The 923,045-nt window shown below is 37.7% G+C and overlaps 57 protein-coding genes, 9 long non-coding RNA genes and 1 other non-coding gene across 159 annotated transcripts; 37 read left to right on the plus strand and 30 right to left on the minus strand.

The window, feature by feature from the left end:
• Positions 1-2,118: 2,118 nt before the first annotated feature.
• On the plus strand, positions 2,119-36,753 carry LOC139770209 (uncharacterized). 3 transcript variants are annotated; one of them, XM_071701970.1, is made up of 7 exons: positions 2,119-2,282; positions 12,183-12,411; positions 16,384-16,451; positions 30,041-30,251; positions 32,324-32,631; positions 33,229-33,601; positions 33,830-36,753. In XM_071701970.1, exons 4-7 carry the CDS (start codon positions 30,057-30,059, stop codon positions 34,004-34,006), a joined length of 1,053 nt encoding a protein of 350 aa, XP_071558071.1. In that variant the 5' UTR covers positions 2,119-2,282; positions 12,183-12,411; positions 16,384-16,451; positions 30,041-30,056; the 3' UTR covers positions 34,007-36,753. The 3 variants fall into 3 exon arrangements, with proteins under 3 accessions (XP_071558071.1, XP_071558070.1, XP_071558072.1); XM_071701969.1 differs by lacking the exons at positions 2,119-2,282; positions 12,183-12,411 and having other exon boundaries at positions 14,717-16,451; XM_071701971.1 differs by lacking the exons at positions 2,119-2,282; positions 12,183-12,411 and having other exon boundaries at positions 14,736-16,451; positions 33,229-33,565.
• Positions 36,754-38,908: 2,155 nt separating this feature from the next.
• Positions 38,909-41,666, minus strand: LOC139770211 (uncharacterized). Its single transcript, XM_071701972.1, has one exon. It carries the CDS (start codon positions 41,557-41,559, stop codon positions 40,348-40,350), a length of 1,212 nt encoding a protein of 403 aa, XP_071558073.1. The 5' UTR covers positions 41,560-41,666; the 3' UTR covers positions 38,909-40,347.
• Positions 41,667-43,181: 1,515 nt separating this feature from the next.
• Positions 43,182-49,274, plus strand: Hen1 (Hen1 methyltransferase). Its single transcript, XM_071701973.1, has 5 exons — positions 43,182-43,541; positions 43,906-44,153; positions 44,239-44,421; positions 44,499-47,587; positions 47,666-49,274. Exons 1-5 carry the CDS (start codon positions 43,263-43,265, stop codon positions 47,770-47,772), a joined length of 3,906 nt encoding a protein of 1,301 aa, XP_071558074.1. The 5' UTR covers positions 43,182-43,262; the 3' UTR covers positions 47,773-49,274.
• Positions 49,275-49,378: 104 nt separating this feature from the next.
• On the minus strand, positions 49,379-60,947 carry Gapcena (GTPase activating protein and centrosome-associated). 4 transcript variants are annotated; one of them, XM_071701976.1, is made up of 17 exons: positions 59,842-60,941; positions 59,459-59,637; positions 59,138-59,312; positions 58,852-59,050; positions 58,539-58,722; positions 57,575-58,294; positions 57,324-57,492; positions 56,997-57,238; positions 56,724-56,912; positions 56,466-56,591; positions 56,199-56,384; positions 55,885-56,059; positions 52,473-52,663; positions 52,334-52,393; positions 52,065-52,256; positions 51,749-51,986; positions 49,379-51,378 (listed from the first exon to the last, which is right to left on the minus strand). In XM_071701976.1, exons 2-16 carry the CDS (start codon positions 59,627-59,629, stop codon positions 51,753-51,755), a joined length of 3,213 nt encoding a protein of 1,070 aa, XP_071558077.1. In that variant the 5' UTR covers positions 59,630-59,637; positions 59,842-60,941; the 3' UTR covers positions 49,379-51,378; positions 51,749-51,752. The 4 variants fall into 4 exon arrangements, with proteins under 4 accessions (XP_071558077.1, XP_071558075.1, XP_071558078.1 ...); XM_071701974.1 differs by having other exon boundaries at positions 59,942-60,940; XM_071701977.1 differs by lacking the exon at positions 59,842-60,941 and having other exon boundaries at positions 57,575-57,850; positions 57,932-58,294; positions 59,459-59,654.
• Positions 60,948-63,381: 2,434 nt separating this feature from the next.
• Positions 63,382-129,153, plus strand: LOC139770214 (uncharacterized). 3 transcript variants are annotated; one of them, XM_071701981.1, is made up of 11 exons: positions 63,382-63,798; positions 68,149-68,935; positions 117,247-117,367; positions 117,890-118,080; positions 118,455-118,660; positions 118,867-119,086; positions 119,930-120,007; positions 120,089-120,772; positions 122,211-122,363; positions 124,973-125,178; positions 125,379-129,153. In XM_071701981.1, the coding sequence occupies exons 2-11, from the start codon at positions 68,790-68,792 to the stop codon at positions 125,498-125,500; spliced, it is 2,127 nt and encodes a 708-aa protein (XP_071558082.1). In that variant the 5' UTR covers positions 63,382-63,798; positions 68,149-68,789; the 3' UTR covers positions 125,501-129,153. The 3 variants fall into 3 exon arrangements, with proteins under 3 accessions (XP_071558082.1, XP_071558080.1, XP_071558081.1); XM_071701979.1 differs by lacking the exon at positions 122,211-122,363 and having other exon boundaries at positions 63,387-63,798; XM_071701980.1 differs by lacking the exons at positions 119,930-120,007; positions 122,211-122,363 and having other exon boundaries at positions 63,389-63,798.
• Positions 129,154-138,577: 9,424 nt separating this feature from the next.
• LOC139770216 (nose resistant to fluoxetine protein 6) lies at positions 138,578-145,382 on the plus strand. The gene is made up of 13 exons (XM_071701982.1): positions 138,578-139,204; positions 141,070-141,314; positions 141,829-142,022; positions 142,162-142,262; positions 142,619-142,843; positions 142,943-143,156; positions 143,359-143,524; positions 143,631-143,710; positions 143,804-143,899; positions 143,972-144,101; positions 144,584-144,758; positions 144,959-145,101; positions 145,177-145,382. The coding sequence occupies exons 1-13, from the start codon at positions 138,988-138,990 to the stop codon at positions 145,309-145,311; spliced, it is 2,121 nt and encodes a 706-aa protein (XP_071558083.1). The 5' UTR covers positions 138,578-138,987; the 3' UTR covers positions 145,312-145,382.
• A 152-nt stretch (positions 145,383-145,534) lies between these two features.
• On the minus strand, positions 145,535-149,946 carry Mtm (phosphatidylinositol-3-phosphate phosphatase). Of its 3 annotated transcripts, none has more exons than XM_071701983.1 (10): positions 149,839-149,946; positions 148,793-149,024; positions 148,596-148,697; positions 147,820-148,272; positions 147,273-147,720; positions 147,033-147,208; positions 146,533-146,640; positions 146,208-146,392; positions 145,933-146,137; positions 145,535-145,848 (listed from the first exon to the last, which is right to left on the minus strand). In XM_071701983.1, exons 2-10 carry the CDS (start codon positions 148,916-148,918, stop codon positions 145,696-145,698), a joined length of 1,956 nt encoding a protein of 651 aa, XP_071558084.1. In that variant the 5' UTR covers positions 148,919-149,024; positions 149,839-149,946; the 3' UTR covers positions 145,535-145,695. The 3 variants fall into 3 exon arrangements, with proteins under 3 accessions (XP_071558084.1, XP_071558085.1, XP_071558086.1); XM_071701984.1 differs by lacking the exon at positions 149,839-149,946 and adding an exon at positions 149,679-149,831; XM_071701985.1 differs by lacking the exon at positions 148,596-148,697.
• An 826-nt stretch (positions 149,947-150,772) lies between these two features.
• Raf (Raf oncogene) lies at positions 150,773-160,524 on the minus strand. 6 transcript variants are annotated; one of them, XM_071701987.1, is made up of 6 exons: positions 160,391-160,505; positions 159,893-160,164; positions 158,573-158,684; positions 158,247-158,383; positions 156,179-157,675; positions 150,773-155,986 (listed from the first exon to the last, which is right to left on the minus strand). In XM_071701987.1, exon 6 carries the CDS (start codon positions 155,678-155,680, stop codon positions 153,110-153,112), a length of 2,571 nt encoding a protein of 856 aa, XP_071558088.1. In that variant the 5' UTR covers positions 155,681-155,986; positions 156,179-157,675; positions 158,247-158,383; positions 158,573-158,684; positions 159,893-160,164; positions 160,391-160,505; the 3' UTR covers positions 150,773-153,109. The 6 variants fall into 6 exon arrangements, with proteins under 6 accessions (XP_071558088.1, XP_071558087.1, XP_071558090.1 ...); XM_071701986.1 differs by having other exon boundaries at positions 158,573-158,687; XM_071701989.1 differs by lacking the exon at positions 159,893-160,164 and having other exon boundaries at positions 158,573-158,687; positions 160,391-160,524.
• LOC139770220 (uncharacterized) lies at positions 160,215-162,173 on the plus strand. 2 transcript variants are annotated; one of them, XR_011717695.1, is made up of 3 exons: positions 160,215-160,290; positions 160,412-160,620; positions 161,869-162,173. It is a non-coding gene; the product is annotated as an uncharacterized lncRNA (long non-coding RNA). The 2 variants fall into 2 exon arrangements; XR_011717696.1 differs by having other exon boundaries at positions 161,884-162,173.
• Positions 162,174-168,589: 6,416 nt separating this feature from the next.
• Positions 168,590-171,059, plus strand: LOC139770236 ((3R)-3-hydroxyacyl-CoA dehydrogenase). Its single transcript, XM_071702045.1, has 4 exons — positions 168,590-168,740; positions 169,588-169,704; positions 169,932-170,307; positions 170,389-171,059. The coding sequence occupies exons 1-4, from the start codon at positions 168,701-168,703 to the stop codon at positions 170,603-170,605; spliced, it is 750 nt and encodes a 249-aa protein (XP_071558146.1). The 5' UTR covers positions 168,590-168,700; the 3' UTR covers positions 170,606-171,059.
• A 701-nt stretch (positions 171,060-171,760) lies between these two features.
• Positions 171,761-191,292, plus strand: LOC139770223 (nose resistant to fluoxetine protein 6). Its single transcript, XM_071702001.1, has 10 exons — positions 171,761-174,351; positions 185,895-186,190; positions 186,746-186,921; positions 187,177-187,334; positions 188,237-188,332; positions 188,815-189,374; positions 189,646-189,951; positions 190,131-190,305; positions 190,407-190,549; positions 190,626-191,292. The coding sequence occupies exons 1-10, from the start codon at positions 174,036-174,038 to the stop codon at positions 190,752-190,754; spliced, it is 2,355 nt and encodes a 784-aa protein (XP_071558102.1). The 5' UTR covers positions 171,761-174,035; the 3' UTR covers positions 190,755-191,292.
• LOC139770228 (26S proteasome non-ATPase regulatory subunit 5) lies at positions 190,599-194,003 on the minus strand. The gene is made up of 2 exons (XM_071702024.1): positions 193,822-194,003; positions 190,599-192,707 (listed from the first exon to the last, which is right to left on the minus strand). Exons 1-2 carry the CDS (start codon positions 194,001-194,003, stop codon positions 191,378-191,380), a joined length of 1,512 nt encoding a protein of 503 aa, XP_071558125.1. The 3' UTR covers positions 190,599-191,377.
• Positions 194,004-194,233: 230 nt separating this feature from the next.
• On the plus strand, positions 194,234-196,955 carry LOC139770233 (LETM1 domain-containing protein 1). 4 transcript variants are annotated; one of them, XM_071702035.1, is made up of 5 exons: positions 194,234-194,370; positions 194,482-194,714; positions 194,830-195,710; positions 195,808-195,957; positions 196,327-196,955. In XM_071702035.1, exons 3-5 carry the CDS (start codon positions 194,979-194,981, stop codon positions 196,504-196,506), a joined length of 1,062 nt encoding a protein of 353 aa, XP_071558136.1. In that variant the 5' UTR covers positions 194,234-194,370; positions 194,482-194,714; positions 194,830-194,978; the 3' UTR covers positions 196,507-196,955. The 4 variants fall into 4 exon arrangements, with proteins under 4 accessions (XP_071558136.1, XP_071558135.1, XP_071558137.1 ...); XM_071702034.1 differs by lacking the exon at positions 194,234-194,370 and having other exon boundaries at positions 194,443-194,714; XM_071702036.1 differs by lacking the exon at positions 194,234-194,370 and having other exon boundaries at positions 194,443-194,714; positions 195,808-195,970; positions 196,327-196,484.
• Positions 196,956-198,118: 1,163 nt separating this feature from the next.
• Zc3h3 (uncharacterized) lies at positions 198,119-202,820 on the minus strand. 2 transcript variants are annotated; one of them, XM_071702007.1, is made up of 8 exons: positions 202,551-202,820; positions 201,062-201,596; positions 200,693-200,977; positions 200,532-200,620; positions 200,273-200,429; positions 200,017-200,175; positions 198,980-199,175; positions 198,119-198,584 (listed from the first exon to the last, which is right to left on the minus strand). In XM_071702007.1, the coding sequence occupies exons 1-8, from the start codon at positions 202,621-202,623 to the stop codon at positions 198,159-198,161; spliced, it is 1,920 nt and encodes a 639-aa protein (XP_071558108.1). In that variant the 5' UTR covers positions 202,624-202,820; the 3' UTR covers positions 198,119-198,158. The 2 variants fall into 2 exon arrangements, with proteins under 2 accessions (XP_071558108.1, XP_071558107.1); XM_071702006.1 differs by having other exon boundaries at positions 200,693-201,596.
• A 372-nt stretch (positions 202,821-203,192) lies between these two features.
• Positions 203,193-206,438, plus strand: LOC139770231 (uncharacterized). The gene is made up of 4 exons (XM_071702030.1): positions 203,193-203,892; positions 204,267-204,330; positions 204,542-204,764; positions 204,907-206,438. Exons 1-4 carry the CDS (start codon positions 203,536-203,538, stop codon positions 205,343-205,345), a joined length of 1,083 nt encoding a protein of 360 aa, XP_071558131.1. The 5' UTR covers positions 203,193-203,535; the 3' UTR covers positions 205,346-206,438.
• Positions 206,439-206,882: 444 nt separating this feature from the next.
• Smo (smoothened, frizzled class receptor) lies at positions 206,883-212,650 on the plus strand. Of its 6 annotated transcripts, none has more exons than XM_071701995.1 (8): positions 206,883-207,390; positions 207,663-207,983; positions 208,430-208,870; positions 208,952-209,124; positions 209,195-209,532; positions 209,709-209,910; positions 210,090-210,260; positions 210,332-212,650. In XM_071701995.1, exons 2-8 carry the CDS (start codon positions 207,663-207,665, stop codon positions 211,602-211,604), a joined length of 2,919 nt encoding a protein of 972 aa, XP_071558096.1. In that variant the 5' UTR covers positions 206,883-207,390; the 3' UTR covers positions 211,605-212,650. The 6 variants fall into 6 exon arrangements, with proteins under 6 accessions (XP_071558096.1, XP_071558097.1, XP_071558099.1 ...); XM_071701996.1 differs by having other exon boundaries at positions 210,356-212,650; XM_071701998.1 differs by lacking the exon at positions 206,883-207,390 and adding an exon at positions 208,085-208,180 and having other exon boundaries at positions 207,777-207,912.
• LOC139770235 (androgen-induced gene 1 protein) lies at positions 211,867-232,913 on the minus strand. 4 transcript variants are annotated; one of them, XM_071702043.1, is made up of 6 exons: positions 232,536-232,913; positions 229,219-229,389; positions 215,608-215,745; positions 214,473-214,690; positions 214,017-214,168; positions 211,867-213,349 (listed from the first exon to the last, which is right to left on the minus strand). In XM_071702043.1, the coding sequence occupies exons 2-6, from the start codon at positions 229,375-229,377 to the stop codon at positions 213,297-213,299; spliced, it is 720 nt and encodes a 239-aa protein (XP_071558144.1). In that variant the 5' UTR covers positions 229,378-229,389; positions 232,536-232,913; the 3' UTR covers positions 211,867-213,296. The 4 variants fall into 4 exon arrangements, with proteins under 4 accessions (XP_071558144.1, XP_071558145.1, XP_071558142.1 ...); XM_071702044.1 differs by lacking the exons at positions 229,219-229,389; positions 232,536-232,913 and adding exons at positions 219,221-219,402; positions 225,567-226,306; XM_071702041.1 differs by lacking the exons at positions 229,219-229,389; positions 232,536-232,913 and adding exons at positions 219,221-219,402; positions 222,026-222,050.
• Positions 232,914-238,379: 5,466 nt separating this feature from the next.
• Positions 238,380-251,171, plus strand: LOC139770229 (clavesin-2). 4 transcript variants are annotated; one of them, XM_071702026.1, is made up of 6 exons: positions 238,380-238,668; positions 245,979-246,169; positions 246,924-247,128; positions 247,522-247,645; positions 248,305-248,517; positions 248,942-251,171. In XM_071702026.1, the coding sequence occupies exons 2-6, from the start codon at positions 246,013-246,015 to the stop codon at positions 249,626-249,628; spliced, it is 1,386 nt and encodes a 461-aa protein (XP_071558127.1). In that variant the 5' UTR covers positions 238,380-238,668; positions 245,979-246,012; the 3' UTR covers positions 249,629-251,171. The 4 variants fall into 4 exon arrangements, with proteins under 4 accessions (XP_071558127.1, XP_071558128.1, XP_071558126.1 ...); XM_071702027.1 differs by having other exon boundaries at positions 238,380-238,630; XM_071702025.1 differs by having other exon boundaries at positions 238,381-238,782.
• Positions 251,088-276,123, minus strand: LOC139770227 (fatty-acid amide hydrolase 2-B). Of its 7 annotated transcripts, XM_071702020.1 has the most exons (11): positions 275,878-276,123; positions 275,254-275,297; positions 256,480-256,687; positions 255,899-256,102; positions 255,547-255,752; positions 254,821-254,963; positions 254,568-254,746; positions 254,031-254,420; positions 253,712-253,894; positions 252,279-253,628; positions 251,088-252,180 (listed from the first exon to the last, which is right to left on the minus strand). In XM_071702020.1, exons 3-10 carry the CDS (start codon positions 256,681-256,683, stop codon positions 253,530-253,532), a joined length of 1,608 nt encoding a protein of 535 aa, XP_071558121.1. In that variant the 5' UTR covers positions 256,684-256,687; positions 275,254-275,297; positions 275,878-276,123; the 3' UTR covers positions 251,088-252,180; positions 252,279-253,529. The 7 variants fall into 7 exon arrangements, with proteins under 7 accessions (XP_071558121.1, XP_071558122.1, XP_071558119.1 ...); XM_071702021.1 differs by lacking the exons at positions 275,254-275,297; positions 275,878-276,123 and adding an exon at positions 264,112-264,236; XM_071702018.1 differs by lacking the exons at positions 275,254-275,297; positions 275,878-276,123 and adding an exon at positions 261,457-261,819.
• Positions 262,724-273,354, plus strand: LOC139770226 (cytochrome b5 reductase 4). 9 transcript variants are annotated; one of them, XM_071702009.1, is made up of 11 exons: positions 262,724-262,852; positions 265,876-266,222; positions 269,022-269,192; positions 269,506-269,606; positions 269,703-269,868; positions 270,268-270,524; positions 270,611-270,833; positions 271,017-271,311; positions 271,519-271,605; positions 271,900-272,058; positions 272,224-273,354. In XM_071702009.1, the coding sequence occupies exons 2-11, from the start codon at positions 265,973-265,975 to the stop codon at positions 272,276-272,278; spliced, it is 1,764 nt and encodes a 587-aa protein (XP_071558110.1). In that variant the 5' UTR covers positions 262,724-262,852; positions 265,876-265,972; the 3' UTR covers positions 272,279-273,354. The 9 variants fall into 9 exon arrangements, with proteins under 9 accessions (XP_071558110.1, XP_071558109.1, XP_071558111.1 ...); XM_071702008.1 differs by having other exon boundaries at positions 262,744-263,048; XM_071702010.1 differs by lacking the exon at positions 262,724-262,852 and adding an exon at positions 264,165-264,257.
• Positions 276,109-354,154, plus strand: LOC139770224 (uncharacterized). Of its 4 annotated transcripts, XM_071702002.1 has the most exons (13): positions 276,109-276,212; positions 277,533-277,793; positions 278,246-278,285; positions 320,125-320,587; positions 321,205-321,370; positions 324,330-324,440; positions 324,903-325,076; positions 339,694-339,862; positions 340,677-340,841; positions 345,898-346,180; positions 346,713-346,887; positions 347,472-347,678; positions 349,326-354,154. In XM_071702002.1, the coding sequence occupies exons 4-13, from the start codon at positions 320,417-320,419 to the stop codon at positions 349,769-349,771; spliced, it is 2,067 nt and encodes a 688-aa protein (XP_071558103.1). In that variant the 5' UTR covers positions 276,109-276,212; positions 277,533-277,793; positions 278,246-278,285; positions 320,125-320,416; the 3' UTR covers positions 349,772-354,154. The 4 variants fall into 4 exon arrangements, with proteins under 4 accessions (XP_071558103.1, XP_071558105.1, XP_071558104.1 ...); XM_071702004.1 differs by lacking the exons at positions 276,109-276,212; positions 277,533-277,793; positions 278,246-278,285 and adding exons at positions 284,132-284,730; positions 290,018-290,158; XM_071702003.1 differs by lacking the exons at positions 276,109-276,212; positions 277,533-277,793; positions 278,246-278,285 and adding an exon at positions 284,132-284,730.
• Positions 354,155-354,503: 349 nt separating this feature from the next.
• On the minus strand, positions 354,504-368,072 carry LOC139770232 (beta-1,3-galactosyltransferase 5). Of its 3 annotated transcripts, none has more exons than XM_071702033.1 (3): positions 367,954-368,072; positions 358,094-358,690; positions 354,504-357,758 (listed from the first exon to the last, which is right to left on the minus strand). In XM_071702033.1, exons 2-3 carry the CDS (start codon positions 358,650-358,652, stop codon positions 357,244-357,246), a joined length of 1,074 nt encoding a protein of 357 aa, XP_071558134.1. In that variant the 5' UTR covers positions 358,653-358,690; positions 367,954-368,072; the 3' UTR covers positions 354,504-357,243. The 3 variants fall into 3 exon arrangements, with proteins under 3 accessions (XP_071558134.1, XP_071558133.1, XP_071558132.1); XM_071702032.1 differs by having other exon boundaries at positions 367,908-368,062; XM_071702031.1 differs by having other exon boundaries at positions 367,433-368,062.
• A 1,587-nt stretch (positions 368,073-369,659) lies between these two features.
• Positions 369,660-374,403, plus strand: Sirt6 (sirtuin 6). Its single transcript, XM_071702029.1, has 7 exons — positions 369,660-370,055; positions 370,271-370,398; positions 370,891-371,009; positions 371,116-371,239; positions 371,477-371,650; positions 371,906-372,029; positions 372,112-374,403. The coding sequence occupies exons 1-7, from the start codon at positions 369,990-369,992 to the stop codon at positions 372,586-372,588; spliced, it is 1,212 nt and encodes a 403-aa protein (XP_071558130.1). The 5' UTR covers positions 369,660-369,989; the 3' UTR covers positions 372,589-374,403.
• A 1,888-nt stretch (positions 374,404-376,291) lies between these two features.
• Positions 376,292-380,159, plus strand: LOC139770234 (uncharacterized). Of its 3 annotated transcripts, none has more exons than XM_071702040.1 (3): positions 376,292-376,526; positions 378,413-378,609; positions 378,983-380,159. In XM_071702040.1, exon 3 carries the CDS (start codon positions 379,039-379,041, stop codon positions 379,894-379,896), a length of 858 nt encoding a protein of 285 aa, XP_071558141.1. In that variant the 5' UTR covers positions 376,292-376,526; positions 378,413-378,609; positions 378,983-379,038; the 3' UTR covers positions 379,897-380,159. The 3 variants fall into 3 exon arrangements, with proteins under 3 accessions (XP_071558141.1, XP_071558140.1, XP_071558139.1); XM_071702039.1 differs by having other exon boundaries at positions 378,428-378,609; XM_071702038.1 differs by lacking the exon at positions 378,413-378,609 and having other exon boundaries at positions 376,293-376,526.
• On the minus strand, positions 377,140-484,127 carry LOC139770237 (uncharacterized). The gene is made up of 4 exons (XR_011717697.1): positions 483,820-484,127; positions 482,386-482,468; positions 480,471-480,606; positions 377,140-377,261 (listed from the first exon to the last, which is right to left on the minus strand). It is a non-coding gene; the product is annotated as an uncharacterized lncRNA (long non-coding RNA).
• LOC139770221 (uncharacterized) lies at positions 380,698-447,545 on the minus strand. Of its 2 annotated transcripts, XM_071701993.1 has the most exons (5): positions 447,415-447,545; positions 432,318-432,395; positions 389,144-389,223; positions 384,411-388,874; positions 380,698-384,201 (listed from the first exon to the last, which is right to left on the minus strand). In XM_071701993.1, exons 2-5 carry the CDS (start codon positions 432,376-432,378, stop codon positions 383,605-383,607), a joined length of 5,202 nt encoding a protein of 1,733 aa, XP_071558094.1. In that variant the 5' UTR covers positions 432,379-432,395; positions 447,415-447,545; the 3' UTR covers positions 380,698-383,604. The 2 variants fall into 2 exon arrangements, with proteins under 2 accessions (XP_071558094.1, XP_071558095.1); XM_071701994.1 differs by lacking the exons at positions 432,318-432,395; positions 447,415-447,545 and adding an exon at positions 400,334-401,300.
• Positions 484,128-486,608: 2,481 nt separating the features above from the next.
• On the plus strand, positions 486,609-491,373 carry L(1)g0007 (ATP-dependent RNA helicase l(1)G0007). The gene is made up of 4 exons (XM_071702046.1): positions 486,609-486,825; positions 486,998-488,643; positions 488,758-488,901; positions 488,979-491,373. The coding sequence occupies exons 2-4, from the start codon at positions 487,060-487,062 to the stop codon at positions 490,647-490,649; spliced, it is 3,399 nt and encodes a 1,132-aa protein (XP_071558147.1). The 5' UTR covers positions 486,609-486,825; positions 486,998-487,059; the 3' UTR covers positions 490,650-491,373.
• Psidin (phagocyte signaling impaired) lies at positions 491,262-496,171 on the minus strand. The gene is made up of 10 exons (XM_071702047.1): positions 495,826-496,171; positions 495,462-495,686; positions 495,110-495,363; positions 494,761-494,984; positions 494,347-494,653; positions 493,847-494,151; positions 493,470-493,728; positions 493,136-493,381; positions 492,426-493,040; positions 491,262-492,267 (listed from the first exon to the last, which is right to left on the minus strand). The coding sequence occupies exons 1-10, from the start codon at positions 495,884-495,886 to the stop codon at positions 492,046-492,048; spliced, it is 2,718 nt and encodes a 905-aa protein (XP_071558148.1). The 5' UTR covers positions 495,887-496,171; the 3' UTR covers positions 491,262-492,045.
• A 188-nt stretch (positions 496,172-496,359) lies between these two features.
• LOC139770240 (replication protein A 32 kDa subunit) lies at positions 496,360-498,520 on the plus strand. The gene is made up of 3 exons (XM_071702048.1): positions 496,360-496,376; positions 497,039-497,502; positions 497,873-498,520. Coding segments are annotated over exons 1-3 (948 nt in total). The 5' UTR covers positions 496,360-496,374; the 3' UTR covers positions 498,355-498,520.
• A 587-nt stretch (positions 498,521-499,107) lies between these two features.
• Positions 499,108-501,171, plus strand: LOC139770241 (uncharacterized). Its single transcript, XM_071702049.1, has 6 exons — positions 499,108-499,781; positions 499,952-500,010; positions 500,100-500,225; positions 500,319-500,480; positions 500,561-500,746; positions 500,825-501,171. The coding sequence occupies exons 1-6, from the start codon at positions 499,574-499,576 to the stop codon at positions 500,966-500,968; spliced, it is 885 nt and encodes a 294-aa protein (XP_071558150.1). The 5' UTR covers positions 499,108-499,573; the 3' UTR covers positions 500,969-501,171.
• Positions 501,155-502,247, minus strand: Rps23 (ribosomal protein S23). Its single transcript, XM_071702050.1, has 3 exons — positions 502,114-502,247; positions 501,574-501,733; positions 501,155-501,489 (listed from the first exon to the last, which is right to left on the minus strand). The coding sequence occupies exons 1-3, from the start codon at positions 502,115-502,117 to the stop codon at positions 501,222-501,224; spliced, it is 432 nt and encodes a 143-aa protein (XP_071558151.1). The 5' UTR covers positions 502,118-502,247; the 3' UTR covers positions 501,155-501,221.
• A 609-nt stretch (positions 502,248-502,856) lies between these two features.
• On the minus strand, positions 502,857-504,099 carry LOC139770203 (uncharacterized). The gene is made up of 2 exons (XR_011717685.1): positions 503,664-504,099; positions 502,857-503,078 (listed from the first exon to the last, which is right to left on the minus strand). It is a non-coding gene; the product is annotated as an uncharacterized lncRNA (long non-coding RNA).
• Positions 504,100-505,208: 1,109 nt separating this feature from the next.
• On the plus strand, positions 505,209-509,127 carry Daxx (Daxx-like protein). 3 transcript variants are annotated; one of them, XM_071702065.1, is made up of 5 exons: positions 505,209-505,392; positions 505,687-505,828; positions 506,006-507,173; positions 507,288-507,959; positions 508,065-509,127. In XM_071702065.1, the coding sequence occupies exons 2-5, from the start codon at positions 505,775-505,777 to the stop codon at positions 508,910-508,912; spliced, it is 2,742 nt and encodes a 913-aa protein (XP_071558166.1). In that variant the 5' UTR covers positions 505,209-505,392; positions 505,687-505,774; the 3' UTR covers positions 508,913-509,127. The 3 variants fall into 3 exon arrangements, with proteins under 3 accessions (XP_071558166.1, XP_071558167.1, XP_071558168.1); XM_071702066.1 differs by having other exon boundaries at positions 505,381-505,489; XM_071702067.1 differs by lacking the exon at positions 505,209-505,392 and adding an exon at positions 505,397-505,457.
• Positions 505,979-512,138, minus strand: Kfase (kynurenine formamidase). The gene is made up of 9 exons (XM_071702071.1): positions 511,990-512,138; positions 511,817-511,907; positions 511,369-511,470; positions 510,420-510,554; positions 510,090-510,168; positions 509,787-509,978; positions 509,547-509,682; positions 508,673-509,348; positions 505,979-506,116 (listed from the first exon to the last, which is right to left on the minus strand). Exons 1-8 carry the CDS (start codon positions 512,002-512,004, stop codon positions 509,202-509,204), a joined length of 897 nt encoding a protein of 298 aa, XP_071558172.1. The 5' UTR covers positions 512,005-512,138; the 3' UTR covers positions 505,979-506,116; positions 508,673-509,201.
• Positions 512,139-515,978: 3,840 nt separating this feature from the next.
• Positions 515,979-522,913, plus strand: LOC139770249 (uncharacterized). The gene is made up of 8 exons (XM_071702068.1): positions 515,979-516,193; positions 516,568-517,475; positions 517,902-518,096; positions 518,303-518,919; positions 519,137-519,261; positions 520,584-520,921; positions 521,024-521,238; positions 521,573-522,913. The coding sequence occupies exons 2-8, from the start codon at positions 516,725-516,727 to the stop codon at positions 521,702-521,704; spliced, it is 2,373 nt and encodes a 790-aa protein (XP_071558169.1). The 5' UTR covers positions 515,979-516,193; positions 516,568-516,724; the 3' UTR covers positions 521,705-522,913.
• Positions 522,914-525,884: 2,971 nt separating this feature from the next.
• Positions 525,885-686,830, minus strand: LOC139770253 (uncharacterized). Of its 3 annotated transcripts, XR_011717698.1 has the most exons (6): positions 686,545-686,830; positions 652,570-652,750; positions 615,172-619,587; positions 614,999-615,039; positions 528,774-528,971; positions 525,885-528,379 (listed from the first exon to the last, which is right to left on the minus strand). XR_011717698.1 is itself a non-coding variant. In XM_071702073.1 (5 exons), the coding sequence occupies exons 3-5, from the start codon at positions 615,242-615,244 to the stop codon at positions 542,002-542,004; spliced, it is 375 nt and encodes a 124-aa protein (XP_071558174.1). In that variant the 5' UTR covers positions 615,245-615,259; positions 617,738-619,587; positions 652,570-652,654; the 3' UTR covers positions 540,036-542,001. The 3 variants fall into 3 exon arrangements, 2 of the variants coding, with proteins under 2 accessions (XP_071558174.1, XP_071558173.1); XM_071702073.1 differs by lacking the exons at positions 525,885-528,379; positions 528,774-528,971; positions 686,545-686,830 and adding an exon at positions 540,036-542,262 and having other exon boundaries at positions 615,172-615,259; positions 617,738-619,587; positions 652,570-652,654; XM_071702072.1 differs by lacking the exons at positions 525,885-528,379; positions 528,774-528,971; positions 686,545-686,830 and adding an exon at positions 540,036-542,262 and having other exon boundaries at positions 652,570-652,654.
• Positions 526,496-526,568, minus strand: Trnar-acg (transfer RNA arginine (anticodon ACG)). The gene has a single exon. It is a non-coding gene; the product is annotated as a tRNA-Arg (tRNA).
• Positions 530,472-538,680, plus strand: Inx2 (innexin 2). The gene has a single exon (XM_071702070.1). The coding sequence runs from the start codon at positions 531,257-531,259 to the stop codon at positions 532,331-532,333; it is 1,077 nt and encodes a 358-aa protein (XP_071558171.1). The 5' UTR covers positions 530,472-531,256; the 3' UTR covers positions 532,334-538,680.
• Inx7 (innexin 7) lies at positions 544,749-549,825 on the plus strand. Its single transcript, XM_071702051.1, has 7 exons — positions 544,749-545,098; positions 545,533-545,623; positions 545,738-545,810; positions 546,091-546,268; positions 546,712-547,049; positions 547,535-547,725; positions 548,334-549,825. Exons 1-7 carry the CDS (start codon positions 545,005-545,007, stop codon positions 548,617-548,619), a joined length of 1,251 nt encoding a protein of 416 aa, XP_071558152.1. The 5' UTR covers positions 544,749-545,004; the 3' UTR covers positions 548,620-549,825.
• On the plus strand, positions 557,500-566,780 carry Ogre (optic ganglion reduced). The gene is made up of 4 exons (XM_071702052.1): positions 557,500-559,293; positions 562,307-562,414; positions 563,010-563,165; positions 563,895-566,780. Exons 1-4 carry the CDS (start codon positions 559,045-559,047, stop codon positions 564,471-564,473), a joined length of 1,092 nt encoding a protein of 363 aa, XP_071558153.1. The 5' UTR covers positions 557,500-559,044; the 3' UTR covers positions 564,474-566,780.
• LOC139770250 (innexin shaking-B-like) lies at positions 571,177-593,844 on the plus strand. Its single transcript, XM_071702069.1, has 6 exons — positions 571,177-571,958; positions 579,085-580,550; positions 588,380-588,599; positions 589,794-590,083; positions 590,354-590,607; positions 591,531-593,844. Exons 2-5 carry the CDS (start codon positions 580,188-580,190, stop codon positions 590,600-590,602), a joined length of 1,122 nt encoding a protein of 373 aa, XP_071558170.1. The 5' UTR covers positions 571,177-571,958; positions 579,085-580,187; the 3' UTR covers positions 590,603-590,607; positions 591,531-593,844.
• On the plus strand, positions 584,490-585,047 carry LOC139770343 (innexin shaking-B-like). The gene has a single exon (XM_071702252.1). It carries the CDS (start codon positions 584,490-584,492, stop codon positions 585,045-585,047), a length of 558 nt encoding a protein of 185 aa, XP_071558353.1.
• Pot (zona pellucida domain protein papillote) lies at positions 598,411-628,265 on the plus strand. 4 transcript variants are annotated; one of them, XM_071702061.1, is made up of 6 exons: positions 598,411-598,566; positions 610,505-610,598; positions 620,134-620,470; positions 620,850-621,006; positions 621,784-622,153; positions 622,503-628,265. In XM_071702061.1, exons 3-6 carry the CDS (start codon positions 620,134-620,136, stop codon positions 624,627-624,629), a joined length of 2,991 nt encoding a protein of 996 aa, XP_071558162.1. In that variant the 5' UTR covers positions 598,411-598,566; positions 610,505-610,598; the 3' UTR covers positions 624,630-628,265. The 4 variants fall into 4 exon arrangements, with proteins under 4 accessions (XP_071558162.1, XP_071558163.1, XP_071558164.1 ...); XM_071702062.1 differs by having other exon boundaries at positions 610,510-610,598; XM_071702063.1 differs by lacking the exon at positions 610,505-610,598.
• Positions 629,291-660,542, plus strand: LOC139770245 (GTPase-activating Rap/Ran-GAP domain-like protein 3). 3 transcript variants are annotated; one of them, XM_071702054.1, is made up of 18 exons: positions 629,291-629,537; positions 631,364-632,833; positions 651,396-651,462; positions 652,396-652,479; positions 652,647-652,728; positions 653,135-653,253; positions 653,694-653,758; positions 653,823-653,889; positions 653,976-654,078; positions 654,192-654,290; positions 654,683-654,895; positions 655,500-655,771; positions 656,061-656,346; positions 656,787-657,247; positions 657,403-657,739; positions 658,160-658,246; positions 658,414-658,677; positions 658,809-660,542. In XM_071702054.1, the coding sequence occupies exons 2-18, from the start codon at positions 632,628-632,630 to the stop codon at positions 659,066-659,068; spliced, it is 3,072 nt and encodes a 1,023-aa protein (XP_071558155.1). In that variant the 5' UTR covers positions 629,291-629,537; positions 631,364-632,627; the 3' UTR covers positions 659,069-660,542. The 3 variants fall into 3 exon arrangements, with proteins under 3 accessions (XP_071558155.1, XP_071558156.1, XP_071558154.1); XM_071702055.1 differs by lacking the exons at positions 629,291-629,537; positions 631,364-632,833 and adding an exon at positions 645,814-646,089; XM_071702053.1 differs by lacking the exons at positions 629,291-629,537; positions 631,364-632,833 and adding an exon at positions 648,862-649,824.
• Positions 661,428-685,720, plus strand: Hr39 (uncharacterized). 4 transcript variants are annotated; one of them, XM_071702056.1, is made up of 7 exons: positions 661,428-662,455; positions 677,188-677,689; positions 678,058-678,482; positions 678,968-679,312; positions 679,415-681,040; positions 681,322-681,612; positions 681,690-685,720. In XM_071702056.1, exons 2-6 carry the CDS (start codon positions 677,347-677,349, stop codon positions 681,586-681,588), a joined length of 3,006 nt encoding a protein of 1,001 aa, XP_071558157.1. In that variant the 5' UTR covers positions 661,428-662,455; positions 677,188-677,346; the 3' UTR covers positions 681,589-681,612; positions 681,690-685,720. The 4 variants fall into 4 exon arrangements, with proteins under 4 accessions (XP_071558157.1, XP_071558160.1, XP_071558158.1 ...); XM_071702059.1 differs by lacking the exon at positions 661,428-662,455 and adding an exon at positions 665,702-667,870; XM_071702057.1 differs by lacking the exon at positions 661,428-662,455 and adding an exon at positions 674,432-674,810.
• An 87-nt stretch (positions 686,831-686,917) lies between the features above and the next one.
• Positions 686,918-693,914, plus strand: Kri (uracil phosphoribosyltransferase krishah). Its single transcript, XM_071702080.1, has 7 exons — positions 686,918-687,824; positions 688,424-688,466; positions 689,033-689,182; positions 689,262-689,406; positions 689,503-689,633; positions 689,745-689,808; positions 693,216-693,914. Exons 1-7 carry the CDS (start codon positions 687,697-687,699, stop codon positions 693,266-693,268), a joined length of 714 nt encoding a protein of 237 aa, XP_071558181.1. The 5' UTR covers positions 686,918-687,696; the 3' UTR covers positions 693,269-693,914.
• A 179-nt stretch (positions 693,915-694,093) lies between these two features.
• LOC139770257 (SH3 domain-binding glutamic acid-rich protein homolog) lies at positions 694,094-698,156 on the minus strand. 3 transcript variants are annotated; one of them, XR_011717699.1, is made up of 6 exons: positions 697,647-698,141; positions 696,648-696,830; positions 696,342-696,491; positions 695,908-695,948; positions 695,501-695,784; positions 694,094-695,399 (listed from the first exon to the last, which is right to left on the minus strand). XR_011717699.1 is itself a non-coding variant. In XM_071702082.1 (5 exons), the coding sequence occupies exons 2-5, from the start codon at positions 696,804-696,806 to the stop codon at positions 695,616-695,618; spliced, it is 519 nt and encodes a 172-aa protein (XP_071558183.1). In that variant the 5' UTR covers positions 696,807-696,830; positions 698,023-698,156; the 3' UTR covers positions 694,094-695,615. The 3 variants fall into 3 exon arrangements, 2 of the variants coding, with proteins under 2 accessions (XP_071558183.1, XP_071558182.1); XM_071702082.1 differs by having other exon boundaries at positions 694,094-695,784; positions 698,023-698,156; XM_071702081.1 differs by having other exon boundaries at positions 694,094-695,784.
• Positions 698,157-699,669: 1,513 nt separating this feature from the next.
• On the plus strand, positions 699,670-700,620 carry LOC139770258 (ribosomal protein L37A). Its single transcript, XM_071702083.1, has 3 exons — positions 699,670-699,801; positions 700,073-700,201; positions 700,444-700,620. The coding sequence occupies exons 1-3, from the start codon at positions 699,685-699,687 to the stop codon at positions 700,588-700,590; spliced, it is 393 nt and encodes a 130-aa protein (XP_071558184.1). The 5' UTR covers positions 699,670-699,684; the 3' UTR covers positions 700,591-700,620.
• Positions 700,621-700,916: 296 nt separating this feature from the next.
• Pgant5 (polypeptide N-acetylgalactosaminyltransferase 5) lies at positions 700,917-723,716 on the minus strand. 4 transcript variants are annotated; one of them, XM_071702077.1, is made up of 8 exons: positions 723,497-723,716; positions 708,239-709,046; positions 707,688-708,006; positions 706,869-707,046; positions 704,838-705,018; positions 703,697-703,935; positions 703,456-703,590; positions 700,917-703,302 (listed from the first exon to the last, which is right to left on the minus strand). In XM_071702077.1, the coding sequence occupies exons 2-8, from the start codon at positions 708,858-708,860 to the stop codon at positions 703,153-703,155; spliced, it is 1,824 nt and encodes a 607-aa protein (XP_071558178.1). In that variant the 5' UTR covers positions 708,861-709,046; positions 723,497-723,716; the 3' UTR covers positions 700,917-703,152. The 4 variants fall into 4 exon arrangements, with proteins under 4 accessions (XP_071558178.1, XP_071558175.1, XP_071558176.1 ...); XM_071702074.1 differs by lacking the exon at positions 704,838-705,018 and adding an exon at positions 706,235-706,415 and having other exon boundaries at positions 723,497-723,710; XM_071702075.1 differs by lacking the exons at positions 704,838-705,018; positions 723,497-723,716 and adding exons at positions 706,235-706,415; positions 722,805-723,287.
• A 630-nt stretch (positions 723,717-724,346) lies between these two features.
• Btbvii (BTB-protein-VII) lies at positions 724,347-736,411 on the plus strand. Of its 2 annotated transcripts, XM_071702078.1 has the most exons (6): positions 724,347-724,922; positions 725,652-725,999; positions 726,084-726,437; positions 726,583-726,712; positions 732,318-732,913; positions 733,309-736,411. In XM_071702078.1, the coding sequence occupies exons 2-6, from the start codon at positions 725,688-725,690 to the stop codon at positions 733,573-733,575; spliced, it is 1,659 nt and encodes a 552-aa protein (XP_071558179.1). In that variant the 5' UTR covers positions 724,347-724,922; positions 725,652-725,687; the 3' UTR covers positions 733,576-736,411. The 2 variants fall into 2 exon arrangements, with proteins under 2 accessions (XP_071558179.1, XP_071558180.1); XM_071702079.1 differs by lacking the exons at positions 732,318-732,913; positions 733,309-736,411 and adding an exon at positions 728,770-731,868 and having other exon boundaries at positions 724,350-724,922.
• A 21,509-nt stretch (positions 736,412-757,920) lies between these two features.
• Positions 757,921-765,836, plus strand: Lmx1a (LIM homeobox transcription factor 1 alpha). 2 transcript variants are annotated; one of them, XM_071702086.1, is made up of 5 exons: positions 757,922-758,933; positions 759,897-760,319; positions 762,763-763,068; positions 763,460-763,558; positions 765,123-765,836. In XM_071702086.1, exons 1-5 carry the CDS (start codon positions 758,816-758,818, stop codon positions 765,377-765,379), a joined length of 1,203 nt encoding a protein of 400 aa, XP_071558187.1. In that variant the 5' UTR covers positions 757,922-758,815; the 3' UTR covers positions 765,380-765,836. The 2 variants fall into 2 exon arrangements, with proteins under 2 accessions (XP_071558188.1, XP_071558187.1); XM_071702087.1 differs by lacking the exon at positions 763,460-763,558 and having other exon boundaries at positions 757,921-758,933.
• Positions 765,837-768,849: 3,013 nt separating this feature from the next.
• Positions 768,850-781,306, minus strand: LOC139770259 (proton-coupled amino acid transporter-like protein acs). 2 transcript variants are annotated; one of them, XM_071702085.1, is made up of 10 exons: positions 781,034-781,306; positions 775,055-775,128; positions 773,693-773,787; positions 773,336-773,488; positions 772,438-772,710; positions 771,684-771,768; positions 771,226-771,498; positions 770,730-770,908; positions 770,290-770,459; positions 768,850-770,035 (listed from the first exon to the last, which is right to left on the minus strand). In XM_071702085.1, the coding sequence occupies exons 3-10, from the start codon at positions 773,752-773,754 to the stop codon at positions 769,791-769,793; spliced, it is 1,440 nt and encodes a 479-aa protein (XP_071558186.1). In that variant the 5' UTR covers positions 773,755-773,787; positions 775,055-775,128; positions 781,034-781,306; the 3' UTR covers positions 768,850-769,790. The 2 variants fall into 2 exon arrangements, with proteins under 2 accessions (XP_071558186.1, XP_071558185.1); XM_071702084.1 differs by lacking the exon at positions 781,034-781,306 and adding an exon at positions 777,986-778,764.
• Positions 781,307-782,833: 1,527 nt separating this feature from the next.
• On the minus strand, positions 782,834-805,131 carry LOC139770262 (proton-coupled amino acid transporter-like protein acs). Of its 2 annotated transcripts, none has more exons than XM_071702088.1 (8): positions 804,802-805,131; positions 793,970-794,019; positions 793,565-793,690; positions 791,932-792,204; positions 791,578-791,662; positions 784,604-784,873; positions 783,954-784,305; positions 782,834-783,559 (listed from the first exon to the last, which is right to left on the minus strand). In XM_071702088.1, the coding sequence occupies exons 1-8, from the start codon at positions 804,835-804,837 to the stop codon at positions 783,315-783,317; spliced, it is 1,437 nt and encodes a 478-aa protein (XP_071558189.1). In that variant the 5' UTR covers positions 804,838-805,131; the 3' UTR covers positions 782,834-783,314. The 2 variants fall into 2 exon arrangements, with proteins under 2 accessions (XP_071558189.1, XP_071558190.1); XM_071702089.1 differs by lacking the exon at positions 804,802-805,131 and adding an exon at positions 795,168-795,336.
• Positions 805,132-809,105: 3,974 nt separating this feature from the next.
• Positions 809,106-816,412, minus strand: Garnet (adaptor-related protein complex 3, delta 1 subunit-like garnet). The gene is made up of 14 exons (XM_071702090.1): positions 816,083-816,412; positions 815,833-815,928; positions 815,562-815,690; positions 814,853-815,263; positions 814,245-814,318; positions 813,573-814,016; positions 813,273-813,500; positions 813,029-813,191; positions 812,672-812,854; positions 812,099-812,513; positions 811,750-812,018; positions 811,078-811,641; positions 810,571-810,996; positions 809,106-810,384 (listed from the first exon to the last, which is right to left on the minus strand). The coding sequence occupies exons 1-14, from the start codon at positions 816,176-816,178 to the stop codon at positions 810,292-810,294; spliced, it is 3,591 nt and encodes a 1,196-aa protein (XP_071558191.1). The 5' UTR covers positions 816,179-816,412; the 3' UTR covers positions 809,106-810,291.
• A 601-nt stretch (positions 816,413-817,013) lies between these two features.
• LOC139770266 (uncharacterized) lies at positions 817,014-821,133 on the plus strand. 3 transcript variants are annotated; one of them, XM_071702098.1, is made up of 7 exons: positions 817,014-817,306; positions 817,673-817,728; positions 817,797-817,914; positions 818,107-818,184; positions 818,355-818,432; positions 818,529-818,935; positions 819,264-819,703. In XM_071702098.1, exons 3-7 carry the CDS (start codon positions 817,869-817,871, stop codon positions 819,291-819,293), a joined length of 639 nt encoding a protein of 212 aa, XP_071558199.1. In that variant the 5' UTR covers positions 817,014-817,306; positions 817,673-817,728; positions 817,797-817,868; the 3' UTR covers positions 819,294-819,703. The 3 variants fall into 3 exon arrangements, with proteins under 3 accessions (XP_071558199.1, XP_071558198.1, XP_071558197.1); XM_071702097.1 differs by lacking the exon at positions 819,264-819,703 and adding an exon at positions 820,479-821,133 and having other exon boundaries at positions 817,673-817,914; XM_071702096.1 differs by having other exon boundaries at positions 817,673-817,914.
• Positions 820,219-825,807, plus strand: LOC139770264 (uncharacterized). 3 transcript variants are annotated; one of them, XM_071702091.1, is made up of 3 exons: positions 820,219-820,433; positions 821,590-821,938; positions 822,031-825,807. In XM_071702091.1, the coding sequence occupies exons 2-3, from the start codon at positions 821,630-821,632 to the stop codon at positions 824,014-824,016; spliced, it is 2,295 nt and encodes a 764-aa protein (XP_071558192.1). In that variant the 5' UTR covers positions 820,219-820,433; positions 821,590-821,629; the 3' UTR covers positions 824,017-825,807. The 3 variants fall into 3 exon arrangements, with proteins under 3 accessions (XP_071558192.1, XP_071558195.1, XP_071558194.1); XM_071702094.1 differs by lacking the exon at positions 820,219-820,433 and adding an exon at positions 821,140-821,499; XM_071702093.1 differs by lacking the exon at positions 820,219-820,433 and having other exon boundaries at positions 821,140-821,938.
• Positions 825,808-826,794: 987 nt separating this feature from the next.
• On the minus strand, positions 826,795-829,396 carry LOC139770265 (uncharacterized). Its single transcript, XM_071702095.1, has 6 exons — positions 829,193-829,396; positions 828,865-828,904; positions 827,699-828,752; positions 827,426-827,617; positions 827,168-827,355; positions 826,795-827,027 (listed from the first exon to the last, which is right to left on the minus strand). Exons 3-6 carry the CDS (start codon positions 828,740-828,742, stop codon positions 826,859-826,861), a joined length of 1,593 nt encoding a protein of 530 aa, XP_071558196.1. The 5' UTR covers positions 828,743-828,752; positions 828,865-828,904; positions 829,193-829,396; the 3' UTR covers positions 826,795-826,858.
• Positions 829,397-830,705: 1,309 nt separating this feature from the next.
• Borcs7 (BLOC-1 related complex subunit 7) lies at positions 830,706-832,277 on the plus strand. 3 transcript variants are annotated; one of them, XM_071702103.1, is made up of 4 exons: positions 830,706-830,858; positions 830,971-831,041; positions 831,104-831,350; positions 831,447-832,277. In XM_071702103.1, the coding sequence occupies exons 3-4, from the start codon at positions 831,213-831,215 to the stop codon at positions 831,624-831,626; spliced, it is 318 nt and encodes a 105-aa protein (XP_071558204.1). In that variant the 5' UTR covers positions 830,706-830,858; positions 830,971-831,041; positions 831,104-831,212; the 3' UTR covers positions 831,627-832,277. The 3 variants fall into 3 exon arrangements, with proteins under 3 accessions (XP_071558204.1, XP_071558203.1, XP_071558201.1); XM_071702102.1 differs by having other exon boundaries at positions 830,707-830,858; positions 830,971-831,036; XM_071702100.1 differs by lacking the exon at positions 830,706-830,858 and having other exon boundaries at positions 830,865-831,036.
• Positions 832,278-832,443: 166 nt separating this feature from the next.
• On the minus strand, positions 832,444-834,364 carry LOC139770267 (ubiquitin thioesterase otubain-like). Its single transcript, XM_071702099.1, has 5 exons — positions 834,166-834,364; positions 834,045-834,097; positions 833,384-833,683; positions 832,995-833,195; positions 832,444-832,914 (listed from the first exon to the last, which is right to left on the minus strand). The coding sequence occupies exons 1-5, from the start codon at positions 834,206-834,208 to the stop codon at positions 832,717-832,719; spliced, it is 795 nt and encodes a 264-aa protein (XP_071558200.1). The 5' UTR covers positions 834,209-834,364; the 3' UTR covers positions 832,444-832,716.
• A 473-nt stretch (positions 834,365-834,837) lies between these two features.
• Positions 834,838-845,282, plus strand: LOC139770271 (uncharacterized). The gene is made up of 4 exons (XR_011717700.1): positions 834,838-835,009; positions 835,439-835,528; positions 835,965-836,030; positions 844,790-845,282. It is a non-coding gene; the product is annotated as an uncharacterized lncRNA (long non-coding RNA).
• On the minus strand, positions 836,045-849,147 carry LOC139770269 (uncharacterized). Of its 13 annotated transcripts, none has more exons than XM_071702106.1 (12): positions 848,992-849,145; positions 846,686-846,740; positions 845,966-846,319; positions 842,772-843,125; positions 842,073-842,405; positions 841,611-841,949; positions 840,919-841,251; positions 840,222-840,554; positions 839,530-839,856; positions 839,068-839,406; positions 838,370-838,702; positions 836,045-837,409 (listed from the first exon to the last, which is right to left on the minus strand). In XM_071702106.1, exons 1-12 carry the CDS (start codon positions 849,002-849,004, stop codon positions 837,406-837,408), a joined length of 3,117 nt encoding a protein of 1,038 aa, XP_071558207.1. In that variant the 5' UTR covers positions 849,005-849,145; the 3' UTR covers positions 836,045-837,405. The 13 variants fall into 13 exon arrangements, with proteins under 13 accessions (XP_071558207.1, XP_071558206.1, XP_071558205.1 ...); XM_071702105.1 differs by having other exon boundaries at positions 836,045-837,554; XM_071702104.1 differs by having other exon boundaries at positions 836,045-838,702.
• Positions 849,148-851,773: 2,626 nt separating this feature from the next.
• Positions 851,774-868,780, minus strand: LOC139770272 (uncharacterized). The gene is made up of 17 exons (XM_071702118.1): positions 868,683-868,780; positions 865,536-865,883; positions 863,999-864,331; positions 859,374-859,502; positions 859,107-859,232; positions 858,839-858,961; positions 858,576-858,701; positions 857,536-857,880; positions 856,831-857,169; positions 856,119-856,460; positions 855,415-855,756; positions 854,714-855,052; positions 853,196-853,324; positions 852,935-853,054; positions 852,379-852,498; positions 852,098-852,244; positions 851,774-851,946 (listed from the first exon to the last, which is right to left on the minus strand). The coding sequence occupies exons 2-17, from the start codon at positions 865,871-865,873 to the stop codon at positions 851,775-851,777; spliced, it is 3,570 nt and encodes a 1,189-aa protein (XP_071558219.1). The 5' UTR covers positions 865,874-865,883; positions 868,683-868,780; the 3' UTR covers position 851,774.
• Positions 868,781-901,197: 32,417 nt separating this feature from the next.
• On the plus strand, positions 901,198-920,261 carry LOC139770275 (uncharacterized). Of its 2 annotated transcripts, XR_011717704.1 has the most exons (4): positions 901,198-901,682; positions 902,833-902,908; positions 907,029-907,926; positions 919,179-920,261. It is a non-coding gene; the product is annotated as an uncharacterized lncRNA (long non-coding RNA). The 2 variants fall into 2 exon arrangements; XR_011717703.1 differs by lacking the exon at positions 902,833-902,908.
• Positions 901,708-902,480, minus strand: LOC139770274 (uncharacterized). Its single transcript, XR_011717702.1, has 2 exons — positions 901,985-902,480; positions 901,708-901,861 (listed from the first exon to the last, which is right to left on the minus strand). It is a non-coding gene; the product is annotated as an uncharacterized lncRNA (long non-coding RNA).
• On the minus strand, positions 908,548-910,204 carry LOC139770273 (uncharacterized). Its single transcript, XR_011717701.1, has 3 exons — positions 909,949-910,204; positions 908,880-909,140; positions 908,548-908,757 (listed from the first exon to the last, which is right to left on the minus strand). It is a non-coding gene; the product is annotated as an uncharacterized lncRNA (long non-coding RNA).
• Positions 911,797-912,401, minus strand: LOC139770204 (uncharacterized). Its single transcript, XR_011717686.1, has 2 exons — positions 912,047-912,401; positions 911,797-911,904 (listed from the first exon to the last, which is right to left on the minus strand). It is a non-coding gene; the product is annotated as an uncharacterized lncRNA (long non-coding RNA).
• Positions 915,615-916,473, minus strand: LOC139770205 (uncharacterized). The gene is made up of 2 exons (XR_011717687.1): positions 916,116-916,473; positions 915,615-915,730 (listed from the first exon to the last, which is right to left on the minus strand). It is a non-coding gene; the product is annotated as an uncharacterized lncRNA (long non-coding RNA).
• Positions 920,262-923,045: the final 2,784 nt, after the last annotated feature.

The following is a 923,045-nucleotide window of genomic DNA, read 5'->3' on the forward strand; positions in this document are numbered from 1 at the left end:
TTCTCATATTTGTAACTTATTGGCTAAAAGTTAAGTTTTATTTAAACGTTTTGCTTTTTTAAATCACATTTCTTTATATTTATATCATTTTATAATTAATTTATATGTCGTATTAATAATTTTTTATGTAAATACGTTTCTTCTATAAGAATGTAATTTATTAAATCTAACATTTGTGTTGAAAGAGAGACAACAAAGCCTTTCTTTTATTAAAACTTTTATATACCTTTCTGTTATCGTATAATGTTATCATAGTACAAATATAAGTGCTTCTATCAGCGCAGGGAGCCACTACGGCCAGCTATGGAAAGAAAACATTAATATCATAGATCTAAGAAATGAACAATATTGCATAAAGGATCGATCGTATCACGATATGTTGGGCATTTTGAATTTATTTAAATACGTACATATCAGTCCGTTACTTTTGAAATAATGTAGAAGCTAATTCATAGAAAACCACATAATTTTATCGCTGCGATACATATTCCCGGATTTATGTCAATTAAAAGATAATGTGAGCAAGAGAGAGAGAATGCCAAAAGTTGGATCAATTAAAGCACTGAGGATTTAGCTGGCAGTTCAAGAAGGAAATTCCGACAAAATGACTTTTACAGAGCGGAAGGTCGAATTACCGGGTCTGAATTATTTTACACTCGCCTCGTAATTGGCTTTCAGTTGGAATCGCGCGACATTATATCCACGTTTCGCCGACATTTCTGTCGTCGCGTCGTCGTACCGACGGATATCTCTTGGACCGTATATTTCCTCTGTTTTCTTCGAAATCCATCAGCCCGCAGTATTTCACGATTTCGGGGCGGACGAAAATGGATGGAAAAATTGTCGGCTACCCCGGGTAAAATCACGGGGTTGCATCTGCACTTCGTCTCGCCTTTCGTGCCGTCCCGGTAACAATAACAACGCACTGACGATAATGTATTGCGTTATCCCGGGTGATTATTTTCACTCGCGAACAAATTTTCGTGCACTCCCACGGTATTATGAAAAATTGTCACATTATTTTATCCTTGTTCTACGCGTAAATTATGTCGTGTAGAACCTGTTATCGCGTGAACAAACGCTTGCAAAAATTAATTAAATTGTTCGAACTTTAGCTTTGTTACGTTTCGTTTGTATTAATTTTGTACTGACTTTTACACTTTGTCTGTGCCTTAAAAAACAAAAATATATAAAGTGTAAAGTTATATACCGTACATCAAAGTGTTTACAGTATTAGTAGTATTTACAAAATTTGCCAAATATATTTTTATTTTTTTTTATACATTTCCAAACGGCCGACAGTATACGAAATAAGTTTTTGTTCCGATTTTCGTTCCTACAAAGGCAGCATCGCGCGCATCGACTTTGCGAAAAAATCAAGCCGAACTAAAAACATTGATGATATCATAATTTTAAATTTTACTCGCTCCGCAGAAGAATATTTCGATCATACGCGTATTGCGCGAATCGAAAACATTATCGAGTTACTCAAACCCCGTCGCGAGTCGTATTTAATTACATTCGTACGGGCAAAAATGTTAATTAAACGCAAACTTTCCCGCCCCCGTGGCGAGGAAACGTAATTAAAATTTCGTCGACAAATCTCGCCGACGTGATTCGCGAAATATTTCCGCGCGGATCGGAATCGCCCCTCGCCCTCCCGTGCAGGGAGTCGCGATTTCCGCGGATTTTTTTCCAAGTTCCTCCCCGGTTGGGTTTTCAATATTTTCCCCGTTGCGAGCGCGGAGGGCGGAGCTTCCGCGTCGCGCGACGACGACGACGGCGGCGTCTCGGGCGATCTGCATTTCGAATCGACGCGCGTCCTACCTCGGATGCGATCGTAAAGGGGCAGCGTCAAGTTTTTCCGCGGTGAAATTGGGGACGCATCTGCGGCGCGCGTCTCGTCCGCGATGTTTCCCGCTTCTGACGCCCGCTCCGCTCGCGCACATCAACGCGGTATTCGCGCGCGAAAACACACACACCCAGCCCAAGTATATACGTACACGTCAACAGGATACACAGCGCGGATATACAGACACACATACGCACATATACGTACACACGCGCGCGTACACGTTGACGCGGTGCACGTTGCAGCGCCGCGTATTCCGCTGCCGCAGTTGCATTGCGAACGTCTGTGAAGGCGCACGCGAAGACGCGTCCGTCTGACGCGTGATCTCTCGGTACGTGGGTGGCTGGACTATATTTAAGCACTAAACGATCCCGAGATTTATGCGCGAATATACAGGGTGCTCGGTAAAAAGTGTGCAAACGGTGACAAGGTGATATCTTTGTATTGAATTTGCTCCTTTATTCGGAGTTAGTTTGTTCTCTCAGAAAGAGAGAAAATAATTGTTCAAGAGATGCAACTCCATTTTGCAATTTTTTAATTCTTTTTTTTTGTTACTAAATATTTCCTCGATTGATCTACTAGTCGAAAGAGAGTACTTTTGTTCATTTAATTTTTATTTATATAATTTATTATATTGATATAAGAATCCATTCGCGCTGTTGGTGCAAATTTTTTCGATCTTTATATAAATTCTCTTTCCGAAAATGTTGATTCCATGGTCGTCGAAGGATGTAATCTTATTACAATTTTATGCGTGTTGTGGAACACCTGGTATATCAATATCTTGGAACGACCAATACTGCAGCAAATACAAGGAAGCAAATGTTGTGCGCGTAGATATAGATATCGTTTCGGAACAAGCTGTAACTAAACGATGTCATTTGTTTTTTCGTTCCAAGATATTATTTATTGATAAAAGTCTGTGTCCGCGATTCCGAATTGCACATCTCTCGACTTGTTAGATCTTTTAATCATACGACAGAAACTGTTGTCCCGGTGAAACATACAGTTACATATTTAGAGCTCGAAATGTGACCGTACGAAAATTTTATTCTTGTTGGAACACGCCGGTAAAATTAAACAGCCATGTCGAAGCGCGAAATTCGCTAATCTGATCCAGCAGCTCTTCTTTATCTGCATAAAATATTTACGACACATTACTTTAATATCCTACTAAAATCCTGAGCTTGACAACCATTTTTAGCAGTAAATAAAACAAAGCATCAATTGCTCGCGTTTGTTAATTATGAATTTAAAAACAATGAGTTGTTATTACAATATAATGCGCAAATATATAACCTTATATAAGTTAAAAAATAAAGCATCTGTTTATTAGACACTGTCTAATAGCTTAATGGAAACGTGATTTTGAAAAAGACGCTCACTATATGCCTGATCTAAAATTTTGATAGTTCGAGTTCGCGTTATCATTTTTGTTAATACCAGAGAATTTTTAACGGTTTTAATAAAACCATATCGATGTCAATATTTCGTGGTAAAAATTTACGTTATGTTGTTGCGACGAATTTAATTCTACTTCTCCGCTATACAGAAATTGGGTACTGATACTATCGCGCGTATCATAATTAATCCCAAGTGCATGAATTTAATGATAATTTTGTGGTTATACAATATGATTAGACTCGAGTAAATTGGACGAATTTCACACGTACCTACGGTTCGATATAATTGGCACGATAGTATTGTTATCGCGTCTCTTCCGCGACAGATAGCGAGCGTTGATTTTCGGTTATTTTACATAAAGACATATTCTGTTCGAGATAACGATAATAATTCAACTACCGTCCCGGCGCGCTGCAAATTAAGTCACGATGAGAGACTTGGATTACCCAACTTCGCGAACGTGAGAATCCCCTTATGTCCTCCGTTCTCTTTCTGATATTAACAAAAACGATAACGCGAACTCGAACTATCAAAGTTTTAGATCAGGCACAATGAATGTCTTCTTCAAGATTCATTATGCTATTAGACGGTGTCTAATATCGAATAAACAGATATACGTGACGCTTTATTTTTTAACTTATAACAACACGATGTAAAATATAATAATAATAATAATATTCGAGATATGTTTTACACGATTTTTATAATATAATCGTGTGCAGATTGTTTCTCCCTCAAAAACATTTGCCTTTTCGAAATAGAGAAATTCTGGCAAAATGTAACGCGTAAACTGTTAGTTGAAAATTAGCGAGTATGACTTAAGTGGAGATTAGTGTATTAAACAAGTAATATCACATTCCAACAATATTTAATGCCAAGTTAATTCCTACTAATTCCTCGATCTTGTACACTATAATTCCCCAGCGGTTTATCCCTCGGAACAAATGTTCGTTTTGTGTTGGCTCGTGCTTGTTGCAGGGAAGAGAGAAAGAGATAGACGCATACATATATCTTCTAAATTTACCGGTAGTTAAGGTTACACAAATTTTATTTAAAGTACTAGGCGAATAAAATTGAGATATTATATTATCTTCCAATTCAACTTTATAAATAAACATAAATAAATTCAAGAGCAATTTATTCTAAATTACTAGGCACACATGTTTAGTGTACATTAAGTGTAATAATATGCACTTTTTCGTTCAATTATATGTTTCACGTTGTCTGACGTTGAACGGAAAAAAGAACTTAATTTAAAGGCCCATTTTTATAATATTTTTTACGCACGCTCGTAAATTATGTAATTTACAAGCGAACGCTGAAGTTGTGCTTGTAGCAAAATTCCGAAGATTATGTTAATGGTCCTCGACAAAACACAAAATTACATCTAATAATACTTTTACTTTTATACGTTTACGGAGGAAGGATAATGGGATAGCGTGCGGTTGTGCGATCGAATTAAGTCAAATTACGGGAAACACGGGTTCGACGCGGATAGCAATTTCGTATTATAATATAAAAATATAATGATTATCGGTTTGGCAGGGCTTTGTAATACACAAAAAATACAGAGTGCTGTCGAAGCGATGACCTCGACAATTTAATTTAATCTGATCGCGTAGATGCTATCTCATCGCATCCATTAAGAACTTTGCAGTCTCCCGCCGGAGTCCTCTCTCTCCTCGGAGTATTCACAATTATTTCACAAAGATTTTCCTGTCTGAAAAGGAAGCGGAAGACGGGTAGAGACAGTACCGCGAAAACGGGATCGGCGAACGCGCGCGCGTTCGTGAATCTTGTATTAAACTAATTCTTAAACCTCAAAGAATCAGAAGCCCGGCGCGCCGCGCCGGCTCTCGCCAGCTTGATATTCCCTCGTCATTCGAGAGCCCTTTTTTTTGGTCTCTTTGTCGAGACCGGGGTCTAAATCTGCTTTACGAAGTTTCGTAATGTCGCTCGGCGGGAGAAGAACTTTCGTGTATCAAGCGTGCAAGCCGCAACCTTTTGCCCTTCTGACCTCGGATTTCCGCAGCGCATCGGGAAAGCTCCGCGTTAGCCGAAATCAGTCCCCAACGTTTGTTAGCACTCGGAACTTCGTGCGGATGCAGATTGCGTCATTTCATCCCGGAGAGAAAGATCGAGGTCCGGAATCGCGCTGCTTATTAAACTTTGAAACTGCACGAAACTCGGCGCGAAAAAATTAGCGGAGGGAGAAAGATTCTTCTGTTTTCTCGTCTCGATCTCGAAACAGATCGGTCCCACCTTTCTCGTTGAACGATTCCAATTATCGTAGTTCGGATACGCCGAACGGATTAAATATTTAATAATCTCATGGAATATTTCGGATTAACCAGATCGGATCGCGTTGCACGGGGTGAGAGGAGCGAGAGAGTGTGTGGAATACCAATTCGGCTTTGCATGCGTATTTTTGTAGAATTTCCGCGCGCCGCGAGGCGTCTTCGTAAATAAACACGAGAAGGAACGACTCGAGACGGTGTCGATCGCAGTCGATGTTGCTCCGTTCGACTTCTCGGCGAGGTACTCTCTTATGACGGTCACGTGCGCCCTCGCTTTGTTCCTTCGAGAGGGTCCCGACAAGGCACCCGTTCGAGACGAGACGTCCTTCGGGATAGTTGAAGAGAGAAGACAGAGAGACACAGAGAGAGAGAGAGAGAGAGAGAGAGGGAGGGGGAGGGAGAGCGGCTTTTGCACGTTCTATGATGGCATGGAGCAAGTGGCCACGGCCACAGAGGCACCGTCGATATTGCGAGTTAAAACGCCGGATCACGAATAGCCGGGGCGAATTTAATCGCGGATCGCGCGCTCTTCAATTAGCACGCTTAATCGTGACCGCCCGCGCTCTCGCGCTTTGTGGCACGCGGCAACGGAAAACTCGCGCGGAATCCATTGCGTGTACGCGGCCACCATCGGCAGACATGTCGGCACCGCTGCATGCCGTCCACCGCTCATCGTTCACTGCCGCGCGCGAGAAAGCCGGCGGCGGCCTCGCAATTAGCGCGCGGTTTCACGCCTAGAGATGAATGTCCGCGATGTATTGACGTAACGGGAACATCGACACTTTCCAATCGACGAGAAAGTAACATGTAGTGGCACTTCGTGCCAAGAATGGACAATCGATCTGGAGATTTAGAATTTGCACGGCTCGATATTGTTCTACCGGACGTTCGGTATATTACTGTCCGTTAAGCAAATAGATTGTTATTAAAGGTGCTGCCTTCGCGTCTGGGGATATGCTTAGTATAGCCATACTATCGGAATATTGATATTCAGTGTTGTTAACGACCGCTTCGATATTATCGGAGCATCAAAAGTATCGCTCGAGGCAGAAACCGCAGAAGGCAGAAGCATATAACACAAATCGTACCAACGAGATTGACTCTACGATTCAATATCGACATTAATGTTTAGAAGAGAGAATGCAATCCTTGATATTGAAAGTAAAATTGTAAAATGTAATATGTATGAATCCCTTATGTCCCTTGGTATCGATTGTATTTCAATATTCGTATCGCCTATTAAAATGCCAAAAATTCAAGATACTTGATATTAATAAAAATTTTTAGAATCTTGTAACAAAGTAAAGCGAATTAATTAATTCGTTGCCGCGATATTAAGGTGCATTGAGTTAAGAGATTTTTTTTCGCGGGAATGCGAAAAGCACATGGAGAGAAAAGTAGCTTGGAATAGTTAATATAGTTATTATTCTTAGTAACTGACGGCTAAAATCTTGAGTATTCCGAAGCGAGAAGCTGAGTCACGGAGGGTAAAACCGGAGGCTTATGTGCCCACCGCGTCGTTCTCCCGTTCTTAGCCGTGTTTCGGGATTTCGGGAAAGTCTCATTAAAATTTACTGTTGTTTAAATTTCTCGCCGTCTCGACTATTTCTTCCTGGGGGCAAGTGAAAAGGGCTGGCTCGCCTCGGCGTTACTTTCGACGTTACCCTCGATGACGCAAATAGTTCGCAATATCTCGCGATGCATTCGCCATGGCGTCACGTATGCGCGTTCAGGCGTCCGCGATTCATTTCGCTCGCGCCGCGCCGGGTGGATATTTCTTCAGTTCGTCAGACGTAATCCTGCCGCGCTCTCGTTTTCCTCTCCGTAAGAATTTTCAAGTTTCAGCCGCGCTACGTGCTTCTTGTAACAATCATGCGATGCAGCTGTATGCGTAGCGCAGGGCCTCCTTGTTCGCTTCGCACGCGTGATTCATTGTTCCCCGAGTGCGAGCGTGAGATTTGTAAAGGGGTGCGTTATATTTTGCATAAAAGTGCACGAAATTATTCAATGTCGGGATACCGCCACGCATCTCCCGATCCCGCGAATCCGAGTTGCCGCGAAAAATGTTTCATTTGCATATCCCTTGTTAGCTCTCTTGATAACGCATGACGGAAAAAAATCTTTCCTTCCTACACACGATCTTCATGACCCTGCGAGATTGCCAGATTGCTATATGAGTTTCACTACATTTCTGTTTATGTATTATGGTTTTATTAACTGTTAACAATAACCATAAGGAAACTCTAAAAAGTTTTTGATATTTATTGACGAAATTTATTACGTTTTGATATTTATTACGGAAAGGAATTTATCGATAAGACGGATTTTTCTTCTTATTTTATGTTTAAAAAAAATTAAAGTTGTTAACCAAGGAACGAAAGAAAAATGATTTCCTTTTCTAATTTCTCTTTCTAATTTTTCTGATTCTCTTTTACAAGTATTGATTTAAAAAAATCTTAATAAATAGAAAATAATCACATACATATTTCAAAATTTTCATCGTATTTGTTTCAATAAATGTCTACTTCATTCAAAGCCTTATAATTTTAAAACGGTATTTAACCTGACGGAACGGTATTTAACTTGACGGAACGGTATTTCATGCGCCTGTAAATTGTCTGCGTTTCTCGAAGTAATTGTAAAAAACTCTTCGATCTTTTAGTCATGAAGGTTCAGTCGAAAACCCATGCGATCGTTACGCATTGTTGATCGTACACGCGTAAGGGAATTGCACGCATTGAACGAGAGCGGGAGAGATAACCGTAATTGCCACTTATGCCGCCGCAAGAAAGTATACGGTCCTTTGTTCTCATTCCGACGTCGCTTCCGCAGAATCACCCCGCCAAGCCGCTTTTACAAGCTTTACAGATTCGAATTTCCGACCCACAAAGGAACGTTTTACCGACGCATTTAACCTATTTCTGGGCGAGACGGTATTTCCAACATTCAAGCTTTTCTGAGCCGCACTGTCGACTGTCTTATCCGAGTGCGGTTTTATGCTCTTGTGCTAACGAGATAAATGTTCAAAAGCGCGAACGCGAACGCTCGAGGCGAATGCAATCCCTCGAAAGAATAAAAAATAAAAAAAATATCGCGTACATCGTGCGTGCAGTATTTGACGTCGCTTTCATCGCTTCGCCCTTTTTCTCTTTGAAAACATCCAATTTTCACTCGTAAATTCGAGAATTGAATTTCCGACGAAAAACCGCTCGGTCCTAATTATGAATTATAACGCTCGTATGGCTCGCTCGACGAATCATTGTTTTTAATATTCGTGCGGTACACACATCGAGGGATGTACCGTGCCGGCCCGTACCATCGTATACGTATATACACATCCATAATTAATTCGTCAATAATATCTCATTCGACCGCGCGCACACACGCGCCTCCGGTATTGCTACATTTTGCCGCAACGTGTTCCCCGCCACGTTCCAAAAACGCAGAAACTGCGTTCGGTACTGGAACAAAAACGCTCAAGTTCTTATCTCGTCGCAGCGGAGAATTATTCCATTTGTACACGTCCGGTTGATTACGACTTTGTCAGCCGTGATTTATAACGCTTGAAAAATTCCTTTATAATGGAACAATAGCTTTTCGCGAGACGAACGAATCGGACGTCTTCGATTTGGACAATTAGAAATCCATACGTGTTCTTTTCGCGACCTCGGAGTATATAGTTCGAACGACGCTGTATATATATAGATACTATATAAAGACCTTGTGAAAGTCGGTTATATTCCGTAGCAGAAGTAACAGAAATCTTTTATTCGGGATTTATTCCTCAGATTTATTCCTCGAAGGAACGCGATCTTATTCGCCGCTCGAGTGTACGCGGCGGACACACGTAACAATGTTTCGTAAGCGCCTCGCTGCGCATTCGCCGCTTCATACCGGATGTTACGGAAGTGGAAATCCCATACATCCTGGACTCGCGGATCGCGATTCCTCGGCGACGCGCAATTGAATCGTACTTTATGCACTCGCTCCTTGTTCCGCGTCGCTCGCCTCGTAAAATTAATCGCCCTCCGTACCTACGGCGGCTCGCTGCGCTTTTTACGATATTCACGGAGGAAAATAGGAAAGCAACACAACAATGATTGCGCGCGGCGACGTGGGAAAAAGAGAAGGTGAATAAAATACTGTTTCCAGACGATAAGGATAAAAATGGACCCGACCGCTCGTGGTACAACAGAGATTAATTACCAGATCCTGAAAGCTTTTACCGAGGAACGTTGAGGTTGCGTAATGAAGGAATCAGGGTGTATTTCCATCAGGCTTGTTTAATTCTCAAGAATATAAATGACTTTGATGCGCGAATAATGAGGTACAAAATACAGCACGCTCGGAGTAAAGAAGACTATAAGTTTAACGAAGGGTATTATCGTCATCCTCGTTGCCAAAATTTTCTCGAGTAAAACTTCAGCAAAATGGACAACGAGAAATATTAATATTTAATTATAATATTCTTAAAGTTTCGTTCATGATGAATCTTTGTTTTGCGATCTCTTTGTAATGCGAAAACGATTTCTTGATATATTTTCATTCGGACAGATTGATTCCGGATACTAACAAAGAACCTCTCTTTTCAATTAAGATTGAAGGTGAATTAAATTACACGATAATAGCTATGTTTATAACCTTTTAAACGAATATTTGTTCAATTGATTGCCACGTTTATTTCACGTGATACTGAAAACGTGAAAATTTGTGTGAGGTCTGTCTATCTGTTTCTGTATAGCGTATAAAATCGTACTTTTAATCCGTGATATACAACGCTTTAGATTAGATTAATCCGCCGCGATCGCTATTAACATTTCGGAGTGTTTATAACGCCCGAACGAACCGTGATAATCCGCCGGGTGAGCCATGTATGTAAAGTTGTAAAACGTACTCGCCCTCGTTATCGCCCGGCGATACGAATCACCCGTTCCGGCGCGGCGTGGCCGCAAAACTCTCTTTCGCTTCCGTTCCGATTTCGTTGGGCGCGAGATCGCAAGATCGTGTACATTATCCTCACGCGCACGTAGTGCCGCTAGGAATGGGATCGAGTCAATTAAAATTACTTACGAGGTCGCGAGCTCGTTGCCCCAAAGTGACGTTTCGCGACTTGAGTCGTTATCGCATCTAACTTTTCGAATATCTACTTACCTCCTGCAGAGGAAATGACGTTACTTTTTTAATTTTTCGCGTCGAATCGCGGTACGACATCAAGAGCTACTTTTTCTAGATCAGTTTTCGTACCGCTTATTGTGCCGAGATCCTCTCGCCGCGCCTCTATAATTCGTATATAATTAAAATTGATTTTATAATTGTGACTTTTTCCGTAAGAAACGCGGCGTGTTTCGCGCGCCTCGTCAAAACTGCCTGCGAAGGGCTTGAGCCCATCTCTACTGTCCGATCGCAATTGCGCGCGCGCATAAGTACACATATCTACGTTCACCAGCACGATGGCACGTGCTCGGTGAACTCCAGAAGCATACCGCCACCGCGGTCCGCGCGAATTCCGCTCGCAGTTGCATTTCGCGCGTCGGTGCAAGCGGGCGCCCACGCTCGCCCACGCTCGCCCGAGTTATTGTTATAAGTTATAACCCGGCCTACCGTTCCCTGCGCTCGCCGTTTGTCTTGGCGTTGTCGAATTTACGGCCGGGGCGCGCGTCAGCGTTAAAAATTACTCGCGCGTTCGCCTTGCTCGGAGAGTGGTATGAATGCAATTTCGAAAATTCTGTTAAACTCGACGTCAATAATCGTTTGCATCTTATTGAGCGCCGTACTTGAAAGTCGTACCTGGAACATCGCTTTCTCGGACAAAATAAGCTGCTCGGCTTCTTTCTAAAAGAAAAAAACCTGAAAAATATCGAGCACAGATTTACACAGTACCATTTTATATTTTTGTTAGCGTATTTTTATTATTTTTATTTTTTAATATACAATATAATCTGAGAAATTTAGTGAAATGGTACTTCCAAATTGTTACGTATGAGTATCATATATATATTATTTAAAAGTTTCTTTTGCAAAAGAATCTTCTTCAACTAGGCTGCGTGTATAAATTCTTGATATTACGTATCTTCGACACGTCTTTTTTGATGAATCATTAATATTGTTCAAATGGAAAAAAAACTTGAGAAACAAGGTAAGATATATTAAGTCAATGTTTGTGCAAGGAACATCCATTTTTCCTTTCTACAGAAAGATTTGCTGGTAGACTTTTGCGTGTATGCATTTTTTTCCCCCGAGTCGGCGCACCCTCCCTAGAGATATCACGTGCGCGATAGAGACTAGAGACGTGAGAGATAGTGGAGAAAAGAATAAATTCTTCTAAGCACACAGAGAGTGCTTGCGAATTTTTCTATCTCGTAACGGGAGTTTGCAGTATGGCCTGAATCCATTCATATTAACGTGCCATATATATGCTAACGCGTTATAAATATTCAAAATGTGTCCATAATACAATACGGCAAATACAGTGCGGGGAAGGTATAATACTTTGGCAAGTCCACAGTGCGTGCTAATCATGGTTGTCAGTAACGAAATATAAATTTAAATCCGGAAAGCTGCTGAGATTGGCGATTTTCGGCGTCCATTTCCCTTTGTTACCCCCAATCGATTTGTTATGCAAATTATAGCGATCGAATCATGAGAAGGATGTACAAGTTTCGGAAGACTGTCACAGACTATCCTTATAAAACATGCATTATGAGTGGAGCGATCGATGATACTATGAATGTTGCAAACGGGACAAAAGTGCTTTTGATCGATACGTGAATTATTTCCACGTGTCTTCGGGAGACCTTCCACGGCGGAAAGTTTCGGAAACGTCGAGCAAGAGTGAACGGCACCGTCGCAGAATGCAGAGCAGATGAGTACACTTTTGATAGATTAGTATATACGAATTAGCGATTCTAAGCACTAATAACGGAATCTTTTGAAAATGTAACGCGCGATACGGGGTTGACTCGTACGCTTGCTTTCGGATATAAAAAGATGTTTGTTCGCGAAATCATTAGTACGGAGAAGGAATGGCAACAGAGAGGAAAATGGTTATGACGAACAGCTTGTTGCATATAACTCTCTGAATCTGGTAAACTGACGCGTTCTGTTTTTATTTGATATTAATCTTCGAATTGTTTTTCGATGTTGAATGTCAACTCGCTCGTTGAAGCTATTGAAATATTTTGAGAAAACAGGAACCGCTGCACAAACAGTTTGAAAATTTATTTCTAAATAGGTATAAAGTAATAAAATTAGTGAGAGAGATTTATGAAATTACGCAGCAAATTATTCATCATGATTCGTTGATATCCCTTTTTGTTGATACTCCTCTCGTGGTTGCATTAAGTAGTGTTGTATAATGATGATCTTATTGCATATATATAATACAAAGTGCATGTGTATTACGAATAACTGCATTACGCGTTACATTTTTGAAAGATATAATGAAGATATTTACCTTGGTTATTATTAAAATAGATTCCCAATATTTATAATTTGGCACAGCTGCGTAGCTGTATAAATTAACAAATTAACTCTTTGACGATCGACGGTTAACGCGGACATTTTCGCTAATTTGTGAGTGGTGTTTTGGTGAATAGTCTACGCTGTACATTTCCCTTTTCGCTATTATAAATAAAATTATGCAGAAAGTGGTAAATGTGTGGATGTAAGTTAATAATATTAGTAAGTCTCAAATTTGTGCAATTATTATTTGATCTTTTGTTCTTTATAAGCAAATTATAAAATTCTGTAAAAAGGCATAAATTTTTTTATCATTAAAATGGTTAATATATAAAAAAATATATTAAGTACAAAATTGCGATACAGGAATTGACGTAAAGATATTATAGGATAAAGTAAATTGTTTTTGTATATTTAAAAATGAACTATACTAAAGAGGCTTGCACTGAATCAAATTTAAAGAATAATATAAAGTAATCACACAATTAATATATACAAACAGTTATAATTTAAGTTATAATTTTTTGTATATATTGTGCGCGTTTGCATATGTGTGATAGAAATTTTATCAGATGAAACGAATATCGCGCCTTTTTCTGAAAAAAATTTACTAAAGAGATCGTTCGCCTCGATATTTTTCGCTTTAATTTCCAGTATTCTCACCTCTCATGAAATCTCAGTAGGTAATTATAATTTTAGCGTGCTGATTATTATCATTTTTTTTATTCCGCTTCGTTAGTCGCTAATTAACCGTTGTCCCGGCATGCAAAATAGCATCACAATACATTCCACGATCTCGCCGCGGTACGAATATGCATCTCATGCCACGCCTGTTTTATGACGCGCGGACGCCGCAACAAAAGAGAGTGTAAATGAGAACTTACAAGTGACGGTGGGCTGATTTATTGCCGAATTGACTATTCATTTTCTTCACCTCCGGCGTGAGAAGTCACGCGGTCATTAGCCCGCGCCCGGTGCAGAAACCCCGTCGTTTGAATTAAGAGAATGAGAGAGGAAAAAAAAGAACAGAAAGGTTGCTCCCGTCGGTCGTCAAAGAGTCAGCGGCGGATTCGTAATCTAGAGAGATCTGTGAAGTCCGATCCAGCTGGACTCCTCTCTTATTCAAGCCGTATTTGAATTGTACTTGGAACGGAGCTTGAAAAAATCCCGGGACAAAATTAACTAAGCAGACCTAAATGTTGGTGATTCTTCTTATGAGATGAGATGTCTTATCTTGTATGCATGAGAAAGAAAGTTGCTCCTTAAAACAGTAAAAAACTGTACGACCTCTTCTTCGCGATTTACTCATATTGTTCGAGGACTAATGGATGTTACAGAACTTATTATCGAAATGTAGACGTAGCCAGGAAAAGAAGAAGTACAAGATATATTTGCATTTAGCTACCTAACTTCATAATTTTACGATTTATTACTAATATGTAGATAAAGAATAAAATAAAATGTCGCATATTTATATGTATATTTCGGATATTTCTGTGACATCCTGTTTTATTTAGTTTATTATATGCCGTCTAGATTAATCTTTGATTAATTTATTGTCAGACTTAATATTCCCTTATCAAAAATTTGATTTTTTAATATTATTTAATTTAAAATTAAATATTCTTGTATTTTTGAATTAAAATTTTGTGAAAGTTCAAAGTGCACTTGAAATTAAATAAAGAATATAGGTTTTTATTTATAACTTAAACATTAATAAAATTTTTATTCTTATAATATATATTATAAATCGAAAAAGAGATTAGAACTCCAAAAATAATTTTTAGAGATCGAAATATCCCGCATATACATATTTACTTACAATAATAAATTAAAAAATTATACCGCTTATTATATAAATATAAAAAACCTTTTTAACATGAAATTATTTTCAGTATATTAATAACGTAAAATCCTGGCGATTTAATTTCAAACTCAATTCCTGGCTACGTTTCTCTCGATTGCCAAAATTATCGTTTCGATTATAATGATCCTCCGATACACGATTTTGGCTTCATACAAAAATTACGTATGAAACATAATTTAATCTGATAAATTAAATTTGAATACAGAAGCAAGCCGATATTTGTGTGTATGTGTAAAAAGCTTGCGACACGAAAATTTCTACTGGTGATTAACTTGAGAGTGTATCAGAGGGTTAAAGAAGTGTATCTCTTGCCGAATTCCTCTCGACGAACACCGACGCGCGCGACCCAAGGGGAGCACAAAGCAACCGTCGAGCACGAAAAACGGGTTCCAGGAATGAGAGAGAACGGCCGTACAAAAGGGATTAATTGGCACTAGGCCGTGGATACGGATCATCGTGTACGCGCCGCGAGTGTCGCGGTTGCTCGCTCGCGCGCGAGCAGCGGCGGCGCGAGTCATCGATTGACGACCGTAAAAGCGAACGGCACTTGGCACGGGAATCTCTCGATGTTTAATTCTCGTTATCCGTCCTTTCATCTACTCCCGTTTCATGCCTCGCTCCTGTCTCTTTGCTTTTCATTTCTGCGGCAGCGATCGCATTAACTGCCGTTCAGCGGTGGATTTAAGCTTAAACCCGTGAGGCGTACAACGATGGCATCATCCGATTAAGACAGCGCACCTATCTTTCTCGATCACAACGTGAAAAAAGATAGAAGGAAAAAAACTCTGAAATAACCGAAAACAAATTTGAAAACGGTTAAATCAAAACGCGAACCTTATTTTGACGAAAACACGATGCATTATTCACTCGAATTGTTCTTGTGATAATTTAGAACGTTTATTTTGACGACATATTGGAATATTTAAGCGATACATTTTAACGAACTTTATGCGCTTCTTCTTAAATAAAATCTGTTGCTTTAATTTTGTATGTGACGAGTAAATCGAATCCGAGTGATTATTCGAAGACTTGTTACAAGCGGACGTCATTAGAGTTTCGAATTCGAGGGTGCGTAAATGGGTGCATAAATCCGCTGCTGATTTTTTTATCCTGTCCTCGCGATTGTGTGTAATATTGCTCGTGCACACACTGTCACGCGCGGACGCATAATCCAAGAACCCCGGGGTCCTTCGCCGCGACAAATTTTCTCTCCCCGTTGAATCGCGCGCGACCGTCTTGGAGGAGAGATATTCGGCGGAGAGATATGCTTGCATCACGGCGCGCCCTTTGTGAGAACGAAAGATCGTCCCGATCGTCGACGTACCCTCCCGCCGCGCGCCGCGCCGCGGAGAGCGACGTGAGGTCGAGGCCGACGCGCTCTGATAATAAATGATGTTTTATCTGTCGTGCGGATGCCCGGCGGATATAGCATAGCCCGACGGAGGGAGGGAAGAGGAGGGAGAGAATTGTAATGCGACGAGGCGTCAATCTGCTTTTTCGTTCGCGCAGGGTGCGACAAATCATGTCGAGGCCGCACCGCACCGTCTCGCCGCTAACACGAGTACAGAGGAAGGTAAATCCCCGCGGTATCCTCGCGCGAATCGTTTTACGCATTCGCATATATGTGTATATATATATATATATATATATATATATATATATATATATACACGGTGCTTCAAAAAGGTGTTAACACTTATATGGAAGTAACTTTTTTAGTGAGAAAGAACTGATAACGCACAAGATATCATAGTAATAAATGATTTTGTCTTCGAAGAGTCTCCACTTGTTCATTAACATTGTCAATACATTCTTGGAGTCTTCTCCAGGTGGTCTCCAGTGCCCTGAGGCACTTCCATATAAGTATTAATATTTTTATGAAGCTCCCTGTAAGGGATGCTTCACTGCCCATGGATGGAATCTTTGTGTTGTCATTCGGATTAGATGCTTCTACGAAAATCTCCTCCGACACCATATTTTTTTCACGCCTGTTACATTTTTGGGCGTCAAATAGCTTGATAAGCTAGCCGTGGATCAAGAAGTAATCGAAAGTAAAGTCTACTTGAAATTTAGTAAACAATAAGATTGTCTATCTATTCGAACCGTGAAGATTGATAAGATTTTGAACAACGATTTATCGGCTATAATGAGTCGTTAATACCTTGGTGTTCCTGTTAAAGAGAAAATGACCCCACACATTGATCAAAGATTCCATAAATATAGCTTGTGTGCAACACATCCGTCTGATAATATTGCTGTATCATATTATGATCACGATATATAGCAGGGTCGGATAAATGGGCTCGTAGATTGAGTCGGATTAGAGATGAAAGCAGAGAAAGTTCAACGATCGGGTGGAAGTAACGGTCTTCTGTCGACCAGATTTAATACACGAACAAATTAATAAATAAATTATGAAAAGGACTCGACGGACATAAGATTTTGATCTAAAATCCGATTTAATCTTGTTGTGCAAAGCAAACAAAAATAATACAAATGCGAATCTACCAAAAAACATATGCGTTTCGGTATTATTAATAGCATTTATCAAATAGCACAATGAAAATATCACTGCTTGTGTGGCAGAGGAGATACCTATTTTTCCGAGATATATATAGTCGACGTCGAATGGTCGAGTGGAATGTCCTTTTTGCTATCGTTGAGCGATATCGACAAGCGATCCTCTCGGAACTTACGAGCACTCAGCTCAATAAAAACGCGAGCCATTCTCTTTTGTTTTTTGTTTTTTTTTTTCGGGGGAGGATATAACACCAGTGGACGATGTTTTTCCCCATCTCCCGTCGCTGCTGTTAATTCGCCAATCGCTGAAAGCGAGCATCATAATTTCCGTTACCGTGCGCTCCGCCCGAAGCGATATTTCTTCCGCGTTTCCTTTGTCCGCTGTGGCGCGTGCGACAAAGGACGCGATAATTGCAAAGCCCTGTACGCGGTACGACCGATCGTTTTCGCGTGTGTTTCGCGAATAAACGACAATACGCGGAGTTGCGGTGGATATTGTGTTGCGAGCGCCGCTTAATTTCTGCGGCAACGTGAACGACTGGCGCGCTCTTATTTTCCAGGTTGAATGCGGCGAGTTTAATTCCCGATCGGTGGGGAAAAATGGTGTCTGCCTTACGCGCTATCTACGCGGCGTTTCCGTTACCGCGAGTCATAGTCATAGGTGAAGTTTGGTTTCAGGTATTCGAAGTCACTCGGACCCTTAAATCTTACTTATTTATTCGAAGATTGGTAAGATATAAATTAAGAACGAGAGGTTTGTAGAATAATCCTCGCTCAATGTAAAATTGTCCATAAAATATTCGTACATCGTTAAGATATCAGTTGTTTTTTGCTGGATCTCGATGTTTCAAGTTTCAACAAGTAGCTAATTTTCCGCCCTTTCAAATTTGTCGTTCTTGCCGGACTTGTTGCCAGACGTTGCGGGACATACGAATCCGATTCAGCAAACTGGCAAGAAGTTACACATCAGATATGATTACGGATCTAGAACCGCAAATTAAACACTGATTAGTTCAGCGATAGAGTTGCGCCCCGCTAGCAAATGCTCGCACAACGGTCACGTGTTCCCCTACAACTAGTTACACCAACTCTCCTGGTTAGTTAACTCTTCTTGCTGTTCGGAGCAATCGCAAGGGATATTGTCGGTGGCGCGAGATAAGGCGATTACAGTATAGAAGGATCTAAAGAACCAAGTGTCGCCATTGAAGGGAGGAAGAACATAGTTAGAGAGCGCGGGCAGTTGTTGCGAGTTTACTTGTTTGTTTGCTCGAAACTGTACTTCCTCTGTAAGCAAGCGCGGTATCTCCGGAATAAATAAACAAAAATACCAGCCGGCTAATGGAAATATCTGATTCTTTCACGATTTTATCGAAGCTCCCGGTGTACGGGACGTTTTGTAGGAAGTTCAGGTTCCGTTGCATTCAAGAGCCTGATCTTTAATTGAAGTATCCGATTCTCGGTTATTTCGTGCGCGAAGCGCGAGAGCTCAACGCGGGCGGGCTTCGCGCTATTAATTAACCGAGATCACGATCGGTATCGCGAAATACAGCGGGGCTTTATTCCGACGAGTCAATTCATTCGCATGTTTGTCTTTGTGTATAATTAATTCTTCCTCGTGTGCATTGGTTTTTTACTTCTTTTCTGCCTTCTCCTGCCCCCCCTCTCTCCTGTTTATAAGAGGACTGACCGGCAACACACGCGAACGAGCAATTTGCGCGTTAGGCCGCGCCTCTATCGCGTTCTGCCTAATAACCCGTTAATATGCCCCTCGCAATCAGGCATCGGTCCATATTAAACGTACTGCGAGCCATCGAAATGACTCGGTAAATTATCCACAGGGCCCTTGCTCGCGCCGCCGGCCGGCAATTCGCGCACCCTGCTAATTACGACGAGCGTGCACGCACGGGACGATTAATTAGACAAATTAATTTAGTAAACTGTTAAGAGCGATCGCGCGACGATCTAACTGATCGGCACGTTGCGGGAAATATCATCTACCAATATCATATATCATAACACATTAATTGATGAAACCGGTATTAAGTTCTGCGAATTGACAAATATGTTTGTCAATCGATTATTGTGGAAGCGAGAGAGCGCGATAGCAATAAACGATAACAGCGAGACAGGATCGCATGACTTCTTTTCTTTTTGCCGAAATCAAATTAATATTCGTATTTTAATAATTCGATAATGCCTATTTATTTTATTATTTGGAAACAGCGGGGGGGGGGGGCGACGTCACGTTTATCCCGGTATCACAATGATCTTGACTAACTCTACACCGAAAGTGTATGTATATGTATATAACCGGAGGTCGATATTATGACAAGGTATTATTGATTTCTGTTGATTGTACACAAGCAGACTATAATTGGCCGAGACTCGAACACAGCCTAAATGGCAAGCCGAAATGTATTACCGCATCGTAATGAAAATTGGCCGTTGCGTGGATCGCAACGTGTGGTCACCTTCGATAGGATCACGGGATTTGTTAACAATGTTCTGGTATTGTCCTGCAAATTACTGTCCCTGCTAATACCTCGTTGATTCGTTCGCCGACCAAGTTGACAGAGCGCAAATTAATTTTTCTTAATTATTTTTCGAAAATTAGGCCTCTCTCTCTTTCTCGCTCTTAAGGAAATAAACTAATTGTGTAACATATTTTGTAATTGTGTGTAAACATATCTTTCGTCAGTTCATCTTCAACTTGACTTTTCAGTGAAAATACTGACTACAATAAGTGAGTAAAAGTAAAATGCTTGATATCCATTTGTTCGATCAGTTAGGATAGGATATAAATTTTGTCTCGTGAAATCATATATGTAAAAAAAGACGCTGCAGTAAAGTAAATAAATTTTCTTACAGTAAGTAAAGGTATAATTTTGTTTTCCCGATATATATATATCGGAATGTAATTTGCGCCAGCATTTCGCGTTAGGTCTCACAGATCCGTTTACACAGGTTTTCAACCTGTGGCATCGCGACTAGTTTGAAGAAATTGCGAACAGTAGCACGATGTTTTTTACGTTGCTTTTTCGAGGCTCGACGCATGTATTCGCCTACGTGGTGTACGTGTGTACGTGTGGCGAAACAATGGACAACGCGCGCCGTAGGCCGTAGGCCGTACCGGCGAAAAGCCAATCGCACCGGTCCCATTGTTTCAGTCCGCGTTCGCAGGTACGAAGCAGGTATACATATGCTGCTGTTCGATCGCCTGGTATTTGTAAAAGGGTTAACATCGGGTTAGGGCGGACCCGCCAATTGTTTGTCCACTCATTTAACGGTTGGGAAGGCTTGGGGCGCGAAACCAGACGAGACGTGACTGCTCGTAAAGGTGACGCAGGTGAATAAGCCACGCACACAGCAGGAACCGGATATGAGCCCGATCCCGGTCGCCACGCGCGATAAGTCAAGACGTCGCGGTGGCCACGCTCTTCTTTTGTGTCCGTCGTCATAGCGACGGTGTGCTTAGGCTGCATTTGTACAGAATACATTTATAAAATTACGATTTATTTGAATTTCGTTGATTATAGATAGCGATATTGTCTGTATTAACATAAAATATTACATGTTTTGCAATACCTATGAATAAGCATATATACATATCTATAGATTATAGCGAAAGTTATAATCTTCGGTGTTTATATCACTCGACAAGAGGGGCAGAGCGACGATGGAATAAATTCAATCGAACGCTATCAGAATCGCGGTTATAGGCAAAGTTCGCAGGTTGCTCAACTTTCTCCCAATTTCCCCGGAGCTTTCCGGATGCTTTATAGCTCTTACAATTTTGCAAGCTTACGGCACAAGCCACAAGCAGCCCCGCTTCTTTCTCCGCGATTTGCGCGTTTGATGCGAAAAGCGCCGATCGTCAATTCCGTATCTAAATCAAGAGCGTCTCATTCGATCGTTCGTTAGAGCCCGCATAGTGCAAATGCACCTTTACAGTTACGTGGACAGTGTCTACATAGACCAGACAGCACCGTAAGTGGACCGTACTCGTCGTTTCCGGCGGGCGGATTCGTTAAAGCTAAAATGCATTTCGGTGCGCCGCGCAGGGAGTGACCACATTTCTACCTTTTACGAGGTTTATCCTTTATACCAGATTTCCACCCTTTAATCTTACGGGACGTGTCAGCCGAATGCTGAGGCCTTTATCCGGTGTCTTGTCCATACACGGTACCTATGAAGGAAGGACGTTCATCTTTTAGCTACGATCTCTTTGATAAATTATCAAAAGTGGTTTAATTCTTGGCGGAATGAAAGACCATTTACATTCATTGATTTTCCATCCATTTTGTTTATATTAATCCAATAATTTCAGATATTATTATGGTATTCGGAACGATGGAATAATATACAAATACAGGAAGGAGTAATTCTTGAGAATCTGGGATCTTGGGATGAGGTTTTCGACATTTTTGATGAACAAATTTGATGAGCTTATTTTTAGACAGATTTTTACACAGACTTTGTTTTATTTATCATTTCTTTTGATATCGCAATATGCAGTTTTATTTCTAATATCGATTTTTAAGAAGGATGCCTTCTGTTCTTCGTGGCTTGTTGCCTTACGATATTTACTCTCATAGTTGACTTACTGGTAATATTGGTGAATTGGCTCTCACAAGTTATTGATATTTACTCTCGGTAATGAGCACGCGGTACTGGTTTAACCACAACCGTGAAGTAACCGTCTCTTTAACGTTGTAACGTTGTTTGAACTTCAATCTCATTATTGAGGTGATTTTATTTTGGATCTTGCACATTTCTTCGTTACCTCAATGTCTGTTGCAAACAGCACGTTATTTCCCTGGAGTCATCCGATTTAAGTCATTCAGTGGTATTGTTTAAAAAGAAGTCAACTAAGTTCTTATTTTTTTAAATGTGCAAAAAATGTCCGTAAAAAGACTTTCTTAGAAAAATAAGAATATGCCTGATCGCAGTGATATTCTAATAACTAGTAAAAATTAATAATATTCTGATTAATACTTTGATGTCACCGGAGTTGATGCCGATAAAACGTACAATACAACTTTTTACACGGTTCGTGCGAGTTTTGATCGAGTCACGGGGAAAAGTACAATTGCGGATATTATTGTCGCGGAATGATTCATAGGCGGGCAGAGACAGTGACGTATGGCTGACTTTGCGCGAAGACAAATTTACATCCTGTCCCGCGCGTATGGTCATCATGCAACGTGTCTTGCAATACAGGCATATCTGTCCTATAAAATCTCTTAACGGTCGCAGGCGTATTCGGCAGATGCTATCGTTTCCGGACGATAGGGCGGTCGGAATTACGCCAATTTTGGGCAGACCAACGCGGCGACGCCATATATCGGGACGACAGCTGCTTATTTTCACAACACACGCGCGGAGAGAGAGAGAGAGAGAGAGAGAGAGAGAGAGAGAGAGAGGGGGGGGGCGAGCGGTTCCTGGCAGAAATTATATTTCACCCTTGAGAAATTGCGGTTTACGTTGCCGATGCGCGAGGTTACGGTTTTTGGCTTCGCCAATGTCTCCGCCGCCGTCGTTCCCCGTTCCACTTCGCGTAATGCAGTGGAAGTCGGTGCGCGTACTTCATCGGCGTTATTACGGCTTAAATTTTTCCGCGTTTCTAACGAGAGCAGAATACATTCTGAAGAACCGTAACGAATGATATTACGCTCTAATCCCTTCTACAGTGGAGAAACTCTTCCCTTGCACGGAGGGATATTTCTGAAAGCCATTTTACTGCTGCGATTGTAATGACTTTGGTTATTTATTTCCTCCCAGTTATTATAAGAGAAAGAGAAATTAAGATCAACGTTATTACAGTTAAAAAAGAAATTTGTACGATGCAAAATTGTCCGGAAATACTTTGATCTTCTAAAGCTGATATTTTACGAACGTAATATTGAAGATTAAAATTTTTTTATCTACTTGCACTCTTATAAAGTCTCGGTGATACTTTGTATTTCTTAATGAGTTAATGATAGAATATAAAACCGGGGGATATCCCGCACCTACATACATATACACATGTAGACATGTAGAATGCAATGTCCACCTGTGTGGCGCATGCCAAATGTAAATTACATAGCTGTTTATCTAAGAGATAAACGAGATAAACGTCAAGAATTTTATGGCTAAGGCCGAGCGCCCTAAACGCTACTTACAGTTTCGAGGCATGCCAAGCTGCCATATGCTCTCCTCGCCTCCACCATCACCACCTGTCATTCTAATAAATTTTACCGCTGTGTAACGTCGTCGGCCACGTTATTGGCAGATAGCCCCGGTTATGAATCGTAGCAATTCACGAAGGTCTCTTTGTCAAACTTCCTCGTTCCCTGCGCAAATTCAATTTTCCCTGATCGCAAGTATGAATTACAGGTCTGCAACGTATTACTGCGAGATCGCTGGCGTGCTGAATTATTACATAGATTTATTAAGAGTACATCAGCTGGAGCTCGAATTTTCCCAGTTCCATAAAACCGTCTCGCACGCGAACTATCGCGATACTTGGAACTTTTCCTACGTATGAGCAGGAAGATGCATGAACGAGGAAATGCTCCGAACTAGATATAAAACGAATTCCTCCCCTGTTCTAGTTTTCAATCTTTCAACCGTTCAACCGTTCAAAATAATATTTGGATAAATTTCCATACAATAGCCTGTCACGCACAGGATATCGCGCATCGATTACGCGTTCGAATCACAATAATTGATTTCCTTTGGTAATTCGTAACTAAAAAATCATCGATCCGTGTCCTCTTGGGTACAGTTTTTCCGAGTTACTCAAGCGGAAATATATACTTGCAAAAGACAAAAGAATCTAATTAGAGATATGCACTTCGTATAGCGTATAATTTTACATATTCTTTTCTGCAGCCCGACATTTACGTATTACATAAATATACATGAATAAATCGACGTTATACTTTATGTTGGGGACATTTCGTTGGTATGAATTCACATTGCAAACACAGCGAGGTTATTTTAAGAGATAATTTTAACGAGTTACTCAACGTCGACGCAAAACGAGAGAGCTCGAGAATAACGTACGATATCCGATATCCACGAAAGTTTACAATTCCGCAAAAGGAAAATCTAGCTTGATGTCACGTATTCGATAACACGGGTTATGCCGCTCCAATGTTTACCAAATCTCGATGGTAGTTAATGGCTATTGAGCATAAAAGTCCTCGTCTCCAAAGAACTAAGCTATCTCAACGAAGATTACCAGGTTGGAGAGATAAATCACCACAGAATCCCGCAAACCCGAGAGAGGTATTACTAGAGACGAGTCGGTATTACTTGAATGGAATATAACTTAATTAGCGTACTAATCCCCATTTAAACTCATTACTTGGTCGACGGTTTATTTCGCAAGCTTTCCGAAAGTTTTCTCTCTTGCGACACGGAAAAGTACTTCCGCGAATGCGAATGCAGTAATGTAAAAGACGTTTAAGATATTTGGTCTGTTAATTTAGTAATATATACATTATATAATGTTTTTGTCAGGAAAAATATCTAGGATATTTTTGGTCGATAGTTTATCCATTGACTGGATCTTACTGAATTGATGATGCAGGTACATCGTCCGATGACATAACGTAACATTATCAAAAACATCCGTTATAGCTTTAACAGAGTAATATAATCGAAGATAGCGGTCTTCGAACCTGCATCTGCTACTCGTGTCTGCAAATACTCGAGTCAGAATTAATTTAGCAATCCGCTATATACGCTATTTACGTTCAATATATTATGGTGCAAACAACATGCACCTGTTCTTCGATTTACAAAAATTCACGTAGCATGAAATTAAGTAATAATTATATCATAATCAGGAAAGTAAATCAATTATAAAATATCATACTTAGGGAAGTAAGTGTAACTTTAAAAGTAAATTAAAGTAAATTAAAAAAGAGATTGTAATGTGCATTTTATACCACTAATTAAATAACGATGGCAATTACAGTACACATAACGGAACCAATTTTATTGAATGTACTCCAACAAAATGTAATCATTATATAATTTTTTACAAATAAACATGTAATTTTACGCTACTTGAAAACACGAATTGCAACTGCAAACGCAGCGCATTACGTTAATTTTTAAACGCAAATATTATTAAAAATTAGATTAATACAGACGATTCATTGTGCAGATTATTCAAGAGAGATTAATTTACTTTTCCATATACATGTTTCATATTATTTACATATATTTGTCCCTTGATATTTTTTTCTGAATAATTTAATCTTCATCGCACTTTACACTCGTTTTGCATTCGTCTCTTAAGTGAGTGGTCTGTGTTTAAAGATCGATTTTACTTATTGTTGATCCGCCCGATCGATTGCGGGCACGCCTGTTCGGCAATTCGACAGCGACCTAAGCGGCAATATGCGGTTTCACGACACTCGCACTCTCCGCGTTTGATGCCATCTGACTGTAATTCCTGTCGAGCATTATCCGCGCTCCCGGAGCGTCCGGTATTTCTGCGGTGCGTCTGCGTGTACACACGCGTCGCTGTAGAACGCGCCGTGCGTGCGTGTGGATTCGCGCGCGCGCGCGCAATATCCACCTGGCACCGCACACACAATCGGTATGCGTGTGTATTACGCGCGCGTGTATATATGCATGCATCGATACATACCTGGTATACCTACGTATACGCGAAATACCGCATGCGGAATATTTACCGGGATCCACCTCAGATGTTTGGACCCGTCAGGGCGACGCGCGTATCGCGAGACCTGCCCCGCACAATGGCCAACTCGAATTAATCCTCCGAGGAGGAGCGAAGCGTGACGGGTTTCTCTCATATTCGTCACTTCGTCAGTGACAGAGATCGCGGTTGATACTTGATGGGAACGAGCGCTTACTCCGTTTCGTTTATTCGTGCCATTGCCGCTTAAAGGAAACATACGCTTTGATTCCACCTTTTGTGTTGCGCATTATCCGGAGATATTACAATTTGTGTCTGATGATGAGCTTTTCCGGCAGTCCCTTTTAATTACGAGTTTAATTAAAGGCCACGATTCCTCGTTATTGTTCATTGTAATAACGAGATACGTATAATAATAAGATAGAAGAGATAAAAAAAGCACCACACATCTGACAGGAATAAAAAGAGTTAAGATATTTCCTGAAGCAATGCTTTTTAAAAGGAAGATTACTATTTAAATTTAAATTTTAACAATATGTTTCAATAGTAATTACTCAATTATATATTGTTCTGACATTTATTAGAGAAACTGCAATAACATTCTCTTGCAGCTAATTGCCACGAAATTGCCATATCACGCTGTTGAGAGCTGAATAGTCCAAAGACAATCAATATAGAGTCATTAATTAACGAATGCAAAGTACAAGATAAAACGTTAAGCGATATTCATAGCTTTTCAAACATCATCATTTTTATACGTTAATGAATAATTCTCAACTATCCGTAATAAAATAACAGCCGTCAGTAAATAATTCCGACGTCAATAAATTTTGCAAAAACAATCCTAATATTTCGTAATTATAGGAATAATAATCGACATTCAATCGCTGCATTTTAATAACGAGCATCCGACTACGCGAGTGAATAATAATAAATAATAATTGATAATTAAATTCTACGTATTAATATCTCGTAACACGTCCCGAGTAATAACCGCGATAATATATCCGTATAGCTCGTGTCGATCGCAATATCTCGCAGCCCTCGGTTATCCTTTAGGTTGCCGCCCGCGCGGATATTGCGTTTTGCTATTTTATTATTTCAGTATTTTTACCCCGCGACGGAAACGCATTTATATCGCAGCGGTGGTTTCGCTCTCGGGGTTACCTGGCGGAAACGTACACCTTTCCTATCGTACGCACCGCGGGGGGTTTCGATCCCCGGCTCTCTCACGCAGGTTACCCCGCGATCGATGCCCTCCGAGAGAGGGAAAACGTCAAATTCACGGCGCGGCATGACTCAGCCGGACGACTCATGCATAATTTATCCGGGCTTAATTAGTTAAAGGCCTGATAAAGGGAGAGAAGGGGGCGGGAGGAGAGATAGAGAGGAAGAGAGAGAAAAAGAAAGAATCGGAAAAGTGCTTTCCGCAAATACGCGCGTCGTCACCGTTAAGTAGATTCCATTTAAATTTGTAAATGATTTAGTCTCTCTCCGCTCATTATGCAGATTACGCGCGTTAACAGAGTTCTCCGTCTTCCCCGATTTCTCTCCGTTCGATCGGAATGAATGCGTAACGACCGGGAGTGACTTTAACAAGGAAACTCTCGCAGCTGTCTCTCTTTGAGTTCGCGGAGCTCCAGGTGTGTCGTGGAGTAGCTCGCGACGAGAAACGCAAGCACTTTCTTCTTCGTGTACCTACTATAATACGGACTCAGAGGTTGTGGAACTAAGGACGAAACTATATAATTGAGACGGAAGCTTTTCACGTTAAAAGCGCTTTGTAATATTGTGCGTTTAGATTTTTTCAAGTAAATTTAAATTGTAAGAAAACCTTTTAATGTTTCAGAACTATTCGAGTTTTTAATTTATATCTGTATTCATGAATGAAAAATTTCGAGTTAATTTTAGGAAAAGAGCTGTTTTAGTTACAAGGACAATTTAAAAATCGTATATTTATCATTACGTTTAAGAAAAACAATTGAAAGAGAAACAGTTTTGTAAGATTATGTACCACTTTAACTCTACTTCTGAAAGTTGTATTCGCGGCGGCAAGAGTTTTCGACGAGTACAATGGAGAATCACGCCTGCATTTATGTATATTCGCTGCAGAATTTTACGAGAGGCGTTTTCCTAAGGTCCTCGAACGCGCACGCGGCCCAAAACTCCCAAAAGAGGTCCGTTAACCGTCGATGGAATCTGTCTTACATTCGCCTCGCGCGTGTCTCTAGCCGTGCAGCCGAGTTGCTTTTGATCGGAGGCGCGCTTTACGTTTCTCGGAGAACGACACGACGGGCTCGTATGTATACCAGCCGCGTCGTGCATTCGGTCGATCTTGTGCGCAGAATTGTGGCAGGTATATATACAGCGTTTGATGTACGGCGCGATGTAAATTTCTAAATAGAGATCGATATCAGCCCCGCTCGTGTGGCACAGACCGTTTTTATAGCGTTCACTCGCGAGAGCCAAAGGCGGCGCTAAAGTTTCCCGGTGCGAGCGCAACTTCGATTTTTAGAGATGACGTTCCATTCCGCGAATGTGTACCAGTTCTCTCGCGTAACAGCTGTAACGTATACGTAATTCGGCTGGATATTTTTTATTTACGGACGCCAACGGATCCGACCGCGCCGCGATAAGTCACACATGTGCGTCGCCACCAATTGGATAAAGGTGAAATGAGCATAGAATAAATGTGTTTGACGGTGTGTAAAAATTATACGAAGCAACCCAGGTAAAAATAAAAAAATATGTATGTCGAAGAAGCTAGTTGCGCGAAATTGGGTCCGCCGTAAATCCGATAAGGGACATTGTCTCGCCACAAAGGCATTTTTATATTTCATTGTACGCTGTACGTAGAAGAAGAAATAATAACACTCGCGGCATATATCATTCACGCATATCGCCTTCGTATCAGTTTGATTGTCAAGCTTTGTTAAACCGGAGCTGTATCGTTCCCATGATCGCTGATTTATTTGCCGATCGCGTTTCTTGGTATTAGGATCAGTTACCGCGCGCATGACCACGCGCTATGGCTCGTGTCGAGTTTCATATAGTTGTATATAGCCGGATGATTCATTACCGTGCCGATGAGAAAATGAAGGTGAGCGGCGCGCGAACGCGAGAGATATTCAAGTAGATCTTAAATCGTGCAGGTTCGTTTTCGAGCGTCGCCTTTTTTCTACGGAGAAAACGAGCTTCCCGAGCTTTTCTCTTTGACTAGATTCCAATTAAACGGTACGGTTTCAAGTGTCTTCAGAATTAACGCATATAAAACGTTAACATCCTTAATGATGGGAATATGTTTCCAAATATTAATTATTAAGTTTAATTTAGGCTGCGGTCCACTTGACACTACAAATGCTTCGAAGCATTCCTCTTCTCTTTTCTTTCAATGAAGAAAGAAGGAGAAGAAGAACGCTCCAAAGCATTTGTAGCGTCAAGTGGACCGCAGCCTAATACTTAGAGGAAAGTCCCCTATTATGAGATAGGGATCCTAATATGAGATGGCGGGTTTTTTTACATGGTGGGATCAACAGATGGGGCCTATATAGGGCCTTTTAGCTTAAAATATCTCATATTAGGATCCTGTCTCATAATAGGGGACTTTCCTCTATTAATAACGCTAATTGTGTAAGATAGGATTAAAAAAAGAAAGACAACACGGTAGAAACTGTACGCCAAAAATATAAGTTAATATAATATATAATAAAGAAAATAAATGACTTATAAGTACAGAAGGTGATCCTAATAAGTAGACACACACACACACACACATAACACAATTTGTTTTAATCGCATTTTTCCATGATTCCTCTATTGTCGTTCATATTGAAAGGGATCGCTTGAGCGGTAATTTACTCGAAGGCGACATTCCAAATAATTTTAATTTTTTTTTCAACATCCTAAAATAATGTGCCGAAAGAGATTGTCAGGCAGGTGTGGAACGACGAGTCGCTCATCGCGCAACTTTCTATTTGCAGCTTCGACGAGACGTCGATGGACAGCTGCATATTGGCTACCATCGACGAGAGCCGCCGAGTCAGTGACTTGTCGGGCGAGTCGATGAAGGACAGTAACGAGGTGGAAGTGACGTCATTGGAGGAAGCCAAGTCGGTCATAGCGGCACTCAGAGCGAGACAGCGGGCACAAGCCCACCAAATGCTCGCCTGGCGGAGGACCCTTAAATTGCAGGTAAGTTTCAATTACCGGGAAGGATTTCTACATGCAAAGGCAATCCCACTTCGCCGTTACGTCTTCGATAAGGAAATCAGTCGGGAGAACGGCGGAGAACGATCGATCAAAGCTATTACCTCTGAAAACCATAAAAAACACGCTCGGCCCACGAACCGATGTTACCGGACAGTGAAATATTAGATACACGGTGATCTCCATTTAGAACGGGTACATATTTTTGCCGCTTTGCCAAGTGAACGAGTGAACGTTTTAAATAAACGTTATACTCGCGCCTCTACATCGCCAGACCATGTATCTACAATTGTACACTGTATTTTAATTGGGATATCCATTAAATTAAAATCGGGCATGCGAATCGATTGAAAAAAGAATAGAGTTTCATCAAATAGCTCGTTAATCGAAAGCTTAATCGAAGCTCAGCTTTTGTCAGAAACATCTTTTATTTTTCGTACTTGATCTCCACGATTAAATCTTTCTGAATGGTATTGTTGAAGGTCAGAAATTCTAAACTCTTTTCATCCGGTCGAGATATTCTTTGGCCTTAAGCACTTTATACCCGTTAGATTCGTCATGATGCTAATGGGAGAGACAAATTCTAGCGGGTGAGCGAAACGGCATTGCTGCCACGAGTCATTGCCGTGCATTTCCGGGATAAGCCGGGGGCGTCTCGTGACATCCTACAATTTCGCGTCTGACTTCGCGTGACTACGAACGATTCTCGGTTTGCGAGGTAGATGCGAGAAAAAAAAGAGCTCTCCCACTAAATTCGCCGGCAATCTGCGGGGGGATAATTGCTGCGAAATGACCTTTTTCTCTGGCTATTCGGCCAGCGCCGGGTAAAATACCGGCGGGATGGCCGATTGCGAGTAACAACTTTTCCGTATATACTTTTGTCGAATTCAAACAGGAAATATGAACCCAAAAATACACACCTTCCGGCACATCCCGAAAACACACGCCATGGGTCTCCCGGAGACTCATGTAACTTTGAAAGGCTGGTAATTCTGGTTCAGATTGATATTTTCGGACTTGTTTTTTTTTTATTTATTTTAAAGCTCTGATATTTACGAATACGCCTGAATAGGTTTTAATACCGAAAGTTTTATTTTTTATTTTATTCCATTTTGTCAAGTTATGAAGTTAAAACTAAATTAGTAAATGTCAAAAATAGAAAAATTGAAAAAAATTCAATTTTCATTTTTCATTTAATTATTTGGCTAAAATCTCAGTTATATACAACGACAGGATGAATTAATATCACATCATGTGAAACAAATAAACAACCAAAAAGAGATATCGAGAATATTTCTTTTATATTCTTTTATCCAAAGAAATGCCTTCCTATACTTTCCTTTCCAATGTAGAATTTGTCCCTTGAGGCGTTAACCGGTCGTTCACATCGTGACTCGCGTCTATCGGCGAAAACGTTTTAATTATTTTCCGTGTCCGTCCTCGAAGTGCGTGACACGCAACGGCGATAGCACCTGGCCGTCTTGCGGTTTATGTTGTACACAATAGCGAGAGTAATGGACTCATCCCCTCTACGCGGGAGGCAGGAAGGAAGAGACGTGAGCAATGCTCATGCAAAGCGGTCAGCCGGATACGTACGGCATGTATAACGTGCACCGTTGTGCAAACACGCAGTTACACGCATGTATCGACGCGTGCAGAGGCGGAACGCAAGTACCTCACCGCTCGCATATATCGGTAACGCGTTCCGCGTAAAGCCAGTAGACTCGAGAGATGCAAATAATAATGAGATTTGCTCAAATACGCCCGAACCGATGTCCGATTAAAAGAGAACAAAAGAATACAATCTAACACCGCACGTCCCATTCGAACGGTGTATTTCGGTCGGGATGGAAAACCGGGGAAATTAATTAGCGGCGCTAAGCAAATATTAATAATAACGGCAGCGAGAGAGATCGCTTGCTAATTAATTACTTAATATCCGAAGTAAATGGCAAATACGCCGCCGCTCCGCGCCGGTCGCCCAGTTTATTGCATGCGCGAATTAATATGGGAGATTGACGCGACCGACCGTTCAATGTCACCGTGACGTTTCGCAGGAGGACCTGGTGGCCCGACTGACGCGTGAGAAGGCCGAGCAGCTGCGGACGTTGTCGTCGCAGCTTCTGCTGTTCGAGTCTAGGCTCTGCAGGAAGCAGAAGGAGATCGAGGCCAGTCTGAGTCAGCGAGAATCCATTATTCTACGACAACAAAGGGTGATCCGGCAGTTGCAGAGCAGATTGGCGGAGAGGAGCACGAGCACCAGGGATTCGCCGCCCTGCGACGCCCTGGACAGACTGGACAGTCTTGGGGACAGCGACAGCGCTGTGGTGCTCGAGGAAACCGCGGACGATCCTGCCCCACCGAGGTGAGCATTTCGGAAATAGATTCACATTACCTGTCGCCGACGACACGAAGAGAGCTTCTATGAAGCACCTATGCAAAGATAGCGGGACGTGAGAATTAAGAACGAAATCCAAGTGTAAAGACAAAAGTGCAAAATAGGACTAAAAATACTGAAAGATATAATTTTAATCTCTTTCAGAAAAATCTAAAAGTTTCCAATAAGCAATTGTGATCAGTATAATTTGCTTATATTTTGGAATGCATATAATGTTAAAAATAATAATTTATGCCAGCGTGCTACCTTACTAGAATATGTTCAAAATTGCTGTGATAAAGTTGCAACGTATTTTAAGACTGCTTTAATCTATATTGTTATTCATGGCAGAGATCGGATTACAATAAAATTACAAAATTCTATTTGTAATTTTATATGTAACACAAAAAAGTTTAAAGAGAATTAAAATATACATCTACATAAAATACACATCGAGATATTGATAAATTGATTTGTATATTAGAAAATACATAAAGTTATAAATAAGATCTTGTTCTCCCAAATTCTTTCACAAATGATAGGTCGTCTACGGTCGATTCTGTACATTCTAATTCTACTCCACAGGTTTCGTTCTAATATTACTGACATAACTGTGATCCGTTCTGTGTCCGACGCGGTGGAACCGTCGAACAAGTATTCGTCGATGCGTCGGTGCAACGGTTTCCTCAGAAGACCGGAGATCCTGGAAACCGTATATTCCGTGGAGGAAGACGGTGACAGCGAGAATAATCAGGATCCATCGGAATCGACAGAGAACTCAGAGTACGAAGACAGGAGGACGAAAAACTTGGGCAACGGGAAAGGCAGGCTTCAGGATCTCTACGGTAGTTTCGAGAGGCTGGCTCAAGACACGGATTCCCCGCCCAGCGAAAGACCCAGAGACGAAAGCCAGCAGGCGCAGGTAAAAGGAGGCGAAATCTCGAAATCTTATTGGCGTGTAAGAAAATTTGATTTGCTAGGAAATATTTGTGAAATACTCGAATTGAAACGTTCGAATGAAGAAACATAACGCAAAATTTACTTCAACTTAGAAAACGCAATGCAAATTTGCACTTTGATTTAAGATATACTCCGTATTTGAATTTTTCTTGCGTTTAGCTGTAAAGTCCATGCTAACGTACGTATAAATTGATTTTTCCCTAAGGAATCCTATTTGTGCTTTCAGGTGACGTACAACAGGGTAATGAGCAATCACAGATCCGTGACGAAGCCAAAAGATGTGAAGTACAAGAGGATAAATAAGGCAAAATCGAAAAGTCTCGAAGAACTCAGAGGACGTCTTAGAAATTGGGTCGAGAAAGGGAATAAAATAGCTATATCGTTGGATCAGTCATATGCTTGAGCTTACTACCCCCCCGTATATGAAAGTATATAAATTATTATTTTATGAATGATTATAATGACCGTTGTTAAACGTGTAACGCCCGAAATTATAATTCTACTTGTAAGATTAAGGAATGGACTTTTATCTTTAGTCGCTACGGTATTTAATTGAAATATCATTGCTCCATGTGATATTTACTGTAGTATTTTTTTCATATTAATTATGCACCTAGGTCAAAGATAAATGATTCGAGACTTGTGATATGATTTTATTATATACAAAAGCGCGTAGTTAGGAAGAATTTATTATCTGGCAAAGAAACCACTAATCTTTAAGTATCATGATAAAATTAACATTAAAATAATTTCTATCTGGTTTTTTCTTATAATAAATTCTATAGTATATTATTATGATTAAATATTTATCAACAGCATTCTTACATCATTTTTTTGAATCCAAAAAGTAATATAAAAGATTTAAGGCATTATCAGATACATTGATATATTAAGAACATAAAAAGTAAATAATTTACTAGAATTTGAAACAGTTAGATTTGAGATTCAATTTTGTTATGGTACTTAAAGGTTAACATAACTTGAAACGTGACATACGTCCGTGGATTGTGCATGAACTTTCAAGAAAACATTTTCGATTTTTTCTTTCGTTAATAGCAAACCCCTAACTTATGTTGCTACGTTCTAAATACGTACAAGAGAAATTTCAGAAGGCCTAAATATTAAAAAATAAATTACAAATATATATAATTAAGTAAACATCTTTGAGCAACAGGAAAGTTCACTATTAACAAAAAAAATGTTAATTATGACGCACATTTCTCTGCACATACCACCCGATTACATCAAAACAAGGTATTTTTTTTACTATTGAATGCTATTTATTATAATTACATCCTCAGTTCAGAATGATATATTACGTCACATTTTGCTACAAACAATTTAGAATTAAATCTCTCTATATTTAAAAAAATTTATTTAGAAATTATTATCGAGATTTCTCCATTAAACAGGGTTGAAATGCAAACAATCAAATTTAATCAAAACTCTTGATTTAAGATGATTATGAAACTAGCCGTGTTTATCTTATAAATAAATATTAAACAAAGGCATGTACTGAGAATGAATTTTTAAAAGTTTTTTTTTAAACTAAAAGGCTTTTTTAAAAATTACATAAATTATATACAAATTATACATCTAAAAAGAAGACACATACTATATGTATAAATGCTCTTGTTAATCCACTCAAATAGATGTTATTATTTGTGCCTATCCTTCTATATAAACAAATATTGAGGGCATTGTATTCTGAATATATACGTATATATAAACTTCTATCTTGATGTTTACTTGAAGTCTTAAGAACCTGAAGAAAAATGATAATCAAATAATGTGAAGCAAAGCATTGGGTACTTTAATGAAATTTTTTTACACAAAAATTGAAATTTAATGCTTCGCATTGATCCAAAAAGCATATATTTTAATTAGAGTTAAAACGCAATTGCTTAACTGTTGAGAACTCTTATACATAATTATATTGTCCTATTTTGAACTATTTTCAATAAATGCTATTTGAAAAGGTTTTAAAACCTACAATTTAAAAGCACTACAAATTTCTTGTGTCCCTATACACATTAAACCAAAATTTTATAAAATTTAGATATATTTCATTGTATATATAAAGTTGTAAAGCGATATGTACTTTTATATTGAATGTAAACTCTGACATACCGTGACTATACACGCTGTGTATAGCAGCGTAAAGAAAACATGTCTTCGTAATCGCACTGTTTATAACAATATTGTTACATGCACGCGCATATTTTACCGTTCTTCTCATAAAATAGGAAAGTACGCTCGAAGAACATTGTTTTTGGTACAAACAGCTTGTGACGCAAGCGTAATTTCTCTCCATTTTGGATGCATTTATTCGTTCACTTCATTCATCGTACTTTCGAGCAGACGGGTATAAGAAAGCTACCGACAATCCATATTTTTGCAAGATTAGAGAGAGAGAGAGAGAGAGAGAGAGAGAGAGAGAGAGAGAGAGAGAGAGAGAGAGAGAGAGAGAGAGAGAGAGAGAGAGAAAGGAACAAGCAAATGCCTCTGGCAGTATCTTTGTAAATAATTGGAAACATGGACGTAACGTTCTTAAAGATGTATAAATTCTACGATACTTATATATAAATATATATTATGTAGATAGATCTATATTATATATTGAAATAATAAATTGTAATACTATTATATTTTGAATTTAATGTTCCTGTGGACTGAGCAACAGTCACCGAGAGATCTCGTGCATAATATATTTGCACGCGCTTATAAATGCATATGCATATAAAAATATGAAGATATATAAATAAATAACTGAATAAAGTGTATATATACATATATATATACACATATATACATATATATATATATATATATATATATATATATATGTCGAGATAGTGTAATATGATGAGTCTACTTAGAATGATGCGAAAGAATAAAGTCTTTAAGGTGCATAAGCAAACCGTGTGAAACTAAAATGAGTCACATCGGCTAACTACCATCTGAGTATACACGTGCAATGGCGCTCGAATACAAAAAAAAAGGTCAATAATTATTTTAATTTATGTAAACTCGCATAACGTGTATGCTGTATCGCTTTACTAGGAAACGAGTAGACTGCTATCGATATCCTGTCACGCAATTATTTTAATTATTATTAAATTCCAAATAAATTATGTCGATGGAAACACGCCGGACAGCGTATTTATTGTCATTCCTATCTCTTCCAATTGTTTCCCGTTATTTGTTGATAATTGAATGTTATATATTACGTGATTTAAATCTGAAACCAGTAGCAATTAAAATGCCATCGAAGATCTGTGGCCCCTGTATGATTTATTTCATAACAATCGGCCCACTTGATAACAAATGTAATCTTTACCTAAGAAAGAGGGGGCTGTAGGTATTTAATAGCATACTTTTATTTTTTATACATATACATTGCTTATTTTTTGCAACAATGACATAACTAAAAAAAAACAAAGTTTTCCAGAAAATATAAGTTTGAATATTTTAAATTATTAAAATTTTTGCAATATTACTTTCAAATGTGATTTTAATATAGTATAATAACTGATTGTAGAGGAATACAAAAGTATCTAGCTATACGTTAGCTCTTTATTTAATTAATTGATTAAATATATTGAATTCTCACCGTTCTTTTACAAACAATTAAAAAGTGACAATTTTTTAGGTCCAGTTCCATAAACGTCGGTTAAATTTTAACCTTAGGTTAACTCACTCTTCGTCTCTTTCTAATGTCCATTTCTACCAATGTTAGATTAACTTTAATCTCGGTTTAACTTACTTTCTATCTTTTTCTAACTCCTAGAACTAGGAAAAGATGAAAGGCAAGTTAAACCAAGATTAAAATTAACCTGCGTTGATAGAAATGGACATAAGGGAGACATTAGAAAGAGACAAAGAATGAGTTAATCTAAGATTAAAAGTTAACCGACGTTTGTGGAACTGGGCCTTAGTTACCTATGTCATTGTTGTAACAAATAAGCGACATGTATACATTTTTATTTGGATATATAAAAAACCAACCACAGGCACACATGTGTATATTGCTTAAAGAAAAAATATAATATTATCGCACTGGCGATTCAAGAATATTTTAATAAGAATGTAAAAAAAATGATATCCTTTTTGTACGTACCTGACGAGATGATCATGCGTCACTCGTTGTTTTTCTTATATTTAGGTGAGAGAATAACGGTGTAAAGTACACTCAAACAGGATTTCGTTCGATTCGGTCGGACAGTTTGTCAATATTAAAATCGCGATACTGGCCTACCGTACGCGATGTTCGATACACCACGACGAATATCTATCGCTTTACAAGAGCCACTCGAGATAATTTCTCACAAGATTCGTTTCTAAACGCGGCAGTAATTGCGAACAATACGGAGCGACTCGCATCCGAGTTTGCCATGGTACATTCCGCGAAGAACCGCCTGATTTGTGCGAAATCTATCGAAACGCGACGTTGCGATTCTCGAACTATCGAAATCTTCAATGTGGCGCGAATAACCCAGTTACTTGAATTAATTTTATTTAAAAAATTAAGATATATATATATATAGATATACACACACATACACACACACACCCAACATATATCAATCGTAGTAACATCTATATACGTATTTATTAATAATTAGAAAATTTAATAACAATTAAGTTTTTAAAACTTTAAAAATAACCGGGAATTTAAAAATAAACGGGAAACAGGTAAGTAAAAATAGAAAGTAAGAATGTGCTTTGTAAATTATTGTAAGTTAAAACGTACATGTACATGTTATTCTTTCATATTAAATAATGCAAAAAACGATAAGAGAGCGTTAACGATGGTAATTAATGGCTTTTCAAATTATTGTAACGGCAGTATATTCATCTAAAAAATAATTGACGATACATTTCCACTGTTAGAATGTTTAATTTATTTTATGGTCGAAAGATAACGAACTACGAACGTTCTCAGTACAATTTTTTTAACGCCATAAATTCTAGCTACACTGAGAAAAAAATATTTAAATCCAAAAAAATATTTATTTAGATGGCTGCCAATAGCTTATTTACTTAATATAATACACATATATTTATTTAGAATTAGATATTTTTACTTAATTTAAATAAAAATATCTAATTCTAAATAAATATGTGTATAATTATATATTAAGTAAATAAGCTATTGATAGCCATCTAAATAAATATTTTTTTGTATCTAAATATATTTTTTTCTCAATGTATAAAAGTAATTCTTCTTCAGTGACACCCGATATCTTCTCGATGGTGTGTGTAAAATAAAAATTGTATTTCTGTTATAGATTTCTCCAAAATCTTATATTGCCCATAATTTTATTGCCCATTTTCTTAATCTTGTACATTATTGCTTATTTTAAGTAAAGTAAAGTAAGTAAATTAACTTTTCGAAAGAAGGAAATGCAAGAACATTTCCATAAAAAGCATACACTATAGCATATGTTATAGAACATTATCGTTGAACAAGTCCATTTCGTTATCAAGGAAGCATACAATTTGCACTAAAATGTATATATAAACAAGACGCACAATTTAGTATAATTATAGTAGATAAATATAGTAGATTATAAGAAGTCGTGACATATTACGATATATTGTGGCTTTTGTAATATATGTAATATATAATATTATGTGTCGCGAAAGATAGAATTCTGCTGCAATTCTTTCATCAGCAGTACAAACTGACTTTAAACGAGTGTTGATAAGTGCTGAAGATATACAACATATAGAGTAAATTCTAGTTAAAGTAAAATAAAGTCATCATTACATATTAACATCTACTTAAATATGTAAATATATAAAACGCTTATAAGACAATCCACTATATATATATATATATATATATATATAAGCTCAGCTTTAAAGTATTGTAAATTCTAATGGAACAAGGTATAATCAATGATTTATAAATAAGTTCCGTTTTACTTAACAAATTGAATTTTTATATTTAAAAAACAATGTAATATTGTTAGTACTGATTCGTAAATAATACACTCTTAACTACTTGCAACAAATAAAATTATTAGATATAAATAATTAGAAACGACCAAAACCCATGATCGAAAAAAGTCTTGACGATTAATCTGACCAAAACCAATGGTCGAATTGTCACGACATTAGCCAAACGTTGTCAAATATAAAAATAGAGTCTTTCTCGTTTATAAATAATTAGGTAGTGGATAATATGGGTTTCTCAGAAGAAGTGATTTCGTAATTATGTATAGCGCAACTTATTTATAAAATCAACTCAATATACGTATATATAAATTGATGTTATATAATATTTTCAAGATATTTTCACGGTCAATTTTAATTATTATTAAAAAATTATATATATATATATATATATAAGTATTTATTATTTAATTTTTTAAAACATTAAGATATAAGAATTTTTAACCATAATATATGATGTTAACTATAATATCGCGCAATATTAATATTCAAAACTGAGTGTAATTTACATATACATTGTTTACATCTAATTAGTCCCGCAATTCTGTAGTCGTAGTTAGAATATTACGCAACTATATGTAGAAATAACAGTGATAGATGCAATAATATCTATAAAATGAATTCTGTACTTTTAGTAGTTATGAATCTATGGGATTACACACTCTTAAAGAGCTTTTGACATATATTTCATTATTATTAATCAATTATTATATTTTATACATTATTAATCAATTTATTATTAATCAATGATTATATTTTATTCATCCGAATTATCTCACGTGACTACAAAACGTGTTTCAGGCAGCCAAGATCTCTCAGATGCAGCAATGCCTCAGCTAGTATTTTGGATACTTCGTTTCCGCCAGAGTATTTCTGCTTTTTTGCACTTTCCAAAGGGCCCAAATCTATTATTTCTCGTACTAGTACTTCTGGGCTGAGATATCCTAATAATACTGGTAAAAAGATACACATGAGAATGAAACCGAAGAGAGCACCCCTCCTAAAATCGTCCAACAAAGCGTTATATGAGTATCTCTCAATGTCCTGAATGCCAACGTCCAACAGATACTCCTTCAGCGCGTCATGATAGGCCCGCATGATCTCGGAAAATTTGTCTTTCCTCACTTCATTCGAACAACACATGAAGATATATGTGGAAAGATCGACAACGGGCGTCGAGTACATGATTAGCGCGAAATCGATCAGCATCGTGCGATATTGCCCATCGTCTTCTGTCTTGAAGAGAATGTTGCTCACCGTAAAATCGCCGTGACATAACGTAGCCAAAGGTTCAAGCGGTTGGACTGTCTTTATCATCACTTCATCGAACGAGTTCGAGAGTAAGGTTTCCATCTTATCGCAGAAAATCGCATCGCCCTGCAGACTGCGAAGATATTCCACCGCTCGTAACGGTTGGATGTTGCTATAGGCCTCGTAGAGATTCTCCACCCTTTTTTCGTATCTAACTGTTTCAATTCGTGCCACGATGTCGAAGAACTTTTCCCGCTGCAGCTCTTTCATGGCGTACCCTTTGCCATGAAACCGTCCCAACTCGCGCATCGCCGCCAATGTGTATTCCAATGGGGGGTCGTGCAATAAATACGGACAAGAAAAATATCCCCGTTTGTTGACATTCTCCAGGGCGATTACCGAATCGATGGGCGGTCGTTTCTCGGCGTACAAGCATCTCGCGTAGATTTCGTCCGGTCGGATGTACATTTGATAGAACAGGATCTCGTTGTGAAATTGACGGTCGATTTTAGCAATCTGGCCCAAGCCCAGCATGGGTCTCTTCAGGATCATAGACAATTCCTCGTTCTGTCCGTTTGTCTTGTTCTCAAACTGCAGGCTTATACGATACAAGTTGGACATAATACTAATGCTGCCAAATTCGAATATCTCGTACCGAACTTTGTCGACGTCCAGTCCAAGATTCTCGATAATTCTCGGCATCACCTCGCTGATCCATCTTTGGAAATCTTCGACGTGAGACATTTTACTTGAATACGCGAATTCGTGTTCGAGTAAAATAAAATACACGCGAATTACTGCTCGAGGTGAGTTTATCTTTCCTCGACAATTTTAACGATACTAGTAATAGGGACCTCCCGTAAAGACCATCACTATAGCTAATTTCGTTTTGCGCAAATTAGACATGCGAATTGTGAAGAGTGGGAGACCGACATTTGTATATCGCAATACTGGAAAAATAGTCAAACCATCTTGTTGTTTGCATGAATACAAGGCTGAGTAATATTGCTTTGCTATCAGCTGATGGCCGTGCCTGATAATAATTGGCCTATTCAAAATACCGCACGTAACAGAAGAAAGTTACGAATAAGTTAAGCTTTTGAAATCGAAATCGAAAATGCAGATTATTTACGCTACTTACGCTATCTTTAAAACTAGCGCAATAATTTCTCGAAATGTGATATTTTCACATTTTATCATATAAATTACATATCATAAATGACACGAAAAAAATACATTAAAAATATACGTGAATTATTTTTATTTTAAGTATTTACTGGAATATAAATACCAAATACCAGCAATACATAACAATATTCATGAGAAAGATATATACAAATGTATGCGACACAGTCGTTCTCCATTGATCTGCATAAACAAGTACATCATCAAAGATTCAATCATTTAAGCATATTTTTATTTTATTTTTGGAAGTTTGTTGAAATAGTTTATCTGATTCCTAATTTTATACAAGCGCACGTGTTTTCGTTTTACGTTCAAAAAATAAATAATTATTTTCTCGTATTGTTTTTTTTTCCAACATTTTTCATACATTCGTTCATCTAAAACAGCTGAGATATGAAAACTTCCTGCGAACATTTTTTCAAAGGAAAATTTTCTGCACTGTCCATAAGGGAATTAATGAAGGTATTAGAACGTGGCGTATAAATAACGAATTGTACCAAACTGGTGAAATAGATAGAACGGTCCGAATAAAAACAAAACCAACATAAGCGAAGAGCAGAATGACAATAAGTACATCTTAATTAAACAGCAAACCGATAGAAGAAAAAAAGTATATCTGCAGGTACATAGTCCGAAATTGACAATGAGATGGGAAGATGAAATTAGAGAGGGTGAAGAAAGAAAATCGGAGAACAAAACAATGGCAACAAAACAAAAAAAAAAGATAAGTGGCGAAAAAAGTCGAGAAAAACTATGATCTGATTCGAATTGTAACGTTCATGACAATGATGATAACAGTTCTATAACTACAACAAATCGTTTATACAAATTTTATTTATGCAATATCTATATATACCTAATACCCCCCTATATCAGATTCGAATAATATTTTTTGCAATTTTCTTTGCAACAAATATTTACTTATTTATATGTCGGCCGCAAAAACGCAACAGGCTAATAAAGCCGACTGCTGTCGATCCATAAATTACAACACATATCTGATAGAAAATTTCCTCTCCCATTTCTTCCCCCGCGCGAGAAAAGCCTGACAAGTCCCCTCGCATACATACGCGACTGAATCCTAAGCAAGCCGTCTGCTAGCGCTCGCCTCACTGCGCATGTACCGGAATCTTCCGATATCGAAGAGAAGCCGCTGCGCGGGCTGCGCGCGCCATGCGCGCTGCGCCGTGTCGGTTGGTAAGTACACAGAGCGGTATGCGTTTGCGAAGCGGTGTTGTAAGGAGTCGCAGAATTTTACGAATATGGTCGGCCTACTGTTCCACGTGCTCTACTTGCTGGGCAAATGCATATACGACAGGTATCGCGTCAGAAGAACGACGCTCTTGCCTGATATCGCGACCGAGGATGAATTGTTCGAGCAACGCGACGACACGCTCGACCCGTTCGACGATGTTCCGGAATGGGAAGTCACGTCCTGGTGGACACACAAGACAATAAACAACTTCTGTCCACCGGCGTACGTACAGAGATACTGTGCGGTGACGGATGTCCTCAACGGATACAAAGGAAAGCTGAATAAGGTATTGACACTTATATATTTTGTTGCAACAATAAGCCTGTTCTTTTTAGCTGAGCTTGCACGGTCCATCTTGCCTCTCTTTCTTTTCACGTTGGAGAGAAAAAAAGAAAAGATGAAACCGTGTAAGAAGTTGAACTAAAAAGAACAGGCCTAATGTAAATATACACATAGATGTTCTTACAATAACACTATTTGTGGAGTCGTTATTGTAAGGAGAGATTACGAGACAGATCACTATACATCTCTAAATGTCTTGATGTTTATTTTAGATATCATTTGATAAACAAAATATAAAATTGTTAGTCTCGGTGCATTAATTCCCATAGTCTCGTACATATAATTGTATTTTTAAATTGTTTCCACAGGTCGTTGACTTTGGATGCGCAGAGCTAGGTTTCCTGCATTACTTGAAAGCTATACCAGAAGTTCAACAGATACTCTGCGTGGACGTGGACAGGGAAATTTTGGAAACATACCAAAGCAAAGCAGCGCCATTGATCACAGAAATGCTGTCCTGCCGAGAAAGGAAGCTTACGATAGAGATTTGTGAAGGCAGTGTAACACACAATGACGTAAAGTTGAAGCATGCAAATGCTGTAATTTGCATCGAATTGTATGTTCTTATATTGCATGAACATTACTATATAAAAGCTATTCACTTATCTCTTATTTTAGAAAAATATTTTTTTAAATTCTAGGATTGAGCATCTATATCCAGATACACTATTGAATCTCCCTTTTAATATTTTTGGTTATATCAAGCCAGAAGTAGCAATAATAACAACCCCAAATGCGGAATTTAATGTAGTATTTCCACGTTTGTCAGGCTACAGACATCCAGATCATAAGTTTGAGTGGACCAGGAAACAGTTTCAAGACTGGTGAGTTGTGTATAAAGCTTGAAAACTTACCTCAATTAATTTTTACCAATTTTATCATTAATTTACATTGTTAACAGGGCACAAAATATTGTGGTAAGGTATCCATATTATAGCGTGACATTTCACGGAATTTGTAATGGACCTGAAGGCACTGAAGAATTAGGTGCGTTGACACAAATGGCAGTGTTTCATCGAATTTTGCCAAGAGATCAATCAATAATAGAAATTCTAACACCAGACGAATATGTTCAATTAAATGGACAACAGGGATTATTTAAAACAGTAGCTGAATATAATTATCATATGGGATCTGACAGTCGTTCAGATGAGCAAAAAATATTAGATGACGCGATATATTATATTCATTATTTATCCTATGACTTATATAATGAAGAATCACCCAGAAACTATGAAATATATTTAGACCGTATACTGTTCTTCATGACTAAGTATACCCTCTCGAGAGAAACACTGAGGTCGATTCTAACAGATGCAGGTTGGAGCGTTGTAGATCGAGAAAATGGACCGGTAGTACTCAATCCTTCCGAGCCTTCTTCTGATGATGAAATGTTGGACGAGTATTATGAGGAGAGTGATAATGACGAACAGACCGACGAATATGAAGATTCAAGCACCGAGGAACCTCATATTACAAATCAGGGAAACGTATGGGATTATGTAACTGAATCACCCATAAATGAAATGCCTGCAGATGCAAATGAAGAATATTTATCCCAACAAAATCCACATAATGAAAGTTTGCATGAAGAATTTAATGCTACAAATGAGATACCAGATGCAAATGAATATTTATCTGAACAAAATCCACGTATTGATATTTGGCATGAAGAATCCAATTTTACAGATGAAGAAAGATGGAACTATAGAACTAATCCACGCATAAATGATATATCTGCGGATGAAAATGAAGAGCATTTATCTGAACGAATTCTGCATCCTGATAGTTGGCGTGACAGTCCCGATTTTACGGATGAGGAGGGGTGGGATTATCAATCTGGCCCACTTACAAATGAGATACATGAGGATGCAAATGAAGAATATTCGTCTGCGGAAAATCCTCATATTGAAAATTGGCACGAGGAACCCAGCATTATCATACCTGAAAATTATTCTATTAACCAAGAGAACACTTATTTATTTGATGGCGAAAATTCTTTAGTAGAAGAAGCTCAACCGGCAGAAGAACCATGTGCAACTTACGACGATATCAAACGTTTAGAAGTTAGAAATACTGCAGAATCTTTAGTATATACTGAACGAGAACTTCCAAGTGACTCAATTCCTTTAACTTTAAATGAGGTAGAAGAATTAGAAGAAGCTCGAGTAACTGCTTCTGCTATGTCAGCAGAGCTCATCAGTTTGCAATTAGAAAATTCAATTGACAGTATTATAATAGAACCAACTGTATTACAAAATGACCAGATAAATCTAAGAACTACACAAGAAATTGCTTCAATGTTAAACTTTCAGTCGCATATGCCCGTTTCGCGTTCATCGACTTCGCCAGCGTCGCTTTGCTTCGGTTCTGAAATGGACAACTCTTTACAAGATTTTAGTGCATATAATCAAAACCAATCGTCAATCAACAACCAATGTTTATTAAACAGTACTTTTTGTCAATCTGAAATAGCTGAAGCAGCTGTGAGTACAGAAGAATCTACTGTAAAAGATATACCTTGTTTTAAGGAAAGTTTTTCAGAGAAAGATACACAAGGAAGCGAACTAAACTTTTTATCACATACACCTTCAAATTATTATAATTATGATGTTGAACAAGGGAGAGACATTTCAGATAAAAATCAAATTTGTGAAGACAGTGATCTGGCAGATGTGATGTCATCAGATGCTTGTAGTAGCAATTTTAATAATCAACCAAAATACACAAGTTCACCTCGTACAAAAATATCCGCTACTGGCATTGTTAGTAAAAGTTACAAACACAAAAAACTAATGCCTGCAATGAATAGTAATGTTTTATTGGGCACAATAGAAAAAATTGAGGAAGCTATATCGGATAGTACTAATAGTAGTTTATTAGAATCTAGTCAGAAATCTAATAATAGAGTCACAGAAACAATTAACGTAACTTCTTCAAGCAGTGATGTAATGAGTACTTCAAAATACGACATAGACTTTTCTGCTAGTAATAGCACACGACAAAAATTGTGTTTAGAAAATAAGAAATTTAGTGGTGTTGATAGCTCTATCTCCACAGAATTAATGCTAGATACTAATCACGAAATCACGGAAAATGACATAATCAATCATGAGTCTGATGTTGTGGATGATATACAAAATATAGATGCACATCACGTCTTATCACTAGGCAATGAGAATGTTAATCACAAAGACGAAAGTGTATATTGTACATTAGCAAAAACAGATCATACTGATCCAAAAGCACACTTAGAAAATATGACTAGTGATCTTGCAGAGTCAAGTATGAGGAAAAAGGGTTTAAATCCGCCTAGAGAATTAGTAAGTTCCAATTCCAAGTCACATAGTGTTAACAAATGCTCTTCATCTGATTGTGCCAAAGAAACTAGCGTTTTAAAAAACGATAGGTTTTTACCTTGTAAAAGTAGTGAGGAGAATACAAGTAATGTTCACTTCACATCACTGAAAAGTGAAGAGATTGTTGGTATAAGTAAAGCTGCATCAAATATTGCTGGATTAGCGAATAATGTTGAAGCTAAACCATCTTCTCCGCTTGAGACGCCTCCGAACAGTTGGTCTCCCGAAATCATGGATTCCGGCTATCCAAATTCAGCTTCCGCGCAAGATATAACACCGGAATATGATTTATCTAGCATAGCTCAGGATCAGATACCAGATTCTGAATCGCCGAGCGTTGCGGAAGCGCCGAGACTCGGTGTCTTGGAACCGATTGAGGTGGAAAATGGCGATCTGGCAAATAACAATAGAGACGACGAAGGTAACAATATGATGGCTGTGGATGCTAACGATATCGAAAACTTACAACCGCTGATTGATGTATTGGAGAATGATCTCGAGAATGAAAACGATATTTACGTAATGCAGAACGGTTTTCCCATATGGTTACTAAGAATATTGGATATGGCAAATCCGCTTGATTTTGACATGCAAGCTCGACAAAATCTGCGAATTCCTGACGAAGTTGCAGGTAACTGTACCTCTATATCTCTAGACTTATCCGCATAATATTTTAAAGATAATATATTTATAATATTTATATTTCTAGATGATGCTAACTATGTAGTTCACGATGAAGGTTTTGATAGTTCTTCAGAGAGTGAGAGTGATATAGCTTACAATGAAATGGAAAATGATAATGGACATGGTAAATAGATTTTTTTTAATGAGAGAGAGAGAGAGAGAGAGAGAGAGAGAGAGAGAGAGAGAGAATGAGAAAGAGAGAATGAGGAGGTAAAGCATGATGATATGATTGCAGCATTACAGTATTATCTTACATATCATTCTTCTTGCTCCTAACAAAGTTTGCAGTGTAGGCTTGAAAAGTAATAATCTTGAGAAATATTCTTGTTTGCATTTTAGACATAAAATATTGTATCTTAAAATACTTAAAATACTTTAATTTTTTATTTATTTATTTAAATCATATGGATAAATAACTACCTCTTTCTATATATTTTTGACATAAATATGATTGAAATGAATGTGTGTGAAATATTATTAAATATTTCAAGCCTATGCAATGTTTTATGTAAAATAAGACATCTAGATAAATAAATAGATAAAAATTAAATTATTAAGTATGATATAATATTTACTTTAATTTTATGTATTGAATGTATAATTCATGATATTTCCATTTTCCATCTCTCATTTCAATGACTGCAAAAATTTTTCAAATTCCAGTTTTGTACCATAAAAGTATATTGAAATTTAATGAATGCCTTTCTCCATTTATTTTGAATATGAAATATTCTTGTTATTCAAAGGTTGTGTTCCGATATTTACTGTCAATACTGAAGATGTATAGTGTATGTGACGTAAATTAGAGATTTTCAGTACTGACAGTGAATATCGGAAAGCAGCCAAATTATCATGATATTAATCTTAACATTTTATACATATATACATATACATACATGTATACATACATACATGTATGTACATGGAGGGGTAAAAGCCATAGTGTACAAGTCAAATTTTTTTAAAATATTAACATGCCTTTTTTTAGATAGGATTAACTCGTGTGCATAGATGCAATCTATACAATATACAGGGTGTCCCCAAATTAAATGTCAAAACTTCGGGAGTGTGTAAGGGATCGATAAACTAAGGAAAAAAATCCTTTAGAAATTTGTTTATTTTTGCTTCGTTTTGGAGAAAATCGCAAGAAAACAATTTTTATTTTTTGCAATTTGTATATTGTATAGATTGCATCTATGCACGCGAGTCAATATTTTAAAAAATTTTACTTACACTACTATGGCTTTTATCCCTCCACATGTGTATATATATAATATATAATCATTATACTTATATATATTTAATACATACATTCACATATCGACTTACATATGTAGTTGCATATATTTTCTTACAATTTTATGATTTGTTCATTAATTGTTAGCTATTTTCAATATCGTATTTTAGCTCTTAATGTGATTTATGAAAATGTATTAATATGTTAAGTTTTGACAGAGCGTAACGTATCATCTATGTGATATCTGGTAGATAAATAGCAAACGTGATAATGTTAAATTAATTTTTGTAATTCTTTGATAATTTCGTTAAAACTACCTATCTAAGACTGAAACTGCACAGTTAAGTTCGCAGTGATGCAAAAACTTTGGACAAATAAAATCGATATAAAATTTGAACAGATGTAATATTCTCAATATATTTTATCCTAATACAGATAAACATGTACACATTATATGGCATAAAAGTTATGAGCTTCTTAATATTAAATATTTTACATGGAAACGTGATATCTTTCTTTATTTCAGTGGAATGAAATTACAGGGTATACAATGGTTTATACGTAGTTAGCCTAAGACTTTACTTGATTCTGTTAGTTAGACGATTTCGACTGTTGGTTTTAATATTTACAGAAATAAAGTCTTCCATTTTCCAATACAAGCGGTTATTCGCTAGAGCATAAGTCAAACGTGACCATAAACTTTGCTTGAAATCGTGTACATATTACTCTTTAATAATTTTAATAAATTGAATTTAATAAAGAAATGAAATAAAAAACATGTATCGATTCTTTCAATAAATTTCATCATCACAACTTAATAGCACAAGTATGCTTGTAACTTCATATATGGATGTAACTTCATATATGGAGAGGTAAAAACCACAGTGGTGTAAGTCAAATTTTTTAAAATGTTTGACTTACATCACTGTGGTTTTTACCCCTCCATATATATATGTAATTGTAATATATACATATATTTATTTATATAGATTTACAAGGAAGAATTAAAAGATCACAACTATTATGCGAAAAACATTAAAACTGCATATATATATATATGTATATACATATATGTATATATATATATATATGCAGTTTTAATGTTTTTCGCATAATAGTTGTGATCTTTTAATTCTTCCTTGTAAATCTATATAAATAAATATAGCATACATATATAAGTAAATGGCACGACTTACGAAGCTAAGTTTGACAGTCAAGAATGTGCTACAAGTATATAGCAAATTTATTGTTGAAACACTTATAATACTAGACAAAATTACACATCAATGGAATTGCATTTTTAAGTAGTGCCTTAATGCCATGATCTATGGCTTTTTAGTAACGTTTGTCTTACTACAAATTTTATCAAAACAAAGTGCAAATTGTGTAACTAAACGGGATTAGGTATAAATATCTCCTTACACCTACCGTGTAATTTACACAATCTATTCTACTACATTTTTATGATTAATGTCTCATGGTGTAAAAGGAAATTAAAATATACAGTTCGCGTGTTTATCGGTGACAAAAGTACATATAAAACTAAGATAGTGAAAGCTTTTGATATCAAACCTAACGCTATATGTGGGTTAGTAGAATTATTGGAATATTGTGTCAGTAGAATTGTCAAAACTATACATACGTATATAATTATCAATTACGCCAGTTGAATTGAAATTATTGCAGAGTAGCGGACTTAATAATAAAGACACGTGGAAGAAAACGCATTCATACTATTTTGGAATGTTACGTTAGTCCAGATAAAATTAGATAATAGAAAATCAATCAATAGAAAAGTAAACGAAAATTATGAGTATAATTGCCTCTGTTACAATGTAAATTCTGATTTCTCCGTAATCGCGCGTTTGTCCAGCAGAATTGTAATGACTATTGTTACTCGAAAATTACTGTATGTACAGATAGAAGTCTCTATAGCATTTTCTCCCTTTCATACTTAGACTAGTTTCATACAAAACGCGGCATATGTACTTACTTTTATTTCCTATTATTGTAAATAATTTATCGTATTTGCGAACGTAACAATCTATTTTCCGATAGATTGTTTATCGTTAGTAACCCGCGTGGTATTACGTAAATTTTTATATCAAGCACAGCATTGCGTTTACGCTGCGTATATATTGTATACGCCGAATGAAAGGAAGAAAAAGAAATTAACATAAAAAATAGCGTTAACATAAGCGTTTATACTTGTGGTGTCGAAAAAAAAAGAAAAAAAATCACAAAAACAAATCTACTTTTAACAAATGTAACAGGATCATAATGAAGATTTTCAATGTAATATCAGCTGTCATGTAAATAAGGCTGCCTGATCAAAAGCACTTAATGTGCGATACGAATGGGGAGTGTGACGAAGAATACATCGAGTTAACAGATCAAATCGTACATTATATGTAACTACGAACATATATCATGTTTACACATTCGTGCCCGGCACATGACTCCGAGATGTACGTATTCTCCTCCTCCTAATGGCATTCTGCCTGCATAGCGAAAACATGAAAATAATATGATAGAATATCGAATATTGGGATGTCATTAATATGTACGCACAGAAAGGGTATTAAAGTCATATCACAAAAATAAGCTGCAACAGATTGCATAAACCAGTGTCACCACATAGTCACACGGATATAAAAAGTTCTTATCTTTACTTTAAAAAATATTTGAAATATTTTACTCGTCAAGGGAATATCTCCGTCGAATATTTTTTAAAGCAGAGATAAGAACCTTTTATATCTACACAGCTATGTAGCATCTACTATATATAATCTGTTGCATCCTACTTCTGTATTCATTTCATTATAAAAGATGTGCTATTTTTTTTTAGGAAGTATTGTGTTTTGTACTTACTGCATCACACAACTTCCTTGAGACTGTCCCGCGTTTCACGGCTACGAGAATGTATCAGATGGTGCAGATCGCCCCCAGGTGCGCTGTCGCGTCTCAGATCTCTCAGCGCGGTTGGAGTCATTGCTTCCCTCTTGTTCGCCGCTTCCTTTATGCTAGATAAGGTTTTGCTGAGCCACGGCCAACTGTTCCGCGCGGCTTGCAGCTCAGAAGCGGTGGCATGCAACTGATGCGTCAGATCCTGCCAAACGATTCGCGTTACATTCTGTGCTTCGATCTTCAGACGGTCAGCTATGCAAAATGTGTCCCTGTTGCTCACCTGATTCCGGCACTCGGCCTCGACGTGTGCCAATTTCGTCTGCGCCAACTCCAATTCCAATTCGCGCACCCTTTCCTGCACCCTGTGAAGCATGGGATCTATTCGGTTCTCCAAAGGATGTGCGATATCCGCCAGTATGTTCGACGAATCCATTATACACGTCCTACATTTCTCGCATTTTGAAACCTTCGCCTGAAACATATCGTTGTCGGAGTCCGTGCTCGATAAAGAGTGTAAACACTAGCGAAATTAAACCTGAGATAACACACCCGTAGCTCGCTCAACGTTGTCTTCGCAGCATTGTAATCGTCCTCCAAACGTTGACAGATCTACAAACGTGTAAATATTCTTGCAGCTCTCTATAATATTTGGAACTGAACCATCTACAATATAATATCTTGTAAATACCTGTTTGTATTCGGCTATAATGACATTGCTTCTGCGGCTTTCAGCGTCTGCTCGAGCTACCTCACGCTGTAGCATCTCCTTAATCTGCAGGAGTTCTGCCTCCAATCTTTGCTTCTCCTCTTCATTTCTGGCCACTGTACCGCGTAGTTGCTCCACCTCGTTACTGTATTCGTCAGCATTTTCCTGTGCTTCTGTGACACGAGAAGCAAACAATTCTTATTTAGGCAAATTTAAGAGTTTATTGTACAGATTATATTTATTACGTTGTGTCGGGACTTTTTTAAATGTTTAATCTCTCTCTCTCTCTCTCTTGTATAATTATAAATTAATAATTACAAATTCCTAAAATCCCTAAAATTCACAATTGCATAATAGTATGCAATGTAGTCATTACAAAAGATATTTTTTAATTCACTTTTATTTTGTTGTATAAATCATATTTTTTTGCTATAAGAATTTTATATATTTTTATTTCGTTAGACGTGCTTGAATGTCCCGCGTATATCATAAAAGTATTATTAAAATAATAAACTATATGTATTTCCTCCAAAAATTTAATAACAGTTGCAACAAAAAGTAATTTCTGAGCATTGCACACTTAGATATTATATAAAGTACACCTCTCTTACTCTTCATTAGTTCTTTCGTTGCGTGGCTCATACTTGCACCACTGATACGTTAAAAGCAGATGGTCCGAGCATAACTGACAGATACAGATATCTTGTTAACACGCGAGCGAGCGGTTTTGCTATATACTGCTGTAGGAAATATACTACGGCCAAATTTAAACCGCTGATATAGCTGATATTGGATATCTTTATCTCGCTTGATATATCTTGTTGAGTGACAACAATATTGATAGCCGAAATTTCCATGAATATTTCGCACCTTTATCACATTTTGGAACATCGTAAAAAATATATACTTGACTGACGAAATATTTTTATAAAGTTGCCTGACTTTATTCTTTGTGCATATCCAGTTAAAAAAAATCAGGACTATTGTGAATCATATTTTAATATATAATAATATAATAATTGGTACACACTATATAGTATCATATCATTAACTGTGTTAGGTTTAACTTTGTACAAATGACATATTGCATTTTCAGTATACGCAAATGTGAAAGCTCCTATCTAATATGATTAGTCAGTCTATAGTCATGTTATTGCTTATCAGCTTACGCATACTTCAACGACCTATGATATATAGGATTATTTAAATAATAGCTTTGTAAAAATATTTTTACACGTTACTCGGATCCGTAGACCCAATTTATTAAATCTAATCTAGATCTAATCTCTAGATTAGATAATTTCCTAGTACATATTTTATATTTTAAGTTATTTCACTTTTGTTTTTTTTTTGTTAATCATAATCGTTTAGCTTAGCATTTTTGCATTTATATTGCGCCACTACACTACTTCTATAGATAGGAAGTAATTAGTATAGTACAAACAAATGCTGATAATTTCGCTTGATGCGTCATGCATACCCAAATATAGCAAGAAAAACAAAAAATATGAAGGTAGGAAGTGCAAATGTTTACTAGATATTCATTAGGAGCAGGATATTAACGGATAAAAAAGGTAATTCACAAAACTAAAAGTACTCTGAGATGATTTATTTTTCAGTAAGCAATAATAAATAATATATAAATAAAAGGCAATACAGGAGGTCGTATATATAAGCGCTACAGCCGATAAGCATGGATTTTAATAACAAATGTCATCATCTTTTCCAATGTGATATAATTAAAAAATAAATAATACTTTACAAAGTTAAACTTACAATAAAGGTTTGATAACATGAAACAGAACATCCTCGTCTATAACACACGGTATTAATATACTATATGTTCACAGCACGCATTGAGACATGTATAGCCATTGTAACACAACAGCGCAAAAAGAATACAACATAACAATTCTATAATTTTTGATATGAGTATTTTGTATTGTGGAAGTTATATTTTGATTAGTTACTCATCAGTTCGTTGCCCAATCAATGGGACAAAAAAAAATAATACATTATTAAGTGTCTTTAATATCCTCTTATTCAAGAGTTTCACACTTTACTCGTACGTATTTAAATAAATCTCATAATTGTAGGGGTTCTATAATAAAACATCAATTGATAATAATAATAAATCTATTAATCTGTCAATATATCTTTAAGTCTCTAAAAATTCAACAAAATTATTGTTAATATCATTGATAATTAACCATTAATATAATATCATTAATAACTAATCACTGAACAATACATTCAAGCAGTATTATAAACTGAGAGCTATTTGCAACGAAAAAATGAAACCAAACAGATTTATACGTGTGATAATGATATAATTACTTGCATACAATATAAATTAGGGTTACCAAAATAGAATTTTATATTGAAAGGTAATTAGATGTAAGCGGTTTTCACACATTAGTCCTATTACATCCTAGCAATTTTAAAATAAGTCTTTGTATCTTCCAAGGAAAATATTCCATGTTTTCTCTTCTCTTTTAAAACTGCGTTCTGTTCAACAAATTTCTTATGTTAACAATAATCTCTCTCGGTGATGTACTTTCGCCAAGTGGCAAATACTCAGATTTGGAAACAAGAAAATATACAGGCAAGCAAAACCACCACCTGACCATAAAGTAATTATACAATGTCCATTTCATATTTCTAAATCACCTAAATATAGAGAGCTGTGTGTGTAAAGTTTATTATAAAATTTTTACAAATACATTTATTAATAAGAAAGTTATATACTGAGTACTTGATGCAGTGAATGCTATGAGACTAGAAACATTTTATACATACTTTGGCTCAGAAAGTATGAAGTTCTATCTCGTATGTATTTATTGTCGAATTTATATGTATAAACGTTAAATATACACGCGCGAGCATATTGTCCTACGTACAGATTGGATACATTTTATATTTAATTAATATATCTATAATATTAAATTATTTTTTGATAGATTTAATTTACTATATTTCTAGTACTATCGTGTTATCAAAACATAGCAATATACATTTATATGTATTTTAATTAGATTGTATTTGATTTTAGAAAAATTCTATTCTAAGTACTACAAAAAAATATTTATAGGTTCTATTGGCACAGCCTAAGAACTCGTTGTATTTTATATGTAGTTTTATTAGCAATAGCTCTTGCCAAGAATCTTTGACTCTTTAGTTTTTAATATGGCATGTCTATAAATATAAAGGTTCGTATGTGCCTAAAGCTTCTATCCACACTGAAAACAAATTCACAACCAACAGGCAATGATTGCTGAACTATACACGAAATGTACATGCATGTACAGCACAGTGTAGTGTTCCCTAATGAATTGATGGAACATTGTGTTTAAAGGTGAACAGAGAAGTATTCAAACGTAGAATATAAAGTTACCTTTCAACGTCATAAATTCTGCTTCATATTTCTTCAATTTCTTCAATGTCACTGAACAAGCTAACTTCATAACATAGCGTGCAACTTCTTCGTTTCGACAACGTTTTGGTAAATGTACCCGGAAGTATTTTAATATGCTCTCAAAATCTAGTTGTAATAATTCTTTTTTACAAAGCTGAAAAGTAAAATTATTTATAGAATAAATGTAAAGAATCATATCAATTAAATCGATAAAATAGTAAAAAAAATATATCGATGAAATATATTTTGTTGGTACATATTATAAACTTTTTAACTTGCTTACAATAACTTACCATTAACAAAGCGAGGGCGACTTGGAATAACGTGTCGAGTCCTTGTAAAAGAAATACATCCAAGATATGAAAGACAAGATATAATGGAAATCTAGCAGTAAATAGAGTTAGAAACCATTGTGCGGCGAACATGTGCGTTTCTACACCGCGATCACAGAAATGCTTATAAAGTTCCGGCAATTGATCCTAAAAGCAAATTGTAGAAAATATAGCATAATTCATTGTCATATGAACGTGACATTATCATATAGATTAGCCACAACTCACTTCTATTAAACGATTTAATTGATAAAATCGCATGTAAAGGTTGTCAAATCTATCCTTGTATAAATCTCGAAGACCATAGTCGTACATTAATTTGACCAGAACACAAAACGCTTGCTCTTCGGGCATCTAGAAGAAATACTCAAGTTTGTTTTTGTCGATAAATACTTTACAAACTGTTATAAAATGTATCATCTGTGAAGAACCCTATCACCAGTTCTACAAAATTAGTTTCTATAAAACTGTACAACAATTACTTACGTGCAGTAACAGACTAGCAACTAAGAAACTGAGGCCCTGACAATATCCAACCTCTTCATCGTGAACAGCATATGCTTTACTTATTCTGTATAAAGAGTCTTGCCCTAAACCACCTGTTTCTTTAAAGAAGTCATGGGCTGGAAATGTTCTATTGATATCCCTTAAAATTACGCTCTCGCAGCTGCTCTCCTGTGTATCATCAAAATTCATGTTATATCTCAGAGAAAAAACATTAACCATTTTTTATTGTATAAAATTATATCAAGTACTCACTTTCGTGATTAACATTCTGTATTTGTCCATCATCTCTTGCGAATTGTCACAATTGCTCAGACGTTGCCAAACTTCGCCGCGTAAAGCTTCAGGAATTCCTTGTTTTGTCAGTTTTATAAGAAGTTTCGGACGTTGCTCGTTAACTTGCCAACTATCTAAAACTTCAGCCCAGCTGGCCAATTCATCCGCCGAGCAGTCCTTCGAAACTTCGCCTGTACCACTTAACATAGGTTCATCACCGTCTATATGCAGAAATTGAGACATTAACAAACATATTTCATGTTAGTAAAATAGCGAGCCAACTCCTTTTAGAATTTAGTTTATTACCTGAATCTATTTCTTCTTTAGGTGTCAGTGTATCGATGCTAGTTAAAGAGGGAGATCTAATTAAAGATGCCAGATTCAGAGCCAGATTTAATCTGTTTCTATCTAATTCACCAGATGTTTCTATGCTTTGTACTTCATAATGTACCTCTGTACCATCCCCAGAAATTACCTGTAAAAAAAAATAACATGTAATATAAGCTGATAAATATTTGTGAAACATAATGTCTTATAAGAATATCAGGACAGCTCACCTCTTTGGAATTAAGATAAAACTGTTGCACGAGATTCCTTTTATTAAAGTACCAAAATCTCTCGTTTTGTGGAAACACTTTAACTGACGTTTCTATCACAAATCTTACTGGTTCTCGAATATCTCTAATAACGAGATCAACGGCAACGGTCATGAATATTTTACCCTCTCTAGGAGTTTCTATATTAAGAGTTTCCAAAGCGGGATCTGCAGGATCCCAACGTCCACAAATATTATAGCACTGTTTATCTTGCATTATTGGTCCAGTATTAACTTGCTGTAAAATTGTTGTAATATTGCGAACATCTGAGCTGATTATAGACATAAAATTAACTTGCTGGTGTGAATCTCTCTTTACCATCTCGAGTAGTCGCATATCACTGTGTTTAACATTTCGCCCAGGGCTAACAAGAACTCCGAAACATCTCTCGACTTCAAGCGTAATACCACCTTCTTTACTGGACACTTGCTGGATACTCAAACAAACTTGTTTTGCCACATTGCTTCGTAATTTAAAACAATTTCTATCCTTGGGGACTGTACTAAAACCACCTTTTCCATCTTCTTCTTTTATTTCCATAGTGACTTCAAAGATAAATACTCTAGAATTAACTTTTTCACCAGGATTGAAACCGTTAAAGTCACTGCCCGTTAAAGAACTTGTCATTGAACGTGGTATTCTATGGAACGCTTTTGAAAAGCAGGCTGACACTTGTCCAACCTACATAAAATAATTACAGATTAAGATACACATTATTTTGTACATACATATATATAATCATTATATATAAAAAATGTATACAAAAAAATGACTACATGTTATATTTATGTCTTATACATGTTACGTTTCTATCACAAACATACTAAAGTGAAATTATGATTTGTAAATATAGAATATAATACTACAGCCATATTTTTAAATGTATTTACATATATATGATAATCAATAATATATAAAAACGTACCGCTTCTGGTATATCGCAGCGGAAAACATGACATTGGTAAATGGCAGATTCTAAAGTATCCCCGTGTGACCATGTAAAAGCAAAACATGCTGCACATAAACCAGCACTCTCACCACGTGCATAAAATAGAATACGTTGGACTTCATAACGCGCGATAGCTTGTTGTGTTCCAGCATCGTATAGACTAAAGAGAATTATGTGGTATATATTATTTCATCATATAATATATATATATATATATATAGTCTTTTTGTGTATAGATTTAAATTTAGATTGGACACAGATTAAATTGGATACAGATTAGATTACTCACACAACTGAACCTTGCGAACTACTCGGCACCGAGACAGAAATCTTTATTCCTAAATTCAAGGATTGCTCTGCGTTTAATATATTCATATTACGTTGGATTTCGCATTCTGATTTTGGCGCATTTATGGCAGCTGCTCCCAAATACGTAACACCATTGAAAATAGTGCATTCTTGTTGAACGTGTGACAATGTATTCAATTCTGGATCACAGAAATGTACTTTTAGATCTAAAGTCCATCACATTCGTATTGCTTATTATTGTTTACAGACACGTTAGCGTAACTTACCTTCTTCAAGATAATCTTCGGGCTTCATAATGTCCTGCTTCTCCGATGTGACAATACAAGAACTAACGTCGTAAAATTTACTGTGGCCCACTTTCTTCATCTTCTCTTGGTTCTGTTGGCTAGCACCCGTCACTTTAAATTCACTTCCTTCCATTTTTGAGTCCTCTGTTAAAATCTGCGTTTGTCACACAAAGCAGATATAGACACATTACTCTATGGCATTTATCAGTTATGAATCTAGATTAAAGGGGATCCCCTCTAGATTAAAGCTTATCTATTAAGATTAGGGGGCGTCACGATAAGTTCGATAAATGTACAGACCTCACGGAGATTATTTTGCAGGTCCTCCAGATTACCGTTATTGGCGATTTTTAGCATGGGTGGTTCTAAGAGGGCTTGCTGCTGCTTGCTAGTACCTTTTTCATTTACAAATTCATATTCATCGCTTGTCGCCACTGATTCCATCGACTTTACACTCATACTATCCTCCATAACTAGGTCTGTAACATTGATATTCATTGAGCAATGTTTTACAATTATAGTATCAATTTTTAAAAGCACACAGCAGGTTTTCTTTGAGACCTCTCACTCGTACGTTAAGACTGTTTACTGCTTTTTGGAAAATTGTTCAATATTTTGTACATCTTCAACAAATAAATAAAATATACTCTTGTATTTTATTGAAATAAGTTTCAATTAGATACCATATGCAGTTATCTACACGAAGGGCAACCTCGTATCTTTGGAAAAATCCCATGTGATATTTACAAACATCATTCTAAAAGACCGACAGTGAACACGTACAAGACTACAACTTCTTCTTCTCAAGAACACAAGCGACTCGTGTGCGTTCTCAGCGTAGCAAAGTGTTATCTTTGATCCAGTATCCCTGGAAGCAGGGTCTCCCAGACGACACGGCTGATACCGAGGGAGGAATCTCTAGTCTCCTCCTGCTGCCCCGCAGTCTGACTCAGCCGCGACACCCTCGTGCTCCGTCGGCGCGACCCATTAGAACAAAACGGTCCGTTCGCCTGTGGCCAAATCCGAAGGAAGCCAGCGGAGCGCGTGCGAGGTTCGCGTCGACGGCGGCGGCATCACCGTCGTGCGACGCATCCGCCCGTGATCTCTCTCTCCCTCTCTCTCTCTCTCTCTCTCTCTCTCTAATTGTCCTGGTGTATTATTTCAGGTGATGACGGATCTCGCGTATCCGCCCTAGTCGCTGAGCTTATCCCGAGATAAGACGACGATTCCTGGGGCCCGTTCTCGAGCCACTCGCGACGACGATCGCCCTCCGCGGCGTGGATCCTCCTCCTTCTCGACCCCGGCGTGGATCTTCGTGGCCTACGACTCGACACTCGACACACCGTCGAACTCCCCGCAGTCCCCGCGGCACCTCGCTTCCTCACAAGTCTCGCGTTCCTCTCCGGCTCCGGCGCGTGTCGCCGCGCCCGGACCTCGCGCCTCGCTTCGCCGATACTCTCAACTCTCCGCACGCGTTTCCTCGCGGCCGCGACGGACATTTACATGGCTCTCCCGTAGCGAGCGGCGCGCCTGACAGAAACGACGACGACGATGGGGTCGGCCATTCGCGAGTACATACCCACGGCCCAGAAGTCTCTGGTCTCGCCACCGATTCCCCGATACCGCGAGACGAGAAACCGCGTCGATACTTTTCTCTCGATGCAGCGGGCGGTATTTCGCGAATAGATAGATAGATCAGAATACTCGACGACGAGAACTACTGTATTCCGATTGACTGTACTCTCCGAGACTTGAAAGTATCGATATCACGCTCCGGGCATTTCGGCATCGATACTCGCTCGTGTAGAGACGTTGTATCGATTCAGTACTATATATGTAGTAAGGCGCGTACATAGCCCTTTTCGGTTTCTTGAAAAATCAGAGAAAAGTCAGTTCAGCGGTAGATTCGAACGTACTGTGACAGATTGGCATGGCCTGTTCGCATTAAGCTCACATTTTGTCAAGAGAACCTGTCGGTATAATCTGACAGCAGATTTTTGCTGTATGATCTGAAGAAAAGGTTGAAGACATTTTAAATCTCTCATCTTTATTTACACAAGAGGAATTTAAAAAAAGAAAATAAATGACAGCAGATTACCGGTAGAAACTTAGTAGGATCTGTTATCTTATAATTATTTAAATAATTACGAAATAGTAGATTCTGCTCGGTTTCTGCAGTCAATCTGTCGTCATATTTTGTCAGTAGATTCTATTATATTTCTACCAACAAGATTTGTAGTAGACATGCGAAATTTTTGTTAGCAACTGTTATTATCAGGAAGAAATACTTTCCTGTATCTCGAAAGCTATGTTACTTTTAATATTGGAATCGTATCAGTTTCAAATTCCGTAAACGTGTCGTCTCGTTACTACAGAATTTTCAAATTTAAATTTCTAAATGCATCGAATGACGTCATTGAGTTGTTTTCTCATCGATATGTGCGTTTTCGCGGCTAAATATCTGACAATTAAAGATTTCTTCGATGTACTGCAACATGTCAATTATTCATCTATAAATATTCTGATATTTCTGATATATTCTGGTTTTTTTGCATTATGATTTCTCTTACATTATTTTTATTATTATAAATTATTATTGAATTCTGCAAAAACGGCACAGTTTTTAATATTATTAACTACACAATCCTTTTCATGTCTGTGTAGTTCGAAATAGTGAATGAGATTAAAGTTGACAAATGGTCATCCAAGAATTTTCAAAAGTGACAATAATACATATTGTCGATTACGAAAAATTGAATGGACAAGTTCTATAGAGAATTGATATAATACTTAAACACGGTTTTCAACATCAAGATCGTTATCATGCTATGAGAATCAAGACAAATAAAAGATTAATAATTTTTATCTTTATGAGCGCAGGCATTGAGAAAAACGTTGTTACGGAAGAGAAGAAATTCCTTAATGAGAAAAATGAGTTAAAAAGTTGAAAGGTAAAAAAATTGTGTACGCGCGTTTATCCTGTGTTTTATAAATATAAGAGCGCATAAAAAATATAAATAAAGCAATAAACATTATTTATTGATTAAATATGTTTTTTGGCGCGGTACAAAATATTTAAGAAATGCTTCAAGAATAATTCGCAATCTGTCGTACATTTTTGAAAATTAACTTTCTTTTAGGGATATCCAGCGATGAGTCATAATACACGAACATTATTTTCGCGATATAATCTCTGTTCTAATCTTTAAAACACATCTTTTTATGTAGGCTTGACTCACCTTATCGAAGACGGAAAATGAATCTGTCCATCTTTTCAAAGAATAAAAAGAATGAAAGAAAAATAAAACATTAAGAAACATGTCTATAAATAATATCATATTGTATTTCTTGTTTGTACTTCTTATCTCTATTTGTATATTACGTCTCGGCTTTATAGTATATGATACAAATACACGGCGTTGTAAACTGGCAATAATATATGACGTCATGCGAACTAATAACCAATTAAATACCCTCATGACAGATAACGTTAACGATTCTCGGAAGATGGCGCAAAGATACAGTTTGATTTAACAGAGATTTCAAGTTGAATTTTGGAATTTAAATTGAGTGAGTTTCAGGAAAATCATTATCAAAGAATATTTTGAAATAGTAGATCATCTTTTTAATCAAACTAAGGCTGCGGTCAACTTGACGCTACAAATGCTTCGAAGCATTCCTCTTCTCCTTTCTTTCAACGAAGAAAGAAAGAGAAGAAGAACGCTTCAAAGTATTTGTAGCGTCAAGTTGACCGTAGCCTAAATACTACTAACTTTCGAGAGTTGATAATAAAGCGAATATACTGATGAAACATTTCTTGTTTATTAAGTTTCGATTACTTAAGCGATAGAGAGAGAGGTTCGCGTTCTTCAATTAAATTAAAGCTACCTTAAGAAATTGAAAAGAATCTTTGCTTAACGAAATTTTATTTTAAGATTTAGCATATAGCGGGTATGGCAACACATATATGTGAAATATTATAAATGTAAAACTTACTGACATAATTGGTCAAAAGTTCATAAAAGTATTATAATTACGTATATTTTATAAATATATAATACTTATAGAATTAATATATAAATTACATGTGCATATACATTCTACAAATATACAATATTAATAAATTAACGTACATATTCAATATGTATTTTAATATATGTATTTAATATATTTTACACTTTCCATTGATCTTTCGAAAAGTTGTGAATAATTTTCTCACGGGCGTACGATGGCGCCCCTTCCTGCCCGAGCTTTGCACTTTACTGGGGGGGCCGCGTTCGTCGCGCACGCGCGAAACTTGGCCCGTATCACGATTCGCAAACACCGAGTGCAGCAGTGCAGTTCGGCTCAGTTCGTAGAGTTGAGCCAGACGAGCTCCCGGTCAGCTCCGTTACGTCGGGCGTGAGGCGAAGCGGTTGCAGCCTCCTCGTTCACGAGACTCTCGTATCTTTCGCGTCGAGGACCCTGCCACCGTCGTCACCCGTCACCGTCGCCGTCGCCACGATAGTTTGCGATCGTAGTGGTTAGTCGACGTCGCGAGAGCCCGCACAGAGAGACGCCTGTAATCATGAAAAGTGTGAGAGTGCGTGAAATCGGCTAGCGTACAAACTGCAAGGAGGGAGCGTATGTACGAAGACACGGTAAGTAACCGTCCGTCAATTTCTCGAGAAACGCGCGTTCGTATCTGAACCCGACCCTCGTCGATGATCTCTCTCGCGATAAGGTTCCCCCCGTGATTCGAGATAAAACTCGGAGCAAAAAGAGAGAAAGAAAGGAGGTGAAAACGGAGCGTCGGGACGTCGAGCCGTCGACGCGCGCCGCGAGAAAGAGAGAGAGATAGAGAGAGAGAGAGAGAGAGAGAGAGAGAGAGAGAGGTTATAAAACCGTCGCATCTCCGACGTCGAGGTTCTCTCGTCCGAGGATTCGTTCGACGTTCCGCCGCGCGATTCGCGCGCGCGAGAGAGCGCATCCGCGGAGTCGAGGACGTCGAGGCTCCGGATCGGAGAGCGCTCCGAGGATCGATTCCCCGTGGCGGCGCGCGGGCGGCGCGGGTGCCGCTGGCTCGAGAGGTTATGAAGTCGACGCGGAGCGAACTTCAGGTCGTCGGCGTTCTGCGTTCGGCCCCCTCTCCCCCCTCCCCCGCTACTTACCGAACTTACCGAACGCGGTCGCTTTCACCGTTCGCGGTTCGCGTCCGCGCCTCGACCTGAAGTCGGCTGAAAGTCACGCGTCGTCGGTTCGGCGCGCGGCCCCGATCCCCGATCTCCCCGCGTTCAAAAGCGAGGATCAGTTTTGATTTGGTTCTGAATTCGGCGGTCCCGTCGCAGGATGACACAATCCTGCCGTACGAATTGACGCGATCCGGCGGCATTCCGGCGCGCAAACGGAGTGTCCCGCGTCCCGCGACATCCTATCGGAGGCGACTGGTCGATCTGTCAACGATCTGACTGACGCGACGCGACGCGACGGTCGAGCGATAAGATGTGTGTACGGCTAGGCTACGGACGTCGGGCGCGCGTTTCTTATCGTCGCTACTCTCGCTCCGCGCTACTTTAACAATTGTCGCGTGCGCGCGCGATGCGCGCAGCCGAGCCGTGAACGCGATACACGGAGATCGTCTCTGGGAGATCGTGGATTTCGGGGGCGCGTTTTAGGTTATGTCGGGCATCCGTCGATTCGTAGGTAACGCGAGGAACCTACGAATTACGCGTGGTTTAAATGAGTACGTATATTTAAATAATATAATGTAAAAGGATATATTTTATTATATGTATTACATGAACGCATTATATGTATTTAAATAATGTAAACATTAATTTAAAAAATATGTGCGTATGTGTATGTGTATGTATATAAAAATTTTATTTCTTGCTTATATATCTAATATAAATATTAATTCGGTATTTTCCTTTCCTCCATATACACGTAAATACACTCGACACACGCACACGAAATTAATGTTTACAGTAAATGAGAAACGAAATTTGTTTTTTTTTTTTTGCATTACTCGTAGTAATTCGTAATAATGTAAGCGAAGAAAGTTTATATAAATCAGAGTAATCCGTTCTTTGATTTATTACTTGGACATGGAGAGATTAATCCTGTAGGGATTAGTGTCTAGAAGGATTAGTGTCTAAGGAGTAGGGAGATTATATACTTCTCGATTGTTCTTATCGTGATTCGTCCTCGTCCAAAAGCCGGACGAGTTAAGGGAGGAGCGAGATTGCCGAGTGGATATCGATGTCAATGACGCTCAATGACCGGATAATCCATCATCAATGAATATCCCCTTAATTTTTAAAGATAATGGAGCATAGAAGCTGCTGCTTGTAATCGAAAATTGACGGGGTATTTCGAAGGCAATTTCTGAATGGAGATTTTGATTATCGAAATGAAATCAATTTTTTTATTTTGACAAACAACGGTAGATATTATAATCTATAAGATATCTTATTTAAAAATAACAAGAGTTATGATAAAAATTTAGAATTTTTGAATATATAGAGGAAAGTCCCCTATTATGGGATAGGATCCTAATATGGGATATTATGTGATAAAATCTCATAATATGTCTCTGTGGAACCTATTAGTTTAGCAGAAACCTCGCTCTCTATCTCATATTAGGATACTATCCCATAATAGGGGACTTTCCTCTACTACTATAAATATATATTAAATCAATTCTAATTAGTTTGATTTGTGTTAGTCAAAAGACCAGCACCTCTCAAATAGCTTTTATTATTTCCTGGAGTTATCTAAGAATCTTCGAATCTTTAATTAGTTTCGATTTGATCGTTCTTAAGTAAAATTCTCATTAAAAACTATTTTTAAGAAATATTTTTTAAATTCAAAATTTAAATCTATTTTCGTTAGTCCTACTGCTTAAATAAAATGCTAAACAAAGATTTCTTAATTTTTAGATATCTAAATTAACGAACTTTTGCTTATTCGCGCCTTTGAAACTTAATACGTGAAAAGTACTTTATTATTAACTCAGTTATACTACAATAATATTTTAACAACCTGATAAAAAAGAAATAAATTTATTGCAAAACTTGTACTCCACGGAAAGTGCGAAGACTTGGATGAGAACATTTAAATTATATTACTTCTTATATCTATATTTCCACACGCGCGCGATTTATACATATATTTATACATATATTAGATGTCATCTGGAGAATCCGAGTTCTTATAATTATATTTCATAAATGTACATTATAAATTTATTAAAAGATGCATTTGCTCCTCCATCATAAATTTTGAGATGAGATGAGAAGCCTGTTGAAACGCGTTGAAAGCATTAAATTTTCCTGCTGCGTCAAGCGGCTTTCTCAAACATTTTTATCGCTCTCCGCTGGTCTTCATAATTCTCGCGTGGTTCCCCCTTCTTCGGTAGCTTAAATTCCCCGTCTCATACAGATTGGACTGTGCTTTTTCGACCGGTGCCGGTTGTTGTAGCTGTGTTTGTAATCTCGGCCCGCATCAGCCGTTGGCGCGTCACGTGAACGCGTCGTGCTCACCCAGTTCGCATCCTGAAACTCGATTCCAGGAAGGAACGCGCTTCGTTCGCATTTTTTAGCGTAATTAGCATTTTCGGAACGTACGTCCCTCTAATTATTCGTCGTGCAGTTTGCATCATTTCTCTTTCACGAGATATATCTTGCCGCGCGACAAATTTTGTCGCGATTTGCAAATTATTAAATCACTCGGCAACGCAAAGAAACGGCAATGAAACGTTGCCTGCCTCGACTGAATAAAGTATTTGCGACGTAGCTTTCATGATCGTCTACTAAATGGCAGAAATGTGCAATGTATATTAAATACTATTACACTAGATAGCATTTTAATCTTTCTCTTTATCTTATCCGGGTTACCAATAATCTCTATAATTTGAGGAAAATGTTTATATATAATATTTTCCGTTCCATTAATGAACCGCAATGTACCTACATGAAAAAACACGATATACGCATTATTTGAAAACCTATATTGGCAACACGAAACGTATACACGAAATATTGACGGACTTAAGATTTTATCTTGGCGTCATCCACAAACTTGAAAGATAATTATTCGGACGATTTCTGCTTCCGTCGCAAGTGTACACATAGATAATATTTTTCTGACTTGTTTATTTGATTCTATAATCGCGTAATCAATTGTGCTATCTTTAAAGTCATTGTCGCTGGAATCTCAAAGTGTTTAATGGATATTTTACTTATATACGTATATTTATTTGATCTTGAAATTACACAAGTTTAGAATATATTGTGATATTAAAGTATGAATATTGCCTTTTAAATTTATAGTGTACAAATTCGTTGCCACATCCTATGCGTATTGATAACACATTAAAATGCAAGCGTGCATATCTATATTTGTTTATATGAATGGATTCTCTGATATTAATTTTATATTTTACACTTCGAATGTAATATCGGGCACAGTAAATTTTAATATTGATTGTAAATAAACAGGACCAATTTGTCTATTAATTAATATATCTAATCAATATCTTATATGTAATTTATATGAGCGTTTGAATCACGTATAATCTAGAAAAACAAGTATTGTTTTTGTTACACGGTGTTATTTATTATCGTCGTTTATTACAATTTATTACAATTTTATTGTTATTAGTTTATATATTTAGTGCCCCCCACACACAGAACATTTATAATTCCAAGTCCGATAAAAGAATTTCCAATCATTATTATTGTTGGAATACTAAATAGACTCAGCACGCACAGTTTTACCGGTTTGAATAATAGTTTGAATAGACATCGGTGAGGGTTAATTACGCTCCGAAATCGCTGCATTTTTACCGAAATTTATCGTGCGCATTATGTTCGCATCGTTCGTTCTTTTTTTCGTGCAACAAGTGAGCCGACATTTTCTTTTCCGCCACAAGTAAACCGGTTACTTTTCCCCCCTATTTTCGTCATGTATGTGTTCGCACAAACAAAGCGTTGAATTTTTGCTTGCAGTTCCAGACGACGAAAATGGCGAGCAAGTGCGCCAGCTGCATTTCTTCCTCGTGAATCTCGTCGCGACGTCGACGAACGTGGGAACGACGAGCGGCGTCGATGAAGCATCCGCGGGAACGACACGAGGCCGTCATCCGCCACGTCGCACTCGTTCCTAAGACGCTCCTCTTCCGGGAGAGAATTCCCGGCGGCGGAAATCGCGCGACATAATTCTCCTTTCCCGTCGTGGTCCATCCATAAGTGCTCGCGGACGTACGGAAAGCAATCTCGATCGCGCGATCCGAGAAACTGAAAAACTCCGGGCAGTCGGCGCTTCGTTATCTCTTCCGCTCTATATTTTCCGTAATTTAACGTCGGGAATGACTTTCCCGCGCGCGCGCGCGCACGAAACGTCAGTGAGACCGATGGTGCGTAAAACCGCGAAGTGATAGTCGAAGAGACGCGAACGACCGGTTTCAGGAAGTCGCGCGAAATCGGCCGGGATCACCCGCGATCGTTGAATCGAAGTCAAGGACGCAGATCAGTATCGCCGGAGGGGGTCCGCAGACTCGAGCAGTCTCCGCTTGCCGCCAGGAACTTGCTCGAGGACTCGCGCGTTACACGCAACAGGATTCAAAGTGCGGTGTCCCGGCCTCAGTGAGATGGCCTTCATGATGAAGAAGAAAAAGTACAAATTCTCGGTGGAAGTCAACCTCGAGGAGCTCACGGCGGTGCCATTCGTCAGTGCCGTGCTTTTCGCCAAGTTAAGACTCCTGGATGGCGGTTCTTTCGTCGATCATTCCACCAGGTGAGTGTTACATTTCCTAGATACCGTATGCCACATGAATGGCGGCTGGTTAAATAAAATGAAAAGTCTCCCGAGAATTAGAATTGAGTTGAAGCAACGAAATGTCGTTTTATATATTTATCTGATCGACCATACATGAATTATAGGTTCTAATTTTGTGTTCTATCCGCGATATATGTTATAAAATGGTTATAATAATTGAGTAGGATTTTAAGTAAAATTAATTAATCGTTAACGTGTCGATTTAACATTACTCTTTTATTTTAAGACACTGAACGCACCGTATGAACTCCGAACATATACACGTTTAACGTATTTCCATGTACGAAGTAATTTATTGTCTAATGTCTTATACGGAGTAATATACAGTTTTCGATATATTGACGTATAAATGCGAAATAATACGTTATTTGAATAATAACGTTGCTTTAACATTTCGCGAATGTTGAGCATTATTAATTTATCGTAATTAGGTAGTATTTATAATGCGTGATGTTTAGCATTTAACATTTAATTATTTATATCAACGAGCGTTAATCTAGCGAAACTTTGTTTCCCGTCTGTAATGTTGCGGCAAACAGCGTTAACGTTTTATTGTGAAAAACTGTTATGACGATTATCAAGATTTATATCATCGTCCATAGAACTCGAGACTTTCCAGAAATAGATCCTCGACGGAAATAAAGACTTCAACTATGCCCGGCGCGGTGAACTTTGCATTTTTGCGCTATATAATAATAACATACGTCACGTTTCTATGCACTGGGGAATGCAGTTCTCGGTACACGCTTATTTCACCTCGTTATCCGGCATTGTACGAGTTCCGTTAACTTTCTGATTTTTTATTAATATCGATTAGTTTCTCTCGTTGCTCGAATAAATGAATTGGCTTTGTCGATTTCAGCGCAGATACACAGAATTCCGTATTATTCTGAAAAAGTGACAAACGTGTAAAAAATTTACTTCACGACGTTATGATCCGGAAACGTAATGTATTCCAAATGTTCCAGTTGAGAGAACGCGTATATATAATGTCGACGTAACATCTCGGCATAACAAGTTTTCGTGGGCTAGTCCCGGCTAGTCCCGCAAAATTAAAATTTCCAAACTTTTGTACATTCTCTTTTAAAAATTACGTATTTTCGAGTATAATTATATTTCGAAATAGGAAAAACACGCGCAATTAACTTCTTTTCTAATCTCAGGATTTTTTATTATACGCTCTACGTTGCCTCCAAAGGCTACTCATCATTTCTCAGCAATCGAAAGAAAGGTGCGGCTATTCAAGCTGAAAATTTTATTCTCGGCGATGACGCGGAAACGCGCACGTTAAGATTCTCTTATGGCGAGACGCCGCAAGACGCCTGTATGGAATTTGCGAGCGTATAATGGCCCGCCGTAGTCCAGAGACCTATATTTAGCATGGCGCGCAGTTTGCTTTTTCTGATGAACCATTAAAACTTCGTTGAACTAAGCGGAAGCTCGTTCGGCTTTAGGTAGTCTCCAACTCGAAGAGTTGTTCAAGCTTTAGGATGCTTAAGCACGGTCTTATGAGGCTAGAGAACATATGCTGGTAAAACGGATATACATTTACATAGTTACAAGAAACGTGTGTATGATAAACGCATGTATTGTCTGAATTGTCATGAACATATGGTGTTGCGACCGAGGTTTCGGCAGAATATCTTGAAAAGGTGTTATTGACTTTTTCAGAAATCTGCAATGGTACATACTGACTCTAAATATCAGACAATACCGGACTATCGATAGCGCGGTTGACTAATCAAAATGATGACAAACCTCGCAAAATAATCAGAAATAGTTTGAAAAATAATGAAAGTTCTATACTTACGTCACGAATTTTTATTACATGATTATACGATCAGTTGTATATTAGTAATCATAATAGCGATTTGAAATAACACATTCACTCGATAAACGTGCGCCGAGGTACAGCATAAGCGTTTCCTCGTGATGTAATTTATGTTGATAATGTTGTAATTGTATATGACAATACAGTAAAGTTACGTAAATCCGGTACATTTCGATTTGTCAAAACAGACGTGCGTTAGATAAATAGCCGGACGTTTTGCTACCGTCAAAATAATCTGCGGCATGTTCGAAAACGTTAATTTATACGTTCTACAGTTTATATTTACACGATTTGCACTAACACATTCTCTGCGATTTACCTGACGCCAGCACGCTTCGCGTGACTGTTTATCGCGTCGTTAATTCAAATACTTTCTGCTACTATGTTCGCCTCTTGCTGCTTGCTTATTAAACGCGCATGAGCATAAAGAGTTCTCAGAACAATGTGCTCGCTCTTGCACATGGCCGAACTCTCTTTCTCTATTAATAACCACGAACGTTTCTGGAGTAAAACTCCATTCGATTTGATCGCGATCCAATCCACTTGCAATCGATAGTACACGTCGAAGAGGAATATACTCGTTTTGCGCGGCAATATAAAATCCTACGTCCTAAATAGGATCGCGGATTACAAACGTTTTTTTGTGGACCGTGGTACACGGCTCATCTCGTAAAAAGAACTGGGAAATCTGGGACACTCAGCGCATGCCATACGATTAAAACTTTCCGAGTTAAATTCGTGAATACGTACGTACACAGAGTTTTTTTTATCTATATAAAAGCACACCCTTCCAGTTTTAACCGTTGTCTTTAACTTTCCTGTGTGCATTCAAAGTGTGAAATTAACGGGTTTACAATGACGATTAGCATGCCCCCTGCTTTTTCGTGGAACTCGCGACGTCGAATACAACAAATCGAAAACTGGAGTCCAAAGAGAGCCCGCGCTGTTTAACAAAACGAGCCATTGTCTCGCTAGCGAGAGAACTGACACACTGCGATGTTTGTATCCCGTGCATTATGCGCGGTGTCGTGCTTTCTTCTCTCTTTCTCTCTCTCTCTCCCCCTCCTCTCTCTTTCTCTCTCTCTGTCTCTCTCTCTTTAAGTAGAATAATTTTCTATCTGTGTGTGCAAGTGCGTGCGGCATAAATTCCACCATCATTTGTGTAAGCGTTTCTGCTTAACGACGCATTTCACCGCGCATGAAGAATAATGGTGAAACGTGAAGTATATATTTTTTCTCAGAAGTAAGATATTCCGAAGTGTTATTTCTCGCGTGCTACGTTTTCCAAATTTTGAACGATATTCTTGCTAGAAAGCAAATATAAAAGAATAATCTAAAAGATATCTAGAAAGAAATGGATGCGCATTGCTATATTTTTTTGCAGAGGTATTATTCCTTCGTTTTCGAATTTATTTTTCCGTTTCCGAATATTCATTTCATTTCTTCGCTGTGTGATATATTTTTCCTGTTCGTATAGTAGAATAACGAAGTCGATAAAACCAGTCGCGCAAAAATGACCCGATCGACTCTATGACGTATACCGGTCGCATCCGCGTGAAACCGCTTTTTAAAACCGCTTCTTTTATTTCGGATATCGGCGTGCTCGTCGAGACACGAGAACGGCATTATTGCACCTGCAGAATACAGCTTCCATGAAAGGACTTCATTCGTACTCCATTAATATCGACTTCTCAAAAAAAGAGTTCCGTTGCACGAAAATAGCATCGTGCTCATTAATGTCTAGTCGCTTTCTGTTTCATCTAAATATATATATATTTTTTTTTTTAGAAACACTATATATATATATAGTCTTTCTTGAATTCTCCGTTTCTAATTTCTTCTCCACGTTAATTAAGCCGCTAATGAACTGCGAACTCATATCCACGAAGTGAAAGAAATGTTAACACGTGTTAAACCCAATTGGAATTATTCATTGTCACAATGTGTGTGTGTGTGTGTGTGTATTTGCAACATATAAATATATTTATTGGATTTTAAAAAAAGTTGGGTATCTATTCAATTATATAGATAATAAACTTTATTTATTGTGTCTTTATCATTAACATAGACGTATATAATAGACCGAGTAATCCCATTGGAGTGCATGCTTCTGGCAAGATCTGAAGGACCAGATATGCTTGCTGAGATGCTTTCCTTTTATAATCGTTGGTGCCACAAACGTGTCTCAGCAAGCATATCTTCTGTCCTTCAGATCTTGCCAGAAGCTTCCCAATGGGAATGCTCAGTCTATTATATACGTCTATATGTGTCTGAATAATAACAATTTAATATCGGAAGATATTTAAGTAGATATCAAAGAGTAACATTTTAATTGTAAATACGGTGTTTTAATTAAGCATATATGTAAAATTGTGGTTTTTGTCATTTATGAGAAAAGCAGGAGCTGTATATGCATCAGAACAATTACACAATGCGGAATTTTATACATATAAAACAGATTTGCACGATTGGTCGAATAAGCTTTTCGTTAATCAATTATTAAAATTTATATGTATCTATATAATTTTAGAGTAATTAATTAACGAAAACCTTATTCAATCAATCCTGCAAATCTATTTCGCTTGTGCTCTTAATGGATGTAACAATTTGCAAGTTAAGTAGATTTGTCGATTATTTGTGCGTCATTAATTCCCGTTGGTATTTCCAATACGTTTAGAAAACTTTAATTTAGTTTAATCCTACTGTACGACTTTCTGAACGATTTCTCCTATCGAGTGCTCGCGCAATTTCAAAGTTTTTCTTGTGCCGACAATGGTATCGCAACACTTTTACAGAGATAATTCAAAATTGAAGGACATATTGAGGATTTACAGCACTTAGGAGCTTTCTCTGCTTACTTTCAGGTTTCCTAAATTGTCTTGCATTCTGAAAGTAATTCAGATTTAGGACATAATAATAATTTCTATTTGCGATGCGTATAGGCACTTTCTTAAATCTGTTAAATTTGTTTTTGATCTTAATTAAAGCATTATTAAAGAAAACACAAATTATACACACAAGGATGCGGTAGGGGTATTTTTATTGCCCCTTCATATTTTTATATAATTCTATATAGAGCGACTAAGTTTTTACAGAAAAACATAGTTAAAAAAGGCAAAGCAAGGTCGTGACAAGGCTTCTGATAATTCTAATACCAATCCATTAGTACGCCTATATCGATTAGCTATAATAAGTATATGCCGGTATACTGCGCATATAAGATAAATGCATCGTCTCTATGCGCTTCTCAAGGAAAAAAAATTCTCAATTAACGTGAATAGCCTATAGATATGTTTCTTCGATGCAGTCCAGAAGTACCCGCCAACCTGAAAGTGTATAATAGGAGCGTGGTAATGAAAATTTTGATTAATCGCGCAAGTATACGAAAGCAATTACTCAGCTACATTTTTTATAAAGATCTCTGATAATCAAAAATAAAGTGAAAAATGATTTGTCGACGAGTTGTGTTAATCACACGGATATTATCGTATCAGCTGTGGTTTAATAATTGAATTATTGAACATCACCGTGCTTGCTTTGCAGGATGTTCATTTAGTTGCTAATTAATTGCATGTCGCACTTCACTGCATTTTCAGTCGTAACAAAGAATTACATAGTACAATACCGCATTGACCCACATTTCCGCCGCACATTTAACACGCTAAATATGACTGTTATGAGTCTTATATATAGGTGTCCCACAGTGTTGTTGACGCTCCGTTCAACAACCACAATTTTAGAATTAATTTTTCTGATTGTATGCAAAACCGAAGGTATGCATTACTGCACGGGGGTTTTATTTAACTATAAGCTGCACGGAGGATGCGAATGAAATCCTATTATCTCGTGAGTGTTCGAGAAGATTTCAACTTCAATTAATTTTAATTCGCGCTTTAACTATCGGAAATATTTAAGTTTGACAATTAAAAGTTTTGGCGAAAGGTAACGTTATATCAGATTCCCGTTAATGAAATATCGACCGTGAACATCTTAAGATATGAATGAAGGGAATGGAGCCTCCAGATATTTTGTACAAGCACATTGAATATAAATACAAATTCTCAGAAGTTGATAGGCATAGTTGGCACGATCGAGATACGGTTAGAACATAGATGCTGCTTTTGCTTTCATTTCTTAAACCTGAGTCATAATTTATGAAAAGAGTGATTTATTAGCTCATCTAAAATTAATAGACGATACTACGGAAATTTAGACCACGACACAGGACAAATTGAAACGATAATTCTGAAAATACACGCTTAAAACTGTATTGCGAAACAAATAACGCTCGTAATAGAGCGAAGTTGAAGAAGTTAATATACGTCATTTATTAATTAGGACACCTAATAAATAGCATCAGTGTTAAATATCTGAAAGCAAATTGTACGTTTCATAGCCAGAGTAATAGTCGACTGAATAATAGTCAGCTCAGCGAAACCGGCAGCAATTAATTGACATTTGAAATCAAAACGACGAGTACAGAGTGGCGAGAGAAACGAGGACAAAGGTGGGGTCGATGCTGCGTTAGAACTCCATATTGTACTTAAGACAGTCTGTGCGATGAGGGCGTTCGCGTGTTAATACAAAGCTAGTAATTCATTGCGGGCTTTGTGCCGCGTTCCGTCGGACCGCCGCACGCGCTTATAACGGAAAACTGAATTCAACGAGAATTCGTCGGCGAAAACTAGTTTCTCCCGGTTTTTTCGGCTCGCCAACTATGCAAGAACTCGGCTCGTTCGCCAAAATGATTTATACGTCGCGAAAAAATGTATTCAACCAAAATAAATTTTTCTATTTCGTAGTTGCTGCATAGCTATTTACGCATTTTGCTGTAACAAAGGGAAATTTCATTCGGTTTCATTCTGGCACGAGAATTATTCTGGAATGAAGTTTTTTGTAAAGATGGACAAAAGTGATAAATAATTTTTTAAATACTAAAATAATGCTCGTAAGTAATAGCTACTATTTAACGTGCTTGGATTTATTCCTTTGCGTTCGTAAAATAAGATGATATCGAAGAAAATTGACAAGTAGAATAATATAATATATCGTAAATCCGTATAATAAAATAATACATTTAAATTACAAAAAAGAATACTTGTTCATACATTTTGCGACAATAAAGGGTTTTATTTCAAGGGTTTTACTTCGCGGAATAAAAGTTCAATCTGAATAACATCTGTACAAAATAAATGGTGCTGAACTGTACCTTAGACAGAATCTTAGACCGAGCTTTATAATCGGATCAAGATAATCGCTTCAAGTTAGTAATAACTGCCTTGTCCGTCGTCCTTAACTTCCGCCGGCTGCGTCACTCTGAACCATGACCTTCCGCGAAATCGTATCTCAGACCCACTATTCGGCTAACCTCGGGACGAAAATCCCACGCGACGATGCGGCGAATCTCCAAATTTACGGTCGACAAGAAATCGATAACGGTGGAACTGAGACAACGGAAAGCGACAATGGGAAATTAATAGACGCGTTAGTGAGAAATTCTTCTAGCGTCTCGAGTCCACCTTTCTGTTTCCAACAGAAATGAAAAAAAAAAAGGAATAGCATCTATAATTTTGAACTTGTCCTATTGCACAAGAACATATTCGTATAGAGAGCTCTGAATATTTCTTTACTTTATCCGCTGATCCAGATAGTTGGCCGGAGATAATATTTCCTCTTTTTTTTCTCTTTCTCTCTTCTAATTACTTTCTTTAGAAGTTTAAATTGAATTCAAGTTTTACGTAGAATAACGAGAAAAAAATACGAAAAGTATCTTCATGCGCTTACAATCATTTCTTCGCGAAATGGATACTGACATCAAGTAAAATTTAAAGTGGAAATCAAATTACTTCCTACGTAATTACAAGCGTATTTAAATACGAATCTCGTACCAACGGTGTAAAAGACCTTCCGTTCTGAAATTTGATTATGATCGTGGAATAAAGATGCGGGAGATTAAACTTATAAATCTCCAAGGTGAGAACATTTCACCTATCTCCCACGACCGTAAGCGGCCGTAAACGAAATATAAAATCGGTTTGGGTTTTTACGATCGTGTCCAACGAGGATTTCGATTCCCGTGGACCATTTATACTTGGAGAGCCGCGAGGAGATTTACGAGCGACGCACGGACGATGGGCAGGGAAAAAGGAAGGAGAAAATTAGGAGGAGGATGGCATGCGATGATAATGGACAATGTCCTGTCGTATACGGTGTCCCTGCGTGGAAGTGATCGACCGGCCGCGCTCGAGGACCTGACATCACTTCATACGTGATGATGAGGAAACGCCCGATTACAACGCTGCTCCGGCAGCCGCGGCGCGGCGGGCGTTACATTAATATTTCTGCGTGTACCAACGCGGATGATTATGTTGATGCACGCACGCGCGCGGAGATAGACGGGATATATCGTGTTCCCGTGTGCGCATATTTGCCGAAGGGACGGGAATTGAAAGGGTCATATAAAGGGATCGACCGTGCCGCTGATGCCTCGTGTCTGACACGTTGTAACACGTATCAATTGATCAGTTTACAACGTGTCACCCGATATTTGTAACCGTTCCGATATAGTTTATCTCGGTAGATAGTACAGCCACAGATTACATACATATATATTTTTACCGTTTCACGGAAAAAAAAGATTAGCTACTATAGCTAAAATAGTCGTAATATATGGATAACTAACATTTTTTGTAACGAGAGTAACATTTTTTGTAACGAGAACAAAAGGTTTTGCTACTATTGCTAAAGTATAGCTCTCGCTGCAAAAAATATAGCTCTTGCTGCAAAAAATATTAGTTATCCATATTTTACGACCAAATTTAGCTAAATTTTTTTCCGTGTTATAATTAAAGAAACAATTTCCTGAATTTTGACGCATTTCATCCACACAGATACATAAAAATAAACGTAATTTTTGTTTTATATTTTGTAATTTATCATTTATAGCAAGGAGAACAATAAATTTCTTTCGTAAAAAATTTGAAAGTTTGTAGCGCTTTTGTGAGGTTTCTAATTTTTTCACGCTGCTCTAAACATTTTCCATATTAATATTTTCTATGTTATCGTGAGTTGGCAGAATCTACAAACGTGATACATATTTACGCCGATATTCTACATGCATTAAAGATATGAGGCAGTCGCGACACAGTTTGCCCTATCATCCGTTGTGAGCGAAACGCGTGCGAACACGTTTGTGTGTGATTGTTAATTATGCGGCGTAAGAGTATTTAATAACAATTACATTTCGGATCTGATATGCCACCGTATCCTTGCTTTGAGAATTCAGCAAATAGATGCTTTCGTGTTTCTCCCTTAGTTTAGTTACGCTTGATAATGGATATTTGATGGTCGACGCGTAATTGAAGGATTTTCCAGGAATATCCAGAACGCAAAATCGATTTTACATGATGCTTTAGCAAAACGCCCGACGCAGCTTGAAGATAATATTATAATATCTATTATATTAAATAATATACTTTCTCTTCTTAATGCATAATTGAATAAAATTGAAGTATTATGGAAAAAGGTTTTCGTCAACAATGTTACGCGCAGATTTCGTCTATGATAATTTATTGCATTTCTTCTATCACAAATATTTGTTTCATTTAAAAGTACATAATATGTAGCGATTACATATTCTCAAGGATACTTACCTACCTTCAATTGTATAATACTGGTAATATCAACAACCGTGCTATTCATTTACACGAAACGGTGCTGCGGCGGGATCGATTGTTATGCGGCTACACTAAGGGAAAAATATTGTAGAATCAACAAAACAATTTTGTTGATTTTTCAATTTATTGATCCAATTATTTATTTTATTGAATTAAGTACACGTCTATTATTTGAACAAAATGAAATAATTGAATTCTGAAAATGGTATCATACAAAATCATTTCTTTTAAGTTAATGATCAATTTTGTTAACTCAATAAAATAATTTTGTTGAACCAAAAACATTAACGTTTTTAAAAATAGTAAATTTATTCAAAGAAATATTTAGTTAATGTTATATTATGTATAATTGATAGTATAAAATATTTAGTTAAAAAGAACAAATTAATATAGTCAACAAACAAAATAGTCAAAAGAACAAAAAAAACAAAATATTTTGTACAAATATTTTGTTAAGCCAATCAAATCATCTGCTTGGCAACATACAATCTTCCGGTTTTATTAAATCAACAAAATTTTTTTTGAAAAAAATAATTATTTCTCTCAGTGTACCGATACGCAACCAAGGAAAAGCGAAAGTATCGACTGGTCATCATTTGAATTGGATCCCACTCGGCGTAAGATAAATGAGCGTACAAAGTTATCAGGTAGAAGCCGCTCGTTACAAGGATCATCTTGGCTCCTCAATTATCGAGTGTGCATAATGTGCGCGCCGTAATGCACCGTGCTCCATTAGTTGCGAGAAATTGCGAGAAATTGCGAGATTGTATCACTACTCTGTACTCTGACTTATAAAGCCCCTTGCACAATGCCAGGCAATAGGAACAGGGAATAGAAATCAGAAATCATGTATAAATGCAGAATAAACAGTGACACAGGCAATAGGCACAGAGTTTCCGTCACGTTGGAAATTCTGTGCCTATTGCCTGTTGCCAACCAATCATAGCATTCGAATTTTTTAGGTTGTAATTAACGATTTTTTGGTTATTTCCTGTTCCTATTGCCTGTTGCCTGGCATTGTGCAAGGGGCTTAACTCTCGGCGCGGCATCGATTTAATTATCATTATCGTGCACGGTGTTGACGATACGCAATGTTTAATGTTTGTAATTGTAATAAGAGGACGACGACATATCATTCGAACGACGATGATAGAACTTAGAAATAATTAGGCAGAAAATTCAGGCATAGTTTTTGCAGCTCGAATGAGAATGGAGCAATCATATAAAACGTTCTCAACTGGAAAAACGAGCTGGATGTCAAAAAACAATTATCATTTTATTTGCATTTAATTTTAGTGAGTGATCTCTTCTCTTTTCATTGAATGCGAGAAACAGCTCTTATTTTCCGCGCTATGACGTGGATTATTTCTTCGTTCTACTTTCTGCGAAACGACATTGCTGATACTACACTGAGAAAAAAATTTATTAAGATAATAAATCACTCATTAGTTTCTATGTTACAACCTATTAAATCAAATAAATCTTTTTTTGAATAACAAAAGTGCTTGATTTAATAAATCACTTTATGTATTTTAAAAAATATGTCTTTGAATTTAAAACCATCTTTTTAATCATAATAAATATTTCTTAGAATTAAATCAACCACATTCAAAAAAATGTATTTTTTTGTGTTTAATAAATTTTTTTCTCAGTGTAGGTTTAAGGTGCTGAATTAATTCCAGGTGGAGAATCGCTCAAATTTCTTCGCCGTGATACATGTCGATCGCACACTTCGCACGACCTCGCGAAACGAGTGTTTTCCGTGCGCTCCTCGAATGCATTCCTCGAACACACTCGCTTGATCACTTGCAGTGGTTTTCGCCTGCGCAAACTGGCAAGTAGTAACGGTAATTCATAAGTGGGCCGGCTCTCGTCCTCGTGAGCAGGGCCACCACTCCATTCTGCGTTCTCGTCGCGGTCACTTGATCGTAATAATCGTAATGCCCGATGCTGCAACGTGTCGCCATTCACACGCGTATCGTCGCTACCAGGAAGTCACGCGCCGTGCACGTACACGCAGAAATGGGAACTTTTTCCGCGTGTGGGCGCCTCACGCGCGCGTCTCGATCGTCCTTACTTCCGGCGGGACGTCTGCCGAAGTCTTTCATGTTCGTAGAACGGGCTATCTTGTCCGTGATAAATGGAAAGCTCAGTATCCTTTACGGTGGAACGTTCGCGCAGAATGTTGATAACTTGAACAGGAACTTTGCACTCGCAGGGAATGAGTCCTCGCTGATTACTTTCATGAATTTGACCTACGGCTTCTGGAAAATTAGTGCGATTTTCTGAGGAATAATTTTCGGAGTTCTTTGTTTCTCAAACACGAAGTTATGTATAATTTCACATCTAAATATTTCATTGCTTAACGAATAGACAAATGCATAAAAGAAATTAACAACGGCATAGCTTAATAGTCTTAATACATAATATAATGTATAGAATACACCGAACTACAGGGCGACGTTTTAATTAATTAAAGTTTTTTAAATAATAATTATGTCAATGCAACTAACTTGATTACAACGGTAATTTTCATACGATAAAAATTGCAGATAAGCATTAAATGATGAAGGCAACTTAGTACACGTACGTATAATGCTTCGCTGAAAAAGCAAAGGTTGCAAGTGTGCTTGAAGTTTTACTTCACGCTTGTCAGGTGAAGACCGGAGAAGATCGAAGAGAAGAACACGTTCGGCCACTTCCCATTGATTGATATCGTTCGAAGAAGTGGCGATCACGTTCGATTTCTCTCGTTTTCACCAGGCCGTTTTTCACCGTCGGATCTTCCGAGTTAATCCGACAGAAAACCCGAAACACGTTTACGCATTCGACAATCGATTCGAGTATTTCGGTATCAGAAATCCCGTATTAGCGAGAGCGTGAAACGTCCAGAGAAATCCGCGCTATATGTAACAGTACAAAAATTGACCGATAACGTTGAATCGTCCACTTTCGTTGCATCAATAACAATATAATATAGAATTATAATTAAATAACAATAATGCATAAATGAGTTAATGTAGTGTTTTACACAATTTTAGAGCTTAAATAGCTTTAGAATTTCTGATACTTCCTACACTTCAAACACTTGCAGTTTTACTTTTATTTTAAAGCTCAATAACTTTGATAATCTTTTTCCCTTCGTATACCGATATTCGCTTCACGAATCTTTTCGAGCTTTTCGAGCTTTAGACATTACCGCAATGTGCTTCGCTCGGAAGTTCGATGGTTGAGGCATTAGGTGCTCGTACATCCCGATTCATTTTGCGCCAGTGCCAAATAAAAACACATTTCTCCAGAAAACGTCCACTTTTGTTTTTTTTTTAACCCACGAACTGTACAATTCAATTCGGATGTACAGGGGAAATCCGCGATTAACGGGAATAAATCGCTCTTTCGACTGTCCCACGTTCCCTTTCGCGATTTTTCGTCAGTCGCGTTTTAACGACTTTGTCGAGCGTGAAAAACTTCGTTTTCAGCGTGGTAAAATTTTTTATTCTTTCCGCTCCATATCTTCGTTCCCTTCGTTCGTGTCTCGATCTTTCATCTAAATCGTTCCCGATTTCTGTCTTCGTCTCGCGCTTTGTCACTTTCCGTGAGGAATGACAGACGGACCGCCGGAAGCAAAGTCGTTTCTTTCTTCCACGCGACTTCCTGCCCGATTGAATATTCCCAGCCACCGCGATCGTTTACCTTTGAAAATTGTGACTGTGACGCGGAAGTAGAGCAGACGTCAATTTTCACAGCGGTTATTTCATTGGCTGTGTATCACATTCGCTATAGCAATTGTTGAGGCATTTCCCATCAGGAGATTGTTTACCACTAGATTACATTTGTTTAATGAAAAGACGTAGTAAGTATTTTAAAATCTGATAGAAGATGAGAGAGATAGTACAATTGAAATGCAGCAATTAATAAATTTATACAAAATCTGTATTATACAAAAGTTCCTACAGTGTATTTAATTTTTTACTCTTTTTGATATCAGTGAGAATTTTTCTGGCGAATATTGAGCTATTAATTTATTTTGCATAATTACTCGAGATAGAGCATATTATATAGAATTATCTTCACACACATGTAGCTTAACATCTGTCTTATATTTTACTGAAAACGCTACGCAAATAATCATTTCAATTGAGAAGTTAAATGTATTTGCAGTTTGATTGAGGTATCTTCAATGCGTGCTCTTCACTGAAGGAGTACCACGCTCCTCTGTGAATATTCATTAGATCATCTAGGACGCATCCTTCGATATCGTGGTTAACCCCAAAGCTTCTATTATCTCACGAAGATTTGCATCGATGACTTGCAACGCGCGCGAACGGGTTTGTAATATCGAACTTTCGAAACTTTATAGTGGTTCAGTGGGCAGTTCAGAGAACTGGGTGGGCGTAACACGAGCAGACGTTTTCGGAATCTGGAATTTCCCAGGACCTTGATCTCCATTCGAGTCCTCGTGAATTCCTGAAAGCTGCTTGCGATGCACATATATACACTCAACCTAAAGGTTATTACTTGTCTAACTGACGACAGCAGAAAGTGGAAGTCGTTTCTTTGTCCATTTCCCACTGAAGCGAAAGTTTCTGGAAAAATCGAATTTTGTTTGGGACTTTTCGAGGACCGAAATAGAAAGTTTGCGATCGAGTGGCGAAAAAGCAACCCAGTTTCCCGAAAAAGTCGCGCGTTTGACATTTCTATTTCCTTTCGCGCGAGATATAGTCGCGCCTCTCTCGAACGGTATTACTCTGTAAGGGTGAGACCATTATCTTTTTTCTGCTGAACTTCGCTGAAGCTTCGATTTGAAACGCAATCGTGCTCGAGCGAGCGACGAAGAGACGACCTCCATTTTCCAGCATTATTAGCCGGAGAATAAAACAAAAAGCTCGAAGACGAGGAGGACAAGAAGATAGTCCATGATAGTTTACCATAGCGCCAGTGGTGTATTAAAGCCTGCCAGGTTCCTCTGCCAAAGCCAAACGATAATCCGGATTGCCGGCATCGATTGCATGAGCGTTCCCCGGCGTTTCCGCCTCCTATTGACCTTGAATGCCTACGCAAATCTGCTGAACACAGTCTCTCTCTCTTTCTCTCTCTTTTTCTCTTTCACTTCAAGATAAATGGCCGGCATGGAAACAAATCGCGAAAAGTGAGAACTGTTCGCTGGAATTAATTAGGATAGATGTGATAAATGCCTAGTCCCCATAAAATATGCATTGAAGCTACACTTGTTTCCACGGTTCTGAAAAATAACGTGTAAAATTATATCCTTTTTTTTTAAACAAAGAATACGTCAATTTATTTTAATTAAATTTCAATAAGTCTCGAATGTTTCGCCACTTTCTATAATCTCTTTTAATCGATGCGTAAACGATCATATGTCAGCTTCTGTGTTAAGTTTCTTTGATTTTGAAAGGTCTACAACCTAGCCAACATTGGCGAGTAAAACGGCAGTTAACACCTAAAGAACGGAAGTAAAGCTGGAAGAATATGTGTGTACAATTAGGGTAATGGTCTAGAGTCTAGTTCGTTTTTAATAGCATTTTATTATCGCGTTTTGTATAATTGTACAATTAATACTTTGTGATTTGTCTTTTTAGAAATGTAAAAAAGACAATATCTATTCAACGGTATACAATTTGTTGGTATGTGTGTGTAAGAACTATTATCTAGTAAATTATAAAACATTTGGATAAATGTACTGTGTGTTCGCAATTGCTGAAACATTCAATTGTCGTCGGTTCGAAGTAATTAAAACAAATATCTCTATATCTGTTGAATATTACATCATATATGTAACTGATTTAAGTTATAGAACTATATCTTATATTTATTATTATTAAGATATTAATATTGTCGATTATGTCAGAGATTGCTATACACAATACTATTAGGAACATTGTGTTTCCATAAAAAAATATCAAGTTTCTATCATATACACAAATAATGTAAATTTAAGTATAATCTTCTAATCTCCCTTTTCCCTTCCTCCCCACACGGAAAAAAAGACTTGGTTGAGATAAGAGAAAAAATGGTCGCCTCGACCAAGTCTTGGTCGAGGCGACCATTTTTTCTCTTATCTCAACCAAGTCTTTTTTTCCATGCATTGTAATAAATTGAAGTAAATAGAAATCTGCCTTATTCAATCGGACTGGATCTTTCGTACCTAATAATATTTTTGCGTGAATTTATATACATTTTTCCGGTCAATAAATTACGCGCCATAATAATATTAGACAAAAAAATACAGCCCGACCGAATAAGGCACATTTCTATTTACTTGTGGTATTCACACATTGGTCAATTTTCACTTATTATTACTTAAATTGAACTTCGCGATTTTTAACATCGATTGAGTGGTTGATTCGCCCCTGACCCCCTGACCCCCTAACCCTTCCACCTTGAGACTGTCGCGTAAGCTACAAATCATACTTTTTATTCATCTAAATCGGAAACTGCACTTGTGTGAACTCGACCTGATCTTAACCGCGTGTTTTATATTGCGGCAAAAAGGCGCAATATAATTCCCGCCGGCGAAATTACGGTTCTCTCGAGGTCGCACTGAATTTCATTTGCAGCGGTTGTTTTTTTAACTTTATTGCTTCTTAACTGCAGTCGCTTCGGTGATTTCGCTTAAATTTAGCGGAGATCCGGAGAGAAGAAATGTTCTTTATATGTGGACGAATTATGCCGACAAGCACCATAGATTTCGTTTAGTATTGATTAACCGAACTTGGCTAGCCTTTCTTCAGATTATCTTGAAACGCCGATATATTCCATCGAAAAGCATAAAGCTTTGATACAAGTACAATGAAAGACGTGCGGGGGAAGAAAATCCCGTGATGATACAATAGTTTGTGGATTAAAACGAGTATTCTGTATAGACACATAATCATAGTTTATAATATATAATAAAGTTAGAACTATGCGAACAATTTTAATAACGAGAAGTCCACTCAATATCGAGAATATACATTATAGGAAAAAGTAGAAATGTTATAAAATTTGTAAACAAGGAATCATATTATAACTCGAAATTGTAAAATGGTTCTTTTATTCCTTGAATTACATTTTACATATTGTATCAAAGTGTATCGGATATCTACAAGCAGGAATCTACAAGTAGGAAAAATTGCGAAAAAGCATCTTTGATATCATCTCTAACGTCGTATTATCGAATCGAAAAATGTCATTTAAATAATACTCTAGTTTCTAGTATCGGAGCAACATCAGCGAGCCAGTTGTTGAAACATATGTATTCTTCAATACAACGTTTATTCAACCTTGGCCGATACTTCCATCCAGACGCAGCCTTGAGATACTGCTGGCAGCACGTGCAATATGAATTCTCGTTGAGAATTCGCATTGTAACAAAAACTCGTCGATAAAGCTCACTTATAAAGTTTCAATCATATATAAACTCGAGAGAAAATCGCGATTACGGAGTTTTATCGCACGGCTCTGCAATCGTTATCGTTCTTTGTAAGAAAGATCGTGCTCTCAGAATCGTCGCGTAAGTGACGTAAAAGTGAAAACAGCTGTTAATATGAAAGCGATAAAGTATTACCGGTTTAATAGCCGATCGTTAATGGGTGGGATATAAATGTGGGATATGGGTGGGTTTTAAATAATTTGCATTATATAATTAATGTAACATGCATAAATCATATGCACGGATTATTAAATGTAGAAACATGCGTGTAGCAAAATTTGAAATTGTTAGAATCTATTCAATTTTTGTTCAGAAATTGTGACTATCTCAATGTATTTCGTAAAAATTTCTTTTTGCAAAATTGGGATTGCGTGTATAATAATGATAAATTGTTGCAAACATATTGCAGCGACGTAAATTATTGATTTTTTTATATAACAATAACGCTCGCACTTCGGTTAAAAAATGATGTTGATGCTCGGTTTCACAAACCGTGTTAAAATCGACATTGAGCCACATTTACATTTTGTCAAAGCAAGTGGCGTTTCGCAATTAATCTTGCGCCATCTCCAAAATATAAAAGAAAACAGCCTATTTATATTTTATATCCTTTTCCATCCGCGCATCTCTCTTTATTAATTCCGGAGCGTCTAGTTTATTCCGTTCGTCGGTTGCGGGAAAGTGGCGATTTTTGTCGTGCCGAAGTGTAAAGGCCGTGACACATAGAAAAACTGAAGCAGTAAGCAAATTGACCAATCACAGTCAAGAATTCTCGAAAACTTAAGATATAGCTATTAGTCAATTTGCTTATACTGCTTAAGGGCCATATGGCACACAAAAAAACTTAAGCAGTAAAACATTAGCAGTAAGAAAATCAGCCAATCACAGTCACGAACTTAAGGCATAACGTAAGCGGTATAGCAAACCCAAACTGTTGATTTTCTTACTGTTAATGTTTTACTGCTTACTTAAGCTTCTATGTGCCAAGGCCTAAGTCTTACTGCTTAATTTTTTCTGTGTGTCACGGCCCTAAGGCGGGTGGCATATTGCCTTCTTCGAGAGCTACCAGCATTGTTTAGCCGACAGTCTCGAGCGACTTATTGATTACCCGGCCGTATACGTACGCAGACGCGCGTATGCACGCAACGCATGTGTGCACGCTTAAGCTCCATCTCCCGCCTTCACGTGCTTTGTCGCGTATGTACGCGCGCATACACGACATCGCGATATGATCGTTTTCGACGCATCTGGCGGTCGATAATCGACTACGCGTGATAATTATTGCGAAGGCTTTTGTAAAAGGGCAATTTTAATTACTACTTTTGTACACTACCGCTCAAAAGTATTTGCCACCCCAGAAAAAATACAAAAAATTCTAGTTTTTTGCAGCAAACTTAATTTAAAGTAGAGATTATTACATGGCATGTATTCATTTTTACCTTATACAAAACTGATGTTATGTTGTTATCCTTTAATCCCTTACTTCCTAATTTCATGTAATTATTTTGCGTATACGGAAAATCTCAAATAATGTTATTTTCTTGTCAAATTATTATTTAATATTGTTTAAATAAACATGTAACTATCTACGCAATAAAGACATGTAGCAAATTATTGATCTTTTTATTAAAATTTTATTAATATATAAATTTATCTCTGATCTTTCTTTAAGGTGGCAAATACTTTTGAGTGGTAATGTACATCTATCTGAATTTTGTGCAAATTACGCGGAATATAGTTATCTTGGACATTACGTAAATTACTATATTCTCTTTCTTATTTAATATATTTCATTATATTTCGATAGCTATTTAAATGTATCCTGTTTTTGATATTCCATTTTATGACTATAAGTAATCATATATGTTTTATTTTGCGTATTCTTTAATAGTATGTTCGTATCTCCTCGTGCTTGAGAGACTTTTCTTCTAACTTGGGCTACGATTCAACAAGTATTCATGATACGCGAGTCAAACTCGCCGACTCGTGGTGTGTTAACAATGTTTTCCTTATCTTCGGGCTCTTTTGATGCCACGGGAGCGTAACGGCTGGTAAATGTCAGTCGTATGGCGACACGACCGCTTCATCGGATGTGAAACATGTGCTCGCCTTCCCTTCCACCGTCTTAGCCGCGTAATATTTATCATGGACCGCCCACCCGTGGTATTCCCCGTTTCTTTCCCCATGGGAACATCTCTATGGTTTTTGCGCGACGACAAAGAGGACTTTCACACGAAAGTGTTTTGCTTGCATCGAGGAAAGCGTCGGCTTGACGAATAGTTCCTAGAATTTTTAACGAGCTTTCACAGCGTTGCAGTTGGTGTGATCAAATAACAAGAAGTTTTACATGTGAAGCATGGTTTATTATAATTTTAAAGCAATTTTTAATGATACCTATGCGCGTGAAAATTTTATAAAAAAGGCGATTTATAATTGCGTCAGAAGCATGTTACTAATCAGTGCCAGTTTCAATCAACATTTTGATTTCATCAATATCTTAGTTGAAATTTTTATTTTCTTGTTTCTTGTATACTTTTATTTTCTATTTTGTTTGTATTAAACGAAACTTTTTCTCATAAATGAGGAAATGAAAGGAATATTTTATCTTATAATATTGGCTCGTGAATTTTGTAAGCGCGGTTAGAAATTACGCTAACTAGACTATTGTCGTTGAGAATCTTTTGGGTATGTGTAAAAAACGGAAACCTTTTCGCGCCTGCACTTGTTGCACTTTGCTGTCAACGTCACAACGACGAGTCACGCTACCAATGCGTGGACGAGCGTCTGTGCGTCAATTTATTGATTCCGCGATGATCCCTAACGTGCGGCAAAACATGACAGTGAAAGCTCCGTACAGCGAATATTAGATTACCGTTCATTATCGTAATGTACGCTGCCACGAGAAAAATAATTAACAGAAAAAAGAAAATTACCAATTACCATACGACGCGCTTTCTAAAAGTTGTCTTTTGTTAGTAAATGTGCATAACGCAGGTGTAGTTAACGAAACGTCTATTTAAGGAAAAGTATAATTATTTTAACGTAAGAATTATTTTAACGTGCTCTTTAAACAATTAATTGTTGTTTGATTATTTCACCTTTCCTTGATGCGGTCCTGATCGTCATTATCTTGTGTTTCTTGATACGTAAGATCTCTACTCAGCATTTTATGTTATAACAGACTTGAAAATTAGTATGCATTATTTTTCCATTCGATAGAGCGTGCACTAGAGTCACGCATAGTGATATATAATTACAAACAGCAAAGTACATTGTACGTAATATTATGAACTCAATAACGAAGTTGATCTTTCAGCTCCAACCAAAGCCATTCTTCAGACTAACAGTAATTTATAAGCTCATACTTTGGATTAAACTCAGAGAATCTCAGATTATTATGCAAAGACGATTTACATTAGAGATATAAACACAGTTTGAACAACATTAATACACTTTTACCAGTTACTTAAACAAATATCAAATAGAAGAAAAGATATAATTTTTTTCTAATTTATCTAATTTTGTGTATTAACTTTAGTTCTATATATGTTTTATTCGGAGTCTGTCGGTACAAATCCACGTTTATGATAAGAAATAAAATTATTTTTCCTGCATCTGTAAGAGAAAATAGTAGGATGTCTTGCTTATCTTGTGATCCTACGATTATGTTCAATCCCAGTAAATCCCGAGATCAATCCCTGCTTATCTATAATGTTGGCAAATCGTGCAATGCCAGATCGTGGTACACCGCTTCTGAGAAGGAGCGTTTTCCATGATACGAGCGAAAAATAAAATTAATCCATAAAGATAACCAGCAGTAAATGGCGCACTGTCAAGATTCCGAGCTCTCTTGCTTTTACGCTGCTACGGAAATGTCAGATTAAATTCAACGAGCACATTTGTGTTTATTTAATCCCTTTGCGACGATTTATTTTAATAATTTATAATTGTACTTTTCATAAGAGCATACTTATAAAATAAAATCATGAAATATTTTATCAATTTGTTTATTTTATGGAACACGTAATAACCCGTTTAACGTGAAAGGATTAAATGGCTAATCGCCACGTTTATTTATTAAAAGCGTTCGCAAGAATATAGTACGACCAACGCGAATACTACGTGAATATTAATGGACTAATAAAAAAAAGGCCAATAGAAATTGAAATTTTTGCCGTTGTTGTGACTGCGTGGTATTCGAACAATTAATTATTTTTCGAAACAATTTTGTTGCTCGCAAACTATTCGAAGTTTTCCTTTGACATGGTCAGAATTATGCGCGCGAGAAACATGTTCGTCGCTGTTACTATTCTACAACATATATACACTGAAAGTTAACTCACTCACTCATTCGCGAATTATAAATGTAAAGCGCGTGTTAATTTAAAATGTCAAAATTTGCATACTCACAAATATTCTGTCTATTAAGATTATTTTGTTGTGAAAACAGGACATTCCGATCGAAGTGTGAGACGATTCGAAGTGTGCAAAAAAAGTGTTGAAATATTTTAAATGTGTCTCCCATCCGTTTCTTTCATCTGTAATTATGTAAGCCTCTGAGGAAAGTATCTCGATAATTGGCCGCGTGATGCAGATCCCGTCGAGTCGAGTCTCGTTCTGATCGACCTTTCGTAATAATCCGTTACACGGACCCGCCGCGCCGTCATAATCAGGCGAATTCGAGAACGAGTTCTTCTTTTTTTTCCTCGCCTTCTTTTTTCACGCAACTGCGCGGCCTTTCGCTCGTTCTCGCGATAAAAATACGAGTCGTGAGGTCGACGCGCAAATGTTATACACTTCCTGCACACGAGATATCATAAGACACGTGTTTATTATCGTTCATTTTACGCTTGTCAGTGGCGCGAGATTTATTTCGTGAATCCATCAGAACTGAAATATCCGAAGAGTCTCGGAGACTCGGGAGAAGGCGTTGACTGTCGTAGTTTTTTTTTTATCCGATTACTTCAGTCGACAAGAGCGCAGGAACTATAACAGGCAGCAGGTCGATGCTATAGACGCGTGCAAATTGTCACTATGTCTAATCGACACGGTCTAACAGGGGAACGACGATTGTCGGAGCGTTACGTAGGGTATACTTTTCTACATATGTATAGAGAAGAGCATATCTATCGATATTACGTTATTACATCCATCGTGTTACATCGTCGTTTAGGTCTCGCCTCTCGTACATTACATAAATTATGGTCGGATTAGCTAATTGGTCGTCGGATAGGAAACTGGGACAATTTGATATCACTGAATTCTCTGGAGGGAAGGAAAGTCCCAAAGACATTCAGCATTTTTCCATGAAATTCGATGTGCTAAAATATAGCTGTTATATTTATCGCAACATTTTTCAAAAAGGAGAAATAAAATTTCAGAGAATGTATCGTAATAAAGACATGATTTATCTATCTTAATGTATGCTAATTGCTATGTTGCGCTGTGTACAGTATTTTACGAATGGCTGGAAACATGAAATGGTCTTGTGGTCATTTTTTTCCAGTCGTTCTTTCCGTTCGTTAAGGGGATCCTATAGTGGAGGCTGAACTTCCTCGACGTCGGTAATGTCAACATTTCTAATTGCGAAAACATTCGCTTTATATAAAAATTCTACAATGTATTGTTACAAAAAGACTGTGGCGTGGACAGCGGATTATATCCAAAAATACGATACCGTTGTCAGAATTAGGTTTAGACTCTAAACAAAAAATTTATCTGTGACAAAGCATATCGCGCGGCGGATAGCGGCGCTGCATTGCTAGTGCACGTTTGCAATAATGCTTTGTCACAGATAACTTTTTTGTTTAGAGTCTAAACCTAATTCTGACAACGGTATCGTATTTTTGGATGTAATCCGCTGTCCACGCCACAGTCTTTTTGTAACAATACATTGTAGAATTTTTATATAAAGCGAATGTTTTCGCAAGTTGACGCCAAAACAAATGTCGGTATTACAGACGGCTTTAGGATCAACCTTAACGTCAATCGTCATTTGGACAGTTCAAAGTCCAGTATCTCACAGCGCTGTGCAATTTACGTGAATATCATGATTATGCATTTCACATGGCACTTGACACCTGCGCGGAGTTTCTCTTCCTCCCATAATTAGCGTAAAGCCAAGCGAGAAAGGCCGGCGCGAATGCACGGCCGTGCTCGCGATGTCACGCTTTTACAAATTGGCCTCACTTTTCCCGCGCATAACTCACTATTAATTCAACCAAACAAAAACACTTGGAAACGGTACAAATTGGTTAAGTATAGCTAAACAACGGTGCACATTTCTCGCTTTTTAATTAGCGCGGATTTGATTTCACCGCGTCGCCGTGCGCGGTCTTCCTGACGAAGAAAAACCGCAAACTGCGATATTAATTATCACAGCGTGTTTTTCACTCCCCGCGTTACTTAAAGTCTCATTTCACGCACTTTGCAATACCTAATTTCCGTTTAAACGTTTGAACTGCAAATATCCTCCGCAATGACGTCCATCGTTTAACCATTTTTACACGGAAACATTATTTTATTAATGATCGTGGGGAAATGAGATATTTTCTTATGCGCTTTGACCTTTGTTGTCTCATCGCTTTTACGTTTCGCAGAAGTAAAATTAATATACAATCTTATTAAAGCAACACATTATATCCGCTCGGACTTTGTTTTATTTATGCGATTCTGTAAGTTAGAAAGCTTTGTCTTTTTTTTTCTTTTTTGAGACGTTGCATCATTGAGATGACAGAGCACCGTGTACCGTTTCTTTTCCGTGACAATCAAATGCGCGACACGTTTCGTATACGACCTGAGTTGTAATAAATCGCATTTAAAGGCTCCTTGCACGTGTCATTTATTCACGAGGAATGACGACCGCGATTAATAGCTACTGACACAGTAGCATGCATGTGGGCTGTTCTCCGACGATATTTTTACAACGGACGTTTATTCGAGATTTTTCATACAATGAGAAACGGTGTTTTTGCAGCGCGGAAGCTTGTCGCGAGTTTAACGTTGCAATTTTTCGCGCTGGGAGCGTACTGCACACTGTTGGAAAATTTTTGTAGTTTTGTTAAAAAAAGGTCCTTGTTAAAATTTTTGTGTAAAATAATCAACACATACATGTCTAGATTTAACATATACCTGCTATGTTAATTGAACTTAACCAATTTAAAATGTAAAATTATTAAAATAATTTAAAAAATATGTTAAATTAACAAAATTTGAACGTATTTATTAAATGTGTTAAAATTTACAGAAAAAGAATGTTGATTTTACTCTATAACAGAGGTGGGAATAAAAATTTGCAGAAAAAGAGTGTTGATTTTATTTTACAATCTTAACTTCAACATAAAAGTTATGTTAATTGTACACATAATTAACCTCAAATTACGATCAGAATTACATTTCCTTTCTGTTGAAATATTTTAACATAGTATCGGTGTTACCATTTAACACATCCATATTATGTTAAATTAACACAAAAATTTTAGTCGACCGTTTGGGACATGTGATTTATGTTATATTTAACACCAAATTCTCCAACAGTGCAGGGAGTATAAGCTGCGCAGTATATTTCTTTTTTCTTCGGCGCTATAATCATACAATTGATATTCATGATCGATTATAGCGTTCTACCGACCGACATGACTACACTCCCGTGAAGCATGAATCCGGGAGCGATATCGACGAAATCTTCACACATCAAGTGGAAGATTTTGATTGCATGGGTATGCGTAAAACGGAATCGTGTGTCAACTGTTACATGACGCCATAAGACGCCACGTTCTATCAATTTCAGACACTTGATCTGAAAAGATTTATGTGTGGAATTTCATGTCAGCCTTAAGGGCAGCTTAAAGTAAAATTAGATAGTTATGCATAGATAAAGATTATACCGAGGATTTGTAATTCGCGCGAAAATTATTAGATTTATAACTCGAAAGTTATTTCTTAAATAATATCAGATCATTATCTCGATTCTCCGGATTTCAATTAAAGGAGAGAAAATCCCGAGTCCTTTGAATAATTTATCGTTAAAATCAAATCAGAGGATCCAGAATTCTGTATGTGAATTGTACTTGCATATAATTTAATTGTGGGTTTCACTCAAACAGAAAATTCGATTAGCATGATACGTAAACTGTTTGCGAAGTGTTAATGTCTTTCGCAGTGGCCGTGCTCTGTCGATTTGCAACGCGTTATTCGTATTCCTTCGTTACAGCGGATGAACTGAACATCGGGGGGACGTAATCCGTCGATAAACCGATTTTGAATTGGTAATTAACATTATGGCATGCGAGTGATGATTATGTAACGTATTTTGATTCGGTAGACGAAGAGCGTCACTTGTGAATTGCACGTTCCTATAAATAGAATTTATATTTAGTACGTCGGTTGAATCTTCAAATGACTCTAACCTTGGATACTTTTTTTAAAATTACGATAAAATATCGGACAATTCTCAAAAATGCCTCTTGAAGAATATATAATTAAATATTAAATAAATGCTCGATTATGCGAGTTTGATACTTGTTTTTACACCACAAAAACTGTTCCTTGTCCGTTCCACACCAATCATACCTATATCTTTCAAAGTTTATTAAATATACAGAATTATCCAAAAACCTTATTATAATAAATTTCACGGAAATGTTTATACTCAGAAATAATTTTTCTTTATATTATTCTTATTTATCTCTGGTATGTGTTAATATATTCGTTCAGGAGAGAATTTGTAAAACATTCTGTATGTATAAGCTTGGAAGATCTGCAATTCATCTGCTCACGTAATCGTTTTTGTTTGCTTTGCAAAATTACATATACACTTCTTATGAAACAGAGACCACACACAATAATAATATTTTACGGTGCTGCGGTGCAAGCAAAGTTCTTCTGTCATTATCAGAGCTCGAACGACGTAATGATATCGTGTTCGGCGGATGTAATTAGGAATGTAATGTAGTCTACGTTCCTGCGATATGTGTCCAGTTTATATGTAATTATCTTAACGACTTAACTACGATCAACTTCTCAATAATTAAGATTTTCTATGCAGACGTTGATTTCGTCTTTTTCGAAAAGAGTTATGTCCTGTATTATTACCAAAGCACACAAACATTAAGTAAATAGTAGCGGTGATTAACGTGGTGGTCTCCGCACATCTCTCGTATGGCGAATGTCAAATATATTCTCTACGATTGGATTAAGCTAGAGCGAAATTGAATCGACGGATTCCTCCTGGTTGTCGTTTACCGGGCGCATGTCGTCGAATACTGCTTTTACAAACGTCTCTCGTGCACGCAATATCGCAATGTAAATCGAATACGATGTAATTTCGACCGTCGACTTATTGATTCAGTGTTATATTCGCCACGCAATCACGTGCGCAATCGTTATAAACTCTTTGATAAGCATTAATGTTTTATCCAACATTTTTTTACCGAACTACTTCAATGATAATTTCATGACGTTTGCTGCATTTAGCATCAAAGGGAATTTACTGAACGTTTCTTGGAAGCGTTACGGCGAAACTAATACATAAAATTATATGTAATATAATTTTCGTATAAATTAAAATAGCGTTAAAACTGCGATTGAAATTCGGAATCGAGGATTGGAAATTGCTCGTTTGTTTTTCACAAGATTATTAATTAATAATATCTTGTGTTTTTAAAATTATTTAGAATGGACATAAACTGGCACTTGTAATACGAAAATTACATTTTTTTTGCATTAGCTATAATTTTGATTTGTTAATGGTAAAATTGTTTGCCTGTAGCGTTTACTTAATTTTAGCACGACTGTCGCAAGCATTCATTATGATGAATGCGGCGACTGTAATCGAATCATATTCGTGTCCGGCTACATGTGTAGCGAATATTGGTACTTTTAATTATTATACAGAGAGAGATTGCTTTTACACTCGCTACTCTAGGTATTATATATATAGTAATATCACGACGATTCAAAGGAAGCTTTTTCGACTTCCTCAGCCAATCAGTAAATGGAATCGTGACTACTTTCGAGGGAAATTTTCCGTTGACTTTCCCGAAGGCAGTTTCACCTTCTAAAAGAGTTTCTGTGTCTGTCGTAGTTTTCAAATCCAGGCACGTAATTTTCGCCCGTGGAATTTGTTCCAAAATAAAAATCTCTTTGAGAAAAATAGCGAAGTTAATTTATGATCTTCCAGAAAATTTTGTCTTAATGGAGAATATATAAGCTACATCAAAGCATATAGGTTTACACGCGCAACAATAAAAAAAAACATCTCAGTATATATACACATGAAAGATATGCGAGAAAAGTTGGAAACAGTATTTTTTCCTGATAACATCACCGTCCAAAAAGCGCGTGTCCTTTCCTTTCATTAGCGACCATAATGGTGGCAGTCGTCCAAATTGGCCGTTAGTCGTGCTGCTCCGTTTTAACCATGAAAGTTATACATCTAGCAGCGAGCGACTTAAACTCGATTGTCGATCATAAAATTTTGCCGATAAGCGCGCCGGACCGGTAAAGCATAATCATTTTAGCCGTATCTGTGATACCTACTCTCTCGATGCGATATACGTAATATAGAAGTCATTTAAATTACTTCTATGGCGTCAAAATGTTTATCAGGAAATTCGAGACTGGCGATGTAATTTAGAACTGTAATTTGACCTGGATGTTTATGCTAGTTACGCTTGCATATAGTTTAAGCTTGCGTTCGTGAAAGCGTGCTCGAATTTCGGTGAATTTTGCGATGAAGTTACGACCATCAATTAAATGTTCCTTAAAGTAAACTAATATTAAATCCTTCTTTGGGAATGTTTTTAGTTACGCGATTATACAGAAAATTACAAAGTTCTATTGGAATCTTTAACTGTGTGATATCGTGGTCTTTATTTTTTATACCTAAACTTTTTTATAACAATATTTATGATGTATAATGTATTTTGTGTATTTTATATCTTTATAATAATTTAAATACATTAAAAATTGACATATTACAGAACCGTAATAAATTAAGTATATCGCGTGCAGATCAAAACTTGGTTCTTTCTTTAAAAAATTTGCGTGTTAATATCGGGGACAAGATGTAGAAATATTTCTTTAGATTAGAAGGTAGAAGGTCAAAGTGATTCTTGCACACACGGGACCGAAAGTATCAAACTAGTCTTTCAGCCTTGGTTCGAACATGTCAAGAGACGTTTTGGCATTGATCCCAAAATCAGCTTCTGATTTGTATTGCTTTCACGCGGCACGACGCCACTGTTACTTTGCCGTAATTTATACGCGTTGTCATCAATTTCAATGTTCGACAGACGTCAGAACGGGTATTTGTGGGCCTTCATTCAATTCGCGATAACACGATAAGCCATAAATTGACGAAACGAAATCGATGATTTACGTTTTTCGGTGGATGAAGAATAGAAAATTGATCTATCGTTCGACATTTATTGTTTTTAGCGTCGAGCAAATGCCTGTAAATATTTGCCACTATGATGTTGATAAAAATGCAATATATGTGATTCGGTGATTAACGCTACTTTCTCTCGCAATAGCAAGATCGATTCCCGCAGTTGAAGTTACACTGCCATTAAAAATTCTTTATAATCCATGCCTGTAATTACATTACGTAAACGTCTATGCTGAAGAAGAAGTGTTTCACGCAGCAGCGGTAACCCGATTATACGCAATATAATTGCGAATAATTCTTTTTAAATTAGAAAGCTTTTCAGTCGCAGTGAAAGTGTGGCACTATTTCGCATACAGAGTGTTTGAAAAAATTCTAGTGATTAAAGAAACATAGTACAAAAATTATGGAACATCGACGATTATAACCCAATTACCGATTTAGTTTTTGTTGTACATCTTGTTTGGCATTTATATAAAATGCGAGATATCTAAAAAGAGCATGTACATATAGAGAAAGGTATAACGATCTAATGTCTTGCGACAAATGTTATTTGTCTGCATGCTACTTTAAGATACACTAATTATGTTGTACAGATAGTAAAAGATGGTTACTCGAGGATTAAGTAGTGTGAGAATCAGTTTAACCTCCGACACGATTGTTCGGTGAGAGTGCACACAGCAACAAAGTCTCACACGATCGATGATCAATTGTCATTTGATTTTCACGTTAATCATACGCAACTGTCGCAGGACTGTTAATTGTTAGTCAGGATTATTAATTGTTGCTTGCGAATTATCGCGAATCGAATGGAATAATTCTGTTGTGAGTCGGAGCAGGGGCAGGTAAATTACGTCATAATTTACCTGCCCCGATTCGCAACGGAATTATTCCATTCTCGAGAAACCACTTATAATATTGTCTACATCATGCATGGTTTCGTGATAAAACAAAAAATTGCGCGTGTAAAAACAGAACAATTAATTGCGAAAGATTGTTGTTAGCAATAAAGAGTGCAGATATCATCTCTTTTTTTGATAACTTATCGCTTTATCTTATCGATTATTACTTGATGTGATCTAACTAAACGATTCTTCGGAACAGTGTGTTTTTTGTTATGTTCAAAGGTTACTTATGATATTCTGAGTTCTTAGTACTGTCATGTTTGTCACTGTCTTTGGCTATTATTAAATGCAAGATTCTACGCAAAGATTATTATTTTACTTTTTTTCAGACAAGTGGGCTATCTTTAAGAAAGTCTTTGAGATAAGTTTACTCATTCGATATATTTATGTTTATTGCTATTTGCGTTAATTAGCATCTTTTATATGTATAATTTAATGTTTAAATTATAAAACAATTGAAAAAGATTTGATTACATATTTTTGGTATAAAATTGTTTTATTACAGCTTACATTTTGCATAATTTTCAATTAATATGCTAACAAATACTTTATTATAATTAATATCTATTAATTAAAAATTGATTAAAATATAAAAAGTTAATTTTTAATTTTATAAAAATAAAATAAAATATGTTTTCAACTATTTTTGCATAAAATTGTCTACCACTTTTAAACATGTACGTGTTTTAAACATAATCACCAACATATGGTCATAGAAATCTATACATATGCCTCGTGTACACACTTAAATATTAAGGGGTGAAATGTAAGCCAATACCTTGAGTTAAATGACATTTTATTATTTTTAACTACTATATGTGAAATGTATTATTTTAACACAAAACATTATTATTTTAATTCCATTGATTTAGTTAAATTAATGATATATTGAGTAGAAACAGTGGCGACTTATATAGGAATGATTAAAAATGACTCAAATTGAGTACCTATATCCTATATATATAGTTTGTAAAGGGATATTTCCTTCGAAGCGGCGGTTTGCGCCTTCGCTCACGAACGCTAGGAAGTTAATTAGCATTTAATTTTAGCACGGCGATCGCATGTGTTAATTCGCCACCACTGCTACCGGAAGTGGTACCGAGAACACGCGTTTGCTTTTTTTTTATGACCCTTCCATAGACTTTGTAACGGTCGATTTCCCTTCGCGTGTGGCTCGATTGAACACGTCGCAATGATCGCTCACATATATTATTGGGGTCATAAGTTCTCGAACAGTCCAAAGCTTAATCTTTTTTATTCAAATCGTTTATATTTTCGCGAACGCCACGCGAATTTATTCGATAGGCAGGTAAATGTACGCGCGCATACATGTGCATGTAATACGCATGCAGTGCACAACGGTAGCTCTATAAGGTCTCTCAATATGTTCCTTGCTGAGGAAATACGAAAACTCCAATGCGACGCCGCGAGGAAACTTGAAGCAAGCAAAAAACTTCCAGACGTTATTTGATAATGCAGAATTTCTCGAATCTCTGCTGCATTATCAGTATAATAATTATTTATACTTAGTACTTAAATAAGTAACTATTTCATGAATAATGAGGAAAGTAATTGATAGCCTATATTACAATTTTAAATTTAATCAAATTTATGTTACCGATTAGCAAGGCTAATTTTAGCTAATATTAGTAATATTTGCTATAATATTATTTATTTATATTATGTACATATTATACACGTATAAAATAAAATGTTGCTTCTTGTTAATGAGAATAACTGTGTAGAATTCTATAAATCTCTATCAATTTAGTGCAAAAATTATCTTAGAGCCTACATAAAGTACTAAGCATAAAGCAAGATTGAAGACGAGAGTTTTAAATGCTTTAATAACCTGTTAAAAATTTGTGATTAGCAAATATCTTAAGTAAAAGTATATATTTATTACTGGATGATAAATAAAGTTCCACGCGGCACTGAATAGCAATTTACTTTAATATATAGCAATAAATTATTAGCTCTTTTGACGCAAATGATGACAGAAGAATAATGGGGATAATCGCGCACATCGATCGAAACTTTGCCTTAATTATCGACAAGTCATTCAAGTCCTGTGTTCTCCGCGTTAAAAGGCTTCCCCTTCACATTAAAATTCGTGCAATCATGTTTTCTCGAGCGCTTTACCTTTCGCTGTTCGCTTACCTTTCCGTACGAAATTGAATAGAGTGAACGAGACAGGCCCGATTTCAATTTCGTTATCATTCAATTCGCATCCAGAATCGTAAATAGAATAAAATGCTTTATAAGTATTGCAAATCTGGTTTTTATTTTTATGGAAAACAGTATATTTCATCAAATAGAAGAATTTTTTTATTTCATTAGAGAGTGACAGGGTCTTTAGCATTATTCAGATATCAATAGTGTTTTTAATCTAGCTATGCTGGAATATATTTACGTTCTCGTAGTAATCTAGCATTTTTAAAAGATTATAAAAAGAGATTGAAAATTATATATTTAGATTGAAATGTGTTATAAAAAAGCTATTTTTCGAAAATACTATTTTATTTTTACAGAAGTCAAATAATTATTGCATATTAATAACAGTATAATGAGGTTACTATTATTATTATTATTAGCATATTGTTATCTGTAATATGACGTTAGGAAATCGAGTTGATTTTACGGTTAAGAACGGTGAAACATTTCTCCGGCTGAGTTGGCTGAATTCTTGTTCTTGTACAGTAAGTTTCGCCTCGAGCATGAATTTTTAATCGGAGTGCAACCTGATTAATCGTGATCAACTGACTCAAAATAAGATAAAGGAAACTGGTCGCACCGGATTAACGCGATGGCGAGCGGCTGTGGATATTGCGCACTTTGCGAACGTTCGATTCGGACAACAACTTTGCTGGACATTTTCGACCCGTTATTGCATAATCATCGTTGCTTTTTAATGAAATGCTGTAAGTTAGCTTTTTATCGTTAGGCCTTTCTCCATTGGCCTTTCTCTTTTTCTCTTTCTCGCGTCTAGCAGAAAACCGTGTATTTAAACGCACCCGTTACGCCTTAAAACGGCAATTTGCTTCCTCCTGAAGCAATGCTTGCGAATTTGATGTTTACGTCGAAATTGCGTGCAGGAATTCGGTCGCAAATGAAGTTTTGCTTCACCGAGTGAATATTCACCACCGCAGAAAGCGTGAATTCTCGCGCATGTGTCTGCAATATTATTTGCTTACATTATCGCGATAACACGAGCGAAGTGTAAATAATTTGGCGCTGTCGTAATTTCACCTGTCCATTGACATAATTGTTACATTTCATTATAATGGAGATTAAGCGCGTTTTGAAAATGTTCGAAATATTTGAAACAAAAATTATATTGAAAATTTCTGCGTTTTATTGGTTTTTTGCTATTGATCTATCTTACAGATAGCTCATGGAGTCGTGAAATAGTAAGTGCCCGATTAGAATCTACTTTTACCTGCTCAAACAAGGGTCGATAGTAAATACGATTCTATATCGCGCATGTGTGCACATACTCGCCGCTTTACGAGCAGATATTTGCGTACAGAGGGTTGTGCTCGCTTATTTCCGTTCTTGAATTTTAGCTACGGAATTCTAGAGCGAGAGCCGCGTTGTTTATCGCACACAAAGAATTCCTCGAAGACACACACGATACGTGCCCCGGGATTAACGACGTAATTTGCCGGATTATGGATGTCAAACAATATATCGGTTTTAATACCGACGGATAAGTGCTTTGAAATTGAAAAGTTTCGCAAATAGATAAGAATCGATAGCACGATCTTGTTACTCAGAATCAGTTAATTTCGAGTGAGTATATTATCTCGGCAGATTACTCATGCTTCTTAAGATGGCAGTAAGTTTCAAGAATATATGACAAAAAAAGGAATTCTCAAATGAGATAGCTAACGGGAGATTTTATACGTGTTAACGAGAAATCGATTCCAAACTGATCGATGCATTAATAAGATAATTCCGAAATATCCTTCGTGCACGATATGTATTAGGTAAAGTAAAATCACGGATTCACTCGGTGGGAAGTCGCGATTACGTGTTAACGCCATTACGCGATCGTTATAACGTACGCGTTAAACGTGTCGATTGCGTCCACGATTGGCATCATCGCCAGCAACGAATTTCCCGATCAGTCTCGATCGTTCCAGCAGCGCTCGCCTTGACACGGGCACGTGCGCATTCTCGGGCGTGTACGCCAGCGGCTTATGCGGAATGGCATAATGATGACAGTCACAAACGATGCAAGGCTGCGAAAATTCACGGCCAATCGCCGTGTCTCCCCCGATGAATCTCGAATCTTTGCGCCTCTCGGTGATCTTCTGCCGTAGTTTCTCCGCGCGCGAGGTGTGCATCACCGAGAATAAACCACGCTTATTATTAGCTTACATCACCGATTGCGAACCGTCGTTCCTCCTTCGCATAATGCTCTCGCCGTTTTTTTTTCCTCTCTTTTCTCAAACGAGCCTTGCAGCTGACAAGCGCAAACAAGGCTCGCAAGCTCGCGACGTCTGTACAAACAATTAGCTGCCGCCATGTCGCAAGCATGTCGCGAAATACGACAGAAGTCGTTCCTTTGTGGTGAAAAAAATCTATTGGAATTTACACAATTCTAAAATAGACTGCTATAAACTTCTGTCGACAAGAAAATTCACTTCATAAAGATCTACTATATTAAAGAGAGATTATATTTATATTCAGGATATTAAAAGAAAAGAATGTAGCATTTTTAGTATAATATACGAGGCACGCTCGATCATTTAAATTGTCAAAACATATCTGATTGTCCTTGATGTTGAAAAAAATGTATAGTATAGATATTGAGTGTCAAAAGATAGGATTTCAAAATAAAGACAAAAAATTATGTGTATATATTTATTATTTTCATTATTTTGACATTTAACTGGTGATCAATCGACGGCCATTTATTTTTGAATAGTACATTAATAATTATGTAATATTATAAAATCAAAATTGTGCATATGCGTTGGGAACGCGAGATCATCGCGAACGGACGTTTCACTTCAGACCAGAATGAATCAGGACAACAGTTTTATTGGGTTTGCTTGTCTGATGCAATATCACATACCGCGGCATTAGATCTCATTAATGCAGCGACAATTTCTCGCCGCGGAGTAGCGGATTAAGATTCGATGCACAGTCTGGCCGAGGCGAGGAGAGAAAAGTGAGAAACTCAACTGGTGAATTCCCGATGCGTTACGGTGGCTCGTTTACAGTTACATGCATTATTCTACAGAACGGTTTTCTTTAGAACGTTCGTTGCCCGTCGATCAAGTTACATCGCGACTCGGAGACGAGATGGAGGATAATGCGATACGATCGAAAGACATACTTTCTTTCGGAAAGAGGGGTCTACGATACTTTATTCATGAATTCGAATATCGCTCGTCTATTCGCTCGCTTAGTATTTGTTAATTATTTCCGAGGAAAGTCAAAGTCGACCATCGCTTCGCGTCGCCTGCAGATTCCAGAGAGAGCTAACAAATTTCGACGAGCTCGAAATACCTCGCGCGGCTGCAGTAGTTCCGCCTCGGCAACGCGTAACTACGCTTAATAGTTTTACTACCGTGAAAACAAGCCGCTATTTATCTTTAAACGCCTCCTGATACCGTTCGACGTCCGGTATAACGGAGATCATCGTAACAGATTCCGCGACAGAATAGTCAGTAGTGACGATCGATGCGCATCTTCCCGTCGTTCGCTGCGATTCCTATACATTTAAGGAGAGATTTCTCGGATATTGACATGAGGGAAAAAGCAGCGGTTTAGCAGATCACCGCGGAGTCAATGAAATTGCTTTGTACGACATGTGATTTGTAAATTTCCGTTTTTCGTTCTCAAGAAGAATTGTTTACTTCTAAATATAACGCAGCCGACTATTATTTCGTTTCTGTCATTATGTGATGCGATCACATTCTTAAAACATGGGCGGGGCGACATCGTAAGTGTTATAGCACTACGATTATTGTGAACGTCTAAACGGGATATTTTTGGTACTTTAACGTACGTTGTACATCAATGTCGTATAAGTTCTCCGTAAACGGTATTCTCGGCGATTCATGTGCAAGGTGAAACCAAATATAGCTAGTCAACTTGACGTTGAAGAATCTGACGATCGATTTGTCTGCGGGCCGATTAGAGCGTTCTATTACGAGTTAGCTCAGACTTTATTATCGTTTACATTTCTAACTTTCGAATACATTCGCGAATAAATAGATATGTCTGAATAAAATGTCAATCGTGAAATGACACACGATACAATTAATGCAGCAGAAAGAAAATTCTTTGACTCGCTCGTACAGAAAGCTTAGGAAAAGTGGACGATAACTTTGTATCGCCCTATAAGGAACGTATCGCGCAAATACCTGCAGCTTACGTTATTTATGCGAGTAGTCAGCGAGCAGTCCATCAGGTTTTCCGTCCAAATTTAGCTCGATAAAGCGCCGAAAGGTCAAGCGTATGGAGAACAGCGCATTCAAATAATTCCATACTTGTAATTTTATTCAGTTCTTTATCTGAAAATTAAATTTTTCTAAAAGTTTCTGCTAAGTATATCATTTTCATAATGACCTTTTATTTTTCCCGAATTGGTAATTTATCGTCGTGAACAGTTAGAATGACTTCTGCCAAAAATGTAACTTACCATTCCAACGACAACTTAAGACAATAATTAACGAAAATCATGCGCGCGCAATAAATATCGATATCGTTCTCGTCTTGAGGGCTCGATCTCCTGCTTATGCACAAGCCGCATTGCAAAACCGCAAACGACACACGATCTCGACAGCCTTGAAACAGCCTTGCCCACGGCTAATGCATCTGTTGCAGTCACATTCGTATTTCTCCAGGCCCATACCGGGTGTGCCGAGGGTGAGAGTGAGGTGGATGAGGAGAACGTGCTCGATATGGCTTGATACTCTACTCGCGTTACATTTTATGGATGTGATCTCGACTGGCGCGATTAATCAATTGCGCCTGCAGTAACACGTAATGACGATTATCGTTCTGACACATGGCAATTACAGGTCAATTGACACGGAGAAAGTCATATTTATATTAATATTTCTTGGATAAAAACGATTACTATAGATATTATTCGAGGAATAGCATAAATCTTAATTGTATTATTAATATTAATTATGGCTCTCGGAGTTATATATATCGCAAAATGTCTGACGATAAAACTCTTACAATTTTGATCTCTTTGGCAGTCCTTATCGAAACCGTTATTAACGCTTCAAAAACGTCGAAATTTGATATTTCAGTCGATCGACAGTTTGTGTTTAGAGAATCGTTATGACCTGATAAGTTTTATACTTTATTCATGCCAAATGAATTGAATTAAAAATTAATTAATTGTCTCGAGCATAAATAACATCGATATTGCGCGTCGGCTTTAAACACCTTTAATTCTCTTCATACATATTCATATCAAGATGACGGCCTAATTTTTACGTTACGTAACTCGTTACTATCTTTCTACAATATTAACGACGGTTTCGGTCGACCTTCGGAATGACTGAGCATGTGTGAGTTATATGTTCGTCGCGCTGTTTAAAGGCCAACCGTCAAATGGAAATAATAGGCGGGAGAAAAGCGAAAACGCGTATTTTTATTACTTATGTATAAATCGTGACTAAACTATTTGTACCGAATTTTTAATTAACACAAATGATATTACAATATGACGCTACAAATACAAGTTACAAATTTTCCTCTTACAGCACGCATTTCAGGATGAGAGGTAATCGTCATCCACAAATGTTTTCGATGAAATAATCTTCCGCTTTTAATTGTGCCTTTCTTTTTTTATATCCCCTGTTTCTTTCATGCGTATATATATTTTCGATGAGAAGTTGAGAGAGAAGCTCTTATAATGTTGATATTAATATAATCGAATTAATTGGATATGGATATGCGCGCACGTATTTGTCATAACTATGTTATCGACTTGTTTGCTTATATATCCGAAACTACCGATTGCAATACAAGCGTCGAATGTATTAAGCTTCATTATGCACATCGTCGCGTGTTTCGTGCTCGCGTACGAATTTGATCGTGCAAAGGTTAGATCGAAATGAGGCTCATATATAGCAAGCTTAATAGAGCTTTATGGATAACGCCTAATCGCAATGTGGACTAAGTACAGCGAACTTCCGAGTTTGTTATCTGAAGAATTAACTCGGTCCCGCGCGTTTCTACAATTCTGTGAGAGTTCACGACTTTGTAAAAGTGTCGCACGTAACTCAACTTGGATTCCACTTCATGAATTTTGGCTGCATTTCAGCTGCATTTTCGAAAGAAATTCTTATTTGTGCAGTTATGTTTCATGTATGTTTAATTCTACCTGTGATCATAAACTCTGAAGAGAGAAAAAGCTAATGCGATTGCTGTGGTTTCGGGGTATTAACGAATACTTAATTAACGAGAAGAGACTCATTTTATATCATTTTACATTTGAAAATTAAACATGAATATCTAAAATATTTTAATATTTAAAGATAGTAATTACTATCTTTAAACTAGTGTTTAAACTAGTTTCTGTTAAATTTTACTGTCATTGAAAGATATAATATTAATTATTGTTCGATCAAGTGCTTTCAATTGAACTTGATCGAACAATAATTAATATTATATCTTTCAATGACAGTAAAATTTAACAGAAACTAGTTTAAACACAATTGTTTCAATATTATTTCGACATTAACTTTCGAAAGTACATCTTATAGTACCTACATGAAAAGAGTCGCGGAAGGATCAAGAACTACGAAATTACTATTCTTATTAATGGATAAAATGAGTAATACAGAGCAGTCTCTGAGAATTCCAAAACTTAAAGTTAGTTTCGTATCTCTGGCGAGCAGTCTCATTTGAAATTTCATGGCGTGTAATATTTGGATTTGAGACCAGTTGGGGAAAGTCCTTGCGCCACTATATTACCAATTCTAAAATACGCACAGCATGTAGTCGACAGCGTTTTCGCCTTTTTGGAGTCGAGTCTGCATTACGCCAAGCGCTGACATATTTGGAGCAGCGAAACGAGAGAGACTCGCTTAAACTGGCAAGACCACACACTGCAGTGGTGATCCTTCATTCGATATAGCCGATTTTGTCCTGCGCTCCCTTTTTCTCCAATCCTTTCTGGACTCTCTCGCCGGATAATAGATTTCGACAAAACCATACGTTATCACTTTACTAAGGAAGATAACCTGGGGTGCAAAGCAAAGAAAAATAGCCAATTATTTTTGTTTTTATATGGTTTCCTTCACACGATCGATTTTATCACATAAGTCGTTCACGTCAGTGTCAACCCCCTTCCCCCGCCATTTAATATTTACGTAACTGAATAATCGATTCTGCTGAAGTAATTTACGTTTCTGTCCTCTTGATTTAGTAAAAACGCCCACAAATTATTCAAAATCGATTATTCAAGCGCGTATATAGATAGAACTTGAAAGATATATCTCGGCGCAGATACGCGCTTATCGGCCGCAAAATCCGGAAGCTGCACACAGCACGATACACTAATCACGATAATTTCGTCGTTACATATATATCAAACGTGTCTCGATACAAATTCTGCGCTGTAGTCCATAACATCGTGTAGGAACGCACTAAATCGTGCCGAACAATATATCTGGCTAATAGAAATCAGCGAACGTAATAGGATGACCGACCTGTTGACACCCGACTATAATACCAAGCGTATCGCGCGGTTGCCTTAGGTAGAATCAACGATCAAATTACTCGACGGAGAGAAGCTGAATTAAATGCTCGCCCGCATCGGCTCGCAGGTCGGATAATTCATTTTGATGCTCCCGATTGCTCCTCTGGCCTCCGAACGAAATCCAATGACGCGTGGAACCGGAGATAATTAAACGGTACACGCGCAACGAGATAAAGCCGCCTTTTAATGATTGCTGCTGCGCAAATAATCATTCTTGTCTTTCTCTTTTTGCGTAAAGCGTTAATTTGCAATTTAAAGCCACCTCCTCGTCTCGCGAAGCGATTATACGCAGCTCGTCATGCAGGTTTCTCACAAGGATTCCTCGACGGTCTTGAATTACTTAAATCAACGGCGGACTTATTACGAAGATTAAATCGATCTTGCTTCGTGAAAAGAAATTTGCCACGATACAAGTGTAAAAAGGTTTTGTTAAAAGATTTGGTCATTATTCATCTCAAGTTTTGTTATATATTAACTTTTTCTCGCAAGTAAAAACGGATTGACCACGGAAATAGTAACAAAATCTATTTTTATTTATTCGTGTATTTTATGAAGTTAATATAATATCTGATGTATGTGTACAAACGTATAGATGTGTATAGGAATAATCATGCGTAATTTTCATATTTTCAACAAAATTAGAGATAAAACTTGAGGATTTTTTATTATTCGTGGATTAACTATGTCACGAAGGTACAAATACGTACACCGGATTTCTGCTGAATGTAAAACTTAAGGTCACGACTTCCGACCTATCGTAGCAACGCAAACGCGACACGCAATCGCTTCATTAGCAACGCTTCCTGTAGTTCCTGTGTCACAATTACTTCGACGAATAGACGTTTATATGGTTTATATCGATCAATCAATAAATCTTTTATCGTGCAAAGAAACGCGCGTTTTTGTTATGTGCCTGTTGCTACGAGAGACGGCACCCTAAAATCTATAATAGCACCCTGCGTAAACATAACGAGGGTGATAATAAGATTCTATAGAAACTCGGCGAACGTAAATATACTTCCGTGATAGATTGCGCTTTGAATTAATTTACTAAAGGCCGCATTACATTTGAAATTCTACGATTTATACTCTTCTTTGTAGAATAATAATTTCAAAACGCAAGTATAAGAAGGTCAATGAGAGATATTAAAATTAATACGTGATATTGAAAATGCTATTTGGAAGTTAGGAACTATCTGTATGCAAAATGTAAACTGAAACTCGGAAATTGAATTATCATTCGCAGCCTCGAGAGTTCACGTTACACAAGAAAATTAGCTCTCAATTATGAAGCATACCGAAATCTTTTAATTTTTAATATTATCTGCAGTCTAATAATTGTAATTGTCCGTAAGTTATAATTGGTTCTTAATCGTAAAACTTTTTTAATTTACGTTCCTCAACAAGAAACTTGCGATCGCTATATTATATGAGTATATATACTAACAGAAACAACTTGACAATGAAATAATAGGTTGTGGTCACAAAGGAATTCGCAATTTGAGGGGAAATCTGGTCGCTAAATTCCGCGACGCGATGTCGCATTTCGGTACCAAAAATCTGCGTAGGTGGTAAGGACATGCGTTTGAGACCGGTGTCCGGACGCGTTGTTCCGCGGTTCTTCGCGATAATTGGCTCCGTGGTGTTCGCTCCGATGAAACTTTGGCAAACGCAAAAGCGAATTCGACGCCGCGCGCCGTTGGCGCCCGCGTTGCCGCTCAAGTATTGACTGGTGCTTATCGTCATCTCGTTACACGCCCCCTCCCCCTCTCGTTCCACGAGCTGTCGGTAACGGCAACATCCGCGTTATGTCCAGCTAATGAAATTTTCTATCGAGATAATTGATAATGAGCGCCGCGAGCCCGGACGCGTCGCTCTTCCAGAGGATATCCGCGAATATCGGTTTCAAACTCGATCGTTGAACACATGGAAAAAAAAGAGACTATATCAAAGTAGATGGAGAATTCACGGGATTCAGGATCACAGCGAAACTTAATCAAATCGCCAATTTCGTAAGCGCTGAGATGCGCTTTATGTTTTATTATTAATATAATTAGTTGTCGCGGTATCTTACATGGCAGTCCGATTACTTACATTTAATCTATGAGTAGGTGCTAGATCTGATAGCTATAATCAGACACAAATGACCGCTGTAAAAGCAGATAAAGAAAACGCATATCGATCATAACAACATATTTTTTTTACTATTATTTTATTATGCGATAAGGAAGTTTTATGATGAGGAAATATAAAGAGATAATAACATTTGTAATTAAATATATATCCTGTAATGAATATGTCATTTTTCTTTAAAAATTCTTATTCTATCTATTTTATTACGTTTTATTTCACTCGATCATAAATCTGAAACGTTTTATTCTCATAAGGAATTTTTTAATTTTCTTTTATAAACGCATCCTTATTGCTTAACGAGATGTACGAAAATAAAGAAAACGCGACATTATTCAATATATACGCGGATCCCCGTACCTCGTTGAAAGCACACTGCGATGAGTTCGCGATATATTTTTCTAGGACACGCTCGCGAACAGGTGCTTCCAATTGCGATTTTTCGCTAACGTCACCCTTAACGCGCGAGTATATACGGGCGATAAGCTCCGCGGAGATGAATTTTCGCATTTTACATCCGTGACAGGTGGGAAGAAGCATCAGGCGGGTCTTTGAAATAATTTTACGGGCATCGAACCGGCGCGGAGGTTTCACAATGCGAATAAAGCGGCGCGACTGCTCTTCATCCGCGGGCGTTTCCTCCTCGATTCCTCGCACTCCGCAATCGGCGATGAAATTATTGGTCGCCATTCAGAATTCGTTTCATTAAGCAGTATTTTCTGACGCTGCAATGCGCGATCCATTTGCGGCGCCAGGACGCTGCGCCATCCCTCCGCCGCATTCCCGCCCATGAATACCGGAATTCAATGGGAAGTTACATGGAGAAACCCGCCTGGTGTTCTAGCTTTACTTTCGCCCACAAATGTCGGGCGCATTTACGTCATACCTCCTGCTCGTCTATATGTTCGAGACAAAAACGAGTGTTCATTTCGCAATTCATTACGGACGCTCATTCGTTCTCGTTTGTGTTTCCGAAACATTCCTTAACCAATTGATATGGAACGGAGGTTCTCAAAGGCGCTACACGTTGCGTAAAATTATTTTGTAATTTTGAATTAAGTATAATAACATGTTTTACTCACATAAAAAAAAAGATTTTCAGCTACCGCATAATTTTGCATAACATACAAAACGTACTCTATAATCGTATAATATCGTATAATATAATCGTACAAAACGTACTCTCTCCTAAGATGACTGAGCTGTGCGTTATAATTAACGAAAGAATCAAAAACTAAATTATAAGAGTAAATTATCGATATTAATTTTAGTAATCCCATTTTTATAGTATGTTCCAATTCTTATTATATTACATTTTTTTATGAACGTACTGTGCAGGAATTTAATCAAACATTCCGTTCATATATTTATTACATTTACATCCAACCGCTCATCCGAGTGAAGTTGATAAATCCGCGAATCGTCGTCGTTGTCACGGCGTTGTGTCGGCCGACATGACGAGTGACACTGTTAAGCCTCTGGAAATGAAAAACATTACGGAATTATGAACAGAGGGGGATCTTGCAGACGTACAATGCTCCCCCCGAGAAGTCCTGGCGGCTACGAATCCTCTTTTCATTCGCGGTGAGGACAATGCACCTACGCGAGGCTCAACGGGAGCGAGAGGGAAGTGAAATCCGTTATATCGCAGGCCGGTGAATATTTCCCTATTTTGTAATCCAACGTCTCGATAGCTCGTCACGTTCGTTCGTGAGTGTCTCGAAGAAGATCGCGACGTCTTCGAGATGTCGTCCCTTCCCTCTTTGACACGGTCTCACTGCGAACGACGTTGCATAAGAGAGTGCGACAGTTTCATTCAAATGCAGATTGCGACTCGGTCACCGCATTGGGCTACGAAGATATAGGAGGTTGCAACAGCATCGCACCATCGTGCACAGCATGTCGGTTAATGAATGAATAGCTACTATTTGGCACCTTTGAAAAGAGAGAGGATGATTTATTCGAAACGAGGATTTATTATACAGTATGTACGGTGTCATAAAACCATATAAACCACTACACTGAGAGAAATGTTGAAGAAAGTTTTGTTGAAACAACCAAAATTTTGTTACTGTAACAAAATTTTGGTTAATTTTGGTTGTTTCAACAAAACATTTCTCTCAGTGTAGTAAATCGCTACTTCGTAAACAAGAGTAATGTTAACAAGCTTTGGGACATCCGGACATGTTTATCAGACGCGACTCTATACAACACGGATGATTCTTGATCGGATCGGTAGTTTTTTTTTTAGGGGGGAGGAGGCATACACTGTAAAATGCCATGTGTTACTATGATAAAAATCAGCGCGGAGCAAACTGGATTATACGCGAAGCGCGTATCGAGATAAGTCGACTTGCCGGCGAAATAAATTCGTTGGGATTTTCTACGTGAGCGATGAAAGCTATACGTGGAATAAATTTTTGTCGAATTTGCAGACTCTCGGAGAAGTATTGCAAAACCGATTTCCGCTTCCACGTGCACGAGATTTTATCATCGAGCGTGGCAAAAAAAATGGAGATTTCGTCATAGCATGCGTTCCCTATCGCATCGTCGCGATCTCACGTCTCTTATCAATGGAGCAACGATATCGCTATTATCCCGTAATGACGTTTGATACCGCGCGACCGGTTCTCTTAACCCACTGTCCTAATTCAGGCTCGGCTATCTAGTCGTTTTCCTGCGCGTGGCATCGTTAATTTTTTTTCAGGATCGTTATAACTTTCCACACGACGTATTGTTCCCCGCTTTCCTTTTAATGAGAAATGCTAAACGGCAGGATGAACAATAATTATTACACAATATCGAGCTAGTAATTCTTCATTTTATGTACCTTCAGAAACATGAATAGGCACGATTATTTCATATTTCAGAGAGTTGCATCAATATTTTAACAGAGATTTTATTTGTATTAGTTTGATCGTCAGAAATTAAACAGAGAAAATTGAGAGAATGATTAAAAAATTAAAGGGAAAAAAGAGATTGACGGGAAATTTGCTAAAAAATGTATAAGTTAATCTGGAGTATTTTGTGTACAGGGTTTACAAAGCCATCGCATGTTTTCATGAGGTCGCATGTTGAGGTGAAAGAAATATGAATATTAATAACATTTATATTTTGTGCATCTAAAACATATAAACTATTTTACATTTATTTTTATTTATTCTCTTTTCAAACCCTTAATTCTTATGGCGAGTGTAGAGAAACGTGATGTATTTATTTTAATTTGTCACGTCAAAGGAATGAAATTCAATGCTATTAGAAAAATTTGCCAGTAAAAATTTCACAAATCCAAAATATTTTAAAATTTGCAGGGACATCGACGTAAAAGCACACGTAAAAGACAATTATTAAATTTTTTCCTTATTTTCTTTTCGATTTTAATTTTTCGTAATTTATAAAGAATTGCATTTATATATTTTATTACATTTTATTACATTTAATACATTTGTTCAAAAATTTACCTTTTTTGTCAAGATACGCAGCTTCATACCATGTATAATAATTAGCCTTATATATAGATTTTATATATAGATAAGGTTTATCTACTTGATTAGATATAAGTTACATTTTCCAGGTGTCTAAGCGAACATTGTATAACTAAAAGAAATAACTTTGCCATTGGAAGAACGATAATTTGAGAAAATAAAATATATTTCTTCTTTCTTGTAAAATTATACATAAAATTAAACACTTTGTAATATATACTTTTACACATATTTAATATAATTTATATTGTATAAGGCATAAGCATTCGCATTGCAATCGACCACGCTCAAGACCGACCACGATCACGTGCAAGCAAATGCGTTTCTACGAACGTGTATAAACTTCTTAACTTATCAAAATCAGCTTATCAAAATACGTCATTGCGTTTGATGTGTCGCGTTGCCTATTATTTTTTTTGTCTCATTATACACAAATGCTTCAGGTCGAGTTGCTTGACTAACGTTATGAAAAATGAAGGTTTGCTCTTTTCTGTCACCTCCCCCGCTATTTTTTAAGTCGCGATTTCTATCAGTAGTATCTTCCCCGCTCATATTTCACGTTTCACGAAATTCATTTATCACGAAGTAGATCTGCGTTTTAATGGACCTTTCGTTCCGATAAAAACCATCGGCCGACATTTAAAATTAATGTCGCATACTCTTTAGGTAGTATTACAAGGGCCAACGTGCTAAACCGCTTAATGTTGTGGGCCCCGTAGGCATCCTATCCCCGTTATCATTTATCGTGCGAAGCGCTATATACCCATTACTGTTTTATCCTTAAAATATTTGTCTGTTTTTTCTTGAACATTTTACTCTTACCGTAAGGTACATTCCGTTTTTCTCAATTCACCATTAAAGCACATTTGTGATAATAAATTTCTATTGAAATTTCAAGGAAAAAAAAACGCAAAGACGTGTCATGTGCAATGGTACTATCTCTGTTTAAAATCTTTTCCGATCTGAAAATCGCGATATTGTAAAATAAAGTGTACTGTCACACGCGCGCTCGCGCGCGCGCCTGTAAAACGATCGTTTGACGTCAGTCACGAAGATATTTTTAGCTTTCTGTTATAGCGACTGTTTTAGAAAAAGAGAGAAAAAAAAGAAAATGCCGTTTTTTCTTCTCGGAATGGTGTTATGCGTGCTGCATCCCCCCCCCCCCATCCCGCGATTATTTGTACATTTTCGTCGCTCCGAGCGGTATTCCGTTTCCTTTCGTTTCCTTCTCATTATCGCCTACCGCTATCGATATTCCGGCTCCCTGGCACGATAAGAGGGGTTGCCGATGATATTTACGATAAGTCGGTTCTTCGGGGTTACGTGGGCGCTGTAGAGTGGTGGGCGTTGTGCACAGAGTTTATTTTAAACCCATGTCATCACGCATTATTCGGTACACCATGAGTCAATATCGACCTCCGCTTTGATCGCTTTTTACGCTCGCTTATTTAAGATATCAATGAGACGAGTAGAGAGAGAAGGTATATCGAAGAAAAAAAAGGAAGAGGGAGGATAAAATATAGCAAGGGTACGTGTCGCATTGAGTGAAACTCATTACTCAGAGGTACAAAAATTCGCGGTTTGGAAAAGAAGAGCGATTTCTCATATAGTCTTATTGATGCTATATGAATCCGAATTCGCAAGCAAAAATGTTCTATGTCAGGTTTTTGAGAAAAAATGAGGTCAAAATGCGTTTTTTTTTTAACCATCTTTATCGCACCAAAACCTATAAGAAATCACTTTTCTTTTTTAGCAAAAAAGTTAAAATTGTTATAATGTATTATAATTGTGTTATAATGTAAATGTGTTATAATTAGTTTCACGATTAAGTTTCGCAAAAGTTTTCAGAACTCTGCTGTACATGATTGTATAACTATCGTAATTGTAAAAGTAGTTATGCGTCTATATCCTTCAGGTTGGAGGTTGTGCGTGGGGCTGACAACTCAACCGCAGAAAAATTCATTGTGAAAAATTGAGGAGGCCCGGATCCGATTTGGATCGTAATAACCATTAATATAGCCATTAATTCTTTTTTATGTGTCTATAATTGTGGTTATTATGGCACGATTTTATTTTTCGATAACGGTTTATCGCAATTGTCTGTATGTTCGGTGACAGGCTCATAAAAAAAATATATTACGCAAGGTCAGAAATAATAGAATGCTATTTGCCGCTCAGGTCTGAATCGGTAATAATATATAAACATTGAGTATATCACAATAAATGGAAATTATTCGCGTATCAACGGTGTGCAATCCGAGTTTTTACGTCATCGAGTGCGTAATTAGCCGCGAGCGTCACGTCAGTTACATCAATATGTACTAACATCAATTATGATTTTATTTGCAAAGCCAAGTAAAATCGATAATAATAACGTTGCTTGCCGCATGACGTACTACGAGTCTCGTTATAGCCGCGGATGAAATTAGTTGACGAAATTCGGACAGCGTCGGACAGTCGATGGGACCAGTTGGTCGTTGAAATCGCTAAATCGATCCGTGCGCCGCGCCGCGCCGAGCCGTCCCTTCGGCGAATCCCGATATGTTCGCCGATGCGTGCGGGAGCGTGCTCCGGAAGTGCTCTTACCGGAAGTGATACTCGTTGGTTAATCAGCACGCGTTTCATTAACAAGATACGCATGTCGGTCAAGGGCCTCGACGCGGGAGACGCCCGCGTCATTTCGGGTCATGATTCATTGGTGTCCTCGCGTTCCCAGCGGAGCTGAAACGCTGATTCCGCGCGGCATTATGCATACGCGCCAATTTGCCTTCATTTGCATATTAGACGAGAACGACGTGTCTTCCCGGGAAGTTTTCTATCTCTATCTCTCTCTCTTCGTACTACTGTGGCATGCACACCAGGCGCAAAATACTTTACCGCACAGAAAATTGCTTGAACTCTTGGGAAATTCAAAGCGTTATTAAAAATGATAACGCGAGAGTCGTCCAGATGATTTACATATTTTTAACGATAACTTTTTTTTTTCTTCTATCGCAATCCCCGGCGAAGCACGGACGTTTTAGAAGAATCTTCAGCTCTTGGAGTTTTCGAACGTTACTTTGCATTTTTCTTAAGTACACGGAATGTCCCGGAATGCATTTTCCTCGAGTATATATACGAGCTGTTCTATAGAACGCATTTTCTCTCAGTCGTGGTTCTTCTTCCGCGAATGCGAAATTTATTTTTCCCCAGTGACGCTTTATTGATAAAATATTAAATTACCAGGAATTTTTAATGACGATAATTAAAATAGTTGACCGAATTGAACTCATTTTGTCAGGGAGAATAAGAAGGAATTATATTTCTATAAGTCAATTTAAAACAACGATTTCAAGATAATAAAAATTCATTTTAAGATCTATCGAGATGCCGAAAATTAAGAGGTATAGATGATTGTGTGGCCAGGATTGTGACAATTGTATTGGAAAACGATTATTGAAAATTATTGTTATAATTCACGTGCAATTTTTGAGATCGCGTAAAACTTGAAGAAATTTGAATATCCATGTAAATTAGTAGAGTGTGTATTACTGTACATAAATGAAAGTACCTACTTGTTAGAGAAAGGAAGAGAAAGAGAAAGAAAGAGGGAGCAATTAGTACACTTTTCGGTAACAATGAAAGCAACACGCGGTAAGACATTAATCTCCCATTTCAAAACCACTTCTTTCCATTTTTGCAGGGAGGAGGTGCAGGAGCACACGGTGAGATGGAACGCAAAGTTCGAATTTTTATGCAAGATGAGCGCCAACGCGTCCACGGGCGTGCTCGATCCGTGCATTTTAAGGATATCTGTGAGAAAGGTGAGAGCAAACTTTACTTTCCGTTTGAGGCGCGAACATCGTCGGGGCTGGGAACGGAACGAAAAAAAAGGAAGACGGAGAGATTTTTCTCAACTCTTGTTTTCACGAACGTTTTACTCTTCATTCACACTCCCATGCTTGCGAAATATCGCAAAGCAAGAATCGACTATAAAATAAATGTCTTTATCTTACTCATTTATTTTTTATTTTATCTAAAATCAGTAAAATAAAGTAATGATGAAAGATATATAAAAGTTATATTCTTTGTCATAAATATTTGCTAACTTTATTCAAAGAATGTCTGAATAATTTTTTTACTTAATTAATTCGAATAAATGCGAATGAATGTGAATCTCGCTAATTGGAAGTGTCCGGTTCCGGAATATTTAAACAGTGAAACTTTTTTATTATCTACTAATTTTGATCACGTTCTTGAAAATACATTATTGAACGCGAACGTAATTAGATAAGCAGTTAATTTTAAATGCCACGTGTTCTCATAAACTTTTTTTTGCGCGACAGGAGTTGAAAGGAGGCAGGTCCTTCCAGAAACTGGGCTTTACCGATCTAAATCTGGCCGAATTCGCGGGAGCTGGCCTCTGCCGAAGAAGGTGCCTCTTGGAGGGCTATGATGCGCGACACCGTCAGGATAATTCCATGCTGCGTGTGGCCATAAAAATGAACATGCTCTCCGGAGATATTCTATTTAAAGTGTAAGACATTCTTACCTGTCTATCTGAAGCAGCGGTTTATCTTGAATTTTTGAACGCTTTACGTGATAGTAGATATCTTAGATTTTTGGATTTGTTACGTTACAGAATACGTATATTTTTTTAAATAAACGATTACATTCAACGATTACAAATTAAATTGCTAATCCAACATTTAAGTAGCGCCTTAATGAAAAGAAATTCTTTCTGGCGTATCTTCTATTTCTGATTTTTTCCATTTTTTTTTACTACGTGAAAGTCTTATATTGAACCGCTTTAATTACATTTCCGCCGTACGACAATTGTGTCTGCGTTTGATCGGAAGAACGTCTCGTGGAATCCTTTTGATTAACGGATTAATCGATTATTTGCCCCAGCCCTTCCCCGTCGTTGAAGCAGACGCAGCTGGCGGTGCCCGGGGTGCAAGGTGTACCTGGCGTTACCGGTGATGAGGTAACGTCATCTGAGAGATGCACGAATCGGGAGGATTATGTGTCTACCGGTTCGCTAGCGGGAAGTATAGCAAGCGCCAGCAGTGGTTTCGGCAGTCTTCCCAAGAAGAGGCCCGCACTCTTCACTTCCGGTAATTCGCTCATTTTCTATGTCATGTCTGATATGTAAAGTATTCGTAATTCATAAACAAGATTTTGCGCTTTGATTAATAAAAAAGAAGCGCATGTACATAGCTATGTGCGAAGCGCCGATGATGATACAGTCCTGAAATTATCAGGAATATAAATTCTGAGAGGAGGCAAAGAAAAGTTATTTTAATGAATTGTATGTGATTAGAACTTCTCAGCGGAACGGAAACATACGACCCGATGACTCTCAGCGAGATCGTACCGTCGGCGGTCCCGGTGGAGGCTCTAGTAGAGGCGCACACGGAATCCGGGCACTCGCGCAACAGCAGTAATACCAGTCAACTTAGCAAAGGCTCCGGCTACGGTTCTTTAAATTCGCACAGCCAGCACAGCAGACAGAGTAGTAGCGGTGATAGCGGTCACATTAGGTAAGACTTATCACGCATCTCGACGATCCTACGCGTTTACTTTGAACTTTCGAAATCTTGGTATTATCTGATGTATGAAAGCGATACTCAGGAAGGTTTATATCTCGAAAAATATTTTTAAATTGAGCGTAATCAACGAGGACGTCCAGAGTTCTTTTAACTCTTATTGACAAAGCCGACTTAAATCTTTCATATTGCATTATTTTCTACATCCAATTAATTAATCGAAATGGAAAGCTGAATTTTTTTTAATTGTTAATTATGCGATATTCTGGGAAGATTATCGATACTCGGTTTAGCGCACTTTCCTTCTAATCTACTTGTAAATTGCCTGATTTTATTGTTCTATAATAAATAACAGCAACGAGTATGAGTTGAAAACCGTGAAGGTCTAAAAGATTGCACAGCAGAATATGACTGTTCATTGCAACGACTGGAAACGATTAATAATGCGTGAACGATAAAAAAAATATATTTCATCCATAATTTTACTTTACTACAACAAGCTAACGATTTCTTTTTTTAAAATGCAAGACATTTAGCTTTATTAACAAGATACCTGAGCTATAGTTATCTACACTATATCTTGCTTTAAATATTACTCTTGCCTGTATCTTGACTCGAGAAAGATATTCTATCTTCGACCTTTAACGATATCAACCTTCTATACGCTATGTAATCGATAAAACTTGCTCGTTGAGCAAGCTCATGCAAACTTTCGAATAACTAACTGCTTTATTTTTAAATTAATAACATGAATAGAATAATATATGGCGATGAATGACAGATGACTAACAAGAGAGCGAATCAATAACGCGAGAAAATCTTCTCTTTTTGCTCCAGCCTCAAGCGAACTCTTCATTCTCAATTTCTCGACCATAACTACGAGACTCTGGACTCTCTATCTTTTTTTTACTTTACGTATGTCTTTCTTTCTTTATCTTTATGTACATGAGTTTATGATTTTTGCATGCTTGTACATTTGTGTTGTGATCTTTATAGGTCACCCTCCTGGCCGGTATGGGCACCACGAATTCCCAACTCCTCCCAAAACCTGTCCACACAACCGATCGCCTGTCGACCCGACGACTGTATCGAACCTCTGTCATTCCCGTCGTCCCTGGCCTCCAGAGCTCGATTCTGGTCGGCATCGAGTCCTCTCTCCTCGCGTAGTGGTCCGACAGATGTGGAAAACCCGATGAGAGTCGATGTTATCGCGTCCGTCGCGAAGAACATTTATTCAGTCGGAAAGCAACAGCAGCCACTTTGCGGAATCGGGAACGGTTTCTTGAATGACAGCGACTCGCGCAATTGTCGCGATGATGCAAACGCAGACATCCGGGTGGCGCCCGGTATTTTCAGGGTGCCAGACGTGCCGCGACACTCGCGCAAGAATTATGAGAGGAACAGCTTCGAGGCGCATAACGAACGTAACGCGATGATGAGCTCGATCGCCAAGGAGAGTAACGGGCAGCAGGGTAACGTCTTCCCGATCGCGAAGCCGAGAATTAGTGCCGCGGGTTGGCGCGGTATGTCGAAGACCTGCGACTGCATCGAGAAGGGCAAGACAAGCCCGGTGTTACGGCTGATCGATCAGGCTAGAGCCGTCTCCTCTCCCGATCCTCTCCATAGGCCTGACAATCAAAGAGCCCCGCTACGTCCCACGACGACAGCTCAAACCCTCAGGTAGGTTTCATTCATCAGCGAGTTTTCAGTTTCGCGATTCTTTTCGGAGATCTCGAGAGTGTTCTTTTTCCCCTCTCTTCCCTCTGGTTTCCCTGGTTTCTTTGTCTGGTCGTGTTTCCCGTTTCAAAATCTTCGAAACAATTCTACGTATCCTAATATCTGGCTTTATCTTGATTAATACCCTCTTCGCAAGAACGCGGGAATGTTGGGAGAAAATATCTAGAAAAGAGATATTTCCGTGAATATTTACGATAATGCGTTTGATTAGCAGACGGTGCGTTACATTTTACCCTTGCGTTAAATGGTCTTTATTCGAAGGTGAGGTCATCTCACTTACAAATCGTTAATAACGCCTATATGTCCGGCATGCCAGAGCAATTGGTGATTCCGTCCTGACAAACCAGCAAATGTTCGAAGGAGCAATTCCCCCAGCGTTTCTCTTCCTTGTACAACACATCGTGTTTTCTACACTGAGAAAGTTAAAAACATATTCCAGTCAAGTTACATTCACCAATCTTTATATCAACCACTTAATTCATTTTATGTATTTATATTTTTCTTGATATTATCTTTTATTTTGATGTAATTTTTCATTTACGTTTATTTAGAGAGTAGAGCGATGCTTGCGACGAAATAAATAATGATAACCCAATAGAGAAGTCCGCGTGTTTGAAGCTCATCTGTGCGTAATCGATTCGCTTAAATCTACCGCAAAAAATTAACGATACATCGTACATGATCGATCATACTTGTAATATAAGAATGTAAGAAATATGTATCAAATTGTATCGGCATGCATTTCATTCAATGAAAATTGATGAATTTTTGAACGAATTTAAATTTAACAATGCGCTATTGCTTAATTATCTTTCATATCTTACTTTTATCATACGAGTGCAATAACTCATGTTTCATTAACCATGATAATTATGCTCGGCCATTTATCATCTCTGTGCCTTTGATGTGAGCTAATTAAATATATATGCTACGTATTACGTGGCAGTTCCAAGTAAGGAAAGTTATCTAATATCGCAGTAAGGGGATGTGTGTCTCGTTAAAAATTGTTATTGTCATGAGATATACAATCTGTTCTCACATTTTTTTGTAATAAAATAAATGTTTGAGTTTTGATCTCTCTAGAAGTCTTATAATTTTCTCAATTTGTTACAAAGATAAATAACAAAGAGTTAAAACTGCATTTTAACGAATAAATATAACGCATTGCAACATGCAATATGTTAAGCATTAAACAAGTGCAATGTAACTCGTAATCAGGATTAGAAGCAATATCACTGTTATTAATCCAAATAATTAAATAATTATTCTAGCTTAAAAGTTAAAAGCTGATTGTGTCTGTATGCAAATAAATGGAATCGGGGTATGTAGTGTTATGCGGTAGCTATGCTTCCAGTCTGGATGGCTTTGTGAATCCTTGCAGGGGTATTGGCGGAGGCCACCGGAAGTTGCTGGACGGGGCGGGGGGCAAGCTGGCTACGGTCGCCACCAGTCCAGCGGACTCTGAGGAGTCCTCGTTAGGGGTACCGGAAGTCGCGCCACCGAGCTCGCAGCATCGAAACAGCATTACCCCACCGTCAGTCCATGCTTTCATCTTACGTATACCTTTCCTTCATGCATACGTCTTTACTTTCCACTATTGCAAAAACACAACGGCTTCTAGTCTTTAAATGAAGAATGCTTTTAACACGTGTGCTAGCATACAAGCATTATTTAATCCTGAGCAGGCAATGTTTAGCTTGATGCATGCAAACATAATTTCTTGCTGTCTCCTCTATGTAGCTTCCAATTACAGTTTATGCAATTCACTATTAATATTAATTCTCGCACGATATATCAGAGCTAGACCGAATCATTAATCGATGATTATTTATTATAACGAAACTGGAAACAGATTAAATATTATTTACAAACAAATGAGCTTGAATTTCAAATTAATCATTTATAGCAATTGTTTTATACTGATGTAAGTCCAATCTCTCTCTTTGGATCACGCATATAAATTGTCCAGTGTACAGAACGTGTTTCATCTCTCTGATGATAACCGGTAAAACATTCCATCAATATAAAGGAAATAGAAATCCATTATTTATTTTAATCGCAGAATGAAAGTGTAATAAAGTTTTGAACTGGTCTGTCAGAAATTTCCGAGAACGAGCGGGCCTTAATGAGGCTTAAGTGCTCTCCAAGTTTGCTCCTACTCGCTACGAATGAATGAGCTACGAACGAAATCTAATTTCATCGCGCTTAAAACGAGACGACTTACATTTCACTGAGGTCAGGCGTTGATCATCGTCTGACGATAAGAACCGACAGCCTAGGCGCGCACTGATTGCCTAAGCGCCTTGGCGTTGATGTCTGTCGTTCAAATTTACCTACATTTTCCGGAAATTGGTGCATCCAAACCAATGATCCGGCAGGAATGACGATTCGTTCTAACGTTCTGCAGCAACCTTATGAACTTTTTGCTTCCTCGCTCGTCACGCAATTAATCCGCAAGAATTCACATCTGCACAGCTTGTCGTACCTAAAACGCATGTTTCTCGTAAAAGACACAATTCTCACACAAAAATTCACTCAATGATATTTTCTTGCACCACATTCATTTAGCATGTTAAGTTATCAGAAATGATAGCTTAGTTGTCATTAATTTCTATATATCTATCATTAGTTTACTTATATACATTACTATATGCTTCATGCTCATGTGAAGTATTTTATTGCTAAACAAATATTAAATCTTGATGACAGATTCTCTCTCTCTCTCTCTCTCTCTCTCTCTCTCTTTCTCTCTCTTTCTCTCTCTTACGTCAGATTAGTTAAGTCAGATTACAGATAGAAATGCAAGTGGCATTATCCTTCAATAAAATTTAAATTGATTTTTTGCTTTTGGAATTTTCACTTAATTTTTGAAAATATTTCAATCTTCATAATTAAAAAATTGTATCAAATTACTTTATTGTTTTATTGACCTTGACGCTTCTTTTAATATTTATAATATTTATTTCTTTAAGTAATTTAAATTACATTATTTAAATTATTAGTAACATATTATTAATGTAATAATCATTACATATTTTGTTTTTCATTCTTAGATAATTTGCTATACAGCAATCTCCATTTGTTAAGAAAATTATTTTATTAACTTTATCTCGTCTATTTTAATTAACACAATATATATTTATGGTAGTTACTTTTCTTTCTGCAATTTTTCTCTTTCTCATCTATTTACTCGCTTAATTAAGCGTTCCTTCAACTTCCACGCGTATTTAATTATCTCAGCCACTACCCGCACGAGAAGCCGTCTCCCTTGTACATTAAATTGACTGTTAGTATCCTCACTCGTAGAAGACGCATTTATTTCTTTGTACGTTTATCGGACACTCACGTTTCAACATAATGTTTTCTTTACTTTAAGTGAGTGCGTTACACGTACTCGATGAACTTTCACCTCAAGAATCAAACAGATACGAACACATCGGCATAGAATCCATTGTTTGGGAACAACACTTCTCTTAATTTTAGAAGAAACTTAAATTACACGATTATTTAATTACGTATACCCGACACATACTTATTGCTTGTAGAGATAACTGCGACACTACTCTGCGGAGAAATCAGCGCAATATGGAATTGAAGTATTAGATAGACTCTTTGTATCTTTGTTAGGGATGTATTATTTCGCTGCCCGGAACTTATTTGTTTCAACTCAGATTGAATAAATAAGTTCAGAATGTAACGTCCGTTGCATTCTGAGAAAAGAACGATTGATCAAATTTTGCTTTCGCGAGCAAAACGTAATTGATCATTTATTTCATTAAACAAGGCATGCAATAAGTTGTAATTATTATCTATCGTGTTAGCGAGTAATTGCAAAACATGTTAATATGTCGTGATGGAAGATTTAGACCTCTTCCTCGATTAGTCATAAATTTTTCATAATGTACATGGTCAATGAATCGAGGGGTAAATTTAATTCTTATAAAACATGTATTAGGTTCGTCCGCAACGTTATATTTATATCCGCATTGTTTAATTTTTCATAGTCTGATTTCGCCGAACAGAGTAACGTTAATAGTTTATTCCTGCTTTTTTATGACCCAGTGCTCAGTTTAATATGTTAAAGTTAAAACGTGTAGCAATATGCGATAAAAATGAAGGTAAAATGTACATTGCTCTTCGCAGAAATCCTTCCGGCGGCTCAGGTCTCAGCGAAACTGGATCCCTGGACCGTGCTAAGGCTGCGCTGGAGCGTAGAAAAAAAGCAGAAGATGGTGCCGGTAATCCTGTCCTCTGTAGAGTTGAAGTTACCAGGCCGAATCCTGATTCTCTTATCGACGAGCTGCTTAAAGCAACAAATTTAGAGCAGACAGATCTTGAAAGTTCCGAGAGTACGTTTTCCTTCTAATTTATTATATCAATTAAAAAATGGCGGTTACAGAAAATAGAGTGGAGTTTTTTTGCGCCTTTGGTTTAATTTTTTTTTCTTAATTTTCTACGCTAGAAAGTAAGGATAGTCGTAAATTGATATTTCAGCGTAGTTAAACTTTCAAAAACAAAATAAAATTACATTAAAATTTGCGTTTTGCAGCAACTGGTCTTCAACTCTTCATCGGGAAAGACGGTACGACTGCGCTTGGTAGTCACGAGGTGAAGAGCCAGATGCCTGCCGGTGTGTTCAAGCAAGTGGTAATGGAAGAGAACAATAGGTAACACGAAGCCATCACCACGAGGCGGCAGTACGCAAGACAGGCCAGTGCCACGTTCTCGTTGGCTCTGGTGCCTGAACTCGTCTACGAGGCCTACGAGCCTCGGTAGTCACAAGAGATGACGATAACGATGGACGAGGGAATCGTCGACTCGGGAGGAGCAGCCAAACGCGACACGAAGTCGCACATCCTCACTAGATCTCTTCTAGACTATAGCTCTCCTCCGTACAAAAAGAAATGTGCGCTTCGGCGATCTCGGTAGTCGAACTAATATCCGTCGAAGCAGTACGTTCGAGTCGATTACTTTGTGTGAAATCCATTGTCCGGATTCGCAGGACCGAGGCTGAGATACTAATCATCCCATAAGTGCGCATTGAAACGTGAATAATCGAACAGCCGTGTGCAACTCACGTGATTGTTAATCGCGTCTCGGTGTTCGTCTGACCGAGATAATTTTCATACATGGGTTTTGCATTTTCCAAAATCCTGTCCAGCGAACGAAATTTATATACAGCATTGCTGTTCACGACGAACAATCTACAACCTCGGCTACGTGCAAAGCACAATTTAAAGATGATGTTAAATAAACGAATACACGTTTTCGAAACTATTCAAAAAGACAAATATACATATTTTCTTCCTGATAAATGAAGCACAATGATTCCCGTCGAGCGTGCTTTGCTTGGAAGGGGAGTGTTAGTCAATAAAGTTTTAACCGAGAGGGAATACAGAGCCGTAGTAAGGGAGTATAGTTACAGAAAAATGACAGGCGAAACACGGTCAAGGTCCGACGAAACTTCGCAATGGGAAGTAACATCGAGCAAAACTTAAGCGCCAACTTTATTTATCTACTTATAGCAATATGACGACGATATCTTGCTAACGTGAACTGTAAAGTACACTGTAAAGCGACTCGAAGTTAGCGTGAAAAGAAATATCAAATTCAGGCAGTATATATCGTGATTATATCCTTGTATGAAAGTATTCTTGACAGCATTTCTGACAATATTAGCCGAACGAAGGATGTTTTCCCAGGATGGCTTGAAGCGATTTCCAGGAGGCATCTCGGGAAATTACATTCTACTGATATTCTCGCTTTTAAATTGTAGTTTTACCATTCTGCATATTAACAGTTTATTTTTGCTTTATATTATAGCATATATTTTTTTACCATTTCTGATTATTTTCTGCTGCGCTATTTCATCGTCTGCAAAATCCTCATAATTAATCTAAAAGTGTGTTTAATATGCTGAAGATGAGATCAGCTGAAATATACGAATCGGTCAGTTAGACAGAAAGAGAGAGAACGATATAAATTAATAATTTCAAACATTGCGGAATGTGTTTGTGGAACTATAAAAGCGTAGATCTATACTTTGTATGAATATATTATTGTTTTTAAATAACTTTGCCTTGAAAATGGCACAGTTTTGATACTTCCTGAGTAATTCCGATTCTTGAACTGTAACTTCTGAACTAGCCGATTCACTTTTTTTTAAATGGAAATAAAGTTGAAGATATTTTTCTGTATGATATAAATGTTTCACGACTGAACATATATGTATAAGACGTATTATTATTTTATATTATCAAGCTCGACGAAGAATGGATCACCGTTTCGTCGAACCTTCTCCAAAGGCCCGGTGAACTTGACGCGACCGGCTATCCGGTAGTAATCTGTGTATATAGCTGTAGTAATTGTTACGTAGATAGATCGCTGGTGTTGTATAAACATTCTCTCCGTACTCGAATAATCTGTAATTGCTAGTGTACATTACGCTGATGTATCAAAAAGTATGCGAATGCGCGCGTGTACTTGCGTATGTGTATATGCGTCCGTGTGTGTACGTGGGTGCGTGTGTGTCCCTGTTTGAAGGTTTTTCGTATGCCTGTCAGACGGAAGAAGAGGTCGTTAATGTGTGTGCTAGGTATGCCTGAATCGTTGCAGAGGGTAGTGAGTACTTCCAGCGTCCGTGAGGCCCGTTTCGGAAATTAATCTGAACGTTTCGGTCCTCGTGGCTCGTCGCAGAAAGATAAGATAACAGAGTATGAAGTTGATAAAATCGCAAATGCACAAACGCTTCTTCAAAGCGCTCTCCGAAGTAATTCGCCGGTTTAATTTATCGTACCGATCTTGAATCGCGTCTGCGAGCGACTTCCCCACGAGAAGTTCTAAAGTGTTTCCTCCGTTGGGTGCCGCTCTCTCAAGATCGGGTTCGTTAATTATGCTAAACCGGGAAGACTGTAAAAGCGGTGATGATAATTGCCGACGCTTCGGCGGCAGATTCGTATATCCGATCGTGAATCGCAGGTTTCATAATAAGCAGCCGTCGCGCTGTACGTTTTTCTTATAAATAGATCGATACGTTCCTTCCATTGTTGCGTTTCCTCTTCATTTTTATGTACGTACATTTTTCCTTCTTCTAGATCATACCCGAGTGCTTCGATACCACTCTCGATTTTATACGACTACGACCGTATCGTGTCACTCGAACGAGTTCCGTCGCGAAAACGACTTCCGGATTAACTGTCAACCACTATGATGAGATCGAGCCCATTCCTATAAGTCGCATGTTTTGTAAAATAACAGAAAGATTGCTCAATATACGCATAGTATTTATCCTAAAACAGGATTTTCAAGGGATTTGTAGGGAACTTGTTGGGGTTCGGTAATTATAATTGGACAAAAGTAAATTTAAACACTTGAAAGTTTAACACTGTAATTATTAAAAAAAAAAAGAAAATATATAGTTTTTTAATTAATTTAAATTATTAATTTATTATCTCAATTATGTTAATATTTCTTTCATTTATTTATATATTAATATATATATTATCTGTAACTTTTACAATACTTTCGTATTTGTTATGAGAACAGGTAACAGAAATAATTGGAGTGTAATTATAATCGTCAATCCGTTGAAAGTGAAAGATACATAGTGCCATTTATTATCAAAAGAAAAACTGAACTCATCATAGTCATATTATTCGTTTTCAATCACAGTGGTTGCGAGTTAAAACGTAAGTCGATCTGCTAGCTTTCCCGTGAATGCGCGCGAGAGCTATTTTTTCATTCAGACGTGCCGCCCGCGTACAGCTCTTTTATTTATAAAATAAATACGCGCGCGATGACCAGGAGGTGCGATCTCCGTAGCGGAGCGTGTCGCGTTCGCCGATTGACAATTAGTTAATTTATTGAACGGAGTTTCTCGCGAAGGGGCGACTTTACGCGCGAGTATTCCTCCCGAGTAAGACACCAACGTTTCTTTCTTCCCTTTTTTTTTAAATGTTTCAAGACAGAGGATAGGTGCGAAAAGTCGGACTCCGCTCGTTCGCCGAGTCTTCCTTCGCAAGAAGCCGCACGGTCGCGGACCGTCGTTCGTTTCATTCGCTCGGCAGATATTAATGTTGTGATATTTTACGATACCGTAACAATAAATACCGTTATTACCTGTATTATTATCATCGAGATGTATTGTAAGCAAAAAAATACTTTATCTTTATTTCGGGGCGGGAAGGCGGCCGCCACACAAGTCCGCGGGTCGCGCGCGTGGCCGCCTTCCTTGATTCGCAATTGTTGACATTTCGCGTCTAATTATTACTTTTGTGAAACGAATACGAAACTTCCATGTGCTGATAATAACATTCTGAAAACCACACGAATGTCTCGTTCATTGAATCCTCCTTTCCACAATAATATTTTTGTAGGAATTAGAAGAGCGCAATGGCGCATCCCACTTGTGTTTTTGGCTTATGGTAGAAATTTTATTAAAGTATTGATACAAATATATGGCATATTTTTAATAGTATATATAAACGGTAAAGATTTTTTCTGTTAATATCGATAAAGTACATTTACGCAAAATTGACAGTAATTAACAGTAAATATTGAATTTTTTCATTGATTTTTTGGAACGAGTTTTTGGGTAGTACTTATATCTCGATCACACTTCTGCTAATAATTTTTACGGCTAACGTTTTTTTACTGTCTAATTATTTTTAATGCACAATTAACACTGCGTAATCTTTATTAAAAGATCGTTATGAATTAAACAACTAGAGGGATGCATACATTCAACGAACTCGTAAAACTTAATATTATCAATGCATTAATGTCTGGTTTATTTATTTTACTAGCACATTTTAGCACTTTATTTTTACGCAATGGAATATACAGTAATTACAAGAAATTAAATAGTTAAGAATAGAAAAAGCAATGCGGAATTGGGAAAGCAATGTAATTAAGACAAGGGAAAGAAATAATTTTGGAAGAAAGTTAAATCTTTTATTTCCAAATTACTTAACAACTAAAAAAAAAATATTTATTTGTATTTTTCATAATACTACATTTACCAAGAAATTTCTAAATATTTATTTTTAGATACATTATGTGCAAAGTATATGCTAAGAAACCATCAATATCCCAGGTAACAGAGTGACATCAAATGACGTATTAATAATGTCTTAATACGTCATTAAAACGTCTTTAGACGTCATCCTGCTACCTGGGATAAGACTACATAAAGGAATTAATATATAATATATGTAATGTTATATTATATCTATATATATTTATAGATATAAACTGTAGTAATATTTATTTCGTAATTGTAATAATTAGGTAGCCATATGACTACAATGGCGAGATAATTAAAAATAGTTAAGAAGGAAAACTTAAAGTTAAGAATAAAAGAAGCACATTCAAAGGGAATTAAAAATAGAGGAGATATATAAACGTTGAAAACAGAAGAAATAAAAAGATTCAAAATACGAAAAATGACGTTTTCAATTGTATTTTCTACACGCAACATTTCTATTGACATTCATAACATTTGGCGTTCTGATTGAATTGAATTCTATCCCTATTTTTCTCCGACTTCTCTTTTCCAGTCTCCATCCATATTTTAATGGTGCATACATCAGCTTTCACAAGTGCCTCGGCATGGAGTCCTTATGTTACAAATGACTTTTATACGCACTCAAACGGATATATGTCTATAAGCATATAGGAAAGTCTCTCAACGTCGTATCCACTTGAGAAAGCTTATCGTGAAATTTCACGAGTATCTGCATTTTACAAATCGTAATTTTCTCACGTATAAAGGATATACACTTTATCATGTATAAAATCCTGTGTGACGCTGAACATCATACAATAGATGTACGTATTGATGTTCCTGATACGTGTGATAAGTCACACGTTCTTTCTGTACACACATCTTTTTGTGAAAGATAGCATATTGCGAAATCAAATATCATACGCGGGAAGAACGTGGCGTATCATCGTGACAGAGGTAAAGAAAAATTCAACCTGATTTTTTTCTACGTGACAAAGTGTGACCTGTGTATTTTGTAAGGCGCCTTTGAGTCGATCATCATTTCTACACCAGAATCAGTAACTCGACAAATTACGTACGAAATACGAGGTTGAAGTGAAATAAAACAAAATTGATTTGTCTCGTGAAATATTCTTATTTTCGTTATTTCGCTTCGTGAAAAGACGGGGAAATTGTTTGATTTTCACTGATTTGTCCACTTAAAGTGTTGCGACATGCTTCTAACGCGTACGCAATTTACGTAACTTATTCAAACACGAAAGAAAAGGTAAACCAGAAAAAGGAGTAGTTATGCTATACTACCACATGGTTCTACCATAAGAACGGAGCAACTCTTGTCTTAAATATCTTTAATAACGTAACAACTACAGTTATTATCGGTTAAAGGCTGGGAAAAATTTTTGAACTTTGAGGCAATGTTTTTATTTTTCCATCTGTACGGATGAGTTAAAACGAAAAAGAAATATATTCGCTTCCTTGGCGAAATTGACGTCGTTATATGCCATTTAAACGATACGCAATCAGCGTATGGTATCAATCAGGATAACAGTGTGCAACTGCAGAAGGGAGGCATCACGCTTTCTCTGTATCTGGACGCGGATCTACGCGTTGACGTAATCCACATTCGTGAGAGATACCGATATGCAAGCAGGTGTCAGCCTTTGCATGGCAATTAATCGCAGATTTTCGAGATCATTTCCAGGTGAAATGTCTAGTACAAAAATGTTGAAGCTGTGAGTTTTTAATCGAGAAGGGTTTAAAATTGTTCAATTAAATTGTCCGAAATTTGTCTAGATACGGTATATTGTATAATAGTGAAGGTATATTTTTAAACGTCAATCATATTTTTCATTGAACTTTATAAATAGCTTTTTAATATTATTGTATTTATATTATTAATTAATCATACGGTTGGACAACTCGATAATAATGTTAATAAAAGTCATGAAGCAGAATAATAGTCGTGAGTATTGAAATATGATGAATCATCGAACCTGACATATATCAAACCTGCCACATGAAGTATGATAAATGAATGACGATTCTCACCTTTACTACTATATGATATCAGATATAAGATATAATATATCATATATACCTACTCTTGAGTGCGAATTTTGGACAATTTGACTGGTCAACTTTAAATAATTTTTATTTAAAAATTATTCTAGTTTTAGTATTCAGAATTTTATCTTAAAATGACCTCAAGAGTCTGACGTTAACTGCTGTCAGGCGAAGTCTGGGACATCCTGTACACGCATTATTTTATGCACTGTCATACGAGCGCTTTCACGGTACAATTCGTCGCAATTCATCCTGGTACGGATACGAAAATAGACGTTATTCGGTTATCTTAAAGGTAACAAATGCGAATTCGGGTGGCGTTTTTGACGAGAGGCATTTGCTGTAAAAACGTGTGATTTACAAAGTGTATAAGGGCGGTTTATTAAACGAGAATTATTAGATGTCGCCCATGTATGTGCGGATTTAGAAATGATATCGCTTATATTTGCTATAACAATGACATAACTCAAAAAGCAAAGTTTTCCAGATAAGTTCAAATGTTTTAAATCATTAAAATTTTGTAATATATTATTTATAAATGCGATTTTGATGTAATAACTGATTGTAGAGGAGTAAAAGTATCTACATATTAGCTTTTTATTCAGAATTCTCTTTTTTGCAAACGACTTAAAAATGATCTTTCTCAAATTACGTCGTTTGTTTAAGAACTTGAAATACGTCGAAATTTCAGCTCTAAACTCGATTGGTCACAAATCCATCTCCTCAACTTCGTAGTTTCCTTAAGGGTTGGTTTCTCAAATCAATATGATAATTAGTTGAAATTTATGGAGAATATTCGTCGATGGAAATCTGTCGTCCTGGTCGTCCATGCCAAAGTTGAAGATAATTGTCTGGATGGTTGTCGAGAGTAATTAATTATTGAAGTTATACTCTTATCTCTCTCTTATACACGGGTGACATAGCAAAAATGTTACGACACCTGTAATGTAACTCTCGAAAGAATATTAAAAATCACAGGAATTTAATGAAAATAGGTGCAAATAATTCTTTACATATTTAGGAAGGACTTTTACGAAGACTGAAATGATTTGCCTACAGTTATTAAGAAATTAAACAGCATATTGTTACATTTCAACGTTATTTTGATTTTAATTGGTATTATATAGGTAAACAACTTTATTTAAAACCTTAAGAAACAGCTAATTAAATGCATTCCACGCATTTATTTGCTAAAACTCGGTTATTTTACGCGACGAAAACACACCTATAGGCAACCTGACGGCAACCAACCGCCTTAACTTAATTTCTCAAATTTAAAAAACAAGTAAAGGATCTCTGTTTGAATTTTGACGGTAGTCAGAGAAGAAGATCTAAGATGGTGACAGATCTTTAACACATATATTGGCCATTATTGTATATCTTTAACTAGCATAGTATACTAAAAAAATATGACGATTATATTACAGTATATCTGAAAAATGTTAGAAAATGAAACAATTGTTTAAAGGTATCCTGTATATCATAGCATCTATTTGTTACGCCTGTATGGAATGTTAATAACGCGTTAAGATAATATAATCATTAAAGTAATATTTCTTAAATGTATATTTCATACTTAATTTTATTTCATAAATACTATCACATTTATTCCTATGAGTCGTTTTCATTTATTATGCTATTATGATTTTAACATAATTATAGAGGTAGGATGTGTAAATTATTACCGTTCCATCCAAATATAGCTTTTATACTATTATTTATTGTATCGATACATTAAGCTGTTTATAAAAAAGTAAAAAGTATTTTAAGATACTTGTATCGTTTCCAGAATATTATTAATTTGCCAATTCAATAAAAATTTAATTTGTTATTGCTAATTTTGTGAATAATTAAATAATAAACAATAAAAATTCTTTTGCCGATCCCTGCTTAACACTACAAAATGCGTGATATCAGTAAAAAATTAACTTTTTCAAAAAAGGTAAAAAAAGGCGCCAAGTACACAATGTATTTTGTAAATTTTTTAAATTCAAAAATCCAATCTAAGTGGTAGCTTTATTTTTCTTTAACAAAAATATGTCACAAAATTATGTTACGTAGCTCAACCTAAGTGATATGTATAAATCCAAAAATCTAATTTAAGTGGTAGTAGCTTTAATTTCTCCTTAACAAAATTATTATATCACAAAATTATGTTAGTTAACTCAACCCAAGTGACATATGTATTTCAAAAAAAAGATGTGAAATCTTTAAATTGCGCCAATTGCAAAAAGAATATATATATTGCTTTGAAAAATAATTGAAAAACTATTTAAGAGGTAATAGTACAAAATAAAAATATTTAATTAAAATAAATAAAATTTTCTTGTAAAAAAACTTGTCGCTGCTAGATTTCGAAATTTAAACATTAAAATTTAAACATTAGTACTAAAATTTTTGATTGTATAAAGAAACAATAAATATAATTAGGGAAGAATGTGACGGGAGTAAAAAAGCAGCGCCAAGTCTTTTTACAAGAAAAATTTATTTAATTTAATTAAATATATTTATTTATTTTAATTATGTATTACTAACACAAATATATATTACAAATATTCTTTATGAAATAATCAATCAAAACTTTTTAAGTTACGCAAAATCCATGCAGAGGCGTATTCAGGGGTTGGTGAAACTGAGCGCAGGTCCATTAACTAATCAACTTGCAACGTTTCTCTTGCGAATGAATTCAAGAATCGCACCCCTGGTGAAAATAAAAATCGGAGCGCAAGTCAAATATAAAAGGAGAATAATAAAAGCGTAAACGGAACTTTTAGGAAATATAAATTGAAACGCCTCTTAGATGACAAGTTTTAATAGGCAAACTTAAAGTTACTTTGTATATGTATATGTATATGTATATAGAGACGTGTGTGAGTGGAGCATATAAACGAGTATTATGTATCCTATTAATTACGTCAGTGCTCTTATTTCAATTTTTTGCATTTCACTTTGCCTGATTAATCTTTAACAACTCAATAAGATCAACTCAATAAATCAGGCTCTTCAAAACTCCCACAAATATTCTAAGATATTTTTGGTAATAGCATTAAACACACACGTTAACTTTATCATTATATATATATATATAGGGGAGACCGGGGCTAAGCCGACACTATTTTTTCAAAGGCAATTTTTAATATTTAATTAAAATTTTTAGGCAAATTCAATGGTACATATTTAAAGAGTTTCTTCAGGTACAAAATTGATTCAGGAAGTTTTGCTGTACGTCGCTTTGTTTTGCCGCCAGGAAAGGAAAAGTGACGCGAAGACAAATTTTCGAATTGAAAAATGCCGGGGCAAACTCGACACCCCGCCGGGGCAAACTCAACACTTTGTCTGATCGACACAATTTGATCTGGAACTTATTTTTTACTGTCTGAAAATGAAAATACATTGTTTATTGTGTATTTAAAAAGTACAAAAATTCGGGATAAAGTAGCTAGAACAATCATTTAAAATAATGAGAACAAAAATTGTTGAACTTTCAATTATCTTCATCTAAACTCATGTCTGAAAAACAATTAATGCAGGTAAACTCGCGATCGGACGTGCGCATACATTTGTCATGAGCCATACGGCTGCATGACAAGCATCGTTTGTTACTGGGAGCCGACGAAACGGCGTGGTGTTGACTTTGCCCCGGACGTCGTTTTTCACTTTTGTCACTTCAAAAACATGAAAATTTTGAAAATATGCAAAAACGATTATCGGATTCATATAGAGCATCAAATTTCCCATCAAAATCACTTACCGGTAGATTCGCAAGAGTAAAGCTCGATGAAAGAGTAGACATTTTCGAGAGATCAGAAAAATTACTTTTCACTATCAAAAACGCTTATGTCGCGTTAAAAATTACACTATAACTCAGAATGTTACCAAATTCCGTTGATAATACTGGCACATAAAGACGCATTTACAGTAGGAAAGGCAAGTTTCTACGATAGATTTAAATTGGCAAAAAGCCTAGTGTCAAGTTTGCCCCGTTGTCGGCTTAGCCCCGGTCTCCCCTATATTTAATGTTTATTTAAAATGTACTATTTTCTAATTTGGCCGGATCTATTTATACATATAAATCATATAACATGTCGTTATCGTATTATGTATTACATATTATGTATAAACCAGTTAGCCACATGCTTCATTACGTATCTGTCAGTGAACTTCTCAATGTCATGATAGCTTATATGAATAGCGATAAGCAATGGCATTTTATATGAATAACGTAACATCGCACATATAAGTGAGTGCATTTATTATTTCTTTTGCTCTTTATATTCTTGTATTCTGTTAATCTTTAATCTCGGTTAATTTTTAATTGGATGGTATAATATAGTTCCTGATGTAACATAAGTTTATTTGTTTTATTTGCATCTTTAGTTGTTGGTTGTATTTCTTGTTGTATATGCCCTTATGGAAAAATACACTCAACTTTTGGTGTTAACCGTTAAAAAAACACCATAGAAAAACCCTTAAAGTTGGGTGTACTTTTTCATAAGGGTGTACTCCAGTTTTTGGTTCTTTTCCTCTCCAATGTCTGAATACATATTCTATTTGTTTTTAGATGCAGAAAGTGCTACTAAATATGAGTAAAAGACAGATTTATAAGTAGCAAAAGTATTTCGACTAAAATTATATAGATTCAATATAAATTATTCTTGGATCATTTGAAAATAATAATGAGCTTATAGCGAAAGCCAAAGTACAGATAGAGACATAATTAATTAAATTGTTTTCGACAGAAATCAATATGAAAATATTATTAATTTATCCTCAGCATTTCAGTGTCCATTTCTGTCGATTATAAAAAATGAGGTTTAAAATTTTACGTAAGTATATATAAATATTTTGCGAATGTAAGTGAATCTCCTAAAAGATAATTATGAGGAGCAGATATACAAATAAAAGTAAAGTGTCAGAGTGCAAGTAATTGAAAGTCTCGGAAAATTGAGATTTTCTAATTAGAATCTCTAATTCATTCTAAATTGTCTCTCAGGTAATTCCAGGAAGTAATTACGATAATAAGCATGCAAGCGAAAGAAGGCAATTACTCACATCCCGAAACTTTTTTCTTTTCTTGCTTATATATTCGTCATGATTATCTCGCAGGGGATTATTTGAAGAATAACTTACAATTGGATTGAATTTCAAATTAGAAATTGTCATTTTTTCGAAAATTTCTCGGTTCAATTGTTCCTGTCTGAATACTTATTTCCCACATGCTCATAATAATTAATTATCTCCTGGAGAATTTATTTCGGAATAACTTAGATTAGATTTCAAATTGGAGATTGCTATTTTCTGCAAATTTTATCATTCAATTGTTCGCGATCAATATTTTCTTCACCTGTATGCTTATTGTATTAGGTTGGTGCAAAAATAATGTTGGTTTTTAACTTTTAACTTAAATGCACATATCTCAACTCAGGATAAACTTAATCAGTCGAAATAACAACTTTTAAAATCTATACATTTTTGCCTACGAGATACAAGTTTATTTATTCCAGTAATATAAAATATATGGCTGCAGGCCGTTCTCGACTCTCTTTATCTTCAAGGGTCTTATCTTCATAGGCTCTAATCTTTGTTACGAAATTTTTTGGACCAACGTTGCACCATGCATTCGTTGACAGTTCCTTCGCCAAATGCGGCGTTGATAATTCGAATCGTTTCTGCTGTTTTACGGCCTAGCTTGAACTCGTATAAAAAAATTACTCGAATTTGCTTATTTTCCATCTCTGTTTCAGTAGTCTAAATTGCCCACAAATTGGCATCAATAATATAATCAGGGTTATGAATAAACAGAGCAAAGTTTGCGCTTTGACATGGCGTGTAACATGAATATGGTTAAATAAAACCTTTATCAAAAAGTACAGTGCTAAAATTCAAAATTACAAAAACCAACATTATTCTTGCGCCAACCTATTAATTATCTCTTGAGGAAGTTATTCCGGTTAGAGTAATTTTGATAAAATCCCATTAAAATTACAGATTGTCGTTTATTCTCATGAGCCAAAGAAAAAGGACATAAAAATGTCAAGAAAAAATTAATAATTACCAAAAAGATTTCTAAAAGAAATGGTTTAATTATGCATTCTATCTGTGACATTTTTCGGGTTTACAAAATTTCTTTAAAGGTAAACTGAAATACGATATTATGCGCGCTACATGCGCGCAGTTCACTTCTGTTTTAAATGTCACATTTTCCTAATATATTCCAGGTCTCTATGTTCTTAGATAAATTGTCAATCTAATCATTCTTTTTTTCAGTTTTTAAAATATCAGATACGCTTTTGTTTATTTCTATTCTTGACATATTGACAGTTTAATAACTAAATCCTGGATGAAAAATAAAAGAGAATTTATTTTTTGTGTTTTTCAACTGCGGCATTTACTACTTAACTGGTGGAAAAATTTGTAATTTGTCTGTTTGAAAATTCAAACAGACAGGTCAAAACAGAAGAAGAAAATACAATTTTAAAGATAATTTCTAATTTCGCACAGAGACTATATAAAAATTTATAAATTCACATTTTATTGCCTTCTTATAAGATTATTTTCTTATACGATTTTCTATACGTTATATTCATCGGATGCCAGCATACTCAATGATCAAATGTACACAATAACGTGGTGGGGCTCCGTAACGACATCGAAAAAGTTGACGGGGAGGACGTTTCGCTTTCCACTGCAAATCCACGTTAACTTCTCCCTATATAGACCAGTCTGGTCGCGGTCGTCGAATCTGGCTGACCAATATTAATCTCCACTGTACAAATCAAAAAATATCCGCTGACAAAACTTTAACGTTTGCGCGGACGAAGTTAATAAACAGAGCTTTCTTTAATACGATTCGTCGGGCTAAACGTGGCCCCTTTATTTCTGCGAAGAAAATAATCCTATTCTGCGAAGAGAATAATCCTAGATCTGCACTTTAACGAAATTTGTTACATGAGCAAAACCCAGTTTCACTCTGTCGTATCTCTGAAATTGATTTCACGATTGGTATCGGTATTCGCCACATGTACAATTTAGAATAAACGAGGAAACAAAAGTGACTGTGACTGTCGAGTGTTAATATAAAACATGAATTATGTCGCGTCAGCGACTTTTTTGTTTCTACATCTGCAATTTCGCCGTGTTATTCTGCGTATCTGCACAATTTCACGGATCTAACGAAAACGGTATCCATTTACTGCCCGCTTATGCTATCGCCACGAGAGCCGGTCTTCTCGGTTCGGCGACATGTGGGATAGAACTACGAGATTTTCAAAACGCTGTCGATCAACGAATACTATGGGGCTTGAAGAGTGAGTAAAATCCATTCTTAATCATAATCGTACCGATAAATCGAATGCAAAGTCTGGAAAGCTAAAATAATCTTTCGCGTTTGTTTTATATTGAATTGTTTCTTTGCGTGTTGTTGAACTGCGTGACTGAGTTAAGATTCTGTGGCTCTTTCTTCGTTTGTAAAATAATAGAGAGATTAAAGTAATTAAATCGTAAAATTAATTTTTCTCGATGTTTATAAAACTGCACCTATAAATAAAGGTATCTATAATAATAGTCAAATTATTTCAGTGTTTTATATCTATAAAGCTTTTGATTTAATCCTCAGAGACTTCATAATTAAAGATTTCGTAAATCAAGCAATAAATTCAATTGATCGAGTTCATCGACTTAAAAGGATGGGCTCAGCAAAAAGATGATCCACTTCCGGGATGATTTTAAACGGGTTTTTAAATTATCATTTAGATAGTTTCACCAACGTCAATTAACTGTAACCTTCGATTAAACTCACTCTTCGTCTCTTTCCAGAGATTAGAAAGAGATAGTTAGAAAGAGATGAAGAGTTTGATTGAAACTGGGCCTTAGGCCAGTATTCATAGTCAGTTCTTATATTTAAGACCGTCTTAAGTACAATATTAAGATGTCATTAAATTATCACAGAGCCGTATTAGCATCTTAAAATATTACTTAAGACGGTCTTGAAATAATATCCGACTATGAATATCGGCCTTAGAATCGATATAAAAACGTACGTTTTATGTCGACCTTTTTGCGCTGTCATTCTTCAGCTTCCTTAAAATGCAGCCTTAAAATATGACGCAATAAGGTAGATCGTTTATTATTAAAATTACAAGCTTGAAAAGTGGCGCTTATTACATCACTCGTCTAATGTTCTTTTTTCTCTCGATTAAAGAACAAGCTGTCCGGGGCGTGTGAGCTGCATTCCGAACGTAATTCGTTTATGCACACATTATGCAACATTATTACCGCCGCGATTGTGTCGTATACGCGTAACTTTCGTTTAGAGTTTAGAACACTTAACCGAATCAACTTTCTTCCGTGTTACACAAGGAACAAGTTTCTCAGCCGCATATGTGCAAGGGAAAAGCGTCTGTTACGCGGTCAACATCGCACGATTTTCTCTCATTTCATTTCGAGGATCTTGTATCTCGCGGATTCTAGCACGCTCCGCGTATCGCGGTGTGCCTGTAACGTTATAGAGAACACACGTTATAGCTGTACGTCATACAGAGTATGTACACTCTCTTAGGTACACAACGTATCCAATACACATCTTTGTGCGTGGCTCGAGTTCCGAATATTTTTCAATGCTATCATGTTTATTTATAACAGAAGCGATTTGAATGAAAGTTAATACAAACAAATCACGAAACATTGATAAGAATGTCATTCTTCGTAATTAGTATTACTTTAATTAACAAAAATATTTCATAATTAAAGGATTTTGTAAATTATATACGGTATATAATTGATGTATCCTTATGTAGAATTGTGAATTGACCAAGTAAAATAATTCTTTAATTTCAAGCAATAAATTCAATTACGATATCTCATTGTTCTTAATAGTTTTCCTTTCGTGAAGTGCATAATAATAATGCGCAGAATAACACATCGGGATTATATAATTATGTTACGTAATAATAATTGAAACTACAATAAAGCAAATCGCAACATGATTAAATTAAGGAGTTAAAAAACATGGAGAAATCTGAACAAAATATCTAAAAGTTGTCTTTCGCAATTATCTCGATCCTGCCTTCAGCAATTAATGAAAGTCTCAGTGATTAACCAAGATTGAATGAGAAATGCTATTCAATATTTTTGCGTGAATAACAATTTAATTGTGTATTTTTATCTTCTCAAGCATTGGATTCTAGCGGCGGCCCGAAATCGGGTTTCTTTTATGGAAATAATTTTTGGCTGGGCAGTCGTACTCAATGCATCGATATAATAAACAGGACTCCCTTCGAGATCGCAAAGCGGCTTATATTAAATGACACGCGCTATCGCGATCCACGAGATGAAATCCCTCCTTTCGAATTGAATTACTTCGTTGCTCATCTCAGGCACAACAGTACTCTTCAATACCACGTTGGTTTAAAAAACGAAGTAAGTTCTTCCGTGAGATTAATTACTTAGAATATATCGCGTCTCAAATCACCGTAGACTTTTTAATTTTCATTTTAAGTCAAGTTCTGCAGCAATAATATATGTTAACCGATCCTAAATCGCACATTTTTTGCATCTTTCTATATTTCTTGCATATTACAATCTAGATAAATCTTATTGCTTTAAAATTAATGCGAGGAAATTAAAATTATTTTGTTGCTAACGTTATTAAAAACATTATTGGGCCTAAACACGTTAAACGCAACTTGTTAGTAATATATATGGCATATAATAAATTATTAAAGAAGAAAGTTACAATAAAATTGGCATACGCATGCAAAATAGACTTTTTCGAGCACGTGTGTGATCTTTTTTGACGAAATTTCGCTGATGGACAAATATTCAAATTTTTTAACGTAAAATTATACAAAATATGCAAATATTAACGATCGTTGGCATATTGTGTCTGATATTAAGATATATTAAAATATGCTACATAGCAGGTTGTTTTTAGGATCTCATTACACTCGGCCTCTGCTTACCCGCGTCCTGCTCCGTGAATAATGTAAGCTACATTTTGGAAACAATATTTCGTGACAGACTTCTCTTAATCAATGATCTTTATTCCGTGGATCTCAGCCTGATCCAGGTAAAAGACTTGAAGGACGATTATCAATGGCTACTGAGTGGTGGGATGCTTTTCATATGGTACGTCAAAAAACGCAAAAAACAATCAAAATTAACATTATAGTTAAAGCAATCATATACGTAAAATTTTCATGTACCTTCCGAAGCCTGAGAAAGCAATGGAAAGAGATACTTGCATATATTAATTTTATGGTTTCAGTGTTGTTTTAGTGCTTACCTTTACCATGATGATAAGCGGCACAATATACGATATATTCATATATCAAAAATATTTAAAAACAAAGAGTAAAATTGCCGTTAGTAAGTATATTGTCTAAAGCTTCTTAAGCATCTTCGACAGTAGACTATAGCGTTGATATAGTCTACTGTCGAAGTATATCGACGTGTATTGTGATCTTTCACCGTATTCCAAAAGAAATAATTTCATGCTCTGCGCATTGAAATTATTTAACTAATTTGGAGTAAATATTATTTTAATAAAATTCCACAAAAAGATATTTTTCCCTCCCTTATCTCTTATTATGTATTATTCATTCCTATGTGTTTTAGGAACAAATATTTAATTTATTTTTCAATATTTAATTTTCTCTGTCGACAAGTATCTTTCGTGATTTTTACGTCAATGTAGATGCTAAAGATCCTGAGTTGTGATTTAGGAAAAAACGCGGCCGAGGAGATGGAAATGACAGATTCGTCGGATCCACGTGAGAAAAATAGAATCGGGAACGTACTAATGTGTTTCTCTATTTACACAAATACGAAAACAATATTTCGCACGGAATTGGACGCCGACACGATACCCGTTATTCATGGTTTAAAGTTTCTGAGCATGATTTGGATAATCATAGCCCACACCATACTTTACACGACGGAATATTTCGGTAAGTGGCTCGAAACACAAAAATTTTAGAATTAATTATTTACGTAATACTGACGTAACTATAAATTTGCATGCACATAATATCGTTTCATGTACGTAGACAATAAAGTGTGGATTTTGAGATTCGCTGAGGGTATCCCGATTCAAGTGATAAGCAACGCGACCATATCGGTCGATACCTATTTTTTGTTAAGCGGGCTTTTATTGGCCTACTCATATCTGAAGAATAAAACGGACAAAGAACAAAATAAGCCGATTAATTGGAGGGAGAAGTTAAAGGAGTTCTTTCACGGCGTAATGAGAAGATTTATCCGGTACGTTTCTCCGTTATCTTGATTCGCGCGGACAATGAACAAAGACGACGCTGTCAGTTAGCGCGACAGCATCACTGGTACAGTAATGAGCGGAATAAGAGAATAAGATTTAAAAAATTCAATTCAACGGCAAGCTAGACAATAGTGTGTGTGAATGCCCTTTTCACGTTTATTAAAGTTAATTCTAAAAATTCGTTTTAAGATTGACACCGCCTTACATGATGATGATAGGAATATTGCAATTGAACACGGCTTGGTACGACAAGACCTCGCAATTCTACATTGAGGAGAGACCGCACGAAATTTGCCCGAAATATTGGTGGAGGAATCTCTTATACATAAATAATCTGTTTGGTCATAATTCGATGGTACGAACGTCAATTTAATTACGCAATATCAATTTGACACGCTCGAAAACGTGTGAAAGATTCCTTATCCCGAGAATTACCTATTGAAATTTCTATTTCCTCGTAGTGCATGACCTGGAGTTGGTACCTAGCCAGCGATATGCAATTCTTTACAATCGGTCTGGCGCTCTTAATTCTGTCGACTGTGTAAGTTAAACGATCATTGAGACGAACGGAATGTTACACAATTCTCGCGCATATATCTGAAAAAATAAATGATAAGCTACGAATTTTTTTCAGATATTTTTATACGGCTGTTGCTTTGTTAAGTGCACTTCTAATAGGCTCGATTACGATAAGCGGCTATCTCTCATACATTTATGAATATGTCCCGACGTAAGTTACAACGTCATCTTATTGATCGTGAGATTAATTAGATAAATGAGCGTCCTTTTTGTGTTATTACAGCTTGGACGAACAGTACAGACTTATAGATGTCTTATACTATCCACCATGGATCCGAATTGGTCCTTATATTATTGGAATGATCACTGGTTACATTATAACAAGACTAAACAAAAAAATAGCCTTGACAAGGGTAGAGTATTACTTGTACTTTTAGATAAGAGAATTGGATAAAAACGTAAGCAATCGTTGGAGCAATGAAATACGTAGACTACTGTGTAATATTTAGAGATGTCAATTAAAAATTGTCATTTCTAATTATTTCAAACGTGGATTTAAAATGTCTATCATAAATTAACAATGCTAGAATAATTTCTAAAAAAAATAGCTTCGTTAAAAATAACCGATTTACTTAATCACACACCTATATCTGCAAGTAAGGTTTTATTTGCTTGTTATTACTTAATAATTCTGTCAAAAAAGTTTTTACTATTTGTGTGTATACTAATTGATCACTTGTAAGTTAAAATACTAGATATTTCGCGTTTTACAATTTAACACGGCCACAATGAAAAATCACAAGTAATAGGAAACCATGTAAATGTATAAAAGAATTATTTAACTCAAATTCAAATTATTTTTAATGTGCTATAACATTTTAAATATAAATTTCAGAACGCTTTAATTGTATACTGGAGCCTCGGTAGCGTTTGTAACATTTTCGTATTATTCGGCCTTTACAAGCGACAGATATCCGTTCTGTCTACTGCTATTTACGTTGCATTAAGCAGAACAGTTTGGGCTATAGGAATAGCATGGATTGTAATAGTGTGCTCTACTAAGCACGGAGGTTAGTTAATTTATAGAATAATATATAGATAAATATTATATCATATCAACGTAAATAAAATGTAATACACTATTCGTAACTTACATTCTATTTAATCTCTTTTTAAAAGTATTTTTGTAATAGCAAAACAAATAAAAATAATGTTATATTTTAGAAGAAAAGAAATTATTCTTGTTATCAAACGCTTGACTTTATTGCAGGCATCGTTAAGGAACTATTAACATGCAAAATCTGGATTCCTCTTAGCAGACTCACGTACTGTGCTTACCTTTTAAATCCTTTTATCATAGGTTCGATTCGCTTGCATAATGAAACATCCGCTCATTTAGAGCTTCTGTCCATGGTAAGTACACGAACATTCAAAAACTCCGACATCGACCGAAAAAAATACGCTTATTGTCACATTTTTCGTTTTTAGAGCGCCATGGTCACGGGACACCTGATGATTAGTTACATCTGTGCTTATGTATTGTCCTTAATGGCAGAATCACCGTATATCTTACTAATGCGGTCGAAAAAATATAAAGGACATAAGATAATTTCGCACACGTGATTGCGATGAAAACACTGCAATATTGTAATTGTTATTAAAACCGAATGAAATAAAATCGATTTTTGCTTTTATATTCTTTTATGTTCTTTTATATTCTTTTATATACCATTTGTGCGAAACCGTATTCGATTTTGATGAAATTTGGAGATAAGCTGGATATAATTTGCGATAAATTATGCGGAAGGAATGTTTCATGTGCGGTTAATTCATTGAAACGCAAGAATGCGCACGAATCTAGATTCGTTTTTATCAAGTGGGCATATTATACATAGCATCCACCAGCAGAATTCAGTCAAAATATCTTGTATCTGGCTCGAAAGAGTAGATCAAGAGTTTACAGCTCATTTACAAAACTACAAATTATCAGACGATCAAAGTTCCCCGCTATATATGAACTGGGGAATGTATTCTGGGTGGCGCCGGCGAGGTAACGGATCGATTCGCACGTGAGGCCTGTTCGCGTCTACCTTCCTCCAGCTGCTTTTCAAGCTGCTCTTTCAAGACTAGAAGCTCCCTTGTTCTTTGATAAACAGGATCCTTGAAGCAGACAAAAACAGGTATTTCGACGAAAATACTCATAAACTATTTAACGTGACAATCTTATTAGATATTTTCACATACCTGTTGCCGCATACTGGGGTTCCATCTACAATACAGACTTTTCCACGGTTTGATGTACCGCATACTAGCAACTGGCATTAGGATGAGTTGATAGTTTGTACCGGACCGGTAAAGAGGATTGAGATAAAGAGGTAATTGACTATTGGTATACGACCAGAGGGAGACTGTTCTTTGCTTCACTTGCTCCTGCACTCTCTCGCGTTCGCTGTAAATGTTATTATATAATAACTCGTGTACACAGAAATGTAAACCAAATTGCCCATACAAATAAGTACCTGCTGAACAAGAACGTTCCAAATCTGCAAGAGTAAAGATGATCGAGAATAGTAATTAAAAAATGTTCGTTGAATTCGAAAGCATTAGGGAATTGCCGCATTATTTGCCAAACGCAATCGATAAATTGTAAAAATACCGGCGATCTATCTGCATCGCTGTGGTGTTCATCACCGTGGCCTATCCTCTAAAAAAAAAACTATTTTTAATTATAACGAATATAACAATAATATAAAAGAAAAATTTGATTGTATATCGTAACGGTCTTATTTCTCTTATTATTAATAATACAAAACATCGTAGAAACTTAAAGAAAATTTGATGTACCTGTTGAAATTTATGTCCGAAGCTAAGCCACTCTTTTTCTACTAGAACCTCAAATCCCTTGACTGTTCTATAGTACGGATCTAACATTAACATTGCGAGAGCTGTAAGCTAAAAAAGACAATAACGATGTATACATGTAAGAAATATTGTAATGTTTCCTCTTTCGGTCCGTATATACTTGTCGGTACTGTACCGGTCAAAATCGATCAATACAGATGATTTGTATCGTTACAATTTATTGAATTTTCCCAGCTGGAATGTTCGTTAAGAAAATGTATTTTTAAGAATAAATTTTAAAATTTGAATGTTAAAAATATATTTATTTATATAATTTTATAAAAAGTTTTAGAGAGTAAAGATAAATTTTTAATCTAAATACGCAATAAAAAATATATTTTTCATTCAATCCATTCTCAAAAACACATTTCTTTGTCAAAACAATCAGGATAGAAAATCTTCTTAATAATAAAATTAATCAATTAGAATTAAGTGCCATTTACCTGTGCTGTTCGGTCCCAACCGTCGGAACAGTGAACTAGAACTGAAGTCTTGTGATTTTCGACTTTGTCCACAATTCTTACAGCCCCAGCGAGAACACATTTGATATGCTTAAGCCACATCGTTGATTCTATGCCTGATAGCCAGCGAGCCTCGTCAATTGTAGGGAAACATAATTCTGAAACAAAGTATATATAGACTAAAAGAAAACTTTATATTAGTAAATACCACAAATTCGATACCTTTTAACTTCCTGAGACTTTCTCTCATAACATGTATATTGTGAATATCGAGAAAGACCAATTCCGCATTCTGATAAGCGTCTTCGCTTTCGTATCCACCACCTTTCGCTTTGTTCGCTATCGCGTTTGGCATCGGCCGCGCGTCCATAATAAAAAGTTTATGACTTTGTGCGTTAGCGTCCATTATCAGCTGGACATACCTCTCATCCTCGCGACTTCGTTTGCCTCCGACGCCTACTAACGGCTGAGCGCAACGAGTTATCGTCGCTTGGCTTTCAGGATGAATCCAGGAGAGGACCGGAAGTCTGCCTCTACTCCTAAAAGATGCGGACGCTTGAAGATCCTCGTCGATCGCTGCGGCAGGTACCGCCCAGACAGCTGGATAACTGTCGCATAACGAATATGTGTCATTGATTTTGGATATTTTCCACATATCGTTATTTACACCCTGAAAATTAACGAAAAGCCAAATCAAGTTTTAAACAAGTCTAAATAATGTTTCTTAAAGTACTTTTGAGTTTTAAAATATGTTTCTTGAGATACATACCATTCTCTTTAATTCTGCAATAGGTTCGTAAACGTTCCAACCATTTTCAGAAAAGGTTTCAGAGTATTCAAAGGCAAAGAGAGGTAACTTGTGAGATAATGGAAAAGAATACTGTTGTAGTTTTTCGAATACGTCTCGTCTGGAATGGTTCTCCTGCTTATGAGCAAATCTGAGATTCCTCATATCCTTACAAAACACCTCGATTCCATAGGAATTTTCTCCTCTGCTCGACGCGCCGCCGACTTTTTCAATCCGACTAACGACCCCCAACGGCACTTCAACAATGTAAGGTGTTTCTCGATCTATACTACGAAAATGAAGCTTGTAGTTCGTAACACTAAGGATCCCTCTGGCAGGTCCCGAGTAAGGACACAAATAGGTAACTTCGTGCGCAATGCCTTGCACCCGTTCTCCATTCAGCAGCGGTGGTCCCGTATCTCCTCCAGACAAATTCTAATCAAAATAGCAGTATAAATGACAGTATAAATAACCAGTAAAAATATTGTGTAATGATGAATTTTGTGATAAAAAGAAAGTTTTCCTGTTTTCTACAACTTCAACAGAATAAACGGCAACAGCAGTAAATGTGTTGCAAAAGTAAAAGTGAAATAATAGGAAAATGTTTTACACAACAGAGAAATACATGGTATTTCAACAAAAATGCATATTTTAATATTCATTGACTATCATTGAATATTTGTACCAACGAAAAGTGTCACAATTGTGTGTAAACAAAAATAAAAACTGCTATGCTTAAGCATTTGCTACAAACTCACTTTTACTTGATTATCTTTTTTAGCCTCTAGAGCAGAGACTATGTTATTATCTGTTGAAGTGGAGCTTGAAGAAAAACTTTTTGAAGCTTTTTCCCAACTCTCCTAAAGAAATTTATAGATTTACTCAAGATATTCAATGTACAGTAATATGCTGGGTTATCAATCATAATCTTAATAAAATAAGCTCTGCTTCATACCGATTCCTGACCCATTTTCGAGTTAAGCGAACTGCTCTTGCTGTCTGAGTTGAGAGAATCTGAACTGGCATTCTTCGAATTGGTTTGTTCTGCACCTAGGAGTTCTGCACTGCCTCTCTTTTCCATACTTGTATTAAAGACAGTCCCAAATTTCTTTACTTTCGTTGGGACATTCTTATTTTCAGCTTCATTTGCTATTATCTATGATCGTATGAATATAAACCATCTGCATCTGTACACAAACAATTATAATGTAAGATATGTGACAATTAATTTAAAAAGTTCGTAAATAGTTAATGATGTTTAAACCGACACTTAATCTCAAAGACTTTGAGTTAATATATCAAAATATTGGGTTGATTCATAAATAAGTTCCATTTTCAACAACTTAACAAACTAAATTTGTATCAAAAACATTACAATAAATTGTAACGTTATATATTCTTGCCTTTTATTACTATTTATTTTATTGCAATAGATAAAATAATTAGATTACTGTGAGTAATACTACTAGTTTCTCAGGCTTGGTGATTCAGTAATTATCTACAGCGGAATTGATTTATGAGTTCAACTCGATAACGTGTTCTCTGAATATTAAATCAGACAGGGCATCTGCATATATTTCTAAATATATTTAATAATAAATATTGCCCGAATATGCTTCGGATACTAAACCATGCCAAAGCACACAAGAAATATATGTATAAACAGTGTAATATTCAAATGCTTTAGTTATGCGCTCTCGACTTCGGTCTCTGTAACATAACCTCACGAAGTTCGCAGCGCTCGCGATAACATAAGCATGAAATAATCCGAATTAATAAGCCAACGACCGGATTCTCGGAGCGCGATGTAAACATCGCACATACTTTCACAGAAAACTTACGACGAGAAAAGAATTTAAGAGTAGGATACGACCGGAATTGTGCCATGGAAGCGAATCATGCCGTGCCACGCCCAGAGACGCACAGTTGGCTTTATTATCCTCGGGGACATGCAAAAATTCCAGCCGCATCGAGGCTCGTGTCGACGCGCCGGATACGAACCTGTTTTCACTTTGTATTTATGCAACGTATCCCGTGGCGTTCGCTCCTGTCAGTGCAACATACTTTTGACAGACGCGGCCATCTTGCACGCGATCGTCGACAGGTGACGCCACGCTCCTCTCCTCGGCTCCACGTGCCATCGTGCACCTGTTCCAGGAGGATGGCTTACCGCCATGAAGAACGTTTTGAAAACTCCTCCATATGTCAGTTCGACCTCCTTCTCTCGATTCTTCATACTTACCGCCAAACGTCTTGTTAACACTTTTTGAGTGCCAAGACTGCCAAGCTGATTTCGGCATTTAACTTAATAAAAGTGTAATATATATTATTTTAATATTTTATTGCTTTTTTAAATGTTTTAATAAAAGCGATGTTATTATAATTTCTTTTCTGTCTTAAATATTTATTCGTTAGTAAAATTATTCTTAATTAGGTAAATAAGACCGTCACTCACAAACGGATGATGCAGATATGGGTGACATATATATGGTACTCCAAAGTGTTAAAGCAGGATTTGGGAAAAAAAATCTTTCAGGAATGTGTATCTAGAGACTTTCTAAAAATCTAATATTGTATTATTCAAAATATACTCCTATTAAAATTCTCATTATTGTTATTTTTATGAAATTAGATTTCCTATAATAAAAATTATTAAAGATTTTACACCACGTTTGTATGTTTTATCATATAAATATAAAACTGAATTATAACTGATTTTAAAACTAAAAAAATACAAAAGTTATATTCTAACACAAATATATAAAATAAGAAAAATGTCGAACAATAATGACGAGTTGATGAAGAAAATCTCAACTAAAATTATATAAAAATTTATATAACACATAATATTTACTGATCCAACGAAGTTAGATGAGGCGTAAGGTCTAAGGAAAACCGAAGCTGGAATCGCTGTAGAGAAATAATTTCACATTCATTATACAAATAATACAGAGTAATGTATTTTATATTTTTTTACATATATGTGTATACATTCATACATCCATACATATACATGAATAAGGGAAGGTAAAATAACTTTCTAAGAGAAAAAAAGGCTACTAACGAGATTTAACAACTGAACCTATTTTACCCAGTAGTCTTACCGTCCAAGCTTACTCCACCTTGACCTACGTATCATTTTGTTCTTTTTTTTATGTATACACGTATATAAATAAATATATTTCTTACTTTTTATCTTCGTTTATAACGTATATACATATATATATATATTTATATAAAAATATATTTTTTAAATCCATTTTTATGTTTTCATTCTTTTCTAGTGGAATGAGAGAAATTTTAAATATGACACAGCGACATTTTCCAATGCTAACTAACAATTACATTGTATTTCAGACCGATCCTAAATTCATGCTATCTCGCGTATTACAAATTTGCATTAAAAATTTTTACATTTTACATCGTAAAGATTCAAATGCTGTTGTAATACATGAAAGCATATTTGTTTGAAATATTATTTAACATCGATTAAATGTAGATTGACACATTATAAAAGTCCACATATAAGTCCATACACACATACCCATCCAGTCGACACAGAGCAGATCAGTTATATTACATCTATGTTATAATTTCGCATTTATTTACATTGTTGAGTCGAAATTATAACATATATAATGTAACTGATGCTCTGTGTCGACTGGACAATATCTATTTTCTTTTCTCGTTGTTATGTTTGAATAATGAAACCTATAGGTTTAAACTGGTGACGCGATATTTGAGTTAAATTTAGAGACGCAAGGTTTATGATAAAAATTCCATAAAAAGTTTTACGAAATACATATAATTAATCATCTTATTAAATTTTAATACATACATTCTAATACACTTGCTACTCACAACAAATATAGGTATCTTAGGCCATTCATATTCGGAAAGCAGAACAGAACACCGGCCGGAACACTAATCGTTGTACTAATATTACCAGATCAAACTGCTCTGCTTGCCAATGAATATGTATACTACACACCTTAAGAAATGAAAGAAGAATGAAATGTGAGTATATATTTGAGATAAAATGAAAGTAGATATAAAAATCACTTTGGCCCTTGGAAAAATATCTCGTAGATAAGTTAACGGCCAACACGACTTAAATGTCGTTTCTTTCTTGTAACTTACAGTTTTACATTATTCCTAAGCAGAGATCTAGATCGAAATATTTCAATTCGATTACTATATAATTTTATATATGTCAAAAATGGCACGTCTCTCTATTTACTTGTGGTATTCATATATTGGTCAAGTTTCACTTATTATTGATATAAATGTTTATACAGCCGTTTTTGGATAAATTAAATAACACCAACTCGATTTTCAATTTATCGAAAACTAATATAGGACGAACCAGTAATTTAATTAAAAGATACCGAACATTGAATAACAAATTTGGAAATAATCAGAATCCATGAATGTTTATAAGTTTTATGAATAAATTCAGCAAAAAATAACAATTTATAAATATGGTAATTGATTTAAGATGCGGTTCGATCCAGATCCCTGTTCATAAAGCTTATAAAATCAATAGACGCTACATCACATATTATATACAGATACATAACATATACTCCTTTTTTACAAAGATTATTTCTTTACGGACTTTTTCTCTTAAAAAATGCGTTTATTAGCAAACTGTGTTACTAAACCTATAAGAACAGACTGCGCGTTTCAATGGGTGCATTCAGCGGAAAAAGCAGCTCATAGTAAGCGCTCAATGATTCTTTAATATTAGTTCTTGCCTTTGGTTCCTCGTTGGATCTATACGTATGAACCAATCATATTAGAGAATCACTGAGCGCTCACTAAGCTGCTTTTTGCACTGAATGCACCCATTCACATATACCTTCTGTAGAAAGAGAAAGGAATCTCTGATAAGCTTACCTTCTCTTTCTAACTCTGAGATAGTGAGATTGAACTGTATTTACACTGAGTTTCTCCCTTTCCTAATCGACCTATCAGTAAAGGAGAAGGCGCAGTAGGACTCGCACTATTGGAGCAAAAAGTTACCCTTCTCTGATAGTGAGTTTAAATTGCACTCGTGATAAGAACTTCTCTCTTTCCCCTAGCGGTCGACCAATCGCTGAAGGGACCGAGACTAGGTAAAGGGAAAAGCTTGGTGCATGTGCAGTTCCGCTCATTACATATTAACTCGATATTTTTGTTCCCCACTGTAAACATATTATTTACGATTAAGGTAAGAAACATGTCACAATTCTTGTTCCAATTCTAGCTAGTCCACTGTTTGTTGTCAATCTTAAAAGTCATTGAAGACATATTCAACACTAGCGCTAGCATTTGTATTTGCATTAATGTTAACGTCATCGTCTTCGTAATCGTCAGCGTCAGACGTGAGAAAGTCTTGAACATCATCAGCTCTCTCAATATAAGTATCTGCCAACTCGTTGGTCTTACTTGGTAAGGAAGTTGTTCTTCTTATCTTCGGTGTAATTTTGAAAGCAGCATACGTTCGCCTCAAGATGCAGGGAAACAACGGTCGTTTATCTCTCTCAAACGCAATGCACTGTATTAAAAGGTCTTTGAGTTTTTTAGGTGTATCGGAACGCAGTTTAGTCAAATTGGGTGACAAGCAGCCACGTCCTACGTTATATATAATATATTGTATCTGGGACCCTATCCCGACATACGGTATGTCACGGGCAAATAATTCATACATCACTATACCAAATGAATAAACATCACTTTGAAAACTATAGGGATTTTCATTCTCTCTCATTCTCAGGACTTCAGGAGCCATCCAAGGAATGGAACCAGCTAGCTGTTTTTCGTGATCCTTTATATCCTTTTCTTTCTTTTTAACCTCTTTAGTGTTGTCGTCGTCATTATGATCGTCGTCGTCGACGTCGTCATTTGTGTCCGGCTGTTTCTTATTACTTCTCATCACTGCGAGTCCAAAGTCACCGATCTTCACATGAAGCCCATTGTGAAAAAATATATTGCGACTCTTCAAATCTCGATGAAGGATGTTTCGCGCATGTAAATAGTCCATACCTTCTGACGTTTGTCTGCAAATAATTACAATTGTAATCATCTCAATTGGGTCTTCTTCCACGTGCAAGCGCTGGTACAGAGATTGTCCCTCGCACAATTGTGTAATAATCGCAAGATAAGGCTTGCAAATACAACCCATAAATGACAATATACGTTGATGCCGAACTTTACGTAAAACATTCACTTCATTTCTAAACATTTCTATCTGCTCCTGTGTGGGGACCTTAATTTTAAGTTTTTTTATTGCTACAGGTCCATGCCAGTCAGCCTTATAAACTGTTCCATAAGATCCCTCCCCAATTTCATCCTCGAACGAAACATCTTCAGCCATAACTTTCCAATCTCTTACAGAATCTTGGCTGAAGATACTATCTTCCTCGGAATCATTGGATCCTGCATCATCGACACATGGATTATCTTGATTAGTTGATTTCTTCTTGTGTTTTCTCTGTCGGCCGTATCTTCCATATTTTGCATTTCGCTTATTTATTATGATTTGGGTGCTCTTATCCACTTTAAAAACATTCGATTTAGCCGAAGTTCCTATTCTGGAAATTTCGACGAACTGATTGATACCAGAAGATGTAGAGCATTCCGAGTTTTGTCTCCTATATTTCCGAGAGACTGAAGGTACGGGTACTGGTCTCGCACGAACTTGGACAATTCCTGTAGTTGGATTATTAGCTAATAATCTTTCATAATAAGCTTTTCGCCTTTTTACATGTTCACAGAGTCTAGACGCATAAGTTACACATTTTGTATGAAATTTTCTATTGCACGCTTTGCAATACAATCCATAGAGGACACCTTTTTCACAAAAATGACAGTAACCTAATAAAAATGTATTACCCACGAAATCATGTGATAAGAAAACTGGAACAGGAATTTGTTCTAAAGTTTCCACAAATACTTCATTGCATTGCAAAGTTGAAATATCCGTATCCCAAGAAATAATACATGTTATCCGATGTCTAATGTAAGCTGCACAGTCTTCCAGAATTAATTGCCGACGTTGCATAGGTTTGGCCACTGCTTGCCTTAAAGTAAGTCCTTTCGTTATTTTTACAGTGGTATGTTGATTGTTTGGGAGGTGTACCAGTAGTATAGTAGAAATTTTTTTAGTTTCTTCACCCGTCTTTTTTAATTTTTTCAATTTCTCCATTTCCAGTATTTTTTCTTGTTTATCTTCAAGTTCCATTTCTTTGCATTGTAATTCGTGTAGTTTATCCGTTCCTTCCATATATTCCTGTAGATACTCTTTCTCTGGAAATGGTTTATCATCTATAACAGATAACCAGCGTTTGACAGCAGTTGCACAACAAGACATAACTTTTCCTATGTTATCTATCTCAAATTTCAAGGATTTTTTTTGTAGAAGAAGAGATTGATACGAAGTCGAATGGCTTGCCGTTGATGTTGATGTCGATGGAACTGCTAGCTCTGATGGAGTTGCTGGCTCTACGATCGACTGTCTACTATCGGCTCTACTGTCATCGTGTCCATTGAGTTTGATCATCTCATCCTCTTGGACAGCATCTTGGATTTCTTTGTGCAACAGATGGCTTGCGGCTGACGTTGATGCGACTGTCATCTGTAAGATTTCCAATTCTTCGAAGTCGTCAGAATCGGTCATGGTAGTCGCATCTTGGACTACCGTCCAAGTAAGTTCGGGCTCTCTGCGCCACATTTTTAATTTAAATGACGAAGCTCTCGATGTTGATGCAGCCACCTCTGCAATTTCTAGACTGTCATCAAATTTATAAGGCTCCATCATCTTATTTTCATCTTGGGTAGCATTCTGGGTCTTTGCTGCCATACGTTGAGGCACCTTAGCGGATACATTCGTGCAAAACCTGACTGAGAATTGTCTGTTTGGGGAGAACTTTCTATTTTCATTGTCGTTATCTTGAAAGCACCCACACACTCCTCTTAAGAGAGCTCTAAATGCCTCTATTTTGCTCACAGTAGTTCTTTAACTAATCTTCTAATTTCCCACTTTCTTTTCTGTTCTTGTTTGCCCGCACTTTGCTTTTCACTGTACAGTTGTCGTCTCGCCACGCATATGTTGCCACTCTTCTTTGATGTACTTCCTGTCATAGGTTGCACGTGCTGTGTCGAATTTCTGTAATCACATAACGATATGCGACATGTAGTTACATTCTTTTGTTGACCAAAATATTTGTCATCTACAAGTTTAACTGTTTTCTTTTGCAACCTTCAACCACATTACATGATATAATATTGATTTATATAATATATAAATAAAATAAAAAATAAAAAATAAAACGCACATATGCAACCCCTTTTTTCTTACCCTTTATCTTTCGCTTGAAACTCGTCGGCGGATCTGATTGGATTGCGTGTGTGTGAAGCAAACTGATTTGTAAAAGCTTCAAAACCAAACTGTGGCAGGAACGAGAAATACGCAGATTTTAAAGGTCAGTGGTGCGCCGGTGCTGCTGGCGACCTTCGCAATATGATCCCCCCCCTCCTACTTGTCACCTTGACCTCTTCACGTGCCCACACTTCTTCTCCCCTTTCCCCTTCGCCCTTCCATTCCACCTTCTCCCTTTGTTGTCCAAAATATCGTAATTGACACGAGAATTAGCGAAAAACACAATAATCACTCGAGAATCGCCAATGCAAGAATTTCCGCCAGCGAATGTCAACCATCCCGATCGATCGGACGATATATGGCTCCATTTGTACGAAGTCCACGGAATATCCGAGATGAGCGCAGCGGAACGCGTTAAAAGTTCATGTACCAGTAATCAACGATTAGTCCCCAGCACAGCCCCGACTGTTGTTCCTTCGCAGGTTTAACGCTTCGCCGTGCATCTTGACGCGCACCCGATCGATGAAGCGTTTAAATTTAGATCTTGTTACGTCGTCATAGCATTTCATGACTTTTGGCTGTCGGCCGCGCTTGATAAAGAGAATTGGCGGTATCGTTGCCACTGCCGATTATCCCGACCACCCATTCGATCGGCAACGATTCGAGCACTAAACCGCACTGCAAATTCAAGTTCACGAGCAGGTTCAAGTTTAATTTTTCCGTAAACACACTTGCCCGTTCACGTAGCGCGTTCTCTGACGTCACTAGAAGTACGCTTTGACGTCAGAGGCTTGTGGCACTATCGCCGAGGCAACGGAAGGTCGCTCCTCCATTGGCTGAACTACATATACCTCCCACCCCGAATGCGTATACCCAGGGCTGACAATTGAAGAATACTCGAGAACCAGAGTCAATGTACCCGACAAACAAAATCAATATAAGTTATTATTATCATTCTATCATAATTTTCACAAATTCTTTTACTACGATTGTATTTTGTTTATAACTATTTCAGTTTTACATTCATTCTTTGTACATTGACCCAGCATCTTTGTATTTCCAATCTGTTATTATAAACTACCAAATACTTAAGTCTCGAATTCTTCAAAATGCATTACGAAGCAATTGATAACCCCGATATAATATACAAGCGGTAGCTCGATGTGACTTGCACATGATTTAACATCACAAGTGATCCGAAAGGATTCGACGAAATTTTTGGATCATCTCCTTTCAGCGATACCGTATTCGAGACCGTGGCCGAATTAACACACCGCACAGTGTTGAAAATCTTTCGGAGAGTGAGTTAATCCGAGCAATCGAAAGGGAATTTTGAAAGTGTTGCAAATCGTCTCCTTTTCATATGGTCAACAGCTATAGAACTTCCATTGAATTTTCGCTAATTTTTATTAAAACATTGCCCTTCGAAGATATCAGAAAACAAGGCTCCAGCGTTGGCGTTTGATCAGCCTTACTCTAAAACAAAGAGATCCACAATTACTTTCAATAATTGAACACCGCACTGCCAAACATCAAGTATCAGTGCCAATAGATGAGTCACAACAGATTAAGGGGAGAGTTTACATAGTAATTGAAAATAACATTTGCGAATTTATTTCAGGCAAAGAAATGGAGTTCTTCGTTTAGATGTTATTTACGACTATATTTGAAATATAGAAAATTAAAAATTGTAACATAAAATTCATTAAAACTATAGAAGTTTTCTGTCATTGAAGACAGGATCGAAAATTTCGAATGCCTAGCATTTTGCCAAGATTCCGTAACTTCTAAAGAAGCAATTTCTTACATTTCTAGTTTAGCCATATATATCTTATATTTTTTTTATAAGTTTTGTATTACAAATTAACTTTTTATATCTCAAATATAGCAGTAAATAACATCTGAACGGAGAATTGTATCCATTTATTTCTTTCTCTGAAATAAATTCTCATTTTTGCCTTTAATTTGACTTAATTTGACGTCTTCATATTCAAACTTCCTGCCCTACTTTAATTCTAATAAATTTCAATATATAAATTCTTCTCACCTTTCGGTACAAGCACTCTAAACTTTGGTTTGCTCAATTACAGAGCAAATTTATGTCACATCGGATCCACTCCGATGAAATAAAATACAATTTGGTTATTCGGCCTTCAAACGAATAGATCATGTTGGAAATTCTACCTGAAAAAGATACTCAATTTAGAAAAATGTATTAATTAACCGATTCACTAATTTTGAAAAAAAAAAAGACTGACAACTTTTAGCCGAAATTGAATTAAATGAGAAGTCAACAAAATTATTTGCGAAGCTAAATTATTTTCTGACAGTACAATCTTTGACAATATTTTGCATTCAATTCGGTTTCAATACCTATAGAGTTTAATCTACTCTCGCCGCAGTAGATAATTTTCTTTAGCGATGCTTGCCAAATTTATGGATAAAATGACTAAATATGATAGCGGTCTCCAAATTACTGCTACAACTTCTAAAAAAAAAAACAATCAAATCTTTCGTCAAGCGTGCGAGATATAACGACTATAAAATTAAAAAGAAAATACGATAAATCAAGAAAGATCTCATTTCATATATATTTCTTTGCAGAAATAGATAATATATTACTTCAATAGAAACGATTTGTTTTTACCACAAGAAATTTAATTTCAAGACTCGGAAATATACACTAATATATTCATTTGATGTGTTTTTATGTAAAAACAAAAGTTTAGAAAACAAAATAAAATCCGTGATAAAACACAAAGTGATAAAAGTATCAAGAGACACGGTAGTGTCTCGCGCCAAGTACACGCGGAGCGAAACCGCACCGTGACTCTTTTACGCGAACGCACGAGTTGCGAGCACCCGAGATTTTTAGATCTCAATAACGAGCGAACGGTGCTAAATACGTGCTAGGATAGAAATGGCACGCAAAATATGACATATAATATACAATTTAGCTGAATTTCTCGCACAGTTCATCTTTTCTCTTTTTCTCTCCAATGTGAAAAAGGAAAAGAGGGAAGATGAACCGTGCAAGTAGTTCAGCTAAAACGAGCAGGCCTCTAATTGCTTCGAGTGAAAAGTTGGAGGAAACCCATGTATTGGTTCCATGTGGAACTGTACAATGATAGATCATAGATCTTGTTTCGCTATGACCAGTACTTCCAATGCAAATGAACTTATTACCGTATACATTCCACATGGGTTTTCAACTTTCCACGCGAAGCAACGTTCATCTCACATCACTCAATGGTTGCAGTGCGAAATGAGATGTAGCATTGTACGATTCCACATGGGGTTTCCAATTTTTCATGCAAAGCGAGGTCCATCCTATTATTCCCTGCTTTTTGTGCTCAACCACATTATTATGTTATATACATTTTGTATTTCGTGCACTATTTCTATTTTAACGCACAATGGTTAGCACATGCTCATATCATATGACAGATGTATCCTAACCTTAAAATATCTCAAACATTTTAGCATTCTAATTCCTGAGTTACAAGCGATGATTTTTGTTTTTTTAATCTTCATTATTATATATAAAAACGCAATCAAATAAGTGTACTTTTTACCAAAATCTTAGATGAATTCCCCAAACTAAATATTTATCTATTTTATACGTAGAGCAAGATTTAAAGAATTAAAAGAATGTGCATTAAAAAGTGATATTTATACAGGAAATCTCTGTACCTATTACCGCTGAGATATATATAGACGCCGGTATTCATACTTCGCTCTTATACTCAAGATCGTCTTAAATGAGATTAAATGAGATCTTGAGACGCTGTATCACGCTGTATTTACGTGTACATACATATACGTATGTTGCACCACATACATGCATATATACAGCAGAAAAGTTGCAGTCATTTCATCGATTGAATGGAGCGAATGGAGCGTATTTCAGCGTATACGCTTGTGGCTTGTGCGCAGACTAGTTTTTTGATATGAGATTTCCTAACCTAAAAGAATGTCACTCTTAATGCATTATAACTTTTTTACGTTTTTTCGAGCAATTCTTTCACTTTTCAAACCTTGTTTTGCACACAAAACACTATCGATTGATTATATTTTCATCAAAATCTGAGGTGAGAGGGTGAGATTTAAACTAAATGTTTATACCAAATTTTCTAATCTTGCTTCTATTGTTTCTACAATCAAAGCACATGTGAAATATCATATTCTTACCGAAGGCTTTCTATTCCACAGATATTCATTCAGTGTTGTGGGATCGAAACGATCGAACAATAAATTGGAATAAATTCTTCAGAACAAGAGTGGTATGTGGTATACGCAAATATACGTAATACGCATGTCATATGATTCGTATCTTGGCCGGAAATAAACGTCTTTTTAAAGAATCTCTATATGAAATCGTTTGTATTTCGTATGAAGACTTTTGAAGTGCAATTGAAAAGGTTTGTGAGTCATTCGTTTAATTGTAATTAATTATTTATTATTACACTTATGCATTTAGCCGAAATAGATAAATTAATAAAAGTTTTTATATGGGGCCGGTATTCATAGTCGGTTCTTATTTCAAGACCGTCTTAAGTAATGTCTTAAGCCGTGATCAGACTACGGATTGAGATTGAAATTGGATTGAAATTTGACCAATTAGAGCAAAGTTTACTAAACTTGAAGTTAGTTTTCTTTATTCTGATTGTTTAAATTTCAATCCAATCTCAATCCCAATCCGTAGTCTGATCACGGCTTTAAGATGCTAATACGGCTCTGTGATTGGTTCATGACGTCTTAAGATTGTACTTAGGCCCGGTCTACAATGGATGTTGTAAGTCGTGAGTCGTAAGAATTGACCAATCACAGTCTATTATTCTTCTTGCGGTCGAAGAATAATTAACTGTGATTGGCCAATTCTTACGACTTACGACCTACAACATCCATTGTAGACCGGGCCTTAAGATGGTCTTAGGATGGATTTGGGAATTGGGATTTGGGATTTGGGAATTGAGAATTGAGAATTGAGAATTGAGAATTGGGAATTGAGAATTGAGAATTGGGAATTGGGAATTGGGAATTGAGAATTGAGAATTGAGAATTGAGAATTGGGAATTGAGATTTGGGATTTGGGAATTGGGATTTGGGATTTGGGAATTGAGAATTGAGAATTGGGAATTGGGAATTGAGAATTGAGAATTGAGAATTGAGAATTGGGAATTGGGAATTGAGAATTGAGAATTGAGAATTGAGAATTGGGATTTGGGATTTGAGAATTGGGAATTGGGATTTGGGATTTGGGAATTGAGATTTGGGATTTGAGAATTGGGAATTGGGATTTGGGATTTGGGAATTGAGATTTGGGATTTGGGAATTGAGAATTGAGAATTGAGAATTGAGAATTGAGAATTGAGAATTGAGAATTGGGAATTGAGAATTTAGAATTTAGAATTTAGAATTAGAATTTAGAATTTAGAATTTAGAATTTAGAATTTAGAATTTAGAATTTAAAATTTGGAATTTAAAATTTGGAATTTGGAATTTGGAATTTGGAATTTGGAATTTGGAATTTAGAATTTAGAATTTAGAATTTAGAATTTAGAATTTAGAATTTAGAATTTAGAATTTAGAATTTAGAATTTAGAATTGAGAATGGAGAGTTTAGAATTACTGAGTAGTTTAATTTATGGAATCATGTTACTTTACAGATTAAATTATTTAAGGAGGAGGACTGATGGATGGCCGATGGATTAAACGCACCCCGGAGGATGGCTGGTGGATGACCGATGGATTAAACGAAAGCCGGAGTATGGCTGGTGGATGGCCGATGGATTAAACGCACGCCGGAGGATGGCCGGTGGATTAAACGCACGCCAGAGGATGGCTGGTGGATGGCCGATGGATTATACGCACGCCGGAGGATGGCCGGTGGATTAAACGCACGCCGGAGAATGGCTGGTGGATGGCCGATGGATTAAACGCACGCCGGAGGATGGCCGGTGGATTAAACGCACGCCGGAGGATGGCCGGTGGATTAAACGCACGCCGGAGGATGGCTGGTGGATTAAACGCACGCCGGAGGATGGCTGGTGAATGGCCGATGGATTAAACGCTCGCCGGAGGATGGCCGGTGGATTAAACGCACGCCGGAGGATGGCTGGTGGATGGCCGATGGATTAAACGCACGCCGGAGGATGGCCGGTGGATTAAACGCACGCCGGAGGATGGCTGGTGGATGGCCGATGGATTAAACGCACGCCGGAGGATGGCCGGTGGATTAAACGCACGCCAGAGGATGGCTGGTGGATGGCCGATGGATTATACGCACGCCGGAGGATGGCCGGTGGATTAAACGCACGCCGGAGAATGGCTGGTGGATGGCCGATGGATTCAACGCACGCCGGAGGATGGCCGGTGGATTAAACGCACGCCGGAGAATGGCTGGTGGATGGCCGATCGATTAAACGCACGCCGGTGGATTGATGGTGGATTAAACGCACGCCGGAGGATGGCTGGTGAATGGCCGATGGATTAAACGCTCGCCGGAGGATGGCCGATGGATTAAACGCACGCCGGAGGATGGTTGGTGGATGGCCGATGGATTATACGCACGCCGGAGGATGGCCGGTGGATTAAACGCACGCCGGAGGATGGCTGGTGGATGGCCGATGGATTAAACGCACGCCGGAGGATGGCCGGTGGATTAAACGCACGCCGGAGGATGGCCGGTGGATTAAACGCACGCCGGTGGATGGCTGGTGGATTAAACGCACGCCGGAGGATGGCTGGTGAATGGCCGATGGATTAAACGCTCGCCGGAGGATGGCCGGTGAATTAAACGCACGCCGGAGGATGGCTGGTGGATGGCCGATGGATTAAACGCACGCCGGAGGATGGCCGGTGGATTAAACGCACGCCGGAGGATGGCTGGTGGATGGCCGATGGATTCAACGCACGCCGGAGGATGGCCGGTGGATGGCCGATGGATTAAACGCACGCCGGAGGATGGCTGGTGAATGGCCGATGGATTAAACGCTCGCCGGAGGATGGTCTGTGAATTAAACGCACGTCGGAGGATGGCTGGTGGATGGCCGATGGATTATACGCACGCCGGAGGATGGCCGGTGGATTAAACGCACGCCGGAGGATGGCTGGTGGATGGCCGATGGATTAAACGCACGCCGGAGGATGGCCGGTGGATTAAACGCACGCCGGAGGATGGCTGGTGGATGGCCGATGGATTCAACGCACGCCGGAGGATGGCCGGTGGATTAAACGCACGCCGGAGGATGGCTGGTGGATGGCCGATGGATTAAACGCTCGGCGGAGGATGGCCGGTGGATTAAACGCACGCCGGAGGATGGCTGGTGGATGGCCGATGGATTAAACGCACGCCGGAGGATGGCCGGTGGATTGAACGCACGCCGGAGGATGGCTGGTGGATGGCCGATGGATTAAACGCTCGCCGGAGGATGGCCGGTGGATTAAACGCACGCCGGAGAATGGCTGGTGGATGGCCGATGGATTCAACGCACGCCGGAGGATGGCCGGTGGATTAAACGCACGCCGGAGGATGGCTGGTGGATGGCCGATGGATTAAACGCACGCCGGAGGAAGGCCGGTGGATTAAACGCACGCCGGAGGATGGCTGGTGGATTAAACGCACGCCGGAGGATGGCTGGTGGATTGAACGCACGCCGGAGGATGGCTGGTGGATGGCCGATGGATTGAACGCACGCCGGAGGATGGCTGGTGGATGGCTGATGGATTAAACGCACGCCGGAGGATGGCTGGTGGATGGCCGATGGATTAAACGCACGCCGGAGTATGGCTGGTGGATGGCCGATGGATTAAACGAACGCCGGAGGATGGCTGGTGGATGGCCGATGGATTATACGCACGCCGGAGGATGGCCGGTGGATTAAACGCACGCCGGAGAATGGCTGGTGGATGGCCGATGGATTAAACGCACGCCGGAGGATGGCCGGTGGATTAAACGCACGCCGGAGAATGGCTGGTGGATGGCCGATGGATTAAACGCACGCCGGAGGATGGCTGGTGGATGGCCGATGGATTAAACGCACGCCGGAGGATGGCTGGTGGATGGCCGATGGATTAAACGCACGCCGGAGGATGGCCGGTGGATTAAACGCACGCCGGAGGATGGCTGGTGGATGGCCGATGGATTATACGCACGCCGGAGGATGGCCGGTGGATTAAACGCACGCCGGAGGATGGCTGGTGGATGGCCGATGGATTAAACGCACGCCGGAGGATGGCCGGTGGATTAAACGCACGCCGGAGGATGGCCGGTGGATTAAACGCACGCCGGTGGATGGCTGGTGGATTAAACGCACGCCGGAGGATGGCTGGTGAATGGCCGATGGATTAAACGCTCGCCGGAGGATGGCCGGTGAATTAAACGCACGCCGAAGGATGGCTGGTGGATGGCCGATGGATTAAACGCACGCCGGAGGATGGCCGGTGGATTAAACGCACGCCGGAGGATGGCTGGTGGATGGCCGATGGATTCAACGCACGCCGGAGGATGGCCGGTGGATTAAACGCACGCCGGTGGATGGCTGGTGGATTAAACGCACGCCGGAGGATGGCTGGTGAATGGCCGATGGATTAAACGCTCGCCGGAGGATGGTCGGTGAATTAAACGCACGTCGGAGGATGGCTGGTGGATGGCCGATGGATTATACGCACGCCGGAGGATGGCCGGTGGATTAAACGCACGCCGGAGAATGGCTGGTGGATGGCCGATGGATTATACGCACGCCGGAGGATGGCTGGTGGATGGCCGATGGATTAAACGCACGCCGGAGGATGGCCGGTGGATTAAACGCACGCCGGAGGATGGCTGGTGGATGGCCGGTGGATTAAACGCACGCCGGAGGATGGCCGGTGGATTGAACGCACGCCGGAGGATGGCTGGTGGATGGCCGGTGGATTAAACGCACGCCGGAGGATGGCCGGTGGATTGAACGCACGCCGGAGGATGGCTGGTGGATGGCCGATGGATTAAACGCTCGCCGGAGGATGGCCGGTGGATTAAACGCACGCCAGAGGATGGCTGGTGGATGGCCGATGGATTAAACGCACGCCGGAGGATGGCTGATGGATGGCCGATGGATTAAACGCACGCCGGAGGATGGCCGGTGGATTGAACGCACGCCGGAGGATGGCTGGTGGATGGCCGATGGATTAAACGCACGCCGGAGGATGGCTGGTGGATGGCCGATGGATTATACGCACGCCGGAGGATGGCCGGTGGATTAAACGCACGCCGGAGAATGGCTGGTGGATGGCCGATGGATTAAACGCACGCCGGAGGATGGCCGGTGGATTAAACGCACGCCGGAGGATGGCCGGTGGATTAAACGCACGCCGGAGGATGGCTGGTGGATGGCCGATGGATTAAACGCACGCCGGAGGATGGCTGGTGGATGGCCGATGGATTAAACGCACGCCGGAGGATGGCCGGTGGATTAAACGCACGCCGGAGGATGGCTGGTGGATTAAACGCACGCCGGAGGATGGCTGGTGAATGGCCGATGGATTAAACGCACGCCGGAGGATGGCCGGTGGATTAAACGCACGCCGGAGGATGGCTGGTGGATTAAACGCACGCCGGAGGATGGCTGGTGAATGGCCGATGGATTAAACGCACGCCGGAGGATGGCTGGTGGATGGCCGATGGATTAAACGCACGCCGGAGGATGGCCGATGGATTAAACGCACGCCGGAGGATGGCCGGTGGATTGAACGCACGCCGGAGGATGGCTGGTGGATGGCCGATGGATTAAACGCACGCCGGAGGATGGCTGATGGATGGCCGATGGATTAAACGCACGCCGGAGGATGGCCGGTGGATTGAACGCACGCCGGAGGATGGCTGGTGGATGGCCGATGGATTAAACGCACGCCGGAGGATGGCTGATGGACGGCCGATGGATTAAACGCACGCCGGAGGATGGCCGGTGGATTGAACGCACGCCGGAGGATGGCTGGTGGATGGCCGATGGATTAAACGCTCGCCGGAGGATGGCCGGTGGATTAAACGCACGCCAGAGGATGGCTGGTGGATGGCCGATGGATTAAACGCACGCCGGAGGATGGCTGGTGGATGGCCGATGGATTAAACGCACGCCGGAGGATGGCTGATGGACGGCCGATGGATTAAACGCACGCCGGAGGATGGCCGGTGGATTGAACGCACGCCGGGGGATGGCTGGTGGATGGCCGATGGATTAAACGCTCGCCGGAAAATGGCCGGTGGATTAAACGCACACCAGAGGATGGCTGGTGGATGGCCGATGGATTAAACGCACGCCGGAGGATGGCCGGTGGATTAAACGCACGCCGGAGGATGGCTGGTGGATGGCCGATGGATTAAACGCACGCCGGAGGATGGCTGATGGATGGCCGATGGATTAAACGCACGCCGGAGGATGGCCGGTGGATTGAACGCACGCCAGAGGATGGCTGGTGGATGGCCGATGGATTAAACGCACGCCGGAAGATGGCTGGTGGATGGCCGATGGATTAAACGCACGCCGGAGGATGGCTGGTGGATGGCCGATGGATTAAACGCACGCCGGAGGATGGCCGGTGGATTGAACGCACGCCGGAGGATGGTTGGTGGATGGCCGATGGATTAAACGCACGCCGGAGGATGGCCGGTGGATTAAACGCACGCCAGAGGATGGCTGGTGGATGGCCGATGGATTAAACGCACGCCGGAGGATGGCTGGTGGATGGCCGATGGATTAAACGCACGCCGGAGGATGGCTGGTGGATGGCCGATGGATTAAACGCACGCCGGAGGATGGCCGGTGGATTGAACGCACGCCGGGGGATGGCTGGTGGATGGCCGATGGATTAAACGCTCGCCGGAGGATGGCCGGTGGATTAAACGCACACCGGAGGATGGCTGGTGGATGGCCGATGGATTAAACGCTCGCCGGAGGATGGCCGGTGGATTAAACGCACGCCAGAGGATGGCTGGTGGATGGCCGATGGATTAAACGCACGCCGGAGGATGGCTGATGGATGGCCGATGGATTAAACGCACGCCGGAGGATGGCCGGTGGATTGAACGCACGCCGGAGGATGGCTGGTGGATGGCCGATGGATTAAACGCACGCCGGAGGATGGCTGATGGGCGGCCGATGGATTAAACGCACGCCGGAGGATGGCTGATGGACGGCCGATGGATTAAACGCACGCCGGAGGATGGCTGGTGGATTGAACGCACGCCGGAGGATGGTTGGTGGATGGCCGATTGATTAAACGCTCGCCGGAGGATGGTCGGTGGATTAAACGCACGCCAGACGATGGCTGGTGGATGGCCGATGGATTAAACGCACGCCGGAGGATGGCTGGTGGATGGCCGATGGATTAAACGCACGCCGGAGGATGGCTGATGGACGGCCGATGGATTAAACGCACGCCGGAGGATGGCCGGTGGATTGAACGCACGCCGGGGGATGGCTGGTGGATGGCCGATGGATTAAACGCTCGCCGGAAAATGGCCGGTGGATTAAACGCACACCAGAGGATGGCTGGTGGATGGCCGATGGATTAAACGCTCGCCGGAGGATGGCCGGTGGATTAAACACACGCCAGACGATGGCTGGTGGATGGCCGATGGATTAAACGCACGCCAGAGGATGGCTGGTGGATGGCCGATGGATTAAACGCACGCCGGAGGATGGCTGATGGACGGCCGATGGATTAAACGCACGCCGGAAAATGGCCGGTGGATTAAACGCACGCCGGAGGATGGCTGGTGGATGGCCGATGGATTAAACGCTCGCCGGAGGATGGCCGGTACGGGGGGAAATCTGTTTCTTTTAGCTGCACTGGCTGAACTGGTGCAAGTGGTGCACCGCATAGCGGCGCACCCCAGCTAGCAAAAGCTTCCGAAAGACGTTTTAAAAACGTCCAAAAGACGTCTTAAAAGACGTCCAAAGTCCTTTAGGCCCGTATTCATAATCAGATCTTATTTCAAGACCGTCTTAAGTAATATCTTAAGATGCTAATACGGCTCTGTGATTGGTTAATGACATCTTAAGATTGTACTTAAGATGGTCTTAAATATAAGAACCGACTATGAATACCGGCCTTAGACGTCTTTTAAACGTTTTTAAGTAAAGCTCTATTTTAATGCGGGGTCTACAATGCGAGTCGCAAGTCATAAGTCGCAAGAAATTGACCATTCACAGTCGACTTTAGGGCTTAAAACGCCTATTGACCCTATTGTGGACCGGAAGCCCCCGAATTTCGAGCAGCAAAAATTTGCGCCGGAAGTGAACCAAATATTTCTAGGAAATTACTAAACTGCTGCTCACTGCTGCTGTATTTCACTCCCCATGAAAACCTACCTTAAGATTGAACCATGAATACCGCCTTAAGTCTTTTTTTCTTTTCTTCGATTATTGGCTTTATCACTTGTTGATGTAATGCTACTTCATACTCGGACAGTGTTGATCGTTTGGTTACGTTAATTTTTTCAATCGCAGCTATTACGATATGTCGAAACTCATAGCTGGAAAATTAGCATTAGTTACTGGTTCGTAACAGTTCTTTTTTATAGGTCGATAACTTTATTATTAGGAGCTTTTTTTGATACTTACTTAGACTTATAATTTAATTAATTAAATTACCAAACTTTAGATTATAACAGTTTTCCCTAAATAACTATTCGGTTTAAATTTTATTATATTATATTATATAAAAATGTAATTGTCAGTGCTGAGCAACTGTTACATAGCAAGAATTACATTATACAAATACATAGATTGCATTTTTCAAGCGATTGTTAATGCTGAGCAACCATTACGTAGCAAGAATTAGATACAAATACATATATCGCTTGACAGATTCGAAAAATGCTCAGCACTAACAATTATATTTTTATATTATATAATATATTCTTGAGTATTTATATATTGATAACGTGCCGTATCGAACCCGGTTTGGGAGTACCACCAGACCACCTAACGAAAAGAATTGATAACATATGTTAATAGCGTTTTTTCTTGGCTGCACTAGTGGGCGATAGTGCAGCCAAAAAAAAACGCTATAAGTGTTTAGGTTCCATGCTTTATATTTTGATGAAACTCTATTTATCTGATGTCTTTTCGTGTAAAAACGAAAGTTTGAAAAACAAAAATCAGCACTTGTCACAGTAAGACCAGTAATTAAGCGTTGAAAATGACGTATTTAGAGGTTAGAATATCTGTTTACCGATGATGAGATATATGAGCATGCGCTGTGTTAAGATTTACGATAGAAATAGCGCGCAAAATATAATATGTAATATATAATTATAACGTAATTTATGTGTTGATGACATTATAAGTAGATGTAATCTTGAAATCTGTGGCACAATCTTGACTTTCTCAATCACGTTATAGGTGCTGGAAGCGGTATCGGAAGAGAAGTATGTCGAGTTTTTGCCCGAGAAGGTGCTAACGTTGTCGCAACCGATCAAAATGTTAAAACTGCTGCGGAAACTGTAGCCACTTTGGAAGGTCCATATGATTCTATTAATTAATTAATATCTTTATCCAAGATTGAAATCAATATATCAGAATTATTATTATTGCATTTGTAACACTAAAATCTTAATTAAGTAAAATTATATCAATTTTATTTTACAATCCCCAGCAATTCTATTAATTCTATTTTACTCTATTTTACTCTATAACTATTTATTACATTATTGATTCAATATTTATTAGTACGCTCACTATTACAGGTGCTGGACATGTTGCATTGAACGTTGAGGTCACTGATCAAAAGAGTATCGAGACAGCATTTGACCATGTCTTAAAGAAATTTTCAAGACCACCTACCATCATTGTTAATTCAGCGGGCATTGCGCGGGATAACTTTTTAGTGAAACTCAGCAACAGTAACTTTGACGATGTAATCAATGTCAATTTAAAAGGTACTTTTCTAGTTATGCAAACTGCTGTTAAAGCAATGATAGCGGCAAATGCAACCAAAAACTCCTCGATTATCAACATCAGTTCAATTATTGGTAAACTTGGGAATATTGGGCAAAGCAACTACAGTGCGTCAAAAGCTGGAGTGATAGCTATGACAAAGAGCGCTTCCATGGAGTTGGGACAGTATGTATTAGATATATATATCGATTATTTTATTTATAATATTTCTTAACACACAAGATAAATATATTATATTTTCTACAGATTTGGGATTCGGGTGAACGTAGTACTGCCTGGTTTTATAGATACTCCTATCATTATAACTGTACCTGATAAAGTTAAAGAATTATTGATGAAAAGAATACCGTTGCAAAGAATTGGAAAGCCACAAGAAGTGGCAGAAGTTATTGCATTTTTAGCTTCTGATAAGAGTTCGTATGTAAATGGAGCATCTATTGAAGTTACTGGGGGACTGCATTAAGTTTTATGAATTTTATTCACTATGAACTCGATTAATAATATAATAACATAACTCAGGAACAACCAGAAATCAATATAAAATGTTAGCAAATGTCACGAAACGAGATGTTGGCACAAAAGTGACTTAAAATGTGCGAGAGTGTTATTTTATATCTGACTGGCACATTTATACAGGAATATGCTTTTACTTTTATAGTCAAAGAGAATATGCTCTTCTTTTCCTTAACTAACTTCGCTAATATTGATTAGGCACATAGCCTGCAGAATATAAATATTACATGGGTAGGATAAAACACAGTGATATAACAATGCTCGTGCATATTAAGCATAGACACGTATTGATATACAGGATGTTCCGTCATGAAACCAACAAATATTACCAGCATGTTCGGATGATCATTGTAGACAAATAGATGTTCCATGACGGAACATCTTGTGTATATATATATATATTTTTAAAGAAATATATAACATAAATGCAGTATATCAAAGAAAAGTCTGTCAGACAAAAGAGAAAACCGATTAAGACGGTCGATGTCTTCCTTTCATAGGTGCACAGACTTGCATCATCTTTAAAACTTATTCTTGAAATTGTTCTATTGAGAAAATGAAATGTAACATTCCATCGGTCGCAGTATCTGTGAGATACAGTTTCTAACTTTGAGATAGCACTGTAGCCAAACAATAAGCAGTTGAATATGGTAATAGTTTAATTAGAATATGGTAGTATCTGAAAGATACATACGATCACATTGGCATAACTTTTCCAACTGCGACCGATAGAGTGTTAAGTCAGTATAATATTACAGATTGAAACTTTCTCTATTTGCGATGGAAAACTATTTCACTAACGAAAATCATAAAAATTATACTGATCATGCTTATACTCATATTATATATATCATCTTAATATATTAAATATAAATTTTTTATATTGTAAGTATATATTTTTATCATATTAAAAGTATACATTTTTTTAGTATATTAAATGTATAAATAAAATATTTGTTTACGAAAAAGTTATACTTGTTAATATTTTAAAGAAATTGTATGAATAGCATACTATATTAAGAATGTTAAATATGCAACGTGTTTCTCAAAGATTATAAATGAAACGTAACGGAAACAGACTGTATAAATAATCTCTTTTTATAAAGCGTGTATAAAGTATTCCGAATCGTATCGCTTGAACAAGCAAATTATCCATTACAATACACATAGTTTAATTTCTTTATCTTTCAATGTGTATCCTTGCGTAGAAAACGCAATAGACTACTGTTATTTTCTCTTCTTCATAAATAATGCTAAACGTTTTCTACATTTATGTAACATATTTGTAAATTGAAATATTTATGAAGTAGAAAGCATTCTAGAATTTTGTCATAGACATTAAGTATGCAAAGTTATTTTTGGAAATTGCTTCAGCAAAAAGATGATCGAACATCTAAATACCCTGTACTAATGTTGCTTTAAATGCCTAAAAGGGAACAACGATTTTTTTTTTCACAACACTGAATTTGCTTTTCTTTTATTTTGCTTTTACGACATTACGAGCGACGAGCAGGCTATCATCAAAGAGCCCCGTAAGAGAAAAAAGAAGTTTCGGCATGACTGAACAGCCAATAACAGTTTGTCAAAGAATTAGTAAGATAGAAAGAGAAGACGTTCTCTAATAGTATGAAATTTCACGGTGAAACTTCTAGGTTCCGTCGTTAATCCGACACGAAGTCATGCGAAGCGACGCTGAAAGTTTTGCAATTCATAATCCGAAACAGCTGCATCTTGTTCTCCGTTTAGATTATTTTAGCGCCAGCTACTTTATTGCTAATTGAAACAAACAGAGAAACAGTTCTTGTGAATCAATTCTTAATTGTTAATTAAAAATATCTTCGGGCGATTAATTTAATAAATAGATATAATTTCTTATCACTTTTTTTTTGTCTTGGAATAATGCCGCATCGTATTGTCTAAGCACGTTGAAATAATTAAATTTTTGTTCTCCGCTGTTACGTGTATCACTTACGTTTATCAAAAAGAAGCAGCTTTTATATCCGTCGAGATATTTTAATCTAAACTGATATGCGATACTAATTTCATAAATTTGTCGAACTAAAGAACGACGTTTCTTTTACCGGCTAATGCTATACGTGAGACCGGAATTATAGTTGTGTTTGTTGTGCAACGCTGCTCTTACGCTTAAACGTATAGCATTGATGCGCAATTTCCAGAAATTTCATTAATACACATGTATAATTCTCGAATATCATAAACGACAGACATATAAACTTATGAATGCAGAATTAATTCCTTTCAAAGCGAATGTTTCAAAATATAAGATGGTTGATTTTTAAGTGTTCGATTTTTACATGAGATTGTATAAGAAATAAAGTATCTTGTTCTGTCGGAAATTTTGGTTGAGCTCCGCCTTCAGCATTTCAACGATTATAGATTTAAATTGAATTCCACACGTCTCAAGATCATAAAATTATGAATTTCAATTGTGGATTCTTTAATTAATCAGAGACGTCGTTCTTTTTAACGAGGATTCGTACACAAAAGCGGCTTACGCTATTCAATTATTCCGAGAATAAGTGAAATTAGTCTGAATTGAACTAAGAAAAGTCTCCTCTTTCGTTAAATGACTAGAACGCACGCGAGCACGTGTCGATGAGCTCGACGTCGCGTCGCCTGAATCGCCTCGCGCGCACCGACACCGACCGCTCTAAAGGTTTTCGATTTTCACTCCGCAGGGAGACACGCCCCACCATCATCTTCATTATAATACCGCGAGAACATTTCAGAACCGTTGGTCGGACCACAACACCGACTCGTACGATACAGTTGATTCGTGGTCATCCAGCAGGATAGAAGGATCTATCTGAACAACGCGCATAGCCGATCATCTTCGCCGTGTTCATTATTCTTCCCCTTCTTCCTGAGGGCGGATGCGACAACATCCACGTCTCGAAGTTAATATGAGTTTGAAAAAGTCGCATTATCAGGATTCTCCGACAGGCAACTCAGAAATAGAGATGCAAATATCCATATAACATCGTACCGTTAAAATAACGGTGAATCGACGAATAACGTGATCAACGTGAGGATCCAATCATCTAAATGCTGAAGCAAATACGCAAGTTCACGACAAATTAATGACATTTCTAGCAATGTCACGAGCATCTTGACAGGGAATCGCTGTTTCATTTGCGCAAAGATCCGCCGAAGTATTTTGTGAGTTTTTTTTTTGTCAGCGAATCAAGAGGAATCGACCGTCAGAAAAAGAGAAAATTCTCTCGCTGACCCTGATAAATCGACCCCCAAAGATCTGTCCAAACCGTCGACTATGTGGATCCAGTGAATCTCGTTGAAATCTTCCGTAAACGCTAAATACATCGTGATAAATCTTTTCTGTGAACATTTATGAGATAAACATGCGGCGCACAATGCATCTGCCGTTCGTAATTCTACTCATATTTTCCGCGATCTGCGTACACGCCGAAGAGATATCTACCGACATCCTGAGCAACGTCACAGAGGAACCGATTCTCCGAGTACGAAGCTTGCCAACGACGATTAATGTGGTCGAAAGAAATTGGACCAGCCTGTCGGACATGCTGGATGTTTTTAGTGCGCGTAATTTAGTCAAGAATTGGGTCGAAGGGAAATACCCCGTCGGAGTACAATGCGGCAAAGACATTACGATGTACGTCGATGCTCTGAAGAATGAAGAATTGTGGGCTCTTAAAAGTAAGCTCAATTCCTCCATTTGTTTATTATTATTTTATCGTTCAATTAATTAATTTTATTGTGATTATTTAAGTCCCAATTTAAAATTTTTAAAAGCTGATTAGTGCATCTCCTTCTTGTAAGTGAGAAAAAAACATCTTTTTTTTTAAATAAATTAAGATTCCTGTAAAAATTGAGTCTCAGCGTATAAACAGTAAATATTACATATTTCAAGTGTTACCGTGCATAACGAAGTTTTGTATTTATAAACGCAATGACATCAGAAAGAAATAAACAAAATAATATTAAAATAATTTACAAAGATAATTTTTATAATTTATTTATAATACATAATAATTTATTCAAGGTGTATACATGCATGTATAACACATAAATAATATATAATATTATATATATTATTATAATAAATATAATAATATATATTATATAAATAAACTTATATTTTTATATTATATATTTATTGTTTATATTATTTAAATATATATTAACAGTAGATTAACGTCACTTAATCTTGTCTTTCTTATATGTAAATCTTTGTGAAATTGTGTCTATATATGTATCTTTTATAAGTTCGTAAAACTTTATTACTTTTATAGAAAGTTTACGAGATACTACTTATAGCGACATTAGCAACTAATAAACATATTCATGATGAATCGTAATTCTTTTTAAAAATTCTTCAGAATTTTTCAGAATTTTGAGAAACTTATATACAATTCTCTCTCTTTCTCTCTCTGATAAAATTTTTGCCGATTGATTTAATGCAGTTTATTTATGGTAATTGTAAAAATATTGTCGATAACTTCTCTAATTATTTCCATTATATTTTTTAAATCAATAGTTTGTGAAATTATTAATTAACGTAAATTATATTTATGGATTTATCGAATTATTAGCTCTTTGATAAATTGTATTAATGTTTAAATTGTAATGTATACGCTACCTTGAAACAGTTGTACTTGGATTGTACTTTGCTCTAATGCTTCGAACGAAATGGAACGAAGAGGATGACCTTCATCCCTTTTTTACTGCAGGAAAAACAGGATTCTCTTCGTTCCTGAAACAAGTTGTCTGCGCAAGAAGTTGTTTCTAATGCATCTTCATTGCAACTAACTTCGTCAACAATGAAATATACATACATTGAAGAAGTTAATAGATATATACATTAACGTTCCATTCACGTAGATCCTTGTTCTTTGTCTTCTTGAATTATTATGAATTACTACAATTTGAATTACAAGCTTGTATTTTATAATTTAACGCAATCGATGCCCCACGATGCGTTACGTAATTGTTATATCCATTTTTGCGTCATAGAAAGTATTTAATAACACCTACATTATTACTTTACGTATTATAATAAATTACGTTACGCTAGGCGTAAGACGTTTAATTTTTGATCTGATTACATCGCGATCTGTGTCTCGTATCGAACGGTTTTGTACCACGTGTATATGTAACTTCCTATGCATCACAACTTTCTCCCGCATGCAGCTTTCTACGTTACATTGCGCTGCAGATAATCGTGCTAAATCATTCGGCGAGAGATGCGAGTTATTCGAATCCCTTCCAGTTGCATCACGCGCGACTGTGGGAGCGAAAAGTGCTTTTTAGCGGCGTAGGTCTCGAAATTGTCCGCCGTTTATTGTAATGATAGAGTCTCCGATTTTAATTTTGCGGGTTCCTAATTTGAGAGCTCCGTCGTCGCGCGTGGACCACGAGCGCGACGAAGTTACCAAATTACGGCGCGCTTCGTAACTTTCCCCGGGTAAATATCGATTTCGGGTTTCCTGAAAAATTTACCGTTAAGATTTTTTTTTAAGCCGGTAGCTCTCGAGCTCCGAGAAGCGCTCCGTTCTCGGCGCTGTCCGGTCCGCATCGCGTCGCGTCGCGTCGGAAGAAATGGGACACGCCGACGACGTCACGTTGCGACGAACCAGCCACAGGAACATTCTCACTAAACAACGTCTGCTTTCCGGTTTCCTTCCCGGTCTGCCTACTTTCGTCGCGAGGTTTCACTTTTAGCGACACAAGAAAGAGCCGATCAAACGTGTCGGCTCTTCACGTGAAACAGTCGACGCGACTCCGTTTAGCGAGTCACGCCTTCTCGACGCTTCACTTTCCTCGAGCAATTCGGTATTTTTCGCAAGCTCGCCGAACGCGCGTTGCCTTGCAGATCGCAATTGTGGTTTTTTTTTGCAAACGAAAAAGTCTTAAGAATATCTTACTCGATTCCATCGCTCGATTTTTTATTTTGATCTGATCTACTCGAATATCAGTATCAGTAAATGTTTTTCTAGAACAAAGGATGCGTATATATATTAATTATGTATTTTCTTATAGCAATATTATTTTCTATAAAAAAACACTATTGAAAGAACGTCCTTTATATTTTTCAATAGTCCAAAATTTGATCGTAGATTGTAACAAAATTTAAGAAGAAATTTTCAGGCGTTTAAAAACTAGCATGATTGAAATAGTATTAAAATAAGTTTCAAAAAAATGGTTTAAATATTGCGGAATTTTCTTGATATGCGAAACCTACGATCAGTTGTTACGTGTTTTTCTTCAAGTTGTTATGCCATCTGAAAGTATTGCGGCGAAAGTCAAAAGGCGATAGTTCGATTAGGAATCACATACATACGAGTATTTATTAATTACAAGTTTAATCTTGTATATGCATTACAAACAGTAAAATAAAATTTGCAGATATACCAAAAATAATGCCAAGTATTTTTAGAAATTGCAATATATTTTAATGTAAATATTATTCAGGTCAAATAGAATGGTTGATGTCGATAAATATTGAGATATATTCAAATATTCAATTAAATTTAAATATTTGCCTATCACGAATATATTAAAATGTCAGTATATTCGAATGATGCAAATGAGATGCTTTAATTGAATTTTCATGAGCTTTTACATGAAGTTTATATTTATCTAAAAGAAATCGTCTATTCTATATTTAAGGCAAGACACATATTATATCGCTAATTGCACGTGATTATTTTGGCATTGTTAAATGTGCACTTGAAACTTTATCTAGATTTAGATTATTCAATCTAAATAAATTTGTCTTCTGTCTCTGGAATTTCTTCACGGACAAGGAACTTAAGAGGAATTTAAACCTGCCATCTGTCGTTCAGGTAGAGGTCTTAAGTGGGTCAGGGTTTACCTTCTCGCGTTTCGTTCTCGTGATAACGAAATACCAACGATTTTAGGGAAAGTTATTGCAAAAGTCGACGAGTCGCGAAAATAAAACAAAATAGAGAATAGAAGTATTTTGCGCAGATCGCGCATACCGCACACCGCAGAACGCACGATTTTTGCAAATTAGCACATGAGCTTCAATCGATGCGCTCTCTTTCTCTTTCGGTGATCGTCGACGATCATATCGTGTTTATGAAAGAAAATTCAACGAAGAACGCGAACAAACACAAATAAACGAATTTCATTGAGCGTGGATGACGCTGCGAATACGAGGCCCAAATTTACATCGATGAATGACATTTAATTATCTCTTTGGTATATATCGGAAGAAAAGAGTTCATTACGCTCGCTCATATTCATCGCGATCGTTTACCCGTTCGTCCTTGCCAGCTTGGTCTGAGTCCACCTTGAAGCAACGCTCCTCGACCGGAAAGCATTCTCCTTAACCGGCCGCTACTTTCACCCTCCGCAACCTGTATCACCGTTGCGGTATTCGCGAATTTCGCGAACTTCGTGCGCGAGGAAAGGTGAAAGGCGCCGTTGTACCGAGAGAACATTGTCGAAGGAAAGCATTATCGTCACGATGCAGCGATGCCTGAAGGGCCATTTGTCCCGAACGTCATCGCTCTTTCGACGTACAAACGTGTTATTTCCTCGCGCGTCGGCCGCGCTATTCTATTGTATACCTGGAAAATGTCACTTCCTAGTTTCTATACCATTACGAATCAAAATCTGTTGACAAATAATGCACGTTATTATACGAAAAACGAGATGCTGAGACAAAAATGTCCATGAAAATGCTTGATGTAGTAAAACCTAAGTATTTTATTTTTAAAGTACATCAAATTTGTGTAATGACAAAGGAAAAAGTATAAAATTTTATTTTATGGTAGAGTAATATTTATTAACAGAAAAGTATATGTATTTGTTTCGCCAATAATTAATAAACGAGAAAGACTCTATTTTTATATTCGACAACGTTTGGCTAATGTCGTGACAATTCGACCATTGATTTTGGTCAGATTAATCGTCAAGACTTTTTCGACCATGGATTTTGGTCGTTTCTAAAATGATTAATCTTTGATACTTACATATAAGCATCTCATTTTTATTAAATTAAATTATTAAATTTATTGCGAAAAATATTACCTCAGCCAGTAATATTTATTAAGTTTTTTGTACTCCTTAAAATGTACATTTTATATTATCATTGATTTATCATCGAGTTACACACATCTTGTTTATTCGTGGAGACAAAAATATCCGTGAAGATGCTTGTGTAGTATATGTGTGTATACATACACATGTGTATACTTCGTTTATTAATTATTGGCGAAACAAATACATATACTTCTCTGTTAATAAATATTACTCTACCATAAAATAAAATTTTGTAAATACAAAAACTTGAAATACTTAGAAAACAAAATATAAAGCCCAAGTAATATAATTTTTTAGAGTACTTCAAGTTTTTATAATTATTAGAACATTTTTTTTATTTTATTCTATATACAATAATATACAATATTAAGCTTTGCAATTTTTAAAATAGGTATATAATTTTATTTGCGGAGACAAAAATGTTCGTAAAAATGTAAAATCCAAGTATTTTGTTTTCTAAGTATTTCAAGTTTTTGTATTTACAAAATTTTATTTTATGCCGAAGTAATATACCTATATTAAGCTTTGGATTCCATAAAATGTATAATTTATTATCGTTGAATTATTGCATTGTTTATTGGTTTGTACAAATTGTGAAATATGTATATTGTGAAATATACTTTAAAGGATTTTTGTTGGAAGATTTTGAATATCGCATAAAGCTTGATAGAGTAAACACTTTCTTGATTTGATTATTCGATTATTGGCCTCGATGGAGGCTAAAAATTATAATATGGCAAGAAGAAAGTTAACAGTCGTCAGATCTTGATTATTCCACACGGTTTTGCTGAAATATCTAAAAATTTAGCTAGATACAGATCTGCAGAAAATAATTTTGTTGCACCATCAAAATAATTATGTAGAACACTCAAACTGATTGCTAAAATGTCAAAATTTTTTACAGCATTATCATCATACTTCTGCGACCTACTATAACTATTTCGATGATGCAACAAAATTATTTTCAGATTTGTATAGCCAGTTAAATTTTTAGATATTCAGCAAAACCACTCTTTCCGCGTGTGCACGTGTCCTTGAAAGGCGCCGATCACAAGATCCATCCAAGTTACGTAAAATGATCTCTCTAAGTGATTAGATAAACGAAATTATACACGCCGAGTGTATATATGCAAGTATATACACGTTTTACAATCGAGTTGCAAAGACGGAGATCCCACTCGAGCGATTAGAAAGTGGCGAGCCCAAATCGGCATTGCAATTATCGAAATTATACTATTTGAAAAGGGGAAGAATTACATGACAGCAGTGACGGTGGCTGGGGATGAAATCGTGAGCTTTCGCTTTCGCGGAAATGCGTTTCTATATTACGGGCCAGACGACCTGTTCCCCGTAACATCCTATTTATTTGACCGTCGTGGTTACGCACAAGTATTCGTAAAATCTATCACATGCGATGACTCGCATTCTTCGACGCGAATATTACATTTACAGTTAAATGGAGCGCATTTTAATGGCCCAAAATTATATATAAAACTATAAGGATACTTGGTCAACTACACTCTAGTTAAAAGTTTTTGGAAACATAATTGACATTTTGGTTTCCAAAGCTAGAACTGGAAAGAACAACGGAGAAAATTAATTTATCATCCGCGAATTATCCTTCAAATATACAAACTTGTTCCCGTTATTCTAGTATGCGTGCTGGTTAAAGCTGATGAAGTAATTTCTGTGTGTTACAATATTACGCTATGTGTATATAGGCAAGACATTAATCACGGATCTACAGCCGACAGTGATTGACGGTAAAATTAAGTGAAATTAGCTGCTACCAGTCGAACGATACCGATCTCAATAATGTCGTTAAACGGGACAGTTGTCCGTACCTCCCGCGTAGTTTATCGCAGTCTTATTTTATTTCACACGTCCACGGTAGCAATTTACATCACCTTTGTAGCAATTATTGGAAAATACGATTGAAAAAAGGGGGCAAAAACGAGGGGGAAACCGGTAAAAGTTTGTTTTTCTAATTTCAGTAATTTCTCGTGAAAAAGTATAATTTATTTAATTAGAGGGCACGTAAATGTTGCGTGATAGGCTGCATGCTGATAATTACGCATTACGAAGAAATTAAGTCATCGCATAACTGGATGTTGATTAAATTGGATAATATATACTTAACTTTTAAACAGTGTAATCTTTTAAATACATTAGGTATGTAGATGTAAAGTGATATAACTGCATATTATATCACTTTAGCCTTATTATGCCTTATTAAGCGATACGTTAGCTCACATTATAAATAATGTAAAGCCTTTTTACATTATTTATATAATGGCTTTATTAACCATAGAGCTTTGAAGAAAGATGAAATACATTCTACACGTAAAAACTTATCAAAATTTCTATGCCGTTTACTCATTCCTCCGATATAAAGGAAAATTTTTAGGTTTTCTCGGTATCCTAATTTTTCAAAAAAATAATTCTATGCGTTTGATCGAACTGCCCAATTGACAACAAACAGAAGAGTCAATCGTTATGCGATCGATTGTTTTACCAACGACAATTGTGGGTTCACTTTGAAATGTACTAATCTATTGTTGCGATAGAACAACTATAAATGACAGCTGAGGCATTGTGCATTAGAAACGGATCGCGTTTCACTTTCATGTGTCGAGATTATTACATTTCTGCGTATGTCAGAAAAAGAAAGTTACCGCATCTCTTCGGCGCGCATGTTTTACAATCCGCGTCTCCGCTTTTATCGCGCTCGCGAATGCCAAATCCAATATCCCGCTGTGTAAAAACAATCGTAAAAGATAAAGTTATGCGACTAAAGAGGGAGAAACCATTTACTCTATTTTCTCTTCTGCAAATTTTTCTCTCGTATTTTTGTCTAATTTCTAATTAATAATACAAACGAAATGTCTTCTATGTAGCTCTCGATGAGCTTACCAAAATTTCAACACGTTACAAGATAAACTAGGAGTTTGTTTCTTATTTAAAAAGACACGAGAATTAATGAAACTTTATTTTTAATAGTTGACGGTAATGTCAAAAAAACGTTGATCTTATTGAATATTTTTGCATCATACATTTTGTCCTAGATTTCACCAATATTCCTATTAAGAATTAATATGCTCGAATAAGAACAGTCAGTTTCATCTTGTGACTTGTAATTAGAAGGAGAACATTACCATAAACCATTAAACTAGTTTCTAAAATGTCGCCTATGGCCATTTAAAATCTGTTGCAATATTCCGTACGAATAGCTATAAAAAAATTTATTTGGCACTCACCGTGAGAATGACTCGTTACGCAAGTAGTTATAATTATGTCTAAGGAGAAGAAGCAGGAGAGGGTATATTCTCTATGGAAAGGTCAAGAAGATTTTAAATTATCGAAATAGACGAATTTTTACTCAAAATTAAAATTCCAGATGCCTGTAATATCCTTCTGAATTTCGATCAAATAGAATGGAAACACTTTCACCAGAACGTTGCATGAAACAAAGAACTTGCGTGCTTTCTTTTCAAATTAGCAATCAAGGACGCCTACTTGAAATCCTTAGCGCAACCTCTGTCAATATAAAAATGTAATCCAATGTCAAACGGTGTTAATATTAATTGCCAATGCCGATAGAGATTACAACATTTATCATACCAATCAGATATGCAAACGCGTTTCTCCTTCTGAATCACTTTCTCCGTTACATATAGTTATGACAAACACACAAACACACACACACACACACCATCGAAAGATAAAAGTTTGCAATAACTAAGACGCATCAGAAAATGCAGAAAAGCTAAATATATTTCGGTTGAGTAAAATGTTTTACATACGTTTTTTATACTTAATATTAAATATGATTCTTAATTAAATATTATTATTACCGACTATTACTAAATGATTACCAAACTACTATTGTTATTAATTATTATAATTATTGTAAAGTTTAAATAAAAATGTGTATACAATTGAACATTCTATGCATTCCAACAACAAGTTTGTCGGTCGCGATTATATCACTTAACTTATAATGATTCTAGAGGCATCATCGTTTGAATTGAATTCTTGTACCCGAAATAATTTCTGTTGCCACATTCACGAACGTTAACTGGTATACGAACTTATGTCACAACCAAGCACGACTTTGATTTCTTATTACGCAATTACCTATTAATAGTATCAGTGGTGATATATTGCAAAAATATGAAATATTGTAGCCTTTTAAATTCGGAGAACGATAAATTGTGCAATGAGAGAATTCTGACTTTTAAAATATCTCCTAAAATTCTGCTTCAGAGAAACATGTAGGGCAGAAAGTGCAATGTCATTATCTTCGCACGTTCACTTTCTTTTGCAGCTTTCAATGCTCGAGCGTCGACACATATATTGCATTTACTGTGTAAATGGTTGGCCTTTTCCTTCCTGTTTATGAAACTTACTGTAAGCCCATCAATAAACTCGAATGATTAACGATTATCTGAAACTCTCAGCGAGATATAATTAAAGTAAATATCATTTAGTAATTCGAGAATTCATTGTATTCGTGAATATATTAATATTGAGAATTTAAAACAATTAGTCAAGATATTGTTGTGAAGCACACATGGAATGGTAAATTGTAATAAGTAAACATATTATAATATTTTCAAGACCATAAGACTAATTCTTCTAGTTTTTAGATATCATAATGTCGAATTTGTATCTTGCCTGATATTTTATAAGTTTCGTTTTACAAATCGTTCGTTTTACAATTATTACAGCAATTCGTAGATATTGCGATTATTCATATTCATTATCCGCTGCACGGACAATGAATAAAATATAAAATAGCATTACCATGATTTTCTCCAAGATTTTATAAGATCAAATGATTCAAATGTAACATTGCACATTTATGTTTTGTACGGAAATAAATCGAACTGCAAGGCGAGCCTGAGCTTGACTTTAGAATGTTCCGCAATGAAACTGAACCACGATGCAAAATTATTGTCATGCTAAGGACAATATGAATCCGCATTGTGTCACGATCAAACGATAAGTAGTGAATGTTAATGATCGGTAAGTGAAAGCTTACACAGTAAAAAATTTTGTGTCAATGGAAGTCCACTCTCAATTTTGTGTTAAAATAACTCATTTATCGTGTTATTTTTGACATTTAGAAATGTTATAAATGTCGATATAACATTTCTAAATGTCAAAAATAACACGATAAATGAGTTATTTTAACACAAAATTGAGAGTGGACTTCCATTGACACAAAATTTTTTACTGTGTATATATTGAAATCGAAGATTGAAAGAGATATGAAATCTTCCCAATTTCCCTTTTATTTTCACTATTTCTTTGTTTTCTTTCATAAGAATTTAAAGTTTTTTATTGTAAAATTATACACAACTTTAGTAAAGATAAATATTTCCTAGCAAATTTTTTTCTGAAGAATGGCAGGCATTGTAGAATATATGACTATAAAATTAAAACCTAGCCTGCTAATTGTAAAATGGAAACGTTTAAAGAAAAATTATTAATTCTCATCTTATTAATTTTTACACTTTTTAAAAAAATTGTGTAATTATTGTTCCAATTAATAAAAATAAATTGTTTTCTTAAATTAATATTGAAGCTTTATACTAGTAGTACTTTAATTGTACCAATCTATAGAATAGGAGAGAGAAGAAATTATATTATAATATTATAAATAAAATTAAAAAGATACACACGTACACACAATACCCAATTTCCGATATCACAAGCCTCATATCGTTCTTAAAAAAAAAAAAGTAATTTTATAAATAGCACTCCTCGGGGAAACAAAAAAGTACAATCAATGAACTATAAGGTTGTTTTAAATTGAAAATAATTTCTTAGTTGTCTTTTTATTGTTCGTCATTCTTCTTTTATCATTATAAATAATTAAAATTATTTCTCGTTACTCAGTCCTTGCGGCAAACGAGATTCGAAAGAGCCAATTACCAAAACATGACATTACACTGTGTTACATCGTAAAATTTTACCGAGCCGAAAGCCGGGAAGTGAGAGACGAGACAAAATACTGATAGGTATCCGGAACGACTCTCGCGGACGCGAAAAACACGACACGATGACGCCGACCGCAGCTGCAGCCGCAAGCATGCAGCCCCGCGAAGTGACGTAATGGGATCGCGATCGAGCCGAGACCTATGTAATACAAACTCGTAAATCCGCCGCAGTACCGACGGTTAGATAATATCTTTTACTTCCTGAATAGAAAGTACATATGCTTCGTTGAAGCCACTCCGTCCGAACGTAAGCCTCCGCCGTCTTCGCGCCTTCCCGATGACGATCGCGCCGAGTTGCGTTACGTTGTCCACGATAAGTAAAACAAGGATACTTCGTTGCATCACTCGCGAAAAAAAGCTCGCGTGTGCTCACGGACGATTACGCAGCCCGGTTATTTAATCAGGTAGAAATTACGCACCCGGTATTTAAAGTAATTAAGATTACTAATTTCATATTAGATAATAACCGGCCAATGGTGCTGGCTAATTTATGAACGATGTTACGTGCCGCAGCATTCCGTCACGGTGTATTGCTTATTATTTATATATCGTATCATCGGTATCATCTATAGCGCAATGTTTCCTTCTTACAACTTTCACGCGCCGCGCAACTTTCATCTCGGGACTTGAAGATTTCTAATGCTCCGAAAGCCTTTCCAAAAATCTTTCTCTATTGGCAAATAGTTAGTCCCTATAAAACATACGACTTCCGCCTTGTTGTACAGTAGCTTTAAAAGTTTCCTGAGTCTTTCTTTCCTTTCCTTTCCTCAATCGGAAAAACATTGCCGATGCAATGCGCAATAAAACTTTTAATCCAAACTGACTCTTCATCCTTGCGTCCGTTGATCCTTTTGATCAACTTTGGCCTTTTCTAACATCTTTCCTCGGAGAAAACGTAATAAAAATTTTTTGTTACAAACATTTTTATTAGTGCGATTTGCTATTTATAGTTATGTTGTTTTAGAAGTTCCGTCATTCTCGATAAGCGAGGACCTATTTTTTAAAAGCTTTTAATTCTTATCCATTGCAATATATAATATATAATTTACTTAAATTTAAAGCAAAAAAAATTTCTAAGTTTTTTTTAAATTTAAAATATAAGATATATGTTACAATCTAACATTGTTACACATTCGCTGATGATGAATTCCTTCTTTTTTTCAGTTGACGATGCATCCGGTAGATTCACCAACGGATTTTTCTGGGGTAATTCTTATTTTACGGGGTCAGCCACCGAATGCGATTATATCGGAAAGAACCCATCGCACCATTCGTATTCAAAACAACACGTAAAAGATTCCAAAGTTACTACATTCGAAGAAATTCATACGGAGTCACGAAAAAAAATCAATACGGGTATTAGCGGAACCAGCGTTTGGACTCAAACGGACTCCGTCGAAATGCCTTTTCAATTGGGATTCTATATGCTAAAACTTTCTATAAATGTATCTTATACACCAGTAAGTATCATCGATATGCAAATTTATATGTATAACTGAATGAAAACATCTTGAACATTCTCTATTTTAATTTATTTTATATTTATTTTCTATTTCGTAAATATATATGAAGAAAATTTATGAAATACCATCGCTTACATAAAATTATTATATTAAGAAGTATAAATAATATATTAACAATATTGAACATTGAATAAAGAAATGTAAAAATAATTATCTACTCTGGTCTAAATATGAGATACAAAAAATTCCCTTCTTTATAAATGTAAAGTTTTCATAGAAACTTAGCAAAAAAAAGGAGACGATATTATAAAAAGAATATTTTTCATAACTAAATGTCTTCATAACTGTTTTTAAATATATCAAAGTCGAAGTCTTATTGTAAATATAACATGCATTTGCTTTTCGCCAAATTCTCTTTATTGTTTATTTTTAAGGAAGGATCTCGTCTCAGAGAATTTTGCGCTTTTGAAAAAAAAAAAATTTTTTTATATTGCATATTATTTTACGCAAAGTTTTGAATGCAACAACCTACAAACATTATTCTTGCTTCAGACAAGACTGATTCACCTGGGCGTTTGCCTGCCGTTCTCATGCACCGCCTCCGACGTCGTCGTGATCGGGAAACTCGCCGCAAGCGAATTTGCAGCAAAGCATTCAACGATTGAAAAAGTCAGAGATCAGCATAACTCATATGACATGTACACAGATCCGATTTTCTGGGTTTTATCGTAAGTATAAAATTGTATAATATACGAAAAAAGACGCTTGACTACTTGCAAAGTGCACTTGCCTATTTGATTATCACGAAAGACGAATCATATTTTGCAAAAACAAAAAGAACTTATAAATATATATTTATATATACATATATTGTTTTTATTAATATTGTTATGTATTCGAAGACTACAATTAATATCTTTTTAGTTACTAATTAAATATGCACAAGCGAGCAGACGTAAAAACCAGAATTCAATATGTTTCAGCGGTGTCAGCGTGGTGGTCTTGATACTGATGATTCTCGGTACCGGGTATGAATATCATCTGTCGAGAAAGCTAGTCCGCAAGAGAAATGCAATCTACGATTTGGAAAAGCATGGGAAACTTGATCATCTCACTAATGGTGATCGCAAGGTCATAAATGGTAAAGGAGTCAATGTTCATGCCCAAGAATTTTTTGATCGTTTGTTAATCTGCTATCATTTGTGTCACATGAAGCGAGATAATGTCAATATATTAAAACAATGGAGATTTATTTTCTATTATTTATAAAGAAATATTGTAGATTGTTTATGCAGTTTTTTATGCATAGGTCTTTTAATCTACTTAAAATTGAATTTTTTTAGTGAAAATTTGTTTTCAGTTGAGAAAATGTGTTTAAGTAACCGTTTTTATCTTTAGTTTTTGAGGTATTAAAAATATTGAACATTTCTTTATAACTCTTTATAAATTTTCAACTAAAATTTCTTTAAAGCACTATGCATTTAAAATTGAATAAGGTTTGTTATTAATATACACGTGCATGGAGTTTAGTTCATATAATATGGAAATATTATTAGTAGTATATCGATATCTTTATTAAAGAAAAATCTATTCCCGAAAAGAAATATATATAAGGAATCATACATAGGTAGAAAAAAGTGTGAGAAATCTCTAAGACATCGTGTAAACTGAAAATTGCGCAAAAATGACGGAAATAAGAATCAAGTTTGACGAATTAAATAAGACGAATAAATTATAAGACGAAACGTAAAACGTAGTCTTGCTTTCAGCAATATAATAACTGTTTTGTACTGAGGAAGAAAGTTACTGCTAATTCACTGTCATGGTACTAACTCGTACTGTAATAACTCTGAAAAATGCTGTAATTTTAAAAAGCGACTAACGTAGCGATGAGCATCTCGTACGTAAAAAATACAGACTAATATAATGCACGACTATCACTTACAGACTATCAAGACAAGACAAGGACGGTAAAAAAGTAGTCACACGATTTATTATTGTATTCCGCAGCTGTTCAAGGTAAGGTCTACCTTCCTGTTCCAGTGGCAGATTCTAGTAGCAACGGCATGCAGTCGATTAACAATAACAACAGTCTCGAGAATGATTTGCGAGCGTCTACCAAAGAGGAGCAACAGCTTAGTACGTTAAATTTTTATGTATTACTCGTTAAGTATCCCTGAAGTGAAAATATCATCCCCGTAAAAAACAGACAAATTATAAATTGAATCGCAAGAGATATCTAGTTTGCGAACATAAATATTTAACAATTATTCTGTATAAAAATAAACGAAATTAGATTTTCCTCTGTTCCCTATTTTTAACGTATTGACTGAATTTAATATAGAGATTAACTTAAAGTAAAAATGTAAAAATGATTATTTATAATATATCCATATTCTATTATTCTCTTTTCTAATTCCCGATTATAAAAATTAAGTGATTGTCATAATCTCATATAAAAATTAAATGATTAGACCAAAGCAGAAAGAGTAGAATGGAAATTAATTATAAGATCATTTCTCTCCTGATTAGATTAGAATTATATGACTACTGAAGTAGACTCTTATGTTCTTTTTTTAATTAATATATTCGCGATACAATAAACCTTTCAATTTTTGCAGGTACCTTCGAGGAACTTCTGCTTTCTTTCTCCGTTCCCGCTAATTTGAGGGTCATCTGCGATCGTAACGTGGGCAGAGACACAATCAGCACCGTGCACGGGCTTAGAGCGATATCGATGGCCTGGATCATCCTCGGGCACACCTGCATTATCGTTTTTAAATACTCGGACAACATGGAATATCGCAAAGTGGTGGAGAAGCGATTCCTCTTCCAGACCATCACGAACGGAGCTTTCAGCGTCGATACATTTTTCTTCATGGGCGGTTTGCTCGTGGCCTTTCTATATTTTAGAACCAACGCCAAGGGAGACCTGAAGAGACTCACGCAGGGCACGCGAGGCTTTGCCGCAGGCACCTTAAAATTCATCGGGCTTCTTATGTATCGATTTTGTAGGCTCACCACGCCGTATATGTTCGTACTAGGTGTAGTCGAGATCTCGATGAAGCATTTCTATACGAATTCCGTTTTCGAGCCTCCCACGGCAGATCATTATAATTGTCCCAATTATTGGTGGAGGAATTTACTCTATATCAATACGTGGTTTCCCGTCGACCAAATGGTGCGTATTATTTTATTTGTATACATTCCCTATAATAGGATTCATAATCTTCAAAACTTTTCGAATGTTGGTTCCACAATAATTAATTTTTTTTTTGTAATATAAAATATAATGCAATATTTTATAAAAATAATTATAAAGTACAAATTTCATGCTATTAATCTTTCTAATTCCAATTTAATCTCCTCTTAATTCGCCCCCTTTTGGAGATTTTCAAATTTTATTCTATTTCCATCAAACGAAGAGGTAAACTTACACCATGATATTGCAGTGTATGCTTTGGAGTTGGTACTTAGCGGACGATACGCAGTTCTATATCGTGGGCGGAGTGATTCTGATACTGGCTACAAATCACTTCAAAATCGCAGCTTTCGCGTTAGTCACTCTGTTAGTAAGCTCATGGGTAACCACCGGCTACATCGCCCTAGTTAATAATCACATGCCGAGCCTGGACGATCCGTTGGCCCTCTTCGACAAGATCTACGACAAGCCGTGGACGAGATTGGGCCCTTATCTGATCGGCATGACCGTCGGCTACTTTCTCTTCAAGACTGATTGCAAAGTAAAAATGTCTAAGGTACGATCAATATCAAGAAAAATTCAACTATCTCAAAAAAAACTTAACGTTTGAAAGATTGGAACGTCTCTTAGAAGTTGTCTCTTTATGTCGTCTTCGAACATTCCTCTTTGATAAAAAAATTAAATTGTTAGTTTCTATTACTCAGAAAAAGATTTTAAACGTTATCTCATTTCTAGACTACCGTCGTCGTGGGGTGGCTCTTGTCCTCTGCGTGTCTCTTGAGTTTGCTTTATGGTTTATACGAGGCGGAACTTACACCCGTTACCGCAGCGGCGTATTCATCCTTGAGCCACAGTGCGTGGGCACTAGGTCTAGCGTGGATCGTAATAGCGTGTAGTACTGGCTACGGTGGTAAGAAATACATATGCATTGATAAATTATTAGATTAATTGTAATAAACATTAGACTAATCAATTGGACTACACTGGGCTATTAAACCGGTACTGTTTCAGGATATGTAAATAAGATTCTATCGTGGCCGCTCTTATACCCGTTCAGCAGAGTGACTTACTGCTCTTATCTAGTTCATCCGCTTGTGATTCGTCTAACCGCTATGAATCTAGACTCTCCGTTTCATCTAGGGAAGGATGTAATGGTAAGTTTTATGGCCGAAGAGAGAAGAACTTTAATTAACTAACAGCGGATTGTCACAAAACACTTTATTTTTTCAGATGATAACATTTCTGGGGCAGCTAGTGCTGTCGTACGCGTTGTCGTTTGTAGTGTCAGTCGCCTTTGAAGCGCCGGTGGTCAGTATGCTGAAGATTGTCTCACCGAAAAAGCGAAAACGCATACAATAGAGATTAAAGTATATTTAACGCACATCATACACCCGTACAATTATTTATACGATCTTATTTACACGTTATGTATAAATTTCGTAAAGATCTGCGAAGATTAATGATAAAATATCGCGAACATTACTACATATATGTATGTATTTTAATACCATTTATTTGATTTGTTTCGAATATAACGTAACAATGTAGATTTTTTTGTGTATCGTTAGATATAAAATAAATTATTTCTCTTTGTATATAAATTCCAATATCAATAATGTTTCGTTAATGAAGAGAACTGCTCCGAAAGAGACTGCGTTCCGATATTCACTGTCAGTACTGAAAATGTATAGTGTACGTTACGTAAACTATAGATTTTCAGTACTTGCAGTGAATATCGGAACGCAGCCTAAGTACTTCAATAACGTACTTCAATAACGTTGGCTTATTTGTACTAAATGCGAGAACAAAGATCAACCTTCTGTGGTAAAAGCAGTGGTAATCAATATCTTCTTTTTTACGAATAAAAGAAAAAATAAATATTTATTTCTATCTCTCACTGAAGTTGTTTATGTTATCATGTTATGCGTAACATAATCTTTAACATTAATATTAAATATTAATGTGAAAAATTATTCTCCCCTTTACGAAGCACCCTCTATCGCGACTTCCGTATTAACCTCGACAAAGTATGGGCCTTCGTGAACGAACCGCTTGAATTTCTGGATAGTATCAGCGTCGAATATATCTCGCTCCGCTTGAGACAAACGTTTCACGACTTCGTATTTTGCATTTTTACACTCTTTGAACGATTCGATATTTCTGTCTAATAGGAACTCTACTAAACCAGGATACACGGATATGTATTCTTGTCCCCATACTTGTGAACTAATAACGGCCAGCACCTCCAAACCGGCCTGTCTGATATCAGCGAACGGTTGTCTGCATATCTCCACGATCATACCCAACGGATCGTCGCACAGCGAATCAAACCACAGCTTCGTTAGGGATAAAATTCTGTTGTCCTGGTCGGCTCTCTTGACCTCGAGTATAAGGGCGAGATTATTCAAGCCGCGAATTCTCAGAGGAGTGGGCATTTTCTGTACTATCTCGGCGATTTTCTTAAGAGCGCTCGGCATCGCATCTCCCAGGGCTTGCAACGCGTACTTGCCTTCAATGCTCGCGGACACAAAACCCAAGGTATCCAACGCAGGACCCAGAATATTCTGATCCCCGCTGTCTATCACGTCGAAAAGCGCGGAGATTATCATGGGATATCTGGAGAATAACTCGTTGGGCCAGTGACGCGCGACGTTACCGAAGAACTTCATCAATCCGGGGATCAAAAGATTCGACAAGGGATTCTCGTCGACCTGTGCTATTTTCTGAACTAGCTTGTTCAGAACGTCCTGTTGCTCCAGGTAACTTAGACCCTCCTCGAACATGGCCAATTGAGTTAATATCTCCAAGGCATTCAATTGAAGCAGTATATCCTCGTTCTCCAGTATGTTGATTAAACTGTTCAAAAAGCCCGATTCGGCCGATACCTCCAGAGCCTCTTGAGACGTTTTGGCAATGTCCACAATTACTTCGTAAACGCGAAAGCTAATGGTATCGTTCTGCAACAGCCGGGCGAACGTTCTCAGGAGCTCGCCCTTATACAGAATGCGCAGGCCATTTGGATTTTCTCCAATCTTCTTCACTATGCTCATCGCGCATTCGGCGACATTCAAGTCGTTATCGCCGATTCTGTTTATAATTGAAATCAGAAGGGTGGTGTCTGCGAGCAACTGAAATATCTTTTGCGGATGCAAGGCCGTACGCAGAAATTCACCCAGCCCAAGCAATCTCACGCAAGTATGTGGATTGGTTATTAAAGCGGATACTTGGACTAAATATTTCTGATAGATTTCCCCAGGTTCCAGTATGCTGAACAAAATTGTCAGAATATCGCATATCTGCTCTACGACTTCTCTGTAAAAAAAAAGAAAAGCGGTATTCTTTTCGTTCTTGGTAGCAAATTTCAGAAGCATTATATTGCATAATTAATACAAAAAGCAAAGTTTTGCACTATATTCTATGAGTAAAAGCAGTCGCATCTTAAATTAGTTTGAATAATCATAAAATAAGAATTTCAAAATGTTATACGGATAGGACTATTGTTGTTTACACATACAACGTAACAATCGAGAAGTTGCTGAAGCTAAATAAATATTATTTTCTACTAAACAGATAGAAATGAATTGAGAATGCTATTCTGTGAAAAAAAACCCATCATTTTTATCAGTCTAACAGAGAAAGATTATTCATCTTTCATTCGTATCCATTTACTACAAAATAATGACTATTTAATTTCAGCAACTTTTTGATTGTCACAATGTAGATACTTAACGTGTATTGATATTGAAATAACGTTCTACAGTTAAATGGAAATAAATAATTAAAGCTTACATGAACTACAAATCGCAGATTATACACTACACTGTTCATGAAAAAGCAGAATACTAAGAAAGAATCGAGTTATGTTCTTGATTTTTATAAGATACGTTTATTAGACATTGCTAAAGAAATGATGTAATTTCATTGTCAATGGTGTAGATTTATTGGATATTGGCCAATTGGAACGTCTTTTAACTTGCGCTCCCCTTTATTCTGTTTTTCAACAAAGCAGGAGTTAGTGGAAGATACAATCCAGAGGGAGCCACGCTTTATTAGAAAATTTTTTACTTAACTATATTTATGACAACGAAATTGTAATCATTTCTCCAGTAATGTCTAATAAACATGTCCTATGAAAAGAGTGTAACTCGACTTTCTCTTGGTGTTCTGTTTTTTTTTTCTATAAACAATATATATGTATATGTGTATGCATGAATTATTGTCTATAAAAATCGCAAAAATCAAACGCTCATTATTGAACAATTCTGGTGAAACTATATTTATGACAATGAAATTGTAATCATTTCTTCAGTAATGTCCAATAAACATGTCCTGTGAAAAGAGCCTAACTCGACTTTCTCTTTTTTTTTGCATGAATTATCGTCCATGAAAATCGCGAAAATCTCGCTTGTCATCAACGTCATCGTACCTGTCGTTCGAGGTTAGCTGCGAATAGAACGGCCCGTAGTCCAAGGTACGGGCGACCTGCTCGGCGTCCCGGTTATTCAAGGCGCCGAATTTAATCTTGATGTCCGTGAGAACGTCCTTCTTGTCCTCGACATTGTTCAATTCGCACAGACGCAGGATTTTCGCTTGATACCAGTCAGTCATGGTCGGCTCATTGACAGCAGACAGCTCCGCTTTCTCGGCAATCCTCGCCAGCACCAGCTTAACCAGCTATCCGAACTATTTGCAGCGGCAGCGCTAATGAAGTCCCATTTCAGATTTAGGGACACGTTCGAGAAAATGCGACGACGTTTAAGTACACCTTCACGCTTCTTCTTCAGTAAACTGATTGGCAGTATTGGCACAGGTCGTTAATTGTCGACACTATAGGCAAAGCAGTCACGACTGTCACGAGTCACATGCGCGATGGCCGCGAGAACGCCCGTTTTTTTAACACAAATCTTCTATTAATTACGATGCGCGATAGATATAAATAGCATACAGGTTTATTTTTTGCAGTTGAACTTTTTGTGTATGTGTGTACTTTTTATATTCCCTCTTTCTCTTTCCGAAAATAAAGCATGCAATTATTTGCGAGTGCAGAAGGTACGAAAAAATACAGAGTTTATTTTGTTCTTCGTAGCTGAACTTTTTGCACTTTTCATCCTCCCTCTTTCTCTCTCCGATGTTATCTACTTCATTTCGAGTGTAGAAGGTACAAAATAGTGCAGTTGCAAAGAGCAGACCTTAATAAATGTGTCATGTGGTATCAGGTATCATGTGTGTACAGCCAGAAATATAAATATAAATTAATTACAACATTCTGGGCAACGTGAGCAGCCAGCAAGAGTAATTGAAAGAAATAACAATATATCGGTAATTAAATACTAAAAATACAGTGTTGAATATATCGAGCTAGAAAGGACACGCACATATTACGTACGTATTATAATCGTATTATACCACTATAACGTATTATACATTTTTTTAGTGGATTGCAATAAATCAAAGTTTATTAATATGAAGGAGTTTCAACAATTTTCCTGGAGTTAAGAATCTTCAAGAACGGAAAGAGGGTTGTTCAGGTTAACTGATTCCATGGAAGTCCGTTCATCTTTCTAGTAAAGAATCGATCTTAAAATGTACAAGATAATATCTAGGACGTTCGTACGCGAGGGCGTGAACACGTTCGAGCCCTTAAAACGGATCCCGATGCAACGGGGTTTTGGGAAAGCAGAGGAGAGGACGGAGAAGTCGGGCAAAGTGGCCAACCTTAAACGGTACTGGTTCGACAGGTACATAAATTACATCAAGAACTACGAGCGCACGCTGGAGCAGAAGTTCCCGCGCACGATGCAGGTGTACCGCGTGTTCAGCGTCGGTAGCCGTGACGTGTACACGGACTTGAAAAGGTTCGTCATCGCGATAAAGAAGCAAGGATCGAACGGCGTAGATAGCTTGACGCGGGAGGAGCTGCAGCTGATGCACACGATGCCCAGGGATCTGCGAAAGCTCTCGCCGTTGTTCCTGCTCTCGGCCGTTCCGTTTACGAATTACATTATTTTTCCCCTAGCCCTGTACTTCCCGCGCTATTTACTGACGTCGCACTACTGGACGCTGCAGCAGAAGCTAGAATTCATGCTGTCCGAACACAAGGCCAGGCTAAGGCACAACAGGCCATTGTTGAGATGCATGCAGGCAGAACTCAAGAGTATCAAGACTATCAAGGATCAGGCGCTCAGGATTAAGTGGCGAGACGCTATAGCTTGCTTAGGAAGCGGCACGCATCCGACCACCAAGAATATCATAGCTTGTTCCAAGCTCTTTTCAGGCCCGCCGTATTCCCTCAGTAATCTCAAGAGGAAACACCTGGTAAGCTCACAAGTTGGTGCTTTCGTTGCTTCTGGACATGAATTTGTTCTCCTCTGAAAGCTCGTCATAATATAGATGTACTTGCTATGCTTTCCAGAAAGAGCTATTGGCAATACACGGTATGCCACTGTGGAGACCTTTCAAGAGGAAAAGATTGACGGAAAGGGGTATGTTAATATTACGAATGGATCGCGCTATCGTACGAGAGGGAGGAGTAAAAGAAATGTCTAATGAAGCGATGCGATGGGTAGATACCTTTTGTTAGTTTCATGCTTTCAGGGCATTATAAGATATGTACATTTTTAGAATAGATTTTATGAAAGAATTTAATTACATTTAGTCTTTCATTTCTCTCATTGTAACTTATACAAAAGAAAAGACACATCTTCATTACTTTTATAATGTAATTTCTATTTTGTTTCTTTTGTCTTGAAAGAGTTTTATACATATATACATATATACAATATATAACATGTATACTTGTACAGTATACAAAAGATATTAGCTATAAAAGATTGTATAAAAAATATTAGCATAAAAGATAGTATAAAAGATATTAGCATAAAAGAAAGTATAGAAGATATTAGCATTATTTTATTATTAATTTATTTTTCAGGCATTATCTTTTAGAGGCCTAAATCCTGCAAACATGTCTATAGAAAATATGAGAAGCTGGCTTGAGCAGTGGTTAATAGTATCAGCATCTGTTGACCAAAATAATATATCCTTGTTATTACATAGCCCTATTTTATTAGCTTATAACCATTCGACAAATTGGATTCTTATATATAATTGAAATATTGACAAGAAGTGTGTTCTAGGATTTTTCAGTTTTTGCAAAATATTTTATTTTAATAATATCCGTTTTCACGATAGAGTTTGCTTCAGGATTCTTAGTCAAATTAGCATCTAATTTTTTATCATAAATTTTATATTGTTAGTTATTAACAAATTAATCTTAATTAATTCACTGTTTTTTCGTTTGTGGACATAAGTAAACATTTATTTATATTATGCATACAAGTTCCTTATAGATTTATTTCTTGTATACGTATATAAATTATTACTTTATATTAAGAGACATTTAATACAAGAAATAAAAGCACCAATTTAAGCTTTCCCATTTTTTATGAAGACTATGAAGTTTTGTTTGTTGCTAACTGTACAAAAATGATGTTTAACATAGTAAATGTTATTTTTAACGTAAAGTTTATGCTAAAGAAATATACAAATTATTTGCATCTATATTTTTATTTATTTAAATATACACCAAATATACAAATTTTATAATTATATGTACACATAAAACGTAAATGTATGTCATGTATGTGCATGTATATATATGCGCGTGTAATTACATATTTTATTTGTATAAGACTGTATAAAATGTAATTCTAGTTTATGTACAATTGAATGTTATAACATAATTTTCATTATTTCCCGAATGAGGGAAAATAAGGGTCAATCTAGTCTAAAAAATGATGAAATGAGAGGATCAGTAAAATTTTGATAAAAAAATTCGCAGGCAGATCTATGTTAACTCTCCTTCAAAAGAGTTAGCAAATTAATTAACCGACCATCGCTTTTTCTGTTCACTGTTCAGTTCATCAAATGATGAGTCAAGCAAATCTCAACTCGATATCAGATATTACTGATATTAGTAAGTAATATGGATCACCAGATAATTTAAAATAATTTATGACGACCATCAACGATTTGTGTGTCGCTCTTCTTTAAAAATCCGAGTATTGACATGTATTGCGCTAGCCATTGTCTTTTCATACTTCTTCTCATTAAGTTACTTAAATACTTCGTGAATCATAAAATATAGAATCAAATTATTCTCATTCCTACTAGCTGAAAGTTTGTAAGGTTTGATTTCACATAGAATGGAAATGGCTCAAAGATTTCACATAAGATTATACACAAATACATGATAAAATTATCACAAACTTTTGTTTATCACAAATAATTCATTAGAAAAGAAAGTTTGTAAATAATTTTTTATTATATTTTTGTAATATATATCTACACAATAATATAAATTAATATTAGTATATTTATAATATATCCGAGATAATCGATTGTTGGGGTATATCTTAGGTACACCCAGATACCTAGAATTAGTACTTGATATATCACAACATATCGAGTACTCATATTACATATGAAAATTACTTATTTATAATAGAATGTAATAGTATAATATTTCATTATAAAATACAAAACTATAATAAATTTACTTTAATTTAGTTCTTTTAAATATACTATAAGAAAAATTTATATAATTTTATAGCGAATACATAATAATCATTAAAAATGAGATCTCCCAACATATATATGTCTTAAGTGAAATAATTGCATTGATTTAATTTAATGTTCACGATCTCGTAAATTAACTTAAAAAATTATTTAGTAAAAATTTTTATTAATTAATGTATATACAAATTAAAGATGATTAATAGGGATATAACCAATAGAAACTTTCCTTTTTACATTATTACGATCATAAACCGTTGTCTCTAATTCACGTTTATTTTCTTTGGCTAAGGTTTTATCTTGCTTACTTTCATTTATTTGAATTTGTTCTAAAGGATCGACAATTGGAATTCCTTTCTTTTTCTCAAGTTCTTCAGATAAACCACCAGTTATTTCGTAATATCTTAATCTGCCCTCCGAGTTTGAGATCTCGGAATTATCCTCTGTGGCAAGTGCGGCACGATATTTTTGCGTATCATGCGTCTTGCTCAAATATTTGGCGCTTTTTTCGGAATTAGAGGAATGCGATTTATGAGGATAAGGACAACACTCACCTTTGCTGCAATTCCCCGACTTGTTAAATTCAGGACAAAGATACTCGTGACGCCGTTGGCACTATAGGAGAACAAATCAGTACTCTACATTTTACAAAATATTATTGCGAACTGCCATGACATTTGGCTGTTATAATTAAAAGGTCATCTTAAACTTATAATTAAAAGATCATCCTAATCTTATTAAAGCATCTTTTTTTCCTCCTATTACGTAATTTATGTCAATTTATCAATCTAATTTTTTATTTAGTTCTGCCATAAAAATTTATGTCTCATACGACAGTATAATTGATCACTTGTGACCCGCGAGCCGAGATCTTCTCTTAATAAAAGGAATTTGCATTATAACGAATTGTTTGTTGCACGTAAATAAATAGATTAAATAGTAAATAGATTAAATGTGAATAATCTATCATATAGGTAGTAATCAGTTAAAATAGAAGAGAATGCAATTACCTTATTTCCCTTAGCACAATATCCTTGTAAAAAATCTATGCAGATTGAAGTGTTCGAAGACACTTTAACATGAAGATAAGGACAGGCATCTCTTGTACAACAGCCATCGAGGAAGTACTTGCATGTAGGCATCTTCTCGGGTCCAACGTCGTGAGATAAAGAGCATTTCTTTAAGAAACACTTTCCTTGCAGGAAACTGGATATATTTGAAAAAATTACACGATTTTTAACATTCGCTGTTCTGAACCATGCCTTATCAGAAATAAAAAATATGTTATAATTTTTTTTACACTGTTATACTATATACAGATTATATACTATATAATTATAATATATACAGATTTATTTTAATATAATTAATTAGATGATTTGTGAAGAAATAAACACTAAAGAGATTGTTTTGGAAAAAGAACCGATAACTGCAACTATAAAGATATGAAGGAACGTTAGAGCTTGTCAATTCAGAGCATTTCAAAGTTATTAGAACAACAATTTCATCTAGACAGAGATTGCTAATGGTAATACACATTTGAGGAAAGACTGTAAGGTTATTTAAGTTATAGGAAGACTCGAACTTGTCTTTGAGAGCAAGGACTCACATTAATCAGACACATTTCATTGTTAATGAAATTTTAAACAATTTAATAATTATAACATATTTAAATCAAAATAGGACTTATATAAATGTTCTGAAAACATCTTGACCTCAGCTACAAAATATATAATAAAAATTGATTGAGAAGATTGATGAGATTTCTAATTAAGAAAAATTAACTAATTATAAGTTGATCTTAACATGACAATTTTATAAGCAATTCAAGATTGCCACATTATTTCTCCCTAAAAGTTATACAATTTTTGGAAACAATTTTTTTAATTTTCGAAAAATATTTCGAAAGTTATCTCAAAAAATTATCTGGTTAGATTAAAATAAACATAAAATAAGCTTAATTTTGTTTAATAAATATCTGGATTATACACATAAACTATGACCATTAATATAATTATATAACCCAATGTTTCAAGTATTAACTTACTTTTTGCAGAGTGACACCTGCTTTTTATCATGCCGTTTGGCACATTTCCCATTTTCATAATTTGGGCAAGATCCAAATCGTTGATAAATCAAACAAGGTTGGTTATTCTTATGCATTTTATTTCGTAGGATTCGTATGCTTCTTTGTTTTGCTTTGTTGCTAAAAACAAACCAAGAGGTTTGTATCAAAACTCAATAACAATGAATCTTTAGTTCGTACATAGCTTTAGATTTTATATATATATATGTTACTGTACCTGATACTATTTTTATAAGTAGCTTTCGGAGATACATTGAAAGAAAATCTTGTTTTGGTATTAATGTTCGTTTCTGATGAATTTAAAGTTTCTTTGCCCATTCGTTGTTTCTTATTATTAATAAGTTTATCATTCTTTCCATTGACTGATCGTTTTCCTGAATTTCCATAGTAAAATTAATAGAATGTATATACTTACAAATTATAAAACTACGTACACCTAATACTAATAAAATAAAATCACACCACAATACACGTACGTTTCAATACAGAGCTCCTCCGGATTAATTTATTTTTGGAAGCTCTATAAACAATCCCACCAATAGTAACAAGTTTCTTCGCGTCATGTCTGTAATATAAACTTTTCTTTTCAAGTGATTAATTTTATAACTTATTAGATATAAATGTACATGTTACTTACATAACCTTAACCATTTCTGAAAGACCGGTTCCTTTAGCTTTTGATATATTTAACGCGGTTCTGTCTATTTTATACTTGGTCACTTTTGATTTATTATTAGATTTATTGATATTTGATTTTGATAAATTAGATATCATACTTGTAGATTGTAACGTATTGTTTATTGATGGTTTTACTTTCATGGTTTTCTGTGACACAGTCTCAAGCTTCTTATCTCTTAATACTGCATATTTTGATGGAGAAGTTTTTAACGTGCTTTTTGTAGTAGATACTCTCACGAGCTTTCTACGCGACAAAAGTATAATGCTAGAATTACTAGTCTTCCTTGGCGAGCTCTTTCGATTATCGATATTTTTTACAAACTTCAACCTTGAACAAACAGGTCGTTCTGTTGTAACGGATTCTCTAGAATTTGTCGACTTTTCTTTGGAGGAAGACAATTTCTTCAATAATGTTGGATTAACGTATATAGATCTCTTGACATTCGTTTGCTCAGTACTGTTATCTACTTTTGTTTGTGTTGTACTCGTGTTTGTTTGTGTTGTACTCGTGCTTATATTATTTTGGAGGTTTTGATTTGAATTAGAAATATCGTGCATCATTTTTGGATTAATATGTATCAAAGGCTTAGCCTGGATATTCGGATTGATATGTACCGTTGGCTTTTGCGGTTTAAAGTTTGGATTAACGTGAACGTTTGTGGCGAGCAATCTCGAGTTTACATGTACGTTTTCAGTTGAACTCTCAGGTAACATTTTAGAATTTAAAGAAGAATTGCAAACCAGACTATTCGAATCCGACTGAACTTTTGGCTTTACAAATTTGAATTTTCTGTTTGGACAATTAACTTTATCACCCGACTGCAAAATTATTTGTGTCTTTCGTCTGTATTGCTCTATCTGACCTGCAATTATATATAAGATAGTTAATCTCGTGTAATAATTCCATATTGTCAGAGCAAAAAAAAGGATCGTTTTATCTTAACGATAAAACAAAACTTTTTAAAATAATTTTATAAGAATTTTAACCGTGTGCAGAATAAAATTTGTAATAAAGACCAAGAAACTTTGAAAATTTATTTGCTTAATCTTAATGAGACAGCTTATTGTGGTAAATGTTCAGAACAAGTACACTCTTATTGAGATCTGAAATATAAAGAATATTTTGAACTAATTTAAGGAAATATATACAAAATACAGAAACATCACATTACCATCACTGTTATGTAAACGTTTCATCAAGCTGTTACGTTATTTAGCAGACTTCCACTGTCAACAAATTGATTTACCTTCACTGTTACCAGTGTTACCTTTCGTTGTCATTGCTATTTTAGCACAGTCTGTTCTCGAGAGCTGTTTGAAACTAAAATTGTATTTTTTGTATACTAAAACATTTTCTAGATTATAAATTTTGCACAGTGCTGCTATTTGCATAATTTTGTCGCATTTGAATGCAGAAATACAACAAAGTCTGTTACATCGCTGAACATGGTGGCAGAACGATTGCAGTAACCAAGTAGAATCTGCCATTTTATAAACATTTAAATAACGTATTCCACTCAAATAATTCCGATAAAATGACAGATCGCTCTAGTTGGTTTTTGCTGGCAATCTGCTGTCAGATTACATCGGTAGGCTCACGCCGACAGAACGCGAACACGGGTTAATGCCAATCTGCCGCAATATTTTGCTCGAATCCACTGACAAACCGCCAGCATATTGCTAACATCTTGCTTAGGAAGCGTACTCACGCCGAAGTCCGAAGTCCGAGCGGATTAAACTACATATTTACTCTTGGTCTTTATTCCAGATAGACGGACGATCAGGATACTCTTATACCCAGAAAGTCGCGAACTTACTTTTCAAATAATGAATCTCGTTCAGTATGTTGACGTTGTTGACTTCCGTACTTGCGGACGATGGGACTCCCATTTTCAGAATTTCAACGGACGGGCTATAAGAGGTACTACCGCGACGTCTGTTCTTCTTGAAATGAGATCGTGTCCTTGCAATCCCTCCTTCTTCTCCCTTCACTTCTTCTTCTCCTTTATTGGATGTTGGATGTCACAGATCTTTCGGACCTTTCAAACAGCTTCGATCAGATCTTCGACTGACTCATTCGAGAAAGCGGCAACGTCGTAAAGCAGCTGACCTAAAGCTCGTATCAGACTACGCGATTGGAGATTGGTCGAACTGCGAGTTAGAGGTTAGATTTCGACCAATCGGAACACAAGACGGACTGAAATTAGAAAGGCTGGTTTAAATTCGGGCCGCTTCCGCGTTATCCGCTTCATGGGACGCCAGCCTAAGAAATTGACCAATGACAGTCGAATGTGAGAAAAATAATCGACTGTGATTGGTGAACTTCACTGAACTTCTTGCACAGTTTATCTTTTCTCTTTTTCTCTTTAACGTGAAAAGAAAAAGATGAACCGTGCAAGAAAGTTCAGGTAAAACGAACAGGCCGAATAATGATCGTTCCCATTCGCGGGCGTTCGTGAAACCATCCATCGGGACATTTGGTACTGATTGGTACTGATGACGCGAAGGACAGCGAAGGCCGAAGAAACGACGCGAACGGCGAAAGCCGAAATAGCGAAGGGAAAAGAAAGCCTGGTAGCCCGAGGCAGCGACGCGCAGCGTATACCAGCGTATACTTTAGATATCTACCAATATCTACTCTTGAAAGAGATAGCGAGAGGTGACGCAAGAGAGAGAGGGTAGTCGAAAAAGCTGTCGGAGGACCGTCAGGAGTAGATCGAAAAGTCCGATTGTTCGTCACGCTCGTCCGTGGTACGCAAGTCGATTTCTGATAAAATCTTCGTGGGATACGTGATCATACCGATGAGCGACATTTTTTTAAACACATGGGGGCCAGAGGTGATGCTGCCCGAGCAGATCGCCTCCCGTGCTAGTGTTGCGTGCTCTAATGTAAACATGACGTCGATAGATTCGGGAGTGGAGACCGGGAACGATTCGAATGACAGCTCGACCGCTCAGCAAGAGAGCCAGCAACTCCGGCAAGGCTTCGGCCAGGTCATGCTCAGCAGCACCATGTCAGCTGACGATTCCAGCGAATTTCCAATATTGAACACTTGCGAGGAATGGTCCGATTTCATACGTCAGCGCAGCTCGTCCGAAGTCCTTTCTATGATATTGCTGAAGAAGGAGGCAGTAGTCGAAGCCAACATTGCCAGAAAGGTATCCACAAATCATTGCTGCACACTGGTAAACAGCTGCGAGTCGCAGGACAACGCGAGAATTTGTCCAAAAGATTCTGTCGAGTAGAAATGCAAAGTGAAAATAAGAGATAACAAAATAGGATTGTTTAATGAAACGCTTCAAATCATTATTAATAGATCTGTTCTTTATTGTGTTGCACTAAAAGTTTCTTTCTCTCTCAAACTCCAAACATATATTCATTTCAAGCACAATGAGTGTACACTATAAAGAAGCAACTATAAAAAACAGACCTAATACAGATTTTCACAGTACAGTTTTCTGTTAAATATAGCTGTTAAAAATAATATGATAACTAAAAATGTTGAATTAAAAGGATATTATTGTTATCTCAGAAACAAACGCTACAGGAGAAGATAGAGGAGAAGAATAAGGAGTTATTGAGACGCCACCCTCGTAGTGAGTACCTCTACAAATTTTGATTTATTCACCATTTGGCCATTTTGTATCTTTATTTTATTTTGATTTTTAAAAGAAATAACCATTTCTTTTTGTCGCATTACTTTTTTTAGATCTTTTCAAACAGTTTTTTTTTATTATAGCCAAATGTTATATAAATAATTTCTTAATTTTTATTTATATAATAATAATAATAATTTTAATGTCATAGTTACTCTCCACTACCGTAAGTTAAACGAACCTATCTACCGGCGCAAAGGCATGACTCATCCCTCTCCCTTGTTTGAATGTCGAAATGAACGTATTCACCAAAGGATGTGGACGGCTGCTTTCACAAATAATATTACTCTGATGAAGAGGCTTTTGGACTTTGACGTATCACCTAATCATCAGGATGAACATGGGCGAACTCCTCTTCATATTTCAGCTTGCAGGTAATTTATATCTTGATATATATTATAATGCTTCATGTAATCATGTATATATATGTATATATATACATATATCTTCCTTAAGGCATTTACAGTAATAGTTCAAAATCAAGTTACCGTTCAAACTTTATGTTCTTTGTCACAGGGGTTATACAGAAATGGTGCGTTTATTATTGAAAAAGGGTGCAGACCCAAATCAGCGTGACTGTATTGGAAACACGCCGCTGCATCTAGCTACGGTTAACAACAAATTGTCGGTAGTGATGCTACTCTTAACAGCTGGTACTGACGTTCTCGCATTAGACTCGTATGGCTACAATCCACTGCAATTAGCGAAAACGAGATTAAGGATGTTACAACGAAACAGTAACAATGAGGATATGCTTAAGGTCAAGGAGGAGATGCATAATATAATTAATATGTTAATGGCGTATCTGCAAAAACAGGAGAATATGCGAGAACAGGATATAGAAACATTGAGCAATTTTTGCTCGCGTCTTTCCTTATCTAATACCTCGGATCAGGTTCAGGATGACGTTAAAAGTTTACTGGCAAATATAAATGCTCTCAGTATAACTGGTTAATTATGATGAATGAGATACGTCATTGTAATATTATGCATTTTGTCTGCAAATTTAATAGACACATTTTTTATTAAAAATTAAAAAATGTGTCTATGTATGTTATGTTTTTTGTGTGTCCATCCAAATAATTATACTGCAATTTATTTGTAAATGTAATCTATACCGCAAAGAATTATTTTTTTATCGTGATACATTTTTTATAAAAAATCATTTTAGTTATTGCTAAAACCTGTTTTATTTTTATGTATATTCTAGAAACTTAAAATACGTGAAACTACACATGAGATATTTAGACTTCTTTTTCTCTCGTTTTCTGCAGATTTAATATCCTTAAATTATCACGTACAATTAATAGAGTGGGAAAAATTATTATACAGCATGTATTTTTGTATAATTGTATTTTGCAATTGCTTTTATACAAGATTAAGTCAGAAAATTAAAAAAATATTAGAAATTATTCGTAACCTCAAACATTTAAAAAAGTACGCTAATATTACACTTAATACTTCTCGATTGAAAATTCATTGATCTTTGAACACATGACAAATAATTCTAGCAAGAGAGAAAGAGAGAGAGAAAGAAATTTTTAAAATAATAAGATTGAATTTTTTAATTGTAAAGACTAGAAGTATAGCTGTACATAGAATTGTCCTGTGCAATAAATATTGGATAACATTTCTTTATGTACTTGTGAAGGACAAATTAATAACACAATTTGAATGATATGTATCTATAGTTATGCAGGGTATTTACGAAATACCACTCATTTTTTACTATGGGTTTGTATAAACTTTTTTCTTTATTTTGATGTGAGGAATACGCCTTAAAAGTTTGTCCAAGTATTTCGTAAACACCCTGTATAGTTAAGACTTCCAATATAAAGCATGGAAATAAAATTTTTGCGATAGACTAAATGAAGAAGAAAATAATAAACAAAGTTTCGCTCATTTTTTTGTATATCTGTAGTCGCTGATAGTCTTTGTAGGAAAATGTAAATAGTTTTCATAATCATTTTACAAATACATTCTTAGTAACGTAATTTTGTTAAATGTAAGAAAATAAAAGAGATATAAATAAAACGCCTCTACGCATATTAGAATTTTTTATCATATATTTATATATAAATCCGACAATAACTTGGATGTTTTAATATTAAGTAATTCATAGAAATCAAGAAAAAAAATTTAATTAAATTTGTATATTAACAACTTTGCCAAAATATAAAACGATTATGTATACAACAAATGTTACACTTTTAGTCATTGTTAATATAAAAATTTCATTAAATCATTACCTTTATATACATATATAAATACAATTTTATGTTTATATTATATATAAAATATTTGTATATGTATTCTCTCTCAAGAAAATACAACTTACTGTATAATGTATATATAAATTTAAAATCTAACAATTTTAGCACTGCATTTTTAATACTTACATGACTCCGAAATATAAATCGAGCGACGCGCGGGAAAGGCTCGTTGTTAGTGTCTGAGCAGAATAGCTGACTTATAATTTCAAGACAGTGTTTTATGCTTTAAATCTTTGTTTTTAGCAACGCACAATACTGTCTTGTGTCTCAAGTCTTAAACGAGTGTACAAAGTGTCAACATTGTAAGACTTGAGACACAAGACAGTATTGTGCGTTGCTAAAAACAAAGATTTAAAGCATAAAACACTCTTAAAATTATAAGTCAGCTATTCTGCTCAGGCCCTTACCGTCTCGGCGTATTTCGGCCTTGATTTCCGCGCGTGTGTAGCGATGACGCCGGGTAGTGGTGCTGCCATCGGTGAGCAATGCACGTGGCCGACTGTGGTGTGCGTTCAAACTTGAGAAAGTGAGGGAGAGGCTGGGGCTGGAAGGCGCGCCGTGGGTGGTCCGCCGACCGGGAACGCGACGCGTTGTGTGGTCCGGCTGGTTCGTGAATCGTGCGCTTCGACTTCGAGTAGTGGCTGTCGCGTAGAAGATGCGAGACGCAGACCTTGCCTACAATTAGACGGTTAGCCGGGATCGATCCGTGAAGCCCGACCGCACGAAGGTACGCGTCCTCTGACCGCTAATCCCATTGTTTATTTCGCGCTCTTGTCCCCACGTGACATTTCGTCTTAAAAAATCAATTAATTGATCGATGGAACCTCGTGGAAGAGACGTCGCATACTTGTAAAAGCGAGAGAAATGGAGTTTCTTTTGTCTTCTCTCGGAGATGTGGGAGAAGGACTCGCTTCTCTGCTTTTTTGCTTACGTTAAAATATACGTTTTCTGAAATTGATTCCCTCCTGATTGTGACAAACTTTTGTTCTCCACTCGCAGATGATACTTTTGCTGATCCTCTGTTGCTTGTTGCTTCGCAACGGCTCGCCCTTGGAACTGGAGCATGGATTCACAGCTAACGACAATGGTGAAAACGGTACGTGGAAGGATGTGGATTTGAGCCGGCACAACAGAATCAAGGATCCCAATTATCTGTTGGAGAGATATCCCATAGGCGAATTGTCGCCGGATATCTCGGCCTGCCGCAGACCCGCCAAATGTCTTCCGCTGTCTAGAAATACTTGTATGGGTACGAAATTACCTTACACTTTTACCACGTTGGACCTCATACCAGAGCGTGTAACTCAAGACATTGTTGAGGTAGATAAGATTATTATTTATGTATTCTTTGCATCAGTAATGTGTTCTTTTTTTTTCCTTTCTGATAAAACGTGACTTTTGCGAAAATTTACGCATGCAAGTTAGAAACTTAGCGTTGTGAAGCTTTCTAAGGAATAAACCTACTTTGCATCTATATAAACCAGGAAGTTTAAGTCTCAAGATTTGCATTGTCTCAGGTATCTCATTTCTTACTATGCATGGGCTAACCTTTCTATGGTGTGGAGCATTAAGATATAAGGATAAATATATTTTGTTATGCCAGCTATACTTAAATAGATTTTTATTTTAGCTTTTAACATTCTTAATAGCAAGTTGTTTATAATATGTTATATTAGATATTATAATGCTTTTTTTCTATAATACATTAGAATAATACGTTAGAATTAGAGAATACATTATATTGTTCTATATGCATCCTCTTTCAGGAAAGACTGTACTTGTTGCAAGCTTTGAAACATGTGCCAAAATGCTGGGCAGTCGTTCAGCCATTTTTATGCTCAATATTCATGCCGAAATGCATTAATGATACAGTCGAATTGCCGTCTCAAGAGATGTGCAAGATGGTATCGGGACCCTGCAGGATGCTGATGAATAACACGATATGGCCGAATTTTGCAAAGTGTGACAATACGAAATTGTTTCCGCGTCTGTGCCAGAATGACATTAGGGAATTGAAATTCAATATCTCGGGCAAATGTTTGAAACCTCTTGTACCTACTGACAATGCTCTTTCGATTTTTGACGGAGTGGAGGGCTGTGGAACGCCATGTTATGACCCGTTATACACGTCTGATGAACACGATCAAATACATCTGTTCATAAGATGGGCTGCAGGAATCTGCTGCTTTTTCAATTTAGTCACCATTGTAAGTTGGCGTGGAAAAGTTATTTATAAATGATATATATCATGACATCAATTATATAAAAAAATTATGTACATTTTCCAGGTAACATTTTTGATAGATTGGAGAAGCGCAAACAAATATCCAGCTTTGGTGATATTTTACATAAATAGTTGCTTTATGGTATCTTGCATTGGCTGGCTGGTTCAATTCACTCCTGGCAGTAGAGATGTAATTATATGCCGCAAAGACGGAACGTTAAGAACGAGAGAACCAAGGTACGTTTCATGAATACATAGTATTCTAATGATCTTTATGTTGATCTGATTTCATAAAATATTCTTACAGCGGTGAAAATCTATCTTGCGTCGTTGTTTTCGTCTTAGTATATTACTCACTAATGGCAGCTGTGGTATGGTTCGTTATATTGACGTACGCTTGGCACATGAGCTTTCGAGCACTTGGCACGATACAAGACCGGATAGACAAAAAGAGTGCTTACTTTCATCTAATCGCTTGGTGCATACCACTCGTTTTGACGGTCGCAATCATGGCGTTAGGCCGAATTGACGGCAACAGCATGACGGGAATTTGCTTCGTGGGTTACGCCGATCATGCGCCGAAGATTTTTGTACTCTGTCCCGTATTACTTGGCGTGCTAATAGGAGGATACTTTTTATGCAGAGGTAGATTTATTGTTCCTTATCATTTATATATTTGTATCGATATATGATATTAAAGTTTTTACATATTTTTCCATGCTTTCTATATTAATCTAAATTGTGAGTATTAATCTATTATTGTATAACGTATCGAAAAATTATTCTTGCATCTGCGATATATAATTTTGCACGTATTTTAGGGCTTTACACGCTTATTCGCTTAAAAATAAGCAGTCAAGAAATTATATCTGAAAGAGCAAGTTCAAAGATAAAACAAACCATTGTCAGAATGGGGCTCTTTTCTATAGCTACTTTTGCAGCTGTTGTTGTAACGTTTTATTGTCACATTTATGAAATTCAGAACTCGCAGCAGTGGCAACAAAGCTTCAGGAGTTATATGACGTAAGGAGACTTCAATATATGCAATATTACAGTCCGTGTATATTCAAAATACGTATTTTACATAATAGGAAATTCTCTATAAATATATCTGAACTATAATCTATTAGACAGATACTTTTTATATAATCCTGTATTATTTAAATGTAATGTAAGTGTAATGTAATTGAATTTGTTTAAAGATGCATGATTACGACAAAGTATGCAGACGTATCTGAATGTAAAATGGATATGAGGCCTAGCACGGGTAAACTGCAACTGCATTTGCTCGCGTTATTTTCTACCGGCATACTCATGTCCTCGTGGATTTGGACTAGCTCGACGATCAATACATGGTGCAGATTTCTGAGAAGGTAAATTTCAATACACCCTAGATACTTACTGTGTTGACTTGCCATTGTCGCCATAATGCGATTCTGAGTAGTATGTGTTTCCTCCTCGTTTGCAGGATCTTCAATCGCGAGTCTGAGGAGCCTCCTATAAGACTGAGCAAGCACAAGCTTATCGCGCATTTATTCGCGAACCGGAAGACATTTAATAAGGCCGGTCGTTTGTCCATAAGTTTTCACAACACTCACGCGGATCCGGTTGGACTAAACTTCGATCTCAATTCCGCGGCGTCGCAAGATTTCAGCACCACTTGGGCGGCCGCTTTGCCGAAATTGGTAACGCGAAGGGGTGCGCTAGTCGGCGGAACTACAGGATCTGTGTCTAGTAATAGACGAAATTCGGTGGATTCTGAGTTCAGTTACAGTTTCCGATGCGTTTCTATGGAATCCAGACGAAATTCTCTGGACTCGCAGATATCCGTGCAGATCGCACAGGTGAAGACGACACGAAAGGTCGCAAGCCGGTCGCGCGGTCGTCGTGGAAAGAGCAGAAGAGACTTTGGGAAATCCCGATCAGCCAAAATCGATCCGCTCTCTAGGAGAGGCAGCACTACTTCTCAAGACAGTCAACTAATGACTCAAGTTCCAATGCCCAATATGGGCAGAAGACTAGGAAACGCTGGATTGGATGAGCGAGCCTTGAAAATTATCGACACTAAAAACACGGGCATGCTATTGCCTTTTTTGATGAGAGGGCAAAGCGGCAGCGACGAAAATTTAAGTAGCGAAGAGAAGATACATCAAGATATGGCTGATAAGGACATCGACCTGGAAGTAGGCAATATGGAGAAGGAAGATGAACAGGACAGTGACAGTGAGGGCAGTCAATCAGACGATGAATTAAAAATGTTAGATCCAGACAACGCACACGAGCGTAATAAGAATAAAGAGTGTAGCAGTAAGAACTGTAAGACTTATAATCATGAAAGTGGTAGAAGAAGTCGCGAGGGCGGTCATAGGGGCAAGTACGTTCTGCAGGACGAAGCTATCTTGAAACATCTGCTTCAAGAGGCTAACGATATTAAAGCGAAGAATGAAAACGAGAAGAAAGAGGCGTATAGGAAAGCTGTGATGAGCGATATGGATTCTAGTCTCACCTCGTGTTATCCAGAGTTAACGAGATTGCTGCAAGGCGACGGACAGACCAGTGCTAGGGAAATGGCGACGCAGACTTCGCTGCCGCTCGATATACTGGAGATGGAAGAATTAAAGCAGAGTATCGACGAGATAATTAACAGCAGACATTGTAGTTCCAAGGGGACTCAAATATCGCCGCAATTGAAAAAAAGTAAGAATATCACGACGTAAGACTGAGAACTTTTTTTGCTCTTTTAAATATACTGAGAAATGCGCGTGTAAGAAAGTATGTGCTGGATAGGTATAATTTATCGAAATAGTAAAAATAGTTACATATCGTTGATCGGACTATGTCCTTTCTTCTCTTATCGTTTCTATCGCCATAGTATTCGGAACAAAAATAAAATCAAGTAATAACTTTTATTGGTTGTTTTTGTAAATATCATACGATGGAATAACGAAAGCTGGGTTAATAATGCCGCTTGAGAAGATCTGTAGGTACAACACAAAATATGTATAAATATATTTTTCCACATTTATTATTATCGCTAAAATAGTAATTAAATTTTAATACGGTATCCATAACTGTTGTGTGTCGCGTGTGTATGTGTATGACAACTCGCATCGAGTCCTAGGTAATTAATTTTTAATTTGTGATGACACTAGAATCTTAAATATATTACGTTGTACATATTTTCCCGTAAAAGTGGATACTATTGCATTTCTAATATCGTATGTCTTCCAATGTTTGTAAGAATGTATCGAACATTCTGTGACAGTAAGATATTCTGTGTATGTGTGTGTGCGCGAGTATGTTCATACATCTATTTTTTTAACAAAAGTGGCTGAATAAAACTCGTTTTACAATTCTCTCTATTACTGATCTATAAATTAATGGTTACTTTGCAAACAAAAAGATCCATTTAATATTTACTCATTTAATGTAATTGTAATTTGAAGCACATTCATAGAATGCAAAACAATGAATATTCTTGATTTTTTAACTAATAAATAATTTACTTTTGCAACAGCCACATTTTATAGTCAAAAAAGTAGATCGGATTACTTTTATATATACATATATATATAAAAGTAAGCGATATATATATTAGATATATATATTGCTAGATATATATATTACTAATACATGAGTCGAATATTTGCGGCTAGTACAAATGTTTCTATTGGAAAGTACTAATTGTAAGCTGTGTCTCTTTGTATCATTACATTTTATACATGTTTTGTAATAATTATTAATATATTTATGGAGTACTCTATTTTACGTATCGCATTTTTTCCATATTTGTTACATTAGCCTAATTATTCTCTCAATATTTTTAAACGTCTCTAAAATTTCACTATTACAATATGTATACGCGGAATACGAAAATGTATATTACTTTCTCTCCCAACGTGTTAAAGTTCATTGATTGCATTTAAAATATCTTTCTTGTCCGAGAAAAATCAGAGATAAAATTATCGTCATTTATATTTTTACTGTAGCATATCGAACCATTAGCGAGACACATTCTATAAATAATGTATAATTCTTATTGACGTGACGTACACGTTCCAATTTAAGCTTTAATATTCTGGCAGGAAACAGATATCAAGAGTCTATCTATGGAACATATTTAATAAAACTTCTAGGAAAATATATGTTACGGCAATCAATATCAATTCTTAGGCCATACGTATCATTAAATTACTCGCTGAATTAAACTGTACCAATATAATCATACATAGATAATCATATGTTTTCGTTTCAACGTCGGAGTCAAAATCTTCTTTCCGTAAACGTAATAGGTTTCGCCAAGGCACTTCTCACTCGTAGCAAGAAAATGTCCTCGGCACGTTATCCCCGGATGATCGGTATATTACGATCGTGTACATTTAAGATTCCCTCTCGTCCGTCCGCCGTTTCTACGTTTTCATATCCGGCTCCACGCTCTCCGTTACCGCTACGTATTTTTTTCCTACACTCGATCACACAAATATATCTGGACTTTAGTTCGGGCAAATTGTCATGTACGCTACATCGTACATCTATATGCATATATTACACACGTATTCTACGTGCATCGTATGTTATAATTATGACTTTATTGGTAAAAACAATAATATGATAGGTCGTTCCCTACGAAAGTACAAAAATAACTATTATCGCGGGTAAGGGATGGGTGAGGGATTGATATGACGCATCATTTTGTTCGCTCGGCGCATGAAGAAAAAGAAAATGAGAGAAAGAAACGGCTATGGCTATACCCACGGATTAGTCTCCCTTGGTCCGTGATCGCGTAGAAATGCGTTGCACCTTTTGCATGCTACTCCTGCTCGTCCGTGTTACTTATCTCCACCGCGCCGGGTTAACGATCACGCCGATCCTCCTCACTGTTATATACCCTAAACTGCGCCTCGCATGCACATACACAGCACTAACATTCTAAATGACATTTACTTTCTGATAAATGATACATCGCGCATGCTGTAACGGAGGATGGTAGAAAAGATCCATTTTTTTTTTGTTTTATTCACCAACACCGCAGGCGGCAGGCAGATGCGGTTTTTATCACCCGTTAGGAACGCTTGGGCGAGGCTACTTGGATTTGGCGTGAGATTTTTTATGCTTTGTGTATTCGTTACCCCAGATGATGTTGTTCAGCATCTCCCCGACGAAGTATAGGATCGTGCAGAACGTCAGCAGCACGGCGAAGAACACGATCCGTAGCGGCGGCGTCAACACGTCCATCACGGGGTACACCCAGACGCCGCTTTTAAAGTAGATTACGTGTATCCTGAAATTTTGAAAGACACCGTGTAATGTTCTATGCACTTGATGTACCAAGAGTGAGATGCTTATATATATAGTTTCTTTCTTCTTCGTGTTATCAAGAGTTTCTCCACACAACTTTCTTCTGGAGTGGATTAGAATCTCCAGAACTCCTATCGTCGACAGATACAAAATTACAGCGTTGAAATACTTTCCCATCCTCTTTGTAAACTTGCATTATGTAAAGTTGTCGACACACTTACTCCTCGTAACGTCTTATTATTACGACAAAGAAGAGCGGATACACGCAAATCCGTTTCTTCACTCACCAAACTAAGTACGTGAGCATGAAACCAGTAAGTATTCCGAGGCTGCGAGATCGCTTGGGATATTGTCGTGGCGCGACGATCATTTCTAACACGGTCGTCACCATGATCATCGTGTGCATCAAATGGTTCAGCCACCATGGAAAGTATGGGTCCAGCGCTTTCGGCAACACCAGCTCACGGTCCACGAACATCAACGCCCAGAAAGTCACGCCGACGAACTGCAAGGCAACAAAATCGACATTAAGTTTCAACGCGATTCAAGTTTCTATACTATTCTATATTATTTACGAATCTTCGCAACGAGCAATACTTGTGTAGAAACTGAGAATTAAATATTTCCTCTTTGAACAAATATCGCTTAATTTCAAATATTTCAGCATGTATTTTAAGTTAATGCAATCGTTTAATTTTTTTCAAGTAAAAAAATACAGATTTTATTTAAATTACTATTCGGTGTACTACAGAAATGGAAAGTATTGCAGGTACTTTAAGTTCTGTCTGATAAGAATTTTTTATTGGTAAGAAGCTTCGAAGATAAAAAGACATTAAGACCACAATTCTATTCTATTTCATGAACTTTAGGCAAAAAAAACCGTGAAGAAATGTTTAAACTTGTAAAAAACTGGAATGTCTCACAGTGCACTAAAAAAAAAAAATAATTATGTAGAAAATAAACATTTGTATGTAATTTTTATTGTATCTCTCCTTTCATTTTTGAAATAGAAATTTTGATGTAACTTTATCGGCCCCTATTTATCCTTCTTTATTTAAGCAATGTTTTTCGTTGGGCTTGAGCGCAAGACACGTGTCGCTTTCGTGCAAACGCATTCGTGGGACAGAATTAGGAAAACATGTATTTAAGAAAGAAAAAACTCGCTTTACTAAAATGTATACATGCTAAATTAACTTGTACGTTAATATATTTAAATTGCGAATGTGACACACTGTACGGTTCGCAGAAGCGAAATCGATTCTTCTTTTGTCGTTCATTCGGCCCCGTTTCGAGAATATTCTTCTTCTCTCATTACTCCGGAGAATTAAACTCATAAGGATTGTATTTAAGGAAGTATCTGAACTACTGATATTTTTTCTTTTGCTCAATTTGAGGCGAATGCAAATTAATTATACTACTCACCATAGCAACGGGAAACCCGAGACTCGCATGTAAATGATCCTTCAGCTTCCGCATGAAGGGCGGCTTCTTGGGGTTTACGGCGTTCGTGCCGATTAGATCGTTTAGAAGACATATCAAAAAGAATATCGCTTGCAGAATCTAGAACACAGGTGACATTTCAAGGTGCTTTAATTAACAAGCCAATAAGTATTTTTAGTGTCGCAGTAATTATAAATATCGCTTAAAGTTAATTGCGATTTAACTAATATTATCGCTGCGTACTCCCACTCAGGACTGCTTTATAATTAATGTATTAATAATAAATAATAAATAATATATATTAATAATAAATAATTGTTATAATATATAATAACTAGTATAATTATATTATGTATTATTATATAATGATATACGTTAATAATAAATGTATATTAATAATAAACTTGTTAATAATTCCGAGTTGAGACTTCAGAGAGAATTGACTAAATAACGTGGGCTTTAAACAAAAATTTATATAGCGAGCGATTTTTTTACTTGTATTTTATTTGCTACTTAAAATAATTTAATCTAAAAAATATATGTATAATATAATCATATATTTCATTATTTGACGTTTCTCTTGTTTTCTTCATCGTACAGGTAAACTTGGGGACTTTCTGCGTATCGCCGTTCCCAGCGTAAATTATTATTTACATAGTTTAACGTTTGAATACCATTCCATCGATTAGATAAAGACATTGTTAAACACAAGCGGTAAAATTGCCTAATGAATGGCTTACGCATTTATTGTACATGCTGCACATGTACGTTAAAGAAATTTTGAATGACAAGATTAGCAAGTATCGAAAACTGAATATTTTATTTCGAACATCAATATACATTCGAAAATATATCTACAATATAATCATATAGATTCGAATATTAAACGGCAAGTTTTACTTCTAGAACAAAAAAAAGTTTTAAAAGCATATCGTGTTTTGTGTATTTAAATGTTTTTCAGCTTGTCATTTAAATTTCTTTTAAGCCACAAAAATCGAACTCTTTCGATTGTCAATTTACAATATTCATATAACGCACGATGATCAAATATGTTATGCACCTTTTAATGGTCAACGTAATATTTTGTATAATCGATATTATGTAAAGTTACATAATACTGTATAATCGATCAATATTATCCGTAGATTATCGCACGACACATACGATTTCGTTTGGACACCTAGATCTAATATTGACGTTTCAAGACCAAGTATTTATCCATCAAAACGCTTGTTCTACACCGTCCGTATAAGCTTATCACGTGTCAATCGAGTGATGATGCATGTCACGTGCAAGTCACCACGAGCGACACTTCGACGCGATGACAGAGCAAGAGGAAGTGACCTAATTAGCTGCGCTGCTCTCGATATCAAGATTAATTACCTAATCATCTAGACTGAGGTTCTTTGAGTACAAAAATAAAAACTTACCAAAAGGGCTATTTTAATCGTTAAAAATTAATAATAAACTATGTTTGAAAGTTTTTATCGCTACCGCGATAGTGATTTTCTGCTTATTCGATAATTAAAAAGTGGACGAATGAAACTCAGGCTAATTTAGAAATCTTGAATCTTAGATCGGAAGTCGATGCTCTTAGTTTTGTTAGATGAAACGATTAGTTCGAGTTAAACGAACATTTCAGCGATAATTAACGATTGACGCTGCATGCGCACAAGCAGTCTTGCGTGACACGTGCCTCCGTTTCGCTGCATAATATGAAGTGGTGGCAGTGGTGCTTAAACAATTGAATTTTGCTCTTTACGAGCGGTTTGATGGCGGCAATTCAAGCGTGAAATGGTCGAGTGTGTGTCACCGTTCGACGATAAGTGACAAAATGTTCGAACGTACTTAATCTCGTCGAATGTAGAGTCACGCTTTTGGCTCAACGGGACAAACTGAGTGGAACGGAGAGGACTTACGCTCGTCTCTAACAAGCGTATTTTTTTGATTCACTCGCGAGATAAATGTCAATTGAAAAATAAACAACTCCAATGTAATCGTATTGAATGTGTTGCGTTCATTCATCCAGACGTGGCATACACTTACAACTTTCTTTACTATATACCGTAGATTTTTTTTATAAAATACGATAAGCGACACAGTTGCGTAGCTCTTCAAATTAAAGTAACGTTTTTATTACAATAAGAATGACAATCTGTTTTGGCTATTATTTTGCAATAGAATAATAGACACAGAATAAAATGATTTAAATATTATTTTTAAAAACCGTCATTTTTATTAGCCCGTAATGCAAAAATAATATACACTTATAAAACATATAAAAATTAGCATCATGAAAAAGTCGAAAATTTAATTGATTGCACGATATATATTCAGAAACTGTCGACATGGTGATTTTCATGAAAAGAATTTGCCTGAAAATCTTCAAAAATATACAGGTGTAGTTATTGATGTTAGAAAGTGTAATTAAAAAATTTTCAAAACCAGATTAGGTATTATGCGAGTTCAGATAGTCATTATTCCAAAAACATGTATCCGAACCGAGCTGAATTGTTGCCGTCTTTTTTTCGTAATATTTATTTTTACATGTTTATACGTGTATATTTTTTCGCACTAACTTATTGCGCTAATAAAAATGACAGGTTTCTTTTACAGAGTAGGGTTCGTCTCCATTTCATTCTGTCCGTTCATCACAAATTAACAGGGCTATTTGGCTTCTCAATCATCACTCCATATATACGCCACATTGAAAGAAAAGTTCTTTTGTAATTGCTGATTGCACCGTATAATCGTTATCGACGAGCGTAATCCCGGTTACGTTGCTGATTCGAGGAATATTATATCACCGTTATTTGTGATTTTTGCGATCACCCAGGTCTCTGCTGGATAGACGTGTCGGTTTTCACTATTACATAACATGGCAATAAGGATACATTGCGTATACTAGATCTGTGATCGCAGAGAATCGGTTTTTGCGAAGAATATACTAGGAGTTTCTCGTTGCTCTGTAATATGTTGCTCTATAGAAAATACAATAACTAATTCTGGGCTTTTCTTTTTACATTTTTTTGCGAGAAACAGGAAGAAGAAGCATAGGATGAATGTGTCTGGGAATAAAAGAATGATGCCTTGACCAATGATCGCCGCGCCGGAAACTGTACATGTTTTTATCTCTAAAAAATTTATTTCTTATTACGGATCATACGTACAAATAATTGTTCCCGCGGAAGTAACGGTTTTTGCAGATATAAACGAGAAAAATGAAATTTAAAAGATAACAAGGTCAGGATAATAAGGACCGGTTACAAACGATTTCCAGATCCTGAAGCGGATCACGACCGCTTATACAGGTTGAGATACGTGTTACATTATCGTTCACGTATATCGGCCTAGATTTTCCGAAGTCAAATTCGTGCGTAATAACGGTTTCGCGGAAAATCTCGTTTCGTTTCCTTCGGCGATTTGCCGTAACGGGATCGCGGTGACAGCCAAAGAGGGATCGATATACACGGAGTGTGGGATGCGTTTGGGTGCGGCGTGCGGGTGTGGGTACCGACACCAAAAGGGCAAAGATATCGCAAATTCATCGCCAATGAAACGGTGCGCAAATCAATTTTGCATCGTCGATACTAACCGCATCCCAGAACGTTAGGAACTTGAACTTCCCACCGTAGGCGTTGTGCACGCTCGTGACATTGTGCGGCACGATCGTGTACGTGTAATCGTAATAAACCGCGGAAGCGTACTGCAAAAACGTAACGGCATGGAATCCGATCGCTAGGCCCTCTCGCATCTCACAGCTGTTCACGAGTAAGTCTGAAACGTGTAATTATCTCTTTTGTGGGTGGGGGGGGGGAGAGGGGGATCACACGGACACCCGTCGCGGTCGGCGCGACGTCGAGCAAGAACGGGAAGACCCGCGCACCCGCGTCGCGGCGTACACGTTTCTTTCGCGCGAGACACTCTCATATAATTTTTTTCTCTCTCTGAATTATTTTCTCGATGTTAACATCGTTAGGATCTCATTGGAACTCTCGTGGAACGGCGGCACTAAGCCGCACGTGAAACCTGATTACGGAAAATTTTACATAATTCAATCCTCGGGATGGCGCGTCTACTAAACGGCCGTTTAAAGTTTAAACTATCCTTGCGAATTCTTATTCTCTCAAACCGCATTTTCCATTACCGCGACCGAAGTTTCGGCTCTAATTGCAGCAATTTCTTGGCGTACATTACTTCTTTTAAATTCTCCTTCGGAGAGTCTCGCTTGGGTTATTAACAAATCTTCTCTTGAAGAAAAACGATGCGTACTAAGAGAAATCGCTGTAATAATGGAAAATAGAGACAGAGAGGGCAAAAAACTTGTAAGCGCAATCTCGGCAATCATTTATTAGACATGGACATTCCGGGCCCGATTATGTAAAAATTTAAGACTGCGATAAATAGTATAGCATCTTGCGATCTGTTTCCACTCATTGATCCAAGAACTGCGATTAAACGATAGAAATAAGATAATTAATTTAAAAAAAATATTCTATTTATACTCTGGTGATTGTAGAAAAAATAATTTTGATTGCAAAAAGTAATATAGATTGTAAAAACACAATTGTTCAAAAATATTAAACATAAATATATCCACCTATATGTACGTGTGTGCATATGTGCGTGTGGGTATGTATTCACGTAACAGTTTTGTTTGTTCTGCATTTTAAATCTAATTTTCAGAGAAATATATGAATACACAAAAGAACGAAGATAAAAAAAATTATTTTATTTTATTTTCGTCTTTACACAATTCTTTTTTGCTTGCACCAGTGATTTCAAAGGACACTTATTCCTGTACGCAACTTATCGAAATCGATACCGAAATCGAATCATATAAGTACTACCGACATCGACAATTATCGTTAAAAGAGTGACAAATATGCAAATGGAAGATAGTTCGAAGATGGAAAGTTTCAGTTGATAATTTCCCAACACGTGCGTACATTATGCAAGCGAGTATAACTGAGTTATATAATTTATACGTAACTAACTAAGTACTTGGTTAAAAAAGATCTCACGTGCATAACAAATCTCAATTTTTGCTACTTCGTGTATTTTCAACAAATTCATTTATTTAAACTGTACATCTAGTATATCTGTACATCTGTATATCTAGTATATAGGGTAATTTAAAAGGTTACTGCCAAACGTAAGGAGCGTATAGAGTGACGTCAAAATAGACTTACAATTAGTCAGTACAAGCCTTTGGAATATATGGAATTCGGATTATATACCAATGAAATAATCATAATTTGCTACTCTTGCACTAGCTTTATTTTGTTTTTATTAAGGTTTTGTTAAAGATTGGCACACTGAATTTACTGAATTTACAAAAGGTGTTCGAATTGGCGACATCCGCATTCAATGCAAGCATTGCATCATCGAACAGAACTCTGGCGCACTCCCTCAAATATCCCAGGTATCTCACGTAATCCTTGATAAGACCTTAATAAAAACAAAATAAAGCAAAATAGTGGAAGAGTAGTAAATTGCGATTATTTCATTGGTATATTATCCGAGTTCCAAATATTCAAAGGCCTGTACAAGGATTACTTCGGAGAACATAGGCCGGTATTCATAGTCGGATCTTATATTTAAGACCTTAAGTACGACCTTAAGATGTTATGAACCAATTACAGAGCCGTATTAGCATCTTAAGATATTACTTAAGACGTTACTTAAGTCTTGAAATAAGAACCGACTATGAATATTGGCCATAGATTCTTAATCGAAAATTGTTCTATACGCTCCTTAAGTTTGACAGTAACCTTTTTGTATCATCCTGTATACATATATGTATTATATGAAATATATCAATCTAAAAATAACCAAAGAAATTATTGTGATGTCATTCTTTAATACTTTAATGGTTACAGAAAGAAGTAAATCATCAAAGAAAGCTTACATGCAAAATAGCCATTTGTAAAATTGAAAGTGAATCGCTTTGAATTACATTTGAATTAATTTAAATAATAATCAATGGAGATCCCAAATAACACAGCGGAGAACTCAAGAAAACAAGACGCTTTGATTTGGTTAATTAATGTAAAACGTTAACACAACTATAAATGTATGTTTGTATTGTATCTATAGCGCGATTTCTTTCTTTTCTCTCTCTCTCTCTCTCTCTTTCTTCCTTTCTTTCTTTTTATTCAGTTTCACGTAATTTACATAAACCAACGTCGCCGAAATTTCTTCTTCCTAATTTAATTTTTATGGCGCGCGTGTTTCAACGATTTCGTCCGAAAATAAGATTCGCCCGATTATATTAAGACAGATGTCGGAAATATATACGTTTTATGTATAGAAATATACATGAAACGTTATATCGTTACATAAATCCGTCCTTTCAACATAAAATCGAGAAAATGTGTGAAGTCTCTCGTTACCTCACCATTATTCATTCACTTCTTCACATCTCCACGCTTGATTTCTATCTTGTACCTACTACTTCTCGCGAGGAAAGGTGATTTACACTCACTCTCGGTACACGAAGTAGCGGTAAACATTATGTCACGTAGAAACTAAAAAGCTAAGAACAATAGCTCGGACGAAGAAGCGTTCGCGTTTTATCGTCCATTTATCCTGCTAATCGCATTATGCAATGTAAAAGCACTTTGTGCAAGCGCAAAGTATATCACGACCGGACCGGTGTTAGTCTGAATTTACCGAAACTTTTTTTTTATAAAAGAAGTCGTTATAAAAGAAGACCCTTTTTCTTGTCAGTTAAACGATCGAATAGAGATAGACTGCAACTGATTGTGAGAATTGAATGTCAAGCGAGTATCGAATGTCAAGCGAGGATAAAAATCTGAAAGGAAATATAAATCAGATAAAGATAATAAAAATAACGAGTATCAAAATGAGCGGCAACGTTTGCCGACTTAAGGATGAGAGGGAAAAAATTATTCAAAGAGAAACACGTTTAAAACTAGATCATATCTCTCTCGTTGTGTAAATTGACGCTTGAATAATGCACAAGCATACGTATAACGCGTATGCATTATTCAAGTGTTAGTTTACACAACGAGAGAGATAATAATCTAGTTTTAAACGTGTTTCTTTTTGAATAGTTGGCGCATGCACGGCATACCTATATAGTCTTCGACAAATTCAACTCTAATATCGCCTTATATTTTTACTGGGTCATCGGGGCTCACCTATTCGTGGGTGAGCTCGTTTTCTTTTTTTTTAGCCCTGCTACCGAAGCGTAAAATTAATATACGGCCTTTCACGGATTTAATATGAACTGCGGGGCGTTCAAAGAAATATTAGGTGACCCGTTGCCCGGCTATTACGTTACATAACTCACTTTGCGCGACAGAGACTTTTTAATTCACGAATCTGGAACGCAATTACCCGAGGTCAGCATTTTTACTCTACGATTGTCGATACAATGTCGTCCGATACTTATTCCCGTTAAAGGTTTGTGGATACGCGTGCTGTCGACAGAAGCTGTCAACTCGTGGTGTTGCGGTCTGTCGATTGCATGCGGTTTAACGAGCACGTTACAGCAGATAAGTGCGAACTTGGACAAATTTCCGATTGAAGAAGCCGATGCAAATATGAGAAAAAGTTTCGAGATAGATTGAAAAAGAAAAGCTCGAAGGAACATTACGAGAATATACCGGGAAAATAAAAACAAGAATATAAAATGGCGGGAAAATGATTAATAATTCGGAAAGTATAACAAATTTTCAAAGACAATGGAGTGTCTTTGGAAAGAAAGTACGGAAATTATAAAATTATAAAGTTGATCTTGATACTTGAAACAATCTTTTGTTAATTGTATATCGCAGGGCCTAATATTACTATATATTTTTAAGTTTGTAATAATTAAAAGTAGATTAATGGGGAGATGTTTCGTATCGTACAAAGAGAAAGTATGATTAAACGTGTCATTCAATTTCCATCGTTCTTCTTCTGTATGTTTTTCCACAAAAAAGAAAATGGCATTGTATTCAATCTGTTATATTTTCTTCCAATGCGTATATCAACAATTCTCAAAACACTATTTTCAATCAAAGCAGGACAATCGGAAGATAATTTATTTACGATATATTGCGCGACACACATATAAGATTTTTTTGTTTCTTTTCAAATAATTGTCATAACGTACGAATATTTTAACATAATAAAAAAGTATAAAACTTTTTAAATAGACACTTATAATTAATTCCTTCTTTCAACGTCAGAAATTAAGTGCCGTCTTGGCATTTACGACGCGTACGACGGTGATACGATGATTTATTAAAATTACTTTCGTTATCTTCGCGACGCAATGATTTATTACGACTTGAACTTCCTACCATGTATCTCTTCCTTTAAGCAACCTATTGGTACTGGATCTTCAATCAAAAGGCCGGAAGATAAATTGCGAATGTAACTATGCTTCTTGTTTCTTCAGACGGCAGTAACGATCTCGACAATTTCCGCGAAATCATAAGCAACAATGCAATTAAGTATATTCTATAAATTCTGAAATGGGAAAGAGATCGTACCGCTATATCTCTATGTATCCTATACGTTATACGTAATCAAAATTGAATAAATAGATAATAATATAAAAAAAATAGATAAAAATAGATAAACTGTAGAAAATTCTAATCAATTACAAACCCGCAATACAAAGCTGCTGGTGAGTGGGAGATTTTCAAAAGTTTATATCGATCTTCCTTGTTCCTTTTTTAAGATTCGCAATTTTTATTTCTCATCGTCTATAGATCTGTCATTAAAAATTGATTACATAAATAATAATTAACTCATTCACAGACAAACCGTAGAAAATTCAAATCGCGGCCAATTCGAATCCACAATAAAAGAGACAGATCAGTGAGAGATTTTAAAAAGTTTAAACTGGTTTTCTCTATATATAATACCTTTTTTAGAAATCCGGAATTTTGATTTTCTAGCATTCATACATCTAACATTTAAAATTGACTAAATAAATAATAATCGACTCTTTTATGGATAAATTGCAAAGTTCAAATCGTGGCAAATTCGAATTCACAATAAAAGAGACAGATCTGCAGTGTGAGATTTTTAAAAGTTTAAACCGGTCTTCTTATGCCTTTTTTTTTAGAAATCTACAATTTTGATTTCCCATCAACGTTTAAAAATCCATTTAAAACTGACTAAATAAAAATATATAATAATAAATTCTTTTATGGATAAATTGCAATACGTCCGTAATAAAGTTAAGTCGATAAGAGATTTTTTCCAAAGTTTGTGCTCCCTTCCCGCTCTTTTTGCATCCTTCTAAATCTAAGTTTACACCACATATTACAAAATATATTCTTCCCTCTTTTTTTCTCCTTTATATTTACGAAGGCAATATTTTCCACGTGCGTCCCGCTATATCGTATCGTGATGCGATTGGAATCTAGGCAACAACCGATCTACCTGCCGTTCAACAAGCGGCGATCATTCCGGCGATCGCTGACGCCGCGCCGGGCGCAGCGGGGTTCTGGAGACGGAGACGTTCTGGGTCTGGGGACGCGGGACGCGGCGCGTCCGCGGATATCCTAACCTCGTCTTGTCCGCGCGGCGAGGGTTGTCGCGACGCTCTCGTTCACCGGGGGACAACAAGGTTCGTCGACGATCCGACGGCCGTCGCGGCTACGAGAAGGCATGCTCCCGTCGCGTGTGCCGTGCACGCGTACGAACGCGGGGAACGCTGTCGCGCGTGAAACGGCACCGGGCTTATCGGAACTCCGAGGCCGAGATCGCGCAAACACTTTGCCTGCCCGTGTGTACACGCGCGACAAGGAGGACCGGATTCTACTTTTATCGTCGTGCATCGACACGCCCGCGTCTCGCAAAAGGGAGAGAGAGAGAGAGAAAGGCTGAAAGACAGAGAGAGAACCCTATTTTTAATCGGTCCACGCACGGCCGCGCTCTCCACGACCTCGAGGTACCGATCGATCTACCCTTACTTGGTGCGGAAAACGCGCGCCTCGATTCTTAGAGCGGTCGGGTATGTGGTGCGAGGCGTCTTGCCCTTCTTGTCTTTTTCTTTCTTTTTTTTTTTCAATTTTTTTCTTTCGCGCCGGGGGGGACGCGAGACACCGAGCCGCGGTTTTCACACGTGGTCCAGCACAAGATACACCTCGAGCGCACTCGTGTCGGCGGCCCGCGACTTACTGACGGATAATGGAGTAAAACGGCGGGTGGGAAGGGAGAAAAGACCGCAGCGTGCGTGCGTTTGGCACTGGTTCATGCGGCCGCCGTGAACGGAGAAAAGGATGGAAGGGGAGAACGTGGAGCAGTGGTGGATTTAGGTGTCCTGGGCGCCCTACTCCCCGTCGCGTCTCCACTCCCCATCCTCCTTAGGAAACCCTGTTTCCTCCGCCGTCCGCGAACGGAGGAAACTCGAAGGAATGCGGCCGATCCCGTAAATTGAGAGGTTCCAGGCGTTCCAGCAGGCGGTCAGCTTGAATCGATCACCGTCCACCGATCGAATATCGGCCTCCTGGTTATTATTCTTCACTGCTACTCATGGACCTTGAGCGACGAGGCCGCTTTTGTGCAGGCGTATCTCTTCGAGCTACCGTTCGTGCTGGGGAGCTATGGGATTGTGATTTTTTTTTCTCTCTCTCTGCGATTCTCCTATGCTCGGTTTACCAGCTCGTCCTCGTGCCGCCGATACTCAAACTTGAAGACGCTTGATACGATTGATTGATTTCAAGTTGTTATATCATATTTTTTTTATCTATTTTTAATGTTCAAAGATATAGGGTGCGTATTTCTCCGGCATCAAAGGCTCTAATTCATTTTTTAACAAAGCTGTCTCGGGGGAGCGATTCGCAAGAGAAAGGAAAGAAGGAAGAGAGAGAGAGAGGGGGGGGAGGAGAGACCAATCTCGCTCTGAGCAAGGTCTAGACTTTCTAGAAACTTGGAATTACACGAAGTTGATGACACAATAGTGAAGGAGGAACAATGGTATTTCTCCATCCTTTGTTAAGTCTGAAACACCCGATACAAACGTAATCCGGTTGACTTATAAACCAAGACTTGTTGGTTCTAATCGGCCTTGTTTTATTAGCGATAAAATATACTAATGCACTAGTGGCTAAAGATAGCAAAAGGTAGCAAAGAATTTCCTTTTTCTTCTGCCGCTAACTAAACTAGCTTATTAAAGAAATATTCCAGCCCCGCGGGAAATTATCATATCACGGTTGCTAGATTGTTTCTAATAAAACAGTCTCAGCTATCTGTTTTTATCAATCAATTTCTTAAGTAGTGTTTACATATTTAAATATGTTTGTGCAAGCGTCCATATCAATGACCTAATAACGACAGACGGTTCAATCTGTACGATGCTTGTTTTATAAGAAAAAATCAATAAATAATATGATACTGATATGGTTTGTCAATTTGGATAATCTCGTCCAAACAATCTAGCTTTTCTTTTTGTTTATTCCAATTATTTTAGGTACCGCAGTACCCCCAGGTCAAGCCAAACCTGCATTTACTTACAAATTTCGAGACAATATTTTCTAATGGAATTGGAGAACGTTATTTCCAGAATAAACAATCTCGTGGACTAATAAATGCCTATAAATCTTGATCAGTTGTCACGAGATACATTTTCATTCGAAACGCAAAGTGCAAGAGAGAAGAGAGGAATGTTATACATTCATTTATTAATGTAGAACAACTAGAATCAGGTTTGTCGGAAATTGTCAAAATTGATATTTTAACAATTATACACGTCTAAGCACTACGCAAACATTTAGCATGTTGTGTACAACAAAGTTTGTCGTTAATTTACACAGTAATTTATATTTCTATGTTACGTAAGTATAATGCAAGTTCACATGATTTTCTGTTTCTGCAGTCACAACTTGCAATGAAACAGTAACAATGAAAAGAGCATTAATTCTATTTATTTATTCGCTGACTCAATGGTTTGTACGTGTACATTGACTCGTGGCCGTGTCAAATTTGCAGCCGTAAAAAAAGAGATGTTATTTAACAAAGGGTTGTATCTGTACTCGAAAAAGTTCGTTGTATAACTTACAACGACTGACTTAGTTATATATAAATAAACTTAGTTATATATGTATATATGTATATGTATGCCACGAGCAGAACTCAAACAATCGATTCGATGAATTAATTGACTGTACAACAAATTTGATAGATTTGATATATGGAAGCTTACTCCATAGAAGAATCGTTCAATCTCCATTTCAAGCTCTGATCGACCAATCTAGGTAGAAAATGACAACGATATTTATACCTTTAACGTTGCCAGTTATTTTTACTTTTATAACTCGGCTACAGATAAAAAATATTCATAACGCGAAAAAAATTGTTTTTTTTCCAAGAAAGTTCTTAAAGCTTTAGAATTTTCTATTGCAGAAACGTCTTGTATGTTAAGAGTAATTAAAAGTAAATATTTCAATTTATATATGTAATATCTAATAATAATTAATTACGTTGCTATACGTATTATACATATTTATTGCTAGTTTCTAGTACATAAAATATCAAGCAAACGGAACTGTATCATTTTTCATAAGATATCAACAAAAATTTATTTTATTTAAAACACTAAAAAAAATCTGTGCTATGTTTGACGTTATAACGTGACTGAGATATTATTTAAAAGTATTTCCTGCGTAGAAACTGCTCTTTTTTTATCGTTCTGTTAGCAATATTCTTAATCTAAATTTATGTAGTTTATATATTTTACACTTTACGCCTATTTGTAATATTTTATATTATCTATAATATAAATAATACATACACTTTTTATATATTATATATATCTAATATTTTATCTAACAAAGGACATGTCACAACTGTCCGGAATTAATTGATTTGGCTCCTTGAAATTAAGAGGTAAAACAACCCCTTAAAAATAATGCTTATATTTGATTCTAAGCAATTATCGTCAAAACGGTAATATATATAAGAAAAGGTTTGAGTTTATAAAACTTTTACAATTTTTTATGTACTTTATAACTGTATTTAAATTTTCCAAAAATCTAATATATAGTTTTCAAAATATTCTGATCCTTATTATTATTTTTGTGAAATTACATTTAATCCATAAATAAAAATTAAAGATATTTTTATGCCAAATTCATCCATATAAAAGAGTTATTTTACATTTGTGATAAATGAGTGAAATAATCACTGTGCTTTGTTTCTGTGCAGCTTTTGCGCCGCGCGTAATGTACGATTGATATTTCTATCATTACAGATTATAGATAATAGTAAGGGGTTAATAATAGTTTTTATTGTTTTTCTTTAGAATTATTAAAACTTTTGTTTATTTATTCTCTACATATCATTTCGTTGTAATATCTGTAGTTTAGTCTCTTGAAACTATTTTCGTTCTTACTCTCTTACGTATTATTTCTTTATGTCGCTTTTAGGTACACATTAACTTCGACGATATCGAAGGAGAGGGGAGGGTTGTTTCATCCTTTAATTAAATCTCAAAATGGGCATATATAAAAAAAATATGTGTCTCTTAGATTTTTGTGTTTCACAATATATTTCAAGGAGAATCGATTTCGGACAGTTGTGACGTATCCCTTGTAAGAAGAGAGAGAGAGCGAGTTTACTACTTACCACATCCCACATTGTTAAATACTTGAATTGGCCAGTCTCGAAGTCGCTGAACTTCTTTTCGAGGAAAGGAATGTGTAATATTTTAAAGGCATAATATAGTGTGAAACTGTAAGCCACCAGATTGACCAAATGGACCACGGTGTTTAGAACGTGCGGCATCTTGATGAAATTCTGTCCAATTCAACAAACGTGCGCATTAGTACGATGAAGCACCGAGACCGGTAATATAAAATACTGAAGTACTATAGTAGAATAGTATAAAATTATGTCATGACGTATCAAAATCGGTATTAACACAGAAAAAAATTGATGTTAATAGCATTAGCTAACAGCAGTCTAATTGAAAATAATCTTAAGTCAATAATTTCTAATTTAATAATCTTATAGAATTTTATACTAATAAAACAATAACAATAGAACAAAAGCATGACGTTTTTGTTTCATTTTATTATTATTGAATTCACAAGATTATTTTTAATTAGACTGCTGTTAATTATGCTGTTAATACAATATCATTTTCTTTTCCATGTACAAATATTAAAAACTGTAGAAGATGAAATGAGATGGAATAAAGTTTCGTAAAAAATTAATTTTTCTTAATTATAATTATATATTTAACATGGTATTGATCTTTAAACTCCGCTTAAATTTGGGGTATTCTATGTATGATTTGGTATTTGCTTCGTTCTGCCTGAATTATAAGGTATTATAGCTTAGAGCAGCAGTTCGATAATCACACTTTTTATTCAGACACGCGTATTAATTAACCACACGGAAAAAAAAGATTAGTTACTATAGCAAATCTAGTCGTAAAATATGGATAATTAACATTTTTTGCGGCGAGAGCTATAATTTAGTATAATTGCAAAAAGATTTTGCTACCATTGCTAAATTATAGCTCTCGCTGCAAAAAATGTTAATTATAATTATCCATATTTTACGACTAGATTTGCTATAGTAGCTAATTCCTTTTTTCCGTGCAATTTTGTATTTAAAGAAATACATTAAAATTATATCTTTTGTATGCCAAAGTAATTGAAATACACATGTAAGTCTTTATACAAACGATATAATTCACGTAATTTCATGTAATCACGTAATTTCTTTGTATCATTTAGTTGCTGAAGATGGTCCAAAATAGGACCGAAAAATAAACGAATTCCCAAGAAAGATTTGCGCACGGATTACCGCGCTCGGCTCATAATTAGCCCGTCCCTTTGAATATATCTTTTGTGATATCAAATTCATTTTATACGGTCTATTCGTGAATTATAATTTTCTATGCCTATATATTTCTATGTGTATATACGTATATTTTAATAGATATATGTTTTATATATGTGTATATTTTGATTCTTCAAATGTATTTCTTTTATAGCAAACAAAATTATAAATAGAATTCTATTCTGAAGGCTGACACAAATCGTATATGACAAAAATATACTTTAAAATACGATATTAGTAAGGATGTGTGTGTTAACTCATTTAATAAGTTCATTTAGCATTATTAACGCTACTGATACTTTATTTATTAGTATTCCTATCTATTATTTATTAATTATTTAATGAATTGTATTTAATATCATTACATGTGAATTATTTAATATTATTACATTATTATTTACTTGTTTTAATTATGTAATAATGTATTAACTAATAAATACGCATGTTTTTAATGTTGAAACGGAAGTTGATTAAGCTGGGAGTATACTCGCCTAGAACCAGACTCAATTAAGCAAATCTATTTAACAAACAGAGTTTTAAAAATATTTTATCTTCATGAGATTAAGTTTCAATGACATAACATTCATTCAACTTGAAATTATTTCGTATAACAAGGGCAAAATATAAATTTTTGAAATTAATTTTCAAACTGCAGCCGCTGACTGCGCTTTTAAAAAATGTTTTGATTGAAGCAATACCGGTTGATCACAAATGTAACTCTGCAGAATTGGTTTCACTTACGTAATCTTGAAATCCATAAATAAGCATAAAATTTATTCGCATAATTTGTAAGAAGGTCAACAACAAACAAATTGCGTTTCTTCGTATTAATTTTTTTTTAATCTTGATGGATATAATTGCGTACTTTTGTGCGCATTTTTGGAACAATTTCGTCCTCCAGATTGTCAGACAAATTATTTATATACGTTTGTGTAACTGAAGAGAAAGATTTCCACATATAGAATTCAATAACGTTAGTTTAACATTATCTTAAAGTCACGTACCTACTATTCAGAGCGGGAGAATTAGGCTCTTAGATAACGTTTCGCAATTCACTCATCCATTCTGTGTCTTTCGCGTGCGAGATGATGCAGACGAGTGCCCCTCAGAGCAGTTATTTAACTTCTCGATTCAACGGTATCTCTTCCGTGATTTCAACAACAACGAATCATATATATATATATATATATATATATATATATATATATATATATATATATATCTGCAATTTCTCGCCGCATCGAAATCCACACGGATGCGATCGTATTCTCGCAGCGGGAAATTTTAACCGGGAAATAACCGGTTGTTGAACCACGAAATTCTATGCTACACGACGCGCGTCTACGGTTATATGACGAGGATATACGGTTTCCTATTGGGAACCTTGACCGTAACAATACGGTATTATAATCGCATGTAAATTTTAATTGCCCGACAATTTTGCCGGGCCGTTACATAAATGACCGCCACTCTTTGGCGGTCAAGGGCAAACACTCACTTTTATCACACTTATAATAACTCTTTATGATAATAAGATGATAAAGACTGTGTTCTCGCCGTCGTTCTTAGATGTCGGCTGAATAGGTTTTCACGACGAGTACAAAAAGAAGTTTAGAAGAAAATTCTTCGACCCTTGCTTTTGTACGCTTCATATATCGTAATAATTTTTTGCCACAAGTGTAGAGGGAGAAGTTGAGTTTAGAAAGCGAGTTAATATCTTTGATATTAACTCGCTTTTATATGCTTCATATATCGTAAATAATAGTTAATATAATGTAATTATAATATAAAAGCAATATGAATATAATCGAGCAATAACACTGTAATTATTGAAGCTACACGCGCGCGTCACATCTTAATGAAACTCTGAATATTCTATTTTCATATATTCTAATTTCCAATATAAATACTGTCCGATAATATCCAAAACAAATGGAAGGATGATAAAGAGCAAGTTGAGTCAACAAAATGTTAATGCAATTAATACTGAATTTCATGATAGGCGATATTTCGCAATAAATTTAATAGCGGTATTATGGAAGAATAAGGAGCGTTTGACTCGTTTCTGGACGCAATTTGCATATCTACATTACCTCGTTTATTATAGTCGCCGATAATGACCACTCCCTAGCTCGCGTGTCAAAGTCGCGGCCGTCGGATGCGCACTGACAATCGAACACCGACCGACTGCTCGCACTGAACCGGCCCGTATTATATATATTACTATTAAAAGTTCGATAGCAGCGTCGAAGTGATACGTCGGCGATTATCAGCGGAATGACGTTGCATCAATGTTGCGTCTAACCGTGATTAAGCATCGGGCCGAGAGACGACGGGTCGCGGACGCCCAGCTGCGGCGGCGGCGTTTCGCAATTGCCGTTCGCGTTTATCAGCGCGACGCGACGAGACGAAGACGGCGGGACGATGACGACAATGATGCGCTTACCGCGATCGACGATGCGCGAATGCACCAGCCGGCTCGAGAATTACGATTGTTGAGCGCGGGAACTGTAGCGCCCGCCGTTCCAACGATTTAGCCTATCAAGGCTAACGAGGATTATCTTCTTTCTTTGCTCGGTGGGAGAAGCGCAACACGCGCTGACGGAAAAACTTCGCGAGATTTATAAAATATGAGATGAATATAAAAAGACGATTCTCTCGAAAGATCGTTGAGCATGGGAGATGTTTTTCAATAATTAAAAGATGAATAAAGTACACGAACTAATTGTGGGACAAAGTTTTCAAAGTCTTTGTGATAATTGAAATAAATTACAAAAAAAAAGAATAACGGTAAACACAGGGGAGGAGAAAATAAAACTTTTAACACAAGAGAATAATTTGAATAATAATTGAAATAAGAAAGATAATTTAAAAAAATTTGTTAATTGTCTATTGGAAGAACCATTTTAAGAGTTGCATTTAGATTATATAAGAAAGAAAATATTCTATATTTTTTTTGTCGATAATACAAGATATAAGCGTGCGATATCGCAAAAAAAATTTGCGATACATTTTGACTGATTGAGGAACATTTATATGTAAAATTACATTACATATCGTAAGCTATATCGAATTTTTGGTAAATTCTAAAAATAATTATTAGGTAATTAATAAATAATGTACGCGCTGTAAATCTATTATTATATCAATCTTCATTGAATCAAGGTTGTTTGCCGTCACGTTGCGGGGCAGGCGGCGCGGCGGGGCAGAGGAAAGCCTATAGGTGTTTTTGTTGCGTGAAATAAACGCGAGTTTTAAGCCCGGTGTCCACGATGCTAGAACTGCGTCCGAGTTTCGGTTTAAGCCAATCAACTAGCAGCTCTTACAGAAAAGCAGCAGTTTCATTGGCTTAAACCGAAACTCGGACGCAGTTCTAGCATCGTGGACACAAGGCTTTAGCAAATGAATAAGTATGTGAAATTGTGAAATGCATTGAATTAGCTGTTTCTTAAGGTTTTAAATCATTGTTTGTACAATTAAAACCAAAATGCGTTGAAATGTGGCAATATACTGTTTTATTTTTACAATTTCTTGATAACTATGTAGACAAATTATTTCAGTCTTCGTAAAAGTCCTTCCTAAATATATAAAGAATTATTTGCACCTATTTTCATTAAATTCTGATCATTTTTAATATGCTTTCGGGAATTACATTACAGGTGTTGTAACATTTTTGCTATGTCGCCCGTGTATAAGAGAGAGATAAGAGAATAACTTCAATAATTAATTACTCTCGACAACCGTGCAGACAATTGTCTTCAACTTTGGCATGGACGACAGATTCCCATAGACGAATATCCTCCATAAATTTGAACTAATTTTTATAATTTTAACTTGAGTAACCACCCTCCTTATAAAATAATGAAATCGAAAAACAATAGAGTAAATATTAAATAGAATATACACGATCTCACCAATAGAAATGTAATCAAAAACAATTTTTTATATAATATTATACAATATATTATAATTTGATTATTCACAAAAAATTCGTTAACATTACGAATTAATATTATAAATTCGTTTCTTTCAAAGAACGATTTGACAGTTATTGCAATGCCAATGCCACGAGTGATATGATATACACTGAAAATATCTCTAAAAATCCTGGTACGTGTGATATGAGAGGTCAGTATGTCACAGATTATGTGATTCTCTGGATCTCTGCTCCCGGATACAATAACAGATATTTTTCTCATCATGTGTTGGAGCGCAAGTGAATACAATTCACCTCGTAATGACTTGCAACTAAAGATAATAACGAGTAGCAGCCGCGCTAAGAGTCTCGCGTACATTCGTATATGATAAAAAATAAGTCAGAAAAAATGCTTGTTTGTAAGAGATAAAAATTTTTGTGAGACGAAATCGATAATATTTATAGGTATTTTACATAATCTGAAGAATTCTTTTTATTAAAATCATTATCAATATTGCGTAAAAATTTAACGTAATACAGGAAAATCTTTTCTGATTATTCGTTGTCCTCTATAAAAACTTCGAAAATATTAATTATTAATATTTTCAGTCTTTATGCAGGAAATGTTCATAATAATGAATATTTATAAATTATTATCTGTGTTAATATTTAGTTCTTATCTATGAGTATTCGTAAGTCATTATCTAAAATCTGAAAAAAAATGTATTACAAGTAAATAGTAAGAAAATAGCATAGAACATAATAGATGTCAATAGAACATTTGATTTTGACCAAAATACTTAAACACGCATCAAAAATGGTGCGGTTGAAAAGATCAATCTTCTTTTATGTTTTATATTTCAAAAACATTTTTGCAAAGTTGCGAACAAAAGTGCTCAAATAAAAAATTAACAAATGATTTAAGTAAGTATAAGCGCAAAACAGATCATTTTCTCTGTCGAGTCTCGGTGGAAGTCGAAAAATACTGTCTATACCATTATGTTGTCCATAAATTCTTTAAACATGAAAGAGATTCAGATTTCGCAAAATACTACGTTGCCGAAAATACTGTTTGAAATTAAATGCACTTGAAAGAGAAAGTTTCGACGGTATACTATAGTGATTTTGACACACAAATGAATGTAAAGACAAAAATCTGATCTGAGCTGTGTTCTACAAGTTATCCACAAATGTAACTTCGCGATGTCACTTTTATTCGAAAAATTCTTATTCGATACCTGATGATAATACCTAGTGATTCTGATATTTCTTGGTGGTGTGAAAAATTAACTGGATTATAAATAAACACATTTTTACAATTACGCGCAAACGCATCCCATATGTTTTAAGAATTATTTGATCTTTTTAGTTTTATTCCTATTCAATGCGCACGGCTGACGCGGAGAACAGATTGTTATACATTTACCATTTCTTAAATATTTTTTTCCGAAACTTTAGTTCTGTAGGATAAAGACGCATTATACGTAAATAGAAAATCTTACAATTAGTTTAACGAAGTTTTTAATATAAAATTTTGAAAGATTTTAAAGAATTTTGTCATTATTTCTTTGCATTATTTTTACTTCCATTTCTTTGATAAGGATACAAACATTCGAAATTTTGAAGTAATCCGTAATATAAAATCTGATGACTGGTAGATTTAAATATTAATATTTATGAATTCATACTGCACTCATTCGTATTATCACAGAACAGTCAATAATGTTAAAACTGCATATATTGTAATACTTCGTCGGCAATGAAGTTTCTCGGCAGAACTTATTCGTTGCAGCGACAAGATACAGAGTTTGACATTATTAACAGAGAAAAAAATATTGAAAGACAAACAATTTCAAATTTTGCCGATTACTTTTCGGCGCTTTAAATTGTTTTTTTTACTTAATTTAGTTATAATTCTCCAAAACATCGCAGAAAGCCTATATTTTATAATATCTAAATTTTGCGAAGTAATATAAAATCAAATAAACAAATCAAACATAAAGTTAGTCGTAATCCAGTTCGCATAATATAACCAAATTCAAAAAAGGGGGGCTAGCGAACAAAGCTCGTTTTTAATGCTTATTGTTATGTCATATATTACAGTTTAATACACAAACGTTTCGACCATAAATGTGGCCTTCGTCAGTGTGAAATAAATAACAATGTTTAAATAACCCTGATCACTTAAATAATAACAAAGTTTAAATAACCTCTTGATCGATACTTCACAAATTATTAACCGAAATGGCGAAATGATATTTACGCGGGCGATATGTTGCGTCTTAAATTACCGTTTTTCAAATTTATTAGAATTCATTTCGGTTATTATTCGTGTACATTATTATAAACAGATATATCAAATTAATGAAGGCTTGTAGAATATCTTTACGAATTAGAATTAGGTTTTTAAGATCGTGCGTTAGATTAGAGAGAGAGAGAGGTGATACCTGCGCATTTAAATTTCCTCCTACATCACAATGTGAATAACTAAAGGAACGTAAGCGAGGTTTATCGGCTAATAATATCATGTTACGAGATAATGCTAAAAATTTAAAGATGTACATCAAGCTAGGCCTTCCATCATTTCGGTTAATAATTTGCGAAGTATCGATCAAGATTATTTAAACATTGTTATTTATTTCACACTGATGAAGACCACAATTAGGGTCGAAACGTTTGTGTATTAAACTGTAATATATGATATAATAAGCATTAAGCATTAACAATAAGCATTAAGAACGAGCTTTGTTCGCTAGCCTCTCGCTTAAAAAAAAATTAAGTCTTTTAAGAAAGGAGCTATTCACGAGAAGCCATTATTTTTGAAAAACATGAACAGTGTGCAAACAGAATGCTAATTTACAGATAATTTACGAAAACGTCTTGCAACCGACTTCAAAAATTTTTAATTTATATTTAAATAGAAAGAATTGATAATAAAAGCGAAAAGTGAGGCTATAAAAGAGCCAAATAAGCTGCTAACAGTAAACTGTTAAGAAACATATACATATATCGCAAATATAATAAACAAATTTACCTTAAACAAGAAACGAGTCGAGAGTTAACGAATTACACAGAACAATACAACGAGACGCGCAATACTAATGACTGCCGTTGCAAATTCTGTGTCAATTGTGCTTTATTCGTACTGTTATTCACCCACTATTATTCACTCGATGGCTGTTTTGCATATGTAGATTAACATAATCCCGCGTGACCGACGCAGGTACAACACTGAGGTGACAATCGGTCGATGGTTGAAGGTGATAATATTCTTTTATTGATTCGCCGTGCCGAGCGGACGGACAATTACCTTCGGTTTGTTTACCTGGGTTCGTTCTAGTCACGGCCCTGAACCCACCACGGTCAATCTGTCATTATTCATCGAGCGGCGCGGCGGCTTTCAGTCGTGTCGATCGTGTCGCGTCCTCCGCATATTTCGAATCGGGCAATAATGCCGGGTGGGAGATTTTTCGCACGTGCGCAGTAGCGCGCGAACGCCACGTGACTCTCATTGTCAGTAGCGTGCGTATTCAACCGAGCCCTCGGCGTTCTTGGGTCCGCCATTCCGTACTCTGAAAAAGAACAGAATATAAAGCAATTAATATAAATGTCTCTAAATTGTCTCCAAACTGACTAAATAATTTACAGATGTTTCTAACAAAATTTATCAAATTGCTTCGCTTGTTGCGTCGTGGAGATACCAGCATTTAATTTGTTGCTGCGAGAGCAATAATGAGATTGCAAGGAATTACCCTAGTATTTCACAACAAAAAGTTACATAAATATACAATTGCAGAATTCTATAATTTATAATTGTTTTTATTTAATTTTATCTAAAAAACTTAGAAAGATTGCAAGAAGAAGGACGACAGAGAGAAAAGGTATGTTAGAAGTAAGAAAAGAATTTAATGATTTCCGTTGGATCTGAACCCGAGTCTGTCGCGACAGTCACGTGGTCCGCCAACCGGAGTGGTGGGGGACGATCGAGTGGTGGGAAAAATCTCTCTACTTGCCTTCGCGGCGGACGTTTCGAGCGGCGTTTTCTCGACGATTGACGCGCGCACGTAGCGGTTGAATCGGCACGCGCGCAAATCCGCGGAACGCAACGCGGGAATTCCCGACGGCGATGCGCCGACAATAATTCGTCGGGCCGCGATTAATCCCCGCGACCGAACGCGCGACGTTCCCGATCGTGGTGTAATTCCCGGTTCATCTGTGCCTCTGACGATCCTCCAAAACCGCCCGCTCGTCCGCTGTGACGTGTAGTGCGAAGTAAGAGAGAGAGAGAAAGCCCTACGAAAGTTTCTCTCGTGAGTCTATGTAGCGTGTTAAGTTTCGCAGTGACTTTTGCAACGGTTTTTTTGTCATCGATATGATCTTGACGATTTTCTACAGCTACTTCTTCGAATAAATACGTATAAATCGTATGTATAAATATAAATTTAATTAAATATATATATATACGCTCACTTGCTATAACGATATCTTAAAAATTGCTTTTTTTTAGTTGTTTGCAAAAGAATTGTGAGAGTTCAGATATACATATCTAAATATTTATATATTTTTTTATATTTATATTAAAATAAAAAATATCTGGTAAAATATGAAAAATGCATACATGTTTTATATCCATTGTATATATTCATATATGTATAAAATATATCCGTATAAATATGTATAAACGCATAAATTTTCGTATTTCGTCACACACTTTTGATTTCAGCTTCAAGGTCTCATAATATTTCCGGTAAATATTTCAATGACTTTTTTTTTGATTACGTGATGGAGTCAGATCTTTATTAGTGGACATTCAAGGCTGCAGTAATTTTTTACTCTGTCTGAAATGATCGTCTAGTAGCCATAGTAAAATCTGCACCAGCATTTCTCGAACAATTTTTATGATATACGTGTCGTAAAATTGTATTACATTGCAACGCGCGGTTGTGCATGTTGCAATCAGGTAAAATTGGTGAAAGTTTACCACACAGAAATGTTCAGCTATGGCTGTAAAAATAGACAGCGAATACAAGAAATGTATCGTGCAAGATTTGTATATAGGTGTATGTTAAAAGCGATACGCATAATACGAATTCGTTTCTTTCTTTTTTTACGAAAACTTTTTACTTGGTACTTATTTGCATGTGCTCGCTCTGGAAATATCGCGTGAAAGGTTCATCTTCTTTAGATATCTATCTCTTTTCATTACATTTTGCGACATTTTTAAAGACATAGTGTCACTCGTAGAGAAGCTAGGTACTCATGAAACATGCCTACGTGTACACAGTGAAAGAACAACTAGAAGCGATGTAAACCGACGCGGAAATCGATCGGTCCCTATCATCGGCTTTAATGCCGGTTACGTGAGTAATATCGCCATTTTATCGGCGCTCATTTAGCGGAGACCATGAGCCCCCTTGAAATGATAACGCAGTTTGTGCAAAACGGGGCGCAGCGTATTAACGATAAAAACATTATTAGCATTTTGAATGCCGTATCTCAAAAATTAAAAAAAGAAATATTTTAAAGCTGTAATTTAGATAATGTTATATATTGTCTGATTTACTTCCATTTAGATCCGACAAATTTTACAATGTATTCAATTCTTTTCAAAATTCTTGTATTAGATATAATAATCTTTATTTTAAACTTTACTATGTAATAATTTCTTCCTGTTTAATAAGTATTTTAATAATTTTTACATTTGACGTTTCTTTTTCGTAGAAGAATTTTAGTAATCTTCTTAGAAATTGGAGCAATTTTACATATCTAATAGTCTTTTCGTATTGATTATAACGTATATAATGCTTGTTTTTTACATCGTATAAATAATATATCTAACAGCTTATATTTAAATTTAAAAAATTTAGATTTTCTATTTATTTTACTTTTTAGTGTGCGGTAAATCTCCACTCGCCAATCTCCATATTAATTTAAAGTAATCCGATATATTTAAAAATCTTGTTCTATTTTCTATTAAGAAAACTGCATAATCTATTTCTATATAGCTTTATGTTAAATAATATACGAAATTTCTGAAATAACCCAACTTAAAATTCTACGTCTAAAATGTTTCAAGTACGACTAATGGGTTGCGCAGATTAGATTATAGGATATTTTTTACGTGGTAATTATTAAACTTGTAACGAACGAACGGCAGACTCTCACTGCGCGAATGGAGGAAACAGGCAACTTCTTATTACTACCATACGGCGTTTTTACCGTTATACATTACGCAACTTCTTCCTCGCACAGACGTGTGATATGCATGTATCCTACTATTGCATCGTCACGCGTCGCACGAACGAATACGAAAGCGCGTTTCAGACAAAGCCGAACGACTTCCGCACGGAGGAAGAACGTTTGCAAAATCGTTACAGAAACGTATCGGAAAATGGCCGCTTCCTTTTTTTACGAGTACAGTTCTGTTGCGCTTACTTTGGCTTAACACAGTATCGGATTAACCGACAAAAGTTATCGGGAAGGTCACTGCGTATCTATAATGTATGCATTCTTCAGTCTCGCTATTTACGACGCTTGACATAATTGTACGCGGATTACGTTACTTTGTGCAAAGGAATGCGCGCGCGCGCATTCCTAAAAAATAATATTCCTAATAATAAATGATTCGATGATGCTGACAAGAAGAGTTTGCAACCGCGGTGACTAGCATACGAGTTGACATACGGTTGAGTCATGCATACTTGAATACATACTACATATCGCCTGTCCATAGATAGACGCCAATGGAGTTTTAATTCCTGGAAGCAACGCGAGAAACGTGCTTAATTTTTAATGCACCTCCTAATCCAAATCCATATTTTTACGCTATTTCAAAATTGAGCAACGGGGATGGCAGGCATTAATTTATTTTCAGGTATACGAATAGAAGTCTATGTAAAATTAAATATTTATGTACTTTGAGGTCGCTATGCGGTAGCGTATCGCATCGCTTAACACATATAAACTAAGGTAAAGGTACCAATACCCGGACATGTACCTTATATCTGGACACCTTTATTATTTATAAGTATAACGCGAATTAAAATCAAAGATAAAAGTATTTTTTCTTGTAGTTTGAAACTTCAGTTATAATATCCAAACGTTTATTTCCAGAAATTTATATTTTTTTAAAGGTATCCAGACACAGGTACGTGTCCAGGTATTGGTACATTTACCTACTCTTAAGTGTCCGGGTATTGGTACCTTTACTTGACGTGCACGATTTATTCCTAAAACATTACGAGAAACATGCTTAATTTTTAATACACCTAGCTCCTAATCCAATTGCATAATTTTACGTTTGCTAATTCAAAATCTAGGGGGATAGTCGTTAATTTATTTTCAAGTAAAAAAAAATAGAAGCGCGCACAAAATTATGTTCTTGGCGTCGCGATGCTATATGTATGCCGCGTCGCTTGATATTAACTACGTGCACAGCTTACTTTTGAAGCAACGCGAGAAACGTGCTTAATTTTTAATGCACCTTCTAATCCAATTACACAATTTTACATTTAAAACTATTTAAAGCTATTTCAAAACTGAGCAAGGGAGATGGTATTACACCGCCGTTAATTTTGTTTTTTAGGTATACAAATAGAAGTGCGCGTAAAATCTTAATATATAAACTACACATGCTTGAAAATCTGTTAACATCATGGATTACGGTGCGATCGTTCAACTGTTAGCCGAGAATATAATTAAAGCACGGTTAAAGCGCAATAGGTATATATTTGTGCCGCGATAGCGAAGCGGTTTTAGATTTACGAGCTAATGCTTGCGTTACGCGGCGCTTTGCGTTAACGGCAATCTACTTTGCGTTCGTTCCTTATCCGCATCGCATTGTTCATATCGTCAGTATATATCGTGCAAAGGAATGGGCGCATCGAACAGTTGGCGAAAAGCTACATCAAGCTTCTGCGTTTCTGAAGCAATTGAGACGCGTGATTACTTTTTCACGCGCTATTGCACAACAATATGAAGGTTTCACGATGGACATCTGGTAATTTTCTACGCGTCTGTAGATCGAGCAGACACTGCTAATGACATGTTTTGCAAATGCAGTATGCAAAATTTTATGCGCAATATTTTTATGCGCAATATTTTATATACGACGTAGGTAGAACGTGCGAACGTTACTCGAAGTAAGAACTTACATGAATCGTCTACATTTGATTTTTCATAAAAAGTCATCTGTCTTCAACATTTAATTATATATTTGAATTTTGAATTATTAATTCCACTCTTATCTCTCATTATTCATATATCATTGTTTACATGGTTCAATAAGCTTCAGTAATTATTTCAATAATTATAAAAGTCTTCTAACATAGAATTATATATATATGTACACATATAAATCATATATAAATTATTTTGAGTAAATATTTTTAAACACACGCACACATACACATATATACAGGGTGTAACAGGACTTATGAGACAATCTTTAGGGGATGGTAGGTCTCACCAAAAGAATCAACGCAAGATCACCCGGACAATATTTCACACATAATCTCCATTTAATATTCCGTCTTTTGGAATTCAATTCAAAACGTTTTTTCTTCGCCAAAAAGCGGCCAGACTCTTGTGGGAAAATTTCACGAACTACTTAGCTACTGAATTTTAAAGATGCCAAAAGACAATCTCTCGATTCGCGATTCGAAGTTAAGTATATACTTCGGCCACCCACTCACGTCACGTCGCCCCGACGACGACGCGACGTTGCGCTCGTCGATAATCACGGCGCCAGCCACGAGCAACGCCATACTTCTCACGTAGTAGACTACGACCAAGTTTTTGGGAATCGCGACGACGAGATCACTATAACGGGGGTGTAAGGAGAACACGGAGCGGTGAGTCAGCGGCAAATCGGTAACCGGCTTCGGGCTTTCCTCTCTCTTTCGCTACCTGTCTCTCCCTCTCTCTTTTTGCCCCATTCGCGAGCTCTCTCTTTTCGTCCCGTTTCTTTTTTCCTCTCTCGCACCGTATAATCCCGTTGTGGTTATTACCCCTCGCTCTCCGTCTCGTATTTCTCAACGCTCTGACACTTTCAAACGAATCGGCCGCCGCCGCCGAGCCGCCGTCGAAGTGACTCTTCATTGCGCGCACAGTTCCCTCGGACGCGCAAGGTGCATCGTCGATTTCGTCCTCCACTCGTGTCCGCCACTTCCCGATTACAGAGAATTAGGAACTCCTTCCCCTTCTGGGATTCTTACACAAGAAAAGAACATCTGTATTATACGTTGTAAGTACGGTGTATTTTGCGTCTTTTCTTCCACGCCGATTTTTCCCGCTTTCGTCGAAGCTTCGTCTTTACGTAATTTTCCTAAACTCCTCGGAGCTAATTACTGTCTGTTTTTCTTCTTTCTTCGCCGCTTTCAATTTGCATGCCGGTGCGCACCGGCCCTACCGTGTTTGCCGAGACAATAATTATCGGTTCGGTAAACTTCACCGAGACAGAAATAAATCTGACGTAATGGCATGAATTAGGCACGTTATGCAGTCCTGTTTTAGCTAATATTGTTTTCCATTAGATTTCTATTTTATCTTCTCGATTAGGTATTTATTAATCGAATACATACACTGAGAAAAAAATGTTGTTAATTTGACTAAACTCGTTTAGTTGTAGTGATTTGTTTAATGTAAATATTAATATATTTAAATCAAATATACGTGAGTAATATCAAGAAATATTTTATTTTATTTTATATAATATTTTTTGAATTAACAAATGTTAGCTTGACAGCCCGTGACCGCTGCATTTAGTTGAATCAAATAATATTTCTTTGAATCAACGATTTTTTTTTCTCAGTGTAATTAACATAATTTATCGAAATAGCTCGGTTTTGTATATTTCTACGATATATCAGGAATTCGATCAGTGATCTAAAAAGACCCTATGATACGCAAGCAAGATCTATGATGACTTACGTTCTTTATTAGCTTACGCCTAAGTACCGTTTCTGAAACCGGCTCCGACTCGCCGAGCCGGTCAGAATAGGTATCAACCGTTCTCAGTTTCATTCATCAACATTCGCGGGTTATCTTGGCTTTCATCCGTTCATTTACCGCGCTCATTACTGTCAATAATAATCAAAATTATTTATTTTAGTTCAGTTTATTTTAACTAAAAATCAAATCTTCTTCCACTCCGATTCTCATGAAGAAACACGAACCTTTTCAGCTTTATTTTCCGAGTCGAATGTCGGCCGCGGTCTCTACAAAATTTCGCGTTGACGAAAATCTGATTTTTGTCCTGACCCGAGGTGATCGATTCGACCGTGCCTCGGCGCGGCGGGCTGGTCGTTTGGAAAGTGCAAGGGATCGCGAATCGATCGATCGTTCGCTCGCTCGTTGCAAGGTCGTGTGAAACTTTCGCGAAATAATTATCCGAACCGGTCGAAAGAACGCTCGCATGACGCGCTTCATGCAAGGACGGCTCCCTGTGAATCATCCTTGGGGCAATGCGCCGGGCATCTCGTTGTTAACGTGAGGAAAAAGCGAAACGCGAGAATGAAATCTTTCGAATCCGAATGTCATCACGTTTTTATTTATTTTACGCTATTCTCACCTGCGCCTAGACGTTCTTCAAATTTATCCTCCAATTAATGAATGAATCGTGCAAGTTGGTTGCATTATTTCGCGTTACCTCCCGGCATCGAGAAGCGCGCGAAATCGCGAATTATCGCTTTTTGAGCGAGAAACGTTCGCGAGATAAAAATCGCGCGTTATTTATTCAATGGGAGCGGCTCTTAGCTACATAGGCCACTTCGCGAATCAGCCATCGGACGTTACACACGTTCTCTTTGTTGCCCGATGTGTAGTCGAGCGACGCGCCACGTATGATTCAGAGCGCGTCGCGCTTTTGCCAGGCGGACAGCACTGGCAAAGTTTCTCCTCGCGTGTCGCTTGTACGCGCGTTTGCTGTCTGTGTCTTGTTAATAATAAAAAATAAACGATAAAACCGTACCGTCCCGGTGAGATGTCACATAAATTCGGCAATTATTGGGTCTGTTTTCTATTGCTGAACTGGCTGCATTGGTTCAGGGTTTATCTTCTTTACTCAACATTGGAAGGAAAAAGAGAAACTCTGAACTAGTGCAGCCAGTTCAGGGGGCCTATTTTATAACTCGTTATGCAGTATCGTTATCGTTATCGTTGTGTTGTCGTTGCGCAGCTTTTTTACCATACAATAAACGTAAACGTGCGCAACGACAACGTAACGATAACGATACTGCATAACGAGTTACAGAATAGGCCCCCAGCAATATAGAAAACAGATCCAATGAATCGGAAATCAAAACTGAACATCAGCGATTCCGTGATAAGTGTTTCCGCGCGCGTATTTTCTCAAGAAAAACAATTTTTTTGTCTTTTTGACAATCGATTCGCCTTGAATTTATTTTCCTATTTAAGATTTCGATTAAATTAAATTCATTAAAATTAAAATTAATATTAGCAAATTTATGTCGCAAGCGCAAGTCTTTCATTTGTGAATTTTCGACATCAGATTTCTCGTCAGAGATTTTGAACTGAATGCTTCGATTTTACAATATTTTCTCACTGTATGTTAAAGGGTATTTTTTCCCCATTGATAAAGATTATTTGTGTAATGTTTCAGATCGTTGACGCGTGTCTCCGGAAAGGGGGGCAAAATGGCTGAGTACTGCGAATATATGTGGTGCGATCCCGCTCGTGGTCGCAGCAGTTTGGCGCGTAGCATTTACGAAGAGGGAGGCAGGTTCGATAAACGTGATAAGAAGTTGGCTATTAAGACTGTCAGGTCTATACTTCGACAAATGCCGAATGTAGGTAAGATAAAATTGCAAGCCTATGACTGCCAATTTATATTACAACTATAATGTAAAAACATTTAATTGTGAGCATGTAATTTTAACGTTTAAATAAATCTATCGGTTTGGCGTTAAAACTGCAGTTCTCGTGACAAGAATCTGACTTTGCAACCCTTCCTTCGAAGAAGTTACCCTTTTCTATTATTAAAATTTTCTCGCAAAGTGGATTTTTTATTTTATTATAAATTTAAATTATTAAATAATATTTAAATTAAGCATATTTAAATTATTAAATAAGGTAAATAAAGAGCTACATGAAATAAAATAATTTTTATTTTATATTTAATTTTATATTTAAGATTATCTTAAATCTAGTTTTAGGCGGTCGTAAAACCTCAATTAGTCAATGAAACGATCGCGTAATTTCTCGAGATTGTACTTAAAAATAATCTTAAATACAAGATCTTAAATACGAGTACCGTTCTGGGCGGCTCACAGCAATGAAATGAACAAGAGACAAAGTATGAAAATCCAACTATTCTATTGTCCAGTTAACCGTAACTGAAGATATCTATAGCCGCTTCTATAAAAGTTGTTGTTTCATTTAATTGCAAAAACGCGAAAGACAGACACTGCCAACAATTGAAAAAGAATATTAGTATGCTCGGCGCATGTCGCATACACTTCCGGGAATTAATTCGTATTCGAATTACTTCCGATCGCGAGTAGCATCACAATGACGATCAATGACGGTTTCCGTCTGCTGTTCCTAGACCTGGAGCATTGCACGGATGAGTATATCACGCGCTTCCTGCTAGCCCGGAAGTACCGCACCGAGCAGGCAGCGGCCCTGATAGCCGCTTATCAAGCACAAATAACGCATCGCCAGGATATCTTCGGCAATCTCACCGCCCGAGACCCGGCGTTGCAACGCGCGCTTCGCGCGGGCATACCGGGTGTCCTGCCTGCACGTGACAGGTACGAACAATAATGTCTTGCAGCCAAGCCAGGTTGTGTGACGGATGCACTGCTAATTTATTCTTATCCTTTCCGCCGCTATCGGCACGAGCCACGTACGTGCCGGAAAATGCGTGACTAACAAAGCTTCATCCTGCGCATAAATAACACGACATATTTTTTTTTACAAACGCAAGCATACTCTTGATCGGGCTATTTTATATTTAAATGCTTCTGCTAATTTAGTTGATAACGAAAATCTTATTTTTCTTAATTGTTTAATAACGTATATAAAACAAAAGTTTATTTGTAATACTTATTAGTTAATTATCTTGTAATTTTATTGTTTTATCGTAAATCAATATATGTTTTATTAATTTTATTATTTTACGTTTTATCATGGAATCAATATAGGAAAGGCAGATGCGTGCTGGTTATTTTAGCGTCGCAATGGGATCCCGTAGCCGTGCCCGCATTGTCCGTTCAACGAGCGATCTTCTTAGTTCTGGAAATACTTATTCAAGATCCTCGAAATCAGGTGCAACATTCATCACATTTATTAGTAGATCGTTTATTCCATGAGATCAGCTATTAGCAAGTGGCTGCTTTCGTTATATTTTTAAAGGAACGACTTTTTAAAGAATTTACTTCATTTGAAAGCCATGGAGGTAACTTCTCTATCCTGGCATAGAGCTCCAAACCATGTAATCATAAAAATATAAATTAAAAGCAGTTAAATAAGTTGGAAAAATATATGTGTATATAATATATATACATATATATATATATATATATATACACAGAAACTAATATAAGGCTGTCAAAGATCTAAGCTTGGATCGTATGGCTTTTGATTCTAATTTGATTAAAATATAAGTTCAGTACTATAAAATATTATAATACAAAAATAGTAATAGCAATAGCGAGTAAGAAACAAGTTTAATATTATAAAATGCTATAATATAAAAACATAAGTTCGATGCTAATTTACATCACTTGAATGCGTACATTTTTACATTAATATTTTCGAAGTTCAACGATAACTTTAACGAGGCCTTTTGAATTCAATCAACGGCAACCAGTGATTCATTCAGCTAAATCTAGACGACCAGTCTAGACTCGGCGTCCACTTCCACGCTGGCATTATTACACCCCGCCTGAACGCCTTAACGATGACCTACGCTCCTTTTTTTCCAGCAATCCGGTTTCGTCGCCGTGGTAGACTGGAGCGGATTTTCGTTACGGCAGGGCGGCGCACTGGGGGCAGCGGCTCTGCGAAACCTAATAGCTGCTCTACGTGGGCGATTTCCTGCCCGATTCAAGGCAATACACTTCCTCTCGGCGCCGCTCTACGTCCAAGCGACTCTGGCCCTGGTGAAGCCGTTTTTGGACGAGAAAACGCGGAATAAGGTGGGACATGCATAAGCGATGCATGAATAAAAATTTCTGAGATACGTTATATATAATTATAATCGTGCTTCGATGCACATGATGAAGGATAATTATAACTGTAAAATTTTATTGGCATTTATTGTAACAAAATTTTATTATTATATCCGCATGCAAGCGGATCAACTAGGCTCGGTTAATTTAGCTCCGATATGCTATCCAGTTTTTATCATACCTGGAAGAGATAATATAGAATCGATTTCTGTCGCTTGTGTGCAACGTGATCTGCGAGAAAAACATAGAGTAAAGGCGAATGTCCCGGTAAATCGGTACCTTCGGGAATATGCATAAATGGCTACAAATTATTGTTTAGGCGAGTTGTAGTAGACTCGTTACAGCTAACCGCGTCAAGCACAAAAAAACGTTATCGTTTCTCTCCTCGCAGATTTATCTACACGGCAACAATCTCAGCACGCTTCACGAACACCTGCCGACGGACATCCTGCCGGCGGAGCTCGGTGGAACGGGGCCAGCCTTCAACCCGGGATTGTGGGCCGAGCCGGTCATCCACTCGGCGATGAAGGAGGCCGAGCTCGCCGCCGCCAAAAAGGGAAAAGAGCGTCACATCGACGCGCAAGAACCGGCCAACCTTCGAGACGGATCGGAAACCGCAAACGGAAACCATCAGAGGAGCGATGACCCGAACGTCTCGACGAACGCGGACAAAACATCCTTGAACAACTCCGATCACGATCTCGCGAAGCACTCCTCGACCGGGAGGGCGACGCAGATGGATGTAGAGCTAAATGTGATGAATAAGCGATCGAACAAACAGAAAGAGATGACGGGAGTTGCGACAAGAAACGGCGAGGACAGCGTTAAGGAACAATTACATGAACGAATCAATAACGGAAACGTAGACGAGACGCGTCATCCCGAGGATGGAACGGATCAGTCCAGGGATACGAGTGACTTGGCATTCCTCGACGCGGACATCAACTTGAACGAGTTCGAGATCCTCAGCAGGTCATGCAGCAAGGACAACTCGTTAGACAATAGATTGGAAGGGAAGGCTCTCATCGCCACCAGTAACAACGAAACGCCGTCGGAAGAAACGAATCTCATAACGTAATGTCGATCTCTGTAGATCTAAGTACTTGTAATGCTTGCTAGAAGGATAGAAATCTGTCTCTTCCTACTGGATTTTTTTTTTATAAGCGATGCGAATCTGTGGATAAACGGCTCGAATAGTCTCGGGATATCGTAATTTTATCGACAATCGCAGATTTCCTTGTAGACTATTTCCTAAATGCAATTTAGTTCGGTGCTTTTTTGGTTGCGGATTTTACTTTCTTGGAATGTATAAAACCAGAAAGTGAAATTTTTATATATTGATCCTAATACCATTAGAAATGAGTATTAAAAGCACACTGAAAAGTCCTCGAATATTTTTATCCTTAAACTGTACTTACAAAACGTGCAAAAATATTATTAAAGCTTACAAGAAAAAGCAAGACTGTTTTTGTTTTGCGATTCTAATATTATATATATGTTTAGCTTAATTATGACAATTGTTGAAACTGGGTACCTGTTTTACAAATTATATATGTATAGGCAGCTCTTCCTAAACCGATCTAATTAGTAACAAAGAGGCTGCAATAAGGGCTGTTCGTAGTATTTCATGATCATTCTTTACATATTTTAATACAGGAATCAGGTATGTTTTAGAATTTCTAACGGTTGAGTGGTCAAGTGCTTTTTTAATTGTAGTTATGAGAGTTGAAGAATGAATGAGCATGTGAGGTTTCATGAAACACATACCTAAATTTCATATATATTTACGGATAGTGCAGTCTTATCGAGATAGTGTTTCATACCTAGTAGCAAAACAAATACATATTTTCGATACAATCTATATTTTTTTAAACGACGTACATAGACGCTTTAAATAGTATCTATATGAACTAAAATACATTTTTCTCAGCTTACAAACATATACTGAAATTTGTTCTTCCAATGACTATTTATTTCATTAATAAATTCTTTTTTGCTTATATGAGTTTTATATATACATATATATGTAGGGGAACAGAAGGTAGCCCCGGACATTATTGAAATTCAAGTATACCGCGTATCTATAGCTATTGTTTAAACATTCTAATATTCCCTTCTGCGTATCTCGACATATGCAGAATGTTTAAACAATGTCCATAGATACACGGTATACTTGAAGACGGGGCTACTCCCCGTTCCCCTAATAAATTATGTAACATGAAGATGGTAAAATTTGTAGAACTCTAACAATAAGACGTGATTTATTATGCAGTGCATCTAAATATACGATGATTTTAACGCGATGTGATATAATATTATATATTTAAATTAAAGTTATATTTTAAACACGACAACTTACAATTTGCATTTCTTTCATTTATGTTATACTATTTGTAAAAGTATTTATTTAAGCTATAAAATTGTCTTGCTTTATGGAAATATCCATATTAATAAAATAGTTTATGTTATTCAGTATGTCAGTAATGCTAAAAAAAAAAAAGAACACTGGATATGAAGAGGATATAATTGTGATGAAATAATGTAATAAAAATTTATTTCTCTCAGTAGATAAAATATATATGTGTATAAATTCTCAACATCAATACATGTCTTAAATAACATCGAATGTCTTATCACATATTACCAGAAACCCTCTGCTACCATCTGATTTCGCATACATCACGTATGAAAATATAAAATTCTACATAGAAGTCAGAAGTATATAAATACTGCAATCCAATATATAAATGCTTCAACATTGAATATGTATGCATACATTTTGTATACATACATTTTCCCTGTCATATAGACATTTAATGTCCCATTTTTTAAATTAAATTTTCCGTTATTCTCATGTAAGAGCGCGCGTATGTACATGTGACGATGTTCTTATTTTATGTAGAATTAGGTAATATCCTCAGTACGATTAGCCATATTAATATCGCAACATTAATCATTAATTATTTCAAGGAATCGTAATAAGCATTTGATCACAAAATTGATACACTCTCTCTTGTTTAGATGTTATAATACCAATGTTACCTTGGAATTTCATAAATGCAAGAGTCTCTCACAACATAATCGTACGATATAAACTCACTATGCATCAGGAAACTTACGGAATATCAAATATTGTATAAGAAATTTCATATTAAATGCATGTCGAGCATACATATGTGTATACATGTATATATATACACGAATATATACATATTCATCATAAACATATATTGGCTGCGTTCCGATATTGACTGCAAGTACTGAAAATCTATAGTTTACGTAACGTACTATAGATTTTCAGTACTGACAGTGAATATCGGAACGCAGCCATTATCAAATACATACATATCACATACATATGTTTATTATGTAGGGGAGACCGGGGCTAAACAGTCCGTTTTTTTTCGGTGCCGATTTTTAACAACAAAATAAATAATTGTAGTTAAATGTGGTATACCACTGTAAAGAGTGAACCTTTAGCTACAAAATTTATATAGGAAATTTTTGTCTACGTCGCTTTGTTTAACCGGTATAGAGCAAAAACGACAACGGTGGAAAAATTGAAATCTCAAAAATGCCGGGGTATAACAGTCTGCACTGCATTTTCAATACATATACGTACATCTAATCCTAAAAAATAATAGGATACATGCAATAATTGTTTTTTAAGAGAAAAATATAAAAATTATTTAAAATTTTTATGCGAAACATTATTAAAAAATAGTTACGAGGGTTCCTCTTTCCGCAGAAGTCACTCGCCCGACTTGTTTCACTCCTCGACGTCCGATGACTCTATTCGGTGTCTGAACGGTTGTAATTCCCGTCTCATCCATATTCCATATGCAGTGAGCCCGAAAATGCCTTGGAAATGCACCCGGACTGCTTACTGACCGATTAGCCCCAAACACAAGTTTCAGGTTTGATCGCCCACGAAATATTAGACATCAACGATAATGAAAAAACTACACTGGATTCGTGTTCAGCATGCATTACTCTTTATAATCACGTACCTCGAGATTTGGAGAGCAAATATTATTGCAGATATTACAAAATTTCCACGCGCAGAAAATGTAACTTTTACCTTTCAAAAACACGTTTGCCCTCGTAAAAATCATAACACGGCAGGTAACCTGCCGAAACTCCGTTGGTCACATGGGTACTATAAGCAGCGTTTACAATGTTAATAGCGAGTTCGCACAATATACAGGTTCCGAGATATTTGATTAGACGTATTTACCCCGTAGACGTTTTAACCCCGGTCTCCCCTACACACATATCATATATATACAATGTATTTGGTTTAAATATATATACCGTTAATTTTAAAAATAACGTTATTAAAAAATTTTCGAATAAAAATTATTTTGTTCAAGATATATATAATGACTTATCTGATGATCTATATTTCTATATAATAAATAAAAGTTTTCAATTTCTTATGTTTCTATTCAAAAAATGAAACGACAGTTTTATTTTTTAAATAAAATAATATATATTTATTTTATAACAATTATGTAAGGTATTTTATAACAAATTTAGTAATGTGCAATAAAGTGTTATTTTTTTATCTTATTGTCATTTGTGTTAAAACAAGTTAAAAAAAAGTCAAAACTTTGTTTTCCAAAATAACTTTTATTCAAAAGCATTTTTTTATAACTCTATTATTTAAAAAAATATTTATATATACGCTTAAATCAAACACACCATACGTACGTATATATATGTATAAATATAATATGTATGTATATGTATATTTATATTATATGTATGTGTTATGTATTATATGTTTTATGTTATATTATATATACAATATATATTCATGTATAATTTGTACTTTACCTCAATAGTGTTTACATACAGGAAAATCTTTAATATAATGTAATACTTTGCAAGATAAGGATGGGAAGGTTCGGTAAGATGAGGCTTTACGTGTGTGTCACTCGTTCATAGAATTATTGTCTATGACAACAGTATTGACGTCAAGCTACGATTGCCGGTGGTACCCATCCTCCGAAACCTCGTTCCAATTCTTCCGCAATAGCGAAAGTCAAATGATCTTGATAAAGTCCTGCTACGACCTACATGATTAAAATATATTATTTAAAATACAAATGAGACACTCCTTTAATTTTGCATAGAAATATCGTATACCAATACACACTTGTATTCCAATTGGAAGTCCTTGTTTATTTAAACCTAATGGACAAGACGTAGCCGGTAGGCCTAACACATTAATGATTGCAGTATAAGAAAAATTGAACGGTTTACACAACGGTTCATGGTGCATTGGAGCTGCAGTTGGATGTGTTGGATACAAGAACACACCGTCTTCTCCCAAAATATCCTTAAAAAAATATAAGAAGTATAAAACATCGCATATGTTTCCATATAAGCAAAAATGTATGCAACAACAGTGACATTCAAGGTATATTTTGATATAAAAAAATCTTACAACATAAAGAAGAGCAACGTAATGGTACCTTGAATTCCTGATAAAGATCTTTACTCTGTTGCATAAGTCGTACATGTTTTTCACTCCCATGTTTTATGCCGAATTTTTCGAACATGGCAGTGAAAAGAGCGATTAAAGTGTGATTGCTCATAAATAACATCCACTTAATGAGTTCCAACCAAATATTAAGTTGACCTTTCCTATTGGTTAGCTCGTATGAAAAATCTTTCTCGTCCTTGCACGCCATGTTTGCCAACCAGAGGGCTGTGCTCTTTTTTAACATCTTTATGTTTAATTTCGTGGCTTTAATTTTGTGCGCTTTCTCAAAATAATTTACCACTCTTTTCATAGCGGCTTTTATCTCTGGATCCACTGGCGAAATTAGGTATTGACCACCGTCGTCCTCCATATAATAGAGCTAAAGTCACATAAATATCGTTTCCTGGTTATCATATGACAAATTTTATTAATTATATTTCGCTGCAAAAGCATGCGTATACAAAGTAAGATTAGATTCAAGAAAAAATAATTAAGTATTTTTATGTCAATATTAAATCAACCTTGCCTTGATTTTCGAAATGTCCACTTTCTGATTTAATTTCAATAAGTCAGCATTTTTATCTGCGATAATTTTTAGAATTAACGTCAAATCTTGCACGTATCTACACATTGGTCCAATGGCGAGTAATTGATCTTGGTCATAGCTGTGTGCACTAGGATATTGACCATCATTCGAGACAATTCCTGTAATAAAAATGTGATGTTTTTACGACACGTTAATAACAAGAAACATGCGAATTATCCTCAATCTTTCTCACCTTTAGATGGCTTATGGCCAAAAATCCCATTGAAGAACGCCGGCATACGAATAGAGCCACCAATATCCGAGCCAATTCCAAGCGGTGATCCAGCTGCTGCTTGTAAACAGCCTTCACCACCTGAAGAACCGCCTACAATATGTCTGAAAGTAGATAACAATGAAATAAGAAGTTCCTGTAGGGTTAAATCTTGTTATGATTTCTGTCGTATACTTGGAAGTTATAATATTAAGAAATTGCATAACTGCTGCCTGCATTGGTATATTTATAATATACACTACCGTTCAAAAATTTGGAAGCACTACCTTCTTAAAAAAAACAACAGTGATGCCAATACTTCTAAAGAAAAATGTCACATATGAGAAATTTTACTGTGTGTTCTAACTATTGAACACAGTATAATTGTGTCTAATCATTTTCCAAAGAAAAATTTCACTTAAAGAATTTTATCGGCACCATTGTTGTTTTTCTTAAGAAGGTATTACTTTTGAACGATGTAGTGTATATCAAGTATTAAATTAAATTCAATAATTATAATTTACTATTATTCTTTATGATTTAGTTGTTTATTAAAATGAAATAAAATTAATTTGATTCTCTCAAGCATATTTTTCTTTCGATACAGTTTCGATAAATAACTATTATACGTTTTCAATCAATATTATTATAATATTATGTAACTATAATTATATTGCATGATGTTGATGATGACGTAAGGTGTCGTACCTTGTATTGTAGGGATTCTTGGTGATACCGAACAGACAATTACTGCTTTCCCACCACATTGCCAGTTCTGAAACGTTTGTCAACGCCAGAGGTATGGCTCCAGCTGACTTCATTAATCTTATCACCTCTGCATCTTTATCAACGACAATGTTCTTACGTACAACTAGACCGGCCGTTTGCTGCATGTTTTCGACCGCGATGCAGTCCTGCAATGCAATAAATACAAATGGTATCCTTATATTATAATCACATAATTATGTTAATAGATGACAAAAGGCGGAAATCGAATCGTTGTCTGACCTATCACCTCTAATGGAATTAAGGAATTAATAAAATAAAAATCAAAAGTTACCTTGGTGGTAAAGGGTATGCCAAACAATGGTTTCTCTTTGGCCAGAAACTCTACGGACGGAGCGTCCTGTGATTTTAACAGTTCGTCGCATATTCTCGCTTCTTTGAGAGCCTTCTCAAAGCGTTCCGCGACTACACAGTTGAGTATTGGCTGGATCTCTTTTATTCTTTCTATATACGAAGTTACAACATCTTCCGAAGTTAACTGTAAATAATAAGCAGTTACGTGATCAACTTAGCCGACATAGGCGGAAGTGTATTGTCTAGGTAGTTAATAAAGCTTATCCTGGTCATTTTATTAACATATTTATAGAGATTCAGTTTTTTTTATATACTTCAAAAAAACGATTTAATGATATAAAAAAATACGTTTCTCGTATGCGAGCTGTTATGCTTTCTTATTTGTTATGTTTAAGATAAGCATTGCAATCTGTACTAATCATAGGATTAATTCACAAATAGAACTTCACTTTGTTATCAGATAATTCAAAACGATTGATTACAAGAAGCTTATCAAAAGCAGACTGTCAAGATTTATCAAACATTCGAACAAAGAGAGTACAAAGAGTAAAAAGTACTTACTTGTCTGTTTCGAATTTTTAACGCTAAAGTGGTCGCGCTATACAGGAGAGTTAAATCCTTGATAGGTGGTTGAGATTTTGCCGGGCCTCTGATAAAGGCAACTAACAGTGATATTCCTCTCACAATTAGTTCTAGCATGCGATGACACACGCCTAGGATCTGTCGAGTTTGCATTCTGCCTCGTGTGTGCTCTTCAACTGACATTCACCTGTCAAGGAAAAAATAAATACAAATTTGCAATTCTAATTATTTCACCGCCCATTGTATATACGTAGCATACGTGTAAGAATGTATCATTTACTGACAAAAATACAAACATTATATATTCCGATTAGTCGGCATGTCCAATTTTAATTTAAAACGCGTTTCAACTTTTAAATTAAAAATTGTTTTCTCGTCCACGAATTTGATTCCATGTGAATATACATAAAACTCCTTGAATAGATCCCCTTCAAGTCTTCATCGATGAAATAACATTTCTATTAATATATAACCAGTTATGACTTAAAATATATATTCAACGACGTAAAGGGGCCGCCGCAAAATATCACACGAGAATAATCTCGTTTAATTTTGTGACTTGAAAATTATAAATGCGCGCGTCACCTGAAACGCACCGAGTAAAAAACTAAAGACTATTTTCATACAATCGATTTTTTAATATCATTACGTATGACAATTACGCGTCTCAGAAATTTATCACATGCATACTGATCGAATGCAAATATGATTCATCATTCTGCCTTGGATAATGTTGCCGTGAAGACTATCTCGTAATATCGTATGCGAGAAACATATCGCGAGCCTATTTATTGCCTCCTGTTTTAACATAAAAATATCGTGTTTTAATTTAAATAATAAAAGAAAAGAATAAAATAAAAAATATCTCTTTGCCGTTTCGTATTCAGTTACAAACGAGAGGAAAATGAAGAAGATTACAAGAATAATTTAAGGAAGGAAAAATCACGGCATTACTGCTTTGTTATTTTTTAATAAGTTGTTTTAAAATCACATTTGCTATGTCAAAAAAAAAATGTAAAAAACCTATATCGAAATTTATTCTTTGTAAACTAATTACCTACTGTATACGAATTTGCGGGGAAGTAAAACTTCGTGCTGAAACGAAGTTCAGCAGAATTCGTTGGACGTTAGTCTCGAGATGTAATATCGCGAAAAACAAATATAACACTTCAAAATCGCACGGCCTCTTATGCACGATAGTGCACTTCACACGCTCGTCGACAGCGGTGACTTGGCGATAAATAATAGGTAAGTGACGAAACGCGCGAGTAACGTTGCACGGAAAATTACATCAATATTCCCAGGCAGAGCGATTCGAGGGCGTGAAATTCTGTAGAACGATCACGCTTACGCACTTAATCCGGTGGACAGGCATTAATGATGTAATCGCGAAATTACGTGTCAAGGCTGAACGGAACAATACGCTTGAATTTAATCGGCTTTGCAAATAACAGAATTAAAAATAACAGAGCTGTGTAGCTTTTTGTACGACGGTAAAGCGTCGATAAACTTTGTCCGCATCTAAAGGCGTTTAATTGCGACGTTATTTGTCGAAGAGTAAAAGTTTCGGAGCGCCCGAATCTCCGAAGTGCAAATTCGTCTAGTTTCAACGGCAATTTAATTAGCAGGTTAAGCTAAAAGTTCGAAATTTAATATAAATGGTCGCTCGCCCATTTATTCCGCTTGCAACGTTATAAATGCAAAAGTTTGTTGAACTTTTAAGTTATTCCTCCCCACAGAAGATCTTTAGCAAACTCTGTAAACCATTTATGTTTAACATCATTTTTACGGGCAATAATTTAATTAAATCAAAGTTTATAAATTTTACAGTAAGAGAGCGAATTGGATTACGTTTTGGGAAAATCCAATTGAGAGACTTGATTTATCATCGTTTATCGCGTCGCTTCTGGACATAAAACGTTTGCGAATCGCGAATACGTTGCGCGTATAGCGCGTCTGATTTATTGGTCATATTTTGTATGTTCGTCGGAGTGCTCGCGCGCGACACGAACCGCTTCTCCGGTTTAATCAAGGCTATTTCGTGCAATCGCGCAAGGTTACAGATTCGCTACGTATGGTCAACTGGGAATGAAGATAATACGATTTGAGATAGAGCGAACGAGCGGAATTTAATAGTATATACCTTACTCGATACATCCTGATCCCGAATCGAATGTTCCGTTTATTGACGAACGTATCTCGATCGTGATCGAACGTTAAACATTTCGAATATACGTGAGAAAACAAACAAAACACGTGAGTGTTTATACACGACTAATCATATCACAACACGGACTTATTATTACAGGCACGAGTGTGATAAGAGACGCAACTTATGGAAAGTTAAATATTGGTCGCTACGTCGCAACTAGAGGCAAAAAAGATAATTTAATATATTTACAAAACCAAGAATATTATTTACATAAAGACCAGTTTGTTTGAACGAAGAATGCTCTAGTCTACTAGAGCATGAATTATTTATATCTACGATGTCACGATGCAAAAATACATTGAATTCCTGCATGGTTGAAATGGACAGGAAACGAAGAGGAACGCGTAAAACGTATATATATAAATTTGTAAAAATGTTGACAAATTAATTGTTTACCGTTTTTAGCGCGAGCAATCAGCATATAAAAATATTTATACATAAATAAGCTTATAATTTCTAAAGATACCGTCAAGCTCATTTAAATTTAAAAACAAAATACGACAGGTATTATACGCGTATTATTCACATATTATTTATCCATCAGATGAATGGGAAAGCTTCTTTATTATTTCATCTTATTAAAAATTTTGAATATAATTTTCAATATTTAATGTTAATAACCTTTTCTCTATTATGATAATTCCCGTATTTCATGTATTCTCGGCACTTATTTTGTTAGCACTGTTAAACTGATGTAAACTGTCGCAGAAAGATGACAGGTATATTTGATGCAAATATATGTTATTAGATACAGATTTGTTTGAATGTAATAAAGAGAATAACAGAAATATCCAATTAAATAAGTCCTCGATTTTTGTCGTGCGCGCAAGTCATAAATAACGTTAGTTGTGACATTCGTAACGAGTGATGACATTGATAACCGACAAAAACGCGGCGATATCGGCAATTATTTAATTGGGATTAGATTAATTCTATTAGGCGGTCAAATGCGGCTATCTCCACGGCCGGTTTATCAAGGCGAGTAACTAGCCAACTAATAACTCATTCTTACGATCAATTATACCATAATACAGGAAGGAACACGGTAATTCGGCAATTACGAGGGATTAATTAACCAAGGTTGTCAAACAAAGATCAAGAAGATCAATGTCCATTTCTACCAATGCAGATTAACTTTAATATCGGTTTAATTGATTTTTAAAATTTTTTTTAAGAATTAAGGAAAAAGATAATAAGTAAGTTAAACAGAGATTAAAGTTGGTCTACAGTCTATATGGGTAGAAATAGACATAAAACCGTCGGATAAGAACACGAAGCGGTGATGCATGAAGCAGCATGTCGAATACAATCGTTGACATGCGGATGTGTAATTTCGTCCAAGGCTGACGATGACTTTTCCTCCATCCTCCGACCGATCTCCAAAGTCCACATCTCTCTCTCTCTCTCTCTCTCTCTCTCTCTCCTCTCTCTCTCTCTCTCTCTCTCTCTCTCTCTCTCTCTCTCTATTTCTGTCGCGATTTTAAAACGGTGTTCATTTTTAAAGAAACTTTTCAGTATTTCTTCAACACACAAAGCTTCAGTATTATCCAAGATACATTAAAGGTCGAAAAACATGATTTTACAGGACGGCGTATCAAAGATTTTGACGCTGATTAATACAACTTCATCGTACGAATGGTTTATTTTCTTTTTCTTGTTCTATATTTCTGTATTTCAAATCAAGACTGCGAGGTAGACGGTGTTGTCGGGTGAGAGAGAGAGAGAGAGAGAGAGAGAGAGAGAGAGAGAGAGAGAGAGAGAGAGAGAGAGAGAGAGAGAGAGAGAGAGAAATCGAATTAAAATTTTAAATAAATTTCTTTAGATATATTTCGATGACTCATTTATTATTCAGACTGACTCAGAGAATGTTCGACTTCTTCCTTCACGCCCCTTTCAAACAATATAGATTAACTTCAATCTCGGTTTAACTTATTTTTCATCCTTTTTTTGTTGTAAGAATTAGAAAAGGAAGAGAAGTAAGTTAAACCGAGATTAAAGTTAATCCGCATTGGTATAGAAATAGGCACCAATCATCTAAACATCCAACGATTATTTCACACGTAGCACGAACTACGCGACAAACAATCTACTTAAAAAAATACGTATTAAAAGATTGACATTTTCATCATTTTCAAGCGCATCTTCTCGCTCAAACTGCAGGAATTCGACCGGAAGAATCTGGCCTACGGCCATACGCTGGCGATTGACATTCACCTAATTTGGCGGCCTCGTTACTCCACGACTTCCCGACTCCTCGAGCTCTACCTCCGCCAGAAGTATCCGTTTACCTGTACGGCACTGTACGCCTATCTCGCGCGCTCAGGACGCTCGAGGAATCCTGGCAACCGGAATCCCTTTGTCTCGCGACGACGATGTTGTTATGTATATTTATAATCCGGAGCCGTTCACGCGACACTCACGCGATCGTCTCTCGTGATCGAGAAAACAACAACGAGGAAACGACAAGTATAGCTCACTAGTGGATCTTCGGAGACTATCCCCGCGCCGCTCGCGATGCAATTCGGTCGATTTTTATCCGCGCCGCTCCCGGCACGAGACTCTCTCGCGAGTTTGCTTGCGGAACGCTCGGCGCAAATGGAGATGGAGATTGCCGGCGCGGCGTGCCGCGTCAGCCAGCACGTCGGCAGAAGGGAGACGGACGATCCGCCGCCCTACCCCCGCCCCGCCCTGTCCCTACCGTATCCCACGGGGCGGATCACGCAGCGACTAGTGGGAGTACTCACCGGGATGGGCGAGCGATTTAAACCGGGAGTCATCGACGTTGCCACGGAGTCCTGCTCGTACCCTTTTCTCTCTCTCTCTCTCTCTCTTTCTCTTCTCCCTTTTGCTCCCTTCGCGTCTGTCTCTTCCACCCTTTTGACGTCTCGACTCGAGTCGGAGTCGTGGACTGCCAATTTTTCCGCGCACCGAACGTCGACTGCTGTCTCGTGACGATCGCGACGACGCGACTCCGTTTTTCGCACGAGAACGGCGCGCCGAACGCGGAACGATAACCGACACGAACAAACAAACCCACACCCGGCACTCACCGACACCGACCCACCGCCGTCGTTTACTGTGCCGCCCAGGCCGCCCGCCGCCCTACCGCCGCGGCCGCGCGCGCGACTCACTTTCACTCCGGTCGGGCTCGGCGCTCGGCTCCCGCCCGAGCTGCTCCGATCCGCCGCGAAGTGGATGAGCGGCTTCGGTAGATCGCAGGACCGGTTTTAGAACTCGTGGCACCCTCGATCTTTAGATATACAGGGTAGCCTTCGAATTTTCGCGATTTCAGTGAATTTAATGATAGATTCCGGGCGATTTGTTAGGAACTTTCCACTGCGAAATAGGAAGTTAAGTTTTCAGATACGTTACGATTGTAAAGTATCTTTTGCAACAAACGGTGCTTTGCCATTAAAACTAAGCAAAATATGATCATTGGAAATTTGTTACGGTGCATATTATATATACAATAAATAAAAATAATTATTTGTATATCTCTTATATTTGCGTGTATCTAATAAATGTATGAATAAGAAAATTGGGAGTTTATTTCTTTCTTACATAGTGCGTTTAATCTATCTTTCATATTTTTTATTTGCCTTATTTTAAGGTTTCAATTAAAGCATAAACTTATCTTTTGTTTCACCGAGCTATATTTATCTTCAACGAACTTTTAACTCTATTTCACTAGCTAAATATAATATTCATAAAGATAAATATTATACAGTAATAAATAATAGTATTATAAACACGTGCTATTTTCGCTTCCTTCATCTTTTTTTAATGACAAGCACTTGGTCATTCCGTGTTTACAAAACGTTTCTTTTCGTCTTCGTATCGAGCGAATAAATTCAATGACAAAAAAATTTGTAAAAAAAAGTTAGTAGAAAAACCGGTTGAATCAACACGTAACACGTATGCAAGTTATAAAGTTAGGTGCGAAAGACGGTAGAATACTAGAATGTAGAATACGGCCTTGCCGTAGCGAGAAAAACGCTCCATGAAGTTGGCCGCGAGACGGAGCACCGAGCAGTGAACACAGAACATCCGAAACCTAACCTCCGAAACGCAGCCGTGAGACGCGATTTCGAGCGATTTTTGAAGCTTGACCCTTCCGGCGGAGCGCACGCGTGTGTCTGGGTACGAGTGACAAATCAACGTGATATTCGACACGTGTGTTTCTGCACGTTCGAGCGTTAATCGTCCTGAATCCGTTTTGGCGACTGACGCGTAAATAGATTGTCGAATCGTTGGGCAAACAACCTAATCCGGCCTAGTTAAGTTCGCATGTCTCACACATATCGCGAACAAGGGTGGAAATATAAATATAATTCTGGTGAGTTTCGATGCTGTAGTCGCGCAAAAATGACGTTCACTCAATCTCGGAAACGAAAATCGGCGAAGCACTTCCGGAAAAGTTGAATTTATTGAGAATTAGAAACCATATGAGACCATTAGAATCCACGAGTTGAGATTGCATCATATTTACTTTTAATATATTATACTTTAATATATTGAACGTAATACAATATATATAATAGAAGAATGTATATTATTTTATTATATTTTATTATGTTTCTCTTTATATTACTTATTATATATGTTACAAATATATATTTATTATATTTATGTAATTCTGTAACATATACATTTAAAGGTGAAGCTACAGAAACTAGACTAATTGGATTTCTGACAATTAAACAATTTATCACCAATGTATCAGCAGCAATTATTTATCACATTTATTGATAAAAGGATAAGATTATACCTTGCAGGTGCATTTTTATTTCAAAGATAACGTGTTCATTTCAAAGAAACATTATTTTTTGCTTTTGGTTTTGTAATGCAAAAAAATCAGAATTTTTTGTATATTATTTATATCTATGATAAATACATAAATTTTTAATGCGTTTTATTTGTTTATTAGCACATGTGCTAAAAAGCTAAAAAATATTTTCTTTCCTTGAGAAATTGAAAACTTGCCATTCTTTTTTTAATATTAAAAAAGATATTAAAGATATTAAAAAAGGTATTTTCTATTTTTGTATTTTGCGCTCGTTTTTTACCATGCATATAAATATCTCAAGTGCAAATTATTTCACGAATGTTTGTGCGTGTTGAGGGAGCCCATGATTAAACTTGGTTGAAAGACCTGTTTCGGTATAAATAACACTTGCTTGACTGCTTGTTTATAAAAAAGAAAAGCTGCCAGGGTACATCCACAAGGTGCAAGGCTTACGAGACTGATATTGAGAAGTCTATAAATAACAACGGATAAGCAAAATCAATACTATCCTCAGAATGAATCTAACATTATTCTATCTCCATCTTAAATTACAGTTATTTCTTTTTAAATGTATATGAAATAAGTGTTTAAATGAATAAAATATGCGAGATACCTCGGTTAATATTACGACTAAGGCCCAAGCAATTCAAAGGCAGAGGACGCTTGCAGGGAAGATTGTGCACTTAAGCTCGCTCTCCACTGACGTAGAATGCCGAATGTCGTTTCGCAACCACTTGCCTCCTAATGACTCGACAAAGGGTATTTAACGCTCCGCGCAATTTTACTATTACTCCTATGTCAGCATGTCGTCACGAGGTCTGTCATAGGTTACGAACAACATCAAAGTCTTATCAGTTTTACGTGGTAAACTCCGAGCATGATTTATTTCCTTAATATCCTGTACAAGAAATAAATATTAGAATGTTTATTTTTAATTTAATTTTGTTGAAACTCTTTCTTCATGTGTATTTAACTCCAATACAAGCAGGTATGCAATCTTAAAGACGAAGTAAGTTATATATTAAAATATATATACCTACTTACACGTGCCTATATTTTTCCTAACTTCAATAAATATCTTGTAGTTTTATTTTACTTTATTGCCAACTTGGTTTTTATTTTTTTATTGTTTGGAATAATATATAAGCCTGCATGAAAGTGAGACAAGAATTAAAACAGGGATGTGCACTTTTTAATAAGAAAATATTTACGCGCATAATTATAAGTTAAAAATTAATCCTAGTACCTTTAAAATCTATATTTTTTTATTTAATCGTTGAATACATACTAGCGTTTGACTAGTTTCGTATTTTTTGTTTATCTTCGGTTTTAATATTTATTTCTCTTTCTAAATGAAAAAAATACAAACGTATTTGTTGGAATCTTAGAAGAAATATCTTAAAATTTGAAATAATTGATTTAAAATTTAAAAAAAGGTATTCTATAAAGAACGCGTTCTATTTTGAATACGGCAATTTTAACAATACAAAAAAATATTGAGATATGTTAGATTTAAGATCAATAGTCTTTTAATTGGTATAGCCTACTAGTGTTTATTTTTTAAGACTTTAGGATAGGTAAAAATAAAGTCAACGGCGCTTTTATAATTTTATACTATAAATACTAAGAACTCTTTGAACTCTTTCCTATCTTCCAGCTAAATAAATCCAGCGATATCCATGCATATGATCGAGTTTAAGTATGTTTAGTACATTTGTCGAGGGACGATCAAAAAAGAGAAAATATATGGAGAAAGTAATTGAAAATAAATGCTCGTCGTGTTCTAATGCGTTTCGCTTTCTAAATTTGCAAACCACGTAATGCAAGTGGGCGATGATGATTTCCTGCGTGTAATACGATAATACATTAGTTTTTACAATAAAGCTATGCTAGTCTTAACGAATTTTTAATTTTAGAAAACATAATACAGATACAAAAATAACTTCATAAATAGGAATAAAAAATTGTAAAAAAGATAGTACATTTGATCTAATCTAGCAGCGTTTAATTTTTTTTTCTTAGAAAATATTATTTTTTCGCGAAATATTTCACAATATTAAAAATATAACAAATAGAATGAACCGTATTTGATGTTTTCACTTGATATTTTGCGCTCTAAATTATATACTTAGGTGTAAAAAATTACTTGCTACCTATACAACTTTCGTTTGTCCGAGATATAACATTTTAATATTTTTAAATCACGATAATTAATGCTGTTAATTCTATAATATAACCCATGTAATAATTATACGGCTGTAATTATAATATTGTACATAAAAGTAAATTATTACGATAACGTTTTAAAGAGCTGTTAAATTCTCACCATGCATGATTACTTCGTCAAATAATTATTTACTATAATCGTGTGTGACAGAGTTCAACAAGGTAAACCATGGGATCTCTATTGGGACGTATGTGACGACGCATAACGCTTTTACTTTCCCGGACTTACTATATTCGAAAAGAAACTAATGGAATCATTGAAGAAGAGCGATTCCTCGGGGACCGAATCGAGAGATGAGAATGGAAAAGATAAATGTCACAGTGATGACGCTGATGATATACAGGATAAAATGAAGAAAGTGGAGGTGAAAACGTCTTCACCTACGAGTCTATTGGCCAGGAACACCTTAGTGTTACCTACTGGAGTCATCAAACCCAATCAAAACAAGCAAGTGAAAGCAAAAACCAAGACAATGCCATCGTCTGGGTCTGCTACCGGTAAGAAAGTACATATTATGATTCCTCTAAGTGTCCTTTCAATTCATCGAAGTAAGAACGATAGGAGGGTAAACTCGGGTAAGATGGCCAACCCATGTTCATTCGATGGCGAACTAGATTGAAAGAACATAGGTTGGCCATCTTTCCTGTATGGCCATCTTACCCGAGTTTACCCTATTATGATCGTCATACTTTTTATTTCACATTTCGTGAGCCAAAAGAAATTGTACGAAAAAGAGCATGTAAAAAAATAAGAGAAAAAATGTACAAAAAATGCGATTTTTTAAATCGTGATACTTTCACATATAATTTTCGATAAAATTCTTCAAATATCAAAATATCTAAAATTCCAAAAGTATCTAAATATTTAGGTCATACCAAAATAATTCTGTACGAAAATTGGCATATAACACGAGGATTCCGTTTTTGTTCATTTTTATTCACGATTTATATCACCTTATCTGTGATAGTCTTAGTGTTCTTAATCAGATAACACACTTGTTTAATCGATTAAATAATCGATAGCCTTTCCGTGTTACTGACGCGTCTGCGGTTGATCTTGATACGCGGAGAAGCGCGCTCCGACTGGCGAGAGATCCTGCGTGTTGAGCTGAGCGTCGTCCATCGCTACTATATTGATCTACCTGTCTCAGGGTTATATTCGGCCGCGTGTTTCAGCGCAGTACCCTCCGGTCCTTCACCACGAGATCACCGGAATCTAGTCTCTCGTTTCTCGTCGCCGACGAGACCCGCGATCTGCATCGTATTTCCGTCCCAGTTTCAAAAAGCCATCGCAGTGACTATTGCTTCTCGATAATGTAGATGTTTTTGCCATTCTTTCTCGGATATGTCCTCGTATTAGGTGAACGATTCTGTATATCGTTAGTCGCGTGTCACTTTATCGCACACGAATCTTAAATAATTAAGGGTTTTCCTCATATCTTTATTATTAGTACGACGAATCGATGGTGACCCGAGCCAAGCAGCTTACTCTTATGTTATTCGGAACTACTTAACTAGACGAAGGAAGATCACTTGCTTCTTCATTAAAGTTCTAGTCAATCCAGCGTATTTTAACATAAATTTATGTTTTGCATAAGATATTTTCCAACGATTATTATTTTTTTCATTAATAGATTTTTTGACGAAAATTTGGGCCAACTTTTTGGGTCAGAGCTTGATGGGCAGATGTGAGAGCTTGTGATAAAAAATCTCTTCAGTTCCAATTAAACATTTTTTTTTAAATTGTTATACGGCTTGTACTAAATTAAGTTCAAAATAAAAATGCTACTAATAGATTCTACTTGATATTTATTTTAGAAATGAACGAAACCTTTTATAATGTGTAATGCTAATATTATACTTTTATTATAGCTTGGCTGGTGAAAAAACTAGGTTTATCAAAAGATACTATGTTTATCAAAAGAGATCGATAAATGTGGAATATTTTGTGGATATATATTGTACTAAACGAGAAGAAAAGAGAGAGAGAGGGAGAACGTAGTAAAAAATTATTTAAATACAGCATCATGTTATTATGAATCCATTAAACTAAAACGGAAAAGGATATATAAGATATTAGATATCAAACAGGTGTTGAATTATCGGCATATCGAATATTGGATTAAAAATGTTCAGTCGGTGGCAAACGAATATCTGCCTATCTGTGAAATCTGTTTAAAGTTAAATTCACAAGATATTTCCGTCTCATGAATTAACTAGTTGTTTGTAATTGTATGCACTTTAATTGATTTTAATTAGTTTTAACGGTAGTAACCATCAGTATATAAATTCGTCCAATATGTACATATTAGTATATATTTTCTCCATATATCATATCATCTACGTATCGCATCATCGATATCACCTGTGACATTATTACGTCTCTAATGTTCGATACTAATAATACGTTTCGTCCGTTTCTTTGGGAAAAAAAAATAGAGCTCCCTTCGTTTACTTCACCTACTTTGTTTACTCCTTCGTCTTGTTTATCTCTTCATTGTTAAACGCGTTAAGAAAACTCAATTTTCCCATGTTATCAAGGCAAAATCCGTAAATTGGCACCTTGTGAGAACTTTTGTTTCGCGTTTTACACGAAGACCATTGCAAAAATGATCGTGTCTCCGCGATTCCTGTTGTCCCGATGAAAAAATGCCACGATGTTGCGGCGCTTCTTTGGTTTCCGCCGCGGATCGCAATGGATCTCCGCAGAGCCTCGGTCTGCAGATCCAGGACGGTTAGTAATTAGTGTAATTGCCAATTAATCTATTTTCTCAATCGCGTTTGCGTGCACCCTGCACGTGCACGTGTTTATTGTAGATAAATGACGCCCTTATGCTCCCGACCACTAATTTGTACAGTAATGCGTAGATCGAACGACGACGTCAACAGAAGGAGCAATTTTCAAACGTTAAAAATGTTTTCGAATAACTTTGTTTTAACAACATAAAAAGGTGGTAATGTTCGTCGGATAAAAAGATGTTAACTAAGAATTTGTGAGATATAATTGAAATAGTAAAAGCGTTATAATTGATTATGGATAATTAATTATAAGTTAAATAATAACATTAAATTATATGGAAATTAACTAATTAATAATTACATATATAATTAATTAGTAAATTGCATAATATATATGTTGTACAATTAATTAATGAACTGTATAATAGCCTAATAATTTTGGGATATGAATATGATATTGTTTCATCTATATAGCCCCAAGTATCTAATACAATTTAGAGAAAAAGATATAATGAAATAACATATAATAAATTTCTATCTTTGTTTTCTTTTTCACAGGAAACCCACGGAATAAGACAGCCTTAGCACCGGGGCATAGTTTGATGGATTGGATCCGTCTAGGTAATTCGGGAGCCGATTTAACTGGAGTTGGTGGTGTACCACAAGTTGTAACGTTATCCGAGCTTGCTAACCATAATAAGCAAACCGACGCTTGGATCGCAATCCGAGGTTTGTTTATTTCTGTACCTTATACCCACTAAAAGAAGACGACTCACTTTACCATCGACGACAACTTGCGAAATATTTAACATACTATTAGCAGTATATCGCTCATTTGTGTTATAACGTTATTTATATTAAATACTTTAATTATACATAAAATAATCCAGAATATTAAATAGTTTTGTCAGATTATTAAATTATTCAATGATAAAACTTAATTTACTAATGTAATTAATTTTTTGCCACTTATTGATTTATATCGACGAAATTGATATCACTCAGCTTGAATTCTAGTTTTCATAATTGGTTTCAATTACAGGGGTTGTATTCAACGTTACGCGTTACATGGATTTCCATCCAGGTGGAGTCGACGAATTGATGAGAGGTGTCGGGAAAGACGCCACGAAGTTATTCGATAACGTAAGATCTTCCACTTTCCCATCCTACATTTTATATCATTATATCATTTCGCTAAGCGGTAATTCTTTTTATGTACCCGTAGATCGTTAATTCCAGGTGCACGCTTGGGTGAATTATCAGAGCATTCTGCAAAAATGCGTCGTAGGCAGATTAAGTCGCGGAACTTCCTCCACGTCGAGCACTTCCTCCATAACGGAAAAGTCGGTTACGGATGCGAACAACTGTTTGCCCGTAACGTTAGTTCGGAGCAAACGTTCCACTGGTAAGTAGCCCATTGTAGCAGTTGCATCGCATTGTTTTCTAGGTCATTTATATTTAGAGAAGCATTACTGGAGTAATAAATCGTAGATAGTATTGGCTCATTACAGAAGTTTGTATTGTTCGTAAGCGACACGAACGAGATACTTTTCTGTAAATCGATGAATGTCAAAATTCTACTACTTCTCGAAGTATGATCATTCACGAACATTTATAAAATATTTTAAATTGTTTCTTTATTTAAGTAATGTCTCTGTTTAATGTGTACTGAATTTATTACTATCATATTTGTTAAATTAGTGATTTACAGTTAAAATGTTAGATAGAGATAGTTATGATAAATGACAGAAATATCGAATTTTAGATGTAGGACAATGATCAGAGCAAACTTTTATTATTTCAGCACAAAAGACAGTTGATGAAAACTCGGCGGTTTCACCTAATGTGAATATAGATTGGCGGCAAACGTCTAATTCTATTACACTCTTTTATCAAGGCATACGCGACTACCCAGGAATATATTATCAATTACAAAGGTTCAGTGACACGAAAATTATCTTCAGATTAACTTTTGAAAAGTACATTATTGTCCACGAGGTTGAATTAATCGCAGATGTGGAATGGCCGCCAATGTATAAAAGAGATTTCGATACAATGCAGGTAAATTATTTAATCAATTTATAAATGGTTACATACTTTTCAGCGCGCATTTCGTAAACTCAAGAAACGTATCTTGTATGTTGTAGGTAGACTTTACGTTTACGAAGAGGCTTAAAGATATTTGGAAATCTCAGGGAAATCATACATTATCGCGGGAATCAATCACAAACAAACGCACATACAAAGAGTACGAAGTACTCAGTAATACACCCCTTTGCAAACTAGTTAATTTGTTAGTTTTACGTGCCAAAGATTTTTTAGAACTAATTCCCGTCGGTAGACACATAGAAGTCAAAATGAATGTAATGGGTAAGCAGTAACATAGATATCTGTTTTCAAAAAATATCTTTTTATCGATATACAATATTTGTTTTTTAACTTTTTATGGGTAAAATGTAATTAAGTTTACATTTCACCAATAAATATTTTTACATTCGTAAAAATGTTTTTAAAAATATGCTGATATAATATTTTTGTACGTTTTTCGCACAGGAATGGAAGTATCTAGGAAATATACGCCTGTCCCACCGTGCCTTCATCCCGAAGATATGGCGCCAAATTACAAGCCTGATTGCATATGCTTGATGATAAAGCGATATCCAAATGGCGCACTTAGTCCGTCCATCACCAAATTACAACCTGGCCAAACTCTTACAATGAGCAATGGTTTAGGTGCCTTTGTAACTGAATCTTTCGATCGGTATCCTGTCGTTCACATGCTGGCAGGTGGAACGGGTTTAACCGCGATGTTAGGAATAATTCAGCGAGCTTTAGCAAGGCGCAGTGTGTAAGTATTAATGTACTCCATTTGAGGACTTTCTCTTTTTATTTATAAACGGTAATATCTTGTTAATATTGAAAAGACAGATAATATGAAATAAAAATAAAAAAGAAAAACATGATGTTAAGCATTAACAATAATATAGGATAGTTTGACTAATATATTACATTATTTATTTCTGTTTATCTTTAATTGATTTGAAATCTTTTTCAGAAAATTAATCAATCTTCTAAATTTCAATAAGGATGAAGACAATATGTTTTACGTGGCGCAGCTTGACAAAGTAGCTGCAGAGAAGAAGTAAGTACACGCGCACATGGAAATACATATAATATGTGATTTAAAATTTAACAGAGAGAAACTAATGTTTAAAATAATATGTGATCATTATACAAATTTATATATGTAAAGAAATGGATGAAATGTTAGCGGACGATATATGATATTGATACATGCTACATAAGGATATCATATGTCAAAAATTATGTCCATCGTGAATCGAAATATTGTATAGAATACGAAATATCGTATATCTATTAAAATAAAAAGAGATTTTACCTGAAAGACTACTAATATCTCGTATTTATTTGTCAGGTTCAAAGTTACACATATCCTTACGCAAGCAGGTGATAAATGGGAGGGTAGACGCGGTACTGTATCCGACAAATTATTGAAAGAATTGATTGGCGAGTGTTCATCAGAGGGATGTATATTTACGTGTGGACCAAAAGGATTTATGTTATCTGCGAAAAAGTACAAGACATTTTTTACTTATTAAACGTATATTATATTTTTTATAATTTAGTAAGTGGCAAATGTGATTATTTTTTATCATAAAAAGATAAAGATTATTCTGATTTAATTGTCATTTTCAGCACTTTGCTGTCTCTTGATTATTTACATGTCATTTTGTTTCAGGTGTATTCAGACACTTGGTTGGAAACCTCACCAAATATATGATTTCGACGACTAATCGTCTGCGTTGAAAGTATATACGTGCCATATATATACGTGGGTAGTCTGAAAAGTTTTGAGCCTCAAACATTATTTTTTCGGTCAAATTCGGTCAAATTTTTCAACATAGTCTCCTTTTAAGTCGATGTTAGGCTCAAAACTTTTCAGACTATCCTCGTATATATATATATATATATATATATATGTATATATATTCCCTTTCCTTTCAGAGTCTTTCTAGAGAGCCTAATAAGATATGAAACTCGTACCTGTCAAACCACGTTTAGTTAAATATTAGTACAGATGTTCTGTGACATCTATGTGAACTGTCATTGATGTGTCTATCGTCAAGGCGATATTTTTCTGAAATTATGAAGATTTTTAAGCACTTTTACTCCCATCTCCGCCCATAATGATACATTCTTAGCTGCGATAAATTGTAATACTGTACGTAAAGTAGATACTTGCATGTAATTTTGCAATCAGGTAATATAGCAACTAGAAAAAAGAGGCGAACTTGTTGCGTGATTTAGATAGAAAAACAACGTATGCCTCATGACATATGAAAGATTCTATATGATTCTATTGAAAACATTCTATTGAAAATATTCATGTTTCAGAGGAAATATCCATTTTAAAAATCTGTCTTTTCATACGGATGTAACAGTAAAACTATATAATTTCATATATAATTTCAATTTTATATAGTTTACTAGAGTCATTCAGCATAATCACATTGGATAATATACATATTTTTTCTGTGAGAATTTGAAGCGCGCATAGTAAATAATGCACAATTAAATAAACGGGAAAAAACACATAATAAAAGTGAGTAATCTAGTATAGACGGTTCCTTGATTATGATTGTAGACTGCATATTTTGTAGGATCAATGTGATATTTTAAATTAATATCATGAATTTGTTCGTTAGGTTCATATGTTGTTAATGCGTGTTGTTAACGCCCTATTTTTATGTAAATAAATTAAGATCATATAATTGTTCTCTGAGGAAAGATGGCATAAGATGCTGTGCATTTATACATTTAGATATGTATACCGATAATTGAAAATAAATGCATATAGAATGACTGAAAACTGTTGAAGTATATTGTATTTTTATATTGAAATATAATGACAACATGTCATTTTAAACCGTATTGTTACATTAATTAACGAAAAAGTTTATAAAAAAATAAAGATTAATCCGCCAATGAAGGGATAATTTTTTTTGCGAAAATTAATTGCGATTAATTCTAATCTATTAACTCTCGACGTTAAATAATTTTTGCGATTAAAGACCAATTAAACCAGTACTCACCAATTAAAAATGACTAATTAAATTTTACGTCTCCGAAATTCAACTTGCGCCTTGACGTCATTTTTATCTCCATTTCGCACGTGGGAGATATGTACACGTCTTCTTTTTATTCTTGACGTAGATGCTTTTATCTTTGTACAGTTGAAAAACTTTGTGATGCGACTAAATTTCTCATTTCTTCCTTCCTCTCGAAGCACGTCCGAGAGCGAAAATCGTGAAAATAAACCGCGCGCGCTTTTGCCTCCGCTAAATTTCTTAGACTGAAAAACTGCCGGGTGAATCTCTCGAGTGCATCGTAGATAGCGGAGGATGTAAATTCTCACCTTCAATCTCTCCGAGACGCTCCGCCACCCCCAATAATGTACACGGGTATATTTATCTGGGCAACCCGGAGGAAGAAGGCGAGAGAGCGTAATAACGTCCCACCCGTTCCCCCTTACCCCTCTCACCCCTGACGAGCGAGGGGTTTTCACAAAAGGGCCCCGACCGCCCCGACCGCCCCGACGTCGACCGTTCGACCGATAAGGGAACTTTCCATAATGCAAAACTTTGCGGCCGGCTTAATTTTCCGGCGCCGTGTACAGAAGTGTCTATTGATCGCGGTAAGTTCCTCCCCCGCGATATGACGTAACGACATCGCGCAGGCAGGCGGCAGGATGAATGTCTTTTGGCCCGCGTCGACGACGCGAAGAAAATTATGTCACGGGCGACGCGCCGCTGTTGGGAACCGCTCGCGCGACCTTCTCGACCACTCCGCGTCCCTCTCAAGCTGGCCGCGCAAAATCGCGTGAAGAGCTCGGCAGCGTTTTCGCAATTCGCAAGATTGCAACAGCAGCAGTAGCTCTTTCGAGAGTTTAACCAGCTCGTATACGCGAGAGGATACTTGAGCGCGTTTGCAATCGGTGTTCGTCTCTACTATATTTCGTTAAAGACGAAATCGACAATTCACGATAAGCATTTACTTAAGTTCTGCGTGATCTCTTAGCGTCTGACCTTTCAGTGGTATCTTTGGTCGCTGGTGACCGAGGCTATCGAAATTTTTAATCGCTTATAAAAGAGAGAGAGGAAACTATATTGTTTAATATAAATTTTTAACTTTAATGGGGATTGAGTGGGGCTAGGCCTTGGGCTATAGGCTGACTGGGGCATACCCTCCCCCCAAACCGTGATTTTATTATAGTTATCAAGGATACCGGAGGAGCCACAGTCCCATTTAGGTATCACTATCACTGAGTGCGCGTAATTTTGTGTAATAAACAGTCGGCAGATGATTATAAATTATAAAAATATTTTCTAGGCTCTAGAGAGTTTATCCATTTCAAGGCAATATATTATTATAATATATTAGTTCATTTGTAATATACATACTTTTACATTCTTAATCTTTAATGTTTTAATTTTTCGTTTTTTCTGCAATAACTGTAGGAATAAATAATATATTTTCAATAAAGATATTTTTTGCATGATGAGATTAAGTAATACAGAACTTTACCGCTACATTAATTATCATTTTAGATAAAAATTTTGATATAATGTCTAATAATTGTTAGAAAAAAAAACTGTTCGTGATTCTTTTATAATATATCTCATTTCTCATATATACATTTTATTTACGTTTGTAATATAATTTTACAAATCCATTGCCTTGACATTGAAATAAAAAAATAAGAACTCACCGGCCGATGCGCAACGGCGGAGTTGTATAACGCTCTGCGTTGATCTGTAACATAAAAATATTTTCACATTAAAGTAGTGTCCAAGATAATGAATACTTCAAGTAAATAATTATATCGCGCCCGTTACATTTTTAAAACGTTATTTTAACAGAAATGTTAATTCAAGAAACAATCGCGGTCACCGCAAAAGCGGCCGCATATTTCCGCATTAACTTTTGTTCGCAAAATTAATCCGCGAAAAATCGTGCAATAATATTACGACCGTACGAATAAGGGAGAGACACGACGTTCGCGACGTAATATTTCTTCTCGCATATGTCGGAGATCGAATTCCGAAATTACGATGCGTCGGCGTTAAACCGGATTAAACCTCGAACGAGTAATGAGTATTTACGTAATAGACGAATCAAGTCGCGCTTGAAAAAGTGACCCAATCCGCCACAGGACAGCAAAATATAATAAAAGAATAATCAAGAGACACGTGTCTCGCGCCAAGCACACGCGAAGAGAGACTGCACCGTGACTCGTGGCTCTTTTACGCGAACGTCGCGAACGCACGAGTTGTGAGTACCCGAGATTTTGAGATCTCATTGATCTCAATAACGAGTGATCTTAATTACTCACCCCACGGTTGCCCCGCTGTCGCCCGATACCTCCCAGGCCTCGTCCTCCTCTCCTCGATTGGTCCTCCTGCTCCGTTGGTCCATGTCACATTTCAGCGAATATCAGCGATATCGTCGCTTATGATACGCGCGACACCGTCGACACTTTTCACGGCACTCCCGGTGCTCCCGGTATTAATCTCGATCGCGACGCGGCGCGTACTTTGTTACACGGCGGCGAAAGAATTACGGCGGAAAAGCTGCGAACGAAACTATATTACGATCCGCTTGACGCCCGCGACGCTCGACGTCCCGCCGATCTCGCAGTATAGACGTTAACATGGCGGAAAGAATTTCGTAAGTAAATCACGCGGCCAACTTCACTCGCCACTCTCGCCAGGAGCAACCGTCGCGAGGATGCTACACTTGTTGCTTGTGACTCTTGTGAGGCGATTTTGGTTAACTCGTCGTGACGATTAAATCGTCAATTTATGAACACACTGTAGCTACTCGCCAAATATCAAAACACGAAGTAAAACCTACGACGTTAATAGAGACTGTGATCTGTGATCGCTGATTAAGCACGTCGCGCCGTTACTCGAACACGACGCGAGTCAAGTTGACGGTTGAGAAAAACGAGACCGATCATCCGAAAGAATATAATCAAAAGTCAATGTTACCGAATGCGATATACCTCGTCGGTATCCGTATAAATTCCGCGAAGCACATATGTATTAAATGAACATTCGATATACCACAGTTTTTCGTAATCTCAACTGCCACGCCAGACCCGGCGGCCGGCGACCCGGCGTTCCGGCGATTCGTATGTACATATGAGTATATGTTACTCCGCGATGCGATCCAAGAGCAATGACGTCAGAGTGGGGAGCGGGTCGCGAGTCGCGAGCGCCGCGGTATACGGTAAACATGAGTGGGGGTAGGGTAGAGTGGGGGTAGGCTGATACGCATACCGAACGCGCGCCGTGCCTAGTCACCTTACCTCCCGTACTCATGTTACCGCGACGCTCGCGACCCGTTCTGTTCTGACGTCGTTGCTCTCCGATCGCAAAATAATACACGAATCGCCGGCTCCGACTGTTCAGATTACGAGAAACTGTGATATATCGAATAATTAGCTAATACATGTGCTTCGCGGAATTTATATACGGATACCGACGTATATCGCATTCGGTAATATTGACTTTCGATTAAATATTTTCGAATGATCGGTCTCGCTTTTTTCAACTTGACTCAGAATGAAATTGCCATTTTCGGAACACGGATAAAGGAATCGAGTGAAATCGAGCGACGCCGCGACGTGTTTTTAATTAGCGAGCACAGTCTCTTAACGTCGTACGTTTAACTTTGTTTAAATTGTTTAAAAAGGCCGGTCCTACAATCAGTCGTATATCGGAGTCGGATGTTGGAACGCAGCCGATGGTCCAATGGGAGAATTTCTTTTTCGAAAACGAATTTCTCTCATTGGACCATCATCGGCTGCGTTCCGACATCCGTCTCCGACATACGACTACTTAAGAACCGGCCTTAATCGTTTTTGATATTTGACAATATGAAGTTGGCCGCGCGATTTACGAAAATCTCTCCGCCATGTTGGCGTTCACCTGCGGGCTGCGGGCCGACGGGCGTCAAGTGGATCGTATATAGTTTTTTTCGTAGCTTCTAGTTAGGTAATTCTTCCGTCGCCGTGTGACAAAGTATGCGCCGCGTCGCGAGATTAATATCGGGAGTGCCGTGTAAAAGTGTCGAATGTGTCGCACGATCACAAGCGACGAGCGACGATATCGTCGATTTTCACGCGTGAACGTCACCATCGTGAGTGAGTGCACCGACGGAGATGCGACAACGAAGGGAGGACCGAGGAGAGGAGGAGGAGGAGGAGGCCTGGGAGGCATCGGGCGACAGCGGGGCAATCGTGGGGTGAGTAATTATTATTCGGTTATAATTTTGCTGTCCTGTCAGTCCTGTGGCGGATTCAGGCGAATTCCGTCACTTTCTCAAGCGCGACTTGATTCGCCCATTAAGTATACTCATTACTCGTTCGAGGTTTAACTCCGGCGCAATTTCGCCGGAGATGCCGGAGTTCGATCTCCAACGTATGCGAGAAGATTGTGCGTCGCGAATGTCGCGTCTCTCTTTATTCGCACGGTAGTAATATTACTTGCATGATTTTTCGCGGATTAATTATGCAAACGATTATTAATGCGGAAATATGCAGCTGCATGTTTGGCCGCGATTGTTTCTTGTATTCGCATTTTAAAATTATATAAGCTATTAAAATAATGTTTTAACGTGCGCGATATATAATTATTTACTTGAAGTATTAATTATCTCGGACACTGCTTTAATGTAAGAATATTTGTATGTTACAGATCAACGCAGGGTTACGACTCCGCTGTTGCGCATCGGCCGGTGAGTTATTTTTTTATTTCGACTTCGAGTAATACCTAAATAGAACTGTCGCCTAGTATCCTGATTGATAATTGTAAATCACGATTGATAATTGTAAATCACCAAAGGGAACGATGAAAATTGAGATATAATATTGGGGGTGTAAGATACACTCCACGCGAGTAATATTAGCTTCATAGACTATTCAAGTTCATTTTGGACTCATCACAAAATCTAATTAAAAAAGAAATTATTTTTCGCATCTCTAGAAGAATACTGTCGCAACTTGAAAAAATTCGATTTTGAGTTAAACCCATAAAAAATGGAGGATATGCCTAAAATCATCTACGTGCTATATCTAATAGTGTCACAAGTCTATATCCGAATTTACTGCACGGAACAGAAGTATCGTTATTCTTTTAAAATGATTATATTGCGGTCGCTGAATGAATAGTGTCATAAGTGAATTGACAAGTGAATTACACCAGACTTCTTCAAGAAACAGTGTAAGTTTCATTATAACAAAATATCGTAATTGTAATCGCGTTAGTTATTTTACAATTAAAAAAAAATCGAATTAAATTTGTTTTTTCTCTCTCCTAGAAATTGCAAATTTTTGAATTGTGACAGTATTCTTCTAGGGGTGTGTTTTTATCCTCAATATTTCTTAACTTTATTTCTATAACATAATTTATTTCTAAAATTTCAATCTTTTTAAATGATAAACATCCTTCCAATAAATTACTATGATACACATGGATCAATTTGGATCTGAACAGCTTTAACGTAAAGCCAGTTCCAAACAGTCTATAAGGGTTAACAACGCTTTCTCCGAGTCGTGTAAGCCAAACCGTCTAAATTCTCCCTTGAAGAAGTGAGACGTGCGGCGTTGTTTCGCAACATGCTCGTAAATACACGCCAACTCCCGAGAACGTTAACGAGATGAATGTCCTCCCCGAGAACGTGCTCGCGGGGAGGAGATGAAGCCTCCGACACGGTAGAGCGTGCGGTGTAAACCGATACCGCGCGGTCGGGCGATATTGAAAATTAAAATTCTACACACCCGGCGGGAATGCGACTATATCCTACACCTCATATCTCACGCCCACCCTTCCGTCTATCAAAATAGCTCGTCGACACAATGTCGGCGTGTAGCGTGTGAGGCACGCGCGACTGGACAAGTGTGTGTCTGAAATACTCGCGGTCTCGGCGAGATTTTCGGGAAAATCTGCACCACGGACAATTCGAGTTCTCGTCCGGGCGGCGTGACTCGAATTTGTTCGGCTAGCACGTGCAGGTCGAGTCAAAGAGAATTTTTTGACCGACGCATCTTGAAACTATCCTTTATATTTAAGTTAAATGTTCTCTCTTCTGAAGACGAAGAAGAGATAACGGTGACGGGATCGAGTTTCTATTCGAAAACTGATTTCATAATTTCCGTACTATTACTTTTTCTTGTGTATCTAATAAGAACCGCGCCTCCGCTATATAATCAGATTAATTATGCCGCATTCATTACAGTTATCGATTATGTCTAGAGGCCGTAATAAAACGTAATAAAACGTAATATTTGCGTCCGGTGTTTGCAAAATAGGATCGATCGGCGTCTACCTCGGTGTCCCGAAGCGACGCGATGTTTCGGGCGAGCTATCGAATGCGCTATATACACGCGTGATATGATCAAACAATGCATCGCGCCGGGAGGAAAGGGAGCGGCGTTACTCGCCGTTTGTTGAATCAATTGCGTCACAGAGCGACTTTTTTGACACTCGATTGAGATAAGACGTTGCGCGGCTAAGTACATATACACGGCAGAAAAGTTCTCTCGCTTTTACTCGCGGGCGGGGATACGGGGGGACTACTTTTTAAGAGGCTGAGTCACGTAGCAAGGTACAAGGGAGAAGTTCGCAGGTGATAACCTGGTCACGAGTAGTTGGGAAGTGCAACAGTTTGTTATCAGTACATCCGGTAAGTACCAATAAAAACAGCTGTTAAGAGGAAGTAACGTGTAAGAGAGAGAGAGAGAGAGAGAGAGAGGGAGACAGAGAGAGAGGAAGGACATTGTTCCGGCGTCGCACTGGGAGACAAATAAATAGAATTACGATTTGCAATCGTCGTCGCCGTGGTAACTCCGGGTCACCCCCGCGTAAACTGTGAGCGAGGGGAATTTATGGAAAAATTATGCTGCAAATACCCTTGACGTATAAAGTGCCCGTACTTTCGTAAGTCCTTTTAGACGATGTCGCCACCCACCGCGCATCGGGTATCGGTATCGGAATTGCTATTTGCAGACGGATCCGTGAGAAGCATGAATTTATCGTAGAGCGGAATGGAAATCGGCAGTTGGATTGACACCGCCGGGGCGAGTGCAAGCAACTGCACTCGCGTTCCGCCGGGTTTTACGTTTTACCGAGAGAAGAGAAAAGAGGTCGATTGAAAAAAGAAGAGAAGGGCGTCTTGCTTTTCCGCGAACCACTCACGTGGTTTTAATGGAATAGCGCGTCGTCAATATTAAGAAAATAAATTTTAGGCACCGTTGAATCGGACAGTCGGAGTAAAAAAAGAACTTGAAATTTTATCATTACTCTGGAGAGAAAAAGAGAGGAGGAGGGAGAGAGAGATATCACTGGTGGAGCATATAAAACTTCGACAAACTCCATTTCCACGTAGATCCCATATGTGTGTATATATAGAGTGTCTCATAATTCGCGGATCACTTATCGTAGGCAGGTAACGCGAGTTAGGCTGAATCGAAGAGTTCTGTACTGTTTTGCGATTTTTGCAATAATTAATAATAATAAAGATCTGAGAATAAGCGTGTGTTTAGCGACAAGAGACTGCTCACAATCAGTATTACGCATTATTTGTGTTTCCCCTAAACACACTCTCTCACCAATTATTGTCAAGCGCGTAATAACTGCAATCGTCGCGTGACACTGTGCTATATCTTTTCGCTGAATCGCACTGATTCGCGAACCTTTATTAATTAAGTTTGTATAAATTATTGAGAAACTGGTAAAAGATTTTCTGTTCAGTTAACTGGCTCTACCTGCTCGCGATAAATGGTACGACAATTATCTCCCAGACACCCTATATATACATATATACCTTAGAGACGAACTTGCATAAATTGATGAGGTAATTTAGTCATTATCAGACAGGCAAACGGACGAACGACGTGAAAACGGCGAAGGAAATGAAATTGTCGAATAGAAGAATCCTGTATTTTAAGTTAGAAAGTCCGACCCCCTAACTTTACCTATATTCACATTTCGACCCACTCCCTGCTGCGGCCCGCTCGAACCAACGTCGATAATCTAATCCAAGTTTCCATCTCCGTCTATATCATAGACAGGATCATGGACTAGGGAGAGACACCGAATTGTTAAGCCGGGTCGTGAACTAATCCCCACTGTTGGCGCAATTCGGTCTAACTCTCGTGCTCGCTAGGGTATAGTTAGCGTTGCATCTAATCACCATATTTCCTTGGAAACGGCGAGCGAAGTGTAGAATCGCAAAATAAAAGAATTCTTTATTTTAAGTTAGGAAGTCCGTTCTTTAACTTTCCTACCCTCGTGTTTCGACCCACTCTCTACTAACAACTTGAACAAACACTGATAAGTTAATCCGATCTTCCATCGCCGTCTATATCATAAGTGCAGGATCATGGATTAGAGAGAGACTGCAAATCGTTAAGCTGGGTCGTGAACTAATTTCTACTTTTTTTAATTTCTACTGTTCGTAATTCTATATAACTCTCGCGCTTGTTAGGAAATAATTAGCGTTCCACATAATCATCTTTTTTTTTAACGATGAGTGAACTGGAATCACGAAATAGAAGAATTCTGTATCTTGAATCTTAACCCCTTGATTGCCACACCACTTTCCCCGGACCCCGAGTGGTCTTAAAGTGTCAAAAAAAAGTTCTCGAAAATTAACGAAAGTTTATATAGAGGAGTTTTTGAAAGCTGATGGCGAATTTCAAGTCAAATAAAAAAAATTTTTTGTTATAAACGTTTATGAGAACTTTTGTCATAAAATTTATTTAAACTTTTTTTTCAAAATATGATTTTAAAATCATGTTTAGCACACCCAAAAATTTCTAAATGTATACCTTGTTTCAGTTATTAATTTATTGTAAAATTTTAATATAATAAAGTACCTCGTGACAAGAATATTCGATAATTTTTATTTTTCTTCCATATCTTTTTTTCTGAAGCAACATTTTACGTGTCGGACTCAAAAATCGTGTTCAGCACACTCAAAAATCCTTAGTTACTTTGTTTCAGTGATAAAATTACTTAACGGCTCTAATATAACAAAATGTTTCATGCGACGAAATGCATGAGAATGCATTTTCGCTGCAGTGAACGCAAAGTTCAAAATGATGAGACTTCTCGTCATCGGCAGTCAAGGGGTTAAGTCAGAACGATTGACTCTAACTTCTCTATCCTCACATTTCCCACTCCTTCCACTTTCCACTAAGAGCCACTCTTTACTAAGACCTACTTGAACAAACATTGACAAGTTAATCCGATCTTCCATCTCTGTCTTTATCATAGATAAAATTATAAACTAGAGAGAATTAAACAACAAATTATTAAGCCGGTCGTGAACTAATTCCTACTGTTGACGTAATTCTACCATTCGCACTGGGGATAGTTAAGCATTGCATCTAATCGCCATAGCTTTTTTTAAAACGACGAGTGAACTGGTATCGCGGAATAGAAGAATCCCGTATCTTAAGTCAGGAAGATCCACTTTCCTACACACATTTCGACCCACTCCCTGCTGCAGGCCCGCTCGAACCAACGTCGATAATCTAATCGGATTTTCCGTCTCCGTCTATATCATAGGCAGGGATCATAGACTAGGGAGGGACAGTGAATTGTTAAGCCGGAACGTGAACTAATTCCTACTGTTGGCGCAATCCGATCTAATTGTAAGTCTCGCCGGAGAATAGTTAGCGTTACATCTAATCATCATACTTCCTTTGAGACTCGAGTTTTCAAACTTGCCCCAATTCATCTTTAAATTCAATTTTCTCGCCTTTACATAACCGCATTTTCACCTCGTAATTTAATACGTCGGACGCGCGGCCTTCAACCTGGCAATAAGTGCTATTGGCATTTAAAGAATATCGGGGATCAGCAACAATATCGATACCTGAAAAAGGCGCACCTCGTATTCTCGTTATTATAGATACTATTTGCGACAATTAGAGGAAAAGAGGTACAACATAAGGAATTAATGAAAATCGATGTAAACAATATTGCGTGAATCATGAAAATGCAAATATGCTGTTCTGAAATTATCCGCAAGCAATTATTTTCAAACGTATTTTTATGCGGCGTTTCGAGTGCGCCGATATCTTTCGCTCGATATCGGCTTCCGGATATCAGTATTTTGATGATATCGCGGATAGGCAACGTCCACGCAAAGATCATGATGCGAACGCTGATTATCGATAACCGAGTACCGTGCCTCGGTACAGCGTCAGGATATTTAAAAATCCGTAATCGCACAAGGGAGTAGAGCCAATCTACTAAAATTGCAGGACACGGCGTGCGCGCGAGAGAAAAAAAAAGAGGGTGGAAGCGAGGCGACGCGACGTGGCAGAGTAGCGTGGAAAGGGTGGTGGAGGAAGAAGGTAAACCGGGAGGAGAGGCAGGAGGATGCTATCACGGACACAGGGGTTGGAAGAGGCTGAAAGGGAGTCTCGCGTCCGGGGGGGGGGACGGGGGATGGCAAAGGGTGCGGATGTACCGCGGGGGGCGAACAGGCGGGCGAGCGGACGGGCGGGCGGGCGGGCGGGATAGGGATGCTGCGAGAGAGCAGAGAGAGGTGTTTCAGTCGCGCGACGGCTCTCGCCCCAGCCAGTCGATCGAGCTGTCGTTACGCCGAGCGCAACGGTCGTTCGCGGGGGGAGATCAGCGTCGCGACGAGACGCAGCTCGTTTCGTGCCGCGCAATTTTTCCCGCCGATTCGGAGCCCGCGGAAACGCGCGCGGCGCACGAAACCTATCCTCGCGAAACGCAAGAGTCTCTCTCTCCCCCCTCCCCCTTTTTCACCCTGCCCGTCGGGCGCGAGGCTTTTCCTCGTCGAGCAACCACCTGTACCCGTTGTCGCGATCGCGCCCTCCCGCGACAGCGCCGTTATGCCACGGGCGCGTACGCGCCGAGCCGAGGAGCCGGACGGCGGACGGCGCGTAGCGCGGCTCGCGCGGCCAACCGCAGCGGAAAACGCGGCGGCCGCGTAGAGGACCGTCTTCGTACTGCGCGTCCGTCGGCGGGAGTCAGTTCCGGAGTCAAGGTCGTCTGAAGAGAGAGGATTCCGTTTTTCTCTCCCTCTCACGCTCTCTCGCGAAGGCTTCGAGGGGTGGAAGCTGGACTCGCGTCGAGCGCTACAAGTCGTCGGTTGGGATCGTCGCGGCGTCGAGGGGAATCAGGATTTTCCTCTGACGAAGGTAAGGACTAAAGACCCCGAGCGTTATGCTAATCTCGCGCCTGCTTTTAACTTAACACGCCCGGAGTCTTTCGGTCGTGTTAATTTTTGCTCGCGTCGGGGGGAGGTTTGATCTCACACAAGGCCGAGGGAGAGAAAGAGAGAGAGGGAGTAAGAGACATTCCTCCGCGGCGATTTGCTTAACGAATGTTGCTTTTTGCGCCGCGATTCGGGCGGGCGCTGAGTTTCGGTCGGAATTACGAGTTCGAAAAAAACCGTTGAAAAAAGCGCGCTAACCGCGACTAATGCGAGTCCACATTAACGGCAGCCTAAGTGGCCGCCTTCGCGAGGCGTTAATTGCTGAGATGTACGTAAAAAAAAGGACAGGACCTCTGGTTAATTATTACTTGTCTAGTGCATTCGCGTTTATTGCGTTTTAACTCGAGCAAGGTTATTATCAATCGATTGATCGGGTTATAATTTTAACTTGGCGCGTTTTTTCATGTTTCGCACGATGCTTTGTCAGCCGGGACGCTTTTTTCAGGCTTGCGATACACGGAAATTTGAATCGCCTGAAAATACAACGGCATCGAAGAACGCGATGGCTTATATGTGTACGGCATAGAGATTCCCGTTTTTTTTCTCACGTTGTTGCACCAGCGTCGCTTTGACCGTGCCTCCGCAAATTTCGCGTCTCTCGAATAATTTTGTCAGAGCGATTTTGTTTAATTACTGTACCGGTTTAGGTTAATTGCTTTCTCATTTAGTATGCAAAATAATTATTAATCGATTATTCATGTTCTAATTTCAAGTTACCGCGCGTTTATAATTGATTTACCGGGACGAAATATTGTATGTTTTTTTGAAAATGTCGATTATTTATCGGAAATGACAAGAATGAGATATACTGTTCATAATTTATTAAGCCGATCCTCGTGATTAGCGAAATGTGAAAGTTTAACTGCTTTTTCAAATTAATGTCTCACACTGAGAAATTTTAATACATTATGTAAAATTACGACAAGTGTACGTATATACTCTTGCGAAATATATACCGGTAATATATACCGTGTAAAATGTTTCAATTTTGTATATATTGTAATCAATTGATCATAGATATTTCTCATTGTAGGTATAATTTTTAAAGCAAAAAAATACGCTCCGCGTTGATTAAAACTGAACTCATTGAAATAATTAATATTCATAATATATATTAATATATGAAGAACTTATTTTAATTATTTTATAATTCTATTTTCTTTTAATCGTGAAAATAAAGCTTTAAAGTTAAAAAAATGAATAATTTGCAAAAACAGCTTCTTTTGAAAAAGCTTATCTCATTAGTTTGATTTATTAAGTAACCATATTTGTATTTTAAAAATTATTACTCTTGATTTTTATTATATTTCTTTTATTAAATAAGAATTATATGAAAGACACGCGGGGAGATAACTCGATATGTCTTACGATAATAACTCATCACGTCTGTTTTCTGGTGAAAGAATTATTTAAAAATTGAGAAGTTTAATCAAGTATTAAAAAATTTGTAACTACATATGTCTCACAAAACGATACTTTTATTTAACATTCCGTGATAATATAATGCGTTTTGATTCGGAATCGCTGAAATACTGTTCCAGCAAATTTACGGTAATCGCGGACAAATTTCCGCGAGCAGATTCTTTTTTTTTTTTAGTTTTTCCAAAAAACGCATTCGTTAAATTTCCAGTGGACATTGCGATCGTTCCGATGTACGTAGTTTCGTAGTAATTACTTTCTCGTGCTGGACCCTTTTTTGCTCCCAAGCATTGATCAATGGGCTCTTATCTCGCAGAAAAACAGAGAAAGCGAAGGTGCGAGCATCCGTAACGCGTATCAGACGAAAATACGGGCATTTTCTTCTCATTGTCGCGAGAGCGAGAGCGAACAAGAGAGAGAGAGAGAGAGAGAGACAGAGAGATTCACACACCTTCGCACACGTATCACGGCGATTTGTGTGCAATGTGTGCATAATCAATTTGCTCGCGCATCCCGCGGATTGGCGGAAGTTCGATAAAGCGCGACGGCGTTTGATCGCGTAGGATTGGCTGGAAAGCCGACGGATGCCACATACACGCGAAATCTCGGCTAACCGTGCGCGTACGGTGTACAGTCACGTATGTTTATATTGTGCCCGGTCTATCGCGTGCATACCGTCGCGTGCGTGCGTGTATGCGTGCGTGGGTGCATGCATGCATGTGCGTGCACATGCGTACGGCAAATAACTTCGATGGGCGCCCACGCCACGTTTCGGGGGAGTCTGCTCAAACAGACGAATACATTTTCATGGAATGCAAAATATGGAGCGACGGTTACTGCCGCTCCATGAATTAGTGAACACGGTCTTCATCCCCCGTACGCGTATCTCACACTGGGCTGATAGCGAATTCCTTCCTCGCGCCGGCTGACAGCCATAATTCACAGTTCACGGTTAAGCGTAACCTTAACCCTTTCAGCCGACCCGCCGCACCGCCCGTTCGCGGAATGACAGCATAATATTGAAACGTTCCGGCATGACGTTTAAAGACACGTTAGTCTGGTGTTCAAGTCTAATCGGATCTGATATTGAGCGTTTGACATTGTAAGACGAGATTAAGGGAGGAATTTATATATACGTTTCTCCCTTGTAGTTATATATACGTGTAGGCAATATTTATAAAAAATATATATATACAATATATAATATAATATTAGCATAATAAATGCTTTTTTTATATTATCTTTTATATACTATTAATTTGAGGATATTGATATTAATATATAAACTTGTCAAAATTTATCATAATTTACGCATAAGAGATTAAGAGATAAAGAATTGAAACATGATATGAACATCATTTAGCGATTTCGAGGCTCAGCTTTTCAGGATTATGGATAACCATGAAGAATAGCTGATTCTGCTACTTATTTGCATAAACTTATTCACTTCACTGCACTGTTGAAAATTTGTTGTGTATATGCAATCATGTGATGTAGTTACAAACTGCCATTTTTTCCTTAAAATTTTACTTTATCAGTTCGGAATATAGGAGCTTTTTCAGCTCATTTTGAAAGAGTTGTACCAAGTACTGTGCTGGATAATCTTATGTGAAACGAGTTTATTTACAAAGTGAATCTTCTTTTTTTGTCTCTCCTCACGGAAGCAAATTTTGATACTGTAAAGAAAAATACCGAGATACTGTAGAGTTTTCCTGAAAGCGTATCTGGCTATTATTTGTCGGACGGTAGAAGATCGTTTTCTCATGGACGTCTCACGAATGTGATTTGTGACGGTTTTTCCACGAACGTGTGTATTCGATTACAAATAACGATAAAGTACGTCTGTTGAACGATGAAATAAATTTATCGTCGTGTGTATGAAGCCGCGATTAACCGAGTTCATTCATCTTACATCCACATACACGAGATTCTCGACTATATTTTCCTTTTTCCCTTTGAGATGTAAGTGGTTAATTTTTATATGGCACGCAAATATACAAATAAAAGTATTTAAAGGCATTTCTAATATAAATTGAATAAAATTAATTTTTTAAATATTAAAGACGTAGAATGAATTTTTACGAATCATGTCGAGGTAACTCAAATAGCGTTCGTAAATTGAAAGGCGCGGAGAAAAAGTGTATTTTACAATATAACAAAAAAATTCAAGCGTGCTATATTCCTCATTATACATCATTATCCGTTAATGAAATAAAAGGTTATTGTATTTTTTAATTTGCAAAGGCTTATGAATTCTTCTCTCTCTCTCTCTCTCTCTCTCTCTCTCTCTCTCTCTCTCTCTCTCTTCTCTCTCTCTCTCTCTCTCTCTCTCATCTTATTTTATAATTTATTAAATAAAGACACAATACGTATTTCTGCCCAAGGCCGTAGCTTAATTTAAATACAGGCACGTGCTTGAGGATGCTATTATCTATAATCGAAATATCAGAAGGAAATATCACACAGAACTGTGATAAATTTATATTGGATATTATTTAGCTATGTATATACAGGTTCTTTGCGGTTGCAAAAAACGCTCTTAATGGTATCTCATGTAGTATTAACATTAAAATTATAAGAACGATGTCTGTTACGAGGCTGTAATAAAAACGATAATACCTTGTTATTAATTTCTTAGAAAGGATAAGAGAGAAGAAAAGGTGGAAAAAGAAAGAGCTCTCTGAAATTATGGTTTACTTACTTGCATAACGGTACGATACAATGTAATTAACATTAACACGTCAATCGAATGAAATGCGTTCGCAACGAAAGTGTATCCTGTCGCGCGTGATTACCTGAGACACTTCATTCTCTCTCTCTCTCTCTCTCTCTCTCTCTCTCTCTCTCTCTCTCTCTCTCTCTCACTTTCCACAAAAATAAATGGAAGCGACGCTTTTTTCGAAAATGCGCATTACAGACTGCCGATATTAATTACTAGTTTCATTGTGTGTTGCACGTTTTGCATCAGTAATCACGCGCGTGTAACATCGTCCACAAAAATTTCCGGACGACGCTTTACGGCTCGTATATTTTTATCATCCGTAAATTTTTTTCCTCCTGTTGCACTGTTAAACGGTTGACCGAGTTTCATGTTCTACGAACAGCCAGGCTTCATGAACGTAATCAAAATAACAAAAATACAAGACCGAATCAACTAGACTGGAAATCTGTCGTCCGTTGTTGTTATTGTTGCAGCAAAATGTTCTTGATTTTCCCCTCTTTCCTTCTTTACCCTTTTTTTTTATTTGGATGAACGTGACGATTGCTTTTACCGCTCAATGGAAGTAATTACATCCTCGTTTATATGAACGGGATTCGCTTCATCGTGCACTTGGGATACGTTGCGCTAATTACGGGTTTCACAAATAAGCCGGCAGGACCGTTAATTTTCGGGGATAATTAACACGAGGAAACCTCGTTCTCTTAATAAACACAATCGTGTATGATTTCAATCAGTTGGCGCGGTTATTGGTTCCGTTCCCGATACATATTGTAAACCTACGACAATCTTGCATGCGATAATCCTCCCCTGAATCGATTCATTATCGGGGAGTGATCCCCGACGACGGACTGTGCTTAATCGACTGTGCTTGAACAATGCACCACCTCCGCGCTTTGGGGATCGTGCTATAAATAAACAAGGCCGAAATTTTCGCCCAAAACCCGTCGTAGTGTTATCACGCGGAACAGCATATTTAGACCGAGAAAATATACATAATCTCCATGTTCTCGTTGTGCATTTAACGTCAAATATGGCTGCCCGATTCTAAATGTTCGTTTACATCCAACAGAGCCGCGCAACCGTGTCTGGCGTTAAATCCGAGATGGGAATATGAGCTGAAGACCTTATGTACTCGTATGTACACAACGTGCTATCTCCTATAACGTAACATCTTCTCACTTCTGTAATGTAGCGGAATAACGTCCAGTAGGTATGTACTAAATTTACGGTGAGGATGCGAATCAATACGAGAAAGGTCCGTAAATTAAAGTCGAATATTTTCAGGTTTTCGTTCGTCTCGTTAAAACTCAACGCATAAATTACCATTTGTGTTTAGAGAATCTTTCCAAGTTTGTAAATCAACGTTTGCATTATTGAACATTTTAGCGGGAAAAGGAGCCGACATATCAAAACTGCATGCGATTGCATACGCTAATGCATGTGTTATTATACGTTATGTAGCACAATAACCGTGCGAGGCTTTATAGAGACTATAGAAAGATGCATTTTCTGTATTATCTAAAAGACAAAAAAAGGACAGCACCTTCGCGTTCAACGCGGGCTTTTGTCCGAGAATGGCACGTCTGAATTTTTCACGACTTTCCGCCTTATTGGGTTCCGTAATTCCTCAACTCTGTTGAAAGCTTTTAGTTGAAGGTTTCTCTCTTATTAATCGCTATCCGCGCACCGAGGCCCGATATCCGGCAGTGGAAAATTCGCTATTTTAAAAGACGCGATGAATTATTTCACATTGGCCTATATTCTAATCCCGCGCCGAAGTTTTAAATGTAAACCGTAGTTCGAAGTTATATTAACACAATATTTCACACCGTCTTAAAAGAAGATAGACTCTATTACTCTTTTACTCTCCACGATGAATAAATTTAAAAAAATTACATTATTATTTTTACTGTTTTTTGATTGTTAATATTAAACATTTGATAGGAAAATTTTAGGCACAAATTAAATTTTTGTAGAGAAAGGGTTATTCTAGATTATTCAAGATTACTAATTATCCGCTAGCGTTTATCTCTCTTTTTATTTAATTAAAACGCAAGTTATGTTTATCACTTGTACGTACATAAAAGTTAAACTAATGGATAAGTACGATCCGGGAAATTGCTACTATTACACGAAAAAGCAGAAATGTACTTCACCATCGAATGAACCTTCAGTCCTGTGTACAAAGCAAGCGCCAGTCAAACGCGGAATTCATCCAGTATGGAAAAACGGGATTGAATTTTTATTCTTTCGCGTGTTTCACAGGCGGCGTATTTTCGCCTCTATATTCATTTACGGGAACCATGCCAGCCAATAAGGTACAATGAATACGGTGAATTATCGGCCGGTGTTTCCCCTTTTTCCGCGCGAATCTCGAAGCGTAAGATTCGATGAAACTATTCCGGTGCATTCGGTGTACTCAATGACCGCCTCTTACAGCACGTCTATCGATTTGTTGTTAAACTCTTTTGTTAGCGACGACTAAAAAAAGATTGCTATTTTTTTTTTACAAAAAAGAATTATATTTAAGTGCCGCTATCCAAGAAATTCGTACAAATGATATTTACCACGAAAGTTTCGCAGGCACTTCGTTTATAAATACAGATAGCGAAGTTGAGCTGCCTTATATGAACCGGCTTGTCTGCCAGATTATGATCATAAATGGTTCCGTTGTAATATGCATATCATGAGGGGCAATCTTAACGGGCTTAACCCTTTCAAGCTTACAAGTGAGTGACATAATTCGCGCTACATCTATCATTACAGCTTACTTATCAGGTGAATTATTCTCACGGCATCACCTTAGCGATAAAAGACACAATCGAATAGAGAAACGTAATCATTAAACTTTATAAGCGTGGTCAGAGGCAAGATCAACACGTTTACGACCAACGTCATATTTGAATGATATATACGAGCCGGTTTGCGGTTTCGCTTCTCACCGTACACCACTGTCGTATATCAGGGTAACCAAAGATTTATATATCCATGTTTCACGTCCAGAGGTACAAAATGATGATCCTTCCTTATTGTAAGTTTTACCGATCGTTATCTCCATTTCACGATTAAATTTGAGTTTTTCTTAAACATAATCTACTAGAATCAATTAGAGATCAAAATTTTCTTAATTTTGTAAGTACAACCATGAAACACGGAAGTCACAAAAACATTTTAACTTTAAATTGCTACATAGTGACTCAAATTTGATATTTAGGCAGAAATTGATCGTAAATTGATCAAAGGATCTTATAGCTGCATAAAACATAGGTACATAGAGTCGAGAATTATATAAAAATTCTAAAAATAAAATGACTCCACGGAGATACACGGACTTTAACGCACTCCATGCAAATAAATTCGCCAAATTACACGGCAACGTCCTGAGATCCAATGTATTATGGCGCACCGCAGTTTGTCACTCACATTTTTGAACATCGCTTTACACTTACCAACCCACATCTCGTCGTGAACGTGTTAACGCGACTCTGCCATCATGGGATGGCGGCGGAATCACCGCAGGATCCGTGTCGCCTATGTATTTCGTCGTCCGGACGGCCATCGTGGTGCCACCGAATAGATTTCCGTCGCCGTCGCCGGTGATTCATTTCTAACTGGCAGGAGAGGAACTCGGCTTCTCCGAGGAAAAGCCGGCGGAAGGCCACGTCTTGCCACGCACGAACACGAAAAACGCGCGCGGCGACGCCTAAACTCGCGACCCGACTGGGAATTTAGTACGTCATTAAAATGTCGTCTCGGGGGATGTTCGCGCGAGGGGAAGGGCAAAGGCAATTAGTTACTGCCATAAATTACCATTACGCGCGGAGCGGCGCCGGGGTTTCTAACAGCCGATCCTTTTTATTCGCCGCCCTGATATCGGGTTAATGAAACGATGTACTGCGCGAGCACGGTGCCGTCGCAATCGATTTTAGTTAGGTGCAGCGCGTGTCACATCCGCGCGCGGATCGTCTTATAATATGCGTCGCGGATAGCTAGGAAGAAGGATAGCGAGGGCAAATAGGGTAGAGCACAAAGGTGCGGAAGAGAATTATGGTGGAAACAATATTTCAAGCCGTCTAAAATAACTTCCTGATGACACGCGTGATAGTTATAACGAAATTAATAGTTAGCTTACAAGTCATAGACTTAATCAATAATTTTAATCGCAGCTTACTGTAATATCCCTGGTCATCGTTTTTGCAAACATTTACACTTTCAATAAAATGTGATTTACGCTGAACGATATTTTAAATTAATATTCATTTGTATCGTATGGTATTTGTATTGTATGGTAAATTTTGTATGACGCAAATGAATATTAATCTCGTAGAAAAAAAAGGTATATATTTGATATGAATTTATGTGTAGCATGATTTTGTTTGAAATGTTGATTTGCATGAATGTTCGCAAATCATTAACCGCTACCGTAAATCATTGGTCCACGAACTGATCCTGGTAGCGCGCGGCTGATTCGATATATCGGCGTGTTGGTATTTCGGGATGTTATCACCGGAAGCACTCGTTAATGGGGCGGTCGGAGGAAACGGAGATACGCAGAGTCCACCGGCGCGCAGGTATATTACCGGGATACCGTTTTTCCGGTGACAATATTGAGGTTGGAAATGCGCCATTGTTCTCGGGGTCCATATAAATCTAAGCTTGTTCGCGAATTGTTATATACACATGAATCTTCCACGAATATCCATGCAATCTCTCTCGAAAGACGTGCGAAAACCTGCCACTCGCTAAGGTAAAAATAACGATACGATTGCAGTAGTACACTTTCGCTATCAAAACACATGTGTCCTTTAACGTGTTAATTTCTGTTTTCATTCTTTTACATTCTGTTACATTTTTGTTACATAATATTACCTTGCACTTAAAATATCGTTAACTGTAATTTTCAAATATAAATAAAAATTTGGATTTTTGTTCAAGGATGAAGAAATTAGGCACCATTTTCTCTTCAAGTATTTAATATTTATATCTCTAATGTTCATTTCCAGATTGATTTTATTAAAATTTATCTGACATTGGTATTCTTTTTATTATTTTGTTACTCTAAGGTTTAAATTGATAAACACCTGTCAATGTAACACAAGAGAAGTTGTCGCTGCGGTGGAGTTAACTTCTAACTCTAACTCATCGCAGATTCCCGCGTTCTCTGGCCCGACAGCAATTAGGTGTCACATGTCGCGCATATATTCTCCGTTATTAGCCCATCGATCCGCTCAAGATGAATTAAGGAAAATTCAATGTTCAGATATAATAAGGCGAAGGAACGTTCAATTACACAAGCTGAGCGCAAATCGCTATTCCGTAGGGTTACCCGCGTTTGCGGTCGCCGAATTTGGGCCGTGCATTTCATTAATGAGACGGGACGGGTGCCGTGCAGGGGGAACGATTAAGGTTTGTAACCTGTGGTTAAGCCTCGGTGGTATCGGTCCACACGCGAACGTCAGCTCCGTACGAAAGTGCACATATGTGCGCGCGCGCGCGAGCGCCGCGCACACGTAAACCATTGGCACAGGAATCGCCGAAAATGGAAGCGAATTATCGAATTTTCGGAATATTGGCAGTCGGAGCGACGTCGCACACATTCGCCGTTGTACGCGTATGTCCCGGGAAATGCAGGCGCGAGGCTTGTCGCTGAAGGAATTCCGAGTAAGTTCCGTTTCAACCAAAACTTACCTTGCGCTTTGCCCTCGAATTGTAATCGCTGGTCGAAATCCGTACAGTTGAATCGAAATTTCATTAAAGTAAACGGCTGATAAAAGAATTATCGAGCCGCGGTCTTGTCTTAGTTAGCACAAACTGCTGAAGACATCCGCGCTACTGGCAACATTGATGGAGTTATACACGGAATATTCAACGCTTGGAGCTTGTGATCTCGAAGTCTTTTTGATCCGAGTATATCTGAAATTATTTGGGAAGCCGAGACGAAAATCTTTATAAGATCTATTTAATATCTCTTTGTTTAAAATTACGCACGGAACTTACGTTATTTGATAATGTTACTCAACCGGCTCCGCAGGCAGGGGGCTAATACCTCAGGATTAACGCCTGAGCTTTATTGGATCGTTGTAATTAGTAACCTCGCGCACCTCGTTCATTCATTTGCGAAATCCGTAAATGGAGGGTGCGTTAGATTTGCGTAGATTTTATTAAATCGTCTCGTGCGGAGTGCACGTGACATATAACTGCATCATCCGAACAACGATCGCGCGTGTTCGCGAGGTAACCGCTTATTAAGTTACGGCACTTCAAATGCTTTTTCGCAGCAGCTCCGCAAATTCAAATTGTCCTGTACCTTGATAAATATTCTGGTGTATTTATTCCGTAAATCACGCAGCAGGCTTTTGCCTGCACCGACGCGGGAAACGTCATACTACAAAAACAAAAAAAACAAAAAAAAACAAGCGTCCGTTGCAGCGGCACACGCAATTTCGCGCGTTGTTGAACAAATCTGTTGTTTAATGTGCGCCTCGTTTAAACGAGCGGAATTATTTTCAAAGTAAAGCTCGTCGATTGCCAAATGTCATAAACGCTTCCGCGCTGATTTATTTGTCTCCGAGCATCCGAATCTGTTTCCATTTTATATAAAAATTCTAGTACCTGACTATAAATTCTGTACACTGTAATAGGCAACTCTGAACTATTTGCACGTAAAAATAGATTTAAAAATGAGTATAATTTCCGGCAATTAATCTCTACGCATGAGAAGCGCGCAATGTATGTTTACTTATAGCAAGATTAAAGTAATTTTTCCTTCTGAGAGATTCATATTTTACCTTTTCGAGTCTCTGATGCGGCAAATGTCACAGTAGGTAAATGAATAAATATAAAATGTTGTTTTGCGTCTGAACCCGACGGCGCCTGGTATTTTGTGATACACATCTGTAGGGAGAAAATTGTTTTATATTGTGTGCAGAAAAACATCGCTTGCTCTTTATTTTAGGGAAAGATATTACGCCACGTAATTCTGTATCTCCGAAGGTAAATTTTGTTTTTTATAAAAACACACTTATGCATGCATATATAGCCTGGTATTATTAACGTGTTTATAGTTGTTACATGAAATTCGTATTAAAAATATAAGTTGCAAATATTTGGAGTAAAATAAAATATTTGATATCTTGAGATATAGACGGTCCAATAGTCGCATTTTTTATTTGAGATCCACTGAGAATATACTCAATTGATCGCGAGGAACGATTATTGGCGCGAATCTCACGGTGCGTTGAATTTTCTCGACAGAATTAGCATTCAAATAATGATGATTCCGTTCCGAAAAGCTCTTTCGATCGAATAAAATTCACCGTTGTCTCATCAGGCGACGCTAATGAGTCCGCGTAACAAAACACAAGAAAAAGAATATTTGAATAGCCGTTTGATTGTGTACATACATGTAGTTATCTCGTGATACGAAATATATCGGGTGCTTTTTATTTAGCGACTCAAGTCGACACAAGTGTTATTCTGTCCTTTTTCAACATCTAGTGAACAACATCGTAGAAGCGCGAGGCTTTACGCGCTGGCGTACGCTTTGCTTTGGTGTTTATTTAGTAGCGACGCGTATGCAAGGCCACCGGTGCTCCTTGTTACCATTGCTATTCGCTCGAGCGAGACTAGAGTCGGCAGATAGTGACTGTGAGTCTGTTATTGGGCGTTATTGCATTACCCATCGTGTCAAATATTGGCAGACGAGAAACGCGATTATTTTCCGTGAACTATTAGCCCGCGCGTTTAATTAATTCACCGTTTTCCCACGGTTAATGACTGTAAATGTGCTGGCTGTTTATCGAAGCGAGTATTTCGCGATTTATTTATTTCATGTAACGATAGAGGATAGAAATTATAAATTATTCTATTGCAATTAATATCCATACGCACGCATAATGAATTTTATAACGATATTTAGATTTGACCGTTTATTAACAATACATGTTTCAATAAACGGAGGATATTAGGTTGTAGTAAGACATGTGAATGAGTTTTCTTTTGTAGAAAATTTATTAATAAGAATAAAGAAATGAAAATTTAACATGATTATATGTAGTTACCATCCTGTGTAAAGACTTGTTCCCAACAGGGAGTCTTTGAACACTTTGGTATAAACCACTTTGCATACCTTCTCATATCATCTCATATAACAACCGAGGCACCTGCTCAACTTTAGACCTTCTGTTAGAACACGATGAACTGTCCGACGTACTCTTCGGAATATCCAGTTGTTCGAAAAGTATGCGGACACTAACGTTCTTCTTTCTTTCTAGTTTCTTCTTAATATTCCAAACCTTTTCTTCTTTTTGATCATCTTCTTTGGAAGCGCTGCCATGACGTTCTTCTATTCATGTTTCTCCTTTCCTGAACTTCTTTTGCCAAGATTCTACTGTTCTTTTCAAATATGCTCTGTCTCTTAAAGCTTTCTTGAGATACTGTTCAGTAACACCCACACATTGTAGTCAAATAAAGTACAAAACTTGATGAAGTTACGCTGGTGGATGTCACTAATTGAATCAATTTATTTTTTCTTGAAATCCATTTTGGCTGGGCACAAACAATGAAAATGGCTACTAGGTAGAAGGTTTACTCTTTCGAATGAGCAACTTTTAATCTCTCTAACCCGTTTCTTTACAGAAATAAAAGCAATGACTCATCCACATGTCTTGCTGGGACAACTTAATACAATTAAATAACAGATCTGGTTTTAAATAAGCTGATTTGTCTGTCAATCAGCTGTTATTTAAAACTAGGTTTTTTCGTTGTATCATGTTGTCTCAGTTATATCAATCACCGCTACTTAAAACGGTATTTTCTGGTATTCTCTTTTGAAAATTACACTATCTTTGTACATTCAATTTTTAAATACTCATCGGAGAGCTTGAGATTATTTAATTTATCTATATCGCAGAGCTGAAGACGTCTGAAAGTAGATGGTCGATACGTATGATTTATAATTTATATTATATAAATAATTAATTAATATATTAAATAATTAATTAAATGTTACATAATATTAACTCACACACAACTAACCGCGTTTGACTCTTAAAATCCACTTTACTTTGTTATTCGTTAATTTCAATATCTAAAATTTTTAGTTAATTAATTATATATTTAAATACTGCATATTTCAAATTTCGTTGGATTTGTGCGTTTGAATTGTATCGCGCGTATAGGTAATACGCGTACAGCACGATTATATGATTACATTTTAATTAGTCATTAACTCGAGATTTCTTAATCTCGAGTACCATATCGCGATATTAAAATGCAAATGTCTTTTCGAATTTTTCGATCATAAATGGAATATCGCATGTATGAAATCATCGATTCCGAGTCGAGTGGCGTCGCGATGCTTTTAATTAATAAGTTACCATCATAATTACATCTGTATTTTAACGTTTGTCAATTATGTAATATGAATTCAACGCTTATATATCGTTTGTATTTCGTTAAAAGTCAGCGCCATTAAAATTTCGCTCGTTATACTAATATTCTAATTATAGAACTTTATACTTTTTTGCGTGTTTATTTTGCAATCGCGTTTCGACGAAATTCCGTCGCAATGTACCAAATTGAAATGCGCGTTACGCACAATTAACATTAAAAATAATATTTTTTATAATCTATTCCTATTTATTCCTATTTATTAATCATTTAACTTCAAATACCACTTCATATCACTTGAAATAGAAATATTCAATAATTAATTTAAGATTTGATAACTATTTCGTCGTGTGTGTAACATATTGCGGAATATTCCACACAATCGTTTAATTTTTTTTAGTGCTAAAAGGTTTCACAGGTGTTTCTTAATCAGTTTAATTTTATCCGATTTCTAATGAAAATGATTATTGAACCGTTTGTGTCTCAAAATATGAAACTATTCTGAATCTCATCTAATCTACGATGTTTTATACAAGATTTATATAACGACTATAGATATATTAACTCTAAAAAAGACATAATTAACCGATTTTTAACTTATTCTTATTTTTTTCGATGATGCAAATTGGATTTTATTATTTTCAAAAAATGTAGGGAATTGTAATGCTCACCCCCCTCGAGAGTTCTTTTGATATCTCTTGCGATTTTTTTAATTATATTTTAAATATAACATTTTATTTTCACATGTAAGTATATAATATTTTCCTAGCGAATCTAACTTAAAATGAAAACCATTCTATATTGTGTATCCTGTGGCGTGTGGTGCACGCTATTGCATTAAAACTCATATCACAGGCATATCGATATGAAATGGACCACGCGGACAGTGTTTTTCTATCGCGGAAACGCGGGGAGTCGAGGTCAAACTGGAATCGCAACAACCAATTCTCCCGCATGCAAGTACAACGTAATGGCACGGGCATCACGGTCGGGTTCTTGCTACAAGCGCGATCGAATCTCATCGCGGCGCGGAACCGGCGCGGAACAATGTAAAAAGGAAATTGAAAACGGAGAAGCCGCGAAAAGGTGGGCGCAAACAGGCGTTTATATACGCGGCGCGTAGAACGGCTTCCGCGCAAACGGGAGGACAATACGTTCTCTCACGCCCGACAAGGCTTCGAAGATTAATTTTCCGAAAGCGCGTACCTAGTACCTATCTACAGGGTGAGTCGGTGAGCACGAGGAACGACCGATCGTCATTTGCTACTATTAGACCTCGTGTGACCTGAGGTCGTGCTCGATCGGGGGTTCAGGAACTTCCGTGTGACATGACTGCGATTGCAGTCTTATACTGTAGAAGTACAGAGATAATAGAGACTTGTCTGTATTCCGAGTTCTAAATTACGACCTTAGTCAACAGGAGAACAATACTATTACCGCGTGTCTCTAGTTTCCCTGTGAAATATAAATATTAAAAGAAGCTTGACGCGACAATCTTTCTCTGTTATACGTCGCCCCGGTGCATATGCCCCGTTTTCTCTTATTAAAGTCCAAACTTGCGCGTGGGACGGCCTTTCAAAGCCAATTTAATTGTTACCCTTAGAGTGCGAGGTAATTAATAATCTATATATGTCGTCCTTTGTGCTCCCCGCTATCTTTTCAAAATGATTAAATACGTCGCTCATTAGCACGCACACATGCTATGCATTCAAGTACAACGTGCCGTATACTTGAAAGGACAAATACAAATTACGATGCGGTCTCTATATACCGCATGGACTTCAAACAGTCGAGGATCGCACGGTAAATGGATAATCCTACGCGATGCCGCATTCTTTTCCGCTTCTCGGAAGTCGCGAGAGGATGGTTCTTCAAGCCGAGCTTAATGGATGGTAGATAAATTCAGGCTAACTTCCCCGGACGAATAAAATCAACGCGATCCCTCTCTCTCCCTCTTTCTCTTTCTCTCTCAATTCTCCCGTGGTTTCGCAGTTTCCCACCGCACGCTTTTTTCGCGGCACTCCTGAGTGAGTGCAAGCTTTTAAAGATCTTCAACGCCGGCGGTTTCAGCTTTGCTTCACCTAAATCTTTGCTCTATCGAGTAGAAAGGTATTCTCTTTCTCTCTTTCTCTCTTTCTCTCTTTCTCTCTCTCTTTCTCTCTCTCTCTCTCTCTCTCTCTCTCTCTCTCTCTCTCTCTCTCTCTCTCTCTTTCTCTTCGACGCGAAGCCGCGGTGAACGAGAGAGATGATTGCGAGTGCTCATTGACAAGGCTGGACAATGCGTTTATACAATTATTCAACGTGTAAATCGAATTGCGCGCGCCAACTCGGAATTGATTGAGAGTATACGATAGTAATGATCGAATATTAACGCGGCCTAAATGGAATACAGAATTATTCTTTAGAATCGCACGATCGGCCTCGCGAATAAACTCAATTTCCTTGTTTATACCTTTCTATCTCTTTTTCTATAGCATTCTAAAGAATCTTGTTAAACAAATTTCAACAATTAAATCTTGAATTGAACCTTTTTTTGTAAAAATTGAATAACTGTTTTAATTAACGTATCAGGTTAAATTATCAAAAATTTTAAATTAAAAATTATATTCAAATTTATTAAAGAACACATCTTTACTACATGCATATATACTTTTGAAGATACTTTGCTCAGTTAAGTCTTCAATCAATATAATCCCTTAGCAGCTTATTACTTTCTCATGATTTTGATAGATTTGCGAACCCGATAAAAATGCAATTTTCATTTTGCATATCCACTCATCGATCTAGCTTGCACTTTACGAAGGGGATTTTACATCACAAAGGCGATATTTAATCGGCACTGCCAAGCCGAAAACCCTGTAAAGTCCTTGAGAAATTCGCGCAAATGTACCTAAGCTCGCAATGTATCAATGTGAACGTTTCTCAACGTTCTCAAGATGCTTTAACTTGCTCGGAGCTTCCTCAGCGTCTTCTCAATCCCTTTAGACCTCGATGATCGTGCGTCTGCGAATCACGGCAATTACGAAAGAAATACCGGAGACGAATGAGCGCTATATAGCCCGTCTAACGATGCTCCTTCGGCACGCTAACTAGATCTGTTATTACGTGAATCGATGTAATGAACGTTATTACGAGAGTTTATTATTTCAAAGTAGATACGCTTGACATAAAAATACATGTAACAAAAAGGAAGGTACGCTATTTCGCATAACTTACCTCAGTTCGTTCTCATTAGGTGCTTATCGACTTTAAATTGAAAATTACACGGTCCGCAAGCAGCGCAAACATTCCAGAGATGCAAAAGGACTATAAAGAAATGTTTAAAAGATATCTTGATCTTCCAGGCGGTCTTTTATACGTCTGTCCGTTAGACTTGTTTGAGTTTTCTTTCTTAACCGGGAGGGCATCTCTGGAATACATTCTAACGAAAAGGATTGCGCACAATGCGAGAGAGAATTTTAAGAGTTGAATATATTTTTATGCGCAAACGCCGTGCACGGAATAATATTTAAAGTTCTTTATGTCAAGTCGCGTAAGAATGGTTTGCTCTGCAAACACACCATGTGTACACTACTCATTTGCGAATAAATATGCAAATAAACAAATTGCGTCGAAATAATCAATGTTTGGTCAGACGTTACGTGAACGCCGCGCGCGCATTTAGATAATTGTACACCAGAATTTCAAGGAGTATTCACTGATTAACGAGACATTAATGAGCGACGATGGCGATAAAATTGTACCCAATCAGTTTGGACGACATCAGTGATATTTGTATCGCACGCAACAAGTTAGCGGTAACAGCGAACTGCGAGTGGTGTTCAAACAGAATTGAAATTAACGTGCGCAACGTGAGACGGAGCGCGTGCAATCCGACTGATCGACGAGGTATTGCGATCGCAATTTAACGCGAATTAATATCCGCGAGGTTTTCGAGCCGCGTCGACGACGCGACGGGGGGAAAAACGATAACGGGCCGAATGAGAGAGGCGACGAAGAAATTTGCAGCGCGGGTGCCAACGCGATATCGTATCTATGCACAGAGCGTACCTGGCTGCGCGACGCGAGGATGTTCCCATTTCCGCCAACCCCCTTCGTTCTCATCAGGGATTTTGACACCCCCCTGACTGGGGATCGCGACAATTAGGTGAGAATTGTGGAGTTGAAGCACAGCCTGCCTCGAAATTAATCCGTCGGGAGAATAACGTCCCTTCGCCATTTTGCCTCGTTGCTTGATACCCGCGGCGATGAGATCTTCAACATCGAGTCGCACTGACATAACGTGCCGCGACCTGGAAGAGTATGCAGAGCGTGATACGCGTTTATTTTTGACGTACGTACTGCGGCAATGACGAGGAAATGTTTCGGTGAAGGGGGAGTCAATTATCTTTTTTTCACATTCAGAGTTTTAAAGCCCTCGAAATTTAAATGAGCAGGAATACCTTATTTTGACCGAATTTTAATCTGGGAATTGCGAACGTGCTTATAGCCGCAAGAGAATTAATATAAATAATGTAGAAAGATCGACTCGGAGGTTCGCCAAGAAACTCGTAGAAAGGAACGGCGGTAATTTGAGAGGGAAAAGTGGAGCGCCGTAAAAGTGAAAAATAAGACATAAATACTCGCTTTATTTGATCGCGTTGTAATATGTAAAGGAAAAGTCACAAAAATCTACGAGACTGGTTCTTAAAACACCGCGAGGGTGGCATATACCTGGACATGCGCTCGTTCCGTTCTCGAGAAAAATTATGCAGATTGCATAGGCGTCGCATCGCAGTTACTTTCCAGCCGCGCTGTTATCGCGACGGAAGTAATAATTAACCGTCCGAACAAAAGATTTAGGCCCCAGCAGGCCGTGCTTGACCTGCGAACCGTGGGTCCCCAAACCGCGGGGGACAAAAGCTCCTTCAGCGCGCGACGTTCATAATTCAATCCCCCGTATTGTCCCGCGGGACATCCCACCGGACGAGTGTCGTCTTTCGCCATTAAGCAGAGTAGCTGGACAATGGACGCGATTCGCTATTAACCCTTTTGGCGTCGAGAATTCGAGAGCCGGAGAGCGTGCGCGGCTCGCGGCGCGCCATAACGATAGCTCTCCGACCGGGCGCTCTTGTACGGTCGATGCATTTAGCACCGCGCACCGGTCGCACATAATGCACTCCAAGTAATTCCATTTGTTGCCTCTTCTCGAGATTAGATCGGGAGTATGTGTATTTCCAGCGGTTTAACCCGCGCGCCTCTTATCACGCGCGTTTTAATATGCACACTGCAATAGAGATGGAAAATCGATTCTCCTTATTAATTCAGTTTAAATGGATGCGGAGGATTGTCCCCGTATACTCTCTCTCTCTCTCTCTCTCTCTCTCTCTCTCTCTCTCTCTCTCTCTCGCGCGAAAAACTGAAAGGTTTGTAAGGAATTTTTGAACGATGCTCAAACTCGCGTTTGCGATGCTGATAAAATCGCGAGGTTATATATGTATGTATAAACATGGCGATAATTTCTGACTGATTCAATAACGCTTTGTTAAACGATGATTATGTTTTCCTCACGTTCGCCGAGTATTGAGATTCGATGTGAAAGCATTTTAATTTCCAACTCCGCTAAGAACTCGACCGTTGCTTTTCCATTTACCGACTCGTTACAAGTGGCAAAGCGAGCTTTATTAAAGAAGTTTTAATTAATTATAGGTTTGTGTTATAATGTCCGCATAAACATTGGAGGAACGAACTTTCATGATCTCTTTTAATAAATGTTTGTCTTGTCTTTCGTTGGGTTTTGACAGGAAAAACTCAGATGCTATAATTGTTAGTAGATTCAGTTGGTATAATAATCTTTTAATACTTACATTTAATCTTGTTTAAACAATTACCTTAGATCTACATTGGTTCCACGTTTTTAAAACTCAAGGAAAGGTTTACGAAAAATAGTCTTAGCAAGAAAAATACGTAATATTTATTCCAACAATTTAATAACTTTGCTAATATCACTAGTAGTATACTTGTCCATATTTAATCTCAATTTATAGATTCATGGATTAACCTTTTGATCAAATAGCTCTTTACGGTCGACGTCTGTTCTGAAAGACGACAAATCACCAGAACAGACAGAACTGTTGCTAGATGAATCGATAGAAGTTTCGTATACATTCCAGAGCTGAAATGTGCTTTCGAAACTATGTAGCTTGAGTAATATTGCATGTGTGGAATAGTTGCGAGCATATATATAATATTATACGCTGTTCTTGAAATAGGATGGGGGGAGAAGGGCGCAAAAGACGTTTCTCGAACTTACGAAAGTATGTTTAATTTTTGGAAGCGTTAATAAATATCGAAGAAAAAGACAATATTTACATTAGTTAATAATTCAATTTTTTTTTAAATACTCTAATACTCTGTGTTTATTTTATATCGCCGTTTCAAAATGGATAATATTATGTTGACAAAACTCCCGCCGCTACTTTGTTCCATTATAGCAGTATCTAATGTGGCACTATATAATTACAACGTTATGAATGTTCACTTAATTCAAACTCAAATGTTATTCGAGCTATTAAATTAATATTTACGATCACTGTAACCATAATTATTATATATCCGATCGATAGTAGCACTTTACTGAAGCTAAAACCAAGATATATTATTTTTCCGCTGCCGACTCGCTTGTATTATTGATACAATTTGTATCCACCTGTTTGCCAATGCAACTGCGCGGTATAACTATACGCTTCCTCCGAACATCGTCGTAATGATGTAAACGGTTGGGTGATTCGTATTGTATTCTACTTAACGAACCGACAGTTACATTTTCCACTGCGCCGTCCTTCTTTATTTATTAGCGATCGTTAACTTCTGAAATCTAAGCTGAAATAAAATTACGTGCACGAGATCGAGCAATGAAATACGAGCGAGCGCGCTCAAAGAGCTCCTTTTGCTACAGCACTATTTACGATTCATTCAACATTTATCGTCCCAGCGGGGTATCGTGGATGCACGGGACTTAGTAATGACAGCTGGAAAATGGGCTTTACCGTATACTACGAACGAGGATTAACGGAAAGTACGCGCTCGCGTTAGAATCTATCCGCTGAGTTCGCAAATCGCGATACCATCTCCCCTTTAACTCCCATCAACAAGTATCGACAGCTATTTTTTACGCCAGATCGGTGCCGCAGCGATCGGCATAACTGCGTTTTAGTGTACCGCGTTCAAAAGCCGCGGAATGGGACCGGCGGCGCGCGGCGTCGGTTTGCACGTTTGTACCTTCGATTCGTCGAATTGTACGGGCAGAAATGTACGGGCGAATTTTCCGTCAGAAACAAGCGGTATTCCAGCAGGCCTTGTTACCACATTAGAGTACGGATTTTTCAGCGCCGTTAACATTTAAAAGAGTGTAACTGTAGTGAACGTAGGTAACTTTTCAAGATAAAAATAAAAAATTTCACATTTACTTAATCGAACAATTGATTATGATAGAAGAAAGGTAGTTATACCCGGTCTGAAACGATCATTATACATCTCCTCGGAAGGCCTTTACATTCTCTCTACTAACCGCAGTAGAAATACTACGTCATATAGCAGACATCAATTCGATGGTCTAGTTCTTCTCATACTCTCTCTCCGCTGTGTTTCCGCTGGTAACCGCTACTTTACTAATGGTCTACTACCTTTGTCTTAGCTGTGACAATGCCGGTAGATGAATAGCATCGTTCGCATTCCACCGTCAGAGGAAGAAGTCACATAGTCTTTTGGAATCGCAAGAAAGATAGTTGTAAAGACCATCGACGGTACCGCGGTGTACCAATATCCATTGATATGATCAAAATACGTTGATCCGAAAATTGAATGTTGAATGTTTAATTTTCATTTTGGCAATATTCCTCGTATCGCGTGAAATAAATTTCCCGGAAATAACATTAAACAAAAATTTGATATTAAGAAATGATGAAAATTTGTTGATTTCAATCGACGTAGAAAATTATTGTGATCGAAATTGAACCTCGAAGACTTCACTGTAAATCCAAGTGTGTTATTTTAGCTGAAGCTCTTCTTACACATTTCTTGCCGTTTTAAATCACGTTATTTAACACGATTGAACGTATTAAATTTTAATTTATTACGATTAAGCGTGTTAAATGATGTAATTTAACATCTAAGAAACATGTAAAAAGAGCTTCAGTCAAATGTGTCATTTTTAGACTTTTATGCGTGTAAAAATAACATACTTGGATTTGCAGTGTTATTAATTTCAAAAGTAATAACGTAATCACATTTCGTCAAAAGTTCATCGATTAATAAAGTTCGTTTTAGGCGACTTGTAATTCGCATCAGATTTCTATCTCGAAATCTGATGCGTTTCTATTTGTAACTTTTTCATGCTGTGCATTTTGATGTATATGTATATTTTAACATATACAGTAGACTTCATATAACACGAGGGAAGCGTTCCGTGTTATATGAATCCATGTTATACGAGTCACATAGATTATACATATATGGATTATGTATGCGTATATATGGAAGCACATATTTATAAAAGATGTAAGGTTTTATTACGAAAAATGTAAAATGAATATTAAAGATGTAATAGTGAAATATTTTTAATTTCACTTTAAAACAAACAAATATTAAAATTTTTTCCGTCGTTATACGATTCGTGTTATACGAATCCGTGTTTGTATGTACTTGTATTGTATGCGGATCTATTGTATTTTCATATACGCGTGCATTTTGGTTTTCCAATTGTTTTTCGCATATTACACTGCATATAAAGTTATAAATAGAATATTATTCTGCACTGCTCTGAAACGAATTGAAGATCTTTGAAAATTATTATAGATCTAAATTATGGATCTTAATGTATGCGTATAGTAATGTATACGAAGGTGTCCCCTGCTGTTGGGAGATCGCTATATATTTTGAATTTGCATGTTTCCGTCTTTGTAACGATATAGTTAACAAGAAGCACCATTCCGTGCGTTGACACAGGCAGGATCGACGTCTTGTTTGCGGACGGGCGATCGAATGTTCGGTACACAGGCTGAAATTCGCGGCCCGTCCGAAACGTGCGCGAGCATCAACGGGCTATAATCTGTGGAAAGTATCGCATCATTCATACGTATCTGTCTTGTGTCCGTGAGCAATCATGATTTATGACGCGAAGTGATTATCTCTTCGCCGAACGCATTCCCCGCATAAAAAAAGCTCTTTATTATGCTTGCTGGGAGAGAATTCAAAGCTTATCTGCGGATTTATGTACAAAATACCAGTCCAGATCTGTACTACTTTATTTCAAAGTTCCAAATTTTTGTTGTAAAATAGTCTAGCCTTTAGATATATCTCTTTTGTAATTTATAATTATAATCATTTGATTGATATATACCTTCTGGTTAAATTTCATATTAACTTTTCGACTGAACTCAACGCGAAATGAGTTTTGTTAACTACATTTCCAACATCGGAGCAGGGAATTCTCCATACATAATGCAGTTACGAAAAATGTAAATTAGTTGGAGCAAAAAGAAGAAGCGCAAAGCTATTTCTGCTTAGATATATTTTTCAGCTCCTTTTTTACGTAGACTTTTTTATTCACGTCACCTCTATGTAGAATTAGTAAATTTGATTATATCACGTACTTGCGGAGAGCCGTTAAATTGCTCAATTACCGCGCGTATTTCATAATACGCGCGACAATAATTGAATTAAATAGCACTCGCCGGGCTCGCGCAAATGGAATACGACCGATTTTCCTTTTCGACATACGCGCAAAAGAGCTCGAGATTCGCGTTCGAATACTTGCGCGGGATTCTTCAAAAATTCCCTTTGCCTGCAGCATCGATCGGCCGCCTAATTAATGTGTTTAACGCGAGTATCCGCGTGCACGCGAATCATGACGAGCGAGTCTCTCGGTACATTTGTATCGAGCTGCAATTAGCTCGTTTAGTTCTTCGATGCTCAGCGGCGCTCGCAACGGGTCTTCCATCTCGATCAATCGTCAATCAATTAAAATTTTAATGGTTTATCGCGGGATTTCCACGGATGCTCTCGACAGACATTAGGCTTAACGTGCTATTAAAACAAATACATATATAATATGCGGTAACGAGATGACTCGACGGTCAAAATATTCTCTTTTTCCGCCGCAATATGCAAAACGATTGCGAATTATACGAGAACGAGTGAACCCGCCAAGTAGCAGTTTTGAATAAATGAAGCTTAAGGGACACTGAGTCCCGTGCCGCCGACTCATTTACCGCGTACAACTCATACTTTGTTTTAATTTTAGATGAATTCGCATTTCTGCTTAGCATCGTCCAGTTTATGAACAATATAGTTACGCGGTATAGTCCCCGCGCCCAAAGAGGCTGTCGCACGCTGTACCGAGGTTCTGCATAGTGCGCTTCGAATTAAATTATTATATAGAGAGCAAGCTCGCGAAAAGTAACATTTAATAACTTTGTCTGCGTTACGAGATTGTTTATCCTATCATCCTTTATTCCGCTGAAGCGCAACGTTATAGGTCGCAAGGAGCAGCCTCATGTGCCGAAATGTGGATGGAACATCCCGTTAGTTGCCTGAAAGGACTTGGTCGAAAGTTGCTTTCTCGCATCGGCGCCTAATAAGTCCAAGGGAGCTTTGACGCGCCGAGAGATCGCAAAATCGAGCCGTAACGCGCGACGACCTGGGAGTTATCGGATTAATTCGGCCTGCTGATCTCTTTGGTGCCTATACCGTCCAGAGTTTTCCTACTTTCCCGATCTATCGCCGGATAAGACGAAAGTTGGCTAGGAATGGGATGGGAATCGAATTAAAAAATGGGACGGGTAGAAATTTGCGAGAGAACGCCCGAATGCTAGTTCGATTCGACAGCGCTCGCTCGATTGCGTTTATCACCTTTGAAGACTGATTCCCGTTTACGATTGCTTTAAGGATTTGTGTGTGTGTGTGTGTGTGTGTATTAACGAGATATAGAGCCGGGGAGACAGTTGGGTCTAGCACGCTAACTCAATCTCGCCATTGAGAATTAATAACGCCTCTTGGTCTATCTGACCTAATTCGATTTAACCCAGAACTCACTTGATCTTTCCTTTCTAAATTAAGAACAATATTTAGCGATCCTATCGTATTATTTGAAAACCATATAAAACAAACTAATTTTATTTGCAAGCTTAATAACATAATATAGAATTGATCTTAAATTTAATTGAATTCTACCAATTAAAGACGAACTTATATCTCTCTTTCGCCGATAACATGAAAATTTTGTGTCTCGGCCTGTTTACCGTAGCAATAAAGTTGCCTTATTTAAAATTTAAAAACATGCGACTCACTTGTATAATATAATTTGTTATGCATAAGCGAATTTTAACGAGGCACTGTTCTCAAACTTCGTTTGCGTATAGTTGCGTATTTCGTTGAAATTGCATAAAAGTAGAATACGCTTTCCCCCATACCAGCAAAATTTGCATATTAACAAAGGACATCGGTGTTTCTTTTCTTTCCGCCGAACTGACAATTATAATTCGGTCGCGTTCAGCTGCGCGCGAAGATCGAAGGGCAATCAGATTAATTCCGAGTCGTCGAGCTGCCCGCATGCCTCTACTTTTTCTTTCGTTCCCTGTGGCCACGAACGGACAGGATAATGAACAGCGCGAACGACGACGGAAGACAAATAGCGACTTGTTTGTTCACTATGTTGGAATCTTCAGTCAGTGGTCTAACCGAAGTCGTACTACTATTCGCACTCGAATAATCTCGGATCCGATAATCTCTATCTCTCTCCGATCTTTTCGTGCAACCAAACTGCGTGTAGCCTCAGTTAAAAATAATATTTGCAAAACATGACATATTTACCGAATGAAAAATGTATTTTAAACATATTTTATTTATCTATCTCTGTGCGTATTCACCGCGGGAAAAGTTGGAAAATTGTATATCATCAGGAATAATCATATTATTGGACGTAAGTGAACAAGATAAATATATTTTCAAAAATAATCAATGAAATATGTTTGTTTCATATTTTGTATTTCGTAGAATTTTGCAAAAATAGCTTTCAATTTAGATGAACAGGATAATCAACATGGCACTGCATTATTTATACAAAAAACAATGACTTTATACCTAACTTTTTATAGTATTTACTTTAAATTATTCGACGTTGTGAAACTGTTACAGTGTCACCAAATGTTGTACGAGATAAAATTATTTGAGTTATTTAGTTCAATTAGAGTGGCAATTAATTATACATTGTTCCTGCATACATCCGTAGTTACAAAACTCGTTAATTTGAAAATTGCAGAAAATAAGTTGGCGGTGTTTCTGTGTGTGTTTAAATTAAAATCTTTTGCTTTACTATACAAATTTCAATCATTTACATTTGTTATCGAAATGTCGGAGAAGTTATATATAATTATACTACTCATTAAATTATATATTCATTATTATGGTGACAAAGAGTTCTCTCCTCTCTCTTTCAATTTGAAACAAATAAAAATTAAAAAATTCTTTATTCCATTTTTCAGCTGCTTTTAGCTCGGTGTTACGTTTGCAAAAATATCTTTCCATTACTTTTATATTGCAATATTTTACTTCATTGGCGTCAGTAAATGTATTTTAATATGTTTGCAATATTTCTCGAATTCGTAATTATAAAATTAATTAAAAAGCAAACATTTTCATACGGGAGACTAAAATTATTAGCAACCTCAAATTTCATCTGTCAGATTGAAATTTATAAATTTAACTTTAAATTATGTATTTTAATTTTTAGATCTACACATACGACTGCAAATATTTTAATTTATTAACTTATTAAAAAAATAAAAAAAAAGAAACGAAAAGGGAATCTTGTGATGAATCTAATTAATTTTATAATTGCGTCGCGCATTGTATTCTTCGTGAAAAGAAACCAAAGTTTATCATTTACATCGTAAACGCCGAACGTATAATGCATAGATATGAAAATTTGCCCGGTGTGAAACGCGATTACCAAACCATATGGAAAGAAACGCCGAATTGTTCCCGAAGCGTGAAGATGTAGGAGAACCATAAACCCGCCTTAATAACGTCAGGACTGACAGCGGACGTTTTACCTGTCCCCGACCTTTCTATCCATCTGACGATGAGTGGAGGGATCGTCGAGGGCATTTTATCAATTTTCCCCGAGATGTGTATCCATCGATAAGCCCGTCGCCGTTATATTCACGTCGGTGTATCTCGCGGGCTCTTTCCGATGAAACGTAACGGACATTTGAAGCGCGCCAGCAGCGAAAGAAGAAGCGCTGTAACGATATAAATGTGAGGGAAGGAGGGACAGGCAATCTCGATTTAATTAAAATTTTTTCTTTTGACGCGCGCGTGTTATTCCGAAACATATAAATTCCACGGAAACCGTGGGACAGGATGCAATTCCGATGCCGTCACGTCGCACTCCTGACCCCGCGATTCTGCCCATGTATATCATATCATTGGCCGTACACGCCTCGGCCGAGACTCTCGCGCACGCCGAGCACGCACTCGCGTCCACCTTGGACGACACTCGCGTCGATAGTATACGCGTCGTCGGCAGTGTTTTTCGCGACTTTTGGGACATCCTGTACGGAAAGGAGCGTGGGAGAAGAGGGTTCCGCGGGATGAAATCAATAATACGCCTCCATTCAAAGCCGCCACCGCCGCCGCTGCCGCTGCCACCGCCACCGATGTCCTTATGGTCTTGCGGGATGTGTTGGACCGTTCGCGCCTGGTTTAACGACCTAATTACTCGCCCTTTAGGAACACTCCAATCTCGAAGATGCGCCTGTGATTAGCGATAGCGCTGATACCCTCGCCTTCGAGAGCGCTATACCGCATATACTCTCGTGGCGTGTACATCAATCTTCCGCGGAGCATTCCTGTCTGTTGCAACGCGCTCCAGCGAGATATCAGTTTTCTTTGAGGGAGGTATCGCGGTTTATCAGTAGCATCATAAAATCGACCGAAAATACCTCGCCTCTCGAGCGAGATATCGAACGGGGATCTCTGCGCGACTGTTTATTATTCCGTTATCGATTACGGGTTGCCAGGACTAGTAATTAGGATATTGGATAAATTTAACATTTGCAATATTTTGCAATAATACAATTAATGTTCGCTATATAGTCGTGGTAAATGGCGCGAATATTTATCTCGATGCTCAGTCACATTAAACGATGATCAAAGAACAATAGTTTGATACCCAGGTATTTTCTTGATAATTCACGCGAATGATATTTGTACCATTGATCAAATATGTATCATTAATTAAATATGTATCGTTTCCATTTTGCTCTTGATCCATTTCATTTGCCGTATACGATTGCAATATATTTTTAATTTTTAATTATATATCGTGCTTCACGCGTATATCGTATTATTGGAGGAACGAAAAAGCGTTCTAAGGGAAAAATTTATCCACGCAGATCAACGACCACATGCACATCTCTTCCAATTTCCGCACAGCTCGATGCAATTTTAATAGCTCCGATTTCCTTTGCGCGAGCAGCTGTACCGGGGGCTTCACTTGAAATTTGCAAGTCGATATCGGTCGAAGTTCATCGCCGGTACTTCGCCGGTGGTTCATCCCCGGAGCTCATGATGTACCCGGCCAAGTCGACGGGGATGAATAAAATGCGCGCATCGCGCGGCAATTAAAGTCTACGTGTCTTAACCGCATCGAGTATACACTCGTGACTCGGCGATGGGATATGGGTCATGAGTTTCATCGATTGGCACACTGAAAAAGATGAGTATCGAGAACAGGACGCGCTCCTGTTCGAATAACGAATATCGATTTCCCGGGCGACGCGTTTAAATGCTCTTTTATACAAGATAGTAAAAACACCGCGCGCTCAAACAGATCGCTGTCGCGGTGACGAGGGGGGCGCTTACCGCGAATTAATAACCAGTTAGGAAAAAACGATTTATTTGTACGTCGTTGTTACGCGCGCAAAAACGCGGACGCGCGTAAAAACGTCGACGTTGTTAAAACAATAAGCGTCGACCTGGTGCAAAACCGGGGCGATTATCAATTAATACATTGGCGCGGAGACCCGAGCTCACCGCTACAGCCCGCCATTAGGATCATGTTTTTTAACGTAGCACATGCAGATCTTAATAATGTTTCATAATTTGCTCTCAAATATTTTTGACGTTGCTTACTTAACGAAACGTGTTCAACATTTGATAAAAATTACTCTTTTCGTGCACAATTAAAAGTGTATAACGTAACGTCGAACTTGGATTCATCGATTCTTAATTACAATTTTGCTCTTTCAATATTTCCGACGATGAATTTTCAAGGTGGAGAAGAGGATCGATTAATCGATAAAAAGTAATAAAAACAAATGACAGCGTGCTCATCGAATAAGTAATTAATCTGCATGATATTATGAGCAATCAATCGGAAAACTCACGACCACTCGTGAATATTTAACCGCAGTTGACGTGGGTATATTAAATCGCAACCACGAGCGGCGAGATATTCATAATACGCATCGACCAGATTCGGAAACGTGTCGAGTCGTGCGGTGATCTGTGATAAATAGATGTTTCGTGATTCAATGGGCTACTTTATTCCGGCCGGTCAATAATACATTTCGGCATCAGCTGCGGAGATTGCCGCGGTATGACATATCGCGAACAAATAGCAGTGTGATAGCTTGCTCAAATATTTAACGAAAGAATGAGGGATCCGTGTCACGGTTTTGTTTCTTCGTGGCGGTAAAAGGTTGGAAAAAACGACGAGAGCATATAACTCGCGCGACAACATAAATCGATCATAAATCTTGCAATTAGATCGACACGCGGCACTTTTCGAAGTTCCTTAAAAGCAACTTCATCGCTTTTGTCTCGTATCAAAATACTTTCAATCTTCCAATTAGCTGGGTGGGAAAAATATCGGCGAGATTGATCAAAGATCTCGTTTTCATTCGTTTTAGGGAGCTTGTTCGTTTTGTGAATGCTGACCGGTCCTGTTGATCAGTCTAATGCGCTTTGGAACTCGGTATAACCGATGATTTACAGCCACGAAATGTCTCGTAGTCGTCGCGCTCGGGATTGCGAGTACGAGATATCCTTCAGTTAATGGCGAGCAAGTTAAATTAAAGAGCTTCTACACGCTTCTACACGCTTTGCGGCTAACAGCATTCACCGTTTTAACTGTTCCAGCTGACAAGGTGCCAGTTTCGCGTTACGGCGACGTCGGGTCAGCTTAATGCGCCCTTTTATCATTTTACCCCAATTACGGAAGTGTTATATTTAATACCGCAACGAGTCTCATCTTGAACGGTTGAACGGGTTTTTACTACCAACGTGCAAACAAATCTTCTTAGAGGGACAGGCGGCTTCTAGCCGCACGAGATTGAGCAATAACAGGTCTGTGATATGCCCTTAGATGTTCTGGGCCGCACGCGCGCTACACTGAAGGAATCAGCGTGTGTTCCCTGGCCGAGAGAGAAAGGCCCGGGTAACCCGCTGAACCTCCTTCGTGCTAGGGATTGGGGCTTGCATCCGGACGCGGGACGTTTTTCAACTAGTTTTGGTTATGAATCTCACTTAATTAACAAATCATAATTTGCCGCGCACGTCCACCTGCTGAGGTATCTTTTCCAAGCTCTTATCTCACAACCTAGCTGGAACACGAAATGAAGCACGTGCGTTGTACAAAGCAAAGAAACCTTTATCTTCTCGATAACTTGGACATTACCTGTCCTATAAAAGATATTTTATTATTTTACATAAGTAAAATAATATACCGAATATTAATCTCATTAATTTCGACAGTCTTTTTTTTACATATATTCGCAGCAACGATTATCGTTGCTACATTAATTAAGCCGTAAACACAATATGATAAGTAGTTAACAATAACAGGAATAATTAATAGCTAAATTGATATGACATAATTACTATAATTAATAGCTGAATTTATGTAACGCTTTGTAAATGAGATATTTACATAGAATGCATAATCGCGGTTTATTTGACAAACCAAAGTGTCCTAATTATGACGTGAATCTAATTACATTTTTAGTCTTACACGTTACTTTTTTCAAATATTTTTTCTTTTGCTAACGATGATACAGTATGGTTAATACATTATACATATAATACGAATTGCCGAATAACTTACGTAAGACATTGATTAAAGTTAACTGAGGTCTAACAGATTCACCGTCCCCTCCTAATTGTGTCCTCGGAAAGATTCGGAGGATCACCTTTAATTAATCTTAACCAATGTTTATGGAACAAGTGATACCTAAATGGAAGGGATCTTCCTCTGATCATGAATCGAAAGTATAGAAACGTCCTCGCGCATCCCTAAACGATCCGCAGAGCGCGGCTTGCGAAACAACCGTGCTTCTGGCACCGTCTCAACTGTCACCCGAGTAAACCCGGACGATATTTCGCGTTCCAGGTTGCGGGATAAAGGCTCGAGGGGGTTTGACGGTAACGGCGATACCCTTTGTTCCCGTCCACGCCCACCCACTCGCGCGCGGATGTTTTCATAGAAAATTAGGGGTTGGAGACGAGAGGGCGCGAGATGATGATCCGGACGGTGGTTCGTGGCTACGTTTACACAACCATCCACCGTGGTCGCGCAGATTGCTCGTGTTCGGGGGGGGGGAGGGGGTGGATTCAATCTAGTAGGATTACCCGGTGACTTGGCCTCCATCGTCCGTTGTCGCCTTCCTACGTACTGCCGCGGACCACCCGGTCGGTCTGGTTCTTGCTAGGCCGGAATTCCGTATCCCGTGTGTCAACACGCATCCTTTCGTCGCGCCCGACCGCAGACTGTCTTAATCCTTCGCGCCCCGGGAAATAATCCCCGGGGAAACGGCGCGATATGAAATATTCTGCTTTCGAGGCATTTTAACTGCTTAATACATTTTATTTTCGTCTGGCCACGTGTTGGTAGGCGACAAGCTGTTGATGAAAGATTTGCGTAATATAATTCTAAAATTCTAAAGAGATATTAGGGAGAGAAGAAAGGATATTTTCACTAATATAATACACAGCAATATTAAATTCCAAATAAAAGAATTGCCACGACTTTATATGATTTCTATTACAATTATATATACTTTTATGTAGGAGGTTACCTTTTTTCTGAATTACTTTTGTTTTTAATCAAAAAATTAAAGAAGTTTGCCGGATAATTTAATATATTGTTAAGGACTTTAATTTCTCTAAACTAAATGCGCGAGTTTTTCGGGGAAATTGTGCTAAAAATCTTTTAACAAATATTTAAAGGGTAGAGGGGACAAAGATTTGTACAATTAACATACACTGTTTGTATTACATGTGGCTGCATGTATTATTACACGCATGAAGAAACTTAACAAAAGCGGTAAGCGATGTAAGCATAGGTCATGTAATAAAGCGATTGTGCGTATCTGGTTAATATCGTGGCTGCATGCATAAATGATAATTACACGGCAGTGCAATATTTGTCTGGAAACAAACCTGCTGCGCGATACGCTTTTGCCCGTGCTCATTTGCCGCTAATTAATAATGTTATTCGATATTAGTTTGCCATCGCGCGCGAGGATCCAAAACATATTTACGAAGGTGGGCCCTACCATTGTCTTAAATGTATTTTGTTATAATTAGAACTCGGTTATTGTTCCTGCGCCGAGTACATATTTCGACAATTGTTATGCATCGGCTGTAATGAAATACGCTTTTCATTTGTCCTACATTCAGTTCGTTACGGCGAATACAACAATGAACGGCATGAATGTGTTTGTTTATACTTTCAAATTTATTGTTTTCTGCATAAGATTGTGCACGATATTAACCTTCCCTGTGAAGTCCGTGAAATCAGGCTCGGCGATATTTAAATCCATTTAAAATAATCGTATCCTGGAATTAAATGAATAAACGAACGAACCAATATTTATTTAACGTTTAACGGATTACACGTGCAATTTTTTTTATATTATATAAATTTAATTCAATCGTATGTGAGAGATAATGGAATATGTCAGGCCACGAAATATATATGTATATATATATATATATCTACCATAGATATAACAATAAATGTGCGATAACGATTGATTTTATTGAAAATATATTAGAAGTTTGAAATACGGCTTATACCGTTGACAATTCTATTCTGGAAGTTATTTGAAGTTTATTTATTTAGCCAAAATCAATACGGAATTGTCTCGTCAACTGAATTTTATTTGTGTTTTCAAGTCTGGACGCGATCACATAGTTCTTTCGGGAAAGATTAAACATTTTTATTCAAAAAATTGAATTAGTTTGTTGGAATTAATTTTTCTCTTATTTCTCCGACATTCTATGAAATAAGTTCAATCGAAAAAAAGTTTTGAATTAATCTAAAAGATAACAGATATATTGTAATTGAAATTACGTTAGATTACAAGGAACTAGACGACGTTTCGAGATCATCGTCGAAAAATACGGCAGTTTTACGACTTAACGGGCGCGTTCGGTAGGCGCGCGAATTCTTGCTTTTTTTTATAGCAATGCAAGGAGTAACACGCGTTGCCAGCCGCGGCGTCAGGTTTTCCTCGAGTTTCATCCGTTTAGCGACGCCGATTAAATACTGCTTTGCGAGAAGATTTACGACCGCGGCATTCTTAAGGCCGCGGCCGTTACGGAATTTCTCCCTTTTTCTCCGGGCGCTCCGATGCTTGTCGTCGACGAGAGAGCGAAAATATACGCCGGACGTCGGTGGCGAATACAAATCTGCGGTCTGTTTTCAACGTTGTTATTCTTATTGCGAGACTTCACTGCACACGCCGCGCGGTCATGATATCGAGCTCGCGATGGGGCACAAGTCGGGGGATCAGTATCGTGCGACGGAGGACATAAATCTTGCAAGATAAAAATTGCAACGTCAGATGACCCGATATGCTACGTAGGTACGAATAGTCTACCGCGGAATATATCGATGCGATTCATTATTCGTCTATCATTCATATCGATGTATGCAGACGCGTTGAAAAAATATCTACTATAAATATTTATTAAGAATACTACGCGATTATTTATTGCGATAAATATATGCTATCAAAGTAACTCTAAAGCAGTTCGATCGATCTCCTATTTGAGAAGTTTTCTTTTCGAAATACTATTGCTGTACCCTTTTAGACAGATAAAATAAAATAATGAAGTATAAATATGTTACTTCGGCGACTTTTGTTACAAGGTGCAACAAGATGCATTGATATGTGCGGACACGTTGAAAAAATATCTACTATAAATATTTATTAAAAATACTACGCGACTATTTATTGCGATAAATATTTGCTATCAAAGTAACGCTGAAGCGGTTCGATCGACTTTCTATTAAGTTTTCTTTTCGAAATATTATCGCTACACCTTTTTAGACAGAAAAAATAAGATAATGAATCTAAATGAATTTTTTTATCGACTTCTGTTGCAAGGTGCAAACATAAATTTGTTACTTTTGGCGACGATCGTGTGCCAGATTGTTGGTAACGTTATAATTAGCGAGGACACCATGTGCTACTGTTATCAGACTGTGCGTGCTACAGACGTTTCAAAAACAAAGACAACACAACCTGCGGTACAACGCATGAATATCAATGTAGTTAGGTCGGTGGAAATGCGGCTACGGTTACTGCGGTGTTACGAGATTGGAGGCGGCACACACACGGATGATTTTAATCTTCTCAACCGACTGAAAACAGTTTTTTCGCGAGTTATGCTTTTGCGGTACGGCCAAGCAACAAGGTCTTCTAGAACGCATACAAATTCCAGAGGACCTTTATCATTTTAACATTTCAACGTCCGTTTTATAGGATCTTATAGTTGCATTTTTGAGCTTTAATTCGAATTTATAATTACAACCATATTCCTAACTGTCGACTTAACAAGACTTTCGCAAAGTATCGTGAACATTGAAGATTATGTCGAATCCGAGTCGCATAATTTTCGTGAATCGATAAAGGTCTTTTTGTTGAAGGTGCAAGATGCATTGTTATAGTTAAAATCGTGAGACGGTTGGAAATTAATTGAATTCGATCGACAAAATGGAATGTGTTTTTGGCGTGTATGCCAATAACTTCAAGCAGAATAACTTGCGCGTCCGATATATGCATCCAATAACAATTTTATCCTCATCGACTCTTCCCTCGGATGAGTACATGCATAAAACATTCACGCTATAAATCCTCATGTACAAATCGAACAAATCCTACCCGCGATCCATATATTCGATATTTAATGCTTTACCTGCATCGGTTGTTTTTTGACTCCTGAAACGCACAATAACGTAATCATTAAATTCATAATGACAGTTTTATGATCCTCATTAGTTATATAATACAAAAATTATTACAGTGAATGTCTGTGAATGGCTGCATTGAAATGCATATTTTACAATTCCACTCGGAAAATGATTATATAATTAATTAACTGAACGCGTAAAGTTAATTAAGGATTTTCAGCGCAGCACAACTAAAGCAACGCGGAGATACACATATTTGCACGTTACATGGACCCAAGTCGGGCGGTAAAATTTTTAATTCGTTAAAAAGTGTGAAGATTGTTACTCCCCCCCCCCCCCCGCTGTATATAACGCGTTACATTGACATGTCTGGCATCAGATATACCGTTCAAATGATAAATTATATTTAGTACGCTGCAAATGATGTGCATCCAATTAGAATGGGAGATAAATTCGAACAATCTACGCGCAACGTATGCGTTGCGTGTAATATAATTATCGATAACTGGTATAGCAAATCAGAGCACGTTCCACGTTGCTTGCAGACCGAAAATGGAAAATACCCTCCGCATGTCGAACGCATCGTCGAACAACTGCCTTCGTACCTCACCCTCGTGCTCAGCGGGACCCGTCTAACGTCGTCCAACCCGGAAGTCGTGCTCCAGGGAACCTTGACAGTGGGCAAGAAAGATGTAATTTAGTTTTTTCCGCCGTATTACGACGGGGATAAAACGTGACACGAGTACACGGGACATCGAGCGTCGAATTGACGTTGACCGTTGACATGCCGGCGATGTCGGGAGCATAAAACGCGGCGTTGTACCGCCCGCTTTGAAGATGCTGGTGGATGACTGCGGAAGCGGGATGGGGTGGACTACGGCTAGCGTGCGCGGCGGTTGGTCCACCCCGGGAGGATGCAGAAATTCAGCCATGAGCTTCGGCGGCAGCGTGCCGTCCTTGCACCCGACCGGTTCGATAAGATCGTTGCGCTCGCAACACTCCATGCAGGTGAGCGAATAAAGCCGTCCGCTTATTGCACGCGATTACATCGTGCGATCGATTTGGGTCCTGATAATCTTGCAAATCTTATGCTCGTTTATCGATTTTCACAGATTACAATGAACCAAATATTCGAATAATCTTTTATTTTTTTCTGGAAAAGAGATACAGCATTGAAAAGAAACATAACTTTAATCAACATTTTAAAAAACGTTTGCTACAACTCATATTTACGTGAACAATATTTCGAGATTTTCAATATTCAGTTAAAAAAAAAACACGTTTTAATATCGCAGTATTTTTCATCCGTTCGAAGATAAGACTTATTTTTTGTGTACGAAGGTAATAAATTATATTTTTAAGCTTGATACTCTCTTCTCCTGATATGACGCTATAAATCTAGCTTATGATATTTACACGTACATTTATACATAATTTAATCGTGTGGATTGTTATTAATATCTTGACAAATAATCTTGCGCAATATTACGTAGCAATGTCAGCGCCGAACGATATATTTCGTGGTAATAATAATAAACACATGGGCGATTGTCTACACGAAGTGCTCTACATTGTGCTCCCCGTTTTCCCCACTCAAGCGCGTTGAAAATTCATCTTGCTTGCAGGCTCCGCCCGAGACACCGCGAAGATGCATACATTGTCATCCGGTACATGTCCCCAGTACCCCCAATAATTATATGCAACATCCTATGCAGTACTATACGCCAACTCATTGTATAGAGGGTCAAAATGGCATGTATACGCCGCACCGTGGAAGTTCGTATCACGGCGGTGAGTTTACTTTTCAGTTATAGTATAAATATATTCCAAGTAATGTCGATCGTGTATCCCTGATACTGTTACGCAGGATAGTTCGACAATTACCGCCCATCGTTCCGTAATCTTAATATTAAATATTATCATTACTAAATTTTAATTAGAGGCGCACGGGCTTCATTCCGTTCATATGAAGCAATATTAAAGTTATGCTAACATTCAGACGTTTAATTGAATTTACTTTAATTAAATGAACTCAATTAATTCGAGTTAATCTAAAGTTACGTGGCACGTTCAACCGGAATTTATAATAATGTCACGATTCGTGCGCCGTATGTCTAATTTCTTGCAGAAATTTATATTGCAAATCGATTGCAGAGATAATTATATTCGATTCTCCCGTAACATCCTTTTTTACTAGAAATTTTTAGAAAATGTTTTCGAAGTAACTTGCTTAGAAAGCATCAAGATTGTTGTACAATTTTTAGCTAATCTGAGTTTCTACGTATATGTATTGTGGGATATAAAATATATCGTGAAAGGGGCATTGATAATTTTAAGGCATTGATTTTTAATTTTGGTTGTCCCTCGAACATTGTCCCTTTTGTCTTTATATGAAGGCAGAGAACAAAAGAAGTAGGGCAAAATGAAATGAAAAGCTTACAGCGGGGTACGGTAAAATAAGAATCAATTCCACTTAACTCTGTCGAAGAGGTATCTTGAAATTTTGTGCTTGATGTATCGTCGAAAACAGTGTCTATCAGAAATGTAGGTCAACCGTTGGTTTTCAATCTCAACTGACAAAGGTGAATCCGAGTAGCAATCGGAATTGTGAAATTTTTGCCTTACTTCTTTTATATGAGAGAACCGATAATACTACATTTATCATGATAAACAGAAAAGAGGAATTCGGTACTTCTTTATCTATTGATTAGTCCAAATTATTAAAAATACAGAAAGTATCGATACGCGATGCTCGAGTTTCTTCGAAAGTACAACAACACACGACGTAATGGAAAAAAATTTATTAATCGTTTTTCCTTATCACGTGAATTCGATAGCAAAGTGAAGATTTTGCGAAAATTTTGCAAAGTTTGATCGGAAATAGAAATACTCACGGAGCTGAAGTTACTTACTTACGTTCGAAGCAGGTATAAAACATTCTTTTTTATATATCGAAGTCTCTTACGTGTTTGTTTGCTGCAATCGTTGCACATTCTTCATGCTTTTTGAAGCGGCATTTTAGATATTTCGTTTAGATCGTTCAGCGAAAATGCGACCGTGATTTCACTAAGGATGCGGCACGTTCGCAAGAAATGCGAATTTCTTGCGAACGTGCCGCTCTTTTTCCGGCATCAAGAGAGAGCACCCTCATAACTCGTAACTCGTCCCGCGACAATTTTTGCCCTCGGTGCCATCCTCGACAATTTCTATGTCTCGCGTCATTTTCGGCAAAATACCTACTGTCGCTCGTTCCTTTTTTTTTTCCTCTGTCCTTTCTGCCGCGTTAGAGCGCGCGTTCCTCATTACACGCTCCTTTCATACCTTATTTTCATTACGTACCGAATAATGAAGAATATTTCATTCTTGCTGTTAATTTACCTACCTAACGAGCGGATCCGCGACGTCTCTCGTTATTGGCAATGACAACGACAACGACAAAGACAACGTTAACGCCACCCGTGCAAATAATCTCTTCCAAATGGTTTTACACGCTAAACGTTATAATAGTTATAATAAGCGCTCGCGTAGAAACTTACCCACTTACGGACATGTTAGTTCCTGGAATTGAATTGCAACGGTGAACGCAGTTTTACTCGTGCTGACACGGTGGCACGATAATTTACAACTAATGTCAAACTGTTATATAATACGAGGACCGCTCGCGAATAAATTAGAAATTACTGAGACATTCGCAAACTCTGCAGTTTTGATCGCGTGTATAAAACGACGTGTAAAATCAAGTAACGCGCGTGCGAATAATTATCAAAGAGACATTTTCTCAATCGCTGAGAAAAAATTTTCGACGAAAAAGAGCGAGAATTAATTTTAAATTTGTTTGTGAATTCTGGCAGATGACAAGTGGAAAGATAAGTGGGGAAATATTATCAATCTTTCATATCCAGCCTGAAACGTACTAGAAAATCAATTAATCAAAATACTCGATGAAAACGGCCCCGCTAGATCTGCAAATTTAAATAACGACAGTACGCTCAAATTCGATTTTCGCCAGGACGAGAACGCGTAGCGTCGCAAAACCCAAAGGTGTTTAACATTTAACGCCGCTAATGGAAAAGTTTGTATTCGGTGCGAGAGTCATACCCAGCACAACTGTATACGCGTTACTTATAATTCAGTTTGATACCTTTTCCCGCGGTAGTGCTGCGACCAGAGGCTGAACCTGAATTCATGATTTTTTACGAGGCGTATAATAGGGCCGCTGCTATTTCGCGCGATCATCAACCCTTCTTCCTTCTTTCCCTCGTGACCCGCCGTTTGACTTCGTGCCTGACGTTACCTTTTTCAACCTAGCGCCTTCGTCATCCCTTTCAAAAGTGCATTTACCTGGCCCTCGCCTTTTACTTCCTTCCTTCCTATCTACCTACCTTCTCTCACGTTTCTTTCAACTGGTTTCTTGCCCATCTCGCACCCTGTCTCATGCAAACGCCGCCGTTGCCAGCCGCAGGTACCGTCGTCGCGGTCACCGAACAGCCATCTCTCATTATGCGGGAAGACATTCGATACCTTCACGTAGTATATTATTGCAGCGTTTCAATTTAACACCGAACCAATTTCCCGATGGCGCAACGGCGGTACCTTTCAATACGGACCACGGTCCTTCGACAAGTTCTATTTAAGAACGTTCTTGCTTAATTCCTGCACGCTTTTATTTCATTCCAAGCAGAAATCGCGGAGATATTTGAACAGTTGCACGAATGGCCGTGTTTCACGATTAATTCACGATTTCTTTCAGATACTCGTTTGCGTTACGTGGACGCCGATGACACTATAGGTGGCAATACGAACTGGGTCTTAGGCGATCTGCGCAGCCTGCATCGTTGCGTACCCGCATTTCGTCGTACAGGTATAATATCTCTTCTCCGTACTCTTCTGCAACACATTTGAATATTTAATGTATATGATAATAGACGAACAAATACGAGATTATATCATCTGCAACGTTATTCCTTATTTTTTTTCTCTACGTGTCTGCATTTTTAATGCATAATATTAAAATAAATTGTTTGATTAATGTGATTCTTAAACACATAAATAAGTGATAATAGTAGATGTTAAATAAATGAGGAAATCAATAAAATAATAGATTGAAAAATGATATAAATATGTTTGTTTTAGCTCAAGATTTATATTATAAGTCATGAAACTAAGTTACTTTGCAAGTTTTCCATTCATACGTCAGAAATCTCCTATCGAGATTGCAAGATAGTAAATCCGTTCTTGCCGCGAGAATTCCATTATCGACGGTTTCCAGACGCGATTCCGCGATTTATCTCTGAATTATAAAGAGGATAATCTTTTCTATCAGGGATAGACGTCACCGGTATGCGGACGCATTTCTATCCAGAGGGTGGATGGGGCTGGCTGGTCTGCGCCGCCGGTTTTCTCGCCCTGTTGCTCACTACCGGGATGCAGCTTGCCTTCGGATTACTACATCTTTACGCCGCCAGACATCTTGGTGAGGCCCATTTGATGGACATAGGTACGTCAAGCGTTTACATCGATCGCTGTACTGTTCTTTACAAAAATTGTTCGATTATTGCGGTGCCCTAGAATCGCTAAATATTCCTCCGTCGTGCGATAGACGACTCGTTGAGAAAAATGTCAGCTATTTTAATCGTGAAATATCAAAATATTGTCGTAGTAAATATCGTTCTGGAAAGTATCAAGCTCTCGCCTTCAATATATCGATTTTCAATATAATCTCGTTAGCATAGGGTTATATAATTGATAATATTAGCTAATGTCAAGATGATATTTTTCTTTTAAACAATTTTAATCTCCCAGGGCGAATCATCGCGTGTTATAGATTCTCGATGTGGCGAGCGGGAGCGAATTTCTCCGCGAATAATTTTTTCGAACGATCGTAAAAAAACCAACTCCCCCCGTTATTTGTCGGATTAGAGATTCAGATTTGCAGATTCAGTTCCATTTCCGCGGACCTCCGCAGAACGAAACGCGTTCTGGTACCTGCAACGATTCTGCTCTGGCGCATTCATTAATATTCCACCTTCTCACCAGGTTGCTTTACATACATATGCGCGTATACCGGTGCATGTATCGCAAGGTGCACCGGGTGTGTTTTCTGCTGGATGCATATTGCCCCCGCGCAGTTTCCGAACCTTAACCGTGTATATTAAAGTTCTATTTCTTATAGGATAGCGACAGCGCGTTTTACGGCAGGTTGAAGTAACAAATTACGACGTGACTTCACGTTCTTCCAAAGTTTTTCGCGTTTTCCTCGCGTAATTCGCGTTTTTCTACAAGTGGTGTCAGAGCAAATAAATAATAGCAAATTGGTTACAACATTTCATTTGTCGAACAATTTCAAGTCGACGTGTTTCCTGAGCTGAAAGTTAATTCGAGGCATTTGTCTTCTGCCTTCAACATCGCAAATTGGATTTCAGACGAAACTTTCGCCAAGACGAAGACTACGCGTGATTAATTAGAAAATAAATAATTCCATTAGCTCTTTGTACTTTTGATATTTTATTCTTTGGTTAAATCATTTAGCGTTAAACGGTCCGCAAATTATGCATCCTTGCATCTTTTGAACGTTTTGTTTGCGCTGCTACCAATTACGGAAGCTATTATGCAATGAAATAAAACGCAGAGACATTTTGTTAAAAGAGCAATTTGTCGCGAACAATGAATATTTATCTAATTGAACTGATATGATTTGTGTCTCCGAAACAATATATTTTAATTTATATTTATATATTTCATCTTTATATTGAACACGACAATACAGGGAATTTAATTTTATTTATTCATAATTTTCGTGTTACTCGAAAACATATTTTTCGATTTACACCGGGAGAAAATCCTATCATCGCTTTTTGTCATATCGGTATTTACCACTATACGCTGACGTCAAAGCTTCCGTGAATTTATATTTGTCGCGGAAAAATCCGTCTTTTAAAAACCCACAATTCGCCAATCACAGTGCAATCGACGCGTTACGAAACTACCGACCGCAAAAGATTATCCCGATAATACGGTTTGATTGCCGATACAAAATTTAAAGTTTTGCGGATAAATCCCCCGATCTAAAGAGATACATTTTGTCAGTTTTTAGCAAACTTGGTAACTCGGACTTGTTGTTTATTGCAGAAAAACCATGTATTTTCCTGGCATAACGTAGCCGGAGTTGTTAAATTATTTCGGATGCGAATCGTCAGACATTTTAGTCTTCATTCTAGACTTCCCCTTTTGTTCCGACCGATTCTACGTTCAACTTTACAAAGGGCGCCGCAACAATGACATTGCCTACGCTTGCGCGTAACGCTAAATATTGCATTAATATTTATGCGAGTGCATAAATTCACTTTGGAGATTACGCAAGAAAGATCTTATTTGCTATAGCATATATAATTCCAGCCGCGATGTTTTATCTTTCAAAAACTCGCGTTATCTCGCGTAGCTGAGCCTGTTATACATGCATCTACTTTACAATTGTACCGGACGGTGGGGCGTTTCAAGATATGCGAGAACAATGAGAAGACCTACTTCTGTCGCCTAATATCAGCGGTGTGAAATGTATTGGAAACAATTTTTTATCATCGTAATACTGCTTAAATAATTAAGTTATACCTATACATTATTTACGTCAGAATAATTGAAATAGTTTTCTCCGCATATATCGTGTTGATACATTTCGCAGAATTAGTCTCAGAGTTTTTTCATCTTGCTTATATCGCTTTTATTATGCTATATTATTCGTTTTGCCTGTATCGTTCTATATTATGCTATTTATTCCCTCGCTTACAATTACATTTTATTTTGTGTAATGGTTAAAGTAACATTAATGGGCGCGCCGGAACCGAGAATGGAAGAAGTGGATCTTGTTTTATTGAATTCTCGCGCGGCTTCAAGTAGCCCACGAGCCTGTAAGTCTGCCCTGCGAGCAAAGCGAGGAGTTAACCTTGTTATTGCGACTTATTTTCTTAACCAGTGGAGTGTTAAGTACCGCTTAATTTTCACATTATTCGATTAAAGGTTAAACGGCAAACTGTATCGCGAGCTGAGCACGAGCGTGGTGTGCATATATATACCGTAGGTATAAGATAAAAGTGAAAGGTCTTTCCCCTTGACGTGACATTTTCCCGACCTTAAAGTGATTAAAGTAAAGAGTTTTACGTATCGATCGCGCGCGCCCGAACAGATCCGAGCTTCCTCTTCCTGGTTTTTGAAGGGATAATGCGCGCGTACGCGAAGAAGCTGTATACAGATAGGGAAAAACGGGTGCTATGCAAATTGCAAGCGTGCTGCAGCAGTCAATTATTTATTTGCTTGAGTTATTAAAAATGTTATCAAGGCCCGAAGTGATAAAACTGATATTGCCTTTCGAACGTTAAGCTGCTACGAGAGAGAGAGAACACTAAAAAAGGAGAATGCGCGCCTATTTATTTATTAGCCTCAAGTTACAATTAACTTTTTATAGCCTATCCGCATATACGTATAAAATTATAAGGATGCGATAAAAAAACATAGATAAAATATATACGCGCGTTTATATCGGTTACAAAGATAACAAATAAAGGTCATTGCGCAAAGTATAGAATAATCAATCGGGACAATTGACGTAACAGTAATGTCAGATTCTATTTAAATTAACCCTTCCTCTATCGAGCTGTCTGTAAAAGATAAAAATAGGCGCACCATACGTCTATTAGACGCGCTAATAATAAAACGATCTTAAAGCGGAATTACGGAGAGACATTGAATAGTCAATTTCGAGAACTGGATGCACGTAGATTATTTTTGTCGTTTCTGTCGAGAAAATAAGCAGTTCGACCGGCCGCTAAAGCCGCGTTTAACGTCCCGCTGAGGAGTATCTCGAGGAAGAGAAAATATTGAAAGAGAAAATGCCTTTGGCGAAAGGATTTAAACTTTACCGTTCAAAGTCGTCAACCGCTTACATTCCCAACGTGCGGTCCGTACGTGCGAGACGAACTATGTGATCTCCGGGTCGGTGGATGAAATCGTGGAACAAAACTTGTCAAACTTGGCGCCCGATCTTGACACCGAGCGGCAAGAGTTTCCGATTCGCGAGATCGTTTTCCAAGATCCGGACCCGGTCTCGGGATCTCACTCGCTTGTATTCCCACTCGAGGAGCGGGAGATCTCTCACTCGAGTCGCGAATCGCAGTAAAATAGTCGGGAATAAAATTCATCGTGAATTTCCGCGATCGCCGGATGTGTCTCCTGGTCTCGCGCTCGAGACGACGACAGATCGTCCGGAGAAATCCGTTAAGCCGATCAATAAACCGATACATCATCAGCCAGCTATCGCCCACTTATCGTCGACATGAAAAATACTTTAACTCCCGTCGTCTTGCTAATACACGGCGTTCCTCGACAATTCCTCAATATTTGCTCGCGTTCGATAACGTTCGCCGGAGTGCAATGACAATAGAACGTATCGATCGTACCTGGAGTACCTTTAGGCTAACGTTCTCCGTAGCCCTGACGACGGGAGAGAGCCCAACTCCGTGCCTGAACCCGCGTCGTATCCGTCTTTGTACAGTTTAGCAGGATACCAGCGTGTTATTTGTCGATCGACCTCGGGCGCGATTCCCGCACCGTGACTCGACCGAATCAGGGAGGGAATCCCAGGACACTTGCGGTCCCAGGATACCCCCCTCCGGTGGTATATATTTCAAACCGGCGCGGCGGCCGCGCACACGAACGAACCGCTGTCCGCGCGAGCCGCGTCCCACGGGTCTCTCGCCAAAGTACGATTAACGTGCCGTGGCACGCGCCCGTCGGCGTCGCATCGCTCGCGGCATCAAGCGATTTCGCTCTCCCGTTTTATTTCGGATCCCATCGTAAAACAGCGGATTCCGGAGGCGACAACTCCGGGGGAAGTGAGAACCCTGTCAAAAGTGTTTCCGTTCGGACGGCAAACGGAACGAGAATCGAAGGGAACATCTAGGAGGCATCTGGGGCTGGATTTATTGCGCGACATCTGCGTGCTTGACAGAAGCACGATATAGAGAAGTGCGATACGAACTTTGAAGAATTTCTCGTTCTGTCGCCATGTAAATTTTTAAGAAACGTCGGAACGACGAAATAACTTTCTGAAGTAATGAGATTGAGTAACAACGAAGATTAGCAAACACTTCTGTAGTCCTCGCGCGAACTTATCCGAAAATTGTCGCTTTTTTTAATGATTATTATTTACATATTTAATATCTTTAATTGTTGTTTTATTATTACTTTTCTTGACGATCAGTCTTAATTTCTTACACGCTTGGTCGATTACTCGGGACCCAAAGATCCGGAAGTCTCGATAATCCGAACATGTTGCATTAAGTTCGGATTACGGAGTTCGCACTGTGTCTAAAGCCGGCGTAGAAAAGCGATGCTGCAAGCAGTAAAGTCTTGATTTCGCCAATCTTCTTCCAAGCAGATAACGTCCGTTAAATGCCCCCTCGAATTCAGTTCCGATTGCGTCGACGTTCATTAACGATCGTTAAATCGTCAGTCAGGTGCGGATGTTAAAGAAATCGAAGTTCGCCATTAATCAATCGTTTATCGCGAGATCCCCGTCTTGTCTCTCAATTAAACCGTTATTTTAATAATAATGCTGCTCTCTTCCATTTTGCGATTATTGGAAATTTAATGCCGCGGAAGTATAGGAGAAGTTTACGAAGAATTATGATTCCTACTACAGAGATCTATTTACAAAGCACCTTTGCAGAGACCTACTTTCTTTTTTTTTCTAGCTGCATTATATTGCGAAAATAACACTTTCATTCTTTTCATCTGCGCTCTCAGTGTTCTCTAACACGTTTCTTTCATTCTTCCTTCCTTCTCGTCATTACTCGTTTTATTTTAAGTGTAGCTACACCGTAATAAGGTGCACACATAAAAGAATGGACCCCCATCACGCGGTTGGCAAATGGACGTTCCTCAATTTTTGCGATGTTTCTCACAGCAAGAAACTTCGCTAGCTTGGATTAAAGCTCGTACATTTCTTTTCTCGTAGACAGCGTATTTTATACAGCTGAATGTTTAATTACTGCGAGGGAAACGAGTCATTGTGTATCCGCTAAATAAATTTTCCGGTAATATAAATTTTTACTGGTATAAAATAAAGAAAATAGTTGAGGATTACCAGACATGTATTTTCAAACATTCGTTTTGTTGCTTGAAGAAGAAAACGATAATAGAACTGAAGACTTGTGTAATTACAATATGACGGAGAGTCGACGGAATTAGTTCGACGCGGACAGAATCGTTTAAAGTTTCGTACGGTATTCCCGCTAAATACCGCAAATTACACCAGTTTAGAATTAATGCGGCATTTCGCCGAACGATATCGGACTTTATGTCGATTTACTCACTCTCTTGAACGACAACGTCAAGAGAGCTTGCTCAGAACTACCGATATACACGGCGTCGTGTTTAGGGGTGGAAAATTGTTCATCTCCTGTTTGGAAGCGAGTTGCGCCAACAACGCCACTTTCAAGTAAGAGAGAGCACTGGGATAGGAAGGAGAGGATTAGAGAGAGACAGAAGGAGTTGGAGAGCACGAAAATGGAACGAGGGAATGCGAATGAAGACAAAGGCTTTCGGCAGAAGATATTTCATTATCGCAACGCGTAACGAAAGATCAACCAGTCAGAAAGAGTGCTATCTCAGTTTAGTTTCCTGAACAGTGTAATTTCTCTTCATTTTCGTATCTCTCTTCATTTTTGAACGAGAAAAGTAATTTGTCGTAATTTATCCTCTACATAGCAATGAGTTTGTCTTGCATTATAATAATCAGTACATATTTATCGCGCAAATAATGAAAAAATTAAGGTTTATTAAAAGCAGCTTCTCAGAATGCAAATGATAATTTCGCAAACTTCTCTTAACACTTTGGACTTTAAATGCCTTCTTTTTTTATGACTTGTTTGTTTAGATTTCAATTTACCATTCGCTTCTTGTCATAAATCGTAAGTTTTATCATAATAACGTTTATTTCAACGTCAGGATTCTTAATAATAAACTTTCTTTCATTATAAACACGAGAATAATTCAAGTTCTCGTTGCGCTGCGGTAATTTAAGAAATGTATATTTAATTTACACAGCTAATTTTATCGAATATTTATCGTCCAGAAATTATAAGAAAGATCTTATTAATTTACACAACTCGCTTATTAGTCAAGTAGATATCTCTAAGGAGATATATAATTTGCATACGCAAATATTCATTATTCTACGAAACTTAAAATTATAATTGTGTCAACGTGTTAACGCGTTTCTTGGTTAAACAATTCACGGATGAGAAGAACATCTATAATATTTTTAAAAGTACCTTATACATATAAATAATTTATAAACAAGAATGATAGAAAGAGGGGAAAGGGGAAGAAAAGAGAAAATTTTTGCTATAGAAGTATAAATGTTTACGTATCCTCATGGTTTCAATTATTCGCCACGTATTATATCACATGATATATGCGGCGGCTTGTTTTCACTTTATCCTTGTTTTCGTTGGAGGAGTTTTCGTTCTCTTAGTCGTCGAGATCGATACGGGACGATCCCGAGGGAGTGACAGATGCGATATCGTCAGGAAAACGTATTCGTCTGGCTAAACGACGGAGAGCTCTCACGACGTGTCGCTTCCTGGTGATTCTTCTCCCGACCGGTGCGGTGTCTGTAGCTCGGCGGCCGATTGGGGGTACGATAGGGTCGCTATATAAGCCGGAAAGACGTAAGGCGGCCGAAGCTTCGGGGATTTCTTTCCCGTGTGATATACTGCGCGCAACGATGCACCACCGCCGCGTACTGATGCACGTAGAGAGCCCCGCTCTGCTGGGATATGTGCCCCAACCAGATAGACCTAGTTTCGACAAAAGTTATCCACTCCTTCGTCAAAGTTAGGGGCTCAGCGATGCCTGTCGTAAAGCGTCTCTCAGACCATCAATATTTACTGTCAACCAAAGTATTGACAATACCCTCCAGTAATTAGCGCCGAACTGCCATGAGGCGTACAAACGGCGGACATGCATTGTCAATAGCTTTAGTTCACACCGAATTACCGCGATAAGACTTTGTGTTGCCTGTACAGTGTTGCTCTAAAGGAAAGGGCTGCCAGAGCATGACAAGCCTCTTCACTATTTATACGAAAATTCACAAGCGATGATTTGCTGCATCAGGATTAATGCACAAGTCATGTATTCGAGTGAAAATATGTTCGAAAAATAGTTTTACAATGATACTTCAATGGAACTTTTTTACAAATGGAATTTGTGGTACTAGGTAACACTTGTAAAAAAAAAATGGAAATTTTTTTTTGTTAATTTGAAATATCGTTTAAAGACGGAGTCGCTAAAATTTGTTCAGCTTTAGTCATTTACAATGCAAAGATACTTAATGCATTCTGTCAAATGTACTTACTGAAGTATTTAGAATTTATGAGAGCTATATAAACGATCTATTTTATATTTATTAAACCACTTCGTAACTGTTATTTGCAAAGTGCTCTGAGATATATGCCTTTAGGCGCTGCAAAGTTGTTATTACTGACATATTGAAAATAAATATTGATCCCTTAAGGGAAACTGAATAACCCTCCTTCCCCTTTCCTTTCGTTCTCTCACGGCATCTGTTACCAAACTCTGTATTTTCGTCTCAAAATTTTCAAAAAACTTTTATTCTACGGGTTTGCATTTCCTCCGGCAAATTTAATTTCCACTTTTCCCGAGTATCGCGGAAATACCATCGATTTTTAATTTGCCCAGCGAAGTTCCCAGAAGTTTACTTTCCCCGATCAAACTCCCAATTATTGTTTGCGTTGTAGTAACTTTTGCAATCATTCACGCATATACAGCTTTAGTCCTAGATCGCATTCAGCTTCGTTTTCCAATCGAAGTTTTAATTTAGGCAACTTCTTATTGCATTCTTAAAAACGCATTCTTAAAGTCTAACCTGAATAAATCTCGTTACCATTAATTTAGCTCAGCCACTCGTTTACGATTTTATTAGAACTCTTACTTAGAACTCTTGAAGAATATATGGCGAAATTTTAAGCAGAAGAAGTAGACTCTTTTCTCAAAACTTCGTGCACAAAACGTCAAATCAATATAATGATTCTTGGATTACGCGTCGACAACTGAACGGATATTTTAAACCTACGCAAAGATATATAGTGTATCGTCACGCAATGTACCGCAACTGCATTTACGTTCGAAGTTCGCGCTTCCGATTTGATTAACCGAGGTAGCATTAAGTAGCATTACGTGTACGCGGGGGTGGGTATGATCGATGCGGGCGTCGTACTTTTTATTTTACAGAGCCGCGGGCGTGAAATTTATCACGTCGCTATCTCCGATAAAAATATCCGTATCTTTCATTCACCATAAATCAGATTGTAACACGCTCATTCATTCATAATTCATAAGAGAGATAGCTATTTTTATCTGTTGCTTTATGTTCTCTATTACACTGTCGCGGAACTACACAGTCAATTATATACGAATTATTTATTAATGCTTATTTTATAATTACGAGATCTTAGTACTACCTGAGCAGAATGACTTAATTAAAATTTAATTAAAATTGCATATCATTTCGAAATAAAACGCAAATCTGAATAGAAAATAGCGAACAATGGAAATAACAAAAGTCTAGTATTATGTCGTGATTAAAAGCGTATTAATATTTTTTATATTAAATAAACATCTCAATAATTATTATAAAAATACATTTTATTCTCAGAAAAATTTTAATTCAAGAATTAATCGAAATAATGAAGATTAAAAGTAAAAATGAAAAAAGCGCCGGATTAAAATTTCATTAAGAAAAAACTAACTTCAATTTTCATCAGGCGAGCGCAGAGAGTGCTTGATCGCATACATATACATTAAACAGATTCGGGGCAAACCGCACGGAATCAAACACAGATAAACTTCTGTTTGAAGATTTATTTTTTAATAATAGATACCTCTCTCGAATTGTGGAAAACACTCAGATTATTTTCCGAGGACAATCGAAACGTAGACAGCCAGTTTGTTTATCTGTCGCAATAAGGGCTGTGTACTCTGCACGGAGAGAATTTTTTGTTATATTTTACCCTTAAATTCACTACAAACTTGGGACAACTTGGCAACCAAGGAATTTTTAAAATACACAAAAGACATTTTACAAACAACGTGATAAAAATTACCAAGCAGATTGATAAATTTTGAAAAATTATTGAAATTTTCTAGATATATTTTAGTAAAATTAATCAAACATATTTTATATTTTAATGTAATAGATATTAATATTTTTTATTATGGTAGATATTAATCAGAATAGCTCGCATAAAATTCTTGGTGGTACATGTTGTCCCACAACTACCATGATTTCAGGGTAAATTTTAAGAGAAAATTCTCTCCGTGTGGTAAGAAATAAGTATTGGTGCTTTTATTTTGGTGATTTTCGAGAAATGCAAAGTTAGCATGATTTCTAGCGGAGCTCTAATACATTTTTGTTCAGTTTATAAGACAATTATAAAAAAGTATATGTGTGTATATATAATGTATGTCTAATTGAAATAAGCATTAATTGGCAGGATTTTTTTTATAACTCGGGATGATTCTTTTCTTAGACATTTAATTGCTCCGCCGTTTTCTTTCACAATTTTGTAGGTTCCCAATATTAAATATTTTACTGATTTAACGAAGCATTGAAGTAAAATTGTTGCGAAATTAAAATCTTTTTAAAACCAAGCGACGAATAAGACGACGGTACTGCCATTTATTTGCGAAAGCTCTTCTTTAAGCTTTGTCCTTTTTAACGTCTTTAACAAACTACAAGCGAGCTCTTCGACTTTTTAATGCGTGAAGAGCGATTTATCTTCCATCACTTGTACCCGAAAGGAAAGCTTTTATGCTTCCTTTTTCACGTCTTGGTACGAAGCTCCTTAAACATTTTTCTTATCCCGAACTGTCGACAATTAGTCATAGAAATAACAGCAATTGCCCACCGAGAAGGCAACAATCATCGCTAACAGCGGAACAGTTGCGGAAAATGGTAATTTTCGCGGCACCCTTTGAAACGGTCGGCGCAGAGAAAATGATGTAACGTTAGACCAACCTTTTATCGATGTCAAAATACATCGCGGCGCTTGCTCCGACGGTCGCTGCTACTGAAATATTCTTGAAAGATGAAAGCGACGAAAAGAGGATGCAGCCGGGATGCGCGCGATCTTGCAAGGAGAGACGTCATTGAGTGTTACGAGAAAAATATGTAATGACGGACGAGCATCGGGACAAGTATGAACAAAGGCTTTACGCTATCGTCCATCCGAGTTCCTTGCTGCCGCTCTACGTTAAGACCGCCGTGAAAAGACTCTTATCCGTCGAGAACGTATTTAAAGCACAGTGTCATCGGCGAGTTTCGTGCACCACTTTGAAAAATTATCCTGCCCCGTTTCGATGACGTGTTCTCATATATCATCGTGACGCAATAAGAGACACAAGCTCCCTGATGTGTATTGGCTTTCAAATGCTTACGATTTATAATAGAAACACGTTTGCGAAAGACGACTCTCTTTCTGTAAAGAAGACAAAGGTCGGAATGCGATAGGTGTACCGGGATGATTTAACGTTCGGAAAATTCCAAGTACGGTCTAGTTACTTCCGGATCATTTCTGCAATAGATCCTGAATCTTGTGCGACACAAGTTGTATCGAAAGATTGTACAGCTATCTGCGCTAGTAGCCCCCCGTTTTACTCGCGTTCTTTTTTGTCTTGAAAATAATATAGGACGATAAAAGGGCAAGCATTTTGCGGACAAATCCAATCTGGGTACAAAAGGGCTTTGCAAAATCCGATCCGTGAAATTCTAAGCGAGGGTTCATCCCACTTGGTCCACTTGGTCGCACTTGTGCAAATAGCGCTAAAAGCGTCCAGACTCATAAATTATTCGCATAAGAACGTCGAGCCGAAGTCGCTACCTGTTGAAGCCTCGCCGCACCAATATCCAGGTTTCTTCGAGAGAGGTTTTCTTTTTAAGTCGTAACGAAGCCGGACAATGCATATTCATTTCAGGATCGATCCGACGATTTTATCTTTAACACCGGGATTAAAGGTGCTCAGCTCAAAGATTAAACATAAATTACGCGCGTTGCTGGATATATGTATATGTATAAGGAAGGTGTTAACGCTTCGCCTTTAGAATCTTTTCTATTCTATGCAAAAATGGATGAACCGATTACATAAATTACGTGAATCAGTTAATGCTAATGAAAAGTGTCGATATAATGTTTAAGGAAGAAAATTCTTCGAAATTGTGACATTCTATACATATATATATATTTTTTTTTTTTATTCTTTCTGCATCATTATTTGACACATGGCGTGCGTTTCCTTGGTGTTCTCGAATTTACGCGAAAATGTGCACGCGAGTCTCGTGAGAGCTCGAGAAGAGAAATGTGCGAAATGTCAAGCCACGGGGCATAACACTGCACGTTTATGTGCGTATAATTACATACGCGCGCGTGGCAAGTAGTAATTTTCCTAACGCGACTTTATTCGAACGTAGCGACGAAATGCATGCTTCTCCGCTTCTCATTTCGGGCGTAATATCGCACCTTGAGTATATCCACCGACGAGGCGTCATTCCCTCAGTTCTTTCGTGTATCCGACGAGGACATGTTTACGCCTCTTTAGCAAAGTCGGCCGCTCATTTGCAAGTATATAGGATTTCGCGGAGAAGAACATATCTAATTGCAAAGAACTTGCTCTATTCATGATTTGCACCTAGTCTCTTTCGTAAAAAGTCTTATGTTTTTAAAGTGAACTAACGAACTAATATTCGAAGTTTCATGTACGAGTAATTTAAAACATTCAAATTGACTATTTTACAAGCGGGGATTTAATTTAACGCTCGATTAGATCGAAAACATCGGAAATCCCAACCGGAGTTTGGTACCGAAAAGTGTAACTGACAGGATCTAATTTCTCAATTAATTATATCGAGTTTTTCCTCAGTAAAAGTTCAATTTTGTGTTTAGTTAATTAATTACTTTACATTGTAATCTAAACAACCGAATTAAGTTTAAAATTTATAAATTAACAATAAAAATTTATTTCTTTTTTAATCACCGTAAATATTATCTCAGAATTTCTATCTCAAGTATTTTTACCTAAAAAAATCTAATTTTATTGTGATGTATATCTTAAAACTCTCTTGAGCTTTTAAAAAACTGTGATTTTTGTGATAAACATTGTGAATTTTTCAGTATATATTTCGAAAAATTCCATTTCGAAAATTTCCTTTTAATACAAATGTCCACTTATTCTACACTCGGTTTTAAACTACTTTCTTATATATCTTTTTGTAAAACTTTGTTGAAATTGTTCACGTCTGTCTCCAAACATTTGTCGAACGCTCGAAGTTTTAGACATGTAGACAAATGGACAACTAGACAGGGGTGGCACACATAGATAAATTGACAGAATTGTGCGAGCCAAATAAAACGATAGCGCGGCTTAACTTGCGCATCGTATAAATGCGTTTGAATTCGATTATTCATATCTGCCGAGTTCGAGGGTTTTTCGCATATCGGGGTACGATTATGCGAAACGTTTGCGAGCCGCGCGCGTTCGCGAGGAATTGGCACGATGTATTTATAAAAAGAAAGAGGCGTTTCTCGCTACTCTTCGCCAAGTTAAAAAGGTAAAAAGCGATGCTTTTACGAGATTACGGGAGACGTACGTCGATACGATTGACGTAACCCCGTCCAATTTTAGCATCACAGAGAGATACAGCTATAGCGCGCTCCGACGCGATGCCGCATTAAAATCGGACCGGCCGACGGTTTTCGTATTCCGTGCCGAGACGTCTTTCGCGTTTGCGGGGCACGACGCATATCGCGCATATCGCGCTGTCTTCAGATATCAGAATTTTCATCCGCGTAACCGCGACAGGGCGTGAAGTTTTGCATAAATCTTTACGCGCGTCCGCGCGGATTACGATCGGGAAATCCGCGAATTGCCTTCTCCACTCCACGTCTCACCGTCACCTCCCGCCGCAAATCACTCCGCACACGATTGATCTTATTTCGTTTAATTTTACAAACGCCTTCGGTGGAAGACCCGTTTATCTCTTCTTGAAACAATCGAGGAATTCGAGAGCCAGGAATTATCGTCGTAAACAGTAATTAACGCGATTTAACGGAAAACTAGCTCGTCACTGAAAACTAGCATAGTTCACGTTACAAAGATTTCGTCGTAATTGCGAAATCCGACGCCACTGAGAGTAATTACGAAGAGTCGCGTGATAAATCCGATGACTTTGTTCGAAAACACGGTATACCCTTCTAGGGTATACCGAAGCAAGAGAAGAAGAGAAAATATTTTTCTCGTTATATCGCAACGCTGAGCGAGGTAGCGGGTAGCGGGTTAACAAATGCCTGGAATTTAAATAACGAAATGAGATAAAATGGATCATGTAACGATGTAATTATTTAGCGTCAAGAGATATACCTCGGAGTAATCTTTACGAGATCTTTTCTATAAAAAATTGCCCGCTATATTCGTAAGAGGAATTCAGGCCGTAATTTTAATCGTCGCAAAAGTAATACCGGGGGTGATGAATACATTTTTCCGAAAAGGCTTCGTGGATTTGGACGCGCGGTAAAAAAAAAAGTGTCGAAACAACATTTGCGCGAATTTGTGTCTCCGACCTGTTTCCGCATCCGAGCGCGAAGCGCGGTTCCCGCGAGCTGCGAACGCGGCAAGGGGATGAAAAACACGTGAAAAATTATTTTTCGCCCATTTCGAAGCGCGAGTCTCGCGTCCATCCCCGGGCAAGGAGAGGCAACGTTCCGGTTTGCGAGCGTTTCCTCGTTAGCGCTCACAAACGCGAAATCAATCAGCAAACGAGCTCCGTCCGTTGTGCGGACCATAGCAAGGAGGGGAGAGGTCGGCCGAATAAAACCGTCGCGCTCCTCCAGAACGCCGCGCCGGGGGTTGAGGTTGAGGCCGCGATATTCGGGATAATTGGGAAGCGCGATACGCGCGATATTCGGGAGCATCGCGCCCCGCTGATTTCCGGCAATCGTGCCTCTAATAGCCTGTCAAAAGTGACTCTTATCGGGTGAATGTTTCAGTGTGGGCGGGGGCGTTGAGCGCCGCGATCTCCCGTGGTTCCGCGCCGCTGGTCGTCGGCGCGTGTCGCCGTGGCAATACGAGGCTCACGGCGGTGATCGGTGGCCTCGTGCTGGCCCTGGCGTCGCTCTTCACCTCGTTCGCCGTCCAGATGCATCAAGTGCTCCTTAGGTGCGTAACGGCGCAAATGCTACAGCTATCGACCGCCCGGGCGACACGTTTCGACCGGGAGGAGGTTTTATCGCGTAAGCTGATGGCTGTTCAGAAGTAATCGATGGGTAGGACGCGAGGGTCGATTTTTTATCAACTTGCATGCAGGCGACGTTTAACCGTCGAAGAATTATTGTGATGGATGTTGCATTAAAAATAATCGAAGGGCAGATGAGGGAGTGTTTTTGTTAACTTTTACGCGAGGGATGAAATATTAATAGCATGTTGAGTGAATTATCGAAGCTGTTTTTTACGGCGAAATTGAGTAATTATTTATGCGGACGCTTATTGTGCTTTAAATTTCTCTTTAGTCGCGGATTACATTCGCGCGTCAAATTAAAACGGGAATACTTTGTAAAAAAAAAAAGAAGAAAAACATTTACGTTGCCGCACCGAAAATTTAGTTGATAATTGTGAGTTCTGAAATATTCTGTACGTATTATATGTATCATATGGCAATGCGCGGAGTTACATATTTCTATGGTAATAGTCACTCGTTTAATTCTGCTTTTGAATAGCTTTTAAAGCTGAAAACGCGCGTAATAGCGTCCCGTACCTTTTTAACCGGAAAGGGCATTAAAAAATGATGAGAAATGAATATTTGCGGCTCAATACATCCCAGCTGCCCGAGTTCTTCTTTGAAAACGTCAGCGACTCGTTTTCGCGTAGCGAAACTCCGCGCGCTTTCCGCTTAAAATATCGCCTCAGCTTATATCCTTTCGCGCGGCAACTCCCGCTGCAAAGTCATACGATTTACCTTTACAAAATGCAACAGCTACGGTCTGGTGCTGGGCGCGGGGGCTGGCCTCGTGAGGGAAACCGCCAGTCTGGTATTGGGCAATTACTTCAGAAAACGACGGGAGTTCGTCGAGATGGTGGTGCAGGCCGGCACCGGCGTGGGAATAGTGCTCTTCAGCGTCGTCTACAAAGAAGCGGTCGGGTGAGTTATCGCATATATTACGGGGAAACGCGCGGGGGGGAGAGATGTATGCATTAGCCTATATCTCCCTTAGGAATGTGCACCGGTCCGACGATTCGCTCAAGTCGAGCGGAGAAGATCCAATTAACCTTCGGCCGTGCCATTTCTTTGCACGTGTGGGCGCGTGATGCAAATTTAATATCGCTCGCTCGCTTCTTTTTTTCATCGCACGCGACGGAAACCGGCGGATGCCGGAAAAATCGCGAAGGCCGGCGTCGTTCGCGTTTGAAGTATCCGTCAATGATTACTACGGAAGAGCTTGTCGCACGGTCGCTACGCGATCGTGTGAATTAATTAACATTCGTTAAAAATGCAACTTACGAGAGAATAGATGATTAGATATAGATAAAATTATTTACTCTATGACAAATAAATTAAAGCTAAACATATTAATTAATTGAATATAGTTTCTATACAGAACTACAAAATAGTTTTTCAACGAATTTTATTAATTCCTAGAAATTAAGATGAAGAAAAAATTCTATACATTGTATTATTCAATTTTTATCGAAAATTGAATCATTGAGAAACGGATAAAAGGATAACACACTTAATAATTTTGCTTTAACAAGGATTAAGAAGAGCAAAATGTTTGATAAGTATTGAGATTTTAGAAGATGCAACAATACTTTCGGATAAATTTCACCCCTCCCGCTCCCTGCCTGTAGAAACAGAAGCCAAATACGTGGCGCAGTTATTTTCCGTGAAAGTGGTATTCGAAAACGATGAATTTCGTTGGTAATAGTAACGATATTTGACGACAATGACTCCCGAAACAAATTGCGTACGAAGAGAAGTCGAGCGGCAGCGTGTAACATACGGACAAAACTGCTTTCAGTGCGCGCCACCCTTTTATCGTAGATTTTCGCGCGACTGCATGTCCTCCCCCCCCCCCTCCCGCCGAAACGTACGGACGTTGCGGGGCGCAACGACAGTTTCTGTGCACAAAAACAGCGAACAGATTCGACGTGGAATAATTGAACGTTCTATTCGGTCCCGGCCCTTCATTCTCTCTCTCTCCCTCTCTCTCTCTCTCTCTCTCTCTCTCTCTCTCTCTCTCTCTCTCTCTCTCTCTCTCTCTCTCTCTCTCTCTCTCTCTCTCTCTCTCTCTCTCTCTCTCTCTTTCTCTACGCGTCCCTCCCCTTCTGCCTCCGCCGACTATCGAAATAGCTCGTTTGGAGTTCGCCACGGGCGTTTGTTAGTATCATTGATCTATTATCCGTGAGTGTTCGGCAAATTATTTTCAGTTGTATCCCGGATCCCCGAACGTCCGCTTTCGCGATCGTGGATTCTACGACGAGATCAGTCCGGCTTATCCTCGGCGAAACCTGCCTGCGCGAAAGATTGCTATTTCCATTTAATTTCTTTCAATTTTTAACGCGCGTTTTAAAATTACGCCTGGAATCTTATTAAAGTCATGTTGAAATTAATTAAAGAGCGAGATGTGGTTACCGCGGCTTTAATCGTCACTTAAAGCTCTTAATTTTTAATACTGAATGATCGACGTGTGCTTTGATATTAGAACGACGGCCGGCGGTTTTCTAATTTCCGACTACCGCGTAGTTAAAAGGACTTGGAGGCAGTTTTATAACTGTGTACACAAATAGCGTAATACATATAATTCAAAAAATGAATTATATATATTACCGAAAGAACGTATTAGCGCTTTACTTTTCTCAAAAGTATAAAAATAAACATAGCGACGTAATTTTTCTTTCGTAGAATTATATTGCGAGAGATTAAATTAATGAAATGTTGGTTGAATTTCCCCTGTCGACGAGGGAGAAATGTTTACCGTGATTTAACTCTCGTGTATGTTAACCTGTACCTATGTAGACAAAATGCGGCGATGGTTATACATGCGGGTTATTAAACGTGCACTTAATTGCCGTTGCTATGTGGCAGTTTCTGTTAGGTATAAAAGCATGTCCAATTAGAGATCGGGCTCTTCTGGACCGACGAACATAATATCGTCAGGTTGTTGGAGTAACTCGCTAAGTCGATATATGGGTTACTCGATAACTGGATAAGTTTGCCCAGGTCGACGATATACCGGGCTAATTTACGATATAAAATACGGAAATATCTTGAAACATATTCGGAGCGGTATATGCGCGATAAAAAGAAATTAGCATGGAAACGATGCATAATATAACGCAGAAGCTCGTTAAACAATGAACAAGTATTCTTTAAATATCTTGCTTTTTCTTTCTCAACATTTTAAATTCAGAAGGGAATTATTCAGAGTTTTAATCGGCTGTATTGATTTTGGAAAATAATTTATGTTGCATATGGAAAATTGATAAAATCAATACAATTCATTATAATTTACGCTTTTACAATTTTGTTTCAAGCAAACGTTTTTCGATAGCCAAATGCGTTTGTCGGTAAATTAATATTGTCATAAAAACTAGTTGCGGATATCTATGTTTTATCTCGCGCTGGAATCACTGCATTGCGGATGCTGTTCACTAGGCGAATTTCTTCTACGACTATGGTAGTGATATTAGATTTGTTCTTTCAAATGTTATCTTTTCTACACTTCCATAATTCTTCTCCTCCTCCTTCTCCTTCTCGTTCCAAAGCAGCAAATGGCACTTCTTTTCAAACTCAAAGGATGAAAGTTCAACAACGAATTATCCATTAATTTTTAGTGAAAAGTACATTAAAAAGATAGTCAAACATTATTCTTCACGATTCAGTCATTATTTTTGTCGACTCATTATACATACCGAATTAAATTACACGCAATAAACTGCCGAAATTTCTATACCCATTCTGTTGCACATCATATTTCATATGATTTGACCCATCAATTTGCCCAATAATATTTATTTGAGCGAAGTAATAATTATAAAGTATAATTAAATTAAACCGGACAGAATTTATTTCCGCGGAATTGCGTGTCTTATCTTGGAAATCGATCATCCTTTTTACGTTACCGTAAATTCCAGGGCAATATTTGTAAAATATATATACGCCGGATACGTGATAAATTGTTCACCCTTCCCCATTATGCCGCATGCAACATACAGTTTAACTTTACCGTACGCATGGCATAGAACGACGGATGGGGCGCGGTACACGATTGTCCGGCAATGCGGTGCACGCAAAAAAGATTTCGCGGACATTATATAAAATTCCGTGATAACGACAAACCCGTGAGCGTTAAAACAACGCTTCAATCGCGAACGTGCCGCGAGCCGGGTTTTTGCCGAATAATTCGCCGTCTCTGTCACAAACATATCGAACGCATCGACCGGCTGACCGAGCGGGTGGCCAGAGCGGCGGGCGGTTTATTACACGTGCCGTACGTTACCGAACCGTCATCATCTCTGACCCCGGGAATATATGATAAACATTTAATATGCGTTTCCACCGGGAGATAGGGAGCGCGCGAATGAGGGAAGGCGCGCGCGTATCGGAAAATAAATTTCAGCCGCTCCGCTCGCAAAGATAACAGCTCGTGTCCATGTAAAAACGTATACCTACCGGATATATATTATGAATAGTCATAGAGCCGGGTGGAGGTCTTATTATCCTTACGTCGAGGGAGGATTAAAGCGCAACCCTTCGCCCACGTACCGACATATAATATGTTGAATACATACATTTCGTAGAAACTTAGTTTTATCCCTTATTTTAATCTTCTTATTCGCGAGCCGCACTATTATTTGCAAACACTCGCCTTTCTCACGTGCAAACGGCTGAACGTGAAGAATACGGCGTCTGTATGTATTCCACTTGAAGAGAAAAATCCAAAAAATATAGAGAATTTATTAGAAAAGTACGTCTTTGTATTTTTTTAGTAACCGGAACAGGCGAGAGTTAACTTTGTAATTATATTATATATACACGGGGAGTGTTTAAAAAATTATGTTTTCGTACCGGGTTAATTTCGCCTAAAGTTAAATGTGCTGATGCATTGGCCTTTTTTTTTATTTTTTTAATAGCTTTTTATCTCTTAATCCCAACTTTATAATTTTTCGGTCGACGATTCATATGCTCTACTTGTTTATGTATGTCTACGTACTTTTTTTTTTAACTGTCACCTGGCTCAAGTATTTTTACCTCGTTTGTACTTTTACTTTGTTTCGCTAAATAATGAAATAAATGAAGCTTCCTAACGTTCGCACTGCGCAGTAAAAATATTAAAGATCGTTAAATGTTTGCAGAGTATTAAAACTTGTCAGGTTTAACGCTTCTTTCTAAACGTTTCTTTAATAAAGTTCTGATAAAAGAAAATAACACAGCAAAAGTAAATGGATGTTTCTCCTCGAAGGCAATACTGCTTGACAATGCGCTCGCGTTAAATGCGAATTTCATAACTTCTCGAAAAGAAGTAACGAAATAATTTGGAAACATCGTGCGCCATAAATCAAAAGTCACTTTATTATACAATTTTTGTAATAAGTTGCAGAAATCGTACGAAAGTAATGTTTGAGCTTCAAAAATCTAGTCGTTAATCTTCATCGTTCATTGACTTCGCGTTATCTCAAAGTAATTGTTTGCGAAAATTTTTCCGAAATTACTTTCTGATAAGATTATCTATATCTTTTTGATTAAAAAAGTACTTCATTTTTACACACCGAGATAACGACGATAAAATCGGGCACAATCTCTTGTTGTGATCTATTATAATTTAAACGACTTTCATGGAGCATGATATATTTGCATCATAAATTAAATATTTAACGAACAATGTATTTTAGTTTTACTGTAATTTCCAAGGTATTAAACAAATTATATTTTCAGCTAAACATTGAAATATTACAAATTTTTCTCTAACGATTTGAAGACGATTCGCGAGTGAGAGGGCGAGTGTACCTGCAACGCGGAAAAACGCCTCGCGGAAAATTTTCTCTCAGAAATGCAAGTGCAGTAGTTTTCACTCGTAATATAAAACGTATGCTAAGAGACGTAACGGAGAGCGCAAAAACTCAGCCGGCAGTATATACCGTCGTCAGCTGATTCGACGTTTCCTGCGCGATCGTAATCGCGCTGTATCTACCTACAGGAAGCTGGGCTGGCGACTGGGACTTCAATCGGTAACCGGAGCGCTCTCGTTGGCCTTCTTCCTGGGGCTGATTTACCGGAGTGCCTCGCTGTACCATCCTCAACGGCGAGCCATCCTGCATCTAAAGAATCAGCGCGGCAAAGTCAAAGAGAAGAAATCCGGGACCAAGGTACCGAGGCAGCCGTTGGTCGATCTGAGCCCTCTGGGATCACGTCCCGTGAGAATGCTCATGCTGGCCGCCGGTGCTGCCGGTTTCGGTCTTTACACCCCCGCCTTCTATATCGTAAGTGCACTCGGTGATTGAGAGGGATTTCCTTCTTTGATAACGGCTCTCCCGACGGTCTGCTATTCTCCAGAGACTCGGCGTGGCGTGGCAAAAGTCACGAACGGTTTATTCCATTTCGCGTTATCAATTTTGTCTTTCGATGCGTCCTCGAAATTCCTTCTTCCGTAATAAATGTACCTTATAGAGAAAGAATTACCGGTACTTTTTGATACGGATCGTAAAGAGAAAAGTCGCCCGAGCCATTTTATTTCAGTCGGCAATAGAATATTCATCAAATGCACCCGAAACAAGTTGCGAGACAATTTGGCAGCTCGTGGCATTTCCGCTAACGGTTTAATGACGCAGAATCGAGCGAGCGTCGAGTTTCCTAATTTCGCGATTTCCGGGGTAATCTCGGGGGATAGACGGGGCCAATTTCGATAATCGATATTAGACGGGGCGTCGTTACCCGGCGTCATTGTCCGCGTTATCGTGGCGATCCGTATAGCGCGTTCTTTCCCGCAGCCTTAATGAGAAACATCACTTACAGGCTCTGCAAGGCTACCAAGACGGACTGGAGGCTAGCGCCCTGGTACTGCTACAGACCTTTCTGGGCCTGGCGGCGGCACTCGGATGCGCGGCTTTGGGGGTAGTTATCGTCAGACCTTCCGCTCAGTGCCTAGTATCCAGGCAATATCTCTGTCAAGCGGCACTCATTGGAGTTGGTCAGTACATCTCGCGGCCGCTTTCGCATACATGCCCGTAGTTGACCGTAAACAAGTTCAAATTGCTAGATGTTTGCGTCCCATCGCGTTGACAATGGCAACGTGCGATCTAACGCGGTTGAATTTTTTTTTTCCAGAACAGCTATCTCATCTCATACTCTTTAGCGTTTATATGGAATTTCCCGAATTTATATCCTGTTTCTGCTGTAGATTCTTTACTTTGATCTTGAGTTTATCGGGACGTATAACTGCGAAAAGGGCTATTCGTCTCTCTATATAAATAGATTATTTTTCGCTACAAGGCCCCGCAATAAAGCTCCCTTTCAAACGAAAATTGAACCCGGCAAAATTGTGGAGCACGATTCGAGTCGTGCGAGAGAAACAGGTCGATTTGACATTCAGTAAGTGAGTTTGTGCACACGTAAAAAGTCTTTACTCGGGAGAGGAATTGCGCGTAGTGGGAAACACAAGCTGGGAAATCGTGCTGCACGAATTTTGCGCGCGAACGACCTATAGGAATTGTAGATTCAAGGATCACGCCTCAAGGATTATCGATTCGAATTAGGTTTCCCCTCTGCTTAAAGCCGTAGCTCAAGTGGCGCTTGGTAGCGTGCAAGGTTACCACGGACTTGTGCTGGCCTCCGCGCTCTACGGCGCCTCGCTCGGCGGCACACTCTACTCCCTGAAGATGCTGGCCCTGGAGAGGCTGCGCGCGAGACACTTCGCCAGATCGTGGGCTTTGGTGCAAGCCGCGGAAGCCCTACCCATCCTTCTTGGAGTTCCTCTCACAGGTACGCGCAGGAAATACGAAATTTTAGGTACCTACGCTGGTGCCCAGTAAGGTCCTCGGGTCATTCTTGATTTATTTCGAGGATCATTACGACGGGTCACGTGAAAACGACCTTTTTACTTCTTATCTAAACGCAACCTCACACTTACAGGATTAAGTATATTTACGTGTATAAAATAAATTTTCTTTCTCTGTAAAAGCCGATGTTATAGCTTAAATTTGAAAGGGGGACACCTTTACATACTTATTCTGTCCATATTCCTCTCTTTTTTCTCGCATAATATGAGACGAATTTTTACGTTCAGTTGACGACGGATATTACACAAAGTAACCGCAGCCATTAAATACCGCTTTCTACATAATATCTCCGGCTTTGCATCGTATCTATTATAAAGCGCGTAGTTACTTACTCCTAAACGCAGATTCTTCATGCTTTCAAACGTCCGTACAACAGTATTAGAACTTCAGAACCACCGAGGTGGGCGAAATCCGCTCTCCCGCACGCTAAATCCGTCCCTACTAATGGTCTTACGGTCCCTGTGTATGAATTTAATGCCGGCGTCCTTAATAATAATAACAACGTACGGGACGTGGGAAATGCACTCCTCTAGCCTCCTTTCCTGAGAGAGAATATTCAAGGAAGCATGACAACTGTCACGCATATTCGTAAGACACACGAACGTACTGTACGAGAATTGCAAGTTTTGGTCACTTTGAGGAGCTTAAGGGGATTCTGGAGCGACAATTCAGTCGTTGAAATTTCATTAATTCGTAATTTCGGAATTTCCTCGCCGCTGCTACAGTACTGTCCACGCGAAATTGTACGTTAAATTTAAAAAGTATAAAGACAATAAAACGGCATGTAACAGCGTTTTAAGGGAAAATTAAAATCCATTTTATGAGTTAAATAAAATGAATTTCTTTTTCTTGTAAATATATCAGATTAGCAGCGTACAATATCTAAGTAACAGTTACGATGATGACGAGTGACATTAATCTGATATAATTGACGTTGCAAATCAAGGACATTAATTTCCCGAGATTCGTAAAGTCCATTTTAGAAACAATCTCATGTTTAGAATAAACAACTTGCAAACTACAAGATCGTAACGTTTTTTCTCCGGACCTTCCATTTGCAAGATTAGATTGTTTTCAAAAATAGCATTATCGTAAGATTATTTCCAGCATTCTCAATAATTGCTCCACCGTACAGTGTATTTAAAAGAGCGGAGACGATGGAAGAGAACTTCTCTGTCAAATTCAACGTACCAATTTCACGCAAATTTCCTTCCCAACAAACACCAACTAATAGTGACATTACATCAATATTATAATTTCCTACTCAATAATATAAATGTATGTATTTGTAATATAGCATATGTTTGCACATAACAGTTACATTGTTGAAATTATTATATCGATATAATGTCACTGTTAGTTGGTGTTTGCTGGGTTTCGAAACTATTAAGAATCTTTAGAAATAATTTCTCGGAAATAAAGTTCCACCTCCGAGTCCTATCCCTGCGAGACGAGACCAAGATCCCGGGTGGTCTTCGCCTTTCATCGCCCAACCCTTCACCCTCCTTGAGAGGCGCGCGCGACAGATTACACGGCGTTTTTAATCGCACCTCCGTCGTCCCTCCCCCAGGTTACATGAACGCGAGCAGCCCGCGGGTGGGCTACTACGCGTGCACGCTGAGTTCCTTGTGCGGCGCGGCGCTCCTCTTCCTGGTCGGCTGGGGACGGCAGCCGGCGTCGCCGGTCTTGCCGGGGCCGCGTCTCTCCAGCCTCGGGATCGTGCCGCCGCCACCGCCGTGCGCGTGCCCGCCGCCGCCGCGGCCCCGGCTGCCCAAGTCGCAGTCCCTCCACGTGCCGCTGGACGTCGAGGACGGCATGCGCGAGCGCGACTTCGTCGAGCGGGTGCACGACCACCATCCGATCGTCGACCACTACTGCCATCCGCAGTTCCACCACGCGCCGTTGAGGCCCAGCAAGAGCGTGCCGGAGGGTCTCGGCCATCAGGACCCGTACCGGACCCGGCCGCGTCGCCACCGCGACATCACCGTCATAGAGCAGATCACCACCAGCGTGTAAGGCGATGGGATTCACCCGACGACCCGACCCTCCTGTCGGCGCGTCATATTAGGCTAATGGGCACCAGAGAGCTCGGCAACGTTCGTTTCATCCTAGGATTTTAAATTTCGCGTTTGCAGCATAGTTCCGGTAACGGCGACACGGAGATAAAACGCGCTATCACGTTTCATCGAGACGCGATCTGCATGAACAGTTATATTGATTTCAGACTTGTACAAAAGCCTCAGGAAGCTTCTGTAAAAGCTTTTACCTTCTTGTCTTTCTCACGCTCCGGAAGTAGGATCGCATCGGGAAAGAGCAGAGGATCGCGTTTCTTTTTATAATTTACGTCGCGCTATATCACGTTTTATTATTGCACACTATCCGCTGGCTTACCTTCCCCCTTTTTTCTTATTCCTCGCGTCCGTCGCGTAAGTCTAATTTGCCGGAAAATTTAAGGTGGCTCTTGAAGGAAGGTTGGGGACCATTAGCGTAAAAGCCGGCGCGCAGTTGCAAGCATAAGCGGGAAGTAAAATAGTGGCCATGAAAAAAGAAATGATTGCGCGCAAGTCGTACGCGCGCGCGCGAGTTGGCTACGATCATATGCGATCGTAAATCAAGGAGGAATGACAGTTAAACATTGCTCTTTAGAAACATTCCTGCTACGTTGTTCTCCTAGTTAGCGATCGACTATTAATTGAATTGAATTAGCTAGCAAAATCTCCATCGAATAGACGAGATTGAGTGTATTGCGCGCGTATTAGGTAAAGTATTTATTCAAGTATTAACTGCCGAGGAAACGACTGTCCGCTGGCTAAACGCACATTCAACGGCGAAGTCGTGGCAAGTCGTAATCAAAATTTCGTTCTTTTTCCTTGAAGAACTTTAAGAATGCTATTCCTGTTCGTTCTAGAAAAAACACGAATGACGATTGCAGCGGAAGAATAGTCGAATGGTTTCTTCATTTCATTTATATAAATATACCTTTCCATTCGACTCTTCTCGCGCGGGTCGCCGGAGTCGTTATCCACATCCCGTGACGGAGAATAGCGAACAGTTTTGAATGCATTATCCTTAAACGCGGATCACCTCCTTGGCCCTGGAGCATCCTCGTTATTTGCATTTCGAATGAGACGAATGGACGAATCGAGTTTTAGTCTGAATTCGCGGCAGGTTCGTATATCCGTTTCCACTTTGACGTTAACTGTCCGATTAGTCGGCTGCGCAAATATTTCACAAACTGATATCTTCCCTGTCGTATAGAATTTCGACGTGACATTTATATATATATATATATATATACGTACATATATGTGCACGCACACGTGTAAATTGTAAGTGATTAAAAGCAGACGCGTCATTTCTCGATAGATGGAAATATATGTACAGCGCACGGAGCTGGTCTCCGGAAACGCCCCGCGCCGCAGGTATCGTTAAATATTGATAGGTATAAAACATCGCGCGGACGCTTTTCGAGCGAGCGAAAACCGGTCGGACGCACGCGAGGGGATCTTCGCAAGCGGTAGGTAAATAAATTAGGGCGAATCGATGGACTTTGCGTAGTTGCAGATTTCTCGCTTTCGTTCAATTAGACATTGGGACTTTGCGACTGTGAGGAATTCTTTCACATATACGTATAGATTCCTGTTGAAGAATCTATATATATGAGAAGGAATTTCATTTACATATATTCTCATTCAGGATTAAAATACGTCATTTTACATATGCATATATTCTATGTGCATATATGTTCTCATTCAGGATTAAAAAACGTTAAACAGCCGTGCTCTTCTTATTTTTATGTATCCGCAATTCGTATTCATCGTTGAAAAAAAAAACCGTTTACGGCGTATAAGCTATATGTGCTATCACGAAATATCGGCTCTATTCCTGTTCAGCGTGTAAAGCTAATTATAATCCCGAATCACCTTACGGTAACATAATTAGTACCTGAATATTAAGTGCTCTAGGTATCTAATAATGTGAGCGACGATGCTATAGCGACGATAACTTAATTATTCCTACTTTCTCGTATGACGCACCTTGCTATATGTCGAAATTAATCATTACGCACGATACGAGTCATCGTGCCGCATCTCCTCGCCGCAGTTGATTTCGATCGTCGAGAAACGGTAGAAAGTATCGCGAAGGTGTTTGCCGACTGTAAGAAAGTAGTAATGTAGATTACATAGAACTCGTAGTTGAATTTGTCATAGTTTGGGCAGTGTTATTACGTAAGGAAGTCTACAGAGAATAGAATTTCCTATACATATATATGTATATATATACAATGAAATCCAATTAAATTAATACGCACCGCCGTATTGATTCAATCTCTGAAAAGTGGAACAATCTCCGATTCGCGAAACGAACGATTTTCAATTCACGTGACGTCTCGTCTGGGAAATATCAGAGTCAATCAGAACGTATCCTTTTCAGCTTACACGTTTCCTTTTTCTCTTTTTAACGCAATTCCTATTCTTGGCCCGTATGTGGGTCACGATTTTTTCTTCCGAGTTCACTAAGTGATATAAATTAGGAAGTTAAAGCTGTTAGAGCAGGGGCGCACGATATACGGGGCCAAAGTCAGGTTCCCCAGACATAATTTATATCGTTTAACGATCAGGTAAATGAAGAGCTAAATCTGTCGTCGTTTCTATTCTTCACGTTTAAATAGCTGTACGTCCGTACTTTCTCTATTACATGTAAAATTGTATTACATTATCACACGTCGTTATCCGCAAAAATAACGCAAAAGATATTTCACGGTGTGGAACTGTGGACTCCTTTGGACACAGATGTGCCGCAGTTCGCACGATAGAATTTAGAACGTGTGCCCCTGCATTAGAGCGAAACTGTTTTTACTACATGTAATTATCGACGCGTGTCAAGCGGCGAGTTTGTTAGATCGTAAAAGTTGTAGTCTATAATGTTACAGAGTATTTCTTAGTCGCGTTGAACAAGGTATCCGATTTCTTTGAATCAATATATATAAGAATCAACATAAACGTTACCAATCTTAACGTTCGTTACGAGACCTTTTTTAATATTAAAAAAAAAAATATATATATATATATACACATTAACTTTTGATGTGATGAATTGTTTGTATACTGCCAATTTTATAGGATATAATCGAGTCTCGATTTTCGATGAACGCACGCAATGGAGAAATCGCATGTGGTAATTTTACGAATTCATCGACGAGATTAAACGTCTTCGTGTTCTGTCGGGACATTTGTAAACGATAGGACATTTTTTCCTAATCTCTCGCGATCATTTAAATCGTTTGTTAACGAATTTTACACGGTAGACAAATAGTTCACCTCGGACTGTAAACGATTTTGGTAGAAATCATGGTATTCGCCATAACGTAATATTTCGTTACATAAGACTCAAAAGATTTACGAATTATTTTCACTCCTTGCACCAATTTGATCGTTTAGCAATATTTTTAATAGTAGTTTATCTGTACTGCAATTATGAAACATATAATGTTTTGGCTACTAATAAATTTTGTAAAAGCAAGAAATATTTGAACAAAAATAATTTAGGAGTTTTTAGTTTTTTTATATGTATAAATATGTGTTTTGATTTAACGAGGTGCATAAAGAATTAAAGGAAACAAAAGGGTAAATTTAAAAGTTATGCATTTTCATGAATTTATTACTGTCAAAATTAATGAAACCATTACGTCAATAATGCTGGTAGTAATAAATTCACAAATTTGACGCTATTTATAATTACTTTTATGTCTATATCATAATTCATAATATCATGGTATACTTTTGTATGGTACATTTTGCTCGCGTACTATATATTATACAAAACGTGTTTTTTTTTACATTATTAAATCTATCATGATTATTAAATTATCATTAAAATCTAATAAGAGATCATTTGTATGCTACTTTATTCGTAAATTACCATTTATATTAAAGATTATAATTTTCAGGATGACCTAATTTCAGAATTAATTGTGTATGTGTCTACGATATAGGTGCACGAAGAATTAAATGTTCCTCACAATGATTTTGTATGACATTAAAAATTTTGTTCAATTTTACATTCACATTTTGAGAGAGATTTGTAGCGAGTTTTTCTAGTTATATCAAAATCCGAGCTTGGTGGTACTTGCACAATCACGTTGCGTTTACGATGAAAATATCTTAATCCGAAATATCACGAAATTGTAATGGATGTTCTTGAGGAACCTGCGGTAATCACGTTAATCGCATAACAGCTTTGTCGTCAATCGATTGTTAGAAATCGCGTAACTCCGTTGCCTTGTAAATATACCTAAGCAAGGTTCCCTTATTGCAACACGTTGAGCATTTTGTAAAGTTTTATAAATAGTTCTACGTAGTTAAACAGCTGGACCAATAAAGTATATATCCGATTGTACGTTACTTCTATATATATATATTCTTGTTACCCTATTCAGTCGTAATATCTGATTGTCTCATCTAACTCTACAATTATCACAGATGTAGTGATCACTAATTAACACTTATAACGCAACTTTTTTTTACATACACGTAATAATTGTATATTTAATTTCTAATTTTGCATTTAGACTATTAGTGATATATTTCAATCATTACTTTTGACATTGAGCTCATCTCTGCGCGCGTACGCTTCTTCACGTTAAGGTATATTTAATGTTGTTTACGATTATTAAAGATATTTTTGTTCGCTAGACGAATAAAAGTTACGCAAAGCCAATACGAATAAACATGAAAAATACACCGTGTAATTTAAATAATTCCATTATTTATTTAAATTATAAGTATATTTATTCCATCACAAGAATTATATTATGCTATGCGATACTTGATATTATCGCAATAGGGATATCTCCCTCTTTCCGAAAATGATACATGATAACATGGTATGTATAAAGAAGAACTCAGTAACGAGTAAAAACGTTCGAGAACATACATAGAGGAATAATGCGTGAGATCCTTTAGTAACTAATAATCACCAATTTCTTTATGCTATAATATGATATGAATATATTGCCCAGTTCCAGAATTTGCGAATTAATACTTGAAGTGACGATAGAGCCCGAATTTCTCCCGTCTCTGTTATATCACAACAGGAGATTCGGCTCTGAGTACGGTGCTGACGAGTGGAATCCTGTGTGTTTTATTCCGTATACACATTCGTTGTATTTTAGATTAAAAAAAAAGAAGACAGTACAATGCGAATCACTATCGACCCTAAAAAAAATCACGGTAACTAAAAGCTAGCACGTTTTTCACGCTTGACACGTTACAGTTTTGCAGGCACGTGCTTTCATAGTACCGGATACAATCGTGATGACCAACGAATTTTCACATAAAAAATTTATAGACGTTCAAAAACGGACAAATATCTGCGATCTCTGTACTAATTGCGAATGGACCCTTTGTTTTGGGGTTGTACTTGTTGCTACGTAACGATATTAATCCGACTCGTTAATGTTCTTGCGTAACAATGTAATATCTTAAAATTTCCTTGTTATTACATTACATTTAAGTACATTCACAAGTATGGCTCCACGATGAAGTTCCGTTGCTTGTCGCCGATTAATAAATTTACAATAAAGTAACACGCTCAATCTCTCGCAAATTTCTATCACTGCGAGAGGAGCATGTTTCCGAACGCGAGACACGCAAGTTTCGCGTTGAACTTTCGCCGCCCTTCAATACTAATACTATCCTTTCCATATTTATATACAGGTAATCTTCGAATAATTGGTGTTATTGGTATTATTGGTGTTATTCGAGACTTAAGGTTCATACAAGATCACGTTCCATGTTATTGAAAACCGTGTAAATCAAGACTGTGTGCAGATCCATATAATGCAGATCTATATAAAATTGAGCATTTAGTTTCAAGGAATTATAAAAAAAAAATAAAAACTTAAAAAGTAGGACTGACACAATTTTTTACCGTGCTATTCGAGACTCGAAAAGTAATGGCAACCCACCGGGAGTATCTTGCCACGGGAACCCCTCTATAGATAGCGAAATCGGCTTAAATTGTAGATCTGACGCACAAATATATGCAGGAGTCACGTACGACGTTCGGAATCGAGCAATACGACTAAGAAGATTCGAGACGCCGTGCAATTCAAGTACCGTGTTATTCGAGGGTCACCTGTATACATGTTGGCATTTTTATAAGTGTAAATAAAAAAATAGCTGATGTTTTGTCCTTTTAGAGTAACAAATTAATATTTTGAAGGTTGCACAAAATATCAAGTTTAACTTAATTCAATTCGCTTGATAACCAGGGCTCGTAAGCAATTTACTAAACCGAGTAATAATCATTCGTCACATATAATCGAAGATATATACAAGTAAAATATCGCGAAAAATCTTACAAATAGATGTCTACAAATTGATTTGCAATAATAAAATATTTGTTCTCGCTTTCCACGTTTAACGCAGTATAAATACGTGTGCGTGTGTGTGTGTGCGTGCGTACTACACAGCAGTCAAATGACTGATAAAATGATACAATCTATACATCAAAAACTTAGGTATTGCAATATAATTACAGGTACTGCAATTGTGGTGTAAACAATTGGTTACTTCATGTCATAATTATACAAATGCATACAATTAAAATTTAAAGATTTAAAAAACCTAAAATGTAAAATTGTGAACGTCCTCGGAATTAGTTTTATTTAAAACAACATTTGATTACAAGCCCTGATTATAGATTGACAGTCTCGAGTAGAGAAATGAGCCTTTTCAATTTAGTAAGTAAATATAACGCGCGCGGATAAACCTACACTATATATCTGAGTATTTTCCGAATATAAATAATAATTGAATACAGGAATTGAAACCGGTATTATTCCGTCGAGTTCGGATGCCACAAACGCGTGATATTGATCCCTATATATTATTGCGACAATGTAAATGCAACGGTCGGCGTAAGGATCTTTTCCAAATATTAGGAACTCGGTCGGTCCAGGAATTACTCTAAGATAATTTAAAGTACTCTGAACTAGGCGAATTGCATATAAGTATACACGTTTCCGCCTCGCTGTTTGCTGGCCGTGACTTGGCGCGAGACACGACTGTGTCTCTTGATATCTACAGTACGGGAAATTGAATTCACCGAAATTATACCCGTTTCATTCCTTGTTTAAGTTAGACAATCGCTAGTTTCGCGTAATATTTTGTTACACATGCATATGTGTCTGCCACATCTGTATGTGTACATATATATATATATATATATATATATATATATATACACACACATATGCACATATATGTAACGCACTATTACGTACGTGTCATACATAACATGGCGTTTGTACATTGTGCAAATAATCGAACACTTAGGTTGAACTGTTGTACAGGGCATACCGCGATGCATGTAGAATTAAGATATGCAGAAAGTATAAGAACACTCGCTATTCGTACCTATCTTCCTTTCTCCGATCCTCGCGTTACGGCGACCAAGTATAATGAAATTGTTCTATTAAACTTTTAATTCAATAGGCTTTCACTGCTAGGCCGTGGTTTAGTAACCAGACTATGTAAGGCTCGTATTCCGCTCTCCGTTAGATCCGGAGGCCCGAACAGAAAATCCCGTCGAGCGCTCGGGTTCGACAGCAGGTCCCGCATGCTCTCGGTCGTAAGCACCCAAGAGTGTAATGAGGTTTGTGTTAAATTTACTTTCCTAGCCAGTGTCCCGGTAATGTGCACGTCGTCGATCCAGAAGTATGGCTGCTTCTGGGCCTCGCGGTACAGTATAAATACACTATCGGGGGAGTATAGGATCGCCCATCCGGCACAGTACGTGGGATAAAGTCTACCGGGATACTCCTGAGGAGAGACGCGCCATTTCGAGCGCCAAGATCTCTTCACTGCGGAAGCCGACAGAAGATCACAGAGAATCAGACGTCTTGCACCCCACGGCGAAAGGCCATGCGTAAGAAAGTCCAGCATGGCCGGTAAATGAACAAAAACGTCATCGTCTAATTTAAGAATATATTTGGCACCTGAAACAAGATACGAGAACAACGTCAAAATCAGGTGTACATAATATAGCCGTACATAAGGCTAACATTATATAATATTAATGAAAATTGGAAAAGAAAGAGATAAAGATCGTGTGTTCTCTTCAAGAAAGATGTTCAAGAAGGAAATTACACTTAATCATGCAGATATCTAATTAACTCGGTTGTTATTCATATCGTTGTGAAATTGTTCCGAGATTTTTAATGTCTGATATCTGATACGAAATATAAAAAAGCGACATGATCGTAAATTGAAAAGAAATAAAATCGAGTTATATAACTATGACGGTGGAGATCAAATTCCGTTCTCTTCTTACTTGGACAATAATAAGTAGCCCACTTTAATCCCATAACGTGCTTGTAGGTCATGTTTCTGTAGGCATCAAGAAAGTTTCCCTGTATTAAGTCTTGGTATTTCTTGTTCTCCTCCTCGAGCCTGGATTGATACTCCTCCGAGTATCCCACGAGAAACAATAAAGTCACGTCCGGCGCTTGTTGACCCCAGGTCTCTCGCACGACATGCCTCTTCGGGAAATTCCCTGGCGCCGAATGAACCAACATTAACAGCAATGGCTGCGTACGGTTGCAGGGATTGTGGTTCATAAGGAACCTGAAGTCCGTGATGTTGATCAGCGTGGATTTATCATCGGACGGAAGTTCGTTTATTGAGTAGGGCTGCGTGGAGGGCGTGACGTTTCCGGGAAATATAAGGATATATCCTGGCGCGGCCACACCGCCGCTGGAGTAGGGGATCGGCGATCCTGAACCATCGATGTGAATCCAAAACGAGAAGCATCCAGTTAGTGCCAAAACGACCACAAAGATGAGGGTGCATGGCGAAGTACCGGAGGCATGTAGCCGCCGCTTATCCAGCATACTAATAAGCCCCTTTCATCATATACATCGGATTCTGCCTGCAAAATACAAATAATAACATTCACGATTAGCTGGATTTGTTTTCGCACTTGCAGATTAATTGTTACAATCTTGTATGCCTCACGCGCGTCCTCATTGCGGATTGTATCAGTTTTATACAATGTATTTTATCTTAAAATTGTGAACATTTTATAAATTTTTATTTCAGAAAGCACTATAAAATCTCTGATCCTAAAACTATATGTATAAAATACTTTTTTACGAGCAGAAATTTTATAGCGCTCTCTAAAGTGCGTGTGTACGTATGTTAAATTATATATTTATTAATTTTATATATATACTTGCAATTCACTTGTTTATGGCTCCATCTAATGAAATAATAAAAAATATCAAGCGCCAAGGGAGTGTTAGGTTATTAAAAATGATTGTCCAACGCACGTATGAGAGAATCTTACGTATATTAACTTCTCGCGCACGTCCAAGGAGAAGCGAGTTTTAAAAGTTTCATAAACAATAATAATTCTACTCGGAGCTCGTGAGCTTGCGAAGTTAAGAAGTATTAAGTAATGCCGTTCGCAAGAAGTTTCCCACACGAATCAATGGATACCACGAGGGATCGCGCACGAGGTATAACGTATGACTAGCTATCGACACTGATGATAGCCATCCGCTGAAGGCGATTCTGGCATCTGATTCGATGATTCATTCAGGGATTATTTAGACTTTTATTACTCGACAAGTATCATTTTCGTATCGATATCTGCAGAGACCAGAAGCAGCTATTACGTATGAATGTACGAAATTACAACATACACGTACTGATACTGTTTACACACGCTGTTTGCAATAAATAACGATAAACTTCATATTTATAACGTATATTTTCTTAGATGTATTTTATAGAGCTATATGTGATTGGACGCGCGTTTATTTTAAATAAATAAACAACTTTTTTATCGATTAATCAAAATATAAGGAATCTAAAACTCATTTAGAGGGAAAAGTATTGAAACAAGGTAACATATTACTAAATTATTACGAGTTGGAAAACTCAAATATTTACGAAAGCTATAGCGTCTACATATAACGCCTGTGTATAGAAATCCCTTAGCGATAACGTTGCTTGATAACGGCTGAGTAAGCTTGAAATTCAAATTATATAAAGTACACATTTAGTAGGTATGTAGTAAAATACGAAAATCCGTTTTTGCATTAACAAAATTAGAAATTCGTTAAGCTATTTATTTATATCTAAAATTATGACAGCGTAATTGGGAGGGGAGAATTTATGTTCGGCGAGAATTAATGTAATAAAGGTATAACTTTAAATTACATGCGTGGGGAGCTTGCGCAAGTTAAATTGTAAAATCGAATTAAATTGCAAAACCAATTTTACTCAGGAACCGCGGACGAGCTCTTGCAACAATATTCGTATAAACTGCAAAAGTAACTCTGCGGGGAAAATCGACAAAAGTTTTCTTTTAACAAGCCGGAGCGCAACACAACAATGGTGCATTCGTAGATTCTCGTAGACTTACGGGAGAACTAATTCCGAGCGCAAACAGGCGACAACTGTTACACGGCTTTTATGTTAGCTCTCGCAATCGGCCCAGTAGATATGGATCGCGACATTATGCCATTCAATTTGAACGTGGAATGTTATCTGATAAAGATATTATTCATAATCCCGGAAATTGGTTATTCAGAATAAAAAATAGTAATACATCGTACTGAATTTGTCATTTGCTCAAGTGCATCGTATGATTCGTATCCTGATTGTCACATTAAAAGTTTACGTTGCAATTTTTCATTAAGTCACGCGAAGTGTTACGCATATCCATCTTCATATCAGCTCGTTTGTCATTTCTTGTTTCTTATTTCTACAGTAGTATATTCTATAGTAAATTTCTATAAACTTTCTTATTTCTATTGTAAAATACTTCTGATAGGCATTATAGTCTCACCCTTACGAAAAATAATGAAAAAATACTCAAGTTAGACGGTATTGTTGTTTTTGATGACAAAACACGCAGCACGAGTTGTGACGAGACGTGACATGCTCCGTACCGGAACTGTAATTTCGAAGCAACTTGTGCTATATATTTTTCAGTCGTACGTCAAGGGCACGGAGAAGTTCACGAACGAATAGCGACGGTCGATTAGCACGTAATGAATTCATTACTTCGCATCGTCGTAAGTAGCAGACCGGTGTCTATTAGAACGAGGAGGTGCGTTATTAAGACGAAAAAGCCGTTCGATCGATTTGTTAATCGACTTCAGTTAAGGTCAGCCTGAAGTCATGTCAAACCAAGATATGTCAAACCAAGATATGTCAAACCACGACAAACATCATTCGCAGATGAATTTTTCAATTTCTAACGGCGAAACTAGGCTCTAGTGCCTGCTGCTGCTGCACGTGTGTGCAATTGTGTATGTGTGTGGGTGCGTCTATGTACGTGCGTCTGTACGTATTCCACCATTGCATCTCTTACGTAGACACAGTTCTATATTGGAGGTGAATTAAGCCCCAGCCAATAGAGTGAAAACACTTTAAAGTATCTATTTCTAACTTTAAAGTATCTATTTCTAATCTCCTCACGTATGTGAGACCGAGATCGAATATCAAGAATGCACGTGGAATGCTAATGCCGGATGACGACCGGATAATATCGGTCAATATCACCCATATACGAGCCCATATATATATATATATATATGTGTGTGTGTGTGTATGTGTGTGTGTGTTTACGTTTCCTAAGCAGATCCTCGGCAATCTGCATAAGCTATGAGCAAGAAACCTCGTGTTTAATCGAGATAATCCACTTCGTATGGCTTCGTGTTGCTGTAATGTAGGATGCAACATTAAAGATAGAGCATCTCGCCTGGAAAGCACGGGCTACTCGCGTTTTTGTAATTATCTTCTTGTTGTGAAACTCGGACGGATCGCGCGTTAATCTTTATTCGGGGAAATACCTGGCAGATAAAAATTGGATACACTTCCTATGCAGCGAAAAAAATTCACATATGACGAACGTGGTAAAATAAATTCAGATATTATCTCGCTTTTTCTTTGTTGTCCATTCGGCAATTGATGTCATGTATATAGGATAACGAAAAGATAAGATAATTATCGACGATTATGAATTTATCTTATCATCGATACATGCAATTAATCTGACCCCTTTTTGAAATATAGCGAACGATACTCGTCGTTCGAGAGTTGAGATCTATAGGAGTATTGCGACTATAACTAATCGCGATTGCGGTAACGTGGCCTCGTCGTGAGATAATTTCATTGTCTTCTCTTGACCTCGTTTACAAATATCAGCGAGTGATTAGGCGACTTCCAGGCGATTAGGCCAGAAGTGCCCGCGAGGCTTGCACATGCGGTCAATTCACGTTCTAATATTCGTAGAGCAAGATGGTAATTCAACTTTCGCGCAGCCCAATCGTTCCGACTGGTGAGAAACGATCGGGAAAACATGCGATTTCGTTATCGTTGCGTTACAATTCTACGGTCGTATCGTAATTAGAGCTCGGATTAGTTTTCGTGGGCCTGAGGCTTAATCAGAAGCTGATTGAACGCGCAGGGCCTACGTTCCAAATCAAGACGGATTTTACAGTTAATGCAGCCTATTCATATCGCTAGAATAAACAGAATACTGTGCACACAAGAGCTGATTGCCCTTCTGATCCCTGAATCATCGGTTCCGGAGTCGGCGTTATCGATCCCGCGAATTCATTGTGCACCGACACATATATCAGGCCAATATTAACACTTCAAAATCAAATTGATGAGCTTTTCTGAAACTTTATTCACGTAACTTTATTCACATAAGTTTGGCATGATGAGACGCGCTTACGATATAAGCATCAGATCTTGGGAAAATTGTTTTCGTAAAGATAAAAAGGCTTTCTCTCCCGGAGCTTCTTTTAATTTTATAAATGACATATTAATCTCCAGCTTAACCCTCGTCTCTGCAAAACCTGCACTAATTAAGGTCCAAACGTAGAGTTTTGTATCCAAAACATTTTAACCAACATTACTAAACATTTTTTCTTACCAATGTTACTTTATTTTCAGTACTACGTAACGTTTCGAATTAAGAATAACTTTTTTATCACTTTTCACAAGCGATGACAGGAAAAAACAACTATACAAGAAAAGGGAGAAGAGGAGAAATTAATCCTTAGATTTTAAATATTTAAAAAAATCAGAAATAAAAATCCTAAATTTTGTAACGTAACTCTGATAAGCCGTCTAACAAGTTTGTACGAGAGACTTTTTCCCCTTTTTATTCAATTATTTTGCGTATATCTTTGTTATACTGCAAAATTGATATAGCTTCATTTCTCATCGTGTTCTTGCGTTGTATAAAATATCCACGAAAGATAGAGAAAAAGAAGGGACACGAATAAGAAGCGTATTTGTTTGCGTAAATCGTGCGGAAGGCCGGAAAATTTACGCTCGATTATTTGTGGTACATCCTTACACGTGCCTCTTACACGCGCCCTTAGGTTGCCAACCCTCACAAACAGCCCTAGAAAATCAGTCGAGGAAAATTGTGCCGTGTTGATCCACGCACGCGCGAGGAAAAAAGAAATTGTACACCATCGACGAACGAGTTTGCCATACTCGAACGTCTGAAACTGGGTGATGACGCACACCCTTCATCTCTTAGGTCCAAACGTCGCCAAACAACCCGGCACCGGAACGGCGGTTGCCAGGAGCGGCTTAAGAAGGAATAAAGCATCCAAAAATGCTTCTTCGTGTTACTTTTTTTTTTCTATAAAGGCAATAATTTCTGTGCTGCTTCTCGGATATAGAAACACGGTCGAAGAAGCGGATTTCGGAGTTCTTTCCAACAGATTTTGTTATTTTTACGAGAAATAGTCCCAGTTTCAAAATTATAAAGCATTTCCATGTATCTTTTGTTTTTAATACAGCAAAGAAGTAAAGACATATATGAACAAAAGAAAGTTTGGGATATATGTTATTACGGAAAATACTTAAATACAGGAAAACAAATTCGTTCCAACTTTACAACTTTACAAAGTAACTTTAAAAATATTTAAAAAAAAGGTTGCGGATTTCTTTGCGACTAGAAGTCCGAATGTTAAATTTCAGTTTTAGCTTCTATGTAAATACGTCCTTGGCCGTGCCATAAATAGAGAAGAACTCGTACATACTCGACATACAAGAACGAGACGTATGAACTGTTGACACAACATTCATAAAATTTGCAATTTAGAATGATTGCCAAAAGTGAAGATTTCAGAAAATCTATTTTATAATACTAACACAAAAATCTTTAGAATTACAAGATATAATAATTTTACATGTTTCGTATAACAATTTAAAAAATTCTGACTACGAAAAGTAAAGATTTTCAAAACGATGTTTTTTTTTTTAAAAAGGCAATACTTCATTTACCGCAGAGCGATTAATAATCATTAGGGTGTAACAAGTTACAGTCCTTAAATTCAATTACGCAATATCGGATAATCTCTCAGGCTTTTGGGCTCATTCCATTGATTGAAGAAGTGACAGGCACTAATCAGGCAGGGTTTATTATCTACATACATATCAGGATACCTCGCCGAGTTATCCTTCGGTCGATCCTCCTTAAGGCCTCAATGTCACGCGAGCACACTACCTCGGCAATATTTCATTCCGTGTTACGTACAAAAGGGCTTTTAGTGTCTACAACAAGGCGTGGTTATCGTTAATCCCTTCAAAGGGCGGCCGTCCGCGCGCGCGCGCCCAAAATCGAACCGGAATTTTCGCGGCGACCCCCTGAAAAATTGAATTTTCGAGCGAAAAGTTTGGAACAAAAATTCCTCGGCTGCATCCATGATTTATTCATGGCGTTCCGAAGTTCTAATGCCGCGCATAAACTCGCACGAAGCGCAGCATTCTCCCTCCGATATACACGAGAGAGAGAGAAGAAATCGAATATACGTGTCGACTTTCCCCGAACGCGATCTAGGAACGCACCGCGAGTATCGAAATTCCTCACACGTTATAAAATTTGTTCCGGACTCGATTAAAAACCTCTTTTCGCATTGCTCTGTTTCTTTTTTGCATTATCCACTCGATATGTCGCGTGGCAGTTAAAATCGTGTTAGGCGACAATGAATTCCATTAGAACGATTAGTTCTTTCTTTTCGTCATTAAATCTTATTTTTTATTGAAATATCTTTAAAATACTGTTTGAATCTAGAATGTGTATCGCACGTGTTGAAAATATAGCTTATTTCTATTTGTGAAACATGAGAGGTAAAAATGTTATCGTCGCGCGATTACTACTGAGGAAAAAAACGTGCCTTATCAAATTCACATAGTTGCCGCAGAGAAATGATGAGATGTTTAGCATAACGATGTTTAAATGTGACATCGTCTAAAATTAATAATCGGAAAGAATAAACAGGAAATAACAGTTCTATTTATAAAATATATATAAGAATAATTAATATTTACACCACAATTATTTATTATTTTAAAATAACATTATATATTAATATAATATCATTCTAAAATGGTCAAATTATATTAATATTAATTATTCTAAAATATAAAAATTAGACATTAATGTAATAAGTATAATTTTAACATTTGTTTTATATATATATATATAATAATTTTATTTACAATCTATAAGTGAACTTGACCGATATGTGGATAACACAAGTAGAAATAAGCCATAAGGTTGGATCTTTTTGTGCCTAGTAATATTACTCGCGTGAATTTTATGTACATTTCCTCGTCTAAGCAAACCACGCGCCGTTACTTACGGTCTTCGCGGAAACGCAATCACAAACTGAAGCTAGAATAGTACAATTACATAATAAAATTGATAATCAATTTAATGAAACTGACACAAATCTTTAAAATTTTAGGAGATATAATAATTTTATATTTTATCTAACAATTAAAATTATTATATAAAATAATTTTTTAATTATACAAAAATTTTCTATAGTCTATATAATAATTTTTTTAATTGTTATACAAAAATTTTCATATGTTCCAATGTTTATTTTGCATAAAATGTGAAACAGTTTTCCTGCGGAATAATCCAGACGAAATCTGTTGAGATGCCTGTCCTTGGGGCAGCATCCGTCTTAAGATGCTATACTCCGTACGTATATATAAAATAAACTTTCCGTATGTTTGCTTGTTATGACATCAAGCGAAAAGGGCAGGGACGGTGCCGTAACTAGAAAAGCGAGCCCCCGGCGCGTATACGCGCGACTCTTGGTCAAACCTGCGTGCACGATATTATTGATTTTCGAGTCTCATCCTAGATAAGATAAGTAATTGTTTTCTTTCGCAACAATTCTTGAGCAATTTACGCAAAGTAGCGCGACCTTGTCACGTGCCCGCCACACGTCGTCGAATAGCGCGAACCGGATCGTTATTCAATACGGAAAAATATAACGCGTATTTTTCCTTATCGCGCACAAAGCCCGCATTCTCGTTTATTTAGCACGTCATTTAGCACCCGTCGAACGAACGCGCTACCGCTTCTGATCATTTTAATTTATTTTGTTTATTCAGCGGAGAGATCGCAGATTTCGCGCTCGAAGTCCGGATGTAGAAAACTTTCGTTTGGGGAAAAAATACGCGCTCGTGAAGGCAACGTGAGAGAACATTTTCGTTTATAAGACTCGGGGAAACACGGAAACCCTTTAACATATGGAGCGATTAATTCGTCCGGCAGAATAACTCGAGCAAAATTTCCGGGCACGTAATTCGTCGCTAATTGAGTCCTCTCTTTCTGCACATGTCGGACAATGAAAAATTAACAATTGCGTCCGTGTTACTAAACAGGTGTTGATAAGCTAATCGAAGTTTGGTCGAAGTAAATTAACAGTGATCGTCTCGCCATAAATGATCGGACAAATTGATAACAAATTAATAATAACAAAATAATTGATCGTTGCTTTCTGTCTCTGGAAAGAGCGGAAGGACCGAGAGGCACAAAACTCTGGAAAACAACAGGCCTGTTCGTTTACGCTGCAACTTCTCGCACAGTTCATCTCTTTTCCTCTTCTCTCCAACGTGAAAAGAAAAGGAGGAAAGATGAACCGTGCAAGAAGCTGAGCTAAGACGAACAGGCCTAATCCGAAGGAGCGCGAGAAAATGTTTACTCCGGTCAAAAGTCAAAAGTACCATCCGTCAAAGGGACGCCCATACGCTCTTACTCGAGGGCAAAGGCGCCCGTCCCGATCGTCTTCGTCTTCGTTCCACTTAAAATAAACGCGCTTTCCGGTCTCGCTTTAACATCGCTTTATAAAACTTTCAACTCGAACGCGGTTCCGCACGCGCGCGGGTCTAAAAGCGGCATTCCAGGAGCCAGCGTCCCAAAGGTAACACGTCCGAACGGTGAACGCGTGATGAGATGTCGCTCTCCGTGAAATGAAATTCCTACGCTCGGAGAAAGGGGGGACGGGAGAAAAAAAGGGAGCAGAGACGACGCGCGGACGATAAACGCCCGGTGGAAAACGCCGGAGGGAAAACTCGAGGGGGGGGGGGGGTAGTATCCTCGACAGCGTCCCCGAAAGCACGCCCGCGCCGGGGGGGGGCCCGCCAGCGAAATTCACGCGATAACTCGCGCGAAAAATCGCCGGGGGGGACTTCGCGGACGCCCGGCACACGGGCATGGAGGAAAAACCGCGTCGAGGACGCGCGGCGACCGCGGGGCACGAGAGAATGGGGGGAGGGGGCGCGAGAGGGAGAGGGAAAAAAAAGAAAATACCGACGAGAGAGTACTTACGAGTCGCATGTGGTGAGAAACCGCCGGAGCTCACTAACACCCGCTGCGACAGCAGGAACCGCGCCACGCACATCCGGAACCCCCGGTTCAGCCGCGGCCGAAAAACACACGGCGTTAACGGCGAGCGACGCGCGACACGAGCTCGCCGACGGTTTGAGGTTATATACCGGGGAGGGTGTGAGTCGAAGTAGGTGCGAGTAAGAAGGGGAGAGAGAGAGAGAGAGAGAGAGGGAGGGAGAAAGCGGGCGGATGAGCGAGAGGGAGAGAGAGAGAGAGAGAAAGAATCTGGCACGAGGGTGAGAGGGAGAGAGAAGAGAGAAGACTAAGGAGAGGGGGAGTGTTTCTTGAATCACCTGGTCGCACGCATCGACGACGTAACGCGCCCAACTCGCCGCGCGGCTCGCTTGTTCTCGTTCTCTCTCGCTCTCTCCCTCTCCCTCTCTTTCTTTCTCGATAGATGCACAGGTATGTGTACCTGCCGATTGTACGCGAGAACCGACGCAACGTCTCTCTCGACTGACCGCATGCTCGATCTGGAGCTACTCAGTGCTCCTCAGTGGTGGTGGGCTTTCTTTTTTCTCCTGGCGCCCCGCATCTTTCTTCGTTCCTTCGTTGCGGCGCGCGTTCACTTCCCCCTCACTCGGCCAAGCAAGTACATATGTACTCGAGTGTATACACACTCGAGCGGAGCGCGTTAACGCGACCGCGGAACGGCAGGCGGCAGCATGTGCGGGAGGAGCTTTCCTAGTTCCTAGTGCCGAGGATCGGCGGGAATCGAGGAGGATTGTGAGCGAGAGCGACGGAGGGTGGACGCGGAACGCCCCCTACGTCCATTTCCGTCTCGTGGAATCTTATGGCGAGTTGCATAATTATTTTTTTTTTTTACCCAGAGCGCTCCTTCGATACAATCAGGATCGCTTCGGCGATCAAGTTTAATCAAACTTCGATCGATGATTAAAATTTCATACTTTAATTGGATTGCACTTCAACCAAAGTCAAATATCTAAATAAAATTTTTACAATTAGTTGTATAATTCCAATTTTTTATCCTTTTCAATCCTTTTCAAATTACAAAAAAGGACTAATTTCTTTCTTCTTTTAGCGTCAAATTACAAAAGAGAATTAACAATTCCACTCGTGTATTAATAAAATACTGTATTTTCTGACGAGTTAACTGTCGATAAAATTAATCGGAGTTTGATCGCTCTGCCGCGATGCCGCTGTGAGAAGTTCAACGATGGAAGACTTTGGAAATTTTTATTTAAGAAAAATACATGCCCGAGGTTGAAACGAGCACGATTTTCGCTTTATCATGTGTCCATAAATTTTCTCGAAGGAAACAAAGACTTTACCGCATGTAAAAGTCTTTACAACATACGCTCGTTTCTCTAAATGTTATCACAATTAATATTTATCTCCGAGTTCGATTCTTTAAAATCGGAGCATATTCTTGTGGTATTCCTCTAAGGAGTCAGCTCTCTTTCGTCTCGTTTTTCCTTACGTTTCATAAAACAAGTATGTAAGACGTCTTCTGTTTTGCGCCTCTCGACTCTCGAGTCCAACAAAATTATCGTGTCCTTTTTTAATTGACAAAAAGAGTGGTGCATTTTTTTAAATATTTACAGTAAGACAAATGAAAACTTGAAATTGAAGCTAAGCTTTTTGTATTCGAACGAAACGTGATACATACTATAATAAACGATGCGACTTTGTCTTTTAAATTATCGTTATAGTTATTCAATTTAAAAAACTGCACACAATTCTGTTTCAGTCGATCGAGCGCAGTCAAGTTCAATTTTGTGCAAATTTGCACATTAAATTATTGACGCTTGTCCCTGAGATGAGATAAATAATCCGAATCAAAACTTAAAATATTATTTATATATTATAATATAAAGCCGAAATGCTTATCGCTCTTTCAGATATCTTTATTACGAAAAAGACAGAAAAGTCAATATTAATAACGGATGCAAAAGAATGATAAAGCATTTCCAGATTCCAGCTTTCCACGGCCATGCAATACGCGGTGAACATGAGAAGCGGCGCGCAGCGTTCCGCCGATTTGTTTTGAAATTCCCGCCCCTTGCGCTCGGTCGATGGCTCTCGTGCATGAATTGAATAAACGCGAGACGAACCGAAGACCGAAGCGTCCGCGGCGCGGGCGTCCGGAACGACCGACCGCCGCTCCTACGGCGCGCGGCTCAGGGCGCATGCCCCGGGGGGTTTATTATCTTCTTTCTGTTCAAGTGCCATTTCGTTGCATGCAGTGCAGTCTATAAAACAGAATGCGTTCTCCGCGGGTCTCGAGTTTCCTATCACTTATCGTCATTCGTAGCGTATAAACATAACAGCACGCGGTCATTAGCTCTCCGATTCATATTGTTTACGTATTCGTCTGGCACATGGGAGGGCGGCCGGAGCGCGGCTAGAAAATCGCGTCGGGACCGCTACGCGTGAGACGACGGGCACGTATCGCCGTTCGTGGCGTTCCCTCGAGGCGTCGTGATTACGGATATCGGGCGACGGGACTCACCTCGGGACTCGCGTAAGCGCAAAAATGTCATCGAGCTACGCGGACGGGTTATCGCCGTACGAAAACAAAGGAGTGCTGGGACTGGAGGAGGTAAAAAAAACAACAAAAAAAGAATTCTCGGCGGGATATTTTTTTTCTTCCTTTCTTCTACTTTTCTCTCGACGTCGCGACGCGCGGGTAAACGCGATGGCGTTTTACCCTCCGTCGCCGATTCGTCGCGGAGTCGTCGAGCGACGCGCTCTATTTTTTTTTTCTCTCTCTCTCTCTTCGTTTTCTTTTCTTCCTCATTCTTTGTCTGCTTGCAGAGATACGACAGCGTCGAGACTCTACGCCTGAAATGTGGTCTCCTGGCCGAATGGATACAAGGCGCGCGTCACGTCGTGGTCCACACCGGCGCCGGTATCAGCACCGCGGCTGGTATCCCCGACTTTCGGTGACTATCTCGCACTGCCGTTTTTACTCGAGATTATGAATTTCGCACCTGTCCACACCTGAGCTCACTCCAGTCCACCTTCCTATCCTTTAGCTTCCACCGAAGACTGCGATTTAATGTATCCCAGTGAAGGGAAGACGCAGAAGAAATTTTGACGATTAAGTAGTACGAGATAGAAACATGTTGAACACATGTAACAGTGCCAAGTTGTTATGCACTTTTGTAAAAGAGAATCTCGGGCAGCATTCTAATGTATTTTTAAATATACGTGCACACAAACGTAAACGTACTTTTATAACTTGTCTAAACTTTTATGTCTCAAGTCTCGTGATTACATAATGCTTATTATGCGAGAGAATATTTGAAATTAAAAAGAAAAATTATAAGAAATTTAAATATACAAAGTTTGTAGTTATTTGTAAATTGAGCAAATAGAATGTAACACACATGTTTGTATTGGCCAATTTGAGCGACATCCTTTTTGTGCATTAGGGGTACAAATGGTGTTTGGACATTGGAGCAGAAGGGCTTGAAACCTTCCATGAACATCTCTTTTGACGAAGCAATTCCTACAAAGACACACATGGCATTGAAAAAATTGATAGAGGCCAGTAAGTGTTCGCAAATAGACCGTAAAAGAACGTCCAAAATTCTCTTTATAAACATGCATTTTCTTTTTCCTCTTTCTCTTTTTACATAATCCTTTTTTTTATTTAGAAAGAGTAAAGTTTATCATAAGTCAGAATATAGATGGGCTGCATCTACGATCAGGAATACAAAGGCAGTATCTTGCTGAGTTGCACGGAAACATGTTTACAGAGCAGTGTGACAAATGTGGCAGGTTTGTACATACATGTAAAGACATAATTTAAAAAATAAATAAGAGAACGCGATAAAAAAAAGGATATAAATTGTTTACAGTTAATTGTGTGCTTACACTTAATTTCGCTGGAAAAATTTTATCGAATAAACAATAAATATGAGAAAACGGGTCAATTACTATAGCGACGTATATCGACTTTATTATAATGAGAATATTAAAACATTGGAAGTACTGGGAATTAAAAATATTTTGCAGGCAATTTATTCGTAATTTTGCGACCAAAAGCGTGGGAAAAAAGTCGTTAGATACTGTATGCAGATCGGAGAAAATAGGCGGTCGTCCGTGCCGTGGCCGAATGCACGATACCATTCTTGATTGGGAGCATAATTTGCCAGACAGCGACTTGACACTGTCTGACCTTCACTCCAGGTGAGTGATTATAATATTACGTAGTAACATTCAAAGTAGCTGAAATTATGATAAACTCGAAGTGTGCAAACCTTATAACATCTGTACATCAAGGATTATATTAAAGTTATAAATATAATAGCGCACATGATTTTAGTATGGCTTGCGGAATGTCTCAGGTTCTATAATAAAATTTCTCGAAAATACTTATCTTGAAAATAGCGCGTTATACATTTCGATATTAAATATTAAATGTTTATGCCGACGTTCTTTTAGTGTCGCCGATTTAAGTATATGTCTGGGAACGACGTTACAAATTATTCCGAGTGGTAATCTGCCTTTATATACGAAAAAATACGGAGGTCGTCTCGTTATATGTAATTTGCAACCAACAAAACATGTAAGATTATACACGCCATAAATTTAGAAAAGCATATAAAGTCTTTTGCGGTCTCACCACCCAAATATAAACGTATTTGTAGGATAAGAAAGCTGACTTAATCATTAACGGCAACGTCGACGAGGTAATAATCGCGGTCATGAAAAAATTGGGACTGGAAATTCCGGAATATGAAAGCGGCATGGATCCAACACGAAACTCCGACACAACGGCTAAAGAGATGGACTGGACGATCCCGACCAGTAGAGTAAAAGAGATGAATGTGCTGTATAAAAAGGTGTGTAAGCCAATGCGAAGAAAACGGAAAACGTTTATGTATGAGAGAACAGACACCAACAGGGATACTAAGGCCAGGAAGCAAGCATTTACTGTTAAGCAAGAAATCAAAACGGAAGATAATATAACCACATCGGGTGAAATGTGTAAGACCGGAAATGATCGTGTGGCTGACGACTCCGTTAAGATAGAAGAGAACGCGGAGGATGTTGAATCGTGTAGATATTCGATGGAAGACGCAACCGAGCATAACACTGATCTGAAAATGAATCAAACGGTGTAGTTTATTGAAGTTTTATTGAAGTAATAATTTTCCATTCTAACATTTCGATTATTCTCAGTGTACGCTACAGTTACTTATCAGTGCATATTGAATGATGTTCATTGTCCATGTGAAATATGCGATAGATTTGCTAATGTTCAGTAGGCATTTGAAGCATACTCGCTGCACATTTAGTATTAAATGTGGCTTTCCCTTTTTCTCCCTTACCTCTTTCTCCCTTTTTCTTCCTCTCTCTGTCTCCCTTCTTTTCCTCATTTTTTCCTCTCCATTTCTCTGTTCCTTTCTAGTTTTTGTTTATATAAAAAAATTAAGAATACAAACAATTTTAAAACACGGTTATATCTTCACTAAGATTGTTGCTTCTATATATTTACATATTTTTTATCCAAACTTGTATTCAGAAAGCAATAACAAATGATGATCCTCGCCCGCGAGAAAAATACTTCGGTCTGTATAATTTTCTAAGCGCGTACTGATTGTGGACATAAAACATTTAACATTAAATGTGCAATAAGAATACGGGCCCATGATTTTGTTTTCAGGACATGTCATTTATGAAGACAGTGAAAATATTCCGATAGTTGTATATATTCTTGTTAGTGTTTATCAAGTTCCGTTTGCGTATTGCATCTGCTTTTTACAAGTAGCCTATATATTGACGCATATGCATATTAGATATTGCGACGAGAGATTCGACATAGAGAGATCAAATCTCTCGACAAGCAACGTGTTCCAGATTTCTCGTGCATAATACGATACTTTTTCCACTATAGATTACTAATAAGGTTTTTCGATAAAAGAGATCTTCCTAGAAGACATTTCGCCAGTAAGAACTTCCATAAGCTTTTTTAAATTGAGAATAGCTGAATTCTCCAAGTAGTTGCTTGATCGTAATGATAAGAATAATACAGATATTGAACTGCCTAGTACACGAATACTTTATGCCCATAAATGGTTGAGAATATCTCCGACAGATTTTTTTATATTAAACAATTAGCGATCTTTATATATAATTTTCCTCCATCTTCCATTCCTTTTGTGGATATTTTTCATTGATTCTGCAATTTTCAGCAATTAATGCAAAAAAAATACATGTATCCTACAAAAAAAAATACGTATAAAAGAAGTATATCTCCATTAAAGGTCATTTTGAACGTCTCAAATATGGCTGAAATAAAATATAAATCTAATTAAGAAAGGGGCAAGATAAAAAAAAGATTTATTTAATATGACGTTATAAACGATCGGATCATGAAGAAATTATGAATCCAACATCGTTTCTACTGGCGACATTTCCTGTGTGACTTTCCTAAATAATTGCTTTCGTAAATAGATTATTCTAGGTCCCGTTGATCGTCCTCGATGTTCAGGTATGTTTGCCTTACGAAAATTGACAGCGCACACGGGACCGATTTGCGCGTCATATTATAATACAAAGCACATGTTTGTATAAGTAAAGCTAATAGCACTATTTGCTACAAGCTGATGTTAGATTGTCCGATAAATTCAGATGTTGAATTTTTAACAGAGTGCGCCGTTTTCCATATAGTGTTGAAAGGGAATGTTGAAAGTAAAAGTTTTAACAATATCTCGCAGTTAGTAGTACGCTAAACAATTTTCGCGCGTAGATTATATAAGCTGCCACTTGTAGAGTGCATTCCGATAGAATGCGATATAGCGAATCATGTAATATTTATATGTACATAGTGATGTTTGCTTCATTCATCGTAATACATGACTTTATATATATTTAAGTAATCATTATTATTCGCCAGATATAATATTCGGAAATAAAAAATACATCTATGAAAAGGATTACAGTGATACGCAATCTTTTCCAACTGCCTCAATCCACACGAAAATCATTATATTATATGTTGTGACATTCAATTTAATGCAAAAAATCGAATAACAGAATCATACCTTTTAATTTCATATATGCATACACATTAGAAAATATTATATTTATGTACAGTAAGAAAAGGGATTTCCCCTACTTATTAAATTCATATTATGGTGCTATCTCATATTTATAACATTCATATTACAGCAGAACGTTACGAGTGTACCATTGTATAAAAATTAACATTTCCCTAGAGAGCATTTGAGTTGAAAATGTCTCTAGATTCGAATGAATTTTATAATTATAAAATTTGTTGTGGTAACACGATAGATATGATATTCTTATAGGGATATTCCGTAAATGTCGATATCAAATTGAAAAACATTCATCACTACTTGTAGCATTATTGGATATTCCTTGCTTATCTCTTTCCAAGAAATAATTTATCTTTATCGTTATAATAAAAAACTGATTTTTATCAGAAAAAATAATAAAATATCGATATAAAAAGACTTTTCCTTAAATAATAATTTAATAACTTCCAATTCTTCCTGTAATTATTACAATTATAATTATTTAAAAAACGTCGGATATTAATATTTTATCGCCTTGCTATTGCATGTACATTGATATACAGGGTGTCTTAGAGTTTAAAAGTTGCGGCCAAACTGCAACAGTGTTCTATACGAAGAAAATAAAAAAAATATAGGTCTATGGAAGCTTCTATATAAAAAAAATGTAAAAATCTAGTCGCTATAAAATTATATAGCGATCTTGGAGGTCAAGAGATTGCGACGGACAACCACTCATATCCACATATTTTGACATATTCATTAGGAAAAAAAAAAAATATATATATATATACATATATAATTCTCTCGTAAACGTTACTTCATCAGTCTGTAGAATTCTTTATGAAAAATAATGAATTTCCTGTACTGCGTGTATGTGCTTCATGGAATTGACGTTATTCAGATAAAGGATAAAGTGACATTTTTTAAATAATTAACATCAATAAAATCATACTGTACCTTAAAGTATTAATAATAAGAACAGATTTCTTTCATTTACGCAACTTTTTATTTTTATTTTTTGTTGTAAATTTGTAATAAAACTTCTATTATATGTATAACATTTGTTTCTTATATGTTTACTCATAAAGCACATTAGCGCAATTTGATTGTTAAAACCTGAGCCACCCTACATAACTGTATACTATACTGATGTTATAAATTTTTAAAATCGACAATTCTTAATCGTAAAGTCTCTCTCATTGTGCATTCTATATTTCATCCCTGGTAGACAAATGTCTCAGAATTAATTTTTCATATTATTAATCAGAATTTCTATGAAAATTTTAAGACTCAGAATTTTAAAATTTTTACACATTTTTTATACGAATTGGGACTTTTACTTTTTAGAAAAACTCAGACAAAATAATAATAATGAAATATTTCAAATTTTTCTCTCCCGCCAATACGTCTTTCTTTTTGTAGAAATCTGAATAAATATAAGGAAATCCACGCAATTTATCAGAAATTTTCATACATACAGATACTGAAATATTTCGAAAATCCTCATCCAATTATTTCTGAAAGCATCTGAGAAATTTCTTTCATCAGAAATCTCGTCGATCGTAAATTTTCATTTTACGACGAAATAGGTATAAGTCCTAGGTATACATCCTAAAAAAATATATGCCATTAATGCAAGGCACGTCCATTCTGACCCGTTTGCCTGCTATATCGTTATCTTTATCGCTTTCGTTTATAAATATTTTTTTTTCTCAAGCATATACAGTGACGCACTCGAACCATATATTCATCTGCTTCTCCCACCCACATGCACATGCACCGCAAGGAGTGCAGGGATTCCTGAGAGTAGCCATAGTGGCATAGTGTTCTTCGTTCTTCCCCTCAGTATTCGAGAGGCAATCATTGCGTGTAGAACGGATTACGTCATACAACTAGTATAGGTCCAACTGGGTGTTGGTGCATACGAGCGCGAGAGTGTCAAATCTGCATCGAAAGCATCAAGAGCATCGGACAGATGGAGAATACGAAATCCGAGAAGAAAGTTCATGCCAACGCGATCGGTCAGTATTTAATTATTGCAATTCAGTGCAGATTATGTATAGCAAAGATAAAACGAAATGTATATATGTATGTGTGTATGTGTGTATTAACTTTGCTACGCTTTGTCCTGCTGCTGAATGCAGCATGATTCGCTGTGATTTCGAGTTTATTTACGCAATTGTTGATATTACTATTGTCAGATGCAATAACTTATCGATATAATGCTACCAGATATTTTTTCTCTTTTTAAATTTTACCCACGTCTTTTTATAGTCGTCTAAATTTCATCGACAAATTTCGATCCATCTGCTGATGTCATACGCTGATGAATCCTTCGTTTATTGAACGCGTTTTGTCGAAACAGGATGTGAGATAATTCTAAGATAAGAATAGATACGCGCACAATAGAGAAGTCACAATAGACAATTATTACCGATTCTTTGGAAACATAAACTCTCTAGTCTCTCTTAAATACGTAAAAATCGTAACGTATTTATAGCTTGTATATATTGTCCATCTTACTTCGCATATTCAAAAATTTATCGTGATCGGCAGTGGTGCTCAATAACGTCACGGCTACGGCATTTTTACCGCGAACGAAAGTTCCAGCACATGTCGGCTAACATCAATCGTGTTGACAATACCGCGATACCAATCGACGGTATCTCAGGCGCACACCGCTTTACACATCTGTTTAATCTGCCTTCAGCTAACGTATTTGTTCTTTAGCCAGCATTGCCGATTCCGTTTCATTCCTGTAACAGCATCAGAAATGAATTAAACTCGTTATTGCAGATAAATTAATTGCAACGTATAATTGCTTTATTGCAATAAAGATAATGACAATAATATTTCGTAATAATTATCTCGAATTCTGCCACAAATTATTAATAGCTTAATTGTTATTCATATATATTATAATTAATGTTATATAAATTTTATTTATTTATTAGATATTTATATTATGTATATAATTAAATATATATTTGTTATATACGTACATTGTATATAAATTATATGTATTATCTATAATTTATATTTACTTTGTGCGTGCGTATTGTGTACAATATTAAAATTAACAATATAAATTCTAGTTATAATTTTTCTAGTCATTGTCTGTCTTCAATATGATTTCCAAAACAGTCTGAAATCGATGCGTAATGATATCATTATATTGCCCTCATATAATCGCAACTTAGACGATCTGTGTTTAATACCCCACACTTGATATACAATTCTTTGTTAAGGTTGCAATAACTGTTGATTGAATTATCTTGGCTTTTTTTTCTTGTCAATTTAATATCAAATAACATAAATGTCATTCGAAGTCGCACAATATAGCACACAATGCGCTTGAATAAGCATTTCTTGAAATAAATTGACAGATAATGCGGTCCACACTTGGAGCTTATCTCTCTCTCTTTCTCTCTCTCTCTAATCGCGCTAAGAATCATATGTCCGGCTCGTATTTCTTCTGTGTCAGATTTAATTCTTTCGTACAGCTCAGTTGATTTATCGGTAGTTGCTGTGATATTTATTATATTTAGATCTACCAATTCTTAAACATTTATTGGTAATCTATTAATATTTAATTTTTACAATATCTAATAATAATAATAACAATTTCTAATAATAATTTCAAAATTTGTTTTATATTTCGATCATCGTTGTTCTTTCTTAATGCTTGAAAGAAATATACGATGGTGTCAATAATTATCCGCACTCTATTTGTATACTTTATTAGAACAATAGTAGAGAACGTATAATTACATCATATAGTCCCCTTGTTTTTCAATGCACTTATTCCAGCGTTCTACAAGCTTGCATATACTCTCGGAAAAAAATTTTTTTGGTTTGTTTGCACCGCTTCTGTCATACCACTGTCTACACTGTTCAAATGCTTCAGAAATTGGGTTTCAAGGTATTGGAACATCCTGCATATGGTCCAGATCTCACTTCTTCGGATCATCTGTGGTCCACTTAAAGATGCCTTAAAAGATCGTCGATTTGCCACACAGACCAACATGTACATACATGGCTGAGGGACAAACCAAAAACATTTTTTCCCGAGGATATATGCAAGCCTTAGGAACGCTGGAATAGGTGCGTTAAAAAGCAAGGGGACTATGTTGAAAAATGATATAATTGTACGTTCTTTGCTGTTGTTCTAATGCATTATAGATTGCGGATAATTATTGACCGTCCCTCGTATTTTAAAAATTCAATTTTTACAAAACTCCGATGCTCTCTTTAACGAGAATTTTCTACGCTTTTTAATAGATTTAACAATTAATATTTCTCCGGTATTAAATAATTTAATTCTATATTAAATTTTGCTCTACAATCAATATTTTTCGCTTACAAAACGGCAAATATTTTATTGATTAACAGTCGCAATTTTTAAATTATTATAAAATTATCATAAGTCTTTATTGTCATTTTAATTTTATAATAATGCAAATAATTAATTCCACAGAATCGAATGACCAGTATGCAGCCTCGTATTTAAAAACCGGCAGCACACGCGGTGTTATGTACCAGATGAAGCTTCTAACTTGGATCACATGGAAGCTCATGTGCAAGAACAATGCAAGTATCGGTAATTGGTGGTTGGCCACGGAGGTGTGCGATGCGCGCGGATTTCATGATCTCGTCTTGAAATACTCCCCTGATGGTACATCAAATGGAGACGGAGGCACCTCTGATGGAAAATACATGTATCGTTTCATGCAAATCAAGCACAAGAGGTCCTTGGAAAAGAACGCCAATATCACTAGTTATCATTTGACATCCAAGAATAAGTTACATCGTCAGGGCAGTCTGATTTACCTGTTTAAATCCTACGTAGATATGCTCGGCAAGTTCGAGAAGATCACGCCCGATCAAATCGTGGACCTGACGATCTTCACGAATATGGATATTACCGCATTTAAATTCCTGGTGCCTGTGGAGGCCGACAAGCTTTACGGATTCGAGGGAAAAGGCAAGAGATATCGCATTGACATAAGAGTCTTGCAGAAGGAGCCAGGAATAATGATATGCCTGTACCACATTAAGCCGCCACAATATGACGACAACATCATATTTGGGTTCCTGAGGAAACTGGTGTTCGCGGTGTGTCAACCCTCCGAGCCCGAGTTGGAGGAATTGATCGTGAAGGAGATGGGCAAGACCTTCAACGTACCGCAAATCTTCTACGATAACTTATATAAGAATATAATCAATTGGTTTCTCGTTTACGACAACGGCAAGGCGCCGTATCTCAACGAGAACCACGTAATGAAGTACCTGAAGGACACGCAGGATATGCTGTGGGAAGCGAAGAAGACGGAAATGCTTGTCGATCCAGTTTCGAAGATTGCTGATAAATTAAAAGTGTTATCTCTGTAAAGAGATGTAGTTCTCTCTTTGTAATCTTTTGTTCCTTTGAAACAATATTCTTTGAAACAAAGTATATAGTGTCTTTTTCTATCTATTAAAAGAAAGTGATAAAGTTTTTTTTTTGTTTTGTCATTGTATTTTTCGCATGATATATGAGCGTAATATATCTTAAGTTTTACATTAGAAAGATTATGTTATTTAAAATGAAATAAAATTATATAAAATGAAATAAAATTATATAAAATGATATAAAATGACATAAAATGATATAAGATTATTTTATAATACCTATCTATTCATAATATCAAGTCTAAAGTTTTAGAGAGAACAATATGAGGAATACTTGATCGACTCTTTAATTTAAATTTCAAAATGCAATTATGTAGTACAGATATACTGTGTCATGTCGGCAATATATAATGGAATAGTAAATGGGTATTTCTATTAGATATCTATTCGATTAGATGTTGATTTTCGCCGAGTAGATATCGTGTATGTCATCGTATAAAAAAATTTATTTTTAATTCCGACAATGCTAATTTAAACCGTAAGAACTATAAAAGATAATATTGGTAACACATATAAATTACTTCACTAACTTTTTAAGACTTTTCTTAACGTAAATCTTTTAGAATTATATAACTTAATTGTTAAACCACGAAAGGAATTGCAAAACATTTACTTTAAGAATTTATATGTCGAAAATCTAAAAAATTTTTGTTTGTAGATTACTTTAAGGAGTTCGATAAGGATTGTTTAATCCTTTAATAACGAAAAGGCGCAAGGAAAAATAAAAGATGAACGCGTACATTGGTTCCATTGCATATCGTTTATTATTATTCCTGATTTAAATTAGAGAATATAACTTATTCATGTACACGTGCGCTACAATGATTACTTGGTATCATAATTTTCACGACAGTCGGGGAAGGAGAAAATGTCACTCGAGGGGTTTCAAACGGACTCGGTCGCTTCGATAAATATAACTTTCCTTCGTTCGCCTACAGCATACGTATGCGCAAAGAAGCCTTAATTAACGTGTCTGCGCGTGGTGTGTCTATCGCAGGATATCTGTAAATTCGGCCCGTTTGCGAAGGAAAACTTGGGTCTTTTCTTCACGAAACTGCAAACTGCGACGCTTCGTAAAGAGACTGGACCTTTCCTTTTTTTTTTTTTTATGGACGGGGGCTGAATCTGTAAACATCCTACGACAAAGACATCGCGAGGGGATGCGCCAGGAAGAGATCAAGAACGATGTTGTTGGACGCTATTCCCAGCCTCGGTTTCGAACTTGGCTAAAACGTATTACAGCCATGTACAATCGTCTCCGTTATAAAATAATAAATATCGTATATCTACGAATATATGTGTATGTAAGTGTGTATGTGTGAAGACAGGGGCAGAGGAGGAGATCGAAGAGGAAATGTGATGTAAATAGAGACGATACGAGACTGCGTAAAAGCACAAACGAACAACAAAGATGGGGGTGGACAGGGGAGTGTGAAGGAATAGGAAATACAAATCGTTTCCCTTTGGCCTAGTTAAATCTGTTGTCTAACTCTCATCTCTCGCTAATCTAATCTAATCTAAGTACCTATACCTATGTCAATAGTTAAGTTAATCATTTGGTATAATTGCATCTGCGAAAGATAACAGGGCTATCTATATACACTAAGATCCATAACACACACACACACGACGAGACGTTATCAAATTTAATTGATTGGTAGTGATATAAACTTCACTATACATATATTGCTCCGCGCGCTTTCACATATCCGTTCTGTGTGAAGATTGTATCTCGTCTCGCTCGCGAAAAGTCTCGTCGAAAAGAACAATAAGACAAGATCGATGCGATTGGTATACGTATAGCTATTTGCGATCCGCGATCCTTGAACGAGCGAGTTCCCTTACCACCGGCGCGCAAGATCGATCTCGAGATCTTCGCGCGAAGTCACGGTCAGAAACGCGGTCCCACGGGACATCCCGAATCGCGTTCGCCAAATACATCACGGCGGTCTAACGACTACGTGCTAGTCACATTCACGCCCTAAATTAAATTTTTTTCTCACTCTCGTAGAAGTATATAACTAATAATAAATAAGATCCTAGTGCGTATGGCTAACTTAGAATAATTCATTGCGTAAAATGAATTCATCTTTGGATTTAAATGCAGCGTCCGCGTCGCAAAGAACGCGACCGTCCATTCGCAAGTCCAGCCTCCTTTTACGAGGGAGCCTGGTTTTCTTTTCTCTTTTTCTTTTTCCTTTTTTTCCCCTCGACTCTTCATACTCGAACTTCACTCATATTCCGCCGTAATTATGAATGAGATTGTTGAGGATCCGCGATCGCGTGTCGCGATCGTACGCCTAATACTGCGCGTGAGATGAATACAAACAACATATAGATACGCGTTATCTCGCGATTCCATAATGCACATTTCATGACGTCGCTGATAATAATGCATTTGATAACTACTTTTAACGCGCTCGGGGCGAAATCATGATGCATCCGCGAACAATATGGTCGTAATCACATCAAATCTTAAATATATATACTCAGATTGTTACACTCCCCAGAGGATATATATAAATATGTATATATAATATGTACACACACACACACACAATAGGCGAGGGTCACGAAGAACGCGTTTCTCGTAACGAAGGCTCGAGGCATTACGAAGGACTTTATGTCAGAAGCGTGAATGGTTTAGATGCGTTGATAAAAGAGGAAGATGCACCATGTTACGTTTCTTTTTTTTCTTAAATCATGTTTTATTGGCGATTAAACTGATGAATGGAATACACAGCGCGTGTACTTTTCAACGATAAAGAAAATGTACGTCATGATAGCAAATAATATACTTCGCCGTAGCTCACGGCGAATGCCTATGCAGAAAATAGGCGAATCGCGAGATGAATCGAAAGGAACTTGTTGAAACTGCGCCCTTAAACTTCTACAAAATCAGGGATTGACTTTAAGAACGAGTGCTTCTATTTTTTTATATCCTTATACATTAAAGTTGTATCCTATTGTACAAAATTAAAATTATTAAAAAAAAGTAAGATTTAATTGAGAACGTTAGTTTAAATAAATATTGATTTGCGTAAGATAAGTTTCCTATCGATTCATTCGCATCATCTACTTTCCGCGATGTAAGCAAACTCGTTGACAATCCCTGTGTGTGTTCTCGTTAAGAACCGTAAAATTTCATATCGTATGCGGCATATAATGACACTCCGGCTACTGCTCGCATCAGATTTCATCAGATAAACTTCGAAACACTATTGGTGTTTTATATAATACGAACACGTGCACGCAAATTGATAAAGAGTATAAGGCACGATCGTGAACCTTAAACAGAGAATCGAAGAATCCGATGAATAATCTAAAGGTATCTTCTGTGCTCTCTCTCTCTCTCTTAAGAACGAATAGGAGAAAGTGGCATGCGATCAGACGATGACGATACCCTCGATCCTCTAATGATCTTTCAAACACGTTATGACACAAAAGCAGAAACTACCGCTTGTTTGTCTATTCTTAATTTGCCAATATTAAGAGATGCCAATACTAGTCGATTAATATCAACTAACATCGCGAGTTTCATGCTTGACGTTTAACTATTCCCAATCCAATCTATAACTGTTTTCACGTAATTTACGTGTCTGATCGCGCTCCGCTTCTCTTCGTCTTTCTACGCGATTGATCGCCCGATCACTCGCTATGGTTGACCCCCAACAACTTCGCCGCGTCGTCCGCCGAGCTCAAGAGAACCTTGTCGAGCAAACCTTTCTCGCGTATCCCCAGCAAATTGGAGATCAGGTCGTTGTCCCCGCTTTCGCTGGGTACTTCCGCGGGAGGCGGGGGAGAAGACAAGGAGGCTGGAGCGGCGCCCTGGGGACCGTCGTTTGCCATTCTTCCGCTGAGAGTGGCCATGTTGTCGTAGTGATTGTACCGCATCAGGGCGCAGGGCGCCGCGTCCGCCGTCGCGACCGCCGCGACGGTCGGCAGGGAGATTCTGTCCTGGGTGCGGGGCCTGCTGGTGTTGGTGGAGATCGGCGAGTGCTGCTGACTCCTGGGGGTTATCGTCGGCGGCTGCGCGGGCGAGTTCTCCTCGTCGCCGCTGTTGCCTATGTACATGGCGGAGTCCACCGACTCATGCTTCTTACGGTGACGTAGCATGCTGTGCTTGAGCGTGAACTTCCTGGTGCAGATGTCACATTCGAAGGGCCTCTCGCCCGTATGAGTCCTCATGTGACGCCGGAGATCCTCCGCGGACCAAAATCGTCTCATGCAGAAAGCGCACACAACCTGGGGAGGGATAAAAAAGTGTCACTCCGATCGTATTATCGAGCAATGCAAACTAACGAAAGCACCAACGAAACGCGTATTCGATATATTGTCCCTATTTATTTATTTATTTAGGTATTTATTTTATTTTTTACGCAAACCATGTTTGCACCGATATGCATGATGCTCTTAGAAATCTTTTTAGAATCAGTTCCCTTATACCTTATTACCTTTCTGTTGCTGTAGTCGGGAAAACGGCCTTTCTTCTCTTCTCCGTCGCTGGGATGCTGCTGCGACGCTAATATCTGATCCTCGGTCGCGTCTATGTTCATGGACGCCATGTCGAGGGCGCCCTTGGCCTTCAGCATCTCGTACGAGCGCTTGTGATTCATCTTGATGTGGTCCAAGCAGTCCTGGCGTTCCGAGAAGCCGCTGTCGCACAGGTAACATTTGAAGGGTACGTCGCCGGGGCTCGGCGATAATCTTGGTGATTTGCGCGACCTGGTGGCGTCGTTTATCGAGGGGGACGCGTTAGAAGTCGGCTTCGCGGCCGCGACGACGGACGAGGTGTTCTCCATGTTGTCGGACATGCTTGATGAGCGACTCTCGTAATCGCTCTGGTCGTTCTGCGCGGCGCACTGCGGCGGGCTGTTCTGCTGATCGCTGGACTCTGATCTGGACGCGAACTTGCGGTGCTTGCTCGACCGGTGCTTCTTCAGGTTGCCCAACGTGGCGAACGTCGAGCTCGGGCACTGATGGCATTTAAACGGCCTCTCGGGCACGTTCCTCATGGAGAACGTGTTGCTGCCGTTGCTACTGCTGCTGCTGCTGGCGACCACCTGAACGTCAGGCGAAGACGAGTTCCTGGCACGGCGCATCTTGTTCGCCTTCGCCTTGTGCTTCCTCAGCAGGTGGCGATCGCAGTTGGACTTGGTGGTGAAGTGATGCGAGCAGTGGATGCACTGATACGGCTTCTGGCCGGTGTGGGTGAGGATGTGTCGTCTCAGCGACGAGGTCCACGGGAATTGGCGCTCGCAATACGGACACACGACGCGATTCGGCGCCATCGAATATGCAGATTTCTTCTTCTTTTTCTTCTTTTTGTTCGAGGAGGAATCGTTCCCAGAGTTCAAGGAGTTCATGGAGTCGGACTTCTCGCTGCCGGAATTGTTGCCGCTGGTCGACGCAACGGGGCCCTCCTCGTCGCTCAGGTCTTGCGGCTGGAATTGCTGGTATTGCTGAGACGCGTTGTCCAAAAGCTTCGAGACACTCGCGAGATCGGGCGTTCCGTCTTCGAGTTTACCTTGCTCCCTCTCGGCGGATTCGGTCATGGTCGTTTCTTCAGCGCGTATTGATTTGCTTTCAGAAGCGGCGGATTTCTCCGGATTGGCGCTGTCGACGTTACTTCGCGCAGTCTGCTCGCCGGGGGTCTCCTCCGAGGTTTCCTCCGCGGGCTCAGCCGCTTCTGTCTTTATGACGATATCTTTGACACTTTCATTGTTTTCCAACTGATCTCTCAGCAAACTCGTGCTAGGCTCACGCTGAGCTTGCGACTCCTGAGCGTCCCGATCGGCCGACTCTTCGTCTATCACCATCTCGTCGTCCGAATCATTGTTATCCATTTTATTGACCTTCAGCTGTTGCGCCAGAATCGCGTACTTTACTTGATCCGAGATGGGATGCGTGCCGTAGTCCGTCGACGTGACCACCGGCGTGTCGACGTTCGGAGGAATGCTCGAATACGACTGAGCCACCTGCGAGGTTGACGGACCAGTATTTGGTACCATAGTCGGATGACTCGCGGGTGGTCTGCCTCTGGTCGAATGTCCGCCACGGGGTCTTTGGCTCCAATACTGCGGATGCTGCTGCTTGATGTGCCGTTCCATGTTGCTCCTCAGCGTGAATCTCGCCGTGCAGTGCTCACAGGTGAAAGGTCTCTCGGTTCGGTATCTGCGCTGCTTCTGCTTGGGGATCAGCACTCCGTTCTTGAGTACCATCTTCACGGGATCATTCGACGGGATCCCGTCTGTTTTCTCGCGGCTCGGCGCGACCTGGTTGGTCATCTGCGCGCTCATCAGATTCGCGTAGGCAGTCTGCTCGCTCGAGGTTTGCAGGGTGTCCCTCGATTGCGAATATGCCGTGTAACTGGTGCTGGGCAGTGACGGATCAACCGAAAGTGTGCCGCCGCCGGTTAACTGCAAACCTCGAACCAGCTCCTTCTGCAGCCTGCCCTTCGCGGCCAATTCCTGGCTGAACATGTGAGGACTGAGGAAGTACGGCGGTATAACACCACCGGTTAATGTGCCAAAATTGCGATAGATAGTATTCGCGTAAAGAGTCTCCAGCGATGTTGTCGGTGAGCTCTCGCGTGCTCTGTTCAACAGGGCTTGCGTCAGCAACAGCGCTGGGTTTGTGGCATACAATTCCTGCTGATTATTCTTAAACCGCTTCTCCTCCTGCAAGCTGGAATCCTCGTTCTCCCTCTTCCGCTTCCTACTCAGATCCAACACATCCATGGACAGATCCAACGGACCGTCCTCCCCCGAGCTCAACCCGGAGCTTGTCGAGGGCTTCGTCAGGTTCATCGGACTAGCTTGAATTCTTTGGTGTGTATCTGTTTTGGTATCACTGACTAGAGACACGCTGCCGTCCGACGAGCCCGACTCGACGTCGTCGTCAATCTTCGAATAATCAGATTTCACGATTAGATCGTGAGACAAATTTGCTTCGTCGGCGCTTCTTTTTACGAGATTGAGAGCCTGCATCTTCACTCTGGCGAACGTGTCTGACTTCTCGTAGTGAGTCATCAGCATCTCGGCGCGGATGTTCGACGGTCCAGGATTACAATCCATCGCTATAGGCGGATAATGTATCTGTTGTTGTTGTTGGGGAGTCTCCTCGTGTTCATTCGGATAAATAAGCGTCTTCCGCACGTCTTCCCTGATGACTCTAGGCGAGCTTCTTTCGATGTTTTCGTTTGTCGAATCCTCGCTCGGATGATAGATAAGTGCGTTCTTAACGTCCTCCTTGCTGATCATCCCGTGACGATTCTTCACGTGCCTCTCGCAATTTGCTTTGGTAGTGAACGCATAATTGCAAAGAGAGCACTCAAACGGACGGTCGCCGTTGTGCGATCTTAGATGCTTCATCAGGGCCCCCTTGTCGGCGATCGTGAACGGACACATATTGCACGGATACGGCATACCCGGTTCCACGTTCATATGCGCGCGATTGTGTCCCTTCAACGCTCGCAGATTGGGAAATACGGATGTACATAATCTGCATGGGAACTCGCCCTTCAGCTTCATTTTCCGGAATTCCGCAGTGAAGGCGTCCTGCGCCTCCTCTTCGTTGAACTCGGACGAACAGGTGCCCGACGAGCCTGAAGAGCCAACGTTCGGATTGAACTTGATGTTGTTCTCGGGCGTGCTTGCATCCGACCGAGGAAAGGTCTGCAGTCCATTTAAACTGACAGACAGGATGCTCGGGATATCCGCTAGATCCTTGGTCTCTTTCAGTTCCCTGATCTCGCTCGGTTCCCGCGGATCCTTCATTTCATGCGCCAAGGACTTGTTCTGCAGATCCAGCACAGCGAAGAAAATCTCGCGCTTCGTCTTGGGGTCGTCGGGCTGCGGACTCGGATCATCACGCTCTGTTTCGAGATTGTTGTTGGTACTGATGTCGTTGTTATTGTTGTTGTCGTTGCTGTTTCTCTTGTTCTTGTAGGGGCCCTTGCACTCCTTCTCGTGGGCCTGCTGGGCTTGCCTGCAGGGGAACGCGTGTAGGCACTTCATACACTGAAACCTGTTGGCCTCGCCGGAGGCCGGCCGGTGCAGCTCACGCTCGCACATCGCCCGAGCGATCGTCGGGAACTTGATGGACGAGAAGTCGATGAACGTCAGATCCCTGAAACCGTCCACGGTGTTGTTTTTGCTACGACTGTTGTTGCCCTCCGGATTCTTTTTGTAGTGTCTCATCAAACGATGGAGATTCAGCGCGCGATGATTCTTGAACGACTGATTGCAGGTCTCGCACGTGGCCGGGGAGCCTGGATGCACGCGCTCCATATGTGACTCCAGAATCGCGCTGCTCGCGAAGTCCTGACCGCAGATCGGACAGCCGAAGGCCTTCTGCTCATCCTCCGGTCGACACCTAATCGTCATCTTGGTGTTGTTCAGGAGAATCTTGTGCCTCCTCTGATCTTCCATGTCGCTGACGTCCTCGTCCGGGCATTTTCGCTTGTTCGCGCGGTTGCTGGGCGACGGTTGCTGTCGATCGTCGATCAGCTCCGGCGAGTTGCGCCTGGCTATCTCGTTGTTATTGTACTCGTCCTGGCTCGTCGCCGCCGGTCTTTCCGAGCCGCTGCTGCCCTCGGAATCCGTGCAGCTGTTCGGCGACACTATCCGATGAGTGCACCTCACGTGCCGGTTCATGTTGCCGTTCGTCGTAAACGACATCTCGCAGTACTTGCACTTGAACGGCCGCTCGCCGGAATGTACCAGCACGTGCCGGTCCAGCGAGCTCGCCGAGCTGAGCACTTTATTGCATACGCCGCAGCTGTAGTCCTCCTCGCCGCTGCAGTCCGTGCTGCGAGGTGAATTGTGGCCGCGTAGATGATTCGTCAGTTCGTGGGAACTGGAAAACACCGACGGACACGTCGGGCATGGATGCGCGCCGTTTTCCGACAGCTCAACCTACATTTTCGGGGAAAAATATCCGATATTAAACATACATACAGTACACTGTCACGTACAATCGCAATTTCGTTGTTAACAGTGCGAAAATATTTTCATTCGCGTTGATAATTTGTCTTTAATTCTGATATAACGTTAAGTAATAGTAACTTCTAATTAACGAGTCTCATTCTCATTCATTAACTGATTTCACTAAACTCTATTAAAATTATTAATTTTTTTAAATTTTTATAAACTTTGTACGTATTGAAATATATGAATACACTTACACTTGATGATGGTGATGCAGCAACAATTTGCGTTTCGTTTTCCTGTTCCTGCAGATCGGGTCCATTCTCGGGTCCAGTCACTGTAACACATAAAATGTAACATTTAGTTTAATGTATGTCAGAACATTAAATGTGAAATAATTACACACATATAATTATACACCTACGACATGAAGAATAAGTTTCTAGTAAATTATAATTATTAATTAACTATCGTAAATATTAGTTTACTTTTATTAAAATATTTTATTGAAAGTATTTAAACGTGAATCATTGAGGAAATCGAACTTCACGCGTGATTTCATATGGTTCCTCATTCATTTCTCAGACAGAGATTTCAAGCAGACTGGAAAAACCCGCAGAGCGAGCGCGACTTCTCTGGACCACAAATCTGCTGACGAAACAGGAAAACCGAGATGCTTCGGATATAACGAAAGAGCAGTGAGTTTATGAATTCAAGCTAAAAATAAAAAAAGAACATGCGTGGTGTATGTGAAATTGTCGCAAGAATATAATTCTCTCTAAATAAATTTATATTGCGGTTGCACATAATCAACTGCAGTGTCTTTAATTTGTTGTTTATCTCTGTTCCGTTTATCTTTTTTTTTCTCTCGAAGTAATGCAGTGTAGTTTGCATCGATTATTTATACATTTATACAAATAAAGGTTCTGGAAAAAACGTTACAATGCAATAGGCATAAAAGAAGTGCAGTCATCGCTACAACTTCGAAGAATATTTTCTTCTTATCTATGATCGCAGAATAATCTGTGCAACCACCTGGATCGCGAATATATGCAACAGCATAAATTAGCGTATCGCAATTTTTCGAGAAGATCACTGAAAACCGTCAGCAACGGCGAGAGAATCACGTTTCGGATCGTAACGTCCTGCCGCTACCAGGAATGGCACAATTCAAATTTCTTCCGCGGTATAGTGATGTAAAATGTGTGTCGGAATATATATCACGCTAACTGATGCGCGCTGGCCTTAAAAACCGCGGATAAACAGGAGCCACCACCGGATCCGCCGGTGTTACGTCTCCGGTTTAGCCGTACTGGGTAAAGAACTGTGTCAGCGACAGGACAGGACACAAATCTGACTAAGTATTCCGGAAGCTGATACCCAGACCGAACCGCAGATGGAGCCGGGACAATAACACTTATCAACGTCCTCGCCCGACGTTCTGACCGCACTCGGCAGTCTTTAGTCTATTTACACGCGTTTGTCGAACGCAGCGAGCATCTTGAGAAACCTCTTGAGCGATCAGACTGAGGTTTAGAATGCGAGATGAGGTAAAGTCAGACTGTGAGCTGGTACGCCGAAGGAAACTCTAATATTTTAATTGTTTTGATATTCTGCTATCAGAAGAGAATCGAAGTTCGTTCAAAGTCAGTCTCGAAAGCAGAATCCTCATTTGGAACACGTAATAAACTATGAGAAACTATGAGAATCTGCGACTAATCACATATGGCAGGATATTTTTCGGTATTAGTTGCTTCAACGTTTGTTCGTCAATTTTTGGAGGACTGGGACTTATTTACTCTTTTTCTGTAAAACGATAACATTATTTTTGATATGGTAGAACAGAACTGTGACAAGATAATTAGGGATTTTCTTAGATAATCGAATCATAATAATAAAATTTAATCGTTTTTTATATTCAATTCTATTATTGCTCTGATAGAAAAATGTCCCGCTAAATTCTAAAATAATCAAGAATCAATTTTGTGATTTTACTTTTTTTGTGATCGTGTTTTATAGCCATAAAACTTCTCAGTACCTAGAAAGTTTAAATTATATCTTTTTCAAAATAAGTGTATTACTTTGAGAAATCATAGTTTCTTGAAAGGTTCGACAAGCTTCCTATTAATAATACGAGATAAATCTTTCGACCCTAAACATTTTTATGTACCTAAATTGCCTTATTGGTAGAATTAAACCAAACAACATGCATGTCTAAAAAACACATCTTGAAGATATCTTCAAGACTTTCTGAGAAGACGCCTGAAAGAGTTGTCTTAAGACATTTTTAGAACATGTAAAGCTATTTACATTATCAACTATAATATTATCGATTACGATACATGACATGGTTCAACGACACCGACAACGACACAATAAAGACGAAGCTGTTTGGAAACGTGTTAATAAAGGGAAGAATACGAGACAGAGTTTGATCAGAATAAATTGGTATATCAATGATTTAATACAAAACTTTATTAACAACAAGTCTGATCTCTGTTATAGATAGATTGTTATCAAAATTATGTAAATGTTAAATTATTTATATATTTGTCATGCAACGTTAGTTCCTCCTTCGTATTTTTCTTCTTGTTAATGCGCGTTAATGCGTATTATCAATTTTTATTTTACAATATGTTTAAGTGATTCAAAATAAAACGCCTTATGTGACGTCTAAAAGCGGGATATAAGACATCTTAAAGACGTCGTAATATTCTCTGAGATGTTTCAAGAACAATGCCTCAGTCTCAAAGATGTATCTCGAAAGCACTGACTCATGCATTTCCTTGAATTTTCAGAGAGAGGAGAGCGAGAGAGAAAGAGAAGAAGAAGAGAAAACAAAACAATAGCACATATTGACTCGATATCGTCTTTCGAAATAAGTAACTAGATTGACTGTTTCGTCACCTTTCATGTACAAAAAATCTCAATCCACTTAAAGAATATCAAAAGTAGCAACTTTTCATGCAAACGCAGAGATGAAGCAATTACTGTTTTTTTTTTTTTGTTGTAAAATCGAAGATTACGATCAAGTAAAGAAAGATCAAGCGATTGCCAAAGATCTTGCTAGATCACAATAAATATCAGAAGAAATAGATTGAAGAAGTGAAAGACATCATAAATCTTATAACATCGGTATGTACTTTATTTCGACAGACATTAAACAAGACAACATTAAATAAGAAAAGACAATAGTACTAAAAGATAAGATATATGAAAAAAATTTTTAGTCCATTTCTCGGTAGCCAGGTCTGTTTAGATTTAAATCGGAACTTATAAATGAAAATTATTCTTTTAGAAAGATCCCTTTATGCGGTTTTTAAATTAATAAATACATTTAAAATTTTCGAAATTATTAAGAGAGACAGCTAGTGAATATACAAAATTGAAATCTTTAGAAAACGATCCAATCCGCTACATAATATTTCTAAAAATATTTCCCAGCATCTATATGCAAATGCGTCTGTTTACTCTCTCGGGTAATAACGTTTAATGGAACGCTTGTCATCAAATAATGACTGTGCAAAACATACAAATATACATGTGTATTTCATGCAATACTGCATGGATATCACGTTAAGCATAATACCGACATTTTTAATTTTTAATACTCGAAGAATCGCAGTTTGCGATTTTGCATTTGCATTTGTGCGCTTTCCGGAATTATCTCGCTAAATCTCGATATGCATATCTTACAATAGCGCGTTAATTGCTTATAATAGAGAAGAGGTATAATTTTACTCACACGCTATAATTTCAATTGAAACAATAATATGAATTTTTATGGACTGATATGTTTCGGTTCTATCAATTTATTGTCATTATCACGATTGCTGTAATTATGTTCAAAAAATATAAGCATGTTGAAATTATGTATCGTAACGTATCATACATATATCATAATTTATCTTTCGTGATACCGTGAACACCTGAATCCCTTTAATATCGCTTTACACGTGTTATTCGCCGATTGAACGACCACATAACTGGTCGTCATGTGGTCCCAAACCTGTTCGACGGCCGTCCATATAGCGTACCTGTCGGCAGGTGAACTTTATTCATGCGCGTAAATCACGCGCGCGCGTGCACATTCTGGTCAAGTGTGGAGAAACGAGTCCGATCAACTTCGTCCTGCGGTTTGACGCGTGCCTGATCGTTAATGACTCTTCACCTCTTGCCACCAGTCCTAACTACTTTTAATTGAGCAGCCACTCAAGTATACGCGTGTATCGTTATTATTTATTTTATCATATCATGTTCGTAAGAAAGTAGCTTCCTGATTTGTAAATCGAAATTTGCCAATGTCTAAAAATAACTATAATTGCTAACTATTATAATTGCTTTTATAATACTTCAAGTGGCTTTGCGATACTAACAATTTAAAAACGCGACCTCCATTGATAGAATATTCTATATAATGTTGAATCTGATCATCTGATATCAGAGATGTGAGAACGCATAGCTAAGAGAATGTCGCTCGAATCGATGACGAGAAACGCATCGCAAGAATAGAAATCGGTTTCCTTGGTTCATGGAACGTCGTAACGATTAGTCTGCCGTCACATCACGATCGTTAGAAATGGAAAGCACGAGGGGGAAAGATTTCCAATTGCGAAACTCCATACCAAATTTCACCGAGGTAATTCCTCCGTGTTTGAGAAATATTCAGAAAAAAATTCAGTGTTATTGTAATTAAACAATACAGATTCTGAAAGATCAAAGAGTTATTCGAATCTATTAATACGTTAAATCGATCAGGAAAATGTCCGCTTCCCTTCTTTTGCGTTTGTATCCTTTTTAATAATAATTTTTCTTTTACGTCTTATGAAAACGCATTCTGCCATTCTATACAATATCTTGTGAGATAACATAAACATGTATGATAACGTAAATATCTTCGTAATAGATTTACGTAATAAAAAAAATATATATAGAGGTAAAGCAAAACTTTGCGAAGATGGGATCAAACGATTAACTACGCTTAATTGTTGGGATTAAATACACTTTAAATTGAATAACATGTAGATAACATCACGAATATTTTACACGTGAATTTTCGCTCGAAGATGACGCAAGAAGAAACAATCGTGTCGTTAGTAAAACTGCGATCCGTCACAAATATATGAAAGCAAAATTTGATTTTTACTCTATTGTATTAAACTTTCCATCGTAAAATTCTGTTGAATATATGCTTTTTATATATTAATATAACTAGAATATATAAAAATTGGTTTCATGTGCATTAATTGGACATCGCGTGCATGAAGTGTGCACGAGCCGAGAAAGAGCCTTCAATGTCTTCTTTCTCGGTTCGATATCGAAAATTAGAAGAGAAAGTAGGAAACACACGAAATATTATATAATAATAAACAAGCAATAGACAATGGCTCATACTCTCATCTCTCTTATTTTAGCGATAAAAGCACGCATTTATTTCTGAAATGCTATAATTCATGTTACATATACTATAGTATCTCAGAAATAAAAGCGCGCTTTTATCGCCAAAAGAGAGTTGAGAATATGGGGCAATATCGCTAATACATATCGCTCCGGAACAGAGCACTTAAAAAATAAGTTAAAATTGAAGATTGAAGTATAAATAAACAAATCAATATTATGACTTAATACGAAGGTACGAAAAGTTCAGTAAGATGCACGAGCGAATCGTCTAAGGGACCGCGGGAAGGGCGAGTCCCGTAATCGCCGCGGTTTCAAGGGATTCGCGGACGAGCCGGAGGACCAGAACGCCACGCCTATATCTGCATTGCACCCTCGCGGGACCTCGCCGGGGGAACCTTGAGGGAAAAAGGGAGCAGTGTCATGCCCGCGCTCGGGGGCGTACATGCGCATTTCCGTTCGCCGGCATGGGAACCGCCACCTACGAATCGTAGGATGCTGCGCTGAAGCAGCTACGCTAGCTGGGCAGAGAGGGAGGGTGGGGGGAGAGAGACCAACGACTCGGCGTCGTACCGCGCCGCCATTGGCCGCCTCTCATCTTTCCCGGAGCCTTTTTTTATCTTCTTCCTTCCCCTCCGTTGCCACCATCGCCGCCCGCCGTACTCCGCCCCCTCCATCGCATCGCCCCCCTCGTTCCCCCCCTTCCACCCGGCTGTCCCTGCTTTTATCTCGCTCGCGCTCGCCTCTTCGCCCGACTCGCCTCTTTATCACGCCAACTCGGACATACCCTCCGCTCTTTCTTGCGCTCTTATCTCGCTCGGACGTTCCTCTCCGCTCCTTCTTTCTCCTCTAGCTCCCTCGCTCTTTCCCCGTCCTTCTCCTGTCCATCCGCTCCTCTTTCTCCCTCTCCTTTTCCGTCTCTCTCTCTCTCTCTCTCTTTCACTCCGACTCACATTTTCTTTCTCGCTGCCGACATCCGTTTGCCGCGCGCCGCCGACGATCACGCTACGCGTTTTTCTACTCTTCGCCTTCCTTCCTGCCCCGTAGCCGCAGACTCACTACTGCGCCTTGTCCTTTCCTCCTTCCAGCCCTCTCTCTCCCTCCACGTCTCTTCCCACCCTATCCTCGTAACCCTGCTGTCCCGTATATCTGTCCCCCTTTTCACCTCCCTAACATCTTTCTCTCTCTTCCTCTTTCTCTTTCGACGGCGGCGCCTTTTTCCCTCTTCGTCATCCTCCCCTCCCTCTGTCCAGTTCTCCCTCATCATCCCCGCTTCTTCCACGCTCGGATACACCCACGCACCACGCGGGAGAAACAAAGATGGCGGTCGGCTAGTGTGTTTCGAGAAGTCGTCTCTCTGACAACCTTGGGTTTACCCATCCGTAACGCACCCTTCGCTCGTACCTGCGAGCGACTACTCCGGTTGACGCATGAATATCTCTCTACCCCCCTTACTCACCTCTCTCTATCCTTTTTTTCTGTTTATCCTATTCTGTTGTCGGTCTCATTGACGATACCTGCGATCGATCTATATACACGCGTTTTTCGAAGGACACAACGACTGTCCGAGGTAATTCCTCAAACAGATATTAAACAAGGAATTTTAGTCTTTCTTGTGTAAAATGGACGTCGATTAGACGAGCGAAATGTTTTTACGAAAGCTACGAAAGCATTTCTTTATTGTGGAATATTTCGCTTAAATTCCTCTCGTTTTAAAGTTTTATTATTTTCTTAATTAAAGAAGTTCATTTTCAAATCGGTATCAAACTTGAGTAATTATTCTATTCTATCGATATTTCGTAGAACAGTGCCGCTAGTTAGTGGCGCTAATTGCTTTTAATTAACAATTGTCTAATATTTAAATTCGTTTTTCATACAAATAATAGATTTATTCAATTTAATTCTTTTAAGAAGTAAAGAAATTTGATATAATATATAATATAATATAATTATATATAACTAATTATAGAGCGAGATAGATTTTTAATATTAATAGAATAGGAAATATTTGAAATAGGATAGATTGGTTACTATATCTTTTAGTTGGTTACTTATCTCGTTTTATTTCTTACGAATTTATATCGCATACGAAATTATATCGTGAACTCGCGAAAATGGAACTGATGTTAAAAACAGCAAGATGTTCAAATTGCGTATTAAAAATGACATTTTTAACGAAACTTTCGTCGCATTCAAGTTTTTATTTACAAATTGTGCAGTTTCTGCAATTTATTTTAATTTTAAGTAATTCCTGAAGTTTTCGAATGATCTAACAATTAAAATAATCAGAATTTTCCGATTCGTGTCCTTAAATTCGAATCTTTAAAAACTATTAGATCACGTAAATCGAATTCAATTCACAACCTTACGATTTCACTACGATCACAAAATGATATAATTTCTAGTTGTATCAGTCATCAATTTTATTGATTTCTATATTTCTGTCTTAGAATACCAAGACAGTGAGTCTAAAAATTTTAATTTAAGAAAAATTTTAAATTTAAGAAAATATTTTATATAAACGGATATTTAAAAAAGAATGAAAACCAGTTTTTATCTTCGTTTCCGGTCTGTGGATACTCCGGAGAAGCGATACGATGAACAACAGGCATGTCGATGTGCGACAGAGAGAGAGAGAGAGAGAGAGAGAGAGAGCGAAACCTTCTCCTCCGAAAAATTTACTGCCGCGGGTCATTAATTTCACGATCGACCGAGGGTGAACGGTTTGAGGTGCCACGAAGGATGTCACGCAAAGTACCCTCCGCGTATACGTGGCCCAACCGAGTGTTTCCGCATGTACCTCGACGCGGTTGTCATACCTACCTACCTACCTACCTACCTACCGCCACGCCACATCTATAGATTGTCGCCGTAATAAAACCTATGCAAATCCTAGACCGACCTTACGACGCCTTGGGGGGTAAGAGGCGGAAAAGCGATGATAGGTGTGGTTGACGGACGTCTAATCTTTAACCGCGAGTAGAGATCGATCATCATCCGCGTTGAGTTTTTCGCTAAAACGTGATTTACTTCCCTTGGCAGAAACCAACGCGAACGATAATTTGATAATTTCGAGCGAGAGATGGACCATTAAATTTGTCAATGATATATATAAGCTCAAGATATACAAAACAGGAAATATTATAAAAATAATAAATTCTCCTATATTTGAGTAATATTGAGCTCTCGATTTAAAAAATGAAATTGGTTGATACAATCTGTGCGTAAAATACTGTGTGTTATTGTATATTATTGTATATTATTATTGTATTATTAACAGCTTATTGTTACATGTACAAGAAAAATTATTCAATCTCCAGTCTCAATTTTTAATAATATTAATTGTGATTATTAATTTATCGCTCAGTTTTGATGAACTTTTAAAAATAAGGTTTGTAACATCGCGCGAATCTTTTTCTACTCGGTTCATGACAAAGCATCGCGTTATTTCCATCGAATATGATAAATTGCATAGTCCTAGTTTATGGCGCTGTTCCAAGAAAGATCCACTAACTGCTCCATATTTACCGCGCACAAAGCAAAGCCCACTGTCCTATTTTTCGCACAAAGCAAGCTCTATCTATTAATCACTGTGATATGCAAAATTAAATATTGAGAGCTAATTTTTCTCAAGATCATTGTTTCAAAGTATCTTTTACTAAATATCGACGCAATTTTATCTGAACGCTGTTAATTAATATTATATAATGTGATAAAACCATTATCCTCTAAGTTAAGTTAATATAAAAAATAAGAGACATATAAAAAAAATGTCTAAAAATGTCGCAAAAAACAATGTATATATGCATATTAATTAAGGTATATTTAAATCAATGAAAAATTAAGCACAAGAATACGTAATTAAATCATCTATCTCCATCAAGCGCATTAAAATTTATTTGCTAACATAACGATGACACTTTTTATCAATTGATTCGAGAAAGATATGTGAGTATATTTATTTCGACATGATTGATTTATGCATACGTATCCGGGATATTCGTTTACTGCTTTAACTTTCAAGTTATCACGAGGAGAGAACTTTCCGGGAGGGAATAAATGCGTGCACTTTCTTGTCAAATATAAACATCGCTAATTAATCTATCTCGCTAGCGAAGGGCGCCCCTTTGCTGGGGTGAAAAAGGGAGCGGTTGACTTTCCGCACCACACCCTAATCCAGGCTTCATGCTCGTATAATCCTTGTGCTCTGTCAGGAAGAATGAATCTTTTTTTCTGGATAAAGTTCATCCGCGCGTCATAATACGGGTCCAAAATATTTAACTTTAACTCAAACATAAACTCAAACGTCATGTGCATTTTGTCAAAGACACTCAATATAAAAAATTTAACAATTAAAGAACAAATATGAAAAAAATACAATTGTTATAAATTCATCCAAGAAATTTTAATGGCAATGAATTATATTATTAATGCTGGATGAGTAACACAATTGACATTAATTTTCCATTGCTTCTAATCTGTAATTTGAAGAAGTTTGAGACAAAACTGATTACAATCAGTAGATTAAAATCAATTGATTGTAAACACATTTATATAATACCATTAAAAAAGAGTTATAATCTGAAAATATTTGCTGAATTTTAGCGCTATATCCGTAACATTCAAAACACTCGACAACACATTTGTTATTATAACACATTATTCATTCAGAGATAAACAATTTCAAAGAAAATATCATAAGTCTTCAAATAAAGTTAGAGAAACCTTGTAGCTTCTTTCTTTAGGTACTGTAGCAGAACCGCGCGTTTTAATCTTTCAGAAATCGCCATACCTCAAAATATATTTCATATCTCCACAAAATCTTGTTTATTAATTATTCATTTATCATCAATCTTATTCATTGTGGGAATTTTTATCCGCGAGCGACATATTTAGGAAGTGTAGAGTTAAAGATCGCTCGGACTTTTAAGTTAAGTGTCTCGATACCGTGCGTGTGGATAAGAAAGATCCTTTTGTCTTCCTCGGGGATTGTCATTCACAAACCGTTCCGGTTCACCAATATACGACTGGAATTTCGACACGTCACCCGTCGCGACGTGTAGACCCGTTGCAACCTCTGACATTTACGAACTACCCCCTTCTGCCATTATCATCCAGAGCATCGATGAGACATGCCGCTCATGACGATCGATCGATAAATCATTCCCGGAAAAAAAGGAGGTGGTCGAATATCGGTTGATTTGCACGGAGAAACAATATTTATACATCTCACTTTTTCCCCCCTCCCCTTCCCACAGTTTCGAACGATTTCTCAGTACTGACGAATAATCTTCGGATCTCGTATTCTCGATATTTCTCGGGCGTTCGAAATAATCTTGAGAGGCTCAAGTCCTCAAGATAAAGATAAAGTTTCTTCATCCGAGGCTGTAACGAGACATTACATCCGATTGTGAGCTTCAGTAAGAAAACAGCTAAAACTAAGGTGACTAGACGAGGTTGTGAGTTTACCGCAAAGATTGAAGCTGCGAATCCAACGCGATTGAAACCACCTCGCGCGACGCACCCCGCGCTTTGCGTCATCAATAACAATTGATATAATCTCGTTTATCTCGGTAAGCTTTCTTCGCGGACTCTCGTAACTCAGCTCGCTCTGAAGATCGGCCACGAGGAGAGTAGGTGAGTGCGGCGCAACTCTGTGCGTGATCTATGCATATTATAAAATTTCACGTGACGGCGACATGCGGACGCGTATACACGTGTGCGTAAAAGAGACACGCCACTTACGAACGAAGTGGAGTATTGAGCAGAAAAGCTTAACACTTATTTAAAAAAAAAAAAAAGGAACGCGAGGAATCTTTTGATCGACTTCCAGCGCAAATTACACATTGCGGGATTCTTCGCGAAGAAGAAGAAGAAGAAGAAGAAAAGAAGAAGAAGAAGAAAAGAAGATAGATTGCACGGTGACGACGAAACGCGCGTAAAAAGCGTGGTAAACACTACAGATGACTCCGAAATCGGAGTATTTATCGGAGTACCATTTCGGGACTCAAGGTCCCCGCGACTTGGCGCGTAACGGAAACGGAACGTACCTTTCTTCGAGTAATCCATGATGCTGCTGTCGCCGCGAGTCCGCGAGACGGCGGGCGACGTTTCGGTCGGCAGCCGCCGCGGGATCACACCGTCGAGAGAGATCCGAACTCCAGCATCCGCGTAACTGATTTATATAGCACTTGAAAAAACACCAGTCCGCTACAATGCACCCGGATTTTCCGGAGTACGTCAACGCGAGTGCGAGCGCGACGCACCGGCAGGTACACACTCCGATCCCGCCGACGCACTCCGCCTCCGAGAGATCCGAATTATCCGCTGCCGCACCGATAATGGGAACTCGATATCGCGACGCCCGCCGAGTCGCGCATCGTGCGAGGTACGATCCGCGAAGAAGCGCGTCACCCCGCGATCATCCTCCCGCACCGATAAGAGAGTAGAGATCCGCGGCGCGGCGAGTGATCGTGGACGATCGATCGAGTGCCCCGTACCCCGGACACGGATGTGCTGCTTCACCTTTCTCGATTCCGCTCGTCACCGCTCGACGCTCAGCAGCGCACTGACGACTGACCGCGTGTACCGCTCCGTGGTCGAGTCGACGTCTGGGCGCACACGGTGATCCCGAAACGAGAGGAGCCCTCGCGATCCTCGGGAGAGGAAGAAGCGGGGGCGGAGGTGGCGACGGCGGCAGCGGCAGCGGTGGCGGCGGCGGCGGCGCCGGGGTAGGGGAGCGTAGAGGGTGGGCGGGGGATGCGATCCTCTCCGTCGAATGCGCGTGGTGGTGGGGGGGCGGGGAAAGAGAGGCACGACGAGAAGAGAGGACCGCGAGATCCATGAGAATGGGTCACGACGGGCCGACTCACCGCGCAGCAGTGCCTCTGACAATTTCTCTCGGCTCGCGCCGAGGCCCCATCATCCCTTCCTCCGATTGGTCCGCTCCGTCCGTCTCCCTCTCGCGCCGCGCCGCTTCCCTCTCGCGCGATCTCGCTCGCCCGCACGGCGCGAGCTCCGCTCCGCTCCTCTCCTGGCTCTCTTGCGGTCATCCCCACCGCGGCCAACTCCCCCTGTCCATCCCTTCTACCCGCGCCCCCGCGCGTCCCCCCCGCGCGCTGCCCCGCCCCGCCTCGCCAGCGTTCCGTTCGACATCTACGTGGGTACATCAGGTACATGGGCGCTCAAATGGAAATATTCTTCGACCGGTGGATTCTTACGGTTTTTTTTACCTCTCTTCTCGAGATTCTCGCTCTGGTCCTACGTCGTTGACCTTTTTTCGATCATTTTTGTCCCCGATACTACAATAATACGTGAGTACCTAGAATATCGGAGCTTTGCTCTACTATTTAGAAGAGAATAGAATCTTTTAAGAAGATATATTGGATATTGATGACGAAAGAGAGGGGGCAGATCAATCGATACCATCTAATTAAAAATTAATTTGCGCACCGTTTGACTGTCTGAAAAATAAAATGTTTTGCGTGATGATTTTTTAAACTGCCTCTGGAACTTAGCACTAGAACTACCGGCGATTAATTTCCACCATTTAAAATTTTTTTTAACGGATAAGGGAGAAAGTATAAATTGATCAATTTAATCATTTACATATTGCAACAAAAGTCATAGAAGGTCTCAGAAAATATACTGTTATAAATTTGAGTAATTAAAAAAAATACAAGCCAGTCATTTTGATAGTTTGATAGTTCAAGGGGTTTGTAAAAAGGGTGAACTTGGTGAACGACAAATTCTTGTTTCGAGATGTGTTTGAGATTGGGGTACGTTGACGCTATAATTGTAACAATTTCTTAGCATGACAAGCAAAATTTACGCATTGCATCCATATGTTCTATACTTATACCTATTCAGTGTACAGGTCATAATTATTAGCCATAGGATCACATCGTCGACAATATTTTGAAACGCTATCTTATTTATCTTAAAGATTTTCCCGTTAGCGGCAAATATTTTCCTATTCAAATATGTTTCTTTTACCCCTTACCCTAACAGGTTGGAACAAAAAACTTCAGAATGTGAATCCACCAGTGTCTTTTTATTGTAAGCACATATGAAGGTACCTCTTATCGTAGGAAGAAATATTTACTTTTTTGAAATTTCTACGTCAGTATCTAATGTAATAAAGCGTAATTGGATACATGAAAAGAAATCAATTAAAAAACGTGATTTTTTCGATAAAGCTGTATTTCTGAAGAAATTATCAGAAATAAAATTACACAAGTCTGTTGTTTCATTATCGTTTAATTATTATCGAAATCCTAAAACGCAAAAATTTAGTTAGTCCCCTCCTTCTACATAATTTTATGTAATCAATCTATCGTTTACAATACAATATTTGTGAAAAACTATCTTATCCACGTCGAGAGGCAAAAGATCGTACAATATTTAGAAAGAAAAAATATTTGTTCTTTCTTTTCCCCAATCCTCTCAGCGAGTGAATCGTTGGGATGATATCCTAACACCCTGTACCACCGTACCTCGGTATCCCTTCTTACGGACGCCTATGTGCAAGTACGTTTTTCCATCGGAGGAAACCTTCGCCCTTCTCGCCTCTCGCCGCTTCCCCTCGCTCGCTCTCTCGACTCATGTCTCTTTTCAGGCTCTTCTTCCCCCACTTGTCCTCGTGCTCTTCGCGGTGCCCCTCTCTCTTTTTCTCGACGGCGCCGCGCCGCGCCGGTGTACCGCCGCTTACGCGAAGCGACTCGTATACCTCGTACCTCGTATACCTCGAGCCGAGTCGGCGCCCGACGCATCTGCCACCCACACCAACGCGATCACCCCCCTCGACGGATCGTCTCTTTGCCATCTACGTGCTCCGTCTGATGACGACGCGCCGTTTCCCTCCTGGAAGCGATGGGCGAGCCCGCCGGCTCCGATTCATCGATCTCTCACCTGATTTAGTCTCTCTATCTCGAAACCCAGTTCACTCCCTCCGCCGCGCCGGCGCCCGCGCCGTCGAGAAGCTAATGAAATTACTCCGGAGCGGTATCGTGCGATACCGCGGGATAGAAATATCGGGAGGGAAGGGGGGGATCCGTATCGGTCAAAGCGATAGAAAGTATAGTAGAACCTTAAAGTGAAAAATGATCGTATATAGTCGTACGCGCGAACGCGCCCTGAAAAGAAATCTGCAATAACACGTCGAACGTTATTCAAATCGTTAAGACCGCTCACGGCAATTTTTCCGATAAGACACAAGGTCAACGTCATCGGACGGATGACGTTGTTTGAGTTTCATAGATAATGTACGTTCGAGCTCGCGACAGTTTCGCCAAAACGTAGTGGACGACGGCTAGCCGATGCGCCATTTACGACTTTGATAAAGTTGCTAGAGAGGACACGCTTCACTCGGAACTTATAAAATTTTTGTATTATTGACATATTTCACGTAAGTATATCTCATGCGAGATTGCAACGGCACGATAGAGAGGCAACCTTACGAAATGATTAGATGAGCAATAATAATTACAATAAACCAATATAGTGTAATAACAATAAATAAATAAAAAAACATATATATATATATATGTATATATATATATAAAATATATATATGTATATATATGTATAAAAAAAAATATATATATATAAGGTCGTAATATCTTTACTTTCAACTGCGGAATATCCAAACAAAAACGATGCGTTATTGTCGAAATTGCCTGGACCAATATTTTATCATCCTGCAAGCATCTTTATATTCTATCATCTTCTTTACCATGTTTATTAACTTTACCACTAGTCTTTTTCAAATCATAATAGACTTGAGAAACCATTTTCATGGAACAAAGTAGTGTCCGAGGATAGTTGATTTCGGGCCCTATGAAGATCAAACACCGAAAAGTGCACCTATTACGGGAACGTTTACCTATGCTAATTTCCGATACCTGGACCGTAGTCATCGTAACATAACGCTTTCATAAGATCAAGTCGATGAGCAGATGCTGAGACCAGAGGCGAGACAATAATGGGACCGAAAACGGGCAACCCATTGTCAGCAACTGCAAGATTTGTCTAAAGTGATGTCGCGAACAAAAACGAATGACGCGGATAAGATTAACTACTTCTCTTACCTGACAAGGGCACAAAAAAGACGGTCGGGATTTTGCTTATACTGAAGGGTAAGAAAGCTCGGGCAATGAAGGTAATAGGATAAAAACCTTGTAAAAAGTGGACGGATTGCAATATATTGCACTGTTTGAAACAGCCGTCGAAAACACATAGTGGTGTTACTGATATCTTTCAAACAGTTGTCGGATCAGGCAAAGAAATTCGAGAATAATTGTTGACCGAATTTGCGAACTTAATTATTTTTCACGGTACACTAGTTATTAGCGACAACTCTTAATTCCCGACTCTCGAATCTCAAATCTCAAATCTGTCGCACCGGGTCGATGTTAGCTTCTTAAAAACATACACATACATGTACACATACCTTATAGACACTCACGTACACATACTTAGACATTTGCCTCGAAATGAATCATAAAAGTCGTGTTACTACAGCTATACTGATCAATAACGTACACTTTTGTAGAAAGTAATTTAAGTCTGAATTTCCAAATGTTAAGAAACGTATTCTAAACAAAATAATTAGAAATATTCCCAAAATTCTTTGGAATACCTATATATGTGAAATTTATATCATTCTGGACACATACACATACACAAAATTTTCTGTAAAAGAAATTTGATACATAATATATTTAGACGTATTAATAAACAAATGAAAATCTATTTTGTTTATCAACATGAGAAATTTGCAACTTATATTTTTAATGAAATGTAAATCTTTTGCATGATTTATCCTATTATTATAGTTTTAAGTATCAGCCACATAAAATTAATTGTAAGAATATATGAAGAAATATTATCTTTCCTTTTTAATAACACACGCGCGCGAGCACACACACACCCACTCTCTCTCTCTCTCTCTCTCTCTCTCTCTCTCTCTCTCTCTCTCTCTCTCTCTCTCTCTCTCTCTCTCTCTCTCTCTCCCCCCTCCTCCTTTCACAAATAGGTCTTTAAAAAGACATTAAGACATAAAGTTCAAGAAAAATCTATATATATACGTATATAATTATCTGCAGGACTGTCTGCAATAACAGTTTGATTTTGTGTAATACACTCGCACATTAATCTTACAATCAGATGAATATTTATTTATTCTTTCTTCTTTCTACTGTCATTTTGTTTCTATTCGAATAGATAGAATTGCCTTTTTCATCTCTCTTGAAGTATTGTCTACTTTGCACGTGGTATAGTATTTAAATACGATGCTTATATATATAAGCTACAAAATTACATCAATTCAGAAGGACCAAAACTCATGGTCGAAATATCTTGACGATTAATCTGACCAAAACCAATAGTCGAGTTGTTATGACGATGATAGCCAATCGAGTCGATTGAAAAGTCTCAATTGTTAATTATTTGTTGGCGTAATAAATGTACTTATTTGTGTTTAACAGATATTTAAGTAATGAGAGACCTGTTAAAGGGTTTTCTTTCGAAAAATAGAGAAAGCGCATTTTTTTCTAAGTCTACCGTCTCAATTTTCAGTTTATCAAGTAATATAAGCTTCACGTAAATTCATTTTATACATGACGTTTCTGAACGTTTCAAGAGCAGTCGATAGCGTCAACGTCAATAGTCTGTACGGTGAGATATATCAATTCGGTATGTTCTTATTTCTCAGAAGAAGAATCTGTTGAACGTGTAGCTGAGCCTTATCAGTCGCATACACGAGGACGTATTTCCCACTACGTCAGGAGTCCTTGAAAGAGAGAGGAGTACAAGGCGCGCGGCGGTGATGCTGCATACACCAATAGGCTCCTCCGCTCCGTAAAACTCAATACCGATAAGTGACGAGAGCGTGCGATTAGATCGCTCTTGTTTGCTTCGCCAAGTCCTCGCCCATGTTTGTACAGTGATGTCATCTTCTGGTCCATCCGGTACGGATTAGGTCAAAGTCTTGCGCTCCTGATAAAAATCATGCCTGTAGCCAGCGATCGTTTTTCGTCCGACCGCCCCGATGTATATCTCGGATACGCAGAAACAACGCCGATAACGAGCGCGCGCGCACGCGCGTGCAGATAATTAGTCACGGTGGTCCATGTGGTCCAGATTAGATTACGGCCGCAATCGAGTCATCTAGCAATTTTGACCGACTCACGTGCACACGCGCGCACACATACACACACACACACACACACACACACACACACACACACACACACACACACACACACACACACTCGCGCGACGACAAACATCATCAGCGGAAGGAGCAGTGTTAGCGATCTATTTTTTTCTTTTTGCGCCGTCGATTGGTTACGTCGTTGGTCACGTTATCACCAATAATCGTCTGAGCTTTATTGTTTGCAACGAGGAATCTTCGTCTTTGCATGCGCCAGAAAAACCGTATTAAGACATGAATCCTTAGTTATGTTAGATATTTAGTAATCTCGCGCGAGCTGCTCACTATATTATAATCCTTTTCATTATTGGGTAATTAGAGCACTTTGAGAAATAATTTATAAAATTTTTACGTGAATGGAATTTATGTATATACGTTCGCTGCAAGGTTCCATTTAAAAAAACACAGTAACATTATAACAAGGCAGAGTGTGAAAAATAGTTAGAAATAAGGAAATGGCGCTAGGGCTAATCAATCTGTACACAATTACGTCTTACGCGAGAGACGGGAAATATTCTCATATCTCGCTCGCAGATAATGCTGTATCTCTCTATCTCGCAATCGCGCGAAAGGGATAGTCACATTCCTCCTATCAGATTCGATGAATTAGATTAAATCACTGGTACTTCCAGTGAACCATGAGTTAGATCTCTCGATTGCAATCTCTTACATTACGTGTGTATCCGGTGAATTATTATTGACAGTTTATAATCATCTTGAAATTATATTTGATAAATAAATAAAAAACGAAATATTACGTTACCTGCGCAATTTTTTACATTACGTTACGTTATGTTTTACATCACTTATAACACTTTCTAAAAGGTTTTATCTGTAAAAAATGTAGGACGGTTATATAACCTACTTATAAAATATTGCATTTTTTACCTGTAATTAGTATATTGAACAAATTAATCTAGATTAATTGTGAATCAGGCTGCCGAATAATTTACTAAATATCAACAATTTTTAATTTCTTTAATCGCACATAATTATAAATAAACATATCATAAGCGACGGATATCCTTTTTCTTCAACATTATTCCATCATTGTTTGTGCACACATTATGATCTATTCAAGTATTTTGCTAATTATTCAGCGTTCGTACGTCTATCGCGATAAAAAAGATATCTCTTTCGGTCTTCTCACAGGTAGACGACACGCTCACGATAACGAAAGCAGCCTCTTTTTACGAGATCCTCTCGCGCTGTCGCGTTCAAATTCACCTTTAAGCCGGACCGGAAAAGCACAGTCGCCGTTGCGGCACAGATGGCGTGAAAACGACGGCGAGTGTGACGGTTCAATGTATAATATAATACAACAATTTGTACGGCCCTCTCTCGATTCTCCTCAAAATTCGATCAAGCAGATGCCGCCAGCCGAGAAAGGCGAGAAAGAGAGAGAGAGAGAGTGAAAGAAGGGGGCGGAGAAAGAGAAAGAGAAAGAGAAAGAGAGACGGACTTTTATTCATCCGACTTTTTTTCTTGCTTAACTTTAACGCGAGACACACTGGTACGAGAGACCCACTTAGAGTCACCGCATATCTGAGTACACACATACGACACGCACACGTGTCCGCGTACGAGCTCACGTAGATACGCGCGGATAAAGGTGTACGAGGAAAGGAAGCTACGAAAGTTGCATACGAAAGGGACCCCAGCTAATCCACGTGGACGGCCGCGTATCAGTCCGCCCCGAATGTGGGTTATCCGTTAGAATATGACCAGCAATTGGAAGTACTGTTTTAAAGACCACCAGGGCAGCGCAGGACAGACCTGGAGTCTCGTCTCGCCGGGATATCACGAGTTTTCCCTCCCCGACGCGACGCTCAAAGAGAAATTTTGATTACGATAGCGCGAAGAGACGATGACTTCACAACTCGGATATTAATTAGGATTTTCTTAGGATTATTGTTTGGACAAGAGGGACACGAGCATTCGACAAGTGAAAAACTTTGAAACATTTTTCTGTATTAAATTGTTTCTTCATTACTATAAGTTTTTGAAAAAGTATTGTAACATTACGGGATACAAAAATTATTACGTAATATTTTAATATTCTTATATTTAACATTGTTATTTTTGTATATAAATAGATACAACGTAAGAATGCGTCATAGATACTTTTTTATACTAAAATTGACGTTGCAGTAGTATCTATCGGAATCAAATGTTACGTTTTTAGCGTTTAATTACGTATATCAGTAAAGTCACAAACCGTAAGAAATAAACTAAACGGTTTGCAAACATCTTAGTGCTTTTTTTTATGTAACCCTTGCGTTTATCTCGTAACCTTCACGGTTGATTCATCGCTTGTTGTGCTTCCCATTAGAATTGCATTCCATCTCATTAACATAAAACGTAACGGTAATTTTAATCATAAACATAATCATAGTTAAAAACAATACGATTTTTCGATGTGTTATGAGGAGTGTTATTATATTCATTTAAATATGAAGAATATAAAAAAGTCGATAATAATTGACTCCATAAAGATGACTGGATAAGATAGAATAAAAATAGATAAAACGTGTATTACTATTCCAAAGCTCTCTTCGTCCACTTTTAAATATTCCTAATGAAAACTGACGAACAAAGAAATATGGTACGAATAATAGCGCATAAACATAGGCCTGTATTCATAGTCCGTTCTTATTTCTAAACCGTCTTAAGTAATGTCTTAAAATGCTAATACGGCTCTGTGATTGGTTCATAGCATCTTAAAATCATACTTAAAACGATTAGAAATGTAAGATCCAACTATGAATACCGGCCTTAGATACTAATTCTATCTTTCTAATATTGAGGAAAATGTGTGCAGTCATAAGCTGCAGGAATTCCATAAGAGATACAGTAATATAGATGTAATAATGTACATACAGATATAGGGATAAGAGATGGGATGAAGCGAGTACGATAGTCATTTCACGTTGATATTTTTATCTGTTTCTACATTTATGGAATTGTATAAGATTATTTTTAATCCTACTCTTGATTACGGCTACGAGTCTCACGGCTATATTATATTTAGTAAGTAATAATGTTGTATAATAATAATGTTGTATAATAATGAATTCGCAAGGTCTAAAGATCACAAAAAGGATAGCGACCCTTGCTTCAAATTTATGAAATTTTAGTTTACACTCTTTTTATTTATAAATATTGAGAAACTTCCAATAATATATTGCAATATTAATATAACAGTAATTTTTTGTAATACCGATTAACATTAGTAAGCCGGGTTAAAATGTTTTTACAAAATGACTCACGTTTATTTGGCTTATGTAACTCTATATATAAGTAAGAAGACTCTATACGGAGATTCTTTTACGAGCATATAGCTCATTTATGTCACATACGATCAACGTACGCTCCTGCATCAACTACGTTTCAATTAAATCGGCCGTTTTTACACGGCTATCTCGCTCGCATAGTTCATTATCGAGTTAACCCAGGTTTATAAGCGGCTAACCGATGATGGGGCGAACCCACTTTGTACATGCCCCCTATATGTGCATGCGTTACTGCAAATACGTAACAGATGTCTACCCGACTTGTGTAAATATATATGTATATATATATGTACCTGTCTAGCCTAACTCCGACAGCTAGCCTTCAGTTCTCCCGGCACCATTATACGCTCATCAACGACCTTCCATGGAGTACTGGCCAGCATATGTATCATTAATGTACGTCATACACGCGAGGAGCACGCGTTTACCATCTCCGTCTCGTTCTCGTCTCTATCCGGTGTTATGATTACCACTAAATCGTTAAATTTCCCGCTCTATCATAGCGCTCGATTATCCCGGGGGGGGGGGGGGGTTGTTATCGATCTTTCTGGTAGCTTATCGTTGCAAGCAAACCTACCGGTGACAAATGATAATATGCATACCACCGTTAATACATTGTGCCGCCAATATTATTGCATTGAGATTTGAAAACATATGAAAAATTCATCAAATTTATCGCTAATTTTTAACTTACTGATATTATGACGTTTCATGATCTTTTTGTTATTTCAAATATAATAGGTAGTTCATAGGTATTAATAAAGATATTAATAAATATTTTTAGTTATTATCATATTAACAGTTGTAATAATTTGTAGATATGTATATTTTAACAATATTGTATACAATATTAATAAGAAGAAAAGATGATGATATTTTACTCATCTTGCTTTATGTAATGTTTTCTGTGCGATTTAAAATTATATAAAAGATATTTATTGCCTAAGAAATGACACCTTTAAATGTACCTGACAGATGTGCCATTTGGCGCCCTGAGAGAGTTATGAAATTCAATTCAAGGCTAATGCGAGCCTAAAGCGCGAGTTACTTTTTTTTACCTTTCTGCACTTCTAATGAACTCTAATTCGATTCTTTGTATGCATAATATATATACTCAGATTTCTTGCAGGTATACCGAAACCTGTATTGGCCTCGAATTAAATTTTATAGTTTGTCTATACAGAAACTAATTATTCTACGTGATTAATTTTGCTCATTTATTTTGAATACGCTGTATACATATATGTATATAAAATTATATATATATATATATATATATATATATATATATATATAAAGCGAACAAATATGCGATTGACATGTTGCCCAATAACGATTTAAAATTCACAGAATCACAGAGTTTAAAATAAAGTGAGAAAATCAGACAATGCGGCTGAACCTTGCACCGTGGTATCGAATTCGCGATACATGTATATCGCACTGGTTGATGACATCGTTAAATCAGCACGAGCGCCAATTGTAACGTGCCGCTCGCGCGCGTAAAAGGCGATTGTAAATGTCGCTCGATATTCACCGCGAACGCGAAGACAGCGTTTCGGAATTCTATGCAGGCGCGTGCAATGACTAATACGCGCGGTATGGTAAACGCGGATGGATTTCGCTTCTACATCCATCAAGGGTCACCGAACTGCGGCGTATACGTGCATCTGTTTACATTTCGCGCGGATACGCGGATATTCGCGTGTATACGTCATGCGGACAATATCGTGTGCAATTATGCACCATGTGTCGCATGTCTAATGACACCGCGGCAATTACAAGCCGCGGAAATTTCGCCGACGGACAATCGCCGACTTGTTGCCCGATATACTTTATACGAGGAATTCTTACCGAACAACGAATACGAAATTTGCCTGGCTCTTTCATCTCATTTCGAATTTATTCGTATCAGATATAGAAAGATTATACACAGATGATTCCTTGTAAAATCCCTTTAACTGGATTTACTAAATGTGCATTCATAACATTTAAATCATTTTGTTTTACCCTTTTCCTATATAAATATTTAACGAATAAACACATCATTACAAGTGCGATTTTGAGCTGCTTTTTAAAATGCAGGATTGTATATCGTATGTGATTTTGCAATTAAAAATCCAATTGCATATCGCATCGCGACATAAAAAAAAAAATCGCGGTACCAGCGACATATCACAAAATCGGACATCTCTAGTTACACGTCGAAATATATAAAGTTTGTCGAAAAAATTATTTGAAAGTCATATAATTTTCGAAAACGGAACGTTTACCTGACTGATGCCGGGAGAGAGGGGAAACTTTCGCATTTCCGGCGAGCTCGCGATGACGGGGTGTAGCGACCTCGTGGCATGAATGATCCCGGTGGAAACCTTTACGTGACGAGCGACACGGCGCGCGGCGGCGGCGGCGCGGGCGCTGCGCGAGAAACCTTAGAGGAGCCGACCAGGCAGTGCACGGGCCACCTGTCCGAGATACTTCCGTCACGAACTTGCGGTATCGCCGATAGAGAAAAGATCAATGAAATCTGAAATGAGATCGTCACCGGATCGCGGTAATAGCTTCCCGTTTGTGCAGGAAGCGCAGGGAGTACAACGACACGTTCTTCTAGGAAGATCTGTGCGAAATCGCGTGAGTTCTTCTATATATCTGTGTAACAATAAGCGACACTGAAAGACTTGGATTAAGACGAGGACAAGAACCTGGTAGTACTCTGGAATTTCCAAACTTCCACTAAACTGGCCAATTTCTTGGCTAAATGCGGTGTTCATTGTGATTGAAACGTTATGTCAAGTTATTAATAAATATAATTATTGATTACTTTAAAAAGAAAAAAATATTAAAACTTGATATAGTTTTCTCGCAACTTTGAAGCATCTTTCGTTCAAGATAAGCTTCCAAATCTTCCAATCTTTTTCACAAACGAGGTAGTAAATGTAATATCTAATTTTATTTTATTAGAGTATAAAGTGTACATATTATAGAAACGGATTTTTCGTCAAAATAAAGACGAATAAATATTATAAATATATATAATATTTATTGTCTCGATTATTATACTTATTGCTAATATCATTTATATCCATATATTATTTGCTTATTTTAAGATAATCTATTTCACAGAAAAATTACGAGAACATACATATAAGCAAACGTATAAGTAGTTTTGACACCAGCTTTTGAGAGTCCTGGAAACATTGCGCTCCGCATCGAATCTAACAAAAAGAAAACGTCTAATCTTGTGGCGATGAATGCGCATTCGTGAAGAGAGGAGATCTTAGGTGAGCTGATTGTCGAGCTCATTCGTAGTCCCGACACGTCCCGTTCGCAGATGAATGAGAAACTTCGGCAACACGGCGAGCATAAAAAAAAAAAACTTGCCTTGCGTTGCCTACGGAGAGATGATCTGTAATCTGTTCCTCATCTACGCACGCCTAGGTGTGCGTAGGTGTGCGTCCGTGTAATGAAACATTCACCGGCGGAGAGCGGTTCGTTGGCTGCTGCAATTCATCCGTATCGCTGCCACGTACAAGCCAGTCTCAAGATCACCGTTAATAAATGCTGTTTCTTTTTTTTTTAAACCATTTCGTCTGTCTCTTGATGAACTCCATTAAGAATTTCGATAATCATATTTTGGTTATGCGGTAATTACACTTTAACGTTTACCAAAACAGATTAAAGAACGTCGTAATGTACGTATAATTTTCTCGATAAAAATACAAAAACATGTACGTAAGATATATGATGTCATAAACGCGATAACGCTCAGACGTAACGCTCGTTATAGCGTCGTGAGACAGACGGCGATGACAACGGAGCATCGATGCTAATGAGGGAACAAGATGCGGTTTTATAGCGTCGATATGGATTCCGTGGACCACACTGTACGTCTCTGCGTATATGCGTAACGCGTGTACGCATTCGGCCGTGTGCACCTGTGCGCGCGACACTATGCGTCGGCTCTCGAGTCGCGTTGCATCGCATTACGTTGGGAGGCTGCGTCACACGTGGGAGACAGGTAGCTCGCTTCCGGTCGTCGGAGACCATTATGCGGGATGCATGAAATGCGGAGATCCCCACCGCGTAAATTATATACACGCGTGTATAAACTTTTATTTTCCGTATTACATGCACGCAGGGTATTCATCAAACGTCGATTTAATATCGCAACTGAAGTCGATACTCAACGATTGCTACGGCATATATCGTGTTGACTACATAATTCTAATCTTTAATAATAATCCAGTATCTAAATCTGCAAAAATCTTACAACACTCGAGTTTGTAAGAAATACATACTTATGTGTGAGTCACCAGAAGTTGTAATACCGTCCGATGTATAAAAGTACAATTCGTTACATTTTTACGACAATAAAAATAATTAGAACACGAGTATATAAGTAAAGAAAAATTATATATTAATTTCTAAATCAATATCTTCCATTCTAAGAAAAAATATTTTACTTTGGCGATTATTCAAGATCCTAACTCAATCGCAATCAATACATAATAGCTAATAATTAAATTTTGCAATTCATAAACAATGTCAAACGCTCAAGTTATTTCTCCGTAACTATTCAAGGTGCTGCTTCTCGGTAGTCGGTCGGGTGTTAAAGATTAACACTCGCGTAGCTCGATTCCTTCGCCGGGCGCTGAAAGTATGCCAGTGTTGCATATGTACTCGTATGCGGGATCGTATCGACTTTCGAGAGTCTGGTCGCGCGGACTCGCCGGGAAGCTGCATCACACGTGGGAGACAGGTAGCTCGCTTCCGGCCGGCGGAGACCATTGTACCCACGGGGGCCCGTTTGTGTGCACGGCGGGGCCCCGTCGTGCTACACTACGAGATCGTATATGGGACAGAATGGTACGGAACAGTACGGAATGAGACAGAAACAAAATACTCCCATTATATCCGCGCGCGCGCACACACACACACATACGATCGCCGGCTATTCTCGCGTGTACGGCAACAACAATTTCCTCGGTTCTTCGCCTCTTACAAATATGTAAACGCTTGAGCCGCGCTTCTCCTTCGTGGACCTTTAAATATATCCGTGGCAGCCGGCGTATTTCCGGCTAATGTAAGTGTCCTCGCGACCAGGACTGTCGGAGAAACGTTCGAAAAGTAGGAGTCAATTGCGTCAAATACCAATACGCGCGTGACAGAATTGGATTTGCGAGGAAATCTCAAGTGGTTAATAGAAACGCACTGCCAATTCCTAATTATTGTTTATCACTCCACCCACCGTTCCGATTAAAAAGCGAGACAATGATTAATCCTTCAAAAGGGTATTTTGAATTGTAAAATTTATGTACGAAAAATAAAATCTGTTATTAGAGATCTTATCGTCTGAGATCTTATCTGAATCAACAGAAAAGCCACATAAAAGAGACAAAGCAGTTTTTTTTCTGAAATTTATTTGACAGCTGTCCATTTAATATTAATAGTGATGTCAAATACGTGCACGTGATTAGAGATTTATGTAAAAATCTGAAATGGTCCTCAGAGATGCCAAATGTCCACTGTCCGATTATTATACCTATAGACGTATAGACTATAAGCATCAGTCTATTATATACATCTATAGTTATACCCCCCATAACAGTTGAATATAAGCGAGACAGTTGTTAATCCTTCACAGGATATTTTGTAAGATTGATGTATGTAAAATAAAACCGTCAAAATCCTTTCTGAATCAACTAAAAAGCCATATAAAGCAGAGAAAGTGATCTTCTTTCTATTATTTGAGACTCTCTATTCACACAGAACAGGTAACGACTTAGAAAATTCCTATGGGACTTGTTTGACTAGCCACAATTGTATCTATTATAAGTAGGTACATATAATTTCTGAAGAATTTCTAAACAGAAAATGTTTCGGAAACAAAGATAAATTAAAAACTTAAAAATAGAGAATTGGTTCAATAGATTAATGGCGATAAAAAGACCGTCCTTCAACGAGAAGGCATTTAAAAAATGCAAAAAGATAAAGAGTAAAATATATGCTGAAACTTAGCAGCAATAACTTTTAATCGATAAATAGATTTTATAAATAGATTTGAAAAATAGATTTTAATCGCACTGTACATTCATGAGCATTCCCGTATATATGTAAACGAGATGGAAAATTAAACGAGCCTTTACCTTCCTCATTTTATCGGAAAATTTCTTTCGGGAAAAAGCAAGTTTCTATCGTGAATATCAAACGTCATATTCCGTTCGTGGCCTTTAATGAAGTAACTTCATCATATATACCCGTTATATCGATAACAATGATAAAATCTCTACGATACTCTGCGCGGAAGAGAGAAAGAGTCGCGAGCAATCTTTGCCGCGCGATCGCGTTTATCTGACCTAAGAGGAGACCTAAGAGGATTATCGGAATTTTCACACGTGTCTGTCACACTATTTCTCTCATCTTCCCGTCGTATCGGTTATTTGTACACCTGTAATCCACTTGCTTCTGGTGCACACTTTATTTACGAGACCATCGCGAGCGATCGCGCGAGCGCGAGTACGAGCGAAAAGATTGCGGCGTGACGGGAAGAGGCAGTCTCGCGATTAAATTCATCCCAAGATCGCGATTACCTCCTTATCTCAACCTCGTTCGCAGGAATATTTTGACACTCGTCGTTCTCGTTACAAATAGCCGTTCTCCGACGAGAGAGAGAGAGAGAGAGAGAGAGAGAGAGAGAGAGAGAGAGAGAGAGAGAGAGAGAGAGAGAGAGAGAGAGAGAGAGAGAGAGAGAGAGAGAGCGAGAGAGAGAGAAGAGAGGAAGATATGCGGCCGAAGATACGCGCGCGTGCGTGGCCGATGCGCGTGTACGAGTTTGTCGAACGGATGACAAAGGCGTGTTCTTTCGCGGCGAGAAGATAATGCGCGTTCGTGTACACAGGTGCCGAGAGGAGGCCACGCAGATGCTGCGTCTAATCGTAAGAGCCGGCCGGACGTGTATCGTGTATTGCGACTCGAAGTGCGCGTTATCGCGCCCGGTTAGCCGACCTGGCTTGGTTAGCCAATGAAAAACTGGAGACGGACTAGTTTCATGCCTCGGTTATTCTTTGTTGACGAGCTCCGGCAGGCCCGTCGCTAGATAATCGCTTTTCTACAAATACACATCAACGCGCGGCGCCGTCATTGACTCTCAGAACCAGAGTTTTACCTCGAGCGTCGTGTCTATTTGGCGAAACGATTAGAGAAGAATTTTCAGATTCTTTAAATCTCTTCATTAAAATCATGGAAAAATTCATAGAAGTTTCGCCGCAGGCAAAAAGAGCTTAAAACGAACAATAAAAGTCTTGGGGAAAAAAACCATTTATACGAGTATATAATCTCTATTCTTGTAAAATATAAAAATATCCCTTCTTGTCCCCAAAATCGTCAGTGTGAAAAACGGACACAAACATAGGGATGTACAGTTAGCATTCGGTGTGAACGAAGGATCTTAATCCTCTTTTTTAGACTACTTCGAAAAGACCGTATCTCCGTAACTCGACGATGGTCGAGCCGGCTTCCTGCCGGTCGCCGTCAAATGTTCAGAATCCACTTTTGGATATGGCATGACTAAGAGCAGTGCTGCCTCGTCGCTCGCGCACCAGACCGCGAAGATGTAATAATTCTTTGTGCCCGCATGCGAGCTGCTCCTCGCCCGTTCCTCGCATGATGCCGCGCTTCGGGCTTCGGGTCGAGAACGGGCCGGGCGGCGCGGCCGCGGCAGGAGAGGCACTCTTGCGAGATGCGCGTTCACGGTACGCCGATTTTCCGCTCACGCCCGGAGATTCTGCTCCGCGGAGGCGCACGATTCTCCGCTTCCTCCTGTCGTTAGCTCGCGCAACCGTACCGCAAATCAATTCCCGCTGCTCTCCTTGCTCCTCTTACTCCTCCTACTCGCGCGGAGGATGCGCCATGCGCCGCGATTCGATACTTCGCCAGGGCCGAGCCGTTGAGGACTAACGCCGGGTGTTTCAGCATCGTGTTTTTAAAAGTATATAACATATGCGACGTAAACGATACATAAAAGTGATTTATAGACAAATAATGATAATTGCTGTAACGTAACGCGACGTGTGAAATGCCGAATCGACCCTCTCTCGTGCAAAATTTGCTCCAACGCTGATTCGAGATCGACATGGGTACGCGGATACTTCGTTTCGTCTAGCGGTCTTACGAACACCGGAAATTCAACGAAGAAGATGATTGTCAATTATCGAAGATACAATCTTAATCCAAAGAAAATAGCTCGCTTTAATGAGTTATTACACATCTCCGAGATAATTATGTGATACATAGACGTGCAATGAATAAATAATTACGTGAAATGGAGAAAACAATACCATTGAAGATGGTAATATTACTATCACATAGAGCATTATGTATCTCTTTACTGCATGCCCTTAGATTTTTCTTTATAATTTTTGCGATCGCGACGAGAATAAAGAAAATAATCATGAAAATTGGAAGCTTGAAGCGGGGATAAAAATTGGCTGCTTCAACCTCGTAGTTTTACACAAGATACGCGTTACAGCACGCGTATATTTTACTTTACTCCGTAAAGTGTAACCTTGGAAACACTGCGCTGAGTAGATGAGATTTCATAAGATATACGAAAATGCTAAAACTCGTTTAATCACGATTACGGCGATCTTCTCTCACGGTCAGAGATTCTACTCCCTGCTTCTTCCTCTTCTCATTAGCTCAATTCTTGTAACTTTTTTTTTTGTAATATTACGGTACCATCTGATGTACACTGCCAGTTTCTACATCCCGCGTTAAAATTAAAAAGGAAGGAAATACGGAAGAAGATATTATACGAGTCTTCCTTTTTTTAACACGAGCACTACGAATTAGAGCGTCCATTCGGCGCTCCATCTCGTGACTAACTAATATTATAAATAAAACATATTAAAAAAAATAAGCTTTAAATTGGTAATACAAAATTATCTGAAAAATTAATCGAAACTTCGCATTCACCGTCAGTTCATTCGAGATATTGGCGTCGTATTAATCTCGAGTAAGAAAATTAATAAATACATTTCCACATATAGGAAAAAGGCTGAAAGAAGACGATAATCGTACGTTCTACATCTCTATAGATAAAGCACTTCGTGATATATTCGTTCAAAGGTTAAAGAGTGAGGACAATTTGTCAAATTAACGCGACAAATTAACGAGACGCGTGAGAGCCGAGCGGTAGAAAAAATAAGACGAAATGTGCTTTTTGTCGCGTCGATTATGACGCTGATTATCGTTTTAATCGTGCGAATCTATTTCATCCCGACCACTTTTCGTGTCGTTAGCCTACGTGCGATCGCGTAACCCGATAACGCAACGCCAACATAGTTACCTTCGGAAAACACGGTTTGCACGCGAGGCCTCTGTCATCCTCATGTCCGCGAATTCTGTCTACCTCTATACTCGAGTCGGCCCCCCGTCATTACCGTAACGTTACACTCATTTCTGTTACTTATTGTCGCAAATGTGTCTTGTCGTATAAATTCGCGAAACATGTTATTACAGTAATAGTAGCTGCGTGCACGCATACGGATTACACGACGGCGGGGGCGGCGGCGGCGGCGGCAGCGCGGCGGGCGGATATACGCCGCCGATTTTACGGGATGTTCCTTCATCTTTCGATCCCGAGATTCCCCCCTCCCCCACGTCCCACGTGCCTTCCGCGAGGACTGAGGAAAAAGGAAAGAGATTCCCGCTTATCGCTTTTGCTGTGCAGCCACATTTTCCGTTCGAAAGGCAAAATTTATCCCCGTTGGACAACACACAGCTTATCCGCATCTATATATGAAATCCTCTATATATAGGATTAGATAATAAAGATAATGTTCTAGAGTAGAAAGCGGGTAATCGTTGACATTGTCCGCGATTACTTGGCCATTTTGCTAATACGTCTAAGCTGCTGAATCAGATTGAAAGGGCACGCTCTAGAATCGGTCAAATTTTATGAACATTAATTCTCTCTCATTCGGCTTTACGAATTCTCGCGCGTCTTTCTTCAGATTCGTTGGAGAAAGTTGGCTCAACTTTTAAAGTAGGTATCTTCAAATATCACCTTTAACTCGATTTTCGGGTGAAATGCATCGCTATATATCCTGTGGTCTTTGAACAATTTCGAAAATTTAGCACGCGATTTTACACGAGTCTTTCAACGATCGAGGGAATCAATTACCTTCATTTTTTTATAAATTTCTTAATTTTAGTACCAGAGTGACGATTACTTATATCCTCGTCAATTTTTATTTTATAAGTTTGATCAGTTTGGCTCTCGATCTCGATAGGTTCAATTATTAAATTCAATTATTGCCTGATCTCTGTACAGATTTTAGAAAATAACCGTTCCGGTGCGTTCCTGCGAACGATTTTGAGGAACTCAATTCGCCTCTCGTACCTACCGCGGGCGCGACCTCGAAACGAGGAATTCGTCCGAATGCAAAATTCGGAGTTTCGCCATCGGCTGCAGTGTGCACTCCCTCCGGTGATCCGATTCTCGGCGGCGACGGGGCCGACGGGCAACGTTCTCTTTCCGCATTGTCACACGAGACACGGCTTTGCGCAATTTTGAAATACTTTCCTTAGCAACGGGCTACGATGCGACGGTATAGGCACAAGCGCGCGCGTTGCGTACACACCTACGCGGTGCATCGCGGCCCGTCCACGCACACGCGCGCGACGAGCTTATGTGCGCGAATAAAGAAAGTGCCCGTTCGCGTTGACTCGCTCGGAAATCCGAAACCGATGGACGGGAAGCGCGACGGATGATTTCGCAATCTCGGGGAGAGGGAGAGCAGAAACGTCTCGCCTCTTGTCCGGCTAATTCAACAACTGCAGAAATCTGAAATTGTAAAATCGAAACGCGCGATACGACGCGATGAGAAGATGGTTCGCGTTCTTAAGTAAGCACGGAGAAATTTGATGTAATTATATATAACTATCGTAAAAGCGCGAGGATGAAAGTGAAATGACGCTGGGAACAAGGATGATGAAACGTAATACATATATTCGCATGTTGCAAGAGGAAAACATGGAAAAATATGACAAGTCACAAAAATAAAAGAAATTTTCATGAAATTAAAAAACACTGTGTATATTTTACATTTTTAAAAAATTTTTATATCAAAATTTCTATTTAAGAATGAGTAACGCGCTATCTGTATACAATTTTTAACCCAGCGTTACTTATTATAAAATGAAAATATGTAACACAACTACTTAATAAAATGAGGTTTGTTAAATCCCCCAGCACCTACAAGATTTTAAATTGTAATAACAATAACGTGAATTTTTGAATATGAATATATTAAATTAAATTTAATCCTGGGACCCAGCTATAACAATACTAATAAAACTATAAAATGATTTAAAACATTTTTTTATTACACTGACAGAGACATAGCATTATGAAAATAATACTATATATTTGATTATATTTCATTATTTTTATCATACCCCCATTTCAGTAATCGTGTCAGGTTGAAAATTTGTTTTACAATTATGTATAAAATTTTTAAAAATTTCTATCATAAGCAAGTTCCTGCCTACAGCGCGTACAAGCGTTCCAAGATTTATTATTCAGGAAGATTGCAGGCTCGCGCGCGCGCGCCAGCTCGCTCGGAAACCAGAAACCGATGCATCAGAAAGCAGGCACGCGCGTGAATGTGACGTGCGTGTGTCGATGCACGGGATCGCGCTCTCATCGATTTTTTTTTTTTTTTTTTACACCGACTGGCACACGGCGTCGCATAAGCGAATTCCACCGAAGACCGCGACTTCCGGACCTTCGGAGCATCCCGAAGCCGAAAGACGAGGCGGCGAAGCCGCAGATTGCGCAAGGTCCACGTCATTTGATCTCAACGTCATGAGATGTATGCGTATAGCGAAACAACACACTCGCAAGCGTCACATCCACCGATCTCTATACACCACGGATACGGTGTCGCTACGCTGGCAACAGGAAACCCCGCCGTGATCTTTCAATGTCAAAAATCTTTCAGGAAGTATAATCGGAGCTGAATGGTGAACGGAATACAGTGTAGAGATAATGGTGTTTAACATGTACAACTCACGCAGTTCGGAGAATGACATATTATATATGTCTATAGTGGAAAGGCAATTTAATAATCGATATTAAATCAATCGTATGTAATAATATAATTTGGAGTATTATGATAACGTCGATATAACAAGAGGAATTAAATAAAATAATAAAATATATATAAAAAGTTCAGAAGATAACGATTGTAACAACAATAAAAAAATCGCAAGAATTTTTTTTTCTTTTCCGCAAAAAGATATAATTATTTATAAAGCGGCGTCGCAAAGTTATCTCGGCGCCTGCAGCCCAGTGCGTCGTCTGCATATCGGTGCCATGAGATTACCATCGATCGTCGACATCAAATTTCCGATATACACACATCCATATCTATCGCGTAATGCGTGTCACATGTCACATGTGGAAAGCAACGGTGCCAGGGGCTTGACGTATCGACGACACTTTGTTATGCGCGGAGCGTCATTTCCTTCTTCGGCTACGAGACTCTTCGTCGAGAGAGAGAGAGAGAGAGAGAGAGACGCGCGGGACGGGGACGAGACACCGTCTCTTGAACCTCGTCATCTCATCCGTTTCCGTAGAAAAGTATAAGATCTCAAAAGATACATTACAGTTCCACGATAAACTCGCTAGAACTTTTTTCTTTTAAGTTTGTTTGCTTCCATAGAAAGTTTGTTGAAAGGCCTTTTTCTTTACAAATGTTTTATCTATTATTTGTATATTCCCTTTTAGTTTTTCGGTCGCAAATGTGTAAAAAAGAGAAACAGAGCGCCATTTAAAACGGTTCTAATAATTTCAATACACGTTTTACCCTTTTCTTACAACACACAATACAGCTGATAACGAAATGTAGATAGTATAAATTTTATTACAAATTATCAGTTTTAATGACAGTACGTTTAAACTTAGCGTTTTTGACCACGTACCAGAGCATTTTGAGGTTTTTCTTTTCTATTAAACTGCCTTTCTCCGATAAGATAAGTTCGCATCGTTAACAGATCATCCACTTTTCGACTTTTAATTTACGCAAACGATGAAAGAGACGTCGATAATATTGCGCGATCGATCATTGCGTAATACTTGCAAAACACTAAAGGGGAGAAAAGTTACAATGCCCCGGGCGAGGTTGCATCGACAGATTGTTATGCGCCGGACGTTATTTCCTTCTTCTGATTGTGAGTCTCGTCGAGAAGAGAAACGCCGAGGAAAGAAGTCGCACGGAAGCAAGAACAACAGCCGCAAACAACGGGTAAGAGTGGAAGTGTTTAGTAGACGATGAATGGAAGAAATATTCGCGAAAAGTATTTCGAGTATGAATAGCTCTATGAACACTCTTGCTGCTTTATCTACATCTTCTATCAATCCCGAAAATTTAATAAACTTTCAAAACATTTCGCCGATTTACGTAAAATAAATAAGAAATTACTTATACACAGAAAATAATGAGATATTTCTCTGTATTTTTTCACAAGTGTTTAACAATTAATAAATTTTTAATATTAAATGCCTTGAAAGAATCCATTCTCAATTCTGTCGAAATAAAGTCCATCCAGAATCAAATAAAGAATGAAATTTTATCTAACTGCTTATTATTTTATTTAATCTGTTCTCTTCGGTGATTTAAATGTTATTTTAATGTCAATATTAAGAAAAGATGTTCTCTAAATCTTTCGATAAAATAATTCATAAATTTACTAAAACTTACTTAACGAAAGTTCACTGCAAAGCCAATAGCCTGTGTTATCAAATTGGTGGATTCTCTCCCAACATAAGACCGACGTGTCCGCTTGTTATGCGCGATACGTCATTTCCTTTTTCTCGGCTTCTCTTACGGAGATCGAAAAGACCGAGGAAGAGGAAACGAAGACGGGACAAGATAGAAGAGGATGAGCCAGGCAGCGCCGGGCGGGCCCGACTGCAGGAAGTGGTACAAAATTATGAAGCGGTCAAACGGCACGTGTTGGACGTCGCGCGGTGCCGTTGGCCGACCGACCCCGTCGTCGGCGATGCCGGTGATCTCGAACTCGGGCAAACGGGCCCGAAAGAAACGATCCGTCAAGAGATGAGGCGAGGTCAAGCGCGGCAGTAAAAAGGGCGCGACACTTATCACGCACGTGCGTGCCTCTTGCGACTCGTGCACCTTCTCTTATATCCCTTCGAGCTCTATTTCTCGTTTTTACCTCTTATCCGACCGGTCCCGCATTACACCAGAATCCTATGGTTTTCTCCCGGAAATGTTTTATCTACGACGAGACAGCTACTCACCGGTAGCAGACAGTATCTCCGGACCTGAGATGAAATTCCACATTGTAGAGAATGTACGTTGTTCCACAGAATGCGCCCGAATGCAAGGACCGTGTTAAAATTGTCTTCCGAATCCTCGATTTTTCAACTTTCTTCTTCATTATATGAGTATTATTTTTCTTCTACTATAATGTATCATATCTTCTCTTTTTATATTCTTAATTCTATTATTAAAAATTTTATAAAATTTATATGTTTATCGTTTTACACTATTATATATTTTACATATCTTTACTTATTCAATACTGCTTCAATGAAACTTTTTGGGCTCTTTAATAAGAAAATATGTGATACAAGTAAATATATGCAAATTATTATGGAGCTGTATAACAGCAAAGGATTTTGTATCAAACATTCACATTCTGTACTAAGAAAGGATATCTTTCTTCGATAAATCATGTCTTATTGCCATTCGATATGATAAGGCGTGTCCCTATATCCCGGACAACGCTGGCCAAAATGAGACACGTGGTTTTAGAAGAACTTTTAGAAGAATACATCCTGCTTCCTTTATCAGATTTTTACTTCTTTGAAGAAAATTACATGGAGGTTTGGTAATGTAAAAAGTAAATTGAATTAGATTTGATTTCAAAACAGAGACATTACGTTTTCACTAATTTAGTCATGTCATTAGTAAGTCCTAATTAGTCATCTAAATCGATTAGATTTCAATATGTGTAAGAGCTCCATGTACGGAGATTCGGAAAGGTCAAAGGTCGATGAAAGGACCCTTTCATTAAGGATATCACGTAGCTCCCAGCGTGTACGCATTAGTAAACGGTATTAACGACTCGCCAGCACCTTTATTCATCCTTTCAGGGAAAGAACGGCAGGGAGACATCGGCGAGCGGAAACTCAAGTCCGGGCTAATAGAATTTATGGCGTTTAATTACGGAATTACATAATATGTATTCTCGCGAGCGTCCCGCGCGGAACCGCCACTGTGTTCGGCGGGTTCGTTAGTTTCTTAAAACTCGCTCGTATACACGGTGCGACCTTTAAGAAGTATAACGGAGACCGGCTAATTTGCCCGTGGCGAGCTGCGTCGTGCCCGCGATATCGTCGTGCAGCACGTTCTTTTTTTTTTCATGCGCGTTTGCGTAAGTACTATCGCGCGTATCGGCGTGTGTACGTGCGTGTCGCAATTGTACGCATTATCATGTAAGGTACCTGTTCCCCGAGTCCGATGTCAAATCTTTGGGCGTGGGATAATTGCTCGGGCACTAATTACCACACAAACGCATACACGAGGAAAAGATATTGATTTCGGCGTTTCCGGTTGAGTCGATACAAGGCCGATAAATATTAAAGCCAATAATATTAAGCTGGTGTAAAAAGCTTGTCATGTTTTATAGGTATCTGTCATTAAATACAATTAAAAACACAATTATAGTGAAATCGAAACGGAATTGCCATCACGGGCTGTAGTATACTCTTTTTTATCTAGAGAGAAAGTTTTTAATCCTTTTTTAAAAAAAACTTTCTATCTCATTTATTTGATGGAGAATTTGATGGAAAAATAACAAATAAAATATATAGTATATTAAACATTACTTAAAAAGCCATTTTTAAATGAAGAAATCTAATGTCGTTAGAACTTTAAACTCCGTCTTTGAGATCCATTATTTGCATCCTTTTGTAACACGAGAGATGATTTAAAAATAATCACATTGTTTTCGCAAATTTTAGAAATGCATTATTGAATGTTGCAAACAACTTGATGTACACATATATTAGGAAAGAAAAAGCATTTCTCGCTGGACTATAATTGCAGCTGCGGGCAATTAATCGGAAAGCTAGCGATATAAAGCATCATGCCGGACATTACGCGTATATGGGAATCAAAGAGTGAGGCGTTGCCTTTCAATGCGCGTAATTACGAGCCCAGCGAGCAGTGAGAATCTATGTAAAACACGTTACAGAAGCGAGAGTGAAATGAGCGGCCAGAGATAAATCAGTGGCGCGTTTTCTTTTCCTTGCCGGAAGAGAAGTCATATTCTAAAAAGTACTATAGATACCTGCTCGCGATCACCACGTGCACTTCGATTCACTTGTAAATATATAGGTACATCCAAATGAAAATGGATCGCTTCCTTCTTGATACAGAAAGAAAATTAGTCTATAAATTTCTACACAGTTTAGAACTATCTTAAAGGTTCGTGGAATTAAAACGGAAGCTGTTCTCGTGAGTTTAAAAATGTATTCGTGTACATAATGAAATAACAATCTACATATACCTATCTGGAAAACATTTTCAAGAGATCCAACTCATCCAACTTATCTATTACATTTTTTAGTTTTTAACATTAATAATGTTATTATGTATAAATATAACTATGTATTCTTTTATAAATTCTTATAAATTTTTTTAAGCAATCTTTAAACTGCTCGAGATTTTATTTACAGGTGGATAATTTCAATGGTGCGCGAAGTGCAAATGTAGCATTAATTAAATATAGTAAATGTTAGTGTGTGCTAAAATGATTTTATGTTAAAACATTATTATCTCTGATGATACGCAATAACGAATAAAGGGAAAAAAAATAGCGCCGACTCGTGCCATCTTTCACTCGATCATTTCGGACTTCATCATCGTCTTATCGGTCAATCGCGAAGCATGCCTTCGTTACCCGACGAATTCAAGTCGTAAATAAAAGCGCTTCCTCATCACTCGAGACTTTCCTAGTTCCTCTCCGATGAGCCACCCTGCGTGATGCTCTTACGTATACCCGTCTCTACGTGTGTACCAATCCACGTGCACCGACACGCTTTTGCTACCTACGAGCGCACACGCTTGCACGCGTATAATCAGGCGCGGATTAAATCGGTACCGAAGAAAGAGCGAAAGTCATTATCCGTTGATATGAAATCTGATGTGGGTTAGTAAATTGAAACAGAGACGCGGAATTGCAGAAAGAATATCAAAATAACAAGTTTTATACGTTTCTAATTATCATTTTAGATGTAAAATAAAGGTGGTAGATATTGTTCGTAGTAAAAACGTTTCTAACGTCTAAGTTGGTTTTATCTCCACCCCTCAAATTCACCATCCAGTCTACGGTGACGAATGATAGTGTAATATGAGATCACAAGAATTCAGAAAATAGCCCGTCCCTACTAATCACCGATTATCACGTTGGCTTTTAATTCCTTTCGACGACCTAGCTCCAAGTCTGCAGACGTCTGCATGTAGATACACGTGTGCAACGTCTATCAAGAAGCATCTCTTGGCTTTCTCGACTATGCGCCAAAAGTGCATGCGCATATCGTAATAAATCGCTCGACGTCGCGAGAGGGACCACTATCTACTATCTATCTATGTAATTAGCAATGGATATTTTCTCATTGGAGATTTCACCGATTTAAACAAAGAATATAAGATCATCGAGTTAAAAATTATTACAAATTTATTTCTCAATTAATTTGGGATATATATTTTTTAAATATCAAATTAATATCGCTTTGAGATTACTGACGGATCTCTCGTGTCAAATAGAGAATATACGATTTCGGCGAGGCAGAAATCGTACGTGTCTCTCTCCTCCTCTTTGTATCCGCTTTATGAGTACGCTTGCTCGAGCGAGCGCGAACGCACGTATGCGCGAGCGTACGAGTATCTCGGCTGGCTGGTCGCCGGTTTCTCCCGCGCTAATTAGCAAAAGTTTGCTGTGCAATAAACGCGTCTAGCTTTACGTAACCCGACTGGACACTCGCGCGGATACGATGTGCACAATGCCGCTCGTTAATAGCCGCGTCCAATCTGTGTCCTGCCATCAAAATTGCTGAAATAATCTCACCAAACTTTCCTCAGCTTTCCTTATCCACGAATGGATCTTTCGTGAAATCTCGGTATGATGCTTATATATATATACATATAAGATGAAATTTTTGAGTTTTGGTATTGGATCTATCATATAATTGTTGTATCGTTCTCGATTCTCGAGAAAGATTTTAACGACCGCGCGCATACTTTGGATAACAAAATTTTGAATCAAATATGATATTCAAAAGATTATTTTTATAGTTGTTTTCGTTTAATGTATCCTGCTAAATTAAGTCAAAATTATTTACCCTCTTGTAACTGGAATACAGAGATGGTATTTTATTCAAATCCATATTCAAATCTGTAGCATCCTGTATTCTCATTTTTCAATTTCCTATTCATATAATGATATTTGATTTACTTAATTTCAAGATATTAGCACCGTACCAGATTTTCGAAGTTTAAGAATATCTCTTTGATTCTTACCATAAAATAAAGACGATTTCAGATTCAAATTCAGATTTTTACATTTGAATCGTATATTTTATATATACGATATATTTTTTGCACGTTGCGTTCAGCGAATGATATTGAGAACGCGTGCGCTGATCGTATCCGCGAACATCGAATAGAGCCCAGCCTCTCTCTTCCTGAATCGGCTCGCTATGGTGCCGTGGCCAAGAGCGCGCTTGTTTTCCGGAAAATTTCCTCGTACGTTCACCAGCCATTTCTGCTCGGACAACTCCGCATCGCTCACGCGTTCAATATCTCAATCAGTGGCGCTCTCCAATGAGACCAATCCTTTCAATAAATTTCTTTTCCAATTTCGAAGTATTAAAGAACAAAGATTTCGGATTAAGAAGATTAAATCTGTGAGAAAAAGCTAGTAGGAAGAGCTAGCGAATATATTTATTAATGTTTTGAGGATTTTGCCCGACAATAATCATTGAATCAATATTTGATCACTTACATTTTATTATTATGCATATTTTCAGTGAAAGAATAATTAGTAGAAACATATTGAAGATAGTTATTCAAAAATACATCTTTCTTGCATTTATATTTTTGTTTGTGGTATTTCTAAATTTTATACTTTTACTTAATAAAATAATTTTGGAAAACTTTATTTATACTAATGTAATTTATACAGATTTTATATACAAAATCAAACATTTATGCTTCACAAGACAAGAAAATTTTATGGCAATATCTTAAACAAAATTTTTTTATCATTAAAAAAGTAAAAAAAAATACATCGATAAACATTATTTTTCGAATAATTTCGGAATCAATTGAACCATCAATTTATCTTAATAGTAGAAAATTAGAATGACTAAAATAGGCAAAGAATGACAAAACTTTTACTTGCTGTTCCTCCTTTCCATTTTTAGACAGATTGTGGTCATGAAACTATATCATCACTATCATCAGTATGAATTAATTATAAACTATCTCCAACTTGCCGTTCCAGTTATAATACTCGAACAATAGCAAATAGTCGTTAAATTGATAGCAAAATGAAATCAAAATCACAAAAAAAAGAAGCTTTGTTTCTATTTCTACCCAACGCTGATTATTACGTAAGATAGTCGCTCTCATGTTAAATCTGTTATTTCAATCAGGCTTAACTGAGCTTGACTTTTGATGAAAAAATGCGTGAATGCTCTGTGCGTCTGTTATAAAGAAACTCGAGCCATTGTCGAGCCACTGCTACATTCCATCGCCATGAAAATCATAAAACTCTGAGTAACCAAGCATTTCGACTCGTTTTATGTTGTCTTTCGTTTGCACTGGATGTCTAAATTTAGACAAACGGAATTTGGCTGTAAAGAAAGTACAGAGATATGGAATCTAGCCTGACCTTCACGATGACATGAGAAAGCATATGCCCTTACGTGACTATTCCTTTAACATCTGTGTTTCACTTGTGTTTAGAATATCAAATTTCTAACTGTTCTGCTAGCAGCTAGAATAAATGAAATTACTACACTGTTCAGCAAAATAACTTACTTTTTTTCGAGCACAAGAACGAGAATAATCGTTTCCCGTATAGTTTTTTGGATGCCATATACGATCCTATTTACCAAATTGCTTTATCACGACACAATTTTGAGAAATTTGCAGTTAAAATTGCAAAAAAGGCTCTTTTTGTGCATTTTGGCATATTATATATCTACGATATGTGACATGTTGGAGAAGATGTATTGCAATCAAAATTAAGCATGTTGTTAGGGCTTTCAACCCTTAAAAGAAATTTGTTGTATCAATTATGGTTAAAGAGATATTAATGATTAACATAGAGTCTATTGCGTCAAAGTTGCGACTTACATCGGACATTAAAGATCCAGTTTGATAATTAATTAATAATAAAATAATTTAATTTAATTGAAAAATCTTTTCGAAATTTTTTTACGGTGCATTCATCGTTGTTAGGTAAAATAGTTTTGCTTTAAATATAAGAAACAACAATAAAAAGTATGTAATGCGTTAGAATTAAGAAATAGATTATGCCAATTTGTATTTGTCGATCTCTTACGTAGGAGGCACTTTCATCTCTACAGAGCCCCGTTATCTCGTGATATATATTTAAGTACTTTCTTGTGCTTCAGTGGTTGCACGAGAAGTCTGGTTGTTCCGTGGAGAGAAGAAACGCGATTCGAATATGAGGACAGGTAAGTGGTCTCTGACTAAGACAATCAATCTAGGAAAAGTCAGGTATCTCGGTTGAAAGATCTGATGGCTGTTTGGCAAAGCCAACAGAATCATCTTTATAAATAGCATATCGTGTGCAATACGCAAATACATATTAATCTTGTTTAAGTAGAAATATTTGTATTAGTTTCCTTTATTTTCGACATGTATATACGTTATTTTGATTTCTTTAATTTTAAGGAGTATAATGATAATACGTATAATAATAAAAAAAATTTTGTATTGTATTTTTTATACTAAAATGTCTCACAATCAACTTAAATTTTATTATTAGTATTTTTATAATAAATTTCATAATTGCAACAAAGAAAAATAAAGTCTTTTAACAAATCATAATAAGCTACATCAGATTTAAATTAACAATCCCACTTTGGAAAATGGTCTGATATATTTATTCTAATGCATCTCTACCTAAAAATCAATTTTTGAATGAAACGCGACATAAATCACAAACGAGAGAATCGGAGAAGCGACTGATTTTCAGATATTTCCAAGCGTTCACGAGCGATATCAGTAATCGGCGTACGTGGTCACGGGCCATGTCAGCGTCTAACGGGGCAATCGTGCAGAAACGGTAGATAGTAGCGAGGAACAAGACGAATGAAGAGGAAGAAGAAGAGGACGATGTGAGGAAAGCGGAGGATGAGGACGGCAGGGAGGAAATCGGGGGACTCAGAATCGGGCGGTGCATCGTTAATGCAGATTGCCCGATTGTGAGTTTCATTCGATGAATCATGTGCTTTCCGGAGTGCGTGTCTGCACGCATATCGAGACACGTATTGTCGAGGGTTTAAGAGTACCCGATGACTCATCGCGAAATTTTCTAATGTACGACTCCGCCGAAATAACGCCCTCTAAATATCGCATTAAGTAAAAAAGACTGTGCGCATCTCCTGCATCAGCTATATCTACTTTCTTAAGTGACGGTAGGCAAGAACAATATTAAAACAAATTTGGTAATTTAATCGTTTAAACCTTTGATAAACCTTGTAAACGTAGTACTTATAGGATTATTTATTTGAGTCATGTGTTTCTAAATTGTCTGTGATTGTGTATTTTCCTCACGAATATTCGAATTTGGAAAATTCGATTCGATTACACTATGACAGAATACACGATAAGTATTCTGTCATAGGCGGAATTATTTCTGAAACGTGGAAAGTACAAATCGATCGTACGCGATATAAATATTCGTTCCGAGAAATTCTGGACGAACAAAGAGATTCATGAGAATAACGCGTCATAGGTTCATATCAGTTAAATCCGTAAGAGATACAATCAAAAAAATTGATAAAATATTTACAAGAAAATACTGCTTTCACATATTTTAAAGATAAACTTTTCGATGAAAAACATACATAAAAATAAAAAAAATTTCGTCTCTTCCTGAAGGAATGTACAGAATGTACAGTATTGCCGTGAAAAACATTGCTCAAGGTATAAAATTACTCGATGTAACTAGCAGATTAAATACAAATTGTCCATTGTGGCATCTAATTGTAGGCAAATTGCTTCAAATATAATTAACATTCCAATAATTTTGTTTTACGGTTTATATGCCTTTGACATACTTTTTATCATAACGTACATCCATCCATTTATTCATCATGGATAAAAGTGGAGTTAATTTTCAACAGTACTAAGCACTATAAGCACACATGCCACATAAAACATCATGCGGAGTACTCACTTATCTTTTCCATCTGAACCGCCCATTTTGCATCATCCGATCTTTGTTCCAGTTGAGCCATCGTCGCGATGACCGACCCTGCAATCGATTGGACGAATGTCGCCGTCAGAAAAATCGCCAGCAGAAATGGACACGCGTGTACGAGGCGACGCGGGTCGATGGCGGAAGCCCGAAACGATCGCGGGGGATTCTTCTCTCGGGCGCGCGATCGTTTCACCGTTACGTCGTACGTGAGCGCTTTGCACATTCCTGGACCGTGTCCAGAAACGATCTGAATTCCAAATAACAGCTACCATAATCGGAGATTCAAAGTGCCCGACGGCCGTTGGTCTAGAATTCCGAATCGAATTATAGGACCCGGCTCGCGAGAACGGCGCGGCGCGGCGCGGAGCTTCGGAGCTACGTTGAGATCGAGAATCAGATCCACCCTTGGGTCTCGCTCCAGTTATCGGCCAATGGCAGGCCAGATCCTTCCCTTAAATCTGGGCCAACTCTTTTCTAATGCCGAGACCAACCCCTTTCTTCACGACAAGCGTGATCTTTTAACGTACGTGCCGACTGGTAATCCCAAAGGGATGTAGATACGTGAAAAATAAGTACCGAGGATCGTAACCTTTCGGGGACGGGTCGTTTATTTGCAGAAAGCAAATGTGATGCGCAGTGAACGAAAATAGACTCAGTATAATATGAATCCGTTCTGATAATATTATGAATCTCGCTCGTAAAATATCTCTATCGTTTGATAAGTTTCGACGATATTATCGAATGAGATACGGCAAAACATTGTATAATATATCGTACGATATTTTCATATCTGTGTCTAAAGTATCTAAACTTTCGTATAATTTGAATATTTTTGTGTACAATGGTACGGAGCAAGAAAGGGGTAATTAATATTAAATTATTCTACGTAAATTGTAATTATGATTTTACTAATAAAAAAATTATAATAATATTATATTATTTATAGCCGTATATTTTATATATGTATTATGGTATCATTTAAAAGTAATAAAATTTATAAAACTCAAAGAACAAAGTTTCAATATGCGTCGCACACATTATTATTTACATATTAACTTTGATAATATTGTCCATTTCTCATAAATTATAATCCAATTACATATTAATCTTAATACTGCACTGGTTATTATTGTAACCATTAATATATTTAGCACAACAGAGGATTATAATAGATTATCGATCTTAAACGATCAGAACTTCTTAAATTAATATTAGAAACGTGATGATCTAATCTCAAGTCTTAAAGTATTAAAATGTAATGTTATATCTTTTAACTCCATCTCTTTTAACTGATTGTGAGGAAAAAATCTATTCCTGTTTCCGTAGTTTATTTTATGATATAACAATATTGAAAATATATTATTACATAGAAGAGCGATGCAAGTTTCACGTAATTGTACTAAGACTGTTAAGTAGATACGTAGAATAAGCCACTAATGAGACCACCAATGGGAGACTTGATTACTAGCAAAGTCGTCCACTTACGCTTGTTCCTGCATTTATCGTTCGAACAACGCATTAACAATACTATGCAGCTCTCGAGACGAGGAAACATTGCAAAGTTCGGCGATAATACTGCCTTGAGAAATTCCTTGAAAAATTTAGTATTTAACTGAATACCATTTTAATTGTCAGACAATTTCTTTGATATATTGGGAAAAATGCAATTTTATATTTACGAGGTATTTTCTCAATATCAAATAGTATTTTAGTATTTCTTGCATATTATAACTCAAACAATTTCTTTGATATTCGAAAAAATACAATTTGATATTTACGAGACATTTCTTCAATATCGTGAAATATTTCGGAAGTGAATATTTCAATAAGTTTCCAGTCTATGTTATTATCGCTCTAGAACTTTTTGCATATTATAATTTTACATTGTTATTCACACATTCATAAGCGCGCGTGTATATGTGCATAGAGATGCAAAAATATTACATGCGCTATTTCGTATTAACGAATTACATATATATGCCTTTATATTTTATTAATACAAAATGCACATTTGATTTTGCTGCTACAAACTTTTCATTTTCTTTTGCCATCTGTCTTAAAACAAGAGAGTTCTAGACGAATGGATCGTATCGAGTAGCACCGTCATCCTTCGCATTATTATCATCGCTACGATAAGCGCAGTCAACCATTATTTACGCGGCAATTATACGACTGAAAGTCATTGTGTCTCTCTGCATGTAAAATAGTGCGTGCTGAATTCTAGATCATGACTTATGTATCCCCGAGCTGACTGAGCGGGAATACTTTGAATCATCACGCACGCACGTTTGACAATTCAACATTTTCGCGAAGAAATTGTTGACAGAAATACGAATAATTCTGTTGCCATATCGCCATATGTGCCTCACGTATCGTTAAATCATTTCATACAAGCTTCATGGAATTTTACCCTAAAAATGATTTTGACGATCACTTTCACGAGATAATATCACAAAAATTTCGGCAGTCTTAGTTGAATGGGAACCATCTTTTCAAATATTTCTTAGCTTGAAATTATCAGCCTTGGTATAATTACGCAAAAATTATGATTCATACATAGGAAATCATAGTGTTATATTTTCGAGTTATTATTAATTCGTCTTTATTATGTAATAATTTTCTCATGCTACTTTTATTTTTATAAATTTTGCTCTTGCAACGCGAAATATTTTTTTGCTCGCTATTCAAGAGCGCTGTGCCGACAGCAGTCTGCGAATTACCATAAATGACATCTGACCATTGATACTTTTGCCTTATCGGCCAGCGTGATAAAGAGACTTCGTGCTGCCTCGGCACCGATGAGCGCAACTTCATTAGCAAGTAAGGTCATCGAAGAAGCGCAATATGCAAAGGTGACCGTGTGTCAATCTTCTACGTAAAGTCGTCTCAAATCTTCCGCGAATACATTATTCATACCGGCGACTCATTGAAAATCGGTATTTTAACACTTGCAAATAGAATAAACGATTTAAGGCACTTTAGAAGTGATAGAAGATTAATTCCCCTATTTCTTTTTTTTAATACAATCCATATAATATAAATATCTATTAACACAGCAATTATTTAAAAGTCATAGAAAATGTAGGAATGCGTAATTATTTAATCTATTTAATTTAAAAGTCAAAAGTAAATAAATGGAAATCTCTCGACTTAAAAAGATATATAAAAAGACATATACGTGTGGAACTACAATCGATTTTGTTTTGCAGTAGCAAAGCGTAATTTATTAAATCCGAGAATCAACGAGGCGCTACATAATTAAAAATTATTTATTAAAACATGAAATTGATGATTAATATCATTCATCACAATCAGGAAAAGACATTTATTCATTTCGTGAAGGACTTAAAACACGTGATGATGATATTGAAAGCGATATATGTATCATATTGATACAGAGCAATTGAAACCAGACGAAGGCTGGACCACTGACGGAGATCTTGGCATAGTAGGGACATCTCCGCTTTCATTGGTCGGCTAAACGAAGCCAATAGAGAGCAGGGACGTCACGCTTGCGCAGCCTCCCGCTGCGTCCGCTCTCTGGCACTTTCATCTTACTGCGGAGCAGAGATGACTTTGCCAGAATTATTCAAGATAAGAAGAATTATTCGACCATATATTTTTTTAACACTTTGTCTCGAAGGAGATGAATATCCAACGATTCTAAAGTTGTAAGAATTGCATTCTCAGAAAAGAGAAAAAAAAAGCGTAGCAAATTTTGATTTTAAATTTTTATAATCGAACAAAAACCTTGGTAACATGAAAGGATATAGTTTATCTCGAAAACAATAAACTGATTTTTGTCCCAAATCTTCAACTTTTTAAATTTTGTAGATATTCAAGTTTCTGAAAATATTAAACAGACGTGCATCACATACGTATATACACACGCAAACACGCACACACACATATTGGAAAAACAATCAAGTAAAAAAAAAATAAACGACAAAAAATATTTAAAATCGTTTTACTTATTAAAGTGTATAAGAATATAAAAAAAGTATGCATAGCTATTTTTTTACGGTGTGAATCTCACATAGAGTGACACAAATTTTTTTGTAATTTGAAACTACTTCTTGAATCTCGACAAAGCGGAAATTTCACACCTTTTCTTCGCTCGCAACCCTATTATTATTATATCAAGACCCCATATACCTGCGCCTTGGTTCCGGCGGAAACTACAAAAACAAATCAAAGCGCGTCCTTCCATCGGACAGGCGGAAATTGTCTTTATTTTCTCCTTTCTCTTAACGTTTCAACCGAACACACGTCCGGTTGATGAGAGACATTCGACCACGACTCACTTCTAAAAAGATGGACGGCTTTAACTGCACGACAAAAAACTCTCCCAGAAACTCTTCTCTTTCGCAACTTTGTTATATTTTCACCAGAAGTCATTACTTTAAATTAATTTAGCAGCACAATTTTTACCAGAGTTTTTAAATCTAAACAAATACAAATATCTATGTTTATTACATTACAATATTCATCAATAATTTTTCACTGATTAAATTATAAATAATAAATCTTTTACTGTTATCTTTTACTAATATAATAATTAATACTTGATTGTAAAATGTGTAGATTTAAAAATAAGTCGATCGTCTATTTTTAAACTTGCATTTTTCATTTTTCAAAATGTTTCCGTCGTAGATAATGGTCATGTGCATATATTGGCCATTAAAAAGACGCTATTGAATCATCCTCGTGTCGTCTTTTGGTTACATAATTTTATTATTTTCTTTAACGTTCTGCAAAATTAAACGCATATCGGACACCTATAAGGGTACCGGCCGTGGTCCACCAATCTTGGACCGGTTTACCCTCGTGGCCAGGTGAATCGGGGTTACGGACGAGGGAAGGTCCAGCGAGTCAAAGGTCGTATACCTGCACGCTTCCACAGGATTGTGCGGATATCTCGTATGCGCCTACCTGTTACGAGGGTTACATGGAAAACCTGATTCCCTTGGGATCAGTTTGGTCCTCGCGAATTAAAGGGATTGTGGACAAGAGCGGTCTTCAGGTTCGCAGGTCAGAACGGGGGTTCGGCCGGACTCGCGGCAACAACCGTCAGGGTCGTGCAGGTACATAACCCTTTTGTGGGTCCATCTAAAATGTCCTTACTCTAGGCGGGCTCTGAGCCGGCTGGGCGCGGCTCGAGAAAAGTTTAACGATAAAATATGACACACGTGTCTTTTGGCGGCACCATTTCCGTTAAAATCTGCTCGGCGATTGGCGTATTTGAATATCTGCACCAATAGGAGAGCTTTTTGGTTTGGTCGAAGACTGTTGACCGTTACCGTCCCGATGCCGACCAATTTTCCGCGTCATACAGACGTAAAACTGATGTATCAACGTATTAGTTATCGAGACCAGTTACGCACATATTCTGTATACGTAGATTGTGTAAGTTGTACAGAAATTACTTTGCAAACATATACACACAGACAAACTTACACTTAGAAGAATGCGCTTTTTAGGTATTATCTACAATATACGTATATAGAGTGTATCGATATTTTATGACAGAATCATTGACGAAAAATAAGTAAATAGATTTAAATTTACGTAAAATTTAAACTTTCTAAAAATTAAATTAAAAATAAAATAAAAACAAATATTTTATCTTATTCGTCATATACAAAATGTGAATTTTCAGAAGTTATAAATAATAGTTTTAAACCGTTAAAACAAATAAATTGTAGATATTTAAAAGATGAAAAAATAATCTTCGTAATGTTTGTGTCAAAGGAAAATAAACACAATAATCTTTCAAATTATTTCTAAAAAAAATAAACAAAACAATAAGTATATAATTATAATTGGAACAAGTTATATTCTTGGAGGCTTCACAAAATCCTACATAAATTGTTTATTATATTCGATTTTATTGATATAAAGTTAACAAAATTAGAAAATAATGTTGGTTTATTTATGGAAATTAACCTATACCGAAAGAATCAAAACGCAGTCTGTTGGAGAAAAACATCTGCGGAAAGGAAAAACTAATCTACGATAATAAATCCAATCATAAATTTTGAGCTTTTCAAAGCTACTCAAAAATTAAGACACAGTCGACACCATTGATGTGAGAGCCTCGTAAATATCCTTCGAATGATAAAAAAAGCCTCCGTGACCGCGTATGTCGTTATATAACGGTAGCGCGAGTCTCTTTTATCGAGCGAACCATTTTACGAGAGAAGTAAAAATAGTGACAGCAGTTTTACGGTTCTTATGAGAGTCATTTTTAACGACTTTTGCGTAATAATAATAGAAATATGCGTAACTCGTGTTTCCTCTATTATCTGGCAAAACTTAGCGATACGCATTTACACTATATTCATATATATCCCTGTTTGGCATTCTATTTAGCATTATTGTAACGTCACTGTTACATCTTCACTCTTATTTGCAGAAAGATCTAAAACGTTTCAAAAAATTCACAACAAATTCATTACATATTAATGTTTTATTTATTTTGAGTGACTAATGTATCATCACGGTCAATTGACTCGAATATAAGCGACACAAACAGACTTTTTCCCTCGTCGACGTGATTTTCATTTAATTGAATTTCGACTAACAAAAGCGCGATGTCACGTTTCCAACTTTCTTAAGGACAAGAGCGTCTCTTTTAACTCGACGTCAAAACTTTTCCTAGTGTTTCATTCTAATTTTGTTTTGTTTCATAACGACCATGCCACTTCCAGCCTCGTTGTACTGAATAATGCATAATATATGACGTATGGCTCTTAATAAGCTGCGATAAACTTTTACCTACGACGTATCTGCTTAAACTCTTCAAGGCTTGCATTCCATTGCTGCAAACGAAAAACGATAAAAACAGGCAAGATGAAAACTGTGTCAAACTGTCTTCTCGCAGATATAACAACAATCGTATTGCGCAATCCCCTGCACTTAATTAATTTCTACTCATTCATTTCGATCAATTATTTTGCACAGATGTGCGATACATCTATGAAAACAACATAAATATTATTTCCTACTTTCGATGTCTCATATATATAATTTTGTAATTTATAATCGAATTTATTTTAAAATAACTTTCCAAAAAAATGTGTTTCCGGGCGTTTCGACCGATACCAACGAATGCCTACAAACGTGTTTGATATGATTAGAAATGCTAGTGCGTCGTGAATATGTGTCCTAGACGTTAGTGCCCCAGTACTATACCAGTTTAGATAAAAAATAATTCGTAGTCTTTGCTGGCCCAATCCTTGCTCGTCTCTAAAGAAAGTGGTGGGGTCGTATATGCGTTGCTCTAGTTAATGTCAAGCTTGACCAACGGAAATTTGTTGGGCGGGATATTTCAACGGTCACAAGCCCGCCATGCAAGCGACGAGCAACTTGCATAATTCAAGCGTCATCGCTTGTCATCTGCTGTTCGGAACAAAATTTTTGAATATTTCTTGAATTAAATTATTATAATTCTGAGTGAAATAATTTCTATATCAATTGCATTTATATTCATTTTTATCGAGATATGCATGAGCGTTTTTCTGGTTTATCTATATAAAGATTGAAGAACGTACGATAATGTAAATGCGCTATTTTCCATTTGTTCAAAACTATAATCATTATTTCGCTGGATATTATTCATCGGCAAAATTTTCAAGTCAATAGTAACGTTTAAAGAAAAAAAGTCTTTCTTATCTGAGAGGCGTTGGTCTGAATTGAAATCTGAACGATACAACATCGCGGCTAGTCGACCGTGATGGGGGAACGCGATCGTCCGTTGCTCTAGTTTACGAAAGTGTACCGGACAACAAGGAATATCAATATCGAGCGGCAGCTCCTCGTCCAGGTGTAAGGACACCTTAACGCCATCCCTCAACGGTCGACACGGCCGACCACGTCCGAGGATCTATTAGAGCATAGTTTTTCCCATACCGCTATCGCGCGCGCGTACCGCCACTGGCCGTTCGTTAGATACCTCGAGCTGGACACGAAGAAGGTCACTTATGCCTAACGGATTTTTTCGACCTGATTTAAATAGGCTGCCTTCTCCCTTTCTCTCCCTCTCCTTCGCCGCGCGCGGACATTGCCCAGGTAAATTTTCATTGCTGGTCACCTTGTGAACGAGGAAGATCGTTTCAGGTAGCCAACGTCCATGGGAATATCATGGAAATTGACCATTCGGCTGGGTCACTCGGCAATCTCGGAATTAAAACATCGCAACCCCTTCTCTGAGATCTAGAAGATCTCTCTCTCCCATGAGCGTGGATTTTGTTTACCTGCATTGAATCTCTCATTTGATCCAGTGACAGCATCAGATTTAATCTCAAAGGTCGATGAAGGCGTGTGAAATTGTGAGAATGGTCCATAGTCAGTTTTCACACTACAAACTTGTACTTATAAAATGGGTTTGTTGATTTTTTTTTTAAGTTTATCTCGCCCAATTTAACGTACTCTCACTTATATCGCTATAAGAGTATATGTACAAATATAATAAAGTACCTATATACGTGAAGAATTTTTTGTAGAATTTATGTTAATGTAATTTCTACAAATACTACCAGATGTTTGTGAAATGCGAAACGATTTTCCAGGAGACAATTTCAAGATACATATTTACTATCAGAAATATTCTTCTTAGAATTTATCCTAAACTATTCTACCTACGACAGAATACTTGCCGTAAGTATTTCCAGATGTTTCTGAAATGCGAAACGACGCACAGATGCTATTATTCATGGAACATGCGATCCAAGGGGTGTAACGTACATGGTAAGCGTGTATTTGAAAATTTGTGGGAAGAATCTTCTCTAAATTCTTCCAAATTTTGTTACTTGAATGTGAGAAAAAATCGGTCTGGAATCGTGTCTTTTAAGATGCGTATGATTTTAAAGACGCGTAAATACTATAACGTTAACTTTTTGAACGCGCCTGTAGTTTAGTCGCAGTTGCAGGCAAATCTTCCAGAGTACATTACTATATTTTATTTACCTATTTTTTTAAATCGATATCATACTCGCTATTGACCTATACATTCTCAAGTGCATATATACGTATATTGATTGTACGTATATTATGAAGCGTTTATCAATTTTTAAATTGTTCGACTATTTGTTTTAGTATAATTTTCAGATTCTCTCTAAAAATGTTCTCTTTAAATAAAGATTACGCTAAAAATTACGGCGTCATCGTAAAAATGAAATGTTCGCAGCATCGCAGCGCTTATACGCGCACGTCTTATTGTTAGTCGCCGAAACAAAGCAAAACCGAGCGTCGCCGTTGGTCTGTTTAAGCTTCCAGAACTACTGATACGTTCCGATTAACATAAATTTGCAGACCGAACGTCCGGTGTGTTGCCCTGTGACGCGGACAGGCTATCTGCGTGGTAACAGACTGCTTTGCATACGCTTGATCCTTAAATACTGCCCGTTCGCATAGATGCGTGATCTTTGTCCCTCCGTGTGTATATGTAAACGTGTGTAATAAAAAAGAGAGTTTCTCGATGTAAAAATTAATAAAAATAAAGATAGAGATAGAACCCCCTGTGTTGATCTTAATCGACTTTTGATTTTAATAAACCCTTAAATCGTAGAATGTTAAATGTCAGACAAAATATTATTAATAAATTTAATTGATAACGTATTATATGTAGCATTTTTAAAATTAATACTTATGTTCCTTATAAAAATTAATATGCGACACTTATATCGTACAATACGTTTATTAAGTACTTATAATTATTACGATTGTTGCAAGGGAATATGCGCCACATAGATGAAAAAATAAACGTATTAAATGTGAGTATTTTTTTCTTGACGATCTGATATAGAAATTGAAGACATTGACTGGCGCGCGGCCATAATCAGAGTCACACGACGTAGAGAGCATCCTGATGACCCCGAAGATCAATGAATGATCAGGCTCGCCGATCAATATTCATACGGATTCATGAGGCACGGGCAAAGGAAGAGCGGCGGCGAGTCCCGTCCTGATTAGCCTCGAGCATCGGGCGGCTATTTGCGTGAATGTAACGATGATGTTGCGACGTGCGCACCGAACGGAGTCAGAGGTCATCGCAAACAATCCCACGTGTGGGAAAGGCCGAGCCGAACTCACAACGAGAAATGGCAGCGTCACATTGTCGCACGAAAAGGAAAAAAAGGAAGAAATAACAGATATAACGAGGGATCGAGAGGTGATGAATGCTCGCGTCTCTTTGACGTATAGAAACGTGGAGGAGCGGAAGCCGACATTTCGCGTGCCCGCCGAAACGTCGTCCCACTTTGGTCAGCTCGGTGGATCCACCTCGTACTGCCGCTTCGTTTAAACGCAATCGCGAGCAGCCCGATGTCAGGAAGCAACACGTAACGGTGGTTGATGATATGCTAACTTTATTTGCGTCGCGTTGGAATCAGAATGCCTGAACTTTTAAGTAATTGCGTCGATAATGAATAAAATCTCTAAATCTGATGGAAGAAGAGTACGGGAGACAGATTGGAAAAACTCAAGATAAAGAGCTTGTAACGCAAAATACAATTATATTATATATGAATTGGAACGAATTATGAGCGATTCCTCTTTTTTCTTGTCCCTTCCGAGTTTTACTAAAATATAAACAGTTATACTTTACTTGTAGTATGATTAATTTATCTTAATTAGATAAATTACACTAGATAAATTACCTTTCTATACTTTTACCCTTTGCAGAACTGTATAAGAGAGCGATAACTCTATTGCAGAGTCATACAATTAGATTCGATTATGCAAATGGACAAAATATTATTCACAGCTCGAACATTCTGTGATCCCAACGTGCATTTGAGACCGCATTGAATTGCATTGAAACGCATAAACGTTTCCACCGATATTTATTATCAGCGCAAGGAGACAAGAAGCAATTTTTACAGTCTAACGGTACGATGGGTGAGAAGTTATCTTCCGACAATTTCTTGCACGCGCTCACGTTTCGGATATAATGTCAGTAGTCGCGATTTCAGATAAATATTGTCACGCGAGATTTTCGTGTTGCTATTTCGATCATAGATTTCCGCATGTGCCACTTTAAGAGCAGCGCCTATGAAAAACGATTATGCTATTAGACGTTACGAGTTCAGAAGATCGTTATAGCTTTAGAAAACTAATTTATTAGCACTTACCGAATATAAATGTTACCAGAAAATTGACATAGTAAAATTCGATGTAATAATCCGTGCTTTGATACATGACAATTCGCCATTCGATATTGAAGTTATCTTTTAATCTGACTTATCCTATGACAATAATTGTAATGCGCGATTAGGAATTTTTGATATAAGATAAACTCCAGTAAATGCGGAATTTCATTAAAAGCAGAGAAAACTTTCCTCACGCAAGTTGCTTACTCAGAGTACACGTGTTTCAACAATGCTACGTGAACCTATTACTGCGATTGCGATCAGGCTTTATTTATCGAGGAGAAGTCGGTTCCAAATACGTGGACGGGTACACGGATGAAACAGAAGGTATCCTTACGTGTCTAAAAATCTTACGGATTTTTTTTTTATTCTATTAATGTCAGGGCTAACGTATCAGACACGAAAGCACCTTTCGTATCAGTCAAACGCTCGTTTAAAAGACGAAAGTATCCATTAAAGACTATACACACTGTAAAGACGCGAGAATACGGGTTCTAAAAATCGGTTGTTGTCGGTACAACAGGATCGGCAAAATCTCGCCTGATAGAGACGTCTTTCCTTCCTTCAACAGGATAATCGTTAAGGCAGGTGTCCCCGACAAGCGTGGGAGACTCGAGCGCCTCCCGGCCGCTGTTCTCCCAACCCATTACTGTAACGAACGCCAAAGGGTCGCCATGGCGACTCGTGGAGAAACACACACGTGGGGTGTAGCAGCTCGCTCTCTCTCCTCTCTTTTCCTCCGCCCCTCACCATTGCCACTCTTTCCACCTCGAGCGGCTCTCCGGCTCTCCCTTTCCCTCCCACACCTATCTCTCACCCTCCTCGCTCCCTCTCGCGCCCGCCCTCTCTCTCTCTCTCTCTCTCACCCCCCCTCACCTCCCCTGATCTCGAACGCCCCTTTTTCACCGGTTTCCCTCGCACCCTTCGACCTCCTTCCGCCACGAGTCGAAAAGCGGCATGGGTTTACGCGCTGCTCTACGGAATATCTCAAATAGGGCGCTTTTGTACGGACGCGTCCGTAGGTTTGTGAATTAGAGACCCCGAATGAGCCAGCGGCGTTACCATGGCGTTCGGGTCGGTTGCCATCGCGATACCGGCCACAACATAAAATCACTTTGACGATTTGTTTGGAACCATTGATGCGCCACACATGCGGGAATCAATTTTATCCCCGAGGCACAACCGCCCGGTGGTTGTTGTACAGGCACCCTCCGCCTCCTCTTTCTTTCGAGCCGGCCACCCCTTTCCGCCAGACGGCGATGAATCGTCCCCGGGACACTGCTCGGACACCTAATATCCTCGGAAAGCCCTCGCGCCCTCTCGCCATCCCTTTCCCCGAATGTGTCCTCGATCGGCGGCTAGAAATGGCTTCGCCGAGTCGCGGCGCTGCAATATTCTAATTTCTTTTAGCGACCGACGCCGAGTCGCTCGTGATGGATCGAACACGGGAAAAGAACTTAATGATGTTCTTGCGCGAATCTAATATATTCAAAGCATACATTATCCGTCTTATACGGCCAAGTAGAGTCTTAATCCAATTAACATGAAACACTCCGATAATTCATTATAAGTAATTCTTTATTTTTATTAAATTTTTTATGTTTATTAACTACCATAAGTACGATATTCTTACGTAAGTCATAATAAAAAAGGTCATATTAAAGTTTTTACACGAGATATGGAATAGAGGGATGGTATAGGTTCCTATTATCCTATCATAGATTATTGATTTCTGCTCTTATATCACACACATACTTATACATTACGTGTGTCATTATTACATCGAGAGTCCTTGACCAACTGTGCTTCCTCTTCACGATGGATATTATGTCATTAACTATGAAAAAAAAGTGCTTATCAAAATAAATATCTGATTCAATAGTCTCTAAAAATTTAAGTATTTTAAATAAACTGCTGTGCTCCAAATCCATGACAAAAAGTTACATCTTTATACATCAAAAAATTTTTGTAACGTTTAGAAATAATTATATATTTAATGATTTAGAATTTAAAAAAAATTGTAACTCGCCACGAAAATGTGTGCTCAGATACATATATGTGTATGTAACGTATCTTTTCTGACAGCAAAACGTTGGTCACTCATGGCTCCAGGATAACGATAGAGCATTTGCAAATTCGGTCTTGAGCGATTTTTGTCCACGTGATAAGTCCTTATCTACCGCGCCGTACTTGTGTATTACGTATTACGTACTTGGCCTCATGTATGTTTGCGTTAAGTGGAATGATCTCAAGTTCAAGCTCACACGCCACGAATAGTCGACTTTGTTCGCATAGCTCATCCAGTGTTTTGCCACTTCATCACGCTATAACGCAATTAATACCGATAATCACGTTCTTATCTATATGATCGCGCATTTGGGACTGAACCAGATTATTAATCAGATTGTTAAACTTAAAGAGCTAACGTGCGTTCGTACCGCGTGCATGTACATCACGACATGAATCGCGACATTGTTAATTCGGTAATTTACGTAATATCAATCAGGCCTAAGAAAATGCGTATCCTGCGTTTGTTTTATGTCAATTTCAAACGTCGAGAAACTAAATATATGAAATAATAACAAAGGGACGCGCGATTTATCCGCTTCCTGCTTTCTAAAATACCGAAAATTCATGTTGTATATTAAATAAAAATTGCAGATAGTTGCTGGTATCACGCGACATAAGAATTTATACTTATATTAAAAATTCACAGTTAATAAATTTATTAGTTACAAAAAGTTATTGTAGATTTATTCGCGCTTCGTTTTTTCTGCTTCTCGTTCGGGACTGGTACTTTCGATTGTATCGCGCTGAAATTGCGATTCGCGCAAGAGAAGGCGTTTACTTGACTTTCCAAGTCGCGTATATACCGAGTATTGGTACGCGACACCTACAGATAGACCGGCAGACGCACACGTCAACGGGAGAAGGCAAAAGACGGTTACGTGATCCGCGATTGTTATGTAAATATCGCTGCTCGCTTGCGCGCAGGGACGCGCTTCTACATTTTCCCTGTTTTTTTCTCTCTCTCTTTTACTGGGTATTTTCTTAGAATTTGAGAGATAAGATGTCTATCGTAGGCGCGCAATCAAAATTGCAAAATAAAGGTATATCGAGTTTTCTTTACATATTGCATAGCTCTCGTAACAGTAGAGCGCAATTTACGAAAAATAGAAGGATAATAAGAGATAAATATTTGCCAAAACAATGATAGTAACGAGACAATAAGCTCTCTTTTACTGGGTATTTTCTTAGAATTTGAGAGATAAGATGTCTATCGTAGGCGCGCAATCAAAATTGCAAAATAAAGGTATATCGAGTTTTCTTTACATATTGCATAGCTCTCATAACAGTAGAGCGCAAATTACGAAAAATAGAAGGATAATAAGAGATAAATATTTGCCAAAACAATGATAGTAACGAGACAATAAGCCGCCGCGTTCTTCTTCTTGTTATGTCGTACAGTATACGTGCGCAATAATACATCGCGGATTCGAGCTTCCTTTCTCCACGGCATTCAAATTAGCATAATTGCTGTAAGCGTCTCTACGCGTACTCTGGGAACGTACAGTTTATAACTCAATTATCATTACGACACGCGTGATTATCGAGCGTGGAGCGCGTAAATCAAACAACGCCGCTGCCCCGCGAGGCGAGGCCTCGCCGGTATCTCCGTCCATCCAAAGCGGATCGGACCTCGCTAACGCAACGCATTGTGCCGTCCGTCGTTACGCGCCGGCCTTATTTACCCGATCAAGGCGCACGCCGCGGCCGCGGCGACGCAATTGCGAATTATCCGTACGCGAAATTCGAGTCCGCGCCGCGGTTGCGACAGTGCGCGGCGCGGCGCGGCGCGCGTCCGCGAGATTTTCGCAACGCGCGCCCCGCGATACATTATGACCGATGAGCGGGGCCCTTACCATCTTATTGGCCACGCCGATCGTTAACCAAGGCGCATCCAGCCTTAGCTCTCCGTTCCTCCGCACTTTCACTCCACACTGCCACGTGATCTCTCGGTTTTCCTTTTACGCTGAGTAGGAAACCGGCACGGCGCGGCGCGGCGTCGTCGCCGATTCGACACGCCGGGGAATCGCTGCTCGCCGATGCTCGCTAACAACGCACACCCGCTATTGTGTTTGCCTCCAGGAGGCATTTCGCCACGTTTACACCGCCGTACGGCCACCTGCCCTCGCCGATTACGGCGAAATTGCCTCTCGCGCGCCGCAAACGATTCGGGAATCTCCGTTTAATGACGCGTTTGAGTTATACGCCGGTTACAGAGTAACTCTTGCGCGAGAATACGAGAGAAGAGCGCGCGCGTCAATTCGCAAAGGTAACGTGGGAATAGAAGCGTTTCTAGAACAATAAAGAAGCTAAACGCGCGTTTTAAAAAAAATGTGAATGTGAAAGCGCCGTCGATTAAAATTTAATTTATCGCGAAGCGACCTTGCGAACGCAAGAGGAGAGAACTCGCGCGAGTATTTGACGTTATAGAAAATTATGCCGATGTAAAAACTGACGAGACTACAGGTGTACCTCGGGTATTGTTAGAGATAATATACGCAACGATTTCCAAGATCGAAAAATCTGGAGCGCAATAAAACTGCGGCGTACTGTCGGGGGGAACAGACGTCGCTTTCCACGCTTTTGCGGAAAGAAGAGATATCATATCCGCGAGGAGTACTGCCCTACCTGTCGTTCGCATAATCGTCGCAGGGGGAAACAGGAGCGGGCTTATGCCGATAGGAGCGATGCTTATGTCGTATCCTCGTTTGGCGACTTTTGCGCGGCGGGCAGAGGGAGGAGTAAAGACACACGCTCGCTCCCGATAACGATAAACGGCGTATCGGCGATTTGTCCCCTTTTTCCTTTCGTCCCCCCGGTCTCGCGAGCGGCTTCTCCGCCGTCGTTACGTTGCATAATGCACTAATGGCCTTCCACGTAGCCGATATACTGCGTTTTGATTCTCCCGTGGAAAGTTTTCTAGGAAACGCAGCCGCCTAATCCTTTCACCGGTTGCGCCCGGACATTGTCAGCTAATCAAAATCGGGAGCAACGTTCTCGACTCTCGGAAGATGAGTACCACCGAATCTGACTGTGACTGTGAGTACTTGTTTTCCGTGTGTTACTTCAAGCACATGCAAATGTTCGGCGTTCATACTTTCTGGTGGCTTTGTCTCAGTTTAAAAACAATTGAATTGTAATTTGTTGATTTTTAGCGTTCATTTATAGCGAAATAGTTTATCAAATAATATATATTATATTATAAATATAAATAGCTATGATTATCTTTGTGTCTGAATTAATGTATAATTACTGTTAATAATATTTATTGTTAACAATATTTAAAATCTTTGAACGGCGAAATTCATAACTCTTGTACAAATGTAATATTGTAAATCTATATAGTTCACATGTAATGTACAGTATGCGTGTAATTTCTTAGAATATAATGCAATGATAATCGTATAGAAAAAGACGTTACTTTTAGAAACTTCTATTTAGGTAATTTGGCAATCTATACATGGAGAGAATATTGCAATAATGCTAAAAATAACATCGCTGTGCTCGTAAACTCGGTGCTACAAAATAAGCCCGCCTTGTTTCGTTAATTTCACATGCTTCGCTATACGTAAACCGTAACAGGGTGATCAGCGCGGCAGATAAGCATGTACACGCGGAAAGAACGGAGCTGATATAGAGAGGCAGAATATTTTTACGATTACCAAACTTTGCGTTCTTTACGTTTGAACGCGCGCGTTCTCTCTCCGGCTGTGTACACCGTTAATTTCTCTTGGAAAATGATATTTGGTATAAAGTTACAACGTATAATTAATTTTTAAAACGACTTGGATATTTTTAATAAATGTCTAAAGTATTTTATTTCAATACTTTCTTCTTCTAGCATAATGCCGATAATGCGTATTCATAACTTTGACAAAAACCAATGATCACTGTGCGTCCTTTTTAGAAACAGAATTTTATTGGGAAAAGGCAGTAACTTTTGGAAACGCAGTTGTATAGCAAAAGGTTTTGCTCGGACGCGACATTTTGCAGCCAATTGCATGCCTCTGCTCTACATCTACGCCCCTTTTCATCCCTTTTCGCAGAAAGGACGCTTTCGAGATCCCTTGAGGACTGCCTTTTCTCATTCAACCCTCATCTCCCGTGGCGCTCATTGGAGGGATGGTATGCTATTCGGCCAATGAACCGTTTCAACTGGATTTCCTAACGAGGGAGGACTACAGGTGCAATGGTGACAGCTGTAGAAGCACCCTTATATCGGAATTTTTTTAATTTAGGACTGTGTGATTCACGGAAATAGATTCTCAAAAGATAAAATAAGATGAGGTATTGGATACCAGTACCAAGTCTTCAAATAATCTTTAAAAAATAAAATATTGCAAACTAAATATAAATAAACAAAACAAAACACATACAATAACAATAACAATAATAAATGCATAAGGTGTAATACTTGTACTTTGCGCGGCAGTACAAGGTGTACATCTTTTCTCATTTCCGTTAAGGACAACCAGACTATCTAAAATCGTGCGTGCGATATCTTTGCGGTATCTCATTTGAAAGCCGCACGAGGCAGTGCATAATTAAAAACATCCGCATATACATGGGTAGGTATCTCTCGCGTGAGCGGACAGCAGCCAGCCAAAGAGAGAGAGAGAGAGAGAGAGAGAGAGGAGAGAAAATACGGACAGTCGATCGATATATGCCGTGACCAGGCGGGAGCTCTGCACGTCGCATCGCGACGCATCGGGCGGGATCGAGTTGGTTTTTCTAGGAAACGTTCATCCGCCGCGGGATCGACGACCGTTACGCGAAGATGCCGATTAAAACCGGGAGAGAAGGAGGGAGGGAGGGAAGGGGAGAGGAAGAGGAGAGTAAGAGAGTAAGAGAGAAAGAGAGAAAGAGAGAACGGGGAGAGAATGGTAACGCAACGTAATGTAAATGCGGATGCGGTCGGCGCGTGCGCCTGCAGTAGGGCACGGCAAGACGACAGCTGTTTCAGTCCTCAGGCAACATCAGCGTTGCACCTGCTTACTTGCCTGCCTGCCTGCCTGCCTGCCTGCCTGCTTGCCTGCCAGGCTCTCGCCTTGCCCGCTCGCCTGCTTGCTCGCCTGCCCGCTAACCCACCTACCCACCTATCTCCTATGTGTGCCCACGCGACTCGTGCCAACGTCTACGCGCACGCGAGTCCTTCTCCTTCGGGCTCCTTAAATCCGCAGTAAGGACCGCGTGGAGACGGGAGGACGAGGACTCACATTAATGATCGAGCTCTCTTCGCGCAGACGGTTGATCCCGGGGTTAACGGCACAACGAGGCGGGTCGGGCTTTGTTTTGACGACGTACCGTGGCGATTTGTTTTGAATATATATGGGCACATTCAAAACAATCTATACTACTGTTGGAATAAAGAATCTGCCATTATAGTATTATATGTTCAAAAAATATGTGTAATAAGAAATTAATAAGTAAAAATTAATTAAAAGATTTTTAAGAGTTACGATGTCTTTTACATCCGCGAAAAAAAGATGCGACGGATTTTCCTCGCGATTATGTTTTACGTTACGATCATTACTTGTCGCAAATTCTTCAATTTTTTCAGAGGAAAATTCTGTTACGAGACAAAGCACCCGATTGTATCTTTTTGCATTATCTCGCAGTCAGAAGAGTATACTGGGACAGCGCGTACGTAGTCATTAACACCGGGTCCCAAGGTGCATAATGTGACAGTAAACGTCGACACCCGCATGAACGGTCGTCGCACGCGTTCAGAAGCCTCCATGCTGGCGAACGAAACGTCCAAAATTAAATCTAACGGGATTTAAAAGCCCGATTCTCTCCCGTCGCGTCGCCGCGAACGTTACTTTGTCATATCAATCATTCTTTCATTAATTTATGGAAATATATATCATTTATTTGTTTATACATAATTATTTATCTATATTTGAAAAATAAAAAAATAAATTAACAAACAAAGATTAAGAGATTTTAAGAGTCACGAGTCTTATCGTAATATACTTTTCTCGCAATGCTTAATTTGAAATGAAAATATTATGTCGGATACAAATACGAAGCCCATTGGCATGTATATTATTATAATTTAAAAATAATGGTATTTTAACAAACTTATTAAAATGCATAATTTCACGTGCGCTCCTATTTCTGTATAAATTTCTGAGTGAACCATTTTCGCAATATCAAATGTTTTCAAAAGATTAATCTTTACTTTGCTAGAAAGTTATGGCTGCTGGGAACATGAAAATATATCACCAAGCTGAATCATCGAATCGAAATAAGCCCATATCGACGTAACGCTTCGGTATTTCTCCGTTCATCGTGCAGCATGCAAAGAGCGAATTATTCTGCTCCATCTTAAACTTACGGAGAGAGTCAGTGGCCAGTACGGGACACAGGATACGCGTGATCATTTTGCAAATTCGCCAGATTTAATGCTGCGACGGTCGTAGCCCGATATCTTGGTTTGTATGGCAGGTCGCCTAGCAGTTGCGACTTAGAAGGAGACTATTGTCACGACAGGCCTACTTCGCGGTACTAACGGAAGTCTCTTGACCAATCGGTCTCTCGATTCTTGGTCAAGGGGTCAGATTAAAGGGAAAATTGATACGCATTATTGTCCGGTAATTAAAGCAGAATCCTCGGCTTTTGAAATTATCGGTATTTGGTCGCGAAATTATTAGTCCAGTAGTCGGCAAATACTCTGCCGTATAATAAAAAGACAAAACCGCATATATAAAAATTTTTAAACTTTACAAATACAGAGAGTGTGAAAGTTTTAAAATATTTTATCGAATACATAATTCGAATAATTAGTAAAATAAAATAAACTGTAAACCATATGAAAATTATTCTGTCGGATGATTAAAATAATTTCAAATTTCTTTCTCGTTTAAATTTCTTAACTGGCTTAGATTTATAAATGGTAAATTATCGTTTTGTTACTATTAATGCAGAATGGAAAATCATCGACGCGAAAATTCTGATCGGTTGACGAAGAAAAGCAGGGATCCGGAGATGATTATTGCAGGCCATAGAGCGAATATCGGTCTTCGACGAACGCGGTAAAATATTACAGTTACTCCTAAACAACAGTATTGTTGCTGGTACTCGCGCGTATAATATGAGATGTGCGTATATAATATAGGATAATATCGCATTTTTGCCTTCCTATACCGCTTGTAAAGGCAGTAATATCGCAGGAAGCACGAAATCTCAGGTTAGTTGGAATCTTTAAATCGATTTATGGGTCACGCATAATGAATATGATTTTATTTTTATTGGAACGATCCACACGTAAGGAGAATGATTAGTTAAAATATGAACGTATTTCAATTATATATGTACAAATGAAAGATAAAAGTAGGAAGCACATATTGCAGATTCGTTAAAATTGTATTTCCCAAATTTTTATATTAATTTATCAAGCTTATGTCTGTGTTAAACTTATAATTTTATCGAAAGATTTAGCCTATAATAAGATTCATGCAATTAACTTTCAACATCGCTTCTGATTATATTTTAAAAAGATTGATTTTAAAATCGGATGTCAAACGTAATAGTGTCGAAATGCAGCACAATGGTGATGGTGAAAGAAGGGAATAAAAGTTCGTTCGCATTGACGAAACGACGACAGATGTCATAGTCACATTAATTAAGTAATTAATTCTAAATAAGCAACGAGTAATAAGAGCGGAGAGATGGTTTTTACTAATTATCGCGTATCGTTAACGAAGAAAGAAAATCAATACTCATTATATTTTAAATCTTTGCATTAATAACTTATTATTATACAACAAGATAAAAAAAATTAAGTTATTTTTATAAAGTATAAATTAACATAAAATTGTTTTACCTCATATATCAATATTTACGGAAAAAGTAAATTATTGATCTATTTATATAGTTTCTCTCATTGCTACTATAAATTGCATTTCAAGCACTTTTACTAATTGGAAGAAGTATTCATTTTTTGTGATAGACCTCAACAACAAAAAGCTAATTACGGATAAATTGAGAAATACTGATGGGATTTCTCTTCTACTTATATCTTTATAATTATTGATGGATTTTAACATTAGTCAATGACATATTGAAATTAGATCGCGTTTAATCTTAGATGAGGGCATAGAGCTAAGATGGAGCGAAAAGTCTGCCGCTGCACCTGGGCCTAGAGACGGACAAGCGAATTTACGTTGTCCGATCCAAGGCGATCAAGTTTTCGCACCCACCTATGTGCCACGTCACAGTCGGCGATCTCCCCTCGATCGCATAGAAGCTAAAAAGTTCCCGCGCGGTTTCTCTCTCTCTCTCTCTCTCTCCTCTCCCTCTCTTTCTCTTGCTCCTTCTCTCTCTCTCGCTAGTCTCGATCGACTTCGCTCCGCGAAGGGTCTTCGGTGGCGTAGTGCCACGCACCCTGACATTATCTCCCGGTTTATTATATAGGTACCTGGTGGCACGCGCCATGCGCTCCGGCCCCGGCAACAGCTGCTCCTGCGCCCGAAGACCGGAGGTGGATGAATAAAGTGAGAGGCACACCTTGCTGCAGGCGCGTGCCGGCAGCTTTCAAGATGTGAATACCGCGAGATACCTCCGTCTGTCTGGGCCGTTGCTCTCTCACCCTTTTATCTCCGGGAATCGGAGCCAGCGAAACGCCACGCCGCCGCGCCGGCCGTCGCGCCGCGCCGTGCCGCCGTCGCCACTCGCCGCACGCCGGACATTCGACGTACGCGCGACGCAACATCGATCGTCGCGCGGTTAATTGCTGCGTCAATCGATCCATCACGTACCAGTCGCGCGATGATATAGCATCGTTTCGCAAAGAGACATGTACGGACGTATTATTTTTTATTTAGAGAAATCCATAACACTTTGGCGGAGCTCACGCATCCAAGTTTATAGAAACTTGTCTATATTAGAAATGAATCTTTTGTTCGAAGTTACGAATGTACTCCAAATATTGTAAGAGAACTGCGAATCGACATTCGTATGAGATCTGTGTTGAAAGTATGAGCGTGAATAAAAAAAAAAAGTACGCCGAAGGTATATAATACGCCGCGGTATGACCGGCTTGCGTAATTTTTGATGAACGAGTAATCGACTGATCAGCAAACATTATCGCTTGCGCGCTGGGCACCGCGAGATAGCCGTCCGTGCATCTGCAACCGCCGTACCATCTTGCAGATGCGGAATACATTTTGCGCGTGTGTAAAGAGTTAAGAACGTTCTTGTCGGGACGCGCGATGCTCATCCCGAAGCAAGGTGGCACCTGCTACCCAAGGTAACAATACGCAGCCGGATCGGACTACGTAACGTATTCCGTTTTTGTCATTTGAAATGAGGATCTACTAAAATACGTCGCAAAGTCGATTATGCAATTTTTTGCCGTTAGATTTCTCGGTGAAGAAATGCGAGGAACGCAAAAATGGAAACGCATTGCAAATGTATCGTGCAAACAATGTCAGGTGTGAATTTAAATAAGCCTTTTGAGTAATTTACGTAACAAGATCAAAAAGCTCCGATTGATGTTTAGACTGAAAGAAAATAATTCCGTATTCATTTTATTAATACAAACGTGTCGTATTTTTCTTGTCTCAGAACCGAATAGATTAAGAAAAGAGAGCAAATTTTCTCTCTTTATCGATAAATAAATATTCTTTTTTTTTCTCAGCTACGGTTCCTACGTGGTTATTTTTAGAAACAGTTTTTAATCACCTGTTGACTCTTTTCATACGCGGAGGATGCAATATGTAAGCTGATTACAGCCGTCTTCTGTAGCAAAAGAGTTAATGAAAGAGGAGATAAGTATCAACAGCAGCGCGTCCTTCATCCGTTTTCTTCTCCGAAATACGTGTTTCCAGTACGCGCACTGGTGTACGTATACACGTGAATCTGTATTCACAGATATCACCTGCTGCGGTCGATAATATATGAGGTGAAGTAAACTATCGTGAGACAAAGGGTTGAAATAAGATTGATATTATTCTCTGCTTTATACCAGCGAGATACTGCATCACACTTTTCATTATAACCCAATTTAATATTATTACCTCTCAGGCCAACAATGGTTAAATAAAACACATACCTTCGTTAGTTACACTTATTAGTTACACACAACTTAACAATTCTCTAATATGCAGAGCGTGAATTACATATATCGTTGAATTATTCCACTTATTATTATTTATCATTTAAATTAAAACAGCGAATTAAACGTTCTGACGTGTCTTTCAATGACAGAATATAATCACATGTAATGATATATTCACGACGTTTCGTCCAGTCATCAAAATTCTAACGCGCCACGAGAGGAATCGGCTGTTTTTTTTAAACGCTTTCTCTCCCCGTTCGTTCACATCTTCGACGAACGGATGGTTTCGACAATAAGCTAGTGATCGAAGGCAGCTGGACCTTCTTCGAGTCATCTGCCTCTGTAGCTCGCGATGCGATAACTATCCCCCTACCCGCGCCGCGCGCCGGCTACATTAATGGATATTTATTATCGTCATCGAAGGTAGCTACTCAAAAGGCAGCTGACTCCGAAGGAGATCGAAAAGATCAGTTGTAAATGATGCAATAAAAAATTGTAACCGTCATAAACCGTATTTATCACAGTTTTACACTTCATTCTATGCATATGTACTACTATTTCATTTTTACCGTATAATAGGAATTTGTATTAAATTAGAATTCTTGATGGATGCTAATATATAATATTCAGAAAGAAATTTGCACTACGTAAATTAATGTCAAATTATGATTATATAATATCATCGTATTTTTATCCATTTATATAATTTATTATATATTCTCTATGTATAATTAAAATAGTTTTAAATAAACATGTAATTTATAAAATACTTTAGAAATTAATATCCGAGAAAAATTAAAAAAGAGAAGTTATCTCACATACTACTGTTATTTTTGTGGAAAATGCTTTGTTTAATTTGAAAATATTTGTGCGTAATAATCCATCAACAGAAATTAATATATTGATGGTACTGCCTATCTATATTATTAGAAGTCCTTTCGTCCTAACATATCTAATTTTGGTCCAAAATATGTTTCGATACAGTAGATTTCAGTCCCACAAGCTATTAAAACCTATGAGAAGTGTATACAAAGGGAGCTAAAAGAATAAGCTCCAGAAATGGCTCTAGAGCTAATAGGGCCCGAGGCAAAACTATTTGAAAATCTAGAATGCAATATTCTTGTGCGCTCAAAATTCAACAGATATTGCGCTCTTGCATATTCCAGTTTTTTATGAATAATCTATCATAAAAATTGGGACTCTAATACAATACCCTAATGAGACATGTAGCTCAACGTGACAGTTTTGTTATATAAACGTTATATAAAAAATAATGTTATATTAAATGCTCTCGTTTAAATGTTATATAAAAAATAGAGCAATATTATAAACGCAGAAATGAGGTTGAAATTGCCTTGATTAAAACTGTCGCATATCGCAGTTTTTAAAACCGATATACTCGAACACCTTCTTTTAGTCCTTTTAATAGATCCGCCTCTGATGATGGCACTATGTCAGCCGGAAAGGCGGGAGATGTTCTCCCGCTAATATTGGTGTCTCATGATCAGATAGGAAATTGCATAGGGATGTTTAACAAGGGGGAAGACCGGAGCTAAATGCCACGCTCCTAAATGTCAGGGCAGCATCCCTCCGATAGACCGGTACCACTTAACACGGGCGCTAACCCACGTTGCGGGCTGGTGAATGTGCAACTGCGTCACGTTACTTTGTCACGGTCCGAAGTCACTTTTATCCCCCGTGGGATAAACAGGAGGGTTAGATCGTGGATAGGTGTGTTCCGCACGTCATAGAAGTTTCTCTCAACCCGATTTCGCTACGGTCGTCTAAGACAATCGTAGCATTTGCATTTTTTAGTACGAAGAGAGAAAAATGAAAATATCGTTGAAACAAAATCAATACACAGTAAAAAATTTTGTGTCAATGGAAGTCCACTCTCAATTTTGTGTTAAAATAACTCATTTATCGTGTTATTTTTGACATTTAGAAATGTTATAAATGTCGATATAACATTTCTAAATGTCAAAAATAACACGATAAATGAGTTATTTTAACACAAAATTGAGAGTGGACTTCCATTGACACAAAATTTTTTACTGTGTAGAATCAATAGAAGTTTTAACAAAAATTTGATCTGCTGACATTTCTCGTAGTCCTTTTTGCTCCTACTGTTTCAATTTAATTTGCCTTAAGGATGTATCGGAGGTACAATCTTAGACAAAAGTGCATGAAATTTGAAATACTTGAATATCTACGCCTAACGCATAGTAAATCTAGATGTAAGATACTCAAATGATAGTAGGAGTCTTATTTTTACTCCTAGAAAGGTATTTTTTACTTTACAAATGTTTTTTCATCGAGATACATTCGTGCCGACAGCACAATTATCTCAAGTTATAATTTATTTTTTTTTAAACGGTGTAGTGAAGACAATTGAAACTTGGCAGATATTTTCATCTATTCGTATACTAGATGTACAAAAAAATTCAAAATATTGGTAGCGCTCCTTCAACATTTTTTTAGCTGTTTTATCCGTCAAAATCGTCTCTTCCCATAAGAATACGTGTAAAATCAGTGAAAATTAAAATCGTTATATCTCAGCAACCGTTTAGTGGATTTGTTTCTACTTTTTTGTAGCACATCGGGAAGACTAAAAGAACATTCTCACAAATTTTTATCCACTTGGTAGCGCTTTGAAAATTAGGTCCGATACATCCTTAAGTTTGATACTTTCGCGCTACCTAAAGCTGTCAAAATAATAATTGTATATATTTTTACTTTCCATTCGCGTTATACTCAAGATACTATTTTCGTGGTACACGTTTCTACAGAATCTGCGAGACATGTCGCGCATCGAGTGGTTCGTCCTCTTGCTCGTATCGCGCGCCTGCTCCGTTCGCGATCGTAAAGATCCGCGTGTGCGAACGTGTCGTCCAACGCGGAGCTATCGGTGTATCGAAAGGAACGTGTATCTATGAGCGTGGCAAACGTGTCGCGCGTGGTCGATAACGGGCGGAGAGTGAGTGTGTGTGTGTGTGTGTGAGAGAGAGAGAGAGAGAGAGAGAGAGAGAGAGAGAGAGAGAGAGAGAGAGAGAGAGAGAGAGAGAGAGAGAGACCGCGTATTGCGCCGGGATGTTCATCGGACACCGTATATCCTGTTATCCGGCCCGCTGCAGAATAGCAGCGCATCGCGAAAACCATAACAACGCGCGCATTGTGATATTCCGGTGCACGCCGACGCGCGGCAACATCTCGTTTCACGCATCGCGTTACGCGCGCAAAAGGCGACGCCTTCGACGGATGCAGAGATCTTCTTCAGTCTCCGATTCGATATATGTAGATAAACGATCTTATCTCCTGCAAACTAATTCTTTTATCAATCGGGGTTTCCTGTTTCGTTCGAAGAATGTAATCTCGTACGCATGTGCGAATTGTTTAAGACACGAGATATAGGCGTATCGTTAACTATACTCATGTCGCGAAAACGATCGCGAGTGAATACCGCGAGGGGATATCGTATATGATTTTCTCATGTACATGACGCGTAAATTATTATTTTCATAAGTCTCAGAAGAGACTTTGAATAATTATACATAATTTGACGGCGTATGTTTGCAAGCTTTTACTAAGTATATATCAGGAACACTCTCATGGCAATTCAACATAATTAGACGTTCTTATTGAGTGCAAAATGACAATTATTTTATAAATAAATTATTAAATTGCATAAAAATGTATAAATAATATATGTATAAATACATTACCAAACATAATTTAAATCTACTCTATATTCTCAAGAAGAATATGTATACCGTAATAGAAATATTCGAATGATATATTTCTCTTTCATATCTCTAATCTCTGACATTATGACAGATCTGGATTGTAAAGTGGAATTGGTATCACAACGTGACTTTGCGTCCGTCGGTATGCAAAACTCTACAGACCGAAGTATTACTGATGAGTCAGACAACGACGTGGAATGTCGCTAATGAGTCGCTCATAAGAGGAAACGTAAGACCTACGCTATACTGCTGAATGTTATTTTTTTAAATCAATTTGTTTTCGAAAAAACATACATACAAAGATACATTATATTGCTAATTAATTTATACATGTTTACAAAGGCACGTAATAACATATTTACAATAGAAAGTTTTAGTAGTAATTAGTAGTAGTAGCAGTAGTAGTAGTAATTATTCAAAATTTTATAGAAATGATTAATTTTAGAGCTAAACCGTACTTGATTATGTATATAAGTATACATATAAATTATAATATTAATCAAGTATAATTGTAATTATATTATTATATATATTCTAAAAAAAACATTTGTTATTAATTTTAGAAAAGTTGTTGAAAGAATTTAAGAGTTGGAAGAATTAATTGGAAAGGTTGGAAGAATTAAAAGTGGAAAGCGCGAGTAAATACAATTTAGCCGTGGCATAATATATTTGCGAAAAAGTTTAGGCTTATACGTTTTACATTCCATTTATCTTGACGTTACAATTTAAGAAAGGGAATATTTCTTTCGACGGAACGCAGACAGGATTTATATGCGTATTTGCGTATGTTACTATGAGAGCCGTCCCAATTAAAATCACGAATCGTTGGATAATCGTGAGATAAAAAAACTTGGGATTCCTTTCGCGCGACAGCACGCCAGTCTCAAGATCTCTTGGCGGTCCCCGAAGCTCGGATAAACGTTGTGTAAGATATCCGTAATCATAATACAGCGGTACCTTGAATTCGCGTGTTCGTAACTCGTGGGAACTGGTGTAGTATCTTTCAAGAGCGTGGGTTAGCAGTATTAGTGTTTACTCAGAAGGCAGAACAATGCACAGGACTGTCGGCGTCCGTTCCGCATTGCTGACTACGAGATCATCAGCAGCCGTTGCTACTGTTACAACCGATAGAAGACCGGCATGGTCACCTTCGAACTATCCCGCGGCTTCGACGACGATAATTGTTGCCGCGCCACAGCGGATGTTCGTTGAGTAGCTCGATTATGAATTCTATTAGGCACCATCGTGCTGATAATGATCGACATTACGAAAATAAAAGCGTATCGCGAGAGACATGTCTTGCATCGAGTCACGTCTCGTACTCGCATTAAGACGAGAAAGACTAAGATAGGGTATCTTATACTTTTTGAAATCGAAACTCGAGATAATTAATACAATGATGATTGTAATCTGTGATCAAGTTTAAAGTGATCAAAATTAAGAACGTTTTATTAACTCATATGATCGAGTATAATTGAATATTATATCATTAGTAAAATAATTGTACATTATGTCACAAGGAATAAATCGATAAGTAATATATATTTAGAAAAAGACATTTATTTAATAGCATTTTTTAAAGTTTTTATATAAATTTTTATATAAATCTATTCTTATATACAAATTTGAAATTTATTGTTCAGTAATTTTTCACCTAAACTTTTTATTTGCCTCCTCTTTAATATTAAGCTGAGCATGTTAACGAAATTAAATCGTATTATAATTAAAGAAACACTAAAAAATGTCAATTTTTTTATACTCAATCTATTTTTATCTTTTATTAATAATCTTTATTAATATTATATGAAACAATTTACTTTCCACATAAATTTTCACTTTTATTAATTATAGAATACATATCTAAAAGATAAAATGTAAATTATTTAGCAGAAAAACATTCAATATTTTTTTGGTTGTTTATGTTTTCTGTATTTTTTCTTTGATATCTAATAAATTAATTAGTAATTTAATATTTTTTCAGTTTAATATATTTATGCTGTTTATATTATTTTTTTTATATTTAAAGCTAGCCTCTATTTTTAATATACATACACACAAATCGTTCTTGCATTGATGTTTTATAGGCTATTCTGCGGATTAAAAAATTGCCATGGCCATCGTGAATTACGTCTCAATTTTACGCTAACATCCAAAGGACACACAAGTCGCGCAAAGTTATGCAACCGAATCTTCCTCTCGTCCGCGACATCTCGAGATTCATCATCGTACGATACAACGTCGCAGTATTTTCTCGTATTCCTATTACGCAAATGCCAATTCGTTCCCTCCCCTCTCGTAACCTCGATTCTCGTGCACATCTCTCCTCTCTCGGCAGCGGGGAACAATGGCGCCATTACGGCTACGGGCCTCGTCATCGTCCTCACGGGTTTCTCAGCACGCCAGCCGGCGTTACTGCGATTTTCACGAAAGCTGCACGTAGTACAATGGCTTCATGCTCCGCTCGTCTTCTCGACGTACGTCATTTGAGACACACGCTGCCGATTAATCGAGAAGCTATAACGTTTTGCATGCATCGCGGATAATTGTACAGCTCGCGCTGTAGTTAGATATTTAGAATTGATGTTGTTCCGTTACAGACAGACATCCATAAATTGTATAACGTATTATTTTGATATGCAAGGAGATACTTTTTAAATAGCTAATAGTATTTTAAAAAATACAATTGTGACGTTTTATCCACGAGCATCGATAACACAATGCCGCATTGTATGACAGATATAAAGATAAATGTAATATAATCGAAACTAATGTTTCGTTTTTTTTTTAATCTTTAAAAAATAATCCAAAAAATTAATGGAAACTAGTTATGGGACCATTCTGGTTAGTCGTTTTGGTCAAAAATAAAATGTAAAGTTTTAAACGGATAGCACCAATAAGTATACATAAATAGGCCGTTTATTGTAAAATTGAAATCCCTATATAATTTTGTTTTTATATCTCACCGTGCCTCTCGACTTTCGGAAATGTTACGTTAGCCGGGACACGGCTCGCCTTCGCCAGAATGCGTTAGCGAACTATAACGAGGACCGTTTGTATTCCACGGAAGACACTCCGCAGAGCAGAGCCGCCGAGGTCCCCGGTTATTGATCGGCGCTTAGCTTGCTAGCCGGTTGATTTTACTCCGGCCGGAGGAGGACCATACTGGATGGTAGTGTGGATAATGTTAGCCTATAGCTGCTGGTACACATACATGCACCCACATACATACACACATGTACCCACACAGCCGCGTCGGCCCGCCGCCGTCGCGTTCGCCGCACACGTATCCGCTCGGTGCACGTGCGAGGCCGACAGCGGCGGAGGGATCCAACTTCGGCCGTGTACGCCGGAGGATTCGATGTAGGTGCTTTCGTAGCCAGGCAACCCGGGCTCGTTCCAGCCGTGTAACCACACCCTCGATTCACCAATTTATTATTCATCTAATGACCACTCACCATATTCGCGCTCGTATGCGCGCGCGCGCGCGAGCTTTCCTTCTCACGCATTTCTCTCGCGCGATAATAGGACTTCTTCCTGAGCCCCAAAGCCGATTGTGAAACTATAAGAATTATAGCGCGGCAAAATAAAGTAAAAGTTAAAATATAATAGAGCGATTCTACGACTATGAAAAGATTTTGCGAGGATACGTTGACCTTTCATCTCTTCATGAATAGAATATTTCTTATAAGTCAGACAAAACATTTTAAAAATATAGCACAAGGTGAGTGTAATATATATTGTTCTATTATGATATCATGATTGGAAGAAATCATATATGAAATTTGTAAAAACTAAATTGAGAGAAACACGAGAATTGAAATCTCCTTTTATTCAATAAGTACGTCACATCACAATCATAATTTTTGAAATTTGTATCATAAAAGATAATGCAATTGCAAATTACGAAGCAAATAGTATCTCATCCTTCTCCTAGAAGCATGACCGAGAACGAAATAAAAAAAGAGTCAAAAGCGATCGATATGACACTCGAGACATCGTAAATGCGATGACATTATGACTCCGCCACGTCCCTGGCCAAAAGGTTAGCCTCGGCTAGCAATGACGAGAGAGATTATCGTGATGACTTCTCCGCGCCTGGCAATCGAATTCGACACGAAACCTTTTTTTCTCCCCAGTGTGCGTTTTCGTGGTCATAACAACGGCCGATCATCTAGCTACCCTCAGTCCCCCCCACCATCGGCGGGATGGGGACGGCGCCAAGGTACGAATGCGAGAACTTACAGGGAAGTCCTAATGATCGAGCGCTTCTTCCCCGAACCCCAGGAATCTGATTCGATCGGACGAAAGAGAGAAAGAGAGCGAGAGAGAGAGAGAGATGGAGAGGCGAGGAGAGAGCGTCAGAGGCGGCCGAGGGTGTGCGAGGCGGAGAGGGCTGGGGAGGAAGCAGGGCTCACCTCTTGGCTGGATGGGTGGGTGATGGTCGGATGGGTGGTCTGTAGGCTAAAGTCAGATCTCCAAGGTTTCATAGGTGTGTTGGCCACAAACAGTTGCTAGGTAACCGGCTAGGGAGGCAACCGGTCAATACCACGGGGCTCTCGCTGCTGGCTCACCTCTGCATGAGCTAAAACGTCACCGGCGGCGGAGAGTTGCTCTCTCCACCTGTCCCACCCGGCTTCCCGCGCGCGTTCCAACCACCCCGGGTCGCCCCGACGTAGGCGAGGGCACCACAGCAGCAGCAACACCACCGCCGCGCCGTTGTTGCCGTCCCCCACTATTGACCACCATACTGCCGCCGCCACGTCTGCCGGCGCAACCTCCGCTGGTGATACTCGATAACGACGATGGTTCTGTCTTGCTGTGTTTCCACGTTTCCCGATAACTGGCCAGGTTTTAACTTATTATTAATATAGAAGAAGTCGTGACCCTTCGACGTTGACCGATAACGTTTGTTTTGGGACAGATGTAACAAGTTGTCTGGTATTTTGAACGTCGGACGTATTATCATCTCTCTGAGTCAATCTTAAAATAATAATCTGTACGGTGCTGTAGTTCATAGTCTTTATAGAATAGGCTAGAAAGTTGACTTTATCAGATACTTCGTATTTATCGAAAGTTAAAGCCGCGACATTTAATAAATCATAAAATAGTCACTTGTATATTGTCAAAAACGTACATAGTACATAGATTATTTTAAAAAATACTAAAGTATCTGATAAATAATATCCTAACGCATAGAATAAACAGAAAGTTATTTTTTTTTTTAAATAGAGTTTTCGATTTGCAGAGTGGTGTTTAGTGAAGACGCGTAAAAAAATCTGAACTTGAATATTTGCCTAAATTCAAGGTAAATAATGAGAATAATATCAAGGCCGTAGCATATATTTTTCATAACATGCAGACGTGGGCGAACGAGGCGGATTTAGCCACGTGGTGAACATTCGCCTAAGGATTCGTGAATAATGTATGGAGTGAACGATACATGTATTCACGAACACATGCGCGGGCAATTCTATATTAAGTTGACGGATATTCATAACTGACACTGCGGCGCAAAATAAATATTACTTATAGAAGGAAGAACGAGAGCTCTCTTTTAAGAGAGAAGATCAAAATTTGAAGCGAAATATCACGGAATCTACTTCCCGCTCGCGAAAGACAGATATGAAGGGACACGAAAGACATTAAAAGTGACATCGACTTGCATGAGACGGTGTAATTCCGTTATTTTCAATTTTCGCGAGTACGGCCGAGCTTTCGTGAATCCCAATGCGGATTGACGCGTGCGTGCGTGTGCGTACCTATGCATGTACGCACGGTCTTGGCGTCGTCGGGCCGCCGTTAGCCGCCAACCTTTCTCCCTCGTTTCCCGGAATAGCGACCACTCGACGGTCTCAGTTTCTAAATGATACATTCGAGCGTACCCGTACACTTCTTTTTTTTTTACGCAATTACAATTCAACTTCGAAAAGAGCAATGGAAATTACACTTTCGCGGAGTATCGCTGCGGTAGCGGACAAAAGATCGAAGCTCGCGGTCGGTGCGACGCATAATATTCTTTTAAGCCTCGACGACTGTGAGATCGAATATAGCAATTATTTAGCAAAAATAGATATCAGAGCTATTTTCGTGTACGCGCGTTTACCGTACACGTGTATATAGACGCAGCCACGTCCTCCTTATATATGCATTATGCCTGTACCGCATGCATACGTAAATTCTTGTCGTAACTTTGGTCATAAACTTACACGATGGCCTACTTCCAAATTTTACGATTGCCAAGCCTTCGTTTTACCTCTGTTACAAAGTCTATCATTTTTTCCCCAAAGCCTCTCGAAAGTATAGCATTCTTTATCTAATCTGGAATTCAGCCGGCAATTCGTACGAGATGCAAAATCGTTGCGTTGCTATTTCAACAAGAAAGTTCACATTTTTCATCATCCCGTGTAGAAAACTCGAAATTACGTTTGCGTATTGATATAATGTGCAAGAGTAAACATTATAATATCTCAGTTATCACGTCTAATTTTTATTATAGCTCATATTTTCGCTGTTTCGAACACATTAAACTCTCCGCACACAAGTTCATTGCGTGTGTACTCCTACCAACCACCGAGCTAACCCTCTTGCCCGTTCGCTTCTCGGAACCACGGCCACGAGACACCCCGCGCGAGGAAGCCCCTGGGACGTCCGAAGGGGGTTGTTCTCGCTTCTTCGTGTTTAACATTTGGCACATACCATCCGTATAATGTAATAACAAGAATAAAGTAATAATAGAATTAAAAGATGAACATTTCTACGGAGGATGATGAAAAATCCGAACTTTCCTGTTGAAATAGTAACTCAGCGATTTTGCATCTCGTATAATTCGCCAACTAAATTCTAGATTAGATGAAGAATATTTTGGCTTTGATAAAAAAAAATTCTCTTTGTGGTACTTAAGTTTCTCCGCGAAGTTTTGTCAACTTCCTTTATTGGGTTGGAGATTATTACAGACTACACGACATTAAATCACGATGCTGTACGTTATATAATATGAATTATGTGATAGAGATGTATTTTGCCTATTTGGCGAACGAAACAATTAATATGTCCGTGTAATAAAAGACTAGTGAGTCTAGTGACTCATTAGGTAATTACGTGCATTCGGACGCTGAGTACACCTTTCTAATCTTGTTGACTGCCTTTTGACGGTAAGAGATCGCGGCCGGCGGTTGTTATACGGAGGTAAGGTGATCGTTAAGATGTGGAAAACGCATCCATCGGAGTAGAAATAATGACAATTTTCTCCGTGACATAATCGAGGAGCCAGCAATTTTGAAAGGAGCGACACTTCCTCACGACGAAAACGATTACGACAGAAACAGGCTAATACTTTATTATCAAAAATATGTTATAAATGGCATAACTTATAAAGTTATATATATTTTTATATCTCTTTGTTTAATATATTAAAGCATGTAAAAAATATACGAAGTATAATTGAACGTGTATATTAAACAATTCTGCGATTTCTTATGTCAGCTTGTCTTTGGCAAAAAAAAAATAAATAATAACGATACGTTTCGCGGATGTATTTCCTTCACTTTGGTCAGAAACTTCAGTTACCTTACACGGTCCCCTCGCTCACTTTACAACAGCGGTAGGTTATCTACCCGCGGGCGAGTCGATTCTTCTCTTTCTGCTCTGTGTACATCCGCACCTCGAGTTCGTTCCTCACCTGCACTCACCTGTCTTCCGCTCACTTTCCTTGCCCTACGTGGACAGCGCTCTACTTTTGTTGCATTTAAACGATGCGACTCGCGCCGTGCCATATATATACGATACGAGTTTTCACGTCGTCGCGGCCAAACGCCGTTTGTAATACGGTTCCGTTAAAAGAAAGAAGGATCTCCCTTATCGCTTTCTTGGCCATATATTTCGTTTCCCATTGGCCAACATTTCACGCTTTTAACGATTCGGAATCGATTATCGTTTTAGATTAGAAAATAAGATGTGACGTCTTTGTTTCGAAGATGTGTAACTATACATTGCAAACTTTCTTTCTAGTTAGAACAACGAACTCAGATTTTTGTTTATCAATGAGACACAAAATTATTACGTTGCTAATCGACTACGTACAAAGTCTACGTCAAAGTCTGACGCAGGTTTCAGAAATGTGGATATTTTCGATGTGGAAATATATCAGAAATATCTATCTAATCACTGTCCAAACTTAATGTTATATATCGGGTTAACGAATTCACACGTGACTCGCAGAGATCGTTGAACCCGAAGAGGCGCTGACAGGACAGAGAATCCCCTCCTACCTTGCAGAAGAGTGCCGAATATACACAGTGTGTCCAAACAAAGCTATATATCAATAGCGAAGCTGCATTCTTGACAAGTTGATTTTAATCACGTTTAACTCGATCGTTTGACGCGTAGACAAATTTCTTTAAAATACACGTTAGACTGTTTACAAAGAGATTTAATATACGAGAAAATTCATATAGAGATTCTGTCGAGAAGTTTCATGACACAAAGTTCGGCTAGTATTTTTGCAAATATTTCTACAAGTCGCCACATCATGCTTTGAGCACATTCGCGTATCTTTGTGCTCTGCATAGTGCAGAACGGTCTATAGTTTTTGCATTTCCATCACGTTTTCCGCGATACACCTACGCTCGACCGCTAATTGATCAAGATGAAGTTTCCCACATCCGGGAGCTTTTCTTGTAAATCTTCTCTGCTTCGCATTTTCATTATATCCAACGTGCAGTGTACCGGGCGTGTCGGCGTCGCACGCACATATGTATCCATACTCTTCCACGTTCGCTCGTGCCGGCGATATCGTGTTCGCGCTTATCGCACCGACCCATCCGTTTGTAGCTGGCAATACGACAGTACAACGAAAAAGGAGATGAATTGTAATACTTTCATTCTATATAATGACTCTAATGATTATTCTAAGAATCATGTTCTCCAGTGGTATATTCAGAAAGTGTTACAGAAAAAAAGGCAACGGAATAAAGAAGATTCTCAGTTCCTCAGCTCGAAGAAAATTTTCAATTCCAAAAAAGAATTTTGACTATTAAATTAAAAATACGATTTCAAAAATTTAGATCTACACTTGCACCTTGCGAAGCACTTGTGCATACGATGCCTCCTAATCTTTTGAGCCGAATCATCTGATTTCGAATGTCACGTTTGCTTGCGGAGTGGAGTAGCGAAGATTCGACGGAGAACACGGTTCTGATTTGTCAACTAGACTTTGCGCAATGTGATCTGCTACATTTGCTGTATGTCATCGTAACTGGTCACTTTAATCCGAGAAGGCTTCCACGAATTCGTATAGAATGTCACTTGCTTCTCGAGATATGGATCTTGCTGATAGAGTACTGACAGAACGATTTTTCGTGTTTCTCACGTATACATCCTTCATTTACATCCTTCACGTTACTCTTAATTATAACAGTAAAACTATTCGCTAATACTGTCAAAATAACATTTTCATTCAACATCGTTTTCATTCATGTATGTAATTTTGTAATTGTAGCGATTGTTCAGCACCTTACGAGGAAGTTTTATATTTATATATCTTATTGCGGTAAAAATAGAATAGTAAAAGGAACGTGCATAGCACAGGATGGTACTTGCGAGATCACGATATTATCTGAAATATTTCTGAACTTTTTATTACATCGCGCGAACGATTCTTGTGATGTTTACAACCACGCAAGAAGTGCTTAGCTCGTCAACACCTGCAGTTTTGCAATGGAATCAGATGCAAGATATCCAAAAAATAATACGTATTTTCTCACATGAAACCAGATCCAGATTGTTTAGACCAGCAATGATTGATTTATAAATTTATACGTATTTTTAAATGTCGACAAAAAAATATTCGTCAACTATATGTTGTATATATTCAATTATTTCAGTAAATATATGAATAACTTTGTTATAACAACACACAATAAAAATTATCTTCATCAATACTTGTTTATTTATTTCTCTCTACTCTTTCAAACATTGAAATAATTTGGCCAAATTTTTCATGTTTTGTATACGTCAATTGAAATAAAAAAAGAAAGGTGCTAAGAAAAATGTTACTGTATTTTTGTGGATAAAGAGTTCATTAATATACAAGATAAGCTTGATCAGGCTGTTAGCTCAGGAAGAAACCAACGGACAACGGCAGCCGAAATTAATATGCATATATATTCGATTATTTAAAAGTCGGATAGAAGATCGAATAAATGAGCGAATGCATAATGCGGAGAGTGACCCCTGATTACTGATCTTTCACCTATTCGGACCAAGTGTAAATTATTCATTAGACACCTTCGAAATTGATCAGTGGATTTATCGGGATATCGATCCGATCGTCTTCTTTATTCAAAAGATCCAAACGAGAACGTTGGGTAACGGTTTTATTCCACGCGAGAAGACCCGTACGACGTGTGACTTTTGATCTCGTACTCCAATAAGGTAGCAACAGCGTATCGGGAGTCTCGACAATTCAGCGGCGAGTTTTGTCGAGGAGATAGTGACCGTCGCAGTACGCAGATGTACTTGGCGTCCAGATGTATCCGTGTACGGCGTGATACGCGCGCATTACGTGCTGCATACACGCGCACGCCGTGTATGGGTCCACCTGAGTGAGCAGACGAGTGAGTGAGCACGGAGGAGAAGGTGTCTCACATGGGTGCCTCTGTTCCCTGCAACACGAGTCCCACAGATGGGGGAGACATCCGGGCAGCTGACGTTCAAATGAAACTGACTGACTGACTTCGGCTTAACCGACTCCACATCCTCCTTCGATTAAGGAGAACTACGTCCGGAGAGACTGGAGAATGCAGGACGGGGGGATTTGTATGCGCGCCACATTAAATTATATTTCGTTGATATATGCCCGACTAAAGTCTCTTAAGTACACGCTGAATCGATACATCGTGGGAAAAAGGACCACTTAACTTCTTTACTTATAGCTCGTTCGAATTTCGATTCTATTGTACATTTCCTCGTCGTTATAATTTTGTAAGCGGTTGTCGAAGATTCATTTGATAGAGCTATAAGTCGCGCAATTAAGTACAGGTTTATCTGCACTAAATCTTAATCTAGCTTTATTAATTCTTTTAGCACACTGATCACAATATCAAATCATCGCGTTCTTAATTTTTTCTTTAACTATTTCTGTTTTATATTTGCTGGTCCTCATATCATTTAAAAAATTCGGTCTTTTAAATGTATTTTTTAATTAAAAGTAGTGATCAGTAAAACAAGGTATGATTTCTTAAAGATTAAAAGTCAATTGCCAGTCTTCGAGGAGCCGAGAGCGCGTGATAATCGAGTTGCTGAGTGACGAAAGATCATCTTGCATCTATATTTTCCCTGACACTGGAAATCCGAGCGAATGTTTGTAACATGAACGATGCTCCGAATCAGGTTGGCACTTGTGTGGTTGCTATCGTCTGATTAATCAGAGACAAGATACGCTGAATCTGAAGTTTGCCGAAAAGATTGGCATCCATTCGAACGTATGTACTTATTAGAATATAAAATTCACATCATATAGTTGAACGAGTTGTCATTATTTTGCAACTTGTACGCAAATTAAATCTTATAGGTATCCTCATAACAGCTTCCGGTATTATCATTTAAAGTTTTTGGCAATGAGCCATTTATGCATTCAAATCGATTATGAAAATTAGCCTTCTGAAAAGTAGCTCTTTCAATGTAAATTAACAACAATACTTTAACAAGGATCAATAATTTTCTACGGCAAGCTCAATCTACCCGTTTGCTGAACTTGTAATCAAAACGTCTTATCATAATAACACCCTTGTTAAGTGAAGTTTCATTGCCATGTAATAAGTCGCAATTAGTAATACCGGTAGGCATGAAAAATTACTCGGTCTTAAGCTTTCTCATCGTGAAAACGCCAGTATCGGGTTTATTCGCTAAAATTGCGTGGCATATACCTACGGCCGCATGCGAGCACGCAATATTCCGCTTTCGAGAAATATAGCGGAGGGAAGATATCAATGAGACGAGCACGAGTCAACAATATTGCCTTATAGTATCGCGCGCATGATCGTGTAATTCGTGTAAACCGATACGCGTGAGTTGAACGACTTGTAACCCTAAGCGCCGATCGAAAGCCATTCGTCTCGTTATGCATCAGATTTTGCTTATATAAAGCGCCTACGAATCACATTCGAATAATTACGTCTCGTATGAAAGCCGACAAGAATCCGAGAATGTCACGTCAAGAGAACCCGCACGCGAAATACCTCTTTGACATCTTCATCTACCTGCCGTTAGTTATCTTCTGCACGATTTACCTGGTAGTCGTTGTATGCTGTTTAATCGAAATGTAAAATTGGATATCCCCGTCAAATACAAAAAAATTTCAATAACATTTTCAATTGTCTGTATTAATCCTTATTGACTAACTCTCATCTTATTTTTCTCCTTTTGGGAAATATTTTCTAGAAACCTTTCTTCCAGTTTTCCTATCTTATTCGGCTCTTTCTCCGCGACAATCGCGAACAATTTTTGAAAAGTCCTCTATTGTCCCTATCGAAAGGAACACTCGTCGCTCGCGCAGGATACCGTGGGGCACGACATGACGAGAGATGGTGCGCGCCATTTGTACGAGGGGAGGACAGAGGAAGTAGAGAAAAAAAAAGAGAGATAGTGTACCCCAGGGATGGGGAGTAGCCCGCCGAGAGCGAGAAGGTGAAAGAGACCGAGTGAGGGGCCAGGCATGAGAGGGAGAGCTCTGTGGGACTCGCGTGAGGGCGAGCGGGACCGAGCGAGCGAGAGACAAAAGGGAGGGAACGGATAAGAGGAAGCGTGGGCACTCAGGTGTGACTCTCCCGCGGGTTCTCCTGCGCCTCTCCTTGCCAGCAGCAACAGATACGCGGACCTTGGTCTCTCCCCGCGCGCGTCCGGAAGTGCTCTTTATCTCTGTCGGTCTGTCCCCTTCGCCCGTACGTAACTCCCGCGCGCGCGCGCGCGCGCACACACACGCACACGAATACGCGCTACGCACGCGGGGTCTGTCGCCCGCGCGCACGTAGCGCACGTAGTAACGTAACGTAAGTCACAAAATCGCTGAACCGTTCTTGCTCCTTGTTCTCGCGTGCCCTTCGCCAACCTTCTTAATAAATTGCTTCATAACCGCACTCGATAATTGCTCTTTGTTCGTTAAATTAATTCGCTCGTGAGAACATTTGTATACGACAGAATGTCATCAATTCTATGTATTATCTGGACTTTGCGAGTTTAATCGCAGAGCATTAATCGCATCTTTTCCTCAGTCTTTTGTCTGCAGCGCACTTTCCTAGCATGTGTTTAGCATCCTTAGATTGGTAAAAAAAAAACCGCTAAATCGAAAACAGGATGAAGAATTTTTTATCGTGAGCTTTATATCTTAATAATTGCATTTAATTTTTGGCGGAATTAAATTAAATTCATGCGATATAACAAATCTATGAATTTACAGGTATAAAACATTACTGCACAATAGATATCCAATATATATGTGAGAAGAAATAATAATAAAATAAGTAATTGTTGGATTTAATAACAGCAGTCGAAATATTTCATGACGGTATCAAAAACTTAGATAAAATCTTAATTGATTTTATCAGGATTTCTGCCAAGTGTAAGACACAATAAAAATATATATGTGTTTATAAAGTTTTGTACTTCGTGTGCCTATATTCAGCGCGTTTCTTTTATCCTTGTCCGAGATTATAAAAAAAAAACTGTCAAGGACTGTTTGTCTCTCCGTGATATCAGATAATCGACGTGCCACCTTTCATTTAGTATCCTGGACATCGACTCAACGAAATTTCCAGGCGTATACTCAGATATCGACGCGACGGTTAACAGCGGGTGTGCGTAGCAGGTGGTGCGTATAAACCAATACCGAGATAGTATACGATGCGTGATACGAATATATCTAGTTGCACGCGGTTTTGCAATATTTACTAATTGTATAAGAAAAAGAACAAAGAATATTGGAACTAACGAACTTTCGATTATTCCCATCAAAATCTTACATGCCAAATATTCGCGTGTTCGTTAAAAGTACTATTTATTCCGAATTTAGAAAGATAAAAAAAATATTAGAAAATTTCTGAATAATGTATTATAAATTAATCAACAGCGACATGTATTTATGTACAGTTTCAGACATAATTGTATAAAAAAGAAAAACTTTGTGAGAGAAAATACAAGAACGCGTAAAGACAATGACGGGGTAAGAATAGAAAGAAGTGTAAAGATAGATAAGGAGAATATAGGCAAAGATATAGTATAGTGATCCAACGAGAGAGAACGTCATGGTAATATTCATGCAATTTTGAGAAACTTCCGCTCGTTTCGTTTTATGTGCAAAAAATTAAGTACGTACGTAAAAAAAAAAGATCGTATCAATTTTATTTATGGATCTCCTTGGCGATGCGTGATGAAAGAAAGAGTAAAAAAAATGTATCACGAGAGCGAAATGAGTGGTATGGCGGAATAGTCGCTTCCCCGACCGGCGCTAATCGGATGAAGAGATCAACATGCTGGAAAAGCTTCCCGGCTCTATATGACTAGCTACTAGTCATATAACGCACGATACAGTCGATACAAAAGCGCTTAATTTAATTGTTTAGATACCCACTCTTATGGTTTATGGTCACAATCGCTCGCGCGCGAAAGAAGCTGCGCGCTATGCTAAGTTAATGAAAATCTAAAACGAGAGAGCTTTCAATTGATTATTTAATTCTCGCAATATTACAATACATTGCACATTTTGCATTTTTCCAAATAATCGAGATTGCAAATAATAATGATGCTCTACTAATTGCGCTTCTTGAAGATTTTATAACGTATTGGAAATAAAACTTGATTATATTTTAGTCATTTCTAAATAGTCATAGCTAAAGATACTTTTTGGGTTATGCTAGAATATTTAATTTGACGCAAATTGTTTTGTGACATAACAATACATCAGATAATTGTTCGTCCAACAGGTTAGCTTGTAAAAAGAAAATGACATAATAGTCGGTCGGCACGAATTGTACTTCTTCGTGGGCGCATAATGCATCTCCACGTATAAGATAAAAATAAAACGAGTTGCTAAATTGTTGCATTCCTTCTCGGTAAGCCACGATTACATCTCCGGCGTTACCACGACCAGGGAACGAGGGGCGGATCGCGCGAGAGACGAGGGGACTAAAATAATTACGGGAAACCGAGGTTTAGAGAGCACCGAAGAGGAAAGGGAGCGAGAGAAGAGACGCGAGAGAAGAACGAGGGGCAGCGCTCAGCGGAGGAGAGACGAGAAGAGATTCCGGAGAAGCAATGCTAATTCCTGGCTCGGAGCCTCCGTCAGTCGGGAGCCTCCGAGAGGTTTCTCACCTTCTACGGTTTCCCTCCTCCAGCCTACGTGAGGGCCACTCGTTCGTCGCTCGTCGGGGATGACTTCGCTTGGCACGACGTCGACTAATCCGCCAACTAACCGGACGCGGACTGGTTGATTTTTCAGTATAATCTCGTATATTCTTATATTTATTTAAAAAATGACGCAACATTAATTTCTTTCATTTAACATTATGTATTCTCATCTCTGAGAGAAAAGTTATATCCGTGCAATTTTATGTTATATACAAAAATAAATATAAGATATTGGAATATTTATATCTTGTATATACAATATATTTTCTTATATTAATTTGTTTAAGTTAATTTATGAAATTTTTTAATTTTAATATCAATCGTTTCTAAAGTTCGCGTATTAATTGATTAATAGAATGATATATATATATATATATATATATATCTCATTTATTGATTTTTCGGTTAATATAAATATTTTTGTTTAATTGTAAATATTGGCCAAAATCATCCGCAGAAAATGTATGGCACCTAGTAGATTAGATATATATGTAATGAAACATGCAAAACTTAACTGATAACTAAGATAAGTTCAAAAATTTTGCATAATCTCTGTTAATCTTTTAATATTTTGTGTCTATCTATTATTTATTAATATTAAATACAATTTTAATACGTAGATGAATTCTACAGAGCATGTACAAGAATATATATGTATAAGAATCAACAACAAGTAAGGCTGTCAAATATCTATAAATTAATTAAAAACAGAAGAAAGGGACACGTACTTGCAATTTTCTTAAATTCTTTGAAAATAGATTAGTTGTGGAAGAATAAATATATCTCCATGCAGTGTTATAGTTAAAAATGATTACCTTCGAATCTTTTCTGTGTTTCATATAAAGGGACTGTTGTAAGAGAAATCCCATATATATTTAATAATAATTAAGTTACAATCTCCCTAAAGATTAATACAATACTCGTAAATTTTTATCTGTTCTTCCGCGGTTTGTCATTTAGCGAACAGTTACGATCGTAATGCGAGAAATGCTACATTCATCCACCCTGGCGAAGCAGAACGGCCGTTACATCGTAAAGCCCACCGCACAGAAATTTACATAAGTGCATAAGCACAGCGTATAAGCGTCTCGACTAATGAAACACTCAAAATAAATTCTGCGCAACAATATGGTGGCTCGATACGAGCGTATCTCATCGGACAAGGCATTTGGTACGCTACGCCTGTTACTGTTATGTCAATTTGTGTGCGACGGCCTTAAGTTCTGCCAGTCAACTTCTCTTCTGCATCAACGACCAAAGAAAGAAAACCACGCATGAGCGTCTCTAATATGCCCCTCGTTCGCGATCGTTCGGAAAGTTGTTGCGTATTTCTCGATAAAAGCACTTCCCGAACGCTCGAGTGAAATGTACTCATTTAGAACGGATTGCACCAGTCGTCAATTAGCGTTAATCGTGGTTAATTTTCCCTGTATACGTTACATGCATACAGCTGAATCCATGATCTAGCAGAGAATTAGGGAGTAGCTAATCAATGAATAACTAAAGCTAATTAATATACATATAGATTTTCAGTTTAATCATCGTCTGAGTGTTGCTTTGTCGTGATATATCTTTAAGAATTTAATTAATTTTTTTTACCTAAATTTTTGTTCACGTATTTATTAAGATTAAGAGCTTCGAATACGTAAAACAAGTTTACAACACACATCTAACCTCACGTGTTTAAAACTAGATATAATTAACTAATGATGTTATTATACTTTTGCGGAAAGAAAACATTGAATTATCTCAAAATAATCATTCGAAGATTTTCCGAAATCTTTCGAAATTCAGGTGATAATTTGAGACGAATCCTAATTCAGTGATATCCGTGATTGACGGAAGTCATCGATACCGTAATCTTCGGGTACTAACCGGAAGTGAGATCCCCGTGTATCGTGCATCGCAGAGCCGTCAGAGAGAAGGAGAAAGGAGACAAGGGACGACTTTATACTTTCCTAGCAAGCGACTCAATAAATCGATCACGTAAAAGAAACGTATACGCAACGGTTTTTTGCATATTCATGCACGGACATTAGTTTAAACGAATTCATTGGCAGTCTTTGATTTGACCTATTTTGTGCGTTAGCATTACGTTATAAAGTTTTAGAAAAGCGAAAGACATAAACGTGACTTTTTAATAGAACAACAATAATTTCTAAGTCAATCTCCGTTTATCAAAACATTAAAGCTCTATGGATCTTCCTTCAGGCTAATTAAAGCTATTCAATTAAAATTGATGAAGGTCGGTATTAAAAGCGTGAGACTATTTCTTCGGATTATACGCACGCAACCGCGTTTTGAACTGTAATGTTCAATTGAATCAGCATTGCGGAAAGGACGAGAACAATGAGTCAACTTTTCTGTGAGAATAATCTTCTCTCTATCACTTTCGCATTCGAAAAGAAATATCTTTTGTGAAATATTTTTTGTGTCTGCATCAGAGTGACCGATTCGATCTGACCGCATAGCCGCATATGCTCCCCAGTGAAAAGAGTAAATCTGGACCCGTTAGGCGTTTTCGCGACGATCCCCCTTTCCCGATGAGAAAGCTCAATAAAAAAGCACCGGGTGGCGAACACGATCTCACCGCATCTAAAATCACCCGGCGGTCCTCGTGATTGTATTAATTCACTTGACGGAATACAGAATACGGAACGCAGGGTGTATACAGATGCCCCCAGGGAGTTCGCGTGTGGATGTATTGTCTTCTCGGCTCCTTTCTCGCATTAGCATAAGAATTCAGCGTGTGCCTGATGCGCCTATCAATCGGATCCTCGCCCCCCCCCTCTCTTTGTCCCCCCCCCCCATCCCCTCTGATGAATCAAGACTTAAATCTTGCACCATGATCAACCGGCAGTCCGAATGTCGAAACGTCGTCATCATCGATCGAAATCTGAAACACGTTGGCCCGTAAAACCGACAACTTTGGCCTCAAATGGCTGACACCTCGGAAAGTACAACAGCATTGCGACACGCGAGGATTGATCTTATCGCGGTTGGGACTCCTAATGGTCGCATTAGCCGACAGGATTTTGCTCGGAATTGAATATCAGCGACGAAAAGATGCGCGAGCATGACCGGAAGGCTGCAACGTATGCAGAAAGTTATTTATCTGACTTCATTAAACATAACAGAATTCTAAGTGCTTGCTAACTTGAAAAAAATCTACTGTACTTCTTATTTATAATTTTATAACTTTTATTCTCGTCTATATTCTTTCCGCTTCTTTCAGATAGTACTCTGACAAATATAATACGACAAAGAGATTTATATTAAAATAAATCTCTGCCATGTGATGCACAAAAAACCGTTGCATACGAGACGTTGATAACGAGACGAGGCAACTCTAAAGCAACATTGTAGTAGCGAGTTGCAAGCTAGCCAGCGTGAACTTGTTGGAACAATATGATAATTTCCAAGTTCTTTGTTGTACGAAACGTTCACGTGACGTGCCCTTGCCCAAATTAAGAGTCAAGGCCTAAGAATCGGGAGGGTCGAATCGTTTCGGCGCGCCGAATGCGCGTCGCGAAGTCGAAGTGAGGAACGAAAAGATCGACGATCCGGTGGCTCCAGTCCCAAGAACAGAAATTGTTACGTGCTCGCTCCGGCAGCGTGATCCGAATGCTCATGCGAGTGGCGATCGGCCGCGGTCATCCAGAGCCGAGAGGAGAGACTCACGAGAGTCCCGTAGCGTTACTCAAGCGCGGAGGAGCTTTCTTCGATGGACGACGCGCACACGCATGTACGTACGTACACGCACGCGTAAGCAGTGCCGTAACCGCGGTGAACAAACGGTGAAAAATATTCCGAACAATATTACGTATTATTGCAAGCCTACTGTGCATGTAAATTAATAATTACAACGATAAAGGTGAAAAAACATAGCGATAATAAAAACGATAGGAAAAAATATTTGAGAAGTGGTAATTTATCTCGCGCGCATTACCATCTCTCATATCTCATTGAGAATTTTGTTAAGATAAGCAACCCGTTATTGCGTTAGCGGCGGCTATTTGTCACGGAGCTTTATGTGAATCATGGCTAGAGTTTTATTTAATCTATAGCACGACCTTATATTCAAGATCGTCTGAAGTACAATCTCGAGATACTGTACGTTTTATTGATCAAACGGAGCCTTAAGACTGCCCATGACCAGACTTAAGACAATTTTGAATATAAGATCGCCCTATGAGTTTCACACACATGAATTTTTTTCACGAATACTCCAAGTCTCTCCAAGGTAGATAAGACGGCGATTTCGTGTTCGGGGCGCGAAAGTGGCTAATCACGTCGCTACGCACGTCAAAAGGCGATTGTCCGTGCACGCGGAAGCAGAGAGCCCACGGCTCTCTGCATCTATCCCTCGATCACCTCTCGCTCGCAGGACACGTACTCGTCGTGTCCCCGTACACGTCCTCGCGTGTACGACGCGCACGGTATGTATCGCCGCGCCGCGCCGTGCCGCGTCGGTGCGTGTACGCGTCCTCTCTGCTCGGTGTACTTACGGCTCGCCATACGAACGCGCACGGTGCGTGATGCCGAAAAGGCCGACCGGGATGTCGGACGGGAATCTGCGCGCCGGCAATATCGAGGGCAGGCTTTCGCGAGGAATTTAAAGAGCATATCGATCGTAATCTCCGGCACGCCCTAGGTCTTCTCGAACGCGCCTGCTTTCGATCGAGTTACCTCCAGGCTTGTCCTTAAATTGCTCGGATCGAGTAGGCAAAACACTATCTCGATATATTGGGTCATCTCATAAGTGATGCGATTTTTTTCAGATACTTTGGAAATTAAACAAAAGATTTGATATTTTATATTGTATTTTAATTTTAATTCAAAATATATTTTTCATTATTATTTACAACTTCTTCTTATCTTAATCCTGAATTTTCAATTTCTTAGCGATAAAAGTCTTTCAGTGTTGAGCTTTATAAAGAATAAATCGTTCTCCCTTTTATATTGCACTATTTATGGGATGACCCGCATGGGGAATATTATAGAATGATTTGCTTTTACCGAATTACGAGATTTCTCAATAAAATAGCATATTTTAAGTTGTATTTTATTTCCATAGAGGAACATCAATACTATAATTAATAAAATTTAAAAATGAATATTAGGATAATTTTTTTAAAATATTAATTTTTAGAAATATTATTACATCATTATTACATCATTGACTTTGGTTTTGCTTATATACCCTCATTATTTAAGAAACTTTTAAGAATATAAGATATAAGAGTAGTTTAAGAAAAAAGAATCCATTGTTGGACAAATCTTCAACTTTACAGTTTTTGTATTTTTTAAATTATCTTAGATTCCCTTATACGTATTTTATTCCACTTCTTGTCACAAATAAAAAGAAGAAAGTTACAATAAAGATATTTTGTCATATCTTAAAACGAACAGTTGTAAATTATATATCGGTTATCGATCATCGTTTTATTTCTATTGTTTCTCCAATTTAACACCAATAAAATTTCACTTATAAAGCGACCATTAACCCATGCTCAAATTAACACGGGTTTTTAACACGGGTTTAAAAGATTCTCACAAACATTGTTCTGGATAGACGGAGTTTCACGAGTACGAATGAGCTATTCGTCGCGAGAGGACATGTCATACGTTAAAACGTCCGTACCTTATCGTACGACGATGTCCTTTCGCTTAATTAATGCATGAGTATTTAATGCGTTCTACTCACCAAACAGGTAGACGTTTTTATGAATGCGACTGGCATTGCCTGTGGGTGAGACCGCCGAATATGGATGGCAGCCGAAGATGACCAGGAGCGATGAGACTGCTTAGCGAATAAGGACGTGACGTAGCCACAGCTTGACCTATAAGGCAAACGGATCTGCTGTTAATAGTCAATATGCATTGGACAAACAATGAGCGGATCTTCGGGCCGCACACGATGCCGACCATTTTTTTTTCTGCGACGTTACAGAGATTTTAAGCGGCAAAAGCTACATTTACAGCTACATACAAATTGGAAACTGTTTGATACAACAATTATGTATCTCTTACTTCCTAAATATTAATGTTGAACAAAAAATACTCAATTGCAAAACAAAAATATATATATCTCCTTCAAGCTTTTGCAGTTTTTTTTAAGAAAAGATGATTCTTTTTTAAAAAGAATATGGAAAAGATATCTAGATATGAAAATAAGAAACATGAACAAAATACGAATATTGATGCAATATGCAAAAGTGAAAGTGAGAGAGAAGGCGATTGTATGTAAATTTTATTTACTTTATTTTTGCCTAAATAAAAAATATAATTCTTATTTTAAATAAACATAAATCAAGAAGAAATACGTAAGAAAAAAAACTTATACGGTTGAAGTTAGGTGATTATCGTTTACTCCGTCTTTTATTCACGCTGTTAACTTTCAGACAAATTATGGATGACACATGTGTAATGATCTATAACCAATCAAATAGCTAATATTAAGCAGTCAATGAAATAATAACTAAGGAAATTTTCGGGAAATTTAACAGAAAATTCAAATTAATCATGATTCTCGACTCGGGAACATCGAGTTCAGACACAAAAATTAAAGATAATGATCATAAAATAAAAAATTCCAAGGTAAATATATAATTAGTTTTTCCATCTATTCTAATTAACCAAGTGATCAATTCCCTCAGTTCTGGTACCAATTATTATTATTATTTTACCGCACATTTTTACATTTTATTATTCAACTAAAATTTTAATTAAGACACTTACTGTAGAATACAAAAACAATCCATATATTTTTGGCATTTAGTTTAAACAATTAAATTACTTGATTATTGATTGCTTGACAACAAATATATATTATATATAAATATATAAATATATATTTCTCATTTTTTATATTTGTTTCAGATCAAGATGCTATACTTAGGCATAATGTGTTTCGCTACTAACTGTCTAAGCTCAATCGCTCTGGAAACTGGTTCACGCAGTTCATTTCGTTCTATTTCGCCAACGAGACCTGCGGTTTTTAATAATTTATTCCGCCGCAATTACAGTAATTAAGCTTCAGCCTCACACGATTAATTAACACAAGTATGACAATGATAGAAAATAATTCAATCTTGTTTGACGCAGATTTGAGGATCAAGATAATGATAGGAGATGTGCTTGCAGCATTGGTATCAACAACGATGCTAACAATCGGCGATACCTATGGAATTCCGTATCTTTATTTGCCATGGCTTGTCAACACTATCGAAGGAATGGCTTTTCATGAAGGGCCAGCTATTTTCGAATTGGCATACAGCGTATTACCCACTGCAAACTTGCCCACGGGATTATTTATGTTTATAACGTTACTTTTATATGGTAAGATACTTAAAAATGTGCAGTTAAGGTTATAGAACTTTATTCATGAATATAACAAGAAATTATTTAATTCCAACTCATATGTGATTCATGAAATTGGAGAAAACTTTATCGAAAGCTTCTCAAGGTTCATTTCACTATATAATTTCATTATAAATTATAGATATATAATATTTATAACATTAATGTTCAGCAGGAAGAACTATTCAACTATTTTTCCATTATAATAGTATAAAATTAAATTGTCAAATTTGATAAATAATTTACTGATTTAAACTCACACTCACGATTAAGGCTCCTACTGGCTCGATTGCCAACTCCACGTTGACAGTACACATAGCGTCACTCTTGGCAAAATTGTGAACTGTAAAGCATGAAAAATGACGTTAAAAAGCTAAATTATTTTTGCAGCATCATTTTTCGTTTTAGTGCAGTTTTTATGTTTAAAATAATTTTCGTAGCGTTAAAATATATCAAAGACTCCCATTTTGTTATAACTTAATACCAGTATATTTTAAAAATGTATTCTATTAATTACTAATTTAATTAAAAACCATTTCTATTTTTATGTACGTTGCAAGAATTTTCATGATATATTTTCTCGCTTTTGACGTCATCAATGGCTGGCTGGCAGTGAGTGAACAGGAGCCTTAAGTCGAATGATACATAATTAAAACTAAATTTTATTCTTTAGTGGAAGAACTATGCATCTGGAAGGACATTTTGGTGAATTTCGAACGTTGCTGGAAGAAATATAATAAAAATAACAAACTAAAGGAGAATAAAAAATCGACAAAGATCCCAAATAAAGAGTTATGCAACAAAGTTAAAGAAAGCCTCATGGAAAATATAGTTTCACGAAAATCAACAACAGATCAGCAAAAATCTATAACTCATTTCAATGAATCTAACAATCATGATATTACTGAGCCTGTTGCAAAAAACATAAAGGACAATGTATCGATTAAAGATCGCCGTAGCAAAAGTCCGTTTACGGAGGTGACTGGTTAGATCAATTAATTATTTCTTAAATGAATAGAAAATTTAGATCAATCATGATTCGCGATCCAGGAATATCGAATTCAAATATAAAAATTAAAGATAACGATCGTAAAATTCAAAAAAATTAAAAGTAAATGTAAAATTAATTTAATAATGCATTAATATCGGTGCATATTAAATTAATTTCAGTCCCCTCCGCTCGACCTTTGCAGCAAAATAATAACTGCTGTTAAATACAGTTAAAAAAATTAACAAATAATTAGAAAAAAAGAATAAAAATGCTGTAACAGCTCAACTAAGCTTGTGTTTTATAGTCGCTAATCAACTCTAAATATGACTGCTTAAATTTTAAGATATTTTTAAGATTTTTAAACAAACCTATTTTCAAAATTTCTCTAAAAATCGCATTCTATTGAAATTTTATGAAAATATATTGCATAGACTACAAAATACATTAATTTTGCAAATAGCAACGACTTCTGCTCGCATTTCGCATACATTGGCTGCGTTTCGATATTCACTGCCAGCACTAAAAATCTATAGTTTACGTCACGTATACTATATAGACTTTCAATACTGTCATTACTGTCAGTGAATATCGAAACGCAGCCATAGTTCCATGATTACGTCGAGAATCCGAGAATGTCACAGGGAAGCAACCTGATAACCTCAATAAGAGGGAAAATAGAGGAGAGATGATTATTACGACATACCGATGAATCGTTGCAAACAACCGCTCGTCCAATGATTCACACGGCACTCCGACTCCCGACATATTCGATTCACAATTCACACGTCACGATTGACGTTAATTACAACGGCTGAGAGAGTGCTGAGACCCTCGTTCGGATATTCTAGACCCAACGCGTCCAATTTAAGAAAGAATTTATTTTCCAGACTAAACTCGGAAATTGTCCTTTTCAACGCCGACGACCATGAGATCACATGAGACGGACGCGAGGGCGACGTTGGCGCTGCTGATCGCGACAACGATCGCTGACGACGCTGACGATCAATCGACGTTTGCGAGCGCGTATATTAATTAACGCGGCGTTTGCGACGCGCGCACTCGACTTCCGCCGTTTATCGGCACGCGCTAGCCCGCTGTGCTTTTCTTTTTTATTATTTTATACGCGAGGACGTACGTACATACATACCAAACGCCAGATCTCGCTTCGCGACTCCGCGAGTTCGACGCGGCGGGCGGGAAACGAACGTTCGCGCATGCGCGCGCCACGTATCGCTACCGCTGCATTCTTTACTTTCGACAGTATAGTAATCCGATGATTACGATCCGTACGATATTCAAGCGTTCACATGACAGCGACGTTGTGTCCAAGAGCGATTTTACCGTCCATGTTACAGGAATATAATAATTATCTATCGCGCGATTTATTTGTGACGCGAAGAGAATTTCGCTTACCTTCGAATTCGCCACGTCGCAGCGCGAAACTAATCGCGCATGTGCATGGTAAAATTTAAAATCGTGGAGCATAAAAGAATCTAGAGGCTGTAGCGTATATAGAAAAAATGAGTAATAGAATCAATATGGAAATAAAACTGTAAACGCTTCCTTGATTGGTCAATTAGTAAAATTCCTTGTTCTCATTGTAATTTTTAAATACATAATAAAACACATTGCATTACTGATACAAGACAAATGACTTTTAAATATCCTCCCACACTCCTATTCCCATATATTCCCACAAACTAAAAAGAAATTGCATAAATTGCAATTCCTAGAAATTAAAATTCTAAAATTTTAGCACAAAATCTGAATTCACAACACTCAACAAGAATGTTCAAATCTTGATTTATCAACATAAAGAATTTTCAATCCCTGAGTTTATCAACATAAAGAATTTTTCGATTCTTGATTTATTAACATAAACAATTTTCAATTTCTGATTTATCAACATCAAAAATTTTCAATTTTTGATTTATCAACATCAAGAATTTTTAATGTTTAATTTATCAACCTCAAAAATTTTTCGATTTTTGAATTTATCAACATAAAGAATTTTCGATTCCTGAGTTTATCAACATAAAGAATTTCCCGATTCTTGATTTATTAACATAAATAATTTTTAGTTTTTGATTTATCAACATCAAGAATTTTCAATCCTTAATTTATCAACATAAAAAATTTTCAATTCTTGATTTATCAACATAAAGAATTTTTTTCTGAGTTTATCAACATAAAGAATTTTAAATTTCTGAGTTTATCATCATAAAGAATTTTCGATTCCTGAGTTTATCAACATCAAGAATTTTCAATTTCTGAGTTTATCAACATAAAAAATTTTTAATATGGGATTCAAAAGATTTTTTGGAAGGAAAGGAAAGAAGAGAAGGGTAGAATAAGTAATACTTCATTGCTTCTGTAAAATACTTCAATTTTATTTTTCTTATTTTATTTACATCAAGAGTAGCATTATAATTAAAGTTAAGCATAATTATTGTAAACGAGATAAATTAACTATTGCAAGTTGTGGTTTCAATTTTTACAAATTATCGCTAAAATTAACAATCTTTAACATAGACAAAGTATCAGGAGAACAAAAATTGCTGTGAAAAGATTATGCGCTATTTAAAATCTAAGAATCGCAGAATTCGGGATTTTAAATCATAAAAATTAAAAGTCTTGTAAATGGACAAAGTATCAAGAGAAATAATCGACGAAGAAGATGCACTATCTAAAATTCCAAGAATTGCGATTCCGAGAAAGCATCTAAAACATTTCTACATCATAATTTTTTAAGGAATTAAGAGATCGACAATATAATTTTGGAGTTATATTTATTAGTTGTAAGAATTTCGAAAGTTACTTTTAGATACTTAATTCAAAGAAATTAAAGCAATGTACATACGAAATATTGGACGATGTAAAAATATTTTAATAGTTGGAAGACGTTTCCTTCTTACAAGTTTATATGTAATGCTATACTTATGGTTAGACGCAATGTTTGATTTTTTAATTAAAAAATACATAAATAATCGTATTCTAATTTACATGGAGCTTATAGACTATACAATAAGGCTGAGTTTCCACTGAGCGCGTCACGCGTTGCGTCATCCGTCACGACCAATCAAAACATCGTATTTTATTACATTATTTGTGACGGGATGTTCAGATTGGTTACTTAATGACACATGACGCGACGCGTGACGCGCTTAGTGGAAACTCAGCCTAAACAATACCTTCCGCATTATAACGCAAGAAAAAGAGAGAGAACAATACGTGGCTGTTCTCGTCCCACAGTATGCATGCACATGAGCGGGACTCAATTGACCACGTCGTCAATTGATTTAAAATAAAAATATCTGATTGGTTGGTTCAGGGGAAAACTCCAGGCATCGGGGGCTGTGAGTGGCTGTGGTCAAACGGGACGCTTCCTTCTGCTTACCAGCGCGAGTTCTCTGATTGGCTTCTGCTTTCCTGCTTTCTGCTATTCTGCGAAGGTGTGAATTTTTCCGAAGAGCGTGGTTCTCGTGGTTCTAGTGGTTCTCGTGGTTCTGCTTTTTTTCTGTTCTCGGTATATCGTTTCTAGGTTAATGTGCTGGGGATTATTTTACATATTCCCTGAGATCACATGATAAACGTATATCATATGTGAATTTTGAAAGTGTTTATAAAGCTCGTTTCAACCAACTGCTTCATGAATGCGAAAACTACGATCTCGTAATACAGCACTCTGTTTTCTTCTCGAGTGACAAAGGTTAGATTAGTATGCTTTTCAAAATTTATTTATTTTTAACAATTAAACATTCCGTTTTAAACATAATTATCTGTTTGTGGTATTCAATTGTACAAGCATTTTAATAAAATGCAACACATTCTGTTTATTCAATGGTAATTCTCAAAATATAATTTGTGTCTTTTTATTTCAGGAGATAACACTATTTTACTGATTTTTGATATATATAGAGCATACCTATATCAAAAGAAAAAAATGTCAGACGATCCAAGCTTGTATAGATTAGAGGGAACTGTAGGGGATCAAGCAGGTGGTCTGGTCATACGTAAGAAAGCTTCGGACCACACTTTCAAGAAGCCTTCTATCCTCGGTCTCGACAAGCTTGCAGAACGAAAAAGAAGGGAGCAATCGCAAGAACCTACCAGTTCCAAGTCTAACAGATCCGAAGGAAAAGACAGGAGGTACCGATCTTATGAAGAGGAGACTCCTACTTATACTGGAGGTGTCAATTCTGAAGCGCAACAGAGATTGGAGTCGCGACTCAAGCGTCAGCGTTTAAGCGCGGATGATAGGAATTCTAGAAATTCATATAAAGGACGTGAGAGAGACAGAGATGTATACAGGCGAAGGGATCGCGACAGTCGGGGCAGAGATAGTAGCATAAGGCAAACACCTCTGAGATTCAAAGACGAGCCCCAGACGCCGAAGTTCCGGACGAGAGATCCAACTTCTAAGAGCAATTGGGACGATGATGAAGACGAAGAGCCGAGACGATCGAGCTGGGATCATCCGACACCGAATCTATATGGTAACAGAGATGGTCGCGACAGTGTCAGAAGTGAATTTACTCCTTCTTATAAGTACAACTCGTGGAACAAAGATTTTAAGAGTTCCGGTGCCACTCCAATGATAGACGGAGAGGAGAAGGAACTGTGGGAAGAGGAACAGCAGCGACTAGACCGAGAGTGGTATGGGTTAGACGACGGAGAGAATAACGCTTTCGCCAATGTGTCCGAGGAATATACACGAAAGAAAGAAATGGAATTGGAGGCTAGGAGGCAGAAACGTCTTTCCGCCCAGCAACGACAGATAAATAAGGACAACGAATTATGGGAGCGTAATCGTATGTTAACGTCTGGAGTGGTGAGCTCGTTGGATCACGACGACGATCCTGACGACGAGGGAGAGGCGAGAGTTCACTTGCTGGTTCACAACGTGGTCCCACCGTTTCTGGATGGGCGCATCGTGTTCACGAAGCAGCCGGAACCGGTTGTACCCGTCCGTGATCCCACTTCCGACATGGCTATGGTAGCGAGGAAAGGTTCGGCGCTGGTCAAGGCATACCGTGAGCAAAAGGAGAGACGTAGGGCGCAGAAGAAGCATTGGGAACTGGCTGGAACGCACATCGGCAATATTATGGGTGTACATGATCGACGTAAAGACGACAAGGAGCTCGCAGGGCAAGAGACGGACTTCAAGGCCGGACAAAAGTACGCTCGGCACATAGGGTCCGGAGAGGTGACGGGGGAAGCTAGGCACAGATCTATGCAGCATCAAAGGAGGAGTCTCCCTGTGTTCGCGGTACGTCAGGAACTGCTGAACATTATCAGGGAGAACAACGTCGTTGTAATAGTAGGTGAAACCGGTAGCGGCAAAACTACGCAATTAACGCAGTATCTTCACGAGGACGGCTACAGTTGCAACGGTATTATTGGTTGTACTCAGCCTAGAAGGGTCGCTGCTATGTCCGTCGCGAAAAGAGTATCCGACGAGATGGCCACTGCTCTAGGCGAAAAGGTCGGATATGCGATACGCTTCGAAGACTGTACTTCGAAGGATGTAAGTGACAGTAATTTAAATATAATTTAAACATCCATATGTTTTGTCTAAGATATAAAATTCGTATATATTTTGATATACCATGCATATAACATATAAATTTTATCTTTACAGACGGTCATCAAATACATGACCGACGGTATTTTACTAAGAGAAAGCTTGAGGGAAGGAGATCTGGATCGTTACAGCGTGATTATAATGGACGAAGCTCATGAACGATCACTTTCCACCGATGTATTATTTGGTCTCCTTAGAGAGGTATAGTTCGCGTTTTGTTCTTGTATTATTTTAACATTCCCATATCAACAGTCTTTTTAATTAAAAAATGTTTATAGGTTGTCGCTAGACGGCATGATTTAAAATTAATCGTCACTTCCGCGACGATGGATAGCAGCAAGTTCTCCGCTTTCTTTGGAAATGCGGCAACATTCCAAATACCTGGACGCACGTTCCCCGTCGAAGTGCTGCACGCGAAAAATCCAGTCGAGGATTATGTGGACGCGGCTGTGAAGCAGGTCTTGCAGATTCATTTGCAGCCCAAAAGCGGCGACGTATTGGTCTTTATGCCCGGTCAAGAGGACATCGAAGTCACTTGCGAAGCTCTGAAAGAACGTTTAGCCGAAATCGAATCGGCTCCGCCTCTTTCCATCCTGCCTATTTATTCCCAGCTGCCGTCGGACCTGCAGGCGAAGATCTTCCAACGATCCGAGGGAGGTCTTCGCAAATGTGTCGTGGCGACCAATATAGCAGAAACGTCGTTGACAGTCGACGGAATCGTCTTCGTCGTAGACTCGGGATACTGTAAATTGAAAGTGTACAATCCTCGAATAGGTATGGACGCTCTGCAAGTGTATCCCGTGTCGAGAGCGAATGCTGATCAGAGGCAGGGTCGAGCCGGTCGTACCGGTCCTGGTCAATGCTACAGATTGTACACGCGAAGGCAATACTTGGACGAATTATTATTAACGGGAGTTCCCGAGATACAACGTACAAATTTAGCTAACACGGTACTGCTACTAAAATCGCTAGGAGTTCAAGACTTATTGGCGTTCCATTTCATGGATCCACCGCCGCAAGATAATATATTGAATTCGTTGTATCAGTTGTGGATCTTGGGGGCACTTGATCATACCGGGCGCTTGACACCCCTCGGACGACAAATGGCCGAATTTCCCTTGGATCCACCGCAATGTCAAATGCTTATAGTCGCTTCTCAACTTGGCTGTACCGCGGATATCCTCATTATCGTCTCCATGCTGTCGGTTCCATCGATCTTCTATCGACCAAAGGGACGCGAGGAAGATTCAGATTCGGCACGCGAAAAGTTCCAGGTGCCGGAATCGGATCACCTGACATATTTAAATGTATACAATCAATGGAAGGCGAATGGTTATTCGAGTTCCTGGTGTAACGACCATTTCATACATGCAAAGGCGATGCGCAAGGTGCGGGAGGTACGGTCGCAGCTCGAGGAAATTCTGAAGCAACAGAAGATGGACGTCGTTAGTTGCGGCACTGACTGGGACATCGTACGAAAATGCATCTGCTCCGCTTACTTTCACCAAGCGGCGCGCTTGAAGGGCATCGGCGAGTACGTCAATTGCCGTACCGGAATGCCTTGCCATCTTCATCCCACCTCCGCGCTGTTCGGCATGGGCTTCACACCTGACTACGTCGTATACCACGAGCTCGTGATGACCGCCAAGGAATACATGCAGTGTGTCACCGCAGTGGACGGTCACTGGTTGGCTGAATTGGGCCCAATGTTCTTCAGTGTGAAGGAGACTGGTCGAAGCGGTCGTGCAAAACGACGGCAAGCGATGCAACACCTCCACGAGATGGAGCATCAGATGAAGGAGGCCGAGGAAGAGATGAAGGCACGCGCTCAGGAGCAACTCGAGCGAGAACAGGCATCAGTCCGAAAAAAGGAAATTTTAACGCCTGGTATTAGGGAACCGGGTACCCCCGCCCCGTATCGTAACACACCCGGAAGATTAGGATTGTAATCGATTTTACATTCTTAAGCTTCCGGTTTTTTTTATGTACAATGTCGTGAATTAGGATATTTGTTTGATAAACAGGTCTTTTTTTCCCTACTGTAATATAGTTCTGTAATACTGAAGTTACTACTGTATAAAATAGTATAAGAAAAAAAATAGCAGACAATTTATCGCTGTGGCTGCAATATCAGTGATGAAATTTTTAATCTTAATATCTGGATTTTTTTGTTGGTTTCCATTTTGCTTGCAGCACAAACAATACATAATTATGATGTACAATTACGTTATAGTCTGTATTTTCAGATTAGGTAACAATTTAATCTCTGACTCTAAATACAAAATGATAAATATACATATAACAATTGAAATTTTTTAGATAATTAATATTGGACAAAGTACTATGTGTATAAAATATTATCGTTGGATGTAATAAAAATTTTTGTAAATAAAATTATTTTTATTGCAATATTGATTGCTCTTTGTCATAGATAGCCTTATAAGTAAATCTTGGTGCTCGCATAATGGGTCATAGATATAGAAAGTATTGATATAACTGATAGTCAATCATGTTACATAATGTGCACATTAATAGGCATGCATAGTTTAAACGTGCCCAAAAAAATTTATGTATGTTTATTAATTACACATTAACGATACAATCAACAGTATATCATTCTTTTATTTTAACTGAAGCAATTGCGCAATTAAAATAAATACATAACTGTCAGTATTCGTATGAGCAATTTATTCCCTTCCAGTAAGCAATTTATCATTTTTTTAAACCAGATTCTATCGGATTGTTTAACAATTAATAACCAATTACCTATAATAATGAATTTATTAATATATATAATTATGAAAGAAACAACATGTCATATTGTCACAAAATATAATTAAATGCAACTCACGAGCATTATTCTTTAAAATGTTTATGAAAATAGTTCATAAAATACACGATGTTGATTTATGCGAGAACCGACAGACTTTTTGCGATATACAATATGTAAAATAACTATTTTAATGCAAAATATGCAAAAAATGGCACGTAACTAAAAATAGATAGACCACGATTTTAAATCGATAAAATTAATCCTTTTTTTAGTTCTGAAAATTTTACAAATTTCAAAAGTATTATTTCAATTTTTACATTTATTACTTGGTTCAAAGAATGTACTATTGTAGTTGTAAGCTGATCAGATGGCAGTGTAGTGAAATAACTGCATAGTATTTTTCATAAAAATGAAGGTAGGCTTCAGGTATTTTAATCAGCATTAAACCATTCATTCATTATTTATAATTGAATTGGGGCTAAGAATTATGTACAGAACTCTCAAGTCATTTTTGAAAATTATGAAAAGTAGACGGATATAGATGTTCTTTGTACAAATACTGTCGAATAGTTTCAGCTTTTTAAATTACTTAAAAGCCTTAATATAGGCTGGGTGCGTGATTTGAGGGATCTGCAACTTTGTCGGAGACTCGCTTGGCCGCGTTTTGTAATTATCACACATACATCGTCCTTCTCATCTAATCCTGTGTTTAATTCGTATTTTTCAAATTCTGTTAGGACCGCATCTAAATTTTCGACTCTCTCTGACAGTAATACAGCTACTTCTCTCCAAGTCTGTAATACAATAAATTAATTGTTATAAAAATTGATTTATAATATACTGAAATTTCACAAATATGAACAGTTACTATTTTATAAAGTAATATAACAAAGATAATTATTTATGACTTTACTTCTACGTATAAAACGTTGCAATTAATAACAAAATATACCTTGGTCTCATTGGTCTCGTTTATCATGTTTGACTCGATTTTTTTATTATATTTCTTCTTATTTTTCTTTTGCGATTGTGAACGTGGTTTCGATTGTACCGCACACGCACTACATATAGCGCTAATGATCGCTAAAGATTCGCTACAAGTTGAAGCTCTGAGTAAGAAGTTTTTGAAGGATACTGGCGTATCTCGGTCAGGAATAGGTAATGTTTGTAAGCAAGGAGTTGTTCGCAGCATCTGTATGCAATCGTAGTCCGGACAATGAGAATGAGAAAGTGATTTTGCAAGGCACGCTATAGTCCTTAATTGCTCCGATTGATAAGCTTCACGTAATCTTTCTACAGCATCAAGTGGAATCAATATTTTGCATGGTCTGTTCCACTTTCCATCCGTGCCAAATTTTTGTAATACAGTCGGTATACTTTCTTCTGCTAACTCTTTAAGCTCGGCAGATATTTGAGAAAGATAAAGAGAAGATGATCCGGCGCTCGCTGCCAAGATGCGCAATATGGCATTTCTCGCCGAAAGTAGTTTTAACATACATATGCGTGTTTCCTCCTGCATTCTTGGATCCTCCTCACTCTGACTAAGCGGTTCCCATCCGCGAACAACCTATTTAACATCATAATTTATTAAAACTTATCACTGATATTAAATCAGAGCCTTATATTTCTTCGAATTATATTGCGATTCCTGAAAATACTTACCTCCAAATCACGATTATCTCGCAAAGATGCCCATCTAATTGAATCGAGATGGGGTTGGATATGCATAGTGTTCAAAGTAGAAAACAAAGAAGTGGTACTGTCACACCAGCACAAATCGAGCAGCATTTTATCTACAGTTGTCATAGCAAAGTGAAACGAATTTTCTAGGCGCTCTCTTAATTCCACAAAATCTTGAATTTTTATAAAACTCCCATATTTATATGCAAGGGTTAAATGATCCGCGCTCTAAAAAGAGAATTGTAAAGTTCATGTCAATTAGACATAAACAGTCTTGTCTGTTTTCCTTAAATCTAGTATGCTTGAAAACACATACATCCTTATAGTTGGCTATGAAAAATTTCGCTGTATGATCAAGAGTTGTCGAGGCCAGAGGTAAGTTACCGAGAGGCGCGAGAAGCGGCGCATGGAGATGACCCAGTGAATCTAGTTGAAGGTGCTTTACATCAAGTAATGCGAACGCATGATCAGCCGCGACCACTAGACCAGCTTCCAAGTAAATACGCACAAGTAAAATTTTGATGTGAAAATTTACAGGACTCGACAGAAGACCGTGTTCCAATAATGACATTGCCCTGTAAATCCATTGTTTAAAAAATGTGCATGTTTTCAAAGTGTCATAAGCACTTTTTCATTAATATCAATTAGCTTTGTTGTCATGTTGATATATGACAAAAAAAATTATATTATTACCTATAAAGAAAAGATCCATCATTAGTATCAACCCATAATTGATGTAACAAATGCGTAGCTAATAGGATGTATGGGTCTGCTGGACAAAAATCAGTTGGCAATCTATCTTGCATTGGACACAATTCATTGCCTTTTTCATATAAATCGCACAATCGCTTTATCATTTGTTCCTGTTTGTCCTTGTTTGCTAAAGGAGGATGATAGAAGCCACAAATACGCCGCAATTGTTCCAAGTGAATGTGCCTCTGCATTTGTTGTACCGTAGTCGGAAACTCATCCGGTGCAATGCCAATGTCTTCCTCAATCTGCAATATCATAAATAACATTGCATTAAGCAGTTGCAACAATCACTTTAATATTATCAAGATAGAAAAAGTATGTATACTAAATACGTATTACATCGTTTTATATTTAGATTGACATAAATATTGAAGCTTAAATTTTATTATAAATATTTTAAAAATATGTATTTAAATTTCATGTTGAATTGTTTTCCTTACCTTTTCGAATAATTCAAACTTAGATTTGGGTGTAAGTAGATTTAGATATAATCGTAAATCTCCAACTACACATCCTTTTTCTCCAAATTGAGAAAAATATTGATGCATAAAATTCATAGAGGTCATGCTATATTGAAGATCTTCGGTCTCGCAACGCTTTAATAATTCTAGGCGGGCCAAATATGGAGCACGAATTTTCTTCTCGGACATGTTAATAATATGATTGAAAAAATCCAAGCATTCTGTCAAACGTTGAAACTTTAAGGCCGCCGAAAGATAATTTTGATAAAATGCCCAATTGTCGATGCTGTATAACAAATATGACAATCTTAAATAATGCAGGTTTAAAGTTATTTATATCAAAATGCTACAAACATGTAAAGTAATAAGAAGAAATATCAATATTGGTCTTACTTCTCTTCAATAAGTGCGCGATATGCATTGGCCGCTTCAGGAAAACATTCTAGTTTCAATAAACACGTAGCCTTTCGTTGAGGTACATACGAGACGTATGAAGCTAAAGGACTAGACAATACATTCAATATTTCCTCATTTTTGTCTTGCAGTTCTAAGATCATCAGATAAAGTTGCACTTCCTGTTCCGCTTCAATCTTTCCTTCTCTTACTAGTTTTAGGACCTAATATATTCATGAAAAAGAATTAATTGTCTTTGCAATATTTATTATGTGTCAAACTAATGAACTCTATAATTCCATAAACATACGCAATAATAATAACAGTAAACAACAATCAATATACTGACCATTCTTTCTGCCAAAGGCAAGATAACTCCTTTCGCTAACTTCTGATCAGCATGAATAGCTTGCATCACTATACTCATAACAGCCCAGAAATAGTATGGATTTTTATGAGTCAGTTTATACAAATTAAGAGCAGTTTGCTGTTGTTTCTTATAATCGCCGAGGCGAACGTACGACATAAAGAGATGCGTTAGGAGCTCTTCGTTGTTCGGATCAGCCTTTGCAGCGGCTTCATAAAGCTCGCTAACTTTATCCGCTATACACATAAATATAAAAATTGAACATAATCGTAATACAATTAAATCTTAAACATGACCTTTATGTCTCAAGGCAGAAGACGAGCTAAGAACCTACGTTGATGTATCTCTCTGTAGCAGATGCTCATCGCCTGCAGGGTAGAATCCTCGCAGGGCACCTCGGAGCGCACTTTGTCCATAATGGCCTGGCACTCATTTTCCTTGCCCATACGCAACAGGGCCAGAGCCTTGAGCACCCTGGCGCATTGGTTAGTTGGGTGCTTCTTCAGCACTTTGTCCGCCTCCTGGAGGGCCTTTTTGTTATTTCCATTGTCCAGCCAGTCTGAAATCCAGAGAGAAGGCCTCGTACCGGGTGCCATTATATAACCTCGTCACCAGTCCCGGTGTCGCGATCGAGCGGTCCGGCGGGACTGTGCGGGACGGATTTGAGGTACGGCCGTCGTCGACGCGGGTATACGTACCGTAAATCGGTCGCAAGCGACGTTCGTTCACCGTGTTGTCCACATGGCCCTTGGACGCCATACTTTTTGCGGTAGCATAAAATCAACAAACCAGAGACCCGCACGATCGCCGATCACATCGGCGCATCTTCGACGATCCCGCGGGGACGATTCCGGGTTAACCGAGATATTTTTACGCGCGCCTCTCACGCGCCAGACCGACCTCGACGCGACGGAGCACGCTATTGCACGAAAATATTTTTAATTCTTATCCCTCTCCTCATAGAATCGTGGCTGTGAAAAGAATGACCGGACGGCGGACACCGGACCGGGCCGCGCTAGGTGGCTAGGTCCTCTCGGCTCTCGGCTCTCCTTGGAGAACGCAGTAACAGAGTGGAAGGGACGTGGCGAGCCTGGCTGGCTGAATCAACCGGGCACGCTTCAGCCCGTAGTATTTGAAGTCCGTTCATTTTTTATTTGCATTTTTCGGTACAGAGGTTCCTGGCTTTTTTTCTTTCCAACGCCGGAAAATATATATATTCATTTTGAACGCACGAAGTGCTCAAGAGAATGTAATAAAACGAAAAATTTTTTATTTTTTTTAGATTTTTCAGCACTCTTTTGGGACGTTTTCGGAACGCCTACTTTTTACGGTCTGTTCTTTTTGCTGCCGCTTTTTATATATTTTTTATTACTTGTAATGAAATGGGTACGTGTAAGGTGTTTGTTAGATAGTCCTCACTAATTACATAGTGCTATTTCTTGTCAAAAATTGGTCGAAAAATCCTAAACTATTTTTTTCTATATAATGCATATAATGATCAAGCAGTAATCCAATCAGCGCCGTCCATTAACGGCGGAGCTCAATAATTTTTATATTAGTCTAAAGTATAATTACTGTTTTATTAAGCATTATATAAAAAAAAATGATTTAGGACTCTAACAGCACATGTAGATTCTGAGAATGTTCGGAAGATATCGTAAAAGTATAAAATATTTAGCAAAGTTCTCAGTATATTAAATATAAAATAGAGATTATTCGATTGATATTACGTGCTGTTAGACTTTTCGGCTCAATTTTTAATGAAAAATAGCGCTATATATAATTTGCTGGCACTATTCAAGGAGCACCCTGTATAATTCGATGTTCGAGAGTCGAGAGAAAATTGAGAAAAAGTGAAAAAGTACAAAAAGTTCAACTATCTCTCCTTCAGTTATTTTTCTTAATCCACAGGACCCACAGGCCACAGGTAGGAGAATTAGTGAAGTCACTAGGCTGGCCAGGCTGGGTTTCTAACCTATTTACGTTTCGCGCGTGCTTCGGCTTCGGATATTTCGGGTTCTTCGCAGTATCAAGTTTGGCACGACAAGCCGAAAAGCTGAACTTCAGTCTTCTCTTGGGCTTTCGTTTACGTCTCTCGGTGATTGTCATTCAATTTACAATTATGTGGAACGAAAGCTCCGTGGGCCTTGGAGGTGGAGGATTTTTGGATGAGAGCACGCAGGGTGATACCGGCAAAAAAGGGCCGCAAAGTAATGAAAAGACCATCGTTCCCGTATTGATAAAGCATATCACGTCCACCACGGGAGACCTGCAACTCGCTGGCAGAAACGTGAATATTGTGTCAATCGTCGGAATCGTAATCAATATCGAACAGGACACGACGAAAATCTCGTTCACTGTCCAGGATGACACAGGTCTTTGTTTGTTTTGTCTTGATCTTGATTTTGATAACAATCGCTTACAATTATAGAACGCAATATCGCAAAAATTTTTGACATTAATATTTTATATTTTTAATAAATTCATTTGTATATAATAAAAATCCCTGTTTTATGTTAGATTCTTGTTTTTATATATTTAAAGCACATTTTCTCTCTCTATTGTAGTTTTGTACATATATATACATATTTTTTTTAGTATATTGTATAAATTAAATTCCATGTGTAAGTTTTACATAATTAAAAAAATCTTAAAAACGTAATTTGTATACTATTAAAAAATTTTAAGTTATCTTCATTGTTAGAAAGAGCAAAAGATTTATTTGGATTTGGTTTTGTGTGATAGGTACCATTACAGCTGTCAAGTGGATAGAGGCAGATAAGAATCCTGCAGAAATTAACTGTTGCATGGAGGTCAATACATATGTACGAGTTTATGGACTGATACGTACACAAAATAATCAACGACACTTATTGATCCTACGTATGCTTCCTCTGGAGGACTTGAACGAACTGACATGCCACTTTATGGAGGTCATGTATGTCATATTGAGGTCTAAAAAACCTGCGGAAGAGAGAGACTCCACTGTACCTACTAATAATTCGTTAATGATTGATAACACCATGAGTGGCATGTCGCGTGAGCAAATTGCGGTTCTTGAGGTTGTTCGGTCAGCTAATGAAGCTGAATGCGGTATTGAGAAACGAGATATTTTGGTAAAAGTACCTAAACATATTATACCTCGTGTAGACGAGATATTGGAATTTCTTCTCTGCGAAGGGCACATTTACACAACCAGTTCAGAGGATTTCTTTAAAGCTACCTAAGTCGCGTGTTGCCCTTAAAAAGTTCTATAAGGTTAAATTTGTCTGACAACTACAATCCATATTTATGTTAAATATAATGCATTTTTAATTGTACATCACGTTACATTTGTTGTAATTTTTTTTCTACAGATAAATGTGTGTTCGCTATTAAAAAATAGTAATTTTTTCTGTGGCATTAAATTATCATTCAACAATTATTGATATAAATAATCCATTATATTTTGAATACGTCATTGTATCATAGTTAAGCTTAAAGTATTTTAATAATAAAATATTTAATAAAGAATATTTTGTAAACAAATCTCTGGATTTTCAAAATTATGAACATTACGATGCGCATACTACATACGTTCCACAATTGACGCAACTCTTTTTTTTCTGTAGTGAATATTGATCCTTGGTTGGGGACTAGTACCCAACTTTTCGAAACTTTCAATTCCTTAACTCTTTAATCAAGCTTTTATAAATGAGATCTTCCCATATTATTCATCCTATACTATACTTCCTATACCCGTCGCCCCAATCGATACGGCCAGTATCAAAAAGTCGTCACGAAAATATCAATGTCAGATAATGCAACATTAATCAAGATACTCTTTTTGGAATGGATTTCGATCGAAATTGTTTAGTTTTTTTCATAGACTTCTATTGTGTTTTTTTAGAGAAAACAGAATAATTTGAATCGGGATCGATTCTGAAAAAAGAATTTGTGTGCGTGCGTGTGTGTGTGTGTGTGTGTGTGTGCGTGCGTGCGTGTGTGCGCGTGTGTGTGTGTGTGTTCTGTGAGTTTCTGTGCGAGTTTCAAAAAAATGTCAAAAATCTTTTAAATAATTTAACTCTCTTTATTGATATCCAATACAAAGATTTTTGTCCTACTTCCTAGAGAAGAAATTTTCCTGCGACATTGAGTATGTTCTGAAGAAGCGTTGAACGCGTTCGTTAAAAAAGCGTTCAACAGATCAACTTCTTTATTGCGATTGTATATCACGAATCGCGAAGCGCGCGAGACTCTGCCATCTTGCCTAACCTCACTATCCACGTCCGTTGTTTGAAACTTTAAACATCGTTTTTTGACATACAGTATTGTTCTATTTGATATTTCTGCAAAAGTCGAAAAAAGGAAACGTCTGAGTGGAGATATTGCAAAATTAAACTTTCCTCTACGGCCGGCGTTAAGTTCTTCTCCAAGATTTTTATGTGCACCTCATAATTTGCTACTATGAATGACGCGGACGATGTTATGACAAGCATATACGACACCTTGTTAAATTTACGATATCCACACATTACTAACGTGGAGTCGAGGGACCTGGAGGCGACGATTCTCAGTGGCGAAAATCGGATTTCATTACTTTCCTGGCTTCTGACGGAGAAGTCATCGTCGATTGCCGCTCATTTGGGAGAGCTGAGGAATGCTGCTTTGGAAGGTATTTCTATTTTGTCGGTTGTTCAATTTACTGTTTTATATACATATATTCAACAGCCAAACTGGAAATTATACTTTCAATTGTTATTCTGCAATGAATTTATATTTGCAGCAAGAAAAAAAATTTAAAAATGTAGTAACGCATTGAAAAGTATATACATGTCTTTTTAGATCAATTATTCGAATATTACTCGCAGATTGGAATCTGCAACAACAAGGATGTATTACTGGTTTGTTTATAAAATATTTTATTCGATTATGCTGTATATTATGATAATTACGTTGATATTTTATACCAATATATAATATTTTACGTTAGGGTAAATGTTCCTTGAAAGAGCAACTGCCAACTTTAAGATTATTGCTAGATTTTATGAGAAAGGTATACATGGAACCTTTTGCAAGTACAAATGAGACAGAAGGGACACCAACGGATATTATTAAGGTACGTTGAGGTATGATAATATGGAATAAATATATTATTTTTGTATGTATCAATATATTAATTACAAAAATTTATGTTGTAAACATATTTTAGCTGTGCATTGATGATCCTGACCAGGCTTCCTCTCTTTCTGTCGTTAAATCACAAATAAGTTATGCAGAAGCTATTAAATATTTTGAAGAAAGTGAGAAAGAGATGTTGAATAATGATTGTGGAGAACTTAGAACTAACTTACCTGAAGACTTACACGCAGAGGTACAACAGTGTTATATTAATAAAATTATAAACAAGATAATAATACAAATTACTGATATTTTATATAAAAATTAATATAGACTGATGATAGACTGGTTAACGAAGAACAGGACGCGCTGTTTGACAAAGAGAAAGAAAAGTTTATGGAAGCATTTCAGACGATTTCATCTTGGCCAGTGAAAGTTAAGAGTTTAGATAAAGATATCTCTGATTCTATTTGTTCGAACATTAAAAGTATATGCTCGGATTTTTCCTCTTTGAAAAAGGTAAGATTTTTATCCACCAGTTGTATTTCTTGCAAAATTTTAACGAATATCAAAATTCGTCTCGATTCATACTTGTAGGTACTGCAAGCAAAAGAAGAGATATCTAACGTGAAATTAGCCAAGGGATTACCGAAGACTGCCGCACCTTTAAACGCAATTATAGAAGATATAGTCATTTATAATGAGGAACTCAGGAATCTAATAAGCAATAACATTGAATGATTTCGTATTTATACTCGTGTATGTAGCCCCATAATTGTTTAGTGTAATTTATGACGTTCTAACTGTTTGTGTAATATACAAAAGAACAGAATTGCCTATTTATATATATAATTGTATCACAAACGCACCATAGTAAATGTTATTAGCAGAGGGAGATGCTTTGATACCAAGATAAAAATAAAATAATTTATATAGGTTTTTAACTTATGTGTTTATATTTGTCTGTTGACATACATCTCTGGAAGTTTATAATCTAAGATCTAGGTCGCTCCTTCTTCTCTTTGTAAAGAGCAAGCAGAGAAACGTTTGCGACTTTCACCACCTTAAATCGTACTCCAGGAATATCACCGACGGCATGGCCTTTACGACCGAAACCCGCCACTAGAACTTCATCGTTCTCCTCGATGTTGTTAAGGCAACCGTCCCTCGGCACGAAAGCTGTAATTTTCTTTCCGTTCTTAATCAGCTGTACCCTGACGCACTTACGAATGGCAGAATTTGGCTGTTTGGCCTCTACACCTCTATTGAACGATGAGACACCAATAAGTTAACGTGACAAACTAGACAAAAGCGTTAAAGATTATCATACGGATGTTATTGCTTACACTTTTTCCAAGACGATGCCTTTAGCATGAGAAGCACCACCGAAGGGATTGGCCTTCCATCTAGTTCCCAAATGTGCCTTTTTATAGTCTTTATCATTCCATCGCTGCTCACGTCTGTGATTCACGTGCTTGCGCGCGGTGCGAAGACCTCTGGGTTTACCTATAACATAAAGAAAGTGAATAACTAGGTTATATTTTGTACTATATTTTCTCGAACACAAAAATAAACTTAGTACAGAGAAATATTAAAAATATCTACGCGTTCGAATACAAGATATAGTTATTGTGTTAATACCAAATACTATTTACATTAGCATGATCTGACAATTATTGCTACACGTTGTTCTCGACACCTCGAAGCACGCTACGCGATCACGTCAAGGGAAAAAATATAATTTGTACATTCGTAAGTGCCCGCAGCGTAGAAAATGTTGAACAAATTATGTCGACAGAATTTCTGTCAAAATATTTACGCTTTTTATAATCACTACTTGTAAATAATATTTAATTCAAATAATATTAGGGAAGCTTGCAACGTACCCATCGTTTCTCACGCGATTCACAACCGGAAAGAGTCAATCATCCATGAGCTGAAATGCAAATCGTAATGGCTCCTGCACATAGAAAGCGGAAGTGCTAGCCGCGCGGCAAGAAGCGACGTTATAGCATAGCCAATCAACGGCCGATATTCGTAAAGGTCTATTATGGAGGATTCACACCGCATCCGACGTATGTTTAGGGTCGACAGGAATCAACTATTACTAGAATCGTAAAATCCGTATTACGGCCAAAATAATGAGAAAATCGCACTTTGGGCCGATATCACAGTCTCCGATTAACGTGATTCTCTGATTAAACTCACTCTCCATCTCTTTCTAACTGTCCCCCTAGAAAGAGACGAAGAGTGAGTTTAATCGGAGAATCACGTTAATCGGAGACTGTGATATCGGCCCTTTAAGGGGATCCTGCAGCCGTATGATTTACCGACATTATCGTTTTCACATAAATCTTTTAATTGGCTTTATAGAATTGCAAAAATCTTTTACAGAATTAAAGTACGCACAAAAATCTAGGCTAGAACACGCGATTTTATATAAAAAACACCAAAAAATTAAAAATGTTACTTATTTGGGCACATACAGCTGTCACCTGACGACAATATTTGGTTAAAACAAAAATTCTGCAGTTTATACATACATAATGTTTGTCTCCTAGCCTTAGGAAAACATGTAGGAATAACATGTAGGAATAATATCGTGCAAGTAGAAGTAAGATTCAATGCGTACAATAAAAGAAAAATGTGAATTTTATTTTAGTACTGCAAATACGGATGCAGAATGACAAGAAGAGCAGCAACAGTAGTTGCCGGATCTTGCGAAAGATGGCGAGCAATCGAAAAAAGGACAGATGTCATTTCGTTAGACAAAGACAGATATAGGGAAAACAAAATTAGAAAGGTTGACATTATCGACATCGAGGAAGTTCGCTTGTCACTGCAGGATCCCCTTAACTATTATATTTGTAATCAGCAGCATTGCCTTCAAGCTCCTACAGAGCGATTTTTTGGAAAAATGGTCAAAATAAAATTTTCGAGTTTTTATATAGAAACTCTCTATAGAAACTTTACTAGGATTCTAGTAAATTACTAGAAATCCTGAATGTTGAGTGGTGCAATTATAGTAATTTACTAGATCGCAAGCAATTAGGAATGTTCAGTGTAAAACTCGGGGCAGATGGCGCCATGGCGTTCTGTCCTGTCATGGCGGCGTCACTAACACTAACTCAATATACATGTGTGTGTTGGTGTATCTGTGAGCACATCCGTGAGATATAAGGTCTGTTTTCTGTTGCTGCACTGCTGAACTAGTGCACTCTAGTACACTAGTTCTGTACTAGTTCAGCAGTGCAGCAACAGAAAACAGACCTTATATCTCACGGATGTGCTCACAGATACACCAACACACACATGTATATTGAGTTAGTGTTAGTGACGCCGCCATGACAGGACAGAACGCCATGGCGCCATCTGCCCCGAGTTTTACACTGAACATTCCTAATTCAGCAGGAAAACATGCTTCGTATGCCGCTACCTTAAGGGTCGACAGGAGTTAGAGTGGAGACCTCTGGCGGGTTGCTTAGCTGCGAGTCCGTATTTTATTTATTATAAATTTTTTAAGAGCCAAAATGGAAAATCCGGCTATGTACCGGGTTGCGGCTGATCTTACTGATTAAAACGAGCATAAGTTTAATGAGATTCGTTAATTAATTTGGCTAAAATTTGGGAAAAACCGTTTCTAAGCTGCTTTTTAGGCCTGAAAAGCTGCTTTGAGACGGTTTTTCCCAAAATTTAGCCAAATTAATTAACGAATCTCATTAAACTTATGCTCGTTTTAATCAGTAAGATCAGCCGCAACCCGGTACATAGCCGGATTTTCCATTTTGGCTCTTAAAAAATTTATAATAAATAAAATACGGACTCGCAGCTAAGCAACCCGCCAGAGGTCGGTAGTGTTACTCCTGTCGACCCTTAACAAAGATAGAACGATGCTGAAGTTTCTGAACGCAGCCCTAGAGGACTAGTAAAGCTCGTAAAGCCCGGTGTCCATGATGCTAGAACTGTGTCCAAGTTTCGGTTTAAGCCAATGAAACTGCTGCTTTTCTGTAAGAGCTGCAATTTGATTGGCTTAAACCAAAACTCGGACCGATTTCTAGTATCGTGTACACAAGGCTTTAAGGTGGGTTTTCATGGTCAGTTCCTAGAAGTTAATTTCCTAGAAATTACTAAACTGCTGCTCGCTGCTACAGTATTTCAATGCCCATAAAAACCCACCATTAAGGTGAGATTTTTGAAGTTCGGGCTTCAGTATTGGCTGTATGGAACCAATTTCATGAGCAGCAAAAATTTGCGCCGAAAGTGAGCTAAACATTTCTAGGAAATTACTAAACTGCTGCTCGCTGCTGCTGCATTTCACTGCCCATGAAAGCTCACCTTAAAGAATTTAAGGGTCACTTCGACCAAGCTCCGATTAATTTAATCGTTAATTAGTCCATTGGAAATGACCAATCGTATTTGTCAATCTGCTTAATGAGCAAATACGATTGGTCATTTCCAATGGACTAATCAACGATTAAGTTAATCGGAGTTTGGTCGAAATAGCCCTTAATGTAGAGTGCGCTGTCGACAGCATGCATAGAAAGCACGCATGCGCAATAGACTGTTGCGCAACTGACATTATACCGATACTAGCGTACCCTATGATAAATTCTCTTTTTTTTTTGTTTGGATTAAGGCTAGTTCAGACAACCTTACGTAGTCACATGACATATCAAAACGTTGACCAATCATAAATCTGACATGGAAGACGCCATATTGCTTTTTTTTCTAAAGTGAAACGTCATTGTATATGCAAAACCGTTTGAATAAGCCTTTAAACACTTTTGCTTTTTTTCTTTTGTGACCGTTATATATAGTAATGCTTCCAATAATTCCCTTATATATAGGTACCATACCTGAGAATGAAATTTCCCTAATAGCTGACCAATAACATTGCATATACAGACATTAACAACATTCCAATCTTCGTATTTCGGATATATTGTGGAACTTTTTGGGTTGGATTCCCATCAAAATTTAGTTATTTTTTAGATTTCTATTGTGTCTTCTAGGGAAAACAGATTAATTTCGATCGGAATCCATTCCATTCCGATTAGTCCGTTGACGTATGTACGTTAACTTATCACCGAGATGTAAACTTACATACTTGTTTCCGTACTGCTCAACGAATCGTCCACGAGACCAGCGAGATAATTAAAACCCAGGCAAGTAAAAGCTGCCTTTCTGCTTTTGGAGATAAAGTTCTCGGCGCGCCTATGGTTTCCTTAAGGTTACTGTTTCCAAGAGGCCAAAAATTCATGTGTGCGCACAGGCTTCTTTTTCGAACATTTTGCGAATTATGCACAGTCGCGAAAAGTACTGAAACATCAAATGTCTTCTCGATTAGATGAAGATGTTTGACAGGATGTCATTGCACAGATTGTGGATACGGTTACTCATCGTAGTCACAGCGTTTTTCGTAATCGGTAAAAGTTTTATGTTATCAATATGTTTAACAGGAGGTCACATAGGATAATTCGAGAGGCGTTAAGCTACAAGTGCAGACTTGATTGGCGGTAGCACTTATTTGCTATTTCGAACGTAACAATGGAAATGGAGGTCATTTGTATCTCTTCTGATGATGAATCTGACTCCCAAAAGGTTTGGAAATGCTCTGATAAATTTAGATGTCTGTTCGAATCCCTTTAAAATCAATTTTTGGAAAATGACAGCTTGCTTTGTTTAAAAAAAAATATAATAGTAATAAATGAGGAATTATGGGATAATAAAATTATCTTTTTAAAATCCAAATACTGATTCAGAAATTTATTGTTGCAGGAAAATAAGGATAAATTACCGACCAAATCTACAGAGACTGGTATTGGAACCTGTGGTCATGGAAAAACGGAGACTTTATTCATCGATGTTGACAAAGCTGAAGAGAATAATCTGAAACGAAAGAAATTACAGACGGATATAAATGTGATAATACGGAATAGAATGGAAAAAAGGAGAAGGTTAAATCTTGATCAGGGTACATCTAAGGTGATAAATAAGTCTGTACCTAGCCTATACTCTATAAATGTACCTGAGATACAGTTTGTTAAATCTGATTGTAATGCAAAACCAAACAAGAACCAGGAAGTAACAACTGAAAAGACACAATTGATCGTGAAGGAGAAGAAAAAAATAACGTACGTTTCGCAGGACGTTTTTCCACTGTTTATAAGCTTATGTCTGCAAAAATGTTCGAAGCACGATAAAAGGGATATGGATAAGATTGTTGATAAGTTAAAAAGACGTTATGAAAATTTGGATCCAATTTACGCTACGTCAGAAGATTTTGTCACATTTTTAAATGAAAAGCGTGAAGCTATTACAAGTGATAGCAAAAAAATATACATGCATATAGAAGAAGTGATGAACGAGATGAAGAAAAAGAAGTCCCGGGCATTGCAAAATAATGAAATCTATGATGCAGTTCCTTCTACTTCCTATGCTACAAATAATGTAACAGTTAATATTGAAGTAGAATCGAATGATGAGGATGATGCTGATAATGAAAAGAACGCAAACTCTAAGACAAGAAGAAGGATTAAGCAAGTAACGGAGGCTATGGAAGAATGTGAGAAAAGGATAAAAAAATTGGAAGAAGAGGAAGTTGATTTTAATGAGGAGAATGATAGTAATTATATAAAAGTCACTAGGTATAAGCGGAGAATGGTGGAATTATATAATAAACTTTGTGAATTAACGGGAGAAAATGCTGATGCGGGGCGCGTATATTTGCGTCCTAAACATTTAAACGTAACTCAGATTGTTGCTGTGGATCAAGCAATAACGAATTTTATCAACTCTAAAATTACTCGACGAAATCAAATGAAAAGAGCGGGAGCGCTTATAAAAGATTTAATATTCCCTGATCACAGGGACATTTTGGAATGTGTTAATAGGTGTAATGACAGAAAAAAATTAGGTCTAGATGAAAAACGACGAGAAGAAATAGGTAAGATACGTATTATAGTTTTTTAAGTTTATTTATGAGTATTTTTATTTGTGCAATATATTTTGCTGTGCGTTTGATTATTATATCTATGTTATGTATTGTTGACACATATAGCACGGAAAGCTTTCAAAGATCTTGGAGAACACTTGCAACGCATGAGGCGCAGCGATTATTGGGACACATTTTCTTTGTATCTTGAAAATACCGAAGACCCAGCTATAAAAGATAAAAATTTAGCGAGAAAACTAACTGACAATCGTACTGAGGGTGAAAAACGATTAGCTGCCGTATTCGAAGAATATGTAAAGAAACAGTTGGAAATGAAAAACCAAAATAATGTAGAAGCAGCTTTGGAAGAGGAGGATGAGGATGAAGAAGTAGAAGAAGAAGAAAGTATTATAGATGATGAAGATGAAAACGATGAAAACTCATCTATGACAAGTGAGAATGATAGTGATAATGAAGAAGACATAGATAAAACAGTTAAAGAAAATAGATCACCTACGGAAAAAAATAAATCTAATATAAGTGTGTATCATCATGCTGTGGATAAAGCTATTTCAAATAAAACTATGGCGAATACCCTACAACAGAGATGTAACAAATTACTTAAAATAAAAGTTTTGAAAAATAATGATGCAGCAGTATCAAAGAATGAGAATAAAACAATTAACGAGAAGACAATACACGAGCCGTGTAGTAGCAGTACTATCCTAAAGGACGTTGTAAAGGAAATGAGGATGCAAGAGGACTCACCAGCGGGTTTGACAACAAAATGCACAAGTGGTATACATATTAATAAAATTGAAAATATATAAAATTAAACACATAAATAGAAAAATCATATATATTTATTTATATGATTATATGTATTTTATACGTATGTTGTAGAGGATCTAGCAGAGGTGGAAGCAATTGAAGTATCCGAAGTGATAACAGATCCTGCAACAAAGAAGGTAACAAAGGATGTGACAGATACAATAACCGGAGTTACAACAGAACTGATAACAGGAAATGCAGCAGAGCTGATAACAGGGGATGCTGCAGAGCTGATGACAGAGGATGCTGTAGAATTAATAACAGGAGATGTAACAGAGGAAATAAAGGAAAACACAACAGAAATAATAACGGATGAAACAGAGATAATAACAGAAAGTGTGATGGATGAACCAATCGAGAATATACCAAACGATGAGCAACCTGAAGAGGAGAAGAAGCCTGTATTGCGATTACGTTCATTCGCTAAACCTCCCACGACTTGGGAGGACAACCAGCACAAAATGGATAAGACCGCTCAAGAAAATGCGCCAAAGATAACAAACCAGAATAAAGAAATAGTTGATTTGACTAATGAAGGAACAGCCAAGCCATCGCCTGTTGCTAAGCGCACTATGCTAGTTGGAAATAAAATAATTCCCGTAATGAAACGTCAGACACTGGTTAGGTGTATGCCGGCAAATAGGAATATAATCAGTGTCCAAAATATTACGAATAATTACTTGAAGGTGAACATGCGAACGGGACAAATAGCACCTGTCCGCGACATCCGGACAGGATCTACGATAATCCAACTGCCTCTTCAAAGTACTAGTCGACAAAGTCAACAAAACGCGAATCCTGGAAACGAGACGATAGTAATTAATCGAATTATACCTAAGATTATAAGCATAAAGAAATCGACAGTGCAATCCGTCTCTAAAGAAACTGATGTGAGTTCATCGACGACCAAATCCAAATGACTCAAACATATAGCAAGGGCTGTCCTTTTAGATCATTGTTATGCAAAAAGCAACATTGATCTGATCAATTTGGCAAGATGATTAATCTTGATGTTATATGAAGTATATTTAACGTCTTCACAAAACATTTCTAATTTAAAAGCCAAATATATAAAGAGATACGTTAATATAATTAATATAATAATTCTTAATAATAATAAATCTTTTTTAACGAATCTAAATTGTATTTTATGATAAATATATAGTGCCTTAGGACAAATAATATTCCTTTAACTTTCCACATATTCATCTAATGAATGTTCGCATCTGGCTGAAGACACTTCAATATCAATTTAGCGAGATCATAGTCCGAATTCAGAAGTTCCTCCACTATGTTAAAATGGTCTATGTCTTGAAGTAAAAGGTATTCCACATTATCCACAATGGGAATAATTTTCTGAAACAACAATACAATTTTAGTTCGATACAAGTTTGCGCAATAACATTCAATACGTAATAGGTTTGTTTTTTATTGCTGCAGTAGGCTGCACTGGAACTTTTCGTTTTTGTCAAATTTCAAATATGTACCTATTTTATTTTAGAGAGTGTACACTAGTTCAGCTATAAAAAACAGATCTAATATTTAATTAACTACCTGGGCGTATTTGCGCGATTCATCCACAAATGCTGGAGAATCACAGTCACCTACGATTACGACAACTTTCAAGCCACTGATACGACGGCCTTTTGTTTCATCTAAAGTGGAAATACTAAATGCCTTAATTTCTTCGCTGAAAGCAATAATATATGTATATTTGTTATAAGCTTTATACATAATTATATATATAATATAATAATTCCATTGAATTCTATTGAAGAGAGATAAAATGCTTACTCAGTCAGTTTAAGGGCTGCCCCATGACTGGTATCAACTACAGGTTTTAAATTATAAAGGCCGCTTATCAATATGATTTCCTTTAATAATCCAAAATATCCTTGCTGTTTCATGCGATTGATCCAATCGTCGTCGTGCAAAAGACATGCAGCCAAATGCGCTCCGGCACTATGTCCAGCGATGCATACATATCTATGTACATTATGTGTGTTTGTACATATACTTTTTTTGTTTTTTTGTTTTTTTTTTAGAATTTTGTACCTAGTATACGAGTGTAGAAGAGATTGATATTAAACAACATACTTAGATTCTGAATCAGCCGCATATTTTAATATCTGCGTGATCGCTGCTTTTATCTCCGCTACTATATCTCCAATTCTAACTGAAGTACAAGAAAACAATACAATTCATTACACCAATAAGATAATCTTTTAATTTGAGAGTTTCTAATATAATGATAAATTGTAAAATTCCGAAACGTTTTCATAAATTTTTGCGTCCAATTCCTTCCAACGCGCTTAAATGATTTTATTGCAATTTTAAATTGTAAATGTGTTGTAAAGTAAACTGATAAATAATCAAGAGCAAGGAAGACAGCGGTATAATTCAATAGAATTTTGTACCATATCTCACCATTCGGACACAAATCGTATCCAACTGTTATTACTTTGATTTTATTTTTAACAAACAAGGGTACCGAGAACCCAGCGAGATCCTTGCTAAATTCCTGCCAATATCCTCCATGGATAAACACAAATATCGGCGCATCTGAAATATATAACTGTTTTAAAATGATGGGTAAGAAAAAAATACCATCGCTAGGAAGTATAATGCAATCTAACAGTTTGCAGATCGTTAAAAAGAAACGAGCAGATTTAGAGGATAGAATATGAAGTGGAAATATTAATATGTATTCCAAAAATGTTTCCTTGATATTCATACACTGAGAAAAAAAATTTAGATCCATAAATATTTATTTAGGTGGCTGCCAATAGCTTTATTTACTTAATATAATACGTATATTTATTTAGTATTAGATATTTTTATTTAAATTAAGTAAAAATATCTAATTCTAAATAAATATGTGTATTATATTAAATAAAAACCTATTGGCAGCCACACACCTAAATAAATATTTTGTGGGATTTAAATATTTTTTTCTCAGTGTATATTTTATTTCAATTTTAAACGAATTGTACAACAAAATTGCTGTTTTGTGCTTATGCGCGTATCGTATTTGCATATCGAAGAAATAAGTGATTCAGGCTAGACTAGATATCGTATAATTTGCAAGTAAACGCTTCCGACCTTGGAAATAAATTGAAAAGAAATGGTTATCGAAAGCAAGGAGAAATCTAGATAAAATAGACCGATTTTCAAGCGTGAATTTTGTAAATTTATCCCTCGTTTCTTTTTTTTTTTATTTTGAAAGAGAAATACGATTATAAAAATATAGAGATAAATGGAATAGAAAATGGTAGAAATAATTTTTTGCTGAGAATTCAGATATTGTTCGACAAGTTTGATGCCTATATGGAAATTATCTATCTATGAATCAAGTCATCATTACATTTGTACGTACCTTTCGGTAAATCGGTGCCATATATGTCGTACTTTGCGCGCTTCGTAGGGCCGTACGGCACATTGAGTTTACATTTAACAGTTTTCCGAGTCTTTCCCGTAACTACGATAACAAATACTACGTTTACGCGAGCGTTACTTCTGCAGTAACTTACGATAATTCACTCGTTTACGCGAAGTAAATTATCGTAAATTACTACAAAATCCCGTTTATGCGAAGAAAAATCCCGTTTACGCGAAGGAATTATCGTAAGTTACTACAGAAGTAACGCTCGCGTAAACGTAGTAAAAGACCTTGATCAGCGATTACATGGCATATCTGGACACGCCTTAATTTCTCGCGGCGCGATAATAATCGTAAGATCGGAAAAGTCTTAATAAGACTCGCAAAGATTTATCGCAATTATATGATTCCCGTAGAGAAAGACTCAAAGCATCATCTGTCCTACCTTCCTCGCAGAATATAAAGAATCGCTCTAGCAGCTCCTCAGATTTATATCGTTTGCTCCATTCGCTCGGGGTATACAGTCGCTCGTGTTCCTTAAAGATCAAATGAGATATCAAATCACATTTAATTTAAAAAAACGTGATCACGCGGAAGTTGCGTCGAAATATTACGTACGGACATAGCCATCATCGATCAGCCTGATCAGCCAGTTGACTCTTCAGGGAATGATAAGCAATATGTGATGACTCACAGTTGTTACTCGCGGCAATGCTCGTTGGATACTGCATGCTACCGTTTTCTTTAGATATACGATACGCTGCACTTTCCTGGCTTTGCCTGTCAATGTGTACTATATGAGTGTGTAATATACGAGCGCTACGACTACAAGTACACGTTAGTTTATTGCAAAGGTGGAAAGTGAAGGTTAATTAAATTCACATACGAAGACATGTCGGTTTCTTCGTGTTATTGCGACGCGGTTATATAGATTATTTTTTTTACAAATTTTATGTAATTCAGGATTTATCCGATTTATCGCGTAGATTGCTCCATTATAGATATATGTATAGTCGCTATATATATCTTCCGATAGGACAGATTTTAATATTACAGTTAGCTCTGCTATATCCAATATGAACAAAGTCACAAAGCATCAAACTTCTCGAAAAATTATTGAATTTGCAGCAAAAAAATTATTTCGACTCTTTGATCTGTTTATTCCACATCTTTATATTTTCATAATCATGATTTTTTTTAAAGCGTGGTAAAGAATAAAATTTATATATTTTGTCGCAATATGTATTTATATATCTATATATGTATGTATGTATGTATGTATGTATGTATATGTATGTATATATATACATACATATACATGAGAGGGAGAGAGAGGGAGAGAGAGGGAGAGAGAGGGGGAGAGAGAGAGAGAGAGAGAGGGAGAGAGAGAGAGAGAGAGGGAGAGGAGGAGAGAGAGAGAGGAGAGAGAGAGAGAGAGAGAGAGAGAGAGAGAGAGAGAGAGAGAGAGAGAGAGAGAGAGAGAGAGAGAGAGAGAGAGAGAGAGAGAGAGAGAGAGAGAGAGAGAGAGAGAGAGAGAGAGAGAGAGAGAGAGAGAGAGAGAGAGAGAGAGAGAGAGAGAGAGAGAGAGAGAGAGAGAGAGAGAGAGATTTTTATTATAATAATTTTATTTTTTATCAAGATTTTATTAAAAATCTTACATGGAATTAATATTTCTTTTGTAGGTAAGCTTGAAAAGAAAGGAGAGGAGAAGAGAAGGGGTAATAATAAAAAAGCTCCAGGAAGTACAGCAAAGAAGGGAGATGATGGCAAAGCTGCTGGCAAGAGTGGCAAGAGAGGTTGTGCCACATTAACTCCAGAACTCGCTGCGGTTGTTGGCGCAAAACAAATGAAGTTATGTGACGTCGTTAGTAAAATATGGAGCATCATTAAAGAAAGGAATCTTATTGCAAGTATTATTTGTAATCATTTATTTAATATTTATTCTTACTTATTTTCTATACATCAATATCTTCTGTGTTTTACTTATTTTAATATATATAAATATATATACAGGGTGTACTAGACTTACCGTATCACCCGTTAATGGATTACTCAGATTATTTGGAGACAAAAATCCTAATGCCAAAATGTCGAGGCTGCTACAGTGTTTGAACGGGAATGGTTTAAAGTTCACTAATGTGTTTGAACATTATGAACTTAATGTGATCGAAATTTTATGCACTCAAGGACGTCGCATGTCAAAACGGCTCTTCCACATTTTACTCAACTCGATAGAAATATTTGAAATTATTATTCACTTTATTTCTTTGTACACTGTTCGCAAGACCGACGAATATCGGGATGACAATTTGGCAGCCTCGACATTTTGTCATTAGAATTTTTGATTTCAGGAATCTGCCATTAACGGGTGATACGGTAAGTCTGGTACACCCTGTATATATTACATATACGTACTTGACAAATATCATGTTGCCAAGAAAATGACTGTTTTTACAGGACCCTGAGGATAAACGGTATGCGATTTGTGACGACGAATTATTGAAGATATTCGGCGAAAAGCGTATCCTAGCTTTCGTTATGATGAAGTATCTGAGAAATCACGTGATTTTTTAGACCATTCTTACATCATTAGTACTCTGCCGCTAGTTTCATAGTATTTTTGTTATTTTTGTAATTTTTTTTATTTTGAAAATATTTCTTCTGGAAAATAAATGTATATAATATACATATATGTAGTATGTATATTATATATACATAGTAGTTATATACAATTATAATATAAATGTATAAGAGAATATTGCGTTTTATTGTAGATGTATTTTTTACATGCTACAAGATTTTGTAATAACTTACTATATTTTCAGACAATGCGACATTCATATTTATCCTTTCGATATAGTTAAATATGGTGCAAGTATTATTTGTAATGACTTATTATATATATTTTCAAATATTGCGATATTTTAAAATGTACTTATGCTTTTAATATTTAAATATGTATATATAATACGTATGTATTTAAATATTTAAATACATACGTATTATATATACAGTTATAAATTATCATACAATACATACGGTCACTCCAAGAGACTCATAATTTATAACCAGTATTAGTAATAGATTATCGTAAATTTGTTCCTACTACGCTTGATATTTTAAGTTTCTCTTTCGATTTACTTGTCATGAAAACAAAATGTGCGTTGTGTATTTTCTCCATATTGAAAACTAAATAAATAAATGATGAAATTATTTTGATAACGAATATACGACAATATGCGAATAATAAACATAATTATATTAATACCTCCCTTTATTCTAAAACTTTTATATTTAAAATCTCTTCCTAAAATGTATTATTAAAACGCATTAATATACGCTTAAAACAAATAACGTTTTGAGAACAATATAATGTTTAAAACATATTTTAAGTATATGTTTTAAACATATTTTAAACATGAACGTTTAAAATCCACTTCTAAAAATATGATAAACTTGCAATTATGCTGTTGCAATAGCGAAAATAAGTGAACAGCGGAATGATGTACTTTGTTGTGTATATTAGGAATGCGAAGGGCCCGGGCACATAGAAAAACTTAAGCAGTAAGACTTAAAGCAGTAAGCAAATCAGCCAATTACAGTCCAGAACTTAAGACATAACGTAAACGGTAGCGAATCAGTGCCGTTGATTTCCTTACTGCTTATGTCTTACTGCTTAAGTTTTTCCATGTGCTCGGGCCTTAACTATTACAATTTTATCTTCTTTTAACCGAACGAACGTATGGGCGCGTTCAGCAGACACAACTGTTGAATTCGTCTTATCAACACTCTGCGTTGATTAGTTGGTTCTAAAAGTAAGAGCCAATCACGTTCGACTGCTACTGAGCGGCTTGGTCTGCTGAACGCGACCATTGGCTCATAATTTTAGAACCAACAAATCAACGTAGCGTGTTGATAAGACAACACTAGTAAGTGTTCAGCAGAACACGGCCAAGTCTAGTGTCGCCAGAGACGGGATTCTGTGCTGGTTATATATACTACGTTTACGCGAGCGTTACTTCTGTAGTAACTTACGATAATTTCTCCGCGTAAACGGGGCTTTGTGGTAACTTACGATAATTCATTCCGTGTAAACGAGTGAATTATCGTAAGTTACTACAGAAGTAACGCTCGCGTAAACGTAGTAATAGTCGGTTCGGTTCTTATTTCAAGACCGTCTTAAGTAATGTCTTAAGATGCTAATACGGTTCTGTGATCATGCCATGGTTTATGACATTTTAAGATTGTACTTAAAATGTTCTTAAATATGAATCGATTATGAATACCGGCCTGTAACTCCTTAACGACGTACAGTTTGGCGCAGATTTTAAATATAAGAACCGACTATATATGAATACCGGCCTGTAACTCTTTAACGACAGTTTGGCGCAGATTTTTTACCATATATAATACCTGCACAACGATACCGAAACTATCGTTAAAGAATTACAGAATCCCGCTACAGAAATATGAGACGCGGCCCCGTCGAAATAGAGATGGCGGGGATACTCACACAAAAAAGGAGAGCCACGTGCGTGTGCGCTCAGCGCTTCGGTTGCATTCGGTTGTCTTCGGTCAATTGAAAGAGAGCACCCATATGATTTTCTGTCCCTCTTCCTCCCGCTCGAGCCGTGGTACGAAAGAAGGACAGAATATCATATGTCTGCTCTCTTTCAATTGACCGAAGACTACCGAAGCTCTGAGCGCACACGAACGCGACTCCTTTTTTGTATTGAGTTTTCTTGCCACGCCACGTCGCATTTCTGGCGACACTGCGGACTGCGGCCAACGTGATCGCCGACAAAGGTTACGATTGGAATAGGTACCTATGTGTATTCGTCGAGAATATTCAAACCAGATTCGAAGAAGCAAGTGAAATACGAATCTTCGATCCCTTTTAATTGGAATCTACATAAATGAACTGAACTGTCAATTTTCTGCCTGCGTTTATTCATATATATTGGAAGCTATCAGGAAAATAAAATCTATAATACACGTGTATCATGCACGCCTTGACAATGGGAGCTTTCCGGCAAGCGACACAAGTCGACACAAACGTCGTTCTATCTTTCTTTTTTTACAATGATGAGTAACAAAGACAAAATGACACTTGTGTTAATTTGTGTCGCTTGCTGGGAAAAGCCAACTCCCAGTGGAAACATCAGTCAAAGTGTGAAGTGACAAATTGCGTTGCAGGTTCGGCAGCAGTCAAAGGAGATATCAAATCGGCTTTTAGAACGTGCCAAAAAGATAGCGAAGAACGAATACTGCATGTGAAGAAAGTTGAAAGACAAAGAAGATTGCTGTTACAAGAATTTGGCGCCGGTTGCCAGATAATATATTTTATGTCAGCATGAGGCCACTCTTTGAAGATAAAATGCCGATAAAAACACCAGAACCTAGTACTGTCAAGCCTTCGTTAAGGCTTTCGTTAACGCTTTCACCTGAAGTTAAAGTTATAAATATGTCTAGTAGTGACGAGTGCATTAGAAAAGAGCGTGACAAGGAGAAACCTGATGAATCACCTGTGAAAAAGATTGAGATTGGTGAGACAGCACTAGAATCAACGTGTCCAGCAGAGAATAAGAAGGATGTACAAGTAGAATTACCTGAAAAAGACATGCATGTGCCACATCCCAGTAGAGATACAACTGCACGAGTATCTCATCTCATTGAATCAACAATTACACCGGAGACGGACGACGGTAACAATAATTTGACAAGTTCTGAGAATAGTAAGATGATTGTTGAAATTGATGAGAAAGAAGTAATTATAACATCTAAAAAGAGAAAGATTAGCGTGAGATTATCAAAGCAACCGTCATCTCAAATTGATCAAAAGGTTTACTCAACGTCTGTTAATACTAAAACGACGTCACCTATGAAGAGGTTTTCGAGGTCTCAGTCAGACTCTTGTTTAACTTCTCAAGAGAAGACGAAATGTTTGGATACGCCAGACGCAGCTGCTATAAGAGTTGATATACACATGAACGAGTTTGCTCAAGATGAGACAGATCCATCGCGGGAAACAAGAGTGTCGATAGATGCTAGCGCGGAAAGCTCAAAGACAGTTTCAGGCCCGAACGATGAAGATCAATCTACAGGTAAGCCGTATCGAGTTCTGACTCAAATGAAAAGGATTCGGATAAAAGATACTTCAGATACGTCAACGTCCACCGCCTTTGCAAGCTCACCGCCAAAAAGGCCTGAATCAGTGTTTGACGCTCTGACTAACGTCACGCCGATCTTAGAAATACGTGGAAATAGAGCTGATGTTTTGCAAGACCTGAATTGAGAATACAAAACATCAGCTCTGTCTCCACACAGAAAATTCCTTCCACCGCGTACAATGATGATGCCATCGAAGATTCCGCACCGTGATAGCATTACCAGAATGCTTAGATTTAGTTTGAATGATTCTTAGACTAATGATGGTACTGTGATATCGACACAAAAGGACCGGTCTACCATTACAGATCCATCAGACGTTTGTCAGAAATCTGCAGCATTAGAACGTATTTCTATTTCAGAGCAATCATCCAAAGTCCGTATATACAAAAATCCCCAATGTAAATTATTACATATGAAACTTGACGACATTCACGATTTACCTTTAAAAAATTGTACTGAAAGATTACAAAAATACCAAGACCTACAAAATTTATACACAGAAAGAATAGCGTCTTTAACTGACCTCATCGAAGAAGTACGAAATGAACAAAAAGGTAAAATATTAAAGTATTATTAAAATATTATTTATTTAACATATGCAAATTTTAATCACCCATGACATGAGATATTTTTATACTATTGTAATTTTCAATTAAATCTGTATAATTTATCACTAACACTTGATAAAATATCAGATTGAATATGTTAATAGAACTTTGTTTTTATGCAAAACTTTAAATGCATTACATATTTATTGCAGATATGGATTTTTCGCTTATTAGTCCAAACGATAACACTAGCTTAATGCAAATTTCTACACCAAAATCATCCTGTAATGATGCGCAAGCAGTACATAGATGGATTGACCCTATAGAAGCAATTTATGCCCTACTTGCAAGAACTTTCCTTGAGTCACAAAGAATTATGCGAGGGAGCGAAGCAGCTTCAAAGAATGAAGCTTTATGTGATGCGGAAATCCAGGCGATCACTTCTACTCCTCGAAGTAAATTAGTGGATACTGTTAAAACGCATGTACAGGAATCCAAAGTAGTAGAAGGCAGAGCTGAGCCAAAAATTATTAGCAATGAAAAATTTAATATACATCTTAGCCAAGTTGAAATGCAGCAAAAACCTCAAGCACCTTCGGCAACAAAAACATCGGAGTGTGACTTTTACGAAGTAATAGAGAAAGTGAAGTATTTTTTAAAACAAAGTGAAAATTTGGGCAAAGCAAGTACCGCCTTTGTAGCTTTGAAAAAAAAAGATGAAACACAGCATAGAGTATCGTCTTTTAAGGAACTTGATCTAAAAAAGAGTGCCTCATTAAAACATGAAAAAGACGATAGCATTACAGAGGAACATGCTTCTACTTCAGGGGTAAGTAACATATCTTTATTTGTACATTTAACATTTTTTATTTATACACAAAAATATAAATGAGAAAAAAGAGGGAAATATTTGAAGATATGAAATATATGAAGATTACTTATAACATTTGATTTGACATGTTAAAAGCACGATAAAATAATTAATACTATTTGACAAAGCGATTTCTATGTATGAATACTATTTTACCTGTTATATATATTTTTAGACAGCAAAAGAAAACGATTTTATTCCTATATTAACTGAGATTCCCAAAATATCGCGCAGTGGAAATGTGACATCAACAAGTGCAAGGCCTAAATTTCCCGTTATATCATTAAATAGATTGGACAGGTAAAATTAATCTAATAATTCTGTTTAGAATAAATGTCTGAATTATATAGATAGATAGATAAATTTATTGGTCCCCTTGGGGTTACAATATACCACAGATTGGATTTACAACATACGCGTCTTTTTTTTACCTTTTTTGAAAAAGTTAATTTTATACTGATATACATTTTATAATGTTAAGCAGGGAAACAATTCCTATTTTTTATTTTTTTATTCACGAAATTAGCAGTAACAAATTAAATTTGTATTGTAATTGTACACTAAGAGAAAAGTATTTGATATTGATATTTACAACTCTATAATTGCATAGTAAAATAATTATAGTTGAGGTTCTTATTTTTATAGTTATTATTGCTATAATATTAGTAAAAATAATCTTATATGCATAGATGTTTCAATTATGGTCATTTTCATCATATTTATAGTACGACTTGCTATACATCAAGCACAGGTTATATAGTTTATAAAACCATGGTATGGCTGAATAAATGCGTATTAAAACTATGACAACAATAATGTATTGTAGTATTGAGTCAGCTATAATTTGCATTGTTAAAATAACTATAAAAATGTAGTTGACATCGAAAATAACTAAAAATTATAGTGAAATCGTAGTTACTGCAACAATTTTTTTCTCTGAGTGTATAATTTCCGTAGAAAAAGACTTAAAGCATGTTTTACCTTCCTCGAGAATTTAAAGAATCGCTCCATCAGCTCCTCAGATTTATATCGTTTGCTCCGGTCGCTTTCTTAAAAATCAAATGAGATATCAAACCACATTTAAAAAAGCGTGATCACGCGGAAGTTGCGTCGAAATATTACATACGGACATAGCCATCATCGATCAGCCAGTTAACTCTTCAGGGAATGATAAGCAAGTGATTCATGGTTGTTACTCGCGGCAATGCTAGTTAGAAACTACTGCCGTTTTCTTTAGATATATGACACGCTGCACTTTCCTGGCTTTGCCTGTCAATGTGCATACCACGAGTGTGCATGGACACGCAGATGATATTATTATGATATAGTTTGTCTTTTAGTATAAAATGTATTTTATTGATTGTTATCCCTGAAACTGAATCAAAACTTTAAAACGGGCATATAATAGGCACTTGTGCACTATAAAATTGTGCAGAAGAGAGTCTCTCGGTGTTCTAGAAAAAACAGAGGAATTTCTGAGTGGAACTGCCAGTATAATAGATATAAGTTACCACCTCGTTTCTCCTCTAACATGCTTTCACATCTGAGCTTACAGATTATCCCTGCATTGATAATAATTACATAAAAAAATAATATCTATAACTTACATTCATTCTTTATAGGAAAAAAAAGGAGATGGATGATTTAGTCATGGAATGTCTTCAAGAAAAAAAAGATGGAGAGAAGAAAAAGAAGAAGGCTGCTAGTGAAGAGTCTGAAGATGATGAGGCGGAAGAGAAAGACGGATCTGAAGAGGAGGAAGAAGAAGAGAAAAAGCCAGCTGAGCGAAATTATATTAAAAAGACTCCTAACAAACGTAAGAAGGAATCCTCCAGTGATGAAGAAAGCGCTAGTGATGATGATACTAGTGATGATGATATTAGTATTGATGATACTAGTGATGATGATACTAGCGACGAAGAATACAGCCCAAAGAAATCTTATTACATATCCAAAAAAAGTTAGATATTTATTTTTATTATAATAATTATATTTTTTATCAAGATTTTATTAAAAATCTTACATGGAATGTGTTAATATATATATATATATATTTTTGTAGGTAAGCTTGGCGAGAAAAGAAAGAAGAAGGGAAGGGGTAAAAACAAAAAAACTCCAGGAAGCACAGCAAAGAAGGGAGATAGTGACAAAGACAAGGGGTACTCTACAGGATTTACATTATCTCCAGAACTCGCCGCGGTTGTTGGCGTAAAACAAATGCGTTTAAGTGAAGTCGTAAGCAAAATATGGAGTATCCTAAAAAAAAGAAATCTTTTAGTAAGTATTATTTGTAATCATTTATTTAATATTTTCGTACTTATTTTCTATACATCGATATTTTCTGTTTTATGATATATATATATATATATATATATATGACCTTTATATGGACCTTAAAAAATCGATTTTTTCCGAAAATTTTTTCATTTGTCCCTCTCGATATCCTACAACTTTTGTCTAAAACGTTTTTCATATTTTCTATATTTTTCGAGATATTTGCTTAAGGCATTTAAAATGGGACACCCTGTATATGTATATATATATATTACTATATATTATATGTACGTACGTGACAAAGATTATGTTGCCAAGAAAATGACTGTTTTTACAGGACCCTGAGGATAAACGGTATGCGTTTTGTGACGACGAATTATTGAAGGTATTCGGCGAAAAACGTTTCCTAGCTTTCGGTATGATGAAGTACCTTAAAAATCATATGAAGCAAAAACACAAATTACTTTAAATTAAGATTTCTTCAATCCTGATCTCCGACAAATTATGCGACAAATTATGTACGTATAGACATATATGTATATAACATATTCCAAGATGCGTCTCATGCACCTCTTCATCTCTCTCACGTGATACATACATGAAAGTATGGAACACAAAAGTATTTCTTGCGACTTAAGACTTTAGACCATGCTGAGACCATTCCGACGTATAATTTGCTATTCGCCAATCGTATAAAACTAGTGAGTAATGTGGATGAGAGGATTCATCAAGTGCATATTGCGTTTACCATTCATGTCGATTTGACAACGGATGATTTTCTTACGAGATCATCAATTCGTGATAATCAATTATAAATTGCAAATCGTGCATAGTCTGGCATTAACTTTAAGGATTTTCATATTAAAGGATAGATATTTAAGAAGACAATAATAACATAAAACAAATATTTTTCTAATATTTCAAATATATATATATATATATAAATATATATTTAAAAATATATATATATATATTGAAAGTAATTATATCACTAATACAATAAATGTGTTTGTTGAAATGTCACAGAGCAAAATTGAACGTCTTAAATATCAAAAGAAGTGCTTCCAAACAATTTTATTTTTAGTTTATTATTCAATAATATTATTACTATAATTGCACGCCATGTTGGTTCATGTATAGAACTATACTATGCAACGAACGTAAATCGTAAAAATATAGATAGTTTATATTGGCGAATGACAGATTTCTGCTAATACCATAGATTGTGCGTAATTTCGCGTTTCATAGTATTTTTGTTATTTCTGTAACCTTTATTTTACAAATATTTTTTTTCTGGAAAATGAATGTATGTAATATATATGTATACATAAATGTATAAGAGAATATTACTTTACAGTAGATGTATTTTTTATATGTTGCAAGATTTAGTAATGACTTATTATATTTGAAATATTGCGATATTCGTGCTTATTCTTTTGATATTCACACAAAAACCACATACCTATTATATATATATATATATAGTACATACAGTCACTCCAGACTCATCATTTATAACCAGTATTAGTAATAAATTATCGTAATTTTTTTCCTACTACGTTTGATATTTTAAGTTTCTCTTTCGATTTACTTATCATGAAAACAAAATATATGTTGTGTACTTTACTTTTCTATGTATTAGGAAACACCAAATAAATAAATAACTATAGAAATTATCCTTATAACAAATATACGGCAATATTATAACGAATAAAAATAATTATATTAATAATATTAAGAATATAAAGGCTCTCTCGAATAAAATCAATATCTTTAATAATTTTGGCAATAAGAGCCAAGCGCAGTAGTTCGCTGAAGATGACCCAAAGATAGGGTCGAAACGTACGCGAGTCCTAATTGTTAATTGTAATAAATTTATATTGCGCGCGAACTACTATACGCTTGGCTCTTATTGCCAAAATTATTAAAGATATTAGAATTATATTAATATCTCTCTTTATTCTAAAAAACTTATATTTCAAATCTCTCCCTAAAATATATGTATTAAAACACATTAAAATATGCTTAAAACAAATGTATGTTGAGAATATAATCTTAAAACAATATAATGTTTAAAACATATTTTAAGCATATGTTTTAAACATTTTTAAACATGTTTTAAACATACAAACGTTTAAAATATGATAAATTTGCAATTATGCTGTTGCAATAGCGAAAATAAACGAGTAGCGGAATGATGTACTTTGTTGCGTATAGGAATGCTAACTACTACAATTTTTTTATCTTTTTCTAATCGGCTATATATATAACCGTTTAGAAAGTTATACATAATATTATTCGTGTGTATATATAATTAATAATAGTAACAACAATAATAACTATTATTATTATTATTATTACTATTCATTTATCGGACGGTCACGTGAAGATGCATACGCATCTCATTGTGCGAAGGTAACGAGAGAAGACTACAGAAGAGACCACGAGGTTGCGGAGGTGGAAAACCAGAAAAACCGGCCTTCTCTCCTTTCTTTCTCTCTTAATCATTCTCTCCGTTCGATTCTCACACACGTCGCTCGCCCTCCGTTTGAGAGAAAGAGAGAGAAGGGAAAGGGAGAAGTTACAGGTACCCGCACCAGCTGATGTATCGAGAATCGTGCCGCGTCGACGCCTACCCGCAGGCCGCAGGTAAGAGAAACCCGTCGCAGTCAAAAATTCTCGAGCTGATTCATAGAAATGCCCGGCTGGCCGGCCGACGTCGCAACGGTTTGTGTCGCATTGCCAAAATTCCATTTCGAAAACTGACGATCTTATACGAAGCCAATCCATTTGCGAATTTAAGGGAGTCTCGAATGGAGAAAAGTACCGTATTCCACGAAAACGTGTCTCGAGAGAAAAAAAGATTTTAACGAGTATAGAAGCAATTCATCTCTTGTATTTAAAAGGCCAAATTGTAAATGTTACAGATATGTATATAATATGATACAATATAGATTTAAAAAATGAAAAAAAAAAAAAACGAGAAGTCGGGAGTGAAATTCACCTTATATATTAAAAATTTTGTCACTTATTATTAAATATTTTTTCTCATAAATCAAATTTATAAAAATGAAATAAATAATTACAATACTTGCATAACTTTACAAAATATACACGTCTCGAGATAAAAAAAATTGGTAAAGTTACTTTGTTATACAGCACTTTATTATATTAGCATAACAGATAGAAACGTAGGATAACGTAGTATTGTAGTTAATATAATAAGAATTTGGCTTCACTCAGCTTTACTTGGCTACCGCAGCTTCTTTTTCAAGACAAACCAACTCTCATGTATGTTGAAATACCAAGAAGATCACCGACCTCGAATTTTGAGAGGGACTGGTGGCCATGGTTATCGTATCATAAACGTTGATTAGATTATCACTGTAAAGTCACGGATGGAGAAGATCCTCCAGTTTCTTCCTCGGAATTTAATCACAGGAAATGGAAATAAAGAGTAAAAGAGATGACGTACGTTAAGTATAAAGCTTAAAAATTAAAATTAGTTTCCATCAAACGCCGGCGTAACTCTAATCTTTTCGCGAAAATAAGAAGAGAAACGCTATTCTTTTCCATCATTTATTAAAGCTTTTTACTTCTAATTTAAATCAAGAGTTAATCTAGAGTTAAAACTCATACCTTTACAGCATCACATAAATTAATATTTTTTAACAAATTAAGATATTTGTTTAAAAATCATAGATCGATAAGAAACTTCAGAAATTCATCTAGATTCAATGATGATGGTAATATAATTGCTCGTGACAAAAAAATTAAGTGACAAAATGGTCGTAATTATTCACGATAAGACAAAACAATTAAAGTTATTTTGATAAATAAATATACATAATTTGAAGCATGCAAAAAATTTCACCTAAAAAATATATTAATATATTAACCGTCCATCTACATCTCGCATGTAACATTCTGTCCGTTTATTTTTGAATCACAAAATGACGTTCAAAGATCAGAAGCGCGTCTTTTCATTAACACAAAGAAGGCATAGACACGAAGGCGTGTTACACGTCGAAATAGCCGCCGGATTCCTGTCGTTCTTGATGGCCCTTCTTGGCTTACGCGCGCCTTACCATCGGCCCTCGCATGCAACAAGAAATCAACGGCGACGGGTTAATTTATTTGACCCATCGAGTACGCGCGACAGCAATTAGTGCTGGGCGCAATGTTAAGTAAGGTATATTCTTTTACACGCGTTGCGCTCGCGATAACGACGGAAACATGCGCGACCATGACTCTAAATGTGATACGAGAGCAGATGCGATAGGACCTTCCTTAACCCGGCCTATTTCTAACAGAGAGACAGTATGATAAAATCAAGTGAGTAAATAAAAATAGAATATAATGTATGACTTCTACGTAAGTATATACAAAAAAAGATAATATCATAACATTACACCAATTACGCTGCTAAATGAAAGATCTCTTGTCAAAAGATACGAATTATAGTTTAAAATATATAATCCAAATTGAGATGGAAATATCTTTAATATGAAAAATACCGGGATATTTATATGGAAATGTCATCCTAGTTTGTTACACTAAAATTATTCGTTTTTTCATTTCTCTGGAAATACGAAGCTTCTTAAATGTCCTAAGAAATTTAATATAATTAACCAATTAATGAGAGAATGGGAAATACACATTCTTCAATTTTATTGTATCTAGAAATACATATCGCTCTGCACGTGGAACTTTAGTATAAAATTATCATTTACGTTAAAAAATAACATAAAAGATTGTAGGAAGTATCTTCTGCTTGTTTCATTTTTTTATGGTTTATTAACATGTTCAATATTTAGATCTCAATTGATTGAATAATGAGAATGTATCTATGACTAATGTACATATCGATATGAGAATATGTCTCTTGACAAATATAACTAAAAATGAACTTGGCCAAACACATAACATGTATTCACATAGTTTTCAATTAAAGATCGTTTCATAAAAGTAACAGAATAAAAATCTTGTTATAATCTTATTATTCAAAACGTTTCTTAGAAAGCATAACATTTGTTTTAATGAATAAAATAAATGGATAAATAATGAATTCTTCAGAAATTCAATTATCCAAGTTCATTAAAGAGAGCATCTACAGATAATATGCAATATTCAGATCTTTTTTTGAAACCAGTTACGTTTCAGTAAAAATTAATCATTTCTGCTGACAATGAGCGATTTCTTCAAAATAAAATCGAATGAAATTCGAATCGAGCAAAGAAAATAAGAAAAAAAATTTCCACGATCCTGCCAGGATTCGAACCTGGAATCTTCTGATCCGTAGTCAGACGCGTTATCCGTTGCGCCACAGGACCGTCCTTGAGCGTATGAGTTTTGTGACAGGTATAAAACTGTTTACATTCATTACTTTCTTGTGAAACGTGAGATAATAAATTACCACTATGTCACTTATAATAAAATCTGACGACTTTATCTGACATATTCCATCGAGTTTTGTGTGCATTGAATCATATGTAGGATGGCCATAAAGTCGTGCTACATAGCTAATTTTTTGATCATAAATAAATTCTTTTCATGAGACATCACGATCTATATATACACAGTTTATTGAATTATTAAAAAAATAATGGCTAATCATTACTTTCTGGTATCTGTAAATTTACAATAAAATATCTTGGTAAACAGATAACTCTTTCTCTTTTCAAATCATAAACGATACAATATCACGATATTAATCTGAAAACGATAATATTAAACAAAATTAATAGTAAATTTCTTTTTAAAAAGAGAATGACCAGAACCAATATTTAAATTAATATTAATTTAAATATGAATTTAAATTAATTCAAGAACGTAGTCAGATATTTCTTAATCCGGGAAGTCACCTAGTTTTTTCGGCAATCACCTGGGGTGTTTCTTACACTCCACTTAGAAGTCACTATTATTAATTACATATTGTATATTATTGATTATTCTACAATTTATCAATATTTGACACTATTATATATATAGATTTACTCAACATATTTAAAAAAAAAGTAAGGAGAAATTAAAAAATAGGTATTCTTAATCAGTAAACTACTGTAACTAAAAGCTCCATTTTCTGTTGGGGTGTAAAAATCATCTCAAGTAACTATTCTCGGGTTAAACGTCGTGTCCGAGTTTCGCAAGCACGTGCGGGATCACACGTAGCGATATTACGTGTAATACCGATTGTAAATTCAATAACCGTAATATTATGGTTTTTATCTCTCGGATCAGATTACGTATATCAATAAGAACGACTGTAAGATCACCAGATGATTGAACGAGATATAGAATATAATTTACCTTATCTGCGTTTTTCGCGATTGATAGATATATCGCTTATCTGGTATCAATATTGTGCCAGTCAGTGTACAATTGTATTATATGCCAGTTACGTCGCGTAAAGAGAGGATAAGATCCACTCAGATGGGAGTTATAAGATTTTTATTGGTGAAACGTTGAAATTACTTTACAACTGAAATTGCAATTTATTACTAGCTTTTTTCCGAGTGCATCGGACCCGACAGGAGAGAGAGAGAGAGAGAGAGAGAGAGAGAGAGAGAGAGAGAGAGAGAGAGAGAGAGAGAGAGAGAGAGAGAAACCCGGTTATATATATCGTATATAATTAAAGAAATCGTTTCGCGTGAAACAATCAATTTTCGTTGAAACACGACAGAGGCGAAAAATATGTCCGCCAATAATGTCACGTGTAAATAAAAGGATTATTTTGTCGGAGTGGCTTCGAAATTTGAACCGACCAAGCTCAACCGGTTTGAATTCCTTGGTCTTTGAGTTTTTTATGGCCCCTTCGTGGTGCTACCAGAGTTAAAGATCCTTTTTCGAGAAACAGCTCGCTGATTCATCCGAACCCGTGCCTGGTAAGGTGAGTATAAGGTCCTACCTGAAGACGGCAGATAACGAGATGACGTTACTCGGACACGATTCTTCTGCGAGATGACTCAAACAGCTGGCTATTATATACTTTAACGTCTGACGCTTTCTCAACGCAACACGATAGGGCTGCTCGGCCAGATAGCGTTATCCTGCTGACGTTACTCGCGCACGATGATATACGAACACGATGTCTCGCCGAGGTATCCCTATCCGTTACTCGGTCCTCGATAGCCTAAGCGGTAATCTGTTAAATATAGATTTAGCGAGAATAATTAATCAGCGAAGAGGTGTAGGTTTCATCACTAGGTCTATATTTGGCTCACGTGCCTAATGGCGTACGATGATCATGAATGATTTACGATTCGGTGCGCAGGATATGAGTGGAATTAACGCACTAATTAAGGCACTATAATTTGCGTAATATAATTATATAATAATTAATATCCTTATATTAATAATGCATATTATTGCAATAATGTAGTGGATTACGCTTAAATATTCATTAATCGCTTAGTGCAAGTTGTAATTTCAATTATTTAATTAATTTTCAGTGTATTAATTAATAATGTAAAATAGTTGCGGGATATTTGTTCGGTATATTGATACCGTGGTATTACCAAGATAAACAAATCACTTACCAAATTAAGTTAATTACTAGTTCAGCATAATAATCAGTTAAATATTATGGCGAATATTATAACTTGAGTCTTCCAGGACGAAAATTTTTCCTTTTGCCGAAGACCAGGTAGAAAAACTCTTGTACAGATTTAGAAGTTTCCTAAATCCCCTTAACAGTTTCCTAGAAGTTTAGTTTCCCTTCGACCTGCGTTCTGGACCTGGACAAAAGAAAAAAGCACTTGTTAAAGGTTTTCTCTTGAGAAAATCAATGACAGGAAGGGATTTAGTAGACCCGGCCGAATTCCTGAGCTCAGAAATGCGACCGTTGCTCATATTTTACCATATAGCTATAGCACGTAATACTAACTATAATCTCGTAGCGTATTCGCGCTATAAGATCCGCGTAAGTCTCTCAGAGTAAATGTCACGAGTAAAACGGCGTGAGAGCTTTGCGGCACAAGCAACACGTTTGGATAAAGATATTATCCTTGCGTCATGCGAGCGTCACGCTTTGTCACGCAATGTTGCGCGCGTAAAAAAAGAAAGAAGGTACAGCAGTACAGTTTTTCACCCGTTTTCATTCATGGGTTACGTCACACTCCAGAACGTAGTAATTCTGTGTTACTGACCCAGAGAGGCAAACGTAAAAACAATTTGCGGGCTTTTTCAACGATATGGCACGATAAATTTGATTCCTGCTTGCTTTTCAGTCTCTTCCGTTGCAGCAGGTTTAACCTTTAGAGGCCGGGGGTGGTCGAAATATCGACCACCCAAAAAACACAAGCTATTTGATGTTTTCAGGCAAAATTTGTGTGTTGAATAAGGGAAAAATAGTAAAAAAAAAAAAAACTCTTCAAGTCCTTTTCCCGGCCTCTAAAGGTTAAAAACAGAACAAAGTTTTCATATATACGAGTATAATTTGAAAGACGTAAAACAGGAACCCATTTTGTGAAAGAACCTAAGATAAAATATATAAAAAAAGATATTTAAGAATCAACTTGTTTAGGACACGAATTCGAAATGCATTCGTTTTTATTCGCCATTCACCATTGAAATTGGTAAACTAACATATATTGTTTTTATTTATAATACAGCTATAGCGTGAATAGAAAAAAAAATTTAGTTTTTTGCTGTCAACGCTCAATATTAATTGATGCAGTACGTTTCAGGCTTGAATTTCCATATATGTTACATCGAAATTAATTTCGGATTAGAAGTTTGCTTAAATCTGTCTTAAATTCTACCTGATAACTCTATCAATATAATGAAGATACAAAAAATATATTCTATATACCTTGAAGATATAGAGAATAATGGCTCTAATAGATGCGAAAAAAGATAGAATTAATGATTTAGCGCGCCGATCGCGACTGGATGCAGACATTGCAGACGGATCAAAGTGCTCGGAGTAGTCGGAGTAGTCGGAGTATCCCACGCTCCCGCGGCCCGCGGCATCGGTAGCCAGTCGCCATGGTAACAACCATGCGAGAGTCATGTCGCCGCGCGGCGAGGCGAACGACGGTGCCCGAGGCCGGCCGACGTCCGCCGAACGCGCCACGAGACGAAAAACCGAGAGCGGCCGAGCGTGCGCCGATGCCGCCGATATCGTAGTATTCGTAGTACGGGATAGAGCGAGAAGCCGCTCGGCGTAGGGTGAGAGGGACGAGGACGGACAGGGTTAGGAGGGTGAGTAGGAGAGTAAAATCGGTGTTGTAGCGTTGTAGGTGGGGACGGAGACTCCCTGCTCCCTGCCGCGCCGCGCAAGCGGCGAAGCGAACAGTTCTCTCGCCCTCTCGGTCCCCGACCGGCCCCTGCGAGTCCGTCCACAAGGTGGAGAAGGAGGGAATCGCGCGGCGCGCGAGCGAGACGGAGAGGCCGCTAGAGGGGGAGGACTAGAGAGAAAGAGAGAGAGAGGCAAGGAAAAGGGAGCAGCTCGTGGAACGGTGGAACGCGCGTCGTGTCCTCGCGTGCGCTTGTGTCGCGTACGGCGTCTCGAGCGCAGCCATTACGACAGAGCCGCTCCGGTGACGCTCGGTAACGTAGTGTAGTGAACGCGTGCGCGCGACGATAGCGTGTTGGTTGCACGCGCGAACCTAGGAAAGTAGGAATCCGCCGAACGCGACGCCGCGTAGTACGGCCGTGTAGCAGGAGCGTGAGCGCACGTGTGCGCACGCGAGACGGAACGAATTAACGTAACGCCGATCAGCCACCGCTCCGCCGCCGCCGCCACCGAGGGGTTGGCGTTACGCGAGTGAGAAACGAGGAAGCGCGGAAGCTGCCGAGCGTGACTCGAACGCGTACGACGGGTGTCGCGTCGTGGACGTGGAGGCTGCAGTGCCGCACGGCCAGACACTGGGACAAAACGAATTCGGTTTGTGACCGGACCGGTCGGACGCATCGGTTACGCGTGTGCAAGCCGCGCGTACGGCGAGGACGAGAGAGGAATCCGATTATATAGTGAGAAAAGGTAGAAAAGAGGGTAAAACGACGCACAGCCGCCACCATGTTCGACGTGTTCGGCTCGGTGAAGGGGCTGCTGAAGCTCGACTCCGTGTGCATCGACAACAATGTGTTCCGGCTGCACTACAAGGCCACCGTGATCGGCCTGGTCGTCTTCTCCCTGCTGGTCACCTCCCGGCAGTACATCGGCGACCCGATCGACTGCATCGTCGACGAGATTCCCCTGCACGTGATGGACACCTACTGCTGGATCTACTCGACCTTCACGATCCCGGACCGGACCGGGATCGTCGGTAAGGACCTGGTGCAGCCCGGGGTCGCCGCCCATGTCGAGGGCGAGGACGAGGTCAAGTATCACAAGTACTATCAGTGGGTCTGCTTCACCCTCTTCTTCCAAGCGATTCTCTTTTACGTGCCGCGCTACCTGTGGAAAACGTGGGAAGGCGGCCGGATCAAGATGCTGGTGCTAGACCTCAATTGTCCGGTGGTAAGCGAGGACTGCAAGAGCGACCGGCGTAAATTGCTGGTCGAATACTTCGCCTCGAACCTCCACTCGCAGAACTTCTACGCGTACCGCTTCTTCCTGTGCGAATTACTGAACTTCGTCAACGTGGTCGGTCAGATCTTCTTCATAGACTTCTTCCTGGACGGCGAGTTCACCACGTACGGCTCCGACGTCATCAAGTTCACGGAGATGGAGCCGGAGGAGCGTATCGACCCCATGTCCAAGGTGTTCCCGAAGGTGACCAAGTGCACGTTCCACAAATACGGTGCGTCCGGCACGGTGCAGAAATTCGACGGTCTCTGCGTGCTGCCGCTGAACATCGTCAACGAGAAGATCTACGTGTTCCTCTGGTTCTGGTTCATCATCCTGTCGATCCTGAGCGGTCTCAGCCTGCTCTATCGCGCGGCGGTGGTACTCGGGCCGAAGGTGCGGATGGTGCTGCTGCGAGCGCGCTCGCGTCTCTCGCCGCACGAGCAGATCAAGACCATCAACGACAAGTGCCAGATCGGCGATTGGTTCGTCCTCTATCAGCTCGGCAAGAACATCGATCCGCTGGTGTACAAGCAGCTCATCGCCGATCTCGCGACTAAGCTCCAGGGCAAGGAGAGCGTGTAACGGCCGTACGGTCGGGAAGGACTTTCTTCAAGGGACGCTCCCCGAGTCCTCCGGAAGGTTCCTCATCTCTCTCCCCGAGTGATGCTCCGCCCGGCATAGGGAACAAGCGAACGGTAGGACCGTCTCCGGATTAGAGACGAGAATAGGAGAGATTGAGAGGGTGAGGGGGAGACAGCCATACCGATATCGCGGATGCAAAGCGAGGATTGGAAGAATTGTAGCGTTTTTAGGTTGAATTGCACCGACGACTATCTGATCTCTCTCTAGGACTATTATCCTTTATATATTGTATTTTATTCATGTTACAGACAAGGAAGGAAGATCGAATTAATTGGAATTAGTTTTAAATTGATCCTTGAATTTAATCGTCACCGTGATGAACGATCAGGGATGCTCCGAATTAATTCGATCGGAGTCGATTACGGATTATAACAATTCACACGAACGGATGTTAAACCGATCTAGATGTACGTCGATAAAGAAGCGAGAAAAGCGGGAAAAAACCCTTGTTTATTTCAATTTATAGGTAATTTAATAGATAAATAAGTATAATTAGCTAATTATGTCTAATTATGTATAATTAACCAAGTGTTGTTATCGACGTAGAATTTAGATCGGTTTCTCCGCTCTCTCCCGATTCCAATTCTGAATTCAGGCAGGATCCCGAGTCGATCGAGGTTGAGGTCGGCATTAGCGTCGGTGCAATTGGGCCCCGGATAGTTAGGACAAGATTTTTTTTATGTCTCGCCGTTCCTCTTTACGCGCGAGTACACGCTTCCATTCGACGTCGGGTTTGCGGTGCGAAGACAAAGCGCGCAGCAGTTCGCCGCCCGTCTCCTCGCCTCTCCTCGTCTTCGCGTCGAACTCTCCTCGTCTTCGGATCCTTTCACCTGCGGAGAGTTTCCCATCGATTTTATACGCCGCCCATTCCACTTGTTTTCTACATTTGTCCGCTTCCTTTATTTTACCCTCGCGCATTCCTACATTTCCTCGAGCAAGAACTTCGCGACTCCCCAACTCGTCGACTCCACGCGTCGGACTCTTACCGTCTATTGTTTATTATCATTTATATATTGGATTTTAGCGAATTGTGTTTCGTAATGAGTAACACAAATTGTCGGATTTTGGATTCTTACAACAAATGGCCTATTTTTTTCTTTATTAAAATAAAAATATCTTTTCAGTTTGTGATAAATTCATTTGGTATATCGTATCAATCGAATACAAATTTCTTTAAATCAGTCTCATGTAAAAACGATTCAGGTTAATTTAAGAAAACGGGAGTTATTCTCCTTTATTTTTATAAATATATAAATGAAACTCCCGACCGAGATAAGCGTTAAAACGATAGATTGCTTTACGAGGCATGGACATACCTACGAGGCAGCTCGAGTCATCCGATTATTTTTGCCATGACGTACGAACAATTAATTGACGAACAATCACACGACCGCAGCTCGACTCGATTGTTTTACATTCGTGTAATTACGATAATTAATCGATCAGGAAATTAAGATGGACCGTATTCTTTCATATTTTTTTTAACGCCAAATCGAGCCGGTGACGTGAAGATCGGAGCAAGTTTGTTGGCCTGCGTCACCGTTATCGTTCCCATCCACGCATGTACTTCGCGAGCGGGGCTTACACGCAACCGCGGATAAAGCCCCCTCATCACGAACGTCATTCCACGATCGCGCGCGCGCGCGCGGAGAATAAAAAAATCTGGCCTTCCGCGAAGCGCCTCGCCGCGCTCCTGCGCGCGTCCGTTCCTCGCGCTTGCATTCCTACGGAGCTCCTCGTGTAGCCGTGTACGTCCGTAAGGAAGGTACATGAAACGGAACGACGGCCTGCCTCGTAGGAATATACTCGGGAACGAAGGAAATATGCGGGGAGGAGCCGCACGCCCGCCGCGCCGGGGGGTTCCCATTGTCACGCCGCTCCGCGTGAGCGCGCGCCGGCAAGTATGCCCACTATGCCCCGCATATTTTCGCAGCTTTGCCATTTCGAAAGCGATCATCCCCGAGGACGAGGGGGATCTGTCCTTCGACGAAAACGAGGAGAGAAAGAGAAACAACCGTGAAAGAGAGCTTAAAGGAAAATGGAAACAAAAGGGCGAGTGTGCTCCCAGAGGCACTCTCTCGGAAGCCTTCGTTCGCAGACTTGGATCGTGTGATAAAGCGGGGGACGGCGTTCGCGTGCTATTTCAGCAGCCATTCCTGCCTTAGCTGTTCTCTTCGTTTTTTTTTCTTTTCTTTTTTTTTCCTCGTTCCATGTATCGAGCGTTTCATGTCTCTCGAGTTCGGCGCGTGAATCGCGGGCCGGCGACAAAATCCTGTGGAGCGCGTAAAGCAGGGTCCGGACGTGCCCTTCGCGGTGAGATTTATCTCCTCGCGGGGAGTGTTCGGTAAAAGATTTCAGGATCCGCGCGTTCGTATACACCGAGAGTCTCTCGGTTCTCGCGCCGCGACTCCGAAGTTCCCCCTCGATCGCTTTCACACGAGGGGAAATCGCGCTCGCCGCCCCCCGCGAACCTAATCTAACTTTTGGTTTCTTTACGCTACCGATCACGTTGATCTTTCTTATATCCTAGAAGCGTGTCGTAAGAACACGCATGTACATTGTAGGTCGCTATATATATGTTATAGGAGAGAAAGAGAGGAAAAATTGATTTGTACATGTATGGTGAGCATGTAGAGAAAATGAGGGGGAGAAAGAGGGAGATGGGAGAGTGAGAGAGAGGGAGAGCCGTGTGTGTGCGTGTGAATGTATGTATTATGCATAAGTGCGTAGATATTAAACGCGCGTCTTCTTCGTCATTCCGCGCACAAAAAGAATGGTGCCCGCGATTTTGTACCGCGAGTACCGAGAAATTTAGATTTATAAACTAGGTTACAATCGACGCGCTGTATCTCGCGCGCGTCAGTTCTTCTTTTATACGACGTAAAATTAATGTATATTTTTGAGGGGACCAAGTTGTCACACAGATTATTCTTCGCCAATTCCTTTTTATAACACGGACTTACGATATAAAAGTGTGATGCGTCGAGGGACCAAGCCGCAACGCTACAAGTACGTACACGTCTGCCAGCGATTTTTTTTTTAATGGTACATGTAAGACTGGGGTACCATGAATCGGCGATTATTATTGTAACAACGCGGCGACGTTTCGACGTAACGTTAAAAAACTGTACTGCGCGTAAGAGAAGACACCTAAATTGTTTATACTAACAATAAGTAATTTATGCGCGATGTAATATTACGTGAACGATGAAATGCAGTTTGCTCTTAGTTCACTCGTCCATCGACATCACACGCGTTTTACAAGTGATAGTTTAGATATTTCAACACGTAGAGGTAAACGATAAATAAATATTTTAAAAAAAAAAGGGAGAGCGCTACCTTTTACCGTTCGTATATTCTGCACGTAGACCGCGAGCGAACGTCACTTACTTTAATATCCCACTGACGTGTTCACGTGGAATACCTAATATCGCATTACTACGCGAGCCGACTCGCGCTTGTGTTATTCGACGGAGTTCGAAACGTGACGACCTGCCCGGTAGCCCGTAGTCAGCGACACTTTCTGCTGCGTAAGATATGCGAGCGTGAAAAATTAACAGCCAACGTTGATTTGATGACGCTCGAGACGATTGTCCAAGTTTTTATCAAGATAACGGCACCGAGATAACGCTTAAGGATTTAAACGTTCAGAATATAGTACTAGTGCTCGGAATTGCGCGACACTAAAATGCCTCGCGATCTATTTCGCTAGAAAACTGATACGACCGGTCTAAACTTATTATTCGGCAACCCGTGTTTTTCTTATCTTAATCTTGTACCGACACAATTGTATATTGAAAATGACACATCGTTATTCCCGATATCTCTTTATCAGTGTACACGATAATTGGGATCGAGATTTCCTTGAAAGAAAAATCGAAAGTTTGCAAGTGCATTCTATAATTAACAGTTCTCAAAAGAAGAAAAATTTTTAGTGAATCGGATATCAGTGTAGATTTAATAGTAGATATAATACCAGACATTCCGATATCACGATAATGCGACATTTGTAATGCGACGTCAGTTTCGTGTTTCGAACGCGTAAAAAGAAAAACGCCCATTTTCGGCGACAAAACGTGTACGGAACATACGGATGGGTAGTGCTGTAGCGCTGTAGGATTTATTAGAGAGATAAAGGAGTAATATAGAGAGAGGATAAAACGCGACGTGATTTTATATTATTCGCTTCTTTGCCATCTAGAACATTTCCGAAAGATCTATGCTCAAAGTAAGACTGCCAGGTATAATCGAAACACTCCACGTCGCCGTGATTTTGTATCGCCTTTAGATGTATACGCGAGATAGAATTATTATTAACGACGAACGCAACGCCGTTGTCCGGTTATATCATATCGCGTTACTTTCTCCGAGGCTTCAACCTGTCACTCATCAGTCGGAGATAACGCTAGGATTTGCATAATATACATCTCTCTCTCTCTCTCTCTTTTTTTTTTTCGCGTCGGTAGGCGTTTTTCCCTTCCGCCTCGCTTTATTTCCGTTTCTCGCGCGGCAATAATGATTGTCTCGGTCAGCATTGTCTTCATCGTTTCAATGTTACTTCCTAGAAAAATTAACCGCGACACTCACCATGTGCGTTACGCCTAACAAGTGCCTGGTTAGCGTTTAGGTACAAAGTGCATTCCCTTATACAAGTAATCGACATTCCAATAAAGACTGCGGTCGTTTTCGAACGAAAAAGCAAATCCAATTTTTTATTGTACACGCACACCCTTTTCGCCTCCGTGGAAGTTATTTTTGAAATTCACGAAATTCGCGATCTCCGTAATCGAGAGACTTTGAAATCCAATGGAGATGAAATTCTAGAGGAGGAGAAAGGGGATGTGATTTCCGCGTATAAATGCACCGACATTCCGTTGATTAAAGACATGGAAAATTACGTTGGAACCAGAGCCGAGCAAGCGGTGTTTATCTGAAAACTGCAGCTTTATCTGGAAACTGCAGTTGCGCACGCTCGAGTATAGAGACGGGATATCCATGTGCATTTTCGAGACGAGATATAGCTGTAACGGAATCATACGCCGTGTAACTAACCAAAAGTGCCTGCATCCTGCCAAGCGTAGATAAGAACTCCTCTCGCTTCCTTTCGTACGTCTTTTGGATACGGCGCTTCCAGCGGTAGGTGCATCGCGACGAGTAGATAGGCTATCGCGCTGCCGATATACATATGTATTGCTTTGTCCGATTTCTGTTCAACCGGAAGGGAGAAGAAAAAAAGACAGGGAGAAGGGTGGTCGCCCTAAGCTCTCGCGCCTACCGCAACACAGTGATAAGACAGAAAAAACAATATAGTAGAATAAATATGTAGTATCTTTGTGGAAGGGGAGAGATACACAAAGTACATAGATGAGAATAGTACAGCATTCGTTCGAATGTGCCGATGAGAAGTGCGCACAAAATAATCGATACGACACATGTTGCCTTCTTTATACATTTAGGATTGATTTGTTTTTTCTCTCCCCCCGTCATTGATGTATCGACGATATTTATAAGAATTAGGTAGGAGTAGGAGAGATATGCTATCTGCGATATGACGATAGGGCTTAAGAAACGGTAGCTGTACACATCACGTACACGTCGTCGGCGTCGAACGACGAATGTCGTCACGGGTGTTTGTTATCCGTGATCGGTGTGATTCCGGCGAGTTTCCCTCCTCCGACCGCGGGACCGCCCGCGCCGCTCGGAGGAAAATGCGCTTTAGGGCTCAGTCACAATGAGAAAAATAAGGAATAAGATAAAGGAATAAGGAATAAGGGAATGTCGCATCTCACTTCAGTACATGTACATTAAAGTGAGATGCAACATGCCTTATTCCTTATTCCTTATTTTTCTCATTGTGACTGAGCCTTTACGCCCGTCGCGTCGCCGCGGATCATTCTCGCGCGTCGGGATCGGATCTCGCACCGAAATTGCACCGGTCGCCAAATGCCGAATCGTCGCGATTAAGAGTAATTTGTAGCAAGGTCCGAGAAAAGGGCACCGTGCTTGCCGGCACACATACACACACACACACACACACACTCGAAGAACGAAGAACAGAGACACACGTCGCCGCATCCGGGTCGCGCAGGAAATTATATTCTTATATGTATCTTTTTTTACTTATCGTCTCTTCGCTCTTCGACCGCGCGTGGTTCAATCGCGGCCAGAAAACACTGCCCTCCTAAGGAATGAGAATGTTATATATATACATATATATATATTTTAATACAAAATGTTTTCTCTTGTGAAGTTAAACTAATAAATATCAACGATTAAGCAACGATCAAGTTTTTGTCTTAAATTTTGTCTTTTTCTCTCCCTCTCTCTCTCTTTAGTGACCCCGTTTCTTTCCTGACAGTTCGCGCAATAAGCGCGCAACTTTTGTAGGTCAATGGTAAGTAAGAAGGGCGTGGGTGTAGAAGAAAAACTTGTTTCAGGAATCCACTATCCGGGCGATTAAGGTATTAAAACGATATTAAAGCATGTCTTATTTGGTTAATGATAAATGATGATCGAACATTGAACCCCTCGATTGTAATCGCAGGATTCAACATGGAGCCCCGCTGTTAATTTGGAAAAATATGAAAAAAACTAGCATTTTCTTATCCGTCACTTTATTTATATTTAACATTATAAAATAGATAAGAAGAGATAAGTTTAAGACTAAAGTGGCTCTTAATCAGGCGTCGTGTTTGAACTGTTGGTGCCGTGACATTTTAATGTTTTATTTCTGTTTTGACAATGCTTAAAATGTAATGCGCAAAAATGTTTTAGACATTCGTAAAATAAAGTAATTCTTGAAATTATAAATAAGTAACAAAGTAACATAATATATTGTTTTCTCGTTTATGGTCATATATTACATTTGTGTTAACAAATGAGTTGTCACGTAAATATTTTTTTCTCTAAATTCGGCACTGACGAAACGAGATTACGAAATCCCGCAATTAACGGGAGTAGCAATAACATGCAATAATTAAGATGCAAATGACAGCCGTAAAGATCACCGGGGATCACGGCACGATTGGCCGCCGCTAATATTAGAAACAACGTGTCGTGACCTTACTTTTCCTACATAGACGCCGATTTCATTACTCGTCGCGTCACGAACGCGTAGGTGTGGGGCCCGTTAACGAGGGGGGCCTCTGCACGTGCGTGTCGCCCTCCGCGATTACGAACGGCAGGCCCGGAGCGCGCGTCGCGTTCTCGAGGTCCAAGCAATTGCGATTCGCTTCCCTCCCGCGATCATCAGGTACGTTATTGCACTTGAACTGCATTAGCGAACTAAATTTTCCCGCACGCCAACGAAATTGGCCGTCATTATCCGAAGGGGAGAACCGTGGAGTTTAAACCTTGCCGACGAATCTTAATGCGCAAGATCGAAATGTTACAGCGCTTTAACGAGTACTATTTGCGCTTGATTTTTTACGTAATTAGTTGCAGTAATTATCATTTATGTAACTATAGTAATTTTAATTACTAAACGTTATTTTAATTACGCCTAAATAGTAATTATTGCAACCTTGAACTTATACACTAAATAGCATTAAATGCATTATATTATGTAGCATGTATAATTAATGTAATATATACTTATATATATATTTTACATAATATAATATATTATATATTATATAAATTATATATTTTTTAATAATACTATATATATATATATATATATATATATATATATATATATAATGTTATATCCTTGAAAATGAAATTGTATATTCTCGTTTACAAGCTTTCAGGATATCATGTGTGCACAAAGATAGTAGATCAAGCCATTTATGTACTGTAAATGATGACAATATTGTAGGAAATACCACGGCTTTTATCATAAACGCTTAGCATTGTTTAGCCATATCTTAACCATACCTTTCTTGATAAAAATTATCTAATCTCTTTCATGTGAAATGTGACAATATAAATTTGAAGAAAAATATATAATTTTTAATTTAATAAAATACTAATCAAAATGTACAGAAAGTTGGTAATAAAACAAAATTAATATATAATTATCCAAAAATAATATGTTAAATCATCAAATGGTCGTATATAATATATTGTATTAAGGATAATACAAAATATTAATATTAAGTATTATGTAATCTCGTTTGTCATATAGTTTTAATGTATCTTTTAATTTTAATTTTTCGTCCGATGAGAATTCACAATTGTATCTTAATATGCCATCCCATCGGCGACTTCACGTATCAATTATTATATGATGTGACGTCACATACATTACCTCGGTGGGCGTTCATGAAAGGGCATTCACACAACGTCTAATAAATTAGAGAGCTGCGTTGTACAATGACGCGCTCGTTACACGCAGCCTGACTCCACGCGTGCCGGGCTGTATTTATCCCGAAGGAAACGTTCATCTCTATGACGATTCGTCGCGCCGACTCGCATGCCATAGCGAGCAGACAGTAATCTGACGTTAACGACCAGATCGGAATAATAAAGCGGTGGCGGTCACGTTACATCGCACGTGTAACGTGACCGGCTGGACGAGCAGCATTTTCAGAATCGGCCAGGAACGTGAGTTGAATTCGCTCGTCTTTTCGAGAGACGTGAGACGTGAGACGTGAGTATATAAGACTAGCGACGCTAGTGGAGAATTTAGGATTCCCTTAGAAGAAGAACCTGTCGTTTCCTTAATGGAGAGCTTAGAAATCTCTCGGAAGGAAAACTGGCTAGTAGGATTTAAAAAGACGGGATTTAAAGAGAAATTCTCCAGTAAGGTCCCAAGACCAACATTCACGCTGGAGGGACGAAAAATATCTCGTTTTATTATTTAGTAAAATGGATTATCGCCTTATTTATGTATATAACTACGTCACACGCATAGCTAACGATTATAAAATATTTAAAAAAAAAAACCGGATAGCTACAAGCACGCGATGACACGAGGACGTTATACAAGGCCCCGAGCAAATCCGCCATTGCACGATGAATTAATATACCCTCGTATGTGGCGGTGGAACGTGATGCGAGTAAACAACGAGGATGTAGATTCAGAGAGAGAGAGAGAGAGAGAGAGAGAGAGAGAGAGAGAGAGAGAGAGAGAGAGAGAGAGAGAGAGAGAGAGAGAGAGAGAGAGAGAGAGAGAGAGAGAGAGAGACAAAGAGAAGCAGTGGACAGAAATAGTCTAATAAATTAATCTCAAGCGGCTTAAATGTACGTTCGCTCGACGGCTCTTGTTCGCGACTTGCTCGCTCGACATGTTCGAGATATTAATTAAGGGGGCGAATGAAGACGAAGGAGTTTACAACGCATGGGATATTCTGATTTTAATTTATGGCTCCCGGAACGGCATTACGCATATGCACCATTGATCAATAGACTAACTCGCGGTAGATAATTATTTATTCACGAAGATGAATCCCGTGTTCCGGGAATAAATCATTAGTTCTCGCGAGTTAATCGACGAGTGGCGGCGTTGCGTGTGTCGTAGCATCATCAATTAAAACCGAAATTGCTGGGATCGCTTCTTTCAATTCTCCACGAATGTCGTTCGGCTCGTGTGTGCGAGCGGAGCTCCAATTACAAATCCAGCTATTAAATCGAGCGAATCATAGGAACGAAACGATATACCTATCCTACGATACGATACCGCGGCTGTACAAAGGCAACTCGAGTCGTACGTGCCCGCGTTGGGTATGCGCGTTACATATTTCTCTGCGCTTGTACGAGGTGTCGGTCGCTAATCCGGTGGAATCGCTAATGCGGATTACCGCCATAAAGCCGGACTGGATTTTCTGTCGTTGTCCCAGAGCCAAGTTCCCGAAGTCGTGTGCCGCGCGCGGGCAGAGTAAATCTTGATTCATCAGTTTCGTTTCCGAGAATCTTGAATGTTGACTCTGAAATAAAAGGTATTACGTAAGAGATTCGGGATTTTAGGTGTTATTCTCACTCCGAAGCGCGTTTTATTCTTATCATTCTTCGGAGGAAAAGTTTCCGTCACGGGTACAATTTTAAGCGTAGAATGTAGATAATGCGCCCGCGTGATCATGAATCAGCCTCGGTTTCATCATTCACGATATTCGATCCACACGTTGATCGATCAGCGAGGTAGGATTTATTCTGGAACGACGTGTTCGAACGGGGGTCAGGCAATCGGGATTCCCGGCGATGGGTCGGCGGCGGCGCGCGGCGAGCCGCGCCGCTCCGCTCCGATTTGACGGGCCCCCCTTCATGAGCGTCGGACGCGCAAGAAGTTCGGACGTCGAGGGGGCCATAGGGGACGGCGAAGCTATATGGGAGGACGACCGCCAAGGGTGACCGCTACACACCGGCAAAGAGCACGAAGAGCGGCCGCGCGAGGAGGACGAGGGGGCAGAGCTGGTGAACGTCGAAGGTGGGACTTTGACCGGCCATTGGCCCCGGCCCCGGCCCCGGCCCGGCGAGTCGAGCCGCCGGCAGAACGAACGAGTCCTCGAAAGAAAGGGTTCCTGTCCTCGCCCGTCCACGTCGACGCTCAGCGTCTACCGTCTACGTTGTGGTGCCGCGCGCGTGTACTGGCTACGGTAAGCAAGCGCCACAGTTGGTCTCCTGCATCGTTCGGCTCGGCCAACATGGCTCGCTTGCCCGTATACGCGGCAATGATTCCGAATTCATCCCAGGGGCGGATCCTGCACGGAGAAACCAGACAGACTTGGGCTTGGAACGCGCAATTGCGCAACTCTTCTAACGCCGCAGAAAAATGCAGACCTAATACAGACTTAAAAAAACTGATCTTTCTGCGGCGATGAAGCTACAGAAAGCACTACCGCCATATGGCGCGGGGAAATGCTATTCTTTTCTGTGTAAAGAGTCAAGATGCGTCACGACAGTTAACACGTCCGTACAAATTATCGTAAATTGAAAGCATCGAAGAAAGCGCTTAACGAGTTTGTTTAGCGACTCGTTTAGCGATAAGTCGCTATATGATATAGATATATCTTCTATATGCTACAGCGAAAATGTTTGGCGACCCGCTGCTAACTCTTGATAACTCTTAATAAAGAAAAATTATACAAAAAAGATGCGATACAATAAACATGAGAATATTTTAATTGTATTTTTATATTCCTATGAATCGTTACTGTTTTAATCTATGATTCGACCGACGAAAAATCTCACGGGATAAATTTGCTCGAAAATATTTATCAATTTTTTAAATTTTATATCGCATGAAACTAGAACGCTGACGCGTGCTTAATTCTTTCACGATTTCAAGAAATCGTCGGCTTCATGCATATTTTAAAACGCGACGATCCGTTCCTGTCGGCACTTACCTGTAATTTGTGGGCGATTCGCTGTCTTGCGAGAACTCATTATAGGCCGAATGAATATTAACGGCGCTATATTTTGTCTAGCATGTTTTTATGAAGCCTTTTAGAACAACTATTATATATAAAGTGTTCTTTTCATTATATTGATGGACAAAATAGTTTATGCAGGAAGGACTTATCCATATAATAATTCAATTATATTTTCACGCGTTGTTTCCGAAAGATAATAAATCTAATTTTTTTTCGTGAAAATAATTTATAAAATATTCGCTCGACAGATATATGGAATGATATATCTCATGACATATGTTTGCACATAAAATTTTAATTATTTTTTTACAAATGAGATTCATCTATGAGTCAGTGCAATCATTTTTTTTACGTAAAAAAGTCGCATTTTTTTCAAATTATTTTTTGGCGCTATATATTACAGAATTTAAGATTTGCCTTTCCAGTGATGAAATCACTAAAACGCATAAATTTTAAATATTTATGAGATGCCAATTCCTGGCACATCACAAATAATATTTCTCATAAATATTTAAGAATGTTTTAATAAAGATTTAATAAATAAAGTTTTTTAATAACTTTTTTGAAATAAATAAATATTATTTAATAAAAAAATTTCGTGTTTCGCTTATTTATTATTTCCCCTTCTGAGCAGCCATCTTCACCGCAATCATTTTTCAATTTTGCGAAAAGAGTTGTCGCTTTAAAAAAGATACTTGTTCTTCGGGAACACTTTTCCTATTGAAATTCATTGTTCAATTATTCGCAGCTATGCTCAAGGGTTCGCGACGATAAATTACAAACAACTGGGTCATAGGTCGACGTTTCATCCACACTGTTCGCAAGAGGATTGTCGTCAAAGTCGTGAATCAGTATTACAGACTCATTATTTCTTCGACTCGCAGTTATATGACTGTGCCTTCTCGCGCCAGCTCCGCGCTATCTGCTCTTATCTGAGCGAATGGAACGTTTTAACAATAATAAGACTGCCTCTCTCTCGATAATGCCAAGTTTTGTGGAACGTCTAGAGACGTGCTGCGTAATCGTCGTTTCTGATAACGCTTACGAGATTGATGCTTTCGAGTTTTCAGTACGTTCCCGATCGGTACTCTATATGGATTATAGAGCGTCGTGCTTCGCGATCTGGATACGGAGTTTCGAAATATCTCGGCAGCCACGAAGTTCACCTTACGCGATAGTTCATGCTTGTATCAGCTGCGCGACGTAAACGCGAATTCGTAACTTAGCAAGTTAATTGTGCTCAGACAACGTAAACAACGTTAACCTTGTTCCCGGAAGAGTCGTGGAAAATCAGCCGGGATGGCGCCCGGCACCGTGTTCGCTGCCTTCTCGGTCCTCAAGGATCACGTCAAATTCAAAGTCAATCAGAACCGAGTAGCCATTGACAATATCGGTAAAAAGCCGTGATCAGACTACGGATTGGGATTGAGATTAGATTAAAATTTAATCAATCAGAATAAAGAAAACTAACTTCAAGTTTAATGAACTTTGCTCTTATTGGTCAATTTTCAATCCAATCTCAATCCCAATCCGTAGTCTGATCACGGCTTGTGAAAAGATATCTCGATTCTAACAACCATGTGTTTTCTATGTTATAATTAATTATCTCTCGTATTTAACACAATTGAAGTTAATGATGACAATGACGTACGATTGGAAGAAGAATTTTACTTATCGCGCAGCTCACTAATCGCATAAATTTAATTATCGATTAGTTATCGCTTTTACGTAACATGTACTTAATATGCGGTATTATGATAAGTAGGAAAGAAGACATGTGGTATTGGATAAAAAGAAAAGGTTATATACACGATTGTGTGTGCTTAGTTTTCAGATTACATTATAGAGCTACGTTTTTGTTGCTTCTCGTTGCGTCCATTCTGGTCACCTCCAGACAATTTATCGGGGAACATATAAGGTATACATGCGGTAAACTGTATAATTTTTTCATTGTATTAAATTGTTTACAATTATATTAGATTTAAGCAATATAATATCGCTCTCTAAGATAGATTCTTCTTATTTTGAATAGGTGTATCGCCGACAATGGAGTACCGTCTCACGTCATCGAGACCTTTTGCTTCTTCATGTCCACATACACCGTGGTAAGTCTAAAATTTTGACGAAGATAAACGATGCAATTGATTCTATATCATTTTCAGTGATTTTTTCATTATTACTAAACTAAGTTTATCTATTGCGCGTGTATGCGTTTGTTATGTTACAACTAAAAGGAAATCAATAGTCGAAATAAAGTTATTGTCACACTTAGGAATTATTGGCGTTGTAAAGAATCTTTTCTCTTCTCCCATCTATGAGAGTTAAAAGCCGGAGTACAATTGTTTCCCGCAGACGCTCCTTATTATCAACTGATTTACTCTTCAGGTGAAGCATCTGAATGCTACCGCGGTACAGCAGGGCGAATTACCGCATCCGGGCGTTGGACCATCTGGCAAAGACGACCCCGTCATACACCACGCTTATTACCAATGGGTGCCCTTTGTCCTGTTCTTCCAGGCGCTTCTCTTTTACTTGCCGCACTACCTATGGCGGAAAACGGAAGGTCGTTACCAGCTCGCGCCTCGCGTATCCGTTGACGTACCTATCGCGCGACGTTTACGACCGCGCGCGTTTATCTCAAGCGGCGAGCTAATCATCATTAATCTTTTCTCGTCGTCATGATCTAATCACATAACACCTGCATACAGCATACAGTATACAGTGTCCCACTTACAACGCTATTCGCAAAATTACTTCGTAATGCCGGGGAATGGTAATCCATACAATGGAAGCGGTCGACGGATATTCTTCGAAAAAAATATTAGTGGCGCAGGACATTTGAATATTCTTCGATATTCTTGAATACTCAAATGTACTGTTTGCTGGCAATTTTTTACATTTGCGAATCGGAATATCGCGGAACGCACAGTTTCGAGCGATTGTTACGAGCAGCATCGCGGCAACTGCACAAAGACCGTCGTAATTCTTGCAATTGTTTAATTCCAGGCGGTCGTTTAAGCATGCTGGTATCAGGATTGCACATGACATCTTTGTCATTAAATGAAACGGAGCTCAAGATAAACGATAATCTGAAGGTACCGTCGAAAATAGATCGCGACGAGAAAATACAACAGATTCGCACCGGCTTTATAAATCGCTTGCATTTGAATCGCCCGTGGGCATACAGTCTGATGTTTTGCGAGTTCCTGAATTTCGTAATCGTGATCCTGCAAATTTACTTGACCAACTGGTTCCTCGGAGGAGCTTTCCTGGATCTCGGCCGGTCGGTCTCCGAGCCGGCGTCTAAGGATAAAATCGACCCACTCGATATAGTATTCCCAAAGGTATAATTTCAATATGTTGCCACTTTTATATTCGACACAATATTATTATTAAAGCAGATATTGTGTCTAAAAATTGATATAATATAAATTATATAATATTTCGGGGTAATATTAATAGCTATGGTATTTATAGTGACAATCAATGCTATATAAATGTTCAAGTTATTAAGTATCAGATTATTTGAATTATTAATGCACAAATTTTATTATAATCATTGATTTTTTATAATGCAAACCCATAAACGCTTGAAATCCAGTTTTAAAGTGTAAAATTTTTATCAATCGTTTTATTTACTATCGAAATTAATAAAATCTAACTGTTCCTTCTCTCGTCCTTTAAAACTTCTTTCATTATTAATTTTTATTAACATTTAGAGTTTTATCAGCGTCAACTGTTAATCACAAACTTTTGCTCTTAGCGAAATGTCAGGATTTTTCACCTAACTGATGCAATCGCATTTATGGATGTACAATCATGTTTTTAGGTAACCAAATGCATTTTTCATAAGTACGGCCCTTCGGGTACCATACAAAAGCACGACGCGCTGTGTGTGATGGCATTGAATATCGTTAACGAGAAGATCTATACAGTCCTTTGGTTCTGGTTCATCGTGCTGGCAGTGATAACCGGTTTGGGATTGGTTTGGAGACTACTGACCATGATCCTTCACTCGAGGTTGCTACATTTGGTCTTCACATATTTTTCCGCCGTCAGCCTGTCACGTTTTGTGGCTTGATAAATTCTCATCGCGGTGCTCGCTCATTGGTTTCTTTCTTGGGAATTCTCGTTTTGACGATTTTACAAGTATCGTATATCATACACGTTGTTTGCAAAAGTAATCTCTATGCAAAAATAGTACCTACATCTCGCGGTTTCATTACGGTTTGCTTTCTTTTCCTCAGTGCAGAATATTCGTCTATATATCATCCGAAAAAATCTATTTCTTTTTTCATTCATGAAATACTATTTAATAGCATCTTCTCTATATAAATTAAGACGTAAAGTTCATAATATTATTCCGTAAAAATACGTACTAAAATACATTATTGTTATTATATTTTATAATGCATTTCATAATACCGCGTGCCTGTAAGGCTCGACGGATATACGTCGGCGAGATCTAAGAAAATTAAAAATGCCAAAATGACTAAGAAAGAATATACACAGAGTAACAACAGTGACGTTAATGCACCGCGATAAGAGCTCTTTAATATAAAAATGATGACAGACCACGATTACGATGCCGCGGGCGAGCGACTTTCATTGCGGTTTTTCACTTGCAGAAGTACGTCATTCAACAAACTCGTGTTCTCCATGGCGTGCCCTGGAAAGTACAATCCGTGGAACGTGCTCAAGGTCACTCACGAGTATTACTTCGGTGACTGGCTGTTTCTCTATTACATCGCAAAGAATCTGGACAATTATGTATTCAAGGAACTCCTTCAGAGTTTGGCAGAGGATCTGGAGAACAAACGTCACGCGCGTTACAAAATCCTGCCGCCGGACGTGGAGCAAGAACTGCTGAAGAAGCAATGGGAAGATAACGTTAAACCTCCCATAAGTCCCTAATTGAGCACGAGGATAAAATGGCCGCTAAATAATTATCTGTAAATATATGATTTTAAGAATCGGAAAGAACAATGATAGAGATAAATAGATCAGTCTTTTAAGATCCATATTGTCCACTTTTGATAGAAATTCAAGCTATAATATACATATTATTTTTATATTCTATTAAATATGTCAGAATTCCTATGAGAACATTGGCAGAAAGCCAATGATAGTCTAATAGATAAATATCGAATAAATCTGTCCCAATTAATAATCGTGCGACTTTATAACAGCGCGACGATCATCGCGTAAAGTTTACGCCATTAAATCTGAGATCGCTATCTCGCGTGCAAAAATGCAGGCTACACAAAGCAGACAGCAAGAAACTATATTGTCGCACCTACGTGGACAAACAATCTCGCGTGCGTTCGCACGCGTATTATAACACCGCCAAATTGCCTCTTTATGTATAAATGTATAATACTTTAGCCGCGATTTACTACGATTGTAGAATAATGCGTCTCGCGTGCGTCGTCGGGGAGTCGCATTTGCAGCCGTGCGCGCGCGCCACGCATGACATAACTGCCCAGTCGATCGTCTTTTAACTACCTCGTACGGAAGATTCGCGTGTGCGTTACGTGCGATCGTATGTCGAGCACATGCGCGTGCAAGCGGTTATACGTGTAAATACGTCCGTACGTTGCACCGACTCGATAAACGGGCCCCCGACAATAGTTCGGATCGTTAGGTCGTTAAGGCCTCTGATTGGAATTGTGCTGTGGCCTAGTATCGAACATTCAATACATTTAGATTTTATGGTACGACTCTCGCCGGGGCCGCCGCTCGCGAGAGTTATTACTACCCGCGTGTCTTTTATCGGTCGTTCGAAAATATCGACTCGACAAAAGGTCCACGTAATTATTTCATACTTATCACCTTCCATCGAATATATATCTTCACCATGTCTTCACGATTGTAAATCTTCACGAGAGAAATCATTTTCGCCTAAATCGACCGTACTTTCATCCTTATAAAATTGTTGTAAAAACCATATATGGTTTCTTAAAATAATTGCATCTAGATGTTACATAACCGATTGGCATAAATTGCATTAAATATCTCTAAAATATTGTATGTTATAGCAAAAACATAGTATTTATATAATATATAGATTTTTATATTTTAAATGCAGATGCTGTCAATAAAGATTTATAGTGATATACACATATAGATTACAGAAACTGATATCCACGGTATTTATAACAATTCTGAATGTGACAATGTGAATATGCTAAAACCGTGACGTGGCCGGATCACGAGGCACGAAATCCTTCATCCAGAAGTTCTTCAACGAGACGCTTAGAGCTCTCTTTACAGCGGGCTTTTGTCTTTGTGCGGATGCATACCGAGAAACCCGAGAGTCCGGGTCGGCAAGCTGGAATCGTCACGGCCGGAACTCCGTCCATTATGTTCTCTCGGGAAATGAGAGGCGACGAGAGCAGAAAAAGAGAGACGTTGCCAGGAAGCCTTGTGCCTGCGTGTCGGCGCGCTTGGACTTCAGACCGATCGGACCGGCAAAAGGCCGCGTGTTTCCTTTGTTCTGCGCCATTCTCGCGTCAAACCCGCGGATCAAGCCGGCGAAACCGATCGATCGACACGATATCCGTAGCGGGTGTTTCAGAAGCAACGGGTACCTCTATAACTAGGCTTATCTCGCGTCCAGGTGAACGGAACATATATATCTAAAGCCTGTACGAGCCCTTCCGAGATGATTACAAATAAACATGGGGATAGTTCGAAATCGATATTGTTTGATCATCAATGATTTTAATGACATTTTTCTTCACTTTTACTTTATATTATTGTCTCCAACTTTTGTAGAGGAAATAGGAAGACTCAGATAACGTTTCGGCCAGTTAAAGTCCAATTAGTCCGAGAATTAATATTAGCGGATGTTGGATTTCCGGGTGTTGAAGATAATAATTTTCAGAGGTTCTCCCCTATGAACGCATTTGTGTGAGGAGCTGTTAAAAGTGAAATAACCTTGTTTAAAATTATAATTCAAAACTTGTAGAAGATATAACTTTTTTAAATATATAATTTTAAAAAGTTGATATACATATAACTATTTCGAATTGAATATTCCAATAAAAAATAATTTCACGTTTTTATAGAAATATATATATATATATATATATATATATATATATATGTCTCACTTTTTCTTCCAGTTAATTTAAGTTTTAATCATACGATTTCAATGCAGTGAACAGTTCCGAGAGACAAACAGCTTCTCCGCTCCGACAGTTATTGCCGACTGCTTTCTATATATATGTATATAAATGCAAATTTTATGACGTCGCATTTGTTTTAGCTTGAAACACGTATGTTGCTCATGTGCGGTAACCTGAGCTCGAATTCGTGAATTCGAAACGCTCTCTAAAACAAAACCTTTATTTTTCTTGGGAAGGAAGAAAGTCGCCGAAAAGGAAGACACGCACGACGGTTAAAAAATCTGGAAAGCATCTGTGCATTTTCGAGATAAATGGTTCGGTTGCATTAGGCCCTGCTGCGACCGGATGATCTGGGTTGACACTTCCTTATCGGTTTTAAGTTCTCTAGTCACATTCCCAATTCTTCCGTCATCCTGGTGAACTTTTCGATCAGCCTTCTTTGAGAAACAGTAATATATTTAAAGCATCCTATAAAAACTCTTTATAGAATATTCATAGAGTTATCTTTGTGTGTGAAGAATTCTAATTATATATAAAGAATTATTCTCAAAAATTTTTCTCGAAAATTCGTTTCTTATGTTTCTCTACTCTATAACTTCGGTTTTGATAACAAAAAGAAATATTACATCCTCATATTTAGCGATAACGTTAATAAAACATACTACATATGTATGCCTTAATTGTTAATTTCTGCAGAATTCTCTTGTGATTCAAAAGCGTTTAAACGGCGAAAATATTAGAAGATCGATATTGATATGAAGAACAAAAATCTACTTGGCCCGAATCAGTTTTAAACCGCAGTTCGATCAGTTTTGACGAAACTCCTTAACACAGGGGTGTCCTTCCGATGGCGTTACGTCTGCGTGTACAGCCGCAGTCAACATATGCCGATGGCGTGCGAGAGTCGAGTATCGAGTGCGTGGATGCAATGCAGAACGCGGCTCATTTTTCGTCCGGGGATTACTATACATCCACCGGATCTTCGTGAGAAAATTCAGATGCGTCCGCGCGATACGTCGCAAGGGCGCACGCGATATTTGCATGCCGAGGGCAGCGCGAATCGTCTTCACGTAAAAGATGATAAAATCTACGGTTTAAGGCGAATGTCGGGTACGAGTTTGCGCGTCGTGGTCGCGCGGAACGACGCGTATGTTGCGCATTCCAGCGCGTCGTAAGTCGTAGAGGATGTTTTCGTTTATCTCGCAAATGCGCGCTCGGAGAGATATACCCGATATACGTTAATATAGATGCACTCTTTGAGAAATCCGTCTTAGTCGCCTTGTGAATAAGTCGTCATGATCCATAAACGTTGATGCGTATGCCTTTACAGCCGGAGGGTTAACAAGAGCTGTGAGAGATATGTTCGAAGAGAGGAAACTTCAAGATCAGCAATACGCAATCTTTCACGGTGACGTACATCTGGTCTTTTCTCAGCGTATATGTTGCACACGTGTGATACGACGAACATTAAACGTCCTCATACGCGAGCAACAGGTTGCTCTTAATCTATCTAGGACGCCAGATGTGTGGTGTGGCATTGTATGTTACTTCGTATATGTGTGCTTTTTTTTTCTAGATGTTGAGAAGTAACATTTTGTTTTACAAAATTTGATTGTCATATCAAAAAAAAATATATAACGAAATACAGATTTAAAGCTACGTAAATATTGCAATTAAATATTATATAAACTAATTATGCCAAGTATTACATATTTTTGTGTAACATCGAAACTTTCGAAAAGTATAAAAATATTTTTGCGCCATAAATTAGTCTGACCCGTTCTGGCTCGTAAATGAGTATACAGATTACAAGAAACTCAGGTTTGAAGACGGCAGTATAATAGCCGATCCTTTCAGCCTTAGATCAAAAATACGCTTTTGAAACGTTGGACGGGCAAACGACGGGACAGAGGGAAACTGTCGCTGCATGAATTCGTCACAGGCGACACGATTGAGTCACGACGGTTCTCAATTTCGTAGTCCTCCCGCAAACCGGTCTGTATACAGCCTTTGGTAGCGTTGTAGCGTTCGAGAGATCGGAATGCGTGGTTCCACGTGTGCGGGACGAATTACGGTCGCGATCGAAGTGCTTCGCCGGACAACGTACCGAAAGCAAAGAAAAAAAAAATAATAAGGAACACAAGTGAAAGGTCCGCCGAGGTTAAGGAACTTGGCGATCCGTGATAAAAAGCGGTCGCGCTGTATAATTATTTCCATTTATTGCAAGATATCGGCGATCGATCCTGTCCGTTCACTCGTATACAGGTTGTTAGATATAATTCACGCATATAGAGAATTAAATAAAATTGTAACCGAGAAATTGTGCACCTTGCTTCTTCGAAATAGCGCCAAATAATCTCTGTAATAAAAACCGAAAAAATTTATGCTATAAAATAATTGTTGTTTAACATATTGATCTTTCAGCAAATCAATGACACTACAGCATCGTGAAAATTTGGGTAAGGCAACACTTGTACGTTTACACGCGTATATAATTCGTCGATTTAAAATGAAATGCATCATGTCGTTAACGCGCATCGCGATGGAAAAATACAAATTACATTCGCCGTCGTGACTTATTATCAAGGTACGCATTGCACATAGCTAGCTGCATACACGCACGCATACACGAAGCGATGCAATGGTCAATATGAACAGTTAACGAGGACAACTGACGAAGCGGCGGCGGCCACGATGAGAATCAATCGGCTGAGCTGTAATTTTTAAAGGCGTTTAGGAGTCACGGGAAAACAAACGTGTTCCATTGTGCGCGTCGACGGGTTTCAACAATAGCGGCTTCTGAATCCACCATGGAAAAATTCCGAAGAGAGCGGAGGCGATTTTTCAACCTGTATGCCACAAACGGTTCGTTGACAGCGTGCGTGGGCGGATGTTAATTAAGATAACGATGTTTAAAGACGTACTAAAGATGCGGTTGAACCTGTCGATTCTTCCGTATTCGGTTTAATTAGCGGAGAAACGAAGGAAATTAGCGCAAAGCACGACCCTTTTGTGTGGCGTTCATATTATAAATGATTTAATATCGAGATAATTATGAATTTTATCGAGATAATTGACAGCAAATTTTATTGTAGAGACTACAAAATATGTACACGAGATAAAAGATAAATATTTAAACAGTCACCCGAGCTAATTACGATAAACGGTAAAGCGTGCTTAACAAAAATTGCGCTTTCTGTCGCAATCGTATCTCGCCTATTTCAGAGATACAATTATTTTCAGCGAGGCAAAGCGGCGCGAAAAGTTGCAGAGTTCATAACGAGGATACAGACAGTTCATGCAACATGCCCCGCGTTGCATAAGATGCACGCGGGCTGGCGGCTGGCTGTCGTTGCGTCATCTCTCGCCCATCTGCTCCACCGAGCGCATCATCGCATCGTCGCGGAGACGACGAAAAACGTAACGGCGGATGTATAACAGATTCCGCGGATGCGCGGATTGTTATACGAACGTCCTTACGCATCCGCGAGTTCGCATGAATGGAATCGAATCCGTAGTAATTCTCACACTTCCGATAACGCTTACGCGAATGAGTCATCGCCGAAGCTCGCGGATCACACACTCGCGAGTTTTCATACAAACGGACGCGTTACTCATCGCGTGCAACGTTAATGTGCAACGAGTCACGATGATTGTGCGAGATTATAGGCCCGATCAAAAGTTTAGTTTGTACTTTTGTGAAAATATAACAAATCCCTCCCCACAAAAGGATAAGATAATATTATACTTACAATAATATTAGTATTCTGAAAGAAAGCGTGAGAAAGCTTCATCCTTTTGTGGTTAAAGTAATCGCGTAGAATGATAATATTAAGAAAATTTTAAGAATTACAAATGTTATCATTTATTAAGTTATATTATTTTTTTATTTATATGGATACTAAATCTCTAAGAAATGTTTATTTAATATTTTCTCTGTGGTTGATCTAGTTAGTTATTCATCTATATATTATTGTATAAGATAGAAAAATATATTAAGGACGTTCTCCGGTCCTTATACTAGAGAAAATCGATTTTCTTTAGATTTTCTTGAAACTGTGAATATACGTTAATTTAGGTGTGCTTTATGCGTGGTATAAATTTCAGTACCTCTTCCGGTATAAAAAATAAAGATACTGAGCCTCAAAGTTTCAATTTTTACCAAAAAAAATTTTTTAATTTATTTTTTTTTTAATTTTGGCATTTTTTCCTTATAGAACTCGACGAGAGGAGCAACTTTGGTCCTTTTGACCAACCTCGTATCTCTTACCGTTTGGCCTGGAAAACCTTTTTATTAGTAAAAGTTGAAACTTTGAGGCTCAGTATCTTGATTTTTTATACCGGAAGAGGTGCTGAAATTTATACCACGCATAAAGCACACCTAAATTAACGTATATTCACAGTTTCAAGAAAATCTAAAGAAAATCGATTTTCTCTAGTATAAGGACCGGAGAACGTCCTTAAATATATTTAACAAACACAGATTTTCGACAAATTTTTGTGGCTTTCAAAGCTATCCTTTATCTTATTCTTTTGTTTGATTAAATTTTCTTTCAACGTTCGAAAAAAAGAAAGATAAGAATGAGAACCGTCATTTGTAAATGAGTTTGGAATATCAACAAGCGTACAGATGTAGAGGCAAAAACTCAAGGATAAGATGGAAAGCTGCTTCTCCCTGAGAAGTTCGAGGAATACGAAGAATCTCACAAGGGCAAACAAGATTTCGTTATTTGGAGGACTTGTTCGTTAACTGTACTAGCGAGAACGCGAAGCAGACTTGAAGCAAGATAAAATTATTAGAATCGTGAATTCTAATAACACAGAATTTTAATTAAAAAGTAGGACGGAAGTTGATACTCCAGTTAAGAACATACGGGCAAGGTTCACGTACAATTTTGCGTTATTATGATATAAAATGGAGACACTTTTATTACACTTCGTGTAATAAAATTTCTTAAATAATGGACGAGCAAAGTTCTGTTCAGGATTATTAATATTCATGTCTCTTAACACGGCTTTTGGGAACTTTTGTTTTACAAAGCGGCAAACACAACAGCTATGAAATGCTATGTTGGGAATTCTCCTTGGTAAGGTAAATTGCGAATTAGCGTTTCCGACGTCAGATCCATATTTGTACACTCCAGCAGCTTGAATATGCGTGTGATAATATGTTTTTAATAGGTTTTTCTCTATGGCGCGAGCTAGCGAGTCTCTTCAGTTTATCTTCGACCATCTTTGTCGATGTTTTTATGCGTCGTTGACAAATACAAAGGCTGCTGCTGATTGAAAACCGCGAACGGCTGAAATAATTTACTTCCACGAAATGTTCAATTATATAACGAGTGCAATAATGATTCAATGATTCCCACCGAGATTGGAGTCTGACGAAACCTTACACAACAAGATGTGGAAGATTCAATTATTGCAAGATAATTATTATTACATAATTGAGATGAGTATTATTTATACAAAGGGGGATGATGACATATATCTTTCTAATGACGCTTCGGAAATGGCTTACGATGAAAATGCTCTCGACCTCGACGAAGCGTTTCGTACGTGTTCGGTAATCGATGTCTCTACAAGTTACCGTGCTGTAATATTGCATCATACTACGAAATTTTAGCATCTGGTAGAATGACTGGACAAACGTACAACACAAGAGTATCCAACGCGCGGCGTCCCTTCCTCTCTCCCCCCCTGTCCCCCTGTTTCTCCAAGCGCACGCGAGTCAGACGATTCCGACCACAAAATCTCTCGGGTCCTCGGGTGTGTCGATCTCCCTTCGGGGTCTCGAAAGCGAGGCGGTGGGAGGGTAAGGGAGACGACGCCAGCAACCCCACATGTGCGCGCCGCGCCGGCAACGGCGGCAACATGGGGTCGTCCCCTCGTTTCCCGAACCAAATGCTGCCGCCTGTAAAAAGGATGATGATCATGGCAACGCCAACGGTGAACGGTAGTAGACGAGCGCGCGCGGCACGCATTATACAACGTCGACGGCGCGCACTATAGCGCCCGAGCTGAGAGACGCGCATCGTGCCCCCCTCCGTCGGGTACCCTTCCCCATCCACGAACCGACCTCCCCCCCTGCCTGCCATTCCCTGTACACGACTACACGTCCGCCGCTCTGTCGGTCCTTTGGTACCCTCGCTGAGCCTTCTGGCGTCTCCCGACAGTCCCGACTCCCATGCCATGCGTCCCTTCACCGTCGCCCCCCCCCCCTTCCCCTAGCTAGACGACACAACAAACAACCGCGACTTCTCGTCAGTTGCCGCTTAAGATATTGTTACGTTTATGCGTGCGTGCGTGCGTGCGTGCGCACAAACGTACCACGCACATGCCGCAACACGCCGGCACTCTACGTTGCGGCTGTCTCACGGTAGTTTTCTGTGGGAGAAAAAAAAAGACCGGGAGAGAGGAAGGAGAGGCGTTTATTTCCTCCGCGCGAGAGGAGCAGAAGACGGGGCACCTAGAGCGGCGAGCCCCGCCGCCGCGCCGCCGCGCCGCTGCACAATTTTGTTTCGCATCGTGCGTGCACGAAGGCTCGATTGTGCGGAGAGGGGACGACGACGACTTTGTCGGGAAGGGGGATAGAGGAAGAGCGTGAGAAAGAGAGAGAAAGAGAGAAGGGGGGGGATTGGCGCGATTGACAGTTGGTAGTTAGTGTCGCTTCCTCGATACGCGACGGCGGTGTGCGGCCACATTGCGTTCACCGTGGACGTGGAGTACCGTGAGCTCTGCTGTCCTGCGAGTCCTCCGGAATACCGAAGGGAAACTGGGAAAAGAGGAGGGGGGGGCCAAAGGGGAGGGAGGAAATCTCGCGTCCTCGAGAAGGGAACGTCTACGACGAGGCCCGCCGGCCTTTAGCTCTTTACCTTAACGTCCCGCGGCCGCGAATGGGAGGGATCGTTGGAGAGATCGAGGGTAATCGGTTGAGAAATCGAGAAGCTAAAGGAAGAAGAAGAAGAAGGACGGAGGGATCGTTACTAGGAAGATCCTCGTAGCGTGTGGCGCCGCGTTTGTTTACGCGTCCGTCGCAGTCGGATGCTAACAGAACGCGCGGGAATTCCACAAATGTATTCTGTGATAATTACTCAAGAGAAGGATACCCGTGCCTGAGGAGATAACTGTTCAAGGAATTCGTCGGCTGATTACCGAGGAGATTGTGGAAAAGGATGATTATTGAAAAAAATTATCTGGACGAAGAGGAAATAAAATAGTACAGGGAGCTATCAGGACTGAAAAGAGAGCGGAAGCGTCGGGGATAAGAGGAAGGACTCGAGGAAACGGAAGTAGCGCGAAGAGGGACGAAGACGCGACTCCGCGCCTCGTGCAGCTCTTCCTCGTCCCTTTCCTTCCCGCTTCCCGCAACCCGCAACGGCGCTTTTATTACCCGCTCGCTAAATGATTCACGCGGGCGCGTGAGCCGGGCGGGCGATCTCTCTCCTCTCTCTCTCTCGCAGGAGGAACTGGAACACGTCGAGGACTCGTCGGGAACTCGTCGGGAACTCGTCCAGCGTGTGGTTCGGTGACCGATCTCTCGGTACGGAGAGTCGTAGAGGGAAGGAAGGGAAGGACCCCCGGCGGGGATAGAGGGATTACGGAGAGAGAAAGAGAGGCCGTGAAAGAAGGGCACGCGCGGAAGGAGGGAGAGAAAAGGAGAGAGAGGGAGCGAGAGGGAGGAAGAAGGTGAGACAAGGAGAGAGGGGGCAATAGAAGAGGAAGGCGAAGCGAAGCCGGGGTACCCGGAGAGAGAGAAGGCGAGACGGAAGGAGGAGAAAAAAGGAGGGAGGTAGAGAGGCACGCCGCGTGGACACAACCGTGCACGCTCGTGTCTCTCTCTCGTTTCGTTTTGCTGCTTTCGTTCGCGCGGCGAGAGCGCGGTGGATGAGCTACGCTCGTTAGTGCCGGTTGATGGTACGTCCTCGTGGTCCTGAATCCGCCGTTAAAATTCGCAATCCGCCGGTGAGGAGAGGTGACCTCGCGCTCTCGCGACGATCGCACGTGGTGTTGGTTGGTGTCGGTGGAGGTGGAGGTGGAAGTGGCCGGCGCGCGGCAACGACGACGACGACGACGACGACGGCGGCGGTGGCGGTCGAGGTGACCACCGGTGGATCCTCGTCTTTCAAAAGCGTCCTCGTTGCTTGTGTCCTCCTTCGTGGAGGACGTCGTCCTCGCGGTTGCTCGATAGCGACACCCAGACGCGATCATGTACAAGCTACTGGGAGGACTCAGCAAGTACCTGAAGCGGCAGGAGATCATCACGGACTCGATACTGTTTCGTATGCACAACCACTTCACCACGGTGCTGCTGTTCACGTGCTCGCTGCTGATCACGGCCACCCAATATGTCGGTAACCCGATCTCCTGCATCGTCCAGGGCCTGCCCGTCAACGTCATCAATACTTACTGCTGGATAACGTCCACGTTCACCATGCCGGACGCGTTCAACCGACAGGTGTGTGTGATTTCCGATTGTAACGATCGTATTCTCATCCTCGACCTCGACGAGCGTAAATCCCGCTCTCCATTGATACTCATTAACCGATACGGATCATCAACTAATCGAGAACGACATGTTAATTGCAATAAAAACGTCGGAAATTATATCCGATATATGTAGCATTGGGAAAAGTCTACGTGTCAAGGTGAACAACATCGAAGAAGATCGCTATATATGAAATTTGTTAACGAATCACAAAATCGCGAATAAGATACTTCTATAAAAGTCGGTTTGTCCTGAGATTTTTACTCTCAAGATATTTTTAAATTCTCGATTTGCTTTATATTATGTTAGGTATTCAAACGCGAGCCAAGTTTGTGGAGAATAGATTTCTCAGTGTTTGCTACAAGTTTTTGTGGGCGGGAAAATCGTTATAAATCATAATAAGAATTTGCCGCGCGCTGTCGGCAGAAATGAAGTTTGACGATGAAAGATGACGGTATAGATTAACCGCGGAAATCGAGCGATACGGACCTTGATGTCTACTGCTCGAATTTACTGCCAATTTGCTAATAAATTTGTCAATTTTTTTACCGTGGGTATTTTATTAATAAAACTAATTAAATTAGCGCAGTGCAATTGCTAATGTTGTCTATCGTATTACAATAGCACGTTGTGTATCATACTTGAGATTGTGTGAACTTGGTCAATCGACAATCGCTACACACTATTTCCCTATTCATGGATAAATTGCCTTTAAAGTTACGAAAAAGTTTCCACGGCTGCTGCCCGTTTGTTGATCGTATAACGTTTAAACAAGTAAGATTAACTCGCTCTGTGAATACCCGTGCAAGATGTTTCACGGCAAAAAGAGTGATTAACGAGCCAATTGTTTGTTACATCACCACGCTGATTAAATTTTAAATTACTTAGAAAGTGCAAGTTCTTAGTATTCATTATCTTCTTACAAGAATTCTCGTCATTTCATAGAGGCGACTTATTTTGTAAATTTTTTTTTCTATTATTTTTTCTATTAAAATACTTGGAATTTTTGCTCGTTGTTCAATAGGCAGCTTCTGTAAATATCGTCTCTATTTGTTATCCATCGACATTCGCGCGTCGAATAAAAGCTATATATGCGAAATCATATATCGCCAAGTTATCACACATGGAAATCAAATACAGATTGTATTACCGGCTGACGCGCGACTTATTGAGTCAATCAAAGCTGCGGACGCGAGCATAGCTGATCTTTATAGTTTCTTTTTTACAATAGAAAGCCATAGTTATACATTTGAAATCGCCCTACACTCGTACAATAGTTTATTTGGCTATTCTACGATTACGATCCAGATATATCGCGATCTCCTCATCTCGTTGCATCATACTGTATATAATATCGCTTTCGATACGCGATATCGTTTTGCGGTTAAGAGATTTGTCACGTTTACAGCTTCGATCCAATAGGTCGGTAGCGGATACGTAATCAGCATTTGATTTCCATATGTGATAAACCTGATATGTGGTTTCGCACACATATCTTTACGGGTGAATTTTGTAAGGGTGGCACTCGCAATACGATAAATAATCGCAAATTTATTATTATGGATAGTTTAGTATCTCTAATCCATTCGAATTCTGCGATCGAAGCACAAAATCGTTACGGATTATATTACAAGAATTTGCCGTGCGAATTTATTGGCAGAAATGAAGGTTGACAAGCTCAACATTTTCGCTCGAAATGTTTAAATATGCAGATGTACGAGGATAAGCAGAGGGAATGGCATTTACACGGTTAATGAGGCGGGGATAATTAATCCAAGATAGATTGGGACGAAATGTTGGAAATTATAGGCAGTCAACCACGATCTTAATCGAAATACGTGGGACAATTGAGTTTCGCACGTACTTGCCATGTAATGATAACAGCGCAAGGAAATCGAGCCGAGAGAAATAGCCTCCATATATTACATTAGATGCTTTCCATTTACATCAAAACTCAGATAATTCTCACTTGTGACGTCATTCTGTCTTTATTATTCATTAATTGCCAAAAAGGATAGAACGACGTCACAAGTGAGAATTATCTGAGTTTTGATGTAAATGGAAAGCACCAATTGTTGCTAAAATTTATGCATGCGAATATAGAGAATCGTATAAAACCAAAAGAGCATTTATATAAACATAATTCCCTATACTTGACTTTAATTTATATACAACGCGTTCGCAAATTATACTTCAAAATTTTGGCCGCCAGCATCACTTATAGACGTGTGAATTGATAAGTCGCCTTTACGGGATGAAAAAAAAAACGGATAAAAATTACCATGATTGATTACCATGCAGATTTCCCTCGATCACCTTTGCGAGAAGTTTTTTTTATATTTATATATCTTTTTAAAGCCTTTTTTTATATCCGCTTTTATATCCGCTGCACTACGGTATAAATGTAATCTTTGACAAATGTATGCATCCCCTCCTTTGATTAGCCCTGAACCGGCGATATTTTTAAGATAAGAGATTGCTTACGTGCATATCAGTGCAATGAGTTGTGTACCGCGATGAAGTACCATATATGGTATCAACGATTAATTATCAACGACCCCGTTAAAATATCGCCCGAGTTCCTGCGATATCCTAATTAGGGAAATTAAATGAGTGAAAATAATTTGAAAAAGATAAACATAATTTGCGACACTGTTAATTGTCTCTGATATTATTATGCCCTTCGTAAGCGAGCGCGTAATAGCGCGCTTGACCCTCCTGATTAGGGTCCGCTAATCACGAGGGGGTATCCAGTTGAGAAAACGCACGTTCAGTTAGGCATTGTTGCGCAAAGAAAGACTCGTATTGTCGACGGCGAAGAAGTGCCAGCGTCAACTTCTAGCAAAACCATGCAGACCCGGGGGAGAGGAGGTTTCTCGTTATCGACATCTAAGGAGGGTCAAATGGCTTTATCGCGTCGGGATGCGTATAGCGCGGTATGTCATCGTTATCGCCGCACCACTGCAGTCTCGTATTTCCGCAGGTCGGCGTGGAGGTCGCCCATCCAGGAGTGGCCAACGACTTCGGGGATGTCGACGCGAGGAAATACTACACGTATTATCAGTGGGTCTGCTTCGTACTGTTCTTCCAGGTAAGCAGAGAGAGAGAGAGAGAGAGAGAGAGCAACCCCCTTGCCGCCTCCCTCCTCTTTATCGGCGATCTTGCCTCTTGCCGCGAACGGCGAACGCGCGCCACGTAACGTAAGAAGGGAGGACCCTTGAAGGTCTCTCCTCGTGGTGTTGTCCCTTCTTTATGCTCGTCCGCTTTGTGTCTTTCCGCTGATCCACGCTTGTCCTTTATGTCTGGTGGCCGACTGCGGCCCACGTGCGGACTCGTGCGTAGGAGATCATAAATGGTCGCTTTGATACCCATCCGCAAAGATTTGTATAGTTACAATTGTGAGGCAAAAAGGTTGAAAAAAATTGCACGTTAATCTTCAATTAATTTTCGAATGCGTTAGAGAATTAGAGAGTAATAAAGATAATTCTATTTTTGAGAGCATTCAATGTATGTACAAAAAAAATTGTGAAAAAAGATAATATTTAACTTTCGAGTCCACTTTCCCATGTCTCGATAAGTTTCGTGTAACACAATTGACGTCACAAAACTGACTCAGTCTGTTCTTTAGCTTATAGCAACATTAATGTAATGTTGATCTATTTACTTAGTTATCTTTTTGTTAACAGGCGGTTCTGTGCTACATCCCGCAATGGCTATGGGGCTTCTGGGAAGGCGGCCTGATGCGAGCGCTGGTCATGGGAATGAATTATGGCATGGACAGCGAAGAAAACTTAAAAAAGAAGAAAGACGTTCTCATGGATTACTTGATGATGCACATCAGGGTAAGAACGCGAACAAATCGGCTCCAAAAGTTTCGATTAAACAAGTGTTGACTTGGCAGATGAAAAATAGTAATATATGAAAAGTGAGAAGGTGTAGAAACTGATCCATTATTTAGCTGGTATCTTGCCGCCCTTGGTGGCCACTGATATCTACTTACTGGGTTTCAACAACATCGCACGTGTCATTGTTATCGTTAGCCATAATCCATAATATTGTCGCATTAGAATGTTTTCAAAATATACTGAGAGATTAGATTGACTTATAGATAACCACTCGCTGAAAAATTATTAAAAGAAGCAGTGTTTAAGATGATTTATTATTCAAGGATGAAGATGATTTTCTCATTAGATTTTATAAAACAACTAGTAAATTTTAATCTGAATCCTTCTTAAATACAATCATAATTTCTTGCAATGTAAAATACCTAATAAGTTCTAATCTAAATCCCGTTGGATGCAATCATAATTTTTTGGCGATGTAAAATATTTGGTAAATTCTAATCTGAATCCTCCTTAGATGTTAATTTCTTAAAACGGAACTAAGTCACACTGCGTTGCGTTTAATAGAGATTATGCGAGATGTCCCGGTGTCACTTAGGCAGAATGTTGGAGGACGACCAGAGAGCCGAGGGGGAACAATATAATGAGAGAGGGAGATGACCGCGTTAAGTCCAATTCGTCCTCATTGAGTCCAATTTGCTTTAATTCAGCGACGAATTGTGCTTTCAGAATCACAACACGTACGTGTATCGGTACTTCGCCTGCGAGATTCTGTGCCTCGTCAACATAGTCGGCCAACTCTATCTGATGAATCGATTCTTCGACGGCGAATTCCTCAGCTATGGTTTGCGAGTACTGCAGTTCTCGGACACGCCGCAAGAGGAGCGAATTGACCCCATGGTCTACGTGTTTCCTCGCGTCACCAAGTGCATATTCCACAAATACGGAGCTTCAGGCACAATACAGCAGCACGACTCGCTCTGTATTCTGCCGTTGAACATCGTCAACGAAAAGACATACATATTCATCTGGTTCTGGTTCTTTATACTGGCCGTCATGTTAATCGCTCTGGTAATATATCGAGTGCTGATCATTTTCGCCCCGATGATACGGCCGAGACTGCTGCACCTGTCAACGAGACTGTTGCCCATCGAGACTTGCCACAGCGTCAGCAGAAAAGTTGACCTCGGCGACTGGTGGATACTTTATATTCTCTCGTCCAACATGGACTCGCTCCTCTACAGGGATTTCCTTATGGAGTTCACAAAGAAGATGGGTAATACCAGCTCGAAGTCCGTGACCGCGTAAGCGCGAGATCTTGGACGCGCGCCTCGCCGCGCTGTACATGTATAGTACGAGAATTTCTTAGTTTAAATTACATTTATACACGGACTGACTCGCACCTCGCGGCGCATTCCTGCAAACATCTTTAGGACCAGAAATATCGCTAGGACCCACATAGTTATATTTTCGTATATCATATATTGTAACGATATTGTAGCCTTAGATATGCGAGAGGAAATGAGATTTAAATTGGACTTCAATTGTTTTTATAGACAGTGATTCAGGATTATTCTTACTTCTAACTTTTAAAAACTATACATACAAAGAAATACATCATTACCGATCAATCGTGTCATTATGTTATTTTGCTTTGTAATATGTTCTGTTTTAATCATTTATTTGTTTAAAAGTTAGAAGAATATTCTGAATCCTATTGTAAATAATTAATCTTTCTCAAGCAATCATTTTTAAGCATATATATATGTATATCTCATTTTTATCAGATATTTTTATATTGCATGTATATCCATATCTCGCGGATAATTCAATTAACATATGTAGATGCAAGTTGCTTGGGAAAGACTAATGCAATGATCTTGTACTCAGTCTCATATGAATGAGATTTTTTACGAAAAACTTATATCTAGGATACCTAAATAGATGTAAGCTAGGTATAAAAAACAATGGACCGTTCGAAGAAGAGCTTGAATTAGCTTGAAAAGTGATTCTAACACAATTTCGATATGGACGCGACCAAGTAAATAAAATCTAGCTCAATTTTCAACACCCGTCATGTATATAATATAATAGACATATAAAGGGTGTTCTGACTTCTGACCTTAAGTTTTCTCTCATTAAAGACAGATGTAACGAGGCGGAAGTTTTTTATCTTCAAAAATGTTGATTGCATTTTTTTTCTTTCTTTCAAAATAGAGTTGAGATACTAATTTTTATAATTCAAGAACAAATCTACTATCGAGACTCGATAACTCGTTCAAGTCTTGTTCTCACGTATCAAAAGACAGCTAGAATTTAATTTCACAAACATACATACGTCAGAATTACCGTCATATTACTTTATAATCACTTGAAATAGTTGTGTAAAAAAATAGTTGTACTATACTCGCGATAGATGTTCGCCGGTTGCTCAAAGCGTATCGACTTTTATCCCGTTCCCATAGTCGCGTTCGAGAATTCGGTTCGTCGGTCGTGACGGCCTTGGAAAAAGGTGCAGCGTGTAATCTAACTGTTAACATCGGATTAAGCGGTTTCCGTTGCCTGTCTGCATGAAATGACCGATGAAGTTGCAACTTATCGTGACGCGCACGTTACGAACCTGTCGCGACGTTTTCAGCGAACGTTTATCCATTCGACGCAACAGGCACTTTACGAGTGATATACGCGTCATTGCTATTCCCTACACGTCAATTAAGGGAGAAGAGGCTACATTAGAAAAGAGCGTGATTTGGCGTCACATACGAATCTCCGTTAGCTGTTATATAGCGTGTCCTAGAACTCTCGACTTCAGTTTCAGCGGCAGAAACTGACTTTCTTTTTTTTAACTGGTACCATAGTTTACCAGTTTGGTGTCGATTTTTCTACAACTAAATTTTTGTGCGATTGACATGACCGATATTTCGTACAGGAGAAATAACAGACTACGACTCTTTGTAATTCTTGCTTAACAGAAATCGATTTCACATTATGGTATTTGTCGTCGAAGCCGAAATTTTTTCCCGGCACCGTCCAGTATGCAATTTACCTTCTTTCTATAATTTTTTGACGCAAATTATCCCTCGCGTTTCAAACGCGTACGCGTTTGCATGTTACTTTCGCTGCCAACTGATTGCGTCATCCTGGACCGCAAGAAAATCGCGTTGTTTGCAATAAGGCCTTAGCGCGACTAGTTAATGGTCACTGCACGCAGATTGCGACGACCAAAAGTATCGTAGGGAGAACTCTGTCAGCTTTTTTCTCAAGCTACTGTTTCAATGACCATATCAGGATTTATCCGTCGATCGTAATTACGTGCATGTTTGTATTATCTTATGTAAGATGTGATAAATAGTGTTAACATTCTTGAGAGACTAAAGGTAGAAATCATTAAGAGGGAGAGAGACACAAAAAACTTTAATGCCGACTTGCTCATCTTCGAGTGTCGGCACACGCGAGATTTTTTTGCCCGTTTGTGTTCCGCGGACAACACGCTGTTGTCAGACAAGACTTCCACTCGGAATCGTGGATTCGTTCGTAAAAATTTCCTAGCATTTAAGAGTTTCATTGTATCTACGAGCAAAGATGTGCAAAGATTAAAGATTCTGAACGACCTAAGCCGAAGTCTGTGGTTTTTCTGCCTTGGGCGTATCTGGGACAATGCGGAGATTTCAACGCGACGCTCGTTGACGCGACTCGCGGTAAAGGTCCCTGCACACCGTGACACATTTGGCTGAAGATAAGATGGTTTGAGATGTCCGACTGCTGAATCAATTCAGGAAACTTTTGCGACGTCACCATAATTCATAAGAAAAAGAAATAAAAAACGATGATATATGATTCATAATAAATATGAATTCCCAGCTGTCCTGTGTCTATTGCGTCATATTATGAAATGGGACACAGATTGACAGATACATTGATTAAAACGTTAAATTTCACACTAAGAGAAATCAAATGTGTCTAATACTGGAAATACCATTTTGTTCTTCTCATGACAATTTATAGTATTTGAATTTTTTATCGAAGTTTTAAATATAATTAAAAAGTGCAAAATGATAATTTCCCGATTTGATTAAATAATTCCTGGTTCACATATTTTATTCGCTAAATTTTTATTTAGTAAATAAATTATAGAAATCATACAAAAAGCGAGTTTTAAATTCGTATAGAATAGTACTAAATTTAATTTAAAAAAACGTATTTTATTAATGTATTATTCGTAAAAGTATTTAAGAGGGGAAACACTGCGATCATTAAAAGACATTGTCGAAACCATGAATAATATCGATTACTTTTGCCAGATACACGAGATTTGTTTTATGTGTATCGAGGTTTTAACGTTTCCACTCGCGATTAAGATAAGCATCGCGTAACCGCATTCGTATGATTTGATGACGCATTTTCCACGTCTGTGAATAAATTAAACTCCAAACAGTTCTGATAAAGTGATAAATCGTATTACAAGAAGACGAACTATACGATTAGAGAGAATTGTTTTAGAAGAATTATTACAAGATTAAAAACAATTTTAAGTGAGTTAAAGTGAGAGACCTTTAATATTTATATCGACATTTTAGAGCATATTTTTAATATTAAATTAATAATTAATATTAATAAATAATTTAATTGTGTTCATTAAGATCAGTTCCTCAAAATCAAGTGATTATAAATGATGTTATATTTATCTTTCACGGACATCCAATTAGTCTAGCTTCCCATTACCCGATTCGTTGTAATTTCAGCGTATTCCGTATATGTATAATGATTCACATACGCTCATAATTAATTATAAAGAAGCGACATTATTTACACACGGTAGAACGCTTGACGTAAGAATTATTACTCTCATGATGCGAAGTATGACGATCCTCGTACATGTCACGGTTGAAAAATGATGATCGAAGTCTGGTAGAAGTCTGATAGACTGATTTTACGTGGTAATAATGATCACGATACAGATGTTTCTCGTAATTATTAGTAATTCACACGCCATGATGCATAACGATAGTGTTCAAATAGAACATAACAGAGAGTTTTTCAAAATCAACTTATCTGAATCGATTAAATGTGCGTAGCAAAATTGACTACAAAATTAATAGTATAAAATAATATAGAATGAGATAAAATCCTACGAAATTAAATAAAGCGAAATCAATTACAGATATTTTTTTAAATTTAGTACATAGCTGAATGCTATAACGATTTGTATGTGTAAATGTATATTTAAAATCGACTTCTTTCAATATAATTCTCCTATTGAGAGGCCTGTAAAGCTTTTTATTTCATTAACATATATTGCTTATGCATATACATTATACTCAATTATGCAGGTATTTAAAAAAAATATAATTGTACATTTAATACTCGTTGCAATGAGATTATTTTTAATCGCCGTCCTCACAATCTTTATTTAATAGTTTTGCGTTATTAAATCTGTTAATAAATCTGTTATTAACGTTATTAACGAGTGATTGTAGGAAGTTTATAATGATTGTGCGAATTAATCATTCCTGCCTTGAACTGAGAAAAATTTTTTATTAGTGCACAAAGAAGTAACTTACGCAAAAACACACAATGAAGAGTCTTAGAAGTACAATAGTTCAATAATTTATAGATCCCCGTATAACACTTAGGAATGCATTCCGTGTTATATAAATCCGTGTTATACGAGTCACATAAATTATACATGGAAATTATATATGGATTATGCATATGGAAACACATATTCGTGAAAGGTATAAGATGTTTTATTATAAAAAAAGTAAAATAAATATTAAAAAAGTAATAATAAAATATTTTTTAAAATAAATATTAAAATTTTTCCGTGCGTGTTATATGAACCCATGTTATATGGGGGTCTCTCTCTACTGTGCTTATGAAAATCATTTATTAATAAACAATATCATCGCAGGCTTATATAGCTTTATCTCCTAAATTTCTAGAATAAAATAAATAATATCATAGTAAAATAAAATGATTTTTGAGTATAATTATGGATGAATTTGTTGTTGAGTGACTTTTAAATATAGTAAAACTATATGGATTTAAATGTGCTGAAAATTATGCGAATTTATGAAATTACAGTGCAACTTGGATATGGTAAAATTACGGATTTATTACATAATAAAGAAAAAGAACAGGATAGCGCTCTGTCATAGGCGCCCTCTGCTCAACATCTATTGCTCAACGTTCACGTCGGTAAATACAGTTGTCCAAACTTGTTAACTTACCAATTGATCGATCGCCGATCAATTGCAAGAAAAAAATACGATAACGCGTTACACGTAAAGTGCAATACATAAAAAATTAATTTAACTTTATATACCAGAATGTATGCTTAGAAATTTTTTTTATTCTTTTCAAAAAAATTATTTTTTCTTTCTCTTCAATTTTCTCTTGAAGAAAGAAAATCAGATGCACTTTTTGTCTTATTACAATTGCATTTTTTGGTATAAAAAATAACTGTTTTTTTTTTCTATTAATTTGAAATAATAAGCACGACGGAATGTCTACACAGTAAAAAATTTTGTGTATTTTTGTTAAAAATGGACCTTGTTAAAGTTTTTGTGTTAAAAATGTAACATACTTATGTGTTAATTTAACTAATTTTGATTATGTTATCTGATTTTTTTGTGTTAAATTCATATTTAAATAAATCAAATGTTAAAATAACACATTTTATATTTAATCGTAAAATTAACATAAAAATAATGTAGTTTTGTTTAAAAAATATCCTTTTTAATTATATTTAACATTATACAGATGTCTATTGTACATACAAAAATGTTAAATTAACACGTTTTTCATTTATATTTAACATTATACATATGTCTGTTGTACATAAAATTTTCGTTCACATATCATCAAACTTTTCTTTATTTTGTGTTAAATTATGGACATAATATTTGTGTCATAATTTGACATATTCACATTATGTTAAATTAACACAAAAATTTGAGTGGACCGTTTGGGACATGTGATTTATGTTATATTTAACACAAATTTTTTTACTGTGTATCGTTATTGCAATGCGACGATTTTTGGCTGCAAATTCAGCACAAATAAGTAAACATTACCGTCTTAGTGTTAATAAATGGATAAAATCAACAGCCAGTCAATCATGCAATACCGTATATAAATTCTATCATATTTGTTTTATTTCCAGCCGCTGTTCACATAATATATTTTCAAAGAGTAAATAATTAACGTACGAACAAGAGTAAAAGTCACGGTTGTGATCATGACACGTGCGATGTATTTTTAAACAATGAGACGCTCAAACGAAAGCTCAGCGAAATTATCGCGCAAATCTGAAAGGTACATGTGCACTGAATATCACGTTATCGGAATATTCTAAATAAATAGGGATCGCTCGAATTGATCGCGTCTAATTCATTTCGAGACGACGATTTTTCGATGGTATTCCGGATGTTCCCGACGCTACCAGCATCAGCAAGTATAATGGACACGGGAAACACGCGGGATGCTCGATAAATAAATTACGTGAACACCGCGTCAGCCCAATATGACATGATAGACACGTCGTTTATGTATTTTAATTGCGATCAGGCGCGTAATTGGTTAAAGACAGATTCTCCTGGCTGTCTTGTTTTCCATCTTGTTTTCGCGTAATTTGGAGCGGTAATAATTGAACATATAAGAGACAGTCTCCTGAACTGATAGAATCTTAAATTATTTCAACGTAACAACGTCACGAAGTACCTACCATCGTGATCAATAATTTGGCGCTTTCGAGATTCGTATGAGAAATCGCCTATCTATTCGGCGTAATAAAAAGTGGAAGATAAAAATGACCCCCATCAGAGCTAATAGACGCCGTAGGAATCGGTCCTAAATTAGGGACGAGTGTACGCGGTGGCAGCGGCGGCGGCGGCGAGGAGTCTCTCTCGCGTCTCTCGCGTCTCTCGCGTCTCCAACGCGCGAGGCGGACGCGCGCTCCCGGCGCAACGCTCGCTCGCTCGCGCCCGCACGCTCGGTTCGGGTTCGGCGTTTCTATTCCTGGAGCGTGCCCGACTCCTCGTCTCCGTGCTCCTAAGCGGAGGTGCCGTGCCATGCCATGCCATGCCGTGCTCTGGCCCCGGCTACGAGCCGACGAGCCGAGGAACGTGCGCGCAGTGCGAGCGAGTCTGCCCGCGCGGAACCGAGCGTGTGTGCGATACGCGTTGCGCGGTGCGGCGAGGCGGGAAGCGGCCGCCGGAAATGTGCGTGCGCGTGCGACGAAATCGACGGGAGCGTGGACGTGGACAGGACGCCGACGACGACGACGACGTTGCCGCACGCCGACGAGCGGGAAGAGGAGGCGGAGGCCGCCGTCGACGCGATCGCGCCGCGGCCACCGCGATTCATCGCGGCTGATCCGTCGCTCATCCGTCGACCGACCGGATCGACCGGCCGACCGTCGCGTCGCGTCGCATCGCGTCGCGTCGTCGCGACGGCGACGGAATCGTTGGTCAGCGACGAACGACCGCGACTGATCTCACTGATCGCGCCGACGGAATACGACGACGGAATGACGAATCGCCGCCACCGCCGGTCGTCCACGGCGTCGCGACGCGCAGCCAGGCTCCACCGCCGGAAGTTGTCGGGCTAGAATCCTCCCGACGCGACGCCGCGCCGCGCCGCGCCGCGCCGGGCCGGGCCGGGACAGGCCGAGAGATCGGTTCGCCGATCGGCGCGCGTGCACCACGCGAGTGACAGGCATGAGAATGAAGTCGATCTCCGCTTTCCTCTCTCTTTTTCCCTCCAGCCGGTCGCGGATTGTCACCGGAAAACGTAGGTCCTCTTCTTCCCCCGGGTGCCTCGGGGAGAAATCTCTGTTCGCGCGAGATTATACAAGATTACGGATACACCGGGATAAACTTCCTTCGCGCGGTTATACGAGGGATTATTATAGAGATTTGATGCAACGGCATATCCGCGTGTCTCGAGTGCGCGATAAACGCTAATCCCGGCGTCACGTCGTTAGCGAACGTATACGGCGAACGGTAATGCAAGTGGATGAAATTGTCGCACTTGTTTATAATTATATTTACGTGAAAAGTGACGCGCGAGATTTTTTAGCGTTTACCGTACTCGAGATGCGCACTATTAAATTCGTAGTGTCAAATTACACTCAATTTGAGTCATTTTTAATTATTCTTCAGATACAGTCACTGATCCACAATATGTCGTTAATTTAACTAAATCAATGACGTGAAAATAATACTGTTTTGTGTTAAAATAATAAATTTCGACACACATAGTGGTTAAAAATAACGAAATGTTATTTAACTCAAAGTATTGATTTAAATTTTATCCTTGAATATATTTAATAGCGTGACGTTGCAAAATTTCTCCAACGTCAGGAATGTAACTCCATCAAGTATTTTAAATTTCAACGCCGCGGATCCGCTTCGCTTGTTTGAGGATCTGATGAAAGGTACACCTCGACGTGAGGGGCGTTTTATCTGTTTGGCGAAGTCGGAAAAACCGCGTTTCGGCGAAAATTACGCGGATTTCAATCGCTGATTGCCGCCTCGGATATTTTCGGACGACCCTTGTTCGCGATGATGCATTGCTCGCGAACGTGGCGAGCATGCTGGACGAGTGACTCGACCGAGCGCGGTCTCGTCCCGCACGGATTCTGCATGTGTTTGGAATATCGGTCGAAAGGTCTCATCTCTCGCGCGGAGCCCCGTGTTTAGATTATCGGTCTCCCTTTACGAGAAATCGCGGGTACGGAATATTTTGAGAGAAAGAGCGCGCGCGCGAAAGACTTCGCTCTTTCTTATATTTTCGTTTATGATATATCGAGTAAACTTTGCTTCGTTTTTACGACTCTGCGAGTCGTGCGAGCAGAAAAAAAATGAAGGAGGCGGATAAGAAAGACATGCCGTTATCACTGTTTTACGCTCGTTCCTCTCTATATACTGTTTTCACCACTTAACAAAGCCGTAGAGAACGAAGAGTAGAAACAAAGGGAAACAAAGGGAAACAGGATTAAGTAATCTCGAACAAGTTTTGGGAAGAGTCACGAGAACGCGTGCTTAGCTTTTACTCCATGATCAACGATGAGGACGTGGTGAAACTTTTGATCCTGCTTTAACGTTTAATGAATTTAGATTTTTTAAACGGATCCAGCGAAACTGATTATTTTTTATTTGGAAGAAGAGAGTTTAACCTTTCCTTCCAGGATCCGCCAGTGAAGCTACGTATGATATATAATACATATCTCCAACTGCCAGTTACGCACATCACCAAGTTCAACAAATGTATAATTCATAAAAAAGTATTGACGGAACATTTATAGTCTAAATGACATGTGAATACATTTGTATGATTTTCTTAGTGCCGAAAGATAAAAAAAGATCATTTCAAAGAAACGATAATGACAATGACACGATTTATGACACGTAAAAGATTCAGAGAGAGAATTAATATTCATTTCCCAAGTAGCAAAGATGACGTCTAAAGACGTCTTATTGACGTCATAGACGTCATTAAGACGTTATTAAGACGTCATTTGACGTCACTTTGCTACCTGGGTTAGTAAATAATTAATTTAATAAATTTACTAACCTTAATATCAGATTTCAATTAATTTAATCATTTTTAAGATTATATTTACGTGAAATATATTTAGTATGCCCTTTTATTCGATGTTTAGATAATGAGACTAGATATAAAAACATAAAATATGTATCTACACGTGATCATTATTAATTTTATGAAAAATTGTTTTGCATAAAAGTTTGGAGCTTGAATACCCTCGGGTGCTACACATTCTCACTACGCTTCTGTTATCTGAATTTATATTTTGTTTTTATGTTTCCTCATTAATAGTACCGAAATTTCCGAAGAGTATAAAGAAGAACATATTACCATATATATACGAACGATAGAACAAAGAACAATAACGAGTCCGCCGCGGTCCTTCACAGCGAACGGACGTCTCAAATCTCTCAGTCGAACCTCCCGTTACTTCTTGCCCCCTGACTTATTACCGCTCGTTGAATTACATTCGAATTAAAGTGCAAAGTGCGTATAACGCGTTTCTCGCAATCGCCGCGAGTGCAATGTCGGCCACGAGTGGAACAATATCTACAATTCTAATTTATCTTGTTCAATAAAACTTTCATTTGCTTCCTCATCTGTTTTCTTCAACATCATCACACAGAGAGTATTTGAATGTCGAAAAGTTGCGCTACGTCAAAAGAGACGAGATATATACGAGTTGGAACGTATAACGCGAGACGAGACACGCGGTCGAAAGCTTCTTGTCCACCTTTCCACGTTGATACGTTGATCTTCGCCGTTGTATCAATTTAAACGGCTGTAAATGCGTCGTGAGCTCCATTCGTCATCGCGGATATCTTGATTCGCGCGCGATATAAAGCGGACACGACGGGCCCGCACGATCCCCGATCTGATCCTAATCGAATAACGCCGCGCTGCACGCTTTATTTAAATCCGCGCCCGCGCCGCCTGATACGCGTTTACTACAAGCGCGTCAGCGCTAATTCACAAATCCCGGTTACGAGATCGCGCGTGAACGTCCTCTATATCGGTCTCTCCTCGGCGATTGTCTGAGTATCACCTATTAACGGTGATGTATCACTTCGGTCGCTCTTCGCGCGTTCCTTCATTAGTAAATATCCGAAGTGCCGTTACAAACGTTGTGTAATCTAACGCGAGTTATACAACTCGAGCAGTAAGAATTTTCAAGTACCCCCAGAGTACCCCGGAGTCGTACATTAGGCTCGTATTTTTATACGTGCGGAGAGAAGTGGACACGCTGGACTAATTTAGCTATTTAGGCTACACGTGTTATCTTCGCGAGGTGCGGTCCATTAAAACGCCTTGCATTCTGTACGACACGTGTAAAAACTTAGTGGGCTGTTTCTATTGATTATAAGCCGGTTGACTTATTAATTCGCATTTAATTTTGAATTTTAACTTTTTCGCCAGCAACCCGTTAATTAAATATATTGTTTCCTAATTTACTCTGTATAGAAATTTATATATTGTCTCTAAAAATAAAATCATTTCGCGTAATAACATATTTAGACGGATTTAGACGCTTATCGGATTGTATCCTTGATTTTCTGCAAAGGCTTCTTTTTGTTAGAAGCATCGCGGATAAAGTCCGGCGAGCGATGCCGGCAATCTGAAAGACTTTGCGCGATTACCATCAGCGCTTTTCAAGGTATGTCTGCAATGGCATCTTAAAGGGGTAACGGCTAAAAAAGTCGGAATGGCATTGCCATAGTCCATACTTAATACCACTGCAAAGAACGCGGATGATAAACATTCTGAATGAGCTCGAAGGGGGCGAGAGGGAGCAGGACGCATTAAGGCTCGATTTACACCGCAGGGGTGATCGTGCGCGCGGATCCCATTTGCGATTCGTTTGCGATTCGATTAAACGTTCTTGGAAATAACATTACGATAGAAAATGTCTAGCAGTTTACAGTTAAAGTCAAGATACGATCCCACGCAATAAACGATTATTCGATTCACACTGTGCGAAACGATCACATTGCTCCAAATATTTCGATATATTCATCGACAATCGTGGATCGAGTTATGGTATATGATTCCGCGTAACGAATCTCGGACCTCTGACAACGGTATCGAATTATTGTTACGGGATCAAATCGCGCCACGCAGTTTCTTATCAGAATCTTTGTCGCATATCGGAGACAAGTCACTGGCTTACATTGTTAAATTCGTCAAATTATACTCAATTTGAGTAATTTTTAACTATTCCTATATATAGGTCGCGCTACTGCTCCTACTCAATATGTATGTCGTTGGTTTGACTAAAACAATGGAGTTAAAATAATACTGTTTTGTGTTAAAATAATAAATTTCGACACACATGGTATAGTTAGAAATAACAAAATGTTACTTAACTCAAAGTATTGATTTAAGTAAGGACACGCTGTTTTAGTCATCCAATGCGTAGTTCGAATTATGGGACTGTCTAATTTTGAAATCACAATCCTGCCTTTTGACCGGAACGACCCTCGCACCCGGGTGGTGTGAATCCACCCTAAAAGTGCTAGACGCGCGGAAAACGCCGGGAAGTCCCTTTTAGCGCACCTCTCTCTCTCTCTCTCTCTCTCTCTCTCGCTCGCTTCGTTTTGCCCTCAGGTATTTCCGAGGAGCGCTTACCCACATTATCCGCACCGTTTGCCGCCGGGCGGTTTCGCTCGTGGCGGCGAAGTGCAGTCGCATACGTAAACGCTAAAATAGAATAGCGCGCACGTCAAACAGCATTACGGGTCTCCTAATTTCTTGCCTAGCCCGGCTCATTTTCGGCGGTACAAATGGATGGCGAGGCGCGTCATAACGCGCCGATATACGCCAACTAGGAGGTTAGAGGGGGAACAAGGGAAAGGGGGGGGGGAGGGGGTCGTATCAAAGCGGATGTGCCTTTGAAGTGGCCGGTGCGTTAATTGCCGCGGAGTTTTCGATCGTTTCTCGCTTACCCGAGCCCGCCGCCGGCTCGTGGCATTAATGGGACTCGGGGGGGAAAAAAATTACGAGAGAGAGACCCCATCGCGCGCCGGTTATAAATAAAGCGGGGGGAAAGGGGGGGCCCCTCGAGCATTTCGCCGAGACTTCGCAATCCCCCGTGCTCGTTGTGTATCCGCCGGTACCACTTGTCTCACTTATCATCCGCGATACTCCCTATCGCTCAGCCGCATCTGGAAAAAGTTTCTCCCGACTACGCTCGCGTCGTATTTACGCCGCGCGCGTTCGTTGCTCATCTTCGCGAAGTCAAATAAGAAGGATGGGACTGCGGATATCCGCTTTGGGGGTGGGGGGAGAGGGGAAGGGGAGGGAGCGACGCTAATATTCAAGAATTAACTTTATCTGCGCTCAGCCATCGCTGTGCAGAGACTTAGCAGGAAATTGGTGGCTAATTGGCAGGACGGAGAGTTAAGTACGTGAATTGATATTGGTTCTTACGCTTGTCTATCTGAAATCGCAAACTGAAAATATGGAGTTAATTATATATGCAAATTAAGATTATGTATAAATTATAACGCTCTTAAGTTGATTAATCAGAATGCGCTCGCGTATCATGAGCGAATCGCGATACAAACGACTTATTGGATACGTCGTAGGATTTTACACTTCATATTTTTGCAGGTATTAATAAGCAGGTGGAGTCCATCTCGATTTTTCCGTAGATTTTTCTTGGGGAGATTTATGTAGCACTACCGATGACACGCGAGAAGAACCATCAGGGTTATTCGGATAGTCTGAAAAAAAGAATTTCGTTAATGTCCAACATAGATTGTTTCTTTATGTTTCGAAGCGTTCGATAATTTTGGCACGTTTTAACGTTTCTCATTTCCATTTCCACGCGGTCACCCCGTTAAAACATCGACGGACCGCACGCGCAAGCGGGCGCGGAAACAAGTGTAAAATGTTTTATTTTCCCAAAAACGTTTCAACTCTAAAATGGTTACGGCGAGCGCATCCTATCTTGGCACAGACCCAACAACACAACTTCACCGAGTCGAAGAAAACCCTTATACTTTCGTAACATCGACAAAGAACCGCCGCGGCTGTCGAGTGTGCATAACAGTATTTCTTCGTTGAGGGAATTGTTTAAATTTCGCGAACATAAAGCCCGGTTTTCGGATTTAACCTCGACCCGAGGAAGCACACGCGATAATTTCGCCAGTTCATGAGCGAATACGGTTTCATATCGGCAATACTTCATCTTGAAAATAGTCGGTCACCGGCTCATACTTGATCTCGAAATCGTTCGGAAACAAAATCGGAAATAACGCGAACTCACTTGGACATATGAGAATTTGTTCGCGAATTCGTCGGGCAGAATTAATCCGGCTTTTACGGTGAACGCGTAATCGGATCTTTTACTTGCGTGAAACTAAATTGAATCGCTTCTCTACGGAGCGTGAAACGGAAGACGAGTCGATCTTTTTTGACAGGTCAATTTTGAAAGCCCTACCTGATGTTTCCAAGAACAACAATAAATATATTTGCTGTGTTCGAGAATGTGCACAAAAGTCAGGAAAATTCTTACTGTATTTTAATAGTTCTTATAAAATAAAGGAAAATAATAAATGTCAGCAAGGGTTTTTTCGTAAACTCCGAGAGAACCTTCCCCTTTTTAGTAATTTTAGTAATTTTTGCAAGAGGAAGGGTTTATTTCCTTAATACTGAGTTCTTCCTTTCAACAACGTATGCTTTTCTTATAATAATTAATTTAATTGTATCATTTAATAAATATTGATTGTGTTCGAAAACGTGCACAGAAGCTAGGAATATACTTATTTTAATAGTTTTTGCAAGAGAGAAAATTTAACAATAAACGTCAGCAAGAGAGGATCTTTCCTTAATATTGAAAGTTTTCTCTTTTTATAATACGTTTTCTTATAATGATCAATTTAATTAAGTTTTCGGGTAGAAAACATCGTAACGCAACGTGAGTCGCGAGCAGATATTTTCGTGCGCTTTCTCCGAAATTTTCCGAGACGCGTCACTCTCATCGCTTTATGAAGGAGGATGTTTCCAAATTAGACGACAGCGTCAGGCTTTCGATAAGACAAATCATATCCGCTCCCTCTTGACATTTTTCAAAAAAAAAAAAAGGGAAAAGGAACGGCGAGGGATTTACGGTGACTTTATTGCGGCATCAAAACGTAAGACGAGAGACGAAACACGCGAGCGGGGCGAGTCGTAAAGATTTTTCGCGCTTTCACGGACACTTTCCGAGAATATCGCGGTACAAATTTTGGTAACCCGCGAAGGACTCGTGTAAACATTTCAAAGCGCGCAATCTTGTACGGTTGCGATCGTTTCGTATAACTTTTAGTTCGTGCAAATGACAGCGGAACCGTAAAGTAAGAATCTGAATGAAAACTCTCCTTTTTAGAATACCCGAGGGAGATCGTGGGATAAGATATTTTAAGAGCCTGCATCTCTCGCCGGCCTGCTCTTCGAATCGAAAACTCGCGGAGATGCGCGAGATCGGCGAATCTGCGCGTGTCACCGAGGCCGACGGTGTCACACCGAATATCTGTGTATTCGAACAGCCAAGATTAGAAGCTACGATACGAACGTGAGTAAGAATACGAGAAGAATGCGCGGGAGGACTATTGCCGTAGCGGATTATTCGAAGAGACCCGTCAGCGCCGATCGCAAAGCGATTCGGCGATCGAGGGATCGTCGTCCGTACGGCAAACTTTTCCGAAGAAAAATCGCTCATTCGTCGAATAAGGCGGAGTAAATGCGAAGGAGGAGAGATACAGAGCGGTGAGAGGATTGTTCCACGTTTCTTTACGGGAAGAAATGTGAGACTGGCTAATGTTGTTCAGAAGATTTCAATGCCAAAGATGAACAATAGTCGCTACTTAAGAAGACAGTATTTATAGCATTAAGGATAAGATTTTAAATAATGCATATAAGTCGTAAGAAGATAATATTTCACACAGTTTTTGATCGACCAAAGGATCGACCAAAGATAGAATATATAGATCTATCAAAAATGACAAAGTGATTATTAAAAATGCGATGCAAATAAAATATGTACAATATATATATATTTTTGACGATCAAAGGAAGATATTTTATTGCAAACCAAAAAAGGACCGCAGAGACAATAATCGAAGAAAATGAAGTAAGTGATAAAGTGAAATAGATCTCTTTTTGAAAGGAAGATCTACAGAAGTTGGGAAATATAAACGAAATAAGAAAATGTACACAGTTAACATTTTTTAGCAAGATCCATGCGCGTTTTCGGGACTTTCGTTTCAAGTTATAGGTTCGTGCCGTGCTTGGAAGTGAAAAAGTGGACGAAAAGCGAAACTTTAACGCGGCTGAAAAACGGTCTCGAAATCAGGAACGGTGGAAAATATAGAGAAAGAACGAAAGAGCGACGTGGAAGGACGCGAAGTCCTGCGGCAGCGTTATTCCGGGGACCCGCCGTGGCCCGGCGTGGCCTCTGATCTCTTATTTTGGTATCGTTCTGGTACCAAGATGCTGGACATATTTCGCGGTCTGAAGAGTCTCATAAAAATCTCGCACATCCACATCGACAGCGCCGTCTTCCGCTTGCATTACAGCCTGACTGTGATCCTGCTGATAGCGTTCTCCCTGATCGTCACAACCCGCCAGTACGTCGGCAATCCCATCGACTGCATACACAGTAAGGACCTGCCCGAGGACGTCCTGAACACATACTGCTGGATACACAGCACGTATACGATAACCGCGGCGTACCGAAAGAAAGAAGGCCTGGAGGTGCCCTTTCCCGGCGTCGACAATTCCAAATCGTATCCCGAAACCGAGCGAAAGGAGTACAGATACTATCAGTGGGTCTGCTTCATGCTGTTCCTCCAGGTAATCGATCGATCATTGATATACATGCCGTTTGTTTTTTCGTTCAGCGTTCTTGACCTCGACCGCTTGTATTCGGGTGAATTTATCGTTAATTAAGTATGCGCTAAAAATTCAGATATCTTGATTTGATTTACAATTAGTAGAACATTTAAATTTAAGCGTAAAAAAATCCAAAAAGATAGATGTATGCATACGTATAAATATATGCATGTAAATGCGTGTAATATTAACGAGTAAAATTTTGAATGGCAGAATAATACTATTAACAAGTAAAGCTTTGGATGGCTGAATAATAATAACAAGCTGCCGACTGCGCGAGTGTGTGTGTGTGACTAACGTGATATATGTCGTGGCTGTTTTTGCAAGTGCGGATATCGAAACATTGCCCGCACGCAAAACTGGCCGCGCTACGCAGAAATTCGTAATTCGAAAATCCCATCAAAATTTATACGCGTCTATTTAACGCCAAATGTAATAGCGCGATGCCTAACTGATGCCTTTCGCGAACGCGAACGCGCACCTTGTCTATTAGACAAGTGAAACATCAAGCACCCACGTTTAGCGTCGAATGTGCGGTTTTGCGTACGGGCCATAAAACGTACCGGTGCTTTTAGCGCTGCACTCGTTAAGCGTTACTCATCCATCAATCCTTCCTGCTTGCGCTCGAGCCTCGAGCGACCTGCACGTCGCTCGCTCAAGGCTTACCATCTAGTCCATTGCCAAGAAAGAAACCTTAAGTATAACAATACACTAAACTTCGTCATTGAGGGCTGCTCGTGCGGTCGCCTCGTGCGCTCGATCAAAGACGATTACGATCAAAGACGGTCGGACGATCGCGGACTGCTTCGCCTTTTCGGCCCCGGAAAGTTAAACCGTGTGCCACGCACGGTTGCGTGATCGGCGTCATACATTACACAACGCCGTGCGTTATAAATTACATAATTTACGTAACTTGAAAATATGTATAAGTGAGCTTTGGCGCGATAGTAACATCATATATGCAAATTATTCGGAAGAAATACGAATGTCGCAGTGTAGACGATAATGTTGCCGTTAAAAAGCGAGTATCGAACACTCGCTGTCGCCTGTCGCAGCTAATTATTTCATGAAACAAAAAAAAATCGTTCGTAGGAAAGTTTGGGTGAAACGGGTTAATGGTGCGTGCGGCGCGAACACCTGAAATAGCGATCCGTAGTATTTTCCTTGTGCTCTCGCGTTTCTTTCATGCTACTCGCATTGATGTCTCAAAATAAACTCAGTCGACGACAGCCTATCCCTCTACGAAGGTTCTCTTTCTATTTCCTCGTCTCCCTTCGCCGTGTGTTTTTTCGCCCGGCGTCTCAAAGCAAACTGTACTGTTTACAGCGAGTAGTCGCTGCTTTTTTACTGATGTATTCCCTTACCCCGATATATCTCCTCACGTATTTCTATAATTATCGTTGAGCTAATTTCGCCGTTTATCGAACAATGAATTTTATCCTGCCTGTTATACGCGTGTATTCCGTCCGCTCTTTGCCACGTTTACATCGCGTAACGTGTAAACCACAGATGTTATTTTAATCCTTCCGTAATTAATAGTTATTTATTTAAAAATTTTGTTTAAATTGTAAAATTATAAAAAGTATTGAAAAGCTCAGATATAAATCACACACGAAAAAAGATTATCTCTCTGACAGAGAACGTTAGGGACGAAAGAATCAACATTCTTTTCAGTTTCTCTGATTGGACGATCACGTTAACGACTGCGAGATTACTCGAAATCCCGCGGCTAAAAGAGCCGACGAAAAGGATGGTTTAATGAGCACCCTAGCAGATCAATCCCGGCCCTCTTAATCAGAACACGAATATCTTGTGTCGATTTCATCGTCTTTTTATCGCTCCCTATTCTTTGAGGGGTCCGGGAGGGGAAAGAGTTTAAAGGGGTGACGACAAATGCGGCTTCGTGTCCATTTTGGTCCGCCGAAATGTACTTTTACACATGGTAATGGCGCGCTTAATTTCGTTGCCTGGAATATGTGGAGCGCGCCGCACTCGTAATACGGTCGATTAAGCGTATTTTCGATGATGGAGATCGTCGAACCGCTTTCTACCTGCCGCATCCGCGATACAATTAGAGCGATGAGCTTACAGGAATCCGTTGCTCTCATACTTATGATAATGTAACCGTCGCGTCATGTAACGTAACGAGGAGAGATAAAAAGATTTTAGGAAACGAATCTCACGTCTCACGGCCATTAATTACCTCACTCTCGGATATTCTTTTCTTGACCTCGGAACAAAAATAGATTTCTCCCCTGATACGTTATCGCGCGAATTCAATTACGCGCACGTAAAGTTTGCTCTAAATATCTCGCATTATAAATGTTTACGAATGTAACGTCAATCAATGTATCCTATGCATCAAAATTTTCTTCCGTCTTAATTTTGACCTTCGAGAAACGTCATCGGTGCGATATACACCGCGCGCGATGACGTGACCGGCGAGCTTTATTAATATTCATAATTCTGTCATAGATGATTTCGGAGGGATGTGCAGAATCTCGCTATAATATTAGACTTCGTGGGCTCGTTTCAAACTTGGCGACAAAATGATAAAATTGAAAACATATTGCTTATACATTGAACATCAAATAGTTTCGGTAAAACTATTCGTGCATTATATCAGATGGGTGACACTATGTCAGATTGCGGATAATACATTTTGATGTTTCGTCGATCAGCCTTTGGCTGATCATGCTGACCCAGACGCTTGCAAGATAATATAAGTTATGTGTTTAGTATCGAGGTCAAGGGATGCCTCTCAAGTCCGGTCAGTCTTCTGACAGCTTGTATCCGAGACTCACGTGCGTGTTTCTTTTCCAACTCCGTTTATCGTCTTTAATTTCTCCTTCGTGTAACCGTTCTGTCCCGTCTAAATTTTGGATTAAATGAAATTCTACCGCAAAACAAAGTGGATGGAATTATGCATTAACTGCGGCAATAAATAAGAATGAAAAATAAGAATGAAAGTGTGCGAACAGTTGGAGGTGCGAGAAATATAAACAATAGTTTTCTATTAAAAATTAAATAAAGTGATGAATAAATAGTGTTTGTATGTAGTTTTCATGATCTTGTGTTTATAAACAGCCTTGTAATTTGTAAAGGCATTTTTAAGGATGAAACCTGTAAGAAAATACATATGGCGAACTGCACACATCAATTCTTTTCATTGATACAACTATAAAGATGAGAGGAAATCAGCATGTGTTACATATAAGGGAGAGAGCATTAAAGCTCGAAGACTAATATTTTATTCAAATATGAAAGACAAAAAAATAAGAGAGAATTGAAGTGAGAAGAATAAACGAAGGGAGTTGAAGTAAATTAAAGGGAAGTCAGGAAAGTAAACAGTACCATGTGATTTTTACGACGGTTTGTATGCCTACAAAATGCATACAGTGTACACTCCGCCTTTAGTCCAATCTCAAGACTCGTAGAGAGCACGAAGAGAACTACGCGGGTGGTCCACTTGTACGATTGCAATTGTGCTCTTCCAACGATTTACTCCGTATCTATTTTCGACGTTTTAATTGAAGCGATAATGGCGCTTCTTTAATAGTAAAACAGAAGTTCGGATTCGAGAAATCAACTTAGAAATAAAATTAAAATTCGCATCAACGATAGAGAGGTGTATAAACCGGTATAAAAATTATACTTTTATTCGATATTGCTACCTCGAGACTCGAGATATTCAAATGAGCCAGGAAAGACTAAAAGCGATTCAACATCGTGCAGTTTGTTCAAAGGACTTCCAATGGGATCGAGACTACTCCGTGCAAAAATAGAGTCAGCTCGCTGGTGAAAGAAAACGACGAAGAGGACAAAAAGGACGGAGACGTCGCGAGAGGGATTGCCAAGCGACTTGAGCAAAGTCACTCCCCCGATCCCCATCTGTTTAACATGACGCTGATGCTCAAAATGATCGATTTGTTTGGCTCGATTCGATCGCTCTTCAAGGTGCACAGGATCGCCGAGGACTCGATGATATTTCGGTTGCATTATCGCGCCACGGTGGCGGTGCTGCTGGCCGGTTGCCTCACCCTCGCCTGTAAAAGTATCTCTGGCTCGCCGATACACTGCGAAGCCACTACGGCCGTGGACAAGGCCGTGCTGGAGACCTTCTGCTGGCTTCACACCACGTACAGCGTGGTACGCGCGTTCAACATGAGCATCGGTCAAGCCGTGCCTTACCCCGGGGTGTCAAACACCAAGGGCGAGGGAGGGCACGGCCATGCGCCCCACCCGCTGATCAAGCAGCACAAATACTATCAGTGGGTTATCTTCCTCTTGCTACTGCAAGTAAGAAGCAATGATCTCTTATCGTCCTTTTGCATCTCTGTCGACCTTTCGTTATACCCCCTTCTCTATTTTTCATCTCTTTTCTTATCTTTTATTAAATTTTATTTTGTAATTACACTTTTCTCTGTAGTAAATGCTAACAGTCAACGACTGGATTAAAGAATATTAGAAATTTTCATAATAAATATCATTTTTTATTTATCCCTATGCGTGAAATATCCTTCTTGCAAATTATGTGACTCTTTGGACATCGATTAACATTTAAATCTTCGAGCGCTTTTAATTTTATATATGAAAAAGCGGAAAGTTATTTACATGACGAAACATGCGAAAGCGATCGAATGTTCATATCTAAATTAAGATAGTTCAGAAAATGCATGGGAATGAATCAGTATCGATGAGCAGTATACGATCGGCAAATGCGTGTATTCGTTTATCTATGATTGATAATCCTTGTTCATAACGTCAATACATAAATACAGGTTACGGATAGTTGTGCCTTTAAAATGCATATGTACCTTCGATGCTATCTTTGATCATACCTCCGCCTCCCATACCTCAAGCATTACTCGTCTTCGCGCACGTACAATATCGTTCTTTTTCTTGAGTCACTATCCTCTATTTATACGTCCGATGTTCCTACAACTCTCTCGCTCTTAGATTAATCGCGCATCCGCCTTTTATTTTGCAATTGATTGCTGCGTATCTGAATGTGTTTTCTAAACAACGTTTGACACAAAACATCCATAACATACCGCTAATAAATTGGCAAAGCACACCGCTAACATGATTAACGTTTAATAAAATTGAAAACGTGACGTAGTATACGCATGCTTTCAAAAAACTAGCCTTTCAGTCTTATAAAGATTTTACATCTCCCAAAACTAATAACACTTTGAAAGAAATTCTTATTCACAAGACAACAAGCTGCAAAATAAATTTAGGTACATAGAAAGTTTTCCAAATAAGTTGTTTTGTTCAAATAAGTAATTTTTGATAATAGCTATATAAACAATATAACAATGCATCTTAATAAAAACATTTCATTAAATTTAGTAAAACACGCTCTCTGTTGATTACATACATAAATTTATATTTAATAGCTTGAAATTAGTTATATTTTACGTTACACTTATTTTTACGCACGTTAAAAGTAGCAAGAAGTACACTTCTTTGTCCCGTCTTCTTCCTTCTTCGTTTCTTTCTTCTCGAATGCTTTAAGCCTTGTTTTAGATAAATTTATTCGGGGCAAACGTGACACATAGATGCTACGACGCATCGGCCGGAAATCATGGCGAAATATACACGATTCCTTCTCTCATAAATATTTTTCGTTATAAGTATATATTCGTACATAAATTCGTTCAATTCGTCTTATTACACGTCTAATTTTGAATTATGGTTTAGACTTCCATTGTATGAGAAAAATATCCTTATAACAACCTTTTCATCCCTCTGCAAAAGTTCCATTACAACTAAAAATATATCTTATAGAATAATATTTTATAGAATTCTCAAGCTCAGATACAATTTGTTTGTTTTTCTCAAATATATGAGCATTATATGATTTATTGAAAGTCTACGGAGAATTAATTACGACGTTACTTTCATTTTATTTTATTTTGTATTATTGTATAAAAAGAGCAAACAGCAAATGCGTAATCATCGATGTGTTTGAGCCTATTTGCATATCTAAAGGAATTTATGCAAATCTACAAGTTTGAACATTGAAAGGGATTTGAGATATAAATGTCCTTCCAGCGGGGCAGCAAATGTGGTCGCAGTTCGATCCTAGCTGGAGCATGGGAAGAGAGAAGAAGAGAAGAACACAGATCTATTTTCGGTCACGCATTTTCCTTTTCTCTTTACAACGCAGGCGTTCTCCCGCGATAATACTAAAAGCTGCGAATCGTACAATCGGTCTGACATGCGCGTTTATTTTATGTTTCTTCGTAATCTCGTCAAGAGCGAGGTCAGACCACCCATGAAAAATCCTGTCGTCGATGCGTAAACGATGTACATTAAGGCTATTAAACGATTTATATAACATTCATTTTTATATATAATCCATATAATTCATTTTTACAAAACTTTATAAGAGAGAAGTTTAACTTCCTGCCAGTTGTTGCCGCGACTTTTTCGGATTATGTAGATACTAATGCAGATATTAATCATTAAAGTACTTTTTAAAAAGCTTAATATTTTAAAAGTTGTCGTAAATATCGCTGTAAATAAATTATCGTTTATATCATATAATTTTACTCCGGTTTACTGAATTGTACTTTATATAGACTTTACAATAGATTTTATATAGAACATAGAATTTGCACAATATTACGCAATTATTATACAGGGAACGCTTAGTATTCTCTGCAACAAAATTATACCGTCATTTTGCACCGTCATTTGTCTCCAAGCCAAAATAATATTCTGCGCTTCTCAGAAACAATGTGGCTCGTCGGAAAGTACGTTTTGGGAAACCCATTAAAGTTCCGACGCACGTCTTAAGCACGTACTTTCATTAACAATCATCCGAGCTTTCCGTAAATTGCAATTTAGCTCGAATTTTCTGAACACTCGCCAACACGTTGTAAGGGGGTAACGCGCGACGAGCGTACGTATCTATATTCGATCGCGTACTACGGCAAGCACGACCCGAGGCCCCTGGCGATAAGCCAGAAAGCTTTATATACCGTGAGAAAGGGTTTACTCCCACATCGTGGTCTCGATAAGTGCATTGACATCGCTTCGGAAATTTCTAATGTGAGATAAGATTGCCTCGATTCAATTAGCTCGGATTACCCCTCCAGGCATGACTATTAATCTGCCACGTATTCTGAGATATTATCGAATAAAAATATTGCAGGAAGTTAATAAAATATCGCGATAAAGATCGCGTGCGATAAAACTTGACGATGGACTCGAATCTTCCGACAGTAATATGTTGCGTGATCTATGTTAAATGTTATCGTATACGTTAAGCGTTAATTCTTAATTTATAACCGAGTTATGAAAAAAAAGAGTGTCAGGCTGTTAAAAGTCCAGTGAAGTAAAGTAACTAATAAGTTAGTTAATTGCAAATTAAATTTTGCCGTTAATTCGTTACAGCGCAATTACATTATGAGTAATGGCCGGTATGTAATTTCGTACAACACAGATGCCTAATCGTGATAAACATGCAATAACGATATGAAATAATTAAGCTTGCGACATACTCTCCGCCTTTCGAAAGGAGGTGTGCGGCCAACAGACTTAACGGCCAAAAATTCATAAAATAGGATTTCATTCGCATACGTGCGAGCGGCCCCCGTGCATTGTTTTAATCAGCAATTATCGGGCGCGAGATACAATAATGATAGCTCCCTTCGCGTGCTATCGCGGTCGGTTATGCACTGGTACGTAAGTAGATCCGCCTCCCACAGAACTCCCCGTAATATATCAGCCGATTGGCCGATTCGTCGGTATTTATTCACTCGGCACTTTGCTCGCAGGCGATCCTCTTTTATACCCCGCGCTGGCTCTGGAAGGGCTGGGAGGGTGGCAAGATTCATGCCCTTATGATGGATCTCGACATCGGGCTCTGCTCCGAGGTGGAGAAAAAGCAAAAGAAGAAAATGCTGCTCGACTACCTCTGGGAGAACCTTCGCTTTCACAATTGGTGGGCTTACAGGTACTACCTATGCGAGGTCCTCGCGCTGGTGAATGTGGTCGGTGAGTAGCCCACCCTCTTCCTTTCTTTTTCGGTCCGCGTCGAGTCAATGTTTGAGCTCCTCGATCAACAACGAGGAGTACGTTCCCGTCGTGATGTCGTAACACGAGCGAATTCCGGAATTTGCGGACCCGTTAGGCAGCGAACGTCACCGCGTATCTTCCGTTTACGATCGATAAACATAAACCAGTTATGCGCTTAAGAATGGTATTTAAAAGCGTTTCACTTTCGCTGTTTTCAAGATGCATATACCCGCGCGGATGAGATTAAAAAGTAGAATTCTTGTTGTTATTTTACGTTGTTACGTTACTATACATACATTGAATAAATGTTTAAAACATATATATTCCATTATTTTATATTTTTTACCTTGTTTCGTCGATAATGTCAAGAAAGCAGATAAAGGCGCCGTGATAAAAAATTAAACAATTAAATATCTGCCGAATCGTTCTTAGTTAAAACATTCAAACTACACAAATTTTTAAAGCGTCAAGAAATATTCATGTTTATGTCAGTCTTGATTAAGTAATCTCGAAATTCGTGCAAGCAGTTATATACACCTAAACGACACAAAAATTAAATTTCTTTATGAACGCGAAGCATTTTAACTACGTTAACAAATTTTCAAGATTGTGCACCGCGCAACAATGCAATCATTTTCATAGAAAGGATAATGGAATTCAACGAGCTATTTCTAGACCAGCTCGTCCGCGTTAATTTTACAAACGCGCGTTATAAGAAAAATGAATGCCGTATAATGAGCGGCGAATGAATGAATGATTCACGGTACAAGTTGGCAGCGATACAGCTGGCCAACCGCTTGCGAACTCGACTACCCGATTTGCTATGAGATAGCTCGTCAATTTTATTCGATGTCTATCGCGTTCCAATTGCAATGTGATATGATTATCAACGTAAACGTGTATGAGAATATAATCGTTCACACGTATGAATCAATCAACTATGAAAGCTATGTAGAAATATATGTATATCTACATATCGTATAATTTGATTAAATGCGAAGTTATGATTCGATATTATTACTCAATATCATGATTTAATATTTGGAAGCTCAAATACGAAATTGTTCTAAAATATATTATAGATAGTTTTTATAAGCGACTTTCGAAGTTCCTTCGAGAGAAAGACAGACGGGGGTAACGGAAAATTGTAAAGCAACGAGCACATTGTCGCAGGTCAGATGTTTCTGATGAACCGCTTCTTCGACGGCGCCTTTTTGACCTTTGGCATCGACGTGCTCAGATTCCTCGAATCCGATCAGGAGGACCGAGTGGACCCAATGATTTACGTCTTTCCACGAATGACCAAGTGCACCTTCTACAAGTACGGCGTCAGCGGAGAGGTCGAGAGACACGACGCCGTCTGCATACTGCCTCTGAACGTCGTGAACGAGAAGATCTATGTCTTTCTGTGGTTCTGGTTCCTTTTCCTCGGCGTGCTCAGTTTCTTTACGGTTTTATATAGGGTCAGTAATCTCGGGGAAAAAATACCTTCTGTATTTTGTATCTTACAAATAATATCTGCGAAAAATACAATTTGTCGCAATCGATACTTCTTATTTAAGCATGCCACTTGAATTTCTCAATTTTTAAGTCTATTATCTTCAGAATGATAAAATAATATTCGTACTTTTGTTATATCTTCCGATTACAAAATTGTAATCCATAATAATTAATGTAACAATGCAGTTAACTCTTTTTTGTTCTTGCAACGTAATTTGCTATTTGCCCCGCAGATCCTAATAATATTTTCGCCGCGCACGAGGGTCTACCTGTTGCGAATGAGGTTTCGTTTGGTACGGAGGGACGCCGTGGAGACCATAGTGCGTCGCAGCAAGGTTGGCGATTGGTTTCTCCTCTACATGCTGGGTGAGAATTTGGACACCGTGATATACCGAGACGTGATGCACGAATTGGCGAACAAGCTCGCCTCGAGGCATCACCACGGCGTACCGGGAGTGAAGGGCGAGCTTCAAGAAGCCTGATCGAGGTGAGCGTCTTCCCTTGTTCTCGTTCGCGCTCGCGTAGGTGTCCGGTTGAACAACTTGCTCTTTATGACACTGGCATTTAGAAACGTATTGAATTCTTGAGCGATCGTCGGCGTACACATCTGCCTACGTGATATACTTATACGTGCAGGATAGCGCTCGTATCGTCGTGTTAGACGGATTTGCTTCTATTATCTGAATCGCGAAACGGCATGACCGGTATCGTGCTCACAAAAATGTTAATTTTATACAGAAAGTACAAGTGCGATATTCTTGTCAGTATGCAAAAAATAAGCACGTGATTTTTTACAGAGTTAAAGAAATAGAATGTGTGTTTCGCAGTCGTCGTTGCGCTTGGATATAAAATTGTATTCAACTTTATTCAAATTTATTCAACTTCAATACATATTCTATCCAATAATATACGCATCTCCGAATAAGCACGGATTGAAGGATTTGGATTTGAAAGGAAACGTGTATTAATACGAAGTAATGACGATTATTTCTAACGAGTTATGCATATGGTTCGTGAATTATTATTTTAGTTCATAGAATAATTCCAAATTTATGAAACGATTCCAAGAGAATTCTGAGAAATATCGTAGCTTATATACTTTTTAAATATCATTGATATTTCCATTCCGAAACGCGGTATGAGTTCCAGTCCAAAGTGATTTCGCTTCGAAAGCGCGCCATCAGTATTGTTTAGCAACGTAACGGCAAGTATCTCGGACGATCTACGCGAGCCGCCTCGTAAGAAAACGATGCGCGTCGGGCACGTGCGCGCTCACGATTTCACCTGCCATAACGTAAGCAGCCCGGAGACGCGTGTCCCGGCGCGATGTCCATAGATCAATTGAGCGTGTCCGATACAATCTACCCAATCGCTTCATGCGCGCCATGAGTCGGACGATTATTGTTGTAGGTTGCCTCGGAGGGTCGGCACGTTCGATTCGCCGCCGCTGCCGCTGCCGCAGTCCTGCCCTCGCCCATCCGCATCGCGCGGTCGCCGACGCGTCCGGGGACGACGCGGGACCTGCGATCGCAGCCGGAGCCTGAGAGGACGAACCGACGGGTCTTCCACGAGGATCCGCGGGCCCGGTCTCGCGAAGAGACGCGTTTTTCCCTTCCGCCGATTGTTGCTCGTCGAGCTCGAGGCGATGCGACAGCGATAGCTGGATGCCGAAGACGCGCCCGCGGAGATAACAATTTGCAATGAGAAAGAGACAGAGAGAAAGAGAGACACGCGCTTTCGCTAGTCATCCTCAACAATCGGAAACCGACATAGTTTCGACGAGTTCAGCGATCTCGATGCTGCAGACACAAGCGAGAATGTTTAGAGAAGACAGTAGGGATGCCAATTGTGTGCCTTTTGACTCCATGAAATTGAGCGTTTAGTTTTACGCGTTACATTCGTTATATGTTTTAAGATTTATGCGCATTCCAGAGTCTGGTATGAACACAAACTGTACAAACGATATCGTGCACGCATCCAAGTTTTGTATTTTTCTGAAAAGAGGGAAGAGATCACCCCGTGATCTCCCGTCTCTTGTATATGTTTCTCCATCTTATCTCACGTTTCCACTTTCTCCTCTACTTCTAGACGACGTAAGCGCGGCGGTTGATGCAAAAGGTGCATTCGGCCGCGTCTTGTAGCACGGAGGAACTGAACTTGTCGAAATTACATACCGGTTCCAGTCCTCGGTCGCAGTCGGGCAGATTCAGCCGCGGCGGTGGCCTGCGAACGAAAAGACACGAGACGCGCGGCAGCGATGGAGAGGACCAAAACTATATCGCTGGCGTTGCTGCATTCGGCAGAAGATGCATCGTCCCTAGATAGCGACACTCGTTAAAAGACACTTAGGAAACGGCGGTGCGGGTCATCGAACGTATATCGCACCGGCCGATCGTCGAGGGTGACGCCGACCAGAGAGATACACTTCGTGCCTTCGTATTGCTCCCGCGTCGCCAAAAGACAGGATCGCGAAAGAATGCCAGACATCGAATGTATCGTCCCACGGGATATCTTGTTTTTGCGTAGCTAACTTTGAATCCGCCTTTAGGACCAGCGACTGAAGAATCGAAAAACAACGAGTTTCTCGTGGAAAATTATGAGCTTACATTCTTAGATGACAGCTGGTCCTATTATTTTTCCACATTGCCACGTTAAAGAATGTTTTTAAAATCAATGAGAAATTGAGAAACAACGTGAGTTTTTCGCGAAAATAAAATTGTAAGTTTTCTATGAATTACATTCTATAATGACAGCTGGTCCTATCGGTTTTTTTTCCTTATTGTCACGCGAAAGAGGAGTAAAGAAAATCCCCATGTGCCGATATACTCGATCAGGTCTTGATAAGTTAGCTCTAAGTTGTAGAGAGCGTCCGGGATGCTAAGTGAACGTATAATTGTTTCGAACTATTTTAACACTTTGATCGTGCCGTGTTTCGCAGGTATAAGTACTAGATAAGGGAGATGAAGGAGGAAGGAATTTAATTACTTAAAGATTGTGTAGCCGTATATCGGACAACGTTACGACGATCTCTTTTGATGGAAAGTTTGGATTTGTATCTTTGAAGAAAGATTTTTCGGTCCATTAATGCAAGAATGTAATATGTAGTCTAGTCACTATACTTACTTTACGTCTACGTAATTATCGATCGCGCGAGTTCATCTATTGATACGGACACACTGCCACCGATCGGTACGATCGATTTTGCTGTATCTGTCTTCGTTCTATTTAAATGAAGACAGCGTCCAAAATAAAGGTACGTTTTACCTTGAAACTTTAAGAGTTGTTAATTTTGTGATATTGATTAACGATTCCGAAATGCTATCACGTTTTTATAATTTTATGATGTTATTTAATTTCTTTTGATGTCTGCAGTTTATAAAACTTCTGTCGACGATAATGTCAAACTCTAAATGAATAGTTTTAATAGTGCATTACATCTACGAGCAGCTTAAAAGCGTTAATTACTCTCATTTAATCAATAAACGAAGATTTCTTCTGAAAGTGAAGAAACGAAGTTTTTCATTTGGCTTATTTTCTCCATTTTTTATTCTCTAGACTTCTCTCATAATTTTCTCAATTATTAAGCACTAATCACACTATTATGCTTAATAAAATATTTATCATTACAAGAAGGAAAAAATCATAGTTAAATGCATTATTTTATGCGATGTATATTAACACTATAAATATTTGTAATAATAAATTATTTTCGTCATTTCTTGTATTCATACATTATTATTTGATACAAATTTTTATGAATATTTCCATGTATCTATATATATATATATATATATATATATATATATATATATATAAATTTATTTTCCGGGCGCGATTAGCTAAAGCAGCAATTAGTTTCCTATTTGTTTTACGCTTCAATAACATTATTACGACATTATTAGTACAAGATTCGCTAAAACCGTCTCTCGATTGCCTTTTATCTCAATGCAGGAGTTTACTCCAGGTAAGTGAAAACGGAGGGGAGGGGGATACGTTCGTTTGTCGAATGACTTATTTTCATCCAAATACAGATGACGTTTAGACTTACGGTAAAACCGCGTTCGAGTACAAGACACGCGCGCGGGATAACGATTTCGGAACGACTTGGAATATATTCGAGCGCGTTGCGCGTCGAGCCCGCAGGACTTTGGGATGCGCGTTGCCATATTCGGGAATGCGACGGCGAGAGAGGACCAACCGGTCCGTTGCCCTCCTCTGCCGAAGAGTTCGCCCCGGACATCGCGAAACTGCCCAGCCGCGGGCGATACCAGGCGATAAGTCCGGACACAAAGTGGACTTTCGTCAAAAATTAGAACCTAAAGAACACCTCGCTCGTGCTTTCTTTCGACATCGCTCTCGAAGTTCGAAACGCTTCGGCAACTTCTAGCACATTTTTGCGTGTTTTTGAAAGTTACTCCATTTTTAAATGTTTTTTTTTATAACATATTGCTAATATTATTATACTAATAGAAATTTAAAAAAGTTTAGTGAGATAATTGAATTGGAAAATAAGAAACCACATAAACCTGAGATTATGCTTATTCTTTATTCGATCGATTTTGTTTCCGCGAGACTTCAGTTATGTCAGATCTAATTATATCATTAATAGCAAGAAGAAATAAGCGCGCTATGCAAATTGCGTTTCTTAGGTATGTATTTTTCTCTTCCTGTCAAGTGAATTTCGAATCTCTCTTAATTGGTCCAAGGACGTCGTGTGTGTGAAAGTGAAGGGTCATTGCGCGATTCGGGTTTTTAAGCGACGACATAACGCGGCGACGTAACTTGCGTCAGCGGCAAGTGATGCGGTAAAAGTAAATCGACATTGCAGGAAGGGAAAAAAAGGCAGCGGTGCGCAAACAGAAATCCGACGAACGACCCCGCGTGCATTCGTCACGGGAAGTACACGCCGGCGATGCACGCGCGGGAAACGCCGCGCATAGGTGTCGCGTTTCGCTCGTCATGGCGGTCGTGGCGGAGCGTGAAAGTCGCTTTACGGGATTTCTCGTGGGATTCGAAAGCGGCCGACGAATTGCGACGGGAAGAAAAAAAATAGTAATTTAGCGATCGCGCGTTACTCGCCGCGCTCTCGCGATCTCTCGGTCTCGAGACGCCCACGTATCGCGTCGCGACCGCGACGTTTCGCGGCAGCGACGCGCCCGTTCTCGTCGGAGAGAACGCCTTTTTAAAGGGACTGCAACAGGCGAGTCATGCCGCATAATCGTTATGCAAGGATGATCGTGCGTATCCTAGATGATACGTCGGTCCGCAGCACACGCGTTGGACAGAATTTACGATCTTCGTTGCGCGGAGTTGCCAGCGGCTTGGACTATATTAAACCCCGCGTCGCGCTTTAGCATACGCGATGCGACACGTAGATTAACTAACTCGAGGAAGAGTGACGTACTCTTTATCGAAATAGTCCAGAAAGTTAATACTTGTTTGACACTCACCGGGAGAACCGATTAAGATGTGACGTATAAATTGAAAATCTCTTCATACAGCTGCTGCGTGAGTTAATCCGTAATTGTAAGTTAGAAATCGAAACAATGCGTGCGATTTTCAAATCAAGAAGTGAAAGCGATTTATTAACCACTATGTATAGAAGATACGCTTTTACAGACATTCTAACTACCATTATCGCGAATAAACTGCATTCGCTTTGCTATATTGTAGCGCAATAATGTTCCGTGTATTATAATTAATGCGCGCAATTCTAAATGTGTGCAGCGCAAATTAATCGTTCTTTGCAGTCGATTATTAAACTCTGTTACTGATAATCTCGTAGGATTACGAACGCAGTAATACTTCATCCATTTCTCTCTTCGAGCGAGTGTTTTATAGCCGAACCGATCGGCTGAATCGCGCGAAATTGACGCAAAAGAAAATCGTCCTCTCGCGTCAACTCGCGAAGTTCTATATCGCGAGAGAGACTCCAGAAGGTTGGAGGAACTCGTCGGACAAAACCCGCGATCGACGAATGAGTCCCGCCGCCCGCGCCGAGCCGAGCAAAACGATCGGAACTCATTCTCCGCCAATAGCGCGGACGCGTTTCGCTGACGGAGTTTCGAGTGGTCTTTCCAGTTTGCGGCGCGACCAAAATGGCCTGACGGTGGTATATTCATTTCTCTCTTGCCCCCTTTGATCTTTCTCGTTCTCCCACCTCGCCCCCGCGCCACCACCCGTTGTCCTCGCTCCATCGCGGGGTTCTCGTCGGGGCATCTCGTCGTTCTTTCCCTTACCCCGCGAATCTTCCGTGTCCGGCTACGGCCGGGCCGTAAATGGCGAGCAGAAGGCCTTGGGCGCCCACGCCCCCGCGTTCTCTCCTTCTTTCTCTCTTTCTCTCCTCTCCCTTTCGCTCTTCTCTCCACCGCGGATCATCGCGGTCTCTTATCACCCGACATCGCGAGATCGCCGGCCGCCATCTGTCTTTTGCCTCTCCCGGATGGCCGACGGATCCGCGGTTCCGCCGTGCCTTTTCGGTAAAACGATTGAGAAACGAGAACGAAAATGATCAAAGGGAAAGGAGCGATCACACACATACATACAAACGACGTAGACAGTCTTTCGCAGTCAAACTGACATGGTGCTTGAAATAAAAGGTAGAAGGATACGTAATCGGAGATCGCGGCTTGTGAATTGTCTTTAGCCCGTGGGCTTTTAAACTTACGCTGTACCATATTTCTGAGAATAACGATGTTTATTTCTTATTAACAATCGTCATGGAAGATAAAAGAACAATATCAAATAAACGCTATTTACAATGTCACACGCCGCGAGCTTTTTAGAATTAATCCATACTTTTATTCTCTTATTAATTAAGCCTCAAAAAATGATATTTTGCATTTAGCTATAAATTAGTAACGTTAAATTAGCTGAATCGTTCAAATTGTCGCAACTGATGATGGAAAGAATACGAAATTGACGTGGCGTGATTAAAGTGAGAACGTGACGTCGTGCATTTTACATCTTTATAAATGGCTCTTTAATGTCAATAGCGCGAACACGCGAGGCACAGCTCCCGTGAGGATAAGCGGAAAAGATCTCCCTGCGGGGCAGGGAGTTGCGCGGGCCGAATGTCTCTCGAGCTCGAGAACGCTGCGTGCCGGGGTACGAATTCTCGAACGGCGCCGGGGCGTTCGCGTGAGTTGCGAAAGAGCGTTCCGCGTCCTTCAGAGACGACGACGACGACAACGGCGGCGCGCGGCTAGGCCGGCCTCGACTGGAGCCGTCGCGAACGGAATGAAATGGGAAGGGAACCGCGCGCTGGTCTCCGCGGCGGAATAATCGTCACGAATAGCGAAAACGAATAGCGGTTCCTGGGCTCGCTGGAAGTTGGGAGACTAGCTCGTGTCCCGCACGTACGTCGCCTGGGGGCATGGCAAATTCACCTTTCACCGGAATAACGGACGTCAGTCGGGAAGCCGCAGGTTGTCAAAAATACTCGTTAAATGTGCCTATCGCTTTTGTCGCGCGACACGGGTGTCCGCTTTGCAAGATCGTCCCGTCCGGAACTGATTGTAAGATTCGGCCGGGATCCGGGATCGGCTTCAAGGGGCACGATCCACGTACGATCGATGATCGATCTGTATTCTGTATGAACTGTGTGAAGGACGGCATTAAATAAATAGCCTACTTCGCTTTTTTGCCATAAATGCAAGAGAGAAACACCCGTGTTTCATAAATGTCATAAAAGATATCAAAATACTCCGAATTCAATCACGTGCATTAGTTTACAAACTATAAATCAACGGATAGCGATACGAAAATTAATCGTCTATGATTTACCTCGTGAAAGGAATGACCCTTTAAAAAAGAGAAAAGCTAAATTACGAAGATCAATCGCGAGGATTAGAAGGGAAGGGTCGTCCCGTCGGTTGCCCGTGCCCTATCATCACACCTGTCCGCAACCCGTTCCGTCTTGCCGACCGTAGAAAAAAAAAGACATTCCGCCTCCCACGATTTGTCAAAGGGAGGGGGGCTCATCACCCGGATGCTGCCGGTCGGCGATCCCGAGGGGTACAGACCCCGCGCGAGTAGGTGGGCGGATGGCCGAATAGGTGGCGGACAGAACGTGGTAACTCGCAGGTAAAAGGACTCGCGCTTGTACAAAGACCGCGGTGCGACGCAAGGCGACGCAAAGCGACGCGAAGCGACGCGACGCGATCGCGAGTGGGAGAGGAAGAGGTGGCGGCGCGGCGGGTTTAGTTCGCGCGTCGCACCGAGGCCGCCGAAGGGGGGCTCCGTCGTCGCAGGTGAAACGCTCTCTCAGGAGAACGGACTCAGTCGTGGCTGCGCGATCGCGCTTAGACGATATTTACCTGCTTGCGCGCGGAGATCCCGGCAGGAGCGTATATCGCCCGTACGCCAGCTCCCCCGAGAGCCCCCCCTCGGAAGCGGGGACCGCACAGGCCCCGCACTCACGCAACACGGCGATAACGCCCACGAGGTAGGAGAATCCGCGTGTTATTTTTCGTTTCCCCGCGGATAAAAACGCTCGGTACCCCCGGGCACACGCCGGACAAATCGCGATTCCGGAGGTCCATCGTCGGATGCGAACGTCGCGAAACAACTGGCGAGAAGTATTATGGTTTTTCGAGATACGAATTTGATATCCTGCGACGCTCCGATCTCGCGAGCTTCCTCCAGCAGTGACCGGTCAATTCCGTACGCTCCGACTTGGAGAACCGTGGAGAGGTTCGGAGAAAGAGAGCGAGGAATTCCTCGACAGAAACAAACTCGATCGATTTCGTTTCCGCGATTCGATCTATGGGATTCTTCGCAAACTCTGGCGTAGCCGCCTCGCTGATTAGTTTTACGACAGGAAAGGTGCTTGGTCTCGCGCTCGCTCTTAGCGTTCGCCTGTCCACGCCGAGAGCGGTGATCTCAACGCTGACAACGGACGAATCGAGGTCGAGCGAGAGTTTCCGACACGGTGCGTGATTCGCGACTCGTCGCGGAGAATTTCGACGAGGTCGTCGATTGTCAGCGCGAAAGAAATTCCGCGCTCATTAATTCCGGATGGGGAAGAGCCGTAGGGCAGCCCCCGGTAGCAATTTTGTGAGCGGAGTAACCTGCGCTCCGCTCGCGCACCGCGCACGCGAGCGAGCGAGCGAGCGCGCGTCGGTGCCCCGCACGCTATAGGCGTTTCCCGCTCGCGTAGAAAACTCGTTGACCTTCGCGCCTGCCGACGTTGCAGGAGTACGAAAGCGAACGGCAGTCCGACTGAAAAGTCTCCCCCGTCTTGCCGATTTCGGGTAACCCCGCGCCGAGAACGATACTCGTCGTCAATTAAGGGACACGCTAATTAACGCGGAACGCAAGCGTAGAAGATGACAACCTGAGGCGTTTTGATTTTTTGCAAGAACGCGCGCGCGCCGCGACTCGACGATATTTTACATAATTCGCGTTTTTATTTAACACTGCGCGGACACCGTGGGCCTTTTAAGGCACACTCGATTTTTCGTATTTTACAATTTTCTCCTGACGTTTCAACACTTAAAGAAAAAATATTGCAACAGTTCCGGTCTATGTAAGTATAGAAATCACTTTTTGAAACCTCAAAGATAATACATGAATTTTTATAGATTTTTTGTAACACACAAACGCTCTTAAAAACCCTTTGGACTTGAAAGTCCCAGGGTGTCCGGGCGAGTGCTCCAAAAATACAAATGTTCACGCAGTGTTAATTGGAATGCGCGTACGAAGTACGAAATTCAGAAAGCGGGAACACGACGGTGCCAATTCGTCCCCCATAAAGAAAAATTAGTTAGATTTCGAAGATACAAGATACATAATGGATGTCTCGCATTCCTTTCTCCTTTATCCTTGCGGGGGATATCGAATACTCGTAGCAAGTGTATCGACCTTTCGCCAGATACTGCCGTAACGGACTCGGATGCGAGATGTTCGTTCCTTTGATCTCAAGGTTTCGATCGAGAGAAACGTAGTGTTAGGGGCCCCGAGCGCTACCGAATTCACGCGTACTTCTATCCAGTTTATAAACGTCAAGTAATCTATATTATTTTAATACGTTTGTCTAAATTCTCAAGATTCACAATGTGAATCTTGACCCTGACACTCTCATCCGCGACATAAACTTTAATCTTACGAGATATCGTGTATCCGTCAGCTCGACGGTTCAAGTTTAACTTCGAGGATAAATTCTAGAAGACAGAAAACACAAATCTATCTTGCCCACGCGAAGACAAGCGTGCAGAAATAAAAACGATATATTTCGGGGAAATGAGTCACTTGATAGACGCCACGTGAATGCGGTATTAGAATAGCTGGCAGATAAGCCAGTAAAGCGATATCGGTAAATAGATATCGATGTAAATTATAATAAACTACGATAGAAAACTGCAAGTATAGGCATTGGCTGGGGGTTTTAAAGAGGACGTAGATCGCGGAGCATTCGATCGATGCGCGATAGGTGTTTTTAACGAATTCTCGCTGTCCGCTGAGTCCCATTTGATTGGCGGCGCCCCGTCAGTAATAGTAATCGATCAATGGGCTGATAATCAACGTTTGCACTTTCAAATGTGCAGTCTATACACGTCGTACGCCTCGCGCAACGCTTCGTATACTCATCGGTGATGGATGAATCGAGCATCGATGTCGTTCAAAAGACCGCGATGATCCAAGCGGGATCCATAGAAAAGCAAACGGATTCGATAGACGTTCGAAAGTATAAACGACGCCAAGTGAAAAGATTCGACGATCATCGAGTCTGAATACACAGTATCCGAAAGAAGACAGTGAAAAATGTTTTTGACGGGTACTATCGATAGTTTCTAACGATTTTGACATCTCTTGTTTTGCCCCACAAACTCCGATATATTTTCTCAATTGGATTTTTTAAAACCATTACTGCCATATTATTTAGAGCTTACGGGTGATTTGAGAGAATAAAAAATATATTAAAATAAATATAAAATAAAATTAAATATATAATATTACATTAATTTGTCGTTATTTTGCTAAAATCGTGCAAGTTCTCATTGAGACATCCGAGACGGACGTATCAAGCGCCTGAGGAAAAAAAAAGCGTGGAAAACGCCGCGCTACGCCACTGGCATCCGCTACCGCGCGAGAGGTGCGCGACGTAAGTACGCGACGGGCGCGTGTCTCGGCATCTACGCGGAACAGGATACGCACGGCCACGCATATCCGAGGGAACGCCGTGCGGCTCACCCGCGGCGCCGTATCGATTTTCGAATTAGTCGCTCGAGAAAATTTTACTACGGCGCCGGGGAGAGAGAGAGAGAGAGAGAGAGAGAGAGGCGCTAATCGCGGCAGAGCGATACGCTCACGCGATGATCCATCCCCGGCGGAGGAAACGCGTTCAGCGTGCGTACTCGCTCTATTCGAAATTCCAGCTTCCTCGCTACTCGTCTATATCGCGGTCGATTCGCCGCCGCGCCGATTCACGCGGAGCGCGAAATTTACTGTAATCGCACCGTAAATCGCGTCCGCGAGCGTGTAGGTCGACACGTGGGGATCGTTTTTGTTGCCGTCGATGGGGCACCGAGTGCGATCGTGTTTTACCTTTCCTTCACAATAGCGGGATTTCAATGCAATGGCCACGTCGCTATTTTCTCCTATTTTACAATCGCTAAATATTCCATAGAAAATATCTGACATTTCTTTTTATATATGGATTTTTAGATCGTTTCGTGTTAAATCCTTTCTGAGCCAAAATTTCATTTACTGATAGTTTTTGAGTTGTAAACAATGCAAAATTTAGAAATTTTTCTTAGTGAATTAAGCATTACGAATGTTAATCTTCAGAACCGCAAGATTAAATCTTATTATTTGATAGATAAATTTTATTATTTGTTTTAATCTCAATTCAACTTTACTTTAACGTAATTTTAACTTGAATTTAAAGTTTAAAAACAGTGTTTAAGAACAGTGTACATCTAAAGCATTATCAGACAGATATTCTTAAAACTTCTTTCTTTTTCCGTCCAAAAAAGCCATATTTTGAGCTACTTGACTTATAATCTAAAAGTTAAAGTGCCTTTTAATGATCAATTATCATAAATATGCCCAAGATTGACAGATAATGATCCAAAGAAAACTGTATATGAAGAAAAATACGCGACACTCCGGACAAATTCGTATAAATTGAAGGGTGCTATGTGATTGTTAATGGGCGCTTTGTAGCAGGTAGCGTAGGCAGGGTAGCCGACGTGCGCGGTTTCATAGCTTCGGCTTTTCGGCCCGGCAAAACGACGAAATTGCACGCTGCGGCCAACGCGGCGTGTATATCGATGCGGTTGCGGCCGCGGCAGCAACGGCGGCGGCGGCGGTGGTACCGCCTCCTCGAAAACCGGTCCTGCTGCCGCCGCCGCTGCCCGCTGTCGATTTCGCCTGGCGAACACGCGATCGCCATCTTGGATCCGGCGAGGATGACGTCACTGGTACGGGGCACGGTCGCTTTATTTCACTGCCGCTTACGCGCCTCGCATAGGTGCAGATGTACTGGCGCGTTCCTCGCCGGGGAAAATCGCGCTGGAAAATCGGCGAAATAATCAAGTGACTCGATCTTGAATTTGAAGAGAGAAAGACAAAACTTGATTCGTAATAATTAAAAAAGAATTAAAATGCACTCTTCCTCCCAATTTTGCTATATTTAGAAGAATCTCCCTTCCTCTCTATCTCTTTTTCTCTTTTTTCTTTCTCTTTTTCTCTTTCAGTATAAAACATGGAATTTCTTTATACATTCAGATCAACTTTAATAAAATATCAAACAATACTGTACAGACTTTTGTTATCTTTTCACAATATTGTATTTGTAAACGATTTTCTTCTTTTCATCACAGAGACTCAAGTATCGAAATATGTTGAGATTTTGTAGATTTATTAATAATACACGAAGGACAAAATGGCTATTACATTTAACGATCGTGATATTTACATATGTGTATCTTTTTACAGATTACATTGTGTAAAATTAAAAAACCCTGTTGCTGATTTTTCTTATATCTCTTTTTCTGGTACCACTCTAGCTAGACAAACAAGAGAAATTAAGTTAAATTGCCGCTAATTTACGTTACTCAATTTATGATATTTTATTCAAGCTATAAGATTCGAGAGGTGGAGTTAGTAGAAAATTACTCTTCATTATCTTTGAAGTTCTATACAAAATTAATAATCAATGTCGAAATGGCTCCTTTAAACATACGGAAATAATCATACAGTTTGGAATCTACTTTATGAAAATGTCGATAGTGGCCCATAATTACGTTAAGTTTATCAATGTCTTATTTTTCTATATATACGCGTTTATTGTCAAGCCGACGATAGGATATAACTTATATTAATTCTCGCACACACATACTTCTATTGAAATAAATATTATTTCAGAGCAAAGGCATATGAGATATATCAATTATTAATGTATGTATGAAGGGTTGGATTTAATGTCGTTAAATGCAGATTATATAGAAATCGCAGTAAAACGCAATCGTGGATAATTGACTCGACAAGGGTACAACTTTGCCACCGTGAGATCCGTAAGCTCGATAGGCAGATTCCCATGACGTATAATATAGATGTTCGTGGGTAAAGTATTTGAAATGAAATTATTAAGCGGACACGGAGGCGCGTGCGGCCATTGCGATTCGCATGTAATAGCGACTTTCTGCGTGTAAGCATCGTAAAAGATTGTAATGGCATATCATTAATATGAATTTAAAAAATTGCACGGAAAATGGCCACCATGCACGTTACGCTCGTGGTAATAAATATTTTTCCCTTTGGCGACCATTACGCGAATCTTATCAACGACTTATATTTCATAATTCCCAGCTAACGTTCCCTTCGGTTGTCGTACGCAATGTCCGACGGAAACTGCAAGATACTGCGTTAGACTTGCGTTAATCGCATGTTTGAAATACACTATTACATATTATTATATGTCTGTCGTGCGTTGTTCTTTCTCGTTTTTGCTATGCAGCGACCTATTTGTAGATGATGCACAAGTATGAAAAATCACTTTTTTGCGGTAGAAATAATTTTACACGCATGTAGGTATTTTATTTCAAGATTTACATATCAACATGGGAGGGAATGAGAATAATGTTATTAATGTCTGTCAATTATTAAGCTCCTTTGTTTCAATTACATCCAATTAAAATGGGCTAATGGGCTAGAGTAGGGGAGACCGGGGCTAAGCCGACATTTATTATATTATAAAAATTATGAAATTGTTTCATCATATTTTTTTTTCTGCATATATATTCTATAATAAATACCTTCAATTAACCGAAATAATAAAGATGATTGAGTTTTGTGCGTTACTTTTGTCTGAAATACGTCAGTCAGTCGAAAATATGATAAGATATCCCATCAAGATCTTTCGCTCGAAATCTGCTCGATTTCTAGCAACAGCTCGTTCGGCTCGTAACCGGCGATCGCGAAAATGTGATCTATTTTCTTTCTACACATACACATTACGTCCCTGACGCAGCAGCTTTGCAACCATTCACTTCGAGCTAGAACACACTTTCGCAATAGCAAAAGTGTGATTGCTATAATCCGCGGCTACAGCGAGAGCGCAGTCCACAGCTGTCCCTGCACTCTGATATTTCGGTTTTCTTTTCTCCTATCTGATCCCGTTTGTATGTCCGTTTCTTTGACGCACGACAAGGCGCGAGACACGATCGGCGCGGCGCGCGATCGTACGTGGCGGCCGTGCGTACAAGAATCGATAATAGAGTAATGTTCTGATCCCAGTTTTTACTCCTTACAAGAGACAACTTTCAAGGGATAACCTGTTATATTTGTCTTATTGTCGACATACTTATTATTCTGAAGACCGATATAATCCACGCTCTAGATTTCATCTGTTCTCCTGCCTTCGGAAGAAACGGCGCAAATGTAATGAGGTTTTATATTTATCCTACAAAGCGTTACAGGCTTGTTATTATTGCAAAGATAATATCTCGGTTTCAACGTTTTTACTTCTTTAGCAGAAAAATGTTTTAAATGATAATATTTGTTACGCCTGTTTTATTAATCGTCATCGATTATCGGGACGATATATAAAGAACGCTATTATTACGAAGGACGACAATTTCCTGACCGTATTAATTCTACTTTCGAGAAAGCTGCTACAAAAGTGTATAACGATTTTCACTACGTACTTTTGATTTGATCAGTAAGAAAAGTTTATCTCTGCTTTAACTTGTTTTAATTAATTTTTATATATTTGGCAAGCTTTACACAACATATGGTAAATATATGAATTGAAATAAAATTATTTTAGATGTGGTTACGTATACGCAAAATTCATTTCCTAATTTACTACAATTGATTATGATATAACAACGACTAAAAATGCAAGAATTGATAAAAAATTACTATACATTTTACGTCATCTTCTTTTATCTTTTCTCCTCTTTCTCGTTACGGTTTTAACTCTCTTTTTCGTGTTTTAACATAGCAACGCGTCACTGCATTTTTGTTTTTCTCCGTGCATATTTACGCGAATATCTCCATAATATTATATTTACTGTATATAATATCAGTATGTTAAAACTGCATGCAAGAAATTGTGCATTGTTATGCATCGCAGAATGTACCTTCGCGTGGCATTCCTTTTTTATGCCGTGAGAGGAAGAAGTCGTAGCTGTTCTGAAAAAAGAAAACTGCTATTTACTCACTTGTCAGACTAATCTGTGATATTTCTCTCCGCTTTTCTTTTCTTTTCTTCTTAACCCGTTGGTTATTCCATCCTCTTGTTTTTCGCGTGGACAATGATTTTTCGCTACTATATTTTACTTTTACGTCTATCATCTACGTAACATTTCGTTTCGCCTTAATATTTATTTTTTCGTCTCGCATCAATGTTACGAATCTTTTTTTCTTGCGTAGATCGAGTAAGATATAAATTTGATTTAATCATAGGAAATAACTTATTCTCTGAGAGATCTACATTCATGATAACGCGATAAAATCTTTTCTAGTTAAAAATCGCCATATTTTAGTTCTTCATGTATTTCGAATAAATAAAGGATTAAACAACGCGAACATTAATCATCCATTTGTCGTTTCCAATCCGATATTTAAATTCTTTATGAGACCATAAGGCCCAGTTTCACGTCATCGGAGCAATAGTTTCTCATATTTCAGTGTTAATTATCTCGATATTCTAGCCAGACATCTGCTTAAAAAGTAAAATCGAATTCTCTAAACCCGTATCTCACAGAAAGCGACCAATCAAGGAGGATTTGCGACGTGCACACTCGCATATACGGTGAATAAGCTGCGGTGTAATTCTCGTTTCGCTTCTCGGTCCTTTAATCCACCGGTTACGTTTATCCTCCTACTTTTCGTGCGTTCAGCGATGCGCGACGAACGCAACCGCGCGCGCTCGCGTGCTCGCGTGCACACGCACGCGTGTGCGGCGGCGTGCAAGGGCACACGCACGTGCGCGCGAGCGCGCACGCGTGCGCCCGTGTATCCGCGCGGCGCGCGGCGCGCGGCGACCAGTGAAAGTCGTGGCTTTGCGCGCGGCTTTTGCGCAACGAGATCGCTGTTGTCTCCATCGGATACTGGTTCGACTTTAAAAGGCTCGATCGCAGAAAGGCATCGAGGCATCGAGACATTCGGCATGACTGGGCGTTCACGTCATACCTTGCTTCCAAGAACGCGACACGGAGGAAGCGCGAGTGTAATCGTTTGAAAAAGAGTTAGAAGAGATGCTAGAGATGGTTATGGCAAACTGAATCGACGTCTATTCTCGATTTTTTACATAAAATGCAAACCTGTTGTTTTGCAATTAATGTCATGTTCAGTATAGAGATCATGATATTTTTAAAAAATTGAAAACTAAAAAAATTCTTAGAAATCTTCGCAATTGAATGTTTTTAATATTTTTTATTGTAAGATCACAGATAAAGGTGTTTAATTTCTATCTGCACGAAGTAAGACATAATTTTGTGCAGATATTTATTACGTATAAATTGTGTATTTTGTTTTTTAATCTATTAATATTGTCGCATTATATCATACATCATCGATAAAAATTCTGCATTGAACTTTAGAATAAACGTTTTTAGATATTCTTTAATAATATTCTTAAAAAAAAAAACCATCCATTATTCGGCTTTTTTCAAAATTATACATAGATGCTTTAATTATATTCTTGTTTAATCTATTCTTAATATACTTTTATATATTTATATCTTCATTTTCATTAGTTTCCCTTACATTTAAGCATGGACCTGTCAGAACATGGTGTACATAATTTATGAACTCCTAAGATGTTTATAAAACGTGAACATCGACCGAGTGTTACAGTGTCTTTTTTTTTTAAATTTCGTGTATTCTCCGTTACGTGTTATCAATGACATTACTTTAGAAAATTACAACAATTTTCTCTTCGAAATACATCGACGTTTTTATAAAAAAAAATAAATAATAATAATAATAATAATAATAATTGTGACAACGTCGAGATTGTGAAATGGTTACGTCTCTTTCCGTGTTTTTCTCATCGTTTTGTTTCTCCGAAGTCATTGCCTCGCATAGTTACCATCGTGTGTCTGCATAATATACGAGTTCTTCCGTCTGTCTTCGAAAAGATTCTCGCCAGTGAATATCAAATATAAATCTGTCATCCTCTCATCTCTTTCTCTCCTCCCCTCTCCTCTATCTCTTCTCTCATCTCTATGCACGCGCTTCCGTTTTTGTAGTACAAGGTATCCGACGTGACGGAACGCGCAGCACACACCTCTCCTTGTCTCCTTTCCATTCCGCGCGGGATCGTCGCCGCCCCGGTGATACTTTTATGTAATAGTTCCACGGAAAGTATAAGTCACCCTACTGCACCACGACATCCATGAGTAATCTCTGCCGGCGACGTGTTTACAAGCACACGAGAAAAGTTTTGTCATCGTTTCCTAGCAGAAATATACTTGGACGACACGTAAACCTTCAATTATTTAAATGGCTCGCGGAGATTATTTTAAGAAGAAAAACGATGATTAATACGCGAGTATGATTTGTCTCGATGCAAATTCGACTGTCGAGGCAATCAGTCTCGACAGTTTTACACTTTGCGCTTTTAAAGCCGATTATTGTATTTCTTATCGCAGTATTTGTCACGGGCTACTGCGTACGCGTGTACGCATATTTTTAGTTAAAAATTTCCCGTAGGAAAACTCTAGAAAATTATTACTTGCTTCTAAAAGATGCGTTGTATTATTTCGAAATAGTAGTACTTCGCTCGACCGGATTAGTTTGAGAAAGTTTCTTCACATCTACATAAATGCATTTATAGAGAAAGTCTTTTCAGATAAAGTATTCGTCGTGAATACTTACTAGTTCTCGTTTCTTCTACTTTTAGTAACATTTTTAAAATTTATCTTTTCTCGAATTTTTTTGCACAAACTTTAGATAACTGTATATTGTTTGAATAATAAAATTATAAATCTTTTATCTATATCTTGATAGAAAAATTAATTTTTATATAACACATATTATATAATGTATTACATTAAGCTATTTTACATAACACCACTTTGTATTTCTAAATATAATTCTTTTTGTATATATCAGTTATTTGAAATAAAATAGAAAAAAGAATGAAGAAGGAGGGGAAAAAGCGAAAAATAATAAACGTATATTATAGGGACCTTTTTTAGAATTTAAAATTCTATTTTTAGACACTAATCAAAATTTGTAGTCTGTTTTTAACTTTCAACAGATACAAAATATCTCTCTCCGAGAAAGAAATGACATACCTACTTTCTCCAGAATACAAATTCTCTTTAGAAATCTAGAACTTTTTTCAACATATGATATATAATAATAAGATTCTAAAGTTTTATTTTTTCACAGTGTGAGACTTTTTAATATATTTTGATAATTAAATCTGAAAGTTAAAATAAAAAATTATTTGAAATTAGCTAAAGAATGAAGTTCTATCATTCGCGTTCGCACTTATTGTTAGTAAAATTTAAATCGAGGACTTTTTATCCCTCGATATTTAAATCATTACAGTTCATCTCTAATATCTCTGAAATCCTTGATTATCGAGGCATCCTGTACATCGTTCTCTTTACATTCCGCCAACAAGGCGACGCGATGTAGGATCGCGTTGGCGGTATCGCGTGGGACATCTCTCGACCTGACCATCATCGACAGCCTTCGTGAATTCTTTCGCTGATGATCCTCATTATATCGCGAAGTGCGAGCCATACGCGCGGTTTACGTGGTATATATTCAAACCACGTATCCACGCGAAGCCGTAATCGATATGGGGCTCACATACTATCGCTCGGAACAATGTCGACGAGCGCGTGGTGCAGTCTGACTTGAAGAAAATTGGTCGAGAGTTGTGTCAACAAATGCATATGTGTACGTGACTGCGCGCGCGTGTATTTGTGTGACAGGAAGCGGCCAAGGTTGGCGACGTACTCTGTCATAGAATCGATTACATCGAGTATCCTCACCAGAAAAAAGTGTGCCAGTCTGCCAGATGATGTAAAAAGTTATATTAAATTTGGTTGACATTGTAACTTTGAAAGTTCACAATTTTTCTCGTTGTTTACGCATATTTTCAAGACATTGCCAGCGCTTTTTGCACCGAAGATAGCAAAGAAAAGGTAAAGTTTGATCTAACTAGGATCTCACAGGCATCCCATCATAAATCTTTTGATATCTTTTTAATCTCACTGTTCATCTATCTTCACCGAGATCATATTCTTCTTTTTACGTTTTAGTAGAGTGCATTCTCAGGCGCAATTACAGTGTACAGCCTAATGAAACTCTCTCTCTCTTTCGCGCGGCCGTAAAGAACGCTGGAGCGCACGTTAGAAACGCAGAACGCGATAACGATAAGGTGTTAACTATGTATTTCTGATAATAATGTGTTTCGGGTGGAAAAAAAGGAGCATGCCTTTAATTACTCCGAATAAGGAAGCTATCTAAACACGCAACATAGCGATTCGGTTCGACGGTCTTAGATCGACTAATCCTCGCGGCAGAAGTTCCTGCTCACTCTGACTTATGATTCGCGCTAGTTCACCCATAAAATAACAGACAAAGCTGAATTATTGAAGTGAAATTCCAACACCGGACTGACGGAGCCCCTACAGAGTGCGTCGAAACAAAGCGTGAAAACTGAGCGTCTCAGCCTCCTTTCATGTTTATTTCCTGTAATCGATTATGCGGGGACGATCACAAATTCGCGCACTTATGTCGGGTAGGAGCGTGTCGCGAGAGTTTGTACTCACCGTGTATTATCAGGCGTCAATCGCGGTCTTTTACGCGTACGCGTAGTCTCGAGTCGCGACGGAGTCCGCATATTTCACGCTCCGTCGCGATAACTTTCACTAAATAATCCCCGTAATGTTACTTCGGTATTTCAGGATAGGTGCGTGCCATGTGTCAACCTTAAATCTTACGAGGGGACCGAGGATCGGGGACGGGATCTGCGATCAGTGAGCGGCTAAAATATCGAAGGTACGTCAGGATCTCGATTAAGCTACTTCGATTCGCTGGTAATTTCGTTTTTAAGTACATTTTAAGTAGCCACGTACATAAATAAGGAAATTTTTATCTCGAAAATCGCGATCTCTCTCGAACAACTCCCAGAGTAATTACAATCAACCTCAAGAATTTCTAAGAGCTGAATCTCAAGAGGAAATTCTGACGAAAGCAAACTCTTCGGTAAGAGCGGAACGAAAAGTGACTTTCAGTTGGCGTGTGCCTGCGAATTAACTCGGATTCGAATTAACTCTCATTTCTATAAATTATTCGCGTTATTATCTATATACATTTCACTTCGGTCGTTGAATCCAAAGTTAGCGATATGAAATAAATAGAGGAATTTGAGCTAATCACCCGTGGCTAACGGTTGTCATCGGCGATCATCCTCGGAATCTGTCGGGTCTGACAGAACGTTCGCCGCGTTTCACCTAAAATTCGCATTCTAGGATAGACAACGACACCTCGGCGCGGCGGTCAGACGGGTAACCGGGTATTTTGTTAGCGTGTACCACCGCGAGCGCGTATTACCGCGCGGCGTAGTCTAACGGTGCAGCCGGTCCGGCGCGAGCGCATCGAAGCGTGCCGAGACTCTCCTTCGTTCGCGGTCCTGCATCACGGTTTGCCGCAGTCATCGTTGGACGTGCGGGAAAGAGAGAGAGAGAGAGAGAGACCCGACGGAGGAGGAAAAGACGTGGAACGACCACGGGACGTACGTTTCCCTTCGATTTCTCGCGCCGTTTTCCCCGCTCGTTTCCGGCGGTAACCAACGCTAGGCGCGCATTATGCGCAGAATGATGAATCCAGCCAGATCTTTTTATCAAAGAAATTAATTCGGCCGTCTTGGAGAATTATGTTTCGACGCGTTTCGCGCTGAGAGTTTAGATTCAGCGACGCGCGTATCTCGCGTGTTAAAAGAATTCCCTTCTCTGCAATCGCGTAACGTATTAATGAGCGGTGTTATAATGGCAAGTAAACTATGGAGCTATTATCCTGTTAAATCGACAATTTTAGTTTATTGTTGAGGAATAATGCCGCTAGGAAATTTCTTACGGGATTTTTTTTTCCATGCACCGGACACGGTAGTCGACCGCATGAGAAAGCGCCGAGATTGCGCCAGCGGAAGACCGGATATCAATCGCATCTTTTTTAATGGTCTCGCTGCTGGGCGGATAATGGCTGTGCCAAACGTATCTCGACATCTCGCAGTGACGTGAAAGGGTTGAGGCTGATGGATAAACACGATAGAGTCGCAATAAAATCCCGCACGTTGCATCGGAACGCAAGCGAGTCGGTCGTTGCAGAAAGGGCATGACTCAACTTTTCTACGAAAATATGTTCTATCAGAGGGGAACACTGTACCGTTAGGGTAGCCTCGGCGATCCGCGCGGGAAGGTCTCGAGTCGCGCTTAAGACAAGACTCCTCTCTACGCAGTTCTATTCCTAATTATTTCCGATTACGAAAAAGGTATATTAATTGTAAAGAGTCGCAAGAAATCTATAGATATATACTTCATAATGCGAGATATTTCTGTTACAACATATGTCGAAGAGGAGTAATCTCTATAATATCTTTACGGATATTAAATATGAAAATTAAACTGAAACACTTTATTCCGCAGAAAATACTTTGAGGAAGAACGTGAGACTTTTTCTGCGCCTCTATCGCTCTCATTTTATCCGTAATTCGTGTGATTTTTTTGCGCATATTGTTTGTACAACTTTGCATACTTTTTCCACAGTTTATAGAGAAATAAACATTTTGTATTTTTCGTTGGTGATTCACCCTCGCATCCCCGTCTTATTCGTGAATAGAATTAAAGACATGATTGAAGCTTTAGTAATAGGGCTGTTATTTTCAATTTCGAGATGCCGCCGAAGACAAACGTTCGAGGAGGACAAGAATAATTAAGGATCATAAAATGATTTGCGTAATGGGCCTCTTAAAGCACCGCGCGAGTATACCTCGTTTCTCAGCAGCCACGGGAGGTTGGGAAGTGTAATATTACCGAAGGGGCTATAATATGATTTAGCGCTCGGGCGTACGATGCTGCATTAAAAGATTTCTTTTCCTTTTTTCTTTTATTTCGACTTAACTTCTCGTACGCGATATGTTAACGCGACGTGATGTGCAAGACGACATGGGCGGATAATACCGCGGTGGAGCATCGCTAATTAATTCGCGCTTTGTTGTTTCCTATTAACTGTTCTTTTTCCACGTGCATAGCGCATCAATTAAATAATTAAGTAAGCGCGCGATCCGCTGCAGCATGTTCGGAGAAAGGAAACGCAGGAAGCAGGAAACGTTACAATTGCCATGGGATTCTTCTGTGATTTCTCGCGCGTTACTTTCCGCGTGTTTACAATTGGGGACGCGGCTCATCTCCGAACGAGGAAGCTGTAAAGTCTTTAACGAGCCTTAACAAACTGTCCTTCGGAAAGCCTGCCATTTGTGATTTTACGGAATAACTCGCGCCATTATTATCACAACGCTTTTAGAAATCAATTCTGGCAAGCACGAAAATGATTCATAAAAAAGAACTGAGCGATCATTTTCATCGTAAATATGGAATATTTAACGCTTGGTATCTTAGCAAATTGAATTTCTTTTGGCAATTAGGTTTTTTCTCCTATATTCAAAATATACAAATTTTATTTCAAATATATCAAGAATATTCATTTAGAAGGAATTTTCTGTTTATAAAGAATTACCTTTTAACATTAAGTTTTTCTAATAGTCATATTAAGTCACGAAAACTCGGCAAATTTTTGCAAACGTTTATCGAATAATCAATAGAAAGAACAATAAATGTGAGATAGCTTATATTTCATGATAGATAGTTATTCTTTCTTAATTTATTATAACGTGCGCTTCAAAGTACTTTGTTAATCGCTTTCGATGTAGTTTATATATATATATATATATATACACATATATATATAACGCATCCACTGTAATTAAACTATTTCTATCCAGCGTAATATCTGGCACTAACAAATGGCCCATCCCATCCGTCACTCTAATCGATTACTCTTGAATTATGCACTCACCGCAATTTAGGCCTACAGCTTTAGTTTTATTTTAAGAACAGGGCTGAGTATCGGCATAAATAACCGGAATCTATGTTTACTTTTTACTAACGATTGATAGCCAGTCCGACATTTAGGTTGGCGTTCTCCATATTTATAGCGCGATAATGTTCCTTCGAATACGTCTTTCACTTTTACACAGGGCATCTCAAAACCATCGTACGATAGTTTAATGGCGTATTTTGAAAATTAATTGGAGACGATGTCAATGTTGAGATTGTAATTGTGCTGCAGTTACAAATAAACAAAGTTAAAGTGACTAATATTATTTTGTAGAGTTTATGCACTCAACTCCTCAATATCGTATCTCGCGACATTTTACTTGGTTTCAAATGATATAAGGTAATCAATATAGATGGATAGACTATGACAGATAAGAATAAAATCGGTACGTTACAAATGCGGTTAATAGTAATTGTATTATATCGAACAAATAATTGAAATATTCTATGTAATCACCCTGCAAATATCCTCTGCTTTTATTTCATACGCATATTGAAGAAATTTCTTAGCATTATTATTTCTTGCACTTTATATGACATTTAATCCAAAAAAGGAAAGGTCAAACACAGACTCAAATTGTATTAAAGAAGTATATAAGAAAAAGAAGAAGAAAAAGAGAAAGACATCTATTAATAATTTTTTCCTATTCTATAAATATTCGTTTATTTTTACTTCTCGTAAATACATAAGCTTCTCGTCTCGACATTCAACATCCATGAGATAGAATACCATGAAGAAATTTAAGTAAAAGCTTTATATTCTAAAATTGTATTTTATTTGTTATATTTTTATTTCTTTCTCAATTTTTCACTATTTATGTACACAATTAACTAAAAAAATGTAGACGATTATAATATACTCGATAAGTTGTCCAAACATCGTTATTAATTTATTATGTCCCCAAGGTGTTCTCAATTGTATTTCTTGAAAATCTTGTAATACACAAAAGGAGTAAGAGACGATATTATTCTTACTGATATTATGATGAGTGTTGGAGACAGTTTTTCTCTTGAGAAAATCACTTTATCATCGTTACCACTTTTTACGGAACTTATTGTACTTGTGAAATATTTTCTCTCTTACACTATATGTTTCAGGGTTAAATGTCATAGTGCTAATCTAAATTTATTCTATCGATTTTGAAAGGCAATGGATCTACGAACTATTATATTTATTTGTAACATTTTCATTCACAGTATACATCTGCATACCTTGCACATCCGATATAATTTTTTCACAGATCCATCATCTCAAATTAAAAGAATATAAAATTCATCACTCACCGGCACGATGCGCGACAGCGGAGTTGTAACGCTACGTTGATCTGTAAAGAATAAAATACGTCTGAATTAAAATAGAGTTCCGAAAATAACCAACATTTCGAGAAATAATTGTGTCGCGCGTATAAAGTGATTAATTCCGAGAGTAATAAATGAAATAATAATGAATTGCTCACCCGTGGGTTGCTCCGCCGTCGCCCGATGCCTCCCCGGACCTCCCCCTCCTCTCTTGATTCTCCGTTTCTTCATTGTTATTTCGTGTCACTCAGACACATTCATGAAAACACGAACAGATTTATTAATTACGATCATCACGAGATAGTCGCACAATTATACTTTGCACAGTATTTTCGATATCAATAAGCATGCACTTTATTATTTCGAAAAAAATAACGTATAACAAAGAGATGACAACATCAAGCTACGATTTGCTCGACAACAATGTTTCCTAAAGGAACAGCCAGTTAAGTATTTCGTAGCGACGAAACTGCAACGAACGAACGAACGAGAGTTTTAATAAATAATGTAACGCTAAATGGTGACCGAATTTATGCCACGCGATTGATAAATGTTAAAATACCGGAGTTAATTACATTAGCACTCACTAATCAAACGCGTCGGGATGTTACTTGATTCGGTGTCGGTCCGTTTCGTTTCGCTACAGTAACCGAGAAATTCGTCACCTTGATATTGCGCGATACGGCGCGATCGATAAAACCGAGATAACGATTAATTGAGACATGACAGATCGAAACTCAAACCGCATAAATTCCACGAGATACATGTGTCATTAATATACAGCTGATATAATACGGTTTTCCGTTACGTTTAAATCACACGCGCGAGCCGGTGATTTGCGTGTCACTCCGCACACCGGACACAGTGATTTCCGTCTCAAAATGCAATTACGTTTAATTGCGAAAATTAGAAGCGCAACGAGAGATGTATTCGAAGTGTCGCGGGAGAAGAGACAATTATCGCCTATAATAAATATCGCGAAACGATAATTCATAGTTTCGAATCCTCGTTTGCTGTCGCAAGTGAATGAATCGCTTTATCGTCGGCTAATAATCTATTTGTTCGCGGTTTCTTCTTGTACCTATCGCGATTGCGTTTCGAGAGGTAATGATGCGACACGCGAAACGGCTCGCGTCGTTGCCTATCAGCTCGAGTCGCGCGAAAAGATGACACGATGCGCGGCCGGTCTTGCTACAATGCGCGTATATACCAAACAAACACTAAGGTCAGCTGATACCGTTACTACAAAATATTCATCGTACCTTGAAATAATTATTAGCGAATATTTTATTCTTTTTCAGAAATTTTTCAGATTATCAATAATCGACGTGACATAGTCTCTTGCTATTCGAATCGCGACTCGAGCTGAATAAGGGAATATGCAAATTAGATCGGCGAAAAGTTCAATAAAGCGCGACGTGAGTTATATTCGTGTGTAGACGTCTTCAAGGAATTCGTCGCCCGTAAGTTTCACAGTGAAACAATGTATAATTCCGAATCTCTATTGCTACGGTTTCTATTTTAAATGAGTAAATCGCGCGCGACGTTTGCTTACAATTAGATAACCGTCTTGTCGACACAGTTGTTAGATTAATTAATTAATTAATCGCGCAAGTTGATTATTTAATTTGTATTCACGTTGTAGTTATTTCCAAGGAATAATCGCGTTTCGAGAGATAATAATGTGACGACGCGCGGAGCGAGTTGCGTCGCTGGCTGCCGGCTCGAGTATCGCCGCGCGAATGACACAAGCAAGCCGTGCGGTGTCAGCGGTGTGAAGGACGTGTGCCGGGCAATCCGATAACTACAAAATATTTAACGTTCTGATATAAATATCGAGCAAATATTCTGTTCCTTGCCTTTCCGACGCATAGACTGTCGCGTATTAAATTTAATACGTTGATTTGAAAAGTCTGATTCAGTTTGATCGTAAAATTATTTATGTAAATTATTACTGTAAAGTATTATGTAAATTATTCGTTGTTATTACTATTTAACAAATTTTTACGAAAAGACTGATATTGCGAGACGTTAACAAACGAAGAATTTTTTTTACGATTTTAATAAAAACCGAAAGAATGAAATAACGTCGCCGTGGAAAATGTAACGACGCATCTGTTTCCCTGGCTTATTAAAGTCACGCAATTTCATTACTCTCGTGACATAAAAGTTTGACAAAAAGTAATAATAATAAATTACAATCTCTATTTCTCGCATAAAATAAAAATAAATTTTCTTTCTTATATTCAAATTTAAACATAGATACATTATATGATTATTTTGAAGTGGAATAATTATTCCCCGTTATTTAAATTTTTATTATAAAAAGTATTAAATAATTTGCAAGTAAAAGAGTTAAAATTTGTTATTAATAATCACATTAATATATATCAGCTAATTATTATGTATGTAATACTTATTACACGTAAGATATCAAAAGCCGAGCAATAAAAACCGATATCACTTGAGCTGTAAAGATCAATAACAGATCGGCACGTGTGTAAACTCTCAGTTAGGAGCTTCGACATGTGTATTCTACCTAGCGATATTCTTTTATCAACTTTCGCAACAAAAAAAAATTGTTAGCTTAACATCTATGTATTAGTATTTTTGATTAATTAATCTTTAGAATGTATTATTAAATTATTGTACACGACATAATGTATATATGTTTGCTCTTTAATTTTTATTTTTAACGTCAGAATCGCACATCTATATTCTTACCTTTTAAGCCTCTTCGAGACCTTGATTTTCCTTTGTTTTTTGAATAACAGAGACATCGAAATGAGGCTCTCGGTACGGATTTCGACGGAAGTACAGTTTTGACGATCATTTTTTAAACATTTTCTCGCTCGCGCGAGCATGCGAGGCGGTGCGGCATGAATTACACGCGAGTTTCTCACGCGCGGTTTAAACGGCACGGCGCGCGGCGGCGAGCAACGAACGACGAATAATTTGCCGCGTCCAGTTTTCAGCGAACGGTAATGTTCGGCGCACGCGGAATCGCGAATTCCCCGGGCAACGATATGACGGCAGTCAAATGATTCACGCGTTTCCGCGGGAATCTATTATCGCCGGTAGTATCGGTCGTCTGGCGTTTTTACGACGTGCGTGCCCGCGCGTCCGTGTAGATACGGGCGTGTTGCAACGCGAACGAAGGCGCCCGATACACATTTTTATATACGCAAGCAGTAATGCCTATAATTTGTACGTTTGCTTAGTGCAGTTACCGGTGGCGAGCGTAACAGTATCTCGAGGTGAGCACTCGAGGAGGGCGGAGGCAGCGACTCGCCGGATATAATGGTTTCGTATATCATTACGCTTGTAATCCCAGGTAGAACAGAAAGTCACAATGAAGTCAAAATGACGTCAAAATGATGGTAAAATGACCAAAAATCGTCATTTTTGCCGTCATTTTGACATAATTTTGACTTTGTTGTAACTTGCTGTTCTATCTGGCGATATGTCATCTGCACTTTTCTATTTCTAACGAAGGATGTGCTCGGGGAAAGCAGATCACGAGCGTTACCGTACGGCAATTACTCGCTTGTAACTCGCGGAACGTTTAACTTTATCGTCTGGTTACGGAATTTCGACGCGATTATATCGGTACGCCGAACATCGAAGATCACAATCCACGTTTATCGGTTTTATATCCCGAATGGAGATATCGTGACGGATAACGGCTTTCTCTTTGCTCCAGTTGAGTAGAACTGCAGTCTAACTCGAGAAGAGCGACGTCTCGAGATACGGGGTGTACCGAAAATCGTTAGTGCTTCTTTTCTCTCAGCTCATAACTTTTTCCATAAATTTTGAATTAATCTTTGTCCTAGTGAATATTCGATCGAGACGTTGTCACAACTTTTCACGACTTTTAAGAATTTAAATATTCATATAATTGAGCTTTAATCCTTAAATGCGCAATTTTTCATAGCATTCTGAGTATTTTTTAAATAATGACTGCTTAAGAAATCCTAAAAAAATATTTAAAAAATTCTTCTTTACTTTGAATCCTATTTTAACGTTTTTGTCCTAGCGGACAACCGATGGAGTACATACAGAGAAGGCTCTTTACAGATGTGCAAAGCCGCGCGTTTTCAGTTCGACCTTCACAAGGGAAAGTACACGGAGCATCGAAAAGTCGTTTTGCATATATGCAAAGCTGCGCACTTAATCAAAAGTTAAATCAAAATTATACGGGGGCAAAATAGAATTTAAGCAAATAAAGCTTCTGAAAGAAATATAAAAGTTTTATAAGCGTATTTCAAACTTTTGTAATTAAAAAAGATATTAGCAAATTGACACATAACACAAAAAAATCGACGTCTCTATATTACTTCTGTTATAGTATTTGTAGTTCAAAGAGAATGCGCGATTCTGGTACACCTTGTATGGAGAATGAGACGTGTGTTATGGTGGTCAAACTACCTACGTGTATGTACAGTCCCACGTGAATCGAGCGATGCGTCTAAACAATGACGGAGCTGAGATATACGAAGGAAAACTCACGTTCTGGAAGTCGTTCGTGGGAATGTGGATAGTCGAGTTGTTTCCTCATGCTTGTCAGATGATACCTGAGAAAACAATGATACCGATCTTTATAGTACATATCTATTATACATGCAATGTCGCATTTGTTATTAGAACTCGTTACAGCATCAATTAGGCTAATTGCGAAATTGATGTGATGCCGCATCTTACGTTACAATAAAATCCATAGTCATTATACAATTATTACGGAGTTATGGCTGCTAATTTAGGCCGTAAAAGGATCACTAAGGCGCGATGACTGCTAGCTTTATTCTTGAAGAATATTGTGGCGTTGCATCACATTGCGATACATATGTGTATACATCGTGTATTTTATAAAAAGGAATTTTTTATAGCAAAGGAACGAAAGCGCAAACTCATTAATTTTGTCGCTAAATCTTTTAATACGTAACATTCTTTCTTGTTTAATTAAAAGTATCTGCAATTAATTACATTAATTAATCTCTCGTATCATTATATTTTGATAATATTATTACAATGATCTTTCTCGTATTATATTTTCAATTTTTTTAAGTTGGACCAAACCAGTCAATTTTTTGGGAAATCGCTTTAACATCCTTTCATTGTAGATGCTGCCAAAACTGATACTCCTGCTCTGGACGGCAATTCCGATTGCGTTGTCCCAGAGCAATTATGCGTCGCAAGGCAACAGCATCGAGTATCAGCCAGGACTGCCGCCGAGCACAGTCCTCGACGGCAAAGTCACCAAGCTGGACGACATTTCGCCAATTATATTTCTAAATCGAACGAAAGCCTATCTGAATTGCGGCCAGGGTAGCATGGAAGTCGAGCTCAAGTTTGAGGAACCGTTTTACGGGGTGGCTTATGCCGACTTTGATCGCAACAGCGCTTGCATATTCAAAGGACGGGGCGCGACGACCGCCAAATTGGAACTACCTCTGAAAGGTACGTATTAAATTTAAGCTCGCAGCACGGGAAACGTAACAAAATTTATTATTCTTGAATATATATTATTGCTCAATTAAAAAGAAAAATAGTATAGTAAGTCATAAATACGCAATAATAAAACTATTCTAAATCCAGGTATTAAATGATTTTACAGAACGTATATATGTATATAATATATGTGTAACTTTCATTTAACACAAACAAAATGATATCCGAACTTGAAATTGATTTAATTTTTTAAAACGGTTTTTGGTTATTCCATTTCTTTATCTGTTTCGCATATAATTGTATAATCATTTTAGTTATTGTTTAAAGCGTTCTTATTTTTACAGAACGGATTCATCTTCTTATCACACGAAAATAATCTATATTTCAGGATGCGGTACAAAGCAAGATCCTTTACGCGTGTTCACCAATAATGTGGTGGTTCGCTTTCATCCCGGATTAGAAATGGACGGAGACGAGGTTATCACTATAGTTTGCAGATATCCACCACCCGTGGCACCGGCGCCTCCTAAGCCGCCAGCGAGCATGTAAGAATCCTTTGTTGAAATTCTTATCTCGAGAAAGTGTTTCATCAGGTATAGTTTCATGCAAAAACCGACGGTAAAATTTGTTAGAATATTTATTTACTGGAAATATCGATTATTTAATTTAACGTTTCAAATAAATGTTACTAAAATAGATATTAAACGATATTGAATTTATGACTGAGCGCGGTTCTTTTTCGAAGGTTATACTTTTTAAAAGATCTCAATGTAATTCTTTTGCACATGCTGTATTTTTCGCAACTAATGATATAATTTGATAAAGAACGAGTCAATTGCGATCAATAACGAGATATATGTACTTAAAATTATTATGATCTATTTAAGATCGACAACAATAGGATATCCTTTCTGCTAAGAAAATCATCAATTATTATCGTCATATGACATATTAACAATTACCATTACCATCGCGAAAAGTCATGTTTAATATGTGTGACGTGTATTGTTAATATTGAATGAAACGCAAATTACATAAGTCTCTCTTTCCACTGCCTAATCTTTTAAGCATCCGCAAGGAATGCGCACTCAATATTGCTGCGTTTGCCTTCTCGCCGCGTTGGAGCCGAATAAAGGAGTAACGCTCCGTATTCAGAATATGCCACGACGATACACGCCTTTGTTTCTCGCAATCCGATACGCCTGCGGATAGGTGCGAGATATCCGCCCCGTGCACTATATTAACTGCAGCGTCTAATGTCGATGTTGCTTCCCTCGCCCGGGGTCGCGTGCACCAAGCTCTAATCTGATTTTCGTCCGCAGAATGGCGGGCACGATAACGCCCGCGTCGGTGACCGAACCGCCGCTGAAAGGCTTCCAGATTCTGCTCATCATCTGCGCCATCCTGTTCCTCTCGTTGCTCCTGCTCGGTCTCGGCTGTTCCTACATGTGCCTGAAACGCCGAAACGTGCGCGTGGTCCATCGACATCCGTTTGAAAGCGCCACCGGCTCCGAGATAACGAAACTCTCCGGCTCGTCCCTGAGCAATATCACGATGTTCGAGGGTCTGAAGATACCACGTGCGCACGCCCTTCTTCACGCGGCCGTGTCCACTTCCGGTAGCGAGGCAAATCTGGTGATCGATCATTCGGACACATTGCCGAGCGACTATCCAAGCGAGAGCCACTCCGAGGTGAGTCCCGATAATTGTTCACCAAGACGGATGATTGTAGAGTTTATTAAAACAACATGAAAACAGAGCATTGCTCGTACTTTTTTCATTAACGAACTACATGTATAAATTTCTTAAAGTATTTTCATCGTGAAGCTCAATTTAACCGCTATACAAATTATTAAAATTCTTTTAAACATATTATCGAAATTTGTTGAAATAAATTATTCAATGTCCATGCATTGTTTATACTTCTACATGAAGAAACTAAAAGACATTTCCTGAATATTCTTTTAATCAAAAATACCAAATAAAAAGAGACAGTCACGATACGATACATTACGATCTGTTTGATCGTCTCTTTTTATAGGTGGACGAGGAACGTTCGCTGCCTGTATCTTCCGCCGGATCCTACGACAACAAAGCGTTTGTGGACCATCATGAAGTCCAGCGTCAAGTGGAAATGCGTACTTCGAGCTCCTTGTATTCGGAGACAGTTGCCGCCGAAGTGGAGACTTCCTCGATGACGGCCGCGAACGCCTCGAGGATCGTGGTGCCGCGACACCCCGTGGCCATTCCGATCGAGCCCAAGTTCGACGTGCAGATGAGAGTTAAGAGAGCGCCGCCGCCGCCGAGCCCGTTGCCGTCGGAATCCGACGTTGCGAGCATCGCCCTCGAGAGAAATCTGACGACCATTCTGGAGAGAGAGGAGACCAGTCGCTCGCTGGAGAGCTCACCCTACCGAATGACGACCTTCTCCTATGTACCCGAGCTTCACGGACCACCGGGAGGTGCGTCATCGATCTCGACCATCTCTCGGCAGCAGACGCCGCCGGTCTACTCCAGGATTTTACGCAAGCAAGCAGAGAGGGAGACCACCGTGATCCAGGAAAAACTCCCGTCGCCGACAGCCGAACAATTGCCGCATCACGAGATCCGTCGGCCGAGGTCCCTGACTTCGTTGAACACCGAACTCACCGAGACTCGCTCGTTGACCGAGGTGACGGACGCTTCGCACGCCAAGTACCGAGTGGCGAGCATCCTAGCGCCGACCCCACCGCCGCCGCCACCGATCGCGCCCACCACGTCCACTACCACGACTCACACCGCCGTTCAACACCGTGAGCATCGTCTCTTGCGCGAAGAAATGACCGAACCACTGGTGGAGCCGCAAGTAGTCGCGCCTCGTCGCCCGGAGATTACGACTCACGAGGTGGACGACGTGTTCCTGCGTACCGTTACGGAGAAGAAGACGATCGAAGACGTGGAACGTCACAGCCGCCAGATCACCGAGTACCGCGCCAGGTCTCAACCACCGCCGGATCTCAAGTGGGACGTCACCATCAGGAACTATCCAACGGAAGATTTACCGCCGCCACCGCCGGAATGGGAGAACTTCTCCGATGTTAGCTCGGCCTCCAATCTGACCATCACAAACGAGCCGACGAACCATCTCGCGGACGACGAGCCGGACGTACACATCGAGCCGACTTACACCACGCGCGCCGAGATTCCGTGCCGACCACCACCCGCTACGCGTCGTTCCCTCGACGACTCCGATGCCGATTGGTACACCAGGTTGGCGCGCGTCCTGGAGCCACGTTACGCTACCGAGTTGACGGACGAAGAGCGTGCCAAGTGGCGCGAAATCATCACGACGGAAAGCACGCTGCGGACCCTGCTGACCGAGGCAGTCGTTAAGGAGGACTACGAGCTGATACGCAAGGACGCGAGATACGTCAACTTGTTCCCGCCGGCGAAGTGGGATGTGATTATCCGAATCCTGAGTCCGCCGTTGACGCACACCGGCTCCACCTCGTCCTCCAGCCACGGCAAGAACCATGGACAGAGGTACAAGCGGTCTAAATCGTCGGAATGGGACACCAGATCCAGACGGTCCTCCCTTCCCACTTTGTACGAATACGAGAGTGACGGAGGCAGCTCGGCGCGCACCTTAGGCACCCAGAGTCATCATCTCCAGACGTCGCAGTCTGCCACGACTATGAGCGGACAGATCGTCGGCCGTCCACGCCGACTGGGCGGTTCTATTCGTTCGCGGGGTGCCGGAGTTGGCAGCGAGGCCGATCTGAGATCGATGTCCGAGATAACCGTCCGCGACTTCGCCCGGATGGACAGAGACGACCTGACCAGCTTGAGCTCCTTCGAAGGCGCGGACTCGCTGGTCAGATCGCTCAGCCAGCCCAGCCTGGCCAGATCGGGCTCGGAATTCACCGAGCATTGGGGCATGCCTTCCGGCAATCTGCCGCCGTGGGCGACCACGGAGGACGGCGTCAGCTCCGTGGAAACGACACCGAGGGCGATCAGGAGGGGCGACAGGCTGGAGGTCCTCGCCTCCTTCGACGAGCACAGACGGGGCCCGTCCATCACGAGATCGAGTCGATATACCGAAAGCGAGCTCAGCGTACGCGTGACGGAAAGTCAGAGGGCCTCGGACTGGTTTAACGACAACAGTTCCGAGCCAGAGATGCAGATCTGAGCGGTTTCTGAAACAGATCACAGATTCTCGAATCTGTCTTTACCTCGAATCCTTTGCGGAGTTGACATTCCTGGATCTCGACGAAGGTCTGAACACAGTTACTAGGGATGAATGTCGATAATATGGGCAACACCGTACCATTTGCACGAAATCAAACCTTGAGATTATCTTTTTGTAACTCTTTGAGCAGTGAATCTTTTAATATACAATAAAACTGGTTATTCGAACCGGTTAATTTCAATCGTGTCAATATTCAGCGCTATAAATAGCGAAAATACGAATTATATCAACAGATACAACATATATATTCCGAAAAATCGACAACTTTTTAACAAATTCTGAATAGAGAATTAAAATTTCAATTCCGCGATTCTAGTAGATTTTAGATTTTAAATAATGTTTGAATATGAAAGATGTATGCTGTTCAGAAAGTCAAAAGAATGCCGCGAACTGGAAGGAGATTCGTTGAACGATCAGTAGAGTTTTCATCTTGATCTTTTGCAACTTCCACGTTTTTCATTCTATCGCGAGCCACAATACGATGGATTATGATTTATACCGGTATCGCTCGTATTTTTCTTATAGACACCGTTTCGGTCGATGTCTACGTGACTCGCACATTACGAACGTATGCCGCGTTTGTTTTGCTCTCAACTCGGGACGTCCTATATGATCGATATCTTGCCAAGAATGAGGCGCAATGCACACACACACACACATATGCAGCAGCAGCGACGGGATAACGTTCTGCAATTGTAAAATGCACTTTATTTGTAGCGGCTAGCCCGCCGCTTTCTTTCTTCCGTTCTCTTATTCGTCGGTTATACGCCGCTGCCCTACTTCCTTCATGACTCATGACCGTTCACTGCCGATTTCATCCTCGCGCCCGACAGCTCGAGGATTCACGCTCAACCGCGCAAATGCAGAATTGTCCCAATTTCGGGAATCCATCTCCGTCTCTCCGACGTCAAGATCTCGTATATCACGATATCCCGAAATTTGGGGAAATTCGGTCGCCACTCTCTTCACACGTCACTCGTAACGCGAGACGCATAGACCCGTGTTAGTTACCTGGTCTCGATCTCGGCACGAGTGGGTCTGCAGATTCTGGCAAAAGTACCCCGTTGTAAAATTATGCATAGTTCTATGAAGAAATTAAGCCATTAAAGCCTATTTTAGTTGTCACTTTTCATATCGATAGTTGTATTCAAATAATTATGCGCAACTTTTGTAGTTCGCACGTTCCGTAAACTATAAAAAATTGTCAGAAATATTTCATGGAAAAATACATGTCGGAAAAAAATCTTAAAACTTCCAAAAATTATGGCTTCAATGGATTAATCGACAGGGTCAATCCCACAGGGAATAATTCAAGGAAAAAAATTATACGATAGGAAACACAATAAATAATATAGCGTAATCATCATATGAGAGGACTTGCTGTCCGCGCGACGCAGTCTGTCCTCAGCTTCCTAACGTTCGATAGATCGGGAGATCTCTCTTTCGGAGATCGTAGGGGACAACACGTAGCTCTCACAACTAAAACACCCCCGTTTTGCGGTTAACTGCGATAATAGTCTACTTAAGTAGGTAACGAAACACACGGTGCTGGGTTATACGCTTCAAACAATAGCTAGAATTCTCTCTGCGAGAACATTTACCTAACCCCGTCCTCGCTCCTTCCTCCCCTCCCCCACATCTCTCCTCTTTTCAAGCAATCCTTCCGATTTAATGTATTTCGTCGGAGTATCTGGGCTCGGCCGAGATACGTATCGACCGACACGGTACGTTGGCGCGTATAGATAGGTACATTTGTAATTACGTACGTTTATGGCTAATGTATATTTACACGTAATTTTTAAACTATGCGTAACTCTCTCCGCGCTATCCTCGTGCAGTCATTAGAAGCTTACGAAGTCCTCCGAATCCCTGAGCTGCAAGACGGGAGAGAGAGAGAGAGAGGGGGTATTTGGAACTTGCAGATTCCATTAATATATTACGGTGCGGCTATAGTTCTCGCGATCGTACGTAAATCGCTTCGGAATTTCCTCGTTCACCTCGGCAATCTTTGAGACGTTGCCACCAAGCAATGATATTATCCTTCGCTTTGCTTGCGTGTGGTTATTAAAATTATCAGACTCCAATCGCAAAAGCGTGGCAGATTGGAGTAATGTCACACTTGGAGCTTATCTCTGGAGGGATATTTGCGCGAATGTTTAATGCAATAATATAAAGTATCGCAAGTCGCAATGTAACAGTACCTATTCGTATATAGTCTCTTAGGGTATTCAAAATTCTCGATAGAAACTGTCTATATTATTTTCGTGCAAATAAAATATACATTCGCCGTATACTGACAGTTAACTGTGTGTTGTGTTATAATTTATAATTGTAATACAAAGTTAACAGTAATAATGGCAAAACGATTTATATTACTTGCTATTCGTACACAATTTAGCGCGATCAATGACGTGTGAATAAAGAGCTCGTTTTTCGCATTCAATAGTTAAAACCTGAGATAATTGTTCGCAACGAAATAAATCTGTCCAAGAAATCGATATTACATAATATTACATTAAGCGCGTGGTTTTCTACGAATTTTGTAGAGCATGGTGCGTAGAAAACAGTCACATTGTGAACGCTTTCTTTATATGTAATTGTAAATCAAAATCGATAATAAAGTTATATGCATATTTTAAAGAAGGAATACACCGGAAGGAATACCGAGACCGACGTTAAGCGCATACATGTAAATCGATGAATAAAACATAAAGTGCACATGAAAGGAATATTAAACGCGGACAATGGGGTAATAAATCATATCGAGAAATTATATAACTGGTGTTATCAACGTCGAAGTTTTTATCTCGACGTCGGTAACATCGAGTTTTCATGATGTCTTCGAACAAAGAATCGCTGTCGCGAGCAGGATTCGATGTCGAAGAAAAACGAGAAGATGCCTGAGATAAGAGAAATTAATGAAACGCTTGTATTTAACTTGCGGAAATACGATTAACGTGAAATGGGAGTACTAAAGTGATAAGCGTTGAAAGCTTTTATCGGATGGAATAACGCGCTATATTGTTAGAAATTAACGTAACTGATAACTCCTAGATGCCTTATCTATATACATATATTTTTATATCGAATTTTGTAACGGATGCGATTTGCATTTAGATCGTTCGATTTTCTCGACTCGGCGACGTGCCCGTGTAATATTTCAGCCGAGTGCTCGCGTAAGCGCGAGTGAAATGAGTGCTACTGGGAACGAGACAATGAAACTTGAGAATCAGATTGAAGGAGAACAGAGGGAATCGCCTGGTGAAAAATGGCGATACTTTCGTTGTCATTGATCGATAAGCGGTGGATATATAAGACCGAACTAAATTACAACTCCTAATAAATACTGACAGTCCACGAACCGCGTGTTTAAGTGCGTTGTAAATCATGTAACTCTCGTCGCCTCATATTACTCTGCGGAAGATTAATTTACATGGCTCGATGTGTTGTCGAAGTTATGATAAAATAGCGCAAGTTCAACGGTAATCAGGCCCGCGCGAATATATGGAGAGTGTAATACGATCTTTGAGCGAATTCGGAGAGCATGGCTATTAATAAAATTGATTACTAAAACCAGGTTTGTACTGTTATTTTTATTGCCGAAATATATAACAAAATCTGACTTTACCGGAGAAATCCAGCGCATCTGTACAGTGTCATCTTGCAAAAGGGATTCTTGTTCCAATCTCAGAAGAGTAGTTACTTTCTTCCGATATACGTAATGATTTTACTTAAGCAATATTAAATAGCACACCCGGCTAGATTGCCCGGAAAATCACAAAATGGTCTAAATTTCAATTTCAATAAATATATGTATAAAATGTAATATAAAAATGGAATGCGTAGATTTCAGTTAAAAAATTGAACCTATTAAATATATTTTTCAAACATTCACACACACACACATATATATACACGTAGCACACATGCTCACGCTCACGCAAAATTTCGAATACTACTCAATAATATATAATCATCATGTCAAAGAGAAGGATATCGCGCGAGAAAAGTGAAAGGTAAGAAATAGCATTTGAAAGAATGCAAGGCGTAGCATCTCTCATGATAATCAGATTGATATCGCCTGCGAGAACTCATCCGGACTGCTCGCTCGGAACAATCGGGGAGTCGTCTAAATTAATTACGGGACGAGGAAAGAATTCTGCAAAGAGGAACGCGGTGGATTCATTAAGATCGGTAGCAGCTCTGTGCGATCACGGCGAATGATCCTGAGGTCACATCAAAAAGAGAGACAGAAGAGACAAAGGATGAAGAAGAGAGGGAGAGGGGAGGGAGAAACAGATCACATGAGAGTCTATAATTGCTTCGCGATGTCCTTTGATCGATCCCCTCAGTGGAAAAAGACGCGGTAAGGCGCGCCGCCGGCCGTCTCGCTCGCTCTCGCAGATATATATGTGCTTGTTTTTCCGAAAACAAGTTCGTCCGTCCGAATGTCGCGTACGTACGTACGTACGTATACGTACTTTCCTTCTTCGACCATGCGGGGCGGATCGACGCATGCGTTTTTCTCGCGCGCCCGCGTACCCTTCGCGGGATTATCTTGGCCGTGAATCGAGCAGTCTTCCACGGTCGTTCCCGAGCTTACTCCCGATCCACGGGGGCGCACGTTTTCCTCCTGAGAGGATCGCGCGACCGGACCGCTCTCGCGCGTCGAGCCTCGCTCGAAAATCGAGGCGCTCGAGGACCGCAGCGTGCGGATCTCGGAAAGCCGCATTAATGCACGCGCTGTGGCACGCGTCGTCTCGTACCTACATAACGCGATACATCGGTGGTAAAATGACTCCGAAAGGGGTTGGCGCGGTGCATTCGCGGGACACGTGTCGTTTAAAGGTAAGGCGAGAATCGTGACGTGAGACGTACGTTAAATGTCATTTTCCTATACGAGTGAACCGCCGCGTTAACGAGTTTGATATCGAACGAAAATTCGAGCACGTTACGAGACGTGCGCGTTGACGTTGACGCGAACGCGATTTCTATTTGTCGCCTCGTTGTGTCTTATTGTTAAGATTCGACGCACAGTGGGCCATCGTGCTCGTCATCACGCGTCGCAAACTAGTTACGTTTATTCAAAGTGTACTCGTTGCGAGATATTTTGCCAACGCGCGACGCAGGTGCCGCGTCTCAACTATTTAAAAGGATGGAATAGCTGCTTAAAGCGCATGCATGTTAATTACAAGTTATACGAGGTATACTGGATACACGGAAACTCTCTCGCAACACGGAGTTTCGCAGCGACGCCGACGTGTAATTGCATTCAAAGTTACCCGATGATTAATGACTAAAATTACCCACAAAGTATCTTAAACAATTTTCTTTTTAACGTGTAGTGTTCGATTCGGCCGATATTTATCTCGAGATTTGATGGAAATCAAAGTTCTCATTAGACCTTGTGCGATGGAATAAAAGTTCTCATTAGATCTTATTTCTACAGAATTAATTCTATAGAATTACTTTCAGAGAGGCGTGTTAAGCTCAAGCAAAATGATCGCAATCAGGCTGCGGCTATGATTATTATTATTATCTTTATAACGCATACATGTGAAGCGTGTAAAAACTAAGTTTAACGATCAATAGCAGCTTAATAATACGAACGGTGTCTCGTGCCGAAGCTGTAGGGCTGTATATATATATATATATATATATATATATATATATATATATATAGGGCGTAAAAATTTTAATAGTAATTAAACTCTGACGTATTTGCATATTTAAATAGGAAGTTTCAATTAATTGCATCATCAGTGTAACGACGATCACAAATAGCCAATCTATTTTCGCGTAACGCCAATTAAAATTCATTTATACAATCCACACATTTATACAATCCACAGTTTAATTAGTAAGACATTTAACGTCGAGTGTTACAAGGTCGCAGCGAAACGGTGGAATTTGGATTAATTTGGATAAATCGTCTCAGAGAAACGATTCAAACTCGAAATTTGACGTATCAATTATGGATATATGGAAATTGAGATCGCGAATTCCGAGAGTTATCTTGTATTTCTGCGGATATTTAATTAAACGTAATACCCGCGCGTATTATTCCACGTGTTCACGGACGAATAAATAGCGAAAAATAAAAAAAAATTGCTTCTTGGCGTAAAACTTGCGTCGGACTCTACGAGAATCCCCAGGTGCGTGAGCTCGTGCATAACTGACGCGCAGTAAGGGCTCGTGCACGATTACTCGTTTAAAGGGTAGGCAATCGTTCACGCACGGGTAACTATATACGCGACACGTAGACGTTACGTTCTGCGTGCTCGAAACATGGAAGGGCTCGCGAATAATTTTCCGAGTTACGATCGCGATTCGCGTCGCGCCGTTTGCGCGAGTCCGACACTGTTCCGAAATGACTGCAGACCGAGAATAACTTTACGAATTTGTGAGAGACTATAAACCGGTTACTCTCAATTTCCTTCTTTCGCGACGGAGAACTTGCTCTTATTTAAAATAACATTTCATCACTTAAGTAAAGGGACACGATAAAAAGATCTTCCTTTAGTCCGAATAATTTTGACAAAATGATTCCGATGTTAATATAAAGTGTAATATTAAAAGTAAAAATTCTCTTCATAAACGCAATGATTCCGACAGAAACGTGGACATAATATTAATGTTCATCAACGAGGTGCAACATGATCTTTCTTTTTTAGATCCAATAATCCGAACAAGGTGGTCATCTGTCTTTTATTCTGTTAATATCTATCGTCAAAGAAAAGAGTGCGGGGTACGACAAAGAAATAGGTGGCAAACCTAACAATTTCAACAGTAGAGATTTTTACCGTCAGATACCGGTATTCGCTATCAAAAAGAACCAAGTGCGACGCACGGAAGATTCTCTCTCAACGATGATAATCGCAATACCGAGTGACAGCTTTCGCAGCATCCACTCCATACGCGACGACCGTTAATTGACTCGGTGAGGCGCGAGCGATAGTTTAATAGCCGCGCGTTCGCGCGCGAACAGAGGCTATCGCGATGAGAAGGGGCGAAGGGAGAGAAGAGAGGATCCCACATGAGAAGAGAGCATCTACGGCGAGGGATGACGACGTGTCTACGTGGGGTGCCGAGAAGCGATGGTGGGGCTAGATGGTGAGGCAAAGCGGCAACGGACGACGCGAGTTATGGTGGCGAACGACGCCGATGGATGGTGGGGTTGAAAAGCGGCGCGGCCAGTTACGGTCGTACGGGATAAGCCCATCGTGCACTTGCGATCAGTCGGGAGGGCGCGGAAAGTAGATTCGACGAGGATACCGGAACGGTCGTGTCGGAAGAACCGGAAGAACTCGCCGAGACGATGGCGCGCCGCTCTTGGCGGGATGCCGCGAAGATACCAAACGCGAGTACGGCGATACGAGTGGTCGAGGCCAACGATATCTCTCTCCGTGACGGACAGAGGGAATTCGATTAACGAACTTGGATCTCCTTCGACGAATTCTGCGAGCCACCTTTCGCAAGAAACGAGGAAAGATCGCTCGTACGGCGATCGAACGGTGAGGAGGCCCCTTAAACGAAAAGTTTCGGAAAGTCTCGCGTGTAATTGAAAGGGGGATCCGTGTTTATCCCAGTTTGAGAAACTCGGGTTGGGATGCTGCCGCTGCCGCTTCCGCCGAGTGGAGTTGCCGAAGATCTTTGCGGAGAACCGGATCTGGCGAGGACAAACTTCCTCGTGGGAGGAGATTACGCCGGCTGAATGGGGAATCTTCTCCTTACGAAAAGGCTCGCTGCTCTCGGGAACGCACGGCTGCTCGGTGGAAACTTTTCGCTGGCCGCGAACGTAAAAATCACGAGGATACACGAGCCGAAGCGTAAAGTGTCGCTCCGGTGATTTGTTTTTCGTCCGACGATCGAATAACATGGGGAACGGTCGCGTAGCCGGATCGTGAACAACATCGGCGTGACAGAGTGATATCGAAAATGAGTTCTCTACGACGGACGATCAATCAATCGGCGAAGGAGGGCTCGTCCATGCGAAGACACGCGCTCTCCGGGCCCACCACGAAGAGCATGAAAAACGTCGCTAATGCAAACGCGCTGCCCGCTTCGCCGATGCGATACAGGACCAAGTACGAGCTGCGAAGCATCAGTTTGGAGGGCAACAAGGTGCTACCATGGACCGCAAGGTAAGGGAAAGTTGGATTATTAACTTTCTTAGATAACAGACCTTTCCCGCATGCTCGTAGGTGTCTTTTGACCGTAACCACTAACGTACCTATGAATATCACAAAGGAAATTGCTTATTTTTATCTTTGTCTTCGATTTGAAAAATTATCGTTAAATAGCGATAAGCGATAACAGTAATGCGCATAATTAAAATAAATAAAATTAATAATTATATAACATAAAATAAAACAATACTTCTTTTCTCTCCAAGAATGATATACGTAGAAATTAAATATACATTTTGTATTAGATAAAAAATAGGCATATAAATTAAATATAATAAAAAAACATTTTTTTTAAATATAATTTGATGGATGAAGGGAAAAATAAGTTGTTGCTCTAATAAATCTTATCTGTGAATTATTCAAGAGTAGAAAAGATCTTACGGATTCGAAGAAAAACTTCGAAGAATAAGAAGTTGAAACTTTCAATCGTAATCCCAAGAACTGGCTTGCTTGATACGGTAGACTATACGGCGTGAGCTCGCGGAAGCGTGTATATCGTATAATGGTCTCTTCAGCGAGATCAATTTCGTGTGCTTCACCTTGAGTTGTCTTGTATTCGGAACAGATACTGCCGCGACTTGGGAGTTTAATAGTTCTGAGATTAAGACGTTAAAGACAGAATGAAACCACAAGCAAACCAATCAATCCGTTATAAAGCCGAATAATCGCGGTCCTTGCAATTGGTTTACCGCCGCTGTCGCTCGCTGATATTGATTGATGAGGAAGAGGGTTTTGATCGCCCCGCGACCGATACACACCACACAAGTCCGCTTCCGCTTAATTATTTAATCGCAGAGACGAGACAAAGCTCTGAGACTTCCGCCCCGGAATTGCAGATCGCAAATGAATTGTTAATCGTCAAAGTTACGTTACGTTAAACATTGAAATTATTGCTTGGCTCGACAGTGATAAACTTATATTGCAACTTTTTTATTGCTACGTTCTCGTCGGTAAAACAACCATTAAAACAATGTTTTTTATAACATGTTTTACCGTGCTACGTTCTTAGTTATGTAGAAGTTTATGATTGAGGAGAAGATAATATTAGCTGTGTTATAATTGTTAAATATAATTTTCTCATCCGTATTAACCGACAAGACACTTTCGTCCGATTTTTAAATTCCATTTTGCCTCGATTACTTCGTTTAATTACTTACGTGTGCACTTAAAGATGGTACGATCGATATGATATGAATAAGAGTTTGCAGAATATTCGAAAGTACGTTCAAGAATATTCCGATCATAATATTATTGCTTCGATAAGAAATTCTTCCAATTTATTTTTTCTCATAACACAAACGTGTATGTTCTCAAGTGACTGAAGTTTGCTTGGAAATTCGATAAAGAAATTCGATAATTATTATCAATACGTGTGAGTTTACATTTTATTATTTTACTAAAAAATTATACAATACGTCGTATATTTTTAGAACTTTGCTCGACCTTGGCGTCGTCCGTTTTTATTCCTAAAACAAAATCATCGAACATCCGTGCAATAATACTGACGTTGCTAAACAATATGCCGAAAGGAATTCGGCGGAAAGTTTTAATTAGTGAGCATTCGAGCGCGGGTGATGACTTTAAAACTTAATTAGTTTCGTAATCTCGATTGATCGGTATCGAATGGGACATTAGCCGTGCTTCTTAATTGAACCAACGTCAACCGATCGTGTGAATGCCATTAGGGCACGATAAAGCCGACTACGATAATCGGCAACGAGCGGGTGGATTGCAGTATGCAAAATCCGGGGCGGATGCGGACGCTCTTTAATCTTCTGGACGACGACGTACGTAAATCTGCGATACAACGTGCATTAAACGGTTACGAGTGCGCGCTCATAACGCTGTACGATTTACGAGCGGCCGGTTGAAAATAATTTGAAGGGGTCATACGTCTTGGAGAGAGGAAAGAGAGAGAGGGAGAGAACGATGCGCGACGCGGCGCGGCATCGCGCGAATTATTCTTGGCATATCGTTTGACTGCACGCGGCCAGGCACGTGCCAGATACGGTGTGCCGTAAAGATATACCGAAACGATAGACGGTCCCTTCCCTCGGGATCCACCCCATTATTTTTGATCAATTTGCAAAGTTAACGTGCAAAGACTATGTGCCGCGTTATCTCTCGGGTCCGACGCGAGTGCGCGCGGAGTTCGCCGGGTTCGCCCGTTCGCATCTCCGACATCGATTTTTAATACGCCAGCTACAAGCGCATTAATTAGCTCCTCTTAACGACCGGAGCGTGTCTGAATTAATTCCGCGTCGGAACGTTTTCCTGATGTAATCGAGTGGCGATGTCGCATTTTCGATTGTTACGTTTAATATGCTACGTAATCTTCGATTTATCTCCCAAGTAGAAAGAAAGATAGCAGTTAAGGAAGACGAAGAAAAGAGAAAACTATTCGCGATGCTGTATTCCCGGGAAAGGAGATATCGAAAGTCAAACACGAAAATTTTCGAGTATCGAAAAAGCGTATAACAGTTCCACGTAATGAATAGCGAGATATAGGAACGAAAAGAAATATCGTTAACAAATTTTGTTATTAAATTTAATACTGATAAATATTCAACAGCAATCCGATTCGTTATTGCGGTGTAATTAGCTATAATTGATGTAATTAGCTATATAATTTACAATAATGTTTTATGATTCATGTTTATTCATTTGCGTCTGATGGACGTATTACAATTAGGATATCACATTGCGAAATCACAGCGACAAGATATTCCCTCGCTCTGTCCCAGCAAATTCTATTACTATTTTCGACTATTGTGTTATGACACGAGATCGTGTCGTACCTGAATCGTTCAAAATTTAATTGCTTTATCCGGCAACGAGGCGTTCAAGCGAGAGACACCGCCTTCTTTACGATCCACTTCGTTTCCCCGTGGGAGATAATGAGATTAACCCTCCCTGCAAAGACGCGTAAACTACCGAAAGCAGGTATATGTTTCGCCATAAAAGGTTCCTCCTGGCGTCACAATGTTATAATGTCAGCGGAAAGAATTCCTTTCGCGTTCGTACGCTAATTATACATTTCTGATATTAATCCCGTGCAAGGATATCGTGGAAATACTGAAAAAACTCGACTCATCGAAATTCCGTTAATGTTCCTCGATCGATATAGACTTGACAGCTTCGAAAATGTTCCCCTACTGAGACATCGATTCGTTGCATTATTGTCTAGAGAGTTATTTCTTAGTGTGCTTCGAGAAAAAAACGCTTTGTTGTAAAGTAAAGCATAATAAAGATATCGAAGCGAAGAAAGAAATAAATCTAAAATAAATCCATGTGTGTATGTTCACTTTATGTCAACATTATCGTTAACGGTACAATGTTTAAATACGTAAAATTTTTATATGCGTTTTTCATTTAAATAACTAAAATTATACGAGTATTATCTTTCGATGAGAATCTTCGCGGAGCCATGTCATGCGAGAGTCATGTCAGCAGTCGATAAAGTATTAGTTGAAAAAGAAACTGGTCTAGCGGCAACCCCATTACTGATATTAATCCGAGAGGAATTACGGCAGCGGCAACAACAACAACGCGATATTGCCGGCGAGTGGCTCCGCGATATCGGATTTCGGTGCCTCGCTCTTTATAATTAACCCTTTTGCTATTGGACTCTGGGCCGAGTGTCCGCTGCCGCTCTTTTGTGTCAAGCCGATCAATCTCGATCACGCTCGACCGAGTGGAAGTCGACCGCGGCATCTCTCGATCGAACGTAGGGGCACCGGGGCGAGGCGGAAATATGGAGCACATAAGGGAAGCGAGATGAGGCGGCGGCGAAGGGCGAAGGGGGCGAGAAGGGAGCGGGGGAAAAAATCCGCGAGGAAAAACGGCATTACACGGTGAGCCAGGCGGAGAGAGTCGGTATCGGGTGTTAAGCCGACGGTATTATATAGTCGCGGAAGAACTCGGGTGTTTTCGATGACCCCTGTCCGCGCGAGTATATCGTTCAATTACGTCACCGCGCTACTGGCCCGCATTCGAAAGCACGGTATATCGATTTTACCGATGCATAACAAGACTTTCGTAGGTAGCGACGACGCGCCGTCCTGGCCGTCGCTAGATGGAGGATACTGAGAATCCCGATGCTTTGACACGCGAGTTAATATGCCCTTCGACGAAGCTACTTGATGAGTAGCCTCAATGACTCCGGGTCGTTAACCCTTTCGGCCGATGAGGCTTTAAATATAGGCTTTACACGCGAGCGTGATATACAATTACTCGCATTAATATTCGAACACCATGATTTTTGAGAGATTTATTACTTTTTAAACACAATTTTTGTCGGAATAAAGATTTCTTGAATTTTTTAATAAAGTGAACGTTTATTATAGTCGCCAGTAACGTAAATTTTATTTATTTAATTAATACAGTTTTAAATTTAACATATTAAATGAGTTTTAAACAGTAAATGAGATTATGCTTAATTCTGATATTGCAAAAATATTCGGACACTCAACAAAACACAATAATATAAATATTTATATTAACAAGATAATAATAATTTAGTATTTTGTTGAATAACTTTTTTGTTTAATACCATGCTGCAAACATTTGGGCATGTTAGAAATAATTTCCGAGTATTATCAATGAATCTCATAAATTTTTTATAGGATTTCAATTTGGCGACTGTGGTGGAGGATGTTATACCTTTGGGCAATTATATAGATAATAAGTATTCTTATAAATTCTTAATATTCTTCGCAATTTGTGTTTTCCACCCCCCGTCCTGGATCATTATTTATTTATTTATGTGTAAATAGGATTTAGAGAGGTCTCTTTAGTACACATAGTATAATTATAATTGTAACATCAGCAAGAGACGCAGAATAAAGTGCTGAAAAGAAGAATACAAAAATAACAAATTTACAACTTACGGTACAAAACAGATAAGATCTAACGAAGACAGTAAAGTATTGATCGTTTAAAAGTTAAGAGATGTTTGAAAAAAGTCCACGCGATCGGAGAATTCGTTCACCAGTAAGCACATCTTATTCAGGGGTTTGACTTTACCATAGAACCCAGGTAGCACATATTAGTTTCATATACGTTTTTTGAACGTATACATAGTTTCATAACCGTAAAGAACCATTAAGAAACGTTTGAACAAAAATGTTTTTGAAACCATGATTTAAGAAACGTATTTTTTACGTTTCTACAGTTAACAAAAATACCTATTTGTTAAATTTTTCCTTTCAAAATTATAATTTGCTTTATCTATATATATAATAGCTTTAATAGCCTTTTTTGAAACATTTAATTATACGTGTGTTCCGTTTTGAAGAACTTCCTGAACTGGTGCACATCAGTAATGCAATTAAGTTAGAGTGAGACAAGTATGTTTTGTTTCACTTTAACTTATTGCACGAATGTGCACCAGTTCAGGAATTTCTTCGAAAAAGAATAGACGTCATAGATGGACAAAGCTTGCACATGCATAAAGCTTCTAGAACATTCTCACGCATGTCTCAAAGACGTCATAAACACGTTCAAAAGACGTGAAAAGTAGGAATTTTAAATGTCTTTATCTAAAATGTCTTTATCATTAAAACAAAACGTTTCTATAATAGTTTTTTAAACGTTATTTTATCGGAAAAGAAACGTTCCATCGAACGTTTTTCGAATGGACATTTTTACTCATGAGAAACGTTTCTAGAAATCGGTTATAAAACGTTTCAAAAAAACGCTTATAAAACATTTCTGAAACGTGTATGTGCTACCTGGGTAGCGATAAAATTGCCGACAAAGCTACACCATTGATAGACACGGCTTCCGATAGGTTGAAAATTTTGTCGCTATCGCCTCGCATTGTGTAAAAAACTTAATGCGGACACATATTATATCATTATAATATACCAGATCTGTTGCTCTGTTGCGATATCAGATTGTTATACAAACTCATGAAGGGTCACGCACTTTAGTTCAATTATCGGCCGCTTGGTGCCTATCACCTTGTATCTTTGCGATTATTTAAGTTGTTTGCAAAATTCATGTTATACATTTATATTAGAATTTATAATATTTTAGTCGAAAATCTTGCAAATAATTGGATAACTTTAATTCTTCAATATTAACTAGGTTTTATTATTTAGTTTAATTTCACTATTAGCCCCATTTCGGAAAAATAAAATTAACAAAAAGTTTCCTTAATTCTCGATAGCGATTGTTTTGTAATGATTCTTATATAAGGATGGGGCATAGATGGATACTTTGGATCCTATAAGGCAGAACTCATGGTCCGATCTTGTACTCAAGATCATTCTCGTCATACACTCGAAATGTTGTATGGTCATTTTACTTGCTGGGGATGGTAGTCTTAAAACTGTCCAGACATTCGGACGGTCTTGAGTATACGCTCGGACTGTAAATATTGTTCCTAAGGATCTGGTAGTCTGATACTGGTCAGAAAAGTGCCTTTACCTGTTTTACCTTTACCTTGACCTGCACCTCCCTTATAAGACTTATAAGGGGTGGTTCCACTTGAGCCCCCGACGGTACCATAGAAAATGCCTTAAGGGAGTTCAAGCCCTCAGGCATGTCAGGCTCAATCGCTCGACGAAACTTGATGGAACGCGCGTTGTCAGGCTTTCACTTTCAGCTGCGCGAGCGGAAATTTCTCAAGATAAATTATCTAATGCTCTCGTAATTTCGCGAACGTTTCGTATTATTTAAATTCACGCGACGCGGACGCACCGCACGGTCGCAGCCGTCCGAGCGCCGCCGTCGTCGTCTCCGCTAATGGAAACACTTACATAACCATCGACCAATGTGATCGTCCGTAACAGTCACTACAACCCCGCGAAATATATTTAATATATATTTAGTATATATATAGCCATCCTATTATTAATATATAATATATAATATATATTTAACATATTCTATATATTTAATTCTATAATTTCTCTCTTCTATAATTTAAAAAGTCAGGTAATGGTTTAGGTTTAGGTGCTTAAAGCATATTGTGCTCGCTGAACTGGTAACGTTGACTATTTTTTTTTTACAAAAGCTGTATTTCTTTTTTTTTAACATTAGTTACAATAAATGGAAAACATTGTAATAAATTTAAGAAATTCAATAACCCGAACAGCCGAATCTGTCGAGAACAGGTTTTGAAAGTGTCTGCTGTGAATTTTGTCGATAGAATGTCAGCAGAAATTATATATAAGAGATACTGTTAATAGAACAATGGCAGTAGATTGATTGCAGAAACTGACCAAGATCCGTTGTTTCGTAACCATGCAATTTGAATGATGTATTTCATTTAAACCCAGTAAATCTGCTCGCAATATGACAATAGATTGGCAGCAGATTTCGCTCAGATATCACAACAGATCCGATATCATCTGTGTCCGCATTAAAGATGTATGTCACTTATGTCAAAATAAAGGGATAAAGCTGAAATTTACATGCAGAGATTGTGTACTTATATATCCAAAAAACCTGTGTTAAATTTGCGATCGATTGTCCGACCCGTTTCTGAGATATTTGCTTTAAAAGTTACAGAAATTGTATATATATAGATATACTTCCCATGTAAATATCATAATATGTATCTTTGCTCATGTATGGTAAAAATGAATGAAATTTTTATGGTACACTTCTATGACATGGAGAATTGCAATTACGGTTTTTTAAGATTTTCTGTTTTTATATTTTTTTCAATTTTTTAATGATTTATTAAAACAATATCAAGTACAAAAATGGGACAAAATTGCGATTTTTACGCTTTTTCTGTCCCAATAATGCTATGTTGTTTATGAATAATTTCTGAGATTAGCTCTACACTGTTTAATCAAGAAAACAAAATTATACTACATATAGCTATAGCGACATACATCTTTAAACTCGTGTTTTGCCGATAGAGCCTGCCGATATAATCTGACAGCAGATAGTGGTTTACAGTTACGATAAGTAATTGTAAAGGAATATAAAGTTAATATAAAAAGATTGAAACTGCAGCTTTTAAGATAATAATATTCAGTTAAATAGATAGTCAATATTCAATTTGATAGATAAAAATCAATTGTCTATCAAAAATTTATAATCGAGTCCAACTTCTTAATAACGAATTACGAAAAGAAATCAAGAAAACTTCTCATTTTACATTTATTATTTTATCATAGAGTATTGTATAAACTCATTGTACGTTTGAATCATATACATTGTACATTGTATATGATCCGAATTTTCTTTCTGTTTGTACTACTTTCTTTACATTGACGTCAACCTAAAGGAAGAAGCATTGAGGTTAATTCTCGTAAATGTTAATTCTCGATATTACAATTCTCCTTTTTTTTTTTTATCACCGTCGGAGGGAAGCAGAATCACAATTTTCGTGATAACGTCGAAAGACTCGACCGGTTTCTGTACTGAAATGAAAACGCGTGTATAATGCGCATTAACGTGCGCCACGCAGTTTCCTGAGTTTGTTTAATATAAACATGTATACGAGTGCATATTATATAATCATCTTTATGCGCAAAAAGGAAAACCGATGCGGTCGTATCTGCCCCTACGTGAAAATGTACTTTTCCACGTACTATATTGCACGCTTTTTTCCCAACCTCAGAAATAATACGAAAATACTATACGGCATATAACGCAACAATATATGTTTGTGCTGCAAAGCTGCAAAACTGACGATGGCGCGTCATAAGAAAGGTACTGCCGCTGCCTCTTTCTTTGTGGAAGGAAATTCCGCGGATGTTTTTCATTTGTCAGCGTGATTAAGATGGACGTGTATAGAGAATACCTTTGTTACCCTCCTGTCTTCCCCACAAAGTCGCTCCACACATTCCAGCGATAACATCCACCATCGCTCCATATTTTTCAATCTAAAAGACATTCGACTGCTATTCCGTTTCGTGTTTCGTTTGCAAATAGCATGTTACGAGAATTGCGATTTTTTTCGCTGAACAAGTTAGATTTATATCATTTTCAAAATAAATAATTTAATTGATGAAGGACAATAAGTGTATTGCGCAAGGTAACTATAACGACATGCCGCAAAGCACGAAGAATACACAAAGAAAAAGAGAACTGCGGCATAAATTACTAATAATTTCCAAGTCGTACGAGACTTTCCACTTTCCGTGTCTATTTTTACGCGCATTATCCGCGAAACTACATTGGTCAGCGCTGTTATCGCCGTAAACCGGCCATGCGCGCTCGAGATGCGTCCTCTTTTCGTATCTCCGTAATCGTATACGGGTTTCAATTTACGTAATCAACGACACACATTTGGGTTTGCCACACTTTTCGTGCGTGGATAATGTTCGAAACTCGTCCAGAAAGGATAGATAAACGGAATTTGATGGGAAGTTTATACGGAATGGAAATCTCTAAATAGTCCAACTAGCAAGAATGATATCTGTTAATTCTATCGGAAAATATTGCTCTGTCCCTCGAATAATGTTTGTCGCGCGTATATTAAACATTGTCGAGTTAACTTGATTAATTTTACGTTTTTGGCAAACCACCATTTTTAATATAAAACTGCGTAATATATAAGTGCCACCTCTTCACTATTTTCGTGGAAAAAAAATCGTGCAAATCTATTAACCGTATCAGTATTTTCGTGGTAATCGGTTCGATCTCTCGGCAGTATATCGACATTTTCGTGGAAATCACTGTTGACAGTATTACGTGTACTTTTCACGATAGCTACAGCGAGGAAAAAGATTCAATGTCGTCCAATTATTCAAATGAGAGATATATATATACGAGTATAGTAATCTCTAAAAATAAACGAGATATATATATATAATAATCTCTTTCTTGTTCTTTCTTTAATTCAGAAGTGTTCCTGCAATTTATTATTATCCAAACCTAAGATTAGTTGAGAAATTAATAAAATTTAACGAAATTATACATTTTCCCTGTATGCTTTCGGATTACTTTCCGGATGTGTATTTCGCGAACGCTGACCACGATAAGAACATATTATACGTAGGCTTCGCATGTTTGCGAAACATGCCTTTTCCGCTATTAAATTAAAAGTGTCAGTCAAAAGTTAAATTTCGATGTCAGTTTCTACGGGAGTCTAAATACAATAATTGTCTGTGAAACATTTCGCAACTACGCGACATGAGTGAGGACTGCTTGCATATCTGTTATTAGTTGCGTTTCAATTTAGATAACAACAGAACGGAACTACACATGTGTTGGTGTGAGTAGAGCATATTAAAAGAATTCGCCGGCAAATTTTACGACTGCACCACTATCGGAAAACGATCGAGTCTGTTTATTGCGTGTTTTCGGGATCCCTTTCATTGAAAGAATAACGTTCCTCGTTCGAGCTGCGAAATTCTCTGCGCTTTCAAAAAATTCGGTAGAAAAGACCGACACGGAACAAAACAAAATTTGATCGAAGTTGCATGCAAAGCGCAGGACGCGCCTGAAAAAAATCGCACAACCCCCGTCATTTTAATGAGCGGCCGCCATCGTAATCAGCAAAATTTCCTCTTCCCTCGCCTTTGATCCTCGCTTTTGATAAAAAGGTTCTTGCTTTAATGATTGTCACAGTTTAAAGACTCTCTTTGTGAAAATAGAGTACCTATACGGTATATACAGCCGAATGTGCAATTCTGACTGTTCCTCCGGCCTTTTCACGTTCCGACATATACAAAGGCTTGTTTATAACTCGACGAAGCTAAGGCGTCTACGGATATTATAGACATGTTTCTACTAACTTTTTTTTTCGATGTTTTAAAAATAGATCTAAGCACTCTAAAAATATGTATCACCAACTTTCAAGAACATTCTACAATTTAACGATCCGCCCGCTCGTGCAACCGCCCCTAGAAAGCATAGTTACATAGTTCGCGCAATCGATAATCGCTCTATCCATTTCTATTATTTATAACGCCGTGTAAGTGATGCAACTTTAATAATCTCCTCTCCTCTTTTTATATCGCCAGTCGGCGCGATGTGATAACTATAACCCGCTTATCTGTCGCTCTCGATTCTTTTCTACATTTAAAATATATGGCGCGCGCATCTGTCGCCGACACATGTCCGCGCGATTTTATCAAACGCACCGATATGGGGTTTCGCGGTTGATCTGCGTATCCGTTATCGCATTTTGTCGTCGTCGCGCGGGATAAAATCCCTACCGTCTTTGTAATCGTCGATAAGAAACCGCCGGCTGGACGAACCAACCGGAGGCTTATCGGGAGTCGATAAACCACCATGCAACACGACACATTGAAAAACTTGGTGCACGCGTCTAGGAAATCTCGGGTTTTAAAACCGTGTGAGAAAAACCAGACAGCGCGGAGCGTCGTTTACGCCTGTCACGTTTATCCTTTACGCGACTGATCAAGGAAATTTGTTCGTTAATTTCAACATTTGTGCAAATTTTCGAATCAATTTTGTGATTTAATACAAAAATATACTTTTCCTACATGTGGGATACGTAACGGAGGGTGTATAGCAGAGAGAATATTTTGTCTTGCCATACGCATACGTCACACGCAACCCAATTTGCTCTTCTCCATAAAACAGCGAATAATAAAAGTCATGACAAATCGTATTGATTGCGAAGAAACATTATTACGGTATCGTAATTCTATTATGCGCGGTTTTATCTTTTACTATCATGAGATAGAAGAAAGATCGATACATTATTTATTATTATTATTAATTATTATTATTAATTATTATTTAAGTATACTTGATGGAAATAATGCCGTAATTAATTATTACGATATTATTTCCATCAAATATATTTTTCTTAACGATATAAATCATGTCTATTTCGTAATAATTAGTTATTCGAGAACATACTTCTTATTAAGGAAGAGACATAAATTGGGAATATTAATTATATAAGATTATTTATGTTTATGGGTGTGGAACAAATCTCGGATAAAAACTATTCTAATCCTTATCAATACAAAGATTAAGTCTTAATTAAAGAAGTTTGAAGGATATGTCTAAGGATTTGTACCATGTGTTCTTTTTTGTGCAGCAAAACTTTAAAGTGTATTTTTAATATAAAAAAAAGAGAGAGGAAGATTCAATCAAAGTTTACGGTCATATTGCTTTTTCAAATGAGAATATAATAGAATATGTAACATTTACAATATACGTATACAATTTCGTATTTAACGTGAAACGTTGAAGGGAATAAGCTTTCCCTTATTTATTCAAGCCTTTGAAGCTGACTTTATTAATGCCGTTTAATTCGCCACATTAAACAACTCTTTTGGATCATAGAATTTTCGTAGAATTCCTTCGAGTTCATCAAAAGACGGATAATGTACTTATACTTTTACAATTTGATGACAATTGTCAAATGTCCCCTATACAAAGTACGCCGCGTATAGAGCTTATCGCGTTATCTGGCGTAAAAATCCGGGTTAATTCTCCAGCTATTTACATTTCACGAGAACGTCGCCGACGGCGGTAAAAGAGAATCTGATTAACGTTCGGGCTGTGCTAATTCGCTAGCGCGATACGCACAGTCGCGCCCTAATCCCACCCCGCTCGCTCGGTGGCGGCGGTTTGGGTGCCAAAATTTAAAGGGGAGGGGTGTGGTAGGAGGTGGGTCGCCGGGACAACGACGGAGATTGAAGGAGCGCCGCGGCGCCCCGTTGCCGGCGAGAATACGGGTCACCGTACCGATGCCGTCCCCGCCGAATCGTGACGGAGGGTCGCGCATCGATACGCCGGGCACGAGTGACGGCAACACACGTCACGGTGCCGCGATAGGGCACTCGGACCCCGTACGCGGAGTACGTACGCGGAGTATGGAGGAACAAATAGATAAATGAAGGTGAGGTGGAGGAAGAGGCAAACGAGGGAGGGGGGTGGTAGCGGAAGAGAAGGAGGTGGAAGACGACAAATAGAGGGAGACGGGGGAGGAAGAAACGGAGGTGGACGTGGAGACCGACGAACTCGTCGACGCGGCGCCAGTCGTCGAGTCGCCATGTCACTGCGAGCAACTTGCAACTATCTCGCGGGGGCTGCTGCGCTACGCGTCGGGTTGTGAAGATTCGCCAGGGGACGCGACGGCGGCGGCGGTGGCGGCGGCGGCGACGACGGCAACGGCAGTAGGGGTTGCGGACCCAAGACGCGAGGGAGTGCGTTCAGTGCCGTCGAGTTCCGCAAGTGGTGTTCTCCGCGCCCGGGCCGACCAAGCAGCCCGTTGTACTTCCAGTGTCGCAGAGACTTAACTTGGAAAACTAACGATTGCACGTGATGGTTTAAATCCGCAATCTTATTTTTTTTTTAGTAGATGTAATATGTCACAATTGTTGTACGTACATTGCAGCGAAGTTAACTACATGGACTTGCAATGACATTGTTATACATAATTTTCTTTTCGGAGCACGATTTAATTTCAGCTTCGTAATTGGAGTTGCATGATTTTTAACTATTAGACGCGCAACGTTTAGTCGGTGTATGACTTGCTATGCTATTTAAAACATTGGTAACATCTCTCGATAGAAACTACGGAATAAAAAAAGAAAAACTATATCATCTATCGGCGACATCGACGCTCGCAGAGTAAAGTAGGCTCCGATCCTCACTTAACAAATAAATCTTTTATCAAGATTTATTGTATGTATCGTTAATCAAGATTTATTGTACACTCCGCAAACTTAGTTCGGTTAACTTTGCTCGGAAGAATTCGAAACCCAACTTCGGGGGAAAACGGGGAAATATTGAAAGTAATTTATTCAAAAAACGATTAAATGCCGTTAATCATAATTTAATGTCGCACAGTGCAATATATCATTCCAAAAAAGGTTAAGCTTTAATTGAGATAAGTGTTTTACGAAGTGGAGTTTTTATCTCTTAGTTTAAAAGTCGGGAAAGCTAAGCTTGTAAAAACTGGGTACTAGAGAAGGCTTAATAGCGAGGTTAATTCTAAAGAAACTTCTGACCCATTTTGAAAATCGTGAAACGCTTTACTTGATCCTTTCGCGCTCTGACACGAAAAAGAGCTGATCTCATTTGAGAGAACGTGACACAACGAACGTGTCTTCTTTTCATGTCATGTAAATCTAGTATGGTGACTAGGATTTCGTAAAATCCCATGTGGAAACTAAGAAGAATAGAAGCTCGATATCACCCTCATGTGTCTCCACCATTTACGTAGGATAAAAGATTTTTCGCTGAACTGGCAAATCGTTCCATAAACAAACAAATCTTATCGATTTGATTTACGGCATGGATTTAAATACCCGATTTTTCCGCGCGATAACGCGCGTTCAAAGAGCATCTTCGCTTACCCGTAGATTTCCCGGAAAAATTTGCGATTCGATGTAAAAGCGGAAAAAGCGTATTGAACACCTTGGATATTTCCCACGGCGAATATTCCACGACCTGACACTTGCCCGTAGAATTTACGGAATGCAGTTACGAGGACTCGTGTCAGCGTAACTTCTACGTGTCTATACATACAACAGTACGCTTCACATGCTCGGTTATCGAATCGCCATATCCGTCCCACAGCATCCGTTGTCCTTCTGCCCGGATTTCTCGATTGCAAGATCGGGAGATCAAAGAAAAAAAAAACCATTTTTCCATTGTTATCGCCGATACCGCAAATTATTTGAAACACAAATGTAAAATGTTGATCACTCGAAATGTCCACACGAACGGCCCTTTGACGATAAGGCCGATAGATTAATAGAAGGGATCGATGCTGTTGTTGGTCAAAGGTAGGACATAAGACTTATGTAAATGTGTACTGTTGTGTATCTTTGACGCATCGCTTATCACGGTGGCCTCCGGTATCGCGAATATTGGTCGCTTCGGCAAGGTAAAAGGTCGTTCCGGTGGTATCGATGTCTTCGCTCGATGTCCGATAAAGTAACTATGAGATGAACGGCCGCGCGCGCGTAGAGTCGCCTATCGATGAACTCAATTCAGTTATTCATTCATTAGATCTAGCCATTTGTGCTATTCTTGGCGTAGGCGCTTCATTTCCTTACATCGTTTTCAGCACAAATCTTTCTCTTGTTGTTGTATCATATCGCTGTCTAACATTTCTTTGAGTTCCTTAGCAGATGCTGGTCTGACCAATCTCCTTCGTATATATATATATAACTGCGTTATCTTTAATCCAATTCTTTAAATAGAAATTCTAATAATATTTCAGAGTTGTTTGAATTCGTCTTTTGCATTCGAAGTAACGACTTCGAGTAAAGGTCGCATGGTACGTATCGTGCTTTTCTGCTGTGTTTGCAATAAGTATTTTCAATGGAATAAGCCGCAAGAATGTCGTTATCTTGAGAATCAATATTCTTAATGCGGGACTGCCCTAAGCGTTTGGCTCTTGACTGAATTTGCTTATTCGGAGAAGGGGAGTTTACCCATTGGCTATTCCTTACGATAAAAATATACAAATATATTTTCATCGTAAGGAAAATATATGCGTACACTTTATGAATCGTTTATTAATGCTTTTGTGTGGGGAAAAAATTATCCTTTAGTATGAAAAAAAATTCTTAACAAATAGGCGTAGGATCACAAAACCAACTAGGGTCAATAATTAGCTCTTTTTTTTCATGTCATCATCATCATCATCATCATCGTTATTCATCAGATTATTATTGCATTGAATGGAAATTAATTTAAATAACTCTACATAATCAAAGAAAATATATATGAAGTTTAATTGAGAAACTTTGAATGAATAAAATGCTTTCGCTTATTAGAGCACGAAGAATAACAAGAAAATAATAGTTAATAAATATATATTTTTCCGAGAGCTATCTATTTCGTATAGAATTAAAAAAAAATACAGTTTTCCGAACTTTTACTTTACTTTAGAAAAAACCATTGTACTTTAGAAAACATACTTTGTCACTTGCTGTCACATCTATTTGACTTCGATATCGCGGTGTACATACAATTATCTGCGGTGACACATTATGACAATTATTTTCACAGGTGTGACAACTATCTGCAAGTTGCGACGTATATCATTTATCGTTAGACACTAACAATAAGTGCAAGTGCATCCCAGCGCGTTACGTTATCCTGTATTATTTAAAAGATCGCAGAAGTGGCGGATAAACGTACACATAAGACACGTTAGATCGCATTTCATTTCTCCCGTTTCCGTGTGTATCGGTGATCTCCTCTTCGACATCGCCCAACACCGAGACTTCGGCAATCGACCCGGATGTCAAGAGAGATAGAATTCAAATTACCACACGGGCGCAAGAGGCGTTCCCTGTAATTGATATTCCTCGCGTACGCTGTGAGATATAAAGCATCAGCGGCGGCGCGCATAAGCGACGGGATCCAAAAACAACGAGCCTCGCGTAGTCGAGATTCGTCAAATAATCTCACAGCACCTGCTGTGTAACGCCGAGCGATTCTCACCACGTTGCGACGTGTGGCAATTCCATTGCAATTTGGCTCGCACAAGTCGCACAGCGATGCGGATACCGACGCTCGTCGTCATCGCCGGCTGTTCAACGACATTATGATGATGATGTGACGTTACCAAAAGGGGAACGTACCAAGTCAGTCTCCCAGTGAGCAGGCTGTATGTAATAAAACCACGTAGTTGTGCATAGTCATACTGTTAAATTGTACGTAATACGTAGAGACATCGCCACGCGTATAAAAAAGAAACTGGCGAAAATGCTGTGCTTGGATATCAAACTCGTTTCGCGAATACGGGGTGCCTCCTCCGGGACTGCCTCGTCAACGCACCCGGCGACGGCCTCAGCCTCGTCATCCTCGACGAGCGCGAGCTCCGCGGAGAAAAGCAAGTCTCGCAGAGTGAAACGCGAGAGCGGCGAGGTCGTCAGTTCGATCACGATCAGCGACAGCGAGGAGGAATCGTTGCGACCTAGTTCGAGCGTCCAGGAGATGATACGCAGGAACAGATCCAGATCGGTGTGCGTGGCGGCGATCATGCCGCCCTCGCAACTTAAGCAGCTGCCTCGACGCGCCAGTCATGTGTACGTTGCTCTAACGCGTGATCTCTGCTCTAGCGGCGAATGTCATTATACGCGAAATGTCAAAAGTTGCGAGTCAAGTAACGAGTTAACTGACCTATTTTCTCAATTATGTTCCCATTACCTTCCTCGAAGAGGATAAACAAGTAGTTATTCTCTCGCTGTGCTCGACTTATTTTCTTATTTGCCGCGTGAACTTGTATCAATTTACTCGCTGACTTATTTTTTATTATCTTTTATTGAAAAAACAAGAGCAATTCACTACTTGTTGCTTGATCTTTTCTCTATTTGCTTCACTCAGAAACCAATAAAACCTTGTCGCTGAAATGTCACCCGATCTAACGGGTAACGCTGTGCGATCCATGCGAATCCCGAATTTTGAACAGTATAACTGTTCCTCTTTGTGTCTCTCATGTAACGACCTCTCCCGATTACCCGGCCAATTCGACCTCGACGTAGCTTCTCGTTAACCTAGATATTCATGTCGTGAAAAATGAGAAGCGCAAGAGGGATTGAGTCGACGAACGAAGGGTCGTATATTACGTTCACACTATATGATAGACGCGATTCGCTCGCCGGGGGATGATTGTATTTGATCGGGATACATTTAGTGAATCAATGATAATTATCGTGCCGATAGCGTTTAATCTTTCGTGCGAAAGAGAATATCGAAGAACGCGGTCCCGCACGAACGTCGCTTTCAGTTTTAATCATAGATTATTTGCCCAATGTAATAAATTCTTTCCAGTAAAAATTTTGGAAAGATATTCTTTTATTGTAACCTCTCTCTCAATATTAAACATTCAATGTTAAACATCTCGGTAATTAAATTACAAATTAAAATTCCTAAAAAGTCGCACGACTTCGGATAAACAACGAGGCTTTCTATTTCAAAAGATTTTCTTAGGAAACTCAATTTGCAAAAAGCTATTTATTTGGGACATCTATCTAATTTGAAAATTATCTATATCACAATAATTTTAGTTAAAAGAATAAAGTCCAGATTGGTCAAAGAATTGGTCTCTGTCATTAAAATTGAGGTCATTCTGGGTCACTCTACGAGCACAGAAATCGATTCGTAACGCGGAGTCCATTTCGGAGTAAAGTAGAAAATTCGAGCAACATTTGCGTTTTTTTTTTTAATTCAGCACGTAATTTTGTTTTTAAATAGCAAACATTGTGCTGGGAGCACCGCGGAAGGGCGCGGTGAGGCTGATAGAAAAACGTACGTGTTCTCGACCGAGAATGCCGTTCACCGCGGCGGACGAGGCGTGCCTTTCCTGGTGTGAACGATTCCATAAGAATGCGTAGTACACGTGTAGCGAAAAGATGCTATAAAAAACGTTTACGCGAGGTCATTTGTTTCTGAATAAGTGCGAATCATTTCGTAACAAAGAAAAAAAAAACGCGTAGAGGTAGAGAATCAAACGTGTTTGCAGAACGCGTATTACGCCTCCGGCGAGCACGGACGAGTAAACTTTATTAAAGCGCCTGGTGTGAAAAATCTCCGAGATAAAATTATATCCTCCCGGGCAGGCTCGAGCTATATCTAAACGTGAAAAATCGTGTTTCAGATCCACCACAGACACGATAGCGAGGCGAGGCGTCCTGGCGAGACGATGTTACGGCAGTGTCGAAATGGTAAGGAAACAATGAAAAGTAGATACGTATATATCTAGGTAAGAGCCTCGCTCTACTTGTTACAAGAGTCTTACGAGCCGTATGCTCAAAAGTACTTTTGCAAGGTAAACGCTAATCACTGCGATAAAACGAACGAGCGCCCTATGATAATCCGCGACACGTCCGGTAAGCTGATTACATTGTTTCCCTCTATCTTTCTGTTTATCTATTGATTTGCTTATCGCATAAGTTCGCCGAAGCTGCGCTCGGGTTGTGCTTGGCTCGTGCTGATAATAGGATGTCGCAGTTCAGACGCGAAGTTTTAAGAACATAGTTTTACCAGAAAATAGAAAGGAGAAAAATTTCTTAAATAATTAAGAAACCTATCAAGTAGAATTTCAAGCAAAAGTATGATGTAAATTTTTAATAAATCCGCGGCAAAGCATACTGCTTTGCATTAATAATGAAGTATTTCATACAATTTTGTTCTCTCTCTCTTTCAAGGCTTTGAATTTTATACTTATAATTTTTCAACTTTTCTGTTCCTTTAGAAACATGCATTTCATTCTTTCGGTCTTTCAATTCCTTCACGACGCCGATATTTTCAATCAGAGACGGAAAGCTCCTATTTTTTTTTCATTTAGAAATGATTCGTAAACGAAAGAGAGAAGAGAGAGAAGAGAGAGAGAACTATTTTTCAATAGAATTTGATTATGTTCAGTTCCGTGGAAATAAAATTGAGTTCTCGAAATCGTAAATTATTTATAAAATTTGTATGAAAAGATTTTCAAGTCCGGATTCGGTTTTAGATTTACATTCCGACTTTCATTCGCACATGTTTCAAGGCTTCGGAATCTATAACGATTCGCAAATTCGAAACTGGAACATGTTGACTCGCGCCGACATTCTACCCTACGTATTTGATAATCGCGACGCTCGAAAATGTCTTTCTAGCTGCCGCAGATCGAGCAGGACGGAGCCGACAATGGCAGAAGATTTCGAGTGGAGAACGGAGACTCTCTCGGGGAAAAAGAAGAGGTGAGGAAGGGTCGCTTAATGATCAAACGATCAACTTCTTTCTTCTACCACTCGAGATTCGTCCCGTTTCGCATAATTGCTCGTTCTTACCTCGTTTCATCCTTCATCGTATCCCACTTTCTGCCACTGATTATGTGTGTAACGATGAACGATTTTTCCATCAACAGATGTTCGGTTCGCCGAGTACGCCGATATTAGAAAATCCGGAATACCAAACGCGTTGGTATTTTAAATACTTCTTGGGCAAACGTAAGTTGAACGTTGAACATATCTGTAACATAATATTACCATTGCAATTACAGTAATTATACGTATTAATGCATTATTTTGCTTCGAACTTCTGCCCGCAAACTTGTGGGCGGTCTAATTTCTTAAATTGTGTTTTTTTTTCCACGTGTAATAATATTGCGGAAATATGATGGAAAATTTCATCAGCGTTCCATTTATGTAAATCGATTCACGTTCTTTATTCGCTCGACCGAGTTAATCATTGTTGCGTTTAATGAAAATTTATGCATAGAATACTATATTTTGTATTTTTTGCAATAGCTCGTAACTCGCAAGAACTAAAAAAAAGTAACTTACGATGAAGAGATAATAATACAATCAAGAATATCAAATAAAAAGAATATTAATTATTTTTATTTATGCACAGTGCACCAAAATTATATCGCTTCTGACCAGGAGAGGAATCCTCTCTTTCTCTCGGTAGTCACGAGCGAAGTCGGTGATCAATGCGTACCGCACTACAGAGTTATTCTATGGAGGCGAACCGTGAGTAGATAATGTATTATTTAGTAGCGGGAGAGATCCCTTCTGGGACAAATTTATGAAATTATTTATGATCTTAGCGTTTCCTTTCTTTCTCCGGTTTTTTTTCGTTTTTTTTTCATCTTTTCTTTCTTCTCACGTCAGTATAAGAACTGTGGGGAGTCCCTTTACGTTGAACTCAGCCTTCATTTTTTTTTATAAATGAAGTATATTTATTGCTACAATTTACTTATGGTAAATCAATATCCATATATCTTTTTGTAATATCCAATTTACTTTGTACACAACATACAAAGATATTAGATTTGATGTAACTCAACTCGCTTTTATTGTAACATATCCGATATCGATTCCCTGGTAGACTAATATCTCGAAGAATAAAATTATTATTGTTATTGTAAGTATAAAGTCAATTGTAGTAAATTGAGAGATGTTTTATGTAGGGCGCGCAGAAAATATCGCTGCCGTATTCGGCGAACAAAACATTGACTATCAGACAAATTCTCAGGTAACTATCTCTACATCCACAAATTGAAAGGGAATACGTAGGTAATTTATTATTGACGTTTCAGCAACTTCTTCAGTCTGGAAAAACTCGACAAGGCGCCGCGAGAAGTTTTCACACCCGAGCTGCAAAAGGTACGTTTACAAGGTTCTCATACCATTTCACGCTCGAGGACGAGCGTCATAAAGGAGGTACGGATTAATTCAATGATCCTTCGCAGGATCTGTTACTGTTGGAGGAACAAGAAGGCTCGGTGAACTTCAAGTTTGGTGTAATCTACGCGAGAGAGGGTCAGACCACCGACGACGAGATGTTGTCTAATGGTAAGCCCGGGGAAGTGTCAGCGGGAACAAAAGACAAGTCTCGGTGGGATGGGAAATTAAGTGATAATAGATAGCGCTATCGATCCCTGAGAAACGTTTCTCATTGCTCGTAGAAAGAGGTAGCCCAGGCTTCGAGAGCTTCCTGGAGATCCTAGGTGAGAGGATACGGCTCAAAGGTTGGGACAAATATAGGGGCGGCTTGGATGTGAAAGGTACGCTTGATGACATGGATATTGGCGGTGCAAACTCGAGATTTGCAATCAGAAGAGCCTGCAATCGCCACTCGTCTCTTCAGATTGTTACGCCGACAGGATTTGAAAATTTTCTATCCTATCTCCAATTCTTCCAACTAACAAACCGTTTGATTATTTTTCATTGCTATACTTTTTTTATGAATATGATTGCAATAATACACATATATACACATATAATATATTAAAATATCGATAAATATATTGCTGATAAAGTATAAAACTTTCCTCCAGTTTTTTGTAGTCTTTTTATTTTTCGCTCTATATTCACGACGTGAATAAACTCGCAGTAACTCAAAGGAAATCTTTTCTTTACTTCCACGATTCTACTCGCACGTTCCGTCGTTTTTCAGGGGATATGACGGGCAAGGAAAGTTATTATACGGTTTATGCGGGTCACGAAGTTATGTATCATGTTAGTACGATGCTACCGTATTCGAAAGACAATCCGCAGCAGCTCGAAAGAAAAAGACACATCGGCAATGACATTGTTAACATCATTTACACGGACGATCCATCAGCCGTTGATACTTTCAATCCGAACTGCATAAGAAGTCAATTTACCCGTAAGTTAAGAAAAATATCATGATAAGGTCATGAACAATATATTAAACTGAACCTCGTCTATTGTTGTTTACACAAAGAGCACACGAGCTAAAATACCATGTAACGATTTTCAATTTTCTTACAGCTTCCTTTTTTTCCTTTTTACGCCTACAGATTTTGTTCGCGTTCCTTTAAACTTCAACGTACGTTATATCGCGCATTTGACCTACTTCCGTTACGTATATTTCCAATTACAATGCAAATGGAGTTTGAGAAAATGCCATTAAAATCATTCTTTCCGTAGCTTTTATCGTCCCTGCTAATTACTAATCGTAAATCGATTAAAAATTTGCTGTTTTCGTTGCTTTTAATACACTACGTCCTTGCTTCGATTTGTGATTAGTAATTAGCAAGGGACGATAAAAGCTACGGAAAGAATGATTTTAATGACATTTTCTCATTCCGCATTTGCGTCTTTCTTTGAAAAACGAAAAAGTGCATTTTTTATAGAATAAATAAACCGCTAATGTAGTTATATAAAATAAATATTGTGGAATTAAGTATATAAAACATAAAAGGAAAGAAGATCATTAGTTGAATGTTAATTAATCTTCTATTATTTAGACGTGTTTGCCGTGGTAACGACCGAGGCGGATGGCAAGGGTTGGCGGGTCGCTATTTATTGTGACGAGAACGTACCTCTATTCGGACCGAGCCTTCCCTGTCCGCCGGTTTTCGAGGACCCGTATAATCTCAGGGAATTTCTCCTTGTTAAGCTGATCAATGGCGAGAAAGCTACATTTGACACCCCAACATTCTCCAGGAAGAGGGAAAGAACCCTCGACGCCCTATTGCGGGACATGTACCAGGAACATTCGCAAGACAGCAAGAGCAACGTAAGTTATTTTACAGAGGCTGCTCTTTTAATTATTCTCGCTTGTATTCACCCGCTTTCCATTAATTTTACTTACAATCATGATGAAGTGTAATAACGCAATAATATTCATTATAATATCAATATTTAATATTTTGAAAATAATGTAATATTAATATTTAAATAATATAATACTTAAATAATATCTTTTCTCAAAAAGTACTAAAAAGTAATAATGCCTAGCTAAATAGTCAAAGCGAAAAGGATAATGTTTAAAAAAAAAAAGTCAACTCAATATGATTTCATAACAGAGCATGCTAAATCGCCGAGCACTCTCGGATGTCGTGGAGGCACCGGGTCGACGGCGAGAAGAGACGCGCGCCGTCGAGATGGTGCGAGTCGGACAAGCCTTGAAGTTGGAAGCTATCATGCGTGGCCTCGCACCCACTTCTCTCGCCACCGTCGGTCCTCTAAAGCCCAGGCCATGGGAACCGAGATGCATCTATCCTGACTTTCCCAACGAAGTTGTCTGCGGTGACGTCTGGCTGGAGAACAGGCTGATCCTCGCCTCGGAAAACGGGACGTTTCTCATCGAAGGTAATTCACGAAACACGTAGATTATCTCAGAACCAGGGGGTCAATCATGTATTAATGTGGAACGTGGAAAGTGAAAAGTTTTATATGACTATCTCTTTCTATTTAACATCAATAGAAAGAGAGATTTTTCATTTTTCACGTTTCCACCCTAGGGGAAAAGATTCATGATTGACCCCCTGATTGCCCGAGATCTAACGAGACACAATTTTTTCGCGATCGAGGAAAGCTTCGATTGTGTATCAAATAACAACGAAGTAGAGTGTAGTGTATTAAAAGCAACAGTAAGTAATTGATCGAAGAACCAATTTGCGAATTATTGCAACAAACAAGAACTATTATCGGAAATATTACAAAATTTCAAATAAATTTCTAATAAATTTCAAATTTCGAATTCAAACAAATTCAATTCCAATCAATACGTTTGTCGATTTTCTTTTCAGACGGGGTTACGCACAGAATGCTCTTCGACGAGTCGGTGCAGATCAAGCAGTTAGACGTGGTCGAGCAACACGGTATACTCCTGTTCCGCGCCGGCGACAAAGGCAAGGAGAGCGTTTACGTTTTCCGGCTGCGAGAGTTCGAGAGCGATGCGTCCGTGAGATGCGCCGAGTTGTTCAACGATCGTGAGAACGACGACCGGGAGAGGGGGGAGGAGGAGGACGTCGACGAAGACGTCGAGGACGAGGACGATGATTGCGACGAGGACGACGCTGACGAGTGCGACAACGCGTTCACACGTGCTACCGCCAAGTTTCAGCCGGTGACGCGTTCGCGAACACGAATGCGCGTTCGCGCCCTGGCCGTTCGGAATCGAGCGCATATCAAGGAGAGGAAACTGCGACGTACACGGGGATGTCAATTGTACAGCATCACGAGACCCGGAGGCTCGCATTTGCGCATGGTAAGAAAGCGTGTCGGAGACAGTTGATCGAAAAATCGGACAGCGGCAGATTTAAGATTTACTTAAACTACTCCTCTTTCTCTTTCTACCTGTCCTATCATTATTTTAAGTTTGTATTGCGAGACAAGATTATGCATGGTTGTGGTACGAAACAGTGCGTGGTCGTCGGCCGCCGACTCACGGTCCTCCAGTGGAAGCACAACGCAGCCTGGACCATCTGGTGCTCGTCAGCCGACACCGACACTGTCGACGGTTTTCTACTACTGAAGGAATTCACCGCGAGCGAGACACCATCGTTAGTAACGATGATCGAGTGCGTCGATCCGGCGAACGAGTGGACACTGTGCTGCGGCGCCCGTCATCACTTCGAATTGATCTCCGCTTCCGGTACTTCGAGGATAGTCCACATGGAAGCAACGCCTAAGCCACACCTGGTGGCGGCGTTGGATCTTCGTGAGGACGAGGAGCCGGAACTGATACTTTGTTACAACAGTAGGTCGCGTTCCACTTTAACTCTTAACCCGAGACATCAATATCTCAAGCTCAAGCAATAATTCATAATTTGTTTATGCAAGAAATACTCGAGAGATTTCGGAGAACATTCATCTTTAGCATTTAGAACTATCGATGATTAACGCGTATATCAATTTTTACTATTTAAAAATTACACTGTATCTGTACCCTTGAAAAAGGGATGAAAAGAGAAAATAAATTGATCAATTTTACCTTTTATATAGTGCAGTAAAAGTCACGGAAAATCTAAAAAAATGCATCGTTATACATTTAAATTAGTCCATTTGAACTGCTTTGGTAGTTCTAGTATTAATTATCTTTTCTGGCGTTTCGGTTTGAGAGTTAACGGCGATCCATAATGCATAGATGTCCATCGATATTCAACTTTACTTGCTTTAGATACGTGCCACTTTCAAAAGCTGGCAGAAGAGAACGCTGCGCCAACCGAATTCGATTTTAATTGGAATTCGATGCCGACAGCCGTAGGTGAGACAATTTAAAATCTTTTATAAAAATTATACATATTATATATCATATAACGTAATCATAATAAACATTATGAGATAAAATAGCAATTTGCATTAAAATCTTTCGTTACTTAAACAGCATATATCGACGTCTTTCTTGACAGATGTTGCATTTGTTTATGACAGCCTGTGCCTTCCCGTATGTGATCGCCTTCACTAACGACACGATGGAGATTCGATTGATAATAAACGGCAACCTCGTTCACACGATCGCCATGCCCAATCTTAACTTGATCACCTCGAAGCGAGACATCTTCTTCGCGACCACGGCGCCGGAATTTTTCCCAGGAAAATGCGAGCGAATTCGATTGGATTCGAAACCTCTCGAGAAGGAAGAAATGCCCTGCAGCCCACCGCCGTCTTCGTCCTCCTCTCGATCGAGTGTTCCAAGTACGTGGTCTTTGGTCCTCTTGCCCCCATTAAAACCCGAAATCCTCATCGATCCGATCGCTATCTCCGAACGCTTGACAAACGTATTGAGGTCAACCCTCCCCGAATCCTGGGGAATCTGCCTTTCGCAGACAGTCAAGGCGACTGGAAGCCGATAAGGATCTACCGGATACCGCTGCAGACCCTGTCGAGAAGCACGGCGTCCAACTGCAGTCAGAGGAGGTGTCCGAGTCCCGCGGAGCCGGAAATCGTCTCCGCGCCACCGACCTCCGACAGAACCTTCCTGAGCGTCGAACCTCAACGTGTGCTGAGCAGGTCCTGCAGCAGCAGTCCTACACCCACACCAACCACGAATTTGCCGTCGCAAACGCCATCGCCAAGCAAAAAATAGGCGCCGTAGTTGTTGGTGCTTGCCAGTCGATTGCATTAATTGTGATCTCTTAACAAGATCGATCACGTAAAAGTAAAAAAAAAAAAGAAACCGATCGCACGTACCTGATTTCTCGTCCTCGTACGAGAGAACACATGGAAATCTTTGTCATTGTTATGCTATTAGCGTGCGTCGCGCTGCACGTATATCTTGAATGTAAGCGCGACCGCGCGCACAAGTTATTGTTCGGATAGATTTTGACGAGGGCACAATAGTGTCTTAATTACGGAGGGACCTGCTATATAATTATCATTTTTCTTCGCTTCTTATGTCTTTATTTCCATATTCTACTACTGTTACTTTAATAATTCTCTGTTGCAGCACATATGGCATTTTCTGTTTGTTCCAATTTTATGTAATGCACATTAAAAAAACATTGCGTTAGAATTCAGATTTTTTTTAAGTGAGACAATTGCAAATATTTCGATAATAAATTGCGTTCTACGGTAATCCTCCCATTCCTCCTATATTTCTCTTTTAATATTTTTCTTTTGATATAGTACGATGAAAAATTTCGTAAAAATATTTCGCTTTAAAAGACATCGCTCTTCTCTATTAAGTTAAACCGATTTTACCTCGCGTCGTCCGTAATTAAAGCATCGTGGCGTGATAAGGACGATATTTAGGACACTGTTTGCTTTGGGATTTTTTCCAAGTGACGTTGTATATCTTAGCTTCTCATTGTTTCGAAACCAATCTTATTAAACAATAAGATTCAGGCTAATGACCGTGATAATGGTCGACGGTCGAAAATATTTTTGACGATTCTACTTGACCGTGGAACAAACGCGTAGGCAGTTAATACGTAAGAAAAAGGGCATTTTTGGGATGCGCGTTAGCCGGATGAATCACGCGTTTCTTCGAAAGTAGAATAGAGGCATGCGAAGAATGTCGGAGATGATCGTGCATGGTCGATCGATCCCCCGATGATTAATACCGTCGGGCTACGCCGCATCCGGACTTATTTTTATTTAAGAAAAGATATATAACATTATTCCGACGTGAGTGTCAATGTGTATTTACGCGTCATGTGTATATAATACAAAGTAACGAATAAAGTATATATGTTACCGTTGCATTTCCACCGAAAACGCAGAAGCGATATTTTTTCAATTCTTCTCGCGCTTTCTCTCTCCGTCCCTTCGATCGTTACTCCAATCTATAATTTTAAGATAATATCTATTCAATATACGATAAATTTATTTAATTGTTTTATGTATATTTTAAATGTACGTCTCGCTATATACAATCTATTGTGTCAACTCGTAAATCATTCTTTCTTAAAATAGATTTCATAGAATCGTGCATTTTTGTTGTTACATCTAGAATCGATAACGATAAGTGATTTACTTGGAACTTGGTATATATCGCATCTCGTACTTCTGTCAAGGTCTACGATAAATATGAAGAATTAAATTTGCAAGAGAAACACGAACGTATGTCTTTTTTTATCTCCGGATCGTCGCGAAATATCCTACGATGTGTCGCACCGAATTTTCGTGTCTTCGAAACAAATAACAGAAAGTCAAGAAATTAGCGAATCGCGTTTCCATATTAAGCTTTTTCTTTCGACGAATTTAACGCGCGAGTCGAAAAGCCGATCGTGCGGCTTGGAGAAGCGCGTACCGCACGGCGATCTCGGTCAGATTCGAGCATTGAACCGCGACGCGATTTTCGTTCGTTTAACACGCGTTTTCCGCCGCGAGTCCGCTGATCACCGGGTATATACCATGCTCAATCGGAATCTGTAATCTACTGCCATTAACTTTAGAGCGCGTCTTCCCGACGAGACGGACTTTCGCGAAAACAAAAAAGCGCGAGACGCGCTGAAGTTCGCCTTTTTAAATCGAATTTCCAAATTAAAGTATTTCGCAGTACGTACGGTGCTCTCTTTTCGCGCGTACGGCGAAACGTCGCGAGCGTCGCGAGGTTTCACGTTCCGCGGCTCGCCGTAACAATTTTCATCGGAATCGCGTTATCGTTTATCGCATTACGCGATTCGATACAGCGGAATTTATCGCGAACGTGCGACGCGCGTTATCGCGAAAACTTTCCATTTTTACGCGCGGCCGCTGTTACGCGGCACGCACGATACATACATACGTAACCGGACATTCCAGCGCGCGCGGACCCCCGTTCCGTTCGTAACCGCCGCAACCATCCAACCGCCATGTCGGCCGGCGAGCGGCCGAAGGCGACGGCGTTCACGGCGACGCGTCGCGTCGGAACGGCCGTCGGCGGTGTCGGCATCGCGCGACGGTGTACTGTACTATCGGCATTGGCTTCGCGGCGCACGGTCACCCGTGAGAGAAAGAGAGAGAGGGGGAGCGGGAAGGGGCGGCGGGGAGAACGCACTCGCGAGGGAGCGAGCGAGAGGGAGGGAGAAGGAAAGGGTGAAAGAGAGGGAGAAAGAGAGAGAGAGAGGACGCAGGTACGAGGGGGCCACACACACGGAAGGTCCGTGGCGAGAGAGCGAGACGAGGAAGAGAGGGGGGAGAAGGGGGGAGAGAAGGAGAGGAGAGAGAGAGAGAGAGAGACAGTCGAGCGCGAACTCGTGGTGTGCGGAGGTGCCACCAGCCGGAGTCGGAGTAACAGCGGAGAGTCGGAGGTGGCCCGTGCCTGTGGCTACCCGTGACCGCCCGTGGCTCGAGAGCTGTAACAATCGTCTCGTCGCGCCGTTGTAACGTGACGCGCGCGCGAGAGAGAGAGAAGAGGTGCATGCGTGCGTGCGTGCGTGCGCGACGCGTTTCTCGCCCGTCCGTATTTTTTACCTCCGTCGCGCGCGCGACGCGACGTCGACCGTCGCGTCGTCCACCGGGAGCACGAACGGCGCGAAGGTGCTCCGTGTGCCGCCGTCTCTCCTCCACGCTCCTCTCTCGCTCTCCTTTTTTTTTCTCTCTCTCTCTCTCTCTCCATCTCGTCTCCTCTCCGTTCGCTCGTTTCTCCGCTCCTTCGCTCGCCTTCTTTCTCTCTCCCTCACGTACCACGCGAGTGTGATCGGTACAGTGCGAACCAGTGCGACGTGATACGTTCTCGCTCGCGGATCGCCCTTCGCTGTGCTCGCGCGACAGGATAGTAGGTGCCGCGCGTATACGTCATCGTGAAAAAGACTGTCAGGAGTGCCTTACTAACTTCTTCCCCCCTCCCCCGAGCTGGCTGTCGTACGGTCGTACGGCCCGACGCGGACACGTTCACCGTCACCGTCACGGAGCGAGATCCCGAGCGAAGAGAGAGAGAGAGAGAGAGAGAGAGAGAGAAAGAAAGAAAGAGAGAGAGCGAGCGAGCGAGAGAGAGAGGGACGGATAGATAAAGAGAAAAAGAGAGCTCCACTGCGCGCCGTGCGACGAGGTAAGAGCGCTTCCCGTGTTTGTTTTCCGAAAAAGCGAGACGGTAACGTTACATTAAAGGTCCGTTCGCCGTGCGACTCCGACGACCGACGGCACAGGGACGTACGGAGGTTATGTTTCCCGATGACCCCTCGACTCTCCCCTCGCGTCTCCACCGCGCTCCTCTCTTCCCCTTCCCTCGCGGCCGCCCTCTCCCGCCCTGTTGCTTTTCCTCCTTCTCGCCGCGTCCTTTTCGCGCTTCACCCTCCCCCTGCGTCTGTCTCCTTCACTCCTCTTCTCCCTCGCGCGTACTTTGTTCCCCCTTTCTCCCTCGCCCCCCCTTTTTTTCGCATTCTTTTTCGCGTGTCCTTAGACGTCGGAGCGAAACGCGACCAAAGTTTCGAGAGACCCGCGGCTCGATCGAGTCCGCACACCTGGCGGCGATTTTCATCCGAACACTTGGGACACTCGCGGTTACGCGCCGTTCCATCTTTCTCCTCCACGTGCGGGGGGGTTCCTTCGTTACCTCACGTTACGTACGGACGTACTTGACTCTCGCGTCTACGTCCACGTTTGTGTCTCTCGCGTTTTTCGCGTGTCCTACCCTCGCGGTACCTCGCGACACCGCCGAGGTTCGTAACCTCTCGATACGGGTTTCGCGTGCTATCAGCTGTCAGCCACCACCATAGTCCATGCCACCTGTCCGAAACTCATGTACGCGCGCGCGCGCGCGCGCGCACACGCGTATGCCTTCTTTTTTTCTGCCTTGCTCTTTCTCTTTCTCTCTTTCTCTTCGCTTCTTTGCGCCTCGCCGCGTTACACGCTCCCTCACCTCTCGTCCGGCTCTCGGACGTTAAACCGCACGATTTTACAAGTAGTTTTCCTCGTAGGTCTTTAGACTGATGCACGATTCCTCTCGAGAAAGGCGTGCGGGCGCGCGCGCGCGCGCGCGCGCGCGATCAAGCGATCGGCGATCGGAGCGTGCCAGCTCCCGGAGTAGAGAAAAGGCTTGTTGATATTTCGGCGCGCAGGCTCTCTGGCATGACAGCGCGACCGGCCTTGAGCCCCCCTTCCCCTTCCCCCTCCGCGTCCACGTGTCCCGTCTTCCCCCGCGCCGCTCTCTTCCATCATGTCCCTACTATAGGCGCACCGCACGATACTCTATGGACCAGTGACGCTCAACGTAGGACGTTCCCGCTCCCTCGAGACTTCCCCGATCTCATGTGTTCGCCATATTTTTTTCTTTGTACAAGTTCTTTACGCAAGTTTGTCCCTTTATGCCTTAGCCTCGTAGCCTTAGGTCGAGGCTTTGGCGGTCGTCGTTTGTTTACTTACATTTACATATTCGTATTGACTGACAAATGCCACATGTTTCCTGAATAAATACGCGATTACTTGTTACATGAAATATATATTATACAAAAAATGATAAACGCGTACGACGTATAAAAAAAAATAACTTATCGGAATATACTGCAGAAATGATATACCTCGTATAAAGAGGTAGACGATAGACGGTGAGCGGTAGGTGTGTTTGAACTTTCGCAAGAGGGCACATATTTTAGCATTTTTTAAATATCTTTTATATATTTTCGGCACGAAACTGCGATCGTCGCGTTCGATAAGCGAATTCTGAATATCGGCGTACGGAGTTACCGACCTGATTAATTTCATACATTACAAGAAGATATATCAAAATTTTTAGAGACGATTATTGTTTCTCGCTACGAAAAGATTATTGAAGAATTCGCGAAGAAACTTGTCGATAAAATATACTTTATTTATATTTTTATTGCTTGTGTGTGTGTGTGTGTGTGTGTGTGAGTTCGGCCATAATTACAGATAACGCGAGCGTTCATAATCTGTAAGATTTATGGGCTGAGAGGAGGACGCTTTATCTCGACGGGGCACCACTGCTCCTTATGAACCGCGAGTCCCGCTCTCCCCCTCCCCCCTCCTTCTTTCTCTCACTCTCTCTCTCTCTCTCTCTCTCTTTCTCTCTCCACTCCTTCTTCATCTCTTTCTCCTCGGATCCCGATCTCGATCTCGTCTCATCGCGACGCGTCTCGTTCGGAGAGCGCTCGGGCTCTCCTCTCCTTTCTCTCGCGGCGCGCCGCGCCGCGCGCTCGGACACGAAATCGCCGCCGAATCGCCGAGCGGGCGTTTCTCAAGGTAGGGAGAAGTAAGTGACCGAGAGCGCGACCCGAGAAATCGTAAGAACGCGTCAGGGGCCGCGGCTCGGCGGAGTTCGGCGGCGATTGAAGGAGCCACGGAAGAAAAGAGAATGAGAGAGAGAGAGAGGAGGGAGGGGGAGACGGAGGGGCGCGCAGAGAGCGAGGGCGAGAAAAATCTCTCGCTCGCTCGCTTGCTCGCTCGCTCGGAGCGGGTCTCGGGAGAGGAGAGAAAATGAAACGGGAACGTACGGACGCGAACGGGCGTTAGCCCGTAGCGGTATACGGGCGTATATCGCGCGGCGCGGCGCGGCGCGGCGGAGCGATCGCGCGACAATGGTATCGGTATATACCCGTTCGCTGATCACGGTCGCGACGACGAGGCGACCCGACACGACCCGACGCGTCCCGCCGCGTCGCCGTCGCCGTCGCCGTCGCCGTCGCCTCTCATCTCGGATGGGTCGAGATCGAGCGCTCCACCTTGACGGCTCCACCTACATCGCGCGGAGCGCGATAGAACACTCCGCGTGTCGTATTCGCCTTTCGCTTCGCCGTATCCTGGTATACAGGGTGTTCCAGAGTTGTTGTCCGATCGACCGGCATTAATGATCGAACTTCTAACGTTACTTCTATGGGGAACGCTTCTCGGGGGAGCCAATCATTTTTTTTTTCCGCGAAATCGTCACCGAGACGTCTGTGCAATTGATCTATTCCGACGTGCCGAGGATGTAAAGAATCATAAAATTTCGAGAAATGATTATTGGTGTCATAAGATAATGTCGAATAACTTCTAACTAATCTTCGAGCAATTTGTTTTATCAAGGTTTTTTCAACCCCGTTTAATCGCGACGAGTCTATTTTCGTTGACGAGTTATCGTATCGTATATTGCAGAGTTTGCAAAGCGCGCGACAGGATGAATCGCGCCAACGTCCTTCGGCGGGAAAAGAACGCGCGGCCGATTAGATTAAACGTTGCAACGTGCGTCTTGCGTCGAGATATTACGTATACACGTTATACGTACGTCGGATTTGCACGGCACGGCCGCGGCGTTTCGGCGTGCGCCGCCGCGCCGCGCCGCGCCGCGCCGCGCCGGTGCGAGTGAAACGGCGAAAGTCCGCCGCGTTGCACCCTCGTTTGACCGCTGTTTTTTCCGTGCCGCCGGAATGATACGAAAGGTCACGGAACGCTTAGAAGAACTTTCTCTGCGTTTGGTGATCGTTAGAACTCGCGTGCCAAGTAAAACTATATTTACCTCGCCGACACGCCGCGGCCGTTGCGGCGCGTTCTCTCCTTTTCCGAACTACGATTTACGCCGAAGAATCGATTCGATCCGCGCGGGTAAAATGTTTCACAACGAGATGCGATTTCGCGATACGCGATACGCGGGGCACCTCTTGAGGATCGCCGGTAAACTCTGGAAGCGTATATTTCTTGAAAAATCTGATGGGATCGAGTTTTTCCCGCTGGAAGTTACGAAGATACCTGGTATCGAATTTGATGAACTTTGACAGTTGAGTTCTAAAGACGGCAATATGCAACGAAACTTAATTTTTTTTGGTTTCATATTTACTGACAGAAAGTTTGCTTGAAAAATCTTTTAGCAAGGATCACGGAAAAAAAGATTAGCTACTGTAGCAAATTTAGTGACACCTAATATTTTTTTTGCAGCAAGAGCTATATTTTTTTGCAGCGAGAGCTATAATTTAGCAATAGTAGCAAAACCTCTTGCTCTCGCTGCAAAAAAATTTTAGCTGTCCCTTTTTTACAGTTAAATTTGCTATAGTAGCTAATCTTTTTTCCGTGATATATTTAATTAAGAATAATAACAACATATTTTCTAAATGAAATTATTGTTAAAAAATAATTCTTAATTCGAAAAATATTACGCGCTGAAGCCTTTCTCTCACACACATATGTGTATAAAATACCTTTTAATATATAAAATACTTATAAAATACCCTTTATATAATCCATCGGAGTGACGCAAATCTTTAAAGATCGATTCGTCGTCATTGGTATAATCATGGCGATCATTAACCAATACAATCTTATGATATTACAATTTTCCTATGTAAAAATAAATAGCGATTACGTAGTAGTCTACAAGCCTAAAGGCTTACATAAGGAACATCACTCGTTGCAGCTGACGTGAAAAGAAATCGGAGATACTCTCGGCATTGCTGCACGCCCGCGTCCGCGCAACGAAAAATCACCTGTATGCGCTGTCAGTTTAATAAATCAACTCTCGGGAAATCTGACATATACCATTTCTGTATACATATATAGCACCGTTAGAAAACATCAATTTTCGTTTCCTACATAGATATCGCGTTACTGATACGAATATAACGAATATAACAAAGTATTATTTGCAACGCTACAACAATTAAATCAGATTAACGCTTGAGTATTTTTATCTCAAAAAAATACTCTCCTTCTAATATGTCATATATATCATATACGAAGAAAGAAAGGTTAATTAGTCGACCCCAGATTAGCATTAATTCAGTCAGCGCACAAGTCTGATCAACGTACGTGGGAATAAATACTTCAATAAATTCATAACCGCGGACACCGGGGCTGCCTGTTGACCTCTGGTGTTACGAGAGTGACGTGGACGTCTACCGCGGTATTGGGTATTCTTGGCATATATCCCTGTTCACGGCGTGCGAGTAAAAGTTAGCCGGTGGTGGCGGCGGCCACGATGGCGACGGCGACGGCGGCGACAACGGGTCTATCCATTCGCGAGCGTGTCTCTCCGGGTAATCGCTACTCCAGATTGCGCAAGCACCTTCGGCACGATCTTATCATGTTGGCTGCAACGTACACTGCACGTACACGTGTACGTGCACGCATTCATACGCCCGTCACGTATACACGCATGTACCTGCGGCCGATGTGTACAGCGTGTGCCGGACAACACTTACACACAGGTGTAAGTGTCCTTTACGCTTGACGGGCCCGTGCGTGCGTGTCGACGGGCGTATGCGTACGGACGTATACGTGTGTCCGTGTACGAGGAAAGAAAAACGGCGTGAACGCGTGAAGGGCGGCGAGGAAAGAGGAACGAAGCGCTGGAAACTCCCTGGATCCTTGAAACAACGCGGATAAGCCTAGCGCAACTTATGAATATTGATGCACCTTTCTCGACGGACCGCACCTCGATCGCTCGTTTCTATTCGAGAACGATCATCTTCCCTTCGATCTGACCGTTCGTCGCTGTGCGCCACGACTTTTCGGCGTATGATCGCGAGACTATCAATTGGTTATTATTTATTATATAGCTTCATTTCGCGTTATATTCCCAGTTGCCCGTTTTCCAATGCGACCTTTCAATTGATTATGTGGTTTGCGGATTAAGTAGTACTTGTGTAGAATTATCTAATTAATGCACTTATATAAAATTACGATAGTGGAATATTGAGTGGTGAAATGTCATTTTAAACTTACAATTAATCTCTCGGGGGGAGGGGGGGATTGGAAGAAAGGGATATCGAGAAGAGTGAGAGAAAGAAAATACATAGAAGACGGCTCTATTAACGATAAAATCCTGTTATCTCACACTCCTGAATTCCGAGGAAAGCGTAGGACGAGGCCTACAAACCGCTGAACGCTCAAATGTCGCGTGCTCACCTCGGGGTCTCGAGGCATTTTCTTGCGACGCGCGTAATCAGCCTTGCGGTTTCACGTTTTCATTAATTTACGCTTCAGCGCGGTGTAACGCGAGCGACCTTATTCCCTCGCGACGTCCGGGGGAGGGTAATATATTAGACGAATGACGCGAGACAATCCGCCGTATCGCGACCATAAAGCGCGGGGCTCTTCCCACGCGTGCTCATACCTCGGCTGGAAAACGCTTTGAGAGAGCCAAGGCTCTTGTCCGGAATCACCTTAGCTGCAGCTGTACACGTTCGTCTGAGCACCTCTTGTTCTCCAAAGGTCGACGGTTACAGAACGCGCGCGGAACGAGGCAGCTGGGATATGTACGTACGGGCGGGATATCGCGACGGCGACGTAACGAATGCGGCCGTAAAATTTTTCTTTGCCACACCGCGCGTGTAAGCGGGGAAAAGGGAGGAAACTAATATCTCTGCTAGTCGCCACCGTTGGGGATATACCGGTTTCGGTGCTGCATTGTTTCGATCTAACGACGTGGATCTAGCGCAGTTCCTTGCAATCTCGCATTCTTAAAACGATACGATGTATGCTGGACGTTGTGCCGCGTTACGACGTGGAAAAACTGTTTACGCCACATGCTGAGAACCGACAGAAATTTGGGATCAAGAATGTCGAACTGCCACCGACTATTTCTAGACGAATGGGATATTTTTAGGAAACGCTCTTTAATTTCCTTAACTCGCTGTGATGCTAGTGCATTGCGTTTCTTTGAAGAAAAATATTAGCAGAGATTATTTAATAATATTAATAACGAATCAGAGAGACGTTTTCTTATTTTTACTATTAACTCTTAATAATTTTCGACTTGTAATTCTGTATATAAAACAATTTTCTGCTGCGTCGATTCTATTTGATATCTTATCTTGTTAGATATTAATAGCTGAAAAAAGTTGGCAGCCAGCTCCCTTCGTTGACAATTCTTGCTACGCCACTGCGTTTGTCCGCACTGATTTGTTGTGCGATCTGCCGTTCTCTGTTACATTCGGTGTGGCATTCTTTCAGTAACGGAGGCTGGAGTACAGCCAACAAACCTAATGCGAGCCGACGTGGCAATTCGATCTGACTGTGTACCTATATCTTAATCACAACAGCACGTAGATAACTTTTGCACTTAACTACATTGAAACTGCAAGAATTCTACCAATCTCCATTAATCTAACAACTTTAGTTTCTTTAAGCGATAATCTCTCCATTGTCATTCAGTTATAGGTACTTATGCACATCTAAAAATCTGTTACGCGAATTAATCATAAAAGTAAATTTTTATTGCGCCAATAGTGGTTTCTTGAAAAGTATGCAATAGAATCATTAAAATAGCGAAAATTAATCATAGAAATACATTTTTATTGCGCTGATAGGAAGTGGTTTTCGAAAAGTATGCAAAAGAATCATTTTGCAACCGCTTACAAAAGATTATTATCGTTAAATCAGTTTTATTTGAAAACGTGCTTTATCTTTCACTCATGACTCATAGTTATATCGCAGTTTTATTGTATTAATCCAATATTAATCGCGATCCGATATCTGTATATCATTCGAGAACTTATACTTTGCGTTCTTAGGACGTTTTGTGCTTGTTTGTTGCATTCCTGAGTTGCGTGTTTGCGTGCTCTCGGCACAATTTAATCTCTGCTATTGCACATCGTGATTGGAGTCATTTTTATCCGAGCACCCCAGACGCGCGTCTCGCAAATCGCTTTGTACGAACGACGTACCCCTCAAGGAACTCGGGGTTTTCCTCGAATATCCGATTACCCGGCTATCGATTACCATCGGTTCCGGGCGAACGTGTGCCGGCCGATGTCGCGCTGCGAAAAGGAAACGCGTGCACAGGCAGCGCGAGCGCGCGAGGCCGGTAGCCGCGCGACTGTGAACCGGTTTTCGATGCCGCTCAAAAATGCCCCACCGTCTCGGCAGCAATAATTTTAATCGACACCCAGGCCAGACCGCGCCGCCGCGCCGCCCGGCTGTCCCTCTCGCGTACACGCTCTCACGCTCGCGCGTGCATTCGCGAGATGTCGAAGATATGCGCTTGCGGGGCCCGCGACCGGGCCCCGGCTTGACAAGGCACACGCTCTGGCCCGGGTGAAAGGAAAACGCACGCGAGTGCGCGCCTACTACCTTCGGTGACAGAAGGAGACGGATTCCGCGGCGAGCGAGGGCATGCACGACCGCAGGAGACACGCGGAGTTTTCGTGGAATACCGTCGCGAAAGCTGAATCAGACGAGCGTTAGGTGGAGATGTAACGATGACGCAAAGCGATCGCGAGTAGAAGCCCGAATCGTAATCGTGATGCAATCGTGGAAATGCCAGGCTGGGTTACTTTCGCCAAAAGCTCGCGGCGGTAATGCCAAAATCATGTTGAACTTCAGAGATTCTGTTATATTCGTAATGACAGAAATAAAAAGGAATGCAGCTTGAAAATAAATGTTTCAATAATTCGAGTAGATTCTTTAAATTTCGAACTTTCAATACATTTGATATTTGATACGATTATAAAGAGATGTACGAAAGAAAAGGGATGTTTTATCAAGATCGTCACGAAAACGGTTTACTAATTTAACTATGTATAATTTTGAAATTTAAATAAAAAATCAAAGTAAACTTGTAAAAGAAATTTTAATTAAGAATTTCTTAAATAGATTATGTCGCATAAGATACGTATCTTTCGTATCTTCAATATAATACATATTTTTTTGTTGCGAATTATCTTGCGATACGCGACGCCGTAAAATATCTGCGGAAGGCGCGGATCACCTCCGGAATAAACGTACCCAGTCGCGATAGACGCCGACTATCGCGTTAAGGCTCCGAGAAATGGAACGGCGGGAACGCTATGCATGTTATAGCCGAGGAAAACCACTCCAGTTCGAGATACCGTTTTATTTCGTGCGCAACGCACTCGTGCCGGGTTCACACGATCGGCTGTCCCTCTCGTGCCATTAAATAAGAAATTTGTCTGATCGATATCGTGGAAAAACGTTATCGATAAAACACGGTGGTGTAATTTTCAGGCAGAACAATTTAAGCTTAATATTTTCAATTTTCTGACGCTTCCATTCCTGATGGAGTCCTTTTATTAATCGTTTGTATTTAAAAAGCGTTATTAAAATGAGCGCGGTAAAAAGAATACAAGATTCTAACAAATATTAATATACGTTTGAATAGTTGCAATATATGCAAATGAAAATGTCTTTATCGCGATATGTTTCCAATTTTCATATAAGTCATCGTGAACTTTTAGGACATACCCGCCGTAGTCTTAAAAGCAATGAATAGATTATTAAGAACATCTCGATGGTATGTGGCACATACGTTTACGATGACAGTGAAATATGGTCGACGCCCACTTTCATAATACTAAACCTTCGGAGTTTGATATCACTACTTATGTAGTAAATAACTTGATATATCACACATTATTATCTTTATGTTAAAATCTTATATGTTTCTGCATTAAAATCTGCAGTGTGTCTAGATTGTCTAAACATTAATTGAATTTATTTAACTGTGAGCTCGATACTTGTCTTAAATACAATATTTGAGTTCTTCTAATTTGTATCATTCCTCCTCTCTCAAAATTATCAAAATTTGTCTTCCAAAAGATTCTCATACCTCATTAAATGTATTATTCGTGTTTGCTATTTTATAAAATAGTCAATAGATTATGTGTATAACATGTAAAAAAAACTATTTCGCGGAAAACGTAAATGTTTTATGTGTTTATTATATTAAAATATATATTTAATCTAATTTTAGCAAGTGTGGGGTTAATACTCCCGAAAACGAGCGGGGTGTAAAATTGACGTTCAACCGCAAAAATTGCTCGGTAGTCCGAAGCGAATTAAGGCGCGCGAGCAATCATGCCATTCTGGCATGCCAACTCGTTGCACGCGAATGTTACACTTGGCCGACGTGTTTCCTCGTCGAGGACGAGGAGGTCTAACGTCTAACGTAATACGCACGAGGAGAGACAAATAGGGCGGCGCGATGTAGCGCGGAGCGGAGCGGACGCGTCGCGTCTTTCACGGTCATTCCGCGGGGCTGCCGATCGGGGACTCTGTTCGCGACCCGCTTAAAATAGAGCCGCCGTATATTCCGTAGGTCGTCGATCCCTCTTCCGCGTCACCTGCCATGCCGCCTGCTGCAGCTTGTGTCAAGATACGAGGAAGCCAGGCACTGCGCGTGCATCACGCGCAACCACTGTCGCGTTGCTCCGCTCCGCTCCGCGCAGCGCCGAGACGAAACGCACGCCCGCCCTGCTGCCGATGTCAAGAAACGGCACCGATCGAACGGTCATTGACTAAAGGCTTCGACGCTAAATAACCTTATGCCCGTTACCATAGACGCGTTGCGCGTTTCCACGAGAAAGCAGCGTTGTTAAGAAAAGGGTGGCTGACAAGCTTTGATGTTACATGAGAGATATTACGTGAATTCAATTCATCTTTATAAATATTGCGAACTTTAGTCAGCAACATTTTCGAAAGCTTCCTATCTGTAACACACATACATATTTGTCAGATTTTTTTGTATCAATTAGAGAGAAAAATGCCCTTTACAATCTGGACTAGATCTTGGTAACTTAATATTAATATATATATACATATATATATATACACACACATATATATTAATATAATAATAATATTGTGTGAATTTTGTATACCTTTCCAAACTCAGTTAACTGCGCGCAGATTTTTTGTCAGTATTTAAAACACAGCTCTTTCTTGGAATAGTAAATCCACATATTTAAATCGAATTGATTTTAAATTTTGACGCTAATAAGCATCCTTATTAAATCACGGTAAAGAATTTATTGCGAAAAATATCCACTCCAGTCAGGGTTCGAACCAGCCTTCATGCTGTGACATCTTTCAGATTTTTTCTCAAGTTAAATGCCACTTAAAATACAAGAAACGTGGTTTTATTCTTAATGAATTTTATGGCTTCAATTATGACAGCTGATTTAGCAATATATGAATTATTGTGGCTAATAATTTTACAAAAATTAATAACCTCGGACTACGAAGCCATCATTTATGTTAATGAGGTGTGTTTCGCAAGTCGTAATCATTTTATAATGGCTATTAATTATCCTCATCAATTAGCAAACACGATTGACATTATACGCCGTTGTCTCGGAAAATTCCGAGAATCGTTTAGTTATCAGGTACTTCCTTTTCAGAAAGCGCCATAATTTTGTCGGGGTAGTATCCTACGGTAGTACGGCACTTGGGCTATCGTTTCGCGTATGATAAAGCCCGATCGTGTTATCGTGGTGCGGAGGACGATGCTTTGTTCGCGAGCCTGCTATGTCAGACAAAACGGATATCATACGGCCGAGTAAAATGAGGAGATCCCACGGACAACTTGCACATTTTATAATGAGCTTGCTGCTGATTCGCTGCAAAAAGAGGATAAGGTGCAACGCGGGGCAGAAAATCGGCTTACGTACGGAGAACGTACGTAGGAGTTAGCCGAGCGGATTTCGCTAACTGCATTTACGGTTGTCGCTCTCCGCCGTGACTCATTTTTATCCACCTTTGATATTTCCTTCATTACCTTTTTATACGTTTTTTTTATACAAGGCAAAAAGTTGCGTAAATGCAAATTGTAATCAACTACGTGGAATAATTTTTCTCAAAGCTGTACTTTCGAGAAAAGAGAACGCTGTGGGAACGCATCGGATTTGACGCATCCCCGTCGACGGATTCGACAAACAAAAGCATTTATCTTAACGGTGGCGATTACGATGTTGCTTACCGCTATATGTTACATTTTAAAGCGTCGCGGCAATTGCCACTTTTTTATACTTGTCTTTTCCCATTGTGCCGGGCAACGGTAACAAATAAGCCTTACGACAAAGGCGACGTAAAGGGCACAAAGGACGTCAAAGCGGCTCGCTCGTGCGCCTACCTGTCGAAGGCAGCGGAGGGCCAGGGAGCCCGGCGCGGCGCGGAGCGGCGGCGTTTTTCTCGGCTCTCTCGGCGAGCCGACGCTTCCTCCGACCGTCCTTACGCGATGTCACTGACCCGAGTCCGTATCTCGATGCAAGAATAAGGAGGAGCAGGAGGAGAAAGAGACGGTAGAGTGGAAGGAGAAGCGGGAGGAGAAGGAGGAGGAGGAAGAGGAGGAAGAAGAGAAGAAAGAGGAGGAGGAGGCGGAGGAGGCGGCACGAGATTCCATCGTCGTAGTCATCGTTTGTCGTCACCTACGGCTAACCGCCGCCTGGCCACCGCCGCCGACGAAGACGCGAGACGACGACGACGGTTGAGGATCGTCCAGCGGTGACGGCGCGGCGGCGGTGGCGGTGGCGGTGGCGGTGGCGGCCGGTCGGAAAGGAGCGCAATAGCGTCGCACCGGTGCAACGATAGCGTGGGGCCGCGGCCTGGCCCGTGGCCCGGCTTGTCCCGGTCCGACCGACTCGCCTCGACGCGGTACGGTGCGGTGCGACCGCGACGCTCCCGAAGTGGGGAGAGAAGACCTTGAGCTGTGTCACGTGACCCCGAAGGTGCATAGGAGCCGGGTAGGGCGGTCGCGGAGGGCCTTGAACTTACCGCCGACGTCGTCGAAGCCGGCGTCGTAACTATCGCGCGCGCGCGCTCGCGTTTCTCAAGTCAGTCAAGTCAGAAGAGATGACTTGGGAGTCGGAGATAGAGCGACACTCGGCATGTGCGTACTACCGCGTACAATCTCCTATATCGCTTCCTTTCCTTCCGATTCACGTTTAAGTAAAGATGAGAGAGAAAGGGAAGACAGAGAAAAAGAGGTGCACGCTCCTCTCTTACACGCTCGCACTCGCTCGGCATGTACCTACGCTCGTTTCCGAAAACGTAGACCAGCTCGGTGCGCTGGTATGCGACCTGCACACGCGTCCGTGAGGGGCTACCTGCCGCATGCCGCCGCTACGCCTGCGAGTGCGAGTAGCGGCGCGGGTGCCAGGACGACACGTCGTCCGCGCGGTATCGCGACGATGCGACGCGACGGTCTCCGATATGCTCCGATATGCTCGACCGCTCCGGCTTCGCCCGTCCCGCTCGTAACTAACGTTGTTACGTTACTCCTCGAGGCACCGGCCGCGGTGCGTTTCGTTTGAACCTCGCGATAACTAGCCCGGCAAGACCGTACGAGTCCGAGAGTACGGTTACCGCGTTACTTGCGTCGTAGCCGTGCACTCCGTGCATGCGAACAAGATACCTGACTGCGGTAGCTCGCTGCGTCACGATGCGTAAAATAAGATAGAGTTATGGGAGCGATATGCTACATCTCTTGTAACTCGTTCTAGCCGTTCTACCTTCTACGACGGAAACGAAAGGAAATTGTGTAAAAGTTGTCGGTTTAAAATTGAAAGCAAGTTAACGTATATCCACCGTAAAGGTAAATTTTCAAGATAATTGCCTAATCTTTAATTTAAAATCGTTCTATTCGCCTATCTTTACAAAGAGTAGTACAAATAATTTCCTTGTTGCCTATATAATAAGAATTTAAAGTCCTAATGAATCGAGTTTCACAGCAAAATCTTGTTTCAATTAATTTAGTCGTCTTTAACTGAAGAATTTAAGACTTTTTATCAAGTCTTTAAATAAATGTCGTAAATTCAAAAGTCAGATGCAGAGAATAAATTAAATATTTATTAAGAAAAAGTCGATTTCTGATCCAGACTCCTGTTATTATAGACTCGCACACAGCTTTATGTTACAGCGGAGTCGTGAAACAGCGAGAACTGAATTATTTCTTTCGAGGACACGTCACCCGAGTTGCAACTTGCAAGGTGTTAATCGTTAATATATGGTGCTCGCGAGTTACATGCAGGTTCTCTATACACACGCGGCGCGTATATATACGCCAGTTGCGTAAATTATTTTAATTATCCGAGCGCGGTTTACGCTTCAGAGCGTGTGACCTAAATGAACAATTTTGCAATACGTTTCAGTTTGAAAAGGGACCGATAGCGAGCTTAACGGATCTAAACGGCGTACGTTTGCCGTTCCAATCATGCGTCGGATCGGAAACGCGTCGATCTTTGTTTTTCAATGACGGATCGCTTCCTGTATGTACGTCTGTCGCGTGATCGGCCGCCGAGCACTCGCACCATGTGCGGGCGTGAGTGAACGCGTGTGTTTCCGCGCGAAGGTCGTTCGGCGGTTCCGCGGGACCGGAAGTGGGCCGGCCTTGCGGCACGGCCATCGGCGCGGCGTAACCTTGCAGACAAGCGAGAGAGAAAGAGAAAGAGACTCGACTGTGCGTCAGCACTCGCGAAATCGCGTCTAATCTGTGCGACTGGATTTTCGGCCAACGTTCGTGCGAGAAATTCAACCGATTCGACGCTTAGTTAGCTCTGAGCCGAAACAGTTAAAGGAGTTCTGCATTCTTGCGAAACCCGTTGCGTAAACCGCGTAAATTGGAAAGTATATCCAGGAATTTTATAGGCTGCGGTCCATTTGACGCTACAAATGCTTCGAAGCGTTCTTCTTCTCCTTCTTTCTTCATTGAAAGAAAGGAGAAAAGGAATGCTTCGAAGCATTTGTAGCGTCAAGTGGACCGCAGCCATAATTAGACCTCGAAATAAAATTTCTATTTGAATTTCGCGCTAGAATTCGATTTAAATTAAAAAGATGGGAAATCGTTCTAATCAATCAAATATCGAGTGAGTTGTTAGTTTTATAAATCATCGATAATGTTAAAATAATAAAAGATCAAACATAGTTTGTTTCACTAATTGCATAATATTCTTTTGTATCAATTTAGTGATTAGGCAGTGCGTTAATAGTGGGCATTAATGCACAATAATTTGTTTGGAGATTCTTATTTGATATGAGAGATATTGCGAATAAAATGTTAGTATAGCAATGAAAGATTTGCATATTAAACACATAAGAACTGTATTCGTTTTTCTTTTTTAGCGATACGGAGCGAGCGTGAAATCGGCATCGATCGTGCACAACCATACGTAGCTCCCGATAATTCGCAGAGGCGACAATAAGAGGTCTCGCCGTAAGGATGCTGTACGCTTTCGTGAGGATCGAGAGGTCGCGAGCTTGCAGCGGCGTAACCAGCTGAGAATGTCAGAGCAAAACGGGCCCAGCGAGGGCCCAGGGCCAGGGCCCGGCACGGATTCGGGCTGGTGGCCAAACACGCAGTCTTGGAAATCGTCGGCGGCCGCCTCGTCGTCGACCTCGTCGACTCCCACTTCGGCGGCAGGTTCCGCATCCGTTTCTGTCTCCTGCTCCGCGTCCAGCTCATCCTCGACGAGCTCTTCCACCTCGGCCAACTCGTCCGCGACTTGTTGCCCCTCGTCCTGCATCGGCGTGTCCTGCACGATGAGCCCAAGCCGCTCCACGGAAACGGGGAAAAACGTGTCCGTCACCACTATTAACGTACCGCCCAATCAAGAAATGCACGATGGTATTACTCTCGACTCTTTATTAGATTCCCTTAACGCAGTACAAATGCAAAGTGATTATTTGAAATAATCTCTTTCTAATGTATGATGCCATTCAAATATTAATAAAGGGACTTCTAATTTATTATGTAAGTTTTTTGGCACGTTACAACAAAGAAGTAATTTTTATTAATTTTATTCATTATTATACCAGTGATAATTGAATCTATATACTATATTAGTTCTTTAAAAAGAATTTTTATTTGTAAATTTTTGTATTAATATCTAATAAGTTAGATCGTTAAAAAAATAGTTTTTCGTAAACAAGCTCCTTTTCTCAAAGTAATAAAATTTACAATACCTTTGATTACACATGCAACTATGATTTTAGGTAAAGGAGTATGTAAATATCTCGGAGGGCAGAATGGCGTGACGGTGTCGGTGGTATCGACCTCGGTACTGGGATGCGGAAACGCGAACGCCATACCGACAAGCGGAATCTGCACGAATACGGGGCCGCATAGTATCGGTATCGGAATCGGCGGCATCCTCGCCGCGAACGCGGCCGACATCGATGATCCCGAGGACAGCGACGGCGAGATCAGCAAGATCGACTTTAGAGGCGTCAATCTACGTTCGAAGAAGAAACGCGACGTATCGGGTAATCAGAATGGCGACAAAATCGGTGACGGAGATGCAAACGGCGACGGCGGGGGATGTTGCGATGACAATTCGCAACAGCAGCCAGAGAGGCCTATGTCATGGGAGGGTGAACTATCGGACCAAGAAATGTCTTCCAATACAATTACTAATCAGGTTAGACTCTTGTTGAATAATATAAAATTCGCCAACAGAGATTTGAAAAGAATATTTATATAAATTTTTTAAGAATCGTATAATTGCAAAGAATATGATTGTTTATTTATGCAAAAGTCAAATATAAACTTATATTCTTTTATACAAATTTTATTGTTAATTGAAAAAATTACTTGGCAATGCTGCATAAATGAAAACTGAAAGTTGATAACTACCTGATCACAGAAATACAATAAAGATATAACCAGTATCGACCTGTTTTATACCATTTATGTTATAATCCGTGCGAAGTAATAAAGTCAAACTTTGAATATAGATAAGCATTTTTACTTTATAATTACATGATTGTAATCGTGTAATTACATGATTGTATAATCATGTAATTATAAAAATTGAAAATAGTAGAAATATATAGAATTGTGTGTGCATATGTGTATATGTGTATATGTGTATAATTTAAAACTTCAATTAACTATTGATCTTAGGATCACAATGAGGAAACGTCTATGGAGGGGGTTCAAGTATGCAGCACGAGCCCTGGGCCCATGGAACAGAAATTTCCTATCAAGTCGGAACCGGATTTTCGATCCAGCCCAGGTTTCACAATAGGATCCTTTCACGATGGTGGACTGCCCATGACACACAATCAACAACTGCAGCAACAGCAACAGCAACAACGCGGTATCGAAAATCTCGAACAGACGCAACAGAGCGACCTACCGCTTCTCGTAGGCAAGCTTCTCGGTGGATACAACAACTCGACGCCTAATCACAGTCCTGTTCTCAATCCGCGACATCATCTAACTAAACACAGTCATACTAGATCGCAGGTGAGCTAATACAACAACCTAAATAAATACCGTACTAACACGTTAACCCGACATGTTTAATTATGCATACGCATATACATTTTAACTCTCGAACTCTCGTAGGTGCCGTCACCAGATTCCGCCATTCATTCCGCGTATAGTGTCTTCAGTTCACCAACCCAGAGCCCCCACGCGGCACGGCATTCCGCTCTAGGAGCGGGCAGTCCGATACCCTCCTCGTCGCTGTCCCTCTCTCGACACAGCTTCAACAATTCGACCTCCTCGTTATCCTTATCGCTGTCGCATTCGCTTTCGAGGAACAATTCCGACGCTTCCAGTAGCTGCTACAGCTACGGCTCGCTTAGCCCGCCTACACATTCACCCGTCCAGCAGTCGAGACATCCGCATTCGCACTCGCAACATCATCAGCATCAAGTGGCGCAAGGTAGTCCGCTGCATCTACCAGCCTCGTCCGCAGTCGCCGCACATCATTACTCGTCCTCTTCCGTACCAGGCTCGGAACTATCGCCGGACGGTCATGCTGTCGCGGAGGATCAGGAAGACTGTAGGATACCCTCAGCGCCGTCGGGTATCTCCACAAGGCAACAACTGATCAACAGCCCCTGCCCGATTTGCGGCGACAAGATAAGCGGCTTCCATTACGGCATCTTCTCGTGTGAATCGTGCAAGGGATTCTTCAAGCGCACCGTCCAGAATCGCAAGAACTATGTGTGCCTTAGAGGCGCAGGCTGTCCGGTCACCGTGGCTACGAGGAAGAAGTGCCCGGCCTGCCGCTTCGACAAGTGCCTCAACATGGGTATGAAACTCGAGGCGATCAGGGAGGATCGTACCAGAGGCGGTAGAAGCACTTATCAATGTACCTACACTCTACCGGCAAATCTCGTTGGTAGTTCTGCCGGCGGTATGACCAGTGAAAAACTGACAACGGCGGGCAATTGCAGCCCGGCACCGGCCGGTAGCGAGCACCATTATTCCGTTAGATACCATTCAAATCATTCTCACAAGATACAAGTAGTACCTCAACTTTTGCAAGACATCATGGATGTGGAACATCTTTGGCATTATAACGACAATGATCGGGTAAGCGGCAGTGGAGGGGTACTTGGAAGTGCAAGGAATAATATTGGTGACAGTATGCTGTTCGGTGGATCCGGAAGTGGTCTGACGCCCAGCGGTATTGGAACCGCGACCGGTATTGGCGCCGGAAACAACGGAGGTGCGGTGGAATGTTTGTCGAATGACTCTAGTAACGTCGATACTAATAGTAAGAAAGGAGAGACGGCGAGCCCTGCCAGTTCGACCTCAACGGGGGCGTCTGATCAACATTCCACAAATGGCAATACCACCAACAATAGTAATTCTCAAATCGCCAGTAATTCCAATGGCAATTCAGCGCAGCATCCGGACTTTCTATCTAATCTGTGCAACATCGCGGATCATCGGCTTTATAAGATCGTCAAGTGGTGCAAGAGTCTGCCATTATTTAAAAATATCTCGATCGACGATCAAATCTGTTTGTTGATCAACTCTTGGTGCGAGCTACTACTTTTCTCCTGCTGTTTTCGCAGCATGAGCACTCCCGGTGAGATAAGAGTGTCTCTTGGCAAGTCGATTACTCTAGAACAAGCAAGACAGCTTGGTTTAGCGACTTGCATCGAGAGGATGCTCGCTTTTACCGACAATCTGCGAAGACTGAGAGTAGACCAATACGAATATGTTGCAATGAAGGTAATTTGTCTTTCCCTTTCGATATTAAAGATCCTTATTCTCAGTGCATATGTAGCACTTGAATGCTGAATACAGCTTAGCTGTTTGTTTCATATATTTGTATCATGTAAAATTAAAAGCAACTTTTTGTATTAGATGAATATAACCCAAAAAATTGTATTAAATATAGTTAAGTATTGTGAATGAAGAGATGAAAACATGATCTAATTTTTTTTTATTTATAACGACATGATAACAAGTATAATATCAACTTTTTTATATCTGTTTCTGGAAATTAAAAGGTGATCGTGCTGTTAACATCCGATACAAGCGAATTAAAGGAGCCTGAGAAAGTCAGAGCCTCTCAGGAAAAGGCCCTTCAAGCACTGCAGCAATATACAATCGCGAGGTATCCAGAAATGCCTGCCAAATTCGGTGAACTATTGTTGAGAATTCCAGATCTACAAAGAACATGTCAAGCAGGAAAAGAATTGCTCAGTGCAAAACGCGCCGAGGGAGAAGGCAGCTCGTTTAACCTTTTAATGGAATTGTTGAGAGGAGATCACTGAATTGTCAGCACAGTGAACTATGCCGTAAGAATACAAAATTGCTTTAAATAATTATTGTCCTGATTGTTGATTATATAATCCGACCTCTGTTTTCTTTTCAGATTCCACGCTTATAGGGTCCATAAGCTTAGGGAATCGGATATAATAAATAATCGCAGAGTAAGAAAGATTAGGAAAAAAAAAGGAAACGGCAGATGTAAGGTCTATAGTGACATTAGTACTTGGTGAGGGGATTGCATTCTTCGTAATTAGGACGCATTAACCTAACAAAAAGATGAAAAGAATTTTTCTATTTTACACCGGAATGCTTCCATACAGGTTGTGCATGTTCGCATTCCTGTTTTGAAACAAACGAATTTCGAAGCGGCCTACGGTGTATGCCGGATACGTATGTACGTTCCGCATACAGGTAGATGCTAATGAGACTGAAAGTTTAATTGACGGAGACACGCAGAGCATTTACTTTTACAATGATAAGCGTTGTATAAATACGGAGATGGTATCAAATAGCATTAAAGTGCTAAATTTTATTAAATTGATGTAATCTATTCGAGCGCGAGCTTTATAGTGGCGAACGCGGATCTATAAACAAAGTTGACCTTTAATTAACGATTATAATAGAACAACCAGTATTGCGTATCGTTCTGCGCTTACTTAAGAACAGAGCATAGCCATGCCTTATCTATCCCGGTTATGAAAGTGTACTTAAAACTTAATACATCAGTCGACCAATTGTCTACTTATAGAGCAGTTAATCATGGAATAATTAGTTGATATCGCTTAATTAGTATATATCGTCCACAGAATACATGGTTTTTATCGATCACACAAAATACATTTTTTATTCTCTTTATATGTTTTAACAGCTTGCCAACAAAGGGAAAAATGAAATTTTCAATTGGCATAAGTATCACAGAAATTTCCAGCAATACATATAGCTGCTATCTTTTCTGTAAATATGCTTTTTTAAGCAAGGAATTGACTAATACTGCTTTTCCGTTTTACTTGTAGAAAGGATTTTATTTTTATTAAGTATTATCAAAGCATAAAAATAAAATGGCAAATCAGATTATATGTTATATATATATAAATGTTTATATATTATATATATTTATATTATACATTGTTTTGCATAATCGTAATATAATCTGAAAATTTATTAATTTGCGTTTCTTTCAATATCAGTGGCAAACTATATTAAAACTCCCGTTTTCTCATTGCAGTCATATGGAATTATGACATCAAAGCAAGAAGCAAATTTTTTCTTTGCAATATACATTGAAATAAATAAATGTTTTGCATGCCATCAGTAAAAAATTGATAAAATATATCGAATACTCCTTTAAAGCCTGGAGATTAATAAATAATTATAAATCTTGATCAATTATCATAAGATACATTTTTGTTCAAAATGTAGCGTATGTACATGTAATATAGTAAAATTATATATGCATTTACTAATACAGAAGAATAAAAAAGGGAGTTTTCGTTTTTTATCGATTTATGTTGTTGAACGTGAGCGATGTCTGAAAAAATGGTGAATTTCAAGCGCAAAAGATTTATTTGCGTAGTGCAAGAAAAAATTCACTCTGTTTTATTTTTGATATAATATAATATAGCTGTAATGAGGAAACGGTGGCTTTAAGAATTTTAAAATTTTATGCTAGTATCAGCGAAAGGATGCTTATTGATATTGTAAAAAAATTGTAAAGTTACAAATTTATTAAAATTAGTATATTCGCCAATCACGTAATTATTATTTTTGTTATAACATTCTCAAATACATGATACAGGCTATCAATTAATGCTAATATTTGAGACGAAAACGACTTGAAATTTATATATACACTGGTTGTATGCGTATACATAGGCAAATAAAAGAATGGGCAATTAGCCATTAATACATTTTTATTTGTCTCTTTGCTGAATCTATATTTACAATATAGTGTCGAAATTATTTTGCAATAATTTTTCTTGAGTATGGGACATAAAATGTCTTTTAGGACAGGAAAATATTAAGAATATGGCGTATTGACTACGGATCAGCATGATTCCTTTACTAAGTCAAGGAACGAGAACATTTATTTTTGAAAGAAATGCATTATAAATGTCGCTCGAAAGATGCAGCTATAAGCTTGCGTGCGAAACAAACGAATTGATCTCTGTCGTTGGTACTTTAATGAGACTGTCGTATATATTAGCACATTGTTCTTTGTACAATTAATTAGACTTTTTTTTATTTGTTGTCTACGTTCGATGAAAAAGCATGTGAAGAATATCTCAAGACACTTAAAAAAAATATTACCGATTCGCGCAATACTTAATATAAAGATAATTTATAAGAACCGTCTTCCTACATTTCTATAAATTCTAATAGAAAATAACTTATCATCCTCTCAATGTATATGCGCACACATATCATTCGCGTAATTATGAATGATTTCCTTCTTCAAAGTTCATTGTAAACATTTATATAACATTGAAGCCCTTGATAATAATCTGTACATCTCATCATGCACAATAATAGTGATAACGTATCAGAAAATATTAGCCAGTATTTTGAACGATTCTTCGAGTGGTATTGAATGAATATTGAATTTGTATTAAAATACTTCAAATCGGATGCTTAGTTTGATTATACTTAAAAAAATGCAACGAAAGTAACGCTGTAAATATAAAGAGAAAGAATCATATTTTGTTGTGACGAGTGTGTGTGTGCAGAACGCGTAAAAAAGTGGGAGTGGGAGATAAAAAAAAAAGAGCGAAAGAGAGAAAATGAGGGGAAGCATGCGAGTATGATAGTATACTTGTAATAAAGCATATAAAAGTCGACTTAAGCGAAATAATATGAAAGTAGAATTACAAGAGGATAAATATTTGCCTGTTAAAAAATGACTATTCTATGTTTATGTTTGATAAAAGCTATTTCTACATACTTGAATGAGATACTTCTGCTGTAGCTCAGTGATAATTGTCTTTATTTGTACGTGCGTATGTGTGTGTGTGCGTGTGTACGACACGCGGTAAAGGAATTTGCTTAATTTTTCGTGTGCGAGAGAAGAGCTAGCTGTAGAGACATTCTCTTAACTGACGCAAATCAGTTCTCGTCCTCTTTTTAAATCGTCAAAAGCAGAGAGCTATGTACTCAATTGTTACAGTCTTCCGTTTCCAGTAGTATGATACGATATCGTCGCGAATTACGATGCTCGCGTTCGTATTGTAACACATTATAAAGATTTGACAAAAAAAAGTCTTTTTGCCAATCATGACAATATTCGGAGGAAGCTGTGTAGAATCGGATTGTATGATATTGTACGAAGAGCTTAAATACGACAGACTGCACACAATGGCAATTAGATAGATATAAATATATATTTATATTCGGATTTATACATTTATATATAAATTATATGAATATAAATATATGTTTATATTTGGATTTATATATTTATATACATTATATAAATATATAAATATAAATATATATGAATGAATATACATACAGTTGTGTGTAAGAGAGAAGTTTGTAAGTATAACGAGGGTAAGGACATAAGGGCCAAACAGCAGTGTAATATTAATCAGATCGTATCCTAGGGATAATATTATGGATACTCAACACGTATAGTATTTCTTATTGATATATAAATATATATGTGTGTATATATACATGTTATATATAATATAAATGTATATATATATGCGTGTATAATTAAATACAGCAAGAGAAAAATTTTATAGAGAAAAGATACCGACAGAGTTTTATCCACTCAGTATCAACTAGCTCAGCAGTCCTGAAAATTGCATATTTTTTACCTCGATATTGTAAAAATCTCCGCGGCCGAGCGTTTGTACGTAAATATTAATTATCATACGCTAGACGATGATCTCAATTACGCGAAGCACGTTCGGCATTAACGATTTTAGATGCTACTGACCTAGTTGAGACCGCGCAAGAGAAGAAAAGAAAGAAGAAAAAAAAGACAGAAAGCACCCGATGTATGTTACTGCTGAGAATATTTCGTTCCCGACTTAGGAGAGAATAGCTATTCACGCAGACACAATTAGAGAGTAGTTTTATACATATGACACGAATTATCAGTACGAAATAAAAGAAAAACTTTTTATAAAATGATACATTTATGCTCATTCGCTCGAATCGTTCTCGACGTCGAGAATTTCATCCCCTTATCAGTATATATAGCTTTCTTTTTATCTTAATTAATTTCATATGAATCTATTATGCTGTTCATGAAGCCGGATATAAAATTATATCAATGGCGACATGAAAATATCATTTGTAAAAATATATTATCGAAAATAATATTCAAGTTAACTGTCCGCCTTCGTTGCACGAGCGCCGTTATTAGGTGGGCGAGGGGAACGCGTCCTCTCAACATATACGCAAATATATATATATATATATGTATAATAATTTCGTCGAGTAAATTAATGTTTACACGTGTAATTTGACCTTAACAAACTTAAACTTTAAATTGTACTCTTTATTTTTTATTTATATATTTATTTATTTATGTTCTTTTTTAATTTTCAAAGTTCTCCAAAAATTTAGCTAATGGCGCCAGGTTCGTTGCACTTCGGCGTAAAATGGCGTGAGGATACGCGAGGAGGATTCCGATCTTGCGCATGGAATTAAGCGACTCGTCGATATCGGATGTACCTAAACAACGATTCTACATAACATTTATACATTATAAAATACGTTAAAACGCGAGCGTCTGGTATTTTTTGCGTGTCAGATTTATTTTCGTGACGGCAAAACAATCGCGAGATGTTGGTGCAATGGAGCTGCTCGAGACACTTATACTGTGGTCGAGGTCCGCTGCCGCCGCGGAGATCTCAAAGTATCAAAACGATTCAAGCGGCGCATTGATCGCGATCCTTCGATCGCGAGCAGCGTGACTATAATTGCAAAGCGAGTACCGTGTATGTACATACCAAACGACGATTGATACATCTCGATGAATCTGTCCGGGAAACTGAGACGCGAGGTGTCGATCCACAACTCCGGGCGCACGGAAGCGGGCTGCCGAAATGTCGAAATTGTGACAATGGATCGCACACGCGATACCCGATACGCTACGACGAACGCCCGACGTTCTACGAGACGCACTCGCGACAATTTTTCGGACGCGAGATTACTTCGAACGGTGACGGATCGCGGGAAAGTACTTACAGGACTACGGAGCGGTTTGAACGCGACATCGCGCGATCGTGGCCGCGCGCTCCGTGACTGGTCAGTGGTCAGCGGTGAGTGGTCGCGCCGGTCGCGGTTGCGCCGCGCGCCGATCGGAATCGGCGGGGGCGGTGGAGGGCCTCTATAGGTTGACCTGTTTCTAGCGGATGTTAGTTAAAACCCAAGATAAGAACTAATATTTAATTTATAACTAAGAAAATGCAAAGTCCAAAATGCATTTAATCGCAATGACATTCGGTACAACAAGACGGCCTTTAAAAATATTGCTTATATACCTTTTCCTCGATACTAGTACCAGATTAAATGAAATTAAATTGTGCATCATCAGATAAAACCGCGCAATTTGCAGATGTAGCACGGACGCGCACCAAAATGATGTTTTATCAGCAGTGTCGGAAAATGAACGTGGCAACGTGGCTACATAGTACCAATTTCGAAAATGCATGTACTGGCGGTAGTGTACAGGGGTGGCTTTCGACGGTTCCACGAAAAAGGCCGGGAACGCCGATTGCCGGGATGGCCTCTCTCAGGCTTCTGGGCCAAAGCACATAACAATAAATAACATGGCGTAGCGATATACAACGGTCGTAGTCCCCGACCTGACAGATCAGGATACGCCAAAGCTTGTGCGTTACTTACGACCACGACTACGACCGTCATATGTGCTTTGGCCCTCTCTCTGCACTCATTCTCAATGCGCGTTCCAAAATTCATTTACGTTTGTTTCGGCTCCATTTGGTTCATTCGGCTCGTTTGCTGCTCACTTCAGACTTCACACGCTTGCAATCACACGCCGACGACTTGCAAACGATGGTGAAATAACCCGGGCTAATCTTAACTTGTTCACAATTGTTTTGTCGGTACCGTCGGTGACACGTGGTGGTGTATTCATCATGGGAAGCACGGATACTACGGCAAAATTGCTGAACGATAACCATGAGATCGACGAGTACGGGACTAACCTAAAGATTCTACCCTGCAACAACCAGGTGAAAGAGTTGCAAACCATTTTGCGGGATAAGTAAGTACTGTTCTTTGCGTTGAAAATTATTGTTTGTAATCATAAGTAAATATACTTTATCTTGAAATAAATAGATAAATTATCTATTTAATTTTCTTTCTATCTCTATACTTCCTATGACAATGAAAAAATTGTGAATATTTATTAAATTTAATTTATTTAATCGAAGGAAACGGGGCTAAATAAGAGCCATTCGCTGTTCTTGATGCGAAAGATTTATTCAATCATTGGTTTTTTTACATACTTATTACTACACAATCATTAATTTATTTATATACTCATGTATATATTGGGTTGCTGGGGAAGTTCTGGCTGTTTCAAGACTTGGCAAAAAATCTATTCACTGGAGCATTCGCGAAATTTCTGCTGTAGGAATATATAAAGGGAGGATATGTTGCCTGTGGATGGTGTCTACTTTTTGAAATGATCAATTTTTGGTTCTATACAAGATAAAAGTGCACGGTGTGTTCCTAAGGCGGCTAGACCTTTTCCAACAATATAATATATGATCCATTTAGATATATAAAATGCTAAATTTTTGTATAGATTGATTATTGAAAATATCTATGAGCTACTCGTTGATAGGCTTTATTTTATAGGAATACCACGAGAAGTGATTTCAAGTTCTATGCTGACCGTTTGGTAAGATATGTTTAATCTTGTATCTTTTACAATATTAAAAGCAAATACCGGATCTGTTTTCTATTGCTGCACTGGCTGTACTAATTTAAGAAGTGTACATATACATTGAAGTGTGAGAAATATACATATATAGATACGAGACTCACCCTTTAGGATCTGTTTCTGTTCTGCTCTTTCCATTGTGGAGTAAAAAAGATAAACTCTGAACTAGTGAAGCCAGTTCGGCAATAGAAAACTGACCCTCAATGTATGTACAGTTCTTGATAAACAATTCAAGATAAACTCTGAACTAGCGCAAACAATAGAAACCAGTGCAGCAATAGAAAACAGACACACTGTTTGAATTATGTTGTAATTTAAATCAATCCAAATTATTATAGCATACATATACATACATTGTGACATATTGTGCTAAAAGCTTTCTCTAAACTTTATATAGTTGACTAATTATCTATACAATAGATACATTAAAAGATGTATAGTGTGATTGTTAGAGCGTTGCTTTCTGATTTTTGCTTATTATATGAGGAAAGGAAGCCATTACGATTTTATTCGAATTGTTTTAGATCAGATTAGTTATTGAAGAGAGTTTGAACCAATTGCCGTTTACGAAATGTGTGGTGACAACTCCAACCGGTGCCAAATACAAAGGTTTAAAATATCAGAAGGGAAATTGTGGTGTATCTATAGTAAGAAGTGGAGAAGCTATGGAACAGGTACAATCTTAATTAATCCTAAGCGTACCAAGATCTTTGTACGAACTAGTTGCTAACTTACGAAATAATACTTTTATAGGGTCTAAGGGATTGTTGCCGTAGTATCAGAATTGGTAAGATATTGGTAGAGAGTGACATTGACACGCATGAAGCTAGAGTAGTTTATGCTAAATTCCCAGACGATATATCAGAGAGAAAGGTCTTATTGATGTATCCAATAATGAGTGAGTATATTGAAGAATATTCTAACAATTGAAAGTATGTTTGGCACTAAGTTTGAAAGAAGATCATAATACATCTTATATTTACTGCACACATAGGTACAGGAAATACCGTTATAAAAGCCATAGCTGTGCTAAAAGAACATAATGTGCTCGAAGAAAATATCATCCTGTCAAATTTGTTTTGTACACCAATTGCAGCCAAATCTCTAGTCACTGCCTTTCCTAAGGTGATTTCTGTTATTGATATTTATTTGCATTTACATGAGTTAATATTAATATTAAGATATATGATAATTTATATTTCGTTTTTTTTTAAATTAAAATTTGATTTTTTACAGATGAAGATCTTAACGTCAGAGATCCATACTGTTGCGCCAAATCATTTTGGACAAAAATACTTTGGTACGGATTAATTATATTTCACTACTGCATAATTTGCTAAGAGACAAATATAGTGCATAATAAAACGAGAAAATCAATTGAGAGTGATTATATGCTAAAAATAAATATCCTGTCAAAGCTAATTAATAATTAAAATTATTATGACTTTTAATAGTAATCTATAACAGTGAAAAAACTATATGTACAATGTCGGATGTTTTCAACAGATGTTCTCACATTCTCTATGAATTTTAGTCTTTTAAGTAATTATTTCAATATTTTTTTAAAATACGTATTTAATTTAATATATTTCAATTTAATATTTCAAATATTTAAACATGACATTGTAAGTAATGCTTTATTTACCCATTTTGTATAAAAAAATTAAATATTTTTTTTTTTGATATTACAATTGAGAATAGATTTACCTAAGATTAATTATATACTAATAGTGCATATTCTCTCTGATAAACAGCTTGGACAATTTTATGATTTATAAAAATATCAAAAAAGCATTTGTTTTGTAGAAATATACTGGAAAGTATAATGTAGATAATCAAATTTTGTTCTAACTTTGAATTATAAACTTTTAAAATCTAAATCTACTAGCTGTAAGCATTCTCTTGATTTTCTCTGTGTATAATAAGACTGTAAGTAATACATTTGTGTTTCAAATGTACTTGAAATCGACCGAATACCGAAATAATTGATATTTTTACAATGACATCTCTTTTAACAGTTTTTTAAAATTAGATAAGATAACAGTTTTTCATCAAATTTTTCTAATTCTCTTATGTTCATAATAGGTACTGCATTATTAATTTTACATGTGCTATACTTAATGTCAAGTATTTGCATATAAAATATCTCGCATTAAGATAAGCTAAGTGTTATATGCGATAATACTTACCAGTTCGGGTATTGCATGTATACATATATATACACACATCTTTTAAATACAGATTTATAGGATCACCGTCCCAGAGAAAAACAGACAATTTGATAGATAAATAATTAAGAGCTTGACATTACAAACATATGTTTTTAAAATTATTTTATTTTCTTATTTCTTAAGAAAGATCTTTTCAGTGAACTTAAAAGGGTAAAAAAATCTTAACTGACATTATACATTTCTAAGTTTACTAAAGTTTAGTAATGTCAGGTTTTCTATGTACACATGAATATGATATGTGTACAATATGTTTGTATATAAACAAGAGAAGTTATAAATAACTATAGCATATGTTAATTTAAAAAAAAATATACAAAATATTTTTTATTTAGTTAAAGCATGTTTTTATTTTTTTTATTCAGATGTAGTATATAACTATCATTACGCTACAGATGTATGCGATTATCTTGGAGCATATAAATTTCGTGTGAAATAAGATTAATATACATTGTTGAATTTTGAGTCACGTACCACACACAAAGCATAGCTCTGTACCATTCTTAACAGTATATGCATAATCGAGTATTCTTTTTACACAATATATAGTTTAGTTGAAATAACATCAAAAGTTATTTCACAATTTGATTTAAGCATTGTCGAAGAGAAAGAATACCTCATTATATGTTATATGATATCTTAAAATAGTATATTATACATAATTATTTTTGCTACATATAGCTTACAGATATGTGAAAAATGTGCATAATACAAATGTCTAATGAGCATAATTTGTTTTATTAGAATGTATAATAGTCTTGAACATACATTGCATTGCAATGATTTCATGATATGCATATATTCAAAATTATATAAAAAAGCGATACACAATGAAGAGGTTTATATATATTATATAATCCAAGACTCTTACATTTGTTGAAGATCTGGTAAATTTAATTCATCCTTGATTGTTGCATTTTATACGTAATTGTAATGTAATATGTATTTGTATACAACATGTGTTGATATAATTATACAATACGTATTATATATTTCTTAACACATTTTAGTCGGACTGGGTACAAACTTTGTTTACAATAGTTTTACAAAGAATAACAAGATATATAACATTTTTTGTTTAATATAAAGAGAATTAAATATTATAACGCACCGCGTAATTTATTTACCTACTTAATAGCATAAAATATACTGATTTACTCAAAGAGATAGTCCCAGCTGTCCGTTAATGTCAGTTAAGAACAAAGAATGATATATGTATAACAGGGATATGTATATTGGGAACTATTTTATGTATAACATATACACTCAGTATATATAGAGTCAAAAAATACAATTCACGTTCAATAATTGAAAACTAGAAAGAAGCATCATATACAACCGTATAAATCTTTGATATCAGTAAAGATATGTTTAATTACATGTTCATTAAATGAGCTATGCAGCTTTTACATGTAGCAAGTTTCAAATAGAAATACGAAAACAATATTTTCTGCAATTTTTTAGGTAATTATTATGCATTTGTTTAAACTATTAAACTATTAGTATAAAATTTTAAACCCAACATCTTAACGAAAATATAGATTTAGTAGATAAAGTCCCTTAAATTTGTTCTTAAATTTACGTTGTCTACGGCATTCTTATTAAAATATTTGCCTTATAACGTGCCTATGAAAAAGCTGCATTCAATAATTACAGGAATATCAGTAAGACCAACAATTTTTATGTGATGTAAATTCCTGTTATTGGACATGAGATGTTTATATACATGTGGTTGTTCATAGATTTATTTACGTTGATAATTGTTTTAACATTTTTCGCATCAGCAACAAGTTTGTTTAATGCGTTGTATGCGTAATATTGATAAATATAGATATATGTGCACAATGATTATTAATTGAATAACACGACAAATAACATTAGTAAAATAAATATAACTTTGAAACTGGACTACTTTTTATTTTTGTGTATTTTTTTATATTTTAATCTATATTTAGAGGAATTTAAATATTATTATTATCGTAATAGAACATAGATTATTATACAGCACACAATTACTTATTATATTAATGATTCTCCATTAATATAATTAACCAATAAACACTAATTTTGTAATTTGTTAAATTTATTTGCACGTTCTTCTCTAATCTTTCCAATCGTGATTAGAAAACTTGTTCATTTTTATTAGTGGTAGTGAAATTTTTCACTAAAAGACAACCAGATTTATTTTTAATATTCGTATAAAAAATCTTTCAGTCTGAAATATCCTATATATTTCGTTTTTGTTGATTAGAATTTCGTTATATAATTAATGTTACTGAGAAGAGAATATAAATATACAATGAGAGAATAATATTTTATATATTTTACTGTTGACAAAAACGCAGTTTAAAGATTTTTCACAAATATTATTTCGAAGTTTTCTTTATAGATTTTTTTATATATAAATAAATACTTATATATATATATATATATACTTATTTCAAATTATTATAAAAACATTGATAATTATTGGTTTCAGGCTGTACTCGTGTTGTAGTGGAGACACCAAATATACAAGAGAAAGATAATTGAGGCTGTAGTATCATTAGATATTGAACTGATCAAATAGTAAATTCAATTTATTAAGAATATGATGAATGTTATAAAAACTTAGGTAAATCAATGAAATTATTTTTAACCTGAGAAAGGATAAAGAATATTTTTAGATATTGTATACCAAGAAGTATATATTATGCGTAGCTAGTTTTTATATCGCTTTTCAAAGACACCAGCATATACCCTACTACAGATTTGTTATAAAGTTATATCTATATATATTTGAGTATCGTATCTACGTATATACATATATACTTACCTTATTTAATAACAGAAGACAAAGTTAATCAATTCCTCAAAACATATATTGTTATAGATCATATAATATTTATTATTTGGTCAAATATATTAGTAAATTTTAAGGATATATAAACGGAATCTTAAACTTGAATCATTGTATTTATTAATAAATTCTTGTATGCATGTAACAATGATTGCTGTTGAGCCATATATGTATATATATGTATATATACATACTAGTATATATGTATATATACACATGTGTGTATGTGTGTGTGTGTGTGTGTGTGTATGTGTGTGTAATGAATATTATTTTTGTAAATATGGTTATATCTAATGATTATATATCTCTAATATATGTTAAAATTTATTTTAACATTAATATTCAATCTTTATTGTTACTGCCCCCTCCCCCTCATCTTCGTAATGAGAAAGACATATCAACATGAATAAAACTTTACCATTGCTCTCTTTGATTATAGCAGTAAATTATATGTAATATCATGTGCGATATTAATAATAGATATATCATGTTGAAGAATAGAATTATAATAGCAAAAATAATGTTTTATTTCATTTATTTATTTTTATAACAAAGCAACTTGTAGCAAATACTGGGTAAAGCTTAATTTTTTTATGATGGAAGTATTGTTTGAACGATATAGATAAGCAATAAAAGATTTATGCAAGATATTAATCTTGCTGAGCATAGGAAGAAAATGTCATGACTAAAAATAATAAGAGAAACAATAATTTATATAGGCCTTTTGTGATCGGTACAACTGCTACTATTATCACGCATAGCTATTTAGATTTTAGAGCATAACCAGTTTGAATAACATAAGATTATACAGTGTTCTTTTTTTAAATTCATTGTACATTATCATTTTATGCCAGACATAAAAAATTTTTCGTATGATATATGTTAAAGTATTGATTGTGTTGTTTCAATAGTAGCAGTTGTAAGAAATTCTCTCACTTTTGCTTTAAACTTTTATATCATTACAATATCATTTACAAGCATTGTAAACCAGTTTTTCCGTTTTAAAAAATTGAACTTTTTTTAGAGAACTTAATCGTTCGTTTTAGACACAAAGATTCTAATGATCGAATAGACTATTGAATAAGCATGAGTCATATACACACATATCAATGAAATCATGTCACGCCAGTATGAGTCATGTACACCAGCATAATTTTGTCATGCATAGAAAATGGAAGTTTATACTATAGAAAAGATATTCATATAATTCAGTTATAAAAATCTAGAAATCTTCTTTTGTTCTGTTCTTTCTATAATAACTACTTCTAACATATTTAATATATAAGCTCAAGAAATCAACGACTTCTTAAAGCATACTTGGAAAGACTGTTTTGATTATCTTAACGCAAGAAATGTCCAAATACAAATTTTTCTAACAAGCCAAACCTATCTCTAATACTGTTGTGTTCGATTTAAAAAAAAAAGTATAATATAAATATCAAAATTTTTTTCTCACGTGTGTAACAAATCAATTATATCTAAAAATAAAAAAATTTAATTATAATATGTATTTATCTATTATATATCTGTCCTCATATATCTCAAATGATATTGTGTATATGTATATGTTGCTATATCCTATTTTTATTTTTGTACGTTTTGCACGCGGCAACAAAATAACGAGAAAGTTGCACATGTAAAAGAAAAATATACTTCAGTTCCATTATTGGATATGCTACAATGTATCGGGTATGGTGCGGTGCGAAACAATGCAAAAATAATAAACAAACGTGAGGATGTATATATAAAGATAGCGATATGAAGGAATTGTCTCATATCACCTAATCAGACCTGTGGCAAAACATTGGTGAAGACGCGTTTGATCTAAAAATACAAAGTATATTCTATAAAAGAATGTTCCATGCGTCATTTATACTGATCATTCAACAGACTTTCTGCAATGCAGAATATTATCTTGGCAGTACCTTCATTCAGCCTTAGTAATGTAATAAACGTAGCTTTGCAAAATACGTTTGTGGGTGGAAAAGGAAGGATGTCATTGTGTGGAATAGCCCAACTTTACATGGGTATATCTCGTATCTATTCCTCTTTCTCCTGGTCATCGGACTTTTCTTCATTTTTATCGCCACTATCTTCAGCGTGTTCACCTTCGTCGCTAGCGACTACTTTTGCCGCGTTATCTACTTCGGTTGGTTTAGAGTCGTCTAACGCTTTAGTCTCACTTTCTAGAGTTGTCCTTTCTGGTAAACTAGAACAGATAATTATAAATTAATTATTCAATATTTTTAATCGCAGTATAGTTTATATGTATTTTTAATATGTTTCCATAGAATCCATAGTAATCCGTTTATTATTACAATATATCAATTACCTGTCCGAAAGTAATATATCTGCTTCTTTGTCCGCGGAGGGCTAAAAGGAACAGATTGCAAATATTAAATGTGTACAAACTACTAATATAAATTTAGTAGCAAATTCAATAAGTTAGTAAATAGAAATAGGTAAAAATTAAAATAATTTTATATATAACTAATGTTCGTTATAAAATAACAAAATGTAGTTGTCAATTTATATCGTCGTATAATGTTGGCTCTTTTTCAAAGATATATAGACAAGTAAATATAAAAATGATTTGTCATGTGTCGTACATGTGACACACAATAGGCATGAGTGTAGTAATTGTCATTTCTATTTTGGCGCGTCGGAATTCTTTCTCATAAAGAAGCGGTATATCTATATAATTTAAAAGCAAGCTAAGACAAAGCTCTTTTTAAGTTTCAGTTCCGAACAAAGAAACAGCATTACCTCTCGACTTGAAGTATTCCCATTCTCTTGAATTCCATCACTCTGAGACTTCGAATCGAGAGTGATTTCTGCGGTACTCACTGCCGGCGTCACTTTTAGAAACTTTTCCAATTCGTCCATTTCGTTTGCTAAATCAAAATCTTCATAATCCTGCAAATTTAACCGCTTGTTTATCGTTTATAAAAAGTAACATTTTAAACAGTTATTTTGTAATGCTTGTTGTACGTGTACAATATATTTTAAAAATTACACTTGGTATCTGTTAAGAATAATAGAAATGTCAACAGCACAAAAAAAGATAATTACACCGCAATAATCATCCTCGTTAAATATCTGTGGTGGCAACGGATACTTGTTGTTCCTAGCATTACTGTTAGCTTGCATGAATTCTTTCTCCAATTCCTTGCCTGGCTCCGTTATATCGATGATCTCATATTCCACATTTTTACTATCTAGAATCATCATCACGCGTTGCTGTCTTTTCTTCACCTGTAACATATTTACATATAGTTAAAACTTTTCGAAATCTTTTAATTGATAACGTGTGTGTTACTTGAATTTGTTATAATCTACCTATAGGTAGCAAATATTAAAGAAAGTAGAACTTAATATTATTTTATAATTAAAATTATGTCAACTTTATAATATTCGTAATGTTTGTATGTTACAAAGCTTAGCTCAATTTCCATTAGAGTCAGAGTTGCATACAGCATCTGACGGAAAAACTCATGTACGGCAGAGTTTGCTGATTGCAACCGTCTAGTATTTTTTATTATTTTCACAATAATAATAAAATTTACTTAACAATATTTATTGATTGCTGCAAAATATCAACGGCAATAATTGCTACAGTAACAACGTGATACTATAAATATTTGCAAAATATTTGCAGTATATTTAACAGACGACAGAACAAGTTTGCGTTATCGGTAACGGAACTAGTCGCTATCAAGCTAAATATACGTGACAAATTCGACAACCGTCGCTCCTGATCGAGCCAGATAAACAGCCGCGGGCGAGACCCGTGATAAACAGCTGGACAACTGGCGTGACACCGCCGTACGTCCATCGTCGAGGAGAGCGAGCAAGCGGAACCGATACACGCGGGTTATATCGCGGGTGACAGTGCCCGATCATTAGGGCCGCTAATGTGCGGTGCCGTTCGCATTGTAACCTGATACAGCGGCGGCGACGACGACGACGACGGAGACGACGACTGCCTGGCGCGCGCGGTGTCAGACCAGGCGCCGTGATCGAGTGTCGCGTGTCGCGACACCGGAGCCCGAAAGAGCCGCTGGCACTCACTTCCTTGTTACCGCTGATACCCGATACGTAGATCTTGACGACCATCGCGCTGGCTGGGCGAACCACCACCGGCTGTGCTCCTAGACTCGACGACGCGCGCCGTTCCCCTCGCTGCACTGCGTCGCGCTGCGCTACGCTACGCTACGCTCACCGCTCCACTCCGCTCCGCTCCGCTCCGATTAGGCGGCGCGCCGGACAGGCCGGACCGCCGGACGGATGACGACGTGCGGGAACGAACGCGGGGGGGCTACGGCGGACAGCCGACCACCAAACCAACCGGTCGCTCGCGACGGCGCGGCGCGGCAATGATTCCGCTACTTATTAGCCGCCCGCACTCGCAGACTCGCACGCTGACACACGCGTGACCGTGACGCACCGATCTCCGAACGGACGAGGAAAGCGGAGCCGGCCTCTAACTCTACTCCGGACTCCGGGCTGCGCTATACGTGTGGCCTGTGGTGGCCTGGTCCTGGTGTGGCCTGGCCAGCCTGGCCTACGTCATACCGGGCCGGTTCCTCTTTCTCCCTACCCCAGGGATGGAACATGGAAGGTGGAATGAGCGATTCCCCCCCCCCCCTGCTGCGCTGCCTCCGCGGGCGGCGTAAGGAAGAAAAATACGCCCGTGTCGGGAAAAATAATTTTGCGCTCCGCAATGTTTGAATCTTCCCGTTCGGCCGCTTCCGCGATTATGTAACGCGACAACGCGTTACGATGACGTACGTTACGTAATCGACGCGTATTTTTGGAAATTTGTAAAAAAAAAAAAATACACGAGCGATGACGTTTGTTTGGATGCATCGGGAGCTACGACGCGGACCGCGAATTCTTTGACTAGCGATCGAATTATGTAACTTGGCATTGTTGATTGATTTGATTTGCTAAAAAGAAATAAGAAAATTGATTATAAGGTATTTTTTTTAAATGACCGCTGAATTTTGGTAGCAGGGACAGCTTTCGAAAAGATAAATGAAGCTCTTTAATTGGAGAAATCGAGTAAAAGTACATTACGAATTCGAGACACGAAGACTCGAGATCTTTACTATTTAAAAATATGCGCTTGCGATACGTTTATGTGTACGTTCCTGTGTTAGGTAACTCGTCGATAATCCGCCGTGTCGGTCGACATTGGTTCGAATAAAATTGAATTAGCCAGGGCTACTTTCCTCCATATGTGTAAACATATGTCCATATAATCTCACTCAATCCTCTACTTCTATATATCTCAAGTATATTGCAATCTGTCGTTTTATATTAGTTTTAAAAGCTACACTGTATTTTTCAATATATATATATATATATTTTAAGATATGTATGTGTGTCTTTTTAGAATTAATTATTTGCATATGTAAATTCTGAAAAATTCTTAGAAATATTATGCGATATTGAGAATTTTCTTTACCAGGGAAGCTAAATTAAAAACATATATGTTCTGTTAAAAGTTTGTTAAATTGTATTAGGTATATATTTCACTTTCAGAAAATACAATTCGTATTTTGTTTGACTAAAGAATATCTTTTTAGTATGTATTGAGAAGATTGTATTATGTAATAGATAGAATAATTTTTTTTATTATAATAATTAATATTTTGTTAACCCTCGAAAGCTACACTGGGGTCTCAGGGATTCCAACGGAATTTTGAAACTACGTTTGAAATTATTTTTTTTAACGCGTATTTTTTGGTAATAATTTTTTTTAAATTCTGATTTACCATCATATTATAATTCTCGGAAAATTTACAATCGATTGAAAAAAAAAAAAAAACATTACAATACGATGATTTTTTGAAACTTATGAGCGAAAAATGGCTGAGATCCTTCAGTGGCTTACACGTATGCAAAAAATAAGTGTTGCCTGCGTAATATATTTATTTTCTAACACGTTTTTAATAGTCGAGATACATACAGAGTATCTTCTTCAGCAGAACAATGATATAATTCACGTTATAAAATAATGTTTGCAGATAATGGGAATATTTTCCACTAACTTTAGAATCGTCAAGTCTTTTCCGCGCAAGTTTGAAATTCGCCACCATATTGGATGCGCGCGTTTCCTTTCGGCCAACTTCCGACATTATACGACGCTGCCACACGCTGCGCTGCGCGAGGTTACTTCTTTCCGGTTTTCTGCCGAAGTGTACTCCGCTTGCTCGAAATGGTATGATATTTAATCGAAACTTACGTACTAAATCTTGCTGAAATCTACGTGATATTGATGAGCAAATAAGAATAACTGTTTCCGAGAAATTTTTTATGTATATATTTCACCATAAAATGCTAACGTTACACGCTTATGGGGGTTCTAACCCTACAGCGAGGTTATGTTTTGGAAGTGTTGTTCCTCGCTCTATTTTCGACGATCATATATTCCTTTATTCTTTAATATTACCGAAGTTACAAAGATTCTAAAACTGTTCGAATTTTAACAGGCAAAACGCACGAAGAAGGTCGGAATTACCGGCAAATATGGCACCCGTTACGGTGCCTCCCTTAGGAAAATGGTCAAAAAAATGGAAATTACCCAACACAGCAAGTATACTTGCTCATTTTGCGGTAAGGTGAGTAATTGTCATGTTTTATCAATACTATAAGTTGGAATGATACACTTTTAATGTTCAATACTTTTTAAAATTAAGATTTTGGATGTAATAAATTCTCCTTACTGCATTATAAATGTAGTATGTACTACGTTATAAACGTTCTGTTATAAGTTTTTTACATGAACATTATTTGATAATTTAATGCAGTTAGTAAGAGAAATTATCAAAATATGTATCAAGTTATACTATTTTTCTAACAGGAAGCGATGAAACGCAGCGTCGTAGGCATCTGGTCCTGCAAACGATGCAAGAGGACAGTTGCTGGTGGTGCGTGGGTATATTCCACAACGGCTGCCGCTTCAGTAAGATCAGCTGTACGTAGATTGCGTGAAGTTAAAGAACAGTAAATGTATGTAATAAATATCTTTTTAACAATTTATGCCGTGATTTTATTTAATGTGAACCAATTGTTGATTATTTAATGTCAACCAATGATTGACTGTTTCTAATTGATTTAAACAATCATAATAATACATTTTTAATTAAATTTAATTAAATTGATAATATTATGATCTTATTGAACTGCTCAGTTTCTTCGTCAGGCTCATTATCTACACATTTCTGCATTGCTCTTTATCATAATTTTATTTGATTCTTCTTTTATTAATGAATATTAATTATTTATGCATACAAAAAAGCTTTGACGAGGATGAAGAAGTATTAAACGTGGAAATTATAATTAAACTTTTGCATTTATTAATCAGGAATTGTAAGTATTAAAATAATGATACCAACGTTTCACATATGTAACGAAACTAATTATTTATTCTAACAAGATGTAATTGTGTATTGATCGTAGTTATTTTATAAGATTCTATAGAATACTTATATGGTACAATTTTAACAACTATAAATAAATTACTTTTTAAGAGGCTTTGTCTTTTAGTCAAACTTAATTACATTCTGAGAAAAAAACATAAAAGTTAGGTTTAAATGTCGTTAATGTGCATACATCCATTTTTACAAACTTTACTTACTTTATAGATGTTTTAAATCATTATACTAGCGTTATAGAGACATGCGTTATTATAAATTTAATAACGTATACAAATAATTTTATTGTCTTTAAAAGATCGTGCTTACGCAGTTCAGGCTATCATAATAATTGAAACTCCTTTCGTATCATCGTAATCGATTCAAGCTAGAGACATTATTCGTTGAGCAAATGATTAAAATGGGAATCATTCATTAGCAATTTTATTCATATTAATAATAGCGTTCTCCACGAAATCAATTTGTAGGGAAAGGAATAAATGTATTTGCAAAAAGAGGTACTATTGACTATTGTTTTTCGATCGCGATCGAACACTTTATCATTTATCTATAAAGTTGACTGACACATTGCTTATTTCAACATATAAGTAAATTTGTATTCTATACAAAAATAAATACCACAGTCTTAGAAGACAAATGTATCAAGCTTAACGTTGCACCATCACCATAACATTCTTTTGGATTACATAAGAATAATGAGTATATTCGTCATTCAATAGCAGATACAAATAGGGAAAGTCTTAAGGATGTGTCGAAAGTTATTTCACAGGAGTGTAAACTTATAAAAGTTTTCAATAGCAGATTTGGGAATCTTTTACATTTTACATCAAGCAACTTTTATAAATATTCAAAGAATAAGATTAAGAATATTCTATTGCAACTTATGATGTCGAAGAGAAAGGTGCCAGGATTTAATTTAACGGACGATGATTTTGTTCAATTAATCTCTGCATAAATATTCATAAATGTTCTCGGCAATTGCAGTTGCATTTTAGTTATAAATTCGTTACTTAATCTGTGAGTGATTGCACTTTAATGCATCATGCTCAAATATTTTTTTTTCTTTATAATGATTTACGGTATAATGTTTCGTCGCATGATGATTCGCAAATTAAACATTGTTCAGGGAAGTAGTTACCAAGTAACTCGCAAATGTGCGCAATAGCTGATCATGCCAGAAAAATTTGCTATCATTAAAATATGGAAGACATTTTGGTACGTCTGCATTAAAACTGCATTATGTCTCCGTAATAAAATTTAACGAGAGTTAATAATTGTATGCATCTAACTAAAACCTGATAAATTCTATATATTGCTATAAATTCTGATAAGTACATCCTTCGCACGAAACGACGCGTAACAGTTAAATTATACGAACGAGATGCAACGAGGAACTATTAGAAACATGAATATAAAAAGATCCAGTGCTCTTCCCTAGTTATTAAATGGATTGTACAATAATAATTTTTTCTATATTATTATCGCGGTAGCGTCACATCAACTTCACTGACATTCCAGCATTCACTCCGTCATAATCTCGCGATGCATTTCTAGCATATTCACATTTCATTTCGTTGCGTACTGATTAACCGGTCAGTCATTCGTCATTGCACTCATTCGAAATTATCAAATATGTCTCTCTCTCTTTTGTTATTAACAATTATTTATAACAGTGGTCTGATATGATTCCTTCTTTACTGCTTCTCAGCCAGGAAAGAAGAAAAGGAGTTCACTCTGTTCGTCGTTTAGTATCACTTATGTTCACACGCGATCAGAGAAATTCATTCTCTGTCACTATTGATCAAGGCGTACCGTAAGGACCGTACCACAAGGAATGGCAGTAAATTCGCGATACTGCTTTATCAATGGTAAATAAATCCTGTAGAATCTAATTATTTAACTACGATTTCTGACGCGATTTCGACGAGAATCGATTCCTGTCGCGCACTGTCAATTCATTTGACGTACACATTAGATGTGATATTGAACCGTTTCTTCGCCACTAGTTATAATACTTCATTATCTCTTCTCATACGCGCACTTGGGAAGTCCTTTGCGATCAGTCCATTGGTTACAATTTATTAAACATATTAACAAATATTGCGTATAGATCTGGCGCTTAAAGTCGATTCGTATTAGCTGGCCTGCCACTTGAATTTGCTACGCATAATCCATTTTTGGCCGATGTTGTTGACATCGCATTGCGCCAAGACGGGTTGCGACGCATCGCCCGAGTGGGGTTTTGACAAACAGTAACCCGTATTTGTGTGTTTAATCATTTTGGTCTGAAAGAAACGGTGTACATTAATATTAATTATGTTTATTGATTATTAATATTAATTGTTAAACTACGTTTCATCTTTCTTTTTTATATCTATAGATATCTGTTTTCTTTATAATATTTAAGCATCTTTTTTCTCTAATCATGTTTCTCTTACTTCATCGTTATAAACCCACGCTTGATTACCACCCATGCCATGACATCGTACGATCTTTACTGGACCTTGTGGACTAGCTGCATCAAGGCACATATCATCAGACATTATCTGTTGCCGTTTAGTGTAAGCAAATACCTGGATAACACAGCTCTCGTTAGAAATAACGTTCGAAATAGAAACACTATCTCTCGATTTCTATCAAAACGTGTGAATTACTTCAGTATCCAGAATAAATACAAACCTGATTACCACCCAATCCGTGACAATAACTAATTCCGACGTTTTCCCCGGTTCTCCTGCCCATAGTATCCAAACAAGTTTGCGTTTCAACGTTTTTCACATCGCCGAGATAGTAATAATCTAACGGCATTGGCGATTCTGGATATATGTTCTCCAAGTACCATCTGAAGCTTTTGCATTTCAGTCGTTCTCTGAGTTTTATCCGCTCGGAAACATCACCGACGTCGACGTTTCGCGCCCCTAAAAAAATTGATTTTCTGTAACGCTACAACAGCTTACAAACGACGAATTTATTCACATATATCTTTTTACATATTGTGCTTGCATGTAAATTGGTTGAAAAGAAGATTTTTCAGAGAATTTTGTGCTAAAAATAAAGAAATTTGTGACCATGGTATATTGTATGATACATTAAATGCCATATGCTTGCTCCTAAAAAATAATTGTGCAATTATGCTTTTTTTTTCTGGAAATCTGAAAGAAGTTTATGTAAAGAAGTTTATGACGTAGCATTGATTTATATACATATATATATACATATATATACACACACACACATACAATACTGTTCATACATCTGCAAATGTAGCGTGCAGAAATGTATTGTGCTTCATCAACATTGTTTTATATTTGAGTAATTTTATACATATATTGTCAATTAGGAAACTACTATGAATACATGTATGCTTCGTATTCATGTTACTTGTATATGTTTGCCACTATAATAGAATATCTCCCTTTAACAATAACCTTTTGACTATAATAGTATCACACAGAACCCTTAATGCCATGCGTGACTTATTTTTTATTCTCCAAGTACACCTCTACATATCTTATTTGCATTATCGTTCTCGTTTATTGTACATTATATCCATCGTTGTCTAATGGATTATTAAGTAACAACATTACAGCGTTGAGAGAACGTAATAGCAATGATGTTTTAAATAAATGTTAACGGGTATCTGATAGAGAGACAGCGAGCACCCGAAGCCGTAAACGAAAATGATTGATAAAGAAACATGCAGAGAGATCTTCCAATTCCAAAGCATGCGTCATTCCAAAGCAACCAATGCATAGAAAGAGATACATAGGGATAGATTCTCTTTTTTTCTTTGTACGAAATACGCCAGTGTTAGTGCTACCTGGATTAATGTTGTAATAGAAGTACTTCCATTGGTCCAACCAAACTTCTGCGAGCCGCGCATTGTTGTGGTTGACTATCTTGCTGGTACCGCCCGGGAAGGTATACGGGGTTGACTTACGGAATACATGCCCGACGTGCGAGCATGTCGCAATTTCCAATGTCCCACCACACATCCATATCTAACCAACTCAGTTCTGTTAGTGTGTTAGCAGTTACAAATGATAGTAACACGATAAGAGACAAAAAGAAAAAAAAATACAACACATGGCAAATATGATAAATCGTATTCTGCGCCTCGTGATAGATTTAGAAATCTCTTCTCTTGCGGCACCTATAATGTAGTCTGATAAGAGAATTCCATTAAAAGCAAGCGCAATTTTCAATTGGTTAGTCGGCTGGATGGATGAGTGGTTAAGACTACATCAGCATTCGTAACGAGACATAGAAATAAAATTTACCTGAAATACGTTCATTCAATGATCATGTTTAATGACTGTGGTCATTCCCTAATTTCTATATCGTACAGAAGTGTATTTATCGTTTGGTCGATCAAAGAAACAAATTGAAGTAAAATATTTTGATGACAGCAATCGCGAAGATTAGAATAATTTCTGTAGTTAGAGATCTTGATTTAGTTTAGATATTAGCAATATAATGTAATATAACTACTAATGTGTATTATGTATGAAATATTAGTAAATACACACATAAATTATAATGTGCACAACACATACAAAAGATGATTAACTAACTTTATGGTATATTTGTGGATGTACAGCTAATGTGTTAAAAACTATTTTATGAAAATGTATTAACACAAGACTGTTATTAATTATTAGTTAAATGGAGAAACAACTTGTTAACAAGGAAATAATGCATTCAAAAACAACTGCAATTCACATAGCTGTGTGAATCATAATAATTTCATGAGGTAATATAAATGGCTTGTATCAGATACCCGTCAAATATGTTATATAGAGTTTCGCTTGAATAATATAATATCTATAATATAATATTATTGTAGAATATAATAATGCAGTTTCAAAAAATGCTTTGTCAATTAACATCGTCAATTAACATTGCTTTCGGTATATAAGCGCTATATGAGTACCAGCTATATTTTGAAACAATGCTATTAGTCCTGAAATAAATGTGTTAAATTCTAATAAGCTTTTCAACAGTTTCTTTTAATTACATCAAATATATATGTGTTTATATATACGCAATAATTTTGAGAGACGAAGATGTGTAATAGATAACACGTTTGAATTTTAATGGTACACCATGTATGGGACATGTATAACTGATATGTATAACGATGTGGCATCATTTAGCGCAATTTAGCAATACAACATTGGGGAGAAATGAATTAAACGATACACTTGATTATCTAACCTGGATTCATGGCATAGTAAAAATCTCTCCACTCATCCATCCAGACTTCGGCCACCCTAGCCGCATTGTGCAGGACTATCTTGCTGACACCACCAGGGAATGTATATGGGCTCTTGTCCCGGAATACATGCCCCACATGTGAACACGGACTGATTTCTAACGTTCCGCCACATTGCCACACCTACAAGGCACTTATGACTTCACAAATAACAACGGAAATTTGTGCGAGAATACCCTTTGAAGACCCTTCAAAAACTTTGTCAAATATCCTAATAGTCACATACTGCACAGTTATCTCTAATACAAGATAAAGGAAAGAGTTATTATTTATTATTGGATATTAGAAATGATGAAATCGTTTTTCGTAATGAGCAAAAGTCAAGTTTCAGAGAATCCTACAAATTAATTTACACATAAAATATACGGAATTAGAAAATCAGCATAAAATCAGCAACTTTTCAAACATTTTCGTCTTCTTTCCTTCATATATATATAAATAATCATTGTTAATCTCTTAGATTAATTAATCTATTTGCCATGTGATTTTGTTGGATACAAGCTCATGCTGTATAAAATTTTCGTGGATAATCGCATTATAAACTGGTAATTTTCTTTACTCTTAAAGAATGCTCACCCGGAAGCTCATTTCAAGATTTTCACCGCCCCAGATGTCCATGCCTTCGTCGTACGCGCCCAACTCATAGAAATATTCTTTATCAATAGAGAACAATCCACCGGCCATAGTCGGTGTTCGTAGCGCTGCCGTTCTGTCGCTATTCCTCCTGTCCATTTCTCTCTGGGCGACTCTGTACCTTATTGAGCAAAATCAATATAATATTAATATTTTGTTTAAAAAGAATAAAAAATTAACAAACGCACGTTGCATTAATATATCATTTGAGAGACTGCCAACGCGTTTTGTTTTAGAATTTCGAAATTAATTATAGATAATTTTAATTCAATTAAATAAACACAGTAAATGTGCACGTTTGTGGTCAGTATTGCGGGAACCATAAATGTGATTTGTAAACTCGAAAGCTCGTAATTACACACTGAAGGAAAGAAGAGAAATTGTTATTGATTATCACATCGTTATATATAGCTGTAACTAAATTAGAACGAGAAAGTATTGAATTTATGAGTATGGTAGTTTAAAAATCGCAGAATTTATGAAACTACGGTAATTTAACGGAGACATAAATTTATGTCAATAATATACATGTCAGAAGGGATCGATAGATTTAATATTTCAAGCGGATTTAGCTATAGGCCAATCTAACTATTCATGACTTGCAAAATATGTAGATTTGCACATTTGCAACTCAAATGTCTCGTGTGTGTCCTTTTTTTTAGAAGGCAGGAGAGATTTAACTATTTTGGTTAAAATATAGGAGCGTAATGTTATTAAAATTCATGACGCTTATATAACGTTGTAACGTTAAGGCTGTAATACCATCTGAAGTTTAATTTCCAATTGAAACCTCCCCAGGTCATATCGCTCGCCGGGATGTACTCGAAGGTGTCGTCGCTGATTACGTCTATGATCGGACAGACAACGGTATGCCTGTCGTTTGCGATTCTTGATAATAGCGGCTCCAACCAACCCTCGGTGCACTCACAGTGCGCATCGAGAAACGTGATTACTTGTCCCTTGACGTGCTTTGCCCCTAAAAGCCTTGCTCTTATCAGGCCCGACCTCTTTTCGGTGCGATACACGTACGTAGGAACGGGTAGCGTGGCTATGTAGTCTTCCAAATCTTGCTTCAGGTGCTCTAGAAAATCAAGTTTTCACCGGTTACCTCGGTCCAAATTTTACAACTGCGATTCTTGCAATTCTCTATCGATACGGAATGTTTATATTTTTTTTCATTCAAACATACAGTTGGTCGTTCACTGTTACGCGATACAGACAAATCAATCTACATTACAAAATAATTACAAAATAAAAACATTGGTGCTCGTCGCACAAGTTACGCTTGTTCGAGAACGCGAATGTGAACGTACCACGCTCGCTCGCGTCATCCACGAGGATGATTTCCTTCAGCAGCGACCTGGGAGACCTGTTTATCACGGACCAGACCGTTCGCAGCAGAGTGGTCCACGCCTCGTTATGGAAAACTATCACGATACTCGTGTCTGGAAGATACTTGATGTACTTCTTATTCTTACAACCCTCGAGTCTGATGTCCTTTAGGGATCGGTTCAAGGAGATCATGTCGCTGGCCATCAGATTGAACTGATTCAGCTTGAACAGTTCCTGCTGCTTGGCCTCGTTCTCCGGCGCGATGTGCACCGCCGCCCCCATCTCGCCAGGGCTGCCCTTATTCTCCTTGACGACCTTCGCCGGACGCCATAGGTGCAGCTGCGACTGCGGATATTGCCTCTTATTATTATGGTCCTGCTTCAACGACTGCGGCTCCCTGATCTGCGCCTTCGGATGCAACTGAGACGGATCCTCGGACTGAAGCGCCTGCTGCTGCTGCTGCTGCTTGTCCGAGCAGCCCCATCCGGACCCTCCGATGCAGTCCGAATAGAGCATGAGCACCATGACGTCGACCAGGAACCATACCAGGGACGTCAGCAGTATCACTTGACACGTGTGAATGCGAATCTTGGAGCGGAACATCTTTCAACGGCGTCAGTCTTCCACGGCTTGTACCACGAGCTCATCACCCAGTCCGCCCGTGCGTGGACTCGCGATACGGATTTCTCGACTCGTGGCTTAAAACGAGATACTCACAACCGTGTACTACTAATTGTGCGGGGCCTTCGTGGAATCACATGACTGAGGACTGGGCCGGTTCTCAGCGCTCTGCAACAGAAAGATGAGCCCAAGTTCATTATAAATTCGATGGTGCGTGCATTCCTATCGTATCGGGAATTCCCGAGTTGATATTAAAAGGTTGCCCGGGAGATGCAACTAGAATTCTTTCGGCAGATCGATCATCCGCTTCAGCTTTACGCACGCTTATCACGATTCTACGAATCGCGGCTGAGACTCGGACTTTTTCTTCTCGCGTATCGCGCACGGTCGGAAATGAAGATGGAATCCGCGAAGATGGAACAAGCGCGATACGACTTGCGAGAGACGAGTGAAAATTCGTTATAAAAATCGATCGCTTCTCTCGGTAGTATTTATAGAACACAATAAATATATCCACTCACGTTTTTCTCGTATAATATCTTATATCTGTACCTTGGAGGTAAAGAATGGAGGTAAATATCTCCATTATTATAAATTGAGAGAAAACAGGGTTTAAAATTTATTATCTCTCTGAAAATTTCCAATATGACTTCTTCGAAACGGTGTATTTTAGAAACTAGCAATAATGGACATAAGATCCTTTACCATTATACAATTTAAGCTTCTGAGATATTGGAAAAAGTAAATTTACTCTCTCCGTTCTGATAAAAACTGAAGATACGATTCTTTACCTCTAAGGTACAGATATGTACTTCAATATTTTATATATCTATGCATTTAATATTTTACATGTCTATGTGTATTTTAATATTTTATATGCAATATTTTGATATTTATACATCTCTTAACGCACCCTTCATTAATGCGAAATTAATTTTAACGCTATTATTAATAATGATATTCCGGCGGATCATTTTACGCCAAGCTTTCAGGAAAGGTTTTTTTCGATTTTTATGCTTGTTGCATACGCCGCGGCGATTACGAGAACGGAAATACGAGGAGACCGCGCGGGCGAAAAGTGCATATGTCAGCATATGCAGCTAAGGGTAACCGGAGCACTTTGCGACACTTAGGTAAGCACTTAGCACATGACTAATTCGGGGCACACACATCGATCGCGGAGAAAATGCCATTTTTAAACGGGACATTTCGTTTCGATTAGCTGCTCAATGTGTGTGAGTTTCATGCTGCTCTTCCTACAAATAGAACCGGCGATACAATGACATGCAATTTGCACATACGCAATTACGTCCGGCTATGAGTCTGAGGTGGATCAGATAAGAATTGGCGATGAACTCGTTTATATATCTCGCGTATATTGTCACGTTCTTATCGCATTGTGTCCCGTGTAAATCGCTATCCGTAGTCACAATCGTATCGACTGCGGTCGACGGTGGGCCGCAATTTTATGAAAAAAAAAAGGAAAAAAGGAGCGCAGTCGCGGGATTATCGGGAGTGATATTATAATATACATTATGCGCGAGGCAAGCTTATTGTCATGTTGGACGACGAAGACCCGCTGCTTTGCCTATCTCTCGACGAAAGGTCAATTCAAATTGCCCTAATCGGGCTTAATGACTTTCGCAAAACTTGCAATAATTTCAGATAACGCAAAACTAACGTTGCTTTCGACGTTACGGAGCGTTACTCCTTTTGCGAAACAAACTACAGGTGTATCTTGCCTTTTACCTCCGGTACCAGCACGGTACCACCGCGGTACACCCACGGCTGCAGTCGATACCGGCTGTCATAATAGCGAAAAAAAATAGCACGATCATAATAACAAAGTGAAGAGAAGTCACCACACTCGGACACGAGTAATAGGACTGAGGCCTAATAACAAAGTGTTTCGAAGACACGACGGAAATACAGATCCGCGAGTAATTATCCCACGCAGCGAGCGAGGTCATTTGGCCTGGGAAATTATATTGCGATGAGACAGCCATGCTCACCCGATGGTACTAATTAATTAGCTGCTGCTAAATAATTCACTTTCATCACGATAACGAGCGGGAAATGGGAGTAATAATGTCGGATGACTGTGCGCGACCCAGAGAACAACGGCGACATTCCCTGCCAGTTATACGAACTTTCTATTAAAAAAGGCAGAATATATAATACGCACACACATGTACATATATAATATATATGTGCAAGTCACAGATTTTCCTTAGTTAGCCCCATTTTATAATAAAAAATTTAGGGAATGCGGATATCCGAAAAAAAAGAAATTAATTAAATGTTCATACAGTTTATAAAAATGCAGTTTATTTCAAAATTAAAATGATAAGAATAATTTATATAATATAATCCAGTCAAGCAGCGTTATAAAATTGTATGTCTACAAAATTCATAATTATATTTTGAATACATTCTATGAAGTTGAGAATTGTTTGATAATAATTATTTGCAAACGTAAAGATAACGGTACAAAAATTTAGAAAAAAATACTTAAAGAGAGAGAGAGAGAGAGAGAGAGAGAAGCAGTGGAAAAAAATATAAAGAGAGAGAGAGAGAGAGAGAGAGAGAAGCAGTGGAAAAAAATCAAATGCTAATTAAAAAATGATACTTGGCAGTGATAAGACTGTTTACCATTATGCTATAATTTTGTATATTACTTATCGACATGGCATGTCTAGGACATAATGCAGAAACTGAAATTATTGTAATACTATGACAGAATGTATTTAACTGTATCTAAGTGAAAATTTTGCAAAGTATTATTCAAGCAATTTTTCACAAAAAAAATCATGCAACATAGAGGTGACATGTTCAGGACTCAAACATTTAATTTAAAACTTTCTTATTTTGTAGACAGAAAACGGAATCGTGATAACATTGTACAGTTATAATAAGTAATGTTGCAATACTGAGTACAATGTATTCTTCGTTTAATGTCTATCTCTACATCACTACTCTTTTCTTGCAGAAATCATCATAGTTTTATATTCCCAAGGAATGGTAAATCTCCACGAAACGCTTTATGGTCAGTAATAACAGAAACACAAAGTATTTCCGGTTTGCGAACATCGCAAAATTGTACGGCAATTATTTTTTAGTCGCCTCTGAGCTCTGTAATAGTCGGTTGATAATGCTGGTGCTATTAACAACATTGCGTGCAGGTTACTGATAAATCGATACCGCGGCACGTTAATATTGTCAAGACGGGACATTACTTCGTGACCACGTCATAAAAGTCTTGTGACGAAGTGATGAATTGCATGTCTGCGGTCGAAGTGCTAAAGCTACTTCTATTGTTTCACCATTGTATCGCGGAAACTGCGCTCCACGAAACAGATGTTCACAGATAAAGCGAATTTTGAACACACGAGCTACCTCCGCTAGTGCTAGTTAACTTTTCCGGCATTAAAAATAGAAAATCCTAAATATTTTATTACTAGTTTCAATTTAATTTACAACTCTCGATCGAATTTGTCGTTAAAGACTTAATTAATCAATATTCGTATATTCGACACTTTGTACATTTGAATCGATTCTTAGAAAAGCCATAAGTGTATTCGATTGTTTAATTATATTAGTTATCTGACTATTTGTGAAATGCCAAAGTTGATGCAACAATCATTTCACTAATGTAATTAGTAAATCTAATTTGATTCTCTCCGTATGAAATATAATAGGTGATAATTATATTTCACCTCTTAATAATCTATTTTCAAAGTTTCGAGAGAATTGAGAAAATCGTGTTTTTCCCCAGAGAATTCTAAAATTAGGTATACAGTTCTAACTTTAACTTGTTAAATATAATAAATTGAATTCGAAGATATATAGGATTTCTGTCAATTATATCCAAATCTTGAAAATGAAATAAATTCACGGGGATGAGTATTTCTATAATCTAGTAACAATTTTTCGAGAAATAAATGCCCTACGATTCCTTTCATCGAGGTAATCGGGTTCGACTTCCATTGACCGTTGCCTCATTGTCAATCGAAGTGCTTGAAAGTCCGCCAATATCACATTGACGCAATGCGACGCCAGGTAATGTCATTAAGAAAGTCTTCTCGCACAATAGACAGCTATGAAAGCTAAGCCCCCTACCTTGTTATCCGCCACAAAAAGCTCTAAGATCAGCAATAATTCAGACTACGTATATAACTTCCTTGAAACTCGAAGTCGAACACGGAAGTATATTAATTACATCCCGAGCGTATTTGCATTTCGTGTGATACCGACCATTTTCTTGAGGTGAATTTAGTTTCTAATATAAATAATATCGTAATACGAGAAGCTAAAATACGCGGGCACGATAACTGTCTGTGTAATAACTTTGCGTTCGTCGTACTCAGCGCAAATACATGTATAATTCATATATTTCTCAGTTTAAATAAAGTCACGGTGAACGTCCTCATGTTTCGTTGTTATATGTACATAATTTGTATGCGCGGGGTTAATATCAAATGCAATGAAACTTGTAACGTTTATTACACGATAAACCGAGGGGGAGCGAGAGCGAGAGAGAGAGAGAGAGAAAGACGTTGAAAATTTATTATCGGCTCTTGTTTCGTCTAGGTTCGTCTTCTCACTTGGGAGTGTAATTGGCAATATTTAAATTTAACGTCAGGCAGGGAAGGTTCCGAATTTTAGGGGATTCATAAAATTTCGTTTGACGTCATCGTATTGTGTGTTTAGTTTCTGCCTGATGACATATATGTATGGTAATATAAACGTTCCAACGCCTCTGGGGATCGATTTCAGCCCTCAACAGAGAAAATTAACTAAACTAATCACATGGGAAGGCCTGTAGGGCCGTGAACTCAGTGTTAATGTAATATACGCCGCAACCTAAAATTATGAAACTTGTATAATTATATAATGCACATAGGCTTTCGCGTCTCCTTCAGTTTAACTCGTGGCTCGCGGTTAAATAAAGAAAAATAGCCAAAGAAACGTTTCGTAATATCTACTTATCGTGAGAAATTGCATTAAAAATAAACGGCGATAAACACTTATCGCATCAAATTATGGATCTATGATTGGTAGAATACTTTTTAATATATCGATTTGTAAATCTACTTACACATAGATTTACGTATATATTTTCGTAGAGATTTATTAATGCATAAATTAAATTACTTTTCGATTTATGTGTATCCGTTTGTAATTTATTGGATAAATTTATTGGATAAACCAAATTACCTTCTTTTGAGAGCTTTTTCCTCCTCGAACGGACGTGATGTGTAATGATCGCTATGCACATACCATTCGAAGAGGAATCCATTAAGAACCGGTTTCATGGATGTTCCGAAACCGCTTTACAAGCTATTTAATCGAGTATCAAGGTATAAAAATGAATACACCGTATTGTTACGCGTCGCAAACTGGACTACGAGCGTTAACTGCAACGTGATCGTTCGATTGAAACTCGACGACTCTCTGTATAGACGGCTTTATATTAACTGCTTGTATATCATCTGCTTAATTAAAAGTGATAATTCTTTCGAGGTTAATACTTATCTTTGTAATATATTGGGATAATAAAGTGACAAGATTAGACAAAATTTTGAAATAATAACGGAAATGTTGCGTGTGTGACTCCTTATATTCTGAAATTTTTATGTATAATAAAAAAGAATTAAAAAATTATCACACGAGATATAAAGCTATAAAATAAAATCGTGAATTAAAATATGCAATTTTGTTGCATATAGGAAATTACCGTATAAATTATATATGAGTCATACGCGCAATATTATGTACTCTCTATATGAATTAATTTGCAGGAGTTTGTGTTGAATTTTAAATGTAATTTTAGTTTATAGCGTAACGTTATAAATAGAATTCCATTACGCCGATGGTACATCGAGTTTCTCTTAGGTTCGTAATGCATAATATATCTACAAATGAGTGTAGCAAAACGAGTGCGCAATATCAATATCGCGGTTAACGAGCACTAGCGGTGTGGTAAAATCGCGATCAAATATTTTACACAGAGTATAACACGAGCGAACTGGATTTAAAAGGCGTGACGTCACAGATTAATTTAAGCAGGTAACTAGCGATTACAAACGCGATAGGGGTGTTTGCATCAATACTTACACGCGCAATAAAGTCCCTGTGAAAATCGATTCAGTATTAATCTCGCTCGGCGTTAAAAGGCAGCTTTTGGGCTTCGGCGGTTTTATGTACACGACGTGTACACTTTTGAAATATTTTCATAAACGATTACGCAATTATCTGAAGTTTTCGCGTAGTATCGCTTTCATTTTCAGGCTGTTATTTTTGAACTTTATATTTCGAAATTTTTAAGGGTTTTTTAAAAATATTTTTTTATAAATTACTGCTATGTTTGATTATCGAAGGTAATGGGTATGAATAAGGTATAAATTATTAGCACATAGATTTAATAATATAATATATATTTTTTTTAAATCATTTCAGATCAGCCATTATATCCGCATATATGCATTATGTATAACATAATCAGTCTAATTTATCGCGTTTCATGGTTAGATAGTATCTTGAAAAAAACATACGTTCCGAAACGCCGATTTCATCGCGTAGCAACGCGAGGTGACATAATTCCGCAATAACTGAGAGATCGCTAATATGTATGTCACATGGTTGCACTGGGTTAAGCGTATGCACGTTCGAATTTGAGAACAATGTGCTCCTGCCGGCGTTTAAAGTTGTACCGAGGCCAGACAATACCGCGGCAATACAATGAAGATCGCGGTATCGTACGTGTATACCGTTATTACCGCGCCGTTTTATACGGGTCACAAACCGGCATACAGCTTTCCGGGTAATGGAGAACGGATTAACAGGGAAAAACACGATTGAGTGTGCATTTGATGCACTGCACCGCGGGCAGTACCGGAGTATCTCGCGCAGCATCCTGCAAATGTTAACTTCCGCGCAACGTTAACGCTCGCATTTATTTACTTAGTACTGTTTCGATAATAAGCTACGGCGCAATTTGCAATTAACAACGCGACCAATTAAATTTATTGAGTCGAGCGCACATGACTCCGTTATTTACGTATATGCCAACGATAAACGATATACGATAACAATACTTCGTCTATGTATCGTGTATATATATGTATTTTATATGGAAAGAATGGTTTTGCTGAAGTATCTAAAAATTTCGCTAAATACAGGTCTGAAAATAACTATGTTGGATTGTTTTAAATAATTATTTGGACGCTCAAGCTGGTTGCTAGAATGTCAAAACTTTTTGCAGCGTTACCATAATGGTTGAGCGTCCTACATAATTATTTTCAGATCTGTATCCGGTCTAATTCTTATATATTTCAGCAAAATTGTTTTTCTGTATGTACACACACTCATATGCATACATATTCGTATACGATATGCATATAAACGAAGTATTGTGTTATATATTTCGATGCTTTTTTAATATAAATTAGAAAGATGATATTTTTCTCGACAAAAGTAAACAGATTGTATTATGATGTTATTTTGCAAAGCAGCATATTTGTAAAGCAAACGAAATATAGCCATTGAATAATATATTTTCAATTCTGCCGGTTTATTTCTGACGGATTTGCTCCAAAATCTGTGCGGTCGTGGACTCGACAAGTGATATCAACATAGAAATACGACGATTTTCACACCTTTGATAGCGTTTTTTACGATGCACTTACTCGCGCAACCTGATTTTTTTTAAGGTTTCTTGTTACGCGGTTCATTCGCGAGTAGCGCTTATCATTTGCGAGCGAAGCAATATAACCGTCACTCAATCCCCCAAAAATTTTCTGGACATCGACAAGGAGTTTACCGACAAAGTTAAATTTTATGAAAATTTTTCTGAACTTTCTCAAAGTTCAAATCAAATTTAAACCCGCAGTCTCGCATAAGACGGATGTATATATAGGATAACAATCGAGAAGTTGTTGAAACTATAAATAGCTGTTATTCTCTAACGAATGGACAGAATGAAATGAATCGAACACTGTTTTGCAAAGAAAACATTCATTCTTATTAGCATATGACGCAAAAATATATATATATTTCTGTACCTTAGAGGTAAAGAATCGTATGTCCAGTTTGTGTCAAAATGTTAACACATTTTCCAATATACCAAGCTTGAATTGTATAATTACGTAAAGGGTCTTATGTCCATTATTTCCTAATTATTAGTTCCTAAGATACAATGTCTAGAAAAAGTCGTATTGGAAATTTTCATAGTGCCTTAATCTTAGTCAAGTGCAGCGTGTTTATTGGCAGTTGTATTATTAAACATGCCAGTTAAGTTACTTTATTAAAAATCCAATAAATCAAGTTGCTGCTTTTATTTTTTATTAAAAAAAATACACCATTTCTCTATTTAAAACTTTAAACTCTGTTTCTTCTAAATTCATAATAATGGAGATACGATTCTTTACCTCTAAGGTACAGATTTATGAATATATAAAAATAAATATTATAAAAAAGTCGAAAATTTGGCTAGTTACGTGATTCAATGATATTACATTTAAAAGATCTCGGTCATACCCATGAAAGGAATTTACCTAAAATTCTTTGAAGGCACAGTTATATAATTATTAATTTTAAGAAGTGTTTTAACGGTTTTCTCAAAAGCGCCTCAATTAATGTACGAGTTCAGATAGTCATCATTTTGAAATTATATATCGTCGAGTCACGCAACTAGCCCGAATTGTTGACCTCTTTTAATAAATTTTATAACATAATTATAATAATTATGTAAAAATAAATAATTATTTATTTTTACAAGTTTGTATATTTCTTTGCATTATGTGCTAATAAGAAATGGAAGTTATTTCTTGTTAATGTAGTATTTAATTCATTTCATTCTATCCACTCATTATGGAATATTATTAACAGCTGTTTATAGCCAGTTTCAATAGTTTCCTGATTGTCATCTCGTATATACACGATTAAATACTGATTACGACAAAATGGATTCCCGATTCTTTATGATGTCTTGACATTTAATCATTACAAAGCCATTACAAAATAATGGCTACCTGGTTTCAACATCTTCCTGATTGTCACTTCGTGTATACGCGAGGATTAAGTATTCTTGCGATTATGACAAGATTGGTTTCCGATCCTCTACCGATGTCGTGACATTTAATTTTCGCTGCAAGTCACGTGGTGGCGGTCATGACAGCAAATGCCATAAAAAGGTCACGGAAAAATGGGTCTTCGCAGCGAGCGTCCTTGCGAATCGGTTAAGCCTCGTCTCACGTCGTCACGTCGAGTCCGTGGTGTCTCCGCTGTGTACGCTAATCGCCGCTCTTCTGATTGCGAGAGAGCTCACGGAGAACCTTTCACTCGTTTCATGAATCACTACCGAAGTGCGCCGTTAATTAAGTATCGTTTCTCTCGCGCGCGCGCGCGCGAGAGAGAAACAGATGACGTAAATAGCGCGTACCCGAGGATCAGTAGCGTCATCCATCAAGAATACCATCTGTTGGGAGATGCGGCGTGTGATGTAGCCCGTGTCGTGTAAACTGTGATTTCACTAATGTTTCACCGTGTGGCGATTTAGCGGCGGGCCAGACCAGAAACAGCTTCTCCTCCGTGGAAAATCTTACCGGAATCTGTCGCTCGATGTCTCTCGAGCGATTAATTGAGCCAGGATATCAAGCCAAGATGTACTTGAAATTAATAAAATTTCAATAACAAATTAAGCACAACAGTCGAACAATTTCGAAAGTTGCCGATTTTCACATTTAACACCTCAACGATGATTCACGATTCTCAAGAAAGACCGTCGAAGGACGATCAAAGGAAGATTTCGTTATTTACAAATTCAAGCCAGATGAAACTGACGAGCGATCGACTCATCCGGACGAAATAGCGATTGCGTTAGATAATTCTTGTACATCACACAGAACCCGGAAAGAGTGAAGCAATCGCCGGACGGAGTGCGCGAAAACCATTCGCCGAGCATTAAAACTCTCACGCTATCGGCGACGCTCGTCCCGCGCAGATGGACCGGCACAATCGTGGAAGCCGCGTGCAACAATCTCGGACATCTCCCCACGCTTTCCAGACCCCAGACGTGAGAACGAGACGTGAGGCTAGCGGTCCCCGGGGGGGGGGGGGGGCATCGTTATCGCAACCCCCTTGTACAACGGTCCTCGCGCGGCGCGGCGGGGCCCTGCTGCCCGTGACGATCGCTCGCGGCATATACGTTACAAAACGACGGCCTTGAGGCGAGTTTTCTCTCCGACGGATCGACCGGTACCCCATCGCGAGTGCAGTCCGAGTGCTCTTTGTACGAGCCTGGAAGACGGATAACGGACGGACAGGTGCGCCCCGCATTCCTCCAAACGGCACTCCGGCGTGCACCGTCCGCGTCGGCGTCGTCGCCGTCGACGACGAGACGACGATGACGGAGTAACTTCTCTCTCGCCACGAGAGCCCCGTCCCGTGTGAAACGCGCGGGCTCGGGAAAAAGAAACCGCGGACAAATACGTGCGGGAATGTCGCGTCGAATTTGCTATCGGTTACGTTTGTGTATGCCGGTGAGCGTCTCTTCGATTTACGTGGCGATCAAACGGAACGAGCGGCAAACGCGCGCGATGCCCGAAATCCGGATGCTTTCCCTCCGAGGAGACATTTCAGTACGCGGAATTGCCTCAGCCCACCTTTCCGGGGACTTGAAAACTAATTTCGAAGCTGAGAAGAGAGATGAAGTTTGGAACTCTCCGTTGATGTTCGCGAGTTCCTAAAAAAAAAAAGAGAGAAAAAAGAATGGCGGGTCGGAATCCGTTATACCGAACTCTTCAATCGTGGACTGAAAATGGGAACGAAAGGGAATTAGTAGGTGCCGGGAATAAGGACACAATAGCGTTCGTTTGCATATTACGGAGAAAGCAGAGGTATACGAGAGGTATACGAAAAAATCTTCACGTCGTTGTACATTTCCATCGTCCGCGCAATCGACGCCACTCGAATTCACTGACACGTGAGAATTGTTGCCCAATCTGTTTGCACCGTATCTCTCGATTAATCTCGGAAATTTTTTTTTTTCTCAACAAGAATTGCGGGACGCGCGGGAAATTGCGTTTACCCTTGAACTGGGATGTAAAAAAGGATTTAACGCTTTAACGCTTCGCAAACTCTGGGTCGAGTCTGAAACGAGGATCGCAGAGAGACCGAGAGCCAGAGCCGGGATCTCCCGCGATCCTCATTAAGAATCGCAAACATTTAAGCAGCGCGGGCAAGCGTTTTGTTTTTTGTTCCTACATCTCGGGGCCATCGTCTCTTTGGGAGCACGAACCGGGCTCCAGTAAGCCACGTCCCCCGTCTGTTTTGCTCAACTTGATTTTTAGCTCACGGCAGAGCGTGGGATGGAGACCTCAGCAGCTGACCTGGTTCCGATAGATCGATTTTGGCGCGACGCATCTCACGAGGCATTCCTGTACCGGCTCTATCGCGGTATCAGCCTCCAATACCTATCGCTTTGCGAATTATATTTGCCGCGAGCGCGCATGCATGCAGGTACAGAGACGCCCGCGCGGTATTTTCTTCTATTTTTTTTAACACGACACCGGAAAATCGGAGCAGCCAATGTCATTTCACGGTTCGGAGAGGAACGAAGAGAAGAAAAAGAAGTAATATCTTTACGACTTCTATATCCGGGGACGAGGACTTGAAAAAGGATCGCAGGTAAATCGAGATCAAAGTTGATCCGCGGAGTTAGGCGAGGTCTCTCGATCTCGAGAGCGGAATGAGTTAGTCAAGTGGCTCTAAGTAGCGCTCGAAGGCTCTCTGCTTAGATCGAACGTGTTACATGAATGAAACCGGATGACGACGCTTAGCGGTGAATGTAGAACAAGTATGCGAAGTAATGCGGTAATGTCGAGTCTCCACGTATATAAATAATAATAATGTATACATACGTATATACGCACATCTTCCCACGTACGTCGCAACTTTTAAGATATGAAGTAACATTTTGTAGCTCTCTCTTTCTCTCGCCGGAAAATCCGTATAATTATTAGATAACAGAAACACGAATAATTTATTCGAATTGATTGTCTGATTATGTTTCAACGGACATTGATATTAATTAATTCTATTTGATTATTCTTTTTATTCAGTAGGATTTATTTGATTTGAATTTGTTTTATTAAATATAATTGTAAATTAAGGAGGCTTAAAGCGTCGTCTACAATGGCAGCAGGAGTATGCAGTAAGACGTAAGCAGTAAGCTATTAACCAACCACTGTCGATTATTCTTAAATTGTAAAAATCCCATTAGTCAATAACTTACTGCTTACGTCTTACTGTATACTCCTGCTGCCATTGTAGACGACGCTTAAGACTTCTGTTTACTCACCACTACTATCTCAGATTGTGACGTCAGAAGCGAGAAAATATATGAGAGAAATTCTTGCTAAATATATTAAAGCGGAAATATGTTTTAATAAAACAACACAATTGGATAGAACCGACTTGTAAAATATAATCAAGAGCTCTCCTTTTGTTTCGTTAATTAATAGATAATCATATTTCTGGAATTATGCATAACCAAAACGAAATAAGCTATATTGACAGCTCTAATGATAACTGTCAAATTAATAATACATACTATACAGAAAATAAATATGATTTAATTCTTCCCCGAAACAAAGATAGTTTTCGTTATATTTTACATGTCTCGGTTCTATATCGATTGTAAATGTTGCTTTATTAAAACATATTTCCCATTTGAATATATTTAGCAAGAATTTATTGTACATTTTTATTGAATTCTATGAAATCGTAGAATATTAATTCTACGAATTTTTAATAAAATTCTTTTTATTCTCATCTTTCTATTTATTCTAAATTCTCTCATGGAATATCTGACGTCTAATTACAGAGTTCTCCACAAAATGAAATATGATTTTCTCTATGATCGTATCTCTCAAAGTGGATTGCTCTCCATTTCACGTTATTTGAAGTTAAAAAGCATATTTGTTTATAGAAAAAATAGGAAAAAAAACAAATTTTTTGCAAGTATCCTTTTTTTCGAGGGCGGCTACCGGCCGCACTTGTGCAAGGAAAATATTGCGTGGGTACGTACGATATTTACCTATCAGATTTTTAAAATTGAATTTTTAATCCTCAGAATCGAGGATTAGCCTCTTCCCCATTTCCCTCTTTAGCGATCTTTTTTTTTACAGGGCGCAAAACCGGCGCGCGGGAAAGATATCTACGCGTGGCGCGCCGACGTCGCGCGTTTATCGCGAGAGAATTGAATTTTAAATCTCCACGCGAAATCCGGGTTGGCCGCCGCGCGCGCAAATTCGACACGCATCTCCGGTTCCGGTCGACGGATTTCTCGCGGGGCGTGTACCGGGAAACGGACTCCGGTCACGTCGGGAAAGAAGAGTCCCGGGGCGAGCGTTGAATTCGTAATCCCGGAATATCGGGCGGGCGAGCCAGTATAGAACGCTACTTCGCGGCGCGGTCGGGCCCTCGGGTCCATGCGCCGCGTGCCCCGGGGCCGGCCTCGTGCGAGGGCACGCTCGCGTGGGCGCGAGGTGTCACCCCGCGACGCGGCGCCGAGATCGTCCCTTTTCGGCGCGAGCGATCGAACGACGAACGTATTTTACGCGTTCCCTGCGCGCCGCGAAGGAGGCTCGCGGCCGCGATCGGCGAACCGGTTCGCGGCAGCGGGCAAGAGAATCGCCAACGTCGATCCACCACGTCGCGCCGGCGGAATCCACGCGCATCGCGCGCGCACACACGCACGAATGCACGCACGTACGCATGCACGCACACTCGCGCGAGCGACGGCGACGGGAGAGCGACACGTAAGGCACGGTCCTCTTCGCGCCACGCGTTTGACGCCCAGAGACGTGGCAGCGCGCTTCCACGAACTTTCTTCACTGAGATGTACATAAGATCGACACTCACGGTTTTTTTTCTCTCTCTCTTTCTCGCTCTCGCGCGCGCAGTCTGTATTATCTTGGACGGAAGGTGATAACCCAGGACCGCGATACAGATTCCTCGATGACGAGAGAGACCCCGGGCCCCAGAGGACCCCCGTGCCGGATATTCTTTCTCTAGGAATGAACTTTTCCAACCCGACGCGGTATCTGGAGCGTCTCCTCGGGGCGAAAATCGCACGCGGCAGTCGCGGCACTACTTCATTAGATCCACCGTATTAGTGTCAATTACTTCGTGATTCGCGGCACGCAGCCACGGAATCCCGAAGTCGGATTTTATCGCGGGAATTGACCGCGGGGGGTTTCCTCGTGCGCGCGGGCGAAACACGGAGAGTGCGGAGACCCCGCCGTGCGTGCGGTGCGGACCGCGTAAAACGCGCTTCGCGACGGAGCGATCGCGGCGCGTAGCTAAGCCGGGGGACGACCGATCGTTACCCGCCTCTGGTGCGGACTGGGGTTCACCCATTCGTTCCATCAGCCGAGAGCGGTCGCGAGAACGCGGCGGGACGTTGGCTATAGCGTGCGCGTGAGAGACGGCCGCGGGCCGCGGGTAACGCGTTCCCTCTCTCTCTCTCTCTCGTTTTCCTTCTTTCTCTCGCGCGCGAGAGACGGCTGGTCGATTCCACGCTGATCGCGCCTTCGTGTCCCGTCGATACGCACCTTCTTTCCGTCGGTGGCCCGGTGGCTAACGGCGCGGTGCAGGTGCAGGAGGAAGCTCGCGGGCGTGCATCCCCGACGTCCGTCGTCTCGCACTAAACGGAGGATACGCCTGGCATCGCGCGGATTACGAGGCGCGCGGCGCGGCGCGGCGCGGAACGGTGCGGAGTGCGGAGCGAAGCGGAGCAATGAGCGCGCCGAGGTTAGGGCCGGTCGCGAGGAGTGGGGGGGAGGGAGGACGACACCTGTTCGACGTTCGCGGCAGCGCCTTCGCGTTGAGCGCCACACGCCGACGCGATTGGAGCATTTGATAGCGCGGGAGCGCGATTGGCTCTCTGGGACACGGTCGTCTGATATCGAGAGTCGGGAAGCGCGATCGTGCGCTCGCGATTTATCGACGCGACTCCGGCGCTGCTGTTCTTCGACTTCGACGCCCCTGTCCCCCCTCGTCCCTCGACGTCCCGCTGAAGGCTCTGAAGGGAACGCTTGGTGGAACAACGAGACTTCGATGTTTTAACGAAAATATTTAATATTCAAGACGTGTATACATGTCAGAGACCAATAAACGAATGAATATCAACAAGTTTGTAAACAGTAGTCAAGTAATGTCATCTAATCAATAAATACATATATGCATGCGATATTTTTTCAAGTTTGGACTTTTAATTTCAAGGAAGGATAATCGAAATACTATTTGAGCGACGTCTATGTTTTTTAAATCAATTATTTAAATTAATTAGAATAAAATGTAAAATCCCCCTAAATTCTCGAATATTTTTGGCCCATAATAATTAATAATCCCGGCTTCAAAAAACCGCTGCGCGTTCGCGTTCGCGCGGATCGCTCGCCAGATGGCGGCGCCGGTCGGCCGCTATATTGATCAAGTTGGATTTCGTGAGACGCACGTTGATAAGATCTCGTGAAAATTTTTCGATCGCACGCCAATCTTCTCCCGCGTGACGTGCGTGAGACGTGCCCGCGTGCGGGCGTGTGTATGTGTGTGCGTGTCCGTGCGTGCGTGCGTGCGTGCAGGCTCGCGTGTGCGTGTGTACGTCAGCGTCTCCGACTCTGACAATTCTGACATCCGTCTGATCCGTCGCTCGGTAATCCGTTCGCGGCGGAGCACGGCCGAGCGGAGTGGAGCGGAATTCGGGCCCGAGCCGAGAGCCGAGAGCCGAGCGCGCGCGTCTCCCCCCGGCAAGTCCCGGCAGTCGGCGGCGTCGCGTAAATCCTCCTCCCTCGCCCATGACGTCACTCGCGAATTACACAAGCGTCATCGCTCAGTCTGTTGTGGAAAATTTCGCGGGGTCCATGGTGGCAGCGGCGAGGCACGTCGCCCTTTGAGTGAGACCGGCGTACGGCGTACGGCTCCTCGTCGGCAACGCGGCGACGACGACGACGACGACGATTGAGTGCATCGCGAGCAAAAGTGAGCGCTCCTCTCTCTCTCTCTCTCTCGCCGTTCACCCTTTTCTCTTCTCTGTGTCTCTCTCTTTCTCTCTCTCTCTCTCGCTTTCTCCCCCAGCATCATCGTCAGCGATCGTCATCGCGATCATTAATGGATCGCCGTTCATGCCAAGCACGCGCGAAACTACAAAGAGGAATTTCCTGGCCGGAGCCTGTCCACGCGCCGTGTTGTTTATTGTCATATCGCTCGTCTCGGACGACGTCGACGGTGTCGTCGGAGCTCGTGGCATCCCGACGGTGCGACGACATGTCGCCTCGTCGTGACACCTCGCACCTGCGTCACGCTTTCGTGACTCCTTTTTAACCAGGAAGCTCCTCCCGATAGCCATTCATGCATGTCATCTCTATGAGCTGTTTCATGTTAGCCAAGATATTTTCTGTCCACGTCTATGTTGGTCGGAGAAGAATATTTCTTTGTTACTCGATGAGGTCATTTTCTTTACGTAATAAAAGTTAATTACAGTTTTGGAAGTTGGCGATTTATTCTATGCACAATGTTTTAAATATTCTATTTTAAAAGATTAACGTTTCTTATAATAAGATGTGTGTTGAGCAATGGAGACAATTTTCCTGTGAACGATGTTAGGTTGTTTGTGACAGTTTGTGTTATTTTATTTCTCTGTGCTATTTGTAGTATTTATATTACATATGTTTGCACAATGTTAATTACGTTTTTTCCCTCGTATTGCAGTCCAAGTTTACAAGAGACTCTTCCTACGCCGTCACGATGTCTATGCAACAGTTTTGTCTGCGGTGGAACAATCATCAACCGAATTTCATCTCGGTTTTTTCCAATTTGCTGAATAATGAGACTCTAGTGGACGTCACTCTCGCCGCCGAAGGCAGGCAAATTCAGGCACACAAAGTCGTTCTGTCAGCATGCAGCACGTACTTTCAGTCGCTGTTCACGGTGAATCCTTGTCAGCATCCTATTGTCATACTCAAGGATATCAAGTTTTCCGACCTCAAGATTATGGTGGATTTTATGTATTATGGAGAAGTAAACATATCTCAAGAGCAATTGCCATCCATCATAAAGGTAGATATTTTGTTTGAGTAATTAAACATTTTTACATTTTGTGGATCTTGAAGAATCTTGAAGACGCTCTGCTTTGTTTAATAGACGGCAGAGAGCTTAAAGATAAAGGGACTCGCGGAAATGCATACGGCATCGTTAACAAAATGGCCAAGCGGAAGCAGCGAAACAGGCGGAGGAGACCGTGGTGAATCTTGCTCGCCAAGTCCATCTCCATTGTCTCCCTCGTTCCGCAGAAAAAGGTTAAGGAAGTCTTCTACTGGCTCGACATCCGGTTCCGGTGACAAACCAGAGGAAATTAATGAAATCACATTAGTGGCTACTAACATTGTCAAACCTGAACCCCTCATTGTGTCGCAAGATAGCGGGGAGAACTTGAGGCGACCAGTAAACACCAGCACAGAATCTCAAGGCAGTATTGATGAAGATCAGATATCAATTGTAAGTAAATATGACTTATACTATATTATTGAATCGTGATCTTATTGAATCTAATTTTTAAGGAAATATAAACTACAGCTCTTAGCAGAAAGTATTGTAAAGGAATAAATTAATTTCAATAATACGTGATGTTTCTGCATTTTAGATGAGTAATATGGAAACTAGTTCCGCTAATACACCAGCTCAAAGTGACGGTTCTATCCAAGATGTAAGTCAACAATCGGCAGGAAACATTGGACAAAGTTCTGTTTCTTCGCAACCACCTGTTCATCAAGGTAAGATATCAATAAATATGCTGTTTCAAATATAAATCTCGATAAAATATTTAAAGGAGAGAGTCATTCAGATTAGCATTACTTATTATAACAAAAATTATATATGCTACATATTACATACACAGAAACAATCAATATATATTAGGAATTAATATATAAATCTATAAAAGCAAATATATATATATATATTTTTACTACATTTTTTAATGCTGCATGCATAATTTTGTACATGGCTATGAATTGAAATTTTCCTTCACACATGTGTAGATGGAAATAATTTTTTTATATAGATATGTTTCCCTAAATATTTTATATGTTTCCTGATTGTATCTTATTTTTGTGTGACATATAATTTGCTTATTTAGAATGTGTTGTTTATATTATCAATTATATTCTATAAAGATTAATTTCAAAGAAGCTTTAATACTTATGCGTATTAAATATATTTAAAGCGTATTTATTGGTCTGTATATATTTTATGAATCAAATAGGACTATACACAAAAAATTAATAGAATACAAAAACAGTTTTATTAACTGTTAATGTTTAATATGTGTATATACGATATCAGTATATATAAAAAAAGGTAAAAAGAACTCTTTCTTTTGTATTTTTGTAGTTTTTAAAGATTTATGATTTTTAGGCTATCTATTTCTTTTAAGATTTATTTTTTAATACATATTAAAAGAGAAAAGTTACTTAATAATAAAGAATATATCTATATATTCAAATCTTATTATTTAGCAAGCATTTAATTTTCTTTGTTTTCGTAAAGATAAGTTAGTTAGATAAATACTTTATGATTATCGATTGTGTAACAGATTAGTTATAGCGTTAGTAATCTAACTGATTGTGTGCATAGGCGTAATAGTATGGAAAATATAGTTTTTAATTTCACGGGAAATGTCATGCGTGAATGATTAGCTACATTATAGATTTAATAATATAATTTCTCTCAAGGTAGATCGTACATTATAAATCCATGCAGAATGTTCAGGCAACTTTGGCAAATTGCATGACACCTCCCCTTTAAGCAAATCTCCGACAATCGTTATTTGAATTATGCATATTGACTGTGGTGGGTATTTGAACTGCATGTCGATAAGCGAAAGTTACACACATTATATGCTGGCACAGATGCGTTTAAATGTATTGCACAAGGAGAATCAACAGACGTTTGACATGAAAATAGAGCGAAATTTCAGGAATTGAAATTCTAATAATGCGAATGTGCAAAGAAAAGATTGTTTCTCATTCATGAAAGAAAAATCACCATGGTACACAGATACATAGCACACAGTATGTTATATTTCCGGAGGGATAGCATATCGGGCCTTTGACATTAACGGAGTTATGTATGTGTGCCTTACTCTGCCCTATAAGTGTAACGAATGCCGTACACATATTTCAATATTTCAGTATAAACAATGATGTGCTTAAAAATGTATCTGTGCCATGCCGCAACTCCATACTTAATACGCTCATATATCGTTTCTTCACAAGATTTTATTTTTAATATCTATTATCTTTCGCTTACTTAGCTTAGTATCGTTTTTCTACATATCATAGAATAAATTTATTTTCTTTTGATTAGATCATAATTTATGTATGCCTCGTTTTATATGAACAGATATGCCGATATGACATTATTCGTTATTATTCATAGTTCAAGTTACGTTATTAATAGCGCAGTAAATATAATTGTGTAAAAATTGCATCTTTTAAATTGAGGTTTTTGACATGATATACAGGTAAAATAAAATTTGTATGGGAATATATGAATTACCGTATCAACAAGTGGGACAATTCTCGAAATCTTTACGTCGAGACAGATCTAAATAAAAATCCGAGTTAAACATATTTCTTTGCTTAACGTTTATTTTGTAATGTTTCATAATATTACGATCACATATTACTCTCTCTCTCTCTCTCTCTCTCTCTCTCTCTCTTTCTTTCTTTCTTTCTCTCTCTGACTTTATCATTTACCTTTGCCGTAAACGCAAAGCGGGTTAATAATTCCTGTGCTCTGACCAAAGATCAATCGGTCTGTTCTACAGGATTACAATGGACTATTATGGAGCACACATATCATCCGACACGTTTCGCTCTGTCCTCGTGTCAAACGAATCTGTCGATCCAAGCGTCGTCGGCGTTTACGACGCCCGAAATAACAGCATCCTCGACCATCAGCGATCAGTACTCTGGTACCAGCACGACTGGTTCCAGTTGCGCCCTGACGAACTATCCGAACTCCTCCCACGGGACGTTGCAGCACGCGTCGTCGGGTGGCCCCTCGCCATCGACGCAGTGCCCCAGTAACTGCCAGAGCCCCTGCGCCAGCCCGCAGACTGCGATTAAGAGGAAGCGCTCGACTAATCCGCAGGCGGACGAGAACTTTATACGCGCGCTCGACGCCGTGCGCTACGGTGGTATAGGGTTTTGCAAGGCGGCCAGGATGTTCGGCGTGAACAATCGAACGCTCTGGCTCGAGTATAAGAAGCGCGGCTACCCGAACAATCGGCCCAGCCTCAAATCTCGCGTTAAGCAGGAGGTCAATTCCTCGCCGCCGCCGGCACCCCCGGCGCAGCCCATGAACTCGCAGAGCCCAACGCCTATGGGCCCGCCCACGACTCCGCACAGCACACATAACACACATAGCACGCACACCATGCTGACCAGCCACAGTCCCCACACAATGCTGAGTGGTTACATTGACAGGCATACGGACTATACGCTACCGAGCTCCACGATGCCGATCAATCTGCACGGCGTTAATTACAATGCCATGTGAACTGGCATCTCCTACCCGGAAAATCGCTTGTATAGACGAGCTTGAGAAGTATTACTTCTTCCTTACCGCCCCTTCCTTTTTCTCTCGCTCCTCGTGTACAACTGAACCTACCGCGACTACCTGTGTCAGTAACGAGGCGTCAGTAGTGAGACATTGAAAAGTTAAACGTTTCAATTTTTGGACATCTTTCCGCCTGCCTATAATCACAGATTTTTAAGTATTTAGATTTTTTTTTATATTTAGAGATTGAAATATAATTTTTATATATTGTATACGGGGATCTATTAGATATATTGTACATTTTTCTCTAGCTACAGACGATTTCAAAGATTTGAATTTGACTTATCTTTATATTTATATATAAATGTAAGATTTACAAGCCTAGGTTTTTAAATTAACTTAATATTATGATTATTAAAAAAAATCTAAATACTTAAAAATCTGTGAGTATAGCCAGGCGGAAAGATGTCTAAAAATTGAAACGTTTGACTTTTCACCATTTTGTTATGTATCGTGAAACATTACGAGTTATAATTAGAGTGAAGATTTCAGTATTGTCTAGAAACGGTGCAATTTTATTGCTTCAATAATTAGAACGTTACGATATTGGTAATAATAAAACCATTGGCACTGATTATGAGTTCAAGGATCAGTCAACAATTAATGGTAAAGTTCGAATTATTTTTGATGTTGGTTATTTTTGTGACAGTATGTTTTGCAATATTCTTAATTCACTTTTGCTATTCCGCGGTTAATTTTTATTAATTATCACTTTCTTTTTAATTTGAATTATTTCTTCGATTTATTTCAATGTTACTATCACGAATACAATTTTTATTGATTAAGCTTCTTTCTATTTATCAAAAACTTTATCCATATAATGTTCTCTTTATGTTAACTGTTAGTATACCAAAGATCTTGTAATGATCTTTTGCTTCTTTGATATCCTTAAATTATAAAAATCTGACGATAAATCTTTATTTTTCTTTAGTGCATTGTTATTAATAAAGTCACAAATGATAAAATTGACAATCTTTACCATTTTCAGTGCCGTTATTTTATCGTAGGTGAAACTTATTACTGTTAATTATCTTATCTAAAATATCCAACGTCAGAAATAATATGGACTTTGCCGTTGATTGTTGACTAATCATCGTAGTCTATCATATAATATTTGTAAATATTAAATTACGAAGCATATAATTAAAAATTATCTGTATTTGCGTTATCTGTATTTGCACATGAGTAACGGTACAGATTATTGAAGAAACGATCATCGTACGAGACTACGATGCACACACGGAGATAATTTATCAATACATGTATTACAATTATATATATATATAATATATATTAATTGTTGCTATGTTGATAAATATATGAGAAACATAGATATTTTATATGTTTTCTTTTATACCTGGAAGTTCGTTTAATTTTTTGTGCTTTTTATGTTGTATGTAAGAAATTGGGATATATTTTGTTATGTATTATAATAGAGTAATATTTTAATACATTATTACTTTTTTTCCAGGTATTTACATTTACTTATCTGCTTCTGTTAATTAAAAGAAAAATTTACGTTGACGAAAACGTAACGTTGGATAATGATATAAACAAATGCAATTGTATACTCGATGTATTAAATATCTCAAATCAAATCAAACTTCGTGAAAATAGTTCTATCATTTTGAAGCAAAATGTAAATTTAATGTGAGATATGGTCAGTTTTAGGAAAAGCGTACTCGTATATAAGGAATGAATGAATATATATGTACATTATTTCCCTATGACATCTGTTTCCCTGTTATGTTTAATCGCGATAATGATTAGTCTAATTCTCTTCCCACAGTGTGTAAAATATGATAGGTACTTGATACAAAAACAAATCTGGTTTTTTAATATTAATTGTAAAATAAATGTAGGACACATATATACGAACTTTATCAAGATTAATGTTCCTAATTTAGCTTACAGGAACAACTTTTTTGTTGTACTATTTGTTACGTATATATTTAATAACTGAATTATTAGGACAGTAAAGTAATGCATGTAAATGCATTGAGCACAAAAGAATGCGAACGCTTAAGATAACTCGAAAGATATTTTGAGATTTAACCTCCTACTCTTCATTTGTTTCTGTAAACTGCAAAAACTTTCGGTTACTGCAGAACGAAGACAAAGCTGCTTTGGGCGAAGATCGTAAAATATATATTTGAGTGATTTGACTTAAATAGAAATTAGTTCTTAATATATAGTAAAATTAGCTGTTAATTGCACTGTTAAGGAGCATTTATACCCCCCTTATATAAACGATTGAAAAATAATTCAGAAGAAATAAAAATTATTCTAACAATTTGCAACAGAATAGGAGTCCTTATTTCTCTTCAATATTTTATGACCTTTTTTTTTTTATTAGTCCGAGCGAACAATTGATATTACAATTATGTTGCGATTATCAATGCATCAGTTCCCGACGAAGAGATTATCTGAAGAAGAAACGATTATAGTAATCGAAGTACGATTATCTAATTATGATTATTCTTATGTTATCATGTTATACAACATTTGCCTGTGATTATTGAATAATTGCTTGACACAATTATTAATCTTTTTGTGTACTATTAATATATACAACTGATGTATCCGAATAAGGCTCTCTTAATACTAAAATACAGTGATTCATCTTCAACGCAAGATATCAATCTTTGTTGTAAAATAAAGACTAGCATCAATTTACGTTTACTACATCTAAAAGCAACGTCGATGTACCGATTCTTCTCGCCACGACTAAAGTCTACTTATTTATTATTATAGTTCTTCATTGCAAGCAGTCGCAAGTAACGAAAAGGACTCGGCTGCTGATCAGACAGCCGCGAGTGAAGAAGGAGCCGAGTCACCTGTCGCCGGACGGCGAAATGGGCTCCTTCTCGCCGCACATTGTCTCGACCTCCGTTCACCTCGCCACGCCGACGCTGAATCTTCCCCAAACGTCGAGGAGCTTCGAAGAGTCCCGTATATCGCCACCGCCGCACACCATGCTGGTCAGCCAGCAGTCGAATCTGCTGGCGGTGACGACGCCGTCCAACTTGCTGACGGTGCCCCAGCCGTCCTACCTGACGAAGCAGCACTCGCATCCGCTGCTGTCCAGCCAGCAACCGAGCACGTCCGGGACGTACTGGATACACCGACAGCACTCGCATCCGGAACTGCCCGGCAGGACCACGAGTCCGTCGATAGTGATCGAGCCGGCGCCCGTCCATAAAACGGAGGAAGAGGGATGCGAGGAGACCTCGACTCCGGCTGCATCGGCTACCACCTCCGAGCTGGGGACCAGCGGCGGCAGCGGCGGCACTTCCGGCGGACTGAGGGTCAAGATGACGGAGTTACGGCGAGCTTCCTCAACGCCGCAGGTAAATATCAGCCGCGCGTTCGTACAAAACAGATCAATGACAAACATATGCGTGAAGAAGTTCACTACCGAGATCACTAAACGATGTCTATAAGATGTACGAAGATCGAGATTAGCTGTTAATGGATTCAATTTGTAGTATGAGGATTGAATATGAAAATTCAAGATTTATAAATTAATGTTGACACCTCGTGAACATTAATTTATAAATCGTGTCAGAATATTAAGCCATTAACATCCGAAGAACTAAATTTATCTTGTTCAATATTAGCAGATTGTGCAGATTGATGCAAAATTAATTTCTTTTTTCTCTTTATTTAGATAATTTATTATCTTTAAAATCGCAACGGGTCTTATTAACGGATCTAAATAAATGTAATATATCTCCTTACATAGACGAGCAGTAGCAGAGAGCCTCGCGAGAGCATGGGGGATCAACGATTAGGTCACTGTCCGGTGTTACGCCAAGGCCCTGCCTTAGGCTGCAATCACTGCTGGAACACGATAGACGCCCACGGCAGGATACTTCGTAGGAAGACCAAGTATCATTGTCCCGAATGCCAAATCAATTTGTGCATCGTGCCCTGCTTTCAAGAGTACCACGAGCAGCGGCGCGAGCTGATTTCCAAACTGAAGCCCTTACCAAAAACTAGCTCCGTTTAATCTCCCCCCCTCCCCTCCCCGATTTAATTATGTACTTTTAAGTAATCGTTTAAGTAATCGTTACTTATCGGATTACGTGTTAAAGCACGCGCTTTAAATGTGTGAAGGTTCAACGTGATGATGACGGCCCAGTAACGAACCCGTCGTTAGCGTGTGACATTATTTTTCTCTTGTACGACGATGTGTATGAGTCATCAGATTGATATCGTTTATCAAGACTTTCATGACTCGATATATTTTCGTAATACATTTATAGTGTCTATATAATTGTTGAAGTAGGCGAAATCATTGCAATCTCGCAGTTTGATGATACGAATATTTATAATTGTGTGTATTGAGAGTTTTCTCCTTTTCTCTTAGTCTTTCAATAATTTTCACATTTTCACGTAGTCACATTTTCTGAGTTAAGTACGTTTATCAAGGAACTTTTAGTTCTAATCAAAAGTAAAGACTCTACTTTGAAATTAGCGTAGAAAAAGAGTTTATTTTAACGTAGATATGGAGAAATTAATATATTATTTTTTCACGCAGTTTTATAAAATTCATGACAAAAGTGATGTATCGAGATTGGATGTAAGACTACCTGTTACTCTGGAAAATATGTAAATAATTATTGCAAAGTTCAGCACTTTATTATTATCGTTATTATTTATGTTTAGCACATATTATATATATAAACATTCTCCGTAAAAAAACATATCAATTTAAATAATATTACGAAAGTAATTGATATAAGGATACCTAAAATTTTCTTTAAAGTAATTCATTTATTTTCGTATCAATACATATAGCAAAATTTTGATTATTTATATTAGTAAAATGCGCATTAGTAAAAATTGCAATCTATCTAAACTAGACATTATCTAAATTGATAAATTTTATTTTTTTATACAAAAAACGTTTCCGATAATATGCAGACATAATTTTAGAAGTGAATTCAGCGTATAAATGTAATAAAAATAGTTTACGTATGAATATTTTTGTCCTATTCGAGCTTGCTTACGAGTTACATATGTTTTGTATTATACGGTTTGTCTTTTTTTACAAAATTGTTTTCATTCAACATTGATCACTTCGAATGAGTCTGAATGTAGGTTTCTGAATTTATTTAGCGCAAAATTTGCTGAAAAACAAAAACGATTGTGACTCAGGAACAAAGTCAGATAACGTATACAAACAGGTGCTTTCAGCTAATGAATTATCTTTTCTGAAATATTCCCATATGTGCATATATGAGAGCATAATGTATTGTGTATATTTTATTACAAGTGTACATTCTAGCGTCACGCGTATCGTTCGCATGATTTTCAATGTTAACGTATTTGACGTTAATTATTTTGCCAGATATATTTTCCATCTTTCGTCCAATCACGCTACACCGTATGATCTCAAAATAGAACCCTCTCTCGCACTATGTCTGTCTCTGTCTCCCTTTCTCTCTCTCTGTCTCCCACGTGTACGAGTGCATCGAGATAATAATTTCTCTCGACGACGACACGCAGACACTAATTTTGGAGACCATGAATTGCGAGATGGAATTGCAAATAAAACGAAAAAAAAAAAAAAAGAAACGAAAGGTAGAACCGGCTGAAAAACAGACGCGGCAGCCGCTAAAACGAGAGCTTTGGCACACGTGCAACGATCGAAATTCGGTGTACTTTTATAAATCACTTCCTACCATTCGCAGGGCCACCCCTATCGCCACCTGTAACGACACCCCGCCGTTAATGCGTCCGTGTAAAATTTGTCGCCCTTCGTTCCGTGAGTAATCGAATGCGGGACGCATGAGTCTCTTCTCTTAATACGCGAATTTTGGGATAAAAAAAATAGTACAAGCGCGGGATCCGTATGTTATCTACATGTATATATATGTGTTATATATTCCAGATTTTCTAATTGTACGTAACGAAGCGTTTTCTAAAATCAAAATTGTGCTGTGACCGTTACGTAGTAAAGTAGTAGCCATTATTTATGTGCTGGCAAGAAATTACAAACATATATTTTGTTTAAAGACGAAACGTTTGTATAGATAAATAACGGCTTTTTTGCGATAATTTTTTCTCAGGTTTAATAGTTCAGATGAACGTACAGCTATTTCGTAAATTGAGAATGACTGCTGTTAGCGAGAAACATTGATTTTACTGTACACTGCCTTCTGAAGCTTGTCTTTCTGTTTCGTTTTAGTGACTCGCATAAACAAAAAAATGTTATCTTCTAACCGGATGTTCCGTCTCTACCGCAGGTTTGATTTCAACGCGATTTTTCGCGGTACATATCTATCAAGCCTCTCCGCTTGTACTAACTTTTTTCTCCCTCTCCTTATTCCCCGGGCTAATTTTCGACTGCGAAATTTCACGTACTATTTGTCACCCAGATCCCAGACTCCGAGCATTTTTTATGTGTGTCTCGTGCATTTATCGCGGAAGAGTGTCGGAAGAGTGCCGACACGTGTCGCGAGCAACGGGATGGCCGTAGAAGTGACCGTGTAGAAGATTTTTCTCCACGGGGGAGAGAAAAGTCGTGGTGATGGATTAGGCCGGATTCGTTCCGGCCATTTCGATAAATCACGATTTGCGAGGCGGACAGGCCGAGGATCTCTGCCGCGACCTGCGCATGTTTCCCCTGACACCTCCTTTTGCGAGCGGCACCGGGCAGCGTTCGCGCACTTTGTACGTACATGTAAAGTTGTTGAAGATGTAGAAATATCGTGCAATATATTTTTCTCGACATTACAGATGTATTATATGCGCAAGCGTTATACCGATTAATCATATTTTATGTAAATCTAGCCTGAGAGATTCGTAAATTAAAATAAAAATAATGTGAGATCACACAACGACGCCCGGATCAATTATCTCCCGCACTAGACAATTCCAGACTCATCAGTCTGATGCAAAGCACCCTGCTATCTTATAATATTAGATGCGATATTTATCGCGCGCTTCCGATGTTCATATTTAATAAAACAATTATTTGATTTATTCGATTGAAAAAAAAAACGGCTGTTCAAACAAATTACTATCATTTCGTATTTCCCTAAAATTGTTATCAGAGTATGCTTTTTCTGTCATAGTTTTTCTTTCCATGTCGAAGATACGCAATCCGAGCAACTCGAGCGAAAGAGGTCATGGATGAAAAAAAAATACAATCTTGGCCACAATATATAGAAACACTAAAATATAAATTAAAAATATATAGGTAAAATATAAATAAAAGATAACAGCCACAGGATAACAATTGGAAAATTGCTAAAACTAAACGGCTTATTTTTTTAATGAATGGACGGAACGAAAGAGAGAGTGATATAAACTACAGCTGCGTTACACAGTGGTAAAAGAATAATATTAATTAAAAGCTGTTCAGCCGCCGGCTTCTTTCCCCATCACACGGCCGCCGAATCTTCGAGCAAATCCTTACTCGCAATAAATCCGCGAGGGTCGGACTTTTTCCCCGGGTCGGTCGGTCGGTCGTCGCCGCCGGCGCGCAGCGGCGGCATCTCCTCGGCCGCGTACGTCCGCGGGATGTGGGGTCAGCCGTTTCTTCTGCGCGCAAGCTGACGCCACCGCCACGGCGGGCGTCGTAACGGCAGTAACCCCTCGTCGCATAACGCGCGAGACGGAAGAGCCGTCATCTTGGATCCCCCAAAAGCCGCGGCGATATTGTACGCGCAGCCGGTGCCCCGTCGACAGCTGGACCCCTCGTCTCTCCGGCTCTCTTTCTCTTTTTTTTTTCTCTTTCTCTCTTTCTCTTTCTCTCTCGGCAGAAACGAAAAGTCACCGCGCGGATTAATCGCCGGCGGAAAACCCCCCTTCGATACATGAACGCGGCTCGTGGGAGGTCAATCTTGTTAGGGCGCGAGAGAGCGCATTACGCGGACACGATCCGCGGCAAAGCCGACGGATACGCGTGTTGCACGCGTCCTTCGCGCGCCGATGGCACCCCGACGCGACGGCAGGACGCTTTAAAGCGGACGTCTGATTCTCGTTATTATTGTCGTATTGATTACGCACTAAGCTCCTTGCAAGTGCCGTCAAGCGGATTGATAAAATTAATGAAAATAAAATTAAGAAAAGTTATTCCTGAAATTATTCGCGCGCTTATCACTCTAATTAAATCTACTATCTCTCCTTCTATATTGTATCTATTGCTTATATTATGTTATTCCATGTCACGGTTGTTAATTTATTTGGTAGTTTACTTTCTGTGTATTTGCAGTTGTGCGCAAAGAGACAAGAAATCATTAATTGAAATTAATTACACTTTTACATCGTAGAGATGTAATCTTGTTTAAATTGAGAAATAATGTTAGTGCATCGCACATTTTTATTAAAACGATTGAACGAAAGTGAAAGCTTATAAATCAATACGGCTGTCAACAGTAAATACGATCGTTAAATTGTATCTCTTTTTTTTGCCGTGAAACAATAATTGAAATATTAATGTAAATTTATGAATTTGAGAAAAATTCATGAACTGAAGAAGTATCTTGATTTTTTAAATTCATATTTTTACAATCTTGAGATATAATTGTTAAATGATTGAATGATTTAAAAATGCATTCCGATAACACTAACAATACGTAAAAAATAAACTAAGGTTTGACAAATAGAGGAATTAAAACAAAATAACATCGAACTTAACTTACAATGAAAATCTCAAATGATATAAGCTATATAAAGCCTTGTGTCCACGATACTAGAAATCGCTTCAAGATCTCGGACGGAGAAAGAATTGACCAATCACATTTAAACAATTCGGCCAATTGACTAAATTCGACACAAGACTTTAGTGGAAAGAAAAAAGTGTTTAACAAATATGATATTTCGAACAGATACTCGGACCTCGCTAAGCATTAACAAGAGAGATCATTCGGATCTTTAGGCTTTTACGCACTTGCGTTTGTGGAAGTGGTTTACTCTTTGATTACCTGAGCATCAGAGAGACCTGATTTTTATGCACAAGTAATTTATACAAATTAAAAAGTTTCGGACAATAGTTAGAAAGCATGCGCGAAATTTAGTCTAATGCCTTTTTAAGTCATATTTAATTCTCCCTGTTCTTTTCATCTCTCTTTCTCTCTTTATGCATAATCGCATTATGCTAGCGTAGGGTCCGCGCTCTGTTCTCCCTTCTTCTCATCCCTGTCCATCGTTTTGTTCCTCCTGTGTATAGACGCGGAGCGAAAACCCGTGGCGATATCGCCGCATTGTGATGCAATGCACCGTAGAAAAAGGAGCAAGCTGCAATTTCAAAAGCGTCAGACAAAAACAAACATCGCGATGTTGACGTGTCACGGCACAGATAGCTTGTTTCGAAATGGAAATTAAATGGATAGAAAACGAAATATATTATTCGATGAATGAAAGTAGGATTTGATGAAGTTACCAGCAATTTGTTGAAGTTATGGACGTCCATTTGAAAGTATAAATTGTGAGCGGGAAATAGGCTTTGTGCGACAATTATTTTAACAATAGCAATTAGCAGGTGGATTCGCAGACTGAAAGACATTTTGCGACGGTGTTAGAAGAAATATTATGCGCTACAAAGGACTCATTTACAATAGAATACAAAACCCAGGTAGCAGAGTGACGTCAAATGACGTATTAATTTCGTCTTAATGACGTCTCTAACGTCATTAAGACGTCCTTAGACGTCATCTTGCTACCTGGGAATGCTGTTATTCCTCGCGAACGTTTTATGCTTGGTAGATGCGAAAAGGGCTTTATAAAAACAATTGCAAGACATAATAAAAATATCGTATAAATGTTAGCATATATAATTATGTTGTCGACAATTTTGAATTTTTAACGTTCTTAAGATTACTGTAATCGGCGCAAGAATACAAATTGTAATATATAATTAGTTATAATATTATATTTTTGTTGGTGCAAAGAGAATTAAACAAATCTAATTGAGCAATATTAATGCTATCAAAATCATAAGATATTAAATTAGAGTTCTTTGTTGTATGTGGGTGTGTGTAAGTACAGTAAATACGATGTCATATTTTTATTGGATATTTAATGAACAAATTCTTGGACGTTTAACAAGAACAAGATCTTTTCTATGTTTACAAATTACAAATCAATTTACGTTCTGATTTACTTTCCTGATACACCTTAGTTTAAAACTATCACTTATTAAAATGTCTTATGTAAATAATTATTTGCTTTGATAAATAACGAATCATTTCTCTATTTAACAACATATTTGAAAGCAAATTCTTTAGTTTTCTGAAATCAGTTGCTCACGAGCTACATAAAGTTTAAGCGATTTCAATATTATTTATTATGACACGATTATTTCTGTCAATTATTAATTGTGCATTTAATGCCAATTTTCTTAAATAATACCTTAAAGGCAGATGCCAGAGACGATGACGATCACACTTACCCGAAATGCACAACGGTGACACAAAAATAAAATACCTAAACCTGCAATAAAAAAAAAAGAAGTATCACGACTGAGATATCTGCTTGGAGACGAAGGAGAAAACGATGAGAATATACTGACGGAGGTAGAAGCGTAGAACGAATTGCAGGCGAGGACGAGGCCATGAATAAATGTTATCCCTGATAAAGGACACTTAATTTACGCGAAACATTAACATTGAATGAACTTTATCTGTATTCGGAAGTTCGGGCCAAGTTGGCGTTTAAGTAAGATAAGGTTAAAGGTTATTGTTCGCGAAGAACGGTAAAAGAGGCTCCTCTCTCGCGACGGCGAAGCCATGCGAGTCCTCTCTCTGCGGCCCCGCCCTCGGCGCCTTTGATATTCCACCCCCGATCAGCTGACATGCGCTCTACGAATATTTGATAAGGGTGCTCAACCGTCCGCCCGCGCGTCCTGCAACGATCGCCTCCTGCATGCATATGCATGCGATCGATGGAGGATATATTTTCGGATCGAAGGTGCTTCATTACATGCGGTTGTAATAACGTATCACTGTCCACCACGCGGTGTTTGCAAAAGCGGTCGCGGACGCTCTTTAAATTGCATATAACGATATTGAACCTTCATTTAAGAGCTAAAATTAGAGAGCGATACACGTAACATACGTTTGTTTCTGCGAAATAATTTTCTCTTCAATAAAAAAAAGGAGGATCTGACAATCGGAGCTAAACACCCTTCTGTTTTTCATTTTGTTCAGCTTTACATTTTTTGTTTTCCAAAATAAGCCACAAGACAATGTTAATTACTGATTTACGAATTAATACAGAAAAGAATCGAACGGTGGAACGTGGTATTACTGTCAATGACGATAATAAATGAAACAAATATATGATGTTAATATGATTTTAATAGATCTCTGGTTTTTCGCTTTCTTTTAAATGTAAAAGGAAGCGAAAAACCAGAGATCTATTAAAGTCAAAGAAACAAAAGTAAGTTGACATCATATATTTGTTATAAAATATATAAAAAGAAGAAGCAAAAACAGCTGGGAAAGTATACTGATTGAGATGTAATTACACGTCGATTATACGCGAGAACTCTCTTATGTTCCCTCCCTCATCTCCTCGATACCGCGTAAAAACGGAAACACCGCCGTACACGGTTAATGTTCCGCGACGAAATTGCGGACGCGATAAGTCATGCGGTAATATCTCGGCCAGGTCAATAAATCAATTGCCCGTAGCTCTTGGAACGGGACATTAGGAATCTGTAAAGCGCCGTACGTGTGGACACAGCTGACAAGTCGCGGCGATTACCCTCGGCAGTACTAACGCGCTATTACACAGTTTTAATATTGACATTACTATCGATTAGCTGTACCGGCCTGGTTCGTCAAATCGTACGTCCGAATGCACGTGTCCGTGTTTCCGTCATGCATCTCTGACCGAGCCAAGATTAATATTGAAACAAACATAGGTGCACGCTAAGCGAATGAGCTGAGTATACGGTGAGCGGAGAGATAATACAAGAATAAATCGTTACATCACACTCTTTCAAACCAATATTTAATATTATATAATTCGTTATAATTTTATCTAACTGATATTTTATCATTTAAAAGTTTACTGTCACTCAAGCGGCAGATCATGCAGACACGACGATTATTTCAATTTTATAACACAGATATAATATTTAAATTCACTACTTCGCACACACATACAATTTAAAAAAATATATATATATGTACTTGAAATATATAAAATTTATAACGACGTAATATTTTTCCATGAGTCAAGTATTCACAATTTTGTAGATAATAAATAATTTAATAGCTTTTTTCTTATTTTATATACTTCTAATTTTTTTATTCTCAACATAGATATTTGTGAATATTCTATAATATTTGGCATTTGTAATACAATTGATTTCTTGCATGTTAAATTTCTCAGATCGAAGATCAAATGGAGTAAATGACAAGAGATTCTTTAGGTTGCTTTAGATTTCTGTTCTCCCATTTAAGGATAGCTTCGTCAGTGCAAGGACAACTTCGGCTTTTGTGTCTTTCCTAATAGACGCATTGAGAGATCTCCTGAAAGCGTTTGTGTGACCGAACGTATTGTTATTGGAATGCGATTTATAGATGTGCGGCTAGCACATCGTAGACATTAGAGACATCACCCTTTCCTTCCCCGGAGGAGAGAGAGCACACCGGCCGTTATAACGCATCGTCGGGTCCATAGAAATAAATCCTACTCTCACGGATTCTATACAATACGTATGGTGCGCTCTTCGCACGAGTGATCCACCATTACTGCCATTCATGCAGGAAGCCTCTCTGTGTTTGACCACAAACTGTTTTAATCCCACTGTTACTCCTATTTGCGTTTTCAAATCGTCGAGCGGCCGTATGCATCCGCATGTGAAAACGTGTCCGCTTGTTATGTGTGTATTTATGCCTGTAAGTGGCAATTGGCCGATCAATTGGCCGGGAAAGCTTTTTAAATTGCCAAAACGTACAGGCAGACTGTCGAGAATTTATATTTATATTTTATAGATACACGCTGAAGAATCACGAGTCGGTGTACGTATTTCTTCGCGTCTAGCTCCGATCGAGTCCAGTCGTTTATATGTTTATTTTTGTTAGTACGTTGATACAATTAAATAACAAAATAGCTATTTGCATGTAGCTACATGTGTTTTACATGAGACAGTCACACCGCGTATTTTATAATTTAATAAAATTCTTTTTATATAGTAATGTACAAAAGTCAATTTATCATTTAAAATATTTAAATAAATGTAACAAGTATGTTTTAAAGTTAAAGTGCGGAGAGATAAAAGGAGACAGAAGAAGAAAGGATAACCTGATTTTATTTTTAATATTTTTATATTAAAATAATAGTTAAACTGTTTTTTTAATTTACACGGTGAGTATAATACTCCAAACATTAACAAAAAGTATTTTATTTTATAGATGCTTTGACAAATTTGGAATCGTCTTTTTTTCGCAGAAATTGTATTCGATAGATATTATCTGATTAAAATTTTATTTAATAAAATAAAACTCTTTCTCTTTCTCTCTCTTTATAAATATTGTATTTATAAAATATTAGGAGAGCTACTCGTTTTTTAATTAATTAATTAATTAATTCTTTTTTTTATCATAAATTAATAACATAATCAATTAGATTAATTAGAAAATAAAAATGCATGAATTCAGACGAAATTTACGTTATTTGGCGCGTCATTGTGTGTGCCGATGACTTTCAGTTCGGCGATTTTTCTGAAATTCTTTTAAACGCGATGAAATATTCATCCAGTCTGATGCCGTTTATCGCAATTATCGTCTATGAAGATCGCGAAATTATTTTTGCGTCAACGCTCGGGCTGGTCTGAATTTTTCCCGGCCGAAATTTCTGCCGGACCCCGATGTCTCTAAGTGTCCTTACGATCTTTGCTTTACCCAATATCTTCTTGGCTCCGCGCGCTCACCAGGTCCTTCTACTGCGACGTTTAGCGCGCTTTCCTATGGTGGGGGTACTTTTATTAAAACTCCCGTCAATAGTGCGGTGAGGAGGAGCAGGGAGACTCCTACTACAGGACGAGGCTTGCGCTTTATACAATGCTACAGCACAGCCTAGAGCCCAAGGACCGAAAGAGATTCACGGAAATATTCGCCCGCAATTTTCCTACGATTCTTTTTACGAAAGTATGCTCCGCGACTGAATTTATTTCCGCGAAAATGAACGGCGTGCTTCATGAAGCGATCAGTTAAATTAAACACACGTCGTTTAATAAACCAGTAGAAACGAAGTTTCCGAAAAATAAGTCTAAGGAAAATTGTAACTTTTTTTATAAATTTTTTCATCCAGATGACGTCGTTATAGCAATTTAATTTCTTACAATTGCAGATAATATTAATTAAACTGACTAAATGTATCACTCTAGATTTTCATAATACATATCGATTTTTAATACAATGTATTGAAATATTTGTGAAATTTCTCTTCAACGCTTTGAAATAAATTTTTATGCAAACTTTATATTATCAGTAAATATATATATAGAGAGAGAGAGTATATTCTTCTTATCGTCGAAATCAAAATGACTTGAAGTCTGCAAACTGATATTTCTTATCGATTTCGTTAGCATACGTAGAGTCCGACGTTCTAACGAAAATATTATATATTAAAAAGCGTACATGTGCGGTTCTTCCACGTCTGTTTCCGCGTTATGAAACACCTTCGTGACGAACGAAGATGGCAGACGTATATTTTATACGCTTTCCCTCTCTGGTTTTTAATTAAAGTTTGTAGGATACTCGAAGGGATAAAAGCTCAGACGTTGATCCTCTTACACATCGGCTGACATCGCGCTCGAAAGGACCAAAATACTCTCGTTTATCTCGAAAGCGTTAACAGCTTTTTAAGCGAGCCTCACTTCTGGAAATTGGGAAAGGTATTTTTACGCGGACACTGGCGATTATAATCAATCGCACGGAATCGGAACACATTCATTAGAATGCGTTTGATGATACATGACATGATATCAGACCGATAGTCTCTGAGTATGACGCTAAATATAATGAAATTCAATACCTTGAGTCAAATAATATTTTGTTATTTTTAACTACTATGTGTGTCGAAATTAACTACTATGTGTGTCGAAACACAAAACAGTATTATTTTAACTCTATTAGTTTAATTAAATTAACAATAAATTGAGTAAGAGCAGTGGCGACCTAGAAGAATGGTTAAAAATTAATCAAATTGAGTATATTTAATTTAACATTACGAATTTAACAGCGTATTAATAAAACAATGTAATCTTTGATTTATACTTAGCTTTTGCATTTCAAATGTTGCACAAGAACGTTTAATTAATAAATTCCGCGTCATGCCTTTCGTCTATTTTAAATATGTTGTATTTTATTCGCGTGCTTTTATCTTCCAGTTGTTCTCAAAAAAGGCCAATAAAAGCTCTCCAGTCGAATATGACGAATAAGTTCCTTCATATTCCTTTGGAAACTTTTGCGCATAAAAGTGTCATTTTTTCAGCGGATACAACTAGTAACAGTTCTTCAATCTTTAAGAGAGAATCGCGCTGCCTTATATAGAGGGGATCGATTAAAGCTTTAGCTTGTAGCTATCGCTTTAATGATATCGTTGCCAGACGAATGAGGCGGACGAGTATCGCGCGCTTTCTTAGAATCCCTAAAAATCTACGTGCACAAAAAGGAAAGCTGAAGGCGTACACGTGACCAACCACCGTGGACCTCACGCATGCCCCGTTTAATACCACAGCTTGACGGCTTGGTTGGTATGTGGGGGGGAGGGGGGTAGGTAGATATATTGGCGCCTGCCGTTAAGCTCATGTTGATCCCTTGTACCAAGCTAGAGCCCCTTTATCCGCAGCGATCTGAAGCGTCGACAAAAGCCGCCATCTTGCTGGCGTTCTCTCCGTTTCCGAAAAATTGATGGACATCCAACGGAATGAAACGCGCGTCATCGAAGAACATATCATTTTTGGAAAATCCGTTGTTACGTGGAGAAAAGTGTTAATTAATTAATTAGCATGATTTTTAAATTCTTTCGTATCTTTTTTGTAGATAACAAACTTTATTTGATAATTTAATGAGAAATAAAAAAAAATGTTTGAATAATATTATCCGCTGTTTTGTAAGAAAAAGATATTTGGCCTTAGAAATTGTTTAATTTGAAAACCATTTGTTACTTTTTATAACATCTTAATTTTATTAATCCTAATCTAATTTTTTTAATCCTTTTCTTCTTTCTTTTAAATTATAATATTATAAAAAAAAATATGTAAAAAATTTAATTTTCCTTTCTATTAATTTGACAAAAATCTTATTGCTCATTCATATTATCCTTTTTTAAATATTTTTCTATAGATGCTTTTATTCTGTTCTCTATTCTAGCTGAATAAATTAATATAAGACTTTTTGCCATCAGTTTGATGAGAAAAAAATTATTTTAAATTAAACAGAGATAATTGTCTTAAAGCGCATTTATTAGTTCGCGCAAGAAACTCCAACATATGTCAATGTTTGAAAACGATAACGCATAATCGGCAATATTTTTCATCTCCTGAGAATAGAGGGCTGTCCACACAGCGTTATCATTTTCAGTATCTATCAAGGTAAGATATGAGAGCGCGACGATGTTAATTAAACCGGAGCGCTCCGATAGCGCGACACGATATAGCTTGTCAATAGAAACTCCCGGAGTGTCATTATATTTTCACGTAAAATTACACGTACGAGGAGAGACCGGCCGGTTATTTTTCGTTTTATCGGCCTCTCTAAAATACTCGCGTGACTGAATGATGAGCGATGCATTATTGTGAAACATTAAAAATAATTGTGACAGAAAACATCATGATATAAAATTCAACGTAATTGTATTAAGCAAAGGATGGACATATGGCCTAATAATAATAACCGTCTCCTGCTTCCCCGACAATTTCTGAATATCATCTTTTCAAGCAAGCTCCGTTTTGCATAACGAAATTGTGAATTTTAAATGATCAAATTGAATAATAATTAGATTAATATTGATTATAAATTAATGATCAGAGAGGCGCATACATCGGGATAGTTTACCAGCTTGATGTATCGATAATAAAGCCGTCCACATCCTCCTCGGGCGGGAATGGAGGACGTAAGGTGACGCCCCAGCGGCTTTCGCTGTAATGCCAGTGAAAGAGCGCTAAAGGCTTCGACACGCGCTGAAGTCGTTATACCTCGCCGCACATAAATAATTAATGGCCATTTACTGGCGGTTATAAATGCGGCTTGCACCCCGGTTTAGTGAAAATGACTTCGCTGCGGTGGGAATATTCGTGCGTCGTGAATCTACGCGGTGTTTGAAGCGATCTCTATCGCAGATTTGTAATCGCAATTGCATGCGCCACATCACATACATACACACGGACACATATTGCAATGCTCAAGATAAATTTTACAAATCTTTAATGTTAAAGTATTCATCGAAGGTCAATAAAGCATATTTGAAAATTTTTGCATTCTTAAAAAAATGTTTATTTGTAATGTTTATGATTTTTCTCGAATTATTAAAGATTTTGAAAGATTAACTTTATAAATTTACAAGAACTTTGTGAAAATATAATTATTTTCTTGGCTCAATTAAAGTTAAAAAAGGAATAAAATAAATTTTTCGTAAACAATGATATCGATCATAAATGTTAATATCCCCACTTGAAGAATTTGTCCAGAACGGTCTAATATTTGTGTGGGATGAATTTCGTGCACATTACGGCAATAAAATTCTCCCACACGCTATCGGGATCACGGGCAAAGGCATTTCATGTTCCGCATGAAATAAATATCGAGTTGAATTTGTTATGAAGGCAGTCGGGCATGTATTGCGGATTGTGTTTATCGAGCCTGTTGATCTGGTTTTCAGGGGTACGATTGACTTACAGTCAAAAAAGAATACACGCTGTTCTGATAAACAAATATTTTTAATCAATAGATGAGTTAATAAAGCAGATGTATTTTTTAAAAGAGACTATTCACGTATAATTTGTATCTTTTCTAATTTATATTATTATATTTTCTTTCCTTTCGATATAGATATGTAATATAAAATTCTCTTATATTAATTATAAAAAAATGTTTATATATTTATTTAATATAGTTATATATCACTTAGTTTATATAATATTATTTATATAAAAACATTTTTTATATTTTGGGCAATGATTATCCAAATAATTAATTAATCAATTCTCATAGCTAATTAAGATTTATTTTCTTGGTTTAATATAAAACTGAGACATGCCGCATGCAAAGTGTTTATTGCAATTAATTGTTGCTAATCACACAAATATTAAACTTTAAAAACTTGAAGTAGCTAAAGAGCTCATATATATTTTCTTGTTTCAAGGGCCAGAATTTAATTAACTTCAAAATAAGATGTCTACTCAAGATTTACGTAAAACGCATCCGTTTAAACGGTAAAATAAAAATTGACAAAATGGTGTGACGGAACGCATGAATCAATGAAACCGACGATACTTACAGAAGAACTTTTCGGGGCACGTGCGAGCGTTCGACCATCTCGGATCCCCCGTTAGTGCCACCCCGCGGATCGTTTATACGGGCCCTTCTGGGGCCAAGGTGTACGCGTTGCATGAGCCGCAGTCACGTGGCTGTCACGTGCCAGGGATTACTAATTATGCCCCAAGAACGATCATAATATCCTGAACCCAGTGGGCACACTGCATAGATACAGTTAATATCTGGTACGGCAAACATCGCCGCTATTCACAGCTCCCGACGTATGAATAAAGTTTCTTGCCTGAGGCGAGAGAGAAAGAGAGCGGGATGAGGAAGGAGGGGATATTTGATTTTCACACATAAGAAATGAGAATTTATGAAGGACTTAAAGAAATTCTTAAAGAGAACGCCAAAGGAAGATAATGATACTTGGCGATCTACAAGCGACATTTAACGTAGAAAAAAAAGCGATAATTAAAGTATTAAAGATTTATTTTTAACTGCGAGAAATCAGAAAGCAAAATTGCGCAATTTATTCATATCCAATGCTTAATGTTTCGTAAAAGTATCTATTACAGAAATTTTCCCCACAGTTTAAAAAATAGATCGCAATTAGTATCCCAATCAAATTATAAAAATATTCACTTTTAAAAATGCACTCTACGCAAAAACCGTAGAAATACATTCGTCGAAGAACGCGTTCCCAAAATGTTTTTTTTTCGCCCTAGTTATATTTCAAATATAAACTGCCGATGTTTTACGCGTTCACGATCGCAGGTGAAATATACAAATGTTTTTCGTCAGTGACGTTGTTTTAAAAAACGTTTGGCAAGCGAAACAGTATATATTTTTTCGCGAAAACAAATTCGTGCGTCGCAAATCTACGTTTTTTTTTTCCACCAACAAATTGGAATCCCAGGGAAAATCGCCTACGTGCAATCGCAGTTTGCGTAACGCATACGCAGACCGGATATGAATCGAGAGCGTGGGGCCTGGTGTGATCTCGGTAAAGAATAATATTTGTATGATACTTTTCCCATATTCGGATGTCGCTTTGAAAACATCAAGGATTTTCCTATTTATCATTTTTTCTTGACTTTCTTTCACATATTGCGTTAGAGAGAGAAAGAGAATGTGTGAGAGAATGAGAGAATGAGAATAAGAATGAGAATGAGAGAGAGAAAGAGAGAAGAAAAAGAGTGTAGAACTTCTTCGAAAGTAAAAGTTTAAAAGTTAAAGTTTTATAAATTCCATATAAAAGCTTGGTTTCTGGGTATATATATTCCTACTCTCTCCTCTCCCTTACCTATCTATCTATTTATTTATTTATCTATCTATGCTTTCGATATATATATATATATATATATATATATATATATATATATGTGTGTGTGTGTGTAATATATATTTATGCTTCTCTGATATTATACATGTATATATAATATGCAACATATACATAACATATATACATGGTCTAGAATTCTCTGTGACCACAATTCAAATCAAAATTTAGGTCAGGTATTTGGGGATATTCTGCATATAGCTAAATGGGCTTCATATCGCTCTTAATTCAAAAATAATTATAATCTTAATAAAACGTTATCTCGCTCTTAATAAGCTAATATTCGAATTTCTCAAATACAAAAATGAGAATAATTCCTTTTCGTCGTTAATGAAGAGACGGGCATCGCACGAATTTCGCCGGACTAATCCGTCGATTCCGGCTTTCGATCTCGGGTTTCCCATGGACGTCGGTGCCACGTGACTTGTGTCAATAGGACGCACTTGGGTATACCCGTCGGGGACCGTCGCGCGTCGACTGGCAAACGTTCGCGATGTCTTTCCGGGCTTGTCGCAGCTTCGCAAACGGGAGAATGAGTATTTGCAAAGTGGCCGAGTTTCCGAAATTGGCGACTACGCGGCCGAGAAAACAAGGGCGAAACGCGAGCCCGAACCTGGGAATATTTTCCCGAGCAAATAAACGCGGCGGTCTGCGGATGAGAATTTATGCAGCGCGGAATATATGAAACGTCGTCGCCGAGAGATTGACAAAACGATAAATATTCCGCGGCCAGGCAGAATGAGCCCTTTTTACCTTGCAATGCGTTATGCTTGTGCGTTATGTAAAATTACGATACGAACAATAAGCTGAGGGATTATTGTCTCGTTTGCATTTAAACTTGACGTTTATTTATATACTTGTTTTCAACTAAATTACGTTCAAGAAATTAATAAATAATTATGTTTAATAAATTTATAAATAATTTAAAAAAATATAAACTATAAAAGTATCATAATATATTACTTCATACAAATAAAATGAAAATTATGTAGAATTTTGACATCCTACATAATTTTTGTTTTATTTGTATGAAATGATATTATGATACTTATATTGTTATACTTTTTAAAATTATTTATAAATTTATATCTAGTTATATCTAATTTGTATCCATAATTATACATATAGTTAGCCCACTTTTAAGTTTACTTTTGTATCTCTTTGTTTCTCTCTCTCTCCCTCTCTCTCCCTCATCTAATTTAAAGATTTAAATTTTCTATTTTCGATCGCATATGACATCTCATATAATATCACTCCCTCGCTACAAGGTGTTTCGCAGACGTGAACAAACGAGTTAATCTGGATCCTCCGATTATGTCCGTTCGCCTCGCTCTCGCAAAACGATCGTCTCGTATCGTATCTCGCATCTCACCGTCGACAAGTTATTTCTCCTATTTCATCGAATCAGAACGAGACAGAGAGAAAAAGAGAGAGAGAGAGAGAGAGAGAGAGAGAGAGAGAGGGGGGGAAGAGAGAGAAAGGAAAAGAGAAAGAGAGAGACAATAGGGGGTGAACAACAGGGAGGCGTACGACCGGTAGCGACCGATCGCCGATCGTGTAACGTCACACGGCGCTCCCACACGTGACGGCACGTGGCGCCCACGCGAGGACCCCCGCGCGAGCCCCCTGCGCGCGTGGTCGCGCGAAAGAGCGCGATGCTCAAGCGTGCGGAAAATCGCTCTTTGAAGTCCCGAAATTCGCTGTTAATCGCGATCTAACGCTCACCTTCGTCGCGCCGCGAGCCCGGGCCCGACCGGGCGATATGTTTTTCAGCGGAAGTCGAGCGAGGGTGAATCTCCCCCTTCTCTCCCGCCCCCTCAATCGCGTCCGAATCAAAATCTCTTCACAGAGAGACAGATACCGAAAACCGGGGGTTGAAGGAGTCCGGGAGGAGGAGGAGGAGGGGCGCGGGGCGACGAAGGGGTGACGGGGACGTCGGGGGAGGGATGAGGTAATTGTTTGCCAAGCGTCTATATTGCGCGTTCGGCTGGTATCGGGGAAATACCGCGTGGCGACATTGTAATCGATCACAGCGATTCTCAGATGATTCCTTATCGCTGAGGTGTCTCGATATAAAAAAAAAAAAATCCTTCCGATTTCCCTTAAATTTCGTGCGCGTCATTCTTATCCCCTTCTCCAGATGGATTATTTTGTATTGAAAGTGTGTATTGTTAACTCTTTAACGGAGAAACAATGGAACAGTAGTATTAACAGTTGAGTTTGTGTAACGTTTTTAAATTTTACTTAAGAGATATGACGCTTTTCAAAATTATTTTTAAAACTTTGGCAAACCCTTAAGCTTCTCTTACCCTTAAAAATTCCACTCCGTAAATGTGTTTAAATTTTGCCCTAAATACAACTACATAACAGGTGCTATAATCGTTTTATTGAAAACTTTTGGAAGGACAACGAAATATAAATTCTGTATATCTGGGCGCGGCACGTAAAACGCAATTTCTGTCGTCAGGTGTGCCCTTCGTGTCTCGGAATATTTACTTTTCTGGCGATATGAATAGTTATTATGATAAATAGCAATATGCCCGACATTCCGAGGCTCGCGTGTGACTCCCGCCCCGAGGCGGTATCAAGGTTTGCATCCATTTTTCAAGGATACCAGCCGAGAGAGCCGTGAGAGCCGAGAGAGCGGGGAAAAAAATATGATTTGAATTTATGATGACTGAGGCGCGACAGAAAATAAAACGTTTCTTGTAATAGCGATATGAATATTTATATGTACAGCGATAGTTTTAATGTCCCCGGACCAATTAACCTGGGTGCTGATATCACCGACAATGATATAAATGTAAAGCGCGGACGAAAATTATTCCGCTTTTAAGTCCGTTGACTTCCACAGGTTTTTCCCGGGAATCCGTCGCGCAAATGAACAAAAATTTGAATTATAACTTTATTACATTTCACAATTTCCGGCGTATTAAATCCCGGACGTGTAAGCCAAATAAATGCGCGATTGAAATGCAGTAACGGCATGCTTTGCATGAAGCTATGTGGGTTATAATTTTCGATAATTATTCAGTGTGGAACGCAATGCGACAGTTTGGTCTCGTTGAATAATATATAAGATACACCACACTCTCTCTTTCGGACATAATTTTAATAATAAAAAGAATTTCTTACTACATTTAACTTTTAATTAGTCAAAAAGTGTGTTATTTAAATCAAGATGCCCAATTGTAAAATACGAGAAATGTTTTATTGCATGTATTATTTTTGCAGTCTAACTTTAATTGTTAAAAATCAGTCAGTTGTCTGTGCCCATCATCTGAAATAATTGACGACGCACTCTCAGGTATTGAAAACAAAGATATCCAAAAACTATTCATTGATTTGTCAATGTCACTAGAGAAAATGCGTAACAGTAGAGAAAGTAGACAAACGACTAGGAGATGTATGAGATTCGTGCAAAAGGTTTACGAAAGTCGTTTCCCCATCAAGCTTTGTGCAAAATATTGTAGAATTCTAAAACCCAAGTCCTTCAAAAAGAAAAAGATGTTCCCTCAAAAGGCTTGGAGAAATTTCTTCCTTACATAAGATAAAGAGTTGAACTGAAGGCCGTAACGGTTGCTTTGCTTCGATTTTGCCGGAAATCTCCTTTCAAGTTTATTCGACAAATATGACAAACCTATCGTATCGGCCTAACACACGATTTGCAAGAATTTATCAATTACACTTTACGATGACGCAAAACGATACGTTACATTGTTTTATATTATTGCGCAGGTAGAGCCCCGGTTACTCGAGGGTAATACGAGTGAATTCGATTTGAACTCGGGCCGGAGGCGTTCCTTTATTGAACCGTGCGATGCTAAAGCCCGAATGCCAAAGAGTAGCGGGATCGGAAGGAACGTACGAACCCTCCTTGATCTCTCTCTCTCTCTTTCTCCCTCTGTAGTATCCCGGTGCCGGGTAACAGGGACGCATTCCAGGGAGGCGCGCAGCTGCTTTCAGCTACGCTTCGCGTCCTGAAGCTGCGTTTCAGCCACGTTTCCCGTATAACCAGTGGCGGATTATCGCTGAGACGGTTGCCTCCCCGAGTATCAAGGTTCTCGACGTTTCTCTCGAAGACGTAGTAATTATTACTCATTATTGAATTTATTAGCTGCCATTTTGGTATCTCGCTTAGCTACTTATTAATTATTTTTCAAATAATTTTTATGTATTATTTTGATTATTTGGCTTTAACTTTTGCTTTAGATATATATAATTATTTTATTAAATCATTATCAAATCTCTTATTAAATCTCTCTTAAAGTATTAATGATTATCATATATCGAAAATGATGTATATAACGCTCTTCTAAGTCTAGTTCGAGAGTTAACAGTTCCTGCCGGCGTCTTGGATACGAGACCTCGAAAGCTCAGCTTGCGCTCGGGGCGTTTGGGTGTTCTCCGCGCCACTGCATATACTGCTCTCGTTTCGCTCTCGTATGGGCGCCGCGCCGTGCTGCATTCCTAACAAAGTAGTCATCACGCATTCCTGGGACGCAATCGTGAACTTCCACCCTCGTTAGCAAAAGATGGATTCGTGCGCGCTAGACTAAAGAGGACACGTTATTAGAATTCATCCCGCGGCTGTCATCGCGGGGCGGCGGGGTGGACTGCCAGTTTGGATTCCACCGAGCTCCGAAAAGCGACGGCGACGCGATTCGACAGCGACCCTTCTTTTTCTCTATTGTCATGACTTGAGAGATACGCCTATTGTGTATTGCGCGAATCGTATTGCGTTCGAATTTTTCGCCGAAATCTGCGGGGGTTGCCAGAATTGCAAGATAATTCTCGCTGTAATCGCCTTACAGGATAGAAATAATATGTTAACGTTGATATTTAATAATGCGAGTCCAGGAAGGAAGTCGCGAGAACTGATTAATGGTTGGTTAGCATAACAATTCAGGTACAAGGTATAGTTTCACATTTCATTCAAGTATATTTATTAGAGGTAAACCCAAATGTAGACCAGATCCTGTCTAGTTTCTGGATTTCCTGATCTATGGTACTAGGACTAGTAGGACCTCCCCATTTTCCTAAAGGGGAAAATCCCAGTTAAACCTATTTCAGTCATTATTGTTTTTAAATAGTTGCTTGATATGAATTGAATCCATTAATAAAAGCTTTTATAAAACTATTTGGATAAGGCATAAAGAAGTTTGTTTCTATATGTGCAATTAAAAGTCTTTGAAGAAATATCCTTTTTTTTTCAGCAAACTGAGTTTAAAAAAATGTACAAAATCGAATGTCAGTCCCATTATCTTATACGAAACTTAAAATTCTTTTTTGTGTGATTGTTATTTTTACAAAAAAGAAAAAAATATTTTTTAAATACTTTTTTGGAATATTAACTCAAACTGAAATACATATTTTTAAAGAGATTAGCCAGATAATGACAAATCCAAATTTGACGAATAAAGATATAATAAAACACGATATTATTATAAAAATTATAATTTTCCATATTGTTATTTGTTATTATTTATTTAAAGTAAGTCTTGTGTGTAAAAATGGAATTAATTTTTCTCTCCAAGCTAATCTAGATTAGCTAGTCTAATCTAGAATATAACAAAAGGGAAGAAATATAATAAAACATATGAATAAAATCAACATAAAAAATTTATATTTACATGTTTCATATTTTATATCGTAATCATTGTGCTCTCATCTCCGAGTAACGTGGCTAATATAACGACGCTATATGTTTAATAAAAGTTTTATTCCTGGACGCAAAACAACGCTGCGGAGTATCAGTCTAATTACTCAAATTTTGCCGTAGTAGGGAGGAGTTTAGCAATCGAGCTCTCCGCGTTTCATGAAAGGAATTCCGATGTCGATGCACCCTGCATTTTCACAACATGTGCAAAACAAAGCGTCACGAGAGAGCTTGGCAGTACCGTTGCGTGTGGGCACCCTTTCACTGCGTGACCAAAGGAAAGTCGGATGGCCTGTGCGGACAGGGATTTTCTCCACAGGATATATAATGCCCGAACCGTATCGATATAATTACACGGTCGGCGTTAGTGTCACATCCTAAACAATATGCCGAAGAAGGGTAGGGTCCGCGGGTCGCATCCACCTGCAAAGAACCCCATATTTCATCCGACGCTGCAGCGACTTTTGTGCTTTCACGTGCCGTGAAATGGTAAGGGTCATTGAGCATCCCTAATTTTTCATTGTCCGGAGAATAAGGTCGGGATCGATAACTGGATCCTCGATCGAGATTCGGATCGCATCTGGAATAGCGCGGCTTTAATTTTCAACACCCGAAGTGTCGACGTTGATCATCGACAAAAAAAGCCGTCGTTCGTCGATTAAATTATACGGACTTTTTGAAAGTATGCCAAATATATTGTAAATCATTCGTTCTTTTCATTAAAATCCAAGACAAGAAAAAAATTTCTCGATTGTCTATTATTACAAAAAGGACTTAAATTCCCTTCAATAAATGGCAATTGTGAAGTTTCTTAATTTTGATTTAATTTGCCACTTTACGACTTCTCGCATCTAGATCTGAGGGATCTGAGGCCAAAGGATTCATCGATCTTGCGCGACTTATGGTGACTGTCGCGTACGATTAAGCGAATCTGAATACTAACTGGGCATCTCGGGCGAAGGGGGAGGGCCCCCTCGACCTGCACGTGTTTCCCCCGAATAGTTTGCATCACCATTACCGCCAACTTGATGCCCCTTTGTATCGTGCACCGGAGGGGCAATGCCGTAGTTTCGTTCCCAACTAGGCGTATCATTGGGGGATTCGTACCGCGCGCAGCACAGGAACAGAGACAAAGAGATCTATATAGGCTTTTATTTGGCAAACATCGCCGATAGACGGCCCGTACAAAGGACGGCATTGTCGCATATTTACGCGGACTGACAAACGGCCAAATACTCAGCGTGCACCGACTTTCGACGAAAAAATATGTCCGCAGGCAGTCCGGCTCGAAAATGGCATCGGTTATTAGCCGAATCCGCGGGGGCAGAAGCTATACGCTTAGGAAAAAGAGCGGGGGCTGATCGGCAACGAGCGCTACTCAACTCTACAAATAGCTTCATGTCAATACAGCGTCTCGATACCTTTTCGTTTCGCCTGTCCACATCATATTTCTCGATAGACTTTTATGTTAAACTAAACAATCATTGTGAAATAGTTCGAAATCTGACATCTATATTTATCTGAAATAAATATTATAAAATTATATGAAGATAATTTCCGCAGATAATTTCCGCTGGTAGTCGATGTTCCCTAGTAGAAACTTTGTACTGCTCAAAGTACCTAAAAGTTGAGTTACCTAAGATTACCAGAACTGTTTTTGTGATATATTCTTCTCGGAATAAGTAAACAATTATATAAAATAATTTTCATTCTATTCTATTAATTTTTTATTTATTTTCTTCTATTACACAGAAAAAAAAATATTCTTGATTTGAAAATATATTTAGTTTAAAGTTCCAACAACATGGAAATCTTGAAATAAAATTATATTGCGTTAAACGAAGAAAATTTGCTTGAATGAAGTCATTATATAGTTCAACCAAGAAAAAAAATGTTGAAATAAAAAGTTGAAATTCTTATAAGAAGCTTATAGTAATCGTGCGTATATACGAAACAATCTACATCTTCTTATTAGAATTTCAACTTTTTATTTCAACATTTTTTTTCTTGGTTGAACTATATAATGACTTCATTCAAGCAAATTTTCTTCGTTTAACGCAATATAATTTTATTTCAAGATTTCCTTCGTATGTTGTTGGAACTTTAAACTAAATATATTTTCAAATCAAGAATATTTTTTTTTCTGTGTAATTTTCTGAAATCAAGTATGGCGTGTTATCAGGCGAAATAAATTAAGTACAGTCTTTTAAATGGAAAATTATGTATTGTATCTTTAGTTTAATCATATCCCTCTCACAAAAGCCATAATTATTTCTACAATATTAAAAGTCAGCAACATGCGCTTAATAGTATATACCATCAGTTCGATTATTTATTTTTTACCGCGAGGGATGAACTCGTTGTTCTGCACCCTCGCGTCGTTGCCTCGTCTATCTCCAATGACGAAGAATGGGACACACATACGGGAGGGTGGAAAAAGTCGTCACGTTTTCTAAACTCATTTCAAATTGATCTAGATTTTTGTTTTGTATATGATTATTTGTAAAGAAAACTGAGATTCCGGCGGCACCCAAGATCGATGTCCGACGTGTTCGTCGAGATACGTCACTGAATCCGGCAATGGTCGGCCGGATATTGATCCCCGCTCGTACGTCGCCGCCGGTTGAGGACCACTGCTGTCGTTTCACCCCACCGGCTCGCTCCGGCAAGGGCGGTTCCGAGCAACGCCAATCGCGCTTCCGCCACTGATTTCAGCGGGGGGATGAACCCGCCCTCTTCACTCTCGCGTCGATGCCTCATCTATCTCCAATGACGAAGACGAGACGCACACCCGCACACCCACACAAACGGGAAGGTAGAGAAAGCCGCGCCGTGTGGGGGGATGGGGGTTGGAGGAAGGGAAGGAGGAAGCAAGAGAAGGGGGGGGATGATTTTCGTTGTCGGCGAAGTCGGTGGTGGGTCTCGTCAAAAAAGCGACGGAGCTCGCGCTGATGACACGTACGACATCGTCACGTACGGAGTGCGTTCGGTGCCGACAGCGGACGAGTGGGTGAGGAAGTGAACGGGGAAACGGACGCGAAAACATCGACAGAGTCATCGTCTTCGTGTCCAGAATGCAATGCGGCCGTGGCATCTCGCGCCCCGAGGTCGTCCGGGAAGATCGTCGCGTTAAACTCGCACGCCGCAGCCCCGGCGGTTCGTCATGAGACTCGGATGACGTACGGCGTTATCCGTATCGAAGAACCGATGAGGGCTAAACGACGATTGTCGTGAAGGTTCCTGCCGTCGCTCTCCGCCCTGGCTGGAGGGACAAGTGTTCAAGATCTGATCGTAGCGAGATCGATTGGGTGTAAGGACTATGATTTAATTTGAACCTGGACCGACTTAATAAAGTGTTGATTTAAAAAGTTGTTGTATTCCTATATATATTTAGCGTAAAACAACGTTGCGCGCGATAAGTGATATTGAAAAAACTGAACAATTTGGAGGACCCATTAACGAGACAAGAAGCAAGTGAAGTGTGATCTATCGTCGATCTATCGTCGATCTATCGTCTATCTTCTACCAGTCTTATCGGAAAACTTAAATAAAAAAAAAACCGTCGAGACTTGAGAGTCAACTGGAGATATTCGAAACAATCAGATGCCAAAAATAAAAATAGGCAAAAGGAGAAAGAAAAAGGAAAAGTTTTCTTGAGAAGAAAAACTTTTCTTTCGGACATCTAACCCGTTTCTTCGAAAGACTTTTATTTGGATATTGGTGTGTGGCCTTCAAGTGTTTAGAATTCCAGTGAAAACTTTGCAGCAAAAACTTTTTATCTTCAAGGTTCCAGTGAGGAGACACCATGTTGGAATTTTATCCTCCAGCGCCTGGTTCTTTCAATCGTCAAAGCGAACCGGGCCAGCCCTTGCCGACGGTTCCGCCTATTCCTTTTCGGCCCACAACTGATAATAATAATGCAGGTGAGAACAAACTAATTTTATAAAAACGTTTGTACTTTCATTCCGAGATATATACGTCTTTAAAAAGTCAGAGCAAAAATACTTTAAGAGTTCTTTAAAAAGAGTTCTCTAAATAAATCTCTATACACGAATTAGTAGTAGTTATTATTAAAAAAAATTTTTTTAAATGCAGAAATATGATCGTTTAACTTAAAAAGATATCGTCCGAAGAAGTGAGACTTCAAAATTGTTGTAAACAGTATTGAGATTATTGTATACGATATAATTGTTAAAAATAGAGATCTCAACGCATGATTTATTTTACAAGTATTAATGAATTGAATAATATTACTAATATTGATGAAAATATGATATTGCGACAAGTGAAAACTAGCGACATTACTAAAGAGAAATGTTGTGCAATAAAAAATTACAAAATAACAAACTACAACTTAAATAAGTAAATAAGAATACTATTACTGATGTAGATATATCTTGAAATTTGAATCGCGAATTTTGTTGTTTAGTTTGAAAGTTTAATCCTTTTTTTCCAAATAATCACACAATATACTTAATTATATACGCATTACATCTTGATCTTTTAATGTCTGCTTTTAAAAGCATTCAATATTGCTTCAAAATTCTCAAAAGATTAGACCATGCAATTTGTTTAATATTGTTAATATTGTTAAGACCAAAAGCATAAGTCAATATGAAGTAACAGATTCAGCTATTAGATATTTTGCGCATCTTACAAACGAAAAGAATGTCAAGTCTACATCGGGAGATACATACGCTATAGCTGTCGCGTCTCGCGTAGCAGGCGGACTGTGTATCTATCCGCACTACTGTATTCGCTTCTACTTGTTTTCGAGCTATAAAAAATTTGATCGGTTTCAATTCCGAGATACCGGGGCGAACGTGAACGCGAATAACGATACTGTGAATACCGTTATAACACGTCGACCGTTTTTGTTCCCGCAGAGCCGTCCGTTTCCGTGAAGACAGAGTCCGGCCTCCTCGAGACGATCTGCGCCGGCTGCGGCCGCACCATCGCCGACAAGTACGTGATGCGAGTCGCCGAGAGGAATTATCACGAAGAGTGCCTCTCGTGCACGGCATGCGGCGCGATGCTGTCGCACTCGTGCTTCATACGCGACCTCAAGCTCTACTGCCGTTCCGACTATGAGAGGATCTTCGGGGTGAAGTGCGCGCGATGCATGGAGAAGATCAGCTGCTCGGATCTGGTGATGCGGCCGGTGTCCGGCCTGATCTTCCACGTGGAGTGCTTCGCGTGTTGCATGTGCGGCCAACCGTTGCCGCGAGGCGCCCACTACATCCTCAGGCAAGGCCAGCCGATCTGCAGACGGGACTTTGAGCACGAGCTGTTCCTAAATAGTCCGCAAGGTGAGTGTCGCCTGTTTCGTGTGTTTTATCATGGACGTGCGTGATGTACGCATAAATTGTGTCCCGTTTGGGTTGATCTTCGAGTTGTCGCTCGATTCGTAGGCCCTAGATTTCCGTGTTGGAATAGCGCACCTATCCCGGCTATCGTTCTTCTCTGACCGTGTATAGAAAGACTGGACAGTTTTATACAGTTTCACGAACGTTCCACGAGAAAAAAAGAGATTGATCTAAAGAAAGTAGAAGATCATTTAAATAATGACAAAATAGTTTAAAAAGATTTAAAGTAATCACGTTGTTGTACAAAAAAATATAAATTATAAATGTTTTTCTCACATAAATTTGATTTGATGTACACGTTACACAGCGTAAACAAAGGATATTCAATGTTGCGCAGCCTGTTAGAAATTGTACCCTAATTTAAAGCTTAATATATGTATACATGCACGGACGTAATAATTATTTTTCTCGTATAACGGAGACGCCGTTCTCTAACATAAAATATCCTAAACGAGTATTGAGCATGAATGAAAATGTGTGATGCGTATCATGTTGCATGAAATGATTTTCTGCAATATATCCATCTCTATATGTGAATCACAAGCTCTGTTTTCATCCCTTACGCTGATAGAAGCATTGTCTGATACCACAATTGAGCGAGAAGCTCTGCGAGAAGCTTATATAGTTAAGTAAATATTTCGACGTAGTTTACTCGTGCAGAATGAACCGAAAGGAGATGTAATGTTTCTTCCAATATACAATGTTTTCTGTGACAAAACAAACTGCTCGATTATCTTTCGTATCGTCTTGTTCCGATTAAACGCGCGATCGATTGGCGCGCCATTTCCAAATTAATGAATTGGGAATTGAGATTGGCGAGCGTTTACGAGTTTTTGGCCCGCGAGATAATTTAACAAAGCCCTCCCCCCGGACCATTACCGCGCGGAATGCTTGAAAATACACCGAATAACAATAAAATAAAAAATCGTTGAGAAACGCCATTGTACATACCTTGTTGCATTGTTCGCAGGTTGTACTACAATCTAAAGACATCCAAAGTAAAAATCTACAGGAATTTCGAAACAGGGCTGTTCCTTTTCCAAGGTAATTACAATTTAAATCAAGCGACGAACGACCGAGAGCGATATTGAACGTGTGTTCCTCGCGGCATCCTGAACTCTAAACATCGTTTTGAATTCGCCAATCCTTTCTCGCATAATCAAAATACCGTGAAAATATTCTTGGTATCAAGAAAGATGTGGAATTTATTCCACGGCGTTTATCCGACCGATATCCCGACATAAATTTATGGCACGCGTTTCGAGATATTTTATGTGTTATCGGTGACGATAGAAAATGATGAAAGAGCAGTTTGTGAGCCACCTATTTCTATATGCATTCCTTTCTCTCTTCCCCCCTCCTCTCTCTCTCTCTCTCTTTCTCTCACTCTCTCCGTGAATTACGCATATGAAATATGAATACAAGAAATCGCACAGCAAAATATTGAAAAAGATCCTGATGAAATTTTTAAAATAAATGTAAAAATTTTCACGAAACAATGAGAAACAAATTTTTTCACATTATATCAGTATCGTGCAAATATTTCGGCCGCGTCGATTTTAATTGCTCATCGCGCTTTTATTAATAACGCGATGAATGATCCGCGATTTAACCGGCGATCGCGCGCGCTCATTGAATTTGATCGACAATCCCGCCGTTCCGTATTCCCACGTTGCGAAACAATTTTTAACAATGAAATTCCCAGGGTTCTTGAAATATCCCGTTCACGGAAAATGGAATCCGCGCGCGTATGGCCGGTGCGTTTGCTCGCGGCCGACATGTTGCCGCGCCGCGGTACATATGTTGGACGGTAGGCGTGGCCTGGTGCTTTGTCGGATCACTGTCTGATCGAAACCACCCGTATCTACTGCTCGACTTCGACCACTGCCTCTTGCGTCTGACGATCAATCCGTTTATGCGGCGGATGTGAAATTCGAAACACGGAAAATTATTCACGCAATCATAAATTAATCGCTCCTGTTATTATCCATCTGTTTTATGCCGTTGAATGTTTTACGTGCAATAATTTAGCCCGTTTGTTAAGTTTTTGTAAAAGTAGTTGTTTCACCAAAATAAATCTAAAAATTTTTATATAATATATGGTAAAGTAAAAGAAGTGTGTGTACGTATCTGTGTGTGCGCGCGCGGGCGTATGTGTGTACATGTATAGCAGTGTAGCACGCGAGATTAAAAATTATAAAGAGCAACGCACTGAACTTAATTCTGTTGTATTTTTGTATGTTTTATTTATTTACTTATTTATTGCTGAGATGTTGATATTAAAAAGTATAAGAATTTGAAATAGATAAGAGATTAATAAGGAATACGAGGAGAGCTGCGTACACGTAAAATATTTCTTAATGTACAAAATGGATCGTATTGTTAGATGATGACTTATTGGACGAGAATCGACCACGGGACGGCCGTCGGGGTCCGAAACGGCCGCGGACGATCCTCACGTCGGCACAGCGACGTCAGTTCAAGGCGTCCTTCGAGGTGTCTCCAAAGCCTTGCAGAAAGGTGCGCGAGGCACTCGCCAAGGACACCGGTCTCAGCGTGCGCGTGGTTCAAGTGTGGTTCCAGAATCAGCGCGCGAAGATGAAGAAGCTTCAGCGGAAAGCCAAAACGGAGCCCGGATCCGATAAAGAGCCGAAGGAAGAGCGAAGGACGGAAAGTCCGCACAGCGATCACAGTAAGCGGCCTTTTTTTACCCTATTAGTCCAGAATTCTGTCAAGAATTCAACCATTATTTTCTATTGTCCGCACGACTACTCCTGAATTCCAGATCCTGAAATTTCTTTTTGATCCTGAATGTGAAATTTCGATAATATTGTTGGTTCTATGCATTAGTTTTTTTTTTCCGCACCGGTCCTGACAGATTCTAATAAATTTTAACGATTTTTGGTCCTGCTTCATCACATTCAAGTTATTTGCTACTTTCAAAAAACCATGTAGCGTAGAATTGCGAGAGATTTGAGAAACAACGCGCGCGAATCGAAAGACTTCGCGAATTTGCGAAGACTGGTTAATGGGGCTTTGGTAAACGAGTGAGTTCAATGTCAATTGTCTAATCTCGTTCGCAGGTCATTACTTGAACGCCCTGAACATGCGCGATGGGGAATCTTCTAGCTTCCCCTCAGCCACCCAACCGCTCAACCCCAATAACCCGTACTCGCCCGACGGTAAGTCTTTACTCACCGTAGAAACTCATTTGCGCACCGGTGTCACAGGCGGTATGTGCGTAACGCGTTTATGTCCCGACGGTTGTTTAGAAGGTGTCCCAGAACACGCGGATGATATTTTGAGATCAGATATATTCCGGCTGATCTGCGGTCGATTCCTTCACTAAAAAAATCATTTCATTATCGAGATAGATTTCTCAGATATGAAAAAGAATTATTAATAATAAATTTTGCTGATTAAAAACTATTTACGTAATCGTTTTGTAAGTTATAAGTGGTGCAGCATTTCAATATTTAACATTAAACATTTAATTTTAAATTTACAAATTCTTTAATAATTAACAAAATAAACTTATATAAGATAATCGGTCAAACTTTGACAAAAGTTTGATAAACTTTGATAAACTTTGAAAACTTTGACAAAAGAATTTCTCCTGCTTTTCTTCAGCAAACTTATATAGATAGAATTAAAATAATATTTCTTCACAGCTAGTTGTCTTAAAATATATTTTTAAAGTAATTTTGCTTCGTATATATGAAAATTATTTTTTAACAACAAATGTAAGGAAAAATTATATAACGATAAAAATCACAACATAACGATTACGACAATATTCGAGAAGCAAACGGATAAAGTTTATTATTGATCACGCTGTCAGAAATATAAGATGTAACAAAGGAAATGCAATCCGCAGCTAATTTTTCTTTAGTAAAAATTTGACCGATTATTTTACATTTCTATGTTTATATTTACGTTAATTACGTTATTTACGTTAATTAAAGAATTTAAAGATTTAAAATAGAATTTTTAATGTTGAATATTAAAATGCTTTGCAACAATTCCAACTCACACGTACAAATTTCAAGAACGTTTCCATAAAAAGTTTTTGATAGGCAAAATTTGTTTACTTTAACCATTTTTTTCCAGATCAAAGATAGAAGCTTCGATATACATCTTTTTTAAAAACATCCTATATATGTCACGTGCTCACGCAGGCTCGAACCAAATATTTTTTTTAGCTTCTATATATTTCTTTTTAATACCTCGAGCCTGGAGTTTTCAATCATTTTTTCGACTACAATCAAATCTGTCAAATTTATTAAACTATTGAACAAAAGAATTCCTCCTGCTTTTCTCTTCAGCAAAAAAAATAGAATTCAAATAATATTTCTTCAGCTTAAAATATACCTATTTTTACAATAATTTCGTATATATAAAAATTACTTCTTGAAAACAAATGTAAAAGGTATCATTAGTGCGAAAACACCACGTGCCTTATTAAACTCAATGCCAAGATTGTCAAGGCAGATATACTTGGATAAAAATCATGTAAATGTTTTAATTATCGCGAAAGTACATTTCTATTTCATATACTGTCTGATTTTGTATTATATCGTCCGTGGGTAAAATTCTTCCCATATATGGTCGAAACGTCGTGTATGCGAGCATTACTATAAAATTCTTCCCATTGTTGCAACATGCATGCCATTCAATGACGTCCTCGTCGAGGTGTCGAGGCGGTACTTCGCTAGAAACGACGAAACGCGTTTTCTGTACTTGCAGACGCGTATCCGGGCCACTCGGGGGAGAGTTTCTGCAGCAGCGACCTGTCCCTGGACGGTACGGACGGCGGCTTCGATATCGGCGAGAACGATGGCGGTGGCGCGGACGGCAGTCATCAGGGTGCCTCGCATTCCCACCACGGTTCGTCATCGCACGACACCCCGTCGCTGTCGCAGAGCCTGCACGCGGCTATCAACAATCCCATCGACAAACTGTTCATGATGCAGAATAGTTACTTCAGTAGCGATCACGCGTAATCCAAATTTCCCCTCTTCCTTCCTCCCTCTCCCTCCCCCCTCTCTCTTTCTCTCTCTATCTCCTAGGATTCGTCGCTTATTTCTCGTCTCTCCTCTCCCCTTTTCTGTGCTTTCCCTTATCTGTCCGACGAAATGACTTGCTTCATCAATGGGAAAGCCGACGTAGCGTTCTATTCATTTTTCCGCATTGAAGTGATCGAGCGGTCGAGTTTGTCGAGTTTAGATTTTTCTTTTGTTCTACACTGGTCGCTGCTAACCCGTTTCCGACCGACGACGTTGTAAAAACTTCTATTTTACTTTCATTGTTATAATTATTTCCCTTTTATCTGATCCGATATGCTCCTGACCTTTGAATTTGCGATGTCGACGATTCTCTAAAAGTATTTGCTTTTCTCTCTGTTTCAGATACAAAATCTGTATTTATCCTCTGTGTGTAATAAATGCATATTCATAAAAACGCTGCGAAGAACGTTATTATGAAACTAGTCCCTCGTTTATTTTTTATTCTACTAGTTCATTAATACACTGAGAAAAAAAATTTATTGAAAAACGCAAAATGTGTTTCATCCAACTAAATTATTTAGTTCGATACGTTCAACTAAATATTAGTTGGTTTAACTAAACATTAGTTGAATTAACTAATGATTTAAAAATTTTGATGGTTGACATAAATGAACTATACTTTTTTTAGTGCAACTTAATAATTGTTGAATCAATCATTGAATCACAACAACTATAGAAATTTAGTCCGTATAATTAATTCTTTTTCTCAGCCCAAAACCTACTATGTTAATTAAAGCACTTTTTAAAATCTCTTTAATGCATTTCGAAAAATAAGATCGTACGTTTAAATTTTTCACAAACCTTTCAAGATCCTGATCTACCGAGAGTGTATTCATTTTATATAAAGATAAATATGACAATATCACAAAATTGTACAATATAATAAATAAAAATTAAAAATTATGTATGTAGGTACATGCAACAATAAAATAAAGTGAAAGTAAGCAGTTTATATAAATATCGGACTCAACTATCAAATTTTCAAGATTGTATGTTAGATGATTGTTGAAGACTAGTGATTCAGGGATTAAGAACACACAAGAGGTTTCGTACCATTTTTTTTTCACGTATAAAACGGTGTATTTAGATGTTTAATGTATTTTACATTTGTTCCTCTTCTGTGAGATCGTTACTAATCTATAGCTTGCGTCGCAACTACTAGCACAATAGTATTATCACTTCTACGCATTTCACTACTGATGACAGGTTTTTCCTTATTTCTATTCTGATTTCAAATCGTCCTAATCGCTACTATCTTGATAACAAGTATCGGAGGAAGGCAATGTGTTTTTACTGATGTGTTTGTAACACTCGCGATGTGCATGAGAGTTAATATTCAGCCATTACCGTCTTGCGTGACACTTTTATTAAAAATATCAATATAATTTTTATTTCTAACAAGATTCCATGTTTCCTTCTGGCTTACGTTTAATTTAAAATTTGCTTAGATAACACAATTTGTGTGTGTGTTTGTAATTAGACACTATTCAACAATGTAACGTATTAATAGTCATTGAGAGTCAACAATAACACCTCGTTTTTGGAGGATACTTTCAGATTGCAATATTACTTTCTCATTTTGTCAGCCTAAGAAATGCTTTTACATTTGCGATTATAGCGTAGTGATATTTTTTTCAGTCTAATATTACGTTGATTGACATTTGAAACAGTTGTTTTTATTTTATTCAAGGATTCCCATTTCCATGTAAATATGAGCAAAGAGAGCAAAATAATATTACATAAGACGATCCACACTTAACTTATGCATATTAAATATCTTTGGTATTTTAAACAATAGAAAAAATTAAAACTATAAGGTTTTAAGACTTCGAGGGGCTGGTAATATAGTGGAAGAATAATTTCGTTGCGCATGGAGACATGAAAGAAATTTCAAGAACAACTTGATTTCTTTAAATGGAACCATTTCTCACATAAGAGATAAGGTAATTTGAAATTAATATTTTTTTAATACTTTAATATAAAGTATAAAATATCTTGCATTGATCTTTTGATAATCTCATCTTCATACTTTTATGCAGAAAGATTAGAAGAATCATATTAGGCAAGAAAAATTATACAGTTTAAAAAAATCAAGTTGCTCTTCAAATTTCTTTTATACTTGTATTTATGCACAATGAAAATATTATCAATACATTACGAGTGCTCCGCAAAAATACAAAATCTTATAACTTAAATTTTTTCCTATTTAAGATAGCAGAGATTATTTAAAATGCACAAGTTACGTGAATCACTTTATCTATAAATAGGTAAAAATAAGATATTTATTATATATATGAGTATTGCATCAAAGACAGAAATAAATCTTAAATGTCTGTCCAACATTTGTGAAAAAAATATTCAATCTTGTATAAAATAAAACATGATCACACGATTATCTATTAAGCAAAATTAAGCAAAACGTAACGGAGATAAAGCGCGGCATAAAGATCTTATCACCTTCGTAGCGGAATACTCGAATTATACATATATTTAAAAATATATAACAATGAATTACTTCAATTTTTTAATTGTTGTTCTAACATGCTTATGGATTTTTATAGTACCTTCATGTACCCATAAAAATTATAAATTTATAAAAGATTCGTATAATAAATGTAGTTCAAGATAATTTCGATAATCGTGGATAACAATCCACTTTTACATGCATTTTTACGCTTATTCCTGCAGCGTGCATAAAGAGCAATTATTACAATTTCGACGGTAGAAAATGGAACGCATGTATATGCATGAACGAATGTACAGTATAATAATGACTTATTCTCGATGTGTAACTTTCATGTGTACTTTTATTTTTAATATTTCAACATTGGGTCACGTATTGCTGAAACAGTATTTCTTTTCTCTTTTCAGTCAATTGCATGAAGATGCAATTCTTCTATTGCCAATATCTCTTTTTTCGAAGAGAAATCTATAAGCTTAGGAACAAATCTTCTGAAGTCAAATATAAGAACTTTCATATTTAGTATCCGAAGATTTAAAAATCAGATTTTGTTACATTGATTAGCACTCCACATTTTGGAACTAAATGGAACTCTAAAACGGTTGAATATCATAGAAATTTCATGAAATTAAAATGTTTCCTATCGACAATATAATATTTAGACATTTCCCACAATTAGGATATCGCAATAATCATTATTGATGATAATTTTTCCGCGTTATATATGTTTAATCATGTATTTTGATAAGGTATTGGTAAAATATAAAACAAAACAGAGAAGGTAACGAAAAACCATTCTGATTATTGCTTTCTAGGACTAGGATATCGCTATAGAGAGAAATCTATATAAAATAAAAAAGTTAGTAACAGAATAACTGTCTCTATAATAAAGTGACCGTCAAGGAAACCTAATATAGCACATTGAAAAAAAATAAAACAAAATATCTCATTTTACTTAAATTTTTGTCTCAAAATTTTATTAATAATAATGTTGATAACATAATTTGACAATATTTTTCTGCTTCATTCACTAAAATCGCTGTCTTATAAAATTTGTAATATAAACGTTTATTAAAAAATTTCCAATTCCTGAAGAATTTACGTCATTCGAGTATCGATTATTGCGACATCCATCTTACAAAAAAAAAAACGATGAATGCCAGCCGTGTCTCTAAGTACTCGTATCACCGAGATAAAAAGCTTAAGCTCAAATATTTTACGAATAATTGTCTAATTGGAAAATTCTTCACGAATACCTACTTGACATCCGTATACTTATACGGATTACTTAATACCGTATTGTGTATTTTATGTATATAAAACCTGCTTTAGACGTGACATTTTTATGTATACTAGAGTGGACCGTTTGTACGTATACAGTGAGTATACGATATATGTACATATTTGTACGCATATATCGTATGTGTACGCACCGGTCCGGTTGAACGCATAAGAATATGCACTTTTCTAAAGTGAGTAATAAAAATCTTTAACAACGACCCGCGCGAGATGACGTCTTCCGATACATTATCGATGCTTAGGAGAGATTTCATCACAGATCGAACCACCCGATCATTTGCGACCGGAGGTTGTTGTCGTGAGATTTCGAGTGCTCTTCGACAAGCTATCGCGTCTAATTTTTTTTTAATTACCTACATAAAATCTAAGTAAATTCATGGCGGTGAAAGAAAGACAGAAAGGCAGAAAAGAGAGAGAGAGAGAGAGAGAGAGAGAGAGAGAGAGAGAGAGAGAGAGAGAGAGAGACGAGCTTGAGAGCTAGTTTACTTTTCGACGTGCTCGACACCGTCATTGTCAAAGCTCGTTCGCACGCTACGTCTCGTACGTCTCTCTGTTTCGGAAAATATTCGTGCGTGTTTGATTATGTGTTCACTTGAAGGAGTTCACTATGTCCACGATGCTGACGTAGGTCCCCACCACGAGACCCAGCAGCCCGAAAAAGATCAGGAGGATGTTCTTGATTAGTATGACTTTGAGGGGACCGAAATCGTTCTCCGGCCACAGCACGCATATCTCAATAATCGCCGGGAAAGCGATGCCGAGGGCGGATAGGCAGAGCGCGCCGAAGAGGGAGATAAATAGGCCGAGTCTCGGTATGGCGATCGCCAGAACGACTGAAAATGATAAAAATCCTGATGATTATCCTGAGAACCTTCAAACGGCCAATTTTAATTCATGCAATTTTATCAGTTTTACATGGATTTAAACACTTGAACTTGAACATCGTAAGTACTTTTCGGTATTTTTTGTATTAATTTACGTAATATTTTTTAACGACTCTTGAAAATTTAATAATATTAATTATTAATTTAATAATGTTATTAATTAAGTGATCAATTAAATAAAATTTAATAATAACGCTACTTACACGTGACTAGGGTAACACAGGTCCGACAAACGTATTCCCACAAAAGTTTGCGGTTTCGTATTCGATGATCTAAGTAGGTTGTCCACAAAATTTCAACGGGCACGTAGGCTTGCAAGGCATACGTTATGAATATGGCGATTGCGAACATTATTTTAATACTTTGAGCCATACTGCAATAAAAAGAAATAAAGAAAATAGAATTCGTTCGTAATAATAGAAAATAATTCGATTATCTTAGATTAGATCTAGATTATATATTTAGGGTAGATTCGAGAAATTATTTTTCTTTATTTTGGATCTCGGAAGTCCTTTCGCATAAAAATTCGTATTTTAATCAATAGAATCAAGATAGTAATTGTGCGAAATTAATTTAGAAATCAAATGTTATAATTTCTTCATTTGTCTTATTGGTAATTGGAATTTTATCTCGTTCTACTTACACTTCGTCTTCTGGTAGATTAAAAGTGACGCTTCCCGCGGCTTCGGGTCCGTATTTTATGTAGCCGAAGAAACCCATGGCTATGTATAAGAGAACAATCACAGTCATCCCTATGTTCAATACACCACAGTTGCCTCCGAAATTTTGTGGCGTCTTCATATTGTTCTCCAGAGCTATAATCTGCGTAATCGTAAAAACGTTTCTTCTTTTAAATATCATTAATAATGGCGAAATTTTTGCTTTATTTATATATATATATATATTAATTATGGAGTAAACAGATTTAACAAACAAATCAAGCTCTAAGAATATTTTGAAAAATAACGATTACGAGCAATCGCGTATATACAACAACGATTACGTTTACTGGGGCCCTTTTGCATATTGTTCTCCCATATAACAATATTACACAAAAAGATCTCTCTCCGAAACGAGGGAGATTGCTATTGCAAGATGATCGTAACTCTATAAGAGGAATATATCTTTTCTAGACTTACCACACCGACGGCTTCTAACGCAAATAACGTTGTTCCAAAATAGAGGGAAAAATTTCTTAATGTACCAAACATCTCCCTGCTGCTGACCGGCGGTAGATCTTCAAACATATACTTTAGAATCATGCCGAGTCCGACGAACGTAATAAGGTTTGCTACCGTGGAAAACGGCGCCAGTAACTTCAGATTTCGAATGTAGTTTATCAAAATCAGCGGAAGCAACAAAATGAGCATATGGGTCGAAACACTCAAAGGTTCCCAGTACTGGTCTGTCACCTGCGTTCGTTAACAAAATTACAGTGAATGCGCCGGCTCACGTCCATCAGACGTAGGTCCGATGGCTCGTGTTAAATTGTGCGTTGTCGTTCAGCAAAGTGCTTTCTCGCATAGCGTGTGTGTTACAGGAATGATCGATTACTCTAAATGTACTTTTTTTTCTTATTGCAATCACATGGATTTACCTGTTTGATATTTGTTGCTACAAACACGATATAAACGCAGCAAATTCCCATTTGATATGTTATCATAAACCCGTCTACAAGTCCTCTGGAAATAATAGCATTTTTAAGATCTAATTGTGCACTCGCGCATGTCTTTGTCTAATACACAAAACTCGGTGAAATAATTATACTTTTATATCGTCTAGCGATCAATATCTTTTCTTAGCTTCTATATGAACGCAGCGGCAGAACAAACTTTCGTGTTCGTTATTTTTACTAAAATATATCTATAACTAGTGTCTTATTTATACCTTGTATCTATATTGTACTAATACTTGTTTATTACTATTCTCCGTTATTTTATAAATAGTAATACATCGTAATAAAGCACGGGCAAATAAACTGAACCATTCAGCTCAAGTAACTTTTAGTTACTTACGATATTTTAAACGATTCTAGAATTAAATACAATTTATAATTAAATATTTTATATTTATTACTGTAGATTAACAATTGTATGTATCTAATCTTGAATAAAATAGATATTTATCTTGTTTATTTATTCAACGCGTTACGATAAGAAGAGTTCGACATTATAAATGTTTTATATGTATATATAAGAAAAATATATGTTAATTTTAATTATTTATTATTCTTCATTAAAAGTTTGCTAGAATAATCGAATGCGACAGATATGCGACCGTTCTATCCATTACACTAATGAGCATCCCTGAATTATGTCAACTAGACAAAAAAAATGGTAGATCTTACTTACGGTGCATAGGGCGAAAACCAGCTTACGGATCGAGGACCTTTTTCCAGAGCATATTTCATGCTGTCCGGATAGCTCAATATAGGAACTCTTAACCGTTTACACAATTTGTACTGAGCTTTTACAAGTATGTGCAGACAGTACGTGCACAATGCGCCTATGATAATTGTAGCTATGACACCGACCAGGAGGCCACTATTGTAAAACGCATTCGGCATCGCTAAAATCCCCGTGCCCAAACTGCCCTTTAGCAAGTGAACCAGAGTTTCGAAATTTCTAGGGGGAAGAAAAAAAGAGTATTTTCAGATTAACAGGATTGTTATAGAGATTTCCTAGAGAAATAGCACGTGATCGTTCGATCATTCATCCTCTTACAAATATTTCCTTTTGAAATTAATTTTTCCCTTTGCCAAATTTCGAAGAATGCGCAAAGTTAATCATATTAACAAATTAATATTTCTAAAATTCATTTTTAAATTATCAAGACCGTTATAGAAAATTTCCCAGAAAAATTCTGCGTGATCGTCGTTTCCTTATAAATATTTACATTATTTGAAGCTAATCTTTCTCTCAATTAAATTTCGAAGAATGCATGAAATTATCCGATTCGTTATTAATCGTCTTAACAATTAATAACGAATTAACATCTCAACAACGAATAACGCGTCTTAACAATTCAATAGCGAGAGACGGTGTTGCGTTTGAATGATTTCATAATTCTTATACATTTATCATACTTTAATTTCATATTTCGAATATTGTAATAAATGTGTCATACGGAATATAACATGACAAAAATATTATTGCGGATTCGAAAAACGGTAGCAGTATATTATCTTTTTAAAATACGACATTTATTTTGAACGTAATCGCTGAATTGTTCGTCATTATTTGTACTTACGAAGTTGGATTTGGTCTATTCCGATGCTTATGGGGGTCATAATCACCCGTATCTTCGCTTAAAGAGAACATCTTTTCAGCATTATCTACATTGTCAGTATTATTTACACCGTCAGCATTATTTATACCGACTGCAGTGACTTCGTGGTTCTCCCTGCGCATAAATTTTCAAATGACATATCGATGTGAGAGAAATAATTGGCAAAAAGTCAAAGTATCCTTTTAAACTAATATGCCTGTCTTATTATAGTGTATTTATTACATGTCTGTATATCTCTATTATACATATATTCATGCAGGAATAACTTTAAGTTTGAATTTATTCAGTACATATATTATTAATATCATTTAATCGTACTTGTGAGGACTGTGGGAGTCAATCGGTTGCATCTGCAAATGTTCTTTCTCCGAGTTTTCCATGGTCACACAGTTTCTTCCGATTCCTTCGTGTCGCTAAAATTTTTTTTGTACATTTTATATATTATTTTTATTAAGCTGCATATATTTATAATTGTATAAAATCTTGCAAAATTGTACAAACAAGTAGTCATTAACTTTGCCATTATGGTATTCACGATAAAAAATAGAAGCGATATAATTTTAAATATTAAGCAAATTATTACAATAATTTTACATGACGCAAGACACTTATTAATTTATTCTTCGAAAATTAATAAAGCAATTTGTTAATTATATTGTTTTAACACGTGTGTTAATATATGCGCGTTACTTTGATTTAATTAAAATTAATAAAAGATAATTATACATAAATAAATATAAAAATCGCCATTGAGACATTGAGACACATCGGCCTAGCTTACTTGACTCGTATTATGGGAAACACAAATTACACAAAGATGTAAAAATCGACCCATATCGGGTCCAGTACATTAAACCTCTAATCAATTGGCACAAATATGGAGCAATGCAGTAAAGGAAAAAGTGTCAATTCACCATTGCGAATCCGTTGTACGCGCACGCGGGTTTAGCACATTCTTTACGAACTGATTGCTCTTAATTATTGCATTGAGGTCAAATGCAGCTTGAGGTTAACTTACTGAAGGTTGGCACTCGGGTATCCTCGTTCGCTATTTACGCCTTTGACCGTTTTGCATCGTTGAACCGGACGATTGATCTCAAATACGCGCGAGGACAAAGTCTATTCTCGTAAAATGCAAATTCGCTGCTTAGCGGCGCACGGTGGTGCACCTCTTCGCGTTTAAAAATAGATAAACGTGTCTCGCATTATTACGGAAATTATAATGAAGTAATTGTAATTTGCTTAATATATAAAATTATTCGGTAATTAATTAGTTCGTCGCGTTAGACGAGGTACTTCGCTGTATTACAGAGTCCCGAGAGATGTGCAAATAACTTAATAATATAATAACACAGATATCTAATTCTATACGAGGGAAACGTTTTCTATTCTAAGGTCACGGTCGCGACAGAAATATCCGGGAAGAAGGAAATTAATTATTGTCTAATTTCGCACAGATCGTATCAAAGGCGGCATATTCTGTTCTCGTTAAGGCGAAATTATATCCCATTACTATTCAAACGCCTGTTATTTGGATCGAATTTAAATAAAAGCACCACTCGTTGAGACACTTTATCAATAACGTGCACATGGGTAATACGTTTAAATTTTAAAGGTGTCTCTTCTGCTTCAAATTGGAAATTTTCTTATCGATTCTGTGAAACCGCAAGACTGACTCACCTATTACAGTCCCAATCAACTTTCAGCAATCGCTGGCATAGATTACAATTTCCTCCGTTTGCAGGTTTTTATGCCTATAATGAAAACCAAAGAAAGTGTCTTAGATGATATAATACAACTCAGTTATAATAGAACGTTAATTCTAATAACTGTTTCGTCGAAATCCTTTAATACCTAAAATACGGACATGTGATTATTGGCACGTGCACATGATCTTTTGAAAACAACATCATTAATAATAACATCTTTATTGAAGTGCAGAAGATATGAGTTGTTATATGTATGAAAGCAAATATATTAGAGAACCTCAAGGAATAAAGTATCAGCAATAATATGCTGCTTGTAAGTCTAGATCTTTGATATAATTAATAAAAATAAAAATAGAAATAATAACAATATAACGATAGTATAATAATAATAATAATAATAATAATAATAATGATAACAACCTAATAATAAATTATAACATATAAAGAAAACAAAAGACACCTATAAAGTGATGCATGTTATTCGATTTGTTAATACGGAAGAATGTTCGCCTAAGCGTACATTGAACATACGTGGGTTAGCAGTTTAAGTATTACAATCAGTCCTACTAATTCTTACTTCCTCAGCGTGCATGGGGGAGCTATGTAGCTTTATGCTTGGGACAATATGGCTGGAATATATCTTGTCGAACCACTAATTTTAGGCCGTCGGAAGAGAATCCCCTTTGCCAAAACTGTCCTAACAAGTGTCATGCTATTTCGGAAGCATGAGAAATGAGGGCGCGGACGTAAACGAATCTCGCAACGGTAGGATTCCTTTCCATAACTAAGAAGGGAAATTCGTCTCGCATATTTATGTCGTTGCAGATGGACGCTTCTGCGGAAATATTTTTGAATTGTTCGTAACATATCGTTTGATTGGTCACATACCGATTAAATAACATAAATTGATTTATGGTCAAGGTCAGTAATAAACATGTTATGCAACAATTAATGTGCAATAATCGTACGATTAATGTACACAATGCAATATTGCTGCAGTCTTCTGCTACAAACATTCTTACTTTCAGCGAATGTGAAAGAAAAATAAATGGGAAAAAGCATAAAAAAGTATGCTGACTTGAAAAATAGAGCGTAATTTGTGTGTGGTGTTTGCAATATTGATAATGATTCAGTTTAAGATGATACGTTATGGTTAAATTGCATCGAGTGCCCGCAGTCAGTACTCTTCCATCCGTTTAATCATCCAATCTGTATCGCTGACGCGCGCCATTAAATTTGCCCGATGCAAACTGGAAAAACTCAATAAATATACTAGTCTGATATAATGGCGAGAATAATTATAAAAATATAAGTATACCAGCCAATTAAAATAAATATTTCCTAGCTAGTTATGTTGTTTTCTAATTTATAAACAATTTATTTTTTTTATAAAATTAAAATAAACCGTAGCAATTAAAAAAATTAAAATATTATACAAGATATTACGTTACAATATTTCACATACGTAAAATTTAAATAAAATGCCGTTTTTGTTATCACTGATATATTATTTTAGAGAATAATACTGTGTGTGTGTGTGTTTGCGATATTGCTTTAGAACAAAAAGTACGATTTGCAAATGATTTCCTCCGAAACAAGAAATGCGCGAAATGCATGACGTAAATGCAATATAGTCGCTAAATGACAAAGTCCTTTTTGCACAATTAGAAAACCTGTCACTGCCATTTGCCGACTTAACGGATCACTAATGTAACGCGATATCAATTGAATCGGATAAATGGTTCAACTATTGCGTAACAGTTCTTTCATCGAGCTTAATAGCGATTATTTCATTGCTTATAGTGTTAAAATAGGGGTTCTATTCATTAGAACTTTAGAATAAATCTGTACTGACTTGGTGACAGGTGCAGCAATCTTAATGGATGGGAATCGGTTTTGTGTGCTATTATTAGTAATTGAATTTAATTAAGGTAGCATGCTGTAGAGTAAATCAGTTAATTCATTCACATTCATTCATTCTCACAAAATTACAGTCAATGATTACTCATAGAAGAAAGCAAGTACATTTCATAAATTGAAAGATTAATTTTAATTTCTGCAGATTATTTCCCTTCGAGTAAAATTACTTTCTTAACAAAGAATTTTTTTTACCGTGAAAGGATTTCCAATAGAAACTGATATATTTTTATCTTTTGTTTATTTTGGCTCTTAAATATTTCTAAGCGTACTTTATAATTGCTTCGTGATTTCATGTTAAACAAATATTTTATATAAACTGATGTAAAAAAAGGAGCTGATCCACGTGTATATATTCCGGAATAATTATTTTTAAATATTTAAGTATCAAAAATACATATCATATTGGGAAATTAATCTTGATTATTGTAAAATTATCGATAAATAAGATTTATTTCATAAAAAAGGATAACAGTTATCTGATCTTTTTTCTCAATATATAATATAATAGTCCTTTACAAAACCTACAATTTACCAAAATAAAATTTAGTAAAAATAATCATTTGAATCGTTATAAAAGATATCTAGAATTAACTAACATAATAGATTTTTGCGAGCGATTGAATACCACTGAAAGAAGATTTAACGTGTCGTCACTGGTCAATTGTTGAGCGCACATTATCATTGATAATAGAGATCGTTGGTTGGCAGGAATAGTAATAGATATTATAGTTATACTTAAAGTGTAACTACGATCAACAAGTACATGATTAGAGTTAAATATAGTCCGACGAAACTGCGACGACATTTTTGTAGGAAACATCTTAACGAAGAAGTAAAGAGAAGGAGTAACGAGAGGAAGCGGTGAAGTTCATTCCGCGATTAGAGGATTGTGAAGAGACGTGCTGTTGTCAGAGCATTCCAATCGACGTCCGATTCGGTGTGGAGTATCGCTTTCTCGTGGCGCAGGAGCAATTTGACTTACCGATTAGTTAAATGCATCCATAAACGCGACTACAACCCCCGGATGTAATCCGATTATGAGGAAGCAACTCGCCCCGTATATAGGCGCTACAAATGCGTCAGCGACCGACCGAGGATGCCTCGCGACTGCCCCGCGTCTGCCCGCGTCACTTCAATTTCCGCCGTGGTGTACGCATTCAGCATATAGCTCGTCACGTGATGCGGTCAGTTAAAACGGCATCCCGTAAGTGCACGCGGGCGGAGATTTTAGACACCGCGAGATTCCGTGTCCGCGCCGCGTGTGTTATACTGCACGCGAGGAAATTCGGAAGAAGCACGGGAGCCGCACCGATCGATTTTTGCCGATCTTAACTCTGCGCGATTTCAATTACTTCCGACTTTCGGCAATCCGCGGCGTTTATTTCGTTGCTTAAGTTAACGATTTATTAACGAATAACATCTAATCGTGATAGATAATATTTATCACGATTTAGTAGAAAATCTGTAGTTAAATCTCTAATGTGAGTGCAACGCCCTTTCTAATAATAGCGATAAGTTTCCACTGTGATACTGACATTAATATAAACTTTTTAATGTGACGAACAGTAAAATTACAATAAAAGATATGAAAGAAATAGTTATGCGGAAATAGTAATGCATATACGTCGGTGACGCACACGAGACATGGAGATTTATGCGACGAGTATACTAAAGCGCAATAATAGCGACTGGGAGAGATGCTCTATATTAAGAGAAGCATATTTCCAATGCCGATTATCATCAGTACATTGCAACTGAAAATTACAAATATTAATCTTTCTTGACATTTGCGAACTATTGCAATTGAAAAGGAAGCTTTATAAGAATATTAAAACTCTTATAAACTTTTTATAAAAGCATTAACTTATTAAACTATAGCTTATTGTTCGAGATTGTGAATGTTTGAGATTACGAATGTTTTTGAATATTATATTCTTAATTTGTCGAGATGTTATTAGTATGAAGAGAGTAACATGATATTTATCGAGAAGGTCAGTGCGGCATATCAGTTTCGCGTTCGCGTTAGATAATCTTTTCACTGTGTCAAATCGTCCTCTCATCATTAAAAATATTATGGTATAGACGATTAGAGATGTTATAACAGATATAACAGATATTTTTCTATTGTTGTTTTGTTCGCCAGGATAAAATCAATATTTCCAATAGCTTTAGTCATCGTTCGCATAAATCGATAAGTGACGGTTTATATATGTACGCTTTAATTTATATTCCCACGGACGTCAACATTTATTTTATGGTTTACGAGAGCTCGAGACTGTATTACATAAGTAATCCCGCGACGGAAAAACATAGTCCCCGACCGCCAAGATATTTGTGTAATCCGCTTAATGTTCGAAAAAGTTACGACGAAATCCGTAGCGTGCAAGAAAGAATTGAGCGGCTGGTAAAATTAGAATTCGAGGATAACGTAAGAATGATAGATTAGATAAGGTATAACGTGTTGAAAGGAAATGTAGAATCCGTGTCAAAATAAACCCTGTTGTTTTTCACGATTTCCGTTTATTTAGATGTTTTATATTTTTTTTAAAGTGCAAAGACAATAGATTGTTTATGGACCTTTATCATTATAAAATTATGACGGATAACGATAGAATTGATTTTTATATCGTGCCATTAAAAATATTTAATTGGTGATCAAATCGTAAGTACCTATCGAGTCAATGTATCTTACTAACAAGATTGAAGATACATAACGATTGTAGACAAACCGACGTTGTAACACACCGACTGTTACTTATATAAACTTTGGTCTATAAACTTCGATCTGTTAATAGTAAATCATCAGAGATATATTTATGAAAAAGGTCACGAAGTGAAGGAAAATATTTGGCAACATTTATTTTAGTTACTTTGAGAAACGTGATTTCTTTTCTGATTTCTTTTATAAAATATATTATTAGTAAATATTCTCTCCTCATAACATTAACAATTATGAGATTTTAGATATTTATAAAACTCAATATTTCGATCACTTAATATTTAAATTATTAAGTTATTATCTAATAAAGATTTCTTTTATAAAACAAACAAAGAATTGAAAGGAATCGATCTTATTGTTAGTAATTTCGTTATTCTTTGTTTACAAGACCTAATTTCCTTAATCTCCTAGCTTATGTTCTAAGATTAGAATTTTAAAAATTATATATGTTGTTACTGAGACTCGTAAAATCCTATAGTTTAAAATTGAAAATAGATTTCGCGAGTAAACTTGCAATTTGGGACTTAGAACTTAAGACTTTGGATCCTCGTTAGGAAAAAGCGTCAAGCGAGATTATGTAATTCTAGCGCATCGTCTCACTGATGCATTTTCCCGTAACGTTCTTGATCTGGATTTGTTTTTCCCGCGCATGTATAACGAAATTTGATTATGGATATTATTATATTAGACATTACTCTTGGTGCATAATCGATAATTGTCTAATATAGATAATAGGTGAATTCAATCGCGCAAACCGTGAAATTTTTGAACACTTAGTTAGTACTTGTTCTTTATATTTTTGAATATATCAAACGTGAAATTGTCAAATTTGAATAACGCGCAATTTTATTTCATGTGATTTTCAGTGGTCTTGGTAAACAACTAAATATGAATCTTTGAATAGATCCACATGATAGAAACCAACAACAATCTTTCTTCAAAGGTAAAATACAAAGTACATCTTCTTTATTACCGCGCTATTAGAAAGAAAGTGCAATGAATAAAAAAGAACACTGTTACTTTGAATACTATCATAACTCTCTTCTCGAAATGAGGCTTGCTCGTTATTCTACCTATAGCAGCTCATGCGGGGAAATTGCACATAAATAATGCACAGAATGTGCTTAAAGAAAAAAGAAGAACACAGCCTGAAACGAGCCAGAATACTTCGATCGGAATTATTATCGTTATTATACTACTAGCTACAGTTGAGTTGACGCTATCAACTATGCTAATCCGAACGCGGAGGGATGGTGGTGCGGCACGGTGCGGCGGTGAAGACACTAAAGACCCCAATTCCGTGCAACTTACGTTCGAGCCTGTTCGTCCGTCGCTCACCACGCACGAGGGTGACACTACATCACAGGCTGCGGCGCGTAACTACTAAGTTACGACGGGGTGCCGCCGAGAAGACCAAAGATCGCGAGGCAAATTCTCGTGCGTGAGGGTGCGCGCCCCCTGGCAGCAGCCCCGACGTGGGCTGCGCATTCGGCCGAGGGCGAGAAAGCCTCGCTTCGGGCAACGAGAAAATGCCGCGCGCGGCCGCGACAGCCACGGCGCCTTTCACTGTCCGCGAGAATTAGGGACGGATTCCCTTTAGGTCACGCCGGGAAGGGTAACTACCCTCCTCGCGATCCATACGCTGATGGCCCCCAGCGACGTCTAGCGGCGGCCGAAGCGAAGGGTTCATCAGACTTGCGCATGACGAGGCTATTCGGTCTCGATCAAGGTGGACTGATTGAAAGTAAAAGTTACGTGTCGATCAAGGCAAAATCGGAGTAACTCGATTGACCGGAAAACTGAGATAACTGAAGCATTTAACTATAATATGAAATGTGTCCATATACATATGTTCCTTTCTCTTGTATAATCTCTGTATGTATAAAATAATAAAAAGAATAATTAAAAAATAATTGGAAAAATAACTTTTGCAATGCTTTTTTTTACAAAAAGTAAATTCGCGATTAAATCATACAATATTCTATATATAATTATACGTAGAATATTTTATATATGATTAATATATTTATACATAATTATATAAAAGCAATTTTTTTTCAAACTTCGCTTTTTTGTAAAAAAAAATAATGTGAAAATTATCCTTTTAATTATTGTTTAATTTTTCTTATTATTTTTCTTGTACATATGAACAGAGATTATACAAAAGAAAGAAAAAATATATAAACATATTTTATATGTAATTATATATAAAAATTTTTCGCGGGTTAAAAAATATAATACAAAATATTAAAAAGATTATTTATTTATTTAATTAAAATATTAATAAAAAAAAGAATTATTTAAATAGTAACAATAGACAGTAACAAATTTTGTTGAACAAGTTCTTTTGGATAGTAACAATAAATAGTAAAATTCTATTAAAAATTGTGGCAAACGTCTTGCCGGTAAATTAATTTCTATAATTTAAAAATGTTTATAATCTTTTTGAAAGCAGATATTTAATTTAACATTCGAGAAGATATTTATACAAGACCTTTATACAAAGATTTCGTCGATTATTTATTCATTCGTTTTATCACATCTTTCTTAAGTCACGAATGCATTCTAAATAAAATAGCATGTACTACACTTAATATCTTATTACGTACAATCATGCTATCCGAATGAACAAACAATTATAAAAATGATTCGCAAAACCAAAGAAAAGAAGTCTTGAATTATTTCCGTGATGCACAATAAGAAAATTCATACCGTAAATATAGTTTGTTATTTCTAGAAAAAGGAAACGTTCCTTCGCCTACATGACACGATGATCGACTTGTTAATAATAATGTTGATCGTCTAGAAACCTATATAAAACACAAATTATTTTGCACTGTTGCACATTTAGCTGAATGTACTCGTTCTTCTAGGCACCTGCTTTTACATATCATTGAAATATGTTTGTTTTTGCGTAGTGATTCGTCGCATGTGATAATAATGTATGAATACAATATTCTTGTATCTCTTCTATCATTTTAAAATATTAATAAAAACAATAGAGATGTGTTTCTGTAATAAAATGACACGACCGTTACAACGATAGCTTAGTTCAGAAGTCGCCCGCACTAAAGAACGAAGAAGAATGTAGAAGCAAAGGGGGCGGCAGTATGAAAATAAAATTCTTTTATTTATAATACGGTAAAACCTTTTTACATATTTATACATATCTATACATATATATATATCTATATGTTGCTGTACAGTAATTGACGTTGACGCTGACGCAAGCCAGGACTAGTCGTGTCGTTGTACAGTCCGTATCTTCACTCGCAGTCTTGTATATCACGCGTAAAAAAAAAGAACAACGAACGCACCTAGGAACTTCATCCCATCCCCGACGAATCGAAGCCGAAGTGTGATGCGAGCCGTAAGAAGTTAACGTTATTTCGGTCCCTCGGCTACTGCCTCTGAATGCGCCTCGTATTTTTAGGTACACTCACTTTTGGCAATGATCAACTTCAACTACGTATCACGTCGTCGTCGTCGTTTTCTCGCACGGAGAACAATTCCTGTTTACTTCCGCTCCTTCTCTGTCACTTCACTATCCCCCTCTCTTTAACAGTTTTGTCACACAATTTCCTCGAATACTTCATGAGAACTTGCTGATGATCCCGGCGAGACTCGTGTAAGTACCCACGACCAAACCCAAGGCCCCAATCAGTATTAGGCACATGTTCTTCGCCACCATAATCTTCCTCTCGCTCGGTCCCATCACTTTCCAGAAGGTGCACAATTGTATGATCGCCGGGAAAGCCAGTCCCAGACCCGACAGACAAAGCGCGCCGAACAGCGATATGAAGAGGTCCAGCTCCGGGATCGAGATCGCCAGAGCGACTGAAACAGATTGTGCAGATCGACAAATTAATTAAACAAGATCACCTAAGTGAACTTTCTTTTCTTTTCTTTTCTTTTCTATGCCGGAGACATGATACGCTTTAAGGGGTTGTTAATTTAACAAAGTTACCAAACTAACTGACAATGAAAAAAATGACGTGTCAGTGTGGACGTGAAGCAAAAATTCTGCAATAATCTAAAATAACAGTTAGCTAATATTTCTTGGTTTAACATTCAAACATATTGCTTAACGCATTATCTTCAAATAAATACGTTTAGGAGCGTGACGCGATCCGGACATGGATAAATGAAGTCAGAGATGCCGGTCTCATTTGAGTTCGAAATTGTCTACATTCTTCAATTTAACGATAAGGTCGAATGGAAATGTACTCACAGGTAATCAAGATTATGATAGTCCTGATTACATATTCACAGAGCAGCTTAAATCGGTACTTCTCCAGGTACTGACTGATATACTCGTTCCACACAATATCGATGGCGACGTAACACTGGATGGGATGCGTGAAGAAGATGGCGATAGCCAGAAGAATTTGCACTGCAATTCCTAGCTTTTCGACGGGTAGGTTGAGCGTGATACTGCCTTCGATTTTTTCGCCGTAACGTATGTACCCGAAGAATCCCAATGCGGTATACATCCCAACTATGATGCTCATTGCAACGTTCAGAACGCCGAATGGCTTTATGAAAGATTTAGGGGTTTTCATCTCGTTTTCCAACGGCATAATCTGTAAACGGAAAATAATCTGTATAGTTGAACTTATGTACAGTTCTTTTCGGATACGTTCAGAAATGATATAGACGTTGTAAAGAGAGAAATTCAGATTAATTAAAATAAGTGTCTGTTTAAAGCTATTATATGCATGGAAAGCTACATACGATTCAAAGAACCAATATTATGCTTTAGAAGTTTATAAATAAATAAGTAATATTTTTCCCGCAACAGTTTCTTCATTATTATAAAAGTATTGGAAACTTTAATTTCTTGTATAATTGAAGAAATAATACTTCACGCCGATTACTTACCACGCCGATAGCTTCAAGAGCGAACAGTACGGTGCCAAAGAAGAGCGGAAAATTCGCAACATTCCCGGATGCCACGCGATTGTCGAACGACAATGGCTCTCGAAAGATATAGTAGAGCATGATAGCAATTCCAGTGAACATGATAATATTCGCTAGCGTCGAAAACGGTGCCAAGAATTTAAGATTCCTGATGTAATTAACGATGATCAAGGGTAGCAGGAGAATTGCCATGTATGTCTCCAATTCCATCTCGACAAACGTTTTCAACCCCTAAAAGAAAAGAAAAAAATGTAATGTGATTATTTAGTAATGCACAACTGATTTTACTTAACACTACTAGCAGTTGTTCGATTTTTCCTTGGACAGAATTTTATCTAAATCTTATTTAATAAAAAAGTTTTAAGAAATTTTAAGAATTTAAATTATAAAGGTCTTGTTAAGGCACTTAACGCCAATGAAAGATTGTATTTATGAGTTCATCTTTAAGTATGGCATTAAGACATTTAATAATGAAAAGATTGTATTTATGAGTTATTAAGATGTAGTTATTTAACGCTTAACGAAATGATTGTGTGTGTGAGATATTTAATAACGCTTAACAAGAGCATTGTACCTATTAGTTTAATATTAAGATAAATAATGTTTATAGATGTGATTTTCTATAGACTTTTTACTTCTAGATAAAAATTATTCATGGTGGAAATGGACATGCAGCTTTTCGTAAACTGTGTATTCGAGTGGAGATGTACTCTAAAAATTCTTTAATTTGGTTCTCATAACTTAACGAAAAGCTAAATAAATGTACGCATTTTATAAGTAACACGTTACGACGCAAGCCTGTAAAAACGACGGAATCTTCTAAATACTCTAAGGAGTCCTTGGAAGGCTAACGAAGTTACTGAATTCCGTTAATACGACTAATCATATTGACAGCTATGTGCCGAGAAGAATATAAAGCGCTTCAGCACTTCTGTCTCATATCACATTACGTGTTGACATTGAATGCGTAATTAAGCGCTGGGTTTCTCGAGACGTATACATACCGTCCTTTTTCTCGCCAATGCGATCTCGGTCATCATCTTTCCTATGCACGTCCTCGATAGAAAACTTTTCGCCCCGGTTTACGACACTTACGTGTTTCAATCACGTAGCATCTGAAAACATAACGACGCACGGATGACATTACTTTCGCCCATCTTCTCATTCATTCGGAATTTCGTTGAAAATTGAATTTGTATTTACACGAAATGGCTTTTATTTCATAAAAGCTGTTCGACAGAAGTAAATTGAAACGATAGCGAAAGTCATTCATCTCACTTGCTATTATTTACCGAGATAAACTTTTTGTGTCGATTTTATTATCCTTTACATTATTTATTAAATATACAAACTTTTTTCCAAAATTTTAATAGGTTTTGTAATTCGCTTATTCTAATAGGTGATGTAAATAAACGTAAAAGCTCAAATAGATGCTTGGAGACCACAATATATGTCATATGCCATATATCATGAAACATCGTCAGCTCAGCTCTTCTTAATCGTTCTTCGTTGATATAAAAAAATATATATAATTAAAAGTATAATTATTAAAAATATAATTATATCGTAGAATTTGCAAGCCGCAAAAATTGCTTCGATAGAATTAATTCTCAACAAATGTCAATTTTCGTACAATTCCAAAATAAACGTGAACATGAGTAAAAAGATTTCACAATGCGTGCGTCATTGTATCTCAGATTGCTAATTTATACGATCGACATAATGTATACGTACTGAGTACTCATTCAAAGAAGAGAGGAAGGAATGCTAAAACCGCAAGACGGAAAATAAATGTCACCATGCATGCTTGACGCGTACGTATAATGTACGTTAATTAAATTTTTATGTCGCCATTGTAATCGCTTCAAATCGAATTACACGTTCGTGTAACATTTTCTATACGTCACGATTCCAAGAATTGAAAATTACATCTCCTGAAGATACACCAAGTGACGTCATATAACTAGACTCATAATTCTGGGAGTTCGCGTTTGAAGACATATAGAGGTACGCCACGCGACATTGACGCCACGCAGTCTCGCAAATGTTTAGATAATCCGTTACATGACGATACTGCTCCCGCATCTCCGGCGTGCTGATCGTTAATTACGCTTCGATTTCAAGGGCAGGCGGAAATGGGCGTGTTAATACCATCATTTAACAGCTTTCGTTTATCGCTGTCAAATCTAGCCTTCGTCTTACGTAATAAGATATAGATACAACAACATATGCCGCTGACATGCAATCGATAGAATTCACCCTTGAAAGTTAATGTACTTGCATTTAGGCGAATTGTATTCGTTATGTAAAGGGATAATTGCAAATCAAGTGTGTTGTCAGCTATTAATTATCGTTCATCAGAAGGGATATTGCGGAATCCTTCCGCTGCCGGAGAAATTATTACTAATCGACGTGTATTCAATAAAAGAAATATTCAAAGTAAAAGATAACCGTATTAAACTCAAATTCGAACCACCTTGAAGACTTTCAATATCGTCTCTAATCCGGTCGCGACGATCACGACGATACGCGATAGAACAGCTTTTCGTTATTCATGTTGCTCTCGATGGCGATCGATTGTACTGCTACTGTGGATAACACTTCGTGATAATCGACGGTACGTAATTAATTAACTGCGTACAATATTTTGTAATTTTCCAATCGCAAAATTAATCTACATTGAAGTGCTACATCTACATATAATGATGTAAACATTTCTGTATTCGTACTTGTAATGTTTAAAATTAGACAAATCGATTTTTCAAGTAAATCATAAAATAATTAGTGGAAGTAAAACCTTTAGGAATAGAGGGCGACATGACAAAAATAATCGGATACTTCCACGACGCATTACATTAGATATTTTTCAAAGAAGATATTATAAATAGTGAATTTAAAGCTTTAGGAATAATATTGAAAGACATCGAGATCTTAAAATTCTTTCTTAGAAACAAAATTGCTTGTATCATTTATCATATGTTTAGTGTTTAAATGAAATGTTTTAGCAGTTGATCACTTCGTTTATTGGCGAATTCATTATTGAATTACTGCATAATGCGATCAATTAAATTTTAATTGCTAACGATTTGTGCTCGAGCGAATAATGCCGCCAGAAGCTTCCTTATAGGAATAATTTATTCAGCTGCTTCTATGTAAGATCAAGCAGCATATCGCTAGACTGATTGGCTTCTATAGAGCTCCTTTCTTGGTTAAGTCTTTGGAAATCCCTATATGTCATACTTTCGGAATTTTTCAATTTCAGTCGGAATTTCAGTTAGGCACTAATAGTTTTTTATAAATGTATTAAATATATAAATAGTTTAATTATATGTGCATTATCACCCTTCTATCCTTCTTTTTATGAAAGAATACTTTTTAAAGAAGATAAATAAAACAGTAACAATAAATAGATGTTTTTATATTATGTTATAATTTTATAGATTGCAGAAATTGTATCACACGTAATATTATTAGTTTGCATCTTCTTCTTTATATCCTTCTTATATTTTCGGAGCTTTCCGCGTTTGTAATTAAAGTTTTATTCTCAAATGTCTATCATATGTCTGTTCCGCTATTTAAAACGTAGTTTAATGATACCCTAATCTAAAGTTAATTTATGCGGCTCTTTAAGCGATTAACGTAACAACTTTGTACACAGTTCCGTTCACTTCGCATCCGACCATGAAGTCGCGGCGCGCTCGTTCGCCACATACGCAGGTGGCATTCAGGTTCAACACGGAAAGCACGCGTTGCATCTATCGCACACACACACACACACACACACACACATACACACGCTCGATTTAGTTGCCGTAATAACATATGTGTCGTAACGATAGTTAACTATCTATTACATCGCGCGCTACGCAACGCCTTCCAATCCGCGGCTAAGGTGTCGTCCACATAAGGCTTAGCGCCGTCGTAATATTGCAAAATTGCAGTCATTACAAACGCGCCGCGGTGCAACTGCAGCACGCGAAAATTCCTTTTCGAATATAGAGCGTGTTTCACAAAATATCTACCAAGCATCCAACGGTTACCCAGTCAAGTCGCTTTCCATTGCCGCTTACTTCGCGCGCGATCGAAGTGTTGGACTCCGTTCGGCAAGAATGCTTCGAGGATTTAGCTCTTTAAAATTACGTTCTAAACGGCTGGATCGCAGGAATTCGGCCTTTCCGTCCAATCTGCCGTGCAACGGCACCTTCATGCGTCAAGAGCGCGCGTTAACGATCGAGTATAGGGTTTACGAAAGTAAAAAAAATCTTACAAAAGAATTGCAAAAAAGTTACATAAAAAATTCTTTTGCATTATTACACACCGTATAATCGTTATGTGAATGGCACTTAAGTTAACGCCCGTCCGACTCGAGAGCGACTCTTACTTCCACTTGATCTTACGCTCGTGATAAGATTCCATTCGTTTCGCACCGCTGCAACGATCCTCGTGCGACCGGCGAGATAGTGAAATTCCATAATAAATCATTCGGCGCGGGTATACGAGACTATAGGACGAGATCGCGATGAGGAATACAAGAATATGGGACGAACACGATTGGCGTAAATATACCCATTTGTAATCTCTACAATCCGCGATGCGGCTCTTATCACTTAATACCAAGATGCATTTAGCAATCATGTAGAAATATAATTTTTCCTCTTGGAGGAGAGGAAAAATAATTTATAATTTTTCCTCTTGGAGGAGAGGAAAAATTACGAGGATATCGTACGTGTCGTCCTGGAATTTTACGCACGACGCTACCGCTTACATTCACCCGAGTCATCTGTTGCATATGTGTCAAATGTGTTAACGCACCGATGTTACTTGGAATGACAATCGAGAAGTTGTTAAAACCAAATAGTGTTATATTGTGACTAATGAATAGAATGAAAGGAATTGAGTTTTACTTTGCAGAAGAAATCTGTCATTTTTATTAGCACATAGTGCAAGAAGAATGGATATTTATAAACCTATAAAAATATAGAGTTGTAAGAAAATTATAAGAAAGCTAAAAATCTGGTTGATTTCATGGCTTTATATCCATTTCTACCAACGTAGATTAACTTTAATCTACGTTAGATTTAAGTTAATTAATCATGATAGTAAACAAACTAGAACATCTGTAACCGTTACGGCAAATATCAGTCAAGTGCGTACACGATGATTTACTTTCAAAATCCTTTTTCTTGAAAACGAGGCCTTATATACGAAAAAAAATTATTTTATTATCTTGACTTATTTTGAGCCGTAAAATCATCTCCTCGGTATTTAACACGTATTTCGACCTACCCTGTATAATAATAAAATATCGTGATTAAATAAAACTTTATCCTCATGAATTGTATGAATTACCGGTCACCAATGATCACCAAGACGCCACTGAAAAGTCAGGAGCCGGTCACGGATGACCATCAGTCAACGTGTTAATATTAGAAAGTGTATTTAATAGCACCTCGATTATTGTGCAAGTTCGAAGTATGTATATCATTTTGTGGAAACTCATAAAGTATTAAGAGAGTTCTGGCTTTACTTTTAATAGTTTTATAGTTCTCTATAAATTACACAAACAGTTCCGCCCTTCCCTCTCCCACATACGCACGCACACACACACATTAAAGTACACAAAAACCTCGGAACAAACTGACGCCAGGCTCATAATGTTTATTTTTACAAATTCACATATATATCCTTTTCGCGTTACGTGCTAATAAAAATGACTGGTTTCTTTTATAATATAATGTTTAATTTTATTTCATTTTCAGAAAAGTATATGTTTGTTCCGCCAATATAAGTGATTAACAAGAAAAACTCTATTTTTAATCAACAACATTTGGCAATGTCGTGACAATTCGACCATTGGTTTTGGTCGGATTAATCGAATTTAGAAAAGACCAAATCCCATGGTCGAAACGTGACGATTAATCCGACCAAAACCAATGGTCGAATTGTCACGACATTGCCAAATGTTGTTGATTAAAAATAGAGTTTTTATTTCATTCTGTCCATTCATTATAAAATAATAACTATTAATATTTACAGCAACTTCTCGAACGGCATCCGGTCTGATCCGGTACATACATGTATATATTCATATATGTATACATATATATAGTAGAGTATATATAGACCGTGATCGAATTGATAAAGTCTGTGAGGCAAACTGCATTTTCGTGAAACTCGGGCAAGTTCGCGCAAGAACGACTTGTATTTTCGATTTCGATCTCGAGCGTACGTCCGTCGTCGAGAATGTCGATGACCGGCCGTCTGTGTTAGGTACGATCACCTTGACTCAACTGCATGCGCATTAATTACCGGCGACTGTCTACTCGCGTATTCTCTCTTACGGCATATTTCCCTGACCTAGATTATTCCCTTCTCAGCCTACGCGTCATAATGTGAAAAGATACCGGCGATATCGGATTGATTGCTCTGAGAAATACTCCAAACGAATTATCGATAGATGTGGTAACGTGGTAACGAGCACGAAAAGCAATTAATGCGAAGCATATAATAAGAAGCAATATATAACGTACATATATGAGATTAAATTACCACAAAATTACTATACTGTAAAATCATTATACGTTGTAATAATTGATCTGATATTATTTTAAGATTTTCTTAACTTGATATTTGTCCTTCGAAGGCGTAAACGTAAATTATTAAAATCAGATTTCATCAGAAATCAGAATATCATTGGTAGCACGTCTCACGATCTTGTAATACAAGAGGTATGCGGAAAAAGAGTATTTTGCTTAATGTTGAACATGACTGTTCAACTCAAGTCATGTCATATTGTTCATATCGAAAGGACAACACTATTAGATGAGTAATGTTGCAACTTAAAGATAAAGGTTTTGGCATTGAGTTCAATAATGTTTGTCAGAAGAATAATATATGAAACCATAACATGAGCTAAAAATGGCAGAGATACTCACCAATTGCAGATTTTTAGCAATGAAAACTATGTAGACGCAGCAAGTGCCCATCTGATATATCAATAGGAAGGTGTTTATTATATGTCTGCGAACGGAAAACATGTTTTTCATAATACATATGTAATTTAAAAGTTGATCTCTAATTACTATGATCTCTAATTACGATCTTATTATTGCAATTAGAATATATCGCGCGGATACTGATTGTACAAAATAACACTTAATTACATACTATTACCATAATTTAATGATCAAGTGTAGCTATTTTTATCAGCGACGGCACGCGAAATACAACAGAAATACAAGATAAATATAATTCTTAAAATTACATCGGAAAAAGCATAACGTACTCACATAGAAGCTTTGGAGAACCGTCTGAGGCACCTCGGTCCCTCGAGCAGAGCTGATTCCGCGGTCGCTGGATACGTCATGGACGGCACCCTTTTCCTCTTGCATAGTTCGTACTCCGAGCGAACGAGAATTCGCATGCAATATATACAAAGGAACCCAATGATGATCGTGGCTACAAAGCCGATAATGTATCCGGAATTGTAGAAAGCTCGCGGCATCGCGAGGATTCCGGTACCTAAACTGCCCTTCAGCAGGTGAAGCATGGTTTCCGCATTGCTGAAAAACCATGTTGTAAAGAAACCGAGCATTTGCCAAACTATTAGTGTGCAATTGCATTAAAATTGCAAAATATTTAAATTGAATAGACTTTCAAAAAAGAAAACATGACTTTTGCGCACGAGATTTCCTAATCTTACATACTGCTGGATTTGCTGATGTTATAAATAAACCAACAAGGAAAAATAAATAAATATATATATATATATCATATTCGTTCAATATATATACAGAAATATTCGCATAAATTATTGATAATATGAGTCATTGATAACCTTGCAATGGTGATAATTAATATAGATTATGACAAGCGTGCATTCCACGTTTTCATCAGGAAGATGTTAGAAGTCATTTTACCGAGTCTTTCAATCTGATTCAATCTAATCAGACAATTATATGCTAATAAGACAACTGGCACGTATAAGGAAAACGTCATTTCGCGGGCGAGGGAAGTAATACGAGTTACATAATATTCTTGGTCACCTTGAATGAGTATCGTTTTTCATCTTGATTAACTCTTTAATAAATCAGATGATGTTCCAATAAATCCTGTTTCGATGATTACGATTCAGCAATATGTGAGACAATCGGTCGCGTCTTACATAATCTTTATTAATTTAAAAAAATTGACAAGTATAGGGAACCTATCGCTAGATTTATCGTGAAGTTGATCAAAATGATAAAAAACGATAGAACGTATGTTACATCAATATCTGTACAATCGAAGATGTCCTTTTTTGATTGTATCATGATATATCACTTTACATGCCTTCGAAACTATCAAATGTCTGAAGATATCATATTAATTTATCGTCTATCATTTTTAGATAGAGACGGTTACTAATTTTCCATCAAAGAAGAATGCGTCTAATCTTTCAACGTAGTTCTAATAACACTATTTTCGATAACAAATTTAACAACAGAAATATACACCACCTCCCGTCCTTCCTCCCTCTCTCTATATATTTTTAAAAAATTTTATTTTAGTATACGTATGTATAATAAAAAATATATATTTATATATAATATATATTTTTTAATAAAAAAGTAAAAGAGAGATTTTATACATATATATACCTACATATATATAATCTCTTTACTGTAATTTAATTTATCTATACTCAGTTTTTTACATATATTAACACTATATATAACACTATCATATTTTGAAAAACTTGCCTTTTAGTGAATTTTTGAAATTGTTGAAAATTATGAGGAATAAGCATTAAAATTAACAAGAGAAACAATTTATATCTATCTGTTACACGTGCAATAAATTTCCCATTCTTTCCATTCTTCATATTATCGCGTTATGAATGAAATAAAACGATGTAAAATGTATTTTAATTACAGAACTTACGTAGTCGGATGCTCCACTACTCTATACTTATATGGGTCATAATCATTTTCCTGTTCATGTGAGTTCTTCTTTTTCTCTTCGAGTTCCAGGACGTAAATGCCGTCACTCTTCTCGCTCGATCCGTAGCTATAAAAATGCAACTTTTATACAAAACTTACGCTGTAAACAAACTAGACAAGGGAGAGTTGAGGCTTAAACGTTTGAGATACAATGATAATGAAAGCAGTCAGTATCAATATAACTCACGTGATGATATTTTCCTACACTGATTTTAAATCGCAGCATTAAAATTTTTCGTTAAAATTAGAAGATAAAAAAAATCTTAAAAAATAATGCGTGTAAAATCAAGTACATTATAAATAGAGGCCTAATTTCTCTATAAAATTCATTATATTAAGTGCTCACTCATGACGCTCCTTAGATGAGGAAGATTTTTTCAGATCTTGCAGAGCATCCTGTAAAAACAAATAGTGAACTATGTAAATTGCAGTAACTTGTTAAAGTACAGAAGAAACAAGTATTTACAATTATTTTTATATTATAGTTGCAAAAATATCGTTGGTATCAGCAAAATTTGAATTACAAAAGAACGTGCGCGCGGCACATACACACAGAAATTACATTTTACAATATTTATTTATTTAGAGAAATATTATTCTATAAATCATGTATATTCTCATTAAAGCACGCGTTTATAACTATACACGCCTTGTTAATATAAAATAAGATGTATTATAGAGTAGCAGTTCTTGGTTGTCCCATGTATAAATAACGCACAAACTTTTTTCTGCTCTCTCTCCTTCAAATGCAATCAGAATAAATATAAATATAAACTAAATACAATTTTGGACGTATCTTGAATTTTTCTTTGGATAGTTTTCGAGATATCTTATTTTATTTGAATTGTGTGTAATAGAAACATTTAATTTTAGTAAATTTAATTATTTTGTCAAAGTTCACGATTATTTGAAAATTTACTTTAACTTTTGTTTATGTGTTAAAATAACTTTATGACGTGTTGATTTTTTTAAATAATTGTGTTAAAAGAACTCAAAATAATATTTAATTTCTAAATGACATACATAAAGTGTTAAGTTATCACGTTGACATAAATGTAACACATGAAAATGTTAAGAAAATGATAACATAGCTATTGTACGTTAATTTTACATTGAAATAATCAAATCTTAATAGTAACATAAGAAAATTTTAACATATAATAATAAACTTTATTAACGGGTAACCCTTTAGCGTACAAAGGAAAAAGAATAAACAAGAACAATAAAATTTCACAACATAATATGAAGAGCATTTAAGTTACGAGAGTAGACGAGAAAGTTTTTGTTTAAAATTTGATACAGAGCCACCAAAAAAGTCAACCCTATTGGAGAAATTACTTGCAGATATTATTAGCCTATTTACACAAGAATTTGCGCTATACAAAGTACGGTAATACCCGATGTGGAAGATGAGTACTGTCTTAATTCTCTAGTCGGGGCCGCTATGTACACACGATTTTTTATTGTGTATTTATCGCATATCACATATCATATATCACAACTATTGTTCGTATGCCACTTATACTCCGACAATATATATATACCATGTTATATCGTCATTGATTCCGATGATCATTGATTCCGATTTTACTACTCGCCACGTAACACACTGTAATATATTGTACACATAAGTATAATAATAGTTATGACAATTCTATAGGTAGGCAACAGCTACGGTAGAATGTTATCGATCGCCCGATGAATCCACTTGTACGTGTGTATATGCAAACATTTACTGAATGTTTTAACAAGAAGGTCGCATTTTTATGCGTTTTCAGTGTTATTATAGTCGCGCAAATTGGAGCAATTTGCAAGTTCTTGCAAGCAACAAACTTATGTAAACCGATGTCGCAATTTACGAACTCCACTGACATAATATAAGAAATATAAAATTTTAAAATTTTCTTCAACAATTAAAACATAAATATCACACGGCTGCGCATTGATTAATCACTTGAAAGTAAACACACGAACGATTGCTTTTGAATTATTCTGTAATATTCCGCGCCTGCAGCTGTTGCGACATGAATGGTTATAGATTGCAATTTAATAAGGAAGTTTCGTCTGGCTTTTTCCGTCAATTGAATCGACCGATTGTCTAATATTAGCGCGTTAATGTCGCTCTATCTCTATTGTGATAAATAACGAATTCTTTTTAGCGATTTACGTGCAAAGTGAATGCTTATTTCGTTGTACGCGCGAATGGTTATAGGTTTCTGCGGCTTTTAAGCACAGTTTTTGTGATTTGCGTGAAGAAAAACTTTGTAAATTCAGGAATTCAATAAACGTTTGCTTGGTCAATTTCCGGCATAGCCGTAAAAATTGCGATTTGAAAAACCAATCTCCTCGCTATCCTAAAACGTAAATTATCTAGTGATAAATTTTTTTCCCGAGTGGTTTTCGTGCAAAGCGAGAACCTATTTCGTTATATGAGCGAATAATTAGATTCCTCCGGCGTTTAAGCACAGTTTTTGTGGCCTACGTGAAGAAAAACTTATATAAAAATTTAAGAATTCAGTAAATATATATTTTATATATTCAATAAATATATAGTTCATATATTATCAATAAATATTCAATAAATATCAAATGTCCACTTGATCAATTTTCAGCGTAATAATAAAAGTGTGACTTAAAAACATCAGTTCCTTCCTGATTCTAAAACGTAAATCGTCAACGAATTTTCTTCCTCGGCAATTTTCATGCAAAGCAAGTGCTTATCTCATCGTGCGCGCGAATAATTAGGTTTTTTCCGCGGTTTTTAAGCGCGGTTTTTGTGGTCTGCGTGAAAAGAGAACTTGTAAATTTAAGAATTCAATAAATGTTGAAGATTCGCTCGGTCAATTCTCGACATAGCCGTATACGAATTGCGACTTAAAAGACCAATCTCCTAAAGTGTAAATTGCCGACTGACATCTACATAATTCTCTGCGGTTTGTACATTTTTATATGCAGTTGTTAAGTCGTAACGCGACGAATACGGGAAATTTTCTTGCCGCACTATGCAAACGTACAAATTGCATAATGCGCGGATACGACCGTTTAATACGTCCTTCAATAGAGTACCACGCCTACAAAATGATATGTATCGTTAACGATACGCACGATTTATATCGAGAATTATAGTGGAAGATTCTTCGGATAGTATCAATACTATTCGTTAAAAATCAAATACAGAATAGGAGTATTCGATTCGCAAATAGATAGCTATTAAAACATTGTCACTATATTCAAACATGTCAATAACGCGACATCATATCTGATAATATATCTCTTTTGCGATAGAATCTCTTTTTCTTCGATACTCACAAAATACATTGATATAAGGATAAAATATGTCGCGCCTTTTTATTTATATCGCGTTAAGATTTATATAAATATACCTAATAGTGTGCGTTCTTTCACGTAGGCTTTAATTTAAAATATAAACAAAATCCTGAGATTTGCATTTCCTCGTTTTCGCGATACAAATGTACAATAGCAGAATTATTATTCAAACTCGATACAATTTACGGGCGTCGAAAAATTAATGACGGTTAATTTCATGTTATTTATGTAAATAAAATCTCTTTTTCTTCGATACTCGCAAAATATATGATATATATAGATAAAAGATCTCGCGTTCTTTTTATTTATACCGCGTTAAGATTGATGTAAATATAATAGCGTGCAGTTTTTTCACATTTAGAGTATAGACAATATTCCGAGATTCGCATTTCTTTAGTTTCGCGATACAAACGTATGTACATACAACGACAGAGTTACTCGACTCGGATACAATTTACACGCGTCGAAAAATTAATAGCGGTTATTGCCGTGTTAACGACGTGTTCAACCGCTAAAGAGAAAATATGATTATCTCGTTACACATTATTTACGTTACCAATGACTGCTGAGAAAAGTATTAACTCACTCAACAAACACGCAATCGTCGATATGCCAAAGTCCTTGTATATGTTTCCCCGTAAAGAAGAGATAAAATGTTTGTTGCCAATTAGCGGCGGCGATAAATCATTTAAACACGATTACAATTACTGTACTCTCTTTTTTTTATCGATCTACATCAACGTACATACCTCGCATACGTACGCACGGTAGTTGTCACGTCACACGTGCCCGTTATGCGAACGTGCCCGCGTTCCACGCCCGATTAATGATCACGTTTAATGACAAATCGAGTTTTAGTTATTACGTAAGCATCAATACAAAAATTGGCATACGGCTGTAAACATTGTTAGTCAAGGCAGGTGGATGCTCGAATATCTTCTGCCTATCTACCCGGCGCGAAATGTAAATTTCTTTATCAAACACATCTGTTAGAACCACTTATTTGCGATAATATAAGACCTCATATCTTTCGTATTATACTTGAGAATCTCGGATATAATTCCAATGACTCGCGCGTGTATTTACTTGCTTTTTACCGCTGTCGGGGCACCCGCACGGCTGTTTATTATCACCGGCAAATAACTCATCTATGCGATATCAAAGCGGAATTCTTTTCAACGTTCCGATAATTCATCCCACCTTATTGAATTTGTGCCACTGCACGATTTATATTATATCACATTATCCTATATAGAGGTTCAACATTTCTTCGAATACAAATAAAAACTTATTATTACAGAACTTCAAATTAATCCATAAATAAACTTGTAAATTGTTATTAATTAATTTCTACTGGGCGTAAAGTTAATTTAAGCTTCAAAATAAAGCGTATATTCAAATTTTTAATCCCTACTTGTGCACGTAGAAATTATATGTATAATAGGTCTTTCTTCAACAAAAAAATTTAAAAAACCAATGGTTCCAATAAGATCAAAGAGTTAATGGTGCGTAGTGCGAATATTTAAAAAAAATCAAACATACATACAGACACGTAATTTTATTAACTCTTCGCGCCGGCAATTATCAGCCTGATGCGGCAAGCCGATGATAATTACTATAATGCAATTGTTAACTTTCAACGTCCGGAAATAGCTGCGGGATGTTACCTGTCGCTGTCAAGGAAAAAAAAGACGATTATGCCATTAAGTTCTCGATATCGGACAAGTGACGAGATTAAGCGTGGAAGAAAACCGGCGGAATATTACGGAGTTCGGAAAAATTCCGTGATTAGCGCACGCTCTACTAGGCGTGCTAATTGTTCGTACCGCAGAAAAGTTGCGAAATACCGAACGAGATTGCCTTTGGCACGGACAGGAATGCCAGAAGTACTAATAAAAAAAATTAGCTTTTTTTTATTACGTTATAAACGTTATTTACCTCAACCGTAACGCGTTGGAACGCGTGTCCGTAAGTTACTAAGTAGTAATCAAACTTGATATGTTTGCTGTTAAATTCGACGAACTCGGTTCGAGTACGATAAAAGATAAAATAACGGCGGGCAAAGTTAAGGCGTTAAAATGACGTGAATATGACGTGATAAATATTGTTGATAATCGCTATTAATCAATAATAAGACCTACGTTGAATTCTGATATAACAGATTGCATCGTGCAGTTATATCAGAATACCGTAAAAATGCGATAACGTAAAATGCATTCGAAAAATTCCCCCGACATTTTTGTCCGCACTTTTCTATTCACAATTCTACAATGTTTGATTGTTTGATATCATATTTTAGTATTTGAAAATAGATTTTACGACTTTTCTGCATTCTTCTAGTTTCCAAATATTTGATTTCTATAAAGTTCCTTACTTCTTCTAATTTTACTGCACGTACAAAAATCTGAAATACATCCGAATATATATATAATTCTACGCGCAAATATGTTAAATATATACAATATAAATATAATTTTGTATATACAAGGTGACTCATTTTAAATGCCCCCCTCAAATGTCTCTCGAACAATATATTTTAAAGAAAAATTCAGATGAAAGTTGGAGGGTTCAAAGGAGGCCACAATAGATGTTCTTATTAGATTTTGGATCCGAGACCCGTGTTGAGCCCTACTGGGCCCAAAAATTACCGGACACCCTCTATAATATAATATATAAAATTTAACAGTAATATGATATTTTATCTGAAATCTATATTGCGGTGGGCTAGTTATAGGTATATGTATGTATTAGGTACGCGTTAGATATAGAAAGAAAATACTTTACAAACTCGAGTGCTTTTAATCTTTTAATATCCGTTACCCGTCAACTCATGCTTATACTTATCAGAATACTTTTTAACAATCTTAAATCACCGCACCCATCGCACCGCACAAGGGTACAAAGGTTTTCCAAGTAAGTACGTGTTTCGCTCATAGTATCTCAGCTATCACGAAAGTACTTCAAATACGTCATAATTTATCGCGTCTACGTTCACAAAGTTTTCGAGATATCTCAAGTTTTGGCAGATTATTTACGCAATCACATTACTTACTATTACACAATGGGTAAAAGAAATTAGTTTCCACGTCTAATTACTCGGTAGAGTTTTAAATTATATTGTAATTTCTACACAATGAAAATTGTATTAGCGGTTTGGTGTGTATATATATATACTCGCAACTCTTCTCTCGTGCGTTCGCGTAAATGAGTCACGGTGCGTTTCGCTCCGCGCGTACTTGGCGCGAGACACTACCGTGTCTCTTGATATAATCGCATTTTTTCCACTTTATCAAAGTTTTTTGTGATTGTAGTTCGAAGGTGGGAGATGAACAAAAAATCGGAAGATCGGGAGAAAAATTTATCAAACAAATGGCGAGTTTTAACCTTTTGTGAATCACCACAAAAATTAATTATTTTTATTTATACTGTAAATATAACGTTAGTTTTTTTTTTCGATAAAGGAAATTTTCGATAAAGCTCTTTGGAATTGTGTTGTTTCACCTAATGTTAAGCTCCGACGCGGAGTCTCTCATCGGATTTACGCGCATTCGACCACACGCGTGTGAAAATCGCTTATCAAGATGATCGCACTTTCGTGAATTTTTAAATCCACCAAGATAATAAAAGATATTTAAATGTATATAAGATTTATAATTGTATAAAAAAAATATATTTAATATATGCAAAAAACTTGGCGCTACTAGATCTCGGAATATAATGAGATATAATAAGATATAGTAAAATATAATAAGGCAATGAAAACAAATAATGTTTCTAATTTAAACCTGAACATGACACACACGTATTGTACATTCTCATCATATTTATTCATTTATTTCACCGTACTTGATCTAGCTCCGTTCTTTTGCGAATTCAATTCGCATCTAGTTTGAAAACGCTCCGTTTCCTCGAAACGATCGCAATTATGGCATTGCGCCTCGGGAGATCATTCCAATATCATTACGATTGCAAGTCGAGAGCAATTGTAATCGGAGGCCTCCAAGGATTAGCAATTCAAAGCACGCGCGATTTATATTTTCCGCGGGTGCACGTATTAGCGGAGAAGACAATAGTGAAATAGACGGAAGCAAGTGGAAACAGGTGATAGAACAGACGTATACACAGTTTAATAGTTATACAATCGTTTCCGTAGATACGAAATGCGTAAAAAAAAAATAAATAAATAGAGGAAATAAATATCAAAGAACCGGAAAAAGTTCCGCGGCGGTAAACGCGCTTTGACTGCCGATTACCTTTGCGTCGTGATTTTTCGTGTTTTACGGCAATTTCGCTCTTGACGTTATTATACGTTCGGTGTGTACGCGCGAACAGGGAGCACTTCCGCCGGAAAGCCAAAGGAGCCGAAGCCACGTGCCGATCCGACGCGGCGTGCGGCCGATCTTAAACGTCCGTGATGCGCATAGCAATCGTGTAGAGAGACCCGATCGTTATATGGCCCTCGCACACTGAACGCGATGAGCGATGAGCGATATCCAATGAGAGCTCTGCTTTTCCAATGACATCCGAAAAAAGCAGAGCTCTCATTGGCTATCGCTCATCGCATCCAGTGTGTGAGGGTTATTACGCGCGTGAATCGGCAGCGTATATATATATATTCATTACACGAGCCGAGTGTGCCGATCGAGATTAAAAACCGGTAATCTCGAGCAGAATTTCAAGTTGTCCCGGGGCGATTCAATCAGCCGCGCGCGGCCACGCGCCGATTTTTTTATTTCTCCGGCGTTACATATCCGACGCGATGCTTTTACGACCTTCTTCTTTTCTTTCGTAGATTTCCGTCTCTTGAAGTCGCAGTACTCGCACGTTTTTACGATACGGCCCCGAGAGAATGCAACGCGCGCGAAGAAAGGGAGATTCTCTCGTGCGGCTTATTTGCGCGGCAAACAAACACATTTGAGCGGATCCTTATCAATGCGAATCGGTAGCGCTGCGGCAGGGAATTAGTAATCTGTGCGAAATTGTTATCGCGGAAAGCAACTCGCAGAACCGGTACACCAAGCCGATACGGATCATGATAGGCTGAGCAATCATTAATGTCAGATAATATTATTACTGGCGGAGACATGCTTCTTAATTGCGGTACACTGTCGCGACTGTGAAGGTAAGTTTCGTGTTACGAAAGAATTCGACGAGAATAATAGCGCAAGGAGAGGTGCTGAAGTTAAATTTGAAACGTCGTGCAAAATTTACGGTACCAACGAAGGTTCGAACGTCCCGTCTTGTCCGAAGATAGAGAGACGATTGAAAAAAGTAGCAGGGGAAATTATTATACGTTCGATAATCGATGAGGAAGATACGATGGGTGCAGCGTTTCCGTTCCGGGATGGATAAAAGTTGTGACGTAACGCTATTGTGAATTCGTCCGATTTAAATGTGCAACGTTACATGTTAATCTCAACATCTCGAGTACTCGCAACTCCGTCGCGTCGCGTAAATGAGTCACGGTCGGTCTCGCTCCGCGCGTACTTGGCGCGAGACACTACCGTGTCTCTTGATTACATTTACATTATTCTAAACATATATTTATTTATATTATTATATTTGCGTTATTTTTACTTCAATATATATTTAATCATTTTATCCCAACTTCGAGCGTATATAACAATAAATTAATAGACGGCGATACGAGTCAGGCGCGTATATATATAACATATGTATATATATACATTGTAATTCGTTACTTCTGTAACTATTAATTTCTTTACTTGCGCACCACGTACCGCGCCTGACTCGTATCGCCGTCTATTAATTTGTTGACATTTTCACGAGTCTAATGATATATTTGTATATAACAATAATTGTGTTTTTTTAATATAAAGATAAAATTCACCATTATTATTTTGTGCTTCAATGTGCTAGTTATAAATTTCTAAAAAGCAAGTGCCTCTCGAAGTAATGTTGATTTAATTCACCGGAAAAAAAATCCTTCAACGTCCAATATTAAGTGTTTCCGTAATTAGGCCTCCCCTAAAATACGCGCCAAGAAGAAATCAACTTCGCAAGGTCGCTGAAAAGTTTACACAGGCCGACATGAGGGAAAGGCGCAGAACCTTTAGAACACTTAGTACAACAATTCGGATACTTTCGAATAATCGTGCGCGCTTGATCGAACAGGTATTGTACCCGGGTCGCCTTCGACAGCGCGAGGAGAAAAAACGCGGGAGAAAAAAAAAGGCGGGTCTCTGGAAAAAAGAGTCTCGCGAAGAGAAGGACACCACGCGAGAGCGAGATGTCAAGTCGGTCAGAACACTTCGTTTATTTATTCGGTGTTTCCTCGTTGTGCAACAATTCTAATCGCCAATTATCGTTGACGCGAACGCAAGCGTGGAAGGGAAAAAAAAACAGCAGTAACAACGTCAACTTCGCCGTTTCGCACGTCAACGCGATGAACGAACAAACGAACTGTCCTTTCGTCGTGCGAAAGTTTTCGCTCGTGTAATATGGATAGAAACTTTCCACTCTCGTGATCGGCTCATGATCGAATCCGTCGCGCAATCGCGAAGTCAAAAATATATCGAGTATGCAATGCAGACTTATTATTATCCCAGTCCTGCAATCGGTTCGTCGCTATAAAAAAAGATACGCATGTATAGCACGCTCTGCGTACGAGCAATTTTAATTGCTGCTTTAGTATAAACTATCCCGCGCGTTGTCTCTAGTGTAATCCGTACAAATTGTTCTGTTACACTATTCAATTAAAAAAAAATGCACGAAGAATGAGAATAATTGTAGCTTTTTTAATACTCATCACGTTACAACTTTGCAATTAAAGTTGCAAAAACGGGCTACTTTAGTGTATTTTGGCACATTATGTGTGACGTGTTCGAGTAGTTTTTAAGAAAAATAATTTTTTCGTTGAATAAATGTTATCGAAATAACTTTTACCAATTTTCACTTATATTTGTTAGTATTATCTCTTCTTGCATTATGCATGCCCAGATAAACTTTCTCATTTACGCGTTAGATGTGTGCGCATGCAGTGTCATCGCTACAAAATGTAAAATGAAATCCATGTCGATTTTTGACGAAAGAAAAGAATGAAACGTGACAAATTGCAAGAAACATGCTTTGTACGCAGGATTATTCTTCTTCATATAAATCTAATGTCACATGAGTGTTACTGCTATGTTGTAGTATTTTAACATAAGCCCTTTTTTTTTAAATTATCTTAAAGAAACGTTGCCTCAAATTTGTTGTATGCAAGCCATTCTTACGATATAATTGCGAGGAAATTTGTACAAATTGTTCTATTACATTACACTAGGCGACAATGTGTTTAACAGGCATAAACAAGGCAGGAAGCATCTTATTTCGGAAAACTTAGTTCCTGTCATGACATAGGTTTTCTATCATATATTTACACTCAAATTATATTTTTCTCGGAAAAAAAATAGGTATTATCTATTAAATTTGCATTTCTAACGTAGCTCCGTTTACGTCAGCTCCATTTCGTTCCGCTGCTTTTACCGTCAAGAAAAGGAGAGAAGAGCGTGTGTTTACAATTTTATACCGGGAAGGTGCTCCGTTTACGCTAAGTGATTTCGAGGATAACGACCAACGGTGACGGTGAAGAAATAGAAGAATGTGTCGCGAGGGATACCCTCTCCCACTCCCACAGTTCTCCCCCCCCCCTTCCCCGGGAGAATTCCGTGAGTGAATTGATAAGTTGTGTTCCAACAAATCAGTTACAGGAACTGTTGACGGACAGTTTAAATTTCTTTTCGATCGTGGTAAACACACGCGCTCACACGTTCGCACACGTTTTTTAAATTGGAAATCTGCCCCTAACGAGAACCGATGTACACGACACTCGTGTGTGTGTCCACTCACCGTGCTCGATGTAAATCCCAAATTATCGTGCGACATCCTGGTGGATGTACCGCTAGCTGTTGGCTGTCAAGTCACCGATGGGTTCTCGCATGCGACGGGCGCGCAACAGGGGTGTGGGTAAGAAGGTATCGGGTGGTAAGGGGAGATAAGACAAGAGCGAAGGACGAAGCCAGGGGCGGGGGAGGGGAGGGGGTTGGTCAGACAGGAGCAGACAGTGAGTAAGATAAGAAGAGGCGCGAGAAGATACGTAGAGGGTCGGAGACGATTTAATCTCTGAAGGTCCGTTGCATTGTGCGACAGGTACGGCCGCTGCAAGTCGACTGGTCTGACTTAGCGCGAAGTATTATTTATATAGCATCGCGCCGCGGCGGTGTGTATGCCAGTCGGGCACCGCGGATACCGTTTCGTATCCGTATCGCTTCTCGGCGGGGCGCGCCGCGCCGTGGGGCGAGGGGGTAACTCCCGGCGCGGCGGCGTGGGGTGTGTGTTCGCCACTCATTCAGCCGGCCGATTGACGCTGCCCGCGGCCTGCCGGTTCGCGCGGAGCACGTGGTCGCACCTTGAGGTGGTGCGACCCGCGTGTCGTACGGCGTCGAGGATTCCTCCGCGGCGCGATCGCCATCCGTCGAGGACGAGCGTTCAAGTCACCGCCGAATCGAGCTACCTACTTGCGTTCGCATTTCTCTGTGCGTGCGAGGGTAACGCTTGACAAGTGCTTTTTCTTATCTTACGCATAAGTAGGATAAGAATAAGCGTGACACTCCGCACTTGCTTAATGAATCTGATTATAGTGCATTAACAGCACTCTCCTACTTTTTTTTTAAGTCTAGGGCAACACTCCCTACTTTTTTTAGTCTTTAACACTTGTATTTGGTATTTCTAACGTACGCACAAGTATTATAGGATAAGAATAAGTAATTAAGCGCGACATTTCGCGCTTGCTTAATAAACCTGATTATAGTGCGCATTAACAGCACTTCTCTACTTTTTTCTTAATCTTTAAGTCTAAAAGAGCGGAGAAAATTAATTTCAATAGCAACACGAATTAAGTTACGTACAAGGATATTGCGCGCACTTGTCCTATATTAGACACGTTTCTTATTTTGTATGTTTGTTATACAGAAAAGAATTTGAAGGATTTCTCCTTGAAGCAGTTAAATGTAAAAATGCAAATATATTTTAATGGTACATTAAATGTGTAATGTAAAAGGTATAAATTAAAGATTATTGATTTTGCGATTACAGTTACGATTACTGCCAGGTGAATGAGCGATTACTGATTACCGATTAATGATTATTAATTTTTCTTCCGCGCCTACTTGATCATTGCTCAATGATTTAATGAAGTTGATTAATTTGTAAGTCTCGCAGACTTAATAAGTATTACCTACTTTTACCGCAATAAAGATTATTTCAGATTATTTCAAAATATCGATAATCTCTTTCCTGTATTAAAGGTAAAAACTTTTATCAAGGTGTGTGCGATAAGCATCGCAATTGGCTAGTCTTCTTCCTGCCAAAAGCAGATTAAATCAAGATTAAATTTTTGTTAAAGAAATAAGATTACGCGTTTTGCGTCGCCAAACAACTTATCTCGCAAGTTTTACACGTATAATACGTTCCACTCTGCGCCTGCGGTTTAGATAAATAATCGGTTTAACGTTACCTCTGTTTCCGGCGCACATCTAAATATTATCCTGGAGTTACGCAACAATCATTAATCTACGTTGACGTAGCTCTGCTTTATGGCAGGAGACAAATTGCATTCACATCCGCGTACCACTTTCAATTTTTCAAAAAAGATACCCATCTCATTCTTCGCATTATCGATCTAAAAACAAAACGAGAGGGAGAACGTGAAATATATTCTACGAAAAAAACTGAATACACGAAACGCAAACGTACGTATATAAATGCATACACACATTGACGTATCAACTTTTGGTTGTTGTAATTTCAAGATGAAAATATTTTACAGCAATTATATTCGTTCGCGAAGAGTACATTTTCTTTCGGCAACGACAATAAATCATACAAAACGATGTTGATGATTTCAGTTATCGATACAATCGCAATTTTTATCTCTCTAGTGCTGACATCGTTTAACGATAAAAAGATGTCGACTAAGGTTTTCTTTTACATACTTCGATATAGTTTCTTTATGTAAATTTCGTAATTTTGTCTCTCGCGAGCGTGCGCCAATTTAATCTACTAACGTCCGTCGTTTTTAAATAAAAGCAAAATTGTAGAAACGATAAGGATTTCGAATTAGATCACCGATAAGTCATAACGCGTCACTCTGACAGCTCTTGACATTCCGAATCAAGATATCGAGTCTTGAAAAACATGCATGCTCGTCTGACTGAAACGTGACTGGAATGCCAATATAATGGCCATTTAATTTATTTCACCTCCTTCTTTTTCTCTTCTCGCGCAAGCATACCTACTTGTGGAAAAAAAAAGGGAGGAACGAGATCGGTATTCTTTCTGCAAATATTATTCATATTTAATTCGATAAGCCGCGGAGCGAGGAATTTATTCGTTGAAATGATAATCTCGAAAGCCGATATCTCGATTTATTTCGCGTGTTGTATTACTTACACTGATGATAGAAATGTGACGAACGCGATTCGCAGTACGGAGGAGACGTTCGTGACGAAACGTGTGGAAAAGTACACCGATTCGGGAAAGCCGGGCATTCTCCCGAATGCCTTTCCCAAGTGGAGCGCGTGGACACGTCACGCGTAAATTATGCGTTATATCAAACACTTCGGAACGCTTCTGGAAACGAACGGGTGAATCGATTTTACAGATAGAGTGTTCCGAGAAATGTTTGCGCAGACATTGAAATCAAACAATTACGTTTTTCGACCTAAATTTAAGCGGTGGCGAAGTGCCTTCGGCATCGACGGCGTCGACGGTGTCGGGGGGGGGGGGGGGGGGGGGGGGGGATCGCGTTGTATACCTGGCGAAAACAACGGGCCCGCTTGAGAGTGCATGACGCTGCGCGACCATGAGTCTCGCGTGGGAGTAGCGTGTGAGGTCGATGAATCTCGTTGAATCACGGCCGTCCTGATAGTCCTCGCGGTTCACCTTCCAGACCCCGAGCATTGTCCCGAAGGCGCGGATCATCGCGTCGCCGCGCAAATCAAAAGAATCGCCCGCGCGTCACTCACCGGAACGCCCGCGCCGGCCCCGCCGTGCGTCGCGACTTGCGAAACGCGCCTGTCTTCATCTCGACCTGGATAGGTATAATACGCTCGCGAAACGAATACGGCGATTCGCGGCATAAAGAATCGCTCTGAAGTTGGCGCTAGACTATGCGCGATTCGAGATTCGTGATTCGCGGTTCGCCATTCGTATTTAGATTCGCCGTTTGCCGCAATGCAGACCCTCCGCTATTCGTATGGTTCATCATTTGTTTATTCGCGATTTCGATTCATAAATTTGATTTCGTCCGAAAACCGCTCCGCTAGCAAATCGGCGCGAATGGCGAATGATGAACCACGAATCGTGCATATAGTCTGGCGCCACACTGATAAAAAAAATTTGTTAATCCGAAAAAATATTTAGTCCGATACGTTCAACTAAATATGTTAGTTAGTTAAGTAAAAACATTAGTTTCTTTTAATCAAGAATTAATTAATTCAACTAATGTTTAGTTAAACTAACTAAAATGTTTATTTGAACGTATCGGACTAAATATTTTTTCGGATTAACAAACTTTTTTTTCAGTGCAGCAGCTTCAAAAGAATCTATATATATATTAGGGTATTTTGTATTCGTACAAAAATCCTAAGCCGGTTTCGTTACGCGAGCACGTAACTCGTGGTTGAATTCGGGCGAGCGATATCTCTTCCGCATTTAACGTCCTTCTGAGTAATAAATTGTTGCGAACAATGTTTACAGCACCGATTATAAATTTTACTATGCGACGTCATTCACGCCTGCGGGCGCGAGAGATAAGACTCGACAAATGCGCGATTATAATAAAATAATGCCGGCCTTAATTTCGCGGCGTGTAATTTATAATTTATAATAGAATATGTCATGGTCAACATGCACGCGCGCTTTACATGCTACGTCTCTCATATGAATTGTGTACTTAAAAAGAAGATATCGGCTATTTCTTCTGCAATGGCAGTGCGTATAAAATTCGCATCTATCATGATGTATGTCGCGTGCTTCGTATCTACGAAGGGAAATTATTACTATACAACTGTAATCGGATATAGTCAATGTACGTTGCACAAAAGCCAACGCATTAGGAGTAAAAGGATTGTCTTGGATATTGAAAGCTCTAATGATTTTTGGCACACGTTTAATAACTAGATGTTAGCGAGTTAACATAAAAAAAAACTCTAGAATTTATGTTCAAATATAAAAATCTTTATATATCTCAAAACAAGAGAAAGCAGAAGACATTAAAAGAAAGGCAAATAGATATAAAATTTGATGCAATCAAAGTCCATTGCAAAATAACATAGGGGCATATTTTTTTTCGCACGATTATGCATACATGGATCATGTGCCTGTGTATATATGTATATGAGTTATTTATGATTTAATTTTAAATTTACATAATCTCTCTTGCCTTATTATCGAAACATAATGGAAGCGTCGCATGCACAATACGCTTACCACTTCATGCTCGTTAATCCATGTTTACAAAGATCGGACGCAATATCGCAATGAATATAATATTTCATATATTTTACAAAATAATAAAGATCTCAACAATAGCCATGGAATATTATCATCCCAATTAGACGCAAAAATTGAAGGCATTGAACATGAAAGTAGGGTCAATTGTTTCTATTGCAACATTTATTTCCGTACTGTACAAAGAACTGCTTAGTAGTTAGTCTTTATTCGTAAGCTATTTCGATTATTACATGCCATGTAGTAAATGCAACATTGTAAAGATAAGAAAGTATAGTAATTTACAGAAGTTTTTGGAAGATATTGATGTAATTCAACAAGGTAGCTGAAAGTGGATAATTATCTTAAAGGATAACTTAAATATTCATGATCCTATATTTATTGCACATCAGTGCCATGCCAGACTTAAATCCTATATAGAAACATTAATCTACTTTTATTCCAGTGTCTTCAATTCTTGGCAATAAATTCCCCCTTCTCCCTCTTCTCGCAGTTTCTTTACGAAACTTCGCCTAACACATATCGAAATGTACATATGTGTGTATGTATATGTATTTATGCATGTATATAATATGTGTATGTGTATATATATATGTATATCTCTTAAATATTTAACAAACTTTATGATCTAGATTACACGTGAAGTTTAGGTAAGATCCTTTCCGAAAATATTTAATGGGTTTGCACATACGCTATAGCTGCTATATATCTGTATTTCATTATGTGTAGTGGACACAATCAAAGTGTTCTTCTGCCCAGTGTATGTTTAACATAACTGCGATGCGTGATAGGAATCAATAATTGCAAGATATAGACACTCGATCAGTATTATGTCAGGATCCTCAAGATGTCCTCTCCAATTCCCGACAGTAATGAGTTATTGTCACCTTTACCTTCGATCAATAGATTTTCCGTCACTCTCTGTAACATAGGAAGACTGATTTATACCGCTAAGTTTAGAAAGTTAAAATCTTTATGCAAGTTTCAATTAAATCAACGCAAACGTAATATTTAAATACGTATTTTTCCTTTATGTTACGTCAATTAATATTCTTTAACTTTGATCATCAAATTAGTTGTGGAGCAGACCAACATGATTTAACTTACGTTATATTTTAACAAAAGGCACACATGATGTCCCTTCAAAGAATGTCCGTATAAAGATGCAGTATCGTCAATTTGTTCCACGAGTGTGAGATTGCATTTCCGACAGATAATATTTAGAACCGTATCAAAGTCCTTAGAAGGAGTTACTTCTCTTCTAATCTTAGATACTAATTGACCACTTTTGAGAAGTTCCGTGAGTATGTCCTTGTGAGAGAGATGCCCGACCATGAACTTGCTACATGACAAGGGCACGGTGAAGTCGAGCTTTTCTTGTTGCGTGCCTTCTGTACTTTCGAACATGTATGTCAGTGTACCTCTCAGTTTCTGAGCGAACGTCACGTCCGAGACTAGAACGGTGAACTCAGTTTCTTTACTAGATTGCAGAGGCAGTTGGAACGGCAGTTTTATTCCAAATTCGTCTCCAGGCTGAGAGAGCATGAAATAATACAAAATTATTTTTGCAAATTGAAGCGTAAACTTCAAATATTCAAGTGTGCATTAACTTACATTCCTAACTAATTTGAGTGATGATGTGTCTGGAACGTCGAAGACTAATTCTTTTACAAGTGGCTGACCTATATTTGTAATGCAAATCGATACGATGATTTCACTTGAGTCGTGAGGGATTTGTCTCAGCTCGTACCTCATGGAAATGACCTTATTTTTGGCTAATTCTTCGTAGGAGATGTCTTGCTGTACAGTAATTGCGTTATATTCGGAATTCATAATATCATCCTTTAATTCTGGTAATATCTCTTTTGATGGAGTAGATATCCCAGCTGTTTCCTCATAATCCAACGACTTGTGCTCTTTCTTACTTTTCGATTTCTTCGATTTTCTATGTTTCGTGTCTTCTTCGTTGGATTTCTTGTGTTTGTTTTGACTTTTCGACTTCTTACGTTTTCTTTCTTTCTGTGACTCACTGGACACTTCTATGTACTCTCCTATAGCAGGAGATTGCACTTTCTCGGGGGACGAATTAGTTTCCAACCACAAGTCAGACGACTCCCTTTCGTTATTTACCTTGTTTTCCATGACATTCTTGACTTTTCTTTTAGATTTTCTATGTCCCTATCAATATAAAATGCAAATCATTAAAAAATATTTTTAAAAATATGTAAATGAATTAAATAAATTCAAATTATGTTACAATACTTATTAGTGTAAAGACAAATTTACTTTTTCTTTTTTATTTTCCTTTTCTTCAGCTTTCTTCGTTATTTTATTTTCAATAACTCTATGTTCTAAGACAGGCAATCTTTCATCTTCTCGTAAAGGCATATCCAAATCGATATTCAGAGCTCTATGTGGGTCATTCGCATCTACTAAATCATATTCGTCACTGTCACTTATCTCTGCACCCGGAGGCAGTTCTCCAATTCCAGTATTTACTACTTGCGATGGTAAGCTGTCATCCTTTTCATCCTCTTCCGACGCAGATTTTTTATCTGAAAATATCAACGCTAAGAATCTCAAATGTCTAACAGCATGCTTGATGTAATACACGATTTGTATACGTAACAATTACCTTTATTTTTCTTCGATTTCTTCTTTTCATGTTTTTTATGTCTTTTGTGACTGCTATCTACTTCGCGACATCTGTGCGAGTTAGAAATCTTTAAAGAAATTGGGATGTCTAATTCCGCGAAAGGAATGTTTTCAAAGTCTTCGTACGCGCTCGATGAGTTGTGATATGATGTAGTAGAAGTCTTAAATGAGCCTTTCAGATAATGAGGATTATTTTCTTGCTCTAGTTTTCTTGCTTCGCGTCTCCTTTCGAGTTCTTCCAGGGACGGTTCACTTAAATCTCGTTTGGAAAATGAATTATTCGGTTTCTCCGTCTTAATAAAAATATCATTCATATCTAAATCCTCTGAATCCGAGCTTTCCGAAGGTGGATCGTTGATCCAGGAATCCAAATCTAAATTCTCTGGTATTGGAACCTGAAAAATACCATGAAGTTTTTATGACAAAACTTGTAAATAATCTGCATCACATATATATCAGCTAATATATGTACATATTTTCTTTCAATTTAACAAAATAAAACATATTTTTAAGTAACTAATACACGTACACAATATTACTAATTGATACTTACTTTTCTTTGAGCCTTTGGCGCAACTGGATTAAGTTCACCTTCGAAAGTCTTTATTAATTCCTGCGCAAGACCAGGATTTTCTTTTAAACATTCAAGTAGTACTAATGCGGAACTTGATCTTTCCTGAACTTCCAGATCGCCACTACAGACAAAAGTTGCTATTTTGTCCTTCAATTCGTAAATCTGTAAAGTGAAAGCTAATATTAGAACTAATAAAGATTAATAAAGATTTAGCTTTAATTTAATGCAAATATATTTATTTAAAAATATCACTAACTGCATGGTGCACGCTTTGTTGCACCATAAGGATGATATAAAAGTTCTATTATTATTGTATAAATTGTGTTTATGTTTTACCTTTTCAATAGTTTCAGTATTTTCCTCCTTTTCTGCTTTGGCGAATGTCGTTGCAGCCAGCTTTAATATATTATGAACGTAAACAGCCTGTATATGTCCTGGCAAACTAGAAGCTTGTGATCGCAACATAGACTGCAATGTTGCCAAAGGATCTTCTAATTCACTATTGATTTAACAGATCATCGGAATATATTATCATATATTAATTAGATTAATGCCTGTACGTATATAAAATTCTTATTACCTAGAGAATTCTCCACAAATCCATGCTGCTGCATATAAAACCTCAGACATTGTTGCCCTTGGCTGGCCGGTTAAAAGATATGAATTCTCAAGCAGTAAGGCACATTGTTGAACCGCATATTTTCGGATAGCGTGTACACGAATTGTTACATCAAGTAATTGAGTTGCTACTAATGGTCCGTGCTTGGTGCCTTCCATTCGTGTAAGTTCCACCAATACAGATATGTACCTGTATACACGAAATTTTCTATAATCTGTCCTAGAGAATGGATTTATATATATAAAAAAATCTTATATTTACCACTCAAAGTAGGTAATGAAGTGATAGTTATTCTGTGAGCAAATTTGAATAATCTTTGAGAGCAATTCATCGCGATACATAGTGCCTTCGGCTTTGTCCATATGTACCATTAACTTCTTAACTATCTCCATTAGGTTTTTCTTGGAAACCATTCCGTACAATAAATCCAAGGCACGCAGTCTTATAGTTTCGTCTTTATCATCAAGACATTGCATAATTAGATCTTTGTGTGATTGCACGCTCTTCGGATGATTTCTCAATATTTTTGACATCGCCAACAATCCCAAATACTTCAAGTTTTGGTCAGAATCCTCTATTAATATTCTCAATTTTTGAACACACAACTGTATCGAATCGGAGTGACTCGGCATACCAGACGATATAGAAATCAATACAGCGATTACTGTATTGATACATTCGTACAATAAGGACATTGCAGATGTACTAGAAACGATCAGAATTATGTGTTATATAAATTATACCGAGAATTGATTTATTTGCCAAAAAAGTCAAAAAAGAAAGCGATGAATACATTGTAAAAGACTATACGCATTACAAGAGATAAATAAAAAAATAATATAAGACAGCTAGAAGATATAAAACTAGACAAGCAATGACATTAAAAGCGCGATAATTAATAGATACTTTAGAATAAAACATTACATTAGATACCTGTGTATCAAATTGGTAAGGGGTTCTATTAACTTTCTGCCAAGCCTAGGTTCTAGAGGTGTCAATGCTCCAAACTGAAAATATAAATGTCATGTTGCCTTCTAAGATGTACTCGGTAAATTTCTTTTATACAGAGAAGTAGTTTAATTCTTATTTTATGAACTGAAGTATGAAGAAATGAAGTATATAAAATCAAACTATATGCAAAACACAATATAAATAATCCTACAAAATATATTCTGATACTGACGTATACACTACCAATGTATTACAGCTACAAGAAATAAACCTACAATTGTACTGTATATGTAAAAAAATAAGTAATATAAAACCTTGAAATCAGATCAATTAATGGTTGAGTAAGTCGCCGACCAAGCTTTGGTTCGATCAGAGTTATAGTCGAGAACTGAACGTGAGAAACAAAATCAACATATTGTATAATAAGAAAAAGATGTTATGTAAAAGATTTAATATTATTGTTACAATTATTTATTATTAGATTATTATTAGAAAAAATGATTGATTATATGACTTTACGTCCATAAAAAAATATGTAAAAAAATACTGTTGTTTGTCCCTTAGAAATCTAAAGCAACGATAACACTCACCAATTTGATAATTTTGATAAGCATCCAATTATTCGTGGAAGTTGTCATCAGCTTAAAGAAAACAGGCGCCAAGCTCAGGTAATTTTTCGGGTTTTTTCTGGCCAATTCACAAACTACGTTTACCGCTGCACTTTGAACACCACTGTCTGGATCTTCAAGCTTTTCCTTTAACCTAGGGAAAGCGGGCCTGAGGGCCTCGGGAAATCTCAGAAATACTTTATACATCATCAAAACTGCTTTCTTGCGCAAGTATGGCTTTGTAGAAGTCAACAATGTCATTATATCATGAACCAGGTCACGTGCTAAATCTGGACTTATAAAGCAAGACAAACCACTCAGCGCTAAACCAGCGTCATACTGATTTTGACTATTTAAATCTTTACGAATCATATTCGTTGTTAGCATCAATAGCTATAACAAAAAAAAATATTAATAAATTATGACGTAATCACTTTTCTATAATCCTAGCAATTTGCTAAATATTGCATATTATACATACACATTTATAAATACATATATAATTTTCATTAATAATCTGTTATATCTATTTTTATTTAATTTTATATTTAGTTCATAAAAATATAAACAATATTAAAAATAGAACTATAAGAAATATATATATATATATATATATATATAAACCTAAAAAATTATGTCTAAAAAATTTATATAAAATATCTATCTGAGACTCATCTAAAATAAATTTTACCTCTGTATCTGCATGAAAGCTTTGACTGGCAGCGAGATAGCCGATTCGCTTGTGAGTGAACTTTGTTGACGACATTACTTCTATTATGTTAAACCCGGCCCAGCTGATGTCATACCCCAACATCTGGAGCTAAAGACACAAGGATAGACCAGCCATTAATACTTTGGACAAACTGAATTAAATTGAATTAAGTTGACTTGTGGTAAATCGATCGGTAGAAATTGCATCACGTCGACCGTCTAAATAAAATTTACATATGCCAGAGACTTACATATGTCAGCTTGGCCACGGCGTTGGCTTTGACCGCCACATTGTCCTGCCGCAACTCCTGCTTGATCTCCTCGATACACTGCGCGATGTACTTCGCCTGGGACAGAAAAGAGGCGTAAAGTATCCTCGCGCTCAACGGGAAATGTTGCAAAAACGGATAAGGCGAGCGATCGAGGGAGGAAAATTAGGTTAGATTTCGACTAAAGATTTCGGCAGCGGGGAAAACGCACGCACACACAACGGGAAATCACCTCGTTCTCCTTATTGTTCCTGATCCCGCGCACCAGATCCGTCAGATTCTTGTCGAACATCCGCTCGAAGTTCCCCTTTACCTTGCGGAGTGCCATGGTCGCATCTAAAGGAAAATATTAAACGCCGTTGCGCTCGCGCGACTCCGCTCAGGGGACTTCCTCGCGCATCGGCCGTACTTCTCGACTCGACCGGACCACACGTGGACCTATGATACCATTACGGTCAACCGAAATCCGTAAGTCCCGATCCGCCGACCTGCATTCACATTTTTTGACAGACTGGCGTGGACTGGCGAGTGGCGGACGAGCGAGAGGGGGAGAGAGAGAAAGAGAGAGAGAGAGCTACTCCGGAGTCCGGTATCATACCTACGAAATGTCAAGAGGGCAGACAAACACGAGCTATCTCACTCACGTATCCTCCTCCCGTTGAGTACGTAGCTCTATCAACGTGTCCGACTCGACTGTCGCAAATCGTTCCGGAAATGCGATTCTCACGGACCTACTTTCGACACGTGGATGCGAGATCCAAATTGAACAAATATAGAAATATATGCAATGTATTTTAAAATATATGTATACATGTTTTTTATACATTATATATTATAATGGTGCGCTCATCAGTGCACTATATAATTTTTTATATTTTTATACATTTTAAATGCATTTTATAAAATACCTTTAAGTAAAAAACGAAGTAATAAAAAAATAAAAACTTTGAAGAATATACTTTTTATGTGAATAACCCAAAAATGACCATCATTTGTCCTTAATTTAAAATAAAATTACCTTATTTAAAATAAAAGTATCTTATTGGCTGTGGCTGGGCCAGTGGAAAACTCCAGGCACTGGGGACTGTGAATGGCTGTTGTTATGTTGTCAATCGCAACGTGATCAAACGGGCGCTCCCGGAGACGGTAGACCGGTCTATATATTATATGTCTATGATTACCATGCACAAAAGTTGATCTAAAAAATTATGTATTATGTGGTAAACAAGCATTTGTGAATTGTGCATGCGTAATGTAAGAAGTATAAAAGATATCACGTAATACGGTCGGTACCTTGAGAATATATATGTATATGTGACATTTTTATGATAGAAAGTATTTTTAATAAACATATAAAAGTTGTCAAAAGTATCGTAATGGCGGTAACTTGTTCCGTCAAAGGTTGTAAAAGTAAACATCAAGGTAAATTGTCGAAAGATGGTATAAGATTTTACAGGTAAGTGTAATCAAATTTAGTTTTGTTGTAGAGGTAACTAAAGCTTTTACAATTTTTATATGATTTTCAATAGATCAAAGTATAATTTGATTTATATAGCTATAATATAGATGTACGGTATTTAATGATCATAACAATTTGCATAATTTATTACCTTCAAGAGCCGTAGGATATTTCGAAAAAGACAATCTCATAGGTGTGTAGATTGGGTGTGAAAATAATCTTAAATTCTTATAAAATTTGCGTATGACTTACCATTTCTTATATTTTTATTTTTATCTAATCGGTAATCGAAACATATGGCTATGATAGTCCATCTTTTCCAAGACACCCGGTATATTATATTTTTTAAAACTAATTTTTCAGATTTCCAATTTCAAATGAGAAAATTCTAAAATATTGGGTTGCTGCTACAGGACGAAGTAATTGGATTGCATATTCAAACGCACGGATGTGTAGTTTGCATTTTACAAATAACGACTATTATAAGTTTCATGTAGAGAACAATCAAAGAAGACGTCTTAAACCTGATGTAATTCCAACACAAAATATATATAGGAATATGTTGCAAGTGTTCCAGCAAGATATAGTGTATAAAATTAATGAATGTAAGTAAAATTCTTTATATTTAATATTAAATTGTAAGCGTCAAAAATACCAAAAAAAATACAAAATAATAATAAGGTAATTGAATGAATATCAAATGTACATCAGAATATTATACTTTATGTTAAAAGTTAATAAAATATTCAGTAGTGGACATGCAATGATAACTAAAATAATAAAAGCATTTATTATAGATGATCAAAATAATGACATTATCCCTGCGCAACAAAATTTGAATGAACAGGATAATAAGCATATTACTTCAGCGAAATGTATGTATAAATTTCCTTAAGGAAGAAAGAAAAATAATGTATACTTATTTATATACTAATTATTTGTATTCAAATATGAATCAGAATATTGTGCTTTATACTAAAAGTTAATAAAATATTCAGTAGTGAACATGCAATAATAATAAAAATAATAAAAGCATTTATTATAGATGATCAAAATAATGACATTATCCCTGTAGAACAAAATTTGAATGAAAAGGATAATAAGCCTATTACTTCAGCGAAATGTATGTATAGTTTTTTTTAAGGAAGAAAGAAAAACAATGGATATTTATTTATATACTAATTATTTATTAATTTTAATAATTTATAATATATTACAGGTTCAAATTGTTCAAATTATGATAAGTTATTGAGCGAAAATGAAAACTTACAGAAGAAAATAAAAGAATTAAAAATATTACAAGAAAAAAAGCTAAATTGGCAAGCGAGCATATTTCATACTATTATACGTGACAAAGAAGCTGTGTTGAAGAAAAAATTGGAAATGGCTAAAAATAAAACTAAAACCTTAAACAAAAATATAAAGCGAAAAGAGAAAACTCTCACAAATTTAAAGACATTATTGGAATTCTTAGAAAGCAAAAATATTTCGAAAACTGATGCTGCATTTAATTTAAGTAACGAATCAGATGATTTATCAGATGCTCTATTAAAAAATATAAAAAGAAATAAAGCTAAGTCTACATACAGTCAACATGATGAACATAATTACGCTTGTTCTGGAGAGGTAAAATAATTTGCTGTTACTATGTATTACTATTTGATTAATTTAATATAATTTATATTGTATGGTGATTATTGTAATAACTATCGTATGTATGTTCTCCATTTCTGATTAAATGTTCCAATAGATAAAAATGCCTTGGTACGTTAACATATTAACGATTAGATTGATATTGAAGTAATTACTAACATTGATATTACAAACTTTCTTAATAATTAAACAACTTATTTACAAAATATCTTAAATACTTCAATGTATTATTCTTATTTGCATAATTGTACTAAAAGAATCAGAACTGCTTTTACTAATTAGGTAAATTGCTTTTTTACAGTTTCTTTATACTTATGAAGGAACGAATTGACAGTGGCGTATAAAAATTATAAAAAAGTGATCAATGGGAGAGTAACCTTATGAATCGATACTTTTATTTTCATCAATGTGAAGATTAAATAAATATATTATTTTGGAGTTATAATTATTATACAATAGTCATCATACAATAAAATTTTGGATTTTTCTGATAATGGCTTAATGGATTAATTAGTTCATCTAGTTGTGTTTATAAAATTTGAAAACTGAGAAACAGTTGGATATGATGATGATTATGTTATTGATTATACTGATGATTGTAACTGAGAATTATCTACCATAGAATATTTAAATTTAAAAATTGCGAGAAGAATTAAAAATACTTTTGTTCTTGATTCGTCAATATTCCCAAATTTAAAATGTAGTAATGTGAGGGTATCGAATATATTATATAACATTCGACTTATTATTAGTCAATATATTAAAATAAGACTACACTCGTATTCTAAATTTTATTTACAAGAAAAAATGTTACTAAACTACTTCTTTTATTTTTCTACTTAAAAAATGCTACTCTTATTATGTACATATATAACATTAAAAATATGTTAGTGTAGTCAAACGAGTCAAACTATAAAAAATTACTTCAAAATTGTCATTATTATTTTATAATCACATAAACATTTATTTTAATTTTTATCTTTAAATTGATATCTTTTGCTTTATAAATTTTTTTTGTTTCTCATAAAATAGGTATAAGTGCATGTGTATGTATGCATATATTTATTATGTATTTCCAAATATACTCTCTGTAATATTTTATTTTTAAAACTATAAGAATTTTTTAACAAAAAAGAACAAATTATTGCGTGTTATTTACAAATATTTCTTTTTCGAATGTATGTACGGTTTGCAATAAATTGCGTGTGTGTAACATGTGTTATTGAAAATTCAACCAATCAAACATGACTATTGTGTCCCAACACGACGCACGCGCATGAGGTCTGCATGTATATATGCACGTGTACATATGTATGTATGTACATACATATAACATCCATTACATCCATACATATTTTTCGGAGCCATGTAGAAGAGTTTAGCAGTTTACGCAGTTTAGTTCTTATATAGATGTCTGTGGCCACGTATTGGTGCCTCGATGCTAACTTTATTAGACGGCGAACGTATGTAGGTATGTATACGTATCTACATACGTTTCGTCTCCGCCGTATTACAGAGCTTAGAAAGAGACGAGTAGACGACGACGACGACGACGACGACGAGTCGCTGACCAATTAATCGAGACTCTCCAGACATAACCGGCCCCGGCTCTCGCACTCACACACACGTGCATACGTGCGCTCTCACGATCTCTCGGGCTCTTCTTTGTATTGACCCACCCACACTCCGGGCTCCGGGACCTCTTCGGGGCGTTCGTCTCATTGTCAGATTGCTCTCAACCTTCGCGGCCGCCGCCGCGATCGCGCCGAAGATCGGAGAGCGAGCCGAGACGGCCGAGACAAAGGCCGGAGAGCGGAGTCGAGGGCGAAGAATTTAAAGAGTGCCGGAGCAGCCGGAGTCGTCGCGAATACGCCGGATCGATCATGGAACGGCGCGCATCGCGCCTCCGTGCGACGCGAGGCCCTCGCGAGCGCGCAGCGTCCTGAAAAGAAACCGGAACGGAAGGGAATAGCTGCACGGAATTCACCAGCGAGAGAGAGAGAGAGAGAGTGTGTGTGTGTGTGTGTGTCCGCGGCTTGAGCGGCTTCGCGTTTCCACTGGGCGTCACTGTCGGGGAGTCGGGGGCCAGCGGCATCCGGGGGCGGCGGGCACGAGGCACGACACGACGCATGAACGCGCCCCCCGCGGTTCGGAGGTTGAGAACCGCTCCGGTATTTGTATATTTAATTTCTTATCTCTCTCTCCCGGTCGCGCGCACGGGAATTCGCGCGAGGAAATGCCTCTCGCGCGCGGCGTCACGTCGCCGTATCGCGAGCCTCGTTTCGCACGGCTGCCGCCGAGACCCGGCCGGGGAGTCCGGGGACCCGGTCACGTCATGAGATACATTAAATTGCCTCGTCGATTGCTCCGCGATGCCGTGCGAGAAAACGCTCGCCCGTCGTACCGCGCGACGTTAACGCAGCATATTGCGACGATGCTGTCTGCACTTTGTTTGCGTCACCGTTACTAGACCGGGAAAGACTTGTTTTACGCACCTACGAGACTATCGTTGGGATTTAACACTTATGATTATGATTGTACTTGATAATTAAAGTTACATTCCGCAAAGGAGAACGCTTGTCTTCACTCTCCTCTCATTGTACTCTTCTTCTTTTTTCATCTTGCAGATAACTTGTCGCAGGCGAACGTTTTGTCCTCGGCAGAACAATGACTTCGGGTTACTTCACTCTGCCGATTAATATGGACAGAGTGTGCAGGATCTGTCTCACCGAGGGCACCAATCTGTCGTCGATTTTCTCCTCTACTCAAGAAGTGAACGATCTCACGGATCTCTCTCAAAAAATACAAGTCTGTGGCTCCATCGAGATACACGAGCAGGATGGATTACCTTCCCTGATATGCGACGTCTGTATTTATAAGGCCAGCGTCGCCCACGAGTTCAGGCAACAGTGTCAACACTCGGACGCGAGGTTGCGCATGTACTATAATAAGCCTGCCAAGATGAAATCTGCCACGGTAAACGCATCACTTTGTCAACTTATGATTGTCCGTGTGTGTGTGTGTATCAGACATACAATAATGTATGCATACGTAATGTAATTTTTCAGGATTTTCAAGATTCTTGTACACAGACAGACCTACAAAGGAGATTCGTATTTTCGAAAAAGCCAGACTTCCAGGAGGATTATTTTGCAAAGGACGACATGCAGGTGGTTGCGAGTGAGCAAGAGTACATTCAAACCACCGACTCGTTTCCCAGAAGCGAAGTCAGTCTGAATGCCAATGAAATTCAAATGCCGTGCGAAAAACTGTTCATCTGTTCCATTGGATTTGAAAATGCTAAAGAGGAGGGGAAGGATTCTTGCATATCGGAGACCGAGGTTCACCAAATGACGATAGCTCAGGAAGATGCGCAGGATACGTCTAACATCATCAGTTTGCAAAACAAGGATGACGACATCAAGGAGGCCGAACAGTATGTAGAGAAGAACAGTGTAGATCAGGAGGAGCAGTTCGTCAATGAAAGCTTGTCCAATGATAATGTCGAAGAAGAGGAAAGCGTCCCGCAAAAACGTACGTCTGCGAGAAAGACGAAGTCGGCACCTACTAAAACGTATAGCGACGACGAGATTGCTGACAATTATTACGAGCCGAGCAGCGACAGTCAAGATTCAGTGGAGTCGAAATTTAAGTGTAAGGTCTGCTCCAAGCAATACGCCACGCAGAAGGGTCTGAAGAAGCATTCGTTGGTCCACGAGAAGAAGTACAAATGTGATGTCTGCTTAAAGATGTTTTACAAACAGGAGAACATGGAAAACCATCAGAAGATTCATACGTCGAAGCCGCACGCGTGCCAGCTCTGTCACGCGTCCTTCTCCAAATCTCAGAGTCTCGTGAGACACTTGAAGTCGCACACGGAGAAAGTGAACGATATGATTAAGCAGATCAATACGAGCGAGCGAAAGGATAATAAGGAACCGAAGAAAGAGCTTAAGAGCGAGGACGATACCGACGATGAGACCGGGCCTGCAAATGAGGCGGACGAATTCGAGAACGCGCCCGAGTTGTACAAATGTGAGATTTGCAACCAATATTGTTCATCCTTGAAGAACCTGAGAAGACACGCCCTCGTGCACGGCGACAAGAAGTACTCTTGCACCGTGTGTAAAAAATGGTTTTTCAGGCCGGACACGTTGAAAAAACACGCGGAGAAGCATGGGCACGGGCTGTTGGATAATTTGGTGGATGACAACAAGCTGTACGATTCGGACGACGACGATATGCCAGGCAACACGATGGATCCCCCGCAAGAAAGCGAGAACGTCAAGAAGGAAGAGAGCGACGAGGAAGGATCCGGAGAGTACAAGTGCCAACACTGCGACAAGGTCATGGCCACTAAGAAAGGTCTGCGACGGCACGTGTCGATGCACAAGCCGAAGGCCGAGCCCGTCACCTGCGAGATCTGCAGGAAAGTCTGCGCTAGTCAGGCTCGTCTCGTTCTCCATCAGAGAACGCACAAGCCGAAGGAGAAGGTGCCGCGCGAGTACCTGTGCCACATCTGCAGTAAGGTATACCCGAGCAACTCGTCCCTCACCTATCACATGCGAACTCACACCGGCATCAAGCCGCACGTGTGCAAGACGTGCAACAGCGGCTTCACGACCACGACGAGCTTGGCGAATCACATTCGCATTCACACGGGCGACAAGCCGTTTGTCTGTCACGTGTGTAGCGCCGCGTTCGCTGTGAGCTCGGCTTTTCGCCGACACCTGACCCGGCACACCGGCGAGGCGAATTATCTGTGCAAAACCTGCGGCAAGGCCTTCAAGAGGCTCAGCACGTTGAAGGAGCACACGTACACTCATTCCGGTGAGAAACCGTACGTGTGCAAGACGTGCGGCGCCGCGTACAGCCACAGCGGCAGCCTCTTCGCGCATCAGAAACGCTGCCGCGCCCAGTACGGCGAGATGATTGTCGACGATCACAATCATCATCACATACCGCACACAGTCACTCATATCCACATGAATATGAATAACGTGAATAACGGGGCGGGAGTGCGACCGGTCGCTGTGATAGGTCAAATGTTCTAAGAACGAAGACGAAGTGGTGTCACAGATTACAAGCGTTGTCCGCGAGTGTCTGCGACGGATGTCATGTATAAGCTGTTGCTACTGTAGCTGTAAAATCCTGCACGCGAAAGGCATGCGACATAAGCTACACGTCATCTCTGTAAATATATACGCAGCTCTTTTTTTCATAATGGGAAACGTTCCTTGGACATGCACGGAAAGACACTAACGTTTTGCTTTAAAAAACACGTAAATGAGTATCCGTGATGTAATAAAATTAAATGTACTCGTGTTTATACGAGGAATGAAGAGTTTTCGAAATGGAATAATTACTATTATTAAAATTGCGAACTATTTTTTTATAATTTGATATCATAGGTATAAATATTTGTGGACTCCACATATTTCAACATATGTACATATATACATATATATATTTTTGTATGTATTCGTATAATCCAGATCTTGTTCTACCACATATTACATGATAGTTGTTTAGTTTGTTGTGTTATTTTAGGAGGGAATAGTTGACTTTCTTCATATAGCCGAGTCTCATTTCTTTCCCTCATCAAGTATACAGAGTCATTTATCCGATGATTTATTAGAATTGATTTGAGAATTAAATCAGTAAATGGAGACACTGGAAAATTAAGACAAATAATTCGCGATGCTGATGAAAAAATTACAGAAATACGATTATATTTAGAAATTCAATAGAAACGCAGATCTTCCTTTCCTTCTTAGATGTAGAAATTCCTACGAATAATGATAAATTTATAAAGCATGTCGACACGAAGCGCATTTATTAATTATTTGATTTTTATATAGAGTACATTTGAAAAACTTTAATAGCTGATGTGCAGGAATGATAGCGCTAAAAATGTAATATCTGCAGGTATACAATTTCTGGGCTGTGACTATCGTGTACATGATAACCGAATGAAAGAAGTCGATACGATCTACTCATTTAATAAACTTAATCGGCATATATTCCATCACCAAAATACATCATGATTAAATGAATGATAATCATACTCATGCTATGTACACATTTACAAGAATCAAGAATCACTTAGATTATGTAAAATGATTACGATCTGTGACGAGTAAACGTTATCACACGAAGAATTGTGCGATCACATTTTTTAACTTTGTTAAAAATGAAAATCTTAACGTTATGTTAGGTATATAATATAGATACAGAGATGTAATATTCATTTAACCGAAAATATTATATTTAAAAGTAATAATCGGGATATAATTAATTTAATATTATTCGTTGATTAGTAACATTTCTTGGCAAATCATATTTAAAGCGTTAGAATTTAGATTTATTTTAATTCTCATCAAATAAAACGACGAAAACAATTCTATAAATTGAGCAAAAAATAAGTGAGGAATGTACAAATATACATATAAATAATAATAGTTACGTTATATATATAATAACAGGTTATAGACACGAGACTGATCATTCATTTAAATATTTAATGATACAAAGTTTGTAATTAAATCTTATTCTCCTGAATGCTAAAGAAGTAAAATTTATATTTTAAAATCTTAGCTATTGTCATTTTATTATATTTTTTGTACTGCTAATTAAAGTATTAGCTTCTCCGTAATTCTTGTTGCAACATTATAGGATCTCTTATCAATATATATAATTAAATGGGTTTTTTTTTATCAATCAAAATATATGTTTATCGAGTTTTTTATTTCCCATAGCGTCTGCTTAATTTAACACGCATACATATCGCATATTTATTTATATTATAAAAAAACTTGTATTAATAAAAGTTTTATATGATTGTACATTCTTTTCATTATAAACAGAAAGCGTTCAAAGTAAGATAAAAATGAAATTTATTAATAATAAACAAAACATTTAACTAAACGGTAAGTATTTCATACTTGATTTGGTACAAAGTTAAAATTGAACAACGTACTCTGTAGATTTGAAAATCTGGAGTTCTATTCCTAATAAACCATATAATAGAACAATATTTAACATAACTTGTATAACCGGTATAAAAGTTTAGTGTACATAATATTATTTCTTTGTACAATTTCTATTTTATAGAATCTAATCCATAATTTTATATAAAGCTCGTTATATAAAGAAAACTTGTTTAATAAGCTATGTAGATTTTTACGAATAAAACGTTTAAATTTTATTTTCATATTTTATTACGGGAGATGCTCGAAGTGCCTACCTTGAACTAATGCTTGGTGTTTACTGCGTCGATGGTTTCTGACCATATCGTAAACCTACAGCATAATTTCAATTGAGATAATGTTAAAATTCTTTATATTGAGGGAAATTTTAACAAGAGACTTCAGACTTAATTATCTCTAAAATAATTCGTGTTAAAGAACAAAAGAATAAAATCAACTTAAATAAGGACACTACTGAGTTTCTTGACAGTGCATATTTTGATATTCTTGACGAATTTTCCAATATCTTAATTTAATCGCAATCGTATGTTTTCTTATTTATTTTGATTATATATTATATTATATCCATCGTCCCCTTTAACGTGTATCAGCAGTTTATTCTTTAATTTTGTGGCAGTAGGAGGATAATGAAAATTAGACACACTTCCGTTATAATTTATTCTTCACATTCTTGTAAATTTATTTTCTTTCAATTAATTTTGTGAAAAAGAAATTAATTTTCCATTACCCCAATTTTTATTTCCTAGAACTATTCTATTTCTTGGAACTTTTTAAAATAAATTGTAATTTTTACTTATTCGGTGTTAGGAAGCGAGAATAAAATGATCCAAAGCAGAGAGAATGTCACGTGAAAAATTCGATTTTTTTATATAAAGGAAAGAGTATCATATTGTATAATTAAAATCCATTAATCGTCTTTATTTATTCTTTTCTTTTTTAAAACTCGATAACGTCGCCAAATAGAATTTCTCGTTCTCCGAAGAACTTTAGCCAAGTCAGCATATTTACGTCTTTCATCAAGAGATGGGTTATGTTCCAAGTGATTTATTATCATTTTATCTTCTTCAGGTTTATACCTAGCAATTTTAAATGTTAATATTTCATTACTATTGTTAAAAATTAACTAACTTAACACTAAAGTTATTTTACAATTATATAAGAATACATATAAGGTAGTTAAGTATCACATACATGAATATATTTTGTTGTATATTACCTTCTTTGCACATTATCCTCGTATAAATTTTTAAATCTATGGTAGACACTATACAAAGTTCTATCTGGTAAACCATCCGCTAAAAATTGTACAAATTTCCGTCTTTCTGTGGTATTTCGCATGTATGTCAAATTACCAATTCTTAATTGTAAAAACGGTTTAACTTTTTTTCTATCCCAGTTATGTAGCTGTTTAAAAATTAACATTGTAAATCATTTTTGCATCAACAAGCGAATAGGGATTGTTTTGCATACTAACCTTGCAAAATGCTTTCCAATTTTTAGCGATAATCTCGTCCTCTTTAAAAGAATACGAGCCCCTCTTAATTGGTATTATTCTCTCAAACTCTTTTATTTCCTCTCGTGTTGGCATGTGAGATCCGGCTCGTGTTTCAATGTTATGCTGTGGTGGTACCACGTGTTTTAAATTCACACATAAATTATGCAATTGCTGAAATAGAAAGTAGCTATACATATACATTTACCTTATTCGCGAAGCTTTTGTCAATTAAATTTCTTTCAAGATTATTACCAGTAATTCTTCTTGGGATAATCTCTCTGCTGATGCCATTTGCCGTGCTAGATATGTTGCATCACTGCAATACTCTTCTTCTACACCTTCATCGCTAGACGAAGGTTCAACCTTACAAGTGTCCTCATTCTTCAACCTTTTCTTTGCGTTACTATTTTTATTCTGTAACGTCTTTATCCCTTTCCCAATCGCTTCCTCCTTAAATTTAACTTTATGACTATCATTCTTCAATTTTCTCTTCAAATTATCATCTTCATTTTGTAATGTTTCTATCTCATTCCAAGTATCTTTATTTTCACATTTAATTTCATGGATATGTTCATTCTCCGATTCTTCCGTCGAATCACTATCTTCATCCTGTGATGTTTTTATCTCATTCCCAGTAACTTTATTCGAATTATCTTTAACTTTACAAGTATCTTTAGCCTTCAATTCTTTCTTCAAATCACTATCTTCATCTTGTGTTGTTTTCCTTTTTTCATCTTCATCCTTGCATTTAACTTTACAAGTATCTTCATTCTCCGATTCTTCCGTCGAATTACTATCTTCATCCTGCGACGTTTTTATCCTATTCCCAATATCTTTATCCTTGCATTTAACTTTACAGGTATTTTTATTCTTCGATTCTTCCGTCGAATTACTATCTTCATCTTGTGATATTTTCCTATTCCCAACACCTTTATCCTTGCATTTAACTTCATATGTATTTTCATTCTCTGATTCTTCTGTTGAATCACTATCATCATTTTGTGACGTTTTTTCATTCCCAATAACTTTGTTCTTATCTTTAACTTTATAGGTATCTTTATTCTTCAATTCTTTCTTCAAATCACTATCTTTATTTTTTGATGTTTTTGTTTTATTCCTAACAATCAATTTCCAATAATCAATCTCATTATCTTTAACGCTAGGGGTATCTTTATTCTTCAATTCTTTCTTCAAATCATTATTTTCATCCTGTGACATCTCTATCCTACTCTTGATGCCCTTTTTGTCAGTCCTACGTTTTTTCGTTTTAGGGACATAGTCATTCTTGCATTCCATGTTGATGTTGCTGATAATAGTACCAATTTAAATATAATTCAATTACATTAGCAACTTCAAAGATTACATATATGAATAGATAAATACCAATTCTATATAAAACACAAATTTGTTTTACAAACCTATTTTCTAAGATCAGCTGATTGTGAAAGCATCCAAGATCTAGTCATACACACAAAGTTTTGTATTATTTAATAAGGCTAAAAAAAGTCAATGTTACGAAAACAGTTAGAGCATTTCAGGCTTTATTTAAAACTACGTTTTGCATCACATCATAACATTACTTTGAAGACCAAGAACTTCGTAAGATTTATGTAAAATAGAAAGAACGTTTAATAAATGGCCTGATTATATATTTACTTCGATATTAGAAAAGTTCTTAAAAACTAGACATCCTGTTTCGCTCATAATTGCTCGTTAAATTATCACAGACGTATTTAATGACATTACCTGTCTCGTATCCTTCATAAACAATTACATCATCTGTATGTGGTCTTCGAATAAAATAAATTCTTTTTGGAGATGCCTTCGAGTAGAGGGCGAATTGTATGCCTTTTTTAGGTCATATATAGCACATGAAAACCTTTAAAATGAAATAATATGCTTTTAAGGTTATATTTTCTTCTCGCAGTCAGCATGCATGATGAGTGTAAAGGGGATAATACACAAAATGCATAGCGTAGCATAAGCATAGCACAAGACCGCTGGACCAATGAGCATCCAGCATAATGTCGCCATATTAATTTACGTAAGATGCTCATTGGTCCAGCGGTCTTATGCTATGCTTATGCGACGTTATGCATTTTGTGTGTGATGAGTGTAAAGCGGGGAGCACACACTTCTGCACAACTGCACAACGCATAATGCGTAAGCATAAGAAATATGATTGGTCCATACACATGTGCATAAAGAAATAGACCAATCAGTTTTCTTATGCTTACGTATTAGGGTGCCGTCCCATGCAGGACGGAATTTCGGAAAACGGAATCTCGGAATCATTCTGATTGGTTAGCCCCATGGGGCTTGTACCGTGCCCCATGGGGCTAACCAATCAGAATGATTCCGAGATTCCGTTTTCCGAAATTCCGTCCTGCATGGGACGGCACCCTTAAGGCCATCGCACACAAAATTGCATAGGCTGCATAAGCATAGCATAAGACCGCTGGACCAATGAGCATCTTATGTAAATCAATATGGCGACTTTATGCTAGATGCTCATTGGTTTAGCGGTCTTATGCTATACATATGCAGCCTATGCAATTTTGTGTGCGAGGCCCTTTATGCCCGTATCAGACTATGGATTGGGATTGAGATTGGATTGAAATTTGACCAATTAGAACAAAGTTTACTAAACTTGAGATCAGTTTTCTCTGTTCTGATTGATTAAATTTCAATCCAATCTCAATCCCAATCCGTAGTCTGATACGGGCTTTATGCGTTGTGCAGAAGTGTGTGCTCCCCGCTTAAAATTAAAGCTATATCCACACAAACTTGCATAAGCCCATAAACATAAGCATAAGAGAATTGATTGGTCCATATGCATGTGCATAAGGAAATAGACCAATCCGTTTCTTTATGCATATGGTTATGCACCTATGCAAGTTTGTCTGGATAGACCTTAAAGCGGGGAGCACACATTCTGCACAACGCATAATACGTAAGCATAAGAAAACTGATTGGTCTATTTCCTTATGCACATGTGTATGGACCAATCAATTTTCTTATGCTTACGCATTATGCGTTGTGCAGAAGTGTGTGCTCCCAGCTTAAAGGGCCTTGCACACAAAATTGCATAGGCTGTATATGCATAGCATAAGACCGCTAAACCAATGAGCATCTTATGTAAATTAATATGGCGACATTATGCTGGATGCTCATTGGTTTAGCGGTCTTAAGCCCTTTGCACAATAGGCGATAGCGATAGCGATTGATAGCGATAGCTACAGCCTACAGCTTTGTCGGCACCTTTGTCATTGTCGCTATCGTTATCATACGACTATTGGTTCGCACTGGCCTATTTGGAGCAGTACTGCTTAAAGGCCATTACTCAAGAAGAAGAAGAAGCTATCGTTATCGCTATCGCCTATTGTGCAAGGGGCTTAATTTTCGCTTTCGAGTTTGTTGCATTTGTTTGAATTGTTTGTGACTTGTGACCGTCCGTTTGTGATGGTTTACGATTTGCGACCGTTCGTGATGTTGCGTGTATGAATCGACTTTTTATTTCGCAGATGCGACAGACACGTCACGTCTCAACGAAACGTCAAATGCATAAAAGCGTGCATTAAAGAACATCTGTAAGGTAGCATATTAATAAGGTGTAAATTACGAATAACATTGCCTTTAATTGTATAATGTTTTCAGATAATGAAACAGTCTCTCTTATAAGAATATCAATCAACAAAACGCACGGTCTATCCTGGATAACATTAAGAGCAAGACTTACCCGACAATTAATGAGAAACAATACAATATGGCTTCAGCGTCCAGCACAAGCGCTCGTAGCTTGTTCATCGAGTCGAAGATGAGATTGGCGGATAGGGTGCAAGTTAATGTCAATAACATTGCCTCGCTCGCCAGGCAGATACAACGGGGTTCCAGAAGCAACGAAGTAACATCCTCATTTTTCTAATTAGAAAAGCTAACTGATATTGCAATGTTAAATTAATGATCTTGCCGCTGAACGTATCCTGTTGTGTCTTTGCAGATTTTAACGCACGCAGCGAGGAACTTTGCCCAACAGGAGCATGGGCTGGAAACGATGGAATCCAGTTTAAAAAAGCTTGCACTCATTGCTACTCACTTGGAATATCAAATGGACGCGATTGACAAAAGTTCGACAATGTTGGAGGAAGTCACCGAACAAGTACGGTCTATGCAACGATAACAGTATTAATACATACGTATTTATTTTATGTTGTATACATAAGAATTCTATATAACGAGTGTCTGCAGAATATGTATTTATAAACTATGTGGTATGAATGTTATATATTGCAGGATTGATTAATTTTAATCTTCGTCTAACAAGGTACAGGTCAAATCCTACTCATATCATCTGTTAAATATTCAACAGGATTTCCACCCAAATAAATAAATGCAATGTATTTTATATTTCATGAGGTATTTTACATATTTTGCAGTATACTTTGTTTACTTTTAAATATTTTCTAACGGTTCTAACTTATTCATAAAAAATGCCTAGTTGAAAAAATTAGTTGAGAAAACTACAAAATGCTTCTATCAGGATCCAGTCCACCTTGCGAAAACCGTGACCCGCATGAACCTTGATAGACGAAGATTAAGAACATATATTGCAAGTTTAGAATCTTTCTAAAATTGCAATATATGATTTAGAAATTATACAACAGTTTCTTCCTTTTGCTATAAATTGTTATGTTATCAAGTATATGTATAGATTATAAAATGTTTTTAATTTCTGTGATACACTTGTAGACTGAGAAAGAATATGTTTGTGTTGTATATACTGTTTAAAAAAATTTATATGTAAAAAAAATATAATTCTGTATGGAAGGAACGTAAAGTTGAAATATTCCCTTTAGAATTACCGCAAGATGTGTTACTTATTAATTTGTTTAGATGAGTGAATAAATATATATATATATATATATATATATATATATATGCCTAGATGAGAGAAAAAGAAAAAGGAACAGAATATATTAATTAAATAACACAATACATCGATTTCTTTGATATTTATTCCAGATAATTAGTCTTAAAGTTTAAAATGACGCTTATAAACAACAGGATATATCGACGAACTCATACGCAAATGCACTTGGATAAAATGTGTACACGAAATTGACTTATTTGCTTCTTTTTTTTTTTTTTTAGATTAAAGGTAACATATTGCGTTATAACTGAAACACTTTTGAAAATAAAGTTTGAAGTAGTTCTGGCCATTAGAAATCATTTTTGTCATATTAAAAAAAACCTGCATAACGTCAGATTCATCAAGGATAAAGAATATCGTAGTGACCAGGACGATATAGTAAGTGCACAGCTGGTATAGCACCTTCGGGAAAGTCATGGGCAGTCACCTCGGTTCCTGCACCCCTGTCCATGTAACGAACTCTGACACCAGTTCCTAGGGCACTACTCATTGCTATAATGTGAATATGGTCAGATTCCTTATACATTGGTTCGACTTCCTAGAAAACAAAGAGTATATTAGAGCAAATATTAATAACATATAGAAGAAAGATCGATGAGATTAATGTCAAATACGAACTTGATGACAGAATTCCGAGATAGTACGTTCCCCCTCGATAAAATGTTGGTAGAAGTCAGCGTCGCGCTGCAACTGACCAGATGTGATTAATCTAAGATACACAACAACGTAATCGGAATAACCTTGTTCATTGAACAATTTGTGTAATTCCATGTGACTGGACTCCGTATCACCGCCTACTTTATCAATGACTTCCATAAACTGTAACAAAAGTTCATCAAAATCAACTCGTGTTCCTCACAATAAATTCTACATGTCAAAGTCATATTATATAATACATATACTATACATATGTATATTATATATACATTTTATTAAATCTATATGTATATCATATATACTTTTTCAAAATATAAATTCTTAATTCAAGGATGAAAATAAAGTCTCACCGTGTCATGAAAGTCCTCGACTGTAAATTGGGGAAAACCTAGAGCTACAAGGCTATCCTTGCTTTTTAAAGCTAGATCACGAAACTTATCGTACTCCTCTTTGTTCCCAATTAATTTCTCCAAGTAAGCATAACTAAATGCTCTGAAGAAACAATTGCCATCAGGTCTAGTTCTCCTAATGTAAGAATACTTTTGAGCCAAGGCTTTCGCCTTCGAAAGATACACATCGTCTTCTGCATATTCCTGTTCTAAGCTCTTCAGTGGTTCCTTCTCGCCAACTAATGCTATAGATTCCGAAATCTAAAATACAGAAGATAACTATATATCTGAAAGTGGAAACCTCATGAAAGTTTCAGTCTTCACTTAAGAGAAAACACTCGACAATTGTCAAGGTAGTATTCGGAGTAAAATTTATACTATTAAAAGCAGTATAATTGTTCAAGTGTTATATGTTTTATATCGAATAATAAATCGTAAATAATAGAATGAGTAATCTTCATTTCACATTGAAACTCTGTCGTAGAAATAGAAGGAGCACTTCGAAGAGGTAACAAGGCTAATTTGAATATACGACAGATTTTATTTCTAATCACGCGAATTAAACGGAACTAATATGTCCTTCGAAGGTACACTTTTAACGTGACACAAGCAACGTATTAACCTCCTTCTCGATACGTCTTTGTTGCTGAAGTATCAACTCGTCCTGGTTGACATCTGCAATGAAGATCAGGATAATAAATTGCCCGGCTTTGATTTCTCGATAATAAATTACGCTAAGAGACCTGTGTTTTCTACGGGTTGCTCCTTAAGCGAGTTATTTTCCATATCTCAAAAGACCTTGCTAAATTCCACAACGACTGTCAAATTATCAATCGTAAACAAAAACTCCGATGTTTCCATGTGAAGTTGAAAAGATGTTTGCCGCTGTGCTTCACGCTCTTGCGTTGGCACTGTTGGCAGCATTATCGAGCAGATTCAATCTAGGTAGTTTACGTGACGCGTTAATAAAGATGGCACCAGAGAGAAGCCCGAAAGAGGCGCCATCCCGGCCTTTTTCGTGGAAACCGTTGAAACCTCTTGTATACGCTACCGCCACTATGTGTGACATCCATTTTCGAAATTGGTACTACGTAGCCACGTTCATTTTCCGACACTGCTGATAAAACATCATTCTGGTGCGCGTCCGCGCTACATTTGCAAATGTAGTGTTATACATATTGTATAGAGATTAAATAATAAAAAAATTATTAGATTTTTATAGTTAACATCTGTATTTAAAAAAGAGTATGAAAAACATATATATTAAGAGTGATATTCTTGTTTCCAGTTTCCAATATATATATATATTTTAGTATTGTTCTATAAGGCAAGGGATATAGCGTTTAATACTAGAATAAGAAAAATGCATGAACGCGAATGTAAGAACGGGACGCGTAGTGATGCCGCTCTTATCGAACTGATCGAACGTTGTCGAACGTGAAGTTGACTGCGCGGGAGACGATTCAAAGTGCCTCCGCCATATTGATGACGTTCTCCTGCATTTCTTTCCATTTTCCAGAACACGGCGGACAGTGGACACGGCACGGATCGGCTCCGGGACGAGTGGCGTCGCGACTCATTTAATTGGTTAGAGTAACTTTCATTAATCTTGCATATTACATTATTTATCGCGGTATCTATCGCGTAGTATCGATTCAACGCTCGGGTATTAATGATTTGGAAATAAAATACGTATTTCGCGATACTTTTGTTCGGTCGAAGGCGCGTCGCGCGGGCAAGTGACGATTGTATTATTTTCCAATATCGCGAATATCGCGGATATCTGTTAAAAATATTAGTACATCTATTCGCTAGAATACAAAATAACGATCGTAATAATAGGAGAGCTTATGTAGTATTTGATTTTCGAAGTCGAAAAATTCATGGTTGCGAAGTTGAGAGCGCGACGCGTAGCGACATATCGTGAACATATCGTGACGCTCATGGCGCGAGAAGTTATCCGCGCGGGAGACGAAGCGCCTCCGCTATATTGATGACGTTTTTTTCCCTTTTCAGAACGCGACGGACACGGGACACGGTATGGGTACGGATCGGCCCCGGGACCCCCGGGACCCGGGACGAGTGGCGTCGCGACTCATTTAATTGGTGAGTATAACATTTATTAACCTTTTTATTTAATATATTTATTGCGGTATCTGTCGCATAATATGAATTCGGGGCGCTCGGGTCTTAATAATTCTTGAAAATACGTGTTTCGCGGCGCTTGTTCGGCCGATGGTGTGTCGCGCGGGCAGTCGTGAGAGTATAATATACGCGTATTTTCTAATGTCGCGAAATTGCGGATATCTGCCAAGATTAATATGCCTATTTGCTCGAATGCAAAATAATAATCGTAGTAATAGGCGGACATAGTATTTCCTATTCGAAGTACGAAAAATGCATAATCACGAAGTCCAGAGCGGGATGCGTAGTGACACCGCCGCGCCGCCGCGCCGCGCCACGTCGCTTTTAACGCGAGAAGTTGACCGTGCGAGAGACGAAGCGCCTCCGCCATATATTGATAATGTTCTTTCATTTTCAGAACCCTACAGAACGCGGCGGATACGGATCGGCTTCGGGACGAGTGGTGTCGTGACTCATTTAATTGGTAAGTACAACATATATTATAACTTTACATTTAATTAGTTCAGTCATATATAATATATTGCATCTTATATATATAAAAAATTAGATCCAATATGAATATACAGCATTATTAAAATATATGTATTTCTCTTTGTATTTCTTGTTTTTATAAGAAAGATAATACACGGAGAGAATTTTCTTTTAAAATTTACCCTGAAATCATGGTAGTTGTGGGACATGTACCACCAAGAATTTTATGCGAGCTATTCTGATTAATATCTACCATAATAAAAAATATTAATATCTATTACATTAAAATATAAAATATGTTTGATTAATTTTACTAAAATATATCTAGAAAATTTCAATAATTTTTGAAAATTTACCAATCTGCTTGGTAATTTTTATCACGTTGTTTGTAAAATGTCTTTTGTATATTTTAAAAATTCCTTGGTTGCCAAGTTGTCCCAAGTTTGTAGTAAGGATAAAATATAACAAAAAATTCTCTCCGTGTATGCTTCTATTTATATATATATAGATATATATATATATATACACACACAGAAAAATAATCATTTTACAACCTAGAAAAGCATGCTTACTTATTTTACTTTACTTCTTTTAAGTAAGTTTTCTTCCAACCAAGAATATTTTCTTACTAATAGTTTTTCAAATATCTTGACAGAAGTCAAGAATATTGTTTTAAGTAAATGTAATTCTTACAATGACTTTATGGTAGATTTGCGGATATATAAGCATACTAAATATTTAATCCATAAATCTACCATAAAGTCATTATAAGCATTACATTTACTCAAAACAATATTCTGGTTTTTAAAGACTTGCGTCAAACAAAATATTGATTACAATTACACGTGATTACAATTTAAGTAATCACTAAAATATAATGATCGCGCGGCTTTGACATTTTTTGTACGATATTCTCGAAATTTAATCACACGCGACGCGTACTTTATTCGCTTTCTATAATCCCTTCAACTATTAGCATTATATTCTCTCATATTTCTATTCTCGCTCACTTGTACTCCTATCTATCTCAACTTAGTATACCGACCTAAACGTATGCGTAACTTACCTTTTACAGGCTATTCCGCTTTTACCGAAGAGCAGAGAAACTAAATCCAATCGCTGTCGATTCGTTTATAACAAATACTTTAACTTTGTAACGAATACTGAACTTTGTATAAACGGTTCGTCGCGTCGCATTTTCGGGAGTGCCGTTCGAAGTCGTCGGATTATCCGGAATTCCGTCGCGCGATTTTAATAATTAACATATAACTGCGCCAATTTCCACGTTCTCAGACGTGACGGCTGTCTCGTGCGTGGTCCTTGAACGGGGACGGCCTGGAGATCGCAGTCTGCCCAGATCATTTGACCTAACTGTGCGTGGAGGGGTTGTATCAAAATTTTGTCCTGACCGTAAAGTGGAGTATCTCCCTAATTAAACTTATAATATTTTGTACACTAATTTGATTGTATATTATATCCGTCGTGTTTCACTTATTCATTGTTTATAATACGTCGCCTGAAAGAGACGTTCTTCTTAATATATAATTTATAATAAAGGCTGTCTTAATGTGAGTACGTGTTTAAACATAAAACGGATACGGTCACCAATAAAACGGTCTAAAATGATAAAATGTTGTTATGAAAAATTGTACAATATGTCAGAAATTAGGTTGGTGCTATATACATATACAATAATAACTCAAAGGTAACAAATAATCAATATCACTAGGCTGACATTTGTAAGCCTACAACGTGTAATCAAATACTACAAAGAACGGTTGATTGTTGTGTAACAGAAACTTTTATTAATTATTATTAATTTATTAATTATTATTCATCTACGTAAACAGTGGATGGCAGATTTGAGAGTTGTCCTATATAGATTTTATTAAATAGAGCTATTTAATTTAAATATCTATTAGAACTATGTATGAATCGTACATTTCAAGAGACACGGTAGTTTCTCGCGCCAAGTATACACGGAGCGAGACCGACCGTGACTCTTTTACGCGACGCGACGGGTTGCGAGTACCTACTCGAGATGTTGAGATTTCGATAACGAGTGAACAGATCAAGTTCTATTATATATCTACCTCAAATTTCTGCAATACTAATGTCAATCAAATAAATATTTAATCTAAATTTCTGAATTGTCTATATTTATGATGCATGAAAAAACGTGAAAATAAGGGATTCATATTTATTTAAATTATATTTGCGAAATAATTAGAAATAATCGTTATTACGATTTGAGAGGCACATTTATGATCAGAATTGCAAATAAGCATTAATAATCTTTAGTATTAAAATAATTTTTGATTGTGTACGTACTCATCTCGACTCTGGATACTTGTAGAATGTCTTCTTAAATGTACTCGTAAATGTCCAATATTTGTTAAGAAAGATATTGCTTTACCACAATTATTACATTTTGCTTTATATCCTGGTAACTCCGAGTAATATTGTTTTAAGTCGTCAGGTAGTGAGAGAGTGTCATTATCGAGAAATATTCCATGTCTACTTAAGTGCAGTCTCATTAATTTTGTGTATCTTGTTGGGTGTGATACCTTAATTTCTCTATTACAGGTCGTGCACTTTACTAGCAAAGGTTTCAATTCCTCGAAATAATTCCAAAACTTGCTGCGTTTTTTTGTCGGTGTCGTCCTGTAATACAGATTGTCTGACACTAAATGTGGTACAGCTATTGCATCAACAAGCGTTGTTCGTAGAATGTCTCACAAAGGTCATAAAGACACATTTAATTTATTAGAATGTATGTTTATACGGATATATAGTTAAAATTTGCATAATTATCAGATCGCGTACAGATCTTCAAACATATTAAAAAAAAAAATAAAAAACGCACCAGATGTACATGCACATTTATGATCAAAATTGCATATAAATATTATATGGATGCTCCGATAAAAACTCTTATTCGCTCAATTTTCTTTATCTATTGATTGTTTTGTCATTACATATATTTTATAATTTTTGGTATTTTAATAATTTTTTGATTGTGTACTTACTCATCTGGACTCTGGATACTTGTGGAATGTCTTCTTAAATGTTTTCGTAAATGTCCAATTTTTGTTAAGAAAGATATTGCTTTACCACAATTATTACATTTCGCTTTATATTCTGGTAACTCCGAGTAATATTGTTTTAAGTCATCAGGTAGTGAGAGAGTGTCATTATCGAGAAATATTCCATGTCTACTTAAGTGCAGTCTCATTAATTTTGTGTAGCTTGTTGGGTCTGATACCTTAATTTCTCTTTTACAGGTCGTGCACTTTACTAGCAAAGGTTTCAATTTTTTGAAATAATTCCACAACTTGCTGCGTTTTTTTCTCTGTACCATAACTGTTCTGTAATACATATTGTCTGATATTAAATGTGGTACAGTGATTGCCTCAACAAGCGTTTGTAGAATTTCTCACATTTATTTCATAATTTTTAGTATTTTAATAATTTTTTGATTGTGTACTTACTCATCTCGACTCTGGGTTATTGTGGAATGCCTTCTTAAATGTCTTCGTAAATTTCCGACATTTGTTAAGAAGGATACTGTTTCGCCGCAATTATTACATTTTGCCTTACATCCCGGTAATTTCGAGTAACATTGCCTTAAGTTGTCAGGTAGTGTGTCATTATCGCGAAATATTCCATGTCTACTTAAGTGCATTCTCATTACGTTTGTGTAGTTTCCTGGGTGAGATACCTTAATTTCTTTTTTACAGGTCCTGCACTTTAACAGCGTAGGTTTTAATTTCTCGAAATAATTCCACAACTTGCTGCGTTTTTTTGTCGGTGTCGTCCTGTAATACAGATTGTCTGACACTAAATGTGGTACAGCGATTGCATCAACAAGCGTTCGTAGAATTTCTCACAAAGGTCATAAAGACACATTTAATTTATTAGAATGTATGTTTATACGAATATATAGTTAAAATTTGCATAATTATCAGATCGTGTACAGATCTTCAAACATATTTAAAAAAAAAGAGAAAAAACGCACCAGATGTACATGCACATTTATGATCAAAATTGCAAATAAATATTATATGGATGTCCCGATAAAAACTCTTATTCGCTCAATTTTCTTTATCTATATTTATTGTTTTGTCATTACATTTATTTTATAATCTTTGGTATTTTAATAATTTTTTGAATGTGTACTTACTCATCTCGACTCAGGATTTTTGTGGAATGTTTTCTTAAATGTTCTCGTAAATATGCCATACTTGATAAGAAAGACAATGTTTTGCCACAATCTTTACATTTTGCCTTATATCCTGGTAACTCCGAGTAATATTGTTTCAAGTCGTCAGGTAGTGTATGAGTGTCATTATCGAGAGATATTCCATGTCTTCTTAAGTGCAGCCTCATTAATTTTGTGTAGTATTTTGGGTGAGATACCTTAATTTCTTTTTTACAAATCGTGCACTTTACCAGCGTAGGTTTCAATTGCTCGAAATAATTCCAGAACTTGCTGCGTTTTTTTGTCGGTGTCGTCCTGTAATACAGATTGTCTGACACTAAATGTGGTACAGCGATTGCATCAACAAGCGTTCGTAGAATTTCTCACAAAGGTCATAAAGACACATTTAATTTATTAGAATGTATGTTTATACGAATATATAGTTAAAATTTGCATAATTATCAGATCGCGTACAGATCTTCAAACATATTAAAAAAAAAGAGAAAAAACGCACCAGATGTACATGCACATTTATGATCAAAATTGCAAATAAATATTATATGGATGTCCCGATAAAAACTCTTATTCGCTCAATTTTCTTTATCTATATTGATTGTTTTGTCATTACATTTATTTTATAATCTTTGGTATTTTAATAATTTTTTGAATGTGTACTTACTCATCTCGACTCAGGATTTTTGTGGAATGTCTTCTTAAATGTTCTCGTAAATATGCCATACTTGATAAGAAAGACAATGTTTTGCCACAATCTTTACATTTTGCCTTATATCCTGGTAACTCCGAGTAATATTGTTTCAAGTCGTCAGGTAGTGTATGAGTGTCATTATCGAGAGATATTCCATGTCTTCTTAAGTGCAGCCTCATTAATTTTGTGTAGTATTTTGGGTGAGATACCTTAATTTCTTTTTTACAAATCGTGCACTTTACCAGCGTAGGTTTCAATTCCTCGAAATAATTCCAGAACTTGCTGCGTTTTTTTGTCGGTGTCGTCCTGTAATACAGATTGTCTGACACTAAATGTGGTACAGCGATTGCATCAACAAGCGTTCGTAGAATTTCTCACAAAGGTCATAAAGACACATTTAATTTATTAGAATGTATGTTTATACCAATATATAGTTAAAATTTGCATAATTATCAGATCGCGTACAGATCCTCAAACATATTAAAAAAAAGTAAAAACGCACCAGATGTACATGCACATTTATGATCAAAATTGTATATAAATATTATATGGATGCCCCGATAAAAACTCTTATTCGCTCAATTTTCTTTATCTATTGATTGTTTTGTCATTACATTTACTTTATAATTTTTGGTATTTTAATAATTTTTTGATTGTGTACTTACTCATCTCGACTCAGGATTCTTGTGGAATGTCTTTTTAAATGTCCTCGTAAATGTGCAATATTTGTTAAGAAGGATACTGTTTTGCCGCAATTATTACATTTTGCTTTATATCCTGGTAACTCCGAGTAATATTGTTTTAAGTCGTCAGGTAGTGAGAGAGTGTCATTATCGAGAAATATTCCATGTCTACTTAAGTGCAGTCTCATTAATTTTGTGTAGTATGTTTGGTGTGATACCTTAATTTCTCTTTTACAGGTCGTGCACTTTACTAGCAAAGGTTTCAATTTCTTGAAATAATTCCACAACTTGCTGCGTTTTTTTCTCTGTACCATAACTGTTCTGTAATACATATTGTCTGATATTAAATGTGGTACAGTGATTGCCTCAACAAGCGTTTGTAGAATTTCTCACATTTATTTCATAATTTTTAGTATTTTAATAATTTTTTGATTGTGTACTTACTCATCTCGACTCTGGGTTATTGTGGAATGTCTTCTTAAATGTCTTCGTAAATTTCCAACATGTATTAAGAAGGATAATGTTTCGCCGCAATTATTACATTTTGCTTTATATCTTGGTAACACCGAGTAATATTGTCTTAAGTCGTCAGGTAGTGAGAGAGTGTCATTATCGAGAAATATTTCATGTTTACTTAAATGTATTCTCATTATTGTTAGGCAGTTTTTTGGATGAGATATCTTAATTTCTTTTTTACAGGTCCTGCACTTTAGCAGCGTAGGTTTTAATTCCTCGAAATAATTCCACAACTTGCTGCGTTTTTTTGTCGGTGTCGTCCTGCAATACAGATTGTCTGACACTAAATGTGGTACAGCGATTGCATCAACAAGCGTTTGTAGAATGTCTCACAAAGGTCATAAAAACACATTTAATTTATTAGAATGTATGTTTATACGGATATATAGTTAAAATTTGGATAATTATCAGATCGATTACAGATCTTCAAACATATTTAAAAAAAAAGTAAAAAACGCACCAGATGTACATGCACATCTATGATCAAAATTGCATATAAATATTATATGGATGCCCCGATAAAAACTCTCATTCGCTCAATTTACTTTATCTATTGATTGTTTTGTCATTACATTTATTTTATAATCTTTAGTATTTTAATTTGGTATTTTTTGAATGTGTACTTACTCATTTCGGCTTTGGATTCTAGTTGGAATAATTGAATGTCTTCTTAAATGTACTCGTAAATTTTCAATATTTGTTAAGAAAGACACTGCTTTGCCACAATTATTACATTTTGCCTTATATCCCGGTAACTCCGAGTAATATTGTTTTAAATCGTCAGGTAGTGTGATAGTTTCATCATCAAGAGATATTCCATGTTCATTTAATATGTGTGCTCTTATTATTTTTGTGCGTCTTGTTGGATTAGGTATCTTAATTTTTTTTTTACAGGTCGTGCACTTTACCAGCGAATGATTTAACTTCTTGAAATAATTCCACAACTTGCTACGTTTTCTTGTCGGTGCCATTATAACCGTCCTGTAATACAGATTAATCGTCTGAATGCGATACAGTGATCGCCTCAATATGCATTTCCAGAATTTCTCACAAAGTTCAAAAAGAAGCATGGTCTATTTATTGGATTGTATGTTTATATGGATATATAGTTTAAATTTGTCTAATTACCAGATCGCGTACAGATTTCCAAACTTATTTTTTTTCAAAAAAAAGGTAAAAAACGCGCAATGTGTACGTGCTCTATACAAACTCATTATTGAAAAAAATTTTTAATTAATATTTAATGTCATAATTTTATTTATATTTTTTACTATAAAAACAATAATATCAGAATTTTTGTGTCAAGTCAATATGATAAATCATTAACATCTGATGTTTCTTTAAAATATTTGCAATGATATCCAAAAGTTTGCATCAAGTGAATAGGTTAAATTAGTAGTAACATCTCATTTTTTTAATGATATTTCGTTATTATAGTTGTTGTGTACGTGTTCTTTTTAGAACACGTACATAACTAATATGTATAACAAAGAAACAACATTTAAAAAATCAGATGTTACTAATTTATCTTATTTACTTGATGCAAACTTTCAGGTATAATTGTTTTTGTAACAAGAAACACAAATGAGATTATATGACAAAATTAGATTAAAATTTTTTTCAATAATGAGTTTGTATAGAGCACGTATACTTAACGAATTTTATTAACTTTTTTTAAAGGAGGTGTGTTTAGTACGGATATCACTCCTTTTTTACAATTACATGAAAATCATGAAAATATAAAACCTTTGATATATAAATTTGCAAATAAAAAAACGTGGACAATACAGACGCAAAGGTATTGCTCTGCATTATATTAACGTTCTGCAGAAGGATTCGTATCATAAGCCGTTGAACTTAATTGGAATACTTGGTTTGCATCGAAATGTGTTGTAATTCGAAATGGAATTATCTAAAATATTGAACTTATAAATTGTTCTTTTGCAAAAGAGTAAATATATATCAATATATCAATATATTGTATGATATAAGCAAAACGAATAATTAGTCATTAAGAGGTTACGCTACCCCTGAGGTTTGAAAAAATCGATTTTTTTGCTTCAATCGTTAGTTTATGGTCATAGAAATATGATACAAATGGTTTGAAGCAAAATCTCAACGTTATTGTGCTGTTAGAGCTGGCTTAATAAAGCATCTCGCCACGCCGCCAAGTAGTTTCGTAAATATATAGGACTATTTTTCTATCAAACATAGGTTCTAATCGAAAAATATAGATGTCAAAATATGTACTGCATACAATTTGTACAAGCATACAGCTCTACTAGCGTCGGTTTCCGTGTTTCCATGACGTCATTAGTATATATCTGAAAAACTTTAAATGCGTTTTTTTTAAAACAGCATTTTTTAAATCGGTGTACAACATAACTCTTACAGTTTTCATCCGATTTACTTAAAATTTTAACAGAATATTCTTTAATACATTCTGCTTGGAACTACGTAGGATTTTTGCAAAATATTGACTTTTTTTTGTTATTAACATTTTTAGACGCACATTTAGGGCGAAAAATGCTATTTTTCGTAAAAATAGGCGCCATTTTGAAAGTAATCAATATTTCGAAAAATCCCTATGTAGTTCGATAGTCTTTTGCATGTAAATAATGAAGATTTCTTTTTATTTGCTCTAGGATAAACCGTGTGACGGAAATGTTGTACACCGTTTTGCATCCGCAAAAAAAGATGGTTCGGCAATTGGGCTAGGGCGCCGGTATTTTGTACATAAAAAATACAAAAAAAATATTTTTGTACTCCTCAATACATGTCTAACAATGTCCTCTAAACCGATTTTTCATAAAGCAATTCATTTACTCGTAATAAATAGTCAAAGTTAGGTATGATTTTATAACCTCAGGGGTGGCTCTAACCCCTTAAGTGCGCCTGTTCTTTCTGTTGTTTCTTTAAGTAGTTGAACGAACAAATTAGATGTATTTTGACTTTGACGTTACTAAAGTTAAAGAAAAAATAGTTTACTAATGGTTGAAGAAAAAATATATGTAGTGTGCAAAAAATATTATTAAGCTACTAAATAATATTAAGCTACTAAACAATATTAAGCTACTATGTTCCAAGCTCGGACTGTAAATGGCTTATTGATTAATTAAAAAATTATTATTATTATTATTTAAGATGCACATTTATGATCAAAATATTGCAAATAAATATTATATGGATGCTCTGATAAAAATTTTTATTCGCTCAATTTTCTTTAGCTATTGATTGTTTTAGATATCATTACATTTATTTTATAATCTTTAGTATTTTAATAATTTTTGGAATTTGTAGGGGAGACCAGGGACAAAAGTAACGCGGGATGAACGTAACAAACGCGATTATTAAAAAAATAACACTCATGTACGAATCTATCCGCTGTTATACAATGTCTTTTGAACCCCTCCCTCACCTCAGTAGCGCTTGAAGCTCTGTTATGAGAAGTTGTGTGTCTATTGTGTCGGTGCCATAAAAATACGGTCAAAATAAGTATTTTGTGTTTTTTTATTTTCTCAATATTTTATTGGAAATTCGGTTTATTTCCTTGTTTATTGTTTATTATAAATAAGTCACTATTCCTTTTAGTAGTTCGATACATATTTATAGATTAGGTTATTTTATAACAATGAATATTTGACCAATTGTGGCAAAAATATAAGACGGGACAAAAGTAACAATGTTACTTTTGTTACATGGGTGCCCTGATAAAAACTTATATTCGCTCAATTTTTTTAGCAATTTTATTGATTGTATTATCATTATATTTAGTTTTTATAACCTTTAGTATTTTAATAATTTTTTGAATGTGTACTTACTCATCTCGACTCTGGATTCTTGTTGGAAGGATTGAATGTCTTCTTAAATGTTTTCGTAAATGTTCCATACTTGATAAGAAAGACAATGTTCTGTCACAATTTTTACATTTTGCCTTACATCCCGATAACTCCGAGTAATATTGCCTCAAGTCGTCAGGTAGTGTGAAAGTGTCATTATTAATAAATATTCCATGTTTAATTGATAAGTGTGCTCTAAATATTGACACAAGTCTTGATCGATGAGGTATCTGAATTTCTTTTTTACAGGTGGTGCACTTTACCAGCAAAGGTTTTAATTCCTCGAAATAATTCCACAACTTGCTGTGTCTTCTTCTCGGTGCCATTATAATTGTCCTGTAATACAGATTGTCCGATATTAAATGTGGTACAGCGATTGCATCAACAAGCGTTTATAAAATTTCTCACAAAGGTCATAAAGAGACATGGTTTAATTTATTAAAATTTATGTTTATACCGCGGATATATAGTTAAAATTTACATAATTATCAGATCGCGTACAGATCTCCAAACATATCTTTTTCAAACAAAGGTAAAAAGTGCACCAAGTGTACGTGCACATTTATTATAATTGCAAATGAATATTATATGGATGATAAAAACATTTTTAATCGCCCAATTTTCTTTAGCTATTGATTGTTTTATCAGTATATTTATTTTATAGTCTTTACTATTTTAATAATGTTTTAAATGTGTAATTACTCATCTCGACTTCTTGTGGAATGTCTTCTTAAATGCTCTCGTAAATTTCCAGTACCTAGTAAGAAAGACACTGCTTTACCTCAATTATTACGTTTTGTCTTATATCCTGGTGACTCCGAGTAATATTGCCTCAGGTCGTCAGGTAGTGCGAAAGTGTCATTATCGAGAGATGTTCCATGTACATTTAATAAGTGTGCTCTGAATATTGTTGTACGCATTTTTGGATGAGGTATTTTAATTTCTTTTTTACAGGTCGTGCACCATTACCAGCGAAGGTTTTAATTCCTCGAAATAATTCCAAAATTTGCTGCGTTTTTTTCTTGGTACCAACTGTTCTGTAATACAGATTGTCTGATACTGAATGTGATACAGTGATCGCCACAACAATAAGCGTTTGTAAAATTTGTCACAATTGGCAAAAAAAGGCATGGTTTATTTATTAGGATGTATGTTTATATATGTATATGGATATATAGTTTAAATTTGTCTAATTACCAAAACGTACATATGTGTAAAACTTATATTTTTCAAAAACAGATTAAAAATCGCGCCAAGTGTACGTGCTCAATACAAAATCTTTATTAAAGAAAAAAAATTTTGATCTAATTTGGTCTTATAATGCCATTTGTATTTTTTACCACAAAAACAATAATGTCAAACGGTTTGCGCCAAGCAAATATGATAAATTAGTAACATCTGGTTTTTTTAATGATGTTCTTTTATTATTCTTGTTTTGTACCTGTTCTTTTTTAGAACAGCGATACACAACCTGTTCCGGTTGTTTATTATTTAGATTCACACATAAAAAACATTTGGTGCCAAGTGTTTAATTTGTATCATGTCCACTTGGCCCTTCTGTTGTCATTGTTTTTGTAGTAAGAAATATTAGTGGAATTATACGACCAAATTAGATTAAAATTTTTTTTCAATAAAGATTTTGTATGGAGCACGTACACTACGAGCGTTTTTTTTTACCTTTTTTTGAAATTGATATGTGTTCTTTAGAGAAAAAGTATATATAGGTAAGTATATATCAGAAGGTACACACAATTTATGTATGTGTATAAAGAGTTTCTATATCCGAATATGTGTATCCTATTCCATGACCTGTGTACTTAAATATTCACGACCAATATACCTCTTAAGTATACAGAGATTCAAGTGAGATAAGTGTATTCGACTTGTATATCCGGACATCTATACAGAGCTCAATATCCAAAATGGTCTGGCAGTTGTTTATACTCTTCCAGTATATAAGAATAATAACGAGGATGGAGACCAACGTTATATTATTTTTTAGAAATTGGTGTATGCTGAATTTTGTGTTAGTCATTATATTTGCAATGAAAGTTTTTATGAAACCTACCAAAGTTGTTCGTATTTATTTATCACCTTAATTTGAAAATCTATTCTATGGAACAACGTACATTGAGTACTTCACAATACGCATTCGCATTTTGTATAAATGTTGTTATTAGCCAACCTATCTGCTCGGCATTTTTAAATAAAAGTAATCCTTATTTCCTACAAGCATTAACCTTTTCGCTTCTAATGTTGCTGTAGCCGGCATCTATGTAACATTCGTAGATACTAGCGCCGGCTATAGCCGGCATAGCCGTATTTGGTACTAACTTTGCTTGTAGCGTATTAAATACGAAGTTTAAAATAATAATAAAATATAATTTTAAAATATAATTTTGTACTTATGTAAATCCCGTTTTACTTTTATGCTTGAAAAATTATATCTTTAATGCAACGAGTTAAAACAGTGGAGTCATAGCACTTCTTCGCTCCAAGGCGAACGCTAGAGCGGCTTATGCTGCCGTACCTCATAATCGCTATTCGGCCAACGCAAAAAGGTTAAATACTTTGAAATAAAGTATCGCACAGATGTGTGTTAAAATTAAAACTCCTGGACCCGTGTGTAGTTTGATTTTGGATATGGTCGCAATTATCAGCCTTTTGTTTTTGCCACGAATTCTTGTTAGTGATTTTTTTTGCTTTAAAATTTTAATTGTACATAAAATCGAATATACGAATAAAAACTCAATATGCATAGGCAGACAAGTGAATATCCAGCATACACATATGATTACCGTCTTAAGTTTCAGCGTGTAAATCTTGTTTACACCGAGCATTTGATACGTATACTAAGTATTATATTAGGACTAAATCCATTGGTACGATCAATGTAAACGACGGAGTATCAGAATGGTACGATACTCGAGAACAGCCTGTATCAGACTTAAGTCGATACGCGTATCAAATGCATTCTTAATGTGCTGTCTGATTGGCTTGATACATACAAGTTGAAACCATTGTATACGTAATCGAAATTGAAAAACGTCTTGAAAAAATCACTAATATGATTTAACACGGTCGATGTAAACAGAAACGTATCTAACACTTAGTCCGCACCAGCTTGATACCCGTATCAAGAGTTTCTACGGTGTAAACTAAGCCATAGAACTATATACAACACTGGAATGTGAACTTCCATGCTAGCGCCCGGGTCACGAGAAGATAAAGACGGATTGCTTCGCGACCGTTCTCCCTCTGTTTAGCAGACTTTTGATTGGTCAATGGTATTCAATTGTTGTCGTAAAGTACAGCAGGGGTGCGTTCGAATTAAGCCTAGGCACACCTAGGTAACTCTAACACAGAGCTGCGTTCAGAAATTTAACCTGAGTAACTCTAAGCTATAGTTGCGTACACTATAGCATTAGAGTTACCTAAGTGCGCCTAAACGTAATTCCTGAACGCACCCTAGTATAAGTACATACAGTAGTGACATTGAGCGTCGGCACCTTTGATGTAGTGGGTCCCAGGTCACGGACTCGCCGCCATCTTCTGGGCTGTACGAACACTTAAGAGAGAAAGAGAAAGCAGTATCTTTCTCTTTGTCATACATACAGGCCGCCATATTCCGTGTAGGATAAAATTTATTACCACCAAAAAAGTTCAGTTTCTCTACTGTGTATACTTATTTTTTTGTTTATTCTTGAGCTTTTTTACTTCACTATGATTTAAAAATAATAGAAGAAGAGGAGTAATTTAATCTTTTATAAAAATTGATTTTTGTAAAAATCTTTATCGAAAAATATATAATTATTTAAAGAAATATCTAATTAAATAATAAATAAAACGTTGGATGCGATAAGAATTATGTTTTAAAACATTAGATTTTTTAAACACTGTTTTAAAATGAATTTTGTATTTGTTTGTTACAGAATCAACGTAGCTACGTGGCAGATATAATTCCGCTGTTGCGCATCGGAGTCGGTGAGTGACAAATTAACATATTTATTGATACTAAAGATAATATTTGTCCGTTCGTACTTTTTAATTCAACGAACAGTAAAAATATTTTTCGTCTAAAAATAATATTTTTAAATAAATTATAAATTTTTACTTTATGTTATTTTTATAAAATATTATTTTGTTATTATTTTAATCAAAGGAACACATCGGATTCATATTTCATGTATTAATTCCTAAGGCTGCGTTCCAGAACCACATCCATAACATAATCCGCTGAAGTACTTGAAGTACTCAGTCTGTGTAGAAACGTGGTGTGATTAAAAATTAAAAAAAAAAATAATTATTATTAAAATTCTACAACTGTACATATTACTTAATGCTATTATGTACTTATTGACGGTGAACTATAATGGAGTGAAGTTTTGTAAGTGAGAGTGAGTAGGAGAAAGAAAAAGAAAGAGATAGGGAGAGAATGTTTTATACCACGAATTTCTGTAATGCTAATGTCAAGCAATTAATGTCTAGACTGAATTTGTGGATTATAATAGATAAGTGAAACACCGATATGATATCAATCAAATTAGGGAGAAACTCTATTTTAATGTATTATATATAAGCATCAAAATTACATCAATTTAGAAAGACCAAAACCCATGGTCGAAAGGTCTTGATGACTAATCTGACCAAAAAGCCAACGGTCGATTTGTCATGACAATGTCAAATAATTACCCTTCACATGCTCTTGTTTCTTTTCTCGATTGTTCACATGACTGTAGAGCCAAATCAATTGTTTCCTGACGTTCTGCATTGGGATCTATATCGTTACCCGGTGAACTTGAAGTGCTTAGTCTGCATTGAAATACAGTGCAATTAGAAATAGCATTATTTTTTATCTTTCGCAGCATCGTCGATGCCTGGGCTATAGAATACTTCTTCTTTTGACGAGCAGTCTTTTCGTTATCCCTTTTTTACTCTTTGCGCTTCGTTCGTACGTCTTTCGACGAACTCTGCGCGAAACGTTTCCGGACCTATGTTTATAGGAACTTTTTTCTCCACATTCAATTTCTTATAAGACCCTGTAGTTTTATTGACCTGACTTGCAACACCCTGTTTATCAAAATTATTTTTAAATTTATTGTTACTATTGGAAAGAAAAACATAATGTTATATAGAATAAATGTTAAAAGCAAAGCGAATAATTACTCATTAAAAACGCTTCTTTATTCTTTTGGTTGTTTAAGCGATGCCTGCGTATGGTTTTTCTTGAATACAGATAATTTCCGACTCTAATGCTATGACACAATGGAATCGAAATCCGTAAAAGAGAGACCATTGATTTTCAACAACTCGAAACATTTCTATAAATTCGAATTAGGCATGATTAAAAATAAATAATGTATTACTAGACGTTTTAATTACGCTAAAATTTAAAATGTTATAGTTGTGTATATTGGTAATGAAGGAAAACAATATTTTTGATGTGTGCTTAAAAAGTAGGCAAATTAAATTGTTTAAAATATTGTAGTTATAAATTATCTTTGAAAAAAGTAAATATTCGAATATTAGATGGGATATCATTTTATTGTATGATATAAGCAAAATGTATAATTACTCATCAAGTGCAACTGTTCCTTACTGTTATTTGTTTAAATGAGTGAACAGGCAAACACGGTATTCTTGACTTTGACGTTCTGCGGAAGGATCCACACTATAATCCGCTAAAGTTGAAGTGCTTGGTCATAGAAATGTGATATGATTAAAAGTAAAAAAATACGATATAAAAAATTTCACACTTGTACATTATATATTTGTGTAGAAAAATCAATATTTAACTAGTTGGGTATTTATTAAATTGTACAATAAAATCAATACACGAATGAAGTGCGCTAGTTTCTTCTGTCATTTGTTCAAATGACTGAACAGGCAAACTAGGTTGTTCTCCACTTTGATATTCTGCAGAAGGATCCATAACATAATCCGCTAAACTTGAAGTGCTCGGTCTGTGTAGAAACGTGATGTGATTAAAAGTAAAAAGGAAAGAGTAATTATTTTTAAAATGTCACAGTTGTAAAATATACTTGTGCAGAAAAGTCAATATTTAACTATTTGGATATCATTACATTATACTATATAAACTAAACGAATAATTACTCATTAAGTACTCCTGTATTTTCTGCCGTTTCTTTAAATAATTGAACGGGTAAACCAGATGGTACTTGTTCTTGACTTTGACGCAGAGGAATATATTCTCCTGTAGAAAGATCCATAATATAAGCCGTTGAACTTAAGGTGCTTGGTCTGCATTAAAATACGGTGCAATTAGAAATGGAATTATTTAAATTAATATTATATATCATTCTTTTGCAAAAGAGTAAATATTTAAGTATCAAGATATTATTATATTGTATGATATAAACAATACGAATAATTACTTATCAAGTGCGCCTGTTTTTTCTATCGCTTCTTTAAGTGATTGTATGGGCAAATCAGATGTATCTTGACTTTGACGGTCTGCAGAAGGATCCATACTATTATCCGCTAAACTTGAAGTGCTTGGTTTGCATAGAAAAGTGATGCAATTAAAAATTTAAAAAAGTAATAATTATTAAAATTCTACAACTGTACATATTACTTAATGCTATTATGTACTTATTGACGGTGAATTATAATGGAGTGAAGTTTTGTAAGTGAGACTGAGTAGGAGAAAGAAAAAGAAAGAGATAGGGAGAGAATGTTTTATACCACGAATTTCTGTAATGCTAATGTCAAGCAATTAATGTCTAGACTGAATTTGTGGATTATAATAGATAAGTGAAACACCGATATGATATCAATCAAATTAGGGAGAAACTCTATTTTAATGTATTATATATAAGCATCAAAATTACATCAATTTAGAAAGACCAAAACCCATGGTCGAAAGGTCTTGATGACTAATCTGACCAAAAAGCCAATGGTCGATTTGTCATGACAATGTCAAATAATTACCCTTCACATGCTTTTGTTTCTTTTCTCGATTGTTCACATGACTGTAGAGCCAAATCAATTGTTTCCTGACGTTCTGCATTGGGATCTATATCGTTACCCGGTGAACTTGAAGTGCTTAGTCTGCATTGAAATACAGTGCAATTAGAAATAGCATTATTTAATATATTAACGTTGTAACTTACTCTTTTGCAAAAGAGTAAGAATTAATTTCAATATCAAGACATTATTATATTGTGTGACATAAGAAAATTAAATAATTACTCATTAAGTGTGCCTGTTTTTTCTGTCGTTTCTTTAATAAATGATTGAACGAGCAAACCAGATGTATCTTGACCTTGATGGCGTGCAGAAGGACCCATACTATCATCCGCTAAATTTGAAGTGCTTGTTCTGTATAGAAAAATGTTGTGATAAATGGTTAAAAATAAAAAGAAATAATAATTATTGAAATACTACAACTGTACGTATTATTAATGCTTTTATGTACTTATTGGCGGTAAACCGCTAATGGAGTGAAGTTTTGTAATTAAGAATGAGAAGGAGGAAGAAGGAGAAAGAGATAGGAAGAGAAAGTTTTATACCTCGAATTTCTTTAATGCTAATGTCAAATAATTAATGTCTAGACTGAATTTGTGATTAATATAGATAAGTGAAACATGACCGATATAATATAAAGTCAAGTTAAAGAAAAACGCTATTTTAACGCAATTGTTCTACTTTAGCTTTAGGTGAGATAAAAAAATGTACGTAAATTTACATAAATAATTTTATTAGGCTATCGATTCCTGCCCTGAAAATGGCGTATCTCCCTAATGAAACTTATGATATTTTGTACGTTAAAATAACGTTCTTCCGTAATTTGATTGTATATTATATCGGTCGTATTTTATTTATTTATCGCTTATATACGTCGTTTGAAAAAAAGAAACGTCTTCCTAATAAATAATTTCTAATAAAAGCTGTCTTAATGTGAGTACGCGTTTAAACATAAGACGGATACGGCCACCAATTAAAACCATAAAAATATAAAATTTTTGATACATTAAAAACCGTTTGTTATAAAAGGAGACCCCTGTCAACACTTGGTTGCTCCGTTCTGAGTTATTATAGTTTTTATGATTCTGAACAAATGTTCCCGTGTCACAACCAAAGAAAATCGAAAGATAAAAAAATTTGAAGCTTTGAAGTAGAATCTGGGTGTCTATCAGAATCTCTTTCAGATAACCTGATCCTTTCTTTTATATGTAAAGGGTACATATATGCGCGTGTATTTGTGAATGTTGAGTGCCTAGATGTACGTGTTTGCGTTGTTTGTGTATGTGTGTGTATACGTGTACTTGTTTGTATGAATATGAATGTTTGTTCGTTTGTGGTTACATAGAAAATACCCTGTATATACATACTTCCGCGCATTAATTTCAATATCTATAAGAACTATGTATAAATAATGCAGTTTATATATCTACCTCGAATTTCTGCAATACTAATGTCAAACAAATAAATATCTAATCCAATTTTCTGAATTGTCTTTATCTATGATGCATAAAAGAACGTAAAAATAAGCGATACAAATTTATTTAAATTAAATGCAAAATAATGGGAAGATTATTATTATCACGTTTTGAGAGGCACATTTATGATCAAAATTGCTAATAAATATTACATGGATCCCCTGATAAAAACTTTTATTCGTTCAATTTTTTCAGCTATTGATTGTTTTATCATTATATTTATTTTATAGTCTTTAGTAATTTAATAATTTTTTGAATGTGTACTTACTCATCTCGACTCAGGATTCTTGTGCAATATCTTCTTAAATGTACTCGTAAACTTGCAATATTTGTTAAGAAAGACACTGCTTTGCCACAATTATTACATTTTGCCTTATATCCCGGTAACTTCGAGTAACATTGCCTTAAGTCGTCAGGTAGTGAGAAAGTGTCATTATCAATAAATATTCCATGTCTACTTAAGTGTATTCTTATTACTTTTATCCAGCGTTTTGGGTGAGATACCTTAATTTCTTTTTTACAGGTCGTACACTTTACCAGCGTAGGTTTCAATTCCTCGAAATAATTCCACAACTTGCTGCGTTTTTTTCTCGGTACCATAACTGTTCTGTAATACATATAATTTGATATTAAATGTAGTACAGTGATCGCCTTAACAAGTGTTTGTAGAATTGCTTACAAAGGTCATAAAGAGGCATGGTTTACTTATCAGGATGTATGTTTATACGGATATATAGTTAAAATTTGCATAATTATTAGATCGCGTACAGATCTTCAAACATATTTTAAAAAAAGGAAAAACGCACCAAATGTACATGCACATTTATGATCAAAATTGCATATAAATATTATATGGATGTCCCGATAAAATCTTTTATTCACTCAATTTTCTTTAACTACTGATTGTTTTGTCATTACATTTATTTTATAGTCTTAAGTATTTTAATAATTTTTGGAATGTATACTTACTTATCTTGACTCTGGGTTATTGTGGAATGTCTTCTTAAATGTCTTCGTAAATTTTCAATATTTGTTAAGAAGGATACTGTTTCGCCGCAATTATTACATTTTGCCTTATATCCCGGTAATTCCGAGTAACATTGCCTTAAGTTGTTAGGTAGTGCGACAGTGTCATCATCAAGAGATATTCCATGTACATTTACTAAGTGTACTCTGAATATTGACCTAAACCTTGTTCGATGAGGTATCTTAATTTCTTTTTTACAGGTCGTACACTTTACCAGCGTAGGTTTCAATTCCTCGAAATAATTCCACAACTTGCTGCGTTTTTTTCTCGGTACCATAACTGTTCTGTAATACATATAATTTGATATTAAATGTAGTACAGTGATCGCCTTAACAAGTGTTTGTAGAATTGCTTACAAAGGTCATAAAGAGGCATGGTTTACTTATTAGGATGTATGTTTATACGGATATATAGTTAAAATTTGCATAATTATCAGATCGCGTACAGATCTTCAAACATATTTTAAAAAAAGGAAAAACGCACCAAATGTACATGCACATTTATGATCAAAATTGCATATAAATATTATATGGATGCCCCGATAAAAACTTTTATTCACTCAATTTTCTTTAACTACTGATTGTTTTGTCATTACATTTATTTTATAGTCTTAAGTATTTTAATAATTTTTGGAATGTATACTTACTTATCTTGACTCTGGGTTATTGTGGAATGTCTTCTTAAATGTGTTCGTAAATTTTCAATATTTGTTAAGAAGGATACTGTTTCGCCGCAATTATTACATTTTGCCTTATATCCCGGTAATTCCGAGTAACATTGCCTTAAGTCGTTAGGTAGTGCGACAGTGTCATCATCAAGAGATATTCCATGTACATTTACTAAGTGTACTCTGAATATTGACCTAAACCTTGTTCGATGAGGTATCTTAATTTCTTTTTTACAGATCGTACACTTTACCAGCGTAGGTTTCAATTCCTCGAAATAATTCCACAACTTGCTGCGTTTTTTTCTCGGTACCATAACTGTTCTGTAATACATATAATTTGATATTAAATGTAGTACAGTGATCGCCTTAACAAGTGTTTGTAGAATTGCTTACAAAGGTCATAAAGAGGCATGGTTTACTTATTAGGATGTATGTTTATACGGATATATAGTTAAAATTTGCATAATTATCGGATCCCGTACAGATCTTCAAACATATTTTTTTTTAAAAAAGGTAATAAACGCGCCAGGTGTACATGCACATTTATGATCAAAATTGCATATAAATATTATATAGATGCCCCGATAAAAACTCTTATATTCGCTTAATTTTCTTTATTTATTGATTGTTTTGTCATTACATTTATTTTATAATTTTTGATATTTTAATAATGTTTTGATTGTGTACTTACTCATCTCGACTCTGGATACTTGTGGAATGTCTTCTTAAATGTGTTCGTAAATTTCCAACATGTGTTAAGAAAGATAATGTTTTGCCGCAATTATTACATTTTGCTTTATATCCCGGTAACTCCGAGTAATATTGTTTCAAGTCGTCAGGTAGTGTATGAGTGTCATTATCAAGAAATATTCCATGTCTACTTAAGTGCATTCTCATTAATTTTGTGCAGTGTGTTGGGTATGATACCTTAATTTCTCTTTTACAGATCGTGCACTTTACTAGCAAAGGTTTCAATTTCTTGAAATAATTCCACAACTTGCTGCGTTTTTTTCTCGGTACCATAACTGTTCTGTAATACATATAATTTGATATTAAATGTAGTACAGTGATCGCCTTAACAAGTGTTTGTAGAATTGCTTACAAAGGTCATAAAGAGGCATGGTTTACTTATTAGGATGTATGTTTATACGGATATATAGTTTAAATTTGCCTAATTACCAGATCGCGTACAGATCTTCAAACATATTTAAAAAAAGAAGAAATAAAAAACGCACCATGTACATGCACTTTTATGATCAAAATTGCATATAAATATTATATGGATGCTTCGATAAAAACTTTTATTCACTCAATATTCTTTAGTTACTGATTGTTTTATCATTACATTTATTTCATAATTTTTAGTATTTTAATAATTTTTTGATTGTGTACTTACTCATCTCGACTCAGGATTCTTGTGGAATGTCTTCTTAAATGTCTTCGTAAATTTACAGTATTTGATAAGAAGGATACTGTTTCGCCGCAATTATTACATTTTGCCTTATATCCCGGTAATTCCGAGTAATATTGTTTTAAGTCGTCAGGTAGTGAAAGAGTGTCATTATCGAGAAATATTTCATGTACATTAAATAAGTGTGCTCTCATTATTTTTGTGCGATTTGTTGGATTAGGTGTCTTAATTTCTTTTTTACAGGTCGTGCACTTTACCAGCGAAGAATTCAACTCCTCGAAATAATTCCACAACTTGCTGTGTTTTCTTGTAGGTGCCATTATAACCGTCCTGTAATACAGATTAATCGTCTGATACTGAATGCGATACAGTGATCGCCTCAACAAGCGTATGCAGAATTTCTCATAAAGGAAAAAAAGGCATGATTTATTTATTAGATTGTACGTTTATATGGATATAATAGTTTGAATTTATTTAATTACCAGACCGCGTACAGACCCACGAAACTTACGGTTAAAGAAAAAAGAAAATTCGCGTCAAGTGTTTCATGTGTGTAAAGCTACATAAAAAAAACCAGGTTGCGTACTTATTCTAAAAAAGAACATGTACACAAGTATAATAAAGAAGCATTATTTTTTAAAACCAGAGGTTACTAATTTATCATACTCACTTGACGCAAACCTTCGGGTATCATTGTTTTTGTAGTAAGAAATACAAATAAAACTATAAGACCAAATTAGATTAAATAATTTTTCAATAATAATTTTGTAAGAAGCACGTATACTTGGCGCGTTTTTTAAATTTTTTTAAAAAAGCTTGTTTTGTACGATTATCATCCCTTTTTACAAGTACATGGGAATCATGAAAATGCAAAACTTTCGATGTATAAATTTGCAAATAAAATAAAAGCGGACAATATAATTATTTAAAATTTCACATATGTAAATTATACTTGTGCAGAGAGCTCAATATTTAAATATTTGGATATTATTACATTGTATAATATACAAAAATCGAATAATTACTTATCAAATGTGCTTGTTTCTTTTCTCGTTTGTTCAAATGAATGAACAGGCAAACCAGATGATTCTTGGCTTTGACATTCTGCGGTAGGATTCGTATTATAACCCGTTGAAATTGAATTGCCTGGTCTGTATAGAAATATGGAGTAATTAAAAATGGAATTATTTAAAACACTAACGTCGTAAGTTATTCTTTTGCAAAAAAGTAAATATTTAAATATTAAGATATCATTATATTGTATGATATAAGCAAAACGAATAATTACTCATTAAGAGCGCCTGTTCTTTCTGTCGTTTCTTTAAATGATTGAACGGGCAAACTAGATAGTTCTCCACTTTGACGTTTCGCAGTAGGATCCATATAATCCGCTAAACTTAAAGTGCTTGATCTGCATTGAAATACGGTGCAATTAGAAATGAAATTATTTTAAATATTAACGTTATAAAATATTCCTTTGCAGAAGAGTAAATATTTTAATAGTAAGTTGTCATTATATTGTATTATATAAACACTATAAACAAACAAAAAATTACCCATCACATGCTTTTGTTTCTTTTCTCGATTGTTCACATGATTGTAGAGCCAAATCAATTGTTTCCTGACCTTGATGTTCTGGATTGGGATCTATATCGTTACCCGGTGAACTTGAAGTGCTTAGTCTGCATTGAAATACGGTGCAATTAGAAATAGCGTTATTTAATATATTAACATTGTAACTTACTCTCTTGCAAAAGAGTAAGAATTAATTTAAATATCAAGACGTTATTACATTGTGTAATATAAGAAAATCGAATAATTACTCATTAAGTGCGCCTGTTTTTTCTGTCGTTTCTTTAATAAATGATTGACCGAGCAAACCAGATGTATCTTGACCTTGATGGCGTGCAGAAGGACCCATACTATCATCCGCTAAATTTGAAGTGCTTGGTCTGTATAGAAAAATGGTGTGATAAATGGTTAAAAATAAAAAGAAATACTAATTATTGAAATACTACAACTGTACGTATTTATTAACGCTTTTATGTACTTATTGGCGGTAAACCGCTAATGGAGTGAAGTTTTGTAATTAAGAATGAGAAGGAGGAAGAAGGAGAAAGAGATAGGAAGAGAAAGTTTTATACCTCGAATTTCTTTAATGCTAATGTCAAATAATTAATGTCTAGACTGAATTTGTGATTAATAGATAAGTGAAACACGATATGATATAAAATTGAGTTAGGGTGAAACGTTATTTTAACGTAATTGATCTATTCTAGCTTTAGATGAGATGAAGAAATGTACATAAATTCACACGAATAATATTATATTAGTTTACCAAAATCCTGTCCTGAGACCGTAAAATGGTGTATCTCTCTAATTAAACTTATGATATTTTGTACGTTACAATGACATTTTTGAGAAACGTCTAAGGCAGTTAACTGGTTAAGACGAATACGGTCACCAATTATAACGGTCGAAAATGATAGAATGTCTTCACGAAAAATTGTAGATAATGTCAGAATAAATTAGGTTGGTGCTATATATACAATAATAATTTTAAGGGTAACAAATAATTAATATCACTATGCTGAAATTTGCAAACCTATAACGTATATTCAAATATTATAAAGAACCGTTGATTGTTAGCTAATAGAAATTTTTATTAATTATTAATTATTTATATAATATGTAGATGGCATATTTGAGTTGTGCTATATAAATTTTATTAAATGGATTAATTTAAATACTGAATTTGAATAAAAACTATGTATAAATCATACATTATATACAGGGTGTTTTCGAATTAAGTACACAAACTTGAAGAAGATATTCCTTGGTTAATTTTAAGAAGAAAAGGTCCTATAAACATGTGTTCTAAACTACTATGTTTTCAAAACACATGGTATCAAAGACACACGCCCCAGGTAGATTTAAAAATGTTTCGGTACTGGAAAATAATTCTTAATACCACATATCCGCATACCAAATTTGAATAAATGTCTTTAAACGTTTTTCAGACTTTCAAAATTTTCATTTTTTTTACAACTTTGACATCCTGTATTTTGAAAATGAAGTAGTTTAGGACACATGTTTAGAGAATCTTTTCTTCTTAAAGTTAGCCAAGGAATATCCTCTTCAAGTTTGTGTAATTACTTAGGAAACACTCTGTATATCTGCCTCCAATTTCTGCAGTATTAATGTCAAACAAATAAACATCTTAAGGGGATCCTGCAGCCGTATGATTTACCGACATTATCGTTTTTAGATGGATCTTTTAATTGGCTTTATAGAATTGCAAAAATCTTTTACAGAATTAAAGTCCGCACAAAAATCTAAAGTAACAAACGCGATTTTATATCAAAAACACCAAAACATTAAAAATATTACTTATTTAGGCACATACAGCTGTCACCTGACGACAATATTTGCTTAAAACAAAAATTCTGCAGTTTATGCATACATAATGTTTATCATCCTCCCTTGGGAAAACATGTAGGAATAATATCGTGCAAGTAGAAGTAAGATTCAATGCGTACAAAAAAAGATCCATCGAAATTTTATTTTAGTAATGCAAATACGGATGCAGGATGACAAGAAGAGCAGCAACAGTAGTTGCCGGATTTTGCGAGAGATGGCAAGGAATCGAACAAGGACAGATGTCATTTCGTTAGACAAAGACAGATATAGGGAAAACAAAATTAAAAAGGTTGACATTATCGACATCGAGGAATTTCGCCTATCACTGCAGTAGAAACAATCATGGAAAGAGTGATGGGAAGGATAATTCCGATAACATGGGAACCATAAAAATATAAAACTTTTGATATGTATGAATTTGCAAATAAAAAAACGTGGATAATACGGATAAGAAGGATTGTGGCAGTGACAGGTGTGGACAAGAGGGAGGTACTGTTTACGGAGCTTGAAGAGGAAGACGACAAGGAAGATATAATTGGAAGGAGTGTGGAGATATGGAGAAGATGGGAAGTGTGTAGGAGTCGACGAGGAACTCACGATGGAGGAGAGAGCCTATAGGCACAAGCTGGTAATAAAGGCAAGAGAGGAAAGACTGAAAGGAAGGTCAGCGGTCCTGACTAATAGGAGACTATGGATAGACGGGAAGGAGGTAAAATGGGATAAGGAGGGAAACAGATGGAGGAGAATTTGAAGGCTAGGAGAGATGCAGGTACGGAGGAGAGGAAGATGAAGGACAGAAGAGAAGACGGGAGAAGAGAGTCTAGCATTAAAGGAGAAAGGAAGAAGAGATAAGGGAGTAGGGGAAGGGAAGGGTGCAGCGACGGAAAGGGAAAGGATAAAGAACGAGAAAGGGAGGGAGGGAGCGAGAATGTAGTATAAGGCCGAGGGCCAGGCCGGGATAGGAAGAGAGAAATATATGTACAGGGTTGGGTACGTCTCTTCAAAACGCCAATGTATGTAAAGGTTTGGGTACGTTCCTCAAAAACGCCCTTTAAGGCCCCTTTGGGGCGAATAAAGTACTTATTCAATTCAATTCAATTCAATATATATCATTATTTTGTATAATATAAGCAAGACGAATAGATACACATTAAGTGCGTCTGCTTTTTCTTTAAATGACTGAACAGGCAAACCAGATGTATCTTGATCTTGACGTTCTGCAGTAAAATTCATATCAAAACCCATTGTAATTAAAGTTCTTGGTCTGCATTGAAATACGGTGCAGTTATAAATGGAATTATTTAAAACATTAATATTATAAATTATTCTTTTGCAAAAGAATAAATAATTAAATATCAAGATATTATTATTTTGTATAATATATAAGCAAAACGAATAGTTAGTGCATTCTGCAAAAGGATCCATAGTATTATCCGATAAACTTGAAGTGCTTGGTCTGCATAGAAAAATGGTGTAATTAAAAATAAAAAAAGATAATAGTTATTGAAATACTACGACTGTACGTATTATTAATGCTATTATGTACTTATTGACGGTGAACCGTAATAGAGTGAAGTTTATAAGTGAGAGTGAGCAAGAGGAAGAAAGAGAAAAAGATAGGGAGAAAATGTTTTATACCTCGACTTTCCGTAATGCTAATGTCTAGAATGCATAATTAATGTCTAGATTGAATTTGTGATTAATAGATAAGTGAAACACGACCGATATAATATAAAATCAAGTTAAAGAAAAACACTATTTTAACGCAATTGTTCTATTCTAGCTTTAGGTGAGATAAAAAAATGTACGTAAATTTACACAAATAATTTTATTAGGCTACCGATTCCTGCCCTGACCATAAAATGGCGTACCTCCTTAATGAAACTTATAATATTTTGTACATTACAATAACGTTCTTCTTTAATTTCATTGTATATTATATCGGTCGTATTTTACTTATCTATCGCTTATTACGTCGTTTGGAAAAAAAAAGTTTTCTTAATAAATAATTTCTAATAAAGACTGTCTTAATGTGAGTACATGTTTAAACATAAGACGGATACGGTCATCAATTAAAACCATAAAAATATAAATTTTTTGATACATTAAAAACCGTTTGTTATAAAAGGGGACCCCTGTCAACACTCGATTGCTCCGTTCTGAGTTGTTATAGTTTTTATGATTTTGAACAAATGTCTCCCGTGTCAAAACCAAAGAAAATCGAAAGATAGAAGAATACACAGTAAAAAATTTTGTGTCAATGGAAGTCCACTCTCAATTTTGTGTTAAAATAACTCATTCATCGTGTTATTTTTGACATTTAGAAATGTTATAAATGTCGATATAACATTTCTAAATGTCAAAAATAACACGATGAATGAGTTATTTTAACACAAAATTGAGAGTGGACTTCCATTGACACAAAATTTTTTACTGTGTATGAAGCTCTGAAGTAAAATCTGAGTGTCTATCAGAGTCTCTTTTAGATAACCTGATGCTTTCTTTTATATGTAAAGGATACATATGCGCGTGTATTTGTGAATGTTGAGTGCCTAGATGTACCTGTTTGCGTTGTTTGTGTACGTGTGTGTGTATACGTGTACTTGTTTGTATGAATGTTTGTTCGTTTGTGATTAGATAGAAAATATCCTGTATATACATACTTCCGCGCATTAATTTCAATATCTATAAGAACTATGTATAAATCATGCAATTTATATATCCACCTCGAATTTCTGCAATACTAATGTCAAATAAATAGATATCTGACCTAACCTTCTGAATTGTCTTTATCTATGATGCATAAAATAAGCGATACAAATTTATTTAAATTAAATGCAAAATAATGGAAAAATTATTATTATCACGTTTTGAAAAGCACATTTATGATCAAAATTGCTAATAAATATTATTTGCATGCCCTGATAAAAACTTTTATTCATTCAATTTTTTCAGCTATTGATTGTTTTATCATTAAATTTATTTTATAGTCTGTAGTATTTTAATAATTTTTTGATTGTGTACTTACTCATCTGGACTCTGGATACTTGTGGAATGTCTTCTTAAATGTTTTCGTAAATTTTTCGTACTTGATAAGAAAGACAATGTTTTGTCACAATCTTTACATTTTGCCTTATATCTCGGTAACTCCGAGTAATATTGTTTTAAGTCGTCAGGTAGTGAGAGAACGTCATTATCGATAAATATTCCATGTCTACTTAAGTGCAGTCTCATTAATTTTGTGTATCTTGTTGGGTGTGATACCTTAATTTCTCTTTTACAGGTCGTGCACTTTACTAGCAAAGGTTTCAATTCCTCGAAATAATTCCACAACTTGCTGCGTCTTTTTGTCGGTGTCGTCCTGTAATACAGATTGTCTGACACTAAATGTGGTACAGCAATTGCATCAACAAGCGTTTGTAGAATGTCTCACAAAGGTCATAAAAACACATTTAATTTATTAGAATGTATGTTTATACGGATACTAGCTGGTTACCCGGGCTTCGCCCCGGAGGACATATGTAATAAGACACACAAATAGTCTCTCTCTCTCTCTCTCTCTCTCTCTCTCTCTCTCTCTCTCTCTCTCTCTCTCTCTCTCTCTCTCTCTCTCTCTCTCTCTCTCTCTCTCTCTCTCTCTCTCTCTCTCTCTCTCTCTCTCTCTCTCTCTCTCTCTCTCTCTCTCTCTCTCTCTCTCTCTCTCTCTCTCCTCTCTCTCTCTCTCCCTCCCTCTCTCTCTCCCTCTCTCTCTCTCTCCCTCTCTCTCTCCCTCTCTCTCTCCCTCTCTCTCTCTCTCCCTCTCTCTCTCCCTCTCTCTCTCCCTCTACCCCTACTTCATGTATAATTCTTTGAAATTCAATCAATTATTTCCCAAAAAATTGGAAAAATTATAAAAACCGGTTTCCAAAAAGATCAATAACAAAAATAGTACACTTTATAGCACTTCCCGGTAAATTCTACCCCTACTTCATATACAATTCTTTAAGATTCGGTCAATTAATTCCCGAAAAATTGAAAAAATTTTGGTACCGACTTCCAATAGATCGGTAACGAAAAATTATACACTTTATAGCACTCCCCGGAAAATTCTACCCCTGTTTAATCTATAATTCTTTGAGATTCGGTCAATTATTTCCCGAAAAATTAGAAGAATTGGAAAAACCGGTTTCCAGAAAATCGGTAACAAAAAACTATACACATAGTGGCACTCCCCGGAAAATTCTACCCCTATTTTATATACTTTTGGTAAAAATTCGGTCGAATAGTTCAAGAGTGTATAAAGGACATACATACATACATACATTCATTTTTATATATATAGATGATATAGTTAAAATTCGCATAATTATCAGATCGCGTACAGATCTTCAAACATATTTTTAAAAAAAGAGAAAAAACGCACCTGGTGTACATGCACATTTATGATCAAAATTGCAAATAAATGTTATATGGATGCCCCGATAAAAACTATTATTCACTCAATTTTCTTTAGCTACTGATTGTTTTATCGTTGCATTTATTTCATAATTTTTGGCATTTTAATAATTTTTTGATTGTGTACTTACTCATCTCGACTCTGGATTTTTATGGAATGTCTCCTTCTTAAATGTTTTCGTAAATCTCCCATGTTTGATAAGAAAGACACTGCTTTGCCACAATTATTACATTTTGCCTTATATTCCGGTAACTCCGAGTAATATTTTTTTAAGTCGTCAGGTAGTGTGACAGTCTCATCATCAAGAGATATTCCATGTACATTTAATATGTGTGCTCTCATTAATTTTGTGCGTCTTTTTGGAATAGGTGTCTTAATTTCTTTTTTACAGGTCGTGCACTTTACCAGCGAAGGATTCAACTCCTCGAAATAATTCCACAACTTGCTACGTTTTCTTGTCGGTGCCATTATAACCGTCCTGTAATACAGATTAATCGTCTGATACTGAATGCGATACAGTGATCGCCTCAACATGCGTTTGCAGAATTTCTTACAAAGGAAAAAAAGGCATGATTTATTTATTAGAATGTACGTTTATTTTATATGGATATAATAGTTCGAATTTACCTAATTACCAGATCGCGTACAGATTCCAATCATCCATGTATAACTTATACTTTATTTAAGCATAAATCGATATCCTTTTCACCGATCGACGACAAATTTAAAATAAAGTTTGCATTTATTAATTGTATGTTTTTGAAGCATGTTTACGGGGCTATTATTCTATGAATTTTATGAAGTTCTGACATTTCTAACAAAGAGAAGATACTTAAATGAGGTCTCCGATTAATTGAAATTTTAATATATTTAAGAAAATCGGTTAATAAAATAAATGAGTTTTTTTTTGTTGTAAACCGATTTTTATGAAACCAGTACTACAATTTTTCTAGAAAACAAAGCTAAATCTTAAAAAAAACGGGCACAGTAACAACTGTGCCGCAAACAACAACGTAGAACTACGTCAACTGTCACTGTGAAAGACACTGCTTTACCTCAATTATTACGTTTTGTCTTATATCCCGGTGACTCCGAGTAATATTGCCTCAGGTCGTCAGGTAGTGCGAAAGTGTCATTATCGAGAGATGTTCCATGTACATTTAATAAGTGTGCTCTGAATATTGTTGTACGGATTTTTGGATGAGGTATTTTAATTTCTTTTTTACAGGTCGTGCACCATTACCAGCAAAGGTTTTAATTCCTCGAAATAATTCCAAAATTTGCTGCGTTTTTTTCTTGGTACCAACTGTTCTGTAATACAGATTGTCTGATACTGAATGTGATACAGTGATCGCCACAACAATAAGCGTTTGTAAAATTTGTCACAATTGACAAAAAGAGGCATGGTTTATTTATTAGGATGTATGTTTATATATGTATATGGATATATAGTTTAAATTTGTCTAATTACCAAAACGTACATATGTGTAAAACTTATATTTTTCAAAAACAGATTAAAAATCGCGCCAAGTGTACGTGCTCAATACAAAATCTTTATTAAAGAAAAAAAATTTTGATCTAATTTGGTCTTATAATGCCATTTGTATTTTTTACCACAAAAACAATAATGTCAAACGGTTTGCGCCAAGCAAATATGATAAATTAGTAACATCTGGTTTTTTTAATGATGTTTTTTTATTATTCTTGTTTTGTACCTGTTCTTTTTTAGAACAGCGATACACAACCTGTTCCGGTTTTTTATTATTTAGATTCACACATAAAAAACATTTGGTGCCAAGTGTTTAATTTGTATCATGTCCACTTGGCCCTTCTGTTGTCATTGTTTTTGTAGTAAGAAATATTAGTGGAATTATACGACCAAATTAGATTAAAATTTTTTTTCAATAAAGATTTTGTATGGAGCACGTACACTACGCGCGTTTTTTTTACCTTTTTTTGAAATTGGTATGTGTTCTTTAGAGAAAAAGTATATATAGGTAAGTATATATCAGAAGGTACACACAATTTATGTATGTGTATAAAGAGTTTCTATATCCGAATATGTGTATCCTATTCCATGACCTGTGTACTTAAATATTCACGACCAATATACCTCTTAAGTATACAGAGATTCAAGTGAGATAAGTGTATTCGACTTGTATATCCGGACATCTATACAGAGCTCAATATTCAAAATGGTCTGGCAGTTGTTTATACACTTCCAGTATATAAGAATAATAACGAGGATGGAGACCAACGTTATATTATTTTTTAAAAATTGGTGTATGCTGAATTTTGTGTTAGTCATTATATTTGCAATGAAAGTTTTTATGAAACCTACCAAAGTTGTTCGTATTTATTTATCACTTTAATTTGAAAATCTATTCTATGGAACAACGTACATTGAGTACTTCACAATACGCATTCGCATTTTGTATAAATGTTGTTATTAGCCAACCTATCTGCTCGGCATTTTTTAATAAAAGTCATCCTTATTTCCCACAAGCATTAACCTTTTCGCTTCTAATGTTGCTGTAGTCGGCATCTATGTAACATTCGTAGATACTAGCGCCGGCTATAGCCGGCATAGCCGTATTTGGTACTAACTTTGCTTGTAGTGTATTAAATACGAAGTTTAAAATAATAATAAAATATAATTTTAAAATATAATTTTGTACTTATGTAAATCCCGTTTTACTTTTATGCTTGAAAAATTATATCTTTAATGCAACGAGTTAAAACAGTGGAGTCATAGCACTTCTTCTCTCCAAGGCGAACGCTAGCGGCTTATGCTGCCGTACCTCATAATCGCTATTCGGCCAACGCAAAAAGGTTAAATACTTTGAAATAAAGTGTCGCACAGATGTGTGTTAAAATTAAAACTCCTGGACCCGTGTGTAGTTTGATTTTGGATATGGTCGCAATTATCAGCCTTTTGTTTTTGCCACGAATTCTTGTTAGTGATTTTTTTTGCTTTAAAATTTTAATTGTACATAAAATCGAATATACGAATAAAAACTCAATATGCATAGGCAGACAAGTGAATATCCAGCATACACATATGATTACCGTCTTAAGTTTCAGCGTGTAAATCTTGTTTACACCGAGCATTTGATACGTATACTAAGTATTATATTAGGACTAAATCCATTGGTACGATCAATAAACGACGGAGTATCAGAATGGTACGATACTCGAGAACAGCCTGTATCAGACTTAAGTCGATACGCGTATCAAATGCATTCTTAATGTGCTGTCTAATTGGCTTGATACATACAAGTTGAAACCATTGTATACGTAATCGAAATTGAAAACCGTCTTGAAAAAATCACTAATATTATTTAACACGGTCGATGTAAACAGAAACGTATCTAACACTTAGTCCGCACCAGCTTGATACCCGTATCAAGAGTTTCTACGGTGTAAACTAAGCCATAGAACTATATACAACACTGGAATGTGAACTTCCATGCTAGCGCCCGGGTCACGAGAAGATAAAGACGGATTGCTTTGCGACCGTTCTCCCTCTGTTTAGCAGACTTTTGATTGGTCAATGGTATTCAATTGTTGTCGTAAAGTACAGCAGGGGTGCGTTCGAATTAAGCCTAGGCACATCTAGGTAACTCTAACACAGAGCTGCGTTCAGAAATTTAACCTGAGTAACTCTAAGCTATAGTTGCGTACACTATAGCATTAGAGTTACCTAAGTGCGCCTAAACGTAATTCCTGAACGCACCCTAGTATAAGTACATACAGTAGTGACATTGAGCGTCGGCACTTTTGATGTAGTGGGTCCCAGGTCACGGACTCGCCGCCATCTTCTGGGCTGTACGAACGCTTAAGAGAGAAAGAGAGAGGAGTATCTTTCTCTTTGTCATACATACAGGCCGCCATATTCCTGGTAGGATAAAATTTATTACCATCAAAAAAGTTCAGTCTCTCTACTGTGTATACTTATACTACGACTCTAAGGGGCTGCGCACAATAAAAGGAATAGAGAACAGTTCAATATTAATATATGAAATTCATTAACATATGTAATTCATTAACACAGAATAGACGAACAAATAAATAGCGTTAAGAAACAGTAATTAAATTTTTTTCTATATTTTGCATGCCATATGCCATGTGAACAATGCATATGTTAATATTAAACTGTTCCTTATTCCCTATTCCCTGTTCCCTGTTCCCTATTCTTTTCATTGTGTGCAGCCCCTAATGCTATAGGTTGAATTACTGAACGCAGCCCAACAAAAAAGACGGTTGGCCGCAATTCTCCCTCTCGCTCATCCCCTTTTCTTCTCGAGTAGAGTGAGTCGAGTTCTGGGTAGCGATCATGTAACTTTTTCCTTAGAGCGGAAACGTGAAGAGTTTCATGTAACTATCTCTTTCTATTGGCGTTGAATAGAAAGAGATAAACTTTTCACTTTTCACGTTTTCGTCTTAGAGGAAAAGATACATGATCGATCCCTAGATTTTACATGTTTATTCTTAAATATGAGCTACTATAATATGAAAAATAAAAAAAAATTTTTATTAAAAGTTCAGTTTACCATATATAATTAATTTTTAATTATATTATTGTATAAATAGCTCACGAGAAAGATTGAGCGATTATTCAAAATGTCAGTTATTGCTTATTTCAATTAACATTCATAGAACCAATGCGATACAACCAATGTTTCATACTATTAAGGGATTATAGGACTCTGACAGAGGTAAAAATTAGGAAAAATTTGGGTCGCAAATTATAACAAGTTATAAATTAATAGAAGTATGAAATTGTTGTTATATATGTTTATCAAGTATATTTAATATGCACAATATCTTGGTATAAAAAATTGTATTTTATAGTGAGTATTAACATCATTGTGTCCGATTTTTAGAATAACATTTTTTTAAACTGTAACGATACCTTGAGAACGTTATTCGGTTAATTTCATATTTGACACAAATATTTACCATAATTGTCTACAAATCAGTTCACAGAGGTTTTTCGCAAATTTTATAACCATTAGTTATTTATTTATTTTACAAGTTCGAATTTTTTGGTACTATTGTGTATTGAGAGTAACTGTAAAAAATTTCATGCAAATCGGGTTACTAGTTTCCGAGATATTTCTGGTACCGATTTTTAAAACACTGTTTCGAGAAAATTGCGTTTAAAGTTTTATGTGACAGTGACACTAATATAATAGCTGCATGCTGTGGATAAATTGTTGAATGAAATTTTTTCTTATCTTACGCAGCATCGTCGATGCTTGGGCTATAGAATACTTCTTCTTTTGACGAGCAGCTTCCTCGTTATCCCTTTTTTACTCTTTGTGCTTTGTTCGTACGTCTTTCGACGAACTCTGCGCGAAACGTTTCCGGACCTATGTTTATAGGAACTTTTTTGCTCCACATTCAATTTCCTATAAGACCCTGTAGTTTCATTGACTTGACCTGCAACACCCTGTATATCAAAATAATTTTTAAATGTATTGTTACTATTGGAAAAAAAAACATAATGTTATATAGAATAAATTGCATAATGTTAAAAGCAAAGCGAATAGTTACTCATTAAAAACGCTTTTTTATTCTTTTGGTTATTTAAGCTATGCCTACGTACGGTTTTTCTTGAATACAGATAATTTCCGACTCTAATTCTATGACACAATGGAATCGAAATCCGTAAGAGAGAGACCATTGATTTTCAAGAACTCGAAACATTTCTGTAAATTCGAATACGGTATGATTAAAAATAAAACATGCATTATTAGACGTTTTAATTACGCTAAAATTTAAAATGTTATAGTCGTGTATATTGCTAATGAAGGAAAATAATATTTTTGATGTGTGATTAAAAAGTAGGCAAATTAAATTGTTTAAAATATTGCAGTTATAAATTATCTTTGAAAAAAGTAAATATTTGAATATTAGATGGGATATCATTTTATTGTATAAGCAAAACGTATAATTACTCATCAAGTAATTGTACGACTGTTCCTTACTGTTATTTGTTTAAATGAGTGAACAGACAAACACGGTATTCTTGACTTTGACGTTCTGCGGAAGTAAGGATCAATACTATAATCCGCTAAAGATGAAGTGCTTAAATCTGCATAGAAATGTGATGTGATTGAAAGTAAAAAAGTACGATAATAAATATTTTCACACTTGTATGTTATATTTGTGTAGAAAAGTCAATATTTAACGAGTTGGATATCATGCATTACATTGTACAATAGAACCAATCCGAATGAAGTGCGCTTGTTCCTTCTGTCATTTGTTCAAATAACTGAACGGGCAAACCAGATGGTTCTCCACTTTGATGTTCTGCAGAAGGATTCTCTTAGCGTAAAGAGCGTGCTCTATCCTTATTCAACTTTCTGTAAGTAACAAAGATAGAACGACGCTCGAGTGTCAAGCGCGTGGTTCTGGAACACAGCCTAAATCGATTTATGCACGTATCTCGAAATCGTAACTTACAATATCAACAATCGGTTATGTTCTGCACTTATCAACATTTTTACTTGACAGAAAAAACTTTATACTTATTGTTAGCATCGCGGATCTTTAATTTCTTCAATATTTATCGTAAATAATATCTAATATCTTTTTAATATATTTTATAAGAAAATAATATTTTGTTTGTAAGTAAATTTTTATATATACAATTTCTAAATCGATTTATGCACGTATCTCGAAATCGTAACTTACAATATCAACAATCGGTTATGTTCTGCACTTATCAACATTTTCACTTGACAGAAAAAACTTTATACTTATTGTTAGCATCGCGGATCTTTAATTTCTTCAATATTTATCGTAAATAATATCTAATATCTTTTTAATGTATTTTATAAGAAAATAATATTTCGTTTGTAGGTAAATTTCTATATACATTTGTATAATTTTGCGACCTTGTCTTTACTGACCTCTACTGTAGAAGATTATAGTTATTAATGATGAAAGCTGTAGCAAGCCGTGGACGGTTCGATTAGGCGTTCAATTTTTTAAATAATAAAAGAAATTTATATTGCCTACTTTGTTGAGAATTTTATTTAAAAAATAATTTATTTAAAAGAAATTAACTTGTCTTACACAAATTTAATCTTATTTGTTCTTATATAATATATGGTAAATTTGCCAAATTTTATTTAAAATATTTTGAATTTGAACTATAATAGCTTTATATACAATTTTTAAATTAGAGGCCCAGTAGATAAAAACACATTTACGTTAAAAATATTTTTTTTAAATTGATGAAATAAAAACTTTGATTATTACTTGCAAATAATAACAATATTGATATTTAATTCGTGTATATATTGTCGGTATGTATACGGTACGTATATTGTGTAAATGGCGGCGTCTGCACAGTAGAATTTACACACGATTCCAATTAATAGTTCCGTTTATTTTAGCTTAGGGTTGCGATCTAAGCTAAAATAAACGGCCTTTATGTCTATACAATCATGCGTATACATATATACGTACGTGTACAGATATGTATACATACATATCAACGTGGCACCCAATTGAACCAATTTTCAATGATTGTACGTTAATTTTTCTTGAAAATTACTGTTAATTATTGTTTGATATTTTTAAAATTAAAAATGTGCTTTGTAAACACAAGAATAAACTGTGGTAGTAAAATAAAAAATATCAGGTGTTTTAAAACTTATTAAACAATTATTTTTTAAATCATTTTTTATCCACTTTTTAATCTCTTCAATAGTCGTACTTTCATCGCCAAGCATCCATTATTGCGAGTCGTATTTCATATAACTTCATTGGATTTTATTGTTAATTGTTTATTTTATTTTTTATTGTATTTTTTACTGCGTCTCATTTTATATGTTTGTGCAAAATAATTCTATCCCGTTTCAATTTTCGTGTTTTCAAATCAAGCAAAATTTTTGTTCTATCTTTGAATATTTAATTTCCGAGATTCGATTTATTTGTGACCGTGATTTTTCCATCTGATCTCGCAGATTTGATTGCTTTGATCTCTCGGCTAGATCTCTTAAAATTATTTTTCCCTAACGAACAGCGCGAGAGAATGTAAGTCGCGAATAATTAGGATTCCTACCGCGGAAGCGTGACGCAGCATGCAGGTAATTAGCTGCAGGTATATATTCGCCCAGGAGAGCATCGGTACTAATCTGTCTGGCATAGTTCGCCATCGTGCCCGCAATCGTGTTGCTCTTCCGGTCTGGTGAACAGATTCGATTCCACCTGTGACATATATGTATAGTTATTTATATCCAGTTCGGCTATATATCCATTTCTGTCCTCTCCAACGTACTTTTAGTAATTAGATTTCTGGGATCTTCTTGTCAAATCGATGATCTTCTTTTTAACTGCCTTAACATTGTCATAAATAGTAATAATTCATCTCTTATAGAAAGATATCCCTTTATTACACACGAGCAAAAAGCTAACGATACACACATATCAGTAAATTACTTCTCTTAGCACTGACACAAACTGTTATACTTTTCAAACTTTTTTTGTTCATAATTTTTCTTAAATGAGCAATGATCGCCTTATGAGGAAAGGTTACTCAGAGTCATGTCCTTGACAACATATGTCAAGCTGAAAGTCATTGGCGTGGTGTCCTCTAAAATAAATAATTACCAAGATTTTTTTTATTCATAACTTTTAAATAAGCAATGACCGCCGATTAAGTTATAAAAAAAAGTTACTCAGAGTCATGTCCTTGACAACATATGTCAAGCTTAAAGTCATCGGCGCGGTGTCCTAAAATAAATAATTACCATTTTTAATAAATAGTTAATTAAATTATACTTATTTATATTAAAAATAAGAAATAAGAATGTAGAGAAATGTTATTTATTATCTAACAATTCTGACAAATACTTATTTATTATCTAAATAAATAAGTAGTTAATTAAAGTAACTATATTTATTTAATAATAAATAACTTTTTTATTACATTTATTTATTAAATAATAAATATATACCTATATATGTATATATATATATATGTATATATATATGTATAAAACTACGTTACTAATAATATTTTACTAATACTTTCTGATAAATGGCACATTTCTAATAAATAAATAATTAATTAAATTAACTGTTTATTTATATTAAAAATATAAAAAGAATTATTTATCTAATAATAAGCAACTTTAATTAATTATTCATTGCATAATAAATAACTTCTTTTATCATATTTATTTATTAGATAAATAATTATTGATCCGAAAAAGTGCTGTGTGAATCCGACAAACCAAGTTGGCTCACAGTTTTTCTATATTCATATCGGAAAGACGGTTATATATTGCCAGTCACGGTCGATTTAAATTACTTTAATTGTTATTCTATCTATACTGGCGAAAGAAATTTATTATTCTGTTTATAAATAATTATGTTAATTAATTACGATAAACACTGATACTTTCGGACAATTCTAATCAACTCTGATTGCGTCTTTTTAACTTTCTTTTTATCTTTAAGAACGTTGCATTTTTTGCACGCGAGAAATTGAACAATGGCATTCGAATCGTCTTCGAGTACATGCAATGTTCGTTTAGTGTTATACCCTTATACATTTTGCTCATTTTTATGAACTAACCGCGCGTGCTTTTTAGCTGTATTCCACAGTCAGTAGACCGACATGCGTTTCCTGGACCGGAACTGGACGCGAGCTGGGCGAACGTCGGGAACGAGTGACACTTAGCGGGAGTGGGTGAAAAAGTCGCTCTTCCCTGGACGTCCTATCTGTAAACCGGGATTAAATCCCTGACTGAACGCTCGGATATTACCAAGTTCGTCTCTCACTCGCGCAATTTATGCACGCTTGTTTTTGTTATCATCGTTTAGCTTCGCACGCTCGGCTAAGCGGCTTAACGCCGTTATCCTGATTAGCAACCACCGTTGCGGACGAGGCTGGGCGCGTGGAACACTATTTTTCGGGATTAATAGCCGAAGGTTTTTTTTTCTCACCGCATTTCACACGCGCACACATGAAACTTTCACCGCGCGGCGGTGAACGGTGGAAATTTCAGCGATTATGCGCGACTATCATTCCTCCGCGTTACATTTCTCATCTCGTCCGCATGCAAACAAGCGTCGTAAATTACAAATTTTATCGGTCAGAAGGAAGCGTTCGTTAAATTCTCTGATTTAATGCGGTCAGGCGAAATTAACTTCGCGCGAACTTCAGCGGAGATACGAGCACGATTGTTGAAGGAATAACAAATTAATAGGTCAAACCGCATAAAGAGATGGAAATTTATCGCGTGGTTCGCTCTCGCTGCGTCTCCGTATATATTTTAGTAAAGACAGGATTTAATATGCGATTATCGACACCGCGGAGAATGTGTCAGATTAAGGGAGCTACAATGATATTTTTTGCAGACTGCCGAAGACTTGCTAGGTTTATCTGACATTTATCGTGCACACATAAATTAATGAGATAATTATATTAAAAGAAATATTTTCAGAGATTTTCTTTTCTCAACAATCAAAGATATCACTCGACAATATAATTATTATAGAAGCAATTAGATTGTAAAATTTACTTGAGAATATTCAAATATATATAGATTATATAATGAAGAATCTCTCTCTTCCGTTTCCGTTCTCCATTTCGTTTCTTGCGTGATCGTCAAACGTACGTTAAACCTATTTTAAATTTATAATTTTGTCTGATTTCGCGGTAAAAAACACGGTTCCATTTATAATTATTTATGCCGTGTATTTATACCACGTTTTAATATATATTTTTGTTATGTAATGTGTGGACTTCACGACTTCTTTTTTCCGAAATAAGTAAAAACCCTAGTGGTTGCCGATCAGCGAGAGTTATGACTCATGTTTGTGTTTTTCAGTATGTTTTAAAAATTTATATGTTTCAAAAAGAGAATATATGTATAATAGATTGGCAGCGAAAGTATTGCCCAAATAATATTTATAACACGTGGTCTCGATAATAAAAGTATGTTTTGTCTGTTTGTAAAAATAAGATGCCGAAAGCCTCAAGGCAAAGCTTTCTCTATAGCTTTTCCTTCGCTTCCCGAAAATCTATGAAAACCCTAGAGTTTGGACGTAATACTTTTATATGCACGTGATTCCAATTTTTTTCATATACACAAAATTATAAATAAAATTATAAATAAAATTAATATAAAATTATAAATAAAATTTCATGTTAAATTCTGATACAAATTATCGTTTAAAGTGGACTTAGACAAATTCTTAACGTATTGCGAGAGATTGAAGATTAAAATTTCCTACGATATTGTGAGAAATAACGAAAAAAGGAAAAAATAGGCTCATGAATTATGTATGAAGGACGAATGTATATTTATGTATATATGTATTTATGCATATTTATGAGCCTCGTGAAGAAACGAAAAACGATACGAATGGACGAGGAATGAGTGAGGCGTGCCGCCGTCCTCGGAGAAATACGTGTTCTTGTAGGTATCCTTCGAATCTTCAGAGTCTTTTCCCAGACATTCGACACCGCGATAATCACGAGTACCAAATTGCAGATTGCACTTGCATTTAATTAAAACATTTTCCTGTTAATCGCAAACTCGTCGGATTGTCGAATGCTGTAAAATAGCGTATCTTTAACGGAAAATCTCGATCGTTTTTGTTTTAAAGCGCTAATCATGCCGCACCGACGCGACGTACTATTGTACAAGTAAAAGGAGATAACTCAGAAGTAAACGGACGTGGACCATTGTTTCCGCAACGTCTAACAATTGGTTAATTACCGTACCGCGGCTACAGGAATGCGTTATTGTTTGCAAGTACTGAAAAGGATGCAAACGAGACAGAAGGCCGATCCAGGATGCAGTGGATGAGAAGATATAGACGGGGATGGGAACGGGAGAAGAGAACAAAGAGGAAGAATAAAGGGAAATAAGAGGGAAATGCTTCGGAAATTTCAGAGGAAGCGAAAGAGATCGGAGGCGAAGCGAGGCTGGAGAAAGACGAAGAAGAGTAAGAGGAACTGCAGGAGAGAGGAATCTCTCTCTCTCTCTCTCTCTCTCTCTCTCTCTCTCTCATTCTTTCTCTCTCTCTCTCGATTCAGCCCCGTTTCCCGGCTCATTAGTTTCAAAATGGCGTCTAATCTGATTTACACGGCTTCTTCCCACGGTTCACGGAACACGACAGAGAAGATCTTCGATTATTTTCCGAGGCAGCGTAGGTGCTTGGTACCCTTACGCCGGAGACGGAGAAAGACATTGCTCGCTCTGCTGCGGCTAACAAAAGTCTGATCGAACAAATTATCGGGTCAATCGGCGAACTCCTCGCCTTCTATGGAGCGAATGTACTTATATCGGAGGTGTGCGCCGCACGAATCTCGGGCGCGAGGAGAAACGTTCGCAGATAAATATTACCGGGATACATATTAGGTTTTCACGCCCGGCTAAGTCGTCGCGCGAGGAAAATTAGGTTGGAAAAATGTATTTAGAGAAATGTATTCAGTCAAGCAAGCCGCTCAGCACGTATACGCATTCTGCGTAAAACAGTGAACTTAAATTCATGGGTTACCACTTCGATATCTAATGTGATAAGTGCAGCGGTTTACTTTATATATTTGTCAAATTAAGATATGCATATACAGAGTGTTTCTTAAATACTGTCCAATATTTTAGCAGTTGATTTTTTAAGGAATTTGGTTGCTGTCACACGTTTCGAGGCAGGCGGCGGGGCAGGGGAAAGACTATAGGTGTGTTCTCGACGCGTGAAATAAACGAGTTTTAGCAAATGAATGTGTGGAATGCATTTAATTAGCTGTTTCTTAAGGTTTTAAACCGTTGTTTGTATAATTGAAACCCAAATATGTTATTATCCACGTTGGAATGTGGCAATATGCCGTTTTATTTTTACAATTTCTTGATAACTATGTAGACAAACAATTTCAGTCTTTATAAAAGTTCTTCCTAAATATGTAAAGAATTATTCGTACCGATTTTCATTAAATATTATCATTTTTAATATGCTTTCGAGAGTTACATTACAAATGTCGTAACATTTTTGCTATATCGCTCGTGTATAAGAGAGAGATAAGAGTATAACTTCAATAATTAATTAATCGACAACCTGAGACAATTGTTTTCAACTTTGGCATAGACGAATATCCTCCGTAAATTTGAACTAATTCTTATCATATTGATTTGTGCAACAAACCTCCTTAAGTGATTTTATGAAGAAAAGTATATTAAAAAAGTACATAAAAAAACACATGATTTCATAGATCTTGTTTTAAAGATATAAAATGTTAAAAATTCTATAAAATGATGGTTTTTTTCTTAATAGCTCCTAAAGAAAAAGAAGTTTCTTTTTCAAACTCGCGCCAGTAAATAGACAGGGTATTACATAACTTCATTTTTTACCTATAATCGCTGTTTTTTAAAAAGCCAATAGTATATAGAAATGAGGTTTAGATAATACCTTACTGCTTTAAACATAACTAACATAAGATGATCAATTTAATTTAAAGATATACTTGTATCAAATTCGATCAATATTACTTTGAAAAAAGCTAGACATAAAAAAATTAAGTTTTTTAAACCTTTTTTCGGTTAAGAGCTATTAAGGAAAGGACGACAATTTTATAAAACTTTTAAAACTCTGTATTTCTGAAACGAGACCTTTAAAACTGTATTATGTTCATATAAAATTTTTTTCATAAAATAATCTCAGAAATTAACTCCTAAAATATTAATATAGGACAGTATTTAAGAAACACTCTGTATATACATACTTCCGATATTTCCAATAATTGTCAAATTTATCTTGATAATCCCTGCGCGCGCGCGATTAATTATTCAGAAATCATATGAAAATTATATGGTTTTATTCATATGACATTTGTGATTTCGCATTGATCGTAAAAATTGATCTTTTTATCATTCGTTCGCACATCGATAAATCTCTGCTAATAAATCATGAAACGTTCTGTACAGTTCTGAAGACCGTGAACCGTGGCCAGACAGTAGACACGTTCGCATCATTGTTCCCTCTTATGAGATTCCTCCTCGTAGATAACTTTGCACGTTCGTAACTCTTCCCCATTTCGCCTTTCCTTTATTTTTATTTTCGCGAGCTTTACTTTCCCCGAGTAGCGTCACATATAACACACTCAGAACGGATAGAGAGCTTCTGCTAATTAAATCGTCACCAGAAGAACTTACCGCTCGCGCACACAGAATTGGATTTTCCGATCATTAAGCGGGCGGTCTCTTTATTTCTCATCCTCCCGTCAAATTTCTCGTATCGTTTGCACAGCGAGCTATTACGCTATATACTCTCTTCTAAATTACTAGAATAAATTACTGCATGGAATATCAATAAATTCGAGCGGTCCATGATTTGTAATAACGATTGTTAATGAAGAATATATGTAACGTTCCGATGTGTCTGAAAAATATCTTTTGCAATATATCGTCATCGTACATATATATATTTGTTCAATAGTAGACATATCTTTTAATATTATTATATTTTATTTAAATTTATTGTGTTTCATGCACAGTGTGACAATAAAGTCCCTGGACTAAAGCCATAAAAAACGCACACAAAAAATATTTATTAATATAATTATTTAATATAGTTCTCGTCCTCCTTCTGTACGTTTACATCGTACTCAACGTTTACATCGCGCATACGAATGCCTGAGAAAATGTTTTTTTTTTTATTCGAATCGCCTTTAGTTCTTTCGTCACAGTCTGGATCGATGAAACATTTTCGAATCTCGTTCCCTTTTATAGCAATTTTTAATTTAGAAAATAAAAGAAAATCAGCCGACGCTAAATCAAGCGAATAGAATGGATGGGATAACACGGGGATCCCTCATCAAGAACTCGGACACAATGATCGAAGAATGCACCGGTGCATTGCCGTGCAGAAGAAAAGAGGACCCACTTTTATGAAACTCAAGTGTAACGCGATGAACTCGAGCAATCAATCTCTTTATCTCATCTCTTTATAAAATTTACCGTTTACATCGATCCAACAGACTGTGACGAGAGTATATATTGAAGGAAATTCGTCAAAAAGCGTTTTCTCGGACATTCGATTCGTTGTATGAGCAATGAATAAATGTTGTACAGAAGAGAGCGGGGACAATATTGAATAATGGTATTAATAAGTATTTTTGATCTTTTTTTGTGTGTGTTTTTAACGGTCTCAGTCCGAACTTAATTGTCCCGCTAATGATGTATAATGTTAATCTCACATAAAACTATATTTAATATTATTACATTTTATCTATATATATTAATCACTTAAAATACTACTTCAAGATTCTCGTTTGAAAAAAAGAATATTCAACAAAAATTGGCTCGGCAGTGTGCCAGTTCGCTTCACCGCGAGTCACGCGTCGCCAGCTATTGCAAATCTCACAAACGTTATTGATATAAACGCTGCAAACAAGATTATTAAACAAATTTCCCATGATGTAAACGGGACGATCATTGAAGCCTGTTCTCGATTATCGCATAACACACTGACCCATGCGAGGGATATTAAATAATCGCAATTGCAGGGAAAATTAACTGTGTGTCGCACGCGTTTCTCCATTTCGTGAGCTCCTCGTTTGATTGTCTATCGGATGTGGTACGCATCACGTGAAACGATTGCGACATCTCAGCCGTCACTGTCGCCGAGATTGATGTATTTCTCCTCCCGATGCCGTGCGGAATTGTCGCAGAGAAATTGGCCCGGCGGTGTCGCACGCATTACTATCGCGAAAAGACAGATCTCTTCGCAAATTTCACCGCGATTTAACGCCCGCGCTTTCGCAGGCTTTTCCTCTGCGGCGCGGCGCCGCGGCGCTCCGGCGAGAATATCGTCACTCGCTACACTCCTCGGGCCCGTAACTACGTTTCCGTCTAATTAAATCAACCTCACTCGCCTCAAAGCGATACAGAGAGATGGTCCCAAGAGAAAATATATAGGTTCCTAATATACAAATATACAGGTTTCTAAATGAGCTATATAAAAGCTTAAAAGACGCGTGAAATACGTTTAAAATGTTCGCACGATCAAGATGTTTTTCTTTTTAAACTCTTTATAACGTTCTGTAGAAGCACCTTTATCAATTATTCTCGAAATTAATTTTGAGTGGAAAATGTTCTGACAATGTTCTTGTTGCGGTCGATATTCTGTGAAACTGTTCTTTTAAATACTTTTCCTGTTTTTGAAAAAGAATTTATTGATAAACAAGATTTAACCTCGAGTTATTTTTCATTTATGGTTTATTAAACACATATCGGTAATTTAGTATGTTGGCGTTTGTTATTCTCTTTATCTTATATTTTTATTTTTTACCCATATGTCAGAAATGCAGATAATAATGATATAAGTTAATTGTATTTTTTTTTACTTTTTTTATTTATATTGGTTTTGCTGAGAATAGTACGCAATCTAATAATATTGTGTCTTTTTTGCTGGCAATATTTTTAACAATTACAATGATGCCTGCAGTATGTAAATGCTGAAAGCTTGCAATAAACATTACAAAGAAATATACATATGTGTATATTGTATAAAATATTTATTTTAAAGATACACCGTGTATATAGAGACAATCTAATAGACGGAATTTTTTCCCTTCTTTAACACCATCAAATTCGTTTGCGATCGCACTCTTTGACACAATATTCGCGACACGCGATTTCAGCGATATTATTATCATCTCCATTGTCAGAATTATTGTCCGCGCGCGCAGCGCGATGCGAGTTATGCCACGATAATAATGAGATCGTTTAAGAATGTCAGACGCTTCGACGGAATGCTGATTTGGGTGATTTCCATTGAATTAAACGCCGGAAAATCGGGAAAATGCGGGGGTCGTTTCTGAGATTATATTATCATGACGATGACAGGTAGCGACATGTTATTGAATTATATCCTTCAAGTACGAACAGATTTTTGATATCTCGTTTGTATTATTCATTGTCGAAGCCAGCTTCTACCTTCTGTGTACCTCTCTTTTATTAAATGTGAATTTATTTAACAGGATTCAAGTTAGATGATTAAATATTTTTGAATCTGTACGTCGAGAATGAAGATATTTCTTAAAATTATTAAATATATTTTCAACATCCTTTAATTACTCGAAAATTGGTCGTTTTTAATTATTTAGCTTTTGCTTAGTTGAGCGAGATTATTTTGTTATTTTGTTATGAAGATATTGTTTTTTTTTTTTTAGTTAAGCGATGTCATAATAATAAGTTTGCTTTTGCATAACGTTGTGTTATTGATAAAGTTGACGAATGAATAACTAAATAGGTATCTAATAAAACTAACAAATAAATAGATAGATATATCTATACTGATTACAAATATCACTATAAACTGTAACATTAAATAAAATATAGGCACATTGCTTTTATTTTTATAATATCAATTTATATTTTACGATATAAATTTTTATGATATAAACTGGATATTATCTTAATTAATTATTATAAAACTTTGTGATATGTGGTGGCAATAAAGAATTTTATTTGAATTTGAATCTGATTTAAGATCTTGATTAACGTGTGCTTTTTTAAGAGTATAAGTTACATTTTTTAATACGCAGACTACTCTCAGCCGAATATTTTTATACATAACTTTGACTGAAGAAATGTATAATTTTCAACAATTTTTATATTTCAGAAGAATGTTAGACATTGTGATTATAAAATCAAAATTTAAATCTGTTTCCCAAATTGTAAAATATAAACGTTTAAATAAGAAGAAATGTCCAAAAATGCTATAGCTTAAAATTTTCATCGAGTGTTACACAGATGCATATGCATAGTTCTCGCCTTAAAGATATATGTAAATCTTTTATAGAGAATTAATTTTTTTTCTTTTTTTTACATTAGAATGTGTTGCTTTGTTGAATGGGAGATATTTTGATATGTTGACTTTCTTCTATGACTTCTCTTAAAGCAATAATTTTGTTTTGGTAATTTTCTGAGAAAAGATCTTCTGTTTATCCACCGTACCGAAAGTCGTTTACCATTTTGAGTATGCGCCAGATCCCGCCCGTTTGCGGAACGGTGGTGCATCGTGAGACCTGAAAACCGCGATATGCACGCATATACGCGATCCTGCCGCGCGTAATAATTCAGCGCGCCGTAATAACGAGTTGCTAACCGGCTAATGAATAACCAGTGGAAATTAAACAGCTCGCAAATCGAGTTTCCAGCCCGGGTGTTTGCGGCCCCTGATTGCTCGTACCGACGGTCCTCGGTCTAGATGAGGGTGGATGAAAAAATAGGTTGTTACATTGACATGTCGTCACGCGCGATCATCGCGGTGCGAGCGCCGTTCGAATTTGAGGGATGAATTTAGCTTCATTGTTTTTCTGGCGTTGTATAGGAGCTGATTGAATTACATCGTGTCCAAATCTGCAAATATTTAACTGAGATAGCAAGATGATTTTATAAAAGTTGTTTCGCCAGTTTGTCTAGGATTCGAGATTGTAAATTGGTAGACAGCTGGGATAACGATGAAGCAATGTAAATGATAAATATAATAAGTCTCTTTTTCAAATTTATCTTACGAGACACAGCAGTCGAATTGATTAGTAAGAATTGTAATAAAAAAGTATTAGATAAAAATATTAATTAATTTGTTTAGTAATTTTAGATTAAAAACTTTGATATGTTACAATAAAAGATATGAATAATATTATTCTGTTCTCTTTTATTATATTGTAATTAGAAGAAATGTATACTTAATTAAAGAATACAAAATGTGTAAGTGCAAGTTTTTCTGTGGAGTTTAGAAAGTAATAAATTTGTCAAATATACTTGTCAAATGTAATAAATTGTTCTCTTTACTTTATGTATGTATAGCTTTGGAAATATTATTAATAATGATGTTGCTCTAAATTATTGCTGAAAAGTATCGCTCAATTATGCTTGCATGCAGTAGTTTTTTATTTACTTTTAAAAATAAACCCAGTAAATATTTGTTTACTCTTTTCTATCGTACTGTGTGGTTTATAAAGGTTTAAATTAAAAATAAGACTCCAACAAGAAAATGCGCAAGAACGAGATAAATCATTTCCCGTACTTTTTTGAACGCTGAATACGATTCCGTTTATCAAATTGCTCTATCACATCATAATTTTGAGAAAGAATTATTCCCAGTTTGTTATTGAAGTTGGGCCCTCGGTGAATATCATTGAGACATGGTTAACTAAGATTGTAGGGGAAAAAAGGAGATAAAAATATTCCATTGCCACAACGTTGTATAAATGAGTCCCCTGAGTGTTAGAGCTGTCCAAATTTCGACTCAGTATCGCTGTATGTCAAAATAGGAGGTACTATTCCCAAGTGTATTGAAAGGGCAGTACCGTTAGTCTTGGTGAATGATAGTCTCGTGCATCCTCCGCTTGATCAAGTCATTCGCGTTGAACAAGCCGGCAGGAAATTAATCGACTAGATAGAAACGTTTCTCTCTCAGCGCTAATAAGATGATATTTGCCGTTTTCTTCACCTTCCTCGATACTACTTCACCAATGTTTTTTTCGCTCGCTCCTGATTTTTTATATAATATGCCCACAGTTTTGTTTTACTCTAGGAAGTACGGAAATATAGATGTACGCGGGATAAAAGCTTTCAAGAATAATATTATTGTTAAAAATCCTTCGTAAATGCACAAAGATATGACACGATATCTATGTAACATTTTATAATAATTATTATAATTTCGAAAAAAAAATTTGTTATATCGCGCTGTATGGGACAGAACATGGCTTTTAAAATTGCATACGTGTCCAATATAATAATATAGAAATTACAATTATCGTACAACAATTTTTAATATGTAACATGTTAAGACATTTATTCTTCAGAAATTGACTAGTGGTAATGTAGGACAAGCGGATGGTTTGTAGAATTAGGTAGAGATAGAGGGGAGAGATGGGAAAGAATATGGAATGATGACTTGGATATAGATAAAGCGATGATATTGAAGAAAGTGTGGAAAGAAAGGGAAAAGGGGAGATGAAAAGGAGGAAGAGGAAGAAAAGGTTAATAGGAATAGGGAAGAGGAAGTAGAGGAAATATGTTGAGTGGATGAAGTATATTGAGGAGATAGACAAGTCGGATAAAGTGTAATACAAGGATACAAGGATAGCGAGTGGCGTCTAGTCATAAATAGATGTAAGGTGTGAATGGATGAGTGAGGATAAGAAAAAATAATGTAAACCAAGTCCTTTCTTGGCTGTTAACGCTGAAGTAATAGATTCTATTCTATTCTACTGGTTGTAGTGTTATCATTTGATGAAACATTCTTTAGCGTGTTAAATGATAGTAACTTCATCGCAGCGATATTATCGTAAGAATAGTGTGCTCAAGCGAAGGAGAATCCGTTAATTCGATGCTCTAAATCATAATACGATTGAGACGAGGATCGTCTCTAAACCTCGTCAGATATAGAAGCTAATAGCCAAGCTAAATCCCACACGTTTATTGACTTAGCAGCGGTAGGACATAATCGATAACATCTCCAATTGATTAATCCTATCTATTAGCACGTCGTAGTATTGGTCTGAGGTCCCCGGGTCGTACGAGCTCCCGCAATCGTGGAAATACAGGTACAACTTGATTCGCGAGCGTTGCATGCAAAGCGAATCTAACTTCGAGAAGAAGCTTGAATGATTAGGGCACAAGCGTTGCTTCCGGTTTCCAAACCGTTCGTGACCTTCCTCTTCGGTGTTGCTGTCGCTCGCGCGGTGATTAACGACGTGGCAAGAGCGGCTGCTACAGTTTATTGGAAGCGGCCCATCGATGATGTATGCGAGCTTGTTCCACGAGCATGCGAAATCTCGCTCGCTTCGCGGACAGCTGGCAATAAAGCGAACCGTTATTAACGTCATCATCATCGGAAAGAATGTCACGAGCGGAAAATATCAATAAAATTATATCTGGCAACGTTCCACATAGCAAACAAATCTCTATAGGATTATCTGACTTGATCCCATTTCGATCTAAATTAAAAAATTATCCGTAGGATTACTTAAGAATATCCCATATAACATTAGATATTTAAAAACAACTAGTCGATATTGTTGGGATCGAGTTTCGTTATGTAATTACATCCTAGAGATATCCATTGTTATGTAGGGTTAACCCGGATAAGATGGCCATAGAGGAAAGATGGCCAATCTATGTTCTTTCAATCTAGCTCGCCATGAAACATCGAATGAACATGAGTTGGCCATCTTTCCTGTATGGCCATCTTACCCGAGTTTACCCGAGTTTATCTTATAAGCGGACATAGGCATTCTCGGTACATCCTAAGTATATCCTCAGGTTTTACGCAGATAAATCCTGGATATCTGAAAATCTCAAAATTGCTATTATGTGGAGTTATATCTGGGCCCCGGGCATTATTCGAAGTGTGGAAACCGGATGAGACTTAAGCAAGGCCGTAAAATAATAATCTGCTCGGGTGAGAAAGTGGATTTTTTTAAGGCGGACGTGCGGCTGTACTACGCACACGACATATGTATGTATGTATAAAGAAATAGTTGAAAAAATCTTTCTTTTTTTCCTAGATAATGAAAAAAAGAATTTTTTAAATTGTTTCTTTGTCGAAAAAGAAACGTTTTTTTTTTAACGTTTATCGAGTGCTCATTTTTGACTTATAAAAAACGTTTCTAAAAACTGGTTATGAAACGTTTCAAACAAGTATTTTTGACACGTTTCTGAAACGTGTCAAATATGTGCAACCTCGGTCCTTGCCGCGCATGTCGAGGCGCGATCTTGAAAAAAACGGCTGCAAATGTCATCATGTGCGCATATGTAATTGACACAGTCACCGAGATGGAATATCTTTCATATTTAATCGATTCCTTTTCTTTGATTAGCTCACCGATTAAATTGACCGTCGCAGCTGATAATAAACGCGGTTGGCCAATAAATGCGCTCTATCTGACATGATGCTCCGTTCAAGGAAATCGCGATGATCACGGAAGCTTTCTTAGCTTTCGGTAATTGTACCAATTACGTGAAGAAATTGATTAAAATGGAGCTTACAAGAAAGATTCAGCAAAAGCTCGAAAATTCCTAAAAATCTGAAACTTTGCGGAAATAAGGCACGTGTAAATCCAATATAGCGATGATCTACGTTGGCTGATAAATGGTCTTAAGGGTAAGAACACCCCTCTAAAGAAAATCTGACTTCTTAATCGATTAGTTCCCTTAATTGGTTTTATCATAGTTGCGTAACGGACCTTGAAAGGATAAATATTTACGTGAGATGGAAATTTTCTCATATACTAATCTTGCAGAGAACGCTACTTTATATCTATACTATATGTAGTATTGTACAATGCAATTAACTTAAATAAATTTTAACATTATAATATTTATGATATAATAAAAAATTGTTACACGATTAAGTTTTCACGTACTTTATTTCTCTGCACAGTTTCAAATTTTTACAAATTTTTGGATTGCCGAATCTTTCTTGCTGTCTCGTGAAGAAGAGAGTCATTCTTCCGATTCTTTCGAAACGTTTGAGACAATCCGTTCTCGCGGTCGGAAAAATGCGAAGTAATCCAGGGACCTTTGTCAAATCAACGAACGAATTCTCAAGATACAACGATCTTGTCGCGCTAGATGACCTAGTAACACGATCATTAAATATTGTCAGGCGTGCCGTGGCGCGGTGTACAAAAATTCGAGGGCATTATTAAATTCCTCCGGCAACACCGGTTATTTTTTTTGCCGACGAGGCTCGTGGCGCACCCCTCAAGGTTGCTCGAACGCGATCGGACACACGTGTCGCGTCTCGACCCAATCGCTCGTGACACGGAACACGAATGATCTCCAGGTCATGCTCTATCCACGCACGTGTCGATCGCGGGAAAACTCGTGCGGCTTGACAAATGGTCCCACCTGGCCGTGACACTTTGCTAATTCCTTCGACGCCGACCCGTCGCTTTCCTTTCGCGACATCTTCGTGCGCCCCTCCGTCGCGGCGTCGGCCGGGCCGCTCTCCCTCTTCTTCGCCCCCTGCGTGGATCCATCTCGCGTGGACGCGTTTCTCTCCAGCTCTCCTCGGCCGTGAAAACTACTCAAGAGTCGCTGATGGAAAGCATTTTTGCGGTTGCCCGCGCACGTCCGCCGCACGCCGCAGACTGCAAAATTTATCATTTTCCCGGGAAATGGCAAGTGCGCGCAGCGTTATCAACGGCGACACGTATGCAACGCTCCGGAGATCGATCATTCGCGCTAACCCATTCAGACGCTGGCGTTGCGAAATGGCGCCGGTTCGGAATTCGGAGGAAAGAACGAATTTTTCGAGCTCGAGCGTAACGTACACACAGGGACGTAAATGCCTAACCATCTGAAGTTGGACGCGTATTTCGAGGCACGTATTCGAAAAGCACAGATGGCTAGGCATTTATGCTCCCTCCGGCATTTGTGCAACGGGGACGGATGCGCGATGCGCCAACCTCGACCAAGTTAATTTTTAAGCTTCCTTCGCGTCCTAAGCGTAATGCGTACAGGAGAGGCCCCAGGAGGACCATTATTCGCCGGTAAGATTCGTCATGTTACCAAGCAAGGAACTTCGTCGCGTTCGAACGATATATTTTAATAAGGGGACAACAGAATTACCCGAAGCACCCCCGAGCCATTACAGCCTTACGATCTTTGTGCGCCGCGCGTACCCCCGACTGCGCGATTTGTATACGTTTTCTTGCGAAAACTGTAATCGGAGGTAGTGAATAAACCTTGCCAGGGAAACTACCTCGTTAGCCTCATTAGTCGTCGCTCCGTTTCATTAGCGAAGTGGCGGATGGGGCTGGGCCAATGTTGCTGAAGAAATTTATGACAGTCGCGTTTTGTCTTAGACATATAACTTCCCTCCGTAGCACTTTCTCAATTTACTTTGCACGCCTTCCTACCGCATCCCCTCTCACAGCTTCTCTATCTAGCGCCAAGGGTATATCAGGCGCGAATTAAGGCTGACGGAAACTAAATTTCGATAAGAGTAAAGATATACCTTTGAGAGCTCAAAAAGGCCTTCTCCGCGATGTTTCCGTTTTTTATTCAGACTTAAAGTAATTGTCTTTTTGCCATTATCTGTACTGAAGAAATTTCTCGCAGAAAAACCACTCGTTTGTGTGTCCTCTTCTTTGATAATCTTATTATACTAATATTAGTGATATCGGATGCTTTAATAGCATGAATGTTAATCATTTAATTTTTGTTATAAATTATATTATATTAAAAAATTAGAGATTTTAAAAATAATTTCTTTAAAAAACAAAATGCTCCTAATCAGCAAAAAAATAAGCAGCAGATATACATCATCACACATATGTATATACAATATACACAATTTAATTATTTATTTTATAGTATTAATTTAAATAAGAAAGTAATTAAAATTAATTTGCATATCGAAGCAAGAAAGCTGTAAAACTAAAGCTACAAAAAATTTTAATAAACCTCCGCTAAATTTTTGTTAAAATTAGATCCTTGATAGAATTATTAATATTTTTATTAAAATTTAGGAGAATATCTGTTCTGCGGAATTGAAAAATTGTAAGTCTAATATTATCAAGAATTTAATTAACTGCACTTGATGGTTTCTGATTTCTACACTACTATAACGTACAAAATATCCAAACGTATTATTGATTTAGTGTACATAATTGTGTGTACACATGTATGTGTGTGTGTGTGCGCTACTACTTGGACAGTTTCTGATCAGCGTACTTTGTGTATTTAACTTTTGAAAATAATTCTTAAACTTTACCCTTATCGCTTGCGCTATTTGGAAGCAAGCGAACTTTCGTTTTATCAATAGTACGGAAAAGTTTGCTCTACTTTGTTTATACACCTGCTGATTTAACCAATTAATTCTTGATTTTCGATTTTTGGACGCTTGTCCGTTACAAAATTCACGCCCGCAAAGTAAATGTTTGCCAATTTTAATGCTTTCACAAAAAAAAAACTCGCATACTGGCCAAAATTGCACTTCCATTGTAATAAAAGTACAGTTTTTGCTTGTAAAAGCCATCGCGAAGTTCCGCGCGGAAGTTGTCTCGCGCGAGATTGTAAAAGAGTATTTCTACCATCGCATTTTTAAGTCATTTATTTATTTTTATCTCGTCTGGAAACGGGAACAGCGTGCAACAAGAACAATGCGATGTACAAAAGTCTTTTCTATTGTCGCATCATTTTCAGAAACTTTTAGTCAATTGGTAGTTGCTCTAATATTTCTTAAATACATGTTCTCTCTTATTTAATAAACACGTTAATTTAATCAGAGAAAAGAGAAGATATAGAGGGATACGAGATATCATACATTGTTTTGAGGAGGTAGAAAAATCATGTTATATATATTTTATAATTTATAGTCATTGTATTTAGTCATATACACAAAATATATTTCGTTCAAAACTTTTATCAACATTTTTAACTTTTCCATATAAATCTTCAAAAGAGATTACATCTTTCGAATCTCTTATCCGATATCCTTTACGTAAGATCTTATGAAAGGTCTAATAAAATGTCCACGTGTGCAATATTAGAAGAAGAATTGGTATTTTTACCGTATTTCTCGTCGAACCCTTTCCACGCTGAACCCGCCGCTTTTAGCCCGCGGCACGGCGGAACCTAATTTCGCAACGAAGCGTACTACAAGACTCATCGTGCCGCGAAGCGTTTCAGCCCGCACCGCAAGCAATTCTATCGCCGCTAACCGAACGATCAATCTCGAGATCACCGGCGATGGAGAGGATCAATATGCGCGCGAGAGAGTGCTTGGGGCTGTCGGGAGCCCTCCGCCCTCCGCGAGCTGTGCGTAAACATCTGCCGCTCCTCGCGAGGCGTCGGGAGACCGATGCCCGGCCCGTTTTACCCTTACAACACGCACTTATGCCGGGGCGAGCTAATTAACCCGCGGCCTGAGCGGCGTGGCGAATGCGAGCAAATCGAATGCGGCCAGCGCGCGGCGTGCTAGCGAGCTGGCGGCGAGTACGGGTCGGAGAGATTCGGAATTGGCATTTCCGCACACCCCAGTTAAATATGCAAATCGAGTTGCGCTTATGTCTTGGCTCGCGGAAGTTCCAAGAGCTCTCCCGCGTACCGCTCGCACGATGGAGGGTGCAAACATTTTCCTCCTCCTCCTTCCCATACGCTCCTGCCCCGTCGCCGCAGTGCGGACCGGAAGTGTGCACGGACGCAAGATCCTCACGATGTTTGCGCAATTAAAATCAATTCCTAAAACCGGGTGCAGGCTCGGGTCGGTTGTTTGCTCGCTAAATCTTCATTCTGAGACGCCCTAGTGTTTCTTCCTCGTCGGAGGTATTATGGATTCTATGCGGTAATCAAAGTAAACAATCTTCCTCTCTCCCTCTCGCTTTCTCAATATATTTGAGTCTAAAGATCCACTTTAGACGATCATTAATTTGCGTCAGACCTTCGGGATAGAAATCTATAATTTCATGCTGTATCATATAAAAGACACACACACACACACACACACACACACACACACACAATATTTGCGCAATCTAATTTTTCAAACATTTTTTATATGATATAGCATGAAATTTTATATTTAAAATTTATAAATATAAAATTTATAAAGTTATAAACATAGATTTTTATTCTAAAATTTGATACAAATTTCAAGCCGTTTAAAGTTGTTTTTACAAGTTAATTGTACCCAACACGCGATCTTTTATTAGTATTTTTATTAGTATTTTTATTAGTATTTTTAGGAACAATTAACACACCTATATGCATACCTACATTTATTTTCTATCGTATTTTTTATATACTAGTTAGATACGATGAATAGTTTCAGTCAATATCGCAGAAAAACAACGATCGCGAAAAAACTTTTTAATTTTATAATTGTGTTGTTTTCTTCTATTTTAAATTCCTTTACATTCTTCTTTTATTTTACCAATTGCATTTGCTCTTATCATCAATTAGATTATAATAATGTATTACGATTTAAAAACATATCTATATCTTTATCGTTGTGTTTACTGCGAATCGGAATACTCATATTTTCATTAGACTGACTCTGTGTAAAATAGATCCGACAGATAACTCGTTCACTTTTATTACTAACTGCGAGCAAATGAGATTATACGTTTGTTTGTATAATTGGCATGCGCTCGGTAATTGATGGAAAATAAATAGGAACAATCGCTTGACTTAATTGGAGCGCTACGAAAATGTTGGCACTATTTAATTTCACCTAAAATAGTATAGCACACGTTTAAAAAATAAAAGTACACGTTTTTTCCGTTATATTATGCTAAAACGTGAAATGGCGCGCGCAATCTCTTTCAAATAAAACATTGATGTTTTTCAAATAAAGTTATCTTAGATTTTCTCAATATAGAAAATATGTATTAAAATTATATTTCGTTCAAAAATTTTATATCTTAAAATATTTTAAATATTTTAAAAGCTATAATTTTATTTGAAATATCTATTTATATCTTATATTTTATTTCTGTCTACCCAATTATTTCATTAAGAATTTCTAACCGTTTTTACTTACAATTAACAGCGTCTTCCATTGAATAATTAGCTATTGTTTATTATATCCGATCTCACTGCATGACTGCCACAATAATTAATTAGCACGTTCTCATTTTAAACAGAAACTTGTTCTCGGTTTATTACGAAGTGCTAAATAAGTAGTCAGTGGAGTTCGTGCAATCCTTGAAGTTCTCAATTTGTTCGTTATCAGCATACAGTTGTACATCTTCAGAAGGCAAAGATAACGATGTAAATGCAAAAAAAAACAATTTGAAATAAACAGACCATTAAATTTCAATTAAAAGAAAAGAAAATAAGTTTACATTCTAATACAATCTCTAAATGTGAGGCACCTATTGTAATGTAAATATATTGATAATTTTCAGCGTAGAAGGCAATAGATATATCAAATAAATTACATTCTAAATAATGATTATTGTCTAAATAATAATTATAAATATTGGTTAAGCATCTTATTAGCGGCGTGTAATATTACTTTGACCAAACTTTGATTAATTTAATCAGCAATTAATTCAATCGGCAGAAACAAAAGCAAAATTTCTACCTACGTAATTCGTTGCTCCTGATATAGTCCTTTTTCCATACATTAAGTAACAAAAAATTAATAATTCCATCCAATGTTAAAAAAAATAGTACATATACTGATAAGTTAATCACCGATTAAGTTAATCGGAGTTTCATCAAAATCATCCTTAATATATAAGTACGTCTATCTACTTATATACCACATTTCAGCTTAATATAAATAGACACACTATTGCCGGTCGTTCTTCTCGTCTGCGAAAGTGCAGGAGCGCGCGAAAACGTAAAAGTTTTTCAAATTGAGAAACTTCGTTTTGTTTTCCATTCGAGCCCGCGTCGCCATGCGTTGCCCAATCGCGAATCCCATGATATAGGAACTGGTCCCGGGACATTTCTGTGAATCCTCTCCCCTTTCCCTCATCGTTCCTCCTTCTGTCTTTCCCAACTATCCAGTTTTTCTCTCGCGCGCGTACTTGCGCCAGTCCAGTTTCCTCTTCCTCTTCGCGTTCTACGTCTTCTCTTGCTCTTCCTTCCTTCCGACGGTCAAGAATCTTTACACGTTCTTGGCCGGTCCGAACGACCAAGTCCAGCGGGGAGTCCGCCGAGCGGTTTGCTCTCTTTTGGACGAGAGCCGCCGTTCCTCCGTTTCACCGTTTCACCGTCTGTCCCACCACCACCCTCGTCCCGCCGCCCTCTCCCTCGCCATTTCCTTCGCAGGACCTTCGCCGGCGTCTTTCCTTTAAAAAAAAGTAGCAGGAAGAAGTTCTTTTATAACTTTCGGATTGTGCTATTCCGTCCATCTCGGTTCTTCCAGCCACGTGCAGGTCGTTCTCCTCGAGTCGGTTTCGCCCCTCCATCATCAGCCGCCCTCCCTACGGCCACCCACGTCCGTCTGTGTTTTTTACTTTCTCGTTTTCACCTCGTTCAACCCTTCTTATGCTACCTTACGTTTCCTCACTCTCTTTGTCTTTCTCTTATCCCTATCGTTCCGACGGCGTTTCTGTTTTTTTTTTTTTACAAATTGTACCAAGAGCAGAGACTGGCGCAGTTTTAATTAAATAACGCGTTTGTGCAGCAACGTGTTCGAAATGCCGGTGATTCGTCTTCCTATATTCTCTGTATGCGTTGATTTTCTCGGCATTGCAACGGTAACTCTCTTTTTTACCAATGTGTTGTCCTAAGTGAACTACAGACTGACTGCGCCTTCGGTGAATTGCGTGTACGTCACACCGTAAATAGAAGGAGTCGAATTGAATCTGTCAGAAGAGTTGACACCCTCTTGAGAAGAAATATTTACGTTAGATTTTAAAAATATTCGATTCTATAAGAAATGGAAAACTCAGCTTCTAAAAGAAGTATGTATATAAATTTATTATAAACGTCCTGTTAAATTTAATGTAAATGCATTTTCTGCACCATAATATCTCCTACAGAAAAATACAGTCTGTTTTGGTGTTCAAGTTATATATAATAAAGTAATTATAATAATTATATTGAATAAAGTTATATTTAATTATATCAAAGTACACTCTGTTGTCTAAATAATAATTATAAATATATATGATATCTCTTATAAGCGGCGTGTAGTGTTACAGCATTCGATTGCATTGATCCATAACATGTAAGAAAAAGTTACCGTTAATAAACAACCCGAAAGCCGCGCTTTTCATCTCGCTGAAGCCCGAATCAGAAATCCGTTCCGATTCGCACACTCTCTCTTGCGGCCCTCTCGAAGAAATTTTCTTCTGTTTGCTCGGCCGTCTGATTGGACTCACTGCTCCGCACGTAATTACACTTCATCATGCCTTCCTCCCTTTTTCCACCTTTAGTTCCATCCATTTTCCACAGACACGCGTTCACACCTGTTCTTATATAATTCCCACTCTTACATGGATTATATTATCGATAATTTCCTCTTGCAATTGTCACACTGTTATAATACAATCATTGACGACGTGATTCCGATGCTGGTAATGAGTAAAAAAATTTCATCCTCGAATAGACTGTATTAATATTCAAGCGCGAAATACATAAAATATTGGATAATACTAAAAATAAATAAACACATTTTAAATAGATTAAAAAATTTATATTACAATATAAATTAATAATACGCTACAATTAATAACTTACTTACTTTTATCTGACTGCTGCAGCTATGAAGAAGCAACACAACTAAAGTAACTTGCGATCATTAAATTATGTACTTAATGTCCGGTATTATCGGAAAATACTGTATTGGTGGAAGTTTTAGAGCTGCGCTATTTTAAGTTTATACGAAACCTACCGTAATATTGCGTGCGTCTTAGGTATACTATTCGGCTGTATGAACTTTCGTTGTGAATTGAAACGATGAAAAATATCAGCAACGAACTCTGCCGCTCGTGAACTTTTTGCAATACTCTTCTGCCCATGGACAGTCATGCTAACGAGATAACTTTTGAGAAAGCAGCATTTAATCTCTTAATTGCGAAAGTTATAAATACTACGAGTCATGCATCTTTTACTTTTGCATTGTCTCAAGAAATGTTTGCCAATTTGTTAGAAATCTTCGTCAAATTTTCAAATATATGAGTTGTATACATATAACTATTATTATCGAATTTAAAAAATACATATAATAAATTCCGTAATATTTGCTGATATAATATAATTATCGTTGTGAAATTAAATTATATATATTTTACTATTACTTCTTATTCAAGCTGATAATTAAAAATTTTCATAACAAATAAAAATTTAATATGTTTTTCGAGTTTCCCAAGTAATTGCATATATTACAAAAAGAATTTATGAAGTGTTTATTATGAAAAGTATGTCAGTTCATTTATTACGTGCATTAGAAAAGACATTGTCCTTATATAACTCTGCAATTTTCCACAAACACTGTATGGTTTATTTATACGCAAACGGAAAATCAATGCTTGGCGGATGATAAATGGTATGTCCTTACTCTCTCTACGGCCGCAATTTCGAAATAATAGTCTTCAATGTTATATATTTTTCAAGATTGAACTATATTTCACTCATTTCTCTTGTGCTCGAATGCTAATCAATCGCATTGAAAATAAAGTCACGCATGATGGATGTCTGCAGGAACTTTCTCAGAAGAATGTCGTTCGGAATTAACTTTAGAGAAATTTTTCTTTTTTTATTTATTCCTGTCATTGATAAGATTATGATCTCGGAGAGGAGAAAAATTACGATTATTGATCCAGACTTACTTAAGGACGTTCTCCGGTCCTTATACTAGAGAAAATCGATTTTCTTTAGATTTTCTTGAAACTGTGAATATACGTTAATTTAGGTGTGCTTTATGCGTGGTATAAATTTCAGTACCTCTTGCGGTATAAAAAATCAAGATACTGAGCCTCAAAGTTTCAATTTTTACCAAAAAAAATTTTTTAATTTAATTTTTTTTAATTTTGGCATTTTTTCCTTATAGAACTCGACGAGAGGAGCAACTTTGGTCCTTTTGACCAACCTCGTATCTCTTACCGTTTGGCCTGGAAAACCTTTTTATTAGTAAAAGTTGAAACTTTGAGGCTCAGTATCTTTATTTTTTATACCGGAAGAGGTACTGAAATTTATACCACGCATAAAGCACACCTAAATTAACGTATATTCACAGTTTCAAGAAAATCTAAAGAAAATTAATTTTCTCTAGTATAAGGACCGGAGAACGTCCTTAATCGAGATTGTTGCTGCAATTGTGTCACTTTATCTTTTTGTGATTTTTGATTAACGGAAATAATAAAAGAATAAAATAACAGATTCTCGCCAACCCGATATCCCTCTTCTAGTCCAATGGAGTCATGCATTCCGCGCACTCCGCGCCTTCATTCCGGCCGACTCCATTCGCGTAAATCGCGGAATTTATTTGGTGACGGCTATTTGCACTATTGCCATTAAACCCCGAAGTGTCTCACAAAATTATATGTTCCTCGGACAATCCCGAATCGTCTGACCTCTCGAACGTCGATGTCGTGTCCAAGGTCCGCGGTCTTATAAAGACGACTCGGGCCGCACATATTCTGAGGATCGAGGTGAGTTTACGGCGACCGTAAAAGCGAGATTTACACAAGTAGTAAACGCGACCGGGAGCATCCTGAGATGCTCTCTACTCGGACGTGAGGACCTACGGAGATCCTACCGGGTGATGCGCTTATACTTTGTGTCTGCGACTGCAACGATGTGTTCTTTCGATAGAGAAGGTACTTTTCGTGCCCAAATATCGCGATAGAGCGAGTATTACTGCTCTGGAATTCTCTCGCCGGAGAAAGAGTATCTGAAGTCCTCCATCTTCAAGATTTCAATTGCCGTAATAAGTTCACCACGACGATCGTCCCGCGTAACGTGATTGCACTGGACAATCGTAGTTTGCAAGAAGTTGTTTGAAAGCTTAACTGTTTACAATTCTAAAATACGAGCTCAACGTCTTGAAGATTGTTTTACGTGTCTCTACAAAAAATAGAAGGTGATTACTTGTAGAAAAAAAAAACAAGAAGAAAGAAGAGAAAAGAAAGTAGTCGGAACATTTAAAGAAGAGTAACATTTCCAAAGAACTTGAAGATGAAAGTGGGTGTAAGATGAAACATCCGAACATTTATTGAAGAAAGATTGATAAACTTATCTTTTTAAATATGATCTATGAAATTGAAGACTTAAAGCCGAGACTGATATATGTATTTATAATAGTTTATTTTTAGTTGCTCATTTACAATATTCCCTTGAAAGCATCTCCACATATAAACAGCATCATTACTGTTAGATCCTCCTGTATTCGCAAAAAAAAATATTAATTTTAAATATTGACACAATTGATAACTAGTATCATATTATTATATTAAAATTTTTATTTTTTGTAATTTAATGATTAATTTTGCATGGAAATTAATATTATGTTAAAATATCTTGCAAAATTTTTTATACATATAATATGTATATATTAAATAAATTTGTACTATTTTTAGCAATTTAATATTAGCGGAATTGTATATTTAAGTTTATTATTAAAGATATAAATATATATGAATATATAAATTAAATATGTAAATCTTCTCTTTTGTCAAAGTTAATACAAACTTATTTGATGCACAATTAAATTAATTAAAGAAATAATTATTTGTGCCACTGAAAGATATAATATAAAAAAATTTAATGAAAAGGAGAACATGTTTATAAAAAGTATTTATCAGAATTATAAACAAATTGTTAAAAACATTGTACCTTTCTTTCAAGTCAGATTATTTCCAAGTAGCATATTCCTTCGAAGGATATGAGTGATATGTTTCAGAGACCGCCATCGTGACAAAAGTTGATATTAATAAAACAGTAACGATGAAAAACGTGCCGATACGGTTATTTTCCATGTTTCTCTAGAACGCACTGCTGGAGCAGAAATCAAATCCAGAATTTAAAAGAATGTAATGTTACTGCAGAAGAATCACTTAGAGTGTGTAATGCCTCTCGCGCAAAGATCTTCTTTTATATCTCTTGTAGTATCCATTTGCTTATTAAAATTACAGGCTCAAAATAGGAAAGTCATAATGTAACTGTATTATAAATTCAATTATTATTATTTATTTTGGTTGTTTTTATATTTATTATATTTATTATCTTCTCTTCCATAAAATCTTATTAAAATATATTCAGCCAATTAAGCTTTAGTTTAATTGATCATATATATTCTGCCATTTAATTTCAAAACCATTTCCCACCATTTCTCGCTAGTGAAACGACATATTCTGTCACATGTTTTCGTCACCGTTTTCATTTGACTGCGCACGCCAGCGCGTTTCTTGGAAGATATACTGCATCGTTCTTCAGTGATCACGACGATGTTACGAGCAGGTGGGAGGCTTTGTTCTCTCATGCGTAACAGAACAGGTGCTTTTGGCTTTGGTTCATGGCAACAAGTAGCGTCAGGTAATTCCATTCTCTCTCATTAACGAGAGAGAGAGAGAGAGAGAGAGAGAGAGAGAGAGAGAGAGGAGAGAGAGAGAGAGAGAGAGAGAGAGAGAGAGAGAGAGAGAGAGAGGAGAGAGAGAGAGAGAGAGAGAGAGGGAGAGGAGAGAGAGAGAGAGAGAGAGAGAGAGAGAGAGAGAGAGAGAGAGAGAGAGAGAGAGAGAGAGAGAGAGAGAGAGAGAGAGAGAGAATGGAATCCTCTCTACGCGCGGATACGCAGATCTCGGCCAAAGCTTCGTCTGCAGCTCATCTACGCTTAGAAAGACGGTAAAAGTCTTATGTTCTCGACAGCACGGAAAACGTGTCTTTGAGTATCTTATTACTTTCTGATATGGTTTACGGTGGTTTTATTTGGTCATTATGATTCATACAGACTGACAATACAGAATATTCATGATTCATACAGAAACTTTTAATTAGTAGTGCAAAATGTATTTGAAATAATACATAAAATTTAGACTGGGAAAAATTAAATTAAAATGATAAATAACTGTTCTTCGTGTATTTCATATTATTTTCTGTACATTTCGTTGTTTTAAGTGAGCGGCATTGAACAAACGAATTTAGATGATATTTCTAGAGAAAATATAACAAGGTAGAGGAGTAGAGAGAGAGAGGAGTAGGAAAGCGAGCATTATTCCGCAGCAAATTCGCTGAGAGAGCTCTGCGAGCAAATAATTAGGTACGAGCGGCTAATTACTAACGAGCGATACGCGCTCGTTACAATCGTATAGTGCGATACAAATTTGTTTGATTAATACGGGTCTTGCATAACTGTATGGGGAACGCAAGATTATATTCGGGGGCAGCGGAATTGATTGGAGAAACAAAATGATCGCGGTGATGATGTGTAATTCCATACAATTCCGCCGACTACCATTAACGATATTGCGTATGCGACAGGCCGACGCGAACTGATAGAATCTCGTTAAAATTGCATTAAATGAGTGAACGCGCAGTCCAACGGAGTACAAATATGTATGTAATTATTTCGGTTTACACAAGATAATAATTCACAACGCAATTAGTTTTACGTGTCCATTCCATTACGGCGCGTTTTGTTATGAGGAGAGAATCGTAGGTCCTAAGAAAATTATAATAATGGTAAAATAAATACAAATAAATGTAAGATTTAATATATGTAATCAATATTTATATATGTTTAATATATGTAATGAATATATTGTGTATGTGTATTTAACAACTTTTTAGTTTTTTTATATTATTATAAATATCTTTATTAAAACATGTTGTCCTCAGATACAAAAATTATTAATAATTATTCTTTAAAATAAAATGTTTTGCACAAGGTTCAATATATTTCTATAAAATTTCTAAGTATTATTTCTATAATATATAAAATAAAATTGTATACAGTAATACTTAAAGTTAAATAAAATTAGATACAATAATATTTTTTTAAAGCGAAGAAACGAGACAGTGATATTAGATGAATAGCGTTAGCTTCAATATCTAAAATATATCTTCTAATTGTAAGTCCGTAAGTCGGTGACCGTAAAGAGTAGCGAGGAGACGGTCAAAGGATTAATATCGGCCTTAATTTCGGCTTTGCCAACACAGGATATCGGGTTCTGCAAACATAGCTGCGTTAAGATCTGTCGTACATATAGTCTCTCGATAGTCTCGCACCGCGTCGCCGCTGGATCGAGGAAGACCGGTGGAAGGGTGTTCGGGGGTGATCGGGGGTGGTTCTGCCGCATAAAGGGTCGTGGATATTCGACGCCCCGGCAGTAAGCGCCGCGACGTCCGTCGGAGACGCGACATACAGCGTTCGCACGTGAAAACTCGTGTCACGTGGCTACGAAACGGCACGTAATACTTCTTGACAGTATTTCGCACAGAAATCGGAGGACAATCGAAGATCTTTTTTTATATACCTTTTATGCGAAAAGCTGAATCGTGACTGAGGCGAACGCGATTTTATAGTTGAACAGATACGGATTTTGTCAAATTAAAAAGGGAATTTTTTTCTTTTACTGTTATTCTTATTTTTTATTTGTTTAATTTACCCAAGCTATACTGATTAAATATCTATCTAATAATTAAATTAATATGTGATTTAAATAGATTTATTTTATGATAATCGTGTACGAGAAATTGACGAATTAATAAAGTGCACGCACTATGATTATGTGCTGGTTGACATGGATATCTGACTGTATCTGTGACAAATAGGTATTTGTCAGTGACAGTTGCTGACAATAAATTGCTATAAATGTCAGAACAAGGTATGTTAATAATAGCAAGTTCATATAAATTTTTTCTTCAAAAAATTTGATAATCTTTTATTCGTGTGAATTTCTTTGATAAATGGTTAGCTAAAACCGTTTCTTGAATAAACTCGTTTCTTGAATAAACAGCCAAAACTGGAATCACATTCTAGTTCACTTGGGCGTGTAACTGTAAACTAAAAATTTTTATCATCATTGTTGTCACATGTATTAAAATTTATATCTTAATGGCTAATTCAGACAAGTCTGAAATAGATTTGGGCAATTAAAAATATATTGCAAAAAAATATTATACTTACAAGATTATTCCCAGATTGGAGCACATTCAAATTTGGCATTTCTTTCGTATCCATGTTTACATGGAAGTTGTATGACAACTGATTTAGCAATTGCCATTATGACAAAGGTTGATATTAATAGAACAGTAACTACCAAGTATGCAGTGAAGATACCGCAGCTATTCTTCGTGTGTTCGAAATGCATTTTGCTCGAAACAGAAGCAGAAATCAAATCCAAAGCTTTGCAATTTATATTGGAATAAGAAACTGAAACTGTTGTTTTTAATATGTAGCGTCTTGCACAGGAATTTTCTATTTTATATCGTTTTCGGTCATAAACGCGTGCCAATCACAAATGTACGTGACAAACGTGATGCATATGTATAGTAAAAGATATCAAATCTTTACATAAAAGTGTATTATATACAGTACTTTCTTAGTATCTAATCTAGTAATATAAAATATATTTTTGTTCTCAACACTTCTCGAAAAAGTGTAAATATTTTAATATCCTACTTCAATCCTTTATGCGTTATTTTTATTATTATATTTTATTACTATTATTACTTTTATTATTAAAAAATAACATATAACGTAAAACATCAGATATAAAATAAACTGTCTATGTTTTATATAGTTTTAATAATTCTCAATAATAATTTTATTAATTAAAAAATACATGCTTTCGTTCTTTTAACCTTCTTGAAGATAAAAGTTAACAAGAGAAAGGAAAAATATACTTATTTATTTTTAATTAAACAATGAAAAAATACAGGTTTAAATTAATATATAATACTATCATGTACACATAATTTATGATAGTTTATTTTTCATTATTTCTTTACAATTTACTTATAATTGTTGTTTAGACGAACGTATGAAGTGCAACCGCATTTTCAGATATCCATGTAACTGCAAGCCAAAAATTGATAATTAACATAATTGGTAATTACTATCATATTATTATTACATTTTTTATTTTGTAGTTAATTGTTAATTTATAACTGGCAAGAAATGTGTAAATATTTAAAAACATTGCAAATAAATTGTATCTGTTTAATTTTAATCGATTAACAATCGGCAGCGATTAGCAATCGAATCCAATTTCGACCCTATGGGACACTTCGGTTGAATGAGAGTTGCTTCAGAAATCGCCATTGAGATAAATATTAATAAAAACGTAATGAGCAGAGGTAAAATGTACGGTTTGTCGGAACGGATATCTTGCATGTTTCAAAAAATTCGTTGCTCTAGTGATAGAACCAACAATAAAATTTAACAGTCTTGCGGAAAGAAACGATTTAAATTCACCCTAGAGAGGAGAGAAGAGAGAATTATCACGCTTCACACAATGAAATTACTTCAATTATGTGGCGTCTTGCGCAAGAATCTTCTTTTATACTGTTCGCAATCATAAATGATATCAAGAGCAAATGTATGTTACAAATGTGACGCAAATGTTATAAAAGTTATGTTACAAGTTATATTATAGTTATCTTTTGATGCATGTATTATGTTATCTTTTTATTGTCTTTTTTATTAAATACAAAATATATGTATTTTTTTATTGATATTTATTTTTTTCTCTTCAGCTCTAGAAATGATAAATTTTTTTATGCCTTAATGCAATTTTCATGCGTTAATTTTTTATATTACCATTTTTTAATAAAAGTATATAAAAAGATTAAATAAATTTAAAACATACTCATATGTCTTGTAAACTATATTTTTCATATCACTTTATTAATCTTGCGATTTAATACTTTCTTAATTTTATTAAAGATAACAGTAGGGAAAAGAAAAATAAGTTTGTCTTTTTATATATATTCATTAAATAAATGCAAACTAAATTTTAATATGTTGCATCTTCCACAAAAATTAAATTTCTTTAAACTTTTAAAAAAGTAAGAAAATAATAAATTTGTTTTTTTTATTTTCAATTATGAATCTAAAAGCATTAATTTTTTGTAGCTGGTAAACGAATAAATATATCCATAAATATTAAAAAAATGTTGCATAATAATATATTGAGAACTTTATATCTTCTTTTAACACCTCATCAATTCGACTCTTCTAAGTTCTAATTTAGTGACTACCACGTGATAAAGTTGATATTAATAAAGGAATAACCATCACATTAAAACATATTGCAAATAAATTGTACCTGATACTTGTTGACATAAATAAGAATCAGGTTGAATGTATTCAAAATATTAAGTGCACATTAAAATACATAAGTAAAGTTTTATATAAGTTTGTTATGAATAACAATAATATTTAAACAAGATTATAATAACAATAACTATAAATTAGCTTATAAAAAGAACAGAATTAAAAAATAAACAAATGTTTTAAATTGATTCTTTCCAGAAAGAAGATTTCTCAAGTTTTTAATAATCCATAACTAAAAAAAAATTGATTATAAATTTTTGAAAAATTTAATATTAAGTTTAAAATATAGTTTTGTTGTACATTATATTTTTGATAGAAAAGCGTGGTTGTATACATAAATACGTTCTGCATATTGTTAGAAATAATTCTAGTATATAAAATGACAATCGGGGCTTATATAATATTGTGTACATAGTGTTTTTAAACTATAAGTCACGATATAGCTAGTTAATAAAATTGATGAAAACACAATGAATCTTAATAAACATGTAGGCAAACATAAGCTGATATTTGAAATTATCGAAATACGAGTGCTTTTATGACACGTATAACCACCCGAAGAAGCTTAGGTTACAAAATAAAAAGCTAAATATTCCGACTGATGGTTAGTTCGCGGACGTATGTTTACAAGATTGTTTTTGCGAGTTCTATTAGAAAGTTTTCTCTTGACCTATAGTTCCGAAATATCCTATACGCTAATATAAGAAACTTATAATATAAGAAACTGATACGAACCAATGGAAGTTTATTAATAGTTCGAGTGTCGAGCAAAATTGCTATAAGCTTTTTATATGACGTAGACGATATTATTTCCAGGTCATGAACTGATCTTTAGACAAATGGCGTGTAAATATAGTTCAGGGTCCGTTGCCCGAGCCAAACGAGAACGAGTCGCGCGCTGTATTAGCGCAGATTGTACTTAGTCCACTTTTCCGTGGCATAATGGTCTCGAATAACGTCTCATTGCGGAAGCTGGCGAAATTGTCTTACCTGCAACAGAAAGCGCGTAGTTTATCGTGCATTCCTCTTGGTTCTCGTACGCGTACGATGTACGACGCGTTTCTCGGAAAAAAGCGCGGAATTGCTTTTCAGAAATATTACGGGAAAAACAGTTCAAAATTGAACTTATTAATACAATATTGTTTACAATAAAGATATTCGAAGGCATAAAAGTTTTCTGTCGTTTTACCAAAAGAAAGTCTGATAAAATTTGCAATTACAGATAAATGATTGATAAATGTTGAATTTTTCAGCTTGCTCTTTCATCATAAACAAGATCATAATATTATATTAATTTATTGAAAGATAAAATAATATAATAAAAGAAAGATAAAATATTCGTTTTACCTCTTGTTGCGAATTTAACAAGTTTGATGCAAAGGATAAAGTTAAAATGTTGCTCACTCAAGTTTCTCTTTTACAGATTAATAAAAAGAATTAATCAATATGTACATAAAAATATGTATATAAAAAAATAATCAATAAAATCTTCTTTTAAAAATATCTTCTTTCTCGCTTTGCTAAAAATATATGACAATAATATGGTTAGTCGTTTCTAGCCATTCTAGTTTTCACGTAACTCAGGTACGCGCCGAGTTTTAAGGAGTCGAAGTCAACGTCGAGCGAGACAAAGTTATCCGGAGAACTAGCTTCCATACGTCAGCGAGAGTAACACCGATACACTCGGCACGTAAACACCGGAAAATAGATGAACCCGTCTCGTCGTTGCTCGTAAATTCTCAGTTGCCGTAGCGGTAAACACGCGCGTCCCGGTGAATTGGGCATAAATATAATTTAAAGTTAGCCGATCGTCACACGTAATTCAAAGTCACCGACGCGAGAAAAGAGCGCGCGGTGGGAAAGGCTCGCTTACGTAACATAATTCGCGACGATTCCGCGGTGACGGTCTCCGTGACGACGACGGGGCAATGCAATCCTTTCGGTGACGACCGACTTTAAAGACGGAACTTAATTCGCTTCCGCGGCATACGGCCTCCGGTGGATCGGGAACTTTTTACCAGCCTCACTATCACCTTCTTTCTTCGCGAAAGGCGAACCGGGCTCTCCTTCCTTCGATTAGTGCTGCATTATTCATGGAGCCGGGCAATTACAATTTCCCCGAGCCCGGTCGTGCGAGAGAGAATTAAAAGCGGTCCGGGTTTCATCGACTCGCCGATTGGTTTGGATCGACGTGTAAATTAATGGCTATGTTACTCAACTGCGCAAAAAGACGCGAGAGAATGATGGAGTATTTGCGCGCACAGCAGCGCGGCGTAATGAATACCATTACGTAGAATTTTAATATACAGAAATCCTTTATACAAAATTATAAAATAATAATTTATTTCGTATATACTACAATAATATTTGCACGGATTTTAGAAGAGTTTAAACATTTATCGGAATTTTTAATTAATTTTGTTTATTTGTTCGAGATGTAAAGTAGAAAATTTTGCTCATTAATTTGCATAATATTTTTAGATTGTTGGGCTGGGATTCAAAGAGAGCACACGCACACTTATTATACGCGATACAAGACAACGTATTTATTATAGACTCACTGAGCGAGAGTAAACGCAATGTACGTACAACGAGAAGAGATACAATCTGACAATGAGTAGCTCCGGTACGGCAAAAAACGCGAAACAGAATCTAAAGCATGGCACGGTTCATATAAAAAAAAATAACTCTGTAAAAAGAGCGCATTGATCAACGCTATATAACTTAAATCTTACTCCAACTTAAATCTTACTCCAACATAGATTTAATATCGTAAATAATTTTACCTAAATTTTCCGTTAATTCATAAATTTTTCGTTAATTCATAAATATGTTGTATACTTCGTTATTTATTTTTGGATTATCGTACTGACTTATAATTTTTACATTCTAGATAATCATTTGGGCCGCATTGTCTCGCATAAAGAATACGTATTAAGAATGTTAGAAAACGGAGCTACGCAAGCTGCTAAATTTATATTTATGCTGCACATTTATAAAGGAGACTCTTCTACAATATACGCTGAAGATTAACGCTGTCATTTAACAGTGACAAACGTACCAAAGACAATTGCATCGTCGGAATAATTATGCCAGAAACAACAGCACAAAAATTCCCATAATGATAAGTAAAATCTGTCAGAACGAGCATCGCATCACCAGTCGCCATACAATGCTAATTTATCAGAAGAAATCTGTTTCTTTTCGAGCCGGAGCACGGCGTAAATCGGGAGGCCTGGTCAAATTTCGGAAGATATAATATCTCCCTCGACTCGAAAATGGTGCAAATCACATGATGTAGCATTAGGCGAAAGAGACAGGACTCATATGTGTCGGTTTTATGCGTCCACTGCTCGATTTTGGAAATTTTCTGGGACAATTTCGGTCGATGTTCGGAACTTGCCGCAGCGCTTGGATTGACTTAAGAATGAGACACGTCGCGATATTATGGGACACTTCGGGAACTGTTTAGACGGCTTATCTAAGCGGACGTCAAAGAGGTCCTGCGAGAAGGCGTCGCGGCGTCTCAGATCACTAATCGCCAAAACCAGGAGGTGGGGCTTGACGACTAAGGAGGTCGCCGAGTTGCCTGCGATGAAAAAGCTGGTACCGACTCGTATCACCTCGGGCTCGGCCACATGGACGACTTTGGCTATGATCGCTTTGATCTTAGGCGGCGGTATGGTCCTAGCATACATCTGCGCACCTTGTATCACGAGGAACAGATAGGATGAGGTTGATGCGAACCTGACAGTGCGACAGACTAGCAAAGAGATCATTGCTGAAAACAGGTAATTGATTACTCCACTTTACTTCTGAACAATAAGGCACTTTTAAAAAGAAGCCTAATCAAAAAGATGTCATATGTAAAAAAAGAAATAATAACAAAAAATATCAATTTTTATACGGAAATCTCTCAAGCACCAAATATTACAATTCTATTATAAAATTATGATTTTTGCTTCTTTTAAGACAAAAAATATATTTTGATTTTTCCAGTAAGTATAATAGATACTTTGAATGCGTAGATATTTTAAAAAACAATATCACGGGTGAATGCTTACAAAAAATGCTACGCATGCTGTGATAAAAGTTGTGTTACATATACTAAATATTAAAGTTTTGTTTTCATAAAATATATGCATTTTAGCTTATTTTATTAAATATAAAATTAATATTTTTTTCTATTAAAATCTATTCTTGAAAAATAGATAAATTCTTTCGAAACATGCCGATTATTTATGCTTTACTTTTATTATTATTATTTTCTGTAAAAAAATTGGAGAAAAGACTTATCATTATGTATTTTGTAAGCAAATTACATTTTTTATTTTTATTATTTTATTCATATAATTCCAAGAACTTAACACTTTCATAAATATTTCTAAACATAAAAGTGAAGAAAAGATAAGTAAATTTATGTTTTTATATTTGGTCAATAAAATTAGAGATTTGAAATTAAAATTCAATAATGTATGTGCATTTATAATAGTTAATCTTTTATTCGTGTGAATTTCTTTGATAAATGGTTAGCCAAAACCGTTTCTTCAATAAACTCGTTTCTTGAATAAACAGCCAAAATTGGAATCGCATTCTAGTTCACTTGGGCGTGTAACTGTAAACTAAAAATTTTTATCATCATTGTTGTCACATGTGTTAAAATTTATATCTTAATGGCTAATTCAGACAAGTCTGAAGTAGATTTGGGCAATTAAAAATATATTGCAAAAAATATTATACTTACAAGATTATTCCCAGATTTTAGTACATTCCAGTTTGGCATTTCTTAGTTGACCAGCGGGACAATCCTTCAATGGAACTTGTATGCAATTTGGTTCAGCAATTGCCATTATGACAAAGGTTGATATTAATAGAACAGTAACTATCAAGTATGCAGTGAAGATACCGCAGCTATTCTTCGTGTGTTTGAAATGCATTTTGCTCGAAACAGAAGCAGAAATCAAATCCAAAGCTTTGCAATTTATATCGGAATAAGAAACTGAAACTGTTGTTTTTAATATGTAGCGTCTTGCACAGAAATTTTCTATTTTATATCGTTTTCGGTCATAAACACGTGCCAATCACAAATGTACGTGACAAACGTGATGCGTATGTATAGTAAAAGATATCAAATCTTTACATAAAAGTAGGGGAGACCGGGGCTAAGCCGACACTATTTTTTCAAAGGCAATTTTTAATATTTAATTAAAATTTTTAGGCAAATTCAATGGTACATATTTAAAGAGTGTTTCTTCAGGTACAAAATTGATTCAGGAAGTTTTGCTGTACGTCGCTTTGTTTTGCCGCCAGGAAAGAAAAAGTGACGCGAAGACAAATTTTCGAATTGAAAAATGCCGGGGCAAACTCGACACCCCGCCGGGGCAAACTCAACACTTTGTCTGATCGACACAATTTGATCTGGAACTTATTTTTTACTGTCTGAAAATGAAAATACATTGTTTATTGTGTATTTAAAAAGTACAAAAATTCGGAATAAAGTAGCTAGAACAATCATTTGAAATAATGAGAACAAAAATTGTTGAACTTTCAATTATCTTCATCTAAACTCATGTCTGAAAAACAATTAATGCAGGTAAACTCGCGATCGGACGTGCGCATACATTTGTCATGAGCCATACGGCTGCATGACAAGCATCGTTTGTTACTGGGAGCCGACGAAACGGCGTGGTGTTGACTTTGCCCCGGACGTTGTTTTTCACTTTTGTCACTTCAAAAACATGAAAATTTTGAAAATATCCAAAACGATTATCAAATTCATATAGAGCATCAAATTTCCCATCAAAATCACTTACCGGTAGATTCGCAAGAGTAAAGCTCGATGAAAGAGTAGACATTTTCGAGAGATCAGAAAAATTACTTTTCACTATCAAAAATGCTTATGTCGCGTTAAAAATTACACTATAACTCAGAATGTTACCAAATTCCGTTGATAATACTGGCACATAAAGACGCATTTACAGTAGGAAAGGCAAGTTTCTACGATAGATTTAAATTGGCAAAAAGCCTAGTGTCAAGTTTGCCCCGTTGTCGGCTTAGCCCCGGTCTCCCCTATATTATATACAGTACTTTCTTAGTATCTAATCTAGTAATATAAAATATATTTTTGTTTTTAACACTTCTCGAAAAAGTGTAAATATTTTAATATCCTACTTCAATCCTTTATGCGTTATTTTTATTATTATATTTTATTACTATTATTACTTTTATTATTAAAAAATAAAACTGTGCCGTAAACAACAACGTAGGGCTACGTCAACTGTCTTTTGATGAATACTATAACATGAAATAGTGACAGTTGACGTAGCCCTACGTCTGCTTTCCTTCGTTGAATACTTTAACATGAAATAGTGACAGTTGACGAAGTTCTACGTTGTTGTTTGCGGCACAGTTGTTACTGTGCCTGTTTTTTTTTATTATATTGGCAATTTTTTTCTAATTCTATTATATTCTTCAGTATTTTCTACCCCTATTTCATATATAATTCTTTAAAATTTGGTTGATTAGTTCTTGAGTTACATACGTTAAAATTTGCTAGGAATACGTACATGCATAGAAGCCTAATAAAGCTGGGTCTAATCAACCAAATCTTAAAGTATTATATATGAAATAGGGGTAGAAAAGACTGAAGAATATAATGGAATTAGAAAAGTTGCCAATAATTGATATTAAATTGCCAAAATTGAAAGTGGTTGAGACCTGAGCATAATTATTTGTTTATAATTGTTTGTCTTCCTCATTTAGGAAGCTTTTTGAGATTTTTGAAACTTTCAAGAGGAAATGGGACTATATAAGCTATCTAATGACGTATTAATCATTACTCTACGATTATTAGTTTCGAAGATATTATAAACGTTCAAAGTGTGACATATTTTCGTTGCATCTGTGCTCCCAATGTTACCCCCTACTTACTATCAACAAAGACGTAGTTCTATGTCAACATTTAACGTACAACAAAACTCAAGCAGCAGTAAATACTCAGCAGCACGCATGCCTAAAAGATATCGTAAAAGCGTCTTTTAGACATGTATGTTATCTGAGTATATAATAATCTGGCAGAATAATCACACATGAATATAATAAGTAAATAATATGTTACATTTCTCTCTCTCTCTCTCTTCCTTGCTGGAAATTTCATTTGATTTTGATAGTAATTATAAATCACAAGTGTCAAGGATGAATGCGTTTTCTTTCTCTAACTGCATTTCTTTTCTCTAAAAATAGTACACATAATTAAATTGATAGTGAATTTGATAAAAATGATGCTAATAAGCTAAAAAACAACTAAAGGATTTGTCTTTTTTCCCTTAACATTTATCTTTAATTTTAGAAAATTAATAAGTTTCTCAATAAGTTTCAGACTGACATTTTATGTAGTATCCTTTAACATTATTTTTATAAAAAGAAAAAATACTGAGAAACATTCAAAATATTATCAGATATAAAATAAACTCTCTATGTTCTTTTTTATATAGTTTTAATAATTCTCAATAATAATTTTATCAATTAAAAAAAACAGCTTTCGTTCTTTTAACCTTCTTGAAGATAAAAGTTAACAAGAGAAAGGAAAAATATACTTATTCATTTTTAATTAAACAATAAAAATACAGGTTTAAATTAATATATAATACTATCATATACACACACATAATTTATAATAGTTTATTTTTCATTATTTCTTTACAATTTACTTATAATTGTTGTTTAGACAAACGTATGAAGTGCAATCGCATTTTTAGATATCCATGTAACTGCAAGCCAAAAATTGATAATTAACATAATTGGTAATTACTATCATATTATTATTAAATTTTTTATTTTGTAGTTAATTGTTAATTCATAACTGGCAAGAAATATGTAAATATTTTAAAACATATTGCAAATAAATTGTACCTGTTTAATTTTAATCGATTAACATTCTGCAGCGATTAGCAATCGAATCCCATTTCGACCCTAAGGGACACTTCGGTTGAATGAGAGTTGCTTCAGAAATCGCCATTGAGATAAATATTAATAAGAACGTAATGAGCAGAGGTAAAATGTACCGTTTGTCGGAACGGATATCTTGCATGTTTCAAAAAATTCGTTGCTCTAGTGATAGAACCAACAATAAAATTTAACAGTCTTGCGGAAAGAAACAATTTAAATTCACCCTAGAGAGGAGAGAAGAGAGAATTATCACGCTTCACACAATGAAATTACTTCAATTATGTGGCGTCTTGCGCAAGAATCTTCTTTTATACTGTTCGCAATCGTAAATGATATCAAGAACAAATATATGTTACAAACGTGACGCAAATGTTATAAAAGTTATGTTACAAGTTATATTATATAATTATCTTTTGATGCATGTATTATGTTATCTTTTTATTGGCTTTTTTATTAAATACAAAATATATGTATTTTTTTATTGATATTTATTTTTTTCTCTTTTTTTGCCCCCCCCCCCCTCTCTCTCTCATTCTTCAGCTCTAAAAACGATGAATTTTTTTATGCCTTAATGCAATTTTCATGCGTCAATTTTTTATATTACCATTTTTTAATAAAAGTATATAAAAAGATTAAATAAATTTAAAACAATCATATGTCTTGTAAGCTATATTTTTCATATCACTTTATTAATCTTGCGATTTAATACTTTCTTAATTTTACTGAAGATAACAGTGGGGAAAAGAAAAATAAGTTTGTCTTTTTATATATATTCATTGAATAAATGCAAACTAAATTTTAATATGTGGCATCTTCCACAAAAATTAAATTTCTTTAAACTTTTAAAAAAGTGAGAAAATAATAAATTTGTTTTTTTTATGTTCAATTATGAATCTAAAAGCATTAATTTTTTGTAGCTGGTAAACGAGTAAATATATCCATAAATATTAAAAAAATGTTGCATAATAATATATTGAGAACTTTATATCTTCTTTTAACACCTCATCAATTCGACTCTTCTAAGTTCTAATTCAGTGACTACCATGTGATAAAGTTGATATTAATAAAGGAATAACCATCACATATGTAATGAATATGAATATGGATGATTATTTTTAATGTTTACACATAGCGTTTTGCTGGTGATTGAAGCATCAGCAACAAATCTTGTAAAAATGTATAATAATGCTGCAGAATAATCATAAATAAAAATTAAATTTTATAATAATATGTTGCATTTTGCATGGAAATGTTGTTTTATTTCGTTAGTAATTGTAAATCACATTTGCAAAGTATGAATGCATATAGCAAACGTGATGTACATGTTATAAAAATTATGTTGCAAATAATAAAATATTATTGTTTTGTTTTTTTATCGGAATGCATATTATGATTTCTTTATTAAACATAAAACATATATTATTTTATTGAAAACCATTTTCTTGAAGATAATCAATAAGTTCTCTTTTTAAATTGCTACATGCTATTTTTATGTTAGCTTTTATTTCTTTTATGTTTATTATTATATTTTATATAAAAAGATAAATTTCTAAAAGATATGTGAAGTATCAATGTCAAAATATTACTTCAAACTCACTTTAACAATCCTGATGAGTAAAACTTAATAAACAAATTAGTATATAGTGTTCGCTTAGAATAACAATAATCAAACAAAGGGCTTGCGAACCAGCAGGATGTTTATGCTATCGTGTATATTTCGAAAATTGACACAAACGTTTCGGCCATAACTGTGGCCTTCTTCAGTGTAATAAATAGTCGTTAAAATTTAAAACATACCCCCCTACAGTAATAAAAACGCCATTCGCTTACAAAATCAGACTATATATCCCCTTACAATAATTCAACCGCCATTCGCTTACATCGTCATTACAATTGTCGTCTCACGTCCGATAACGGCTCGTCGACGTAACATCGTGTCTGGTTGTTAATTCGAGCCTTCCCTGAGTCGATCGAGAAAGAACCCGTCTCTAATTTGTCCACACATTGCATTGGTAAGGAGAGACTGAGGTTTTGAAAATCCTTATCCTTCAATTGTAGAAATGCTCCTCGAGAGACCCATGTTCGGCTGTGTTCGGTCAGATGTCAAATGACGGTCAAATGACGGTCAGATGTCAAAACTTAATAACTTTTTCTTTAAAATTTCAAGGGTAAAAAGCACTTGGGATAAGGTTGAGGTATATAAAGTATCAATAAACTTGTCTTTCTATATTCAATTCATGAAGCTGCAGACTTTATAAATCAAAACTCAGAAATTATCCATTTACAGTAGTTTATTTCTATTTGCTTTCATTTACAATATCCACTTGTAATCAGTTCTATTGTTTTCCAAAACTGCAATCTCATTGTCGTGACTGCAAGTACTCTGTAACTGCTAGTCAAAAGTTGATATTAATATAATTGATACACACTATCATATTATTATGTTAAGGTTTTTGTTTTTTCGGATTTTAATAATTAATTTACTATAGAACTTTTATTATAAGTATTATAACACTAGAATGATAAACCAGTTTTTGTAATTTAACAAATTAAATTAATATTTAACAAATTACGTATATAAAATTATTATTACATATATAATATTACATTTTACAAAATTGTCGAAGTTAATAAATGTCCATTTGATGTATCATTAAATCAATAGGAAAAATAATATTCAATTGTGTTATTGAAAGGTATAATAGCAAGATCAAAAAAGATTATAGTTGGAAGAAGAACATATAAAAGCATTTATCAAAATATATGTTAAACAAATTGTACCTTCTGTTTTTTAATAGGCCGGGAGGCATCTTTCACTCAAGGGTCTTTTTGAATCTTTAGGACAGTTAGGTGGAGCTCTTATTAGTTCTGATTCAGTGACCACCATCGTGATAAAAGTTGATATTAATAAAAAAGTAATCATTAAGTATGTAAAAAACGTATTGGTACGGCTATTCTCCATGTTTTTGAAGAATGTTAGACAATGAAAAGAGAAACCAAATCTAGGGTCTTGTACAGCAGTAGAATATAGCTGCGGAGTAATCACAGTTGTGAAGGAATTTTTAGTTTGTAGTATATATACATAATATATACACGGAAGAACTTTTTTTATACAGTTATAAATGACTCTACTCAACGACAAATATTTATGATAAACGCGTTTACATCCAATAAAATTTATATTGTAAGTAATAAACATCATAATTTTGTTTTGTGCAACGCATGTATGTTATAGTTTTTTCGTGAAAAATATAAAATATGTTATTTTTATTTAAATTTATTTAATCTTAAATGTCACGTTCGATTCTTTATGTGTTACTTTTATTATTGTTGTTGTCATATAAAAAAAGAGAATTTTATGAAAGGCTTAAAATATTATCCTTAATAATCCTAAGTAAGTTAATGGCTTCTTCTTTAAAATTTTAAGGGTAAAAGCACTTGAGATATGGTTGAGGTATATAAAGTATCAATAAACTTGTCTTTTTATATTCAATTCATGAAGCTGCAGACTTTATAAATCAAAACTCAGAAATTATCCATTTACAGTAGTTTATTTCTATTTGCTTTCATTTACAATATCCACTTGTAATCATTTCTATTGTTTTCCAAAACTGCAATCTCATTGTCGTGACTGCAAGTCCTCTGTATCTGCAAATCAAAAGTTGATGTTAATATAATTGATACACACTATCATAATATTATGTTAAGGTTTTTGTTTTTTCGGATTTTAATAATTAATTTACTATAGAACTTTTATCTATATAAGTATTATAACACTAGAATGATAAACCAGTTTTTGTAATTCAACAAATTAAATTAATATTTAACAAATTACACAAATAAAATTATTATTACATATATAATATTACATTTCTCAAAATTATCAAAATTAATACGTTAATTATATGAGGCACAGTCAAACCAATTAAAATAACGATCAGTTGTATCATTAAAAGATAAAAATAAGAAAAAGATTATAGTTAAAAAATGTATAACAAAGTAGTTGTCAAAATATATATTAAACAAATTATACCCGTCTTTAGATTCAGAATGTTTTGCGGCATCTTTCACCAACTTTTACGTGATCAGGAGGACATTGAATCGGAACCCTTATGATGTTTGATTCAGTGATCGTGATGAAAGTTGATATTAGTAAAAAAGTGATCATCAAATATAAAGAAAATATGTTTGTACGACTTTTTTCCATGTTTCTGAAAAGTTACTTTCTGGAAATTAAACCAAGAATCAAATCTAAGATATGTTGCAGAAAATGATCACGGTTATAAAATAATTTGTAACTTGTGACATTTTGTGTGAAAATTTTCTTTTGTACTGCTAAAGTCATAAATAATTTTAGTGAAGAATAAATATATATGACAAGAACATCACGATTGCACATAAATATAAAACTGTAATATAATATTAAAATATCTGTAATGTAATTTTTATTATGTACATATATATAATATAGATACATACATACATATACATATATAATAATTCTTTATGAGAAATGTGTTGTTATAAAACATTTTTTTTTAAATTTATTTTAATAAAAATAACTCTTTTTTCATATAAAAAAAATTTTTTTAAATAAGTCTTTAAATATTATCATTTTGTAAATCGTCTAAATTTTTTTATATTGTTCCTGAATTATTCAATAATTTCTTTAATTCTCAAGGAAATGAGGAAGAAGATAATACAAAACTTATCTTTTTTACAACCGATTAATGAATCTATAATATAAAAAATTATGCCATTTGTTTAATGCATATAAACAATTATTTTATATAGATGTATGATAAAAATTTTATTATTATTAAAAATAAAAATATATTATATGCAAAGTCGTACATAATGCAGAAAACATAGTTAAAAGATGCAAATAAAAATCAATCGTCACATTGCGTGATCTATCTATTCACAAACGTTTTGAATGAATAATAATAACGCCTTCAATTGTTCTAAATAGAATCGTGCATTTTATTTGATAAATTAATTAAAGCCATTGTAGCTATACATTTACGCTTTGTAATAAATTTCTATCATGTCACGCTTAATGTAATTATTGAAAGCTGTTATTTTGATTAAGAGTTTATAATGACCAATTTTACAAAAAGCTCATTTTTGCAATGCTCGCGGCTTAAAATCAAAATATGAGGTGTAGAAGTACGAGATACGATCTCTAAAATGCGTACTAACGCTTTCATAATAAATAAAAATTATGTTTGTGATGATTTATGTAGTTGGGTCGAATAAAATTACAAAGTAAGGATTATTTTAGTGTAATCGTTTCAATATTTTAAATCTTATAGATACAATAAAATATGTTTACAATTAACGCTACTTATATATACTAATTAATGCTATTATTATTACGTGCAAAAAAAAGGACAGAAATTAGTTTTCTGGTATGAAACCCAATCTCATTAATATTATTCCAAATTCGTACTTCGATTTCGAGTATCTCTTTGGTACGAAAAAAAAAACGAATTTGAACGGAATTTGTGACGCGCCGCGGCGCCAGCGCGATTTTGACAGCGTCAGTGTACAAAATGCAGAGCAATATATACGCCGGATATCGGACTGTTCTGACTATCATTTTGCACCCGAGCTTCGTGAATTTTTTATGATTTTCATAATCCCTTTATTACCGCGCCTGCGTTTGTTCGCGCATTGCCGCACCGCATCGCCCACGGGCGATAAAACCATTCATTAATTAGCCGGCGCAAAAAGCAGCGTTATTTATATCGCCGGGCAGGAGCTTCTTTTTGCCCTTCCTTTGCTCCCTCACCGTGTGTATCTCTATTTTTTTCTTCCGCTCAAAGTCGCGGCGCGGTTTGCACGCAACGCCACACGATTGTCGCGACGCCTTCGCGGTAATGCGGCTGAGGAGAAACGCGCGCTAATTAAAACGCCCAAAGTGTCGTTTGTCATACAGGCGCCGATTATTCGCGCCGTTGCCTTCGTAAATTTCTAATTTAGGTCACGCCGGTTAGGATTTGTTCACGCGAATGCAACACGCGCGATCGACTGCACCGGCGGGCGTGCATAGTTACAATACCTCGCTACGGTATGCCGACGGGTATGACGTCGCGCACGCTGCACAGAGGCGTTTCAATTATTTTACAGCTCGACGGATTTACATAACGGTATAGCCCGCGGTCCCGAGTTTATTATATATCGGCATTAATTAGTTATAACGCATTGGTCCTGCGAACGAACGGCCACGCGCGCGGCCGCGTCTGCTGGAGATTGAAGAACACATCGCGCGCCGTTGTTTTTCGGCGGTCGGCTCGTCGGCCAACTAAATTGTTTCTCGAGTTGAAGTTAAAGTAGAGACTAAAAAAGAGACTTGCATTGCCTGCGTCGTGATGTCAAACTAATCGGGACGCTATTTTTTGTCGAGCAAAGCAAATCATTCTATTCTTATTTAACGCGTTGTTACAAAAGGACGGTTTTGGATTTTTAAAGAAACGACCGTAAGAATACGCGTCTTAATTATGTACCAAAATACGAATAAAATTCCTTAAAGTTGGAAATGCTGCTGCTTATTAAACGGTCGTACTTATTGTAACGATGACTTGTATTATTTACGGCATATTATGTTAATTCCTGTTTCGCATAAACTATACGAAAGCTTACTAAGTAGCCATGTATATTCATACGCAAATGTATGCCGAAACTTACTAACCCTATTTAATGCCGAAATATTGTCGAGGATTTACATATGGGTCTAATGAGCAGATTGGATCTAATTCTTTGACTTACAGCTATACACCATAAATTTCAGCGGCCGTCAGACGAGCTGCGCGCAGATTTAAGAAATACATGAATATTTGCCGCATTGTAAGAAGAGTTACGTGCCTAAATGTAACGGATACCTGATTTAATTTAGACATATTATTTCATGGCTGGCGAACGATAAAAAAAATTAAACATTCTTTTGAATTTATCATAAAATATATGAATTTGTTATAAGAGCATGAGATATAGCTAAAAAATTGTCGAAGCAATTTTTCGTATTTAAATAAAGCGAAACTACAGCCCCTAATTTTATTTGTTGAAAAATGTAAAACCATTATCTTTGTTGCAGGTCGTTGTTGCGATGAGCGAAGTAATAGAAGCGGCAAAATAGTAAAGGCAGCGTCGAACAAATGAAGTATATATACGTATATAAATATGGGTATATATTCATAAGAGTACTTTATTTATAATATCCATGTAATTTCAGAGTGTAAAATAAATGCAAATTGCAGAACGCGCGTTACCGCGAAAATATGTCGCAATGTCATTTATTATACATTAGGTAATCGCGTGTGAGTCGCGTAAGGTAAAACAAGAACGTAATTAAAATTATGTTTTTTTATGACGTACTTAAGAACGGTGTAACGTAAATATCCGCAATTTATTACGCAGATATTAATCCATCACAAAAGCATAATGTTGTCTAATGAATTCATTATTCAAAAAAAGTTAATAATTTAACTGAACATTGTAGGTTTAAGTAAACATTATTGTTACGCATGAATATTTTAACGATTATAATAATGCAACATCCTATGTTTATACATCTAGATTTTTACGCGAAATATTAGCGTAAGAATGAAGATTATATATGTATACGCTGAAGGCGATTATTTAATACGTAGAATATATTGAATTGTACTGTGACTTACACACTTGTAAGATTATTGCTCAAGCGTAAGAATAATTCTTGGATGTTACATCGATAAAACGTGTAAATTTTACTTTTTTATACGGGCAAGTGATGCGTTTAGTGATGCGCGTGGCGATAATTCAGACTGCGCTGTATCAATTATCAATTAAGAAAAGAACATTTGAAATTGTTATATTTTTGCAATATTTCTGTTATAATTTTTATCGATAATTATAGATGATTGCAGAAGAACGGAAGTATATCACGGCAAAAAAAGAGATTGTTATAAATATGTATCTACTTTGTATATATACATATAATATATTTAAGTATATACATGATTATAATTTGAGCGATGTGTATATGTATCAGTATCGATTGCTTGTATCGATTTTCTTATTTATCACGCAATTTATGTCAGTTATCGTTCAACGTTTCTCATGTTATTATTAGAGTAGAGTAGTACATACAACGCAGATCTTTACTGAAGAGAAATAAAACTTATACAAAATAACTGAAGGTTATGTTGTGTATAACTTTAATAAACCTACAAATTTTGTCTTATTTAAGAAATATTTTACCTCGCGCGCTATATAATCAAACTCTCATTACTATGAATAACGCACTTACTAAAAAAAAAAAAAAAAAAAAAAAAAAAAAAAGAGAGAGAGAGAGAATATATATATATATGGGGCGTTCCACGCCAAAGCGGACACCATTGGGCTTTTGCATTGGGCTTTTGCACGGATAAATAAAGAATAGAAATTAAAAGATCGAAAAAAAATAGATCCCGTCATTATCCCATTATGAATTTAGGCTTAAAATTTGTGGAATCGATGATAGTTTTTTACAAAAAATTTTGAAGAAAATCGATCAGTACGTGTTTTTTGTAAATCAACAATTTGTGTTAAAAATTTGAAAATCTTATAGAAATACAGTTTGAAAAATTTTTTTGATATTTTTTATCAAAAGTGTGTTTAAATACGAACATTTTGAAAAAAAAACGTCCCATTTGGCCCATTTTTCGTAAAGTTATGGGCGTTTAAAAAAAAAGTAACGTAATTTTTCAAAAATCGATATTTTGAAAACGTTTTGACAAAAAAATTTGAAAAAAATCATGGAGGCCTCTTTCAACTAATACTATAACATAAAACATTTTCAAAAAAATCGGAGATGCAAAAGCCCAATGGTGTCCGATTTGGCGTGGAACGCCCCATATACACACAGAATACAAATCAATTTAGATTTACAGGAGACTCTTATACGTCGTATATGCATCTACAAGACTTAGAAGACACCTGATGTAAGTAATTTATAAAGTTCATATTTAACTCATAAACTCATTGTTCAAGAAAAACTTCGCAAATTCTTATTCGGTTCTTCGCGAATTCGCGTTACTCTTGTCGCGATCTATAATTTATGAAAAATTAAATTCCCCAACGTTATCTCTTTCTTGACGAGATATTTCACTGTATTGGATGACATAATAAATGTAATACACGAATATAGCAGTATTCCTGCTACATTTTAGTTCTCTCTAATTAAATGGCTGCGAGACTGCCATTAGTTTAACGCAGAATTATAGCTACGCAGTTGAAGAGGATATGATAACATTATATCCCACTTTCTGACGCTGTCACGCACCGTATGTATTGTTTCGCGAATAAACGAAATTAATACCGTGTTAGTTTCTTGACGAAGGCGCATCGGAACAGTAACTCTAATGGCCTCCCTTTTGATTCTGATATAAATAATTGAGACTGTATAATATTTAAAATCATAAAAATTTCTGAAACCTGACAAAAAAATACATTTTGAAGATGGTCTAAACTAACAAAAGACCGAAACGTTCGAACAAACTATTGACTAAATAAAGAAAATTTTTCGCATCAATATCGGCGAATGGCTCTTAATTAGACCTGTTTCCTACTTGATTGAAAAAATACATTGTTTCTAAAATAAATACGATAAAAAAACACACGCGTCTATTTATATTAAAATAAATAAATATTTGATCAGATATCTACAAAATATTGTTTTAATTATAATTAATCTTTGTCTAACGTGCAATAATATAAGAATAATTTAAGTTACAAATAAATTATTTTTAATAAAAATCAAACTTAGGAGAATTATTTGAATTTCTTAACTAGTTTTTTATAATTTGATAGCACTAATAAATGTTCGACATAATGTGAGAGAGCTTACGTAATATGAGATATTCGCTGGAAATCTTCTAAAAAACATGAAAACATTCGTAGTTCACAGTTATAAAACTGTATTCAAAAATGTGAATTTAATATATAAACTCCTCGTTAGCAGTTAAGAGATTTTAAATTGCATTAATGCAGCAGAGAATTTATCTCATATAAGTCTCTATTATAACGAACGATAAAATATAAAAGCTAATACTTCTCAATTTTTCTTATTAAAGTGGTTTCAAGAAGGTGGCGTAGTAAGAGAAATATCGAAATCGTCAAATTTGAAGATAATTGTGAGGTGATATCGATTTCTTTTGTTTACATCCGGCACAGTTTGAACAAATGAATTTACTTTGAAAGGTTAAGACGATTATTCCAAGCACTACTTCGAACAAACGATAAGAACCGAATAATGAAATTTTGATTCAAAACTGAACAGCAATTGGAGCTGAACGATATATCCTCCAATTGCTGAAAAAATTGGATTAATTAACTGAGACTCTATCTAGTTTTCCTTTTATTTTATTATTGGTGAATAGATTATCTTCCCCTATAGTGACTTTCTGTTTAACAAATAGTGATTTTTAGATCTATTCCAGGTAACAAAATGACGACTAAAACGACAAAGCGATGTCTATTGATTTTTAATCTTTCTCTAAAATAAAAAAAATAAAAGCAATAAAAAAATAAAAAAAAATATTATAGATTCATTAATCGATTGTAAAAAAGACAAGTTTTTTATCACTTTCTTCCTCATTTCCTTGAGAATTAAAGAAATTATTGAGTAATTCAGGATTAATCAAACAATATAAAAACTTAGACGATTTACGCCACTCTGACACGCTTGGCTCTAGAACACCGTGACCGCCGGGGCACGAAGCCCTCGGGGCACGCGCTCCGCCTAACCGAGTAAGTAAGGAAACGATGAAAGTAGTGGTATTTAATGATACAACTGATCGTTATTTTAATTAGTTTGACTGAGCCTTATATAATTAACGTATTAATTTTGATAATTTTGAGAAATGTAATACTATACATCTAGTAATAAACTTAAATATGTAATTCTCCAATTTGTCAAATTATCATAACTAGTACGTATGTT

This window comes from Temnothorax nylanderi, unplaced genomic scaffold, assembly GCF_030848795.1.
Source record: "Temnothorax nylanderi isolate EJ_2023f unplaced genomic scaffold, tnyl_v1.0 TNYL_tig0028_pilon, whole genome shotgun sequence".
NCBI lineage: Eukaryota > Metazoa > Arthropoda > Insecta > Hymenoptera > Formicidae > Temnothorax > Temnothorax nylanderi.

What these genes read in the sequence shown, in the direction of transcription:
- Psidin (XM_071702047.1), bottom strand. Translation starts at nt 495,886, where the DNA reads ATGGCGTCCAAGGGCCATGTGGACAACACGGTGAACGAACGTCGCTTG. An exon ending in AGTTTGAATTATTCGAAAAG is followed by an intron (nt 494,152 to 494,346) that starts GTAAGGAAAACA and finishes ATGATATTGCAG; the next exon opens with ATTGAGGAAGACATTGGCAT. An exon ending in GATGGATCTTTTCTTTATAG is followed by an intron (nt 493,729 to 493,846) that starts GTAATAATATAA and finishes ATGGATTTACAG; the next exon opens with GGCAATGTCATTATTGGAAC.
- Pgant5 (XM_071702077.1), bottom strand. Translation starts at nt 708,860, where the DNA reads ATGTTCCGCTCCAAGATTCGCATTCACACGTGTCAAGTGATACTGCTG. An exon ending in CTATTACAACATTAATCCAG is followed by an intron (nt 703,936 to 704,837) that starts GTAGCACTAACA and finishes CAATTTTTTTAG; the next exon opens with GGGCGCGAAACGTCGACGTC. An exon ending in CGTGGGTTTATAACGATGAA is followed by an intron (nt 703,303 to 703,455) that starts GTAAGAGAAACA and finishes CGTTTCTTTCAG; the next exon opens with ACCAAAATGATTAAACACAC.
- LOC139770245 (XM_071702053.1), top strand. Translation starts at nt 649,502, where the DNA reads ATGCTGTGCTTGGATATCAAACTCGTTTCGCGAATACGGGGTGCCTCC. An exon ending in TAAATACTTCTTGGGCAAAC is followed by an intron (nt 652,729 to 653,134) that starts GTAAGTTGAACG and finishes ATTTATGCACAG; the next exon opens with TGCACCAAAATTATATCGCT. An exon ending in GGGCGGCTTGGATGTGAAAG is followed by an intron (nt 654,291 to 654,682) that starts GTACGCTTGATG and finishes GTCGTTTTTCAG; the next exon opens with GGGATATGACGGGCAAGGAA.
- LOC139770233 (XM_071702035.1), top strand. Translation starts at nt 194,979, where the DNA reads ATGTACAAGATAATATCTAGGACGTTCGTACGCGAGGGCGTGAACACG. An exon ending in ATCTCAAGAGGAAACACCTG is followed by an intron (nt 195,711 to 195,807) that starts GTAAGCTCACAA and finishes TATGCTTTCCAG; the next exon opens with AAAGAGCTATTGGCAATACA. An exon ending in CTAATGAAGCGATGCGATGG is followed by an intron (nt 195,958 to 196,326) that starts GTAGATACCTTT and finishes TTTATTTTTCAG; the next exon opens with GCATTATCTTTTAGAGGCCT.
- Hr39 (XM_071702056.1), top strand. Translation starts at nt 677,347, where the DNA reads ATGTCAGAGCAAAACGGGCCCAGCGAGGGCCCAGGGCCAGGGCCCGGC. An exon ending in CAATCAAGAAATGCACGATG is followed by an intron (nt 677,690 to 678,057) that starts GTATTACTCTCG and finishes CTATGATTTTAG; the next exon opens with GTAAAGGAGTATGTAAATAT. An exon ending in ACGAATATGTTGCAATGAAG is followed by an intron (nt 681,041 to 681,321) that starts GTAATTTGTCTT and finishes GGAAATTAAAAG; the next exon opens with GTGATCGTGCTGTTAACATC.
- Zc3h3 (XM_071702006.1), bottom strand. Translation starts at nt 202,623, where the DNA reads ATGGGAGTCCCATCGTCCGCAAGTACGGAAGTCAACAACGTCAACATA. An exon ending in TCAGAAATGGTTAAGGTTAT is followed by an intron (nt 200,621 to 200,692) that starts GTAAGTAACATG and finishes TTTATATTACAG; the next exon opens with ACATGACGCGAAGAAACTTG. An exon ending in ATTGTGCTAAGGGAAATAAG is followed by an intron (nt 198,585 to 198,979) that starts GTAATTGCATTC and finishes GTTCTCCTATAG; the next exon opens with TGCCAACGGCGTCACGAGTA.
- Hen1 (XM_071701973.1), top strand. Translation starts at nt 43,263, where the DNA reads ATGGTCGGCCTACTGTTCCACGTGCTCTACTTGCTGGGCAAATGCATA. An exon ending in ACAAAGGAAAGCTGAATAAG is followed by an intron (nt 43,542 to 43,905) that starts GTATTGACACTT and finishes TTGTTTCCACAG; the next exon opens with GTCGTTGACTTTGGATGCGC. An exon ending in AATTCCTGACGAAGTTGCAG is followed by an intron (nt 47,588 to 47,665) that starts GTAACTGTACCT and finishes TTATATTTCTAG; the next exon opens with ATGATGCTAACTATGTAGTT.
- LOC139770272 (XM_071702118.1), bottom strand. Translation starts at nt 865,873, where the DNA reads ATGGCACCGACAAGAAAACGTAGCAAGTTGTGGAATTATTTCGAGGAG. An exon ending in AAAACAGGCGCACTTAATGA is followed by an intron (nt 859,233 to 859,373) that starts GTAATTATTCGA and finishes ATTTCAATGCAG; the next exon opens with ACTAAGCACTTCAAGTTCAC. An exon ending in AAAACAGGCACACTTAATGA is followed by an intron (nt 853,055 to 853,195) that starts GTAATTATTTAA and finishes ATTTCAATGCAG; the next exon opens with ACTAAGCACTTCAAGTTCAC.
- Inx2 (XM_071702070.1), top strand. Translation starts at nt 531,257, where the DNA reads ATGTTCGACGTGTTCGGCTCGGTGAAGGGGCTGCTGAAGCTCGACTCC.
- LOC139770257 (XM_071702081.1), bottom strand. Translation starts at nt 697,691, where the DNA reads ATGGTCGTCAAGATCTACGTATCGGGTATCAGCGGTAACAAGGAA. An exon ending in GTATCAGCGGTAACAAGGAA is followed by an intron (nt 696,831 to 697,646) that starts GTGAGTGCCAGC and finishes AATATGTTACAG; the next exon opens with GTGAAGAAAAGACAGCAACG. An exon ending in GGAATACTTCAAGTCGAGAG is followed by an intron (nt 695,949 to 696,341) that starts GTAATGCTGTTT and finishes TGTTCCTTTTAG; the next exon opens with CCCTCCGCGGACAAAGAAGC.
- LOC139770236 (XM_071702045.1), top strand. Translation starts at nt 168,701, where the DNA reads ATGTCGAAACTCATAGCTGGAAAATTAGCATTAGTTACTG. An exon ending in AAAATTAGCATTAGTTACTG is followed by an intron (nt 168,741 to 169,587) that starts GTTCGTAACAGT and finishes ATCACGTTATAG; the next exon opens with GTGCTGGAAGCGGTATCGGA. An exon ending in GCTTCCATGGAGTTGGGACA is followed by an intron (nt 170,308 to 170,388) that starts GTATGTATTAGA and finishes TATTTTCTACAG; the next exon opens with ATTTGGGATTCGGGTGAACG.
- LOC139770223 (XM_071702001.1), top strand. Translation starts at nt 174,036, where the DNA reads ATGCGGCGCACAATGCATCTGCCGTTCGTAATTCTACTCATATTTTCC. An exon ending in CCGATTTTCTGGGTTTTATC is followed by an intron (nt 186,922 to 187,176) that starts GTAAGTATAAAA and finishes AATATGTTTCAG; the next exon opens with CGGTGTCAGCGTGGTGGTCT. An exon ending in GCAAAGTAAAAATGTCTAAG is followed by an intron (nt 189,952 to 190,130) that starts GTACGATCAATA and finishes TCTCATTTCTAG; the next exon opens with ACTACCGTCGTCGTGGGGTG.
- LOC139770241 (XM_071702049.1), top strand. Translation starts at nt 499,574, where the DNA reads ATGAATGACGCGGACGATGTTATGACAAGCATATACGACACCTTGTTA. An exon ending in GAGGAATGCTGCTTTGGAAG is followed by an intron (nt 499,782 to 499,951) that starts GTATTTCTATTT and finishes ATGTCTTTTTAG; the next exon opens with ATCAATTATTCGAATATTAC. An exon ending in CACCAACGGATATTATTAAG is followed by an intron (nt 500,226 to 500,318) that starts GTACGTTGAGGT and finishes AACATATTTTAG; the next exon opens with CTGTGCATTGATGATCCTGA.
- Lmx1a (XM_071702086.1), top strand. Translation starts at nt 758,816, where the DNA reads ATGTTGGAATTTTATCCTCCAGCGCCTGGTTCTTTCAATCGTCAAAGC. An exon ending in GTTCCTAAATAGTCCGCAAG is followed by an intron (nt 760,320 to 762,762) that starts GTGAGTGTCGCC and finishes TCGTATTGTTAG; the next exon opens with ATGATGACTTATTGGACGAG. An exon ending in AAGTCCGCACAGCGATCACA is followed by an intron (nt 763,069 to 763,459) that starts GTAAGCGGCCTT and finishes TCTCGTTCGCAG; the next exon opens with GTCATTACTTGAACGCCCTG.
- LOC139770211 (XM_071701972.1), bottom strand. Translation starts at nt 41,559, where the DNA reads ATGTCTCACGTCGAAGATTTCCAAAGATGGATCAGCGAGGTGATGCCG.
- Smo (XM_071701995.1), top strand. Translation starts at nt 207,663, where the DNA reads ATGATACTTTTGCTGATCCTCTGTTGCTTGTTGCTTCGCAACGGCTCG. An exon ending in TTTTCAATTTAGTCACCATT is followed by an intron (nt 208,871 to 208,951) that starts GTAAGTTGGCGT and finishes TACATTTTCCAG; the next exon opens with GTAACATTTTTGATAGATTG. An exon ending in AGCTTCAGGAGTTATATGAC is followed by an intron (nt 209,911 to 210,089) that starts GTAAGGAGACTT and finishes ATTTGTTTAAAG; the next exon opens with ATGCATGATTACGACAAAGT.
- LOC139770231 (XM_071702030.1), top strand. Translation starts at nt 203,536, where the DNA reads ATGAGCGACATTTTTTTAAACACATGGGGGCCAGAGGTGATGCTGCCC. An exon ending in ATTGAGACGCCACCCTCGTA is followed by an intron (nt 204,331 to 204,541) that starts GTGAGTACCTCT and finishes TTAATGTCATAG; the next exon opens with TTACTCTCCACTACCGTAAG. An exon ending in CTTCATATTTCAGCTTGCAG is followed by an intron (nt 204,765 to 204,906) that starts GTAATTTATATC and finishes TCTTTGTCACAG; the next exon opens with GGGTTATACAGAAATGGTGC.
- LOC139770253 (XM_071702073.1), bottom strand. Translation starts at nt 615,244, where the DNA reads ATGAAGAAACGGAGAATCAAGAGAGGAGGGGGAGGTCCGGGGAGGCAT. An exon ending in GACGGCGGAGCAACCCACGG is followed by an intron (nt 615,040 to 615,171) that starts GTGAGCAATTCA and finishes TATTCTTTACAG; the next exon opens with ATCAACGTAGCGTTACAACT. An exon ending in CGCTGTCGCGCATCGTGCCG is followed by an intron (nt 542,263 to 614,998) that starts GTGAGTGATGAA and finishes CTTTTATTTCAG; the next exon opens with AGTCAACATTCAAGATTCTC.
- LOC139770214 (XM_071701981.1), top strand. Translation starts at nt 68,790, where the DNA reads ATGGCCTTCATGATGAAGAAGAAAAAGTACAAATTCTCGGTGGAAGTC. An exon ending in TAAGGATATCTGTGAGAAAG is followed by an intron (nt 117,368 to 117,889) that starts GTGAGAGCAAAC and finishes TTTGCGCGACAG; the next exon opens with GAGTTGAAAGGAGGCAGGTC. An exon ending in ACGACAGCTCAAACCCTCAG is followed by an intron (nt 120,773 to 122,210) that starts GTAGGTTTCATT and finishes GAATCCTTGCAG; the next exon opens with GGGTATTGGCGGAGGCCACC.
- LOC139770259 (XM_071702085.1), bottom strand. Translation starts at nt 773,754, where the DNA reads ATGGAAAACTCGGAGAAAGAACATTTGCAGATGCAACCGATTGACTCC. An exon ending in AATAGACCAAATCCAACTTC is followed by an intron (nt 772,711 to 773,335) that starts GTAAGTACAAAT and finishes TCTTCCCCCTAG; the next exon opens with AAATTTCGAAACTCTGGTTC. An exon ending in CTGTGTTACCCTAGTCACGT is followed by an intron (nt 770,036 to 770,289) that starts GTAAGTAGCGTT and finishes TATCATTTTCAG; the next exon opens with TCGTTCTGGCGATCGCCATA.
- LOC139770235 (XM_071702041.1), bottom strand. An exon ending in ATGCTCACGTACTTAGTTTG is followed by an intron (nt 214,169 to 214,472) that starts GTGAGTGAAGAA and finishes TCAAAATTTCAG; the next exon opens with GATACACGTAATCTACTTTA. An exon ending in GCTGAACAACATCATCTGGG is followed by an intron (nt 213,350 to 214,016) that starts GTAACGAATACA and finishes GATCGAGTGTAG; the next exon opens with GAAAAAAATACGTAGCGGTA.
- Kfase (XM_071702071.1), bottom strand. An exon ending in ATACGATTTGTGTCCGAATG is followed by an intron (nt 510,169 to 510,419) that starts GTGAGATATGGT and finishes CTTGTACTTCAG; the next exon opens with TTAGAATTGGAGATATAGTA. An exon ending in GCAGCCCTTAAACTGACTGA is followed by an intron (nt 509,683 to 509,786) that starts GTAAGCATTTTA and finishes TATTGCTTTCAG; the next exon opens with CGAAGAAATTAAGGCATTTA.
- LOC139770250 (XM_071702069.1), top strand. Translation starts at nt 580,188, where the DNA reads ATGCTGGACATATTTCGCGGTCTGAAGAGTCTCATAAAAATCTCGCAC. An exon ending in GCTTCATGCTGTTCCTCCAG is followed by an intron (nt 580,551 to 588,379) that starts GTAATCGATCGA and finishes CTTTGCTCGCAG; the next exon opens with GCGATCCTCTTTTATACCCC. An exon ending in TCTTTACGGTTTTATATAGG is followed by an intron (nt 590,084 to 590,353) that starts GTCAGTAATCTC and finishes TTTGCCCCGCAG; the next exon opens with ATCCTAATAATATTTTCGCC.
- LOC139770209 (XM_071701970.1), top strand. Translation starts at nt 30,057, where the DNA reads ATGGACAGCTGCATATTGGCTACCATCGACGAGAGCCGCCGAGTCAGT. An exon ending in GGAGGACCCTTAAATTGCAG is followed by an intron (nt 30,252 to 32,323) that starts GTAAGTTTCAAT and finishes GACGTTTCGCAG; the next exon opens with GAGGACCTGGTGGCCCGACT. An exon ending in GACGATCCTGCCCCACCGAG is followed by an intron (nt 32,632 to 33,228) that starts GTGAGCATTTCG and finishes TCTACTCCACAG; the next exon opens with GTTTCGTTCTAATATTACTG.
- Gapcena (XM_071701976.1), bottom strand. Translation starts at nt 59,629, where the DNA reads ATGGAGGATAGTATGAGTGTAAAGTCGATGGAATCAGTGGCGACAAGC. An exon ending in TAAAGAAGAAATAGATTCAG is followed by an intron (nt 57,239 to 57,323) that starts GTAATAAACTAA and finishes TTCTGCATATAG; the next exon opens with ACGGTGATGAACCTATGTTA. An exon ending in TTATAGCCGAATACAAACAG is followed by an intron (nt 52,394 to 52,472) that starts GTATTTACAAGA and finishes ACACGTTTGTAG; the next exon opens with ATCTGTCAACGTTTGGAGGA.
- LOC139770228 (XM_071702024.1), bottom strand. Translation starts at nt 194,003, where the DNA reads ATGACTGACTGGTATCAAGCGAAAATCCTGCGTCTGTGCGAATTGAAC. An exon ending in CAGCTAACCTCGAACGACAG is followed by an intron (nt 192,708 to 193,821) that starts GTACGATGACGT and finishes TTTTTTTTACAG; the next exon opens with AGAAGTCGTAGAGCAGATAT.
- LOC139770262 (XM_071702088.1), bottom strand. Translation starts at nt 804,837, where the DNA reads ATGTCGCACGATAATTTGGGATTTACATCGAGCACG. An exon ending in CGGTTCTCCAAAGCTTCTAT is followed by an intron (nt 791,663 to 791,931) that starts GTGAGTACGTTA and finishes TTCCGTTCGCAG; the next exon opens with ACATATAATAAACACCTTCC. An exon ending in TATCATAATCTTGATTACCT is followed by an intron (nt 783,560 to 783,953) that starts GTGAGTACATTT and finishes AATCTGTTTCAG; the next exon opens with TCGCTCTGGCGATCTCGATC.
- LOC139770224 (XM_071702002.1), top strand. Translation starts at nt 320,417, where the DNA reads ATGCTGGTGGATGACTGCGGAAGCGGGATGGGGTGGACTACGGCTAGC. An exon ending in GCTCGCAACACTCCATGCAG is followed by an intron (nt 320,588 to 321,204) that starts GTGAGCGAATAA and finishes TCTTGCTTGCAG; the next exon opens with GCTCCGCCCGAGACACCGCG. An exon ending in ACCCGCATTTCGTCGTACAG is followed by an intron (nt 324,441 to 324,902) that starts GTATAATATCTC and finishes CTTTTCTATCAG; the next exon opens with GGATAGACGTCACCGGTATG.
- Sirt6 (XM_071702029.1), top strand. Translation starts at nt 369,990, where the DNA reads ATGTCATCGAGCTACGCGGACGGGTTATCGCCGTACGAAAACAAAGGA. An exon ending in GAGTGCTGGGACTGGAGGAG is followed by an intron (nt 370,056 to 370,270) that starts GTAAAAAAAACA and finishes GTCTGCTTGCAG; the next exon opens with AGATACGACAGCGTCGAGAC. An exon ending in CTGTCTGACCTTCACTCCAG is followed by an intron (nt 371,651 to 371,905) that starts GTGAGTGATTAT and finishes ACGTTCTTTTAG; the next exon opens with TGTCGCCGATTTAAGTATAT.
- Raf (XM_071701989.1), bottom strand. Translation starts at nt 155,680, where the DNA reads ATGGCAGCAAAGACCCAGAATGCTACCCAAGATGAAAATAAGATGATG.
- LOC139770258 (XM_071702083.1), top strand. Translation starts at nt 699,685, where the DNA reads ATGCGCGCGTTTCCTTTCGGCCAACTTCCGACATTATACGACGCTGCC. An exon ending in TACTCCGCTTGCTCGAAATG is followed by an intron (nt 699,802 to 700,072) that starts GTATGATATTTA and finishes GAATTTTAACAG; the next exon opens with GCAAAACGCACGAAGAAGGT. An exon ending in CTTGCTCATTTTGCGGTAAG is followed by an intron (nt 700,202 to 700,443) that starts GTGAGTAATTGT and finishes TTTTTCTAACAG; the next exon opens with GAAGCGATGAAACGCAGCGT.
- LOC139770234 (XM_071702038.1), top strand. Translation starts at nt 376,481, where the DNA reads ATGGAGAATACGAAATCCGAGAAGAAAGTTCATGCCAACGCGATCG. An exon ending in AGTTCATGCCAACGCGATCG is followed by an intron (nt 376,527 to 378,982) that starts GTCAGTATTTAA and finishes TTAATTCCACAG; the next exon opens with AATCGAATGACCAGTATGCA.
- LOC139770249 (XM_071702068.1), top strand. Translation starts at nt 516,725, where the DNA reads ATGAGGCCACTCTTTGAAGATAAAATGCCGATAAAAACACCAGAACCT. An exon ending in TTATTACATATCCAAAAAAA is followed by an intron (nt 520,922 to 521,023) that starts GTTAGATATTTA and finishes ATATTTTTGTAG; the next exon opens with GTAAGCTTGGCGAGAAAAGA. An exon ending in TAAAAAAAAGAAATCTTTTA is followed by an intron (nt 521,239 to 521,572) that starts GTAAGTATTATT and finishes CTGTTTTTACAG; the next exon opens with GACCCTGAGGATAAACGGTA.
- Ogre (XM_071702052.1), top strand. Translation starts at nt 559,045, where the DNA reads ATGTACAAGCTACTGGGAGGACTCAGCAAGTACCTGAAGCGGCAGGAG. An exon ending in CGGACGCGTTCAACCGACAG is followed by an intron (nt 559,294 to 562,306) that starts GTGTGTGTGATT and finishes GTATTTCCGCAG; the next exon opens with GTCGGCGTGGAGGTCGCCCA. An exon ending in GCTTCGTACTGTTCTTCCAG is followed by an intron (nt 562,415 to 563,009) that starts GTAAGCAGAGAG and finishes TTTTGTTAACAG; the next exon opens with GCGGTTCTGTGCTACATCCC.
- LOC139770226 (XM_071702009.1), top strand. Translation starts at nt 265,973, where the DNA reads ATGGAATCATTGAAGAAGAGCGATTCCTCGGGGACCGAATCGAGAGAT. An exon ending in GAGATTTCGATACAATGCAG is followed by an intron (nt 270,525 to 270,610) that starts GTAAATTATTTA and finishes TGTATGTTGTAG; the next exon opens with GTAGACTTTACGTTTACGAA. An exon ending in TTTATGTTATCTGCGAAAAA is followed by an intron (nt 272,059 to 272,223) that starts GTACAAGACATT and finishes ATTTTGTTTCAG; the next exon opens with GTGTATTCAGACACTTGGTT.
- LOC139770232 (XM_071702033.1), bottom strand. Translation starts at nt 358,652, where the DNA reads ATGCTGGATAAGCGGCGGCTACATGCCTCCGGTACTTCGCCATGCACC. An exon ending in GGCTACTTATTATTGTCCAA is followed by an intron (nt 357,759 to 358,093) that starts GTAAGAAGAGAA and finishes ATCTTGTTTCAG; the next exon opens with GTGCCAAATATATTCTTAAA.
- Rps23 (XM_071702050.1), bottom strand. An exon ending in GGCATCGTCTTGGAAAAAGT is followed by an intron (nt 501,490 to 501,573) that starts GTAAGCAATAAC and finishes ATCGTTCAATAG; the next exon opens with AGGTGTAGAGGCCAAACAGC.
- Borcs7 (XM_071702103.1), top strand. Translation starts at nt 831,213, where the DNA reads ATGGCTTCAGCGTCCAGCACAAGCGCTCGTAGCTTGTTCATCGAGTCG. An exon ending in GGGGTTCCAGAAGCAACGAA is followed by an intron (nt 831,351 to 831,446) that starts GTAACATCCTCA and finishes GTGTCTTTGCAG; the next exon opens with ATTTTAACGCACGCAGCGAG.
- LOC139770227 (XM_071702020.1), bottom strand. Translation starts at nt 256,683, where the DNA reads ATGTCAGTTGAAGAGCACACACGAGGCAGAATGCAAACTCGACAGATC. An exon ending in TGGCCATAAGCCATCTAAAG is followed by an intron (nt 254,747 to 254,820) that starts GTGAGAAAGATT and finishes TTTTTATTACAG; the next exon opens with GAATTGTCTCGAATGATGGT. An exon ending in GACTTCCAATTGGAATACAA is followed by an intron (nt 253,629 to 253,711) that starts GTGTGTATTGGT and finishes TTAATCATGTAG; the next exon opens with GTCGTAGCAGGACTTTATCA.
- LOC139770216 (XM_071701982.1), top strand. Translation starts at nt 138,988, where the DNA reads ATGTCGCGTCAGCGACTTTTTTGTTTCTACATCTGCAATTTCGCCGTG. An exon ending in AATACTATGGGGCTTGAAGA is followed by an intron (nt 139,205 to 141,069) that starts GTGAGTAAAATC and finishes TATCTTCTCAAG; the next exon opens with CATTGGATTCTAGCGGCGGC. An exon ending in AAAAAATAGCCTTGACAAGG is followed by an intron (nt 144,102 to 144,583) that starts GTAGAGTATTAC and finishes TATAAATTTCAG; the next exon opens with AACGCTTTAATTGTATACTG.
- LOC139770265 (XM_071702095.1), bottom strand. Translation starts at nt 828,742, where the DNA reads ATGGAATGCAAGAATGACTATGTCCCTAAAACGAAAAAACGTAGGACT. An exon ending in TATCCCAAGAAGAATTACTG is followed by an intron (nt 827,618 to 827,698) that starts GTAATAATCTTG and finishes TTTCTATTTCAG; the next exon opens with CAATTGCATAATTTATGTGT. An exon ending in ATTGGAAAGCATTTTGCAAG is followed by an intron (nt 827,356 to 827,425) that starts GTTAGTATGCAA and finishes ATTTTTAAACAG; the next exon opens with CTACATAACTGGGATAGAAA.
- Daxx (XM_071702065.1), top strand. Translation starts at nt 505,775, where the DNA reads ATGGAAATGGAGGTCATTTGTATCTCTTCTGATGATGAATCTGACTCC. An exon ending in ATGAATCTGACTCCCAAAAG is followed by an intron (nt 505,829 to 506,005) that starts GTTTGGAAATGC and finishes TTATTGTTGCAG; the next exon opens with GAAAATAAGGATAAATTACC. An exon ending in GACAACAAAATGCACAAGTG is followed by an intron (nt 507,960 to 508,064) that starts GTATACATATTA and finishes CGTATGTTGTAG; the next exon opens with AGGATCTAGCAGAGGTGGAA.
- Btbvii (XM_071702078.1), top strand. Translation starts at nt 725,688, where the DNA reads ATGTCTATGCAACAGTTTTGTCTGCGGTGGAACAATCATCAACCGAAT. An exon ending in AATTGCCATCCATCATAAAG is followed by an intron (nt 726,000 to 726,083) that starts GTAGATATTTTG and finishes TTTGTTTAATAG; the next exon opens with ACGGCAGAGAGCTTAAAGAT. An exon ending in ATGAAGATCAGATATCAATT is followed by an intron (nt 726,438 to 726,582) that starts GTAAGTAAATAT and finishes TCTGCATTTTAG; the next exon opens with ATGAGTAATATGGAAACTAG.
- Pot (XM_071702061.1), top strand. Translation starts at nt 620,134, where the DNA reads ATGCTGCCAAAACTGATACTCCTGCTCTGGACGGCAATTCCGATTGCG. An exon ending in ATTGGAACTACCTCTGAAAG is followed by an intron (nt 620,471 to 620,849) that starts GTACGTATTAAA and finishes TCTATATTTCAG; the next exon opens with GATGCGGTACAAAGCAAGAT. An exon ending in CCTAAGCCGCCAGCGAGCAT is followed by an intron (nt 621,007 to 621,783) that starts GTAAGAATCCTT and finishes TTTCGTCCGCAG; the next exon opens with AATGGCGGGCACGATAACGC.
- Kri (XM_071702080.1), top strand. Translation starts at nt 687,697, where the DNA reads ATGGGAAGCACGGATACTACGGCAAAATTGCTGAACGATAACCATGAG. An exon ending in CAAACCATTTTGCGGGATAA is followed by an intron (nt 687,825 to 688,423) that starts GTAAGTACTGTT and finishes TTTATTTTATAG; the next exon opens with GAATACCACGAGAAGTGATT. An exon ending in GTGGAGAAGCTATGGAACAG is followed by an intron (nt 689,183 to 689,261) that starts GTACAATCTTAA and finishes ATACTTTTATAG; the next exon opens with GGTCTAAGGGATTGTTGCCG.
- LOC139770266 (XM_071702096.1), top strand. Translation starts at nt 817,176, where the DNA reads ATGATAGAAAGTATTTTTAATAAACATATAAAAGTTGTCAAAAGTATC. An exon ending in GCATATTACTTCAGCGAAAT is followed by an intron (nt 818,185 to 818,354) that starts GTATGTATAAAT and finishes CATTTATTATAG; the next exon opens with ATGATCAAAATAATGACATT. An exon ending in ATTACGCTTGTTCTGGAGAG is followed by an intron (nt 818,936 to 819,263) that starts GTAAAATAATTT and finishes GCTTTTTTACAG; the next exon opens with TTTCTTTATACTTATGAAGG.
- LOC139770240 (XM_071702048.1), top strand. An exon ending in CACTGTCCAGGATGACACAG is followed by an intron (nt 497,503 to 497,872) that starts GTCTTTGTTTGT and finishes TTTGTGTGATAG; the next exon opens with GTACCATTACAGCTGTCAAG.
- LOC139770269 (XM_071702104.1), bottom strand. An exon ending in TCCACAAGAAGTCGAGATGA is followed by an intron (nt 846,320 to 846,685) that starts GTAATTACACAT and finishes TCTGTATTACAG; the next exon opens with GACAATTATAATGGCACCGA. An exon ending in ATAACCCAGAGTCGAGATGA is followed by an intron (nt 839,407 to 839,529) that starts GTAAGTACACAA and finishes TATGTATTACAG; the next exon opens with AACAGTTATGGTACAGAGAA.
- LOC139770229 (XM_071702026.1), top strand. Translation starts at nt 246,013, where the DNA reads ATGGCTGAGTACTGCGAATATATGTGGTGCGATCCCGCTCGTGGTCGC. An exon ending in GTCCTGCCTGCACGTGACAG is followed by an intron (nt 247,129 to 247,521) that starts GTACGAACAATA and finishes GAATCAATATAG; the next exon opens with GAAAGGCAGATGCGTGCTGG. An exon ending in TTCAAGATCCTCGAAATCAG is followed by an intron (nt 247,646 to 248,304) that starts GTGCAACATTCA and finishes CTTTTTTTCCAG; the next exon opens with CAATCCGGTTTCGTCGCCGT.
- LOC139770264 (XM_071702091.1), top strand. Translation starts at nt 821,630, where the DNA reads ATGACTTCGGGTTACTTCACTCTGCCGATTAATATGGACAGAGTGTGC. An exon ending in CCAAGATGAAATCTGCCACG is followed by an intron (nt 821,939 to 822,030) that starts GTAAACGCATCA and finishes GTAATTTTTCAG; the next exon opens with GATTTTCAAGATTCTTGTAC.
- Garnet (XM_071702090.1), bottom strand. Translation starts at nt 816,178, where the DNA reads ATGGCACTCCGCAAGGTAAAGGGGAACTTCGAGCGGATGTTCGACAAG. An exon ending in TTCATTACCTACTTTGAGTG is followed by an intron (nt 813,501 to 813,572) that starts GTAAATATAAGA and finishes TCGTGTATACAG; the next exon opens with GTACATATCTGTATTGGTGG. An exon ending in ATACTGAAACTATTGAAAAG is followed by an intron (nt 812,855 to 813,028) that starts GTAAAACATAAA and finishes TTCACTTTACAG; the next exon opens with ATTTACGAATTGAAGGACAA.
- LOC139770343 (XM_071702252.1), top strand. Translation starts at nt 584,490, where the DNA reads ATGACGCTGATGCTCAAAATGATCGATTTGTTTGGCTCGATTCGATCG.
- Mtm (XM_071701983.1), bottom strand. Translation starts at nt 148,918, where the DNA reads ATGGAAAAGAGAGGCAGTGCAGAACTCCTAGGTGCAGAACAAACCAAT. An exon ending in CGAAAATGGGTCAGGAATCG is followed by an intron (nt 148,698 to 148,792) that starts GTATGAAGCAGA and finishes AAATTTCTTTAG; the next exon opens with GAGAGTTGGGAAAAAGCTTC. An exon ending in AAGTCTCAGGAAGTTAAAAG is followed by an intron (nt 147,209 to 147,272) that starts GTATCGAATTTG and finishes ACTTTGTTTCAG; the next exon opens with AATTATGTTTCCCTACAATT.
- LOC139770221 (XM_071701993.1), bottom strand. Translation starts at nt 432,378, where the DNA reads ATGGCTCAACTGGAACAAAGATCGGATGATGCAAAATGGGCGGTTCAG. An exon ending in GGTTCAGATGGAAAAGATAA is followed by an intron (nt 389,224 to 432,317) that starts GTGAGTACTCCG and finishes TATGTGTTACAG; the next exon opens with TGACTGGACCCGAGAATGGA. An exon ending in CCGACTACAGCAACAGAAAG is followed by an intron (nt 384,202 to 384,410) that starts GTAATAAGGTAT and finishes ATCCCTCCCCAG; the next exon opens with GTTGTGTGCGCTTTCTGCAT.
- LOC139770267 (XM_071702099.1), bottom strand. Translation starts at nt 834,208, where the DNA reads ATGGAAAATAACTCGCTTAAGGAGCAACCCGTAGAAAACACAG. An exon ending in AAAGACGTATCGAGAAGGAG is followed by an intron (nt 833,684 to 834,044) that starts GTTAATACGTTG and finishes TCTGTATTTTAG; the next exon opens with ATTTCGGAATCTATAGCATT. An exon ending in TCTCGGAATTCTGTCATCAA is followed by an intron (nt 832,915 to 832,994) that starts GTTCGTATTTGA and finishes TTTGTTTTCTAG; the next exon opens with GAAGTCGAACCAATGTATAA.
- Inx7 (XM_071702051.1), top strand. Translation starts at nt 545,005, where the DNA reads ATGGCGCCCGGCACCGTGTTCGCTGCCTTCTCGGTCCTCAAGGATCAC. An exon ending in TTTATCGGGGAACATATAAG is followed by an intron (nt 545,624 to 545,737) that starts GTATACATGCGG and finishes TATTTTGAATAG; the next exon opens with GTGTATCGCCGACAATGGAG. An exon ending in ACCATGATCCTTCACTCGAG is followed by an intron (nt 547,726 to 548,333) that starts GTTGCTACATTT and finishes TTTCACTTGCAG; the next exon opens with AAGTACGTCATTCAACAAAC.